A 1,153,433-nucleotide genomic window follows, 5' to 3' on the forward strand; every position below is an offset into this window, starting at 1 on the left:
GTACAGTTGATCTTAAGTGCTAAATTCGTGTGTTAGATAACTTCATTCAGGCATAAGTTATATAGTGGTGTTTGTTGGCCATGAATTAATGTTAATGAATCAACAATATATCTTAATTAAGATGTCTTTAAATAAAAACATTATTTATTGCATTATCAGTTGACAAAAATGTTGTGACCAGAGGCTCACAGGAAAATAACCCTGTATTTCATCTAGGAGCAATGCTTCAGTGTTCACTAATTTATTGTTCAAAGTGATTTTATAGAAGATAGCTACCATGAATGTGGAAATCAACTTTATTTTAGAAATTATAGGATCCAGTGGCTGGCTGTATGTGAAGGGAAAGAAGTCAAGAATAAACATTACTCATTCTGCTTGAGTATCTGAGAAGAAGGTAATGTTATTACCTGAAATAGGTAAGACAGGAGATGGTACAAATTTTAAGAATTGGCATTGAATTAAATTCTAAATAGGTTGAATTTGAACATGTCCAATCTAAGGGACATACAGATAGAGAAATTTAGAAAGCTTTTGGGCATAAAGGCATGGGACTCAAGGGTGAGGTCAGAGTCGGTGATATAGACTAGGAAGTCAGTAGCATGGAGAGAAGGGTTGCAGTCAAGGGAAAGAATGGGGTCAGAGACGGAAAGATATATAGTAAGAAGAGAAGTGGGGCTGAGGAAGACCAATTCTCCCTACAATTGTAAGCAGAAAGAAGTCAGAAAGGGAGCCCATAAATAAGCAATTAATAATTAATCTATTAATATTTAATAATTAATTTGGGAAAAGATAGGAGAAAGGGAAAAAGAGAAGCCAAGGAAAGAGTTTCACACAAAGGAGGAGGCTAAGAGGATCAATCCTCTGGAAGAGTTGAGTGAATGAAAGACTAGGAAGAGACGACTGGATCTGATAACTGGGAGACCTTTGGTGACATTATTGGGAGGGACTCAAGGAAAATGGCAGAAGAGAAACCAGACTGCAATGGGAAGAGCAGGTAAGGAGACTGACCCATAAGCGAGGAAGCAGAGTTTGCTCTTTCAAAAAGTTCAGCAGTAAAAGAAATAAGAAAAGTAGGCTCTCAGCTTGAGGATGAGGCAACTTCTTGGAACAAAAGAGAAGAGGAGTTCATGAGGTTGACCTTCTGTGATCATCTGGAAATTTTAAGCAAAACAAACGTGTTCCTTTACCAATGATATCTTAAAAACTGGATTTAAATTACTATTTCAATTCTACATTTTTTTAATTGCTACTATTCGCATGAAGTTCAAATTGCCATTTACCATTCATTCATTCAACAAGTTTTACTGAGATCTACCTTATGTCCAACATTATTCAAGACACTGGGGATATAGCAGTAAACAAAATAGATAAAAGTCCCTAACCCTGTGAAGATTATATTCTAGCATACCATTTCTGCCAGGAAGAGAAATGGTGATATCCATGTTTAGTGTAAGCCAATGGATGATGTGAAGTCAGAAAATTAACAGAGTTAAATAAAACATAAAGTGAATGTCTCCTAAAATCATGTTAGGAATAGAATTTCCAAAAACTCACAATAAAGAATGACAGGAATGACCTTACTATAACAAATAAAAATAGCAACTGAAGAACACTTCTGGGTGGTGAATAAAATGGCAGGAAACCTTGGAACTCTACTTGCTCATTTGAAAACTATAAAGTATAACTTTTCAACTGGCACACAAGCCTTTTGAAGTATCAACTAAGTATTATATTCCTTTGGCAAACTCCCACTAACCCTGGGATACGGATGAATCCATCTAATTAAAATGCCCCTCAAGGATAGCTAAATAAGAAGACTCATGATGGTTCTTGTTTGAGAATCAGAGACATTCAGCCATCCTATAGTGGTGTGGCCCTGGGGTTGAATTCTAGTGTGAACACAAAAATGCATCTTCAACCTTTAAACTGATTGTCCCTTAAATGACACCTGATAATAGACTCAACAAGACTAATGGAAATGTTAATGGGTTTTGTAACACAGTTGAGTATCTAAAAACACATTATTAATCGTATAATGCTGTTTGGCAGTTACAGCAATGTGTAATGATGGCTCATTGATTTGTAGAAACTTATATGCACATCTTATAGACCTATATAAATAATTTGATATGCAAAGAATTGTTTTGTTTGGATGCATGTACTTTTAATCCTGGGAATCTCTGAAGATCAAAGTGTTACAAAAACATTTTATTAGTTAGTTCATAATCTACTCACTTTGAATTTGTGATAGATCAGAGAAAGCCTAAAAGAAAGGAGAAAGAGTGTATTAATCAAATTGCTAAAATACATGGTACTACAAAGTTTACGTTTAACAGACAAGAAAAAATAAATTATATTGGGTACCTTATTGTTATCAATCTTTAAACAATTAATGTATTATGAATCCTTATCCATTCACTTTTTAGGAATTTAGTAAATTCTTAAATGATGTCTAACAAACACTTTAGTTACCAATTGCGTAGTATATTCTTGGAAGATGTAAAACTAAATTTTTTATAGAACTCAACTTTAATACTTATATCACTGTCTCTCAATTAATCTGAATTAGTAAGATTTAATGTCATTCCTATTTAGCTGCTAGTTGATAGGGCCCAATTTTTTTACATATCCTGGATACTATTAGATAAATAATTAACTTTTACCAGTCAATATCAGTAATTTTACCCTTTTGAGATTTCAAACTATTTTGATTTTCCTTCTCCATAAAAACAGGCTGTCCAAATTACTTACATCAGTAAAACAGTTGTCAAAATATTTCAAAAGCCTTAATCTAGATTTTTCATTCTGCAAAGACAACTGTTAATTTATTCATACCAGGACATTGGAATCTTCACACTACCAGTTGCCTTTTGAAGTGTTTGCCAGGAAAACAAAAGTGGAACCAGAGCAAAAATCCAGTTTTACTTATGAATAAATGATGTGAAATAAGAATTTAAATATAAGGTAAAAGAATAAAGAGAGTTTTTCGGGTTTTTTTTCATCTGAGCATCAACCTAACCAAAAGCAGAGACATCTGGATATATATAATAGAGGCAATTGAGAAGCCATTTCAAAAATCATGTAATTTGATATGGCTACATGTTCCCAACAGAATAGCTAAAATGAAAGACAGACAGATGACAAAAGCAGTGAGGCTAGTGAGAATGCAGAGCACTCAGAACTCACATGCATTGCTGGTGGTGTGTACACTGGTACAACCACTTTGGAAAACTGCTTGACAGTATCAGCTAAAGCTGAATATGTGGGTACCCTATTGCTTAGCAATTCTACCCCCAGATATAAACTCAACAGAAATGTATCCATACATTCACCAAAAAAAAAAAAAAAATGCACTACAATACTGATAGAAACACACTTCATAATTTCCCAAAACAGGATAATCCTCAAATACTCATTAACAGTGGAATGGATAAATAAATTATACGACATTCACACTGTGAAATAATACATGACAATGAACAATCTACAACTACAGGCAACAACATGGATGACTCTTACAAACAAAACAGGTTAGTGAAAGAATCCAGATACAAAAGAGTATATACTATCTTCTTCCATTTGTATCAGTATTTCACCCCGGTACATTCTACGGGTTTTGACAAACGTATGATAACAAGTATCAACCATTACAATATCATAGAAAATAGTTTCACTACCCTAAAAATCTTCTGTGCTCCACCCATTCATCCCTCCCTCTCCTCAGCCCTTGGCAATGACTAATCTTTTCGCTGTCTCTACAGTTTTGCCTTTTAGAGAATGCCACATAGTTGGATTCATATAGTATGTAGTCTTTTCAGATTGGCTTTTTTCACTTTGTATTTTCACTATGCCTTTAAGTTTCCTCCATGTCTTTTCATGGTTTAATAACTCATTCTTTTTCAATTCTGTATAATATCCCATTGTCTGTATGTACACAATTTATCCATTCACCTACGGAAGGCCATTTTGATTTCTTCCAAGTTTTGGCAGTTATGAATAAAGCTACTATAAACATCCATGTGCAGGTTTTTGTGTGGATATAAGTTTTCAGCTCCTTCCAGTAAATACCAAGGAGCATGATTGCTGGATCATATGGTAAAAGTATGTTTAGTTTTGTAAGAAATAGTCAAATGGTCTTTCCTAGTGTCTGTACCATTTTGCTTACCACCAGCAACGAACGACAGTTTTTGTTGCTCCACATCCTTGCCAGCACTTGGTGTCAGAGTTCTGGATTTTGACCATTCTAATAGGTGTGTAATGAATCTCATTTTTGTTTTAATTTGCATGTCCCTAATGACATATGGTGTGAAGCATCTTTTCATATGCTATTTGCCATCTGTATATCTTCTTTGGTGAAGTGTCTTTTAAGATCTTTGGACCATTTTTTAATCAATTTGTTCATTTTCTTATTGTTGAGTTTTTAGAGTTATTTGAATATTTTGGATAACAGTTTTTTATCAAATACATCTTTGCAAATATTTTCTCCCAGTCTGTGGCTTATCTTCTCATGCTCTTGAGTCTGTATACTTTTCAGTCTTTACATCATATCATTTATTTTGTATTTAGCAGTTTACTTTTGTTATTGTGGTGTATATATATACATAATACAACATTTAATATTTTAACCATTTTTAAGTGTACAATTGGGTGACATTAAGTACATTCACACTGTTATGCAACCATCACCACTACTCATGCCCAGAACTTTTTCATCATCCCAAACTGAAACTCTACGCTCATTACACAATAACTCCCCATTGCCCCTTCAATCCAGCTGCTGACAACTACTACTCTACTTTCTGTCTCTATGAATTTGACTATTTCAGGCATCTCACATAAGTGGAATCATACCATATTTGTCCTTTTGTGTGTGAATTATGTCACTTAGCATGATATTTTCAAGGTTCTTCCATGTTGTAGCATGTGTCAGAATTTCATTCCTTTTTAAGGCTGAATAATATTTCATTGTATGTCATCATTTTTAAATGTCATGTAAGTGGTCATTACATCAAAGTCATCGGGCCAAATATCCTTGGCCAACTAGCTGATAACTTGTACAAGACCAGGAACAAGTTAACCAGAATCATGCGTAATTAGTGTACATGAACACCTCCGTAATATTATTTAAGGAAACGTAAGTATGTTCCCTGTGCCCTCAAATGTCTGCCTCCCTCATCTCTGACATGTTATTTAAAATTCTACACAGCCTATTTCTAAACTCAAATATTCCTGAAAAAGAGTAATTTATTAAGATGAGAACATCTTAGAATGGTTTACATGTACTGCTTTCTTTTGTGACAAGAGAGACCTTGAGAGGAAGGGAAAGGAAACATTTCTTCTGTTTCTAGTACATTATGACATTGTGACATTTAATGCTCATATCAGCTCCATAAAGTAGGACTGATATCCTCCTCTTGAATATGAAGAAACAGAGACTCAGACAGGTTCAGCAACTAGGACCAGATGAACAACTTGTATGTGGGACACTGGATTTCATTTTCAGGTTCAATGCTTTTCTACTACAGTATGCTGCCTACCAGGAAGAGATGCAATTCATGGAAGAAGAAGGAAAACAAAGAGAATATCAAAGAACAACTGTATCAACTTCCTAATTTGGTTCGAAGCTAGCCTAGGCTGTCAATTCAACTGATCCATTTTTCTAGAACTTGTTCTTAGTCATGAAATGACTGATGTGAAATACACCAAACTAATTTAAAGATTTAGTCCACACTGAACTTTCCCAATCAAGAACAGATTTACTGGGGAAAAAAGTGCCTGATTGGTTCATTTAGGGAAGTCCTCTGCCTCTTACCACTATGCCCACAGTGGCTCTTGTGAATTGCTTTTTTTCTATAGATGAAATTTTTTTAAATGCCAGACTTACATTTGGTAAGTCATTTCAGTGTTTGAAATCCTTGCTTTTAGGAATTTCTTCCTTAGATATTAACAAAATTATTCTTGCTGGTCTTTAAGAAAATTTTTCAGAGTAGATGGAGACAAACTGACCACAATCCTTCAAATACCAGGAGATTCTCGATAAGATTTCTACCCCCAGGTAAAATAATTATAATATCTTTCAACCTATCTCCTAAATTAATCAGAATTTTCTTAGACTTTAATAAGAAATGTCAAGACTGAGAAAGCAACAATTCATCTGAGGCTGTTCAATATCAGTTATGATCCATAATTGCCAAGTGCGTCTGCTAACGTCAAGGAAAAACATGAATGAGAATTTATTAGTTTAGTGCACATTAAACTAAACCTAAACTGATATACTAAGTCATGGGAAGACATAGCTACATCACCCAGATTTTAAAACGTATCTTACTATAGTGTTTTAATTTTATAGACTAAATTATACATAGACAGAGATAGAGATAAGAGAGAAATAGGAGGAGGTAGAGATAAAAATAGATATAGAAGCAGAGATGGAGATCATGAAATTAGATATATTCAGACTATTTCTGGGGAAAATATGAAGCACAGCTGTTAAAATTATCATAAATAACTATTATAAGAAGTATCATATGCCACTTAATTTACCGCATTTTGGAGGTTACCTCATTTCTTAAATGGCTTTATTAATATATGTAACTTAAATACCATAAAGTTCTCTTGTTTAAAGTATACAATTCACTGGATTTTAGTATATTTACAGAATTGTAAAAGCATCACCATTATCTTCTTTTAGAACATATTCATCACTCCATAAAGAAACTTCATACCCATTAGCACTCACTCCCATTCCCTTCCCCAGCCCTTATCTCATCCACAGGCAATTTCTAATATACTTCCTGTCTCTGTAGATTAACTTATTTGGAGCATTTCACATAAACAGAATCACACAATATGTAATCTTTTGTGACTGGCTTCTTTTTCTTAGCATGCTGTTTTTGAAGTTCATCAATGCTGTAGCATGTAGCAGTACTTCAATCCTTTTTATTATAGAACAATGTTCCATTGCATATTATACCACATTTTGTTTTCCCATTCATCAATTGGTGGTTATTGGGTTGTTTCCACTTTTTCGGCTATTATGAATAACACTGCTATGAACATTTGTATACACGTTTCTGCATGAATATATGTTTCCATTTCCCTTGGGTAGATATCTAGGACGGGAATTGATCAGTCATGGGGTTATTCTATGCTTAACCTTTTGAGGAACTGTTAAACTGTTTTCCAGAGTAGGTGTAACTTTTATAATCCCACCAGCAATGTGCGAGAGTTCTAATTTCTCACATCTTCACTAACAATTGTTATTGTCTCTCTTTTTTTATTATATCCATTCAGTGGGTGTAAAGTGGTATCTCACAGTGGTTTGATTTGCATTTCCCTAATGACTAACACTACTGAGCATCTTTTCATATGTTTATTCGACATTCCTATATCTTTTTTGGAGAACTGCCTGTTCAAATCCTTTGCCCAATTTTTAATTAGTTGTTTGTCTTACTAAATTGTAAGAGTTCTTTATATATTCCAGATTTAAGTACCTTATCAGATATATGATTTGTAAATATATTTTCTCCCATTTTGTGGCTTGTTTTTTCACTTTATTGATGATATCCTTTGAAGCAGAAAAGTCTTTAATTTTCATGAAGTACAACTTATCAATCTTTTCTTTCATTACTTATGCTCTTGATGTCATTCCTAAGAAATCATCACCTAACCTAAGGTAACAGAGATCTATTCCTGTTTTCTTCTGAGGTTTTTAGTTTTAAGTTTTACGTTGTCTATCATCTACTTTGAGTTCATTTTTGTGTATGATACTAGGTAGCAGTCCAAATCCGTTCTTATGCATATGGATATCCAGTTGTTCCAACACCAATTGTTGAAAAGACTATTCTTTCTTCTATCAAATTGAACTGGCCCTTTTGTCAAAAATCAATTGACAAAAAATTCTGGGGTTTATTTCTTGCTTCTTAATTCTATTCCATTGATTTACGTTTCTCCTTGTGCCAGTACCACATTGTCTTGATTATTGTAGCTTCAGTAGTAGGTTTTGAAACTGGGAAGTGTGAGTCTTCCAACTTTGTTCTTCTTTGCTTTGGCTTTTCTGCCCTCCTTGCATTTCCATGTAAATCAGCTTTTAGGATCAGCTAGTCAATTTCTCCAAAAATGTCAGCTGGGATTTTGATAGGCATTGCACTGATTCTGTAGGTTAACTCTCTAATAGCTTTCATTAGGTACAAACTATCATGACTAATTATGTAATAATCTATCTAATTATTTAGGCCATCTAATTATTGCAAATTTGATAAAAAGCTAAAAATATGGCTGTACTTTATAAGCACTTAGGTGGCAGCAAGAACAAACACATTAGGTAGAAAGCAATCAATTGTGAAACATTGAGGGATAGAAGGAAATAACCTGAGATTTCTTAAAATGTGTTTATCTATGGGCACAAGACTCAGGGCCTACAAAAATACTAAAGATATAAAAAAAATCCATTGGCTCAAAAATATGAAAAGAAAACTGAAAAATTTAAATTCCTAGATGCTCAATTTAATGTCCACAAAACGTAATTTTACGTCAACTAGTCAATTGCAGCTTAACTCTTGAAGTGGTTATATATCAATACAAGCACACTTACCTCATAAGAATATAAAAGTTTATACTTGACAAACCAAAATTATAAAACTAATTTCAAAAAATGCTATAGCAAAGATTTTGCTTGATTAAAAAATTGATCATGTTTATGATAATTCTAATTTTAATACATCAAAAATTGCTTGAGGTAAGACCTGAAAACAATCAGAAAACCTGTCATCATTAAAGGTCTTTAAAAAAGCCCTGGGATCAACTATTCCAATTCTACAGAATGAAATAAAGTCTTTATGTGTTTGTTTGAAATGTAAACAAATCACACGATGCATTTGTTGTGGTCTGTTACTCTACAATATAGAAGTCAAGCAATATTAGATCATACAATAGTCTAAGAAAAATCACTTCTCCCTTTAACCTAGTTTCAAAAGCATTTCCCTTGGCTTTGAAGATGAATAAGCATGCTTGTTAAAATACTGGATCAGGCCATCCAATCTTAGTAATGGATTCTATTAATTATCATCTGGTCCCTGTTAAAATAATTTTTCAACTCTACGTAGAAAAATAATGCTTTATTGTATAAGCCTTCTCATTTCTCTTTTATTTACTAAATGATTGTATATCGGTTGCTCAGGCGATCTCTAGCTATGTTTAGCCTTTGATTATCCCTTTTAACGGGAACAGAAACTTTAAAGATATTCCCACTGCTAAACGACGATTATGAATTGAGAAACTTGAAAGTGACTTCCTTGTAATCCCCTGAGTTATTCCATAAATGTTTAAATACTGGAATGACCATTTTCTTCAAAGACATTTCTACAAAATAATCATCATTATGCATTATATTTCTCAAGTACCACCATGTTTGTTATGTAAGCAAGATTTATAGAAGGTAAATTTTTGCCCAGTAACAACTAAATGAAAAGCTTAACCATAAATCTTAGTTCATTGAGACAGAAAATATTGGCAAAGAGACTGTGATTACTTCCTTTTCAACCCCGCTGGCATTTCCTAGCTCCAAATGCACCAGAAGTTTGGAGCTGACTGGAAAGAATCAGTAATTTCATGTTCTTTGTCTGATAAATGGTTCAGTAGTCCTCCCCTTAGTACTTGAACTATATGTTAAGTAGAAGTGCCAAGTGAATAATAAAAATTTTAACATAAAAATACATTTGCAAATGTAGCATGTCCCTATTGTTATTTTGTGATGTATATAGTTGGTTTTGGAAATGTTCAATTTACCAGTATCTAAAAGGTTGTCCCTAAAGAAACTGGTAAGTTTTTATCCTCTTGTAGTTTAATAATTTTTCAAAACTGAGTTTCCTACATAGGCAGTCAATACCACTCCTATGAATATCTGAATCTTATGTAAGTTTACCAGATTATTTACAAGTAAAACAAAAATTAGAATACCTGAAGGCTTCATTCACTATTACAATTACTTTCTTATGAAAGAAAAATAAATAAACAGTTATCAAAGAGCATCTTCCTTTTGGTACATTGTAGAACTAATCATGTTCTAGAAAAATACTTAGCCAGGAGGAATACTACTTCATTAAAATTAAGAAAAAAGATAATCTTTAGCTTTAATATGCATGCTGATTTCTATGGGATTCTTTCAACGTGTTACCCTCCCACCACTGTTGTCTGCTTTTGTGGGTCTTTCCCAACTCCAAGAGGAAACAGTTTATCAATGAAAACATCTAAGTTTTAGAGAAGTCATCTGTGCTGATTAAGTTCACACTGTAAACACTGACAGAACCTTGATTCGAGTTCAACTGGATTTAACTCAAAAATTAAATGGATCTTTTTTCATTATACTACGCTTTTCTCTACAGTCAGTAGCCATTATTACTATTAAAACTACCATGATTACTGTGGTAGTGCCTCTTCATCCCTTGAACTATACATCTAAACCCTCACATCAAAGTAGTATGCATGTTTTAGGGCATTTTGAGGGAGAACTGGGGATCCCAGGGATCAGAGCCTAACTTGCCAGTGACTTCAAATTTGATATTAAAAAAGCTATGAAGGAAGAAGCCTGTTCTGCAGAATATAAGCCTCTGAGAACAATAATGTCGGACTAAAAGGGACAAGGAAAGGCAGAGAGTGGCCCAGATATTCGTAAATGCACAGCTCTCTCTGTTAGGGCTACATCTGTGTCTCATGTTCTTCTAAAGAATTCATCTATACCAAAGCATTCCTGAGCAGTGCAGATTTTACTGAAGATTTTGTAGGGAAGATGGAGGAAGAGATTTAAATTGCACATCTCTCCAAAACCTTTAAAGGCTTCCATTAGATATTTCTTTTCTTTTCCAAATTTCTACGAGAATTTCTCTCCCTCTTCTCTTTTACCTCATGCTGCCCAATCTCATTGACTCTTTTCTCTCTCCTCTCCAATTTTCTCAGGATCTACAAATACTTTTCCCCTTTAGAATGCTGAAAATGTCAGCTCTGTCTTAGGGACTATGCCCAAATTGCACCTGAAATCCCATGACGCTCAGGAAAATACAGCCCTTCTAATTTATATCACCAACTCTCCATAAGAGGCAATGAGACATTGTAGTATTTTTAAAAATAAGCTTGGCTGTCCAGAATCACTATCCAGGAAAATTATATGGATTGATGCTATTCTCTATATATTCTATACCTGTCTCCATGTTAATTCTGGCTGTCCTTACCTCAGTCTGACTCTCACCTTCACTTACTTCAAATCTTGAATCTTGGGTTTGACTTTGACCAAAAATCAGAATACACCCTGCTTCCAAAGATGTTTATCAATAACAATGAGCACAGACCCATTTATTTAGCATTTCCCATGCACTCGGCGGAGTGGTGAACACTTTACAAATAAGCACATTTAAACCTCCCAAAAAGTCTACGAAGTAGATATTACTTTTCACATCTGCCCTGTGGCGTCTCCCTTGTCCTGAAAAAAGACTTTCATCTTGGTGCTCACGGTTTGGTGGGAAAGAAACAGGGTGCTCCCTAAGCAACCAGGAATGTATTGCTGAACAGCAAGGGATAGGTAGGTAACAATTATTCAGTGCTGACATTGATCTCACATCTAAATGGTTTAATGAGATAAAGAAAGTATGCCATAGTTAAATTTAATTCACTGAGGTTATGTAGTGCTTAATAACTTCTCAAATGGTGTCACCTGCCTAATATTTTCTAATCTTCACAGCAACCCTGAGAAGTAAATATTGTCATGACCCCATTTTCATAGACCAGAAAAGACTCATAGATGTTGGGAAACCTACACAAAAACCTATTAGCAAATGGCAGATGCGAGAATTGTCTTTATCATCTCCCTCCAGACATTATGTACTTTGAACAATACCATGACTATATATGAAGATAGATAGATAGATGCATATAGTAGTATGTGTGTATATGTGTGTGTGATTGTATGTCTCAAAGAAATGACAACTGCCTTACAAGGCTAAATTATTTAATACAGAGACTAATAACAGCTCACAGTTGCCCCTCCAAAGAAGTAAAAAGTGCAAGTACAGTGAATTGATTCAGAAGCTTATAAAATAAAAAATCTACTTGAATTTCATCATTTAAAGCTCATATTTTTCTCTGTAAACTAGAGATAGTTATTGTGGTATTTTGAGTTACTTCAAAAAGTAGAATTTTATTTTGATTTGTATATGGGTGAGTATTGGGGATGGGGACACCACAATCTTTGCAGAGCTGAGGGCTTCTCAAATTCTGAACCCAGAGCGGATAATGCAGAAGACTCCTTCAAGGTATGTGATAATGAAAGAAAAAAATAGAGTAGTATCTAGAAGAGAAAAATGTAAGTAAAGAACAACCAGAATGGGTGGGAAAACTGAAATCAAGATAATATATGTATATGATGTATATTATCAAGTGAATACGAACTACAAAGTACAGATTATATTTCAAATACAAAAGGACTTATGAGAAGTGAGATGATGACAATCATAACAATAGTTAACATTTCTTTAACACATGTAATACAAAACATACAATTTGCCAAGAACTTTATACGTGTCATCCTGTTTAATCCTTACATCAACTCTATGATGTATTATTATTATCTGCATTTTGTAGATAAGAAACTAAAACCTGGAGCAGTTATATGAGAGCCCACATTCACCAAGTTTGTGAGTGGTTTTAGTCATGAGTTTCCAAAGTGTGGCCAGCAGCAGCAGCAGCATTCTCTCAGGCATAGGGGGAAGGTCGAGGGTGAGTCAGAGAAAACATGGAGCTGCCAATACAGATGCATTCAAAAAACAAAAAAATTAGGGCAATTTCAAACTAAAAAGTTGAAAAAATTAGAGTAATTCATGGTAGCTCATACATCAAAAATTGAGGAATTTCTGTAGCAATAGAGGCTTCATAAAAAGAATAAAACCGACTCTGTGAAGCAGATAAAATGTATAATTTAACAAATGTGTTTAAGCTGGGTTTTCCTGGGGAGCAGCTATGTGATAGAGGAAGAGAAGAGGAGAGGAAGGGAGGGGAAATAATAGCTGAAAAGAAACCAAAGATACTCGTCCTAAGAGTAATGCAAGGAATTGTCACTGAGAGCAATAAAAAGAAAAGAGGAAAAAGTTTAGATGTCATAAAAATCTAAAACATTTGGACAAGTATTTTAGTTAATTGCTTGAGGTAAGGTTTGGGAAATGATTCTCTAGCTAATCTCTTCTTAGAAAGTACAAAAGAACATGAAGTCATCTAATCACAATCGTTACAAGAGAGATTTATATAAAATTCCTTGTTTCTCAGATCCTCACCTTAACTCTTGCAGTTCCTATCACCATTTTTGGTACCAGAGTACTGAAGCCAAGAAATGTGCAATCATGAATAAATGGTAAACATGCTGTGGTGGGTTTGTTTCCCCTCACTCAGAGTTTTCTGTAGGGTATATATGGTGGAGTTACATCTTGCGTAGTCAGTTGTATTCAGTTCACCAGCTGATTATAGACATCCCTCCCAGGAAATCTTCCATCCCTTGTACGCTCAACCCTATTACCTAACTCTGAGCCACGATGAAAGACACATCAGATCAATGACAGTATAGAGGTGTGAAATGCAAAATACCCAGGAGATGAGATTATTTTAATTCTTCGCTCAGTCACAATATGTTTTACATAATACAGTGTGGCAAGCTACATACATGATCAGAAACATATCTTTACCAACTGTGGGGTTTCATACTTTAGCTATCACCTCTCCAGCTATAGAGAGTAATACCTCATTTAGGCAGAATGCTGAGAGAAACAGAAGACAGTCCTGCCTCTGATCAGCTAGTACAGATTTATTCCCAAAGCTCATACTTACAACTTCCATATTTTATTCAGTGAAAAGTTTATTGGACTCTCACTCAGAGCCTTTTAACTTTTATTTTGCATACAATTCTAAGAAATTTGGTGTAGCATGGCATTAATCTAAATCCAAATCACAGGCCCTCCCATATATTAGCTCCCATGGATTCGTTGGCAAGGGACTTAATCTTTCAAAGCCTCCATTTCCTCACCAGTAAAATGGGTATGTTTCATAGGATAGGTATGACGATGTAATCAGCACGTTCATGTAAAGTATAAACACAAAGCAAGTGCCCTAGAGTTTAAATATAGACATTTTTTCCTAGAACCTGGTATATTGTGAACCAAATACCTTATCTGAGCCTCAATCAGAGAGACAGCAATCCTTTCCAATGCTAAAGAAAAATGGGCTATTCTGGAATTATTGAGAGATTGATTATACATTGATCTCCACAGTGTAAGCTTCCTAGGGGACTTTTAAGGGTAAATTTAATTTATCTGACTGTCTTTTGCTGCTGGTACTAATATCTCCCCATGAATTCAAAATGCATAGCAATCTGAAGCTATCTATCATAAGGGTAAACAGCCCCTCCTAATGTCATTGCACTGCATTATAGCGAAATGCAACAATCAATGTTCTCACTGAAGAACTAAGACATCAAGAAAGGGTCAAATGTATGTCCCCCAATGTTCTGACAAAGAAGATAAAGCAAACAGGAATGTTTAGAAAGATTACCATTTAAAAAGCTAGAATTTTTAAACAATATTTTTCAGGAAACCTACAGGCATGTACACTCAGCCAGTCAAGAAAACTCACTCATTCAAAACAGAGCTGATCACCATGCCACTGGATCAACATAGGACCACTGTCTTCCCATTCACATATAAAGATGGTTTAATGCTTTCTCTTCAGGACAGGCATGCATGGCTTAACGATGAGGATGCATTCTGAGAAATGCGTCGTTAAGCGATTTTGTTGTTAGCAAACATCATAGAGTGTACTTAGACAAACCTAGATGGTATAGCCTACTACACACCTAGGCTATATGGGACAGCCTATTGCTCCTAGGCTCAAACCTGTACAATGTTACTAGACTGAATATTGTAGGCAATTGTAACACAATGGTATTTGTGTATCTAAACGTATCTAAACATAGAAAAGGTACAGTAAAAATACAGCATAAAAGGTAAAAAAAATGGTATACCTGTAGAGGGTAGTTACCATGAACGGTGATTGCAGGACTGGAAGTTGCTCCGCGGGAGTCAGTGAGTGAGTGGTGAGTGGTGCGTGAAGGAAGGCCTAGGACTGTACACTATTGTAGGCTTTACAAACACGGGACACTCAGGCTACCTTACATTTATAAAACAATATTTTTCTTTCTTCAATTATAAATTAGCCTTGGCTTACTGTAGCAGTTTTACTCCATAAAATTTTTAATTTTTAAGAACTTTTTGACTCTTTTTGTAATAACAGCTTAAAACATATTGTACAGTTGTACAAAAATAATTTCTTTCTTTAGATCTTTATTCTATAAGCTTTTTTCTATTTTTCAATTTTTTAATTTTTACTATTTAGATGTTTTTATTAAAAACTAAGACACAAACACACACAGTAGCCTAGGTCTACACTGGGTCAGGATTATCGATGTTACCATCTTCCACCTCCACATCTTGTCCTACTGTAAGGTCTTCAGGTGCAACAGCACGCATGAAGCTGCCATCTCCTATAATAACAATGCCTTCTTCTGGAATACTTCCTGAACGCCGTGCCTGAGGCTCTTCTTGAGGAGATGTCACTCTTTTCAGAAATGTGTTCATGGTGGTTTGCTTGATTCACGTCTCTTTTTTTCATCATAGATTTGCTTGTAAGCAGATAATGCACCATGAACATTCCCCTCTATTAATGAAAACCTTTGGTGTTGGAGTCTATGTTTTCAAACTTTTTAAGGAGTTTGTTGAGATCTGCAAAATGTTCTGTTAAACCCTTCACTGTGAATTTTCTTGGAGGTTCTTCTTTTTCTTCTCCTGCAGTTTCCTTTTCTCTTGCCTCTTCTTCAGCTATGCATTCCTGTTCCAGTTCCAACAACTCCTCATTGGTCAATTCCTCAAGAACCACCGCTCACTTTCATATTCTGTAATGAATAATGATTCTTGAATCATTTAAACCATCCAGAGCTGGAAGTAAATTCAACATCATAGTTGGATCTAGCCTTTTCTTTCAAGATTGCAAACATTTTTGCTTTGGTCATGATGGTCATGGTGATGAGAGGGATTCAGTTTTGTGTCTGGTCTTCAATCCAGGTCATTAGAAGTTTCTCTATGTCTGACAAAGACCCTTCTCAAACTTTTGTTAGTCTCATTGCCTTCAACGAAGCAGATCCTTTAACAGTTTCCATCACCTTGTTCTTGTTCTTCAAGATTGTAGCTATGGTGGGATGGGACATGGCAAGGAATAACCATCACTGATTTCCCACCTTTGTAGTCCTCAATTGTGTTTAATTTCATTTCTAGGTCAATCACTTGATGTGGCCTCTTAACTGGCAACATTAGCAATGGATTTTGTATGCTTAGGGGCCATGATGAATAGAACACAAGATTAAATCAAGTACAAGAAAAAAAGATGCAATCAAAAGACACGGTAAACATGAGATGAATGAGGCTGCTGCCAGTATAACATGGCATACTGTCTTACAGTAAACCTTTTCCTTATAAGTAGAAAGTACACTATAAAATAACAATAAAAAGTATAGTATAGTAAATGCATAAACCAGTAACAGTCATTTATTATCATTATCAAGTATTATGTACTGGACATAATTGTATGTGCTATACTTTTATACAACTGACAGAGCAGTAGGGTTGTTTACACCAGCATCACCACAAACACGTGAGTAATGCATTGCACTACAACTTTACTATGGCTACGATGTCACTAGGCAATGGAAATGTTTTAGCTCCATTATAATCTTATAGGACCACTGTCCTATATGTGGCCCATCATTGATAGAAACATCGTTATGTGGCACATGACTATACTTGGATCCAAAACAACAAGGTAAGTTTTTCAGGTGGAAAGAGTGAGTTACCTACACATTTGCTCTTTCGTGACCTTTGCTTTCTGTACTAAGTTGTTTATCTTTTCTTACCGACTTGTAGGAGCTCTTTACAAAGTTCCCTAAGGATATTGCTTCTGACTTGTAAATAAATTTCCACAGTTTACCCTTTGTTCTATGGTTAATTTTTGCCAAACAGAAGTCTTAAATTTTAGCATAATCAAATGAGACATATTTTTCTTTTATGATCCCTGAGTTGCTATCATGCGAAGAAAGGCTTTTTCCAATCCAAGATTATTAAAATATCCTCTTTGCTTTCTCCTACCCACTCTGTGGCTTTAGTTTCACATTGAAGTCATTAAGCCAATCATAGTTTATATCTGTACATTATGCAAGGTGAATAAATTTCCAATAAAACATCTTTTTTGAAAATATAATTCTTAGCCTCTCAATCTATGTAGATAAAAGCTTGAATTTTTACACTATGCCTAGGAAAAATAAACGTAATAGATTTTTCATGTTATTCTAAAGGATCAACATTCATATCTGTTAAAATAAGCAAACTTAAGTAAAAGAAGTAAACAAAATAAGTAAAATTTTGTTCTTGTAATAAGAAAAAAAAGGGAACTAACACAGAACGCCTAAAATGTGCCAAGTACTGTCCTGAGTACACTATAAATGCCATTTCATTTCATCCTCACAAAGCTGAGATTTAGAGAGGATAATAACTTACCCTCACAGTCACATAGCTGATAAAGTGGAGCAATGTTTCAAAACCAGTTTGTTCTGACTTCAAAACACATATTCTTTCTGCACAGAGACACAGAAGTCTTACCACTTGTCTAAGGGATGCATGATTATAATATTTAGTGTTAACGTTATTTTTTTTCCAAATGCTAAGTAGCTCATTTAATGCTTTGAATAATAGTTATTATCATTATATTGTATCTAAGTATAAAAACTGAGGGAAAATGGTAATATAAATGGACCTCTATTCCTGGGTTGGATGAGAGCTAGAAAATATATAATCCTCTTTTTTCTAATTCTGTTTTCTGAATTTCTAGACTGGAACGTAGTAAAGAGATGACATGATTATCCACAAAAGTTCTAGGCAATTGCGGAATTTTGGATTTCTGTGTATAGCTCCCAACCTCCATACACTCATCAAGGATTAAGGACCTAGATATGAACTGCTTTGTCAAATAAAATCAGAGAATAAAGTCAGTGCTATTCATTGCTTTCATATATGGCCCAGCAGAAATATTTGTGCTAATGTTACGCACACTAATTTTCCTATTATTACCATATCAATACAAAATGCTTATAGTACTTTTACACATCATCACATACACTATCACAATTGATTTCTACAATCACCATGTAAGAGGAAAGCAGGGCAGGCATCATTTCCCCTGTTTCTACAAGGTGACAGAAGTTGCATGGCTCACCTAGATGCCAAGGCAGGAAAATAAATGAATGAATGAGCAAGTGCTACAGCTCAGCTCCTGGCTTTCCTAATTCAGTTTTTCCTGCTATGCTGTACTCCTGTTAAAAGAAAAGCCAAGCAAAGAAAAACCCAGCTTTAATTTTTAAATGCAATGAAAATCTAATAAAACAGAGTTTTAAAATGATTTCATTTATTAACATCTGCTCTTAGACCTACCCTGTTATAAAAAGATATTGTAATGTCTGTTCCTAGAGCTATCTGGGAACTTAATAGGTCAGGTACCTGTCCTTGAGTATTGAAAAAATAGCAGGTAGACCAGAAAGTCTGCTGGATTCCAGTCTAAGCCAATATTCATAAAGGATTTAGAACCACTCTCATATCTTCTTGTAAAAAGTCCAATTCCTCAAACATTGATACACCTACTATGTGCAGCGCATTCTGAGGAGTACAGTAGTCTCTTCTTATCTGCAGGGGATAAATTCAAGACCCCCAGTGGATGCCTAAAACAGCAGACAGCACAAATTCTATACATACTATGTTTTCTCCTATACATACATCCCTCTGATAAAATTTGATTCATAAATTAGGCACAGTAAGAGATTAACAGCAATAACTAATAATAAAATAATTATAACAATATACTGTAATAAAAGTTATTGCAGATCTTAGCAACCTCAGCACATGATTTTTTTCTTTCCTTATTAGATTAAGAACTTTCATCTTTTCACTTGAAGGAAGCACTTTATGGCTTCTCTTTGGTATATCAGAGTTGCCAGCATCACTAATCTTGCATGTCGAGACCACTATTAACTCAAATAAGGGTTACTTGAACACAAGCACTGTGATACCATGACAGTGATCTGATAACTGAGATGGCTACTCAGTGACTAACGGGCAGGTAGAGTACACAGTGTGGATGTGCTGGACAAAAGGATGATTCACTTCCCCGGCGGGATGAAACAGGATGGTGCAAGATTTCATCACGCCACTCAGAACACCGAGAAATTTAAAACTTGTAAATTACCTACTTATGGAATTTTCTATTTAACATTTTCAGACCTCGGTCAACGATGGGTAACTGAACCTACAGAAAACGAAACAGCAGATAAGGGGGCACTGCTGTACTGAGGAAACACGGCGGTAAGTGAGATTTCAATATAAACTAATACTTACAGTAGCTGTCTCTGACAGTGTGGAGTTAAGGGAGTTCTTTTGGCACATCTCTATTTCTAAATTTTTATGGAATTAGCATGTATTTGTTCTAGAATAAGAAATAAATAGTAGAAAATGCATGGGAAAAGGACACAATATAGTGTTGTCTAATTTCCTATTAGAATAGACCTCCATGTTCAATCTCTTTGCTGTTAAATCCTGCCATACTGAAAGAGAGGGGAAGCCCACATTGATTGAGTGATTACTATGATCAGGCATTTGCTTAGCTGGTTAGAAACTAATCTTACTTACTTCTCACCACAACTTCACGATGAACATATAACTATCTTTATTTTATAGATTTGGAAACTGAGTCTTACTGAGGTTATATGACTTGCCTTTTGCCACCCAACAAGGTCTCAGACTCTAAGTACAGTATTCTTTTCACATTGTCATGATACTTTTCTTTTTAATCCTGCAGACAGTAGACTTTCCCCTTGCTGAAAATAGCAGTCTGATTTATGACTAAAATAGAAAATCGTGTGAAGTCCCTGATAGCTCCATACTCACTTTTGTTTGTAGCTTCCTAATATATCAAATATCAATTCCTACCGGATTATCTGCAGTCCCAACAAGCTACTGCATTAAATTCATTACATCCAATCAAGTGGTTTGCTTGTAAACCAAGTTATTCCATTGGATAGAATAGAAAAAAAATTGTCAACCACTTGTTTTAAACTAGTGTAGTTCCAACAATTGCCCTGAGTGTTCCATAACTGATATTGACTACATACCTAATATCACCTTGAAATTTTAATTTGTACATTCCAGATCAGAAGCGAAACATGCAGGAAATAGAAACGATTCAAGCTGAACCCAGAGAATTTCATTCAATAAAAGAAACATTCTAGAATTATCAATTGTCCAAGAAAAAAGTTTTTTAAAAGTCAGAATTTAGTCAGGAAGGTTTGGATTGAATTAATATTGATCATTCAGATGACAAATATTCCAATATCTGCAGAAAGATTAATATTTACAGAAAATATTGGTAAAATGATTAGATATTTATTACAGCTAAAATAATTTCTAGCCATCAGAAAGTGGCTCTTCTCAGAAAGGTTTAGTAACTGGCATTGTGGAAAGGAGGGACTTCTGGAGTGTCAGTGAAGTTCTGTTTCTTGATCTCAGGACTGGTTACACAATGACAGTCAGTCTGTGTATTTTCTGTTTGTATATTACAATTCAATATATGTTTCCAAGAAATGACTTCGAACAGTGAGGACTAAAAACAACCTGAATGGTTTTTAAATGGCAGTTTTTGCATCTTTGCACTACAGATTTAAAAGAAAAACAAAAAACAAAAGTCATGAGAAGAGCTTAGGTTATAGAGGTTATCTATTCTTTGCAAAAGAAAAAGACAGGAGAAAATTTCTCAAAATCATTTCACTTTCCTCTCAGTCCTTGTATTCCATAAATAGTTGACCCGGAATAAGAAAGAGCAACCTAAAGTCCTCATATACCACAGACCCCCAGTAAACTCCCCTTTCTGCTACATATATGTGCACATATGCATAAATAACACATACACACACACATACTTTCCAAACCATGTAAACCACCTCTGAAAATAAGTCTTTGTTCAATAAAGGATTACTATTGAACAGGACTCATATACTTAACATTTCTAAGGGTTAACAATGGGATAATTTTCATTAGCATAATAGCCAACGAGCCAAAAATGGGTTGTAAGGTTACTGCTGATCCATGAAATTCTTATTTTTAAAGTTGACTACTTTAATGCCCAATTCTATTTAAAGCCTATTAGAAAATAATTTAAAAATGGCACACGTAACTTCAACAGAAGCTAGTAGTTCCCAAAGCTTACAATTCATATGGATCATCTGGAACATTTGTTGAAAACATAGACTTTTAAACTTTATGTCAGAGACCCTGATTCAGTAACTCTGTAGGGACAGCCTCAGGAATCTATGCTCTTCACAAGCCTTCCAGATAATTCTGAAGCAGATAATCAGCACAACACACCTTGAGAAACACTGCCACTGTTAGAACTTCAGATATTAACAAGTTACAGCCAGGCTTGGCATAAGATTCAGAGATCACAATCCAAGAAGTGTGCATGGACCTGAATAACCAGATGGTTTTCATTCTGGAAATCCAACAATCAATGCTTTAACACCATGCTGGAGTAAAGCAAAGGAAAAAGGCATACCAGGACAGGTGACTTTGTTATGTTCTCTTAGTAAGTGAGTTTTTACAAGCTGTACCCTGGCTGAAGTTTTATACATTTATAAACTTTGTTCCAGCGCTCTGGCAAACCTTTGTCCTGTGAGACACAATGGTTTATATGAGGAGACAGGGTACAATTCAGTAAATTTTTATGACTCCTTGACCCATGGCTGGCTAAGACCTAACAAACACTTTGGCTAACGAGCAGGCAAACCCTCCATTCTGAGACCAGCCGCATCCATGGAAGTCGTGACTCAATGTGTCACAACAAGTGTACAAACATTACACCTGGACTTTCATGGGCTGTCAATCACAGGGTGGCTTACTAAATTTTCTGAAACTCAGAACCTCATCATGCCAGAAGAAGCAGCTACCTTGTTTATTCTCTTTCTTAGGCAATGTTTCTCTGCATTATCATTTTGATCATTACTGTGCTTGGGTTGACAGGAGCCAAAGAAAATTCAAGTACAACCCAGAAACAACAGAAATGTGTCATTCTGGAACGAACATGTGATCTGTCCAACCTAGGCACCTGCTTCTCATGATGAGTAATGCCAGATGTTTCAGGGAAAGATACAAGCCTCTATTACACATCTGCTTTATGCAATTGTGCAATGATACATCACAAGGGAGTTTTCTTTTTCTGACCCTGGGTTAGCCATCAGTCACAGCCTAACATTTCAAGACGTCAGTTCTTGAACTCATTATCCCTGCATCCTTTACTGCACTCTCTCTTTAAAAAAGGAAGAAACAAAAAGAACAAACAGAAAGAAATAAAGAATATTTGTGACAAATCGAGATATATGTTCTGAAGGAAACCAGCATGGTTATGATATAGAAAAACTGAAGGAACCTACTTAGAGTGGTCAGGTGAATTTGCTTCAAGAAGTGACATTTAAACTGAGACAAAGGTTAAGAAAGCTAAGATCATACAAAAAGCAGGAGAGGAGTATTCTGAATAGAGGAAATAATGAGGCAAGTCCTATAGATAGAACCAAGCTTGGTGTGTTTGAGGAACTGAAAGGAAGTCGATGTGCCTGGGAGTAGGTAAGAATCAGATCTTGGAGGACGCTGTAGGTTATCGTAAGGAGTCTGGGCTTTATTATAAGTGAGATGGGAAGCCATTAAAGGACTTAAAGTGGAGAAACAGTATGAACATATATACATTTCTAAAGATTGCACTGGATGCAAAAGGGATAATGTAATGAAGGTGACAAAGAGAGCTTGGGGAGGTCTGTTAGAACAGTAATCTGCCAACTTAAAGTGCACACAAATATCTTGGGACTTTGTTAAAATGCAGATTCTGATTCTCCAAGTCCAGGGTGAGCCATAAGATTCTGCATTTCTAACAAGCTCTTAGGTGATGCAGATGCCACTTGTCCATGCACCATACTCTGAATAGCAAAGTATGTGAATACTTTTATAGGAGTCCAGACTTTTGTCTCTTTCAAGATGGTGGCTTGAGCTAGGGTGGAAAATGCAGTAATGGAGGAAATTTGACAGATTTGAAATATATTTGGGAGTTGGAACTAGCAAATTCTCTATAGCATGCCTCTTAACATTACAGCAGTATGTGTATTAAGAAGACTTCTGAAATCAACATTTCTGAAAGTTGAAGGAAATCCTGAAGTTCTTGTCTCAACACTGGATATGGATGGAGATAACAGCTGAGGAATTAAAGGCCGAGGTAGAAACTTTCAATGAGTAGGCCAGAACTGTGGGATGGGAAGGGGGTTGAAGGTGGTGGTGGATGGGATAAAGATGCTGCCTAGGGCTCAGCCTGTTTGTCTGACAGCAGGGAGTTATTACCAGCAGTGAGTCTGTGGGAACAGAAGACCACAGACGTACAGGAAAGAACCTTGAATCTCAAAGTCAGAAGCTTCAAGTCTTAGTTCTGCCACACTTAGTTCTGCTCTGCATCTCTGAGAAAAAAATCGCTAGTCTCTCATATCTGTTTCCTCATTTAATAAAATGAGATTCAACAAGATCATGCATATGAAAACATTTAGCACAGTGCCTATCATAAGAAGGTGTTAACAAATATCAATCAAATTATACTTATCTATTTTAATAGAAGAGGATTCTGCTGCTTCTGAAGATGTAAAAAAGAAATTTTCTCTGTAGCTATAGAAGGGAGTGATTTCACATCCTGGTGTGTGTCCCCATGCAATTCACATTATTTTCGCTTCTGGTACAGATGTTTTCTGACAACAACGTTGGGAAGCCTTGTCTTGTTTAGAGGCGATAACAAAGTATTACCTTTAAATTCAACAATGGTTCACACTTCCGCAAATGCCACAAAAGTAATGTCCAATTAAATATAACATTAGATTAACAGAGAACTTAGAGAGTTTATCCAGTCCCTTCGCCATGCCCAAAGGGATACCTTAAAGACAGCGACTCCTACGTTATCAAAACTCTTAGGAAAAGAAGAGTTTGGCAAAACCAAGGTAGGCTCTTTCAGGTCTCATTACGGTGACCATCAAGATATGTTTCTTGATGATTTGATAGCAGTCTTCTGCCATTTTTCTGTTATATTACTTGTACTAAGAAAGAGGCTTGCTGGCTTTATCTTTCCTGGTTTGATTTAAAGTCATTCCTCTTTTCCACACTTATAGAGGGAATGGAAAACAGCTGGTCCCCGTACTCTATAACTCAGGTCTGGTGTGACATTAGGCTGACTTCAATTAAGCCTCTTTTGTAATTAACAACAAATATTTGAATACAAGCAAAGTTCCAGAAGTCCCCCAGAGCTATTTGATCTCTAAGTGGGTAAAACACAACTCCTGTAAATGTACTTTACATCATTAATTCATAGTGATTATAGTCTTCCTCATGATACAAAGGCAAACTCAGCCTTTCAAAATTACAAATTCAAAATGAGCTTCTTTATGATCTTAAAAGTCATGGGCTTTATAGCTTTCTTAGGATAGGAAAGAATTTATAGGGTACATCTCACACAGCCCTATGAGCTCATTTACTTGCTGAACCCTGTGCCTGAAATGAACAACTAGAGATCTTCTCCCAAAACCCACTGTACCTATCCCAGACGAGGCAAATGTAATCTCAGTCTCTTTCTGTGTCCCTCAGTCTCTGTCTCTCAGTTTCTCTCTCGGTCTCTGTCTCTCTGTCTCTCTCTCTCTCCCCTAGAACAATTCTCAAATCCCAAAAGAAGATACCTAAAGTTTCCCCTGGCAATCTACTCTGGTAGAGAAGATACAAGAATTTGGGTCCTTATCACTGTACACACTCTCTTAGGCAATAGTTAGGACCATGTCCAAAATGTCACATGCAACTCTAACCCTCTATAAGAACTTGTCACAAAATATTTCTGAGTATGTCAATTCCTCAACTGCACAGTCCCTCAAACTCAAGAGAAAAGGTCCCGGCATTTCCCACTCTGGCCCAGTGATTCCTTCCTCCTCCACTTACAGCCAGGACGTGCCATCAAGGAACTGAATATTCCAACCACACAAATTATTCAAATCTTACAAACCAGTCCTTCCCTCCACTTGGTCTAATGATAAATAATGCCTAGTATTTGGGTTTCAGAGATGAAAAGTCTTTCAAAGGACTTAACAGGTAGCCACGCCTCTCTCACGTGTACTTGTGCAAAGGCCTTGTTCAAGCCCTCCCTGCTTTCAGTTCAATCCACTTAAATCCATCCTACACACTGACCCCAGAGGGAGACATCTAAGGTGTAAATTTGATCATGGCACTTGGGCAAAGGGAGAGCTGAAATTTAACACATCAAATCCTATTGATATTCTTGTCTGACACCCTCACTAATCAGTAAAACCTTTAAGGCAGGGAACAAATCATATTCATCTCATTAATTCTACAAGCTAACACCAGGCATGGCATTTAATAGATACTCTATAACTGTTTGGTGAATGAGTAAATATTAGTTTTTCAGAATCACAGATTCCCAAAAATCGAGATCCAGGAAGGAAGTTGGAAAAACACAGTAAATGACAAAGATGCCCAACTCTAGACTTTCTATCGCATCTTGTTCCAAAGACCAGTTAGAGTAATACCTGAAATACAGTCATGTGGCTCTTAATGATGCAGATATGTTCTGAGAAATGTGTTATTGGGTCATTTCATTGTTGTGTGAACATCACAGCGTCTACTTGAATCCAGATGATACAGCCTACTACACACCTAGGCTATATCGTACTAATCTGTGGGACCACTGACATAGACATAGTCCACTGCTGACCAAAACATCATTATATAGCACATGACTGTAAATACTTTATATCACAACCTCGTGCTGCATCCAGAGCTCCTGAGATCATCATCACATCCTAAGTGATATGCAGGGAAAGCATATTTCACACCAACACATTATTACTGAAACAAAGCAAAGCTGTGCTCTGGGTTTTAAGTAGAATAGAGCAAAATGAAGCTTTCTAAACATAGTTTCACTAAGTGGATTTCAGTATGTATCTTCGAGGGATGATAACTCAATACCTGCATCTGCCTTCCTGTGCCCACCACACACACACACACACACACACACACACACACACACACACACAGTTTTTGATACTGCAAATCATACTCAGATATATGGGGGTAAATCTTACTCACCCTTAACTGCCATTCCTCCTCGGCTCCCCCTAACTGCATTATAATCATAGTCATTACTGCCATAATGATAGTAATAATGTTTTGTGCTTCTACAGCACTTCTCAGATGATCTCAAAGCATGACTGCATCGTGACTGTAAAAATTAAGAACGTTCACCTCCTCTGGAGATGGTGTTTATAATAAGGGCGGGAGCTCACAGACTTGCCTGACACCCACAAGTCAAAATTATGAGGAGGCTTGCACAGATTCGTTTCTCTTATTTAGCTAGGAAAGGGTGATTTTATGAACACTAGTCAAGACAAGTCTCCAAAGGGGCCCATCAAAGAAGAAAGATCTTTTTCTTACCCAACACTTACTGACCTTATCAAATACATTTTATACTGACAAGAGGGAAGGAAAATTTTAATGCTTCCATGGTTGAAATCTGCAAAGTGCCTTTCAGGTCAAGACAACAAATTGACCAGCTCCCCCAACTAGTCTTGGTCTCCAGCCTCAAGCCAAACTTTCTGTATGACTCAAACTTCTCTTCCCCATTTTTTGTGATGCTTTCACAGCTCACCAATAATCCCTACAAATACTATATGGTTATTACTATAATTATATTCCCATGATCCCTGAGAATCACTGAGGAAATTCTAGAAAACAGAAGGAACCCAATTCACCCTTCAGGGGGACAGACCTATCTGAGAGAAGGATCTTAATTCATAAAAGGCTGAAGTATTTCTGCCCCAGTCTAAGTTAGAAATTTCCCTTACCCATTCTTCCAGAATATATTTAATAATCTACCCAGTATCTATGAAGCGCCAGGATAAGACAAAGCACTGGGAACAATAATGTGTAGAAACGCATTCTCTGCCCTTTGGGATCTCATATTCTTTGTAGGCTAGAGATCAGGAGAGGGGATAATTGGTCTTGCTGCCATGCTGTGACTACCCCAAGACAGTTAGTCTCGACATGGCAGCAGAAAGATGAATTTAAAATACAAAGTAGATCATACTGCTCACCTGCTCAAAACCTTTTGATAGCTTCTCATCATACTTAGAATGATAGCTAAATTCTAATCATGGTCTACACAGGTATCTCTGGCTTTCTTGCTGCCTGTCTCTCCAATCTCATTCTCTTCCCTGTGATCCTTCCACTTAATGTAAACTGACTTCCTTTCTGCTTCTCTAAGAACTCGAGCTTGATCTCATCTCAAGGCTTCTGTACGTGCTACTCCATTTTCTTACAACACCCTCCCCCACACCATCCTTCACTTCATTCAGCTCTCTCCTTCAATGTCAACTCCTCAGAGAAGGCTTCCTAGACCATGGCCTCTAAAATGGCAACCTTAATCTGTGATGGTTCATCTCTATCTTTTTAGCCTGCGTTATATTTCTCCCTAAAGAGAAAGTATATTTAGCATACTTATCTCTATCTGACAATACAATATATGTTTCTCTGGTTGATTGATCACTATTGGACTTCGCCACCAGAATGTAACATGGGCAGGGGTTTTGTTGTGTTCATCACTGTAATCCAAGCACCTAGAATACTACTTGGCACATAGGGTGCAGTCAATAAGTATTTGTTGATAAATAAATAAATATTGGCGAGGTTTTCTACACCCACACTTCACTTCATAATACCATAGGATCATCTATTTGCTCTCAGTACCCTGGGGATTATTTAAAGTCTTAAAGACAGGAAAAGGGAAGGGGATGGGTTAAGGCCAGACACATTGATGTTGGCTGCAAGTAATATCCATGTGCCCACAGCCATCCTCACTGCCCATAATCCTAGGTCTCTCTCTTCTTTACACATTAGGCATTATAATTATGATTTTATGACTGGAGACTGGCTGTCCAGTCAACAGGACGCACCCTTCGTTCACATGTGCTGGCACATGGACATAGATAGGGCTGCTAACTCTGTCTCTTTGCTCCTATTTCTCTTGAGAAGGCTTAAACTTGATGCGTTCACATAGCCCAAGAAAGTTTCCCCACAGGAGCAATAACAGGAACTGGATTGTTTTCATAGACCTTCATGTCTATCTTGTTAGCCTCCGGGGGTCAAATTTTTGTGTCTTGCTTCCTTACAGGGGATTTCAAACTATCAAAACAAGTGTGTGAAACCAGAGAGCTACTCGACTAAATTCACCAATAGTTTGGATACCTATCTAAAAACACACACAATTCTTTTCTGTGCAAAATGTTGATGGACAAAATGTGAGAGCACAAAAGCTCAAGCCTACCAAAAGGAACATATAAATCACGACATATGCCAAATTGGTGCTTTTGACATTCTGCAAGTTTCAAATAAGTCTTGGAACTTAGTGTAAATGTCTCATCGATAATTGGCCCTAATTCTGTAGGAAGCTGCCTCCTCAACAAAGATCACCACCTCCTTCCCATCTCAATGCCTAATAAGGATATTGGTTCCCATTGCCAGCAGGCAGCACAAGGGCCCACTCTATGGCATGTAAGAAAACAGGCTGATGGCACAGTCCTTATACCTCTTTTCTGCTTTAACTTTCATTTAATTGTTGGCTCGATCTCATTGGCTGACTATAGTACTAATTCAGAAAATGTGGCTACCAATCACACAGAACAAGCCTTGGTCTCTCAGAAGTATTTCATGCCATCCTTTGTCTTTCTAGAAAATAAGGTAAAACAGTGCATGTTTTACCAAAATGTTTAGTAAAAATCTTGATGTTGGTTTTCTTTTAAAACTGTATTGGGCTGAGCTAAAGAGAATATGAAAAACTACTTTTCCTTTCTGAACCTAAAAATGACTACAGAGCTATATAGTCACACACCCATCTGTTCATCCATCCATCTGTCCCCTCAGATATTCACTAAACATCTACTCAAGGGCAGACCCTAAGGGAACTGGAATTATAAGTATTAATAAAACATGATCCTTGCCCTGAAGCAATTATCTACCTTAAACCAAACTTTTTGTCTTCAACAATAGCAGTAGCTTTTAGGTCCAAATATATTTAGTCTATGTAACTTTACCCCTTTCGTGACTCTCTACCAAACCTTTAATTAAATTCACACTATATATCTGTGATGTTGGGTTCTCCTGTCCCCTTGATTGATTATTCATAGGCTGTAATTTACAAAGTACTTTCACATATAGCATTTCACTTAATCTTCAAAACAATCTGTGAGGTAGATGTCATAAACTTAATTTTATAGAAGCAGCAGAATATCAGGGATGCTATGTCACTTGCCCAAGGTCACATATGGTCTTCAGGGCATAAATGGACATTTATGACTTCACATCACTACAGCTTCCGGTTATCAACTCTAGCATCCCCCTCTAGTCTTCTTTCATCACACTCAGCTAGCAAATATTTATTGAGCATCAACTATGTGCAATATATTTCACTAGGCAGGAATATTCACCCTTGCCAATTTGGTCAATTTCTTTAGTTCTGAAATTGACCAAGGGAAGTTATTCATCTCTGTGTTCCCTGAATCTAGAACTAGCCTCCTCTACAATTTCCAGCCATATACTATAAAATATCATGTGAAGTCTGATCTCCAGTATATGCCCATCTCAGTCCCACGGAAAGGGTCAAAGCTTTTCTCTATAACTTATATCAATTTTTAAATTCTCTTATTTTGCATAGTAATTTTTAGCCACAGTCTCTTTCACCCATCTCCTACCTAGAGAAAAGAGTAAGTGGATTAGAGGAGAAAGGGATAAGTAAAGTTAGATTTTGTTGGCAGTATTTAAGAAGCACAGGTGGATGAGCAGCTAGATGCAGGGGCCCATGGCAAGTGCAGATGGGAGGCCATGAATACAGATGACACCACCAAAGCCCAGGTCACACAGCTCTTCAATATCCCAAGGACAAAGTTCTGTATTTTCTACTGCTTTTTAGCCAAAGACACTGCCCCCATTACCTTCATCTCCCATTTGCTGTTTGTTGAGATACTCCAAACCCCAGTTCAGAAAGATGGCCCTTAAGATAGAAAAGATGTGAAATTAAAAGCAGATGCTACAACATACTGGGGTCATGTCTGGGTCTGGAAATAGAAACAGGGACAGCAGGTTTTTATATTTTCTTGAGCAAGGACCAGGACATTCTTTAAAATGAAGCAGTCAAAAAATATAAATATTTCCATTAATCAAAGAATACCAGACCAAGGTTTGTCAAATCAGTGACTGTGAGAACTTCTCCAAGTGGAAGTATTTACAAGAGGACTAAAGCAATCATTGTTAGCAAGAACTTCAGTGAGACGTATGTACCCTTCTCCCTCATTTTTCCAGACAGATATATTATGGCATGGAAAAGTAAAGAAAATGATTAAAGGGCACAGGAGCTGAGAGGAAAAGCATAGGAAACGAAAAAAAAAAAGAGGAGAGAGGGTGGATGGTGTAAAAAATAAGTTTTGAAATCAGATGGGCAGCAATTTAAATTCTGGCTTCTACTATATGTTTTTGCCCAAACTGTCTCATCTCTATAGCGGACTTGATATTTACTTTGTAGCATAAATGTGAAGATTAAATGAGATATTGAATGAAAAAAGCCAGCATGGTGTCTGACAGAGCAGACTCTCAATAAAAAGAGGTAATCATGATTGTTGTTATTTATTTTAGAGTAAAAGATTGAAGAAGGAGAGAAAAAAATGCCAGGGGAGATGTTCTCAATGAATAACATGTCATTCTCAAACCAGACTTTTTAAAAATCTCTATTTGAAAAAAATCTACTTGGATATTTCAGAATCTTTTAAATTGACTATTAATTGAACTACTCTGATAATTTTATAATGTATGGATAGAAAGACGAAGCTGCCCAAAATAAACCGAAAAATTATTTTGAGTATACTATGATTCTCAGTCCTGAATATGTATCAGAATCACTTGTGGGGCTTTAAAAAAATCAAATCCCCAAGCCTCAACTCCACAAATTTGTTTTCAGTAGGTTTGAGGTAGGGCTCAGACACCTGTATTTTTTTTAAAGTTCCACAGGTATCCTAACAAGGTTAGAATTCCAAACAAGGTTGAGAATTGCTGCTATTAAATACTGCATAAGGTTGGGCACTCTGGCAGTGTAAGGCTCTGCGCCAATACTATCCCAAATCAATGTAAAACATCAGTAGGGAAATAAATACTCATTCAATAGAGCAACTTTCTATGTCGGATGAAAATTTGCAGTTCCAAGGCCTTTTATCTTCTTCATCTATTTACCCAAACTTCCTCTCTGGTTATTCCCATCTATAAGACCAAGATGTGCCCTACAAGAAAGACTACATAAACACAATAAGCCCTTCCTCTAGGATGTGCTCCAGGTTCTAACCAATCCTTCATGGGTCTATATAATGACATTTATAGTTTAACGACTTCTACTTCAAATGTGTGGAGAAGCAAACCCCTGAGAATGGGGCAGTGACTGTAGCACATCCTGTTCTCAAGAGTGATGGGGGTAACATTACGTAATTTCACATTTTGCTTCAATTTGCTTGGCTGCCTCCATCTGCGCAAGCATTGATTAGTGTATGGAGAATGAGTTACTTCACTTCATAATGTGTCACCAGGGAATTAAGACAATCAAATGAGAATTTTTGTGAATCAAGGCTAAATGGTTAATAATGTACCAAGTCTCAATAGAAGACACTTCACTATCCAATGATGCTTCTGGAGCACACTCTTCATTCAAGATTAAAGCTTTGATTGTTTAAAAAACCATCACCTTCACCATTCCAAAAGGAAAATCATTATAAAAACACAAAGCTTTTGTTCTTACACCATAAAGTTAACCATTTTCTAAGGCTTGGTTTGCAAAACCCACAACAGTTTATAGTACATTTGTTTTTAAATATGCTAACAGAAAAATTATTCCAAATAAATTTTAAAATGAAATGCCAGAAACTTGGGGAAAATGTACTCAGTGGGCCAAGAAAACAAAAAGAGTGGATGGTGATGAGTGTCTCCCCTCTCTTTCATCGGGTTTCACTTAGCTAAGGTCAGTCATGCAATTGCAGATAAACAAACATAGGAACATCCATTTAAACATGGTACATTCCTAACAGGATTTCTCAGCCTAAGGGAGAGGGGCCATCTCAGTGCCTCCCAACCCCATGGAAGCAGCAGCTGCTCCTCATCGCTTGGGGAGCAAGTTGTGAAGAACACTAGTGCCTTACAATTAAAGTGAAGAAATTCCATTCAGATGTAATCATAAAGGGAAATGACAGAGACACAAAAGAAATGAAGAAATTTTAAAAAAATAAACCCCACTAAACCCATGAAGACCCAATGTGACCCCAGATTATAGGAAAAACATATGGGCCTTAAAAGAATTATCCTTTTGATCTTTTCAGACACCATCTCTTCTCAGACAAGGGAAACAATAGAAAGAATAAACAAATGGGATTTCATCAGACTAAAGAGCTTCTTCAAGGCAAGGGAAAACAAGATTGTGACAAAAAAACAACCCACTAATTGGGAAAAAATATTTGCAAGTCATATGTCTGACAAAGGGTTAATCTCCATAATATATAAAGAACTCACACAACTCAACAACAAAAAAATCAAACAACCCAATCAAAAAATGGGCAGGAGACATGAACAGACATTTCTCCAAAGAAGATATACAGATGGCCAATAGGCACAGGAAAAGATGTTCATCATCACTGATCATCAGGGAAATGCAAATCAAAACTACACTAAGATATCACCTTACACCCATTAGAATGGCAAAAATAACCAAAACAAAAAGTAACAAATGTTGGAGAGGTTGTGGAGCAAAAGGAACCCTCGTACACTGCTGGTGGAAATGCAAACTGGTGCAGCCACTATGGAAAACAGTATGGAGAGTTCTCAAAAAATTAAAAATAGAAATACCATGTGACCCAGCCATCCCACTACTGGGTATCTACCCAAAGAATTTGAAATCAGCTATGCAAAGTAACATATGCACCCCTATGTTCATTGCAGCACTTTCACAGTAGCCAAGATATGGAAGCAACCCAAGTGCCCATCGACTGAAGACTGGATAAAGAAGACGTGTTGTATATATATATATATACAATTGAATAGTTAGCCAGAAAAAAAGACAAATTCATCCCATTTGCAATAACCTGGAAGGACCTAGAGGGAATTATGCTAAGCAAAATAAGCCAGACTGAGAAAGACAAACACCATGTGATTTCACTCTATGTGGAACATAAACAAGTACTGGGACAAAGAAAACAGTTCAGTGGTTACCAGGGAAAGGCGGATCGGGGGGCACTGGGGGTGAAGGGGAGCACTTGTGTGGTAGACCTACCATGTGACCCAGCCATCCCACTACTGGGTATCTATCCAAAAAACTTGAAGTCAGCAATTCCAAAAGTCCCATGCACCCCTGTGTTCACTGAAGTATTATTTACAGTAGCCAAGACATGGAAGCAACCTAAGTGCCCATCAACTGATGATTGGATAAAGAAGATATGGTATATATATACAATGGAATACTACTCATCCATAAAAAAGAATAAAATCATTCCATTCACAACAACATGGATGGACCTTGAGGGTATTATGATAAGTGAAATAAGCTGGATAGAGAAAGACAATCTCTGTCTGACTCCACTCATATGTGGGAGTTAAACATGTAGACAAAGACAACAGATTAGTGGCTACCAGGGGAAAGGGGGTGTGGGGGTTGGGCACAAAGGGTGACATGGTGCACCTACAACACGACTGACAAACAATAATGTACAACTGAAATTTCACAAGGTTGTAAACTATCATAAACTCAATAAAAATTTTTAAAAAAAGAATTATCGTTTTGATAGAAAAGCCATATCAGTTAAGACAAACCCTGAGAAAAGATGGCCATGTTGGTAAGAAATGAACAGATGGTCATTTTAAGGGCTTATTGATGTAGATAAACTAGTGAAAAAGAAAGTAGGTGGCTCATCAATCCTCTAATATTTACCTTCTTTCAGACTCTGGGACCTTTTATAGGATCTTTCAAGACTGAGGTTATCAGATAGTCATAGTCTTATCATATAAGGTAAAATCAATCTGAGCTACCCTGAATGAATGTTTCCTGTTTCTTATAAACATTAAGATATAATTGAATCTTCTATTTGATCCTTTCTTTTTATTCTATGGCTTGCTCACTCTCTTTCTCTCCACCCCCCTCTTTTACTGTCTCTTTTCTTTCTTTATCTCTCAATATCTCTGTCTCTGTCTCTCTCTCTCTCTTTTCTTTGAATAAACAGAAATACCCCATGTGTTTTTCACCATATTGTCAAGACATGTAAATAGAAACACACCTCCTGAAAGAGATTAAGCTTTCATTAAATAGTCCTTCATAGATTTTTGAAACTAAAAGAAAATGACAGAAAATAGTCCAGTCCCCACAGGCATTGTGACTCAGGCAGGGGTTCCATCCAAAATATTTGCATGGGCTGTGAGTTGAATTTGAGTTGAATTGGTACAGTGTGGATATATGGCAAAAGAGTAGCATGAAGTAGGAAAAAAGGAGAAAAAAGTGATATATCAAAGATATTTGCACAATTTGCTTGCCAAGTTACCAAAGTATTGGCCTTCTGTGGGCAGCAGAGACATCTGGGACCCTTTGACTTAAATTTTTATACTCCCAGATCTAAGTCACTGCCCCTAAATTGACTTTTATCACTCGGGCAGGGGGCAGAGAAACTAGTTCTTTTGTTTGAATACTTGGGAACCTAAAAACAATACTTTCAATGTATATATGTTAATGAAAGACTATTAAGACTTTTTTACCATATTTCATCAGCTAAGTCTTGAGAACAGCATGTTCATAAGCCTCACTATTCAGAACTAGAATGAAATAAAGGAAAGCACATGAATTAAAGAGCTACAGAGACCCCATGTTAGACCCTCCTCCACCACAGGCCATGTGACTTTGGAAATGACAATAGTTAACATTTACTGAGAATTTAATATTTGCCAGGCACTGTTCTGAGCACCTGACTGGTATTAAGTCATGCAGTCTACATAATAGCTCTATGAATTAGATATCATTATTATTATTAATGTTGAAACAGAAATATAAAGTGACCAAATGGCTAATTAGTAAAGAAGACAATATTTGAACCCATGGTGCTAGCTCTTCAGCAATGCTCTTAACCTCTATGCCACAACATTCCTCAATATTCAATTTCTCTGTCTGAGCCTCAGTTTTCTAATCTGTGAGAATGTGATGAAGATTGAATAATACACTAAATGGCCTTGACTTTTAAATAGTGTTACCTTTAAGGGGACTTCTAATTCCAGTCATGATGAGATAATGCAGACTCGATTTATCTTCTTACCTAAAACAAGAAGAAAACTGGGGTTCCGGGGGGATGAAAACAGATAGTGAAAGATCTGACAACTGGCAGCACAGACCAGTGATCCCTGAGATAATTGAAACAAATAAACTGAGCCCTGTAATTGCCACATCTCACTTCTCAAAGTGTTTCCAGGCTGCAGTGCAGAAAAAGGGAACCCAAATAGGACGAGAGCTCTTTCTGAATTAAGGAGACAGAATTTGAAGTTTGAGTCTGAATTAAGGAGACAGACTTTGGAATTTGAGGAGGCTAAAGCAGTAGAATTAGTGGGGCAGAGTAGAGGAAGGAATTGCACAGAGAGAGACACCCCCAGAGATCTGAAGAGGGAAAGTCCTTGAGTTTACGGCTGAGTACTGATGTGCATGTAAATAAGAGGAAACTATCTAAGGCCAGGGAAAGGAGAAGCTGAACAGTTTCTGAGGCTCACACAGAGCTGAGAATAGTTCTGTTTCAACCAGACTAAGTGGAAAGACCTCCTAATACGTGGGGAATTAGGTAGAGTCCTCAGTATGGTGTTGCCTTAGGAGTGGGGCTAAATTAGTCTGACGCTAAAGGCTGACTTTGTGTCTGCCCTAATAAAACTTAAAAGCAAGTTTCAAAAGGATCAGCTTGATTCCAAATAATTTAACTGCAACCCAGGAACAAAAAGTGCTGTTTAGCATTTAAGGGGTAAAACAAAATTCAGCACCCAAGTACATAAAATTCACAATTAAGCCATTTCATCAAAAATTACCAGGCATGCAAATTATGAGGAAACTATGAACCTTTTTTAGGAGAAAAATCAATCAATAGAAATAGATCCAGAAATGAAAAGATGACAGAATTAGTAGACAAGACTATTAAAATAGCTACTATAAATATGCTCAATATGTTCAAGAAGATAAAGGGAAAAAAGTGAGTATGATGAGGAGCGAAATGAAATATACAAAAAAAGAACCAAATCAAACAATCTCTAACATGAAAAATGCACTGGATGGGATTGACATCAGATTAGATAATGCAGAAGAAAAAGAAAGATCAGTGAACTTGAAGACATAGCAATAGAAAATATCCAAAATAAAACAGAGAGAAAAAAGACTAAAATACGAACAGAGCATAGGTGACTGTGGGACAATATCAAGTGACATAACTTGCAAGAAAGGAGAGGAGGAATATTTGAGAAAAGAATGGCAAAAATTTTCCAAATTTAGTGAAAACTACAAACCCCAGATCCCAGAGCTTAATACAACCCAAGCAAAATAAACATAAAGAAAATCAGCCCAAATTTACATCACATTCAAATGGCTGAAAAACAATAATAAAGATAAAATTTTAAAAACATTAAGTGAAGAAGACATTACATATAGAAAACGGATGGTAATAATGACAGCAGACTTCCTTCGAGAAACTATGCAAGCAAGAAGACAATGAAGTGACGTTTTAAAAGTATTGAAACAAAAACACTTGCAGCTAAGAATTCTACACAAAGTAAAAATATATATTTATAAAGTGAAGGTGAACTATGGCTTTTTCAGATAAATGTAAACCTTCAGTAGAAGTCCTTCAGGCAGAAGGAAAATGATACCTGACGAAAATGTAAATCTACACAAAAACATGAAGAATACCACAAACGGCAATACGTGAGTAAATATAAAAAACGTTTTTTTCTTTTTAAAAATATCTTTGAAAGATAATTCACTATTTAAAATAAACTTCATAATTATGTAGTATGGACTTTGTAGTATCTGTAGAAGTGCAATGTATGATGATAACAAAGGACAGGGAGACGGAAGTATACTAGCAGAGGTTCTTAAATATATGCATAGTGGTATGACATTATCTGAAGACAGACTATGATAAGTTAAAGATAAATAATACTGCAAGCCATAGAAGCAACCACTTAAAACAAAAAGTATAGCTAATAAGTCAATAGTGGAGATAAAATGGAATCATAAAACATGTTTAATTAATCCAAAAGAAAATAGGAAAAAAAGGAACAAAGAATAGATAGAAATATAGAAATTGTTTTCTGTTTCCTATAGAAAACAAATAGAAAGATGGTAGATTTAAATCCAATAATATCAATAATTATATTATTTATAAATGGTCGTAGGACTACCTTTGAGAAAGAAAAAAAACCCATTTAGCCAAAAATCAGTGTTTCCATAAGAAAGGATATACAAGTGACATAATTGGAAAATAAAGGTGAAGTGTTAACATTGATTTCTCTTTGATTCAAAGATAACCATGAGGCATTATATTTATAGACCTTCTCCCCTGAAGTAAGAACATACAAATAGAAACCTATCTGTGCAATGAAGGTCGAGAGAAGACATACAAACTCTTAACAGTAATTAACCCAGGGAGAACGGCGGGAAGGGAAGGTGAACTAGAGTGAAGGGGGGAGGGCGCTTGTTAAATGCAGATTTCCAAGCCTCACCATGAGCGATGGGTTCAGTAGATCTGGGATTGTGCCTAGAAGTCTGCATCCTTAGCAGGCACCTACAAGTAAATAGGATTAAGTAGTCCCTGAATTACGTTTTGAGGGAAATTATCAGAGTAGTTTAGAGAATGGAAACACAAGTCTATAGGGTCAGACTGCTTGGGTTTGAATCTCAACTCCACCAATCACTAGCTTGGCACAAGTCACTTAATTTCAGTTTAATGTCCTGTAAAGGGGAGTATTGATAGTAATCGAGTCACTTCATTTAAAGCACTTAACGTAAGGTCTAGCATATGGTCCTCCTGTAATGTTAATCAATATTGTTAGATAACGTTTCTGAATCATTTGGATTTTTATACGGACAGTATTAGCACATTATTTGGTGCCACACCAAGCTGTATTAGAGGTTGAGTCAATGCAGAACCTGTCTTTATCTAATACTTTGGTATTGTGTTCATCATGATTTTTTTTGCATTAATTTTGATTTTTAAAATATTATATGAAAATATTATTTCTGTAGGGGTTTGTTGGCGCCCAAGTCTAGTGCCTCACCCTAGTCTCAGCCCTTTCTCACTTACGTAAATAAGAGAGGTAGAGAAGAAGTTTATTCCTACGATTACATAGCCCACTGACCAAATATTACAGAGATACAGATATAGCCGCACCCTCTGAAAAAATGTGAGATATTAGTATCCTGAGAGTGAGGTGCTTTTTCATTATTCAAGGCATTTCCTATTCTTTCTTTCAAACACTCAGCTTTCCTAAAAGTATTTCCACAAAGAATTTGGTTTACTAAAACTTTATTTGCACAACTCCTTATAAAAATCTTTCATCTGCAAAATGACCTCAAACAAGAATAGTAATAGAGTAACACTCGGTAGTGACCAGTTTATGTCAGGTATGTTCTAAGCACTCCATATATGTCAAATGATTTAACTCTCTCAACAGTCCTATGAGATAGGTACCATTTTTATAGATGAGAAAACTGAGGTCCTTCAAGGTTACACGACTTTCCCAACATCACACAACTGGAAACTGGCAGAGTCAGGATTTAAAACTAGGCTTTTTGATCTGGGACCTTACTCTTAACCACCACACTACATGGCCTTTCGCCTCCAAACTTAGGAGGCAGAGATCCAGGAAACCACAGGGTGTCAGTAGGTGGCAAACACATCTGCAACCCTTCAACTTTTTCTGTTGTTATGTTCCCAGAGCTAAATCGGTGCCTGTATCTTGACTAGCATCACAGGCGAGTAACCACATCAACAGCTGGTTCCATGGCCTAGATAATCAGGAATATAAAAGACCACTCTCAGTGATTTATAGTTAAATTGGCTGTTCATTGGCCGAAAGAGACATGCAACACATACACACACACACACCCCGCCTTGGAGTGCACATGGAAATTATTCCACTTGTCAAGAGAGATTTGTGAAGAAAGCAAGAACACTCGGATCTCTGCTGCGTGTGCCCCCTTTTTCTCATTATGCTATCTTTGCAGTCATGAAGGCCTCTGACAGCACGTCAATTTGGAAAATGGTATCTCTGTTGAAAGCTTGATGAGTACATCTTATTTCTAATGCTAACTAATTCCTGCTTGCAAATAATCCTCTGGAGTGATGTTTACACAAGATACAGAGAAATGGCAGGATAAAAATAGTTACTATGAAATTCTCCACAGGCTATAAACAGTTTTAACTTTTGGCAAAAGGACTTTATTATTTACATACTCAGACAAATATGGGTCACACTCTCCTCAGATTATTAATGTTCCTCTGCAAATAACTGACATACAGAGTGTGTAAATATACCAACTGAACCCCTTCCTGTGTCTTAATTAAATTATAGCAATATTGCTCAGATTCTTGTGTATTTTGGTTTATCTTAGGATCACTATTAATATGTATCAATAACATTGCACTCAAAGGTCTTTCCTTGCCGCCTTTTTTAAGAAACAAATACAGTGGGAGTGATGTATTTCCAATGATAGACAATGTCTACCTCCGAAATCTCCAGATTCTAATCTCCCCCATCCAAATGTCCTTGAACTTCAAATAACATCAACTCAAATGCCATAACCCCAGTAGAGAACAAGGTGGCAGATTCTGTAACTGAAGCAAGGAGTACACTGGTTTACGTTAAAACAGTTATTTCTCTGTCAAATTCTCACAGCAAAAACAGAATCTCAGTTCAGCTTTTTTAGGCCAAATGAAGCATCATGTTTATAAATAAAGCCTTCAGTCCTTCTCCTCTCTAAGCAGTAAATTCTTTGCAACCTCTGGCATTTGCAGTATGAACATTTGTCTGATTTAGTTGCAGGATAAAGGCACTCTGTTATGGAAAAAGAACCATTTCTGCACTCACCCATATCCCAAAACATTCCCAAAACGTAGGTGTCCTATGGAGCCTGTGGTAGGTGGAATAATGACTCCCAAAATATGTCCAGGTCCTCATCTCTGGAGCCTGTGAATCTATTACCTTACATATCAAAAGGGACTTTGCTCATGTGAAGGTTAAGGAGCTTCAGTTGGAGAAAGTACTATAGGTTATGCAGGTGGGCCCAATCTAATCACATGGGTATTTAAAATAGGAGTACCTTTCCCAACTGAGTTTAGAATCAGAAAGGGAGATGGGAATACAGAAGAATCACCAGAGAGACACAATGTTGCTGGCTGAAGATGCAGGGAGGGGCCGCAAGCTAAGGAACATGGATACTCTCTAGAAGCTGGAAGAGGGCAAGAAAATAGATTGTCCTCTGGAGCTTCCAGAAAGAAATACAGTCCTGCCAACATCTTGATTTTAGTCCAAAGATCCCTGTGTCACATTTCCAACCTATAGAACTGTGAGATAAATTTGCATATTTTAAGCCACTATGTTTGTGGCAATTTGTTATAGCAGCAATAGGAAATAAATACAGAATATTTTCCAGTTAATAGGCAACTCAACTTCACAAGGAATATCATCTCAACCTTTACAACAGGTATTTTTAGCATTTATTCCAACCGAAGGAAATGAACTGTGATGGTTAATTTTATACATCAGATTGACTGGCCATGGGGTACCCAGATTACACATTATTTAGGGGTGTGTCTGTGAGGGGGTTTTTGGGTGAGATTAGCATTTGAATCAGTAGACTCTTTGGAGTAGATTGCCTTCCCCAACGTGGGTGAGCATCATCCAAGGCATTGAGGGCCTGAATAGAACAAAGGTCAGAGGAAGGAGGAATGTGCCCTTTTGCTTCATGCCTGCCTGCTTAAGTTGGGATGTCTCATCTCATCTTCTCCAGCCCTCAGACTGGGATAGCATCATTAACTTCCTTAGTTCTCAGGCCTTTGAACTCAGAAGGAATTACACCATGGGCTTTCCTGGGTCTCCAGCTTGCAGATGGCACATGGTGGGATTTCTCAGCCTCAATAATCATTTGAGCCAAGCCAATTCCTCATCATAAATATATCTTATTAGTTCTGTTTCTCTGGAGAACCCTGACTAGTATATGCACTTTCTTCTCTACACAGAACCGTGTATGCTATTAGGTCATTAAGAGTTCATTAATCGTCTATTTTCCAGGAAATAAACTAAATGAATATTCTTGGGTACTGAAACCAAACCACTGAACTTCAGACCTCAAGCTTCAACAATTTCCCACGTCTCCAAGCTACAAGATCTCCAGAATTTCTTAACAATTAGCAAGTTCTGATTTCCCTGAAATCTTGGGTTTGCCATCAGGTTATGAGGAAAGGAGGTATGGAGGGGGAGCAGAGGTAAGTGACCAAAGCCTGGCTCCCAGGTGACTTACTTAGAGTACTGGAGCTTCACACACACCTGGCAGATCAATGTATTATTTATTCATTCCTTAAGTAAATAATAATTGTGCATCTATAATGTCCCAGGTACTGTGCTAGATGCTGGCGATACAATCGTGAACATGCCCGGCAGTGCTTCCATCCAAGAAGCTGGAATTGACTGATGCTTACAGAATGATGGGAGCTTAAAGAACAATGAGAACCTCTCTCCAGCTCCTGAGCACCTGGTCGGGATGTTTGCTCTAAAAGGGTGAAAATAAGTGACTTAGTAACTCTTGAGACTCCCTTCACTCTTCAGGCGACTTCCAGCTTTGCAGCTGAACCCATCCCTGATCAGCAAGAGCAGGACCCCAAGTCCTACAACTTTATTCTGTTCTCTGCTCTACAAAATGCCTTCCTTGTGCACAAGCTGAGCAAACCCTTTAACCTGGTTGTTCCCAAATTTTAATGTGCACAAGAATCACCTGAAGTGCTTGTTTAACATATAAGTTCCTGGGTTCTCACCAAGATAGTCTGATTCAATGAGTGTGACGTGAGATCCAGGAGTCAGAAGCTTTTAACAAATACTCCAGATGAAATCTGTTGAAATTACTGCAGACGTACACTGACATAAAACACTGATTTAACCGCTACGTTTTTTATGTCCATAAGGCTAAGAATGTTATTACCTTTAAAAGCAATGTTTTAAATTTATTCTGAATTTTTGAAATTTTTATTCATGTTAAGGAAAAAAATCACAGAAACAATAAATCACCCAGCCTTCTATTATATAGAGATAACCACTGTTAACATTTGTTACATTTTCTCCAATCTTCTTCCTAAGTGAATGAATAAATATTTGAAGTCACACTGCATATAAAGCTCTGGGTCTTGCCAATTTCAAGTAAATATTATATACAATTACCCATATAATTAAATCATTCAAAGATGGAATAGCTTTTCATTAGTCTTCTTTTAGGTCACTTTATAAAATTTATGCATTTTCTTTTTTTTAATTAAGAGATACGAATTTTCTTTCTGTAGATTATATGCATTTCATGATAATTCTATTTGATATTTTCAAATTTTGTGACTCAAAAAAGAAATTTTTTCTATATATTTTTACATATAAGTATATAGGAAATCCACGACTTCTTACGTATTTAAGTTTTAAAAGGATACCTTATTTCATTCTCTTATTAGTTCTGACAACTTTTAAATTGATTCTCTTTCATTTTCTATACCCGTCTCTTTAGTTTTCTATATGACCTGCAAGTAATGCTAATTGTGTCTCCTTTCTCATATTTATAACTCATTGACTTTTCTTATCTTTGTATCTATTACAACTTTCAAACCAAACTAAATGATTAATAATAACTGATGTAATTACTTTATTCCTGACTTTCATGACTTTATTCCAGTCTTCGCCATCATATATCACATTTTCCATTGATTTCATACTGATAATTTTAGCGGTTTAATGCATTTTCTCCTATCATAGGTTACTAAGACTTTTATTTTTAAGATCAAGATGAGATGTAGCATTTTACCAAATATTTTTTTTGTGTCTACTAAGAAAAGAATATATTGTTTTTCTTATCAGGCTGGTCTAGTTAATAAAGCAAATTGGGAAGATGTTCGTCTTGTTCTAAGCTCTGTCCAGAGCATCGATTGATCTTTTCTTTGAAGATTTAAAAGAACTTGCCTTTAAAATACTTTTAGCCTTGCATTTTTGAGAATTTATTTTTATTATTATGCATGAAAAAAATAGGTTGAATGAGTATTAAATCCTTAAATCATATTTTTCCCTCAAAATCTAAAGATTTTCTCCTAGCATTTAATATCATGAAAAAGAAGTAATTCATAAATAACTTTCTTCTGCCTGAATGTTTGTGGGAACTTTACTCTTTTCTCAAAAATTAAAATACATTGTAAGTTAAGTCTAGGTGCCATTTCTTTTTGTTTTGCCTGAATATGATTTGATAAGTGTTTACAAAGTGAAGACTGAAATATTCATCTGAAGAAAATTTTCTCCTCTATGTATTTTATTATTAGTTATCTGTCCTTTCTTCCTGATGTTCCTAGGTTGAATAGCCTGGGAATATTCTTCATATTTATTATATTATCTGTTATAATGACTATTTCAATTTTCCCATGAGTTTTGTGATAATTTCTCAAATGTAGCTGAAGATAGTTATAATAGTGAGTTTCATCCATGTGTTTTCACGTTTGTTTTCCATGTTTGTTATGATACCTGTAAGTTAACTGGGGATGTGATCTTGCTTCCTTAACTGAAGTGACTGTCTCTATGAGGTACCAACTTCAGATGGGCCCCTGTTTCATTCTTTACGCTGTTGCAGTCAAACACAAGCTTTGATCACCATAGCAATAGCTCAAGGTACACTTCCCAGAAACTTTACTGGGCCTGAAATTTGTCTGTCACTTCCTATGCTTCCTGACTACCCCATAGTCCAACTGTTCCAAGACCATGCCACGCTGAAGCAAGGGTCAACCAGCCTGTGAGTCCTCACAAGCAAGGAAAAGCCTGCTTGGTAAATTTCCTTCACTACTTGATAGCTCAATCAGTCTCTCCTTTGTCATATGCTAAAAATTTTTTTAAATTAACTTCTTTAATAAAATTCTTTATGGCATTTAGACCTAGTGTTCAGTTGTGATAAGGGGTTTCCCTTCTTATTATGGTCCTTTGTCAATTGGGAATGTGGAATTAAGGATAAAGTGAGCAGACTCAGACCATGTCATCATATGAGACAAACACCATTGTTCTCTTGAAAACCTCAACACAAAAATAAAAATGAGTGGAGAATAAAAACAAAGCATTCAGGGGCCCACTCGGTGGCATAGTGGTTAAGTTCGCACACTCGATTTTGGCAGCCTAGGGTTCACAGGTTCAGATCCTGGGTGTGGACCTAGCACTACTCATCAAGCCACACTGTGGTGGCATCCCACATAAAACAGAGGAAGATTGGCACAGATGTTAGCTCAGCAACAATCTTTCTCACAAAAACAAACAAAAAAGCCAAAGCGTTCAAATGCTGGTGAACAATAGCAAATGGTCTAACATAAGTCCAAGAAGCAGAAGTTAGGACAGAGCATCAAAAATCTTTAGAGATAATGGCTAATAATTTTCTAAAATTAATGAAAGACAACAAACCACAGATCCAATAAACTCAGAGAATCCCACACTGGATAAGTATGAAAAGACACACATAGACAGATCATGGACAAATAATGAAAAGCAAAGATAAAGAGAAAATCTAGAAGATAGCCAGAGACAAAAGGAATATAAATACAGAAAAACAAAGATAAGAATTACAGCAAATATTTCAGCAGAAATTATGCAAGCCCAAAGACATTAGACTTATATATTTAAAGGACAAAACAAACAAAAACAATAAAAAAACCAATAACAAACAAACAAAAAATGCTACTGGCCCAGAATTGTATACTCACCAAAAATATCTTTCAACAATGAAGGGAAAGTAAAGTCTTTTCAAACAAACCAAAGCTAAAATAATTGTCAGCAGATGTATACTCAAAAAGTTTTAAAGGAAATATTTCCATCAAAAGAAGTATGATATCCAGTTGGAAATGAGGATCTTACACAGTAAAATTAAGAGCAGCAGAAAGTTTTTTGTAAAGGATGCTATATATGAAGGATATAGTGTTCTTATTTTAATTGATTTAATAATAATTAACTGTCTAAAGAAAAAAATAATGTCTTGCAGGATTTATAACATATAGATTTAAAATGTATAAAAACAATATCACAAACTATGGGAGAGAAGAAATGAAAGTATATTATTGAAAATTTCCTACACTACATATGAAATAGTGTAATATAATATCAATGCAGACTATTATAAGTGAAAGATATATACATTTAAACCCTAGAGCAATCTTTAAAAAGATTTAAAAGAGATATAACTAATAAGACCATACTAGAGATAAAACTGAATCAGAAGAAGGCAAAAAAAAGAGGAAAAGGGAACTAAGAACAGATGGGGCAAGTAGAAGAGAAATACCAACATGGTAGATTCAAATTCAAGCATGTCAGTAATTGTATTAAATATATAAACAATGTAAACACTGCAATTAAAAGGCAAAGACTGCTAGATTGGATTGTTTAAAAACAAGACACAACTTTGTTCTATCTATAAGAATCCACTTTACCTATAAAGACATAGGTAAATAGTAAAAGGTTAGGGAAAAAATATGCCATGCAGGCACTAATGTAAAGAAAGCTAAGAGTGGCTGTAATATCAGACAAAGAAGACTTCAGCACAAGGAATATTACCAGGCATATATAGGGACATTTCAAAGTCAAACAATAGTTGTAGATGTGATTGCATCTGAAAGCATTGCTTCAAAATGCATAAAACGAAACTAAAAGAACTAAAACAAAAATGCAAATCCACAATTTTTGTTGGCTATTTCCAGCCTCTTCTCTTAGTAATTGATAGAACATGTAAACAAAATCAGTGAGGATGTAGAAGACCTGAACGACATCAACCAACTTTATCAAATTTATATCTATAAGATCCTCCGTCCAACAACATAAGATTGTAGTTTATTTTCTAGTCACATGGAACATTCGCTGTGATAGACTATACTCTGGGCCTTAAAATAAATCTCAACAAATTTTTTTTTTATTGCAGTAACATTGGTTTATAACATTATGTAAATTTTGGGTGCATATCGTTGTATTTCAATTTCTGTGTAGATTATATCATGTTCACCACCCACAGACTATTTACAATCCATCACTATACACATGTACGTAGTCACCCCTTTTGCCCTCCTTCCTCAACAAATTTAAAAAATTGAGATTGTACAAAATATAGTGTCCGACCATAATAAAGTTAAACCATATCAACAACAGAAAGGTATCTGGAAAATAGCCAAATGTTTAGAAATTATACAAAATTGGTTGCTACAAGTCTCAAATTTATCCTTTCATCCTCAAACCTTAATCTATTTTTGGGTTTCTACTTCAGAAGACAGGCCCTCTTCCCATTCTCTAAAACATTAACTACTCTTTTCTTTTCATAACCCCTGACCTCCTCTCCCAAGCACTGCCTAATCCATTGAAAAATCATGTGATTCTGTCTCTGAACAGTCTGTATTTCACAATCCCTGTATAGCGCCAATTCAGACCCTTCTTAACTGCCCTGTGGGTATTCTATCAGCTTTCCAAACAATCCTCCTCTCATTCACTCCTTCAATCCAGTCTTACAGCAAGTGTTATCTTCCTAAAATAGGGTTGCCAATGAAGTGTGCATAGTGATCTTTTAGTCCTTTCAGATGACTATCAAAAAAGTATTCTGTGGCCAAAAATATTTAGAAAACATAGCAAATTCTACCCATCTCTTTAAGCTTTACAATGCCTATTGGCATATTAAGAATTATTTGAGTGATTGCAGTAGAAAACCTGTTTACATTTGCTTAACCTATCATATCCCAAATTTATTTATGAAAATTAAGTTGTTGGTGTTGTTTTTTCATATAATACCTACCAATACTCTAAGAATAAGTGTTTAAAGAATATTCTTTAGCACATACTTTCCTAAATCACAACATAACTTCATTTTCCCCTCCTTTAAAAGTTTGATGGTTCAGAATCGGTTATGAAATGACACCCAAGCTGTCTGGCCTGAATGTATGACCTTTCATTGTCTGGCTTCAACCTTCCTTTTGTGCCTTGTCTTCCTTAAGCTCCCCATCCCCAATCCGCGAAACCCTTCATGACTTAGCCACTCTGGACTGGTGCCCATGACTCAAAAATACCTTGTACTTTCCTGCTGCTCATCTTGCTCTTTCCCCCATGTTCACTGTTTAATTCCACTTATCCTTCCATATCCAGCCCAGAAACAGCATCATCTATGCTATTCATTTATTCAGGAAACATTAATTAAATATCTATTAAATACTAGGCACTGTGGTCTATCCCAAGAAGGCTCCAGTTGGAAACAATCTCTCTTTCTACAATAATCCAATAGGAAGCTTTGCCTGTTACATTTTTGCTTATATTTTACACATATTACAGCACTTATCAAAAGCTGACCCTCAAATACGCTATCACCTTCCTACCTACAGTTGACGTGCTGCTTCCACTCCTGGACCACTCTAGGCCAGATAGCAGTATGGCCACTTCCTTACCTCTTGGAGGTCTAGACTCAAGTGGGAAGTTCTCAATGAGGCCTTCTCTGACCTCTCTTTAAAATTGTAGCTCCCCTTCTCCCTTTTCATCTTATTTTTCTCCATAATATTTACCATAGTTTTTATTGTGATAACACTGATTAATAGCGTTATATAAATTTCAGGTGTACATCATAATATATTTTGAATTTTGTGTAGATTCTATCATGGACACCAGCCTAAGACTAATTATAACCCATCACCACACACATGTGCCTAACCACCTCTTTCACCTTCCTGCCTCCCAGCTTCGCTCTCTGATAACCACCAATCCAATCTCTGTTGATATGTGTTTATTTGTCTACCACATGTTATAATGTACATTTTGCATATTGTGTGTTGTAAACTCTATAATGACAGGGATTTTCATCTCTCATGTTCACTGCTATATGCTTAGTGCCCAGAACAAGGCCTACCATTTGGTAGGTGTGATAGCTAATTTTATGTGTGAACTTGGCTAGGCCACAGTAACCAGATATTTGGTCAAACACCAGTCTAGATGTCACTGTGAAGGTATTTTTAGATGAGATTAACATTTAAATCAGTACTCTTTGAGAAGAGTCTATGACCCCTCATAATGTGGGTGGGCCTCATTCAATCAGTTGAAGGCCTTAAGAGGAAAAAAAACAACTGAAGTCCCTGCAAGGAAGAGGGAACTCTGCCTCCAGACTGCATCTGAGCTGCAGCATCAACTCTTCTCTGGGTCTTGAGCCTGCTGTCCCCTCTGCCAATTTCAGACTTGCCAAATCCCACAATTTCTTAAAATAAATCTCTCTATAGATAGATAGATAGATATGTCTTTCTACATGTGGATATAGATATAGATCTATCTATCTATCTATCTATCTATATATGTATATATATATAGAGAGAGAGAGAGAGATACTACTGGTTTTCTTTTACTAGAAAACCCTGACTAATACAATAAGCACTCAGTAAATACTTGAATGAATAAATGATTTATCTTTAGTTATTTATTGGTCCAATTCCGTTATTATACTCTAAGCTCTCTGAAGAGGCTATAACTTGCTTATCTATTTGTTCAGTGCCTAATACCATTCTTCATTCATTCACTCAACATAAATTTGTTGATTACCTACCCAGTACCGTACCAAGCATTGGGTCCATTCCCTATACATGCCTGTACTCTCATACCTCTCTGGCTTTACTTTCCCCTTTTCCTCTTTCTCTTATTTAATTCCACCTATCCTTCAAAGTCCAGTTCAAATATAACATCTTCTATGAATAAAAAGCCATTCATCTATTCAGCAAACATTAATTAAACATCTACTATGTACCAAGTGCTGGGTTATGTTTGTTGAATAAACATATGAGCTCCTAAAAAGAAAGAGTTACAAAAAGAGAAAGCTGGCATGATTAAGACAAACATATCCATTAAAGTTGAACTTATTAGAGAGTCTATACGCTAATAGCACCACAAACACCAAAAATACATAGATCAATTGATTAGAATCACTTTCGTCATCTCTGAAATGCAGTCACCCCAGACGTGGAGTATTCAGTACAGAAAAGTAGCACATTCATATGAAATCAAAAGGTCAAGTAAATGCAGGCAGTGGGAAGTGAACAAGTTCAAATATGAGTACAGCAGGTTGGGGGTAATAAAAAAGGAAAATGGCAAAGGGTTTTCAAAAGAACATCATTTTCGCACCTCATCCATATTTTCATCATTCATCAAAGGTGATTAGTCCAGGCTAAGTGTCAGCACCAGCAAGCTAAAGCCTTATGTATGAGGTGAAAAGTAGTCTTCTTGGCTTCTGCCTTGCAGTGAAATGATTTATGAGGATAACAGAGATTGACAGATTGAAAAGGTCACTTGTCCAGTCAGCCCACCACCCCTCATCTTGCTTCCATGTCATAATAAACTTTCCTCGCAGACCCTGTCTGAGAGCACATCCATACGCTCCGGCTGTTCCAGGAGCTAAAAGGTCATTTTGGACCTGAGCGCCTCTCAGTCATGTGTGGGTGCTCTTGGTCTCCCCTCATTTGCATATTTTTGTATTTAAAGCCACAGGCAGGTAAGTTTCCATCTCTTGTTCAGCCTGTCAAGCCTAAGTCTGAATCATAAATTATATTTTTTCATTTTACAGTCAGAAAAATCTCCTCTTCAGTGATAATAAAATCAGTGGACCAGATTCTGCCCTTCGTTACTAATGTACAAATCTTGCTGAAGTCAGCAGAACTTAAGGGCATGCAACTTTGGGCAGAACGTATTCCAACTTTTTTTTCCTTGCTGGATTTTTATTACCTGACATCTTTCTGATTCCTCTGAATTGCACAATAAGGGAAGGGTGGCCCAGTTTGGGTAAAATAAAAAATGACCCAAACCACTGACCTAAATCCTGCCTTTGAAATTTAAAATTACATTTAGAAGGAAGAAAAATAGTTTTTTGAGTGTGGGTGGTTTTCTTTTTCAAAACCCATTTTCAAATGTTGACCTCCTGAATGTTATCATACCAGTTTGGATTGGAAAACAGAAGGGTAGGTAAACATTTTTTTTTTAAACTTGGTGGGAGGAGGTCATCCTTTCTGAATTCATTATCTACAAAGAAGCAGGAAATACCAAGAACTTTCTTTTTTTTCCAAAAGATTTCCTGGTCATATTGCCAGATTTGACTCCAAAAGTAAATTGTCCAATTTTGTGAAATATTGAGCCTTTTTGTCTTCTCTTTCTTCAAAGGTGAACTCAGATGGTGAAGAAGCAGAGATAGAAAAGCTTTGTTTGGGATGGGGGATGGAAGATGCAGGTGAGAAAGGCTCCTTCTATGCACAAATAAAGGGGCCATATGCATATTTGCTGCATAGATGAGAGCCCACATGGTTTGATGTAATGAATGACTCAGAGGCTATCCCACCATAAAGCTCTCAGCTCTTCCCTTGTACCCGAGGTGCCTCCAGAAGTCAGTCTTTTCAGATAGGATGCCACCTCCAGAAGCACTCTGTGAAATTACATGGGACGTTGGACTCTAGCACATGGTAACCACATACCCAATTAGCTATCAATTTCTATCTGACATTAGAGCCCTGACCAATTAGAACATGACACAGGCACATTTTGGTAAGAGAGAAGAAGGATAGATTTGATAATGGAGGAAGGAAAGCTCAGGAGCAAAGCTGTACATTACATTAACACTTACCCCACTGCGTTCTCAATCTTTGTGCACATGGCCAGTCCCTGACCTAAACTGATCTCCTTCAAATTAGGGTCTTCGCCTAATTTATTTTTGTTTCACCACACCTAGCACAGGGAAGGCAGTGCATCTTGCTTTGATTTGACAGTCCTGGGCTTGAGATAGATTCCTGCCAATTACAAGTTATGTGACTTTGGGTAAAATGTGACACCTTATTAAGCCTAATCTGTAAAATGGGCATAATAATTCCTTCATCCAAATATTCTTCTGAGGATTAAGCAAAATATACTCTTAAGTGCTTTTCACAATGCTTGGCACAGAGTTTGCACTTAATACAAACTATAACTATTGATATTATACATCCAAAAAGTTTGTTGAATAAATGAATGAATCAATCAACTAATTAAGAATTAACAAGGGAGCACAGCAGAAGTATGAGTGCTTGGTCATACGAAGCCGCTTAAAGGGTCAGGGTGGGGAATGCGTAAAGAAGGCAAGAAGCAATTAACCTCAATCTTTCTTTGTTCTCAGCATATTTTCAAAAACTCATCACATTTAGTGGGACACATGACTAGAATTAAAGTCACAAAACAGCACTAAAGTAGCAATAATTTAGAATAACAATGTTTCACAATGTCAACACCATCCACTCGTCATCTTTCAACCCCGAGTAGCTATTAAAGTTAAACTACAAATTGAAGCTCTCTTAAATTTTTATAGAGCAAAGTCACCACACGTTCCAGTAAGCATGTACTCTTTCTTTCGTGTTGACAAGATGTTAATCGGGCCTCTGACCTCAATCTGATCACGTTATAGCTCATGCTACATCATAAAAAGTGATATTTATCAAGAGCTTAGTATGTACTCAGCGCGTTTCCAAGTACTTCACATGCATCAATTAATTTAATCGTCACAACTCCATGATGTAAGTACTACCTTTGGGGAAATTACCATTATCATCTTCATTTTACAGATGAGGAGACTGAGGCAAATGGAATCAAACAACTTGTCTTGCGACAGAGGTTGCAAGAGCTGCAGTGGATATGTGAACCTAAACAGGTGAACTCCAGAGTTCTTAAGCACTAGGTTATATGCCCCACAAGACACACTCACTCCAGCTGCCTATTATGGTGCCATCGTAACAGCATTTGTATATTACATTGTAGCTAAATACATTTTCACATTGGTGGAAATATAGCCGTACATGTGCAGAGGCTCTGCACAAACAGTATGAGATCTACTGGCAGAGGCATAGTGTCCTATGGGCAAATTTGGCTTAAATCACAAAGACACCAAGGGTCAACATTCCAAGCTGAAGAAGCAGGGCAAAACAAAAAAAGAAAAGAAATTCTCAAGCATGAAATTCCCAAAGGAAACATGGCCTGTCATGAGATCTCAGCAATAATCCCTGTGTCTACAGGGATGCTTTTCAGGGCCTCTTCAACCCACTTTCCATATGTTCTGCCAGCGGGGCAGACCTACAGAGAGCAGCTGGGCAATTGTGGGGCATAGCCAGAGCTCGCTAATGCCTCCTACCTAAACCTCTGGCAATTCCTCTCCCATGATAATCTTTGCTTAAAAATGAACTTGAGGGCCAGCTTTGTGGTGCAGTGGTTAGGTTCAGCACTCTCTGCTTTGGTGGCCCAGGTTCACAGGTGAGATCCCAGGTGCAGACCTACACCATTCATCAGCCATGCTGAGGCAGCAACCTGCCTACAAAGTAGAGGAAGATTGGCACAAATGTTAGCTAAGGGTGAATCTTCCTCCAGCAAAAAAAAAAGAGGAAGATTGGCAACAGATGTTAGCTCACCAAAAAATGTAAAATAAAATAAAAAAACTTGAGCGTGACAGTTACTGAAAGAAAGGGCAGCAATTATTAAAGACAGTAACCAACATGGGGAATACAGAATCTTCTTTCCACTTTATGTTCTGGACCCAGACTATGTGCCTGCGTACCTGTAGGTCTTGTCAGTGCTGTCCTACACCAAGTTACCGCTGTCAGGAATTTTGCTCACACATATTTTTATATCTGTGCATGAGCTGGTTAATATAGCTCTCTACTTTGATTCATTGCCCTTGGATTGATTATTTCTAGATGTTAAGATTCCGCAGCAGCATCAATTTTCCATTTTCTGTATAATAGCGGGATTCAGTAACTCCTGTCTAACTGAAATTTTGAAAACCATTGCAATTGTACACTGTATTGCATCCAAATAAAATGTTAGTTCTGTCCTAGAATAGGTGGATTGGATTACATGTTTATTAAAATTTGGAAAACAGGCCAAGGACTTTGGGGAACTCAACTTTGTTACCTCGGGGATCCTTACCATTGCAATCTACCTCTCTCCTCAGCTGGAACAGTCATGACCAGAACGGAGAACTGGTAAGCTCCTTTGAAAGCCTCAGTTGAAAAGTTCTTGAATAGTCCTTAGAATACTTTTAATTTTGCATATCACCTTTTATCTCTAGAGCCGTCCCTGCTGGTTCATTCATCCTCTCCTCTTCTCTAACTTAGAAGAGACTATGGCCCTTGAGCATCCCCACTTGCCAGGTGGAGAAAATCGGGATCTGATTGGTTCTTCTCTACTCACATAGTCAGCATTCCAGAAAATCATGCCCCACAGATAGAACTCAGATAACGATCAGAGAGTGCCAATTCAAAAACAATTCTCACCCTCAGATCCCGTTACTGTTACCAAATACACTGGAAACAGGATTTCCCGTAAAATAAATACTATAGATCTCTCTATGTCTGTCATTAAGCTTCACTACTCCTCAGGCTGCACCCAAGGAGTGGTGACTGGTCAAGAGGAATGTCCGTCTGCAGACCGCTCCCTCCATTACAGCTATAGGCCCTCAACAGGAACCCGCTAAATAATGGGCACCAGGTAAATAAAGCCAGAGGAGGATAACATTAGTTTAAGTTACATCATCTCTTACCTGGACAATTGTGATAGCTTCTCTGCCACCACTCTGCCCACCCCAATTCTTTCTCTTCGTAAAGACCAGGATTATTTTTATAAACACTGTATCAGATTGTACCCCTCCCCTACGTGAGACTTTCAATGGATTCCCAAGGCACAAAGAAAAGAATGCCAATTCTTACGAGGCTCTTTATCAGCTGGCCCCTGCCTACCTCTGCACCTCCTCTTCAGCCTTTTTCCTTTCTCTCATGTGTTCCAACAATGCTCATCTCCTTGGACTCCATGAACCATGTCAATCCTTTCCCAACTCAGAGCACATCTCTCTCCTCCCCCTCCCTCCCCCCAGATGACTGCCCTCCCTCTGACTCTTCCCATGACGGCATCTTATTTTTCAGGTTTGAACTTTATCACCCATCCTGAGACAGGCCCTTTATTAACTCAGGCAGATCTCACTCAGTCATTCCTCTCACAACACCTTCTTTACTTTTTCATTCATTGAACAAATGCATTTTGTGTACTTCATATGTGCCAAGATCTGTTTTAAGCATTGTGTATACAACAATGAACAAAACAGACAAAAAATGTGTGCCTTCATGAAGCTAACATTTTAGTTGGAGAAGCAGACAATGAGCAAAATAAATAAGTAAATGAGAATCAAAACCATTGAGAAACTTAGTTTTATTTTAGGTAAAGGAGCTAAGGAAAGCTTTACTGAGAGGGAGGGTAACGTAAGAAAAGACAGTCAGGAAGGGAGAGGCAAGCCATGTGACTAGCCAAGGAGAGTGTTCCAGGCAGAAGGAGCATCAGGTACAAAGGCCCTGAGGCAGGAGAATGCCTGAGATGTTTGAGGAAGGCCAGGAGCTGCACTGGCTGAAGTGGACTGAGATGGGAGACAGTTGTAAGAGAGGAGGTTGGACAAGCAATGGTAGGCTCGGATAGAGTAGGACCTTGGACATCATAGTAGATTCTTTGGCCTTTACTCCGAAGTGGGAAGCCCTTGGAAGTTTTGTTTTTTGGGTTATTTTTTAATAAGATTAGCCCTGAGCTAACATCTGTTGCCAATCTTCCTCTTTTTTTGCTTGAGGAAGATTGTCACTAAGCTAACATCTGTGCCAATCTTCCTCTATTGTATGTGGGATGCCACCACAGCATGGCTCGATGAGTGATGCTAGCTCTGTGCCCAGGATCTGAACCTATGAACCTCGGGCTGCCAAAGTGGAGTGCGCGAACTTAACCACTATGCCACCAGGCCATCCCCTACCCTTGGAAGTTTATGAGTGGCAGGTGATATGATCTTCCTTGCATTTGTAAAAGGATCACTCCAGTTGCTTCTTCCCTCAAGGGTAATAATTTGAAGGAGAGAGCTATAGAATGAATATTTGTGTCCCCTGAAAATTCATATGTCAAAGCCCTAACCCTCAATGTGTCTGTACTTGGAGATGGGCACTGTGAGGAGGTGATGAAAGTTAAATGAGGTAAGAATGAGTCCAAATCTGACAGGGCTGGTGCCCTTAGAAGAGAAAGAGGCACAAGCGCACCCTGTCTTTGCACACAGGCACCAAGGACAGGCCATGCAGACACACAGGGAAAATGAGGCCAGAACCCAACCATGCGGGTACCCTCTTCTCAGACCTCCAGCCTCCAGAACTGTGAGCAAATAGACTTCTGTTAGGCCACCAGTTTATGGTATTTTGTTATTGCAACTGGAGCTGCAATATATTTTTATTATTTATTTTTGCCAAAGACGGGGTGCAAGAGTGGAAGACCTTGTTTCCTTCATAGCCCTCAAGAGAATTTGTCATTTTAAGTATCTGCCAGTGTGTATTGGTTTCAAATCTTCTCCCCTCGACTGTAAGCTCCAAGAGGCTGGGGTCTGGGTCTCTCTCATTCACCCCCTACCTCCACTTCCCGGGACTGCACGTGGCAGGTCGTAGATGTATAAAAAGTATTTGCTGAATGAGTAATTTGATGAATTTAGTATTTCCCCTAAGAAGGGCCCATACATTTAAGACACTTGCTTTCGAATTTAAAAATTTTGTTCTTGTTTGTTTCTTTAGAGCCTTCTATGAACTGATACTATGGTATCATTGATCAACTTTCCTCTTTTGCATTCTTTCATTCCACAAACATTTATTGGTTGCCTCCTATAAATTTGGCACTCTGCCAGGGCTGGGATGCAAAGATGAAGCCTAATTCCTTATTTCAAATTAACAGATTTTCATGTTTGTATTGTTTAATATCATACTATTTAATGAGAGTTCAATATGCCAAAAAAAAAAATAGGATATATTTCTCCCTAAGCCCAGTATCTTTAATTTCTGAAATGGTTTTCATTGGACTGCTTAGCAATCATCTATTAGAACTCAGATGGCACCTATTCCAAATGTAAGTTTTGTATGTAATGGGCTAGAGTTTTAAACTTTGGCTCACTTTAATAGACTCTTGTATTAGTTTCCGAGGGCTGCCCTAACAAGCTGGGTGGTTTCAATAACAGAAATTTATTGTCCCACATTTCTGAAGCTCAAAGTCCGAGATCAAGGTGTCAGTGAAGCTGGTTCCCTCTGAGGTCTGTGAGAAAGAATCTGTTCCATTCCTCTCCCCAGCTTCTGGTGGTTTGCTGGCAACCTTCTTCATTCCGTGGCTTGTAGAATCATCACCCCAATGGCTGCCTTCACCTTGAGGTGGCATTCTCCCCGTATGTGTCTGTGTCTTAATTTCCTTTTTATACAGGCACCAGTCCTGTTGGATTAGGGACCTATCCTACTTCTGGATGACCTCATTTTAACTAATTATATCTACAATGACACTATTTCCAAATAAGGTCCTATTCTGAGGTACTGTGGGGTTAGGACATCAACATACAAATTTGAGGGGGACAGAATTCAACTCACGACAACCCTTAAAGTAGGATTATACAAAAAGTTCTTCTCAAAGACTCCTCTACCTTTTAGCCCTTAATAACTACTTACCTTTGATAAGTGTTGGCATTGGAAGTTGCAAAAAAAGAAGTGGAATTCTGCATTCTACAACTTTTATAAGAAAAGCACTATGGTGTGGCCAAGAAAACACTTGAGCAGGAGTCACAAAGCCCTGACCTAGACTCACAGGCCTGATAACACCTGACTCAGCTAATCTTAGTAAGGATATCAGTGAGTTTCCTCATATATAACAGGCAAGGTCAACTTTCATGATTACTAATGTCTCAGACTGTCTGAGGAAGAAGGAAAAAAGTGTTATTATTTGTGATAGGTAGAATTCTAAAATGACCCCCATGACCTGCACCTCCGGGGGTCCGTCCTGTGATTGTTACCTTGCATGGCAAAAGGGACTCTGCAGTTGTAGCTAAGATTACTAATCAGTTGACTTTATCATAGGGAGGTTATCCAAGTGGGCCTAACCTAATCACATGGCCCCTCCACAGGCAGAATTTTCTCCAACTAGGAACTGAAGAGAAAGTCAGAGAGACAAAAAGTGTGAGAGGGATTCTTGTAAGAGAGGTTCTCCATGGCAAAGATGGAGGGAACCACCGGGGCAAGGACCTGAGTGTGGCCTCTAAGAGCTGAGAGAGACATCTGGCCAACAGCCAGCAAGAAAGCAGGCTCCTCAGTCCTGCAACTGCAAGACACTAAATTCTACCAACAACCTGAATGAGCTTGGAAGTGGCTTCTCCTCCAGAACCTCCAGATAAGGCCCCAGTCTTTTGAGACCCTCAGCCGAGAACCCAATCCAGCCCACCTGGACATGGACGTACAGAACTGTGAAATCTAAACATGTGTTGTTTTAAGCTACTAAGTTTGCAGTGATATGTACGAAACTCATTGCATTAGTGTATTAGAATGTATTAATCTATAAATCTATTCATGTATTAGAAAACTAATACATTATTACATTGTGGTGAGCAAAGAACTATAGAGAAACTAGGAAGATAGAGAGGTGAGAATGGAGTGGAGAAAGAACCAGGTGTAAACTGAGTCAGACAGACAACTAGCAAAGGAAAGAAGTGAAGAAAGACATAAGGGCAGAAAGAGATAAGACGTATAAAGTTTTCCTTAAATATTTCTACTTGGTCAGAGCTAAACATGCTTATATTTGTTTCTTTGATTGTCCCCCGTTTGCATGGAGCGGTGACAGTCGATCACACTGAAACACACACCAATTTGTGTGTGATTTGGAAAAGAGTAGAGGGAAAACAGAGAAGGAAAGAAAAGAATAGAAGATGAAGGAAGGGGAGAGGAGAGATAGAAGGGAGGAAGGGAAAGGAGGGGAGAAGAGAAGGAAACTGAATAGAAAAACTGTTTTTTAGAGGAATGTAAAATTCTGTATTCCAAATTAGACAAACGTATGTCAGAGCTGAGCATGGTGGTATCAAGCTCCTCTTGAAGTTCTCCAGCGGCAATAGAGACATTGCCATTTCCATTCTGCTTTTTCAGCTTTTTTGAGCTCCACTGGCTGCCTGGCTGCTTAAACAACCTTCAGTGCCATCAAAGGAAGCAAAAAGCTCCACAGCCATGACATTAAAAAAAATGTCTTTACCTCATGTAGGTACTTCTGAATCCAACAATTATGAAAACACAAAATCACATCTGTTTGAAAGAGACAGCTAAGCCAATAGCAATGTTAGACATTTCCAATAAAATTCAGTAATTGAAAATAAGTTTTATTAGGAAAACATCATTTCTGGACTTTTCCTCAGTAAGGCAGAGAAATTACTCTGACATGGTCAAATCCCAAGGAGATTTTTTTTTTCCTGTGTCCCTAATGGTTCTGTGGCTCCTTTATGGTATGTGGGGACATTTCATCCCATGTTCAATGCCCAGTGACACAGACCAACATCAGCACATTGAAACAAAAACACAAAGACCAACTTGGTGTCAAATTTACAGTAAAAAGCATTAGTGAGAGAGTCAGAGTGGCTAGGCAATTAAACAACAAGCACAAAAAAAATAAAAAATGAGTAAACTCTGCGCACAGACTTCTAAGGCTAGTTTGATGTAGGAATTCTTTTTTTAATTGAGCTATTAAACACTAAAAAACAAGAGTTGAATACACAGGACAAAGTTCAGCTATACAAGCTGGCGTCCAAATAACGAATAAGAAGAAAGCAGATATTCATCTAGCAACTTCTCTTCTGGGTTCTAAGGAAATACCAACTCTATTTTCTTTGTCTAGGACTACCAATATTATTTGCAAAGCATTCTCAACAAGTGGTTAAATAAGATCTTTTTTCCAGCAAGAGCTGAAAGACCTCTCATGGAAGTATGCTTTCAGTAGCTCCTCTTGCTGTGCTCTGGAAAGTCTACATGGTTACTGCCATTATTTCCTCCATAGATGACTGTTATATAATTGTCTATTCTCTGTCTTGTGGCCTTGGGAGGACTACTGATGTGATGGTTGATGACCAGCCAAACCCCAAGACTGTCAAGTGACCCAAAGAGTTGTTTATGCCAATCTCAGGGAGGAAAAGTACCACGTAATTACAAAATAACATATTTAGACCAGGGGTCAGCAAACTTTCTCTGTAAAAAGCCATAGAGTAAATATTTTAGGATTTGTGGGCCATATGGTCTTTGTCATAACTATTCAACTCTGGCTGTAGTGTGAAAGCAGCCATAGATGATGCATAAATGAATGAGTGTGGCTATGTTCCAATAAAATGTTATTTATGGACGAAAATTTAAATTCTTATAATTTTCTTGTGTCATGGAATATTATTTTTATTTATATCTCCTTCAAACACTTAAAAATGTAAAAACCGTTCTTAGCTCGCATCCATACCAAAACAGGTGGTGAGCTGCAATTGCCAGGAGGGCCATAATTGCCAACTTCATATTTATACTATTTTATATGTTTCCAAAATGTATCACAGGATTATACTTTCAGATTGAATACCTAATAAAACCATAAGCCGAGTTGGTTAAATTTATGTACAATGGGTGTCAGATGCATATTACTGAATATTGCAAAATATTAAAAGTTCACCTTTTCTAATATACTATAATTGTATTTACTTGGTGCTTTGAGAGCTTATAATCTATGGAGAAAATACAATACAGAAAATCTGAAAACCTCAAATAATTTGACTGCGTATCAATTGCAATTTTTTGACACTGAAATCCTGTGTAATGTCATAAAACCCTGAGATTTGTTTTCCAGCAGATAGAAGTCATCTCAGAATTATTTGGTGTTATTTATTTGGCTGAGAAATCCTCTCAGAATTATATGATGATATATCACATGCAATAACACAATTACTGATGAACTATAGTCAACATGTGCCCTGCTCTTAGTCCTCTGATTCAGTGACAGAATTAAATGGATAAATCCAAAGAATCAAGTTAAGGTTGACTCTCCTTGCAGGCCCTGAGGATAGCTCCGGTGGGAGTTTTAATGTAACTATTACTATTATCCACATGGTGTGATTCATAGTTCAAGCAAACACTAGCTATTGTTGGTGCAGCACTATTTGTGTGTGTGTAAGTTTTCAATGAAGGCAAAACAAAGTGATTGCTAAAGAGCTGCCTAACCCAGGTCAACCCTATCAATTAATTAATCAAGTATTTGCCAATTCTGTGATTTATCTAAGGCTTCACAAAACTCCCTTTATGTCTACCTTCCCTTAACATACCAATGTAAGTTGTCTCTTACTTACTGTTCTGTAGATCTGGCATTACTTTTCCCAAATTGTCGTTTTTCCCTTACAACATAATTGAATTTAAGTTCTAGGGACCTAGGTAGTCTCGAGTACTAAGAGAACATGACTCAAGTATTTCAAAAAGAGGATAAATCCAAGCTTTTCGAGTCTTTCATTCTCAATAGGAAAATGTACCTTCTTGGCTACATCTTTTGTCTTTAGTTTCTCTGATTTATTCTCTATTTCAATTCTTCTTCACGGATATTCATTGCCTTCCTCTTTCTTTTCTTCTGTTGTTTGATACTCCCAAATTTTTCTTATATCCTTTTCTATTTCCCAATCTTTCTTCCTTCCTTCCTATAAACACGGATTGGTTATTAGGTCCTGTGCTTGACACCAGAAATACAAAGATGAACAAGACACAGATGTATGAGATAGATGGTGACACAAGATGCACTAACAATGAGACGTGACATGGAGCTCAGAGTCTGATCCTCTCTCTAAGCCTGAGACCCTATACGTCTCATTTTCCGGAGACCCAGGGCTTCTCCCCAGTCTCTTCAGTCTTAACATTCTCCCTCTTTCTTAGCACTTCCTAACTTCAAATACAATCATGCCTCCCCAAATTGAAAAATAGTCTTCACTTTCATGTTTTAATAAAATATTTCTTTTTTTTTTTTTTTTTCCTTTTTCTCCCCAAAGCCCCCTGGTACATAGTTGTGTATTCTTCGTTGTGGGTTCTTCTAGTTGTGGCATGTGGGACGCTGCCTCAGCGTGGTCTGACGAGCAGTGCCATGTCCGCGCCCAGGATTCGAACTGACGAAACACTGGGTCGCCTGCAGCGGAGCGCGCGAACTTAACCACTTGGCCACGGGGCCAGCCCCTAAAATATTTCAAACATATATAAAAAAAGAGTAAAATAGCAAGTCATCCACCACCTAAATGAATACATTAGTGTTTTATTTTGTTCAATTCAGACTTTAAAAAGAAAGAAAGAAAACATTCCAAGTTTAACAGAAGTTTTCTTTGTAGCTTTCCTTGGTCCAGTTTCTACCTAACATCTCTGCCAAGCCTTGCCCCCCACCAAGTAACCACCATCCTGAATCCTTCCCCTTCAGTTTTTTTCTACTTTTGCTGCATATGTATGGGTCTATATAGTTTTACTAGACATATATGTAGTTTTCAAAATAGATAGTGTTCTTTTGGGTGTTTTTTAAAGTATGTTATGATATCACTATATCACTATATGTTCCATTCTGAAATTTGTTCATTAAATATATTTTATATATTATTTATATACTTGAGACATATGCATATTGATGTATATGGTTTCAATTAATTCATTTTACCCAATGAGTACTATTCATCACATACGTAGGACACAAATTATTTCTCTTTCCCTTACTGATGGATATTTACATTGCTTCCAATTGTTTACCACCAAACATGGTGTCAAATGGACATTTTAGTATATGTCTCTTTCCGGACATGGGAAAAGTTTCGCTAAGGTACTTAGCCAGATGTGAAATATCTGGACCTTGGGCCATGTAGATTTTCAGCTTCACTAGATACTGTAGATAGTGCCAATTGCCTCTCCAAACTAGTTGTTTCAATGTGCTCTCTCACTATTATGTGTGAGGCTTCCCACAGCCTTGCGGCCATTGATGGTGTCAGATTTTTACATTTTATACTGTATAATAGGTTTAAATGTATCTTATCATTGCTTTCCAATCTGGTTTCCACCCTCATTTAGCTGTAAAACGGTTCTTTCCATGGACATCTAATAATCACCTTCTTTCCAAATCACAAAGACTTCACTTGTACTCATCATTCTGCTTGACCTCAATTACATCTGGCATACTGGTAACCACCAAGTCCAAACTCTCTTCTCCCTTTGCTTAAATTTATCAGTATTCTGGGGAAGAAGAGGCAGAGAACAAGAGGTCCTCTTAAAAATTCAGATGTGAATCTGGTAGATAATTCAGGGAAGGTACTCTTCAAAGAAATATATTTAATAATAGAACTGCAAACTCAGAAAATTTTTAAAAATACAGGTAGCTTTCATAATATGAAATACATAAAATTAATATCAAAACAAATATTCCTAGGTTTGAGGAGTGTGCAAGAAACAGCATCAGAGCACATTCATAATGAGTACTACAATTAATTTAGTATATAAAAATTATTTCTTTTTTATGTTCAATGTAGTTTATGTGTGTGACGCATTTTATATTGACAAGTTTATTGCTCATTAAAATACAGTAAATGTTTTATGTTATAAAAATAAACATAATATCTGAATCTACTATAACGTCAAAAAGGAGGTATGGAACTCATGAAAGCTGTTTATGATGCATCTTCCATTTCCTTTCCCATGAGCTATAGTTTATTTTGACTATGAAAGTTGGAACACAGATGAAAAAATAAGACCATTTGGACTGGCCCCGGGAAACTTTAAATGGATCTAAATGGGTAGCTACTATGGAAAAGTATATAAACTATTGCTTATTGGAGCTCATGCATATCTGAAGTAGCCGGCTTCACTATTCATTGTCCACCATTGACATTACTAATGACATTAAGCAAATATTCATTTAAGAAATTTACTCGACAGATATTTTCTAAGCATTAGCTCATTGACTCTTTTAGATGAGGGAATTGAACAATGAATAAGAAAGTCTCTTCCCTCACACAACTTAGATTCTAGAGCTCTGTGAAACCGATGCTAGGCTCTGGCCAGCATCTCTTCTTTCTATAAATTTTTGGAGGGATGGAAAATGGAGTTTTTTTGTTTTAGGGAAAGAGTTGGGTAGCTGTTAATGTCGGCAAAAATACAATTCTTAAATGTGAGAAGGCTGATAGCAAGCAAAGGGTCACAAGCATTGTAAAAAGATGACATCCAGATTTCTCAGTATAGTTCAAGTCTAAAAATACAGAGTAGTGTCACCAAATGACCTTCTTGAATGACATTTGAGTAAAAAAGTTAAAATAAAAATGATACAAATCCTTAAAAAAAAAAGACTATTGTCTGACCCACACATGAAGTTGGCAATTACTAAAACCTATAACCAAGAATCCTCAAACGCTGTGAAAATTATATGTGAAATGGCCCCTCTAATTACAAAAATTAAAAAGCCTTACTTCTTTCGTGACTCTCATTAAACCTTGTATTCTGAATGTTTCCAAAACTTTTATTAAAGAAACACTATGGTATTTCTTTGTGTAATTTCTGTAGTCAGTCTTCAAACAGAGAACCCAGCAGAGGATACCATAACTCAAGTTTGGCAAAAAAAAAATCAATGATCACCTTTCATTTTCTTTGGTTGACTTATGATGGATCTACCAATAGGAGAGTATATTCAACTACTAGTTTATTTTGAATGTTTAGCTAAATATTATATAGAATAAAAATGCTCTTTTTTCAAACGTTGGCAACCACCAAAAAGATGAATTATCTTCATGGTTCTGTCAAAATTTTTCTAAGAAAAGGAGCAGAATTAGGGAGGAGAAGGATGGTAATACATGCTTTTGCTATTCTAGAAATATTGGGTTGATAATCTAGCTTCCTAGCAAAAGTTTTGGAGAAAAAGAAAGATCATCAGTTTAGATGCCCTGTGCCATTTCTCCCCAAGCAATGATTTTCCAAATGCTGCTAAATTCTCTTAGAGAAGAACTCACCGCACTATCAAGATAATCAACTATGAGAATAACAGTATATGAAACACCAGATTTTTTCCTTTGCTTTGTGACAATATGTATGCGGATCAAAAAATTCTTGCATCCCATGTTGAGGTTCTTTGATTCTCAAAAGGAAATATGCTTGGCTAAATTTGTGAACTGAAAGACCAAGTGGCCTATTTTTGGAACACTAGAGAAAAGACCAACCGTGTCAAACTTGAAAAAATTATAACTGTCAGTGGATCTTGGCTGTTTGGCAGATCTACTTTAAGCATTGAATATACTGAATCTGAAATTTCAAGAGAAAATTTCCAACCTCATTTCTCACTATACTAAATTTCAAGCATTTATAGCCAAAACTCAGATATGAATACATCATATGAACTCTTAAAAAATGTAATTATTGTCTCCACTTGGTGACCATTTCAAGGACAATGGCTTAAAAATAATTTTAAAGAGGAAAAAATTGAGTCTCAACTACTTCTACTGCAAGAAAAATGTGGATGTTATTTTCTTGATGCCATGGTAAAAATCTCTTTGGAAAGCCATAAGAAATATTTTGTAGGGTTGTACTGTACACAACTGTCTCTGAATAGAGTTTTTTTTAATTTTGCTTAATTCAGTTTCCAAAATTAATTTTTATACAATCTCAGGTGGAGTAAAATATCACCCCAGAAGAAGCAACACACATTTTCTTCACTTGTGGCAAACAAGAAAAATAACCGTACAATAAGTTTGATATTTAAGCACTATTATGTCTTTCATTTTGCACATAGCCTCCTATGGAAAGGTTTATAGCACCCAAGCATTTTCAATTCTGATAATCAAACTTCTAAAAATGATTGCTTATAGGATTTAAGAAGCCTTTTTTTTTCCTAAAACTACCACTGAAATGTTTTTATCTACCATTTTAAAATTGTAGAAATTTTACGCATCAAAGCTATTATCTTTCTAAAATATTCCATTTCTTTTGTAGGTCCTGGTCTTGTTACACTTCCTCACTGGAAGACTGTTCCCAAGATTTGGTCATTTTCTTTCTTTTTTTTTTTGGTGACACATTAAAAAAACTTATCATTTCTCAGAATTTCAACTATGATCTCTGTGCAGAGGTCTTCCAAATTTGTGTTCTTGATATTTAACCAAATCTCCATTATTATATATTGATTTCTTTCAAGTCACTCACCTCATACGTACAGGACACTTCCTGTCTACAGGTCTTGCCACAGGCACCAGGAATACCACAGAACACAAAGCAGTCAATGTGGGTGCCTTTGGAACTGCCTGTCAATGAATGAACTCCTTAGATATCTGCTCAACACATTGCATTCAACATTCATTTCTTAAAACTCATCATTTTCCATTCTAATAGCTCTCTTTCTTGATTAATATTTTTTGTCAATGCTACAATCACTCTCCTATTCACTCAGATGTATAACTGTGGAATTAACTTGAATATTGGGTGGAGGGAGAACTGAGGACTTTCTAGTTTCCACTTCAAATCTATCCAATTTTTTCTTTCATGTCTTTCTTTTCCTATCACTCTCTAATTGACCATCCAGCATTCGGGGTCTTTCCCTTCTAATCCATTCTGTATATGGTCAGCACATTACTTTTAGAATATCATCTGCACAATGCAACATCCCTATTCAAAATCGTTTTTGGTTCACCACTGCCTATAGAATAAAATCTAAAGCTGGCGTTCTAGCTTTCTAGACAATCCACAAAGTGTAAGATACTTTCCAATTCTATCTCCAAGATTCCCCAATATATATTTTCTGCTACAGCCAAACCGCTCTCCTCACTGCTCACAAACATACTTTAGCATTTTCACCTCCACGTTCAACACCTCCTAGAATGCATCCCTTCTGTTTTCTTCTCTAGCTGGCCAGGTTTCACTCAATTTAAAGTAGACCTAACCAAATTCAATTTCCTTCAGGTTGAGGCCTTCGTTTTTTTTTACTTTTTCTCTTATAGCTCCTAATATTGTAATCTGTTTGTTTCGAGGTTTATATTATAGAATGACTTGGCCTTTTACAGATTTGGATGCGCCAGAGTCTAATCATATCCTCTTAAAGCTGTGCACAAGTGAAGTTTCTTGTGGTGGTTTAGCTTTTTTATGACAAGCACAGTTGTCTCCCCTTATAGCAATGCTTTAATGGGATCTCCTGCATGACAGTACTCCTTCTGTTTGTATTAGCTCTCAAATCAAAAAATAACTCAGTGCCTCCACACACAATATCTCTGATGATCCAATCAGTAGGGCTCTCATGTCAGTTGTAGAAAATTAGACATTATTTCCCATCTTTTACGTGCCTGCAGAACAAACGGAAAGAATTGCATTTTGATTTTATGTTCTCTTTGTGAACTAAACTGAGGCATTTGATTCTATTAACTGAATTAGCATGTGGAAAACCTTGTGAAAGATTGGCTATCCAGACAAGTTTATAAACATCATTTGCTCTCTGCACAAAAGAGTAATGGTGAGAGTTATAGATTAAGGAGAAAATATCAGATGCATTTACTGTGACTAACAGCACTAACACGGCCCTGTTCTTGCTCCATTACTGTTTATTATCTGCTTTTCAACAGTGCTCTGCATTTTCTCCAAAGATTCTGATTTAGAGACGAGCAGAGTGTTCCTCAAGCGAGAACACGCTCAATGTGCAGTATGTCGATAGCAAAGTGCTGATGGACATTATTCAAGAATTTCGATATGTCAGGAACTGTACCCCTGTGGCTCATAATGGGAATCAAGCGCGGCCATTAGATTGATTTGCCGAGGCCACACTTTACTTTAGTCCAGCTGACAGCACCAAGAAAGGACTGAGGGCCTCACCCGGTGCCTCCCAATTAATGTGTTTACAATTCTTGTCGTTCTGCTAAGCAGCTTGTGCCTGAAAGTCACAGATAATTCTGTAGTCAGAGTAATCCCATCTACCCCACACCATCTTTCCAAGGAAAATAGGTGTCCAGTTGGCCAGTAATGTTTCTGATTGGACTCCAAAGGAATTGTGAAAAGATCATGGTGTTAAGATCAGCATAATCCAAAAGAAGAGACATCTAGGCTGGACCAGAACAAAGACAAGTACCTTGGACATCAGTTTTCAACAGTTTTGCATTAAGGAAGCACAGGAAGCTTTATTGGAAGTTCTTTTTTTTCCCAACAATTTTATTGAGGTATAACTTACATAGCATAAATTCACCCATGGCAAGCATAATATTCAATGGTTTTTAGAAAATGTATAGAGTTGTGTGCCCACCACCACAATACAGTTTTAGAACATTTTCATCACCTCCGAAAGTCCCTTTGTGCCCCTCATTTGAAGTTAATCCTTATTCCCACCCCAGCTCCCAGCAACCACTGATCTGCTTAGTGTCTCTGTACATTTCTCTTTTCTTGATGTTTTATATACATTAAATTATATAACACACAGTCTTATGCATAGGGATTCTTTCACTAAGCTAAATGTTTTTGAGGTTCAATTACGTTGAAGCATGTATCATTAGTATGTTTCTTTTTATTGCTAGGTAGTATTCCATTATGTCTATCCATCCACCAATTGATGGTCATTTGGATTACTTCCAGTTTTGGGCTATGATGAATCATATTACTACAAATATTCATATACATGTCTTATCTTTGTGTAGATATAAATTTTCACTGAAAATCAAAGTAATCTTCCCCCCTCAAAATTAGTTCTTTTTCCTAAGTGTTATAATTCTAAACCCTACTGGAATGGTCAAAATCCACAGAAAACAGCAACACCAGCAAGATTTTAAAAGAATGGAAAGCCTGGCCTGATTCATTTCACTCTGTTGAATAGTTTACCTGATTCTTCCTCAACTTTATTCTGTGTCCAGGTAAGTGTATACAGAGAAATGACACAAGGTCGACTCAAAATATGAGAAAAGGTAGCCTGTATCAAGGGTTATGAACTTTTTTCTTCCAGGATACAATAGTCTAAAGAACACAATGAAAACTTCTCTGGCATTAACTCATTCAATGCCATAGACTTCTTGAGATAAACAGACCAACAAATCTAGTAAGATTTGATTCTCAGTTTAAATCATGTTTATTTTAAGTACTCAGCTATGTAATATTTACCTCAAAATAGAAAAATTGCTACCAACTTATAGATATGCAGAGTATTTTTCTGGCAGGTAGACTATCCCTCATACAGACTGAATGTTGTGTTCCCCCAAAATTCATATGTTGACGTCATAGCCCCCAATGTAATGGTATTAGGAGGTGGGGCTTTGGGAATTAATTAAGATCAGATGAGATTATGAGGATGGGATCCTCAAGATGCCCTTATAAAAGGAGATCAGAGAGCTTATTCTTGTTTTCTTTCTGCCGTGTGAAGATACAGCAAGAGGCAGTCATCCACAAGTTTGGAAGAGGGTTCTCACCAGAACCCAGCCATGTTGGCATCCTGATCTCAGACTTTCAGCCTTTAGAACTGTGAGAGACAAATGTCTGTTGTTTAAGCCCCCCAGTCTGTGATATTTTGTTATTGCAGCCTGAGCAGACTGAGACAATCCCTTTCAATGACCTCACTCCACCATAAGAGAACCTCTGACTTTCTCAAAATAAAATAACTGTGGAAATTAAGATGAATATTGTTTTGTTGGTTGTTTCTAACGTAACTTCTTATCTTAAAGTCTTGTGAATTAAAGAAGATCCAACAAGGTATTTCACTTGTCTCTGGTATCTTGTTGATAATTTTTCAGAGGCCCTTCTCCCATAACAAATATGTTATTGCATAGATTTTTCACTTTAAAGAGTGATTTTAATTTGCCTTAGTGCCAACATTTTTAATGAGGGCACACATCTCCAAAATAATAATGTAAATCACTAGGAAAGTGTAATTTCTTTACAAAATGTGTTCAGAATGGTCCTTGAGAAGCATAACTCTTGGTAAACTGAAGTGCGCCCACAATGCACATAATCTTTCTAATGTATGTAGCTTTAACTGAGGTATCTGATAAATGTCCCGTGTTTAGTTGGCAGAAGATGCATGAAGAAGGAATATACCATCACCATATGCCTCTTGGAATACTGTGCTTCATGAACCCAAACTATCCCAAGCACTGATAACACAGTAACCACAGAAATGACTTTGTGTCTGACAAAATGGAGAAGGTGGTCAAAAATTCTGTACAACTGAAAAAGCTTATAGAATATTATCAACAGGATACGTCTCCGGAACAATCAATAAACAACCTGAGACTGTTGGAATACCTCTTGTAAAGGCATATAGCCAGACAAAAAGGATACGGAACAACTTCAGCCATGAGCAGCATATTTACCTTTCAAAACCAAATCACTGTAATTACAAAACAATAATGTCTGCACTCAAAGACTATTTCTCTGAGGAATAGGAGTTTAAAAAGGAGTTAAATCTTGCTTCCATTACCATCTTCTTGGTTGTCAAAAATAATGGCTTTTTTTTTTTTTTACCATTCTGCTGGTACAGGAGCAAGAAATGCTTCGGCCATATTGAATGTGAGTTGGCCACAGAATATCAGCTTTAGGATTCTATAGTTGGAAATACTAGTATGCAGCTCAGAAGAAAAATCTGGCTGGAGATTCAAAGTTGTAGTTCATCAACATAAAGATGCCAATTAAAGTCATGGCAATGCATAAGCCAGTGAAAAGAGAATTTGCACACTGAGTAGAGAGCCAGGAGAAAACCCTCCTAAATGTCCACATATAAACAATGTGCAGAAGAGAAGTCTGCAAAGGCTGATAGGGTGACTCAGAAGCCAAAGGAAATGAGTGTACAGAATGCATAGATGAAGAGGAGTGCACCACCAATGCCAAATGCTACAGAAAAGTCATGGGTGAAAAATCCTGAAAAGCATCCATCTGATTTAGTAGTCAAGACGCTATTAGTAATCTCAACCAGACCACAGCGGACTGAGAAGTGGAGAGAACAAAGAGATATGACCAGTGGGGATTATTCTTTCAAGATGTTTGGCTCGGAGAAGAAGTTAAAAGATGTGTCACTAGTGGGAGGGAGAGAGGATATGAAGTTAAAGATACTTATTTAGGTAACTCAATAGACTAAAAGAGGTTTGGGTATAATAGGAAAGAAGTAGAGAGGGAAAGATGGAAGACACACAAAAGGGGAAGGATTCTGATGAATTTTAGGTTCTCAGCTAGTAATAAGGCTAAAAATGAGAGGTCCAGTTCAACACCTTCCTTTTGAGACACAAGCATCCTAGAGTTCATGGAGCTTAGTTTATTTGACTAGTTATTCTACCAATATCTCGCAGAAACAAAGCTCCATCCTGGGTCTACCATTTCACAGCCCAGGGCTTTTCCCACTGTACTGCTGTGCAGGCTATTTAATTCTAAGGATGTGCCAGGATGTGCTTTGTGTGGTGAGATAGTGGATTCAGCAATGTCAGTAAGATCTGAGGAGGACGCACTCTAGAAAGCCAAAATTCCTGGTTCCTGTTACAACCAGGAGAGCTAACAGCTTGTCTCTACTGAAACAGGTTTGTTCTAATTTTCAAGATGCTCTTAACCCAATTCATTGTGTCTGTTTATGCTTGCCCCTCAATTTGCCTTCCTTGGACCCATGGCTCTACTTTGACATGTGCCTTTGTCCTACATCCGGGGCAGGGTTGCTGGATAAAATGCAGGATGCCCAGTTAAATTGGAATTTCCAATAAACAACGTTCTTATTTAGTATAGATATGTCCCATTCAACACTTGGAACATATTTATGCTGAAAGGTTATTCATGTTTATCTGACATTCAAACTTAACTGGGCATCCTATTTTTTTTTTTCTTTTTGCTAAATCTAGCAACCCTATACCAGGGGCCAGTTAACCTGGTTGACTTTCTTCTTCCCATCACTCCTACGCTGCATTGTGCCACAGTCAGCTCATAATTCTGTTCCCCCATCACCACTACTTGAAGCCCAGATTGAGAAATATTTTTACTCTCTGCTGGTATAGGAGTCCCAAATATCTGATAAATCCTAAATCATATATATTTGTCTTGGCAATACAGTCTAGGATGTTTTTTCTAGATTTGCTTCCTTAATCATGTGTGGTTCAAATAAGTATCAGAATTTCTTAGTATTCTGTGAGCAAACACTAATTAATGGCAGATAAAGTCAATAGAAATGGGAGGGAAGATAGGAAACTGCCTCATCTGTTTATTTTTTCTCAGATACTCCACAAAGCAGATAAGAGCAATGATCACATGTAATCCCCACAGTTGGTTGATACATAAAAGGCAGTTTAGGCAAGAAAATCCTAGTCGTATTCTCCTCATCTCATCTAAGATGACTTCCTGGAAGTCAGCAACTCCTGGTGTTCACAGTTGTTGACCCAACATGATGGCTTAAACAACAAACGCAATGAAATAAGGGCTCAGCTAATTGACGCAGGCCTGCCCTGCCCTGATCTGTCAACCCAAGTATACACTAGGTGCATATGGGAAAGAGTGGGAGAAGTGCATGGTGTTTAGTCTTTAAAAAAAAACAAACAAAAACACATTTTGCCCCAAGCATTTTTCCCCTTCATTTAAAAGTTACATTGTGTATTTCAAAGATAAATCTAAGCCATGTGTCTTGCTTCTTTCCTTTAACAGCAAACTGTTCTCAAAGAGCTCACTGTCAAATCAAGGACACCCAGAATGTCATTTTTATTCCAAATGAGAAAACTACATTTTTCTTAAAAACATAACAATGTTCAATCTCAAAAATACACACATATGGTCCTAATTCACTCTCATGAAATACAATAATAATCTATTTTCAGCTGATCGATTTTTGTTCTTTCCAAAGATACTTGTCATCTGATCAATGCCATCAGCAGCTTGACATTTATTAGGAGCCTCTGATGCACTAGGCACTAGGCTACGTACTTTATAAATGTTAATTCTAACCTCAGTCACCCTGGTAGGGACACATTATTAACCCATTTAATAGATAAAGATATTAAAGTCTCAAGAGGTTACATAACGTGAAGCAAATAAAACACTGACACACGTTCTGCCTAATGCGAAAGTCCATGGTCTTCCCATTTTCCCAGATGGTAGCATGTTTGTTTCCTCATTGGTAAGAAAAGGTAAATCATTCTTGTTTTCTACAAGTTGATAGTCTTAAAAGAGATAGACAAAAAGCCTATTGACACAGAGTTGACTCACTCATATTTAATTCAATGGAGAACAATGCACTAAGATGGTAAATGCATGGAGCTAAAAAAATCCATCTTTTACAAGAAATTAGATGGTAAAATTCACAAAAATAAAATACTCAGATACTCTTTGTTTATTTGACAGACAATAAATTCTATCTCCAGTGCTCATGGCTTTTTTTGGAGGGTTGGGAGTTATATAGAGATTATAATATTTGGTATTATGATGGTATAAGAAAAGAGAAAGAGCATTTTCAAAGTGTATGCATTACAGACAGCTAACAAGGGAGAGTGAATGAAAACACAGTTTCTGGATTCCAACACTCTTGGATTCCAAACCAAGTTCTGCTCCCTACTTGCCACGAGTAGTCAATTATGGCCCTTTGCTTAACTACTCTGTACTTCAGTGTCCTTATTTATAAAATGGACATCACAATACTTATATTATAGGAATGTTATAACAATTAAATGAGATTATATTTGGAAAAAGTTGGCCTAGTGCCTGGGACATAATAAGCATCCTGTAAATGGTGGTTGTGGTTGCAGCTAAATAATCAAGCAGAAACCTTTGGTTGTCATAGCAGAGTCATGGAGGCCAATGAGGTGACATTTTCAAATAATTATAGCCCATGAATTGGAAAAGGAGAAACATAGCTAAGTGCTTGACAGCATTGGGAAGAAGGAGGGGAAAGGTGACAGTCAGCACTGGCACGCACAAGGACGGGAAAGAGCTTGGCAACAAGCTTGCTATGTGTAACAAAGACAGGCCACTTACATTTTTGACCATAAGTGATCTTCTGTCTGAATGTTTCATACAGGAAAAAATAAAACATTAAAGAAATTATTTTCTTTGGATTAGGAGAAATAAAAAATTAGGACACTCAGAATTTCTATGGCTTAGCCATAGAAATAAGCATTAGCCCATGTGCCACTTGCCTAAAAGTAACTATATTATTACTAATGAGAATCGTACATTGGAACTTTCAAAAAGTGGAAAGGACAATTAATTGTCATTATTTTGTGTTTGTTTAGTAATAGTGGAAACCTGCCTTGAGAAAAAAAAAACAAAAAAAACCCTGAATATATCTGCTTTGTTATTTTTGTGTTTTCTTAGAATAAGGGCCTGTGACCAAATATGGCCTCTTTTATTTTTAAATAAAGTTTTATTAGAATACAGCCTCATTCACTTTTTTACATACTGCTTATGGCTGCTTTTGTGCCACAATGGCAGAGCTGAGTAGTTGCAAAAGACTGTATGAACTGCAAAGCCTAAAATATTTACTGTATGACTCTTTACAGCAAAAATGTGCCAACCCATTTCTTAGAGCTATGAGGTAAGTGTTTTGTCTTATGGCAGCCAGTTTGGGTTGCCATAACAATACCACAGACTGGGTGGCTTAAACAACAGAGATTTATTTTCTCACAGTTCTGGAGGCTGGAGGTCAGGGTCCCAGCATGGGTGTTTCTGGTGAGAGGCTTCTTCCTGGCTTATGGAGGCCACCATTTCATCATGTGCTCACATGATTGGAAGTGGGAGAGTAGGAAGAGGAAGAGAGTAAACATAAGCTCTCTGGGGACTCTCCTTTTGAGGACTCTAAACCTATTCTATTAGGGCCCTGCATTATTACTTCATTTAACCATAATTACCTCCTTAGAAGCCCTACCTCCAAAGACAGTCACTTTAGGGGTTAGAGCTTCAACATATGAATTTTGGGGAGACACATTCAGTCTACAGCACATTTCAAACCTACAAAATATGATTCAGTCTGAAATACTCATGGTCTTTCATTCTCAATGCACCTTCCTACACACCTCTCTAAACATATCTAGAAAATAGGTTGAAAACAAAGTACAGTGGAAACCTTCCCTGCTGACTATGAATCAAAAGACTATCCAGAAACCTTTCCACAATGTTACCCTTAGAAAAACATTTGAGCTTGGAGAGAAATAGAGATGAAATGACTTCTGGAGGGCAGAACAAATTCGTCCACTGAGAAACTGAAAGGCATCTATTAATCCATTCCTCAAATGGTAGTTTCCATCATGTGGATGACCCTTTTTATCTTACTGAGGAAAACATCAGTGAAAGTACTTGGGGATAATCTGTGACCAAGTGGGGTTAAAAGATTCAAACTAGCATTGATGGGTCAAAGTCAAGTTGTAGGCCTCATCATTCTTGCACTATTTGCAAAGGGGATATAACTCTATTTCTCCAACCACCACAGAGTATTTTAAGAGACACTACCTCATTCATCTTCTGAGTGCCCTTTGAAGTAAGTGTCCCATATTTTACTTCTATTTTATAAGTGGAAAAAGTAGGGCAGAGAGCAGTTATCTGCCTCTCTCCAGAGTGAATCAATCACCAGAAGAACTAAAGATAGAACAATTTTAAGTCCGTTGTTCTCTACACATTCAACCACAAATTCACATATTAAAGACCTCTCCGTAAATAAAAAGTGTCCTGTGCTCATTGGATAAGGTATTACTTATACTGTGGTCATGGTGTGTATTTCCTGCCATGCCAATATGGTGGATGACTCTCTCACTTTGGCACTTTTAAGGATTCCCTTCTCAATTATAAGCAGAGAAACATGAACAACAGTAGGAAAGAAATGTTAAATCAAAATAGGTTATGGCCAAAGAAGAAAAAGGAATACTGGATTGAGATCCTGGCACCATACTGCTTAATGACATAGAAATAGGCTCCAGCACCATCTAGTGGGAGACCAAAGTAACTCCTAGATTATTAAGAGGGTAGTTTGTTATCCTGGGGGTTCCTTTCATCAAGAGTTTGGATTATTTCCATTAAAGCTACCCTCAGTTTACTCCTAAATAAGCAAGTATATCTTTTATTGAAGTCATTGTAGAAGGACACCGAGGGTTGAGCTTGGGTTACCTGTTGCAGTTTCTTTCCCAATGACATAAAGTAAAAAGGGCAAGGACTGGGAGTGGAAGACACACGAGTTTAGATCTACTCCACCACCAGCTCCTTGGTTTTACACAAATTACTCAGTCTCTCCAAGTGCCCATTTATTCATCAATATAATAGTTAATGGCCATCTAAAGGGTGGTTGTGATAATTTAAGCAGATCTTTAGTTTATTTATATTTCTTTATACAGTGACTCTCAACAAATATTAGCTTTCTCTTTCCCCCAAAAGATTCCTGTGATATTTCCATACAATAGTGTATTAGCTTGCTAGGGCTACTGTAAGGAAGTACCACAGACTGGCTTAAACAATAGAGATTTATTTTCTTTCAATTCTGGAGGCTGGGAGGTCTGAGATAAAGGTGATAGAGGAGGTCTGAGATAAACCAATCAGCAGGATTGGTTCCTTCTGAAGACATAAGGGAAAGATCTATTCGAGGCCTCTCTTGTTAGCTTGTAGATGGTTGTCTTTTCCCTGTGTCTCTTCACATCATCTTCCCTCTCTATGTGACTGTTTTCCTCTTCTTATAAGGACACCAGTATATTGAGATGAGGGCCCACCCTAATGGCTTCATTTTCATTGAATTACCTCTTTAAAGATCCTATCTCCAAATATGTTATGTGCTGAGGCACTAGGAGAGAGGATTTCAACATGTGAATTCGTGCAGGGAGCACTATTTAGCCCATAGCAAGCCCAACAACAGACAGCCATGCAGTGAGTAAATAGTAGGAGCAAGATAGGTCTCAGCCCCAGCCTCGTGTGACACAGCAATGCTGCCTCCAGGGAGAGAAGGGTAGGAAAACACAGTTTTATAGATCAAATGAAATCCCATTTACTTTTGTTTAAGGCAAACTGTGAGGTCTTTCTCCTCCAGGATCAAATGTCTCTGAGATAAAAGCGACTCTACAAATACAACAATGTATTGTTAATTACAGCAGGCCCCTCAGGTACCCTGGGCTAATAAGAAGATGGAATCTAAACATTTGTTCTATCCCCTAAACGGACTGAATCAACTATTCCTGACTTATTATGTTACCCACCAGTGCTAAACCAACTTGGCGAAACTTCAATTTCACCATTTAGCTGACTCAGGAAGGGTTTTCTATAACTTCTAGCTAATCTACAGTACAATTCAAAATCTTCAGCTGCTAAAAAACTGCACTCTCCAGTTTTTATTCTAAAAAAAAAAGATGTGTCTGCCCGCATTTTCAAAATGTATTTTGTGAGGTGCACATATGTTAATATAAGCATAGCGGAGATTGCCCACCTCGTTGCTCTCCTATTAAGCAGATTCCCCTATACAATCTCCCGTACAGCCAGCCTCTGCACTTCAGGTTTAGATAGAGGGAAGAGAATTGCACTGCTTTCCCTGCCTGCTGTACCGTGACTCTAACACTATTCTCCTCTTCCAATCTCTCCATCAAAGCTATTTGCATGTCTGGGAGCCCGTCTTTCTCTGCCCAGGACAAGATAAAAAGTCATAATAATAAAACACAAACAGGGGCTTCAGAATCCCAAACAATTGCACTCTCTAGTTATCATTATCGTTATTACCTCTGCTTATATTTTATGTGGCTATCTGAGTTTACTTCATAAAAAGAGAGAAAATTCAGTGCAAAGATAGCAATATCAAGCAGTACTCGGTTTTGAGAATCCCAGGGAAGGTGATTCTGAAAGGTCAGCTGTGAATTTCTGCAGAATTGTATATCATATTCAATTTCAAAGGCCACGTGTTATATATTTACCTAGGGTCTTACCATCAATTTAAAATGCCTGTGTGGAGTTGCCATGCATATTCATGTGCAGTGTTTCACATGGGTAACCCAGGAGGTGCCGTGTTTTATGTTCAACTTCAACACATCATTCAATCCTCAGTTCTCACCTAGTCCACTCCCTTAGTTCTTTTCTCCTCTTTCTTCCCCTTGACAGCGGATCCCTTCCTTTCCCTCCAGCTGACATATTCCCACTACACAAACATTATTGCTTTTACGCCCAGCACCTAGATCTTGGCTTCTAATACTGCTCTGCAATAAAGAAACTGGGGCTATTCTAGGTCTGAGATAAGGAGTGTACAAGGTGAGTCTGGAGCATCTTGTAGAGCCAGAAAGTAAGGAAGTGCTCAATGAAAAAAAGTTTTAATTTTTAAAAAGGATAGAGCATGTCAAAGGAACCAACTTCAAAGAACTCCCATGGCCAAAGCTGGGACAATTTGAGCAATGAAATAAATAATGTAGAATTGGATTAGAATACAAATATAAAATAAATATGCCTGAGTCTATATCGATGTAAGTAAATACACGGAAGAGAAGAGACAAATCTTTCATACGGAAAATTACAAATCATGTACGTAAATACTCCCCCCTTGTTATGGACTGAAGGTTTGTGTCCCCCCAAGACTCATATGTTGAAAATCTTAGCCCCCAGTGTGAGGGTATTAGGAGGTGGGGCCTTTGGGAAGTGATTCAGTGGAGCCCCCATGACTGGGATAAAAAGGTTTCCTTATAAAAAGATTCCAGAGAGCTCTCTCTGCTCTCTGCCCTGTGAAGATACAAGAAAATAGCTGTCTATGAACCAGGAAGCGAGCTCTCATTAGATACCTAATCTGCCAGAGCCTGGATCTTGGGCTTCCCAGCCTCCGAACCATGAGAAATAAATTTCTGTTGTTTTTAAGCTACCTGGTCTGTTATAGCAACCTGAACAGACAAAAATACCTTCCAGAAGGTAGAGCTTACTCTCCTCACACCCTGCTCTGAATGTGAGCTGGATTTACGACTCCCTTCCAAAGAATAGTGAAAGAGAAAAACAGTAAACTTAGAGTGGAGAAACCTGACAAACACTAATTTAAGCAAGTGATCAAGGTCAATATCCCCAGTGATGAGTCATGATGATACCATGTACTCCTTCATATGATGTAATGAGAAGGGCATATTACCTCTGTGATATTTGTCCCCCAAACCCATAATCCAAATCTAATCATAAGAAAAAGATCAGACAAACCTACACTGAGAAACATTTTATAAAATACCCGAACAATTCTCTTCAAAACTGTCAAGGTCGTGAAAAACAAGGAAAGAATGTGACAGTCACAGACCAGAGAGACTAAAGAGATGCGATGACTAAATGCAACGTGGTATCTTGGATTTGATCCTGGTACAGAAATTGGGCATTAGTGGAAAAACTGGTAGAACCTGAATAAAGCCCCGAATTTATTGAACAGTAATGTATCAATGTTAATTTCTTAGTTTTTGGTCTTCCACGGTTGTGTAAGATGATGACAGTAGGGAAAACTAAGCGAAGGACATACAAGATTTCTCTGTATTATCTTTGCAACATTTATGTAAATCTAAAATTCCACTAAAAGTATTATTTTAAAAAATTAAAAAGCAAAAATAATTCTTGCTTTTTAAGATTTTATCTATGACTTTAGGTTACCACTATAGACTCTTGCTTTAGGAAAGGGTAGTGAAAAGGTAGACTAAGGAAGAAAATCATTAAAATGAAGATAGCAATGACTTCGGGAGATGGACGCATGCTCACCTCTATATATTTGAGACATAGCTCACATATCATAAAGTTGACACTTTTAAACTGTATAATTCATTGGTTTTTAGTATATTCACAGGTTGCACAACAACCACCACTATCCAATTCTAGAACTTCTTTATCACCCCAAAGAGAAACCCCATATCCATTATCAGTCACTCCATTTCCCTCTCTCAATAGCCCCTGGCAACCACTGATTTACTTAGTGTATGCATGGATTTGCCTATTCTGGACATTTCATATAAGTGAAATCGTACAACATTTGACCTTTTGTGTCCTTCTTCTTTCACTTAGCATAATGTTTTCGAGATTCATCCATCTTATAACAAAAATCAGTACTTCGTTCCTTTTTATGGCTTAATAATATTTCATTATACAGATATGTCACATTTTGTTTATCCATTCATCAATTGATTGGCATAGCGGTTGTTTCCAGTTTTTGGTTACTACGAATGGTCCTGTTATGACTATTCTTATATAAGTTTTTTGTGAACATATGCTTTCCTTTCTCTAGGGTATATACCTAGGAGTGGAATTGCTGTATCATATAATAACTCTATGTTTAACTTTATGAGGAACTGGTTTTCAAAGTGGCTACACTATTTATATTTTCATCAACAATGCATGAGAGTTCCAATTTTTCCACATCCTCGCCAATACTTGATATTATCTGCCTTTTTATTATAACTATCCTAGTGAGTGTGAAGTGGTATCTCATTATGGTTTTGATTTGCATGTCCTTGATGGCTAACGAAGTTGAGTATCTTTTCAGGTGCTTATTGGCCACTTCTATATCTTCTTTGGAGAAACATGTTTTCATATCCCTTGCTCATTTTTAATTGAGTTATTCACCTTTTTATTGTTGAGTTGTAAGAGTTCTTTATATATTCTGAGCATTAAACCCCCTTCAGATATGTGATTTGCAAATATTTTCTCCCATTCCGTGGGTCATTTTTTCACTTTCTGGATAGTATACTTTGATGCAAAATTTTTAATTTTGAGGAAGTCCCTTTCACTTATTTATTCTTTGATTGCACTTTTGGTGTCATAGCTAAGAAATTATCGCCTACTCCAAGGTCATGAAGATTTACACCCATTTTCTTCTAAGACTTTTACAGTTTGAGCTCTTACATTTAGGTCTCTGATCCATTTTGAGTTAATTTTTGAATACGATGCGAGGTAAGGGTCCTCTACAATATTTTCTTATTTTTCTTCGTGTGGTATCATGAACAGTCATTGGTCTTAGAATCAAAACCCCAAGGCTGAAATGTTAGTTCCACCAGTTACTAGTATTAAAGTGTTTCCTTTTGCTGGGATTCCATTTTTCTCCCCAGTAATGCGAGGGAATTGAATATACCCTCTGGAACCTGTTTCAATTCTACTTGGCATTTTACAACCACTAAAATTTCAAGGTACATTTAAGGAATTAATTCTTATTTTCTCGAGTTAAATACTGAAATATTTATGGATGAAAATATGTGATAGATTTGCTTAAAAAAATAAATAAACAGAAGAGGATGAGTAGTGATACTCATGAGTAGTAGAGTTAGGCAAAAGAGGATTGACCGTGACCCACTAATTGCAGAGTACATTTGCTAATATTTTAGGTTGCCAAGTAAAAACATTTTTAAAAAAATCATTATCATTATAATTTCATAAAAGAATCATCTACACCAAATAATGAGAGCGATACCATCTTTATATAAAGTAAATTTCTTTAATTGGGGAAAAAACTAGCTTCACGAAAACTCCTTGCCTTGTCTTTATAGTCTTCACTTGGCCATAGACCAGTACTAATCTCTGGTCTGGGAAGCACTGAATCAGATTACAATTCTAAGGAATTAGAACCACATAACCTCAGGTATATGATTCAGTCTACTTTTTAATAAACACAAAAAATAACAAGGTAAGAAGAACTAGATGTTCTCCAGTACAACCCTGTTGATGTCAAGCTTTCAATAAACCAGAGAATGTTGGGCTATAGAGCACTAAGTAAAGCTCCAGCTTTACTCACAACCAAGTAAATTCTCCAGGAAGCACTCAAGACTACAGACTAAATCAAGATAGCTGTAAGACAGGGGAGAGTAAGAAGGAAAGGTGTCATACCCTTTTTTGAGGTTTTGTTAGTTTCTTTATTATTTAAATTATGCATGGGCTCAGATGCATTTTGGTAAGTTTTAATTTCATGTCTTTAATTGAAAACCTTTAAAAATTCTATTAATACACAAAAGATAAAATCCAGAAGTAGAGATCATTCATTTATAAGATCCAGTGTACTGAAACTGTTTGTGTTAGAAACCTCCATGCTGTGATAGTGCTGATTTCATAAATGTTTTGAGGAAAACAAATAGAATTATAATTTTCAAATAAAAAAATAAACAAATTGTATTTTTCTCTTCTATTCTTTTGCCTCCTAATGATCTCTAGACAAAAAGTAAGTTAGTGTCTCCCTTACCTTAATAAATTTTAGACCCTTTTTCCAAGCTTGGTAATGATAAGATTTCATAAATTCTGCAAAAGCGAGGTTGAACATTTTCTGCTATATATATCACTTGTACTCAAGAATGAAATAGGCATTAAATCAGTACAACTTTGACCTTATCCTACATTTCTTTTTATCATTAGCACTTAGTATCAGTTATATATTTTCTGGGTAATTCTCTGAACTTTCAGATTATCCCGTCCAACACCTTTTCAGATATCAGGTTTCATAATCTTTATGAAGGAATTTTGAATTTGCAGAGTACTTATTTTTGAATGAATGATTCCTTAGTGTTCCTGAAAAATGGGTCATTCATAAGGCATGGATTTTATAGCTTAGAATTCTAAATTATTGAAAATTTCAATGCGCTGCCTTCCTTAACTTCTTCCATTTGTCTATCCCCATGAACTCCTTCCACCAATTCTCTTTTACTAGAATTTGGATCAGTTTCAATTAATCATTCAGCAAATATTTATTGGGTACCTACCAAGTGCTAGGCATTGCCTGTGTTATATGGGTACAGTAGTGAACAACAACAAAACAAAAAATGGAAAAGTCACCTGCACACATGGAGCTGAGAGTCAGGGAACAAGACAGACAAGAAACAAAGAAATAAGATAACTGTAAGCATATGCTATGAAGTATGTGAGAAGTGTTATGTGCTAATCAGGAAATAAGAGGAGCTGATACGATGGAGAGTAACTGGAAGAGATGTAGGACTTTAGAAGAGGTGGTTAAAGAAAACCTTTCTGAAGAAAAGGCATTTGACCAACACTTGAATGTCAAGAAAGAGAAAGTCAATTGAAGATCTGGGGAAGGCAGAGGGGCCTGCCAGTGCAAAGGCCTTAAGGCTGGAAGGAGCTTAGTGAAGGAGAACAAAATTTGTCACTCCAAAATGTGTTTCTTTAACACGAGGATTATTTTAGGCTGATTAATTTTAAGAAACAAAGAACTCAGGAAGTTTTTCTTTTACCTCCCCATTAACTGTCTAAACGAATTAAGATAGAAGGCCTGTTGCAGGAAGGAGCTATCACCATAGAGAACTATAGTATAAGATGAACTAGGTGTGGTAGACAGGGAGGAACCTAGCAAGGCCCATTTGATCAAAGTCCTCTCCAAGTCCCATTGTCTTTGCAAGGCATAGCAAACATTCGTCTACCAAATATTTGCTTTCCCATCTGCATGTGAATTGCCTTCCTCCCCTTTGAAGTCCAAAACTACTACCCCCAACATCCTCTTTTGTCTTTAGCTGAATATGATATTTAAAGGGAGGGGGGAGGACTTTGGCCATTTTAGTGAGTTACTTAGTTATCCTGAGTCTCTCCCATGTATACCCCTTATTAAACCTTGTTTGATTTTCTCCTGTTAATCTTTCTCATGTCAACTTAGTTCTTAGAGCAGCCAGAAGAACCTAGAAGGGTAGAGGAAAGTTTCTTCCTCCCCTACATCAGAATGTTCAAGGAATAGGGAAAAGTCAACAGGGCTCAGAAAGTGGAAGGGGGTGAGGTTAGAGAGTTGCCAGGGCCAGGTCATGCAGGGCCTCATCCAACATGGCAGAGAGTTTGCAGTGGGAAGCCATGGGAGGATTTTAAGTCCAGAGAAGAAAACCAATCTACCTTTAGGGAACCATGAGGGATTTTATTTTAGTAACTCATATAACTCAGAACTAATGTAGCCTTCTAGTTAGCCCTATGGTGGCCTTATGTCCTATATTTGGTTCATGAGCTTTTCTCTTATACCATGATACAGGTTCACATCATGTACCCTGACAACTAGTTTGTCTCTATGTGACCTGATATTCCAAAAAGGTTATGGGGGGGGTGGGGGGGGGATAAGATGAAAGTTTAGAGAATTGCCTAGAAAATACATAACTGATACTAAATGTTAAGTGTATAAAGAAATTTAGGATAATTTCAAAGTTATATGAGTTTAATATGCATTCTATTCTTGAGTGCCAGGAAATATATATAGCAGAAAATGTTCAACCTCACTTTTGCAGAATTTATGAATCTTACTATTACCTTGCTTGAAAAACAGGGTCTAAAATTTATTGAGTCAGTGGAGACATTAACTTGCTATTTGTCTGGAGATCATTAGGAGGCCAAAGAAAAGAAAGATGGGACTCTTAGATCCTCCAGGTGATACTTTGAATATGGGGTCCTTCCTTAATTTTTATAGCCCATTCAAGGCTGGAGTCATGCTGACTAAATTCCCATCATTCAGCTGGTGCCCCATACCTGTTGCCAAGATCCTGCCTTGCTGGACCACTTGACACTGGCTGGCAGCTGAATTGTCAAGTTCTACAAATAACATGCTCCCCTTCTTGACTAGACATCTTCCCCACTTATTTAGAAGAGTTCTAGAATACCAACCCCATACCTCTCCATCTATCCACCTGAGTGGGCATGTCAGAGGTTGGGACTTTAGAGTCGAGCACATTTTTCTGGTGCCTAACGTTTCTGCTCTGGCTGTCAGCCTGTCTCCTGAGCTTAAAACTTCCTTCTCAAATACAACCCACACCCACAGCCACAGGCAGAAACCCAGTTGGGATTACCAATCCAAACTCAAGAAGCCCCTGATCCTTTTCCAAAGTTTATAACATTCTGCCCTGTAAATTTAGCTTTATCTAAGTAAATCATTATTAGAACTTTCCACTATTGTGACACAGGAGACCATATTTTAATTATTTCATTGGATTAAATTTGAAGATCTGAACATTCAAAAGCTAGTATTTTATTCAATAAGTTTTGTAGTATTCAAAAGAGCAGTTATTCCTAAATTCAGGCTGTGTGAACAAATATCAGAGCAAGAATTCAATAGCAGTGGCTTCATCAATCGAAGACAGGGTTCTTTGAGGTCAGGGTTGAGGTATTTTGGCCGCAAGTGGCATGCACATGGGTCCACAGATCATAACCTTCCTGACCACGCTAGTCTCACTCTGGATAGAATATTAAAAGAGTGGGGGATGGGCACCGGCATCTAATCATGGCTCTAGAATCAGCTAATCAGCCTCCTCTCATCACCACTGTGTCTTTTTAGTAAAAAGGAACATTTTACTCATTTTCTGAAAGATGGTAAGGTGGAAAATTTCTCCAGAATCCAAATGTTTGTCAGAAAATAAAAGCATTTGTCTTTTGGTTACCCTCCCACATCCACTCTCCCCTCCCTCTTCATAGTTTTGTTGAAGCAGCAACAAGAAGTGTCCCCTTAACTCATGCTGAGGTAACAAATGTAGCATTGCCACAGAGAGAGCAGAAGGAAAGCAGAAGGCTAACTGGACAAATGTTCAAAGTGTGACCACTTCATAATCACATTTTGTGAAATGGTTCCCAAGTGCCATCTGAGACCAGCGGAGTCAATCAGAATTTCGGAGGATGGGTTCACAATGGCAATATTTTTGGGAAATGGGCTTCAGAAAGTTAATCTTGCTGGCTCTAGTGATACTAAAGTCTGAGAAACATTAATAGTAGACACTTTAGCAAAGGCAGAAGGGAGCCCCAGAGGTGGAGCTGGTGATATTAGAAGGTAACTGACCTTGGCAGAGAGAAAGGATTCAGGAAGAATTTGACGTTTGTACTAAGAGGAAATAATAATAGCATATGTCACTTTCTTCAGTTATAAAGAGGAATCTTTCCTCACACATGCTTCAGAGCCTGAAGGAGTAACGCATAAATTGCTAGAGACATCACTCTGGATGTAAAGCAAGGCTCCTTAAGGTCAAAGTAGCTAGGGGAGGCATGGGCTCAGGGAAGACACGATGGGACACAATGAAAGAAGCAAGGAAAAGAGGGATAATCTGATAGAAAACAAGATGCATTTCCTTTGTGGCCATATAGCAAATGAGTAGATATATACTGGGTTTATGTGACACCAATACAAAAAGCCACACAGAAAGAATTCTGCAATAAGAACAGCAGCATAAGAAGGATGCTCTGCTCTAGGTGAGGCAGAAACCAGGTAGAATGACTTTGCTGATTAAAATACTGATTAAAATTAAGGATCTTCTCTTTGGTTTGAAAGCAGACACTATAGCAAAGAAGTGCGTGTTTCTACAACGATATAGCAATGATATTGCCTATAATACAGAGAAGGTGAATGTATATGGGGAGTTTAATTTTTCAGTGTGTATTAATAATTAATCTGCTCATTAGGTTTATTAGATAGAATTAGTCCCTAATTAGAGCAGAGCAACTGCAAGGAAAATTATTAAAATTACTGATGGAACTTTCCTTCTTGACTTTGAAAGATAATGTTTGGCAGCTCCACATATTTATATGTCTACAATGGGAAAAGAATGGAGAGCTTTTGGTCCTGAAGAACTGGAAAGTGTGACTACTTTGACACATTCAAGTAAAGATTAGATTGAGTATTGAAGTAGGGTTTAATACAGACACTGTGGAGGGAGACCATATTAAAAATAGATACGTTTCTCTAGTGGGGGATGTTGAAAAGGGGGGATGCTATCCCAGTGTGGCATCAGGAGTATATGGAACATTTCTGTACCTTCCTCTCAATTTTGCTGTGAACCTAAGACTGCTCTAAAAAAATAAAGCCTTTATAAAAAAATAAGTATGTTTCTGTCTATTGACATAACAATTCCTTTATGCAGCACATGAGGCCACCATATTGCTGGTCACTACTGCTGCCACATTTGATAAGAAGACCACAGCAGTATGTGAGTGTAGGAATACATTTATGTAAATTAACTTTTAAAACTCTATTTGACATGGCTTTGGTCTTGAAGTCTTACAGATTTAATAAATAAATGAAGCTATCTTTCAAAAAAGTCATACTTGAAATTTTATACTAGAATATTGAGGAAGAGTAAAGTTTATCAAACATAAAATTAAGTGATATTAAAGATGATTGCATCTAATATTTTATCTTACTTTTTCTCACCCATCCCAAATCTCACCAAGTACTTTTAAAGCCTTATGAACTGTGGCCCGGCTCTTTTCAGATTCTGAGACATCTTTGCTGATTTATGCCCTGGAATATTACAGATAAAAAAACTCAAAATAATTCTTTGAAAAATGCCTGGCTCCACTGATTTTGTGGAGGACCCTTGCTTGGCTGAATTTAATTTAAATGTACTTCTTTGTTATTGCTTCAAGAGGACAACAGTCATTTCTAACAAGCACAAATTATTCAGAGCATGACCCTAGACGCTGTATTTCAAATAGCAAAAGGAAGCAAGCTATCCTCTAACCTACTTCACAACGCAGGAAGAGAAGCTGTGTGAAAAGAGAGCTGAAAAAGGACAATCTGACCCGGAGAGATTCCCCCGCACCACTGCCCGCCTCCCTACTTTCGTGGGTCTCTGGATGGGCCAGTTGCACAAATACAAGAAGATCAGGCCAGCATCCTGGAAGGGGGAGGGGGCCTGGTATCACCCTCCTTGGATAGCTGTTTGCCAAGTTCTAGTTAACCCAGTTACAGTAAAGCCATTGTGGCCTCTTTAGTAGAGCAAGCCTCAAATCTACATGGCATTCACGATTTTTTGATGGCCATGGCCACAGCCAGTAACTGCAATTTAGTGGCTTACACATTATCATGAAAGGGGGCGGGCAAAGGCTCAAGAGCAGAGGATTTTACAGCAATTGGAAATAGGACACATTTTGTGCTGTCGCCAACTCCTTTGCATTTCTGAGGATGAAATGCCCCCTAGATCAAAGTGACAAAGTGGTTAGGATATTCACGGGACAGAAGACAAAAGGAGTTCATTCACTGCCAAACAACAGCCTTCTGTTAAGTATTTAGAAGTTTAATAACAGTACTTACATGAGAAGCAGAATGCAGGAGGGTAACTTGAAAGTGTGCACAGTTTAAGAAAAACTGCCTGGGCAGGCAATTGGTGATGAGGCTTATCCTCATTCACTCATTTATTCATCACACACGTATTGAGCACCTACTACATGGGACACTGAGCTATGCATTACAGAAAGCATACATATGCATAACAAAAGCCACTACCTTTAAGGAGTTTGCAGGCTTATATAATAATATCATACAGTATTATATATATGCACTAATCAAGGTGCCAGACCACCTTTGCAGCACTTGCAAAGGAGATGGACAAAAACTGGTCTTGCAATTTTAGCCCAACACCCTCCTTAAGAGGATAAAAGAATTGTGGTTAAAGAGGCAAGGAGAGAGACTATTTCTTTGGAGGGATTTGTTAGAATTTTGTGCATTTGTATTTCCGTCTCCAAGTACCCCAACCTGCCAGTGGAGAAGCTGAGGGGTCCTCCCTCCTTACCTCAGGCCACATGAAAGGCATTTCAAGAGAGCCACTTGGGATGCTTGGCCTGTATCCCTTTAGAGTTCTGGAGGTACAGGGTCTGATGTAAGAACCCATACTGGAAACAATCTCCAGGCAAGATGCTGGCTGAAGCTGCCTGTAGCGTGTGATTTGAGGGCTATATTGAGAGCACACTGTGCTTTCAATGATGGCAGAGACAAGGATGCGTAAGTGTTTCCCAAGTACCACGTGTGGTCCACAGCACACAGGAAACAGCTGTCCTAGAGCTGTTTAAAAGGTCCTTTTACCCAAGAGGGCTGCCTAGAGAGACATGGGTTTAAAAGGAATGGAGGAGGATTAAGGGAGTGGAAAATAAAGATGCCTTCTGCCTGCATCTGATGGAGATCAGCACACTTCATTTAGTAGTCATAGTACAGTAAGGTAACAAGTCTAAATCTCATGAAGATACTTGAAGATAAATTGCTATGGAGAAAAATTTTTTTAAAGTCACCTAAGACTTGTTATACACTACTAATGTGTCACTGAATAAAGGCTGGATCTAAAAAGGTTATATCAATAGACCCATATAGTAAAATAAAAAGTGAAATTTTAAGTTATTATCCAGATATTTAGCTTGCAAGACTCCAACTTTTTGGAAACTCATAGAGTTTGGAAGTTTGGGAAACTAATTTTTATCTGTGTCTAACATGCTAAGACACGACATGAATAAAAAATGCAGACTCAGATTCAGTGCAAATGTATTTGGTCATTTAGCACAAAAAAAACTCTCAGAGTGCTGTCCTTTAAGAGTGAATCATATGCGGACTTAGAGAGGTTTTTCATCCTCTTTCCTAGAGGAGCTGAGATGATGTAGAGTTAGGAGAGACAAAGCCAGCTTGTCTTGTCTTAGCTCTACTCCTCAGAGTGGGGAGGTGAGGACATTCCGAGAGCAGAGGACACACCCTGCCTCCAGACCCCAGCTTCCTCCTTCTTTGTCCCATTAGAAAATACCTACCTCACCCCTTTGCTTCTCAACTCCCTTGACTGCTTAACCAAACAGGCCATGGCCCTAACGGTCCTGCGAAGGCTGAGGCTGTGGTTTGCTGCAGTCCACAGACAGCTAAAGTTCAACGCAGAGGCCATGTCGTCTACACTCCTCTCTTCTGAGATCCAGAGACGGTAAGTGGCCCACCCACTGCAGCATACCGGTTTGTGGCAGTGGCAGAAGGAGAATTCCAATCTTCTTCTCTAATAGGGCTCTTTCGACTACACTACCTTAAAGGGAAAGTGTGGCAGAAGGGGTGTGGAGTCACTTGTAGACACATATACACACAAAATAGGCAAACAGTGCCCTTCCTCATCCCACATAGTAGTTGGGGACTGAGGTTTCAAGTAATTTTGTTTGGTATTAGGCAGCAATCAAAAAAAAAAGGTAATTTTGAAACTTCAAAGAAATTTACAGAACCATTTCATATGCTATGAAGTTGTACTGTGCGTCATGAACCAAAAAAGCAATTAAATGAACTGGGAATGTCACGAAACTTCCATTAATGCTTATGTCATCTTTGTAGAAAAATGACTAGATCAAGTAAATTTTGAAAAAACGTTTTTATAATCTCCAATCAATTGCAATTCTTAGAGTCCAAACATATAACTCTTATATAGTTGTTGCCCAGTCCAGACAGAAGTTTCAGGCAAAGGGCCATGCGGTTGTCTGTAGAAGCTGCAGCAGAGTTAATTTTGTTCTCTGCAGGGTTCCCATTCGTGTGATGGTACATGTGTCCATGTCTTTCCAGGAACCATTCCTAGATAAGAGTCAAGACCAACCAAGTCCCCACTCTGCAATGTCCCAGACTCACACTAGTGCCAGTAGGCCTTCACAGTGGGTCCTTGCTCTGAAAGCAAAAGGCTGAACAGAACCAGATGCTAAGAGAATCCCCTACACTTGGGGGCGCATTCCTTTATTTGATCATGGAAATAAACCAAGTAATAAATAAAACCAAGTAGCTCAAACAAAACACCTGGGTCTCCTCCTGGTGACTATTCTTTCAATGGCAAAAAAGCAATGTTTTCCACAACGTGAATAATAAAAAAATATGTACTAATGAGATTTATGCAATATTGGAAAGAAAGATTATGAATAGGTAATTACACTTTTGGGGGATTTACAGATTTCAACCAGCTAAGCCCCAGGGTGTGATTATCTCATTAGTCCTGTGCATTCAGAATAAAAACAGAATAGGTTGGGTGTGACCAGTGAACACCACTTTTTGCCAAAGACTTTTAAAGAACAAACTGGATTCGGAAGGGTATGTACCAAGCGTTACCTAAGTGGATTTCATTCTTATGAAAGAAGAGCAGCACCTGGCAGAGCAAGCTTTCCATGTTGGGAGCCATTCACACATCTGCCATGTTGCCAGGCTCCCAAACAAACCACGTTGCCTCATCCCCATGCTGGGCCTCTTCTTCTCAGAGTACTTCATGTTCTCTCTATACTGAAACTACTGACTTACCCCTCCCGCAGGCCTCCTCTGTGGCTTGTTCCTCTAGCTGACCGTGGAACTGGATTTGTTCTCATCCACTCCTACTATTGGGAGCCACATGAGCAATGTGGGCCCTAGCCCCTGGAAGATTAAACCTACTATCTTGGCTTCAATTTGATCCCACTCTAAGAAGAGTTCTCATGAAGAGAGAGAGCTAGGAAGGGCACAGTTCCGCTTGAGATAAACACTCATTGAGCAAAAAGAGTGAAAAAAAGAAGTAAAAACTGGTCAGAAGAACTGCTGCATCATTAATGACTAACGTCAAGCGAGCTTGTCCTACGCGCCAGGCCCTATTCTAAGAACTTTACTTGTATCAACTCATTCAATTCTTTTAACAATTTCGTGAGACAAATGCTCCTAAAATCTCCATTTATAGAGCAGGCAATAGAAGTACAGAGGAATAAAGTCAATTGTTCAAGATTAGAATATTGGAGCCAGACAGTCCTGCTCAATAATCATAATACAATTAACTGAACACTCAGTTGGTTCCATCGGTGTTAGTTAGGTGTCAGGCATGGTGCTGTATGAGATATCTCATTGAATCCCTACGACAACCTCATGAAGTAAGTACTAACATGGAGTCCATTTATACATTGTCCTTATTTCACATCCAAAGTTCAGAAATGTTAAGCAATGGAGCCAGGATCCAGATCCTGGGTGCGGACATGGCACCACTTGGCACGCCATGCTGTGGTAGGCGTCCCACATATAAAGTAGGGGAAGATGGGCATGATGTTAGCTCAGGGCCAGTCTTCCTCAGCAAAAAGAGGAAGATTGGCAGTAGATGTTAGCTCAGGGCTAATCTTCCTCAAAAAAAAAAAATAAAAGAATAAAGAAAGATTTGTTTTTTCTCCTCACCATTGCCTCTAAAAAGTTATATCCAGTTAGTCACTAGAAAGAGCAGGTAAGATGTCTTATAAGAAGACGTGAAGGGCCCTATTATTGGAGGTGGTCAAAGAGGAGCCAGATATTTACTTGAATGGGGCAGCCTTCTAAAGTCATTTCTGTATTTCCATACATCTAGGGATATATGCTTATATTCATTTTTTTTCGTGTCTTCCTATCAGGTTTCAATTTACTCACCTTGAGGTAGCCAACTACCTTTTCTTTTTCATTTTTATTTTCTCACACTGAGTCTTGTCTTCAATAATTCTTGCTGCTGCAGCTGAGAAGTTTGGAATTATGGGAGGCCTGGAAAAATGCCTGAATTGTCTTCTTACACAACAAACATTTCCTTGCTCAGTGTTTTCTGCCCAGAGCGAGGATCACATTGTTCAGACTTGTAATGGACGGGGTGCTCCTAAGACAGCAGCACCACCACACCCAGGCTCAGGGATGTTTTCTTTCTCTTCAGATCTGGACCGATAGGGTGATGTTAGATTCTGGTATACTTGGAACTTTGGGATCAGTCCCAGATTAAGAAGAAAAGTGTTCCACATTGATGAAAAGTCATTAGGTTCCTCCAAGAAGGAAGACACCTTAACAAGTATAATAATATTACTTAATATTTATTAACTACTTACTATGTGCCACTCGCTAAGCACTTTACATTTATTATCTCATTTAATCCTCATACACAAAAGAAAATAGAAATATGTACTAAGATCCATCACCAGCTTACAAGTAAGGAAACTGAGGCTCTGGAAAATTAAATAACTAGCCCAGGGTCACACAGTTGTGAGAAGCGGCAATAGTATTTTAAAACAAGCACTGAACTCCAGGAAGCCTGCCTTCTTGACCGCTATCCAACATGGCCTCCCACCATCCCGATAAAATGGATAACACAGCATCATAAAGTTGTGCCAACACAAGAAGAACATGTATGGATGCTGCTTACTAAAGCTTTTATGAGGGCCTTCTGTGTGGAGGTAAGTTCTTGCCTGAGCCGAATTCCTGCCACATTGACTGCTAGTTCAAAATGGCCTTGACTCAACTAGACACTTACTGGGTACGTTCTTACTGTCCTTCCAAATGCCATAAAATCCATCTACTGTGGATTAAATTCACAGCATACGGTTTGAAACCCATCTTCCATAGGAACTTCCTCTCTCTTTATATTCTTATTTATTTATGTCTAGTCATCCTCAGAATTATAGTTTGAAGAACTGGAGGTAGGCTCTTACATATACCACAAGGGCCTTACTTTAGAATGCACTAAATTTTTTGTTATTGTTGGTGGTGGGGGGGGGGGGATGTTCAATTTTACTTTATGCCATTGAGGCTTATCATTTGAAGGTATTTAGCTCCAGAAACATGGCAAAATAGTTTTTCTTTTAAATTTAGGCCACTTGCTTTTGATAAAATAGTTTTAGGGTATATTTTGTGGCACCGACAACCTAAAACCATGGAAGGAAAATTTAAAATATTGTATATAAAAGGACAAGAACCAATTAGATGGAAGTTTAAACTAAATATATAAAACATTGAGACTATGGGGACAGATCCAGCTAACAAAGATATAGGGAATCCAGACTCTAGATTGGCTTGAAACAGCAATATTATGGAAGTTTTAGGATAAAACTTCTTAGAAATGAGTTATCACACTACCCTCAATTCCAGGTGAGAAAAAATAAGGCCGATTGTGTTGGCATGACTTGTTCGGGATCTCATAAGTACTCAGGACTAGAAGCAGGGCCACATTTTGTAATCCCTTCTCAGGCTTGTTACTTATTCTCACCACCCGCGTTTTTTGTTTCCTATATCATCACTTCCTTCACCAAATGATATTTGCCATTAAAGAGCACTTTGGCCCATGTGGCAAGATTCACATTCAAGTTTCATCCCTGCCACTAACTCATTGTGGGACAATCCCTTTGTCCTGGTGCTGGCCCCTTGCTGTGACTTTGCTCTGTAACCTTGCTCAGTTCGGTGTCCCCCTCTCTCTCTCTCGCTCATTGATCCCAAAACAAGGGCAATGACTGCACTGCTGGCGGATGTATCCTAGGGCACAGGCCACATCAACAGGGACAACTGACTCCCTCTGAATTTTACAATTTGGGAAACCCTTGTATCTCAGCCAGTTACTTTTTTAAACACCTGGAAGCTACAAGCAAGTGATGTAACATGTTCTCTTGATAACAAGTCAGAGACAAGATTAAATATTGGTCTTTCTCATGGACACTCAGCCAGAAGTCAAACATTACTTTCCCCCTTTACTATGGTGAAGTAAAATATTTGTCTCAGATGATTTCAGAATATTTCATCACCCCAGTTTTTTCTTTTCATAGGAACTCTTCTTTCAGAATAGATCAATGGTGTTCATCAACTAACGTCAGGGTTCTGAGTAGCCAATACCAAATACCCTAGAAGTTTCTCTTGCCTTCTTCACACACTAGAGAAGAAGAGAGAACTGCTTCTCAAGTGCCGGTGAGAAGGAAAGGAGTTGTTGTACCTTCTGCTGACATCAGAAGTCTTGCTGTCTCAGGCCGTGTCCCTAACTGCCACTGGAGATGGTACTGAGAGGGGTGCCAGCTGGCAACCCACCTGCTGGCTGGCTCTCTGAAACTGGTCCAACTAGTTAAATCAAAGTTAATTGCCAAGCCAAGATTATCCTGACCCTGCATTGGAAAAAGGTTGAAACCCCACCACTGAAAGGAGGTGGCAGGGAACATGGGGAGGTGCTGGGTACAAAAATGCTTGCAGAGCAGATGCGTCTTTTGTTCAATAGCTATATCTTACGAGATCATGCTATGGTTGAATTGTGTTCTCCCAAAACTCCTGTGTTGAAATCCTACTCCCCACTGTCTCAGAAAGTGAGCTTATTTGGAAACAGGGTTGTTGCAGATGTAATTTGTTCAGATGAGGTCATATTGGAGTAGAGTGTCCTTATAGGAAGATGCAGATACACAGGGAGAACACCATATGAACATGAAGGCAGAGACCAAGGTGATGCTTCTACAAGCCAAGATTGCCAAGAACCACCGGCAGCTAAGAGAGAGGCACGGAAGAGATTTCTCCCTCACAGCCCTCTGAAGGAACCAGCCCTGTGGACACCTTGATCTCAGACTTCCAGGCTTCAAAACTGTGAGACGATAAATCTATGTTGTTTAGGTCATCCAGTTGGTGGTACTTTGTTATAGCAACCCCAGCAAAACTAATACAAACTATATTTCCAAAGTTTTGAGAAACTTATAAAGCTCTAACAATCTATATATTCCAGTAACAAGTTGCTAGAATAAAAGAAGATTTGTTGAGAGTATTATATTAAGTGAAATAAGGCAGACAGAGAAAGACAAATACCGTACGATTTCACTCATATGTGGAAGATAAACAAACACATAGATAAGGAGAACAGATTAGTGGTTACCAGAGGAGAAGGGGGTGGGTGGAGAGCAAAAGGGATAAAGGGGCACATGTGCATGGTGATGGATAAAAACTAGGCTACTGGTGGTAAACACAATGCAGTCTACGCAGAAACTGAAATATAATAATGTACACCTGAAATTTACACAATATTGTAAGCCAATATGACTCCAATAAAAAAAAATTCATCATAGTAATATTTCTACTTAGAGAGTGATACGTTGTCTATTTCCACCCAATAAATACCATCACTTGAAGGTCTCAAAATAAACTGAAGCAACAAATGAAAAAAGAAACATTAATAAAACTTAGGTCTTTCTGCACTATCCTTTTCAAAGCAGAGTATGATTACCAAAGTGTAATGAAGATCAGCTAAGGACTTCCCATGACTCAACTGGTACCCTGGAGATGTATATTCGTTCCTTCCCCACACATATTATTGTATAGTTGCTGTGTACCAGGCACTCTGATAGGCATTAGAGATCAAATAGTGAGCAAAACAAGTAGCCATTGTCTGCCCAGTGGCTTGTGTTCAGTGAGGAAGACAGATATTGATCAAACAATCACTCAGATATACACAACTACTAACTGTGACAAGTGCAGCTACTTTCCCTACAGAACCATGGGCAGGCAGAGCTGGGCTTACTTTATGTTCTACAGGAAGGCTGTAATACTATGAGTATTATCCCATCAAAAGAAAACACTGAATATTACATTCAGGGAACAAAACCACCTGCCAAAAATAATCATCTTAATAAAGCATAGGCCCAAATAGAGGGAGAGGATAGGTGCCGAAATTGGTAAAGAAGAGAAGCAAAGAGACAAATAGGACATGGAGAGTTAAAAAAAAAAATAGGAAACCCAGGACAAGATGCTGACATCGAGTCTCCCCACCAAGTTAAGGATTCAAGAAGAGAATGAAGATATATGCCCAGTGCTGTGAGCGTGGCAGTGGTGAACGTCATGTGGTTGGGCACAAGATTTCGTGTGGTTGAAAGGATCCTACCCAAAATAAAAGCCTACCTTTGTTTGCAGCGCTGTCCTTTTAAACTGGAACATCACCGTTCAGCATGCTCTTCACTCAGTGCAATGGTGAGCACTTAAGCCTACTGCCAAAGGATGTAGCTGGTCACCAAAGAAGCTGCCGAATGCCACTGAAGGTGGGGAAGAAAACCCAATGAATTAGTCTTGCACATTGCAAACGTGGCTGCCTCTCTCAATTACTTTTCAAGTCCCATTATAATTGTAGCTCTGATCATATGCAAGGTTTTCCTACAGGTGGAGATAGAGCCAAGATCCTCAAAGTGCCACCATGTACCCCCCAGGCCACTATGGAAAGGTCTGCAGCTGTTGTGTCACTTGCCCTTGGTGGAATTTAACATGATAAACTGCTTCCTTGGCATTTACATTACTGTTCACACAGGCTATACTTACACCTCTTGCCGATTGGTGACGGCCAACTTGGATGATCTACTTTAAAATCTCCCAAACAGCCTAAACATAACTGATTTGAAAATACCTTGAATTCAGCAAATGCATCACTGTATGAAAACATGAACCCTTCAGTTTTCCAAAACAAATATTCAGGGAACACCTCTATTGATAACTAGAGGCTGGGTGGATGAGCAAATGATACCATTGGAGTGAAGAACTCCATCACGGAACAGAAGTGAGCTTGCATCCCAGCACAGAATTCTACTATGACCCTTGATTCGTCCTTGTCTGTTTGAGCTTGCATAAATTAGAAGCTTGGCTGTCACAGTTGGAAATGTCAAACCATCCCTAGGTAATTAGTTGCATCACTAAATGCCCAGGTGAATAATATGAGAGGAAAACTATCTTGGATGCTAGTATGTTAGATTGTAAGGCTTAAGGATGTTTAGCACGTTTAGCACCATATTTTAAAATGAGTAGAAAAAAGTGGTCTCAAAAAAGGAAAAAGAGAACAGAAATATATTATCTGCAAACAAAAGAGAAGCAGAATGTTCTGGGAAGTGGGGTCAGTGGCTGGTTAGAGCAATGGTTCTCAAAGTGTGGTCCTGGATCAGCAACATCAGCCACAGCTGGGAACTATTCAGAAACACAAATTCTCAAGTCCCACCTCAGACATACCAAATCAGAAACTCTGTGGAAGAAGTTTGGCAATCCATAGTTTAACAAGCCTTCCAGGTATTCTGATGCATCCTCACTTTGAGAACCACTGAGTAAGGGCATGAAGACCAAAGTACAAGGAAGAGAAAAGAAAGACAGAGCAAACCATCTTCTCCTAAGCAGGATTAGTAGGGCAGAACTTCAATGTCTCCAGGGAAAGAGATCCCAATCCTGGAGTCTGTAAATTATTAGAAGCTCTAACAATCTAAACAATGATGATAAAGAGATGAAAAAATATCATTGAAATAGACCGATTGCTAAATGGTTCCTCAACTGAATGGGGGACAGACCTGATCTTTGTCTTTGTGACATTTGCAGAATTTCTACAAATTCACTACAAACAGTGTTTTCATCCCCAAATTCTTAAGTGACTGAAATCAGCCTTAAGCCCAGGCAGCTGAAGTTTTTGTGGTCTGGCAAGTATTTGGTATGACTCCCTTCACCTGAATTTGACCATTTTCCTTCTGAATCGTTCGCTGAGTGAGAAGAATTTGAAAAGGAATTAATAAAACACATTTTTTTGAAGTTGGGAAAAATACAATCTCCCTTGATCACAGAAGGGCCAGGCTGGTACAAGCAAATGACATACAGATAAGAAACACAGAATACTTCTACATTGCGTAGCTTCCAGATTATTGTATAGACCTGGGGAAATCCCAAGCAGAGGTCACTGGTCAAAGGGAACGTCGAAGGGATTGAAAATCTAGGAAAGGAGAAACATGCTATAACGAAATTGTAGAGTTAATGTAGTTTGTCCAACCTAAAGCTAAATGCAAGAGATATTTTTCCACCCTGCTCACCTCCTGAAATGTTACAAGCAATTCCTAACTCTAGGATATTAACAATAGTTTTATGTGAATGGAAGTTTATTTTTCTTTTAAACTCTTTCACTTAGCATACACCAAAAAGACACACGTATGCTTATAAAAGTGACATCCCTTTGCTAGTTCAGTTCCTCCAGGGTAGGAAAGATGTTTTGGCAAAAAGTCCTAACTAGCACTCAAAGTTGGGTATACCAGCCATGCTTGAAAAACATTTTGTTTATTCAATGTTCCCCTATAATGGAAGATGGTATGATTTTAAAGAGATTGGGAATACTCTAATGAAATTTCTCTTTTGATATAGCCTAACTTTTTTCAAATATTATTGTGAACCTCATATCTTTGCCACAAATAGACATTTCAAAAATCCTTTGAAAAGGACATCCAAAGGTGTAAGCTTCAGAGTCATCAAGACAATTTAATTCCAGCTTATAGAAATTATTTCAGAGAAAAACTAGCATTTGCTCAGCCAGTCCTGACTCTATGAGTCTGGATCCTAAATTCAATTTTCTCTCCTAAATCCACAGGGTTTTTTGGTGCAGCAAGGGCAGCAGTGTATCATCATATCTCTGCCAAAACTTTTGAGGGCACTAGGAAGAAAATTACAAATTCAATATTTTCCACCTGTAGCTGTAACTCTCCGTTAGTACATACTGGTCTCAGGCTGATAATACTTATATAATGCTTTAGACATGGTTGAATTTTGTAACTTTCCCAACCATCTTTTCCTCACCCCCAAAAGTACATCGTTTGTCTTTCGTTTTAAGACAATGCGATTTTAGTCTTAGATACATATCGATTCTACGGATCGTCAATCCAAGCTCTAGCCTAGCTCATTGGTCAGTAGACTTCAAAGCTAAGATGGAAAGGGAACTAGTTTACATACTACAGACCTCATGACTCCTACTGATGGGAAGAGCCCCTCTAAGAAGCACCAGCCTGTTGCTCAAAGGAATTAAAGTTTGGCTGAGGCTAACTTTCCTTTGGGACTTAAAAAGCTGACTAATTACTTGAGCTGAAGCATAGCCAGCTTTACTGTGATCTATTTCTTAGACTCCCTAGGCAAGAAGCTTTGCATGAGGCTAAGGAAACCAAACACCTGAGAACTCATGTATCCAATGAATCAAGACTATGTCACACACACACAGTCTAGGAACTCAAATTCCTATAGTGGGGTGTTTCTCAACCTCAGAGGCACGGTGCTTTCTTGTTCTCCCTTCTTTCCATGATCAACTAAATGGGTTTGACAGTAATTGGAGCCATGTGGACTGTTGTGCTTCAGGTTTTGTCAATTGTTTAAAACTTACTTTCCATTCTTCACCTCCCTCTCAATTTGCACTTACACCATGTACGAGGTATATGTCAAACCTTATTACAATGGAAACCTTTGAAAGACAGACATTTCCAAACCTCTCAACCATGCTTACATCTTTGTTTCAGGTAATACACAATTCAATAGGTTTTCTTTATAACAAAATTATCTGGACAGTCTTGGGAGTTAGTCCGAAAGAAATTGATAACTGTAAGTAAACACAAATAATTTGAGAAGAAACCAAATTTTGTCATTGACACAGCACGCATTTTCTTAATGTCTTATTTACTGATTTACTTGAAGATTCAATATGCAGGAATGTTTTCACATACACCTCATTTTGCCCTCCATACAATCTCCTGATTCCGTCTCAGATTTCTATGTTATTCAGTCTCAGTGGTGTAAAACGAGGCAATAGGCCTACGTAGTCACTGAATCCCTCTCTAAGCCCTGAAAGTCTCTGTTCTCTAAGAGGCTCAAAGATTCACATTATTCAGGAAATTTCATGGACTTTCCCTATCAAGTCCATTTAATTCAATTTAAGTCAATTCACTCATTTCACAAATGTGTATTAAATAACTACTATGTTCTAGGCATTCTGGTAGACACTGCTGTTAAGTTCATAAACTAGAATTTTATACATTTCATATTTGCCATACATTTATCTTTAAGAGGGCTGCATACACTCTTAGTAGCACATCATCCATCTTGCTTGCGTGTGTCGGTGTAGATATGCCCGTCTTGGTCTAGCACTCGTGAAACTATAGACATCTTCAAGTACAGGAGAATATTTTTATCAATTTTGGCCCCATTAGACTGAGAGGTTAAGAAACAATCTACACATTTAGTATAAAAACAAAACAATAACAGGAGCCGGCCCTGTGGAATAGCGGCTAAGTTTGGCATGCTCCACTTTGGCGGCCCAGGGTTTGTGGGTTCGGATCCTGGGCGTGGACCTCCACCACTTGTCAGCCATGTTGAGATGGTGACCCACATATAAAGTGGAGGAAGACTGGCAAAGATGTTAGCTCAGGGACAAAATTCCTCAAGTAAAAAAAAGAAAAAAGAGGAAGATTAGCAACAGATGTCAGCTAAGGGCTAATCTCACTCAGGAAAAAAAAGGAAATAAAACAAAAACAATAATAAATAGTCTATTAAAACAAATTAAGGAAAATACTACAGATATTTTTCTTAAATTTTCCAGATAAGGTAGAAATCGATAATCCAAATCCCGATTGTGAAGACAATTGGAATGAAATTCAAATGAGATTTGAGGAATACATTTGCCGGCAAGTTATTTCTCGCTAATACTTAACCATTAGCAATAATTACTTAAATCTGTACAGAAATCCAATATAAGATTAGATCAATCAGAGAGAGAGATTCAGATTTCATTCTGATAACATTTTATTAAATTCTAGTAGGCCTCAACGTCTATTAGTTAGCTTTAGAATTCTAATCCAAGTGCTGTGAAACCCTATCAAGTGAGCCTATGAGTTAACTTATCAGCATTCCTAAAGATGACAGAATATTGTCTTTTCCTTGTTATCCATCCTACATCTTAGTAAACACAGAGCTGTTCTCAGGGTTAGGATTTGTTTTTCTTTTAAGATTTTATTTTTTTCCTTTTTCTCCGCAAAGCCCCCCAGTACATAGTTGTATTATATTCTTCATTGTGGGTCCTTCTAGTTGTGGCATGTGGGACGCTGCCTCAGCGTGGTTTGATGAGCAGTGCCATGTCCGTGCCCAGGATTCGAACCAACGAAACACTGGGCCACCTGCAGCAGAGCGCGCGAACTTAACCACTCGGCCACGGGGCCAGCCCCAGGGATAGGATTTTTTAGCTACACCAGATTTAAGAAACACTAGAGAAATCACTATGTCTCTGAATATCTCTCCACTGATAGAAAATCCTCTGAATTTCTCCATTAAACGGGCCTTCTTTTGGGTTCAGACACTGTGTCATCAAGAGTGGCCTGATTACAATAAGACACCCATTCATTGAGTGCCTCATCTGTTCTAGATTTTGACTCTAAGTGCTTTACATACTTATTCCCCAAAACATCCCTGTAAAATAAGTATTGTCTCTTTCTTCCCAGACAAACGAAGACAAGTTATAGTGGTCCCCTAGCTAATAAATGGTGAAGTTAGCATTTAACCCCTATCCTCTCCCACTATGTCACCTTGGGGCACTGTAGTAAGCCATCATCACTTTTTGTGGTCCACCATGAAGAATTTCACTAGATTACTCTTCAAGATGGCTGAAAATGGTGAGGAAAAAATATTTTTAATAGCAGGGGGAAAAAAATGATACATCCGGGGAATGGGGCATTTCTCAGGGTAAAAATAACAGAGCGAGTCTCTTTAGTGAAGAGTGGTAGAAAAAGATTCAGATAAGGCTGCACAATTTGGAGGAAATTAATACGTTAATAATTATTATAACTAGCATTCACTGAGGACTTACTATGCACATTCACTGCCCTAAGTGCCACACATATCTTACCTGATTTAAATCCCCAAGATCACAGAAATGTCTCAAATTTGGAGAAATCTCAGGGAGACGTGGTAACAGAGAAAATAAGAACATGCCAAATGAACTTTGCCTACTTCAAGGACATTCCTTTGCACGGACAGCTCCCTTCAAAAGCTACCTTGTGACTATCTGGACACATTATACTTTTCTAATCTAGGACCTTCAACCTTTAAAAAACTGCTTATATAACGAGCAGGGGCAGATCCAGTTTTGTTAGGTCCAAAGGTTGTATAATTTGAGGGTCCCTCAAATTATGAACACAGAATTGGTGGTGAAAGAGCACAGTGGTTATAAATGCTTGTTGTTAGATTATCTTATATTTTCAAATTTTACAAAAACATGATCACATGAATGCACTGCAAAAGCTCTTGCCAGAGAATTGGAGGGGGCTCGTCCAAGCTAGGGGTCTTAAAGCTTGAGTGTCACTTGATTCATGACATACCTGCCTCTGTCAATGAGTGAAGTGAATGCATTTAGCAGGATGATGAAAAAGAAGTCATCAATGAAATTGCAAATTGAGGCTATCTTTCAGATTAACCACCAACGGCCCAATTATTTAACTAAAGGAACTTTATAACGGTAGATCTCAAGAACTGAGATAAATGTTGCAACTGATCATCCAACTGGAGACTGAGGCACATGTAATCAGGTTCAAAAGTGAGGCTAAAGGTACTTGCCTGGCAGAATGAGAGTGGCATATTGTTACACTCCTTAAACCCCTTCTGGGAAGCAGCCACAACCTCTCCCTCCTGAATGTGTCAAAACATATCAGAACATTAGACAAACAACTCAGACATTTACCACATTTCCATTCTTGTATATTGACCCAAGGAATAGGGAGGGGCAAGGCTCGGTGAGGCAGCGAGCGTCCTGTTACACATAATCCGCCCAACAGTACAGAATTCATTTCTTGAATTGCTATCACACCCTGGGCCACTTTTGTTTCTCAGTAGTAGATAGACTCATTTTTCCTTCCACCTTGTAAAATCCACTTAGAAGGGATTTAACGCAGTCGGAGAGCATTAAAAATTCCTTAGTGGGGCCACCCATGAATAATGTTACCCTAGAAGAGAGAAAGAAAAATGAAGTATAGAGACAGGAATCAAAGGGATCAGGTGAACAGGATCCTGATGGCTTTCATAAAGAATGATCTAATAACATAAATTGGCACGGTTTTCCTTTCAAAAGCAATCTTGAAATGAAAGAAAAATATCTTATGCAGGGTGAAACATACATGTTTAAATGATGGACACAGACTGACTTCCTTCTTTGCACCCTTAGAGCGTTCGGAAGGCCGGAGAGATTGAACCCTACCCTGCTGTTTGTTTGATTTGGTCTGAGTTGAAGCCAAGAGATGTGGTGATGGAAGTTTGGAAAAACAATTAAAAAGAAATGTATGCAGTGGTTTTTCTGGGATCCTAATTAGCTGACCCATTTCTAGGTAACATTAGGGAAGTTGTGGGCAGTGATTATTATCTCTTTAAAGTCCTAATTAAAATGTCAAACTGTAAGGTAGAATGTCTTCAAAGCTGCATGTAATTTGATTGTGTTGGCTTATTGGAAAAATGGCCTTGGAAATACAAATAAACCAGCCACTAAAAAGATCCCAGAAGTCCAGGCTTTATTCCAGAAGTATAATCTGTTGAACCAATAGCATTTCATAACTAACCACTCACCAAATGGTAGACATCCAAATGTCAAAGCCAGTTTCATAACATGGTAACATAACATGCTGCACAAGAATGCCTCACCATCGCATACTTAGGTTTGAAAAGGGTGTTTGGGGTTAGTTTCCCTACACACGCTTATCACCCAGCTTTAAGTGTTCTCATTTGATGAGCTTCAGAAATGGCAGGCATCCTACCCACTCTAAATTAGTCTGCTAGAATTCTGGAGCTTTAAAAGAGTTCCTGAATGCTATGGTACACTTCTGTTGTTCACCAGTACCAAGATCTCAGGCAGAATGGAATTGCTATCGCATCTGTGCATGGGCATTTGCAAAGCTGTCCTTCACTTAAGAAGGTGATGCAGTTACGACACTTTGCAATGCAAGGAACAAAAAAAGCCAGTGAAAGAATGACTTAAACAATAAAGACATCTGTTGTATCGTAAGTACAGCAGTTGATTAATACAGCATCTCAATGACCTCAGCAATGGCTCCCTTTCTTTCCATTTTTTCATACTGCTGCTCTCAGCGTGCCAGCTGCTCCCTTCATTATCCGACTTTGGCTGCATGATTTCTAGGCATCACCTCCTCATATATCAACATTCCCAAAGGGAGAGAAACAGAAATTTTGCCTTTCATGCGTCTCTTTTTATCCTTTCCTAGACTCCCCTCAGCAGACTTGCCATCACATTCCATTGCCCATAATTGCACCACATGCCCACACCTAAACCAAACAATGTCCATGGGAATTTCTATGACTTATTTAGCCTAATCAAGACTCATCTCCCACCCCCACAGCTAAGTGGAGATCCAGACTTCCCTGCTGTACATGTCGTACTGATACTGTAAAACAAATCATAATTCTATTTGCAAGTAAAAAATAAAAGAATAGTTGCTGGGTAGGCAACCAACAGTGGCCACTCCAGTAGATGACATGTCTACTGTACCACTGTCAGTAGGGTAGGCTCTGTCCTTTTCATTGCTTTTCCAATGGTGAGCAAATTTGCACTGACACATTCACACACATTCTCTCTTCTATCTCTACTCACGACAACATTTATATAAAATACCTGCCAAGACCTTTGGCTGTGAATAAGACAAAAAACTATTTCCGACTTGGAACACATACATTCATTCACTTGTTTATTCACAAATATAGATTGTCTACCAGATGGTAGCCTCTGTCTTAGAGATAACACAAGAAAATCCAGACATGGTCTCTAATATCATAGAGCTTATAGTCTAGTGGGAAGAATACATAAAGGTAAATAGGTGACATAACATCATAGTTCTTTGATGTGGAAAATACAGTACAGTAAAGTACTTTAGTAGCATAGTATCATAAGTGCTTTGATAGCAAAAGTTTGGGGCACCATATAGATAGACATAGAAGATGTACCTCACCCAGTCTCCTAGAGGAAGAAATTCCTCAGGCAAGAAATGAAGAATGATATGAGGATGGGTTGTAGGTAGAAAGAGTTAAAAGGAGACTAAATGAACCCCACGGTCTTAGCCCACCTCTAGTTAATTTTGACTACTTCAGCTAACTTCTCAAGGATACCTATACCACTAAAACAGGGATTCTTCATTTGGGGTACATGTGTGTAATTCAGAAGATTAGTGAACTTGGAGAAAAATTAATAAACATTTTCGTTAGTCTCTAACTGAAACTTAGTATTTTCTTCAATAATAAATATGGGCAAAAAAACCACAGCAGTGCTATCGTTACCCATGACTTTGTCAACAATAGAAATCCTAGATAGTTCACGTTACATTGCAGTTGATGCCAATATCTCAAAAAGTGTTCAAAGTTATGGCAATTATAAGAACTACTACTAGATCTTGTTTTTTCAAAGCATTTATTTTAAACAACATTTTTTAAAAACATTTTGATTAAGGGATTTCAATATAATTGGTTTCCTTTTTCCTTCTATGTATTTTATTTCACGCATCTAAAAGCAATAGTCTGAGAAGGGGTTCCTAGATTTCACCAGACTAACAGGTGCATCTCTTCCCAGGTCAGATTCAGTACTCGTACATAAGAGACTTAGAAAACTAGGAATTTAACTTTTCTTGTAATTGTTCATTCTTCCCAATTAAATTTTCTTTTAGCAATGTTTTCCCTGTGGCTACAAAAAATAAAATATTCTTTTAGGCTACAATAGAAGCTCTCTGAATCTCCGAGTTTGCCATTTTCTTTCTGTAAGAGTTCCAGTGCAATCAAAAAATCCATCCCACACCAAAGTCCTTGCAGTCATCATTACTGCCATAATGGTCAAGTTCAGAGGCTTCTTACGCATTTGCTTTAGTAGGCACTTCATCATAATTAATCATAGGTGATAATGCGATTAAACTAGACGTTACTGCACACCATGGATTACTAGTACCTAATTTCAGCATGTGGTCAAGTCCAAGAACTTGACTAAACCAATCCCCAAATCCTCCCTTGGAGTGTCTGTTTCCTGGGACCACCTGTGGACCCAATTCTGTATCAGTCTGGGTCCAAGCAGAAGAGAGAAACCATAGCAATTATTTGAACACAGAATTTAACATAAAAATTTTTAGTTCAGTATAAACTTGTTAACTAAAAAGGTAAGAACAGAACACTGTGACAGGGTTCAGTAAACTTTTTGTGAGAAGGGCCAGATAGCAAATATTTTCAGCTTTGTAGTCATATGGTCTTCATCACAAGTTACTCAACTCTTCTCTTATCGAACAAAAGCAGCCATAGATAATACATACACAAATTTGCCCACCACTACATTAAGGTTTCATGGAGGTAACGTGGCAGGAGACACTCACACTCCTTGGCCTGAGAGAACAAAGGGAAGAGGTTGGAAATTTTTAAACTTCAAAGTCTAGAGGAAAGACCTAGTTGAGCCGAAACTCAGACTTCTCAGAAGGGGGTGCTACCTCGTGCTGATGTCTCTGAGGTGGTGCCAAACCCAACTCTGCGAGTGTTGGAAAAGCTGCAAAATGAATTCAGCTGTTTTTATGGAAAGATAATGCCAAGGCTAAGGTGAAAAAGTATTGCACAGCAATAGGAAACAGGCAGGAAACAGGAAGGAGAAAATTCCTTCTCCTTCTTCCAGCCTTGTCATCTCCCACTAGTTCGCTCCATCGGCATAGCCTGGCAAGGAGCCTGGTCGCCAGGCTGAAATATGGTTTGCAATGTCTTAGTTTCAGCATCACAAAGTGGATTTTAAAAGAGTGGGCTTGGAGCTAAGAAACAATGGCTTTATAACTGGCACAGAAGTTTGTTCATAATCTTCACTAGACTCCTAAAGGATATGCAGTACATTAAAACAAGTTAAGAATCAACTGGCTCAACTTTTTCATGAACACTGATTACTGAATAAGCCCATTAAGTAGCCTATATGAACTGTTTACTTCAGTAAACGTTCATTTTTATCATACCCTAAATGAGTATTGAGAAGCATTGTCCCCCTTGTTACCAGTTTGAAAGAAGATAAAGAACTATAACTAATCAGTAAAGGCAATGACTGCAGTCAGGTCACTTTTGAAAAAGAAAGAGCCACCAAAGCTGAGGCAGGTTCTCTTGCTATTATTATTACTGCTTCTGGGCATATGCAGATGGCTCCATAATCTCTTCAAAATCTCCTGGGAAATTAAAAAGAATACTAAATCAATTTAGCATTTTTAATAAAATAGTAATGTTTTTTAATGGACTCCTTCATTGCTATGGGTGGCAGAAATGGACTGGAGACAGAAGAGATGATAATTAGTAAGCTATTTTATTTTTGGAAACTAGTCCCTGGTCAAAAGGACCACACATTCTTTGCCCTTGGATAATCTCCACTATTAATAAGAACAGGGATTCTGAGGAATAAAAGAAAATAAAGCACACTCCAGGTTGACATGCCATAATTGGAGGGCTCATCAAATATTCCAGGTTCCGTTTCCCCTGGGATGTTTGTACCAAACAACACAGTGGACCATATAATATTTGGAATTTTTCTTTTCTATTCCTCCCATTCGAAGTCTTTGAAGAAAGAAGAAACAAAACTCCTTGCAAAATTATATTACCTTCTTTGGAAACTATCTCTGACTAGTGCCAGTCAATTCTTGATTACTTCCCTATATTTTGCATCCTTGTGACAATTTATCTTATTCAATACTATTTCCTCAGTCAACGAGCACATGCTGTTTGTCAACTGCTCAGTGCCCAGCACTGCCTGAGGTACAATAGGATGCTCAGAAGGGTTTCCATTGTCAAAATGTTTATTCTATGGTTAGGAAAGCCGAATGGAAATATACGAAACTATTGAATTCAACAGAATGTTAAATGAGGTAATTTCTTTCCCAGCATCCTAGTTAATAGACTTATACCTTGGAAAAGAGAAAAGAAATTAAAGAAACATTCGTAAGCTGAAGTATGTAGCCTAAGGTGTCAAAGTTAAAAATAGGATTTAGACTGAGCCTTGAAGGATGAGTAAGATCTAAACTGAGGCAAGTGGGACCAAGGAAGTAGCTGAGCACAGAAGCAAAAATAAAAATTGTGACTTAGGTGAGGCAAGGGGTAAAGATGTGAGAAAAGAACTGTATGAAGTAAGATTGATAACGGTTTATGGACGCACTTGAAAAATCATTAGTAAAGTATGAACTTGAAGCAGGAACTTCAAGTAGGCAGGATCAGATGTGCTGAAAGTGGAGTTTTGAAAAGATTGATCAGCAGTATAAAGAATAGTTAAGCAAGAGGAGGGCAGGCCTTGTAAAGGATGCCAAACAGGGGTCTAACGTAGTGGCCCAGGCATAGATAGGTAATAATCCTACTGGAGTAATAGCCATGAGAACAAAGAGGAAGGCTCTCCAAATTCAGAAATTGAAGTCACAGTGGAATCTATACCCCGGTAGTGGATTACTTTGATGGATCCCCTTCTAGTCCACCAACATTTAGCACATCCCTTCCCAGCCTTATCTGGGGATTGCTCCAGGATCCAAAGAGAGGGTATGCCCCTGGAGGAGGATGATCAACTCTACAGTGTCATGCTGATTCACAGCCTTCAGTTCTTTTTTTCATTGTGTTCCCCTACACAGTGTTTATACCGACCTATCATCTCCTAAAATCTTCCTTTCTTTCCCCTAAACTGAGGGAATATGCTTCCTGCTTTATGATTTGATGGGGAACAAGGGGGCATTGGAGATCATATCTGACCAGTTCCTGCGTTCTTCTCAAGCTCCCATCTCATCCAGAACACATGGCTCTTTGCACAACAGCATACATTCTTGTTTTACCCAACTTCTCTAGCTGATACCCCCATAGCTCATCTAAAGCATTTCCAAGTGGTATACAGGCACTCAGCGTTTTGGTTTGGTCTTGGTCTTAAGCAGTTCAGATATGTAAAGCTGCATAATACATTTTTATACATATCATTATAAGCTTCTTTTATTATATTTTTATGTCACAACTTGGAATCTAAAACCTCCAAGCACAAGAACCTTGTGCTGTCTGGGTCCAGAATAATATTGCCATTTTGCATCTCAATAAATATCAGTAAATGAGCTAATCCCTTGCATGTTTATGTTCCTTGCTAAGGAGCTGGTGATGCAGATGTAGATGTCTTGATAAGAAACTCTAGAATTTTTAAACTTTAAAAGGCATGGACTTTGCTAACAGTGAGTAAAATTTCATAAAAGCACCTTTCCTTTTAATATATGCTAAGAGATGAATTATATATAGGCATGAAACCCCAGGCTTTCAAATGTCACATTTCGAAAAGGCTCTGACAATGTTCCTGGGAAGACAACTTTAAAATAAAACAGAGCCCAGTATGAGGATATTTCTCTCTCTTTTCTCAAACAAAATGTGATTTGCTCTTTAGCACAGTGATCCCAAAACAGTAATTTATAATACAGTAAACTCTAGTGGCATGAAAGCTCAGACTATTCACAGTTAATAACCGTTATCTTTTCCTGTTTGATTCACCAGGCACAGATTTTCAAGAATTTATTTTGGCCTCTTTCACATTCTTTCGGATGGCTCCTCCCCTCTGATTCTTTACCTCAGCTTGTTCCTCAGAGTCTCTTACCTCCACAGACTATCTACTAAACACACCAATTTCTCAGTCAGTTCGTGTGTATCTAGCTGCAAGATTCATTGTTACTACCTGTGGTGATTGTTTAGACAAGCTAAAGATATCCATTCGATCCAGCTATAAACTTAAAAGAAACTAAACTTTTTACCAACTACAGTCACTCACCAAACCCTGCATTATTTAAATAATGTATTTTTAAGGGCTAAGTTCCTGATACTCCCTTCTCTGCCTGGAATAGAAAGGAAAAAAGAAAACAAGACTTGAAATATATTTGATAATTAGACACCATAGATGTAATAATTGTAAAACAAAGTTGGATAAAGAGAATATACAAAATAATTAACGTTATGAAAAGGTGCATGTGTGTAGCATTTTATATAATAAAAGCATATAAAAGGAAAACAACTGAAACATCTTCGAAATAATGGAGAAGTTTCAGAATAAATAAGTTGTTGCAAAGAGATATACAATCATTTAAATATTGTCCCTAGGGGCTGGCCCCGTGGCCGAGTGGTTAAGTTCGCGCGCTCTGCTGCAGGCGGCCCAGTGTTTCCTCGGTTCGAATCCTGGGCGCGGACATGGCACTGCTCGTCAGACCACGCTGAGGCAGCATCCCACATGCCACAACTAGAGGAACCCACAACGAAGAATACACAACTATGTACCGGGGGGCTTTGGGGAGAAAAAGGAAAAAATAAAATCTTTAAAAAAAAATAAATAAATAAAATAAATATTGTCCCTAAGCACCTTCAGGTGAATGGTCCTGTTGTAGGTTCTGTGGAGGATACCCAGAGCTAAAAGCCAGGCTCTGCTCTAAAAGAAGCTGACAATTCAATTGAAGAGAAAACACAAGTAGAATAAAGTTAAATTGAATTAGAAAAATCTATCATAGGTGCATGCCTTTTGACCCAGATGTGCTACTTCTCAGATTTTAGCCTAAAAAAAATCATAGATATAACCACATGGGTTTATAGGATAATTTTAAAATAACTAACCTTAGAGAAGTGACAAGAGAAATAGTTTTCAAAGGTGGCCACATAAAATAGAATGGCATGCAGCCATTACAGTGATGTACAAAAGACGAATGACATGTAGAAATGTTTGTGGTACATTGGGTGGAAACTCTGGCTAAAAATTAGCAAACTTGGTATGACCACCTCCTTGTGTTAAAAAAAACATATGCAAAAGATCATTTGTATAAAACCCACAACTAACATAATATTAATGGTGAAAATCAGAAACTAGACATGGATGTCCACTCTTGCCACTTCTATGCAACATTGTAGTGGAGGTCCTAGGAGGGAAATTAGGCAAGGAAATTAAATAAAAGCTTCCTGATTGGAAAGGAAGAAGTAAAATTATCTCTATTTGCCAGTGTCTTAATCTTGTATAGAAAATCCCTCTAGGAATCCTTGAAAAAACTTAGAGCTAATCAATGAGTTCAGCAAGGTTGGAAGGCATATCAAAATATGTATATTAATAATATTTCTATGCAGTAGCAATGACCAAATCAAAAGTGAAATCAAGAATATAATTCCATTTAAAATGACATCAAAAAGAATAAAATACTTAGGAATAAACTTTAAAAAGTAGGTGTAAAATTTATACTCTGAAAGCTAAAAAAGATCATTGAAAGAAATTAAGGACCTAAATCAATGGAAAGACATCTGTGTTCATGGATCAGAATATTTAATATTGTTAGAAAGGCAATATCCCCCAAATTGATTTACAAATTCATTGCAATTCCTATCAAAATTCTAGCTGACTTCTTTGCAGAACTGGACTAGCTGATCCTAAAGTTCATATGGAAACATAAAGGACACAGAATAGTTAAGGCAATCTGGAGAAAGAAAACAAAATCGGAGAACTCACATTTCCCAATTTCAAAACCTACTATAAAGCTACAGTAATCAGGACACTGTGGTACTAATACAAGTGTAGACATATAGAAAAATGGAATAGAATTAAGAATCCTGAAATAAACCCTTATATTTATGGTCAATTAATTTTCAACAAGTGCCAAGGGTTGGACCCTTACCTCACACCATATACAAAAATTAACTCAAAATGGATCAAAGATCTAAATGTAAAAGCTAAACTATAAAACTCTTAGAAGAAAATATAGGTGTGAATCTCTATGAACTTAGGCAATGGTTTCATAGATATGACACCAAAAGCACAAATAACAACAGCAAAAAAAATAGATAAATTGGACATTTGCCATCTTCTTTTTTTTGGTTTCTGTTTGTTCTCTCTGATTTTTGTTTCTGTTTTCTTTTTCTTGTCATATTGTGGGGGTTTTTGAAATAGTTTTTAGAATTCCACTTTAATTTATCTACGGCATTTTTTAGTTTCTCTTTCTAGTTTTTTTAGTAGTTGCTCTAGATATTACATTATATCTACATAACTTATCATAGTCTATTTGGTATTGTCATTCTACCAGTTTAAGTGACATATAGAAAACTAAACTGGCTTTACGTCCCTTTACCCTCCCCCACTTATAATTATAATTAATATTTCCTCTCCATATATTTAGAGCCATATCAGACAGTATTATAATTTTCTTTCAACCGTCAAGTATAATGTCTGTTTAGAGAACTTCCTTTATTCATTCATTTAGGGTAGATCTGCTGGCAATAAATTCTCTTAGTTTCCTTTCATTTCAAAATGTCTTGATTGCCCTCTTCATTCTTGAAGTATGTTTTCTCCAGATATGCAAGTTAGGGTTGACAATCCAGACTCCTAGGCCCTGGGTGTTGCATGGGAAACAGCAACAGCACTCACGGACTTTAAAGGATCCTGGACTTTGTAGTAGTAACTAAAATGAAACCCACATCCCTGAAAAGCATACTTGGCCAAAGATTTCCTGAATGACACTTGCAAATGGAGAGAGAGTCCCAGCAATAACCCAGAGTGAATTTACCACTACCTCTGTGGTATTGAAGCTTGGGGTCAAATTTAATTTGACTTAAAGGAAATTTGACTTACATGCTTTAAACCTCTTCCACACAGGGGAACAGGAACTCAATCTCGGAACAGTTATATTTCCCCTTCCTTTTTTATTTTTTCTAATTTGTTCATTCAATTTCTAGATGACTGTAGCCTGCTATGATAACTGTATGCTCTTGGTTTAAAAAAAAAAAAAAAACCCACCTATCTGAAATAAGTCAGCTCTTCTTACAGAGCTAGCGTTCCACACTGTGAAACTACTTTAGCCTGGGCCCCAGTGTTCTAAGGGAATTTATCAAAAGGAACATGAGTTTCGAGTGTGATGCTTCTCTCACCTTGCGCTGGAATGTCATCTGCGACTTTAAAGGTAAAAATCCCTTCTTTTATGCTCTCTATTCCCTCTGTGGTCTGGGAAACGCAGACATTGCCTAGACAATGTGAATCCACTTTTGTAGTTTTACAGACACAGTGGACATTATCGGTTCTACCTGAGATTTTTGGTGTACCATGTAGTTTTCTAAGGCTGTATTTTCTACCACTTTTTGCTGGGTCCTCCTGAGACTTCCATGCTCCTCCTCTGCTTAAAATCCTTTTAAAGCTATTTTTACTCTTATTTTTTCCAATTATTTTCTCAATTACTAATTTTGAAAAATTGGGGGCACCCAATAGTCAAGAGTACATTTACAACTACAGTATCTATAAGATATTTATCTTGAGGCTAAGTCTGTCTCTGTTTCCCTGATGTCAAACCTGTATAGCTGCTCCTACTACATACAGGAATCTCCCCAGGACGTAGCAAATGTATCTCAAACTCAATGTATACAAAGCTGAACTCCAACTTTCTCATTAGAAACAGCCTCTCCTCCTGTGACCCCCATCTCAGGAAATGGCATCACTGCTTATCTAGTCAGGTACCCAAGCTATCTTCTCACCTCCTAAATCAAACTGTTACCAAGACCTAAACCTAAATATACAAAACTCTTCCTTTCTCCATCCCCACTGCTATTCCCTTACTTCAGCTGCCAATCATTTCTCATCTAAACAAACTACTACTGTTACTCCTGCTTCTCCTCTCCCTCCTTGTGCTACTACTGCCACTAATAAAACAATAATAATAATGGCTGGCGTTTATTGAGCAATCTCTATGAGCCAGACACTGTTCTAAGTGCTTAATGTGATTTGGTTAGTTTGTTCCTGCTCACACAATTTTAAAGAGTAAGTTCTACTTTTATTCCCATTGAACAGAGAAGGAAACTGAGGGCACTAAGAAATTATATATTTTACCCAAAGTACTACAGCTAGGAAGAGGAAGATCAGGGATTCAAACCCAGGAAAGACAGCTCCAGAGTCAGGACAGTTAACCGCTATCCATCGCCTCCAACCTCACCTTTATTCCCTCCCTCCTGCAAATCCCTCCTTCAAGCCACTGCCACACTGATGATTTTAAAATGGAAATCTGATCACGTCACTCACCCAGATAAAATTCCTGGAGCCTGAGGATAGTATTAAATGACTTCCTGTCTCACTGAAAAACATTTATCCTCTACTCCATCCAGGCTCATCTCCCAGAGCACACGTCCTCCAAACTTGCTCCAATCACATTCACCATTTATATGGAGATCCTTTGCACAGATTCTTCTGACTTCATTTCTCCCCCATTTTCTTCTGCTGGCTGAAATCTATTTTTACTCCAAGAAGTAAGCGGGTAGATGGCAACCTCTCAGCAATCCCCAGGACAGGTAGTTTCCAATAGCCAAGGGCCATTTTCCAAAATAGATGTCAAGTGTAAGACATTAGCTTAGCATTGGCAGCAGCTGAGGAAAGCATATACCAGCCAGGGAGTGGAGATGGCAACAATAGTATCTCTTACAGCCTCTTTCACATTTATTGCTCTGCCTCTTAACTACTTGTTGTCTTCATGGCTACATAGGGGATTTCCTGAGGACACGAATTATAGGTTTTACTCTGTATCTCATTTGCAAGCACAATGTCTGGTAAACTGTTGAATGAATGAATAAATGACAGACAGACAATGCAGTCCCCCAAGGAAATCCCACCATAAGTAGGGAGATATGCAGCCAAACAAATACTTACCCAAAAAAAGTGAGTAGTGCAATAGAAATACAAAGGAGTGACATGCTCAGTCTTGAGTTCCAAGAGAACAGAGTCCATGAGAGAAGGGTTTACTATTTGCCTTATTCCCTACTCTATCCCCTGTGCCTAACAGAGGGCCTAGCCTTTACTTGGCACTCAATAAATACTTGTGACTACATAAAAGAATTTTCATGGACTGAATTCCTGAAATCAAGAGTTGATTAAAATTAGTTACAATTAATTTCTTGTAACTTGTACACATCAGAAATTCAGCAACTTCTAAAACAGTTCTCAGAGTGAGGTCCCAGCATAAGCATCACCTGGAGGCTTATTAGAAATGTAAATTCTAGAGCCCCACCCTAGACCTACAGAGTTAGAAACTCTGGGGGTGGTGCCCATCAATATGTTTATTAGCAAGTTCTCCAGGTGGTTTTGATGTACGCTAAGGGTTGAGCAACTGTTCTAAAGCAATGGTTCTCCAACTTGGCTGCACATTAGAATCACCTGGGTGTGAGTGTGTGTTAGTTATGGACTGAATGTTTGAGGCCGCCGCATAATTCATATGTTGAAGCCGTAACCCCCAATGGGATGATATTTGCAGGTGGGGTCCTTGGGAGATAATTTGGTTTAGATGAATTCGTAAGGGTAGAGCCCATCCTTGTGATGGGATTAGTGTCTTTGTAAGAAGAGGAAGAAAGATCTCTCCATCATATGAGGACACAGAGAGACGGCAGCTATCTGCAAACCAAGAAGAGAGTTCTCACCAGAACGCGACGCTGCTGGAACCCTTACCTTTGACTTCCAGCCTCCAGAACTGTGAAAAATAAATGTCTGTTGTTTAAGTGACTCAGTCTACGGTATTTTGCTATAGTGGCCTGAGCAGACTAAGCAGACCAGTGTGTATAGCAGACTGAGCAGATCAGTGTGTATACGTTTATACACGGACGCATACATATATACACATATTTTGACCCTTAGTCTATCCTCAGAGAGCCTGATTTTATTTGCACTGCACCAACACTGGTTTTTCTTGGTGCTCAGAAAGCTTGGGGCTGTCTTGGAACTTCTCGGTTTTTGCAGTCTAAGGAGCAGGTCCGTGTTCTGAAGCTCACAGATTTTTACTGCCCCTCTCATCCTTCACTTCCTTATTTTTGGAGGCAGTGTGTGCTGGGATAAAAAGAATGTGGACTTTTAAGTGAGAGACATGGATCTTGTTTATATCCCAGCTCCACCACTTAATAGCTTTGTGAGCTTGAGCAAGTCACTTAGTCTTTTTTAGCTTCAGTTTCTCATCCCCCCAAAATATCCACTCTCTGAATAGTGTCAAGATTAAATTAGATTATGATAATGAATATAAAATTCTAGCATAGCACATAAAGCTAGATAAATGCCCGTTATCTTTTCAAATAAATAATCCGCCCTCTCAAAGACCATATTATAGGTTTAAAGACTTCCCCAAACTTCCTAATTATAACAATGCAATAAAACAAGGTGTATTTTTGTCATTTCTGACATGCACATATTGAAGTAATAGAATACAGCAGAGGTTTTTTAAGCTAATATGCTATCTTCAATGACACAACACGTAGAATATTTGCATATCCACCAATAAATAGTATTAACCTTGACACTCCAATTATTAAAATATCAAGTGAAAACAAAACCTAAAATAATATTTTTAATAAGGGGTTTTAATAAAGAATCTCAGACATGTTCCAAAAACACAAAACATCTTGCTTTAAGATAGTCTTACTCTCTTGGTGAGTGAACACAAGAAGTTATGTTTTATGGTTGTATTCCCCTGAGCTAAGGGAAATTTTGAGAGTTTTGTTCTCTTCCATGTTGTCTTCTCATTTTGCCTTCTCAGACACTGACCAGAGGCATTAGGCTACATGCCTGTTGGGGGGTGGGGAGAGGAATTACTGTCAGTTTAGTGAAAGACATTTAGCTTCCTTTTGCAAATTTTTTAAAATCAACTATTTGAGGTATAATTTAAATACAATAACATTCACCAATCTGAAGTGAGTAATTTGATGAGACTGGATAAATGTACACAGTTGTATAAATACCGCACAGTCATGATACAGACTATTTCCATCACACAAAAAAGTTCTTTCTCCTTTTGCCGTTAATCCTCACCCCCTCTACCTCAGACCTTAAGAGCTATGGGTCTGCTATCACTGCTATCACTGTAGTTTTGACTTTTCTAGAATTTCATGTAAATGGAATCATACAGTCTTCTGTATTTGGCTTCTTTTATTTAGCATAATGCTTTTGTGGGTTTTTGATTTGTTTCCAGTTCTTGGCTATTATGGACAAAGTTTCTATGAATATTTCTGTACAATTTACTGTGTGGGCATGAATATGTTTTCATCTCTTTGGATACTTACAAGTGGGGTTGCTGAGGTCATGTGGTGGGTGTATGTTTAACTTCATAAGAAACTGCAAAACTGTTTGCCAATGTGGCTGTAACGTTTTGCCTTCCCACAAGTGATGTGTGAGAGTTTTAGTTATTCCACATCCTCACCAACACTTGGTATTGTCAGTATTTTTTATTTTAGCCATTATATTGTACCTATATAGCATCTATTTGTGGTTTTATTTTACATTCTTCTGATAACTAATGATCTTTTCATGAGACATGAGATTTCATATTAAAAATATAATTCTTTAACATTTTAATTTTATTATATTAACTAAATTAATATAATATTAATATGATATTTAATCTTTTTCAGAAAATGATACAGCTTACATTGTATTATAGTTTAAAGTCTTACACATATTTAACAAATTATTCCTAAGTATTTCATAATTTTATCACTATTATAAATGATACGTTGCATATCAATTTCCAGTTGTTTATTGCTCATATATTCAAATACAATTAATCTTTGTGCATTGACCTGGCATCCTGCAACTTTGCTAAATTCATATTAGTCAGCACTTTTGTAGAAATTTCCTTAAGATTTTCAAGATAAACAAATTTGTGGCCTGAAAATAATGACTTCTTCCTTCCCAGGAGTCACATTTCAACCTCAAGTGAAAACTAACCTCATATAATAACTGTACATTCACCAACTTCTCACCATTACAGCTCTTGAAAAGTTAAACCACATTTTGGACAGCTCCCTTTTTTTCAGAGTAACATCTTTTTCACCCAAAAATGCACAATAAAAACACAATAAAAGGTGATATTTTGACATTATATACTAATTTTCTTGACACAACAGTTTCTAGTCACAGAACCTCATGTGGAAGCAAATATAAATTGTGTGCCCATATGGGTGACCCCCAAATGTTTTGCTTTTATATATGCACACAGAGTGAGAGGGATGGAAAAGTAATGTATTCTAACACTCTTTTGTCTATATTGGATGTGTGCTATTTTCACTTGTTTTTAAGAATTTAGTCTTTACTTTGCCTTAACGGTGATTTCCTATGCTATAACTCTTCTAAGTGTAGTTTGATTGCAAGATAAGAACGAGCCCCAAAGTATTGCAAATTGTTGTAGGATTCTAGTTTGCTTCCTATCTGTTCTTATTCCTGTGAGCATCCCCCTAGCAATGCTTTTCACCTTTGTAACAGTGTTGGCTTTCAGTATCAGCAGCTGAAGCCAGTTTTTAATTTTTCCAGTACTGGTAGAACCATCATCACCCAATTCTCCCCCGCCCCCAAAGATCTCAGCACCAGCAAAGCAAAGCCACTTGGTCAGAGGTCTGACTTTCAGCTTCTAAGATTTAAAATTTCCAATCTCTCCCCCTTGCTCATACACCCCTAAAAGTGGGGGCTGGGCTGCTCCCTGCAGTTGCTACCTCTGCGACACCTTAGCGTTCTCTCGCTTTTTTGTTTTTTTGCTTTTTCCGTTACATAGATAATAACTTTAAACATAGTTAATAATTCATTAAGTTGATTCATTTCTGTTCAAAAAACTGCTGTCCTTTGCTTTCGGCAGACCCTGACAAAGACATAGGCACTAGGAATAGTCCCGTAAAGCAGATCAGCAAACATACTGCCTTAGGGGTAATTTGGTCATTTCACGGGCTTGCATAAGTGTTGAGCTACTTGTTAACGGGAAATGGATTGTTACAGATCCATGACATGCACTGGCATATGATAAATCAAAACATCACTTGTGATTGATTGTGATGAAGTGCTAACTAAAGCAGGTCTTTAGGAAACCAAATGGCTACTGCCCTTCAGCACTGTGGCAGCAAAGGTAACAAGGATGTGGTGTGGGATGGATTCTCTGAGTGAACTGGAACACTGACAGAGAGAGTGGGGAATACTGTGAGTGGATTCTAAGGGTGTTAGACCAAGGAGGACCGAACAGAATTCTGCAAAGGGCCAAATGGATTGATGTTGATGTATTTATGAGTGTTTCTGGATTTAATGTGTTAATTGGAAGTGGTTCTACTAGTTTATAGTGGGTCCAAATAGTTTATTTTGATTGAGTGACACTTGACTCTTTGATAGCCTGCATTTAGTGAGATTAAGATGCCCGAACATTCCTAGCAAAATGTAGAAGAGCGGATCCAAAAGGCTTGGAATGTTACAGCAGATTTTTCACCTGTGACCTGTATTCCCACACCACTACCACCCTCAACCCACACTACATTCACTGAGGGGGCTCAAAGGACACTCCCTTTACGCTGGTGAGGGGAGAATCAGAATCTTGGGAAAGCGGTCTGGTTGCCGTCCTTTATAAGCAGGTATTGACAGTGGGAGATGGTGCCATTGAGATAGATATGCTCCTGATTTTCAGTGGGATCCTGAGGTGCAGAGGCCAAGTGTCAGTGTTTAACTGACCAAGATAATGTGGATGCATTTACCATAACAGGCAGAAGAAATAAACTGGTAATCAGTATGTTTTGACCTTCAGATATCTTTGGCAGTGGCAAATTGATTACACTGTCTCTAGGAATGAAATACATAGACAGCTTACTAAAATGTTATTTGAGCTATAAAATAGCAGTTTCAAGTCTGATAGAATCCAGACATCAGTTGACACGATGCAGTGGCATAGTCTCTTGCCCAGTTTCTATACATAAGCCTAGAACCCATTGATTGAAGGGAGAGGCTAGGTTCATTTGAGGGCAGAGCCTCCTACACTGACACACATATATATCATAAATCTGCCTTCAAGACTTTTTCAAAGGGAATTGTAGGCATTTATTCATATGACTGTGCTATGGGAAAAAGAAATAGCCAGATCTTTTGGGAATTATGAGGCACTGGCTTTCAACTGGCTCTGACTTCTAGGAACCTAAATGTCACTTGGTCTGCCAGTCATATTGGAAGTTTATGGTGGTCATGTAGCAAATGGAGTTAACAGTAGTGTGCTGGAGAAAGATATAAGATAATTTTGGAGTCATTATAATATAGATGAATATTTAGAGCCATGATACTGGATGACATCACCAAAAAGTGGTGTACACAGAGAAGTCCAAGGATTAAGCCATGGGATATTTCAAATTTTAGACAATGATGATATGAGAAGGAACTAGCAAAAGAGATTGAGAGGCAGTAGCCAGAAATAGAGTAGGGATACCAAGGGAATGTGGTGTGCTGGAAGCCAAAGGAGGAAAAGAGAATGAGCAACTGTGTCAAATGCTACACATCAGGCAAATAAGAAAAGGACCAAGAGATGGCAACTGGATTTTAGCAATGTGGTGACCAGGAGAAAAGCAGTTTTAGAGCAATGGTTGGTGCCTGATTAGAGTGGGTTCAAGAAAAAAAATGAGAGGATACATTGGAAACAGCAAGTGCAGACAACTTTTTAAAGAAATTTTGCTGTAGGAAAAGAGAGAAATAGCACAGCAACTGGAAGTAATGAGATCAAGAGAATATCATTTGTGTTGCTGTAAGATGAAGAAATAATAGCATGTTTTATGTTGATGGAAATGTTCCAATAACAAGGGGAGAATATGATAATTTGCAGAAAGAAAGGAGAATTATCAGACCAATGTCTCTGAGCGGAAGAAAGTTATGACATTTCATGCACAAATGAAGAGATTAGACTTAGCTTTGAGCACAGACAGTTTATAATCAATAATAGGAGAGAAAGTAAAAAATATTAGTATAGATTTAGGACATATATAAAAGAGAAATAATCTGCAAACAAAAACTTTGTTTCTTATAAAATTATAAAATTCTTAAAATTCAATTTTACAAATTCTTATATCCTTGCAAGACTTTAGCATATGTTAAAAGTTCTTATGAACTTATAAAATTGAAAAAATGCTGGCAAGGTTTAGCAAGAAAAAAAATGAATGCTTTCGTAGGCAATATTAGGAATAAAATAGAAGATATAACTAAAAATGCTGCAGATTTTTCAAAGACAACAAAAGAATACCATGACCAACTTTGTGGCAACAAATTTGAAAACAAATTCTAGGAAAATGTAACAGTGAAAGTGACTAATGAAGAAACAGAAAATTAATAATCCAGTAGCTGTTTAAGAATTGAACCTGTGGTTTAAAATCTTCCCTCAAAGTAAACTCCTACTGAAGGATGAAGTATTGAAATGGCTCTCTTTAAGATCAGGAATAAGAGTAAGAAGAAAATAAGCTATCACTGTTTATATTCATCACTGTACTGGAGAACCTAGCCAAAGCAGTAACACAAGAGAAAGAAAAAAGTTATGAGAATCAGAGGGTAAGTATAAATACTCTTAATATTCTCAGAAGCCATCACACCCTTCATAGATAACCTAAAAGAATCAACAGAATCTTAAAGAATTAATAACAGCTTACTGGATTAAAAAATCAGTATATAAAAATTACACTTTTGAAAACTTTCAACAGAAAGATTATTTTTAAAACAGTATCATTTCAACAGTAATACAATTATAAATACCTAAAAATGCACAAATGAAAATTAATTGCCTTTTTATAAACTTTCAGCAGAAAAATTGTCTTTAGAAAACAGTATTTCAATGGTAAAATTATAAATACTTAGAAATGTAGAATACCTATATGAAAAAATTGTAAAACTCTTGAAAGACATTAAAGAAGACCTAAATAAATGGAGACATATAGCATATTCATGGTTCATGAGACTCAATATCATAAAATGTCTTTTCTTCCAAAATTAATGTATGGTTTTGTGCACTTCCTCAAAATCTTAACATGTGCATGTGGTGGGGGGTAGGGTAGAAGGTGTGCAACCATATGTGTTTAAGCAAATAAGTGAAACCTGATAGCTAGTTCTAACATCAATATAGAAGCTCAAGGTTACAAGAACACCCAAAATTCTCTTAAAAAACAAGAATGAGAATTGACAATAGATTGTAAGGAAAAAATGAAAGTTGCAGTTTAAAAAAAGAATCTTCTAAAGTATCCTGTGAAATTTTTAAAAACAGCTTTATTGAGGCATAAGTGAAGCACAGGAAACTGCACATATTTAAAGTATGCAATTTGATGAGTTTTGACGATGTATATACTTGTGAAACCATCACCCTCCAGAAGTTTCTTTTGCCCCTTTGTAATGCTTCCCTCCCCGACCCCGCTCCATTTCCAGACAACCACTGATCTACTTTATATCACTAGAGATTAATTTTCATTTTCCTTGAATTTTATCTAAATGCAATCATACAGAAGGTCCTCTTTTTATCTGGCTTCTTTCACTGGGCATAATTATTTTAAAACTCATCCACATCATGGCATGGATCAATAGTTCCTTCCTTTGTTGCCGAGTTGTATTCCCAAGTTAGAATTAAAATGGCAACTTCCTTAAAAGATGGGAAAGCAGACACCAGGTGGATGATCTCACATCCTAGAAACCTTCATACCAATGGACCTTCACAAATTTTCTTATGTTGGTCCTCATTTTGCTGCCTCACATTAGGAAGCTGTGGTTTTAATGAATTAAATTCTTCTCAAAGACCTTTTGCTGAACGCCATCTTTCCTACTCACATGCTTTGACTGTTTAGCTGAATACAGTATATTGTTACAAAATTGTAGCTCTGAATATGGATTCCCTACAGGCTATTTAGGCTTTACTTTATTCTGTTTCTAAAAACTGTAGCCTGTGCACCAGCTAGCTAATGTGAGCTTTTGATCACAAGAAAGGGTTTATGGATAGCTCAGCTCTGTTGCGAGAAAAGCAACTCAAAGGGCAAGTTGACTGATTATCAGGAGAGACAGGACAAGTAGCAAAACTTTGAGTAGATGCATCATGTACTCTAGGGCAGTCGCAAATTAACATTTACTTGAGTATCTCCTATATCCTGGGCATTATTATCAGAGTTTTATATGTATTGTCTCATTTAATCCTTAAATCCCAATGAGATTGATGCTATTAATTATTCTTATTTTATGCAGAGAAAACTGAGGCATGGAGACAGTATGGTCACAGAGGAAACAGAAGGACACAGCAGAGCCTGGACTCAAAGGGCAGATACACCCTGGTGTGAATTCTAGCCTTGACATTTTAGTAGTGCCCAGTTTCCTTGCTGGTTAAATAGACTTCTATAAAATAAATACCACACAATAACAGTACCAGCTCACAAGGTTGTTGTGTGGCTTAGAGGATACAATGCATGCAAAGTACTTAGCAGAGTGCCAGGCACAAAGCAAGTAATAATTAATAGCTATCATAATTACTATTATTAACATTATTATTGCTATGACCAGGCAGTAATATCGTCAACCATTATTACCCTGAGTCAACTACGCGAAAGTAAAATGTTTCCAAATCTTCTAATCAAAAATAAACTGTCACGTCTAAATATCCGACATTTAAGAAGCACAGAAGATTAATAGTAATTAAAATACGTTCTGATTTTCCACCAAAAGTGTTGATTTCTACTCTGTCACTAAGCGTGTTTTCTTACAACACTTTAACACAGCTAATTTTCTTTAAAACACCTTCAGAGAGAAAGGCACCTAATATTTTAATTCTGTGACAAATGTATTCTCCACATGGGTATTATCTGAGAATTAGCAATTTGACTCCTTGATCAGTAATCCCTGCTTTACTTTGTTTAGTTCAGCCAACTCCCATTTCTTTTACTTTTCTCAGCACATAGTGTGATAAATGTTCCCACTGCAATGTGCTTCACAGGGGAACTGTGAGGTTGCCAAGGCACACACACAAAAAGTCTCACCAGGAGGAGATGAGGAGGAGGGTAATATAGCAAGGCTGCCATGGCATTCTGGAATTCTTTATGGCTAGGGAAAGCTTGAGGGCTTGCTCTTGAATATAGTTAACCTCATGGCAACTTTTAGTGTAAGTTCTTCCTTTCCTATATCTGATCACAGCCAAGGATTATAAACTCTTAACTTAGATAAGATGGGGACCACGAGCTTGCCACATGCCCTTGCATGCCACATGACAAAATTAGCCTTGCCAGTTGCATCTCTTCCTATCCCCATTCCAGCTCAGGATTAGTGCAATGACCTTTTCTAATTGAATGGCACAAATTCCTGTCTGGAGTCTTATTCTGAATTGTAGTTACCAATCATATGACTGTAAGAAAATACTCTGAGCTGTTAGCACCAGGCAGCTGGAAGAGGAAACTAAGGTAGGAATTCTCGTTCTACAAAGCCGTCCTTGGCTCTTTCATTATAATAGAACAAAACTGAAACACTGTCTAGCCTTGTGGGAAAATAAAGATGAGAATTTGGCAATTGTCACTCATCACTGTCAAGTCCTTCTCAGATACCTACATGAAAGATGATTTTACTAATTTTAGCGTCTTATTGGAAACAAGAAAGAGTTGGAAGGGACCTTAGTCTAGACCCACCACCTCTTTGATTTAGGTTTATTGCTCAAGTCATTTGCATTTAGGATCCATCACATCCCTTGCCTGTCTCTCCCTCCAAAATACCCCCTCCTCACCACATAAACACTGAGCCCTCAATACCATCCAGCAATAACTGCAGTGTCTCTTGTTGACTCACTCTTCTATTCATCATGAGTATGCCCAAATCTCTATGCCCCTTACATCTCCAGCCTCCTCCACCTACCCAATCCTTTTCAGTCAGTGATCTCATCCTTCTACTCATAGAGAAAACTGAAGCTACCATAAATAGTAAACCTAAAAAGTACAGGCATCAACACATGTTGCTCCTTCCACAATGAGGAATGGATGATCCCCTTATTTAAGAGGGATCTGTACTATGTACACCTGTACTATGCATCCTTTAATAGTCCTGACTTCTTAAGAACCTAATTCTATGGATTTCCCCACCTCATTAATTCATCTTCAACCATTTTCTCTCTGTGGTCTCTTTGCCATCAACATTTAAACATTTTCAAGTTTCTCTTCTCTTAAAAAGAAAGATCTCTCCCTCAACTGTATTTCCCCCACCAGCTACCTCTCTATATGTTTTTATTCACAATCACCACTTCTATTTTAGTCCCTTTCTCTGTTTTATTAGCTCCTCAGAAACTCGTTCTCCACCCTACCACATATACCATGAAACAGTTCTTGCCAAAGCCACCAAAGACCTTGATGTCATCAAATTTAATTGGTCTAGCTCTGTTTACCTGACTTCTCTATAGTATTTGATACACTCAAATTTGTTTTTCTATTTATTTGTTTCCTCCTACCATAGACATCTACCTCTTCTCATCTTTCCCAACTCATCCTGCTCTACTTCTCCAGTAAGTGATGGAGTTTTCCAAAACTTAGTTCTAGGCTCTCTTCTCATGTAAAACTATAAACTCTCCCTAGGTGATTCCAATTGCTCTGCACATTTTCATTTACCATTGCTATGCTAATTAAGCAAAATTAACTTTTCTTTTAGCCTTCTGTGAGGTCCATATCTATACATTTAACTACATATTCATCCTTGTTCACACATTTGAAAGGTAGCTTAAATCCAACTTATCCAAAACCAATCTCAATCAGTTCTCCCAATATTAGTTCTTCTGAATCTTCCCCATCTAATAGTCCTACAATATATATTTAGTTGCAGGCACAAGAAACTGAGGAATTATTCTTGACACTTTCTTCTCCTTTAACTGTCACATACAATCAATCATCAGGTTCTCTCTAACTGAGAGAATCCCTATTTCCTTCTGGTCATGTTGCCTAAAAGGAACTTCTGACCCTAGGAGAGAATTGTATTGAAATCACACTTCCAGTTCTCTTTCCATCCCTCCTCTCCCCACCCTCCTCTTTCCTCCTCAGAGGAGAAGAAACGAATCACCTTACTGGTTAGCTTAGGAGAATGAGCCAGGCCATTTTGTGTATTTCCTTCTTTTGGCCGTTCATGCTGTAACAGCATGAATTCTAAAACACGTAGAAATAAGCAACCAAAAAAGTGCAAGACTTGTACATTGTGAACTACAAGACATTGATAAAAGAAATTAAAGAAGATCTAAATAAACAGAAGGATATCTCATGTTCATGGATTGGAAGATTTAATATTATTAAGATTTACCCAAAAACGATCTACAGATTCCCTGCAAACCCTATCAATATCCCAGGCGGCTTCTTTGCAGAAATTGACACGCTGGTACTAAAATTCATATGAAAATGCAAAAGAGACAGAATAGTCAAAACGATCTTGAGAAAAAAGAACAGAGTTGGAAGACTCATGCTTCCCACTTTCAAAACTTACTAAAAAGCTATGGTAATCAAGACAGAGTGGTACTGGTACAAAGATAGACAAATAAATCAATGGAATTTATTAATTCTAATTAAGAATCCAGAAATATAACCTTACATTTATGGTCAATTGAATTTCAACAAAGGTGTTAAAACAATTCAGTAGAGGAAAGAACAGTAGTTTTGATAAATGATTCTGGGACAATTGGATATTTGGGTGCTAAAGAATAAAGTTGAACACCTACCTCACATAATATGTAAAAATTACCTCAAAGTGGATCAGAAACCTAAATGTAGTAGATAACCTAAAAATAGGTTTATAAAACTCTTAAAAGAAACAAAGGAATAAAACTCTATGACCTTGAGTTAGCAATAACTTATGAGATATTACTCCAAAAGCACAAGCAGTAAAAGAAAAACTGGATAAGTTGGACTTCATCACAATCAAACTTCCAGACTTCAAAGGACACCATCAAGGAAGTGAAAAAGACAATCCACGGAATGAAAGAAAATATTTGAAAATCATATATATTATAAGGGACTTTTATCTTGAATATATAAAGACAATCTCTTACAACTCAATAAAAAGGTTAAAAAATGGGCTAAGGATCTGAATAGTTCTCCAAATAATGTATACAAATAGCCAATAAGCACATGAAAAGATGCTGAACATCGTTAGTCATCAGGGAAATACAATTCGAAATCACAATGAGATACTACTTCACATCCATTAGGATAAATATAGTGTTGAAAAAAAAGACAGATGACAAGTATTGGTGAAGATGTGGAGAAATTGGAGTCCTCATACATCGCTGGTAGAAATGTAAAATAGTGCATCGACTTTGGAAAATTATCTGGGAGCTCCTGAAATGTTAAACATAGAGTTGCCAAATGATCCAGAAATCCCACTCCAGTTATGTCTAAGAGAAGTGAAAATTTATGTCCACACAAAAACTTGTATGTGAACATTCATAGCAATATTATTCATAATAGCCTCAAAGTGGAAACAACCCAAATGCTCATCAACTGAGAAATGGATAAACAAAATGTGGTGTGTCTGTATAGTGAAATACTATTTAGCAATAAAAAGGAATGGAGTACTAATACATGCTACAACATGGATGACCCTCAAAGACTTTAGATTACGTGAAAGAAGCCAGTCAGAAAAGACCACATATTGTATGACTTCATTTATATTAAATGTCCAGAACAGGCAAATGTATAGGGACACAATTACAGCATGTGTAATTATACTAAACTACTGCATTTTTCACTTTAAACAGGTAAATTTTATGATGTGTGTATTACTTTCCTTTCCATCTTCAAAATTAGGAAAGTCATATCTCTCTGACCCTTATTACGTTGTCAAATCTTTCTTTCTAACCCAGCTAGAAAAGATTTTCCACTTTCAAGAACCCATGTCATGAGATTAAGCTCATCTGGATAAACCAGGATACTATCCCCGTCTCAAGGTCCCAACCTTTAACCATATCTGCAAAGTTCCTTTCGTCATGAAAGGTAACATAGTCCCAAGTTCCAAGGTTAACTTATGGGCATCTTTGGGAGCCCATTATTTTGCCTATAATGTAAATTATATCTCAATGAATATGTTTTTTCAAAAAGAGTGGGTGCATTCTGCTCTTCTGCCTCCAGGAGGATGTAGACCAGGCTCAGAGCCCAGGTCTGGCTTGCAGAGGCAGTTGGAAGCCCCCGTCTCGCCATCCATGTGACAGGACCTGCACAGAAAGAAGACAGCAATCCTAGGAAAGCACATCTATAGGCTAAACCACTCCTTCAGTGGGTCCACATTCTAGACTTGGACAGAAGGCATTAGGAAATAATTGGCCACACACCTAAGCTTCCCTCGAATGATGCAATCGTCTCATGAGTCAACTTTCTTCAATTTATTCCAAACTCAGAGGATGGAGAAAGAGGATAAATTACTGGCCCAGAAGCTCCAGCACTGATTTTGTCTTCTAGATAACACTCATAAACATCAATTTTACTCTATCTTTACTGTCAACACTTTACTTTAAGCCTCCATCATGGCTCAATACGATTATTAAAATGACTGCTTTGTATATTTTCTCTTTTCTTCTTCTAATCCACTTTCCTAGATGCAGCCAAGGTGACTTTATTGAAATGCAGATGTTATCACGTGACTCTGCTGATTAAGCCTCCACTTGGCTTTCCATTACTGTTGGGATAAAAATTTTAAACATCCCACATCCTCTGGTTCCAATCACAGTGTCAGTCTCCACTTGAATCATTCTCCCCCTGCATTATGGCATCTCAGAACCCTCATGCGCTGCCTTTTTTCTAGGTGCTCCCCTTTCCCCTCAATCTTCACCTAGATGATGGTAGCATGGCTCACAATTTCAGATTAAACTTCCCTTCCCAGAGCTCCAGTCAAACTTGGAAACTTTAACATGATGCACTTTGCTTTAGCACCCTGCGCTTTTCCTTTGAGGCACTTATCACAACTTTTATTTAATATTAATGTCAATAAATATTATCCATCACTTCCAATCCCAACTGGTACATTATTAACACATCATTACCAGTGCGTGAGAGAAAGTTCCCACTGTCCCAGGCAGCCCTATTCCCACCAGATCGTCTCTATGATAACTGAAAGAGAAATCCACCCTGGGAAAAATGGCACAACCCAAATGTATTCTAACATAATTTTGTATCACTTGTCTGGTGGTAGAATTAATGTGCATAATAAGACTATGCACCCATCCATAAAAACAGATCATAAATAAGCTCATAAAAAAATCACCATATCATAGGAGTTAATATTTCAATGACATATCCTATTTGTTTCTTCTGCTATTTTCCTAGTACTTCCATGATAAACAAATCCATTTTTTTTAAAATGATAGGAATCACAGGGTTAAAAGGGACTTCAAAATATCACTAATTTTTTAACAGTGGTTTATATAGAAGTACATAAACTATATGGTAGGGTATAAACAGGGTAGACATGAAGAAAATCTTTAGAGTCCTGACTATGCCATCTATTAGTTGTGTGACTTCAGCTAAATTATTTAACCTGTCTTAGCCTCCATTTCTTCATCTGTTAAAAAACAAGAGATAGTAACACCTAACTCAAATGGCTGTGAAAAGTAAAAGTAAATTAGGACATTTGTGAAGTGGCTAGCACAGACTGTTAACGTTAAACACAGTCATTCTTAGACTTGTAGATTTCAAAAAAATTTTATATCTATAAAATATCTCTGAACATTATATATAAATATAAACATACTTGCATAAATATAATATGCAAAATTTAAAAATAATGTATATTCAAATATACATATATTTGATTTAGGTAACATCCACAGGATATGCTATTGCTTATTTTGTCAAATATCATTATGAAAAAACATCTATAGAACACCATTATTTTATCAAAAGAAAGACACCTTAACAACAAAAAAGTAGATCTTTACATTTAAATTGAATACATTTAGTTTTACGTTATGCATTTCTCTATGGGAGGATGAAAACTTGATCTCAGACTATTACTGGTTTGTGGGTTGCATCTGGAGACTCACAGTTATAGTAGATATTTCATTAATACAACTTAAACCTAAACCTGTTCTAGGCTCTGATCTCAGACAATAGAGTGTCTGAACCATTCAGTTGAGCCCAGCCCAATTGCCTGAGCTCCTTGAGTTCTCAAGAAGAGACTCACTCTCCTGTGACTCATGACATCTCCAAATCTAAATACGCCACATAAGATTAACCTTTAATGTATTTTCAAGTAAACTCATGCCCATTGTTTTTGATGGCAGAAAAGTATGGTTCCTAGTAGGAGTTTTTAATTTAATTAATATTTAGCTACTTTTCTATTATTTGGGAAAATTCCAATTAGCATATTCCAGCCTAGTTGTCTTTAAAGTAAGTTTGAAGAAATTTTAAAATATAGGATTAAACTCCAGCTAATGAAGCTGCAGAGTTACCTACAGAAGGGCTAAATTTCAGGAAATTTGAAAAAGACCACCTAGTGCTGTTGTGGAATATAGTTTGGGCAACTTTTTGGAAAGAAGCGGCAACAACATAGCAAAAATCTTAAATATTTACACCCTCCAACTTGCATAATGATCCACAATAAAACTCTTCAGGAACAAAGATATTCATCTTAATTTTAATGACTAAAGCTTGGAAAAATCCTAAAAATCCCAAAATAAAGAAAACCAACACACTAAACATACACTCACATGATAGAATATTATGGAAATACTAAAATGTTCACAAAGAGTTTTTACTTACATTGTATCATAGACATATTCTCATTTATTATGTTCTAGGCCAGGAGTCAGAAAACTCTGAGAGTCTGTGGGCCAAACATATTCCAGCACCTGTCTCTGGATGGCCCATGAGCTAGGAAATAATTTTTACGTTTTATAATGATTGAAAAAAATCAAAAGAAAAATAATATTTTGTGATATAGGAAAAATATATAAAATTCAAATTCCAGTGTGATAAATAAAGTTTTATTGGAGCACAACCAAGCTCATATGGTTATGTATTGTCTATGGTTTATTTGGCACTACAACTGCAGAGTTGAAGAGTTATAAAAGAAATTATGTGGCTCACAGAACCTAAAATATTTATTACACGGCCCTTTACAGTGAAAATTTTGCCAAGCTCTGTTCTAGGAAACAGTGCTATTTCAGTTTGGTCCACTTCCAAAGCTCCTTCCTTCATGCCATGCTGTCCCCCACGTGCATATGGAGTGGGAGTGAAAGGCAACACATCAAAATGTTAGCAGTGGAAAGTTATCTTTGAGAGAATAGCGTCTGGTCCGTGACGGACACTCAGTATTGTTTAAGTGAGTGACTGTCTGCATGAACACTAACGCATACAGAGAGATTCATATGGAATTGGTGTTCTTGAAAAGTCCTATGTCTGTCTGTCCCTTGCCATTATCTACAGAGAAGTAGCCACTCAATGAAGAAGCCAACAATTGCTTGAAGGGGACTTTGGGCTCCTCATTGCGAGAGGATGCCAGGGTTAAGAACTTCTAGAGTCATGGATTTATGGGGAAAGAATCTTCTCTCATCGAAGTATGGTTTCTGAGAGGGCTCTCCTGACCTATGGAGTTTGACAAGCCAGTATGGCTGTTGGAATTAACCATGCTTGGAGCAGGGGTCATGCAATAGAAATGTCTGGTATATTAACTTGTCTCTATACCTGTGCCACTAGCTACATGTGGCTACCTAAATTTCCATCAAACTATTTAAAATTAAATAAGATTAATATTTTAGTTCCTCAGTCACACTAGCTACATTTCAAGTGATCAATAACCACATATGCCTAGTGGCTTCTGTTTTAGACAGCTGAGAATAGATAATTTCCATCATCATAGAAAGTTTATTGAATAGCGCTGCTTTAGACAATAGGATAACTCTTTTATGCAATTTATTGTATGGGGTGGGATTGAGCATTTTTGCCCTAAACCGTCTGTGTGATTTGTTAAGCTAAGCTTCTGGTTCCAGTATTTTCCATGACAACACATCTCAAAATTTAGAAATCATTAGGAGAGGAGATTTGCCTTCCAAAATTCTGTTTTCTAAGTTTTTAGAATCTATATGTACCTATCTTACCTTATGCTGGAGATCCAAAAATTAGATGTGGCTCCCCACCTCACGTAGGAAAGGCAAGGCTGATTTTCACAGCATACAATTCTTATTATGCAATTATGATATATCAAGGTCTGTGAATGCACGTTGCTAATCGTTTCCTTCCCTTCTCTTCTTCTCTGTGATGTGTTTAAAGCTTGTGGGCTATAAATCAAGTAATTGTTGACTGTATCCTGGCTTGCAAATTTACTTATAACACTGTTCTCTACTCCCGAGGCCTTTTAACATCTCCTTCTCCTGGATCGATGACAGGAATTTAATCTGCTCACAGATGGAGAGACCAAGGGAAAGAGAATTACAAGGTCACTGTGTGACATTGACCTTTCTAAGAACTGACTCCACTCAACCAACAATAACTGACCCAGTGCTAAGAGTGATGATTTGACCTTGAAGAACATTCTTCAGCCAAAACTTCTTTACAGGCATTTTTTATTTCTGGAACTGTTTTCTGCATCTCTGGAAAAGAACAGCTCTTTTTTCTTTCTTTTTTTCTTCTTTTAGTAATTGTAAAAGTAGTGAATGCTCATTTTTAAAAATTTAGTGAGCATAAAGGAGAAAAAAATTCAGAAACTAATTGCTCATTAATTCATTTTTCTTTCATTCAAGAATATTTAGTAAATGCTTACTACGTGCCACACACCATTTTACTTGAAGACAACTTTTACTTAACTCTTGATGCCTACTTTTTTCCCTTCATATAAATCTGGGAGATAGCACAGTATATTGGAAAGAGCATGATCGTCAGCATCAGACCAACCTGTGTCCATATCTTGGCTCTGACACGCACTGTGTGAAGTTGAGTTAAGTCATTTAAACTCTCTGAGTTCCATTTCCTTATACATAAAATCAGTATGTTAGTAGCAGCTCTGCAGGTTTTCTAAGCATTTGGACAATCTCTGCTCTGTTGGGCAGCATCTAGGCTGTTTGGGACACAAGCCCATGAGTCCCAAGCAGGACTTTGCACCAACCTGGAGCAACACAAATGAGCAGGGATTCTTTTTTTTTTTAGTCATAAAAAGAAGCCTGGAGCAGGCAATCAGGGAATATGCGCCACTGGGATAGTGGCCAAGTTTTTCCAAGATTCAGGGAGGAAAGACAGATTTTTTTTTTTGTGGGCCGAGCTTGCAAATCCCCAAGTGTGTCACCAACTACAAAGCGCTCCATGTGAACACACCATTCAGAGCGATGATTGTTAGGTTCTCAAGCAAAGTGGTAGACTCAACACAGAAGAGGATGTATGCAGGGCAAGTAGGGCTGTGTAATCTTAAATTATAGTGAGTTAAATAGGAGCCTTTGAGAAATGATTAGGTTTATCCATAGTATTTGCAGGTCTCTCTTGCCAGCTCACATACTGCGGCCACAATGGGAGTGAAGGAATCATGGAACCTTCCATACAGCCTTGCCAATTCTCTTTTTTAGTAGGAAGCTGATTATTCAGTTTGGAAATTAACCCAGATTCCTTGTTTCTCTTTCTGCCTACTTTCCTCCACTGTTTTCTGATCAGTTCACTTATTAGAAGCTCTGCCAGAGGGTAGAAAGGAACATGCTCAGGAAGCATTGAGTCAATGTTTCATTGTTTTCTGGTAACACAGATAAAAGTTATTTGGAAGACTATACTCTAAGACTGTCCTTTACTCCTGATTATGCAAATGGCAGATCAGTCAAAGCCCTGGTAGAATTATCTTGTTTTCTACACCAATACTCCGTTCTTTAGAACTGGACATTCAAGGGCTACCATCTCCTTTTTCCCTCATTACTATGGACAAATTAAAATCTGGGTGCACCAAAACTCTCCCAGACGTTTTATGTTTATTTTTAGCTCCACACATTAATCCAAAACTAGTTTAGAGAAAAACAAAGTGAATTTCATCTTTGAACTGATGAGAACAACCTACAACATATTGAATAACTTAGAGAGTTTCCACTGTATAATAAGTCAACGATTGATATAGTTTAGTTTCCTGCCTTATAATCTGATTTTATGAAAAATATAGTTATTCGGAAAATTTTTAAGAACATTATCTTCTAACCACCATGCCACCATGTAATATTTATTGCTACTGCAGAGATGTTTTTTCCCCCTTAGCCCCAGCGTGAGATCATTTTATGCCCTAAAGCACATCACAGTATGCCCTGGAGCACATCTTGGGAATCAGAAGTGAATCTTTAAATCACCTAATTTCACATCTCAGCAGCCATGCTTTGGTCAATAAGTGTGCAGAGTACACACTGAGGCAGAGGTTAAAAACACAAAGACAAAACCCAAACTGAGTGGAATAAATAACTTGCCTTCAGGTGGAAAGAGTTTGTATTTTTGTTGACTTAGTCCTTCGTAATACCCCTTTCAAAAAAGACTAGCACCTCAACATCCACAGAACAATACCCTCCTCCCACCAAAGTATTTTTAAAATAATTAGGCTCTGTCTTTATTACATGTGAGATGTCAAATAGAAGTGATATGCCTCTGGAGTCTGCTTCCAGGTGATATATCACTTCTGATCTTTATTTGTTCAATTTGAAGATTATTGCTTTTCATATTGCCTGTGAGCCTTTGGAAGCTAAAAATGAGATCCAGCTCTCAAGATCTAGGCAAGCTATTGATTTAGAATCCTTTAAAAAGAGTCAAGTATGCAAATCCAACTCTGGCCACAAATATACTTTTATTTTATTCTTAAAATTATAGAAGAATGTATATGGACTTTGGAGAATGGCAAAAATTGCTGTGTGACCTTCATCAATTTAATTAGGATCAGCTTTTTGTTCTGCAGAATGGATTTAGAAATCCCTGCTTCACAGGATGGTGGTAAAGTCTAACGCAGTTCTCACTCTAAACTTCCCAGAGTGTTACCTTTCATACAGGAGACATTCAGATATTCACTCACTTTATAAGCAAATTTGAAAAGTTAGTTGAATATCTTCTTGTTATGTTACAGGCAGGACAACACTATTTGGAAACAGAAATGCCTTTGGGGGAATATCAGTTTTTCTGAAGAGTCCAAAGAAGGAGGGTTGATTTGTTTGGTTTTGATTTAGTTTTATTTGAGGTCCTGCTGTATATCACACATTAGGCTAGGCAGTGGGTATTTATTTCTCTCTGGACTACAGAAGTAGGGGCTGATTCCCCATTATCCATTCCAACCTCAAATCACTGGCCCATGTAAATTCTGATATTTTCTATACCTTCCATGAGTGATGGGTTCAGGAGTAACCAGTTCTGATCAAAAAGGGTGCAGGGCAAATTTAGAAGAAAGGACACCTGCTAAGAGACTGCCCCATGATGTAATAATTTCTCTCCTACCTCCAGACTTGGTCATTTTAGGGCATGATCCTCAGGGCTACAGCAGCTATTTTGTGACTAGCATGAGGATGAAACAAAATCCAGGATAGCAGAGGGTAGACGATATCATTGAGTTGCTGAGACAACAAACCCTCAAGTCCACCCTGCTACTGGACTTCCTATATATGAAATAAATCATGACCCTCTGTAAATCAGTCTGGGTCACTTGGATTCAGCAAATCAGAACACCACTCCAACTAAAAAGAGCAGCCTCCAACTGGTCCCATTCCTTCGACTCTTTCTCCCTCACAGTCTGTTCTAAACACAGCAGCCAAAGTGATCTTTCAAACTCATATCTTCTCATTCCCCAGCTCAAAACCATCTGATGGCCTCCTAAAACCCTTAGAATAAAATCCAAAATCAGTACCAAGGCTTACAGCCTTCCATAAGCAATTCAATAGTGACCTCCAGTAAGATGGATGGCATCATCCAATGTGATCTGACCCTTTTCCACTTCTCCAAAGTCATCCTCTCCACCTTACCTTCTCTGGCTCTGATATAGCCACAATGGCCTTCTCCCTGTTCCTTCAGTAGTTTTTTTCCCACCTCAAGGCCTTCATGCTTGTTGTTGCCTTTGCCTGGAATGCTTTCTTCCAGTTCTTACATCATTGTGTTCTCAGCTGAAAGTCATTTTCTCAGAGAGGCCTTAATGATCTTATTTAAAAAAAATAGCTTGCATACTTACCTAAACCCAACTCTCCACTTCATTATGCTAAATTATTTTTTTCATAGCATATGTCACTATCTGAACTTGTATTATTCATTTATTTATTTACTTGGTTTTTCTGTCTTCCACACTAATATGAAAACTCCATAAGAGCAGACTGCCTATCTGCCTTGTTCACTCTTGCATTTCCAAGGCCTTGCATAGTGCCTAGCATATAGTAGGGATTCAAAAATTATCTGTTGAATGAATGAAAGGCTAAACCATTGCAGCGATAGGAGTAACTCAGCCTGAGATAAATAGATAAAGCAGAAAGAGGACTCAAAGGAGGCAGGAAAAAATATTCAAAAGAAGTCTTGGTAGAGGCATTAAAATTGAAAAAGTACAAATAGGAATATGTAATACAAAAGAAATGCTATAAATACAAATGGCTAGACATTTAACTCTAGGAGAAGAAAAATAAATAGATGTCGCTTAAGTTCAACAACAAATCTGAATCTGAAGAGGAAGATATGGTGCCTGGTCCCAAGGGGAAGTAATCCCCACTGGCCCAGAAGTCAAAAGGACCTGAGATCTAAACTAGAAGACCACACAGATGTAAATTTAATTGTAGCTGGTCAAAAACAAAAAGTTTGGGATTACATATCCCCTCCCTTCTTTGTGGAAAAAAAAAATATGAGAGATTGGAAAGAAATATGAGCTCTGTCTCTAGGAAACTACAGAAAATTTAGAGAAATATGAAAACATAGGAGGGGCATAACCTTTAAAAAGTGTCTCTTTACATAGTATTAGCATGACATGTTCCTTGGAACAAACATAGAAAAAGTTTGTGAATTAGGAAAATGAAGAGGATATACAAGGAAGGAGATATGGAGCCATGTGAAATGTAAACAGCTCTCTTTTCTGCTCACACGACAATATAGCTGAAATTGTCTTCCAAAGCTTAGAAATTAGACAGTTATCCAACAGTGAAAAAAAGCATCACCTATAACAGGAAGTAATTAAAATGTGCTTGAAGGGGGCAGTAAGACATGAGAACTTTGTAACAAAAATTAAAAATACATACAAAGAAGGTGCGACGAAGAGGTAAACTCAAAAGCTTTAAAACACTGAGAGATCCCCGTCCACGTAGCAGGTGGAAAGAGAGAAGAAAAGAGTAATATTCTCATGGACTTCAAGCAATATGGAAAAACTAAAGCTGGTTGAAGGAAATTTACAATGGTCTTTCTGAACACTTGGACCCCAACCAGAACTCGTGACCTATGATTCTATCATTACATAAAAATTTACCGTTAAGTCAAGGGCACCTGTGTGATTATAAACAGATCAAGGAAAAAAATGTATTAAGACCAGTAGTCTTCAAAAACAAACAAACAAAAACTTTAGAAAACTGATGTTTACCTCGTAGACACAAGAAAAGAGGAAAATAATAAAGCCATCTGTGCTGATCAAAGACTCCTTAACTCAATCACTTGGAGTAGAATCCTGCTTATCCACAGGACTGGAGACTGAACTGCGAGAGGAGGATAAGAAGGTACTACCCAAGGCTGTGCAGTCTTGAAAACTCCAATCTCTTTCTACCATGTAAGACATTTGGGGTTATTGTCACTAAAATAATAGTAAAAGCTAATTTTCTTTTCTTTTCTTTTCTTTTTTTGTGTAAGGAAGACTAGTCCTGAGCTGACATCTGTGCCAATCTTCCTCCACGTTAAATGTGGGTTGCTGTCATAGCATGGCTAATGACCGTATAGCTGTGCCCAGGGTCCAAACTTGCGAACCTGGGCACCAAAGCAGAGCATGCCAAACTTAACCACTATGCCACAGGGCCTGCCCCAAGATAACATTTTTGAGTGCTTCCTGGCTAGCAGACACTGTTCCAAGCATTTTATACATGGTATCTCATCTCTCATAACAACACTATAAAGTAGGTTCTCTTCTTTCCCCATTTTATGAGAGGGAAAAGTACTCATCTCTGACTTCACAGAGTCTATTGGGCCACCATTGGAAATAGTAGACTCCAAGATACCTATTGAATGGATATATTAGGGAATGAGTGGAAAGGATTTAGAAGTAAAGAAAGAAAGGAGAGACCGCAATAGAGAGAGAGAGAAGGAAGGGAGGGAGAAGAAGAGAGAGGTGATTCTGGAACAATTGGTAATAACAAAGGTCAAAAAAACAGTAAGACAGCCCAAAAGACCACAAACAGAAGAGGAAGATGAAAGTCTGAGGATCTCAAGAGGACCCTTCAGAAAAACAACAAAATGACAACAGGAGTAATTGAATAAAATGCACCACATGTCTCAGTGGCTGTAATAATGTCTAACATCCTAGACAGGATGTAAAAACACACAAGTCTAACCATTTGGGGATATGCTGCTTATACCTTGGGCATAGTATAGACAAGTAAGAGAAGCAATTCAGCCTACCAGAGAAGATGGGAATTCTTTCTTTCAAGGTAAATAAAATACAATAAAAGAAAGAGAAAAAGGAAGGAAGGGAGGAAGGAAGGAAGACTTAACATCCTTATTATATTTACATTGACTACTAGGACCTGGATATTCCATAGTATACAATTCTGCTCTGAAGGAAGTGCCAAAAATAAAAGTAAAGCTAAATATACTGAGGCATGCTTTTCTCGACTATAGAAATTTGTATGAAAATTAACAAGAAATATAGCCTATTTCATGCATGCTTGCTGTGGAGGAAAGGATCACTATTCTTATTAGGACTTTGGTCTAATGAAGCAACTCTTAATTGCAAGAGCTGGGAAGACTGAAATGCAGAGATGTCCCCCAGTGTACAGAAAGACAGCCAACAGGATGACATAAGCTTCCAAAGTCTGCTAAAAGGTACAGAGGAGTAGCCAGGGAGAGGCTGGACAATCACACCTCTGAGCACTTGCTAATGCATTGCAAAGATAGTTTCAAGACCATGATGAAAGAAAATGTTTAGAATAGCACAAAGACTATGAGATACACCCAGAAGGTTGTCAGAGAATGGCAGTGATGCCTACCTCTTCACGCATAGGCTTGATCTACCTAAAATTAGAACTAGACTGAGTGACACGGGGTGGTGAAAAAAAGACCATCCCTCATGCAAGATGTCTATTGTCTAGTACCATTTCTATTACCGTCTAGTTGTGTGACCTTGGGCAACTCACACAACCTGTCTGGGATTCAGTTTCCTCATCTGTGTGAGACAGGAATTATATTGGTTGATCAGAGAGATTGCTTCCATGTCAGAAAGCAATTCTATAGGGGCCTCCAGTAGGAACTGGAACAGTAATCATTGTAGTAATCACTACAGTAATCATTGCAAATAGGGCAAGTCCCAGTGAAAAAAGTCAACTGCTATATAGATGGACAACTTCAACATAAAGATCTCTGTGTCATATGGTAGTCCTTTGCAAAAGTGACTAGTGATGAATTTCAGAAATATCTAAACTATTGTGAGATGAATATCATGGTCATTATTTTGAGTATCTATGAATTTTAAGTTTTTAGCAATTTTGAGAATTATCCTCTGACCCATGGAATAGTGTTCTCTCAACCTTAGGTTATGACAATGATATAGAAGCTTGGGATAAAATTTCTTCTTACAGCAATAACATGATCTCCCCTAGTTTTAACTCTTCCACCCAACTACTGTGTTGATCTTGAATTGTATGCAGAGGCATGAAATGGAGCCCATCAGCTCCGACCAACTACATGGTTGAAGAGCAGCACTGTTTAGAATGCTCTCCTGGACAGGCATTGTTTTTGTCTGCCCAGGAGCCCTTTGTTGGAGAACCATTTATCCCTCATAACCTGAGATCCTAGAGTGGCTACAATGGCAGGACCCTGCTTCCTTGGCTTCAGATAATCAGATATTTTATCTCCTGGGAATTTGAATCTTCATGAGAAACACACAGCCACATAAGACAGTTGAAAGGAATCATCCAATAAAGGCGCCCTAGAAAGAATATACACAAATTCCTTATTTGGTTTTCCAGTTCTTCCTTGACTCTATGAGCTATTCTTCACTTAAGCTAACCAGGGTTAGTTTCAGTTGCTTGCAGCCAAAGAATCCTGATGCCAAGATGTGACAGTGTTAGTCTTCCTAATCAAGTTTCTTGAAGGGAAACATCAGGATAATGTTGGAATTCCTAATCATTTGGGAAAGTAAAGAAAAGAGTAGAGGGGCTGGCCCGGTGGTGCAGCAGTTAAGTGCGCTCATTCCACTTCAGTGGCGTGGGGTTCGCCGGTTCAGATCCCAGGTGTGGACATGGCACCGCTTGGCAAGCCATGCTGTGGTAGGTATCCCACATATAAAGTAGAGGAAGATGGGCATGGATGTTAGCTCAGGGCCAGTCTTCCTCAGCAAAAAGAGGAGGATGGTAGCAGATGTTAGTTCGGGGCTAATCTTCCTCAAAAAAAGAAAAAGAAAAAGAAAAAAGTGGATTGGAACTGGAAGAACAGAAATCATCTGGATTAACTTATTTTACTAATGAGAAAACTTAATGACAAAGAGAAGAGACAGATCTGAGGTCATACAATTAGTAATTGATGGACCCAAATTCAAAACACCTGATGCTTAAGTCAAGCACTTTGCTCCAAACACCAACAATTTTAATGGATGATCCACAAACAAATGAGTAATTATCTATTAATTAAACACAGACTCTATTTCTAATGAAAAAACAAAGTTACATAAAAGTGACCATTTTGTTTTTAAATGTTTTAATAGGAAATACATTCACACAGTTCAAAAAATATATAGAAATATATGCAGTGAAAGGTCTTTCTCCAACACCTGCCTCATTACCCTTCTCCATCCTCAGGTAATGACGTCTTTTCACTTCTTGCATATGCTTTCTTGTGTATGCAAATACAAATATATTTTTCCCTCCTTTCTTACATAAAAAGGAGCATAATCGACATAATTTTATGTACTTTGCTTTTTTTATCTTATAGATCCTCCACATCATTACATAAAGAATTGCCTTATTTTTACAGGTGCATAAAATTTCACTTTGTGGATATACTATAATTTATTTAACTCCTCCACAACTGATAGACATTTAGGTTGTTTCCTATCTTTTGCTGTTCAAACAAGACCCTTTTAAATAACACCAGTTTGTAGCAAAGCAATATTTTGTGGGGATAAGTTTCCAGAAATGTGCTTGCTGGGTCAAAGGGGATATATGCATTTGGAAATGTGATAGATATTAACAAATTGCCCTTCATAGGGGTTCACGTAGTTTTATACAATACACCCATGATCATAATACCTGTTTCCCCACAGTTTCTCTAACTGTGTTACCAAAGAATCACCGCCCAGTTCAGCCATCTTAGGGAAAGTAACTCAGAACAGTTCATTTTGTTTAACAAAAACAAAATTATTGAAAAAAAATTTTATAGCAGTTTCACCTATAGGTTTTCCACCTTGAATGTGCAACAAAGAGAATGTAAACAGAGAGCTAAAATCTACAGTTTTAAATAGTTACACAGTGTAAGCTATTCTCTGAAATCCTTTTTGTTACATGAGAATTCTTTCCTTTCATCAGCCGTCATTGTAATTCTTTAAACCAGAGAATTTCCAAGGATTCAGGCTCCAGTTGATTTTGATCACAATTCCACCTACCTGGTAACCAGGCTTCTGGTGAACTGGAACATCACACCTAAAAGTGGCACAGGATTCCAGTAAACAGCTGTTCCAAAACCAGGGTACTTTAGTCTTCTTTGTAGACACACCTCCAGGGCAAAGTGAGGGCCTAGGATTCTGGGCAAAACTGATTTGATTCACTTTATAAGCTGGGTTATTTCTTTTCCCATTAGGCGACGATTCAGACTCTCTCTTAGACCCTTTCTCTGCCTCCACCACATCTTTCTATCACTCAAATGTGTTAGTCTCTAATAGTCAACTCTTCTCCCTACATTCTCTCTCTCTTTCTGAGAATCCACCCATCCTCAAAGCTTCAACTACCAGCTCCAGGCAGATAAAAGTCAATATTACAGATTTTACCTCTCTCTCTGTTGGCAGATTGCATAGTAATCAAGAGTGCCAGCTCTGAGTTGTTGGCTTGAGGGAAACTCCTGTAGCTACACTACCACCTCTTAACCATACCACGACCAAGTGAGAAGAGACCTAATCTTGATGACTGGAGGATGCCTTTAGAAAGAGGAGGCTGGCATTCTTTTTCCCTATTTGGATGGCTGCCTCTTGGAAGGCAGCTCACTTGTTGGTCTATCTCATGCTTTCTTGAATAAAAGACTTGATTAAAGTGGCTAGATTGGAGGAGCTCCTGGAATGCTACTTCATGGTGTGGCAAGGAGGTGTGAGTTTCCCCTGGGGTATCTAGTTAGAGCTATTCTTGGAGACATATACCTGGGCTAGAGTTTTTCTTGCTGGTACCCCAGCCAAGGATCAAGAGGCTGTAAGATATAACGTTGGGGATGGGAGCTGGGGTGGGCAAGGTAGAGCCAGAGCAGAATTCCTAACTGAATTATAATACTGTAAAGAGAGCCCTACCTCGCAGGCCATCCAAATAATTTATACATGTGACTTACTATAGACTCAGCATTTGCACACCTATTACACAGAGAGCATAGCAGGCTAGTTTGTGTTGGCCAGAGAAGCAAAGATAATCTAAAGAAAGAGAACTACAACCTGGGCAATTGAGTCAAGAGACATCTGCCATTCCTCCATTGTTTCCCCCAAGCATCCCTCAACACTAGAGGTCATAGACCTTGAAAAGAGAATGAGAGAACCAGATTGTGACCCCAACTCCCAGCCCCAATACACTCACGCATGCCACACAATGCCAACATTCAACCTGGACTTGACCACCCAGTCAGCTTTGACCCCTTGTGCCTTATTGCCTCTTTATCCTGTTGGTCACCACGTCCTATTCATGCCTCCACTCAATGAATTCTTAGCCTCCTTTCCAAAGTAAATCCAGAATACTCCCTGTCTTTGCCCACTTACCTACCTATGTTAGTCAGCTATTGCTGCAAACCTAGGGACTTACAACAATAAGGGTATATTTTTCTTGCTCACTGGTTTGAGGGTCCCCAGGGACAGATCTGCTTCAGTCTGTAGTTGGTTGGGCTCCAGGCTTTAGGTCAGGAACAAATTTACATCACATATCTCTCATCATCCTTGGACCAGCAGCTGTTTGGGGCATGTTCTTCTTAAGGCAAAAGGCATGAACACAAGAAGGCAAGCAGAAAAACATGATCTCTCTTGAGCTATTAGCTCAAAACTGGAACACTATGACTTCTACCCACATCCCATTGGCCAAAGCAAACCACAGGACCAATCCCAACATCAATGAGGCTAGAAAATATACTCCATTCACTCTAGGGGGAGGTATTGCAAAATCATATGGCAAAGGGTATAAATGTGTAATTCTAACAAAGAGAGGGCATGGATAATTGTGACCACTGAATGAATCAATAAACAAAAGTCCATCCTTTGGTCACAATTATTCACATCCCTCTCACACTCAAATTACACTTAACGTCTCCCCAAGACACTACAATGGGATGGAGACATGTGGAGCAGACCTGAACCCAACTCAGCCTGGAGCCAACACCAACTTAGGTGACCTGCAGCCTAAAACAGAGATACTCCGCTAAGCCAGCCTAAATCAGCAGAACTAAAGGGTATTTGCTGATAGAAGACCTGAGTTTTAGGGTGGTTTATTAGGCAGTATTTATGTGGCACTAGCTGATTAATATAAAGCATTCTCTCATTTTTTTTCTATATCCTTGACATGACTTCAACACTTTCTCAAACTTCTTGAATCCTTCTTAGGTCTCAGATTGACCCAAATCTTCTTTCAACACCTGTTATCTTCGTCTTATCTCCATTAGTATCTATAGAGGCTATGCTACTTACTTTATACTTTAAATATAGTCACTCCGGGTATTTTTGAAAACTTGTTATTCATTCATCTTTCAACAAAGACTTTTGAACACCTACTATGTGAACAATGACAGGAGCTAGGAATACAATGATGAAAACAGAAGCCATCTTCAAGGACTTTATAGTCTAATAGGAACAAAATAGTAACAATTAAGAAGGGACATGAATGCTTTAATTTCTAAAATATCAGTCTTAGATGCTCAATGAAAGTTTAAGCCAAGGCAAAGAGTTAAAGGCAAGGATTATTTTATTCTTTCTTGATCCCCTTATAGCACCAAGCCACAGAGCCTTTCTAGAATAAGTGTCCAGTAAACAGTCAATTGTTTTGTTGTTAAATGGCCCCTACATGACAACTGCCTTTGTGATATGTCTAGCGGCTGAGTCTTTCATCCACTGTTCTCAATCACTGACAGAAAATGTGTCGAACATTGTGCAAGGCCCAGGTGGTCTTGGCTGCCAAGGGGAGCATAGTCTGGATGAGATAGGTATGTATACACAAGATCATGATAGTAGTTAAGATACACGAGAGTACTATTGGAGCAAAGAAGGGTGACCAACTTCATCTGGGGAAGTAACTTTATAATGTTATAATTATAGTTAGATCTTTAAGTGTACAAGTTTTTTGGGAAGAAAAAACTGGGAAAGGCTACTCTAGGTCACAAGAACATCATGTACAAAAGTACAGAGTCATGAAAAAGCAGCTGGGTTTGGAGATTAGCAATGCATAAGGTATGGATAGAATTTAGGTTGGGTAGGAGCTGAGGGATGAGAGATGAGGCCACAGCTGAACTGAGAAGAGCTCTGCATGCCAAAGTGACGAACTGAGATATTATTCTATGGAGATCAAAGAACAAATGGAACATTTTAAGAATGGAAGAATAGTGATTGGATTCTTTTCTTTATTTGGGGGTGACCACCTCCTGTAGTATGCAGGTTGGAATACATAAGGATAACTTGATTATAGAAAGATCAGTTAGGGGGGCCGGCTCCGTGGCCGAGTGGTTAAGTTCGCGTGCTCCACTGCGGCGGCCCAGGTAAAAAAAAAAAAAGCAAGATTGGCAACAGTTGTTAGCCCAGGTGCCAATCTTTAAAAAGAAAAAAGAAAGAGCAGTTAGGAAACAGTTCCAGGCCCTAAATGATAAAGGCCCATCTAGGCTGGAGGTGGATTGGAGAGATGTTTCTCCCATGGAATTGACAGGATATGCCGAGTCAGTAGATGGGCAATATAGGGGAGAAGGAGGTAAACCAAGGCTGCATCGTGTCTAAGCTGGGAGCCCAATGGGAGTAGTGACTTCATAAAGTAGGAGGAAAGGCAGGTTAAGTAGAAAGAGCACTACTCTAGCACAATGGTAGCACTACCCAATTACATCTTGTTCGTTATACTCATTGCTCTACAATCTGGGTAAGGTACTTCACCTTTCTGAACCACAGCTGCATCATCCCTAAAATGGAAAAATAATATCTACTTCGTGACATTGTCCTGAGGTTAAATAGGAGTAAAACATAAAAACATCTAGCTTACTCCCTTGATAAATAATTCTTGATTGAAGGAAACTGACAGAAATAGAATGAATAGCAGAGACAAGGGTTTAAAAGTAGGCTTGGTTATGTGACCTTGAGCACGTTACCTAACCTCCTTGACACTCAGTTTCCTTATAAGTGAAATGGAAAATTTGTCCTACCTCATTGTTTGGTTGGGAAGATTAAATCTGAAACCCTGTGCAGAGACTGATGTAGTCACTGGCACATAATTGATGCTGAATAAATGTGCATTGAATGAAAGTATCAATTAATTCAACTAAGCTCAGTACTTCTCATTTAAGGAAGTAGAAAACTACCTCAGTTCAGTAAATATTACCTACACACTCATAAATATACACACAAAAGAGGATGTTAAGTCTGTCTTACATTAGAATTTAAAATGCTAAGCTCCTATTATTTGGAAAGTTAACTTACTTAGAAAAGTTCCTTCTTCAATAATGTCCAAAATAACGGCATGCCTCTCTATTCTGGTTGTGTTGAATAACAACTAGAAACTAGCTTCATGTCTTCTCATTAAAGACAAAGCCAGGTACACAACTAATTCTTTGTGCAGACTGTAGACGACCTGCATAAATATTACCCCAAAGAAGTAGTACTAGACTGAGAAAACTTGAGAACCACTGTTTTTAAATAACCCAACTACTACCAGCATTAATTCATTTTTTAATTGTTTGAATACCTTTGATGAATCGTTGTGGGTATTACTTCTGCTTGAATAAATGCATTTACTTTGTATATGGTTGCTGTGACAGATAGTGCTGGATGTTTCGTAGAATTCCTTCTTCTCAACTTTCTTTTAATAGATGAGCCCACTCCTCCACCCTCTAACCTTCCTTCTCCACCCCATTTTTTTAGAAACATGGCCTCCCAGCTACAGACTACATTTCCCAGCATCCCTTGAGGCTGAGTTCATGTGTAAAGTTCCAGGCAATGGGAGAGGAGGGAAATTGATATCTTTCATTTCTGGGTCATCTCCTTAAAGACACTGGCCCTGGCCTCTCTCCTATCCCTTCTTTTATGGGCTGTGGCACAGACGTGGTAGATAGAGACCCAGCTTTGGTAATGCTGACAAGCACGACATCAGGGAATAGTAATTCAGCAGAAAGGAAGTAACCTGTGTCCTTTAATGACCTTGAGGAGTCAATCTACTTCATCACCTGGACCTCGGGACTGAAATGTGAGAAATACATTTCTATCTAAGTAAGCCACTATCTTTTTTTTTTTTCCTTTGGTTATAGCATTTCAACCTCTACCCCATGGAATACAGGGTTTTACCTTGCTTTGCAAGAATTAAAAAAATGGTTTCAATTGTGAAAATTGCCTTTAGGACAATATGTATAAATACAAAAGTCTGATGTGCCAGGCTGAACTTTCTGAATACTTGTTATCACACCAAGGTTATTACCAAGGGCTTTTCCATTGCTCCTTATTTGGTAACGGTATTTTGAGTTTGAATGGAGAATGGTTAATTGTCAACTTGGTGGTTTTGATTATGTTTATGCTGTTGTTTGTAAGTAGCAGTTTTCCATTTCTTTTATTAACCTTGCCAGTGCGCGCTGGTTGAATAAACTAAAGACATTTCCATTTGCCTTCTCTCTGTTACTAGACATAACCATAAATTACATAAAGAAATGAGAGCCTAAAAAAAAATGATTCAACAAATTTTAACCTTGAAATAATAGTGTCAATTTTGTATACCATAATCACCAATTTCCATTAAAAATTTTTTTTTGACAAGAGGGCAGTATTGGAAACAGAATTTCAATATTGTTTTGACAGTATTTTGACAATGCGACAAAATAGGATTCAAGATTCTAGATTTGCATACCTTCAGTAATAGAGTATCTTGCATCAGTATTTTTATTACTAGTGTGATAAATAGCCATGAGATGGTTTAGTTGTCAAAAACAAAGTCAATAAAAAAGATAGGTAACACAGAATTAGAGCACCAGGAGATGGTGGAACACAGCATAATATAGACAGAACATTTCAAAGTTATTACTCACGGCCACTTATACAACTTAACTCAATCACGTATAGGACTATCGTGGATCGACGGACTTGCAAAATAACTGTACTGCTGATATTTCAGTCACTATCAATAATTCTCAACTTCACAGAAGCTAAATCAGTTTCTTCCTCTCGCCTTCCCAGTAACCAGTGACAGCTGTTGTAGTGGAAAGAACGCCTGGCTAAGAATCAGGAAACTTCATCGCTAGCCCTGGCTTTCCCACTTACTAAGTGTGAATTTGGACAGGACATTTAACCTTTGCTGAGGATGATTATGAAGTTCAGAGTAAGATCATCTATAAAATGTATTTTGGAAAATAAATAGCTTTATACAAATATACAGTAGTATGCATATATATGTGTGTGTGTGTTATGTAAGAAAAACTGTCATTAACAATATAAAGGCACCTATAAATGTATTTGTTCATATACACATATGAGCACATATATACAGGTATATATATTCATGTATATAAAGATTATATATTTGCATACACACACACACACACTAGCTAAATTAAAACTTTGCTATTTAGGATTTATGTCCTGGCTGCTTCTAAAACGAGTCAAGGCAGTTGAAAATTAACACAATGCAAAGGTGCAACGAGAAGCTTTAAAGCAAAACAAAGTCCATGTAGATGACATTTAAGAAGTATTTTTTAGTGGAGCACTTCTGCTCTTCATTGACGGCTGAAAACCAAGCAGATAAAGGGACATTCATAGTAATAATAACAGGTTACTAATAATTTATTGTACACCAGTGAACTCTCCCCCTCCAAAGAAAAGTTAGACTCTTGACAATAACCTATATTTGGCCATACGGTTTCACCCACATCCCATTCTTCTGTCTCCCCCTCCCTGGGTGATGAAGTTAATAGGCCAGCTTTGCCAGAGTTTTCAGGAAATAACATCTGGGAGGTGTCAGGTTCACATAGTGGAATACGAGGCACACATTAGTCTTGCACCCTAGAGTCAGTGGTACTGTTACTGTAACAAACTCTTGAGCTTTTTTCTTAGTGATCATCTTTAATCATGAGATTAAGGAACAAGACGACTATCATGAGAACAACCCATCTTTCCTTTACCTAGTCTCACACCATCTGATGGTTATTGAGGTCCCAATAATCTTCCTTACTAAAATAATTTCAAGTGAGCTACATTCTTTTTTATATACGTGTAAATAAATTAGGAATTAATTGCATTGTTGGGTGGAGGGTAATACAGAGACCTGTGATTCATCAGCTTGAACAATACCATTCAATTTTGAAACCATCCATCAATTCCCTTTGATCTTTATTTTAACACTACCAAAAGTAAAGCATTGCATGTTATGGCCTCAGTCCTCAACTTGAACCAAAAATATGTTAGACTGTATTTTTATTGGACAGATTAGTATTGATGGTCATCTATCTCAAACTGAATCACACACAGTAATCACTGGGTTAACATTGGGACTAGCAAAGAATGGTATTTGAGATTCTCTCCCACCCCCTAGTCTTCTTAAAAATGGTAACAAATAAAATGAGTTACAAATATCTGCACAGGTGGCCTGGAAACAGAGTAAGAGTGATGATTGAATACCATTTCTGTACTTCGTTCTACTGCTGTGGTCGGACTCATCACTTAACCAGAGCTTCACACCAGGAGCGTGTCCAGACATTAAAAAAATGCTCACAACTGAGATGTAGGCCTTTCAAAAGGTGGAATTTCTTCTCCAGAGTCATATTTGTACTTTCTGATACTCACAAGAAAACAGTTCCTATAGAAGAATTCTGCAGCAATGCTTTCAAAGTTTGCCACCTTATAACCGTAATGTGCCTTTCTTCCAAAGGAGACCTCCAGAGCAGAGTCTCACTTAGTTATCACAGTGTACTGGTCAAATAGGCTACAGAGCACGCTGGCCCCATTTTACAAATGGACGCCTGAGTGTCATCTCAGCCTCTCCCCACACAGAGAGAACGAGAGTGACAGCCATGTATTCCACTCATTTCTTGAATGTGCATTTGTGAGCTCACATGTCAATGCCAGACTCCTTAAGCAGGTGCAGAGTAAACAAGTAAAATACATTAGGAACGCTGGTCCTTGTGATTAGAATTTAACCAGTCTCGCAGAGCTACTGCAAAGGGACAAAATGTATGGAGGTAAACATAGTCTAGTTGACCCCAGACTCACCTGACCCCTCTTGTCCTCTTGGAGTTGTAAATACCTGCCCAGATTGGCAGAAGTCGGCTAGAACAGAGACAGTGGAGAGAGAGAGAAGCCCCAAACCCTTAGCCTTTATATACCCCCTCTCTCTCTATTCAAACATCCTCTTCACTCTGATTGGCTTCTGGTTCTCTCACTGTCCCTTGCCTTTGAAGTGTTCTCCACTCAGCAGCACTCAGGGTTAATGTCCCCAACTTCCCCAAAGCATCTACGCACATCCTGGGCACGTAAGTGTATTTCCAGTGACCCAAAGTGACAGTCAGTGGACGGTAGCTTCTTATAACTCCTTTTCCTGAAGACTTGTGTGTCTCCCTTGGACGGCTTGTCTTGGCTCTTCTAAAAGGCCAAGGGAGGTTATCTATTCTTTTCACCCACAGGATATAAACCATAATGTGATTCTGTTTTAAAAAGATGGTCTGCAAGACTGGCAGATCACCGCCAGAAAGAAAACTCAGGTTCCATATTTGAAGCCCTACCTCATCTTCCAAATCAAGAACCTCTAAAAACTTATGAGCCCATTATTGCCTTTCTTTTTGTTATCTTCCCACCCAGATTCACAATATTTTCCTTTCTTAATCTGATTTTTCCCTTTTTTCTTCTTTATAAACTTTATACAGTTCATGCTGACACAGCTGAAGCTATGGATTGTTTTTCTGAAAAAAAAAGGAAAACAAATTCTTTATTCCAGGCTTCCCACACCATATTATAGAATGAACACATGTGATTTCTAAGGAGTCATAACTGAACTAATTTTGTCATTTCATCGTCATTTCTTGACTGCACAAATGAATGTTCAGGTCAAATTCTGTCATAATAGGATAAGGGAGTTTCCAAGCTCTTTTCTTGGGGTAAAATTTTATTATACCCATTATTGAGTAAAAGCAAAAGAGAAGTTTAGGAATCATTCAGCTATGCATAGACTTTGCTGTTATAATGGTATTTGCTGAAATGGCAGATGTCCAATATACCATTTTTGAATTTCACCATGACCATTTCTGAAAGCCAGAATGTGATAGCATTCTTACCTACATGTAATTGAATTTTACAGTTTTGGTCTACACAGAGACTACAAAAACCTCTTTTTTAAAATCATGTTTAATTGAATTGAACTGATTTCTGCCAAAGGGATAAATATCTGCTTTCCCTGAAATCTTTATTTTAGTGAAATTCAATTAGTAACGAGATTTAACTTTTTTGACAATGAATTTATAACATACTAAGTTTAATCTCTTGAAATCTTGAAACAGACTAACACATCCCTCTGTCCCAATTTCTCTGGATGCAGATGTACTGAATGTCCTCTCAGAATCCTCAAATGTTGAGTTATTTTTGATTCAGAACATTTCCACTGGTTGCCCTTGAGTAGACATGCCATATTATCACGTTACCTTTGGAATCTCTTTAGACTGTGACCCACATTCTCAGCAAGGCAACTAGATATGAACACCTTCTTCTCCGCTGACTTTTTCTTTTTAAATGACATCTCCCTTGAGTAACTGGTCACCTTGCAAGGTCTCAATCCATTGAGTTGAGTACATGTGATACACATTCAATCTATTAACTATAGGGATTATTTTCTCAATTTAGAAGTACCAAGAACATTATTAATATCTCCCTACATATTTGAGTTGTGAAGTTCACAATGTTGTCCTAGAGAATTGCATTCCTCAATAGTTCTTGTCTGTATGTGTGTTTGTGTAGTCATATACCTACAGTTAAAAACATAAGTTCTAGGTCAAGTCCCACCTATCTAACTCACAATTCGGGCTTTGATAAAATAAATATTCATTTAAAATTAGCTCTTAATATTAATTATTGTTCTCTGTGGATACAGAACAGGATATTCTGTCTTTGACAATAATCTTTTCCACATGGTCTGTCTGAAAAGAATCTTGTGAAGTAACTGTCTCCTTGTCTTCACCTCCCGTCTCCAGGTGCCCATACCAATCTTCAGAAGTGTGTTTAGCTAACAAAGACTTCAAATGTTCTGTCTACCCAAGATATCTTCATTTTAATCAAGAATGAATCTTAATGAATTTCTAAATGTTTCTAAAGGTTTCCAAATACCCTTGATGAGGGTAGGGGAGATTGGGGTGGAAACATTGCCAGTATTTTGAAAAGAAGGGAGCAGAAGAGAAGTGGCAACATGCATACCTTGCAGTTTTAATGAGCAAAATTGCACCAACTAGTACTTCCATACATTATTTCTAATCTTTACCCTGAAAAGTGGGTATTATTATTAACTCCAGGTTTTTAAATAAAAAAGCTGAAGCTCCCACTTGTTATGTGACTTGCCCAGGGTCAGACAGCAGTGAAATGAGAGGCAAGATTCAAACCAGATCAATGGAGGCCCACACCCACCCACCTGAGCCTGCACATTTTCCTGGACTCTGTCAAAAGTCTTTGGAGAAGGATAAGTAAGAGTTCAAAATCTCCAAGGATCAGTTCCAAGCAATTTGGAATTTGTACAGGAAAAGATGTTTGAATCAGAAGATATATATATATATATGGAGAACCTAAATATGCCCCTCCCTCCATCCTTTTAAAACCCAAGGAAGGTAGAAGAGTAAAACAGAAAGTGCATAGGCTTAGAAGTCAGACAGCACTGGGTCAGATTCTGCTTCTGCCATTTACAATACCAGCTCTTACCCTGGGTAAAATTATTTAGCTTTTTGGAGCCAAGTTCTCCTACATAAAAAATGAATATGGGCTAGCCTCATGGCCTGGTGGTTAAGTTCAGCACGTTCTGCTTCGGTGGCCCAAGTTCAGTTCCCGGGTGCAGACCTGCATCACTTGTCTGTCAGTGGCCATGCCGTGGCAGTGGCTCACGTACAAAAAGAGGAAGATTGGCAACAGATGTTGGCTCAATGCAAATCTTCCTCAGCAAAAAGAGGAAGATTGGCAATAGATGTTAGCCCAGGGTGAATTTTCCTCAGGAAAAAAAAAGAATATAACAATATCCATCCTATGAGCCTACTGTAAGATTAAATGAAATAACTTATACAAAAGTCTCAAGATAAGTGTCCCACTCCTAGTATGACCTCAACAAATGGTTCTTCCTAAGGGCCATTTCTTCATCCTTCCTTGAATGGCTGGAATGGTCCTTCCTTTCATCTATTGTTATAGTTTATTTACAACCTTTAAATAGCTGCAAAGGAAGACGATTTTCAAGTCAACAGCAACATATTCTTAAATGAGCACTGGATAGCAGCTGTACCATCATGGCTATGAGCATGAATCCTAAATCCTAACTGCTGGTTCAAATCCTGGCTCTACTCTTTATAGGTGATGCTATCTTAGCACATTTGCTTAATGTTTCTGTGCCTCAGTTTCCTTATCTGTAAAATAGAGATAATGATGGCATTTCCCTTGTGAGATTTTGTAAGATTCAAATTCATTAAGACAAATGAAGTGCTTAGTACAAAGACTGGCACTTAGTACGTGCTCCATAAATGCTAGCTATTATTATTAACCAAGCAAATAATAGAACTAGAACAATAATTCTCAGTCAAGGATGATTTGGCCCTCCAGGGGACATTTGACAATGTCTGGAGACATTTTTGATTGTTACAACTCAGGGAAGGGATGACATCTAGATGGTAGAGGCTAAGGATGCTCTAAACATTCTAAAATACACAAGGCAGCCCTCACAACAAAGAATCATCCAATCAAATGTCCACAGTACCAAGGAGGAGAAATACCGAGCTGAGAAAAATCATCCCTGGTCAACAGAGATCCTAAGATATGTTCCCCCTGGAGCACAAATAGTCATTAACTAGATATTGCTGGAAAACCAAACATCCCTGTAGAAACTACACCCCATTCAATGGCAATGTTGGAAAAAGTCAAAATAGTTATTAGAACACGTCACAACTAGAAGGACCCACAACTAAAATATACAACTATGCACTGGGGGATTTGGGGAGAAAAAGCAGAAAAAAAATAGTTATTAGATATATGAGATTATACCACTTGAGTATGTCTTAGAGTGATGTTAAAATACTCTTTTAAAAGACCAATAATTATCATTAGAATCACCATTCTAAAATTCATTGAATAAGAATCCTGAGAAAGGATGCATAATGGCTTTAGAAACCGCAGGTCCCATAAAAATTAACACTTGCAAATTTATCTGGATTCCTTCCCTCATAGGACCCAGCAAGAGGAAGCGATCTGCTTATAATGGATACTGGGTAGGAAAGAAAGTGGGCATGAGTTTTCTTACTCCTTTCTATGTTCATCCTCCCCAACCTTGCTTAGATACTTTCTGGGATTGGGATTACTGAAAGAAAGCTAAGTATGAAGGACTCAAAGTCTCTCTTTCCTCGCAGTCTCAATGTCTCAGATGAATTTAGCAGGATCTCTTGCTGGGAGGATTCGTTTTCAGTCCTCTCGGTGAGCTTCTCTATATCTTGTCTAGCTTGAGTTGAAGAGGGTATGTTGGCAACTTGAACCAGAACCGACTAAGCACAGGGGATGGCCTTTCCTTACCAAAAAATAGCTTTCAAAGTCTGAGGAGGAAAATAGGAATCTCTCCATAAGGAACTCACCCTTGGTCCTGACCTTCAATATTTGGGACTTGATGGTGGGAACTCAGGGAACTGGAAATTTACAGTGAGGTCCCCCTTCCTTCCTCAGTCCTTGGTAGGGAGGTACTTCTCAAACTCAGAATACTGTTCCAATGAACAGAGAATGCATGAAGAGGTATGACTCCTTTCTCATGCTTGCAGGTAAGATCCACCAGAAGGTCATATGTGTTTAGGATGGACTCAACATTGTCTGCCATACGTCAGAGGGAGATTCTTTGTACCATTCTGATTGGAGTGGGCTAAATAATGGTGCCCAAAATATCAGGGCCTAATCCCTGGCCCCTGTAACTGTTACCTTAAAGGTAAAAAGGGTCTTTGCACATATGACTAAGTTAGGGATCTTGAGATGGGGAGATTATCTTGGATTATTTGAGTGGGCCTTAAATGTAAACATGAGTATGCTTATATGAGGGAGGCAGAGGAAGATCTGACACATAGAGACAAGGAAAAGGCCATGTGACCAGGGAGGCAGAGACTGAAGGGATGTAGCCACAGGCCAAGCAATGCTAGAATCCACCAGAACTTGGAAGGGTCAAGGAATGGATTTCTAATGCCTTGATTTCTGTCCAGTGGAAATAATTTTGGACTTCTAGCCTCCACAACTGGGGGAGAATACATTTCTATTGTTTTAAGCCATCAGTTTGTGGTATGTTTCAGTAGTCACAGGAGTCTAATACACTGGTCACAACTGTGGATTCTCTTCTCACAGGCCTCCATTAGCCTAACCTAAGAGGGAAAAAGGAAGGGAGGAAGAGGAAGAAGAATGAAGAAATAGAAGGCACGCAAGAGATAAAAGAAAACTGAAGAGGAAGAGAAGAAGAAGAATTGAAAAGGTAGAGGAGAAATAATTCCCTGAATGGTATAGGTCACATGTGAATCCTATTGGGGAGAAGTACATATATAGCCCCTAAATTCCACTTCTATTTACATGATGAACATTAAGGCTATGCCTAGGCCTGGGTCATAAAAGGAATTTGTCTTTAAAACATCTTCACGATTCATCCGATGGTCATAATGTAACTTACTTAAGTTTTCCTCATTAAGGTTACCAATGACCTCCTTTCGGTCAAAAGACAGAAACCCCTTAGTCATCAAGCTCTTTAACCTGTCTTACCAACACTAAACATCCTTCGAGATCCTGCTCATAACCCACTTCCTCCCCAAAATCTCCCTTGATCTTTGTTGCTTCCGTTTTCTGAATTCCTATGACACTCACAGGAAGCATGTCTGTTATTTCTGCCCTTCCAAAAAGAGGCCAGGGATGCTGCTAAACATCCTAAAATGCACAAGACAACCGCCTGCAACAAATAATTATGATATTTTTATACCCCCTCCAGCAATTTGCACAGGGCTGGTCTGTAATAGAGTCCTTGTGGTGACTGCCCACTATTTTGAGTCCAATAATACGGATGGTCTCATTTCCTTCATCTTCTACCTATTTATCATATTGTACAATGATGACTGATTTTGAGAATTATGTCCCTGAGGCATGTTAGGTCTAAATGATAAAAAATAGATTGACAAAATTCATTGTCTAGCTAGTTAAAAAAAATCTACTCACACATTCTAGAAAGATTTCCAACTGAAAGAGTTGAGGCCAGAAAGCATTTCTCATTCATCCTAGTTTAACCCCAAAGTGCAATTAACTACAACCCCTCAAGTCCCAAATATTTGAAGCATCTGAAGATTTACTTTATTACCAGAAGAGTTAAAGGTTTGTCCTAAAATATACCTGAAGGTACTTGCCTTCTGGTATTTATTTCACAGTATGTGGCAAGTCTTAGTATAAAAATAAGCTTATTTTTTAATTGATTATATGTTTCTGGTTTAAAATTTCCCAGAGGAAAGTCTCCATTCTTGGGCCTCTTTATGTTTTTCATAGTGGTTTTTTTCTCTTTTTTTTTAGTGAGGAAGATTGGCCCTGAGCTAACATTTGTTGCCAATCTTCCTCTTTTGTTTTTCTCCCAAAGCCCCAGTACATAGATGTATATCCTAGTTGTAAGTCATTCTTGTTCTTCTATGTGGGATGCCACCATAGCATGGCCGGATGAGCAGTGCGTAGGTCTGCACCCAGGATCCCAACTGGTGAACCCCGGGCCACTGAAGCAGAGCATGCAAACTTAACCACTCAGCCACGGGGCCGCCCCCTTCATATTGCTTATTTGCATCCAGTGTAACTGAAACTGAAGTTCAGTTCAGCAAAGTGTCCCACAGTAAGTGATCAGGTAACTGCCCACATGCCAACCATTATGTACACACCTGGCTAAAGAATCTAGTCAAGGACATGCAACTGTCTGCAAGCATCCCTCATGATGTCACGTTTAAATGTTTATTATTTTTTAAGCATAAAAAGACCAAGGCACATTGTGCCATTCCCATAATGTAAAAGCAGTGAATATAAACCACATCATACAATTATGAATCACAAACACACAGAGAATGGAAATAAATTAAACAAGTGAACTAATTAACTCACTTCCCAAACAGAAAACCAAGCCATAAAATATTGTACACCTTAGTGAAATAACAGCTGTTCTTATTAAAAACCATATATTCCATTAATACGATATTTTGTAATTTATTGCCTTTCCCACCTTGGAAAAATTATGTTACAGCTATATGGCCTATATTAACATTTTTTTGGCCTTTTATAAGTAACAGCTTTTGAAACTGGACATTTAGCTATCCATTGTCAGTTGCTTGAGAAAAGCTCTCTCTTTTTTTTCTGGCTCTTTTAGAGCACTCCAAAAGAATGATTTCAGAGAAATCATAAAAAGATTAATTCATAATGATGAAATGATGAAATTCAAAAATATAAATGCACCCCCCACCCCCCGCCCCAGTGTGTTATCTATGTATCTAGAGCATGATGCAGTCACTTCATCCACATGAACCACAGATTTCTACTGTGATGACCTTAATTAGGCCAGAATAATGACAGGATCAAAAGGCCCACACACCCTGGAAAGCTTAGAGCCTTTTTAAGTAGGGAAAAAAGTTCTGGACTAGGCTGATATTACCAAATTCCTTTCTTCCGCTTTCTAAAGAGAATCCTATAGGTTGTAGCCTGTTTTCCTGTTTGTTAACGATAAAATGCTTAATATTCTACTAGCTCTTTCCGAAGCTCTTCAGCGTCACTGTCATCCTGAGAGAACTCGGTCCCTGAAGGGGAAAATAGTTTTCTTCACCCAGGGCCTCTTTCCTTGTATTAACATCCCGTGAGAATATTAGCTCTGGAGGAAAGAATTTGGTGGCGAAATTCCATATTTACTCATGAAATCCACCCCCAACTTCCAGTCACATGTTTTAGTAGGACAGTCAGAAGAAAAATTCCCCATTCCCACTGCCCTGTCTTCCTGCTCCCCCTTAGCTTCTTCTGACACCCATTCTAGGGTTTTTTTCTTCCTGAACCAAAAGCCACTTTTACTAGCAGAGGCTCTTTAAGGCAGAAAAATACTTAAGTTAAAAAAATTACTTGGCACTGGCTGGAATATAGAGACAGGAAATGGAGTCTGTTCAGTCCTCTGGGCTCTAACCCCACCTGACTCCTCTTTTTTCCCCTCCCTTGGGTTGTAGGAAGGGTATATAAGAGTATATAAGGCTCAATAAGATGCAGGCAGTATTGTGGGGTTGACAGGTTGCCTCTCTTTCCTTTCCTAGAAATGTTGCTTCAAAGACCCAGAGAAAGAAAAGAAATTCCTTAGTGCCATTGATTTCTTAAAATGATTTTTAAATGGCTGTTTGCACATGTGGCCGAGTAACAAAGCACAGGAACTCTGATGCCACTTTTTGCATTCAACTGTGGGCTCCATATGCCATCTTGGGTAAGTTACTCAATTTCTCTGTGCGTCAATTTCCTCATTTGAGATATATTCTTGAATGAAAATGATAATAATACCAACCTCATAGGGTTGTGAGGATTAAACGAGTTAAAATATGCAAAGTACTTCAGAATAGTGCTGGCACATAGTACACAGTATGTATTAGGTATAAATATCTACACCTCTTTCCCAGACACATAGGAAGATCTGAAGACATGGTTATAGCAATATAGTGTGTATATGTGTGTGTGCATGTATTCATATATATAAATAAATCAACTAGCACTAAATACTTGATGAATTAAATATGCTAATTCTAAAATCCAATTAGCTTTTTCCTGATTGTTACATAGTTTGAGTGATCCCTTGCTATGCAGTAAATGGAGACAAGAATCTCAGAGGTCAAAGGAGATTTTTACAGCTGAAGTGGATCAGGCCTAGATAATAAAGAGAAGCAAGGGGGATGGCTCCGTGGCCGAGTGGTTAAGTTCGGGCGCTCCGCTGCAGCGGCCCAGGGTTCAGATCCTGGGCGCGGACATGGCACCACTCCTCAGGCTACGTTGAGGCGGTGTCCCACATCCCACAACTAGAAGGACCGGCAACTAAGATATACAGCTGTGTACTGGGGGCTTTTGGGGAGATAAAGCAGAAAAAAAAAAAAAAGCAAGAAACTTTTATGGCGGATCACCGTGTACAATGTTCTAAGCTTGGCACTTTTCATGTGCCATTACATATAAGTCTCCTAACAATTCTTTTCAAGTAGACACAATTAGTTCCATTGTGCAGATGAGATAAATGAGCTCATGTTAAGTAACTACCCGATATTACACAGCTAGTAAGTTAGTGGTGGAGGAAGGATTCTAATCCTACATCATTTTTAAGCAAAACATAACATGGAAAAAGGAGGAAGGCAGATTACGCAAGTAAAATTTTACAAAAGGTTAATTATTGAATAGATCGTTGACAGACAAGATTTGTAATTCAAAGATGGTTTGGCATCTCTTAGAATTAGCTTTGAGGTAGAAATTCAGACTATACACTGTCCACTCTTAATCCGGTGAAGAATGCCATTGTACATTTCAACAGTAGACTCACAGACTATCAGAGACAGAAGTGACCCAGAAGACCATTTAGTCCAACTCCTCAGTTAACAGCTAAGCAGCACAGGAGGTGAAATACGAGGCTCAATGTGCTATAGGCAATTAGTGGCGGAAGCAGCCAGGATTCCTCTGGAGCCAACACTCCTCCCCTTTCAGCATGCAGGATGGCCAAGTGGGACACCACAGTTTTAAATCCATCCATTTAGGTGAATGTAAATTCCAGTTAATTTTAAATACCCCAATTCCTACTTAAGCATCTAAACCTAAAAAGAATATTAGGGTGATTCTTAAAATTCTTTGGGAAGATGTAATGAATAAAAGAATATTCTTTAGTGGAAAGCAGGGAGAGTTGTAGATCTAGGAGTTGCTACTTTTAAAACCTGACTAAAATTCTGGTATTGTTGTATCCTGTCAAACAGGAACAAAAATTAAATATTGTCTTGGTGGGAGATCAGCTTTTTAAAGGGAAAGTGCTGGTCTTCTTCATGCAGAGTGGAATTGAAAGGATCTTTAGGGGCTGGCCCTGTGGTTGAGTGGTTAAGTTCATGTGCTGCACTTCGGCAGCCCAGGGTTTTACTGGTTTGGATCCTGGGCACAGACCTAGCACCACTTATCGAGCCACACTGAGGCAGCATCCCACATAGCACAACTACAAGGACCTACAAGTAGAATATACAACTATGTAGTGGGGGGCTTTGAGGGGAAGAGGGGGAGGGGAAGGAGGAGGAAGAGAAGGAGAAAAGATGGCAAAAGATGTTAGCTCAGGTGTCAATCTTTTAAAAAAAAAAGGGTCTTTTTTTTTTTTTCCTTAGATTGCATTCATTCACCAAATATTTGCTGAGTACCATACAGCTATAATAACAGGAATCCTACTTTCCTTGCACATTTCACAGTGTTCATTACAGTGCTGGGCTTTAGGTAGTCATTGATGGATTGGTGGTGCCTTCTCCTATGTTCAGTATATTAAATGACTGCAGGACAAAGCCACTGAGGTTATGTCAACTGCTAATGATGACTTCCTATGGAGGTGGAAGGAAATGGCTCGTGACTATTCCCATGCTTTTCTTGTCCAGAACCATGCAGCATAGTATGCACTTCCTTAGTTATAATATCATCAGTAATGTGAAGTCCAAAGGCTTAAAATTTCTTTCATTGTGCATGCATCAGAAGTTTATAATCAATAGCACTATCTCTTATCAGGCTGACAAGCATCAGGCTGTGTGATGCTACCCATACTAAAAAAATTGCACCATCTAGCTCTATCATAGTATATAGCTAGATCATAGGGCCTAGGAAGCTTTGTTAATATGAGTTATAAGACATATGAAAAGCACATTATTCATGACTTCAGCAACTCTAGATTATTGCAAACATAACAAAAGAGCTGAAAATGCCAGACCTTGGGAAGCTCAAACTTTTTGACCTAAAACTTCAAAATATGCCAAACATCATTTTGGTAGAAAGAGTTGTAGATTGCAATACCAATATGGAGAGAGAGGAGATACTAAAGGTAAAGACAAAGAAGGACGGAAGTACACAACTCTAAGAGATTTTTTACAGTAGACACTTAGCTCAAGTCAGCACATAAACTACTAACTGACAAGAAATTGGCATTTGAACTAAGCAAGGGTCTTAAGCCAAATGTCCTGAAATAAAGGAATGCTGGTGGGATGAATAGGCAATGAAGCCACAATCAGCCACAAAATAGCTGGCTATTAGCAGGCCTGTGAGGCCCAGCAAAAATCTCCCCACCATATTGCATAGGGCGTGGAGCAAAACTTCCTGAAAATGATATTGAAAAGTCAACAATCATGAAGCAACTGATGTTAACTCATCCATGGGTCCCTCCACTTTCCCTAAAATACCACATTGCAAAGTCAACTTTGGATTTAAGGGATCAATATTACAATCTCAAGGATTTTGCTCCACGTTAACCATCCAGTGAAAAAGTCTTGGTGAACTGTGGGGTGATGACAGGAATCTACAAAAATCCACAAATATGATGACCAACACATAATCAGGCCTCAATTGTACACAAACACAATGGAGACAGTATATGCAATGATAATTTACTGATATCCATTATGAGAAAATCAGTACATTTCATGCTCAGTACATTAGTTGCTAATATTTGTGACATAGAGCTGTTAACTGAGCTGTTAACTGACAGGTATGGTTTTCATGCCATACATGGCACTGAAGGCATGGTTTAAATCCTTAGGCTGAAATTCCAAGAACAATACTGTGATTTGAATTTTCATGAATGCAATCAGACAACTCATCTGTTAAGGGCTGAAAGACTGCAAATTTGGCTATTGAGATCAGTTAATAAACACCTTGCTCACTGTAGTAGCGAGGCATGGTTGAGAGTGTAGGTGTGGTTAGCTCAGCCAGCGAATGTATTTTCAACATTTAAAATAGGCCAGCTACTGTGACAGGCAAAACACAGTGCCTTTCTTCAAAGCGCTTACTACCTAGCGAAGCATCTTGCAATTTTAAAATACAGTAATTATATTTAGAGCATGTATACATAATGCATCAGATAAAGATGTTTGCTAGGTACCATTGGTTGCATTCAGCAATTTACTATGTAGCTTTCAAAGATTCTTATTGTGGATACAATATTGATTGGAAGAGGTAAGAAGATGTTCAACTTATCATGACATCAAAACAGTAACAAAAAACCTAAATCTTGGTTCCTATTACATACATTTTTCTATGTTAGGCCTTTGGCTAATAATTAACTCAATGCATTGCCAATATTAAAGTGGTGATGATTTACTTTGCTCTGACTTCTCAAGTCCTACCTGGATTCCAAATATTATCAAATGGCTCTTCACACAAGTTATGGGTAACTCGGGAATTGGCTCCCATGATACTACCAGCAAAAGGTAAGTAATTATTCTGTTGGTAAAAGACAGTGTTGCTTTTGTACAATTGAGCAAACATTTGTACAAAGTCGTGATGTTGAGATGAGTACCAAAATAAACATGGATCTCATTTTGGTGCTTGCCACTTTGATGAACATTCGTTATCACATTAGGAAAGTTGGTAGGTTTCAAATGTGTTGTCTGCACATGTAGAAGGACAAAAGAAGATTCCTTACACATCCATGCTTTCAACATATAACACCTGGGTTACAGGCCCCAGAAGATTTTAACTTATCCTCCTTTAGATGCCTACTTTGTTGCCAGTTCACTTGTAATCACTCTCTGAGCAGAGCAATAAACACTAAATATTTAAGGGTAATGAAAATTTAGCCTTAACATCAACTTGCATGAATACTGCATGAGAAAGTTTTTCTTTAGCTGCTCTGTGGTACCAGTGTCTGCGACTGTACATTCCACTGAGAAATATAGAGTCCCAAAGGGTAAAATTAAGGATAGAGAACATATGACCTCAGTCACGGGCGTCAGGATAAGAAATGCATAACACATGATCACAACTCAAAAGATGTGATCTCAAGGTTACTGCAGACAGAGGATGGCAGCTGTTCAGTTGGACATCTGGATCTCAGTGGCTCCAGAACTGGATTGTTCTCACATGAGATCTGTCTATGAGCAGCTCAGCCCATCTTCAGTAATGGTTCTGAGAATTTGAGTGTAATCTTCATGTAGTGCCCAAGTAATGATACATTTTCACATACACACAACATCTTTGTTTCTGGAAAGTAAAGGTTGCCCAAAAGCAAAATATTAAAACAAGAAGGATCATTTTTGGGTTGCATACAACCCAAACTGTCCAAACTGATCCTTCACCTTCAGTGTTTACACGCAAAAGAAAGCAAAGATAATGTAAAGGTCTTGGGTGTCTTCCCGTATTATCTGATATTATCTAAATACATATAACAACTTTTTACCTGTTTTAAAAGTTCAGTTTCATTCCCTTTTCTGAGAAGAGCAATAAACAGCAAAATGTTGATGGGCATATGCAAGTCTAGTTTAGTATGGAAGTCTAGATGTACCAATTTCAAATGGTGTATTATATAACTATTGTAATTGGTACCTAGGAATTATGAAGTATATGCATATTTGAACATATATATCCAGCTAATCAACTTTTTCAGTGCACCAAATGAAGAAATTATGTTTAAATTCTTAAAAAATACAAGGTTAAGATTGGTAATATTTACTGAAGACTTTTTTAGCGAATTAAACAAGACATAATAGGTTCACATTAATTGATGAATGAATAAATAAATGGATAGACAATTGAATTAATGGAAATAATGCTTTCTTTGGTGAAGGGCCACAAGTGCTGAGTAACTTATGAATGTAAGTTTGTTGTTGACATAGTCCCTGTTCAACACTGGGAAATTTTTCCAAAGCAGATAGCAGCTTTTAATAAAATGCATTTGTATATTCATGTAGGCTGGTTTTTCTTAATTATCCATATAACCCTTTGGTACAAATTCCAAACCACAAAATAATTGAAGATATTTTAAACACAGTTTCAGGGGTTATGCTGTGTGCTCAATTGACTTGATATTGTTATTTATGCAAGACCTACATTTCAGTACTTTTATTGCAGCGATTGACTGGGCAGGGAGGTGTCCTTAGCAAAGACTCTGAATGGGGCCTGTCGCATTGTGTTGCTTAGTGAATAACCACTCTTCTAGAAAAAACACACTTTCTTTAATGTGTGACATAGTGTAATATTTAAACCAAGTGTTCAGAAATTGAGAGATGTTCTTGAAAAGATTTAGTTGAGATACTTTAGAATTGGAGAATTTTGTATAGATTTTGATTTAGTCCAGTCCTAAGCAAATAAGGGGAAGGGGAAACAACTTAATTACAAACCAATATTTCAAATTATCAATTATTTATAATGGAGGGTACAAAATGTAAGATAAAAGGCCAAGAGAAATTATATACGGGCACTAATGGTCAGCCTTTCAAGGACAAAGAAGTGGAAAGATACAATAAATCCCTGATCTCCTTTGTAGACAGTGAGGAAAAGCTGGATGAGACTTAAATGTTCAGGGGTCATCAAATCAAAATCTTTCTTAAGATGACAACGTCAGAGTCTGGAAATGTTACTCTGAAACATAGTGGACGACTGCGAGCCACTGTTATAGACAGGAAAAAATGAAATTGCACGTGAAATGGTAACAGAACCAATGCCCCAAATCAGGTTACTCCCAAGTACCTGAGACAGAGAAAAAACAGGATTAGAACTCAGCCCTAAGGAAGTTCATATGCTTTTGATAATCAAATACCATTTCTACTCTTCAAAGCAGAGAGAAGAGCCGTATCTGTAGGTCCTGATTTAATAGGATGCCTTGATGATAATCGTGATGACTGAGTGAGGGTTCTGGTTAACAGAAGTCTGCTAGGCAGAGCTGGTGGGGAAGTGACCTCTAGTAGTGAAATCAAGCATCTTTGGAAGCTGTTTCAGGTCCTTCACCTGGGTAACCCTTGGGAATGGGAGTCATAGCTTGGACACCTGGGAAAGTACATGATATTGGAAACCAAATTTTAGAAGGGTACCGTTGTATATCACCTGGAAAAGAAACGATGTTCTTGTTTTTGTTTTGGGATAGAGACTAAAACTCAGAGAAGGCTATAATCAAATGAACTTTTAAGGCATGGCTCTTGAATCGGAGCATTCATCAGAATCATCTGGAGGACTTGTTACAACACAGATTGCTGGCCCCACCCCCAGTTTCTGAATCACTAGGTCTGGGGATGGCCAGAGAATTTGTAGTTAACCAGCTCCCAGGTATTGCTGCAGCTGCTGTTGGTTTGGGGACCACACTTTGAGAACCAGTGCTTTAAGGAATATCAAACAAAAGGATATGTATCTTCCTCCCAGAAAACTGTCATTTGTTCTCAATGGAATCTAATCAGTAGGTTTACATGCAGTTAAAATTTAAAAATGAGCAATGACCACCACCGTTAATCTGGAACAGTCAAACTAACCGCACAAAAGACTTCTCCAATGGAAAAAATGGGAAACTCTTTCCACGGTACACATTGGCTTTATTGACTGTGGTCTTAGTCAAAGCACAGAATGAACCTTGGCCAGCAGCATGAGGTCTCTCGAGCTTGCAGCTGTTGGGAGCAGGCTGCTCTGCCAGTGACTCTGGGCAGGAAGTGCCTTGTTAGAACTGATGTATCTATTTTATTCAGCTCAGGGAAAAAAAAAAAGACAAAAATCCTTAGGTTTCTCCAAACTTCTTTTAACAGCCCAACCTCCCCAAAGCCACCATGTTAGATGGCTTTGCTGCCATGGCTGCTTGACTCCTGGTAACTGACAGCTTGAGGGTCAGTATGATGCGAAGTTTTAAAAATGCTAAGCCATAAATCAAGCCTGTTATCTTCACTCACGGTGGGCTTAATGATAGCATAAATAAAATGAAAATCCAAAATGACAGACAAGCACAGGGCCCTCAGACTGAAAAATATCTGAAAGGAGTCTACTTTGCATCGAGATCCAAACTGTCAGCAAGCACTCATTAAGAATGAGTGCAACATTCATCAGAAATACGACTTGACGGTGCACAAGTTCGACAGGACTTGTCACAATGCTGCTTCCCAGGGCCCTGCATCAGATAGAGGATGGAGTGCTACTGCAGTTGTTTCTTTCAAGCAAACAGTCTAAAGTGTGTGTTGTTGAAGGCAACCCAGCTTCCTCTGTGTTCATATCATCTTACAGAACTCCTGCCATCCTTCACTCCCTTATCCAGCTAAGCGCTCAGCAACAATGGACAAACAAAATCTAAACTAGCATTACCACTACCCTAGGGATAACACTGAATAAGAGTTATGCAGTATGATCTGATAATCGCTGGCTTCAAGAACTGAAAAGAAAAAAAAGCTTGTAAAGGAGATGTATTAGAAATTTAGATTTTAATGCAAAGTGACACATTTTGGGAATTGCTCTTTTGGCTTTAAGGCAAAGAAGGTGATATAGATTCTCTTGAAATATGAAGTACATATAAAGATGGCACTAAAAAATAGCCGTGCACCTTCACACAAGGATGAAGAGTAACCATGTTGTTTTACCAACAGAAGACTTTCACACCTGGTTAGAGGCCGGCCCGCATCATGAGAAAAGTAACGTGTTTCATGTATTAATCCTACTAACTCTACAGTCGCCATCATCCTGATGTCTTGGCGTACATGCACAGGTCAAGTGAGCACGACTCCAGTCCACAGCCTGGCCCAAATAAAAGACACAAAATTGCTTCCAAAGATCCTTGAGGAAATGATTATGGATGCCAGAGAAAGAAATGCAAGAGAGACACTTCCAATTGAAATATAGTATTTCAACAACAAAGAGAGATGCACTATCTTGAAGTACATGTTTTTACATTTTGGCCAAGTGTTTTGGGCTTTTAAAAGCCATTTGAACTCCTCATGGCTTCAGTGACTCAAAAATACACCTGACTGTAAATTGAAAAATTTCTAAGAAAAAAACAAAAGGAAACTGTAATTTTATGGAAAACTTGATACTGTAAAAGTTAGACTTGTCCTTTTCTTTTAAAAAAAAGTATGATTTTAAGAAAATATTAAATCAGAATTTAAAGGAGACTGTCAATTAGTGACTAACTAATGAGCATATAATATACTCCTTTCCCTCAGAATAAGATATTTTCTTACTTTTAAATTATAACATCTGAACTGTTGGTAGTTTAATATCCACTAATTTTGTTTAAAAAAATATTGCTTCGAGCCAGTATTCTGATCTGTTATTTCCAGTAAAGTATACAGCTAAGATGACACAGAGGTCGAATATTTAAGGATAAATTTTAACTTTCATTTTCATTTAAATAATGCCAGTCAAAATGCTTTAGTGAAGAATGAAAAATTAAAGTGTGCCAAGTCATGGGGATCTATGGAGAGATGACAGAAGACAGTCTGGGCATGAAAGTCCAGCATCTGACAGTTTGAGAAACCAGTGCATTTATTCTAGGGAATAGCAATTGTGAACTCCAATTTCTTAAAACATAGCAAGTTATTGTTATAATTATTATTCTATTGTGATAAATGTTGTATGGCTCTATTTTGACTATAGTAACATTTTTTTTTTCACCTTCCTGCCTATATGCTCAAAGCCACAAGGTTCTACATGTTGAAAGGTAGAGGTCATCAGATTATACATTGTTTCAACTATCCTCTTGAAAGGGAACTAACATGCTGCTATGTTTAGAAATCTACTATATTCCCTCAGAGGGCAAGGCAGCAAGTGCACATCCAGAGTTGTCACATGGCTTTGTACCACATCAGAGTCAAGCTGTGTTATGGAAGAAAAGATAATACCCAGCCACAGAAGTATTCCTAGGGTTTCAACCATGTGAGTAGTCAAACTGGCTGGTCCTGAAAGAAATGCAGGTGCTACAAACCCCAGTCTGCCCCTTTATTGAGGGCTGTTGAGTTACTAGACTTCAGAGATCAACAGTAGGCGTGCACCTGGTAGAACACTAAGAGTGACTTGGGTGGGGTAAAGATTTAGGTAGGTTGTGGGTATAGGCATGGATAGAGCAGAAGAGGCTAAAATGGGGGCAGATGAGGTTAGAACTTGAAAGTTGGGCTGGTTTCACCAGAGCAGAGCAGCTTGGTTTACTTTGTTACTAATCAAAAGCAAGGGAGACTTCCCTGCAATTTGTCTGGGGGCTTGGAATCTAAGGTTCTACTTCTAGATGTAAGCATTTCTTCTAGCCTTAAATTAGATGTGTCGTGTTTTGTACGGAAATGAAACGAAATGGAATCTTTGATGGTTTAAATTTCTTTTCTCAAATAGGGATAAGCTGATATGTTTTCATTGCTAAACATTTGAGAACTTAAAAGTTGAAAGATGTAACTATTTTTATATCATACTTTGGTGCACGAAATGCCTTTATATACAAACTTTCTCAAATTCTCTTTCCAGCTTAAGGTTCATGGTTTAGTTTTGATCCAAGAAAACCAGATACTTTCGTGAGGACAGCTTCCTCATTTGAAGGCCATGAAAATCACAAATTTTCTGTTTCGTTTTGTTTTAAACTGAGAGAAAATACTGGGACAGTTGGTTTGAGGAGGGGGTGTAAGAATCTTGGAAAAGGAGTAACTTCCTTAATGATCATTCATATTCTTGACTACCATATGATGTGTAGTTGGGTTCATAATACAAATCCTGAGTAAAACAAATTGAGATATTTACCCCTTCTAAAAAGGGGTTTGCTAAGTAAATATACTATCTAATTATATATACGAACTTGGTCTCACTTAAAATAATATTTGTTAACTATAAGATTCAATACAGATTAGAGAAAATGTAACAATTACTGTGACTCTAAATACACTTTACATACCACTGACTTGAGCCTCAAAATGGAAAATGCATTTAACATAGTTGAAATGAGAACAAAAAGAAAAATAGGCTTGTTTTCTTAGCTAAGTAGCTAGGCACTTTCTCTCCATGTAACCTTTAAATCCAAATGCCCTATGTACACTATTTTGTTAAGCTATAGATTTTATCTCCTTATTAGTAAAAATGTGTAAACTATCACAATAAGAAAATAAGTTGGGTTCTGGGAAACTGGATGCATAAGATGTTATATAACCAACTAGTTTCCAACCTTCAAATCAGACACAAGCGAAGGAAATAATAATGACCTGAGCCAATGGGAAAAACATCAAGCCAGATTTCTCCCAGCTGTGTTTCTCGCCTCTGTGGCCTTCAGTAACTTCAATGGAAGTTTAGTGTGTTTAGGGAGAAAGATGGCCAGAAGAATCAAAATTATTAAACCAAAAAGGTCAATATTCAAATTAAGTCTTGGACCAGGCCCACCGCAAGAATAAGGTTTATCCCTTCCAATGTCCTAGTGCTATAAGCAATATGGCTGACCGGCCACAACTCAAATGGGGCTGATATCACATGCTATCCTGCCAAAAGGGTGAGTAAAGGAAAAACAGTTGCTGGCTTTAATATGAACAAATCAAACTATTAGTGTTCCTTAGCATTCCTCCTGATTTCCAACTCAAGCTTATGGTGACTGCAAGAGATAGGAAAAATCCTCAGAGGACACAAGTCCTTGGATTTAATTCCATATACACAGAGGGCCAAGGAATTTTGACAAAATTGTTGCTCACAAAAAGTTGACTTTGCCTTTGAAGTTCTTGTGTGTTCCATATTTAAAGTCCGACACCTTCATTCATCCAACAGTAGCATAGGGCTTTCAATAATATGATATAATGGTCTTGTTTTTTTTCAGATTTAAAAAAGGTCTTTCATAAGATTCTTCTCCATTCTGTTATAAAACCATCAGCTAATATGTTTTCAAGGGTTTGCCAAGTAAATAATCTGAGTTACCTTAAACTTTCATGTCTTACTGGCCTGATGTAATTTTCTAATGACCACAGATGTGCTAAAAATGGTTTAGATTAGTTCCTATTAAATAGAATGGACTGTATGAAGTTCCTACTAACACACTAAAGGAAAGGCTGTTAAACTAACCTTTATCTGTAGGATTTAAGTCATTTAGATCCAAAGAAATAAAATATTATGGTGTTGGTCAAAACATCAATGCAAATACTGACATAATTTCTCAATACCCCAAACATTACTATAGAGTGATATAGGTCATGTGGAACACCAGGATTGTGAGCCGCTCCTTCATACAGGGCTACTCTCACTAAAACCTCATAGAGCTCATTAGCACATTAACAGCTTGAAGTCCTGAGGTTAGACAAAACCAAACCAAACCTGTTTAATGTTGTCTAATCCACAATTTCTACTAGCCTGAACACGTCACTTCTTTTTCATGTAATTCCTAATGCCGAACACACTTTTGGACATGCACACCTGTTTTTTCCTGTCTCTTTTTTCCTGCCTAGCACACTGACTGGCCTATAGTAGGAACTCATAAAAGGTAATTGGAATGAACAAATGATAAAACACATGGCTGTACTCTCAGAGGTTATGTCGACTGCTATTATGTAATTTTTTGATATAAAACATCTCCTTCTTCTGTAGTAACAGTTGCATTCAAATTCAGAGAAATAGAGTGCCATTTCTTCTGCTGCACTTTCAAAATATGGTAAGTTAGGAAAACATATCTTGAGTGGTAATAGAAGCATCTTTATGAAATATGAGAAATCCAACAAGCAAATATACTTTAACAAAGACAAAATGTAATGCACATTATGAAGGTATTGTTTTATTGTCCTTGTCCCTGTGCAGGATATTTCCATCATGGCCAGTGGGATTCAGTTTCTGGATGTTTACTATAATCTAGCATTTAATAGAAATCTTTCTCCACTGGTAGATCAGCATGTAGAGGATAAGTTCTTAAAGACACTGATGCTGAGAAAGGCTAAAATGCTCAAAGTAGATCGATAGTATCAACTTATACAAGAACTCTTGCAGAGTAAATCTCACGGACACAGGAGTTTGGTAGTATGATTTTGATCAGAGTGAAGCAAAGATGATGCAGGATATGACTGAAGTAACCACAGTGGGACATTTGGCCACAAAAAGACAAATAAATAAATTGTGCTATGAATTCTTTACCATGCTCTACAATTCAGATAGCATTTGTAAATCCTTTATTGATGTAAAAAATGGATGATTGGAAATAATTTTAAGATACTACAGGTAGTAATAAACTGCTGAGATGATGGATGTAACAATCCTGAGCATTTATAAAGTGGACTGTCTAATATTATATGTGCATATCTCCATGACATGTTACAACACATGATAATTTAGGGAGAAAGCATTTTAAAAAAATCAGTGGTACATAAACACTCTCTGACTCTAAAGTGCTGGTAACTTCTGCCTCAGGGGGAACTCATTTTCCTCCTTTCTAGAAAGCCAGTAATTTTTGAAAGACCTCAATTATAAATCCAAATTTTGGTTGGAAAAATGTGACTGACCACCCCTGAAAAAGGAAAATGCAAAGTGAAAAATATCACTCTTTCTCTGCTGGTGTTAAGTTGTCAGTAAGTTAGCTGCATGTCCTTCATGAGCTGATATTACTTTGATTGTTTTAACTTATATCATTTACAAAGACCAACTGTATTGTTATTTTAGTCCATATTTGGCAACGCTGAAGAGCAGAAGCTTCGGATATGGCTGATAGATAATCTGGGCCAAATTGCAGCAAGGATAGGCTATTATTTGTAAAACATTCACGTAAAGCAATTAATTACATTTTGCTTTTTTTGCTTTCGTATTCCTCCGTTTTGGATTGTGGACTTGTTCCATCCGTCAGTAAACTTGTGGCATCTTCCTTGATCGAAGGGGAATCTGGAGCAACAGTTCTTTTGGTAAATGCTGCCAAGGTAAGAGAAAAGAGAAAAATAAACCTAGATGAATATAATCCCTGGGTTGACAAAATTGTAAGTAATCACTGTGTTTGATCCAGTTTTCTGTAAACTTTACATGGACCATCATGTAGGAATAAACATAATCAGTGTCGTATATTTTCAGCAACACATCTATAATTTAATTTTTATTTTTTGGGGGGGATTTGAAGAGTATGTGAGAGTGGAAGAGGTGTGCTTGGTCATATATAATGGTAGAAAGCACACACAGAATTCTGGAAGGAGAAATCTTAAGGGTCTTCTCTTTACAGAATCTTTTGTTATGCAAAAGGAAACTGGGGCCAGATCTGGAACCTAGGTTTACTGTTCTACTACTTCTAACCTCTCTGCTGAGCTCCAGACATCTATATCCAGCTATCTATGTGAAATCTTTCCACCCGATTTCTAATGTCTGATACCTGCCCATCCCTTACTCTTCTCCATCTTAGAAAATGACATATTCATCCACCCAGTTTCTCAAACCTTGGTTCTTTCCTTCCTTTGTCCAACCTGCTCCACCCATCCAATTTAAGAGTAAGTTCTCATGATTCTACTTCCCAAATTCACCTAAGGCATTCTGCTTCACACTATCTCCTCTACCATCACCCCAGTCCAAGCCACCATTGTCTTTTTTTGTTTTCCTCTTGCCCCCCCCCGCTTCTCCACACCACAACCAGAATTATCTTTCTAGAAGGTAAATCGGATGATGTTACTCTCCTGCATAACCCCCTCACCCCCATCCCACCAATGGCTTCCCAGTGAACTTGGAATAAAGTCCAAACATCTGACTGTGGCTGAAAAGGCTCCATTGGGACCTCATCTCCTATGCTCGCTCTCTCTCTCACTCATTCTCTCACTCATTCACTCTTACTCACCCTCTCACTCATTCATTCTCACCCTCTCACTAATTTACTCTCACCCTCTCACTCACTCTCACTCTCTCACTCATTCACTCTCACTCTCTCACTCATTCACTCTCACTCTCTCACTCATTCACACTCACTCTCACTCATTCACTCTCCCTCTCTCACTTTCACTCACTCTCTCTCATTCACTATCACTCACTTTCTCACTCACTGTCTTACTCATTCACTCACTCACTCTCACTCATTCACTCTTACTTACTTTCTCATTCATTCTCACCATCTCACTCTCTCTCACTCATCCACTCTCACTCATTCATTCACTCTCACTCATTCTCTTACTCATTAATACTCTCACTTATTCACTCTCACTCACTCTCATTCATTATCACTCACTCTTATTCATTCTCTCACTCACTCGCTCTCTTACTCATTCACGCTCACTCAGTCTCTTACTCATTTATTCTCACTCACTCAGTCTCTTACTCATTTATTCTCACTCACTCACTCACTGTTCCATCTCTCTAAAAGACCATACCACTTTCTTCTCTGGGGCCTTTGCACTTACTGCTCCTTGTATCAGGACATCTCTTCCTACCCAATTTTAACTCAGCTGGTTCTTCTTGCATTCAGGTTTCAGCTCATTTGTAACCTCCTCAGAAAGGCATCTACAGTAGCAGTCCTGTTCCAGGTACCTTTTATCATTTCACCTTTATAGCACCAATCACCATTTTAAATTATTTGTTTACTTGCTTACCACTTGTTTTCCATGACATGACGTGACCTATTCTATCTTGCTCATTACTGTTTCCTCCAGAGCCAAACAGACAGTCTTGTGCATAGCCTCTTAGCAAATACTGCTTGAACAAGTGAACATACTTGGGGGATTTTAAGACAGAGTCAATTGGGGATTTTCTAGCTGCTTTCTAGAAAGTGTCTAGAGAGTACCTTGTCAAATTGCAACAATCAGAACTCAATTATTTAAAATTATCTGGCACCTAATTGGTCAGTGAAAAGAGAGTCAAAAAAGAAATCACGGGGGCCAGCCCCGTGGCTGAGTGGTTAAGTTGGCGCGCTCCACTTCAGCGGCCCAGGGTTTTGCCGGTTCGGATCCTGGGCACTGACATGGCACCACACATCGGGCCACGTTGAGGCGGCATCCCACATGCCACAACTAGAAGGACCCACAACTAAAAGTATACAACTATCTACTGAGGGGATTTGGGGAGAAAAACCAAAAAAAAAAAAGATTGGCAAGTTGTTAGCTCAGGTGCCAATCTTTAAAAAAAAAAAAAAAGAAATCACTATCACATAAAATGAACCTATACAATGGAGAGACAGAAAGGTTGTGGGTTCATGGAATAAATAAATCCTTTCACGGACAAGAAACTTTTTTTTTTTTACCTATCAGTACCTCAATGTTTTTGTTTTTGTTTTGCAGGGAAGGATTCGCCCTGAGCTAATAATCTTTTGCCAGTCTTTCTCCTTTTTTTCTCCTCAAAGCCCCAGTACATGGTTGTATAACCTAGTTATAATCCCTTCTAGTTCTTCTATGTGGGGCACCACCACATCAAGGCAAGAGACAGACTTGTGGTGGTGTTCTGCGACCAGGAAATGAACCCAGGCCACTGAAGCAGTGAGAGCGCTGAACCACAGGGCTGGCTCCCCAATGTTTTTATTGCCATAAATCTTTGGCATTTTATTCTACAATTTTGAGGACAGACTACATATGAAGCATCTATTCACAGTTAGCCAGGTGAACCCTAAGTATAACACAGAAGTGAAAAGAGTGTGCTATTCTTGCCGTTGGTAAATTATTTTTCATCCGAGGGACTTAAACTCCTTCTAAAGGCACCTCAAAACACAAATTGAGAATACTAACTTTTCTTTTAATAGCAATGTAAACTGAGGTGAGGAAGTGAAATAAAGTTCTTTTTAGTAACGTTCATTGATTTGCTTTTCTGAAAATATCAAGTTAAATTTACATGTAAAATTCACTTCCAGCTCCCATAATAATCCTTAGATAACACCTTTGCGCCCATGAAAAATCACAGTCCTTTCTTTTTGGGATTACGTATTCATTTATTTTAATAAACACTATTTACAACAGTTTTAGAATTACAGAAAATTTGCAATCTGCATTTATTTTTAAAATTTAGTTTAGAGATACCAACTCCACAAACATTAAGCATTTTAATCTCAAAGGACTCGAGATTTCGAGAAGTCATCAGATTACTACAGACCTCACTCAGTTCCAGTCTGGTCCCGGCCCCAGGAGTGAAGGCCCTGTCCTGGAGTTGTGTTCCTTTAGCCTAAAAGGAGCTATACATGGAGACTAGTGGTCAGTCAGTACTTATAAAAAGTAAAAATGACAGTTTCAAAAGCTGGCATTATGAGTTTCTCTTACTAAGCCCCCACTGTCTACAAGCTGAAGGTAATGGAATCCAAGACTTCTAAAAGAGTGTCCTGAACCACGGCCATAACTTCTAGCCAGCCAGGATAAATTTGGTAGTAATCATGGCTCTAAATAATGGATTTCTGTGTTTCTATTTCCAATGGTAATATAAACTTACAATTTATACATTTCTTCCCTTCTTCCTGGCAGAAGGAATTTACCTTTTCTTGAATTGACCTGAACTATACAAAGCTGACACAAATTACTACTTAAAACAAACTTTCATTAATGCTGGATCATTTCAGAGACCACAAATTATGCAGTATTTTCCCATTTCCTTTGTTTTTTCCATGGTCAGTGATTCTAACGCTTTAGTTTGGTCACAGTTTGACAGGGCACCTAAGTCAGCAGAATGAATGCCTTCGCATCTACAGCACAGACAAAAGGGCCTCATCCAGTACAAACCCCAACTTGAGTAAGGAGGAGCCAGTTCTGTGGGCTCATAAACTCAGGTCTGCCTCAGCACCTACGCTTATTTACTCCTTATGTCTTCATACAGGTCTAAGCTGTTTTCAACTCCAACCTCCAGCTTTCATGTTCCATTCAAAAGTTAACAAGAAAATCTAACACTTGCTAGTCAGACTTACAAGCTGGGGTTTTCTTAGGAGCATTTTATTTTTATAAGATTACTTTTTAGTCAGTGTACATACACGTATCAACTAGCATCAAAGGGCTCCAAAGAAAGACAGCAGTCTCTTGCCCCATCCCTCCCAATCCCACAGTCCTACTCCCCAGAGTCAGCCACAATCGACTCTTTCAGCTTTATTTTCTGTATTTACTTCAATTTTTGTAAAAAAAAAAAAAAGCTTATATTGCTATTTTCTGATTTATCATTTTTAGACTTATCCACACCCATCCACTTACCCTCGCTCCATCCTCCCAAAATAGCTTCATCTGAACTCCTAGTTATGTCAATAGTAAGTATTTATATTATTATGACTATGTAAATATGGCTTACACAACCTAATAGGTATACTACGACAATGTTTCTTTTCTTGCTCATTTTTTCCCCTGGAGTTATTAATTGACTAATGTTTTTATTTCTGTTTTTTATTTGCTGTTTCTCTATGACCATCCTTAATTGTTTCCAATAGCTCAATTAGATCTGCCATCTATTAGTAGTTTTTTTCTAAGTGTTCAACTGAATCAAATAATCTATGAGTTTGTTTATTTCTTAAAGATTTTCCTGATGAAATCTTTCCCCTCCTCCTTCAATGTGAGAGACCTCAGGAACATGCATGCCCACGTTAGAAGGGCCCACCCAGCAAGTAGCTAGAAAAGTGAATGAAACAAGACCCATGGTAGGGGTGGGGATATCATCATGAAACTCACTGGGGTGAAAGAGAAGATCCCAAAGGTTCTCAGGGCTGGGGTGGGGGGTAGTGGTGGTGGAGAAGGTCACTTCAAAGGAGTGAGCGTCAAAACAAAATGACGTAAGTTTTTTCAACAGCAGTACTGGATTTTGGAAGACAATGGTACAATGGCTTCAGAAGGAAAATCATTTTCAACTAGAATTTTATAGCCAGCCAAAATCTCAGTCAAGTGTGAGCGGAAGAAATCCTTTTTCAGAAATACAAAGACTGAAAACATTTACGTCCCTTTCTTTAATGTGTTTCCACAAAAGAAAGGACTGAAACAAGCAGAGAAAGGCATGGGATCTGAGAAATACGGGCATCAACACAGGAAGAGGATGAAGAAAAACATCAGGATGACAGCTGTGCAGCAGGTCCTTGTTGGGTGGGCCCTTGTAAGCTGCCCACTTCCGGCCTTTGTTCTGTTTTCCTTATTCTCTCATCCCAAGACTCTCACTAATCAGGTATTGTCCCTCTTGAAATGATTTTCTGAACATCCTATATTTTCTCTCCTATTGTTCCATTCTTTTTCTTCTCCTTTCTTTGTGATTTTCTCAACTTCTTCTACCTTTCTAGTTGATCATATTTTACATTTCTGAGGCTTCTTATCCTGTGTTCCTTTTTCATAGCATCTTGCTCTTATTTTTAATGGATGTAATAATATTTTCTCTTAGATCTCCGAGGGCATTAATGAATATTTTAAAGACACCTTCTGTTCCTTGTATTATCAATTTACCATAGGTTCTATTTTTCTCTTTGTTGGTCTTGACATCTCTCCTTTTTAATTTTGGAGGTATAAAGGGAGATTAAAGAAAAATTATAGGGCAATTTCTATAACTAAGCTGAAATTGTGCTACGAAAATGGGAAGTATTCAGAGTGATCCTAATCCAATTCTAAAATACCACATTATGAAAAATGCACAGAAAATTCAAGGTTCATCAAAAAAGCAAATAAGAACAAATATGATTTTTAGAAAAAAGTTTAATTCGATCACTTAAAATGATTAACAATAAGGTAGCTATGCTTAAATCTTTTAAAGTATCCTTGAAAATATGGAGGTGGGTGTGGGAGGAAAGTCCTAAAACAAAGTTGTCAAAAAGAAGAGTAGTAAAACACAAGGCTATGAATTAACAAATAATTTATCAATAAATTAAATAAACAGGTTTACTTTTTAAGCTAAAGTTTTGAGTCAGATCTTACAATCTAGACTATAATAAGTATTTTCTTATCCAAATTATGTTCTCAGTGATATTTTTTTACTATGCTTATTTCCTCTTGAGCCAGTGTATTTATAAAGAAACCTATGGCTGCCTGTGAGGAACATCTTAGAGAAATGACCACTGCTGATCATGAAATGCTACTGAGTGGAAAACTGAATACACTTTCTTTCACTGCCTATCATAATAATAAATAAAATTCCAAACATCTTGATGTTTTCCCCTTAAAGTCTTCTAACCACTTTCTTCGAGGTGTCTTTCTAGGGAGCCTTACCAAAGTCACGATGGCAAAATAAAATACCAGTAGAACAATGACCTCTGTGCTCATATCATGGTGCTGTTTATCTCCAGGCTCTTGAATATCTTACTGGGTGGGATACTATGATGTTTAATGGTGCTCTATCCTTACCCTCCCCCTCCATGTTTACATACATCAAACAGACCTGAGGAAATTTTTCCATTACTTAATACGAAAGATAAGAAAATTTAGCCTATGTATATATCAGACTCTAAGGTACCAAAACCAACTTGAGATACGATCCATATTGAAGGGCAGCTGCCAGATTAGAATAGCAGAGGGTTTATGCAGATATAAAATCACTTGGTAAAATGCTTAGGACAGGAAAGAGAAAATGCTTAGCTTTTGGAATAAAATAATCACGGTATAATGAAAACCAAACTATTTATCAGAAACTGATAAATATTTATTTAATGAATCCATGAATATAAATCAGCAAAAAAGAGAGTTATCACTTTTGGATTTGACCTACTTCCTTGTGGCTTATTTTGGTGTTTTATTTTATAGCAACCTAGCTTTTTTAAATGACAGAGTTGTCAAATTTAATGGACAAACTCTATGCCCGTGGTAAACTGAAGAGCTAAATGATTATCTAAATAAGACTCCATTAAATAATATTTGAGTCCCAATGGTTTGGATGAAAGTGGACTTAAAAAAAACAACTCATATCATCATTCATCTAATACTAAATAGGCTTTTAGTATTTGCCAAGTACTATGAGGATGCTAAGGACACAGTGGTGAACAAAACAGACATCATTCCTATCATCATGGAATTCACTCTTTGGTGAAGAAAAGAATCAGTAAACAAAAAATCACTCAAATAACAAATAACTTCAGAATTATTCTGAGAAATGTTTTAAAGTGAAGTTGTAAGGCATTGTGGGCACTCATAACAGAAACCATACTTAAAACTGTAAATTCTGGAGGCTTCTTTAAGGACATTACAGGCAAACTGAAACTGAAGAATAAGTATAGCAGAGAAGGAGAGGGAGTAGATGGTGGGAGATGGTAGCCTGGGTCAACAGACTCACACTTGATGTTGATGACATCTCATCAATACTTACAGTATACTCACAGAATGAAATCTAGCCGGTAATAGTATTAGTATCCTTATCTTTGCACAAGATTGGGTATTGCTGAATAGTTCTATGTAATGAGTTTCCACTTTTTGATGATTTGAATTTTATTATAATACCATCTAACTTCCATTACCCCCTCATCCACAGTTACTAATGGTCACCACACACAAAATTTGCTTCATTAAGATTATTACCTTGGGTGACTGATTTTAAGTTTTTCTGAGAAGTATAAGGTCAAAAAGAAGGGATTCCATATTTTTTTTAGTAAATTGGTGACACAATAAATGTACTTTTGGGGCATTATTTGTACGACTCATAATGAAAATTTTTTCAAACTCACAACATGAATATAACTTTCATGTCCTGGCCTTACAGTTTAATCTTTCTATGAGTTGCATTTTCTTAAATCCAATTTAAAAACTGGTTCAGGACTTCATTACTTACAGTTCAAGTGTGAAAATCGTGGACTGGACAGGAAGTGGCTGCGATCCTGCCAAGAGGATGAGTGACCTAACCCATGAGCATGGGAACTTTCCGCAAAGGTTCTGTCATCCTAAAATGGAAAGCACAGAATTTCAGTTCCATGATTATGAAATGTAAGGATTGGGATTTATTAGAATGTACTGAAAATTGAAGTGAACCTCAATATACAAGCTATGTTATACCACAATTTAATATAAGACTTGAACAAAATAAAATATGTACTCTTAAAGAAAATATGAAAAAAAAAAAGAGAGAGAAGGACATCACCCATAGCTACAACGGCATGACATATTTCTTTCCAGTCTTTTTTTCCTGTGGATAGAATCTGTAAACGTTATTATAAAACTTTGTGTTCTTCATCTGCTTACATTAATACTATAAATATTTTTGAAGTCATTATATTATCCTACCCTTTAGCTTATGTGTTACTCATATACTATCTGGTGGATATCCTATGCTTTACTCAGTTATTAATTTAGTGGGCATTTAGGGCGTTTCCAATGTTTTACTCCTATAAATAACACTGTGAGAAATATCCTTAAATATATGACCTATTCCATATTTAGCACTATTCCTTATGACAAATTCTTAGTTGGAAATACTGGGTCAATAAAAATAATTTGACGTTTTAAAATACATTTAGCTAGACTGCTTTCCATAATGATTACACTAATCCTCTTACTCATTCAATAAATATTTAATACATAAACAAAAATGAATACAGAAATGTTCCCTCTCCTCATACAATGTATGAATGTGTCCTTTTCCCCAAATCTTAGCTGGAAATGGGAATTATAACTTCAAATAATTTTACTAACTAAATAGACTAAAAAATATACGCTTTAATAATTTTTCTTTGATAAACAGTAAAATTGCAATTTTTCTCTTGAATGTTTTCTAGTTATTTATTATACTTCGTTTTTTCTTTCTTTCACTCATTCATTCAACAGTTATTTATTGGGCACCTACTATGTGCTGGTCAAAGAGCAAACAAAACATTGGGGTATACAGTCATGAAAGCTTCAGGCTTGCAGGAGAGAAAGGCATTAAACAAACTACACAAAACACAATCTAATTTAAAACTATGATAAGAGCTATAAGAAGAATAGGCAATAAATAGGAAGACCTACATTTAGATTTGAGGTCCAGGGAAGGCCCCTCTGGGAGGTGATGTTTAAGGCAATATTTGAATGCTGAGTATGAATCAATGAGTCAGCCCGGCGAAAACTTAAGGGTGGAGGATGGGAAGGTGGGAGAGAAGGGGCAGCAGGAGAGGGTGGTCAGGGAATGATGTTCCAGACTGGAGTGGAGGTGCTGAGGTGAGAAAGAGTTGGTGTGTTTGAAGAACTGAAGGAAGACCCCATGGCTTAGGCACACCCAGTATGGGGGGAGTGGTTACAGTGAAATCCAGAAGTGGGATTTAGATTTGAGATTTTGTTTTTCTTAAGTACAATCAGAAAGCAGTCAAGGCTTTTAAGGAGAGGAATGACATGCTTTGATTTATATTTTTCAAAGATTGCTCTGGCCTCTGTGAGGAAAATAGATTCGAGCGGCTCAAATGCTGAAGTGAGAAAATCAATTAAAAGACTGTAATTGAGAATAACTGGGGGGGTCAAGGGAGAGGAAGGGATCAAGAATGGTGCCAAAGATTCTAGACAAACAACTTCAGGTTAGGTGGCCCCCACATACAGTAAAGCCTTATGTAACACGACTATCTGATGAATTAGTTGTCCTTCTCTGTACTAAGTACCAAGTTTATATTTTATTTCTTTGTCACATAAGTATGTATGTAAATGCAAAAGAAAGGCCAAAAAGAACACATTTATATATTTTTGTAAAAGGCCCACTATTCTGAGCTAAAAGCATGGACATAACCCTCAGACGGTTCATGATCATTAGTCCTCATGTACCAAAAGATGAAGTCCCTGAGGTTTTTAACCAAATGATTTATAGTTTTCACTAATTACAGGGATTTCATAAGAAACTAGAAGTCATTCACTATAGGATCTCTGGAAAGGAAAGGACATTGTGTCCCAAGTGTATTCCAACAGCTATTTTAGAATGAGCTGATACAGGGCAACCAGAGGCAGGGGAATGGACTTGGCTATTATAGTTCAGATGTGCAATACTAAAGGCCTGGGGAGAGTTGGAAGATGCACAAATGGAGAATTATGTTCACAACCAATGTTAGAACATTTGATCATGGTTTCTATATGAAGCATGAAAGAGAAAAGCATAATAAATGGTTTCCGACTAAAAGATGCTTTGATGCTTATGGGCCAATAAGCGGAAGAAAAAAATAATTTTTTGCCCATGACACCTAGACTGAGAAAGACAATGAGAGGACCTATGTAGGTAGGTCTGGGAGTCTTGCTGCATGAAACAGATGGTGCAATGACAGCCTCAATGTGTGCCGACCAAAGGAAGGATGAAGTACACAAAGATATACAAATCCTCTTCTTTCCAAAAGCATGTTTTTAAATTTGTAAAACAAAATCAACTGGCATCAAAGCATAGATTATATCTTTTCTATTTACAGAAAGAGAACAATTTATATTTTTAATTATAAAACCAACTTGTCGGCATGTAACAGTTAAAATGTGGTATAATTTGGAAAATACAGAAAATATTAAGAAGAAAAAAATTAATCCAACAAAATAAAAAAAAAACCTATTAGCCTAATTTAAGGATCTACGTTTTCTAGTTCTTATAGATAAATATCTGTTTATACTGAGATCACCCTTTGTTGATAATTTCATTTCCTACTTTTTTCATGTAACATTATATATATGATAATTTTCTCTATCATCATTATCATCATTATAGTTATACCATAGTTTATTTTTCTGATCTCCTATTGTTGGAAATTTAAGGTTGATTTCAGTTTTTTTCTATTATAAATAATTTGATAAACATCTTGGTGCATAAAGCTTTGTCCCTATTTTTAATTTATCAACTTAACGTAGATTCTGAGAAGTAGAATTACTGGGTGACACATTTTAAGGCTCTTTATTTATAACCATTTCATCTAAGTTGTCAAATTTATTGGCAGAGTTGTTCATATTTCCTAATTACCATTTAATGTCTATAGGAGTTCTAGTCATATCCTTCTTTCAGTCTGAATATTGGCAATTTTTATCTTCTCTCTTATTTTCCTAATCAATCTGGGTAGAGGTTTTTAAATTTTATTGATCTTTTCAGAAAACCCAGTTTTGGTTTCCTTTTTTTCCCTATTTTTCTGCTTTCTATTTCACTGATCTCTGCTCTTCATCCTTCCTTTTACTTAATTTAGGTTTAATTTGCTCTTTGTTTTCCAGGTACAAACTTGGATTATCGATCTGAGATTTTTCTTTTTTTGTCACATACACATGTAATGTCATAAATTTCCTTCCAAGCATTACCTTAGCTGCCTCCCACAAATTTTGATAAATTGTGGTTTTATTCTCATATAGTTAAAATACTTTCGAATTATCCTTTATATTTCTACCTTGACTCACCCATAGGTACTTAGAAGTATGCTGTTTAATTTCTAAATATTTTGGAATTTTCTAGATATCTTTCTGTTATTGATTTCTAGTTTCATTCTACTATGGTTGCATAATTTCAATCATCTTAAATTTATTGAGACTTGTTTTATTACCCAGAATGTAGTCTATTTTGGAGAATGTTCAATGTGCACTTGAAAATATGTGCAATCAGGTGTTGTGGGGTGGAGTGGTTGTGGTCTCTAAGTGTCAGTTAGGTCTAGCTGGCTGACAGAGTTGTTCAAGGCTTCTATATCTTACTGATTTTCTGCCTACTGTTTTATCAATTACTGACAGAGGAATGTTGAAATCTCCAACTATAATTATGGATTTGTCTGTTTTTTTTCTTACAGTTGTATTAGTTTTTGCTTCATATATTTTGACACTCTATTAATAGGTACATAAAATTTAGGATTCTTATCCCTTCCTTTTAAAATTGATGACTTGTTCAATCAGTCACATTTCTTCTTTTCATATAGAGAAAATGAGGAGGTTTAATTCTAATATATCTTTAAGTTCCAACATTTTGTGTCTTCAAAAGATTGTCAGGACCTCCAACATTATTACCTTGAAGTTTAATAAAATGAACCCTAAAAGAACACTCTAAAAGAAAAATATTTCACAATCCCTTTGAACAATCAACATACCAGAACACGAAAAAAGTACCTTTAGGTCCTCCATTATATAGTGATATAAATATAAAATTTATAAGTAAATTTATAAATATAATTTTATAAATATATAAATTAAAATTTGTGGAATTTCTATATAAGCAAATTTTACAAGGTGACCATAAGATGAATGTTTCTTTCTAATTCCTATTTTTTAACCGAATGCTTAAATATTAAAAGGAAAGTATTGGTTAAGAAGGAAGATTCTTTGCAATTTTAGTAATCCTAGCTTTTGCTTTTTACCAATTCTTATATCCTTAGCACAAGGACCTATTTTTATTGCTGTCTTCAGTCTCAACAAGCCAGTTAGCCAGAATTCCTTGCAAAAATTCCGCTGGGTGAAGGGACTTGCATTTTCTAATATTTTCCCTGGGTTTCTTCCACTTCTTTTTCATAACCCACATTGTAACTGGTTTCTTAAAAGCTGTTCCAACCTGACTAAATCTCTTTGCTAAACTGATCTCTAATGATTAATATTTAATGACGCCCACCAAGTATTTTTCTCTCAGGAATATTCTAAGTTCAAAGTTTATAAGACAAATGATACATTTAATTTTTTTTTAAATTTTAATTTATCCAACCCTTCCCCTGGAGAGAAGGAAAAAATACTTATGTGTTTCTGAATCTGTAGCAGAAATGTTTTCCTGAATTTGTCTCTTGCTTAACAATGCACCATCCCTCCATCTCTTCCCTACTCTTAATTCCCAATTCTCCATCAGTGCTGGAAAAAGCTTAACCTCTTCCTCAGTGAACTTAATTCCTATTTGAAAGTTCAATCTGAACAGTTTACTTAATGTCTGCCCTCCATATCTCAATCTGCATGGCTGCTGTAGCTTTTAGCCTCCATGAGGGTGAGGCTTTGATTGTCTCTATCTTTCCAACTACCTATCCCAATATTCTACAATCTAGCACAGTGCCATTTGCATTAGGAACTCAATAGAGGTAATATGTAATCATTTCTTGACCAAAAGGCAGAAATGAAAGTTTGCTGTGGTGGAACTTGGGAAATAGGACACTGTCACTCTTGAATTTCTCAGTTTCTTCATATAAAAAAATGAAGACACTGGATCAGATCATCTCTAAGTTCTCTTGGCACTAATATTTTGCGATTCTAATCTATCTGATTGGAACCACTAAACAACCAGTATTTCTAACTATGCAAACTATCTTTACCACGGGAGGTCCAAATTTACACGACACTATAAACCCAAAGCCAAACTCATCTACAGATGAACAAACTCAGAAAAATACTGTGCTAGTCAGGCCATTTGATAAATTTATTTTTATCCAACTGATATTTTATTGTATAAAATTTAATATTCCTAGAAACTCACCAATGAAAAGGATTGTACTCATTTTTTTTTAACCTATTTCAGACTTGGCTCTACATGACTTTAATCCATTTTCAGAAACCAAATATATTCACAGTAAATAAAAATTTGCCATACAAAAGGACACTCAAAAGGATGTGCCACGACTTAAGAAACAAAGCAGAGATGCAAAGATATTTTAAGGGTGGTGCCTCATTGGAATCTATGCTTATTCTCTGAAAGTGACTATTTTAAAGGTAACAATAATTGTTTGGATGAATATGCTATGACATGTTTATTAAAAACTATTAGGACATTCAATTGGCATTCCTTATGTACCTAGTACTTAGTATCTAGAATTTTGAATTTGAGATTATGAAAAATGTTATCTTTATAGGTGAATTTCTTCACAATCTTTCCTAATGCTCTTGTTGTGTAAATTATTGGGAAGGGTGAAAGCACGTGGCTTGTTAAGGGAACTGGGTTTGGTAGGGTGGGGCTTAAGCAGGTTAAAAAACTAATGTGCTTATCTAAGTACCCATGTTGATTTGTAAACAAGCACTTTTGATCCACTGCTATTTTCAGATTTTATATAACAAGAAAAATGCCAACTCATTTGGCAACCTTTTGTTTAACTTCTAAAGAGAAAGATGAAATCAACTAGTTAAATATTATGGCTGGCAAGTTAGTCTTGATCACTTCAAAAGAATAAAAATCTCTTCAGATTTCAGCATGATTTGATTGCCTACAAGCTTTCAGATGTATCATCTAGGCATTACTGGAAAAATAGCAATTAAATTTTTGTTAGAATTCCAGAAAGGTTGAAAACTAGGAAAAAAAAGTTTAATCACCAATTTAACATATATTGTACATTCACGGTGTATTCTGGAGTCAAAGATGAGGCAGACAATGTTTGCCCTCAAAAGTCACACAATCCAGTAGAACAGTAAGTCCCAAATTTCAGTATTCACCTATAGTTATACCATTTTCTTTTACGTTAACTTAAAGATTAGTCTTGCACCCTAAATCTCTATATAGAAGAGGTTTAAAGGATGGCAAACTGGTTGGGGTTGGGAAAAGTATGGAGCTATATTTGCATAGCAGTTTACATATGATTTCTTATCAAAGCATGGAGAGAGATGGTTATAAATGCGATAACTGGGGTATTATGCGGTTAAAGCTCCCTCAAATTCCCCCATGGTTGCCACTACTGTTCCCAAGCAATACTTGTAAAAATACCTGAATAATACATTAGTGATAGTTTTTAATAGTCATTAAATAAAAATCACCTACAATCTTGAATTACACCAGGAGTTACGCATAGCATGTTTTAGAAACTACTATCGTAGAAAATTTAAGAGATGTACAGAAATAGCTGACCTAAGAGAGAAAGTGCTAGCAGCCATTAATTGCTATGAGCAAAGGAGAAACAAACCATGGCAAGATTCAAGGAGGGAGAAACAGCTTCTAGGAGCAAAGCACGTACTTATATCATACACATGCTTACATTGAACAAATATGACAAAGGGCTTTGGCAAACTCTGCCTTTGTAAGCTGTGCTGAAAGCCGTTATCAACACTTCCTCAGCTACCTCATCTTATCCTGTAAAACATCTGCTTCTTTAAAAAGAATTTGCATGCTAACTCTTCAACTAGAAGTTGAAAATCATGATTTTCCTCTCAGGAGCAGGAAGGATGGGAACAAAACATGCCTTCTGTGATTTTATTAAAAAATCTACTGCTAATTAAGACCATATATTTAGTATGGGCAGAGAGCAAAAGGGGCAGGTAGCAAATGGGGATTTCTTGGACAAAACCATGCTCCTCTGTGAATTCAGATCAGCAATGCTGTGTTATTGGCTAACTTTTGAACATTCTGTTCTATGTGAAACAGCTGGGACAGCAAGGAAGCCTGTATGTCCTACAGAAACCCAATTAGGCCTGAAGAAAGAGAGGCCGTGAAATGCTTCTGTTGTCTACACAGCGATGGAGGAAATGTCGTGTCAGATTCAGCTTTGAATTGAATTCTAAATATAAACTTTTGGATCAGGCTTTGTCCAGTTAACTTGGTCAGCTTAGTACAATGTTATATTATGCTCTCAGCAATTGGGACGTTGGTCCTGCTGAAAAATCTCGATAGGTTTCTAGAAATCTGATCATTTTTGTCCTGGTGATGGCCATGGGAGTAAACAGCAGGTGATGACTTTAGCTTGGATTGAAAGAGAACCTGACTTGTACACTTCCTGCTAATGCTGCCCTCCAGCAGCAGTGTGGTCATGCTGGATGTCTCACTGCCTTCCTACATCAGCAACAACATGAGAGAAGCCAGTTGCCAACATGGCTCTGCTATTCCAACAGTTATTTGTCTGTCAACAGTAATACAGTCAGGGCTCCACAACTGTAATGCTAATAGTGATCCTCTTCCAAGCAGATGCAGATAAAACACTTCCCTGTACCTTGTCATCACAGACATCTCTTCAAAAGACTTTGGAGCCTCAGAAATCCCAGTGCAGTTTATGGAGGGCTCTGGTACAGCCTTTAACCCTTTCTACTTTGCCCTACAGTTGTTTGTGCGAAGGCTTTGAATTCTTAAGGCTGGTAATGATTTTTCTTACTATGCCATTCTCTCTAGCCCCTAGAAGAGTGCTTGTATACAGCGGAAACTCAATAAAGGTTTGTTGAATGTTATATTTAAAAACAACAACAAACATGAATGTCCCATAATCAGAATGGAAGTTCCAAAAAGGCAGGGCTCTTCTATTTTGTTCACTGATGTGAGTCCCACGTGTCTAGTAAGTTCCTGGTGCACAGCTGATAACCAATGAATATTTGCTGAATGAATAGATAACTATTATGACTTTCCAAAGAGCTTGGGCAGTATTTATTTGATTGGTAAATAAAGAAGAGGCAATATTTTCCATATGTGCAAAGGAAGAAAGACTAGATTGGTAATTTCTCCTTTCTCTACACCAGGCATTGGCAAACATCTAAAGAGGGCCAAACAATAAGTATATGAAGCTTTCTGAGCCACACAATTTATGTTGCTGCTACTCAACTCTGCTGCTGAGTGTGAAAGCAGCCATAGACAACATGTGAGTAAATGAGTGTAGCTGTATTCTAATAAAACTTTATTTACAAAAGCAGTTGGCCGGCAACATTTGGCCCATGGGTGGTAGTTTGCCAGCTCCTGCTCTGAAACAACTGTGCAAGAATTATCTATTAGTATTAAGACAAATAGATAATTATTCCCTCCTTGAAGACCATGACTTTTGTATCTTTATACCTCCCACATCCCTCCCTCTAAAAGGTAGTACAGTGCTTTGCAATATGGTAGCTGTTTGTTGAATTAAGCTGAATCTTATAGTAATTGATTTTCTGGAACCACAGTTTTCAGGAGAACCAATGAATTCAAGTCCCTGCAGTGTGTCTTTTCTTTGAACTCTATCCTAGCAAAATCTGTGGGAAGTTAATAGCACTGAAATAATGTCTTATTTCATTTCAATATGGGACACCTTCCCTCTTGATAGAAAGAGTCCCAATGCCTCTTATTGGAAACATTTTCTTCAGGGTGTCAATGATTAACCAGAGGTGGCTCTTCTGATTATCCATGAAGCCAAGAAATGATTAACAACTTTCTCACTGCCCATCTGAGCTCACACTTTTGAAACTGCTTCACCTCTCAGTCTTTTTAAATAAATTGTTTTCATAAAAAGCATATAAGCAAATGATCATTGGTATCTACAACAGGCAAAAATGTGCTCCCACATTTTCCTCTCCAATGACTACAAAAAATGTGATATTCTCATGAGTTTTGCGTTAGATTACTGCATTATTTCAGGCCAGACATCTGTTACACGTGGTGATAGTTTAGAAATTCATCACTGAAATGGATCAACGTTTTAAAATGTTTAAGTAGTATTAATGTGGAACAATCTTATCATAAAATGTGCTTTGTGACTCTTTCCTATACTTGCACTCCTATCTGCAAAATCTTCAAACTTATTTCGCATTTTGCTAAGTGTTGGCCTCACTTACAAGCCAGGCCTTATTTCCTCTTCAGTTGCAAATGTAATTTGAAGGAGAACTCCAATGAGATTACTTGCTGCACATGTTACACATTCACAGCTTTGCCATATGCTGTCACATAAATTGCACTGATTTATAGCAATTTGGGTGCCAGTAGATAGCAATGATTCACCTGATACTAAATCTCACTGTATTGGGAAATAACGTTTTAAATGTTTCGTTTGTATCTAGACCTCTGTTGAACTAAGAGGCATGTATTGTGTTTATGTCTTTTTAGAGACAACTGACTTTTACATATTAAAAATACAGTCCTATGTTTGGTGACTTCCAGAAAAATTAAGGCATATGAGGTCCAAATTTACACTGTAATAGCCTAGTGGTCAAGGACATAGATTACTGAAGCCAGGCAGATTTAGGTTTTAATCCTGATTCAACCACTTACTTGCTCTATAACCTTGCTTTCTTCAACGGTAAAAGAGGAAAAATAATGGCGCCAACCTGACAGGGTTGCTGTGAGGATTAAATGAGATAATGCATATAACGCATGCATCTACAAAAAATGCAATCTCATGTGGTTTGTCCTAATATATGCTCAATAATGAACAGTTATTATTTTCAGCTACTGTTGCCTAAGCCTCAAACTTCTGTTTAAGGCTGGTGGCACTCCTTTAAGTGGTAGAGAAATGCTTGAGGATATGGGACCTGATGGGAATGTTCAAAGACAATTTAGTGAACTTCAAATTTTCCATACGAGACAACAAGGTCACTACTGGAGGCAATAAAGTCCATCTATAAAAAGCAAAGGTGCAAAAGCACCAAGTCCCAGGACACTCTCTTCACAGTAGGGTAGCAATAATGTGGCATAATTGTGTTAGGTTTTTGTTTGGGATGGGGGAAAGAGAGTGCTGATTTTAAACATGGTAGGGAGGAAAATGAACACTTTTTATATCCACTGAGCATTCTATCCAATTACATTCAGAGGAGGGAACAAGCTTCTTAGAAATTATATTTGGCTGTAACAAGTGAGTATATACACGGCAATGAATATTCATACATACTGAAGTTTGTAAGAATATAAAAATGTCAGAAGAGCCTTTAGCTTGTTTTCCCATAAATTGACATGGAGTGTACATTTGAATATAGAAGGATTCTCTCTAGGTCAGTGTTCTCAATGGGGAGCAATTTTACCCTCTAGGGGACATTTGGCAGTGTCTGGAGACATTTTTTGATGCCACAAGTCAGGATGGGGGATGTTACTGGCATCCGGTGAGCAGACTCTAGGGATGCTGCTAAACATCCTACAATGCACAGGACAGTCTCTACAGCAAAGAATTATCTTTGTTAATAATGCCAAGGTTGAGAAACTCTGCTCTAGGATAATAACTGTGCAAGGTCAAATGGGTTTAAAACCACCTATACCCCAGGTGGATCTTGGGGAGAGTCTGGAGAATGGTAAGCTTTTTGTTGATATGAGCAAATTTTCCCAGTCTCCTGTGTTGGTTCCATACTAATGAACCATAAGTTGAAGGAGTAGTTCACATCCTCAGGAAAAGAATGAGTGTAAATGCCAAGACAATAGTTTACAAAATACTACATGTTACTTGACCTATTGGGGACTTCAGCATAGAGGAGGGCAACCATCCACACTAAGCCTTTGACCAATCAAGAGACTAAGGGTTTCCTGGCTCAGGATTCTTAAGCAACATCAATACCCATAGACAAACAACATATTCATGGCATAAACTTAAAGATTAGTTCCCAAGTAAAAAGTTGTAGGCACAATCTTTGGCTTTTTATTTTCTACTGCCACAAAATTGGAAATCCATTTCATATATCAAGGAATATCTTTTTTTTTTTTTTTACAAGTACCCTTACGCAAACCCTACAGGGGCTGCTTAGAAGGTTGTAGCCATAAACATGGATAATGAATGCTCAAGGACTGAAAATGTATACAAAGGACATTACTTTGAAGCTTTTGATTCTGTACTTGGTGTCATCTCGGCGCTGCTGAAGAGATTCCCTGTGACCTCTGTATTTAGAATATCTCCCATCAATTCTCTCAGATAAACTGCAGGAATCCTGGAAAAACAACAAAGTTTCTAAATTAGTAGATGAAAGAAAAATCAGTACTCAAAATTAGAATAAGAAAGTATTGATATGTAGATAATAATTAAGGGCATTCAGAGAGATATATAGGGGAATCATAGGTCCCCAAGGATAAAGAAGAAAATGTTTGCTTTGGATGCTACCATAAAAACAGGGTCCCAGATTGGTTATTTGCATTCTTTTTACAATTAGTCCCTATGCCAATCTGAAATGATTGACATCCTTTAGTTGAAGGGAAAAAAGTTCAAGTAACAGTGAGTTGTCCAAAGATGGTCATTAATGGCACCACGCCACTTTTGGATGTTGTGTACTGTCCCTTGCAGTAATACTTGGTATCAAAATATTCTCTTTAAAAAAAGAAAATGTTACCTTTAAAATTAGCGCCTCTTTTTCTTCACTAATTCTTAAAAAACATTCTACCTTTTAACTATTACATCACGTAGATTTTTAAACTTAAGGATATCTCATCTGCCCTCAAAAGCATAAAAAGATTCAGGTAATAAAGAAATTAAGAAAGCAAAAACTTCCAGGGCCTATCTCCCTCCCCTCACTCCCCCCCTCCCCTTCTATCCCTTTTCTTCCCCTTTCCTTCCTTTCTTTCCATTGTTCCTTCATTTTGAGGGGAGAGGATGGAACACAGTACACAGTCACTATAGCCAGTGATTTAGACATTTGTATTATGAATTAGGGAGAAATAAGAATAAAATGAGGGCAACTGATTTTCATATGTAAGAAAAATCATCTGTGGGATTTAGTTCCCCAAATAGTCCCAAGGAACTTATTGAATGTTCAAGCTGGAAGGGATATTAGAATTCCAAAATTCTCATTTTTATTAAAAAAAAACTACAGCTCAGGGAAGTTCAGAATGATTTGCCCAAGGCTAGGCAATTCGTGGCGGACTGAGCTTGGAACCCAGCACTATTTCCTTTCCACCAGACCAAATGTGTAATGTTTAAATGTGGGATTGTAGAGCTGAACTACTTCTTTAAAAATGAGGTTAAAAAAAAATGAGAGAGAGACTATGACACATTTAAAGAAGACTAAAGTCAAGACTAAATAAGATGAGGTTTGTATTCACACTTAATGTCACAGACTATAGTATTATCAAGAAATATACAGGTGAAATATATTTTCACGTATATGCTAATGATGCCAGTGTCAGGAGGGACTATAGAGATAATATCATTCAAGTCCCTCATTTTATGGATGAGGAAAGATCCTGAGATCTTCAGTGTTTTCATCTGTGCATGAGCTCAAACTAGAACTTAGTTCTCTGGACTCCTGTTCACAGCATATTGATCTGTAGAATGTTAGGGGTTTGAAAAATATAATCTACATCTAATAATCTATAGGCTCTATGTATGTGTATTTAAGGCGATTTCTAGTTGTTTTCATTAAATTGATTAAATGGGCTCTTTTTACTTGTATAGATGGCCCTAGAGTACATAAAGAATGGGTTTCAAGCTAGAGGCAGTAGGGAAAACAGACAGGCTTTGTTGTTAATACATAGAATTAGAGCCCAGTTCCAACCAATTTGTACACTCCAAGCATCAGTTTGCTCAGCTGTTAAGATGGTGGAAAATAATACCCATCTATAGGGTGTCTCTGAGGATTTGAAAAAATGTAATGTAAAGTACTTAGCTACCACCTGCTACATAGTTGTGCATAATACCTGCTAATGAACTCCTTTCCATTTCAAAGGTAAAGGTCTCAATTTTAATGACTGATATTGGAAAGTACAATTCTGAATTTTGAAAAATGGTCTAAAAATTTCACTATTTGGCATCGTCATATGTGATGTGTGTAAATGTAAGCGAGACTTGTAGATAATCACTAGCCCATATAATGAAAAATAATAATAAAATAATCTTTTGGTAATAGTAGAGAACAGAACTTTTAAACTGTACTTATGAATATTCTGTTCAGTGCAGACCACTGGGGAAAAAGTGAGCTGACACTGGAGGTTAAACTTTGTTTTTATGCTGTTCTAAGACAGGCATCTGTTTCTCAGTGACAAATGCCACCTGTTTCCAGTACTGTCTCTTGTCTGCCCTTCCCTCATGTAGATAACTTTTGTTAGCTACAGAGAAAAAGGTGGAAAGGATGTGGGTGTAACATAGTGCCTGCTTTCCACACTGGGCAATATAAGAGTGAGTAGAAATCTCATCTTCTTGGACAGTGGTTTCAAAATTCTTTGACAGAGTTTTAGACTGCAAATATATAATCAAATCATGAGAAAGAATCAAAACTTTAGTAAAATATACTAGAAACTCTTGGTTTTATTCTATTTGTGATAGTTCAGATTTCCGAATGTAGCAGCTCAACCCAAGATCCCACTCAAAAATGTTTAGTTACTGAACTACCAGAAACGCTTAATGAAAGGTGACTTTAAGGCAGTGCAGATCTTGAGAGTCTCATCATATCAGTGCCTCCAAAGAATCACGATGGCATGTCAGGCTCTATTTCCTACTTACTATATCTCGAATAACATGCTAGATTTAAAGAGAACTTAAACATAAGTCATATTTTAAAGCCAATGTGAAATAAGAGGTTAAGTGGACAAAGAGAACTCTCACCATTGCTAGCTTCAGCCATATAGGGCCAAGAAATTATAAATCACTCAAATTTTCATTAAATATGCATCCATAAGGGGAAATGAAAAGATGTTCTCCAGCCTGGACCTTGTCTGGTAGGACTGGGTGGCAGGGTTATTTGCTTTGCATCTGTCCTCTATGAGGAAATCTACAATATTACAGTAGATAAATCCAACATGTAATTAATTGGCTTGATAAATGAAATGCTTTGTGGTTAGAGTTCTATCAACAAATGGCATGGGATATAAAATCTAAAACTCTATGTGGATTTGAATTCATGTAGCATAGTATCAGGGTAACCTGTGCACCATCATATCTCTAAACCAAACAGTGCTTTGGAAATCTGTAATTAAAAAAAGAAGATAATCCATAAATTAAAATTGCTTATCAAAAAAGGTATCTATTGTCAATGTAATGTGCTACGTCTTTTTAATTCTTAAGTTTTTCTAAATTATAGTTAAAGCTTTAGGTGGCCAAATGAGCTTCTACTAGTGGGGTAAAAGTTTTTATTTTCCTATATTGTGCTAATATGTAAGTTCCATTATTTTCAATCCTGTCTTTACAAATGTCAATAAACTCTGATATGATGGTGCATTAAAAGTCCCCACTGTTTTTCGGTATTTCCTCCCTCCCTACAATTTTCTTTGCACATCAGGAAGATGTCAAGTGTTCTCACTCAGATAAAAACACTGAAAGAGACAAGCCAACTCTTTCTCACTCTGAAGTCTTTGAAATCTTCTAGTAGGCTCAGTTTCTCAGGCACAGACTCCAGATGGTCCAAGGCCACTCGGGTACTCTGGAAAAGAAAACATAAGGAAACCAAACATTATAAAAAATTGATCAATACTCTCAGAATCCAACTACTAAAAATCAGTTGCACCATTGGTGTAAGCAGTTCAAGCTGAAGATTTGGAGAGTCAAATAAGAACAGATATAACAGTATTTCTAAGGTAAACATACCTTTTTAAATCAGAAGAATTATTTCCTTTCACACAGTATATGAGATGCATTTGCCAGACTGACTCAGACATGAAAACTTCCTGAATAATTGCTTTCATCTGATATGCTATGAAACTTTCTATAGAGTATTTCATATTAATATTAATTTACAAACCTGCTTCAGTGAACATCAGAAATAAACCACAAGGTAATACTGAGAGATGAATTTGCAGTTACGTATCTATGCAGCATTTAGAGATCCTCACACAGTGCCATTATAAAGAAGAAAAGAGTTCTCAACAATTATTTTAGCTAAAAAGGAAAAGAGCAGTTCTCAAAAGACTTGGGAAAAATATCTAAAATTAAATATTTGTGACAGGGATACAAGATCCTGGTTATAAATCAATAACTTATATAGTCTCTGATTAGCTAGTCCCTGATTTACACCCACCAATATAAACATTAAGAGAGAACGATCTGAAAATTATTTCAAAGCCAATGTGAACCAAGAGATTAAATGGTAGAATAGCCTTGAGACCAGAGACTGTATCATATGTAACTCTGTATTCTTAGTCCTGCCACAGGGCCAGCACACATAAGGCAGGCAATAGATGTTAGCTTTTAAATTTAAAATGAATTTTAATTATTAAATGAAGTAAACAACAACCCCTATGGCTGGTGCATGAGAAGAAAGTGAAGTGTCTTGAGAGAACCTGGACATAGGTTTTCACAGAGCTGTCGAGAAGTTAGTGGCCCCCCAATATTCCATGTGCTACCCTACATCTCCCATGTGAACGGTTCTTAACAATATGAGTGCAAGTGACATGCGTCACCTCTGGGCTCAGACAGTTAAGAGGCTTTATGCTCCCTCTTCCATCCCAGCTCCTGCCATGAGGACCTTGGAGGCCACACGCTCCAGATGGCATAGCTACAAGACAGAGGAGAGATGTTGACCATATCGGACTTCATGTGAGTGAGACATCAACCTCTACTGTGTTAAGCCATGAGATTTCAGAATTTGTTAGTGACCAATGCATAGCACAGCATTAATTACTGCAAATAATAACTGAGAATTACATAATTGAATGGCAGGCTTCTCAGGTGGCCAACTGGGTTTTTTTTTTGACGGGGGGAAGCTCCAAATTATAAGTGTCATGAGGCTTTTTTTCTAACGCGGAGTTCAGTTCTTCTGGAACTAGACAGGGTTAGGAACTGGTGTTCTCATCATTTGGTGTACCCACTTTCACTTAATCTTCCTATTTTAAATCACCTATCTCATCCTAATGCTGTTCTCTGCCTTCATCTCCAGTCGAGCTTCTCCAGGGCATACACTTACATCTCCGTGGGGTTTGTGTTGGGGCCGGGATGAAGAGAGGGAGTTGAGGGTGTAACTCCTCCTTGCAGACACTTTCAATGTGTTCATTTCCACCCCCTCCTTCTGCGGTAATTGGTACCTCCAATTCAAAAGCCTTTCTGAAAATCTACAGTGAATGATGCTGCTTTCCATCGCCATCCTCTGACAGGCGCTTGGGTTTCACCTTCTGTGTTCCGAGTCATTTTACCATTTTTCTTTTATTCTTTGACTTGGAGTCATAGATGTCTTCCAATTGTCAACATGCAAATCAGTGTTTGTTTCTTCATATTCTTATTTTTCTAACGTGACTTTTGAGAGTAGAGCATAAACACTCTTACTTCGCCATTTTGAAACTAGAAGACATACGTGCTATTTCTTCACATTCACAAAATCTTCCTTTTCTAGTTCCATTTAAAGAACTTAGTATTTTGTTCCTTCTGTTTAATATTTTATGATTGTCTTTTCTGCCATGCATTTCAAATGGCTTCATTTAATTTTTTCATTTGTAGGAAAGATTCATTAAAATGACGTTTCTTAATACATGCCATAACATGTATGTTTGTGAGAACAAGTAATTTTAGCCACCATATATGCTATATTTATTTAAATAGCAAAATTATAGATTTCTTCAAGAATCATATTGGCCCTTGGACAATAAAATACAAATCAATGCCATGGTGATTTTAAAGCAAAACTTTATGCATTGAATAAAATCTTCTTTATGAACAATGGTTCCAAATAGACTTGTAGTTATAAAACTTTCACTTTTTTCTTTTTTGGTGAGGAAGATTGACCCTGAGCTAACATCTGTTGCCAATCTTCCTCTTTTTGCTTGAGGAAGATTGTCTCTGAGCTAACATCTGTGCCAATCTTCCTCTATTTTGTATGTGGGATGCCACCACAGCATGGCCTGATGAGCGATGTGCAGGTCCGCTCCCATGATCCAAACCTGTGAACCCCAGGATGCTGAAGCTGAGCGCATGAACCCAACCACTCTGCCATCAAGCCAGCACCTAAACCTTTTTCCTTTTATCCCATAATTTTTCTCATTCAAACGTGACACTCTGAACGTGGGCTAAGTGTTAAATTCATTTTGTTTTTAAAATAAACAAGTGATCTCTTTCCCTACAGTAACATCCAGCATATTATGCAAATATTTCAGCTTAAAATTTTCAATCAACTAAGTGACTCCATGAAAAAGTTTTTTCTTGCATGTTTCACATACTGGTTTATTTTGACTATTTGATTATGTTTTGGGGTGCATATTCAAATGGCTATGTCTTTTTGAGTGAACCTTAAAAAATTCCTTGGCTCCTTCTTTCTCAAGTGCAGTCATTTCTCTACTCCATCCCCCAAATCCCCATATCTCCATTAACATCTTTCTACTTTCTCATCATCTAGTTGATTGTGGCTTATTATATATTCTACTTATGTGTTGTTTCTAAATATCTTCCTCAATATCAGAAATACTTTTTGGTACCATGACTGTCTCTTCATCCTGATAGTCCAGTCAATCAGTTAACATCAAATGTACATCTAGATATCATCTAGACACATCTAGATCCACAAGACATAGATGGCACAATTCCTGTTCTTCAGGAACTTTTAACTTACTTTAGGAGAAACATGCATATGCGAAAGATGTAAGAATTATACAAAGAAAAAAGTGAATTGCATTTATTTTAAGGAAATTACACATACTGCTGCTGAGATTTCTAGGGCATCTGCAACAATAAGATGTGAAGTCATGAAGACAATGAGTCAGGCCTGCAGGCATCTCAGGTCTCATAATTTCATGCTTAAGTGCTATTTTGGGGAGTACATTTATTTTCTGACTGTCCTTCACTCTCTCAGTATGCTTAAAACCAGCACGTTGGCATACAGACTTCAGAGTATGCATATTCACGTTCAAACTCTTTGTTTTGTTTTTTCAAATGTCAGATTGGCTGGGGTTCGGTGATAAGAGTCTTGTCACATTACATGTCATTTCAAGCTCACTTTTCACCAAAAGCTAACAGTGCTAGAGAGACAAGAATGATTAGCAGATGAATAGTCTACCTAAGGAACTTGTTGGGTTTTAGAGATGCCATGAGGACCTATAGCATGTTAGTTCCTAGGGCAAAATACTGCATGCCGAGTTAGGGAAGCTTTTTTATTTTTAAGTTGGTTAATTATTTCTGCCTTATATAGTCTAATGTTTAAAAGGGCAAAGACAAGTCCCCATTGTTAGAATTAAGGGAACAATTTCTCAAGTTCATTCAATAATGGCACCAGCAAATGACAGGTGCTTAACCTCTCTTTAATTTTCTTAAAGCAGTTTTCTAGAACTAAATCAGACATTCCCAAAGGGGTTTAAAGACTGTTTCTCCTTTGAAAGTGTTACAAGACAGTAAATTTCACATCAAATTTGAAAACAAAGAAAAATTCACAATTAAGACTCCATTTCACAAAGGACCAATACACTGTGTATAATACTTGGCTTATCTCAGAGGTTTAAGACTTCCATTAGCCTAGGAGCAGTGGCAAAGAAATGATCAGTTACTCCTAATCCTGTTTAGAAGCACAATGAAAGACTGAGCACAAAAATATAATTCAATTTTGAATATACTTCTTAATCCTCACATCACTGTATGATGTAGATACTACTGGTATTCCCATTATACAGATGAGGCAACTGAGGACCAAAGTGTAAAACCTCACAGTCACGTGTTGGCAAAACTGGGATGTGAATCCAACAAGTCAATATTTTTATGGTCAAATCAGCAGTTAAAAAGGATAGCAACTAGAAGCTGTAACACTGAGTGCTTTATGTGAATTCCCAATCCCTCTCTAGCTACCAACTCTTAACAGCTAGAATTTTGGAGATATGTCCTTGATGGGCTTATTTCTGGAAGAGAAGTTTTAAGATGAACCCAGGAAGGACTTCATCTTGCCAGTGCTGAAGAGTCTGTGCTCAAGACCATGCATCCAAGCATATACACATACAAAAGGGGTCGGGATATTCTTTCTGTTGATTAGAAGAAGTTAAGGATGAGATTGAATTCTGTGGTACTCACTATCAACCCCTTTTCTTTTTCTGTAACACTTAGCATTAGCATAGCACACTATCTGGCCACAAGAGGTGCTTCAATAAATCTCGGCTGAATAAAGACCGAGTTATCGTGCTCTAATGAACCCACTAACTCTTGGCCTCTTTATTAAAAACTCAGAAGCAAAAGTTTGCTGTTTCATGTATTTTTCTCTAGACTAATGGCAAGATCGAGTGGTAGAAACAACAGTGAAACTCAGAAATCCTACAGGTGTGTTTAGATATCTGCTGAAAAGGGCAAAGAATAATCTGGCAATTTTACTATTCCAAAATCTTCAACACATACCAAACTGCCATAGAGCTGGGCAGTTTGTACTGGTTCACAGTTATTTTTCCTTAGTTGTCCCTTTGTTTCAGACTACAGGGAAACTGAGTAATACAATATGACAACATAAGTGACAGCAATTAGAAATTAGAAAAGAGCTTCACTGCAATTCTTAGATTCCTGTCTCCTGTAAAGACAGCTTCAGAAACAGATTTAACCATAGGTGTATTTTAGTAAATACACTTCTCTTTGTAAAAATGCATGTGTTTATTTTCTTATTAACATCTCACCACTACCATTTTCTTCTACTGCTATTGAATTCATGTTTTGAAGTTTAGACGATAAATAAATTAAAGGAGATGCTGTCTATATTTTTATTTTAAAAATAAGTGTGTGCATTTTTGGCAGTACACGGATGTTAAATAAACAAGGTTCTGAAGCAGTTTATTTGGGTTCAAAAATGCAATTCTATTTCATTTGGAAAGAGATCCACTGCAAAACTTTCTTGACAAATGGTTGAAAGATGGTAAAAGGACCTGAGTAAATAAGTTTCAAGGCAAGGAAAGGTGAGATCATAAAAAGGATAGACTGTCTGCCTTTTCATTTGTGGTGACACAATCCAGCACAGCTGTATCGGCTTCATAGGGCCCTCTTTTCATCCAAACTGTATAAGACACCCACTGGAAACAAACTGAACAGTAGCAGAGAATGGACTGGCAAAGTCATTTTGTTGATGCGTATCCTTCAAAGAGCCCCAGTGCTCAAAGTTGTGTGGATTTCTTGGAATATCAAGAGCCCTCTACTTCTAGATTGTGTACTTTAAGAGAGGTCTCAAAATCAGACACTCACTTAGCAGTGTTTACGCGTGTCTTGGGGTAAGAGGGTACACGGGCTTGTTAAATAACACCAGTTAACATAGCAATATGACATCAGTGACAACATTTGAGCTGAATTCCAGAAAAATTTTCGTCAACAACAAATTCTATTTGTCTTCATATAACATCATTCTAGTCAAAAGTGGTAGATCTCCTTTAAAAATCACAAATTTATAAAATTTGAGAATAGGTAGCATATCTTCATTGGAAAACTTGGACAAGGAAGGCTTTCTAAGTATGTTCCAACTCTCATTCAAGTGAAGAAGTATATGAAACCTACAGAATCTGCCATTCCAGATTATTGCTTTCTTATTTTTAGATATAAGCAAATTAGAAATTATAGCCAACCTATGATCTTATTATTAGCTTAATTTGAGGATTTATTTTCAATAAGACCAAGAATGAGTTGAAGGAGAAAGGAAGACAGAGGGAATAAAGAAACATATCTCTTCCCCTTGAGATGCCCTCTTTAAATATTTTTCTTGCCACTCCCTGATATCATGGAAAAACAGCACAAGAAGACCAATAAGGACTAGTTTAGTGTTCTCTGTATGCTTAACAAGAATTAGATCCTTACAACTGGTCTACAAGGAGGAGGGTCTGGAGATTCACAATCTAGTTTCTGTGAAATCATTTTATTTCCTAAAATTGAAAATAAAATGTACTCATAAAGGAAAGAATTTAAGAACATTTGCCAAAAAAAATGTGATTGTATGTTAATAATGAGCAAACAGTATAAGCAAGGGCTTCCTGGAAGAGACCAAGTTTAGTAATTTCTGCTAAGGTGGCAAGTAAAGAAACTATGCTTCTGGATTTACCAGTCCCAGACACGTGTTTCTAACTGGCCCATGAAGAAGAGTGGTGAGGTGGAAGGTATGCTGAATCGGAAGTCAGCATACCTAATTCATGCATATGCGCAGCCCCAGTAATTACTTACTTATCTTGTGCGATTTGGGGAATATCACTTTTCCCTGCCCTTCTGAGCCTCAGTCTTTCATTTGTACAATATGGATAAAGAATGATGATCTTTATTATCACACACCCCCAGGGCAGCTGTAATTATCAAGTAAGAGAGTGAATGTGAAAGTACACAGCAAATTGTCAAGTACTTTCCAAATAGCAAGTATTAAAAAAACCCTGATTCTGGGAGGTACTGTCAACTCTGGGGACTTTCAAATGCAGAAGAGGAGGCTAGTGGCAATCTAAAATTACAGCTAATAAAAATTAGTCAACAGAAGACAAAGCAGAAACAAGGCAAACAATTATAACTATACCCAATATTTAGAAATACATTTACTGTTCTACAAACATCATCCAAAATATAAAAGTAGTAGAAGCGTAATGGCACCTAAATTACTTTTGTACATACTGTGCCCTTGGTGGAAAATATTTCCTCCAGTCTCTTTATCTGGTTAAAACTTTTCCCCTCAACATTATGAGCATTTTCAAGCATATAGGACATGTGAAAGAAATTTACAGAGATCACCCATATGCCCACCACCTAAATTCTATTATTAGCATTTTCTTATATTTGCTTTGTCACATCTTAATCCATCTATCCATCCTTATGTCTATTCATTAATCCAACTTACTTTCTGGAAGCATTATAAAGTAAGTTGCATACCTGTAGTACACTTTCCCCTAAAAAGTTTAGAATGTATATCAACTCCACCTCAATATTTATTTTTTAAATGTAAAATTTACATCTAATGAAATGCACAAATGTTGAGTGAACTGGTTAATTTCTACTACCTTTCATCACTTCCTCAGGGAAGGCTCCCCTCTCTTCAGTGATTCCCTCAAACAAACTCTCTGTTGCATCATTAGCTTTCCTTTGTAACACTTACCAGAATACTAGGGTTACATTACTTTGTGTGATTATTTGATTAATGTTCATGTTGACATTGGAAAATAAGCATTATGAGGGGAGGGAATGTCTGTCTTCCTTAACCACTGTATCCCCAACATTCCACCCAGTGCCTCCATAGTAGAGATACTCAGTTACTGCTTCTTGAATGAACGAATGAGTCTTTCTCAATGAAGGAAATACTGTCATTCATTTATTCAATCTGCAAACATTTACTGAATGACTACTCTATATCAGACACTGTTCTAGAGTGAGCTGACCGGGAGCAGGACAAGATGAGGCCAAAGATGAGATGGCTTAGGCAAGATCTTAGAGAGCCTGTTAGGGCACAGTAAAGTTCTTGTATTTCATTCTGAATGAGATAGAAGGTCTTTTGAGGGTGATGAGCAGAGGGGTGACATGCTCTCATTTACACCCAAAGTTGTCTGCAGACTGCTAGCCCCTCATTCCCAAGCAAGAGAAGAACTCATGGAGTTTGGGAGTACTGGGAGAAGGTGAGACAGGCATCTCACTCCCAGGCTGGGGACTTGCTGAGCAGCAGAAACTCCGAGACCCACGTCAAAGGTTCCATGTGAGTGGGGCTCTATGAGAAATTCCCTGGGAGAATGTACTGAATGCTCAGAAGGACAAGGATGCCACACCAAAAGCTCTTGATTTACCCAGAATACTCTGACATCCCAAGAACACATATTCTCACTGTAATGTTCTAAAAATGTCTTAAATGTCCACAAAATGCTTCTCCAATAGTTTATTTAGATTAGATTAGAGAATATTTTTATTTGTGGTAGCCTTCTGTTGAGGACAGGCAGCAGGATATAGTGGGAAAGATCACAGATTAGAAATCAGGAGACAAAAGGTTATATCTCAGCTTTGCCACAACCAGTTAGATGAAACTGAGAAAATCAATTAATCCGTGGACTCTCAGTTTCCAAATCAGGAAAATGGACAAGTAGGATCTAAAAATCTCTAAGAGCCATTTTGGCCCTAGTTATAGTCTACAGTAGCTTTGACTTCTTCCCCTAGGAGGTTGGGATCTGATTTTCATATTAAAGAATATGAAAGAAAAGAAAAAGGTTTTAGAAAGAGAAAGTAAAACAAGGAGAAAACCTTATATCAGATTCTAGGGGTTCTTATTTACCCATGGATACCAGTGGGATGGGAAAACCTTCACTCTTCTATGGCAGAAAGCAAAGGTAATGACTGCATAAGAAAGACAGAAAGAAAGACATTTTTGTCTTCTTGGATGTTCACTCCATCAAATGACCAACTCCAAATATTTGTGATTTTGTATTTTTAAAATGGATACTTCTAAAAGCAGACAAAAAACTTGCTTTTCATTTTTTTTCCACTTTATAACTGGTCAAACAAAAAAAAAATTTCTTTTTTACAGTTCTCCTCTCATCTAAATACTGCTAATTAGCTTCTGGTTCTATCCCCACAAGCGTTATTTGGTACTTTAGCTTCCCTCCTCAAAGCTTCTGTGCCATCATGACTTTGCACATGAAGGGCCATCTGTCTGCCATGTTCTCTACACACTGCTTAAGTTAGCTCTCTGATTCTCCTGCAAGACTTGGTCACACCTCCTCTAACGTGGTCATTAAAAGCACAAGCTTTTGAGCCAGTCAGCCTGAGTAGAAATCCTGGTTTAGTTACCTACTGGTTATGTGTCCCTAGGGGAGTTCCTGGATCCCTCTGCACTGGGACTCAGTTTCCTTATCTCTATATAGGAATAATAATAATACCGAGTGTAGAATTATTGTAAGGATCAAATACATTAACACACGCAAAGTACTTAGAGCAGGGTGGGGCACTAGGAAGCACTCCAAAAAACACTAGCTTTTGTTACAATGATAACGTGAGCTATCGTTCTGTGAATGTCTCCCTTTAAGTCTGGGTTAGGTGCCCATCCTCCACGCTTCCTTCCTATGCACGCATGTCTCCTATCACGTGTCTGATCATTTCCTAACTGCATGTTTACTTGTCCCTTTCAGAAGACAGCGAACTCCTTAAAGGCAAGACTGTAATTTTCCCTATATTTCCAGTGCTCAGTACTTGGTATCACACACAACAGCTTTTAGTTTTATGAGAAAAATCTTCTCAACACAAAGATCAATAAAGACAAATGTAGAACTTAGAAATGTTGTGGAAAGAAAAATACAGCAGAAATTATTTTTTAAAGGTGATTTCAAAAATGAACTGTTTTTGAGGGACAGAGAATATTTCTAAACAGACTCAAAATCAAAGAAATACAAAAAACAAAACTGGAAGAAAGATGAGGGATAGTAAAGTTGAGTGATATGCTCTAGATAGAGTTAAAGAGACGAAGAGAATAAAAACATTTGTGGGCCTAAGAAGATGAAGCAGGAAACGTGATGTGAAGGACAAGCTGCTTCCTGTGGACAAGCTGACAGGGGCTTAGCCATGCTGGTTATGACAGGGACACACGCACAGGGTAGATACCGAGAAATGCTAATGATTTCCCTGAATACGGCAAAGCCCTCGCCCCAACGCATCAAGACACGCTAAAGTAAGCAATCACACTTGCCTCCTCCATATTTAACATGGAACAGAGGGTCCTGATATGGAATACCGATAAGGAACGATAATTGTTCTGGCTGAGGTAGGGTCCAGTCTAATTTACTTCAAAGGACCTTGGTGAGGTGAACATAATTAATCTTCTCTGTTCTCAAAATAAAGGGTTATTTTCTTTTTAAGAGATGTCCTGTGTTCTCAAAGAGAATGACAAAACAAATTAATCATTTTCCATTACTCCACACACAGCACTTGGATGTTGAAAGAACATGTGAACAGTTAATCCCCCTATATGGATGAGTTTCTGGTGACAGGCAGATGAGATCTAAATAGAAATCAGGCAAGGTATTTTATTTTTATCATCATGGCTTTGAGACTTAATTCAAAAATATCTGAGATGGACTCTGCCTATACTTTTAAAGTATCCTTTCATAATTAATCCTTTTTTGAACACTTAGAAACACTCTTTTGGATCTTGTACAAACCATTCCTCAGGCTGACTGCTGCCAAAGCAGACAGAAGCAAAGACTGTCTAGAATTTTTTTTTTTTTTTGCCAAGGAAGATTAGCCCTGAGCTAACATCTGTGCCAATCTTCCTTCACTTTATATGTGGGTTGTCACCACAGCATGGCTGACGAGTGCTATAGGTCCGCGCCCGAGATCCAAACCCGTGAACCCCGGCTGCTGAAGCGAAATGAGCCAAACTTAACCACCTTGCCACAGGGCTGGCCCCCTAGAATATTTTTAAACCATAGAAAATTCAACTGAACTATCTCTTAAGGAATCCCAACTGCCAGGTTATACTTAGGTCTAAGTTATAGCAATACATTTTGGCAGATAGCTCACCTAAACAACTAATGTCAGAGATGAACTCTAAGTATGTTTGAGATGCTCTGTGAAGAAATGTCCTGAATGGCTGAACAGAAGGGCAAGAGGGAAGAGATGGATTATATGTGAGCAAAAGTATATATTTTTAAATAAAGTCACTCAGAATTTTCAGCCATTGGCTGAGAAAGGTGGACCATGAAAGCCAGTGGGCATAATACAGCCGATGATACTATTTGGTGAGCAAATTTATGTGACATTTATGTGACACAACCAATTGTTTTCCTGAAACTTCAATTGCCAGAAAGTTTTTTTTTTTTTCCCTTTTTCCAAATGAAAGCCATGGATTCCTTCAACTGGACAACAATGAAGCTTTGTGGCCTGGCGGTTAGTATGAAAAGGAGTTGGTCTTGCCAAAACAATTTGAAATTTTGGACTTTGCCTCCTTCCCCCACTGCACTTTAACATACGCAACTAAAATGGACAAGTTCTGCAGGCTTTACTAGACACACTAAAAAAAAAAAGTAGCCCAAACCACATGACTTTGGATATTTAAAGTATGTTATAAAAACATGCAATACTCTGTAAATTAGGCAGGATTTCACAGCACTTATTATACAGAAACTGGATTGGACATCCAGTCTTTCCTTATCCAACAAGCATTTACTAAGCACTTACTACGTGAAAATTAAACTATAATATCACTACATCAGACTTCATTCTGCTAAAGCTGACCAGATTTAGTTCAAGTGTATTCTTTCAGTTTCTGTGTGAAAATAAGTTATTAGGCCAATAGAGAGAAATATGTATATTATATTGTAATCTTTAATTAACTGCCTTTTTCCCCATTAAATTGGGAAATTTTAAGTATAGGGACTATGCCTTATTGACTATTCTTTGAATCTATGGTGTTAACACATAATAGCTACTCAATCAATATTTATGGAATTTGGTGCTACAATTGCTTCTTAGTCATCCAGTAGCTATATATGTGCAATGATATTTTAGAAATTTGCTAATATGAAAGGTCATATAATCTACATTTGATTTGGGGATGATCCCATATGCTGCCAAGTGAATATGGGTGTGTCAGGAGTTCTGGGATACACTCTAAATGAAAAATGAAGTTGCAACAATAAGATCAAATTATGTGAGAAAGGTATTCCACTTTTTTTTTTTGAGGACTCTTCCTCCCTACATTTTCTCAGGATATTCTAGTACAGGACACCCATAAGAAGTACCACTTAGAAAGACCAAATCTGAAGTATTTTATACTGCTTTCCCTTTCCTTTGCTCCCCAACACCCAACTTTAGTTGGAGGCCAAAGGTGAGAGCTTTGCTCTATATTATTTCTAAGAAGGTGCAGACATAGGTACATATCACAAAGTCATGCAGAGTACTACTTTAAATATACCTACTCTCTCTCTCAGAAGGAATCCAGTGCTTTAAAGGAAGTTTCTAGAGATGCAAATGGGATGCCTACTGACAGTGAAAACTGGGCCTATCAAATTTACTGTAATGTCACTTAAAGTCAGTTGCAATTTGCATGCACACTGTGGGAACCACAGAAGATTCATTTGTAAAACAAACAAACAACAAAAGAAACAAAAAGATGGTCATACAGAATGGCAGTTTGCTCCAGATACTGGAACACAACACACTTTCGCTTAATCTTTAATATAGCAGGAAAATTAGTCACACTATTTACTATTCAGGTCCATTGGGCAGATTTTTAAAAACCATTTTAGTTATTTGATAAATAATTTAGAGAAGAATAAAGAAATAGTAAAAATAACTTTATTAGACATTTTAGTGAGAATTTAAACATGTTACATATTCTCCTGGTTTTGAAGATAAGAATGCTACAAATTGCTGTATAGTGCCAAATTTCCCCACTCTGTGAGCCTTCCTAAACCCCTTTTGCAGGGTCTGATATGCAATCTGATAGTTCATGAGATACTTGTGTTATCCTTGCAAGAGGAACTACACTTCACACTCAGTCGTCTGCATGGAGTAGTCGGTTGGCACATGTTGAATGGAGAAATGAATGAAAGGCACTGATCGTGATGCTATAGCTAGTATTAACCCTAAAGTAGAAAGGAGAAACAAGAAAAGAGAGATGAAGGAGGCAGGTAGTTTACAGAATCTTAGTCAATATACTGACAGCAACTTGACTAAATAGCCAATTTGCCCAATTTACTGATTTATAAAACAACTTATTTGTTTTTTAACTGTTCATATAGTTTCCAAAGATATTGTTTTAGTAAATTAGCCAATTTGTTAAAATCAGAGAATGAGTCATTTGATCAATTAATGACTAGGCAAATTTGCCCTCCAAGTTAGGTCTGATAACTTTAAATTTTAGGAAGATGCTAAAATTAAGCACCCTAGATTCTAGGAAAATAACATTTGAGAAAGAATCTTACAACTGCTTTTTTGGTAGCTTAGAAAGAAGAAATACTGGGGACAGAATGATGGTATCAGTAGAAAAGGCATGAAATTAATTCAGTGGAAATGAATGGGACTAAATCCAATAGCTAAGAATGCAGTCACACTAGGCTCTAGGGAATGGACTGTAAAGTACCTTCTTAAAGTAGACACTGAAGATGGCCCAAATCAGTGATTCTCAACCATGACTGCACATTAGAATCATCTGGAAGAGCTTTAAAAAATAGTGGGTCCTGGGGCCGGCCTTGTAGCCCAGTGGTCAAGTTTGCATGCTCTGCTTCAGTGGTCCAGGGTTTCCCCGGTTTGGATCCTGGGTGTGGATCTAGCACTGCTCATCAAGCCATGCTGAAGCGGCATCCCAAACAGCAGAACCAGAAGGACCTACAGCTAGAATATACAACTGTATACTGGGGGCTTTGGGAAGAAGAAGAAGAAAAAAAAAGAGGAAGATTGGCAACAGACGTTAGCTCGGGGCCAATCTTTAAAAAAAAAAAAAAAAAATAGTGGGTCCTTCTCCAGGTCAACTGAATCTGGAGGCTGGGAGTGTGTTGAATTAAAATTATTAGCATTATTAAACAAGAACTGTAAATCTAAATTTCTCAGAGCCTAAATTTGAAACAATTGAACAGAATTTTGGGGGTTAACTTTACATAATATAGAATAAGACAAATAAGCAGTGTAACAGAACTAGGACCAAAATTCAAATGTCCAGATTAATGAGCCAAAACTTTCCAGTCCATATACTCCTCTTGTGACTGGTGAAACACACACAAAGGAGGAATGTTTTTAAAAATTAGAAAAGAATTTTCCCACTCCCTATCTCATTTGATCTTCTCAGCAAACCTGTGAGACAAGCAGGACAAGTATGAGGCCCATTTGATAGATAACAGAAATTAGGCTCAGAGAAGTTAAGGGAGTTGCCAGTACAAAAGAGCCAGGACTCACGACCAGCTCTTCTAACTCCCAGTCCACCAAATCCTAATCATTCTCTAAGAAATCTGGGGATCACCTGGCTTTTGCCTCACCCTCTCACTCAACTCCTACATGTCTAGGAACAAACACACTCTTCTTCAAGAAAAAAACTGATGTCTAATGAGGAGCTTTGAGGTATTATAGAGCAAAACAAGTTCTGAGTTAGAAATGATAGGAATAAAGATGACAATAGGAAGTTCTCTAAAAAGATATAAAGGGAGTGCAAGTGTTTTAAGTCAGTGAATCTATATTTAATGCGTTTTATACTCTCTGGTTAATGTCTGGTGACAATGAAACAAACAAATCAAGGATGTGTTCCATTGACCTTTGCTGTGGATATAGGTAGAGAGTGAGATGTTAGTATAGAAAAACATTGAAGAGGCACCATAAAATCATTTATGGAACACCAGCTATGCAAAATAATTAAGAACTGAGCCTAAAGAGAATAATGAGGGAAGGGCTATTTTGATGGTTTGGCCTTTACTGTTTGATATTCAAGTATAATGTAATTGGGGGCAATGATAGGTTGAAATCTTTCACTGATGTTAAATAATTAACATAAGACCACTTTGGATATTTATATTAATAGTGCTAATAGTGACAATTTATACGCTCTCCAGCCTTTCATCTGAGATCAAAGTTTATTACACGTCCTAAACAAACTTATAAACACTTGTGCAAGTGGAATTAGAGCTGCTATGCAGATGCATAAAATAAAAGATCAACTGAGGTGTTTAATATCACTGAGCAAGCTCAAGACAGAACTAGCAATGCAACCTAGGGGGCACGTCAGCTCTTTTCTTCAACATTCAAAAGGTAGAAAACTAGATCAAAGTTTTTTTATGAAACTCCACTTACCAATAAGTTGAGGGCATATTCTGACAACTCTAAATATGGTCTAAGAATGTCAGTGTCCTATTTATGAGTCTACTTCTTGCCCTGCTCAAGGTAAATAAGAGCTCTGGCTGTTAACTTTCTTCCTCTTCACTTTGCATCATTCACTAGATACTTGTAAAGCGTTCCTTAGTCATGTCTTCATTACTCTCACCAGTCACAAGTTGAGTATGTGGAATGGAAAGAACATTCTGTCACTAATCAGGACACTTGACTTCTAGCCCTAGTTTTGCCACACTTGGCAACTCCTAAACTCCTCTGGTCTCCAGACTTCTCAGCTACAGAGTGAGGGTTTTGACAAGGATCTCTAAGACTCCTTCCTATTGTAACACTATCTAAAATGTGAGAGCCATGGCGGCAGGGATCTCATTTGCTACACACCCTAGGACACTACTGAGACATGGTCGGGATTCAACAAGTATCTGTTATATAATATTATATAATTAAATCAGGGTAAATTGTTTGACAGCAACTACCAGCAAGGTGGACATTTTGTGAAGATCAGATTTTTAATTCCCCCATAAAGAGCCTATGATAAAGAGGACCTTTTAAAAATCACCTAGTTCAGCCCTATCATTAAAAAAATAAGAAAATTGAAATGTAGAGAGGTTAAACAACTTGCCCTGGGTCATGTGCCTGGCTATCGTGGAAACATGACCAGAATCTAGCTTTTCAGATTCCTAATAAAATACAATTTTACCAATTTTACCATATCACTATCATTTTAAACTAGGCATATAGTAATTTTCACTTGAAACTTGTATGTAATTGGTTAAAATTAGATGCACAAAATGAAAATACTCCAAATCAGATTTTATTTAAAAGCTACTTCAAAAATGTGTGTAACATACACTACTCACTCCAACTAGACATTAAGAGTGTCTAGCATTTTGTTTTATAGTTAAGTTAGGATCTTTGAAAAAAGACGTAATACACCATTACTCTGAAATTTTACACAGACGTGCTCTCTTAAAGAGAAGGGAAAGCATTTCTTACATGTATTACATTTTTCAGAAAGATACTTCCCTTGTGTTTTCTAATATACACTCATATTATCTTCACAATATAAAGCAAGAGCTTTTTATCCAGGGAGGGTACCATGCTATTGATAGTGTTTAGAACAGGACCATAAAACACATTATCCAGCAAGGCAGTTAGACTGTATGACTACCTATCAGCATCAAATATGAAGCTGTCAGTCTGACCTCCAAACACTGAGCAACTCAATAATACTAAATTCATCTGCTGGTGAAGCTGCACTCACTACAAAATTTCTCAATGATACTTTCCCTATGTCACTGTGTTTATGAAAAATTTGAGGCCTGTAAGAAATCATTTTTGCAGGCTGAAGGAAGTTTTACATTTTTAAGTTGGTCATCACCTTCAGCCACAAGGTTGCAACTTTGAATAAACAGCCTACTTATTTTACTAGCATTTTCTTCATTTGACCATAAGCACGGTCGTGTTTAGAAATTTAACCCTTTGAAGATGACCCCATTATTGGAAAACATACATATTTTAATAGTGAGTAACACAGAATACAGTCTCTGTATTTTGGGACAAGGTGGCGAAAGGAGAATGTCTAGATTGTTTCAACCAAGATCCCTCATGAGAGATTCATGAGGATATTTCCGTTTGCCCTCGATGCGAATATACAGAAGGTAGACTAACATTAGAGCAGTGGGAAACTTGGCAGAACGGGCTAGGACAGGGTTTGTGCAAACCCTTTTTCCGGTTTCAGTTTGAATGGGTTCCCAGGAAGTGTCAAGTTCGAACAAATCCAAAATTTTACAATGTAGCTCAGCCAAAACTGCTGAGATTCACCTGATTCTGGGTCAAAACCGTACAGAGCACACTGCGTTTTATTTGGTGTAAAGCCAATTTGACTGAACCTTTCAGGCAACTTCAATGAGAGGCTCATAGCCTTGGCAAAACCAAAAATGAACCTAGCTTGATCTTTGGTTTTGAAACAGCAAGTTCTGGCCTTCTAAGGCGATAAAGGCAAGTTTTACTTCGCTTCAGGATTCTTACAAATACTTAGAAGAGGCATTGCAAATAATTAACAGTTATTTGGCCAGATTTTACATACTCAAGTCAGTTATTTCCTGAGCTTAACCGGGTCACCTCAGTAAGTACATTAACTCTATTGCGTCCACATACTCCTAACGGCCCTAGAGCAGAATCTGGTGTCCTGACATAGAATAGTGGTCCTTCTTCAACAAGTTCTGTATCTGTAGAGTGGACTGGACCTGTAGTAGAGCGAAGGACAATTAGTGCCAGATCCAGGGTGGGAGGGAAAGAAGATTACAAACAAAAACTCCAACAGCCATTGTCTAATCTGACAGCAGACATGCGAAGTGAGAGCATACAGTGTTAGTTAGTAATTTCCAGAGACACGCTGGCATACTCTGAGACTCTTGGACACCGAGATCTTGAAGATCAGCCCGTGTGCACAGTTCAAATCTGTGACCACTAATATTTGCTGAATGCATCCTCTAGAGATGTGTTAAAGGCTCTAACAGTTTTTTAAAAATAAAAATATTTCTGACGGTTTTCTAATGTTTTGTAATTTTTCCCAACATAGGCAAATTTATGTATGTTTTTCTCTACATAGCTACAGGTTAGGATTGATCCTATAAATTATGTTATCTCTGTTAAGTATACATTGAAAACAAGGGAGCTTAGAGTGCTCTAAGGAAATTGAATTGAGGAGCTGATTAAACACTGACAAATGGCAACTGCATAATTACACATTTGCTCTAAGTCAACGGTTTTCAAAATTTTGAGTAGATACTCCCTAAATAATTTTTAAACTATGTATCTCCCATATCTCCCCTTACCATACACATCCATTTTTAATTTGTCTAAATGTTTTCATCATGAGTTTAGGTAGTTGCAAAGGATGAAATTTCTGGAATATTGTAAATATTGACATTTTAAAATAAGACTCATATTGCTTATATAAACCTATCCAGTGAACTTTATAAATACTTCAGTAATTTGTTACCATCATTTATCTACTTGCAAAATAACTAAATAAGCTCCTCTTAAAAGGTAGAAATTTTATATTGTTCCTTTTCCCTTTGAATTTATTTCCAATCTATTTTCCCTCACAGACTTTTATCCTAACATAAAATATATTTATGCTTGCAAGCTTTTTATTGGTTATCTTATACTTCATCCTTCTCTGTAACAAAAATTCATACATACAGAGAAAAAAACTGACTTTTAAAACTCCCTGTGACCATAATGCTTTGTGTTACACTTTTATAGATTGAATTATCATTACAATTAGTAATAGATATATTAAAACTTTTGAGAAAAATTATTAAATGTGAAATGTCAAAACCCTCAAAGCTTCCAAAAGCATCTCTCTCAATGGGGTGGATACAGCTTTCTCTTCTCCTGCACTCAATTAGCTCATGTATCCATTAGTAAATGCTAACTTTTGTTTGAATAAAACAGGTTTCCATTTCATTTCTATTCCAACTTTTTGTTTCTATAGATTTAATCACTGAGAAATCTTGTTCACATAAAAAAGGATATGAAAATGAAAGTAGTTTTGTTAGAACAATGTCATTCAATTTCTTGAATGCCCTCCTAGTTTTATTGCAAAGATTACATAGGGATCTGCCATCAAAAATTAATTTTAATGATCTATCAGCTCGACTAGGTCCTCTTTCAATTTTGCTGAAAGAATTAGAAATGACTTGGCCAAAGGATTGTAACATAGTTATTCAAGTCATTCACTTTCTCTTTCTGGAAGGTATACCAGAAAGGCTTTATTTACCAAGACTTGTCAAATGACTACAACTGTTCTTCTTTCACTTACAAGCATTTCACTGAACTCAATATATGTAAAACAATTGAGAAAAATAAAATTGTTGTTAATTTTAACACCATTCTATTAGTATAAAATTTTTAATACGTTTATTTTATCTTAGCATTAAACATATTTTCATCAAGACCTTAAAGCTGCAGATTGGCAAAGCCAGTCCTCATTGTCAAACCAATCAGCCAAATCAGGCTTACTTTCTGGCAGAAAATTGTCTGACTTCCTTTTTCAATTCTGTGAAGTGTGTTAATGTGCCCCTGTGACAACCATCTCACTTTTGAATCATAATTCTAGGACAGATAAGTAGATAAGGCACGGAGCCATGCCAGTGTTTGTCACCTGGATGAAATAAGACTGCTGCTTTCAATTACATATTTCTTTCCAACACTTCTTAGTTTTGTTTTCTGGAGCTATACATTCTCTGATCACAGTAGGATGGTGGAAAAGATGAGGTCATTAAGTGAAATTGTCTTTAATCCCCCTTAACACCAGTCAACAACATTATGTCAATTTCAGAACACCTCATTCCCAACACCCCATATATCTAACACAACTTTTTGTTCTTATCAAAAATACGTGTACAACTAAGAAGGACAAAGAAGCCTTATCTTAGTGACTTGATTAAAGGAGGACAGGAAGGTATCAAAATCTTAAATTGAAGCTTGTTTGGCACCCTGAAGTGCCTGGGGGAACCTGCCATCATAGGAAGACCCTGAATGGGTGAGATGTAGGTTTTTCTGTAGATTGGGAGGAGGGCGACCATTTTGGGAGAAAGTGCATGTAGAAGCTGAGGATATAAAAATAGATTCTCTTACAAGTATTTGCGTCCGAATACCCCTTGGAAGATCTTTGCATACTCCCAGGGTACGCTACTGCAGTTTGAAGACTACTCCCCAACTCGTCAGCTATCGTTAAACATTGCTGTCAGGGGCAGCATCAATCATGTTGTTGTAAAACTTAAAAAAAGTGCTGCTAACATGTTTCAATTCCCTTTGTTTTTTAGTGAAATGTGTCATAGATACAGAAAAGTACATAAAACATATACATACAGTTTAAAGAAAAGGACAATTCCTCATGGTTTTAATTAGGATTTCCCTGGTTACTAATGAAGCTGAATATATTCTCACATGTTTCTCCTTCAATTGAAATGCTTGCTCATGTCTTTTACTCTTTTTCTTTCCTTTTTTGGAAATCCGGGTTTTTTTTTTCTAATTGCTTTGTTGGCCATAAGATTTGGATACAAATTGATTTGGATACAAATTGCTAGTCATTTATATCTTCGGCTACAAATATACTCTATGTGGTTTTTCCTTTCACTCTTTTTATGTTGCCTTTTGATTCACAGAAGTTCTTAATTTTAATGTGGTCACAACAGTCATTTCTTTTATGATCTATGTTTTCAGCGCCTTTTTCCCTCCCCAGAAATCCTCCAAAGTCCCAAGGTCATGAAAATATTAAACCATATTTGTTTTAAAGTTTTATGATTTTGCCATTCACATTTAGGCTTTCATCCATTTTTTGCATCTGAGATAGGGTTCAATTTCATCTTGTTTATACCATCTGTTGAAAAGTCCATCCTTACTCCCCCGATAGGTGGTGCCAGTTGTATCAGATAGCAAGTTTCCACATATACATATTTCTGTTTTTGGGTTCTCTACTTGATTACGTTGACCTATTTCTATATTCCTGTGCAAGGACTCCACTATCTTAATTTCCACAGCCTTAATAAGGTCTGATATATGCTAGGAAAACTTCCCCCACCTTGTTCTTCAGAAGTGTCTTGGCCATTCCGGGGTGTCTTCTCTATAAACGACTTGTGTTTTTGTTGCTGTTACTGTTAAGATTTTTTCCTATGTACTTTGTATTTGTTGTTACTTTTGTATTGATATACTTTGAATTACATTTTTTCACTGCTTGTTGCTGGTGTTAGAAATAAAATGGAGTTTCATTTACTGGGGTTTTTTTTGGGCACCTGAGCTAACATCTGTTGCCAGTCTTTCTTTTTTTCTTCTTCTTCTTCTCCCCAAAGCTCCCCAGTACATAGCTGTATATTCTGGTTGTTGCTCCTTCTGATTGTGCTATGTGGGACGCCGCCTCAGCAGGGCTTGATGAGCAGTGCTAGGTCCATGCCCAGGATCCAAACCTGTGAAATCCTGGGCCACCGAAGTGGAGCATGCAATCTTAACCACTCAGCCACGGGACTAGCCCCAACATTTACTGTTTTTTATCAAACAAACTTGTGAAACTCTTTATTTTTCATAATTTAACTATGAATTCCTAGAGCTTTTTATATCAACAATAACATTATTTATAAATAATGATAGTTATACTGTTCTGGCTAGGACCACCTGCACAGTGTCTAACAGAAGTTGTGGAATGGGACATCCTTTGCTTGTTCCTGGTCTTAAAGGAGGACTTTCAAAATACTAAGGTGATATTTGCCATAGGTTTTTATCACATGACCTTTATCAGATTAAGGAAATTCCCTTCTGTTCTTAGTTCAATAAAAAGATTTATAATGATGATAATGATATCATGGGAGTAAATGCTTCTTATTCATTGATCGAGAGGACTGTATTAAATTTATTTCTCCTTAATCTGTCACTATGGTGAATTTCTTTGATTAATTTTCTAATATTAAACCAATTCTGAATTCCTAGAATAAATTCAATTTGTTCATGATGAACTATCCTTTTTCTACCTTCCTGGATATATTTTGCTAATGTTTTGTGTATAGTATTTTTGTATCCATGTTAGTATATGAGAAGTCCCTTAATTTCCCTTATTAATAATTTCCATGTTTGGTTTCATCTTAAAGATTATGCTAACACATGATAAGTTGAACATGTTCCCTCTTTTTCTAGTTTCTGGAAAAGTTTTTGTAAAACTCAAATGATTTGCTCCTAGAACATTTGGTAGAAAGTATCTATAAAATTATTTGGGCTTTGTGGCCCTTCCTGCAGAAAATTTTAATTGAGCAAAAATTGTTGATGAAATATTTTATTATTTTTTAAAAATTTAGTTATGATACTATTCATGTTATTTCTTCTTAGTTCTGGAAAACTTTATTTTTCTATTGATTTAGTTATTTCTCCTAATTTTCAAATGTATAATTGCAAAATTATTCACAATACCCTTGTATGTGGTTAAATTCTCAACAGTTATAATTATATCCTCTTTTTCATTCATAATATTGTTCATTTGCACCTTCTCTCCTTTTTTCTTCATCAATCATGTTGAACACTGGTCTTTCTATTCTTCTTTTTAAACAATCAACTTTACTTTGTTGGCCCTGTCTATTGCATGCTTGTTTTCTATTCATTAATTTATAGTCTTTTCTCTATTTTTTCCTTTATTTTGCTTTTTTCTTAGGTTTACTGTGCCATCCTTTTAATTTCTTTTGTTGGGTGACTAGCTCATTAATTTTTATTCCTCTTTTCTAATATAAGCATTTAAGCCTTTAAGTTTCCCCATAAATACTCCTTTTGCTGTATCACACACATTTTAATATATAATATTTTCACTATCATTCAGTTCTGTATATTTTATAATTTCTATTATAATTTACTTTCTGACCCATGAGTTGTTTAGAAGTTTACTTTGAAATTTCCAAAAGTCTATATCTTACCTGGCTCTCTTTTTGAATCTCAGAGCTAGTTATAATCATATCACTAAATTCTGGCCCATGGAAAGGAAGAGAAATGGTATGTGCAACTTCTGGTTTCCACTCAAGGGAAGTTACATGCCCTCCTTTTCGTTCTTTTACCTAGTTAGAATGCAAATATAAGGGCTGGAAGTGGAACAGGCATCTTGGGCCAGGAGGGGGAAGCAATATATTGAGGATGGTGAAACAAAAAGACAAAAGCAGCTTGAGTTTCTGACACCATACCTGCCATGGACACCATCTATTTGAACTGTCACACAAGAGAGAAATTAATTTCTATCGTACTTAACTCACTATTATTTTTTGGTTTCTCTGCTAACTGAAGTCATGCCTAACTTTAACTAATACAAAAGCGTAAGTATCCAAATTATCATGGTATTAATGGAAATGAAAATAAAGACAGATTTGAAAAGTGCTATGAACTGAACTAAACTTGTGTCTCCAAGATGAACTGCCCTATATTCCCCTTCACTTCCTAAAATGACTCTTCCTTTACCATCTATGTCCCCTCTTCTCCCTTGACTTCCCACTCACAAGTTCACTAGTTCTCTTCTCTAAATCTGGCATCCACTTTAACCCTGCCTTTTTGGCACTAGAATACCCCAACCCTTAATTTTCCAAGCATATTCCTAAAGTTGGATTACTTCCAATGTGCACTTTTCCTATTCTTACTTGCAGTCTCTCACCACTCCACTCTATCCTAAACACTATTCCTAGAGTTGTATTCCTATTCACCACATTACCATGACACAACCCCTGACTAAAAACCATGAATGGCTCCCTATTGGCTAAACAGCTGTGCTACCACTTTTTACCCACCAACCTTCAATGCACATGATGGCGAATGCCAAGAGATCATAGCACTCTTTCCAAAACAGCAGTCAGCATCCTTCCCAACAGAATGTTTCAGTAGCTAGTACCAACCAGGAGGAACTGGAACTCAGGAAGAAACCCATTTGTCTCCCTGATATAAAAGATCAAGTCTAAATTCCTTGGTTTGTATTTCAAAACTCCAAAATGTCTCCTATTACTCTCTCAAAGGGTTATCTCCAATGAAACTACAAGAAAAAAATGTGAAAGACTTTGAAATAAAACAAAAACTCACGGGATGTCTTCAATGAAACACGTTTTTGCCTAGTACATCCTTCTGGGTTTTCTGATTCTGTAGGATCTCCATATCTGTCATTGTCTTTGAGCTATCTATAATTCCTCCATGAGATATAGATAACTGATAGCAATGCAAACGATTCTTGTTCATAGACATGCAAATAAATTTCATCTGGGGAGGTTCAATTGATTTTCTCCCTCCATTTTGGAAGAAGCCAGTTTTGCATCTATTTTAAATTTATTTCAGCACTCTTTAGTGCCTACATATGTGTGTTTCTTTGACTGTTCTTTTAAGTCAGAGATAACATCTTGTTCATTTTCCCATTAGTAAGTTAAATCAACTCATTTGTCATGAGATCATTTTATATTTGTATGTTAGGCATGATTCGATGATTTGTTTTTTTTTTTTAAATATCTTTTTAACAAACTCTTCATGACTACCTTCAAAGCTTGATTACATCCCCAATATAGAGTGCCTTTTCTGGATCTTTCTACCTGACAATACTGACTCTTCACATTTCAGAGATAAATCTAATTTCCTCCATCATGTCTTCAAACTGGAAAATCCATGACTTTTCATGATGAACTTAGACTGCAATGATGTCAATTTATTATACAATTATTTTTTCTTCATAACTCCTACAAAATGCATTATCTGTGTCATTTATGTGCTGTAGATAGTGTATTTTTATCTTGCACGATTAATTTATTTATTTAAGTAACTTCTCTCCTCAATTAAAGTGCAAGTTCCTGAGAGAACTGATCACAATCTATTTTCCTTTTCTTCTCTTCAGAGTCAACGCAGTGCCTTACACAGTGCCCAGGAAATATCCATTGCTGAGTCCCATTCATGGCCCATGAATCGGAGCTTTCAACAAAGATTTTTTTTTCAGGTCATCACTTAGCTTTATTTGGAGAATCCATCTGTTATATTTTGGCTGAAGGTGGTTCCTTCCTAGGAAAATTCACACTAAACTTTAATGAAGATCATTAGAGCTTCTGTGAAACACCAAATAAAAGGTAGTGCCGATCAGAAAGGCTAGGAAAAAAAGAATAAATTCATGTGCTTCTGGAGGATTTTTTCCCTCATCTATTGGACTGGTACTGTGTATACCCATATTCCTAAGATCAGCCTTATGTGAGGGTCATGTACGTTCAGTTCAAAATTCATTCTTTCATTCTACAAATGTTTATTGATTGTCTACTATATATCAGGAATTTTGGACAGGCCCTGGGTGTGCATTTGCAAGTAAAATGTAATTTTTAATCCAAGAAACTTACTTGCTAGTAAAGAGGGAGAGGGGAAGTTGAGGAAGAGGGGGAGAAATAACCACCTGATCGTGATTTAAGCATACAGATAATCGATGACAAGCCAATTCAAGTTTCTTAATAGGATGAAAAGAACATCTTATTTTCAGGTATTATAACTACTGAACCTTTAAAATCAACCTATTGTAAATAGTCTGAATTGAAGGATGAAGTTTCAAACCTCTGCAGATTTGCATTACCATCATATACACCCTACATTCAATGCCTTATGCGATCTTAATACCAACCCAACCAACCAAGTGTTAGTAGACCACCAACACTTTTCTGTGGTTTAAGTGCTGAGTTCTGGGAGAATAATAAATGAGCTTGAGATTACTTTCAGCATATTTGGTTTTATGAACTATAAAATATTTTACCAGTTGTATAGTCTACCAAGTATATTAAATCTGCTCCTTATAATGCCATATGAAGTCAAAGGACTTCATAATATTTGAGTATTAACATTATTACTGAGCATTTTCCTTTTTATGGTTTTACTTAATGATAATTATTTCAAATTAAAACCATCTTGAGAAAACTGCCATTGTAAAAAACCTAGTCCATTTAATCAATTTTATTTTTCTCATGATGACTTTTAATTTTTACCTTTATTCCTAAAGGAACCCTTAGAATAAGGCATTTAAGATTCTACTCTATAGTACTTTGTTAGTAAAGCGATTATATGAATAAAAAAGACTAATAAAAGTTATAGGCTTTTTGTTGTTGATATAATTTTCAGCTTCTCATGAGATATTGGTATAATTAAAATGATTAAATAAAAAATAATAACCAATCACATAATGATAATGATAACCTAACATTTGTTTGGTCCTAAATATTTTCACATATATTTTCTCTCTCAATTTTCGCAACAATCTGATAAGTTTAACTATAATCATTTTTACAGACGAAGGAATCAAAAAACAAGTGATTTGCTAAATGTTGTATAAATGGCATTTTGTATGCTGAACCCAAGTCTTCAAACTCAAAATTTCTGGTTTTGTTCATACTTTTAAAAAGAGCATTTAACTCACAAGCCAAATCCCGCTGGCAAGACACTTCCTAAGGGTGAGTAAAATATATATGGAGGAACACTAAACATTTTATTCACTTACAACGTCATTATACCGAAACTGAGAAGGTCAGTGTACTTTCCAAACGGCCCAGTTAAATCTAAGGAATTGATTATTTACCCATGAGGGTCTGGACACTGTCAATCAAAATCACTTGCTTACATAGGCCTAAAATATGCTCCATTAGCATCTTTCCATTCCTCATACTCACAAAATAAATATTTTATTTTTTATTACCCTTATCGTTTAAAAGTTTCATTTTTTTCTGCTCATTAAAAGAATAAAAAGAGAAAATAAAAATCACTACTAGTCCCATGCCACTCCTAATAGTTTGTGTGTTTTCATAAAGTCTTTTTAACACAAAATGTGCATATTCAATATTTGCATCATACTCTCCTTCTATCTTTATATACCACTTTTCCCTCCCATATTACAGAAGGCAATATTTACTTTTTGAAAATATGACTTTTTATGGCTGAATAATGTTTCATCATAAGGTGGTACCGTAATTTATTTCACCATTCTTCCAATTCATACAGTTTTTATTATAAAAACGTTTATTTATAAAAGTAAAATAACCTTGCTTTATATGACTTGAAAAACAGAGAAAGGAGTGAGATCACAGCCCTAATTCTGGTCTAACAAGTCACTATTATGAATTTTGCTCACTTCTTTTTATTATTTTTTCATAGGCCTATCATTATATGTTATCATTAAAGTACACATGATTTTACATCCTGAATTTGTTTCCATTTAACATTTTATTATAAGCCTTTTCCATAACCATTGTGGCACGTTGGCTGGAAATTCCACACTTTATCTAACCATTATTTTATTGCCAAACAATAAGCTGTCTCTCTTTTTTCTATTTAAAAATAAACCATTTTCCAATAAATATTGCAAGCATATAGTCTTTACATTCATGCACTTAAAAAAATTCTTTCCTAATACTAGATTCCTGCAAGTAAGATTATTAAGAAAAAGGCCGACCAGCTTTTAGTATTATTTGGATTTTGGTGGAAAACAGCGCCAAAAAAAAAAGTTAAGTGACCGAACTTCAAAGTATACACAGCATCCTGATCTGTTTCTTATCAGCCAGTTCTTTTACTGATTGAGAAATACAGAAACAAACATACGGGATATCGATTACATTTAAACTAATTACGTTTTCCATAAATTAGTATACTCTGGCATCATCAATTTTGGGAGGGCAGTGACCACTTAAATATGCACATTTTCATTTTTTCTAAAATTTTTTTCCCTTTTAAAAGTCTGTATCTACATACCTTTCAGGTACAGTTTAGCTTATTTTGCCCTTTGCATCTTAGATGTAGTTTTAGAAATGTTTTCCGGAATTTCTTCCTTGGGGGTGCTCTGAAATCCACATCAGACACAGCAGTAATTCTGATAGAAGGAGAAAGAAAATGCCCCAACTTACCGTTTCTAATGCATTTACACGGTCCTGCAAATAAAGCATAATATATAATTATAAAAACAAAGCTATTAAAAATCATTTCAAGTTTACTTAATTTTCAGATTTTCTATTTATCTTCTATTAGTAATAATTTATCTTAAAAATGTAAAAAATTAAAACTCCTACTCAGGATGATCTCTCCAATAGAAAAATAGACATAGAAGAATCACTATACCTTTTCTCATCTCAGCTAGCGTTAGGACTATACAGCTTAATTTAACAGTAAATACCATAATTTTAGATATAGTAACCAAAAGGAATAGTAAATAATGGAGTATAAATATTAGATATATTTGAATATATGAAACACAACTAGGCAATAATAGTGATGTAAAAAAGGAATTTAGCACATATACCAGCTCTCAATTATATATACAGTACAAAATGTAATCTCACAGGAAGGTAAAATTCAGACATAAGAACATTTCATCAATTAAAGTTAATAAGTAGGTTGTTAACTGAAACAAGGCAGGAAAAATAAATGGGAAAGATACATCACATGCAGCCAATCCTGAACCCAGATGGGACTCCATTACCTGTAGTATCTTAGAAGGTTTTAGAGAAATATTGTCTTTAAAAAGAATCATTGACAACATTGCTTGAAAAGCTAAATGATTAAGAAAATGGTTGCCTTTTGAATCCAATAGTTGTATTCTCAACGCTTTTCAGGGCTGAGAGCTACGTACAGAAAGTTTTTACCAAATACAAAAGGCTGAATTGGAGAGCAGAGTCTGAAGATTTAAGAAAGTGGAAAGCCATTCTTTTCAGGAGGGTCAAGGCCATTTTTCTTTCTTTTCTCTCATTTTAAGCAGCTGTAGGGAAGGTGTGAAATTTGGATTTCTTTTTTCTTTAATCAAATTAATCATCTCTTCTAAGAGGGAAAGGGGAGGGGGGGGGAGGCACAGAAAACCACTCAACTCAGGTCTCTTGTGGCCCTGCAGGGAATCCTGACACTTAGGAGCAGAAAGAACTTGGCCCTCACCTCCATTCTCCCCGCCTCCCCTAGCACATAGAGGCCTAGCCTTTGACGACTTCTGCAACGCAAGCTCCACCCTCACCCTGGGAAACTGGGTTGAATATTTCTACCCTTTAAACATTTGGCTATGTGGGTGTGAGTTAAATGAATTTATTATGCAACAGCAGCCCAAAGCAGACTGTTTTTTAGCAATATAATCTGTTTAACTGCATTTTTTTGTTATCCTTGAGAGAACCTTACCCTTGCCCCCATAATTTTCATAAAATAACTGCTATTTTGTTGGTGACTTGTGTACTGTCACATTTCAGCACTTCATAATAAATGCATATAATGCCTCAAGGGGGCTTCGATCTCTTGTTACCAGGCATCTTATTCACAGGGCATCAGGGACAAAACCATTCAGCAATGCTTTATCATTCTTTGTAGACTGAATGAAACCTTATTAGATGCCTTACAGAGACAGAAACAGTCTTTGGGCCATATCACAATTCTGTAAACCATCTTGGAAGGCTCAAAATATTTACAGTTACTATTTGGGCCTTAAGTTTTCTCCATACCGCGTATTTATGGGCTCATATTATTTAGGATTAGCATATTTTAAAAGCACACAAACAGCTGCTTTGAAATCAGTGATTGCAAGTGATGTCAAAAGAGTAGAATTGAATTAAATTCTGTCTGTCTTAATTCACATCTCAGTGTTTGGCAAAGATAAACTGATATGACTTATGTATTAGTGTCTTCTTTTTACTTAAATATTTGTTACAGGATTTTAAAAGAAATATATACTGTCATGGACTGCATGTTTGTATCCTCACAAAACTCGTGTGTTGAAACCCTAATCCTCAATGTGATGGCATCTGGAGACGTGGCCTTTGGGGGTAATTAGGTCATGAAGATACAGCCCTTATGATGGGATTAGTGCCCTTATAAGAAGAGAGACAAGAATGGTTGCTTCTCTTTCTGCTGTCTGCCATGTAACGACATAATGAGAAAATGGTCATCTACAGGCCAGGAAGAGGGCCCTCACCAAGAACCAAATCTGCCAGCACCTTTGTTCTTGGACTTTCCAGCCTCCAGAACTGTGAGAAATAAAGGTTTATTTAAGCCACCCAATCTATGGTAACTTTTTACGACAGTCTGAGCTGACTAAAACAGGTGCCTGGTTTATAAGATTATGAACACAAATGGTCAAAAAAACTCCATTTTGGTAAAATATAAAGATCAATTAATAATCTATTTCAATGCAATTTAATTATGTCTGTTTGTCTATAACCTACTTCATTCCAAAACGGTATTGAGACAGCTTTCAGAGAAAAATACATATGATTAGAAAACGAGAAAATTAAAGAAATAGAAAATTCAGTTCATTAACCTAAATTTAAATTAGTCAATTTGCCAATCAACGACAGCTAATAGGATACCAGCCATTGCTGCCGATTAGTGAGTTCTGTGTAAATTGTAGAGTTTTTGGTCTTAATTGCAGGCTATAAATAAAAAGAAACTACTCCTAGTCTTTATGAACTTATTAACTTGCTTTTAAAATTTAAGAAAAGTATTTTGAAAGTTTAAATGGTTGTCGTTGATTTCTTCTTTGGTAGGCAAGATTAGTTATTGTAATTCTGTATAGAAAAGCATTAGACTACAGCAAATTCTTATTCTCAAAAAAAATTTGCATACTTCCTTTCATGGTATTTTTATTACAAAAGAGGTAACCTTAAGCCAATATTGTGGCACTAATACAGCATGAAAAAAATGCCAGCATATGTCCTAGAATGAACATATAATTACACCAAAATATATTCTCTTTAACCTCAAGCTAATATTGATTTGCTACTTGGTCACAATGGGGTGTACACTGGAATTTATGAATAAGCCAAGGCGAATTCGTTAGCATCATTGGAGACGGGCAAATATTTGTAGGCTAAGTTAGGAGATGAATGCTAAATGGACTGTTGGTATCTGAATCCCTCATCATTAACAGTTTATTTGATTTAGCTCAGCCAATCACCAATCAATTAGCCACACTGATTCATCTATCCCATTTAAGAGATGAATTAGAGGATTGAAGGGCTAAATAATCAGAGTTCTCCTGTTTCTGTTAAGTGTAGTCAGATAGGCCTAGTGACTATTTTATCACAATGATACAGCATTTTCCAACAATGCTTTAAATATACCTATTAGCAAAACAAAAAGCACAATATGGACATACAAATAGAACAAGAGTCTCTATGCCTTCCAAGTCTAAGAAGCTTTAAGAGTATACAATGATTCTGGAAACTTCTCTGGGACTGAAGGGCAAATGATAGACATGTAATTTTCAAAAAGAAAAATCCACAATGAGGTCTCCCTCTCATCACTGTTCTAAAAGCACAAAACCTCTCTTCTGGAAGAAAAATCCACTCAGCTCCACCCAGAGAGACCACTGCAGAGCACTTTTCCTGTCAATGTTAACTCTGTTTAGTCAATAGTCACAATTTACCTGCTACTTTCCATGTGAAGTATATAAAATACAGTCCAAATATGTACCATTTTTCCTCTATGCATTTCCACATGGCAATCCACTACATTTAACAAATTGCTGATCATTTTTTAATAATTAAAAGAACTAGAAATAATTTCAAATGTGTTCTTTTCCAAGCTTCAAGATATTAAAATGAAAGAAAAGGAAAAGGCCTTTACTAACCTTCTCAAAAAGAGACCAGCATTTCCTAGAGTGATATAAATAATTTAAAACAAAATAGATAAAAATTACAAACAACCTCAATGTTGCAACACCAAAAAAAACTTTAAAATATAGCATAAGTTGGCTCTGAATATACCAAATGAATCAATGATCCATACATAAAATGGCATGTGATCTATTAAAAGTCAGACAAAGCTACTCTACTTAAGAAAAACCTTAGCACGAGGGGCATTAGAGCAGCTTGCAGGGGGGTTTCCCAATCACCCAGTGTCAGATTTAGCCATCATTAGATCCCTGTAGTCAATCTCTGTTAACTCATTTAGCTAGTTGCTTCTGTGCCTTTTTCAAATAATCTGCCTCAGGGTCCAAATAACAAAACAGAAATGTTGAAAAGAAAACCACAGCAAGCCATCCAGATTTTGTGTAAAAATTTGTCAATAAAAGCCGCTCAACATTTGACTTATCAAGAAAAGCCAGTTTAAAGCGATGTATCCTTTTCAACCCGAGAAGGAGTACCGGTTACGTTCCTTCTATCTGCTTTTCACTGGGGTGTGGCAAAATCCCTGATACATTCAGAAGCAGAAACTATCACAAGGTTTAAGAACAGAGTTGAAGTGTGTGCTCCACATTTCCGATTTGTTCTCTCATCTACTACCACTATCATAATGGAGACCTGAGGCAGCCAGCTGTTCTGTAGCTTTCTCCTGCTGTATTCTCAGGTTGGTGTTTGGTTTGTGGTTTTGTTTGTTATGATGCCATTACTGACCATTGTGCTCCAGTTAAGTTCACTGGTCAGGAAGGGCTGAGGATGCACTTACAGTGAAGTGAGATGCGTACAGGGTTTTGTTGGGGTGGGGAATATCAGTGGGGTGGAGGAGAAAGATGAAGAGCCAAAAAAAGAAATGGGCCTCTGTTGGTTTGTTTCAACATATTTCACGTTGGAAAATGCAGCCTGAGAGGCTAGGCAAGGGTTTTGCTTAAAGTCCCTATAAACATTTCCGGTCAACAGTGTGAAACTAATACCAAAAAAAATATCTCAGAAACCCTTTATATTTCAGATCACAAAGCAAAGCAATGAGGTTTCGTTTTATTTCCTTTAAGATTCTTCTTTAATGTACAACATAATGTGGTTCTTACGTGTGTGCCTACAGGATAAGACTACAAACCAAATGAAGGACAAAAGACAGAATTATCTTTCCCTGGGAATTGCTCAATTCCACAGTGAAACTGCTGGTAACAGGTAACAAGAGTTCAGTGAATGACATCGGGATTGGGGAACAACTAAAAATTATTTGCAGGTAATATAAAGGCTATGATGGCGGTTAGGGCCAACGCAGATGACAACCAATGTAATTTCAAAGATTGACTGTCCGCCCAAAGACACGCAGGAACAGGAGCTGAGTAGCAGGGGGAGAAAGTCAACAATCCAGAAACCAACACACCATATTTTTTTTTCAAGGATTTACATTTTAAGAAACAAAGTACATGTCTCCAGTTGTGAGGTTAGTCATATATCAGCTGAATATGCTCTGAACTCTTATGCAAATCATAGTGCAGTGGTGATTATGGCATAATTTATGAGTAGCTTTGTGTCATGCAGAACTTGTGGAAAACAATAGGGTATGCTTTTTTTTCAGAGTGTGTATCTGACTGCCACCAAACACAGCTGATCTAATGAGACTCCCTGAGGCTGGCATCTCCTCTGTTTCCCTCAAGGGCACACATCTCCTGGGCTTCCAGGTGAAGAATGCTCACAAGAACACGCACATAACCATAGAATCCTTTGACCCAAGCTCCTTCCTCCCGAATATCTGAATCACAGCACTTGATGGTTGACTATCATGCATGTCACACAGCTGAGTCATTAAATGGTACAGGCAAACAGTCCACTTTGGGAATTAAACTGCTTACCTTTGAGCAATTCCAATAATCCCCATCCTAATTTACATGCAGAGTCATTTACTCAATTCTTTTCAGGAATTAAAGCACAAAGAACATTATATTAGAGATTCTCTCTCTCTCACCCTCATTCCCACATTCCTTCTGGGGGTTTCTGCCTACAGTTTCCTCTCACCTTTACATAGTAAAGAGAGAGCCTGCTGATAAAGATAAGTCATAAGCAGATGATTTTAAAATAATATATTTGGCTGACATGAGTTAGGTTTTTCTTGCTTCCTAATTCAGTTTGACTAAGATTAAAACTATTATTGATTTCCACTTCCTAATATATAAGCACAGGTAGGAAGAGAAATGTGGTTAAAGGATTTAAAACCAACCTTAGATTATCTGTTCTCTGATAATCAATGGCACGCTATTCTTAGTATCTAAGAAAACCCAGGGAAAAACCCAACAACTTGGTTTTTAGTTGCACTTCTGGGAAGCATACCTGAGGGTTGATTATTCTCTATATCCTAAAACAAAGCAGATGTATTTTGACTATTCAGTTTCAAATATCCTATATATTCCTACCTATGAAATACTTAACTGCTTTTTCTTCAAATTGAGCTTCATTCTGATTTTTCCTTGCAGTCTGACTAACATCTTCCCAAGATGGAATTTTAAACAGTAGCCTTGGCTGTTTAAGAGAGATGTGAATAAAGAAAAAGTTGGAGGCTCTATTGTCTTAAAATAATCGAAAGCACTATAAATAGTAACAGTTATAAAAACAACATTAATAGGACTAAAATAGCTTCAAGTTTTTAATTTCTGCAGTTATAGAAAATGATATCATATTATACTTTTAAAATGTTCCCCCAAATAATTCCACGCCCAACTTAGTCCAGATTTTAGGGAAACCTTTACTTGAAATTTAAAACATTTACTCTTCAGGATTATAAATACAGAGTAGTGATTTAGTTCAAAGTAGATTCAATTGTCTTGCTTTCAAAATCAGTCCTGGAAGTAACTGATCCTAAATTCCAAAGTCCATGAAATGAAGGAATAAATAAGATGGGAGCTTGTTAAGAGACACATCTGGGTGGTCTGAGCTGGAAATGAAAGTTACTTTTACACTCACAACCTTACCTGTGGATAAGGAAGTACTGATATTAAAAGTTCAGGAAAGTCTGATTACTCAAAATTATACTCTCCCTCCATTTGCAAAATTATTTAAAATTCTATCAACAAAAATTTATTCTTTGAGGAAGAACTCAAAAATTGATTCTTTGACTCCCCTACTCCAGTTCCTCTTTTAAAGGGCAAACATTCTTAAGACGGATAACCATTAGACTAGTTCATTCCAAGGCAGGGGGCAGCAAAGTAGGACGGTGGGTCAAAAGCGGCCCCCTGCCTGTTTTTATAGGTCCACGATTTAAGAATGGTTTTTACAATTTTATTTGGCTGAAAAAAATCAAAGTAAGAAAATTTCATGACAAGTGAAAATTACATGAAATTCAACTTTCAGTTTCCCTAAATAAAGCTTTATTGGAACATAGCCTACTCATTTCTTTACATATTGTTTATGGCTGCTTTCTTCTATCCTGGCAGAGTTGAGTTGTTGTGAGAGAGCATACGGCCTGTAAAATTGAAAATATTTAGAATCTGGCCCTTTACAGGAAGTTTGGCAACCCTTTGTTCTAAGATGTTGGTATCCTACAAGAATTACTTCCTGCCTCACAGAGGTCACCCTGTAGCAGACCCTGTAAGATTCTAGAAGGTAAGGATAAGGTAAAACCCACTGACCAGGGAGAAGAAAAGATAACAGGAACTAGAAAGTTTTTACTCAACTTATAAACTTTAAAACAAAATTTAAAAGTTGCAGTATATGCATAAATACATATATCACAATATAAGCCATTCCTTAGGCCATATAAGTTTCTTCCTTTTGTCCTTTCTGCCTTTTATCCACCATTTTTCCTTTCCTTTCAATGTCTTTCCTTCTTTCCTACCTTTCTTTCTACCTCTCCCTCTCCCACTCATTTATTCATTTAATTAACTCATCCATTCATCCGTTCATTCACACTGACTGAGGCAGACACTATGTTGGACATTGGGTACATAGTTATCAACAAGGAAGATAAGTTCTCTTTGCCTTTACAGAGCTTACATTCTAAAGAAGATGACAAAGACATCAATAAAGAAGATACCCAGGAACTGTGATGGGGGGTGAGGGCAGAGGTTTACTTTAGACAGGTTGGTCAAGTTAAGTTCCCACAAAGGGGTGACGTTTGAGCTGACAGTGAAAGGATGAAAATGAGCCATTATACAAAGAGCTAAGAGAAAAGCACTACGGAGAGAGGGAATAGAAAATGCAAAGGTCCTAGGACAAGGAAAGGTTGCTTAATTTCAGAAACAAAAGGGACACTGGTGTTTGTGTTGTGGCTGTTAATGAAAACATTCCTTTAAATTACCAGTATCATAAAAATCAACACTATTTATTAAAAGCTTATTATTTGCCAAAAATTGCATTGGGTGCTTTTCACATATGGTCTCATTTAACGCTCACAAAAACTCTCTATAGGTGAATATTATTAACTTCATTCATTTAAAGTCGGAGAAACAGACTCAAAGACATTAACTGTACTGAACTCCACACTGTGATTAAATGTTGAGGCTTAGACTAGCAGCCAGGTCCGCTCAACTCGAAGGGGTCTACACTTACTCTCAAAAACAAATTAAAGGTCATATTAAAAGAATATATATATATCTATTTAACAGTTCTATAAAACAGAGCTAATGGAAATACCATATGCTGACAGTGCAGTTTTATGAGCAAATAGACAATAAACACTTTTTTATTACCATCAGGGATATTTTTTGTATGTGTGGTAGAGGTTAGGGGATACACTGGAAAACTGTTCTGGAGCCTTTTTCACAAAATTACACACGCCAGAACAGCATTCCAGAACTTTATTTTTAACAGATGTCAGGTGACAGTGTAACAAAACGCATACTCTATCACAATAAAATTTAATGCTCAAATAAAAACCATTATTTGTACACATTTTTATATTTATTTACTATATAATAAAAGGGATTATAGTTTTGCCATATGCCTTTCTTAAGTAAGTTGCATGTCCCTCTGACATCTTGGCCCGACATTAGGTCAGCTGAAGCCCACACAGTCAATGACACAGGGGAAATATCAGAAGAAAGGATAAAGGAAAACACAGATCTAAGCTTAAGTAGCTGTGCTGTGTGCAGTTAAATGGCACCTCTACTGTGCTGGTCTCCCAATTCTTTTAGATCTGCACTGCAAGAGCTTAGATGCATCACTGAGCTCATAAATGGCCTCCTCCTCCCACCCCTGCTTCATTTGTGACAAATTTATTAGTTCTTTCCTAGCAGTGAAATGAGAACTAGGGATTTCAATTACAAGAACATAGTAAACGCATGGAGTCTCTCCTAGGTAATATTTTTCTATTTCACGTTATGAGCAAATATAGAAATATTGTTAACAGACATTAAATGTTATTTATTAGCATGCTAATCAGGCTTCCCACTTTTAAAAGTAAACAGTAAACTTCTAACAAATTAAATTTAGAATAGTGAGTGTAATGCAGATACTTTGGAAAAGGCATGCACTTCAGAATCAAATTTTTAAAACCAAAATAATCACTGGTTATGATAAGAAGAGAAAGATATAAGAAGAGATGTTTATTAGTCATTCTTTCAGCTCATTTTAGTTTTATCACTTTTTGCACAATTTAAAATTTATGCAAAGTTTTCAATGTTGCCTTTAATTTTTGCCAGAATATTTTGAACCTGGTTTAACACTGAAATTGAAGAAGCCCGGGGAGGGCTTTCATAACAACTTTCTTCAGTCTGTTTATTTAAAACATGATGAATAAGCAAAATGAAAAGGTGCAGAATGGAAAAAGAAAAATGATCCCTTTTCCTTCCTAGAAGTGTTCGAGATTACTGGATTGTTCGTAGTCTCACACCAGGAATTGAAATGTTCCTCACATGCCAGCAGCCAAATATATACATGACACTGTCCCAGTTGCCATGTATAAGTTAGATTAGAGCCTAAGGGTTTATAAGTAGTTTAAAGTTGCCTGACTTATTTAATGCACTTTCTAAAACTTATTTAGTTTCTGTCATCTTTTTTTGAGGAGGTAGGGGGTCAGTAGTATTTGGCCACACTAAATGCTTAATATGTTTCCTAATGAGTCATTCTTACAGAAAAATTATGGAAGAGACTAAAAGAAAGATGGCCAGGAACCTAAACAAACAAACAAAGTGTAGAAATTCTGATCTCCATAAGCTGGTAGGGTGGTATAGAAGCCAGGCAGATTCTAACAGCCCTGTCACTTATGGGCTGAGCCAGCAATGAGCCTTAGCTTCTTCATCTGTAAAATGAGAATAACAGTATTTACCTTATAGAATTGTTGTAAGGAATAAATGATATATATTCAGAAGTTTTAGCATAGTATATGACACAAAAGAATTCCTCGTTAGCTATTAATATCATTCATTAACCAGTCAGAGGGGGATCTTTTCCTTTTCTTTGATGAAGGCCCCATCACCCTTTGGGGCCGATTTAGCACAATGTTGACAGGAATTTACAAGTGCTAAATAAGTATCTGTAATAGGTTGAAACATAGTATTAGTGAGTTTTCAAGATGCCAGACAGAAGAAATCCTCTATAGTGTTTCTGGAAAATTAGCCAGAGATGGGAATGGGAGATAGCCCTAGAAGTGAGAATTATGAGTTTATTCCAATGATGTCCTATTAATGCTTAGAATCTCAGAGATTTGTTTTATGAGTCAATAGAAACTGTTTTAACCAGAAGTGTATTATTGATGAACATTTGCTTCCCAATCTGTTACATAATAGTCATTATGAGAAATACTGCTCTTTATAACTGTCCATGTTATCAGGAGATGGAAGACAAAATGGAGAACATGTGTTATGGTATGAATGTTTGTGTCCCCCCCAAAATTCATAGGTTGAAATCCTAACCTCCAGTGTGATGCTATTAGGAGGTGAGGCTTTTGGGAGGTGATTAGGTCACACGAGGGTTCCACCCTCATGATTGGGATTAGTGCCCTCATAAAAGAGACTCCAGAATGCTCTCTCTGCTCTCTGCCATGCAAAGACACAGCGAGAAGACAGCTGTCTGTGAACCAGGAAGTGGGCCCTCACCAGATCCTGAATCTGCTGACACAAATACTGAATACAGATACTGAATCTGCCTTAATCTTGGACTTCCCAGTATCTCGAACTGTGAGAAATACCCGTTTCTAGTTTAAGCTACCCAGTCTAAGGTATTTTTGTTGTAGCAGCCTGAATGGATTTAAGACACACGATTATCTGTCTGAAGCTTAAGGCCTATGTAGGGATGTGACGTGAGAAGAACTAGCAGATACATATTATGGAGAACAGTCTCCAAATGATCACTTAAACTGCAACTCAAATGAAATTGCCCCAAATTGTAACACTACAATTGACTCGGGAGACACGGCAGAAAATTGCAGACAAGCTCAACACTGTGAAACATCATAAAGTGCGTAGTTTTCATTTTTCACAAGAAAACGTAAGCTGCTTTTTACATCTTTACATCAGCCCCAGTGCCCGTGGAGCCCAGAGCTCAGACTCTGATAAACATACCAAGGGATGTTTTACGGAAGTGTTGCTTTTCATGGAGTCAAGCGCAACGGGGACAATGTATGGAGACAGACAAAAGAACTTCCCTCGTTGTGGGAGCAATTTAGAAAATCTCTAACACAAACTTGGTTCATTTTCACTACCAAGTTTTTTAGTAAATTTTCTGTCACAGTAAAATTTGGGTTTTTGAGCTCAAAGATCACACTTTATCTTTGCATTTTTTCCTAATGTTTCCAAATGGCGTCTCTTTTTTTCAGAGGCTTTTTAGGAGCTTGACTCAAGGAGACTGCTGAATCCTGAAGACTGGTGCTTTGCATCCCTCTGGATAAAAAGAACCAGGCACGTTTTTATAGTTTTTATTCTCAAAAGAAAATGATCTAGTCAATCAACTTCCACACATTCAGACACAAGAATACTTCACTCTCAGGGCATTCTATTTTCCAGTTTAATTCTGTCATAAATTTGGAATTAAAATTAAGTTGCAAATTTCAGGTAAAATAGGGTGATAAAATTTAATGATCACTAAAATTTCAAGTGGAATCTATTTTACTGAGCTTGGTTCCCTGCTCTCCTGAGGCCTCTTGACGTAGTAAATTGAAGTGTGCAAATCTAATTGGCTGAGACCCTGCTTGACCCTAATACAGACCGCTAATGTTTTATCTCTGTTGAGACCTCATACGGAATTTAAGGCTTAGCAAGCCTTTTCACCTTTTGAGAAAATAGAGATTTTAATGAGCCATTAAGTCACCTAGCCCTGAAAGTGGCAGTGTCGCCCCATCCTCCATCCCCCATAATCACCCATGTTTTGTTTTGTTTACATCATTGCTCAGAATAGTTTTTTTTTTAATCATATATCAGAAAAGGAAATCGAGATACATGGTGATTTGCCTTTGTTCTGGGGAATGCATCTTGGAAAGAATAAGTAGGTATGCATTACATTTTGGTTTCTAAAATTACACGGGTTCCATTATAACTCTCATGAGTCAACCGAGAGATAAGCAGGATACTGAATTTACCTTCTAGTTTAATAAAGCCTTAAACAGTCAATCCCAATTTATCAATTTATTCAAATTGGGACTTCTAAAAATGTACTTTAGCATCTCCCAAGCAAATTAAAATTTCTGGGGAAAATTAGGAATTGCTTTAACCAATCCTTCAAATCTTCTGGAGATTCAGTGACAGACCACAGCATCCCACTTCACCCTCACTTTCCCTTCTAACGTAACTCAAGGACTTTTAGCTGCCCCATCCCTGCATTTCTACCCATGATCTCTAAAATCCCCAAACCACTCTGTGGTTTGCAAGTACAGGTTATGGGCATTCTACAGTCAGGCAGAAATGACTGACAGCAAAACCACGGAAATTATCTAGTTGGTCTGTCACTAGCCCAGTTTATCACATGGTTGTTTACCAGGATGGATTGGCCATCTACCGGGACTACTGAGATGTCAATGAGCTCTACTGCCAGCCCCTGCCAAGGCAATTTATTTGCCCATGTCAAATTTTTGCCTTTGGTGGTTTTTCCTGCCCAGTTTATTTCCAACAATGTGCCTGCCAATTCTACACTGGAATTCTTTTCCATAATACCCCTATATTAATATTTATTAGACCTGTTGCAAAAGAACTAAGAAATTCAACTTCTATTTTTTTCTTCAAAACGCAGTGCTGCCATAGGCTACTCCATAAGTAGCTGAAATGAAGTAATGGCTGAGGGAAAGATTATCTTCTCCTTCCTGCTCATCTCAAATGCCCTTGCCTAAGCACTATATAGGTGACAAAAACAAATCAAACACCTGCCCTCACTCCCAAAACATTTCTAAAAAGTAAATCAAATCCTTCAAATGGAAGGTCCAAGACTATTTTTAAAATATCTGGGAGAGAAATTAAATATAATTATAGGTCATCTGAAAACAGTATGTTAATAATGCTGCTTAATATTCTTTCAAGGGCATAGCTTCTGGAATGTCTTAGGAAAAATATATTACTTTTTTAAAAGAACATAAACCCAATTTGTACAAATTAAATGAAGGATTCAGCTCACTTCTAAAGAAAATACTGATACTAAAGAAAGTGCCCAGAAGTACTCGTGACATTTAGAGACCCAACAACTAAAATGTTTCCTTTTTCCTCTTAAAATAATGAGATTGATACTCATATCTAGCCCATAAAATCAATTTCATTATTGCCACATTGTGACTTTTTTCATCTTTTCATTATGTGTAGTAGCTATCCAAAGATGTAACACTTCCTTTAGCATAAGCTGACCAAAATCTGAACTTAAAATCACTGTTGCCCATGGAAGGAGAAGGGGAGTAGGTGAGAGAGAGGGAGAGGATGAAAGAGGGAGGGAGGGAGGGAGGGTTCCAGGAGGGCAGGGACCTTTACTGCTTTGTCCCCAGTATGCAGCACCATGTCTGGTATACAGTAGGTGAAAACAGTCAGTGTGTGGAATTAATATTTATGGAAGACCTGCCAGGCACCAAGGTTTCTACATTTCTTATCCTAGTTAATTCTCCCAACAGTCCTATGAAGTATCATTATTGTCCCCGATTTATAAATATGGATATTGCCTCAAAATGACGTAAAGATGGCCCAGTAAAAGAGGAAAATGAATAAGAAAAATCATGTTCATAATCATCTAGTTTTATCTCATTTAAAATAAAATGAAAAGTGAGATGACTAAGTTAGCATAAGAGGAGGGGCATATACATTTTCCAGATACTGTTTAGTGACTGTCATAGGGAGCACTTAGAAGCTTTTCATAACTAAGCACGATACTCTGTTGGTGCGATTTGCAATCTGGGGTTCACAAAGCAACATGGGGAAATGCAAGAAATTGATGAAAGGCAAACTAGTAAAGTAGGTTGGTAATTAAAAAAATGAAAACAAAAACCAACAACAGCACCTACTACTTACCAGCCATCACAAGGAAGGTGTCAGTCACCGAATACTTTTCAATTACATTGAGGAAACATGGATTACCTTTTGTATCTATTTAAAATGTTTCAGCTGATCTTGAGTGGATTAAAGAAGGGATTTGCTTGCTTCACTGTACCTCAAACCAATATGCAAATACGACTCTGATACCATACCACACATTGATAGTCAAAGACAATACTTTGCTTTTAAGAAGAGTAGCACACAATGTAACTGCAAATGAATGTCACACAGAAAAATGAGCTAGACGATGTTAAGCTCCAGTGAAGAATTTTGGTAATTACCAGCTGCATTGTAAAAATCACTGTCAAATATGTCTGTCTCCGTTGTTTATGATTCCTCTGAAGATTGAAAACATTCTCCTCTATGCTCCCCTCCCCAGTCGCCATTTTATCCTTTTCCTTTCCCACTGATTTCTACCACTCATGCCAAATTACTCACTTATTGACCTTTGGTTTCAATACTACATTCAAAGAGGGAGGGAGAACAGAGCAGGATGGAAAAAAGGAGGGAGAAAGCGTATGTGTTGTTTTTTAATGGGTAGGTCTTAGAACCAGGAATAGGTACTATATAAACAAGAGACCAGTAAGGTGGCATTCATTTGTTTATTTAGTCAACAGAAATGTACAGAGTACCTATATGGTGAGGTGCTAGGCTAAGTAGAGGATATTTGGGAAAGTGAAAGACATGAGAGTTGCTTTATAGGTATGATAGGAAATTACAATTCATCATGAATTTTTATTTTAAAACCTAAACCCTTAGTTTAGTGGGTTTGAGGATTTAACAAATACTTATTCAGTTTTACTGATTACTTTCCCTTAGAAATAGTCTTTGCTAAACTTCATGACGCTATGCTCTCCTGAATTTATTTTTCTTTATGCCTTAGACTCCTTGGCAGGATTTTCATCCTTAGCTTGTTACTTAAGTGTTGATGTTCCCTAGGGTTCTGGCTTAAGTTTTCATCTCTTTATGCTACATACTTCCTCTGGGAGTTCTCATTGCTCCTATGAGTTTTAGTAGCATCTAGATAATACGGAGACCAGATCTGATGATACCAAATTCTGCATGTTCAGTTCAAACTCCTTCTGAGCTCCAGACTCATATTTGAACACCCTCTTGACATTACCACCTGGATATTTCAAGGTACCCTACCTCAAAATATCATAAATTGAACTAATCAAGTTCCCTTCACTCTCAATGATAAACATAACCATGCATGAAGTTGCCCAATCAAGAAACCTAAGAGTCATTCTTAACTCCTTACTTCTTACTTCCTAACAACCAATCTCAAAGTTCCATGGATTCTTATACCCTAAAATATATTAAGAGACCATCCATTCCTCTTCATGCTCTCTGCTACCACCCAATTTAGGTCACCATCATCTCTTGCCAACATTCTCACAAACACGTGCTTAACTGGTCTCCCTGGTTTTAATCTTGCCTGTCTCCAATTATTTTAGACCTTATAGCCACTTATCTATTAAAAATGCAAATTTGATCATATCATTCCCTTGTTTCAAACCCTTTACTGGTTCCCCACATACTAAAGGTAAAGTCCCAACTCCTTTACGAGGTCCTTTAGACCTCTACAAACTCCTGTCTTGCCTCTCCTCTCCCAGATGCTACATTCCACCGTAATGAAATTCTTTTAGTTCTTTAAACATGACATTGAAGTTTTCTTTTACCTTAGGCCTTCCCATACCCTTCACACCGCTAAAACTTTTCTTATCTTCACTCTAAACTAGCCGATGCTAACTCTTGGTTATCATTTAAATATTGGCTTCCTTTGGGAAGCCTACTTGAATTGCCACTCCACCCCAGCTCACCCTACCCACTTCAACCTCTGAGGCTTGCACCCAAACTACCCTTATCTCCATCAAACAAAGAAAGGTGTTATATGTTCCCACAGTGACTTACACATCCCCTCTAATATCATTTTTTAATATTATAAACACCTATTTAACATTCTTTTCCACTAATTCTGGTGTACAGAGCAAGAAACTATCCAGTATAAGCAGCTTGCCTTTGTATCACTATCATGTAGTACAGTGCCTTGCACAGAATTGGTGCTCAATAAATATTTGTTCACTGAGTAAATGGAGGACCTTTTACTTAGAGGAAATTGGAAAAGGTTTGGAGATAAATAAACACCCACTACCCTTAAGGAGGATAACATTAAATGCAGAATGTCTGTTATACATAATTATATGATGATAATGAGTAAATAAAATTGACTACAATTTGGATACATGGGGATTTGCTAACATTGTAAATTGGAATTAAATATTTAGCTCTCCCTTCTGGGATAATCTAATCCACACTAAACACTTCTGGAAGACAGTTTTATGATTTTATATTACAGATGAGAGCATAGGCACAGCAAAGTTAATTGAGTTACTCAAGGTTACCCAGTGAAATAGAAGCAAAGCCAGGACTTAAAACTCATGTGCTATCATTTTGGTTTTTTGAAACAATTTTGTCTTTTTGTCCCCAAAATTCTATTGTGTGATGGCAGGACTTCAACCTATAAACTTTAATAGTCTTCTCAACACTATCACCTGTGATATTTATATTTAAATATAGAAACTAGGAATTTAGGCATTTTTTGACAGATTTTCCTCTCGTCTTTAAAATGAAACGCTTTCTGTGATGTGTCTCTGCACCCTTGTGCACTATGAGAGGTGTCAGTTCCTTCTTTGTTCTTAATAGAGCGTTAGTACTAGGCACTAATTACCACTACAAAGTGCCAACATTGAACTCTCCTGCTCTTGGACATCATATTAAATACTCTACATTTATAAACGTCCATAGTTAGTTGGCTGGTGCATTCTATTGCATTCAGTGAGCATTTTGGTAGAAAATGCTGCCAGTACTTAATAAATATTTGAGAAGCAACATAAGCTATTAAATTTAACAGGATTACTGGTTCCAATATTCATATTGCGAGAGAGATAAACTCAAAAAGGTTTGTGCTGCCATTTCAAAAGGCCAGATATGTACTATGTACCCAATAAATATGTTTATACATGGTACTCTGGGGCCAATGGCAAACACACTGCATAACCAAAATGCCTCAAAAGCCTTTATTACCTTCTCAGTATACCCATCTAGTGTACATAGAAGCTTTGCTTTTTATAATAACAAGCATTACTGATATTAGTTTCTCAGAGATAGACAGGGCTAGTATACACATTAGAGTTTTTCTAGCCCCAGACTGGACCAACCAGGGCTCTTTCTTTTTATACCTGAATATAGCTTAAGATGCTAAAAGAATTTAATCTGTACAAAATTGTGGCTAACACATGCCACTTTTGTTAGGTATATAGAACTATATTCTCCTTGATGATTTTCAGATCAATTACACAATTTTCTCTTAACAGATACATCATCAAATAGAAGAATCCTCAATTAAAGAATATTTCCCTTGCTCTTTGGGCTTTGTTTAACCCATCCTTCATTCGCCAGACGCAAACATCTTTACCCCTAAAGCCCTCAAGCCAGCTCATTATACCACTCTCCACTCTCACCGTGCAGCTCTAGGCCCAGGAAGAACTCTAAATGTCCAAAGTATTTACTGTTCTTAATCCCCAGTGTGACGTTGAGTGAATTGGTTCTGTCACGTGAGTATAACTGATTATGTTTCCCCTAATATAGACAGACACTTAAGTTACCCACTTGTAAGTTAGCCCAATGTAAAAGGAAGAGAGAACTTCCGTCAGATGCCAAGTTAACATCAATTGCTCATACCACAGAAACGTCAGTTAAAATTCTACTGCAATCTTTCAATCACAATTTTCCAGTCCAAGAAAGGTGTATAAATCCATAGTGAATTGAGAGGCATCTAAGGTAAGTCTTATGCCCCATATATGTGTAAATATTCTTGTTTGGCCATTGGTAGATGACATTCATGGAGTCAAAATATTGTTGACCTTCACTTGAAAATGTAGATTCCATGAATTCATCCTCATTCATCAGCCCTGTTTTTGGGGAAGTGACTTTGCAACGAGGTTGCTTTCATTTCCTAATGCTGTAGTCCATGTCAAGCTATACCAAGGAATAAAGTTCCTTTCAAGAGAGAGTAGCAGAGAGGCTGAGTCGGCTTCCTGCTTTAGGAGACTACAAATGCTCTCAAACACTTCTAAAGGGAAGCAAAGTCCAACTTGGGCTTTAAAGTTCTAATGTATGTTTTCACTCCGTTTGCCATAGTGGTCTGAATGTGACAATAACAAGGATTAATAGAGTAAAACAGTTTTCATCCCAAGGATACCTGCCCTATTGGAGAATTTACTTTACCTGCAGAGATTCCATTTCTTCATCTTTTCTGTGGGTCTCCTCCAGCAGATCTACAATAAGAAAGTAAAATACCCATCAAAATACAATGTAAAAATGGCTTGCCTCTTATTATCAAACTCAATTCAGTCAGTAGCTTGTATAAACTGTTGCCTGGAAAGAGAATTTGATGTTTAAGTGTGAGAAGCAACGTGAAATAAATGCCAGAGAATGAGACCAACTCAATTACAAATCCAAAACTATACCAATATTTTAGGAATTTGGTCCAGTGCTTATATAATTCAAAAGTAATACAAAATTTTCTTTAAAAAAAAAGAAACTTTTTTTCTTTTGAAAGAAAAATTAGAAGCAAACCACTTCCTCTTAAAATAAGCTCCCAAGCCAAGTTCCACCTCCAGAGTCAATTTTTATAACCAAATTAAAACAATTTGGAATAATGGGTGTCATTAACGGAAGCAGAACACCACCTTAACAGTAAAGTCATATTAATTATCATTTCACACTGAGAGGGTGGGAAGCATTGAAGCTACATCTGACTGGGAGTTTGGCACTATCTCAGAGAAATTGGTGGCTGGAAGGGAAGGTAGTCAACTGAAGAGAGTTCTGTCTAAATGCATGCGTACAGCCATGGTGTCTCAAGGCCCTACATTAATTTATGAACTTGCTATAAAGGAAAATATATTTGGCAAGCAGACTTTTCTGCCTGCAGCTAAACCACGCTGTGCTATGATCTTATTAGAGCTCACAAACCTAAAGAGGGCTGGGCTGAGTCAGAACTTGGATGAAAACTGGCAAGAAACACCTACAGCAGCGCACATTAATATTAGCATTTGCCTTACTCTATGATTGATATAGTTTACCAAGAGGCTGTGCCACATAAAAGGAAAATATAACTTACAGAAATTCAATATATATCCAAGAAAGGCAAATGCAAATGTTTTTAGCAAGCGCTGCACTGTATTACTACAGCAGGAAGCAGTAATATAGTGGGCAGCCAAGTCACGCTGGTGTATGTCGTAACCAGGCAGGCAATACACTGAAAGTTTAGGAGACCCTTAGATGATATAATTGATAGTGATGGCCCTTTGAGACTGCACGGCTAAGAGAGATACAGAGGAGTGGCAAGCAATCCTCTCAAGACACAATGCACTGGGATTAAGAATAAGAGGTAGTTTTTGCTCTGTATCCCATAGAGGAACTGACTTTGGCTCCCAGACCTCCCATATCAGAGTTATAACCTCTAACTTTAGAGCAGAATGCCAATGTATTAGGGGATATTTTTTAAAAGAGTTTTTGGTTGATATATTAGGTTTGAAGCTAACGATGGTTCAGAAACTAACTTGGGGTGTGGTAGATTAAGTGCGCTCAATCATTCCTCTCCCTCCATCCTCACTCATTTACATTGTGATGTGGTAGCTACTTTCATCAAGAGGCTACACACATCTACTTCCCACATCTTGCATCTAGGCTGGCCTCCTCACTTGATTTGGTAAACAAAATACAGCAGAAGCAATTTTGCCCCAATCTGTACTGAGGATTCAAGAGGCCTTGCACATTTTCACTTTTCCATTTGGAATTCTATCACTATAAACAAGCCCAGGCCAGCCTGCTAGATGACAAGAGACACATGGTCCAGGGCCCTTCCCACCCCTGACACACTGCAGGTTGCCCCAACTGGTAGCCAGCAAATGCCAAGAAGCAGAGCTGCCCAGCTGACCTGAAGATGACTACAGATGACTCAGATGGGAGCCTAATTGACACCAGAAAACCTGCCCAGCTAAACCTAGTGCCAAGTCCCACTCACAGAATTATGACCTAAATAAACGGAATTTGGGGATGGTTTGGTACCTAGCACTTACCAGCTGATAGCGACCAGCTGCTAACTGAACACCAACCACTTGGAATTTATTAGAAGGATGTAGGAGTAATTAACAGATACATGGGAAAAGAGGATCGAGATTCTGGAGAGAATAACAACTGGTCTGGGTGGGTAGGGATGCAGGTAGCATGAACTAGCGGGCATTTTATCCTGGTGCCTCTAATCTTTGTGTCCCTCCACTCAAGAAGAAATTCCATACAGAGAAGAGCTAATGAACCTAGCTTAGATGTCTTCCCTACTTCTTGGCTAGAGGAAAAGTATGGAGCGCTTTTATTGATAATCCCAAAAGGAGTGGATGAAGAAGAAAAAGGATAGCTTCCAAATGCAAAATCAGGGTACTGTTAACAGAAGGAGGAGGGATGGATACCAGACAGGCCAAAACAGCAGATGCCTACTCCAACTGGTTGCAATAAATTGTGTCTTCTGCACAGCTCTCTTCAATATTTCTGAGATATAAGATCACTGCTGTGCCCGTGTGTGGACGTGGCCATTTTGCCCCACTCCTTATGGATATTAGGAAGTTCTCAGAGCTGAGCGCCTTGTAATGAATTGCATTGTTTACTGGTACGGTGCAGTTGGAGTGATGGATAGCGGGGTCCACCAACCACTAAAGAAAACTGATCTTGTTCCTTCACAGTCAACTTGGTATGGCAAACACCAAACACTTTAGCTAAAACTTACTGGATAAATAATAGGTATTGGATCTCTTATATAGCCCAACTCAACTCACACATTTGATAAAATACTGATGTAAAGAAGGTCAGTCTAGCCTCAGCCCCTCATAGTAGAATTACTGCAATTTAAAAACTATGTTTTCAGTTTTCTCCAAATACATAAAAGTCATCCTGCTCTTTCAGAAAAGTCAATACAACTGGCAATCCTTGATTTTGGATGGCTGAACAAAAACAACTACAAAGGAATTCCTACAATTGGCATTTAAAATATAGAACTCCCCATCTCTTCAGCCCCACTGAGCCTCATCCCAGCTTCTATCAAGAGTATAAGTGGACATGTGTTTTTGTGTTTTCCTCTATGCCACATCCCTTCCCTTTGAGAACTTCTTGTTGCTCTTCTCCACGTGATTCCTGTGAAACTTTCAGTCAAGGTGCCTAACTAACTTCTCCTGCCACAAAAGTAGGTCACAACTCAGGCTGGATGGTCAGAGCACCTTACCACCCTGAGCATATAAGCTAAGCAACACCAGCATGAATCCTTTTCCAGGGACTAATATGGGTACCAGGAGAGAATCTCTCTCCTTCTGAAGCTGCATCTTATATTAGCCTGGTTTTTCCAAGGCTGTATTTTCTACTTTGTCAAAGAAACCTGTGCAAGAATGAAGCTGGCAAAGAAGAAAGCAGAGCCAAGAAACAGAGAGTTGGCTGAGGACAAGATCCACCCTTGCCTGAAGCCCACATAACTCTTGGACTTCTAACACTTTCTTCCCTTTTTTTCCTTCCTTGCTTTTACTTAAATTAGCTTTATTTGGATCATTGTCATTTTTAAAAGCTTCTGGAGATGTGGTTGTATTGAACTCTCCTGTCTCTATTTGGGAACTTGGAGAATTTAGAGTTGTCAAGAACTTTCTATATCAGTGAAACGTTTCATTCTACAATAAACAGATGAAGACATGAGGCTCAAAGAAGGCAAATGGTTTGTCTGAGATTACCTAGTTAGTGCTTGAGCCACAGCTAGACCTTGGCTCTCCTACCCTCCTGCCCTATCATCTATCATGTTCTCATTTGTACCACTCAGTACTTAACTGTATCCTTCCTCAGACTGCTTATTTTTTAAAATGCACACATTTGTATTCCTCTCACTTCCTTTAGGAGTTCTCTGATGTAACACCCAGGGCTTGAATGTCTTTATATCCATATGTTACCTAACTACTGCTTCTCTACCTTTGCTACTTAACTTAGATCCCCAAATTGCCTTCTCTGCCTACATCCTGCTCTACGCAACTGCTCACTTGTTAGGTGCATTGTTCAAGTACATGCATTTGGAATGATGAACAGGGTTATTAACCTGTGCTGATGAAATATGGCTACTGGGCAGCACTGAGAAGTGACTACTCTACTGCAAACAGACACAGATGAAAGAATGTAGGTGAGACCTCAGGACAGTGGAAGTGATGTAATGCTAAGACACCTGAGTGTGATTAGTGCACCTCGTTATAATGAATAATCTTATTGTTTTGTTCTTACCAGCTTTAGAACAAATGATCAGCATGGAAAAAGCTGAAGGGCAGCTCTGCTTGCTTGCTCACCACCGGCATGTTCGTGTTTTGCTTTATTATTCTCTGGTTTGCTGTTCAATACAAACAGCAATTCCACTGCCATGCAAATTGCTGTGGCTAAATGTGCTTCCATCAACATTAGTTAATGAAAAATGTTTTTGGTGAAAAGGGCAGCAGTCCTGTGTATTTTCCTTGGACTGGCTCCAACTCTTTAAATGAACTGATACTAACTCATTATGACATACAGTCATTAGAGGGGAAAAAAATCCCATTTAAAAAAGCAGGACAACACGGATGAGAATTGGAGAATCCCGTTGTTTTGCTTTTTTCCACTTTGCATTTCTCTGGCACACTCAGGGTAATATATCATGACCGTGTTTTTGGCTAAGACAGTCTTCTACCACTTCCTTCACGGTCTTTGCAACTAGTGGTCTGGCTGTTTAATGTTTAAGGATGTTTCACACTTTTTTATGTTGATTCTGGTTCCTGGTAGCCAAGAAAGCAGATAGGTTGTTTGTTTATTTGCTTTTAAAAGGAGAATCATACCCAGGTGTGCATGAGCAACACATCCATCTAGCAACTTGACCCTTCCCGGAAAGGTTGGAGATCAAGTCTAGAAATGAGTAGTTCTTTCTTTTTACTATAAAATATCTCATTCATGTTATAATTCAGCCTAGCTGGTAATGGAGAGAAAGTTACAGAAACAAGGGCTTCAGATATAGCAACATTTATAATAACAGCACTGGCCAGAACAGCACTGGCAGCAGAATATTGTGAATCAATGACTGCAGTTTAGAGAAAAGCATTTTGTTTCTGGCTCTTGTACCTCACTTAGTAATTCAGCCCTCCTGTTCAGTGTTAACTCTATGCATCCTGACATTTACCTGAAACAATAAACAACAAATTCTCAAAAGAAGTCAATATCTTTTAAAAAGTAAATTTGTGCTATTCCTCTTTGTGGGTGGCTGTCATGGTATAATGAAATAAATCAAATAAAACAGCATGCTATAACCCTTAAGGGGTCATAAATGAGGGACCTAGCTTCCCACAGTTGTACACTAGATACGCGAGGCACTAGCTACATGCTGAAGACAATGGCCAATTTCTCTTTTTCTTTTTTGGCTCCTACGTTATTAAAATCATTGACATTTTTAGGGACAGAAGGGGCCAGTGAAATAATCTAATCCCAGGGTTTTCACTTGTTTTTTAAAGTAGAATTCTGTCTTATGAATGAAGTCATACACACTTTCAAGTGCATATTATAAATAAATAATTTAAAAAGCTGAAAGGAAGCTGCTTTGGTGAAAGCACAAGTAGAGAGCCTGGGGCCAGCCTGCTGGACTTCCCTCCCATCATGGGGCAGACCCCTGGGGTGCCACGGATGAGCTATAAAGCTCCAAATTATGCTGACTGAAAACCACGGGTCTAATCCAACCACCTCACATTTTACAGATGAGGACTGAGTTCCGAGAGATCAAAAGCTTCTGTCAATGTCACACAGCTAGTGAACAGAAGTGTATTAACCTGAGCCGAAGGCTTCTGAACTGGACCAGGGTCTGGTACTTTTTTTCACAAAACAGTGGCCACCCTCCTTTGTCTTTCAAAATTTGTATTGAAACAACATAGTATTCCAAGTTCTACTATAAATGCCTATACATTTTCCACTGCCTCCCCAACGTAAAGGAAACTTTACCAAAGCACTTATGTAACATAAGTGAGAAGATCCACAGTCAAGGGCTGTCAAGAATAAAATTCCTCTACTCTGGGAGATGACATCAAAAGATGTGGCTTTGATGAGAAGCAAATACCTAGACACTTGACAAGGCGGTTGTCTTTGGCAATGTGTGTTCAACATACAATATACAGAATATCTCACAAAATAAAACAAAAAAAATCTGCATAAATGAATAGGTGACAGTTAAATAGTTCCTCAGCTTAATATAACACTTGTCAGTAAAGACTTTTCCTATTACACTAGTAAATAGGATAAATGAATAACAGTATCACTCTAAAATAGCCAAAATACCTAAAAAACAATCAAATGTTTTGGCTTTAAATCAGTGTACGTAAAACACTTAAAATAGTGTCTAGTACCCAGCAAGAATTATATATGTGTTACTCTTACTATTATTTTAAAAAAATTACCCTTCAGAATGCCTACTAAAATCAGGAAGATGTGTGGAAAAATAATCAGCTGCATTTTAAACAAGCAAAAAATTCCCTCAAGTATACTGCTTTTAGACTCCATCTATGATTGGTAGCTACATTATTTAGAAATCTGCCATATCTACTGCCACCCACTGGTACATATCTGGATATACCGCAATGAGTTAAGAGTTTTCTCATCAGGCCTGACCACAGAAAACACACAGGTTAAAATGAAGAACAACATTCAAAAAGTATGGCTATCCTCTGTGGTTTGTCTCAGACACTGAAACAACATACTGGTCTACAGATGGAGCCCAAATGGTCCAATAAATGAAAGGTTTATAACCCACTGTCTGTCTTGGGTATGTGGTAAAACATCCAAACACAGGTACTCATGTTTTATTTGATGTCAGTTCATTTCTGGTGAAACTTTCCATCTTGACAACTTTAGAGATTTAAAACCTCTTCTCCACCAAACTGCTACTCTACAGAAAACAACAATAATCTACCCCGTTCCACCTCATTCTCTGCTCGGGCATGGAGAAACACCAAGATATAGAACGGAAGTTCTGACTCAGTCAACGACTAAGATTTCTGTCATTTCCATTAGCAACAAGAGCAGAAAAAGTAAGAACATATTTTAGGAAACAAGTCACTGTCCTAAATTGGTCTAAGAGCTGTCTTGGTCAAAAGGATTATATGTGAAAATTAGCAAAATGAGCAAGAGAAGGTTATGATCTATTGTAAACACTACTTCAAGAATAAATTTCATATACTGAAATACAGGCGTAAAATCATATTTCTTCCCCTATATAGATTATCTCTAACTTGTGTTCACCTAACGGAAAGCTGGCTTTTGTTTAAATTCCTAAGGTTGGAAGGCAGTTTATTTTGGACTCTGTACTGGCTCTAGACTCATAAGGTGCAAGTGGTTATATATTTGGGGGATATAGAAATCCTGCGTATTTGACTTGTTATCTGATGATCTCCTGTTTATAGAAGCTACAAAGTCCGTGCGGGTTTCTTGATGCATCTACTACCAAACCAAACCTAGGCTTACTAGGCCTTCCAGACTCCTGGGTCTATCATAGATCTACTCTAAATGTATCATAGACAGAGTTCTGAAAACCAAACATGAAGAACAAATCTTGAAAGGAGTGAGAAAGAAACAATATCTTAGCTAAAGGGGGAAAACAGAATGCTAGTGACTTTCTCATTAGAAACCATGGATACCTGTCAGAATGGCTATTATCAAAAAGACAAAAAATAACAAGGATAGGCAAGGATGTGGAGGAAAGGGGACCCTTGTACACTGTTGGTGGGAATGTAAACTGGTGTAGCCACTAGGTAAAACAGAGGTTCCTCAAAAAAACTTAAAAAATAGAACTACCATACAATCCAGCAATTCCACTTCTGGGTATTTATCTGAAGAAAATAAAACATTAATTTGAAGTTATATATGCACCCCCTATGTTCACTGTAGCATTATTTACAAAAGCCAAGATATGGAAGCAAACGAAGTGTCTATCAATAGATGAATGGATAAAGAACATGTGGTATATATACAATGGAGTAATAGCCATAAAAAAGAATGAAATCTTGCCAATTCTGACAACATGAATGAACCTAAAGGGTATTATGCTAAGTGAAATAAAACAGATTTGTGATACTGTATGATTTCATTTATATGTGGAATCTAAAAAACAAAACAAATGAAGAAACAAAACAAAATAGAAAAAGACTCATAGATACAGGAAACAAACCAGTGGTTACCAGAGCAGGGAGGGTTTGGGGGGTGGGTAAAATCGGTGAAGGGGATTAAGAGGTACAAACTTCCAGTTACAAAATAGATAAGCCATGGGGCTGTAATTTACAGCATAGGCAATATAGTCAATAACACTGTAATAACTTTGTATAGTAACAGATGGTAACTAGATTTATCATGGTTATCATTTTGTAATGTATATAAATGTCAAATCACTATGATATATACCTGAAACTAAGAGTATACTGTATGTCAATTATAGTTTAAAAAAAAGAAAAAAGAAACCACGGAGGCCATAACATATTTTTTAAATGCTGAAAGAAAAGAACTGACAACTCAGAATTCTGTACACAATGAAAATATCCTTCAGGAATGAAGGTGAAGTCAAGACATTCTCAGGAAGAAAAATTAAGATAATTTGTTGTCAGCAGAACTACACTAAAAAAAAAATGATGAAAGAAAGTTCTCTAAAAAGAGAAGAAACGATGAAAGAATCTGAGACAATCAGAAAGAAAGAAGGAAACAAATAAAAAATAGGACAAACCCAATAGATTTCCCTTCTCCTATTGAGTTTTTAAAATTACGTTTGATGGTTGGAACAAAAATTTAACATTATCTGATGTGGTTCTAAATGTATATAGAGGAAATATTGAAGACAATTACATTATAACAGGAAGGGCAAAAGAATATGAAAGAAGAAAGTTTTCTACACTTTGAACTGGTAAAATGACAGTAGACTGTGATAGTTATACGTACATATAATGTAATGCTTAGAGCAACCACTAAAAAAGCTCTACAAAAAGATGCACTCCAAAACACAAGTGATAAATCAAAATGGCATTCTAAAAAAATGCTCAAATAACCCATAGAAGGGCAGAAAAAAAAGCAGAGAAGTAAAAAATACAGAAAAGAAATAAAATGGCAGACTTAAGTCCCAACATATCAATAATAGTGTTATATGAAAATGGACTAAATACACCAATTAAAAGATAGAAATTGGCAGACTGGATCAACGACAGAGAGATCCACAGGTCAGGACCCATGCATCTGACAATATGCTGTCTATAAGAAACTCACTTCAAATATAATGATATAAGCAGGACGAAAGTAAAAAATGGAAAAGGATATATCATGCAAACATTAATGAAAAAAAGCAGGAATATAAGATAAAGTAGATTTCAGAGCAAAGAGAAAATTACCAGAAACAGAAAGTGACATTATATAATGATAAAAAGGGCTAATCTACCAAGAAGATATAGCAATCCTATATATATACACATATTAAACAACAAAGCTGTAAAATATGTGAAGAAAAAACTGATACAACTGAAAGAAAAAATAGAAAAATTCAAAATTAAGAGTTGGAGACTTCAACATTCCTCTCTCAACAACTGATAGCACAACTAGACAAAAAATTGTCAAGGGTATATAGAAGCATATATCAATATATATAAGCATAAATATAACAGGAAAATCTCTAAACACTTGGAAACTAAACACTTCTAAATAATCCATGGGTCAAGGAGAACGTCTCAAGGGAGATTTAAAAATTTCATAAACTGAACAAAATTGAAAACACAACATATCAAAACTTGTAGGACACAGCCAAAGCAATGCTGAGAGGGAAATCTACAAAACTATATGCATGCAATAGAAAAGAGAAAAGCTCTCAAGTGAATATTCTATGCTGCCACCTCAAGATTCTAAAACAAGAACAAAATAAATCCCAAGCAGCAAAAGGAAGAAAATTATAAAGAACAGAAATCAATGAAATTGAGAATAGGAAAATAGAGAAAAATCAATGAAACAAAGAGCTGGTTTCTTACATATTTCAATAAAATTGACAAACCTTTAGCAAGGTTGACCTAAGAGAGAGACAGAGACAGAGAGAGACACACACACAAATTACCAACATTAGGAATGAAACAGGGGCTATCACTACAGATCTTGCAGATATCAAAAGGATATTAAGAGAAGACTATGAGAACTCTTCTGATATAAATTTGACAAATTAGATGAAATGGAACACTTCTTCAAAAAGCACAAAGTACCATAAGTTAACCAGTATGAAATATACAATTTGAATAGCCTTGTAACTATTAAGGAAATTAGAATTGTAATTTTAAAACTCCCAGAAAAGAAATCTCCAGGCCAGAAGGGTTCACTAGAGAATTTTACCAACTGTTTAAAGAAGAATTAGCCCCAATTTTACAGACTCTCTTCCAGAAAACAGAAGAAAAGGGAATAATTCCCAATTCATTTTGTCAAGCTAGTATCACCCTGTAGCCAAAAATATAAAGACAGTTTAAAAAAAATAAAAAGAAAACTGCAGCTCCCTCCCAAATATAGATGCAAAAATCCCTAACAAAATATTAGTAAATATAATTTAATAATATATAAAGAGAATTATATATCATGACCAAGTTTGGTTTATTGCAGGGATGTAAGGTTGGTTCTATATTAAAAATCAACCAATGTAATCCAGCATTTTAATATGCTAAAAAAAAATCACATAATCATATCAATTGACGCATAAAAACTACTTGATGAAATTCATCACCCAGTCAGGATAAAAAATTTTTAAAAACTCAGAAAAAAAAGAAATAGAAGGGAACTTCCTAACTTGATAAAGAGCATCTACAAAAACCTACAAGTAACATTATACGTAATGGTGAAAGATGGAATGTGTTCCCCTTAAGATCAGAAGTAAGGCAAGAATGCTTTCTTTCATAATTCTTATTCATCATGGTATTGGAAGATCTATCCAATGCAATAAAGCAGGAAAAGGAAATAAAATGTATATAGATTGAAAACAAAGAAATAAGCATCCCTATTTGTAGATGACATGATTGTCTTCATGAAAATCACAGAGAATCTACTCTGCTCTCCCTACCCCCCCCCGCCAAAAAAAAAAAAAAAAACCAAGCTCCTGGAATCAATAAGCCAACTCAGCAAGCTCACAGGATACAAGACAAACATATAGAAGTTGATTATATTTTAGTATACTAGGAATGAACATGTGGAGACCCAAATTAAAAATTACAATACCAGTTGAAAAAATCCCCCAAAATGAAATACTTAAGTGTAAATTTAACAAAACATGTAAAGGACTTATGTGCTGAAAACTAAAAAACAATTGTGAGACATATCCTGTTCATGGATTGGAAGATCACATCATAAAGATATCAATTCTCTCCAAATTCATATAAAAGTTCAATACAATTTCTATAAAAATCCCAGCAATATTTTTTGCAGCTAAAGAAATGATAATTCTAAAATTTGTACGGAAAGGAAAAGAAACTAGAGTAGCTAAAACCGTTTTTAAAAAGAAGAGTAAAATGGAAGAAATCAGTCTATTCAATTTCTAGACTTATTATATAGCTATATTAATCAAGACTGTGTGGTCTTGGTGGTGGTACACACACATACATCAATGGAACAGAGAGAGAACCCAATTACCGAAATGGAGAACAGATTAAAGGTTGCCAAGGGTTAACGATGGGGGAAGGGGGGCGGTAGAAGGTAAGTGGGTATGGCTATAAAAGGCAACATGAGGGATCTTTGCATTGATGGAAATACTCTGTATCTCTACTGCATCAATGTCAATATCCTGGTTGTAATATTGTACAATAGTTTTGTAAGATACTTCTATTGGGGCAAAATGGGTAAGAGGATCCTAATGTATTATGGGATCTATCGTTATTATTTCTCACAACTTCATGTGGATAGAAAATTATCTTCAAAATAAAAAGTTTAAAGAAACCAGACAGGCTTTAGACAAAATGGCAGATAATGGATATTAAAAGTTAACTGATTAATTACTTTTTTTTTTTTTTAGCAAGATTAGCCCTGAGCTAACATCCACCACCAATCCTCCTCTTTTTGCTGAGGAGAACAGGCCCTAAGCTAAGATCTGTACCCATCTTCCTTTATTTTATATGTGGGACACCTGCCACAGCATGGTTTGATGAGTAGCACATAGGCCCACACCCGGGATCTGAACCGGCAAACCCCAGGACCCCAAAGCAGAGCATGCGAACTTAACTGCTGCACCACCGGGCTGGCCCCTGATTAGTTACTTTTTGAGATCAGTACCTAAAACATCTACCCTTTCCTGTCCATCCTCACTGCAACTGCCCTAGTCCAGACAGCCATATTCTCTTTTCTAGACAACCACAATTACCCATATTTCTAAAGTAAAGTATATGGTTTGACACTCTACTACTGCTAAAATAAGGAAAAAAGAAAACGTTGGACATGCTAAGGAATATAGAGCATGAGTGCTGGTATCAGAGTCACTGGGATATATCATCTTATCCATCTACTCCTCTTTTCTCCACTCTAAAATGGAGACAAAAATGTCAACATTATAGGATTACTAAAATGATTACATAAGACAATGTACATAACTTTTTCAATTAATAGTAATTATCATCACATTATTCATCACACTTATAAAAAGATATCATGATAATAATTGCTATTATTAATTATGAACATAAATTGTGTTGATGATTAGAGAGCCCTGCTTTTGCAAGAGAAATAATTGGGTAAAACTCCACATTGATAGGACAAAGACTCTCAATATTCTCTCAGATATTGTATTTGGTTCTGAAGACTGAGACTCTACAGTATTATTGCCCCCACTTCCCCATACCTTATAAACTAGAAATTAAGTCCTTTCTTGTGGATTTGAATTCATGGGGATCAATACAGTGGAAATGTTGTGAAACATACAATGCAGTTTTTATTAAATCCAAAATGAATGCTGTGGGGGGAAAAGTTGTCAGTAAAACTTTCAGAAAAACAACGATATCTTCAAGTTCTATACATTCTATTTCAAAAATATGTCCTGAAATTCTCACCTTAATTACTACAATAGCGTCCTGCCTGTGTTCCCTACGCTAAGTCTCTTATCATTCACTCTTTCCCCTACAGCTGCCCTCAGTTATGAATCTAAAAGAAACATGCTTAAATCACTCTTCACTCAAAAGACGTACCGTGGATTTGAATTGCTTATAGTTTTGGATTCCATCTGTGCTGCCACAAGTGACTGATTGGTCATGGCTTTCTGGAGTATTCTAGGGATATGCCTGAGCTCAGTGGAAAGAAGTTCTTAAGTTCAGTTTTGATGTTGTCCATGGATATAGAGGCATGGGAGAACAGTGAAATGTAGATGTCTAGTATTTTCCATGCTGAGATAGATAAAGTCCAAACTCTTTAGTATATCGTTTATAAAGGATCTGTCTACAAATTTACTTCTAAGACCATTATCTTCTGTCATCACTGCAACATCTCCTTGCATTATCTGTAACATCCTTCCTAGACGTTACTAACTAGAAAATATCTAACTACTCTTCAAATCCCAGCTTAAAACAAATATATTCTGTTGAGTTTCACAAACCATCCCATGCCCAAGCCACCACTCATATTCCTGGGGATATTGCTTCTGCTTCTGTGTTCCCAGAGTACTCTGTTTCTACTTTTTAAGTTTATTCTATTACAGTTAATCGTTACACATTTGGATCTGTTACTAGATTCAAAAGCTTTGATAAGTATCATATTCAGGAGCTTTAGCTCAGAATATTGTATATATTAAAGAAACATTTACTGAGTAAAGGAATTTTGAAGAAACCAATAAAAGCCAAACTCCTTACAAATGTTCATAGTGTAAATGGAGTCTTCTCCATTTGCTCTGGCCTTACATCCATACCATGATATCTGGAAAGCTGGAAAGGTAAATCCTGGGCTGATACAGAAACATCACAGACTTGATATACATCCCTCAAGGTAAGAACATTAGATGACAAACCAAATGAATCAAAATAGGTAAATGCTACCCAGCATTTCAAAACATTTTTCTGAAGTTATAATCACAATTTACTTCATTACAATTTATATTATTCTTCTATATTTTATCCCTTCTAATCTTCCTGAAATGTTTTTGATTTCCTATTCCAAAAGCAGTTATCCTCTGGCAAAAGTCAGAAGAATCTAGTCTGATCTGAAATCAGAATAACTTGACAAATAGAACAATCAAGGCAAAACCCATGACTACACAGGTTGATCAGCAATTTTCAAGTTCACAGCCAACTTTCTATGAAGCCCATTCAAAAAAGGTATGGTTTACTCAGTAGATGGAAAAAAGCGGAATGAGGGTCAGGAGACCTGCGTTCTAGTTCTTTCTCTGCTATTAGTTAGTTAACTAGATTTGTAAGCATGACCATTTAATCTTTCTTGGCCACAATGATCATATCAAGAAAATAACAGGAGTGGACTAGATTACTACAAAGTCCCCTCTAGCACTGAATTGAAGCACTGTACTTTAGTAGGTTGCTGCATGGTCTCTACATGTGAGTTTCTGTCGCTTAGTTGCGTGGCTCAATCTGCATGAGCAACAATTATCCACAATTAACATGGATGACAATCACCACCTTAAAACTTTTTAGAAACCCAAACAGATTCTTCACTTAGTTGAAGTAATTATTCTTATTGTTAGGACTGTTTATAGATAATAAGGACATGTGAGAAATTAATTCTCATTCACCTCTAATATCCATCTGTTTTCTTTTACACCCAGAGTAAATACACTTTAGATAATTACAAATCTTCCTGTTTTGTTCTTCAAATCTTCACAATTACAATAATTCTTCTATATCTTCTTATTCAGAGTTCTTTTAAATTCTAATAAACAAATTAAATCAACTGTTCCAGCTAGAAGTAGAAAAACAGCACAAAATGGGTTTTTACACAAATGGATTATATAACACAAATATTTTCATTTGTCAGATCACTTTCTTTTCTTGTCAGTGTCAAGGCAAAAAAAAGACCAAGAATGTCCTCAAAGGGCAGGTTTCCCCCAAACTAGATATCAGACAGACCTTCTAAAGAGTAGTTAAGAGCCAGCCCTGTTGGCCTAGTGGTTAAAGTTTGGCGTGCTCTGCCTTGGCGGCCCAGGTTCAGTTCTTGAGCTTGGAACCACACCACTCATCTGTCAGTTGCCATGCTGCGGCAGCAGCTCACATAGAAGAATTAGAAGGACCTACAACTAGAATATACAACAATGTACAGGGGCTTTGGGGAGCAAAATAAGAAAAAAAAAGAGGAAAATTGACAACAGGTGTTAGCTTAGGGTGAATCTTTCCCAGCGAAAAAATAAAAGAATAATAAAATAAATAAATAGCGAGCAGTCAAGCTTACCCAAACTCAATTCATAAATAGGTGGAATTGGGATTTTAGTGGTTTCAGTCCTATACTATTAATGAGAATTTAAAATGTGTGTCTCATCTAAATAGAAGTTATTCAAAAAGTATCCAACTAACTGATAATGGAAAAATAAAAGTAAACCAAAATAGTCTCAAATGTAAGATTACAGCATGAAAAGAAAAATTTTAAAGGAGTGTTTTCTTTGGTGTTATGTTCAGATGGCAAATGGTTTTCACGGATAGTCTCACAGGTCATTGCTTCCTTTAATTAGTAACTTTTGCTAAACATAAAAAAGCCTCAAGTAATTTTTAATACTGATTACAACTGCCTAGTACATTAACAAATTGTCATATTAACACTGGTCATCTTGTACTGCCTATGTTTAAAGGTGATTCATTTCATTTTCACAGATTTTAGTTAATTCTTCCTTTCCCACTAGGTTGATCATTGAACAGTGACAGAGACATTTTGCCATTTTTGTTTCTGGATCTGCAGCATTTTGACTGAAAAAGAGGTCCAGAAAATGTAAAAACCGTGGATCCAAATTAGACAGTGGTAGTGACTTGTAGATATATTCAAAAAGCCAGGCTCTGTGAACTCCACAGGCACACTGATTGAATCAATTTCATGTTGCCACAATACTTCTGGAAGTCTCTTTAAAATTCCTCTTTCCATCAGCAGCTTCTCTTATTTGCATTAGCTGGGAACAGTACATATAATCATAACTGACAGTGTAGAGGGAGTTTAGGCTTATGAAACAGGGAAAGGAAAGGAAAATGCCCATTGTTTAGATTCTCTAAAGTAGAAACTGTTATCTTTGTTTGGGAAACAGAATGTACTGTACTTGGAGTCTAATCCCTAAGGTTTAGGCAGGTCTGCAAGTTTATAACAGACCTCCCGGGTTCTACTCTCAAACAATGGCCTGTTTTCCCAGCACTTTCATACATAAATACATGTAGAGAGCAGAAGAGCCTGGCTCTTGAACATCATGTTATTACGTATATATGATCTCTGTTCAAAGGTCACCTTCTCTGAGAGGACTTTCCTGATCTAAAAAGATCTCAAACAGTACACATGCTCTTCTCTGCCATCATTACTCTCTAAACCTGCTTTGACATAGATACATATGTATTACATATAAAATACATACATATTTACATATTTATCAACAATGTCAAAAGCTATATCTAAAGACAAACACACACAGCTTATTTACAAAATAAGTAAGCATTCTAAAGAAAATAAGTATATACTAAGAAAAGATTGAAGCTGCATAATAAATATGAGCAGTTACAGGGTAACCAAAGCAACAGAAAATGAGAGAAAGAGGAGGAGGAAGGAGATAGAGTAGAAATAAAAGCTAAAGACACATGGGAAAGACTGCTCTTCCAAGAGCGTTTCCTCCTCCTATTTTTTTTTTTTTTAAAGATTTTATTTTTTCCTTTTTCTCCCCAAAGCCCCCCCGGTACATAGTTGTGTATTCTTCATTGTGGGTTCTTCTAGTTGTGGCATGTGGGACGCTGCCTCAGCGTGGTCTGATGAGCAGTGCCATGTCCGCGCCCAGGATTCGAACTAACGAAACACTGGGCCGCCTGCAGCGGAGCGCGCGAACTTAACCACTCGGCCACGGGGCCAGCCCCACCTCCTTCTATTTTTAAGTTCTATCCCTCACATATGCGACCATACTTTCAACACCTTCCCTGGTTCCCTCTCTCTGCTCTTATCTATTACAACTCTCCTCCTTGCAGTCTCCGCTCCAGTTCTGCTTGCTTCCCTTCCCCACTCTTGTAGCACTACGCCATTAACATCAGATCAGGGTCTTTGCCAAGACTGACTCTTCGCCCTATACAAACTTTCCATTCAATCCACTTCATTTAGGTCTCTGCTCAAATGTCACCATATCAGAAAGGACTTCCCTGATCTAAAAAGATTGAAAATAGTACACACATCCATTCCTTCCAACTTACCCTGCTTTGATTTTCTTCATAGAGCTTTTTGACACATGGAGCATTACCTGTATATTTATTTAGCTGTTTATTGTCTTTTCCACTCCAGCAGAATGTAGGCACTGTGAAAACACTGATTTTGGGGGGCTGGCCCCGTGGCCGAGTGGTTAAGTTCGCGCGCTCCGCTGCAGGCGGCCCAGTGTTTCGTTGGTTCGAATCCTGGGCGCGGACATGGCGCTGCTCATCCGACCACGCTGAGGCAGCGTCCCACATGCCACAACTAGAAGAACCCACAACGAAGAATACACAACTATGTACCGGGGGGCTTTGGGGAGAAAAAGGAAAAAATAAAATCTTTAAAAAAAAAAAAAAAAAAAACACTGATTTTGTTGTTCAGGTCACTAAGTGTCTCAGGCATCCAGAGTGCTGCCAGGCACATAGTGGGTGCTTAGTAAATACTTGTTGAATAAATGAACCTAATAATGTAAAGTTGAACTTTATACAACACAAATTACAACTCATTTCACATCTTCATTTTCCTCCAATACCAACCTAACCTTGCTTAATCACTTCCCAAAGCTTTTAGAATATAATCTACATTCCCTTTACGGGTTGGACTGTTTAATTTTCCAGTCTTGTCTTTCACCATCCCTTTCCGTACTAAATTCTATTCATATGAAACTATTTGCAGTTCTTAAATGGAGCAGGCTCCCTTATACCTCTAAATCCAAGTCTGTTTCTTCTGCCTGGAGTACCCTATCTACTCGTTTATCCTGGCCAACTCTTACTTCTCCTTCAGGATCCAGCAAAACTTTCCCATTTGGGGTTAGATACCCTTAGTAACTGCTGCCCTGTGCTTTGCTGTAACACACTACTTTCACAGTATTTAAAAAAAAAAAAATAATTGTCTCCTTATTGATCTGGTCCTCCTCTCACATTATGGGATCTTTGGGGACTGCAAAGGATCTCTTTGCACTTGTTCAACACAGTACCTAGAACCCAATAAGCACTTAATGAATACTGATTAAATGGATGTATACTGTAAATTTACATGAAAAACTAACGTATTCTGGTTTTTGAGATTCGAGAGATTTCTGAACTATGACTTAAGAATATTAGAGACATACTATAATACTGCAAAGACTAAGATCACAAATTTCTACATTAGAGTCTTCATTTGCAATAAACTACATAATCAAATATTTGTTATACGTAATTTCAAATATAAGGCTGAGATATTTTAAACTTGGTAAAGCATTTGGATAAGTAAATATTATGTAATTGGGAAGGGCTAGGCATGACTCATTTTTTTTTTTCAAAAAGTAACCTTGGTTAATATTTCATGATTTGCCTATAAACTGAAACTACTTGCCTGTACTTTGACTTCGAAACTTTTAAAACTAAGACATTAAAGCATATACTTTGAACTTTACAGCAGAAATAAGACGAATTTTGTTTAAGATGCAGATGTAGAGATTCTATTATGATAGTCTCCCTCAACCACGCTCCCCTCCCCCATCAGCTGGGTGAGCATTTGGGTGTCCATTTTCCCACATGGGGATGGATTTGCACTTTGCTTCATCAGGTCTCCCTTAGGCCAAGAACACATTTTAGACATAATTATGGGAGCAGTCTGTGGCAGTGGAAAACCAAAGTTAACTGAGCCACATGGAAATAAAACCCATGTCATTGGTGTCATTACCAGTACACTCTAACCGACAGAGTTAACCTCAATGTAAATAGCAGGCAAAAATAGCACAACACTCCATCTTTTGGAGAAATCAGTCCCGTTGGAAAGAATGCAATAAGAAGGAAACACCTGGACTCATATTTTTTGGACCAAAAGAGGACACAAGTATTGATATTTTAAAATTATACACGTATGTGAGTAAAAAAAGTAAAACAGTTGAAAAAAAGTTTACAGTTAAAAGTAAGTAATCTTCAAGGATCAACATACAAAAAGGAAGAGCACTGAAGAAGGAATAAGTGAAGGTAAGATAAAAACTTTTATCTCCCTTATAAATGAGCTAACAGATAAGACTGCGAAATAATAAGAGCAACAATGCATTTATGTTTGTTTATACATATATCCTACGTGTGTGTGTGTATACACATATATGCTTATGTACACTTACATGTAAGTGAAATAAATAACAATAAAGATATAACAGATGGGAGGGAGGAAATTATTTTATTTGAAGGTACTCATACTACTTGTGAAGTGCTACAATGTTACTCGAGAGTGGACTTGTATTAGTTGTAAATGTATATCGCAAACTCTAGGGCAAACACTAAAAAAAAGTTTAAAAAGAAGTATAACTGATATGCTAAGAAAGAGAGAAATGGAATCATATAAAACACTAAACGAAAGCCACAAAAATCAGAAAAAGAGAAGACAAAAAAAGGAAGAAAGAACAAGAGCAACAAATAGAAAACAGTAACAAATTAATCCAATTATATAAATAATTACTTTAAATGTCAATGATATAAATGCCTGCAGAGATGGTCAGAGTGGATCAACAAACACTATAACTCAACTATATGTTATTTACAAGAAATCTACTTTAAATATAAAGATGCATATATATTACAAGTAAATGGGTGGAGTAATGAACTGTGTTAGCACTCATCAAAAGAAACCAGGAATAGCTGTATTAATTCCAGCAAAGCAGACTTCAAAGCAAGGAAAGTTATTAAAGATAAAGAAGGATATTACATAATGATGAAGGGGTCAATTCTTCAAGAAGACATAACAATCTTTAATATGTATGAACCTAACAACAGAACATCAAACTACATGGGGCAAAAACTGATAGAACTACAAGGATAAATAGATACATCTACTATCATAGTTGGAGACTTCAACAACCCTCTGTCAAAAATGGACAAATCTAGCCAGTAGAAAATCAGTAAGCACATAGCTGAACTCAACACCATCAATCAACTGGACCTAATTGACAACTATAGACTACTTCAACCAATGATAGCAGAATATAATCTTTTCAAGCTCCAAAAGAACATTTACCTAGACAGATCACATTATGAGCCACAAAACATACTTTAACAAATTTGAAAGGATAGAACATCCCAACATACAATGTCTGCTCTCAGACCACAGTGGAATTAAACTAGAAATTAATAACACAGAGATAATTTGAAAATACTCAAATATGTAGACATAAAACACCATATTTCTACAGAAACACATGGGTTAAAGAAAAAAATCAAGATAAATTAAGAAATACTTTGAACAAAATGAAAATAAAAATACAACTTATTAAAATTTGTAGGATGTTGTGAAAGCATTGCTTAAAGGGAAATTTATAGCATTGAATGCATATATTAGGAAAGAGCAAAACTCAATAATCTAAGTTTCCACCATAGGACTCTATAAAAAGCAAAGCAAATTAAATCCAAAGTAAACAGAAGAAAAGAGATAATAAGAATTAGAGCAGAAATCCATGAAATTGAAAACAGAAAATCAATAGAGAAAAATCAACAAAACCAAAAGCTGGTTCTTAATGATGATCAATAAAATCGATAAGCCTCTAGCCAGGCTAACTAAGAAAAAAAGAGAGAGGATACAAATTACTAATATTAGAAATGAAAGTGGGGACATCACTATAGATCCCACAGAAATTAAAATAATAATAAAAGAATACTATGAATAACACTACACCCACAAACTTGATAATTTAAATGAAAAAGACCAACTCCTTGAAATACACAATCTGCTAAAACTCACACAAGAAGAAATAGACAATATGAATAGGTCTATATCTATTAAAGAAATTGAATAAATAATTAATAACCTTCTAAAACAGAAAGCACCAGGCCCAGATGGGTTCACTGGTGAGTTCTACCAAACATTTAAGGAAGAAATTATACCAATTCTCTAGAATCTCTTTCAGAGGACAGAAGCAGAGGGAGCACTTTCTTACTCATTCTATGAGACCAGAATTACCCTAATACTAAAACCAGACAAAGACATTACAAGAAGACTACAAACCACTATCTCTCACGAATATAGATGCAAAAATTCTCAACAAAATGTTCACAAATCTAATCCAACAATGTGTAAAAAGAATTTAAACCACAACCAAGTGGGATTTGTACCAAGTATGCAAAGCTGGCTCAACATTTGTAAATCAATTAATGTAAGCTATCATATCAATATATTAAAAAAGAAAAATCACATAATCACATCAATAGATGCAGAAAAAGGACTTGATAAAATCTAATGCCCATTCATGATAAAACCTTTCACTAAATTAGGAATAGATGGAAACTTTCTCAACTTGATAAAAAATATCTATAAAAAATCTACAGCTGGGGCCAGCCCAGTGGTGTAGTGGTTAAGTTCGCATACTCTGCTTCAGCAGTCAGGGGTTCACAGGTTCGATTTTTGGGCAGGGACCTAGCACCATTTTGTCAAGGCATGCTGTAGCAGCATCCCTCATAAAATAGAGGAAGATTACCATGGATGTTCGCTCAGCAAGAATCTTCCTCCAGCAAAAAGAGGAATATTGGCAAAGATGTTAGCTCAGGGCCAATCTTCCTCACACACACACACACACACACAAATCTACAGCTAATGTCATACTTGGTGTGAAACTTGAAGCTTTCCCACTAAAGATGTACCCTCTCATCATTCCTTTTCAATATTTACTGGAAGTCTTTGCTAATGCAATAAGGCAAGAAAAGGAAATAAAAGGTATACAGACTGGGAAGGAAGTAATAATAAAACTGTGTTTATTCACAGATTACATGATCACTTATGTAGAAAATCTGAAGAAAGAATCAACAAAAAAGACTCTTGGAACTAATAAGTGACTATAGCAAGATTGTAGGACACAAGCTTAATATAGAAAAGTAAATTCCTTTCCTATATACCAGCTATGAACAAATGGAATTTGACAGTAAAAACACAATACTACTTACATTAGCACCCCCAAAAGGAAATACTTAGGAATAAATCTAAGAAAATATGTACAAGATCTATTTGAAGAAAACTACAAACCTCTGAAGAATAAAATCAAAGAAGAAATAAATAAATGGAGGGATATTCCATGTTCATGCATAGGAAGACTCAATATTGTCAGGATGTCAGTTCCTCCCAACTTGATCTATAGATTCAATGCAATCCCAGCCAAAATCCCAGCAAGTTATTTTATGGATATTGACAAATTGATTTTAAAGTTTATATGAAGAGGCAAAAGACCCAGAATAGCTAACATAATACTGAAGGGAGAAGAACAAAGTAGGAGGACTGATGCTACCTGACTTCAAGACTTACTATAAAGTGTGATGTGGTGCAAGAATAGATCAATGGAACAGAATATTGAGCCCAGAAACAGGCCCACATAAATATAGTCAACTGATCTTTGATAAAGAAGCAAAAGCAATACAATGAAGCAAAGATAGACTCTTCAACAAATGGGGCTGAAACAACTGAACATCCACATGCAAAAATATAAATCTAGACACAGACTTTATACCCTTCAGAAAAATTAACTCAAAATGAATCACAAACCTATATGTAAAACAGAAAACTATAAAACTTCTATACAATAACGTAGGAGAAAACTTAGATGATCTTGGGTATAGTGATGCCTTTTTAGATAGAACACCCAAGACACAATCTATGAAAAAAATAATTGATAAGATGGACTTCATTAAAATTAAAAACTTCTGCTCTGTGACAGACAACATCAAGAGAGTTAGAAGATAAGCCACAGACTGGGAGAAAATATTTGCAAAAGACACACTTGATAAAGCACTGTTATCCAATATATACAGAGAACTCTTAACACTCAATAAAAAGAAAACAACATGACTGAAAATTGGTCAAAGACCTTAACAGATACCTCACCAAAGAAGATATACAGATGGCAAATAAGCAGGAGAAAAGATGCTCCACTTAAGATGTTGCCATGGAAATGCAAATTAAAACAACAATGATATACCACTACATACCTACTGGAATGACCCAAATCTGGAACACTGGCAAGGATGTGGAGCAATAGGAATGCTCATACATTGTTAGTGGGAATGAAAAATGGTACAGCAACTTTTGATAACAATTTGGCAGTTTCTTACAAAGCTAAATACACTATTACCATATGATCCAGCAATTGCACTCCTTGGTATTTACCCAAAGGAGGTGAAAATTTATGCCCACACAAAAACCTGCACAGGCATGTTTACAGCAGCTTTATTCATAACTGCCAAAACTTGGAAGCAATCAAGATGTCCTTCAGTAGGTGAATGATAAACTATGGTACATCCAGACAAAGGATTATTATTCAGCATTAAAAACAAATGAGCTATCAAGCCATGGAAAAACATGGAAGAAACTTAAATGCATATTACAGAGTGAAAAAAGCCAATCTGAAAAGACTACATACTATACAATTCCAAATTTATGACATTCTGAAAAAGGCAAAACTATGGAGACAGTAAAAAGATCAGGGGGTCGGGAGTGGAGAGGGATGAAAAGGCAGAGAACACAGGATTTTTTAGGGCAGTGAAAATATGCTCTGTATGATATTATAATGATGGCTATGTCATTATAGATTATCCAAACTCACGGAGTGTACAATACCAAGAGTGAACCCTAACAAAAACTACGGATTTTGGGTGATTATGATGTGTCAATACAGGTTCATCAAATGCAACAGTGTACCACTGTGGTTGATAATGGGGGGAGGCTATGCATGTGTGGGGGCAGGGAATATATGGGAAATCTCTGTACCTTCTAATCATTTTTGCTGTGAATCTAAAACTGCTCTAAAATTTTTTTTCAAAAATAAGCTACATTCCCAAATACTTAAATACTAACTCCTATCTCTTAGGTAAGCTCAAGTCAACTTCTACCACTACTTTCTAAATTTTATTTCCAGCTCAGTGTATCTATATGTGAATATGCAATGTGTGTGTCCATGTGCACAGTCCTCTCCCTTTTTTTCTAACAAACGGTAGCAAGTTATATACTGCTTTTTTTAAATGTGTAAATCTTTGTACCATTTGGAATTAATTTTGTTGAAAGGAGTGTAGTATGGGTTATACTTTATCTTTCCTTTTTTTGTCAAGATAAATGGCTAGTTGACTTAAAGCCATTTATAGAATTACCAGTCTTTTCCCAACTTACTTGAAATGAGACCTTATTGGGAACTAAACTCTGTATTTGAGCATATGTCCAGGAATGCTACTGTTCTTATAATCTTTTTGTGTAGTCATTTGCTACTACCACTGATTTAACATTGCTTTATGTCTGATAAGTCAGAAGAGGTATAAGAATCTAACAACGTATTATGCAGTAGGTAACAGAGATTGGTAAAGGTGGTATTATGTTATGGATACTAGAAAATATAATTCATGGGGTATTCTCATCAATCCTGAATCTCAAGGATTTACATACAAAATAGCGATAAAACCTTTGGTTTAACAATCAAATAAAAAGTATGAACACAATATTGGTGTACGTATGGGGAAACACATATTTTCATTCATTTCTAGTGGGAGTGTAAATCCGTATGACCCCATTGAAGGAATTTATGCAAATGCCACCAAAACAATCCATTCACATACCCTTTCACTTACCAATTCTACTTCTAGGAATTTACTCCATAGCCATATTTTAGTTGTGCAAATGACATATGTATGTTGTTATTCATTGCAGTGTTACAGCAAAAGGTGAGAATATCTTAAATTCATTTCGGTAGGGATACTTGTTAAATAAATTATGGTACAGACACACAATGGAATTTCTACACCGTTGATAAAAGAATGAGGAAGTTCATTGTACATTAATATGGAAAGATCTCCAAAAAAGTGTAAGTAAAACACATGATGTTGAACAGTGTGTAGTGTGCCATGATCTGAGTAAAAATTAATAGAAAAAGAATATATATTTTTATTTGCTTATATATGCATAAATTATTCCTGGCAGGATAGATAAGAAAATAACAGTATGCAAATGTATGGCAAACGAATAGAACTGAGAGTAAGATTTTTCAATAAATTCTCTAATGTATCATTTTAGTTTTAAACCTTGGAATCAATGATAAACAAAGTATATATTGAGAAATTATTTTCCCAAAACCATAAGATAAGGAGTTTTCACTTTTATTATTATTCAATTCAGCTTTATTAGACATCAAGAGATTAATAGAAAAATATTAAGAACCTTACACTGCCATGAATTATTGGGTGAAGAAAAAGTGAACTAGATACTTGTGTCAAGTAACCAAAAAAAGTGATTAATTTTTATCTAAAGTAAATTTTAGTTTGGAATGAGAAAGAATTAATTATACATTATAAATTATGGCCAAGTAAATCTTCAGTGAAATCTAGTGAAAAGTACCTCAATGAGATATAAGGATAACTCAATTTAACACTAATGTCATAGCATCTTAGATTATGGTTCTTTTAAAGTAAAAACATCTTCATAAAATTACAGCTTAAATTCAAGTAGTCCTCAAAGTTAAATGATAAAAGAAGATTAAATATTTTAAATATAAGTGAAATCAGTAAATATTGCTCTTAAAAACTTAGATATAAAAGTACCTGATAGCATAATAATGGCTATGATCTTGCTATTTTGTCATAGAAGCCACAAAAGTATAATCTGTCTTTTAATATTCTGAAACAATGGTAAGCAGTTTTTTGTCTAATATTCTTGATAGATTTCAGAGTTCTTTTATTGTCTCTGATGAAATTAGGTTGAAATCACCTTGGAAATCTCAAAATGACCTCATGAAGGGAGTAAAAGGATAAAAGAAGAAACTACAGAGAGTTATATACATATATACAATGAACGAATGAAAAGGAAAAATTTTAAATTCTAAGATTATGAACAGCATGAACAAACAGAATGACCATATTAATTTGATCAATGTACTTCTCTTGTTATGTATAGTGCCCTTGGTGATTATTACATTAGATCTTACTGGATCAGAACATTATGATTCTTAGTCACTTTAAAAAGTGCCGTGAATTTTCATTTGAGAATTAACCAGAATTTCACTTTCAAAAATATCAAAGGAAAATCATATTCTTTGAGAGTCCATGAATTACTTAATAATACCACAGCTGGGAAACTGAAAGCAAACTGGTCTATCAAACACTAGAAATGACAACTGATCTGAAGAGGAAAAATGGACTTAGTAAAATTTATATCACTTAATAATATTAGTGAAAATTAAACTAACACATCCAGAGTTACTGTTGACAATATTAAATTCAACTGAAGCCAGGAAAGCTCCAATGGATCCAATTACATTTTGAAAGTCATTTCTAAAATCCCTACAGACCAGAGAAACCAGAAACTTGGTTCCTAAAAGCTTAGAAACAGAAGTATCTGCTGGGTAATGACGGTTGTGCTCTCACAGCTAAAGGGTAGCACAGATTATATACAGAATGGCAGTCTGCCTCAAAACTATCCTGAAACAAGAGAAAGCATCTTTAAAAAATAGTTTCTGGGGCCAGCCTGGTGGCATAGGAGTTAGGTTTGCACACTCCGCTTCGGCAGCCCGGGGTTCGCTGGTTTGGATCCCGGGCACGGATCTATGCACTGCTCATCAAGCCATGCTGTGGCAGGCATCCCATATATAAAATAGAGGAAGATGGGCACAGATGGTTAGCTCAGTGCCAATGTTGCTCACACACACACAAAAAATTTCCAAAATCATCATCCAAATGACCCTTTGAAAGACATAGTCTATGTTCCCCCTCTACATACAAGTATACAGAAAACATATTTCTAAATACAAATTCTAACTGGCTTCATTATATTTTGATTAAAAGTCATTATGAATTAAGACAGCAAGCTACCCAGGGATAAGTACACTGGACAGAAGACAGCAAAAAGCCTTTGAGGAAACAGTTCTTTATGATGGGAAAGTTGAGATATGTGCAAATCCAAATATGCCTCTTTATCATCACAATAAGGAAATACAAAGGAAATGATTTAATTATTTACATAAAAAGCTAATCTCATTTAATTAAAAGATGATTACAGAAAATATTTTCTATGCAATTTTCCATAATAAAATCATCTGTTTCATATTTGACAAAACAAGGTTTTTAAATTATAGGGGGAAAGACAAATGGATAAAAGGAAAAAGAGACATAAGAATTAATGAGCAAGATATACAAAATATAAATAAAATGGGAAGAAAAATATTGAGATGGTTAAAAAAGAAAGGATAAAAAAGAGCACAACGATTTCAAAATGACTTAGAAATAGTACAGTTTATTTTGCTTTATAAAAGTATAATTATCATTACATAACCTCCATATTGCTGAAGCCCATGGACACTTTTCTATCCCTATCTTATTTGGGATCTTCGCAGCATGTGACACTGCTGACTACACTCCTCTCCTGGAGACTCACCCGTTCCTTGGCTTATGCGACACTGCTCTCCAGAGGTCCCTCTTATCCTTTTGCCACTCCTCAGTATCTTTTGAGAATTCCCTTTCCCCTGGCTAAACCTGAATATTACTAATTAATGGGTTCTGTCCTTAAACTCTTCAGGTTAACATCTAGGATCTCTGCAGATCTGGTTCCAGAATATAACGAGCCTAATTTCAGCTCTCATGACCCACCTCCAACCACACAGAGCCCTGTCCGTTCCAGGCAGGCTGCTTCATGAGATCTTCTTTCATAATGCTGTTCCTTGTCTTCGGAATGCCTTTCTTTGCCTGGATAACCCCTACTCAACCTTTAAAACTCTGGTATAGTGTCATGTCCTCTAAGAATTTTCTTATAAATCCCTAGTCTAAGGTGACTTTTCTCTGTGCTTCCACGGAAATCTGCTCATATAATAGCATTCACCACTGCTTAAAAATCACTAATTCACCCATCTCTTTTCCCACTAAAGTATAAACTCCTTGAGGTCAGACCACATCTTTTTTCTTTTAACTTTTTTACTAAGAAGTATAAAATGCACACATAAAAAGTTACTAAAGGTACAGTTTAATGAATTATCACCAAGTGTACACCTGTGTAGCTATTCCCAGAAAGGTATCTTATTCGAATCTGCATCCTCAATGATTAGTGTATAATAAACACTTAATAAATATATGATAAATACTAATAAATGACAGTAATTAGGTTTGAAGTATATTAATCGCTGCAAGAAATCACCCCTGTGCTATGATCCAAACATCAGATTTTAGATACAAAGATCAAATATTATTTATAATGGGGAAACTCTATAGTCATGTAAACTGCATGGAACTGAAATTTGCATCTCAACAAATATTATGTTAAATGATAACCTTGCCAGGAAACCAAAAATATAGAGAGCTTGGCATCAAAGCTCAGGGAAAGATCAAGGTCCATCAAATATTACTTTTGTCAGCTCATGATCTTCTGGGTTAGCCAGTTACAGGGGATAGCCATAGAAGATCTCTAAGACGAAAACCCAGAGAGAGGCAATCAGCCAGCAGCTACGGAACTTGGCTTCTTAGCAGTGATGACGTCAAAAGGATTGATGAAAATGAAACAGCTACCCATCTGCCCCATGGTGGGTGGATGTGGGAGACTGTAAGCATGGTGGCCAGGAGAAATGCTATAGGGGCATGGAGAGGACAACTCCAAGAGTCATTGAGTCAATTGCTTAGAAGTGATAGCAGCAGACAGGCCCACTGGAGTACTGGAGATAGTACTGAGAGATAGGTTGTCTGAATTTACATAGGAACAGTCTGCAGCCTGGGAGGCTAAAGAGCGGAAGCTTAAATACAGAAAGGCTATAAAAACAACAGCAGCAGCTGCTAAGCAATGGGACTAACTACAGATGTATCTCACTTAGAAAGGGCTAGAGGTGTCCCGTGGCCTGTTCAATTTCACTCTTGCTGATGGGCGCAACCTCCCTACCAGACTCAAATAATTATTTAACAAAACTTCAAAATTTGCGTTACATTTTTACTTCCCTGATACTTCATTCAGCGAGAGCCATAATATAAAGGAAAGATGCTTAATAGGCATCATCATAACGACAATGACAATAATAATAGCTAAAATTTATGAGTGCTTACTGTGCTCTAGACACTGTGTTCAAGGTGTTCATGCATTTTCTCATTAATCTTCATCCAATTACCCAGAGACTATTATTTTCCCCATTTTACAGAGGAAGAAACAGGCTGAGAGAGAAATTCACCTTCATGACTCATAATCAGCAAGGCAGGATGTCTAATCCAGGATGGACTCAGAACCTGCACTTTTCTCTGTTATGCTAAATTACCCAAATTCAAATGATTTCTTTCTGTCAGACAAGTATTTTAAAAATTAAGTCTTTGCATTTCTAGTCAGGATGATGTACGCTGACAGGATTCTTAACAAGCAAATAGGAGGAGGGTCCTGGAGGATGCCCAAATTTACTTGAGTTCTCCTAACACCCGTTATGAGTGTTTCAAATTCACATTGCTGTACACCACAAAGTACTATATAGTCTCATTGAGGAAAGAGTGGCAAAGTTAGATTGAATCAAGACCTAACTGTCTACAGTTTTAAAAACTAAATTATTATGACTACTGGTGCTCAATTAGAATATCAAAACTACAAAGATATTTAGAGATGGTATAGTTTAAACACAAAAAAGAGAAAACTGAAACCCAGGGAGAATAGGTAACATAATGAATGATCCTACTGTCTACTCAGTTACATAACGAAGACTGCAGACTTCTTAGAACACAGTCCAATGACTGATTCTGATAATCACAGGGCTCCAGTGGAAATTATTTAGTCCTGTAAACAAAAGCCTTCCAATAGTTGGGCTGGCAATTTTGCAATCAATCAACTATATCATAAACACAGAAGAACAAATTTCAAATTACCTAAGCAAGCCTAGTTACCCATGCAGAGGATGCCGTGGCAGCAAAGAGACCTGGATTCAAATTCAACTCTGATTCAAAAGAGCAAAATACTTAACCTATGTGAGCATCATCTCTTAAACATAAAAGGGTAGGGTGACTGGTACTAACTACTCATTGGATTGTTGTAAGCATCAAATAGGAAATAGGTGAAAGCATCTAGCATGACACAGAAAACGTGTCTGTTCAAAATGCTGTTTTCCTTCCTAAAAGGAAGTGTGGTGTATTGGTTTAGGCATCAGCTGTGTAGTTGGGTTACGTGGTTCAAATCTCACTTCACTTAATAGCCATGTGATTTAAGCAAGATACTTATCCTCTCTGTTCTTCAGCTTTCTCATCTATAAAATGGGAATGGACTGTTTCTAAGGATTTAATGAAATAATGCATGTAAAGCACTCAGATCTACATCCCAAGACATAGAAAGCATTCTTGAGAGGAATTATCTTGATTCCATTCTGTAATATGCAAGAACTTTAAGTATTCAGATACTCCCATTTATTTTTCTTCTGTAAAAGATACTGTCAACACCTTTGCTTCAATTTTTATTCCCATATCATTTTTTTGGTGAAGACTTAAAGAGCCTATGGTCATCAAGTAATTATATAAAGAAAATTGAGGGCCACACATCCATTTTCAATATCCAAATTTAAAACAAACCACAATGCATATTCACCATTCAAGATAATACCAATGTATAAAATGAACAATTTAGCTAGGCCTTCTGGCAATAAGTTAGCTCTAACTATGCTAGAAGTCTTCTTACTGCACACATCTTGAAATTTTGAATAAAACAAATACATAGTTAAGTTCACAGGAAAAAAGGGGAAGTCCCTGCTTGCATAAAGAGTTAAATGAAAACCTGAGAGGTACAAATAAGTTGTTGCTGCAGCAGACCCTGTGTGGGGATAGGATTGTGGGGGAGGTCTAGCAAATCTGAAGACAGGCTGTAACAGCTAGACTTTTGGATTTTAATACCCTTAGGTGACAGGAAATAAAATCTTGGACTCATCCTGAAGGAGGCAGAAAGCTGGGACTGAGATTCTTGCATGAAGCTGGGATCCTCTCTAAGGCCATACCTTCCAAACTTGAGCATCCAAAGAATCACCTGGAGGGCTTATTAAAACCCAGATTCTTCAATCCATCCCAAGTCATTCTAACTCAGCAGATCTGGGAATTTTCATCTCTAACAACCTCCGAGGTAATGCTGGGCTGCTGGTCCACAGACCAAATTTTGAATAACACTGCTCTAAGGGCTGCATCATTAGTGAAAACGATCATAAAAATGATCTTCCTTGACCCAGGGAAGTAAGACAGCTTATCCCTGAGGGCTCCTATGCTGTAAACTGGTTTGGAGCAAAATGTACACTGCCTACATGGTATATGAATGCTACAGCTAAGAAAGTAACACTTAAAAACTGGTCCTGGGTAAGGGATTCCTCTCAGGCATATGGAAGAAGTAAACATAAGACGGCTCTGTAGGGAAACTTTCACAAGCCAGATTATGTAAAATTCCCATTTAGATAACTCACAACCAATAATTACAAAACACACAAGGAAATGTTTATCAGGAGCAAGAGTCTATAAAAAACAGGAGGATTGGCATCCCTACAACTTAAGATGCTAGAACAATTGAAAGAACTTATAAAATAAGTTTTCAATTATCTAAAGACATACACAAGCAGGAAAAGAGAACAGAAAAAAAAGAACTTCTAGAAATGAAAAATAATACTCACGGCTACTAAAAGTTCAACAGATAGATTAGACATTGGCGAAGAAAGAAGCGGCAACTTGGAAGAACTGTCTAAAGAATGCAGCACAGGGGATAAAAAGATACTAAATAGCAGTGAAGGTTTATGAAGGATACGATGAGAACTTCCAACATGTGACTAGTGGAAATTTTATGAGTAGGCTAAAAATAGAATAGAGAGAAGCAGTTTTAAAAGACATAATGGTCAAGAATCTTCCAGAACTGGAATTCTAGGTTTAAAGATCATAGAGAGAACCAAATAGAATAAACAAATAAGTCTATACCAAAAACATAAAATAGTAAAACTGGAGAATACATTGGCAAAAAAGACCTCAGAGGAATGAAAAAGATAAGACAATTCATTTGTAAAGAAATCACCACTTGGCTGACAGAAGACAGATAATGGCAGCAAAACAGAGACTGGAAAGTACTATCTTTCAAGTGGTGTGAGAACATAACTATCAGCCTAGAATTCTCTACTCGGGTAAACAACCATTTAATAATTAAGGCAAAATAAAAGACATTTCCAAGGCAGAGAATTTACCACTCATTGAAAGAACTACTTAATGATGCTTTTTAGTAGGAAGGAAGGAAACTGAGCCCAAAAGAAAAGACTGGGCCACAGAGACAATGATGAGCAATGCAAATAGTAAGTATGTGGGGAAATCTAAATAAGCATCATTATTAACAATAATTTAAGAAGGTTTTAAAAAACACGGAACTAAAACTAGATAATTCTAACATGCAAAATGGGGTGAGTAAAGAGAGTGGAGGGATTCTAAGGTCCTTCTAACGTTTGAGGATAGAGATGCTGAGTCACTGCACACTTTAAGTCAAGTAGACATGTTCTAGTTTCAAAGGTACCTACTGCAATAAGACAAATAGGATGCAATACTCCCAAACATGTAGAGAGAAAGAATGTAAAGAAAACTGAAACAAGTTATGGATACATACACAAATAGTAAAAGTATAAATATACACAAAAGAATGATACATACTGAGTTCAGGATCGTGGTCACAACTAAAGACTGAGAGAAGAAAAAGGGCTATGCTTAGAATCCTAACAATATACAACAATGTTTTCATGTAAATATGGCAAAATGTTACCATCAGGTAAATCTAGGCTGTTGGTACATTAACTTCCATCATTATGATTTCTGTATACTCTATGTTTGAAATATGATGAATTTTTCTTACGTTAAGAAAGCAAGGAACTTTGGTTAAGCTAACAATAAGAAAGGCTTAGTTAGCTGGAAAGTAAACAACTTACAACACATTTATTTTCCAAGAGAAGTCAGAGTATGCTAAACTAATCAGGTGGCAGGCCCAATGAAAACCAGGTTAAAAAAATGTTTAACATATATTTTATTTCCTCTTGAATCCCTACCTATTTGGTTTGTCTAAATTCTCTGATTGTGGAAGAACTTATAATGAAAAATATACATACAAAAAAGTTGTGTTCTTATTCTAATGATGGTTGCATCAGTGGTCAGAAGTGGAGATGAATGAGTAAGAGATGATATTAGATGAGATTTAAAGCAAATTCTACAGATCAAGCTAAATCTTATAAAACTATTTGAAGGGCAAGAGTAATATACTAACCAGCATAAAACGTACACATAGAAATTTAGAAAAACTAAAAATGGGTTGCATTCTAGATTAGTCTTTGAAATGCATTTGTTTTCTTATTTCTCAAATCTCAAGCCCCAAATCTATTGTGATATATTTTTTTGCTTTGGTTTCAAAGGATCTCTAACTTCAGCATTTTTCACTGATAATTCAATCCCTCTGCTATTTGTAAGGGGTTTCTTTTTCCACTCAACATCATATGAAAATCATGCTTTTTTTTTAATGACTCATACCTTACAGTATGTTGTTTATTAATTCCAAAACAATTCCTGTTAGTGACTGTTATGATATGCCCTGGAGAATAAAGGCTAAAATTAGACTTTTTGGCTTTCACTTCATTCATGGGCAGGTATGTGCAAGCTTTGACCTTTCCCCTCCTCCAGCTGCTTATTTCTTATAAGGCAGCAGAATAAGGGCAGAAGTCAGAAACATGGAATTGCCTGCCTAGCTTTCAAAATTAAAGCTGACAGGTACAATGGGGTAAAAGAAAAACGTGTGCACACAGATGTGGTGACAGACTTTGGGGAGCTGTTTATGGCATTATTTATGCAGTTAAAAATAGGTACATGTATCGGAGTGTTTTTTTCTTGGGGGGTGGTCTTTTGGTTCTTTGTTTTTGCCTTTACAAAAAGATGGCATCTTCAAAAGACGTATTTTTCATTGAAATGGATCTCCAAGCTGTCCAATGCCAATCTCATTTATTAAGGTTTAAAGCATTGTCTGTCTCAGGTTTCATCAGCTCTGGTCAGAAACAGACAATGTTATAATTTATATTCATATTTCATATAACAAAAACAAAATGTGTTTGTCAATGTCATGAAGCAAAAGACCAGGAAGCTAGAACGTCACACGATTCTTCGCACACAGGAGGCACTCAATAAATATTTGGTGAGTTCAATGACAAACTACAGTAGTCAACAAATTTTTTTCTATAAATGACCAGATAACATATATTTTAGGTTTGCAGGCCATGCAGTTTCTTTCTCAAATACTCAACTCTGTCATTGTAGTGGGAAAGCAGCCTCAGATAATATATAAACAAATGAGTGTGGCTGTATTCCAGTAAATGTTTATTTATGGATACTGAAATTTGAATTTCACATAATTTTCATATGCCACAAAATACTATTCTTTTAATTTTTTTCTGACCTTTGTAAGTAAAGACTACTCTTACTCATGGGCCACACAAAAACAAAGAGTCAGAACTGGCCCGTGGATTGTAATTTGTAGACCTCTGAAATAGAGTTTAATGATTTCATAAGCCATATGATCTTATTTGTCAAAATTACATGTGGAATATAAAGGATTAAATTATGGAGCATAAGAAGAAGTGTGGAAGCAATTGAAACCATGAGTAAAGTGGTTAAACTCATTAATTCATTTAAACTGTATCCACAATTACACACGCATTTTTCTTTTTGAGTAGCTTCATAAGAGATTAGTGACCTTTGACCCATGTACCTGCAGGCTGAAAGCAACACACATCTTGACAATATAGATACATTGATTTGAGTTGAACTTTATAACACTCCAAAGAAGGATACATCTAAGGCAGAAATTCTTAATCCGGACCTATACATCTACACTTAGAATCAATGGCTAGCCTTCACGGATTCCTTGAACTCCTGATTTTTAAAGCTGTAAATATTTGTTTATATGTGCATTTTTCTGTACAGTCAGTAGAGCTTTCACCAGATTTCCAGAGGTCGCGAGTTCAAAAACCAGTGATCTAGCTGATTGGAAATGATTATCCAATAGGGCCAATCACCACTTTGAATCTTCAGTATGCAAATGCAATACCATTTTTTTAAAAAAGAAAGTATCTAAAAGCTTGATATTCTAATTAGCATGAAATGGAACACATTTAAAAAGATCATTTCCTTCTAGAAGTGATTTTTAAGGTATCAGATTAGCTCCCTCATTAATGCCAAAATCAAGTGTGTCTGTATCACTCTTAAAAGCAACAAAACACTAAAAACGAACTGTGGTACGCTGAATAATAACCCTCAAACATCTCCAGGTTCTAGAACCTGTAAATATGTTACCTTATATGGTAAAAAGGACTTTGTAGATTTTTAAGGATCTTGAGATGAAGATATTAGCCAGGACTATTCAGCTGGACCCTAAATGTAATCACAATTACATTTCTTCATTTTAAGAAGGAGGCAAAGGGAGATTTGACCACAGGAGAGGAAAAGGGAATATGATGACAGAAGCAGAGATGAGAGTGATGCGCTTAGAAGACGGAGGAAGGGACCACAAGCCAAGGAATGCAGACAACCACTAGAAGCCGAAAAAGGCAGATTCTTCCCTCAGAGCTTCCAGGAGGAACCAGACTTGTGGACACCTTAACTTTAAGCCAGTGAAACTGATTTCAGACTTCTGACTTCTAGAACTGTAAGAGAATAAATCAGTGTTCTTTTAAGCCACCAAGTTGTGGTAATTTTTTATAGCAGCAATAAGAAACCAATATAGAAACTATTTATTCCTGCTTCCACCAGTTAGTACTAACTGGTCCTGCACCTTTTCACCTTAATTTTTATTGAGTTTGATCTCTGGTTTCTAGGAAATCAAGATATGGACAATTTGATTTCACATGTTATATTTATGTGTTCCACAACTAGAGAAATACACAAACAAACCAAAACAGCAGGTAGTAAGTGTCTAAATCCAGCCAACTTTTCTCTCCCTAACGTGAATTCTATAGACGCATTTGTTGAATAACTATTGAGAACTTTCATATAAGTTATGTCTTCAATTTTATACTGAAAATATTCATCTAAAAAAGAAAGTAATTTTAGAAATTATCAACATACCATGTGCTTTCCCTAAATAACGGTCTCAACTTTCATAGGGCAGTTGTGAAACAAAAGCAAGATCCTCTCTCCAAAGACATCCCATTTTACCTTTCCTCCACCACACTTATGCACATGAGTTTGAGGGACGGGGGAATGATATGAGTAGTCAAAATAGATGCCCTCAAACCTATGCATCCAAAAAATTATACATTTTATTTACAGGTAAAATCCTCAAGGCTCTTCTCAAAGCCTAATGACTTTAATATCCCATTTAATATCCCATGACCAGGTAGTTTTTAGGCCAAAGCATATTTAAAGAAGTCAATCACACTTGGCCACATGGAGATTCTGTGGAACTAGTAACAGAACATACCCTGATTGCTGGAAGAAGTAACATCTCAGCATAAGGAAGGAAAGAGATGTAGGAAATGTTACAGCCTGATGCAAGAGTAAGCAGTGCTATGTTCTCAGCTGATGTTGAGGACAGTCAGTTTGTTAAAAGTGCAATCAGCAGGTTGAGAAAAACTGCCCCAAGTCCTTAAATAGATGCTCAGCATATTTTGCTTAAGAATGTAAGAGAAACCAAGGAACTGTAAGGAACTTTTCAAAAGACGCTTAGATGCAATTAAAACAAATATTCATGCTTAAGGAAGTAAGCATCAGTCATCTGAAACATTTACCTCTGTACAGCACCTCATTACTAATGGTGCTGGCAGGACATTGTAGATGTTCAATTAACATTGATGGGTAAATTTATTTTTATTTTTATTTATTTTTTTTGAGGAAGATTAGCCCTGAGCTAACTACTGCCAGTCCTCCTCTTTTTTGCTGAGGAAGCCCGGCCCTGAGCTAACATCCATGCCCATCTTCCTCTACTTTCTATGTGGGATGCCTACCACAGCATGGCGTGTCAAGTGGTGCCACATCCGCACCTGGGATACCAACCGGCGAACCTCAGGCCACTAGAAGTGGAACGTGCGAACTTAACCACTGCACCACCGGGCCGGCCTCGATGGGTAAATTTATGAATGAATAGTACATTAAATCAATATCATTTGTTGTAGATATACTGATAAATAAATAAATTAAATATTCATTTAGATTGTATTTAAGAGAAATATTTAGAAATTATCTAGTTCAAGAGCAGTTTTGCAAAAAAGAAAATTAGACATATGAAAATACTTAGAAAAATAATTTGAAGTCCACCTTAAAAAAGTTTTAATGAAGTCAAAAACAGTGTCTGCTCATTCAGATTTTTGGTGTTAGACATAAAAGAACTAGGGCAATAACCCTAGCAGGCCATAAAAGGAAAAGTCCCATATGAGAGATTGCATTTGACTTCCCTTAAAAGTTTCTCAAGTAACCTAACACACTTACTTCGTCAGGCTATGTGTGTATGTTTAAACCATGTTCAAAATCTCCTAAGCCCAGCTCTACTGAAGACAGTTTAGTTCTCAGGAGTAAGCATACTAGTAAAAAAGCTTAGTTTGCAAGGGCAGAAAATTCAGAGAACTTTATACTGTTATAGACCCATATGGTGGTTTGACAGATCAAACTAACCTCTAAAGGGAACTTTCCATTTGAATAGTAAGTAGATAATTATGGACATGTGCTTGAGGCTTTATTTAGAAACATAGACTAATGCATCTGTTATCCTAAATGTGAATGTTGGCAACAAAGATTTTCCTTTCCCACATTTGGGAACGCTACAGATAACTGCTTATCGGTATCCTCTTGTATTTTCAAAATAATGTACATTTTCTTTAGCTTGATTGCTTGTCTTTAGACATAGCATCAAGCATCAAATTAGGAAAAGCACTCTGCAAAAATGGTTATATGCTGAAGCTAAAGAGAAGAGAATGTCTTTCAATATATTTAAACCAATTTCAAAATATGAACAGATACAGCTTTATTTAATTGGCTCAATTCCCAGCATAAAATATAGCTACAATGGATGTCTATTATTTTTGCTTGTCCAGCATCTATTTTCCCCTTTTCCCTAAAGAGAGTGCCCAGATTTTGCTTTGACAACTACCCTTCCCCACAGCCATCCTTTAAAGTTCTAGTAGGGCCAACCGCACTGCCTGGTTTTAGCTTTGGACAAGTGACTGAAATCTGGTTACTTAAAGTACCATAACTGGGAATAGTTTAAGGGTAGCATACATGACCAGGTAAATCAATGTCAAGGAGCATCAGCCCCAGGACTTTTACTGGAGCTACTGGGAAGTAAGCCTTTGCTTGCTAAGGTGGTAGGATGTGAGCCTACAGCTACTGGGGCCATGTTGTAACAGCTTAGAGAGCGCCTGGCTGAGAATGTCAACATAAAGGGAAACTTTAAACATAAATAGGCTGATAGGTTAATGGAGTAAGATTTCTGGATGCCACAAATAAATTTTCTTGTGCCATAGTTAGACTACATTATATTTTTAGTTTTTAAGTCAAAAAATAACCCCAGCTCCCCTTTCTTTTTTTTTTTTTTTTTTGCTTAGGCCAGTTTTTTACCAGGCTTAACATCACTTCAAACCAAGGAGTCCTGACTAATACAATAGATCCTACAATTCACTACTTTCTTTCCAAATGACTTTGACATTTTATTATCTAGCAACAATTGAAAGAATTGGGCTTTGACTTCTGAGTGAGGCCTGAGTACTAGTCCTGGGTTCAACAATGAGAGTTGTGTGGTCTTGGACAAACTATGTTCTCTGAGGCTGGTTTCTCTGTCTGTAAAATACACAGAAGAATATGTATCTTGCAGGGTTGTGGTGCAGATTAAATGCACAGGGTGCTAAATGTCCAGCATTTGGTAAATTGCACTTCCTTTCCCTTTTTGGAGAAATAGAAGGGCTTTTATATATTTATATTTTTTACATTTTGTGGGTAGAATAACAAAAAGTTTCCTCTGAGACAGGGTTCTCAAATTCAAACAACAAAGGTAATCCTTAACACACCAATAAGAAACTTTTTTTTTAAGGTAGGGACATCTTGTTTGGGGGAACTAAGAAACAAAATTCTAGAGATAGGTCGTTAATAAAAGATCTAGTAAAATTTTTTCACACAAGGAAAAGCCTTACTAAGGTACATCAACATGAGGTCCAGTCTATGCAGGCCTAGAGTTTGTGCAGATCCTATATGGTTTTTATTTTTTGTTGAATTTAATTGGTTTGAGGTATTTGGCTTTTGTTTTTCTTTTCTTTTCCATCAGTGTCTTGCTCAATCTAAGTATCTGTAACTTTGAGGCACATATTCCTGAGATACTTACTTCTGAGGACAACGGGAGAATTAAGTACCTTGGTAACAAATCATTATGACTTGGTGTTAGGTACACAAATCTAGTTAAGAGTGAATTTAATGTGTTTTAATCACGTGGTTTGCTATTCATTGACCCAATCAAGACACTTTATAGTGAATTCAACAAACTTGTAAATTTCTAGAGCCATGTCAACTAGCATAAAAATTCAGGATATTTTAATTTTTCTTTTACCTTTGAAATTCAATCCAGATAATATTCTCATATAACTATTACCTATTCTCAAAAGAAAAAACAATCTGTACTATTAGGTATAAAAGAGACCCTTCTACTTTGTTCAATATTGCTTTAGCAGTGGTCACTACAGACATACCTATTATCTCAGTGGTTTAAAAGCTCAAAAATCAACTATCACTTTTAAATATTATGTACTTTTACAAACTATGTTGGACACTTTTCTTACATGGCATTAACTTATCAATGAAAATTAGATTCCATAAACTCAAAGCAATTTATTGTAAATTATCTAACCCATGATTTTGGAGAAGTCATAGAATTCTGTAAACAACTGGAATTGAATACTTGTTATCGAGATTAACTAGTATGGTAATGTGACATAATATTTACTATTAAAACTTTCTATAAGATTTGGAGTTTACAATTAGACGTAAGATAAATTCATTAGGACAATACTTTATGGGTCACCAATTTAATGGTTAGCATTATGAAAGATTCTTTAGGATATGAAAAAAAAACTCTAACACCGCCCCCCCCAAAAATCTGCCTGTAAGAACTGAGTCATATGGCAAAAACCACAAGTTATTATAGAAGCTGACTTGTTATGATAATACACACATTTCTTCTGAATTATACAGATAACAAAAAAACTCCAGCTCCCTAAGCCAATAAACAAATATTTGCATTAAATTCACAGTATTTGTTCTCATGGCCGAATCTGTGCAAGTTTTTATGTGTAAATATTGATCAATATAATGAAAACATGTTAATCAACCTAGATGCAAAAGACAACTCTGCAGTAATCTGGAATCACTAAAAGTCACTGCCAGGGCACAGTCTTATATAAGGAGAAAGGACGTAATATTAAGATTACAAGAGACATAATCTTACAGTGTCAGACAATTTTCCATAACATGTTTTATTTGGGCTTCCATTTTTTACTTACGGACAAATGCAAAAGAAAATCTGCAATGCCAACTTTCTGGAGGGTGATTTTTATCTTTGTACCAAGATACTTAAAAACACTCATACTTTTTTGATCCAGTAATTCTACTTAAAAGAATAATCAGAAATGTACAGAATTACAGATGTGCAAGATTATCATTCCCATGTTACTTATAATAGCCTACTTTTCTAAAGAACCTAATGTCCAGCAAAAGATTAGTTATCACCTCCTTTAAGAATGTGATGAAGCTTAAAGATTCTTCACCCCAGAAATGCACATATTTGCTCTACTGCTATAAGACACACACACACTGAACATGATATAAAAATTGCATTGTCACCTAACTTTGAGAACTATTAAAGGAGTCAATAACAATTCATAATGTATAGGAATAACTTTTAGGATGATGGAAAGAAGAGAATGCAAGGTTTTCAGAAAAGTGAAAAATGCAGTACACTTACTACTAAAGTTAAAATGATTGGTTTAAAGAACTCAGAAAGACAGCAGATAAAATGCAAAAATTAAAGGCTACAAAGATGCTTATATATTATTAACAACGCTTACTCTCTATTCTTCATATTCAAAGATAACACTACTGATATACGATTCAGTAGCTGCTAGAATCAATGAGTGAAGCTCTAGAAAGCTGATCTTTGATTTGAGTTGTAACTGTGACTGACAAAGCCTGAAGCCATTCGTATTTCTCTTGTGTCACAGAAGTACAGAGTACAGTGTTCACTTATTCAGGCGGTTCAATCCCATAAACACTCTCATCAATTCAACTCCATAAAAATACCTATTATGTGCCAGATACAGAAAGATGAATAAAACACCGAGTCTGTATTCCAGAGAGTTCACCATTTTAAGGAGAATTCATAAAAATTTATTTCCAACAGCTAGAAGGTAACTGCATGAGGACAGGGATTTTTGCCTATTTTGCTCAGTAATATATCCCAAGCAAACTAGAACAATTTCTTAATTACTAAAAGAGAGAGGCAAAATTTGAACCCAAGTTTTCCTGACTCCAAAATCCATATTCTTAGCCAATGTTATTTGATTCTCCCTCAATTTTCTGATTAAAAATTGGCTTCTTCTAAAATGCGTAAGTTATATATCTGAAACAAAATAGCAAGCACATTACATAACAACGAAAACTGAAAAGTGAGAAAAATAATAATAGATACTATGACCACTATTATTCAGAATTGCTCTCTATAGTTTTCTCTATATGGACATATCTCTAAAAAATATAGTATTTCATTTTCCTTTTAACACTACACAAATGTAATTATACCGTATGCAATTTTTGTGACTTGTTATTCTCACTCAACTTTATACTTTTGAGACTACCATGCTGGTGAGTTGATATATACAACACATAAATTTTAGCTTTTTTTAGTATCCTGTTGTGTGAACATACAGTTATGTGCCACACAAAGACATTTCGGTCAGCAATTGACCACATATACAACAGTGATCCCATAAGATTAGCACCATATAGCCTAAGTGTGTAGTGGGCTATACCATCTAGGTTTGTGTAAGTACACTCTCTGATGTTTGCACAACAATGCATTTCTCAGAACGTCTCTCCGACACTAAGTGATGCATGACTGTACCACAGTTATTTGCATTCTTCTATGGGTGGGCATGTCAGTTTTCTGTCAATGTTTTGCAATTACAAATGGTAAATATTTATGTGCATAATCTCCTGGTTCAGGTGTACAAGAGTTCCTCTTGGATGTATGCCTAGGGGTGGAAGTGCTGAGTCATGTGGCAAGCATACAGTCAACTTTATAAAACAGTGCTGAACTATTTTCCACTGTTCTTATGAGTTTATAGATATGCCCTAAGAATGAATGAAAAGTTCTACTGCTCTAGTCTCATCACTTTTTTTATTGTACATTTAAAAACAAAAAATGTGTGCTAATCTAAAAAGAAAACAAAATGGATTCCTTTATGACTTTCCTCAGAAAGAGAATACACATTGGCACGAGAGGTCTGCTATGTTAACAGTAATAGTTTTCACTGTAAAAGTTTCATAATAAAGTCTTATGTCAATATTAAGATACAAATCTACTCATATCACTCTCCAGTTTAAAGCATAAAAGGCGTCACAGGAGACCTATGGTCACACCAATACTCCTTGAGGGGCTCACAAGCTCTCTTGGCTCTTTACTAGTCCCTGCTTGCTTCTCCAGCCTCTTCTGTCACCACTTTCTCTCTTCCCCTCTCCCGAATTTTAGTGCCAAACTGAACTTCTTCCAGTTCCTCCAATGAAACTACCAAGCTTGTCAGTCAAGCCTCTGCCTCTTGCACACCTACTTGCACACCTAGAACAAGCAGGACTTCCCACCATGTGCTCCCATCTACCAGCTGGACTGTAGGTTTTGGGAAGTTGGGGATCAGTTCTACCTCATTCACCACTGTATCTTCTTTGCCCAGCTCACTGTCTGGTTCAAATTAAGTCCTCAATCAATATTTAAATGGATGATGATATGTTCCCAGTTAAAATAAATCTGCTCCTTGGAGTCTTCCCTGGGCATGCGAGTCTGGGATAGGAAGTGCCTGCACCAAATGTATCTTCTTTAATATTTGAAATACCATTTCTCATGGCTGGGGAGCTGCCGATGAAAGGGGCAGGAGATGAGGCTAGAAATGTGGGTCACTATGGTTCCTGCATGCTGCGTTACTGAATCCAGATTTTGTCCTACAGGACACGTCCTATAGGAAACCAAGATTTAAGCTTAGGCAAGTTATGATTAACTTAGTGTTTCAGATAAACAACTTAGGATGCTTTATGAAGAAAAACTGTTAAGAAACAAGGCTTCTGGCTGGAAAGCCATGATGCCAGCTTTTCCTTTACATTGACTACGTTCTCATAGATGAGTGAATCCTTAATGTTTTCCTCTGGGGAACACTTTTTGGATTTTGATGCCAGAGATTCCTGAAGGGCATTTCTGGGTGGGAATTTTTAAAGCAATGAAAGTGTTCTCGAAAGCCATTTATGACTATTTTAAAAGATTTGAAAGTGGCACTAACATCAATATAGAAGTTCTATGGAGACACAAATAAAAAAGAAAAGAAAAGTAGTACTTTGTGCAACTTTTCAATATTTTATATTTTCTCAATTGGTGGGTCAAGTTTGGTAGGTATTTTTTCCCAGATTGTATAGATAAGAAAATAGAACTAAGTTGTCATTCTCCCTTATCCTGGCTATCATGTCTTTCTAACTTCTAGTTCAGAGAAGTCAACCTCATAATCTTCGTTACGTTTTATTTCTTTCTCTTTTATTCCTACCTTTCCATCTTCTCCTCCAAAGTCTCTCACACATCTTTTTTCCCATTTCCACAGCTACCATTTGGTCCATCTCCTGAAGCTTGCATTGTAACAAAAGGCTTCATTCAGTTTCTTTATCTACATTGTCTTTCTACTCTAGTCTATCCCCAACACAGCCAACATGACAATCTCCCTTACACAATTTTCATAACATTTTTCCTCTTAGATAAGAACCACCAGTGGCTTCCCACAGCTTGGTTTATCAGTCTGCACTCGCCTTAATATTCATGGTGTGCCATTCATATATGACCCTGCTCCCAACTCACCAGCTATTTAAATTCATAAAGGATTTTCTAAATATCTCCTCTCTACCTAGAAGCTGATTCTCTCTGGGCCAATCCCTTTATTTGGCTTGCTCATTTCAGCTACCTATAATGCCTACCCATCAACACCTTACAGAAATGTTCCTGGCCTTACTTCATACAACTCTGATCACTTAGTCTGACAATGAAAATTCATTACAATGTTCTCCTTGAAGCCCATACTCAATTATAGACGAGACACTTGCTAACTGAATCTCCCTTTGATTTGGACCTAGAATAGATATGACACATTGAATCCAATGCATGGCACATTATAGGAAGATTGACATCATCACCGCCTCTGCGTGTTAGTTCTTCCCTCCCCAGAATTTCAACTCCGCTAGAGAAAAAAAAAATTAGGCCCTTCCATTATCATCCAAAGCATCCAAATATGACTCTGTTATTGTACTTACTAAACTGTTAGTCCTTGAGACTAAAACTTAAGAGTTTGAAGGCAAGAACAGTGTCTAATCATTGCATTCAGAGGATACAATGACAATGACTAATATTAGCAGGTTTTCAACAAATTTATCAACCTATCTATTTATTGAGTGCCCATTATATGTCAAGCATTGTATTAGGTAACGCAAATTTGTCAGTGAACAAGAAATTTAATTCTAGGAGCTCTTGAATAAATAAAAGCACATCTTATGTTCCTATTGCTTATTACTATTTCTTTGTCCTCTGAAATATTCTCTGGCTGTGACTATGTCTTCCACCTTTATGATGTTACTCCACAGAATGGGAGCTGTAGAACCTATGGTAGTCAGTGATGACTTGCTATATGGGTGCATGAGACATTAGAAAATTAATGATTTACTAATACTCAAATAATTAAGAATGCTACCTTTCAGCCTAACACCCATCCCCACCCCTGCTCTCCAACATCATGGTTCTCCAGGAACATAGGTTATGTTTTATAGCATAAAGACACAGTCTCTCCCTCCTATTTCTCACATGCAGTTATCAACTTGTGCCAATCCTTACTCCAAAATGTCTTACTTTCATGCTATTTTTCCTTCTCCTATTGCTGCCTCCAGGCTTTGTAGAAACCTAACATGTCATTATTTCCCCCAAATCTGTTCCTCTTCGAGTATTCTCTCTGCCAGTGAATAACACCATACATAGTCTTTTAGTTCTGTATGCCAAAATGTACCCCTTATTTCTAATCTATCATAGGGTCCCTCTGATTTAAACTCTCTCTTGTATCCAGCTGCATCTCATCATTTCCATTACCACTACTCCAAGTTAATATTCTATTTTCTCTGGGACTAGAATAGCCTCTGAAGTGGCTTCCCCACTGCCATTTTGCCCCTAGCTCTTTTCCACATTTAGTCAGAATTATCTTCTTAAGATACAAATCTCACCATATATCCCCAGCCCGCTTAAAATCCAGCAATGGAATGTCAGTGCAGTTAGAATAAAATTAAAACACTTAACACGGTCTATCCTACCTGTGGGAGGCAGAATAACAGCCCCCCAAAGATGCCCACATCCTAATCTCAGGGACCTATAAATATGTTAGGTTACACAAGGTGGAATTAAGGTTACGGATGGAGTTAAGTTTGTTAATCAGCTGACCTTAAAACAAGGAGAGTATCCTGGATTACCCAGCTGGACCCAAGGTAATCAGAAGGGTCCTTAAAAGTAGAAGAGGAAAGCAGAAGAGTGGGAAAAGGAGATGTGGGACAGAAGCAAGGTTGTCAAAGTGATGTCATGGGAGGAGAACTCAATCCACTCTTGGAGCCATGAGCCAAGGAATGTGGGCAGCCTCCAGAAACTGGAAAAGGAAAGAGATTCTCTCCTAGAGACTCCAGAAAGGAATGGAGCCTTGTCAACACCTTGATTTTAGCTCATTTTGGACTTCTGACCTGTAGAACTGAAATTTATAAAATCTGTATTGTTTAAGCAACTAAGTTTGTGGTGATTTGGGACAGCAGCAATAGGAGACTAATCCGCCACCTGACACTACTCTTCTACACCCTCTCCTTCTTAGAGGTGCCATGCCCTCTGCTGCCACAGGGCCTGAGAGTATTTTTTACACCTATGTGTGTAATCTTTGGAGTAATAATACCACATCCCTAACTAGATGGTAAACTCCATGTAGGTAGAGACAGAGTCTTCTTTTTGTCCATCATTCTGTCGTAAGCTCCCAACCCAGAGCCTGACAGAGAGTAGGCTAAATAACTATTTGTTAAATGAACGCAGCCAAGCATACATGTGCCACCAAACACTTGACTATAGGTTTCTAGTGGACTTCTGTTCCAGTGTTCCTCTCTTCTAACATATCCTGTACACCAATCCTAGATATAGTCTTCTAAACTACCAAATGCACAATTCCTCAATTGAGGAGTTCACCAGGTCTCAGTAACTGTTCATGGGTCAAGGTCACTTACAGAGATGTACATTAGTGAAGCACATTGCAATTCCCCTTTTCACCACTTCTTTGCTGAGTTAAGTGGCTTTAGACAATTTAATTAACCCCTCTGGGCTTCAGCTTCTTCACTCTTACATAGCAATAATCTCACAGAGGTTAGGAATCTGGACAAGGGATACATGACTCTATAATTTCCAATCCTTATATTAGAGGCTCTCTGTTTATGTCCCTACTTTACTCTCACTTTCACCTCACTTATAAATTCTATAAGGTCAAGGGCTTTGCTTTTGTGCCTACCACTATGTCCTACACAGTGTCCATCCCCAACATTCAGTAAATATTTTCTAAATGCATGAAGACAATCAATAAATATTTGCTAAACACATGAAAGAAATATTTCTAATAGGAACTCTTTTATTTCTTTTTCGGTGAGGAAGATTTGCCCTAATATCCATTGCCAATCTTCCTCTTTTTTTTTTAACTTGAGGAATACTAGCCCTGAGCTAACATCTGAGTCAATCTTTCTCTATTTTTTGTATGTGGGATGCCTCCACAGCATGGCCCATGAGTGGAATAGGTCCATGCCCAGGATCCAAACCTGCGAACCTGGGCTGCCAAAGTGGAGCACACGGGACTTTAACCACTCAGCCATGGGGCTGGCCCCAGAACTCTCGTATTTTTATCTGATCAGTCTCTGTTTTCTTTAACATGTTTATCTTCTCTATAGTGGGCTGAATGGTGGCCCCCCAAAAGATATCAAGACTTAATCCCGGAACCTGTGAATGTTACCTTATATGGTAATATTTTTTGCAGATGTGATTAAGTTAAGGGTTTTAAGATGAGGGGATTATACTGGAATACCCATATGTGATTGAGTTAAGGATCTGGAAATGAAGAAATTAGCTTGGATTATTCAGGTGGGCCCTAAATGTCATCACAAACATCCTTATTAAAGAAAGGCAGAAGGAGATGAGACTCACACAGAAGAGGAGACAATGTAACAACAGAGGCAGAGAGTGGAGGGAGGTGGCCACAATCAGGACATGCCAGCAGCCGTCAGAAGCTGCAGGAGACAAACAATGGATTCTTCCTTACAGCCTCCAGACGGAATGAGGCCCTTGATTTGGGCTCAGTAAAACTGATTTCAGATTTCCAGTCTCCAAAACCACGAACGAATAAATTTCTGTTATTCTAAGGCAACAGCTTTGGGTAATTTATTACAGCAGTCATAGAATGACTATACTCTCTTTTGAATTTCTGATCATATCCTTTTCCTTTCTTTCTTCTCTCCATGTGTCCAAAAACGTTCAGTAAATAAACAACAACAAGGAGCCAAATCCTATAGCTCCTTCAAGTGTTACTTTTCCATAAAGTGTTCCCTGAATACATACTTCAGGCAATATAAATCTCTCCCATCTGTGTATAGAGATGATAAATTGTATAGACTTTCGCAATCTGAGACTTGTATACCCACTGGTATATTTTTCTAATTATCCCACTGAAGCAATTCAGTGTTTTCATTTTTCCTCCTGTCCCTCAGACACAAGGCCCATTTTATGGGTACAAAGGGCCTGAACTGTTCTCTTCCCAGATGTCCACAGGGCTTCACGCCTCTCTTCCCTCAGATGTTTGCATCACTGTCGCCTTTTCAGAGAGCCCTTACCCAACAATCTAATCTAAAAATAACACCCCGCCGCCATTCTTCTAATTCCTTACTCTACTTTTTCTTTATAACTTTTCATACCACCTGATATTTTTTTTATGATATCTCTTCCCCTTTCACAGTGATACAGTGAGCCCCAAGAGGGTGGAGACAGTGACTAGCACATAGTAGGAACTCAATAAATATTAATTGAATGAATGACTGAATGTAAGAAAATGTCAAATATTAATCTTTTTATTAGATTTCTGAGACTAAGTAGTCTGAACATAGGTGATTGAAACAGTAGTTCCTAATATTTAAATACTATCTCTGAATTCAACCAAAGCCCAAAATTATTCTATTTCTTTTAAAGTCAATGATCCACTGCAAAACCACTGAGAGGTTAAAAAAAAATAGTCATTCTTTTTGCTTCTTTTCATTCCCTTATACAGAAGCTCTGAAAGTTGAGATGAGAAGAAAAAATTATGGGATGTAGCCTCCAACTCTCTAATGCATGGATGGTCTGTTGTATTCCATGTACAAGGTCCAGCAATGACAAACTGACCATTTGTCAGTGGAGTGAACTATGTTAGAAAATAGTGTTGAACCAAAGAACCAAATCTATATTAAAATTGTACTCCTCTATTTCTGCAAATGAGATTTAACTCATTTTACCTTCAAATAACTGAAATGTTTCTGATTATGAAGTTAACTGTACAAACATAATTCAAACAATCCTTATTCTGGCAGATCCATACAAGATATGGTTCAGAAGCTGAGTTCAGACAAGACAATTTTATGCGAAGGCTAACAAACATATGGGATAAGTTACCAAAAGAGAATCACTGAAGCAAAAAACACCAATATGTTCCACTGAGAGCAAGAAGGGTATTTACATACAATTCAAATGAAGAATGTGGGAGAAGAGGAAAATGTAAGTTTAAGAGAACTGGAATTCTCTCCAGCAATTTGTGCCTGAAGTAAACTCATTGTCTTCATTATAATTGAAAGACAATAAGGTATTCTATGCTCTTCTTAAATAAGTTTATTATTGACATTTGTTAGATCCCTTATAATGAAAATCGGTGGACCACCCAAATCTTTTTATTCTAATACAATTTGTCTAAACACATTACTGGAAATAATATTCTTAGTTTGTATGTCTTAGAAACAGCTGATTACCATCTTTCAATAATCACTAGTGTGTGTACCTTGTGGGGTAAAAAAGAAGAGATAAGGAGATAATGCAAAGTCCCTCAGTCCTTTGAGTAGAATTCTAATCTTATATGGAGCCATAGCTGTTTGGGTGGAGGGCTGTGCTCTTAGGCTGGAATAGGCAAGAAGAGTTAACAGTAATTATCACATGCTGTCATGACCCAAGAACAAACAACAAAGTTTAACTCAGTCTCTCTGACTACAAAAGCAAATAATACATTAGCAAATTGCTTCTTATAGAAAGTGACTTTTCCATGGACTGAGACCAACAAAAGCACTCGCTGCATGAAATTTATAGTAACCTCAATAACAAAGCATTGTTTCTAACCAACGTTTTTTGGAGTATTAAAACATCTTTGTTATTTTACTTTGAAAGAGTATTTACTGTAACAGATTTTTATTTCAAATGCAATAGATCTCTCTGGTTAGTCAGTTCAACTGGCCAGATAACAGTGCAAATAAGTCTAAGTCTAATTTAGGTGTAGAGGAGGTACTCTCACCTTTCTTTTCTAGATTATAAAGTATGTCATTAGTGATAGGTGAGATCAAACTAGAGGTGGAGGATAAGGGTTTTTTTTAATCTACCATCATTATTGCTAAAAACCAAATTTCATAACCTATTAATAATGGGTGAAGACTACCACATTCATATACGGAGGACAGTACATTCATGTTATTTTTACCATCTCATCCATTAATTCCTCAAGCTACTATAAAGGGGCTCTTACCTCTTCTTAAAACCACTACAAATCCTCTGCCAATGTTGAATCCAATGGACATTTTAAGTGACTTACCTAACTGAACTTATCTTTTGCATTGGATACTAGGACCATTTCCTTAAAATTTTCTCTTATTTATTTTCCCACAACATTCTCTCCTTTTCTCTGAATCCTCACTTCTCTGCATGTTTCCCTGGTTCTGCTTCTCTTACCATCCCCTTAATTACTAATGTTCCCCAGGGTTCAATCTAAAGTTCTCTTCTTTTCTCATTCTAGGCTCAGCCTCTGGACAATCACAAATATGAACGTGGCTTTGACAAGTACCTACATAAAAACAACTCCCAAATTGCCCCTCCCAAAAGACCTATCCCTTTCCTGAGCTTAAGTTCCAAATTCCAACAGTCTATTGGAAGACTTGACCTGGATATTTTAAGGGTATCTCAAATACAACATTTAAGTCTCTACTTGTTGTTCCCCACCCATCCTAAAAATCTAAGAGCATGAGTTTTGTAATTAGAGAAAATATCCAGCTCTGTCACTGCCTAGTTATACTTATTTACATTAACTTACTCACATTCTTTGAGAAATAATCCCTTGTTACTTTGAAGGGCTGTTATTATAAGAATTAAGTTACATTACACAATGGCCCTCCATAATCACAAGTTTCCAAGTTTAGTTGTATTTCCGTGTAGTCTCTATCTCAGTTGAAGGTATGTTATCCACCTAGACAGACAGGGTAGAAACCTGAGAGTCATCTGGACATCTCCCCCTCTCTCTGCATCCATAACCAATTAGTAATAGACTCTGAACCATCCTCCATCTGCACAGCTCCAGCATTTGCCCCCTTCTCCATAACTACTATCATTTCAGATTAAATCCTCAACCGTCCCCAATTAATTTAGATTAAATCCTCAATTTCCCCAGTACCCTAAGCTTCAGTCACAAACTATTGATACTGTCGTCATTATTTCTCTAGCTTTGGACTGTGAGCCTGTCTTTCCACCTTTTTCCTAGAGTCTGATACAATACCTGGTGTACAGTCTGCAGAGAATAAATAATTGTTGAATTAAAATTCTCTACAGTTTAAAACTAAATTTTAAAGCATTTATGGCTGCTGAAGAGTGCTTTCTGGGTCTAATGTGAATGACTGTTAAAAGGTCAAAAAAGGCTATTTTCTCCCTACTCAACAGTATTTATCTCAACAGTGAAAGAGAGCTCTACCATAAACAATTAACATAGCCATGTCATAACAATTTAGCAATATGATTCAATTTAATTTAGTACTACGTGTGTGGGATGGAGGAAATACAAAGAAACAGGCAGCTGGCCCTACCTTGAACTTAAGTTACAGGCTGCTGGGATTCATAAGTGCCAAGATTTTATATTTGAATAGTAGGTAGAGAGGGCCTGCCAGGAACCAGTTTGCTTGACAGATGAAAGAGTAAGTCTCCTGGAAAGACCTTATCCTAAGAAAAGGGAAGCGTCAAGCTTTGTCCAGTAATAGAGCTTTAGCATTAATGAGAACAAGTAATTCCTAATACAGCATTGGATGTGTAACCAGGATTTTTTGCTTTAGAGCCCACTCTAACTATATAAACTCAAAAGAATGTTTTTAGTTTCCACAGGTTTCCCACATATCAGCAGGGGTGCCATTGGGGAGTACAGGGCCCAGTGGGAGACTCGAGCCATGTCCATCTGTAATGGCGGTCAGCAAGCCCCACAGCAATTAGCAAGGACTGTTGGGAGGCCTCACCAGTGTGGCACACACCCCAGCTTAGGCAATAGAGCTTAATAATGATGGTGGTATATGGAATACACAGTGCCATGCAGCCAAAGGGGCATTGGTATCCAACAGAGGCAGTACAGCCTGGCAGGAACAGCAATATGCAGCAGAAGAAAACACATTCCCAGCAAAGAGGGCAGAGTATTTGGCTCATATCAAGTGTAGTGAGAGGAACAGTGACACCATTCCCCACCTGAAAAAAATCACATCCACCTGCAACCTCAGAATGTGACCTTATTTAGAAATCAGGTTAATTGAGGATCTCAGAAGAACTATCCTTGATTTAGAGTGGGTCCTAAACCCAATGATTGGTATCTTTACAAGACAAAGGAGAAGGAGATCTGGATGCAGAGACACAGATACACAGGGAAGAAGGCCATGAGATGACGGAGGCAGAAACTGGAGCGGCAAGCCCAGGAATGCCAAAGACTGCCAGTCACCACCAGAAGCTGGAAGAGGCACGGAAGGATTCTTCTCCAGAGCCTACAGAGGGAGCATGGTCCAGCCAACACCTTGACTTCTGACTTCTGGCCTCCAGAACTGTGATAGAATAGATTTCTGTTGTTTTAAGCCACCCGGGGTGTGAAACTCTGTTATGGCAGCCCTGGGAAATGAACAGAGCGTGTGTTACTAATTAGACAGGGGTACAGGCTCACTAGAGACAAACGCTTAGGACTCCTCAAAATACTTGTAGCAACAGGAGAGAAGACTTTACTGAGGGGGTAGGACCTGCAAAAGCAAGTAAGGACAAGTGCTAGTAAAACAGGGGTGTTATACAGTCAAGAGAAATACAATCTACTTTGTTTTGTCGGCATTTTTCTACCACCACTTGCTCCTGTTGTTTCAAAAAGATATTGTCGACTTTCTCAGAAATCTCACTAATATAAAATAATGAGAAATCAAAGCTCAAATATCAAAGAAGTGATTAGTAATGACCATTATTAATATTAGCCTCTTTTGTTAATATTCAATTCAATTAAACACTGTAATACAGTATTAATGTAAAATGCTTCTTTTAAGATAATAAATTTAACCACTCTTTATTTGTAAGAAATTAAGCTCATTGGAAAGTGAAAGGATGTAAGTCATGACAACTGGCCTTTAGTTAATGTCTCATGTGAATTAATTAGTTAGATAATAAAGATACAAAAAGAGGCACAGTAACATATATAGCTCACATTGTTATTTTAATGAAATAGAACACTCAATAATATGTTCTTAAATTACCAACTTGCATTTTCTAGGAAAAGAGTCCATTTTCATAGAACAAAACTAATCCCAACTCAGTTAAAATGGGAGAGCAACAGCACAGTTTTGAGGAAGGACTACAAAGAATGATAAATGGGAGGTATCACAATTCTACCTATGTCATTATCAAAACACTCTGCATCCCAAATTCCTCATCAACAAGTTAAAAAGTTAACTGGGTTATTTTTCATTTTAACAAACTGTGCCTCCATGGACTATATATAGACATGACACTATTTTACCCACTTCTCAACAAAAATGAAGCAGTTGAGATATACCAGGGTATATTTCTAAGTACTTTTACATTTTAAAATAATTTTCATCTGAAAATATAATCTCAATTCTTCTACTCAATAAATGTTAATATTTACATTTTACAGAAATGTATTAAAGTATTGCACCTTGTTTAAAAACGTCTGCTTTCATTAAAGAGTTAATATTCTACCAAGAGAAATGAGAGAAGAAATTAGCAGCATGCAGTAAGGCTAAAAGAGTGGTAAAAATGAAGGTAATTACAGTATGGAATGGGGAGATATTACTATTTAATGGGTTGGTTAAGGCAATATTATACAGGATGTAGCAATCTTAAATTGGGCATTTAAGATGGAAAGAAATTAAAATAAGCAAAGAAAACAGTGACAACATCAAATGCTGCCAAGGATGTGGAGCAACAGGAATTCTCATTCATTGCTGACGAGTATGCTAAATTCTAGAGATGCTTTGGAAGACAATTTGGCGGTTTCTTACAAAACTAAACATACTGTTACCACCTTATTCAGTGATTGTGCAATTTGATATTTACCCAAATGACTGGAAACTTACGCCAACACAAAAATCTGTGCAGGGATGTTCATGGCAGCTTTATCCATAATTGCCAAAACTTGGAAGCAACCAAGATGTCCATCTGTAGTTGAATGGACAAATAAATGGTAGTACAGCCAGACAACAGAATATTATTCAGCGCTAAAAAGAAATGAACTACTGCGCCATGAAAAGACATGGAAGAACCTTAAATGCATATTACAAAGTGAAAGAAGTCAATCTGAAAAGACTACGTACTGTATAATTCCAACTATATGGCATTCTGGAAAAGGCAAAACTATGAAAACTGTAAGAAGATCAGGGGTTCAGGGAGAGAGAAGAATGAATAGGTAGACCACAGAGGATTTTTAGGGCAGTGAAAATAGTCTGTATGACACTACAGTGGTGGATACACATCATTATACATGTTTCAAAACCCACAGAATGTACAATACCAAGAGTGAACCCTAATGTAAACTATGGAGTTTGGGTGATTATGATGTGTCAACGTAGGTTCATCAATTGTAACAAATGTACCATTCTGGTGGGGGAGGTTGATAATGGGGGAGGCTATGCATGTACAGTGGCAGGGGGTATATGGGAACTCTTTGTACTTTCCACTCACTTGCTGTGAACCTAAAACTGCTCCAAAAAATAAAGTCTATTATGAAGAAAAAGAGCAAAAATTGTTGGAAGGACTTGGGGGACAATATATTACAAGCAAAGACAAAAATATAAATAAAGCCTTGGAGTTAGAAAAGCACAGTGGATACGAAGGGTTCAAGTGATGTTCAGATTGGTCAAAACACACACTGTTCTACTGAATCAGTAACAGAATTGATCTTTAATGAATACATCTTTAATGTATATACACACAGGAAAATGTATCATTATATATGATATATCATATAGATTATATCATACATATATGACATTGATACATATATCAATGCCATCATTGAAAATGGATGTATAATATTCCATTAAATACATTAATAAATGTAATCAACAAATGTTACTGAGTACCTACTATGCCCAGACACTATTTAGATATACCAGAATTTATTCAACATTCTCTACTTTGGCAAATTATGTTGATTTCATTTGTTTATTATCGTTAACACTGAGATGAACACATGTATATAATTCTTTCACACATATTTTTCTTTTTTAATTTTTCTAAGAGCAATTTCTTAGAAGTAGAATGCTGGGCCAAGGAGGACTTTCATTTATAAAGCTTTTAATATATAAATAGGAAAATTGCATTCTAAAAAGATTGTAGGGAATGTTTAAGAATGCTATAACACTACCTCTTACCAACACAACATATTATCAGGTTTTAAGAAAAATCTGTCAAATTTTCTGTGCAATTTGCTTATCTCCTTCTCTCTTTTCACTCCTTTTGCTGTTTTGTTTTCTCAGTATGGCTTATCCCATTTCCAACCTCCCTCATTTGAGGGCCTTGCATTCTGTTGAGTACATCAAATGGTATAAGAATTATTTTTTTCCTGGAACTTGAAGTACATCGTTTTCAAAGTTGTGCTTTTCCTTCAGGTAATATTTTCCTTCCTTTGACCTACAGTATTTTAAAAACAGACTCTATATCGATTTCTTCTACTTTACTGATCCTTAAATAAGGCAATAGCTATCAAGACTCACTCATGCCCCTTTGAGACCTCCTGTTGCAGCTGTCCTCAACTGGAGGCAATTTTGCCCCCAGGGGACATTTGGCAATGTCTGAAGACATTTGTGATTGCTGAGACTGGGGAGAGTAGGTATGCTACTGGCATCTAGGGAGTAAAGGTCAGGGATATGGCTAAACAGCCTATAACGCACAGCACAGCCCCCCAAAACAAAATAACAGTGGTGCTGAGGTTGAGAAACCTTTCGTAAAAGACCAGGTGGTGATAGTCACTGTTTTGAGTCTAATTCACACTACCTTGCAGGTATTCATTAACATAATGCAGTTCTGCTGAGGTGGATATTGCTCCTAATATCACTGCTTGGTTCTCAGACCCTCTAAATTAGCAGAGGATGTGGAAGATCATATTTCCACATTTCCCAAATTTAACTCCAGTATCTTTCTAGGTTTTACTGTGGAGAATACAGGTCAAAATATGCATGTTGTCACAACCAGTCCATCCCTTACGTCTTGATGAATTATCTTCTGGAAGTTATTGCTTCTAAATGGACACAGAAATATGGCTACCTCAAAAATCAGTGAGCGGGAGAGTCGGCAGGTTTAATGGTTGCCACAGAATCTGGGTCTCTGAGTTGGGGAGACGCTGGGGAGTAGGAAAAAGTGTCTTCCTACCTGTTTTCAGAGGGTCTCTGATTAATGAAGTGAAGCCTGATTCCGTTTTCCACAATTCAGCTTCACCTGCCTTATTTCTAATTCTAAACTTCAGCATTAGGTTACCTGCTAGTCCTGGGTTTTAGTATTACTGCCATTTTTCATCTTGGTAAGTTGCTTGATAGATATTTTGGTGGCGTGTTGAAAGAGTCTTCATTAGAGGCTGCAACTAATATGTGATTATGAACCAAAGTCTAAACAATGATTTTCAGTTGTCAACAATAACAGATGCACTAAACGAATATTACTAATCCTCCTTTGCTGTTCCTCAGTTACTCTATTAAACTAACTTCTATTTCAACATTTCCCTAAAAGAGAGAAGATGGGTGTATAAAAATAATAGTATGCTACAGAAAATGCCAATTAATAAAGAAAGTCTGTAGACCAGTATCCACATATTTGTAAACTTAAAAAAAAAAGTAAATGACATCTGAGTGGTAGAAGTTCATCTGTTTACTCATTCTTTCATTCAGCAATATATTTATTATATCTTAGTTTAAATATGAAATTGTATTAAACACTAATGGATCAATGAAAATGGACAACATACTACTTGTCTCTGGGACCTTATGATCTCTGCAAGGAGAAAGGTAAGATCTAATTTCAGCAAACAGGGAAGTATGATAAAGTAAAAAGAAGCTGGTTCACAGTAAAGTACAGATACTATCAAGTGGGTTTCCATCATGGCTTAGAACTTCTATGAAAGAGTTTGAAAGTGTGTTTGGAACAATGGAACCTAGGCAAACCTAGCTGATGTATGACAGTGTAAAATACGGACATGAAGCACATTTGCAGGAATAAGTAAGAAGTAGGAAAGCTTAATCATAAGCTTAACATGAACTCATGGAAGAGGAGGCCTGGCAAGCAGGTAAGATGCTGTGGTTGCTTCCTGAAGATGTACAGGTGTGAGGAGATGGAAATGGGTGGATGGGGTGGGGGGGCTCCAGAGGTAAACATGAAGGACTGTGGTTAAACCGCACGCCCCAATTTCCCCTCCTCCCCACCCTTCTCCCCGTGAACTAACAGGTACACAAAGAAGTGGCACATGCTACATTTGTCTCCCGAGGCCACCTATAATCTTATTTGTTCTACTTGATACTAATCTCTCCAGTAGAGGTAAAAAGTAAAATTAAAAATAAAAAAAGGCTTAAAGAGTATATCTCATTTCTGGATTATGACAAAGCATGTCATATCTAGAGAGCATAAACAAATTACATAACTAAAAAATGAAACTCAAAAGAAATAAAGATTCTAATGCAGTGGAGAAAATGTGAGCCTGGAGAAGAGAATGAAGGGTAGATGAGTGAGACAAAGAGATGAAGGGGAGGAAGCAGGACCCCGGATTCTGCAACCTTGGAGAGAAGGATTCAAAGCTTCCGAAAGTATGGTCACCAGGCCACTTACATGGAGTAACTTGGGGGAAGTGTGAAACAGTGAATTCTAGGCCCCACCTTGCAATTTAAAATCAGAACCTTTTGGGGATGGGGCTCAAAAATCTGTGTTTTATAAAAGCCCCAAACATTTATGCATATTAACTTTTGGAAACCACTGGAATGGAGGGTGAATCCAGTCCTTCTGATTTAAAAGCAATCTTCCATATCACATCTGAAGTTTTCCGAATGGTGAGATGTGACCCATTGGTGGATCATTATATCAATTTATTGTGTTCGGTAAGTTCCTTCACTTTGTATTGACACAGAATGCATAGCACAGTATTAAAAAAAAAAACACATCTTGGCATAAAGAAAGTATTATTTTGAGAAACTTTTGTTACAGTCATACATATGTGTGCAATGCATGTGTGTCCATTGCTATTCACATGTACCAGGTAGTGACATCAAACGCATTTTCTGATGGAGAGCCATGATCAAAAAAATGGGAAAGATACTGCTTTAGACAGAGAACAATAAGGAACATTCGAATGTAGTAGCCGGTTTGAGGAATTCTATTCTTGACCTCAGGAAGAAGAAATGGGCATTAGTGATTGGTGATTCTCTGCTGTACACTATATAGGCCTGACATGACAAATTAGAAAGTGTGCTATTTTCCTGTAGCAAATATCAGATATGTGACCTGACAAGGCTTCTCAAATCCACTGGCTGATATTTATTATTTCTGATTCACTTGGCCATGAATAACATAGTCAGGAAAAAAAATGGAATATATGTATAGTGACTCTGAAGCCCAAGATAGGAAGCTGAAGGGCTAGGGAGATACAGGTTTCACTACTTCTTTTAGCTGAACGTCAGGACATTTAAATAGAAAGGGGGATACGGGAAGGGAAGAACTAGCGACGTAGATGATACAGGACACAAAATGGAGTTCGTTTTCTGACCAAGCCTACGAAGCCCAAAAGGGATCTGGCATAGAAATTTATCTCATCATTACTAAAAAGAAAAATTCGGTGAGGTTTTTAACAGAATGCCAAAGAGGATTTTTGATCTGAAATGTGGATAAGTGGAAAAAAGTTTAAAATCCGATACTATGGGAATCACTATTCAAGGTGAGCTAAAGATTTCACAGGAGAAAGTAACCCAGAGAAAGGTGAAGGACTGTGCAGACAGCTGTGGACATCTACACATCATTATGAGACTGCGGGTGACAGCCATTGTCAACTTTAGAGTTGAACAGATGGAGATAAATATGTCATAAGTGTTATCAATGAGATTCACTTGCTCAACAGATACCAAAAAAGAGAGGGAGCTAAATGAGTAAGTCGGAAATGGGCTTCAGCCCCAAGGAAGTTCAACTTAAGGAAATGAGACACCTAACACATCAAGTTATGTTAATAGAATATGATTGCTATCAAAAAAGATGCAGATAAACTGCAGTGGGAGTTTAGAGGGAGGAAAAAGGACTTGGCAGGGAAATTAGGGAAAGCTTTCTGCAAGAGGTGGCTTATTTTATTTTATTTTTTTTCAAAGATTGGCACCTGGGCTAATATCTGCTGCTAATCTTCTTTTTTTTCTTCTTCTTCTTCTGCCCAAAGCCCCCCAGTACATAGCTGAATATCCTAGTTGCAGGTCCTTCTGGTTGTGCTATGTGGGATGCTGCCTGAACGGGGCCTAATGAGCGGTGCCATGTCCACGCCCACAATCCAAACAGGCAAAACCATGGGGCGCCGAAGCGGAGCCTGTGAACTTAACCACTCAGCCAACCTGGGCTGGCCCTGGGGTGGCTTATCTTGAAATAAGTCTTATAAGAGGAGTTACACTCAAAAATTATTTCCAGAATGGGATAACGGAATGGAATAAATTATTTTAGAAACCCAATCCAATGAAGTGATCAGGGACTAGCAATATCTTCCAATACACTTATATACTTATTTATATATTTCATATATGCGTATTTGTCTATCATAAATGTGTGTACAAATATATGAATAAAAATTAGGAAGAATAGTGAACAGCTTTTTTGTGAATAAAGGAAAGAGAAATAAATTGATATTTCTGGAACGATACTACATCCGCCTTATTAAAGAGATAACATGGAAGATGCCTTCTCAAAAGTTATTGTAAGGCCAGACCAGAGAGCAAGATCTACTATGAAGGAAGAACACAAAGGTTAACACAAAGTCTCCCCTAGGCAGCAACTATCTTATTTATCTTTGCATTTTCTGTATACCCTTCTCCCTAGCTTGAATAATGCACAGTAAACATTCGACTATTTGCTGCGCAAATGACTGAAAGAATGAAAAAATAAATGAATTTCTAAAAAGAGAGCACTTGATATATTCTAGACTGGTTGGATTTGAGCGTACAGGACATGATCAGGAAACAGCATGAATATTTCACTTTGGCTGAAGTACCGGGAGCACATAGAAGAACTTAATGTTCATGGGATCAGTGAGAAATTAACATTGGAAAGTTAGCTTGGCTCTTGGATGACTGAATCCAGGCTTTCCCACTTAGACTTTGTCCATTCAGTAATGGCAAGCCACTGAGGATTCCTGAGAAAGAAGTGGCATGATCTAAAAGAACTCTAAGAAAATTAATGTGGTAATAGGTTGGATTTGGAGAGACTGGGGTAGAGTGAAGGATTTGAAAATCATCATGGTGGCTAAAATCATGGAATTAGATCAAGTCCCTTGGGAGAAGTCCAATGACAGAGCTTTAGAGATTTCCTCTGACCAGAAAACTTCCTGAAAGTGTAGACAACATGATGTCTCCACTCTCTTAACACCTATTTAACAATTTGGCTTGAAATGGTCTCTCAAATATCAACAGTGACCTAATTGCCAAACGCAATGTCCTTACTTTTTTCCTCAATCTTCATTTTTAACTTTCATGAGGCATTTTTATACAACTACTTGCTCTTAAAACACTTTCTTTGGACTTTTTGGGTTTTTTTTTTGAGGAAGATTAGCCCTGAGCTAACTGCTGCCAATCCTCTTCTTTTTGCTGAGGAAGACTGGCCCTGAGCTAACATCCATGCCCATCTTCCTCTACTTTCTATGTGGGATGCCTACCACAGCATGGCTTGCCAAGTGGTGCCCTGTCCGCACCCGGGATCCGAACCAGCGAACCCCGGGCCGCAGAAGAAGAATGTGCGCACTTAACTGCTGCACCACTGGGCCGGCCCCACTTTGGATTTTTTTACTCTCTTGGTTCACTCACCTCTCAGATCAATCTTCTCCTGTGTCTTTTGGCTCTTCTTTCTACTTCTGCCCACCCTACTTGCTGGTATTTTTCAAGGTCTTATTCTTGACCCTTTTCTTTTCTCTTTGTAAGTCATCTTTTGTTGTTTTTTTCCCCTTTCTTTCATCTCTTCTCCCTGTGTGAACTACATCTCTATATACATGACCTAAATCTCCATGGGCTTTAAGGTACCTGATACAGCTTGCAACTGCTCCTCCAAACTTTAGTTTCACAGTTTTAGCTAATGTTCTAATTGTTCTGAGAATGTGATTTGTGCAAATATTCATCTACCTGACACCAAAATCATTGTTTTCCTCTAAACGTCACCACAATTCTCACTGCCACGCAGTCTAAATAAATGTCCCTTTGATCTCTCACCCTCTTCTGTGAGTTGGCAATTCCTGTTGAGTCTTTGTTCACATTCACTCATATCTAATTCCTCAACCTATTTGTATTGTTTCTATCCCTGTTTAAACTTTTATTACTTTATGTTTCATATCTAGACCCTGATTGCCAAATCCAAATATGGCAATAGGGGGGTACACAAGATTATATTTTGGAACTCAGGAATAAAATATTACAATTTCCATATCTCTACATCTCTGTCTCTATCCCTGTCTCTCCCCCAGCCCCCTCCTCTTCAGATTGCCGCCAGGGTGATATTCCAAAATATAAATCCCTAGTACATCCTTCAATTAGAACTTTTACAATAATATGCAAAATCCTTAACTAACATTGAAACATATGACTGATTGCTCATAATGTGGCTACTGTTTCCACTTCTAGCCTAGTCACTCACCACATGCCTTTCACTATAATCATATGTCTCCTTTGTAATTTTCCTATTCTCTCCTTCCTGGCCACTCTTCTTTGTCTGCCTGGCATCCTATGCTCCTAAGGGGCTCCAGGAATAAGTACATGACCCAAGCCTGGCTATTCAGAGAACAACTTCCTCCCGGCCACAGAGACTGGCTCCCAGGAAGACAGCTGATTGAAGCTGAGTTGTGGAGTAGCCTCCAAGGGACTTTCATGATAACTTTCAGGAAAGGGGTACCTTACCACTGGGGTTGTTTGGCTGATAGATAGACAGATGGGGGGTGGTGGTGGTGATCTTTGCCACCACTTGGGAGAAATCTGCCTGAGAAATATGAAACAAAATGGAAAAGAGACAAAAGCAGATTCCTGACAACACACCCATGCTGGGCTTTTGGGTTACATGAGCCAATGGAAATCCTTTTTCTTTTGTTTAAGCCAGTCTGAGTCTTCCTTTTACTGCAACTGAAAGTATCCTACTGATAAGGCCTTTTGCTGACCTCTGCTCTGTTTACTCATCCTTTTTCTGTGCTGCATATTGCTGTTTCTCCTCTCCAAATATCATGTATCTGGTCATAGAGTTAGATAAAAACTGGAGCCTTTCAAAACCCTAAGGAGAAATTTTACATCTTTAGCAAAATCCAAAGTTAATTTTCTACACTAAAGCTCTCCGTTGAGATTTAATGAATAACGGGGAAAAAAAGGTCAATATAAATGTGAAGGATTCTCAGGTATTTCTTGATTAATCCAAGTTTATAAAAGAAAACTCTTTCAGGATAATAGCTCCCCAGCCTTCAACGTTCTTCCTATAGAATGAGTTACAGGTTGCACTTGGGCAACTCGTTGAAAGCAAAGGCACGCCATCAGCGTGGACTATTAGAGCACCAGGCGAAAACAAACAGGATGCAAAAAGACGAGATTCCTTTTTCTTTCTCCAGGTAAAAAGTTCTAACCCTTCCTAATCATGGACTTATTCAGAAACTAAATGTAACAAGTTCCAAGTTGCCTCTGGAGAATATTAAATTTAGCTCTATTCTACCTAAATCTAATGGGAAATTTGTGAATAAGCATTCTTAAAACAAAATCAAAAGAAAACCAAATCCAAATTTAACTTTTGGTGTCCAAGAAAGAGACCAGAATTAATATTTATACTGTGTTACTAAATTCCCCTCCTCTGGTCATCACCTAATATCCAGTGCCCATTTCTTTTTACTGGCCCTGGGTCCACCAGAGCTCACTCATACAGACCTTTGCTGTTCCCAGATGTCCTAGCCTAACCCTAATGTGGTGGAAATAAAACAGTATCAGATATACCAAGAGAACACCTAGTCAGGTTTGACTACTTGGAAATCCATTCATTTTCTAAGAATAAATTGAGCTTTTTTTTTTAAATGGTGGCCTCTCATTTTTCTCAAAAAGCAGAAATCTATTTTGGCCTCATATTTGGGCACCATTAAATAAAGACTAAGATTCTTTCAGGGAAATGACATAAAGAAGTATCTGCATTTAATGTGTGATGTATACACATAATTCCCATTAATACTAGAGATCAAACACGTAAAAAGCTTTATGGAAGGAAGGGAGGGGAAAAGGGAAGTTTGAAACTCTCTTTAGTAAGGCAGTCAAGGGTCAGTTTTGAGCAAGAAAAAGAAATCTTCTGTAACCAAAAAGAGTAACAGGTGACACAGGTACTGATGTTGAGCACGACAATAAAATGTACCTTTAAAAATCCCTTTTGAAAACAAGGACTCTCGAGTAAACCAAGTTTAAGTTGAAAGTCCCTCTGAACATCCTGTCTCCTGCTATTGTGTATACTTTAAGTTTTTAAAAGCTATCACCAAAGCAGAGTGGTTTAGATTGATAATTTAGATCTTCCAAGAACACGGAGAAAAAAATTAAAAGTTAATTGGTTTTTAATTCACCTAGTACAAGTTTAAAAAAGGTAATTTGTCATTTTTGATCTGACATTGCTTATGGGCATGCCAACTATAGAAGAATTATGGCAAGGGATATAGAAAATGATAGAGAGAGGAAATTGGTTTTGAGTCCTCTTAGGTTTTGCATCAACATTCTCTTGTTGTCGTTTGCGAGCGTTATTGCCCTATTCACATTTATGCTGGTCAGCAAATTCCCCTTGGCTGCACTCAAAAGGAGCTGTTCATCCACAGTCCCCAGTGAAGAAAGACTACCTCAAAGCCAATTCCTGGCCCCAGCGACATGATCTGATTTCTAGAAGAGTTGCCAGCTTCCTCCTTTTAAGAGACTCACGGTGTGTCACTTGGACCCAGACAGCTTAAATATTTATTTTTAAATTAACTATTACTACATCCCAACGACAATGTTGCAAAAGTAGGATAACCACTGTTGAGTCCTGACTGCTCAAAGCAAGTAGTAATGCAATTTTTTAAACAACTCCATAGATTTGGAATGTCGATAACACCTTAAAATAAGAATGATGCAGATTCCTCCCTAAAAGCTTATAACAGGTACAACAGACACGATACCCTTGTGAGCAGAAGAGGTATGGTTGATCAAGAATTTGAAACAAGCACAAGCAAATGACAGGACCTGGCTCATGCAGTATATCAAGAGCTATTTTGATATGGGAACACCATGGGCAAAATCACATTAGCTGTAAAGATTTCCCACCACCCTAGATGAGAATTCAACTCCCAAAGTAATGGGTAAAGTTACATAATGAGACTGCTGACAGAGAACAAGGAGCAGCCAGATGGCAGAATAAAACTTTTGTTTCTATGTTAACTGACCTACATGAACATAAACTATAAACATGGCCTGCAAATACCTGGGCAAATGAATTTAGAGACATTTTTAGAAAGACAGTGGAAAAAATATTGTGACAAGTGTTCAAATGATTTCAAATGACAAAGTTACTGAAGAACTTTGTTCCCTTCAAGGAAATGGCCGACCTTTTCACTGAAAACATGCTTTCCCAATTAAAGCAAAAGTCATAAAGTACAAATAGGTCATAGTTAAATTTTGTTGGAAAACATATTCTAGAGAGAAAAGTGGCAAGATTTGGTAATAATTTTGTCCCACAGCAGGAAAGGAGTCAAGAAAAACTTGGATTCCAAAATGCCTTTCTCTGCATCAAAATAAATTATCTTAACGTGCATTACAATTTATTAACAGTACCTGCTTAAGGGTCTGTCTTCTCCATTGGACTGTATGCTTCCTGAGGGCATGGAGTTTGACACATAAGCGCACCATCCGTATTTGTTAAATCAATGAGGATACGCATGCCTTGGTATGCAAGCAGGAACTCACAGCAGCAGTGCCATCAGGTATGGCTTTCTTCATGTAACAAGCCTTAGCCATGTCTACAATCCTCCAGTTTACCCAGTTGAGAGCTCTACCACTCTAAAATTTTGAAATTATTATACTAAGCATAGTGAAATGCACTTGCTGATCTAAACAATTATGGTATTACTATTGAAACACGACAGTGACGTTTGTATTTTAACTAATAGAACAGGCCAGTATCAATCTGTTATACTGGAAACTCCTGAATCCAGTATGTATTTCATTAGCAGCATTTGTTTTTTAAAAATTCCAGTAAAACTATTCTAAATAATGGTGACATCCATTTTCCAAGTCAGATGTGCAAATATATGACATGTCAACAGTACTTATGATTCCTCAGCTATTATGATGGGCTCTGACTACCCATGTACCTTATCAGGGGGCTTGAGAGGCCCTTTACTGAAATACAAACCTAAACTTTCCCAGAATCCAGGCTCTTTTAACTGCAATGTTCCAGAGTTAGAAAGAAGATGCTACAGGCTGTGTTAACCAGAGATCACAGATCTGAGGTATGTGGCAAATGCTTATAAATGGATGGGTAGGTCTTTTACACACACTAAAGATACTGTGAATTATCAAGATCATAAGGTCTTCAATCTCCCAGTAGTTTATTTTCCCCTCTTCCCTTATTTACCCATAAATCCCTCAAAGATAGAACTGAATCTGGCTTTAAGATATGAAGAGGTTTAAATAACAGGATGAGGCTCACAGCTCTTCACATACTTTATCTGTATTTTCTTTTTGTAAAATTAAAAGTCTTCAGTTTGTACATGTTAACTGAATTAACATGTCAACTTATCATATGTTAAAATATTCTTTGCTTATTGTATCATATCAATTAGTTCTGAGATACAAATGTAGTAAGTGACTCTCAAATAATAACTGTTAATCTTGAGTGAGTTAAGCGCCATTTTCCACATTAGACATACTTGCCAATTATGCAGAACACAAAATTAGCTCTTCGATCAGATCTTATGACTGCAGTGATAAATCTGGAGGAGTCCATAACGAACATAAATTTAGCCTCCATCAGATTTAGGCAAAGATAGACACGTGCTAAACAGCAATTTAAAAGCATTAACAGATCATTGTCATGTTGACTAGAGTGCGTCAATAACAACATTTACTAAATGGTTGTTGTTTTTAGGTACTATGCTAAGTATGCTTAATCTATACAACAATTTTTGAGGTATACAGTATTATTTTTATACATGTTTTATGCATGAGAGGAAACTAAGGGTCAGAAACGTTATATAACATACCCAAAGTCACATGGGAAGCAGTAACGCTAAGTCCGCTTTTTTAACCATTTGGCTGTTCTCTGTCTCTAGCACATTTTCCTTATACATACACTTTGAAACATATAGAGATATTTTATCTAAATTATCCATTTTACCTGAAAAAAAGTTCTACCCAACATCTTTAGCTGAGCTATTTCTTTGCTTGGAAAAAAGAAAATCCATATTCTCATCCACTGACTTACTCACGTTTCTCTACAGAAAACATGTGTACCAGGAATCCCATAAATTCTCCCCACTCCCTCCCCACACTGATAAGAGTAGCAAGGCTTTCTAAGCCACTCACCCTCCCAGTGGTCTCTGGAATCCTTTTGTGTTTGGGTCTTGATTTGAGGAGATTCATTTCTTTGGGTAGCCCATTACAAAAAGTGAGCCCAAGGCTCCCTCTTGGGATAGTGTCATAGTGCCAGGTGGCACTTGGCTGATATAATATGGTTGGTATCATCATCAATCATTTTGTATCTTGCCATGGGCTGTCTAATAAACCTGTGGGACCCTTGTGCAAAAAAACAGTACTATTGAAAATGGAGCAGAAGAGGAAGAAAGATTGATGCTACTGTTTTGTTTGGTGGGGGAACACTTTTATTTAATATGTACTTATGTACTTTATTTTATAACACTTACTAGTACCATTTCAGGACTACAGGAAAATGAGTATCATCATTATTTAGTTTCTTCAAGAAACTGAAGAAAAAAATGAACATAGGTGAAAATTAACTAGCCTGGAGTCAAGCTGATGAGAAATTTAGTATCGGGTAGTAAAGAAACTGTATACCAAATTATGAATTTTGCACATTAGATCTTAGAGAGAAGGAATTCATTTGAAATATGAAGTTACAGAGAAAGATTCACATATTCAAAACATTTTTATATGAAAATGGCCAGGAGTTCAATAAAAACCAGGACAGTGCCAACCACCAAGTAAGGTTCAATGAAGGCTTAATTGTTGAATGAAAATTCGTTTGCCTGAACTCAAGCTTGGTCCAATGAAATAGAAATAAGGGTTAAGAAATAGAACTAGTAAGTTGATATTATAAAAAGAGTGTTAAAGAAAAAGTGCTCCCCCACCAGACAAAGCAATAGCATCAGTCTTTCCTCCTCTTCTGCTCCATTTCAACAGTGCAATGGCATTATTTCCACCGGTTTAAAACTAAAGAGTCTACTGGTTTGTTGTGCTAATATTTGTCATTGCCAGGACCACCCCTAGATCTTAGAGCCACCATCAACATACTTCAAAGATATGAGAGGCCCTGGACAATCACAGAGGAAGGAAGAAGTTGTTCTGCCTAATGGTCTGAGGTCATGAATCCTTTTTAATTAGAGAAATGTTTCCGCTTGTGACAGGGGCTAAACTGAAGTGTACCTCTTAAGAATAACAACAACAAAAATAGCGCAAACTGTTTTCAAGGGTAATATTCATACAACTGAGAGCACAAACTGCAAGAACTTCGATATACTTGTTACCTAGATACATATAAATAAACTGTAAATACAGGCCAACATTGTCCCTTAAAAAGATTTTATGAAATTATAATTCCTATTTTTTCATTAAAGGTTTTTGCTGGGCTGTTTGACTTCAAATAAATATATATATTAAGCGAGACAAGTAGGTTTTTCCAGAATGCTTTATGATTTATAATTCAAATTTTTCACTAATGTTGCCTCTCAACTCCACCTAATGAGATTTAAAAAACGATCAGAATAACTAACAAAATACGAATTCAAAGTAGTGTTGGGGAGGGTGGATGAAATTGCTTAATGGACTAAAGAACATCAATTGCTTAATTATACAGAATACATTGGGCTGAAACAATATCACTCAGTTTCTATCAAATCTCCCATCAGCAGAGACAGAAGCTTTCTGGCTGCTTAGACAAATGCTTTTTCCAGATTTGGTAGAACTACAAGATTTTTAGATATGAACAACTTGATCTGAGCTGAATGCATGAGAAACAGCAGTGACAACATTTCAAATGACCTCAGTATCAGAGGAGAATATTTCTTGAAACATTTAATGACTAATTAATGAAAATGGGTATGTACATCATTGGAGAGCACTAAAATATGCAGGAAAGTTAGTCTAAATAGTTTACGCCTACCTAGTCTACCTAAAGACCCTTTTGGAGTCTACCTAAAGAACACATAATATCACAGTCTCTAAAGGTGGTTCTTTTACTATCTTTTTAATTAATGACTGATTATAAAATTTTTTCAAAAATCAACTATCTTCAAAGAATTATTATTCATTGTGACCTTAATCTTTGCAAGAATCAAGACAAACTATCAAGGTCAATCTCTACCTTGTTCACTCAACAATATAAAGCCATGTGTCCAGCCTTTAATTTAAGAGCACACAGTTAAATGGAGGATTTGCAACACTGCAAAGAAGGAAAAATGGAAAAAATTAAAAAGTAGCCTATGTAATTATATTCTGTAGTTGACTATGTACTTGTTATTTTCCCATATATAATAATTAGATGACAGATGATGGGATAATTAAAAAACAAAAAAACAACACTGGGAGAGAAAAATAAAACATTAGACATGTCCCTTGAGCTAATCTCAGATAGGACTTAGGGACCACACCAATATTTATACCATGACTGTCCAACAGAAATTTATGTGATGATAGAAATGTTCTAGAACAATTCAATATGGAAGCCACTAGCTACATGTGGCTATTGTGCACTGGAAACGTGGCCAGTGCAATTAAGGAAACTAAAATTTTAATTTCATTTAATGTAATTCTATAGAGCCACATGTGGCTAGCTGCTCTGTATTGGAGAGTACAGTTCTATACTTTACTTCTCTCTTTACTTTCCTTGACAGTGACACTCCTGAGTGTCTGAAATACAAAATACGAGAATTCTATCATTAGGTTAGGTTTTCTTGTATAAATAAGCAATCCCAGTATCACAAGTGATAAGGATTATTTTTTATCATGCTCCATGCTATCTTCACTCTATGCTCCAGGCTGAGAGGGCAGCCTCTCTCTAGGACACTGCCAACTTCATGACAGAAAGGAAGCAAAGAGAACCTGCTTACTGTAATCTGGCTAGAAAAGTTTCTATTTAAAAGTAATTCATGTCACTTCCACCCACACTTTAGTGGTCAAAACTAGCATGGCCTCTCTTGATTTCAACAGGATGGAGACTAATGTCACATGGCCAAGCTGAGGTCAATGGGACCAAGCAGTATAGTCCACCTCCAAGGAGCACGAGCAAAAATTTTCAAAAATATTACAACCTACTAGAAGTCAGTGAATAGACAGAGGTCCTAGGACATTTCGCTTCACATTGTTCACCAGACAGTCAGAATATAAAATGCCCCTAGATCCTGTAAACAGCTCTTTCCCAGCCACCTTCCAATAATAATAACAACAAAAGTCACAATAAAAACAGAAGCAACAGAAGAAGCAGCGATAACACCATGGCTTACTGATTCCTTCCTCTATGCCAGGCACTCTGTGTTTACATATGTGACTTCATGAATTCTTCCACCAGCTCCAAGAGGTTGGTATCCTTTCCCTCAACCTCCTTTAAAAGAGGATCTGAGGCTCAGGCCCGATCTAGGAAACTGCAGTGCTCAATTACTTCTCGGATGTCTCAGATAGGACTGATTTCAAGTCTGATTCTTATTCCACATACAGCACTGAATTCAAGGTTGCTTTTTATTAACTGCAATTGTCAGTGTTTAGAGGTAGGTCCAGTGCAAAATTTACCAGGTAGCTCCCTACCCTGCACTCCTCATCTACCTCTCTACATTTCCAAGATTCTAAGCAGCCCCTGGTATAACCATCACCCATACCTGTCCCTGGCAGGATGATACTAAATCAATCTTCTCATTACTTTTCTTGGAAAATGTACACTTCTAGGGCCTATTTGCCACTTTTCATTAGCTGTTCAGCCTGGAATATAAGCTGACTTCAAATATGAACTGTGATATAGGTAGCACCTAACAACTGGAAATTGGAGATGCCCTCCAGTCTAGAAGTCCTGGAAAGATGGTGAGAAGGTGGCCTCCAGGCCTCCTGGCAGCAGGCGTCGGAAGGGATAGAAAGGTGTTCAGGTCAAAATCGACCATTTGTAGGACTCGAAAATAACTGAACTCATCGATTCCGAGGAAATAACAGTATGAGGGAGTTCACCAAGCTGGGCAACTCAACAACGAGCAAGTTGGGAAAGAGCTGTCAGGGGGATGCAGCCAGCAAACTGATGCTCTGGCTAAATGAGGAGTTAGAAAGCAGAGAGAGGAAATGAGGGTGATGAAAACCAAACTGCATTCATTACTGACCACACTGGACAATGCGCTAAATAATTGCTGACAACAGCTCTAGAACGTAGGCGTTATTTATCTTCATTTTACAGATGTGGAAACTGAGGCCATGAGAGGATAAATTCACTGCCCTACCCACCAAGTGGAAGAGATGGGATTCAAACCTAGGTCCGTCTGACTTTAGGGACAGGTTCTTAACCTCTAAGATCAGTCCAATTCTAACAAGAAAAAACCCTGCCAACTGGGGTGTGGGCATGCCTAAAATCAGAACCATAGAGCTTATCACCTGATTTGATGCTAAGAAACTGTTCCCTATAGCAAATTTCCTTTCCAAGGTATTGGAACTGACTCTAGAAAGATGAATATGTGGTTCTGCATTCTTAACTTTCCCTCTATGAGCATGGGTGATGGAGATCTGACTGCAGTGTGATCACAGGGACTTAGCCAAGCCTTAGAGTAGGTTCATTCTAACAACTGGAAACCAACGAGCAAACACCTCTGCCAGCAATAAAGGTTTAAAAACAGAGAGCACTGTAAGAATCTATAATCTTAAAATGGATTTACTCTAAAAGCACACAAAAAAGTCAACTCCAAGTGTCACAATGGACATACCTACACTGTGCAGGTAGGTCTGGGGCAGGTCTGTTTTACTTAGCTGGAGGTCAGTTGTATATTTGGTACAGCACTGAAACTTGACCACATTTTAAAACAAATAAGCAAGTATTTCCTGATAGCATCAACAGCCAAAACTAACAATATGAGACCCCCCCTAGGCTACAGCAAAGGAAGATCCAATTAATTGGCGATGGCCAGGAGACACCAAAGTTAATTAATTTTGGAGAAAAGGCATAAAGCAGAGACTGAAAGAGGAAAAGACAGGACTCCAGATGTAATTGACTCTCTTGGCTTCAGTTCTCACTTCTTCATTGTCGGGTACTATGTCTTATGATAGGGGTAAAATCAAACCCAGACTACCACTTACAGAGCAAGTGCCAAAAGCAAAAATTTCAAACTCCATAAAAAGAAAAGGGAGGGAACTCACAGGTTAATCAAGAAAATATGATAGGATAAACGCAATTCCCATCTTCCAAATGACCAGAATCACTGTCTAAATGATTACTCTTTGATCCCTAATCTCTCCTCAGAGAAAAACTAGCAGATACAGGTGCTTTACATTATATAGATATAGAAAAATCAAATTAAAAAAAAGTGGGAGAAATGAATCAAGATGGCTGACTGAGAGAATGTACATTTCTCCACTCCAAGCCCCAAATTATGAAATGATGGTTATGAAATGAAATAAATAAAAAAGAAAGATACATCTACACCAGCACTAGAAAGGAGAAAGTAGGCCATAGACTGACCAGAACATGAAAAATAATTGCAACATTTAAAATAGATGGAATTGGAATAACAGAGAAAGATGAGAGGAGTAAATGTTATCCAAAAGAGGGACAGGAGAAAACCACCTCTGAGCCATAAGCAATTCCAGGGCTTTTCCAACAGCAGAGTAAAACAATTATTAAAAAATCAGGAAAGGACAACCACTAGGGTAGTTAATTTTACAGCTCCATTAAGCTGATTCAATCAAGCTTGCTTATAATGAGCAGCAGAGGAGAGTGATGTGTGTCCCCAGGATAAGCTCCTAAGTAATCCTTTTAAATAAAACAATAGTATGACAAGAAGAAAGACAGGCACAGATTAAACTTCCAAATTCTGCTGACACTGGAGGAAGAAACAAAGAAAGGGAAGTACAGACTCCAGCCTATGGGCCAAGGACAAAGCATTGACTTGCCCTGTCTGAACTGGAGTTCTGATGCCAAAGTCTCAGAGATTTGATTCTTGGGCAAGATAAATAAGGCAGGTCTTGGTAATTTACACCTCCCAGGAAGTAGGAAAGATTTAATTCCCAGGAAATCAGCAACAATAGTCACAGGCTTCTGATATCCCCCCAGTCAGAACCACTGTTCTCTGAGAAGTCAACAGAGTCACAAATACACATTAAACATAAGAATAAGAAACCAGAAACCCATTTCCAGGACCCAAAACAAGGCAACCACCTTCATGAACATGAAGCCTCACAGATCTCCAACGAGCATGGCTGAAGCCAGACATTTGCTTGGCTCCAGATCATGAAGCAGGTGGTGGACAGGGAGTTTAGCTCCTACAGGATAAGGGGACTCAAAGAATTCATTCAAGATAGGGAAATGGGCCCAAGATATCTGCTTGAAGACAGAAATTTATGATAGGGCTACAGACATTAGAAAGGAGGCTGATGAAAAATGCTGCCTAACGCTGCCTGAGGCTCTTAGGATTCCTGAAGTGAAAGGACACAGACACACCTTACAAATGGAAACAACAAAGCGGCTGAGGGGCTCAACAACTGGATGTGGATCCAGCCAGTATCTTCCTAGAGCAAGAATACAGAATCAATTATCAGACATGATTTGGGAATATGGGATAGAGGCAACTCCAAAACTGTTGGACAGGAAGTGAGGAATCTAGAGGAAGGGAGCGAGAAAACAAAACAATAACCAATGAATCAAAATGAGTTTTCAATCCCAAATTCCAAAACACTTGAAAAAAATCTAATGTTATAAAGCTGGCCGACAAAATCAACATTCAGAGTATGAATTTCCTTCATAATAAAAGAATTTTACAGGACATTATGACAAAGATTAAAAGTAACAACATTTATCATGCTCAAAGAAATAATGATACTGATGATGAAGCTGATGATGGTGTCATTACTGATAATGACAGCTAACAATAATGGAAAAATTACTATGTGTTAGGCATTGTTTTAAACACCTTACAAGGAGTACTTCACATATTTTATGCACAATCCTCAAAACAATCTATAAGGTAGATATTTACATTATCTTCATTCCATTGATGAGAAAATTGAGGCATGGTCAAGTTAAGTAACTTGCCTAAAGAACACATCTGTTATGTGAAGAGCTGGAACTCAAACCAGGCAGGTTTAAGCCTCCAGAGCCTGTTAATTTAACTGTACCACGCCATCTTTCTGAAGGAAGGAAGAAAATGCACTGAAATCCTTTTAAAAAGAACAAAAAATTGTGAAACACAACGAGGTAGAAATGAAACAAGAAATTTGGGATATAAAGAACTATCAAAGTGAAATATTAAGAAATGAATGCATAGTCATTCAAATAAAAATTAAATATATGTGATAAACTCTGGACTAGACAAAGCAAATTAGAGAATTAAAAAATGAAAAGTACCAGGGCATTCACTCAGAATGCAGCACAGAGATAGAGATTGTTAAAAATAACGTGAAAGAGCAGTTACGTCACATGAAGGATGGACTGAGAGGTTCCAATAATTGGTTATTAGGAGTTCCAGAGGCATAAAATGAAGGAAATGTTAGAGATACAATGTGGGAAGAAATAATGGCTGAGAATCTTAAGAACTGAAGAAAGATGTGAGTTCTCAGATCGCAATCTTGAATCAAATGTAAGGTGGGATCAATAAAGGAAAACCCCCCACCTCAGCTTACCAAACTCAAATCATGAGACATTACAAAAAACATGACAAGCTAGTAATGAGACAGATAAAGTACAGAAAAGAAAAAAAGACAACTACACTATCAGCAACAATAACTCACAAAAGATAACCATTAAAAGAATGAAAAAAATTAGAATTTAGTATTCAACAGAGTCTGTATCATTGATTCATATTATATACTGTCCCTTCTCATAAGAGAATTACGCTTCTCCACTCCATTGACACAAGGCCATATGATTTGTTTTGGTCAATGAAATGGGAATCGAAATGACATGTGCCCCTTTCGTGCAGAAGCTTTAAGAAACATAGTTTCGATCTGCCTTGGTCTTTCCTCCTTGCTCCAGCCTGATTTCCAAAATGAGTATACACCAGCAGCTGACCTACAGTCAACATGTAACATGAGCAGAAAATATACTTTTGCTGTTATAAGTTACAACAAAAGGGCAACATAGAGACATTTCCAGACACATACACTCTCACTAAAGAAAAAAGAAAACTATTAAAGGACCTAGTTCAGCAGTAAAAAAAAAAAAAGAAAACAAAGGGAAAGCAAGGGACAGAAGAAATAGATACAGCTTAAAATTGAAAAAAAATTGGAATTGAGTACTAAATCCTAACACACATAAACGTTTTGCTTGTGCTTCTTTTACAAAAATATTCAAACAAAATCTATACCTTTGAAAGCATCAAAGAGGGAAAAGGGGAAATATAGAAAATGTTAGTTCAATTCAGGTCAAAAAAGAAAGAAAAAAAAGTAAAGGATAATGAACAAAAATAACACCAAAAGATGACAGAAACAAGTCCAAATATATTATTAGATACAATACATATAAATGGAATAAACTTAGTTATTAAAGACACACTAAAAACAAACAAAAAACACAAAAAACCGCCTGTTGCTTACAAAAATCCCACTTAAGGCCAACAGGGAGGAGTGAAATTAAATTGATAAGAGAAAATATAGTGGACAAACAATGAATCACAAAAAAGCCACTGTGGCATTTTTAAGATCAAACAAAATTGCACTGAACTTCAGTATGGATAAAGAGAGAGATAACATCTAAAAAAGTACAAGCCACAAAGAAAATATAACAATAATAACCCCGTATGTACCTAGCAACAAAGAGTCAAAATATTGAAACCAAAACTGTCAGAATTACAGGAAAAAACACAGCTATCCACAATCTTATTAGGAATTTTAACATACCTGTATCATAAACAGATTGAGCAAAGAAAAAAATAGAAAAGATTCTAACAAAATAAGCTAAATCTATTAGATATACACAAACTCCTTAACACTAGATACAGAAATAATATATGCATGTATATATGTACATTTTTTGAAATATTTACAGAAGTATGACAGACACTAATATATAAAGTAAGTTTCAATAAATTGCAAGGGACAAATATAAAAAAGGCCATTTATATGATAATGCTAAAAATAAACTTAAAATTGGCATTGAAAAGGTAGCAAAACAAAAACAAATGCCAAAATTTGTTTGAAAGATTAAAAACATAGCTGTACTCCTATATAACTCAGTGGAAATTATAAAATATTTATAAATGAACAGCAATGAAAGCACTACATATCAAAATGCAGGAAATGCAGCTAAAGTAAACACAAGTAAGTATGTTACTTTAATGCATCGATTTATAATATTGAAAATAAATTAGTTTAAATATTCCCCAAGGAAACTAGAAAAAGAGACTAAATATTAAAGAGTAAAAGGAAAGAAACAGACACAAGGACAGAAATTAATGATACAGATAACAAAGAAAGATCAGAGGGACGAGAAGGCCAACATTTTCTCTTGGGCAGGGAAAAATACTAATAAAATAAATAAGCTGATCAGAAAATGGATAAAGGTAAAACAGAAAAAAATAAAAGAGAAAAAAGTGAGACTTGTAGTTAGAAATGCAATTGAGTTTCTTAAACTATTAAGAAAATACTATAACCAACTTTATGATAATTGACTTCAAACAGAAAGCCTCAATAAATGCATAATCATTGAAGGAAATAAGTAAGAAATTGAAGGTTTCTTCCCCACTCCCCAAACAAAATACATCAGGACCAAATAAATACGTTGGTACACTTTACCAAATAGTCATGAAACACGTAATCCCTAATTTATGGAAAGTATTTCAGAGAATAAAAGAATGAAAAATACTTAACTTATTTTAGGAGGTCAGAAAAATACCAATACTAAAAGTAGCTAAGATATATTATAGACCAATTTTACTTATGAATCATAAATAAAATATTAGCAAATAAATTCAGCAGCAGCATTTGAAAAGATAATTTATCAACCTAAGAATGCCAGGATGATGCAATGATCTAAAACCTTCTGTAATACATTAGCAAATTCATAAAACATACATGTATGTATGTTTGTCTATATATACATAAATATCAAATAAAAAGCAAACTATAACAAATATCCTCAGTGGTGAGATTTTAGAAATATTAGACTTTTTAGTCCAGAACAAAAGCACCCACATCCCACAGTATACTGCATAACTGAGGCAATGTAATAAGAGAATGACCTACTGGCAGAAAAAAAGAACAGAAAAGAACACCTAAGAAGTAGATTCATGAATGTAGACATTTCAAACGAGTAGGGCAAAAGATGAGCTAGTCAATAAATGGTAACCCATTACACATATTTTGCTCATACATATATAAATACTAAAATATACAAAGGGCTGAGAAATATCCAAGTCATGTGGTTACCTCCAGAGAGAAAGAGAAATAACAGAATTAAGAAGAGGTAATAACAGGCTTCAAATGACTTCTTTAAAAATACTAGCATAGGGGCCGGCCCGGTGGTGCTGCAGTTAAGTGCGCACGTTTTGCTTCGGCTGCCCGGGGTTCACCAGTTCAGAGCCCAGGTGCAGACATGGCACCACTTGGTTAGCCATGCTGCGGTAGGCATTCCACATATAAAGTAGAGGAAGATGGGCACGGATATTAGCTCAGGGCCAGTCTTCCTCAGAAAAAAGAGGAGGATTGGCAGCAGATGTTAGCTCAGGGCTAATCTTCCTCAAAAAAAAAATTACTAGTATAGTTAATTAATAAAACTCAGAGTTGTTTTGTTTCTAAAGATCACCAAAATGGAACATTATTTGGCAAATTTTACTTCACAACACACATATATAAAACCGAGGAGCAATAAACATCACAACGTGAGAAGCAAAAATTTTAAACTTTTATTAGAAAATATAGAAGACTGTCACTGTGAACCCAGAGCAAAATAAATTACACATACACACACACACACAAACAACCTCTGTTAAATAACTGAAACCATAAGCAAAATTAAAAGACAAGCCATGGAATGAGATAAGAGACTTAGAAGGCATATAACCAAAATAAAATAAATACTGTGTGTGTGTTCCAACATGTGAAATAAATATAGAAGATCTGATTTTAAAAATGGGTAGAAGATCTGATCACTCAATTCACGCAGATTCACAGACGAGAAAAGAAAAACGGCCAATACTCATGAAAATGTGGTTTCCCTAGTAATCAGTATGACACCAGGTAAAGCAATAACCAGATACCATTAGCCAGCCATCTGATTTCCCGAAAGTAAAGTCTGCAGATGCCAAGTGTTCTATAAAACATAAACAAAAAGAATGATGGAAATATATACCAAACAACCACTTTGGACAGCAATTTGACAATAAGTTGGATTGTCTATAGCTTCATTTTGATTCAAAACTTTCATTCCTAAGAATCAATCTTGGAGAAATTATCTCACATATGCACGGGGGACATATGCAAGGAAGCTCAGTACAGAAATTGCTTTAAAAGCAAAAATCTGGAAGCAACTTGAATGTTCATCAACAAAAATTGGAAAAATGAATTCTGGTATAATTGCAGCCAAAATGAATGAATTAAACTACAGTACATGGTCAAAAGAGTAAAAATTAAAAATTAGGTTATTACATAAAAAAAGTCATCTGTATACATAAAACTTAAATTCTAAAATCAATAGTATATATATTTTACTGATACATAATATGCAGTAATAAAAGTATATAATATGTTTAAGAATGATAAACACCAAGTTCAAGATAACAGTTACCTCCAGGTCTCTCTTTTAGAAAGAATAATAGAGTTGGGATCGGTTATAGAGGCATCAACTCACTTCTTTAAAAATAACGGTAGAGTAAATCAGTAAAACTCAAAGCTGTTTTGTTTTGTTTTGCTTTCAAGATGAACAAAATGGAAAATTATTTGTCAAATCTGATTAAGGAAAAAAAATTAGGCAAATTTAACAACTCTGAAACAGTGGAGACCTAAATATTTGCCTAAGTCCCATACTTTCTGTTATCGGGGGAACTGTGTTTCTCCCAAATTCATATGGTGAAGTTAACCCCCCAGTACCTCAAAATAGAGCTACATTTGGAGACAGGTCCTTAAAGAGGCAATTAAGGTAAAAAGAGTTCACTAGGGTTGACCTTAATCCACTATGACAGGTATTCTTAAAAGAAGAGAGTAGGACACACACAGAGGGAACAGCACGTGAAGGGAAAGGGAGAATATGGCCTCCACAAGCCAAGGAGAGAGGTCTTGGAATGTAACCAACCCTGCTGACACCTTAATCTTTGACTTCTACCCTCCAAAGTGTGATAAATTAAATTTCTGTTGTTTAAGCCACCCAGCCTGTGGTACTTTGTTATGGCAGCCAGAGCAAACCAACACACATGGGCAAAAGAAGTCCCCTCATTAATGAAGACAGTGTGGTTAGCTTTTCCGTCATGAGTCCTAATCCACTCTCATTTTATTTGGGCAGGCCTTGTTTTTAAATGTCTTGAAAGAGCAAGACATTTAATTTACTGCAAACACATTTTAAATTATTTACAAAATTTATAGTACTTGAGAAAAGTACTACAGAAACTTTCTTAGAGGCTCACATACTATTTACACATGAAGAAAATACAAGAAGCACATATAAGTTCATTTCAAACCTCTTCTTCTCTAAAGAATTGCAACCCTGGTTGACTAACATCTTTGGTGGGAAAACATTTGTTGATAATTTAAAGGCTGGTGCTTATTTAGGATTTATTTTGTGAAGACTGAGGATGATCAATTGAATTCAACTTAATTATTGATTGTGTTCCAATTTTATTACAATACAAATCTAGAAATGAAAGCTTTACTAGCTCCAACACAAAAACATCCAAATCCAGAAAAAAAAAAATTGGCAGCTCATTGTATGTTAAAAATAATGAAAACAAATTATCACAAGAAATTATTAATATTTCTAAATCACAAACAGTTTAGCGAGAAAAAAGCAATGTATCTTCAAAATGGCAGCTGGGAGTTTAAGACTAGATGAACATATACTTTCTAGACATCTGTTAAAAGTCTGAGGGACTCAGGAAAATTTAAACGGCAAAAATTTGGAAATAATCAATTGAAAATGAATGTATATCTAGTTAATGTGGTCAATGTTATTACATTTATATAAGTCTCACTCGCTTGAACAAAATTGGAAACTGTATTCTACTATTCTGTGCTACAGTACTTTTATTTTATTGTATTGTTAGAGGCCTTATTTTCTGAGAAAAAATAATCATCTTGATGCTGCTCTTAAACACAGGAATATAACTGGTCTACTCTCTCCCAAGGTTCTTCCGCTTTGATTGCTCCCTAGCAATTTGATTGCTCAGATTCCTACCAATAAAAAGTACTTTAAAATAGACTTAGAAAATTTGAAAGAACATGGCTATAGCACATGATTATCGAATTTTACTGTGAGGTTAATAAAAATGTATAGGACTAAATGCTTCAATGTGCTCAACCTAGAAATGTGAGACAGAACTAAAATCCTAGATATTCAGTGGTACTATAACAGATCAATATATACATTTTTTTTGGTGAGGAAGATTGGCCCTGAGCTAACATCCATGCCAGTCTTCCTCTATTTTATGTGGGATGCCATCACAGCATGGCTTGATGAGCAGTCTGTAGGTGTGCACCTGGGATCCAAACCTGTGAACCCTGGGCTGCTGGAAGTAGAGTGCGCAAATTTAACCACTACGCCACCAGGCTGGCCCCAGATCAATATTTCTAAAACCCAAAGCAGTCCCATTCCACTTATCAGTCACTAGTGCATACACTCACCTCCAACTTCCAGTTCATTTTCATAAAGATCCATCGCCATTTAAAAAAAAAATATACACCTTAAAATTATTATTAAAAAAGATTATCAGTAAGAATGATTCTATACTTGACTTTTTATATAAATTTGATTCAATGATAATTATCTTGAGCCATAAGAGAACCACCACATTCAGCTGATTTTATCTTTTTAACTTTAACTTTTACTAAATCAGAGAATCCTTACTTAAACCAATGGGTCATCAGAGGAAGGACTACAAGCATTTGGCGGTTCTTTAGGATGTTGTAGATAATCAGATCAAACAGAGATCCAGAAAGAGAATGAGTCTGTCACAGACAACCACTTCCAGCATTTTATCTGATGGTAAGTTATCAAATGCAATGCATTGAAAAATCAGAATGCTAAATATTTCCTCTAGGTAGATGAAAGCAAACAGATTTACAAAGGGTAGTCTATTAAACTGATTAAGTCTTTTTGAATTAAAAATAAGGAATGAGAACTATAAACCACTGCTTTATAGTTAAATGGCCTTGAATTTTAGGTGAGGTACTGGTGGTATCAGACAAAACCTTAACAAATTCCAAGTCTTCTGACAGACTTCCCCATCAGTTAATTACATATGGCTCATCATTAATAAAAATATCACAAAGCAGACTTCCGGGGAGGAAGAGTATCAAAGCTAAACCTAAGATCAATTCAGTGATTCTCAAACCTTGTGTCATGTCAAACCAGCACACAACACAATGACTGCCTCTACAATGAAATCAGGACCCACAGACCTTTTCTATACCTTATAAATAACTAAAAGATAAAACCTCCTTTCTGTGCCAAAGACAAGCTATGGGGAATGAACATAACTAAGCAGGCAACTGATAACAAACCAAAAAGAGTTGGGATATGTGAACAGTTCAAACTGAAATTCACCACCCTTTTTGCAAGCTGGGCAAATTGGATGCTGTACTTTAATGAGCCATGAAGAAGGCCTGATTGATTAGAGGGGATGTTGCTTTAATGGTTTACTGTTCACAAATCACTGATCTCCTTATTGTATTGTCTATATATAGTAATCTGTTTTCTCCTTCTTGCTTTTTGGGGAAAGAGCAGAGGGGACAGGTTGGGGAGAATTTTACATCTTCAAAATTATCCTCACACATCAAAACTGACAGGCCCTTGAAGTTTAAAGGCACCTTTCACAATTCCAATTTAGCAAAAGCAAAAAGAGAGATTTACACCAAAGAGATGACAAACATAAACTGACCTTGAAGCCCAGTGGCCCGCCTGTTATAAATTACAGATTTCTAGACCTACTTTTCTGGCAATATCAATAGGATATATAAGCTAGTTACTGGCTGTAAAATAAACACATCTATACAATTTATGACAAATAAAGAAATTCAAACTAGGAAGAAATGTTGTTTAAAATAACCTTCACAAGAAGCACAGAAGTGTTCTCTTGTTCTTCTCTGCAATTAACATTATCATTCAACAAAGTGAGATACTTACTAAGCAACAAAAGAGAGAGCACTGAAAATGAACAGAAAAATGTTTTTAAAACAACTATCACAGAATTGCTAATACTATACTCAGTATATTAAAATATTCCTTGAAATTAGTTTCTATAAAAAGGATCTACAAAGACAACCAAAAATGAAATAAACAAATCCAATATAGCTAAGTTTTTTAAGGTAAAATATTCAGCTACAGAGTATAGGAGGTGGGGGATATGGGAAGCCAAAACAATTTTCAACCAAGTTCCAATGTTTTTAACACTTTTCTTGGTCCTTTTGTTTTTCCCTGCAAATTACAGACACATATTTGTGCCCATTAAAGGCACATCTGTAGTGTGGTTTATTTTCACATTTCTTCTAAAATTTCTTTCACCTCTAAATCGATTAGTTTCATTTATGTTTCTTTTCTTTTCTCTTTTTTTTCCTGCTGAGGAAGACTGGCCCTGAGCTAACCTCTGTGCCAATATTCCTCTGTTTTGTATGTGGGTCGCTGCCACAGCATGTCTGCTGATGAGTGGTGTAGGTCCACAACCAGGAATCAAGCCCAGGCCACCGAAGTGGAGCAGGCCAGACTTAACCCCTAGGTTACAGGGCAGGCACCCAAAAATGTTTATTTTCTAATTCAAAAGTACTATGGCATCTGGGGAAAATATTACATCACATGAAAACTAAGAAAAATCAAAGTATAATAGTTTTATGCATAATCATTCTGTTGAACTTTGTGAAATTAAATGAAAACTATCAATGGCAATTTAATTATTGTCTGTCTTTATCCTCTCAAAATAATTTGTTCTCGTGCTCAAAGTTCTAAACTTTTGTCTCTAAGATACTGGAGGTTACAAAAAAGTAAAATGGTTAGAAATCTTAGAGAAGAGAGGTAAACATTTCTGTATTGTATGACCCATATAATAGCACTTCTCATATTCAAGGTGTTTTTACTCCTGAAATCTATTTTAGGACCATGATTAAGAATAACAGGGAAATGTATAGTCTTAGGAACAATTTAAAATTACCATTCTAGGCAAAGATTTACGTAATTATAAACCATTTTAAAATAACTCCATTCTGAAATCATAAAGGAACCCTTTGTGGTATTTGTTTGCACGATTAAAGGAAGCCAGAATATTCATTAAAAGAAACATATTATCATTTCTTGCCTCACTAAAACTATTGTTTCATTAATGAGCTGATAAGCATTTTTATAATGCATTAAAGCAAAGGAATATCACACTCAGAAATGTAAAATTGCTTACAAGCTATAATCCTGGCCTACCTTTGGTTTTCCTGAAGGAGATACGTATGCCTTTCTTTTTCCTTTCTTTTTTTTTTTTTAAGCATCAGAACTCTAGAAAGATAAGCTTCCATAAACTCCTGGAAATTAATTAATACATCCAAGAACATGCTACCTTCACAGCAAAAACAATAAATACAGGATTGTGAATCACTGGTCCTTTATAGAAAATAAAAAGTGCTTCTGATTGCCCAATTGTGAAGCAACTCAGCAGAGAAAATAAAGTATGCAATTATATAAATAGAATTATGAAAAAGAGTTCCATTTACCTTTCTCTTCCTAGACAAAAGAATTTTTTAGAAAGTTTCTTGAATATTCATTCTATTTTTTTTCCACTTTGAAAACTGTACACATTTTTGGAATAGAGAACTGATAAAGAGCTAAAAGATTTTAATCAGAATACCTGAGTTCCAACCCTAGCTTTGACACATATCAATTGTGTGATCTCTGAACCTAAAAAGATAACAATATCTTAATCAAGGGACAATTGAAAAGAATACTAAAAGCATAGAAGAATTAACATAGTTAAAATGTCCATACTTCCTAAAGCAATTTATAGATTCAATGCAATCCCTGCCAAAGTTCCAACAACATTTTTCACAGAAATAGAACAAAGAATTCTAAAATTTATATGGAACAACAAAAGACCCCAAATAGCCAAAGGAATCCTGAGGAAAAAGAACAAAGCTGGAGGTATCACACGCTCTGATTTCAAAATATACTACAAAGCTATAGTAACAAAAACAGCATGGTATTGGCATAAAAACAGACAAACAGATCAATGCAACAGAATCAAGAGCCAAGAAACAAACCCACACATCTATGGACAGTGGATTTTCGACAAGGGAGCCAAGAGCATACAATCGAGGAAGGAGAGTCTCTTCAATAACTGGTGTTGGGAAAACTGGACAGCCACATGCAAAAGAATGCAAGTAGACCATTATCTTACACCATACACAAAAATCAACCCCAAATGGATTAAAGACTTGAGTGTAAGACCTGAAACCAGGAAACTTCTAGAAGAAAACATAGGCCATATGTTCTTTGACATTGGTCTTAGCAGCATTTTTTCAAGTACCATGTCTGACTGGGCAAAGGGAAAGACATTTTATAACAGTAAAAGAAAACGTTTAAGAGCTTAATTTTCTTCTTATAAAAAATTTCTTTATTGAGTTTTAGAAAAACTCTACAGTTTTAAACGAAGAAGCAATGTCTCAAAAATGTGTCTGTGTGTGTGTGTATGTGCGTGTGTATGTATATGTATATGTGCAAATGAGATAGAAAAAAAGGGCTACATTTCATACTAACTTCCTTTATTTTGTTTCCACCATATATACTGCCACTGAGTTACCTTTATTACAGAGAAGGCACTAAGGCAAAAGTCACAAGTGGCTTAACCATCATAGAACTTATTTCATATTTTCCCCTATAAAGTGACCCGAACATCTTGCTCCATTGCACGGAAGTAATATACAGATACAACTCTCCATTAACCCATAAGGATACTACCCTATAGAGCTGTTCTAAGGCTCAAAGGAAATCCTATACTACCTTAACGCAACCATTAATTATAGTCATTTTGCTTTAATCTCACAATCACTCCTACTCCTTTTTATATTCTCCTGCTCCTTTATTTGATCTTTTTTAATTTCATTCATTCATTCTTTCTCAGTTAAGGAAAATTTCAACCATACACAAAAGTAGAGAGTATGATGTAATGCCTTGCTATGCAAAGTGCGCTGATGAACATTTGAATTCTTTCTTGATTTTTTTTGCTCTTCTAAACTGTGATTCTATGAATATTTGTGAATAAACCACCTGTTAGACATATGCAAGAGGTTCTTTTGGGTAAATACTTAGGAGTAATATTACCGGGACATACAGTATGTGAGTGTTCAACTTTACAAGATAATGCAATTTTTTTCAAGAGAGGTTTTACCAACTTACACTACCACAACAATTTATAAGGTTCTGATGATCCATATCCTTTCCAACACCTAATGGTGTTAGATTTAAGTTTATGCTCAATGAGTGGAACATTGGATTTTACTGAATTAATAACCTGCAATTATCTCATTATTCTTCACGTTTATTGGACCTATATGTCTTTCTTCTATTAAATGTTTATTCATGTCTTTCGCCCATTTTTGATTGAGTTGCTGTCTTTTTCTCGTTAATTTGTAGGAGTTCATTTATTCTTGATATTAATCCTTGGTAGGTTAAATTTTAGAACTAACATCTATCTCTTTATCTGTAGCTTGTTTCTTTGTTTTTTCTTTTCCTTTTTTTCAAACTATCTTTTTATGAACAGAAGTATTTACTTTAAGATAGTCAAACTGTCAATGAATAAGGGATCTTTTAAAATTTTTTTCCATATGGTTAACAATTTTTCCCTACCACTTTTACCGAATAGTCTATTCATTTCCCCCTAATATGCCACGTAAAAATTTGTCGTATTTCGAAGTTTCATATATATATTCCTCTATTGCTGGGATTGCTACTGAATTGTTTATCCCTGAACCAATGCCACAAAAGTCTCGATAACTACCTTCACAATAAGCTTTGACATGAATTAGCATATGACCCCATCCTTGTTTGCTTCAGAATTTCTCTAGGCTATATTTGTTCATTTACATATCCCTAAACATTTTAGAATCAGCTTGACCAGTTATATAAAAGTACTTTGATATTTTTATTAGAATTAATATCACTGAACCTATAGGTTAATATGCAAATGATTGAACATCTATAGGAGATAAAGTTTCCTATTCAAAAACATGAGATCTTTCATCATTTATTTCTTTTAAAGTATTTCAGTAAAGTTTTATAAGGTATATGCATATATCGTACACATCTTTTCATAGATATATTCCAAAGTACATTATCGTTGTGTTGTTTTTGCACATGGAATCTTAAAAACTATGTTTTCTAATTGTTCATTGCTAGTAAAGAGAAATGCAATTGATTTTACATCAGTTGTATAAATTATAAAATTGAATTTTATATCCAGACACTTCTAATTTTTATGATCATATCTAATAATTTGTCTGTGGATTCTTTTTATTTTAACAATCAGATTATCTACAAATCATAGTAGTTTTACCTTCTCCTTTCCCATCCCTACACAACAAATTTCTTTTTCTTATTTTATTGCACTGGCTAGCAGCTCATACTAGTAGAAGGTTGAATGAAAGTGGTGAAAATAAGTATCATTCCTTGTGCCTGCTTTTTAAAATAGTATCTTCCTATATAAAATGATGTTTTTAAAAGAGATTTTTGGTAGATACATTAGATCAGGTTTAAAAATTCCCTTAATTTACTAAGAAATTTTTGTAATATGAATTTATGTAGAAATTAATCAAATATTTTTTTCCACAGCTATTTATATGATCGTGTGCTTTTTCTCATTTAATCCTTCAATGTGGTAAATGACATTTATAGATTTTTTTACTATTAAACTACCTTTGCAGTTCTGGGACAAAGCCAATTTGTGCATTGTATATCTTTTTCATACAATATTAGATATTTGCATTTATACTTGTGAGTGAAATTAGTCTAAAATGCTCTTATCAAAATGATAGTGGCTTCATATTTGAGAACATTGGGAGCCAAACTGGAAAAGACTACATCTAAAATATGGCTTTTATACATGAAGCACCTACCATTAAATTACCTATGAGTTTACTTCACCTTTCTTCAATTTGGAGTGTGTGTTCATGTGTGCGTGTATTTGTCTGCTTCTTTTATGTTGATAATCTGTTCCTTACCTATAGAAGTATCAGCCTTAAAAAGAGTTGGAAAGCAATTCTCCCACCCAGGTGGTTTTAATCCAAAGAAGGTAAATTTACCTGAAAACATGCAACAAAGAGTGAAAGAAAGTAATGTTATTTAGGTCAAAGAAATTAAGATAACAATTTAAGGAATTTGCTTTAGTTATATAAGAACTAGAACTCTTTATATATTTAAAGGAAAAAGTATTCTTCCTCAAGTAACGACCTAGAGTTGATGAAACGTATAACTTGCCCAAGTGTGGTTGAGCCCAGTGAAAAGATAAAGTGAAAGATTTAGAGATATATATATCAAAAGAAAAACAGAGCAATATTATTTATCTCACAGTATATTAAAACCAAAACACCTTCATTGTAATTGGGGTATTAGATTGGCATTGAAAGAACAAATAATTTAGGAGCTTTAGCAAGAAAAATATTTGGATGCTCAAAAATATATTTAAGAGATATCTTTCATGTTTAGAATTATATAGTAGAGTACCTAATATAGAAAGCTAGGATGAACTAATCTATATTTTTCAGATTTACTTGGCTTAAGAAAAGGCTGTTTGTCACTTGCTGTCCACCCTCTATTTTCAACATAGACAGTTACTCTTTAAGAGATACATATGCTCAAAGGAAAATTACACAGCAGCTGAAGTCATGAAGAACTGCCCATCAGCTAAGCAAGGATTCCTGCAGGTGACCTGACAGCCCAATTAAAATTAAAATAAAATGGAACAGCATGTATACAGTAGATCCAGACTTTCCATCACTTTTTTCTTGGATACAATCATTGGGGATAATCTACAATCCTGCTGTGAAGGGAAATAAACTCAAACGCTACTTTCACATAAAAGATCGTCTATCAAAAATATCAAAAACTCTTTTATACTGCTTAATCCAAAATGTTCTAACTCCATTCCCTTAAAAAAAAAAGAGAGAGACTCTAAATGTGTATAAGGTTAATCAGTTAGAAGCTAAAAGGTAAGAGTGAACTCTCGCCAGAAATGAGACTCTACTTATGCTTGAAAATAAACATCTGACCACTGAATGCCTGATATTACGTGAGGATACATCTTATTCTTTAAAAAACATAAATACATGATAGGTTTTCTCCAGGTGACAGATATAATATATATAGTCTAGGAATTAATAGGAATTTTTTTTATCCCTGTACGTAAAGCTTTAAATTATTTATTTACCTCCTTTCTCTCTTTCTAATAGTTGCTTTACCTTATTCTGGCTTGACTTTTAACAGACTAAGTCTCTGATTATCTATGTCTAGTTCTCCCTCTGCGATTTTATAAAATACAGACTTGCCAGTGTTTCAATTTAAACTTATCATTAAATATTAACCCTCTACCAAAATGCGTGCTTCTTTAAACCCTACACTGGTACAGTTTAGTATTAAATATTATATTAATCTTACTTAAAACAACAAAAAAGTATTTCTAGGGCTGGCCCAGTGGTGCAGCGGTTAAGTGTGCACATTCCACTTTGGCGGCCCGGGGGTCGCCGGTTCGGATCCCAGGTGCAGACATGGCACCACTTGGCAAGCCATGTTGTGGTAGGTGTCCCATGTATAAAGAGGAAGATGGGCACTGATGTTAGTTCAGGGCCAGTCTTCCTCAACAAAAAGGAGGATTGGCAGCAGATGTTAGCTCAGGGCTAATCTTTCTCAAAAAAAATATATATATATCTCTAGATAATCAGTAATTCCTTGATAGGGTCTTTGTAATTTCTTCCAATCCTTATGCATACTGATTTCATTTATCTGGGCCAGAATCCACACTGACCTTAATTCTCTGCTCTCTGCTACTTTGTCCTCATTGTAAAAGTGTGAACTTGCCAACAAGTATAAAGAATGCATCAATTCAATTATTCCCTAGCCTGTTCTATATCCACGTAATAAAAATAAATGAAACCAACATTCTTTACCCTGACTTAATAAATAGCATCAGCTTTAGCAAGAAACTCTTTGCAACAGTTCTCAAACCTAGATAATTAATGTCTTTGTACTAAACAAACTTTCATGATGTTTCCCAGAATGTTAGATCACATTAAGGCATCACATAGGAAACTCACAGGACCCCCCCATTCACCTTCCTGTTAGTCAATGACAGCAAACAGAAGGGTATTAAAATACTGGAAGCATTCTCCAAAGGTGGCTTAGAAATAATAATAGAATTACCATTCTCTCTATTTCTATAGGAAAATAAGTGAGAGAAGTCCTTGTCTGCTTTACAAAGCTTTGGAATAAATAAATCACATAACTTTATTAAATTCTTTAGAACTCTCTGAAACATGTTACTGTATTATAATCTTATCTATACAGTTCCTTACCATCAAGTCTGAATTATATCAAAGCCTTTTGAGGGCAGACATTAGATGGGAGCAAGAAAAAAGATCAAGAGTTAAAAACAAAAGAATCATAAGGTAGAATTTTTCTCAGCAAATAGAACTATCCCAAAACAGTTATCAAGAAACTGTTAAGATACCTCATAATAGCCTAAGAACTGGAAATACAAGGATGGGTAAGAAATGCTTCTTACCCTCAAGGTGTTCACAGCATAAGTAGGAGGAGATCAAGCTACATCAAGCTACAACTTGGAAGCATCACCGAAATGAAATGGACAAGTGAATTTAGAGGAACAATAAGTATTAGGAGAGGACAGAGCTGGAGTTGAAGAGGGCAAGAACAGTGGCAGGAATTCTAGGTTACTCGAACTGCTACACATTTAAGCATTATTCCCAAACTCTAGTTGGCTACACAGGAGATGAAACTGTATTTAAATAACAAAATTGCTCAAAAATATGCTGAATATATGTTAGACTCTTCTAACACACACATTAAAAAGGCATTAGGCTTTGAGAAACTTAACAGTTTATGTGCATATATTTACGTACCTATACACATATACATATACATAATTTATGAATAAACAGTCTTATTATATTAGAGGCCAAGGAAGTTCTCTTCTAAAATGAATAAAATATGAAAATATTTTAAAGGGAAAGCATTCTTTACTTATGCATCCATGAATTAAAATTTATATAATCATAGAGTTAAAAGATTATAGATTAATTTTAGTGACTTCCTAAACTATATCCCTTTAAAAAAATCATATAAACAATTTGAGGAAAATGACAAGAAGAGGGAGAAACATAACAGAGTAGGTCTGTGATACCGAATACAAGGCACGGCAATCTTGAAAATATCAACCATCCACTCTGCTCTAATCCCCTCGACTTATACCGGCATTAGCAAAGTGGCCTTTTCAGTAAGTTCTTGCAAGTTTTTGATGTAGAAGGCTTAATGTACTCAGTTAGGTTCATTGTTTTATAGTGCTTTATGTATATATTTGATAGAAAATACAGTTTGGCAGACACATATTCTCAGTTAAGTTACTCAGGAAGAGTTCGACGCTAAGTAGCTTCAAGCTTCTGGAAATTAAATTTCTCACACAGGTTGGCCCAAGTGTAGATAAAATCATCGTAAAGACACTTTGTCCAGGATATTTAAAGACAAGTGTAACAAAAAGCCCTACATCATGACATACACCTGCATGACAGGAATATATATTTCTTTTCATGTGTGTGCAATTCTAAAATAGTGTATTAACAGCAAACCCAACTATCAATATCATATTTAATGCCTTACTAAATAACAACTAGTTTGTGACTTTCCCATATCTTTTTACTATACTTTTTATCACGAATCCGCTTTGGAACTCAAAATAATTTTCTTACGTAATATCTTGAAATACTGTATTATTATTAATTGAAACATGCTAAATAAGATGAATTAGTGGGTCAGAAAGTTTTTCTTGCATATTTTTATTCATTAAAAATAATAGCCAATGTTAGGAATATAAATTTAGTTTAAATATTTGCCACAAAACTATAAAACATAAACATGCTCTTAATAATAGGTGTGACAAAATGACAATATTGTAAGGTCTTTCCTGTTGCTCCATCACAACACAAAACTATTTTAACAGTATAGTATTAAATAATCCCATAAGCTTTTGTATGTTCAATTAGAACGTGTATTGTGACCTATAAGTACATGTAGTAGTATCTCATTTTGAAACCATTATTTACACAGAAATTTTGTATTAAAATCCACAGACCAACAAAAATAGATACAAACTCTTCTTAAATTCCTGGCCTTCCCAATACATTAAGAATGTTTGTATTTTTCTTCTTTGCATCAGGCAACATTTAATTTCAAACTTACTACAAACTAACAAAGACAAATGATATTCATCAGAGGACTCAGTTCTCTATTTAGTGAGTAGAAGTAGCAGTCATGTGGGTACCTGGGGAGAAGAGAATGTCATGGCTAATCCCAAATTACAGTTCAACCACAATCGTCTCCTCGCTATTTAAGGTCAGACTCTCAGGGGAGGATTAACCAGGGCAGAGAGTAACAGAGACCTAGGACACGCTCACCTTACCCATAAGCCTCAGCAACTAATCAACAGTTGTTTGGGGCTGACTGCCTGCCAAAGAAAGAAAAGGAGAGCAAACTGTTTATTTTCTCACAAACAATCTGGATCTTCCTAGATTTATAAATTTCCAATATTTAAAAAAAATACATTATCCAAAGAGAGAAGAAGAGAAAGTAAATTACTCGCTAAATCTTCATAAATAAAGGGCCAATGGACTAATTGCACACCTCTATGAACCAAATGAAACTGCAGTTTTGTAGGTAAAAACAGTTCAACCTAAGTTCCAAGATTAAAGTTGGGATATAATAATTAAAACTAAATGAGGTTTCTAACATCTTGCATTTATTGCTGAAATATAATAATTTAAAATATTCTATGCCCAGAAATATTTAATAAAATTTTGCAACAGCTGAATCAGGGAGAGTCATCAAAAATTACAGAAATTTTGACAGGATGAAAGGCAAATAAAGTAAATAGGACTATGGCCTCTTGGACATAGATAGGGTGGAAGCAAAAAGCCCCCAAAAGACAAATGATTATAACTGATCACCCACTTAGAAGGGTTTTTGGACAGAAGGTGGAAAATGGATTGGGGGATTTAATAGTTTGTCAAAACGGAGAAATTCTGTTATTTCAGGAAGGGTCAAGATGTAGGATCCACTCAGAAGGGGCATCAATGGGGCCAGCCCCAGCTGCCTAGTGGTTAAGTTCAGCATGCTCTGCCATAGCAGCGCAGGTTAGGTTCCTGGGCACGGACCTATACTGCTCTGGTAACAGCCATGCTGTGCTGGCAACCCACATACCAAAAAATAGAGGAAGACTGGCATGGATGTTAGCTCAGGGCAAATCTTCAGCAAAAGAAAAAAAAAAGAGAGACAGAGAATTAGAAATACCAAAATGTTATGAAATGGAAAGGAATTATACAATATCTATAAGAGTCGGTGGAGTGATCCAAGTGGTAGATGGAGAAATTTGGTCGGGTAAGAATTTTGAAAGAGTTAAAGATCATGGTGCTGAATCATATCTAGAAATCAACTTCCATGAGTCATCTCTATACTGGCAAATATCAGAAAAACTCTGCCTAAAAAGAAAAATTGACCTACTGAGTTCAATTATTCAAAGCAGTAGCTATCATGATGATACCAAAGAAAGGATGTGTACTCTGAATCTTAAAAGTATAATAGAATACAATTTATATGAAAACTGGTATTAAGATAACAGATTTAGGAGAAGTCCCCAAGATACGGTGAATAGTTCACCGTATTTTGGGGAGTGGAAGAAAATTCACAGGTAAATTAAAAGCACAAAGCATGGAATGTCCTTCTCCTCTATATCTCGTCATTAAGTGGTGTTAATTATTCTAGACTATACTAAGCAGACTGTGATCTCAGGTAACGATAAATTATATTCAATAAATATTTAACTTTAACTTTACTTTTGGGGGCCTTAGATTTCTAATTATAAAAAGATAGGGTTGGACCATATCATTTCTAAGGATCCTTCCAGATTTAAAACAACAGGATCCTGAGTGGGCCTCCACTGTCTTCCCCACATCAACTTATACCCTGGTTTTCCATCAGATATGGAAAGCTTGCTCATGTGGTGCTGTGGAATCCCTGAGCCCTTTTCACAAGGAGGCTTCCCATCTTTCTCCAATTAGGGAACATCAAATACCACTGGTTTAAATCAGTGCTTCTCATATTTTAATGTGCATTTGAATCATTTGGAAATCTTGTTGATACTAATTCAGGAGATCTAGGATGGGGCATGAGATCCTGCATTTCTAATAATCTTTCAAGTAATGCAAATGCTGCTGGTCCACGGACCATACTTTGAGTAGCAAAGGTGTAAGGCACTCTGGAGGTATCAGTGGCTTCGAAAAAAGCAACAGCAGCCTACACTAGATTTCCTAAAGTTACATAGCAATAGTTCAATGAAATATTCATAATCTAGATGAAATTAGGGCCTATTTACCAGTTTTAATTTGTTTTCAAGTCCCCTGTAACGAAGATACAGTTTCCTCTCCATTGCTAATATTTCACTTTAGGACCATAATTTAATGGTGTCAGAAAGAAAACCACATCTATATGTCGTTTGTCCAGTAGTTCTCAGAAAATATAGGTTATAAATAGCTATGTTCTATTTCAGAAGCAGTAGTATTGACATTTGGGGTTTATTCACAAAAATTTGACTTTATCCTTTAATGAGACATAAAGTACTCTTTCAAATCTCAATTGAAATCCAATACTTTCTATACGGAATTTATTTTGATCATTAAAAATAAACTGGTATCATTATTTCTGTTTGGAAAAAAATCAAAGTTATCAAATATTTAAAAGATGCTTCACAAAACAAAAATGAGAGGCCATACTTCTTTAGTTTAAAAATAAGAGAACAAGGAAGTCTTCAATACTGTTATGAAATCTAAAAATCAAAAATATTACAAACATGCAGTTTCATACTTACTAATATGTTTAGCTATATCTGTAAGTCAGTTTGAAATTTAGACCATGATTTCCCACTTAAAACTGGCGTTGTCCCTAGGTCAGATAACAATGCATACTCAAATTATTTGGTTGAAATATTGTATTTGCAACGCCAAAATAGATACATGTCTGAAAAACTTAATAATAATTTTTTTAAAATACTGCAATTAAGTAAGAAATCACTTTCAATTTACCTTAGATGCTAGTGTTTCAAAAGGGACATCTGAGGATGAAGAGGGATATAGTGGAGATTTCCGTGTTTTCTCCTACACATAGCCTCTTCCTGACACGTGACTTCAGTTCAAAACTTTACTTTTTCTGGGCTGGCCCGGTGGTGCAGCAGTTAAGTGCACACCTTCCGCTTCGGCAGCCCAGGGTTCGCCAGTTCAGATCCCGGGTGCAGACATGGCACTGCTTGGCAGGCCACGCTGTGGTAGGCGTCCCACATATAAAATAGAGGAAGATGGGCATGGACATTAGCTCAGGGCCAGTCTTCCTCAGCAAAAAGAGAGGAGGATTAGCAGCTGTTAGCTCAGGGCTAATCTTCCTTAAAAAAAAATTTTTTTACTTTTTTCCTTAAGACAGGCAATTTCACTTGCATACTTTCTGTACATTAACATAACTAAGGATTGTTTGTTGCTTAAACTATTAAGCTAATCATATTATTAATAATCACATTATTAATCATATTATTAAATAATATTAACAGTTTATGAATGGGGAGGTTAAAAAAAAAGGCAAGGGAGTAGAGATGTTTCTGAGGGCAAAACTTGGAATAGAAAGAGAAGAAGAAAATTTGTTGCAGGGGTTGCATTCGTGCCTATGAGAAAGAGGTTGCCTAGAGTGGAAAAATATGGAATGCAAGACAAAAGAAAAGAAATGGAAAGTGTACAAATACATGACCTCATAAAGGAGAAGATAGAGTTTGGAAAACATTGGGTCAGAAATTTCTTTATTGGTCCAGAGAGAGGTTGGGAAAAGGCCAGGTAATGTTTCAGAGAGTAGGAGACACATATGTTGAGCTTTGAGAAATAATTAGTTCATCAACAGTTGAAGACAGAACTTGAAATGGAGAACAAGCATTTCCAGAGTCAAATGTGTTTGTTTGAGAAGGCAGGATGTGTTCAAATAACGTAAAGTAATTGGTGTTGCTAGAGGGCAAAGAGTCTGGGAGAGTAACAGTATTAACAGACTTTCAAATGCTCCATAAAAAACTTTAAGGTCCATATAATGTATCCCTTATGCAACAAAACACTAGAAAAAAGTTTAAGTAGAGGTAAATATCTTTAGATTTCTTTATGGATCAAACGCTCTGGTACTATACAGAACAGATTGGATGATGGAAAGACTTAGAGACAGGGAATCTGTCATGCATACAATGTGGAAAGTTTGAGCCACAGTTCAATAGTAACAAAAACAAAAAACAGTGGTGGAAGGGGTGAGGAATGTGGGTTTTCAAGCTATGAAGAAGGTAAATGAGGACCACTTAGTGATAGCTTAGTTATTGGGATGGGACAGGTGTTGGGAGAAGACTTGAAAGATGTGGTGGTTTCTAGATTGGTTGATTGGGTAAATAGGGAATAAAGGAAAACAAGTAGTATATGAAAGAACATAGTGGGTTAATATTCAGACACAATGCATTTGAGCTCCTTGTACTTCATCCAAGCAAACATATTTGAGAGATAGTAAGATACCCAAATCTGAATCCTGAGGAAGAGGGTGCAGCTAGAGGTCATAAACATTCCAACATTTAAACCATGAGAATGGATTAAATCTCCCAGGAAGCACATGAGGTATGAAAAGATAAGATGGTCTAGAATCAATACTCAGGAAACACCAAAATTTAAGGAATGGATAGAATAAAAAGAGCTGATAGAGGAGCTTGGGAAATGTTTAGAAATGCACCTAGTAAGCAGAGAGGAGTAGTGTCAAGCGAGTTCACTAAGAAAACAGCAGCCATCAATGCCAAGGGCTACAGAGAGATGAAATAACAAGTTGACTGAAAAGCGATCTTTGGATTTTACAGTTAGGATATCGCCACCGACCTGAGTGAGAGTGGTTTCATAAAAGAATATGATGAGGAATCAGCTTTCAGTAGGGTGAAGAAAGAATGGGTGAGTTGAAAAAGACAAAGAGCAAGATGGTTCTTCAGAGACCTTTGAAGAAGAATGAAATAAAGTTGTATCTAGATGGCGTATAAAATTCAGAGAGGGTTGTTTGTTTGGACGGGACAGACTTGAACACATTAGAATACTGAAGGGAAGAAAGCATTACAGAACGTGGGTATGAAGATACAGAAGAAAGTGAGGACTACTGACGGAGGAAATAATGATTCAGGGCAAAGAAGAAAGGTTGGTATTCAAGTGGAACCCTGTCAGCAGACTGCGTACATCATCTGGATTAAATCTAAGACATTACCCCTTGGTATTAGCAGTTTCCCTGAATTTAGGTCATACCAAATTACCAAATGCCAGCAACTGAAATTTAAGAAATGAAAAAGTTTTCTAAACATTGAAAATAAGGAACTCTATAAATCAATTTGACCTTTCAGCAATTCAAGCTTTCCTTCTCTTACTTTAGCTTTACTATAAAACAAATCTTATTGATGAACTAGAAGTATAATGGTTGTTCTCCTTACACAATAAAAAGAATTTAGAGGTACTAAAGAGTAGGTAATGGATTTTCTATTTTTATGCCATAATTATATCTCCCAAAATGTAGCTAACAGTCATTCAATTGAATGTCTTCAAACATATCTTTTGAAATATCTGACATCAGGAACTTTTAATGAAATACTTTCTGCATTGTCTATTTTTCCCTCTCTAAACCTACTACTAGTAAAATCACATTTGAAAAACCTTATTTAATTGATTTTATTCTTAAAATAAGAAAGCATAGACATTTTCTTTTTTGTCTGTGCTTGCATTTTGTTTTTAATAACTCAGACTAACTTAGAAAACGCTGAATAGAAAATGGGCTAACATTTTAAAATAGAAATATAGAGGGAGTCACACTGTAACATCTGTGCTATCTCCTTACCTCAAAATGTGAAGACATGTTAAACCAGATTTTGAATGTGCTTTGTTTTATTTTATTAAACATGAGTTTAGGAAAGATTAGAAGAAGATTCATTGAACAAAGAGTTGTTAAGACAAAAGTTGAAAACCAGACAGACTTCAGCACTTTGGGAGATATTATGGCATTGAACTTGAACGTTTGTGTATGCACACACATATTTACAGACATGTATAAAATAGTTGTTCATAAGAAATCTGGGCCCAGAAATTTTTCTTTAGGAATTTTCTTTTTGTTCTTCATTCTAGTCTGACTATAAAAAAAAAAAAGTGACTTTCTGTTACATTGAATTTTCCATGAAACTTCCATTAAACTTCTGAAAATGTTTTTTAAAGCATTTATTTTTTTCTATTTTTCAAAATTCTTTATTTTAGTTATCTCACTTTTCTGTTGAGGAACATTCTTCTTTTAAATGAAATTTTTATCTCAATCATTCTGTACTATTCCTTAGTAGGAATTAAATAGACCCATATTTAAGAAACACTGACCTAAATACGCAAACATTATCAGGAAGAGTACATAAGCAAATAATACTATGAACTATATTGTACATTAACAAATAGGTAAGATGCCCACCATATGCCAAGCAGTATGGAAAGTCTATTAAATTATTTAAATCAGTATTGATCACAATAACCCTGTGAGGAAGGTACTATGTCCATTTTAGAGACATTTAGGAAACAGAAACTCAAAGAAGTTAACTTATCCTGTCAGTTTATAGCAGAGACAAATGTCAACCCCTGACTATTGAACTCTAAAGTCTATGAAAAATGACAATGCATGGATACTAATTAATCACTACATTATCCAGCACTTTTCAAAAATTAAGACAGTCATTTGACTGCAGCCTTGTTTTCCTAATGTGTATCTGTTTTCTTGGAAAACACAAGAGATTTATAATAAAGGTGACTTCTAAGTCACCTTCTAGAAGTGCTAGATCTAAATTGTACCCAAACCCCATCATGAAAAATCATATATATTAAAATATCAATGACGTTTAAAAGAAGCATTTTATAATTCTTCATCTCATCTTTGGTAAAAATAAAATTTTATCAAAAGAATAAACTGAAATCAGAATGCCATATCATTCCCTTTCTGGATCACTGGGGTGGCAGAAAACCTGAAAACCCTGAAAACGATGCCTAAATTACTTTTAAAGAAAAGTTATAATTGTCAGGGAAAAAACTCTAAAGCTTGGATGTGGAATCTTGGGAAGAGAATGAGAGGGAGGGAGGTAATGCTACAGCTCTGTTTGTGAACTTGAAATCAGACAGACCTGATAACCCAAAAATAAAAGATTATTTTTGCCTGTCAGACACAACAGTACACATTCAGTACACTGCCTTAGGGATAGACCCACCTCTGTGCCACAGTCCCATCCATGAGTAGCTGAGAATCTCACCATTTCTTGGTATACCATGCTAATAGGACGTGCAGAGGATGAAGTAGCAGGTTCCCAAGTGCCACCCTGAAATCCTCCCATCCCTATCCAAATAAGCAGCAGCATCTCCTATCACCATCCATGGACAGCATCCATGGTCATTACAGCCCTTTCCCCAGATGACATCTTCCTTACTATTGTTTAAAGTCTGAGGAAGGGAGTTATTTTCCTTTGTTCATTTGTTTTTGACTCTCCTATGGGTCAGTCACTGCAGACTGGTAGGATATATTCATTCCTATTCCTTAAAGTATTTAAACACTTTTCTCTAAATTATGTCCTACAATTATTGACATTGTAACTTCACTTAGTATATATTGCCATGTAACCTAGGATTATGTTAATCAGAAAATTATTAGAACCATACCAAGCAGCTCAGTCACACATGGTAAATCGCTGATACATACATATTGACAGATTCAATCTGATCAAATATTTATTCCTACCTCCTTGGCTAAGATGTCTGGAAACCTACAAATTCCCAGATTACTGCTTAAGTGAGGAAAAATTCTGCAATTCATTTGGAGGGTAAGTCTTCTTTATCAAGACGGGACTCTGTAATTTTCTTCCAATAAATACTAAGATCTGACTCTAATTAAAGGCCTAGGAGAATGGGCGTAGGTCCAAGAAGGTTGTTAATTTATGTCTGCAAGGAAGTAGTTGTATCTTTAAGCAAAGAGCTAACAATCCAAACAAAAATAGAGGGGTAGGTCTTCTAAGAACAAGGAAGGCTTAAGTGGGAAGGGGTAGAAGTGGGCTTCAGTGCCCAAATCCTCCCACAGATTCTTCTAATTCTTGGGTGTCCATGGATTTATCAATCAACATCCTAACCCTAGCAAAAGGGACAGTGCAAAGTTGTGAATTTGAGCAATGATATGTTTCAGCATACACAGGATCAAACTCTGAGTTTGATTTTTGAGACCATCACTAAAGTTATGCTATAGAAAGGGTGTGCCACTCTGACTCTGTGAGGAATCCCACACCTCCGTATTTGCTCATTCAGGATTCAGGATTTGGGGAGCAAGCAGGTGATTAGCTGAGCTGAAGTTTATTAGCTTATCTGCCAGGAAGACTCACGATTTCTGCAAATATCATAGTATAGAGTGACAAAGGGAGATGGGCATCACGATGGGTAATTATTCAAAAAAGGAGACAGCTGTAAATGGGAACAGGCAGATAGAGGAAATTGGATAAACAGAAAAATGATACATATCTACCACAAAGGTAAACCACATGGCACAGACTCTGGGACATTATATGTTAACTCCATCTTCCCTTCATTGATTTACCAAAGCTATTTCAAAGGACTTGCATACTTGCATTAACAACAACAAAAAATGCCATGCTATTTCAGAGACTATATATATTATAGTTACAGATTTTTAAATTATTAATTTTTTCCTTTTATCTTTCTGAGTACGTAGGCTTTGTCCTAGTCATTCCAAAGCATCTATCTGACTGAGTGGCAGTTACAATTAGTAACTAAGGGTTTTGTTTTGAATTAGTAATTTAGGATTTTGTGACATAAAGAATTCAAAGAGAATGAACAATGCAATATTTATTTCTTTCATGCAAAAAAGGATTTATGGAGCAAGACAGGCTTGTAAACCAGAATATCAATTTGAGAGAAAATACTGTTTCTTTGTCTCCATTTTAGCAAACCCAAGGACAAGCTTGTTTAGCTGACCAGAGAGCTTTAATGTAAGGAATATGCAAACAGGAATTGGATATGACACACGGGACAGTCTGCTCCTTTTGTGTCTCACAGGAGGGCAGGGAAGACAGAGGAAGCAGAACAAGACTGTCTCATATGTGAACTGATTTACCCTTCTCTGTGCTTTGCCTAGAGAGGAGGCAGCTCATTAGAACAAGGTAAAACTGAGCACAGGGCTGGGCTCTAGCTTCTCGGTCGCTGACCAGGACTCTGAAAAGTAACTGCCTCTCAGGCTGCCCCAGCCAGCAAAGCCACATCACCTGGGCAGGAGAGCACTGTCAGGTAGGAGGAAGACCCAGGGTTTAATCTGCGGATTAGTCTTTGGTTCCTGTGTAGTCTAAAATGGAAGCAGAAGCAGCTGAGGGTCTGGCCGGGGTGCTTCCCTGAGAGTCTGCCATAATGCAGAGAGGCTGCCAAGCAGACGGTTCTGTGGAATCAAACTGGACACACTTCCAGGTGTCAGAGGAACTGAGTGCAGCAGTTGGAGCGGAGAGAAGGTCAAGTCAGTCAGCGCTACAGGGAACACTGCCCAAGACTGAAGGCAGTAGATGACAAGTTCCACCAACCAAAGAACCTAGCCATAAGCAAACAGCAGCAAGGAAGCAACAACAAAATGAATGAAGAACTTCACTCAGTGACACATGAGCCAGGGGAGTCAAGTCTTCTCTTCTGCCTGGAAGATGTACAAGCTGATCTCTCCCGAGGTGTCGGGGAGGTTAGCTGAAAGACTAAGTTTTCTTGGCCGAAGACAGACCGAAAGGGACTGTTTTAAATTTTAAACTAGATCTAACATTTAGTTCACTCTTTCCCACTCATTTTCTTTCCTGCTCCACTATCAGTCTTCCCCCCTCACACATGGAGATTCCACTGTTTCAGCTGTTCAGGCTAAAAACTTTGTCATTATCCTTGACCCCTCTCTTTTTCTCAAACTCCACACTATGCTCCCCTTTGCTCACTCTGCTCCAGCCACACTGGCTTCCTGGCGGTTCTTCAAGTATGTTAGGGACACTGCTGCCTCTGGGCCTTTGCACTGGTGCTTCTCTCTGCCTGGGATACTCTTATCCCAGATGTGCACATGAACTGTTCTCTTTCATTCTTTGTTCCAATGGCACTTTCTCAATGAAGCCTACTCTGCTGATCTTATTTAAAACTACATCTTGCCTTCACTGGCATTCCTCCGCCCTCTATCTAAGCCTTCTCTGCTTCTTCCCATGGCGATGATTACATTTTAAAATACTCTTTAATTTACTCGTTTGTTTTTGTTTATTGTCTGTCTCCTGCCAATAGAATGTAGCAACACAGCTGCAGGGATTTTGTGTATTTCATTCACTGCTGTATCTGTAGTTCCAAGAACAGAGCCTGACATCATAGTAGGCACTTGACAAATATTTGTTGACTGAATGATTAACCAAAGGTTCAAGATTCAAGAGGAAAATCAGATTAGTTACACGCTGAATGAAGGAAATCACATTTTCCCTATACATCCATTTGTTCTCAACATTACAGGTGCTCAAAGATAATTGATTGATTCCTTGTGTATACACTCCTGATCATATTCTTATTGTCACCCTTGTCCATTCCCCAGTGCAGCCCCAGGACTAAGCAATGTCTAATGAGAGTAAAACCAAAACTACAAGCCATGTGTAAAATTAGCAGTTAACATTTATTGACTACTTCTTAGCTACTGTTTCAGTCAATTTACATAAATCAGTGCATTTGATACAACTACCCTACCAGGTAAACAATAGTGCTAATCCCACTTAACAAATTAGGCAACTAAGGGATAAAGAGGTTAGGAAGATTTCCCAAGGTCACAATGTAGTAGAACCAGGATTTGAACCTAGGTAGTGAGACTTCAGAGCCCACGCTCTTAACCACCCTTCAGCGTGTGTATTTCCATAGGTTGTTTGGATACCTTGCAGCAACTACCTACTTATTTTGTGCACTTCGCTATATAAGAGCTACTTCTTTAAAATCAAGCAAAAAAAAATTCAGAGAGATACACTAACACAAATACCTAAAGCAAAACACTAAACAAACTATCCATACATAGCAGGGGTTTATAATCATAGACATGTTACCACCTAAAAATGTATGCTATAAAAAGATTATTTTTCATTTGTTTTAAATTATTCTTATGGTAACCTAAAGAGAACAGAACTAAAGGGAAAGTTATTAAAATAACGAGTGAAAATATACAGATTGGCAGATGATGCAGGAAAAAGGCCAGAGATAAAAGGTAGGTAAACTCAACCACTGCTGTGTTAAAATAGTAGAACTTTGGAAAAATCACTTAAACCTTCTGGGTCCATTCCTTCATTTGTAATAGAGACAGTTATAAACAAATAATATACAGGGAACTTCCTAGTTCTCAAAACTACGATTGTCTCTAAGTTCAAAGTAAGTTGCGTACGTAGTTCTCCAGCATCTACTGTGGGACTACCCTCTCTTTGGTATCCCAGTCTGTTAACACACCTTCAGCTACTCAAGACTTTCCATAGACTCTGTGTTTGTCATGGAACATTTAAAGACTCTTTTGCTGAACAGTATCAGTTTTTAAGAACTCATTCAAGTCCTCCTCTAATTTAAAATTTTCTAAAACTCAAAAGCTAAAAAATGAGAAATTTGAAAAAATGCTGACCATTTTAACAGATTTGATATCTGATTTTCTTATATCAGAAATTTCCAATTCAAAAATATTAAAAGCAACGTAATCTATTTTTTCAGCTTTTTACTGTGAGATAATTACAAACTCACATGTCGTTGTAAGAAATAATAGAGAGAGACGGCTTATACCCTTTGCTCAGTCTCCTCCAATGGTATGATTTTGCATAACTGCCATTCGGTATCACAACCAGGAAGTTAACATGGACACAATCCACAGACTTTATCCACATTTTATCAGTTTTTACCTGCACTCATGTGCGTCTACCTTTAATTCAATACAATTTTATCATTTCATCATACGCGCAGATTTGTGTGAACACCAACATGGTCAAGACACAGAAAGTTTCTGCACAAGAATGATTCATCCTACCCTTTTATAGCCAGATACCATCCTCCCTCCCTATTTTCTTTTAAAATAAAAGAAAACCAAAGAAAATTGTCTAGATAATAGCATCTTAATTTAGATTCAACTCACAAAATGATTATTGATAAAACTTTAAACTACCAGAATTAAGAAACTATTTAGATTACCAAGACAGATGCTTATGTAACGGGAAAAGCACACTAAAAATAACACCTTTATTTGCTCCTTACCACACAATTAAATTTAGAATGATAGTTAGTATCACTGGGAAATAATTTCAATATGTAGTCTTAGATCATTAGAAGATTTTACTAAGATTAAATTGGCATTTAAGCAGCCAATATTCATTTAGAGAATGAAGGAAACCACTGAGCAAACATTCCAGCCGAAAAAGTTAACATTTTAGCCAAAAGAATGTTCAAACTAAATTTTCTAAGGGGGAAAAAAGAAGTAATATATTTTAAATAAAATTTAGGATTTAGTTATTTGAAAATAATTATGGGTATAAAACAAATGAGATGTCACATAGACGTATATGTGTTTTCATATTTTATACATGGATACTTTATGTGTGTAAGGATTACACACACATTAGAACTCTAGGGCTCTAATGCAAGTACACGTATTTCCCCACGACATCTGTACTTCAATAAATGCAAAGAACTTGTTACGGAGATTTTCAGGACTATTCCTTGTAAAGCTAAAAAATGACAGAAGTATTTTAGGCCTACATCTTTCAAAGTTTTATGTAAAAAAAAAAAAAGCCTACATTTCATACATTTTTATGCTTGCAAAATGGAAAGGGATGTTGACTATAATTTTCTGTAAAATTAAGACAGCAATGATATTGAATTATGTCAAAATTTCACCTAGGTTGATACCGCCTTTCTTTTTAAACTTTTTTACTGTGGAAATTTTCAAACCTATTAAAAAACAGAGAGACAGATCAGTATAATGAACTGATATGCACATTTCAACGTTTCCCAGTTTCAACGTTTATTAATACACGACCAACCTTTTTCACATACACCCAAAGCCACTTTTATCACCCCACACCAATTATTCTGACGCAAATATCAGACCATATTGTGTCATCTGTAAATATTTAGTTTGAACCCTCTTTTGGCTAAAATAAAATGATTCTTATCTTTTAAATATAACTGCAATACCTTTATCACACCTAAAAAACTAATAATTCTTTAATAGCATATCATCAAATGCTATTACGCAGTCAGTGTTCTTATTTCCCTGACTTTTTTTATGTTTGTTGATTTGAATTGGGATCATGCAATGTAATTTCATGCACTGCATTGACTGATAGGCCTCTTCAACTTTTTTTAATGCATAGATTCTTCCTCCAGCTCTTTTTATTCTCCTTGTAATTTTTTTGTTGAAGAAAACAGATCTTTTGTCCTGTAAAGTTTTCCATAGTCTGAATTCTGCTTATTGAAATGATTCCTATGTTTTTACTATAAATTGATAACTGAATCTAGAGCCTTGATCAGATTCAGGTCCAATTGTGTGTGTGTGAGAGAGAGAGAGAGCAAGACTACTCCATAAAGAATAAAGAGTGTGGTGGTTTTAAAAACACCTGAAAATCTTCAACATTGATAGGTGGTAGGCGGGCAGGAAGGCTGCGGAAGAGGGACAAGTTCCCCTCCTTGAATATGGACAGGATTGTTACTGGATGGAACAACAGAATGCAGGGAAGTGATACTGTGTGACTTCCAAGGCCAGGTTAGAAAAGGCAAGGCTCCTGCAGTATTCCCTGGGACCCTTGTGCTTGGAGCCCAGGGGGTTCCATGCTGTGCGGAAATGGAGCCATTTGGAGAACCATGTAGAGATTCTCTTGTAGGCAATCCTAGTCTTCCAATCATCCCAGCCCAGATACCAGATATTAAAGAGACATTCCTCTTCATTATTGCATATTACTACATATTTTGGATGTGCATTCTTTCTTCAACTAGTCCCCTACTGATGGACTCTGGATTATTTTCAGTCTTTTGCTGTTAAAAATAGTGCTGCAACAAATAGCCTTATGCATTGGGTTTTTTGTATTGTTGCCACTGTATCTTTGACATAAATTCCTAGATGTCGGATTGAAGAGTCAAAAGTTAACGCTTATGAAAATTAACTAGATTCAAAGTCACCTTCAAAGGAGCTGCACCATTTTGCATTCCCACAAGCAATGTATGAAGGGTCTGTTTCCTCACAGTTCCTAGCCTCACAAAAAATGTCACACATTTGGACTTTTTTTTTTTAAAGATTTTATTTTTTCCTTTTTATCCCCAAAGCCCCCCAGTACATAGTTGTATACACTCTTCATTGTGGGTCCTTCATAGTTGTGGCATGTGGGACGCGGCCTCAGCGTGGTTTGATGAGCAGTATCATGTCCTCGCCCAGGATTCGAACCAACGAAACACTGGGCCGCCTGCAGCGGAGCGCGAGAACTTAACCACTCGGCCACGGGGCCAGCCCACACACATTTGGACTTTTTAATAAGTTGTTTATATATTAGAGGTATCACCTCTTGTCTAAGAAGACTTGCAAATATTTTTCCCAGTCTGTAATTTGTCTTTTCATTTTGCTTATAATGGGGTTTTCTCAACTGCTTAAAAAAATTTCTATGCAATCAAATTTATCAATCGTTATCCCTTATTGCTTCTGAATTTTAGCTAGTAGTTAGCTAACTTTTGCCTACTGCCAGATTATAGAGCATTTGTCTATGTTTTTTCCACTATTTGTATAATTTCATTTTTTACACTGAAATCTGTGATCTAGTTAAAATGTATTCTGGTGGATGGCGTCAAGAATGGGTCTAATTTTATCTTTTTCCATATAGATAACCAGTTATCCCAGCATACTTATTGAAAAATCTATCCACCGCCACTGATTTAAAATTCCAGCCTTATGGCAGACTAAATTTCTTTAAGCATTTGGGTGTATTTCTGGATTTTTTATTTTGTTCCACTGGTCTCTCTCTTTTCAAGTTTTGGTTTTGCTTTTTTAATTACAGAAGTTTAGAACTAGCCTTTCCCTTGCCCTTCTTTTTCAGGACTTTGCTGGATATTCTTGCTTTTTCATTCTTCCTAATGAATTTTATAATCAGCTTTCCAAGCTCCAGTTTTAAAAATGAAAATAAAAAAATTAGACTGTATGTATATGGGATTACATTAAATTTATAATTTAATTTAGGAATAAATGATATCTTTATGATATTTGAGTCTTCCTATCCAAGAAAATGGTATGCCTTTCACTTCTTCCAGTATACTTCTATATCTTTCAGATGTGTTTTACACTTTTCTTTATATGGGTTTTGACATTTCTTGTTAAGCTTAGTTATACCGAGGAATTTCTTTTTTGATAAATGAATGGGGTCTTCACTTCCATTTTATCAACTAGATTTTCTTCCAAATAGTTTCGTTTCTTATTATCAACAGTTTTGATAGTTTGCAAATGAAATGACAAATGAAGCCATAGATCAGATAATATCTGATCTGATCTATGTAGGGTCCACTATCTAACTGTTTGTAGACAGCTACATTAGAAGTAAAACATAATCTGGGGCTGGAAGAAACTTGTAATGGGATCAATATTTGCCTCCACAATCAATTCACAAATACCACAGATAGACCGTCACCTTTCTATCTCATATTACAGAGCAATATGGGAAATCTAAAAAGTAGGAGAATAACTAAGAACAAGAGAATGGCTGAGACAGGAATTCTCTTGTGAAAAAACAATAGCCAACACAACAATTAGTTCTGAGCTAATAATTATTTTTGAACCCTGGACCTTTGTAGGGGCAGAAATAGATATTCCATACCTATAGCTATTTGCGAAAGACAGCTATTTGTTAAGGATAGTTATAGACAATCTCAGAACAATGAAATCATGTCATAAATTGGTGCAAACATAATCTCCATTACTAAAGGGTTTTAAACACAGTCTGAACAGTTTTTCTGTTGTTCTCATCTGCCTTACTTGACAATTTGTTACTAGGCAACAGATCTTATTGACTGTTTTCTCATGGGAGATCTCACAATTACAGGATGAAGTCCATATATCATATTGAGGATAGAAGAAAAGTTAAGAAATTCTGATTACTCAGAAAAGAAATAAGATATATCTATTCCTATCTAATTCAGAGTCAACTGGATTCATACATATCTCCACATCACCTACCAAAATCATCATCATCATAAAAATTAAAAAAAGTTGTAAAAAGATAACAATAACTTGTCTATATCATAAAACCTAATTTCTCAGACTTTTCTGCAAGTTCTTTAGGAATATTATAAATATTAAAGAAACGAATATTTTTATTTACATACTTTCATTAAGTACTGTACAACTGAGTATAAAATAAAGCAAGTCACTTATCATTTAAAGTTCTCCTAAAAAAGACCACCTAATTAACCACTTGTTAGTTGATCAACAACATCAACCTGCCCAAATGGCCAATAACTAGTCAGGAAGTTTACGGCATGCACATCCCATTGACTTTAATTGGATATGTTCTTGAATAGAATAAAAAAAAAAAATCAAAAGTGATTTAGAACAACCAAAACTGACAATGTGCAAACTCCAACAAAACATTTACACAGAACAAATTCAAGACAATAATATGATTTTGGAAATAAACCATCTGATACCCTAATTATCCAAGAGTTTTCTTTAAAGTGATACAAAAAAGTATAGGCTAAAATTATTAACTTGCACACTCTGGAGCATTACAGTAAAGCTAGATAATTCATTAAATATAATAAACATGCATCCCCTTCAGAAAACAAAGCATGCCAGCTAAAAGCAAAACAGCTCTTTTGGCTTACATGAGAAGCTATCTAATTTTGTTTGTTTGTTTTTCTGATCTCAAGAAATAGTTTTCATTGCTTCTGCAGATTGAGTTAAATGTGGGACTGAGGTAATACAAAACCAGTGAATCCACTAGGACAGTTCTCCTGTAACTACTCTAAATCAGTCTTTTATTACTTTTTCTTGTTCTTTCTAATGAAGAAAAGACACCAGTCCCTTTAAAGCGTAGTCTGAAGATTGACATATGAGACTATGCCATATATCTTTTGCCAGATAACGCCCTGACCTATTTGAAAAGAATACAAAAGTATCTGTGTGTATGTGTGTATTTTTACCACACTAATATGATACACAGCATCAAATAACATAAAAACAGTCACTTTCTCTTCAAACAAACAAAAGCAAGAGGCTAGCATAAGAGAATATATATGAAATTGTGGTAGTAGCGTATTTGTTTTTTAAAATGGAGTGAAAATAATTCCACAGGCCTAATGGTATTTACATTAAATTAACTACTTGCATGCCAATTCACTTTTGATTATTTTATTCTACTACAAACATAAGTACATAAAATTAATTTGTTTCTTCTAGTCTAATTCCAATCACTATACACGGCCATCCTAGGGAATTAGTGCGTAACAGCATAATTCAATAATCCCTTTTAGAAAGAAACTTTTAATTTGAAACCTTTTTAAAAAATCTGAACCTAAAAGGGTAGAAAAGTTTGAAACTATGAACACTAGCATTAAGATCTGCCTCCCACACAATAAGAGGTTTGAGACAAATAATTGCAAAGAAACTAGTGCACACATTCTCTAAAGAGCTCAACTGACTTGTCTCAATTCTATACTGGAGCTTCTTGATCATCTTAACTGATGCACTCCCAAATGACCCTATCAGACCCCAGTAGGTTGTCCTTAACATTTTCAAGGATGTAAAAGGAAACTCTACAGGGTGCGGCCTTCCCTTCCCATCCCAGAGCCTGCCTAGCACGGTAAGGGACCTCAGGCATGTGAGTGTGGAAACCCCTGCACACATCAGCGCCTGTTGCTCCCTCAGACAGCTACTCTTTAGCCCCTCTTGGGCCTAGAGTATTCACAGTGTCCTCGGGAAGACAGATCCAGGGAAGAGGACAGAACTTTTCCTCCAAGCAGGCTCGAGATCACAATGATCACCAGGATTTCCACACTTGTTCAACTAGAAGCCTTCTCAAAGTTTGCCAATCAACCTAATCTCAGTCAGGAACACATTAGCAACTCCATTGTTAATATTCTGAAAGGACAAACAGCCAAGTCAGCAGCCAGAGTGCACTTTCCCTGAGCCTTGCATTCCCCATGAGATCCAGCTCAGACTGGACCAGCAGTGTACTTCCAAATACCATATACCTATGAACTCTAATCCATAAAATACAAGGTTGAACTAACTCCATCTTTTGCCAGATAATGCCTTGACCTATCTGGGAAAAATACAAAAGTTAAATTTAATCATATCATAGGGCAATCAAGGTAGACATAGGCATACCATCAAACTGAACAATACTGTAGTTCTTTGTTACTACTAATAATAAAACAGTTACCAAGAAAAGTGCTTTATGTGGGAGGCATTATAGGTAAAAACCAGTTTTCCCATTCCTCCTAGCATTATCCTACAAACAAATAAAAGAAATGAGTACACTCGTTCGCTAGAAAACATCTGGTAGTTGATATAAAACATTCTTCATAGGGCCGGCCCCGTGGCTGAGTGGTTAAGTTTGTGCACTCCGCTTTGGTGGCCCACGATTTCACCAGTTCGAATCCTGGGCGCGGACATGGCACCACTGATCAGGCCATGCTGAGGTGGCATCCCACATGCCACAACTAGAGGGATCCACAACTAAAAATACACAACTATGCACGGGGGAGCTTGGGGAGAAAAAGAAAAAAAATAAAAAAATAAAAACACTCTTCATAATATCGTACCAAACCACATTTCCAGGTTCACTTTATTCCATTCTTCCTCTCTTGTTTCTCATCTGCTGAAATTTACTCCTGCTCCTTATCAAAGGAAACCATTTTGTATTCTTGCCTTCCTGAGTTTCTTCCCATTTCCTGGGCAAACACGGCCTTTTCAGAATTCTATGACATTGCATAGGCTGTTTCCTTTGTCTACTTCTTCACCTGGTAAACTCCTATTTAACCCTCAGAACCCAACTGAAATATCTCTCTGTTCCCTGACTCATCCAGGCAGAGCTGATGTCTTTGTTATGCGTGTATACAGTACTTTATTAATAACTACAACAATATATACAAAGGCGCATTGAAGTGAGTATCTAGACTACTCGGCTATAACATCCTCTAGGGGAAGGGTATGGTCTTATTCTTTAAATCTCCCCAGTCTTGCACACAGTAGATTCATTTTTGTGTATGTATTTAAAGCATAAAATATTTTTAAGCACAATAACTTCTGTTTAGTGTCACTTACAACTATTGGATAAATACTAAAATAATGATAGTGGGTTTACTTCTAATTTTATGTAGATTGCATTCATCATCCTACAACTAGCCTATTTGCACAAAGAATCAAGAGTCAGCTGCATGGAAAATCTTGGTTACTAGAAATGATGTAAAAGCAACTGGAGCCTAGCCATTCAATACTGCAGTTTCCTATTTTTATTTTTCAGCACCTAGTGTTTATCTCTCTCGCTCTGTTGAGTAGTGTAAAGTTAGAGAATTCAGTTCTGTGGATATTATTTATGCACGTGGGATCCAATTTTAATACTCTGAAAAAATAAAGCTACTTGTAAGAATATATTAAACACCATATTCTTTTTCAATACAGCAGAGGCCAGCAAAATATCAAAACGTAAATCTCAGACATCTAATTGTACAATATACTTCTCCCTAAACAAACCTGTGTTTTCTTTAGATATGCATATACAATTGGAATTTTAAAACTTCCACATGAGTGTCCATGGGTTGCATCTCTCATTGGGAATATAAACACCAGCATTCTGAGCTGGGAAAGACAACAGAAAAGTAACAGAAGGAAGGCTATTGCTGAAAGGCCATTACGTAAATGGAACATTAAGGCGTGTTTCTGTGCATATATGTAAGTACACACGAGCACATATGTGTGTGTTTGTCCAACTAAAGGATAGAAGGCATAACTAATACAGCAGCATTTCTCAATGCTAGCTTAGAATCAAATAATATCAGACAAGAACATATCTAGAAAATTACCCAAGCTCTCTTATATTTTCTCCATGCTGATTGTAGCTACATCATTTCAAAGTCCCCATGAAACCAAGAGCCAAGAATTGCTCCCTCCACGCTTCACACTCTCTACGCACACTCCAGACCTAATAAAACCACTTCCTAGAAGCAGCAGATAAATAGCTTAAAAAACATAGAACATTTTAACAAGAGCAATATTATCCAATCACTCAAATATCATATTTTCAAAAGACCAGTTCCCAGCCTAAACCAACTGAAGGCCAAAATGACACTTGGAAGGGACCAGTTACATAGGATTATTTTATTTCTCAAAAGTAAGTATAGTAACATCTGAAAAATATTCTTACATTGTAAGGCACAAAAACAATCTTCCCATAAGCACTTTATCCTCTCAAAACTGATTTTGACCATAATTTGAAAAATATACCAAATCTTAACCTCTCACAAGTCAGAAGGTCAATAAACAAATTTTTTTTTGACCTCATACTATTTGTCAGGCATTGTTCTACCAGGTAGGAGCAAAGCATGCAGAATTAAAATTTAAAATACAATAATTTTAAACACTGAAAAAAGCAACGAAGAAAATATATGAAAGTGGGACAGCAAGTTGGAATTATGGAAGACGGATTTTCTTTTGGAGATGACACTGAAGTCAAGAATGATGAGAGGAAGGAAAAGTCTAGGAGAAGAGCATTCCAAAAAAAGGGAACAAATGCAAATGGCCCACGGCATGAATGAGCCTGGCAGAGGAGAGATTAGCAAAAAACAAAAGAGAGGGGCAGGGGCCAGCCCACTGGCATGGTGGTTAAATTCACAGGCTCCACTTCAGTGGCCTGGGGTTCGCAGCTTCGGATCCTGGGCGCAGACATAGCACCACTCATCAAGCCACACTGTGGCAACATCCCACATAAAATAGAGGAAGATTGGCACAGATGTTAGCTCAGCAACAATCTTCCTCAAGCAAAAAGAGGAAGATTGGCAACGAATGTTAGCTCAGGGCCAATCTTTCTCACACACACACACAAAAAAACAATCAAACAAAAACAAGGAGCAAAGGAGTGAGAGAATGTCATTAGAGAATGTTAAGCCAAGGGGTGCCTTGATCTACTTTATGTAATAGCCATTTACTTGCTGGATGACCTTAGGCAAGCTACTTAACCTTTCTCTACCTGTTTCTTCATCTATACAATGGCAACAGTAGTAGCACCTACCTATAGATTAAATGAGTTAACATTTTAGTACTTAGAACAATGCTTGCCACAGCAAATTGTGAAATGAGTTAACCACTCTTTCCTAAGCGTTAATGTTACCTATATCATCATCAATTAAAAAATAATCACTCTGGCTGGTGGATGGAACAAATAACTGCATGAGAGCAAGAGTAGAGATACGTAAACCAGCTAGGAAGTCACTGCAGTAATGTTTAGGCAAAAGCTGATTTTGAACCAAGATTAGAGAATGTGACAGATTTGGAATAGAGTTTAGAAGTAGAGCCGGTAGGACTGTCTGATGTATTGAACATGCAGAGTGAAAGAAAGAATAGAAATTAAATGACTTCTAGTTATTGAAGCTTAATTGAGACATAATTCGTATGTCATATAATTCACCCATTTAAAGTATACAATTCAATGGCTTTAAGTATATGCACAAACTTGTACAACTACCACTACAATCAATTTTATTTATTTATTTATTTTGAGGAAGATCAGCCCTGAGCTATCTGCTGCCAATCCTCCTCTTTTTGCTGAGGAAGACTGGCCCTGAGCTAACATCCATGCCCTCCTCCCTCTACTTTATATGTGGGATGCCTACCACAGCATGGCATGCCAAGCGGTGCCATGTCTGCACCTTGGATCCAAACCACTGAACCCCAGGCCCCCAAGAAGCGGAATGTGCACACTTAACCACTGCACCACCGGGCCGGCCCCACAATCAATTTTAGAACATTTTCATCACCCTAAAGAGAAACCCTGTACACCTCAGCTGTCACCTCCTAATCCACCCATCCACCCAGCCCTAGGCAACCACTAATCTACTTTCTATCGTTATAGATTTGCCCATTGGGGAGATATGATATAAATAGAATCACACAGTAAGTGGTCTTTTGCGACTGACTTCTTTCACTTAGCATAATGTTTTCAAGATTCCTCCATGTTGTAAAATTTATTAGCACTGCACTTCTTCTTATTGCCAAATACTATTCCATTGTATAGCTATGCCACATTTTATGTATACAATCACAAAGTGATGGACATTTGAGTTGTTTCATTTTTTAGCTATTATGAACATTTGGCTGCTATGAGTATTCATGTACAAGTTTTTGTGTGGACAGGTGTTTTCATTTCTTTTCAGTGTATACCTAGGAGCAGAATTGCTGGGTATTATGACAACTCTATGTTTAACTTTTTAAGCAAATGCCAGACTATTTTCCAAAGTGGCTGCACCATTTTACATTCTCACTAGCAAGGTATGAGGGTTCCAAAATCTCCATAGCCTCTCCAACAATTATTATCTGTCTTTTTGATTATAGCTGTCCTAGTGGGTGTGAAATGGTATCATATTGTGGTTTCGATTTGCATTTCCCTGCTAGCTAATGATGTTGAGCATCTTTTCATGTGCTCATTAGCCATTTTATATCTTCTTTGGAGAACTATCTATTCAGACCTTTGCCCATTTTTTAATTGAGTTATTTGTCATTTCATTATTGAGTTGTAGGAGCAAAGCAAAATACCTTAAGCAAAGCAAAGGTTAATTGACAGAGAAATAATGGTCAAACCCAGTATGTCATGATAGTTCACAAAATTTGTAAGGTCTTAAGGGCAAGGACTCCGCCATCACTCACTTTGAATGATACTGCTCCTTCCAGAATGACCAGCAGAATTAGAAGTCAAATATTTTAAAGAACAAATGAAAATACTGGAAATAGAATTCTTGAAGCAAGAAGGAAGCGCCATTATCTTCAGTTCAGACAGAATGTTGTAACATGTAGAACTCGTTTCCTACAGATATTAACAACTGAATTCGCTTCATGAGTCAATTCAAATCAGCTGGCAGGGGCTCTCTAGAACAATGTTGTAGGAGGGATGTTGAAGTTGTGGCTGTCTCAGAGGAAACTAAGTTTAGTAATGTCTGCCATGAGCATTGGAAGATGAAAATGGTGCTAAGTGTGGTAGGGCACCAGCCCTAAGAAGGTTTATATATGTTGAAAATGTAAAAGCATTTCAGGAAGATTTTTTAAAGGCATAAATGTTAATTTTAAAAGAAACAAGATATTTAGAGTATACTCCTAATATTTGAAAATAACTAAATGAAACATAAGGACTGTCCTTCCACCAAAACATCTGCTTGGTGCCTTTGTCAGAATCAGAACATTGAGTCAAAAAGATCATTGATCCAATTTAGTATGCCATTTCATATGCATCTTCTCAGAGGCTCTAAACACGTACCCCTCATTTTCATGAAACTTAAAGCCAAAAGGGTGAGCCTGCCATTTTCCCATGTAGTGGAACACGTGAACCAGACTAGAATGATATCAACAAGTCTTACACAATTCAGTAGCAATGACTTTACTGGTATAAATGAAAGTCTGGACACATTATCAGTGCCAATTCATTAATTCTAGTATAGGGATGACTTCACCTTATTAGGTATTTATATCACTCTCATCTTTTCAACAAAAGTAAAGTTTGATAGCATTTACTTCTAAATTCTAATAAAAGTACTGACTCAAAAAAAAAAATTAAGAACTAGTTTCAATGGACCCAAAATTTATATGGCACAAAAAGACAATAATTTTAGCAATCAAACGATATAGTCGACAAGTATGTAACCATTTTGTATTATACATATATCACACATAGATATTTTAGCTCTCTAGGTTTTCAGATATTGAAGGAACAACAGTAAGAATTCTGGACAGAAAATACATATTAGCAGAAAAAAAAGAACCACTATTTCCAAACTAAATAAAATTAGTTTAACGTGATCTTATAGTGATGCTGAGAAGTATTTTTTAACTTAACACAAGAAAACAAAATGGATCCTGACAATCCCTGCTATGTGTAGTTAGGGATGTGACTGGGAGCATTAATCTGTCAAGGTTCTGCTTGTAAGGGACAGAGAGCTGAGTTTACCTAGTTTAAGCCAAAGAGAAGGAATGAAATGCAGCATCTGAGCAAGAAGAGCACAGGCATAAACGAGAGCAAGTGCTTGGCCCCAGCGAGCCTATCACTTGCCCCACATCTTTTTTCTGAATGTTGGCTTATGTCTCTGCTATCACAGTTTTCCCCTCTTGACAGGGAATCTGATCTCTGACAGAGAAGATTTATAACCTTTCAATACCATGTCCAAAGCACAAAAAGAGGTTCTCTCTCCTATTTTGAATTTGAAATTTTCAATCAAGGAAAGACTCAGAATGGCCTATGCTGGATCATATCTCTTGGAACAATCCCTGTGGTGACGGAGAGTGAGCCACCAGGGCAGGTCAGACCTGGTTACACAGCCAGGGGTCAGAAACAGGGTCCACTGGAACAAAGAGGGAGATATGGGGCTAGGAAGTCAACCCAATTAGTATGTATTACAATTAGGCAACATCAACAGATGAAACAGAGAAGTGAGAAGAAGGAAGTTAGGAAAAACACTTTAGGATGCAATTATGGCAAGCCAGGTACAAAAGGGCAAATATTTATTTCCAACAAATATTAACTATGCACTCACCATAGCAAGGGCAACAGATATGGTCATTGGCCTCATGGAATTTACAGTCCCGTGGGAAGGACAGACAATACATAAAAAAGTACACGAGCGTATTTCCAAATAAAATTACAGCTTTACAGGCTATGAAGTAGATCAACCGGCTGTAATGATAGAAATATGGGAAGGGACCTACTCAGACTGGGTGATGGAGCAAGGTCTCTCTGAGGATGTAACATTTAAACCAAAACCCAAAGCAGGAGGAGGCCAAAGCCATGAGCACAGGGGAGTTGGGGGAAGGGGAGGGTGGGGAGCAGGAAGTATGAAGTGGAACAAGTGTGAACTTTGTGAGGCAGAAGTGGGCTTGGCCATGTAAGAAGAACAAAAAGAGTACCAGCATAAAGTGTGTTTAGAACTTAATGCTCAAGTTGGAGGGGAAATGGATGAAGCTGAGAGTAGGCAGGAGCCAAAACAGGAGGGATGTTGCAAATCGTGATAAAGAACTTGGGGTTTTTTTCCTAAGTGACTGGGTTATTGAAATGTTTGATACTGGCCCTGATCTCAGTTCCCCTACATTGAACCCAGCACATATAGTATTAAAACCAAGAGCACTCATCTCCTTCCCCTGCTTCTTTAGTTACACTCATATGTAAATATCTGTTTCTTTAACCTTTGACTTCCTGAGCTTTAGAAGCAAATAGAAGTTATAAATTGTTAAAGCCCAGGTAGCCTCAAGCTGGGCTTACACTAAAGTTTTGTCTAATCACAGGTTCTTGAAGTTTATTACAGGGAAACTGAAGTCCAGAGAATATCAAGAAACTAAAGCTTCCTGGGCCTCAACTCCTTGGCTTCCAGGCACCAGAATCCACCATCCACCAGGGAGACAGATGGTCAAGGATACACACATGTGGAATCCCTTATCTCCCCCTTCCTACAAGGAGCCTCATAAGGCCAAAAGCAGGCTGGTGGGAAAGCACCTGCCTAGCAAGGCCACAGGCTCCTCCCTCCCTACAAGCAGCTGCATTCCTTGCAACCTTTAAAAGCCCTTTGTCTCCCATCTTTTGGGGAGACAAGACAAATTTGAGGGCTCAGTCTTATCTCCTGGCTAATGTCACCCAAAATAAAAACCCTTTCTTTGCCCTAAGCCTGGCATTCCAATCTTTACTTGGCCCCTCTTGTGTGATAGGTAAAGAACCTATGATTGTAGCTGGTAACAGGTTGAGATAGGGTATTAAGATGGTATAATTTATGCTACAAAATAATTACTCCAGGCTGCTGAGTGGTGAATGACAGGGATGGGTCACAGTTTAGTGTGAACAAGGAGACAGAGTCGTTTCCTATGCTCCCAGTCAAGCCACATTTTACAAAGGAATCTCTTCTACATTATCTATGAATCCAAAGTCTTGTCACTTAACCTCCATGAATTTCAATTTCTTCATTAGTAAATCAGCAATAAAAATACCTTTCTCAAATGAAAGATTACCTGAGAAATTATGTAACGTGTCTAACACCGTGCTTGGCATGTGGTAGGTACTCAAAAAACATTAGGTCCCTTTTCATTTACTTCCCCTGTAGCTAATATAAACCCTTCCAAATTCATTAAAAGGTGTTAAATTTTGAAAAATAAAAAGCTAGAGCCAAACAACTTGGTCTAGGCAGTCGAAACAGTGCCTAAGACTCTGTAGTTTGAATGGAAAATAACTTTGACCTGAGCAAAATATTTACTAAGCTCAACACTCTAAACCAAAGAAAATATAACCTGTGTACTCCTAAAAAATGAACTCTACTTAACAACCACCCAAATTCCTTACTGCAATCTATACAACACACAGAAAAATCTAGATAAAGAAGGTAAAAAAAAACTCCTTGAAATGTCCTTTTTTCTGATTTGCTAAAGTTATTTTTATCTACTACCCAGCTGCATAAATAATTGTTTTTCTCTACCATCTGTGTTTTAACAGATGTACAGAAAATTGGAGTTCAAAGAATCTAACCTATGCAAATCATTTCAATAATCTTTAATTTCTCTTCTTATATTTTGGTACTATGGCTATTGTCTTTATTGTAAGATACCTTAAATCATTTTTAGATATAAAAAAAATATTTTTTTGTAAGTAGAGTTAGTATTAGAGTATATGAGCTTCTGTTTACATTCATCATCTTAGACCTACTAAAGAGTTCTCAACAATCCTGAGAATCCTACTACAGACGAATCTCTCATCAAAGGAATGATGAGAGGAAGCAACGGTCAATGCAGAAGGTCTTCTAGGGTTGTGCTGTCCAGGACATTAGCCAGGAACCACATGTGGCTATTGAGCATGTAAAATTTGACTGGCTGGAACTGAGATGTACTGTTTGGGTAAAACGCATGCCAGATTTCGGAAGTTCAATATGAAAAAAGAATGTAAAATATCACAGTAATTTTTCATACTGATTTTGTGTTGAGATGATATTTAGGATATAATGGGTTACATAAAATATATTATTAAAATTAACTTCACATTTTCTCTTTATCTTTCTTAATGAGGTTATAAGATAACTTTAAATTACATACACAGCACACAATTGTGTCTCATTTCTTTTGGATAAAACCACACTATAATGTACACTTTTAATTAAACCAACTCTGTATAAATCTGCTATACAACAAGTCAGGATATGAAAAGATGAACAAATAAATAAGTGTATAAATAAAGTTCACCATATATCTCTGGTTAAATGATGTCACAATATTGCTTAATAATTGTTTGAGGGAAATGCTAAGTTTAAATAATTACATGAACGTTAAAGTTCGTATTACATTTCATGTGATGAATGAACATGTATTAAACTAAATGCTTATGGGTCACACACTGTAATAGGTCATAGAAGATAAATATATTTAAGACAAATTCTAAGCTTTCACATGGTTCATAGTTTTATGGAAGGATATAAACAAGAAAACAAGTAAGCGTAATACAATGTTTTTGGTGCTGTGAAAAGGCATCTAACAGTTCTCTAAACGAAATGTGGGGAAGCATTTTGACTATGTCAGAGAATGGATAGTGCTACTGGTATTTAGTGTGTGAAGACCACGATAACCAAAGCAGTACTTCAATGTGTCAGAAGCATCCTGCACCAGAAAGAACTGTCCAGTTCAAAATACTCACAGGGCCCCTACTGAGAAACATCCAACATCATGTCACACTCTGGGCAGACTCAGCACTGCAGAACACAACACAGACACAGGAATTATATTCTGATGCTGGTTCCTCAACACTGGGGGAATTCCAGAGCCAAATACTCAGAGACTCCATTCTAAGAGTGCAATCAACATAAGATCACACAAAACCATCTCTGCTCTTTGATGTATAAATATTGATAGACATATACATAAACACATCACACTTAAATATATGGTGGTATCAATAATACCATTTTGCCATTCTCAGTGAAGCATTTAATAGCTATACAAGAGTTTCCATATATAAGCAAATAACTTCTTTTTAAAATTTTTCCCATTTACAAATACCTCTGTTACCAGTTTTGCCATTCTTATCTGATTCCCAATTGACAACTAAGCAAAGAAAGAGAGAGGAAAAAAAACTCTTCTATCATTTGTCAACAGACAGGTCACTCCTTCTTCCTTTTAACCATTAGAAAGGATGCTGCCAATCTAGAACGGCATGGTGAGCAAAAGATAGTCACTACTCAATACAAAATGCCAGGATCTTTGAAGAAAAAAATGAGTCAAACCACTATAAACAGAAATTAAGGCATTCACTATTTGATAACAATAACTTAAAAGCATATACAAAATATACAAAAATGTCGTACCTCAGTGTCAAACCTGGTCACCTCTCCCACCCAAATCAAAGAAAGTTCCTCTGAAGAACTTACAGGCTTGAGGCGACAGAAATGTTTTAATCCATGCTTAAATCTACAGTTGCAAGCTATTTGCCTCAAAAATAAGGGTGTAGTACCCTTTTCAAAATGCCTTACTACATAACTTAATTACTTCTATAAGAAGCAAAAAACTTTGAACCATAAATTATGGAGGGAAATTTAGCATAATGGAGGAATAGTGTCCAAAAACTGATACCCTTTTTGCATTAAAATACTCAGGGCTAATTGTGATTTTAGCACTTGTTCTTATCCTTGCTTTGTTCATTGGCCAAACTTAAACACTTCTCATCTCCTTCAATGAAAAGTGGCGCTATTATGTTCCTGGAAGCATGAGCAGGGTTCCTCTAAGCCTAATTTTAAGGTCTTAATTGGCTGAGGCAATGGGAGACCATACAAAGCCCACTTCACAGAGAAGGGCAAGATTGCCAGGTCACTTGAGAACAGATGAAGAGCTAACTGGGAGCTATTGCTGAAATCTTACAGTGTTCTGGGAAGTTTTACCAAACAGTAACTTACGCAGAATGGAACACAATCATCCATCATAACACAGAACCCAGAGGAGTTAAAGTTAGCTTGTAGAAACAGAACAATTAAAACAGAAACATTTATCTTCACTTAATAACTGAATTGCATAACAAGCTAGGCAAGCTTTATGGAGACTGGGTATTCTAATTGGTTCTGAAGTGTGTTGTTGATATCAAATACTTTGTTATATCTTCCTATAACCTCTAAGTGTCCGGAACCATGTGCTTACAATTCAAGAGGGTTGTCACTAACACTTCTGTGCACTCACTGCTACTGGACCTGCAGTCTGCTGTTCCCTTTCATGCACTGACCCACCCAATATTTGCTGTGTGTTACGTGATAAAAGAAGCTTAAGACATTGAATAAAATTATCTCGGTCCCCAAGCAGTTCATTATTATATAATTAATAATTCATCAACATATACACATTATAAAAACATACAATTTTGAACAATTTTAAATAAATTAATTCCTTTACCATCAACTCTAACCACTGATACCAGTTATTACAAAGATATCTGTTGTTGCAAAGAACAGGAAAACCAAGATGCCTGTTGTCATTAAGTTCTACCTCCACCTGCCTCTATTACACATCAAAGGTGCTTTGTTTCTTTGTTTGTTTCATTTCTCTACCAACCACTGGAATTCACTTCTTAAGTTCAGGTATACTCTATCTCATTCTTATTTTCCCAAGGCCTTTTACTGCTGAAAATGTACTCCTCCTTTTTTTCTTTTATCTATTCCAGAACACGAGTTCCCTCTTTCAAATTATCCACAACAGTAGTGACCCACAATTGTTGAAAACTGCATGTACCAGCAGGAAAATTTCTATAATTCTGAGAATTATAACATGCAGAATTTGGCACTGGAGGAAGTTCATGTTGATCAGAGGATACTGTAATTCACAATCAAAATTCAAGTCTAAGAGAAAAACCTCCTTTTGGAGAAAATATGCAACATTAAAAAAAACTGGAAATCTTAAATGGTATTAATTCCAAATAACTTACATGGAATAATCAGACACTGGTATTTTCAGCTACATTTGGATATCTTTAGAAATTACAAATGAGATCTAAAAAAAATTATTGTCACCCCAAAAAAGCTCTTCCCCAATAAATGCTCTAACCATTCACTTATTCTGTTCCTTCCCTTGGAATAAGAAAAGGGGAGAAGTAGTAAGAGGTACTATGCATAAAAATAAATAAGAACTCCTGTAAGATCCTTTTCGTGGGCAATTAGCATGTATCTCCCCTTTTCCTTTTCAATTTCCAAATCTCCCAGAGCATAGGTGCTTTCTTCCATCCCTTGCAGCTTAGAAACCAACAGACAGAGGCCGGCTCCGGTTAACTTTGGCATGTTCCACTTCAGTGGCCCAGGTTCAGTTCCTGGGCATGGACCTACACCACTTGTCAGCAGCCATGCTGTGGTGGTGATCTACATACAAAATAGAGGAAGGTTTGTACAGATGTTAGCTCAGGGCAAATGCTCCTCAAGTGAAAAAAAAAAAGAGGAAGATTAGCAACAGATGTTAGCTCAGCGCAGATCTTCCTCAGCAAAAAAACGAAAGAAAGAAATCAACAGACATCTCCTATCTCCTATTCCATGATAGCTGTGGTGTGTCTGATTTAGCCAAAGCAATAAGTGCTAATAATATCTGACTAGTAGGGAAACTTTCTAGTAAGAAAAATCACAAAGAAAAACTTCTCTTTATGAGTGTTACCATAATCTACAATTTATATTTCCTTGGGGGCATTCCTAGCATTTCATAGTCATACAAGAGAGAAGGAATGATCCCTTCAGTGGCTGTTTCTTTGGAAACACCAAACCTACATGAAGAAAAGAACTCTAGAACCAACCAGAGCCACTCCATCAACAACTTTTCCCTTTTGTAAAACACACTCACAACTATATAATCCTTTTCATAGCTTTATATGTAAACTTTTGCGTAAAAATTATCTGAATTAGAATTTTAAATTCTCTAAAAGTTAAGAATATGTCTCTTTTACATATGGCACCCAATGGAACAACACACTTCAAAGATGCTAATAATCAGTCAGTGAAAACAAATCACTTTTGGCTTTCCTATGGCTTATCTGAGCAAGACAAGTACTTTCATTAGGACAAACTGAACTGAATGAGAAAAAAGTAAACCATACAGCCAAATGTGCATTATACAGCTATGAATCTCATTTAATACTTCTGTTCAGGTAATAATAAATGGATATTCAGGGAGAAGGGGTAAAAAAACAGAAAAAAAAAGAAAGTCAGCATAGTTTAATGACTGCATGCCAATTTTTTACAAGATGGACTTTGGGAATAAGAAGTTGGAAGGTGAATAAAATATTTGAGAACTAGAAATTTAAAAGGAGGGAGACATTTCAAGGTATTCCTGGAGGAAAACTGAACTGAAGAGAGATTGCATAAAAACTGCAAATGAAAAATAAACTACAAATTTAGATGGAACTAGCGCTGTGGAAAAGTAATGAGATGCTTAGTCACCTGGACATGGGTATGGAGGCGTGGAGATTGAAAGACCAATACAATACCATCACGAAGGAGTTCAGATTGTTTTACATGGAGACTTGCATCCGGGGCCAAACAATATTTCTGTCTTGTCCAACACCAACCTCACAGCAAAACTTACACAAAAATAAAGTTACAATTCTACCTAGAAGCGAGGGATTGTAAAGGAGTTAAGTTGTAGGGTACATTAGCTTAAGATGGAATAAAGATCCATTTACAGTGAAGTAAATTAAAAAAAAAAATCAATCGATAAAAAAGCTTTGCATGTAGAAGCCCCCAAAGGAAGGACAGATATCCATCCCAGCTCATTCCAGATGTCAGAGGCAGCTACACAGAGGCAGAGAGAGCAAATCTGAAAGCAATCCTTTAACAGAAAGAAGATTTTAAAGCTTTGCTCCACAGATTCCAAAAGGAAGAGGAAAACCGGTACAAGTACACATTTCCATGGGAACTGCGTAAAAAGCATTAGTATTGAAATCAAACTCAAAGGGCAGAAAGATATTCCAAATTCTTATTAACTCGTCTTCCTAATGTATTTAGATAGAAACTTATTCATTCTCTCTTAAAGGCTGATTAGATTATTTCTCTGCTTGGATTAGGAGAAGAGTAAAAATAAATGATAATTTTTAGATTGAAGTAGAAAATTAGTATAAACATACATGCAGACAGCAATACTGTAGAACACTGTAACTATGGTAGGCCAGAGTTGTATTTACTTTGATTTCCAACTGGTATGTAACCACCTATTAACGAGTTATATTTTTCCTCTGTTAACAGTTTATTTTCTGTTAAAAGGACAACTTTTACATGAAGAATGTCTGCTTGGAAATGAGGTATTTCATTGAAACTGTATTTGCCACTCCTCTCCCCACTTAATGAACACCATCATGATACAAATATGTAGTGAAATATGAGAATTGGTGCATTTAGAGAGTATCTCTGAAGACATATTACACACAGCAGCCATATTCTCTTCCCTGTACTGTCCTGAAAAACATTTATACAAATATTCAAGAGAACCCATCAGAAGCCTCACTGATATGACCAGATTGTGTTACTTAGATATATACCTCTGTGGAGTGTTCACATTAAATAGCTGTAGCCACAAAGTGCCTGGAAAGCAAGATCAGTCCCTCATTTAAACGAGAGTTTACAATTTTGGTTAAAGAAAAAATTAAAAAATTAATGTCTATATTTGTTCATAATCATTAGCATTTATGTAACTAAATCATACAAACAGATGTTTGCCCTTCTGAAGATCTTTGAAGAAAGGACTCTTTCCAACTGCCATGGACATTTTCATTTCTAGTAATCTCATAGCTTTAAAGTATTCTTACATCTTAGCTAAATCCTTCCAGCTTCAGTCTACCTCTTTCTCAAGATGAAAGATTTCTTTGTTAAGGTACACTGAGTCATTCTATAGTCAGAACAGAAGCAGGTAGAGAGAGAGGTTAATTTGAGGGCAACTCTGCAACATTACTAGACTCAGCGGAGCTTCTAGTGGGAGATACGACTGTGTTAAGAGGAAAAAGAAGGAAAAAAGGGAGCATCATAAATTGGATATACACCTGGCCTCACCCCAGTGAACTCTGAAAGCTTTGAAGAAAGCCAAATTTCTCATGACCATAAAGGTATAAGTTAGTCAGACAGAACAGTTCTTGGAAATAGTTGTTCTATGGGATCTAAATAGATGGATGTGAAAACTGGTTGTCCTGGAAACTATAGTGTCTACTAATCACTCTGTATTTTAAAAATACAACAGAGAAGTGTGGTCGTGTGATTGATTAGGAAGTAGATATCATTTTCACGGTAGAGGCACATGTAAGAAAAGGTTTGATCTTAGTTTCCTATTTACGGGAGAGAGAGTTTGCATACCATACATTAGAAGTACCTTCATTAATTGGGCGTGAGGCTTGATGTTCCTGTGAGCTACTAAAGAAATTATGAGCAATCACATACTAAAATGATGTGAAAGAAAAATCTTAGAAATATTACTGTCATCACAAGTAAAGAGTTTATATATAAATAGCAAAACTGACCTTTTTTACTAAATAAGCATTTCTAGTGGTTTAGTTCTTACGGTAGCCAAAAAGACTGAGTTTCTGACAGACTAATTTTCTCTCTAACATTCTTAACAAAAATTTGATCTCTTTACAACTTCAGGGACTAGATCCTAACAATGTGAGGATGGAGAGATTGTTTTCAATTTGCGAGGCCTAGTGAAGTTGATTGAGTACTGCTGGTTCATTCTGATACGTGATACAGTAGTAGGAACGCAAGCCTGAGTTTCACAAAGCCCTCTCCCATCTGTAATTCACTTTAGAATCTTATGAGAAACAACCTACCCCCCTTGCCTCCCAGACTCAGCTGCCTGACTGTAAATAGAGATTAATAATCTCACATGGTTAAGGATTAAATGAGATGATACACATAAAAACCTGAATATTAGCAAGCCCTCAAGAAATGTTAGCTTCTTTCCTTCCCCTAAGGCCATCTCAAAGACAGTGAGGGTGAATGGTTGAACACAAAGATCTAACATCACCTGTAGGGGACTCTGGTGAGGAATCTTTCCAAAGTGTGACACGATTAAGAAATTAATTTTAAATACTAGAATGCAAGGTCAAGAGTCTCAATAGGAAATAGAGCAAATCTGTAGCCTCTCATGGTTGATGTGATGAACTATTCATCTAATCCAGGAAGGAGAATGTGTGTACCAGTCTTTCCAAACACTTTTAGGAAGTACTTGAAGGACTTTGCTCTGAAAAGATAAATAGGAGAAGGATTGTCTCATTGCCAAGTACCCTAGTTTCAAAAGATAAAGTGAAAACAGCTTACCTGATAAAGCACATCATTAGAATAGTCTGGTGGGTAATTCCAAGTTAATACTTTATATTTGTTCCTGTGTCTTAAAGAAGCAGAAATAAGAATAAATCAATATTGATGTTTGTTTTCTTTTTAATTGGTAGAACAGACCTAAGTGTCTCATATATATATATGGTAAGGGGCTTCGGATGATGATGCCCTAGTAAATGAGATAAAGAGGCAGGAGGCTAAATCTGTGCTATCTATTTATCCATCCATCCAACCATCCATCCACCCATCCACTGGATCACCCACCCAAACATCCAATAAGTACGTTTACTTCCTGTTTAAATATAAAACATGGTACCAGATGCAATGGGAAAACAAGCGTCTCTGAAACTAGAAATTAAAACTTAATATAAAAAGATATACATGCAGATACCCAGAGAAAAAACCACATGTCATGTAATTATATCCTAAGTTTTAATAGTAATGGGGTGGTGAAAGGAAAAACATCTGCTAGCACGGGTGATAACAAGGGTAGAGTTTTCATAGGAAGAGAGGGGAAAATGGTGGGGCTCCTGTAAGAGTATGAACTTTGTCCAGAAGTGAGAAAGGCACTGAAGATTTCTGAGCTGAGGAGTCATGGGCTCAAAGCTGTGTTTAATGAAGATTCATCTGGCAGAACTGATTAGAACAGCAGTTGTGTGTGTGGGCACATGTGTGTGTTTTCTCCAATGAAACGCTATTGGGTGGGGGTCAATTGTGGGGTGTGTTGCAAGTAATTTATTATAAAAAATACAATACCGAAGTTTGAGAATGATTCAATTTTTTGAATTAATCTGAGCATATTCAAGGTTATTTCTGAAAGATGTCACTTTTACCAAATGCTTTATTAAACAGCAGAGAAATGGATGGAGGATAGCTGGGGCCCAGGGAATCGTGTGAACTTGAATACATCCACTGGAGTGTGCCTACTTGGGAAAGTCACCTGTCTTGGGGGCTCTGGTAGAATTATAGGTGAAGACCAGTCAAGAAGAAGGCAGAGACTAGAGGCTAGGAAGATCTTGCAAATAAGAAGCTTCTGCAACCCTTGAAGATATGAAGTAATAAAGAGCTGAAGAAGACAGAGGTAGTCTTAACAGAGAGAGAGGAGCAGACATGCAAGAAATGACCAGGGAAAACTGTAAAATCACTAGTTGCAGGGGACAAGAAAGTGAGAGAAAGTAATCTTTCTTTCAAATCATAAGAGTAAAGATAGGTTTTAAATGTTCTCAGGAAAGCTTTCAAATTAATAAAATTTTCCGTGGAGTTCCAAATTAAAATTTCATGGCTATAAGGCAATATAAGCTTTATATACAATATGTTGCCATTTCACTATTTAAAAATATTTCCATTTTAAATTTCATGACATGCATATGTTGATTCTCAGCAACCACATCTGGTAGCTAAAGCATTCTAGATCCCAAGTTAATCAACAATAAAGAACATTCAAACTTCAAAGATTTAGTCAAGAATTCAACCATAAATTGAAGTGTAATATCTACCAAACGTGCACCAGTCATCTGAAAATTAAGTCCACTGCAGGAATAGAGAGAATGTTATTAAATCAATTAGTGTATATCATTGGGTCAGCCACAATCTCTGTGTTTGCACTTTAGTTTCCTTATCTCAATATGCTCCAGACAAGCTCTCTCCCACTTCAGCCCTCCACACTGTGCCTTCTGCTGGACCAACTCTGCCACCATCCCTTGCATGGCATGCCCACTCACACTTGGGTTCCCCATACCTATCACTTTCTAAGGAAATCCTGTTATCCACATCTCCCTCACCCCCTACCCCCATATGATCTTATAGTGTGGCCTATACTCTTACATTCAAGGCCAACTTCTCCACTAAGCACAGTAGGCATAGTGTCTATAGCCAATGAAAATGTTTTCATTGTAATTTATTAGAAAACCAGAAGAAAAAATGAACAATGAATATATAATAAATCCAGCCTGGATTATATTCATTTTCATACCAACATAGTCAAAAATTTAATTTTTTTATGGAGGAAGGGGCCCATGAAGGCATAAGTACCTAGGGATGACGAAAGTCATAATGTGTCCCTAGTTACTTTGTAGCATTTCTACTAAAAAATGAAACCCTGATTGTTTTTGTTTTTTGAAAGCTGAATGATAGTACCTATTTGGGGATTATTGAAACAATAAATTGCTTAAAGCACTTGAATAGCATCTGACACACAGCAATAAATGTTAGCTCTTATTAGTATTTAAACAATAACTGGAGACACTATTTGTTACATTGCTTGTAGAAAGATCAATACATACCTCATACATTCCTCTTGAATTTAGTTTCCAGAATAAGTTTGCTTCTCACTAGGAGTTTCCATGCCCTCTTTAACTAAATGATAAGAACCATGTGACCCAAGAGGTATCCCTCTTAGAAGTCAGATAATTCAGAGCTAAACTAAGTGATAAATCATAATAACTCCTTCCAGGTGCCAGGGACACTCTCTCTGTTCCCTAATTTTTTTTCTGTGATTTTATTTTTTAATTTCCTTTAATGTATGTTTCAACACTACGCTATAACTCAAAGTGGAAGAAGAATAAAATTTAAAGGTAGGACTATTAATGCAAAATGGCCTTACAACAGCCAGAGGTAACAAGGACTATCTGCATTTCAGGTTCATTAATGACACATGTAACTTCTTTGACTTTTCTTGCTATATTTAAATGAAGAGTACCAAATATGAATTCGTAGGTGTAAGGAAATTATATTCATTTTGAAAATCCCACATTTTAAGAGCTGTTTCAGTGCATTTCGAAGTTAATTTTAGTAGATTGAAAGTAATATATGTATATTCCTAATTTTCTGACAAATGTCCAAAGATGGGCCCATGTACTCATAGAGGTTCAAGCAGGCTGAAGAATGACCTGATATACAGAGAATCAAGTAGCAAAGAAACTATTACAAATCTCTAATTCCATGATTTTATTGGTGTATTAGTTTTCTATGGATGCTGTACCTATCTACAGTACTAGTCTCCCCTTATCCATGGTTTTGCTCTCTGTGGTTTCAGATACCCAAGGTCAACTGAGGTCCCAAAATATTAAACAAAAAATTCCAGAAGTAAACAATTTACAAGTTTTAAATTGCTTGCCATTCTGAGTAGCATGATGAAATCTCTAGCCATCCTGCTCTGTCCTGCCTGGGACGTGAATCATCCCTTCCTCGAGTACATCCATGCTGTATATGCTACCGGCTCGTTAGTCACTTAGTAACCCTCTAGGTTATCAGATCGAATGTAGTGGTATTGCAGTGCTTATGTTCAAGTAACCCTTATTTTATTTAGTAATGGCCCCAAAGCATCATTACTCTCTTACTGTGCCTAATTTATAAGTTAAACTTTATCATAGGTATGTACGTATGGAAAAAAGTATATATAGGGTTCGGTCCTATCCACGGTTTTAGGTATCCACTGGAGGTCTTGGAATGTAGCCCCCATGGATAAGGGGGGACACCTGCACCACAAACTTAGTACCTTAAAACAATGCAAATTGCTTATGTTACAATTCTATAGGTTAGAAGTCCAAAACAGGTCTCACTGGGCTAAAATCCTTGTGTCAGCAAGGCTGCATTCCTTTCTGAAACCTATGGGGAAGAATCAATTTCCTTGCCTTTTCCAACTTCTTAGAGGCTACCCACATTCCCTGGCTTGTGGCCTCTTCCTCCATCTTCAAGGCCATCAATGGTAAGTTGGAATCACTGCAAATCAGTGTGAATCATATTGAATCACTCTGACTTCCTTTTCTGCTTCCTCTTTCACTTTTAAGAACCTTGTGATTATAAGAAGCCCAAACAGACAATCCAGGATAACCTCCCCATCTCAAAGCCCTTAATTGAATCACAACTACAAAATCTCTTGCCATGTAATGTAACATATTAAGAGGTTCTGAGGATTAGGGCGTGGACATCTTTGGGGTAGGTGGGCTGGCATTATTCTGCCTACCACAATTGATCACTATTATATACACAACAAAATAGAAGATATAACTCTTAAAAGAACTCGAACATAGCAAATATATGCTTTGAATTTAATGAAAGCTACTTACTGACCCAAAAACTCACATCAATTCTATTTGAGCAGATGCAACTTTATCTTATTTTTCTCCCTGAGTGTGTTTCTGATCTAAATTCAAGTAGACCAGCTTTGCTACACTGTGCAACAGCAGAAAACCATACAACCTATAAGAGGATAAAATAAGAAAATCTAAGAATTGATTCACATAATATACTTAACATTTCTGGATATTCCAGAACATACTCCAGAATACACATACATACACAAACCCACACAAATGCACACACATATCCTTTAATTCAGAAGAGGAAAAGTGTAAACTTTAAATATCTGAACTCTCCATTCAATCAATACTTAACTGTTGTCAACTAAGTATATTACTGGAGATATTGAAAACGTTTGCCTCTAAAATTAAGTTTAGCCCATATAAGTAGTACAAACATTAGGCCCATTACACAGAAGGGTGGCAGGCAAAGATACTTATAGCTAATTGAAGAATAATTAAGCATAACTCTCCATTGCCGATTTATTCACTAGCAATCTGAATGTTGATCACATATTCAAAGGAAGTTGACACCTGCACTGGTCTGTGTATCAGGAGCTCCATTCATGTTATTAATTTATTTAATGCTGGTCCTAGGAATACTTAATCAATGATGTTTAATTTCAATTCCTGTTGACCTGGGTTGGGTTTCAAATCATAGCATAAAATACACAAGAAACAAAATTATTGTAGTGAAATATATATAAGCAAAAATACAGATTAAAACAAAATTTTGATTTGACTCAAACAGTGGACATAATTAAAAAAAACAAACTACTGTGGTTTTGAAAACAATTATGAAGAAATTCTGAAAATAAGAGGCAAGATGTCATCTGATATTAAACAAAATAATAGTTTGTGATTTTAAACACACAGATTAATGGCCTTAATCTATCAATTAAAATAATCTTTCATTACTCTAATGATCAACACCACTGAACTTCTGAACAAACTAGAGATAAAATAAAGCGCTAAACATATGTTAAAATATTAACCAGAATCCAAATAAAGAAATCATATTACACTTAGACATAATCCTCTAAATCAATAATTACACTCCAATATGCAATGGAAAAAATTGGTTCTAGACAGCCATCTAGTATTTCTGTAAATACCACGACTGCTAAAAATATTCTTTTAATGAGACAAACCAAAAGACTACTTAAAATGATGTGGGGAATAAGTAGTAGATGAATGGACGAGTGGTGGGAAAACTAAATCAATTAATCAATCAATAATGTACACACAAACATAAATGATGCAACCCCATGTACAGACTACTAGTTAGGAAAGATTCCTATGGTTCACAAGTCCCTCCTTCCTTTCCGTTCCACAAATGAATTCTAAGAAAACATCCTCTGTTTGGCCATCCACCAGCTGCAGAAGTGGTACAGTGATTCAGAAGAAGAGCAAGAAAAAAACAGAGAAATCAGTTGAAAGGAGATTCTCAGAACACTAGGAACAGTGAAACCAAAGGAAAAACCCTTTAAAAGTTGAGATCACCATTGGTCAAGACAAATCAAGTAGAATGTAACCTTTGGAAAGGCAGTGTTTTTTAGAGTCAATCTCTTGAACAGCACAGCAATTTTAGAACATTGAAAAAAAAACTGCATCATATTTCTATTATATAGTAAAAATACTCATCCCCAGAGTCATCTATAAGGCCAGAGTAATGAATGTACAGTATACCAGATTCATCCCTAAGCTTGCTCAATCCCTTGGATATCACATGACAAGTGTTATCCTTTGGAAGCAGCTTGTAAGATATACGGTCATGAGAAATGTTCTACAATCTGGCGTAAAACTCACAAAGCTTCTACTAAAATAGGTCTCTCAAAGTCTTATCTCTCATTCCTTCCACCTTTTTCTCCAAACAGGTACACATACAAGGCAAAGTTCAATTAAACCCAACTACAGATGTAGAGGAGCTAACAGTCAAATTAAGGAAATGACTATACTAAATATTGTGCTGTGAAACTGCCAAAAATAGTAGTGTATTCAAAGTGTGGAAAAGGTAATGGAAGAAGATATCTAACTCTTTTGTCTTTGTTCTTTCGAGATTCATTTCTCCAACTTTACTTTCAACTTCATCCACTCTCATATCTTCTGGGATCCTGCTATACCAATTAACCTTTCTTTCACCTGTTCAACCTCTCCCATTCCTGGATCCTTCTACTCAACATTTATAATCAGGCTTAAGTTTATGTACTCTAAAAGTTACATTCATTCTATTATTAAAGACTGAAACTATGTTAGACATACACATAGTATTAATATTCTTTGTTTACTTTTTTGACATTCAGATACTAAAAAATTTTTTCACGTTATACCAGAGAGCTAACTCAACTCACAGCACAATATGGGGCTAGAATTACTAACAGTGTTATAGCAGTCCTAAATGAATCAGAGAGCTCTTAGAGAATATTGTCATGAAGTGAATAAAAATATAAATGGTTTAAATACTTTTACTGTAAAATATAATACGTAACTAAAATATTAGGAAAGACAAATATTGTTACCTAATCCCAGAGTGTCAGAAACACAATGTAAACCACTCTAATTGAATTACTTAATCAACTTCTGCCAAATATTTGCTGATCTGTCTTTTAGTTATGCTGAGTTCACTGTGATTTTTTTCACTAAATATTATGGCTCCTCTACTAACTGTGCCCCTTTATTGTTCTTTCATTTATTCACTGATTCACTCACTTATTCAACAAATATTTGACTTATCTACTGTTGAGCCAGATTCTTTCTAGGCACTGAGGATATAGCACTGAACAAAACAAAAACATCACTACCTTCATAGAAACTCCATTCTAGTGGATACGTTCAACTGAACACATTTCTCAACTGTGCGTCTTCCCAAAACTCATCAAGGCAAGAAACAAGATATTTCTGGGCTAGGACAGTCCTCTGAATGCTTGCTCCACCCACAGTCATTGCTAAGATGAGACTTAAAATTGGTGAACTGACAAAAACAAATGTAGGGCAATGATTTCTCAGTCAATGACTACTAAACTTCTAAGAGGTCCATGACATTAACTCTTTAATAGATTTCCTCCCATTTTGGAACCTTCCAGCCCAAACCCACAGGCCCAGAATAGCACAGGAAGCATAAGATAACTCAGATCTACAAATCTGGCAACACTTACTGATAAAAACTCCTTGTACGTGGGCATCAGTTAACCTGGCACATGTCAGTTAACATCACATTAAATCAAACTAAAACATGTATGCAGAGAATGGCATTAATTTCAGCAACTGGGAAGTTTCTCTGTCATGTTTTACCTGTAGATAGGTTAACCTTGTTCTACTTAACGGTTAAGGTTCCAATATGATGAAGGAATCAAACATAAACTTCTACAACAATTGACTTCGATACTTCAGAAATATCTAAACTTAATCATCAGTTTTGCTGCCTTTCACCTCTTCTATATATACCATTGTAAACCAATGCTGAAGTATGCAAGAAGAGATCATTAGGCAGATGAATCCTGCAAAGAATCTCTTCCTCCTCGCCATCTTATGGAAATCTCACTGCATTCTTCAAGATCTAAATCAAATGACAAGTCCTACTAAAAACCTTCCCACATGGGCCTCAACAGAAATAATCAATACTGCCCTTTTCACCAGGAACATGTTGCTTATATTTCTAGCAAAGTATTTATTTCATCCTACCTCCAAATAAACATGTTTATGAGTCTCTAACCATAACAGTCTCTGCTTGGTCTTCATTATTTATAGAGAGTCTTCATTATTTCTGAATCATGAGACAGCTAATATAACATCTTACACATGTAAGGCAAAACATTATCATAGCATTTCTCTGTTACAAAAGTTTGGGTCTTCCCAAAACATTTTTCGTTTGTTTATAATTTTAAGAAATAGGTAAAAAGTGGGGAACCCCCATTCTCTCCCACCAAATCAGCCCCTACTCCTGACTTTCCTATTTTTCCCAATGGCAAAGCCACTGAGATCATAGAGTCTCCTGCAAGTCTTCCTTCTCTCTCACTTACACTGCCCAATCTTTCACTAAGTGTTCCACAATTTCTTTTGCATTTGTTGCCACTACTAACGTCCTTCTTCAGTTCCTCATTTGCTTTCACTGGGATTATTACAATAGGCTCCCAACTGGATACATTCAATCAATGCCTAAGATACACAATCAATACTAAGATAAGCTCAAATAACATACTTTCAAAATATATAAAGCTAAAAAAAAATGACACACCCAGAAAAAACCTCACACAATAGTTAAATACTTTAACAATCCTCTATCAGTTATTGATAGAAGTAGATTAATTCAGAAGGGATATAGAAATCACCAGGGTCATAGAACACTGTGTAACAATTTGGCATAAGTGACATTTATAGAACATTTCACAATGAATGTAGAACATAAATTATTTTCAAGTGCACCTGGAAAATTCACCAAGATAGACTATATTTGGGGCCATAAAACAAATCTCAGTAAATCTCAAAGGATCGAAATCATGGACAGTATGTTCTAGGAACACAAGGGTATTAAGTTGGAAATCAATAATAAAATATCTAGGGGCCGGCCCCATGGCTGAGTGGTTAAGTTCACGTGCTCCACCTCGGCAGCCCAGGGTTTCACCGGTTCGGATCCTGGGCACAGACATGGCACTGCTCATCAAGCCATGCTGAGGCAGCGTCCCACATGCCACAACTAGAAGGACCCACAACTATAAATACACAAGTATGTACTGGGGGGCTTCGGGGAGAAAAAGAAAAAAAACATATCTTTAAAATAAATAAATAAATAAATAAAATATCTAGAAAACTCTCTATATAATTGGAAATTAAGTAATACACTTCTAAAAACCTCATGGATCAAAGAATAAATCATAAGAGAAATACTTTTTACTTCAAACCAAATGATAATAAAGACACAACATAGCAAGATTTGTGGAACGCACTTAAAGTATTGCTAAGGTAGAAATTTATAACTTTAAATGCTTGTATTTGGAAAGAAAGGTATTAAAAAAAGGCTGCCATCTTAAGAAGCCAGAAAAAGAGTAAAGGATACACAAAGTAATTATAGCAGAAGGAAGGAAATAAAAAGAAGAGTAAAGATGATTAAAACATTAAAAAGATAAACAACAGAAAAAATTGTAGTTTCTTTGAAAATATTAATAAAATTGATAGACTCCTCAGCAAGACGTTTAAAGAACCAAAGAGAGAAAACAAATTACCAATATCAGGAATATAATAGGAGACATCAGCAAAGATCTGACAGAAATAAAAATGATTAAAAAAGGAGACATGAAAAAAGTTATGCCAACAAATTTGACAACATAGATGAAATGGACAAATATCTTGAAAGGCATACAATAATAAAACTGACTCAAGAAGAAACAGAAATTACGAATAGTCACATACCTATTAAAGAATTTAGAGTTTGAAATTAAAAATCTTCCCAAAATGAAAACAACAGGCCCAGGAGCATTCATGAACAAATTCTATTATACATTTAAAAAGAAACAATATAAACTTTATGCAAATGCTTCCAAAAAATAAAAGAAAAAACACAACTCAACTTATTTTAAGAGATCATTGTTATACTAACATTCAAATTAGATAAAGACATTAAAACAAAAGAACCTGCGGACCAATATTCCCCATGAACCCAGACGTGAAAATTCTTAACAAACTATTAATAAATCTAATCTAGCCATATATAAAAGGGAAAATACATTTTGACAAAGTAGAGTTTATCCCAGGAATGCAAACTTAGTTAAATACACACTGGAGGTCCCAACTAGTTGATAAAGATAAGAAAAAAGGAGAAGCAAAACTGTCCTTATTTGCAGATGATGTGATCATGTACAAGGAAAACCCTAACTGCTAAGGAATCAAAAACAACAACAAAAAGCTACTAGAATTAATAAATAAGGTTCAAAAAATACAAGGTTAATATACAACAAAATCAACTGTATGTCTATATACCAGAAAAAAATGTTGGAAATTCAAATTTCAAAATGTCCCTTAATATAACATCATAAGTCAGAAAAAATTAGGAATAAATTTCAAAATGATCTTCAAGACCTGCTTGCTCAAAATTACAAAACTTCCATGAGAAAAGTTAAAGATGACCTAAATAAGTGGATAGATATACCATGTTCATGGATTGGAAGACTCAATATTAAGACATCCATTCTCCACAAATTAACCTATACATTCAACACAATCCTATCAAAACACCTTGATTCTAAGGTGATTGGCAAGCTGACTCTAAGATGTATAAAATAATTCAAATTCTCTATAGATACAAAATAAGCAATAAATTTTCATTAAATTCAAAAAGTAGAAATAAAAGCAATCACCTTGAGAGACTACAAACTTTACAGGTTTACCGTGTGAAGCTTTTATAAAAAAGTTGGGCATGTGAATATAATTATCTAAGTGCACAAATATGTGGTTCTTTTGGACTTCTCCCCACTGACAGTTTTACACATTTATGACACACTATTGCATGAATCTTCATACAAAGAAATGATATACAGGGTTACAATATTGATAATGTTTACTAAAAGGAAAACTGGGTTGTAATCTAGTGTCAGTGAATGGTCCACAACACGTATAGAGACCATATGGCATTTCAGCTATAAATTACATAATTAGATACTATTAGATTGTCATTTAAAAAATACAAGGGCATCCTATGACTTTTACTACTGGCACAGTTTACATCTTTCAATTGCAGTAGACCAGCAAGGCTCAAATGGTGGTTTTGGAACCATCCAAGACCCCTTAATTATAAAACTAAGACATTATTTGCCTTTTTCTCACTCAGTTTCTCATAAATGTAAAGTGTAGTTTTTCTAGAGATTACATGACATGTAACATAATAAAAGATTAAATGCAGAAGCAAAAATGAAAATGCAGCTGTTTTCTTTTAAGACAGCAATTAAAGAGATTTCCAAAAGTGCAAAACAATTTTGTCTTGGAAAAGAGCTAAATTTCATTAATTTTTATATTAACACGTAATGGGTTTATAATTATCATTTTTAAGGAATAAATATTTTTAAATTATTAGTTTAAATTTTTAATACGGTAAGTATTGTTACACACAACACACAATAATAAAATTTTTGAGAACTCAAAGAGCTTTTAAGACTGTAAAGTGATCCTGATACAAAAAAATTGAAAATCACTACAGTATAGTAATAAGTAATTTTTAAGTGGTACATGTGGAGCGAATATTCCTGATTACTAAAATGAAAACCAAAAATTTATTTTAAAAGGGATTATTACCATATGTTAATGTTACCGGGACACTGTATTAAGTCTCTTTCTGGTTCTTAAATTAATAAAGTCCACCAATAAAGAAAAGACCTAAGGCCAACACTACATGAAATCGCATACATAATGCTGTTTTTCTTCTTCCCATCATGATGCATCCTTAGTAGAATCAAGGAACAGAATAGTTTTCCAAGTCTCTTGTCTAACTTTTAAAGTTAAGTATTGCCTACACATTAACCCCTGCCCCCTGCTCGCCCTGCCCTTACTCTATGGTTTTCACCATTGTGCTTATAACCTCCTAATATACTATGTAATTTACCTACTTATAACATTTAGAGTCTGCCACTCCACTCAATATAATGTAAGCTAAACAAGAGCAAGATTTGTTTCTGCTTTATCCACTGATGTATCCTCAGCACCTGTAACAGTGCCTAAGAAAAAATAGGTGCAAAATAAATATTTGTTGAATGAATTAATGGATATTTTACTAAGTGAAATATAAATTTTGTCATTTTACCAGAGAAGAACAAACATATCTTGCAAATTAAAATTTGCAAACTGCCAACAGATACAAAAGTATATAGGAGGGATATAGCAGCTGAAAGAAAAACTCTCAGGGCAGAACAGTTTTCTCTTCTGGCCCCAGAAATGAAGAAAGATAAAAAGAGACGAGGAAAGGAGACAGATTTGGAAATAGTCTGAACTGGGGCAAGAGAAATAACTTTTTTTCCCCAATCCTAGGATTCCATGAACATAAACAAAGAAAACTAAGAGTAAGAGCAGCTAACACACCTCTCTTCTCCCGATGTATTTCTTCCAGAAGCTGCTCCTGTCTTTCTATCTGTTCAAAGAGACACTGGAGCTCAGATTCCTTGTTTTCGGTCATATTCCTGAGTTGTTGTCTGCACAGCATCAGCTGGTGCCGCAGACTTTTCTCTCTGTTTTCTCGCTCTTTCAGTTCCTCACAAAGCCACTGAAGTTTAGTCTAAAAGAAATGACATTGATATCTAATTAAAAATAAATCTAGAAAACAGTCACATTTCAAAACATAAGGAAAAAAAGTCATGATAATTTAAACAAATATAAACAATAACTGAGAAATTTAAGCAAAATTTAAAAATACCAACAATGTTTTAATTTGCATAATGGTTTATATTGATGAGGATTTTTAGGCTGCTTAATTTTAAAACGGTTTATGATGAGGATCTTTAGGCTGGTTACTTTTAAAACTGCAGATGAGAAGCAGGCTCCAAGGACTGGAATTTTGCTTGCCCTTTTGAGAGACATTTGCGTTTGTGAAGGAAGGGGGGATGACCTTGTAGGGACCTGAAATTGGCCACCCCAGGATATGTCTCTGGCATCGGGATTGTTTGGGGCTGATTGCTTTCGATAAACTGGGACAGAGAAGGAGGCTCTGGGGAATGGAACTTGCCCTTGTTGGGACACACTTACATTTGTAAGGTAAATCTCTGTCTGTAAAAGGTGCCTCCCTCTCTGTACCAGGAAGAAGAAGAGAGATGACCTTATCCCTAGAAACTCTTAATGGGGAAGGCAAGAACTTAAGTTGGTTGCTGTCTGGCAATCTCATGTAACTGATTTAGGGTGGTGGCTTCTAACCTTTCTAACCTTTACTTAATCCGATTTGATTCTTGTCTAAAAGTCATGGGATCACCCAATGACCAGACCCCACCTGCACTGATACCATTTTAACTTTTTTTCATGTTCTTTCCTTTGTCTTGTAAAGAAATGACTCACATACCCATGCCTTATAAAATTAGCCCTAACCCTCAACTCGGGGCAGCAGCAGGAGCTCTGACTGCCCGTGGGTCCTGTCCCCACGCACCAGCTCTGCCTGCCCATGGGTCCTGTCCCCATGCCAGCGGGGGCAGCAGAAGCGGCTCTGCCTGCCCATGGGCCCTGTCCCCATGCTAGTGGGGGCAGCAGAAGAGGCGGCAGCAGAAGCTCTAATTGCCCATGGGTCCTGTCCCCATGCTATTCTATTCTCTAAATAAAAGAGCACTATTGCCAGATCTTAAGAGTCTAAGAAATCTTTCTTTCGACTCCTCGGCTCACCGACCCCGCATCAATATCAGTTAAAAGTTGGAATTATATATATATTTTATATATATATATATATATATATATATATATATATCTCAGAATTTAAGCCATGATTTTCTTAGATTTTTATAAAATATTTGCTATACTCTATTATCTTTGGAAAGGCAATACTATGGAAAAGCTTGGCCTACTCAACTTCCAATCGTAACACCATTAGCCCCTTAATTTGATATATAAGGCAATCTAGTACAAGCATTTGAAAAAAAATCAAACGCACCCTAGAATAAGAACTAGAGAATTATTATAAAAGGGAGTTTTATTTCAGAGACTAAAAATAGATAAAATTCCTAGTTTTGATTCCTAAAAATGCATATACCCAGGGATCCAGCTAGTCAGATAGAGAGAGAGATTCTCTATAGTACGAGAGAGATCAAGTCAGCATTTGCCCACACTTAAGAGTAGGAAATTTAATGGAAGGAACTCTCTTTTCTCACAAACTCTAACCTGGCCATTTTTAATATTTAGATACTTAAAGCAGGGATGAGAAAAGAAATTTTTCTTCCACCTTCAATATAACAGGATTTCAGTCAAGTCTCAGGACCTTCCAAGTAAGGCTACCTTCCAAACTCCAGTTGATTTTAAAAAACCTAAACAGTCTTTACCTCAATAAAAAGCAAAATAAGGGAAGCAGTGGACTAGAAAGGAAAATTAGTCTAAGCTAAGGCACAATTTCCCTGAATAGCACTTGTGTGTAAGCAAGAAAGTTCTAGGCCTCCGGAAGTCTAGGAGGTTCTCAGGACATGTCACAGTCTATTAAAAGTAGCTTTAACAGAACAATTTACCCTATGATGAAGTGGGACTGGGATTTGGCCCCTAGACTGGGGGATCCCCATATACATCAGCTTTCAAACACACCTAGAACTGAAAAAGAGGCACGGTTCTTTTGGTCAGAAGGTCTGTCGAGCAGACGGTACCTCTGTGACATAGAATAAACATTATCATTAGTCAAATTATAAAAAAATTATCCAATAATATTGTAAGATGACCAATGTATAACACGTGAATTGTCAGGTGAAGGGAAACTATGCTTGCAAAGCAAAACGTGGATCACATTTGTTAATATAAACTCTTATCAAAAACCAAGGGGGGACTTCATAGAAGTTCCACTTCCAGAATGATGGCATGAGGAGTTCTGTGGAACTCCTGCTCAATGAAATACCCATAACTGCTGAAAATTACTAAAAACAAAAATTAAAGTCTCTAGAAATTGTCCTAAGGCCGTCCAGCAAATGAAGAAACATTCACTCAAGAAACTGTTAAATCTCATAAACAACAGCAAAAGTCTGTAGCACCTGAGCCATCATTGACTCTCACCCTCCCAACCCTGTGTGCCAAAAGCCCCACTCTTCATTCCAGAAGGGTACTGCCAAGAAGACAGAGCTCTCTCTTCCCCCAGTTCACAAAGTATAGTCATACGCCATTTAACAACAGGAGGATACATTCTGAGAAATGCGTCACTAGGTGATTTTGTCATTTGTGTGAACATCATAGAGTATACTTACACAAACCTAGATAACACACCTAAGCCACATGGCACTAATCTTATTGGACTATCGTCGTATACACGCAGTCCATCCTCGGCCAAAACGTTGTTATGAGGCACATGACTCTATACAGTATTGTGGCAAAATAAGAAAGATATGTGGCCTTTGTGCTAATGAAGTGACTTAGGGTGGAGCCCTCAGTTAGCCTCAGGATGGGGCAGGTAATTAGAGAGTTGGAATTTTCAGCCCCACTCATTGACCTTTAGGAAGGGGGGAAGGGGAGACTGGAGATTAAGCTCTATAAAAACTCTTGAACAATGGGATTTGATGAGCTTCCAGGTTACCGAACAGATCCACTGTCAGGAAGGTGACACACCCCAAATTCCATGGGGAAGGAAGCTCTTGTGCTCCGGACCCTTCAGAACTTTGCTGTATATACCTCTTCTGTTCATTTGCATCCTTTATAACAAACTGGTAGTGGTAAATAAAGTATTTCCCTGAGATCTGTGAGCTGGTATAGCAAATTATTAAACCTGAGGAGGGGGCCACAGGAACCCCCAATTTGAGCCAGATCAGATAGAAGTGAACATAACCTGGACACTCACTACTTGTGATCCGCATCTGAAGGAGAGCATGGGGGGCAGTCTTATAGGACTGAGCCCTTAACCTGTGGGATCTGTATTAACTCTGGATAGCTGGCGTCAGTTGAATTAAACTGTGGGACACTTAGTTGGTGTCTGCAGAGAACTGGAGAATTATTTGGTGTGAAAAAGTCACACATTTGGAGTCAGAATTGTTATGAGTAGAAACAGATCATGATAGCATGTATCTCAATGGCAGAGCAGACCACTAGCATTCTTTTCTTCACAGGTCTGATTTGCGTTAGCTAAATTCCTGCAAGTGTAGAGGAGACACTGAGAATCCCCTCCTCCACCCACCACTGATAGGGTAGCCTCTGTACCTCAGACACAGCAGGCAGACAATACTGGGGTCCTAACTGTCATTTACCCAGATTGAGTACAAGGCTGTGATTATGAATATAACTTATTTATAAAGATTTTTTTAAATCCTCAACAAAATACTAGCAAATGAAATCCAGCAACATATAAAAAGCTTTTTACAGCATGACTATCCCAGGAATGCAAGGTTGGTTATAATAAATAATAAATTAACATAATATATCATATGAATAAGAATTATGGACAAAAGCCAATTGATCATATCAAAAGGTGCAGGGAAAGCATATGATGAAATCCAACGTCTATTCATGATAAAAGCAATCAACATACTTGGAATAGAAGGGAAATTTCTCAACTTGATAAAAGATATCTATGAAAAAACTACAACTATTATCATACTTAATGGTGAAAGACTGAATGCTGTCTCCCTAAGATCAGAAACAGGAAAAGGATGTCCACTCTCACCACTTCTATCTAACATCATATTAAGAAGTCATGGCAGGGCAATCATGCAGGAAAATGAAATAAAATATATCCACATTGAAAAGAAAGAACATATTTGCATCCATTTGCAGATAACATGCCCATGTATAAGAAAATCCTAACGATTCCACTAAAAACCTATTAGAACTAAGAAAAGAGTTCAGCCAGGATGCAATCTACACAGAATTCGAAATATATTACAATGCACATCTGAAAGTCATATAATGTTATAATCCAATGTCACTGCAATACAGAAATAAAATTAAAATTAAAAAAATAAAATATGAAAAAAAAGTTCAGCAAGGTTACAGTATATAAGATAAATATACATAAGTCAACTGTATTTCTATACACTTGAATGATCAATCCAAAAATAAAGTAAAAAAGGCAATCATATTTACAACAGCATCAAAAGAACAAACTACTTAATAATATACTTTTTAAAAGAAGTCTAAAACTTATACTCAAAAGACTACAAAACACTGTCCAAAAAATTAAATAATGTCCAAATAAATGGCAAGATATCCCATGTACAGAGATCAGAAGACTTAATATTGTTAAGCTAGAAATACTCCCCAAACTAATCTACAGAGTCAACACAATTCCTATCAAACTGGCTTCTTTGGGAGAAATTGAGAAGCTGATCCTAAATTTCATATGGACATTTGAAATGTCCCAGCATAGCCAAACAGAGGTGTTGAGAAAGAAAAGCAAAGTTGGAAGACTCACACCTACCCATTTCAGAGCTTAACACAATGCTACAGTAATCAAGACAGTGTAGTACTGGCATATGCACACACATACAGATCAATGGAATAGAATTGAGAGTCCAGAAATAAACCCATATATACATATACGTGTGTGTGTGTATGTATATATATATATATATATATATATATATATATATATAGTACATCGATTTTCAACAAGGATATCAAAATAATTTGATGAGGAAAGAACAGTCTTTCCAACCAACAGTGCTGGGACAACTGAATACCACATGCAAAAGAATGAAGTTGGACCCATACCTTATACCATATACATAAATTGACTTGAAATGGATCAAAGACCTAAACGTATGAGCTAAAAATGTAAGACTCCTAGAAGAAAACATAGGCATAAGTCTTTGTGACTTTGGTTTGGCAATGATTTCTTAGATATGACATCAAAAGCACAGACAACCAAAGAAAAAGGCTGACAAATGGGACGTCATCACAATTAAGAACACAGTCCTTCAAAGGTTACAATCAACAAAGTGAAAAAACAATCCTCTGAACAGAAGGAAATATTTGTAGATCGTGTATCTGAGAAAGGACTTGTATCTAGGATACATAAAGAACTCAGTAATAAAAAGACCAATTGAGAACTGAGCAAAAAATCTAAATAGACATTTCTCCAAAGAAGATATACAAATGACCAAAAGCCACATGAAAAGATGCTCAACATCATCAGCCATCAGGTAAATGTAAATCAAAATCATGATGAGATTCCACTTGCTCCCAGTAGGATAGCTGTATCAAAAAGACAGATGAGAACAACCATTGGTGTATACATGGAGAAATTGGAATTCTCATGTACTAATGGCAGGAATGTACAATAGTGCAGCCACTTTACAATACAATCAGGCCAGTCTTCAAAAGGTTAAACATAGTTACCAAAACTATGGCAACCCAAATGAACCCAAATGAACATCAACTGATAAGTGGATAAGTAAAATGTAGTGTTATCCACACAATGGACTGTTATTTAGCCAGAAGTGAAGTAATGACACATGGTACAACATAGGTGACTCTGCTAAATGAAAGAAGTCCATCATAAAATAAAGGACCACATATTGTATGATTGCATTTGTATGAAATGTCCAGAGTAGGCAAATCTATAGCAGATTACTTGTTGACTAGGGCTGTGGCGGGGGGTGGGATGGACAGATTAGAAGGTAATCTCTAAAGGGTCCAGATTTTCTTTTGGGGGTAAAGAAAATGTTTTAAAAATCATTGTGGTGGTGGTTGCACATCTCTGTGAATGTACTAAAAACTACTGATTGATACACTTGAAATAGGTAAATTGTATAGTATAGTATTCCAACTAAGCTTTCATTTAACAAACAAACAAACAAAAGGAGGGCCGGCCTGGTGGCGCAGTGGTTAAAGTTCGCATCTTCCGCTTCGGCTGCCCGGGGTTCGCCGGTTCAGATCCCGGGCACGGACATGGCACCGCTTAGCAAGCTATGCTGTGGTAGGCATCCCACATATAAAAAGAAAAAACGTGGAGGACGATGGGCATGGATGTTAGCTCAAGGCCATACTTCCTCAGCAAAAAGAGGAGGACTGGCAGCAGATGTTAGCTCAGGGCTAATCTTCCTCAAAAAAAAAAAAAAGGAAAAGAGGAAGTAAGAGGGTGTAAAAGCAAAGCTAAAATTAAACTTCCCTGAAGAGACGGTACCTGGCTTTAGTACCTGCCTCACAATTCATAGGCCTTTGTCGTGTCTGAATGTCACTGGATAAATACGGAAATCCCCAACTTAAATTTGCCTATGGACTTCCAACTACGATTGCAGAAATTTAATTAAGGCTGCTTTACTTTCCAATATCCACTTTGAAATACTCATTCAAATACCAAAACAGATAAAAATCTTCCATTGGACAGGAAACCAGGAAACATGATCAACTCTTTACTAGATAAATGGAGCACTTTCTACTAAAGCATTGAGGCCAGCCTGGGTGGTCTAGTGATTAAGATTTCGCCCTCTCACTGCTGAGGCCTGGGTTCATTTCCTGGTCAGGGAACCATGGCCTCCATCTGTTGGTTGTCATACTGTGGTGGCTGCATGTTGCTGTGATGCTGAAAAGCTATACCACTGGTATTTCAAATACCAGCAGGTTCATCCATGCTGGACAGGTTTCAGTGCAGCTTTCAGACTAAAGACAGACTAGGAAGAAGGACCTGGCCACCCACTTATGAGAAATTGGCCATGGAAATGCTATGAACAGTAGCAGAGCTGATATGGTGCCAGAAGGTGAGAAGACGGCCCAAAAGACTGGGCAGGGTTCCGCTCTGCTGTACACAGGGTCACCAGTTGTGAGAATCAACTCGACGGCACTAACAACAAAGCACTGAGGAAGAATACACGGTCAGGGTAAGGGTGAGTGATATACCACCACGCCCATCTAACCACACATGGGAGACAAGGAAGTGAATTGGACTGTTCTTTAGTAAGCATACTCTATACATAGAGTGGAGCACATATTGAAGGCTAGAAGTCAAGCGACTGTTACAATATTCTAAACGAGTGAAAATGGTAAGAGATTGAGACTTAAATGTTAGGGGTTAGGGATAAGGGAGAATAATAATTCAGTACTGATGGCCAAGTTTCTAGCTTAAGAAACTATGAAACAGGAAATCTAGAAGCAGCAAAGAATTAGGGGTTAAGAAGTTAACATCAGATTGGAATATGTTGAAGTTGTTAGGACTAAGAAACACAGAAGTACATAGATGACTAGTTGGATATATAGATCTAAAGCTCAAGAAATATGGATGAGAGATACAGACTGAAGAATCAACAGTTTGGAGGAAGTTAAAAGCATAGGAATACATAAAATAGCACATGGAGAGTGTCTACAGAAAAGACAGAAGTGGGATTAGAAGAGATAAACACAAGAGAAATCTAAAATAAAGCTGGGAAGAAGTAGTTGGAAAGGGAGGAGGAAAATCCAAGAGTTTGGGGTGATAGAACCCCAAAGGAAGAAAATACAAGATGGATATGCTCAATGTCAGAGACTGTCAAGAGGAAGGAACAGACATATTTAGCAATTAAAAAACTACATATCTTCGTCAAAAAATAACTGCAGTCCAGCCCATCAAATCAAAATAGGACTGAAAATATGAACATCACGCTGTTTACGGTGATTATGCCTACCGAGGAGAGAGGCGTAAAACGGGAGATGAGGGTAGATATTCAAAACTTATTCTCCGTACTTCTATATTCTTAGAATCTTTAAAATGAAAATGTATTCAACGCATTATGCAATAAAAATTATTTTAGACAATTTAATCAGTAATTTTAGGTATAGGTCAGTTGGAAAATGATCTAAAACACTACTAAGCGATTAATTTATTAATTGCTATTAACTATGCAAAATAAGAGAAAGCCTATGCTAGCGCTGCCACATCTATATCAAAACTACCAACTGAATCTATAGACCATGCATTTTGTTCCCCTCATCAAACTCTGCCAGTTCTTCAAGAAAAATAAATAAACTGAAAAGCCCTAGTGAGTACCATATTATAATTAGTATGATAAGGGAAAAGGGAAAGGTTAGATATATAGTTTCTGGAAAAGACATTTTCAACCAAATCTTTTTGCTATTTATTTGGCACCTCAAACACATACACATCTTTATCCTTGCATATTAAATAACTTAATACACTAAATCCTCAAGATTTTTTTCAAGAATTTTTTAATATTCTTCAATTAAAAGCTTCTTGGGAATAATGTGTATTCATGTTCATGCACAAACACACACACACTACAACTAGTACAGTGTTCTGCACATAGTGAGGACTTGACTCATGCAACTAAATGAAAAGTTGGATGCTATTAAGTTCTTGTAAAGAGATAGCACCTTGCGTTCAAGTAAGAACACAGGAAAAGAAAATGATATCTTGAAAACAAAAAATCCAAAGTGTTTTTTTTGTATTACGGTATTTAAAAAGCTTAATGAACATTCAAAAGTAACACTTTTAGGACCCAAACACTATCAATTCGGATCATAAAAATATCACCTCAAAGAAGAGTTGGAAGGATGTACATACGCCAGCCCTGACAACTCTGTCATTTAGGCACCATGCTAAACAACAGCTCTCAGGCAGCATTTTGGAAAGCTACAGGCTCTGATTCTGTTCAACCAACTTTGTACTCATAAATTACTTCACCAAGGATCCAGATATCAACTCCTGTGTTTCACAATTTGAGGAAGTTAGGCAAAAAGTAAATCTATAACCCTCATATCCACCTTTCAAAACTCAAGTACTTGGAGACTAGAATACATTTTCAAAATTATTTAATCACTGTCAACAGAAATGTTAAAGATTAGCTCCCCCAGGAATAGTCTAAGTGTTATTTAATATCATCAAAAATGTTTAGATATTAGAATATTAAATTGATTTACTAGTATGGTGGAGATAATTATCACCTGTTGACAGAGAATAAAATGAAATAACTTTGATATACAAAAGAAATACATACACACAAGATGAAATTTAAAAGAGATAAACCTGAAGGAATGCACTTAAAAAGATAGCAATCAAATATGGATTGATAAAAGGTATGGGGTTCACAGTTGACCTCAAAAGGCCTTGGGAGAAAAGAGTAAAAGGAGACAGATTATTCAACAGAAATACCAAATGTTCTAGTATCAAGTCACTGTTAGATGATGTTACAGAACTTAATTTGGTTGGTTTACATCAGAGATGGCAAATGTAAATGCTAAAGGTGCCAGGTAGGAAACATCAACAAAAGTGGATAAAAAATATGTTTTCTTTTGTTTTTCTTGAAATATGCCACTCAATCAGGCTACTATTTTATTGTTTTACCATTTTGTACTGCACATGGACATAAGAGATATATCTATTTCTCCTAAATCTACTTTGAGAAAACTAACATGCAAGCATAATGATAAAATGCAACTAATACTTTCTACCATGTTGGGAATCAATAGAGAATAGTGTGGATAATGCCAAACTACGGTTAAGCTAACTATATTAAGAAAGCTTAATGAACTTTCAAAAGTAACACATTTAGGACCTGAACACTATCACGTAGAATTATACAAACACAACGACAAAGAAGCAGCTCTGGAAGGACACCCCTTCTAATGTGGTCATGTCCATGATTCTTCTCAGCTCCAACAGTTTTCTACCACATGAGAATGAAACCCTAGAGTTATCAGATCTTCTGACATCTCAAAAGGAAAACAAATTCCATGCTGTAATCATCCAAAGGCTTGATTTTTTTAAATATTCGCTACCAATTCAATTTTTTAAAACCCCTATGTTCCAAACAAAACGAGTCCCTGTGGCTCATCAGTTTCAATCACCCAGTGTAATCTGTTCTTGCCCAGTAATTTAACAGCTAACTTGGAAAATAACTTCCCATTTCCCTTTTCTCAATGCTATTCCATTTACTCCCTCCCAATCCTTGGGCTGCGTTCACTACCACTGTTAGGAGGTGATAACAGAGAAATAACAAATCTGTTTTGTCATTAACAATAACCCTACTGGTTGTGGTAAAAACAAAACAATAACCAAAAAAAGTCTCTGAAACAAAGCATTAATCAGGTTTGATACGTGTTGCAGACTGAATGGTGTCCCTCTCAGATCCATGTCCTGAAGCCCTAACCCTCAGTGTGCCTGTATTTGGAGACAGGGCCTTTAGGGAGGTACTTAATGTTAGAAGATGTCATGAGTGTGGGGCCCTGATCCTGTTGGGTTGGTGTCCTTAGAAGAAGAGAAAGTGAAACTCTCCTTCTGACTCCCAACCCCCAACTCTCCCAACCATACCCTTACCCCCTACTTTACTCCCCCAACTCCCACTCCCCACATGGAAGGCAGTCATCTACAAGCCAGGAAGAAGTCTCACCAGAAACCAACCCTGGCACTTTGATCTCAGACTTCTAGGCTTCAGAAATGTGAGAAAATAAACATCTGTTGTTCAAGCCACCTAGTCTGTGGTGTTTTGTTATGGCAGCCTGAGCAGACTATTACAATATCACCTACGGCTTCAGTTTCTTCCTATGAAGCCTTCATTCCATTGCTATACAAAATTAAAAATAACATAGTTAGACGCTTGTTAAGATTTGAATATGTATGCAGAACATATTAATCCTACAAAACAAAATATCAACTTATGGAAATTTAATCAACCAATAATCAATTAGGAGAATCAGCGTTTGTTAGAGAAACACCCAGAATCTTTCATTACGTTTATCTTGAAGGAACAGCTTGGAACACAGTATAGGAATTACTTTACCAATTTCAAATAATAATTAGCTGACAGGGCTATTAATCACCGTACAAACACCATTCTATCAGCCACTCACGAGAGTATCTTACAGATTACATAATAGGCTCATTTATTTAAGTACATCAACTAGTATTGCTAAACAAACCAAAATAAAGAAAGAATTTCTAAATAAGGCAGTTTTTTACCTTCATAGTTGATGGCTTGCAATTAGGCGGGAATATTCATAAGTATCTAGTCAAACAATCAAAATGATCTTTTTAATCAGTAAGAGTCCTCTAGTGAGATTTCATGTAAAATATACTAAAGTCACTAAGGAATAACTCATAGCTAAAAACCAAGGAAAACAGAAAATTCAAATACAAAGATTATAGCTGATAAAGTTAGCATTAATATTAGGACCCACAATTTTGTTGCTTTTAACTACTTGCTTCCTTTGCCAAAACTCTAAAAACAATTTTGAAAAGAAATGTTTATGCAGGAACCAAAAATAAAGAAAGAGGATGGCAAATTTTTAGAATATGCTAGGCCACCAAAACAAGAATTAAACCAGAACTGCAAAAGTCAAATCTAAATCAACTTCAAAATATATATCTTTCAGTAATACTCTCTCCACTTTTCTACTTAGTCATATAATCAAGAAGAAAGAAAGAATATCTCCATAATAAGAGTCCATATTTAAAAATATAAAATGCTTTTCTCTAATTAAATTGAATGTGTTTCACATACACAATCTAAAGAATATGTCAAACAAATGAATCAAGATACCTGAGTATTGGTATCACATTTTGATGTCTCCATCAGGAGGAGAGAATACTAAATGACTATTCACATCCTTCAACAAGAATTAAATACTCTCTGTCTAATACTTCGCACACAATGACTGCTTTAAAAAACCATATCATTAAAAAGACAATATTCAGGGGGCTGGCCCCGTGGCCGAGTGGTTAAGTTCGTGCGCTCCGCTGCAGGCGGCCCAGTGTTTCGTTGGTTCGAATCCTGGGCACGGACACGGCACTGCTCATCAGACCACGCTGAGGCAGCGTCCCACATGTCACAACTAGAAGGACCCACAACGAAGAATATACAACTATGTACCGGGAGGCTTTGGGAAGAAAAAGGAAAAAAACAAAATCTTAAAAAAAAAAAAAAAAGACAATATTCATAAATGTAAAGTTTATATTCAAGTGTAGATTACACAACCAATGGAAAGAAACAAGGGCACAGAGTTCGGAGACCCAGATTCTAAACCCTTATCAGTAACTAACTAGCTTTATGTCCTTAGGTAAAACTCAAAATGCTCAGGGCCTCTTTCTCATCTACAAAATGAGGAAATCAAACCACATGATCTCTAAAGCTCTCTCAACTATAATATTCCAAAAACAGTAGGGAAAAGCAAATGCTTGTCAACATCTAGAACACATTATACTATAAAAAGTGTGACTCAGGGCCAGCCCCATGGCCTAGTAGTTAAGATAGGTGCACTCTGCTTTGGCAGCCAGGGTTCAGTTCCCAGGCACAGACATACACCACTCATCAGCAGCTATGCTGTGGCAGGGACCCACATACAAAATATAAGGAGATTGGCACAGGTGATAGCTCAGGGAAAATCATCCTCAAGCAAAAAGAGGAAGATTGGAAACAGATGTTAGCTCAGGTCAAATCTTCCTCAGCAAAAAGAAGTGTGACTCTTTGGGATGATTCCAAACAGGATAATATAGGAAAATATCCCAATGATTTGGAAGTATATTTTTTATCTGTATCATCTTAAAGTTTACAATTCTATTCAAAAAAAGTAATAGTTGAGAATTAATATATTTACCAAAATTTAATCTGCTTGTTATTTATTCTTTGGTGATATTTAAGCTGAGGAAGTAACCTGAGTAGGAAAATGCAGCAAGCCTAATATAATTACTCCTTAAGAAAAATATTTTTTGAGCATTTAGCCAAGCATTGTGGTAAATGCTAAAGATGCAATGAGGAACAGGATAGACACAGGTCTTCCCTCAAAAAAGCTTACAGACTAAAGAAAGAGGAGGAGTTTTAAATGGGAATTTCAACAGAGTGGGATAAAGGCCAAGAACGAAAAGAGCTCTAGAGCCAAAGCAGCATATAAAGTCACCTTTGTGCCATCTCACAGGAATAATGAGTACTGGACTCCCAGAAGTAAATGTGTTCTTCTGTAAAACAATGGAGCGCTCAGGATGCTGCCTTGTGCTAAAGAGCAGCTGACATCAGCTGTTCTCTTGTTATATAAAATGATACTTAAGATCTGGGATCAACAGCGATGCTCGCTAGTATGGTCATTCCATCCTGACGGTGCCTGTCTGCTCTAGATTTGATAAATTGTCCCTGTTTTCTCACTGTGAATATCTCTGCCACTTCTCATTTCTTTCCATGATTTGAACCTAAACTCTGATCTGTGCCTTTGTCTCTGCTTCTCTTTGCGCCTTCTTGTCCAAAGGACACTTTCTTGATATCAGTCCCTGTGGTGGAAACTCTTTCAATACTTCTGCTAGCTCGCCCAGCCAGGACCCTGCATGCCTGTCTATTCAGATACCAACCTTTGACGTAGGGTCTTCTAGTTTGGGTTGAAAATCCTGGGCATCTCTTTCTTTCTCCATCACTCTCTGACATAACAATAAATATTACTTGTATATTGTCACCAAAATATCACTCCAGTCTGTGCTTTCCTCTGAATCTCTATAATTTCCTTAATTCAGACTCTTATCCTACCTCATCCAGAGACCTGGGTCTCACCCAGACAACTCTTGACTGGTCTTCCTGCCTTTGGTCTTCCCACCTCTAATCCACCTTTCACATCACTATCTGCGTGATGCTTCTAAAATACGAAAATGAAGGTGCCGGTCCAGTGGCGTAGCAGTTGGGTTCACGCACTCCATTTCAGTGACCCAAAGTTCACAGGCTGGGATCCCGGGCGTGGACCTAGCACCATTCGTGCAGCCCCACTATGGCGGCATCCCACATAAAACAGAGGAAGATTGGCATAGATGTTAGCTCAGGGCCAATCTTCCTCACAAGAAAATAAAAAATAAATAAAATAAAATATGAAAACCAACATGCCACTCTCCTGTTCAAAACTCCTTCATGGTTTCCCACTAAACACACAACTGAACCTAAGCTTTTAAAAGGGCACACGATGCTCTTCTTGATGGAACTAATCTCTAGCTCCTTCTAGAGCCTCATGCCTGCCATTCTCTGTCTCACACTTTCATATTGCAGTATTGCCAAATCACTTGGTTTCTTTGTATTTATCATGCTGCCTTTCTTTTGTGCCATTCCTACAAGTGTTTGCTCTGCATGCATGCTCTTTCCTCACCTGGCTAGCTTCAAGGTTCATCTGAGACACCAGCCTCCACACCAGCTTCTGTATAATTCTATCACAGCTCTTCCATTTAATATTGAAATTATCTACGTAAGAGTCAGCTTTTCTAGAGAAAATATGTTCGTCAAGAGGAAGGATTATGTCTTAACTCATTTTTATGCCCACAGCATGAAACAGAGCATCTGGGACATAGTACTTTCTCAGTAAATTCTCTGTTAAACTGAATAAAATTTGATCTCTACGTGCCTTGTCAACATTTATGACAAAAACAAATCCCTAATCCCTGGGAACTTTTTGTCTGGTATTCCTTAACAACCATCTCAACCCTCCCAATAACGTATTATTCTTACTATTCATTGGTGATTTTATCCGTGAGCCTGGCCCAACTTAGTTGGACTTCATGTTTATATTATGCCACTACCAGCAACAAAGCAACAGTGACACAATGCCCACTCAATCCTCTAGTTCTTCTAGGATTAACACTAACAGAAGAAATTCATTTGGCAGATTTATGAAAACAATTACCAAACGCCCTTAGAGGTCCTTCTAATACAGCAAGATGTCAGCACGGACTAGCTGAATAGCAATTCTACATTCCATAGAGTTTTTGTCCTCTGACTTGAGATCTTATCTTCAATACTTATAGAGCTGTCCAGTCATAGTTCAGGAGAATTACAGGATTGTAGCCCATCAATAACCTAAGCCATCTTTCTGGTAAATAGATTCAATTCCTCCTAAGTCAGCTGGTCAGTGTGGTATTGCTTATCACAATCCTTTTATACTGTAGAGGAACAGTTGTCTCATGCAGTATTAAAACTCGTCTGATCAGAAGTTCACTCCCATTAAATGATAAGGGAAAACTGCTCACTAGCTCCCAAATTAAAGAACTATGATTAAGAGTCATCTCTAGCTCTCATAATTTAACTGAACAACAGCAGTGAACGCTTTCTGTTCAGAAATGATAAAGATTTCAACTTGAAAGAACATTCCAAGCACATTGCTCTTGTTGGAACTGTGGAGTTGGGACAAAGAAAAATGAGAAATGCTTTATTAATGCACAGCAAAAGTTTCTAGCCAAAAAGTTCTGAGACAGTAAAATACGTACATTCTAAATTTCCTATGCAGGTTGCATAAATACAACTTTGCATCTGATTCTATCAAAAATGATTAGGAATACACAGGATCACTGTACTTAAAGTAAGACAGAAAATTTTACATGGTTGGGCAAATTGCAATGTTCAATCATAATATTGTTAGTTTCTTATTAAGAATGCTTTTTTTTAGAGGCTGCTGTAAGGCATATCTGCCTTAGATAGGGTGAACCTTGTCTTTCTCCCACCTCCTACCTGTACCTCAGTCACCAATCTCAGGGCATTATCTGTGTTTACTCAAATATTCTAATCCTCTTGCCATTATTATACCTATAATTAGCCAAGTGGAGAAGTTCTACATATTTTTTGTATGGCCAAATTTAAATATTACATTTTTGTAGAAGCCTTCTACGTGCTGGCAGCATCATACCCTCCCAGCACAAACATCATAGTTAGCTCTTCCCTCTTCTGGTTTCCTTTGTCAATGTTTACACATTTCCATAATGACATAACACGCCTTCGGAGTTTTTCAAACTTGTTTACATCTCCATCTTCCCTGTTACCTTCCATGGCTTGCTAACACTTACAGACAGTTTGTAAACGAGGACACAAGACACTCAGAGAAGTGATGGGATTTGCTTGAGCCAAACAGAGTATTTAGAAGGCTTTGAGCTCACCCTCAGGAACCGAAATATAATTAGTATTTATGGGTAAATGAAGATTGCTGTCTGTCTTCAAGGAAAGTCTGTCTACAAGCAAAAGAAGAATTTGTCTCTTTGACAATCTAGTTTTAATATTTCAACAGTTTTACCTTCCTTTATTCTCTCATTCTATGTCTATATATTTAGGCCAATTTTTAAATGTTAAGTTAAAAGAACACGGAGGTATCTTAAATGCACTACAATGATATCTTCCCCAGAAATAACATATTATAGCTTCATAAGCTCGGTTACTTGGCAAAAGGTATGGCTAGCCCAAATAGAACACTTTGAAGGTCATAAATATTAGGCTAACTTTAGGATACAAAGATTAATTACCTTGCTTTCTGCTAACCAGCGATGTGGGTCACAATTAATATCAGAACCAGATGAAAAAACCTACAAAAAAGAAGAAATAGTCTATTAGATGTAGATTTTTCTATGAAAGGAACTTACATAAATGAAATTATTCACCACAACATCCAAAAGTTTGGTATCTAAATTTAAGAGTTTGAAAAGAAGAAAGTTTAGGGGCCAGCCCAGTGGCGTAGTGGTTGGGTTTGTGTGCTCTGCTTCGGCAGCCCAGGATATGCAGGTTCAGATCCCGGGTACAGACCTAGCACTGCTTGACAAGCCACGCTGTGGCGGCATCCCACATAAAATAGAGGAAGATTGGCACAGACGTTAGCTCAGTGACAATCTTTCTGAAGCAAAAAGAGGAAGATTGGCGACACATGTTAGCTCAGGGCCAATCTTCCACACACACAAAAAATTTAAAACTAAAAAAATAAAAAGAAGAAAGTTTATACCAATACTCAACCAATTTCAAACCACCACTTGTTTAAGTTTATTTATATGAGCATGTATGTATGGTTGTATGTATGTACTGACAGTACAGATTTAGCTCATACATAGAGACATGAATCAACTTTCAAGTGCTATCATTGCTAGAATGTCTGGAGGCTAACTCCACAGAGTTCTGTAGGCAAGCAGCCTTAATTAAACCAGTACTCCATTTGTGTTCGTTTCTTTTCCTCAGTCTTGTTCCATGTAATGTATTTCACTAAGGGTTAGATGTAATTACACAGAAACTTAATTCTTTGTCTCATTTATCCTTTAGTTTTATACTATGAGGGCCATTTTGTTTCATTAATGGTTGTGTAGAACTGACAGAAACTAATCAACATGACTTCATGCAAACATCACTTTATTTTTCATGATGGTAACAAAATCCTGCAACAAATAGGTTGTGTATATCAGCTGCCCCGATTTCCTTCACACCAACTCATTTATAAAATCCCCTGGCATCTGGTTCTGCCTTATTACTGATAAAACTGTACTCAAAGGGCGTCAGTGACTTTATAATTGTAAACACAAAAGTCTTTCTCAATTCCTACTTTCTTTGAATCTTGTGCTACCTATGATATTTTTGCAGGACTTCTTTCTAGAAATTTTCTGCTTAAAAACATCCTATCCCTCTACAAGAGATGTCTATTCCTATTCTCAAATACTTCCAAACTTCCTAAGGTGTGTGCACATCATTCCTCTAAGGAATAGCATTAGCTAATTCATTTAGACATACGATGAATGCATAATGAGTGCCAACCGCATGCCATATACAAGCGTGCTTTCTTACATCCAACCTTTCTCTCATCCGCTTTTCTCACTCAACTCTCATGCCCTCTCTGCTTTTTCAGTGAAACTTTCCTTAATCACTCTAGTTCGTAGCATTTTCTTCCTCTTCTGTGTTGAATATTTGTAAATGTCCATTTGTCATTAATTAACGCTGTTTCTATTATTCTTTTTCATTCACCTCTGTCATAGTCTCAATCAAATCTTCAGTGACCTAAGATATAGTGTTAGAGATTAAAGTCTAAAATAACCTGAGATGAGTATAATTAATGTTCATATTTTGGGATTTGCTTTACAAATTTATATACAGTTTAGTGTTTAAGAGAACAGCCTTGTCTGCTTACAAGTGGTATGACAATTTCTCTAAGCTGCCCATCCATAAAGTGGCCATAGTATAAATTAAATAAGGCCAAGGTATAAATTAAATAAAATGAGTGTTAGCACAGTCTGGCACAAAAACACTATTATTACTATTAACTGCATATCATGATGTTATCATCAATAAATAGGCTTCAAAATCTACTATGACAAGAGCACTATAACAGGCATTTGTCATAAAAAGATAAAAGGAAGAGAAAATAGATATACTTGTGTATACACACACACACACACACACACACATATAGGTATATCTATACATAATGTATGAATATATTACAAAAAAGGCACTACCATCATGATAGCTAACATTAGTTGAGTACCTACTTAGTGTAAGATATTTCACACTATAACATGCAGCTTCTATATCTTATTTTACTTTATTTTCATAATAAGCCAAGTTATAAATAGGACACAAGACTGGTCTATGAAACGATGTGTCTTTAATTCAGACACTTTCCTAATTATTTCCTAATGGTGGTAGTTTATTAAGTGTCTGTCTTTAAGTTTTTAAACACTACATGCATTTACTAAGATGGATTAAGTAATAAATATGGTAGCTGGAAAAAGAAAAATATAATTAGCAATAATACAATATGCCCAGAGACTTTTCTCAGGTTCATTTGTTACATATCTATTATTCAATCCATTCCATAGCACAGTCAATCTCTATATAAAACGGCTGAAAATTTCATCAGCAATATTTCAAGAATCAACAAATAACAAAGAATAATTGGAATTATTCCATTTTTGAAAACATTTTACAAGGACCACCACTCTCCCATAGATCTCTGAACTATAAAGAATCAATTTTATTTTAACAAACACCTTGGGTGATTACTGCAAAGTGAGAACAAATGTTATGTTCTTGGGTATTCATTTTTTTCAAGTTTATAGGAAGAAAACAACAGAAGTTATTAATGGAAAGAGACCCACAACGAAAAAAATGTATACTTAAAAAGAAAAAAAAGCTTAATAGAATTTCCTTTCTTTTAGATTTACTTTCCACCCAGCACTGGATTGAATTAGTCTTTCTCTAGGGGGAGAGGTGTAAAGATTCATTACCAGAATCACTCCATTCTGAAAGCCTAGTAAAGAAGACGGTGCTTTTCAGAATATGGCAGAAGGATAATTTGCACCTCATAAAGGAATAAAATATTTAAGCAATCTGCTATCTGCACACTACGTGTTAGCCTATGATTGCCCATAACAAAGTTTATAGATCTTATAGCATGATCCAAATGTTTCCATTTTTACATCTCTACTTGATTGAAAACAAACCATCCTGAGACAAATACTTAAATATAGAATAAATATTACACTGTTAATATGTCTTCTTTTAGATGAAATGTTGATTTCAAGGCTACACATCCTTTTAATATACATAAACAAGACAAGTCAAATTCTATAAAACTTTTTTTTTTTAATTTTTATTTTTTCAAAGATTGGCACCTGAGCTAAAATCTGTTGCCAATCTTCTTTTTTTTTTTTCTTCCTTCTTCTCCTCAAAGCCCCCCAGTACACAGTTGTATATTCCAGCTGTGAGTGCCTCTGGTTGTGCTATGTGGGACGCTGCCTCAGCATGGCCTGATGAGCGGTGCCACGTCCATGCCCAGGATCCGAACCGGTGAAGCACTGGGCTGCCAAAGGGGAGCGTGTGAACTTAACCATTAGGCCACAGGGCCGGCCAGTCTTAAATTTTAAAACGCAGCATTAGACAGAAAAACAAATAAAACAGCATTATAACAGGCCCCACAACAGGTCTGAAAAAGTTAGTTTGTCCCCTAAAGCCAGTTATTTCTCATATTTGGCTCATAGCCCTCTCAAACTGACATCGAGCTTTTTAAAAAATGTATATAAAAATACACATTGTAAAAATTCCATCAACTCTACCAAATTCTATCAGTGGAAATATTTCTGTTAAAGTTGAATCCTAAAACACCTTCAACTGTAAGAGTACAATTATAGTTTTATTTTCTTTAAGATACAACTTAAGAAAGAGAAGAAGAGGGCGGAAAAAAAAGGATGGGAAGGAAGAGTGGGAAAAAGAGGGGAAAGTAGTATGACTAGGGAAAATCATTTTATAGGAGAAAAAAGACAAATGACAAAACAAAAAGAAGAAACTCCTGATGAAAAGTACAAAGAAAGAAAGAAAAGAAAAGCACTTACGCACAACACTGTAATTTGAGTGCTGTCATATCATCAAATGAAATAAACACAGGGGTGAATGATGGCTCAACCATAATGTGCTATGGTTACACCATATGAAAGCAATGCAATGCTCTCTGTATGTAACCTAGCAGTACTGGAACCTAGAGGTAATAAAGGTGTTTACCTTCAAGGAATTAAGAACATCATGATTACTTCTGTTTTTATTTATCATTTTGCTAGAACTATAAATCGAGTAGCAATATTCCATTTTAAAGACAGAAAAACTAAATTAAATATAATTTGTTTCTATAAGGAAGGCCAATAGCATAGTGGTCACTTGTCTAAGCTCCAGAGTTAGACTCCCAAGGTCTGAAGTCCTAGTTCTGGAATTTAACTAGATATATGGCCAGGGGTAAGTTCTTAAGCCCTCTAAGCCTTACTTTTTCTTGTCCAAAATGAATTTAATCAGACTACCTAAAGGAAAGGGTGGTTTTAGGGGGTAAGGGAGAGAGTGCATACACCACACTTACCACAGTACCTGTAATGTATGTACTATAATATAATAGTGCTCAATAGATATTAGCCAGTAATATTCTTACAACAGCAAAAATGGCTGTGATAATGAAAAATTCAAAATCCAGGGCTCTTGACTCCAAGGATATTTTTTAGTCAGAACTGCTGCCTCTCTTGTAACACATTCTCTTTATAGAGTGAGACAGGCAATTCAATGGACTAACAGCACGCCTTCTCTCACCATGACTGTGCAATAGATAAGAGTACCTCATTCTAAAAAATGCAAGACATTATTTTGTTTCATAAAATCTTCCGGAATACAAATGTGACTACCATGTAACCACGTATTAAAATCTTACTATAATTATATATTAGGAGACTAACTGAAAGGCACAATGGGAACTCATACTTACTTTCAATTTCTCCATCGAGTCCCTGGAGAAGGTTTTACAAGCAGCGTCAATTTCCTTTCCTATCACACCAAGAATGGATTCCTGTTCAGTCTCCAGACAAAGAAGTTGATCCTTGAGCTGCAATCTAGCCTCTTCCATCCTCCTTAAGTGCTCTTCTTCGTTGCTTATCTGTTTTTCCTAAAGCATTGATAAGAAATAAAAACAGAATTATTAAGTGGAAGCAAGAAACACCTGCAATATCTGTACAACCAACTCAAAGAAGTGTAGTAGAAAACAGACCTGCCTCTGCGATCCCTTCACTTTATTAAACAAAACATTCTGCCTACTCATTAACTGAGGTCAAGTTATAGAGATTTCTCAAGTTAAGGCATGGCGGGAACTGGTGAGTGGATACATGGCAAAGAAAGTTATAGTAATTCTATAACCAAAAGAGAAAAAGGAGTTGAAAAAAACCTCTTTCACCATTTTAATAACATAATGCCATTCATGGATCAGAGAGTAAAAGCTGATGCCACAAACTGACTTTGAGCTTTCAACAAGTATTAGTAAAACACTAGAAAATGTAAATGTCAAATAAGATAGTGTTAGTTTATTTCAGAAAAAAATGTGTTACTACCTTTATCTCATCAAAACATAGTTTTTAAAGTCTAAGCTTTCAAATGGAGTCATACTACAGAAATGCTCTGAGTCATGAAAATTTGATAAACGCAAGATGGAGGTACTGTTCAAGTAAGCAAATATATTTAATGAAAATGGGTTTATAAGGAACCCTTTAAGAGATTATTTAACAGATTAGAAGGACTTGGGGGCCCCCTTTAGACAAAGAATTCTTTTTCTTTTCTTTGTTTTTTTATTTTTTTTGGTGAGCAAGATTGGTCCTAAGCTAACATCTGTTGCCAACCTCCCTTTTTTTGCTTGAGGAAGATTGTCCCTGAGCTAACATCCATGCAAATCTTCCTCTACTTTATATGTGAGATGCTGACACAGCATGGCTTGATGAGCAGCATGCAGGTCTGTACCCAGGATCTGAACCCATGAACCCCAGGCTGCTAAAGCAGAGCACACAAACTTAACCACCATGCCTCAAGGTCAGCCCCAAGGCAAAACAATTCTTAATCACTATGATTAACCGATTTCATTACCAGAGAAATTCAAGTGGTATTGCACAAGGCATGGAGCAAAATAACAGACTCACTAGAATTGTAAGTATAAAGAGTGGACCAAAAAAGTCACGATGGCTGGCCAGTCTTGCCTTCCAGTCATCACATAGTAGCCCAATCATCTTTACCCACCCAGTAAATACAACACAAACAGGAAGATTATGTGGTCAACAAACCCAGCTTGAATTTAAAATAACAAAGAGGTCTGCTCAATGAAAATTAATCATGAAGGTAGAATAGTATGTTAGCAGAATAATCACATGTATTTCCTTTTAACTTACTTTAAAAAATGAATGAAACACCCTCTGCCCCAAAGAACAAAGTCCTTTCACAACCTGTCTTCTGCCCGTCTCTCCAGCCTCATCTCCCTCCTTTCCATTCTCTCATACTTTAACTACTTGCAGTTTCTCAAATATGCCGACATGTGTCTCCTCTGACCACATCTGATGTATAGAACTCTGCCTAAAGTTGCCCTATTTCTAAATGGAGCTGGTAGCGAAGAGACAGGATTTATCTTGATGAGCACATCATTCTGGTCTGGATCTCAGCTTTGTAAATACAGGAACTGGATTTTTCTTTTCTTTTTGGTACTCTGAGCGGAGCCATCCTTCAGCAGTAGAGTAACATTAAGCTCACATTAAGACTACTGTACAAACTAGAATGCCACTCAATTAACTATATTAGGTCACAATGAAAATCATAACTGCCATATGGATCAGAATGCTCGTGTCAGCATAACCTGTGCATTTTCTCCCTCTGGATCAATCTAGATGGGAAGGCAAATTATAATCAGAACGCTGCTTAATGAACAGGAAATTGGAGCAAAGGGAGTTTGTTCTATAAAACAATATTTAAATGGCATCACGCCAATGGCAGCCTGGTGTGTCCATCTTCACATCAGGGATTTACAAACCACAATAACAAGAGCGCTCCATTCTCTTGGATAGTGTCTAGATGGAGACTAGCGAAATACATCTCCCTAACTTTCTCCTTTGTCCACATTCAGTTTCTGCCCAAAATCTCCCTTCTGGTTAATTCAACATCTCTTTAGATATATTGATATCTTCACTAAGTCTTGTTCTCATCTAGGAGCCTTTCTGAAAAATTAACACTTGGCTCTGAACAATATTCGATGATTTTATAGTTTACTTACTAGAAAGCAATCTTACACTCAAGTCCCTAGGTGAGGACACTTCCCCTGGACTGTTGTTATGTACCTGCACCTATACATCTTATCCTTCAAAGTTTATCCTTCAAACCCATTCTCCTTTCTTTCCTGATCTCCCAACACTGAATGTTCCCACAGCATATTATTTATATCAGAGTTTAAAAAATGCATCAAGCTGTAATATAATTATTTGTTTTGGCACCTGTCTCCCTCAATAAACTGTGAATTTCAGAAGACCACAAAACATGTTTATAATCATCTTTAAACTCCCCAACTTTGCTCAATAAGTGATTTAAACATTTTTTGAAGGCTCAAATTCAACACCGCAAAGATCATTTCATCAATTACCGTGAAGATCACTACACTCAGAGGCTACCGAGGCATGCTAGGAGGTTCCCTCTATACACACACAGGCCTCCAGATGCCGCAGTGTTCTCGCTGGGGTGATGTCAGTATTTGTTGGCCCTATGAATGCAGGAGCCTTATCTATCTTGTTCAGGGGTTACTGACGTATTTAGGGACACTGTTCCTAGTCTAAATCCAGGCAATTCACGATGATGCTCTATTTGATTTTTCTCTTCTTATTTTCCTCACAGCCATTTTTCTTTAATTTACCATCACTTCTCTTTGCTCTCTGTTGACTCTTATTAATAAGAAGACAAAACTATTTCCACATTTTGATACTCTTAAGAATGTTGATACTGTCAGAAAGGCTCTATAAGTTCAGTATCTTTAGCAAAGACTGAAAATTTCATGACCCACTTCACTATCCTCTGTGAGACAGTTAGCATGCCATATCCAATCTCCCTTTGAAGTAAAACTCACAGAACTGTGAACTCACAGGGACCTTCAAGATCAGTGGATTCAACTAGCTGTTCTTTCAGGAATCTCTTCTTTGACATTTCTGACAGATGGTCATCCAACCGCTATAAGACCAGCTCAAGTTTCAAGGAAGCGAGTACTCGACAAAACTGTAAAATCTCTCCATTAGTTTAAGTTCTATACTTAAGAACTGAAGTAAATAAATGAATCCTCCCCCATTAATAAGTCTTCTAATGTTCCAGATAAAGATCCACGTTCTTTTATTTAACTAAGTTTCAGACACTGCATCATACCGCTTCTCCATCCTCTGCCTGTGCTCCAAGACCCTAAATGTAAGAGATAAGTAAACTCTTCCATTCTGTACTTAAGTAACTGTAATTTGATTTATTCACCCATTCAACAAACTTTTATGGAAGACGTACTATGGCCAGACATTCTTTTGGGTACAAGGGATAGAGTGAAGAAGACAGATAAGGCTCCTGCCCTTATAGGGCCAACAAAAATCTCCACGAAATTTCATCACTTTTGTTTAGTCCCGTTCTTCAGGCTTGCGAGTATCTATTTGAATACTACTTGTGGCACCCAATGAATTAGCTCTTTCTCCCAGTTTCACATTTCAGGAACAGCTCTACCAATGGACAAGCACAGCTAATTCTGCGGGAGGAGTGAGAAACCGGCTGACATTAACCCAATTATCCTGTCTGATTTGGGGTATACAGATTAATAAGGGCAGATGATAAGATTTAAGCACTATTATGTCTAGTCCCTGGTCTTCAAGCAAATTCGGAGGGAACAGTAATTCTACAACAAGATTAACAAAAAGCTACCACATTTCTAGAGACCCAGAGACGAGACAAGGTATTTTAGAGATCGTTTAGGAATATGAAAGACACAGTCCAGCTTCAATGTTTCAGAGTGAATGGACACAGATCCCTGGGTCTTGGGACTATAAGGAGCTTCTTTGCAGGGGTGAGGTGGGATAGATATAGATGAAGCTAACTATAGCAGTCTATGTGATCCAAGAAGAGAGATATCCTAGACCATGGCTGAGTTTGAGAAAGAAGCTTAGAGAACAAACCCAACCTTTAATTTTACAAATGAGGAAATCAAAGTTCAGACAGACTAAGTAAGTTGACTAAAGTCAAAGAGCCTACACCCTATAACCTAAGTCCCCTGACTCCCTGACTAGTGCTCTCTATTGAAATGCTGGAAAGGTCGAATTGTTAAAATTGCAGTTTAGAAAACCAATGTGAAAAACTCAGAAAGTTGTCAGCAGGTTATGTGGGGATTAATGTAGTCTTAAAGTGGGAAGAATAACTCAAAAAGTTATTTCTGAATGAGCCTTATCATTACAAATGAAAATATATGATATATTGGCAAATTCAGAAAAGATCACAAAAAAAGGAAAAAAATCCATCAAAGACACACAATAACCTAAACTTTTAGGGCTTATCCAGCTACACTGGACATGTACCCTGTGTGCACATCAAGTAGACTAATAACACACTAAGCAAGGTATGATTCCACTGTTAAGACAGCAAAGGTTTTATGAAGCTTCCATTTCAGAACAGGAAAGGCTTATATTGTTGACATATGGGTCTAAGGAAATTAAAAAATAATACTGCTAATAATTTCACCATACACACATGCACGCACACACACACGCTATTTACTGGCTTGATCAATGGACCTGTAATTCAAAGGATACGAAATGCTCCTCTGATTATATAGTTGTGTTTCAGCACACTCTTTACAACTCAGAACATTCACTCTCCCAAAGGCTGTAAAAATTATAAGGAGGGGCCGGCCCCGTGGCCAAGTGGTTGAGTTTGCGGGCTCCGCTTTCACGGCCCAGGGTTTCACTGGTTCGGATCCTGGGTGCGGACATGGCACCGCTCGTCAGGCCATGCTGAAGTGGCGTTCCACATTCCACAACTAGAAGGACCCACAACTAAAATATACAACTAAGTACTGGGGAGATTTGGGGGAGAAAAAGCAAAGAAAAAAAAAAAGATTGGCAACAGTTGTTAGCTCAGGTGCCAATCTTTAAAAAAATAAATAAATAAAAATTTTAAAAAATTATAAGGAGATATAATCTTAATAGAAATAGAACAACTTCAATAAAACTAGAGCATGTCCAAAATGTTATCTCCTTGGTAAAAACTTATGAGATTCCTTCAATGTCTTAAGAGTTCCAGAAAAGCCACTTTACTTCCAATGTGGTCTTTCCATGAAATGAAAACAGTTCTTCACACACCCTAACAGGAACATTATAGTAAATAAAGCACAAACACACACAACTAAACAAATCATTAATTGAAAAGTTATAGTTCTTGCCTTATTGAAAACTAACTTGAATAAGCACATGTGACAACATTTCAGCCCCAAGGCCATCTTTAATACTTCAGCGGGGGTTGGGGAAAGATAGGATAAGAGGTAGAGAGAGATCAAATAATATTAAAGGCTGAAATTAAAATTAACACAATGTAATTCAAAGTTATTGGAAGCATGGCTTGTTGAAACTACAGACCTGCACACATCACCTAAAATGTTTTGAGAAGGAATATTTCTGTAACTCAACATAACTGTTATGCCTAGGCCTTAAATCCAGGACACCAGCATTACAAGGCAAATTATGAAACCATCCTGAACAAAAATTGGATCTGCCTGGAAGCCATTTATCTGACTCCCTAAAGAAGGCTCACATTACTTACACCAACAGAGTTGACCCAGCTGCAAGGAAGTTAAGATACAATATGAAATGCCAACCAAGGCAGAAAATGCAGCACGACTACGAGAAGGATCTGCTACGGATGTTCCAGGAAATCTGAAAAGAGTTTGATCTAAAAAATTACCCCACTGCAGTTCAAACTGTCTTTTAAAACAGCCAATAAATAAATACATAAGACATTAAGTGCTGGTTACACCATAACTCCTTTTTTCAAATTTATTTCTTAAAAATAGAAGACCTTATATGATGGTGAACTTCTTAAACTCAAAGTATGGCTATATATTAAACACTTAGACTGATAACAGAAAATAAACAAAAAACAAAGTAAAGCAACAACAATTCTCAAATCAATAGATCAGAGCAGTTTGCAAAAGTCTCCATGGATTCAACCTATGTATATCCTTTGCCATCTGTGAACCCAACACTATTCAGGAATAAAGAGGACAATGGAAGATCATTAACTAAATTTTTTTTAAATTTTTTATTTTTTCCTTTTTCTCCCCAAAGTCCCCTGGTACATAGTTGTATATTCTTGGTTGTGGGTCCTTCTAGTTGTGGCATGTGGGATGCTGCCTCAGCATGGTTTGATGAGCAGTGCCATGTCCGCATCCAGGATTCGAACCAATGGAAACACTGGGCCACCTGCAGCGGAGCGCGCGAACTTAACCACTCGGCCACGGGGCCAGCCCCTCAACTAAATTTTTTACTTGTTATACAAGTCCAATAACATGCACCTCCTTCCTCACCCACATAGATATTATAACAAAAACAGAGAACCTGACCTCTTAGGAGCACTAGGTGCCCCTTCACTATGCTCCCACAGCTCTTTACACAAGCTTCTGCTCTAGCACTTACTATTATGAGTGTCTTTTACATCTGTCTCCTCCCCAGTCTGTGAGTTCCTCTAGGGCAAAGATCTTAGTCTTCTTCATTTAAATATCCCAGAATGAGTAGAGTATCTCATACAGCAGTCAACTGATAAATCTTTCTGGAACATAAATTCCCTTTTATGTTCCATTCATTCCACAGGATTTTTCTGAGTGTATTCTCTGTGTGCCAAGCATAGCAGACCCCAACTATACAATGAAAAAAAAACCCCACAATCTCTGAACTCAACTTCTCGTGTTTCAGTAAGTTTGTTTTTGCAATAAATTAATTAGCAAACTCATTGAGGGCAATCATCTTGTCAGTAACAGGCTATTGTAACCATCAAGGAAAGTTGATAACACAAAAGTAAGTATTGCCAGTGGTAAGAAGTAATCAGATGCAGAATAAATTTTGAGGACAGAACCAACAAGATCTGCTGATGAATTAAGTATGGGTCCGTGTGTGAGAGAATGTGATGGTTCTTTATTTGTATTTAGTAAGCAAACGAACACTGCAATTCTTACTAGAAGATTGGTTTCCTAAAATAAAAATGTGAGCATTTTGTGAGTTAGATATACCCTTCTTTCTCCTCTGTAAGAAGATGCTTTATACTAGTTCCTTCAAAGGAGGGGAAGAAGCTACAATTAATTAGCATGTTAAGAGCAAGAACTGAGAGTTTTAGTAAAACAGTAGAATAGAAAAAATGGCAAAATTAGAACACTGGATACATGATTTGATGCACGTTAAAACTTGGGTGTGGAAGACTTTCCAATCCATAGCCTGGTCTTAGGCAGGCTGAGGAAAGTTATCCACAAGGCGGAAACCAAAAAATGTAAATTCATATTTAAACTTCTAAGCTCATTTAAGGAAATTATTCTTGCCTCAGGCTTTTTAGTATCTTTTTCTAGGAGAATACTGAGCAATACAAAGACCATTGGCAGCATAATCAAAAAGGTGTTAGGATATGTATTGGACACATTTCTAGAAATTAATATTCAAAGCTGGAAACAAAAATACCTCTAAAGGGTATTTTATGCATTCATTAAGTTTTAGGACCATTTTGTAATTATTACATATTTCTCTTAAGTCAAATGCCTGGAAACAGAAATAACATTAGTTATTTAAAATCAGCCACTTTGGTGCATTTCTACTTCTGAAACAAAATATGGACAAGGGAACAAACAAATAGAGTTTCAGATTATGCATTTGGAACGAACATCGTTTAATTTTCAAAAAGAAAATTTATCATTCATCTCCAGAGAAACGTTTATAAGCTTATATTGTCTTTTAAAACCATCAGGATTTCTTCTTCTCCTCTTTTTTTCTTAAAGGATGCTTAAGCACGCATTTATTCTTATGAAAGAATATGAAAAAAAGGTTTAAAAATAAATCTCTAAATAATATAACTCATGTATGCAATAAGCACCTCCTAGTTGTTGTTTTTTCCTAAAATTTACACAATATTGCTTGCTCAACATAAAACGACAAAATAGATTGAGTCAATAAACATTTTAAATGGTGATGAAAGAACAACTCAATGAAAACAAACCTGGATATTCATTTTTTGTTTCTTTTTCGGGTCTACCAAAGCAACTAGGACTGCTTAACTGCAAGTTACAGCACTGAAACAGACATAATATAGAACACTTCATGTGGGCTATTCCCTGTGGCTTTCCACACTACAACCAATTGTAGGCACTATGATTTAGCCTAATTCCTACACTAAGGGTATCACTCACAATTTCAAAAGTAAATGAAATCAGACTCATAGGACAGGATTTTAAAGGAAAGGGTCTACTTTCCTCTCAAGCCCCTGGAGTTAACAAACACTCAGTGAGTTAAGGACTAAATGGCAGGGCTCTCAATCAAGTTCAAATCAGGGGCCGTAAAGATGCAAACTTTGACTTCTCTCCTTAAATTCATTTAAGATCAACCTCTGATTGTAAACGCTTGGTAGAGAAGTCACTGCCAACGAAACAGGGTTTGAAACTGGCTTCTCCACACCTGTATTCCATTTTGAAAAGCAGAGACCAAATGTACTTCTCTACGCCTTTATTTCTTGCCCTGCCCTCTGCCACAGTTCTGTGTATAACTGCCCTCCCCTGCATTGTATAATCACTTCACCTTTGCATGCTAAACTTGAGTCTTAACATCTGGCATAGTGTTTGCTTTATACATGGTGAGCCGTCTGATGTTCAGCCAATTCTACGTAAAAATCAAGGACTACTCTGAACTTTATAAGTGATTCAATTAAAAGCTCTTTATAAATGACAAATGCAAAATTTATAATTTGACCATTAATTTGACCATTTTATTATTTTCATCATTGTTGTTCTCTAGCTTGACAGAAATCTGACAGGAAATTATTCGTAACATCCTAGTTAGTGTTTACTTAGAGTATCTGGTTTAAATTTGCCTCCAAATTAATTTGTAGTAGCTACAGCTTTATTTTTCTCACATAATTTAAAATAGGTGAAGCACCAAAGAAAGAGCATAGTCTGCCTAAAAATGGCCTAAAGTGTAAACAAAGTCAATGTGAGAAGTCAATAGTTCATTTGCTTCTCTTTCTTTCTTGTTCTTCTAGAAAAAACAATTGAATTCAAAGAATTCTGTCTGCTACTATCACAGAGTTCTTACTAAAAATAGGGAACTGTGATTTCACAAAGCAGTGAACACTTTATAGACATCTGACAATCATATATATTTTTCCACATCGTGGAAAATAGCAATTCTAAACAGATGGTCAAATTAGAACCAAAACACAAAATTAAACAACGCTGATTCATTTTTTCCTGTCATAGATATCTTTTATGGGGAAATATCAGGTTTTAATTAGATTTTTTAACAAAATTAGTGATGACGCCTATTCCGAAATTTGTGTCAGACTAAAAAAATAAGAGTATATGGTAATCTGTTGAATATAATAACCCTAAATTTAAATTCGACACTAAAAGTTCAATGAAAAGACACAAATGTGAGTCATTTTACTGGCAGTAAATAAATGGGAAAAATACAAGGAATTTGTGCTCATATCCTGTTTCCACCACAAGCTATGCAATGCTAGGCAAGCCACTACACAATACTATCAACCTCAGTTTCCACCATCTGTAAAAATGGGCATCATGATTACACTTGCAAATGAAAATTACAATTACCATTTTTTAAACATTCACATTTTGTATAAGAAAATCATTTCCTAAGCGTTTTTATCCAACACAGCCACAGCTTTAAATATGTTACAAAGTGTCACTTCACAAACGATTTAAATAAAGCACTTCATGGGAAGAAACAAAAATCCATTTCTATGAATCCTGATCTTTTCAACATTTAATTTCCTAAGAACTGCTATAGCCTTAGATGTCTCACAATTTGTGGTCTTAAGACGTCTCCTAATTGTTTCATCACAGTTATTCTCATCTCCTGAAAGAACTAATAATAGAAAATAAGGTCCTTTGAAGGAGAATTAAATATAATTATGGAAATAAGCAAGTATTATATGAGATAGCTAAGCATCCCAGATAACCTACATAATCTATATACTAGCCAGCAATGGTTCTTATAGATTCTGACACAATGGAAAAAACAGGATTGGTAAGCCTGAGTTCTAGTCCATTTCTAGCAATGGGCTGCTGGGAGCTCTTAGGCAAGTCAGTTAACTCTTTGGCCCAGAATTACCTCGTCTATAAAAGATGGTGTTCAGAGCTGATGTTGTTTAAGGTCCTTTACACTTCAGAATTACACTGACGCCAAATATTTTAGGAAATGCCACCTCTGACATAGCAGTCCAGGGCTACCTCCTAAACTCTGAGACAATGCTTGCTAAAAACAAAAGCTGGCACGTAGATTTTTGTGTGGCAGAAAAACAGAAATTACTGAAGAATCTTCCAACACTGCCATGGCTGGCTATAACTACAAGGTGTGTGTACCCATATGACACCATCTCCTTTAACAGAGGAAGTTCCATGCACAATTGAGATTATGGGTGGATTAAAGGAGAAAAGTAAAATGAGAGGAGTAGATATCTCTGGCTTCCTCCAGAGGAAATTTTGGGGTATCTAGCAGTAAGAAGCCTATTCTCATAATTCTGCTTAGAACTAAAACAGTAGCAAATACAAATGAAAGCTCCAAATGTAGAAAGCACTAGATCATACAGGATATAAATTACTTGATCTATAAATTTCAAATAGAAAAAAAAGAAGACACAGATAATGTAATCAACAATTAAAGAATGCTACATTCACCAGATGAAATAATGGGTGGCAAATAAACTTCATTTTTTTTTTAAGATTGGCACCTGAGCTAACATCTGTTGCCATTCTCCTCCCTTTTGCTACAGAATTACTTGGAAAGCTCTACAGAGATGTCCAGTATCATTAATAAACTCATCTCTACTTTAATAAAAAACTTTAAAAAAATTAGATCAGATACAGGTCTGTATAGGTAAGACATTTAAAACCTTCACTATCTAAACTTTGATGCTGACTTGCTGAGCAAAATTTATTTAATTATACATTAACTCTTTGGGGATTTACAGATTCCAGTGAAACCAATAAAAATATTTTTCTGATAGAATAAACAGTATCATGATTTTCCAGGTAAATGCCAGAAGAATAAAAAGATTAATATTAAATAAGACCGTTTTAGAACAAAGGAAGAAATCAAGTATTTTCCTCTAAAATTTTAAGGAAAAGGAATAATAAATTTTAATGATACTATAGATGAAAGAAAATTCTATCTATAACATTTCACGAGAGCATTTCCCTGGTAAGAAGCTCATAATAAAGTCTGAAATGCATACGTAAAAATTCTTTGGGTTGCATAATACTTGTTCTCTTTGTCATGTAAAATTGAAAAATAACATTTGATGTTAAAGCAAAGTCAGATGTTGGAAAAAATGTATTTTATTACCACATATCATCATTGAATACATGAGGAAAATATGCTCAAGTTAGTTATTTTGTACATATATACTAACAGCAATCTTCTACCCCTGATTAAGACTGCTGGTGCTAATGCTTTATTTGTACTTTCATGCAGTTTTAACATGTCTTAGTTTACCAAGTGGTAACAGGAGAAGACATAAAAACCTAAATCAAAGTACACAGTCAAAATAGTAGCAAGACGTTTAAAAAAAAAAAGAGGGGGAGTGTGCATTAACGGCATAAGTAGTAGCTTCATGTATTTATGTTGGGGATGGACATGCAAGAATACTACTTTGGTAAGTAAGCAAGAAAGGCTGCTCTTTTGATTATAGCAAGGTCACATCAGAAACCCCTTCGATCCATAAAGCCCCATTTATCAAGTTCATTGCAGTGCTTAAATAGTAATCTTTGGGCTACAAGCCATAGGGCTTTTTTCCACTGAAAACGTATTTTTGTCTTGTTTTCTTGTTTTTATTTCCCCCAGTCTGGCCAACACACACACACATTTTGTGTGTGCTTGTATATATATAAAAATAGAGAGAGAGAGAGAGAATGTATATATATCCATAAGCTATCCATATTTCTTTATCTACATATATATACATATATATGCATGTATGTACGTGTATGTATATAGACACATACCTCTTTACCCACAATTGACTTATACATTGCCTATGTGTGTCAGGCTCTGTGTCTGGTCTTAGGGATGGAAAAACAACCAAGATTTCGTTCCTGTCCTCAAATAGCCAACACACATATAAAACTGCCTACCTCTTTGGTTTGCTTAATACACATGCCCTCAGTATCACTTGCTGCTAGAACTGCCAGCTCTTTCACATGGGTCCCGCCTGTGAGGACCATCTGTCCAAGTGATTCAACACTTGGAACAGTGAGATTCAACACTTAGAACAGTCTGGTTCTAAATTTCCAATCATCGTGGTTCTTCAGTAATTCTTACTCCCAGTTCCCTGGCCCTTAACTAAGTAACACATTATTAGAAGGACCATCAGCAGTCGATCAATACTTGCTGATTGCTTGACTGCTTGGTTGAAACATTTATCAGCCTATATTTGGAAACATAACAGTAAAAAAAATGGCAGCTACTAATTAATAGATTATTAGATATCAGAATACTCTCTACCAAGCATTTTATATATTGTTTCACATTTAATTCTATAGTAGAAGTAATATTATACCTATTTTAAGGATGATAAAATTGAGGCTTTGACTTTTAAGCAACTTGCCTAAAGCTCCAGAGCTAGAAAATGATTTACACTCTAAGTCTTCCCATAGCCACTAATGCTATACCATCTCTCAAAGAGAAAGGGCCTATCTGCGGACGGCCTGACACAAGGAAATTTTGACTCATAGTATACTAAGGAACGGATCATCCCAAACAGCTAAGTCATCAAAAGTACATAACAATCACATACACAAAAAATAAATATTCAAGAAAAACAAGCATATAAGCTGTATATATTTAAGTAGTGGTGGGTCTCTGTTTCTTTAAGATTATTCACCATTTTAGACTCCAGAGACATCCTTTCTCTGCCTTAACACCCATTGTTAGGACTCGACTATACAGTTTTAACAACTGAAAGGGATTTTGTTTTTAATGATCCCACCGTAAGCTTTCAATTGCAGACCTGTGCCTTGTCTGTATCCTATCCTCAGCATCCACCACAATGCCTGCTACACACTAGATGCTTAATATGTAGCAATGGAAGACAACCATTAACTCCTGAAACTCTGTTCTAAGGCGAATATGCCACTTGTATGATGTGTGATAACACATATATATCTGGAACATCACAAATAGAATCAGTGAGGAAACATTTATTTTAAGCAGAACAAGGTAAACTTTACATTTTCAATCTATCAAATTTTTCACCTCTATTTCTTAAATGCAAATAAGTAAATATAAAACATGTTAACACAATCTTCTGGCTAAAATTTTAATTGTGGAAACGTTGGAAAATTTAGCATTATCTCCACAGCAACTACCCCCTGGCAACCGATACATTAAATATGTGTGAACATTAGATATAATCAAAACAAAGCATGACATAAGAACTAAATTGCACTGGTTGTCAAGGTTGTGGACCTAAATTTAGCAACGCAAGCACATTTAATCATCAACCCCAAACTAACTTATATTTGATTTCCTCGATTTTAACAATTACTAGAAATATAAAAAATATATACAAAACATAGTAAATTTTGCAAACAATGAAAAGAGGAAAAGACGAGCACACCATTATGAGAGTTTCTTCCAAGATGTTTATGAAGAGTTTTACGACACCCCGTCCAGAGATAGTGCCTTCATCATAGATTTTAGTAACCCTTATCAAGCATAGGATTCATTTGGCCCAGTCTGAAACTGCCTTATCCTACTATCCGTACTTCAATGGTCTTTTCTATATTTGACTTCTATTACACTCAGTTGCAAATCCTTTTAGGAAGTTGGTGGAATAAACAGAAAGCAAATTTAAATATTCTATCTTCTATTTTTAGTTGACTTTTTGCCACAAAAGTAGTGACTCTCTAGAAGTCCCTAGTAGTCTCCCCAATGCCTGATATATAGCAGAGACTCAAAGCAAATTTACACGTCTACTGACAGGAAAGCAGTGAGCTTGCTGGGGATGTTTCAAGGTTACCAAGCGTCTTAAGCTTCAGTCTCTCCACTGCAAAAATGAGCATAATAGTAGGAATTTCACAAAATTCCTATCAGCACTAAAAGTACTTAGCAAATAGTGAGCATTTAACTATTACATATTTTATTTTGGGCCTCAGTTTCCTCATAGGTTAAATCAATAAAATCTAACCCAAAGAAACGTGAGAATTAAATCAGTACACATATGTAAATCAGTTGGCATAAATGCCTTACATACAATAGGTCCACAATAAACCATAATTTTTTTCTTTGCTACCTTGCCTCTAAACTCCTATTTTAAGATCCAGAAAAAATTTAAAATCAAATGTATTAGAAGGTCACTGGTTTGTTAAAAGAATAAATATCACAGCATTCTAATAAACGTCTAGAATTTTTTTCTGGCACCAATACAACTTTCCTATGAAAGATTACAATTAGCATTTATTAATACATAAAATATGTTCTAGAAGAAATAGTAGCAGAAATTCAATAAGTCTTTTAAATTAGAATTCATTCATATTTTTACCTTTTCTTCTAGTTGGTCCTTCAAACACTGATATTTTAGCTTCAGTTTTTTGTTCTCATTTTCATTCTGGGTTAATTCCTCTGTCAGCCTGTCACACTGTGATTTCAACTTCTCTACCTGACAACGATGGACGTTAGCCATATTCTTATCTTCTAAGCTTTCTGCCTGAGAAAAAGGGAAGGAGAAAAGAGAAAGTCCACTAGCCACAGCCAAATTGTACACCAAACAAATTACACTTACATCAGTGGGCAAATACTTCAAGATCCTGCTATCTCCAAGCATTCCTACAGAAACATACACAAGGGAAATGCTCTTTGCATTTATTCAATCACTCCTTAGTGCTCACTGAGCACTGACTAAGTGAAAGGTACCGTACTAGGGGCTGGAGATAGCAGATGTGACCAGCAAAAGAGACAGATACAACACTCAATTTCTACAACGATTGAGAAGTGCTTAATAAACGTGTTTAAGCGGGGATTCATGGACACTAACTCTGCTGAGAGGGGAAGGAGTTACCAGAGAAGTGTCCCAAAAGTGGAAATTCTATGAGATAGTAATGACTGATCAGTTTCCGCATCTATAAGGGGCTTAACAACATTCCTATTCAACTTACCTCCCGGTTTTTGTGAAAGAATTGTGTACTTTTAGTACAAAGTAATTATGGAAACCACCTTTCTGGGCTAAAAAGATTATGAATGGTAGCAGCCAAGAAACTACAAATAACTTAATAGGAAAAAGAGTTAACTATTTATTATTTCAGTACCAATAGTGTAATAAAGTAACTGATTTTTGATCTTTAGAATATAACCAGAATCAGCTTTAAAAAAATTAGGAATAATCTATTCTGCATGAGATTCAATAAAGATTTACCAGGTATGTGAATTTCAAGACTCTTAAAATAACAATGTAAACACTTACTATATGTCAGGTACTGCTTCTAAGATCTTTTTGTATAGTTTTTCCTCATATCGTCCTCACAACCACCTGACCAGGGAGGTACTATTATTTCCTGCTTTATTGAAATCGAAGCACATAGACACTAATAACTTGCCCAAGGGGACCTAGAAAGTACAGAGCCAGGAACTGAACCCAGGAATTCTCTCTAATGTCCATGCTTTTAACTACCCTGCCACACTGCCTTTCAAAAGGTACATACACTATAGGATTTTAAAAACCAGCTGGGTACAACTTGCAATGCTAACTGGTCAGACCTACCAGTTACTAACAGCCTGTAAGCAACAACACATAATTTGTTTAAAATAAATGTTTTAATGCCTAAAATATATCTGTTTCTTTTCCTTTTTATATGTGTTTAATTGAGTATGTAGAAACACAATCATTGGAAGCAATTTCCTGAAAGGAAGAAGTTCAGTGAGTTTTAGACAAAAATCTATATTTTATTCACCCCACAAAATTCACCTAAGATTTGACGTCACTTTAAATTAACAAAGGAATTGATTTTTTTATGAGGAATCCTCTATTCTCAACTCAAAAACAAATTTACAAAATAAACTCTCTCATCAGGAAAATTGTTCAATTATGATTTTAACTTTCAGTAGAATGCTTTGGCTTTTCTTTATGTCTTATAAAAAGCATAGGTAGGGGGCCGGCCCGGTGGCACAGCAGTTAAGTGCACATGTTCCGCTTTGACAACGCGGGGTTCCCTGGTTCAGATCCCGGGTGCAGACACAGCACCATGGGGCAAGCCAAGCTGTGGCAGGTGTCCTACATATAAAGTAGAGGAAGATGGGCATGGATGTTAGCTCAGGGCCAGTCTTCCTCAGCAAAAAGAGGAGGACTGGCAGCAGATGTTAGCTCAGGGCTAATCCTCCTCAAAAAAAAAAAAAAAAAAAAGGCATAGGTAGACAGGGCCAGCCCCGTGGCGTAGTGATTAAGTTCACACGCTCAGCTTTGGAGGTCTGGGTTGCTGGTTCAGATCCCAGGTGTGGACCTACACACTGTTTATCAAGCCATGTTATGGCAGGCGTCCCACATATAAAGTAGATGAAGATGGGCACAGACATTAGCTCAGGGCCAATCTTCCTCAGCAAAAAGAGGATTGGAAGCAAATGTTAGCTCAGCACTAATCTTTCTCAAAAAAATAAAATAAAAAAGTGTAGGTAGAGAAGGTTTCCTCTTAAGGCAAGTGATGTGCTGGAGCCAGCTTATAGAGACTCTCAAGAACCAGCTGTGCTCATCTCTTCCCAACTCTGTCCCTCTCTAGTGACATCTTGCTTGACAGTCTGAAATCAGCCAAATGGAAGTATATACACCCCTGAACTTGGCAAATGCTACAAACCAGGTTTCCCCCACTAACCCTGAGACCCTATTTAAAACATTCACCAGCACACCAATGCCTAACTTTGACTAAGAACTTACTTCTTGTTGTGGTTTTATTATTACATTTACATTTTATTTGGGGGTTTATAAAGTGATGTCACATCACAAAAACCCTGTGATAGACAAAGACATTACTATTCCCAATTTTATTGACGAGGTGCAAAAAGGTTAATTGACTTGACCAAGATCATATGGCCAGCAAGTGGCAAAAGTATAGAACTCCAATCCTTGGTCTCTTGATTCTAATAAAAGGCTCTACAAAATGATTTTTGTTGAAATTGTAATGAGATGATAATCCAATAACCTTCATATATTAATAGCAGCTAGAGTATTTCATTAAAATATTTTACATTTAAGTTTAAAAATAGGCATGAGAAGGGTAGTTCTAGATGGGAGAAAAAATATTTGTGCAGAGAAAAATTATGTGTAACATACCAGCACTTACTAAACTCAGGAAAAGTAATAAATGAAGGTGAAGCTGAAAGACGAAGAAATATAACATTTATAGAGCTGCTTGTCCAAAGCACTCTTGTACATAATTCAGTATACTAAATCTTCTGTGATGACCAATGTTATCAATTCCTTTTAATTATTGTAAATAAGTAAAAAGTATAGGATTATATTAATGAAATAGCAAGAGGTGGAGGTTCCTTATGGGTAATTTATTCAGTTTAAAAGGAAAGTGCCGGGCCTCTCAAGACCTCTGCTTCCTCTTTTTAAGCTCTTGTGCTGCTTTTGTGCCACATTAAAGAGTGGCTGCCAGACCCTCCTGGATCTCAGTCTTCCAAATTACAAAAAAACGTCTAAAGTTTTCAGAAGACCTACAGAATACTTCTACATTATATATTCTTTACATGCAGGTTGATTTCTTAAAGCCTTATTGTCATCTCTCTATATGTGAATACGAAAGACTTCCTAAAGGAAGGACGAGGAAATCAGTTTTCCCACATTACAGAGAGAAGTCCAAACCAGACAGATCACAGAGCAAGTCAGGAGCAAATCCTCTGATTTCCAGCTTTTTTAAACATTTGAACCCAACATCCACTGAATATCTTTTGTATGTCTAGAACATTATGCTAGACACCTGTAAGATGATACAAAAATGGCTAAGACCTGATGCCTGACCCAGTGGAGACATAAGAACATACAACAAACCATGATATAAGGCAGCCTAAACGTGCTGTACTAGAGGTACTACCAAAGAACTGTGGAAACAGAGGATTGATTTATCCCAACCTCAGTTGAGATACAGTCCAAATTCGGTGAATCAATAAAAGAAGTGAAAAATTAATCGGGCCTTGAAGGATTAGGCAGCTTTTCTCCTCCTGCAGATTGGGAGAAAGGACAATCCAAACGAGGAACAAGCAGTGAAAAGTATGTGTGGGAGACGGTTGCCTATTCGTATGAGGAATGCTGGGGAGCATACAAGGCTCCAAATGTGGACAATTCAGGTGGGACCATATCAAGGAGGGCTGGACTAGAGTTGACACTTTGTTCCAGAGACAGTAAATAATCAAGGAAAGTTTTTGAGCAGGAAGTGATACACTCAGAACTGTGTTTTGGGAAAGGAAATCAGGTGGTATCTGAAGGTTGAAAGGGAGTAGTTGGGGGTAGAAAGACGAACTAAGGAGGAAGTAGGAAAGCTACTTAGAGCCATGTCTGGGAAGTCCAAATTAGCAGCTCATATCCTATTTTCTACTATGACACATGATATATTGTTCATATGCCAATGCATTCAGGAGCAAATGTAATTTCTGTCAAGCAGGCTGTCCCTCATGACTTCATCTCCCACTCAAGAAAGCATATCACAGGGTGAGAATTATGTTCTTATAGAGATGATCTCGAATCTGAGCCAATTGATTAAATTATTACTAACTCCTGCTGACATGTATGATTATCATACAACCTAAATAATGGCCATGAGAGCAGAAATAGGTCAGCAATAGTGAGAAAAAAAGGAGGGTGTAGTTTCAATAATGCTCTCAAGAAAATGCAAGCTCCTTGAAAGCAGCATTTCTCAAGCCATGACCTAACAAATCATTACATACTTGTCCTCATGCAAAAACCCTGCTTTCCTTTGAGATTCACATATTCCTCAAGGAAGGAAACCCTGCCTTCTTTGCTGGCAACCGCTGACTCACCAGTCATCCTCTTCAGTGAGGTTTTTGGCGCATGTTCAACTAATGCCTTCACAATAGCATCAGAAATACCCAAACATCTATCCAGCAAACATCCAAGTTATCTGACCTGTCCACTTCAACCACCTTCACTCACATTCCACAAGAACAATCCACTGCCTTACCGCAGCTGGCGCCTTAACTCTGAAAATTTAAACTCTAACGTAAGAATTCCAGGACAAATAAGCAACCTACGATCACAGATTCTTGTCCCTCCACTCTCATTCCTTTGCCCACGATACTTCCTCAATGTTAGCCACGTGGCAATACATTGCACACTCCCAGACTAGCCTCATGCAGTTTGCTACACCAGTCTTCAAAGCAGTTTACACCTTCACCACTCATAAATTACTTACTGTACTGCTGCTCCACTCTACTTCAGAGGGAAGAGAGACTATCAGTCAAGATTCACATCAACAACCCCAGGCCATCCCTATAAACTTACCCAATCCTACTAGTTTCTTTCAAAACCTTCAGAGGAAGATATGGCCTGTCTCCTGTTGAATGCTATCTACTGTTTTTGACACCCTCCTCCCTCACATCTCCTCACGGACCTTCTCCGCCAATCTCTGACAAATGGAGGAAGGCTTTTTTAGTTCTGGTTTTAGCCTGTCTGCCATATTTGACACTCTTGACTATACTATACCTTTCTTGAAATGTCCTGCCTGGGTTTCCAAGTTTCCTTTCTCTTCTGGTTCTCCTCCTGTCTCACCTATGGTCCTTTAATCTTATTTGCTAAAACCTCTTTCTCAATTCTTCCATTAAACACTGGTGTTCCAGAGTTTCGTACTCTTCTTTTGCCCTGCACGATCTCATCCAAATCCCATGATTTCAACTATCACCAATGGGTTATTGGCTCCCAAATATTCAACTTTAATCTCAACTTCCTCCTCAACTGCTAGCCCATTATATAGTAAAGTATTCTACTAGACTTTCATGGTTAGGCTTAAGGTCCTTTCTCCCTAAAATTATTCTCTCCAAATCTGCTATTCTGTCTGTACTGTCTACCTTGACAAATAGCCTCACTATCCACCTAGTCACCTAAGTCTATATCTAGTCATCCTTGATTCTAAAACTTTTCCAGTACAGCAATGAACATTGGCACTTGACTACCTGGGTTCAAACCCTGTCTTACTACTGTCTAACTGTAAGACCTTGGGCAAGTTACTTAACTTCCCATGTCTCAAGTTCTCCTCATCAGAGAGAAAATACCATATAATCTGCAGAGATGACATGAGTATTAAATGATTAACACATGTAAAGTTCTTATAGTAATGACTGGCACAAACTAAGCACTGAAAAAATGTCTACTAGCATTATTATTCTTGTCACAGCCAATCAATCAACATACTATATATATATTTTATTTTATTTAAAATCAGCTCTTCTTCTCCACATACCTGATTCCACTTTTATTTATGTCCTCGTCAACTCTGAAGGACTATTAAAATATATTTCATCAATATTAAGACAAACGTTTTTTCACATTTTACCATCTCTGTCTCGGGATGCTGTCTTACAGTTGATAGCATGTCATGTTTGCATAGGCAGTATTTTTTTTTTCTTAGAAGCACACAACAATGATGCATCTTACAACTAATAGTGTCTTAGGTTCAATGAAATACAGTAAAGATTTCTTACCTATTCTTCCAGCCTCCATTGTGCACTGCCTACCCCAATTAATGGCCCCAAATCCACTACTGCCAGGCTATATAGGACTAGGGAAGAAGTCATAAAATAGCTGAAAGCATTCTACAAATGTCAGCTATTTTAATACAACTTCATTCTTTATCGTAAGCATTTTTATGGTAGTTGCATTTCAAGGAATTTTGGAAAAAAATTATTATATTAACCTTTGAAGATTTATCCACTTATTCACCTATTTAACAGATATTTAAAATGTTCCAAGAACTGTTCTAGGCACTGGGAATACAGCTGTAAACAAAACAGACTCAAATTCCAGTCCTCATGGAGTTTTCATTCTAGTAAAGGGAGATTAAGAAACAAATAATATGGACTCTATATCATATGATGATAAGCGCTAAGGAGAAAAAATAAAGCAGGAAGGAAGGATAGATTTATCACACTCTTGACAATCAGTTTATGAAATGATTCCCTGGCATGGTAATAATGCTAATACCATAAGACCTTAGGAACATTTCTCCAAATGCAAGATCTCAATTATGCATTTACCCAGGCAACTTTGATTTGGAAAAGGAGTATATCTCAAAAGCCTACACAGCCCAAAAGTTGATCCACATTAGGTACCATACAAATAAGGACTGTGGTTATAGCTTCTATGGCCTTGCCAAGTCTTTGCCTTTTATATTTTAGGAGGTCATAAATGTTGAATGAGGGCACGTTTCAGGTCTACGACTTACTGCCACCTCTGCCTTTCCTAAACTCCCAAAATAGCTAAATGTTCTTTTTAAAGGGCTTCAATGCTCTGAAATAGGTGCTCCCAGGTGGCCGCTATAACTCATTTCAACCTGGCCGAACAGGCATGAATAAGCCTTTTTATCGCTAGTTTTATCTTCCCTTCAGTGCATGGGAATACAGAATGATCTCTAAAAGTTTACGCTTTATTAACTTCATGAGCCACCAGAAAAATGCCTTCAGTATCATCAGGATAATTCAGCTCAGGTACCTTCAGTGTCCTAATATGATCCTCAGCCTCGCTCTTTTCTTTCTTGAAGTGCTTCATCAGCTCCTGGATATTTTGTTCGTGTTTCGTTTTCACACTCTGCAATGACGATGTGAGATCTTCCAGCTCCCTCTGGTGAACATCTCGTTCTAGCTTTAACTGTGTAATGATTGTAGTTGTTTCTTCATCTCGGGATTTTGCCTGTGTCTGGAGGTCAGAAAGGTTCTTAAGTACCTCTTTCCTGGCTCTCTGTTCCTCGGCCAACTTATTAGCGAGATCTGCCCTGATGGCACTCAAGTCCTTGATGGCCTCTTGCATCTCAAGAAGTTGAGCTTTGTCCTTGGCCTGGCTCTTCTTTAGCTCTGCAATTTCTTCCTCCAGGTGAGTTTTCTCAACTTTCATCTGGCTTTGAATCTTATTCTGCTTTTTCAGTTCACTTTCTAGCCTACTGATGGTGTCCACAGAATCCTTGACTTCTAGTTCAAGGTCAGCTTGATGCGCCTTAACATCACTTAGCTTCTGCTCCTTACAGTGAAGCTCCTCCTCTTGGAGGGCACGCTTGGTTAAGACTTCATCTAATTCTTTCCGAAGATTCTCCATTTGTTGTAACGCTGCATAAAGCTGGTTTTTCAACTCATCCTTTTCTTTTAGAATCTATAGGGTTAAAAATATAAAGCAAAGGAAAAAATAATGTAAAATTTACCATGGACACTGCCAGAAAACAAAATCCACAGAGACAAAAAGTTCATCAAATACTTGATTTTTTTCCATTTTTTAATAAAAGATCATTTTTAGCTAAGAGAAAGGAAGAAAAATACAATCACCCTGAAGTAGCACCACACTGAAATATACATTTCAGATTTTCATCACCAAAACACATCAATCCTTGATCCTAAATAATTATTTACATGTAAGATAAAATTGAGCATAAGAATAGGGAAAGAAAAAGACTCCTATTATAATTTACCAGAGGTTGAAATAATGTAGTGTTACTTAAAATGATGATTTGCATTTCAATGGCACACTTTCAAAAAGGAGAAACCTCAAAACAGATACGGAAGCAACACAGGGAAGCATGCAGATACCATCTAAGAAAGGTTATGGTACAATCAGTCATTATTAATAAAATAATGTCAGTAGTGACAAGATACATACCAGTATGTAACTGGGAGTCTCAAAGCCCCACAAAGATAGAAATGAGATTAATTTAAGATGAGGACAGGTTGGGAAGGGACTCAAGAGAAAAGTCAAGGGACCAGACATCCATCACCCTCTGCCAGCCTCTTCAGGGGATTAGAGTCTACACCGAGGGACAGAGGCCAAGAATCAACCCTCTCATCCTCTCCACTCACCAATACAAATGCAAAAGTCAGCAGCCAAGGAAACCAAGAATGTTTTCCCTCCCAACACTGGTACCCAAAACAATCTCCCTACCTATTTACTGATGCCTGCCATGGCTTAAATCCGGAGGAAAAAAAAATTAAGACTCCCATTTCAGAATGACAAATGAGTTAAAATACAAATACTTGTCAGGCATTCTATACTTTACATTTTATAATTCATTACGAAACAATTCATGATAAAATGTAATGAAAATTACTCCAAAAGAATATTTTTCTCAAATCCCTCTCAGTTTTAACAGGGAGAAACAGCATGAAGCTAACATGGAAATAATCAAAGGTGGTGATTAAGCAGTTGAGCTCGGACCAGAGAGAAGTGATTTGATTCTCAGTCTAGTCATAAGTAGTTCTTTGGCCTTAAGGACATTATCTTTATAAAGATAATAAGAATGATAGGGTTGTGAAGACTACTGAGAAAGGAGAAACAAAAAGTGGGGGTGGGATTTAAGTTCAAGGACAAACCAGGATCTCAGGGAGGTATTTATGAAAGATAGTGACCAAAACTGTGAAAAGAAGGGATAACACATAAAGCAATCTTCCTGGATTGAAGACTCTGGAACACAGATGAAAGAGTTCACTTTGGAAAGACTGTAAGGCAGGAAAAATGGCTAGAAATAGAGATAAGCCTGATGGTAGATAAATTATTTTTCTACTGCAGTGTAACAAATTCTAACAAACTCGGTGGCTTAAAACAATACCCATTTATTTCCATAGGTCTTAAGTCCAGACAAGGTATTTCGCTCAGGGTCTCCTAAGGCTAAAAGCAAAGTGTCGGCTGGCCTGGGCTCTTATCTGGAGGCTTTGAGAATCCACTTCCAAATTCATTCATGTTGTTGGCAAAATTTAGTTCTGTGCACTTAGGACTTTGGTCCCTATTTCCTTGCTGGCTTTAGGCCAGGGGGTGTTGTGAACTTCTAAAGGCCACCCAGACTCCTTGGCTCATGGACTCCTCCATTTCTGAAGCCAGTAATACCCTGCTGAATCCTTCTCATGTTTCAAATCCCTCTGACTTCCCCTTCTCCCAACAGCCAGAAAAATTTCTCTGCTTTTATGGGCTCCAGTGATTAGATCAGGCACATCCAGATAATCTCCTTATCTTAAGTCAACTGTGCCATATAACATAACATAATCATGGGAGTGCTATCTCATCCATCATACTCACAGGTTCCAGGAACTAAGGGGAGACATCTTTGGGAGGTCACTCTACTTAGCACACCAGAGAAGACAAAAACGGATAGGATCAAGTCTTGGCTATCAGGATAATGTGGGAGGGGCCTGAGAATGAGGAGAGGTGGCCTAAATATAGCGATTAATGCTTGGAAAGGACAACACAGCCCCCTGGCCATGAGTTAAGAGACTTCCAGGAAGTCCTGAAGAAAAAAATCCTATTTTCAAGATGAAGCTCTAGCAGGTAAAACATCTTTGATTGCAAAGTGCTATAATGTCTTCCTGAAGTTGGTTTAAACAGCAAGGATGTTTCTTTTTCTCACATAACAGGGAGACTGGAGACAGAGATGTTCAAGAAGAGTCCTTCAAAGCTCAGGCTCCACTACTTTACAATTCTCCAGGTTTTCCCTCCACGTCAGTGTTCTAAGTATCACATCAATTCATGACAAAGGTGACAGCCTTAGGGTGGACAATCACAGACTATGTTGCTCAAGTTTGGAATTTCTCTGGCAACACAGATGCTAAAAACTAAGTAAGTTCTGTCTGTTTGCTTTTGATTAACTGCTTTGGCTAGTAGCCACAGCCCAAGATTTTGTCTAGACATTGTCTGTGAGTCTGAAAATGTCAGTATCTTACCACCACCTAAATATCCTGACATTCCCAGGGGCCCTCAGTTGAATAGCCTTTATCTTGAGGGAATTCAAAACAATGGATTTGGGTCCCCTTTGTCTTGCCAGGAATGCTTAAGTAGAAGTACTAGAAGGGGCCTGAGAAATCAGGCTTGTTTACCTCAATTTTATTTCTGCTAAGTTTCCTACCTCCCTATCTTGCTTGGATTAGCTTCAGCATGGACAGATAATTTGGCTTTTCCAATGCTAAAATACTCCAGCTTATCAGACTCAGTAAATTTGGATTACAGATTGCAGATTTTCAGTCTTCCCACCCCAAAAACTCTTGCTCTGCATTTAGATAGATGGGCCTCAATCCATAGTTGTCTCTCTTGTAGGACCCTTCTGAAGACTGTGATAAGTACACAACATACTCCAACATCTTAAAGCTTTCCTACTGGTCACTTAATACCATATTCTGTGGCACAAGCATCAACACTCCAAGGTACGGTTTCTGATGGTTTAACAAACTACTTCCAATAGCACGGCAAGGTTTGCCAAGGTTCCCTTTGAAAAAGTATGATCCTCCCTGTCCCCACCCCACTTCTCCACTTAGTCAATCCTACATTTTGGGTCCTTTTACTTACAGCTCCTTACTTTTAAAATTGATGTTTTATACCAGCTTGAATTTCTTCTGCTGACAAGTTGGCTTAAATCAAAAGGTAACATTATCATTCAAGACACAGTATGTCAAAGCTCTAGGTCCACCTGTCTGCATCTCTCTCAGCACTACCCTCCTCTGTGTGAGGCTTCAATCTCAGGACCAAAGCAAGACAGATTCCGCCATTCCATGTACCACGGCCAAATACAACAATACCTAGAGAAGGAGAAAATCTCTCTCCTTGTGTATCCTTGTTAGGAGAAAGGAAATGTTTACCAGAAACTCCCCAACAGATTTCATAGCTCATTTTTCATTGATCAGAACAGGGTTGTGTGTCTAGGAATTGGCCTACGTTAATTTTTGAATGGAACAGAGGAGGAGGGAAGGCAACCAAGACTATGATAGAAGCCAGCTGATATTTCTATGTAAGGTTTGCTGGTACTACTCAGGAGCAGGAAGGGAAAAAGTGGTGAGTTGGGTTTATTCCAGACTGAAGATCAGTAAAATGTGTGAGGTGGAAGGAAGAAATTGAAGATACTGGTGAGTATGTTATCAGACGAGCTTTTCATGAAGTCCAGTTTGAGAGGAAAAAACTGATTCCAGCAAATGACTGGTCAACCAGAGGAATGTGGAAAGATCAAAATCAGATGGTAATGATTAAAAAAAGGAAAAGAGAATGAAAGAACTGTGTAAGATCAGACTAAAATTTTGGAACTAAAGAATTTGAACACAGAGAAATTAGAGACGATGACAAATTTTAGCCACAGAAATTACTTGATGAGGATTTGAAGGTCACTGTGAAATAGGAAATTAGTAAAATACAAGGATACAGAGCTCAATGGGTTGCTGACTTGAACTTTGAGTTCACCAAAGATGACGGCAAGAATTACATGTAACAAAACAGGCTGAGAAGTCAGCTGTGAAAATCCTTGAGAAATATGGAGGCTAATGGAAAAATAAGAAACAGTCAGGAACAATGGGAAGAGAATGTTCTAACCAAGTAAATCCAGCTTCCCAAGAAGAAGAGCTATAAGGGAAGATTATGAAAGAAGGATTGAAAATGGCTGCATGAAGCCCAAAGAATGACCTATCTAAAACCACGGCAGTTACAGGAACAGGAACCAACTCCCCAAAGGCCTGACCATAAAGTATATCTAGTTGTTTTGAATTAACTAAAATGTAGACAAGAAAATTTTAAAATGAAGAAAAAAGGTTATTTTTCTGCATGTGGGGGAACATGCAGATAAATTGCTGCCTTCTATTAATATACCAGTACAATCCACATCAGTATAATCTACACTTTTAAAAAAGTATGCACTTTAGCACTGATCCTTCTTACTTTTCAACCATTAAAAAATTCAGATTTTAAGACAGTGTGTATTACATACAGCTTTTTTTCCCTTAGCATGAAGGGCAATATACAGAAAGAAAAGATGGCAATTTAAGATTCTTAAAGTCAAATTCTATCAAGCAAAAAGCTCAATACATGGGCAAGGCAATTATTCTGCCAATTCAGCAAGAAAACATAAACAAAACAACCTAAGAAGCATTCCCATTTATCGATGGTGAAAAACAATATGAATTTGGAAACATTCAGAAAAGCATACACTGTGATCAGAACCCAAGTTCAAAGTTTTCCCTTTATCTTTTTCAAAGCACATATAAAAACTAATGACTTCAGGCCGGCCCCAGTGCCCTAGTGATTCAGTTCGCCATGACCAGCTTCAGAAGCCAGGGCTTAGTTCCCTACACCACTCATTAGTTGGCCATGCTGTGGCAGCAGCTCACATATAAAAAGAGGAAGATGGGCAACATACATTAGCTCAGGGCGAATCTTCCTCAGCAGGAAAAAAAACACTAATGACTTCAAACAGCACTTTAAAAGAAAAATAAAGACAAAAATATCACAATTTATGATTAGATTATTTGTGACCACAGAATTTTAGGTCTTCCTATTAATATATGTTCATCTACATATCCCAAAAGAACATCATGTAAACATCCCTGCCACTGTCTTTTAAGGAAAGTATACAATCTCATCGTTCTAGTTTTTTCTGCAATGATATACTATTTGTTTCATATGCCGTATCCTTCAGTAATGAAGTACCTTTGTAATATGATATATACCTGATAATCTTATCAAGATTCCAAAAATGTAAAAAGCAGGGAAAATATATATCAGAGCAATTTTTAAGACAATAAATGCCTTTAGCCCTCTAACGTATTTTCAAGTGACAGATCTTAAAGAAGAAAATTAATTGTGCTAGAAAAAGAAAATGGAAGTAGGCACAGAATTATTTTGAAAATGCAAAGGTATCTTTTGAGAAGATAAAAATGGCTCAAGAAGGCTACTTATTAAACGATTAATTTATTCTTTAAACCATGTGTTTTCTTTGTAAATCAATATCACTTTTAATATATACTTCAAATATACCCTTGGAGTCACTTATTGAAAATAATTACTCCTAAAAAACAAAAAGGAGTAGGATCTATTACTGACGCTTTAAAGTGGCTTTGTGATTTTATTGAGAATTAAATACTCCTTAGAGGTGTTATTCAGTAAGACATAAAAAAATACGCATTTTTCCCAAAAGTATTTACAACGCATTTCCACATCACAGATGTACTGGACACTTGAATTTGCAGTGAAATATCTGTTACCCTTTCTTCCTTGATTAACCATTGCTCTAACTGTGACATGCTGCATTAATTTTTAAGGCTTTTAAAGTGGAAATCACAATGCCTGCTGTGATAATTGTGATACCACCCTAACTGTGGCAATCACTTTAAAACTACTTCTTTGCTTATCATTAGCAATGCTAAGTGATAAAAATAATTATCATAGGAGTATTCTTGGAAATGATTGTTTAATAATTTTTAATATTCTGAAAAGCTCAATCTAGAAATTCTCAACACCATGGATTAGGATACTGTCTGATGACATGGATCCTTCTAAATTTCCTCTAATTAAGTAAAATCCCCAGTTGGTTCTCAATCAATCAATCCCCCCAACCACTCTTCTCTCCAGCTACCTCCCTTATAGTCAGGCTCACTGAACCACTTGCCAGAAGAAGAGGCTGACAACAGAATAATCAAGGTGGAGCAATTTCCTGGGATCCAATCAGTTCAGATTCAAGTCTGAAAGCTTTCGAACTGCTTTACCTCAGGGCAACCAGTCACCCGTTATGTGTCAGATGGGTTAAATTGAAAAGCACTCCACAGTGAGCGCAAAGTGATCACTTCCTCCATCTTCTATTATGTCCGAGAAATTCATATGTAAAAGGCAAAGCATCTTTTCCACGATGGCTCATCTGAAATAAGCATCTGTCACTTTTAAGTGCTGACAATTGATTTTATAAATATAATTGCCCTACATTTGTTTCCTTTTGTTCGAACTTATCCAAATGATTATTCTGGAATATTCAGTTCTTGACAAGTGACAAATGACAAAGCAGAAATGATAAACCAAGACTAAACATGGATAAAAATCAATCATGACTTTCCTGCTTATTATCTTATAAACATCTGGGCTTAATTCAACCCAAAGATATAGTTGAGAATCAACACAGGAGCATAAAATCCATTTAAAGTAACTGATTATACAAGAGAAAAGACGATGTGAAATGCATACATAGATCAGTGAAATGCTTTTCGTTGTTATCAAAAGGGCACAAAAGCAGAGTCTTATAGAGGCCTGTGATCTGACAATACTGCTCGTCAGTGAGATTATCAATGTCACTCATTTAACTAAACCCATTATAACTGCTGCCAGAAAATGGTCCAGTAGTAACTACTACATTTTTAAATGCTTCTTTCTAACCAACACTTAAGTTAAAATATACAAATAAATGAGATTTTAAAATACATGCATTGGGGGAAGTCATGTAATGGTACAGAAGAGTGTGTGATTTTCTTCCATTTGAATATTAAAGAATAATTTCAATTTAGGGAACTAAAAGCTAACTGGGGGAGGGGAGCAGATCTATTTTAAGGGCCAATTCTGAAAAGCTACAGAAGGTTAAACTATTAAAAAAGGCTTTAAAAAGATTTTTTTTAAAAAGTAAATTACTTTTTATCTTGAAATAGCCAAGATATAAACACTTTTCTATCAAGGGCATCTTAATAGATCATATGCACTCAAGTGTTTGTCCAAAGGACAGATGAATGAATGGTTGGTCATTCCTTAGGAACTTGGCTTTTATACCTGATTATTCTTGTCTGTCAGTTGACCAAGAGTTTCCGATTGTTTCTCCATTGCTCGCTCTAACTTCTTATGCTTAAGCTTCCACTGCCTAATGGACTCCTGAGCTTTCAGCTTCAGCTCTTCTCTCCTCTTCTCTGCTTCCTGTCTCAGGGCCTCTGACTGCTGGAACTCAATGAGGTACTGCTCGGCCTGTTTGGTTGCATCCTCAGCGTGGTGAGTCAGCTCTGAGATCTGGAGGTCAGCATGCTTATGCTTGGCCTCACACGTCTCAAAGTGATTCTGGATCTCCTTAAGCTGATCCAACATCTGTAGTTGCTGTTTCTCCTTGTTCTCCAATTCACGTGTTAAATTCTAGGAATAAAGCATGTGAAATATTAGGAACGTATTCTTGTCAAAATTGGATGCATAACATATCATCAAACAAGAATCTCTAATGTCACTGAAATGAGAATCATCTGTATTAAATTTCATTAGCAATCAATCTAGAAAATATAAGTCCTATTCCATGTATTTAACAATCACATTAGTTGGGAATAATTTTTTATAGAAATATTTGCTCTTTCTTAGACTACTTCATTATCTAAAAAGGGAAAATATGCATTTTCCAACTGACTGTCACTAAAATAGAACACCCTGTTGATGAGAAAAACAATGTGCATTACTTTAGTAAGAACCTAGTATTTCATCCAACTGAAGAAATATTAATGTTTTAAAATTTGTCAGGGGGCCGGTCCCATGGCGTAGTGATTAAGTTCGGCGTGCTCCACTTCTGCGGCCCCAGTTCACGGGTTCGGATCCCAGGCGCCAACTTACACCACTCATCAGCCATGCTATAGCAGTGACCCATATATAAAGTGGAGGAAAAATGGCACAGATGTTAGCTCAGAGCTACTCTTCCTCAAGCCAACAACAAAAACAAGAGCAAGACTGGCAACAGATGTTAGCTCAGGGCTAATCTTCCTCAGCAAAAAAATTAAAATAAAATAAAATTTGTCAGATTATCACAGCCATCATAAGTAATATTTCAGTTTCTGTGAGCACATAAAATATTGATATAATAAAACAAAAATCCATAACCAAAAAGTGAGCACCGATGATAGAAACATCAATATAAATAACACTCTATCTGAAAATTCACTTAAAAAGCTCAATAAAGTGTTTATAGATAGGTTATTTCCAGCTAAATCAACATAATGTTATAAGTTGATGAATTTATCTCAAGCTTACATGAATCACTGTAGGATAGATTCTTAAATAAACTTAAATTTACTTGGAACACTTATCTAATCAAGAAAAGAACCTGAACTCTTAAAATCTAGCTTCCCTAAAACAGAGTTGGTCAATAATACATTTGAAACTTACACTAAATCATCATGACTCATACATATTTTTAATTCGAGAAGAATGTGTAAAGATCTATTTTAACTTCAAAAATGAGAGGACATTGCTTTTATATAACATTTTATACAAATAAAAGTATGATATAACCATTAACATTAAGCCACTCTTGTAAAGCTTTGGAAGGGAGTGACAAATTCAGAAATAACTGCTTACGGTGTGCCCCGTAAGATGCCCCTCCTGAGCCTTAGTGTCTAAATATCTGAGGTAACAAAGGTAACATGAAAAGGCCATGTGTTGAAATAACATTAGGTTCAGGAGGCTAAGATGATGCTATGAGCTGGACAAAGAATAAATGTCGTCTACATTGTACCAACGCACCTACAACTGGAGACTGGAAACATTTACCAACTTCTTCTGCTCTAACAGCAGAATGTTCAGTTCCAGATTCCATGATCCCTGAACTGTGGCTCTCAAATAAAGTTAAATATAATTTCTTTCATGATTAAAGTCATGGTTTGACACTATGGCAAAAAAATAAAAATAATACCTCGAAAACAAGCATCACTTTCTGAGCAACAGGTTTGCGTTTGTTCAGTTTGCTAAACTCAATGCAGCCTGGAAGGGATGAGTCACTCCTTTATCCACCCAAACAAAACAGTAAATTGAGAACTGTGCACTTGTTTGTGTGGAAAATTCTAAAATGAGATCAGAAAAGCCTAGTGATGGTGGTTTACCCTTTTGCCCTTATCTAAAAGCTTTACCACTTGGCCAGAAATCGACTTTATTAACAAGCAGTATTCAAGTGATTTCTACATCAACAGAGAGGTATCATTTTTTTTTTCCCAACATACACTTGGGAGAGTGGTTGCACTTTGTATGTGCTAGGCACACAGTTTACAGAAAGGTTAATAAGACCTGGCTTCAACACCAAGAAGCTAATAATCTAACTGGGGAGATATTCACACTAACAGCTAAATTGCAACAGTGAAGGGGTCTGTATTCTACAGTGTGTCTGGGGAGGGTCTCTCTTAGGAGGTAATGTACAAGCTGAGATCTAAATGAAAAAGAGTCGACAATAATAATAATAATAAAAATTACAATGATACTGAAGTTTACTGAGCACTTGAGTTGTGCAAAGGATTGTGCAAATGCTTTATACGAATTATCTCATTCAATCCACCACAAAACTAAAGTAAGGCACGATTACTATCTCGACTTTAATGATAGGAAACCAAGGCTTGGAACTTGCCCAAAACCGCATAACTAATAAGTGAGGGCATAGGATTCAGACCCAGATAGTCTGACTCCAGAGCCCATGTTTTCAACTCTGCTAAGCTTCCAGATTCTCAGTTGACCCCAACTCCATGCCTCTTCAGTCACCCACTCCCATAGTCCTATCTTAGTAGGTTTTTTGGAACTACCACTTTTGAAGCAAAAGGAATGTCCCAACCCTCCTCCCCTGTCTCTCTCCGCCCTCTCCTCCCACTCTTCACCCCTAGGTCTCTGGTTTTATCTACCAATCTGCCCAGTCCCCTCACTCTCTTTCTTCTGATACATCTGCTCTTCATTGTCAAGAAGATGACCCCTCCTTTGATATTCCTTTTGCTAGCTTTAAATCCAGGCTCTTTAACGTAACTTCCTTAATTTTCACTTTAGCCACACTCTTGTTCACATCTCAAACTCCTTTTTAAAACTCTTCATCGTCTGAACTTGAACAGCAAAACCACCAGCTCTGGGGGAACTAAAAAATTTCCTATTTCCTACATCAGGTATTGAGCCCTCTAAGGAAAATCACACAAGTATATCAATTAATGTGATGGCACACTGACAGCCAGCTACTCAGTGCCCAGAAATTCTGCTGCATGCCTCTACCCAGTCAACACACTGGCCATTCCAAAACGTCCTGTCTCTGAACCTATCATCTTTTCACTCACTCCTAGTATGTAACATGGCTCCTCTTTGAGAAATAAAATTGAAGCTATTAGGCAGGACACCCCCAAAATTCCCTAAATGTATCATCCTTAAACTTACCAATAGCCAGTTTCTCCTCTTCCCCAGCCTCTGAGGAAAAGGGATCCTTCTTTCTTAGACAAATTAGCCTATCTTTACTATTTCCTTCGACATCTATCAAGGGTTTCACTATCTCAATCATGCCCTCTCTTCCATGTCTTGGACCTCTCTTCCCCTACTGGATCATTCTTCTCTACTTCTCCCATCTTAAAAAAATCACATTAATGATGGAAAAAAAAAATGAAACAACAAAATCTCTATTAATCAACCTGATCTTCTAACCAGCACCATGTACTCTTCTTCCTGTTAAGCCAAGCTCCTGGAAAAAGCAGTCTACACTTGATACCCCACAATCTTATTTCCAATTCACTTCTCAATTCGCTGGATCTAGTTTCCTTCCCTATCATACAATTAAAACAGCTCTCATCAAGATCCCAAAAGATCACCTATAGCCAAACACAATAGACTCTTTAAAAATCTTTCCTAGTTTCCTTGTAGCATGTGAAACTGTCAATTACGTCTTCTCTTTCCTACATCTCTTTTCTTCCCTGACTCATAACACGGCCAAGTGCTGCATAACATTTTAGTCAACAGCAGACTGACTCATATACAAGGGTGGCCCCATAAGATTAGTACTATATAGCCTAGGTGTGTAGTAGGCTATACCATCTAGGTTTGTGTAAGTACCCCCTATGATGTTCGCACAAAGACAAGATCACCCAGCAACACATTTCTCAGAACGTAACCCTGTCATTAAGCGACACAACTATATCATTTTTCACTAGTTCTCCTTTTTCTTCTGGTTCTTTCATAATCTCCTTTCCTGGGGCTCTTCTACCATTTAGCTTAGAGATAACTGTGCAAGGTTCTGGTAAAAAGCATGATCCTATCTACAAAATATTTTTGGTAGGTAAGTAAGTATGTAAGTAGACAGAGATATAAGCGATTCCTAATTGAGAAGCCAGACTGATCTTCTAAACTCCAGATCTTTAAACATCTAATTGCATAATGACTTTCTAGCCTTGGTAATCCCACAGGCATCTGAGTTTTAGCACGTCAAAGAGAATCTATCTGATGCTCAACTCCTAACAAAAAGATAGTCCCACTAAAATGGCAGTAAAGGCTCTCTCTGCTAAGGCAGGTTAGAAATGGAGGTGAAATTATGTATTTAATTAGTGAGAAAGCCTGAAACAACACTGTAGGAAAAGAGAAAATGAACAAGAGATAAGTGTTTAAAAGCTGACAAAAAGAAATAAGGTTACAGTTAGATAGTCTCAAATTTATCATGGACCCAAGAGTATACAAAACTCTTCAGATTTCTCCAGCAGCTCTTTTGAACCCAGAAGCAAAACAAGTTCAGCATTATTTATTCTTCCGTAATTACAGAGCAACAACAATAGGCATAGCATTAATATATACAAACCTAGAGCTGAAGAACGTAAATTCCTTTGTTCTCACACTTAAAAATTGCAGGCTTTCATAATACACAATAATTCACTTACAAGAATATTTGAAAACATCATGGCATTGATTGGGTATGTAAGTGTAAATGAATAGAAAAGGGTGTGGTTCTTACAATAAATAATTGTGGTTCTCACTACTGATGGGAAAGTAGGCTTGAATTTGAACTGGATGAACATTGCCTCTAACTGCCCTTAGTGTGGAAACTATTGTTATTGCTTTGTTCCTGCCAGTCTGTTTGCATTATGCTTCACATAAAACTTGTCATAGAATTCCTTCCTATATTCATTCCTCAGAAGATCCTATTCAGCCATTGTTTTGACATTTCCTTTAATCCCCCTTCTTCAAATAACCAATCAGAATAATCTAACTGTAATAAACGTTTCTTCCCCATCAATCAAAAGATTATGCTACAGAACTCTCACAACAATTCCTCCTATACACATACACACTCATACATACACACACACACACATGTACAGAGAGCACACAAATATACAAACACATCATTAATCCATGGATAAATGCTTTCAGGGTAGGCACATATAGTAAATATTAGTCTCTTCCTATATATTACATGACATGCTAAATGAAAAGTAATTTCCTTATTTATTCCATTATGACAATTTTCAATTCTATTATTACTATCATACATTCCTGGAGGCATCTTCTACCCTGAAAAACTTTTTATATTTAAATTGTGCGAAATTATCTCAGCCACTAAAGCAGGGTGGTTAAATTTCATATCACTTAATTAAGCCCATTATTTATTTCTCACTATACAAGCACTGTCAAAGATAGGAACAATCTAAAAATGCAGAAACATCCTTTTACCAAGAATTCCTTCCAGTTGTAGAGGAGGAAAAACTTTTAAGTTCCTAAAAAGAACCCTTTAGGTGCGGCTGGGCCTAAGAATTAAACCAACATAAGACAGATTAACAAGAGAAACGCATACAAATTTTATTTAATGTTTTTATGTACACACAGGAGCCTCTGTAGGAAACATACAGACCCAAAGAAGTGGTTAGGACCAAGAGCTTACATGTCTTTTTAACAAAGAATTTATGGAAAAATGACAAGACAAGGGAAAAGAGATTTAATAAGCTTGTAGGGGTGGTAAATTGTGGGAAAGTCCCTAAGAAATATATGGAGGAAACTACTGGAAAATAAGGTTTATATTAGCTTTGTTTGTACAGATCCATTGTGGCATCAACTCCCAGTCTCCAATGATAAGAATGCTCTTCTCTTCCTGGTACAAGGAGGGCACCTTCCTCGTGGGAAATACTATGACTTGCCTTTACATAGAAACAGCAGTCAGAGAGTCCTTTCTGCATCTACTGTTTCTCAAGTGCTTTCAGCTCAAAATAATCAATATACAAAGTGGCATATTTTGAGGTGGCATGTTCTGTCTGATCCCCTTCACAGTACAATTACCAAAAGGTTTATAAAAGCTCCAACTTTATCTAAAACTTTGTATATTTGAATTCCATTCTTTTCTTTTCTCTTTCCTTCTTCAGGGGGGAAAATTGTTAATGGGTAGTTGCCTTGAGGGTCTCAGGTTTGATGACAGCTAGAAGGAGTCACAGGACTCAGCATATTGTCGGACTTATGCTAAGATTTATTAGTGAAAAGAAACCAGGCAAAATCAGCAAGGGGAAAGGAGATGGGGTGAAGTGCAGGGGAAGCCGGGCGCAAGCTTCCAAGAGTCCTCTCCCAGTGGCGTCACACAGGACATGCTCGATTCTTCCCATGGGGAATTCTGACAAGACTTGTCAAGTGTCATCTACCACGGAAGCTCATTAGAGACTCAGTGCCCAAAATTTTAATCAGGGGCTAGTCACTCAGGCACTGTCTGCCTAGCATGTACCAAAATTCCAGACTAGTAGAGGGAAAGCAGATGTTCAGCACAAACCACATTGTTCGTACAAGAGGTGTAGGCACAGTGAGCTACCCTTACCATTTATGGAAAGTTTTCTACCAGGGTAGAGAACTGATTATCATTCAATTTCCCAGATGTCAGACAAGGGCTACCTTGCAAGCAGGTCCTCCTAAGAGAAGCTGTCTCAGGCCTACTATGTGAACTCTTTTCCTCCCAGTAGTAAAATGGCCAAAGAACAGACAGAAAAAAAAGAAGAGAAAAAGGCCCTAAATGAGTTCTTAATTAAAAAACAATTAACTATAAATAATACCTATAAAACAACGCATTAGAAGATTGTAGAAAAGAATACTCTCCCTTTAAAATTGATTGACCTTGCCATTGGCTCCCTTTTTAATTGCTCCAGTGGTTGTATTCAAATTCTGAAAAAACTACAGACAGCCTATTTATATGAATAGGCATTAAAATGAAAATAGACAATGAAACAGATTTCTATTTAAAAAATGGTGGGGACTGGATCCACCATAAATTCTAGCTTTCACTGATCACACATCTAGGGTAGAGAACTGATTATCATTCAATTGAAAATATATAAAATATATAAATAATATATATAAATATATATATTTATATATATAATATATATATTATAATATATATAAAATATATAAAATAAATAAAATATATAAAATATATAAAATATATTGAATATATATATATTGAATATATAAAATATATTTGAATTTCCACTGATTCCAAAATCACATAATTTTATATATGTTGATTACAAAAGGATATTTATCAACTTGAAATTACAAAAGTGGAAAAATTGGACAAAGTAGGAGAATAATGGAGCAAAGTTACAGAATAAAGAAATCAGTTCTGTCTAGCATACAAAATCTTTCCACCTACCTCTTCCTATTTCTCACATTCATGAAGAAGAACTGCTAAGCCTACATTTAAAACATCTTCCATGAAGGGTTAAGGGATAAAAAGTAGACTAGCGTGTAGGTGGCAACAATAATTATTTGTTCACAGATATAACTAAAACACAATATAATACAATTTCTCCTCTACTCTTACTTGACAGTCAATGCACACAAAAGATTGAGCATCTTACTGAACATTTAAAAATGAAAACCTGGCCCCAAATAAGCCAGGGTACTCTCAATAACATAGATTTTAAATAAACATGTTCATCTACAGTATTATGTGCTTAATGTGGAAGCTTTAAGGGTAATGAGAAAATAGCTAGACTTTAATGATTCAAAGGTAATATCCCTAGGGAGACAGTGGACTATCATAGAAACAATAGTCATAGACTTGAGTTCAAAACCCAGCTCTGCCACTCTGTGACCTTAGAAGCACTGCTTACTATCGGTGAAGCAATGCAACTAATTTATTAGATGGACTTGACAACACTTCCATCTAAGAATGACGACCTACATGAGATCATTTAGAGAAAATACTCACAAGAGTGACTGGCACATTTTAGGAACTCAACAATGCTAAGTTTTTATTACTAACTGGAAACAACGCTAGAATTATAGAGGTCATCCAATGCCTACATTTTAGGGATGAGGAAATTGAGGCACAGGAAGATAAAGTGATAAATCCAAGATAAGGGAGGTAGTTTTCAACAGAGAAAGGATCAGTCACAGGTTCTTAATATTGATTCCACTTTACTATATTACTGACTTGGATACTAGCTAAATAGTGTCTTTAATAATTATACAAGTTTCCATGTACCTTCCTGATACAGGAGGAAATCCTGAATAAGAACTATACAATCTCTGATGCATAGATATTTCTAGAACACTTTTTAAACAGAGAGAGAAAAATCACAGGATAAGGTTGGCTTGGGTTAAAACAAAACCATGCATAGAATATTTATCCCCTTCTATGTTTTAGACACTGGCTAGGCACTGAGGAAAGTACTGTATGAGAAATACTGATTGGGGCAAATACGACTGAGCAGAAGGAAAGCAACATCAATGTTGGCTAGTAAAAACAGGATTTAAGTTAGTGAATTCAAGAGAAACTACTCTGATCAGCAAGACCTCATAAAGAAAGAGACATAAAACATAGAGATAATGGGCAAACTAAAGTGTCAAAAAGAGAAAAAAGCAGATCACTGATGGAAAGAAGATGAGCCTTCTTGACCAACGATACCAGGAGCAAGAGCCACAGAGTGGGCCACCAGTGGCTGCTCATAAAGAGTAATAGTTCAGGAGGCCTAAAAAGAGCTGGGAAATTAAGGTCAGAAATCAGATTGAAGGGATGCTGAAATCCAATTTAAGCTTCAAAGACTTTTCAGCAAGGAAATAACATGATCTGATACATACTTGAGAAAGATGAATCACCAAAAAACATTTTACTAACACTCGGATATTAAAATATTATGACAACATTGAAAATAATTGAAGATCATCCTTTTAAAGCAGGAATGGACTTTTAGAACCAATTCTTCTCTCATCCAAATTCAATTTCAGTAATCAAACTCAACGGAGATGGCTTAAAATAGATAAGAACCAATTGTGGCATTTAAGAGACTAGAAAAGAAAAAAAAAATTCTTGTCACTCTTTCTGAAGAAGATACAGGTATGTTTCCATTCAGTCCAATACACATTTACTGCACTTAGCAACAACAAAACTGCTGAGACACGAAGATGAATAAGATGGCATGGTTCTACATTCTACTGCTCTGAGAACCACATAGCCTAGTTGAGGAAACAGACACAAGTTATTTTTAATAAACGTGATATGTATGAGCAATTCTTTCTTCTCTATTTCCAATTTTGCCTCTCTTCCCAATTTATGCTCCTAATCTATGCTGACATTTCATTCCTCAGTGTCTCAATCTGATTATATAATGTTTTCTAACAATGATTCTGTGTCCAAAAGAAAAGAGCCCTGAGCTAACACCAACTGGTGGTGGCTAAGCGAACAAAAAGAAGATAATTCAACAGTTGCTACTGAAAGTAATAAAAAGAGAGAAAGAGAGGGAGGGGTAGGGAAGAGAGAGACAGATACAGAGAGAGAAAATGAACGCCCATGCAGCCAATCCCAAAACACAAACAATGACCAACACCACTTCCGCAAGAGTGTGCCTAGCAGTCCCGCCTTCCGTTGCCTTTGTTGCCTTCTTTCACGATCAAAGTACGCTTAACATTGGTATTGGTGGGGGAAAGAGGGTTGAAAGGAGAATGAGGAAGAGGGAAAAAATTAACAAGAGGATCTGATCAAAAAGATACCTCTCTCAGACATTCACAAATAAAGCCTTTTGTAAAAAATCAAAATAATCTGATGGCGCAATGTTTGAAAAGAATGATCCCAAATTAGGGCAAGTCAAACTAAAGTACGATCATTTGTAAAGCCTCGATTTACTAATGAGAAATTAGTAAAGAGAAAAAGCCACTTGTTCAATTTCTTCAATTTTCCCAAAGACTTTGATAATATCTGAGAAAGCCCCTTCTAAATTCCAGGACAAAAAAATAGTTACTATAAATTTTTATTTTAATATTTATAATAGCTAGCCTGTCAGTTTTAAACACATCAAAGGTATGGTTCAATAACTGTAGACGTACATACACTTTTTAGTATACCAGAGTAAACATGTACACTGTAAAATTATGTGGATGTTTGTAGTATACTAATTTTACCAAAACTAAAGAATAATTTTAAATTTTAATTATTACATACATTAAGAATTTTTATATCTTGTCATTGATGACAAGTTCATTTTAAGCAGAAGTGTTTTGGTTAAAAATCCTTGGTTGGGGCTGGCCTGGTGGCACCGCGGTTAAGTTTGCACCTTCCGCTTCAGCAGCCGCTTCGGATCCCATGTGCAGACCTACCCGTTGCTTGTCAAGCCATGCTGTGGCAGGCGTCCCACAAACAAAGTAGAGGAAGATGGGCACAGATGTTAGTTCAGAGCCAGTCTTCCTCAGCAAAAAGAGGAGGATTGGCAGCAGATGTTAGCTCAGGGCTAATCGTCCTCAAAAAAAAAAATCCTTGGTTGAAAACACAATTCTTGATTATAATATTTCTCATATAAAAACACAGAAGCCACAATAGAATAATCTGTTTTACAATACAGTTTCTAGAAATCCAGTACCATGAAAAGTAGCAACTGTCTGAACGTATCAAAATGATATGCTAAAACGAAAATGATGTCTAAAGCATGGGTATATAAAGCTTGGTTCTTTACAAGGACAAAAACAGTGACAGTAAAGCTAATAAATAGCAAATGAACCTCAGGTAGATCATTTAAAACAAGATTCAATTAATCATCTTTAATAGTGACTCTGTGAACAAAGATTAGACTAATTCCAGCCCAAAACATGACTTCCTTAAAGCAAGGACAAGATGAAAATACTGACTGAAGAGAATAGGGACACTATATCCAAAATGAGATGCAAATACCCCAGTGAGGAAGATGACTGACTCAAGTACAGGAAAAAATATTAACATTTTCTTTCTAGTTTTTGCATTTACTGAAATCAAACTCTCTTCCAGCATGTTAGAACATTTTAGTTTCCAGGTGACCAGTTAATTGCTTTTATAGATGATTTAGTTTTAACTAAACTGAAATGGACAGAAAGCTTTTACAAAAAAGAAAAAAATCCCTGCAAAGAAATTACAGAGAGAATATAACACTACTAAGGCGTGGATATGTATTTGTAAATGTGATATTAGGATTAATGTAAATTCAGCAAGCTTTCACTGAGTGCCAACCTGGGACACAAGGCTAGGCTAGAGGGTTATGAAAAATACAAGGCAAGGTCATGTTTCTCAACTAAAAGAAAGCTTGATTACTGGCACTGTCATGTATGACCCAATAACAGTCAGCCCCATCCCCATCTCCTGTTCAATGCAGGCTGCAAAACTGCATGCTCAACACTCCCTTGAGTTAGTGTTGGGGGCAAATTAGACATAATGTAGAGAGATTTAGAATGCGGAAGTGAGGTGCAGACCATATACTTGCTAAGCTGGCGTTGTGGGGCTGGCCAGCAAGGTCACAGAGATATAATTTATTTGATTTCGTAGTGAATCTCTCCCTTTCTTGGAAGCCTAGGCAGAGCCACGTCTGCTGATATTATAACAACAATTGCATAAAAACCCAAAGCAGGTCTATTTCTCACAGTAAACACTTAACTGATGTTATCAAGTTTTGCCTTTACTGAGTAAACAAAAGAACTAACAGATTTAATAAGATTTCACCTAAAATTCTTAGGTTCTCAATTAAGCTACACCCCGCTGACCTCTACTGGGAAATGAGCCTGATGTATTCTTGCATGTCTTGATGAACTCATTCATTTTGGTATAATTTAGGTGTTTTATGAACTGATACCAAGAGAACAACTAATCAATTTTCCACAGTCAAGAAAACTAAGGCAAGTCTCTTTGAATAAAGAACTCAAATCAATCAAAACAAGTGTGGTTGTCCCAAAACACACCTACATGCAGCTAAATCAGGCCATCACTCGTTGGGGTCATACCATTTAAAACTGTTTTCTAAAGCCATGATTGGTTGAAATTAGAATATATACTTAAAATCTGTGAGTCAATTTTTTTAACTCAAGTAAAACAAATATTAATAATCTTTAAAATGTGATTCAAACCCTTAATGAGTTAGGGATCAGCCACATAAAACATCAGGGGCCCTTGCAGTAATAGTGTCACAAATATTCTTCTTTTAAAAATATAGCCTTCTGTCTTTTCTATCATACTAATTTTGACCAATATACTCTTATCATTTTCCTTTTGCCAAACGAAGCAGTGACACACAAAGGACATTAATCCCAAATAATAGTTTCCTCAGTCTTTCTCTGTGATTAAAAATAATTATTTCTCCACAAATCCTATGAGAACATATCTCCTTCATACAACTACAGTTTCCTTGTACTTTTTAATGAAACATGATACTAAGCTTAAGCAAAGTACAGAAAATAATGTTCAATTAATTAAATACATTCATCTCTTTGTGAAGAAATAAAATATTAACTTCTGTTTCATTAGCCGTGATGTTCACTACACAGAATATTTTAAATACACATTTCTTCAGAGTGTTTAACTTAAAACACAAGGGGGCATAAAATTAACATCTAGGCGCGAGCAACACACTAGGGAAATTCTGACCCTGGCACACGTATCTCAAAGTACATTTGTGTTTTCTTAATTTTTCTCACACTCTATTAGACGGATAATTTTAACTCTGCAACTCTGATGTTTAACTAAAGTAGGCACTTTGGGAGAAGAAAATTTGAATATAACTAGGATGAAATTGTCCTGCTTTAAGGAGACTGGTATTTGGGACTGCTTTTGACTGAGGCAAAACAACCTGTGGCCATACATTTGCTATGAAACGCAATAGGCTAAAGCAGGTCTCAATAAAAGATGCACACCTGTGTCTTACCAGTACTGATGTTACATAGTTCAACTAAAGAAATATTATTTTATTTCTAATTACATGACATATAGTTAGGAGGAGAAACTAAATGTAACCTAACACAATATTATTGCTTTAAATCATTATAGAACATTATGGTTTATCTGAAACAGATCAGACATATTATGTCACATGATACAATAACCTTGTGTGCTTGGGAGAAATCAATTTTTCTATTTTAGACAGGAGGAGAAAAGAGAAGCTAAGGAAGGGTACATGAGATGAGAGGCCTATTTTCTTTTTTTGAAGTATATATTGTTTCAAACAAAAATAATGATCCCTTGAGGGGCTGGCCCCGTGGACGAGTGGTTAAGTTCGCGTGCTCCGCTGCAGGCAGCCCAGTGTTTCGTTGGTTCGAATCCTGGGCGCAGACATGGCACTGCTCATCGGACCACACTGGGGCAGCGTCCCACATGCCACAACTAGAAGGACCCACAACGAAATATACAACTATGTACCGGGGGGCTTTGGGGAGAAAAAGGAGAAAAATAAAATCTTTAAAAAAAAAAAAAATAATGATCCCTTGAGATGCTACCACACATCCATTAGGATGGCGACTATTAAAAAAAGAAAAGAAAGTAGCAAGTGTTAGCAAGGATGTGGAGAAATGAGAACACTTGTACACCACTCGTGGTAATATAAAATGGTACAGCCTCTGTGGAAAACAGTATGGTGGTTCCACAAAAGATTAAACATAGAATTAACATATGATCCAGCAATTCTACTGCTGGGTATTTATCCAAAAGAACTGGAAGGAAGGTCTTGAAGAGATAATTGTATACCCAAGTTCATAGCAGCATTATTCACAATAGCTAAAACATGGAAGCTACCCAAGTGTCCATAAACTGATGGTGGGTAAACAAAATGTGGTATATATACATGCAATGGAATATTATTCAGCCTTAAAAAAAAAGGAAGGAAATTCTGGAATATGCCAAAACATGGATGAACGTTGAGAACATTATGCTAAGTGAAATAAGCCAGTGACAAAAAGACAAACACTGTATGATTTCACTTAAATGAGATACCCATAGAGTAGTCAAAATCATGGTTACAGAGGGTATAATGGTAAAAATTGTCAGGGGCTAGGGGAAGGGGAGAATGGCAAGCCATTGTTCAATAGGTATAGAGTTTCAGTTTTACAAAACGAAAAGAGTCATGGGGATGGATGACAGTGATGGCTGCACAACAATGTGAATATATTAAATAACGCTGAAATGTACACTTAAAAATGGTTAAGATGGGGGGCCGGCCCAGTGGCATAACAGTTAAGTTCACACGCTCTGCTTTGGCAGCCCGGGGATTGCAGGTTCGGATCCCGGGTGCAGACATATACACCACTCATCAAGCCATGCTGTGGCAGCATCCCACATAAAATAGAGGAAGACTGGCACAGATGTTAGCTGGCGACAATCTTCCTCAAGCAAAAAGAGGAAGGTTGACAACAGATGTTAGCTCAGGGCTAATCTTCCTCACAAAAATAAAAAGGTTGAGATGGTAAGTTTTCTGTTTATTTTACCACATTTAAAAAAAAGAAAAATATGGGGACCAGTCCCATGGCCGAGTGGTTAAGTTTGCATGCTCCACTTCGGTGGCCCAGGGTTTCTTTGCCAGTTCGGATTCTAGGCACTCACAAGTAGAATATACAACTATATACTGGGGGACTTTGGGGAGAAGAAGAAGGAAAAGAAAAGAACATTGGTAACAGCTGTTAATCAAGTGCCAATCTTTTAAAAAAATAGGAAGAAAAATATTAATAATCCCTATTTTTGACTCCAGTAGACATAAAACAGATGACTTTGAGGAATGTTTCTTTAATCAGCTCCCCACTAAAGTCCAAGAATACCCCCCTCCCACATAGCCACACCATATTCAGACAATAAAAGTAAAATTAGTGTGCTTTCTAATACCAATGAGAATCCAAGACATGGCTCCTAACCCAATTTCACACCATCCAATCATGTTGCCATCTGTTAAGTTCCACCTATGCTCAAACTAAAACTAGGTAAAATTAAAAATTCAGTCACACTGACCTCACTTCAAGCACTCAACAGGTACATATGGCTAGCCTCTACTGGACAGCACAGATATCAGACACCTCCATCACTGCTCAACGTGCTACTTACTGCACAACGCTGACCTAGAGCAGCCACTAATTCCTATCAATGGAACGAATCAAGACTCTATAATTTTGCTTCTCCTTTGTACTATAGGTAAGAGCCCCTTTCTTGCACCTAATGTTAATTATATATATTATCTCTCTTATTTAATTTTAAAAATAAATTGCAGGGGCCGGCCCAGTGGCGCAGGGATTAAGTTCACATGTTCCGCTTCAGCAGCCCAGGGTTCACAGATTCGGATCCCAGGTACAGACCTATGCACCGCTTGCCAAGCCACACTGTGGCAGGTGTCCCACACATAAAGTAGAGGAAGATGGGCACGGATGTTAGCTCAGGGCCCGTCTTCCTCAGCAAAAAAGAGGAGGATTGGTGGCAGATGTTAGCTTAGGGCTAATCTTCCTCAAAAAATAAATAAATAAATAAATTTTACTTAAGAATGTAGAAAAACATTTTTTGGTTTTCAATAAAAAGAAATAGTTACGGCAATATGTTTGGGGGAACAATATGTTTCATGACCGAACATGATTCATTGCTTTTTTGTTTTTAATTTAGCTTTAAATGTCTGATCAAAGTTCACTTTATTTTGATATTTGGTTTTAATTAGTGTCCTAGCCAAAATACAGACATCATTTGTTAATGTTAACAATGTATCTGTAGATTCTGTTGGATTTTCTAAACACCAATTGAGAATAAAGAGTATTATTAATTCCTTTCCAAACAGACATCTTTCTTTTTCTGTTCAGGTCACTGGTTGTCCTAGGGTTCAGCCCTCTGGGTGGCCCCACTGAAAGTGCGGGGTGCACACCAGGGCTCTCCCTCTTCAGTGCACCTACGCTCTGCTGTAAGCCCTGCTCAGTTCATGATTCAGAAGACAGTTCAGGGGAACCGGTGCCAAATGTCAGAGCATCACTGCTCTGCTCAACAGAATACTTGACCCCTCCTCTCCTCCTGCCTAGATTACTCTGATAACTTCAAACAGATTTTTAAAAATATATGTCTTTTCTAGTTTTTCTCAGTAGGAGGTTTGCTCTACAACAACCTAGACCACCATTAAGACAGACAGAAACTGTTCTTTAATCAAGATGGCCAAAAGATTGCCTAATTGGTTAATCTTCTCCAAAGAAGAGCAAACTATAGGCTAACATCTTAACATTATATAAAGTCGTGCTGCCAATATTTGTTTTCTTTACAATCTGTGTATTAGAAATTACTTAGTACTCAGATAATACTTTATTTTACAACATGAATTTGGATAAAGAAATCATAAGATTAAAAAAAAAAGAAGGGGGCTGGCCCAGTGGCACAGCAGTTAAGCTCGCATGTTCCGCTTCTCGGCGGCCCAGGGTTCACTGGTTCAGATCCCGGGTGCGGGCACGGCACCGTTTGGCAAAAGCCATGCTGTGGTAGGAGTCCCACATATAAAGTAGAGGAAGATGGGCACGGATGTTAGCTCAGGGCCAGTCTTCCTCAGCAAAAAGAGGAGGATTGGCAGCAGTTAGCTCAGGGCTGATCTTCCTCAAAAAAAAAAAAAAAGTACAACAGGAAATGACATACAGAGTAATTAAGATCTCTAAGACCACAGGTCTCTAAGAAGGGTTTAAAAGTATTGAAGTGAGCATTATTGCATAGCAAAGTGGCCAGCTTTATACAAGAAAACCAAGAATCAAAAGAGTTTATCCTAAAAGCATGGTAAAAGGAACAATTTTCCTTCTGCTTCTACTATACTAACCATCAAAAAAATAGTTATTATTGATTATCATTTCTGTTTTCCACTATCTTCTCTCTTTTTAAAAGCAAATTCTGGCATTACAGTCCCAAGTTTCTGCTAATGAATAATCACGTTAGTTGTCACTCAATTACCACTTTCAGTGTTTAATCTAAATTATGGATAGCACCTTGTTTTTTTTTCTTTCTTTGAAGTTCTTCAATGAATTTAAAAGTCAAATTTTTTTTTCATGAAGAGTAAGTTGATGGAAGATGGAGGCTGAGATTAAATCAGGGAGAATCATTGATCAAGGATGCTTGGAATTCTTATGAATACAAATAGCCTATCAAGGTTAATGAGGTTCAACTCAAGTTTAGAAGGAGAGAAAAATGCACTTAGTATTTTCTATGCATATACAGATTCAAGGTCTTAGGTACAATTTGAAAGGTAAATTATGCAAACTCAAATGTAGCTTCCATTTGGGTTTTTTATAAGCTATTTTCGCTGGTTTTCGCCAGTGTAAAACAACTGCTTAAAATATATACTCTGGATCAACAAAAACAAATGCAATTAGTGAAACAGAGCAAAAGATTCCTTGAATACTGACAACTATTCAAGGAATTAATGTGTTTTTAAGGAATGACTGGACAACAAATGTTAGCTTTAAAAAATAATCATAAAAATGTTCTACAATATATTATTTCAGTCAACAAATATTAATTGATTGCCTAATATGGGTAAGACATTGTCGGGGGACACAAAGGGATACAGAGACAAGACCTGGTTCTTAATCTATACTCATTTATGATCTGAAAAGGATACAAGTCTTTAATTTATAAGTGGCTCCCAGAATGCCACAAGCTTGAATTGCAACATCAATGCATACTGGTAAATGGCCCAGAGCAAAATCTGTGCACAGCAACATATCAGAAGAAAATATAAACAGAAAGTTGAGCATCAGAGTAGAAGCAGAAGAGAAGACTGTTAGAAAGACAAAAGAAGCCAGTTCAATACACTGGTGAAGTAAAGAGAATCTCTGGTTACAAGGACTCTGTTAAAGAGAGGTGGAGAGTGAGAGAGCCTTATCATAGCCATGAACAAACAGTCCTTTAGACATCATTATTCTCATATTCTGTGTTGACCAAGCAATTTTTGGGTTACTAATTCAGCTCTCCAAACACTGGGTATATAAAATTAGGAGACTGGTGCCCTGCATAAGAGAATATTGTTTAAATATCTCTATAGGACTCCCACAGGGTAAACCAATGAACTGGCACTCTTTCATATACCACTCTCTTATGAGTTTCATTGTTAATATGAGCCAGTCTCCTGAATCACATTAACTCTAGGACACAGAAAACCTAAGTTTCCAGATGTGAGGACAAGACCTTGAAACATGAGGCCTTCACCAAGGTAAGGACATCAAGGTTGGATTTATCTTGGTGATGGGCAGCTTTCTTCTGCAGCCCCTTTTCTCCTTTATTTCAATCCACTTTGAAATTTTAAAGAAATATACCCAGATTACTTTAAGACTGTGAAAAAGGTGCCCCAAGAACATTAGTGATGTGGGCAAAAGGACAGTTCTGAAGGAAAGATTATTACTTGCAATTGATATAATCCAAGAAGGCTTCAGGGAGGAAATGGTTTAGAATTTCCACAAAAAGAGGACATTACAGAAACAATGAACAACTGGAACTAAGACAAAAAAGAAGGAAATATGGAAATGAGTAGGGAAGTTTAAGAAAAAATGAGTTATTTGACAAGACCATGCGTGAGGTTCTATAGGAGAGGTGTTAGAAAGCCAAAGCTAAAGAGAAAGATATTAATGATTGAACACACCAGAAGAAATGTTACTATACAAATGTTCTTAGCCCTAACCTTATATAATAACCTCATTTTGTGTATATTTTCTTATTTATATTTGGTCTCCAAAAAGCAACTAAAGATTAATCTCCATTTTTATAGAATGTACATACGGCAACATCCCATACTACCTAATATTTTATAAAAAAATAAAGCAGAGGCTAAATGCTTTTCAATAAATTTCAATAAAATTCCCAACTGTTAGAGATTATAACTGATTGATCCATGACCTATACCTCTCACAAAGTCTAGACCAAGTGTCATTTTGAGAATAGCTTGGGAATAAAGATATTCAAAGGTACTCCACAAAGTATGAAAAATAAACAAGCCACAATCAGAAGTGTCACTAAATCTAAAACAACTGACGTAAATGTAATTAATTATTTTATTGTTAAAACTAAGAAAATTACAGAAAAAACTGGTTAATGGTAATTTCTTCCAGGATGAATGATGTCTTTTTGTGATATCTTTTTCAACGGCAACTGGAAAAAAATCTTTCATCCTCCAAAAGGAATTTGAATTAGACTTGAGACAAACTCAAAGAACTTTTGGCATCAATTTCAGAATGCCACCTGCATAGGGACAGGAAAACCTGTCAGCTTTTCGTTCGTGGCTATATCACCAGCACCTAGAACTGTCTAATATAATGACAGACAGTCATTAAGTATTTGATATGTGAGTAAATGTTCAACCTCTCTCTCCAATTGTCTTTCACATCTAAACCTATACAACCAATCCAAATTGACCCAAGAGAATTCCAACTCACTCGCTAACCCACATGAAAATGTAAAAGAAATATTAACTTAGGACAAAGGAAAAACCAGGCTCTTTGAATGACAGCATTATTCGGTTTTTATAAGTAATTTTTTAAATGCCTATGCATTTGAAATTTTTTTTTCAAATTATTCCACAAGTGGTAAATGAAAAGAAACAATGAGAAGGGAGGAAGGGAGGAAGGGAGTGAGATGGGGGGACAGACCAACACGTGGTTATAAACAGCTTAGCAAAGGGGTTTTTCCACCTTTGATATTTATTAGCATAGTTCTTTTAAACACTTACCTTTGGCAAAATGATCATATTTTAGCACTTTTGTCAGCAGGATCAAAGGCTAAAATAATTCCCATGAAGCAAACTTTAAAAGTCCTGTAATTACAATACTCTGAGAATATTTCTGATAAGTATTTATTAAACATGTAGAGGGCTTTGTAAAGAGTATGTCAATATTTCATTATCTTTACAATCTGAATCTTGAACCAAATCTAAAATACATTTTCTGTTGACACACTGACAAGATGAAAGAGAAACTCAGGCTGCGGTAACATTAAATATTTCCTTTGGATTACACAAAGTTAGATGCTTAACACCAATTTTCTACCTTTCATTACAATTTAAGAAATTCTTCAAATGTGGCAACTTATTACAATTAGAACATAACTTCACTAATAAAAACAGATACAGAGGAGGACTGATACATATCTATTTCCAAATGTCTCATCCATGTTTGATCTAATTTGCATAATTATAATTGGAATTAAGCCATTTCCCTTTTATGAAGTTCTTTCCTTTGATTTTTAATATTTTCTGATAATTACCCCATCTGTGCTGGATAAAAGGCAGGCAGGAAACGGTAAGCTGCCTAGTTACACACTTCACTCATGGTTACCACATCATCACGATTACTATACAACTTGAAATTAATGGAGGCAGCACAACTCCACCTCATGTCAAGCAGCTAGAGATTTGAAAATGTTTATGATTCTGAAGCAGAAGTATCAGTAATACCTTTCTGCTATACCTTCTGCCAGTTTCACTCCCAAAATAAATGATAATTCCCTGTTCGTTCAGAGAAGAAAGGTCTCTTCTGCCTGCAGAAAGGATTCAATTGCTACCAGAACAAAAATATTTTCAGGTTTCACAGATTCCTGGCTTTGAGGTCCAAATGAAAGAGAAACGAATTCATAGAAATTTATATATTTAATTAGTCAACTATATAATTTATATTATCTATATACCGAAACCAGAGTTCACAAAATATCACAATCTTTATTTTAAAATTTCGTTAAGCAATTCTATGAAACAAAACAAAAGTCCTTTGAATATGGCTTAAAAATAGCAAAGTCACCTCTACTTGTGCTACCAAATGTGCTTTCTCCTTGTCTTTTCGCTCCATGCACCGCTTCACCTCCTCCACCTCGGAGGCCATTGCACTGAAGTTCAGCTGCACTCTCAGATCTGACATCTGCTTCTCCAGATCCTCTTTTTCCCGTTCAATCCCTTGAAAGAGAAAATGTAAAGCTTTTGGTTGTTCCTTATTCACAAGAGAAGGTACTTTCAAAAGGTACAAAGCCTTGATGTTTTAATATTCCAGCTAACATAATCCACTTATTAACACTGTCACTGAACAGTCTTTTCACAATTTGCTAGTCTATTGTTTCACGTCTCACACAGTTTTCTAAAATATATACACAACTGTGTTATCACGTGATTACATTTTGATACTAAAACTTAAAATGTTATCTGATTTCTAATACAACTTATTTTAGGAAAATCCTACATATTTTAGCTTTCCTTAGATCCCTGTGCTACCTCCAACTTTAAAACAAAAATACTGAAAGAATTTTCAACTAAGCTACTCCAACTAAAGTTACTGAAGTTCACTGAGCTGCTTTTATTGCAACATAAACAAATGATGCTATTAAATTTCTGACTGTATATGACCACTAACCTACTAATTCTGGTGACTACTACCTGAACTTATATCACTGAACAATATAATTTAACTTAGTATTTAATTCAACATGAAATACTTGGTCTATGATGCACAGGGCACTGTGATACCATCTTCTTCAAAAATAAATAACACAAAAACCCTTCCTCAATGAGCTTGCACTCCAAGAATAGAAAGAAGACGTATAAATAAAGTACTTCCTTGAATCAAAATGTCAAAAATTGGAACTTATACCATCAAGTTAAAACTACCGCTTTTTCCAGGAGTTTCCTTTCCAGAAAATAAAAGGAGGAAGGAAGGAAACACTACAAAATCAAATTTACAGATCATCCATAAAACACACCCCAACTTTAGAAATATCAAAGTGTTCAAAATTGTACATCTTAGGTGGAAGATACACAGGCATTTTAATAGCACGATAAGAGCACTGACACACTCCACACAGGTATCTCTGTATAAAGGTTATTATAGGCTATTAAGGAGAGTGATTAACTCTTTTTTGGTGAGAAAGTACTAAGTTAGTTTCACCAAATTTTGTGAAGCAAAAGAGACAAAGGAGACAGAGTTGGGGTGATATTTCAGGGAAAGGAAACAGCGTAAAGCACAGGGGTACAACTGGACTTAACATTCAATGGTTCACAGAGCGAACACATGTGAGCGAGGGAAGTGGGACAGTCATCAGACAGAGCAGGCACTGCTAGGGAGCTTAGAGATGATCCTATAGACCAGGAGTTAGCAAACATTCTCTGGAAAGGGTCAGATAGTAAATATTTTAGCCAGATGATCCCTGTCACAACTGCTCAATTCTGCCATTGTATTGCAAAAGTAACCTAGACAGTGCATAAATGAATGGGAGTAGCTGGTTTCCAATAAAGTTTACTTACAAAAGTCTGTATGTGACCCATGGGCCATACTTTGCCCATCCCTGCTAAGTCTCCAACCTAAAAAATGCATAGTTGCTTATGTCTAAATGTATTTATTCATTTTATAAATATATGTATTCATTAATTTTTATAAATATATTTTTTATTTTATAAATATATATTCATATGCATATAACACATATATCTCCATAGTTCATATATATCTATATATAGATATGCTTCATAATATATATAACATTAGTATATATGTATAAAATAACATTAGTATTAATATATATTATATAAAATATGGGGATATTAACACATATGAATCTGTGCATAAATACATATACATATATGTATATTTTATGAAACGTACTATATTTGGTGTGGAGAAATAATATTTTGGTATGTTTCATAATATAGTTACATATAAAATATTAGTATAGATATTCATGTAAATATATAGATATAACACATATATACATATATAATGAAACATTTCACAAAATTAAAATACTTAAAACATAAGGTATAAAATATAAATATGTTACAAAAACTCTCCTCCTACACCCAGAGGATTGTCTCATATGCTCCGTTTGGAAGAATGCTTGCTACAAACAGAGATGGATCAGTATAGAATAGCAGTTAAGAGCTCAAGTTTGGGGAGAAAAATATTTGGGTCTGCTAAGTCCCATAAATGTGACCTTAGGCAAGTTACTTAATCTCTTTGCTCTTCAGTCTTTTTTTTTTTTTAAATCACTAAAACAGAAAGTACAGAAAGAACAGTACCCTTCTCATAAACACTTGTAGGAAATAAAGGAGACAATGTAAAATGAGTAGCATAATGCCTTGTATGTAGTAAGAACTCAATAAATTATAAGAGGTTTTAATCAAGAGTGTAACATGAATGGTTTGTGTCTTAGAAAGGACCCTTTAGTAGCAGTATAGAAGACAGATTACAGAGGAAACAGAAAAAGACATGTTTAGAGGGTAATACAGATGAAAAGAAGCATGCCTAAACTGGGATAGTGGGAATAAAAAAGAGGATGGGGCAAATTCAAAGAATATCAGGATGTATAAATAGAGAGGATATTGGGACGAATTAGATGGAGAGAAGAAGAAATAATTCTGGATGTTCTTTGTATTTTAGGCTTGGATATCTGGTTAAAGGATGATGCCATCAATTGAGATAGGAAATAAAAGCAGGTTTTGAGGAAAGAATGAATTCCACTGTAAATCTGTTGACTGAGCATTCTGTGGAACAGCATATGGAGATGTCCACTAGCAACTCCATCTGGAGGGCTGAAGGTTAGGAGAGTGAGTAGAGCTGGATTTAGAGGTCATCATTTACAGGTGATAGCTAAAGCATCAGATTAAATAACAACCCCTAGGGAGAAGTGCTAAGTGAGAAAAGCCCTAAATAGGATTCTAGACAACAGCAGCATTTAAAAGACAAACTGGAAATAAAAAGAAGATTCAAATGCAAACAATGAAAACAACGGAGGCAGAAGAACCAGGAAAAAGCAGGAGCACTGAAGTCAGCGCAAGAGTTTCAAGAAGAAAGAGGAAAGAAACAGGGGTCAAGTAAGACAAGTAATGGCAAAACGCCTTTGAATTTGACTGAGGAGACCACTAATAAACTAAGCAAAGTCAAATTTAGAAGCAAAAGTAGAAATCATGTTGCAGTGGTGGAGGAACAAGCAGCAACCACAGTGTGACAATCAGTGTGATTTCTTATGGAGAATTTTTGTTAATAATACTAGTATTCCACAAAGATGAAAACTCTAGAATTGTTAAAAGAAGATGAAGTCCATTATTACCACATTGGTAAGAGAATTTTTGGATTTTTTTAAACCTGGTAAGTAGTTAAAAAAGTGAGATTCTTATAGTCCTCAAAGACACACCAAAAATAACTAAATTAGGGGCTGGCCCCATGGCCAAGTGGTTAAGTTTGCACAGTCCACTTCAGCAGCCTGGGGTTCACTGGTTCAGATCCTGGGGGTGGGCCTACACACCATTCATCAAGCCATGCTGTGGTGGCACCCCACATAGGAAAAAAACTAAAATGACCTACAACTAGGATATACAACTATGTACTAGAGCTTTAGGGAGGAAATAAAAAAGAAGAAAATTGACAACAGATGTTAGCTCAGGGCCAATCTTTCTCACCAAAAAGAAAAGCATACTTAAAAAAAAAAACCAGATTCTATGAGGCAACAAACATAAAATAAATATACCAGAGTCTTTTTCGAAACAAAATGAGAGTTCCTATGTGCATCTTTATGAAAATTTGATGAGTAATCTAATACCTTATGATTTTGTTCTTAAAAATAAATTTTAAAATACTTGATGTCAAAATATATTTAAATTATAACATCACATGAAATTTAAGTGAACTTAATAGCATGCAAATATATTGGAATAGGTATGTCAGAATTTGCCATCCAGCGAAGATTTTCTGGCAATGTGGAAACTCTAAAAGGCAACATATTGAGTTATGTCTGGGACTCTGGGGAAATATTTACCTTCCCTGAATTTCATAGTACATCAAATGCTTATAAGAATTTCTCCAATAATTTAGGCATTTGAATAGGAAGCTTCATTACTGAAATAATTTACAAGCTGAACAATCTGGACTAGTCTATCAGAAACCATTATAAAATCTCAATATCACCATCCCTGTTAAACTTGAATTTTCAAAAAGAAATAAATCCAGAGTATTATTCCACAACCTAAATCAACACCTCCGCTGAAACAGTACTCTAACATTTCTCAAGCACAAAGTGTTCCTGATCCACATAAGAAAAAGCCAGTCATATGGTTCATGACCACTTCTGAGATATGATCATTTTTTGCCACCATTCTCCAGATAACAAAAAAGACAGGATCTTAATTTTATCTGTTTGTATATATGGAAAATTGGGATAAGAGAAAGTGAAAACCAGGGGTATTTCTAATTTAAGTACAAGGACAAGTACATAAATACGTACACACACATTTATAAACAGGAAGCTGGGAAAAATTCCACTACTGGCTTTGCTGGCTCTTCCTAAGAGAAAGCCCCATGAGATAAGCAGGTCTGACAATTGAAATGGGTTTAAAAAATCAATCAGGGAAGACATTAAACTTCAATGCTAATGTCAGCAACAAACAAGTGAAATTCGAAATTAAAAACATAATATCATCTACATTAGCATCCAAGAAAGTGAAATTCTTAGGTATAAATCTAGCAAAATCTAAATTTAAAAAACTACAAAACACTGATGAAAGAAATCAAAGATGAACAAAATAAATGGAAAGATATTCCATGTTCATGGATAGGAAGACTCGATATTGTCAAAATGTCAGTTCTTCCCAACATAATCTATAGATGCAATCCAATCAAAATCCCAGCAAGTTATTTTGTGGATATCGATAAATTGATTCCAAAGTTATAAGGAGAGGTAAAGAATCCAGAATAGTCAATGTACTACTGAAGGAGAAGAACAAAGTTGGAGGACTGAATACTATTCAACTTCAAGACTTACTATAAAGCTACAGTAATCAAAACAGTGTGGTGTTGGCAAAAAAAAATAAATAGATCAATGGAACAGAATAGAGAGCCCAGAAACAGACCCATAAAAAATAGTCAACTGATCTTTGACAAAGGAGCAAAGGCATTACACCAGAGAAAAGATAGTGTTTTAACAAATGGTGCTGGAACAACTGGATAACCACATGCAAAAAGAAAATGAACCTAGACACAGACCTTACACCCTTCACAAAAATTAAGCCAAAATGGATCACAGACCTAAACGTAAATGCAAAATTATAAAACTCTTAGAAGACAGGAGAAAATCTGACCTCGAGTTTGTCAATGACTTTTTCTTCTGAGGAAGATTAGCCCTGAGCTAACATCTGCCGCCAATCCTCCTCTTTTTATTGAGGAAGACTGACCCTGAGGTAACATCTGTGCCCATCTTCCTCTACTTTATATGTGGGACGCCTACTACAGCATGGCTTGATAAGTGGTGCGTAGGTCCACACTCGGGATCCAAACCAGTGAACCCCGGACCACTGCAGTGGAATGTGTAAGCTTAACGGCTGCAAAACCGGGCCGGCCCCCTGTCAATAACTTACTAGATACAACACGAAAGTCATAATCCATAAAAGAAAAAACTGATAAGCTGGACACTATTAAAATTTAAAATGTCAGGTCCACGAAAGACACTGTCAAGAAAATAAAAAGACAATCCACAGACTGTGAGAATTTATTTGCAAAGATATATCTGATTAAAAAAACTATTATCCAAAAACTACAAAAGAAAAAAATTGTATCTGCAGTCTCCTAAAAAGTCTTTTCTCAAAATTGTCCCATTCACAACAACATGGATGGACCTTGAAGGTATTAACATGCTTAATATGTTAACATAATTGTTAAGCGAAATAAGCCAGACAGAGAAAGACAAACACTGTATGATTTCACTCATACGTGGAAGATAAACAAACACACAAAGAGAACAGTTCAGTGGTTACCAGGGGTGGGGGGTGGGGTGTGGGGTGGGGGGGGGTGGGCGGTATGCACAACGGGTGAACGGGTATATTATATGGTGACTGACAAATAATAATGTACAACTGAAATTTCACAATGCTATAAATTACTATGACCTCAATAAAATTAAAAAATTTTTAAAATTAAAAAAAAAAACCTGTGGTACATTTGGACAATGGAATATAATTCAGTGCTTTAAAAAAAAGCTACCAAGCCCTGAAAAGACATGGGGGAACCTTAAAAGTACATTACTCAGTGAAAGAAGCCAATCTGAAATGGCTACATACTGTATGATTCCAACTATATGAGATTCTAGAAAAGGCAAAACTATAGGGACAGTTAAAAAGATATATAGTTGCCAAGATTTAGAGGAAAGAGAGGAACAAATAGGCAGAGCACAGGGCATTTTTAGCACAGTGAAACTACTCTATGACACTCTAGTGGTAGATACATGTCATTATGTATTTGTCCAATCCCACAGGATGCACAACACCAAGAGTGAATCCTAATGGAACATATGGATTTTGGGCGATAATGATGTGTCAATGTAGGTTCATCGGTCAGAACAAACGTACCACTCTGGTGGGGGATGTCAATAATAGGGGAGACTATTTTTGGTGGCAACAGAGGATATATGCTAAATCACTGTACCTTCTGCTCAATATTGCTGTAAATATAAAACTAAAAAATAAAGTCTGTTTAAAAAAATTAGATGCTAAATGATGATTACCTTGTTGGAAAACCTTATGTCAGGTCAAGAAATAGATAGGATGACAAGAGCACAACATAAGGAATGAAATTCTGAAAACAGGAAGTATTTAAGAAAGAGCAAAGGATGTGGAGAGAAGGGAACCCTTGTTCACTGCTGGTGGGAGTGCAAACTGGTGCAGCCACTATGGAAAGCACTATGGAGTATCCTCAGAAAATTAGGGATAGATCTACCATAGGATCCAGCTATCCCACTGCTGGGTATTTATCCAAAGAACTTAAAAACACAAAGGCATAAAGATACTTGCACCCCTATGTTCACTGCAGTATTATACACAATAGCCAAGACATGGAAGCAACCTAGGTGCCCATCAAGGGACGAATGGATAAAGAAGATGTGGTATTTATACACGATGGACTACTACTCAGCCATAAGAAATGATGAAATCCGGCCATTTGTGACAACATGGATGGACCTTGAGGGTATTATGCTGAGTGAAATTAGTCAGAGGGAGAAAGTCAAACACGATATGATCTCACTTATAAGTAGAAGAGAAAAACAATGACAAACAAACACATAGCATTGGAGATTGGATTGGTGGTTACCACAGTGGAAGTGGGGAGGGGGGAGGGAAAAGGGGTGATTAAGCTCACATGTGAGGGGATGCACTATAATTAGTTTTCGGGCCGTGAACATGATTTAATCTACACAGAATTCGAAATACATTATGATGTACATCCGAAAATAAATAAATAAAATAATTTTTAAAAAATAAAATAAAATTTTTTAAAAAAGAAATAAATTAAAAAAAAAAAAAGAAAGAGCAAAATACCCACACATTTACGAATCAGAATCATACCTCTCCTAAACCTCCAGTCATCTCCTTGTTCATCCTGATGGTTTGACTGTTGCTTGGAAATCTGAGATACTTGATGTTGTAAACCCTTTCGATCGCCTTCTGCTTTCATAAGTTGTGTACGGAGTTCTTCTACCTAAATACATATAGTCAAAAATGAAACTTTTATCAGTTTTAAAAGCAGGAAAGGAACAATTGAACTGACAAATTGTTACAAAATATTTTTCTAGGGAAAAAATGTTTACTTCTAATGGGCTATTGCAAACACAAGTTGAAGCCAAATTAGTCTTGTTACGCCAAGCACAGTGGAATACTCTCTTGCTCCATTTCTTCATTCCTTCCACACAGAATAAACGTCTTTTCCCTTCTCTGTGTCTATTGTGACAAAGAATTTGACCATATAAAAAAAAAAAAATCCCTTATTTTGACTTCAGTCCACTCTATTACCCCAAACCACCTCCAATTATGTACTATATGTTTTTATACTTTTCACATTTTCTTTCATGTGAACATGTTTATTGGATGGTAAACTCAAGTGAAATGATCATGATTTAGCTTTTTTTTTTTTCTTTAAAGATTGGCACCTGAGCTAACAACTGTTGCCAATATTCTTTTTTTTTTTCCTGCTTTTTCTCTCCAAATCCCCCCCAGTACATAGTTGTATATTTTAGTTGTGGATCCTTCTAGTTGTGGCATGTGGGACGCTGCCTCAACGTGGCCTGATGAGCAGTGCCATGACCACGCCCGGGATCCGAACCAGCAAAACCCCAGGCTGCCAAAGTGGAGCTTGAGAACTTAACCATTCGGCCTCGGGGCCAGCCCTGATTTAGCATGTTTTAATACCAAAGTACTAGGCAAGACAAATAAGCAATAAACGCTGCTGAATAAACTATAAACACCTTGAGGTCAGGGACTATTTTATTCATCGTTGTATTTCTAGAGACTAGGAAATTGCCTAGCACATAGCAGGTATGTCCCCAATGACCATTAAACAAGTTAGCAGTTGCAAAAAGACTCAGCTAAAGTCACAATGACAATCTGAACACAGAAGTCTCTTACTTCAAAAGATGAGATTAGAAATTACAAGTCAGAGTTCCAAAAAAACCAGAATGGAACTGAATACAAATATATAACTTCCGAAAAAGAAAGTCTGAACTCTGTCAACATTAATTCCATTGGACCACTGGCTGCAGAACAAAACCAATGAACCTTTTTAAAGGTTTTGTAAAACAGGTGGTATGGTGTATTTTCAGCACTGATTGTCAAAATGTAATACTCCTTCTGAACATTTATGATGCCTGACATCTTCGCCAACCTAGCACATTATGTAGTGAGTTATGTAAGCCACACCTCAAAACAGAGGAAGGTGCAATTGCAGTTTACATTAAACTCAAGCAGAGAGGCAGTTAGAAACTCACATACCCTTAGCCAATGTATGTAAGATGGCTATTTCAAGTTATTGAACTTTAAATATCAGAAGCACCAAACTCCCATTATGAGCTAATGGGCTGCAAAATGTTATGCTTTAAAATTAAGCCTTCTCTTTGGTTAAAGGGGGCAGGTGGCATCTTGAAAATGTGAATATAAGACAATAATGCATTCAGAGTAACTTCAACATGCAAAGATCTGTTTTATGTATTTTACTTCCTCTTTCACTCTCCAATGACTCCTTGAATAAAATTCAGCTCCTGGGAAAATATTATCTTACACATCCAGTCTCACTTTTCCACTGGTTATGCTGAGAGAGATAAGTCCTAAGCTGGAGCAGCAATCAGCAAATGTACTCTCAACAGTGGGAATTTGGTTGGTGTTTTGTCCTAGCTTCCTCTGATCTTCCTGAAAGGATCTCACCTTCTGCTTGCGTGTGCTAACATGCATTCCTTAGGAAACAATTGTTCCAGACCTAGGTCTTTCTCCTTTCACAAAGACATCTGATAGAGAAGGAGACTTAAGTCTGCTTTCATTTAAAAGTAGATTATCATAGCTTGCATCCACTTACCTGATGCAAAAGCGTTTCTCTGCTGCCTTCTGACTGATTCAATAACCTTCGAGACAGCTCCAGTTCCTGTTCAAGCTAGAGTTCCAACAAAGGATAAAGAGAAATGTCCAATGGGGCAGAAGATAATTAAACGATTATGGGCAAAGTGTAAGAGGAAAAAAGTAGGAACATTTTCAGAAGATATTTACAGCTAACATGAAAGAGTAAATATCTTGCTATAAATACATCTTAATACTTCATTAATGTTAATTGCATAACATCAAGTAAACCAGATCAGAGCTCAGGAGGTCTGGGTTCTCAAGTCAGTTCCATCTCAACAGCGACCTTGTTTAAATCTGTTTAAATCTCTTATCCTTAGGCCACCATTCCATCATCTCTAAAATAAGGATTTTATATTAGATTTATATTAGATAATCTCTGAGATTCCTTTCAGTTCTTAATCATTTTAACCTGAATTCTAAAGCAATTTTTTCTTTAAATTAGTACATGTAGTGTCATACGAACCAAATTACAATAAAAACTTCAGGGATTCAATGATTCAAAGTATATTTCATTCAATTGATAATTTCATATATTCTTAATATCTTACATTCCTGATATTTTCAATATTCATAACACTCCTAAAATTTTAAAATATCTAAGTACAGAATAAGACATTCAACTTGAAAAATACAATAGGGCAGGAAACAGGTTTGTTAAAAATCCACAACTTACATATGCTAAATAAGTTTGCATTTTCTAACAGTAAGGTTGTTTTGCAAAACCACAAATCTATATTAAGATGTCGTTAACTGCTTAGATTTGTAATAGTTATCCTAAATTATCATTTCATTTGAACAACTATCTATATATTAGCCCTCTAAAAAATGTACAGGTGGTAGGTATGGCCATGAAGAGTAGCATCAGGGAGCATTATGGTCATGGAACAGTCCTGTATCTTGATCGTGGTGATGGCAACATGAATCTACACGAGATAAAATTGCACAGCACTATACACACACACGCACACACACTCAACACACAAATGAGTGCACATAAAGCTGATGAGACCTGCATAAACTCTATGGATTATAACAATGTCAATTTCCTGGTTTTGATATTAGATGGCAATTACGTAAAACGTTACCCTTGAGGCAAATGGTGTGAAGGGCACATGGGACTCTCTATAATTTTGTTTTGTAACACTTTATGAATCCATAATTATTTCAAAATAATTTTTTAATCTTGTTACACAATTTTTAAAAAACTATACATGTGGCTCATAAACTAAATGTTACATTTTTTAAAAAATTAAGTATATATGGAATCACAGAATCCACACAAAATAGTATCAGACCTATTCTCTTGTTTCTATGGAGAAATAAAGATGGAAGAAATCATACACCAGTCAAAATGGTTTCGAAACTTATCAAAGCCCATATTAGTCATGATGCCTGGGTAATATCAGCAGTATCAGCTCCCAACGGGCAAACTTGATGACCTGACATACCTCGCTTACCATAAAGGCAGCATGTACGCATCATTTAACTTTACATAGGTCAGTGAAATAAAATAAAGGAGGTAATGGTAAATAGAAAAAACAAGACAGAGTAAAGAACATTACATCAGGGGCAAAAATCTTGACTTTAGCATTCATTACCTTGGGCTCATCCGTAAATCTACTCATTTGCAAACTGAAGAGAGTTTTTCGGCCTCTGAATTGCCTTCTAGCTCTAAAGTGCTAGGCTCTGTAGGTTCACAGATGTGAATATATGTCAAAGGTCCTTAATATTTAATGGGAATAGAGGATTTTTCAGAACTAGGCTGCTAACTATACCTATTCTATATAATGAAAACGAATATATCCAAAATACCCAGCCTTTAAGCAACAGGTCTTTCCTAAACCCTGCAGCAAAGCCAGGCTCTTTAAACGTTCTCCAGCGAGGAAGGGTGAAGTTTAATTTGCATCCTGGAAAGGAGAGGGGCCAGATGACAAGGTAGCAAAAGACCTGGAGAGTAGTTCCCCCTCAGCCATGGAGCATACATCCCAAGACCCCCAGAGGATGCCTGAAACCATGGATAGTACCAAACCCTAGATATAGTAAGTTTTTTCCTATACATACATACCTATGATAGTTTAATTTATAAATTAGGCACAGTAAAAGATTAACAACAATAATCAACAATAAAATAGAACAATTATAACAATATACTGTAATAAAAGTTACCGTAGATCTTAGCAGCCTCCAGAAACAATTTTTTTTCCTTCCTTATTCAGTCGAGAACTTTCACCTTTTCACTTAAAGGATGCACTTTACGGCTTCTCTTTGGTATATCTGAATCGCCAGCATCACTATTCTTGTGCTTTGGGGGCATTACTAAGTAAAATAAGGCTGACTCGGACACAAGCACTGCGATGCTGCGACAGTCGGTCTGATAACCAAGAGAGCCACTGCGTGACTCACGGGCAAGGAGCAAGTACAGCGTGGATACGCTGGACAAAGGGATGATTCACATCCCAGGCAGAGCAAGACGGCGAGAGATTTCATCATGCTACTCAGAACAGCATGGCAATCTATGACTTAGGAACTGTTTATTTCTGGAATTTTCCATTTAATATTTTCAGACTGCAGTTGACTGCAGGTAACTGAAACGGTAAAAAGTGAAACCACAGATAAGGGGGGACTACTGTATATGTTTCCAAGAGCAAGTAGCAGAGAGTGGCAGAGCCCTTGAACCACGTCTGACTCCACATCAAAACATACAGGCTTCATTATGTTCTAACAAATGATCTCAGGGACGCTCTTCAAGGCACTCAATGAACATCACTGGCCCCAAACAGCATCATTCTTTGAAAGATAACTTGCAAAATCTTACTTGACTCTTCTCAGTTTCAGTTTGTCTTAGCTTATTTTTCATTACTCCCTCATCCTCATCTGCTTTAGCTTCTTGTTTCTTCAATGCCTAGAATGAAAAAGGTGGGAAAATATGCATTATTCCAAAATACATATAAAACTGAAAGACACTACTAGGATATATTGAGAAAAGGCTAAGGAAGATGATTATGAGTTGTACAAAATATGTAAAGCATTCTTTTCTATATTTTCCCTCTTTAATAAAATGGAAAAAAAGAACTTGAAGAAAATACAAATTTCAAAAGTTAACCATAAAAGTGTTTGTTTTGGTTTGTCTCCACGTTAAAACTTAAGGAAAAAATTTATATTTGGAGCAATCTTTCATAACATCTAAAAAGCATTCCACTTTTTAAAAATTTTTTTGACAATTTTAGCATTTAGACTTAGCAAGGTGTATGTATAGAGGCCATCCAAACTGAGAAAAGCCAAATTGCCAGAAATCCTTTCCAACAAGATCTGTGGTGCTCAATAGAAAAATGATTTTTAGGCAAACAGCAAAACATGTTAAAAACTATTTTGATACAAGTATAATCAATCATATTCAATTTCATTAACTTACATATCCAATAAATATCTCCTAAGTGCATTTACTAGGTGCCAGGCACTATGCTAGGGGCTACTAATACACACACATATATATAAAATAAACATGGCCCCCTATCCATGAGGTTACAGCTCCGTCTGCCATGATTCCTACTCTCACTAATAAAAAGCAATTGAGTAAAAAGGCAGCGAGATATCATCAAAATGAAAAATAATTTTGACTTGAGTACAATAATGTTATAAAACTTTTATACTGTTTACTATGTACAGACATTCTTCTTCTTCTTATATTAAATAAATACATTACCTATATTGGAAATACACATTTAATTGTTATGATAATTCCATGAGTTATTTAAAAGCTCATTTTATTAAGGGGGAAATTGAGGTTCAAGGAGTTGAAAAACTTGTCCAAGGTCATTCACCTAGTCCATGACAGAGACAGAAGGTAGACAGGCTGCCTCTTGGCCATTGAGTGGCACTGCCTCTCCGTGTTGAAATAATAATATCAACCTTATAGGGTGGGTATGAAGACTAAATAATTTGATCTTTGTAAAGTACTAAAATGTACAGTAAAAGAGAACTATTATGATTACTGAACTGTTAACATTGATAAAGTATTAAGAATCATAATGCTTTTCAGGTAGTTATCAAATGATTTTGATGTTTGACATTCTTTATTGTAGGGTAAGTGGAATTTGCAATAATATTTAACTCTATATACATAATCCATTATTCCAGTTTGGTTAGTGGGATGTGTTTAAAAATTTTTCCTAAACAAAATTATCCTAGAAACTTGAAAATTACTGCTGGCATCTTTATTCTTTCCAAGCTTCCTTGGTCTATCCCCAATGAGTGAGTGTGTGTGTGTGTGTGTGTATGTATGTAAGAAAGAGAGAGAAAAATATAAAGGGAAAAGATAACAAGAAATTGTTGCTACATTTTTAATCAATTCATTTTATAAAATTTTAAACTATCTTCATCCCAACCTAGCCCCACTTTCTTCTTATGAAATTGGTTGTCTTTTCAATATTTTTTCATTGAACTAAAAACTAGCCTGAGCTCTCCACAGAGGGGAGATTATGAGGAAGACTTCTTCAGGCAGTTGATAAATTCCAGCAAACTACAGTCATGTGCCACATAATGATGTTTCATTCAACAGCAGACTGCATATACAATGGTGGTCCCATAAAATTACTACCATACAGCCTAGGTGTGTAGTAGGCTATACCATCTAGGTCTGTGTAAGTACCATAGGGGAGGAAGAAATTTTCCTCTACCTTCCCAGGTTCTTCTGGCTGGTCTAAGAATTAAATTGACATGAGACATTAACAAGAGAAAAACAAACAAAAGTTTAATAACATGTATACACAAGAGAAACCCAGGAAAATCAAGTAACTCAGCAAAATAGCCAAAAGCCCTCACCTTAAATACCATCCTCAGCTAAAGACAAAAGAAGATATGAGGAGTGGGGAGAGTTAGGGACCTCAAACGGAAGGAAGGCAATTCACAGGTAGGTGAAAAGGAGCAAACATTTGGAAAACAAGCGTTTGGCCACTCAGAAAAAGAAGAAGACAGAAAGAAGCCCAACAAACAGGCTTTTCTAGGTCCCTCCCTGTTTACCACCTAGTTCATGTTATGCTATAGCGATAGCTCACTTCCTGAGACAGGCTTTTGTAATCCGAATTCTTTTAGGCAGATAAGGGGGAGACAACAAGAAAAACTCTGAGTATTCTGTTTCTTAAAAACAATCCACCTAAAATAATCCACATATTAAAGAGATATATTTTGGGGTGACAAATTTTGTTCCCATTAAGTACACTCAATGAAGTTCACACAACGACAAAATCTCCTAACAATGCATTTCTCAGAACGAATCCCTGGCATTAAGCAACACATGACTGTAGAAGTTAGTTTAATAAAGGAAGTGAAGAATAGCAAAGGAGAATTAGTAATATTAGTTTAGTGCATCCATTACTGTCAATAACTGAAAATCACAGTTTAGGCTTTGATTCATAATCATGTATTAGTCGCAGCCTCTAATGAAGACTCTTCCAAAATCCCAACAAAATACCTATCAAGAAACTTATCAAGACAAAAAATAGCAATAATGCTAAAACCTATCGACTGACAAGTAACCTGTCAAATCTAGAATTAAAATCCAAAATATAAGGCAGGTGAAACTGAATGGAGGAAAACTGAATCAGGCTTCACTTCATGAATCAGACTCCCGGAAAAGAGGTAGAAAGACACCTTCGCTTACCCCCTGGTAATAGTCAGACTCTACTTCTGGATTCATCCTGAGTAGAAGTCACTCCAAATGAGTGTGCAATAAAGGATCATCCAAGCAAGGTGAGGTCACTTGAGGCCATAAACAACTTCAAATAAGAAGGGCTTGTCCCAAGCATAAGAGCCATTCCCTTCCAAAGCTGAGTTCAAAATCTAACTGGAAGACTCTGCAACCTTCAAGCAGTAGTTGCTAAGATCCTTCCAACGTGATTTTGTGCATCTCTTCATGTTCCAGATTGTTTCCACCTCTGTCCTCCAGTTACTGAGGTAAGAGAAACAGGAGGAGTCACCTGCTAAGCTTTTAAAACTTGATTTAACTTCATGCTGCAACTCTAAGAGATTAACTTAAGAATTTAAATCCCCAAAATTCTCCAGTGAAGAAATGTTTCCATTTTACTAACTGGAATTAATCCATTTCTTCTTTTTTTCTTTTTTTTTAACATCTGTTGCCAATCTTCCTCTCTCTCTCTCTTTTTCCCTCCTCAAAGTCCCAGTATACGATTGTATATCCTTGTTGTATGTCATTCTAGTTCTTCTACGTGAGCCACCACCACAGCGTGGCAACTAACAGATGGGTGGTGTGGTTCCATGCTCAGGAACTGAACCCGGGCCGCCGAAGCAGGAGCATCCCAAACTTTAACCACTGATTATCAGGGCTGGCTCTGGAATTAATCCATTTCTGTTCCTTTCTCATGAGTTCCAAAACTTACATTTAAAAAGTCCTATGACATTTTACATCAAAAAAACAAGAAAGTGGGCCAGCCCTGATGGCCTAGTGGTTAAAGTTCAGCACACTCCACTTCAGCAGCTGGGGTTGAGTTCCTGGGCACAGAACCATACTGTCTATGAGTTGCCATGCTGTGGCAGTGGCTCACCTAGAAGAACTAGAACGACTTACAAGAAGCATATACAATCATGTACTGGAGCTTTGGGGAGGGGAAAAAAACTTAAAAAGACAAACAAGAAAGATATATTAACATTTCCCAAGTGTTTACATAACTTATCTTGATTGAACACATTAAAAATATATTTAATTCATTTATATGCTTATTTTTACTTACTTAGATAGACATTCAAAATAATCCTTGTTTATCCAGAGGCTTATATTTCCAAAGAGTAATACAAAAGCTTTGGTGCCACTATGGTGGAAGCTTCAGAAGGCCAGGGACCTCATCTGTCACGATCACATTTTATTTCCAAGACAATACTTGGCACATTTTAGGTGGTAAACATATGTTACTGAATAGATGAATAAATATCCCTTTATAATCTCTGAATAACATCTTCACTTTGCAATTGGCCACCTCTCTTCATCACATACATGTAAGTTTTCCAGATTTATCCCATCTCTTTTAATCACCATATTTTCTCAAACACCAAGTTGTCTGTCTTTCTGGAAAAACAATTATGGTGTAGTGATATGGGAAAATAAATATTTATTTTTGGGTTTAAGTCAAAGAGTTAATACCTTTTCCCGTTTTCACAAGTCATCATTTTAGCCTCTTCTTTGGAAAAATATCTCCTGAATGGGTTTAAGTCTTCTAATTTTGAAATAATTTAGGCTTACAGAACAGTTGTAAAGAGAGCTCAGAGTTCCCACATACCCTGTACCGAGCTTTCCCTAAAATTAACATCTTACATAAGCAATGTAGGTTTATCAAAACTAAGACTTTAACATTACTACAAAATCATTAAGTGAAAACTTTATTCAAGTATCAAATGTCCTTTTTTTGTTCCAAGATACAATCCAGGATACTGTGGAGCAAGTTGTCTCTTTAGTCTCCTCTGATCTATGAAAGTTTCTCAATTTTTCCTCGTTTTTTAATGATCTCAACATTCTTGAAGAGATACTTCAAGTATCTTCAGATCAGCTATTTTGTAGAATGTCCCTCAGTTTGGGTTTTTCTGACGTTGTCTCATGATTAAACAGGGCTCATAATTTGGGGGGAGAATATCACAGAAGTAAGTGCCCTTCTCATTGTATCACATTGTAGGGTACACAATATCAACATGACTCATGACTAGTGATGCTAACCTTGATCGCTTAATTAAGGTAAGGTATGTCTGCCAAATTTTCCTACCATAAAGTTAGCATTCTTTCCTTTACATACTCCTTTGTTAGAAGAGAGTCACTAAGTCCAGGCCATACTCAAAGGGAGAAGAATTAAGCTCCACCTCCCAGAGACAGAATATCAAAGAATGTGTGGAAATATATTAAAAACTCTAAAGTAATTAACAAATATTTTGGGAGACACTTTGAGGCTATGCAAGTATCCTTGAAGTTTCACCCACCAATTTTAGCTCAATGCCAGACCAACTATAACACTATCAGTTTTTTTGGGGGGGGGGGGTGCCTGTAAAATTTTCCCCCATCAAACCTTACAGCCTAATGCAACCTAGATTCCTAGTAAGTTAACCCACAGGCCAATGTCCACCAGTAAGTAGAATGCTGAACCTCTCTACATTCACCCCACGATAACCTGCTTACACCAAAAACAGTAACGAGTCATCTAGAATTTACACAAGACTATAAAAGTGGATGGAGTATGTACACTCATCAAACCTCCACCAAATCTTGGCTGCTCTCTTAATTCTCTTGAGCTCCTCCACAACTGGGAATTCTCCTTCTTCCCTGTTCCCCTACATCTTGTCCAGCCTCACTGTTTGGTTTCTTTGCAGCCTCTGGATCTTACCCAAAGGCTTCTAAATTTCCCTCTCCAAGCTATACAGAGAAATTTGCCTCTATTCCAGTTCTCAATTTTGAACACCTGTACTCATAACCACACCCAACACCCCCCACTTCCCCTACCCCATAACAAAAGGAGCTATTAGTTAGCAGGATCCATTCCCCTGAAAAGGCAGTGTGGGAAAAAATTATTTTCATTCTCACACTAATAGATATTTAATCTTCACTTCTTATAATTAGCATAAATATTAACAATATTTTGGTGTTAAAGGAATAAAAATCAATTAGCTGAACTTTAATTAATCTAATTGTCTTATCTAGTACATAGAATTATACCCTATAAAAACATAATTCTTCTAAAAGTCAACTATTTTTTAAAAATTCAAATTTCCATATATGAGCTAGTTAAATAAAAGAACCTCTAATTCTCCTGGATATTTAGGAATTTGCAATAAAATTTCCTTTCCTCTTTACTTTCCACCTTCAACATCTGACTAGTTATTTATAATATCAGTTTTCCAAAATAATAGACTTTTCTTTTGTAGCTCTACTTTGTGCCTAAAACATTATTAATTACCTCCCTCCCCTTTCATTTCTCCTTTTTACTCTAGAGATATATAAGTCTTAGAAAATTTAGTCATTAAGAACTTCAACTCTATTGTTTTCAGTAGAGGAGCAGCAGTGAGGTATTGAAGAGCAGCCCAAAGCGAATTACTACATTTCCACCATGCCATCTAGAAATGTCATTAAGTTGGAACACTGTTTCTACTTCCTATACACCATGAGTCAGTAAACAAGTACACACACATGCAACAGTCTAGCCCAGAATACTGAACCCATTTTCTACATTATCCAGCTTAAAATGACAAAGAAAGAAAATCTAACTCTTAAGACCTAGTAAATATATATTAACGTACTTTAAACTTCGGAAAATACATATAACACTCAACGAGAAACATTTTAAAAGTTAACTGAATCAAAACTATAAGCCATTTCTTTAAACATTAATAATAAACTTTAACTCATTTATTACCTTTTTAAGTGTGTAAGGCTGCACTGGATTTCTTTTCCATTTGACTTAGATCAAGCAACTAAGAATTATATTAAAACTGACCCAGTAAAAGCAGTTATAAAAAGAGAAAAAAAATCACAAGCCAATGAATTTTTATTACTATGTTATTTTGCCCTTTAAAGCTTGTTTTTTTCTTAAAAGCAGTTTAGCTATAAAGCTATCATGTGCCCTGCTCCAGGATTCAGATGGTCTCTTCCATGTTTAAGATCACAGCAACAACACCGAGAATTAATAGAGGGTCCCTGGGGCACATTTCAATCTTTAATAACAACAATTATTCTTCTTTTTTCTTAAGTGTGCCTATTTCCATTAAAAAGACTAACATATTGAGTACTGTACTGCTGCAGCGCTTTAGAGGTGGATAATTCTGAATTTTCAGCTACATATAAATTTTTTTTTTTAAATGCAGCCTCTCCCTTTACAAAGTAGAGGAAAGGAGACAAGAAAATGTTTGTAGACATCTCATCTGACCATAAAAACTCCCACAACTCTGACAATAGACATATTTATGAAGAGGCTCTAAAAAATAACACACTCAAAAATGTAGAGCAAATAGGGAATTAAAGGCCCTCTGTCTATTTTAAATGGACCAGCACACTAGGGTAAGAATGATGGAGCTGGAATGAAATAAAGGTCACATGTTAACTCCCACACAGGCCACTGAAATTTCAAAAAAAACTTATGAACGTAAGCTATCCTGTCTCATCTCCCTCACTCAGCAGTGCTAGAATTGCATGCCTTCGGCCACAAGGGCAAGAACATGTAGATGACTCTCTGGTAAACCAACAAGACTATAGAAAACAAGTCTGTGCTCCTATTAAACAATAGGTCAGTAACGTACTTCAAGGTACAAACTTTCAAGTCAAATTGTTTGTTACAGTAACAATAAAGAATGAAGAAGTCATGTCACTGAGAATTAGAAAAACAGTTGCTCTTACTATAAATATATTTTTTAAGACTTTTTTTTTTAGCAGTTTTATGTTCACAGCAAAATTGAGAGGAAGGTACAGAGAGTTCCCATATACACCCTGCCCCCATACATGCTTAACTTGCCCATGATCAACATCCTTCAACAGAGGAGTACATTTGTTACAAGTGATGAACCTACAGTGACACACCAAAATCACCCAAAATCCACAGTCTACATCAGGGTTGACTCTTGGGGTACATTCTATGGGTTTTCACAAATAACATAATAACATGTATCCATCATTATGGCATGATACAGAGTATTTTCACTGCCCTAAAAATCCTCTATGCTCCACCTATTCATCTTCCCCTCCCTACCCAACTCCTGGAAACCACTGATCTTTTCACTGTCTCCACAGTTTTTCTTTTCCAGAATGTCATATAGTTGGAATCATACAGTATGTACTCTTTTCAAATTGGTTTCTTTCACTTAGTAATATGTCCTTACATTCTCTCTCTGTCTTTTCAAGCCTTCATTGCTCATTTGACTATATTTTTATGATTAAATTCTTCATGTAGGTACAAAATAAAAGTCAGCAAACAAATATTTTAAGCTTCACAATATAATGATATTCTGATCCAAATTAGAGCAGATAAGCCATAAACTAAAGCTAGAAGTTGCCTATATTTATGGATATTAAAATTGTTAAATAGCTTTAAAGATATTTGTTATATTTCAAATCAAGAAAAAACACTAGCAAGTATTTAATATGTATAAAACACTATAATGAGAACCCTTATTTCATTGGAATCTTTTTAAAAGAGGGAAATCTGGTGTCTGTTTCCAAAATTCTCCTTTGGAAACCTAAATGACAGCTCTAAAACCATCAAACGTGAATGGAATAATACATATTTTAAAAAGGAATATATATGCATAACACAGCAGGATTTTAGTGCTCAGAACTAGTACTACTTATTAAATTAACATAGATTTTACTTCTGTCAAGTTCTGTGAATTTCTAAATTTTGTTTTTTCCTAAATCAACTTAGAGATTCCTCCCACATGGGAACTAGCTAAAGTCATGGAAAATTTTAGCCTTTAAGTTCATCCAGTTGGGGATTTCTGTGCCAACAAAAACAAAACAAAGCAAAAAAAAAATTAAGTTTCTTTTCAAGGCAGAAAACAATGCATTCATATTCTAAATCCCTGAACCAATATCTAATTCAAAACTAGCTAGATGGATTTTACTTAAATTATTCAAAGAAATTTCTCTTTCAGCCATAACCAAGAAACAAAAATTCTATATTAAATCTATGATTAAAAAAAATTTAATAAGTAAAAGTAGAACTGTGTGATAGGAGTCCAAAGAGAATCCAATAGTGATCATCACTATTATGACACCATACAGATTTTCAGGATATCAAGGTAAGGGAGAAATTCTAAAAATTGCCGCCACTTGAACTCTGTGCATTTTCCAGATGGAAGTGGTAACCATGTACTGAGTGGAGTCACAAGGTACAACCATTCCTTTTGTTCACAGGGTAGAGTAATAGCAAGTATCATGTAGTTAAGTAAGATTTACCAGTAATTAAGTACATTGGTATTATTTCTGATGGTAATTGTAATCCTTAATAATGTTCTCTAAAGATATCTGAGGTTTTAAAACATAAAACTCAAAGCTTCTCTTTGAGAATGGCCTAGATGTCTCTTCTCTTCTTTTTGTCTTCTTCTAATAAGGTGTTTATTATTTCAGGAATCCAAAGTGCTCTTATAAGAATTCTTGTGGTAGGACAGACGGGCACTTACTACTGACCTATTTTCCCCAATGAATAAGCAAACTTACTGGATCCACTATGTCCATGTTTACGGAGTCAGTGACTGGTTACAGCACCCTATGCCAATGAGGCCAACCAGGTCATGGGTTCAATCACTGTGAGAGCCAACTTCCTTTGCTCTGTACCATGGCCATAGTCTTTACCCTAAACCTTAGCCAAAGGCCACAAGAAGAATAACTAGGCCAGAGACCATGGATGAATTAGCAAAAATCCACTACTACCATGACTATAAAAATAACCCAAAAGTAAAACCCCTATTGACTAGTGTCAGGATTTCATTCTTCAAATGTTATTGAATTTGCCAATCTGCAGAACAAAACCTTAATCACTGCCTACAAAGTTGGTACACTTAAAACACCTACAAGTCTTTTCACTTCTTTAATTCAAAAGCAACAATGGTAATGAGTATTATTCCCTAAAATGCCATTGCTTTTACTGGAATGAATTTTATTTTTATGCAATCTTTTACTTAATAAAAATCTTGCAAGTAAAGTTAAATGTGAGCCCAACAAGCGCACTTTCCAGGATTTCCTTCAAAATCAAAAAGCAAATGCTCTTAGTGGAGGGTCTGTTTTTATCCAAGTAGTTTCCTCTCAAAAAAGAGACTCATAGTTTTATTAGAAAACCAAGAGCAATATGATACTTCATTTGACTTTCTAAATGCATGACCACTGAGTTAGAATTGTTGACAAACAGAAGATCATAGGTAATTATGGAAATTTAATTTAGAATTTCTGAAGTTTTCAATGTATTTGAGCAGAATGCCCTGTAAATATACAACATCTTTCATTGTTCAGAGTTAAAGGATGTTATTTTATGCCTTTGGATTTTGGGGGATTTTTGCTGTTGTTGTTATTATTGTTGGGGGTTATTTTTACTATTTTCTAATCAAAATAAAGCAGTAGCAAGTCTATCTGTACAAAGTAGTCTTTGTTTGTACAACATTACTATGCACTCAGTAGTTGCCCGATAAATATTAATTGATAATGATGGAAAAGGGCTTTATAAACAGATGGTCTAGGATAAATTCACTGAAAATGTAGATAGAAACATTCCACTCTTCAAGAAAAGCATAAAGTAGAAATTAAAGAAGTCCTGCACTCAGAAAATCTCAGTCTATTGTCAGGCAGCTGCTCAGTCAACAAGAACACCGACATTTTTCATCATCATCATAGCATTAACAGCATTAAATGTCTATTTGCATATGGTGCTACACAAAGGGACTCACAAGATTCATAGTAGCCTTATTTTTTATAATTTACAATAACAATATGGGCAAGAACAAATAAGTATATATAGCAAAACAAACGTGATTAAACACTTTGAGCTCTAGTCATATGTGGTATAAACATAAAATATGTGTCAGACTTAAATGTAACTCTTAGCAGCAATAAGAGTATATATTTATAATGTAAACTTCAACTATTTCCAAACAGAATTTGAAACGCTTTATAAGAATACCTATATATATGCTTAAAGAATAGCTGAAATAACCATATGATCCAGTTATTCCACTTCTGGGTATTTGTCCAAAGAAAATGAAAACATTGATTTGAAAAGATATATGCACCCCTACATTCACTGCAACAGTATTTACAACAGCCAAGATATGGAAACAACCTAAGTGTCCATCGATGGATGAATGGATAAAAAAGATGTATACATATATATATAAATACATAATGGAATACTACTCAGTCATAAAGAAGAATGAAATCTTGCCACTTGCGACAACAAGGATGACCTTGAGGGTATTATGCTAAGTGAAATAAGTCAGCCAGAGAAAGACAAATACTGTATGATTTCACTCATATGTGGACTCTAAAAAAATGAAACAAAAGAACAAACAAAACAAAATAAAAACATACTCATAGATACAGAGAACAGATTGGTGGTTACCAGAGGGGAAGAGAGTTGGAGGATGAGCCAAATGGGTGAACAAGTCAACTGTATCGTGATGGATGGTAACTAGACTTTCTGTGGCGATCACTTTGTAGTGATGTCGAGTTATAATGCTGTATACCTGAAACTTACATAATGTTATATACCAAATTTACCTCAATAGAAAATAAATAAATGGATGGAATCTAACGTTATATACCACCTGTGGGTCAAAAAGTTTTTATATGTATAACATGAAATTTCAAGACAAACATGAGTTTGACAGTATTAAATTCACTCTTCACTGAGGGGGAGAAAAGGAACACATGAAATAAAGATAGGAGTCAGAGGCCACAATGGCTATAATAGAATAATTAATGACTCTTCAAGAACCTAGAGAGCAAATAATCAGAAAAGAAAAAAAAAGAGGGACACAAAAATCGCATGAGGACTAACTTCAAAGAAGGTAGGAATAAGGAACCTACAAACAAATTGATCAACCCAGGAAGACATCCCGAAAACCACACATTATTCAAAAACACTTGAATAATAGGAACATGTAAGTTTATACACATGGGAGAATTTAGGAGAAAGACATTTGAAACGAGGAGGTGAAAAGGGGTAGAAAGTACATGACAAGCATATAATAATTAGTAGCCTCAGGCAATATTTTCTTAATAAAGTAAAAGGCTTAAGAAGACATGACATAAGTGTTAATTATATAGAAATGAAATTATAAGAATTTCAAAACTTACATTTACACATCATCTCATGAAACTGCACCCTTCAAAGGAATCCAAAGGCCTTAACTAGCACACTAACAGTTGACATGTTACTTCTTCTAAGATGTAAAATACATTTCTAAACTTTCAGCTTTTGTTTTAGCAACATTAAATTAGTAGGTCCCTGAAATATACTACCAACGTGGAATATTCTTTAATCCAGCCAGCTATTACTCCTGATATTTCTCAATACAAGAAAGATAATATGGCTTGTGGAGACTGTCTAGAATATCCATGAACCATAGAGGAAGGCTGCTCTGTCAATGGAAAGTTAAGTATCAAGTGAGTATATGGTTGAAAGAGACGAACTCCAAGATCTCTTCCAACTTCTCTAAGAAGTTTCGGGAAAAAAATATTTTCCACTAAAAGAATATTAAGAGTGTCTTAGTGTCACTTGAAGTGATCAAAGCCTAATAAAATAGACTCTAGGTTAAATAAAGGGTGGGGGAATGGGAGGCAAGGAAGAAAATCAAGAAAAAGACCAAGCAAGAAGACGAAAGAACACGGTATGTCTAGGACCTGCACATTTCAAGCTGTGCCAAATAGTGTTCAACCAGCTTTGAAAATAAATCCCATAATAGCCAATCATTCTTTTCCATCTATTTCCTTTTTATCAGCAGGTTGACATTAATGGTTCTTTCAGACCCTTACAGAAAACAGTGTTTATTTTATCCTTGAAAAAATAATAATAATAAGTAATCCACAGGTAACAAACATAACAGAGAGAAGAAAATAATTAGCATGGCAGAAAATGATAACAAAGAACAATGTTATAAATCAGAACTACAGTGAGTCAGAATTTAAATAAGTATTTCAGCCATAGGTCGCTAAAGTGCTTATCATGTTGCAAGGAGGTAGAATCAAATTCAGAAAAGAATTGCCTAAAATGATTTAAAAACACAAAGTCTCAGAAAAAATGCTACCTCTTCCACTCAAATTTTCTCAAAGGGCCAAGGAAACAAACAATTTTTCCTCTGGGCTATGCTGGAGCCTATGCAAAGCTGCAATAAACAGCCTTACTGAATTACAGTGATTGTTAACATTTCTATTTCCTCAAGTAAACTGGGAACCCCTTAAGGGTAAGACAGTATTTTAAGTATCTTTAAATCCCTAGTCCCCAGCACAGTACCTGGCACTTAGAAAGCACATGACATTATTGGCTGAATGAATATTTTACTATATATAGTTCTGACTACACAGTATGCAACATTCACTCATTCATTCCTTCAAGAAACACTTAGTGGGTCTCTGTTCTACACCAAGCACTGATCTATTTGCTGGAGACACAGCAATGTGCAAAACAGACTAAGAGCCTGCCTTCATAAAACCTGCTCAGGGGGACAGACAGATGAGAGGGGAGGAAAAGCGCAACAAAGGAAAACTACAGCTTGTAAGGGGCTCAGGAGTGAGGAAGGGGGATTTTATCTAGGGTAGTTAATAAGCCTTTATGAAGTAGGGCTCTGAATGACAGGAGGGCTCAAGCAATGCAACTGTTTTCAGTGTTGAAAATTCCTGGCTCTGAGAATGGAAATGCAAACGTCCGGAAGCAGGAGGGTGCCTGGTATGTCCATGGAAAGCAAGAAGGCCAGTGTTGTTGGCCTATGGTGGGCAAGAGGAAGAAGCATTGAAAATGAGGGTAGGGGCATGCAGAGACCAGATCAGAGGGCCTTGTAGGCTAAGGACTTTAGATTTCACTCTGAATGTGATAAAGAAACCATTGAAGGGTTTTAAAGAAAGATGTGGCATTATCTGATTCTGTGGGGAAAAGACCATAAGGAGGTAAGAGTGGAAGCCAGGAGGCCACTGCACCAACACAGGCAGGAGACACTGGTGATAAGATGACGGACGAGAGCAGTAGTGGTAGAGGGGATGAGTCGTTATCAATTCAGAAAATATTTTTTAAATAGAGCTGACAGAATTTAATGATGGACTGCTCGTGAAGAATGGGAGAAACGGAGAAGGCAAGGACATAAAGGAAACATACAATTTTTTAAATATAAAATTAAAATTATTTTATCAAGATGAGTATCCATCTTCTTAAGAAAAAATGAATCATACAAGTTATTAGGATGAACCACACAAAAAGCTAAGATTTACCACCTTGTGTACAAGTTCACGGGTCAGGAGGGGAAAGAACAGCAACAGAGTTCCAGAGATCAAGTCGGCCCAGGCTTTGTGGCTCTGACTCACAGCATCACTCTACGTTGATTCCCATTCAAGACAGACCAGCTAGCAATGCTTCCCGATCTCAGTCTCAGATAATAAACATGAAACTGTGTAAGTTTTTCTCACTGTCACATAAGACCCACCAAATGACTACATAAAGTTGTTGCTGTAAACACTGTTCTAACTTAACCATAATATGACAAAGATATGTTAGAAAAATCTAAGTAGTTTCTCACTCCTAGAACAATAAATAATACCACAGTTTCAGTATTTTTTAAAGAAAAGGAGCCAGGGGGCAGCTTGGTGGCACAGTGGTTAAGTTCATGCACTCCACTTCTGCAGCCCAGGGTTCGCAGGTTTGGATCCCAGATGCAGACCTACACACTGCTCATCAAGCCATGCTGTGGCAGTGTCCCACATACAAAATAGAGGAAGATCAGCACAAATGTTAGCTCAGGGCCAATCTTCCTCACCAAAAAAAAAAAAGGATCCAGAGTGCTGAAAGGAAATGTAAATTAACTAGAAATACAATGAATCAGAACAGAGCTATAAAAAATGCTTTTCTATCAGGTAAAGAAAAACACACAAGATTAGCTAAAGGAAGAGCAAACAGCATTAGAACACCAGTACAAAATGACCATAACTGGAGTGGGTGGACAACAGGTGCAAAAGCAGTGATTATTAAGAAAAAAATTATAATTAGGAGAAAGGTTTGAATCTATAAGATAAAAATTTAGAGAAAGTATCTTTGGGACACTTCTGTATAGCTCAAAAATATGACTCTAGTGAAACAAATTCTCATAACAAATTATAGTCTCTGTTTTACTATATGTAAAAAGATTTTTCTACAGAAGGAAGGAAAAACTGTAACCCTGAATAAGAAGCATGAAAGAAATTCTAACAAAAAGGCATAGAAATGACAGTTTTAGTGTTAAATATAACAGATGTCTTAATATGTAATTCTCAATGTGTCATATTTTATTTTTCAACAGTGGAAAGAAACACTGTTTCTAATTTAAATTTTCAAATAGCAATAGTTAAGTAATTAGATTTTTTCAGTTGCAATGTTTGTGCCAAGTACACTTTCAGGGGGCCCTAAGTGTTGAGGTACATATATTATAATCATTTTTCAACAAAGTTTAGCAACTTTTAATAAACGATGCCTGCTGACTCACAATTGATGATTCAATACTGACGCCTAGTGGTCAACAACAGGTACTAATTCCCTAATAAGTATTTTTCCAAACATTTTTACGAACTAAATGTGAAACATTTAATGTAAATTATGTAAAAAAACCTAAATTAAAAAAACTTTCCCTCACAATGCTGTGAAAACTACAAAAGAAAAATTGTATCTGCAGTCTGCTGAAAAGTCTTTTCTCAAAATTGTCCCATTCACAACACAGATGGACCTTGAGGGAATTATGTTAAGCAAAATAAGCCAGACAGAGAGAGATGCACATCATATGATTTCACTCATATGTGGAAGATAAATTAACATATGGACAAAGAGAACAGATGAGTGGTTACCAGAGGGAAGGGGGGTTCAGAGGTGGGCATAAGGGGTGAAGGGGCACATTTATATGGTGACTGACAAATAATAATGTACAACTGAAATCTCACAATGTCATAAACTATTATGACCTCAATAAAATAAAAAGATATGTATTTTAGTGGCTATGTAAAAGTCCACCATAAATATACTATAATTTGTTTAACTAAAAAAAAATGTCTTTTCTCCATTATTTGCAATGTCCCCAAGCAAAATCAACCAGCATTTGCTGTTTACCCATAACAGCAACAATTCCATGCAGAGTCAGTTTATTCATATAGTTGAATTATCATTCTTTCAGAAACCCGTACTTAATATTTCAAAGAGGTTTTACCTTTAGAATTCATGTATCTGGGCAGTTCTATCCTAAATTTTTTTTTCTAACTTTGTCTATTGAACTAATATCAGAAATCCAGCTTTCTTAATTTTTCAGTATGATTTGAAAAAACAGTAATCTACTATATCAAAATGTTCTTTTTATAAAGTTGGAATATTTAAAATCTAATAGTGATTGAATTCTTGAAGAATGTTTGCAGGATTTGGGTTAAATCATTTAAAGTACTACGTATTAAACTCCAAAGAAGTTAAAATTTGTTAACCTTTACATTCTTTGCAAGAATATCAGCAGCAGAATAATACAACAATGCATACAAACCTTTGAGAGAAAAAGACTTTTTTACCAAGAATGATATATGCAGCTAAACTGTCATTCACATGTGAAAGCAGCATGCATTCCTTCAACAACTATTCACAGAATGTCTGCTGTGTGATAAGCACTGTACTACATGCCCCAGAAAGATGTGATGGACAAAGTTCCTCCCGATGGAGTTTACATTCCGGTGGGGAAGAGATAATAATATAACAATAACATGACTAACAAATAACGTAAGTAAACAAATACACAATTATAGGCGGTGTCAACTGCTATGAAAAAAATAAAGTAATATGATATGATAGGGAGCAATGGGGTAGAAAACGGCTACTTTGGAAAGGGGGAGGTAGAGAAGTTCTCTGTGAAGAGGTAGCAATTAAACTTGAAGGATAAGGAGGGATAAATTATACAGGGAGATAGAAGAAATATGTTCCAATGAGATACTGAGAGGACATCACTGTGGCTGAAGCACAGATTTCTTAGAATAATTTGTAGTTAAATATGTGATGTTTAAAATTTAGAATAATCGTCTAAAGAATGGAAATACAATCCATAGCTTCAAACTCAGTAGTAAGTATAAAAATAAATATACAACACATTTCAATCCATTATAAAACAAAGAAGGGGGAGAAAAAAACAAAGAAAGAGCGGTTTAAAAAAACACAAATAAAGTGATAAAAACATTTTCAAAGGTATCAATAATCGTAAGCGTAAACTAATAACCCAGGCGTTAAAAGACAAAATTTATCGTATAAGACTTTTTTAAACCAGCCATAAGGTGTTTATAAGAAACATACAAAATAAAACTACAGGGGAAGGATTAAAATAAAGAGGAAAAATCATACACCATGAAAACAATAACTCAAAGAATGCTAATATCAAGAGGAACATCACATAATAATTTTAAAAACAACTGACCATGAGGTAATTAGGTTATATCTATGAAAGCACAGTCACAAAATAGCAAAACTGACAAAAATCACAGGGAGAAACTGACAATCCTTATAATGGGAAGCTTTAGACTGACATATTTAATAAGAATTCAGAAGAATAGAACAAAATTGACAAACATGACCTACTAAATTTATATGAGTGTGTATGTATGTGTGTGTGTCACACACAAACACACAAAACTCTGCATCTAAAAAACAGAAAATGTCTAATTTTTTACTCATAAAATACTTTAAAAAATTGATGGATGATGGCACTAGGTCAAAATGAAAGTTTCAACAAATTCCAAAGGAATTAAGTTTAAAATAAATAATTTGAAAAGTTTAAAAGTAAGTATACACACATCTTTGCAAGTTCCAAAAAGTACTAAGTAAGTCTTGAGTTATATAGAGGAAATCCTAATAGAAATTGTAAAAGATTTAGAAATAGGCTACCATAAAAGAATGGCATATCAAAACATATGGTAATTTGGTGATAAATTTACAGTACTAATTTTTAAAAAAAGACAAGTTAATTAATTAACTTGAAAGTCTAAAATAGAGTATCCTAAAAATAAGAAATCAGAAAAAACAGATTTAAAAGCAGTATTTGATAAAGTAACAAACAAAGCTAGTCAAAACCAATAAAATAAATAAACCAATAAAACTAATAAAATAATCATATGTCTAGCAAGACTAATAACAAGGGGAAAGGAATAACTAAACAATATTAAAAAGAAAAGGATATAGTTTCAAAAAAGGATTGAAAAAATGATCAAGCAGGGCTATGATTGCTTCTTTAACTTAGTTTCAAAACACAAACAAAATGGATAACTTATAAGATCATCAATAATTACCAAACTGATTTAAAAAATAAAAAGTCTATAGAAACCAAAAACAACTGAAGAAATTGAAAATCTCAGTGGCCAAAAAGATAACCAGTAGAAATGATTTCATGGGCGAGTTTTAACAAACATTCAAGAAATAGACAATCCCTCTCCTAAACAATTGAGCCAGGGAATAGACAAAGAAGGAATTTACCTAACTCATTTTATGGGATTAATGTAACCTTGCTTCCAAAACCAAAAAGAGCAGTACAAAAAAAATTATAAATTGATCCCAATCATAAACATAAATATAAAAATCCTGAAGAAAACACTAGCAAATTAATTCAGCAATGTATAAAAAAGAATACATAACCAAACAATTCTCAGGAATGCAAGGAGAGCTCAAGATCCATTGAGAGAGTCAATCACATTTAAATATTAAAACAGAAAGGCAGCAGCAAGGATATTTGATAAATTTCATAATCTATTCATGATTTTTACAAAAACTCTCTTGGCCATCTAGGAATAGAAGGTGATGTTCTTAATCTGATAAAGGATAGCACTCAAAACCAAAAGCAAACACCATGTAGAAAGATTAACATTTCAGAAGCATCCCTATTTAAATATAGGAATGAAGCAAGGATTCTTGACATTTTTGCTTCTATTCAATATTGCACTTGAGTTTCTAGCCAGTGTGATAAAACAACAAAAAGAATTATAAAGAAAGAGACTGAATTGCCTTTAATTTCAAATAATACGATTAGATAATATGTCAGTAGAGCTACAAACAAATTATAAGAACTAATAAGATCATTAAGCAAAACTGTGGGATCTAAGAGCCACATATAAAACCAGTTGAACTCCTATATACTACAAAAACCAATCAGAGATGCAATAAAAGAAAATATCCCATGCACAACAGAAAGAAAAACCTTAAGGTACCCAGGAGTAAGTCTAACAAAAGATGTACAAGACGTTTATACAGACAATTATAATATTGAAGAACATTAGAAAATACTTCTCCTCAAATTAACCTACATATTTAGAACAATTACAATCAAAATGCCAGCAGGATTTGTCATAGAACATGACAAGAGATTTTCATTATCATTTACCAAAATATAATAAAAGCTACAATAATTGAGATAAAATGACAGCAGTTCAGGGATAGACAAACAGATCAACAGTAAAGCATATAGAACCCAGAAAGATATTACAGGAAACTAGATCCATAACAGAAATGGCATTTAAGTTATAGCGGAAAGAACAAATTATTCAAAAATGATGCTGAGGCAACTCATTAGTCACATAAAAAATAACTTAGATTCCTTCCTCACATTATTAAAAAAACTTCCTGGGGGAAAACACAAATAATCCAATATTTTAAAATGAAGTAGTTATAACCAGGTGATCTGCAGAGGCACATCCAAACTGCCAACAAATATGTGAAAAGATGCTCAAGTTCACTAAGAGGGAAATGCAAATAAACATAAAAATGAGTTAACACTTTATACCCATCAGTCTAGCAAAAATTAAAAAGAATTATACCACTATTACTGTTAGGAATGTGGGAAAAAGGGCCACTCTCAACCATTTTGCTGACAGAAATGTGAAGAGTTAGAACCTTTTGGGAAAATAATCTGGTAACCTCTTTTATAATAAAAGATATATCCATAGTAATAAAAGATTAAGTTGAAACCCCATCAGCTGGTTGGAGGAATTTCCAAAACATATTGGTGAAAGGAAAAAGCTTGATGCAGAAATGTATATATAATGTGATCCCACTTTATTAAAATAAAAACATATCCAAAAAACCTCACCTACTTATGCAGAGGTGTGTATATATCTGTCCAGGATAATTAAGAGCACAAAGAAAAATATAAAGGGATATATTCCAGACTGTGTACACTGGTTCCTTGCTTTTAGGGAGTGAGGGTAGTGGCTGATGATAAAGAACAGAGGGGGAGAGATGGAGAAAAAATGAGCCAAGCAAATAAATAAATAAAGCTGCATTAAAAAAGAGGATGTTTGGGGGGCTGGCCCCGTGGCCGAGTGGTTAAGTTCGCGCGCTCCGCTGCAGGCGGCCCAGTGTTTCGTTAGTTCGAATCCTGGGCGCGGACATGGCACTGCTCGTCAGACCACGCTGAGGCAGCGTCCCACATGCCACAACTAGAAGAACCCACAACGAAGAATACACAACTATGTACTGGGGGGCTTTGGGGAGAAAAAGGAAAAAATAAAATCTTTAAAAAAAAAAAAAAAAAAAAAGAGGATGTTTGCATGAGCATTTATGATATGATCACATTTAGTTATACTTTATTTAAATTATACATGAATAAACAATTTTTATACTAAATATTTTATTAAAATGTTAAAAGAACTATGTGAGAAATAAAACTAGTTAAACATTGAATCAAAATGATGTATTAATACAGTCCTACTTAATGCATTCAGCAAACATTTATTAAGTACATAGTATGTTAAATGTTATAAATAAAAAATGCTCAAAACGTACAATTAAAAGAGACAATATATCAAAAAATGGTCATTAACAGTAATAATCTGAGACAAAAAACATATATTACCTGAAACTGGACAGTGAGGAGAAAAAAGCCATCTTTGCAAAAGAAGGGGAAAAATAACCAATGGGATTAGCATGTATTAAAAGAATAAAAAGCATGGCTCAAAATAAGGCCAAGATTTCTGCTACACATACAGCTTCACCCCATGAAGAATGAACACCAGAGCAGGAGCTTTCAAATTTTCCACTGCTACACCCATTTTCCTACAGACTAGTACCTGTGTGGTTGTCCAGTTGTGATGCTCAGTGCTTTCGGCCCCTTCCTAGTCTGAAGGCCTGTGTGTCACCCTGCCTGTGTTACTCTCTGCCTGCTACAATTCACCCAGTCACCAAGTCTGACGAACACCTGAATTCTAGAACTCATATTCCAAAGTTGTGAGAAAACAAGGTGCATTCTTAGAGCTTTCCTTGTGCTTTCCATAAAGCTTGTGCTTTATTTTTAAACTTTCATTTACTTGTAAACTCTATTGGTCTTTCTCAAAGACCAGGGAAGCTGTTGAGATGGTCAATGTGATGGTAATTTAATAGTCATTTATATAAAAGGCATCTAATATCAATGGTGAAAGGGAAGCTCATACTATAAAATAAGTATGGGAAAATGTGGGGGATACCTACCAAAGAGAGCATTGACTACGGAAACAAGAAGAAGAGGGTAAAGTGAATGGCCAAGCAAAATTTTGCAATTCAGCCCTGGAAAGGTAAGTGAAGAGGAATCCAAAATCTAAGCTTACAAAGGCCTCCATATCTCCAAACCAAGTAGCGGAGTCTCAAAAGGAAGTGTGGGAGAATGGTTAATGAGGCCATGTCAGAACATTTGCTTGACTTGGTTCTCCTCTGAATTAGCACAAAAGTCTCAAGGGAGACGCCAAAGCTAGGAAGAGGACATTAGGAAAATATTCGTGGCTTCTTTGAAAGCTTCTCCCATAATGAGTCCAAACTAAATAAACACTACATTATATCACATTAATAAACAGTACCTAAGGCTTTTCTTAGGTGAAGTATCCATATCACTCAGCATCTCTGGAGCCACAATGACATTTCTGGGATGAAATGAATAGCTATTTGTTCATTAGGTTTTTCATAATTAGTACGGATGCCAAAAGATGAAGAAAATTATTGGAAAAAAAATCTTCCCAGTTGGGGCCAGCCCAGTGGCATAGTGGTTAAGTTCCTGCACTCCACTTTGGCGGCCCAGCATTTACCTGTTTGGAACCCAGGTGCAGACCTATCCACTGCTTATCAAGCCATGCTGTGGCAGGCATCCCACATACAAAACATAGAGGAAGATGGATACGGATGTTAGCTCATGGCCAATCTTTCTCAGTAAAAAGAGGAGGACTGGCGGTGGATGTTAGCTCAGGGCTAATCTTCCTCAAAAAAAAAAATATATATTGATTAATTTTTTCTGTATATGGCTTTATTTTATTGATAAGTCTCACATAATCTGGTTTTCCATGGGAGCACAGACTGAAAACCACTTAGCTGAGTTCCCTCCTTACACTTAATTCCTCATTTAATCTTCACCATCTTCTATTAAGAGTTCACGCCATGCCTGCCCCATAGACTTCTCCATGAAGCACCTTTAAACCTTAAGGCACCTAACTCACCTTAGGTCATATGCAAGCATGGAATATTCTTTGTGAGGAACCAGCATTTTAATGTTATGAAATGCTCTGAAAAGTATATACAAACATACCCCAGGAATTTATCTCATGTTTTTCATTTTAAGTAATTCAATTTACAAGAAACAGCTAATGAGATCAATTACAGGTAAAGTCAGCATCATGGCAGAGTGAACTTAGCCGGGACTCTCTCCCCTCCAACATACAACAAAAAGGAGTGACCATATTCGAACAGAAAATACCCTAAAAGCACAGGAATCCTTGGAGAGTCACAGCAGCCACATGATGGAGTGCGGAGAGGCTGAAGTCCCCCTCAGAGGAGCTGGAACAGGGTAAGAGAGAACTTTGGACTCCCCTAAAGACTGGGATCACTGCTGTGGGAGGCTCCGTGAGGGAAGCAGCAGTGGAGGGGTCTCCCATCTGTGGGGTTACCCATCACCCAAGACCCCCTAGCACCCTGGCAGCCTAGAGGGAAGCCCTTTAACAGGGCAAAAGCTTTCACACAGGGTGACCTCATCAAGCCAAGAACCTAGGAGACCAGATAGTGAGAGCTGATCAGGAAACCAGGGACTGCACACAGGGGAAAGTGCCCCTCCTCCAATCCACGCAGCACCGCACCATCTTGGCTGAAGGCAGAGGGCTTAGAATACACAGCTCTCAACCCCACACCCAGGGGCGATAGGTTGTAACTGCAAACAAATAATATCACAATGGGAAAACCCCATTATTATAGCATCAGGCAGTTCATCAAATCTCCAGAACAGAGAGAAAACAATAAATACCCAGAATTCAGTCCTGAGGATTCAGAAATAACTAAACTAAGTGACAATGAATTCAAAATAGCTATTGTCAAAAATTTCACTGAGGTAAAAGAGAATATAGAGAAACAATTCAACGAGTTCAGGAGCTACTTCACAAAAGAGATTGAAACTATAAAGAAGATTCAATCAGAAATAGAGATGAAAGACACAATGGAAGAGATAAAACAAAATACGGATTCACTGAATGCTTGTGTGAACACCACAGAGGAGTGAATCAGCATAATAGAGGAGAGACATGTTGAATTGCTCCAGACAGAGAAGAGAGAACTGAGACTAAAAAGAAATGAAGAAAGTCTCTGAGAAATATCTGACTCAACGAGGAATGCAACATAAGAATTATAGGTATCCAAGAAGGTGAAGAGAAGGAGAATGGAGCAGAATGCGTGCTCAAAGAAATAATAGCAGGGAACTTTCCAAATCTAGGGAATGAGAGGGAAATATGTGTCGAGGAAAATTTCAGACTCCTAGATTTGTCAATGTAAAAAGAGCTACTGCAAGGCATACAGTAGTAAAACTGTCAAAAATGAATGACAAAGAAAGAATACTCAGGGCAGCAAGGCAGAAGAAAATAACCTACAAAGGAACTCCTATCAGACTTTCAACAGATTTATCTGCAGAAACCTTACAAGCTAGGAGAGAATGGAATGACATACTCAAAACTTTAAAAGATAAAAATCTTCTGCCAAGAATACTCTATCTGGCAAACATATCCTTCAGCTCTGAGGGAGAAATTAAATCTTTCCAAGACTTTGTAGCCATGAGACCTCCCCTACAAGAAATTCTCAAGAAGGCCCTCATACCTGAAAAAAGAAAAAAAGGGAGAAAGGGGTCACAAAACACAGAGTAAGGAGACAAACAGGTAGACACACTCAGAATAGGATAGCAAATATTAAACTATAGCATTAGGCTAAAGGGAAGGAAAATACCAAAAACAAAGACAATCTTGTCACTTTAACCACAAACTCACAACACAAGTTGGAATAAGATATGAGAATAACAACTTAGGAGGGGAGGAGGAAAGGGACTGGATCAGTTGAGACTAAGGAAATAAGAGGCCATCAGAAAATGGACTATGTTATGTACAAGATTCTGAATACAAACTTCAGGGTAGCCACTAAACTAAAAAGCAGAACAGAGACACAAAAAATAAATAAGGAAAAAACAAAGAAACACAGCACAAAAAACTGCATAATTCAATGGGTAGACCAAAACACACAGGATGAGGAACAAAGGAAATGCAGGAACTGGAAAACAAGTGATATAATGACAGCATTAAGCCTTCATACATCAATAATCACCCTCAATGTACCCAGATTGAACTCTCCAATAAAAAGACACAGAGTGGCAAGATGGATTAAAGAACAAGATCCAACAATTTGTTGCCTCCAGGAAACATATCTCAGCTCCAATGACAAATACAGGCTCAGAGTGAAGGGTGGAAGATGATACTCCAATCTAATAGCAAACAAAAGAAAGTAGGTGTCGCAATACTTATATCAGAAAAAGCAGACTTCAAGATAAGGCAAGTAAAGAGAGACAAAGAGAGGCAGTATATAATGATTAAAGGGACACTCCTCCAAGAAGAAATAACGTTTATAAATATCTATGCACCCAACACAGCAGCATCAAAGTTCATAAAGCAACTATTAACAAACCTAAAAGAAGATATTAAAAATAACACAATAATGGTAGGGGACCTCAACACCCCACTCACATCATTGGACAGGTCACCCAGACAGAAAATCAACAAGGCAACAGTGGAATTAAACGAAAAGCTAAAACAGTTGGACTTAATAGACATATATAGAACACTCCATCCAAAAACAGCAGAATACACATTCTTCTCAAGTGCACAGAGAACATTCTCAAGGATAGACCATATGTTGGGAAACAAGGCAAGCCTCTATAAATTTTAAAAAATTGAAATAATAACAAGCATCCTCTCTGATCATAATGCTATAAAGTTAGAAATTAATTACAAGAAAAAATCTGAGAAAGGGACAAAGATGTGGAGACTAAACACTATGCTATTGAACAAGCAATGGATCAGTGAAGAAATTAAAGAAGAAATCAAAAAATATCTGGAGACAAATGAAAATGATAATATGCCATACCAACTCATATGGGATGCAGCAAAAGCTGTATTAAGGGGTAAATTTATCGCAATACAGGCACACCTTAACAAACAAGAAAAATCCCAAATAAGCAATCTCAAATTACACCTAACTGAATTAGAAAAAGAAGAACAAAGCCCAAAATCAGCAGAAGGAGAGAAATAACAAAAACCAGAGCAGAAATAAATGCTATTGAAACAAAAAAGGCAGTAGAAAGGATCAATGAAACAAAGAGCTGGTTCTTTGAGAAGATAGATAAAATTGACAAACCCCTAGCCAGACTGACAAAGAAAACAAGAGAGAAAGCTCAAATAAACAAAATCAGAAATGAAAGATGAGAAATAACAACAGACTCCACAGAAATACAACAGAGTATAAGAGAATACTACGAAAAACTATATGCAAACAAAATGGATAACCTAGAGGAAATGGATAAATTCTTAGACTCTTACAACCTTCCAAAGCTGAGCCAAGAAGAAACAGACAATCTGAACAGACCAATCACAAGGAAAGAGATTGAAACAGCAATCAAAAGCATCCCAAAGAATAAAACCCCAGGACTAGATGGCTTTACTGGTGAATTCTACCAAACTTTCAGAGAGGATTTAATACCTATCCTTTTCAAGCTATTCCAAAAAATTAGGGAGGATGGAATACTTTCTAATACATTCTAAGAGGCCACCATCACTCTGATACCAAAGCCTGACAAGGACAGGACAAAAAAGGAGAACTACAAGCCAATATCACTGATGAGCATAGATGCAAAAATTCTCAACAAAATTTTGCAACCCGAATTCAGCAATACATTGAAGGGATCATCCATCACGATCAAGTGGGATTCATACCAGTGAGACAGGGATGGTTCAACATCTGCAAATCAATCAATAAGATACACCACATCAACAAATTGAGGAATAAAAAAACACATGATCATCTCAATAGATGCAGAGAAAGCATTTGACAAGATCCAACAGCCATTTATGGTAAAAACTCTTAAAAAAATGGGGATAGAAGGAAATTACGTCAACATAATTAAGGCCATATATGACAAACCGACAGCCAACATAATACTCAATGGGTAAAAACTGAACACCATCCCCCTGAGAATAGGAATGAGACAAGGATGCCCACTATCACCACTCTTATTCAACATAGTACTGGAGGTTTTGACCAGAGCAATTTGGCAAGAGAAAGGAATAAAAGGAATCCAAATAGGGAGTGAAGAAGTGAAATTCTCACTGTTTACAGATGACATGATCTCATATATACAGAAAACCCCAAAGAAGCCATTGGAAAACTAATAGAAATAATTAACAACTACAGTAAAGTTGCAGGGTAAAGAGTCAACCTACAAAAATCAGTTGCTTTTCTATACTCTAATAACAAACTTACAGAAAGAGAACTCAAAAATATAATTCCATTTGCAATCGCAACTAAAAATATAAAGTACCTAGGAATAAATTTAACCAAGGAGGTGAAGGACTTATACAAAGAAAACTATAAGATATTACTGAGAGAAATTGATAATGACTTACAGAGATGGAAAGAGATTCCTTGCTCATGGATTGGAAGAATAAACATAATTAAAATGTCCATAATACCAAAGCAATCTACAGATTCAATGCAATCCCTATCAGAATCCCAATGACATTCTTCACGGAAATAGAGCAAAGAATACTAAAATTCGTATGGGGCAATCAAAGACCCCGAATTGCTACAGCAATCCTAAGAAAAATAACAAAGCTGGAGGTATCACAATCCCCAACTTCAAAATGTACTACAAAGCCATAGTGACCAAAACGGCATGGTACTGGTACAAAAACAGGCACAGAGATCAATGGAACAGAACGGAGAGCCCAGAAATAGAGCCACATATCTACAGTCAGCTAATCTTCAGCAACGGAGCCAACAACATAACAATGAAAAAAAGATAGTCTCTTCCATAAATGGTATTGGGAAAACTGGACAGCCACATGCAAAAGAATGAAGGCAGACCACTATCTCACAGCATACACAAAAAATAAACTCAAAATGGATCAAAGACTTGAAGATACAACCTGAAAGTATAAAGCTGGAAGATAATATTGGCAGTACACTCTTTGACATCAAACTAAAAAGGATCTTTTCAAATACCATGTCCTCTCAGACAAGGGAAACAAAAGAAAAAATAAACAAGTGGGAGTTCATCAGACTAAAGAGCTTCTGCAACGCAAAAGAAACTAGAATCAGAACAAAGAGACAACCCACCAACTGGGAGAAAATATTTGTAAATCATATATCTGACAAGGGGTTAATCTCCATAATATAAAAGGAACTCACACAAATGAACAATTAAAAAGCAAACAACCCAATCAAAAAGTGGGGAGAGGAGATGAACAGACATTTTTCGAAAGAAGATACACAGATGGCTAATAAACACATGAAAAGATGTTCAACATCACTAATCATCAGGGAAATGCAAATCAAAACTGCACTGAGATACCACTTTATGCCTGTTAAAATGGCTATAATCACTAAGACTAAAAATAACAAATGTTGGAGAGGGTGTGGAGAGAAGGGAACCCTCACACACTGCTGGTAGGAATGCAAACTGGTGCAACCACTATGGAAAACAGTATGGAGAGTCCTCAAAAAACTAAAAATAGACCTGCCATATAACCCAGCTATCCCACTACTGGGTATCTACCCAAATAATTTGAAACGAAAAATCCAGAGTAACATATGCACCCTTATGTTCATTGCAGCACTATTCACAATAGCCAAGACATGGAAGCAACCCAAATTCCCATCGACCAATGATTGGATAAAGATGCTGTGGTATATATATACAATGGAATACTACTCAGCCAGAAAAAAAGACAAATTCATCCCATTTGCAATAACATGGAAGGACCTAGAGGGAATTATGCTAAGCGAAATAAGGCAGACTGAGAAAGACAAACACCACATGATTTCACTCACATGTGGAATATAAACAAGTACTGGGACAAAGAAAACAGTTCAGTGGTTACCAGGGGAAGAGGGCCCGGGGAGGGGCACTGGGGGTGAAGGGGAGCACTTATGTGGTGACAGTCAAGAAATAATGTACAACTGAAGTCTCACATTGATGTAAACCATTATGAACTCACTAAAAAAACAAAGAAAGAAACAGCTAGTGAAAAACAAGTCAGGAATTCCCAAGATGTCACAGCTAGGAGTTATAAGAGTTAGAAATTTTATGCTGGATTTTATGTGAATTTTGGACCTGCAAAAAAGAGTTTTGACTTGGGCTTACAGTCTAAATACCTCTTTCACGATCCTAGCACCCACCAGTCCTACCCCACTCCACTAAATTTAACTAATCAGTTAGCATACTATCAAGTGTCTGATCAAAAGAAGTTTGTATATGGTAAATGTACCCTAATATTAAACAAACACTTTATTGTTTGCACAACGATTCAAAGAGAAAAGACTGATGGTTATAGGCTTAACCAGATTTAAATTTGATTAATAAAAATTTCAGAGTAATTTAGAACCATTTAAAATTTAAAAGATACACGAAAAAAATATTATTGCATGACTAATATAAAACATCTCTAAAGAAGAGACCTCTACTAAAATACCAAAACAGTGTTGTTTAAAATATGATATATGAGGTCTGAAGGCCAGTGAAGGTCTTTCCCAAGCTAAGAAAATCTGACATTTATGTGACATCATTAGCATATCTAGCTGAGGCTCAAAAAAGGAAGTGGACTCCAGAGCATACACTGCCTTTGTGCTTAGACCAGGAGGAAAAAAAAGAAGCAACAGAAAACAGTGAGTAATTCCTTAAAAACTGTAAACAAGAAAAGGAGAATAGCTTTCCCTCAACCAATTTCCAAGAACTAATACTGTTTTTCTTTAAACGGGAAGAGATAAAGCTCCAAGGACCTATGGACCTCATTAGATCACTAAAATGAAGCAGGTTTTAACCAAAAGCACAGATTGCCTCCCTGTAATACGAGATTATACCTAGAAATCTCTGACATTCTGGAATTTTTAATGAATACTCCTAGTCTCTTAACAACTTCTAAATGTCATAATTTTCACTAACATTGAATTATACATTTTAGGAAGGCAGAAGAGCATAGTGGCTAAAAGTCTAGGCCCACTTACTCATCTATAGATTCAATTTCTCACCATAGCCAGAAACAAAATATATCTATTACTATTAGACAGTACAGGTATTTCCATATTTTTTAATATGAAAAAGAAAGCAAAGTGTTTTCTCGCCTTAAACGTGCCCTTTCCAGAACACTCTAAGCCACTTAACTTGGGAGTAAGAATCAGCCTAAATTAATCCTTTCCAGTTTCCAGTGCACTGTTTAATCCAAAACCACCTTTTAAAAGCATATAGGTCACCACTTACAATAAAGCGACAGAATACAAAATTAAACATTTCTTATCAATAGTGATCCTCTATTGTATTGTCAGAGATGGAATTCCAAATCACAGCTCAAGCTTTTAGTCAAATTGACAATTACAATGCAAATATTCAGGATCTGGTTTCTCAAGAACAGGGGTGGGAAGCAATCTCCCTCTCCCTCTTTCTTTGTAATTTTGTGCATTCTGCAAAGAGAGAAGAAAATAAGAACAGAAAATTTCTCTAATTTTCTCTTGCAAAAAAGAACAATTGTCTCTTCAGTACTATTCTTATGCTCACCAGACGCAATTTGCTTTGAGAACAAATGTCTAAAAATCAAGGTTTAAAAAAACGCTACCCACATGCTGTATCTAATTATTCAACAAAGTATCCTCTTCAAAGGAATTACCAACTAACAAGGGTAGGCCTCCTTTTGTGAAATGAAGGAAAATAGAATTTTAAAAAACAAAAGCAGATTTTTCTATCAGTTTTCATTATAACTTCAGGGTTGCAACTTTTGTTCCTAATTTTCAATTGGCAGTGTCTCCTAATACTTGAAAAAAATGTTTTAATCTGTCTGTTATAAAGGTTAATGATCTTCAAGCACACATAAGTGCATTTGTAGAATATCACTTTTAGAGAAAACCATTTTGTATAAGAAAAAAATACCTTTTGGTTTTAATCTTTTGTTTTTCTTGTTATCGCTGATGTTTTATACTTTATATACAGATCTAAGAAATATTTAAAGAGAATTTCAGAAATTAATTTTCTATAATGATAGTAATAAAACATAACCAATGTAATAAAATGAGAATTCACAAATCTACAACAATATAAATGAATAAATAAACGAATAGAGAAAAAGACAAATCCCTTCCTTTCAGTAGGAATCCATGTAATAAATGTAGAAAGGATGATGGACTTTTTAAAAAATCACTATTTAACATCATTTATAGTAATAATTGTTTCATGAAAGAATCATTAATAGGTGCTAAAATATGTGGGTGAAAGCATGATGAGAAGTAGGCTATTTTCAAGCTTTTTCCCCATAAAATAAATAATTAAAAAGGCATAATAGTGGGGTTGGCAGGTGGAATAGTGGTTAAGTTTGCACGCTCCACTTTGGCAACCCGGGGTTTGTGGGTTTGGATCTTGGGTGCGGATCTACACACCCCTCATCAAGCCATGCTGTGGCAGCATCCCACACACAAAATAGAGGAAGATTGGCACAGATGTTCGCTCAGCGACAATCTTCCTCAGGACCAATCTTCCTCAAAAAGAAGGCATAATAGTAACTTTACAGTGGAGAAACCTGGCAGGCAACACTTTAACCAAATGTTCAGTTTTACGAGTAATGGGATAAATCAATATTACATGCCTCCTGATATGATATCCTGGGAAGAACACAACATCAGTTCTCTGGGTTTGCTGCCAAAAGTCCATAACCTGAATCTAGTCACAAGGAAACATCAACACATCCAAAATGAAAGACATTCTACAAAATAACTGGCCAGTACTCTACACAGTTGTCAAAGTCATGAATGACAAAGAAAGACTGAGAAACTGTTACAGATTAAAGGAGTCTAAAGCAATATGATGGTCAAATGCCATATGTGATCCCATATTATATCCTGTACCAGAAAAGACGTTAATGGCAAAATTTGAATAAAACCCACAAGCTAAATCATAGTATTGATCCAACGTTAATTTCCTGTGATTGTACAAGAGAACGTACACACCATTTTACTGAGATGTAAAAGTATTCACATCACGTCAGCAACTAGCTGAAAAAATTTTATCTATACGTATATACGGATATGTATATATTTATGGAGATATATATAAAATGATAAAGTAAGTCTGGTAAAATGTGAATATTAGGGGAATCTAGGTAAAGATTATACAGAAATCCTTTGTTCTAATTTTTGGCCTTCCTCGTAAGTCTGAAATTTCAAAATAAAAAGGTACCTAAAGGGTAGGTGACCTCCATTTGAATTGATTTGACAATAGTCCAGTCCAGAGGTTGGCGAACTTTTTCTATAAAGGACTAGACAGTCTACACTTGGGTTTGTGGACCATTTGCTCTCCTTCACAACTGTTCAACTCTGCCATTGTGTCACAAAAGCACCCACAGACAAACTGTAATGAATGGAAGTGGCTGTGTTCCAATAAAACTTTATTTACAAAAATAGGCAATGGGCCATATTTGTCCCATTGGCCATGGTTTGCTGAACCCTGGTCTAGTTCACACCAAGGAAAATTAATCAGAATAATTATACTTGCAGTTACCATTTTTTGAGCATGTGCCAGACACTATGTTAAGTGCTCTACTGACATTAACTCATTTATCCCTGCACCAATCTGATCAGATAAAACTATTATTTCCATTTTCCACAGAGGAAATGGGCCTAGAGAAGTTAAGGAACTTGCCCAAGGTCACACAGCCAGGAAGCAGTAGACTCTGGGTTTGAACCAGGTAGGGTTGCCTTCACACACTGAACTATAACCAATATGCTATACTGCTCATGTGGACTGAATTATACTGTCACATGCAACAACTAAGCAACTAAACCATTTTAACAACGGCTAAATAACTACCCAAACTCAAGATTTACATTCTGAGAAGGTATTTTTCACAAACCTCCTGTAGCTGCAAAGAAATAAGTCCCAGTTGATCCTGACGTCTTTCCACCAGCTCTCTTTCCGTGCGCATCTCTCTTTCTATTTCCTGAAGCCGTCGCTCCACCCGATCTGAAACCTGTTCAACATGAACAAACAAACGGAAATAGTGATGTTACCGAGCTGTTAGGCAAAAAACGCTAAATTGAAGAGATGTTTTATGCCAAATATACTATTTTGCATATTTTGTATACTTTGTAGAGCCCTTTTTAATGACGCTATTATAAAAAAGATCACAAAAAACTGACTGAAAATTACAAAAGAAAACAACCATTAGTCTCTAAATAACCCAAACCTGGATCCCAATAAAGGACCTAAATTTTTCAAAGCATAATATAATAATTCAAAAGATCAGACTTAGAAGTAATAAACTAGAAAAGAGTGCCCTCTGGTGAGTTAGAAGGAAAATACCAATTTTGCCAACAACACATTTATTACTCTATTAATGGTAAACTGCTCTATGTATTTAGTTCTTTTTCATTTTTGTTATCTATAAGCAAGACCTGCCTAGGAAGGTTTTGATGTTTATGTGCAGCAAATAATTAAAAGGGCTTTTCATTTGCTTGTCAATCTTTCCTACTGTGATCTGCTAAAAATAAGCCAGTTTAGATCAAAAACTAAAGTCAAACTGAAAAATGTTTAATTGGGACGCTCTAAAATAAACATGAAAGAATTTTTCCCTCTGATGCAAGATCTTCCTTGATAAAAGTTGTGCAAATTCAAACACACTTCATGCATATCATTATACAGTCCCCTAAATAAAACACTATTTGACTATTTGTGTATATTTGGTACAGGAGAATACAGTGGATGGAAGATATTTGTATTCATGTAAGAGAAGCAGTAAATACAGCCCTGTTATAAGAAATCTTTGCTACCAATTCTGTAGAGCCAGGAAAGGTCCTGGTCACAAGGGATCTTACTGGGGCAATGGAAAAAACTGGATTATGATGATGGTTGCACAACTCAGTACATTTACTAAAATTCATTGAATTGTATACTTAAAGCAGATTAATTTTATGGTAAGTTATACCTCAAACCAAGTTGTTTTTTAAAAAGACATTGTTAAACATAAGTTTAATTAGTCAACAAAAGCTGGGCAAAAATATTCTATCAAAATCAGCAGTTAGTATTTACTAAGACTCATAAATCTTGGGCTGCCAATGCTTAAAAACAATTAAGATACTTGCTGTGATACTCATAGTGCTTTACTAAAAACTTAAAATACCCATAAGCACCAAGTTTCTAACATGTCCCAGTAATCAACCCTAAAATCTCAACAAACAATTTAATACTGCATCAGAAATAAATACATTACTTGCTATAATATAAAACAATATTGGATAAATACTAAAAAATAAGAAGTTAATTTGTTCAATTTTTACAAAATGGAAATAACTTTATTGTTCACTCTGAATATAAAAAGTAATAGCAACACATATCAAAAAATAATAAAAAATCACTCAAAATTTATTAGGATGTCTACTATCAACAAAAAACAGGAAATAACAAGTGTTGGAGAGAATGTGGAGAAATTGGAACCCTGGTGCATTGTTGGTGGGAATGTAAAATTGTGCAGCTATTATGGAAAACAGTACAGAGGTTCCTTAAAAAATTAAAAATATCTTGCACCATACACAAAAATTAACTCAAAATGGATTAAAGACTTGCATGTAAGACCTGAAACCATAAAACAACTAGAAGAAAATATAGGTAGTACATTATTTGACATTGGTCTTAGCAGCATCTTTTCAAGTACCATGTCTACTCGGGCAAGGAAAACAAAAGAAAAAGTTAACAAATGGGACTACATCAGACTAAAAGCCTTCTGCAAAGCAAAGGAAACCACGAACAAAACGAAAAGACAACCCATCAACTGGGAGAAAATATTTGCAAATCATTAATCCAACAAGGGGTTGATCTCCAAAATATATAAAGAACTCATACAACTCAACAACAAAAAAACAAGCAACCTGATGAAAAAATAGGCAGATGGCATGAACAGACATTTTTCCAAAGAAGATATACAGATGGCCAACAGACACATGAAACAATGTTCAACATCACTAATTATTAGCGAAATGCAAATCAAAACTACAACGAGATATGACTTTACACAAGTCAGAACAGCCATAATTACCAAGATAAAAAGCAACAAATGTTGGAGAGGATGTGGAGAAAAGAGAACCCTCATACACTGCTGGTGGGAATGCAGACTGGTGCAGTCACTATGGAAAACACTATGGAGATTTCTCAAAAAACTGAAAATAGAAACACCATGTTATCTAGCTATCCCACTACTGGGTATTTATCCAAAGAACTTGAAATCAATGATCCAAAGAGATTTATGCACTCCTATGTTCATTGCAGCACTATTCACAATAGCCAAGACACGGAAGTAACCCAAGTGCCCTTCTATGGACGAATGGACAAAGAACATGTGGTATACAGCCAGAGACACTCACAACTAGAATCTACAACTTGTACTGGGGGGCTTTGGGGAGAAGAAGAAGAAGAAAACAAAAAGATTGGCAACAGTTGTTAGCTCAGGAGACAATCTTTAAAAAAAAAGAAACACCTGGGTAAAGAGAGAAAAAAAAGATGTGGTATACATAGACAATGGAATACTACTCAGCCATAAAAAAGACAAAATTGTCCCATTTGCAACAACATGAATGGACCTTGAGGGTATGATGTTAAGCAAACTAAGCCAGACAAAGACAAATACTGCATGATTTCACTCATATGTGGAAGATAACAAATACATGGATAAAGAGAACAGATTAGTGGTTACCAGAGGGGAAGGAAGTTGGGGGCTGGGTGAAAGGGGTAAAGGGGCACATGTGTACAGTGACGGACAACAATTAGACTACTGGTGGTGAGCACAATGAAGTCTATTCAGAAACTGATAAACAATAATGTACACCCAAACTTACACACTGTTATAAACCATTATGATCTCAACAAAATTACTGGAAAAAAATTTTAAATAGAGTTACCATATGATCTAGCAATTCCACCTCTAGGTATATACCCAAAAGAACTGACAACAGGGTCTCAAAGAGACGTTTGTATACCCACATTCACAGCAGCATTATTCACAACAGCCAAAAGATGGAAGCCATACAAGATGCAAGTGAAAAGAGTTCTGAATTTGGTTGCACAACAATGTGAATGTACATAACGCTACTGAACTGAACACTTAAAAATGGTTAAGAGGTAAATTTTGTTATATATATTTTACCATGATTAAAAATAAGGAAACAAATAATACAGAATGATAAAAAGTAAAAAAAATAATAATAATAATCTAATACCATCTGTCAAGAGTAAAACACTGTTGGGGCTGGCCCCGTGGCCAAGTGGTTACGTTCGCGCGCTCCGCTGCAGGCGGTCCAGTGTTTCGTTAGTTCGAATCCTGGGCGCGGACATGGCACTGCTCATCAGACCACGCTGAGGCAGCATCCCACATGCCACAACTAGAAGAACCCACAACGAAGAATACACAACTATGTACCGGGGGGCTTTGGGGAGAAAAAGGAAAAAATAAAATCTTTAAAAAAAAAAAAAAAAAAAAAAAAAAAAAGAGTAAAACACTGTTAAGTATTTTGTTGTACATTTCCAGAAATTTTTCTATGCATATGTACATAACTAGTCAAATATATGTCCATTTCACTTATTTTTTTTTAAGATTTTTTTTTTTCCTTTTTCTCCCCAAAGCCCCCCGGTACATAGCTGTATATTCTTTGTTGTGGGTCCTTCCAGTTGTGGCATGTGGGACGCTGCCTCAGTGTGGTTTGATGAGCAGTGCCATGTTCATGCCCAGGATTCGTACCAACGAAACACTGGGCCGCCTGCAGCGGAGCGCGCAAACTTAACCACTCGGCCACGGGACCAGCCCCTATTTCACTTATTTTTTAAACAAAAATTGAGTACTACTGGCATAGTGTTTTATAAATTTTTGTAGTTCACATATCACGGACAACTTTCTATGACAACAAATAAATCTACATCCTCATTCATAACAAAGGCATAGTTCTTCATAATTGATTAAAATAATTCCCTATTGACAATGGGATAACAATTATTTATTTTTACTAGTATATGCTGTTACAAACACTCCTGTATAAGATGACTTTTGTAAACTCAAGACACAATCTTTATGTAGAATTATTGAATCAAAATATATGAATCACTTATAAAAAGCAAAACATGGACTTGGAAGAATTTTGGACTTTTCATCCAAATCTTTTATTCTAAAAAGAAAACTGAGGAGATGAAGTAAGTTATTAATCAGGGATCACACTATTAATTAATGAGGAAAATGAGCCCAATAAAAGTCTCCATTTCCAGCAGTATCTCGTAATCCCCAGGTCCATTTTCATGCATTCATTCAAAAAGCAGGCACAAACACTAATGTGTTCCCATTATCGCCCCAGGTACAGGTTAGGGAAATGGCAATACACGTGCTATTTCCTCAGACCCTGCCTTCAAATAGCTTCTACCTATTGAAAACTGACACTGAATAAGTAGTTAGAATTTCCCTAATTAAATTCAATGAGTTGAATGACTTCTAAGTTTCAGGGAAGAAGGCTGTGCTTAATAGCACCCTATGAAAATTAAAGCAGTTCAAGCAACCAAATACTGAAATCAAAATCCAAAATTATTTAGACCTTATCTACTTTGCCACCATGGCTAGTACAAGTGATGATATAGAGTTCCTATGTTTGGAGGACTCTTTCTCAGTTTTGAAGTAATGTTTGGGTTGGGTAGCTTCTGACATGGTTTCAATGGTCCCTGCTTCCTGGTATTAACCCACTGGTGTAATTTCCTCTCTTTGACTGTGGGCTGGCCCTAGCGACTTGCTTCTAATGAACAGAATACAACAAAAGTGATGAGATGTCACTTCCATGATTAGGTCACAAAAAATTTTGACTTTCATCTTGCTAGCATGTTCTCTCTTGCTGGCCCTCTCTCTTGACTTCTCGCTTGCTTGCTTTGATGAAGCAAGCCGCCATGTTGTGAGATGCCCTATGGAGAGGCCACATGTCAAGGAAACAAAAGAGAGCTCTGACCAATAGGTCATGATGAACTGATGCTTCAATCCAATAAACTACAAGGAACTGAATGAGCTAGGAAGCAGAACCATTCTCAACAAGCCTTGAGATGACTGCAGCCTGTGAGAGACCAAGAGCCAAAGGACCAAGCTAAGCCACACCTCCATTTCTAACCCACAGAAACTGTCAGATAGTAAATGTTTTAACCTAGTAAGTTTAGTGAGATTTGTTATGCAGCCATAGTCAACTAACGTAGTTTTTTAAACCTGTTTTCAAATAAATCCTCACCCAGGAAATAAGAGTCTGATGAAGGAAAAAAATATTATCCACTCCATTCGCAAAATTTCTATCTATTCCATAGAATTTTGTTCATTTCAAAATATTACAGTTTTCCCTGTATTAGGCTTCTCTATAATCCAGTGATAGATGACCACCTCTGCTCCTTGCTGCGCCACACACTGGCCTCGTGATTAGGCTTCTAAATGAAGCACACACTATTTGAGCTGTTCAAGTAATTTAATCTCTCAAAAAATCAATCTCATCATCCATAAAATGGAGATAATAACTTGCCCTGCTTGCCATAGAGAGTAGTGTAGATCAAAAAGTACAGAAGTAGGGGGACAAAAAATACAGAGGATGTCGCAGAAACTAACAGTTGCTTTCTAATATCCATTCCCCACCCCCATTTCTTCCATGGTAAAGGAATTTTTAACTAGACCAGTGGCTGTCAAATATAAACAATATATTTTCTCACCTCCTCAGTTGCCAGCTGGTCACGTGACTTAAATTTTGGCAAAATGGGATACAGGCGTAAGTGTCAAGTGACAACTTCAAGAAACTATTCCATAAGAGATAGCACATAGGCACCTTTGGGTCTCATACTCATCCCTTCCTCCATCTTGCTGCACAGTACACAGATGCTGACATCTTAGACCATGATCTTGAGGCAATGACAGCAGAAAAGCAAAGAGAGCATGAAAGAGTGAGCCAGAATCCCTTACACACTGTAGACCAGCATGCAGAGCACCACATGGAACGCTGAACTCCTCACTTAAGACTTTTCCACAAAAGAGAATTAACTTTTGCCTTTTTTAAGCCACTGTTATTTGGGGTTTTTGGTTATTTATGGCTGAAACTCACCTTTACCGAGAGAGAGAAGCACTGAGTGAATTGCAAAATGCTAAGCAAGAACAACTACTGCTTATTCAACCATCAGAACATGGGAAAATCATAATATCCTTGCTCTGCTTTAGTCAAGTCTGAAGAAAACTATAAGTAATAAAACAAATAGACATTATAGCTAAGTCTGTATTCAGAAAAATAAAACATATACACAAACTAACATGAATAAACACAGAAAGTATTTAGAGGTCCAAGAGTGGTAAAATTACAATCATCCTATAAGACCACCAAAGGATCTTTATGGACCAACCATCCAGACAGATCAATGTGCTCCAAATACTCTCCTTTTTCTACTGCTAACCCTGAGTCACGCAATTCCAACTAAGTCAGCAACTACCAAGGACCTAAAACATACATTTGGGTAATTCTAGTCTGTTCTTTGTATATTCCTTATCATCTATTTCTATGTCACATTTCTGTATCAGTTAGGGTACAGTATAGGCTCTTTCGAAAAGATCAAATATACAGCAGCTTAAATAAAATAAAAGTTTATTTCTGTCAGTCCAGAAGAAAGCAGGACAAGCTGGCAGGCCACTCTGTTCCCTAAGGTCATTCAGAGATTCAGGTTCCTCCCATCTGTTGCTCCACTGTCCCTTAGGTTGTTATCCTCACTTGCATAGTTTAAGCTGGGTCAGTGCTACATCTTCATTTCAAAAAAATGAGGGAGAGAGAGAGAAAGTCCCAGACAAGTAGATTTGTTTTCAAGGAGACAACTCAGAAGTTGCATGTGTCACTTTTACTCATGCTTTGTCACATGGGCATACCTTAGCTGCACAGGAAAACTGAGAAATGGCATCTCTATCTGAGTAACCATGTGCCTGGATAAAACTGATGGGGGTGGGGAGGGGAGTAACGAGGGGAGGAGTGTGGGGATCTGATACTATAGGGGAGAAGGAACTCAATATTAGGGGCCAGGTAGAATTAACATCACTTCAACACAAATTGTAATCTTAAGGTAAGCCACCTTTCATTCTTTTCGGAAAAGGGTAAGATAAATGCTAATTGTCAGTTAAAAGTATTAAAAGACAACATTCAAAATACTAGTCATAAAATTGAGCAATATGTAACAAATTACAAATGCACATAGACTTTACTCCTGTAAATCCACTTCTGGAAATTTATTCTACCAACTTACTTTCCCATGTGAAAAATGGAACATGTACAAGATCATTAATTGCAGTACCGTGTATGAAAGCGAAAAACTGAAACAACCTAAGTGTCCATCAATATGAGACTGGTTAAATAAATTATGGGACAATCATTCAAAGGAATGCTTTAAATAATAAAAGAAAGGAATTAGCTCATTAGATGCTAATATGGAACAACCTCAAATCTCAAAAATATATTGTGAAAAAAGGTAATATACAGAATAGTGTATTTAGTATGTTAACTGCTATAAATTATATAATAAAAAAGGGAGAGCAGGTGAGAGAGACCTCTCTCAAGGTGGTGACATTTCACTGGAGACCTGAATGACAAGAGGGAGCCAACCACAAAAAAATTTAGAGAAAGAAAAGAGAAGCGAGTGCAAAGCCTGCAATGTAGGAATGACTTTGGCAAATTCAAGATTCATAGAGAAAGTCAGATGATATAGGCACTATAGGCTATAGTAAGAAATTCAGAACAGAAAAAGCTCAGGTAGAGTTTTAAGAAGCAGGAAAATAATTCACTGCAATGACAATTTTTGAAAATCACTTGACTACTGTCAGGAGCACAGGTAGAGGCAAGTTGAGGAGGAGAGAGACCACTGCAGTGAACTCAATATAGTCATACATTGCTTAACGATGGGGATATGTTCTGAGAAATGTGTCATTAGGTGATTTCATCATTGTGCAAACATCGTAGAGTGTACTTACACAAACCTGGATGGTATAGCCTACTACACACCTTATGGGATCACTATCATACACAACGTCATTGTTGACCAAAATGTTGTTATGTGACACATGACTGTATAAGCAATGGTGGCTTGGACAGAAGTATTAAGACAGAAGTAGATGGAATTGAGCAAGATTTCAGAAATAAAAAGGACAAAATTTTATAACAGATTGGAAGTAGTGTGGTATAAGAAAAAGACCTAGGGTGAATCCTAGGTCACCACCAGATGGATTGTGATGCCACTTCCTGAGACAGGGAAGAGCAAAGGAAAAGCAAGTAAAAATAGCTCCAAATAGAAGGGCAAAGACTCTGTACCTAATGACACAGCATATATTTATAACTTTCGAATGATAATTCCCAATAATAAGAATTATGTTAAAGCCTGCATTTATTATTGCCTCCTCGCTTTTATTATCTATTTCTGAGATCTAAGGGAAAAATATCAACAATGTCACCTAACACTAAAAACTTCATTATCAGAGACTATATTAATCAATTAAACTTAATGACTAAGATTTCAAAAAGTCCTGAATCTCTATATCTAGTTATAAAAATAGCAAAATAACAAGAATGAAAGTCAGAATAGCTTTTAAAGGTACTTAATGAAAGCATTTAATGAAAGGAGGGGAAACAAAAGCAAAAGCATTCTCTTTATGGCATTATATTCTGGCTTTTCAGTATGTTGATTCTTCAGGTCTTTAACAATATTTGCTGGTTTAAAATTCATTTCAGTAAATATTTGTTATATATCCTGCTGTTGTAATCTATGCAATAACCATGTTATCCTAAATGCAGTGTTGAAAGAATTCATAGAGTTCAATTAATGACCGACTCTTCCAGAAACAGTTGGATCCATGTTTACATTTTTAATTTAAAGTGACCCTCCTATAGAAAACTAAGACAAAATTGACTTTGTACTCCATAAACAATCAAACGTAATATGCACTCATATCACACTCAACTGGGTAAAATCTACACAACTAATGAACTGAAATTTCCCACGGTATGAGGCCCATACAATATTGATTGTTTATTATGATATTAAGCGTTAACAGAAAATATTTGCCATCACATCATGCTATAAATAATAACTATTCCCTTCCAATGAGCAATTTGAAAAAAACAAACAAAAATCTATGATTCACAAAGGATTAAAAAATCAGATTTGAGCTTGTATGATATGAACCAATACTTTTTGCCTCTCAAAGAAAAATTATTCTATAAGCTTTTAAGATATATTTTGGTTACTGAGGAAATGCATGATAACCAACTGTAGCCTCAGAATAATGAGCAATAAATGTGATTAACAGTGGTTAACAATAGAAAATGAAATTGGTAGGAGACAGGGGCAGTTGTTCATTTTGCTTTATATATTTGCACAATACTTAAATTTTCCACAGTAAACGTACATCACTTTGGTAATTTTATTTTAAACTTAAATCTGGAGTGGGGAGAAACAGCTGCAGCCTCTGAGAAGTTTAATGCTCAAATAATAAAACTGCATCTTCTCTGACAGCATGCTATCATGAATTCACAAATACAACACAATATGTCAAACAGTTATAAAATGTAAATGTTGACTTCAGTTGGAATAAGTGAGCCACAAAATCTATATTAAGCCTTGTACAAATTGGAAGCAAACATCACGTGGCCTTCAGAAGACCTTCTAAAATTCAACAATATTAAAGTTTCTGTATTAAACAATTGTTTCTTAGTCAGGACTACATACACCCACAAGAGGTTTGAGATGTCCTCTGTACATACAGTTATGAGACAACCTTACTCCGAAAGGAAATTACAGAAAGCACAAAACAAGCTGTAACATCATAACTTGATGTGAGGGACTGGCAGATGAATAATTCAACCGAGTGTACAATTATGTGTGTACAATTGTCCAGGTTTAGACAATGTAAAGGATGTATCCTAATGAACTGGGCACACTGGACAGTTTGGTAAACTAGCAAATTGCATACACCCAATTACATCAATGAGCTGAGCACTACTAAGGTGCAACATTCAGTTGTGCGACCGTAGCTTCGTCCATGGAGTAATGCTTGATGCATGGTAATGATGATACAAAAGAACTCAGGCTTTCTTTGAATTCAGCTGTTAAGTTTTAGCTCAGTGGTATACTTTAGACCCACATTAATACTCTGTAGACTACGTAGTCAGTACTTGCTAGTTTTATTTGCCGTATGAAAGAAAGAAAATGAAATGGTAACTCTGTTCATTATGAGTTCTCTTATAACATGGTGAACAGTGAAACTTAAGAAAGGTAATGTGCACTGTGCAAATTAGTATTTTCAAACCCTAAACTCAAGCCATCCCAACTATTTAACAATGTGAAAAAACAACAGGACAGTACAGCTGAATATGCCCAGGGCTTACTCAGATCTACAAAGATCTCAGCAGAATATTGAGGATATTCAAGTTTGGATCAAAGCCGTTGTTACAAGCATGCTCACAAGTTGTATACCTACGTAACAAGTAAAAGCAGCCTCAGACAACAGCTGAAAATCAGTAAAATCTTGTGCATTAGAAATAGCAAAGATAGTAAGGGAATCTGAAATATACACAAAGATTGAGGGGTTTTCACTTCCAAAAATGACAGACTAGATAATTCAGAACAACCTTTCCACTGAAAATAATTTAAAAGTTAGAAATAATGTTTTAAATAAAAATGTTTTAAGGTATTAGAAAATTAAAAAGATGTAAAGACATATGAGGTCAAGATGCAAGAAAGGAAAGAAATCCAGAGAGGTCAGTCCATCTTTTAGGGCGACTTTCTCTGTGAAATACCAGCCCGTTTCAGAAAAGGCAGCTGAGACACTGAGAAGCTGAATAGAGGTTTTAACAGATGTGTGGGGTTAAAGAGGAAAAACTGGAGTAGAGAGCCTTTCCAAGGAGAGGAGTCCCTGGTTAAAATTCCTCTCCCCTCCCCCCCCCACCCCAGCCTTTGGACTAGAATCCTAAAGGGTTATACACTAGCAGTAAGGTGAAGTTGAAATAGTTGAAACCTGGCACTGAAGTTAAACAAGGAAATATCTCAACAACAAATAAGGTACTCCATGGTTGCTAGAGCCTCTAATCTATAATAAAAAGCAAATATGTTCTCTCATACATAACAATTATTGAATTATCTATACAAGTTTTCTTTGCAGAGAATGAAATATATTTTCTGTCATCAAACAAGAATAACTAGATAATCAAAACTAAGCAGTAGGCAAAAACAATGTGATCAAAATCCGAGAAAAATAAGAGATAACAGAAATAGAAACAGACCTGTAGAAGATCTAGATAATGTAGCTATGAGACAGATACACAGGTTGAGGATTTTGGCAAAGAACTACTAAGTTAAAAACAATTAAATAAAAAATCTAGAAGTGAAACACGTAATAACTGAAGAAAATCAGTAGATGGGTTTAATAGATTTGATTTAGTGGAAGAAAGAATAAGTAAACTAAATAAAATATCAGAAAAAAAAATTCAGAATAAAGAATGGAGAAACAAAGAACAAAAAATTACAAAAAGGAGGGGGTCAGCCCTGTGGCATAGTGGTTAAGTTCAACGCACTCAACTTCTGTAGCTCAGGTTCACGGATTCAGATCCTGGGTGCAGACTTACACCACTCGTCAGCCATACTGGGGTAGCAACCCACATATAAAGCAGAGGAAGACTGGCACAGATGTTAGCTCAGGGCTAATCTTCCTCAGCAAAAAAAAAGAAGAAAATTACAAAAATGAACACAAGAGACAAAGGTGATAGAGTGAAAGATTTAACATTACATGAAACTTGAAGTCAAAAATGAAGAGGCAGAGAATGATGCAAAAGTAATCTTTGAAGAAATAATGGCACTATAAACATCAAACAACAAATTAAAAGAACAAAACAATTAAGCTCAACATAGTAAAACTATAGAAAACCAAAGACTAAGAGGAAAAACTCAAAAGCAATTAGAGAAATATATATATTACCATCAAAAAAAGCATCAATAAGACTAACAGCTGACTTCTCAATAAAAATAATGCAACCCAGAAAATGATGAAATGCTATCTTCAAAGTACAGAACGGGAAAAAAATGGCCTAACTAGAATGTTATATTCAGTAAAAATCTCTTTCAATGAAGAAACTGAAATGAAGCCATTTTCAGACAAACACAGAGAAAATCTGTCATCAAAGGACCCACTCTAACTGAAATTCTAAAAGGGATTCTTTCAAGTATATGCAGACTTACTCAAGGAAATTTTAAAATACGTTCTTAAGGCAAATGTGGAACCTCAGAGATGCAGAAGGGAATGAAGATCACAGAAAGGGCTGAATAACAAAGAAGAGTAAACATAAGGGTTAATCTAAACGAACAATTACCGTATAAAATAATAATAATAGAAACGTCTTGTGTGGCTCAATTAAACATAGAATTAAAATAAAGGATAATAAAATAAAAGTGGGAGAGTGCTTAACAGAGTCAGGGTATTCTCAGATCTTTGCATTTTCTAGGAAGAGACTGAAGAGCTAATTTATATTAGATTTGATAAATCAAGGATGCATGCTTTAATCCCTACATTAACCATGAAAAGAATAGCAAAATAAGGTATAATTACCAAGCTAAAAAATATGGAAAATAGAAAAATGAAAACTAATAAATCCAAATGACACAAGAAAAATTTTCAAAAGGAAACATAATATAGAGGAAACCAATAGAAAGCAAATGTAAGATGGTAGATTTATACAATCTAAATCAATATTTACACTAAATGTAACAAGGTAAATCCTCCAAATAAAAGACAAAAATTTATATTTTTTTAAAATGTTAAATGATACTCTATAAACTGGCATAAAAATATCAAATTCAAGGAATAAATCTTATAAAAGATGTATAAGATATAAGACCTCTGGATAAAAAACCATCAACATTATTGGAAGGATCGGCTGTGTTCATGAACTGGAAAACTCAATATCGTAAAGAGTTCAATTCTCTCCAAGTTGACCTATAGAAACAATGTTATCCAACCAAGATCCCAGCAGGTTTTCAAATAATTTCACGTGTTGATTCTAAAATTTATATGGAAATGCAAAAAGTGAAGAATACACAAGACAAGCTTGCAGAACAAAGTGAAAGGACTTACTCTACCATATGACAACTTAGCATAAAGCAATGGTAATCAAGACAGTATAATATGAGCACTGGGATAGATAAATAAACCAGAGCATCAAACAGAGAGTCCTGAAACAGATGCCTGCACAGATGAACATTTGATTTACGACCAAGAGAGGACTGAAAAGTGGTGCAGAAGGGGTGGTCATTTCAATAAATGAAACTGAATCAATGGGATATCCATATAAAATGTATGATCCCCTACTTCACACCATAAACAAACACTGATTGCAAGCAGATATTAGATCTTAGTGTGAAAGCAAAACCTATAAGCTTCTAGAAGATTACATAAGAGAACATTTTCATGATCTTAAGATAGGGAACAATTTCTTAAATAGGTCAAAAAAGCACCAATCACAAAAGAAAATATGGAAATCTGAATTGGACTAAATTTTAACAGAAGATCCCATTAGGAGAGTTTTAAAAAAGAAAAGAAACAGCTGTAGTATGGGAGACAATATCTGTAATACATAATACTGACAAAGTGCCCATATACAAAATATATAAAGACCCCCCCACAAATCAATAACAAAAAGACAAGCAACCCAATAAAAACATGGGCAAAAGCAGCAAACTGGGGAGGTTGGCCTGGTGGCATAGTGATTAAGGTCAATCACTCCGCTTGAGCGGCCCAGGGTTCACCAGTTCAGATCCTGGGCGCAGACCTATGCACCACTTATCAAGCCATGCTGTGGTGGGCATCTCACATATAAAATAGAGGAAGATGGGCACAGATGTTAGCTCAGGGCCAATCTTCCTCAGCAAAAAGAGCAGGATTGGCAGTGGATATTAGCTCAGGGCTAATCGTCCTCAAATTAAAAAATTAAATTAAATTAAAAAGAAGTATACTGGCATTTCAGAAAAGAAAACAGCCAACAGCCAACAAACATACGAAAAGATGCTCATCTTAATCATGACAACACAAACTAAAACTATGGTGAGATACCATAAAGACCTAATATAATGGCTACTATTGAAAGACTGATAATACTAACAGTTGGAAAGGATGAAAAGCAACACGATTTCTCATACCCTGCTAGTGGGAGTGTAAATTACTGCAACCACTTTGGAAACCTGTTTATCAGTATCTACCAAATTTGAAGGCATCTAGCAATTGCACTCCACGTTATATACCAACAGAAATGCATGCACATGTGCACTGAAATGATAAATAAAATTAATCACAGCAGCGTTATTCATAATAGCTCAAAATTTAAAAGAACTCAAATATCCATCAAAAAAATGTTAAAATATATTGCAGTATATCGATGCAATGGAATAGTAAAGAGCAATAAAAATGAACAAACTGCAAATACATAACACAACACCCAGAAATATCACAATTACAACAACACAAAAAAAAATGCCCTATCTGATTCCATTCATATAAAAAGTTCAAAACAGGCAAAATTAATCTATAGATTTAGAAGTCAAAATAGTGGATATCTTTAAAAAGGAAGGGAAAATTAGTGACTGGAAGGGGAATTAGGAGACTTCTTGGGCACCGGTAATGTTCTATTTCTAGATCCCGGTGGTGGTTACATGAGTGTGTTCACCTTGTAATAATTCATCCAGCTGTATACTAATATATGTACTTTTCTGTATGTATGTTATACTTCCAAATTTTTTAAATTAAAAATAAGAAAAAAAAAGAAGACATAGTTTTAGCAGCTTCCCTTGTCACTTGAGACAGAGCAAGATCATTTAGATGAGAAGATGAGAAGAGTCAGAGGATCATTTAGTAAGTTATACGGGACCTTGGCACTACATTCTTAAAAGTGTGCGTTCAACTCCTGTTTAGATAGTATGTAAATCAGACAACAGCACAGATTTCTTGCTGTGCGAACTACTGCAATTAACTAAGAAAGGCACCAATCTGTTATTCTCAGAAAAGAGGTTTTTTTTGAAGTATACAATATTTTAGACATTTTAGACTGGTACAGTTTAAACTGAAGGTGCACTTGGTATGCCTGGAAAATTCTAGTACTTTATTTATAAAAAAGAAGTACCCCATATCCCGATTATACATGAGATGCTACATCATGATGCACTATCTGCAAAGATTTCGTCTACTTCAACAGAAGACAGGCACTTTATCTTCACCTCTCTGGGGCGCTTCACAAAGAAATCAGCACCAAAAACACACGAGGGAGGTGCTTTCATGTGCCCAGGTGCTGATTCATATTTTTGAAATGGGTAAATTTCACCACAAGAAGAGCAGTAACTAAGTTGATCTCTTTGAAAATAGAGTATACCCATTTCTTAGTGTATGCGGCCAATAAATTCAAACTCCAAAATAAACTTAACATATCTATGTAAGGAATTGTAAACAACAACTGGAGAAAAGTTATCTGCTTTTATTAGGAAAACTTCAGTTTGAATAAGACATGTTAAGAAAAAAATTCTGCTACCATTCCTTGTCTAGAAAAAGCAAAAGGTATTGTGGGAAATGAATGAATACAATACACATTGCTCCTGAGATTGAAAACTTTGCAACAGTTTTGTGACAACTTCTACTGATACTTTTCTCCTAAAAAAAAAATCTGATGATGCAAAGAAATGAACACTATATGTACTTCATTTTTTACCATAATTCCACCAAGGATAGTGATTTGATAAAAAGAAATCACTGAAAAATGAAAGTCAACAATCTGAGTTTGAGATAATGAAACTCAAGAATTAGGGATATTTTCAATTGGCAACCAAGTCAAATGAAAACAGCAAGGAGGTCTTTATAGCAATTGTGATTACACTTAAGTGAGATGACCTGAAAATACTTAATGGCAAATGCTACCGAGTCACTACCAAAAAATTCTATATTTCTCAAATCTCATTTAACAAAAGCCATAGAATCACTGAGTCAATAAAATTTAAATTATCTTTCAAATATTCATAATAAAACTAAAAATTAAAACAACTAAAAATTCTATCTCTAATATACTACCACGGCAAATATTTCAAACTTAAATGCCTAAAATTCATGAAGCTTCTATTTTTAGACAAAATGGCATATACCACCCAAAAAGTTAAAAATCTCCTGAACTTCACTGTGATTACGACCAGCCCAGCCACTCTCTCTACCATCTGCATATGAAATAAAACTTTTTATAAACAAAGAGTTCTCACCACTTCTTGTTTTTGGGCTTCATTTAGTTTTTCAGTCAATTCTTCCAAAGCCCTTTTTGTTTCAGCATCCGACCTAGGCAAACAAAGAAAAATATTTTAAGTTGGCTATCTAAGAAATTTCACATAATTAGTGAGATCTAAAACACAATAATATGTTATTACATAATACTCTACTGCAGTGGTTCTTAAACGTTAGCAAACCTACGAACCACCTGGAGGAGTTGTTAAAGACAGACTGCTGAATCAGTAGATCTGCGATGGAGCCCAAGACTGCATTTCTACAAATTCCTAGGTGATGCTGATGCGCTGATCTGGGGGTTACACTTTGAGAACCAATGCTATAGTGGAACATCACCTTCAGTAAACAAAGAGGCTGCAATATCCCCCGTTTTAAATTAAGAAGAAAAGATGAGAGGGAGGACAAAACTCTCCAGCAATTCATAATCAAAGTACATCAGAGTACGCTGTACAAATTCCATCCTCACTAACTTATTTCCCACTACCCTTTTTCCCATCATATTAATAACATACATGATAAATAATCAAACAGCACAGAAAAACTTATAGACAAAAGCAAAGCCCTTCCTCTATCACACTTCCTTTCCTCTGGTTCCACTCCCCAACCAGCAACCATGCTCAACCATTTCCATTCTTAATTCTTTTGCTGGTTATCTCCATCATTTTCAACTCTATACATTCTCAACTGACTCTCTGTTTTGAATATTTAGCACACTGATACTTCTGTCCAATTTTGCATAAACTTATTACTATTTTTACTTCTTCTATTGGTTACCTGCATAACTTACATAATACATTTATACCTTTTATAAATTATTCTGTCATAGAAAATTGATGCTTTTTGCTTACCTTCTATCATGCTCACATTTTAGTCAGCTTCATATTTGGATCATTAACTTTCTTGTGTTTTTTTTTCCTAGAGTTTCTCATTATCTTTTGGCCTTATATGGGCCTTAATTATGACATCATTGATATTCTTCTCCCACTTCTTATAGAATCATCTGTTAAGAACCTACTCCATTCTTGTTGACTACATTCTTTTCAAAGGATGCTTACTTCCTCGTCTAATTTAGAGTGAATACTTCCTGGGCCTGCTATATGGCTATGATTTTGGTTATTAGTTTCACTGAATTTCTGGGTCAGTTTTACTATTTCTTATAACCTATATCACTTCCTCTTTCTTGGTTATCATCTTATTTTACTTATATGTATTTAGGTAATTATCTCAGAAAGAAGTTCCTTAAAGGTATATTTTCTAAGTCTCTAAATCTCTGAAAGAGTCTTTACTTGTACTTCTTTATTGGCCTCTGTGGTTCCATGTGCTACTGGAGTTCCCATATCTCACTAGCTGTTCTTCTCAGGCCAGCTCCTCTTTGTGTATAAGACTTCTAAATATTGGAACTCCTTGGCTTTCAGCCCTGTCTTTCATGTTCTCCCTACGGTTTCTCTCTAGATAGCATCAATTTCCATGGTTCCAAATATCATTTCTATAAGCTGACCACTCTTAAATTTATAACTCTAAGAAATATAATTTGAGCTCTAGAGTAAATATCTAGCTGCATATTTTACCTTTGGATGTTTCACAGACATCTCAAATCTAACATACCCAAGGCCACACTCTTAATTTCTATAGCTCAACTCCCTACCAGTCTTCATAGTGGTGGAAGTGGAATTACCATCTACATAGTTACTCAAACTTAAAAATCTGGGAGTCATCCTTGATTTATTCTCTCTTAGCCCCCATAACCAATCTATTACCAAATCCTATCTCTTCAATCTCCAAGAAGAAAATCTTGAAACACATTCCTGTCTTCCTCTCCCTTGCCCTAATCCTGGTCAAGCCATCATCTCTCACGTGCTAATGCAAGTCTTCTAACTCACTCTCCTCAAATCAGTTTTCCACATAGCATCCAAAGCAGGTGAGTTCTAAATTTAATTTTATTTAATCCTTTCTAAAAGCTTGCTTTCCAGTCTACTTTTATTATTCAATGTATCTTTTGCAATAAATGTTAAGAAAAATAAAAAATCAGTAATTAATGAGAATACCAACCTTTCTGAATCACTAGAATGTTAAACCTAGCAACTTCCTACCCAGTATTTTTAGAAACATGAATTAAGAATTTGTGGTACAAGCAAAGCAGAATTGGATACTAAAACTTTCCTCATTCACAAAGTTAAGCCACCAAGTTTCACAAGAAATTTGACTCCTATTTGGGGTTAAATAAAGTTTCTCTGCCTCACACATGCCTCTATGTCACACAAACTATTACCAGATGGTATGGCCCATGGATCAGAAGATTCCCAGTCCATCACCACACATCCAAATGACCATTTCAGCTAATCAAGAAAATCATCCTTGCAACTTCCCCTGTATCTTCTTACAGGACAACTATTTCCTGAAACTATGTTCTTAGTGCTTAATTTGTACCCTTCCTCCAAATATGCAAAAACTACATAATAAAGCCACTTCAAGAAAACACTATATTAGAATGCTGATGCCAGTCTGCTGATTTTATGATGTCCAAAATATCTAAGTACTAAATTAATTAACCCTTATCAGTTAATAATATAGCTCAATGGGGTAGCTCAAAATTCAGAAATTTAAATGCTTTATTCATATCAGCTATATGTGAAAATGATCTTGAACCACAGCGTACTATAAGCAGTAAAGAGCAGACACCCTGGGGCCTTACTGCCTAGATCTGAATTCTGACTCCTCCACAGCCCCGTTTGATCTCCAGCAAGCTGAGTTACTTCATCTCTCTGTGCCCCTGTCTCCACATCCTAAAAATGACTACCTCATTAGGGTGCTACAATAATTAAACCTAAGTCTAACTGGCATAAGTGTTCAATAATATTAACTAGTAGTAGTAATAACAGTAATAGGGAGGTCTTTAATTCTTATTATTAAATTTTCTGCCTTCCTCATAAAAAAGCAGATAAGTTATGCAGACTACAGTTGATATTCATAGATATAACATTTATAACTCGCACTCTTTTTGCTATAGCAAAACAAAACCGGTATCTGGAATGATTTCATTAGCTGAAGTGGGAATTAGCAAGTAAACTTGGTAAATGAATTTCAATTCAGCTTTGTTGTTCCCTAATCATTGCTATATATAGATCGTGACTCTGGAGAAGAAATAAAAATCTGTTTCTTGTAAAAATATGGCCTCCAAATGAAAGTCAACTGTCACTGCTGCTGATGAAAATGAAACAGTGAAGAAATTTTAAATAAAGTGATACTTCTTGGGGACTACCCAGAATTGAAAAAACTGCAAAGACTTGGCAGAAATAAAGCACTGGCTTTCAAAGATTTCAACCGAAAGCTAAATATCAGATTCTATAATGGTTCGTGTCCACTGACGAATTTCACATTACGCCTTTTTTTTTTTTTTTTGAGGAAGATTAGCCCTGAGCTAACATCTGCCACCAATCCTCCTCTTTTTGCTAAGGAAGATTGGCCCTGAGCTAACATCGTGCTCATCTTCCTCTATTTTATGTGGGATGCCTACCACAGTATAGCTTGACAAGTGGTGCTAGGTCCCCATCTGGGATCCGAACTGGCGAACCCTGGGGCCGTCAGAGCAGAATGTGTGAACTTAACCCTGTGCCACCTGGCTGGCCCCCATGCCTTTTTTTTTTAAAGCTCCATTGTCAGTCAGTTGGTCTCTGTCTCTCCCTCTCCGATATATTTGCAAATCTACCTTTTAGCTAAGGTCTCCCAATGTATCTCCCCATAATGTCAAGATTCCATTATAATAAGTTAAAACGTTTTTAAAAATATGAAATTAATTCTAACATTGAGTCATGATACATTCTAAATTCAAAGGGTTTTGAACTGTTCTATGAATAAATTTTAAAACACAGGTAGGAAAACACAGCACTATTTTTTAAATTCATGTAAACATGTCAATTACAGAACCTATTTTATTATTCTAATAATTCCTGCTTCCAACAAAAACCATATTCTGCTTTTACCGGCTTCTTCTGGCCAGCTCGCGGTTGAAATCATCTCCAAGGCGAACTTGTTCACTGCTGAGGTCCCGGAGGGACTGATGAAAAGCATGAAGCTAGAAAAGGCAAAACATAGTTCTCGATTTAGGATTCTGTTGAATTCTTCCACGAAGATTCACTGAAGGTCAGAATAAAAACTTGTTCTTTGCAACAATGCTCAAAGTTTATAATGTTACTAAGACAGAATAAAATAAATGTCTATTCCGAAAGAAATAAAATATTTTTTCCAAAGAAAGGCAATTTCTAAAAGCTATATATAACATTAACCATCACACCCTCTATAGCACAGTAATTCCATTCCTTACAGATATCCTAGAAAAGGGGTCAGCAAACTTTTTCGGGGAAGGGTACAACAGCAAATATTTCAGGCTTTCAGGTTATATGGCCTCTGTAACAAATACGCAACCCTAGCATTATAGCACAAAAGTAGTTATAAACAAAAGAGCATGGCTGTGTTACAATAGGACTTTATTCAACTAGACTGCACACCAGAGCATGCAACCCAAGCTGCAGAGAAACTCTTGCCCACATGCACCAGGAACCATGGACGAGAATGTTTGGAGCAGCACTGTTCATAATGAGAACACTGAAAACAAACCAAAACTCCATTAAGAATAGAATGGAGATAAATAAATTGCAATGTATTCCACCAGTGGATGCTGTACAGCAGCGAAAATGAAATGATCAAACCTCCCTACACGTGAGCAAGGCTGGATGTCAAAAACATAAGATCAAATGAAAAAGAAACTTACAGAAGAAGACAGTATTATTCCATTTATCCAAAGTTTAAAAGCAGGCAACACTAAACAAGATGTAAGTAATAAAAATGATTTCTTTTTAAAAAAAGCTAGAAAATCACGAATGTAAGTCAGGATAGTTGATAGCCCTTAGGGAAAGAAGGAGCATAAAAGAGTCTTTGAGGGTGTAATAAGCTCTGTTGCTTGGCCTGGACAGTGGCTACATGGATTTTCATTTATATTATTGTACTTTTAATTGTAAATTTGTATGCTATTTATGTATGTGTATACTAAAATTTATAATAAAAATGTTGTTATATAGACTTTTGCAGAAACAACAAATTGATTCATTTCAACAAATGCACACTGAGAAAATAATCAGTGCCAACACTGTACTACGAAACAAGTGGATCTCAATTTAACATGGGAGACAGACAGGGAAACAAAACCATATAAGGTTGCACTGAGGCATTAAGAAAGTGCACACGGGGCTGGCCTGGTGGCATAGCAGTTAAGTTTGCATGCTCCACTTCGGCAGCCTAGGGTTTGCCGGTTCAGATCCCGGGTGTGGACCTATACACTGCTTATCAAGCCACGCTGTGGCAGGCATCCCACATACAAAGTAGAAGATGGGCATGGATGTTAGCTCAGGGCCAACCTTCCTCAGGAAAAAGAGGAGGATTGGTGGCAGATGTTAGCTCAGGGTTAACCTTCCTCAAAAGAACAAAGAAAAAAGAAGTACACAGTCATGTGAAGCTAAAGGCCATCTTAAGAAAATGGGCTTAAAATAAGAAAGAAGAATTAAAAAGAAAGAAATGGAGGTAATATAGTGGATGAACAACAGACCATTCACTTAGGTTTTGCCATCATGACTTTTTCCAGTGTTGCAAAGCAAAATCCTAGGCCTCACCTTGACACTTCCTTTTCACTCATTCTCACCCTCCCAAATGGTCATCTGATCTTCAAGATCTGTCATTTTATCCACTAAATAGCTTTTAAATCTACCCCCTTTCTCTCCAACTCCATTTATCCTAATCCAAGTGACTATCATCTCACACCCAGAACACAGCAATATCTGAACTGGTTTGCCAACATTGACTCCATTTTCTACACTAGAGCCAGCGTGATCTTTTCAAAATAATTATCACCCCCTTACAGGGCTGTGCGTGGTCTCAGCACTTCAGACTTCTTTAGCCACATGGCCTTCTTTAAATTACTCATAGGCGCCATCTTCCTTCCTGCCAAGGTATTTGTTCCACCTTGAATGTCTCTTACTCCACTTTCGGATCTCAACTCAATCAGCCTTTCTTCAGGAAGCCTTCCCTGACTTAGGCAGGCCCCTATACTACACACACTCCCATAGCCCTATGCTTTTTTCTGTTAAGGTGCACATCTTAGCTCTTAATTATGAGTGTATTTATATACTTATTTGATTAATATCTAACTCCCTCTCTAGCTTATGCTCCACAAAAAGGCAAGGTTTTTGCTTATCACTGTTTCCAAACACAAGCACTGTCCCAGGACACAGGTGCCAAATAAATAGAATGAGAGAGTAAATGAGTAACGATAGGCTACCGTACTCTGTTCTAGGTTTAATCATACAATCCATGTTAGCAAGTTGCACCTACCAAAAAATAACACAGTCAAGGAAAAATTTCTACAAGTTGTCTTCTTATGCACTTAGTTCTGTTATCTCTTTATCTTATGCCCTAACAAGTGAAAGCTACAATGAGTATCCTAACAAACTTTGAGCCCTCAGTCCTAAAACTACCAAAACAAAGATGTCAAGGTCAGCAACATCCCCTAGACCTTATCAACTTAGCTATCCAAGGCAATGAAAAAGATGTTTTTTCAGCTCTTGTGGAGAAGTTTAAAGAAGCAGAAAAAATATGTCCATCACACTAATACTTCCAAAATCTTTAGTGAATACATAGAAAAAGTATGGAATTTCTTGCTTAATAGAAAGTGGCTCCATCAATGATTCAAGAATCAGAAAAACATGAACGGAAAAATCAATACATTAACCACACGAGGACTAACTTGTCCACACTAAACTTAGCAAAATAAAATGTAGCTGACTTAGCAGAGCTTACAGAAGAGTGAGCTAACCGAAAAAGAAAACAAAACCTAGACAACTAAACTCACTTTTAAATGTTCTACAAAATAGAATCCTCCATAACCAAATTCAAAATAAACGTATAATGACAATTAGTACATTGAAAATAAAATAGTTTACTTGGTTTAAAAAAAAAAATCAGTAAAAAGTTACCAATGATCAAACTCTTGGTAAAAATATAGCCATTAAATTCAAGTGTTAGTCATTTATATAAAAATGTAAGGAATATAGATTACAGAATGGAACAAAGTACCTGGCCCACATCATCAGTCTCCTGAACAAATCGGACACCAGTTCTGGATCTAATTCGTTTAATGCCCTGTTGATCCCCATAGTCCTTGAGAGGTGAGGTAGGTGGAAAACGGTGGCTCTCTTTACAAGTGAAAGAAAACAGAGAGGAGAAAAGTACTGTGTGAGAATTTAAAATTTTACGCAGTAAACACATAGCAGACATGGATATATACATGCACCCTTAACCCAGAATATTTCCCAAGTATTTTGCTATGGCCATAAAATCCCACAAAATTGACACTAATTTTGCTCTTAAAGCAGATAAAATAAACAACAGAAATAACCTGGAAATAGAACACGTCAAAAGTCCTAATTTGCTATACTTTTCAAAGAAGCAATATTTTTCTCTTAGATAAAAATAAATTGCTAAATAAAAGTAACTTTTACGACTCCCTAAAATATAACTGAACAATAATAAAACAGAATTTTTCAAATAACAAATTAACCTAAAATCTGAAAAGTATTTAAAAATCAATAAAAACTAACTACCATAAAGAAGAATAGTCAATCATGTCCAATTTTTAGTCATTATTCTGACGATCAATATCAATATTAACAACATGAGCTACTAATGATTATTCTATTTAATCACCTCTCTTCACTGCAGACTTTTCTATTCTAAATCTTTTCCATTCAAACATGAACCTCAGTGCTGAAGGAAAGTATAAGTAAGATTAATTACAGGCAAACTAAGTGTTATCACCTATAACCTAGCATTGAAATCTAGCTGCACACCAAAGATAAAATTCACCTGTTCTTAACAAGTGTCATAGGCTATTTCATAAGCAGACATTTGAAAAACTATGAAACTAAAACAAGACTTCCAATCCAGAAAGTATACCACACAGTAAATTCTATTTGTGTTTGTTTTGATGCAAGGCAAACAATTAAATGCAAGTTTTGTCAGGTAAAGGTCTATGTGGTCTGTGGAGTTGGAAAAGAACAGAAGTAACAGACTCAGAATCACAAAGTTTGTTGAACATATTTGAAAATATTCACTATGAAATCCTTGACTGCATCTTCTAACACCTTATTTGTATGTCTTTATGTATGGGTTGTATTTGTCCAACGATTAAATGTATTTAATACGTACTTCCGGAATATTTTTAAAATAAAAAGGGTTTTCAGAACCTCTGAAAAGTTTACCTGTCACAGTGCCACCATCGAGGTCACTTGCACTCAGACTTGTAACAGAAATACTTCTCCCTCCTGAGTTTCTCAATAAACGTTGACTCCGCAGTTGGCCTATTGATTGCTCCAAGCTTTCTTTTAACTAAAGAATATAATGAAGGGAGATTTATTCTCTTTAAACAGTTTCCAAATACAAATAGACCAGAGACTTGAAAAGCTATTTCTGAAATATTTGGGTTCCCAAAGAGAATTTATACCCAAGAAAATTTTGAACTAAGTTATGTTAGGAAATATAAAAATAGTAAACATAAATATTTTAAGAACAAATTTTAACATCTGGTTTTAAATAGCACTGTCACTACCTATTCCATCTTTCCATTACCATATTGTGGAGGAGACGTCCACTATCTAAGGGCTTACAAAACCAGATTGAAATGTTTTATTGCTGTGCCACCCACGCTTAGAACCATAACGCCAACACATTAGAAAAAGAGAGAAGAAAGCCTTCCTCCCTTCTAAACATTCCAGCAGAAACCCCAGATCTGTAACAAACAGGAAACTGAACAGCTTTCACAGGAACTGTTATTACTGAAACAATGTGCACTGCCCAATTCTGTATCAGAACATCTCTTTCATTCATTCAAAGACTTCAAGACTTCAAATCTCAGAAAACTATGTGGTCAGATGTCAGACTGTTAGTACTAGGGATTACAGCTGTCCAAATGCCCTCTTCAGATTATTAGGGAGTCAGCCAGCAGGGGATATAAGAAGACATGTTTTTAGACCTAAAGAGCTACATGAAATAAAAACACGATAAATACTGAGAATAGCATTCAGAGCTGTACACAGCTACAGACCTCAAAAGAGGAGTCAACTAAAACCCAAGGGAACGAAGAGAGACGCCGAGGAAAATCCAAACCCCCTGAATTGCTGGGAAACTCCAGATCTAGATATCTCATCCAAGGATGAATAAAAAATAATGTTAATAAAAATAAGGCATGGCTCCGTAGACCAAGTCATCTATAACTCTTTAAAGAGAATGCCAAAACAGAACAATTGATTGAGAAGATAGGGTTTCCTAAATTCAGCCAGAATTAAAAGGTAAAACAAGGTCCAGCCCAGTGGCACAGCGGTTAAGTGCTCACGTTCCACTTTGGCAGCCTGGGGTCCGCCAGTTCAGATCCTGGGTGCAGACATGGCATCGCTCATCAAGCCATGCTGTGGTAGGCGTCCCACATATAAAGTAGAGGAAGATGGGCACAGATGTTAGTTCAGGGCCAGTCTTCCTCAGCAAAAAGAGGAGGATTGGCAGATGTTAGCTCAGGGCTGATCTTCCTCAAAAAAAAATAAATGAAATAAAAGATAAAACATCATTTAATGGAGAGAACAAGTTGATTTCTTTAAGGGGCTGTGCAGAAAGCAAGCAGCCTTGGCTGAAGGGAGAGCACAGATGCCATAGAGTAAGAGTCACAAATGAGCAAATCCTTTTTCATTTTGGTTGTCTGGATTTACTTCTTCTGGAAAACAAGGGTTAAAACAGTCTGGATTAAAAGAAGTAGAGTTAGAATTTCAGGAATCTACCTCTACTGTTGTTCTCATTTCTAAAAAAAAAGCTAGTATTTCTACACCCTCTGTTCCCTGCTTCCTAAATTGGGACACATATGATACCATCGTGCCTGAGTGCTCACCAGCGGGAGGACCCAGCCTGTTAATCCAGGGAAACATACAGATGAGACAGGAGAACTAAGGTCTATCTTGAGAGTAATTTATACATAAGTAAAATAAAACTGTATCTAACATATAAGTAGACTAGAGGTCTTACACATGAACACAAAATAGTATATCAGTAATCTGTGAAAAAGGTTCAGAATAAAATTAAATAATGTTAAAGGTAAAAAGCTCAAATCCAGGGGCTGGCCTAGTGGCATGGTGGTTAAGTTCATGTGTTCCATCTTCAGCGGCCCAGGGTTTGCAGGTTTGGATCCCGGGTACAAATCTACATGCCACTCATCAAGCCATGCTGTGGTGGCATCCCACATACAAAATAGAGGAAGAATTGGTACAGATGTTAGCTAGGGCCAATCTTCCTCACCAAAAAAAAAAAAAAAAATTGAAGTTCAGGTAAACAAAAATTTTTTAAAAGCTCAAATCCGAACTGTAACATGAGAAAAAGACTAGAAATATAAAATGACTTTAGACCACACAAGGTACTGACAGAACCAGTCCTATTAAGTTCTCCTGTGTTTATCTTTATTATTCACATGTTTCAAGCTAAGCCTGATGTCAGTATCCTTTTAGAAGGAAAATCAGCTGTCATTTCTTATTATTGCTTCTTTTTGAAGGTAATCTTCCCTTTTCAGCTCTGGCTATTTTCAAGATTTTTTTCTTTGATTTTGATTGTCAACAGTTTTACTATGATATGACTATGTGCAGTTTTATTTGTAGTTATCCCATTTGACCCACAGAGATCATGGAATCTGTAGCTTGGGTATCTTTCATTGTTGTAAATTCTCAGGCATCCTCTCTTCAAACATTGTTTCTGCCCCATTCTCTCTTCTCTCTCCATCTGGAAATCCAGAGGCATGCTGTGGCAGGCATCCCACATATAAAGTAGAGGAAGATGGGGTCAGATGTTAGCTCAGGGCCAGCCTTACTCAGCAAAAAGAGGAAGACTGGCAGCAGATGTTAGCTCATGCCATACGTCATCAATGCTCTTTTCTGTGTTGTTCATCCTTTCATTCCTCCATTCTTCTTTTTGCAGATCTTATGCTGGCCTATCTTTCAATTCATTAATTTTCTCTTCAACTGTACACGAGCTGCTTTTTAATCCATCCACTGATGGCTGTATAAAATTTATTTATTTGTTCACTTCTTTTCATTATATTTTTCAGTTTCTATAATTTTCATTTAGTTCTTTTTCAGTTTCCAATTCTTTGTCAAAATTCTCCATCTTGTCTCATAATTTCTTGAACAGGTTAATCATGGTTATTTTATAATCCCACATGTTTCTATCGTCTGTTTTTTCCCTTGGTTTTCAGTCACTTCTTGTATTTTCTTATGACTGAGTAGTTTTTTAATCATGTGATAGACACTATATATGGAAAATTGTAGAGATTATTTAAAGCTCTGGATGATGACCTCTCCCTTCAGAAGGGACCCGGGTTTGCTTCTACCAGGAAGTTAGGCTAGAGTCACTAGGAAACCCAACCCAACTTCATCCCGTTAGGAACTGAGATGATTCAAAGCTGGGCTTCTGTCCCCATCAGGGCTGCTCTATTTTCAGTTTATCACTTCTCTTGTTTTCAATTCACCATTTTTCATAGGCCATCACCCTTTGGGGTCTCAACTGAAAGCTGGAGGGCTCGTGAACTCCAGTTTTAGTCTCTAGCTTCCTGAGTCTGTTGATGGCTCTGATGCTAGCCTCTCTGCTTCTGAGCCACCTCTTCTGAAATCAGCCACTGCCATGAGGGAGGAAGAGTCCCAAAAGCAGGACTCATCTTTCCGGACTTCCATTTTTGCCAGATTTTGACTACAAATTCCCCACTGCTTTGGTAGTTCTCTGATGGGCTCATAATATTATATTTTACTTTTTTTTCCTCCTTTCGAGTTGTTGTGAGTAGGAGAGTTAATCCAAAATAATCTTATCTACCAATGCCAGAAGCAGAACTTGCCAATCTCCTTTTTATGTGGGATTATTTGCAAACAAATCCTGAGCTTTAACTAAAAGCTGATAAATAAAATGAATTTACACTTACACACACACACACACACACACACTATCCCTGCCAACAACAACAACAAATAACACCATGAAACATATGGAAAAATATTACAGAACAAGAGAAATGATACATTACCCCCAAAATCTGGGAGGAATAACAGATGTTGGAAAATTACTCATTTCAGAAATAAGATAAAAATTTTGACAAACTATTTGGCAACCTCATTTTAAAACTCTAAAAAGATAACATCATAAGCCATTGAACAGATAAACAGGCTGATATGTAAAGGCCAAAATGTGAAATGTAAAAGGTAAATGAGTAAGATAAAGTTTTTTTTTAACTACTCCTAGAAATATTGTGGCAAAAACAAGTCCTCCATCTAAGAAACAAAACTAAAAATGTAATAGCATTAAAATCTACACTTAAAGTAGCAGCAGTACAACAAACACTGCACAAAATCTCTAATCATGGTGTATGAATCCAATTTGATCACTCCTAAAGTACAAAAACAAAGAGATAAAAAGATTCAAAATTGTAAAAGTTGTTTTAAACTCTTTAAAATTACAACTCCTAGCTAGGTGCAAAAGCGAATCAAACTTGAAATTAAATAAAAACAAAGCAACACTAATAAAACTCAATTTAACACTAATTTACTATGATGGAGGGTGCCATTTTGCTAAAACTAAATCAATGCTCCACATGAGACTGTGGTACTGTACTGACTCCCGTGGTGCAGACTCGAAGAGTTTAGCATGACTACCTCACCACGTACCAAGTGATGACTTCATTTCCCCCACTTTCCCCTATCTGAAATACCGCAAAATGAGCATCATAGAACATGCTATGACATGTTTTCACCTCAACTCAATATAAATGTATCATTCACATAGTAGGTCTATTCTTTTACCACTGGTTCATTTGATATTAGACTAAAACACTTGAAGCATTACTACTAGGTACCAGTATGAATATACATAAAACTTGGGCACTGAAATTGAATGGCAATACTTGTTTATAAGGGTGCTTATCCAAATTGTCAAGACATGCTTTAAACTTAGACGCCCAGTTGAGAAGTCTCCTTCAAGCCAAAGATGAAATAACTTGAGTATCAATAGAAATATTAACTACAATAGATTAAAACACTTCATATATGCATAAATTTGTGAGTGAATGATACTCAAGGAGGAAAAAAGACATTGGTCACCACTAGAGAATGCTGGGGAACCAACTCATTACTTTGGAAAGTAGCAAATAAATGAAATTTTTAAAAACTGCATAAGCTTTTAGATTAACATTAAAATAAAAATATCAAATTTTAAAATTTGCATAGAGATCTCTGAAAGCCCTGTGATGTCTCTATTTGAAAAACTCTGCTTAGAGACAAAATATAAATCAAGATAATGAATTGGAAAAAAAAAAAAAAAACAAACATGTAATTTGAAAGGAGTGACTACACTGCAAACCAAATCTACAAAAGGAGATCATCCAAGCAGCAATGGGTACACCAAATAAGAGATGTGATCGTTAAAAAATCACGATTCAGAAGGACCAGAGGGAAGCCTGGCAGTGCTTTCCTCAGCTTCTGCTTCTGCTCCTGTCTACATATTTCACGTCCTATCAGATAAGAACTTTAGCATACATTGTATTCAGAGGATGGAATAAGACAATGAATATAGGATAACTAGAACAATGCCTAGGGGAGATTAGTTTGTTCAGTAAATGGTAATTTTTATTATGATCACTGTAGGCAATGAATATAAAAGCGAAAGATAAATGGAATGAAGAAATAGCATGTTTTAATCTGGAAAAGCTCTTTAGAAGAATGTGTCATTCTCTAAAAATAACTTCACTAAATTCCTCCAGCTGTCTATCTAGGGACCCTTGAATAGCAGCAAGGTCACTACTCCCACTATCAGCTATTTCTTTGTCACTCCACTATAACTCCTCCATAATATGATTCAAATTTCACTTTCAACAGGATCACTTTTCATTTCTTTGTTGTACTTTCATTTTTGTTGGCCAATTCCTTTTTTATTATTACTTACTTTTGTAAAATACAAGCAGGTCTATCACTAGGAGACAAGGAAGCAACACAGCTGTACATTTCACCTTCTGTGACCAATCAGCAACAGACTTCAGAAGCAGTGATCTGTTATTCACATCGTAACATGCGGACTGAAGAGCTGGCAGCAAGGTTTGTACTTTTTCTAGTACTCGTGGTTAATACACTGTGTTAACTGAAATTTGAATTGTGTTGTTTGCAGACTGGTGTTATTTGACCAAATCAGAGTAATAAAATTCATGCAAGTCAAAACCATGCAACAAGGACTGCCTGTATTTACTTTTCAAACAGTTCAAATCACTGCTTCGTGAATTCAGTAGAGGTTTTATAGCCGTATTCAGTGGAAGAGTATGCTAACTCCATCTCACCTGGGACCAGAACTCTGATTTGTTTGTTTTTTTAAGTGAAAAATATTGACTTTGCAAAATTCATAATCGTAAGCTTCTTGACCAGTCCCTAGAAAGGTAAGGTTTCCAAGCAATAGTAAACAGCTGGGAAACTAGGCACTAACTCCACAAACAGTATCAAGAATGCCTAAGAAATAAATCATTCAATAAAATTTGGCTTGAATAAGACAAGGTGAGAAATGGCAAAGAACCACATGCATACACTTCCTTGGTCAATATACAGCATCAGTAACTGCTTCACTAATAACCAGTGTGTCTCATATATTCACATTCACAACAAAACGAATCCCATCCTGACTAAGCTCATCGAGAGAAGAAAAATCACATTAAAAATAGTCACTAGGAAAGTCTTAAAAGATATCCACCATTATTCCACAGAGACCATAACAGAAATAAACTAGGAACAGTGATTACTTACACATAAATATAGTAGCTACCAAATATGCATCAACTAATTAGCTTCCATACGAATGAAAAACACAACGTAAAAAGAAAAAAGAGCCAGCAACAACTTAGTAAAAATTCTAAATGTTGCAATTTAAACTAGGCTTGAATTTTGGAAACCATTTAAAGAATCTATTTAGTTTCTTCACATACTTTCTTACTCCAAATTCTTCCTTATTTTCATACCAAGAAAACATAACCCCTAACATAACACAGGTTATACAAAAATGCATGCAAATTTGGTCATGTATAGATAACTGCATTCACTTAGCTGCATAGTTGAGCGGAAATTGTAAACATCAGTAGTTAGCAAATATTCACAATGTATATAGCACTGGTGACCATGGGGACAGTTTGTGTTGTAAGTTTAAATACACCTACAACGTTGACAGGAAAACACTGAAATACTTTGATTTATAGATGTTAAGGAGTCAGCTTGGCAAAATCCAGGGCAAAAGTAGAAGGCTGAATAAAGGTCATTTTAAAAATTTTGTCCAGGATAATAATTTCATCCACAGGTACTCTGTTAAGTGCTTTACGCTTGGCTTTCCTTCACTGCCTACTTCTCTACAGAATGTCAAGGTTTATGTGGCAACAGATTGCAAAATAGATGGGTTGTAGAGTTAATTTTATCAGCTCTATTTTGGTTCCTTACAGTCTATTTATCTTCTATTAAAACAAGAAGGAAGAGGAGGAGGAGGAGGAGAGTTTTGTAAAATTAAACAAGAGTGCAAATTTATGGCTTGCGTTCTTTTCTGGTCCCACCATCTGTTGCTGAAATATATTCTTTAAATGGTTGCTGCTATTTTATTTTTTATTTACCAGAAGATCACTAGCTCCAGCTGCTCTGCCTAACCTCTCTCCACATTCTGATTTATGGAAATATAAGCCCATAATAAGATTCCTGAAATTCAGAAATTTTCTTTCAAATGATGCATCATTTTTATTTATGTAACTCTTATTTTTAAATGCAATTCCATATATTCAAAGCTCATATATCACACATATTCTAACCAAAATTTTTAAAGAATTTCTAAAATATCTCTACATAGTATTTTGAATGTCAATAAATAAGCACTCATGGAAACTGGAAGGCACTCTTAATAGCACATTACTATATTTTGGGTGGACAGACAACACACTCATGAAAATACGAAGGGGAAAGCACAGTATTATTTCCGCTGTCTAACTTAGCATATACTTTGAAGTCAAAATAATCAGATACACATATCGTTGAAGATGTTGCAACACATTATGCTGTTTACAGTTACAACGATATGTACCTAAAACTGAAGTTAGGCCCAATGAATTCAAGAAAAGGAAAGCAACATGTACTGAGTGCCTGTAAAGTAGCAAGTACTATAATAAGAACATGGAAAACAGCTGATGGTAGGGATTACTGGATGAATGAAAGAAGTAACGAAAACATAAATGTTTATCAAGTGTCTAAACAGTGTGACCACTTCAATAAATGTTAGTTCTAATAAGGGATATATAATTATATTCTTTTTTCAGATGATGAAATTCAAGTTCAGAAAGGTTTAATAACTTGCCCAAAGTCACTGAGATGAATTCTAGTGGAAACGTCAGGATCCAATTTCAAGTCTGACTCCAAAGTCGACATTATTCCACTAGCCTCAAAGCCAAAATCTGGAAAAATTCTTCTGTTGTCCAGTAGTTTCAGGAGAGACTTGGTAATAAAATTTTAAACATAAGACTCTAAGAACCTAATTCTTAAGATCTGAAATAGGGGGCCAGTCCAGTGGTACAGCAGTTAAGTTCGCATGTTCTGCTTCTCGGCAGCCCAGGGTTCACTGGTTCGGACACTGGGTGCGGACATGGAACCGCTTGGCAAAAAGCCATGCTGTGGTAGGTGTCCCATGTATAAAGTAAGGAAGATGGGCATGGATGTTAGCTCAGGGCCAGTCTTCCTCAGCAAAAAGAGGAGGATTGGCAGTAGTTAGCTCAGGGCTAATATTCCTCAAAAAAAAGATCTGAAATATATTTACAAAGAGAAGGTCCTAACAGAATTTAACTGTTTGATTATAATTTCTTACCCATTGACTCCAACTACTTCACATTAAAGTTATTAAAAGACTGGGACAGCTCTCACCTTCAGGACAATTCGTAAAACTCAAACAGAAAGAAAGGGGCAGATACCTTCAACTTTGGGATATTACAAGTGGCTTGTGCCTGGCTGTAAAGATTTACCATCATGCTTCTGAGATGTCACTAAATATATCTGACAACTGAAACCCATTGAATAGAAGAAAAAACCTGGACTTCATTGTTTAACATTCAAATTCTTCCAAAGTTTATGTGCCAGTTGGTAACATCCTATTACTCCCAAAGGGGAAATTTTAATCAGAATACTTAATTGGAAGAAAAATTACCTATTAATGCAAGCCTCTAAGCTCTAATTTGATATTACTATATTTTAACCAATCTTTACCTTAAAAATGAAATTAATGAATCTATTGATTTGAATCAAGAGAACTGTATTTTTCTTTTATACCCAATATTAACTACTTTAACCTCATCAGCTGCAGTCCAAATTTCCACTCCAGAAGGTATTAACTTTTTATGTTGATTATTCTTTCTTGAGGGCATTCCATTTTTATAGCATTAACACAAAAACAGACCTGTTCACTCATGAATAGGAACACACAGTTCTAGAAATATTCTAAACGCTAAGCTAATCAATTGCACTATTTAACACAGGAGTATAATATGTTCCAAATTTTCACAGTAAGCTCTCAAATAAAACCTTCCCCACATGTACTCTTTGGTCCAAATATTCTCAGAACTTCCAAGAAATTTACAGCATGAGAAATAATGTGGGATGACACTTCCTCAAGGTCATGAGTTCACTGAGCCCAAAGATCCTAAGTCATACTATCCAACTAAATATGGCTCACTGGATGGAATGGCTGCCAGAAAGCCTAGTGAAAAATCAATGGTTGTTACTTAGAAACAGGGGGAAAATTGATGCTGGTGTAGACAACTTGCAGAATCCACCACACTGCCTAAGTGGCAGCTGGAACTGCCAACTTTGACAATCCGCCAATGCCAATCCTAGCTCAGCACCAGATCTCTTCCTAATTCGGTTTCTGTGTTTATTCCATCTAACTCTCACTCTGGACCTTGTACCAGCTGTAATATTAATGACTTATCTGACAGAAGCCTTCTGTTTTTCAATCAGTTAAGATAATCTCCAAAATCCAGTTTATCAATGTAAATTATATAACCCTTCAAACTTTGAATCCAAAAATCTCAATTTTCAGAAATATAAACTCACAGCATCACGAAAATGTGAGCAACCATGACTCAATGAGGTAAGTGAATCCTGATGCTAGGTTTGGGGATAACATCCTATCCTTGGCTCTGTCACTGACTAGCTGTGAGACCATGGGCAAGTCAGCAACCATTCTGTGCCTCAGTTTTTTTATCTTGCAAATGAGGATAATAATAGTATCTACCTAATAGGGTTGTTGAGAGAATTAAATGAGTTAATCTAAAAAAGTGCCTGGGATACACTAAGCTTATGGAGAAATTCCTAAAGAGACTACGAAAAGGTTGGTGCTCCTTCTCTATGACACACCACGGACCCCATCACTGATGCTGAAACACTGCTCAACTCTTCATAGAGTAGCTTTCTCACATAATAAGCAAAGAATTAAGTTTAGGATTTGGAGGTTATCAAGATTCAAGGGAACAACAGTGAAATGAAATTATGTATATTTCAAGGAAAAGTTGTCAAAAAAGTGACCCAACATGACTCTTGACCCTTAGGCCCTCCAAAACAACAGGAATAATTCTCACAGTTCTCTTGTTGGGGGAGATCATCTCAGGAGGAAAACACTGCACCCATTACTCATATATGCCCTCACCCATCGGCAAACTATGTTCACAAAGTTAAACACCAATAAAATAAATATTTAAATGCATATATGCCACTTATATCAATTTCCTGAGGTTTAGCACTAGAACCATTTATACAATCTAAGTTAATAATAAAAGTTCTTGTCTTCCTTAGAGCAAAACACTTGATCTCATTTTCTAGGAAATCGCTTATATTTTAAAAGAGAAATGCTAATTCAATGCTAATTTCAATGAGGCAATGGCTATTTAGCATGGAAGAATTTTTTAACAGTTGAAGATTGGTTGAAATGGATTAACCTGTTACAGGATGTTAAAAAAAAAAAAAAAAAAGCAGGTTCCACAGTAACAGTACTTCTATAAGTTGCAGGATGGTCTCAAAAACAAAACAAAACAAAATCACCTCCAGGATCCCTCCCTAAACAGAACATACGTTAATTAAAGGGGAGGGGAAGGATAATTCTACCACGTACTTAAAGAACTTAAAGAATATGAATAGAAAGATTCAGATAAGTCACATGACAGCTGGCATATCACATATACTCATTTTTAGGTATGATGTTTTCTACAACAGTAAATATTTTAATGCTCAGAAAGCAGTTTTCATCAAGAAGCCATCAGAATCACTTGTTGTGAGAAATACTCTTTCTGAGCTGCATATCTTCCCACAGAGTACGGCGAGTGCTCCCCCAGGTAACTTACAGTTGGCAGGGTGAAAATCATTGCTCTATCAAGTGAGGATAACATAAGGCAGAGGGTGACATACTCCTCAGGTATGCTGGAGGGACGGGTCATTGAGAACCAACTGTTTTGACTGAACAACAATTTGGGAAAACTAAGGAGGAGACTCTAGACCAGACCAAGAAAGAGGCTGAATCAAAAGGAAAGACTCTTGCTCTCCTGTGTCTTATTTTTTAAATGAGTGTCTTTGCATTCTATATATTTACAACTCAGATGGAAACAAAAGACTTGAGTTTATGTATTTGCCATGAATAAAACCACTCCCCCAGAGTTCAGCATTATTCAACTCTAGGCCTACCACAGAAGCTTAGTGCCACAGTAGAACATGTTTTGTGTTTTAAATGCTTACCTGTTCAGAAATTCTTTAATACATAATTGCATTTCTCAACTGCTCAATTCAAAGGAAATATGCTACCATAAATAAGCATCTAATAGTCAACATGACAAAGTAACTTTGTTCTCTGCTACTACTTAATAATGGTTTTAATTTTTCACTAATAAATTAAAAAGCAAAGAATTAACTCCCATTATTAATAAGGTGGTTAAGTCTAAAACATTTCATGAGCTGCCAAAATATACAAAATCTACGGCTCTGTCAAATACATCATAAATCATAAAAAATTTGTAGATGCAAGAAAGTCCAAGTTTATTTTCTAAATGAAAGTAGTAGAAAACCTTATGAAGAAGATATGTTTCCTTGTGCTTAAGCAATTAGCTTCCAATTACCAGCAAATAATAATTTCTTTTGCTTTGTAAAGAGAAAATAGCAAATCATCAATTACAACTTGGAAGTTATGTAAGAATTTAGTACAGCACAGATATATATAAAACAATCACAGTACAAATGTAATATTAGTCTTCTCATTAAAGTGTGTACTCGTAATTGGAAACATAAAGGAAAAAATTTAATTGGTTTTCCAAGAGTTTACAGAAGATGAGTTACCAAATTCCAAAAGAAGGAAATAGAGATAAAATTAGCAAAATATTAATAAAAAATATTCATTTCATTCCAGAATTCTGGGGTATCTTTCCTTCTTACATCCCCATGTGAAGTAAGTATAAATTGGCACATCCCTGAAATGGCAATTTTGAAATATCTAGCAAATTTGTAAGTGTACATGTCCTTTAACCCAGCCATTCTACTTCCAGGAATCACACGTGATTACACAAAAATATGTGTACAATAATGGTCATTGCTGCATTGTTTACAACAACCACCAAAAACTGTACACATCTATACTATGGAATATTATACAACTGTTCAAAAGAATGAGGTAGAGCTACTGAGTTATATGGAAATGATATATATTATTAAATGAAAAAAGTTACATAACATTATATTTTGTACGATTCCAGTTTTTAAAGCAATCACCCATATGCTTATACATGCATAGAAAATGTTTGGAAAGACAGACAAGAAACTGTGAAAATTGCTACCCCTTTGGAGTGAGACTGATAAGGGCTATGAGATAGGAGTTTTATTATTTATTTGAATGATGAGCATGTACTCCTTTAAAATAAACCATCCTTAAAATTCTTAATTCCCCATTAGGGCTATCTATAGCCCAAATTTAGTAAGTCTCAGTTTAATTCATGTCCTGAATTCTTCCCCCTCTCACGTAAAGCTTTCAAATTCAAAAGAATCTAATCTATATAGGTTAGTTGGCCATCCATCTGACAAGCTAACCTAAATTTAAACTACAAAATAGTAAAGCAGTCTAAAAGCTGAAGCTGTTCACCATGGTAATCTCCTTTAGCTCACATCCGTACCCCTCAACAACTGCATGTCCAAAACGTGGGTAAGAGAAAACGCAAATATATGTAAACATTCTTACGTGTTCTATAGCACCCGCCTGTCCGTTACTATATTCCCGATACTGTCCAAGCATCTGGTCTACTTGTCGCAGGTTCCGACTGGTATCCTTAAGAAAGAAAAGGTACTTTATTAATTGTTCCAGTTTTTCCCAATCAATCTTATTTAGGCCAAATGGCTAAGTCAACTGTTTGGAAAAGGTACAATTTACATCACAGTTAAGTTGGATATCAACACTGTTCATAAATATCAAATAAATCTTATTAACAACACTGAGAGAGAAATTCAAAATCCATCTGCAATTCACTTGTATATAATCTGAAGCACATAAGTTAAATCCTTATCCAAGGTTCCATAGGAAGTCAGCAACAAAATCATAAATCGAAAAGACTCCTCATTATCAATTTGTATGCCTCAACTAATTCACACCCTCTTTATAGAAAAGGAGTCCTAAAAGAACAAGTCCAGTAGACTGCGTACAAGAGAAGCAAATCATTAGGATCAGCGTTATTTCAATTATCACTTCACCTCAAAACTTGATGAAGAGAAAAGAAAAAAAGACATGATTTAACCTTTAGGTATAAACAACAAATTTAGTTATAATCACAGTAAAAATGGTTTCCACTTAAATAGGCCAGGTTTCGCCTGAGACATTAATGGCGGCATTTCTTTCAAAACTATATACTTACTAATGTGTCTCATTGGTGGGAAAGTACAAGCATTTGTATTCCAAAAATCCATGGTTATGTTAGTTTAAATAAGTTTACAAAGAAAAAGCTTTGAGTTTTAAATCAAATTACAGCCTCTCCACCAAAAATGAGCCTCTTCTTATCTAAGCACACTAACCCAAAGCAATTAAAAGCCCGAATCCATATTTAATCAAGCAAGGCAAAAGTAAGGGATTAATGGGTAGGGAAAAATTCTATTTCTGAGTTTTCTTGTTCCCAGTGTGACTGTGCTACCCTTCTCCCACCTCTTTCCCCAAGCCCTTTCCATGGAGAGGATGTAAACTGCCTCCACTCAAACTTCCAAACTCTGTCAAAGGTTAGCCTCTGGATCAAAATAGCATCTCAAGATTATTCAGCCATGAATAATCTACCTACCCAAAATATGAGCCCTTTCTCTAAAGGCACATGTCCACAGGAAACTAAACTATGGTAATTTTTACTGGTTTCACTCCCACAAAATTTTATTTGGAAATACTGCCTTTTCCCAAAACACTTCCATAACCTGTCATATATTTCAAACATCTTTACTGACTGTGTTAGGCAGAATAACGGCCTCAAAAATGTCCAAGTCCAATCCCCAGAACCTGTGTGTATGTTACCGCACATGGTTAAAGAGATTTTGCAGACATGATTAAATTAAGGACCTTGAGATAGAGAGATCATTCTGGATTATTGGGTGGACCCAGTGTAATCACAAGCATCACTTAAAAGTGGAAGAGGGAAGCAGAAAAGCATCAGTGATGTGATGTGAGCAGGACTCAACCCACCCTTGCTGGCTTTGAAGATGAAGGAAGGGGGCACAGCAGCCTGGTGAAGCTGGAAAAGGCAAAGGAACAGATATTCCTCTAGGGCCTCCAGAAAGGAATGTAGCCCTACAGATACCCTGATTTTAGTCTAATGAGATCAGTGTCAGATTCTGACCTACAGAACTATAAGAAAATCAGTTTCTGTTATTTTAAGACATTAGGTTTGTGGTAATTTGTTACAGCAGCAAAAAAGCTAATACATTGACCAAAACTATGTCTCAGCTTAAACTATCTAAAATCTATTAAATGCAACCATTGTTAAACTAACCTGTAAAGTACTTGTTATAGTGTTGACCTTCTTGGTGACGTCTACTGTAGGATTTCGCATTTCCCTGTGTGTTGACCTGGCAGCCCATCGACTCAATCGGTCACGAGAGCGGAAGTGGTCTGAATCACTGGAGGATTCTGCCATTGATGTACACAAATCCTTAAAAATAAATCCAGGTCAAGGTCAATCAAATGGCAAAGAGCATGAAAATAAGAGATTAACTACTTACTTTTTGATATTTTTAAGTATTTATTGCATTAGTCCTTTGGCATATCATAATTTCTAATTTCACAAAGATTGAAAGCACGTCACTTCCCCACGTAATTCTCCTCCCTCTGTTTTTTTCTGATTTAAAAGAGTAATTCCTCAGATATAATTTTAGTCATGTTTACAACTCCAAATAAGAACAATTGTTAAGTTTTGTACAATGCTTCTAAATTTTAAAAGCACTTTCACATACTAAATGGGACAGATTGGTATCGCTACAATGAAAAAAAAAAAGATATTCTCTAAGGCTAGGTCCTGCAAGTCTCATTATCAGTCTGAGGTCCATTCTACTAAGCTGTAAGAACACATGTATCTTTAAACAAAAATACAATGCACACAGAACAACCTAAAATAAAGGAATCCCACTCAGTGTACAGTGAACACTCATGCACCTTAATTTAAAATACAGTAGAATTTTTAAAACGCTGTAACAGAAGTACAATTCCACAATAACGAATATGTGAGAAGATGGCATCTTCAACATCTCCACAGAATAGAAAGTCAAACATCCTGAGCACAATTTCATCAGTAGAAAATTCTCTAAATATGCTTTCCTCCCATCCTTACCGCAATTTTCTGTTTAATGCAAAACAAAGTTTTTCCATGCAAGACAATCTCAAAAGTTTCAGAAAACCTTTTACAGAAGTTGAAGAAACAAAATATATTTAGAACAAAGAAGCAACAGAGAAAACTCAACTGATCAACAGTGAAAGTTTATTGAGTACTCCAATAACTTCATTCTTAGTTGAGCATTACTTAATCTTTATTTTAACATTAATTGTTACAATCTTCCTAAAATCCATATGACCATTTTCTTTTCTGGTTTATTAAATACAATGTGATGAAACCTTTCTTTGATGATCTAGACCATTCTGGACTTTCTGGATCTTTATTCTGAATGCATCTGGGAAGTCCATGACCAGAGATCTAAAGTAAAGATAATGAGAATTTGCTAAATATGGATAGATCCTAGAACATTTAGTGAAAGCAGTCATGTTTTTAAAATGTTAGATAAAACTAAATAAAAAGATAAGCAAGGATCCTTGCTGTGAGTTAGGTTTTTCGAAGTGAACTATAGTCTGCCCTTGTAGAATCAGAAAAAGAATCAGTGGAACATCCAACTTCTCCATACTAGCTGAAACAGGGCTGGAGGACACCCTCTCCTCTGACCATACCTCTCAACTTCCTTCCACACCTGTCTCCTCTGGTTATTGCCTCCCTTCTCCCGTCTATAAGTACGAAGGTATAGTGCCCACCATGTAGCTCCTTCCCACATCAGGAAACAAGAAGAAGTGAAGCCTAAAGCAACTGTTTGGCTTTCCCTAGATCACAATTGCTCCAGTCCAAAAAAATAGTGTTAAGAAGAAAGAAATCTTAAATGTAAAGTTCACCTTTTAAACTTAGGAAACCACTTCCGTGCAAGTATGTCTCATAAATCTAAGCCACGTGACCTAAAAATCTTATCACCCTAAGTAAAAGTACTTTCCAGCATTTTCCATTCGTGAAAGCAGGAAGAACCAACATTTTCTAAGAGGCTGCTATTATGCCAGGTACCATATGGATGCTCATAGACAATCCAACTTAATTCTCATAACAAGTTATTAAAATCAGCATCAATCCCTAATTTACAGAGGATGCTGGAGCTAAGAGATGTTAAGTAACATGTCCAACTCCATACAAGTGATTACAAGTAGTAGACCCAGGATGCAGACCCAGGAGTCAGCCAGGCTTCTCTACCTTCAATACGCTCTTCATTCCACTGTACTCTGCTGTCCCTTAACCACTAAGAGTGAACGATCTTAACACTTAGCAAAATTTGCTAAAGGCAGCACAGGCCATGGCTCACATGTGTGTATAGACTCCTCAACGCCCTCTCATTTCATTTAAGCATAAAGTATCAAGGAAAGGGGGAAATCAAGTAGTAACATGAAATCGTTATTAGGCACCAGGAAAAAACTAAGTGGCATATCTATGCTACATTTCATAAAGAGCCCTGAAAACAAATCAAACCATTAGCCTTAGAGTAAAGGCATTTTTATCTCCATATTCCTTCTATCTCTTGTATAATGGAAAATAATGATGATGCCTGGATCTGTCAAAATTCTATAGCTAAAAAGCATAATAATTTTCACTTTAACAAGTCATAATTCTAGAAACTACACTGAAGTTAAGAAATCATCAGGTAGAATAAAAAGGTGTCACTGAGGGGCCAGCCTGGTGACACAGCAGTTAGGTTCGCATGTTCCACTTCAGTGGCCCAGGGTTAGCTGGTTCGGATCCCGGGTGCGGACCTATGCACCACTTGTCAAGTCATGCTGTGGAAGGCGTCTCACATATAAGGTAGAGGAAGATGGGCACGGATGTTAGCTCAGGGCCAGTCTTCCTCAGCAAAAAGAGCAGGATCGGTGGCAGATGTGAGCTCAGGGCTAATCTTCCTCAAAAAAAAAAAGGTGACTGAAAAAGCCAAGTGTTTCACATATGCACAGTGATGGATAAAAATTAGACTATTGGTGGTGCTCACAATGCAGTCTTTACAGAAACTGAAATATAATAATATACACCTGAAATTTACACAATGTTATAGGCCAATATGACCTCAACAAAACAAAAATTATTTTTAAAAAAAGAAAAATCCAAATGTTTATTATAATGGTTGTTGGTGAGAACAAGAAGCAAAATAACCATCTTTGGGACAACCTGATTTTTCTAAGAGTACCAAAATTTTAATAATAATCAGTTATCTACATATAATTTCAATGGATATAAATGGTACATTAGACTTGTAACGAGCAGATAGTTTGAGTTTCAACTTGACTACAAATAGTGATAACTGAAAACGTTATGGTTATTTTCAATAATTTGGAAAAATGTTTAAAATATAAAATAGCAGAGAGACTAATATAATAAGCATGCATGTATCTACCACCTAGGACTAATAAACATTATTATTCTTATTCTTTCCTATTTCTATTATCTTATTTTCACTATTATTTTATAAGAATATATTCTATTATTCTTATTCCCCATTCTGACATATGTGCTTCTAATACTTTCTATAAAATATTTAGAACACTATAAATAAAGTCTTAGTACCCTCCGCTCAGCACTATTCCTGCCACACCTCCCCAGGGATAATTGCTAGGACGATTTTGTATTTAACTCTCCAGGCCATATTTTATACTTTTACCACAGGTATATGTACCTCATAGTCTTTCTTAGTGGAACATACATTATAATCAGTTGAAAAATATCAACAAGTAAAGATATGGGGTATCTGAAACTAACTTTAAAACAGATCATCTTAGCAGCAGTAAATAAAATTAAGAACATCAACTAAATTACATCTAATTGTCATATAAGACAAAAGAACTCACTTAGCCCTACTGAGGATTACATACTTTTAATAAGATAAATACCACACTTTCCAGCATGAATTTCACTAGCACAAACAGACACACAAAGCCTTCAGCTATTAATTTCAATTACTTAAAAGATGTTCAAATTCCTGCATCTGATGGAACTCCTGTAGAGATATCAAGATTTAAGGTGAGATATATCTGAGAATTTTGCATTTTTTATAGCATATGAAACATTCACCAACCATCTAACGACTTTAATTACATGTGTCTTAAATGTCGAACTAAGGGAAATTTACAAATCCGATTATAATAAAAAGTAAAAATTAGATTATTTTAATTGTTGATAAAAACTTAGCACTTTCTTTAACTGTTACTGACAATTCAAAACCTAACTGAGACAGTGCCTAATCCCAAGTGTCACAATGCAGAAGGCAGCTATGGTGGCAGAGGTCCAACCTTACCAAAAAAATGCCAGTCTATCATCAGTCAACACCACCACTTCCCAGACACAAAGTTAATGGAGGGAAAGAGAAACAAATGAGAAAGGAGTGGCCACTGGAGGGGGAAGGAGGCTCATGCCACATAATCAGAACCTACAGTATAAAGTACGTGAGGCCATAAAATAGTTCCTGAGAACTATAACCAACTAAAGAAGAAAAGCACAAAGCAGTAAGTGTCAATTACACATTCTTCATTCACCATTAAGAATTTATTATTTAATACCACAATTAAAAGTTTTTAAAAAGCACTGTGGGGGCTGGCCCTGTGGCACAGTGGTTAAGTTTTCACGTTCCGCTTCAGCAGCCCAGGGTACACTGGTTCAGATCCCGGGTGCCGACCTACGCAGTGCTTGTTAACCCATGCTGTGGCAGGCATCCCATATACAAAGCAGAGGAAGATGGGCTCAGATGTTAGCTCAGGGCCAGTCTTCCTCAGCAAAAAGAGGAAGATTGGCAGTAGATGTTAGCTCAGGGCTAATCTTCCTCAAAAAAAAAAAAAGCATTGCATATCCTAGTATCAGTGACATTAATGACAACTGACGAGGCCTCCGAAAATCTTCTCCCCAGTGAAATTGTACCCAAAGTATTAGATTCATTCATACTGATAAAAATACACTGAGAGTGGTCATATAAGAAAACAAGTATGCATGGCCATGAAAAATGTTCTACCTAACAACCAAAGAAATATAAATTAAACAATGAGATGCTTTTCTCGCTTATTATGTTGTAGGTAGGGTCATGTCACTAGTTGTCACCAAGTGATGAGCTAAAGAAATGGGATCACAATGCCAATCTCTGTTTCATACTGAAGAGTACCGTCTGGCCAAAGGAACCATTTATCATGAGTTTATGAGCTAAAAGAATAATTATTTTTTAATTATAAATGATTCTCTCTTTGCAATTTTGCTGAAGGACAATTATTAGATTCAAAACCTGACTCTCTTAAAGAAACACTCTAAATACTGGAATGAACTTAAAAGTTAAAGGATCACGTAAAAATATATCAGTGTGTACTGACATAGCTTATGCAACCCAAACCTGCTTTGGAAAACAAGTTAAAAATGGTTCATGGATGATATTTAATCACATTACAACTTGAAGCCCAAAGAATTATTAACCCTGGTAGAAAAACACCTATGTATCCTCAAGAAAAATCATGATTGCTAAAGATTTAAAAGAAAAAATTTCTGTTAGTTTAGAAATCCATCCTCATTATCATAAGAAATTTCAGCATAACATTTGTTGATAAATGACAGAGTTGTTAAACTTGAAGAAGACTAAAGAACTCTTAAAGAACAATTTAAAGAATTCTGGTTAAAGGGGAGAAAAGCCACTTCCTTCAACTGCAGAAAAAGCAGTAAATACTCTCTGCGGCTTACTACCACCTACTGGTACTACAAAATTTCTCACTGAGGAGAAAGCAATAATATTTATGCCATCTGCTTTTCAGATGCTGAGCTTTTTCCAAGACTCTCTTAGAGAGGACGAAGATGGGTGACCTTGGGTGAAAGCCTCCAGCATCTCAGACAAAGCTCTGGGTCTGAAACCAGATGGTACAATTCTTAGAATAATTTATCTAGCTGTTCCCAACACATCAGTATTTAAAGGCATAAATATTGTTGCTTCTGCCTTAATGAACCTTATAAAGAAGACATACAGCCATCGGAGCAAGTAATGAACTCTCCTCCCACTGAGGATCTATCCATCAAAAACAAATGCCCTTATGCAACCCTGAACACTAAGATCAGAGAGAGTAAAACTGCATTCAAGCCTGTAGGAAGAGGACGGGTGGCGAGTCTTTACAAACTCAAGACTACCTCTTTCGTTATTTGACCTAAAGAGCCATCAGATTGTCTTCATTATAATGATGCACATTTGTATGTATGAGAGCTGTAATTTATTGATTCTCAAGTCTCTTCTCCTCAGAGCCAGTTTAAAACAATTAGGCTTTGCAAGCTGTTCCATAAAAGATAAGCGCCCAGCATCAGGGGTGATATTTCACAAAGGCTGACGAGCGCATGTTAAGTAGGTGATTGCTTCTGTGCCTCAGCCATCCCTGTCCAAGGCAACTGTCCTCAACAAACATGTTCAAGGTAATGATGTTGATATTTAAGAGGATCGGGGAGGTGGGGACCGTATTATAAGCTTAATCACTAACCACGTTCAAATTTTAGAATGCATTTCTCACTGCTTCAATAGCTGTAGGACTTGAGAGCTTTGCCTCATCCTTCAAGCGAAAAAGTTAACAAGCCAGCAGAGGTTACCATGTACAAACAATTATCAGTTGTGCCTGTCTTCTTTACATCAGTGCTCCTGTGTAACTTAATCTCCTCATACCCTTTTGGGAAATTCATATAAGATCAAAATCAACTGTCCAGTCCACCAGCCAGTTCTCTGTTAAGTCAGTACATAATGTAAGACAACGGAAACAGATCAAAGAGATACTTACAACAGATTCATGCCTTCATCATTTACCGAATTGTCACTACATTAGAAATGAAGGATGAAAGTAAATAAAGAAGTCACAGTCCTTGACGGGAGAGAAAGATTTCTAAAAGGGCTCTCTATGGTGAGCTAAGTAACGCGACAAAATACCAGGGAAATTGGGTCAGGATCCTTGCATTCATCTGGAAGGATGAGTAGACGTTTGACAGATGGATGAGACAAGGAAACAGGATCCAGTTAGAAACCATCTGTCTCAGAGGAACTAGAGAAGGTACAAATAAGCAGAGTTCATGCATCCTTCCACCAGGGCATAAATTTAAAACTGTCTCCAGATATTGCTAAATGTTTCCTGGGCCAGGGGCCAGAAGGTGGTGGGTAGATAAAAGCATCCCCAGTTGAGACTTTCTAACTTAGAGAATTAACATTTAAAACATATATATACACAGGGGCCGGCCGGGTGGCACAGCTGTTAAGTTCGCACCTTCTGCTTTGGCAGCTGGGGGTTCACCGGTTCAGATCCTGGGTGCGGACCTATCCACCTCTTGTCAAGCCATGCTGTGGCAGGAGTCCCACACATAAAGGAAAAGAAGATGGGCATGGATGTTAGCTCAGGGCCAGGCTCCCTCAGCAAAAAGAGGAAGATTGTCAGCAGATGTTAGCTCACGGCTAATCTTCCTCAAAAAAAATTTAAAAAAAAGAGGAGGATTGGCAGCAAATGTTAGCTCAGGGCTAATCTTCCTCAAAAATTAAATATATGTATATATATATTTGAATTATATATACACATAAACACTAGAGTATGTACATATTTAAAAATATATCTACATACACACTAGAGTATACATACAGATAGATACACATATATATATATACATACACACTAGATTTGATTTACGATTCTATGTTCTACTTATTCCTGTTGTTGCCATCCATCCCCTACTCATACACAACACACACACACACGCGCACACACACCCCTCCATTCCCGAAGCCAGGCAGGCTCAGCCCCAGGCTGCATCCCTTTGCTCCAGCACCTCCGAGTACAAGGGCAGAGTCCCATGGACCAGTACTCATCAAGCAGGGAGCAGGGGCATTTCTGGAAAAGGCCATGCAGCATACAAAACAACTGCTTACTCAAACAAGGACAGAAAAACTAGTAGCTGCTCAGATAATTACACTGCGTCAGTTGTAAAAAATCAGCGCAGTTTTAAAAGAAAATAAAGTTACTTAATAATGCCCTCCCTGTCTCACAAGCAGAATGACAGATATTTTAGACACACACACCCACACATACTTCTAAAATAAATAAGGCAGTTTACAAAATTAAATAAAAAGTAAAACATGTCACGATAAAAAACAATAAAAAAAATTCAAGGAAAAAAAGAAAACTTACAGAGAAATGGATGCTAACAAAACCCCTGAGATGGACCGATTACTTGTAATTAAGCCCTGGAAATGCACTCTTGCATTTGCTGACAGATAATAAATAAATAAATACTACAATATTTCCAAAATAGCAGATAAGAATGAAAGCTCTTGAGGTGCCTCTACTAAATGTCCAAACCACCCCAGACTGGGCAAGAGATCAGCATGGACAAAGAAAGAGCTAGAACCCTTGAGTTTCTGACACCCTTTTGTTCAAATCAGAGTATGAAAACTGGAGGAGTATAGATCAAATCCAGCCAACTGACATGTATTTTAAAATAATATTCACCCTGTTATTCTCAAAGTTTAATTTGAAAACAAAGAGACTTCACATAAAAATTCTAATTTCCAGTTTCTGCTGAAAAATTCAAAGATCTGGCAACAGCGGGGATGGATTTTCCCATGGCAACATGGACATGGACAATGGCTGTCCTGGAATCGGGCATGCGCCTTCCTGTCTTTCCCAGTTCTCACGGGGCCTGCTTCACACAGTGTTACCTGATGGACTCCCCTTAGCAGTTGAGCTTGCAGCCCTATTTTGGATAAAGACCCAAGACAGAGGAAGTTTACCAGCCTCGCTGCCCAGTTAAAAATGAGCAACTCAGGGGGCCGGCTCCGTGGCCAAGTGGTTAAGTTCGCGCGCTCCACTGCAGCGGCCCAGGGTTTGGATCCCAGGCGCGGACATGGCACCGCTCGTTAGGCCACGTTGAGGCGGCGTCACACATGCCACAACTAGAAGGACCTGCAACTAAGATATCCAACTGTGTACAGGGAGGAGTTGGGGAGATAAAGCAGAAAAAAGAAAAAAAAAAGAAAAAAGAAAAAAGATTGGCAAAAGTTGTTAGCCCAGGTGCCAATCTTTGGGAAAAAAAAAAAAGAAAAAAAAATTAAAAAAAAAAACAATGAGCAACTCAGTTGGGAAGAATTAACCAAGGCTAAACGCTCAAGAGATGCTTTCCTCTACAGACGAGAAGGGAAAGTGGGTAACATAGCTTTGATGTTAGCCATGTCGATGGACTATAAAACCAGAATGAGATACTACTATTGAGCAAAAGGACTTGATTTTAAGCAAACTCTGTGAATGCTTTCCCACTTAGAACATTTTCCTACTGTGCATATCAGAAACCACATTCAGAACAAAACTGTAGTACATTGCATACTTTGGCACCAATTCATCCCTTCTTATATACACTGCCCTCCTACTGTAAGTGGAGGTACCTCCTCAGGCCCCTGCCTCTGGGCTCAGCTATATGACCTGCTTTGGCCAAACATGGCACAAGTAGGGGCTTGAAATGGTATTACACACTGGAACTTGCTCTCCTGCAACTCTTCCATCACCTCGAGGACATGCCCAGGCTATCCTGTTGGAAAGTGTGGGACACCTGGTTGCCCCAAAGGCTTCCAGCTTAGATCTGCAGACAGCCAGCGGAGACCCAGAAAAATGAGCGAGTCTGGCCATGCACAAACAATAAATGTTTATTGCTGTATGCCTCCAAAAGTTTATTTATTATGCTGCAAAGGCTAACTGATATATATAGTTTACTAATAAACTGATTCAGTTTAGAAGATGGTTCACTTCCTCAAGTTTCTCCTAAGCCTACTCTCCTTGAGAAAACAGATTGGTTTCAGACCATCTTCTAATGGTGGAAGAAAAAAAGGACAGATTCAAATTAGTATGCACAAAATAGGCATAATTAGTTGATATAACAAGTGAGAGGCTAGCAATTTTTGGTAAAAAAAACTTCTAAGCAATCATAAGTAGCAGTTGGGGTACTCAATCCCTATAATATTAAATTTTTCATAAGAAACAAGCTATTTCTTAAGTATACTATAAAGCATACTTGTTTTATTCCTCCTACTTTTTAAAGTAGAAACAGGAACTCCTCTTAACTTTCCCAGTGAATGACACAACACTAAAAATTTTAAGGGAACTATTTCTTATTGCTATTTATACCTTAAATCTGCATATTGCTTTATAGCTTACAAAGCATTTTCATTAACGTTTTCTCTTTTGATCTCTATTTCAATCCCATAAAGTTGGTATAATGACAACTCTTTACTTTTGTTGCTAAAGGAAATGAAGCTTTGAGTAAAATACTTGCCCATGATTGCTTTGCTAAAAAGTTACAATAACAGAACCAGAACCCATCTCTTGTGTCTCTAAGCCAGTGCTTTTTCTACTGCATTCTTAGATGCAAAGAATTGCATAAATTCCAAAGACACTGCCCAATCACTGAAATGGTTTTTTGTCCTTCCTTATCATATTTCTTATGATCCACCCTCCCTCCTCCAAGAAACGTACGTAAGGCCAGAATATTCCATCTGTACGTATTTACTTAGAACTAAAGGTTTATATAGTGAATATAAGATAAAGTATTAAATACGTAACTCTGCTATAAATCTAACTTTCTACAGCTCTTTCAAGATGTCTTAAATAATTCTTTCTCTTTTAAGAATATTTACAACCACTTTTATGCAGAAAATCATTTCTATTTTTTCAGAAACCATATCCTAAAATCTTAAAAAAAAAGGCATTCTCTTTTTGGTATACACGTATTTTCTATTTTTCTTTTTCCTTCACTCTTTCTCAGTTTCCACCTTTCTTTCTTTCCTCACTCTTCTTTAGATCTTTCCTTTAACTCTTCTATAATAAAGAACTGGAATTCATTTTTATTGTACTTATTGACATGTTTATTCAAGAGTTTTGTATTTCTCAGTCTTAATTTTAAAAGCGGATAAATAGAATGATTTGTATTTCCAAAATACAATACAAACTTCTAAATTAAAAAAAGATAGAGTTCTTAACTGTACCAAGAACTGTTTCCTGGAAATGTTTTTAAATATATACACAAAAATTTTAAAAGATATAGGATTAGAAAGGAATCCAATTATAATGAAATAGAGTTCAAGACCATTTAAAACCAATCATATTTAAAAACTGAATTATTGAGAGTACATAGATGTGGACGCCAGTTAGGAACCTCAATTTCAAAAACGTTCAAAAAACAAAAGTTGAAATAATAATGCTAAATGGCTAATGCTTTAACATCACAGATTGTTGCATGACAATAACCCTACAAGGTAAGTACTATTTTCATCATGATATATACATAAGAGGCTTAAAGAAGTAAAGTAAGGTACTCAAGGTTACCAAGGGGCAGAGTTGAGCACCATTCATAATTCAGGATGTTTCTTAACTAATTCCTAGCCACGACAATGGTTTCTTTAACCCTGTGTCTTTCCCTGCCCATGCCAACCTTCACTGACACCCACTGCCCACAGGACTGAGTCTAGGTTCTTGAATCAGGAATTTAAGACTCTCAGCAAGCCACCTTTCTCTTCAACAACAGAACCACAGAAAACATACGGCCTACATTCAGCTGTTACATCAGCTATTTTCCTACCACTTTCATCCCTCGCCAATATCATTAGTTCTGTCTGGAATGCCTTCTGCTGTTTACTATTGCGACCTATTTCAATTCCACTCATCTTTCCAGGCATAGCTCAAACAATACAATCTCAAGCGAAGCCTTCCATCTCCAGCCAGAAGTGATCTTCCCTCCTTCTGCATTCTTATAGCTTTCTAATTACAGCAAGACATTTATTAAACATGTCCAGGAAATGTAATTATCTGCACCTCAAAGGTTTTTTTTTATTTCCAAATCCTCAAATATGTCATCCTCATCTATCGAACCTATGCTGGATTCACCACCTGGAACATTATTTTCACTCCTTTTCCCTTAGCTAACTCCTACTTTTCCTTCAAGTCTCAGTTCAGAGGAAACTTCTAGAAAGCCTTCCTGAACTGTCCCCACCCCAACTCTGAGCCATCTGCCCACAGTGGACACCACCTCGTCACAGCTCTTGTACGTCCCCTTACTAGACTCTAAATCTCATGGGAGACTCCGTTTATTTTGCTCATGGTTGTATTTCACCTAGCATGGTGCGTGGCATGTAGACGGAACATTTTTGAATGAATTTACAATTAACTTCTCCCTATTATCCTGTCTGATTAATCCAGAGACAAATTTCAAAGGACAGGACTTTGCAATTAGCAAGTACTAATCAAACAATTGTTGGATGAAATAATTCTTGTGGTAAATGCCTTAGAAACAATATGGATTGAACTGCAAAATAGTATAAATATGAATGCTTGATATGTCTTTTCTAGAGTAAACAAAGACAAACACGTGAAATTTGTTTAAATACATGCATTAAAACTTATAACTGAATCAAACCTAGACGATTTGCTTGAATTATTGCAAACCATTTTAATTAATCACTGTCATTGCAGCTACCTGCATTCCTCAATTATTATCTATCTGTACTATAAAGCTCTAAACTCCAAATTTTCTAGGCTCTTTATCATCTGGGTCCATTCTCAATACTGTTTCAACGTACCAATTGCTGTTCATAAGCAAACTCATTCTTGCCATTTTGAAGCCTTCACTCTTCCACCATCAAGCTTTTTCCTTCTTTCTACAACTTATAAAACTCTCTCTTCTTCCTTTAAAATAATAAGCATAGTTCACTTCTTCCACAATGTCTCTCTTCATTCAGAAGAGCCTAGTTCAGGCTTAGCTTTAATTCACTTATCCATTCATCCATGAGTTCATTCATTCCTAAGCACTCATTCATGAGCACCTGTTTCATGGCAAACCCTGTGCATACACTAGATTCTAAATGCTCATCAACTAAATGGATTCATATGACCACAAATACTCCCATCTCCCAGACACTCCAAGCACCAGCAATGTACAGATCTAGGTTAAGGATTAAACGAATTTCAGGGAGGTGTGAATACCTGATAAAGGCCTCATACACCTCTTAGGATCATTCATAATTACTAATAACAAGACACCAGAAACAAGGTTAGAAAACTAAAGGACAAACTCAGGAAATATTTGTATCATATGGAAACCAAAGGATTCATCATCTTTTTTTTAAAAAAAAGTAGTAAAAAGTACAAAGGATATATAAAAAGGCAATTCATAGAATACAAATGACCCTAATAAATGTATAACATACTTTATTTAACTAAATTGCAAATTAAATTAATAAAATGATATTCCTGTTTATCTGTTTTATATAGCTGGAAAAAAGCTCTCACCAATAGGGTTGACAAAGGCACACCTTGCTGTAAGAATATTAACTAGAATAGCTCTTCTGGAGAACAATCTGGTAAGACAAGTAAAGATAAGTAAGTTGCATAAGTTTTGACCCAAAGATTCATATCATCCTAGGAGAACAAAAGGAGATGCATATATAAAATGTATGTATGCATCTTATGTGTAGATGCAGATGTATAAGAGTTTCATTGCAGAACTATTTACAGTAGTAAAAAAATAAGAAAACAAACCCATGATAAAGAATACATTAAATGTATCTAGTCACTTGGGATACTATGTAGTAGTTCAAAGAGACAAAGTAGAATTTAATGTGCTTATAATAGTACATTATTACAAGACAAGAAAAGCACACTATAGAATAGTATGAATATATTGAAACATTTCATATTAGAATCAACCCAGTGACATTATTACATAGGTAATAGTGAATCTACTCTAGATTATTTTTATATTATTCCCAAATGTGTCAAGACTGCAGTTGAGAATTTCGGGCCTAAATTATCCTGAGGCCCCTCCAGCCCTAAAAGCCCTTAATTCTAAGAATTTTGTACAGCATAGATCTTGGACACAGGGTTATTACAAGGTCCCAATAGGTCTTCCCTATATGTTTAAGTGCCCTTTATCAAAATGCAACATGAAAATGCTAAAAAGTCTCCAGAATTTTAAATCTATGTTGGAAAACTTGGGTTTTTAACACTACATTCTTGATTATCAATGACAATTCATGTTGAATATGTACATTTTACAAAAATCACAAATTATAACTATTTCTTATCACAATAATGTAAAGACCATTATACATACCTTGAAAAACCTAAGAAAGATAATAGAACCCTTTGAACATTTAAAGAGACAAGTAACAGTAAACTTTGCTGTATATGGTACACAATCTAAAAATGCTAACTGTCAATCAAATCCTATTAGACAGTGATCATAAAGAGCAATGTGGCTTCTGTGAAGTGGGCAGGCTGGAATTCGGAGTCAGAGGACCTGAGGATGAAGACAGCTCTTTTAGCTCCAGAATCCCAAGCAAATCAAATAAACTTTTTGAGCCTTACCTGTTTCATTTGTAAAATGAAGATAAGCATAATAAAAGTATTATAAATATAACATGTAAAAAGTGCCTAATACAGTGCCTAGAACAAAACAGGCTCTCAAATACCTGCCTAACAGAAACAGTTGCATCATTGTTGCTTTTGTTAAGGTTTCTAGATTGGTCGCCTGAATTTTTGTAACACTGCATGCACAACCATTCTATTTTATTTTTATACATGTCAGACAGGGGTTTCTTGCTCCTCGAAAGTCGATTTGTTGACATATTCTTTTCTACTTTAAAGATGCAAAAATTTATCTCAGAAACTTGGGGAGAATGCATACTTACAAAGCACACCCCCAAAACTCCGTGCTGCTCTCCTCTGAGCTCAGTGCTCTTCTTAGGCACATATGTCTGCCTCCTATCATTTCTTCATGAGGTTCCGGGCAAAAGGCCTAGGCAAGCAGATGATCGTTGGTCACCCCTACACTTTCCCCAAACCACCTACAGATAAATGAAACAAGGGGGTAAAACATAGCTACAATCTTAAGTTTTTAAAAATAATAAAATATGACAATACACTCTGACTATATACTGTTTATGGCATATCAGAGAACAGAGAAAATGCTCCTTGGGTCATGCAAAAGCCCCACTGAACTCACGGGAATTCTCCACACTCCAATGTCCAGCCAGCACATACTGGTGACTTCCACCCATGCCTGGTCACCCCTTGGGCTGGCTAGATCACATCGCAGTGGGAACTGTAGCCCAAGTCCAGCCAAAAGTATTGTCCCAGAGCATGTCTGTCAGTGGGTAAACTAACTAAGGCAGGTAATGAAATTAACATGTTACTTCGGAATTTAATGGACCAATTATATTTCTAAGCCAGTTAACAAACTATAGGCTAGCACTCCTAAGAGAAATATTTTAAAAGCTGCCCAGTTTTTCCCACATTTAGTATTGCAATTAAGTATGTAAAATGTCTTTGGTTGTAGGAAACAGCTGTGGGCAGAAATAGTTTCAATTCTTTGAGACTGCTCTCAAGGCAGTCTGTAAGAATCCACACAAAATTACCCACAGAACTGGTAGCTGCCCACATAAAAGTAGATCTGGGACTACACTGATAAACCACTTCAAGTAAAAAGGTATTCTGGAAAAGTTCATCAAAATAAACTGTCGAGAGAGTTTGAAGCAAACCAGGTCGTGCAATGACAGAGAGGACATGCTGAGAAGCCATAGGTATGAGGCATACTTCACTATTCTAACAAAACAGCAATCTTCACCCCATGACATGAGTCAGAGACACAACCAAATTTCTCTTTGCCAATGTGAACCTGCCAGTTAATCTTCTACCTGTGCTGTCCAACACAGTCGTCACTAGCCCTAAGTGGCTCCTGAGCTCTTGAAATCTGGCCAATTCAAATTTGACCCAACAAAGTGAGTGTAAAATATACACCAGATTTTGAAGACCCAGTACAATTAAGAAAAAAAAAAGATGTAAAATATCTCAATAAGTTTCATATCGACTACATGAGAAAATGTTGGACATATTGTGCTAAATAACTTACTAAAATTAATTTCACCAGTTTCTTTTTACGTGTTTAAAGAGTACTAGAAAATTGAAACTTTCATGTCTGGCTCACATTATATTTCTATTAGCACAGTTCTGCATAACTCATAAAAATAAATTACAAATACTGAGCATTTCCACTGTGCCAGACTCTGCGCTGGATACTTTACATAATACTTGGGACAACCCTGCAAAGCGATTTTACTGGACTTCTGCAGAAGTGATAAGTTCCATTAACCCATTAAAGCATGCTGCTGAAATTCAACGTCAGGTGTTCCTCCGAAATAACTCAAATAAGTGACTGTTAGCAGCTAACGTTGGGGCAACTCCCATGTTGGCAAAGGAGAGAAAGGTCACTGATACAGCGCTCCCAAGGATAGCAAACTTTTTTGTTAACTATAGAACAGGTACAAAACGTCAAGTTATATCCCAGGCCAGGCAGGGAAGCGCCAGAATGACGCCAATCTCCTTGACAGCTCAAGACTCGCAGCTGCTAGCGGCAGGACAGGCTGCTCCCCCAAAAAAGGACAACGTAGTTCAAATTCCCTGGATAATTTGGCTAGGACCCGTCTGTGGACACCCATGCCGAGGGAGGGGGGCGTCGGGATGCAAGGCGCGCCGTCTCCCCCGACCTTGGCACACACTCCACCCATCCACAGCCGTACCGTAGATCTCCGCGCAGCTTTGCTGTCCCCACCCCTGGGACGAGAGGAAGTGGGACCTAAAACGTCTACGATAAGATAGGGAAGTAGTAAAGAAAGGGCGAGGGGGCGGTTGGGGGCAGGTACCTGAGATAGAAGAGGACTCCAGGTCCTTAATGCCGGATCATCGCCGAGGCCCCACCCGGCTCCCGCGGCCACCAGTGACCCAGAAGGTGGAACTGACCAGACGCTGCGGCGCAACCGACTCTGCCGTCCCCAGACTCGCAGCTATGGCAACTTGAACTAGCCGCCCAGCCGCAGCAAGTGTACGGGACCCCGCTGCTGCCGCTTGGCCCTCTGGGAGTTGTAGTCCGTCTCATGCTCAAAGACAAGGAGTTAATAATGGAGAGAGGCCTTAAGAGAAACCACAAGTCCCAGCATACCATATGACTGGTCTTTGGGTGATTTTCCCGGAAGCAGCTAGATTAGCGGGCACCCCAGTCCTTGGGCCGCGCCCTCTTGCCCTGTTCTTTTTTTTTTTTTTAAAGGGCAAGTAGCTTCTGTAAGAAGCAAACACCAGATAGTGAATTACAGAGGTGCCCTGGCTCTGACTGTAATTTAATCAGAGAAGTCTAAAATATTTGCTTTTAAAAAAATAAGAAAAATTCAAACTAGTTGCAGTGGTAACATAGACTACGTTTCTTTTACTCCTTGGGGAATAGGGAAGCATAATTTCTAGCAGTGAAGCGTAAAAATCCCCTTAACACCAGAGCCTAATGTCTTTTTCAAAGGCTCGCAAATTCTTAGAACTGGAAAGGAACAGAGAAGATTATCTATTGAAACCCTCTAGGCCTGGAAAGAGTAAGTGCCTTGCCTAAGATCACATAGCTCATTAATGGCCAACCAAACTGGAATGAGGCTGTCACTTCATGATGGCTGCTACTGTCAGTCTAGAGTGTCATCTCCTCAGTCATTCTAGAACATGAAAGAGACATAGTCCACTCAGAGAAGTCGGTTTCAGTCATGAAAAAGTAATAAAAACCTCAACAAAGAACTGAACTTAGGAAAAGCTAAGAAAAAGTGAAAAATCAAATTAGTCACTTGGAACTTTGTTCCCTTCTGTTCTGCCAAATAGAGCTTTGATCTTTTCCTCCTCAAATTTTATTTTATCTGTGAAAACTTTCCTGGCTAGATCAAATTAAACGACAGAGGTTTCCTGTGCTAATAATTCTGTACTGTGATTATCCATTTCCCAGTTGGTCTTTTCCATTAGACTCTAAGCCCTTCGAACACAGGGAGCTAACATTTTAAAGTCATTCTCTCTCTCTTCTCAGCTTGTCCTCACTTCACATTCTCCCTTCATATCTCTCTCTCTCTCCCTCTCACGTGCACACATAAAATCATACATAATGTATTTGAATCATTCAAATATTTTCTCTGGCCCACACTGAAAGGTAAATGTTATTTCATATGTAGTTTGAACATAAAATAATTCTTCTAAAGACCTACCTATGTATTTGCATCTATCTATCTTCAAGCTGCTTACTCAAAATTGTCTTCAATACACTCCACCTGACACAGAGATTAATATAATTCAGACCAGCCATAAAATTGCCCCAAAAGCATGTAGAAGCATAATAATAATTCAGTTTATTTGTTGACATTTTAATTTTTCATAACAATTGTGTTCATTCATTCAATTCAGTGAACATATGCCAAATATTTCTAGGACCAGATGATTAGATACTGAAGATGCAGTAAAAATGAGGAGATAAACAACATAATTTCTGCCCTCATGTTGCTCAGAGTCAAGTGAGGGAAATAGATGTAAACAAATTATTACAAATCGGGATGATAGGATACTGCATTGCCTTCTATGGATGGACAGAAAGGAGAAACTTTCTGAGGAAGTGATATCTGATCAACAGCAGGAAGAATGACTACCAAAAAAACTAATGTAATCTTCGGTTACATTAATAAAAATTGAGTGTGCACAACCTCTCTTCACCGGTCCGACCATATTTAGAGAATTTGATTAAATTCTGGTCCCCCATTTTTAAAGTGATATTAACAAAATAAAGCAAAATCAGAGGATAACTGGGACTGATGGGTAGAGAATCGGATTTGAGTTCATTATGACCAAGAACTTTTTTTTAATTTTTTTTTTTTTTTAAAGATTGGCACCTGAGCTAACAACTGTGGCCAATCTTTTTTTTTTTTTTCTGCTTTATCTCCCCAAATCCCCCCTGGTACATAGTTGTATATCTTAGTTGCAGGTCCTTCTAGTTGTGGCATATGGGTCACCGCCGCAACGTGGCCTGACGAGCGGTGCCATGTCCGTGCCCAGGATCCGAACCCTGGGCCGCTGCAGCGGAGCGTGGGAACTTAACCACTCAGCCACAGGGCCGGCCTGTATGACCAAGAACTTTTAAAATACATTATTAAATTTATAGCAGCTTCTTGTCAAATGGTGTGTTCTCCATCCACAGATGTGACATCCAGAAAAAATATAGTGAAGTCGCGTCATAGAATCTTTCTCCTTCTTAATAATATAGACAAAATAAGAAAGCCAATAAAAAATATTTTACACAAAATGTGCCTTGTAACTCCCAAATGACATTTATTGTTTTTAATCACTATGGCAGACACACATTATCCAACCTCAAAACCACGCTCAAGCTGAATTACCTGAATTTAGAGTTGGAAAAATCCACAAGAAGTATCACCCGCAGTATTCATCTTTTGCAAACGATGTAGAGGCACAGAGAGGTTACGTGATGTTTTGGTTGCTAGGACTGCCATAATAAAATACCACCAAATGCCTGGCTTAAACTGACATTTATTTCTCATAGTCCTGGAGGCTGCAAGTCCAAGATCAAAGTATCAGTAGGTGTGGGTTTTCCTAAGGCTTCTTCCCTTGCCTTACAGATGGTTGTCTTCTCTCTGTGTCCTCACATGCCCTTTTCCTTGTGCAGGCAGGTCTCTGATGTCTCTCTCCCTTTTTAGAAGGACACCAGTCATACCAGATTAGGGCCCTACACTTATAACCTCATTAAACCTTAATTAGCTCCTTAAAGGCCCTATCTTCAAACATAGTAACATCAAGAGTTAAACCTTCCACATATGGGATGAGTGAGGGAAGGGAACACAATTCAGTCCATAACACGTGATTTCCCCAAAATTATACCTATTCAGGTTAGTGTCATCAATGATCCTCCCGCCACACAGTACCTTGATAAGGGTAGATGTGCAGATATTTTTGACATGCCTCACCCATATTGCCCTGTTACTGGGAATGATCCTACCCACGGCTTTGGGCCGCTGAAGCCTTGTTTATATTATACAAAGCTCCTACCTCTCTAAGCATGGCTGACTGGACAAGGGGTAGACTCTTGAAACAATTTGCACCAGTCATGCTCTTTATCCTTCAAGGATTTAAAATCGGGATTCAATCATCCAATTGGTCACCTGAATAGTCTTGAGATACAGGTGCAAGCTGAGGCTAGTACAGTAAGGTAACCATCTTTATCTACATTCAAGGAGAATCTGAAAAACCTAATCTTCAGAGAAAGAGAGAGACAAATGAGTAATGCAGTAAGGGTAAGCTGTGCCGCCCCAGAGGAAATAAGCCTAAGAGAATAGAACCCTGGTTCCTGACAACTTCCAAGTCCTTGGCTCTAATCCCTTGTTATTCCCACTTTTATGTCCTGTACTTGTGTACCAGGCAGCTGGAGGTGGTGAAATGCACAGACTCTGGAGCCAGACCACTAGGATTCTAATTTTAGCCATAATACCCATCAGCTAAGTGACCTCAAGCAAGTACTTAATCACTCGTGCCTTCATTTCTTCCTTCACCAAATGTGGATGATAAGAATAGTACATAATGTATAGAGTTGCTCTGAGGACAAAATAAATTAATGTGTGAAGCATTTAGCCCAGTACCTAGCCCAAAGTGAGCACTCAGCATATGTTAGCTTATACATACTACGATATCCTAAAATGTTACTTCCATGAACATTGAGACCTTGTTTATTGTTTTGTTCTAGGTTCTTAGAACAAAGAGTATACCATGTTGCCTTGTGATGACTTCCTTTTTGAAACTTAAGATATATCCTATTGATTGAAATCCAGAGCCTTGACTAAGATTACATCAATGAAACCTAACTGCCCAGCCAGTGAGATCTGAGGTACTAACATCACATCTAGTTTTTTTGAGCAGTTTCATCAAAAACACTCTTGAGCCATACCAAACATTAAACATGTAGATAGGCTAACCAATAAAGAGGTTCTGGAATCAAGCTGGTCTGAAATCATTGGAATGATCATCATAATCTGACTCATCTAGGATTGATAACTGTAGAGAAGAGAAGACAGCTATTATAGAAGAAGCTGTTGGGAGGCAGACACAGGCGGGGCTATTTCAAGTAGAAGGAGCAGAAGTTGTATTTCACCAATACTTGCAAACTCATTCTATTGTGAATCAACAGCAGCAAACTGATTATTTCCATAGCCTGAACCTAGCTGGCCTGCCCATTGGCATTAAAGGGAGGATGTCCCTTCAAAAGCAGCCTACATTTTGGCCAGGGTTTGTCCAGCACGAGTAATGACCATTTATACCATTAGACTTTGTGTGGTTCCAGCTAGCCCCCACAGACAGTCAAGCTCCCTTGTAATGTCGCGGGACAATTATAAGCCATAGGTCATATAAGAAAGATGGAGCACCAAAGTGGATGCTATAGGCAAGGTAAAAGAGACATCCCAAACATCCTGATTTGTTAGAACTGAACAGAACTACTTAAAATTCTCTCTGAGCCAAGACAGTGGTAAAAGCCACTCTCTTTACACCAGCACGAAACAATCATAAGTGATTGTTGATTCTTTCTGCATCAAGTTTTCAAGCTAACTGCAAGTCTAAGAGTCAAAATAAAAGACAAGTTTTTGGAAGCCTGGTATTGTGCACTACTCAAAGAATCATCTTCAGCTATTTATTGTGGAGAAGCACTATAGATTCCATAATTTTCTTTTCAGCCACACACTTACTAATTATGGGTATTTGTCACTGTCAAGAGCATCACAAATATAAAACACAGCAATTTGTATGCATTTAAGGTGAAAATGAATAACTATTAATGTACAAAACCAAAATTATAAAACATTTTTATTACAAATAAGTAATATATCCTATGCTCCGCTTTAATAGGTACCTTTTGAAAAAGATGAAACTCATAGAAGAATTCATTGCTAAATATCACTTTCTGATATTTGGACGATGCTAATGGTTCTTCTACAAGAAGGAAAATGTTCTAGAGCCGTTCTCATTCATCTGTCATATTTAAAATGATTTTTTGTGTGTTTAATGGATCTGAGTGCAAACACTTTTCTCTTTGCTTAAATAGATTCATCTCCTCACCTCATGTGTTTATTTGCCCAAGTTTAAAAGTTATGCTAAGGACAGAAAATTGCCTGTATTGATTATGATAGCAATTTGTTGAGCAGACTGTTAGAACATGGTTATCCTGAAGGCTTGTTCCAATTTACTGAATTGAAACTGGTAGGCATAGGAGATTTTGCCTACATTATGATCACCACCAAGTCAATGTCATGATGTCTAAATCTTGATTAAAATGTTACAGATTTCAGCATACCATTTCTGTTCCCAGCAAAGATAGAGTAGCAGAGACTAGATTTACACTAAAACAAGAATGAACCAGAAAAGCAGACAAAATATATGAAACAATGCTTTTCAAGACAGTAGACATCAAACAGAGAAGGCCAACGATCCATGAGAGACAGGAGACAAATAAGATAAACCTTATGATTGCCACAACTTACTACTTTGAGAGAGTTTCCAGGCCATGGTGCAAGGAGGAGGAAGCCAGGCAGAGCCCAGTGGATGCTCCGAATTGAGAAGACGGAGCTGAGGGTCTAAGAAGACCAATGCAACTGGAGTTTGCAGGACAAACTACTAGAGAGAAGAGAGCTACGTAGAGAAAAAATTCCAGAGAACTACAAAGGGTCTCCATGGAGTATTCAGCAGAGAACAAATCATCACATGCACATGAAGAAACTGAAGCTAGATAAAGAAGCACCAACAGGATTGGAGGGAAAAGTGCCTAACACTCAAACAGGATCGGGAATAATGACTATTCCCATCAGCCAGAATGAAACACCTCATAATTCAGGGAGCATTAGGCAGAATACTCAGAAGAGTCTTGCCTCAGGACTGGGGAATAATTAGCGCTAGATTAAATGCTACTCTGGTCCCACCCAACAAATCTTGAAAGCAAGATCCAGAAATATCAAACTGTTTCCAAGTAATTTAACCACATCTGATAGCAATCTCAAAAATATTTATATGAAAGCAAATAATCCAGCACTAAAAGAGATAAAATTTACATCTGCCATCCAAACAAAGATTATTAGGCATGCAAAGAAGAAGAAAAATGCAACCCATTTTTAAGGAGAAAAATCAAACAATCTAAACTGACCCAGAACTGACAAAGATGTTAGAATTACCAAACAAGGACACTATTGTGGGTTGAATTGTGTCCCCCAAAAAGATATCTTGAAGTTCTAACCCCTGGTACATGTGAATGTGACTGTATTTAGAAATAGGATATTTGCAGATATTCAAGTTAAATTGAAGTTATAATGGATTAGGATGGGCCCTGATCCAATGACAGGAGCTTGAGAGAAAGCGCGCCCCTACCAACATCTTGATTTTGGAATTTTAGCCTCCAGAACTATAAGTAAATTAATTTCTATTGTTCTAAGCCATCAAGATTTTTTTCCTTACTTTTTCTCCCCAAATCCCCCCAGTACATAGTTGCATATTCTAGTTGTAGGTCCTTCTGGTTGTGCTATGTGAAATGCCGCCTCAACATGGCCTGAGGAGTTGTGCCACGTCCACACCCAGGATCCAAACCTGAGAAACCCTGGGCCACAAAGCCAAGCACACGAACTTAACCACTTGGCCATAGGGCCAGCCCCAAGGCATCAAGTTTGTAGTACTTTGTTATAGTAGCCCTAGTAACAGATATCAAACCAATACAGACATCAAAACAGTTATTGTGTTTTAGATGTTAAAAAAATGTTATGTAGAGACAGGGAAAATATTTAAAAGGCCCAAAGTGAACTTCTAGATATGAAAACTTCACCTGAGATGAAACATACAGATGGGATTAGTGGCAGAGTAACTATTTTAGAAAACAAAGAATACTGAATTTGAAGACATAGCAAAAGAAACTACCCAAAATGAAAAGCAGAGAGAAAAAGAAAATTTTTTAATGAAAAAAAGCTAAATTGGACAACTTTAATCAGCCAAATGTAAGTGTAATAATTGGAATCCCCAAAAGAGTAGAGAGAAATAAGGGGACAAAAAAATATATGGAGAAATAATGGCTCAAAATTTGCCAAATTTGATGAAAATCATAAGTACATAAATCTAAGAACCTCAAAATACCACATAAGGAATATGAAGGAAAGTACATCAGGGCACATGATAATCAAATTACTCTCAACCAGTGATAACTAAAGTCTTAAAAGCTGCCAGAGGGAGAAAAAAAGCATGTTACAAAAGGACAAAGAAAATTATGACAAAATATTTGTTCTTGGAAACAATGAAAGCAATGAGACAATGGAGCAACACATTTAAAGTGCTAAAAGGAAAAAATACTGTCAATCTATAATTCCATACCTAGCAATAATACTCTTTAAAAATGAAGGCAAAATTAACACTTTTTCAGACACACAAAAGCTGAAATAATTGATAACCAGCAGATCTGTTAATGAAAATCTTTCAAGCAAAGCAACACCAGTGGAAAATATGATCTACACTAAGGAATGGAGACCAGAAAAAGGTAACTTATGATTATCTTTATTTGGGTCTTTTTTTATGATTTAAATTTCTTTAAAAGATGATTGGCATTCTTTACAAAGATAATAACAATATATAGTAGGGTTTATAACTTGTGTATAGGTAAAACATATGGAAACAGAAGCATAAAGGCCTGGAGAGGAGAAACAGAAGCAGAGTTCTTAAACCATAGATAAAGTAGTGTAGTGTCAGCTGAAGGTAGACTATGCCAACTTAAAGATGTATACTGTAAACCCTAAAGCAACCACTATAATAACCAGAAAGTTATAGCTAAGAGTCAACGAAGAAGAGAAAATAGAATCACAAACATTCCTGAATTAACCCAAAAGAAAGTTTAAGAAAAGAGAGAGAAATGATCAAAGAACAGGTGGAACAAATAGAAAAGTAGTAGCAAGATTATGAACTTAAACCTAATATCAATAATGGCATCAAGTGTAAATGATCTATACAACCCAAATAAAAGGCAGAGATTGTCAGATTGAAATACCATGACATACCAAGGTAATACTAATTGAAAGAAAGTTGGATTGGCTCTATCAATAAGAGCAAAAGTAGATTAAAGAGCAAAGGATATCACAAGACATAAAAAAAGTCCATTTAATAATGATAAAAGCATCAATTAACCAAGAAAATAGAAGAGTTTTAAACATTTATGCATCTAATGACAGATTTTCAAAATACATGAAGCAAAAATTGACAGAAATGCAATGGGAAAAAAGAAAAATCCCCAACTGTAGTAAAAAATTTTAGTACCCATATCTTAATAATTGATGCAATAAGTAGACAGGAAAATGAACAAAAACACAGAAGCCTTGAACAACATTCATCAACAACTTGACCTATTGTCATTTGTAGAACACACTCCTCTACAACAGCAGAATACACATTTTTGTCAAATGTGCAGTGAACATTTATCAAAATAGACCATATTCTGAGTCATAACGCGTCTCATTAAATTTAAAAGTTTTCTAGTCATAAAACTGTGTTCTCTCTCTACAATGAAATAAATGTAGAAATCAATAACAGAGTGATATCTGGAAAATCCCTAAATATTGGAAACTAAACACACTTCTAAATAATTCATGAATCAAAGAAGAAATCTAAAAAGAAAAATAGAAAGTGTTTTAAGCTGAATACAAATAAAATTACAAGCTATTAAAGCCTATGAGATGTCTCTAAAGTAGTACTTATAGGGAAAATCTTTAGCCCTGCAGTATATATCTATGATATTATCAAAGTAAAAAGGTCTCAAATCAATGAGCTCAGCCTTCACCTTAAGAAATTAAGAAAAGAAGGGCAAATCAAACCCAATAGATGCAAAAGAAAGGAAATAACAAGGATTAGAATATATATCAATGAAATAGAATATAAAAAACAGAGAATCTATGAAACAAAAAATTGCTTCTCTGAGAATATTAATAAAATTGGTAAACCTCTAGACATACTAATCAGGAAAGAAAGAGAGAAGACACAAATTACCAATAGCAGGTATGAGAGAGTTGACATTAGAACAGATTATACAGATATGAAGAGGATGGTAAGAGAATATTATGAACGACTTTATGCCAATAACTTCAAAAATTTAGATGAGATGGACAAATTCATTGTACATCACAAACTGCCAGAGCTGCCTCAAGATGACTTAGATACACTGAACAGCCCTACATTTATTTTTAGAAATTGAAATTGTAGTTAAAAACCTTCCAACAAGTGAAACTCAAAGTCCGGATAGCTTCATTGGTGGATTCCACCAAATAATTAAGAAAGAAACAATATAGATTCTACACAAACTCTTGTAGAAATTTGCAGAGGAGGGAATACTTCCTACTTCATTCTATGGTGGCAGAATTATCCAGATACAAAAACATTACAAAAAGGAAATAACATCATTATCCCTTGTGAACATCTATGCAAAAATTCTAAACAAAATTTTAACAAATCTAATCTGAGAATATATAAAAAACAATATATCATGAGCAAGTGGGGTTTATCTCTGGAAGGCAAGATGGGTTTAACATTCAAAAATCAATCACTATGATTCACCACATTAACAAACTAACAAAGAAAAATGCTGGCATCTTGATAGATGCAGGAAAAACATTTGACAAAATCTAGTATGTATTCCTAATTAAAAACTCGAAGCAACTGAGAAATAGAAGGAAATTTCCTCAACCTATGGAAACTGTATAGATAACATCATACTTAATGATGAAAGAATGGTTCCTCAGTTGATTATGAGCAAGATGAAGATGCCTGCCTTTACTCTTTCTACTCAAAATTGCACTAGAAGTTCTAGCCTAGGTAATCAGATAAGAAAAAGAAATGGAAAGCACCCAGATTGGAGACAAAAAAGTAAAACTGTCTATTCTCAGACAAAACAATTCATCAATGTAGATAATTTGATGGAATCTACAAAACAACTGCTGGAACTAATAAGTGAGTTTAGTAAGATTGCAGCCAAGCTATCAGATAACTGCAGCCCTAGCTGTCATTTTGTTTGCAACCTCACAATATACCTTGAGCTAGAAGCATCCAGTTAAGCCACTCCCAAGTTATCCCACAGAAACTCTGAGATAATAATTGTCTTTTAAGCCATCAGATTTTGGGGTTATTGATTATGCTGCAACAAATAAATAATGTAAGCATTACAAACCTGTTCCTTCATTTACTAACTCTGAGCTAGGCACTATGCTTGGTATTAGGGATACAGTGGCAAAAAAAAAACATCAGCAGAGTTCCTGCTTTCATGGAGGTTATATTTTGATGGGGATGGGAGAGCAACAAGAGACAGGCAATAAATGAGTAAACTAATTAATAATAATAATAGGTGATAAGTGTTTTGGTGACAGTGAAACAAGTTAATATGATGGGGGAATCATTACTCTAGACAGAATTTTCAGGAGAGGTGAAATTTAAACCGAGACTTGAATGGTGTGAAAATCTAAAGACGGATGGTTCCAGGCACAGATTTCAACAACGGCAAAGTCCAGAGGTGATCATAAATTGGTCTTGTTGCAGGTCCAGCACAGTAATGGTAAGGGCCGAATCTTGAAAGACAGAGATGAGCAAATATTGGTTTCCAGGTCAAATCTTGCCCAAGGCCTGTTTTGGTATAGCCTACAAGCTAGAATGGCTTTTACATTTGTAGGAAGCCTACAAGCCTTCTAAAAAAGAAAGAGCAGATATGACGAAGATCATTTGTAGCCTGCAAATTCTAAAATATTTACTATGTTGTTTTTTACAGAATAAGTTTATCAGCCCCTATCGGTCAGGCTAAAGAATTTACATACATTTTTCTTTTTGAAATTTCTTCTTATTTTTTAGTTGCAGAATAGTATTCCGTTGTGTGGATGTACCACACTTTGTTTATCCATTACCTAGTCAAAAGACATTTGGGTGGTTTCCAGGTTTTGATGCTTATGAATAAAGCTGCTATAGACATTGAAATATACATATTTTAAGTGTGAGGTTCAATCAGCTTTAACAAACGTATACATCCACTTAACCACCAGCCTAATTAAGATATAGAACATTTCCACAATGCCTGTGAGTTCTCTCCTGTCTTTTTCTAGTCAATCTCTAACCATTATTCTGATTTCCATCATCAGAGCTTTTTCCTCATTCCCAGAAGATCATGTAAATGGAATAATACAGTATCTGAGGGGTTGATATTCCTTTTACCCTAAGAAGAATTAGTAAGCAATTGAAGACTATTAAGAGGAAAATTGGTACTGAGTTGTATCTAAAATTTTCTTTTTGGCTACTGTCTGAAGAACAATGAGTAGATGATAGTGTGCCACTTAAGTATTCTTTTTCTTCCCATCTTCTGGGGGGGCATATGGCTCAATAAAATTCCGGGGCAGACCAGAATTTACAGGCTGGCTTCAAATCCGTGTCGCAAAGCTGGATTCAAGAGTTCCATTCAGGGCACCAGTACTGCTTGTGCCGTTCCCGGTTCTGCACAGCAGATGGCCCCAGAGCCCAGTCCCTGACCTCCGAGTCCGCCCGTTGCAGTGGGAGCCGGACGCCGCCAGGCGACTCCCTACGGCGATGTCTGCGCGAGTGCGGCCGCTAGCGCCGAGCGGTCCCGGTTTGCGCCGAACTTGGGCAGCAGCGAGGATCCGCCAGCGTTGTCGTGCCCCGGCTGCAGCCGCACCTTGGGCTGGCCAGAGATGTGTGCCCGCCTCCGACGCTCGGCAGAGGCGTCTTAGGCCAGGAAGAGCTGAAGTTCTGCTAGATCCCCGTCCAGTCGGGGACGGTCCATTCCACGGGGACTTGCTCCGGATAGAGTGCGTGTCGGTGGATCCCGACAGGCAGCGCTTTTAGGCGGCTACCCAGGGGAAAAAGTGGCCCCACTGGCTTTAGAGACAAGGAAAGGAAAGGGTGTCTGAACTAGGCTTTGGAGAGAGCGAATGGGAGGAACGCGTGGGGCAGGTTGGAAAGCAGAGGGGACAGCCCGGACTGGTGTTAGGTGTCTGGGAACAGACGGAGCGGGCTGGGTGGCTCAGGGCAAGAAAAGCGAAGCAAGTAGACTTGTTTGGGTGGAGGGTTGCCTAGGGAAACGGAACACTTAAGAGCCTCTTCTTTCCCCTCTCCAGCCTCCTCTCTGGTGCTGAAGTCACAACCCCATCAAGTCCTCCCTCTTCTCACCCCTCCCTCTCTCCTAAAGCCTGGAGGAAGCCGAGGCGCAGAGGGCTGAGAACGAGACCAGAGTGGAGGATGGAGAAATAGCCTTGGGGAGCCGTGGAAAATGAGGCCGACACCCCTGCTGCAGTTGGTGCTGCTTCTCGCCTTGCCCAGGAGCCTGGGGGGAAAAGGGTGTCCGTCTCCCCCCTGCGAGTGCCACCAGGAAGACGACTTCAGAGTCACCTGCAAGGATATCCACCACATCCCCAGCCTACCGCCCAGTACGCAGACTCTGTGAGTACCTGGGAGAGGAGTGGGTAAGACCCAGAGGCCAAGGGCAGCTGGAAAGGTGGACAGAAGTGCACAAAAAGAGCTTAAGAATAGGCCAAAGGGGTGAGTGTGTGTGTGTGTGTGTGTGTAATGAGTAAAGACTCAGTTGCCCAAACTTGGGACTGCTGACACTCTAGTTATTCATAACACACGAAAAGGTAACAAAACTTTGGTACAAGATGAAAGTGAGAATTGTTCTTGCTAAAGAGCGCTTTGCCTTCTCCTAGCCCTGGCTGAATCTTAGTTTTACTTCAGATATTACTAAGACTAATGGCAACTCAAGAGTTGACCTTTCTGATCGTATCTTGGGTAATGAAAAATTGCAAAAAAAAAAAAATTATTTCTCCTTTTAGTCTCTCTAGATGGGAAATTATCTTTGCTGGTCTGCTGATTCAACAAATAGTTGACAAAAATTTGATTGGGGCTCTTTTTAAAATATACCCTGTATGAAGGTAACTTTGTAGGAAGCACCTGCGTTACTTTCTCAAATGTGAACTGCACACCGACATAGTGCCTCCAGAAATCTCCTTTGGGATAGGCGTGGTAGAGGTATGAAGAGATGAAATTTTGTAAAATACACTTTTTATCTGCATGTTAAATGTTGCCAAATTAGGAACTTGAGGTTAAATAAGTTTTACGTATGTCTGTTCCCTAGCAGACGTTTAAATCAATGAAAAGATCATTGAAGACAAGACTAAGGGGAAAAAGCTTTCTTGAGTGGTTAAAAATAGAACAGAAATAAAGAATAGTAAAACAATCTTGGCTCGGTAAACCCAGTTAAGGTAAGAAAGTGCAGGTTATTAAGGAGAATGTAGATAAATGAAAAGCAGTGGTGAAGCTGTACTTCAAGAGTCTCTCAAGAATTTAGCTTATAGGGCCGTTTAACAGTAGATGATGAATGTTTCATTCAGCATAGGTGTGTGTTTCTGCTCTGAGATACCTCAGTTTCTTATCTCACCAGGATGAATTAGTACATCCAAATACTGCTCCATTTTCCATGCTGCCACCAAAGAATAAAATATGCTCTTGTCCTCTTAGTTAAACCCCTGCATTGACTCCTTGTGGCCTCCGGGGTAAAACCCTTTTTACAACCTACAAGATCCTTTAAGACCTAGCCCAGTCTTTCTGTAGAACCTCATGGTTCCTAATCTGATTTCCACTCCTACTGAACAGAATTTCTGGCACTTTCCCCAAAGTTCTTTGCTCTCACCACTGCCTTTGCCTTCCCTCCCACATTCTATCCTCTCTGCCTAAAGCAGCTTTCCGCCTTTCTTCATCTGGCTAACGCTACTCCAAGATCCAGATTAGGAGTCAATTCCTTCAAGAAGCTTCTCTTGACCCATGACCCCTAGGCTGGTGAGCTACCTCCCCCCCACCAACATTCTGTGCATGAACCCTATCCTAGTCCTTACATACTGCATAATTTTCTGTAATTTGTTATTTCCTTACATGCCCACCCAAGTAGGACATGAACTTCTCTAACACAGGGACCCTGTCATTCAACCCTGAATTCCTCACACACAACTCAGGGCCTGGAACTACTTCAGTGCTCAAAAAAAAGGCTTGTTAGGTGGATGAGTGAACAAAAAAATATCCTAGTCTCAGATTGTCCACTGTGTGTTGGGGAGAAAGAAGGCCAGAGATATTACTTCTTCAGAGACTTCTTAAAAGGTGGTAGAATTTCAAGATTGATTGATGAGAAATGTGGCTCTGACAATAGAAGAGAACTTGGAGTTATCCTGTTTATAATTCCACCAAATGTTGAGGAGAAAGGGTAATGTTGGAGAAAGAGCAATGGAGTAGGAGTCAGGAAACCTGCATTCTCTTCATCTCTTTCTCATTGACTAGGAGATAATTTATTTGGGAGAGAGGACCCAAGTTTCCTTCTGGTTGAAAGAGAGGGTTCAATTAGGTGCTTTCTGATGTCTATGATGCTAATGAGAATAGTCTGAGGGAATCTGCTGGATCACAAACAGTAAGAACGGGATATGGACAGTGGCAAGGAGAATCTGACCTTGAAAACAATGGGGGCAGGGGGCAGTAGAACTCTTTTGTGGAAGGTAAACTTACGAGAGAAGTCAACTAAGTAAAGCTAACGATTATATTGTGCTTATTCCTGTTCTCAGCACTTTACATGAACCCAACCCATTGAATCCTATTTGTGAGGAAACTGAGGCACAACAAAAACAAAGCAATTTGCTCAAGGTCACACAGCTTATAAGTGGTGGTGCCAGGATTTGAAATACCACAGAGCTGTTCTCAGATGAAAGTGGGTCTCACCCTCTCAGCCTTTTCCCAGTATGGTCCTGAGGCTTTGGAGAAAGAAGGTTAAAAACTAGTGGTGTCCAACAAGCCACAGATAACCTTGCAAGAATTTAGAAAATAGGAGGCTAAGGGGAAAAGGAAAGAAGGGCAAAAAGAAGGAGGAGAGGAAGAAAAAGAGGATGGGAGGGAAGGAGGAAAAGAAAGACTATATCTAGGTTATAGAAGGCATTCCCTGCTGAAACAAGCCAGACCTTTGTCATTAAAACTTGTTCTGGGTGGTAACCTCCTTGCTGAATCTAGATGCTGTGTAACCACTGCCTAGCCGTTTTACAAATTCTTATGGTGCTGAGAGCAATTCTTCCTAAGCATTATCTTCTATCCATATGTTGTGGTGCTGAAAGGTAAACAGATGGCCTCTTTCTTCACTATCATATAACTTCACATAACCTGGTAGATGGGTGGGAGAGTTATACTGTTTGTGGCTCTCACTGAAGCAGTGGTTCTGAATCTTTTTCTCCACTTTCCCCGTTTTCAAAGGCGTCTGATACACTCTCATTATAATAGTGGTTGTAACTAGGTGGGAAATAAAAGAGAGCTGGTAGCCCTATTCCCCAGTGGAACATTCTAGAATCTTTGATATACATGTAGTTTGAAAAAAATTGCTCCCCCCAATTGAGAATTACTGATCTAAGAGAAATTAAATGAAGCAAGCAGCATAAAATTAAAACTTTAAATTTTGGCATATAATTATAAATCATATTACCTCAAAAGCAAAGATAGCGAGATTGACCTATCACTGTCACTCAGAAAGTTGCCATTTGCCACCTCCCTGCATGAGAGGACCATCCCTTCTCTGAATTAGGAGGTGGGTGGGGTTTGACAGCTGTGCTAGATTCATGTGGATTCTTCCTCAAAAAAGTGCTGCCTTACCTTGCCTTGTCCTTTTCACCTACCTGCTGTTAATTTCATGATGGTGACAGTCGCCACCTCCACTCCCTCCACCCTATGCCGAATGGCGTTTAGGGCTTCAGTGGAGTAAAGGTTTGTCCTTCACACACTTGTGTGTCTTCAGAAATGTTTCTGAAGGAGTTGTTGTGGCTGTTATAGTTTTCGAGTTCTGGATTTTGCTTCAGTGTTAGTCATTTGCATTCTGCATCTGTGGCTCTAATTGAACTATCCCAGTGTTTTCCAAACTGAAGGCAATCACTCAGCATCTTCAGGATTTTTGCCATATCTGTGTTCCACCTGTGCTATTATTCACTCAGTGTCTTTAAGTTGACTCTCTTCTTTAACTGAAAGAAATTTATATAGAAAGCTTATATCGCAGCTATAAATGGAAAATTAGCACGACTTGCTATAAAGAGAAGGTACCCAGAAAAACTAAATACAGTGAAAACACAAATGTAATTATATTCTGCTCAAGAGTATTGTCTCTGACTGCTCTGAGCCTGAGGCCACCTTCTGTTTGTTAAGAAGGAAGAATAATAAGTGTTCAAGAAATATTAAAGAGATAGCAGTCCAACACGGTGTCCTTGGTGGCATCAGAAGGATTGAAAGACAATGGAAAAGGGAATCACTTTCTCACTGTGTGATTCAGTATTATGTAATGCCATGTGGGCATTCTACCTTGAATAATCTCATATATCTCCAAGTCATACTTGTTTTTCACACTTAGGGAAATGTGCAATAAATCCAGATTTCACAATTGTTTTAGTCACAATCAGTGGTCATAACCTGAATAACATTTGGTTCCCACCCTAAAGAGAAGCCTTCTGCTTTAGCCCTCACATGTTGCCCAAACACAGCCCAATCTTTGTGTCTTATAAAGGTGGCTTTGCTTCATGCTTCCAGGCTCCATGATTTATTTTCCTTTATTCTGTGTGTGTGCGTGTATGTGTGTGTATGTGTATCAGTTAAGATTTTTGATGGTAAGTAACAGAAAGCCCACTCTGTCTAGCTTAGGGAGGAAAGAAATATTCTGAAAGGATAACATGTAATCTACAGAATCTTTGTAGAACCTGGCTTTGAAAATAAGCCAGGGCCCAGAGCAGGCAGGGAGTTGGAGCCACAGCCAACCATCTGGTTGGAACAACTCCATGGACAACACTGTAACGACAGCCACTGGACATCCGTGGTGCTGGGCACCCAGTTCTGTAGCTGTTGGACTGTCTGTGTGCTGCCATCAATAATTTCTCAGCTGTCTCTGCCTCTTTAAATCACTAGCCAGAAAGTGATATACTATGTGGGAGCCTCTGTCCGACATGGGTTACCTGCTGTGTCCCAGCTGCTGGTGGAGGGGGTCAGGGGGAGGAGATTCCCCCTCTCCCACTTACGGTGTCTGTAGTGAGAGATGCAGAACTGGGTCCTTCTGATATGACACACAATGGGGAATTTTCCCCCAAAGAGGGACTGTATGCCCTCAACATTGCTCATCACTTCCTTCCTTCTGCAAATGTTTTATTAAACTCTGGCCATATTCCAGACACTGGGCTAAGCTCTGGATTTGGTGGAGAACAACACTAACATGTCTCTGTCCTCAGGGATCTTACAGTGTAGCGTGGAGGCTGAATATTAATCAAATGACCACTTAGACTTATAACTGTGTAAGTGTGCTGAGAGTGTACTTGGTGGGCATGGGGGGGACTGACTGAAACAGGGAAGGCTTGAACCACATCCTGAACCGGTAGGAGTGGGGCATAAAGAGGTGCAGGGGTGGGGGTGGAGTGGGGAAGCTGTGGTCTGGGGGATGGAACTGCTCATTTGAAGAGCTTTGAAGTATTCTAATCTGAAAAGCGAAGGGGTTTGTTTTACTTGGGACAAAGATATTGATGGGCAACAAAATACATTACTACCTTCTTTGTAACACAGTACATGTGAAGGTGAATTCTGATGTCTGTGGGGGCAGCTTTTGTGCACAAAAAAAGACTTATTGGGGGTAATTGGTTTTAAAAACAAATATTTTATTCATTAAAATCATAAATTGGGGCTAGCCCAGTGGCATAGTGGTTAAGTTTATGCACTCCACTTTGGTGGCCTGGGGTTCACAGGTTTGGATCCCAGGCACTGACCTACACACTGCTCATCAAGTCATGCTGTGGCGGCATCCCACATACAAGATAGAAGATGACTGGCAGATGTTAGCTCAGGGCCAATCTTCCTCACCAAAAAAAAAAAAAGAAAGAAAAAGTCATAAATAGAAAATCTAGTTCTTTCCTCCCCCATATATTTATTATTTTACTTGTAAATCTAAGTAATTGTAACAATCACTTTAAGGAATATTTTATAACAATAATTTTTTTTTTCTTGTGAGGAAGATTGGCCTGGAGCTAACATCTGTGCCAATCGTCCTCTACTTTGTATATGGGATGCCACCACAGCATGACTTCACAAGTGATGCGTAGGTCCACACCCGGATCTGAACCCTGGGCCGCTGAAGCAGAGCTCATGAACTTAGCCACTGCACCACTGGACCAGCCGCAAGTTTAATAATATTTTAATAAGTAATTTAATAAAATAATAAATAGTCTGAAGACAAATTTAATGTATTTTCTTTTAAAGCACTTAAATGTTTGACAGAACTTACCAAATACTTAGAAAATTCCAGAAAATCTATTAAGTTAAACTTTATAAGTACCTGGAATCCTAAATTTTTAAACATCTCCATGCTCTTTACAGGGGCAGGAGAGTAAAGTGGCTAGGACCACACTCTCTGGAGTGAGGTCATCTGGGTTGAATGCCCTGCCCTATCATTTCCTAGGAATACTTTGGGGAATGAAGAGAAGGAAAAAATATTTTTGCTTCTACCCTTCTAAGTTCTTGGCTGGAGCTCCTGTAGCAAAAGAGAGATTAACAAGACAAAAGCAAACAAATTTATTTAATATGAGTTTTACATGACCCTGGAGCCTTCATAAAGAATGAAGACCCAAAGAAACAATTAACCTGAGCGTTTTTATGCTAGGTTTGAAGAAAGTGGAAAGTCCTGGAACAATGTGATAGGACAAAAAAGCATATGAGCCAAGTGTAGTATCTGGGGTTCTGTTTGTTCAGACTCCTCTTGTCGTCCCTTTGTCTTCAGAGATAAGGGTGCTCCTGCCTTCAGATACAGGGAGGGCACCTTTCACATGAGGTCTTCTGACCTGCATCAGGGGAAGGTCAGGGTCCTCCCTGCACACGGCATTTCTCAAATTCCTTCAGCTCAGAATATTCACTATGCCAAGGTGCCATATTTGGGGGTAGCTTATCCTCCACCCTGTCAAGAACATTGCCTAATTGCTCCATAACTCAGTTTCTTCGCCTATAAAATAAGGATAATATTAGTACCTGCCTCATTGGATTCCTGGGAGGTGTGAATGAGTTAATGCTCTTAAAGGATAATTTTTGAAGAACAGTAAAATCATGACTCTCCTACAGCTATCAGTTGAACACATTAAAGATTTTATTTAACTCTAAGTGTATTCGTTTCCTAAAACTGCCATAAAGAGTACCACAAATGGGGTGCCTTAGAATGACAGAAATTCATTCTCTCACAGTTTTGGAAGCTAAAATTCCAACATCAAGGTGTTGACAAGGCCGTGCTCCCTCTGCAGGCCCCAGGGAATAATCCTTCCTTGCCGCTTCCTTGCTTCTGGTCGCTGCTGGCAATCGTCATGTTTCCTGGCTTGTAGCTGCATCTCTCCAGTCTCTGTCTCTTTATCCACATGGCCTTCTTCTCTGTGTGTCTACGTCTCTGTGTGTTCTCTCCTCTTCTTGAAAGGACAGCAGTCATTGGGTTTAGGACCCACCCTAGTCCAGCATGACCTCTGCTTAACTAATTACATCTACAAAGACCCTATTTCCAAATAAGGTCACATTCTGAGGTCCAAGTGGAGGTGAATTTTGTTGGGGACACTACTCAATTCACTATAATAAGGAAACTGGTAAAGTGTTGCAATCAATTTAAAGGAGGATCCACAGAACAGATACATTTATAGATCAGGAATATTGAAGTGACCATACTAATGGACATATAAAAATACTCAAAATACCAAATATATATTCTTAAACTCAACACAAACATATTAACACTATGGGTCTGATTTAGATTCTCATTTCTATTCTTACTTCTAAATTTCCCCAAGCTAAAAGACGTTTATTCACTAAGCAAGCTGGTCTTCCCCCTATACTGAATTCAGGTTCTCTATGGAGCCATCCACTGGCTTCCTGGGTTCGTCATAGTTAAGGTTGCCCTATCTAAGTGGAACCTCCTCTTACACCTGTTGTCCAGGTGTAATTAATAGCACTCCTTTGATTTTCAAAGGTGTCCCAATTTGGAGGATAAATTACTAATAGATCTTACTGATAGACCATAAAGTCCAGAGGCCCATGGGACAAGCTGGGACATTCTGAGCCCTGTTTATTGTCACCGTCACTGGGAGTCAATAACTTAAAAAGGGATTGGACTCTCAGTACTGCCTCTTAGGGGAGGAAGAACTATCCCTCCATCCTAGAGGGTCTTCTGGCTGCTCTAAGAGTGAAATTGACGTGAGACAGAATAACAGGAGAAAATCAAACACATTTAATAACATGTGTATAAGGGAGAAGCCCAGGCAAACTGAGTAACTTGCCAAAATGGATGAAGCCACCACCTTAGATACCATCTTCAGCTAAACACAAAGGACGATGTTGGGGGTAGTGGTTTGAGACTTCAAAGGGGAGGAAGACAATTCACATGGAAATGGAAAAGTAAATGTTTGGTAAGCAAATGTTTGCTGGGCCGTCAATAGGCAACGAGACCCCAGAGAGAACTTTGATAAAAATAGGCCTTGCCAGGTGCCTTCCTGTCTACCACACCTAGAGTTGTATATGGTGACAGCTCCTTCCTAGGACAGGCCTTCTATCTTAAATTCTTTTAGGCAGTTACCGGGGAAGGTCAAAGTTTCTTTCTGAGTCTTTTTTTCTTAAATATTATCAAGCCAAAGAGACACATTTTGGGGTGGCAAATTCCGATCCCCCACAGCCTCAAAATCCACAGCTCCCTCATAAATGGTGGCAAACTTCCTTTGCTGCTTCAGCTGAATTTTGTGTTTCTTTGGCTATCTTAAGATCCTTCGTGTCTTCCCTTCTGGCTTATTGCGGGAGTCTCATAACCAGTCTCCTGTTTCCACCCTTGCCCTCCACAGTCTGTTCTTCACACAGCAGCCAGAGAGATCCTCCGAAATATAGGTCCTTTCTCTACTCGGAACCTTCCAACAGGCTTCCAAGTTGCCTCAAGATAAAAACCAAATTCTTGACAGTGGCCCAAAAGGCCCTACCTGACTCAGACCTTGTTTATTTTTCCAATTCTATTGCTTATTCCTCTCATTCATAATTCAGCTTTCACTGCCTTAGCCTCCTTGCTGTTCCTCACACTGTCAGGCTTCACTCATTAGGTTCTTCCTTGCGTGTCGAACATTATTGGCCCAGATATCTCCATGGTTAATCCTCTCACCTTCTTCAAGTTTTTCTCAAATGTCACCTTCTCAATAAGGCTTTCCTAATCACTCTGTTTAAAATGTAACATCCTTGCTTTAAAAAAAACAGAATTAATCCTTAGCACTTATCACCTTCTAATATACTATATAATTTGCTTGCTTTTTTGTTTCTTATTAATGTCTCTCCCCACAAGAACGTAATCTCGACAAGGTCAAGGATTTTGTTTTGTTTTGTCGTTGCTGTTGTTTGTCTGTTTTGTATTTCAGTTATGTATCCCTGGTGCCCATAAAGAGTCTGGCATATAATCCATAGTCAATAAATATTTGTTTAATAAGTGAACACATGAATGAATGTCTCCAGAGGCACTTTAATGTCATTCTGTTGGGTTCTTCATACCATTTTATAATTCTTTTTCAAAGTCCTTAAGGGTCTTTTTTGGTGAGGAAGATTTGCCCTGAGCTAACATCCATTGACAATCATCCTCTTTTTTTTTTTTTTTTTGAGGAAGATTAGCCCTAAGCTAACATCTGTGCCAATCTTCCTCTACTTTGTATGAGAGTTGCCACCACAGCATGGCTGATGAGTGGAGTAGGTCTGTGTCCAGGATCCAAACCCATGAACCCAGGCTGCCAAATCAGAGCATGTGGAACTTTAACCATTCAGCCGCAGGGCTGGCTCCCCAGAGTCCTTGAGTTTTATTGCCCTGTTACGGTAGATGAAATTCCACCTTTGTTTCATGTTTCTCCTGGCTATCTGGGACACTAGTTTTTCAGACACTGAAATGACATAGATGGAGTTTCGCATCTCCCACCACCTGTCTGAGCCTACGTTCACATTACTAAAACATGTTAAAGACGCTCCTTTGGACAGCCACCTCCAAGAAATGAAGCTCACCACTGCTTCCTAAGCTTTCCGAATGGAGGACTCCTCAGCAAGAGGAAAGTGGAAGAGGTTCCCCCTGGATATCTGGGACACCAGAAGCAATCCAGAGCAAGCAGGACATTTCTTTGAAGTCTTTGGTTTTATTTATTTATTTTTTTAATTTAACTTCCAAAAAATTACTGACAATTTTGAATTCTTTTCCATCATGTAACTGATTTTCCTATGGCTTCATGTATACCTTCTCAGAGTTATTTCCTTGTACTTTCAGGATAACACAACTCTGTATTTGAAGGTCTCAGTAACTGGACCCAAGGAAGTGACTTGGTGCATAGAATGGCGGGTACTGAAGGAGGCCAGTGAAGAAGTATTTTATGAGGCAGTGCTGTGTGTGCCTCAGAGCCCAGCCCCAGCAATCGGGCCAGCTCTGCAGAGGACAAGCCCATTCAGGCCCATTCTCAGACACCTGCATTCAGAATATCTAGTTATTTCACCTGTGTGAACAAACCCTGGCTATCCTGGGTCTATTTTCTTATATTGGCTCTGATAAAGTAGTAGACACAGAAAACGAATTCACAATCCTTAAAATGTGTAGCTAAAAGAGTGAATTTTATCTGGATTTGTCGATTAATTGAAATGTGTTTTTTTTCCCTCCAGCTAAGAAATTGTTAACTTGAATTGATCTATTTGATTATTTTAAGGTTTCCTTGTTGTTCAAAGTACATTCATTATCCTTTGGATTAAGATTTATTGACCAGAGATTCACAGGCTTCCTAGGGGCTCGTGGCTGTCCTCCTGGGAATCTGTGATGAAGTGAATGTTTGTATGCAAATGAAGTACATCAGTGCACTACTCATCTGTATAGAGAGAGTCTGTAACTTTCCTCAGGTTTCAAGGGTGTCCTTGACCCCCTCAAAAAGTTAAATTCTATTTTGGAATAATTTGGCATTTTTGTGTGACACGTGTGCATTTGGTATTACTGTGACTCAGTCCTTTTACTTTATTACAAAGAATACCGGAACATATATTTAAAAAATAAGTAAAACTTCCTGACCTTTGAGTGTGATAATTTTTTACCTGAATGCATTGCTACAGCCTTACATTTAGTCTGTCCCTTGAACAGGCTTTTCTAGAAGTTCACTAAGTGTGGCTTTTCTCCAAGTCAATAGTTTTCTGAAACAGATTTTACAAGTGTCTAATGCCTCACATCTGACATGAAGTCCTTCACACCCACCCTGTTTTCGTTTTCACTAAAGCTGGTCAGTGTGGTTACTTACTCTTCTGCCTTTCATTACTGTAATTAAAAAAATAGTTGAAGTATGGTCAAAATGGTCCCATTTGTTCAAAGGTACAAGTTAGATTTTAAAAGATTCCATTTAGATGTCATACTCTACTTACTTTGCTTCATTTCTATAGGAATCCTTAAGAAAATTTAGGGTGTTCTAGAAATTTGCAAAATAAATTCTTTTCTTAAAATTGCAAAGCAGCCATCTGTGATTTTTAAGGCATCTTATAAATGTCCTCTTACATGTAGTGACATGTAAATATGCCCTTGATTTTTCTGGTACAGCCTGATTTAAAATATTTTCCCCTCAGAATATTCCAGAAACTCAAATATTTCATCATTATCTTAACTAAACTTCCCACACCCCTTTTGCACCTGGAAAGAGCTCCCTCTGTCCCAATTTTTCTTTCAAAAACATGATCTCTGTGTTTATATGACACATGAAGCTTTTGGCTTACATTTTGTAGGCATTAGCTTAAGTTGAACCCACACTCGGGTGTTACCGTAATTACTCACCTCTAGAGAGGGGACTGAAATTGTCTCTTCCTATTGCCAGGTACTGTCACTTTATGTTTTGTTATTTCAATCTTTTGTGAGCTGGGAGACTAGAAGGCTAACTTTGGGGAAAGGATCTGAACATGAGAATAAATAGGATCTAAAGGGAGGGCATAAAGGAGGAGCTCTCCTTTGGTGGGCTTTGTGACTGTTCAACACCATTTTCACTTATTTCTGAGTTCATGGCCATGGTCCAAAGATGTGAGATAACCAGAAATCTTACCTCTGGATAGGTGACATTTTATTGTAGTTTTTCTTCTTTCCTTCCCTTCTTCCTTCTTTTTGCAATAAATATTTATTGATCACCTATTACATGCTAATACTATTCTAGGCACTGGAAATAGATGATAAATGACCTCCTTGATCTTACATTCCAACAGGGGCAAATAGCCAAAAATAAATAAATAAGTAAAACGCATAGAATGTCAGCTAGTGATCGGTATAACAGAGAAAAATCAAGGAAGGGAGATGGAGAAGGAATGCCAGTTTTTGTTTTGTTTTGTTTTTGGTGAGGAAGACTGGCCCTGAGCTAACTTCTGTTACCAATCTTCCTCTTTCTGCCTGAGAAAAATTGTCCCTGAGCTAACATCTGTGCCAATCTTCCTCTACTTTTTGTATGTGGGATGCCACCGCCACAGCACGGCTTGATGAGCGTTTTGTAGGTCCTCACTGGGCATCTCAACCCTCAAACCCTGGGCCCCCAAAGCAGAGCAGGCGAACTTAACCACTACGCCACCGGCTGGCCCCAGGAAGTTGAATTTTAAATGGTCAGAGAAGGCCTCCCTAAGGTGACATTTGAATAAAGACCTGAAGGAGCTAAAAAAAAAAAACGAAGTCAGGCTGATATCTGGGGGCAAAAAATTCTGAATAAACGCAAGGACCCAGAGTCAGGGGTGAAATGGGTGGAACATGCATCCTATGTTTAAGAAGTAATAAGAATAGAAATGTGGCTGGAGCAGAGAGGGTTGGAGGAAATGAGATCAGAGCAGTTATAGGGGGACAGATCATGTTATACTTTGTTGATCATTATAAGACATTCATATATATATATACCTATTTTCTGAATGAGATAAGAAGCTATTAAGGATTTTGAACCAAAAAAGAAAAAATGCGTGAACTGTTTTTCATTTTATGAGGTCACCCTGGCTACTGTGTTTGTTAGATGAGGGATGATGATGGCTTGAACCAGCTTAATATCAGGGAAGATGGTGAGAAACGGCTAAACCCTGGATTTATGTTGAAGGCAAAACCAACAGGATTTCCTAACAGATTGTGTGGGGTCTGAGTGAAAGAGAGGAGTTGATGATGTCTTAGCCTGGATTCTCCAGGAAACAGAGCCTGTGTGAGAATTCTTATTGGGGAGTGAGATTCCAGGGAGAAGAAGGATGGGATGGGGAGGTGAAGGAGGGAGGGAGGGAGAGTTTACTACTGCTGGAGGCCAATGGTTGCTGATCCCATGGGCCTGCCTAAGAATTCAGATGATATGCATCTCAGCATCCTTGCTCTGGGAAGAAGGAAAGGGAAACTTTTATCCAACCATTCATATCCCCTGTAGGTCAGGCTGTTAACTCCACCAACCTTCCTGGCTTCCCGGGCATGGGTGATGAGAGAGTTCCCAGATGGTAACAGAAGAGCCCCAGCGTGGAAGGTGAGAGGAGCGTGGTGCAGAGCTGAGGTGCAGCATGTCAGGTTGCACCTGGGTGAAGCTAGTTGGCACTCACACAGAACTGGTGGCTGCAGCATGGCTAGAAGAAGAGACAGGCTGAGAGGATCTCAAGAGATGTATAAGAGGTATCCAGTGTAGTTCACCCTTTGTGCTACTCAGATTTGCCCAAGCTTTCCATTACATCCAGCTCCCATACTAAAATATGGGACCTTCAATTGTGTAAGATACCCTTACTTCTTTCCTGAGAGAGATGGGGATACAAGTCCGATCTGCCACAGAGCTCCATTTACGATGCAATATTTACAAAGATGTAATGCAAGAGGGTTTGTCAAGTAAGAGTGTCTCCCCTGTTGCAGCTGATCCCAAGGTTGTAATTGATAGTTCATCAGCTCTCTTCAACTCCAATTCTAGATTTCTCTCACTCTTGGCTTATGTTTTGACTGGCTGGGGTGATTGTCTTGTGGGAGGATCCAGACTTTCAACTCTAAGGCTCTACACCCTTAGTTGCCTTGTCCTTATCAGCTGTGGTTGCCCTGTTTTCCCATTCACCATTATCATTGGCCACAGAAGAACCAAAACATGTCTCAGTGAAATCCCTAGGTTCTAGACTTACACTGCACTGCTGTTAATGTGTAGCAGCTACCCTCACTTCTCAAGGTGCTATTATTCCTATCAGTACAGAAACTCCTTTATTTGCCTATTCACTGGTAGGAGGAGCCCAAATGACCACCTGGTCAGTATAGCGTCAGGCCCCCTGTGTTTGATTTAGTGGAAGTAATCTTTCCATCCAGGAACTACGACATCTAATCTGGCAGGAATAGAGACAGGGAAGTTCAAATTCTGAAAGTAGGTCACTGTGATGATAGTGAGAAGCGCCAATGCAAGGGCCAATCCTACCAACACCCCTAGGTCCTCATACCGATATATTCCAGCTGTGTAGAACACAGTGGCACATACTGGCTATTAGTTCAGTATGTATACTTCATTAGGTCAGGTGCCCAAACCTGCAGGACTTTGTCCCCAAGTTGGTATCTTAGCTGAGCCTTTAATGGGTCATTCTACCATTCTGTTAGGAAGTTGCTTCTGCATGATGGGGTACATGGTAAGACTAGCGGATATGGGGATCATGTGCTCTTTGTTGTACCTTCTCTGCCATAAAATGTGTCTCTTGGTTGAGTGTTGTGTTGTTGCAGGGTGGTGCAACAAGTTGGTTGTTGCAGTATTGTGTAGGATTTCACACTGGTCTCTCAGGCATTCTATAAGCCCTTGAATAGTGGCTCTGCTGGAGGCATTGGGGTCAGGAAAGGCAAACCCAAATCTAAAGTAACAATTCTTTTAAAAATGCACTACTCAGCCATAAAAAAAGACAAAATTGTGCCATTTGCAACAATACGGATGGACCTTGAGGGTATTATGCTAAGTGAAAGAAGTCAGACAAAGACAAATACCATATGATTTCACTCAAATGTGGAAAATAAACAAACAAACAAACACATAGATAAGGAGAACAGATTGGTGGTTACCAAAGTGGAAGGGGGTAGGGGGTGGGTGAAAGGGGTAAAGGGCCACATACATATGGTGATGGATAAAAGCTAGACTACTGGTGGTGAGCACGATGCAGTCTATACAGATACTGAAATATGATAATGTACACCTGATGTGTACACAATGTTATAAGCCAATATGACTTCAATAAAATAATTTTTTTTTAAATGAATCACTACTTTCTACAGGGTGGAAAGTGTCCAATGTGATCAAATTGTCACCAAATGACTGGCTGTTTTCTTGGAGGAAATTTGCCTCATCAAGGGTGCAGCATTGGTTTCTACTGCTGGTAGGTCGGGCATTCAGAGAGGTGGTATCTTGATTAGATTTGTTGCAAATGAACTCATGATGTTGGGCCCAAGCTTGGCTTCCATCCCCGTCACCATGGCCATTTCATTCATGTCCATTGCACCAGCACTGGTTGACATCTGTACAATTAGTCATCCTGTCCACCTGGTTGTTTAAAGTCACCCCAGTGGTGGATACTCTCTGATGGGCATTAACCTGAGACATAAAGATCCATACAATTTATGCTCACTGCCATAGGTCCATTCATATACCTCTTTTCCAGCCTTTCCTGTTGTCTTATCTTCCAGTTTTTATTTCTTCCTGCCCAGTGACCAACCAGATAAGTTCCTTATCACTTCTCAGTATTCCCCATATATCCTTACCTCATCTTTTCTCCCTTCGCACAAAATGAATGATTGCTTGTAATGCTCACAGATCTACCCACTGGGAGGGAGGATTTCCCTTCACCACTGTCCTCCAGGGCCACCCTTGAGGGGGGCTATACTGCAGCACTAGTTCATTTTTTGTCTAGTGTTAACTTATTGCACCAATCTGTAGAGCAGGCACCAACCTATGGCTTCCATCAATTGATCCTATGGAGGCCTCCATGAAGCCATAGATCTGAGGTGAGGGGACAAGAGAGACAAGTGAAGTGGAGGTCTAGGCCACCTGTTCATGTAATTTACCTTCCCCTTCTAGACTTGCTTGATACAAAATGTAAAATTTCCATCATAAAATCAAGTGCTACTGTGCTCAACTTATTTTGTGACTCAGGGGGACTGACAATGCCCAGTTCACAATGGGCAGCTGCAGTCCTAGGGTCACTTGGTGTCCCATGAAGAGGGCTAGTCTCTGTTAGGGCAGAGTAGCATGGCAGGAACTCTTGTTCAAAGGAAGAGTAGCTCTGTCCTTCATAAGGTAAAGCCTTGCTAGAAAACCTTAGGGACTGAGCTTCAATTATTTATTGGGACTTTCGAGAAAATCCACAGACTATCTTTATTCACCATGGCTATCTCTAGTATCATCAGATCTGCTGGGTCATGTGGCCTGTGTGGCAGCGTAGCTGGTATTTCAGCCCAAATCTGCTATAGACTCTTCTCTTGTTCTAGGTCCTACCTGAAACTGGCAGCATATCTGAGTCATCTAATAAATGGGCAGATGTTTTGGAGCATATTCCAAAGTGTGATATATCTTGCTTCCAAAGACCAAAGAGACCCAGAAAGTGCTGTACTTCTTTGTAGGAGGTAGGAATGGCAAGATGCAACAGCTTATTCTTTACCTTAGATTCTATGTTCTAGAATGCCCTACACTAAACACTTCACCAATGGGAGAGAACCCTGAAACTTTGGGAGATTTATCATCTACCTCTTGGCACTCAGGTTCCTTAGTAGGATATCCAGAGTTCTTTCTACTTTTTGCCCATCAAGTTCAAGTAGCATGTCATCATGTAGTATACTAGTATGATGGTGTATGTGATGCCAAGACTCTTGTTGTCCCTACAGACTCTAATATGAAATAAAGCTGGCAAGTTTTGCCTTGGATCAAAACAATGAATGTGTACCGCTATTCCTTCTATGTAAAGGTGTACTACTTTTGATCTTCTCTATTGATAGGGATCAAGAAGAGAACACATTCACCACATCAAGAATCACATATAAAGTTCTAGAAGCTGTGTTGATGTGTTCCAATAAAGATATCATATCTGGCACAGCAGCAATGATGGGACCCACTTAGTAGCTAAGTTTACTGTAGTCTGTTGTCATCCACTACACTTCATCTCTTTGGAGTTTTTTTTGGTAGTTGGCTTTGTTTTTGTTTTTTTTTGAGGAGGCAGACAGGTGAACAGAATGAGGATATAAGGGGATCACCATCTTACATTTTTCAAGTCTTTGAAGTTGCCACTATTATCTGCAATTCATCCTCGGATGCAATAATATCAGCATCAGTTCAAACCTTGAATCCAATCATCCTCAGAAAGCCTGGGATTTCCCTTTACCAGTTGACAGTTACTCTGGCAAATGGCCACAGGTTCCTTTTAAGAATGATCAGGGGAACATTTTCCATATATTTTTGTGGTGGCCTCATAGAAACTCCTCAGGGGAGTCCAGCCTCCCTTTCAATCAAAGAACTCCCAGTTTCAGAGATACTAAAGTATTTTTTCAAAAATGTTTATCTAAAATTGATGAAATATAGTAACTCGATGTAGTTCAAACACAGTACTAGAGTGAGAAACGTCCTATAACATTGAATTTTAGGTTTAAATTCATGCCTTGATGCCAGAAAAATTAAGGAGAAACTCTAATTACAAAAACATCTCGTTCTTCAGTGTTTGGATTTCTGAAAATTGCCATGATTTTGTCTATTACGAATTATTAATCCAAGTTACTTTTATTACATTATAACAGTTTGGACTACAGTATACATTAAATGGGTTTTGTGTGCTGCCCTAAAAAACCCGCCGCTGTTATGTTGTTTTTTTCTGTTTAATTATGTACTGTGTGTCAACTCTATGTCCACCCTATGCTATATATTTTCACATATAATGTCTCACTTAGGACTCACAACTGAGGTAGGTGTTTGATTCTACTTTAGATGAGGAATCTGAGTCCCAGAAATGTCATCTCTCTTATCTTTTATGTCACAGCCAGTAAGTGTAAGAGTGTTCAAATTTGGGTCTCCTAATTCTAAATACAAAGCTTTCTCTACTATTCTGTAGCTATCTTCCTAAATCTGGACTCTTTTCCCCTCCTCTGCCCTCCCCTCCCTTCCCCTCCTCTCCCTCCCTCCCTCTCTCTCTTAATTGATGTGAAATTCACACAATGTACCATTCAATGGTATTTAGTACATTCATAATGTTGTACAACCGTCACCTCTATCTAGTTCCAAACTATTTTCATCGCCTCTAAAGGAGATCCTGTACGAATTAAGCAATCATTTCCCATTCCCCCTCTCCCCATAGCTCCTGGCAACCACTAATCTGCTTTCTGTCTCTATGGACTGACTTATGCTGGACATTTTCTATAAATGGACTCACACAACATATGACCTTTGTGCTTGGCTTCTTTTGCTTAGCATAATGTTTTCACGTTTCATCCACGTTGTAGGGATAGACAGAGTGTGGGTGATCAGACAAGCGGCCCAATGGGAAAACAGAGGTAAACAGGTCAAGCTTTGTGTACTTTCAGGACTTTTCAAGCCGGTTCATTTCTAACACAGCAGTGGAGTGAGCCCCCCTCCGTGTCTAAACACCTTACAGCCTAGATATAATAATCTGAACACCAAAAATGGCCGGACTTATTCTCAGAGGCTTAGAGCTATGAAAGTACTTTCCCATATTAAAAGGTTTTAAGAATAGTCATCTTGGGAAGAAGAGTGTTTCTAGCCAGTTGGCTGAGGAATACCACGCACTCATCCCTCCGGATCCCATGGCAATCTTAGTTAACATTTCTCTGAAGAGGTGATTTAATAGAATGCATGAGCCATTATCCATAACTTTTTTACCCTTTTAAGAGCCAAAACTCATACAAAGGGCTTTCTCTGTTACAGGGAAGCTGCAGAACAACTCAAACAGTATTCCATTTGTAATAGTGTTTCTTATAATCATATTGGCTTCTCTATCTTATTTTATATCTCCATTAAAAAACTTAACCCATATGCTGGGAAAGAAAATTTCCGAAGAATAAAAAAGGAAAGTTAAGTGAGAAAAGTAGATTATTCTTCCCCTTATGTTTATGGGAGCTTACTTGTCAGCTATTTCTTCCCAACCCACTCTGGACTTGGAGGCAGAAGATATGTGGTCAAATTCTAGCTCTCCACTAATTCGCTGTGTAAGAGACTCTATTTGCTCAACCCGCAGAATGAATAAACTAGTAAGATCTGCTCCAGCCACATCGTGGAGTGGTTATGAGGATCACGTGAGGTAATGCTAGTAGTGGGTATGTGAAATACCTGGTAAACCAGAATAAAGCCTTGATCACAGGTTAACTATTATCACTAATGCAGTTATGGGTCTCAGAGCCTGGGAGAGCTGGCCTGATTTAACCCTCGGTGTGGGTACTATATCATTTTGGAGAGGGCACGCTTCCATGCAGGGACCATTCGGCAGCTGTTTGGCTTAAGGGTTGTACAGCTTTACTAAGAAGAGCAAACACTTGTCCACTGTGCAAAAGAAACATTTTAAAGATTTTCAAGATTTCTTATCTTCTTCCAGAGGTATTCATCCCTGGGAAGTTACTGTTAGTAGGGTAAAGTGACTGAATTTCTAACTGGGGGGGGTCCCTGTCCCAATAGGGTCCATAAATCTGTAAGACAGATTGTCTGTTCTGTGTCAGAGTTTGGCTGAAAAGCCTGTTAGTATTTCCAAACTCTCCAGATGCCCCTATTTAATGCTTGGCTGGCCTTCTTATGTAGCATAACCAAGTTGCCATTTCACAACCATCCTCAATCCTTGGAATCTAAAACAACAAAGCCAGAAGCTCTGAAATGTGCTCTACGAAGCATGAAGGAATCTATTAAGTTTCTGTCTGATTCAGTTCTGTGTGATAATAGAAGTTCTAATGTACTTATGAAGAATTCCTTTTAGTTATAAGAAACTTGGCACTTTACAGAAAGTATATATCTCATGATCAAAAAATAGGGTGGCTTGGAGGGGCTATGCTTTCTTTTTATATTGTATCAGTATCTTCATTTTCAATAGCAGCAAATTACGGTAGGGAAATATCTTGAATAAAAGCTATGTCAGCTGAAAGTCATGGTGAAGAGTAGAAGATGGAAATTTCCCACATAGTAAGGAAATTATTGTATGACTGTGTAAAAGGACTATTATGTATAAGGGTGGTAATAGAAATGGAGAACGTAAGTAAGTCAGGCGACCTTCAGTAAGTCATCAACCTTTTAGTAAGGCGCTTCGTCTTTCTGTGCCTCACCTTTTGTATCATTGGATGGCTCTGTTCTACTTGAGAGAACTGTTGGGAAGCCAAGGACGTAATTGTTCAAGTGTACAAGGCATTGCTCATTATTCAGGGACAATATTTCTTGTTCAGCAGAGTAAGAATAAGGGGGGTTATGCTTTATCAAATATTTTGAGGAACATAGATTTATCACAGAAGGATCTTGAGAGAATTAGACTGTAAACACAAAGAAACAATAAATAAACACTTAATTTAAAAGCATATACACCCATCCTTTCCTCCTCCACTCTTCTAACAATGCGAGAGGAGTCCCTCCATTTGCATCCATGCTTCCCTGTCTCCTCACCCTACTTTGACTTTTTTCCTCTCTCTCCTTCTCTCCCAGATCCTTCCATCACTATCTAAACACAGTCAAGTCTCTTTCTACTAAAAAGAAAATCCCTCTATAGTCCTCGTATCTTGGTGCACCTACCACTCCTACTTCTCCACCTGTCTCTTTCCTTTCACAGCTAAACATTCATAAAGAGTTTTCTCAAATTGCTTTCTTGATGTTTTTATTTCCCATTCACTCTAGCTTAGTACAATCTGGCTTCTGCTCCCATTACTCAATTGAAAAAGCTCTTGCCAAAGTCGCTAACAACATTTGTTACAAAATCTGGTGGACATTTTTAGATACTTTCCTGAATTGAACCTCTGGAAGCTTTTGTCAGTGACAACTGCTGCAGCTCACTCCTTGCACTGTACAGATCTACTTTTCCATACAAATTTGGAAAACAGATCGTCCAAGATTCCAGTGGGTCTGCCTTCCTGAGGGGAAATTTGGAAAAGAGAGGTCAGGAAGATGAACTCCAGCTCCTGTTGCTGCAGTTGGTCTCAGGACCACAATTGGTACTTATTGTCTCCTCTCCTCTCCTGTCCATTCTAAATTCCCCTTACACTCAGCTTTCACCCCTACTGGTCTTGATGACGTATGTGGTGGTGTGATCCAAGCTCCCATTCCTGAGGGGTCTGAGCCCTCAAGAATGATAGTCACACTCTCCTAACCTGGTGTTGCTGTACTTGTCCATTTTATTAATAATTGAGCAAGTACTACGACAAGCCCAGATGGATCACCTGAATTCCATACATATTCCTCCCTTCCCTCATTATGGAACAGCAGCCCTGCCTCTTCCTGCTGATCAGGGTCAGTTACTCCTACCAAGATATTAACTCTGCCTTTAGTTTGCTGGTCCCTGGACATCCAGAGTGAAAAATGCCCAGGTGGTGAGCAAAACTTGTAGTTCTCTGCCAAGCCTAGAATTGTAGAGATGGGAAGCACAGAGTCCTTCTGTAGGTCACTGTATCTATTGGCAAGTGGGGGACCAACTGCCCTTTGGTTCCCAGACCCACATGTTCTTCCTACTGGGACACAACATACAAATAGAGGTTTGTGATTCAATGTGTAACCTGCATGATGGTACCCTATCATGGCAGAGAATTGCCTACAAGTTGGCACTTCAGCTGTGCCTTTGTCAGGCTAATCTATGGCTTTGTAAAACCAGTTGCTTCTGGGGACTGACCCAGTGGTGTAGTGGTTGGGTTTGTGCACTCTGTTTCTGCGGTTGGGGGTTCATGGTTCAGATCCTGGGCATGGACCTACACACCGCTCATCAAGCCATGTTGTGGTGGTGTCCCACACACAGAATAGAGGAAGATTTGGCATGGATGTTAGCTCAGGGACAATCTTCCTCAAGCAAAAATAGGAAGATCAGCAACAGATGTTAGCTCAGGGCCAGTCTTCCTCACCAAAAAAAAAAAAAAAACCCAAAAAACCCAAAAAACAAGAAACAAACCAACCAATTGCTTCTAGAGGCAGAGAAGGTGTACAATTATCAAGAGTAAGTGGTGTCTACTATGAATGACAATAAACAACTGGCCCTTCTAGGAAGAAAGGGCTCAATGTGGTCAACTTGCCACCAAGTGGCCTTGTGGTCCCCTCAAGTAGGAGTGCCACATTGATCTCTTTTGCTAACTGATTGGGATTTCAATGGTGGTAGTAGCCAAATCAGCCTTGATAAGTGGGAGTCCATGTTACTGACACATAGTCTCCACTCAGTTAATGTGCCAATTATGCTAGTTCTGGGGTGGCCAATGACAAAGGCTGGCTATTGTCAATAGATTAAGCCATTTTGTCTTGGTTTTCAATTCTTCTGTTATAGTGCGTGCTTTCTGGTGATCATTAACATATGATGTAAAGCTCTTCACATTTCACCCGTACTCCGATATATTCATCCTCATGCTTCTAGTCCAGACCTTTTTGTTTACAATCTTCTAGTCTTTTTCTTCCCAGGACCCTGACCAGCTGGTCAATGTATTTCTCACAAGTCGATCTAATATTCTTATCTCAGGCTACTTTTCTATGAAATCTGCCCATTGGAAAGATTTTTCCCTTGCTGCTATCTTTCAGGGCCACTTCCACATGCAGCTGATGTCCATTTTGGATGAACATACTGAACCAAAATTTACAAACCAAAGCAAATGATCCATTAACCAAGCTCTGGCTTTTTCTTTGTCTTTCAGCTGCTCATATCAGACACTTCATACAGCCATAGGTGTGAGCTAAGGATGGGACAGTGCTGCAATTTTAGTAGGTGACTTGGGGGTCTGACTTGTCTTCTCATAGTTTGCTCATGCTTTGTAGTCCTGCTCAGGTTTTATTCTTTATGTACCACTTTCCATCTGATCAATTGCTGCTGAGTCTGCAATTATGACTTAGTGGGATCTGGAGAACTCACTTATGATGGGCAGTTTTAGGATGCATGGTCACTTCGTTTCCATGGTCGAATGTTCAGTCTCATTTGACTGAGGGCCCAGTAGCATAGTAAGAGCTGTTCTTTTTTTGCACTGAAGATGGTGTGGCCTTGCTCCAGAACTCCAGGGGACTGCATTGTGATTCTCCTATGAGGGCTTACCTTAAACTTCACCCCACACTACCTTTTCCCCCTATTATCACCTCCAACACGACAGAGTCTACAAGATCATATGGCCCAAGTGTTTATACCACAACCTGGTGTTCAGAGTCTGGCTCGGTCCCTACTCCAAGCTGGCAGACTTTCATGTCAACTGATATATGGGCAGAGCAATCCTTGTACAGTGTTCCATTGAATGAATAAACCAGAGTTTATTGGTCTGTTCTCCTACTGAGGGATAAATAAAAGCATAACTCTTACCTGTAAATCCTGAGTTTGGTCTTCAGCTTTTCTAATTTCCTATTTGATTCGAAAGGGCCTTCCCATTTAGTTTTCAATTGTTTGTTAATTCCTCTCAGCTTTTCATTATCTGTCTGTAGTAGCTTCAGTGCAACTTAATCCAAGCCAGTTAATTCCTTGGATACATTGGTTTCCTTCACTTCTCTCACTCCCGCCCCAGCTCATCCCCGCCATCCCCAGGAACTTTCCTAGAGCGTGAATCATTGCACAGGCCAGGGCAGTTCCCTCTACAGAACATTCTTCCAAGCCATCAGTGGTGAAAGTTTTAGTAATTAAGCTGCTACCTTGTTCCCGGGATTACATGTGCCCCACATACCACCCAGTGTGGGGTCTTCATTACCAACTAACAGAACGTGGTCTGTTCCCAAAGCTATTACCTCCTGCTTTCTCAGACCTTTTCTGGTACCAACTATGTCAGTTCAGTTATTCTGGGACAGATGCTGAAGCAGAGTTAAGAGTGCAAGTGGTTTGTTGTGTAACATCTTTGAAAGATAACAGGAGAGGAAGCAGGATTCGGCAGAAAGTTCCCCAAACTATGGCATACATCTGACAAAATCTTGGCCAACCCATGGGGAGCTATGAGGAAAGATTGCCTGTTAGAGGAGCCCCACATTGGGCATAAAGGCCAGACTCTAGTGCCCCTGCCATGCTCAGTCATTAGCTGTGGGTTCCCAGGAAGAACCTTGGTTCAAACACTGTGACAGATCCTGAACATGCTGCAGTTGGAGACTGGCAGCTAACTGCCTCTTGACAGCAAAACAAAGCTGTTTCTCAGAGGGTGATTGGAGTGACACATCTCCATGGCTGCCACATCCATTTTTCTTTTTCATCTTTTCTGTTTACACATCTTTGGCATTCTCTACAAGCTTTTCCTTCTGTACGTATCACTTAAATGATGTTGTTTCTTAGGTTATCATGCCACACTTAGGTTTCTTAGGTTATCATGCCACACTTCCATCAACTATCTTGTCCACTCCCATTCATCCATTTAATGAGATTGTAATGAATTTCAGTCTCAGATCTTTAGGCTAGGTCTGTTTTCTGAGCACTAGATCTATTTCATCCAACTGCCTATTTAGATATCCCATAGACTCCTAACGTTTAGCATTTCCAAAAGTGACCTCATTATCTTCTTAGCCAAAACTATCTTTCTGTATACACAGTGAATGGATCACCATTTTCCAGATCCTCAAAACAGACAGTGTAGCGTTATCCTTGATGCTGTCTTCCTACTTATTCCTAACGTCAAATCCATAATCATTACCAGTCTAGGATCTGTTTCCATTCCGTTTGTATTCCTACCATCCAAATTCATACTGCCATCATTATTTTTCACCTGAACCACTATAAATGGAGTTTCTTCTGTCCTTGTTAAACACACCAGTCAGAGTGATAAGTCTAAAATGTACTACTAGTGGGGTCTCAGTTCCCTGTTTAAAATACATTATTGGCCTCCGTTGCTCTCAGGAGAATTTTCAAACTCTTCCCATGGCTTGTGAAATCTGCATGATCTGACCTTGCTTCTCTTTTCAGGCAGATCTCTTACCAGTTTCCCTCCACTTTAGTCATTTCTATTATTTCAGCCACTTTGTGTTATTTTTATATGCTAGAATGTGTCATGCACTCTGTAGCTCTTATGCATTTGCACAGGCTATTCCTTCTTACTGGGACATTCTTTATCTCCACTGCTTTTTATCTGGTTAACTCTTACTCATCCTTCACTTTTTAAAATTGGAATGTAATTACATGTATAAAAGTACACAAAATACCAATGCAGATAGCTATATATTACCATCAAGATTAACCAGAAGTTAGCATTTTCCCTTGCTTCAGCTCTCTCTTTTATATTTTAAATAAATAAAATTGTTCTATAAACAGCTAAAGCCCTACCACTATCCTATCTTTTCCTTCTTTCTCCACCCATAGGTCAAGATATAATTCTTTTTTATGATATTTATTTTTACTGCAGTAACATTGGATTATAACATTATATAACTTTAAGGTGTACATCATAATATATTTTGAATTCTGTGTAGATTACGTCATGTTCACCACCCAAAGACTAATTACAAATCATCGCCACACATATGTGCCTAATCACCCCTTTCATCCTCCCTGCTCCCCCCTTCCCCTCTGGTAACCACCAATCCATTTTCTGTTGCTATGTGTTTGTTTGTCATTGTTTTTATCTTCTACTCATGAGTTAAATCATATGGTATTTGACTTTCTCCCTCTGACTTATTTCACTCAGTGTAATACCCTCAAGGTCCATCCATGTCGTTGCAAATGGCCAGATTTAATCATTTCTTACGGCTGAGTAGTATTTCATTGTGTACATACACCACATCTTCTTTATCCATTCGTCCCTTGATGGGCACCTAGGTTGCTTCCAAGTGTTGGCTGTTGTGAGTAAGGCTGTGATGAACATAGGGGTGCATGTATCTTTATGCATTCATGTTTTCATGTTCTTTAGATAGATACCCAGCAGTGGAATACCTGGATCATGTGGTAGATCTATTCTTAACTTTCTGAGGATACTCCATACTGCTTTCTATAGTGACTGCACCAGTTTGCACTCCCACCAGCAGTGTACAAGGGTTCCCTTCTCTCCACATCCTCTCCAACAGTTATTGTTTCCTGTTTTGTTAATTATAGCCATTCTGACAGGAGTGAGGTGATATCCCACTGTAGCTTTGATTTGTGTTTCCCTGATACTTGATGATGTTGAATATCTTTTCATGTGCCTGTTGGCCATCCATATACCTTCTTTGGAGAAATCTCTGTTCATATCCTTTGTCCATTTTTTAATTGGGTTGTTGGTTTTTTTGTTGTTGAGACATATGTGTTCTTGTATATTTTGGATATTAACACCTTATCTCATATATGGTTTGCAAATTTCTTCTTCTAATTGTTAGGTTGCCTTTTCATTTTGTTAATGGTTTCCTTTGCTGTGCAGAAGCTTTTTAGTTTGATGTAGTCCTGTTTGTTTCTTTTTTCTATGGTTTCCCCTGCCCAGTTAGACATGGTGCCTGAATATATGCTGCTAAGACTGATGTCAAAGAGTGTACTGCCTATGTCTTCTTCTAGATGTTTCATGGTTTCAGGTCTTACATTCAAGTCTTTAATCCATTTTGAGTTGATTTTTGTTCACAGTGTAAGGGAATGGGCTACTTTCATTCTTTTGCATGTGGCTGTCCAGTTTTCCCAACACCATTTATTGAAGAGACTCTCCTTGCTCCATTGTATGCTGTGGGCTCCCTTGTTGAAAATTAGCTGTCCATAGCTGTGTGAGTTTTTCTGGGCTCTCAATTCTATTCCATTGATCTGTGTGTCTGTTTTTGTGCCAGTACCATGCTGTTTTGGTTACTATGGCTTTGTACTATATTTTGAAATCAGGGAGTGTGATACCTCCAGCTTTGTTCTTTTTCCTCAGGATTTCTGTGGCTGTACAGGGTCTTTTGTTGTTTCATATAAATTTTAGGTTTCTTTGCTCTATTTCTGTGAAAAATATTGTTGGAACTTTGATAGAGATTGCATTGAATCTGTAGATTACTTTAAGAAGTATGGACATTTTAAGTATGTTAATTCTTCCAATCCAAGAGCACAGAATATCTTTCCACTTCTTTGTGTCTTCTTCAGTTTCTTTCAACGATGTTTTATAGTTTTCAGTGTACAGATCTTTCACCTCTTTGGTTAAGTTTATTCGTAGATATTTTATTCCTTTTGTTGCAATTGTAAATGGGATTGTATTCTTAATTTCTCTTTCTGCTATTTCTTCATTAGTGTATAGAAACGCAACTGATTTTTGTATGTTGATTTTGTATCCTGCAACTTGACTGTATTCATTTATTATTTCTAAAAGTTTTTTGGTGGATTCTTTAGGGTTTTCTAAATATAAAATCATGTCGTCTGCAAAGAGTGACAGTTTCACTTCTTCTTTTTCCATTTGGATCCCTTTTATTTCTTTTTCTTGCCTGTTTTCTCTGGCTAGGACTTCCGATACTATGTTAAATAAAAGTGGTGAAAGTGGGCATCCTTGTCTGGTTCCTGTTCTTAGAGGGATAGCTTTCAGTTTTTCTCCATTGAGAATGATATTAGCTGTGGGTTTGTCATATATGGCCTGTATTATGTTGACGTATTTTCCTTCTATACCCATTTTGTTTAGAGTTTTTATCATAAATGGATGCTGTATCTTGTCAAATGCTTTCTCTGCATCTGTTGAGATGATCATGTGATTTTTGTTCCTTCTCTTGTTAATATGGTGTATCACATTGATTGATTTGCAGATGTTGAAGCATCCCTGCATCCTTGGAATAAAACCTGCTTAATGGTGATACATGATCTTTTTAATGTATTCGATTTGCTAGTATTTTGTTGAGGATTTTTGCATTGATGTTCACCAGTGATATTGGCCTGTAATTTTCTTTTTTTGTGTTGTCCTTGTCTGGTTTTGGTATCAGGGTAATGTTGGCTTCATAGAATGAGTTAGGAAGCCTCCCCTCCTCTTCAATTTTTTGGAGCAGTTTGAGACGGATAGGTATTAAGTTTTCTTTGAATGTTTGGTAGAATTCACCAGGGAAGCCATCTGGTCCTGGACTTATTTTTTGGGAGGTTTTTGGTTACTGTTTCAATCTCCTTACTGGTGATTTGTGTATTCAAATTCTATACTACTTCTTGGTCCAGTTTTGGAAGGTTGTATGATTCTAGAATTTATTCGCTTCTTCTAGATTATCCAGTTTGTTGGTGTGTAGCTTTTCATAGTATTCTCTTATAGTCTTTTGTATTTCTGAGGTGTCCATTGTAATTTCTCCTCTTTCATTTCTAGTTTTATTTATTTGAGGCTTCTCTCTTTTTCTCTTGGTGAGTCTAGCTAAAGGTTTGTCAATTTTGTTTATCTTTTCAAAGACCCAACTCTTGGTTTCATTGATTTTTTTCTATTTTATTTTTTTTTAGTCTCTATTTCTTTATTTCTGCTCTGATTTTTATTATTTCCTTCCTTCTGCTTATTTTGGGCTTTGTTTGTTCTTCTTTTTCCAATTCCTTTAAGTGCGCTATTAGATTGTTTATGTGGGATTTTTCTTCTTTGTTGAGGTAGGCCTGAATTGCTATAAACTTCCCTCTTAGAACCTCTTTTGCTGTGTCCCATAGATTTTGGCATGTTATATTTTCATTTTCATTTGTCTCCAGATATTTTTTTATTTCTCCTTTGATTTCTTCATTGACCCAATTGTTGTTCAGTAGCATTTTATTGGATCTCCACATTTTTGTGGCTTTTCTGATTTTCTTCTGTAGTTGATTTCTAGTTTCACACCTTTGTGGTCAGAAAAGATGCGTGGTATTATTTTGATCTTCTTAAATTTATTAAGACTTGTTTTGTGGCCTAGTATATGATCAATCCTGGAGAATGTTCCATGTGCATTTGAAAAGAATGTGTATTCTACAGTTTTTGGATGGAATGTTCTATATGTATCTAAATCCGTCTGGTCAAATGTGTCGTTTGAGGCCAGTGTTTCCTTATTGATCTTCTGTTTGGATGATCTGTCCATCGGTGTAAGTGGAGTGTTAAAGTCCCATACTATTATTGTGTTACTGTCTATTTCTCCTTTTATGTCTGTTAATAATTGCTTTATATATTTAGCTGCTCCCATGTTGGGTGCATAGATATTTACAAGGGTTATATCTTCCTGTTGGATTGTTCCCTTTATCATTATGTAATGCCCGTCTTTGTCTCTTGTTACAGTTTTTGTTTTAAAGTCTATTTTTGTCTGATATAAATATTGCTACCCCTGCTTTCTTTTCTTTGCCATTTGCATGGAGTATCTTTTTCCCTCCTTTCACTTTGAGTTTGTGAGTGTCTTTAGGTCTGAAGTGTGTCTCTTGTATGCAGCATATATATCGGTTTTGTTTTTTGATCCAGTCAGCCACCTTATTCCGTTTGATTGGAGTATTTAGTCCATTGATATTTAAAGTAGCTATTGATAAATATGTATTTATTGCCACTTTGTTACTTTTTTCTGGGTGTTTTAGTAGTTCTTCTCTGTTCCTCTCTTCTTCTCTTGCTATCTTCCCTTGTGGTTTGATGGCTTTATTTAGTAATATGCTTGATTTCTTTCCTCTTACTTATTTGTTTACTTATTGTAGGTTTCTGGTTTGTAATTACCATGAGGTTCCTATATAATATTCTACATATATAGAAATCTATATTGAGTTGATAGTCTCTTTAGCTTGACCTCTTTCTAAAAGCTCTACTCTCTTACTCCCCTCCTCCCACATTTTATGTTTTTGGAATCATATCTAATCTCCTGTTTTGTGTGTGTATCCATTACTTTCTTATCATTGAATAGGTAATTTTAGGGCTTTTGTCTTTTCACCTTCATAGTATCTTCATAGGTGGTTGATCTGCTACCTTTACTATATTTTTACCTTTACCAGTGATTTTATTGCCTTTTGGGGGGGAGGTTTTTTGGATAATTTTCTTATCCCTATTTGTGGTCTCCTCTTTCCCCCTTAAATAACTCCCGTCAGCATTTCTTGTAGAACTGGTTTCTTGGTGATAAACTCCTTTAATTTTTGCTTGTCTGGGAAGCTTGTTATCTCTCCTTCCATTCTGAATGATAACCTTGCTGGATAGAGTATTCTTGGCTGTAGATTTTTTCCTTTCAACACTTTAAATATGTCATGCCACTCTCTTCTAGCCTGTAGGGTTTCAGCTGAGAAGTCTGCCAATAGACTTATGGGTTTTCCTTTGTATGTCACTTGTTGCCTTTCTCTTGCTGCTTTTAGGATTTTCTTTTTATCTTTAATTTTGGACATTTTAATTATAATGTGTCTTGATGTGGGCCTCCTTGGGTTTATCTTGTTTGGTGCTGTCTGTGCTTCCTGTATTTGGATGTCTGTTTCTTTCCTTAGGTTAGGAAAGTTTTCAGCTATTATTTTTTCAAATAGATTCTCTGCCCCTTTATCTCTCTCTTCTTCTTCTGGGACACCTATAATCCAAATGTTAGTGCACTTGATATTGTCCCAGAGTTCCCTTAGACTGTTCTCATTCTGTCTAATTCTTTTCTCTTTCATCTGTTCAGCTTGAGTGATTTCCTCTAGTCTTTCTTCCAGCTCACTGATCCATTCTTCTGTATCATCTACTATGCTATTGAGTCCTTCTAGTGAATTTGTCATTTCCAGTATTGTATTCTTCATTTCTGATTGGTTCTTTTTTATATTTTCCAATTCTTTGTTGACATTCTCACTGTGTTCATCCAGTCTTCTCCCAATGTCAGTGAGCAGCCTTATGAGTTTTTGTCTGAGCTCTTTGTCACATAGATTGCTTATTTCTGTTTCACTTAGTTCTTTTTCTGGGGTTTTGTCCTCTTCCCTTGCTTGGAATGTATTCCTTTGTCTCCGCATTATGCCTCTTTCTCTGTGCTTATATCTATGTATTAGGTGAGTTGGCTATGTCTCCTGATCTTGGAGAAGTGGCCGTATGTAAGATGCCTTTTGAGGCCCAGCAGTGTGCTTCCCTCTCATCACCAGTCCAAATGATCCAGGAGTGACCCCTTTGTGGGCTATTTGTGTCCTTCTGCTGTGGCAGGGTTGCTCTTACTGCAGGTACCCAGGGAGTCTAGTTCTTCCTCCCAGGCTCGCTGTTTGTAAATCAGGTTTGGGGAGCCCCAGCACTGTTGGCTACAAGGTGTAATAGCACACTCCTGTCACAGTTATCCTGTTACTTGAGCAGGTACCCAGTGTAGCTGGTTGCTAGGCTGAGGGGCTTACAGTTGCTGTAGGCCTCAGGCCTGTAAGGCTGTTGTCAGCACTCTTAGGCTTGCAGCTGAGTGTAGCTGCCCCTTGGCATGGTAGCACCCAATTGTTTCAGGCTTTGGAAGGTGGGGCTGATCCTCTTTGTGGCTGTTTGTGAAGCACAGGTCTTCTGCCACTGATAAAGCCCCACTCCTCACAGATCCACACACACCGTCAGCAGAGCTCTGGTCCATGCACACTTCCCAACCCCCTGGAGTATACCCAGTCGCCCCACTGCAGAGACCCCCACCTCTTCACGAACGCTCCCCTGAGTTCACCCAGTCCTCACACAGGCCCTGCCCCACAGAGGTGGACACACTCGCCTGACCATAGAGGATCAAGGCACCCAGTCTATGTAGGCCGACAAGTAGCCTGAGAGCTTGCTGTTGGGTGGGGTCAGTCCTGAGGGTGGGCTGCCTGCCCTGGCTGAACTGGATTAAATCTGTACTCTAGTTGGTGTGGCAGACCCCTCAGCTAACAGGCCAGGGGAAGAACTTCAATGGCGTCTGCCAGGGTCTGTGTCAGCAAGCCTGTACCAGGTCACAACAATGGCTGCCACCAATGTCTCAGTCTCTTGAGAGGTGCCACCTCTCACTGAGATGCACCCAGAGCCTACTAGGTGAGACTCTTTTCACCAAAGGACCATGGAACTTTCTTTTTGATGATTTTAGGTTGCTCTCTGAGATGGGTGAATTTGTACATGGGCCCTTTAAGAGCCAGGGTTTTTTGGCTTTCATCCAATAGCTTTTCTGGGGGTATTCCCCGTAGTAGTTAATAGCCAGCAAAGCCAGATAGTAGGACACTCGTCCCAGGTGTGCTGAGGCTGAAGGATGCTTATAGTGCTAACATGCCCCTGCTAAGGTCTCCACTTCTCCAGGGAAGGCTGTGTACCTTACGGTGGCTCCCACCCGGCTGGCTGTGAAGCTCTGCACCTTGCAAAGGGGGCTTTCTTTCTCTCAAGAAGGAATTTCTGTCTCTTCCACCTCAGTCAGTACTGTCCCTTGTTGTGGGTTTTTTCTAAATCCAGTTTTCAGTTTTTCCTCCAGGGTAACTTTTCCAAGAATAGTTGTAACCTGGTTGTATTCCTGGGAGGAGGTGAGATCAGAGTATGCCTACCTGCTGTCTTGACAAGATTTCAAGATATAATTCTATTGTCTTTTGCCCTCTATTGTTCCTGTTAAGAAATCTAATTGTCTTTCTTTTGATGATAATTCTTTTGTCTTTGACTTCTATTTTCTCTTCTCATCTCTTTATCTTTGATGGACAACAGTTTTGCTATAATGTGTATAGGTATTAATTAATTTTTATTTATCCTGCTTTGAACTTGTCCTATTTTAAGTTCTTAATCATTATCTCTTTAATATTATGTCTCCTCATTTTCTCTATTCTTTTCTTCTGTAAGTCCTATTTGATGCATGTTGCATCATCCATCTTTCATTCTTGCTTCTTAACTTCTATTTTAATGTTTTCCAATATGATATCTCTCTGTGCTACACTTTGTCTAAATTCTGTAGCTTTTTTTTTCTGGTTCTCTATTCTGGAGCTGACTACTCTTCTGTTTAATCTGTCCAGTATGATTATATATATTTTCCATTTCTATTTTAGGTGTCCATTCTTTTTCATATAGTTATATTCTTTTCTTGGTTGTATCTTTTGTGTCTTGAGTTATTTTAAACTTACTTTATAGTCACTATGAATTTGTTGTATTTTCTGAAATTCTTGAGGTCTCAATTTGCTAATTATTGGGCCTACTAGCCCTTTCCTTATAAATTGTTTCATTCTTGTTTTACAATTTTAGATTATAAACTCATCTTCAGCAAAGCTATATCCTTGAGAATCTTGTGCAGCCTGGCCTGAGAGCATATCTCATCATGAGTTCTACATTTGTTTCTATCAGCAACGTCAGGGATTTCACCTCTCCAGACCATATTTTATGTTGCTGTTTCAACATGGGAGGTGCCTCAACCAGGGAGTAATTTAAATGCCAACCCAAACACCTAAGTCCGTGGGTAGGAGCATGATTCCAGAGTCTCAAGAATATATGTTTTTAATACAGAACATATACAAGGGATATACAAACTTTAGTCAGTGAGCAGATCTTTTCTGACTTGCATTTTCACTAAGCATGTGGCCTTTTGCCATTCTTGATTTTATAGCAGTATTTTAATTCCAACTCTGCCCTTCACATGTGCCAAGGTCTGTTCTTCTGACCCAGTGTCAGCATTGAAAGCCAAGCTTCAGGTTGCTGAGTCTGCAACTCCTTCCCCACTATCACCTCCCTAAACCGGGGCATTCACAGGGCTTGCCACTCTGTCTGCAGTTCTCTCTGGATACCTGGGGAATTCTCTTCTTTCTAGGGAGATTATTTGAAAGAATTATTATGTTTATCCAGCATTTACAGGTGGTCATAGTGGGGAGGCTTTTGGATTATGTCAACTTCTAGGAAGTCTCCATCTTTCAGGTTCTAGATTCTTCATTCTACAGATATTTATTGTCTCAGGGGCTGTATTGGGTGTTGAAGACAGTGTGTTAAGAAAAACAGATACATTTCCTATGCTATCAACTTTACAATATAAATTGACATAAGTTTTTCCAGAAGATTTCTCTGACTTTTCTCCAATCTAGATTATGCAGACCTAATCCAGCATTATATATTTCCTCATTCTTTTTTTCTTTTAAAGATTATATTTTTTCCTTTTTCTCCCCAAAGTCCCCCGGTACATAGTTGTATATTCTTAGTTGTGGGTCCTTCTAGTTGTGGCATGTGGGATGCCGCCTCAGCGTGGCTTGATGAACAGTGCCATGTCCACGCCCAGGATTCGAACTGGCGAAACACTGGGCCGCCTGCAGCGGAGCGCGGGAACTTAACCACTCGGCCATGGGGCCGGCCCCTATATTTCCTCATTCTATCACACTATTTTAATTGCTTGTTTACTCTTCTGTATAATCTTCTAGACTATACTACAAACTCTGAGATAGGAAAGAATGTCCTCTCCATTAATGATTCCACAGCACCTTGCACAAAGCCCAGCACATTGTAGGAACTAGAATGCAATTGTTGAACACAATTATTTTTGAAAGTAGTTGAAAACTTTCAGTGTCTTTATGAAAATTCCATTATCAGCTTTTTGTTTTCCCCATCATTCTTGTTTTATCAACCTTTCCTTTTTCTCAAGTTTTTTCCTCTCTGCATCTAAGTTTACTCAAGCTGCCTCTATCCTTAAAAACAAAGCAAAGCAAAACAGTAATACCACTCTGCGTCCTGGTACCCTCTCTGGATAGCATTCTCTCTCTTCTTCTCTCAAGTATTACTCAATTCATCATTCCTGCATCTGCAAGTTCTCTTTAAAAATCAGGCAAAGCAGTCCTGGTGCTTCCCATATTCCACTTCCAAAGTAATACTGGTCCCCTATAAGGCAGCTTGCTGTAGACCCTGGCGCCTGGTGCCGCATTTGTGCCTTCTGGCTGATTCCTTTATGTCCTGGTGACTCCCTGAAGCCTTTACTTGCTCATTTCTATGTGGGTACTTCAATCTTCTTAGATTAATTATGTTTTACCTCTGCTTCAAGTCTTATGCTGTGTCCTACACTTTAAAGAATTAAAAAATAAAACTTACATCCCGCAGTTTTCAATTGGCAGTGCAATTCACCTGAGATTCCTGCACCAGGTCACTCAGCTCTGGAAGTTCTCTATTGTCTCCTTCTGGTGGCTGGCAGACTAGTCCTTTGATTAGGTTACTTTCCCAATGCTAACCTTTTTGCTTGATGTAGTTACCCCTCAGGTTCTAGTATTTTCCTTTCACTCTCATTCTTCACTGCTGTTGTTTCTTCATGCTCTGTTCATTCCTCATCCCTTTTCAGACTGACTTCTGCCCCCATCCTTCTATCAAAAGTTGCTATCCCGGGGTCAGCTCTGTGGTGGTTTACGTGCTCCGCTTCAGCGGCCCAGGGTTTCGCCGGTTCAGATCCTGGGTGCAGACATGGCATCGCTCATCAAGCCGTGCTGAGGTGGCGTCCCACACAGCACAACCAGAAGGACCTACAACTAAAATATACAGCTATGTACTGTGGGGCTTTGGGGAGAAGAAGAAGAAAGATTGTCAATAGATGTTAGCTCAGGTTCCAATCTTCAAAAAAAAAAAAAGAAAAACTTGCTATCCCATGGATATAAGCGCCTCTTTTCAGTCTTGTTTTCTGGATGATTTCTGGTATTTGAAAATATTGCCCTTCCTTTTCCTATATACGCGTAACATTTATTCTACGAATTAGAACTTCCATTACAAGTTATCGACCTTAGGAGTTTTCAAATTTAACTGCAGATTAAGATTGCCAGGACAGCTTATTAAAAATAGTGGCTCCTGGGCCCCATTCCTGAAAATTCTTAGCTAGTAGGTCTGAGGTAGAGGTTGCAAAGCTGCATTTTAATTTATTTGTTCAGTTAGGTAAAACATGCACATGGTAAAAATTTAAACAGTACTAATGGGTAAATGCTAAAATGTAAGTCAGTCTCCACCCTTCCTCTTAGGTTCCCAAAATTCCCTCCCCTAAAGCAACCACTATTAACAGTTTCTTGAGGATCCATCCAGAACAAAGGCCATATTTTTAATATGTTTCAACTGATTTTGATGCAACTGGTCCACCAAGCTTGAGGAGCCTTTGATCTTGTTCAACTCCTCATCTTTCTTGAAATTCTTTCTTCCCTGGACATTCTTTATGCTAATTGTCCAATGTCTCTGAGAGTCTTAACTCTGTCTTCTTGGCTCATACCTCTTACTTCTTCTGGCACCTAAATGAAGGCATTCCTTAAGATATTCCCTTTGGTCTTTTTTTCTGTCTATATTTTCTTCCTTACAATCCCTCCAGACCCATGAGTTGGTTAGAGAATATTTTCATGTCTCAATCTCTTGCTCCAACATTCCAACCTAGTCACAGACCAATATTTCTATTTGTTAGATATTTCTGCCTGGTTGTCTGGAAGGACCTCAGATTCAACATTCAAAACAAACTCATTTTCCTATCAACAAAACTGCTTATCCTTCTCTCTTTCCCGCCATCCTTACAGTCTCCCATCATCCTTGACTGCTCTTCTGCTTCTTCAATGTTACTGTGCCTTTCCAATGTCCCACACCTTCATTCTCTGCACTCCAGTTTTACTTATGTTACAGAATTTTGCACACTAGATTCACCTGTGTTTCCCATTCTCCTGCCCACTGCTCATCAGCCTCTCGAGGGCAGGAACTGTGTCTTCTTTATTTCTGTGTTCTCAGCACTTTGCTTACCCTCTGGCACATAGTAAGTGTCCTGTAGATATGTTGGGTCCATGAATACAGGATAAAGCTCAAACTTAATGTGGCAGTTGAGGTCTTCCATTTCTACTTTACCAGTCTCTATAATTTAGGTACCCGTTTAACCCCTTGCTTCAACCAAACTGAGCTAGTCACTACTCTCCTGCATGTACATTATACTTTGTCTTTTGTATTCCTTTGTACATGCTTTTCCTCTTGCTTAAAATGCCCATCAGCTCCATAGCTGCCTATCAAAACTCTACAGATCCTTCAAGGTTCACCTCAAATCCTGCATCCTTCCCAAAAGCTTCCCAAATCTCTAAAGCCCTGGGTTCCCACAGCATTTGGATTCAGAGACTGCACCTGCCTCATAGAACTGTTTACAGTCTTCCTTCTCTTAGACAAAATTTGTAAAATCACAGGACTTTAGATGCAGAAGGGACTTTTGAGGTTATCTAAGATGACCCTGTATTTTACAGCTAAGAAAACGGAGGCCCAGAAAGAATAAATGTCTTGCTCAAGATCAAATGTCAGCCAATGACCTGTAGAGCCAGGCCTAGAACACAACTCTCCTGAACCCCCTTTTCAGAGCTGTGCTGCCTATGCAATTGTTTTATCTCGCATCTAAGGTCAGGGATTGAATTTTATTCAATTTTGCTTCCCTTATAATATCTAATCTAGTGCCTTGCATATAGCAAGTTCACAAAATTATCCTGGATTGAAATGAACCTTTAATGTGCTGGATAGGTATTTTTAACTATTAGCCATCTTATCCCGGGTTCCCTGGAAAACAGAGTCTGAGGCAGAGGTTACTTGCTGATGTGGGTGTGAGGAAAAAGTGAAGTAGGCAGGAAGGGCTGTGAAGCCACACGCTGCCTGCTCCTTCCCAATGAGCCATGAGAAATCCCACAGGTAGTGTGGCAAGTGCCTCCACACAGCCATGCGGGTTATCTGTAGACAGGCTCTATGGAAAAACCATGCTTTAAGGCTGATCATAAGGGGGAACTTGCCCACTCCTTCCCACCTCCTGTTTCCCGTTGATCAAAGTTACCCCCCATGCTTTCTGTTGCGGTGCGTCATCAGGCCCTTTTGACGGCTCCTTGGAAAGCCAGATTCCATGTTCTTTTGGAAGGCTTCTCATCTGAGTCCAGAATAGAAGATGATGCATGTAAGATGTATCCAATAAAACATCCCTGAACCTAAGCCTTTGTGTGTGTGTGAGAGGAAGATTGGCCCTGAGCTAACACCTGTGCCAGTCTTCCTGTATTTTGTATGTGGGTCACCATCTCAGCATGGCTGACAATTGGTGTAGGTCTGTGCCTGGGATCCAAACCCACAAACCTGGGCTGCCAAAGTGGAGTGTGCCAAACTTAACCACTAACACCATGGGCAGCACCTCCCCCCCGCTTTTTGGTGAGGAAGATTGGCCCTGAGCTAACATCTGTGGTCAATTTTCCTCTTTTTGCTTGAGGACAATTGTCACTGAGCTAACATCTGTGCCAATCTTCCTCTATTTTTTATGTGGGACGCCGCCACAGCATGGCTTGATGAGTGGTGTGTAGGCCCACACCCGGGATCCAAATCTGCAAACCCAGGCCACCAAAGCAGAGCACCTGAACTTCACCGCCACACCACAGGCTCAGCCCCTGCATTAGTTTTTGAAGTGCATTGATACCAGAAACACAAAACTGGTGGCAGTTTTCTTTAAGAGAGAACCCTTAAACAGGAATAATTTTTAAATGTTTTATACAAGTAAACAATGACATTCATGAATAAGAAGATTAAAATACAGATTGAACGAGTCCTAATTTTTCTCTCTCTTAATCAAGAATAATTTGCAAATCCATACATAGCTTTTAAAAATCAGTATTTTTCTCATATGATGTTATAATTCTAAATTTAAAAACCTGTCAACTCCTCTTCCTATTAAATTACTCAATACAGGCCTGTCATTCTCTATCCTCATATGTGACACCTACCTTTCAGGAAAGTTGCTCCCCAGAACATGTGACAAAAAGCACTTTAGTTGGGAGAAGAATTCCTTTTTTTCAAACAAGTGGTTTTACCTACTTACAAAAAAGGCTTGAGAGCTTGGACACGCTTCAAGAACCTCTGAATATTTTTCTTCAGCAGAAATTCCAGCCCAGACGTTCAATAACTCAGGTTTGTTTTCAAAGAGGAAATAAAGAAACAAATTTCATAAAGACAGGCCAAAATTTGAAAGTAATTAATGATGACAGGTCCAAGGATTTTGCTTCATTTTGTTATTAACCCTGCTGCTCTTTCCAGATTTTATTATCAGATATTGGAGAAGAGGAGGGGAAAAAAGTCTGGGAATTGAAGATGAAATTCAACGTAAAGGGCATGCTTAAAAGCCGTGTTCGGAGTGGAGGGCGAGTCATTAGAGGATAAGCAGAAGGTAGCAGGTAACAACAGATGACAACTAGAAGCCGAAGGAAGGTCTATTCAGAGACTTGAAACTCTGAAAGTGTTGCAGACGATGTCAGCTGACATATTTGTGGAGAAGTTGCTTTAAATGAATTCACACCAACAACCCCAAGGGATTACATCCCTGGATGTTAAAGCCATCCAGTCATAAATTTCTGAGGCTACTCTGTGGAATTTCTCGGAAATCTCGGAAAATAAGTGTTGGACAGAAAAATAGCATCGTTTTGTCCTGGTTTTCTATTCTAAAAAAGGGGAAAAGATACTTCTTACGTGCTAGGTCACTTAACTGCTCTGAGCCTCTGGTTCTTCTGAAATTGAGAATTATTTACTAGCCCTGTTATCCATCAGAATTCTTTTGAGAATTAAATAAAATGAGATATTCAAGCTAATCATAAATTCTAAATCAATATAAAAATGTTAGCGATTATTTAAATCTCTTTCTTCTTTGCTTGTTCATTGCACCTTATACATACATCGGTTACAGATCTTAACATGTTGCATGATGGAGAAGTTTATGTTCAGTTTCCTGACTGGGATGTGGGGTACTCAAGAAGAGAAACTGACTTATTTTTTCCTATGACTCCACAGCTCAAAACATTGATTAGAATTTAATGAGTGCTTAATCAATATTTGCTGAATGAGGCAAGATTAAAACATCTCAGCAGGCTGTGCTTTAAAATCAAAATGTGTAGGATGATATTTAACTGAGATAAATATAATTATCATTCAGCTCTAAATAATAAATCACACAGTTACAGGATGGTAAACTTCAAGCCCATAGTTCATGGTAAAAACCTCTGGGAGCTGTAGTGAACTATAAAAAGAGCCAAGAGACCGGTGAGACTTCTAAAACTATTAATATTAATTTAAATAATAGTACATGGCATCGGAATTAAGGATAATGCACTTGCATTCAGTACAAGTCGTATCACATTTTAAAAGAGAATTGACAAACTAGAGTAAATTCTGGTGACTGACATCCAAGAGGGCAGACAGTACCCCATGCCATATTTTAAATAGTTGAAAGAGCCCAGATTGGTCCCTGGGGAAGAGAAAAATAAAAGATAGACTTGAGCTATCTTCAGATATTTAAAAGCTATATGAAGTTGCCTCTATAGGCAAAACTTAGACAAATAAAAAGTGTACTTCCAAGTTGGATTGTCACATTCCAGATTTAGATTCAATATAGGAAGGAATGTTCTAAAGATAGAGGCTGTTTGACCAGGGAGTGGACTCCTCTGGGTGATGGAGAGACTGTGTCGTGGGAGGCATCCAGGCACAGGCTGCATGCCTGTGGCTTAGATGTTTCTTGTGAGACCTATCCGTGCCTAGCATAGTGCTGAGCACACAGTCCATATTCCCTCAATATTTTTCACAGATTGATGCCAAGGGGAATCATACTAAGATTATGCTTATTCTACCCAGGAAAGTTTAGAATTGAGTAGATTACTAAAGTAGTAATCTCCAGATTGAATTCATAGTGTACTTCTATCACTAACATGTTTGATCATGTACTCCTAATATACACATTTATTTACACATTCCATACTATACTACTATATTAATCAACACATCTTATATATGTTTATAAAACACACAAATAATGGAAAAGCGAAAGATGTAAGGGAAAGAAAAAGAAGTGTTAGTATGTTTTCTCTCTCACACCAATGGATCATCATGCCCACTCCACTTTGCAGAGCACCGTCAGATGATTAAGGAGCTTACCATATTTCTGTCTCAAATACCTGGATATTTCAGTCACTTCTTGGTCTGAATTATCTACACATCAATCTTAAATTTTTCCATTTCCCTTTTCCTGTATAGACAAAACTATTTAAGATTTTTTTTAAAGAAGGTTAAGTGATTTTCTGGAATTTCTGTATACGTTTTTTGTAAGCCTTTAAAAAAATAATAATTTTAAAAGTCAGTCTCCTGTTGACCCTGCATGATTTTGATCCAGTTTTTCTATCTTGTGTCTCAAAAACACGTGTGCTCCCTTATAAATATAATAAATTTTACAAAATTGCAACTGCATGGTGTTCTGTTGAAATGAGGAATTTAAATGGATGCACCAGCAGGAGCAGAATCAATCATTCTTACTCCCATCTGTCAAACTTTCAATTAAATCTCGGAGTCCCAACATAAACCCAACAGCCTTGTCTGAATATTTAGATGCTCTTTGCTTCACCAATATCTTCCCCCTTTTCTGGGAGATTTGAACTACTTTTGGATGAATATGATGCTTCCTAGTCCCATGATTCTTCTTTATTTTTGGAAACTTTCTTCTAAGGCATAGTGAGTGACTATGATTTGTTTATTGCCAGACTTTCTGAATGACATCGCTCTGTCATAGCAAGCTTTCAGCCAACCAGCAGAGGGAGCACCAAGAGACAAACAGTTTTCATCCCAGAAGCTTCCATCCAGTTACCTGAGGGGGCCAGAAAACTCCCACAAATTCGGATCCGGTCCTCCCCAGGAAGAAGCGTTGTTCTAGAAATCGGAAAATCCTGGGCTTTAAGCAGTGGTACCACTGGAAGTCCAATCTCTTTCCTAAGGTTTCTTGAGATTCCTGTAGCAAAGAGGAGGGAAAGTCTCTTTTGTACTAGTTCCTTGTTGTGGCTCCTGTTTTCCCAAATCATTAAGAAACAGACCCTGTGGACTGAGGTGGGTGGGGGTAGTGGGATGGAGACAAAAAGAAAAAAGTTTCTTCTCGTCCACCTTCCACTTTCAGCTTTTTCCCAAAGCAAATACAAGAGTATACACTAGCTTACTGAGTCTCTTACTGCTCTGCTCTCTGGGTACCCTGAGGCCAAGTCAGTAAGCTACTGAATCTCAGTTTCTTCAACTGTAAAGAAGACACATTTTTTATTATTATTATTATTATTATTTTAGTTATTCTGCTACTACTATTACCATCCAATTAGTAACTTCTGTTTTCTGCACTTAATCTTATTTAAGCCTTACGTCGGCCCTATGAGGCAGGTTTTATTGTTCCCATTTTCCAGATGAGGAAACTGAGGCTTAGCGAAGTTCTAGAACTCGGTCAGCGTTACACAGCCAGAAAGGAGTGGTGGGCCCTGGGACTTGAATGAATACTCTCTGACTCCAAATCCCCATGCTAGGGCCGGCCCAGTTAAGTTCGCACGTTCTGCTTTGGCGGCCCGGGGTTCACCGGTTCCGATTCCAGGTGCGGACATGGCACTGCTTGACGGGCCATGCTGTGGTAGGCGTCCTACATATAAAGTAGAGGAAGGTGGGCACAGATGTTAGCTCAGGGCCAGTCTTCCTCAGCAAAAAGAGGAGGATTGGCAGCGGTTAGCTCAGGGCTAATCTTCCTCAAACAAACAAACAAACAAACAAAAACAAAGCCCCATGCTCTGCACCTCTGTTGGGAATAAGAAAAGTAATGCCATTTCACAGTTATACCTTACAAAGCACTTTAATCTTTATTGTCCCCACCTCAGAATAATTCCACAAAGTAAACAGGGCAAATATTAACAGTGGCCCCTCCCTACCCCTCTTTAACTCTGTAGCCCCCATTAAAAATTTTTTTTACAGAAACTAGAGCTCAGAAAATGTGAAGGATTTTTCTAAGGTCACATAGATGATAAATGGAGCTGGAATTAAGTGGGCTTTAGTCCTGTGATTGCTGCGCTATGTTGCTTTCTCACCTAGAGATGGAGAGACCCAGCTTTGCCTCTAAACAGCACTTTAACCCTAAAACGGTCATTTAAACCCTGCAATTTTTGCACATGCAAAACAGATGGGAATAACAATAATATAATAATACCTATGTTAACTGTCTCACAGTGTTATTACAAAGATCAAATGATATCATGTATGTAGGTGTTTATGCAACAAGTAGACAATATACAAACCAAGATCATTTTATTGTTAGGATTATCCTGGGTTAGAAACTAGGTTATCTGGCATCTGGCAAAATTACAAGACAGGGGCCGTCAGCATTTAATATTACTCATCTCGCCATTTCCCAATTCCCAGGTAGGACATGCTTTCCTGCTGCCTTTGTCCCGTCGCTCAGGAAGAAATGTTACCTCAAAGAGCATTAGAAGGTGTTTAAGAGGCAGGAGATCTTCCATATTTACTTAACTGTATGATGAGGCTGCTTGCCTTGACTCTCCCATGAGGAGATACATACCTACTTGGGAAGCCATCCATAGCTTGTTCTCTGCTATAGAGAACTTGACAGCAATTTTGTACTTTAGAGGGAAAGCTTGAAAGCCAGAGGAGTTGTTCTCACACTACTACGAACGTCCCAGGGCCCATTTGACACAGTTGATAACAAGGACTAATGAAGTTGTCTAAAAGGAAGAAATAGAATCTTTGCACTGATCCATGACAAGGGGACAGGAGAGGACTGCTTTCCTTCTGCAATTTGCAAAACAAAAGGTGCGCTGTTTCTATTCTTTTAAGAAACTTCAAAAAAAGTAAGTGTGTGTGTGTCTTTGTGTGTGTGTGTTTAGTGATGTGGAAGATATGAGGAGCATTGGAGGGAGCAGATAATCATTTCCTTTCTGCATTTATTCATTCGGCTAAATATTTTTGAGTGCTAACACTGTGCTAGGTACTGGAAATAGAATGCTGAACCAGACAGATAAGTTGTCCATACTCTCATAAAATTTGCATTCTAGACTGATGGCCAACATTGATCAAATAATGACAAGTTTGGTGGGTGTTATAGAGTAGAAAAACAGACTTCCATTATGACTTTGTGAGTGCACTGCAATGTCTTGAAGTTATTACTTATAAAAATCAAGCAGAAGCTACTCCAACCTCCTAGAGAACTCCAAATGATTTCCAACAATGAAAAACTTGAATTTCTTAAATAATAACTATTCTAAACAGAAACTAGAAAGGCTTATCTTGGCTCTCAGTCACTCTAAAGCCAATATAAAGGAAATGAGAGATATACAACATTATCTTGACCTCACTGACCACCAGACAGCCCAAGAAACAGTGCAGGCAATATGGTAGAAGGAGGGATCAAAGAATGTTTTATAAGGATAATGAATTCTGCTGACTTTTCCCCTTCTGCGCTATAATAATTTTGGCTTCTTTTGTAATCATACCCTGTTGGAAAGCCACATGGCTTGGACTGATTTTTGCCTACTACAGATTTTGGTTTCCAAAAGAACATCTCTATGACTAAGGAAATGGGCAGTCCCAGGTTGGCTGGCTCCATCAAGAACACTTAAAACTTGATTGCACAATTGTATGACCAACTAGGGTCTTAGCATCAACTTGAATTTCTCATTGGCATCCAATTTTGAGGATATCGTATTGCCTGGAGAAGAAAGAGGGAGTAGTTATTATAATTTTCGTGGACTTATAGAATTTTAGTGTTGGAAGAGGAACTTGGAGACCATCTGCTTTAACCTTCTACCCAATGTAAGAATCTCCTGTACTTGATTCATGATATTCATCCTTTGAATAGATATGGGAAAGGGAACTTACTCTCATTTTTGAAGAATTCTGTTTCTATAGTGGAGAGAATATACCGCCGTTGGTTTTAGACGTGTCCATTCAACCCCATATAGACCAAATCAGAAAGAATCTCACTTCCATTTAATGACTTTCTTCCTCCCTACTACTAGTTAGTCTCTTCTAGGCTAAACACTCCAGTTTTCTCCTCTATTCTATGTACAACATGATCCTCAAAACTGCTACCATTTTGGATGGTAGAGATTGAAGAGATGGGAGAGGAGCAAAATGTTTGTGTCTCTTACCTAACATATTTGCTGTTTCTCTCAGTTTTGTAACATCAGCAGGTTCGATCAGCATACCACCTGTGCCCCTATTCACATTGATAATTAAATTTCACAGAACTACTTTAATTGTAAAGATAAAAGCAGATTTTCTCCATTAATATTTCTAGATGGGATGGCTACCAATGTATTCTCTTTGGTTCTAGAAAATGCCCAATAAAATAATATTGACTCTAAAATTAAGCTCTGGGTTTGAAGATGCTGTCATGCTGTTGAGTCACAAGAATATGTTATTTTTTTATCTCCATTATGCTACTAATTTTAGTAACTTTGGCAAAAGGAATATAAAAACAGGCAGTCCCCAACTTATAGGGTAGTGTTCCAGAAGTCAGTTGTTTGGAATGTATTTTACACGCTTATTAAATTTTCTGGCTAGCCTACCAGAGACTTTTTAACCTCTAAGATGCCTGGCATTGGGATACCATAGCAGAAATCAGCTACAAACCAGAAAGCAGTCTCAGGTTTTTTGTTTAACATGTACTTTAAGCATCACCAGAAATATTCTAGCATCCAACGCTGTGTTTAACAATGTCTTTCTGGATTATTCTGTCCAAGTGACCACTGGGAACACCGGAAACATTTTCATGTTTCCCCTCTCCTACCCAACTGAGTTAGATAAGGACTCCAAGCCCGAGTCAGCGGAACAAAGAGACCTGAGGCTCCTTGTGATCTGGGCCTAGTGGGGACTGAGAAGGTGAGGTACAGTGAGAGATGCTACAGACTGTCTGGAAACAAGCACACTGTTCAAGTATACTCAGTCTTCACTGGTTCCACTCAGACTCCTGTTCTTTTCTTCCATGTCATCCTGACTCACAGTCTCTTCGTATTCATTCTCTCTCTCCCTTCCTGGGGGTCACAATGAAGCCTTTCAGTTTTGCTTCACTTGTCCCTTAAGCACTCTCCAAGGTTTTAACAGTTTTCTAAGGGTATTTTTCCCCCAGTGGCTAGCAAAATGAATGAATGAATGAATGAAGGAATGAATCTTGCAAGTCACAAAAGGGAAACTGGAATTCTAAAGAATCTCTCTGGTAGCATCTTTTGTCCCTCGATCTCTTTCCTCATTCTCTGTCTCACTTACACCTGGAAGAGAGGGGCAGAACCACCTGCATATGCTATTGGTGGGTCAAGTAAAATACAGGAAAAGCAAGGACAGGCCATTCTAGACCTTAAAGGAAAGAAGGTGATGTCTATCTGGTGTTTGACTTTTGATAAGAAAGCAGCTTCCTGCGGGAGTTGGGAGTGAGGAGCTGGTACCTGACTTTCCTTTGGTCCCTCTTCTGTTTTCACAAAGGAATAGGTGTTCCTAACCCTTTCCAAGGCCATACCCCCACCATCACCTTCTCCCCTTCCTTTCCTTCTGAGCCATGTTTGGCTATTTGCAAGAGAGCAGTTCTTTACCCACAAGTTCAAAATCCAAACTGCTCTGAACATCGACAATTTTTTGGTAGCTCACAGCAACAGAACGTGGTGTAAACTGATGTGACGTTATTTATAGTCTTTATTTACTCGGACATTTACTACAAAAATATCAATTACCCTTGTGACTGTGTTTAAGGTACAACCCCAGATCCTACTTGGGTATAATAAAACGTGTATATTACCTTTCTAGAATCTGAAAATTTCCGAGTTCCAAGATACATCTGGCTCCAGAAATTTCTGGGTAAGGGACCTTTATGCAGTATTTTCATGCACATTCCTCTTTCGAGCAAAGTATGGAAGTTAAGAGCACAGATTCTGGTGCCCCAGGCTAGAGTCAAATCCTGTCTCTGATACCAGTTATGTGTGACCTTCCTCTATTTACTTAACCACTCTGCTTCAGTTTCCTCATTTGCAAAATGGGGACAATAGTGACTACCTCAGTGTTGTTGTGAAGATTAATGTAAGTGAATCTGTGTAAAGTGCTGAGAATAATTCTTGGCACATAGTAAGCATTTTAAGTTTACTATTTCCATCATCCTTTGTCCTCACCTCTACTGACAAATATTATCTAATTTCCCCACTGTAAAAACCCTACCCTTGACCTTGTCTCCTTGTAGTCAACCTTCTTTCAGTTTCCTTCCATTCACTGCCTTGAAGAGATCCTACTTTCTTAGTTCCCATTTGCTCTTCAACATCCTAAAATCTTGTTCATTATCCCATTACTCAACTCTATGATGACTGCTCCCCTGAAGGTCCCTAATGACTCTTAGCTGCCAATTTAAAAGGTTGCAGTTTAGTTTTTATTCTGCCTGATATTTCTGTAACAAATAGACTCTCCTCCTAACTCGTCTCCGTCTCTGTTCTATCTCTCTAGAGATTTGCTTATTAAAGGGTAACCTTTCCCCAGGTTCCATCCTCTGTCCTTGTTGCATGCTACCGAGGCTCCTTAGAAAACCTCATCCAGTATTTGTCTTTCTGTGACTGGCTTATTTCACTCAGCATAGTGTCCTCAATGGTCTGTGTGATCCCACTTATGTGAGGTATCTGAAATAGTCAAATTCATAGAATCAAAGAGTGGAATGGTGATTGCCAGGGGCTAAGGGGCGGGGGAAAATGGGGAGTTACTAATCAATGGGCATAAATTTTAAGTTAAGCTCTAGAGATCTGCTCTAAAAAACCGTACCTCTAGTCAACACTAATGTATTGTACACTTAATGTACGAAGCACTTAAAAATTTAAGAGGGTAGATCTCTAGCATTCTTGCCACAATAAGATTTTAAAAAATAAAAATGAAATAAACCCTAATACTTAAAAAACAAAAAAACCTGCATTTGTGTAGTGGACAACTAGATGTGGTAAGTTTTTCTTAAATTTTTCTGTAAGGAAAAGCAGTTTTTGAAAAAGAAAATATATTTAAAAATGAAAAGGAAACAGCATACTGTAGTTTATGTGAAAGACATTTATTTTCTTTTGAACAATATTAAAAGAAACAAATTATCGTGCAGTTCAATAACATAATGAGCACATAATAGAGTTAACCTTTTAAAAGTCACTTCTGGTGCAATGACAGCAAAGTAACATTGACAACTAGACAATTATTTATCTTGCCACCTGATAAAATTGCCTGTTTATTTCACAATGCTCTTCAGTGAATTGTTGCATCTTAGAAAAATTTCAAAATCTCTTTATAAAATGTACTTATGTTGATGGATTTATTTTAGTTCTATTTACTGTTAACCGTATAATCAATGAGTCACATTTAAAAGACATTTTAAAATGTTATCCTTCATTCATGTGCTAAACTAATCATTCCTTTACAGAGTCAGATGAAAATATTTTAGTACCCAAATGTAAATGAAGTGGAACTTTGTGATGTAAGTCTCCTTATAGGAATAAAATTTGGATAAACCAAAAAGAAAAAGAAAAATGAAAATCTCATCCAATTTAATAGTCAGCTATCTCCTGGAGAACAGTGACTGCCCATACTTTCTCATTAGCCCTGAACTCTTCCTCTGCTGTGTTTCTTTTGGCCTCCTAGGCTTCACCACTTGGATGACCTGCAGGAATCTCAAACTCAACTCATCTCAACCAAACACGTTATCTTCTCACCGACATCCTGCCCGTAATCCCCACTCCCAACTCCAAAAGAATCCTACATTAGTACTTGCTCATTCTTAATCTCAGTTTTAACGACATTGGATTTTACCTACTAGCTCGAGCTGGAAATTCCGAATCACCAGCTTTCTTTACCTTCCACGTTCAGTTAGTCTCGAAATCCCACTAGTTCTTTTTCAGTATCATCACCAGCATCCACCCACTGCCTTAGTTAGGGCTTCCGTAACTGTCATGTAGACCAGTGGCTTGACACTTTTGACCATGAACCATGGCAAAACATATGTTTTACATTGTGCCCCAGGATACAGACATATCTCTGTATATGTGTGTTCTATTTTATTTATTTTATTTCAGTTCCCTAAACTGATGGTCATGATACTCTAAATTGATTTCAGAATCTACCAATGGGTTACAACCTGCAGTTTGAAAAACACTAATCTGGAATAATTTGTGCAAGGCACATAACCCCTAAGTGGCAGATCCTATTGAAAATATCCTTAGAGATGAAAATGTGCTACTCGTCTCTGCTAGTGTATTAAGGGAAAAAAGTCTAAGATTCTAGTTTATACTTGTCCACCCAATGGCCCAGTGTTTCCTGCCTACTAACGATGTGGTCTCTAAACCCTCTTTTGTGCACACTCCCAGTCAGCGCTCTAAAATGTTTGTGTATGTATGCATGTTTTAGATACATATACTATCATATTAATATACCATGTAAATTATGAAGCAAAGACACAAAAACAGAAGTTCAGAGTATAAATTTTTTAAAATATAAGTAAAAGTTCTAGCTTTTTCTGTACCCCAAAGTATTGCTTTGGACGCTTGGAGACCAGCTGTAATGTATCATACTTAATAGAAAACATGTTTTCAGGGCCAGCGCAGTGGCATAGTGGTTAAGTTTGTGCACTCCATTTGGCAGCCCGGGGTTCGCCAGTTCAGATCCTGGGTGCAGACCTACACACCGCTCATTAAACCATGCTGTGGCGGCATCCCACATACAAAATAGAGAAAGATTGGCACAGATGTAAGATCAGGGCCAATCTTCCTAACCAAAAGAAAAAGAAAAAAAGAAGAAACATGTTTTCATTCATATACAGAAATAATATTGATCCACAATCAATATTTGTCCACAGAGTTGCTTTTCAAGTTATGGTGTTGGTCGGCATGTTGCATCCTCCAGGGCATGATGAAAAACAAACATTCATAGCTTTGAGATGGCCTACCCTGATTAGGAAAATAGATTATTAACACAGATTATAATCTGACTGAGGTGCCCTTGGAACTGCTGGGCTGCAGAAGTTTTTGAGGATGGGGTCAGTTAGGGTTCATAGGAGGGGGACTGGATCAACGGCAGACAAGAATTCTAAGTAATTTGACCTCTGCCTAAAATAGCTATCGGACATTTAATAACAAGTCCTCTGATTAAATTGCTTTTGCATGTATTAAGTCCACTAATGCCATAATAAGCCTGTGAAATAAACAGGGCAGACTCTACCACTTTCATTTTACAAGTGAGCAAAGGCTTGAAGAGGGTCAACGACCTGCCCACACAGTATGAGGTCTAACGGGGGCTTCACCTGGGCACTTTTGATTCTTGTGCTGCCTTGCTTAACCTCTTTGGGCTACACTTCTTAAACACAAAGCATCTATTTTTATAATAGTTTTAGATTTAACAGAGAAACTTTGAAGTTAGTTCAGGTAGTTCCTATATAGCCCACAGCCAGTTTCCTCTATGTTTTACTTTGCTCAGGCTGCCAGAACAAAGTACCACAGTCTGGTGGGCTTAAACAACAGAAATTTACTTTCTCACAGTCCTAGAGGCTAGAAGTCCAAGATCAAAGTGCAGGCAGGGTTGGTTTCTTCTGTGGCCTCTCTCCTTGGCTTGTAGGTGGCTTCCTTCTCTTTGCTTTATCTTCTCATGATGTGGTTGTCTGTGTTCTAATCTCTTCTTTTTTTTTTTTTTTTTGAGGAAGATTAGCCCAGAGCTAACTGCTGCTAATCCTCCTCTTTTTGCTGAGGAAGACTGGCCCTGAGCTAACATCCATGCCCATCTTCCTCTACTTTATATGTGGGATGCCTACCACAGCATGGCTTGCCAAGCAGTGCCATGTCCACACCTGGGATCCAAACAGGGAACCCCAGTGCCACTAGGCCAGCCCTCTAATCTCTTCTTATAAGGACACCAGATGATTGGATTAGGGCCCACCCTTTTTGACAGGAAGATTGGCCCTGAGCTGACATCTATTGTCAATCTTTCTCTTTCTCTTTTTTGCCTCCCCAAAGCCCCAGTACATAGCTGTATATCCTAGTTGTAAGTCCTTCTAGTTCTTCTCTGTGGGATGCCACCACAGCATGGCTTGATGAGCAGCATGTAGGTCTGTGCCCAGGATCCAAACCAGAGAATCCTGGGTCACTGAAACAGAGTGAGCAAACCTAATTGCTATGCCGCCTGGCCGGCCCCCAGGGCCCACCCTAATGACCTCATTTTAACTGATTCACCTCTTTAAAGGCCTTGTCTTCTAATACACTCACATTCTGAGGCACTGGGGACTAGAACTTCAACATAGGAATTTTGGAGAGACACAACTCAGTCCACAATACCCTATTATTAAGATCTTATATTAGTATGGTGCATTTGTCACAATCATTAAACTAATATTGATACATTATTATTACCTGAAGTCCATTCTTTATTCATATTACCTTAATTTTTGCCTAATGACCTGTTTCTGTTCCAGGATGCCATCTAGGACACCACGTTACATTTTGTCACTATTACAGACTGCATTGTGTCTCCCCCCACCCAAATTCTTATATTGAAGCCCTAACCCCCAATGTGATGGTATTTGGAGGTGGAGTGTTTGCATGGTAATTGGGCTTAGATAAGGTCATAAAGGTGGGTCCCCCATGATGGGATTAGTGCCCTTATAAGAAGAAGAAGAGACAGAGCTCTCTCTCCACCACGTGAGGACAAAGCAAGATGGCTGCCATCTGCAAGCCAGAAAGAGAGTCCTCACCGGGAACTAAATCTGCCAGCACCCTCATCTTGGAATGAAAATGGAATGGAAAGCCTCTAGAACTGTGAGAAATAAACATCTGTTTAAGCCACCTACTCTATGATATTTTGTTATGGCTGTCATGCAGACGAAGATAGTCATCGTGTCTCCCTAGGCTCCTCTTGACTCTGACGTTCTCAAAGTTTCCTTGTTTTTGATGACCCTGACAGTTTTGAAGAGTGCTGGTCAGGTACTTTGTAGAATGTCCCTCAGTTGGGATATGTTTGATGTTTTTCTCTCGATTAGACCAGGGTTATGGGTATTTGAGGGGAAGACCACAGAGGCAAAATGCCATTCACATCAAATCATATCAAGGGGGCATGCTATCACCATGATTTATTGTTACTGACGTTAACCTCGATCACCTGGCTGAGGCGAGGTTTGTCAGGCTTCTCTACTGTAAAGTTTCTCTCTCCCTCTTCAGTACTGTGATCTTTGGAGGGAAGTCACCATGTGCAGCCCGCTCTTAAGGAGTGGGGAGTTATATTACTTTACATTTTTCATCTGTAAACTGGTAGGACTGGATTAGTCAATTTCTAAACCATCTCTAGTTTTTCCCTCATGATTAATAAGAATTATTGCTCTGATTAAAAATTAAGTCTGTATTCACAGAGCAGAGTGAGACTGCAGGATCACTTAGGTTCAACCTATAATTTTAACCTCCTTAGCTCCCCCAAGAGACTACAAGAAAACCTCATGAATGTAGGGTGATGTAATGGTCTGCCTCCTTGCAAGTTGGCCGAATACTATTGATCAGATTTGGACAGAGCACTTAACCCTTGTGTTCAGACTCATTTCTGAAAGCTTGTGTGGGTCTGTTCTTCACGCCAATGACAGAGAATTGGACGCAACTCCCTGTTTTCAGTAATCATTACTCAATAATTACATAGACTGCTGATTAGCTGCATCTGACAAACACAAGAAAATCTTAATACCATTTTCTATAACTAAAGGGTGAAGTCTACTAGAAATTTTACCTTAAATACAAACTCTATGTAGTTTCTGTTTTTTATTCCAGTGAATGACAGATGCATTTAAATTCTACCAACATGGTATGTAAAATAAGAAAAATAAATGAATGTTGAATGGGAATTAAGTTTTTAATCTTTATCAGGGATGAGTTATTCTTAAAACATGAAGAATTGCTAGTTGTTTCGTATCAACTTCCTATTTCATGCATGAGCTTTAAAGGTATCTGCATGAGAAGATTCTTGAAAGCTCCAATTATTCTAGGAATATTGGACATTTTTCTCTTTAAATATCAGAATACTAATTAGTTGTTCTTTAAGAGGGTTTCCTTTTTTAATGATTATAAAAGCACATCTGTCCGTGATATAGAACAATGTACCGATGCAATATGGAATTGTATTCTACCCATAAACAGTCCTCAGAGGACACTTAATTTGGTTGTTTACAAACTAGTTAAAACCAAGTTTAAGCTCCATTAAACATAATTACATGGGCAAAACAGCCACATTTTTTAAGAAGAGCTCTACATTGTTAATTGTAGTTATATTGTAATTGCTACTCAATTATAATTCAGTAATTATAATTAATAGCTTCCACATTCGTAGGTTTTTAAAACAATGTCAATATAATCATACTTCTATCTCCTTTTAATTTATGAGATAGGAAACAAATGATCTTGACTTGGATATAGGAAGATTTTTTCAATGACGTTTTTGGAGTTTTCAAGTTGGTGAAATGTTTTTCAATACCATCATTTGGTTTGTAGGCCACATTTATTCATATCCTGGCTACACTCTACATATTAATAGTGGGTTCTTTATTATGGGATATTTAAAATGCATAAAGATACATGGTGTACTATAACAGACACCTACCTCCAAGAAAATTATTAACAACTGTATTTAAAAAGCTAAAATGTTACAGTTGAGTTCCTCTTTGTTCCATTTCTATTCCCTTCCTTCCTTGCTTCTCTAGAAGTTATCACTTTGTTGCGGTTGAGGGATATCTTCTTTGTTTTGTAGTTTTATCATATATGCCACATCCATAAATACCATAGGATTGTTTCGTATTTTAACATTTTATTTAAATGGTATCATATTTTGTGTATCATTCTATGTTTAACCTTCTTCACTCCATATATGAGTTCAAAAGAAATTAACATTGATACATGTAATCTAGCTTATTTTAATGGCTATATAGTATTTCTTCATGTAACTAAATCAGAACTTATTTATCCATTTCCCTATTGATGGGCTTTAAGTTGTTTCCAAAAGTTGACTCTTTTGAGGAATGCTGCAGTGAAGGTCCTTATACGTTCTTGTTTGTGTCACCTTGCGCCAGTTTCTTTGGGGTTTATACATAGAAAAGAGGGTTTGTTGTTTTGTGAGATATGGTTAACTTCAGTTTTACCAGACATTGCCAAATTACTTTTTGGAATGATTGTAGCAGAATTCGCTCCTAAGAGTAGTGCGTGAAAATTCCTATTTGCAAATATACTCATCACATCCTCAGACATTAAATATTTATCAATCTGATGAATATTCTTTTTGCTCTCATTTTCCTGATGACTACTGAGGTTGAACATTTTTCATGTTTATGCACCAGTTTAACTTCTTCTGTAAATTATTTGTTTATTGCCTTGTGCTTTTATTGCTTCAAGGAGTGCTTTATAAATCCTGAGAATTAATGCTTTGGTGTATAATTGGTAAATATCTTTCCCAGTCCATCACTTGCCTTTTGATTTAATTTTAAAAATATGTATTGATTAGGAAGTTATAGTCTAGTCATTTAACTTTGTTTATGTAATCTTTTATTATAGAGATAATTTAAATTCTGGTGTAGCCAAATGTATCTCTAATTTCCTTTCAATCAAATCTAATAATTATTTTCATTCAAGTCTTGCATGTCTTCTATTTATTTTTAACTATCTTATAGGTTTGTTTTTATTTTCCTATGAGATTTTTCTAAGTACATTTTCTAAATGATTTTTGCTGGTGTATAAGAATGCTATTGATGATTGTATACCAATCTCATTTGCACCAACTTTGCTGAACTCTCTTGATTTTTCCTATAGAAACACATATAAATATGATAATTTTGTTTCTTTCTTTCTCATATTAATTCTTAAATTTTTCTTGTCTTGGTGCATTGATTAGGAATTTCAGTACAGTGTGGAATAGTAGCACCTTGTCTTCTTGACCTTAAAGACAATGCTCCTAGTTTCCCAATTAAATATGAAATTTGCTCCATTTTTCAGTAGATACCCAATTTAGGTGTCTAAGTCAGGATTTAGGGTTGGAGGTAGCAGAAGCTCACCTAGACTAACTTAAACTGAAGTTAGACAAATCTATTTCCTCAGAATGTTGCCAAGGATGCCATTACAGGCACTGCTGCCTCTTGGCACTAAGTACTGGCTCTATCATGTTCTCACTCCACGGCTACCAGAAGAACTTCTCAGCTGTCCTTAAGTCTTGTCACTCTCTCAAGATGCAAAGGCCCAGATGTGAGCATCCAGTTAGCTAAAGCTATAGGAAATAAGCATGATTGGGTTGGATTTTTCCTTTCTTGTACTACCTAGGTCCAGTTTTAGTGTCAAGATTATACAAGCTTTGTAAAATGAGTTGGGACACCTTCCTTTCTTCTTTCCTTCCTCCCTTCCTCCTTCCCTCCTTCTCTTCCCTTGCCTTCCCAGCCCCTCCCTTCCCTGCTCTTTTTCCCTCCCTTCTTACCTCCCTTCCTTCATTTCTTCCTTTCCTTCTTTCTTTTTTTCTGGAATGGCTTATACAAGAAGGAGAGTATCAATTTCTTGAGGGTTTAGTAAATCCATTCAGGCTGGTGCCTTTTGGGGGATGGGGATAGATGGATAGATAGATACAATTTAATTATTGTTTGTCTGTTCAGGTTTTCCTATTTCTATTTTTCAAGTGAAGTAAATGAATTTCGTTTAGTTTTTAAAATTTATAAGGATAAAGCTATTCAGAGTATTCTTTTAAGTTATTTTTATAAATTTGTACAGTATTTGTAGTTTGAAGTCTCTTTCATTCCTTTTTTTTTTTCTTTTGAGGAAGATTAGCTCTGAGCTAACATCTGCTGCCAATCCTCCTCTTTTCTGCTGAGGAAGACTGGCCCTGAGCTAACATCTGTGCCCATCTTCCTCTACTTTATAAGTGGGATGCCTGCCACAGCATGGCTTGACCAGTGGTGCATAGGTCCGCACTCAGGATCCAAACCAGCAAACCCCAGGCTGCCGAAGTGGAACATGCAAACTTAACCCGCTGCACCACCGGGCCGGCCCTCTTTCATTCCTAATGCAATTATATACTGTGCTTTCTCCTGTCTTTTTCCTAGTCAACCTTACTAGATGTATGTCTATTTTATTAGCTTTTTTCAAAGAACAAGATTTTACATTAGTTTATCAAGTTTTAAAAATTATGGTGCAATATTTATGGCCTAAAAGGAGCAGTAATTAGACTTTTTAGTCAAATATAGTAACTTCTAGGAAAAACTTTATGTTTTTGTTTCGATGACACTGAAAAGTCCCCAGGAAAATGTGAATTAAGTTTTTTTGTTCCTATGTGGTTGCCGAGAGGAGAATCTTAATAGATGTACATGATTTTACAGACATTTAAGTGTTTTTTTCTGATGAAGGTATGTTTATGTAGGATTTATTAGATAAGTGCCATTGTGATAAACATTGTTGTGACAAAGATAAACATACACACCTTGTCCTCTGGACGTTTTCAAGCCAGTGAAAATTTATAGCCACTCTTTATTGTCCTCTTATATTCTATTATGTCAAGAGTTTTATTAACCAAGTTCTCATGACACTGAGCACTTGTTTCCTGGAGGAATGAGTGACTGGCCTGGACCTCACAGCCAGGGAGCTTGTATTCCATCCTCCTAAGCTTACTATTCATACCAGACCACACATATGGCCCAAGGAGTGATATTTACTCTGTCCTTTCAGAGTCCGAGAAAACATTGTTTAGTGGTCTGGCATCATCTATATTTACTTGGCTTGATTCGGGATAGAGTATAATCCTAGTTCTTGATGAAAGGATTTTCATGCATTAACCTTACGGGTCATATTTGTGGGATTATTTCCACTCATAGAGTGATTTCTGGAAAAAATGTGTACTAATCCTTAATTTAGGATTAAAACAGATATACCCATGAGAGACGGGTTTAGAAAATTCATCTTAATTTGAGAAATGCAATAAATAAACATTTCTGAAATATCTTGTTGGTCCAGTTATTTCAGACCAGAAGCCAGTAAGAGATCTGTTCTATATCAAGGTTCTGCAGCCCTTTTGTTAGAAGGAGTTGTTTTTCATTGGCTTGCAGCCTTCAAAAGGAGTAAAAACAATGTCAGGGATGGTCCTCCTCAGATCCTAGAGGGTCTGCCTCTAGAAGTATTTTCCCAGGAGGAAACCAGATGAGCTGAGCTTAGGGGTCAGACCAGAGAGAGTAGCTGGCTATCAGCCGCCCATCCATGACTTCAGAGGTCTCCTAGCTGATTCACATGATGCCAAATAACAAATATCTTTCTGTTGGGTGTCAGAGTCCAGAAGAGTGGGGAGTTTTTGCCTAAGGGATAAAAAGGAGAATAAATAAGATCATATCTATGAAAAGCCAGCCAGAGTTCCTGAAGAATAGCCTTCAATAGCTTCCTTCTCCACTTCCTCCTTCTTCTGTTCATCTCATCCTTAGCACCAGCCCTCCCCCCGGACTTGTCTGTATAAGCCCTAAAGGTCTGATTGAACAATGACACTATACAATTAATGCTGCTAGACTCTTTAACATACTCTGATTGCCATAGTTTTGTTGGATGGGAACAAGATTGGCAACCACACAGAGACTAACGGTCTTTGAATTCCTGCACTAAATAGGAGGCATGAAATGACTTGGAGACCTGTTCATAGTTCCTGCAGCTATTAGTCACGGTGTGTTAGTGGAACACAATCTCAAAAAGTTATTTCCTAATTGCTTTCCGAAGACCCGGTTCTTCACATGGATAGTTTTGGCCAACTATAATGACAGAGAAACTAACGTGTCAGGAAGAACAGAATTTATACTTTAAGTTTAACTTTGTTTTGGATCAAATGTTCCTTAAAAATAAACCTTCACCTGATCCTAATTTCATTTCAGTTCCATAGACTGGTGATTTGAGTGCTGGGGATAGAGTTCTTAGACTCTGTTTATGTGGTATGAATACAGAAATGGTCTGGTTCTGAGTATTAGGATCATGATCAGTGTTTTGATATAAACTCGAAACCTCTCTGAGTCACGTGTTATTTTTTGAAGCATAGAAATTGGACTTTGCAAACAACCTAAATCCCTTTGTTTGAGAAACTTTAAATAAGCATTGAGTTTTCTTGCCATAAACTTCTGCACTGCCTCTAGAAAGCTTCTTTAAAAAATAGCTCTGAAAACCTGAGTCTGGCAAAGGAGTTGGATAGTTGAAGGGGAAAATAGTAGAAAATTCTGTTTTGTGGTAAAGGGGATCAAAAGAAGGGGGAAAGTAATTATTGTCAATTTAAAATTTCATATTAAATTTCTACTGTACAGTTTTCAAGACTGGCGAACATTTCAGTTTGTTTTATCCAAACCTAGTTGCCGTGTTATATGTGTGTTAGAAATCCAGCATGTGAATGTCACCTTCTTAAATTTTAATAGCACAAGAGATGGGAACAGCAAGGGAATAAGGAAATAAGCATAAGTTTTGACGGTTAGTGGAATGTCAAGGGCGCTTGGAGGTTACAGAGGTAACTAAGAAGGGAATTGAATTTGGGCAATGCCTCACTTTTACCCACACTACAAATTTCAACCAGTTCTAATGTTCTGCTAACATTCTGTGACTTCATAGGATGGTAAGTTTGGATGGTGGAAGAAAGGGATGCAGCATCAGGGTAATGGCAGAGGGACCCCAGTAGAGCTCTGAGTGACCCAGGGGCAGCTTGAGGGTATCAGTATGAAATAATAAGGGGAGGGAGTGCATGAAAGGAAACCTGCCCCACTTCACAATTTAAGCTAAAGTCGGCCCAGCCTGGCACTCCAAAGTGTCATTTCTCAGTGTCATTTCTCAGAGTGTGGCCCCAGCACAGCTTTCATCCAAATTACCTGTGGGTCTGTTAGAAATCCGAGTTGCCGGATGGTACTCCAAATCAGTGGAATCAGAACACTGGGAATGGGACCTGAGAATATGTATTTCAAACAAGTAGCCTAGGTCATTCTTAGGCACGTTCATGTTTGACCTCTGCACCAAAGAAGCCAAAGGAAGAGGAAGTCAAGAGGAAGCAAGAAAGCATGAGTTGGAGAGGAGCCTACAAATACCACATGTTAAACTGGCCTCTACACAGTCCTGCACAGCCCTTAGGTCAGGATCCCGTCTGCAATTGCCTTCAGAGTCATTGGGAAAATTCCGAGCGTAGAATTTTTGAAGTCTCTGGTATAGAGGGAAAAGAAGGGAGGCATTGCGAAATGCTGAATAGGTAGATAACATGCCACTTATTGGGATAGAATGGCCGGGGCCAGTTTCGTCTCTCCATTTTCCTTCTGGAAACCTATAGTCTAGCCACACTGAGCTGACTGCATTTCCATGGGTGGGCCATGCTTTCCTTGGCCTCCGTGCCCGTGCCCTGTTAATCCCTCTGTCTAGAATGTCTTTCTCCCGAGGGCAGATTTCTATTTGTCATTGACGTCTTAGTTCAAGGGTCACTTCCGCTGGGAAGCCTGTGTACCCCACATTTCATATTGTACAATTCTCTATAGTAGTAGTTAACACACTCTGTTGAATTACTTACTTGTCTTTCCCATTAGCCTGTGTATTTTTCAGGGTCATTTATTTATCTCTTCAACATAGAGCTTATTTCATGAAAGCTGCTCATTAAAGCCTCTTTACTTAATAAATGACTTAATGTCTTGATGACCCAACACATTCCCCAACAGGCCTGAATATTTTCACTTCACTTTGTCTAAGATTCCATTTGGAGTAACTGAGAATTTTAGTTTAATAAGTGAAATCAGTCAGTTATCCAGTAGTGTGAATTAACTTTACCTTTGGTTTTTCAAAGATGGGAGAGGAACCACACACTGAGAATGAGAAAGAGTTGACATGGGTAATTTTGACACAGAATTTTTAGGGCTAAATTAGGTCCCAGTGCAGCCACGTAGTGAATGAGTGAGGGCTGTGTAAGGACACGGCTTATTTCAAGACTTTTGCCTAGAAACGACCTTGCACTCAGAATGGAGGGAGAAAGCTCTCCTCCCGCTGTGGTGGCCGTGGCCTTTGTAGGTCCTAAACACAGAACTCAAGCTGGTCCTGTTCCACCGAATGAAGAGGTGAAATGGGCTTTGGGGGCCTGGCCTGAGAATTTGACCACCATGTGGAAAAAGACATTCAAAATCCCAGAAAACAGATTTACAAACTAACTTTTGGAATCTAACCAACTCAGAAATTGAACAAGGCCTTGATTACAGTTCTCTTGCAAATCAACTTAGCAATGAAAGCAGATTATATTTGTGAAGACAGAGGCCAGGACTCTAGAGACCCAACAAGAGACATTTTATGAGAAGGAAACTAGATGCCGTCTGAGGGGCAGGAGACATTAAAAGAAAACAGTACATTCCTGATACAAACAAACAGTACCAAAATGACCAAATTTTCTGAACCCAAAAGCAGACACATGATCTTATGTCATATATGAGTTGGCCCACGCCAAAGAGTCAGGGGTATGATCAATATATAAAGAGGGTGACTCAAGCTGTGTCAAAATTCAAGCAAAACTGAATAGGCAAGAAGGTGTGGCAAGTTTCGTGCAAGCCAATCTCAATTCTAGAACTCAGTACAAATATTTATTGGGGTGTGTGTGTGTGTGTGTGTGTGTGTTATGCTTAGGTACAAAAGAGGAATTAATAAATATTATTGAATGAATGAATGAATCAGTATCTACTATAGTCAGGTGCTGTACTGGTGCTGAGGAATAGTCTTGTCTAAGACATTCTTAGTATATGTCCTCATGGACGTTACAGTCTAGTGGGATGATAAACAATTAAAAGTGTTGTGTGGAGAAAAGGAAGTACCAGTTTCTATTGGAGCACATAGCAAGTGGGTTTAATTTAAGTCAGAGGGTCAGATAAAATATCTCTATGGAAGAGGGGGAGAGAGAGAAGGCAGGAGACAGTGCTGCAGTGTAGGGCTGCACAGGTAGTGCACTGCACAACCCTAGGTGATGCCATTCATGTATGAGTTGGCCTTGGAGGAAAGACTAAGATGGAACGATATATGCAATGGCCTGGAATATAGGAGAATTGTGGCAAATGCAACCAAGGAACTGTTGTCTATAAAGGCAAGGGAAAAATCAAGTGGGATGAGTCTGGAACAAGTAGACAGTGCCCCGTTTAAGGAAGGTTAAGGATTTGAGACTTCAAAGGAAAGGGAAACCATTTACAATTTTGAGATTTGTGTTTTGAAAAGAAAACCAGCACCCCTGTTTGAAGGGTGAAGAATGTTTTGGAGGGTGGCCACAGTGAATGCTGGGCAGAGGGACACAGAAGCCCGGACCAAAGTGATGGGAGAGACAGTCTAGCATATGAAGAATATTAAACAAGATGGGTCAGTTGATTGGGTTTGGGATTAGGTAAAAGAGAAGAGTCAAGTATGTGTAGCTGGTATAAATATTCTTTTTAAAAAAATCCTAAATATGAAAAAAATCCTTTCTTATCTTTAAAATAATTTAAATTGAACTCTGCACCTCTCTCCTGCTCCTCTGTGGCTCCCTTTGCACACCTTTACAACCTGAGAAGGTATGAAGGGACCCAGTGTCAACCTAGAGCAAAACACTCTGGGAGGCCCCTCTAACCTCCAGCCCATACCACTAAGATACCTGTTGTCCAGGCCACAGAAAATGGACCGCGGAGGTCCTTTACTGAAGCTGGAAGTCCCAGTGCTTAGGCTGGAGCCTCCTAGATATCCCAAGCAGCCGTTCCTTCTCAGGTCTTGGCCCATCCCCAAGGCACTAGCGGATGGTGAGGTGAAGGTTCCACTCTGGGGACCAAAACCTTTCAACCTTTCTCTTGCAGGAGGAATTCCTCCTCTCCCTCCTTGCCCACCAAGGCACCTGCTCTATGCCTTTCCTCTTTGGGACACCAGATTTCTTTAAGTAGTTTCTTAGGGTTTCATAACTGGGGTCCATGAACTTGCACGGGAAAAAAATTACATCTTTGTTTTCACAGGTGTGTAACTGTAATTCAGCACTTCCTTCAATTGCAAATGGAAACAGCAAACCACAGTTGTGTTAGAAGTATTTGCAACTTTGTACCAATAGGAATCACAGATATTTTTATATCCTGTATTGTTATTGCAGGTATCTGGAAATATGGCTTACCACACAGCATCTTAGATATTGTTTTTAACATGTTGATAAAGAAACCCACATACTAAAAATCATAAATTTGTTTTAATAATTTGGTAGTGGTATTTCAGTATATTTGGTTTCCTTTATAATCCAATGCATTTTATTTTAGGCATTCAAAAGCATTATCAGTCTGCCAGAGATGTCTTCCAAGTTTCTGGCTTGAACAACTCATGGGGATATTTCCTGAGATGAGGAAAACTGGAGAAACTGCAGGTTTGGGGCTGGGGTGGGTGGACAAAGATGATGTCATGACTTTAGAACATACTGGGGTATAGTTAAGCTCAGTTTACCTGTGAATTCAATGAGTTATACACTTATATACACAAGTATATATAAGTTATACACTTATAACACAGAAAATTTACCTATAATCCAAAACTTTAAACCAAAGCTGGAGTTCTGCTTAAAATATGCAGCACTGGGGTCTGGCCTACTGGCCTAGTGGTTAACTTCACATGCTCTGTTTTGGTGGCCCAGTTTCACAGGTTTGGATCCTGGGTGCGGACCTACACCATTCATCAAGCCATGCTGTGGCAGTGACCCACATGAAAAGCAGAGGAATGGGCACAGACGTTAGGTCAGTGCCACTCTTCCTCAAACAAAAAGAGGAAGATTGGCAACAGGTGTTAGCTCAGGGCCTATCTTCCTCACATAAGAAAAAAAAGCCTCACTAGCAGTGAAAGTCAATATTCAGGGCATTCTTTACTTTAAAAGTCATTTACAAAGTAAAGTAAATCTGTTCTTTGAAATGGAATTGATTCAGAGCTGTTTTCTTCCTGTCAACTTTATGCTAACTAAAAGGACTCAAAAGTATGGACATTACTTAAATTAAGTAGTCATTCTGTTTCAGAGGAAAGCTGTATAACAATTCAGCTGACTACACTGAACTGATCATTTTAACTATGGAATTATTTTGAAAATCTGCTTAGGGTCAAAACAACTTCCTTTATTTTACAGACATACATACATATACACAACTTTCCAATCATTTTATTAGGCTGAACTATATGGAATTGCCATTTTTTTGGTCAAAAATAGTTGGATCTCAGTTATTTAATATGATTTGACCTCAAATTCTGGATCAGCACCTTGAGATCTCTGATAAAATAAAAGGAAATCTCTGGTACTCATGTCATGGAACAACTCAAGATCAATTCAGACTAGATAGATGGATAGATAGAGATATTTTTCTTTCATTTCACTGTAAGATAATTGTTGAATCTGAGGGAAGTACATATTTACTTCTATTTTTAATAATTTCAAATTTCTTAGAAACATAGGCCTGGAGACACCCTCAGGTGCCCACTCAGTGAGTTTAGGTAGCTGCTCACTGTCAATAAATGTTTTAGTTTATTGATAGTGGTGATGGGCATGGACTTTGAGGTCAAAGAGATCTTGGTTTATCTATTTATTTGACAAATTCTTTTTGAGATCTCATCATAAGCCAGACACTGATAGAAGCCTAACAAAATAGTGAACAAAACTCCTCCTTACTGTCTTACATGGGATTGTTCTTGTGAAACTCAGTTTTTTCAGTTGTAGGGGTAGGAGAAGGATAAAAACATGCCTCATGGAGTTGTCATAAATATTAAATGAAATTAATGCATGCAAAGTATTTAGAAAAGTGCCTAGCATATACTAAAATTTCAGTGTATGGTAATTGTTAATATTACTATGGACCAACCCCTCATTTTAAAGCTGAAAAAAATTGTATTACCCACACATTCTCGTTCTCCTCACTGCCCCACCCTCTCTTACCTCTGCATAGGTTTTATTCTCAGATAGACTTGCCAATATGGTAGCAAAGATGGACACTAGTAGCTATAAGCTTATATTGTCCTCATTGCTAATGATCCCAATGCGAAGACTTTGACTTTTCCCAGAGAGTGGTGGGTGGGGAGTGGAGTGAAGGGGTCAGCCCACTTGAGCCACATTGAATGGATTTATGAGAAAGGGTTTCTATTACTAGAAAGTAAAGATGAAGGAAAGGCAGGCTAGGCAGACAAGAACCATAGCTTCCACAGTTTACTTTAGGGAGGCAAAGGGGAAAAATGAGATGTGTATGTGTGATGGTGGTGGTGGTAGTGTGTGTGTGTGTGTTTGTGAACTGTGACTATGACTTAGATGAAGTCTGAAATAATGACTAGAAACCACAAAAATGGTCAGTTCCTAGAGGAAAATAGAGGTGAAGAGTGAGCACTTACAAAAAAAGTCATCATATTTGCATCCAAATTCCTCCATTTTATACGACTTTGCACAATTCCTTGTTAAATGTGAAGTCAACTACAACACTATGGATTAGAGCAATCAGATTAGGACTCCTTTGGTTGCAATGATCAGAAATCAATCTCAGATTACCATTTCATGAAGATGAAAATGGGAGTTGAAGGTAGGCATGGACCTACATGGAGATCACAAGGCCAAACCAGATTTCTGTACCAGGTAAATGAAGGTGATGAACCTGCTTGTACTTGCAAAGACAAAATCAGACAGGTACACTCATGAGATTCAGATCCTGTAATATAAAAGAACAGAACTTCTTGGGGCCAGTCTCATAGCCGAGTGGTTAACTTTGCACACTCCACGTCGGTGGCCCAGGGTTTCGCCGGTTTGGATCCTGGGCGCAGACATGGATCGGCAGACCGCTCATCAGGCCATGCTGAGGCGGCATCCCACATATCACAACCAGAGGCACGCACAACTAGAATATACAACTATGTCCTGGTGGGCCTTGGGGAGGAGAAGAAGAAGAAAAAAAGAAGATTGGCAACAGATGTTAGCTCAGGTGCCAATCTTTAAAAAAAAAAGAACAGAACAGACATTTTTTTTCTTCTTCTCTCCAAAGCCCCCCAGTATTCTAGTAATATCCACAATCTCTTCATTGCCAAAAGTTCTACAAACAGTAACTGCAATCTATCACAGTTTTCATGATCCTATTTGCTAATAATTCCCAAACAAAAAAATATAAAATATTAAACATGAAATTATGTAGGTACTCATCTGAATATTGACAGATGCTCAATTTGATTGCTATTTTTTTCTTTAGCAAGAATGTGCAAGCAGAGTCAAGTAAATAGCAGTGGAAGTGAGGACAAGAAGCCTAAGAAGAGATACCTAAATAAGTTATCAGAATGGCAAGGGTCAAGAAAGATACTGGAAGCTGGAGTCTGAATCCATGAATCAAAGAGCGGGGAATGGTGGGTGTCAAAGTTTAAGTAATTTGGTTGCTAACAACAGAAAGCAACCTTGGGTGCCTTAAGAAAAAATGTACTAAAAGAGTGTGAGGTTACTCGTATCATTTAACTAATAATTCCTTCTAGAATGGATCTCTTTGCTGATGAATCTCTGACCAACCTTCAAGGCCCAGTTTATGAGTTTTTTCCCCTGTTAAGTATACTATCAGCGTATTAATCTATTAATTAATTAGCTATTGCACTGAGAGCTCATCTCATCATCTTATGGGTTAGTTGTTCTACCTGCCTGTCTTCCTCACTAGGATAAGAGCAAAAAGATTCCATGTTTTTTCCATCTTTGTTTTCCCCAAGCTATTGATTGTAGAAGGGGAAGGGAGAAAGGAAAGAAGAGGAGTAAGGAACAGAAGAGAGGTCAGTAAGGGGGAGAAGGAGGAGAGACAAGTGAAACAAATCATGTTATCCTGCCTCTAAGGAAATTATGGTGCATGAGGAATCTGGTAGACTGGTTGTTAGGTCATTAAAACCTCAATTCTATCTTATACTCAATAAACATTGTTGAATGACATTAATTGTTCTACCATTCTGGGAAGAAATGTGTAATTTTATACTATTTTGGGTCAATTCTTTCTTTTACTATATAATAATTTTCTAGATAACAATATCAGTAAATATTTGGCTGGATTTTCAATTATGATCTACTATTATTCTTTTCTAAGTTTACAACCTCACTTCTCAATGACAGATACTACTCCATAGATGGTACACTTCATTCATTGATCTAAAAGTGGGCCCCTGAATTGCAGTTGTTAGTATGAGTGTGATGGTTAATTTTATGTATCAACTTGACTTGCTACTGGGTGCCCAGATATTTGGTCAAACATTATTCTGGGCGTGTCTGTGAGGGTGTTTCTCAATGAGATTAACATTTGAATAGGTAGACTGAGTAAAGCAGATTGCTCTCCCCAGTGTGGATGGGCCTCATTCAATCAGTTGAGGGCCTGAATAGAGCAAAAAGGCTCATCCTCTTGCGAGTCAGAGCAAACTCCTGCTGCCTGACTGCTGAGCTGGCATATTGGTCTTTTCCTGTCTTCAGACTCAAACCAAAACACCAGCTCCTCTTGGATCTCTAGTCAGCTGGCTTTTGGACTGAAACTTGTAGCAGGCCCTTTCCTGGTTCTCAGGCGTTGGACTGGTCCTGGAACTGTACCATCGACAATCCCAGGTCTCTGGCTTGCCAACTGCAGATCTTGGGACTTCTCAGCCTCTGCAATCGCATAGGTCAGTTCCTTAGGATAAATCTCTAGAGAGAGAGAGATTCGTTTACTTAATACTTATATGTCTTTCACATAAAATAAAATATAATGGAAAGGATGTTGAGCTGAGAGTTGAGATGCTTGAGTTCTAAGATTGGATTTTTATTACAAATTATATGCAAGACCTTGAACAAATCACTGAACCTTTCTAGGCTCAAGTTCCCTAACTTTATTTATTTATTTTAAAGATTTTATTTTTTTTTTCCTTTTTCTCCCCAAAGCCCCCCAGTACATAGTTGTATATTCTTCGTTGTGGGTCCTTCTAGTTGCGGCATGTGGGACGCTGCCTCAGCGTGGTTTGATGAGCAGTGCCATGTCCGCGCCCAGGATTCAAACCAACGAAACACTGGGCCGCCTGCAGCAGAGTGCGCGAACTTAACCACTTGGCCACAGGGCCAGCCCCTCAAGTTCCCTAACTTTAAAAGTGAAAGAATGGAGTGTTTAGTTCCAGGATAGTAAAGACATCTAGATCTTATACTGATCTCTGGAAACCAACCAAAATCAACAAGGAAAACTAGCAACAGATACTCCTATTTGTAATTATTAGAAAATCCTCATTAATTTGAACCATAATATAAATGAAGAACAGCTGTCAAGTACAGTGAAAATTGGACCAGAGAGAAGGAATAAACGGAAAGCAGGGGGCTACCAGGGATCATAGGCTAAGAGGGTAGAGTTCTCTGAAGTAGGTGGCACATACCAAGGGGCAAGATGCAGAGAACAAGACAGGTGGGCTGAGGGGCTCCTGACACCCCATGAGATGCCCTGCTGTAGCAGGGGATGTGATGATTAATGAGGGCATTTGCAGACAAGCTAACTCTTCAAGAAGTTATCTTTCTGTTTGGCAGACCAAATGAGAAACTGTGAATGATAAGCAGCCTACACATATCAGTCATTATCCTCTACAGAATGTGAACTCCATGAAGGCAGGGATTCTTTTTTTCTGTTTTATTTATCGTTGTATTCCCTCAACCTAGAGCTGTACCTGACACAGAGTAGGTGCATAATAAATATTTGTAGGATGGCTGGCTGGCTGACCTCACTAACGTACTTGTATATGCACACACACAGACAACTTCATATTATTTGGGACCTTGATGTGAACTGAAAAATCTTCCTAGAACACCTCTCTGACCCTTCACCTATTCTCGTACATTGTCTGCTACACCCAGAGAAAACCCCTTCATTATCAAAACAGAATTACCATAGGACTTATGCAAAAAAAAGAACTATTCAAATAATGAAGAAGAGGAACTGAACAAATAAAACCTACAAAAAAACACTCACCAAAATATTTTTATTGCTGTAGAGGAGATAAAAATTGTGGCCAAAGAGTTGTCTGTGAGTTCATAAAACTTAATAAATCAAATAGCACTGCTGAATCAGGACTTTAAGGCTGAGATACAGAGTCTGAAGGAGAAAAGAATAAAACAACGTAATATTTTTAAAAAATTCTTTTATTACAGTCACATTGGTTTATAAGGTCATGCAAATAAAACATAAATCTTTTAAAAAATTAGTTGGCAGATCTTGGGATAGAAATAAAAGAGAAAAATTAATTTATCACAGAAATAAACCTTGATGGCAACAGAAATGCTGTCAATGCTGAAATTACAGTCAAGTCATTGAAGATATCTTGAGAAAACTGAGCAAAATGAAATAGAAAAGAATAAAGCCTACAGTGGAGAAAAAAATGGCAGATAAAGAACACAGAAGGAAATCCAACAGGTGCAACACGTTTTAAAAGACAAGAACAGAGCCAGCCCTGATGGTCTAGCGGTTAAAGTTTGGTGCTCTCATCACTTCGACGGCCCAGGTTCCTGTTCCAGTAGCAGAACCACACCACCTGTCTGTCAGTTGCCATGCTGTGGTGGGGCCTCACATAGAAGAACTAGAAGGACTTACAACTAGGATATACAACCACGCACTGGGGCTTTTGGGAGAGAAAAAGAGAGGAAGAGTGGCAACAGATGTTAACTCAGGATGAATCTTTCCCTACAAAATAAAAAAACAAACAAAAAATAAATAAAAGACAAGAACAGATCAAATGGAGCACAAAAATGTTCAAATACATGTCAAAAAAACTCCTGAAATAAAAGGAGACTTGAATCTATAGAATTAAAGGACACACGATATAACAGCAGACATAAATATTTACTAATACCTAGGTACAATCTAGTAAAGTTAATGGACTTCAAAGGAAAAGAAATAGCCCAAGAGTATCCAGGGAGGAGAGACATAAAGATCTCATCTTAAAAGCAAAAGGATTAAGGTAACTTCAAACTTTTCCACATTCGGTGCTAGGAAGAATAGAGTCATGTCTGAAAAGTTCTCACGGAAATAAAGTGTGATTGCTAAATAGACCCTTTACTAACTGTTCATATATGCAATAACTTTTTTCAAATGTGCAAAATCTTAGGGAAATACAGACTATGTGAGTTTTTAAAAAAATGATTAGCAAACTTAAGTCAACCAAGATATAAATGCATTGCCTGTAACAAAAGAACCAGCTGTGAGCATTATCATTTTGTATGTAGAACTAAGGTTAAAATAATTTGAGGGAATTGTGGTTACAGAACAGATTATAAATGTAATAAATTGTCACTTTGTATAAATAATATAACTAACAAAAAATCAGAATCTAGAGAGAAAAGAAGATGGGTGGTAGTTTAAGTATACTGATTTCCTCATGTTCAAAGTATATTATTTAGGGCTGATCTAAGATTTAGTATATTACTAAGCAAAATAAACGTAGGAGGAGAGAAAAGCAAGGAGGTGAAAGAAACTGAAAATATTGTAAAAATACTATTCAGAGTGGGGAACTAATAGATATTGGTTAAAGAAAGATAGAACTTACTGTATTATATAAAGTTATATTTTAGAAGGTGACAAGAAAATTACTAGAAGAATTAAAAGTGGACCATAAATCTTCCATATTATGAAAAAGAAATATGCACATATGCAAAACAAACTTAAGAAATCGCAGACCAATGGTAAAATATTAAAAACAAAGTGTAAAGGATTCCTGCTTCCACGAATATTCATAATAAGATGGCACAAAACACGTGCATAACTAAACCACTCCTGCTGAGAACAAGTAACAAAGCGTGATAAAAAAATTTCTTTTTAATCTTATACCATCAAGGTATATGAATTATGAAACAAAGAGGAGGAAAAAGAAACCATAGAGGTTAGTCCTAGGAGTGGCTGATGATTCTGGAAGAGGTAGATAAAGGAGAAGTTGAGCAGAGGTTTTGGCAGTCCCACAGAGCTAAATGGTTAACAACAAAAATAAAAAAGCTAACTTAACTTCTGTTAAGAAGGGGTCTCTGGTAAACCCTCACACATTGAGTTGGGATCCCAAAAGGCTCCACCTAAGAGTAGGGAGTAACTGGAAAAAACTTGGGACTGAAATACAGTTTCCAATCATGTCAGTCCCTATAATTGGATTAAGGTGATCTAAGATTGCTGGTGCCCCTAACCACCTGCCAAAGGCAAATGTATATCCTCCCTGGAGGAAGATAATTCTAGGCCTCAAATTATTTCCACATTTTTTTTCGTATACATTGTCCTGCACACAATAAAAAATAACCAGACAAATGACACAAGAAGAAATAGAAAATCTGAATTATCTGATAAACTCAAAGAAATTAAAAACCATAACAAAGGCATAACTTGATTTCTCCAGGGTTATCCCACTCAACTTTTTCTACTTAAAACTAAAATATTTTCATATTTTTGAGAAAGCATTCCTAGTTTGGTGATAGAAATGTTTGGGGAATTAAAAAAATTATGAGTACCTATTTTCTCTTCATCTTATTTTACTCAGTGTTATCAAACTCTTCTATGATTTACTTTTGAGGATTATGTATATTAACTTCTCAATTATGTTTCAAACCCTAGAAGGGCAGACCATGAGGCATAAGAGTGAAGGAAAAAATGGAAGGCAGGAGGGCGAGAAGGAAAGAAAGAGGAAAAAAAGGATTGTTCTGATTTGGATTATTGCAGTTCTGCATGCACATCCTCCAGTCTATTTATAGCCTTCTGCCATATAATAGTCATGAATAGTTATGGATACTATTCAGTATAAAATACATTCAGAGAAGCAATGTGACAAAGTGGTTAAGATTTGAGAGGGTGCGTGTGTGTGTGTCTGTGTGTATAGTCTTATGGTCCTTGGACAAATTACTTAACCTCTCTAATTTTCAGTTTCCTAATCTATAAGATAAAGATGATCATGGTACACCTCACATATCATTGTAAGAATTAAATGAGAAAATACATCTTAACAGTATTAGCATAGAGCCTAGGACATAGAAAAATTCTATGAATAGTAGCTATTATTTATGCTTATTATGGAGAAAAAATAAATAAAAATATATGTGAGTTGATTTGGGGTTTTAAAATGTATTGATGGGGAAAAACCCAAGTCAACCAAAGTATCTTTATGCTTATTTCATGGATATAAAAAAATTTTCTGTACTAAGTGGTAGAAATGAGTATGGTCATGTGGGGAAACTATCCTACGTTGGGCTACCTGGTGGCCTATGATGTGATCAAAACATTTGACATTTTCCTAAAGAAAAGAGGGTGAATAATAACTTGGCCTTGCTTTAAAAAAAATATACCAGGAACTCTGCGTCCTTGCCAGTTGTCTGTTCCATAGTTTGTTGAGACTACCCAACATTGTCTGGAATTTCCAAGCCTCAGCACTATAAAAATAATTCTCTAGAAGTGCCTCCAAATAATTTTATGTTGTGTAGTTACCTAACACTGCACTTTGGGCTACAGTATAACATGGATGTGCTGGTAATTATGTTGAGTTCAGAGAGTCCTGCATAAAGCCTGTTTTGTCATAAACAGCAGCCCCTTGATGTTTAAGGAATGGCATTGGTAGGTTCTGGAAACTGAGTACCTACAATTATGGGAGCATATTTATCACACAAAGAGGGCAGTTGAGAATGGCTGATACAAACTCTGAAAAAACAAGGCCGTTGATGTTCCACTGTGAACCCTCAAGAGCCCTTGAGGAAAAAAAGTCACTTTCACAGGGAACTTTCAATTGCCTGCTCTGTGAGGTCTAAAAATAATAGACCGAGTTCATTTTTTTTCCCCTTGTCTCTTGGCTAAAAGACCACAGAAAACTGTTGCTTTACTTAATGTCAAGAAAAAAATTGTATTGCATTTCGTTAAATTCATTTTTCGCCTCAAAGACTGAGTCCAGGTTAACATATCAAAGTAATTTTCTCTAAAAAAATTTCTTTAAAATTTTTCTTTTCTTTTTTCTAAAAATTGCACATTTTCTTTAAAAATCTGAAATTCTTACTCTGAATTTTATTGAAAGTAAATTCAGTGAGCAGATTATATTTGTAGAAGTAAACAGCAAATAGTAGATAGACAGGGAACCGGGAAGCTCTGACTCATTGCCTTGATGAGTAAAACAAGTAAGAAATCGCTAGGTTTTCCTCCCATAGATTTGAGTCTCCAGATGCGCCCTGCGTAAGCCCTGGATCTTACAAACCTGTCCTCAATCTTGCAACTGGGGACAGGGGAAATGGAAAGCTGACCTGTCAGTGACCCATAGAGCATTCTACTTGGAAGAGCGTGGGGTCCCTCCACCCTGCCACTACGCTCTTGGCGTCCAGTCACCATCCAGTTTGCGTCCCTACATAGAGTCGTACCTTTGAAGGAACTACACATACAGTAGGCAAAGTGGGCGTGGCCCTGGCTATCTTCATTAACATCGTAATGAATATGTTTATCAAAAAACCTTATTTTTAATTGAATAATCATTTGAGTCATGGTAAAAATATCAGGTGTGTTTAGGAAAAACATTCAGCTTCGATTTGGGGAAATAAATATATTTTAAGGGCAATTCTTTCTATATTGTTCCTTATTTACTTATACTTTACGGCTGTAGAACACCAACAGTGTCTTGTTTCAGATTTTTAAAATACATATTGTTTCTTAAATCTACAGTTGCTTCATTCTCTTTCAATTCTGTTTTAGTATCTCACATATTTAGAAGAACTTCCTAAAAATCTTTCGTGGTTCAGAGACATAGAATGTTAAGGGTGAGCCTTTAACATGCCAGTGCGGTTCAAGAGAAAGCTAATGCAGTCCACATACGTAATTTAAAAATTTCTAGTTGCCGCATTAAACAAAGTAAAAAGAAACAGGTGAAATTCTTTTTAATAGTATATTAAATTAAATTAGTATATCCAAAAAATTATAATTTTAATATGTAATCAAAATAAAGTATTATTAACGAGATGTTTTACTTGTCTTTCCTCATTAAGCCTTCACAATTCAGTGTGTATTTTATACTCATAGTACACGTCAGTTCAGACTAGCTGCATTGCAAGGGCTCAGTGGTCACATGTGGCCATGACTATTGTGGTGGACACTGCAGATCTACTCTATAAAGGGAGTTTATGGCTACTGGGTCGAAAGAACCAGTACTTTCTCTTTCCACTATCCTCAACCCCCAATTGCCATGCTTTTGAACTTTTAATGAAAAAATGACTCTTCTAGAACTATAGAGCATGCTCATAGTTAGAAGTAATGTTGATCCAACCCTGCACCACCTAGCCACACTTTTTAAGTGGTTAATAACTTTCCTTTCATTACAAATGAAATACATGTTTTTTGTAGACGAATTAGAAAGTACAAATTACAAAAAGAAAATTTTAAATATTTCTAGGCACACTCCCTGAGAACTTCTACTAACATTTTACTGTATATCTATTTAGAAGTTTTCTTGTGCAATTTATGTGAAAGTTTTAGAATACGTGTACTCTTTAGTAACTGATTCTTTTTTACCTAGTGTTACATGTTAAAGATTTTCTCAGGTTCTTTTCATGCATCTTCTAGATAAATTTTAGTGGCAGAATAATATTTCATTTAATGATGCACCATAATTTGTTTAACCAATTCCTTGTCTTTGGACGCTGCAATTTACCTATCCATCTCTCTATATTTTTTGCTATCATTAATGAGCCTATTCCTTAGGTTTGTTTTGCTCACGTTTCGAGTGAGGGAGAGGGAACAATTTTACAGGTAATCCAAAGAATGGGGAGAAAGTTGCAAATTGCAACCAACTAAGTAATAATTTTTTGGTTTCTGTGAACACTTTGAAATGTTCATTTAGCATGCATAAAGGATCCACAGGAAACTATCAGAAAAACCATACACGTGTCTAAAGATTGAATGTGTTTTCAATGCTTTTCAGGTTAATGAAAGAAAACAGTCCAATTACATTTTCCATTTTTCCAAGTGGATATGCTGAAAGAAAATAAAACAGATAAACAATCTCTTTTATGTTATAATTTGTTTTTTTAAGCCATTACCACTGCTATATCAATGAAAACATAAATCTAAACTCATTTCATTTCTAAATAGTTAGGGAAGCTAAAAATCTAAAGGATAATTTCATGAACGCAAAACATCTGCCTCAAGTGTCTTGTGGCCAGGGAGTTGTAAAGAGGAAAGGCAGTTTGTTTAATCCCCTCTCCATCTCGCCCTCAAATTATTGAAAATTGCGGAGGCTGACTTTTTTCACAGTTTTGCTCCCTAAGAGCGGGTATAAATAGCAACTGCAGCAATGAAACCACTGCTCTTCCAGGACCCTGCCTGGAATAAAGTGTCTTCAAAGAGGGAAGATCTTACACTCACGCCAAGCAAGGTCCATGTTTGGATACCAAAATTAGAATGTCCTGGCTTATATTCTCAAGACAAGTAATTATTTCCATAGTGATTTGGTTTAGAGAGACGACCCAGCCGTGGGTCCACCCAGCACGGAACCACTCTTAGTTCCATAACTGTTTAAACTCAGGTAGAGTCTAGGTCAGCGGTCCAGATTGCCCCACCGCTCAGATGAGTTCCATCAAGGGGTCCCCTGGGTGTCTTTTCCTTTCAATAGATCTCACTGAGAACCATCTTAGTCCTTTAAAGAGGTTCTAGTAACGTCTCAGCTCAGGAGGGAAGGGGTAAAATCTTTCTTTCTCAGGAGACCTTAATCCTGGTACAAACTTTCTCATGTCTTCTTCAATGATTGGCCATTCAGGCAAAAAGGTAATGGAATAGAAAGCTTCATCAATCCATAAAAGAGCTTTTCTTACCTTTTTCCCAGGGCAGCTTCAGCTCTGGCTTCGGAGGGCCTGGGTTCAAATCTCGCCAATTCATTTGCTCTATGACCTTGAGAAAGTCAATTAACCTTACTGAACCTCAGTTTCCCTACTTGTAAAATGGGAATTAATACTATTTATATCATTGGAGTGTTGTGAGGCTTACATAAAATCATCAATGTAAAACATTTAGCCTAGCAGCAGGCACCTAGTAAGCTGCCAACATTTTGTTCCTATATTACTTTTCTATGCATAACTAAGAGTGGGAATAGCAGACGCTCTCGTGCTCCAACTACATCAGTTTAGATTGCTTTTGTTGTTTCTATGTTTTATTGTTTCCCCTTTCCCAACTTCTATGAGCTTCAGCTTCTAGAAATCATGGCTTCTCTTTGGAGGAATTCCTGGAGCTGATTTGAGGAGTTTCCAATGGACTGATCTGGGACTATGAAAGCCCCCTGGCTTTCCTTGAGTTAGGACAAACTCTAAGGCATGATTTACACTCCAGAGCTCCTCTGTGGGACCCTGCTGAGGCCGGGACTTGGCCTGAAGTCACACCCTCACTTGCCTTCTCATTTTTTCCTGTCCTGCTTCCCTCTGTCCCTCTACACTTTCTCCTGGGAACGCTTCCTTCACAAATCACTTGAACACAAATCGTTGCCTCAGCCTCTGCTTCTGGGCAGCCTGGGGTAAGAAAGGGAAATGTAGTGATTCTTCTTAAAGCGAGGAAAATCTAATCCAAGGTGTGTTGATATCCTGACATGTTAATAGCACTTTCTCTTGCACACACACAAATTCAAGTTTGCTCAATTGGATGCTGGATATGGTAATAATATTAATAAAGGTTGCCCACAAGGTTGAAGTAACAATGAAACCCTGTAAATCATTTCATAGGGGAAAAAAATGAGGTTTTGGTGATTTTAAGGCTATTTATTTTGTCCTCCAGCTGAAATGATTTCAGAAAACGGCTATTAGAAAACCTTACCCACAGATGGTCTAATGGTATGGCGAACTGAGTGTTTGTAGTCTTATAAAAAGTCATTGATTTTACAACTGTTGTGAGAAAACATCTTAATGTTATTTTTTAAATAAAATTGTTTGGGCCGGGACAATATTTATTAGCTTGTGCCTCCCATCTTCCCCTCAAGGAAGACTCTTTATGAGTCATTTTTCTTGTACAATTTGAGGTACAAAATCAGGAAAACGGGTAGGGTAAGGTAGCATCTAAAAAGGAGGCAGAAATAACCAGTAAGGCGAGGTCAGTTTATATAACCCAACACTTTTAAGAAAAAATGAAGTAGAAAGAGAAAAGGAGGAAGAAACTTGACAAAGAATTTTGGAGGTTTAGCAGGAATGGCTTTGCAAGAATGGAGAAGCAAAGGAACGGACTTTTTAAGACGTGTTGTGAGAATTATGAATGGTTCCCCTTTAGTGTTCTTTAAGTCCCACAAGTAAAGATGGGAATTCATTATATTAATGATACTCCTTTGAAAATGACATTCCAGTGAGCCTGGGTCACATGGGGCCTTGAGTCATTTTTGAACTAATTTCAACCTCTGCCTTACACCATTCCCCAAATCAGAACCAAGTTCAGTTTAAAAACAAAAACCTCTGTTCTCTCTCAGCCACTCTTTATCCTTATAATAGGGCAAATATTTTGAGATAAGAAGTTAAATCCTTGTTAATTATAAAAATTATTAATACTATTATAATCACAATCACAAAAATTTCAATTTAATTTCAATTAGATTATTTTACATGATTCTCATTATAATCCTGTGAATTAATGAGAAAAGATATTATTCTCCACACATGAAAAATAATTGAGGCTCAGAGAGTTTATAATATACCTAAAGTCACAGAGATAGCTATTAGCAGAATTGGGACCGGGCAGCCCAGTCAAAAGGCAGCTGAAACCTCTTCCTTCTTGTTCTGATGGAACACAGATGGTAAAATAAACCCTGACAATGCTTCATGAAAAAGAATTCTTCCTAGATTGCCTCTTTATAAGTTATCAAACCCTATTGTTACCCAAGTTTTCAGCTAACTTTGCAACCAGGATAGAAATAATAGAGGAAAAGAGAACAGTGGAGCTGAAGCTTAACTTCTTTTATTCTGTAGGTGCTTATTATATCAATTCTATTAATTTTATCTCGGCTCTTTAAGCAATCTTCTAAATCTGTCTTGGTTCCCTTCAAAAGTCTGCCCACAAGAAAAAATGAACATGCCAACATGAATATTATGGTCTATGTGATAGTTATATTTCTCATCATCAAATAATAAATTGGCAAACTGATTTGTATATTTTTGTTTCTTCAACAAAAACACTTATCTAGTGTTCACTAGGTGTTGAACATTGTTCTAAGTGCTTCTAATAATAATTTATTAAATCTTCGTAGCAACCCTATGAGGTAGGGAGTATTATTATCCACATTGTACACTTTGCAGAACAGCAGTAGAGTAGAGTAGCGAATCTTCTGTCTTTTTTGCCTGTGATTGAAACTCTGATCTCCTACTTAACACCTGTGTGGCTCTTAGCGCGTTATTTAACCTTTCTCTATCTCAGATCGTCATCTGTAAAATGGGGGTAATAATGCTGTCTAACTCACAGGGCTGTTATGAAGATATAATAATAAGCGTCATGCACTTTTATAGTGCTTGGCACAATGAGTGCTATGTAGGTGTTTATTATTATTTTCAATTTAGATCTTTGTTGTATTAGTCTGGGTTCTCCAGAGAAACAGAATCAAGAGTTTATTTATCTACATATCTGTCTCTATCTGTATATAGAGAGAGAGAGGAAGACAGAGACATAAAGAAAGAGAGATTGACTTTATTATAAGGAATTGGCTCACGCAATAATGGAGGCTGAGAAGTCTAAGATCTGCATTCAGAAAGGTGGAGACACAAGGAGAGCTGATGGTATAGTTCCAGTCTGAGTCCAAAGGGCTGAGAATCAAGATTGCTGCTGGTATAAGTTCCAGTTTGAGTCTGAGTCCAAAGGTAGGAGAAAACCAATGTCCCAACTTGAAGATAGTCAGGCAGAGAGGAAGCATTCTTTCTTATGCAGTCTTTTATTCTATTCAGGCCTTCAGTGGATTGGATAAGGCACATCTGCGTTGGGGAGGGCAATCTGCTTTACTCTGTCTACCTATTCAAATGTGAATCCCATCCAGAAACACCCCCACAGACACACCCAGAATAACATTTAAGCAATCATCTGGGCACTCCATAGTCTAGTCAGGTTGACACATAAAATTAATGTTCACACGTGTATACAAATAAACATTTTTACTCAACCGTGCATTTCTCCAAATACTTTAGTAATTAAAAATACCAATTAAGAAAGTTATACATACACACCTACCAGTATGGGTAAAATTGAAAAGACTGATAATACCAGCTGTTGGTGAGGATGTGGCATTAACTACAGTCCCATCCATCACTGATAAGGGTGAGCATGGTGCAATCAATTTGGAAACTGGAAATTTCTATTATAGTTAAGTATATACTTACCTATGATCCATAAATCCCATTCCTAGGTATTAACCCAAGAACAATGATCGCATATGCCCATAAAAAGATTTGTATGTGGATACTTATAGAACATTTATTCATAATAGCCCCAAACTGGAAAAATATCAACTAGAGAATGAATAAACAAATTATATGTATTCATAATTGGCAATAAAAAACAATTACTGATACATCTAACAACATGAACAGATCTCAAAAACATTATGTTGAACGAAAGAAGTCAGACAGAAAAGCGTGACTAATGTATAGTTATATTTATGTGAAGTTAATAAATAAGCAGTCTGTGTCCTAGAAATCAGAATAGTGATTATCTTCTGAGAAGAGTGAGATTACTGATTGGAATGGGGCACAAGAGAACATTCTAGGGTGATGGAGATATTCTCAATTTTGTTCAGGTCCTGGTCACATGGATATATGTGTACCTGTATGTACAGTATAAGTATACTTAAGTATATGGTATTTAAGATTTGTGCATCTTACTGAATGTAAATTATACTTCAAACTTGTGGAAAAAAGTTTCAGTATAAAAGTTATCACAAATAATGAAATAAAACCAAATTAAATATTTTAAAATCTGGAGACCTAAACCAAGCGTTGCACATAGAAAACTCTCCCAGACGGCCTAAGCTGGACAATTTTCATAAGCCAAATCTGTCAAGCCATTGCCTGGGTTTCTGAGGCTCAAGTCACAAAAATTAAAGCCCAGACAGAATATTCTGTCCCAAAATGATGACTCACAGGTGCCCTTGGAATCTGGGCAGTGTGTTACACTATTTCAGCTGCAGTTTCACACCTTGCATCACGGACACCACCTGCTATTTTTGTATTATTTGTAAATAATTCAGCAGCAACACTGACTAAAATCCATTCTACCACCAAAACCAGAAAACACAACATAGTACAGATTTAAGATACTTTCACATTTAAAAGTACAGTCTATATGTAAAAAGTCCACATGTTTGACTGCACGATCCTTCTGGGTCTATGTCCCTGACTTTAATTCCCTTGCTTGCTGTGCTCTCTCACAACTCTTGACAAACTATGTAAAAAAATTGCACAATAATAAAACAAATTCACCAGTGGGAATTTCTTCTCAACAAAGGAAAAACACTGGGGCAAATGATAAGTGTCACATTAAAATTATATTAATATTGTCCAGTTTATAATCCACACTATGTAAGTATCTGAATTATTTGCACCAATTCCCTCTTTTTCTACTACCGGCACTTTCTATGGTTGTCTTGACTAGTTCACTGTCATACACTTGGCACATCTCAATGAAATGAAATATCAGTTGTTTGACTGACACAGGTATTTAATACAAAGGGCTCTTGAAATACAGATGTGGATATTAAGCGAATAAGCCTCATGCAGAATCACAAAATTGCTCAGCCTGATTGCCAAGAGACCAAAAATGCGACACGTAAATGGGAACTTTGGTCTTTCTGGATCACACAAGCTTAGCCATGGCAAAAAAGGTTTTTCAATTCAATAAAATTCAGACATGCTCATACTTTACATTCTTTATTAAGTAGGGGCTGTTGTAAGAAATATGCATTAATTAAAACCCACACCCACATATGCACACATACACATAAACTATGTATTTACTATTCCAGAAACCTTGTAAGAAACAAAATGTTGGAATGTTGATTGGATTTACATGTTGATAACATTTCAGTGAAATGAGACTACTATCATGCAAGATTACTGTAAGAGATTTAATTACACCAACTGTTCTTCTTGGAAATAGAGACCCATCTGCTCTCTTTGCCAGCATTAACCAGATTTCCCTCCACCATCGCTACCACAAAAACAAGAAAAGACAGTACTTAAAACTGGATCCGATTCTGCAAAACCCTCAAGTCAATCAATAGTGTTTCACATGCATTTCTATTTCTGCATTATATTTTCTAAATGAAGACATCTAAGAAATATAAATCTTGCCCTCAGCAGGGCCCAAAGGGAACATTTGACTCTAAGTCATATCCTCACTGATCATTCTTGGTTAAATAAGTCGTAGAAAATAAATTAAATTGCATCACCCAGCTTAAATATTTATTCTCTCTTGGACTTTCCATACCCAAAACCCGGCTTGTTTAACTATTAAATGTACATACTCCACTTAGGATATGAAACTATAGCTGTGAGCCCTTTCTCCCATGAGTTATAGTGATGCCTTAGTCATTAGTAGTAAATGTTGGTACTATTTATATGAGATCAGTTTTCCAAGATTCTTCATTCTATTTCCGAGAGAATAATCATTGCCTTCTTATTTTGAACCATCAAAGCCAAATAAAAAACAGAGTCTCTTCAGTACTTTGTGTATTTTCATATGAAACGAATACTATTTTGATGCTAATTCTTTGGACAATAGTGTAAAAGCTGGAAGCTTTTCTAATGCGTTTGTCAAAAGAATATATACTTAGGTACATATTTTTCCTTTTCCACAAATATTCAAAAGGTATTCTGAAAGTAAAATAAACTATTTTGGCCAAATAATCACAATCATTTGCTTTTTTTTCTCTCTCCTCTACTTTTAAAGCAGTAATTACAACGTCACAAGATTCTTTGAAAAAAAGTTCTGCTTTTGGAAATGTAGACAATGGAAAGAACATCCAGCTGCTTGCCCCTAGATAGGGGGACAAAAAGAGAAACAGGTTGATGATAAACACACATCAATTAGCTGAGGCTACAAAATTACTGGATAACAAAACCGCCAGGAAACTTTATAAGGATTAAGGCTCACGCATCTGGGGTTGGCGAAGGGTAGGCAAGGCATTCATATATTACAATAATTTATTCTCCACGACTCTCATCTTATAGCAAAACGATTGGGGGAAATGGAACAAAAGCTCTGTAAATAAATATGGTATCTTCTTTATTTAATTAGCTAGATGCCATGTCCTAGGGAATGAATTTTGTTCCTTACTTGAAGAGAAATAGATGCCTTGGAAGAAACTTCTTCTTACATATTTTTATGTTAATTAGGCAAAGTTTAAGCTAATATGTGGTGAATTTTAGGGAGGCAACTTGCACCAGAAGTGAAAAAGAAACTTCAACTTATTAATGGGTTTATTTTTTCAGATTATGTACACATAATGGAGAAAGGGAGTCAGAGAGTCCTTGCGGCACCTGCCATTTCTCAAATTCTTCCAGTTTAAAATATTCAACATACCAAGGTGCTGTATTTTGGTAGCATGTCTAGAACCCTGTCAATCCCCTGTCTGAAACTTTCCCCAAGAAGTTCGATAGTCTAGAAGCTTGGTTGGTAGATTGTCCCATAGCCCATTGAACGAGTCTCTTAGTCCTAGGATTGGGTCAGTTCTAAGCAGTTGTGTCTCCTTTCAGGAGCTGATGATATGTGTGGGGATAGGGCACCCATGTAAGTGTAGGGGAGCAAGAACCACTTCTCTACCCTCTAGGTCCATCTGGCTGGTTAAGAATTAAATTAACATGGAGACAGAATAACAGGAGAAAATAAAACAAAGTTTAATAACATATATACATGGGAGAAACCAGGGAAATCTCAGCCACTCGCCAAAATAGCTGAAGCCACCACCTAAAAAACCATCCTCAGCTAAAGACAAAGGAGGATGTTGGAGGTAGTGGTTTGGGACTTCAAAGAGGAGGAAGGGAATTTACATGGAGATGGAAAAGCAAATGTTTGATAAATAATTGTTGACCATGCCTTGTAAAAACAATGAGAGATGGAGAGGACTTTGATTAAAAAGCCTTTGTTAGGTCCCTCCCTGTCTATCACACCTAGTTTATGTTATACTATAGTTATCTTATGGTGCTAGCTCCTTCCTGGAACACGCCTTGTATCTTAAATTCTTTTAGGCACTTGGGGAAGGTCAAAGTTTCTTTCAGAGTCTTTTGTCCTTAAAAATAATCAAGCCAAAGGGGCTGGCCCCGTGGCCGAGTGGTTAAGTTCACATGCTCCACTGCAGGCGGCCCAGTGTTTTGTTGGTTCAAATCCTGGGTGCGGACATGGCACTGCTCATCAAACCACGCTGAGGCAGCGTCCCACATGCCACAACTAGAAGGACCCACAATAAAGAATATACAACTATGTACCAGGGGACTTTGGGGAGAAAAAGGAAAATAAAATAAAATCTTAAAAAAACAAAATCAAGCCAAAGAAATATATTTTGGGGTGGCCAATTCTGCTCCCCCACATAAGTTAGGCCTCTATATGGTGTTAGCAATCAGGCATTTAATGAGGGACATTTCTATGGAAATAAAGAAAAACAAAGGTTAATGGTTAGAACAAACTATAAACTTGGTTTTTGAGTCTAGGGGGTCGTTAGTCAAGGTTTCTAGATATTAGGCTCAAAGCATCTTTAGATGGTAGAGTAAGGACAGGCATTAACAATCTAATGAATTTCCCAGTTTGCAGTTTGAATATCTCTGGTGATGGCATTGGGTGTTCCAGTGAACTTTCTGAATGGCTACACAGCAGTAGGCACAAAGAGTAGCCATACATGATCTGTCATGGTGATTTCCTAAAAGTTTACATCGGCATCCCCCTTCAGCCTACAGGGCTTTGAGAAATGGGCAGTTTTAGTTTTTAGTGATGCCAAGTCAGGAAGTGGGAGAAAAATTGGAAACACTAATTACTAACAAAATGCATAGTAAGGATCCAGTTTACAAAGAAATGAAAATAGCTCAAAGATAGTGAACATTCACAAAGGTGGGTTATAGTTTTTCACTGAAACAAAATTTTTCTCTACAATCACCTCCATTTCTACCAAAGCTAACCCAATGTTTTTGCAAAAAATAAGTCTATTCTCATTAAACTTGGCCTAATTATTTATAAAAATGCAGCAAGAAGAGTGATTGATCATATGGGCTCTTTTTAAGTTTGTTTTGCAAGGGCCATCTGGGAAATCTCAAAGTTAGCTCAAAATTAAAATGATTTTATTTAGAATTTGATGTGGGGAAGTTTGTCAAAAATGTCAGAAGGTTTGAACACTTGATTAAATAAGATCTTGGTCATCTATTTAACCAAAGTGACAATAAAAGATTTTAAAGGCAAATACAGAAGTTTACATAGTTGTAAACAAAACCTTTAGATCTTTTAATATTAAGAAGATTAGGTTTGTTAAGTCATCAAAAGGCCTGAGAAAGACAACATAAAGCACAAGAAATTATTTTGATAAACACAAAATCTTTGTTTCCTAGGTGAATTACATAAAAGATAACCAACAACCTGCACACTCTGGCAGGTGGAAAACCAAGTGAAGCTTTCAGGACACAAAACAAAACAAACAGGAAAGCAATAGCTGTCCCTGGGAGGAAAAGGACCAATAACCAACAGGTTCTCAAAACCAAAGTCACAAGAGTCAGCATCCGAAGAACTAATTCTTACAAAAGTTTTTTCCTGCTAATCTGAATTTAGAAAGGAAGGGGCAAAGAGAAATTTTTACCTTCCTTTCTTGACTGACCACCAAAGCAGAGATCCAGGAAACTGACATGGTAAGAATTTTTACCTTCTGCTGACTTTTTGTCAGTTGTCCCAGACCTCAATTGCAGTCTCCAAGGCTAGTGGAGTATCCCAGCCTTTTACTATCTCATCTTGTCACCAGAAACTGTAGGGGAGGAAAAGATATATTTTTCTTTCTACTATTCTAGTTTCTCAGCTGAGACCCTGTAACAAAAGACAAATTTACAAGAGAAAAACATATGCATTTATTTAGTGTAAGTTTTACAGGACATGGAAGCCTTCATAAGGAAATGAAGACCTGAAGATATGATAAACCTGAGTGTGTTTATGCCAATTTGATGGAGAGTGGAAAGTTATGGAAAAATGTGATAGGACAAAGGGGTATGAGGTTTAAAGGTAGTAAACAGGGAGAACTTAACAAGATCTGTTTGTTTAGATTCCTCTTGGTGTCTTGAGAGACAAAGATGCTCCTCTCCTCTAGCTATAGGAGGGTACCTCCCACATGAGGGTCTTATGACCTACTTCAGGGGAGAAGGAGAGTCAGAGAGTCCATCCTCCACTTGCCATTTCTCAAATTCCTCCAGCTTAAAATATTCAATATGCCAAGGTGCCGTATTTTGGGAGACTGTGTCCTGAACCTCATCACCTGCAACTCACTCACTAGTAGGAGAAGATCTTTGTTCTAACTTAAAGTGTGTATGTGTCTATGTGTGTGAAAGAGAGAGAATTCAAGAAACATGTATTCTCTATTTCAGAAATTCATACATGGGAAAGGATATAAACATTATTTGAACCTTTAACCCAAAGAATAATAAATTGCATTTAGATGCTATTTCTATTCCAAGTCAAATTTTTAGAAATGATTGCAACCTTACTCTAATTTTCCTTTTAATTAAATATATTATTTACTTTTGAACACAGAGTAAACCCCCAACTTTTTAGCCAATTAAAGTTATAAATTAGGTCCACATTACCTACAAGCAGTGTGTGCAATCTTATGATAAATAGGCCCTTGGATCCATGCCTTACGATGTGCTCTATAAGTAAGACTATCTTTGAGCTTAAGAAACTTGATCTCCTTGAGTGATTCCCAACAGGTGTGTATCATATCCTTTGTTTTCCTTTGGCATGGCCCAATTTTACTTGGAGATTTTAGTCAAATGACTTGTTATTCTCGTATTTTTTTAACTTGAGAATCTTGGCTCTGGACCAACAGGCTTTTAATCAATCCAATTAAGGGAATGTAAGTGGGAGACCCGTGAGGGAGGGTAGGCAATTTCTGGGACCTGAATTCCTGAAATAATATTATTAAGACAACATTGGGTTTCATGCTGAAACACCAAGTGTTGGAAGAGGCTGACAGTCTCCTCTTTTGTCATTCACATCACCTGCCCCCCACCCCCAAGTTAATAGGTCCTTCTAAAAGCTAACTTAGCCCTGCTGATGCTTTGATTAGGCAAATTACAGATACATTTCTTGATAGACAAACACAATATACCAGGTAAAAGGAACTGCTTGAATAGGCCTTTAGTAACGTGGTGGTGAGGTGTTGGACGAGGGGAAGCATTCTATGATCCTATGATTAGGTCTCAGGCTTTTAGCGAGCCTGTGCCTCTGGACTGTGAACTTCACAAGGTTTTCTCAGATTTTTCTCTCCCCTTGGGTAGGACAGGATGGCTAGAGTGGGCAGGAGTTGGGTGTTTCCCTCCTCCAGGTCAGTTAGGCTTTGGTTAAGTAGTTTCCCCTGAGGGCAAGCCTTGTTAAGAACAGAGTGCTCTGGTGTTATTTCCAAATGGTTCCATTTCCCCTCCCTTTGCTTAGATATTTATTGTTAGAACCTGGTCAAGCTCCTAGAGGTAAATCTCACAAAATTCTGGAGGAACCCCTTCTGACTGGGTCCCTTGGAGTTTCAACTCTGAGTTGTCCACACTGTGCCTCCAGCAATTCTTCAATCGAAGTTCAGGTTTTTCTACCCTGGCATTGCTTCCCTGGTGGTTTCCCTGAGTGGTTTCGCTCATGAGTCTCTGCTTTGGAAAGCCAGGACTCTCTGTAGTCACTGTCTCTCCAATCTTGGGGGCATTGGTTTGCCCTATGTCTTCCCCTCTCTTATGGATCCAAGATGAGTTGTTGATTTTTCAGGCTGTTCAGTTTTTACTTGTTGTTAGACTGGACGGGTGACTTCCAGGTTCCTGACATATGGAACAGGAAACAGGAAGCTCTAAATATATTTCAATCACTGCAAAAATTAGTAGTTCAAAGAATGCCTACATCAAGAATATAGCATGTTGAGAAATAACCCTGAAGCCTAGAGGGAAAATATGCAATTTTGTATTTGTATTTGTGTATTAAGATATTAGTCTAACATCTTAAATAAGGTAGTAAGTGGATGATGGGTGATTACCAATATTTAAATAGCAAAAACAGACCCGTGGAGAAGATAAGCATGGTGAGGCACTGTCTTTTTGCAAGGTGAGTTAGAACAGTAGGTACATCTTTTTCCATACAGGATTCTATTCAAGCAGTTGCTATGGCAAAGAAAGGAAGTCAAAAAATGGAGCACCTCGGTGGGGAGACAGACTATTTTAAATCTATAAGATATATCAAATGCATTTAATTCCTCTTGATATATATTCTGATGGCATTCTAAGACATTTCTATTGACAAGTGCATGATATGAATTCAGTGGTCCTAATAAACTGATGACTATATTAAGTTGCCCTTCAGTTAAAAATGGAATATGATGTTAGACAAGGTATTCTATTTACTGCTAATTCAAAGATGGTTTGAAGATTTATTTTCTGCATTTGAGTCTCATTCTCAATTCCTGTTTTGTTGGGGAAAAAATTGTATGTTTATTTTCTCATCAAGTATTATTTTTGTTGATTACGTATGATGAAATATGTATTGTAAGGACCAGCATGCTTCTAATAATTTGTCTTTATAATTAAGGTTATTTATTAGAAAAGTCCAACTGTTAAAACTCTAATTTTGTTACTGTTATTTTCTTAGGAAGTTTACAGAGACTCATCTGAAAACCATTCCCAGTCGTGCGTTTTCAAATCTGCCGAATATTTCCAGGATGTAAGTCATTTCTTTTAATATAAAGAGAATTTTGCAATTGTGACATGTTATTTCCTAAATGTGTTCTATCAAGAAAATTCTTGTGTATTGTACTTGCATAAGGCTATGACATCTACATTTCTAATATATGTGAAAATTTTATGTACAAGATGTTTTTTTGATTTTGCTCTATCTCCACTTCCTAATTCCTAAATAATTTTTAAACCTAAAGCAAATTTAAATTCATTTGGCCTTGAGAATTTAATAATTCTTAATGTATTTTAATATATCTTGGGATGTGGCAAAATCTTAGCTGAGAATCTCTTCCATAAACCAATTTACATATCTGTCTGTAATCTATCCATCCTAGTTACCAATTCTTGAGTCACTTTTCACGACTGGTACAAATGTTTACATTTTGTCATAAATGTAGCCAATGATTTGATTTCTCTCACTTAAAAAGAAAAGAATTAAAAATAATTCTAAACCTTAGAAAACTGAATTTCTATACACTCAGAGTGAGGAGAAAAAGGACTTCCATGCTGAGTTGACGAACAGCGTATCTGTATACGAAATGAACCAGGTCTTTATCTCATTTAATTGATTCTGACAAGCGACGAAGGTAATTCAGGCACACCAAATGACATTACAACCAGGAGCAACCTGTAGTTTCATGCTAAATTTATTCATTTCGTGATGATTTATTGAGTGTCTATTGTGTCTTTTGAGGGACCTTTGACATTTTTGGTTGTGACAACTAGAGAGGGGGGTGCTTCTCACAGCTAACAGGTAGAGGCAAAGGATCTGCTAACATCCTACAAAGCATAGGATACCCACCACAACAAAGAATTATCCTAATGTCAGTAGTGCTGAGGCCGAGAAACCATTCTAACTGAACATCTCTGTAGTTTTTAATGTTCCTCACCAGCCCTTCCTTCTTCAAGTTCTTTCCTCTTTTGGTTTCCTTGATATTGTTCTCTCACCCCTCTTTGTATCCTCTTACCCTGGCTGTTCTTCCTCTGTCTCCTTTCCTGGTTTCTTATTTCATTTCATTTCACTCAATTCCTTAAATACGATTCTTCCTTTGTTTATTTTGTCCCAATTCCTCTGTACACTCTCTCCTTGAGTGAACACCTCCAACTCCTTTGGCTTCACTATTACCTAATACCACTAATTCCTAAATGATTATCTCTAGCCCTGACTTGTTTTTACAATTCAGACCTGCGTTACAAACTTCGTTCCAAATATCATCACCTTGATGTCCCACAGGCACCATAGACTCAGCATATTCAAAATAAAGTCATCACCTTCCTCCTAAACTGCTCCTTCTCTACTCTATATCCTTTTAAGAGTACCGCCATTTAGTGAACTGTAAGCTAAAAACTTCAAATTTCCCTTTAGCTCTTCCTTTTTCTCTCATTCCCTTATAAAATTGCCCACTTGGTGTCTCCACTTGGATATGCTTACACATTCATTCAACAAATATTTATTGAGCCATATTTTGTGCCTGTCACTTCATTAGATGCTTTGCTTTCAACAGTTGACAAAACTCATGGAGCCTCCAGTTTCCTTCCTAAGCGAGTGATAAGTCATAATCAGGTAGATGTAAGCAGGACCAGGGAAAGGCGTCAGTAGAGAGGGAGGTGCTAAAAAAAGTGAAGAAAGAACAATTTCAAGAGCCTGAGATCCTGAGGAAGCAGGAGGAGAGGGGATCCAAATAGAGGGATTGACTCTCTACAGAAGATGATCACCATTTACGATGTAAAAGAAAGTGATATAAGAGATGGGGCAGGTGCGAGTAAATTAATAGGCTTATTGGAGGGGAATTCAAGGAATTCTCATCTAAAGGTTTCAATCTGTTCTACAAATTATTAAAAGATTATCTACTAATATTGAGGGTGGAGCTGGCAGAGTTGGAAGCTTGAGAAGGTTTGAAATAAAAGTGATGGGCAATAAACGGAGGGTTGACAGAGATAAACAGGACATCCAGGCAGACTTGAAGGCCCTGTTGGAGCTTCCTTCGGGGAGACTGTTCTAGACTAGATTCTCCAGTCTGGGTTAAGCATTTCCTGACCCACATCAGAGCACTTTTCACCCTATATGTTAATGTCATTTACCCTTCTGTGTCTCCCACTACTGGGAACTCCTAGAAGCTAGGGAACAGGTCTGTTTTGTCAATGCCCATTTACTCACATAGAGTAGATGTTCCATAGATGTTTGTTGAATGAAAGCACACACATGTACAGGAATAATAGTTAAAGGGCTAGTATATCTAGGGGGCAAGGGAGAGATCACCAGGTTAACCCTAGGTAAGTTTGCCTGGGACAGTACAAATTCCCATCTATTATTCTGGCATAATGATTAGCACCCTGTTTTAACTCGCAAAAATATCCTAGTTTGGATGATACTTGGTATGGGCACCCTATTGATTACATAAGACTTATGTGCTAAGAAGATACTTGAAGAGGTAGGATCTGATTTTTCCTGGTTATAAAAATGAGATAAGAAGCAGGGAATCATTCTTTTCATCCCACTGAATAAATGGCTCCTATGTGCTGTTTTTACAGCCGATCTATGAGAGCCCTCTAAGGAGGTATCATTTGATTGAAGAAACTAGAACTTTGGTTATTATCACATAGGCTGAATGACAGTCACAATAAAACCTTGAGAATGCCTCACACTTCTAAACTAAGAAATTCGGAAGAAAATTTGGCACAATGGACATGATGCGAAGTTAGGAACACAAGTTTGCAGCCTTCAAAATTAATCTTACCCTCAGATCACTCAGCTTCATCCATTATAAACCTCCGCATTCCCTACACTGTAAACTAATTCTTTTCAACATCTTCCATTGTTTACTCCATGTTAGAGATATGATATTTGGATCAAAATAATTTATGTAATGTTATCCACAAATGGCAATGGCTTGGGAGACCTGAAAAATCAAAAGATAACTGTTTAGAGAATAGATAATTCAAAACAGAAAGTACAGGGCCATTAGAATACTCATAATAACCATAATAAAATCTCAAATGGAATAGTCAGTGCTCCTCTTACAAATGCTGTTTACTGAAAATATTTTACTGGCAGATTCAGTTCAAACTATAGACCAGTGGTTCTCAACCTTGCCTGCACATTAGAATCATCTTGGAAGCTTTGTAAAAATAAAAGTGTTTGCTCCATCCCTCATAAACTCTGTTTAATTATCCTAGCCCTCGTCTTAGACATCTGCGTCTTTTAAAACCTTCCTGGTAGTTCAAGTGTTTGGCCAGGGTTGAGAATCTCTGCTATGGTACAGGTGGATGCCATCTGCTAATCATTAATTTTCCCAAATGTCATGGAAATGCCTCTCAATAAAAAGCAGTCATTGAGTTTGGCTGCAGTAGTCATTCTCATTACAAGATGGAATTTGAGGATACTATTTGAAACATCATTCCTTATGTATTCTTGACAAGTTGTATTTAGAAGTTTCTCTTTAGTACTTAAAATTTTTTTTTTTTTTGAGAATGATTTGCCCTGAACTAACATCTGCCACCAATCCTCTTCTTTTTGCCGAGGAAGACTGGCCCTGACCTAACACCCATGCCCATCTTCCTCTACTTTATATGTGAGATGCCTGCCACAGCATGGCTTGACAAGCAGTGCGTAAGTCCACACCAGGAATCTGAACCAGCAAACCCCGGGCCACTGAAGCGGAACACGTGAACTCAACCGGGGCACCACCAGGCTGGCCCCTTAAAACTTCTATTTGAGTTATCTTTTGCTTACAAAGTTCAAGATGAATCATGACTTTTCAGCTTCATCAAAATCAAGAAGAGAAGTCTTGAGAGGATATTTAGTCACTACCGTATGGAATGTTCTACTAAAGACTTGTGGATTTCTCTTTATCTTCTTTGAAACTATATTTCTAATCCCATGCCATTAGGTACTACATTAAAAATGCCTCTTTTCCATTCTTTTGTTCTTTTCTAATGTCTTTCATTTTCTGCTATTTTGAGTAACTCACGTATTCATTCATTCATTCATTCACTTAACACATTTACTGATGTACCACATGTCATACACTATGAAAGGCACTCAAGATTCACTGGCCACCAAAAACAGACACTGTTCTCCATTTCAGAGAACTCATAGTAACATGAGACAGCATAATTCAAATACCATCCAAACAGTTGGATATTTGCATGGTGACAATTAGTGAAAGGAGAAGTTCATAGTGCTTTGAGGATATACTATGGGAAATTTGACCTAATCAGGAAATTGGGGAAACATTGTGAAGTAAGCTGAATAAACCCGAAGGATGAATAGAACTTAAAGTATTGGGAAACTTTTAGGTAACATGGGATCCTTAAAAAAGTAGTAACTAATTTTAATATAATTGGGGAGAAACAATGAGAGTTGTGCATGTTGCATGATCTGGGAGGCCCCTCACAAAGAAGTTACATGAAAATTAAGAGTAAATTTGGATGTCACAACCCTACTAACTTTCTACTTTGTCTTATATTTTTGTGACGTTCAGCTATTTATCAATAGACACAAGTCTGCAGCGGCTGGAATCACATTCCTTCTACAATTTGAGTAAAATGACTCACATGTAAGTACAACAAACGGTACAGCATAGACTCCACCCACAACCACTCTTGATTGATAATTTGGAGGCTCCAGGTGGCAATAACAGCTGGTTTCTAGATCATGAGTCAAAATTTCTGTTTATGATTAAATTCTTGTTCTCACTCTCAGTTTATGTTAATCCATCCCAATTGTCACTTCCATGATTGGAAGTCAAAGACCAGATTAGAAGTCCTCTCTGAATTGTCATTTCATTTGGTTACTAGTGTGACAGCAGATTTTATTGGTGTGGATGTTGGTGAGTCAGTAAATATTTACTGACTACCTACTTGATTCCAGGGTCTGTGCAAGATTCTACAAAACTAACATTTTTTCCTTAATTAGGAAAGAGAAACGTAGTTTTGTGAGATTAGATCAGGAGTGGGGTTAGGAACTCTGGCTTTGGAGTAGGTGAGAGTTGGTTTTGACTTCCGGCGTCTCTGCCTACTCACTATCTAATCCTGGACAAGTCAGGCAATCTTTCCTAGCCTTAGTTTCCTCATTTGTAAAATAAGAGTAATAAGAGTTCCAGTTTCATTTGGTTATATAAATATTGAATGATACAATGCATGGAAGCATTTAGCACAGTGCCTAGACATAAAAACCAATCAATACACATCAAAATAATTACTCTGGTGCTTTTCTCTAGTACATTACAACCTATACAAAATTTTACATAATCACACTACATTCTTTTAAGCAGCCACATATTATGAAATATTAATTCTATTTCTTAATGAAGAACCAAAAATACCTATCATCTACAAATACTTAGTATGTTCTAAACATTATGCTAAATAGTTTATATACTTTATTTAACCCTCATTTAACACTCAAAAAACAACCATGTGAGGTAGAGATTATTATTTCTACATTAATATAAGAAAAACATAAATGCAGCGAGGCTGAAAATGTTTTCCTAGGTCACACAGTACTAAGGAACAGGACCAGAATTTTTATGCCATAAACAACTGACTCAAAAATTCTTTCCCTATGCACTACATTATGCTGCTTCAAGAATACTGAGACCCAGAAAATTGTTTCCAGCTATGGTAGGCTAGCTTACATTATCAGATCAACCATCAGTCTGAGAACAACAGAGGAGCCTGATTAAAAAAAAAAAAGCTATTTGAAGGTATTTGAGTGTTATGATGGCAGCAAGAACTTGAGGGGAAAGAAGAAATCCCAAAACAACATTTGATCATTTTCCCCTTGAGGTGTTTGCTGACTTGTATGCAATAGCTGAAAGGCTGATGGACTGGCTAGAGGTTTAGGCAGTCTCATAGGGCTAGAGAAATAAAAATTGGAGTTCAGGGTTTACAAAGCAGGGTGGCTCCTAGTAACACCTCAGAATTTTATCTGGGATTCCCTAAAGAGCTTCATCTTAGAAGTATGGGATAATGGGAAACAGATGAGCCCTCACAAATACTAAATCCAGCTTTGAATCAATAAAAAATAACCAAGCATACCCCAAACTTTTTTAAAAAAACGAAACAAGAATTTATGGAAAAATTTCAAGAGAAGAAAACAGACAACAGAGAAAGATCCGCAGGAGATTCACATATTGGAATTATCAGACATAGACTTTAAAATAACTATAATTAAAACATTCAAAAATTTAAATGGCAAGATACAGATTTCAGAATAGAACTGGAAACTATTTTTAAAAAGGATTAAATGGAAACTCTAGAACTTAAAACTTCAATAACTAAAATAAAATCTAAATGTATGAGTTTAACAACAGATTAAACACAGCTCAAACGAGAATTAGAAACCTAGAAGATAGGTCAGAAGAATATATCCAGCCTGAAGCATGGAGAGAAAAAGAAAATAAGAAATATATGGCACAGTAAATAGTCTAACACGCCTATAATTGGACCCCAAGAAAAAGAAGAAAGATTGGGAGAAGCAATATTTGAAGAGAATTTTCCAAAACTCATAAGAGACATCAAGTCATAAATGTAAAAAGTACTGCAAAGCCCAAAAGGATAAATACAAAGAAAACCATATCAAGGCACACCATATTAAAAGTGCTAAAAATTCAAGACAAAAAGAAAATCATAAAAAGCAGCCAGAGGAAAAAAATACATAATACTTTCAATGAAGTAAAAAGAAGACTGATAGCTGACTTCTCAACAGAAATGATAGAAGCCATAAAGCAATAGAAAGATATCTACAAAGAGCAAAACAATGAAAATAACAACAGCAAATATCTGCCAGCTCAACAAAAAGATTCTTCAAAATTGAAGGCAAAAGAAAGACATATCAAGCAAACAAAAAATGAGAGAATCTATCACCATTAGGCTCATATTAAAGAAACTGCTAAACAGAATTTTTAAAGCAAAAGGAAAATGATCCTGTAGGAGGAAATGACAAGAAACAGGAAAGGTAAATATTAATGAACCTTGCTGCACAAAACAAAAAATGTCTTCTGGGTTTAAAATACAGGCAATCCCTGCTCCGCATGAGCACAGAATCGTAAAACAGTGCATGCTGAAACTGTGCAAAGCAATCTGAATAATCAATAAAAAAATGACGATTGTTTTGTGACTTTTAAAAATTTTTGTCAAAACATTAAAATTGCTCTTACTGTTGGTGATGAGTGTATAGGAGTGTAAAAAATAGTAAAACTAATATTTATTTAGCATACTATAATTTAAACATTATAAATATTTAGAAATAAAATGTTTTATTTCTTTGTAAAAACTTATGAAGAGCAGTTGGAGTAGTACTTGCCTTTTTCTCTTTGTTGTATAAGTTACAAGAAAACATCTTTTTAATGACTTGGCAAATTGTCATACTTCTTTCTAGGTCTGGATCAGCTTCTAATATTGAATCCTTTGTTCTTTCAATATCATAAAACATTTCTAAGAGTTCCTTTACCCTGAATATTTTTACCAGCATCATTTCTTTGGGGACAGCTTCTTGCTTTGTCAATAATTTACCTTCACTAAGTTCCTGTGACTGAACATCTAGTGTCTCTCAAATGGCGGCAGTATCAACATTCCCATGGTCAGTTATTTCTTTTATGACTTTGTTCACATTTTATTCAAATTTCACTTCTAGTATTATCACATTTTGTTTCTTTGCTGCATTTCCATCTTTGTCGGTCAAGTCCCTCTTTCAATTATCCACTTTTATAAAATGTCACGAGTTTATCGCTGGGAAATATGGAAGCAATCCAACTGCATGCTTTATTGTTTCTGCATGAACTGAATAACATGCTCAGTGACCAATCACCAATGACTTTGAAAGAAGTGGTGTCATTGGTCACCTATCATGACGTGTGTCTGTTATTTACATAGTGATGCATGGACTGAAAGCAAAGTTTGTATTTCATGCAATTACAGTTAATATATTGTGGTAACTGAAACCTGAACCATGTTGTCAGGGACAGTTATTATTTAAATTTAACTAAATAATGGTAACTGAACTTTGTGCATATTGGAACCATGCAAAGCAAGGAGTGCCTGTATCCATAGAATTAAAATACACAGTAGCAAATAAGCAAAGGATGGAAGGGTTATAAATGATGTTGAAGTGTTCTAAGGTCCTTGAATTCTCTGGGAAATGGTAAAAATACTAACCTATATTAGACTTTTATAAATCATGAATAAATTTTTTAATCCATAGAGTAATAACTGAAATAATTATGAAAGAATGGATAACTAACAAGCTAATAGTAGTGAGGAATGGAATAACAAATATTAATTAAAAAGGGCAAGAAATAAAGAATTTCTGGAACAAATAGTAGATTTAACCCCAAATGATCAGTATTTAGATTAACTTCATTAAATATAAGAGGACTAAACACTCCCACTAAAATATAAAGATTTCCAGATTGGTTAATAAAAAAAATCCCAGTGTTTGTTGCATACAGATTGTTGTTATTGTCATTCCTCTTAATAATAGCTACCAATTACTGAATGCCCTTTATGGGCACCCACTCTGCTAATAGTGCTTCACATATACTATCCTACTTAATCTCTCTAAGCCTCAGGTTCCAGTATGTAAAATGAAGATGATACATACTACACCAGGCTTTTGCCCAAGTTTACTCAACTAAGAAATTTCAGAGTCAGAATTTGAAACCAAGAGTATCTCCCTCCAAAACCAATGCAAAGCCATAATATCTCCTTAATTAGAAGCAGAAATAATGAAAGAAAATACTGCCCTCCGAAGGATGTTTTTACTTTTATGTGGATTTTTTTTTAATCACAAGTAAAAATTCTACAACTGTGTAGGTAAAATGTGTGATTTCTGGCAGATAGCATGATAAGGCTTACTTTGATTGACTCATTAATTAGAGATTTCAAAAGCACCAGTCTTAGCCTCATCATTAAAAATCATGAAAGTAGCTGTATGCATCTTCCAGCAATTTGGAAAATCACTTTTATAATTTTCTATTTCTAGTGGAAAATCTACGGATAAACAAATTTTCCTCAATCTGCTTCAAAAATCTGAACATTTATACACTCTCCTCAAATTAACATCTATTATTTTTTAATTCCTTAATAAATTAAAAGATTCATTAAATCATGAATATCACCTTTCAGTTATAGATTTTTTTTCCCCAGTCGCATAATGGAATGTTAGTAGTAAGATACTTCATTGATAATTATGAAAGTAGAATAATTATGACTTCTTTCCCTGAAAAGCCTTAATAATGTAAGAAGTAACTTATAGACTATTACTGAAAAGTGAATGCAAGTCTAAAAATCAGGACTTTAGAAGCTAAGGATCTAATATATACCAAGAACTCTGATGAATTTCATACTTTTTGACCCAGTAATTCAACTTCTGTAAATTTTCCCTGAGAAAATAAACAGAGGAGTCAGAAAAGTTAACATAAAAAGCCATTTGTCTCAGAGTTAATTTATAATAGCAAAAATTTGGAAACCACTCAAATGCTTAGCTAGGAGAATGGTTTAATATGAAATACTGTACAACCGTTAGAAATCTGTTGTCATCAACTTTAATCCCAGAGGAAATGCTTTTGACATAATGCTATTTTAGAAAAACAAGATGTACCCATAGAGAGAGGAAAAAAAATGATTTTCTTTGGATCAGGGGATGTGGTAGATTTTGTATTTTTTGATATGAATGTGTTTAAAAGTTGTTACAATGTGTGCGTTACCTTTATAGTCAGATGAAATAAACTTTTACCTGGGGCTGATTAAGTTTGCGTGCTCCGCTTCAGCGGCCTGGGGTTCGCAGGTTCGGATCCTGGGTGCAGACCTGCGCAGTGTTCGTCAAGCCGTGCTGTGGCAGCATTCCACACGGAAGAACTAGAATGAGCGACAACTAGGATATACAACTATGTACTGGGCTTTGGGGAGAAAAAAAATAATAATAAATTACCTAATTCTTAGTCCCAGTTTTCACTTTGGTAGTGTCAGTATTTGAAGTATTTAAGGTAACAAAATTATGGCTTTGCCAGTATATACACATCTTATTTTTAAAGTAGTTGAATAATTAGTAACTACTTCCCTATGCCTCGGGGCACACTCAATAAAGTTGCACATAATAGATGTCCAATAATTATTCATTTCATTTTAATTAATTTCTCCCCACTCTACTCACTAGAGCAAGTAGACCTAGTCCAAGTCAGCGAGGCTTGCCTCCCAATTTTTTGAACTACATTGGCACTTAAAAGCAGACTGGAAAAAAATTGAAAATCAAATTAAAGTAAGAGTTGAAAAGAAGTTGGGGACTGGCTGAGAGCTAAGCTTTTGGCTAATATTCTTGTTCCGTTTCTTGTTTTAAACAACATAGTCTTACACATTATTGCATTTGTATTTCTTAAAAGTCCAACTCTGCTGGCTGGGCCGGCTTCTCTTCTCTTCAGAGATCTCATTCTAACTCAGTCTCCTTGCCCTGTGCTAGTCTGAAGCTTTCTCATCTCCCTTGCAGGTGAAATGCCAACTCCGCTTCATTGTTGCCCTCAATTTGTTTCCCAGCTCGGTGTGCTTTTCACTCCTAGACTAGGGGTGCTTCGGGTGTGGGCAGATATCTCTAAGGCTGAGGATCACAGTGAAACGCCATGATCTAATGCCTGTTGAATAACTGAGGTGGGAAGGGGGGCTACAGGACAATGGAGGGAAATCAGTAGTTTGAAAGTTCCTTAATAGAAGGGTCTAAGCCTTCCTTTCCTTTCCTCTTGCCCCTCTTTCCCCAAGCTGAGAACTCCCTCTCTTGCCTTGCCGATTTCCCATATTCTTTGGCCTTTAGGCTGGGATACTACCACCTGTCACAATGCCAGGTATTTTGAACGAGCCAATTTCTCTGTCCTTGGCTCTTATTAAGAATTAGCCAATGTTTCTCAGAAGAAGAAAACACCCTAGAATCTAGACATATGATTAAATGAACCTAATGTATGCTGAATGATTAATTTGCCGGTTTGTGCAAACGTTGGACACGAGCATCAATGTTATCCTTTTCATGTAAATGTCCACTTTATTTGAAATCCAGTAAAGGGAAACTAAGCAATAATGCGTATTTAAATTTCTTTTGAGTTCTGACAGATGACCTTTCGAAATTGTTAAAAAAAAAAAAAAAGAAAGAAAGAAAAGCTGTATTTGGAGTTAAAAGCCCTAGATTAAGGCCCCAATTTCTTCAAACTGTGTAACAGGAGATCAGGCACTTAACCTTTCTCAAGGTGTCTCCATTGTTTTGTCTGCAGGTTGATATCAACCTGCTTTACTGATGATGATCAGGATGATCAACCTGATGAGGTTGATATCACCTGCTTTACTGAAGTCAATTCTCTCATCCCCTCACTGGTAGAAGCATTCTGTGTAATGAGAAGTATGCTCAGTCCCTTTTTACCTTAATCTTACAATTATACCTTAATCTTACCAACTCTTACCTTTTCTAGTCAATAAGCTTCAAGTTGCTCAGACATTGCCTGACACAGAATCAGCCCATTCTGTAGAAGAGCAGCCTTGAATCTGGAAGATTTAAGCAGCCTATCTGCACTGCATATTTTTAAAAAATTTTTGAAACACAATATATATTGCTTTGCTTTGTGGGTTTTTTTAAATTTGGGGGCTTTTTTTGCATGCCTTTTATTACATTTTTTTCTTCTTTTGAACAGGATAAAACAAAAAGTGAAAATCACACATTCCTAGTCCCCAAACCTATCTACCAGAGATGACCACTATTAACAGCGCGCTCCGTATTTTAAGAATTTTATCTATGTTTATCATATTAGTGCAAGTAGGCTAATTACCATAACAAATAGACAAAAATAAAAATGTGTAAGAGCCCTAAGGTAACTGAAGTTTCTTCCTGTTCACGGGACAGTACCGGGTGGATGCGCAGGTGGGTGGGGCAGCCCTTCTCTATCTATCACCCAGGGATCCAGGCTCAGATCCAGAGGTGCTGCCGTCTTCAGCTCTTGTTCACACTCACCCTGGAGGCCATCTCTATTCCAACTCACTGTGCTTCAGTTACGTACAGATTTTCTTTCTCTTGGTGTCCCCAGCTTCCTGGCAGGATAGCTAGCTTGCCTCCTGCACACTTGGGCCATAATTGCTTAACTCAACATTGTGTGGTTCAAATTCACCCTCACAGGCATACTCAGAACTCGTTCAAATTTGGACTCTTCTTTGACCCTTCTACTCTTATCAGAGGTTCTTCGGTACTGACCTCTACTCCTCCTTGCCTCCTATCTGTAAAAATGATACCCCCTGAAGTCACTTCTAACATCCGTCTCCATTTAGCTAAACTACTGACGGTCCATGCCCCTTCTCCTTCTTTGCTTCAGCAGAGATTTTATTTGTCTAGCTTTATTGAGATATAATTGACATTGTGTGAGTTTAAAGTGTACAATGTGTTGGTATGATACACATATATTGCAAAATAATTACCACCATAGCATTAGCTAACTCCTCCATCCCATCACATAATTACCATATCTTTTTTGTGGTGAGAACATTTGAGATCTACTCTCTCAGCAACCTTCAAGTATATAATACAGTATTATTAGCTATAATCACCATACGGTACGTTAGATCCCAAGAACTTGTTAATCTTATAACTGGAAGTTTGTACCCTTTGACCAATATCTCCCCATTCCCCTCTACCCCCCGCCCCTGATAACTACCACTCTGCTCTCTCTTTCTCTAAGTTCAGCATTTTTAGATTCCACATGTAAGTGATATTATACAGTATTTCTCTTTCTCTCAGCAGAGAGTCTTTAAAAGTCACTGGTGAGCAAGTGTTTAGCTGACTGTCTTCTTACCTCAGACAGTGGCTTCTTTTCCCTGGTGTTTTCTTGTGGCATCTCTTACCCATCTTTCCATTTTTTCACTCTTTCATTTTCTCCAAGAAATCTCTCTCCTCTTTTGTGTCTCCCTCTCTCTTCTTGCTGCCTCTCCCACCTCTTTCTTCTCTTACAGCCGCCATGTTGGTTGCCAGCCTCATTTATCAGCTGTAACCAACAGCAGTGTTTAATTCCCCTTCGTTCTCTACCTCTAAAGCTGATTCAGTTGGGCTACACTCCCTTTCACTGTGACATTCTCTTGGGCCACTCACTAAAGTCTACTTGTTCAACAATAGTGTCTCATGGAGCAATTTTCCAGACTGCAAACCACACTCAGTTTCCAAATTCTTCTAACTGGTTTACGTTTGATTGATAGCAGTTCAAACCCTTCTCCCCAAATGGAAAGCTCTGGCAAGGAGTTTATTGCTCACCTTACAGGGAGCGAGCACCTGACTCAGCAGTGTGATAGTCTCTTAAAGGGGAAGGCAGGATAGCTATGAGATGATAGAGTAGGGTAGCCAACCGGGCTAGTTTTCCCAGGACACAGGGAGTTCCAGGGATATAGGGCTTTTAGTTTCAAACTAGGACAAAATCTAAAAATCTTGTTTAAAGTGGGTCTTTCCACACAGGGTCTTGGTTAGGTAAGGATCGTGATATGATAGTCTAGAATTAGTGGACACAGCAAAGCAAAGATTTTGAGGTGAGGGATTCTGAGAGTCTTGGGATATAAACTGTTGATGCTTTCTGTTGAAGCATTGATGGGTCTTTCAAGAAGTTCCTGTAATGAACAATAAACTTATTTGCCTGGGCAAAAGTTACGCTAACGAAGACAATGGACCAATAGGTTATATTAATACAGACAGTAAACTGAGTTGGGGGAGGGGGTAGATGATTTCTGTTCTCAGAGTTAATTCCATCCTCTCTTTTCCAAGGGCTGTTTCATAGTCAATGTTCTTAGTCCAATACCAAACCTAGCATTTTGTTTTGTTTTAATTTTGTACAAACATTGCAGCATCTCCAACCCCCAGTCTTTGACATCTCTTCTTTCATTCCACTCAGGAGGATAACAATTATAAAACTATCATTTATAGAGCCTTCATTGCATGCTAGGCCACATGTCAAACCACTTATAGGCATTATTTAATCCTCACAAGAGTCCTATGAAACAGGTGCTGTCATGGTCCCTATTTTACAGATGAGGAAACTATGGCTCAAAGAGATCAAGGAACCTACCCAAGGTCATGTATCCAGAAGTGGCAGAGCCAAGATTTGATCTCAGTTCTGTCTGACTGTTCAGCGATAAAAAGGAGCAAACTACTCATATATGCTACAACATGGACAAACCTCACATTGTGCTAAATCAAAGAAGCCAGACTCTTTTAACCAATCTACAAATGTTGAATACATTTAATTTTACCAGTGATAGCCCATTTCTAACAGTCACTGATTTCACCAATGCTACTGTGCATTTTGCTTAGCATCTATATAAACCTAAGTGTGTAAGTAACAGACATACATGAGATCACACCACATGTGCTGAAGAGTCTTAAATTACTGACATAGAAAAATAAACCCAAATGAGCTGTTAAGACTCACTACATCCACTCCCTCTGAAATAGCAATTGACACAGGAACCTTTATTGACTTGCTGTCATCCATCATGTGATCCGTGCAACCTCCCACTCCAGGGCCAGGACACTTGCTATGGTTAATAATAAAGATATCTGTCTTCCACAAACCACTGGAGGGATTTTCTTTTCTATTTAGATATAAAAGGGGGGAAAAAAGCTCTGAGACTACAATTAAGGAAAGGTGGCCCATAAATTCAAATGGACCGAGACTAAGTCAAGGATGAGAGAGGGCTGAACAGCCACTGAGTCCCTGCGAGGAGCCAGGAGTAGCTCGCTGTTGATGGGACGGACTCCTGGCAGGAACAGTCCCTGGGGCACCAAATGTGCGTTCTTCTTGTGAACACTTGTTCAACCTGATTTATGTTGTTTGACCTTTGAGAAGACAGAAATGGGTTATGGTGAATATGTTTCCTGTAACTTTTACAGAGAGATTCGGAATACCAGAAGCTTAACTTACATAGAGCCTGGGGCCCTAAAAGAGCTTCCCCTTCTGAAGTTCCTGTAAGTATGAACTCCTCTCTCATCCTACCTTTTTTCTTTTCTTTTCTTTTCTTTTTTAAAGAGAATTATAATGCTGTTGTCTTCCAAGGATCTCCCTGGGATGTTGTGGGCCAGGGTCATTTTAGTGGTATAAGGCCTGGGGCAAATCATATCCTGTGACTTACTCCTACCCTTTCGCATCAGGCAAGGCATCAGGTGAAATGATCCACATTTTAAAAACTTCTTCAAAAGTCAGCACATAGTGCTGGGACCAGAGACCTACTCCAAGAGATATGAGGGAGAAAATGCCATCGTGTATTAAAAATTTAAATTTAAAAATTTAAAAAGTCTTTAAATTGAGTATAACAGAACAAAACAAAAAACTCTGAGAACATATTGGTCAGTTTTATTGGGAAATGGGTATCACAATATTAGAGTGACTGTTACACAGCAAAAAAAAAAAAAAAAAAAAAAAAAGCCACAAATGGTAAAATCCAATCTCTTAGAAGTTGGGGGGACAAAAACGGAAGGGACAGTACTTACTGCTTTGGTTTGGTGACACCTTATGAGCTAACCATAACCTCCATGAGAGCAGGGACCACAACGTTTTTGTTCTCTATTGCATCTTTACTGCCTAGCACAGATTAGGTGTTCAATAAAAATACGTTCAGTGGATGTATACATATGGCCTCAGGTTCTCTCAGCATCAGCTGGAAGAACCCTTCCTTTCTCCTCTTCTTTCCTGCTCACACACATTGCAAAAGATTAGAACACAAAAACAGTATGAGGAAAAAATAAAAATCAACCTTAATCCTAATACCCAGAAATAATCACTATTAACATATTAGTTCATTTCCATTTAGGGATTTTAAATAAAAGTGTACATCCCTATATATATTTTATGAAATAGGTCTTTAAGGATGAATAGAAATTATCTAGGAAAAGGAGGGAGAGAGGTAGACGAGAACTACAGGTGGATGGAATAACATAATAAAGACAGAAAGGTATGGAACCACAGGGCTTATTGGGGAAGTAAAAATAGTTCAGTATTGAGGAGGTGAGAATGGGAGATGATGGGAGAACAAAAGAGGATATTGATGGGATATATGGATGAAGGCATATTTGGAGAGCAATAAAAACTTATGGGACAAGGCAATCACTCCTGTATGGACTCTGAGCTTCAGTCAATAATTCTGACATGATGATCTTCTACTATGTGCAAGGCTCTGTGGAGAGCACACAGGATTATTAAACATTGTCCTTGCCTTCAAGAAGCTTACAATTTAGTTGGAGAGATGTTGTATATGAAATTAAAAGTTTCCTCCTATAGGAGAATAATGATAAGTGACAAATGAGAGGTACACACAGTATTTGAGGGTACAGATAATTAGAGGAGACATCAAAAAGGAGATGGGACTTGGTTTGGGGTTTTGAAGAATAGAGAGGTGCTGGTCCAAGTCCCTAATCTGGCATTTGCAACACTTTCTTATATGGCCCCAATTTAGCTCCTGGGCCTTCCCCCGACCCCCGTTCTTCTGCAAGAACCCCTATTGCAATTGAATTAGTTTGTTTACTGATTTTCAAACATACCTTATGGAATCTCATCTCGCTCCTTTATCTGAAATATCCTATTTGCTCTTTTTGAGACCTCCAGCTCCTGCTGCTTCTTCAAATGCTATGCCTTCCCCTCTAGCAGGAGTCAAGTCTGAATTTGCCTTAAAAGGGTGTCAATGGAACTAGGGTTTTCTCTACTGGAAAACTTTCTTTAAAGCTTTATTGGTTTGTCTAGGTCTCACCCCATGCCATGCCAAACATCTCAAAAAAAATCTCTGCTTCCACTACCTACATTCTAGTAGCTGCAACAAATGGTGGACCAACTAAATCTGAGAGGCATCAGGAGCCTGAGAGTTTTTGTATTCATGCTGTTTGATGCACATCTCTTAATTTTGACGTTTTGCCCCGATGACACAAACATTGGAAAATGAAGATGTTGTCTTTGACTGATTTCCTTCCCTGTCTGGACATATTTTTTAACTGCTGCCGTGGTACTCCCAGGTGACTGCCATGGGGAAACCATTCTTGGAAAATACGAACACAGTATAATACAGAGTTTGAAAGAAGAAGCCTGACTTGGAGTTGGGTAATTATATTGTCTTCCTGCCCCCTCCTCCCCTTATTCTACACCCCACCTCACACACGTAACGTGCTCCAATTAAAACAAGGAAATACACGCACGCACACACACACACACACACACACACACGGAAGAAACCTGAATTCCTATTTCTAGGAATCTCACTTGGTTCAAACAATCCCCAGATTCTTCTAAACAGAAGAGATGTTTTGACACTGCTGGACTGGCTTGGATTCTTGCACCTGGACAGAACGTAATCTCATCCAAGGGTTAGAGCTTGCCCACGAGCACTGAGATATTTAGTGAAGGAGCCAGGATTTGACTCCTGTCTGACTTCAGAATCTATTTTACTTCCTATGTGTTGATTCTTACCTAATTTCTGTTCTTTTTTTCTGCTTTTTCATTACTTTAGTGGCATTTTCAACACTGGACTTAGAGTGTTCCCTGACCTGACCAAAGTTTACTCCACTGATGTATTCTTTATACTGTAAGTATGCATACATGCAATGTTCGGCAATATTTTATTTGTCACTGACAAGAACTAGAGTGCAGCCATGGGGATTGGTTGGAGCCAAGTGAAGTGATTGTTTCAAGAAGGAAGCAGTGATCAGCTGTGGCAAATACACTGATGGATGAAGTAAGGCAAGGACTGGGAAAAAGCCATTGGGTTTAGTAATGTGGGGCAATGGTGATTCTGACAAGGAGAGTTCCAGTAGAGCACTGTGGGTGGAGAAGTCTCGTTGGAATGGGCTTAAGAGAGAATCAGAGAGAGAGAATTAGAGAGGGTAAAAGTAACAAACTCTTTTGAGAAGCTCTACTATTAAAAGGGAGCAAAAACTGTCTCAGCAGTTAGAGGATATTACATCAGGAGAAAAGATTTGTTGTGTTCTTTTTTTAAATGCGAGAAATTATGGTATATTTGTTTGCTGATAGGAATGATTGAAGGAAAATTTGATGATGATGATGATGATGATAATTTTTCACATGGTTTTTAATAGCTTTTCAAACACTTTCTCAGACATTATCACATTTGCTGTTATCAACTACCTGATCAGGCATAAAAGGAAGTTATAATTTTTCCATTTTACAAATGAGGAAATTGAGGAATAGAAAACCTACGTGATTTTATCTGAGCAGGGTCCCAGGGAGCAGTCACTACTGGTGCTCAAACTACTTTCTGTGACTTCTGATTGTGGTCATGGGCTCTTTTTCAAAACCCATGATACAGTCAACTGTCTTACCTAGTTGTAGGTAAGTTGTAGGTAATTGCCTTGCCTAGTTGTACAGAAGTGAAAGGATGTGCAGAGAGAGAGTTGCAAGTTGAATTTGCACTACAGAGTAAGAGAAAATGTGGAGTGATAGAATCCAAACTCTTGGGGTTTTGCTAGGAAAAAAACTGATCATGCTTATTTGCTGCAGACCAGCTCAGTTCAAACTACAGGCAGTCTTGCAGGAACTAGACTGGCTTATAATTGTTCTCCATGAGCATCTGCCTGGCAGAGTTTTGCAAATGGAGGATATTTTAGTAATACTCATGAAATGAAATCCATTGATCCCATTCTCCTGTTCCCTCTTAGAGGTTCCATACACTTAGAAAAGTTGGGGCCAGCCCGGTGGTGTAGCGCTTAAGTTCGCACGTTCTGCTTCTCGGCGGCCTGGGGTTCGCCAGTTTGGATCCCAAGTGCAGAAATGGCACCACTTGGCAAGCCATGCTGTGGCAGGTGTCCCACATATAAATTAGAAGAAGATGGGCACAGATGTGAGCTCAGGGCCAGTCTTCCTCAGCAAAAAGAGGATTGGCAGCAGATGTTAGCTCAGGGCTAATCTTCCTCAAAAAAAAAAGAAAGAAAGAAAACTCTATTTGCTGTGGACAAATTGTTTGTCACAGATTCAGAAGTCTCTGAGACAGCTGCTCCCCTTGCAGAGGAGGATTAAGTCAGGGACGTCAGCCCACACCCAAACTCACTTGCTTATGGCACATTTGGGGCTCTGAGTGCATGTCCACCTAGGACAGCTGTCACCACCTCACCGGATCTCTGAGCCACCATCAGCTATGAAGGGTCAATGAAACTTAAAAAGAGATAAGATTAAACTGAACTATATCAGGTTATTTATTTAAGTGCATATGTGTAGCAAGAGCCCAGCTCCAGAAGGAAAGTATTTTTTTCACCAAATGCTTTCGTCCCTCTCTTGCAGTGAAATTACAGACAACCCTTACATGACTTCAATCCCTGCAAACGCTTTTCAGGGACTGTGCAATGAAACATTGACAGTGTGAGTATTACCAGTTCCACTACTGCCAACAACTGAATTTTTATTTGGGCCATTGTCATATTTTCACAGGTCACCCAAGAACCATACCACCTTATAGTATGTGCTCTGTAGTCTACCAAGGGTCGCACATAGTTAAATAAGAGTATTGCCTTATGGTATGGTACTCTGTAGAAGATGAAATGGTTTAGGTGACAAGACAAGAGTATTCCCTTATAGAAATGGTCAGCACACTTTATCTGTAAAGGGCCATTTAGGTTTTATAGACCACCTGGCCTGTGTGGCAACTGCTCAACTCTGCCATTTTAGGGCATTGAATATATAATACATCAGCTCATGAGCATGGCTATGTTCCAATAAAACTTTATTTACAAAAACAGGCAGTGGGCCAGATTTGGCCTACAGGCCTTTTGATATACTATTCTGTATTCTAGTATCTCCCTTGTGCAGAGGAAGAACCTGGGGTTAAAACTAATTTAAGTGACTTTCCGAAGGTCACTGAGTTAGACAATGGTGCTGCTGAGGGCTTTTCACACTCTCTGCACTCACACGTTCACTCCGTCATCACAAACCATTATCCAGCTCCTATAAAGGGATAATGAATAGAAAACATAGTGCTGCTCTACAGCATCATTTTTCCAGAGTTGGAATGGGTTCTGCTCTTTATGTTCAAAAGGAGATGCTTTATCAGGGAAATTCACAAAATGTTCTAATGGAGAAGATCTAATAGAGGTATAAAAGATAAGCTAATTCTCCAAACTGGTAGAGAATTCCCCTCTCTCGTGGAATTAGCCACAAAGTAGAGTTGGGGCTACATCCAAAGGATCCCTTCCTCTAGTTTCAGCATCACTAGCCAAGTTCAGGCCTCGTGGGTTCTTTGCTTGGATTGTCACCCAGCATCTGTTCTCTGGTCATACTACAGTCCAGGGGTTCTTTATCATATACAAACCTGAGTGAATTATTCCCCAGCAAAAGTGATCCAAGCTTCCACATAATTCTTCTCTGGGGCTATTTCCATGCCATTCTAAGTCTATCAGTCTAGGCCGTCTGAAGCTATCTCAACCTCTGGGACTCTAACTACAGCAAAGCATTTCAGTTCATTTTTCTCCTAGAACCCTGGGGAGAGCTCTCTTGAAAAGACAAAGACTCCTTCTCAGCTATCATTTCATTTGACAATACAACAAAGACCTGGGTCTTAGCCTGCTCAGTCCCAAACCTCAAGGCCATTTACCTCCTCTGTAAGGGTTTCCATTGTGCCATTTATCACTCATTGTACATAAACTCCATTCTCAGTTTCTTTACAGAATATTACCTTCACCTTTTGGCGTATTTTTCTAAGGACCCCATATCCCAAGCAGACCTCTAGGTGAGAGGTGCTCTTTGTTCCATACCTAGCATGGGACCCAGGAGGCATCTGATAAACATCTGAGTGAAGGAACCTCATCTTTCCAGAAATCTGGAGGTGGGAGTGGCATGGGTTATCCATTGTCTTTTCAGATGTTTATTTCAACATTCCTGAAAAAGTCCTTGCTTCTTTGAAGCTCATGCTCAAAAAGCTAGAAACATGAAAGGATATGTGTCCAACAGCAGAATTTGTATCCATATTCCTGGTAGGATAGTTTGAATTAAAGTTTGCAACCCTTTTTCTTTCTTTCTTCACTGTTTTTTTCTTCCTTTACTGTTTTCCCTTTTTAAGGCCTATTTGTCCAATAAGAGTTTTATTTAATCTCTGAAATGTAATTCCAACAAAGAAAATTTTTATTGTCTAAGACTCTCAACAGAGTTTGGGAAAATAGAAATACCAAATGTATAATTCTCACATCTTCATAAAAGAACTCTAGTTCAGGAAAAATTAACTTTTCCAGCAGAGTTTCCCAGCCTCTGGGCCTAGCATCACTGTGCATTGCAATCCTCCCCCAGGACACCTTAGTAGCTGGAATTAAACTCATTGTGTAATTATTTAAAACAAAGCAAAACCAAAACCAAACAAACATTACCTCTCAGTTCTCTGCAACTACATAGGATAAATTCAATTTTCAGTGTACTCCTTTTAACACAGTTGTCTCATAAGTGTCCCTCACTGTGTTAAACATTTATCATATTTTTACAGATAAGGAAACTGAGGATAATAGAAGTTGAGAAATTCTCGGGATCATCTAAAGTCTCTTGTGTGCTTCTTAATGCGTTACCAGAGTTCACAGGTGGTGAACTAGGTGGCTTTCAGAGTTCCTCTACAATTGCCACTAGCCGTGCCTGATTGTGGTCTTGGCTGCCTTCTCTTATCTCTTCCCAGTAGCCCCCAATAACTCCCATACATTTCCATAAGTTCCCATGGCTGGGGCTTCTTCTCCTGCCAAAATGCCATATGCTTTTGGTGGGTGGGAAAAATCTCTTTTGAGGTCAGAAATCCTGATTCCCAACAGCTCTGCATCAAGGTGGCTTTGAGACGTCACTGCCACATCTCAGTCTCAGTAACTTGACTAGGAAATAAAGGAGATACTTCATTCTGGAATCATTGTATGAATGAGTTAGTTGCAGAAACAGCAACAAGTTAAAACATTAAAATTTCCACAAAAGGCCTGGTCTATCTACTTTCTTAGATTTGTCATGGAAGTTCAATTTAATTCAACCCAGAAGCATTAAGGATTTAATCTATGATAAGCCTTGAGGATAAAAATATGGATAAAATACAATGTGAAATAACATTTTAAGTAGAAAAATAAAAAACCTATGCATTCATGTGAATAATGTCTTTTAAAGTGTTCATCTTAAGGAGCTACAGTTATTCCTCCATTGTTGACTTTGGGTTAACTATTACCTGAAATCCCTGTTTTTTGAGTACATGTGGAACGTTTTTTAAAAGTCCTTAATGGTGGTAAATCTTTGTTCCTCAGAGTGAATCTGCTTCTGAGAAACAGCTTAAAGTTACTAGGAGCTAAGTCTGGGGAGTGGGGATTCAAACTGGGAAATACTATCCTATGTCCCAAACAAGACATATTGTAAAGTTTTCTTGTGGAGCTTGTATGTGGGACCTGAGAACATTTGTTCCCATTTCTGACACTGAAGAAATGAAGTCCAACCTTCAGAAGAAGGCCAGCACCACCTCTTATAGGTCACTGATTTCTCCTCTCTCTGTTGATTGTAGGAAACTATACAACAATGGCTTTACTTCAATCCAAGGACATGCTTTCAATGGGACAAAGCTGGATGCTGTGTAAGTCAAGGGTAGTTATGGAAACCGCAATCCTCTCCCACACTCCCACTGCCAAGAAAGACCATCCACTGAGTCAGAATTCTTCTAGAGATAGGTTCTACCAGAGCATTCCTCAACCCCAGAGTTAGTATGACCAAGACTTGAGGATGATGTTAAGGAACTTGGCAAGAGCCAACTTAGTGGACATTTCATTAACTCCAATTCTAAATCCCAAAGTTTTTTTCCTCAATAAAATGGAGAACCACGGTGTTACCTTCAGTTAGCTTGTAGGAGCATGTGTATGTAAATATTCTTCCAGTAGGTATATGAAGTAAAAATGTGTCTTTAATTAACTTCAAAGCTGTTCAGAAAGTAAGGTTTTTCTTTTAGCTTTTTTCTGACACATTTTCAGGAAAGCTGTCAGTTGATATTTGATTCACTCAGAAATAGCTGAGAAGCCATACCCAACTTTTGCCTTCCCCCTAAATAAATAATGCCAGGAGGAAGAGGTTGGCAAAAAGATAGCCATTGACACGGGTTTCTATCTTTGTTGTGCTTTTCAATTACGCATTTGTGGTCCCAGTATCTACACCAGGGCATAAGTGTGTCTAAGAGCCATCCTGGTGTACCTTTTAACCTAATATCTAATAACTGAAAAATAGCTTTAGTCAAGTCTACTTCTCACACCATGGTGGACCAGTTAATTTGTAGGGCCCTCCTACTACAAACAACTAGATCATACATTTAAAAAAATACATTTTATGCCATAGCTCCAAGAGAGGGAAATAAAACAAACTAACAAACAAGGAGCTGAAAACAAAGTGGTGGGTGCTTACAGAGGGTGGAGTTCCCACAGGGGCAGCTGCGAACATCAGTGGTGCCAGGAGACCAGGCTTTAGCATAGTGAGAAGGCAGGGGAAGTGATGGAGACCTGAGACTCCTGGATTAATCCAGGGAACCTGGACGAGAGCTGGAGTGGTACTATGCTTGTAGTACCTCCTGACTCCTGGCAGAAATACATGCAAACGTCGACGGAGGAAAGAATCCCAGTGCAGGCTCCCAGATTTTTTAAAGATTAAAATCAAAAATGACACACAGGAGAAGAAAAAACCACCATGGGTAAGAGTCAGCTGAAGCAACAAACCACAGATTTGTATTTGATTTGCTTTATAACACTTTATTGAGTATTTTTTAAATAACAATTATTATTTTTCAATTCTAGAACTTCTATTTGCTTTTAAAAAAATTTGCTTGCTCATTTTTGACAGTCTAGTTGCTTACTCATGTTTTTGTGATTCCATCTTTTTTTTCCCCTTTAAACATTTAATACATAGTCATTTTATATTCCAGAAATGATTATTGGAAAATCTGAAGGTCCATGGTTCTAGATCTGTTGTGTCGTACGGTGCTTCACAAAATTTGTTTTTTTGAGATTTACAATGCAGAATCTGATTAAGTAGATCTGGGGTGAGCCCCAGATTCCGCATTTCTAACAAGCTCCCAGGAGATGCTGATGCTGCTTGTCCATTGACCACCCTTTAGCAGGGTGAGGTAAATAACCTGCACAACCATGTGCAGGGGCCCTGGATGTGAAAAAACACACATGTAGATTAAATGATGCTCTGGTTCAGGGATTAGGTAGTAGGTTCTGATGTTATTCTATTTTTAAAGAATAATTGCAAATAAGTTTTCAAGTCATTATACCTAAGCATGGCTTTCTCAGTTCCTTTTGAAATGAGGTCTCACTCTTTTCCAGGCTTTGGGTTCCCAGTAGTCTTTATCAAATGAAAAGTTGGAGTACCTTTTTCTAGATTGTCTAGTTGTGGGCTCATTCAGGCTGATAGTAGTCATTTTCTAAAATATATAATTATACAGGAAGTCTAAAAAAGATTCAATAACGTAACACGAATACTTCTACATCAAATTTATTTACAGTATTGGAAAGACCCTACTTCCATATTAACGTTATCACAGAAATCTCACACCATCCTTCATTTATTTTTCAATATATTTATTGAACACCTACAATGAGCCAGGTACCATGCTATTCACTGGTGATACAAAGATGAATGGGAGCAATGTGCTGCCTGCCCACACTGAACACACATTCCAGTGGGGTCAACTTGAGGGCAGCAATATTAATGGTCAATGTACATTAGGGAGAAATGTACCTAATCCAAATATGTATTTCAGATTGAAAATATCTGAAAACATTAAATAGCCAATAACATTGGCCTCCCTGCTTGGAGAAATAAGCTTGATTTTCCCTAGATTTATCGTGTCTTTTAAATGATTAGCATTCGGTTTTAATATTACATAAATCTAACCAAATATTTTCCTCTTTGATTCAACTATTCCTAGCAAGCCATGACCCTTAGGGACATGATCTTCCCAATTCAAATTTTCAATGAATGAAGTAGGGAATTGGGACCTCTTAAAATAACTAAGACAGTTTGTAGATATTCAGGTATAAAGATTTCAGAAGACTGTCACACTGTTCTAGACACTGAGGGTGTGAAGATGTTAACATTAAGACAACAGAGAACTACATTAGCAAGGACAGCGGAAGGGACAATAAAGCAACTTTCAACCAGAGCTGATTCAGAGCTTCTAAATTCGGTGTGTCCTGCTGATTCTTGCCTGAATCAAAACTACAAAGGACCAGAAACCAACATTAGATATAGGATAATTCACTTCTAAAACTTTTATTTTTGCACAAGCAAAAGATTTTAAAGCCAAAGATTAGGATTTATGCTTTAAATTATTTGCTTCTTTATCCTGCCATATTTAGGCATTGGAAGATATCACCCTCCATCACTCTCAGTTATCATTTTTTGACAGAGACTTTGAGTATAAAATTCAGACTTTAAGGTCTCCAGATCATGGTTCTCAATATTGGCTGCAAGTTGGAATCACTTGAAGAGATTTGGAGGCACTGATGCCTAGGTGTTACCACCAGACCTTCTGGTTTAATTGGTCTGAGTGTACCAGAGCATGGGGATTTAAAAATTTCCCCCTGTGAATCCAATGTAAAGGAAAAGTCAAGAACTGCTGCTGTTATCAATCTTCTTGTCCAATAGTCACATTTTACCTATGAGCAGAATGAAGCCCAAAGTGAACACGTGGCTTTGTTTTTTTTTAACATGGCTTTTAAAATTTGATAGAGCTATCAAGTGGCCAAGCCAAAGCTGGGCCTGGATCCCCTGGTTCAAGACTCTTTTCCCTGTGCCCTGCTGGGATTCATTGTTGCTGACTTACCAGCCACCACCAAGGCTTGGACACCCAACTCCTCTGCCCACTATTGCCTCTTTCCTAGCCCAGGAGAATGTTTGCACTCTTAGCTCAGTCTAGTAAAGGCGCAAAATACAGAAGCTAAAATATCTTGCAGCTGGGAAGAGTGGACTCATGTGAGAGAAAGGAGGCCACTCAATACTCAAGGCACAACCAGTAGAAGTTTCAGGGAACAATCAGACCAAGCAACGGTCTCATTGTCAGCGAGAACCTGACTTTACTGATGCAGCAAGGTCACCAACTCAGTGAGCTTCCAAATGAGCTCTGATCGGGGGACACGTTGATGGAAAGCATGGGATGGTAAAATGTGATTAAATTCAAAGAACTGGAGGTGAAGTTAGGCCGTGTTTGCTATCTTGCTTCAAACATCTCACAGCTGCTCATAATTGGCCTTTTGGTCATGTTTAGAGAGCTCCACAAAGACTTCAAGAGATTTCCAAAGTGAATCTCTGTAATCAGGAGACTACTGTGCTAAGTGGATCTCAGTGTAACTCTAGTAGCCGATTATTTTAGGGCTTTGGTCATAAAATCAGCCACAGATTATCAAAGGAGTTTAGAGACATTTTCTATTGAAAAGATGGAAAAACTAACAAGGGAATAATAATTTCTATCCTGGCTTCTCCCCAGCTTCTGTGGTAAGAGAAGAGATGGGCGAGAAAGCATTTCCCAAATTATGTTCCTTGAACTCTCTTTCCATGGCAAGTTAATGGGTGTTACTCTTTAAAAGCTATTCGTGACCTTAGAAAGTTAAACAAAAGTATACAGGTGGACTTCTCTGGTCTTTTAATAGAACAATCTGAATTACTAGTATCCAAGAGGGGGATATAGTGTGCAGAGTTTCCCAGGGAGCTCTTGGTTCCAGGAGCCTCTCTCTGAGATGGTGTTCCACAGAACACTTTTTGGGGAATGCTAATCAAAAGAATCTTTTAATACACCACCTTGTTGGGAGGCAGTTAAATTTAACAAGGTTTGTTCTAGAGGTGGCCTGTGGAGAATCAAAAAGTTAATAAGAGTTTCAGATCACCTAGTGGTCTTCTGAAATTAAACCTATGAAAAGATTATGTAAGGAGACTCTCTCTACCTTCCCACCAACTTTCTTCTCAGACCATACCATGGGCTCTGTGAAAGGCTCAGCTCATGGCAGAGTTATTCTGTTGCAGACAATGGATTTTACTTCACTGGTTCCCTGAATTATAGTCTGTTCTAGTCACTGTAACTATCCTTGAAATACAGGAAAGAAATCAGTGCACCATTTTCACTATACTTTCTTGATATTTTTATGTAAAATATTAAAGTTATTTGGAAGAGTTTAACAAATGTGGGAAATATTTCTTAATTGAGAATCATTTGCTTCTTGATTTTTAATAGTCTAGATCAGAAATCAGCAAACTTTTTCTGGAAAGGACCAGATAGCAAATATTTTGGGCTTTGTGGGCCATAGGATCTCAGTTGCAGTTATTCAACTCTGCCATTGTAGTGAGAAAGCAGCCACAGACAATGCATAACAAATGAGTATGGCTGTGTTCCAGTAAAACTTTATTTACAAAAAACAAGTGGCAAGCAGGATTTGACCAACGGTGATAGTATGTGGATCTCTGGTCTAGACGAAGGTATTACATGAGGATGACCATTGTGTGATGAAATATGTATTGTATTTCTCCTAATTCCTGGTAAAGGGCAAGCATGGTATCTGATAACCAGTTAATATCCAAAATATAAAAAGAACTCATACAACTCAGTACCAAAAAGCAAACAATCCGATTAAAAAATGGGAAGAGGATGTGAGTAAACATTTTTCCAAAGAAGACATACAAATGGCCAACAGGTACATGAAAAGATGCTCAACATCACTAATCATCAGGAAAATGCAAATCGAAACCACAATGAGATGTCACCTCACTGGGATAGCTATTATCAAAAAGATAAGAAAGAACAAGTGTTGGCAAGGATGTGGACAAAAGGGAACACTTGTGCATTGTTAGTGGGAATGTAAATTGGTGCAGCCACCATGAAGAACAGTATGGAGATTCCTCAAAAAATTAAAAATAGAACTACCATATGATCCAGCAATTCTACTTCTAGGTATTTATCCAAAGAAAATGAAAACATTAATTTGAAAAGATATATACACTCATACAATGAAATGATATATATTCATTGCAGCATTATTTACAATAGCCAAGATATGGAAGCAACCTAAGTGTTAATCGATGGTAAATGGGTAAAGAAAAATGTGGTGTGTGTGTGTGTGTATATATATATATATGTATACACGCACACACACACAATGGAATACTATTCAGCCATTAAAAAGAATGAAGTCTTGCCTTTTGCAACAACAGGGATGGACCTTGAGGGCATTATGCTAAGTGAAATAAGTCAGAGAGAGAAAGACAAATACATATGATCTCACATGTAGAATTTTAAAAATGAAACAAAACAAAAAACCAAGTTCATAGATACAGAGAACAGATTGGCAGTTGCCAGAGGTGGGGGAAGGAGGGTGGGTGAAATGGGTGAAGGAAGTCAAAAAGTAAAAACTTCCGGTTATAAAATAGATACATCAGGGGGGATGTGATGTACAGCATGGTGACTATCGTTAATACTACTGTATCGCTTGTTTGAAAGTGGCTAAGAGAATAAATCTGACAAGTCCTCATCACACACACTCACAAATTTTGTAACTATGTATGGTGTTTGATGTTAACTAGACCTACTGTGGTGATCATTTCACAATATATACAAATATCAGATCATTATGTTGTACGCATGAAACTAATATAATATTACGTCACTTATACCTCAGTTTAAAAAATCATTAATAAAAAAACAGCATGGGATAAAGATAAGAAGTATCTGGATAAAAATATTTTACAGTTTGAAAGTTCAGATCCAATCATAATAGAAAACAAAGATCTTTTTTCCCCATCAGTATTTTGAATCCAAACTTGAACCTCTGCTTCTGTTATAAAACAATGTTCCGTCTGTTCATCATTCTATCCTAATAGTTGATGGAAAATTATTTTTTCTTAGATTTAAGCACTTCAGTAAAAGATAGATAAATCTAAGGTAAAAGCAAGATGATGGTCATGATAAGGAGCGGTGGGACTAGAGGAAGATAAAGGTTGAGCTGTAGATAGAGAAAACAAAGGTCAAGTTTCCATGGTAATAATAAAATAGTATTCACACTTTGAGATTTTAACATAGGACTGTTGCCTCTGGTCTCAATGCTAATTGTGATTTTAAACTAATGTAACACGTCAGTATCTTATAATGATCCTAATAGTGCTCAAAGATTGCGTATAGCATGTTAGCAATTTGGTCAATTCCCCAGAAGTATGTTCAAATATCTTTAGGTTATAATTTAGATAATGTGTCATCTAAAAGAGCAATTATTCCTCATCATCCACCTCGTGCCAATTTACTAAAGTTAGCAGATTTGACCTCATTTAGACCTACTTCTTTAGTGTATGATTGCAGTCAAGTTGGACAAGTTCCACATTGAGAACAAGCACTGATGCCTCAGCAGCAGTTGGGTAATTAGTTAAAAGTTCATGAAAATTATGGCAGATGTGTGAAGCACATGGTCCTGTGATTTCACATGGAACCAAGCACACTGTCATCACTCAGATGTGAAATTAATAATAATACAAGCATCCCTTGCTCAACAGAAGTTGAACTGCTCTCAGTTGCAAGTAAAGTCACAGATTCATTCTCTGGAACCTCTGTTCCATCCTCTCTTTCCACACAATCTGGTGTGGGGATATATTGCTTATTTAGAATGTCTAATTCTCTGTATTGTATTTGCTACTGTCAAGCTCTAGTAACTAGCTACTATCTGACAGTAAATATTTGGGCAGGGAGAAAAAATACGATTTTAATGTGCTGAGAACGTACCGAAACACTAATCACTAGGAACAGAGAAATCAACACAATTCATCTGCTAATTAGCATCACACATTAGCCGATTAGAAGCAAAACACCGCAGCTTGGAGCACTGGGAAGATGACGATAGAGAAGATTATAGGAGTAAGCAGGCTATTATTTCTCACGGAGTAAGTATTTGAACAGCTTGTAGGATATGCTCCAAGGCTGGCTTTTACTGCTGCCTCTGGAAAACTTGAGCATTTTCTCACCTGTGACTGTTTACAGACAGGTGTCCTGATTTCTGCTACCAAAAGGATTTCCATGGAGCAATGAGGGTTGGGCAAGGCTTCCTCTTAATCTTTCAAATAGCCAAAGCTATGAGAGGGAAACACGGTTCCCCACAGAAGTGTTCCCATGAGAGTCTCACAACATAAATAGGTGACAGCCCAAGTTTCCCCTACAGGGATGATGCAAAACCAGCTCCATCTTGGAGCTGAAATGTACCTTAAAACTCCCCCAGAGAGCAAAGCTCAGCAGCACCCACAACTTTCTTTGCCACAGTGACATCCTCCTCCCTCTGACATAGGTCACTTCCTCATCTAAACATAATATAGAAGGTGCCTCCAGCTATGAGTTACCTAGCAACTGAACTTTCATTTATTCATCCAGCATGTTTTTACTGAACGGCTGCTATGTGCCAAAAATGAGTCCAATGGGGAAGGATGTGAGCCATAATATTCTATCTAGCATAATGAGTTCATCAATTGGATCTTCTTCCCCAACTCTTTCCTGACCATCTTCATTTTTCTGACCACATTGTTCTTCCTTAACTGTGAGGTACACGGCACTAAAATGAGGGCAGGACTTCTTAATTCCCCTCCCCGCTCTGAAAGAGCTGACAGATCTTTTCTAGGACGAACTTCATTTCTTCCACTAAGTTCTCAAAGGAGCATAAGTCCTCCAGTGAAAAGGTGTTGAACATAAACATGTAGCAGTGGCTGTATTATTTTTTAAGGTGATACCAGTTCTTTTCTCATACGTCCTTCCCAGGATTTGTACTTTAGAAATCCTGACTTTCAGAAGTCTTTCTTTTCACCTCTAACTCTAAGACTTTCTACTCTCTTTTAAGTTCACAGCATCCTTTCAAGAGATATTTTAAATGATCACACACCCCCTATAAAATAAGAATTGTCTGGAGTAAGTTACCCATATAGCCTACCAAGATTTGTGACTGATTTACCCAAGCTAGTTTAGAGAATGTGGATTCCAGAGGAACCAGGATAAGTCACAGTCAAGGAATCAGTTTAACTAGACTGACATTCCCAGTAAACATTTGATAAATGGGGCTGATGGAAGCACTTTCTTCCTGGATATTAAGGCTTCTGTGGATGTGTTTCTCCATCCCATCCCACTACCTTCAGAGGGAAGGTAGGATCCTTAATCTGAACGCAAGGATAAAATCTTCCTGCATTATGACAAACTTTGACAATAAGGCAGTCCTCCAAACTGCTAAAGGCAGAGTGATGGTTTCATTTTTAAGCACCTAATTATCTCTAAGTGATAAAGTACCCAAACAACCTTGTTGGTTTTAGAGAGCACGGCCTCCCCCAAGACTCAGTTCATCTCCGTTCAAGTTGGCTGCGCCCTCTCTCCATCCTCCTTCTCCCCTCCTGGACTCTGGCTGGCTTTCCCAGTTTCAAATCTTCTGCAGCTTTTCTGGTAAACTGCAATGCTTATCAACCAGCCTCCTTATCCTTGGGGGCGTATTGAATATCAGATGAAAACACTGTAGAATTGGACAAGCAATTATTTAGTTTTATAATAATTTCTAATGATTAGAGCAAGCCGATTTTCACTTGCAGCAGTCAGAGATGAGGAAAAACTGAGATGAGCTCACCAGTCCTTACTTGATTTTCAGCAGACTGGGAACAGAATGTGATCTGCAAGTTGCATGGTCCAAAGAATACAAAAAGAAACGCAAGCCAATGCAGCATTTACGCTAAGCTTAGTTGTCTTTTTACAAAATCATGCTGGTCAAGATCTCTCCAGTTGTTGTTTCTTCAAAGTGGCTCTTGCCTGTTCTAGCTACCACTGACCAAAGGAATTCCCAGGACACAGTGGGTTCAAGGAGAGTCATACAATGATCAAATGAAGTCTGTGGTTGAGAGCCTTACATGATAGCCATTCATCCAGACGGCACAGATTGGCTGCAATAGCACCTTAGTTGGGTCTTTGCATATATATGAGATTAACTGACCCCCTCCATTTCAGATTTAACAGTGCCCTGGAAGCTTGGTGTCCAGCCACTGCCTGAGGAGGCCATGTCTGAGCCAACCCCTCATGGCATTTTTTAACAAGTTGCCTTGTCACTGCCATCAAGAAAGTCAACTGGCCACCACACCATATGCTGAGTCTTCTATTCTTTCATTCTCCTATTTTTTCCTTAAAGCAATCACGTGTCACCTTAAAAGTTTAGCATCACCCACCTCGCTATTTTTGAGGAGAGGTGCATTGATTCTTTTATTCATTCATAGGTAGTTCTCAACCTCAATTTAAGAAAAAAAGGGAAAAAATTACAAAATTTATACCAATTTATGAGACCTCATTGTGTGGAGTTGTAGTACTTATTTGTCATTTGGTTAATCCCTCATCCTGTCCAGGAGGGGGAGACTTCATTGGTGGTTGGTAAAACTTCTTCCTCCAACTGCTCCGAGGAAGACCCATCTCTGGCTCCAAGGCCGCCCTCTCTTATTCTAGGTAAGTTCTATTCTCTACAAAAGACTGGAGAGGAGCAGAGCTGCTGGACCAGGAGAGGCCGAGGGCAGGATCCATGTGGAAGCACTGTTCCTGCCTTTGCCTTCTGAACAGCAACAGAGGATGCTTCCCCTCAGGTTAGCCCAAATGAAGCCACCCTCCCTCTCCCTGTCTCAGATTCAGAGAAAGAGAGGAACAGCCAATTAACCAAGGAGACGTTTCTTGTGGACTCTAGAGAAAGAATCTTGACTGCAAGTCCTCACGTCACACTATTATTATCAACCATTATCCTTCAGAATTTGCCATTATGAGGAGCAAATGCCATGAATAGAATGATGGAAACATCCATATCTAAGTAGACCTCTCAAACTCTCTGCTGTATTCACTTTTTATCAACAGATGACCATTTACGAACTCTTAAATTGACTAGGCTATGTGGTGAGTTAATCTAAACATGTGCAAACTGAGATCATTTATAACAAGGATATATATGTGCTTTGTTTCTTTTTAGGTAATTTTTGTTCTCTAAAAAAGCTAGGGGGAAAAAAGCCAGTTTCAAAATCCTTGGAAGCTTTTATCCACTTGGAGATAATTTTATGTTTCAGAATCACTTTGTGACTTAAATTGCTTCAAAAATATTTTACCCTCAAATGCCCAATGTGTTTTCAAAATGGAAAGATCAACATGCCCATCAAACCCCTTCATGAAGGGTATACTCTAATCTTATCTGCGTAACCTGTCCCCCTAAAATAGGATTATCAGAGAAAATACAAGCCGCCCAATTAAATTTGAATTTCAGATAAACAACCAATAACTTTTTAGTATAAGAATGTTTCAAAAATTGTATGCAGAATACTTACACTAAAAAATTATTCATTGTTTACCTGGGCATCCTGTATTTTATTTGCTAAATCTGGCAACCCTGCCTCGAAGAGAAGTTGTGAATCTCTGACAGTCCCTATCACCACTCACCAACTTCATTCCATTCCTAATTTAAGCCTAGTCTTCAAAAATAAATGGGACTATTGACTATTGCCCAATATTGAGAAACAAAGTTGGTATTGAAGAGGATTGAAAAATACAGTTGCCTTGCCAGGTAGATAGGGAATTAGGCAACTTTTATAAAATCTAGGTATGCAAACTAGATCATAAACAGGCTCACTTTCAAAGACTTCTGCTGTAATTAATGTATATAAACCTTGCACAATTGAAACCTAGAATGTTTTGAGTGCTTCAGCCATAAGAAGGTAAGGTGTTTTCCAAATTCTTAAAAAGCAGTTAATAGCTAGGGAGACCATGCTCACATTTTATTTTGGTATTCGTATTAATTTCCTTAATCTCACCTAATCTTCTTTCTCTCTCTCTCTAGTTACCTGAACAAGAATAAATACCTGACAGTTATTGACAAAGATGCATTTGGAGGAGTATACAGTGGACCAACTTTGCTGTGAGTAAGACATACAAAAGAATATTTCAGTCCTTTTTAAATTTAATTTATTTTTTTTGGAAGGGGGGCACTAAGAGGAGCAGCTGACGCTCATGGGTAAGGAATGTTGTTGTCTGGATAAAGGCTTCTGCTAGTACTTTTCTGCCAAGTTGTATAGGCTACTGCTTAGAAAACAGTCCTTGTTCGTTGAGACTCAGAAGGCCCCATGCTCCACTGCACCATCCTGATGCTTGAGCAGGCAGTCATCTTGGTGTGGACGTTCTTGGAAGCCCTCTTTTGGAAAAAAGACAGAAATTTTTGAGCAGCTGCTGTTGGCAAAATTCTGAGACACAAGGTCTACAAATAAGTGGAAAGAACCCTAGTCTTTGCAGAGAAAATGGTATATGAATATGTATTGCCTTGCACAAAGAAGGAAGACTGTAAATGGTAATTCGATTCATACCTGGAAGAACTTATCATCATTGGGGAAGATGGGATGTAAACATTTTCAAAAACAGCATGGAAAAAAGTACCTATTTGTGCATTTCCTCTGATTTACACCTCCACGTGCAGTCAGTGATCAAGTTCTGTCAGTGCTGTCTCCCTCAAGGCTTGTTATCAGCACTGTCTTCTCCATCCCCTTGGTTTGGCCTAGTTTAGAATCTCATCTTTGAGCATCTGTTCAAGTCCTTGCCAAAGTGGAACACAACACCCCAGGAGAAGCGCAAGACAATTAGGAAAGGCAAAAAGAAATTAGAGGTCTATTTATACTTATGTTTTTAAAAAGTAGAATAAATTAAGTTTTACTAATATTTTATATACAGATGACCACTGTCCCTCAGGTATCAGGCAATGGATGCATCCCAAGGGAACGGTGGGTGATCCAGTCTCAAGGACTTAAGATCCTCACTCCTTCACTTTTAACAATTTTACTTCACTTTTAGACTGAATGCACTCGATGAGGTGGGTTTATGGCCTTATTTTCTTAACACATAGGCTCCGTATAAGAGGACATAGTTAAGCTGAAAATCTACTGTACCATAACAGGGTTCATTGTTAACTAGAAAAAATATTTAAAGGTATTATGCATTTTTCTTTTTACAAAAAGACAAATTTTTTTAAAGTATTGACCTTTTATATGATTTTTTTTTAACCTGGAAGATATTTTTTAAAGATATCTTTAACTGTTCCTTCAAGATAAAGGTGATATATCACTAACAAATAAGGAAAGTTGTTGCTTTTCTAAAGAAATCTGTGCTGTGGAAAGAGTCTTTAGAAACAGGTATCTGGAAACATTTCCATGTTATGTGATTTTCCTGGTGAAAATGTTGGATGGATGTCACTTATAAAAATCCTGTCTTGTTAAAATGAGAAATTGAATTTTAACCTGTTTTAAAATCTTTCAAATTAAGAGTGGCAAAGGGTTTAAAATCATTATGTACAAAATATGAAAATGAAGCACCTTCAGATCAGATTGCAAAAACAACTGATTGACATCCGAGAATAGGAATTTCAATACAAACATGCATTTAATTACTGAATTGGATTGAAAGATGATAATCTTAATTTAATAAGTAGAGCCAAGCCTGCCCTATTCCACTTGGAACCATCTATCTTTGTGAGGTAACTTTTTCAATTGACAGCCGTTGAAACCAAAACCAAAATAAACTGAACCAGAAGCAGACATCTGGACAGCTATATCAGAAAGGGTTAAATAACAATTTTCAAAATTAGTGAAGTATATTTAATAACACTGTTTTCACTTTAGTGAAGTATTTTTTAGATATTATTTATTTATTTTCATCTTATCCTTTTAAAATATATGCTTAGTGTGTTTTATAATGTATATAATGTAGTATTGCAGTAATATGTGTATAGAGCTCATAAATATACATATGTTAGAAATGTATACTCAAACACTTTTTACTTATAAATACATAAAATTGAAAGAATTTGAAGATCAGTGGTGTAGACCAGAACCACTCAAAGTGCGGGTCCTTTACAAGGTGAAGAGCTAGTCTCAGATTGTACATCAAAGCACAGTTTCCTTTGTGGAGAAAGTCTCCCCATGAGAGCAAAGTTGGCCAAACTAAACAGAGTGCTTAGTGAAGTAGCTGGCTTACATTTCAGCAGAAGCTTCTTACCTTATCAAGAACTGGTAAGAAACAGTTAGCCAATGGGCACTACGCTTTGAGTAGCACAAGTCTAGATGGCAAGTCTCCAAATCTCCCCTTGCCTTCCATCTTGGTCCCTTTAACCACAACATCCACAAAGCTCTGTGTGTTCAAATGCAAATAGAATCTTAAAACCCAATGCTGGTCTCCCATTCCCCTCAGGATAAAGACCTTAGTGTGGTACACAAGGCCCTGCTATAATTTTCAACTTTTCTCTAACACCACTATACACCCCTAACCAGTGATCCATCCATATTCAACATTTTAGCTCCCCTCTTGCTCCAACCTACTTATATAGCTGTGCTAAACTCTTGCTTTTCCTACTGCTTGGAAACCCTACCACAACCTTATCTGTCTGATGAGCACTACTACCATTTTGACATTCAAGTAAAGATCTCCTCTCTGAAGTCATTCTTGGCCTTCCTTCTCCTTAGGGAAAGATGACAATTTCTTCCTCTATTCCCCACCACCTCTATGTATGCATCTCATGGCACCAGTAACATGTTTCTGCCTTTATCTCTAGGCACTCCTAGAGAGCAGGGGCTATGTCTGTTTCATTTCTACAGTTCTAGTTCATATTACAATGGCTGAAACACAGTACTAGTTTAACAAATGTTTGCGAAATTAATACAGTATACAATAAATATTTGAATCACACTTCGGTAAATGCTATAGTATTTAAATAGCAGTCACATTTTAAAGATAATATAGCATGTTGTCCTTAAGGGAGAGTGTCCATTTCTACTTCTTTGGAAGTGGTAAATTAAACTACCTATTTTTTTGTGCTGCTTAAAAGTTGTTTTGATAGTCTTGGTAAGATTTTTTTACAAGACTCTCTAACCAAGTTAAGACAGGTGTGCAACTGCTTGAAAATGCCCTTCCTGCTTGCTAGAGGCATGCTCGATTATGAAAAGTGGACTAAATTCGGAGCTAGACCTGGAGGAGTTGATTCCTGGCTCCATCTCTAATTGTGAGACCCAAGCCTCAGTTTTCTTATTTGTCAAAACACAGTAACTAGAAGTAGTGAAGCTAAAATAAGAAAATAAATCTAAAGCACTGACTATCTGCTTAGTAATGTTAAATATTATGATTACCTCCACTTCTTCCTGTCTCTTGACACTTCATTATTCTTGTCTTTCTTAACCGCTCTGATCACTCTTCCTGATTTCTCTCTAGAACTCCCTGCCCCAGTATTTCAATGGGGCTCAGTCCTGGGCGTTGGCTCTATCTCCTCTATATCTTCTCCTTTGGTTAAATCATTTGCTCTCAAATATTACGAGAATACAAATGATTTCTAAACTTCAGCTTTCAGACCTTCATTCTTATTTAGCCATCAAGCCTGCCTGAAAGTCCCTCACTCCTCCTTCATTCCTGCCAGTTCCCATCAGTTTCATTAAACTCTTCCCACCAACCTTTGAAAACGTACAGCAAACATTGACTAAGCACTTGCTAAACTCTAGACTCTTCATGAGGAGCTTTCAACAGGAGAAGGTCACTCATTGGAAGGCTGGTCAGGGAAAGCCTCATTGAGAAGGCGACAACTGGGAAAAGACCTGAAAGTCACAAAGGAGCAAGTTATGTGGCTATTTGAAGAAAGAACATTCTAGACAAGTGCAAAGAGCTTAATGTGAGGGAAAACCTGGTATGTTTGAGGGATAGTAAGGAGGCCGCTGTAGCTCAAGCAGAGTGAACTAAATTAAAAAAAAAAAAAGCAGGAGTTGTAGTCAAAAGATAATGGGATGGGGAGAGCAACTTGTGGATGGCCTTAGAGGTCATTGTGAAATCTTTGATTTGCTCTTAGATAGAGGGGAGCCACTGGAGCTTTTTGAATATAGAAGTGCCATGATGTGACTTATGTTTTAACAGGGTCACACTGGCTGTTGTGTTGAGAATAGACTGTAGGGGACCAAGCAGGAAGATTACTTAGAAATATATCAAAATAATGTAGGCAGGAGATGATAGCAGCTTGTACCAAGGTAATAGCAGTGGAGATGATAAGAAATAGTCATATTCTGACTGTATTTTTAAGGTAAAGCCAACATAATGTGCTGATAAATGTGTATAGGGAATGAGGAAAAGAGAAGAATCAAGGACAACAGCCAGGGTTTGGTCCTGAGCAGCTAGACAAATGAGATCATCATTTCCTGAAACAGAGAAGACTGTAGGAGGAGTTTGTATGAGGGGGAAGAACAGTTTGAGGGACCTGTACACATCCAAGCAGGCAGTGATATGTATGGATGTGAAAGTTACGATAGAGATTCCCAGACCCAAGGATCCCCAGACCTTTGGGGGAAGCTGTAGACATGAAAAACAGAGAGGAGAACTTTAAAGGAATAGAGACAACACAAGAAACAGAAGAAAACTTTAGTAAAACGTTATAACAAATATCCTCAGAGAGATAATGTTTTACATCCATAAAATAATTCCTTATATAAGAATATTAAGAAAACAAGAAAGAGCTCTTGACTCCTAGAATAAAACATAGGGAAAAAGCTCCTTGACATTCATCTTGGCAATGATTTTTTGGGTAGGACACCAAAACCACAAGCAACAAAAGCAAAGATAAACAAGTGGGACTACATCAAACTACAAAGCTTCTGCACAGCAAAGGAAACCATCAAGAAAATGAAAAGGCAACTTATAGAAGGGGAGAAAATATTTGCAAATCATATATCTGATAAAGGGTTAATATCCAAAATATACAAGGAACTCATACAACTCAACAGCAAAATACTCCCCAAATAATCAAATTAAAAAATGAGCAAAGGACCTGAATAGACATTTTACTAAAGAAGACAAATGGCACACAGGTACTTGAAAAGGTGCTCAACATCACTAATCATCAGGAAAATGCAAATCAAAACCACACACCTGTTAAAATGGCTAGCATCAAAAAGACAAGAGAAAACAAGTGTTGACAAGGATGTGGAGAAAAGGGAAACCTTGTGTACTGTTGGTCGGAATGTAAATTAGCACAGCCATTATAGAAAATGATATGGAAGTTCCTTAAAAAATTAAAATTAAAACTACCCTATGATCCAGCAATTCCACTTCTGGGTATTTATCCAAAGGAAAGAAACCATTTATCTTGAAGACGTATCCACACTCCCATGTTCATTGCAGCATTATTCACAATAACTAAGGCATGGAAACAACCTGAGTGTTCATTTGATGAATGTATGGACAAAGAAAAACATGGATAAAGAAAAAAGATAAAGAAAATATTATTCAGCCATGAGAAATCCTGCCATTTGCGACAACATGGCTGAATCTTAAGGACAGTATGCTAAGTGAAATAAGTTAGGCAACAAAAGACAAATGCTGTATGGTCTCACTTATATGAGGAACCTAAAAAGCCAAACTCATAGAAACGGAGTAGATTGGTGGTTTCCAGGGTCTGGGGGTTCGGGGAAATGGAGAAATGTTAGTCAAAGAGTACAAAAATTCCAGTTATAAGATGAATAAGTTCTGTGGATCTAATGTACAGCATGGTGACTATAGTTGATAATATTGTACTGTATACCTGAAAGTTGCTAGGAGAGTAGATCTTAAATGTTCTCACCACCAAAAAAAAAGAAGCAGCAGTAACTATGTGAGGTGATGGATGTGTTAACTAACCTTATTGTGTTAATCATTTCACAATATATACATATAGCAAATCATCACATTGTACACCTTAAACTTACACAACGTTATATATCAATTATATCTCAATCAAGCTGCAGAGAAAAGAAAGAACTCTTGGAAATTAAAAATATGATAGCTTAAACAAAAAAAATTAGGAAATTTTCAAAAATATAGTGGAAAACATTTCCCAGAAAAGAAAACACACAAAAAAAGATGGAATAGAGGAGAGAAAAGATAAGAAAATTAGAAGTTCAAACTAGGTGGTCCAACATCCAAGTAACAAAGTTTTAGGAGGAGCAAATAAAACAAAAAAGAAAATTGTGGGAGAAGATTGCCTATAAATGAAGGAAATGAGTTTTTAGAATAAAAATTCCCACAAAGAACTCACATAAATGAAAAGAAGCTCATGGAAGTACATCATAAGATATGGAAACTGTGATAAAGAGAATATTCTAGAACCTTCTAAAGAGAAAAATCATGTTACTCATGAAGGCTGGAGTCCTGTGAATGCCATCAGTCGTCTTAGCAGTAACACTGAGAGACAGAAGATGATAAGGTACATCCTTCTAGTTTTGAGGGAAAGTGATTTCCAATCTATCTAGGATGAAGGTAAAATAAAGACATTCCCAGTCATGCAAAATCTCAAAAACGTGATTTCCCATTCACCTTTTCTTGGAGATAGACCAAGAAAGAGAAAAATGAGGAATTCAGAAACAAAGATCTACACTGGAAAGAAGCAAATGGAATTCCCAGGATGACGAAAAAGGGAAGTCCTGGGAATCTCGAGACAAAGACATCTACATCAGAGCTGAAGGAGGGCTTCAAGAGAAAGTTCTAGAAATAAAAAGGGACTGATAGATTATCTGACATGATTGACTGTATGAAAAACTGGCTTGAGAGGTGTTCTACAGAACTGTAAAGCATGTGGCAAGACTTAGCAAGAGGTCCATTCAAACCAAGATACGTAAATAAAAAAAGAGAGACAGACATTTCATGAAGAAGCAAAAAAAGTTCCGTAAGAAAGGAAATCACAATGTGAAGAATTGTGATAACCAAAGTACTAAATATGGGTTTAACTAAATATGTCCTAAAACTATTTCAGGAGAGTCGAGGAGGTGTCAGGAGGATGTATGTTTGGGGTAATGAAGACAACTAAATCCTTATCTTCTATGATAGGGAGTCAGTCCTGAGGGTGTCAATTGAAAACCAATAAATCAAGAAATATTTACAGTTATGGAAAGGATATCAAAAGTTGAAAGTGGTTGCAAATGAACTATAAAAAAGCAAACAACCCAATCGAAAAGTAGGCAAAGGAGATGAACAGACATTTTTCCAAAGAAGATATACAGATGGTCAATAAACACATGAAAAGATGTTCAACATCACTAACCATCAGGGAAACGCAAATCAAAACTACACTAAGATACCACCTTACGCCTGTTAAAATGGTTGTAATCACTAAGACTAAAAATAACAAATGTTGGAGAGGGTGTGGAGAGAAGGGAACCCTCACACACTGCTGGTAGGAATGCAAACTGGTGCAGCCATTATGGAAAACAGTATGGAGATTCCTCAGAAAACTAAAAATAGAACTACCATATGACCCAGCTATCCCACTACTGGGTATCTACCCAAACAATTTGAAATCAACAATCCAAAGTAACATACGCACCCCTATGTTCATTGCAGCACTATTCACACTAGCCAAGACATGGAAACAATCCAAGTGCCCATCGACTGATGATTGCATAAAGAAGATGTGGTATACATATATAATGGAATACTACTCAGCCAGAAAAAAAGACAAATTCATCCCATTTGCAATAACATGGAAGGACCTAGAGGGAATTATGCTAAGCGAAATAAGGCAGAGTGAGAAAGACAAACACCAGACGATTTCACTCACATGTGGAATATAAACAAGTACTGGGACAAAGAAAACAGTTCAGTGGTTACCAGGGGAAGAGGGGTGAGGGGTGGGTACAGGGGGTGAAGGGGAGCACTTACGTGGTGACAGATAAGAAATAATGTACAACTGAAATCTCACATTGATGTAAACTATTATGAACTCAATAAAAAAAACGTTGAAAGTGGTTGCTTCTCGGGCATCAGAAAGAGACTGCAAGGAGAGGCTGCACACGAGTCTGCTGTTTGTATTATCAAGCTTCCAGTGTAATTTGCTTTTTAAAAACTGCTTAAATTTGCTTTTTGAAAAATTTCCTTTTTAAAAAAAAGCTTTTTAAAAAAATTTTTAAAAATATTTTTTAATTTTAAAAATATCAAATTTTTTTTAAAAAGCCACAAAGCATAGGAAGAGAAGACAATGGAGATAGCAGCATTTGAGGCCAGTAGGAGGAAAGTAAGAAACGAACAAAGAAAAGTCCAGTTTCATTCGTCAAATTCCAAGCACAGTTGTCTTAAAATGCATATTAACTAATCGTGCATGCCCTTGTCATCACTCTAATGCGTGTCTTGAGCTTTTGTCAAAATCTTCATTACTTTATTTCCCACATACCTTCTACCCATAATTAGATTTTAAGATCCTGGAGGAAATGGACTATGTCTTAGACTTTTTGTAAATCTCCCACTTCAAAAGAGAAGACAGCAAGTACTCAATAAATATTTGATAAGTTGTAACTGAATATCAAATAGCCATGGTTTGGTTGTGTTTTGGTATAAAAGTGAATCTTGGAAAATCTTAAACTCTATCTAAAGAGAAGAGAATTGGGTGGTATATATATTTCTGCCTCATAAAGGTATTTGTGAAAGAATAGAGTCATCTCTAACAGTCGACGAAAACTGTCAAACTTGCCCACTTAGTTTACCATCTTTTGTCAAGGTCATTTCTCGGAAAAGAATCTAATTCAGAACAGGCGAAACATCTAAAGTGCGATCTATTCTCTGATCTCTGCTATTTTCTTTAAAAGCCTTTTTAATTTAGTCTGGGAGTTTAATAAGAGTTTTTACTTATTCATTTTTAATCAAGATATGCAATCTCATTTTCCATTTTTATACTTTCCATTTTTGATTATCTTGTTTTCTTTTAACGTTATTTTGAAAGAGAACCTCTCAGTGTCTGTAATCCCGAAGGAAAGAACACACTGAAATGCAATGCCTTCCATAATAACCAGAGTTCTGTAAGGTCTAAATTATGTAACTCACTCTAATGAGCATTTAACTTACTGTTGAAAATGATTGTATTATAAGAGTCCCACTTACTATTATAAGTATCACCTAAGAAGAGGAAATCTCTGTGATAACATCCTTGAGTTTGCGTTACATGTATCTACAAAAACAAACTTCAAAAATAAACTTTTGTTGCTATTAGCTGATCAAATTAACCATTTGAAAATCCAAGGGTCATGGCACTGCCATTTTGGTTTACAGAAATAGAAGCCTTTCTGTTTTTCTTTTTGACTCTCAGTCATCTTCATAAAATCATACTATCAGATGGCAAAAAAATTGTGACAGCGTTCTTTTTGGCACGCCTAAACTCCACAGGTGTGTTGAATCACAAATGCATGATTTTCTAGGTTGATCCTGGGCAAAATTATTTTTTATTGAGGTATAATTTACATACAATAACATGCTCAGTTTTCAAGCAGTTTGATGAATCTAGCAAAACTATGTTACCCTACCTCAGCCAAGGCTTAGAACATTTTCATCACCCAGAAAGTTCTCTCATGCTGCACTCTCCCATAGACAACTACATATTTTTATTTTTAAGTGTAAAAATCTAGGAGTAAAATTGTCAGCTTGCGGAATAGATGTATATTTAGCTTTATAGGAAATACCGCCAAACTGTTTTCCAAAACGGTTGTCCCATTTTTTATTCACACCAGTGAGGTATGAGAGTCTCATACTGGCCAACCCATTGTATTGTCAATCTTCTTGACTCTAGCCTTTATAGTGGGTGTAAAGTGGTAACTCGTGGTTTTACGTTGTGTTTCCCTGATGATTAATGATGTTGAGTATGTTTTCACGCACTTACTAGCCATTTGTATATTTTCTTTTGTCAAGTGTCAGTTCAAATAGCTTACTCATTTTTTAAATTGGGTTGTTTGTTTTTTTATTATTGAGTCGTGGTCCTGAGAAAAATTTTGGCCTAAATGAAATCAATTTCAGTCCTAACTACCAGCCCTTCACCATCCCCAGTTTCTCTTCTCTGTCCTTTTTCTCTTCCCTTTCTGAGAAGAAATGGCTTCTCTGAAACAAATTTGTGCAAGGTATTCTTTTATTCATTTATTCTACAGGGATTTTACTGAGCACCTACTGAACACCATGAAAAATATAAGGATAAGACATAGCCTCTACTTTTAAAGAGATTATAATCAAATTCAGGAGAAATGTGAATAAGTAACTGTATTATAAGTTTAATGTAAAAATAACCATAAGAGTGCTTTAGAGAATCAAGATACCCTTTCTTAGGGTGACCAGCAAAGGTCTCATTAAAGGAGGTGGTATTTGACATGGGCTTCAGATGAGGGGTAGAATTGCAACAGACAGAGACAGAGTTATGAGAGAAAGAACAAAGGCAAGTCTACAGGAAAACATAGGATGTATTCAAAGAACAAAACAACAACAACAATATACTCGGGGCAAAAGGACAGCATCTGAAAAGTGTGTTGTGTTGAAATCGTATTGTGAGGAACATGACCTGACTTTCCAGGTAAGGGTGACCGTGAAAATATTAGTAATAGTTGCACAACCCATTACAGTTTGTGGCCCTCTTCAGCTCACCCCCATGCCTTCTTTCCTTTGCCTCTGCCCATGCTCAGCCCTGGCTGTATTAGTTCTGGATACCTCTGTCCCAGCCACTGCACTGGGAGTGCTCATCTCTACCTCCTGGCTATTTGGCAGGCACTGGACGTCCCTCAGAGGGAAGGGAGATAGACCCCAAAGTCCTAATCAGCCTGGAGTTCTTTTCTTCCTTTCTGTGCTTGCTGAGCAGAGCCTTCAGAGCAGCTCTCTTAGAGAGGAAGGGAACCTCCTAAGGGTAGAAAACCAGAGGAGGTTTGTCTGCTAGGCTGTTCTGCTCATGGACTGTGAAATGAGTTGTAAAGACAAACAGACCTCCTGTAGTGTCCAGCTTGGACACCAAGTCAGATCCAGGCCAAGGGAGCCGAGTTGTTGGGGAAGCAACTGGAGCAGGTCATCCCTCCTAAGTCACACATCCTCAGCTCCAGAGGGACAGCAAAGGAGAGGGCCTGCAACCATTTCGTGGGGAGCTGCAAGGAAGGGACAGAAGAATTGAGAGAAAGAGAGAACAATTATCTTTCCAGAATTGTGTGCATGCTGGCTTCTTGCTGAGAACAAGAGGATGGTCTAATTCAGCCCTAGGAATCTTCGGACTAGAGGAGTTGTATCAACAACTCAGGATACTTAGTTCCCCAAAAAATCCTACTTTATTTATCAGTAGCACCTCTTACTACCATAGCTACTGATATGAGAAAAAAGGATTGACACTTTAAGCCATGGCAATCTATAATGATAGAGTTACTTTTCATAACTATTGAAAAATTTGCAGAGCATTCTCCAACTAGGAGGCTAAATCTTGGTAGGAGAAAGATGATGGCATTTTTGCAAAGATCCTCAAAGTCATACAAACCTTTGTATTTCTTCAATTGACTAAAAGTGCAACTACTGTTGTCCTTAAAAGTTTTTTACTTGAAATAAAGAAGAAGTTCTCCAAAGCACTGACAGCCACTGTCTTAGAGCAATGGCCTCAAATGATCATGCGTTTTTACATCAGGAGATTCAGTGTGAACAAATGTTTTCACATCTGTGCCAAGCCAAAAAGTAAACTAGAATGACTTTTCAGCTCTAAGAAAGAACAATTCACAAATCCATTAACTGCTTCTTGTGACCTGCTTTTGCTGGAGTTTATTGTTTAAGTAAGGGCTTTGTACCTTGATCAAAAATGATAGAACATAAAAGAGTATTTGCTGAGTCTGAATCCTAGGAAAACAATGCTTGCAAAATTTTCTAAACCATATAAATTCTCAACAGTTTTATTAACCAATCATTGCTCTTTAGCAAGGAGCCCTCAACAGTGATGAATCTTCAGAACAAAAAGCAAGTGGAAGCACAATTTTTTCCTTGCAACTTTAAGTATAAGTAAATCTACCTTCTAGCGAGTTAGACTCTGTGCTAAACATTTTTACGTAAATTATTTTATTTCATCCTATAAACCCTACAGGATTCTGACCTCTCCAACGGCACTCTTCTCATAATTTTTGGTGATTTCATCCATCTCAAGTCTCAGTTATTTGTGGGATGAAAGGAAAGAAATGAGGTTGCGTAGGGCCAAATAGACGAGGCAAAAATCTTGCGGACTCTGTTCTGTAGCAAGTTTTACTCATGATTTTGCAATCAACTAAAACATGCTGGCAACAGGCTAACTGATAGGAGGGGTAAGTCAACCTGGGATTAAAGTTTTCAATAAATAACCCATAAATATAAACAAAAGAAGCAGCTTACGGTATGCACAATTAGGCACTCAATTCTTCCCAAGTCAATATGGGTGCATACTAAGTTCTTTGACTGTTCCGAGATTTTTACTCTTGGAACAGGTAGAAGGAATGAACAGTTAAAGGTTTTCATTCTGACACACTATCTCTACCAAGTCTCTGAAATCCATTTGGTTAATTATGTTCTGCTTCTGAGTCTAAAAGAAATAAACTCTTGAAGAGAAAGTGGACTTTTCATTTCTCACAGTTAGCATTGAGGCCAATCCTTTTGCCACTATGGCGGTGGTCATATTGTATGTGTGTTGGGAGTGGAGGAGGAGAAGGGAGAGGACTCAACATAGAGGAGAAGCATATCTTTGTGTTTCAGTATCTGACTATTGGCAATAAATCACTCTCATTTCCTCTCATCACTGTGCATAGAAGCTCTGACCTTACTGAGTTACAGTATACAAGTAGCTTTTCATTACAGGATCCACTATGTTGAGACAGTATACTCTGTGAGATTTCATAGTCATGGAAGCTATAGGCTTAAAAGAAATTTAATTATTCAAACTCGAGAGGGAGAAAAAGAGGATAGCGGTGATATCTGAGTTATAAAGCAATTTTGTTGGTACGCAAAGACTTCGAGAAAAGATTGGTAATTATTATCATCTGAATCTTGAGACGAGCATCCTATTAATAATAGCAGCCATTTTTGAGCATCAGCTATGTGCTAGGTTCTTTACAGATAAGTATCACCTTGAGTCTTTTTAACTATTCAACAGTGGGTGTTATTGTCCCTATTTAACAAATGAGAAAACTGAGGTGCAGAGGTAGCAGGTAAGTTTCTAAGGTCACCCGGCTCTAAGTGGTGGTGTTAAGATGCAAAACCAGCACTAACTCAGAAACACCATTTCTTCCTTGCACACTGGGTCAACCCCTTTCACGTATGATTATTCTTGCACCTATTGTAATTCTCTGACTTTGCTTGATCATTTTCTTAAATTTCTACTTAAAACCGTTGAGTTCTTTATCATCTTACTCAGAAGAAAGCCAAAGTGCTCAGAAATAGCCTTCAAAGACCTATGGTGTTTGCCCCCCACTCACAACCCAATAGCTCTGATCCCATCTCCTACTTCCTTCCTTCTCACCACTCCACCCTAGCCACACTGAACAGGTCCCCGCAGGTGTGTTCCCTCCTTAGGGGTTGTTCACTGTTTCTCTACCTAGAAGGCTCATCCCCCAGATATCCCTGGGCCTTGCTCCTTCACCTCCTTCAAGGTTTTCCTTAAATGTAAGCTTCTCATTGAGGTCTTCCCTGAACACCTATTTAAATTTGCCTGCTGCTTTATTATTTTATTTATTTATTTTACTTTCTCTGCTGTATTTTTCTTCATGATGCTTATCACCATTTGACATTCTAGACATTTACTTACTTAGTTACTCTCTGTCCCCCTCCATTAGTATATAAATGCAATGGGAGTAGGGGTTTTGTCTACTTTTTCCCACTATTGTAACCCAAGTGGGAGTATACTTATACAATGCCTCGCATGTAGCAGAAACTCATTAAATATTTGATGAATGATGAATAATTTCAAGCCAAAGCAATAGGTGGGGCAAGAAGAGTTTTACTTTTCTGTTCCTCAGTTGTTTGTCTTGGCATTAAAGTTACCGTAAGAACACCTCTTTCCTTATGGGTTCTCTGAAAATGAGCAAACACAGTAGCAAAGTGGTACATATGAACAACTTGCAAATTCACGTTGCAATTCAATCCTCCTGTGAGAAGATTAAAGACACTTACTTGTGGGCAATGACAGCTTTGAGGGATCTTAAAGTAGAGTACTGAATTTTAAAACATGCTAACTATTGACTCACATCCTGGGAGCATAAAGAGTTTATATAAAATAGAGCCGAGATGGATGTCCCCCTTCCTGTTCCTGTTGCATTTGGATCATTATCCTTCCCTCCTCCTTAAAACTCCTCCCCAACTTTGACTCTCATGCTGTCGGACATTACCGGCCAAATATCTTTTTGTTGTTATCCATGAACTCCAAAGTCATTTTGTCTCATTTCTTGAAGATTTCAGCTACTGATTCACTGTTACTGACTTCCCTAACACTATTCCTCTCATAATTTTTGGTGATTTCAACATCCAAAGGTTCATCTTTCCCATACCTTCCCTCTGACCTCCACTCCTCCAGTAAACTTGCCCTCCACTCTACCTCCAGACTTCACTTCCATGGTCATACCCTAGACTTGTCATTACCAACGACTACAAACCCTCCATAAGCTGTCTCAAACATCGTGCTGTCTTTCCATCTCTTTCCTTCTGATACATTAATTCCTTTGGTCCCTTTAGGATCTACAATCCATTACTAACGTTTCACTATCTTGCATCTCTCTTGTGTCCTCTCTTCTTTATGCAGTTTAAATTCCATCATCTATCATTATAAATACTGACTTGTACACAGAGCCAACTACCTTGCCCCTCTCACTTATCATTCTTGCCTGGAAAAACCCTACCTTCATTAAATCCAACTATCCCCCTATTATGGGCCTGGACTTTTGCAGGTAACCTGGCAAGTGATTTCATTTTAATCATTCACCCCAAGTGGGCCCTAAGTGCTGTACAGCAATAACACCCCATTTTCCCGCTTTCCCACTGTCCTGGATAAACATGTCATTTCTCCTCTTTCATTCTCATGCCCAGCTGACTTCCATTTCACTGAGAATAAAATCAATCAGAAGAGAATTCACTCTCCCATTGATGCGGGGTTGGCGAGCCGAAGAGTCAAAAGAAAGATTTCTTGGACTCTCAAAGTCTAGCAGTAGTGCTCTTTTATTTAGAGAATAGTGTGGAATAGCATGGGGACAGGACCCATGGGCAATCAGAGCTGCTGCTTCCACTGCTGCTGCTGCTGACATAGGGACAGGACTCATGGGCAGTCAGAGCTGCTGCATGGGGACTGGACCCACGGGCAGGAGGAGCTGCTGCTGCTGCAAACATGCGTTGAGAGTAGGGCTAAATTTAAGGCATGGGTATGTGAGTTATCTCTTTACAAGACAAAGGAAAGAATATCTAAAAAGAGTTGTTAAAATGGTATCACTGCCAGTAGGGTCTGGTTATTGGGTGGTCCTATAACTTTTAGATAAGAATCAAATTGGATTAAGTAAATCGCAAAAGCCACCACTTAAATATTATCTTCAGCTAAAGACAAAGGAGGATGTTGGGGGTGGGGGGTCAGTTACATGAGGTTGCCAGACAGTAAACAACTTAAGTCCTTGCCTTCCCCATTAAGAGTTTCCAGAGATAAGGCCATCCCGCCTTCCTCCTGGTGCAGAGAGGGAGACACCCCCCAACAGATGGAGACTTCCTTCACAAATGCAAATGTCTCTCATCAAAGGGCAAGCAAATTCCACTCCTCAGAGCCTCCTTCTCATCTGCAGTTTGTAAAAGTAACCAGCCCAAAATAATCCTCATCACCATCACTGCATCTACCCATCTTCCTGCATTTATGTCCACGTCCTCTGTCTCCTCTCCCGTATCCCAAGTCACTTTTTGAGGCTGGCCCCTTCACCCAGGTCCTGGATCCCATGCCCTCTCAGCAATTCAAGAGCATCACTTTTGCAATCCTCTCCCTTCTGTCCTATAATAGAATCTATGTTTTCCTCTTTACTGGCTTATCCCTAACAGCATTTGAACATGCTAGAGTTTCTCTCATCTTAAAATAATATTTCTTGAGCTTATAGATTAAAAGACCGCTAAGAGACATATCAGACACATGCAATATCTACGTCTATTTGGATCCTGACTCCAATGAGACAACTACTTTGCCTCTCTTGGAACACTAATTGAATATTTGATGCCTTTAAAGAGTTAATATTATTTTTAGGGTTTTTTAATTTTAAAAAGATTCTTTGTCTTTTAGGGCTATATATCGAAATATTTATAATTTAAAAATTTCCCTTCAACTCCATATCTACTTCTGGTCTATTTATTTGTGCCCTTTTGCAGCAAGACATCACAGAAGAGTTGGCTACAGTTCTAATTCTTCTCTCCCATTCTCTGTTAAGCTCACTCCAATCAAGTTTTCACCTCCCACCACGTCACTGAAACTGCTTTTTTTGAGGTTACCGGTGACTTCCACAGTTGCTAAATCAAATGGCCAATTCTTTGTTCTTATCTCAGAAGCATTTAACTCAGTTGATGACTTGCTGCTTTTGGAATACCTTCTTCTTTTGGCTTCTAATATACCACTCTCTTGTTTTTTCTCCACACCTCTGATTGCTCCTTCCCAGTCTCCTTTTCTAGTTCTTCCTGTTCTTCCTGATTTCTTAATGTTGGAGTGCCCGAAGGTTCCACCTTTGGCCTTCTCTATCTTCATTCACTTCCTTGGTGATCTCATCTACTCATATGGCTTTGCATAGTGCCTATGATACTCAAATAGAAATCTCCAATCCAGACAACTCTCCCAAATTCTAGACATATAACACACAGCCTACTTGACACTGCCACTTGGATGTCTAACAGGCATCTCAAACCTGACCTGTCCAAAACTGAACCCCTGTTTATTCCCTCCAAATCTGCTTCACCTGCAGGCTTCCCCATCTCGGGAAATGGCAACTCCCTTCTTCTAGTTGCAGACCAGAAATCATAGAGTCATTCTTGATTTCTCTCTTTCTCTCATACCCCATATCCAATCCATCGGAAAATCCCATTGGCTCTGCCTTTTAAATCTGTACAAACTCCAACCATTCTCAGCATCTCCACTGCTACCACTCTGGTCCAAGGCACCATCCTCTCTGTTGTTGGTCTCCTTCTTTCCACTCTTTGCTCCCTTTGGTTTACTTTCAAAGCAGTGGCCAGATTGATCCTTTTAAAATAAGTGGGATTATACCATTCCCCTGAAGGCTTTTGATCTCACTCTGATAAAAAGACAAAGTCATTTTGATGGCTTGCAAGGTACACGTGATCTGGCTCCCCATTACCTCTCTAACTTCTTCTCTCACATTTCCTAACCCCTCCCACCCCCACACTGTCCAGTCACACTGGCCTCCTTGCTTGTTCTAACATATCAGGTACATTCTCACCTCAGGGCCTTTGCACTGACTGGTCTCTCTGCCTGGAATGCTCTTCCCCAGATATTGACATGGCTGTCTCCCTCATTTCTTCCAGACCTTTGCTCACCTATCTCCTTACTGAGGCCTTCCCTGACACCCTCCCCCATCTCAAATTGTGACCACACTTCTGGGCTCTTCCTTTCCTCTTCTCTGTATTCCTTTTCTCCATGATACTATTTGCCATCATCTAACATACTGTGTGTTTTACTTATGTTTTTTAATTGTCCCTCTCTCCCCACTAGAACGTAGGCATGAGAAGAGCAGGAATTTCTGTTTGTTTAGTTTACTGCTATAGCCCTAGCATCTAGAACTGTACCTCACACATGGAAAGCAATCAATAAATACTTGATGAATAAATGCATATCATGTTTTTAAATTCTTTTAAACAATTAGACAAGCTCATTTCTTGAACCTATTGAACTTTTAAGCCCTTATTTTTAATTCAGTACTAACAAGTTAATTAAACTGCCTTTTAAGCAGTAAATAAATCTTCTGTCTGCTTTAGATGCATTTTATCTGCCAATTTACAGACACGACTACACGTTTTTAATGGATCAGCTTCTACATATTGACCTTTAGAAAAACCCACATTCATTACAAGCAAACATAAAAGAGACTTGCAATTTCTGCTGAAACCTTGGCAAGCCAATTAGTGCTTATTTTATTTGCAAGTGAATTCATCAAAATTTAATCTTAAAAAATAATCAATGACAAAATATCTCACAAAAATGGAACTTGTTCCAATGTTTTGGATGTTAGAGTACATAATTGCTTCTGAGGAGCAATTCGTTCTTCCTATGACATCAAATATCAGTTGGCTCTTATTTTTTTTCCTGGCATCGTTAAAATTTGGTGATATTCTTACCCTGTATATAACCCGGCAGGATTCACTCTTTCTAAATTCAGGTCCTGTTACTTTCATTAGACACTTAACTTGAGACGGTTCCCATGACCTAGGCAATTAGACTTCAAACTGTCTGCCAGGCTCAGCTCAGCTGCATTCTGTTTTGTGAGTAAATACTTGCTAGAGACAAATTCTCATGAAGCACAGTGCCCATCGCTTGATGAGCTCTTTGTGGAAAATGCCAGAGTTACTAAAAGAGAGGGAGGCCCTCCAGCTTGTAGATTTCCATCCATATGGCTGCACTTACAAATGAATTTGGGTCCCTTAACTGCTGATAGCTACTGTCCATATTCTTCTCACTGTGAAACAGAATTTTAAAATTTTACTATATTTTGCAGGCTTCATTTTAGAAAAGAAAGTACATTATTAGGAAATTCTGCATTCAAAGTGGACAAATTAAAGTTTAGGTGAATGAGAAAAGATACAGCTTCAAATAACTTTAAATGTTCCCTGCCTTGTTGAGTTTGGGAATTTCTTCAGACTGAAGATCTTTCTCCATCATCTCCAGAGTTGGGAGACTGTCTAGTGTGGCTCAGCACTCAACAGGTATTTCTTCTAAGCTCTTGCATAGTTTACACACTAAATGAATTAATGACTAAATGATAAAGATGAGGCATTGAACCTAAGCTTTTATTTCCTCTCCCTCTTGAGATCCCCCTAAAAAAAGGTGGGAAAAGAATTTTTAATATACATAAATCCACAAGGACAAAGAAGGCAGGTGAGGGCACATGAATGGTCTGGAGAGCTACAGAATTCTGAAAGAAAGAAGGCCTAGGAAATGGCAAGCTAAACTCAGAGTCCTCACAGGGAACATACAGAGGCAGCACCTTGCCCTTTAGAACCTCCGAGGGGCATGGATTTAGAGGTGATGTGTGTGACATGTGGCAAGAGTGAGACATGCATCTAAAAGCAGAAGGATTAATAGAAGGGCTATATCTGGAAATGTCAACCCTCTGCCCCATTCAGGCAAAATGCCAGCAGCCAAGCACCGCCCCTCTAACCCAGAGATTTGAAGTCTCCTCTCTGAAGAAGTTGAAAAACTTTTAAATGAAAAAGACCTCCACATTCTACCATTTTAGAGTCCAACAACATAAACATAATGGCCAGCTCCCTACACAGTTGCCCTAAAGCAAAGTCTACTAGTGGACAAGCTCCCAGTCAGATTTTCAGTGCCTTGCTCTTCAGCGTGAATGTGCAACCAAGAATCACCAGCCAAAGAATGGGTGTAGCATGAAAGATCAAACCAAAATAAACAAATGGGGCAGAATGAGCCTGGAGGAACCCAAGACATTGCAGAGAACAGAAGAGAACTTTTAACAAAGCGACAGTTAGTGACCTGAGATAAATCTGAAAAGACATTTCATCCCCGTAATGATAACAATAATGGCAAAAATGATAATAATAGCTAATGTGTATTGAAAATGTACTGTCAGCTACTGTTCCACAAACAACCGATGAGGAAACTGAGGCACAAAAAGGTTAAATGACTGATAGTAAGTATGGAGGCTGGGATTCAAATCCAAATAGTCTGAATTTAAAAGCCTTGCTCCTAAGCACCCTGTGTGCTTCCTCAAATATGCTATAGAAAGGGAAGAGAAAACAAAAAAGTGGCCTTTAAAATGTATTTATGTGTTTGACAAATATGTATTCAGAGCCTTCTGTCTTCTAAGCACTAGTCTAGGTGCCAAAAATACAGCAATGAACAGAACAGGCAGCATTCCAGCTCTCATCAAGCTAAAACTTAAAAATTCAAAGTCAGGCACAGAAAGGCAAATACTGCATGATCTCACTTATATGTGGAATCTAAAAAAGTTGAACTCACAATAACAGAGAGAATCGTGGTGGCCAGGGGCTGGAGGATGGGGGAAATAGGGAATGTTGGTCAAAGGGTTCAAAATTTCGGTTATGCAAAATGAATAAGTTCTGAGGGTCTAACGTGTGGCATGATGACTATAGTTAATAATACTATATTGTATACCTGAAATTTGCTAAGAGAGAAGGTCTTAAATGTTCTTACCACACCCAAAAAAGTGATCACTATGTGAAGTGATGGATAGGTTAATTAGCTAGATTGTGGTAATCATTTTACAATGTATATACATATCAAAAATCATATTATATACTGTAAATATATATAATTTTTATTCATCAATTATACCTCAGCAAAGCTGGAAACAAAAATTTTTCTAAATTAAAAACTAATTTTTTAAAAATTCAGTAGAAGAGATGGAAGATACAGTCAAAGAATTCTTCCAGAAGATTCAATAAAAAATAATAGGAGAAAATTACAGGAAAAAATGTCTAACAGATCCAGAAGATTCCTTTTGCACTTACTAGGAATTCCAGAGAATAAACAAAGAAAATGAGATGAGTATCTTATCCTGGAAACAATACCAAAAATTGTCCTGGAACCAAGTAGTGCAGGTCTCCAGATTGAAAGGGCTCCTCCACCCCAGTGGCCAGGAGAATAAATGGAAAAGATCCACATCAAAGCACATTTTTGTAAAATCTCACATCAGAGACAAAGCGAGGGCCATATAATCATCACACAATATATCTGTGTATCAAATCATCACATTGTACACATTAAATTTACATATGTTATATGTCAATTATATCTCAATAAAGCTGGAAGAAAAAAAGAAGAGGTGCCAGCCCCATGACCGAGTGGTTAAGTTGGCGCGCACCGCTTCCCACGGCCCGGGGTTTCACGGGTTCGGATCCTGGGCGTGGACATGGCACCGCTCGTCAGGCCACGTTGAGGCAGCATCCCATGTACCACAACCAGAAGGACCCAAACTGAAAATTCACAACTATGTGCTGGAGGGATTTGGGGAGAAAAGGGCAGAAAAAAAAAGAGGATTGGCAACAGTTGTTAGCTCAGGTGCCAATCTTTAGGAAAAAAAAAAGAAGAAAGAAAAAAAGAAGAAAGAGAAGGCTATAAAAGCTGCCAGAGAGTAAAAACAAGTCAATGACCAAAGAACAAGAACCTAAATTGCATCATTCTTACCAAAAGCAACATTAGGTGCTGGAATGCAATACAGCAAGCCTTTAGAATTCTGAAGAAAAGTGATTTTAAACCTAAAATTTTATAGCCAGGTAAAGTATCGATTGAATGTAAAGGGTAGAAAAAAAGTGATTTTCAGATATGCAACGACTCAGAAAATATCTACCTCATATAGCCTTTCTAAGAAATTACTTGAAAATGTGCTCCAGTTAAATGAGGGAGAAAATCAAAAAGAAGACGACACAGGATGAGGAAGACAGGCCCACTGGGGAGAGGGTGGGGATACTCTTCTAAGAAGCTTGGACTTCATCCTGTAGACATTGGAGGAACCATGGGTTTCAAGCTGGAAAGCAATATGATGAGATCCATGTTTTAGCAAGAATATTCTGTCCTAAGGCTCAAGGTGGAATTAGTAGATTTCTGGGAGACGAATCAGGAAGTTTTTGCAAAGTCAGGTGAAATGTAACTGAGACCTAAACTAAGGTGGTAGCAATGAGACCCATGAGACTGTAGACGTATGAACAGCCAAGCTGACATCTGATCAGGGGGTTTAGCCCAATTGCATTTTACTGTAGATGTTCATGTCATAAATGTAGGGCAAGGGCAAGAGAGACTCCAAGGGGACACGAGCCCTGGAAGATGGTGGACGGAAGATAGGAAATAAAGAAATACCAGAAGGCTTGGAGGAAAGAATCATTCCATTTGGGATATTTTGAGTGGAGAGGCTGTGCTACATCCATTGGGAAGTACGAAGGAGCTCCTACCTTCCTTTCTGATAACATCCAGACTGTCTGATTAAAACTGCAGATCCCAGGCCAGCCCCGGTGGCCTAATGGTTAAGTTCAGCACACTCCCTTTCAGCAGCCCGGGTTCACTTCTGGGGCATGGACCTACACCATTTGTCTGTCAGTGGCCATCCTGTGGCATCGGCTCACATACAAAAAGAGGAAGATTGGCAAGAGATGTTAGCTCAGGGTGAATCTTCTTCAGTAGGAAAAAAAAAACCCTGCAGATCTCTGCAAGGGAGGTTAAATTAAAAAAAAAAAAAAAAAAAGGAAAAAAGCAGCTGTTCCCCTTGTTTGACTCTCTAAGTGTTGAGGCAGCATGAGTGGAGCAGCCTGCATCAGGAGAAGGCAGCACCTCAGGAGCACTTTAGGAGCAGCAGGTTTAATGGATGTCGAGTGGCCATTGCCAGCAGGGAATGAAATGGCTCCAGATAGATTCTAATTTGGACTTTAAGTAGCTTTAGGCCCCAGAGATGAGGTTGAAGAAGTAGGTAAGAGCCAGATCTGTAGGACTGTGAAGAGCACGGTAGGAAAAATAGATGTGATTCATGGTACATTGGGAAGTCACTGCAAGGTTTTGAGCAGGAGAGTGACATTACTCAATCCATGTGTTACGACTATTCTGGCTGCTGTGTGGAGAATGGATGAAAGGGAGTAAGGGTGGACAAGAAAGCTATTGCAGCAAGAGAGGATGTTAGCTTGAACTAGAGAGCTTACATTGGAGATGCAAATGTATGGTTTCAAGATTCTTTTGAAGTTCAAATCCACAGGTCTTTTGCTAGACTAAATGGAGGAGGAGCAGGTTGGGGTGGGGAATCAAAAGCTGAGTTTGGGATGGACCTGTTAAGTCAGAGATGCCTATGAGGCATCAGGTGGAGATGTCAAATGAGCAGTTGGATATACAAGTCAAGATCTGGGCTGGAGCTGTGTTTGCCGGGTTCCTTGCTTCTGACTTGAACTCAGATAAACTCCAAATTGAGGCAAGAAGGCATTTAATATCCACTGAACACCTACTATATGCCAAGTACCCCTTATGTTACAGATGTTTCCGTTGTAAGATTTATACACATTTTCCAACACCTGCCTTCTCGATGCCTGCCGAAGCATCCTCTCAATCAGCCCCACTGGACCCAACTAGAGGCCACCTGGGATACGCTTGTTGCAGACATGCAGACAAATCATGGAATCACTTCCTCCCTCCAAAATTCCTAATGAGTCCCTGGAGGGTTGCTGCACCTGAATCCATGTTCAAAGACTCCAGAGACCTGCAGATAAGGGGTAGAGAAAAGCTCCTAGGACCTTGAACCTAAGAAATCTAGACCTAAATTACGTTTACAGCTCCACCCTTAGTTTGTTGAGTCTTTTTGGACACAACAGGCCTTGTTTATTTATCTTAACTTTAGTATCCACCTGCTTCATAAAAATGCTCTGAGAATTGAGATGAGATTCTGAATTAGCTAGAGAACATGTTAAATAATAGAGATTCCTGGTCCCTGCCATCAGAGATTATAATTCACTTGGTCTGGGGTGTTGCTCAGAAGGCTATATTGCAGATGATTCTGATGCAGGTCCAGGTGATGCCTGGACCAGAAACACTGATTTGCAGAGTGGTGAGCTGCCAATTTTCACCAAATATCTGCCTGAGATCACTATAGCAGTTTTAAAATAAGCCACCAAATTCTCCTTCCTTCAAGAGGTGGGCTCTATGTCTCCTGCCCTTGAATGTACCTGTTCTCTTGGAATGCTCTAGATACTTCCTCCTAGGATGTTCCCTCTCAGAATCTGGCCATCATGATATAAGAATCCCAAGCCACAAGGAGAGGCCACATGAAAGTCCCAGTTGAGCTCAGCCTTGAGCCATCTTAGTGTTGGCACCAGACATGCAAGTAAAGGAGACTGTAGATAAAGTCACCCCAGGCTTCAAGTCTTCCCAGCTGAGCCCCAGACGTCATAGAGCAGAGACAAACCATCCATGCCACTCCCTGTTCAAATTCCTGACCCACAAAAGCTGTGCTTATAATAAAAAGATTGTTGTTTGATGCCACTTAGTTTGGGAGTGTTTTGTCGCTTAGTAACTAGAATGGTTACTAAAGTATTTTCTCAGGAAATATCTATTAAAATGCAAACATGTTACTTGGAAGGATAAACTCTTTCAGATGAACACAATCAGTGTATCCAACAGACAGAAAAGCAGAGAAAATGAGCCAAGAGATGCTCTCTTGTTTCACTGACATGAAAGCGTCACTGGCTAAAGAGACAAATAAGTTGCTTCCAGAAAACTGTAGGCAGAAAGATGGCCAGACCTTGAAGACAGCAAGATGGCTAACAGAAAATAGGCACTTCAAAAGGACAGATGAGGCACGAGAACAAAGTCCAGCTTCATTTCCTTCACAATTGTGCTTAAGACTGGTTCTAAAATCCCTCAGCTCTCTCACTAACTGCAAAGTTGTTCATTTATGCCAGTTTCCCAAATGTACTTGCTTACTGTTAAAAAGCACCTGGGGATCATATAGCCACAAGCATCAAGCGTAACTCTTACCATCAGGCTAGTCTGGGAAATGCTGAATTATGGACTTGTAAAATTAAATACAAAACAAATAGCAAATGTGGCACCATTCCCCAAGAATCACAGCTCTGCAGTGAACGGGGTTAAGACGCCAGTTTTCTGTTTATAAAAATGAGTAGCAAGGTCTAGCGGCCTTGAACTTTGAGAATATAAATTCCAGCTGAGTTCAGTTACAATGATGTGGAGGAAGGAGTTGTAAATGCTGGAATTCACTTGCTAAGCAGTCACTACTAATTATATTAAATATTAAAAATGTGATTGTAAAAATGTAAAAAATAAAATGTAAAATAGGAGAGATGTCAGGTTAAATATTCATGGACTTATTCAAGCCTCTATTCAATGCAAGTAAAAATGATGGAGCAAGATATGCAACCTGAACTATCTGGGGCTGAGAAAAGAACAGGACATGTCACACTAAAAGGCCGTGAATTAATTCTACTTTAGTAACTAACACTTATATCTACCTTGTCTCCAGCCTCACCATCTCCCCCATTGTTTTCAGAAGTGACTTGAATCTCATTTCAGATAGTTAATGTAAATACTGGACTTTTCTTTCCAGGAATACATTTACAGCCTTCTAAAGAAACTGTGGTGAGGGGGTTCTGAGTCATCAATTCACCGGGTAACTGGTTATGACTTTTAAGTTCTGCATCATTAGGAGATTTTCACGATACTGATGTTGATCCATATCAATGAGCAGTTTTTCAATGCCAAAACCCTAACCCCCACAGAGACTGAGAACAGTTTAGGCCCCTTTGAGCCTGTCAAATTTATTTCTCTTTCCTCTTGAGACCCTTTAATAGTTATACAGTGTAGTTTTCCAAAGTAAAATTGACATCCGTCTCTGATTCCAAGAGTTTGCATGTACTCCAATGGGTAAAATAAAATGTCTGCCAAACTATTATTTGTATTGATGGATACTAGAGTTCCAAGAAATAAAAATGAGCTTAGAAGCCTAATGTTCCCCCTTAGACCAGTGGCTGTATATAAAAAAAACTCAGAGTGCATATTCAGTAGCAGAAAGGTGCATGTCACCTCCCCATTAATCTCAGACCTTTCGACTTTCCGGCCAAGAACTGGAAGGCTCTGGCTGCTCACCATCTCTCTGTATTACTCTGCTTTCTGCCTCCCAGGGATGTCTCTTATACCACTCTTACTGCCTTGCCATCCAAAGGCCTGGAGCACCTGAAGGAATTGATAGCAAGAAACACTTGGACTCTAAAGAAACTTCCACTTTCCTTGAGTTTCCTTCACCTCACACGGGCTGACCTTTCTTACCCGAGCCACTGCTGTGCTTTTAAGAATCAGAAGAAAATCAGAGGGTAAGTGGCAGGTGTCTAGAATATGTGACAAAAGGCCTTGGTGGAAGCTGGATTAACTTCTGGGTTTGGGGAAGAAGCCTTGTGGTTTGAAAACCAGAGGGAGAAGAATTTGGAAGCATCCATTAGGAAACATGAAATCCATGGGACACAATGACTTTGCAGACTCAAAGTGGTTGCAGATGAAAATAAAGCCAATGTGTGCTAGATTGCGGTAGAGGAGGGGAGGATAACAGGCAATCACGAAGGAGGGATAGAAATGAGCAGAACATGTAGAATCTTGAAGAGATTACATGACATGATTTCTAGCCTCCAGATGCAACACATATTAGATGCTACAACTAGAGGACAAACTTAGAAACAACACAAGCAGTTGAATTACCGGGTCAGTTCAGGCTTTGCAAATGTCACAGCTCACTGGTTACATGGGTGTGGGCTTTGGGTCAGCTGGGTTTGTGCCCCAGCTGTGCCACTTCCTAGCTGTGTTATCCCAGCCTACTTACTTAACCTCTCTGAGCCTTAGCGAATGGAGATCATGATGCTATCATTTATAGAGTTTGAGAAGATTAAGTGAGAAACTGAATAGAAAACACCTATCACAATGACCTAGTATATAAGTTCTCAATAAATATTAACTACGATATATATTATTTTATTATCAAGCTGCTTGCAAGGCTGCGAAGGAAGGATGGCCTTCTTTTCCTATCCATGCTTTCTCTGAATCATGTCTTTACCAATACTTTTACTCTGCATTATTTCCCCCCTCTATGTCTCGTGCAATTCCCTATTCTCCTACCACCTTCGTTTATCTCTTATTCACTCCCTCTCAGCTTCTATATAATATATACTGGTTGACTTTCTGCACTCATACTTGCAGTTGGAAATAAATTGGGATCTAGTTGTTGGGGAAGAAGCAAACAGGAAAGTTGAACAGCTGTGCAAAGAAGGCCAATACGGGCATAACGCCTGCAGAAAACTAGGAGCTGGGTATGGGGGAGGTGATAGCAGGCTCTATACTGATGACACATGGCCCTGAATAGGAAGGGACCAGGGATGGGTGGGAGGCTAAAGTTGGCCTCAAGGGCAGGGTCCAGATTTCTTGTGAACCTCCAAAGAGGCTGGAATAGGCAGTCCATTGGACATTTTAAGCAGAGCCCAATAGATGAGTCAACATCTGCTCAGCAGCCAAAGCAAGTTAAAGAATTTCTTTTGATGTCAGTCTGGTATGCTAGCAAAAAACTAAATCTTACTTCATTGAGCATGCCTGCATGATAGTGTCCATTTATTCAATAAATATTTACTGATACCTGCTATGTGCCTGGCACCATTCTCTCCACAGCAATGAATAGGACAGGCAAGAGCACCCTTGCATTTTGTTTACATTCTAGCAGAGGAAGTCAGAAAACAAACAAGCAAACAAATAAGATATCAGATAGTGCTATGAAGGAAATAAACACCAGGGAGGGACAATTTATTCAAGGAGATGAGGGAAGGCTTTTCTGAGGAAGGGAAATTTGAGAGACAGCCATGAGTTTTTCAAGCAAAGGGAACATGGAGTTCTAAAACTCTGAATAGGAACAATAATAAGAACAATAACCAACACATCCATGGCACTAACAATGTTCCAGGTGCTGTTTAAAGAGCATTTTAAAAGATAAACTCATCTAATCCTTTAACAACCCTATACGAAACAGATACTCTCACTATCCCACTTACAAATGGATAAACCAATGTTGCATAGACCTTCCCAAGGTGAAACAGCTAGTAAATAGTAAAACCAGGCCCTAACCTAGGCAAACTGGTCCAGCATCTGTGCTTTTTTTAATCAATGCTGTTCTTGAATTGGTTGCAGATGAGAAATAAGGGCAAATGTCACTGGATCACAGTAGGGGAGCCAAGGGTAATAGGAAATTATGTAGGAGAGACAGACCTGACCAGATTATGTAGAATCTTGTAGAATCACAAAGATCATACTAAATATTTTGCTGAGCATTGTAGGGACCATTAGTGAGGTTTTAGCAAGCAGTGACTTATATCTATTGCTTTGCAGAATCCTCGAGTCCTTAATGTGTAATGAGAGCAGTATTCGGAACCTGCGTCAGAAAAAATCTGTGAATGCTTTAAATGGCCCCTTCTACCAAGAATATGAAGAGGGTCTGGGTGACAGCAGTGCTGGGTACAAGGAAAATTCCAAGTTCCAGGACATCCACAGCAACTCTCATTATTATGTCTTCTTTGAAGAACAAGAAGATGAGATCATTGGTTTTGGCCAAGAGCTCAAAAACCCCCAGGAAGAGACCCTACAGGCCTTTGACAGCAGTTACGACTATACCGTGTGTGGGGGCAATGAAGACATGGTGTGTACCCCCAAGTCAGATGAGTTCAATCCCTGTGAAGACATAATGGGTTACAAATTCCTGAGAATTGTGGTGTGGTTTGTTAGTCTGCTGGCTCTTCTGGGCAATGTCTTTGTCCTGGTCATCCTCCTGACCAGCCACTACAAACTGACTGTCCCACGCTTTCTCATGTGCAACCTGGCCTTTGCAGATTTCTGCATGGGGATGTACCTGCTCCTCATTGCCTCTGTAGACCTCTACACTCACTCTGAATACTACAACCATGCCATCGACTGGCAGACGGGCCCTGGGTGCAACACAGCTGGTTTCTTCACTGTCTTTGCCAGTGAGTTGTCAGTGTATACACTGACAGTCATCACCCTGGAGCGCTGGTACGCCATCACCTTCGCCATGCGCCTGGACCGGAAGATCCGCCTCAGGCATGCATATATCATCATGGTTGGGGGCTGGGTTTGCTGCTTCCTCCTTGCCCTGCTGCCTTTGGTGGGAATAAGCAGCTATGCCAAGGTCAGCATCTGCCTGCCCATGGACACCGAGACTCCTCTTGCCCTGGCATATATTATTCTTGTTCTGTTGCTCAACATAGTTGCCTTTATCATCGTCTGCTCCTGTTATGTGAAGATCTACATCACAGTCCGAAATCCCCAGTACAACCCGGGGGACAAAGACACCAAAATTGCCAAAAGGATGGCTGTGTTGATCTTCACTGACTTCATGTGCATGGCCCCAATCTCATTCTATGCTTTGTCAGCACTTATGAACAAGCCTCTCATTACTGTCACCAACTCCAAAATCTTGCTGGTTCTCTTCTATCCACTTAACTCCTGTGCCAATCCATTCCTCTATGCCATTTTCACCAAAGCCTTCCAGAGAGATGTGTTTATCCTGCTCAGCAAGTTCGGCATCTGTAAACGCCAGGCTCAGGCATATCGGGGCCAGAGAGTTTCTCAAAAGAACAGCACTGGTCTTCAGGTCCAAAAGGTTACCCAGGACATGAGGCAAAATCTCCCCAACATTCAAGATGCCTATGAACTGCTTGAAAACTCCCATCTAACCCCAAATAAGCGGAGCCAAATCTCAAAAGAGTATAAGCAAACAGTTTTGTAAGCTGACAGTGGTACAGGGACTTATAAAAAGTTGGTTTCCTGAACATGCATTCCAACCCCATGACGTACAACACACAGCTGACCTAACCCTTGCGCAGGTGATGTTTCACAGGGCAAGAGTTCATCTCTGGAGACGGACTAGCATTAACCTAATCATCACCTCCAAGAAGAAAGAGAGACTACCAGCATGTTGACATCAAAACAATCTATACTTTCTGGAAGATTTGCTTTATGCTAAGTTCAGAGATGACATTGTGTAAAGTGCTCAACAAATATCAACTGAGCCATGTCAACATTGAGCTCCTCATTTTTATAAAGCATTTCGTGGTAAATGCTATTAACTTGGTTGGTGACCACAAGATAAAATTGGCCTCATGTTGGCTCAGCCCAGCTTCATGTTCCCTGATACAACCAAAGAGAGTCTGAGTTCCTTGAAACTGAAAAGTCAAACGGGACGTCAGGCAAGGTGCAGCTATTAGGAGACATGAAGTGGGGGAAACACTTAGCTTTGAGTTGTTTTTTCAGACTCTGAAATTTAATCATCTCTTCACAAGGATCTACCTGATGTGACCCAACTGTTATGTGTTGCCTGGAAAAACTGGCAAGATTTCAGCTTATGTGGCTGAAAAAACTAAGAATTGCTCTTCTTGGCTAGTCTGATAGCAAAAAAAGATGTGAACTCTAGAAAGTATTTCTAAGTAGCAACAAGATGGAATTATGAGCACACTAGATCACCTGTTGATTAATAAAGCAGGCTGGATACTAGTTAACTGTTGGACCTTGGGCAAATCGCTGGACCCCTGAAGTCTGTAGAAAGGAGGGAGCTTAATGGCCTCTTCAAGTTTTAAAACTCTATGTATATCCCTTTCCCTCAAAACATATGTTGTCATAACAAAGAGAAAGAAAAGCACTAAAGAAGCAGAATCTCTTTTTCCTGTCTTGTAGAGATGCCATCTCCTTCTCTTTGGAGCCTAGACATATGACCTAGGAAATTTTTTCTTTGTTTAATTTTCTTTTGTCGGTGAGTAAGATTGGCTCTGAGCTAACATCTGTTGCCAATCTTCATAGTTTTTTTTTTTTTCTCCCCAAAGCCCCAGTACATAGTTGTATATCCTTGTTGCAAGTCATTCTAGTTCCTCCATGTGGGATGCCACCACAGCATGGCCCAATGAGCAGTGTGCAAGTCCGCGTCCAGAATCTGAACCAGCGAACCCCGGGCCACCAAAGCAGAGCACACAAACTCAACCCCTTGGCCACTGGGCTGGCCCCTTTGTTTCATTTTTGGTTATGATGTCTGAACCCAAAATTCTATTGAGTGACCATATTGGGCTGGACATGAATCACTCATCTAATTGCTAGATCTACACAGCTATAATTATCAGGCTAAAAACAGATTGGCATTCATATAATAGAATAAAAGAGAGTTTTGCAAATTTTGATTATTTAGAGTTACTACTTCACTGTGAAGATTCACTTGAAAACATTTAACTTGTCTTCGGGGATTGGTTTCTTTATCTTGCCATTTCCAACCCACAATACAACACTAAAGCCGTCAAGAGAGGTTTCTTCTCTCTGAAACTGTCAGCTCTTTTCAACCTTATTGATCACTGGACATGAAATCTCTATTGCCCAACTGTGCTCCCTTACTTAAAACAGTCAGGCTCTTTATCTATAGATGTACTCTCCAGGTTATCTGTCAAGACATCTCCTTAACTTCATCCCAGACAGAGATGGCATTTGCTTCTCAGTGCTCATGAACCACAGCAGGAATTAAAAGCTTTTGTCATTTTAAGTCTGCGAAGTGGGGTTTGTGGGCCCAATAGGCCCCGAGAGATGATCCCCCGACTCCCTAGGAATATCTCCATAGCCGTACCCATTCCTGATTATCATTGAGACTTAGATGTTTTAATAGAAATATTAGGCACACCTAATATCATGACTTATCCACCAGTTCACTTGTAAGTAATGAAATTAAACAAATGTGTTACTGTTTAGCATGTGTTTCTTGCCTGTGACATTTTGAAATATCACATCCTAATAAATAATGTGTTTTATCTTGAATAGTTGAAATAATGCTTTGGAAAAAGTCCTAGAAAAGTGACTTCAACAGAATTGTTGCTAAAATTTGCATTTTCAACATGAACTAAATTTTCTTCCTGTGAAATGATTGTGCTGAGTCCTAGAGGATTGCTTTTTGTAATTTGTGAGCTGCTTTTAGGGTTATCATTCTATGTGTTAAAACTAAAGACAGGAAAAAAACAATTGTCACATTTGCTAATAACTTTATATTAATAAATTATTAACTATCAATAATTTAAGTATAGCATGGTATCTTGATTATAAATGGTCTTTATGAAAAACTTATAGTGAATTGAATTATGGTTCATTGACAAGCATTGATGGATAAGAGAAAAAAAATGATTGCCATTGACACTAGGAATTTAAATAGTGCTCTAATGAAGATAGTAAATCAGATGTAAGCAGAGTTCACTTTATCTGGCAGCTTTTGACTATCTGAAGATAGACCCAAATCAGTGAGGACAAACAGCCTCAGGCCAGTCACAACAGATGTCACAAAATTCATGCCCTAAAGCTTATACATGTTTCTCAAAGGAGTGTCTCTCAAAACACCCTCAAAGTTTGATTCTCGCTTTCTCGACAATCTACTGCATACCAGAAGCAGGGAGGGAAGGAAGTCTGCCCACAGTTAATAGACTAAGAAAAAGAAGTTTGTTTTCTAAGGTTATAAAATCAACCAATTGAAAAACTTAAAATTAATACTGCTAAGGGGGGATGAGTGAAAAAGACTTACATGTGGAAAAGTGTTTATAAAATGTCATAGCACCAAAAGTAAAGGGAGATCTAAATGTCTGAGAGAAAATCACAAGAGTAAGAGAGAAAAGTCAGGTATCCGAAAGGATTAACAATCAGATTGACCTTTAACTTCATGTTAACAACATCGTATACTAGAAGACCATGGAGCAACACTTTTGATGTCTTGGAAAAAATATTTTAAATCTAGGATCCTATACCCAGCCCAATTATCATCCAAGTGTAAGGGCAAAATAATGACATGTTTATACAAGCAAGTACTTGGCAAGTTTACTTATATCAGACAAATTATCCAAAGCTTGGAAATCAGCAAAAAAACAACTGGGTGTTTTTTCAGTGCAGTTGCTGGATTTGTCTATTCCTATTGTCTAGGCTATTTTGCAACTCTGTAAGGACAGAGGTTAACTTTTCCAGAGGATTTCTATCTGATACAGATTCAAAGAACTTCTGCATGGTTTGTGACCCTATTGGACATTATCCAGTTTTGTATCTAACCCAGCAGTCATACCCTAACACTTGTAAATTGCTTATATATAACTAGCTTCTTAAGTGCTTTTTTGGACCAGTTTTAACATTTTTCTGGGTTCTTTATTAAATTACAAGTCAAATAAAGTCTTTGGAAAATGTTTATTTTATATTTGCAGGAGAGTCACTTTTTTAAATATTGCCCATATCCCCCTTTTGATAAATTACTTGAAGTTGTACTTCAGATATAATGTAATCTCCTTCTCAGTGGATCTTAACACACTACTAGTTTTACAGTTAATAAATTTGTATGCCATAATATGGTAAATATTTTCAAATCAAATTATATGACTCACTTATACTTACAAATAGAATATAAATATTATAAATCTTGACAAGTCAAAGTAATGGCATTGCTGACAAAAGTCAGGAGTGGGAGGGGGAGAGAGGAGGTGCACGACATGATGCTAATTTCCTATCTTACACAGCAGGGAGGGAAGGAAGTCTGCCCACAGTTAATAGACTAAGAAAAAGAAGTTTGTTTTCTAAGGTTATAAAATCAACCAATTGAAAAACTTAAAATTAATACTGGCAAAAAGTTTTTAAAGCTGGGAGTTAGGAGATTATGTTCAGTCAACTAATTTCCTAATTTCCATTGTGTGCAGCCAAAAGATATATTGTCTATATATCTATAGTTCAGAAAACAAGTACATAAGTGTATAACAGAATTACAATAATAACCATCAGAAGAGTCATGATCAGACAATGGCTAAAAGTGTTTTTTTCTGGAGATTGGGACTAGGGATTGAGTGGTGTTATGGACTGAATTGTGCCCCCCACATTCAGATGTTGAAGCTCTAACTCATCAATGTGACTGGATTTGAAGAAAGGGCCTTTATGGAATTGATTAAGGTTAAATGAAGTCATAAGGATGGGACCCTCATCCCATAGGACTGGTATCCTTGTGAGAAGAGGAAGAGACACCAGAGATCTTTCTCATTCTCAGGCACACACAGAGGAAAGGGCATGTGAGGACACAGTGAGAAGGTGGCCATCTGCAAGCCAGGAAGAGAGGCCACATCAGAAACTGAATCTACCAGCACTTCACTCTCAGACTTCTAGCCTCCAGAACTGTGAGAAAATACATCTCTGTTGTTTAAGCCACCCAGTGTATGGTATTTTGTTACAGCAGCCCAAGCAGACTAATATAGATGGAAATTTTTCAATTGGTACTCTTTTGTACTGCTCTTTTTTTTAATCATGAGCATGCTTTTGTAAGATATTCAAATGGAAATTATTACAATAATATTATACTTAAGATAATTAACAACTAAAAATGTGTCATTTAAAGAAAGGCACAGAATGGCTAATAGGGCACAGATGGTTAAGTTATTACGTCTTTAGAGTTATAAGAGGGGAGGTAGATGTCACACTGAAGGTGAATGAACAAAATCTAACCACATGAAATTTAGATTTTTTTTAATAGAGGCCTGATTTTTTAATTTTTTTGGCTGATAAAGATTAGCCCAGAGCTAACATCTGTTACCAATCTTCCTCTTTTTTTTCTTCCCCAAAGCCCCAGCACATAGTTGTATATTCTAGTTGTAAGTCCTTCTAGTTCTTCTATGTGAGCCACTGCCACAGAATGGCTACTGACAGATGAGTGGTTCTGTGCCTGGGAAGAGAACCCAGGCCGCCAAAGCAGAGCATGCCGAACTTTAACCACTAGGCCATCAGCGCTGGCTTGAAATTTAGATTTTTAGGATGTGATAAATCTAAGCCAGTGAGAAAGTGCCTACTTTGTAGAAATATCTACAGAGCTAAATACGAAGAAAATTAAACCCCTTTATAATTTATTCTATTGGACAGCCTAATCATATTAAATCAGAATTTTTGTTTCCCATAAATACATTGCTATAAGTTGTATAGGGAAAATTAAACAACTAGCTGTTATCTGTCATGTGAATTTAGTAAGAAAAAAGTAAAACTTTGAACAAAGTAAGGAAACCAAGATTGTGTAAACAACTTCAATTCTGTCCCTCATTTAGTATAATTTTGGAATCTGTTTTGGGAATTTGGGAATATTTGGGAATATTCCGTTTCATTTATTGAAGTATTTTAGATGGAGAGGGATTAGAAAGGTTGGACAATTGCTATTTGACCGCATACAACAAACAGTTTAACTGTATCTCAGGCCTGTCCCTCCCAGTCCTAAAAAACCATAGCGTGGCTCCTTGTAGCCATTTTTGGGGCAATTAGAGTCACAAAGCACTATAGAAATAGCTCAGGCGTATGGAAACCATGTAATGATGTACTAATAATTTCCTATAATGGGATTTAAACAAAGGATTCTGGTCATCGAGAAATTTACAATTGAAAACAGCACTATAGATCTGCCATCAAACAGGAAGTATTTTGACAAAAGCCTATTTATAACTTATTCCTATGACTCAGTTTTTTTCACCACAGGCACTGCAATTTAAGGACTAACCCCAAAGGGAGTTGCAAAAAAGTCCAAAAGAGCCTCAATTCTCTAGGAGGATTTTCAAGTTTCTCAGCAAGGGCCATATTAAATAGATGAGGTAAAAGTTTGAGAAAAACAAGGCTAGTATCATCCCTGTTTCTTTTCAGCAAATCCCAGGTTTAAATTTTATTACATTCCACCTCAGTTCCCCAGACATCATGTGGAAAAGGCTTCTGGAATGATGTGGACAAATTTAGATATTGACAAACTAGATACTGGCAAAAGATTTGTGGATCTGTGGGAATATGGGACTCCCAGGATTTATTATTAATAACAAATTAGAACCATTTCACTCTATTTGCTCTCAGATATTTCTCTGATTTCTCAAAGGGTTCCTTAAGCACTCTGACAGAAGAGGAACTCGGGGAAGTATTAATAGCTTCAACAAATGTTGGAGAAATGAGATACCCTGACCGATCGATGCCATGGTCCAGATGAAAGAGGAGATGCCTGACATCACACCTGTTTTCACCATCCGTAGGCCAACTCTGGAGAAAGGGAAAAAGTGAGCACAGGCCTCTGGCATGCATAGGTCTTCCCAGACATCCAAGCTGCTACTGGGTTTCATTTTAATTAGTGCAGTTGAGCCACTAGTGGGAGCAATACTTGGAGGAAATTAAAGCATTTTCTTCTGCGTCTTTAACTGTTTGACCATCCAGCCTATATGGTATTTATGAGTTCTCTCCAAACCCACTCACCCTGCAGCTACACCCTGTCTTCCCTGTAGCAGACTTCAACTTACACCAAACCCTCCATCCTGTCCTAGTCCCAATACTCCCTCTCCAATTTATCCATTCTAATCTATCCCTATCCAAGTCCTACGAGTACCACTTCTATGTTCCTCATGCCACCATTAAAAAGGAGAGAGCGGTCAGTGGCGGTTGATGCTGCATCTAGAGTATATTCAGACACTTTTCAAGAATCATCATCATAGGCTGGCAATGGAGACAGTCAGAAGGTGCAGAGGATTTTAGTAGAAACGGTTGAATGGTTCAGGATTAAAGATGGTAATTACACATAGTGAGAAAGAAACCTCTTTCTTGGCGGCTGGTGCTTCCTACATCTGTCTCAGCTGAAAAGGAAACGCAGAGCCTAACAATTTTGTACTTATACGGCTGCCTCTTAGAGCAATTGCTTAGTAATGCCCACCACTTCTACAGAAAGATTCTTTAACTTTTTGATAAGTTAATAACAACCACAACAAAATCAATGGTTGGAAGAAACGTCCAGAAGAATCTAATCCACCTATTTGCTTTAAAGTACTACTGAATGAACCTTCTCAAACACGCCCGAGGCAACCTCAGTTTTATACGGAGTACTCTTATGTACTAAGAGATGTCCTCATTTAAATGACAATTAATTGAAAGACACAACTCATACTTATACAACCCATGTTGTAATAAACATAACAGAACATAAGCTCCACAAGGACAGACATTTTCATTGGTTTCTATTCATTGATATATCCTAAGAGACTAGAACAATCCCTGACCCATCATAGGTGCTCAATAAACACTTGTTGGATTTGAATTGAATTTCTAATATATTGTTGTTCATGTCTATGATATTTTTAATTGATACTGAGCTCTTAAAATGCATCCTTCAAATATAACAGCATATCTCTGGCATAGCATAACTATTTGGCCATTTTCTGCTTTATGATATAGTTAGGCATTCTCTGTGGTTAAAAATTGAGATGGCCTCATATAATTTCTTAAAAACCATGAGCAAAGATTCCACTACAAACCTTTTCCTCTGCAAGAAGCCATTTATTGAGGCATCAATGTTACAGTAAGGAAGCACTTATGATTGCAAACCCCAAACCCTTGAAGTTCACTGAAATTCAATCTAAACTTCCCTTTTAAAAACCCAGAGAACTGGCCATCCACATCTAAGAGGAAGTGTTTGACTGGAACCTTTTTCTGGCTCAACTCATTATGCGTTTATTGAGTACTTATTACATGCAAGCATGTAAGTCAGAGATTTCTTTTTTAACTATGTCACAGTTTGTAAGAGACTTACAATCTAGAGAGGAAGACAGATGTGCTCACAGCAGTATAAAAACTATTATAAAGAGTTTCTGAATGTTAGTATAGAACAATGCTGCCACATAGAAATATAATGCAAACCATTATGTTAATTATAAATTTTCTAGTAGCCACATTTTAAAAAGATAAAAAGAAAGAGGTAAAATTAATTTTAATAATACACTTTAACCCACTACATACAAAATATTATCATTTTGACAGGTAATCAGTATAAAAGTTATTGAGATATTTTACATTGTTTTTTCTTCTTACAAAGTCTTCAAAAATCAGTGTGCACTTATGGCACATTGCAATTTGGAGCTAAGTTTTCTTCAGAAATACTTGCTCCATATTCAAAGCTCATAAAATTTATAGGTGAAAAAATAGATTTGCATACCCAAGTTGTTCTAAACAGACTTAAAAGTTTCCTATAACTGAATTGAGTATTGGCTTTTTAACTTATTTAATTAAAATTAAAAATTCCATTTTTCAGTTGCACTAGCCACATTTCAAGTTTGCAATAGCCACTCGTGGCTAACGGCTACCATATTGGACAGCACAGGTTTAGAGCATGGATTGTCAAACTTTTTTCCGTAAAGGACCAGAGAATAAATAGTTTAGGCTTTTCAAGCCATACATACTCCTGACCTAGAGGATTCTACTTGGAGCAGAGAAGTCTTCAAGAAGGTCACTTTTAAGCTAGGATTTAAAAGATGAATAGGATTTTTAATGTATAAATATAGGAGGGTGGTGAGAAGGGCATTCCAGACTGAGGCATAAGCATGAGTGAAGTCACAGAAGTGTGAACCACCATGGCACCATTAAGAAAAGGAACCAGTGGGGCCGGCCTGGTGGCGCAGCAGTTAAGTGCACACGTTCTGCTTCTGCGGCCTGGAGTTAGCCAGTTCGGATCCCGGGTGCAGACATGGCACCACATGGCAAGTCATGCTGTGGTAGGTGTCCCACATATAGTAGAGGAAAATGGGCACAGATGTTAGTTCAGGGCCAATCTTCCTCAGAAAAAAGAGGAGGATTGGCAGATGTTAGCTCAGGGCTACTCTTCCTTGAAAAAGAAAAGAACCAGCATGCCCACTGCATAGGTTAGAGGACTGGAAGAAGGGAAGGAACGTCTCTCCAACCTTTTCTGCCCTGCAAAGGCTGACCCCTATGGACTGCACCACCCACACTCTGTTGACCTCTGGATTCCAGTTGGTTTGGCAATAGGGGCGCTGGCTTGAGATCAGTGAGTGGGAGGACAGACAGTTGGAGTATTTATCTCCAGATCCCTGCCAGTCTCTTGGCTGTTCTAGCAGTGGTAGCTCCATGGTAACAGCTCCCATTTGGGATATTTCTTTTCTTTGGCTCCAATTTCCCTTCAGGGTCTAGAAATGATGCAGGGTCGGTGAGCTGAGGAGTCAAAAGAAAGATTTCTTGGACTCTCAAGGTCTGGCAGTAGTGTTCTTTTATTCAGAGAATAGTGTGGAATAGCATGGGGACAGGACCCAGGGGCAGTAAAGAGCTGCTGCCAGCATGGGTTGAGAGTGGGGCTAAATTTAAGGCATAGGTATGTGAATTATCTCTTTACAAGACAAAGGAAAGAATATGTAAAAAAAAGTTGTTAAAATGGTATCAGTGCAGGTGGAGTCTGGTTATTGGGTGGTCCTATAACTTTTAGATAAGAATCAAACTGGATTAAGTAAATGGCTGAAGCCACCACCTTAAATATTATTTTTAGCTAAAGACAAAGGAGGATGTTGGGGGTGGAGGGGGAGTCGATCATGGGAGATTAACACACAAGTATAGTAAACAAGATGCAGATTTAAGTCCTTGCCTTTGGCATTGATTAAGAGTTTCTAGAGATAAGGTCATCTCCCCTCCTTCCTGGTACAGAGAGGGAGACACCTTTACAGATGGAGAATTCCTTTAAAATGTAAATGTCTCTTAACAAAGGGTAAGTAAATTCTACTCCTCAGAGCCTCCTTCCCGTCTGCAGTTTTTAAAAGTATCCAGTCTAAAATAATCCTCATCAGTATCACCCACCCCTGCCTTCCCTGTCCATTCAGCTTCAGGTGTGGTAATAGCTTTGCTATGTTTCATCATCCCTTATTGGTTCCCTCAACCTACCCACCACTCTGTAAAGAGTCTGTCCATTAAATTCTCCTCAGTTAAACCCTTTGAGTTGGCCCTCTGTTTCCTGACAGCATCTTCAGTGACTCAGGTAGACTGCAGCCAGATCATGGAGGGCCTTGCATGCCAGACTGTAAAATTTGACCTCTATTCAGTAGACAATGGAGAATATCAAAGCTCACAGCATAGAGTTTTGTGGGTTGTGCACTGCATAACAATATGTGGAGTCTCTGCCTCTTAAAAAAGGGGGCGATCTGGGGCTGGCCCCGTGGCCGAGTGGTTAAGTTCACGCGCTCTGATGCAGGCAGCCCAGTGTTTCGTTGGTTCGAGTCCTGGGCGCGGACATGGCACTGCTCGTCGGGCCACGCTGAGGCAGCGTCCCACATGCCACAACTAGAAGAACCCACAACGAAGAATATACAACTATGTATCGGGGGGCTTTGGGGAGAAAAAGGAAATAATAAAATCTTTAAAAAAAAAAAAAAAAGGGGGTGATCTGATTAAGGAGAATACAAAGGAGGAGGCTGCCCTAGGAGATGTTGTAAGGAGAGAATCAACATGACGGTGTCATCAGTAGCTCAGATTATCATCGGCACACACCGCTAGCACTGGGAAGAGGAAGAGTGATTTGTCAGTTTTAAATAGAGATGGTCACAGCTACTTACGTCTGAGTTAAACAGCTCATATTCTCTCCAATGTTCCAGAGTTCATCCTTTGCAACAACCTGAGCCCATTCACTGCAGGAACCTCCAGAATTTGTGGCTTAGAAACCAGTTGTAGCTCAAGGTTCTTTAGCAGACATTGTCCCATTTCCTCATTTTCTGATGTTAATCTGTGGTGGTTCCGGGAGCCAGATAACCAAGTATAAGGAAGATTAGACATTTCCTTCAAGATATCAAACCAAGGTCTTCTGACAAGTGATACCTTATAGCAGTGCTCCCCAAACTTGGTCACATGATGGCACACTGAGAATAACTGTATTGCATGCACACTAGGTAAATGGATGAGGCTGCTCTCAGCCACAGATGACCAGTATAGAAGCTCTGGCTGCACCAGATGTCGGCCAGCTTCCCAAAGGGTTAAGCAGTTCAATATCAAGGCACACTTGCAACACACTCGAGACACATGAGTTGTGAAGTCTTGCCTTAGACCTCCAGCTCCATCTGCACAAGAGTCTCTTCCTCATGGAGCTGTCTCAGAATTATCATTGACCTCAGGCAGCGTGTGGTCCCCTTTCACATTTGATCCAATTGTAGACATATGACTCCTTTGATTCTCTGAAGCACAGCCAGAGCCACAGCTAGCCCATATTGGACCTCTATACAAATTAGAAAAAGGTGCCCTTGTTCTTGATGGACATTGCCCAGCATCAGGATGTGACAGCAGCCAGTTGAGATCAGGAATATTTAAATAAGGTTTTATTAAAAACTCATGAGATTATAGAAATAAAGAGGGAATAACATCACTCAATAATCAGCCTGACATGCTTAACTCAGTTTAGGGCCCACGAGAAGGCTGCCTCCTTACCTTGCTGGGTACCTTTCTAACTCTCTTGTGAGTCACTCTATCCACAAGACCCTTTAAGCTGGAAAATTGACTGTTCAGTCTTATTGGCTGGTTCTTCCCTAGGAAGCTTAACCTTCTATGAAATACCGTGATATATTTCCAACCTCCAATATTGTACTGAGCTTTAGGATTTATCTTGATGATAGTGAAGATCTCATGGAAGTTTGGCCAGTTCTATGATCTTCTCTCTTGAAGCTCCTACTCCGACTTCTGCATCCGGGCCACCCAGAAACTAGGTAAAGCCCATTAATCCAACAGTAGAATCTACTAACCATAATATATAATATCAACTCCCTGATCAAAATCAATCCCCCTGCCTTCCTTTGTTGGCAATAGAGGAGACTAGCAGAGGAAGAATAGAAGTTAAAGCTTTAAAATTCAGGTAGCCTGTCTTTGTGGAAAGTTTCACTCCTTGGCCAACTTGAATCTGGGCTTGATTTTATTAGGGAATTAACAGAGAATTTTAGTTTTTACTTTGTGTAAAGTAAGCATAAGAGGGTCTCCCATGAGTCAAATACACAGACTTTCACACTGGGATCAAAGGACCCTTTGACTAGTTACATGCAAATACGGTGTACATCTAAGTTCTCACCTGTGTCCTAGGTAAATCCAGTTTCTGGACCGCTGAGCTCTTCAATAGTAACCCAAAATGGATCTGGCAGACTCAACATCAGAGCCAAACATGGCAAGGATGAACTTCTTTCCAAACATGGGAAAAGTTAACATGATCTAAAACCAAAGCTCCTCTGTTCCTTGTCCTGACAGATATGACCTTTTGTAAGGGATTAAAAAAGAGAAACTTAATGAAATATACCTGCGTCACTGGTGTGCTTACTATAGATACTTACTCAGCAACTCTATCAGGTCAGTGGATGAGGTCAAGGACTTGCCAAACTGAAGGGTCATTGTCAACCAATGGAACAAAAAGAGAAGGAGAAGAAGGGAGAGAAAGAAGGTTAAGTAGTTTTGAGGTGAGACATGAGGCACAGTTTCCTACCTAGAGCTGCTTGAAAATATGTCTTTCTCCTCTCTCCTCTTGCCAGAGAATTAGGGGCCTCTCAATGCACTCACAGCTGACTAATGTCACACAGCACATCCTCACCTGGAGAGCACCCTCCCTCTGAAGGCTGCACAGGTGGAGCACAAGGAAGGCACCCCTCTTTCTTACTGAACCTGAAGTGAGTTCGCTCACCCGTTGCGCAGCAAGCCAATTCCTGACACCGGGGGTGGTGGAAGAAAGTAGGAATTTTATTTTTGCAGAGCGCTGAGCAAGAAGAGAGGGCAGCTAACGCTGAAATCACAAACTCCCCGAAAAGCTAAAAGGAAGGGTTTTTATTTGGGGTTTTAGGTAGGGGAGGGGGAGCATATGGCCTTGCTGGTCAGAGCTTTCCCACCAGCCTGTCTTTGGCCTTAAGACACAGCGAGGAGGGAGCTTGTGACCTTGCTGGTCAGCAGCTTTCCCACCAGCCCATATCTCTTTGCAGGAGGAGATAGTCCAGGTGCTTGTCCTTGATGGTGTTTGTCTCCATGGAGGATAGTGGATTCTGGAGCCAGGAAGCCAGAGAATCAGCAGGGAATGAGTGTTTTGGTTTTAACCCCATATATGCTGGGTTTAATGTGGGGAAACTGATATCAGGGTCGATGTCATCTTCAGCAGTCCCCAAGTGTGACTGACACATCTCCTGTGCTCCTCATCCTTGGATGTCATCCTCTCAGCCAGCATATGATAACAACTAATTGCTCTGCTGCTGATTCACAGACGAGGGAATACAAAATCACTGCTGGACAATGTGTGGGGCTGAAACTTGGTTCTGCTTCTTTACCTTTTTTCCTTAGTGTGTAATACAGGTCATGAGTTAGGCACATCCATGTTAACATGGCCCCAGTGGTATCAGAGAACACCAAATTAAAGGGCTTTCCTGCATTCTGTGAGACCCTTCAGCACCTTCTTTCTTCAGTAAAACTCTCCAAGACTGCTTGTCCCATTTATAATGATAGTTGAATTGGGAAATGGTAGATTGCACCACTCTACCTTGCCTCCCCCCATTGCAAACTACTCAGGTCGTTCGAAAAACATGCTTCCTTTCAGAAAAGGTGGGGCACTGGAATCCAGTCAATCTGATGCTGAGTTGCCTTGTGACCAGTCAAGGGGCAGGAATTGTTCTAAGGAAAAAAATCACACTAGATAAGAATGCTTCTTGCAGCCTAATAACTTACATTTTGGATCTTGAGTATTAGACTTCCACAGGATTGTCTCTCCCTAAATTTCCTATGAGAATCAGACTGTATTTCTTGGGTATTCTTTGGGTGAAGCCAAATCCAGTGATTTAGCCTCCTTTGACATACCTCTCTTTTCCCCTTATCTGTATATTGAACTCCTTTGTCCAACTGTTGCCAATCCAAAGAAACACTATTCCGGCAAGTGCTATCACCATCGATGAGAGTAGGTAGACTTAAAGAGTTGCTCTATTTCTGCTTTGCTGGATAGTTTTCCTCTTTTATGAAAGTTCACAAAGTTGGAGTTCAAAGTTCATAAGTGGAAGAGCTTAGTGCTGCCCAGCATCAAAGTGCACTCCCAAGGCCGCACAGAAGAGCATAACGCGTTTGTCAATCATTAAGCCTCTATTGAAGACTGTTATGTATTTAAATACAGAACTGAAGATGATACATTGTTATAGGTAAATTAAATTTATAAGACAAAATGATCTCAAACTTCTTCAATTAAAATAATGCAGGGGCCAGCCCTGGGGTTGAGTGGTTAAGTTCACATGCTCCACTTCAGTGGCCCAGGGTTTCGCTGGTTCAGCTCCTGGGCGTGGACCTGGCACTGCTCATCAAGCCATGCTGAGGTAGCGTCCCACATAGCACAACCAGAAGGACCTACAACTAGAATATACAACTATGTACTGGGGGGCTTTAGGGAGAAGAGGATGAGAAAAAGAAAGATTAGCAACAGATGTTAGCTCAGGTGCTGATCTTTAAAAAAAAATGAACTAACGCAACATTTACACGGTGCTCTAGTGGTTAAGATTTGGTGCTCTCACTGCGGCAGCCTAGGTTCACTTCCCAGTCAGGGAACCACACCACCTGGCTGCCTATTGTCCTACTGTGGTGGCTGTATGTTGCTATGATGCTGAAAGCTATGCCACCAGTATTTCAAATACCAGCAGGGTCATTCATGCTGGACAGGTTTCAGTGGAGCTTCCAGACTGAGACAGACTAGGAGGAGGGACCTGGCCACCCACTTCTGAAAACATTGGCCATGAAAACCCTATGAATAGCAGCAGGGCATTGTTTGATACAGCACTGGAAGGTGAGAGGATGGTGCAAAAATAATGGACAGGGTTCTGGTCTGCTGTTCACAGGATGGATAGGAGTCAGAACTGACTTAAGGGCATCACCACCAACAAAAAACATTTACACTCATCACATAAATAAGAAGCAAGCTGCGTATTTAAAAAATAATGAGTTGCTCAAACACGTAAAGGAAATCATGTTTAGGCAATAGGGCTCATGCTGATGGCTATCAGGAAATAATAGAAGGTAATTAACTTGGAAAATTGTCAGTGACAAATTATAAATGTGATCACTACATATTTAATCATCCCTGTTATCTTTTTCATACTTGCAAAACAAAGGCATAATTAGCTATCTTATGGCAAACACCGGGTTATCTACTCACTAAACCCATTTTCCCTACATCCTGGGCACATACCTACATGCACATCTCCCAACCTCCCTTTCAGTGATTGGGAGCTGGTCAATGGAATACAGACAGGGGCAAGACAGAGTTATCACATCCAGGTCCAAAGAACCTCCCCCACAATCCTGTTGTGCTTTCTATCTTCCTTCTCTGCCAGATAGATGTAAAGGATCCTGGGGAGAGGAAGAGAGTGACTGAAATCCCAGGGAAAGGTAAATCCGCTAGATGGAAGGAGCCTATGTCCCTGAATTGCTACATGGAGCAGAGCCATCCCTACCATCCTGTACTGTGCTGTGACATGCAGAAGAAACAAACCTTTACCGAGTTAAGCCACTAAAATCTTATAATTAAAGGAACAATACATAAGTTTACCTTCCCTGACTAATTTACATTCTTATGCTGTTTTCTTATCCCTTTACTTCAGAAACTGAGCAACTACAGAAAATACCTATTTATTTTTTCCATAGTTAGAACATATTTGGAACTCTGTCAGTTACTTGAATTCCTTCCCTGTCAAAACAATTTGACAGCACAGATAAATAATATAGAACTGTGCAATCATCTTTTATACACTCCTTTAGATAATCATGCTAACTCATGATGCTAAAGGTAGAATAAAAACGCAGAGAATCCAAATGTAAATAGTTGGGAGAAAATTTTAAAATAGTGTTAGATTCCTTCTTTGATGATAATCCCATAATGGCCCTTTCACGGCAAAGTAAACTTTTTCCCATGTTACACACATTACTGTCAATAAACCACCCCCCAAATTACACAAGAAATCACTGTTGTTGCCCAATGTATAGAAAAGGAATTTTCAAAAAACTTTTTTTCTTAGAAGGAATAATTTTGACATTTTTTGACACGTGTATTAACACTATATCATCAAAAAAACCATATGAACTAACTGGACTAAATCAAAGAACATTGTGTCTAGAGTGAACACAAGTCAAAATGCTTAAGAGGGAGGAACATAGTCCTCACCCATAGATCTCCACCAGTTCCAGGTAAAATATCAAAAATGGAATAACCAAAATGTGCATTTTCTAAGTAGAATCAACATAGGCTAGGAGAGTAATAATAGCGGCATCAACAAAAAATATTTTTGACACCACTATTTTATCTTTAATTTTTTGTTATGTATTTATACATAATAAAGGTTTATTGACCCGCCCCATGCCTCTGAGGAGAGACAGCTAAACTGAGATAAAAGCTAAAAATTGCCATCATTTGTATAAAAGACCTCCATTGTCTACAGTTCACAGAGTAATTCAATTTCGTTACAGTTACATTTGTTTCGCTTTCTTTTAATACTTCCCATGCTAATCTTTTTCTCACAGTTAATATTTAGATTTATCCATGCTTACCAATTTCTTTGTTCTCCATTTATTCTTTCATCCCCCTTCTAATTTCCATAATCTTTTTTCCTGAAATCCATTATTTAGTAGTTCTTTTAGCTTGGGACTTATAAATAGTAAACACTTTCCATTTCTACCTAAAATTATTTCATCATCACTCAAATAATAGTTTTAGCTGAACATAGGTTTCTAGGTCAAATTATTCCCTCTTAGCAATTGGAGTATACAACTAGGTCATTGCTCTTGATTTTAATGAGGAATCTGCTCTTAGCGGGTATGCAGTTGGTCTCTGAGGTCAGCCCGAGTCCAAGCTTGGCTCTACCATTCACTTGCTGTGTGACTTTGGGTAAGGCACACAATCTTTCTGTGACTCAGTTTCCCTATATGGAAAATGGTGGGGGGATCTAAAGCATACTAAATTGGGATATTTAAGGATTCATACATGACCAGTGTCTGGAACATAAAAAGTGTTTGGTATCATTCTTATTTATCTTGCTCAAGACTAGATGTCTTCTTGAATCTATGAATTGTTGTCTTACATTGTTTCTAGAAAAATCTTAGTCAATATCTCTTCAAAAATTGCCTTTCCTTCCTTCTTTTCTATGGAAACTCCTAATAAATTTGTGCTAGGCCTTCTCATTACTATCTATATGTATAACAAATTCTCCTGTTTTTAATATCTTTACTCTGTGTGCCCTGTTTTAGGGAATTTCCTTAGAATTACTTTCTCAGTTCACTATTTCTCTTTCAGTTACAAGTAATCTGCTGCTTAACTCATCCATTACTTTTTTGGTTACTTTTAAAGATGTAGATTTTCAGGTCTACAAATTTTCACATATGCCTGCTCTTTTTTCATAGTGTTCAGTTATTTCCTCATGTGTATAGAACTTCATCTATCTAATAAATCATTTTAAACATACTGATAGGCTTTTTGAGATTATTAGTATCTTACATTTTAGAGTGTTAATCTTCCTGTTCATAATGTCTTCTACTTCTCTCTCATGGTGAAACATTTCCTCATATAATTTGTAATTTTGGCCCGTCAGCAATCTTTAGCCAGGTCTGGCTTTTTCTATGAGAGTTCCATGCACCCTAAGGGGTGGCAGCATTGTGTAGAGAAATTTTGCACTGCTTCTGCTCTGCACTCCATATATATCTGGGATCAGTTTACATGTTACATTTTTAGCTTCGAGATTCTTGAGTCAACGCTTAATGTAAATTTAGATTCTACACCTATGCTTGGAACTTTGGGTTTTCATGAGAGGCTTTTTGTCCCATCAGAGCCCTCGGCAGATACAGGCTTCCTTGACAGGCGACACAGAGTACAGACTAAAAGCACCGACTCTAAAGACTTCCTGGTTTCAATCTTCGTTGAATTTGTAACAGCACTGAACCTCTGATATATTGTTTAAAAAAAAAAAATTATTCAGGACTCAGTTTCCTTGTCTAGAGTCCTTCAGTGAAGGGGGATTAGAAAACTCCACATACCAGCACAGAAAAATGGCAATTAGAATGTAAGCTCCATGAGAACAGGGACTTGCTGTTATGCTCCCTGCCTTATCCTTAACGCCTATGACAGTGCCTGTCATATTGTGGACACTCACAAACTGGATACACTGAATGAGTGAATGAATGAGTAAATGAAAGAAACAGTGTCTACTTTTGCTTGAGGACATTTCCCTGCTCGATGTGGTCCTGTTGAGTTGTCAGTAATGTTGTGACCCCTGCCACCTCTGGGTAGAGGTGAACATGTGACCCAGCTTGGGCAAATTGGGACCTGCATTCTTTTAGATATGGTGATTAGTCCAAGGATTGGACACAGGGTCTAAGGCAGGCCAATCGGTGTACTTCTCCAAAATTTTCAAAATGGGAAGTTAAGAGGGGTATCCCTCTCCTCTTGACTCATGAGCTTTAAGGATTTATATGTAGGACTATGGGTGACCACCATCTTCCTTTAACATAAAGAAAGTCTGTCAAGGGTAGACCAGAGTGAGATTAAAATTTATGGTGAAACTGAATGAATAAATGGAGCCAGAAATAATGCTTTGATCACACCAGCTGAGCCTCTACTTCTAGTCTTGCTTGAAGCCTGGTATCCCAATTTTGTGAGTCACAAAATTTTTATTTTCCCTTAAGCCAGTTTGAGTTGGGTTTCTGCAGCATGCAACTGAAAGAGTCCTGACTGTGAGTAGGTGCTTACACAGGTAGCTCCCAAGCCCTCTGCACCTCTTTTCCAAATGAAACAATAAAGTACAGTAACAGCCATGGCATTTGGCTTCCATCCTCGATGTTGTATAAAACCTGAGCTGGAGAGAGGACAGCTACACATCTACTCCCCCACTTCAGAGAAGCTGCCTGTTGTTTGAGAGGTCCCATCTGTTTTCCTTTCCTCTCACTATTCAGTAAGCAGCAAAAAGCAAGGCTTATGGTCAGTGGAAGGTGACTTCCTCTTCTTGCCCAGACCCAGGCTGAAGAGCATCCTTTGCCCCAGATCTGGCCATCAATAGCATTGGCAATGGCTGTGATCCTCTCTCCATTTTCCCCCAACCCTGGTCCTCTTTCCTAATGGCTAGAGCCCAGGTGAGAGGCAAACCAAATCTTATGCCTAAGTGCAGAGCTGTGGCTGACTTACTTATTCTACTTCTCTTTGAAGGACAAAAGCAATGACATCAGTCAGGTTGATTGCACCTGGGTGGTTACAAAATAATCTTTCCTGCCAAGGAAAGAGCATGAGCAATTCACACCGGGTGCTTTAAAGCTAATCAGAAAACCCAAGACAAAAGGCAGCAAACATCAGACAATAGAGACGAAGACTTGATCTCACTATGTTTAGCACTTGACTGGGCCGCTTGGCTTCTCAATCTAATTCTCCCTTTTCTTGAATATATTTATAACCCAGCAGGGATCTTTTCCTTTCCTTGAAACCTCCTAGCTTGAGAGTGGTGTCCCCCTTCACAGAGCTCTCACCTCTCCCCATCTGTTCCCTTAAGTGAAGTGCTACAATCAAGAGTTGATCAGAAACAAAGTCCTCCTCGCATTCTGACTTAAGAACTTTCTTTCAGTTGCTGAGATCTAGGGCAAGAAAACACTGAAATGAAGGAGCTTATAAGGTCTACCAAATTCTCTGAAGCACACACTGAAAAGAGAAGATAAAGAACCTAATTTGCCCTGGCACATGACTAGCGAGAAGAGGCCTATTCTGTTTCTTGGATATGCTCTACACAGAGCCTAATATATGTACAATATTTATATTGATAATACTAATGGCTAGCTGTAGTGGGTTGAATGGTGGCCCCCCTAAAATATATGTCCATGTCCCGGAACCTGTAAATGTGACCTTATTTGGAAAAAGGGCTTTGCAGATGTAATTAAGGATCTCAAGATGAGATTTCCTGGTTACCCAAGTGGGCTCTAAATTCAGTGACAAGTGTCTTTATAAGAATGAGGCACAAAGAGATTAGGCACACAGAGCCATGTGAAAACAAGGCAGAGATTGGAGTTATGCAGCTGTAAGTCAAGAAACACCTGGGCCACCAGAAACTGAAACAGGCAAGAAAGGATTCTCCCCCTAGAGCCTTCAGAGGGAACACAGCTCTGCTGACATCTTGACTTCACACTTCTGACCTCTAGGGCCAACCCCATGGCCTAGTGGTTAAGTTTGGCATGCTCTGCCTCAGCGGTCCAGGTTTGGTTCCCAGGTATAGACCTACACCATTTGTTGGTGGCCATGCTATGGCGGCATCCCACATACAAAATAGAGGAAGACTGGCACAGATGTTAGCTCAGGGCAAATCTTCCTCAAGCAAAAAGAGGAAGATTGGCAACAGATGTTAGCTTAGGCTGAACCTTCCCCAGAAAAAATAATAATAATAATAACTTCTGACCTCCAGAACTGTAAGAATAAATTTCTGTTATTTTAAGTCACCCAATTGGTGGTAAATTGTTATGGCAGCCCTAAGAAACTCACACTAGCCTATATCATGCTCACTCTGTGCATGTACCTGTGCTAGGTACTTTGCATTCATTTTCTCCTTTATTCACAGCAAAACATCCTTACAAGGGAGGTATTGTCATCCCCCTTAAACAGACAAAGGGTTTAAATGCCTTGCTTGAAAGCTGGAGCCTGAATTCAACTTCAGGTCTATCCAACTCTGAAGCCCATGCTCTTTCCACTGTGCCACTACTTCTGTATTTAATAAAGTGTTTTCCAATCATTAAAGAATAGGGTCTGATCCTGATGCCTACTTTCTAGCATATTTGATATGCAGAGCATCTTATTTTTAACACTGCCTCCTCCCATATATGACACAATTATTTTCAGTAATAGTCATGAAACAGAATGAATGTATTTCGTGTTTGTACTAAAATTTGCATTTACCAAACAAAATGATTGCACTTCACAGTTTGCCCTGTTTCACTGCTTTATATTTAATCACAAATAAAAATTCCCAGTGGTCACATCAAAGGACATAATTAAATAACTAAATTCTGTTTCTTTCCTTAAAATTGCTGTGCTCCAAGTGTTTCTTTCGAATCTGTTGTTGAAACATAGAAAAACATACTACCACAAGAGATGGGCATGCGAGTTGAGCCCTAAATGAGTGGGGACAATTCTGAACCCATGGGAATTTACTCTTGTAACAAACCAGTATGGCTGTGCCCCACACTTTGACATCTGACTATATAACAGGTAGTTGTCCAAATTAACTTCCACACTGAATACAATGTTTATTAAAAGATACGTATGCTTTTTTTATTGTGGTAAAATTTATCTTGTCGTTTTCAAGCATACGGTTCAGTAGTGTTAATTCACATTGTTACACCATCAATCTCCAGAACTTTTTCATCTTGCAAAAATGAAACTCTCCACCCATTAAATGACTCCCCGTTTCTCCCTCTCTCCAGCCTCTGGCAAATACTTTCTGTTTCCATGAATTGGACTACTTTAGATACCCCTAATCAGTGGAATTATACAGTATTCATATTTTTGTGATTGTCTTATTTCACTTATGTGAAATATAGAAAATGTAAAAATGTTTTAAAAAAAGATACATAATACAAATGAAGCTAAAAAATATATTATTATTAAAACTCAACACTAACTGTGGTGTTTAGGACAATTAGAACTTATTCCAAAAATTATTTCTTGTAAAGGGTGTTTTATCATTGACATTGTTTAGGATTGCTGGTACTTGGTAATAATAAAAAACGCACCAAATTTAATCAGCTTTATTACCATGTTTAAATTCTCTGCTAGCAGCTGACCCACTTCTTGCCTGCTGCCAGGACAGACCACTCCTCGCCCTGGGTGCACCACTGCTGCACGCTATATCCAGGAAGGCCCCATGCGATGGCTTTAGCTGGAGGAAGTCCAGGCAATAAGGGATGCTCACATACTTAAATTAAAAAATGAAGCTAGGGCTTTTCAATGACCACAGGGCATCAGCCTCTCGGTTTCTATATTCCTGCTGCACTCTGCTATAAAACCCTCAAAAGCTAGGGCCACTTTGCAAGAGGGAGATTTTTGGGGAATAAACTTCCATTACATTCAGACTTGCAGAAGTGGTGTGAGCTGAGTGTAGACAACCTTTCCTCAGGTAAACAAAAATATTGATTTTTTTTTTCTGAAAACACTCTCTTTTCCTTTATCTCATTCAACCTGACACTATTAGTTGAGGGGAAAATCATAACTGACCACTCTGCAGATTCCCAAGTCAGCACAGAACAACTCTCCAGAGTGTCTTCACCCTCATGGCCCTGAGTGGTGTATTTATTTGTCTCCCTGTCTTTTCAGAGTGGTAAATATAGCAAAATGTCAAGGAGTGTTCCCAGAATGTCTCTTCTGAACAGAAACAGGAAACAAGGGTGCTGCAAGGGCCTCAGCCTCTTGTCAACAGGTTTAGCTAAGGTGAGAACCATTTGTTCCTGCAAACAGAGGAGATGGTGAGACCTATCTTGTCCTAACTACAATCTTGACCTCACTCTGCCAACTGGCCCAAGATTCCCTATTGTTTTGCTATGTGATCTTAGGCAAATTACTTAACCTCCATAAAGCTCAACTAACCATCTGTAAAATGAAGATAAAAAGAACCACCCTCAGGGGAGAAGATCCAAGATGGCGCCGTGAGTAGTCTTCTTTGTCTCACCCGCTTCGAGTCTACAATTATTTGGACACTCATCACTTAACAAAGGATATCCAGATAGCATCTCAGGACGTCTGAGAGACCCACGCGACTATACATCGGAAGGCAGACGGACTTCCCTCCAGGAGGAGGTGGAGATAGGTGAAAACTCTCCGACCCCGACCAAACAGCCTAGTACCTGCAAGCAGTTTTCTTCCAATGGACGCCCCCAGAAGATCAACACACACCTAGGGCAGGAGCGAGCACACACCAGAGGAGCGACGGTGGAAACAGGTTGACCAGAACCCTACCTAAACCCCCCACAATTACTCCTAAACGCAGAGGGAAACTCTAGAGTTACACACTTGAGCCCGCGGGGAGAGTCTCACCCCGCTATTGGCGGGGAGATCCCGCCTGGTGTCCAAGGCGCACGGAGGGTCCCAGAGAGAATCACAGAGGGCGTGGTGGCCCCCCGGCTGCCACTGCCTGCACGGCCAGGCAAGGGATTGCTGGAGATCTCGGAGAGGACTGGGGCTGGGTGAAGCTCCAGAGGCTGGCTCCGCGCCCTGGAGGGGAAGCTCCAGAGTTCCGCCCCAGCAGCAGACAAAACTCTCTGTCTGCCATTAGCAGAGGTGCCACGCCCAGCATTCACAACTCCGGGAAAGTCCCGGAGAGAATCCCAGAGGGTGAAGCGACCCCCAGCTGCCGTTGCCCGCCCGGTGGGGCAAGGGATTGCTGGAGATGTCAGAGAGGACTGGGGCTGGGTGGGGTGGAGCTCCAGAGGCCGGCTCTGTGGCCCGGGGTGGAAGCTTCAGAGTTCCGCCCTGGCAGCAGACAAAACTCTCTGTCTGACATTAGCGGAGGGGCCACACCCAGCATCCACAACACCGGGAGGGTCCCAGAGAGGAGAATATCAGGCAGGGCAGCAGCTGACCAGCTACCACTGAAATCAGGATCTCCGGCTATTCCCCAGTCAGGGCAAAGGGCTCCCCGAGTTCCTGGGGAACAGGACTGTGGCTGGGTGGAGTTCCAGCGACCCGGCTCCGTAGCCTAGGGGGAAACCCTACAGGCTCATAGCAGCCTCAGCAAAAGCCTCTGCACAGCACTAGTAGAGAGCACCCATCTGGCAGCCACAAGGCTGGAAGACCCCGGGACAAAAGTAGCATAGCTAGGTGAGCTAACCACAGACTGTAGAAGATGCCAATAGCTCTGCTGCGACCCATAGTGGACAAGTGAGATTTTGTGGGTGCCGACACTGACGGAGTGGCAAATATAAGTGATCCTACCCCTGGCCGCTGGAAAAGCCCATAACACCGTTGCAGACCCCAAGGAGGGAGCACGTCTAGGTGGGCTGCAACAGTAGGCACCAGCAGCCTGAAGCCCCCCCCGTGACGGCCCCCACAGCAGAAGAGGGAATCCAAAGGACCACTGTGACTACAAGGAGGGGCCCAGACCCAGTTAGCAACTGTGGATAGAGTTCCTGGTTGGTGCAGTATAAACAGCTGCTCCCTCACCACACCAGCAGAAACAAGTGGAAGGAGCAACTAATCTCTATCTCTATGTGGAGGCACAAATATACAACATCAAGCAATATGAAAAAATACATTAAATCTCCAGATCAGAAGGAAAACAACAAATACACAGACAACAATCCCAAAGAAAATGAAATATATAACCTAAATGATGATGACTTCAAAACAGCCATCATTAAAATACTCAATGAGTTAAGAGAGAATTCAGATAGACAAATCAACGGGTTCAGGAGCTATGTCACAAAAGAGTTTGATACGATAAAGAAGAACCAAACAGAAACGCTGGAAATGAAGAACACAATAGAGGAGATTAAGAAAAATCTAGATGCACTGAACAGTAGGGCTGATAATATGGAGGAAAGAATTAGCAATTTGGAAGATGGGAATATAGAAATGCTGCAGGCAGAGGACGAGAGAGAAGTAAGACTAAAATGAAATGAAGAAACTCTCCGAGAATTATCAGACACAATTAGGAGATGCAATGTAAGGATTATAGGTATACCAGAGGGAGAAGAGAAGGAGAAAGGGGCTGAAAGCCTATTCAAAGAAATAATGGCTGAGAACTTCCCAAATCTGGTGAGAGAGATGGATCTTCAGGTGACAGAAGCCAATAGATCTCCAAACTTTATCAATGCAAGAAGACCAACCCCACAGCATATAGTAGTGAAGCTAGCAAAAGTCAACGACAAGGAGAAAATACTAAGGACAGCCAGGCAAAAGAAACTAACCTACAAAGGAACCCCCATCAGGCTATCAGCAGATTTCTCAGCAGAAACTTTACAGGCTAGAAGAGAGTGGAATGATATATTCAAAAATCTGAAGGACAAAATCCTACAGCAGAGAATTCTCTACCCAGCGAAAATATCCTTCAAATACGATGGAGAAATAAAAACTTTCCCAGATAAACAAAAATTAAGGGAGTTCATTGCCACAAAACCTCCTCTTCAGGAAATCCTCAGGAAAACCCTCATTCCTGAAAAATCAAAAAAAGGAAAGGGGCTACAAAACCAAGAGCAGAGGAGATAAGTAGAAGGACAACAACAGAGAGTAGCAGCTCTACATCAGAACAGATTAAACCATGGGACGAGAAACAAAGGAAATTGAAGCAAACCGGAAAACAAGACATAAAATGGTAGTGGTAGGCCCCCACATCTCAATAATCACTCTAAATGTAAATGGATTGAACTCCCCAATCAAAAGACACAGAGTGGCAGGATGGATCAAAGAACAAGACCCAACAATATGCTGCCTCCAGGAAACACAACTCAGCCCCAAAGACAAACACAGACTCAGAGTGAAGGGATGGAGAACAATACTCCAAGCTAATAATGAACAAAAGAAAGCAGGTGTCGCTATACTAATATCAGACAAGGTAGACTTCGAAGCAAAACAGATAAAGAAAGACAAAGAGGGACAATATATAATGATAAAAGGGACTCTCCACCAAGAAGACATAACACTTATAAATATATACACACCCAACACAGGAGCACCAAAATTTGTAAAGCAACTCTTAACAGAACTAAAAGAAGACATCAACAACAATACAATAATAGTAGGGGACCTCAACACACCATTAACACCAATGGACAGAACATCCAGACAGAAAATCAACAAGGAAATAATAGAATTAAATGAAAAATTAGACCAGATGGACTTAATAGATATATATAGAACACTTCATCCAAAAACAGCAGGTTACACATTCTTCTCAAGTGCAGATGGAACATTCTCAAAGATTGACCATATTTTGGGAAACAAAGCAAACATCAATAAATACAAGAGAGTTGAAATAATATCAAGCATCTTTTCTGATCATAATGCTATGAAACTAGAAATCAACTACAAGAAAAAAGCAGAGAAAGGTGCAAAAATGTGGAGACTAAACAACACGCTTCTGAACAAACAATGGATCATTGAAGAAATTAAAGAAGAAATCAAATATTATCTGGAGACAAATGAAAATGAGAACAGGACATACCAAATCATTTGGGATGCAGCAAAAGCAGTCCTAAGAGGGAAATTCATTGCAATACAGGCTCACCTCACTAAACAAGAAAAAGCTCACATAAGCAACCTCAAACGACACCTAACAGAACTAGAAAAAGAAGAACAAACAAAGCCCAGAGTCAGTAGAAGGAGGGAAATAATAAAAATAAGACCAGATAAATGATATTGAAACAAAAAAGACAGTAGAAAGGATCAATGAAACAAAGAGTTGGTTCTTCGAAAAAATTAACAAAATCGACAAACCTTTAGCCAGACTCACCAAGAAAAGAAGAGAGAAATCTCAAATAAATAAAATTAGGAATGAGAGAGGAGAAATCACAACAGATACCAATGAAATACAAGGGATCATAAGAGAATACTATGAAAAACTATATGCCAACAAATTGAACAACCTCGAAGAAATGGACAACTTCCTAGACTCCTACAACCTCCCCAAACTGAATCAGGAAGAAATGGAGAATCTGAATAGGCCAATCACAAGTAAGGAAATAGAAACGGTAATCAAAAACCTCCCCAAAAATAAGAGTCCAGGACCAGACGGCTTCTCTGGAGAATTCTACCAAACATTCAAAGAAGACTTAATACCTATTCTTCTCAAACTATTCCAGAAAATTGAGGAAGATGGAGTACTCCTTAACACATTCTATGAAGCCAGCATCACTCTGATCCCCAAACCTGATAAGGGCAACACAAAGAAGGAGAACTACAGGCCGATATCACTGATGAACATAGATGCAAAAATCTGCAACAAAATTCTGGCAAACCGAATACAGCAATACATCGAAAAGATTATACACCATGATCAAGTGGGATTTATACCAGGGACACAGGGATGGTTCAACATCCGCAAGTCAATCAAGGTGATACACTACATCAACAAAATGAAAAACAAAAACCACATGATCATCTCAATAGATGCAGAGAAAGCACTCAACAAGATCCAACACCCATTTATGATAAAAACCCTCAATAAAATGTGCATAGAATGAAAGTACTCAACATAATAAAGGCCATATATGACAAACCCACAGCCAACATCATACTCAATGGACAAAAACTGAAAGCCATCCCTCTGAGGACAGGAACAAGACAAGGGTGCCCACTTTCACCACTCCTATTCAACATAGTACTGGAGGTGTTGGCCAGAGCAATTCGGCAGGAAAAAGAAATAAAGGGAATCCAAATAGGTAATGAAGAAGTAAAACTCTCGCTGTTTGTAGACGACATGATCTTATATATAGAAAACCCCAAAGAATCCACAGAAAAACTATTAGAAATAATCAACAACTACAGCAAAGTAGCAGGGTATAAAATCAACATACATAAATCAGTAGCATTTCTATACACTAACAATGAACTAACAGAAAAAGAACTCAAGAACTCAATCCCATTCACAATCGCAACGAAAAGAATAAAATACCTTGGGATAAACAACCAAGGAAGTGAAGGATCTATACAATGAAAACTACAAGACTTTCTTGAAAGAAATTGACGACGACATAAAGAGATGGAAAGACATTCCATGCACATGGATTGGAAGAATAAACATAGTTAAAATGTCCATACTACCTAAAGCAATCTACAGATTCAATGCTATCCCAATCAGAATCCCAAGAACATTCTTCACAGAAATTGAACAAAGAATCCTAAAATTCATATGGGGCAACAAAAGACTGTGAATTGCTAAAGCAATCCTGAGCAAGAAAAACAAAGCCGTCGGAATCACAATCCCCGATTTCAAAACATACTACAAAGCTACAGTGATCAAAACAGCATGGTACTGGTACAAAAACAGGTCCACAGATCAATGGAACAGAATTGAAAGCCCAGAGATAAAACCACACATCTATGGACAGCTAATCTTCGACAAAGCTGGGAAAACTGGACAGCCACATGCAAAAGATTGAAAATTGACCATTCTTTTTCACCACACACCAAAATAAACTCAAAATGGATCAAAGACCTAAAGATTAGGCCTGAAACAATAAGTCTTCTAGAAGAGAATATAGGCAGTACACTCTTTGACATCAGTTTCAAAAGAATCTTTTCGGACACTCTAACTCCTCCATTGAGGGAAACAATAGAAAGAATAAACAAATGGGACTTCATCAGACTAAAGAGCTTCTTCAAGGCAAGGGAAAACAGTATTGAAACAAAAAAACGGCTCACTAATTGGGAAAAAAATATTTACAAGCCACTTATCTGACAAAGGGTTAATCTCCATAATATACAAAGAACTCACACACCTTAACAACAAAAAAACAAACAACCCGATCAAAAAATGGGCAGAGGACATGAACAGACATTCCTCAAAAAAAGATATAAATATGGCCAATAGACACATGAAAAGATGTTCATCATCGCTAATCATCAGGGAAATGCAAATCAAAACTACACTAAGATATCACCTTACACCCGTTAGACTGGCAAAAACATCCAAAACCAAGAGCGACAAATGTTGGAGAGGTTGTGGAGAAAAAGGAACCCTCATACACTGTTGGTGGGAATGCAAACTGGTATAGCCACTATGGAAAACAGTATGGAGATTTCTCAAAAAGTTAAAAATAGAAATACCCTATGACCCAGCCATCCCATTACTGGGTATCTATCCTAAGAACCTGAAATCAGAAATCCCAAGAGTCCCTAGCACCCCTATGTTCATCGCAGCATTATTTACAATAGCCAAGACGTGGAACCAACCTACATGCCCAGAAACTGATGATTGGATAAAGAAGATATGGTATATATACACAATGGAATACTACTCAGCCATAAAAAAAGACAAAATTGGCCCATTCGCAGCAACGTGGATGGACCTCAAGGGTATTATGTTAAGCGAAATAAGCCAGTCAGAGAAAGACGAACCCTATATGACTCCACTCATAGGTGGAAGTTAACATATTGACAAGGAGATCTGATCCGTGGTTACCAGGGAAAAGGGGGGGTGGGGGGAGGGCACAAAGGGGGAAGAGGTGTACCCACAACATGACTAACAATAATGTACAACTGAAATCTCACAAGGTTGTAATCTATCATAACATTAATTAAAAAAAAAAAAAAAAAAAAGAACCACCCTCAGGACTACTGTGAGAAATAAAAGAGCAGGAAGCATATGGAACTCAAGAAATATTCACTCCTAGTTTCTTTCCCTTCATCAAAACTTCTATGTCCAAACTTTTCTTTCTGCCCCGCTAACAGCTGTGTCTACAAAATCTTTCAGTGACTTTCTCCTTTCATCTTTAATGCCTTCCTTATTTGAAAATAAGAACTCCCCACTCTAGCTCCTTTTATTGTGGGAGGCAGAATTCTATGGGAAGGCTCCAGAATATATATGGAACTTGTCAAAAAGAGAGTTTTGAGAACATGAAAATAACATTAAATACACATCACACACACTCTCGTTGTATTGTAGAACATATAAACTAAGTGACAACTTATGATAGGGCACGGGGTCCTGGTATATCTTCATATCAAGAAAAGAGAGGAAGTTTCGGAGTGAGGGGCCTAATCAGGCTGACTTGTGCTAGAACACATTCAGGGAGATGCTGGTGACCATGGAACTTGTGCGTTCCTTCATCTCCTACAAAAGAGCCTCCAGTGGCCTCATCCAGGTAAGTTCCAGCTTGGCCTCCAGAGAGCAGCTATGCTAGGGGTGAGACATCTCGACCTGACTCTGCCAATGCTCCCAACCAGTCACTCCACCAAGACTGCAGATATGGTCTGATGGTTGATTTTGGGTCTAGCTGTCATGGTACACATAGTGGGTACTCAACAAATGAATGACACAATAATAAATAAAGGGCTAAAATGCAACTAAAGCTCTTTCATGCTCAAGGATAATTAGTCAACCAACCACAATTGTAACTGAGATTGATAAACAATAAAGGATCATCATCATCATCATCATCATAATGTAAATACATTGCTATTTTGTGTATCCAGTGAAGACTATAAGTCATTAAATGACTAATATGCAGGAGTTAAATATGAAGGTAGGAGACTCCCTGCAAAGGAAGGAAGGTGGGACAGGCCTCATGGTTTCCACAGTTTTGCTGAATGAACCCTTGGTTACCTTTAGCTTACCAACAGATAAATGGGGAGATGTCTGAATCTGTATAGATGTGTAACTAAGCATGAACCGTGCTGTTGAGCCATGCAACAGACACCGCTTTGCATGATTAATAAAGCTTTTCATGCCAACTCAGTGCTCAAAGTGGCTCATTCCCAGATGAACGAAGCTATCCTATCAGGGTTCTTGGTTGCAAACAATAGAAGCAGACTCTAGCTAACTTAAGCAGAAAACTAATTGATTGGAAAGGTAGAACAGTTTGCAGAATCAATGGGAAGCCTGGACCACCAAATTCCAGCAAAAATCAAGTAAGGGGAGGCAAAACTATAGACTTACCCCAAAGTCTGTTTAGGAGGCTGCCACTGGAACCCTTGCCCCAGACAGTTGCTGTCACACCATTGGACTTGAACATATATATGACCTAAGACTGATTCTGCAACTTGTTTTGTGCCCTCAAGATTCAAAGTCCTCTGATTTTAAAACTTACTACAAAGCTACAGTAATTAAAACAGTGTGGCACTGGCATAAAGATAAACGTACAGACCAATGGAAAAGAGAGTCCAGAAATAAACCCTTAGATATATGGTCAAATGATTTCTGACAAAGGTGCCAAGACTATTCAATGGAGAAAGGATAGTTTTTTCAACAATGGTGTTTTCTCAGCATTTCTCAGCATGTGATATCCACATGGAAAAGAATGAAATTGGACCCTTCCCTAACACCATATATAAAAATCAACTCTAAATGAATCAAATACCTAAATACCTAAAACTATAAAACTCTTAGAACATAGGGCAAAAGCTTCATGACATTTTTGATTTGGCAATCATTTCTTGGATATGACACCAAAGGCACAGGCAAGAAAATAAAAATAGACAAATTAGACTACATGAAAATTAGAAAATTTTGTGCATCAACAGAGCAAAAAGGCAACATGTAAAATGGGAGAATATATTTGCAAATCCTATATCTGATAAGGGATTAATATCCAGAATATAGAGAGAACTCCTAAAACCGAACAACAAAAAAACAACCTGAAATGGGCAAAGGACTTAAATAGACATTCCTCCAAAGAAGATGCACAAATGGCCAACAAGCACATGAAAAGATGCTCAACATCACTAACCATTAGAGAAATGAAATCTAAACTACAATAAGATACTACCCCACACCCATTAGGATGCCTACTATCAAAAAACCCCCAGAAAATAACAAGCGTTGGTGAGGATGTGGAAAAATTGGAACCCTTGTGTACTGTTGGTAGGAATGCAAAATGGTACAGCTGCTGTGGAAATAGTACCGTGGGTCCTCAAAAAATTAAACATAGAACTATCATATGATGCGGCAATTCCACTTCTGGGTACGTGCCCAAACAATTGGAAGCAGGGTATCATAGACATATTTGTACACCCGTTTTCATAGCAGCATTATTCACAATAGCTAAGCAAAATGTGGTATATATGTACAATGGAATATTATTCAACCTTAAAAAAGGAAATTCTGATACATGCTACAACAGGGATTAACCTGAGGATATTATACTAAGTGACATAAGCCCGTCACAAAAAGATAAATACTGTATGATTCTATTTCACAAGGTACTTAGTCAAAATCAAAGAGACAGAAAGTAGAATGGTGGTTGTCAGGGGCTGGGGGAAAGGAGGAACGGGGAGTACAGAGTTTCAGTTTTACAAGATGAAAAGGGTTCTGGAGATGGATGGTGGTGAGGGTAGCACATAATAAATGTATTTAATGCCATGAACTGTACACTTAAAAATGGTTTTAAGATGCTAAATTTTGTTTGTGTATTTTACCACAATAAAAAAATTGGGGAAAAAAAGCCTTTAAGCCCTGAGTGCAAGCATCAGAATGGCCACCTGGAGATTTTGGCCCCTGTTTCTGGATGCACTCCACTTCTGTAAAAAGAAGCGTAGCCCTGTCCTCCATCCTGTTCGGTATGAAGCAAAATAGGAAGGGTATTCTGGGAAGCCTAAACAAATACCCCCTCATTTATCCTGTTGAAGTTAAACACCCATAGTAAGCCTTTAATCTCATCATCTCTTGAAACTAACCTGGGTGGAATTCTTGGTTTTCCTGGCCCTACTTATCCTGCCCCGCATTGCCACCCTAACCTATGGCATCTTAGTGTGGAAGTTCTGTCAGCTCTGCAGAAAAGTCAGTGGGCTTTTTTCAGAATGAAGGAGACTGATCCCAGGCTTTCTTCAAATGAACCAGCAGATCAGTTTTATTTACTCATTTATTCATTCCACAAATATGTACTTCTATATGCCTGGCACAGAGTTCAGTCCTGGGAATATAGTTGTGTATTTGAAAGACAGTCACAGCCCTAATGGAATTTATACTCAAGTGACTCAATTTTACCCCTAAGGAATCCTATGGAATATTCTTAAGGCTTTTAATAATTGCCTAAATTTTAATCAATTTGATGGCTTCCAAATGACTATTTCTAAAAAAATTAAAAATGACTCAGATGACCCCTCAAGTTTCTCTCATCCTATTGCATGTGTAAAGTCTTCAGATTTTGAAGTTTTTCTCATTTTGGAGCTCTCATAAACAGATGATTAAGGAATGGAAATCATTTCTTTAAACCAAGATCCCTGAGATTTAAAACAACAAAGGAGCCAGGTGTGTCTTGTTTCTCTAATTACAGTTAGGAGTATTTCACACAAGGGGGTATGGGACTGAGCAGACAGAACCTCTGGAGGTCCCCAGGTATCCCCTCCTGCCTCAATAGCCCACCTTGTTGCAAACTACAATTGCCTTGTATTCTGAAAGGGTAACAAGGCTTTCAGCAGCTTCTCACTGATAAGCCTTGGAGAAAACAGAAAGGTCTAGGAGGGCAACTACTTGACTTCAAATTAAAGGGGATATCTCATAACTCTTTTTGTATCTGTTCTTAAAACCAACAGGAGAGGCTGACAGGCTGTCACAGGGGACCACAGACTCAGTGCCAAAGAACACATGCAGTTAGCATAAATATGTAAAGTAGGCTGGGTGTAAGAAGAGGAGAAGTGTTATCCTTGTGTTGCAACTAGGCATATGCCGTTAAAACAAATTCAACAGTTTGGAAAGATTTTCAGCAAGTTTTCCTTATAATGAGATTTAGCAGTAAATAAACAAACACAAAAAGAATGAATGCTTAAGAGCCACTGAACACATTAAGGTCAAGGATTTTGAAAGTTAATCCACTTTTCTTCCCCCAAGAGTTTATTTTTGGTAAAAGGCAGAAAACTGAGTTTTTCTACAAGGGAAATCTGCTTCTAAATGATAATTTGAAAATCTTGATATATATTATATATTTAAAAAGACACAGAAATAACAGAGAAGTGGGAATAACAGATTAGGTACTGTAATTTCATAAAGCCTTGCCTAAATCAAGAAGCAGCACACACACACCTAATTTATGCAAACTAAAAGTGTATATAAACAGCACAATATTGTGATACTGGATCATGATACATTACGTGTACAAAGAACTACTACCACTATTAAGAAACCTTTGGGACACTCAGTTTTATGCCCAACAAAAAAAACAAAAACAAATTCAACAAAACATGGCCAGGGAACATCACAGCACATAGGCTGCCTGCCTCAAGAAATGAAAAGGGAGCCTACCTAGGTATCAGGAGAGCTTCTGGCTATACCCTTTGTTCGTTGCACAACACTGGCCATTTGGATCACTTCTTTGGGCTTTAAAGTCCTCAACTGTGGAATATGAAGATCAAACCAGAAGAGTCCTAAGGTTCTTTTTGCCAACATAAAATATTTTCAGAGTCTAATATGTGCCCTACACTTTACACACACACGTGTCGATGAAAATAATCCATAATCAATCTATAAATCAAAATTGGAGTGAGTTTATTATGAGCCAGATCTGAGGACTAGCCTGGGACCTTCCTTCTCCAAGGAAGAAAGGGCACCAAAGAAGTAGGGTGCAGAGTGGTTATATACCATCTTGGAACAAAGAGCATACATCACATGACAGTCCCTTTTACAATAGTCACAAGATTACTTTGCTGGCACAGATCAGCGAACACAGCACGTCAGTGGTCGCAAGGTGAGCACAACAAGTCAGTAATTAATCCTTAGTTTAGAGAAAGATGCTTATCCTAAAGGAAATGCCAATATGGGAGGGGTTATATCCCTATCTTTAGGGGCATAATTCTTATCTTTTGGATATAGTAAATATTTAAAGCAGATGTACAATGCATGTTCAATAGGCCATGTCAGGCCCTTTTGGAAAAACAAGGTCAGGTCAAATTAGTTTTAAACCAAATGGCTTCCTCATATATTCTAATATATCCTATTGCTTTTCATTTATTTATCACAAGGATGCAAGATAACCATTACTATGTCTATTGCATGAGGGATCTGAGGCTCAGAGAGAGTAGGTACACCTGGCAGATAACCCCAGATCAGTCTGGTTCCAAAGCTTGTGCTATTTCACCCTACAGTATTTTCTACTGTGTGTCTAGGGGTTGTGCTTAAAGGCCCCTGCAGCTCTAGGGAAGCAAAAGAGTAAAGACAGTCCCACAACCTTGGCCTAAACCAAGCCACCAAATCAGCAGGGGAAAATGCAGAAAATTGTATACAACTAAAAAAAGGCAGAGATGAGGGATGGCATAAAGGAAAAGAATGGTAAACAGAAAATATGAAATCAATACCTACAGTAACTGTGAACGGAATAAACTACCTACTGAAAGCAGCTTAGTTACATCACTAAGAACCCTGTGTTCCTTTCCATCTTCTGTTCTGCCTCCCTTTGTCATCTTTATTTTAGGTTCGGTTCTCCTCAAGGTCATAGGATAGCTGCTAATGCAATTGGAGCTACATGCTTCCTCACTCAAATCTAACAAGATTGAGATATGTTGTCTGAGCACTTCAAGCAAGAGTCCTGAAATTCACCAAATAAGACTTCTTAGGTCACATTCCTACCCCTGAATCAATGACCATGGCCAGGGAAGAATGGCTTAAGCCAACCAGGGCCCAATCCTTATTAAAATATTGTCCTCTTCGACAGCCTCTCCCCTTTCTTCCTACTTCACTGGTCTTGCTTCCTCATTTTCCCTGACCTCCAGGGCAAGCTTCAAGGGCGTGTGACAAGTGCAGTCACACAGAGTCCATCTTAGTTTAATGCTCTGTTGTCACCATCTTGAAATTGTTAGTAAGTTTTGAAGAAGGGGCCCCATATTTTCATTTTGCACTAGGTCCTGCAAATCATGTAGCCAGTCCTGTTAACTACTCCTTTTCCCAATCTGTCTTGGGATTGCCTTTAGGATTGGCCCTGGACCCTTTTCCTTTCTCGATTCTCTCTTCATGTTCTTGCTTGGGTGGATCATTTTTATGGCTTTAAATGTTCTCCATATGATAATAAATCCCAAAGACATTATTCAGCTCAGATATCCCTGCTAAGCTCCATTTGCTTATATCTATCTTGCCACCTTGATATCTCAACTTGGATGTCTAATGGGCACGACAAAATTAATATATCATAAAATATGAATATTATTTCCTTCCCAAAATATCTATCCTCCCTCATGATCACTACACTCAGGTCTCTTGGATAAACTTTTGTACCTTGTCCTCCTTTCCTCACTCAAAAGCATTTGTGCTTCTTGTTCCCTCTGTCCACCAAGTTTGTACCAATTTACACTCCTCTAAGCAATCTATCATAAGGCCCATTTACCCACACCCTGATCATGACAGAGTATTGTTTTTTCCTAGCCATTTGATAGCTGGAAAAATGGTTTCTGATTATTGTCTTATTATTAGTAACACAATTTAATAATTCAGACTGACATCCCATCCTACTTATTTTAAAGTATAGAATTTAATGGTATCTTTTTTTGATAAATGGAACTTATTCTCATTAACAATATAAAGCATTTTCCTTGCTAACCTGCATGGTTTTATTCAGTTATCTATATAACAATGTTATACACTAGTAAGCAAAGCAAGCAACATTTTTTTAAATAACATCTTTAATTAAAGTTTTTGCAAAGGTAAAATATTAAACTTAAAATAGGTCTTAGTACATCAAAATACTAAGTTCTCTAATTGTATTCCAAGATGGTCTTTAAAACATAATATCCCATATATCACAGAAGAGCAACCTTGATCTGCAATTGTACAGAATGAATTTTACAAACATAATAAATATATTTACGCCCTTACACATAACAGTATGTACAACAGCAGTTGACAATAGTAGCTCAGAACAGCAAAAAAGATTAGTCTCTCCCCCAGAATTGTAGCCCTGACACATACTGGACTGATTTAAGGAACCTTGACTGAAATAGTAGTTACTAACTCAATGTAGTTCTTCCCTTAAAAGAGAAGAAAAAAAAGTCTCCCTTGTTCCACAAAATAAACAAAAATATTAAATTCGATGTGTTCTTCCTTAAACCATAAAAATGACAGAAGATAGACTAAGGCAGGCTTAAAAAGGGAATATAAACTTCAGAATAATTTCCATAGCATAATAGATTAAAATGCAAAACTATTTAACATAAACTCATGAGGAAATATATAAAGCAACTATTTTTTAACCAATGAATTCAAAATCTGAAATAGCTGATTCAGACAGGTGAGAGACAGACATGAAATAAAATGAAAATGTACAAAGATGAATTAATAAAATATTACATTGCACAAAAGCTCAAAAAAGTTCAAGATGAAATAATCTGAAAATATAGGAATTTTCTTAACTGGAAGAAAATGCTAAGTCATAAAGGGAACTCCCAAGAGGAAATTACATCTGTTTCCTGTACAAGGCGTATTTACCTTCTGAAAAGAATGGTGATATTATTGCTATAAGATAATCAAAAATTACTCTTAGAGACAACCCTTTTCATTCCTCCATAAAAGCCAGAAAAAATAAGAAAACCAAATCCTTGATTTTCACTATAGCAAAAGAAAATCTTTACACAAAAGCTGTTTTTATGTTCTTGCTGTCTAAAACCAGAATCTATTAGAATATGCTCTTCAAGGACATATTTAATCACTATACATGCTGCTCAACTCTTGATGGATTCCTAGAAGAGTAACATTAAGGTGGCTTTGATTTTAAGAGAGGCAACAATATAAATGTGCTATTATGATGGCATTTGATTAACAAAAAGAAATGTGAACATTTAAAAAAATATAAAAGCCCAATATAAAGATCCCCTTCATATAACAGACATTTTACTCTAGAAACTAATTGCACATTAAAGAGTTGTTTTAGCCAAATGTGGCTCTCCACAGAAATTAAATGTGCTCTCAGGCATTCAAATGGTCTGATTATCCAAATGACCACCAAAAAAAGAGTACATATACTGAAAGGCACACATTTCCACACTTTAGTCATTTTGTGTAAATTTTCCTTAGCACTGTTGATACATGTTAATCTTTTTTTAAAATAAAAGGTGCCATCACCATCTGTGCAAATCTAAACAACTCCTCTCCGGAAACCTTTACTTATTTTCACAATACCAAGTCTGAACTCTCTTCCCTCTTTGAATAAACAAGCTATTTTCATTTTAAAATTCTGAAAGTGGGAATCCTTGCCTTTTCAAAGGAATGACATTTTTATAGAACCTAATGAAATGATTTGCTAAATACAATGTTAAAAACATGATTAAGAATTCAAGTACAATAAAAGATAAGCAAGTGGCATTCTTATAGCAAGCCACTATAACAAAACTAAGACATGCTATTTGATTAAAAAGGAACAGAATGCAGTAATACATATAAGAGCACAATTTGGTATGCAGTGTTGTTTGGACCAGCTTTCAGAATTTTCACAGGTAAAAGAAAAGCATCTGCCAAGTATGCCATAATTAATATGCAATTCACAGGTGCAAATACAAATGGTTATTTCCTGCTTCAAAATAACCCTAGTTGAGTCACTCTGAAAGCAACGGTTGTTCATGTTCAAAAATGTTATAAAAACAGGCTAGTATACAACTCTACCATGAATACAAATGTTTGTCTACATAGAGGGCCCAAAACACGAGCTGAATATCATATAGTAATCCACAGTCAGTAGCACAGGAACTACTAGAAAGCCAAAGGGTTTCAATCAACACTGCAGCACTGCTAAACTTTTATAGGTAGTTCAGGTCATTGACTTCTTCATTGGGTAAATATAAACCTACTGCAACTACACTGAAGGACAACTGAACGACAGGACTTCCGTGATTTCACCCCCTCCCTTCTCTTCTCCCAGTCTCATTAACAAAAACGAAAAAACCTTTGTGTGCTTAAAGAGTAGTAGGGTAAACAAATAAACCTCCCCTCCAAAAAACTAAATTAATATAGTGAAAATAAAAACCGTATTACCAGTTATGGCATCTAAATAAAACCTAACTACTAGCATGCTAGAAACCAGCATTTATGCCAAAGTTCAGAACATAAGTTAAAGGGACCAAGTTGGTATGCAGGGTGGCAAGCAGGCAACAAAAAAAAAATGATTAGCCTTTTTGAGAAGTTTAAGGATTTGTGTTAAAAAACAACATATAAGAGCTCACAGTTTTTCTTTGCAATGTACTTTAAAGTGTTTCTATGTTAGTTCTGGAAACACACACAAAGGCAAATAAAAGGAAGACAAAAATGGAAGACAAAAAAAATTCAATATACAAGTAACTTAAACACATGTGAATTTTGTCAAGATAAACCATGAAAAGAAGTAGTTGTAAGAACACAAAGATAAAGAGAAGTGCTCCTACAGATTTCCCAGGCAACTAGTTCACACTGAACGCAGCACTGCCATATTGTTCTTTAGAGCCCCTTACAGAATACAGAGCTATGCATTCTTAATATACATATTAAATTTCTATTATTTTTAATATACAAATCAAATTTCTATGCTTTCTTCTCGATGTGCAAACTGGAGCCCACATCTATATTATCAATGGCCTGGAAGGGCCACCAAATGAAAGAGAGGTAAATATGTATTTAGTGGCCCACCCCCCTCTAACAACAAAGTTTTCCCCTCAAATTACAAAGTTGCATTTAAAAAAATGTGTTCAATTAGAATAATAGTTTTTAAATTATTTACTAGTAAACACAAGAAATTTTTATAATTACTAAATTGTTTAATAAAAATCCAGGTCCTCACCACCTCTCCAATGCTCTAATCAATGCACAGAATGTTAACTGAATTTTTGTTTAGCTTAAAAACTAAACACATATATAAGCATACACTTCAGCCCAAGAGGAAAAAAATCTGTATCTACCTATATGTGTATTATTTCTGCTAGATGGTACCTTTGTGAAATAAAATCATATTCCTGAGGAGCCACTTTGAGGTTTCTTTTTAAGGTGTCAGACTAAAAGAAACAAATACGTTTTTCTGTAAAGAAACTGAAGTTGTCATTTTAATTCTGCTCAACTCAGATGAGACCCAAGTCTTTAAACTACATTTAATGAGTATGAAACCTAATTAAAATATATATTGATTCCTGGGTCAAATTTTGTCTCCAAACTGTGATCACTGATTACTTCCTTTAACTCTTTAATAGATGTTTCATAAAGCAGGGAAGGAAGAGGTATATATTACTGAGAGAAAATAGTAAGTAAAAATATTTAAGACCTACTATGAGAGTTTCTAAATTGTTTCCTTGAACAAGTGAATTAAAATTCAACACCATAATTCTTACCCTTTTGTAAAAAGCTCACACGCCATTTTTACCAAATATAACCACATACAATAAACAGTTTCAGTTCAATCTATCAAAAGGGAAGTTTCCTCAGTTCATTCCAACAAGTATCTTCTGACTGAACCCAAGTTGGAGGAAGGAATATAGACATAGCTTTACATGCTAATTATTGGTGGCAGGTACCTGTATTTAAAATCGACAATTATGGTTTTCCTACACAAAACCCCAACCCCCCCACCCCCAACAACCCCAGGTGCTACAGTTCCATGGCTTGCCAGTTAGAAGTAGTGTCTATGTTGTCAAGGTCTCTTTGTTCCGGTAGCTTTGCTTCTACTGCACTTTTCTGACATGCAGAAGTTAAGTTTTGGTTGGTGTATGACCCAAGTTTCAAACTGTCCACTTTAAAATTTTTTTAAGTTTGTTTTGTTTTATTTATAAAAGAAAAGAACCAACTCTTCACCATTCTGCATCTCCAATGGCTTTGGAAAATATATAATCTCTTCCGTTAAGATTCATAATGCCATCCTTGAGATGAAATTTCCATTTGTTTTTACTTCTGTGTATCTAAATAAACAAACAAAAAAAGAATGTAAGAGACACAATCCAAAGACAGGAAACCAACAACAAAAAATCCATTCACACACTAAAAAAACTTTGTCTTGTACATTACTACATTTGCAAACTTGTTTTTTTTTAATTGAGATGTAATTGACAAATAACATTATATTAGTTTCAGGTGTAACATGATGATTTGATATTTGTATATATTGCAAAATGATTGCCACAATAAGTCTAGTTATCATCCACATTTACAAATTTTTTTGTCTTGTGATGCCAACTTTTAAGATCTACTCTTTTAGCAACTTTCAAATATACAAAACAGTATCATTAACTACAGTCACCATGTTGTAAGTTATATTTCCATGACTGACTGACTTCACAACTGAAAGTTTGTAACGTTCAACCACTTTAACTCATTTCATCCACTCCCTACCCCTTGCCTCTGGCAATCACCAATTTGTTCTCTATATCAATGAGTTCAATTTTTTTGTTTGTTTTAGATTCCACATATAAGCAAAATCATATATTTGTTTTTCTCTAAGATTTCATTTAGCATAATGCCCTCAAGGTCCATCCATGTTGTCACAAATGGCAAGATTTCCTTCTTTTTTATGGTTGAATAATATTCCATTGTACATACACATACATACATACATATACACACACACACACACACACACACACTGTATTTTCTTTATCCAGTCATCCAACGATTTGACACTTAGATTGCTTCCATGTCTTGGCTATTATAAATAATGCTGTAACGAACATGGGAGTACATATATCTTTACAAGTTAAGTGTTTTTGTTTCCTTTGGATAAATACCCAGGAGTGGAATTGCTGGATCATATGGTAGTTCTATTTTTAATTTTTTGAGGAACCTCCATACTGGTTTCCATAGTGGCTGCACCAATTTACATTCCCACCAACAGTGCACAAGGTTTCCCTTTTCTCCATATCCTCGCCAACATTTATTATTTCTTGTCTTCTTGATGATAGTCACTCTAACAGGTTGAGAGGTGCTATCTCATTGTGGTTTTGATTTGCATTTCCCTGATGATTAGTGACATTAACTATCTTTTCATATACCTGTTGGCCATTTGTACGTCTTCTTTGGAAAAATGTCTATTCAGATCTTTTGCCCATTATTTAATTGGATTGTTTGTTTTTTTGCTATTGAGTTACACAAGTTCTGTATATATTTTAGATACTAACCCCTTATCAGATATACGATTTGCAGATATTTTCTCCCTTTCAGATGGTTGCCTTTTCATTTTGTTGATGGTTTCCTTTGCTGTGCAGAAGCTTTTTAGTATGATGTAGTCCCACTTGTTTGTTTTTGCTTTTGTTGCCTTTGCTTCTGGTGTCAAATCCTAAAAATCACCGCCAAGACGGATGTCAAGAAGCTTACTGTGTAAGTTTTCTTCTAGTAGTTTTATGGTTTTCAGTCTTACATTCAAGTCTTTCATCCATTTTCAGTTGATTGTTGTGTTATGGTTTAAAATAGTGGTCCAATTTATATTCTTTTATATCTTTTACAGTTTTCCAAACACCATTTATTGATGAGAACTGTCCTTTCCTCATAGTGTATTCTTTGCTCTTTTGTTGTAAATTAACTGACCACATATGCATGGGTTTATTTCTGGGCTCTCTTTTTCTGTTCCACTGATCTACAGGTCTGTTGTTATGCCAATAACATACTGTTTTGATTACCATAGCTTTGTAATATAGTTTGAAATCAGGGAGCATGATACCTCTAAGCTTTGTTCTTCTGTCTCAAGACTGCTTTGAGTATTCAGGGTCTTTGGCGATTTCATACAAATTTTAGGATTATTTTTTCTATTTCTGTAATAAGATGCCACTGGAATTTTGATAAGGATTTCATTGAATCTATTTAGATTGTTCTGGGTAGTATGGATATTTCAACAATATTAATTCTTCCAATCCATGAGCATGCAATATCTTTCCATTTATTTGTGTCTTCCTCAATTTCTTTCATTAACGTCTTACAGTTTTCAGAGTACAGGTCTTTTACCTCCCTTGTTAAATTTATTCTGAAGTATTTTATTCTTTTTGATGCAACTGTAAATGGGACTGTCTTCTTAATTTCTCCGATAGTCTGTTATGAATGTATAGAAATACAACAGATTTTTACATATTGATTTCGTTCCCTGCAACTTTACTGAATTCGTTTATTAGTTCTAACAGTTTTTTAGTGGAGTCCTTAGGGTTTTCTATACATATAATATCATATCCTCTGCAAACAGTAACAGTTTTACTTCTTCCTTTCCAATTTGAATACCTTTTCTTTTTCTTGCCTAACTGCTCTGGCTACAATTTCTAATACTATGTTGAATAAAACTAGCAAGAATGGGCATCCTTGTCTTGTTCTTCATCTTAGAGGAAAAGCTTTCAGCTTCTCACAATTGAGTATGATGCTACCTGTGGACTTGTCATACATGTCCTTTATTATGTTGAGGTATTTTCCCTCTACAGCCTCTTCGTTGAGAGTTTTGGTGATAAAGAGATGTTGAATTGTGTCTCATGCTTTTTCAGCATCTATTGAAATGACTGTGTATGATTTTTACCCTTCATTCTGTTAATGTGGTGTCTCACCCACTGATTAATTTGCAGATGGTGAATCATCCTTGCATCCCTGGAATAAATTCCACTTGGTCATGGTATATAATCCTTTTAAAATACTGTTGAATTGGGTTTGCTAATATTTTGTTGAGGATTTTTGGATGTATGTTCATCAGGAATATTGGCCTCTAATTTTCCTTTCTTGTGGTATCCTTGTCTGGTTTTGGTATCAGGGTAATGCTGGCCTTGTAAAATGTGTTTGGAAGTGCTCCCTCCTCTTCTATTTTTTGGAAGAGTCTGAGAAGGACTGGTGTTAATTCTTCTTTAAATGTTTGTTAGAATTCACCAGTGAAGCAATCTGGCCCTAGACGTCTGTTTGTTGGGAGGTTTTTGATTACTGATTCAATCTCCTTACTAGTATTCAATGTGTTCAGATTTTTTATTTCTCCATGATTTAGTCTTGGAAGGTTTCATGTTTCTAGGAATTTATCTATTTCTTATAGGTTGTCCAATTTGTTGGTGTATAACTGTTGATGGCAGTCCCTTATTATCCCTCATATTTCTGTGGTATCAAAGGTCACATCCTTCTCTTTCACTTCTGATTTTATTTATTTGAGTCCTCTCTCTTTATTCTTAGTAAGTCTAGCTAAAGGTCTGTCAATTTTGTTTATGTTTTCAAAGAACCAGCTCTTAGTTTCACTGATCTTTACTATTGTCTTTTTAGTCTCTATTTCATTTGTTTCCGCTCTGATCTTTGTTATTTCCTTCCTCTACCAACTTTGGGCTTCATTTGTTCTTCTTTTTCTAGCTCCTTGTGGTGTAAAATTAGGTTACTTATTTGAGATTTTTCTTATTTCTTGATGCAAGCATTTATCTCTGCAAGCTTCCCTCTTACAAATGCTTTTGCTGCATTACCACAAGCTTTGGTATGTTCTATTTCCATTTTCATTTGTCTCAAGGTATTTTTTTATTTCACTTTTGACTTCTTTGACCCACTGTTTGTTCAGTAGCATATTGTTTAATCTTGAAATATTTGTGAATTTTCCAGTTTTCTTCTTGTAATTGATTTCTAGTTTCATACCATTGTGGTTGGACAAATTGGTTTCTTTGTGAAGTTTCATTTGATGAAAAAAAAATAAGAAAGAAACACATTCACTCACTAGATGGGTTTAAAAAAAAATCTATCTATAATTAGTATTATTTTAGCTCTTAGTATTTGTTTTTATTAACGCAGTTGTTAATATTTTCTGGAAAATATTTTATCTCTATATCTAAACACAAGGTTTGCCATATACACTTTCTTTTTTCACAAGACATTTTATACTGGCAAATACTTAAAACAAGAATACCCCTTGTTCTCCCTGATGCTTCTAGACCACTGTTTTGCCTTTTCTCTATTAACTCCTTTTATGTTCACACCATTTAACCTCAGGCTTTTCTTCATTCCTCATATCTGCTGACCATCAGGACACTATCTTTTCATTGGTATCATGTTTACAACCATTCTCCTCTTCTTCCTCACATATGGTAACAACTTCCACATTGCTGACCCTTCTAATACTGTGGCCTCACAGTACCAGTATTCATACTAATACTACTATTTCTAACCTCTAATTACTTTATCTCTAATTTTACTCTAGTTGTCTCCAGGACACCTGGCAACTGTTTTCTCAAAGGCCACCAATAATCTTCTACTTACTACATCAATAACCTCGTCATCTGACTTATTACAGTAATCTTCTGATTTCCAGGACTTCACTCTCTCCTCCCTTCCAATCATCTTATAAATATCACTGCCAGAAACACAACTCTAACCAATCACCTCTGCTTGACTATTTCTATTTCTACATGACCTGGTAATAACTCACCTTTCCAAGCTTATTTCCTACCTCCACATTCCTCAAAGACTATATTTCACTCAAAAGAAGTTATCCCCCTTGCTCCCATTTTTACAAATTCAATTCCTATTTCAGGATCCATCTCAAAAATACTGTGCCCTCCACAAAGCCTTCCCTAATCTCATCAGCTACAACTACTCTTTCCTACTGATTAATTCCCAATGGCATTCCGAAAGATATTTCCAGTATTATTTCTAAGTATATACAATTATGGAATGATTTTTTTCTACCAAAATAAAACTCCTTATGGTTTTCTCAAGACCTAACATGGAACCTTATACATGGCAGCATTTAACAAATACACCTGAAAGATGGCTGATCATCCAGTCACTTACAGCAGATTTCAAAAACTACATAACATCCACAGTTAAGCCAAAGGAGGAAGGGTAGAGTTCAAATTGGGCCAAGCCCTGACCATTCTCATCTTTGCCTTCATTTATAATTTTTAGTTATTTGCAATTCTGTGGATTTAGGTTAAAAAGGAGTTGTAAAACTTAACTGAAATGACTTTTCTTCCCTTTCCTAGTAAGTCCCACTCATTATTCAATGTTCAGTTTAAGCTCAATGTCTTCTTCAAAGAAGGACCAATGGTTCTCCCTCTTCTGATTGAAAAGGACCTCAAAATCAAGTAGTTTTAGGCTTTCATTTTCAAAAGAGGAAATTATAGCCTGGAGAGGTTCAACTACCTGACCAAGAGCATACTGCTATTAAGTGACAAAGATGATTCTTGAGTTCCAGCCCAATACTCTTTTTTACTAAATCAAGCTGTTTTATACAGTAATGTAGAAATGTTCACTATGTACAGATATTTTTTGAGATCCCATTCCTAAAATTCCATAGTCTAACCTCCCCTTGCAAACCTTCTCTATGGCATATTTTTGGCAAATCATTGTTCAGTGTCTGCTTGGGTATGATTAGAAGTCGGGGGCAAAGAATTGCACATTAAGGTATTCCTTTCTGGGACAGTTCTTTTAAAAGTCTTTCATACTTTATCCCTTACTGAAATCTGCTTCCTCCAAATTTCCACTTATTGATCCTAGCTCTGCCTCTTGTGACTTAATTAAAAAAACAAATCAAACAACCTTTCATATATTTGCAAACCATTCTCATGCTCTTCTCTAGATCACTGACTTAAGCTATATACACATTTAACACTTACCAAATTTTTCTTACTTATTAAAACAAAATAGAGCACAATAAAGTTAAAACAGTAGTCAGGGCAGAGAGTACAGCATTAAGTGCTCTTATATCTCTGGTCTGAATACAGATCTTCCTCAACTTTCAAAGGGATTGCATCCCAATAAACATATTGGAAGTTGAAAATATCATGTCAAAAATGCATTTAATACAACAAACCTACTGAACATCATAGCTTAGCCTAGCCTACCTTAAACATGCTCAGAACACTTACATTAACCTACAGTAGGGCAAAATCATCTAACTCAAAGCCTATTTTTATAATAAAGTGTTAAATATCTCATGTAATTTATTGAATACTGTACTGAAATGAAAAATAGAAGAGTAGTAAGGGTACAGAATGGTTATAAGTGTACTGGCTGTTAACCCTCATTATCTGGCTGACTGGGAGCTGCGGATCACTGCCACTGCCCAGCACTATGAGAGAGTATCATACTGCACATTACTAGCCCAGGAAAAGATCAAAACTGAAAATTCAAAGTATAGTTTCTACTAAATACATATCGCTTTTGCATCACCATAAAGTCAAAAAATCATTAAGTCAAATCATCACAAGTCAGAGACCATCTGTACACTATGTAGATATTAAACCTAACGTCTTAAGATGGATTATTTGAATGTCTAACAGATAACCAAACTAAACATGTCCAAAACTGATCACTCTCCCCTCCCAAACTCACTCCATCTGCAGCCTTCCTCATCTGAGTTGATGGCATCTCCATTCTTCATGCATTCTTGATTCCTTTTTCTTTTCTACCATACATCCAAGAAGAGTCAAGAAACACTACTGACTCTTCCTTGAAAAAATATCTAAGATCCAGCTGCTTCTCACCACTTCCAATACTATCATAGCCTGAGTTACCATCATCTCTCATGTGGATTACTACAATATCCCTGTTTCAACCTTTGGTTCCTCCACACACTCTGCTCTCAACAAAGAAGGCAAAGTAATCCTTTTAAAATTAAAATGCAAATGATATGACATTTGTCTATTTGAAGCCTTCCAATAGCTTCCAGTTCACTCAGAGTAAGAGCCCATGTCCTCACAACGTCCCACACTACTATACTCCCCAACCCCGCCCCCGGCCAGGTCCACTCACAGTGGCCTCCTTGTCACTCCTTACACATAACAGGCAGGCTCTGCCACCAGATAATGACAGGGCTAACTCTCTTCAAGTCTGTTCAAATTTCATCTCGAAAGGAGTAAGATGATTGTCCTATTTAAAACTGTAACCCGTCCCCCTTCCCACTCTGTATTTTTCCACACCAATTATCAGCTTCTAACATATCATGTTAATTTATTATTATGTTTTAGCATCTGTCCCCCTCCACTACAGTAAGCATCCCAATGGCAGAGATTGTTCTGTTTCATTCACTAGTGCCCTGGGACATCATAGACACTCAGTATTTGTTGAATGAAAAGACCTCTGTCTCCTCTTTTCTTTGACTCTCTACAGATAAAGTATTATCCTAAAAATGGGTATACAAATTTATTTACAGCATGAACCAAGTGACTGCAACCTGAAAGACCACGGGATTATATAACCAAGAAAGTGGTGACTAGCTAGTTAAAAGGAATTCCACAAAGAAATTGATTGCATTCTAATGCAAGACAATTTGCAAAAAGCAAATGTAGAAGTTTCATGGATCAAATAATAGTCCCAGTACTCAGCACTGAAGTCACTGCATAATGAATGGTAAATATTCTTATTTGAATAAAATCACAAAATGCAACTTGAAAAACAATCCATTACTGCCCCTAAGCCCTTCATGTAGGAGTATTCTGAATGCCAGGAGAAAGGCCTCTTAAATTTCTTAAAGACAAACATATTACATAAAATTACCTATAAAGAAGACTGAAGCCTCAAACACCTATGCATCCTTATCTACCAATACTTAAAGGAGAATTCTGCCTCATAGTAAGTTTAACTAAGATTCTAATTTGATCGGCAACAGAAATTTCATTATTCTATGATGGCTTCTAAATTGTTAAAATTTTAAAGTTTAGGCTTCAAAAATAAACTCCTAAAATTCAAGTTAACTCAAACTATATCCAACCCCATTTTAATCAGTCGTAGACTGAACAACACCATTCTTTACTGTTGGCTAAAACATCAAGCCCCCAACTCTCTGTCTCCAGAACTCACTTGATTCTAAAAATTAGATCACTCCAAAATTTACAACTGTTTATCATTCAACACACTATTTAAAGTTACTTTTAATTTCTTAGTTTAAGACACTAAAATAATATCTCTGGGAGCAAAACAAACCAACTTTAACATTTAAAATATTACGTGTACAATTTATACCAAAGAAGAATAGAACCATTCTCTTATAATATGAAAATACTTGGAAGTATATTCTTCAGTTAAGCTAAGGTCCTCTCTTGCCTGATAAATCTGTCTTTTTATCATGAAACTGTGTTCTAGAAAATTTGGTTGCAAAGGTTCCCTTGAGATTTCCTGACAATAAAGCTTTACTGGTATCTCCTGTATTATTCTTACTCTACAGGAATATAACAACAAATTACATTTATTATAATGTGTCTGATGTAGAGTATTAAGAACACTCAGATACACGTCATAAGGCACAAAAGTGGATGCTCTGATAACTCTAAATCAATGACCTCACTGACTTTATTCTCTAACTTGACAGGTATATAACCAGCTTGACTTTACCTTTTCATCAGGAAACAATAAGATCCATTGTGTCAACATTTTCTCTATAGGTCTGTTTGCAATAAGCATGGCTTACTTATTATTTATAACATTCATTTCTATAAGAGCAACACAAATTTAGGATTTTCATCATGTAACAAAAATTTATGCAAAGCACAAACTTTGCATGATCATGACTACAGCTCCAATGCCTGGCACGTTTAGGCACTTAAGAAATTTTTGTTTAGTGAATGAGTCGTGCTTACAAACAAAACCCCACTGCTTCTGTTAGAGTTTTTAGCATTTGGTAAAAATCTGCTGAAATTAAATTATAAATGCAATATAATTTGTGAATTTATTATAAATTTCATGCTTATAATCAGAAAACAAATCTTATTCCAAATTAAATGTTTTGATAAGTAACAAAATCTAAACAATGCCAGTAACTATAACAAAAATACGTGGAAAGCTAGAACCCTTTTTTAAGAATTAAGAAAACAAGGAGTTGGGGCTGGCCCCATGGCCGAGTGGTTAAGTTCACGCGCTCCGCTGCAGGCAGCCCAGTGTTTCGTTGGTTCGAATCCTGGGCGCGGACATGGCATTGCTCATCAAACCACGCTGAGGCAGCGTCCCACATGCCACAACTAGAAAGACCCACAATGAAGAATATACAACTATGTACCGGGGGTCTTTGGGGAGGAAAAAAAGGAAAAAATAAAATCTTTAATTAAAAAAAAAGAAAACAAGGAGTGATTAGCTAATTCTCAGAGAACCTAGTTTAAAAGTTCCTAATGCTACCAAAATTTAGCAAAGCGAAATAATTTTTTAAATGATTTTTTGTAAAAATGTCTCTGTTAGTTATCAGTCCTGTTTATTGCTCTAGTTCTCTCCTTAGTAAAAAAAAAAAAAAAAGTTACAGAGATTCAATTACAGCGTTTTAGTTTTGAGGCAGTTGAGGCTAAGGTCAATACAGGGTTATCCCATTGAGTTTCTATTGATGTTCAAGGACAATCCCAAAGTGGCTCTACTTACTTAGTTAACAAGTTGGGAGGCATAGTCTAAACTGAAAAAAGCATAACTCTGCTCAGGATTTCATTCATAACTTATTTTTCAAATGTAAAGCTACACAAATTAACTTCTCATTCTATTAAAATAATCTACTAAACTATAACAATGTTTCCATTCACACTGTTTATACTGAGTATAAGAGGCATCAATTGGCTGTCCAAATGCTGGAACAAGTCAGAAAGGATGGTTTAGGGAAGAAATACAACAGAAAAAATTGTCAGTAATCTGATGCTGAAATCCTTACCTTATCATACTGGCATACAACAACATTTTCTGTATCAAAGAGTTCCTGTCCTTCTTCATCACTAACATCATCTTCACTATTGAGAGGCTCCTACAAATAAAAAAGGAGATTTTATTTATACTTCACATATTATTGCCTGTGTTAAGATTTAGCTAGTGTTACTGAAATTCCAGAAAGAAAATAAATACAACAGTGAAAATAGTTAAGCCACATAACTTGTAAGTCTGAAAAGATATTTAGCTTTATTTCTCTCATTCTTTCAGAATAGCACAAGAAGACAATTCTATCCAATAACTGCTTAAGATGCCTAGAAGTAGACCTAGGAAAATATGAAGGTTTAAAGAGATAATGGCACTATGTACCACCACCAGCAGCAGTGTAAAGGGAAAAATAATGGTGAAACTGGAGGAGGAAAAATGGCTATAAAAGAGGCAAGCAGTCTGGCTTATCTTTACATTAAGGAAAGGACTCTGAATACCAATTAGCATGTCTACCGAGGTGATGGTGACTGTGGAGGCTTAGAACATAATTAACTAAGTCATTCATAGTAAGAGGATGGGGGGGGTGCAAATTTCAATACTAAAGTCTCAGTCCTAAAGAGAATTAAAGGCCAAGATCTAACTAGAGCATAAAATGGTCAACTATGTTAAACTTGACCTCAGTTGTGGCAATAAATCAGATTCCTAATTAATGAAGAAAGAGAAGATAGGACAAAATAAAAGTGGAATGGAAAATAATCAGGATGATATTAGGCCTATATCTACTCACACACAAGTATGTATATATATTCTTTAAGTTAAAATAGATATCACCAATGTAAATGTAAAAAAACCCAAAAAACAAAACTTAACTGAGGTAAAATTCACATAAAATTCACCATTTTCAAGTGTACAATTCAGTCACACTTAGTACATTTATAATGTGTGCAACCATCAACCACTAATTAATTCCAGAACAATTTCGTACCTTTACCATTAAGCAGTCACTCCCCATTCCTGCCTCTCTCCAGCCTCTGGCAACCACTAATCTGCTGTCTCTATAGATTTACCTATTCCAGATATCTCATATAAATGGAATCATACAATATACACATAGAATATGTGGTCTGGCTTCTTTAACCTAGCATAATATCTGAGCTTCATCCATGTTGTAGTATATACCAATACTTAGTTCCTTTTCGTGGCAAAATAATAGTCCATCATATGGATATATCATATTTCATTTGTCCCTCCATCACTTGATGGACATCTGGGTTTTGTGTAGAGGGCTGTTATGAACATTCATGTACCAGCTTTTGTTTGAACACCTATTTTCAATTCTCTTACACATATACATGGGGGTGGGACTGCAGGGTCATATAGTAATTCTATGGTCAACTTTTTGAGGAACCATCAAACCATTTTGCACAGCAGCTACACCATTCTACATTCCCACCAGCAATGAACAAAGTTACAATTTCTCTGTATCTTCACTGACATGTTATTTTCTCTTTATTTCTTCTTTGATCATAGCCATCCTAGTAGATGTGAAGTAGTCTATCTTTGTGGTTTTGATTTGCATTTCTCCAATGAATAATGATGTTGAGCATCTTTTCACGTGCTTGTTGGCTATCTGCATATCTTCTTTGGAGAAACGTCTATTTAAGTCCTTTGCCCATTTTTGAATAGAGTTGTTTGTTTTTTGTCACTGAGTTTTGAGAGTTCTCTATATAGTCTGAATATTAATCCTTTATTAGATATATTATCTGTAAATATTTTCTCCTTATTTTGCAGGTTGTCTTTTTACTTGATATTTTCCTTTGATGCACCAAAGTTTTAATCTATTAAATCCACTTTATTTTTTCTTTGATTGCTTGTGCTTTTGGTGTTATATCTAGAAACAACTGCCAAATCCAATGTTGTGGAGCTTTTGCCCTGTGTTTTCTTCTAAGAGTTTTATGTCTTACATTTAGGTCTTTGATGCATTTTGAATTGATTTTTGTATATGGTGTGAGGTATATTCACAGAAGAATTAAGTATAATCTAAAAAAAAAACAGCCCAAGGTAGAGAGAACACTCCCCCAAATCCATTTTATAAGGTTACCATAACCTGAAAACCTGGTAAGAAGAGTGTGAGAACAGAAAATCACAGATGGTATCACTCATGAATATACATCCAAAAGCCCTGAGCAAAGTGAATTCAGCAATTCATAAAAAGGGTAATACATAATGATCAAGTTGTGCTATTGCAGGAATACAAAATTGGTTTACAAACAGAAAACCAATTAATACAACTCATCATAAATAAGAGATTAAGGATTTAAAGAAATCACATAATCATCTAATAGTTGCAGAAAAAGTATTTAATAAAATTCAATACTTGTTTATAGTTTAAAAAACAAAACAAAGCTTAGTTAATCTGAAGAGAACTTTCCTTAACCTGATAAAGGGTATCCATAAAAAGCCCACAGTAAACATTATACTTAATAGCGAAACACAGAAAAAGGATTCCTTTTAAGATTAAAGACAAAGATGAGAGTGTCTGCTATCACTATTTCTAGTCCATGTTGTTCTGGAGGGCTTAGCCAACAAGGCAAGAAAAATTTTTTTCATATTTTACTTGTCTACAGAGAAAATATGAAAGAATCAAAGAGGCTAAACCTCATCAGTAATCAAGGAAATGCAAATTAAAATCAAAATGAAATACCATTTTCTACCTACCGAGCTGGCAAAAATTAAGAAAGCTGACAATATCAAGTATTGGTGAAGACATGGAGACATCTGCACAATTATACACTGAATGGAATGTAACTAGTAAAACAATTTGGCATTTTTTGTAAAGTTGAAGCTGTGCATACCTTGGGATCCAGCAATTCAATGTTTAGGTATTGAAATTAGAGAAACTCTTGCATATGTGTCTGCAGAAGACACACACAAGAATATTTTATAACTGTCTGTAACAGTAAACAAGCAGAAACACCCCTGATGCCCATCACATTAGAAATATGGATAAACAAATTATGGTATGTTCAATGGTGAAAAAAATTATAGGGATATGGCAACAACTTAGATGAGTGTCAGAAATACCATCTTCAGGAAAAAAAACTTGAAGAATACATTATTATTCCATTTATGTTATAAATGGGCATGCAAAACTAAATAATATGCTTTAGGAATATAAATGCAAGTGGTAAAACATAAAGGCAAGTTAATGATAAACACAAAATTCATGAGCATAGTTACTCTGATGGCAGAAGAGGATGGGATCGGGGACAGGCACCCAGGGGACTTTAATGAAGTAATGGGATTTTTTTTCTTTTAACTTACGTTGACACTGTGGTGTTTATATCTTAAAATAATTTTTATTCATTTATATCTATTCAATATTTAATAAAAATAATATTTAAAAAAATATTACTTAGGTAATTTAAAAGAACTTTGTACCAAGATAAACAAAAAGTTACATGTCAGGGTACAGAAGGCAATTAAGAATGAAAATTGTAGTAAGACAAATATTATCTTGAATTCAAGTAACTAAGCTGGAAAACGAAGATATACTTATATACTTCTATAAATATATAACTAAAGATGAATAAGAAAGGACAGTTTGTTAAACTGAAGATAGACACTAAGAGTAAATAAGGTTATCTAGGGAACTGGTATGGAATATGGACCAAAAGGAGGTTTTGAATGAATCACATTTACCTTTTTTCTTAAGTTTCCTCTCCTCCCAAATGTTACTGTACCTTTTTAATTACTGATGCAAAAGATTAAACACATCTATCTGTTCTCCCAATGTCTTATGTTTAAGCCACATCATGAATGCATAGGCCAAAGAAATAGTATTACTTTCACTCTCTCCATTACCTTTATAAATACAACTTAATTTGGTATAAATTCATTTTTTATTACTAGCTATATGAAACATTTTATGAAGATAAATACAACCAGAACAATCTAAAAGTCTTAAGTTACAACAATGTCTAAATTTATACTTAAAATCCTATGTTGTATAGCACCCTAACAACCTCTGAAAAAATGCAACATAATTCATCAGTTTGGTACCAAGGAAAAGAAATGATTGAGTAGCTTCTCATTTCAAGTCTTTTACCAGAAACTTACTTCTTCTACCTGCCCATCTTCAGCTCCATCTTTCTCTTTGTCTTCCTCCTCATCATCATCATAGTCTTCTTCTTCATCTTCATCTTCTTCAGATGATGTATCCCCAGTTCCATCAACTTGTAACACCAATGGAGCTTGCTGTTGAGCAGGCTGGGCCTGTGGCTGCTGTTGGCCAGTTGCAGTTATCTGTGCTTGCGCTGGTGTAGGAGCCGCCACCGTTGTGGGTATAACTTGAGTCTTATTTCCTGTAAATAAGATTTGCTGAGGCTGGATGATGACACCTGTCTGTGGTGAAATTCCTCCCGGAAGTGGGGCCAGTACCTAAGACAAAAGAAAAGCACTTATTAGGAACTAGTTAGAGGATCAAGTAGCTCAGTTGCATTACTTTGGTACACAGAAATAGGTCCAAATGCTGAAGAATCACCAAAAATGGCCATATCTCAAACAGAGTTAAAATTACCAAAGCACAAAAGGAATGATTAATGAGTATACTGATCCACTAAATTTCCACTTTACCACTCAAATTTCTAAAGGAAAAAAGACTTTATGAAGATAACTGCTTCACTTATTGAGCACTTTCTATGTACATGCCAGATTCCAGACCAAGAGTTACATGTTACGGGTCGGCCCTGTGGCACAGCGGTTAAGTGCACATGTTCCACTTCGGTGGCCAGGGGTTCGCCAGTTCGGATCCCAGGTGCAGACATGGCACTGCTTGGCAAAAGCCATGCCGTGGTAGGCGTCCCACATAGAAAGTAGAGGAAGATGGGCATTGATGTTAGCTCAGAGCCAGTCTTCCTCAGCAAAAAGAGGAGGATTGGCAGTAGTTAGCTCAGGGCTAATCTTCCTCAAAAAAAAAAAAAAAAAGAGTTATATGTTAGTAGTTTATTTCTTGAAACATGGAAAAGTTTAGTAACTTGCACTGCTTTGAACTTAGGCTTTCTGGTTCTGCTCTTATTCTTATGCTATACTGCCTGCTTATGAAAGCCACTGTATTGAAAATCTGAACTTCTGGGTTCTAGTTTTGTTCAAGATGACAGATACAGATGTAGCAGAGGCAAGTCATTTAACCTCTCTTGGCTTTAGTCACTTCACTGTTAGACTATGATCAATGGTTCTCAATCTTGGCTGCAAGTTATAACCACCTGGTGGCTTAAACATACCTAGGCCCCTCTCCTAATATTCTGACTTAATTGGTGTGAGATGAAATCTATTCTCGTTATTTAAAGCTCCCAGATGATTCTAATCATGCAACCACAGCTGAGAACCACCAGATCAGATGATTTCTAAAGTTCCAGTTTCTGCATTCTAGGATTCTAAAGTAAACCACAAGTTGAAAAGGACATATTAACAAATATTAATTATATCTGCTATAGTGAACATATTTATAATTATAGTTATTAACAAATAAAAAGCAGAGAATGCTTTGTGATAAATAAGCACTGAATGGCAATTACTGCCATTAGGTTCAAGAAATGCGAAAATAATAAGATGGTATTTCCTTTAAGAGGTTTACAGATTAACAGGGCAATAGACAAAGCAATAACAACTCAAAAAGACAGAAAATGTAAAGAAGTATGATATCATATGAGAACACAGGAGAGAGCAATAAATTCAGCTTGGGGGACAAGGCATGGTCAGGGAAGTCTTCCTAGGAGGTAATACTTGAGTTTCTGTTGTACTTTGGTAGATTAGCCAAGCCTTTTCTGTTTGGTTTGTTTGGGGGGAGTGCTGAAAGTTGCTAGAAGGAAGGCCAAAGGCAGCATTCTAAATAGAAAAATAACATCAAGCAAAACCTAGAAGTAACAGCAGGACAAAATCCAGAAAGCTGTAAGTAGGCTAGATTAAGGCTCCTCCTCCAATCTTACCACTACATTTGTACTATTAAATTGACATTACGTGTTTATATGTCTTTCTCTTTTTAAAGTACCTAAGTTCCTCAAGAAAATAACCATTTCTCTTTCATTTTTGTCCTCACAGTACAACAGGTTAACACTTGGTACTCAAGTAGGTGCAAATATTTGTTAACTTTGATCTAAACAACAGCTGAGGCAGATAACAACTGGAAGCATGGCATGAAATAAACCTGGAGAGATGAAAAAAAACAAGATCCCAAAATAGACCTTATAAACCATGCTGAGGAGTTTAGACTTTTTCCAATAGACAATGGGAAGTCATTAAAAGATTTTAATGACTTTTCGGGGCTGGTCCCGTGGCCGAGTGGTTAAGTTTGCGCGCTCCGCTGCAGGCGGCCCAGTGTTTCGTTGGTTCGAGTCCTGGGCGCGGACATGGCACTGCTCATCAAACCACGCTGAGGCGGCATCCCACATGCCACAACTAAAAGGACCCACAACGAAGAATATACAACTATGTACTGGGGGGCTTTGGGGAAGAAAAGGGAAAAAATAAAATCTAAAAAAAAAGATTATAAGATTTTTAGAACAATGACTATAGAGTGGCAGTCAGGAGGACACAAGACTGGAGGCAGGGAAATAGATGAAGAGGATAGAACAGTTTTTAAGCAAAAAATCATGAGCATGAACTAAGGAAGTGACGAGAGTCTGAGAAAAGAAAACATATGAAACGTATGTTTCAAACATATGAAAGGACTGCAAATATGTTAAAAGTGCAGTCTGAAAAAAAAAGAACTATTAAGAACTGGGAGGACTTCATGGTACCTTGGATACTGAAGGCAAGGGAAAGGGAGAATTCCACACACCCTCTTCTAGAAAATACATAAGCATCATGAAACTAGACTCACACCTGCCTTGTTCACTCCTGAATTTCCAGTCCCTTGCAAAGACCCTGATATGTAGTCACACAGTAAATGCTTGTTGAACGAATGCTAAATAACTAGCTTAGGAGACTGGATGGAGAGTGGTACAACCAGCGACCCACAGAAAAACACATTCAGGGGGATGATGAAGGATGAGTAGGGATAACAACAACTTAGTCTTAAACATATTGAATGTAAATTAAGCTGCGAGGGATACACGAGGCATTCAGAATGACAGGGTGTGTTGTACTGGAGAAGAGTCTAAGAATTTATATAGATAAAGCCATGGGAAAAGGGAAGGGAACCACTCAGAGAATTGATATAGAAGAATAAAAAAGAACCCCATGGTGATCACAACTCACGATTCTTTTACCTGCTGGATAACAGGAGCTTGTACTCCACCAGGCTGCATTTGTGGTATAACCTGTTGTTGCAGAACCACTGACTGCTGAGGCTGAAAGATATACTGGGCACCATTGGCTGCTCTGACCACTTGAAGAAGCTGGCCTAAAGCAAAATGTATGTAATCCAAGTTACCATTTTAGCAGCAACCATGTGAAAATAAATGAATTCACAGTGAACATCAACCACCAAAGGCCCTAGAAATTATCAAATAAGAAGTCTAACAATTTTATTAAGGGCCGTCATCCATACATAGTAAAGTATAATCCTTACCTTCTCTGACTTCCTTCCACGTTCAAATACATTGCCTAAAATGTTTTATTTTCCATATTTATCATCTTTATAAAGCTGTTTTCTAATCACGTTTTAACAAGAGATTATGAAAGTTGATTAAATTATCATTGTTAACATGTTAGGAGTCATAAGAGAACAACAAGTAAAATCAAGTGTTTCAGGGACTGTTCGTTTTTAAAGCTTTAAAGAAATGAAAGTATAGTAGTTCACTAACATCTTGACCGAAAGCTAACATCTTGAACCAAAGCACCACAGTACTTAGCTTCAAAAGTGCTTAAAAACAACAAAAGTTTGCTGAACCAATCATCACTGCCACATAACACTAACTGTACGACTGGCTTATACACACAGAACTGAATTCCTCTAACATGTTGTTTTAAATGAATCTTGAATTAATTAAAAAGCAAATAATTATAGGGGCAAGCCTAGTTGCACAGTGGTTATGTTTGTGTGCTCCGCTTCGGCGGCCCAGGGTTCACAGGTTCAGATCCCAGGCGTGGACCTATGCACTGCTCATCAGGCCATGCTGTGGCAGCATCCCACGTACAAAAATAGAGGAAGACTACTGCAGATGTCAGCTCAGTGACAATCTTCCTCAAGCAAAAAAGAGGAAGACTGGCAACAGATGTTAGCTCAGGGCCAGTCTTCCTCACTAAAAAAGGAATAAAAGTACACAATTATATCTTATTAAAATATGTAGCAAGATAAGCCCCAAGTTTGTTCTTCACAAATTTAGAAATTAACAAAACAAGTAATTGTATAATTAAGATAACAGAGAAAATACTTAAAATCCATGTAAATAAATTCTTCAAAAATTAATATGCTGGGGCCGGCCCAGTGGCACAGTGGTTGTGTGCACATTCCACGTCAGCGGCCCGGGGTTCGCCAGTTCGGATCCCGGGTGCCGACATGGCATTGCTTGGCACACCATTCTGTGGTAGGTGTCCCACATATAAAGCAGAGGAAGATGGGCATGGATGTTAGCTCAGGGCCAGTCTTCCTCAGCGAAAGGAGGAGGATTGGTGGCAGTTAGCTCAGGGATAATCTTCCTCAAAAAAAACAAAAACAAAACAAACAAAAAAATTAATACGCCAAAAATCACGAGCAAATTTTGTCAGTCTACACAGAGATACTATGTAAAATAGAAAGCAATAAATTTGCTCTTAAGATACTATAGAACTTACTTTAATATCACAAATTAATTCAAATTAGTCCAGTTTAACTTATTTGGCAGGTTAAATGTATTTAGCAAAAAACTAAGTAAATAAGCATTTCTATATAATCATACTTCATTCAATAATAGGATTCTCATTCACAGATCAAAAGCTCAAGTGCAATTCTCCTCTACGCATCCTCAACGACTACATTTTAATGTGCTATAGTCCTCAATCTTATTTTTAATAACCTAAGCCAAATGATAAAAGAAATATTAACATTTTCTATTTTTCAATGAAGACAAAACAAAGGCTATATGGTACAATTTTCTAAGTTATATAAATAGTGGTTCTATTATTCCTGATTACCGGAATTTGTTAATATCTGTTGAACAGGAGTCACACCTGCAGGGAGTGCCAAGGTAGCAGCAGTAGCAGCAGCACTCTGAAAAACAAAGAAAAAAATCAAAACCACATACGTGCATAACAGAACTTCAGTTTATCTCTGGCATATCTTAACAGTATTTGAAGTTTATCATTTAGTATATAGTAAAATGAAAAGCTCTAACAGTAAGACTAACTCTCATTTTATAAAATGGTACAATTAAGATCATCTAGCCTACATGTCCTACCTAATTATTTCAAGCAATTAGACAGAATAATATAACTGGGTTTTTTCATCTGGGAGAATGTGCTCTAAGGAAATCTCAGCTACATTAACAATGCTGTACAATATATGAAATATCCATTCCATTATTTCCTTTTCTACTCTGTTTCCTTACTCCCAATTCCTTGTTGTCAATTAATATACTTGAGGCAAAAGTTTAAGTATCTTCATTTAGAAATCTTAATATTTTAAATTTATACTAGAATCAAAAGGTCTCTACAGAAAACCTTTTATCAGAAGACTATACTTGGAGTACTGCTGGCAATTCTAAGATGCCATAAGGTGACAATATTGGCATTATATCTAGGTGAAACATATACTAATCATAGTTTTATTAATACAAAAAAATTTCAACAAACTTTAATTTCTACATTTTAAAATGGAGTTAGTATCTGAAATTTAAGTTACAAAAATATACATGAGATTAGCCTCTGAATTTCTTTAAGTCCAGAATAAATTCTTGATTTACTGTTTCTGAAGACTTCTTTCCTCAAAAAAAATTATACCATATTCTTACTGTTTTTTTATCCTGTGCTTGAAGTATTTCCATGTACCTAACTGTAACTATACATAGGTAGTTTTTCCCCTCCTCCCTCTTCGATGTTTTTTAAGGTACCAAGCCTTCATATACTCAATCTAACCTATACATTTTTAGAAGCACCTCTATTTGAATAAGCATCAAGAGATAAATATAACTAAGTTTTGCAGATCCTAATGCCAGAGAAATCAATGAAACTTGGAAAATTATACTCAAGTGGGTTAAGGAAATACAAGTACTATCCAGTCTAGGCTCTAGGTACAGCTTTCCAAGAAAAGATGTTTTGTTGTTGCCACTTGACAGGCCTAAGTAATTTCTGTATCTTAAGCCTGAAATTCCCACTATGTCCTCAGAATCCAGCTATAGCCCCCTAGGTTCTCTTTATTTTAAATTGGTGATAGGGTACTTAAGTACTCAATATAAAATAAATCTTGTCTGTATAGGCAAATGAAAGGTACTCTCAGTTTAGGGAACATATTGGCAACTACTTACTGTATTATTTAGGAATATTAAGTGCCTATAATTCATATTTTATAAAGATTAATAGATCTCCCTCCTGGCAAACTAACATAGCAGTTTATATAAATATAGCATACAAGACATAAAAACCACCTGCACAGCTCTGCATATTCAAGTTGCTATCAATAAATACGTGTTGAGTGATGTACCACACACAACCCATCTTTTATTACTGACTACTGAAAATTTCTTCTTGTATTCTATGAAATATCCTTAATATGAATAATGCATTACAGCAATCATAAAGAAAACCTGCAACACTGGTTTGATATAAGGTCCCGTTTTATAAGTGCCCTGAAATAGCCTCCCACCTAACATATTATCAGTATCCCACCTTCTTACAGAATTACATAATTTTTCAACATGTTCATTTCCAAAGCATACATAGCTACTAAAAAGATCAAAACTGTTTTTAATGGTTGTCTTTGAATCAGCAATAAGAAGGCAAGCAAACAAAAACCCAAAAAACTTTTATTTGTAAAGAGTCGACATTGAGGGTATGTTTCAGAACATGTATAAATACATGGAGCAAACGCTGAGTGAAAACATCAAGTAAAATGCTAAAATACAAGTAAATACTAGTACATTTTACTGATTGAAGTTTCTGACCTATGATCTGTTTAAATATACATGCTCCTTACAATCAAGAAGATGTAACAAATAAGTAAAAGATGGGCCATTCATTTTGCGCCAGTCTCTTCAAACACATTTTTAACTCAAAATTCTCTCCCAAAACACTTCGAAACTAGATGGCCCTACTCCAAGTTATTCTACCAAACTTTCTGTTTTAAAATGACACAAGTTATTCCCTAGGAAACAGTCTCAAAAGTACCAACTGCAATATGGATTCTACAGTGAGACTTTATATTTTTAAGGGTGGAACCTAAAAAGAAATTTGGGGCATTAGACTTGAAATGGAATTTTTTTGAATAACAACAGTCCTTGTGAGGGGCCGGCCCAGTGATGTAGCAGTTAAGTACCTACTCTCTGCTTAGGTGGCCTGGGGCTTCCCAGTTTGGATCCCGGGTGCAGACCTACGCACAGCTTATCAAGCCATGCTGTGGCAGGTGTCCCACATATAAAATAGAGGGAGATGGACACAGATGTTAGCTCAGGGCCAATCTTCCTCAAAAAAACAAAAATACAAAAATCTGCCTGAGAAATGATAAGCATGGAATTTTGTGATTTTCACACAAAAGAAGCAATTCCAGTAACTTCAACTCTAAGTACAAACAGAGATCCTTGATACTTTGTGAATTTAAAAATTGCAAATTCTACTATCATGTAGAAATTTGCAATTTTATCAAGTTACAAATTTGTAACGCTGGTATATATAAAGAAGACATTTGTCTAGTAGGTCAGCCCTGCTTCCTATCTGGCTTATAAATCACAAATGAGCTTTGAGGTTCATTACTCATCACTCACCAAACAGAAGTGATTTTTTAAAATACTGCTTTTCATTAAGAAAAAGTCTAAATCTGAAAAGGAAATCATTGTTAGCACTAGGCTAAGCGATCTTTTTAAAAATAATGATTCTTTCCTTTAAATCAAAGATTTGGCTGAATTTAAGAATGAATTGTCAGAGCTGAGACACAACTAACAGTCTACATATTTTAAACAGAACAAAGAAAAGCCATTCTAATCAGACTTCAGTGTTTTATAAAAGAGAAAACCTTTAAGGAAATAGGTAAAGATCTTCTAAGGACCTGAAGGAGTTCTTTCAATTTTACAGTTATACTATACTATTTTGATGGGAAACATCATATGCCCTAAGTGAAATTTGAAAATTTAAGGACTTAGGAAGTTCGGTGGACTTAGAAATATCAAGTCTAATATATAATAAATTCAACTGGTTAAAATGCATTTTAAAGTAGCATTTTACTATTGTAATAAAATTTACTAGGCTATGCTATGGTTACATCAGAGCAAAAGTTTTTAAATGTTTGATCCTCAAAATAGTTATCTTCAACTATCCAAACAGCTCATTTTTTTATTGTTAAAAAGTTCTAGGGGTCAGCCCGGTGGCACAGCGGTTAAGTTCACATGTTCCGCTTCTCGGCAGCCCGGGGTTCACCGGTTCGGATCCCAGGTGCCGACATGGCACCACTTGGCAAAAGCCATGCTGTGGTAGGCGTCCCATATATAAAAGTAGAGGAAGATGGGCATGGATGTTAGCTCAGGGCCAGTCTTCCTTAGCAAAAAGAGGAGGATTGGCAGTAGTCAGCGCAGGATTAATCTTCCTCAAAATAAATAAATAAATAAAGTTCTAATTCTTAGCATTCCTGACTGCTTGTAATTAACAAATCTTCCGAAACAGAACTATATTTGGCCTAACATATTTGGTAGGTCCTCTAAACCTGTTTTCCAAAAATACCAAGTGGTGAAATAGCTCGCACAAAGCATCATTCTTTTGGTATTTTCAAAATAAAACTGCATAATTTTATATAAGTATCAAGCTAAACTTTAGACCTGCTGCTAAATCCAATATTTAGGAAACCAAATAAAACAGGCACTTGCTCAAGTCTTGAATAACCTTCAAGTTGTTACCATACAACATATCTGGGCACAATCATAATTTCGGTTAGAATAAGTAGAGCCAAAGTGCCACGTTCTGAGCCTCACCATGTTTGATGCATTCATGTGTTGTATCAGCTTCGAATCAGGAACAATAACTTGAGGTGCTGCAGCTATAAAAAAACACAAGCACACATACAAACAAGGAACCATAAGGCTATTTCACAATCATAAGGAAGTTATACAATGTGGAAAACTTTTTTCATACTTTCCACATTTTCTGCATTCAACCATTTGATGTCTCAGAAAGTTATAAATTTCTATGGTAAATAACAGTTATAATATACCCACCTTATACAGGAAAACATCAATTAAAAAAAGAGATTTGAGTAACAATAACTAAGCAGACAAGGGAACTTAGGAACATAAAGTAGTGAGATGCATAACACCTAAAAACATATACATTTCTGCACATTCTTACACTGGCAATTTTCAAATGTAATTTAGTCTTGTCTTGCTAACTCAGCATTAATTGTTTTACTGATATAACGCTACTGCTGGAATGAGTTATTAGCCCATTAAAAGTGAGCTAAACAAGTTATAACTAGTTTTTTTTTAAGCTACGTATCCCTTTTCTCTCAATTGACAACTGCCAGAATCTTAAGTTACTTCCATCAACTTTTAAAAAGATACAAATCAGAAATAATGGTAATGCTACTTAAGTGTAAAAGGAACTAAATGTTTGATCCCGCAAATTTCAGAGAATAAACAGATAATTCCATTATCCTAATATTCTCTGAGTGAAGAAAATCAAATTTTAATTTACGATGACCTAAAACCCTAGTGCCAGGCCTGAAGGCAATAGGAGGAACAGTCATCAAAATAGACCAAAAGGATAAAATTATTTGATGCAAGGTATAGAATAAAACCAAATATTAAAAGTCTTATTTGATACAAACAGTAAAATAACCCGAATAGACATTTCTACTGTGCACCACTATCAATTTTAAGTCTTACATATACTTTCAGATGAGGCAAATGGGTCAACAGTTACCTTCAAATAACTTTTCATTTCCCTTCATTCTCCTCTCCAATAACAAGACTTACAAAACTCAAATGCCTAGGAATTCTGTATAACTGAATAGATGTTTGTCATGACAGAATAAACTACAAGTAATGGATCAAGCATCTTAGCCTTTTCAGGACCCAGATCTTCCTCAGCTGTGAAATGTTCTAAGAGCTACTTCATACAGCCTTTGTAAGACCTCAATCAAACAAAATTAAAAAATGACTTGCATAGGTACAAAGCACTATGGTCACAGTATATAAACACTTATTTTTCTTACCTTTAAGTAATATAAATTAACATATGTTATATATCTACTCTTCACTTAAATCTAATTCAGTCAATTTAATAAATTACCAGGGAACTGAAACTTCAGATTGCCAAAGCATAATTATAAAAATCCTCTAGCGTTTAAGATATATTTATAAAAACTAAATTCAAATATGTCTTTGAAGGAACAAATCAGTTTCATAAAGAAATGAGATAATTTTACTATATGAAATACTGAAAACCTTAGTAAATAGACCTTTATAGACCTGACTTATTTTAGGAAATCCACCATTATGCAGCCTTCTCAAAAGAAATTAATACACTTATTTTAATACACATATTAATAAATTAATACAATTATATTAATAAACTTATCTGACTATCAGCTCAGGCTTTCAATTAGTGACTTGTTTATCACTAATATACAAATAGGATCCACATTTTATACAAATTTATATATAAACACACACACACCTACTCCCCTCAGCCAATAGAAAAGAGAAACCCAGAGTATTTCTCCTCTTTGAAAATGACAAATTTCATTTCCAAGTTGTAAGTAGGAAAACATATCCAGTCTCACCTTGTTGTGATGCAGGAATAAGGACCTGCTGGGTCTGTGCTTGCTGAGGCACTGTCTGCTGTGGTTGAGCTTGCTGATGGTGGTGGTGGTGGTGATGCTGCTGCTGCTGGGGTTGATGCTGCTGTTGAACTTGCAATAAAAGCTGCTGCTCTTCTGAATGAAATCCATCTACTGCCCTAGATTGCATTAGTTTATTCTCCCATAACTAAGGCAAAGAACATTAAGGACTTCTAAGTGACAGGACAGATAACTCTATATGACAGGACATATAGACAAAACATATTTTGCTTACCAGTCTGTTTATAAAATTCTTCCATTTTCAAAACTGATACAACCACAAAAATCAACCAATCTCTAATTCTTACCCAAGTGTATGCAATAATGAAAACTAATTTTAAATTATCAAACTTCATTTTTGCTACCTTAGAGTAATGAAGAATTTCCTTCTTTTTCTATTTTCAACAAACTTTCTACAGTAATTCCTTAGTTACCAGGCAGAGTTTCATACAAGAAATTTTTTGGTAATCAAAGATTATCCTATTTAATATCAAATCCATTATTAACTATTTTTATGGAAATCTTTCCCTAATACAATATTTTCTAACTCTTAAACAACATAAAAAACATAAATTCATCTTTTCCTGATTTGAACACTGAGAACATTATAAAGGCAATCCTCAAGGTGGAAAAGCTCAATTCTCCATCTGTCTATCCCATCCAAGGAGAAAGAAACCGCAAGGCTAATGCTTTTACAGGTATTCTCAACCCTCCATACTTCTTGAAATTCCCCTCCCTCTTACATTATGACAAGGATTGACAACCCTTCTCTGCTTAGCCACTTCTATTTTCTCGTCTCACCCTAAGACAGCTTCTGTGATTGGGGGGGTGGGGGGGGGGGGAGAAGTAGGCAAAAGGAAGAAGGAAAGGAAATATTTACAACTCTTCCATCCTCCTTCCTAACACATTTTCTCTCTACTGTTTAATCTAGAGAGCTTGAACCTTATAGGAAATTGCCCAAGAAAGTAACAAACCGTTCCTTAAAAAAACAAGTGAAATTTAATTCAGTCATTTTGTACACAAGGACCTACATTTACTTTGTTTTTTCCTCTAGGATATACTCTTGGGATGCTGCCTAACTCACCTGAGGTTTCTATCAGATCCTTCAAGAAGCTGCTCACAGGGATTTTTATAATCTCCTGACACTTCCAACTGTTCTAGAAATTCTAGATTTGTACTGTATCTACATCATACTAATAACAATTCCAGCACATCTCTAATGGCTTACTGAAAAAGTAAACTAAAGGTCAATTTCCCACAGCAGCCATTCCTCTAGCAGACTCAGTATTTAGACCTGTCTGAAGACTATTCTTACAGAGACAGTAACAATAGCCATCTCATGGGTTGTTCTGAAGACTAAATAAGATATCCATGTAAAACATTTACCAGAGTCTAACATAAAGTCAGTGATCAATAAACGTTATTATTATGGTGGTGGTATTAATTGCGTAAGAGAGCCTTACACCAGAAGTCGGGAAGCCAGTTACTCCTGGTTTGGCCACTAATCAGCTTTGTGGACAAATCATTTATCTTTCTTGGGCATTCTCCTCATCTAAAGAGGGAAAAAGGTGACTTACATTACTTCTAAACTCAATTCCAGCTAATAAATCTAAGTCTCTGCAAATCCCAGACTAAAAACAGCTAGGGTTCTTCCTAAGGTAACAAAGGACTACTTTTTGAGACCCCAAGTGATGTCTGGTTTATCTCTGTAAAGTGGGCACCTAGCATAGCACACAGTACAAAATAAGCACTTACGTGTTGAATAAAACACATTCGGACTAACGTATTATATAGAAAGGCTCCCAAAACAGTCTGCTATCACCCAAACTTTCTATACTTCTCTGCTCCAAAACAAAGCAAAACCCAGCTTCTTGTGAGCCAAAAATCAAGAAAAAAAGTACAATTAATTAATGCTTTAAGATACAGTCTTTCAAACTATAATTTCCTAAATTTAACGCTTTAGTTTTACTACCTCCAATTGGTCTACCCACTGCAATCTGAGCCATCACTTCAACAAAGCTTCCCTGGTAATGGCAAATATTAATGAGTATATATTATGTGCTGCTAAGTGCTGGGTACCACTACTCACCTAGCCTCCCAAGTCAATGACCTACGAGTCAGAATCCACCCCAACACTCCATCATTATTGTCAATTTCCCTTCAGAAGCATTGTACCAATCTATTCCTACTATTATGGCCCTGGTTCAAGTCTTTTCCTCCTGCTAGTACTACTACAAAGTATAATGACTGAGCTCACTGAGCTCCCTGCATCAAGTCATATACTCCACAGATAATTACTGAGTATGTCCTATATGCTAGACATTGTTAGAGACATTGAGAACAGACAGTGAACAAATCTGACAAAATTCCTTGTCCTCACAGAGCCTACATTCTAGTGGAAACTTGTCTTTCCAACCTATTCTCTATAAATCAGTGGTCCTCAAAACGCAGTCCCAGGGCCAATATCAGCACTATCCGGGAACTTGTTAGACATACTAATTCTCAGGCCCCACCTCAGATCTACTGAATCAGCAACTCTGGGGGTGGAGCCAGGAATCTATTTGAATAATGTGTCCAGGTTATTCTGAAGCACGCTAAAGCCAGAATTGTTGCTTTAAAGTCTAAACCAATGCTTTTCAAACTGCAGACTACAACCCATTAGTGGGTTGTTAAAAGGCAATTTGGATTTCTTTGTAAATGCAATCGAATTAAAAAGAAAATGTCAGACTGTATCCATATCAAGTCAGACTCTCTGGAGCAGAACTCCAAAAATCTGCATTTTAACTAGTACCCCAAGGAATCTTTCTCACTCTAAAGACCGAGCTCCTTAACACAGTATATGTTACCTCTCCAACTTTAACTATAACTTGCAATCCATTTTCTAAAGGTGACAAACTACTTGCAGATCTCTGAATAGAGCAAAGATATCTCATATCTGAACCTCAGTAAACTACTCCTTATGACTAGCAGTCTTCCCTTAGGATTCCCAAAACAATGCAAATGTCAAAGTCACACAGCCTCAGATAAATCACTCACTGCCTCTATATCTTAAGAGATATTTCTATCATTATACTTTTCACACTAAGTCTACTCTACTGAAGTATGAACTCCTTCAGGGCAGACATAATGTCTTATTCAGCAGCTAACAAAATGACTAAGAACTTACCAGACAGTTAATATTGATTTCAAAGAAGAGAAGGAAAAACTGTTGTTTTCTAGCATAGTGTCTCTCTATAAGAATGCTACGAACATTCTAGGCAGGATAATTCTTTACATCACAGGGTGGCACCACAGAAGTGTATAAGATGCAACATTCCTAGCTCTAGCTTACTAACTGTTAAAGGTGCCCACTAGTCATTATGACAGGTAAACACAGCCCACACGTTTCCAACTGCTTTTGGGGGTGAGAGGAGAGGATGGAAAGGGGGTATTGGAGCAGTGGTCCATTGAGAATCCATATTTACTAAGTACCAAAGACTATTCTAGGTAATATAAAAAGTACAAAAATAGTACACATATTTAGCATTAAGCTTATAATATCAAATAACGTAAAGTTCGAATTAGTTGAGTGTTTTCTGTTTTTCTCCAATTTCATTTTTTGCATACTTTTATTTATCAAAATATTTTATTTTTTAAATATCAACTGTTTAAAATGGACAATGTAATACTGTTTTGGCAACAGTCATCATATTACTACTACTGAAGACAACCAAGGATACTGAATTGCTATTTACTTAGAAAATAGGAAGAACTCTTTTCCGTCCACATTTTTATAGTACTCTTTATTTCCCCGACACAGTAGCTATTATTTCTGGCAGTTCTACTTCAGCAATCTTTGCCAGGTTTCTGAAATTAAACATGGAGAAAATTCATTTTCTTTTCCCCAAATGATTCAGATGTGCATCCGAACATCACGTTTACTAGACTAATAATGAAGTCGTACTGTGCACTTCATAAGTACTTTAAATGTACAGGCTCATTTTTCACAAAAATCCTATAAGACAGACATTATCATCTCCTTTTTACAGAAAAAGAACCCGAGGAACAAGAAGTTAGGTAACTTATCCAACATCACTAACTAATAGCAGGCAAGACCAGGACACGATCCAGGCAGTCTGACTCCAATGCTCCCAGTCAGGGCTAGAACCTGAGAGTGAAGAGTGAATGTCCTTTAAATTTTGCACCCTAGGCACCTTGCCTGCCTCACCCTAATCCTAGCTCTGGTCCAAATTTCTAATCTCTAAACTGTACTGCTGCTATCAGAGTAGTTCTAGTCAAAATTCTGGTATCTTCTTTTTTACAGGTAAGTATTATATACATATCATCTGGAGACAAAAGGCTTAGGTTCAAAATCTCTACCACCTGCTAAATGAACTTGTCAAAGCATATTCCTCCTGAGTCTGTTTTTTGATCTATAAAATGTGATCAGATCTACTGCTTCCTGGCAGTATACTGGGCTAGAAAATCTAAATGATTCTCCTACTTTCACAGAACATCTAGCTCCTGGATAAAACATGAGACGACTGCATTTCTGGGCTCCTTAGAAACGATATTGGGGAACAGAACTTCCCCAAAGGGCAAATGAAGTAGAATAATAGATTACCGTTCAACTTATGGTCCAAGTATTTATATGTAACTAGAGTATACTTAGAACGGTGGTTCTCAATGAGGGGGACGGGGTGGTTTTGCCCCCAGGGACACTTGACAACGTCTGTAGACATTTTTGGTTGTCAGAACCGAGGGGTGCTACTGGCATCTAGTGGGCAGAAGCCAGTTATGCTGCTAACATCCTAAAATGAATAGGACAGCCCTCTAAAACAAATAATTAACAGGTCTAAAGTGTCAGTAGCACTAAGTTTGAGAAAGCTGATCAAGAGGCAGATAAAGTGAGTTTCAGATTTGTCTCCAAAGGAGAAAATTCTCCTCACTTTGTTTTATTGAGAAGAGAGGCCATGTTTTATATCTCCCATAGTACTTGCTGTTTGGATATCAGTAGGTCTGACAGCAGAGAAATCAGGATGATTTTATCATTCACTTTGAAGAGGATTTCTACACTGGCATGCCCTAGTCACCCACCAATCCAAAAGACAATTTACATTCAAATATAGATTTAATGAAAAGCAAGACTATGTTTTATGTGTCTTTCTCAACCTCCTATAGTTCACACACTAAAATAGGCCAATAGTGTTTCAAGAGATAAGCTCAAGAATTGGGCTGAATTTTTTTTAATCATCTCCCTTCCTGCATTGTCTGGTTAAACTTCAAATTACATGCGCTCTCATTAGTCATCTTAATTCATAATCTAATTTACTACTGTATTCTTCACAGTCATATGGAAGCTTTTGATAAAAGTTTGAGAAGTGGCCAAAAAAGAGAAAGGAAGGGGCAAGAGCTAATGACAAAGTCCTTTATAAACCATAAAATATGAAGTTAATGTTAGTTTTTATTAGCAAGAATGTCTAAACCTGCGGTATCCAATACAGTAGTCACTAACCACACATGGTGATTTAAATTGAAATTAATTGTATTTTAAATAAAAAGTCAGTTCTGCAGTTCCACTAACCACATTTCAAATGCTTAACAGCCACATGTGGCTAGTGGCTACCATACTGGAGAACACAGATACAGAACATTTTCATCACCACAGAAAGCTCTAGTGGATAGTGCTGGCTTGCTGTCAAACTTAAAACCAGGGCACATTCTGAAAATTCTAATGAGATTCTGAAGAAATTTAGTGCAGAGAATTAAAATAACGTAAACTCATTTCAGTCTAACAGTTTTATTTTTAAATCCAGTTACAACCCAAAATAGAAGAGTATGCTCCATTTAAAAAACAATGAAAATATTAAACTACTTTGTTCAGTTAGACTCTGGAGCCACATTTGTTATTAACCACTTTATTTAAATATTTACTTAATGCCAATCACATATGCCAGGCATCGTGGTAGAGGCTGGAGATTCAAAGCTGAATAAGTCTCAATTTCTGTCATTAAAAACTGTTCAGGGAGCAAAATGGCGGAGTGAGCTGACCCGGGACTCTCTCCCCTCCAAAGTACAACAAAGGACTGAAAAAAAAACAAACAAAAACAAAACCTGAATTTCAGCTAATGAAGCTAATGCCAGGACTCAAAGACCTACAGTATCAAAAGACAGAAGACGGAGCCCCTACTTACTGCCCGCCTTGGAGGAGCTGGAACGGAGTAAGAGAGAACATCGCTCCATCCCTTAGAAACCGGGATCGCGCGTGGGTCCGGGAAGGAGCGGGGGAGGGGCCGCGCGACCAAGGGATCATCTAGGACTCCTGCCGCCGGTACAGTGGAAACCCACTGAGGGGGCAAAGCTTCCGTGCGTGGGGACCCCATAAACGCAGGGCCCTGGGAGACCAGAGAACAGAACTGATCGAATCCAGATCAGCGCGGAAGAGAAACCACCCCTTGCCCCAGCAAAACGCACTGGGTGGCGACATCTTGCCCGAAGGCAGAGAGCTCAGAACACCTGGCTCTCGACCCCCATCTAGTGGCGACAGGCAGTAACTGCAACCGAATTCTACCACCATGCGAAAAAACCGCTCCTCTACCATGCAGCAATTTATAAAAGCTCCAGACCAGAAGGAAAACAATAAAAACATAGAATTAAGTCCTGAGGACTTGGAATTAGGTAAACTAAATGAAAATGAGTTCAGAGTAGCTATAATCAAAAAACTCAATGAGGTAGAGAGAAAGATAGAGAAACAAGCCGAGTTCTGGAGTTACTTCACAAAAGAGATTGAAATTAAAAAGAAGAATCAAACAGAATAACTAGAGATGAAAAACACAATGGACCAGATAAAACAGAATACGGATTCCCTGAATGCCCGGGTAAACTCCATAGAAGAACAAATTAGCATAATCCAAGATAGACAGGCGGAATGGCTCCAGACAGAGGAAGAAAGAGAACTAAGGATTAAAAGGAATGAGGAAAGTATTAGAGAGATAGCAGATTCAATGAGGAGAAAGAATTTAAGGATCACAGGAATTCCTGAGAACGTAGAAAAGGAAAATGGAGCAGAAAGTGTACTTAATGAAATTATAGAAGAGAACTTCCCAAATCTAGGGATTGAGGGAGAAATGTGTGTAGAGGAAGCTTTCAGATCTCCTAGATTTGTCAATGTAAAAAGACCTACTGCAAGGCATATAGTAGTAAAAATGGCAAAAAGGAATGACAAAGAAAGAATACTCGGGGCTGCACGACAAAAAAGAATTACCTACAAAGGAGCCCCTATCAGGCTTTCAGCGGATTTCTCTGCAGAAACCTTACAAGCTAGGAGAGAATGGAGTGACATATTCAAAGCTTTAAAAGATAAAAATCTTCAGCCAAGAATACTCTATCCAGCAAGAGTATCCTTCAGATATGAGGGAGATATTAAATCTTTTCCAGACAAACAAAAGTTAAAGGAATTTGTAACCAAAAGTCCTCCACTACAAGAAATCCTCAAGAAGGCTCTCATACCTGTAAAAAGAAAAAAGGGAGAAAGGGGTCACAAACCACAGAGTAGGGAGACAGATAAATAGAACCAGAATAGGATAGCAAATATTCAACTATAGCATTAGGATAAAGGTAAGGACCAAAGCAAAGACGATCTTATCACTCTAACTACAAACGCATAACACAAGTTGGAACAAGAAATGAAAATAACAATTTAGGAGGGGAAGAGCAAAGGGACTAAATTAGTCTAGGCCAAGTAAGTAAGAGACCACCAGAGAATAGACTATATTATACATGAGATTCTAAATACAAACTTCAGGGTAGACATTAAACTAAACAACAGAACAGAGACACAAAACATAAATACGCAAAAATCTAAGAAACCTAGCATAAGAAATTGAAGTATCAAATACGTAGGATAAAGCACACAGGAAGAGAAAAGCAGGAAAGCCAGATAATGAGCAACAGATTGACAGCTTTAAGTCCACATGCATCAATAATCACTCTCAACGTAAATGGATTGAACTCTCCAATAAAAAGACACAGAGTGGCAAAATGGATTAAAGAACAAGATCCAACAATTTGCTGCCTCCAGGAAACACACCTCAGCCACAAGGACAAACACAGGCTCAGAGTGAAGGGGTGGAGGACAATACTTCAAGCTAATAGCAAGGGAAAAAAAAGCAGGTGTTGCAATTCTTATATCAAAGTGGATTTCAACATAAGACAAGTAAAGAGAGACACACAGGGACAATATATAATGATCAAAGGGACACTTCATCAAGAAGAAATAACGCTTATAAATATCTATGCACCCAACATAGGAGCACCAAGGTTCATAAAGCAACTATTAACAGACCTAAAGGAACATGTTAAAAACAACACAACAATAGTAGGGGACCTCAACACCCCATTCACATCAATGGACAGATCATCCAGACAGAAAATCAACAAAGAAATAGTGGAGCTAAACAAAAAACTAAAACAATTGGACTTAATAGACATATATGATCACTTCACCCTAAAAGAGCTGAATACACATTCTTCTCAAGTGCACATGGAACATTCTCAAAGATAGACCATATGTTGGGAAACAAGGAAAGCCTCTACAAATTTTAAAAAATTGAAATAATAACAACCATCTTCTCTGATCATAATGCTATAGGGCTAGAAATTAATTACAAAAAAAAAAGCTGAGAAAGGCACAAAGATGTGGAGACTAAACAATACACTACTGAACAAGCAATGGATCATTGAAGAAATTAAAGAAGAAATCAAAAAATACCTGGAAACTAATGAAACTGATAACATGCCATACCAACTCATATGGGATACAGCAAAAGCTGTATTAAGAGGAAAATTCATCACAATATAGGCACATCTTAACAAACAAGAAAAATCCCAAATAAGCAATCTTAAACTACACCTAACTGAACTAGAGAAAGAACAACAAATAAAGCCCAAAGTCAGCAGGAGAGAAATAATAAAAATCAGAGCAGAAATAAATACTACTGAAACGAAAAAGGCGGTAGAAAGGATCAGTGAAACAAAGAGCTGGTTGTTTGAGAAGATAAATAAAACTGACAAACCCCTAGCCAGACTTACAAGGAAAAAAAGGGAGAGAGCTCAAATAAACAAAATCAGAAATGAAAGAGGAGAAATAACACCAGACTCCACAGAAATACAACAGATTATAAGAGAATACTACGAAAAACTCTATGCTAACAGAATGGATAACCTAGAGGAAATGGATAAATTCTTGGACTCCTACAATCTCCCAAAGCTCACCCAAGAAGCAGCAGACAATTTGAACAGACCAATCACAAGGAAAGAGATTGAAACAGCAATCAAAACCATCCCAAACAATAAAACCCCAGGACCAGATGGCTTCCCTGGGAAATTCTACCAAACTTTCAGAGAGGATTTAATACCTATCCTTTTCAAGCTATTCCAAAAAATTAGGGAGGATGGAACACTTCCTAACACATTCTATGAGGCCAACATCACGCTGATACCAAAGCCAGACAAGGACGCCACAAAAAAAGAGAACTACAGGCCAATATCACTGATGAACATAGACGCAAAAATTCTAAACAAAATTTTGGCCACCAGAATTCAGCAATTCATCAAAAGGATCATACATCATGATCAAGTGGGATTCATACCAGGGACACAGGGATGGTTCAACATCCGCAAATCAATCAACGTGATACACCGCATCAACAAACTGAGGAATAAAAACCACGTGATCATCTCAATAGATGCACAGAAAGCATTTGACAAGATCCAACAGCCATTTATGATAAAAACTCTGAACAAAATGGGCATAGAAGGGAACTACCTCAAGATAATAAAGGCCATATATGACAAGCCCACAGCCAAGATCATACTCAATGGGCAAAAACTGAGTGCCATCCCCCTGAAAACAGGAATGAGACAAGGATGCCCTCTATCACCACTCTTATTTAACATAGTACTGGAGGTCCTGGCCAGAGCAATCAGGCAAGATAAAGGAATAAAGGGAATCCAAATAGGGAGGGAAGAAGTGAAACTCTCGCTGTTTGCAAACGACATGATTTTATATATAGAAAAGCCCAAAGAATCCATTGGAAAACTCTTAGAAGTAATCAACAACTACAGCAAAATTGCAGGGTATAAAATCAATTTGCATAAATCAGTAGCATTTCTATATTCTAACAACGAGCTAACAGAAAAAGAACTCAAGAACACAATACCATTCACAATCGCAACAAAAAGAATAAAATACCTTGGGGTAAATTTAACTAAGGAAGTGAAGGACCTATATAATGAAAATTACAAGGCCTTTCTGAGAGAATTGGATGATGACATAAGGAGATGGAAAGACATTCCATGTACATGGATTGGAAGAATAAACATAGTTAAAATGTCTGTTCTACCTAAAGCAATCTACAGATTCAACGCTATCCCAATCAGAATCCCAATGACATTCTTTACAGAATTAGAACAAAGAATCCTAAAATTTATATGGGGCAACAAAAGACCCCGAATTTCTAAAGCAATCCTAAGAAAAAAGAACAAAACGGGAGGCATCACAATCCCTGACTTCAAAACTTACTACAAAGCTACAGTAATCAAACAGCATGGTACTGGTACAAAAACAGGTGCACAGATCAATGGAACAGAATGGAAAGCCCAGAAATAAAACCACACATCTATGGAAAGCTTATCTTCGACAAAGGAGCTGAGGGCATACAATGGAGAAAACAAAGTCTTTTCAACAAATGGTGCTGGGAAAACTGGAAAGCCACATGTAAAAGAATGAAAATTGACCATTCTTTTTCACCATTCACCAAAATAAACTCAAAATGGATCAAAGACCTAAAGGTGAGACCTGAAACCATAAGGCTTCTAGAAGAAAACGTAGGCAGTACACTCTTTGACATCAGTATTAAAAGGACCTTTTCGGACACCATGTCTTCTCAGAGAAGGGAAACAATAGAAAGAATAAACAAATGGGACTTCATCAGACTAAAGAGCTTCTTCAAGGCAAATGAAAACAGGATTGAAACAAAAAAACAACCCACTAACTGGGAAAAAATATTTACAAGTCATATATCTGACAAATGCTTAATATCCATAATATATAAAGAACTCTCACAACTCGACAACAAAAAATCAAACAACCTGATCCAAAAATGGGATGGAGACGTGAACAGACATTTCTCCAAAGACGACATACGGATGGTCAATAGGCACATGAAAAAATGCTCATCATCGCTGATCATCAGGGAAATGCAAATCAAAACTACACTAAGATATCACCTTACACCCATTAGAATGACAAAAATATCTAAATCTAATAGTAACAAATGTTGGAGAGGTTGTGGAGAGAATGGAACGCTCATACACTGCTGGTGGGAATGCAAACTAGTGCAGCCACTATGGAAAACAGTATGGAGATTCCTCAAAAAATTAAAAATAGAACTACCATATGATCCAGCCATTCCACTACTGGGTATCTATCCAAAGAGCTTGAAGTCAGCAATTCCAACAGTCCTATGCACCCCAATGTTCATTGCAGCATTATTTACAGTAGCCAAGACATGGAAGCAACCTAAGTGCCCATCAACAGATGAATGGATAAAGAAGTTGTGGTATATATATACAATGGAATAGTACTCAGCTGCAAAACAGAACAAAATTATCCCATTTGCAACAACATGGATGGACCTTGAGGGAATTATGTTAAGTGAAATAAGCCAGTTAGAGAAGGATAATCTGTGTATGACTCCACTCAAATGAGGAATTTAAAAATGTGGACAAAGAGAACAGATTAGTGGCTACCAGGGGAAAGGTGGGGCGGGGGGTGGGCACAAAGGGTGAAATGGTTCACCTACAACACGAATGACAAACATTAATGTACAACTGAAATCACACAAGATTGTAACCTATCATTAACTTAATAAAAAAAAAATTTTTTTTAATTTAAAAAAAATAAAATACATTAATATGAAAAAAACTGTTCAACAAAAAATTAGTGTATAACCTCTAAAACATACATGTAATTTATATGTTCTATTACATACATTATACTAATACATATATTCAAAAAGTCAAATGTACTAAAAACGCAGGTGGAGATATCTGGTCTCAAAGACAGCTCACCTGTCTTTAGAGAGAACACCTTGATTCTACTGGGACCAGTAGGAAAAATCAATGTCCCAGACTTTGTGAAAAACAAGAGTAGATGATAAACAACCTGGATTGACTACTAGTTTGACCTAAGGTAAATTAAAATCTGGAACAGATTTTCTATACCTAAAAATGTGGTATGTTCCACATAAGGTCACAGAACTATAAGGACAACCATTACATTATAAAAGTGTAACATACATTGTAAAATATTCACTCCATTTAACACTAAGGAATCAAAATAAGTTTATTCTCTTTTTACTTATCTCCCAGAGATACTTTATGGTATTTGAACAGATTATATTGCTGTTCATCCAACTCATTTCTCAGAGCTGGCATTCTTCCACTTGTATTTTTAGATATCTACTCTTTACTTTTAGTAATCATTATATTTCTCTCAAGGTAAATAAGTATTTCCTCATTTCACTTAAACCTATGTATTTTTCCTTCCTCATACAGGCAAATTCTTACTGAAAACTCTACAGAAGTGGCCCACAGATGCCTAAACACTAAGATATATTTTATCACCACAATAAAGGTGAGATTTGCTTTATTTAAAATAATAAGTTGCTAAGTTGCAGTCTCCCACCTCTGTTGAATGGATAAATAAGATCACAACAAATGTTGCCTAGCATTTGTTAACTATGATTACTTATTGGTACTTAGCTCTAAAGGAGCTAAAAACCCAATTTCTAAGGCAGCAGTTCTAAAACTTTTTGGTCTCAGGACTCTTTCTCACTTTCAAAAATTACTGAGGGCTGGGGCTGGCCTGGGTGAGTAGTGGTTAAGTTTGTGCACTCTACTTCAGTGGCCCAGTGTTCGTTGGTTGGGATCCTGGGCACAGACCTACACGCTGCTCATCAAGCCATGCTGTGGTGGCATCCCACAAAGAAGAACTAGAAGGACTTACAACTAGGATATACAACCAGGTACTGGGGCTTTGGGGAGGAAGGAAAAAAAAAGAGGAAGATTGGCAACAGATGTTAGCTCAAGGCCAATCTTCCTAAAAAAAACATTAGTAAGGACCTCAAAGACCTTTTTTAAAATTATAACTAAGACTTTTTAAAAATGTTTACTAATTCATTAAAAAATAACAACATATCCATTACACGTTAACATAAATATTCTTAATGAAAATAACCATATTTTCCAAATAAAATATAGTGAGAAATGGCTTAAAAGAAAATAGCTGAATTCTCACATCTGCTTTTGCATTCACTTGGTTGTTATGGTTGAAGTATATGAAGAGCTGGGAGCTGAGTAGTTAGGAAGGGAAAAAGCATTTCAAGTAACGGTTTCTTAAGTTAGCTGCAATGTAGAATATGAAACCACACACCAATGAACTTTTCATATTCTTAGATTAAAATCCATTAACTTATCTTTCATTTTGAAGGAATTTTGCCATATCATGCACTGGTCATTTGGAACATATGAGTTCAGTGAATTATGCAGATATTCCAAATGCTAATATACTTCATATAATATCAAACAATTGCATGTCTTAATATCAACCCTGATTGCATCTTGACCCTTACATCAACATCTTTTCAATATTAAGGGCATCAAAATACGAAGCATGCATACAGCACTTCTGCTGCATATGACAGTTATCTCAAGGAAAAGCACTTCTGCATTTAAGTTGCAAGTTTAACTGGTCAGTTTTTTCACGAAACACAACTTTTACTGGAAATATGACACAAACTATGATTATTCAGACTTGGGCATTTGGCCAACCTCATGGACCTCCTGAAAGAGGCTGTAGGGAAACCCCAGGAGTCCAGGGACCATACTTTTAGAACCACTGTTCTGAACGATAAGGCAAAAATACTCCATGATTTTATGAGTCATTACAACACAAATGTTAAATAAAAATATCTAAATATTTCTGCTTAAATCCACAGAAATCCAAGAGACAGAAAACCAGCTCTCAACGTAAAATATGTTTATAAACTCAACCTCTGGCTCACATAAAGAACTGGATTCAAGAACATGAAATTCTTTCAAGCACTTATTCAATCTCCACAACGTAAACACATTTTAGAATACAGATACATTAAGACCATAAAAAAGAAAAAAGAAAAAAAAGTACAGATATGTCAAGTAACTGACCATAAATGTAAAATGTTAACTGTCCATTGACAATAGCTAATGCTATTGCCAGGCACTGTGCTAACTACTTTCCATGGTTATTACACTTAATCCTCAAAACAAACCTATAAGGTAAGTACTAATTCCCATCTCACATATAAGGACACTGAAATATTAAGTAGTTTGTCTAAGGTCAAAGGAAGAGTGGATGGTAGACTTGGGCTTTAAAACCAGCACCCTTCACTTAACTATATTGCTTCCTGCAGAACTGTCAAATGTTCAAACTACGGAAAAATTACGGATTAGTCTCTGGCTGAAGAAAATGTTAAAAAAAAAAAAAAGTATGACTATTAAAAAAAAGGCAAACTCACAGTTTTTAGTTCCATCAGAACTTGTTCATCGACTCCATCATCCAAAAAGATGTCTCTCACATCATTAATAACATCTTCAATCACAGATCTGTATAATTTAGGCTTTAAAGGAAAAATAAGACTGTTGAAGATGATCGTTTTTCACCTATTAAAAAACATGTTTTCACAAATTCCTAACATATTAAATGTAACAGTCATTTTCCCAACTATAGAAAACTTATTTTAGAAGATATAACTTTAAAAATATGGCCATCCTAATAAACATTTGCCTTAGTTAAAAGGGATTACTGGATGACTGCGTATTTTAATAGAAGTTTTAAGACTATTTAATGCAATTCATATGCAGAGGGTCCTTACACACACAAGGTCCATACAATTTCCAGTTATAATTTCCTTGTTGTAATGTGATCCAGTAACAGCTTTATGGGTTGCTATGTCTAGTTCCTATTACTCCTTGCTTGGTTTGACCCCTGTTCTATCTCATAACCTCATCACTAAGTCTTAGACTTTAGAGAATCTTACGTCCTGCAGTCATTTGTCTGGTAGGAATCTGCAACCTAATGAGTACTCAAATCTAAAAATTATCTAATTTCTGTTTTCATTACCCAGGCTGTACATTTAATCTATACCACAAAGCTGTTCATATACCCATAATAACAGGTCTCAGAGTCCCAAAGGAACGAGGCGCACTGATCTCTTTCCCAGGATTTCTTTCCTTCTACTACTACTGCCCAGATGATGCTATGGAACAGAATCATGAACACCCTCAACGTTTCTTTTTTAAATTATTATTATTACTATTATTATTGGTATTGCTTCTAGAAGGTTGCCAGAAGAATAAAATGAGAATACATATGAAAACACCTTCAAAAGTATAAAGTATTTTTTAAAAACCTTTCAAAAGGTGGGAGACAGAACAATTTGCCCAACCCATATCCTATTTTTAATACATTAGACAAAACACAGTTTGCATGTTAGAATGATTAGAGCTGCCTCATTATAAATCCTATCCATTATCACAGAGTTAAGCTTAATAGCCTTTTCCTTTTAATGCTTTGTCATTATTTGTGTTTTAGCTTGCTTAAGGTAAAAGTTACAGGTTACCCAATAAAACTAAGGATTTGCTCTCACTGGCAAACTTCAAACGAAATAAATGTTTCAATAGCATCTCTATCACCAAAACTGTTATCACAAGGGAACCCACTAAGAAGATGTGTCCTTGCCTAGTCAAAAATATAAATAATGACCTCCTCCATAAAACTTACCTCAACCATTAAAAACTATTTGTTCTTTTTTCTATTACAACCAGAAAAATAACTCATTTATCTGGGTTCTCGCCTTTGCTGTTCCACTCACTAACTTGTCTTATTTTGCCAAATCTGCTTCTGTGAACTTTAAATTATTCATGCGTAAAATGTGCATCTCTACACTGTCTCCTTATTTTAACATTCTGATTCTATATATAAGGAAAGTATATCTGCCTAAGGGCAATTTAACTACTGAATTACAAAAATACATTTATAAAGTGTTGTTTTTAAAACCAATGTTTCCTCAAGGGATTACAAAGAGGCACTGTAATTTTTAATTGGTGGTATAAAACTTAAATTGATGATATAAATTATTTTTGCAGCAAACTAGGTGTCTTCATCACCCCTAAAAATCTTCTGCTTGGAGATCTAGACATTTGCAGGTACAAATGTGCTTTCTTCTGGCACTCCCTAATTAATGAATCAACCTTGCTTTAAGATTCTGTTTTTGTGCCATAATTAACCCAAAACTTAATGACTTAATGGATTCATAAGCACTAGAGTTGAAAGAAGGGAAATGTTTATTCTTCATGAACTATACACATAAAGAATAATTTAACAGAACTGTTCATCAGTTGAAAAGTGCTCAAAATCCTGATGTTTTTAAAAGTAAGTGGGTACACAGGCACTATTTGAAATACGCAATTTCCAAATTATTATTTAAACTGCTAAACTTTCCTTGCGCCAAAGTTTTCGCCTTTTACGAAATAGAAAGTAATTTAAGAGGTTTGTCCTGCTTTTCAAAAAACACACATTCAAACTCAAAAACTGGTAAATTAAGAGGCCATTAGTGGCATTATCTAATGATTCATTAGAAGGTTCCCTTCAAAATGTTAGTCCCCGAAGCGATACTGGAAAACATACTGGATTAATTTCTATATTGGATATCATACTAATATCCAACGCAATAAAAACCTCGTCTACCTAGAATTCCAATTTTTTAAAACCCAGTTTGCACTATAAGCCTCCTCACTCTCATCACTCACATTTCCCCTATCCAGAAATGTACTGTGGACAGAGGTCCTACGTTGAAGCCCGAGGCACTCATCTATTTCTTTGAAAAGCTTCGTGTCTCCGATATTTATTATGCGAAAACATAATGAAATATTAAGAGCTATATTTCTAACACATCTCCTAAACACTTGATGAACACAGTACTACCAAAGTCAAGTCCTCTGCAGCTAACAGTTAACGTAGAAACCATTTTTTTCATTCCCGACAACGCACTCATCTTCTAATACAAGAACGACTGGACATCTGAGCTAAAATTCTCTTTAAAAACAAAAAGAACAGGAAAATTAAAAAAGACAGCAGTTCTCTTTTCCCCTAGCAAAGACGGCAAGTCCCAGCTGCGGCACCAAAACAAAAACTTGGGGCTCTGAAGGCAGCCCCCTTGGGCGCGAACATGACAGTGTAAGGAAAGGACCCAGAAATAAATTGAGCTCTGCACGCGCCTGCCTCTCGCCTCGGGAGCACGCACCTCCCAGCCCCGCTCTCAGCAGCTCTCACTATTTAAAGCCGGATCTGGTGTTTAAATGGAGAGGCGGTGACGTAGGCCTGAAAAGCACCTTCCCATCCTGGCAGAGTCTATATTAGAGAGCGGCAATGGCTCTATATAAACAGGGCAGCCAAAGGGAGGAGGACCACAAGGCTCAGGGACTGAAAAGCTGGGTACGCGGCCGCAGCCATGATGGATCGACCCGAGTCGCCAACGGTACGGAGTCGGGCGGCCGCGGGCTGGTCTGCGGCATGCGGGACCGGGCAAAAACGTGTTTTAGGGTCAAAATAAAAAATACGAGAGTGGGGTGGACTAGTGAGCACATTGCGTTGGTGACTGAAAAGGTTATTTATGTGACTGCTTTTTGCAAACCTACGTGATCGCAAGTAACCAAAAAGGGACGAACGGGGACAAGTAGGCAAATTTCAAGGCGAAAGCGGGGGCACTTTGACCACTGTAGGCTTTTTTTTGTTTGTTTTGGTGCTTTTGCTAGTCGCAGGTACGATGGGGGTTTTGCTTCCCCTTCGCCATTTTACCGATTCGGAAGGAACCGAGATAAGTGCTTTTCAACCTTCGTCCTTTTTAAAAAAAAACATAAAATGGCCCCAGTGAAGGCTCCCTAAGCACAACCGCCAGAAACACCCCCAAGGACCCCCTGAAGTAGCCATTAACCTTCCAAGTGGGTCACGGGGGGTCTTGGGGATTCACCCAATTCCCCCGACGCGGTTTTTGTCGGGAGGCGGCTCGGGGAGCCCTTCTCGAGCCGGCGCGGCCGGGCCCACCTCGGGGGGCGGCGGCGGCTCCCCTCCCGCCCTCCCGCCCGGCGGCCGGGGTCTGGGGCCGGGCCGCGCGCTCGCCCCGGCCCAACCGCCTCCGCGGCCCCAGGCCCCGCCGGCGCCCCCGCCCCCCCGCCGCCCCGCCGCCGCCGCCGCCGCCGCCGCGAGCCCTCGGCGCCCCCCCGCGCCCGCCGCCCGGCGCCCCGGCCCGCTCCGCCCGAGGCGGGAAGCGGCGGCGGCGGGGCGGCCGCGCGGGCGGCTGAGGAGAGTCGAGGCCGGGATCGCCGCCGTCCCCGCCCCCGCCCGGTCCGGCCGTTGCTGCCGCCCGGACGAAGCCCCCGCCGGCCAGCGCACCACGTCCTTACCACGGTGTTTGTATTTGCCGAGTTCGCCATTTCCACACACAACACAAACAAGAGGGGGGCAACCCCGAGAAAACAAGATCAAAACAAAACCAAAAAAAAAGCAAAAGCAAAAACCGAAACACCCGGGCGGTGACCCAAGCCACCGCAAGATGGGGAAAAATTTTTCAACAAAATCGGATCCTGAAGGAGTGCAGGGGAGCGGTGAGAGGAGGAGGAGGGGAGGAGGAGGAGGAGGGGGGCAATCCTCCCGGAGCTAAAAACCTCGAGAATCGCCCTTAAAAAAAAAAAGCCAGGACCCTTCAGGGGTCCGGGGGGCGTTGCCCGCTCCCCACCCCGCGCCCAGGAGGGAAACCACCACCGGTCGCCGCTCCCCGCGCCGCCGCTGCCGCCACCGGCTGCAGCTCCAGCCGTCCGGTCCGCCCGCTTCTCCCCTTTATATAGTGAGCCAACGAGCTGCGCGAGCCGCCGCCGCCGCCGCTGCCGCCGAGAGACAGGGCGGAGGGGGAGGGAGGGGCGGAAAGGGCGGGGTAAGAGGTGGGCGGGGCTGAGCGCGAGACACCGCGAGAACCGCGTGCGCAGGCGCGCCGGGGCGGTGGCGGCCGCGAGGCGCGTCGTCACGCGCCGTGGAGGGTGCTGGGCAGGCGGAGCCCGGGGACTAGAGTAGTGAAATCGGACCGCCGCCTCCCCAAGTCTCGCGTGATCACGTGGTTGGCGCCCAGGCGGAAGTTTGCGGCAACTCGTTTGGGATGAGGCGCTTGCAGACCCTTCCCGGAAAGGCGTGAGTTTTGTTGACACTCGAGTTCAAAGCTTGCTGGGACCGCCTCTTGTCAGGCGTTGTTGCGCCGTCCCGCGCTGGAGGAGCTAGGAAATGGGGAAGGGGCGGTGGGGGCTGCCTCGCTAGGAATGGCCGCGGAGGAGGATCAGTCACGTGGCCCAGCAGCCGGCCCCTGGCGCTCTTGGACTCAGGGTAGGGTTTTAAATGCGGAGTCATCCCAGAGCTCCACGGCTTTCGCGCCTTCCGGCGAGGGTGGGCGTTTCGCTTGCAAAGTTGTGTACGTGTTCCTAAAGGGGGTGAATGCTGATTTGCGCCCTCTGTTAACACGTTCCAGAATTAATAACCCCTAAAACCAGCTGAGTTATTTGTCTCCACCAGTGCGGCTGCAAAGTCTCTGTGTTGAAGTTCCGCAAAGGTTCGGCCCTTAGCAGCCCACATACATGAAATGACTCCTCATGGTAGTGGAAATGCCAAAAAAAGCAAAAGGAAACACCGACCGCAGGGTTATGAGAGCATAACTTTCCCTGGTTTTTTAGCATATTGCCAAAATTCTGTCTCCTCAAAGCCAGGATGCAGTGACTAACGTCTGAAATACTTGCCCTTGGCCAACCAGCTCACATGGCCTCTCGCTGCGCGCAGAAAATGTCCGTGTCTTGGAGTGCAGCTCTGTAGGCATTTGACCTGCTCTGCCCGAGCAAATCTGCCTTTATCTTAACATTTCACGCAAAATAGAGAATGCTTTGTTTAGAAGGCAGAACTCACAGTACCTAACTTTCTTGTCTTTAGGAATTTCGAGGGATGTGGAATATAGTCTGAACAAGTGAGATCGTTTAGCCTCAAAAGGAAGCAAAACAAAATGTGAAAAGTTCTATGCTGCTGAAACCAGATTTGAAGAATATCAAAGGCATCCTACCAGAGAGAGGAAAAGATGGAACCTGCCAGGACCTAAAGGAAGAGATTAATGAAAGCGGAGGCCTTTAATACTCGGAAAATGGGAAGTTGTGGATAGATTGTGGATGGGTATAGAAAATATCTGTTAACCTTGAGATTTGTTTTTAACATCATCTGATCGTCCATTCCCCTCTTAACACTCAGTTGCTTCTCAGTTCCCTGCACCAATGCCTTTTTGGGGTGCTTAAGGAAAAAAAATTCACAGGAAATCATATTGTTCTTGATATGTAAAATTATGATTCCATCAACATTTAATAATTTAATTATTATTAATTCATTTAATATTCAGTGACTATGAGCCCTAAAAGTTATACTGAACAGTACCTTTCCTGGTAAATTTCACTGCTTGTTGTCTTAAGAGGACTTATTGTTACCTCCTTCTCTACATACTACAAACTGTTTGCCTTCACCTTCCGCCCCATTTTCTTCCCTACCTCTTGGTATTCTTAACTAAAGGATCAAGTATTCTGCCATCCGTTAAGCTTAAGATCACTGCGTATAGGACATGGGGAAGAATCCATGAGATTTGCTTTCCACACAGTTATTCCTAAGGGGATTGATGACACACATGCTCTGACTGGGTCTGACCTATGAATTAATAAGATAGAGTTATTGCATTAAAAAGGCAGCAAACCCAGTCCTGCCCGCCTTAAGACCTTAGGACTCCTTGGAGGCTCCTCTGAATCCGACTTTCTCTTTACACGCTAAATTGCAACAAGGCCTAAACAGTTGATTAACATTTACCGAGATTTCTTGCCGCCTTCCCCCAATATGCCTGGCATCTAACTAACCATCATGGATTCCATTTAAATTTATTGTTTTCCAACCCCCATTTAGCTGTAATACCCCTTCAGTCATAATATATCTGAGCCAATCAGTTTCATTTCAGAAAGAGACATTTACTCACCTTGCACCAAAATGTTAAGTCTGAATAATTTGGAGACTACAGATCTTTAATTCACAAAACTGAAAATTTGTGAACAGAAAGCTTCTCCCATGTAAGACTGAATTTAGCATCATATTTAAATTGTTTTTATCTAAATTTTTTCTTCTTTGTGCCCTAGAACTTAAATAACTTTCTAATTTTAGCATCTCTTTATACCATATATGAAACATTTATACTGGATTTTCAGTTTGTAAACTCATACTTTGTAACAACTGTATACTTAGACAGATAGATACATAATAGTGCTCTCTTTGTGATGAATCTTTTTTTTTTTTTTACTTCAAAATGTTTTATGTTGGAAGATGAGTTACTTCTTTCTTTTAATATTAATATTCTGCCTAAACGCTGGATAACTACCAAACAAAAGAAGAAAAGGAAAAATTCAATGGATAAATTTTAATATACCGTAAACAAGATAACACCAAACATTATATTTCCAAACGTTTAAATGTTTTATTGTCAAAATAACTATTTAAGCAACAGTGCCAAGAAGAGAGAAAATCTAAAATGACTGCTCTGGAAATTGGCATAAACTAAACTTTCATATGACTGCCCTTCAGCCTCCATGTTCTTAAATAGTAAACAAATAAATGAATAAATCAAGCTAATTATCTGGCATATTTAGGCCTCATGCGGCCCTTTAATGTTCAGTAGTAATGAATACTTTTCGAGGATAAAAAAGCAAAGAGGAAAGATCTTATATCTCAAACTTACTAGTACTAATGAAAGTTTCTGTTGTAAAGTATAGTGCATAATTAACAGCATTCATTCAAGATAATGAAAGTTCCGATGTATTTCAGTTCTAACAAAAAAATTATACTACATTCAGATTTCACTTAATTTTTAAGCCTTTACAAAAAAACTGTTGATTTCCACGTGCAGTAATTTTTGGTGCAGTGTGTAAGAAGAAATTGCTGACCATACAAATTACTTCTATAAATGTGAGGAAGAGATTTTTAAAAATCTTTGTTTAACATTCTCTTCCTCCCTCCTAACTTATAGTTTGAAATTGCTACTGCATGTCTTAAAACAGCAACTAACTTGCAAATATTTTCTGTATACCAAAATATAAGCCAGTTTATTAGCAAAAACAAATTGACAAAGTGTATACCGAGTACAGAGTCTTTGTGGAGTCAGGATCAACTCTGCCATTACTTTACTATGAGACCTTCTGCCGTAACTAAACCTCTCTGTGTTGATAAGATGCAATAAAAACCACTGCATATGATTGTTGGGAAGATCAAAGGTACTAGAAAGTGCTTTAATAAGTATTTGGTGGATGTTTTTATTATTTAGGGTAAGCATATAACAGCTACATCAACATCAAAACAGGGGAAAGGTCTTTTTAACTCACTTTGTAGAACACTGCCATTAGATTTTAATAATGATGCTAATGGTTGATGATTAGTTTATCCACAAGAAGTTTGGCTGAATTTTGATACCTCAAGTGGTAAGTTTACCACTTTTTGTATGTAAATATAGTAATAATATGCTATCATAAGATACAGACACCTTAAGCTGAATGCTGATTTATTGGTTGGAATTCATCAAGTTGCTTAGTTACACATGTGCTCAATTATATCTGGCAAAATTACATATGAATTTGCCATTGACCCGGCAATACCAGTTCTGGGAATTTATCCCATGGACATACAGTCATGTGTTGCGTAACAATGAGGATACATTCTGAGAAATGAGTAGTTGGGCAATTATGTCATTGTGTGAACATCATAGGGTGTGCTTACACAAACCCAGATGGAGTAGCCTACTACACACCTAGGCTATATGGTACTAATCTTATGGGACCTCTATCCTATGTGTGGCCTGTCCTTGACCAAAACGTCCTTATGCGGCGCGTGACTATAGTGGCAAAAATATGAAAACATGTATTTCCATGACTATTCATTATGGTTAGTGAATAGGGTTACAAGTAGTAACACTCAAAGAATGGAAGTACCGCCACATGTGCCTATAAGGAAATTGGTTAAATAAATTCCGGCACTTGCACACATGGCGTACAATGCAGCTGTAACAAGGAATGAGGAATATCTATATACCACTGTGGAATGATCTTCAGAATATAGTGTTAAGTGAAAAAAGCAAAGTAGTGAAATGTGTTCTTTGTATGCTATCATTTAAGAAAAGGGAACTAGAAAAATGTGTAAACACTTGCTTACAATGAAAAAAAAGAAAAATAAATGAATTTTTTTTAAAAGAGGGTTACCTTTAAGGACAAGGAGAAAATAGGGTGAAGAGGACAGGAATAGAAGCTAGACTTATTTAAATATAGGCTTTTTAGGTTTATAGCTTAGAGTTTTAAATTCAAAGCTAAAAGTAATTTAAATAAATAAAATAAATGAATAAAATTTAAACAAAAAGTTTATTTTTGTTAAGTTAAAAACCAAATTAACTTTTGAAAAGAGATCTCAAAACTGAAAATAAAGTGAAGCAAATCAACCTATCCATATATTCCATAACACACAGAGAGGAACTTTTTCAAGTGACTATAAAACAGTAATTTGAGTATGTATTTGTAGTGGGATATTCTTTAGAGAATAGGACAGAACTTTCAAAAGAATTTAATGTTCTTAGTATTTGTAGTGGTAGTGGTAATTTTTTAATGCATTTTGGGTTTTTAATGTGAAATGTGAGATAAAGAAAATGAATAGTTATATGATCTAGTCATGTGCTGCGTGATAACATTTTGGTCAACAATGAACGTTATGTACAACAGTGGTCCTGCAAGATGATAATGGGCCTGAAAAATTCCTATTGGCTAGTGACATCATAGCCATCGTAATGTTATACTGCAGCACATTACTTATTACATGTTTGTGGTGATGCTGGTGTAAGCAAAGCTACTGCTCTGACAGTTATATAAAAGCATAGCACGTACAATTTTGTACAGTACATCATACTTGATAATAAATGACTATGTTACTGGTTTGTGTATTTATTATACTTTTTACTGTTGTTTTAGAGTGTACTCTTTCTACTTATAAAAAAAGTTTACTGTAAAATAGTATGCTGTGTTATGCTGGGAGCAGCCTCATACATCTTGTGTTTACCACGTCTTTTGATTGCATTATTTTCTCTTGTGCTTGATTTAAGCTTGTGTCGTTTTTTTTTGTCATGGCCCCTAAGCATACAAAATGCAGTGCTAAAGTTGCCAATAAGAGGCCATGTTGAACAATTGATCTGGAAACGGAATTAAGAGTGATTAAGCACTACAAAAGTGGAAAATCAGTGATGGTTGTTCCTCACCAGTCAGGCATATCCCATTCCACCATAACTTAGATCTTGAAGAATAAGAACAAAGTGATGGAAGCTGTTAAAGGATCTGCTTCATTGAAGGCAAGAAGACTAACAAAAATTTAAGAAGGGCCTATATCAGACATGAAGAAACTCTAATGACCTGGATTGAAGACCAGACACAAAACTGAATCCCTCTGAGCACCATGACAATCACAGCTAAAGCAAAAAGTTTGTTTGCAATGTTGAAAGAAAAGCTAGACCCAATTATGACGTTGAATTTACAACTAGCTCTTGATGGTTTAAATGATTCAAGAATCATTATTCATTACAGAATGTGAAAGTGAGTGGCGAGTCTGCGAGTGCTGATGTGAAAGTAGCTGAAGAATTTTTGGAAACTCTAGATAAGCTGATTGTGGAGGAAAATTACTTGCCAGAGCAAATATTCAATATGGATAAAATCTCACTATTCTGGAAACAGATGCGTGAAAGGACTTTCATCCAAAAGGAGGCTAAGTCAATTCCAGGTTTCCAAAGCTTGTAAGGACAGGATAACAGTCTTGCTTGGGGACAATGTTGCAGGCTACAAATTGAAACTCTTCATGGTCTGGCACAGTAAGAACCCCAGGGCCTTCAAGCATATTGATAAGCACACACTGTCAGTGGACTACAGGAGCAAGAAGAAGTCATGGGTGACCCATCATCTCTTCCAAGATGCCTTCTTGAATTGCTGTGCCAGCAAAATGGAGAAGAATTATTTGGAGAATAACATACATTTCAAGGTTTTGCTTTTCGTTTCTAATGCTCCTGGACAGCCTCCTTTTATTGGTGTTCTTCATCCCACTATCAGAGTGTTATTTCTCCCTCTTTGATCCAAAAGAGGATCTCAAAAGGAAGCAAAACAAACACCACCTCTTTGATCCAACTAGTAGATCAAGGAGTTATAGCAGCTGGTAAGACATACTACCTGAGGATGACCTTTGCGAAGGCTATTGCTGCAACTGAAGAAGACATTGATGCAATTCTGGAAGGATTACAACATCTATGACTGCATCAAGAACTTTGCTAAGGGGGCTGGCCCCGTGGCCGAGTGGTTAAGTTCGCGCTCCGCTGTAGGCGGCCCAGTGTTTCATTGGTTCGAATCCTGGGAGCGGACATGGCACTGCTCATCAGACCACGCTGAGGCAGCGTCCCACATGCCACAACTAGAAGGACCCACAACAAAGAATATACAACTATGTACCGGGGGGCTTTGGGGAGAAAAAGGGAAAAAATAAAATCTTTAAAAAAAAAAAAAAGAACTTTGCTAAGGCTTGGGGTGATGTCACCAAGGAGTGTATGAATGACGTCCAGAAGAAGACACTTAGGAGGTTCATTCATGACTTCAAAGGATTTGACAAGGATGAGAAGACTGCAAAAATCAACAGGCTGTGGTTGAGATAGCAAACAACTTCAACCTGGGTGTGAATGAGGATGATGATGAGGAGCTCCTAGAGGTGGTTCCTGAGGAATTGGCTAACGAGGAGTTGTTGGAACTGGAACAGGAATGCATAGTTGAAGAAAAGGCAAGAGAAAGGGAAACTACAAGAGAAGAAAAAGAAGAAATCCCCCCCCAAGAAAATTCACAGTGAAGAGTTTAGCAGAAGCTTTTGCAAACCTCAAGAAGCTCCTTAAAAAGTTTGAAAACATGGACCCCCAAACCAAAGGATTTTCATTAATGCAGAAGGGTGTTCATGGTGCATTATCTGCTTACAAGGAAATCTGTGATGAAAAAAGAAAGAAACCAAGCAAACCACCATGGACATGTTTCTGAAAAGAGTGGGACCTCCTCCAGAGTAGCCTCAGCAGGTCTTTTAGGAGATATTCCAGAAGAAGGCATTGTGACCATAGGAGATGACAGCTCCATGTGTGTTATTGCCCCTGAAGACTTTCCAGTGGGACAAGATATAAAGGTGGAAGACAGTGATATTTATGATCCTGACCCTTTGTAGGCGTAGACTAATGTGTGTGTTTGTGTCTTAGTTTTTAACAAAAAAGTTTGGAAAGCAAAAAAAAAAATTTTAAATAGGAAAAAGCTTATAGAATAAGGATATAAAGAAAGAAAGTATGTTTGTACAGCTGTACAGGGCATTTGTGCCTTAAGCTATGTGTTATTACAAAAGAGTCAATAAATTGTTAAAAAATTTAAAAATTTATAAAATAAAGTTGTAGTAAGCTAAGATTTATTTTTTATTGAAGACTGAGAAGTTTTTCTTATAAATGTAATGTAGCCTAAGTGTACTGTATTTATAAAGTCTACAGGAGTGTACAGTAGTATCCTAGGCCTTCACATTCAGTCACTTCTCGCTCACTGACTCACCTGGAGCAACTTCCAGTCCTGCAAGCTCCCTTCATGGTAAGTGCCCTAGACAGCTGTAGCATTTTTTAATCTTATACTGTATTTTTACTGTCCTTTTCTGTGTTTAGATATGTTTAGATACACAAATACCATTGTGTTATAATTGCCTACATTCAGTACAGTGACGTGCTATACAGGTTTGTAGCCTAGGAGCAACACGCTATACCACATAGCCTGGGTGTGTAGTATACTATACCATCCAGGTTTGTGTAAGTACATTTTATGATGTTCACACAGTGATGAAATCTCCTAATGATGGATTTCTCAGAATGCAGCCCCGTTGTTAAGTGATGCATGACTGCATATCATCTCAGTCATTCTTAAGAAGCATGATTACCAACATAGAAGAAAGGAAATAAAGATGTCTTATAGAAGAGGATAAGTAAAAGTTCTGTAATCCTGAATTTCAATTAGAAGTGTCTTGATGCATTTTGTTTTAAATTTTTCCCCCTGGCTCCAAAAAGTCCTAGAAACAATAAGCAACCCAGTAGCAATAAGTACACCTAGTACCTAAATTATAGTAGTTCAAGGCCAATGCTCCTTGGAGAAATGCCTTATTCTGATTCCAGCTCAAGAGCAGGAAACATCTTTTTTCTTTTTTTTTAAGGTATGCTTTTTTTTTTTGGTGAGGAAAATTGGCCCTGAGCTAACATCTGTTGCCAATCTTCCTCTTTTTTCTTTTATTCTCCCCAAAGCCCCAGTACATAATTGTATATCATAGCTGTAAGTCATTCTAGTTCTTCTATGTGGGGTGCCACCACAGCATGGCTTGATGAGTGATGTGTAGGTCCACGCCCAGGATCATAACTGGCAAACCCTGAGCTGCCGAAGCAGAGCATGTGAACTTAACCACTAGGCCATAGGGCCAACCCTTTCTTTTCTCTTAAAATGACAAAAACTCAAATTCAGTATGTTTTAGCTTATAAAATATACATCGCTGTGAAAAAGCCTAAACTGAGTGACCAACCCAGTATCCATGAGCATCTCTAGTTCCCAGATTGTAATCTTAAAATACCATTTTCCACTTAAAGAACTCAGGGCTCTTTGGGGATATTGCTGACTCTAGGATTGGGCCAAGAAAAATGCTAGTTTAAAACAAGTGAAATTGCCGATTATTGCCCAACCTAATACAAAATGAGTCTAGAATATCTTTTCATACAGATAGCAAGGAAAGTATATTAGTTCTTTAGGGCTATTGTAAAAAAGTACTAAAAACCTGGGTGACTTAAACCAACAGAAACTTTTGTCTCACAATTCTGAAAGCTAGAAGTCTAAAATCAAGGTGTCAGCAGGGCCATGCTCTGTCTCACACTCTGAGTAGAATCCTTCCTTGCGTCTTCCCAGCGTCTAGTGCTGGCCAGCAATCCTTTGCTTGCAGTTGCATCACTCCAATCTCTGCCTCCATCTTTACATGACGTTTTCGCTATGTCTTTACATTATTTTCCTTTTGTGCATGTCTGCCTCTATGTCCAAATTTCCCCTTTTTATAAGGATACCAGTCGTATTGAATTAAGACTTACTCTAATGACCTCATTTTAACTTGATTGCTTCTGTAAAGACCCTATTTCCAAATAAGGTCACTTTCTGAGGTATAGAAGTTAGGATTTCAACATATCTTTTTTGGAGGACACAATTCAACCCAAAACAGAAAATATCAAAAACCATAGTGTCATGTCAAGAGAATTTAGGGACCAACATGAAGAGGTTCCCACTGGCCAAAGATGAGACACTTTGAATATCAATAAGATAATACTTGCAGCAAGTTGAAATACATCAAATATTAAATCCATTAATTTTAAATGCTGCTAAAAAGCAAAAGATGAAAATTCTAATTGGTCACCATTGGAAGATGCTGGGAAAACAACTCATCATTTTGAAGATTGGCAAATAAAGATAAATTAACATTTATCCAGCCTTTCCCACATGAACTGTACCATCAAGTACCAAATAGTGGATGTAGTGGGTTGAATGGTGGCCCCAAAAAAGATATGCCCATGTCCTAAACCCCAGAAACTGTGAATGTTAACTTATTTGGAAAAAGGGTCTTTGTGGATGTAATTCAATTAAGAATTTTGTGGTGAGATGATCCTGGATTACCCTGGTAGGCCCTAAATGCAATGACAAGTGAAGGGACACACAGAAGTGAACAGACACAAGAGGAAGAGGAAATGTAACCACAGTGGTAGAAATTGGAGCAATGCAGCAACAAGGAAGGCCAGCAGCCACCGGAAGTTGGAAGAGGCAAAGAACAGATTCTCTCCCAAGCCTCTGGAGAGAGTGTGGCCCTGCTGACACCTTGATTTTGGACTCCTGGCCTCCAGAATTGTGAAAGAATAAGATTCTGTTGTTTTTAACCCACCAAGTTTGTGGTTGTTGGATACAGTAGATGAGGAGAAGTATTGCAGTTAATAAGTGAATAAGGAATGATAGACTATCCATGTTGCAACCTCTAACGAATTAAGAGATGGAGGCATTAGCACTGAGGTCTCCCAACTTCACAAAAAGGCAAACAACCAGATATTGTGTACTTCCCAATGAAGAACATGCTGCCACCTATAAAATAATCTTACCCCCATCCCCACCCTCCAAAAATATAAACCCAGAGTGTGATCAAACTTCTGGATCCACCTAACAAGCTACAAAAAATACAGAGGATGCAGAGACATCTTAAGCTACATATCAGTAATACAATCAGCAAAATCCAAACCCTGGGAAGCTGTAGGACAAATGATCCAATTTCTTCAACAAATAAATACAGGGAGAGAGAGAGGAACCTACAGACTAAAAGGCACTTACGGGATGTATGAGTCACAATGTGTGGAACTCATTTGGGTCCTAATTCAAATAAGCTGTAAGAGATGACAATTATTAATAAAGGGAAGATAATTGGAAATTTGGACTCACTGAATACTTGATGGAATTAAAAGAGTTATTGAATTAAATGAAGTTTTCCACTGAAAAAATTAAAAATAGGCCCAATGAAGACTTATTTTATAATCAGTAATGGTTCTTTATCCTCACAGCTTGTCTTCCAGTCGAAAGATAGTTGGTATTCCCAAGATGGTCTGGTATACTGTTATAAGTGTAATTAATATTAAACACTATGTTTAATTACCTGGGTCTCCTCTTTCTCTGATTCTTGGATCTCAGCTACATATCTTATCTTGATTCACAAATTGAACAGCTATGATTTGGGACAGTTAAAAATGGTGAAAATTAAGGTGCTTGCTCAGATGACATTATAAAAATATTCTTCTAGTGGCCAAATTACCTTTGATTTACCTACGAACTTTATCTTCTTACTCATGTACCTTCAACTTGATAGAGGCTTCTGATATGACAGATAATTCTCCAGGACAACTTTCTAATAAAATACATCATAACAGGTGAATTAAATCTGTAGTTAATCTGCAAACTATATCTTAGAGAATTATTACTGACACTGGAACTAGATGGGCCAATTTGAGTGCTTCTCCAGAACCTACCTTCCTCTGGTAGTAGAGATTATAAAAGGGGAGGTCACAGAAAGATTATTATAGATTTCCAACCAGAATGAACTAAGAAGTCTGCTTAAATACCAAGGGCTGGTCTTTCTTTTAACGTGGGTTTCTGTGAGAAACCAAGGGATGCAGTTCAGATACCTTCTTGAGAAGAAGGCACTTGTTCTTCAAAGGATGGTTCTTCAAAGTAATGAGATAGCCAGTAGGCAAAAAGAATGGATGTTTAAACAGGAAAAATGGAGATTAAAAAAAAGATAAGGAATTTGCTGTTTTGTGTTCTCTGCCAAGTTGAGAAGCAATAATAATAATACTGGATTTACTTTAAAAGCTTTAGTCATACTTTTCAGTACCTCCTTTAAAGCTTGTAACAGTCCAATGAGATAAGTAATATTATCCCTTTATTATGTATAGGAAACTGACACTCAGGTTACGCAGTGACTTGGCCAAGGTCGTATTGCTGTTTACTTGTGAAATTTTAGAGGTACAAGTTCAAGGCTCTTACCACTTGTCTTAGAAAGAAGCAGCTATCAATCCTGGAGAATGTGAAGTTTTTTTTCTTTTCTTTTTTTTTTTTTTTGAGGAAGATTGGCCCTGAGCTAATATTCGCCATCAATCCTCCTCTTTTTGCTGAGGAAGACTGGCCCTGAGCTAACGTCTGTGTCCATCTTCCTCTATTTTATATGTGGGACACCTGCCACACCATGGCTTGACAAGTGGTGCATAGGACCGTGCCTGGGATCCAAACTGGCAAATCCCGGTCACCGAAGCAGAGAATGCAAACTTAACCACTACGCCACCAGGCCAGCTGGAGAATGTGAAGGTTTTTAATCAAATTATGTTGCTCCTTAAGTTTGTCAAATATATGTTAATTATATAATGTATTAAATTTCATTTGGGAGAAGAAGAGAAACTCTATAGTGTATACAAAATTGAGACTTGAAACTGAGGCTTTGCCCTGATTAAGTATAGTTGCCTTCATTAAAGCATCATCAAAAAGCGTTTATTAAATTATTTAAATAACTGATGTCTCTGCTTCTGCATCAGTTGAGAATTGTCCATTTCTCATTCCAAATAGCACTTACTCAATTATTGAATTTGGTGAGAACAGTCGTTTTCTAGCAACATTCTCTGTAATCAAAACATTTCTGTCTAGCTTTATAATTATATTTTAAATGCTTTCGTAAAACAAGAAAATGAAGGGTGGCCATTTTTAGTGGTAGAACATTGGAAAGGGGAATTCTTTCTATTTTACCTAATGGGCCAGTAGTATCACTCCCATTATGTAGATGGAAAAATAAGTTAACTTGGGCCTGTGCCAATGTCATCACACAATAAATTGGAAGAAGCAGTGTATATTCACAGGCATAGTAGTATAGCAAGTACCCAAGAGTGAGAGCTTTGGAGTCAATAGACCAACATGCTTTTCCTTGCTCTGATCATGGGCAAGTTACCTCATCTGTAAAATGGCAGTTAGTAATATTAACCTGCTCTGGAGAGTTGTGTGAGAATTAAGAGATAATCCATGTCAAGCCCCTCAGCACAGTGATTGGCACAAAGTAGGTCCTCAGTAAACAACAACAATAATAATATTGATGGTGCAGAAAATTAAATGGGTTCTATTTTGTCTTTGTCTAGATCGTGTTGTGCAGTGGAGCGGAGCAACATTAGGAAACAGAACACACTTCTGAACTGAGTTCACTAATTAAGCAAACCCATGTCTATCTTTTGGATGTGTAAGTTTCTTCCATCTGTAAAATTTGAATCTAAAAAGAAAGCAATTCCAAGTTGGAGTTAAAACACAAACTACACTCTAGATTAGTAAATTTTTTACCAGTCTCTTTGAGGTTAAATCATTTGAATAACTGATTTCTCTGTTGCTACGTCAGATGAAAATCATCGGTTTCCTGAAATGACTCAGATTGTTTAAAACTAGACGCTTTATATAAATTTCCTGTCAAGAGATATAATTGCTCATTTGTCACATGTAGAGTGCATTACCATTCCTCAATAAATCTTAAATTAAAATGATAGATGTTCAGCCTTCAGATATATCATAGTGTGTGTGATAAACATCAATACTATTATCTGGCCACAAGATGGCAAATTACACCTGAGCCCAGAGAGAACACAGGACTAGGAAACCACAGTCCTTACAGTGGTGTTTCCTTTCTTCTTCATATATTTTGTAGCATCCTTAGTGATATTTATCACTAACAATGGTTTTATTTTCAAAGCTTCTTAATTTTTATTTGCTTCTTAATTCTAATTTTAGCAACCAACAACACAATCAAGTCCAAACTCCTTTCTAACTCTCCTTTTTCCTAAACTTCCTTCTCTTTTTCCTTCTCTCTTCTCACTGTTTCTCTTTCTTTTTTGCTTTTATTTTTCCTTTTCAATACAATAGTTACAGAATACCAAACATAACCTTTTTGCAATAACCTTAATGTATTTTCATCCTTCCAATATTGGCTTAAAAAAATCAAATCAGAATTTCTGTCCTTTTAAAAATGTGCTTGGATCATGATTATCAAATAAAGACCATTTTCAAAATTTCGGTATGTTCTTAGTCTCCTTATTTAGCCCTCTTACCTTTATCCTTAACCAATCATGACATTTCCAAACTGTTTTATTGGGGTAAAAAACGAAAAAACAAGAACAGTTAAATTACCAAAAGCCATCAAATAAAAATAATATAAAATAAAAGATGAAACACCTGTATTTCTGTCTCTCCACTCACATCTCTCAATCACACCTGTGTTTTTCCTATCCTTGCAAGACATTTCTAGATAGACGTATGTAGGTAAATACAAGTACCTTTTGTTTTTTATAAAAATGGAATCATGCCTTAAATTTTATAAACAACTTGCTTGTTTCAAAGACTCAGTATATCACAGACCTCTTTCTAGACTAGTAAATTTCAGGCTGTCTCAGGTGTTTTTAATGGCTACATGGAATTTCATAGTATGGCTATACAGTAATTTATTTAATTATTCCCCTGTAGATGCAGTTAGGCTGTTTCCTTTTTTGCTATTTTAAACATTGCTGCAACAATATCCTTGTGCATGCCCCTTTATATACTTTTGTTATGTTTGTAGAATAGATTCTTAGAAATGGCGTTAATGGGTCTTAGGATTTGTACATGTTAAATACTAATTGATAGTCACAAGTTACCCACTCAATAGGTTGTCCCCCGATCTCTCTGACTTCATAAGGTCCCACCTAGCTGTCCTATAAAGTTGAGACCAACCTCCTTTCCCATTCCTCCAGAAACAGGAGTTCTTGGTCTTTTAAAATTTGTTTCTGTGTCTTTTTTCACACTACACACTTATAATGTCCTTCTCCACTCACCTTTATCTTTTCTTCCATTCTGGAGAAATCCAGCTCTTGAAAGCTTTAATTCCTTCCATCATTTCACCCTACATTATATCTCTTTATTTTTTAATTACTTGGAAAGTAATAAGATTTGACGTAATTACTTGTGTATTTTGTTTAAACATATATTTTAAAGGGAAAATTAAGATAAACATTTTCACAATGTTCTTTTTTCTTTTACTTATTTTTCCTCCATACAAAGAGAAAGACTAAAGCTATCCCTAATTACCAAGGCCTGTATAAATTGTATAAAATTTATTACATTTTGTATAAATTTGGAACATATTCCCCTTTTTAAAATGTATTATAATATTTTTGCATGTCTGATTCCCACTAGACTTTTCCTCCATTCACTTAAAAAATATTTATGGCACATCAGGCCCTATTCTAGGCCATATGGGTACAGCACAGAACAAAACAGACAAAATTCCCTTCACTTATGAAGCTCATGAGGCTGTTGAGACAGACAATAGACAAGATAAATAAGTAACATATTATATAATATGTTAGGCAATTGTAGAAATCCAGGTGAGAATAGTGGAGATAGAAAGATTCATCAGATATTTTGAAAAGAGATCCCAAAAGGCTTGCTTTGGATTGCACATGGGATTTGAGAAAAATGAGCAATCAAAGATGCCTCATAGGTTTCTGTTAAGTAAATGGGAGGATATTGGCGCCCTTTACTAAGGTTGGGGAAAAGTGAAGGAAAGACACATTTGGGTGGGAAAAGTCCTGTTTGGGTTAGGTTTAGAGGTCTGTTGAACACTCAAGTGGAGACACAAAATAAACAGTTGAATACAAGTTTAGATCTCAGCAAGCCGACCTGGAGCTAAAGATTTGGGAATCATTTAGCATATACAGGTATTTATTTACAGCCATGGGAATATGTGAGATCATGTGAGCAGTGTAAGGGGAGAAAGTAGAAGCATTCTGATATTTAGAGAATGGACCAAGGAGAAAGACCAAAAAACAAGACTGGGAAGGAGCAGGAGAATAGGAGTAAGAATAGGGGATGAGTACAGACACCAAGGGAAGAGTATGTTTCAGGAAGAAGAGGGTAGTTAGTGCTGTCAAAGGCTACTGAAAAGCATGTAAGATAAAGATAGAAAAGATCTTGGATTTGTCAAGTTGGAGGACATTGACAAAAGCCATTATAGTGTAGTCATGGAGATGGGAGATAAATTGGAGTGAGCTGAGAAGAAAATGAGTAAGAAAATGGTGAGAGCGAATACAGACAACTTTTTGAGAAGCTTCGTTGTGAAAGTGCAGAAATGGGATTGTATTTGGTGAGGGAAATAGTGTCAAATGATTTTTTCCCGATTATTTTAACATAACATACATAACATAAAATTTACCATCTTAACCTGGGTTTGTTTTGTTTTGTTTTGTTTTGTTTTGGTGAGGTCTATCCTGGAAAAGGTCCCATGTGTACTTGAGAAGAATATTTATTCTGTTGTTGGTAGAGTGTTCTGTATATGTTTTTAGATTTAGTTAGTTTACTGTGTTGTTCAAGTCCTATATTTCTTTACTCATCTTCTGTCTGGTGGTTCTATCCATTGAGAGTGAGGTATTGAAGTCTCCAACTATCATTGTGAAATGTCTATTTCTCCCTTAAATTCAGTCAGTTTTGCTTCAAATATTTTGATGGTTTATTGTTAGATGTGTAAATGTTTATAATCATTATATCTTCTTTCTGTTTTGAACCTTTTATGAATATATAATATCCTTCTTTGTCTCTTATAACCTTTTATGATAAAGCCTATTTTGTCAGATATTAGTATAGCCACTCCACTTTCTATTGGTTACTATTTGCATGGAATTTCTTTTTCCATCCTTTTGCTTTTAACCTATTTATGTTTTAGGATCTAAAGTGAGTCTCCTATAGACAGCGTATAGTTGGATCGTGTTTTTTATCCATTCTGCCAATCTCTGTCTTTTATTGGAGAGTTTAATCTATTTACTTTTAAAGTAATTGCTAATATGGGGGAATTTCTGTCATTTTACTATTTATTTTCTGTATACCTTATAGCATTTTTTGTCCCTCATTTCTTGCATTACTGTTTTCTTTTGTGTTTAGTTGATTTTTTTATAGTGAAATGTTTAAATTCCTTTCTCATTTCCTTTTATGTATATTCTATAGCTATTTTCTTTGTGGTTTAAATTTTACATACTGAAGTTATAACACTCTGATATGAATGTATACTAGCTTAACTTCAGTAACATACAAAACTCTGCTCCTTTACAGCTCTGGCCCCACTGATTTGAGTTGTTAATGTCACAGAATTATATCTTTATGCACTGGTGTCTGAAAACATAAACTAATAATTCTTTGTAATACATTAGTCATTTAAATTATGTAGAAAACCAACTGTGAAGTTACAAACCAAAGTTACAATAATACTATATTTTAGACTAATGATTGTTCCTTTAAAAATGTATTAATCTCTTAAATCATGTCACAAACCATTGTTACAGTAATACTAGCTTTTACAATTGCCCATGTATTTACCTTTACTGAGATCTTTATTTTTTTATGCAGCTTCAATTACTGTCTTGTGTCCTTTCATTTCAACCTGCAGGACTTCCTTTAGCATTTCTTGCAGGGCAAGTCCAATGGTAACAAACTCCCTCAGCCTTTGTTTAACTGGGACTATCTTAATTTCTCACTCAGGCTTGAAAGAGCTTTCCAGGATATAGGATTCTTGACAGTTTTTGTTTTTCTTTTAGCACTTTGAATATATCATCCCACTTCTTTTTGGTCTTCAAAGTTTCTGATGAGAAATCTGATAATCTTATTGGGGATCCCTTGTATGTGATGAGTTGCTTCTCTCTTGCTGCTTTCAAGATTCTCTCTTTGTCTTTTGACAGTTTGATAACAGTCATGCACTGCGTAACGACATTTTGGTTAACTATGGAATGCGTATCTAACAGTGGTCACATAAGATTATAATGGAGCTGAAAAATTCCTATTTCTGAAAAGAGTGACACTTCCTCAAGAGGAGCCTCAGGCAGGTCTTTCAGGAGGTATTCCAGAAGGCATTTTGATCATAGGCGATGACAGCTCCATGTGTGTCACTGCCTCTGAAGACCTTCCAGCGCGACAAGATATGAAGGTGGAAGACAGTGATCTTGATGATCCTGACCCTTTGTAGGCCTAGACTAATGTGTGTGTTTGCGTCTTAGTTTTTAACAAAAAAGTTTAGAAAGTAAAAAAAAAAATTAAATAGGAAAAAGCTTAAAGAATAAGGATATAAAGAAAGAAAATATTTTTGTTCAGTTGTACAATGCATTTGTGTTTTAAGCTACATGTTATGACAAAAGAGTCAAAAAGTTGTTAAAAAATTTAAAAGTTAAAAGAGTTGTAGTAAGCTAAGATTTATTTTTTATTGAAGAGTGACAGTTTTTGTAATAAATTTAGTGTAGCCTAAGTGTAACGTGTTTATAAAGACTACAGGAGTGTACAGTAGTGTCCTAGGCCTTCACACTCACTCACCACTCGCTTACTGACTCACCCGGAGCAACTTCCATACCTGCAAGCTTCATTCATGGTAAGTGCCCAAAACAGGTGTACCATTTTTTATCTTTTATACTGTCTTTTTACTGTATCTTTTCTATGTTTAGATGTTTAGATACACAAATACTTATCATTGTGTTACAATTGCCTACAGTATTCAGTACACTCACATGCTATACTGGTTTGTAGCATAGGAGTAATAGGCTATACCATGTAGCCTAAGTGTGCAGTAGGCTATACCATCTGGGTCTGCGTAAGTGCACTCTATGATGTTTGCACAACAATGAAATCACCTGACACGTTTCTCAGAACACAGCCCTGTCATTATCAATGCATGACTGTGTAATGTGTCTCAGTATGGTTCTGTTTGAAATCATCTAACTTGGAGTTCATTGAGCTTCTTGGATGTTTATATTAATGTCTTTCATCAAATATTTGAAGTTTTCAGCTATTATTTTTTTCAAATTTTCTCTCTGCCCCTTTCTCTCTCTCTTTTCCTTCTGGGATTCCCACAATGCTTAAGTGGGTCTGCTTGATCGTGTCCCACAGGTCCTTTAAGCTCTTCAATCTTATTTCTCTCTGTTCCTTACCTTTGATCATCTTCTTCAATCTTTCAAAATCACTTTTCTTCAATATTTTTTCTCTCTGCCTCATCCTTGATAATTTCCATTAGCCTGTCTTCAAGTTCACTGATTTTCTTCTGCCTGCTCAAATCTGACTGTGAATCCCTCTAGTGAATTTCTCAGTTATTGTACTTTTCAACTTCATAATTTCTTTTTGGTTTCTTTTAAAGTTTTCTATCTCTTTATTGATATTTCCATTTTCTTCATACATCCTTTTCTTTACTTTCTTCACATCATCCTTTAGTTCTTTGAGCTTTTTTTTTTTAAGATTTTATTTTTTTTCCTTTTTCTCCCCAAAGCCCCCCAGTACATAGTTGTATATTCTTTGTTGTGGGTCCTTCTAGTTGTGGCATGTGGGACGCTGCCTCAGCGTGGTTTGATGAGCAGTGCCATGTCCGCACCCAGGATTCGAACCAACGAAACACTGGGCCGCCTACAGCGGAGCGCACGAACTTAACCACTGGGCCACGGGGCCAACCCCTCCTTGAGCTTCTTTAAGCAGTTGTTTTAAAGTCTTTGTCTAGTAAATCCACCAATCAAGTCTTTTTCTGGGACGGTTTCTCTTGGTTAACTTATTTTCCTTTGAATGGGCCATATTTTCCTGTTCTTTTGTATGCTTTGTGATTTTTTTTTTGTTGAATCCTAGACTTTTAAAAATCTAAAAGTGTGGTAACTCTGGAAATCAGTTTCTCTTTCTTCTCCAGGGTTTTCTGTTTTCTGTTTTTATTTTTGTGTCTTATTGTTGTAGGCCGTCTCTGTGCCAAGGATTAGTCTGAGGCATAAACTTAAGGTTTTCTCAGGTCTTTTCTGAGCCTTTCCTTAGGCATGTGTAGTGACTTTCTATTTCTCCCCTATATGCAATTGCTTTCAAATGTCCTAGTCTTTAATGTCTGGCTCCCAAAAGAGGAAAAAAAGAAAAGTGAAAGGAGGAACAAAAAAGATGCCAATCCCTTGAATCCCCTGGAAGTCACTTTGGCAGGACCAGGAGAGGCTTACAACAAAGGAGGGAGGTACATAACAATAGCTTCCTGCTTCTTTGTACCTCTGTGAATCAGCAGCAATCAGGGTCAGAGCATAGATCCTTGATATTTGAAGGAGAGGGTCCTTTGTGCCTATCCTGGCTCCTGCAAGCTGCATGTGAACTGCTTCCGGAAAATGTGCAGGGCTGTCTGCCACGGGGCTGAGAGGTGGGGGATGGGTAGATGCCACTGGGCTAAGAGCTCACATTGACTGAAACTAACTGCAATTTACTGTCCAAGCCTTTGCCTGGAAGTTGCAAGCCTTCAATAGACTCCAGATTTCCAAAATAGTTACATCAGACAGATTCTGCCAATGCAGTTGATGAAAGGTGGGGAGACAGATTCCTGGTGCTTCCTACTCCATCAGCTTCCCAGAATCCTCTCCTCAAATGATTTTTTGAAGATGGGACTTAGAAACTACTTCCAAGCTGCTAGGAATATCCAACAGAAAAGGATTCAAGAGAAATTGTATATTACTGCAGGCATAAGTCCTTGAGAAAGGCCAGAGAGGATAGGCTCCAGAGCACAGGGAGAGGTGTTCACCTTTGCTAGGAACAGGGAGCTTCCATACACTGTAAAAGGAGAGGGATGAGAGCAAAGAAAGTTAGAATTGATGGTGGAAATATGTAACTAAGTTGATAGATTTGGTAGTGAGAAGAAAAGGAAGTCCCTGTGATTGTTTTAAATTTTTCCATAAAATGCAAGGGTAAGGAGTGAGAAGAGATTATTAAAGGCTTGAGAAAAGAGGAGAAGATAAGAAATAGTCATTTCGTGGGCAGAAGATCAAATGTGTTAAAGAAGTGGATACGGTTGTTATATAAAATCAATTGCTCTCTTGAGATTTAGGGTGAGAATCATTATGGCTGTGTGCTTTTCTCTGGTCTCAGTCAGCTACTTGTGGGAAGGCACAGAATAGATAGGTAGCCGGCTTAACTAATGTGACAAAGATCACTAACTGTCCTCAAATATCCATATTCCCTTTTCTTTTTAGTAATAGGATGTCCTGATTTTTAGCTGGTCTTGCCCAGTTTTGAGCCTCCTTTGCAGCTAAGTGCCACACTGTGATTAAGTTTGATCTTGTGATTGTAAGATGTGATATGTGCAACTCCTAGAGCATCTTCCCAAAGAGGAAAACACTTGCCTTGGATCAGTGAGTGACTATGGTGATGGACCATTAAACCTAAGGGGATAAATGGGGAGTGTGTCTGCAGGGGTGATGGATAATGAAAAAATGATAGACTCATTGAATTTGAAATTATAATGAAATTTTTAAAATTGAAATAAACTATTTGATAAAGAGAACATTTGAATGATAGAGATGATGGTCAGAGAGTGGGGTGCTTGTAATTGTGTTGTTGGGCGAGTGTATGACCACAGGAGTTGGCAGCTGAAGTGAGATAAGGAAAAAAATCATCAGGGGTGAGGAGTACAAGAAGCTAAGACCCCTCAGCACTGGTTTGGTCAGACATCAAGAATGGCAACAGGAGTGGGGATAAAGAAGAAGATAGACAGCCACGTGCTAAAATCTTCAGTGAATGAGGGGAGACTTGGAGGTCAACAGGACAGCAATATCTGGGGTTAGAGTGTCTGATAGCATGAACTTCAAAGGATCTAGGTTTTGAAGAGGAAGGAGAACAAGTTAGGAAGCTGCAATAGGAAGCACAGAGGATACTGCTCTTATCTCTCATCTTCAAGCCCAGAGATACATGGTATAAGAGAAAAAGCTGCATCGTTTCGAGAGGAAGCAGTGCCCTGAGGAGATAAGTGGGTTTCAGTCAGGACATGGAAGTGCAAGGAATGTTCAGAAAGAATATCATAGTATTGATGACAAGTCATGTGTCTCAGAGGGCACAGGAAGGCTTCAGGGAGTTAGGGCGGAGAGGGAGAGGCGGTTATATTCATGGATGAATTGGGGTGGTATGGTGAAAAGGATTTGGACTTCTAGTGGTGCCTGAGGAAAGTGGAAACGTGAGATATTTTGGTCTAGTGATCCTGAGAGCCAATTAGAGGAAGGTCAGGAATTGGTTTAAGATGGGAAGAGTGAGTAACCCAGCACTCTTACAGCCAACTCTGGTTTGGCAGCTAAAGGGATGAGCAAGTTTGGTCTTGTGGGGGCCTGGAATTGGCTACCCCAAGATATGTCTCTTTGACCTTATCTCTAGAAACTCTTCATCAGTGGGGAAGGCAAGGACTTAAATCTGCATTTGTTTATTGTGCTTGTCTGGTAACCTCCTGTAACTGACTACCCCCACCCCCAACATCCTCCTTTGTCTTCAGCTGGATATGATATTTCAGCTGTGGTGGTTTCAGCCATTTTGGCGAGTTGCTCAGCTTGCCTGAGCAACTCCCATGTATACATTGACAAATAGAAATGGCAAGCAATAGGATATATTGGAGTACGTGAGGAAGCCATTTGGTGCAAACTTAATTCAGCCTGACTTTGCTATTTTTTCCAAAAGGGCCTGACTGTGGCCATTGAGCACACATTGTATATCTGCTTTAAAACATTTACTATGACAAGAACAAAGGCCCTTGAGATAAAGGTGCAACTTCCCTCCCCCTCCCAACATTGGCATTTCCTTAAGGATTAAGCATCTTTCCTTAGGCTAGAAACTGATTTGCTGCGCTCACCTGTGACCACCCAGCTTGAGACAATAGACTTGCCTCCTGCTACGCCCTCCGAGATAGCAGACCCAGTACCTGCTGTGTCCATCAAGTGCTGTGCCAACAGGGCAATCTTGTGACTGTTGTGGGAGGGACATTTCAATCATGTGAAACAGCCTGTTTGGGGGCATATAACCACTCCGTGCACCCCACTTCTTCGGTGCCCTTTCTTCCTTCAGGAAGAAAGGCCCCGGGCCATGGTCCTCATAAAGCTTTGTTTAATTTTCTCTTGCTATTCTGTCTCATGTGAATTTAATTCAGTCTTCGGCCAGACGAACCCAGAGAAGGTAGAGGAAATGTCTTCCTCCCCTACAGTCTCTTAGACAGTTTGCAGTGATGAGACAGCATCAGTCTCACCAGAAGTTCCAGAAACTCTGTTAACTCACATTATTTAAAATCTGTGAACCTCAGTTTATTTGTCAGTGAAATAAATGAAATGGGAATAACAGTGGTACCTACTTGATAATTATGAAGATTAAATATTTAATGCATTGAATTAATGGCTCCAATTCTTCACCCTTCCCTATGTGCATACACTTTATCTGTGACTTTGCAGTCCAATAAATAGGTGGAGTCTATTTTCCTACCCCTTATATGTGGGCCTGGCCATGTGACTTGATTTGGCCAGTAGAATTTGGTAGAAGTGATGGTGGGCCATTTCCAACCTTAGGCCCCAAGAAGCCTTATGTTTTCCTGCTCTTTTCTTGTACTGCTGCCTCTCCATGAAAATGACATATCCAGGCAAGCCTCCTGGGTCCAAGAAGAGGATAAGAGACACATAGAGCAGATCTGTTCTAGCTAAGATGCCCCAGCCAAACCCAGTGGAGGGCAGAGCTCCTAGCCAACACGTAGACATATGAGCGAGCCCAGTCTAGGTCAGCCTATCCTCAATAGACTCACAGATGTGTGAGCTATAATAATAAAAAAAATACTATTTTAAGCCACTGAAGTTTGGGGTGGTTTGTTACACAGAAATAGCTGACTGATATAAAATATAAGATCAAACACAGTACATGGCACCTAGTAATGACTCAATGTTAGTGTTCCAGTTACTATGGCTATATAACAAATTACCTCAAAACTTATTAGCCTGAAACAATCATTTATTATGCTCATGGAGTATGAGGATTAAGAATTTGGACACAGTACGGTGAGGATGGCTTGTCCCTTCTCTGTGACATCTGGTGCCTCAACTGGAAGACTCCAAGTCTGAGGGCTGGAATCATCTGAATCTTCATGCGCTCATGTGTCTTGATTGATTATGGCTGTCAACAGAGATATCCTGGGACTGTTAACTGGAACACCTACATGTGGTCTCTCCAAGTGGCCTAGGCTCCCTCACAACATGGTAGCCAGGGTCCAAGGGTGAGTGATCTAGGAGAGAAGCAGGCAGAGCTGTATCATTTTTTGACCTAGCTTTGGAAGTTATATAGCATCACTTCTCCTGTGCTCTATTGGTTAAGTAGTCATGAGCCCCAGACTCAACAGGTGCAGAAATAGACTCTACCATTTGATGGGGGTTGGAAGTTTCTGGAACATGTGGGACTGCTATTGCTATTCATTGCATTCATTTTTGGAAAATACAGTCTGTCATAGTTAGCCATTTTTATTATTTCTACTATCCTCATCAAATAGATATATTGATTGCAGTGTCTAATTTAGGGGCTGGCCTGATGGTGTAGTGGTTAAGTTCATCTGCTTCGGCAGCCCGAGGTTCACCTGTTTGGATCCTGGGCGCAGCCCTGCACATCGCTCATTAAGCCATGCTGTGGTGGCATCCCAAAGAGAAGAACTAGAAGCACTTATAACTAGGATATACAACTATGTACTGGGGTTTTGGGGAGAAAAAAAAAGAGGAAGATTGGCAACAGATGTTAGCTCAAGGCCAATCTTCCTCACCAAAAAATCAATCAATCAATCAATCAGTCCATCATTTACATTTAATTCTACCTACTTTACTTACATGATATTGATCCCCCCTGCTTGGTTTGAGTGAACTTGCACTGCTTAACACGCCCTACTTTGTCTTTTGAAGTGGTGCCCTTTCCTTCAAGAGCTGGCTCAAAACACATCCCATCTCCAAATCTTCCCCCTGATTGTAGTAGCTCGTTTGTTTTCCTCCTTGGCTTTCTAAAATCCATCATTTCAGCACCACTTACTTAGCACTTGTATATACCTTGCATTATACACTATCTTATGTATAATTCTTTTGGAGGGCAAGAGTGACAATATTTTAAAGTTTTAATGTACTTAATAGCTAAAACCAATTATTTTACTAATCTTAAGACTTCTCTAAATGTTTATGGTTTTTCTTGATGATGATAATATCAGGCAGTGGACAAGAATATTCTGTAGACTCATGACAAACAGAACTTTTTGAGTGAGCGCGTGTGAAATATTTCTTGTTGCAACTACATTGCCACATAGCATGTGTAAATGTGGCACAGCCTTTCAAAGCCATTCTTTGGAACATTTCTGCTTGTCCTTGTTTAAAGTATACCTATCACCTTTTCTTAAAGTTTCAAGATTAAGGATGTGTGCGTTCTCTGTAGGTCTTTCAACCATCCCCTTTTCATTGGTTTTGTTTTCGCATTTATTGCTCCTCTTTTTTTCCCTTCAAATCTCTTATTCCTCTTTGTTGTTTCCTGCCAGGCTCACTTCTTTTCCTACTTTTACTGATACTGAGATTAAAATGAAATATTGAAACATTCAGTTACTACTCCTATATTTCCTTATATATGGATTTATGTTCTTGTAAATTCCAGGCTTCAGCTATTTGCATGTCTCTCTTTAGAGAACAGATCTCCATAAATTCATAATTCAGGTACCAACTATAGGACTGAGGATGCCACATACTACTGTGTAGTTTTTACACTGCATAAAGGGACTCTTCCGAGAAGATGGAGGCGAAATCCAGGGCTTGATCTACCTGCAATATTTTCTAGTTTTGACGTGGGGCTTTATCAGCCCAGAAAGCATGGTGCCCTATCGTAATTCAAATGAAGGTATCCCATGTGCTGCCCTTGCCTCTGATGGTGCATTTGCTATGAAAACCATCTTCTGAACTAGGTATTTCTGGATGGCTGGACCATGTCTCACTTACCTCTGTATCCTTTGATCCTAATAGAACACTGAGTGGGCGCTTCAGAACATTTCTTCAATGACTACTATATTTATTAGCAATTATTCCTGAAGTAGAGTATTTTGAAGATTTGTTAGTCATTGCTGTCACCTGGAAGTGAGTTGACTCACTCACAACATTCCTGTAGGTGGCAGAGTAGCATAGATAAGAGCTTGGACTCTGGAGTCAGACATGTTCCACCACTTATCAGCTTTATGAATCTTGAGCAAGCTAAATGACCTCTTTGTGCCTTGGTTTTCTCACCTGTAAAATGAGGACGGTAATAATATCTTCTTTATAGAGTTGTTGTGAGGATTAAATGAAGTAATGCATATACATATAAAAGCACATAGCAGAATGCTAGGCATTGATGTTACTGTGGGTTAATGTAGAAGGAAGCACATTGAGCTAGCAAAGGAATTTATAAATTAAATGTTAAGCACATGAAATTTATTTGATAAGTGGTTTTATAGTGTGAAATATGTATTACGTGTCTTATTTTTAATTAGTAGAGATAAAATGTGTTAAGAAGAGAGACTGGGTAGAAAGAGGGTCAACAAATTACTGGAGGAGGATGATGATGCTTACTGTTCAAAGGGGCCAACTTTCGGAGGTACTGTCTCCACATCTCTCAGGGCACATTAAAAATACTTCTAATCAGGGGCTGGCCTGGTGGCACAGTGGTTAAGTTCACGTGTTCTGCTTCTTGGTGGCCCGGGGTGTGCCGGTTCGGATCCCGGGTGCGGACATGGCACCACTTAGAAAAGCCATGCTGTGGTAGGCGGCCCACGTATGGAGTAGAGCAGGATGGGCATGGATGTTAGCTCAGGGCCAGTCTTCCTCAGTGAAAAGAGGAGGATTGGCAGTAGTTAGCTCAGGGCTAATCTTCCTCAAAAAAAGAAAAAAAAACTTCTAATCAGAAATATTTTCAAATACTTGAAAATATTACTGCCAAGGTCTAGAGGATTTTGGATACCTCAGTTACTGCTAGATCTACTTCTCTCTGCTTGGAGGTGGAATTCCAAAGACAGCACAGGGTTGGGAAGCTGAATTAGCTTTGCCATTACTGAAGCACCAAACGGTTTATAAAGAGAAAGTCTTAGAGCACAAAGAACTTAGTTCTGGGTTTTAGAAATCAGGAGCACATTGGCTGCAAAGTCCCTGTCCCCACTTGATCATGCTGCCTTGCCACAGAGAATGTTCCCCCAACAGAAGTGTTGCCGACCTGCAAGTAGGAATCCCACCATTGGAATTTTTGTTAAAAGAGCTCAGACCACGAGTAGAAACCAGGTCTATTCATCCATTTAGAAGTGAGTGCTCACCTTTGTGGGGTGTCACAGTGTTTTGCTCTTATTTTTTCTTTGGTTATGCAGTTTATTTCTTTTATATGTCTTTCTCAACAAATCACAGACTTTCTTTTTTCTTTTTGGGAGGAAGATTGTCGCTGAGCTGACATCTGTGCCAATCTTCCTCTATTTTATGTGGGATGCTGCCACACTGTGGCTGGACGAGTGATGCTAGGTCCATGCCTGGGATCTGAACCCACGAACCCTGGGCCGCTGAAGCAGAAAACGCAAACTTAACCAGTACGTCACTGGGCTGGCCCCTAGACTTTCTTGTAAGCTTTTCCCAACTGAGTCTTACTAAACTGATGTCTTGGGTACTCTTTAAATTCATAATTTTAAAATCTTGGGAGAGAATACATTGATATGCAGCTTGTTATTTGGTATTTTGATAGCAAAAGCAATAGCAAGGTTTTTTTTTAAAACATTGGGTTTCTGATAGGCTACCTGCAGGCTTGAAGGATAAACATAGCCAGGTTCAGTATTCCTAAATTGTTGATTCTTTCTCCCTTGCCCCACCATTCAGTCTGGTCACCAAATGCTTATATCCTCCTCTTTGCACTGAGCCTTTCTTCTTCATTGCAATTGTCATTCCCTTATTAGAGGTGTATTAAGAGAGTAAAGAGGGATAAATTTTGTACTGCCTGGCAAATCAGGAGAATTAAACATTCTTGCAGCATTCCTGACAGCAATAACCTCTGAGTTGCAAAGAGAAAAAAAAGCAATAGTAGAGAGAACTTTCCAGACTGCAGAGACTCAGAGGTAGAAGAGGGATGGACTTCAAGGGATCGCAAGAAAGTTTTACTAGAATATAGAGTGAATTTCAGTTGCATTCAATTGCACATTGATTTATGCTTGCTGATTCATATTGCTTTTTGTGTACTTTTGCCAGATACTGAGAAAGCCAATTCTCTTAGTCAACTATTGCTTTTTAATGAGGAGGATAAACCTAATAAATGTAAAATATTAAAAGGCAGCACACAAGTGTTAAGGCAGCAGATGAGATGTGCAATAGGGGTTTAGTTCAAAAGGAACTCAATGTGGGAAGAAATAACTGGAGACTTTCAGTCTCTGAGATACGTCCCTTCCTCTGCCACCGCTATCAGGTTAGTCTAGGCTCTCAGGACTTTATGTCTGTTAGTGAAAAGAGAGGGGAAGAGAAGGGAGGAGAGCAAGAGGGAGAGGAGGAGCCCAGTGAAGAGAAAAAATGTCATGACCCTGGGGTTTGCTCTTAACAGGTGGAGAATAGATTTTATCCTGTTCCCTTCTGTTGACCTAGACTGTATTGTGGGGAGGAAAGTACAAGTGTTTTGACTTTAACTCCTCTTGAAAATATTATCTGTAACTTTTGAGACCTCTAAAGGAAAATTGTGAGTTTACGTAAGTTCGTTTTGGAGGTCTAAGATAGACCTCCTTTGGTTTGGAAAGATACTTTAATGGGTCCGCGACAGGATGTGATAGCGTGGACCTAAAAATTGCTTTGCATAATAAAGTGAAGTAGAGTGGAGACTCATTATATTTCCATTCAAGTTATTTGGTCTGCCATTTCACTAAGTGGGTCTGTGAGGCAGATAAGGGATGCTGTCAAGCCCAAAACAGTCAGTTCATGTTGGTGAAACTCAGGGAATGATTGGGTGACTCATTTTAATGACTTCCCCACATTCACCATGAACTGAAACACATTGTTGTAGTGGCTAGGATTTTGGGTGGTGATGACTCTGTAAGTGTCCTCAATGAAGAAATTGAAAAATTAATTGAGTCATGGAGCAACTTTCATTAAAGAAGACTTAGTTTACTTTATTTTATGGGCAATTTAAGTGATTTTCAAGAGTATTGATTTTAGAACTTAATCTTCACTTAAGATGTGATTTTAAGAAGAGTTTTTCCCTTGGCAGTCAGAGAGACAGTAGTTTGGGGACTTGAAGAGTTGGCTCCATTTATTCAGGCTAGAGCTAAGGGAGAAAGATGTTTAATAAGGATTCCTTCTGTGTGGTATGGGCAATGAACTTTAGGAGCAGGGATGTCTGATATTCAGTTTTAAGTTCTTTCCCCTTTTGTGTTATACTCACAGTTGATTGCTAACCTTTGGTAAACATCAGTTTCACCACCAGGTTTGAATTATTAATGCCTTGCAGAATGGAGAGAGGGGGCTGCCTTCATTAAATAAGATAATGCATCTGAAATACTCAGTACAAGTGGTTTCATCAGATGTTAGCTCATATTATGATGTCTGGGGAATACAGAAGGCTGCCCATCATGGGGGAATAAAGAGGACATAGTTGGAGGTGATCAAGGGGGAGCTGGGAAGAGTTTGGAATAAGAGCTGACAAATGACACTGAGGACACTTAAATTCTCATCTTTTTTTCCTCTCATTCTCAACTCTCCCTTCCCTAAACCCTGAGAAACATTAGGGAGCATGCTTGGCTTCAGTTACTTAAGTAGTTATTCCACTCGGATATTAAAGGAAAGGGGAATCTTAGAAGGGTAAAACCTTGTGACAATGTGGGACCTAGACAATAGGTCTCAAAACTTGTTCAAGAGGACTCTGAGCAGATAGGAATGAAAGAATAATGGGAAGGAGTAGATGTTCTTCACAATCTCCAACTTAAGAAAATTCCATGCTCTTATTTGGCTCTTAACCCTTTTGTGTACAGGTATCAGTTAATTTTGTACTGACTAGGCTATAAAATTCTTTGTGTTCTGTTGAGGACAAAGTTCTCTTGATGGCAGAGGGCCACTGCACTGGTCTGAGTTCTCCTCTTGTAGATAAATATTTTGCAATAAGATGAATTTTGCAATAAGATGTCCATGGTCTATTTGAACTAAACAAAACATAAAGGTGTTTTTTTCTTGCCTTGTTTACCCCAAAAAACCTTTAAATTATTTTCCTTGCCTTTAATTTTTCTCCTAGTCCAAAATACCCAGCACACTGTAGAGAGATTAGTCTTTCTAGAATAATGCTTTATTGGCAAGATTCTGAAATGGCTTCATAGCATTTACTAGATGGACTAGGTTGGCCAGATACAAGCTCTACCACAGCTTGGCCTCTCAGTCTTATCTCTTGATGTGCGTGAACCCTTCGCCCAGGTCAGGCTTTCTCCTTTTAACCCAAAGTACTACTTTTACACCTGCTTCTTCCCAACTCTATAACTCTCTTCCTCTTGCCACTGAGTTAAATTTTACCCCCACCTCCAGGTCTCACTTAAAAGCCATCTTTCCGGTGAAAACTTCGTAAGTATTCTGGTCCATATTGACTTCTTTCCCGTCTGACTTTATGTTGACATTAGTCGTTTGGATTCATCAATCGATTGAACATTTATTTGTTGAGCACTGACAATATGCCAGGAACACAATGCAAATGTTTTCGATTATGTGCTCTTTTATATTTCTCACTATGTATGTGTATGTACTTAGCACCAAGAAAACTTTAAGGATTGTATCATTTTTGTTTTCTCACAGAATTGGACACAAAATAGGAATGCAATAAATACATCTTGAATTGACTATATACATGATAAACTTAACTAGGATAATTAAAACAGGTTACTTGTTAACTTGTCACCATATGATCACTAACCATATTAATTGGGTGATGGGCCTTCTTAATAATAAACATTTTCAATATGCCTGACACCTCATTAAATCTTGCATAGTGACAGATTTTGTTTACAAATTTTTATTAATAGCTCATTTTCATAGCTCAAAAAAGGGGATTACAGATGATAATCAGCAGAATAGTTAAAAACAAAACCTCGCCTCTACAGAGTTAGCCAGTGTGTAGACTTTATTACATAGGCACATATTATTATCTTTTTTAAAGTAAACTAGTTTTACATAACATTAACCACAATAGTACAAGAAGTTACATCAAATGAGGATGGATGATGAATGAAGGAAAATACAGGCCTTGGATCAACTGAATCATTCACTGGATCTTGGGTCCCTCCATGCTGACACATTGAAATTCACTACGGACATTACAAAAATGGAGGGTGAAGAGGAGTGTTCTTTTATCACTCTTTGCCTAAAAAACTGATTCTGTTTAATTTCTTGAATACGGTAAAGTTTTCTCCAGGTTCTGTTGGCAGGCAGACACAAAGGTTAAATGAATGCTGGCTTAGGGGCTTAGAGTCGGAGGAGTTCATATTCTTCCCTTCTGTCACCCCCATACTTCAAAACCTTTACACCCTTTGGTCCAATAGGTTGCTTCAGGATCTCACTGCACATCTGCTTTCCCAGAACTGCTCTCATTGGATACCAGGTGGGTCGCTGATCCTGAAGCATATGGAGGCAAGACAATGGCTCTTAAGGCTTCAGTCACAGTGTGGCTAGATGGCGTCCACAACTAGCATTGAGGATTTGATCTGAGGCAGAGCATAGGACTGAACAGGAAGAGGATGCTGGAATTCCTTGCTCTGTCCAGTTGGAATCGAGCAAGTACATTTGACCAACTTCAAGTGCAAGAAACTATAATCATACTAACACATACCACAAAAGAGATGCTATTTTGTAGCTTGTACATGTTAAAAAAAATTTTTTAACTACATTTTCATGTTACTAAGAGACAGGATAAGAAGGACTGACCCTTTCTCTCATCTCATTTTGCCATAACTGAATTATAGCCTCAGAATATTTACTGAATATTTTTTCCTCTCTCAATTTCTACAGTCTTTTGTATAAAAGCACACATCTATAAATCACTGATCATCCTAATGTGACCCCTCAGTACCTTGGCGGGTTAGACCTACTTCCGCTTGAAGTAGTACCCAAATGCTAACATCCACTTCGGAGATGTGCCTGTTCCTCTCCACACTCACATCACTGTTGTGCTGGTGATGCCAGCGGGACTTCCAGAGCAGTGTTCCAACTGGTCTTCACCACTCTTCTGATCCTCCATCTTTATCTACGTTTTGAAGGCAACTACACAATAGAGGATTGCAGGGTTTTCTGTGTGTCTGTTGTCTGGGCAGATGAGAGACATGAAAAGGAAAAAGATGGGCCAGCTGATTTTTCCAGTATTCAAATTTTAAATTTCTTGGTTCTTAAAACTATATGAGAGTCCTATTGACAGGAAGTATCACTGACAGTGGCACCAAAGGATATTTTGTAAAATATCCCATAAAACTGGAGTTGGAAAGGATCTGAGAAACAATTAGTTCAGCTTCCTCACTTCTTTAGCTGAGGTCACTGAAGCCCAATTGAGAAAAGAGCAAGTCACTCAACATGGTGATTGTCTCCATGACCCTGTCCTTTAAAGATTCATAGAAACCCCAACTTTCCCTTGATAAAGGGCACTCCCACCAATGACTTTACATCAGCAGTCCTCAGTGTCCTTGTGTTTGGCCTTAGCTCCCTTTAGGGAAGCTGGCAGCTAACACAGCACCTTGACCAGAGTGGACGCTTGATAAATATTTGTTGAATTGAATTAATTCTGTTGTTTATCCCTGCTATGCAATCTTTTCTTTTTCCTAAAGCTCCTCACTTGTAAGGGATGGCCTCTAGTTCAAGTATTTTGAGGTTTGCCGGCCAGTGCTGTATTTGTCATCTCGCTATACTTTATCTTTTCATATTGAAATTCTATCTTTGGAGTCCGTTCTTTTCCAGCTTTTCATTACACACAATTATTATTTGCCTCTCCCCAGGCACTACCAAACACATTACTATATATTGTTTCTGCCTTTTACAGGCCTGGAATTGCAAGTCCAAAGATTTTTTTTTTTTCCAATTCTTAAAACAAAAACAGAGGCTAGGACCCTCAGTCAGATTTGCTAAGGCACACTAGAAGAAATGCAAAAATTCTGTATTCCTGCTTTAGTTGATACATAGGAAAACACTACTGATACACACACGTATTTTCTACATTTATGACTGCCTTATACATCTTGTTTTCTTTTAATTCCTTAAAAACATAAATATGAGTCACAATACCCAGAGCAAGTTTCATTTACAAAAAGCATAATTAAGAAATGGTGATTTGTAGGGAATTGGCACTTGGACATTGGTAATGCTTAGAAAACGTCTCTAGAACTTGGTGAGAATGCCATAACTAATTTTATATAAAGAGCTGTCGTGGTGTGGGGGAGGCTTGGTAGTGAACTGTCAGAGAGACGCATTTATTGGATGATATTTGTTGTGGATTTAATTTTTTTGTTAGTTCTGTTTGAATTTCCTGTTAAACTGCATTCTTAACATGACCTAAATTCTTGATATGCTAGAATTAACTTACCATCATCATTCACAGAAGAGTTAAAGTTACCATTCCCAACTGGGAGAATTTCTAAAAGTAGGCTAGATAGCAGGGCTTCCTACTCAAATCAATTTAATATTCGCAAGGCTTTTAAGAAAATATTTCAGATAATTCTCTGCTTTCCCACCACTAAACTTATTATGGACTTAAAGGAGCTCTGAAACCGTGATTTCACTTCACGAGTTTCAGCCTTACTATCTCAGACCTCCATCTTACTATGGTGACAAAATAAATACACAGTAACCTTGGTCAGTGGTTAATGTTCAGGAAAACAAAGACCCAGCACAGCAGGATGGCCGTGTGCTCTAGCAATGCTTTCTTCTCCTGCTGGCCATTCAAATGGGCAAGGCTCAGGCTCACAGGTCTGTCTGACTTGTGGGAACAAAACTGGATGAATCATCTTGACTATGACAGCATCTGTGCTCCTGAATCTTTGGGCACAAAAATGTTCTTCAATACGTATAAAGTACATTGTAGTTTAAATTCACCTGCACATTAAGCGTGTAAGGGCTGACAGCTATCATTAGTTGACAGTGGAGGCGGGAATAAAAGGAAAGAAAAATTATTTCAGTCTTCCAGAAAATAAAAGCATACTTGCTTGCTTTTATGTAAGTATTCGATGATAAGTAAGGGTTAAATAGTCTTAGAGTCTCAGGTTCAGTATTCCTTCAGCAGCCATTTATTGAATACCTAATAATTTCCCTTTATTTCATTAATATATGTTTGTCCTATCAACAAGGATAAGGTGACTGAAACCTATTCTATTCCAAGCTTTGTGCCAGGTACTGGAAACAAAGAATAACATAGATTCCTTGCCTTTATGGATCACTTTTCTTGAGAATGTGAATTTCTAGGAAAATCAACTCCTACCCGCACCTACTGGATTTGAACAGAAATTATTCTCATTTCAAACAAGAAATATTTCACATAAAAAATGTTCTCAAGGGTTTTGAGCCCTGCCAATAATGCAGGAAGGTAGAGAAGAGAAAAAGAGCCAAATAGAAAAAAAAAAAAACTGTCCAGACAACATTTAATATAAGTGAAATGCAAAATTTTGATAAGGGATAACTAGTACTATGTTTACAAGAGTGGCAAGGGGGGGCTGGTTAATGGTCCCCCACAAAGTACCTGATATCTCTTGTTTGACATACGATAATGAGTACATTTCTTATCCTCTTTTACTAGAAAGTCACAAAGCAAGCCGCTAGACTCAAAAGAAAGCACAGCTCTTGATATCATGTGACATCTAATTTATGTTCTAATAGTAATACTATGTATTGGTAAAATGAATTCACTTACATATTTTCACATTATTGATAACACAGACAAGGGTTATTCGTGACCGCACACATACAAAATCCAGGTCCAAGGTGACAAACTTAGAATCTGCACATTAAAAAGGTAATTTGCCCAAATGTGTTTTCTATGTAGGCTATTAGCAAAACACTAAGTCTAAAAATACACAGTATTATAATTCCCCAAACTCCGAGATGCTACCCATAATCAGTTTTCCAAAAACAGTAGAAAGAAAACAAATTTGATGAAATAGAGGTGGTAGGTTTTTTAGAATTAATAATAATTTGGGCACACCCAGTGGTGCAGTGGTTAAGTTCGCACATTCTGCTTTGGCGGCCCAGGGTTTGCCAGTTTGGATCCCAGGTGTGGACCTACGCACCACTTGTCAAGCCATGCTGTGGCAGGTATCCCACATATAAAGTAGAGGAAGATGGGCATGGATGTTAGCTCAGGGCCAGTCTTCCTCAGCAAAAAGAGGAGGATTGGTGGCAGATGTTAGCTCAGGGTTAATCTTCCTCAAAAAAACAAAAGAAAAGCATTAATAATAATTTGCTTGCTGAACATAGATAGCATGGAAGGGATTTTCCAAGCCCTTGGTTTATAACAGCAACAACAAAATGTCCAGCTGAAAGCATGAAGGCAATGAACATTAATGAAGGGGCAGGGGAAGCCCAACAAGCAACACACATGTGGTGCTAGCAGGTGGGGCAGAGATCTTGAGAGAGTGCGCAGGTGCTAACCTTGGGTAAGGAAAGTGCCAGAATAACTTTCCCCTTGCCAACTCTTCAACCCATTTGATGTTTCCATGAGGAATCTCATGTGCCTTCAGTGCAACAGAGGAAGAGCTATGCCTTCCTCACTTGACAAAGTCCTCTGGGGGAGCCCACTGAATTTCAAAGAGCATGAGAAACCACTTAGCAAAGAAAAAAACAACTAAAGTTAGAAAGTCCTATTACTATTGAGACTAAACCTACATGTAGAAGGGAATCTTAGTAGTCATCCAGTCCAAATTCAATGTCAGAGTCCCTTTCATAGCATCTGGGATGGATGGTTATTTGAACCTTTGGGCATTTACAGTAAAAGAAAATTTTACTACTTGAGTCTATTCCTCTTTAGAACAACTCTTACCAGAAAATTCTTTCTTATATTGAAGCAAACACGTGTCATCTATAAGGTTCCTCTTTGTTCCTATTTTTGCCCTTTGAAGCTACATAGAATAAGTCTAATTCTTCTCCCTTTTTATAGCTCAACAGAAATTCCAAGGAAGCTATTGTATCATTCCCTCCTTTTTTACACTCCCTTTCCAGCTATACCTTCTGTTCTTCAGGGGAACTATTCTCCTGTTCCTTATATAATGAGATCCTTCACGATCCTGGCCACCTGCCTCTGGATACAATTTATTAATGTCTCTCTTAAAACATGGTACCCAAAGTTGAGGCTAATCCTCCATCCAGATGTGGACTGACCAATGCAGCATGCAGGGCTCCCTGGACTTCTATTAGCACAGGTTGAATGCATTAGCCTTGTGAATAGCCACAATAGACTCCTGATTCAAAATCGAACTCGTATTTCCCTAACAAAACATTTCCACATGAACTGCTGTGAAACCAGGACTTTCCAACCCCCTTCCCATCAACACACACACCTAAACACATACATCCACAAACACACACACAGGTATCTCACTCTGTACATAGAGGGTTGCATTTAAGAAATTGGGAATATAGAGTTTCCCATTAATGCCTATGCAATTTCATCCTTTTAGTTTCAGTCTTATGTTCAGGTATTTCAAAAAATTGTAATGATTTCTATATCCTAGAGTCAGTATATGGTTAGAATTCAATGATTATTCATTGAATAAACTAATCCTGAATCTGCCAGTCAACAGACTGGATATACTGTCTGTTTGTGTGTAATTTATAAATCTGATAAGCTTGCTTTCTGTCCCCTTAGTCTGTTCTTCATGGGAGAAATAGAAAGGCAAATAGAAGCTGCCTTTAAATTGCTGAGCAGGTATCCCCTTTGGAACAGCCAATGTAGCTCCTTGTATCGTAAAAAAAAGAAAAAAAGCAAAAAACACCAAAGTACAAATAAGAAGCAGAGGTACAGAATGTGAGCAGGAACGATGAAGGGAAAGAAGGTTGAGTGTCCCAGACCCCTGGTATCAGGAGTCAGTGTTCCCAATATTAGAAAAATATGGCTTTCTCCCATCCCTACCCCAGAATCATCTGTCTTTTAGATCTATTATAAAACTATGATTACCAAACTCTGAATTTTGGGGAAAAGCTCATACAAGTTTAGTTTTGGAACAGCTTTTAAAATGATCTTTTCAGCTTATATTTCTTGTAAAGTTTAAGTTAGAGAGACATGCAACTGTCTATTGACTAGGAGGTATAAAAAGAGCTTCCAAATGCCCCTGGCAAATGCCTGAGGTATAATATATATATATATATAATCAGTTTGTTTCATGAATCAGAAATGGCCAATATTTTTCAGTGTGAATTTGGGAATTCACTAAGACTGAAGCTGTCTCCTGAATTGAATATAATCTCACAGTTAAGGTCCCTTTTCCCAGAATGAAGAAAAATAAGCTCAACTTTGCTTTCCCTTCAACAGTCACCCTTTGCATACAGTGGGGCTAATGCAGAATCCAAAGTATCCTACTGTGCCTTTTTTCCCTTGTCTATTGTGGTTCAGGGTGGCGAACCCTGAGGCTGAAACCTTAGAGAGACGGAAAAAGTGTTTCAATCAAAACAATCTAGAACCGGAAGAAGTTGAAAACTTCTGTTGCATAGTGTTAATGTTTAAAGAATGGAGACACCTACAAAAGGCCTAGTGGACCCAAAGAGGAACTCTGTACCTTCTCTAGAAGGAGTGGCAGAGATGGATTCTTACTTAATTAACTTCTCAAGACTGTGTTTTCCAGAAAATCATGTAAGTGACAGATAACATCAGCAGGAAATTGTGCCAACACTCATGTGGGAGGTTCTTTTCCTGACTCTGACGGTCACAACAAACCACAGGCAAGTGCTGTCAGATAAGCAGAGTGCAGAGAAGGCTTAATTATCCAATGAGCTCCAAAAGTCAGGTGAACCAGGTGCTTCGGGCATGATCGGAGTGCCTCCAAAGCAACCACCTCAGGGTTTCCTGTTAAAATACAGGGAACTACAAACAGGAAGGCCTAACACACTGCTCCCAACACGGAGTAGCCATGGTAGGCACTGACGTGAGCTTCCGCTGTTCAGAAAGACATCCTCTCACGATTCTGGGGTCAGGGCCCCCTGCAGTAGGGCTTCGTCACTGGACCCCACACTCGTTGGGATTTTCCATTTCATCTCCTTCAAAGTCTGGCTTCAAACTCTTTTTTTGCTCAATTTCCACCTGCCAAGAATAGAAGTTGGAGAGAAATATCAGACAGAAGAGAAAAAACATTCCAACAAATAAATAAACCTCTAGGTTCTTTGAGATTCCCTGTAATTTTTGCTAATATTTTAGGCACACTGGAGCTACTGGCCCTGTGTATATTATTAATGTCTCTTTGCACATGCTTCTTGCTTGGTCTGGAATTCCCTTCCCCTCACAGTCTACCTGGAAAATTCCCATTCTTTGCCTTGCACAGTTGCTCACAGGTCAGCACATCTGTGAAGCTATTCTTGACTCATTAGGTAGAGTTACGTGCTCCCCTGTGCATTGTGCATAGTCCCACTGTACCTTGTACACATGCCCAGAACCACTATACCACAGGCTCCACAGGACAGGGGCAGGCCCTTGTTCACTCCTGTATGCCAGTAATGCAGGCATACAGCAGGCAATCACAGAATTTATCAAATGAATGAATTCCTTTGCAATTGGCTGTTTATACTCTCCATTACTTTATCTCTTTAAAGGTCTCCAAATTGACAAGTATTATACTGCTTACCATTCTACCCATATCTTCTACAAAATACTGCAGCTGTAATTATAAATGGATTAATAAATTAATCTTGCCTTGAAAGTGACACACTTCAACTGAAGCCTTTGATAAGATAGGCCGAGAATCCTTCGAGTTAGGGAGTTTAATAATTAAAGATCCTCTTAACACCACTTTGGATATTTATGATGAGGGATACAATTCAAGACAGAACAACTGACTAGGGTCATGTTTGAGGAAAGTGCTATTTCTTTTCTGGCCACAAGATGGAGTATTTGTTCTTTTTGGTAGTTAAATGTTTTAGATCCCACAACTAAGGAAACATTTAAGGAACAATTAATAACCATGTAAATCTAAGGATATTATTATGAATAGAAAATTATTAAACCACTTTGCAAAATCCTTCTTCAATAACCCCATTTTCCATCTTTGGCATTTAATCTCCTCCTATTGAATTTCTAACTCCTTAGGATATAATCACATAAAGTCAGAATTCTTCCTCCTTCCGCAGCCCTGGACCCATTACCATTACAGAAGCTTGTCTGGCTTTTGACTTGTGTCCTATTACAACCCAGCGACCAGGTCATCTGTGTCCTAACTTTACTCAGATCCACTTCGACTCCCGTAGCTGAAATACCTTTGTGTTAGCACTTTCCTGACACTCCCCTCCACCTCCAAGTTCACTACTCTGTAACATAAATTATACTGTGAATGAGTAACAGTAATCCCTTTACCCCAGGACTCTCTTGTCGTCGTTTATGACCAAAAGACATTATATTCTTTTCTCTGCCTCTTTATTTTTTCCCCAACCTTTCTCTCGCCCTCTAGAGAGATTATTCATTTAAATCAGAGGAGACTCACGCACAGCTCTGCAGGCTGAACCTCCCCCTAAGGTGGTAAGAGAACACCTTGCACCCGTGGCCAGTGCTGCCACAAGGAATGAGCGGGGGAGGGGAGAAGGGTGAGCAAATGGACCGGGTAGCATTAGACAGATGCCGCCGGAGGCTACCTTGTAGCTGTAGTGTGCGGAATAATTAACCCACTTCCTGACATCGGTCTTGTCTTCCACGGAGATGGATCGTACAGCAGCTTTGGAGGCAGAAGTTGTGGGCATGCTGAACTCGACATTCACGTGATTGGCAAATCTGGAAGGCACTTCCCGGTCAGAGCCAAGTTCAAGGTGGCAGAAGAAACAGTGTGGATGACCAGAAGCTATAAAAGAAAGACAAAGAATCTAGAGATCAGGTTCTTTGGGGAAGAAGTGGAAGAAGAGCCACCTCAATAACAAGGGAGGCCCGGCAGTCTTGCAGAAGTCCAGCGCTGCGCAAAGGATTAGCCTCAGCAGAAATCACTGCGTGTGCCCCAGACCCTTTGATATAAGACTCTCTGGTTACAGTAGCCTGGTATCCTAGCAATAAAACCCAGGGTCTGAGAAATCGAGGTCACCCTGCCCACTTAGGTCAGAGTGATATGTGAACACAGCACAAATACTAAGAAACAGGGACTGTACACTGGCCGAGAGGAATGAAAGGGATCAGATCTGAGTACCTAATAAAACATCAGTTACAGCCACCTGCAGCAAAATCATCGATTTCCTTTGAAAGATGAACTAAATTTTCTTAATAGCATTTCATATTTAAAAAAAAAATGCTTTGGGCAGTTTTTGTGGGTGAATGGCATATAGAAATGACAAAGCCCTTATAAACAGCACATGTGTCTTTGGGAAGCATATGGTACACTGGAGAGAACAGCCTAACAGGACCCCTGGGTTTGACTTCCAGCTCTCCTGCTAAGTGGCAGAGACCCCATACCCAGGTTCTTTGTTCTCTCCAGGCCTCAATTCCTCATCTTCGAAGTGGAGAGTGGGGGAGCGGGTGGTGGGAAAGGGTAGCGTACCAATGCCGGGCACCGTCCCTTCCTGCTCTTTAATTCCATAAGTCTACGTTAGTCTTACTGTACTTGGATGGCAAACTTAAGGTCTAATTTTCATTTGAGGATTGTTATTAGATATTTGAGGGAAAAGAATTAGTTCTGTGATTATAACCATTGAAACAGTGTCATCGTCATCAGTCAGAGGGAGCAGGAAACGGCTGTGGAGCACTCTGTGCCAGGTACTGTGTTAAAGCTTTACACAGATTCTCCCACCGCATCTTCATAACAATGCCGTGAGGTCATAATTATCCCATTCTACAGATGAGGAAACCAAGGCATCAGGAGGTAAAGTGAATGCCCAAGGTCATAGCTAGAAACTGGCAGAGCTAAGAACTGAACACAGCAGTCTGACTCCAAAGTGTTGCTAACCACTTTGTCTGAGTCACAACCTCATGATCCCCAAACCTCAAGACCAGGTTCGCAGGGTGACAGGAGTGCAGAGGAAAGCTGTGTAAGAGCAGTGTAAGCTGAAGAACCTCCATGTAGCAACTTGCTATGGATAAACGATGTGACACGGCTTTCACTTCATTATGTAACTGCAACAGCCCTTAGTTATCTGAGTTCTCCCAAATAAACAGTTCCAATTTTCTTTCTTGGTCTGGGCAGGACTTTTTAATCTCAGAGAGTGAGGACATACACACCCGCTCTCCAAGGAAAACATTACAGAGTGAAGTATTTGTTTTGTTCTCTTGCACAATGGTTATTTTTAAAGAGTAATACTTTGGGAAATTAATTGAAAAATTTGCACTGGATTTTAGGAAAGGAATTTAAAGAAGATACATGTAATAGTAAAAAGCACATTATTTGAAAAAGAATCCATTCAATTTTTTAAAATTGTGTACCACAGAGGTAATTATAGAGCTATCATTTATTGAGGATTTATTACAGGCCAGAGACTGTGCTAAACACTTAAAAGCATTATCTAATTTCATTCTTAATGAGCTAGGTATTAATAATGCTATTTTACAGATGAGGAAAAAAGATGCCCTGAGAGGTTTAAGTAAATAGCCTGAGGCCACACACACCCATTAAATTGTTAACACTGGGAATAAAACTTTGCTCTAATGACTCCCAATTATGTCCTAAACTCCTCTCAATATATTGTTACAGGTTTAGAGCACTACAAAGTATATAGAAGAGTTTCTTAATTTAATTTAATAGCAACTTGAGCAACGGTTTTATCTAATTACAATTATTTATATTGTTGGAATATTGAGAAATCATTACTTTCCGCAAAACCGATTTCCTCCTCTCACCCCACAAAGCATATTCACAGCAAACTCGATGAAAGCAACATTCCTTCCTGATTCCTAGCATCAGCTAATGGATGTGTAGGGCTGGTGGACGGATAGGGAGGTGCAATTCTGAAAGCTAGTATAGTTTAATGCATGGTCATGAACTAATGAGCCCACGCATTATGTCATCTTTCTTGATGAAGTTGAGAAAATTTAACATGAAAATTCAGATTTCTCTTTTCCATTAAAGGGAGGTCATCCTGGGATTGTTTTCTCTCTACCTGGTCTAAAGAGAACTGGAATTCCAGGAAAGTTACCTATGCAGGACAGAATGTTTTGTTTGTTGGCAGATGATCTGGGAAAGCAGCAGGAATTGTTCTGGTGCCTTCCAGGATTAAGAAAAACTCTTGGGATTAGAGCAGTAGGGGTCCTGAGAGAGCGCAGATAGAGGGGGCTGCACATACACAGGGCTGAGCTGGGCCTTGCTGGTGGGAGCCATATTGGAATCCAATGGCAGCTTGTTAGCCGTTTGGTGGTTGGGATTGGGATGAGCCTGCTGTGGCTGCAGGCTTGGGATGCTGGCAAAGCCAGGGTGCTGACCTGAGGGCCCATGCTGCCTGCAGTCTGACTGCCCTGCCTGCTGGGGGCCAGGGATGCAGGGCCACTGCAGGTGGGAACAGATATGCCAAGATTCAGGCTTCCTTCACCGTAAATGGAGGTGTGAGAATTATGAAAAATAACCTATAAAAGGCACCTACCTTCCCAAGGCTGTCTGAAGACCAACAGAGAAGAGCTCAGAAAAGGGACGATTACTAACAGATCATCGTCAGTTGTGTGGTTTCAATGGATGGAGCACTGGATGGGGAGGGCAGGAGCTGAGCACAGTGAACACCAGCAATGGTAAGAACTTGCAGTCTGACAAGAATTCAGGGCCTGTATACCTCAAGTTTCCAGGAAAGGGTGCTATCAATTTCCTGAACTGATACAGAAATATACCACCAGTCAGAAGTGGTATAAGAAGCACTTCTTAGAGGTTTCACTTCTAAAAATATATAACCATGCAGCAAAAGCAGCAATTGAGGGGGGACGTTTAAGTGAGAAGCATTCCCAAATAGCCTTACGCCGTCTTGTATTTCAAACATCTTTCACAAATAAGGTCCCAGTGGTCTGGAAATACATATGTAATATATAAGCTGCATTTCCTTGGCCTTGAGCCTACTGAACACTACCCTGCCGCGAAGCATTAAAGGAAGTGTTTGCTGAAGGCCTATTTTTTCCCTGTCCTGCATCCATTCCCTCTTCTTGTGGCAACAATCTTTTTTTTCCCTTTGGTAAATAATGTTCCCCAGCACTGCATGGCATCTTGGTGGTCATGTCAGTCAAAATGCGCTCTCCTCCCCTTGACTCTTGAGCCAAGTGGCACAAGGACAGAAAATGGCTTGTGATGATTGGCCCCAGTGGCTGCAGCAGAGACATCCACAGCCCCTGCTATCACGAGCTCTCCTTTCCGAAGCCTGCTTGTTCAATCTTTCCCTCCATTCTGAGCTACCTGTATCCTTCCAACAACTTCCTCTTTCTTTTCTTTTTTTGCTTACAGTAGCCAGTCAGTCTTTGCTGCTTATAACCCAAAACCCCTCATACAGTACTTCTAAATATTTGACAGAAAGAACTTTGAAACAAATGAGATATGTGTGTACACACTGAGAAAACCGCAAATCTCTGTTCTCACAGTGGAAATTATTTCATGCTGTGTCTATTTGGTGTCATCCACTAAGGGGCAGCTGTGGGATTGTGAAAAGACCCCTGGAGGTAGCTTTGTGACTTCAGATGAGTCATGTCACTCCCAGTCCTTAATTTTCTCATCTGTAGAATGAAGAGGTTTGACTGTTATCCCCAAGGTCCCTTCCAGCTTGAAAATCCAATAATTCCATAATGAAGTTATCTGAATCCATGCTTACAACACTGACGAGCTAAAAAATTCCAGTAAACATAAGCCTGAGGCCTTGTCTTCTCTGATGTCAAGTCTCTAGCAGGTTAAACAGTAATTTTCTCCCTATCGCCTTGGGTCTCTTTCCAAGGGCTTCTGTGCCAAACGAGAATTCAGGGTTTCTCTCTTCCTCCGTCAGTTCAGATGGGCCCCATGGCCGAGGTAGAAATCACAGCTCCAACACCAGGAGAATACAGTGCTGATTTCAGGGGAAATGAATAAGCAAGCACAGAGAGGAAGACTTTGTTTTAAAAATTCTGTCAGTTTAGAAATAGGGGGTGGCAAATCCAGCCTCAAACACAGAGGTCCAATTGTCTCTTCAGTTTGCATGGCTACACCCAGTGTCTGATACAGAACGCCCTGGTGCGTGTCCACTGCCTGGAATGCCTAGGGAGTTGACCAGATCGCATTGCCTCTTGCCATCACATCATGCTACACTCAGGGTATGACAACACAGCCACTCCACACTCAGAACAGGAAATCAAGGCTCTGAATACATTAGGATTTAATAGTAAGAATGGAAAGAAGAATAGCTGCAGAAGAGAAAGACATTCCAGTCAAGAGTTTTTCCAAACCTTATTCTTTTTGCTCGGCTAGGATATTCACTTTTGTTAACAGATGGGCCAAGTTTATTATAAACGAGAAGTGGTTTAAAGCATCACAGGATCATGCGCTCATTGCCTGCCACTGGGGTCACCCAGACTTATTCTAAGAAATAAGGCTATTAGAACTGGTTTGATTACTCCCTAGTTTTGTCATTTCATACTAAATCTCACTGGATCCATAAGGAAAATCATTGCCTTCTGGGCTCACTCAAGTGCAAAACACCCCTGAGAGTTGTGAGCAGGCCGGTTAGAGCCAGTAAGCTTGCTTTCTTTGTTTAAATCGAACATTCCTTCCTCTACTTTTTGTCTGATAGAATTTCAAGGCTTTTAGACCTTCATACCCTGACTAGATATTCAGTCTGATTGGAAGCCACTTCTCCTCCTCCCTGTCTCCAGATCCCAGCTCGAGCTTGAGCTGTTATGACTGACAGGCCTTGCAGAGGGTAGCTGAAATCATAAATCTAACTCCTAGCCTGTACCGGTCCCGTGACTGGCCATAAACTGGTCCTCCTACCTATACTCAGGGCACAGTTGGAAAGCTCTCCCTTCAGGACACAGAAGCCTTCTAGGAACTGGAAATGCATAACTTCCAGCAGCACTGATAATACTTTAATGAGTCAGAAAAGAATACAAATTCATAAGCTGCCCTGGAAATCTGCTTAGCAGCTCAGCCGAGAAGAATGCATAGTTCTATGGAAGAATTGTGATACTAAGAGCGTAAAAAGATGGAGTGAACTGCGTCGTTCATGTTTGTTACTTACCTTGCTCAAATGTTTTTGCTTTTCTGGTCCCACTCCCCCTCCATCACCATTCCACACATACAACCAAACCCAGCAGTTCACAGGGGAATAGAATGTGGCGCTTTGACCCCAGCTCTCTCACAACCATGTGGTGGTTTTCACAGATGAGAAACCTCTACCTACCTGAGTTTTTGTCAGGCAGTCGGTTTATCCTCCACACAATGGAGTTGAAGGCATGCTCATACTTGGCAGTTCCCAGAGTTACTCTCATGACAGGCTCAGAGCCAGATACACTAGTTGAGCCAAAACTTGCCCCCCGGTTCACTTTGGCTTTCAAGGACTTTTCCCCTAGGACACTTTCCCTGCGGAAGTTTTTCACCCACTCACTGGGCACAGGATAACGAACCATCACATTCTCACAGGGAACCTGAGTGAGAGGGTCACGGTTAGAGGAGAAGCCGGTTGACATCCTAAGCCAGCTCTGCACCTCCACCTCTGCCCCATTGATGCTTGCTGCCGTCCTGAGTGTGAAAGGCAAGGTCTTCTCAGCAAACACTGTCCTGAACCGCATTAGCTCGAATCGGCATGCGTCCAAAGGGTTGAACAGAATAATCCGTGAGCTGTTGAATACATCCTCATCCACACACCTATGAAAATGGCACTCATGGAGCTTGATCCACTTTGCGGTGGTGGTAGGCATGATGTCTTGCCGGGAAACTATTTCATTCCCTTTGACAAGGACATCATTGAGGCCCAAGCGGCACTCAGCAAGCCCAGAGAGGAAACTCAGAATGTGGATCCGTGTCAAGACATGGTGCTGGAGAATCTGATTGTCTCCTTTGCTCACAATGGCAGAGAATTCATCTCTGACATCCACTGTAATCTCCTCTTCAAGGTAGTTCAAGCCAACTGTGCTCAAGTCCATTGACAACACTGGCAGATCCATGAGATGGTCCTGAACTGCACGGATGAAACTCAGGAAGTCATCGTAATTGGTGGTGCCCAGCTTAATCACTTGTTCCCTCTCTGCTATGTGGGCCACAGCAGGTTTAGGCTGGTATTTCTTCTTCTCCTTGTACGTGACACGGTCTATCCGCAAGCTGTGGATCCTGCCATTCTCATCATAGTTTTGGAGCCGGGGTTCTGAAATCTCATGGCAGATCTCCAGCTTGAACTCGCGGAATGGTTTTTCTAGGCCTTGCTCATAATACAGCTGCAGGTAACCACTGTCTGTCAGTTTGATGTATATGGGTCCCCAGTGCCTGGAGGACATGATGTTTTTCTTCTCAGGGATCCTCAGCATCATTGGCCATCCATCTCTGGGCTGGGACAGTGCTGAACCAGGCAGGTGGTCATCTAGCTCAATCCAGGCTATTGGGTCATCATCAGGTAGTGTTGCATTGCCTAAGCGATCAGGATCATCAATTTGGAGTTTTTTGAGTTTTTCAACGGCATCAGAGTGTGACTGGTTTTTGCTTGAATCATCAAAACTGATGGCATCCTGGTAGACAACAACGAGGGAATCTCTTTGGCTTTTGCCTGTGGTACCGGAAATGGAACTGTTTTGGGAGCGCCTCTCCTGCTCTTCAAAGAAAGCGCTGAAAGGGTTGATAGGTGAGGGCTGCACATCCTGTAGAGTCTCATTGAGAAAAGGATTAGTTGCCCTCCAAGGTGGAGCCTCGCTTCTGGAAGGCGGGTGGTTTAAGGAGGAAATGTCCAGCTTCTGAACTTTGGAGAGGTTCATCAGAGTGCTCTTGGGACGTTCCCTCTTCTTAAATGACCCAGTTGAATTATAAGGTGCATCTGGGGTCACAGATGCAATGGGTGGTGTACTCGGCTTCAGAGGAGAGGCGATTGGTGGCAAAGGGCAGCTGACTTCATTGTCATCAAATGTGACCCAGCTGGGGAAACGAGCAGAGGTCACTGGAGTGGCAGGGTGTCCGTTCATGGCTGGACTGCTGGCCTCCCAGTTGATGGCCTCCATCTCTACCTCTTCATCTTCCTGGAGTGAGGAAGAATTGTCTAAAAGGAAAAGGAGAACACATGAGGGGCTGCTGTGCAGGGTCTCTAGAGGTATGGGAGACTGAAGTATGGGAATGAGGGATGACTAAAATTTTATCTGGAATCCAGTAAATTCCAAAGCACCTCATTACCTATCTTAAGTGCTTAGTCTGGGCATAGTTCTCATAATTTTGTAATAAGCACATCAGAGGGGCCATACTTTAAATGCAGTAAGAATACAAATGGGTCTGTCAATACAGAAGCACTGGTAGGACCAAAGTCCTTTACAATTTAACTCTTATACATTCTCCCTTTATTTTATAGAAGTTTCTGGAATAGATATTTTCTTTACTTAGCTCTAAAGTATGTATTATTAATTTTTAAACATTGAAAACTACCTCCTACATAAAATGATAGAAAGCTGATCTCATTAAACAAAACAAGTTATCTGCTCTAAGTGATGATATGATTGCAAATAATGTAATTGGAGAGCCTTTTATGCAAATGTGATCAATAAATATTAAAGACAAAATGTTAACATCTTTAATATGAAATAAGTTCATACAAGTGAATAAGAAAAACATGAAAACTCCAATAGAAATACAGGCAAAGGACATATTCAGACAACTCAGGAAACAGAAACTAAAAATGTCTAATAAGCATGTGAAATCTCACTAATCTAAGCTCACTAGTAATAAAAATGCAAATTAAAGAAGAAAAATTCAGTGAAGATCTTAAAAGTTTTTCATATTTAATGAGGGTAAGGATGCCATCATATGAACAGTTAATAGACCCTTAATGGGTCTGTAAGTTGCTACAAATTCTCTGAAAGTGATTTGGCAATTTGTAGTAAGGGTCTTACCAATGTTCATAAACAATAACTTGGTAACTTTACCCTAAGGAAATAAATCCAAATTGTGAATCAAGTTTTGGGTGAATGTTAAGAAATTGAGCCACACAATGGAATAATACTCAGCCAGTCAAACGTTTACAAGTATGTAGTAACATGAGAAAATGCTCACGATATAATCTTTTCTTTGTTCTCTAAAATACTTTTCCATCTTGGGGTTTATTTATTTTATAGTAAAAAAAAAAAAAGAGGTTATTACTAATAAAACTCCACCCCAGCAGGACCTTCAAGGAAAGAGACAGAGGACTTGAGTTTCAATGTGGCAAAGATCCAAATCTTTTCAGTAGCATAAAGACCCTGGGTGTCTGCTGGGGTTGTAGGAAGGAAGGGGAAAATTAAACCTTTAGCAACGAGGAGTGGATTCTGATGAAGGTACAGCACAGAAAACAAATCAGTATCTGGCATATAGTAAATACTCATTAAAGGTTTGTTGACTGAATGAGTGAGAAAAGAAACTTTGCTTTGGACCAGCTTCTATTCTCTCTGTCCCTGGAGGATTGTGTTTGGCCATCTCTGCCACCATTCCACCCACTGTTTCTAATGACAGTAATTTGGAATCAAAGAGAAACAGATACTCAAATAGTTGAGTTTTCTGACCATCTTTTTTAAAGATTGGCACCTGAGCTAACAACTGTTGCCAATCTTCTTCTTCTGCTTTTTTTTTTCTGCTTTTTTCTCCCCAAATCCCCCCAGTACATAGTTGTATATTTTAGTTGTGGGCCTTCTAGTTGTGGCACATGGGACGCCACCACAGCGTGGCCTGATGAGTGGTGCCATGTCCACGCCAGGATCCGAACCAGCGAAACCCTGGGCCGCCGCAGAGGAGCAGGCGAACTTAACCACTCGGCCACAGGGCCGGCCCCTCTGACCATCTTGCTAAACCTTCGTGAATATCCTATCCAACTACACCAAATCAGCAACGTCACACACAATTGCAAATGTAATTACAAGTGGATGGGATGGCTGGCTTGTCATCCATCTTTCCAAATATAGGTATTCAAACAAATAGTGATTCCCTCTCCTGAAAATGTCAGTTTGAAAATGCAGGCTAAGTACATGAGCATGTGTACATATCCACACTCACCCCAGAAATAGAATGAGCAAAAAGTATTTTCTCTATATACAGCACCACAAAAGGATTTCAAAGCACTTTAAAATTAAAGACAACACCCTTCTTCAAATTAATCATTAACCTATTTTTGTAGATGCATAAGCGATTTATTTTCTGGAAAATGAAGGGAAAAGGGTCAGGAGAAAACCCTAGATTTTGGGATTTATATTTTATTTATTACTACTAGTATCATTATAATAAAGGCTAAAGGGAACAATGTGGCTCTGAGTAAAATATAATCACTTCCTTGGAACGGTAACAGATCCTCCCTAGAAAACTGGGAAACGGCTGTATCCAAAATGCATCAATTCGAATGAAGTCCCTCTATGGAGCTTGTGTAATGTAGTGTTTCCACCCAAAGAGTCTGGTTCTGACCCACCCCTGTATAAGGAATATCCTTTTTGCCTCAGAGCTCATTACCACTCCCTGGTTTAAAACATGCCCAACCCCTTTTCCTTCGGAGGGTGGCTTTCTGCCAAAGCTGTTTATTCCTGCCGCCAAAGGATTCCCTTCTGTTGGGAATCTTGTCCCCAAAATAGCATTTCTCATTTTCCTCTCCAAAGCCAAAAAGTAAATGAAAAAAAGGCCTTTGTTTCCACTGAACATCGTTTTCTTACAATAAATTCCTTTTTAACCAAGTTATTTAAAATCACACCAAGTCCTAGACAGTTTTGAAGCATTAGACTTACAACACAATTTAAATGAAGTGTCTTTAAATTTGGAGGGAAATTAAATTAATTTCTACAGGTTCTGTAATCTCTTTGATAGCCATTAAAAAGTACCAGAAGACTTTTTTTACAAAATTCTCTCTCCTTCAGCAGAAAAGAGATTTTCAAAACAGGCTGTAATCATGGGGTCTCCCTTGATTACAACCTGTTTTTAAAAAATCCATCCTTTGGGACATTAGTGGGGTATAGGTCAAACTTCTTGTTTCTCTAGAAAATCATTTATAAAGAAAAAAATCTTAATAAGGATACTTTTACAGATGAAAAGCAAAAGCGGTCCACAGTTCACATGAAAATAAAGCATTTCCTGAGGTGAGCTCATGGACTGCCAAATACTACTTTTAAAACTTATCACTTATTAACATTGACTTTCCTATTTGTGAGCTCTTAATTGTACTTCATTTATCATTGACTGAAAGACATCTTCAATTGTTTTTACAAAGGTTAGGTCATGTATTTCCTGATCCTCTTTTTATTAAAGGATGTCCTTTGGTTCTTTCACATGTGAAAAACAACTTATCTGTACGTAAAATTTCTGGGGGAAAATATTTGCATCATATATGACAAAAACTTGATGTCCTTAACATGTAAAGACAGTGTATCCTTAATAAGAATGGATATACTCACACACACACACAAAATAAGATGCAAACAGATGATTCACTAATGAAGAAACATAAACGTCTAATAACTATTTGGAAAAAAGAGTTTAAGCTTTTAAAACAATAAATACAATTCTCCCTGTGTCAGAGAGACAAACATTTAGAAATAATAATAATAATTATTGGTGATATGGGGAAATTTACACTCTGATGGAAATGTTAAAAAACATCTTTCTGGAGAGAAATTTGAAAATTTACACTCAAAAACATGATCCAAGAATTTTACTTACAGGAGTTTATTCTAAGGAAAGAACAACACAGGCATGCAATGATGTATACAGTGGTATGTTTATCAGAGCAATGTTTGTATCACAGAAAAATTGGAAACAATCTAAATGCCCAATAATGGAAGATTGGTTATAGCAATTGTTATACCTTTAAAATGGAATCCCATGCACCATCAAGACCATGCTATTGATGCATGCTTATCCACATGGAAGCTGATCGTGATATACACTGTTGAGTAAATAATAACAGGAGCCTACAATCTGGAGTCACATTGCCTGGGCTTCAATTCTGTATCTGCAACTTATTAGCTATGTGACTTTGGGCAACTTGTTTAATTTCTCTACATCTCAGTTTTCCTATCTATGAAATCAGGAAAATATTAAATCCTACCTGACAGGGTTGTTGGGAAAATCTAATATAGATGTTAGTAGAATTGCACCTGGCAAATAATAAATGTCAGTAGATGTTAGCTGCTATTATTACTACTAGAATGATACATTTTCGTGATATAAAGTACATATGTATTAAGCTTTGGAATATGTTTCATAATGTTTTAATGTGAAAACATATGTCTCATGTGGGATAAGAGGGGATTTTAAAACTTTTAAATCTGTATTCTTTCTTTAAAAAATGCTATACTGCTTACAAAATAAAGAAATAATAAAAGGTCAACATATCTTTATTACTTCTACTCATTAACCTTTGAGAAAGAAAACAAACAGCTTAGCTGGAGTCCATGTCAATAAAGCAGCAATTAAACCTTTCCTAGGACACTCAGGACTCATGCGGCTGGTGCTGGAAACAATGAGGGGAAAAAGAAATGGCCGGCAAATTTCTCCAGTAAAAAATAGACAAAAACTAAGAATCTTCAGAACAAAATTAACCATCATCCACAATTCCATTTTATTGACTTATTAAACTAAAACCAAACCTAAAAATCCAGCAGTATTTTAATTCTTCTCTCTTCCACTTGCTCCTTCCACCTCCCGATTGCTCTTACTATGAGTTGGGCTGCTGCCAAACAGAAGACATGGATAAAGATTAGGTTCCCATCCTACACCACAGGGAGAATTTCCAGTACCTAAGAGCTTCCTCGTATCTTTACTGATGCAAACTCAAGAGAAATGGTAGATTTCTGTTAACGTTAGGCCACAATCTATTTTATGTTCCCAAAAAAGTAAATTAAATGATGACAATGGTAATCAAAGCCACCAAACTGAAAAAAAAGTAAGAACTATGGGGAAAAAATTAACAGTTTGTTACGGGATATTTTGAATACACAGATACTCTGCCATCTCCTTCTCTCATTTGTTAACCTAATTTGTTAATGTAATGACAAATGCAAAAAACTTACTGAGAGCTGTTCACTGGAATTTATGAGCAGTGGCAAGAACAAACATTCTTAGATTACTGCAGTTTCTCAACATGAGATAGCAGTCACTGTTATATAAGAGTATATACTTAAAACTATAACCAGCCTCAGAGGCACAGTAGGCACTTAAATACTTGTGGAGTAATCTGTAAAGTTAAAAAAGGAACACAGAATTTGGGGGCTTGAAGAGATTTTAGAAATAATAAAACTTGACCCCTTCATTTTGCTGAGAAAACTGAGGCTCAGAGAGTTTAAGTAAACTGCCCAAAGTGAGATTAAAAGTCACATCCTACTTTTAATATTCATTAACTCTGGGGGGTTTTGTTTGTGAGGAAGATTGGCCCTGAGCTAACATCTGTGCCAACCTTCCTCTATTGTATGTGGGCTGCTGCCACAGTGTGGCTTGACAAGCAGTGCTAGGTTCGCACCCGGGATCCAAACTCATGAATCCCAGGCCACTGAAGCAGAGCGCACAAACTTAAGCACTATGCAAGTGGGCTGGCCCCAACTCTGGTATTCTTTTAATGCTTGTTCATTAAGCTAAAATCTGGTTAATTTTTCCCATTACCCTTGAGTTAGCAAGGGTTATCCTGACACAGAACATATTAGCAGCATCGTTCAGTGGCAGAAAAGAAGTGATTTAAACAAGAATTCACATCCATTTATACAGTGAAGCCTTTGGGCATAAGGTCAGGCCATGTCATCCCCTGAGAAAGGAGTTCTGATCCTTATCAGGGGAGTTTCTCATTTGGATAAAATAAGCTGGGACCTGCTTAGTCATAACAATACACTGTGATAAAGAGGAGAGCCAGAGGGTCTGAGTCTATCCATCTGTTCTCAGCACTGTCCTGGAGAGAGGATGCTTTGATGCTGGCACAGCTACCTGGTGAGAGATATCCCCAAAGTAAAGAAGCCAATTCATCAAACTACCACTTACCACCATTTGACAGAATCCCTATCAACACCATTCAACATTACATTCTGGTTTTTATTTGCTAAGAGGATCTATGAAGCAGTACTGAGCATCTTCAAATGACTAGTCCAGCCTGCCCTGCCAGCTCCCTCCCTGCTTATCAAGATGGGCTGACCCAACACATCTCTTTTCTTTGCTCAGAAAAGCAAGCATCAGACTTTAAGTTTGAGGAGTGGCCCAGAAACATCCCCAATATCTGTGTGTTCCTAATCAAGCTATTCTCTCTGCTTCTAAACTTTTGCCTCCGTTTTACTATTGCTCACTTCCCCAATACTCAATCTTTGGATCCCTGCTTTTGGCTTTTTCCTCTAATCACTAAACTTCCACTCAACTGGCTTACTGGATCCCTGGCTCAATTTGCCTTTCTGATATCACCTCCTCATGTTCTCTGAGATGAGGACTCTATTCTCCAACTCCCACCTGGGAGAGACCCCACTATAACCCTTATCCTTCCTCCCAGCCAGGTTTCACCTTTGCTCTTGTCTGATGGGGCCAACTCCAGTTCCCCAGCAGAGTTCAAAGGCAGGGGTGGATTCCAATATCTACAGTAAATTGAAAAATCAGCATTCCATTTTATAAATTAATCTCTTCGCATTTTATATATCAGGGTATATCAAAGACTTAACTAGTAATGTGGCCTGCTGAGAACCTAACCTGTGTTTTATTTATTTTTTATTGCCATAGAAAAAAAAAACCCTGTATTTCCCTCCCATCCTCAACTATTTCTGAGCCCACCAAAGAGGAGTGAATAAAGAGGAGTTTCTAGGGTCTGAGCCCTTGTGGGTGGGCTGTGAAGCTCTCTGCTTAATGGAGCATAAAACTCTTTTATGGTGTGACAAGAAGTGGAAAGGGCTCTTTTGGGTCAGGAGCTTAAAAGAGCAGGAGCAGCATCTAGAAGTTACTGCAGGGAGAATGTATGGTAGGGGCAAGGGGAAAAAAGAGGTCTCCATCCTGACTCTGATTTGAGCATAGTTTTTATGCTCAGGAAGTGCCAGGGCTGGCAACCAGGAAAAGGACTTCCCAGAGGGGCACTGGGCAAGTTCCAGGAAACAGTGGCAGGCCTACAGTGCCCATATCCTTACTGTGACCAGGATAGGTGACTCATCAGGACTCTCTGTCTCACTGCCATAGTGGAAGTCTCACTTGTGTGTGCCTCCACATCCTTACTCACTATTCACCTGGTCACCACGTGAGGATACACCCCAGCAACAACCTAGGATACTTGAAAGCTCCAACGACCCCCTGGATCACTAAGGGGTGGGGGAACAGTCAAGGTCCTGCACTTTACTGAAGGACTAGGGTGAATCAGTCCACCCTAAAGCAGGGTTAGAAGGCACTGAAACTTGCCATTACATTTGGTCAGAGATCTCAATTTCTAAGAGCTTTATCACTCTTGAGTGAGCAGGTAAAATCAGGTTTCTAGGCTTTAGAAGATGATCCCCAAACCCTGGAACTTCCAAGGAAGGTAAAGACACACTCTACTACCTTTACCATCTCTTAACCGCAATAGTTAGAAACTGAGAAATGGACCAGATTTATGAAGGATTAGGGACCACCCAAGGATATGGGCTTGATTATCTTCCTGGTTATGTTGGTGAGTAACGGACAACGAAGCTATGACTCAGAGAGGATGTCAAAGTGGCCAAAGGAAATTAACATAGAGGTTTCATTCTCACCAATGGCTCTGTCATCTCCCCCTCTGCTCCCTTCAATACATGGATCTACTTTAACTGGTACTGATGTCCTACCAATCAGTATATGTCCTCGCAGAGCTGGGACTTATCATCCTCTTTGTACATAATACTTCTAAATCTGATTTCTATTGCAAGGGCCCTGGACCTGCACCTTGGGCAGGTGGTCCATGACCACTTATTCTAGGAGTGGAGCTTGGGAGTCTCAGCAGTCTCACCTGCTTGGAAGTGTCTTACCCTGATGGGCTTATATACTTAAGCACACAGCAATGCCTTCTTTCCTTTCACAGTCATGAAACAGTTATATACTACAGCCATTCTACTGCAGACCTGATTCAAAGTCTGATCGTTTTGAACGTTAGTGACAGGAACTGCTACTTCTCCAAAGGTGAGTGTGTAAATGTAGTCAGGGTCTTGTGGTAAGGGCAAATAAACAGAGCTGGGGGCTCTTGCACATTATTACACAAGCTTGTATATCTGTGTATGGTGAGCAGGCATTCTGACTAAGTCTGTATGTAACCTGAACTTCTATTTGTTAACTAGGCTATGATATGCCTTCCAGGAGAAATTAAAATACTCTGTTGGGGGCAGGGAGCACCATCAGTGGGTGAAGATCACCCATAGAAAGGTTAGGGGCAGCTCCTGCAAGAGGGAAGGATCCCTCAAATAATTCCCTTTCACCTCTGTTACCCAAAGCTCATTGCTCTGTATGTGGACTTTCCAGCAATGACAACAAGAAAGTAACCAAACAGCTCATAGAGGCCGGAAGCCACTTCTTTTCACTTAAACTTGGAGTTGGTAATTTGATTTCATTTCAGTGCTTGTCCAGCTCCCTTTTAGTGACCAAGATCAAAGGAGACATTCTTACAGAGTGACGATAGATGCAACTTATAAACTGTAAACATATCAAGTTAAAATAATCTCTTAGAAAAATAGGAAAACAACTAATTTCCAGCATGACAATAGATTTATTCTAGTAGGTGGAGCTCTATTTGTATCCCTGAACGTCTCAAGTTTTTCAGAAGATGTCATGAGGTAGGTAATCCGCAGGCAAACACAGAGGGAAAAGCTATTTCCAGATGATTCACACACTCAGTACTTTCCCTCACTTGCTACGGCATCCACACCATCCAACGTATATATACCAGTGTCTCCTGGGTGGACTCAAGGCCCATAAAGGAAAGGCTGGCTTAAAAGTGGCTTCTACTAATGCTGGATAGAGTTCCTGCCCATGTTGGTCTCTACTGTCTGTTCTGTGCCACCACAGGCAAGTCGAGGGTAAAGCTTGGGCTCTGGAGTCAGATGGTCCTGGCCCTTCCACTAGAAAACTGTGAGAGCTTGAGCACGTTACTTAACCCTCTCTAAACTTCAGTAGTTCTCAACTCTTAAGGGCAGTAATAAGAGTACCCACTTCATGGAGTTGTTGTGAGGGTAAATTAGATCATTGATAGATAGTGAATTTTGCCCAGAGCTCAATAAATGTAGAGTTATCATAATAAGGAAAAAAATATGTATATATTATTATTATTTCAGAACTCTTAAGGAAGCAGAAGAAGAGAGAGAGGAGAAAGTAATGCCTTGAAATTACATTATTATCAATCTGATGGAGGAAGAAGGAAAGGAGGGAGAAGAATGGAAGGAAGGAGACGGGGGATGGAGAAAGAAAGAAGAATATGTCTGTCTCAGGTTATACTCCATAAGTTCAAATCTTTCCATAATTATTGCAGAAATAAATCCTTGAAGGCTCAAGGACTACAAGGGATATGAGAGTCTGCATTCAGAAAGCCATTGTGACTGTAACAAAGCAGCACTTGAATCTACCATATTAGGGGAGTACTAAGTCATGAGTACAGTTTGGTCAAGACAGAACATCCAACTGTCTATTATCCCTCTGGTACTAAGAACTGCTTTCGTGATTGTCAGGCAGGTATAAGACGTCTTAGGATTCCAGACAAGCAGTCCCCAAAGCGGGTGGCAGGGGGTGGGGTGAGGTGTGTCCAAGGAGGTGTGCAGGATGATCCACGGGGGTATGGAAAGAAAATGTAAGTACTTCCATTTTTGTTCACTTTTGCACTCATCCTTTAAACATTTCTAGTTTTTGTTTATTATATGTTATAAAACATTAAAATACCTAGTATGTTTGAAATTTATTAATAATTTTATAATATATTTACAAGTAAATATACATATGTTAGAGGTTCATGATCAAACATTTGGAGAAACAGGATCAACCCTTTGGAGAAAACAGCACCAGGTTTAGTGCACTAGAAATGTTTCAAATACTTAGCATGGGTTCACACACACACACACACACAAAGATATCACTTCTTCCCTGTCGTTTCTAAGAGTGGGCTACTGTAACCAGAAAAATGGCCTTGGTTGTCTGTCCAAAGAGAAAGGTATTTTGGGAAATAAAGGGGATTTATTGTCCCCTTAAACTCTCCTATAATCTGGGCAATAAGTCAATCTTAAATGCCCCAGCACCCTGGTGGCAATGCTAACAACCTATCTCAGGCTTTCCTTGCTGCCTGGAATCTATCTAAACATGACTTCATTACCACCCCTCCTTGCTTTGTACAAAGTTTTAAAACTAGCCTTCTAATTCTGTAGAAATTATGAAACTGACCTAAACAAATAACTGTTGGGAGTTGCTGCCAGGGCCAAGGATTACGCAACCTCACTATCAGAGCACCAGTCTTTTCATGCTCCTTTCTTGGCTACACTCTTGGAGTCCAATGAATACATAGCAACGACAGGAAGAGGGGATGTCTGAGATCTTGACCCATGCCTGTGTCATCACTAGCTTTACAGCAAGAGTCTTTTGAGTTAAATCTCCTGTTGTTCAAGTATCAGGTTGAGATTGTTACTTTTGCTTTCAATAAAGTCCTAGAGGAAGAGTCAACCCACATAGTTCAGAGGGGAAGGACAAAGTCAACACAGTGAACAATACAGAGGGAAGGAATGTTGTACTGCCTGCACTGCATCCCTCCCCTCACCTACTTTGGGTAACAACTTCACAACTGAACATTTCCCCTCTCATCCAAGTCTTGTGAATTCCCAATCAAGGTACCCCACCCATGATGCATATGACCCAAGCAAAGTCAGATTTTCTTTGAAAATCTTGAATGGACTGACTCAAGTGCAGGAAAATGTAGGAGCTGAGCTACTCAGATGGAGGCACAGTGAAGAGCCTGTGCATTAGTTCTTACTGACTTGAGCCTTAAAGCTGCCAAGGTTCCTGACCACCTGTGGGACATAGCAAAAATGGCCACAGATTTTTCCTTTCTCTATCCATGCTCTTGGGCAGTCCCCTCCCACAATGACTCAGCTAGAGCCTCTGATTTGCTTTAGTCAAGATCAGATACATCGCCAAACAGAAACTTGAAAAGTGCTCGTGCACTGGGGCTTGTCTTCTTTTGCTGTTCTTGGAACCCTGAGACCATGATGTAAGTGACCCTGCAGCAGGATGAGTGACCACGTGGAGGAGAAGCAAGGCACCCTAGCAACTGACTGCAGACCCGTGAATGAGCCCCTAAGGAGATCAGCTCAGCATAGCAAAGACTGGGAACTGCTCAAACTTGCCCAGATGGCTGATTTGCAGAATCCTGAGCTAAACAAATGGTTGTTTCGCAGGCCCACTAAATCTCAGGGTAGTTTATAACTCAGTGAAAGGTGATACACCAACTTCCCAAAGCCTGAGTTTTCAGCTTTTGTTCTGATTCTATAAACAACTATATCCTTAGAATAAATTCCTTTTGCTTAAAGTTAATAAAGTTGGCTTGTGTTGCTTGCAATCCAAGCTCCTCGGCAGCCAGGCAGGAGACAGATGAAAAGATCTTCATAGGAACCATGGAAAGATATAAATTCCAAGAACCTTCCAAGCTTGTCTGGCTGTTCAGGAAAAGATATTTCAGTTTTATTGCTCCTCTCACCTCTCCCCTGCTCTTTTCACAAGGAAATAGAACAGTACTCTTATTGCTTAAATAACACAGGGCACATATTTCAAAACTCCGTAAGTTTGGAGGGAAGGAATTTTAACACTCTTATGTGAAGAACTGCCATTTTTGGCCCGGGCCACCCTAGGCATAAACAGGCAGGAAGCAGACAGGCCCTGAGTGCACTGACAAGTGGTCCAGAGCATGGACTGAGGCTCCAGGCTGCTTCACATCCTGGCTCCTCCATCTACTGGCTCTACGACCTTGGATAAGTTGCTTAAATGCACCAGACTTCAGTTTCCTCAACTGTAAAATGGAGATAATAGTACTTACCTCTTAAATTGTGGTGATGACTGAGTTAGTGTATGTAAAATTTACATAGCAAACATTATAGAAGTATTTGATATTATCATGATCGTGATTATTCCTTAGAGCCCAGACACCCTGGGGAAAATCTTGGAAAGAGATATTTGCTATTGTGGGGGCTTTGACAAAGCTATGAAACAGAAGGTTTTATTTCTAGTCCTGGCTCTGCCACAAACTCACTGTGGTCTTGAGCAAGTCTTTGTGCCACTTCTCCACTGTAACATGGGATAATCACAATCCTTGTTCTATTTTGCAAGCAAATATGAGATCACACATGTGAACGTGCTTCAAAACATTCAAGAGTGCTCAATCGCTGTTTGCTAAGGCCTACAGTTACTATTCAGATAGTAAGGTAATTTTTGGTTCCAATTGAGTCCTACAATTCTTCATGCTTTTTGAATGGGTCCTAGGTTGGCACTTAATTGCATTTTAGATATAGAAGACCATAAACATGCAGAAAGCAGTCTTGGAATAAAGACTTAGTTACAGATATATTGAACCAAAACTTATGTGGTGAGAGGCTTGGTTACAGATCAGATCAAGGAGTTCATGGCCTTTTCAAATGTTTCCCAGAGACCCTAAGTGCTTGCCAGAAAGGAAATGAAATCAGGTAACCAGAGAATAGGGGAAAGTGGAAGGGCAAGAACACTCTCATACTTCCATACATCCTGAACTGACAGATACTGCATAATTGACTCTTTCCCCAACTGTCCCGAGGACCAGGGCTGAGTGTTCTTTGCCTCAGCTGGGACAACTCAGGACACAGGCCCACTGAATTTAATGCTCTCACATGTGAATCATTTTAAAGCGATCAATTTTATAAATGTTCCAGTCACCATGTCCTAAAATAAATAACAGTTTGTTTCTATAATATAAAAAAGATTAAACTTTTGGATAATTTTAAGGAAGTTGTATTTTAGAAAATTTGGATGGTGTAGAAACACATACAATTAAAAGCACTTGAATCTTGCTGCCACCTGAGATGATCAATGTCACCATCATAGTGTGTTTTCTTCCAGCTCTCTCACTCTGCACATACACATTCATGAACACACACTTATCTGCAAAGTAAGGATTATTCTGCATATACATAACAGTTTCAGAGCCTACTTTTTTTTGCTTAATATGCTTAGATGAGAATTTTCATGGGACAACATTCAAAACAGGCAGTGTGGAAGATAGTAAGTGTCAGTAATTGTTGGCAGTTCAGTTGTTCAGTTGTTGGCAGCTCTGACCAAGCTGTTGGTATGAGCATTACGTATGCCCAAAGAGATTGGAGGGCAGAGCATGAAAATATATTAATTCTAGTAGACATATGCAATGTCTGGCCACCTCAAGTGGGAACATGCAGGATGTAAGAAAAGTAATAAGAAAGTGTGATACTGGATAAAGGATGATCCAGGCTGATGATTTGTTTCAGGAAGCAAATTTGACTCCTTTTGTCATTTAAAGTCAGGGACTTCAGTAGCCAGGGATGAGGTAATGGGATCAGGACTTCTATTTTCAAATCTAAAGCTTCTTGCCTGGCTGTGAGACACTGTGGAATGTTGACAAACATGCTGCCTTCCCTCTTTATAAATAGTAACCTTTGTGTCCTCCACTGAGGGCATTTCCTTGGGGTCAAATTGAATCTCCTCTGCAGCTAGACATACAGCAGATTGGTACGTGTGGTTACTTGTTGCCTCTTCTTTGCATATATGAGAGAAGTCAAGCAATGGATATAAAGGTGGAATCATCTGCCCATCTCTAAGCAAAAACTTCAGCTACATTACAGGGCAGCTGGACAGCATAAAACACAGAGCTTTGCCTGCTTAAAGACTTTTCGAGACCATGCACTGTACAGCAGAAAAATTTCTATCCCATCATCAAGAGGAGACTGTGGCCAATACACTAGTCTGCATGAATTTGACAAAGGTCGTTAGCAAAGAAAGAATAAATAGTCCCAAGAATATTTAGAGAGGAAGAATGTAACTACTCTATCTAAATTCTTAAGATTTCTGGTTAAGATTAAGAGGGGCAAAGGGTGTATAAAAGGAGATAAGCACAGGCTGTCTTCAGAATCAGGGCAAAATTAAGCCAGGAAAAGAGGTCTTCATGGTGTTAGTTTTTCTTCAAAGTATTTAATTTGGGATTCGATTCTCTAACCCCACAGAGCCCTTGGTGACTTTTGGAATGTGTCTAGAGTACTCTGGTGACTTCGGGAGTAGACTTCAGGATTTAGGGCAGAGGTGGCTGGAAGGAGAGAGGAATACCAACCCAACCCTGCCTCCCCCCTCCAAGACAACAGCAGTGGCAAGGCTGACGCTCACCAATCACGTATCGAATGCCAGGTACTCTGCCTAGAGTTGTACTGAAACTATCTTGTTTGATCCTAGAGACACCCATATGAGGTAGGTCCTACCGTTATCCCTATTTTGTCGATGGGGACACTGAGGCATAGAGGTCAGGTGACTTGGCCAAAGTCACAGACTAGTAAGTGGTGGAGCTAGGATCTGAACCCATGAGGTGCGAATTCACAACCCTCAGCTTGAGCACTCTGGTATACTGCAGCGTGGAGACTGCAGCTCCATGTCCTTAGAAGTCTCTAATCTTGAGCAAGTTCCTCTGAATCTTAGTTTCCTTACTTTTAAAAAGGATAATAATCATCTGGTCTATCCACTACAATATGGTTGTGAGGACCAAATGAGACATGTGATGCCATCTGTAAAATATGGCATGCTACACAATTCAAATTATTTTCATTATTACTGATGAAAGAACAGAAAGAGGGCATTTATTTCTTCATTTTGAGGGTTGTCTTTTTTTCTGCTTAGTATACAGGGTTTAATTTTAATAATCAACGTAAGGCAATGAAAATGACTTACATTCACTGGTAGGCACATCAAGTATTGAGAAAAAGCAGAAAATATTCCCTGCATCGGAACTTGTGATTAGAAAGAAAAACAAAAGTGGTTATTCTGACAAGACAGTGACTTGGAATGGCTCCTTGGAAGGCTCTGTCGCTCCAGTGATAAAGTCTGCTCTAGCTGCTGGCAGGCAAGTGACACTTCCCTTTCTGGAAGTAGAAATGAACTCTCAAGGATTTGAGGCTTTCCAGATAATGACTTCCTGTTCCAAGAAAACAAAGTACAGCAGCGAGAAATAACAGCCTATCTCCTAGTTCCCATTCCACATCCTAGAGCTCCATTCTCAGTCCAGTCTGAAAAAGGCTTTTCCAGCCCGAGGCCTCTAAAGCCTCCACTGTTTCAGACTGACAGAAATGCCAGAATTGAAAAGCCAAGGTTAGAAAGAGTTACCTCTGAGCAAAGGCACCCTGGATTCAGACTCGATCTGTTGGGAGTCACCGAAATCTCAAGAAGGCCTGAAGTCCCTGATCTATTTCTCTATTCCAGCACACACACGCAGGATCTCTGTGTTTATCTTCTTGCTCTGGCCAGTAAGTTCCTAGAGAAGAGAAGCAACTTAAAAGCCTTTTGAACTGAACTGTGCTGAGAACTTCATCTAGGAACCCAAAGTTGGGACAGAGGAAAAAATGAGCATTATCGGAAATTAACTGATAGAAGGATCAACAAAGAGTTTAGGTATCCACCATTAAATGGTCTGTGAATGTATTGCTCTCAGAGATTTAGGAAACAACCAAATCCAATCAAAGGTGACTTGGATATAATTTCAGAAGGATTTGATGGAAATGTGCCTAAAATCTACTAATCTGTAATCTAACTAATTACGTAGGAGTTTAAAAACTTTTTTTTTAACACAGGTAATCCATGTTCACTGAAGAAAAGTTAGAAAATACAGACAAGTGAGAGAAATAATAAAAAGCACCCAAAGCCCCAACCTTTATCACCAAAATAAGAGACATCTGTGCTGTTATGAAGGTTGATGAAGGAGAAACTGAAAATAACAACAGGCAAAAGTGTTCAAAAGTTAACTGTAGGACTCAGATGGGGGTCATGTGCACTAAAGTGTGCATGGTACTAGGATCTGGTGTTCACTTTAAAATATATGACCGGGCTTCTGTCCTCTTAGGCAACTCCTCTGTACCTCCCAGGAAGATTATGGAAGTTGTCCATTCGTGCAGAGAACAATGTGCTGTACAAGAATATATTGTAAGACCATCTCAATAAAGAAAGAAAAGGTATCCGGTAAAATTTAACACCCGTTAGTGATAAAAACTCTCAGCATACTAGGAGTAGAAGAGAACTTCCTCAATCTGATAAAGGGTATGTATAAAAAAAACTCAGATAACATAAGGGTGAAATATCAAATACTTCCCCCAACCTCACTACCTCTATTCAATACCAGAATCCTTAGACACTGCAACAAGGCAAAGAAAGGGAATAAAAAGCAAAAGAAAGAGGTAAAACTCTCTTTATTCACAGGTGACATGATTGTGCATTCAGCAAATCCAAAAATATCAACAAAATTATGGAACTAATGAGTGATAGCAGCAAGGACTCAGAATATAAAATCATTATTTAAAAACCAATTACATATCTACACACTAGTAACAAATAAGTGGAAGGTGAAATTTTAAAAAATATGATTTACAATAGCATATAAATATCAAACACACAGAAGTAAATTTAATAAAAGATGTGAAGACCTCTACACTAAACACTACAAAACACTGCTAGAAAAATTAAAGAAGTCCTCAATAATCGAAAGATTTTTTTGTTCATGGATTTGAAAATTCAAAATGTTAAGGAGAAAATTTTTCTGAAATTGATTTATGGAGTCAACACAATTCCAGTCAAAATCTCCAGACGTTTTTTTTTCCAGTAGAAACTGATAAACTGTCAATTTCTATCAAAGCTTGTCAATAGCTAAATCAATCTTGAAGAAGAAAAATGGTGGAAGGCTTACATTACTAAATTTTAAGATTTACTAGAAAGATTCAGTACACTCATGTGCTGCTTAACGACGGGGATACATTCTGAGAAATGCATCGTTAGGCGATTTTGACATTGTGCAAACATCATAGAATGTACTTATACAAATCTAAGATGGTAGAGCCTACTACACAACTAGGCTATATGGTACTAATCTTATGGGGCCACCGTAGTATACACGGTCCGTCATGACTGAAACGTCGTTACGTGGCACATGACTGTAATTAAGACAGTATAATATGAAAGACAAATAGAAGAAAGGATAGTCTAGAAGTAGACCCACACATACAGTCACCTGAGTTTTGACAAAGGTGCCATGGAATTCAATGGGGAAGGAAAGTTCTTTTCAATAAAATGTGCTGGAGCAACTGGACAACCCTATGGAAAGAAACAGACCTTAACCTCTTCTCTCTCTCTCGATATATAAAAATTAAAACCTGAGAGGGGGCATAGCTCTATATGAAAGCCAAAACGGTAAAATTTCTAGGAGAAAACATAGAAAAATATTCTTCATGACCTTGGGGTAGGCAATAATTTCTTAGGACACAAAAAGCACTACCAGGAAAGAAAAATATACTGTAAGTTGCACTTCATCAATTAATTCATCAAGACATTGTTTAAAATATTATAAGGCAAGATACTGATAATAGACTTATATCCAGAATACATATAGAATTCTCACAAATCAATAATAAAAAGATAAATAACCCAATAAAAAAACAAAAGACCCCGAATTGCTAAAGCAATCCTGAGAAAGAAGAACAAAGCTAGAGGCATCACAATCCCTGACTTCAAAACATACTACAAAGCTACAGTAATCAAAACAGCATGGTACTGGTACAAAAACAGATGCACAGATCAATGGAACAGAATAGAAAGCCCAGAAATAAAACCACACATCTATGGACAGCTAATCTTTGACAAAGGAGCTGAGGGCCTACAATGGAGGAAAGAAAGTCTCTTCAACAAATGGTGCTGGGAAAACTGGACAGCCACATGTAAAAGAATAAAAATCAACCATTCTTTTTCACCATTTACTAAAATATACTCAAAATGGATCAAAGACCTAAAGATTAGGCCTGAAACAATAAGTCTTCTAGAAGAGAATATCGGTAGTACACTCTTTGACATCAGCTTCAAAAGAATCTTTTCAGACACCATAACCCTGCACATGAGGGAAACAATAGAAAGAATAAACAAATGGGACTTCATCAGACTAAAGAGCTTCTTCAAGGCAAGGGAAAACAGGATTGAAACAAAAAAACAGCCCACTAATTGGGAAAAAATATTTACAAGTTATTTATCCCCCAAAGGGTTAATCTCCATAATATACAAAGAACTCACACAACTCAACAATAAAAAATCAAACAATCCAATTACAAAATGGGCAGGGGACATGAACAGACATTTCTCCAAAGAAGATATACGGATGGCCAATAGGCACATGAAAAGATGCTCATCATCACTAATCATCAGGGAAATGCAAATCAAAACTACACTAAGATATCACCTTACACCTGTGAGAATGGCAAAAATATCCAAAACCAAGAGTGACAAATGTTGGAGAGGCTGTGGAGAAAAAGGAACCCTCATACACTGTTGGTGGGAATGCAAACTGGTGCAGCCACTATGGAAAACAGTATGGAGATTCCTCAAAAAGTTAAGAATAGAAATACCTTATGACCCAGCCATCCCACTACTGGGTATCTATCCTAAGAACCTGAAATCAGCAATTCCAAAAGTCCCATGCACCCCTATGTTCATCGCAGCATTATTCACAATAGCCAAGTCATGGAACCAACCTAAGCGCCCAGCAACTGATGATTGGATAAAGAAGATATGGTAAATGTATACAATGGAATACTACTCAGCCATAAAAAGGACAAAGTCGTCCCATTCACAACAACATGGATAGACCGTGAGGGTATTATGTTGAGTGAAATAAGCCAGACAGAGAAAGACGAACTCTGTATGACTCCACCCATAGGTGGTGGTTAACATATGGACAAAGAGAACTGATCGGTGGTTACCAGGGGAAAGGGAGGTGGGGGGAGGGCACTAGCGGTGAAGTGGTGTGTACCTACAACATGACTAATAATGATGTACAACTGTAATTTCACAAGGTTGTTAACTATCATAACCTTAATTAAAAAAAAAATAGGCCCTTCATAAAAGAAGCTATATAAATGGCCATGAAGCACACGAAAATGTGCTCAACATCATTAGACACCAGGGAAGTGCAATTAAGCTACGTTGAGATACTACACACCCACTAGGATGCTAAAATTAGAAAGCATGATTAATACCAAGTGTTACAGCATGGAGAACAGCTAGAACTCTCATATATTGTTGGCAAGAGTATAAAATGGTAAAATCTCTTTGAAAAATGGCTTGGCAGCCTCTAATAAATTTAAACATTCACCTACCTTATGACGCAGCAATTATACTCCTATGTTTGTGCGTAAGAGAAATGAAAAATACGTCCACAAATGGACTTGGTCAAGAATGTTCATAACAGCTTTATTCATAATAGTAAAAAACTGGAAATACTCCAAACATCCATCAGTAGAAGAATGGATAAGAAAATTGTATCATATTCATATAACAGAATACTACTATAGCATAGGCATAAGTGAAATATTTAGACATGCAGCAACATGATGAATCTTAAAACCATTACCTGAATCTCAAAAGTTACTATCACACCATCGTTCACCCTGGTTTCCTTCATTCATTTAATCTCATACCAACCCTATAAAGTAGATACTATTATCCCTCAGTTTTAATAATGAAAAGATTCACAGAGGAAAAATAATATCCAAGTTATATTTATTCATTCATTAATTCATTATTTACTGAGCATATACTATTTGCCGACAGGCAATGTACGACGTGCTGAGGATATAATGTTAGCAAAACTAGGCCCAAGATTTAAACCCAGTCCTGCCACTACACAACACTGCCAAGTACTATGACAGGTCTAATGTAAAGAAGTGAGCAAGGGGGCCGGCCTGGCGGCCAGTGGTTAGTTTGCATGCTGCACTTCAGCAGCCCAGGGTTCACAGGCCCGGATCCCAGGTGCAGACCTACAAACCATTCATCAAGCCATGCTGTGGCAGTGTCCCACATACAAAAAACAGAGGAACATGGGCATAGATGTTAGCTCAGTGACAATCTTCCTCACCAGAAAAAAAAACACAAAAAAATGAGTAAAACACCGTCACTGCCTTTAAGAAGTTCAGAGTCTAGCAAAAGAAAGGTAGATGAACAACCAACTACAGTGCAGTAAAAGTAATTACAATACAATACCAAGTACTCTTACTGGCATATACAGAGTGCTGAGTGAACCCAAAAACGGAAATGACTGATATAATTCTGCCTGAGTTGATGGAAGCCAAACTGGCAAAGGGTAATATAACAGCAGTTGGTAATATAACAGCAGACAGAGCGTCTTCAGGCACTGAGGAAGAGTGGAAAGCGTTCAAGATTAGGAACTAAATACACCTGGCTGAGATGCCAGCTCAGTATTCACATTTGTGAAATGTAATTCTCCAACAACTTGAAGAGTTGTGAGAACTGGAAGTAATATCTGTAAAGATCTAAGCACATGCAGAAGAAACTCAAGTTATAGTAGCTTTTAGTTTTTGAATGAAAACTGGTATTAGTCATATTGCCAGCATATATCTCCTATTGTAAATTTGTCAATATCCAGAAAGGGTCACCCCTCAAAACCAGAATATGATTAATTTTCTGAGGCTGGGAAGCTTAAAACTACATCCTAAATCCACGGTGATTTGCTGGCTTTTGACCTGCCTCCTCACTTGAGATACACCATGAGACTGTGGATTAAGTGGAGTTGGCTATCTCAGTTTGAGCAGTCAGTACAAGGTTAGGGGCCAGAACCCCAAAACATTCAGACTAGTAGGAGTAAGAGCCCCTCTGTACTGTGCCTCTTGGTACAGGATCACTCCGAACGTGCACCTTATGAGCTGCCTCCTCTGTGTCCAGCTGACAGCAATGCTCACTTTAATCAGATACCCCTATCAGTCTACAAATTTCTAGAACAGAGGCTAGCAATAAGTATTAATCTGAGAGAGACAGTTCAGTAAGGTACCACCAAGATGGCAGGACTTTCTCAATATGCAGAGGCTCTTCCTGTGGAGCCTGCATCTGAGATTTTAATATAGATAAGGAAATAGGCTCAGGACTCCTTCTGGTGGCACAGGTTAGTGCTGCTGAATATTGAGGCATTTACAAAACAAGAGCTCAGAAGTTGTTTGCAAGGCTGACTGGCTCTTTATTGACATTTCCAGTCAAACTAGAATAATTACAAGAGGAGTCACCAGGGGGCCAACTTCTCCTGACCACATGGGTTTGTATGTGCACAGTTGACTGAAGAACTGATGCAGGAGGGTGTTTACATTATTTAATCATCAGGGCAAACAGTGCAAGCAGCTCTACAAGGAGCATGGCACATGGAGAGGGAGCAGGCTTGCACTGTGCCACAGATAGGCTGTGGGTGACGTTGGGCAAGTTATTTAAGCTCCGTAAGCCTCAGGTCCCTCACCTATAAAATGGGATAATGATGCCTTGCAGGAGGTTGTGAGAGCTACAGACAATACATAGGCAAGTGCCTGGCATAGTGCCTTGCATGTAACAGACACCTAATAAATGGTCATTCCCATTATTATAATTAATGTAAAGTACAGTCATCTATAGTTTGGGGAGAGCCAAGGAGAAGATATATGGCATGAGTTGATTGCTTTTATTGGATAGAGGCCATGTTAAACAGCTTTTAGCCTGCTTACATGGAGTGGAGTTCAGTGAAGGGTGTGTGTGTGCGACAGAGAGAGAGAGAATTAGAATAAGAATCCATGCTAGCTGAGTGGAGGAGATCAGAAGAAAGAAAGAGGGGAAGGAACGAAAAAGAGTAGCTTTCAGAAGAAACAAGTATAGCTTGTCACTAGACTAAGTTATCTGAAGGCAAGGCCTATGTTTTACTTTATTTCACTCTTTACCCTGTTTTTAGTCATTACCACATGCTCCATCAGTTTAACATAACGCTCGGCATCCGGCAGGCACTCAGTAAACACGTACTGCATGCACACTTGGAGCAGGCACTGAACTCTCACTTGCAGGTGTGGCTGTGACTAAACAGGAAAAGGAAACCAGCAGTAGTGGTGTGGGACAATTGTCAAGCAGTGGCTCTGATAAGCAGAAGTGCCCTTTGTCCTAGCGGTTGAGTCATTGCACCATCACACTGACACACTGTGACAGGTTTCATTCACAACACCAATAATGACACGAGGTCATTCCTCCAACAAAGCGATAAACCCCACATAGAGGCTCCAAATCTTTACCTGAGAATGATGGAGCCCAGTTTGTCACCCTCTACCCTAGTGAGCAGATCAAGTGTACAAAATATTTTGCTGTCCCACCTTGGACTAGGTGTTCTACATACACTGCTTTCATTAAGCCTCATGATGACCCTTTGGGAGGTATTACTCATAGTTTATAGGTGAAGAAAATAAAATTCAAAGAGGTGAAGTAATTTGCCTGAGGTCAATTATCAACCAGGTTTCAAAACCAATGCCCTTTTCATCTACTTGAAGTATAACACACATACAGAAAGGTACACATATCATAAGGGTATAGCTATAAATTTTCACAAACTGAGCACATCCGTGTAACCAGCATGCAGATCAAGAAACAAGACCCCTTGTACTCCTATCTCATTAATTCCCCCTCCACAAGTAGCAACTATTCTGACTTCTCACAACTTTACGAGTTTCACCCAGAACACCCTAAACTACCGTACTCTCTCCTTCTACTGAATTCTTAGGTTTTTCATATCCGTATTACCCATTTGGAATTTCTAAAGACTCTAGAAAGACAAGATCTTTGTCTTTCTAATTATGATTACAAGCTTCTTGAGGCCAGGGTTTTGTACTTCTTTACATTCCCTTAGCACATCTAGTATGGAGTAATGACTCCACAATATATGTACCTAACAGTTATCTTCTGCTTTCTGTGTATCTGACATTGTTTTAAGCATTTTACCTGGATTATCTTTATTAATCCTTCCAACAGTGCAATGAGGTAGGTACCGCTATTATCTCCCTCTTACAGATGACAAAACTGAGGCACAAAGAAGTTAAGTAACTTGCCCAGGGTCAGACAGTTAGGGAAGGATGGAGTCAGAATTCTAATTCAGCATTGTTACTCCAGGGCATGCATGGATTGGAGGCCTTTCATTATTCTATTCTCTTTTCATCAACTTTTTATTAAAGTATAAAACACATGTATAAAAAAAGCTATAAATCACATGTTTAAAGTTCAATGAGTTTTCACAAAGTGAAGACACCTAGGTTAACTCACACCCAGATCAAGAGACAGAACATGGCTAGCACCCCAGAAGACCCCCTTCGTGCCTGTCCTAGTCACTAACAGCTCCCTGCTCCCCCCAGGGTATCTGCCATCCTGCCTCCTAACACCATACATTAGTTTACTTGTTTCTGAACTTTATATAAATGAAATCATACAGTATGTCCTCTTATATTCATGAGATTCATTCATTTTGTTGCATGTGGTATGTTAACTTCATTTCTGTATTGTATTCAGTTGTGTGAATGTAACGTGATTTATCCACTCTAGTGTTGATGGACAGTTGATAGATTCCAGATTTGGGTAACAACAGCTAGTGCTTCTGTGAACATTCTTATACGTGCCTTTTGGTACACACATGCATGCATTTTTCTTGGGTACATACCCAGGAGTGGAATTGTTCTGTCCTTGGGTATGCAAAGCGATTGTACCAATTAACACTTCCATCTACAGTGTTTGAGAGTTCTGGTTGCTCTATATCCTTGTCAACACTTCATATTACTTGTCATTTTCATCTTAGCTATGATGGCAGATGTGGAGTGGTGTCTATCGTGGCTTTAATTGGGCTTTCACTGATGACTAATGAAGTTGTACACCTTTTCATATGTTTATTGGTTATTTAGCTATTCTCTTTTGTGAAGTATCTTTTCAAGCCTTTTGCCCATTGGATGGTCCGGTGTTTTGCAGAAATGGATTTGTAGAAGTTCTTTATATATTCTGGATGTGAATTCTTTGTCAGATGCATTTACTGCAAATATCTCCTCTTACGATGTGGCTTTAACTCTCTTAATAGTAGCTATTGATTAACAGAGAGCGTTAATTTTGATGTAATCTAATTTATCAGTTTTTTTCTTTAACAGTTAGTACTTTTTGGGTCTTGTTTAAGATGCATTTTTTAGGGACTGCCTCATTAGAGATTGACTGGTGGGACAGTTAGTCAAGGTTCCTTGCCTTCCTGTAGCCACATGAGCTAATAAGCTGAGCAAAGGCTTTTTCCCTGGAATTTGACTCTTAAGGAAAATGAAACTGAAATGAAAGACGGTTGTCATTCATTCGTCACGATGGTAGCACTGGAAGAAACCATTTGGAAGTCCTTGCCAGAGATCCAAATGCTGTTCTAGTTCCTGTCCTTTCTGAATCTGGCTTTTCAGCTTGATTTCGCAGCTTTCTATTCAATTCTGTGAGCCACCTCCACCCCCATATCCTTCCAATAAACTCTCTTTTTAAATTTCTAATTAACTAGAGTCTATTTCTGTTGCTTGCACCAAAGAATCCTACTGATTCCTTCATTCACTCTCTCTACATTGACATTATCTTTCTACTTTTATACATGGCACTAAACATAAAAGTACAGCTTGATCAGTCACACTGTGCAAACAAGAAATTTCATCTTCTTGAAACTGAGTCCTCATCCTTTCATGATTGCAGTATGATTTTTTAAAACTATGAGCTTTCTGACATCCTAGAGCTGGCTCTGGCTTGACATTCACCACGTTAGGAGAAACAATGGCATTTTCAACTCTTTGGCTCTTAGGGAAATGAAGAAGGGGAAATCTAGCTAAAACTGGACATTCTCCAATAAACCAGACAGTAAAAAGGTACAAAAAGGCATTAACCCCTTAACCAATTGTTAAGCAAAGACAGCTCTGCAGCTGTGCTTAAGAATGATAATTACTATCTTTTTTAGCTAGAGGCTATAATAATGAGCACTGATAATTTAAATGGAAGAACAAACAATACTTTGCGTGGAATATTATTTAAATAAGGAGTACTTCTAAAAATCAAATTTATCCTGAATAGCCAGGATTGGGGGAGGGGTGACAATTTACAGAAACACTGTTATAACTAGAAGAGTGTTTGGGAAATCATCTCAACAATCGCCCTCTCAGACCCTTCACATTTCACAAAATATGAGCACAGGCCAACATTAACAAGAGAGATTTTAAAAAAACAAACAGAAATTATACCTCCAAATAAGTCTAAGCTGGCAAGCCATACACACAGAGCATTGATGCAATTATAACATCAGGCATTTCTGGATTACATCTTTTGGAAGTGTTTTCAGAACTTGTGACATTTTCTTCAGCATGACCTAAGTGGCGGCAAATTTTTATTCCTTAAGGTCTACTGGGTTTGATTTCTCAAAACAGTCAAAACTCACTTGGAGTCAGGTGGTAAATAAATTTCTATAAGTTGTCTTCCTTTTTTTTAAAAAAAAAGGACAATACAACATGGCAGTTAAGAGCATGGACTTTAGAGTCAGAGAAATCTGGATTCTAAATGACATTTGCTGGTGTGTGATCTTGAACACAAGACAGCCTACTTGAGTTTCAATTTCCTCATACGTAAGAGTGGGCTAATATTCTATCGGACAGGTGTGGTTGATAAATGAGATAATGTATCCGAAGCTATTATAGCTTTAGCTTTTATTATTATGACTAAAGAAGGAGAATGGCTTTGTCTGTTGAATGTAAATCAGTTCTGAAAGGACTTCCCAAACAGAAGTTCACAATTTTTAGGCAGCGCCATTAATGAGTGTCAAGGCTTGCCCTGTCTCTGGATTTATGCAATCCAGCTCAGACTCAGAAAGTATTTCAAAAGGACTCTAAGCAGACAACACACAATCACAGAATCCAAGGACTGTAGATGGGGCATTTATTCACAGGTGTGGCTCTTGGTGTTGGACAAAGCCTAGTCACTCATGCTCTACTTCTGAATCCATCTCCAACAACTCGTGGGAGGTGTACGGGGCCATGAAGACAGGGCAGCTTTTGGTGAAGGGAAAAATGAAAGAACTGATGAGAAATTCTCGAGGGAAACCAGGTTCACCCAGAGGACATGATTTACTCATAGACAAATACACTGAGGGCCTGTGGGAGGATCAGGGACAGAAAGGTTGCTTTAAGGGCTATGTTTTCAAAATTCAGAAGGGCTGGTTTCTGGGGTAGTGCTAGGCAGGGAACACAGGCTGGCTGCTCAATAGAAGAGCTTTATTTGGTTCAGCAACTGGATTAACCACCTTTTCTTAGTTTTTGCCGAAAACCTTGCTCTGTCCTGCTTCTGTGGGAACAGAAATATGTCGTCAAATACCAAAAAAATCTGGTTACCTTGACCTCTGACCCTGAACCTCAGCATCCTTATCAATAAAATGAAGCAAATCACACCTACCTTACAGGACCATGCAAATTAAATGAGATCTCATGAAAAGCATTCATTACATTGTCGGCTACATAGCAGTTGCTTGATAAAGAACAGTTATTATTATTGGCTTTAAACAAAGAAGGAGATGCCAAATATTGGATCTGAACTATTAAGAAGATAGTCTATAGACTCAGAGAAAAATTTAGTCTAGTCTGGATAATAACACAATTTGCTGAATCTTGGTTTGAACAATTGCTATTATATCTTGAATGTACATTTTCTCCAAGTACTTTATACCTTCTTGTTTATCTACATATACCCTATAATTTTACTTAGTTAAAAGAATAAAAAATCACTTAATCAATTACCCTTGAGAAAATCTATTCATAAATATCCAGGTCTTGTGTTCTCCAGATATGACCTTTCCTTGGAGTTGCAGAGCTAGAGGATGAGGTTCCATGATGAAATAGTCTTTCAATTAATCTCCTGGACCATGTATGGAGCTCAGGAATCTGAATCTGTTTTGATCATGGCTGTGTATCTAAGGGCACAGAGTTTGTGGAGGAGTTATCCTTCAGAGGGAAAAAACAGGAACTGTTCATTCTGTCATCATCACCTCTTTCGCATAATAGACAAATGTGTATTTCCTATGCAGAGTCAAGGATAATGCGCCAAAGACAGGAAGAGACTGGGTCAAAGGTGTTGTTATCTTGTTTGGGAATCCTCCACACAGATGACTTCCCTGACATTTCAAAACAATGGTTCTCAAATCGTTGTATGCCCATGGTCACTTTGGAAGAGCAATAAACCAAGAGATCACATATGGAAGAGCCTGAATTAGGGCTGGAAGACCTGTCCTTCTGCCATTCAGAGAATCCATTTGATACCTTTAGGCCTCAGTTTCTACATCTGTAAAATGAGGGGTTGAATTAGATGATTCCGAATTCGTCCAGTCTTTAAAACCCTATTCACATCTATTCTTCTACTTTTTTATTGTAAAAGACGACAATGTAAGCTACTGCACTTTCACCAGAATGAACTAAGAATATGATATTGCTTTGATGAAACACAAAGAAATGATAAAACATGAATTCAGGTTAAAGATAAAAATATATATATTGTCATCCTGTAGTCATTACCAGAGAGCTGCATGCTCATCACGTAGATGTGCCTGCTTATCACATGCTCTTTCACCATCTATGGTAATAATAGAACAATTATCTGTGAACCCTCAAACTGGGTCATTTAATTCCAACTTTATGAACTGTCAAGACTAACAAGAGCTGCAGACAGATAGGGCACCTCCTCCCCACTCACTGTGGTCAACATGTGAGCAGTGGGCAGCACCAGCAGTAGGCAGTGAAGTTTAAGTTGTACTGGACTGAGAAGTTGAATTGGTCTCCAAATAGCTGAGTATCCAGATATTGTTCATGAGCTAATCATGCCTAACATTTATTGAGTACTTACTATATGCCAGGCCTTTAAGCCATGTGCTTTATATACATTATGTCATTTAATGTTTGATTATCACCCCTATTTTGGGGGTCAGGAAACTAGGGTTACAGAAGCTCAGGATCCTGGCCATGCTCTTCAGCCAAATTGTACTGACAGCTCTTTCACGACAGAGATGGACAGGAAATCTCCTATTTCCTTTCCCCTGTGCCTTCCTTCCAGGTCTGTGATTCACATCTCTTCCTCTCAAGTCTGAAAGTCCCAGGAGATTGGATGGCTCAGAAAGTTTGATACTTGACCTGCTCTTTGACTTTTTTTTTAATTGAGGTGACTTTGGTTTATAACATTACATAAATTTCAGGTGTACATCATTGTAGTTCAATTTCTGTGTAGACTACATCATGTTCATCACCCAAAGACTAATTACCATCCATCACTGTACACATGTGCCCTATTACCCCTTTCACCCTGTCTCCCTCCCTCCTTCCCCTCTGGTAACCCACCAGTCTAGTCTCTGTAGCTATGTGTTTGTTTGTTGTGGTTGTTTTTACCTTCCACTTATGAGAGAAATCATATAGTATATGACTTTCTGCACCTGACTTACTTCACTTAGTATAATATCCTCAAGGCCCATCCATGTTGTCGCAAATGGCAAGATTACGTCTTTTTTACAGTTGAGTAGTATTCCATTGTATATACATGCCACATCTTCTTTATCCATTTGTCCTCTGATGGGCACTTAGGTTGTTTCCAAGTCTTGGCTACTGTGAACAAAGCAGCAATGAACATAGGGGTGCATGTATCTTTATGCATTTGTGTTTTCACATTAAGGATGTGGAGAAAAGGGAACTCTCACATACTGCTGGTGGGAATGTAAACTAGTGCAGCCGCTATGGAAAAAAGTATGGAGATTCCTCAAAAGATTAAGAATAGAACTACCATACGATCCAGCTATTCCACTTCTGGGTATTTATCCAGAGATTTTTGACTCTTTAAAAGTGTCTTCTTCTAAGCGCCAAATGGTTCAACAACTACCTCTGTCTTCCATGATCAGATCAACTGGTACCACTGATATCTCTAGAGCGCTTGTGCTGTATTAGGCATCAGCTCACGTGGTTGGTGTGAGCGAGGATTTGAGCTGAACAGCAAGTGCATGTAAAGGACTTGGAGAACAGAGGAATGTGAGCCTGGAACTTAAATGATCACTTCCTGAAAAGCAGAATGAAATTTGTATTCCTTTTTGCATTGCAACAAGTTTTGTATCTGGTCATCAACAGGTAACGAAATAGGATGGTATACTGGAAAGAGCAATGGAATAGAAATGAGTATAAGAATATGGCAATAGGTCACCACCACCCCCACTCTTGCCCAACAATCTCTGCTCTGCTCTCCCCTCCCTACTCAGAAACAGACCCTGATACTGAGAAGCACCAAATGTCAAGGGGTGTTTCTAACAGGAGGGGCAAAGGAGAAAAGAAAAGGTGGAAATATTTCTTTATTGGATTAAAAACAATAACAATTTTTAAATTCATACTCTGTGCCAGGCCCTGCAAAAAACTTTTCTTAGAAGATTTTATTTGCTTCTCACAAAAACCCTACGAGAGAGCTATAATTAACTCTATATAACATAAAGATGAAGAAAATGAGGCAGAAGAGGTTAAATAACATGCCCAGATTGTGCAGTTAGGAAATAGAAGAGCTGAGATTTAAGAGAGGCTTTGCCACTAAAAACAAAGGGATTTGCTTTGTAAAGAATTTTGTTACAGTGTTATTTATTCCTGACAGGTCTAGAAAGAGGCCAAGCCCTAGGAAACCAAGAGACGGCTGACAGCTGGCCTTCTCTGGACCTAACTAGCCAGGGGACATCAAGTAGGAAAGCACCATATTCCCACATATTATCTTTGTTGTGTATATTTTTGTAAATGAAGGAGTAGCCAATTAATATTGCCCAGTGAGGCATAAGAGCTTTATGGTTTGGCTACGTGTCAACCCAACAGTTATTTCCTAGTCTTTGGCCAACATGGCATACCACACTGTCTCAGCCTAAGTAAGCAAACAAGCAGAATGGACATATGTGTGTGTGTGAGTGTGTGTGTCTAGCATTTGTGCAGCGTAGGCACAACACCTATAGGCACACCTTGCATTCTTGGCTAAAATTCTTTCCTCCCCATAAAGAAGAGAGATTATGTGATTGTGTTAGCCATTCTTCTCTTCCTGAAATGGCTTTGCGAGGGATACCGTCTGGCTGGGGTTTAAGCTCCTAGCTGGACCAAGCACAAAGGCAGGGTACTGACACCCTCTGTGCCTGTGGGTATTGGTGAGAAAGGGAAGCAGGGACAACTATGCAGGGAAAGGCCGTCCTTTGCCATTAAAGCTGAACCTCTCTAGGGAGAAGAGTCAGAAGAGAAACTTTATATATCTCACCTACCCATACTCTGTATCTATAACTGTTCTCAAGATAAATTCAGAGCTTTGGCTTTCTGAAGCTAGAGATTTCATGCTTTCTACTGAAACTTAATTTAATTAGTAAAACTCCCCTAAGTCACTTCTCCTACAAACTGCAAACTCAGTGAGCCCAAAAGGAGTCCTATCTTCTAATTCAATCAACTTCCCCCCACGCCTCTGTACCTGGCTCATGAACATCCATCACACCTCCAACCTAAGGAATTCTTGCTCTTTCCTCCTGGCGGCATCTAGACTAGGCTTGCTGTTTAAAATCAAATTGCCCCTCACTGTTTAAATGTGTACTGGCTGTCTCTGGTTTCATGATGCATTTGCCTGTATTCATCGTAACTGTCCTGGTTTACAGGAACCTGCCAATCCTTTTGAAAACAGTAACTTTCTGGTGTTTAAAGCAAAGAGATTTCTGGAGTCCAGTCTACTTTTTGTGTGTTTATAATCACCTTTAGTAGCAAATTCTTTGTGCCATTACTCAACACTTCAGGTAAGAATTCTATTTAAGAAACATGTCTTTGCTTGTAAAGCCTGGCAGTCAAAAAAGGACACTTACAGGCAAATTAATTAAAAAGACATAGGCCCATGTTTTCACTGTCTTTCTTGTTGTCTCTGTCTCCCCCCACTCCTTCTCATCTCTTTCTCCCTCCCTCTCTCTTTCTCTTTTCTTCCTTCTTTTTTTGTCCACCACTTCCATTCTATATACTATCTCCCACAATCTCCTTCCAGGACCTTGCTTCATTTCATGGATTCTGCCTCAAAAGACTAAACAGTCCAATCAAGGAAAGTTTAAACCTATCTAATGATCAGATCAATGACAAAAACCCAAAACAAAACAACAAAACAAAAAATTGTTTTGCTTCAATTGCTTGCAACATATGTTGGGTGTAGGGTGGGATGGTAGAGAAGAGAAATAGGCAAAGTCAATCTGAAGATTCTCGGGGCAGAGACTGTGATATAATTATCTTTGCACTCTCCATAAAGCCGAACGCAGCACCGTCAGTCATTCAACAGATGTTTACTGAGTGGCTCCTACATGTAGAATCAGTGGTAAACAAAACAGATTGGGTACTTTCTCACAGAGTCCTCAGTGTCATGACGAGAGAGAAAACTGATCCAAAAAAGCCCCCAAGAAATAGATAAGTACAAACTGTGATAAGTGTAATGAAGAAAAAGAACACACTTATTAGCCAACATATGCCCAGGAGTCCTGATCCAGCCTGGGGGTCAGGGTAGGCTTCCCTGAGGCGGCAACATGGCAGCAGAGATCTGAAGAATGAGTAGGAGTTAACAGAGTTGCACATCATAAGAAGTTCAACAAAGCAAAGGCTTTTCTACTTTTAAAACAACTGGAGTACCACTTTTTGTGTGTGTGGGAGAGATGTGAAAGAAATCCTAGAAATGTCATCCAAATCTTTCATTTTACATATAAAGGAATTAAAATCCCGTATGAGCTGCCCAAGGCCACTCCAGTAGGACTAGACCCCCAGGCTCCTGGCTCCTAGCCCAGAGCCCTTTGGACCACACGGCAACAGAACGGCAGTTTCAGTGGCCACAACAGACTTAAAGGCAGTGATGATGGGCCTCTGAGACATAAAGACCAGGGGCTTATCCCATATTCAAATAGAATGCTGTGGGTCGGGGATAAAAGGTTTTTAAAATTGAGCTTTTAATAAAAGAATTCAGTGCTGCTTCTGAAGAATGGCTCGATATGTTCAAGTACTTTTGACCAAAATGTATTTGTAAACCAGGAACAAAGAGTGAGCCAAGCTGATTTCCCCGCCTGCATACAAAGTGAAAACAAGATGTCAAAGTGACAACAGTACTTTAGCAATGTGATAAATCAACCCAAAGTTATATTTAAGGTCTACTGATTCCATCCAGGAGCCCAGCAAGAACTCCAAGACCCCTGAGCTCTGATCATCACCAAACCTGAGATGACACAAGAAGCAGCCTTGAGTACCAGGCTGGGCATTTTTTAAAAGCCTGTGAAGCCTTCTGGGAAGTTAATACCGCCTAAGCAACTTTCCCCAGCATTTTTCCCATTTTCTTTCCTCTCTTTACGACACTGCTACACCAAGTAAAAACTAACACCTCCTTTTCTCATTCTCAGTTAGCTTGTCCTTCCTTCTCAGTAAACAACGCAACTACAGCGGTGATTAGAAGAACCAGGAAATGCAGAGGGAAAAACCTACATTCTGGTCCATTCTGGCATACGGGCAATAATCCAAGGGCTTAATTATCACTATTTATTAAGCAATGATAGTAAGAGAAGGTTTTCCAAATGTTGCCAGGGGGTGTCTCTCAGAAGAGAGGCCTCATTAAGAAGGGAGAAAAAGATGCTATTGACTACAGATTAAACTTCAATTCCTTCCCCACCCCATACCTCTTCAGGGGACAAAAGATTGGAAATGTCCCTCCAATCAAAACAAGATCTTTCTCTGCCTTTTCATGATTCTTAGCCCTTGCTTTGTGTTGGCCTCTTTGTCTTTGCAAAGAAGCTGCTTCATTGAAACATCATAGAAAAAAACAGTTGTCCCCCCAGACAATGAAGTCGCTTGCACACAGGCATTTCCAACGTAGGCAGGCAGGCAGGCAGGCAGGCGACAATGCCGGCAGAATTCTCAACCTGTTGCTATAGTAGCAGAAAGAATGTGATTCAAGCAGCTCTGCTCTGATCCATATCCAAATCCCTCTAGCTTCCAAAGAGAACATTAACCCTTCACTGCCCTTTCTTAGGGGCAGAAACACCTGGGAAGAAGCCTACATTTTTCTTAGGAGCTGGACGTCATAGTCTTAGCATTCAATCACTCATTCATTCATCCAATAGCTATTTATTTAGATTCCATTATGCTGGCTCCTAGGTTTTCAGTGGTAAACAATGCAGACATGGCCCTTGGCATTGAGCAAGAGGAGGGGCAGGATATTAAGTCAATGCTCAAATAACAATGTACTATGCAGCATCAGTGTTACATGGGAGACACATGTGGTTTTCAGCAAAGCCATCACCAGAATGGAGACCACCTATCCAAGATAACCAGCTCATACATGAATTGTGGCAGACTCTATATATTCGGCACCACTGTAATTATATGTTCACATGTGTTAATTTGACAAAAATACCACTAGAAATGCCTGCTCCAATCATATCATGCCTCCTACAAAGCATTAGTTTAAATGAGTTGTTTAATCAAATCACTTTTCCACATAAAATACAAACAGCTTATTAGAGAACGATTGCAGGCAATTGCTGAACAGTCACCAAGCAACAGAAATGGCAGGTGAGGGCTCAGAAAATATGCAAAAGAAGCACAGTTACGAGGACCCTGGGAAGATTGCTAAACAATCTCTACTCCAATGTATTTCTCTGGTCAAGATGGTAACGAAGGAAATACAATTTAGAAATGACCTACAATCCAGCTTACTTTCCCTAACATTGTGGTGTGGAAATCTCATATTACTGAACACCTTCCTGCTAGACTTCCTTGTTTCCCATGGAGCATAAATACCAGGAGGGTGGGGTTTCTCAGGAGGATAAACTCAGTAGGTAATGATATCCTCATAGGCTTTTTGTGAAACAAGGCAGCATCGATCAGCTTGCCAAGCAAAAGCTAAAAAACTAAGAGGACAGGTTGCCAATCTCATTTGGCCAGTAGATGTGGTCTCAGGGAAGTTACATAATCCTTTGTACCTCAGTTTCCTCAGAGGTAAATTTGATACACCATGCAGATTCAAAAGCACAGAATGATCTATAGCAATGCCTATAAATCAGTGGCCTGGAATCAAGTACTCCATTATTTTTCTATGTAACACTCTAAAACACGGTTTCTGTCCCAGAGAATATTTGAGAACCTCAATCCTATTTTATCTTTTTTTTTTTTTTTTGAGGAAGATTAGCCCTGAGCTAACTACTGCCAATCCTCTTTTTGCTGAGGAGGACTGGCCCTGAGCGAACATCCATGCCCATCTTCCTTTACTTTATATGTGGGATGCCTACCACAGCATGGTTTTTGCCAAGCGGTGCCATGGCCACACCTGGGATCTGAACCGGCGAACTCCGGGCCGCCGAGAAGCGGAACGTGTGCACTTAACCGCTGCGCCACTGGGCCAACCCCTCAATCCTATTTTAGAACACTGGTTTCCTATCTCAACCAGAGGCACAGGCTACAAGCCTTTCACCAAACAAATCAAGGGAAGATGGGCCATCAGGGAGGAATGTCCACTCAAATCTCCTTTAACCTCTGCAGTGTTGGGCCAGGGTTTGCGTAAAGGTCTCAAATGTTCAGAATAGATGGAAACTGGTTTCTTTTTGCCTAAGAAAGAAGTGATATTAGTAAAGGGATGTTATATGATCTAAAGTAATGACTCCACTCCAATTAATGCCCATCCTGGAAGTGGACAGTGGACAACCAAGCCCAGTGACCCAGACCCTTCACATTTTGCAGGATGGTGTGAGAATAGAAATGGAGGCATTCTGTTGGGATTCCAGTGATGTCTCTGTACCTATCAAGTTTGAGGTACTTGCAAGAATTCTTTTCCCTTTAAAATTCCATTGTATAGATCATAGCAAAGAGTCCGATGCTTACTTCCACATTACAAAGAATAGGTTACTTCCAGAAGATGGACACCTTCTGCCCCTTGGTTACTCTGGGCTCCAGCTATGGTGTCACCAGCTTTTCTAAGCAGGACAAAGTGCAATTTCGTGCCATGCCCTTCCCCCACTACAGAAGCTTACAATAATGGCCCTATTTCTTCACCCCTCTCAGAATCCATGCCCTTTGCCACATGACTTTGCAGTTTCTCCCTGCAAATATCTACTTCCCTGCCCTTTGACAGTGGACTTGGCCTTGTGACTTGCTTTGACCAACAAGATGTTAACAGGTTAATGGCATAAGCAGAAGCTTGAAATGAGCTTGCTTGTCTCTCTGCCATGGCCATGAGAAGAACATGCTCAAGCTAACAGCAGGTCCTACGAGGAGAGTGAGGGACATATGGAGTAAAGCCATCCCCAACTGAGCCCAGCCAAGAACAGCTGATTCTCCCCACCCCAACCTGCAGACATAGGGGTTACTAAAAGCATATTGTTGTATGCCACTGAGATTTTGTGGTTGTTTGTAACACAGCATTATTGTAGCAACAACTAACTGATATACCCACCATAGTAAAAATTCACCTGTAGTTTAAGCGTTAAAACACTGTGTTTTGTTTTCTTCATACAAAACAAGTAATGGATCACTGAGGTTTTTTCCCTATTAGACTATAAAGTCTTCAAAGCAGGGTCCTAACAAAGCCTCAATGCCCAAGATTTACTCATAGAGTCCATACCATGTTCTAAATCCCAGGGAATACAATGGTAAACAATACACAATTCCAGCCATCAATCTGCACCTGTGAATTTTTTCCCACCTAGGATCAAGTCAGTAATGTACTTTTGCCCAAAGGTGATTATAAAGTTTACTTACACAGCCGGAAGTACCAAGTCAGTAATGAACTCTGAACCACCTGAGTGTTATTTGCCTAAGCACAGATGATCTGGAATCACTGCATCTTTCAGTAACGGAATGGACTGAAAAGACCATTGGATTATTGGTTTTAAATCCCAGCCAATCACCAGAGCTTTCTAAATTACAGATTCCTAGACCCCATCTATAGACATTTAGTTGACTACTTTGGCACAAGGCCCAGGCATCTAACACAGATGCAACACGTTAAAAAGGTCTCAAAGTAATGCTGATCATCACAAGAACTGGGGAACCCCCTCCCATCTCACAGAACCCCTCATCCAATGACTGAATCTCTTACATTGAGTTGCACTAAGCATTTGTGATGACATTAATAGACCCAAAAGTGAACACAGAGGGATCATCTCCAGGTGACCACACGTATCCGTTAGTTACTGTTAACATAACAAACCTTTCCAAAACTCAGCAGCTTAAGACAACAAGCACTGATTACTGCTCATGAATCTGTGGATCTGGATCTGTCTGTCTGATCTCTCCTGGGCCCACTCATGTGTCTGAGGTCAGCTGGCTGGTCTAGGATTGCCTCACTCACATGCCTGGTGTAAGATCGTTGTCAGCTGGGATGATAAAGGTTTCAGAGCCACAGCAAGTGAGGCCGGGAGTGTCCATATGATGACTGGGCTGGATTCCAAGGGAGCAAGCAGAAGTGTGTAAGGCCTCTTAAGATCTAGGCTGGGGACCGGTACACAAGCACACCTTTACTTCTGTGCATTCTACTGGACAAAGCAAGTTACCAGGCCAAGCCCAGATTCAGGGGCTGGGGAAACAGACCCTAACTCTTGATAAGAGGAGCTACAAAGTGATATCACAAGAGACTAAATGCAAAGAGGAGAATAATTGGGGCCATTTCTGCAATCAATCTATTACATAATCTAATAGAAAAATATCGCCTCCGGCCACACGTGATTTCTAAGTGTGGGCCAAAGCTTCGACCCTAATCTCAAAAGTTCTAACATCTTCAGGTTGACGTCTCTCCTGATATTCCTCATTTCTACTCCTGGCTACACACACACACACACACACACACACACACACACACACACACATCTGACTTAATCCTCAAGATCTTGGTCTCAAACTAAAGCAAAATAAATCTATTTGCTCTCAACACTATTTTATATTACCCTTCGAGGTTTTTTTTTTTTAAAGATTGGCACCTGAGCTAACAACTGTTGCCAATCTTTTTTGTTTTTCCTGTTTCTTTCTCCCCAAATCCCCCCAGTACATAGTTGTGTATTTTAGTTGTGGGTCCTTCTAGTTGTGGCATGTGGGATGCTGCCTCAACATGGCCTAATGAGTGGTGCCATGTCCACGCCCAGGATCCGAACCCTGGGCCACTGAAGCGGAGCGCGCAAACTTAACCACTCGGCCACGGGGCCGGCCCCCTTGAGGTTTTTTAAAAATGATGTGGATGACACGTCATCCTTATGAGTACTTGTTCCAAGCAAGTCTCTCTGTGATGTCTCTTCCTGGCTTAGGACGTGTCTACAGATGAAATGTAACCAAACGATCATTAGGGCTACACTCTCCAATTGACCCCACAGCATTAACGTGAGGAGCGCCAACGGGTAAGAAATATTACAGGAAAGAGATAACACACAAGACCAGAAAACAGCCCTGAGGAGCAGGAAACTGGAGCTCACTGAAGATTACAGGCTGAGGCTAATTATATTTTAGCCACCAGCTGCTGGCTATGCCCTCCTCACTCCACCTCCCTACTCCACACACCCTTGCCCCGACTGTGACCACTTAGGAAAAGGACTAAAACTACAGTGGCTGAATCCAAAACTATTTCCCCTGACCCAGGCCCTAAGATGGAAGCAGCCTGGTTGGGATGTACACCAGTTATTACAGCATCATTACAACTAAGGTGCTGTTTTCTGTTTTTTAGAAAAATGACCATGACCTTCTGGTCAGCTCCACTCAAATTCTCTTAACATCCACTTGGGACAGCAGAAGGTGGTAGAACAGAACCCCAGAAACCAGAAAATAGGATAGCAGAGAAGTGGCCAGGGCTGGGGAGTGCCTGAAGGCTCTCTGGAGGGGATACAGAGAGGAGGAGAAAGCACACACAGCTGAAATGCAAGGTTTAAGTGCTTTTTTTTTTTTGAGGAAGATTAGCCCTGAGCTAACATCTGCTGCCAATCCTCCTCTTTCTTTTTTGCTAAGGAAGGCTGGCCCTGAGCTAACATCCGTGCCCATCTTCTTCTACTTTATAAGTGGGGCACCTGCCACAGCATGGCTTGCCAAGTGGTGCCATGTCCACACCCGGGATCCGAACCAGCGAACCCCAGGCCGCCGAAGCAGAACGTGTGAACTTTACCGCTGCACCACTGGGCTGGCCCCTAAGTGCCTATTTTATGTGGTTAGTTTCAGTCTGCTTTGCAGGATCACTACTTAACAGACTAAACAACAGGAGTGGATGAAAAACACAATGAAATAAAAAGAAACGCAAAAGTCACCATAAAGACACCTCAAAAAAGCCAAATTAAAGAAGATATTGCATTCAATTTAGCTTATGAAGAAACCCTAGGAAGTTCCAAAAACATGCAGAACAGGCCACACCCACACTCTTCTAAACTGTATTCTATTCCTGGGCACTGGATCTGGGAGAGAAAGTTTTGGTAGGTATGGTGATGTTTTTATACCGTAATGCATAGTTATCCAAAGTGCAAATGCTTCTGAGGGCCAGAATGGCTATCAATGCTCTTCACTCCGCAGGTGGCTTGGATGGCATCCATTTGTTTTTCAATCACAACTGAAGAGAGTCACAAATTTAAACGTCTCAACTCCAGCCAAAATCATCGTAATGGTTCCCACCTCCGTCTCTTGCTCACTTGGCAACAAAGTAAGTGGCATCCTTGGATCATCTTCTAATAAGCTGGCTGACTGGGCTGGAGTCAATCTACGCTTTTGATTAATTAGCCAAGGGGAAACCAAAGCTATAAGAAGGCAAACTACTGGCATTATCACCACAGGAACATTGATAATGACAATGAAGGAGAATTACTGATTTCTTTTCAGCAGAAGACATACTGTACTCTCCTGACGCTTAGAGGTTTGCATTCTAAGAAGAGGATTGTCACCCTACCTGTGCCCCTCCCGCTTCAACACGCACGGGCACACACAGCGACTTCACATCCTTCTTGGTACACTATTTTTTAGGGCTATTGTTTACTGCTGCTCTAAAAACCTATGTTATATTAAGTATAGGTTGCTCCTTCCAGAGCATCCTTAAGTTGCCTGCACCACGGTGCCAAGAAAGAACACGTGCTGCATTTACAGAGACATCTGGGCACAGGCTAAACTTTCACATGTATCATGGGAGCGACTCTGGTTTGGGCAATTTCTATTGCACTTGCCTATGCCATTCTCCTACAAAACACCTAAGCTCGGCATCAACACACACTAATATAATCACAATGTAATTTCTCATGGCTGTTAAAAAAAGAGGGCCGTCTCAATCTACTGTAGGAGTGTAGTATCAAATTAACATTACGCATAGCCTGATCTTTCCTACAGCATTTTTCTTGAAATCTCCCAGGTATTAAAGTTTGGGCTAGGCCAGGAACCAGAGGCAGCAGCTTTATTCCTTCACATGCCAGTGCAATCAACGGCTTGTGTTGAGAATAAATATTTGAAACTCAGAAGGCTATTAACAATGCAGCGCCTAGATTACTCTGAATTACTCTCTCACCCACAGCAATTGAGGGAGAAGTTCTTGGCACCAGCCCCACGCAGAAAACCTGCTTCCCAGCCTCCTCCATCTGCCTTCCGACCCTCGGCTCAAAGAATTCTCCACACACTATACAAAGATCTCAGTTTTCTCCCTGAAGTCCCACATGAATCCCACATTGAACTGACTTTTTTTGTCCCAGAGCACCACAGATTTAATTCAATACCTCCAAGTTCATATATATTTAATTAGACCAACTTATCCATTAACTCTTTTACTCAGACCCCTCTGCTGGCATCTTTCATTCAACATTGAAATCTTTTAAATAGGGTTTTCTGTTTGCTTGTTTTGAGACAAACTGTCATCTTAGTCTATTTTAAAGCTATGATAACAATTACTTGACTTTTCAGTTAGTCAGAGGTGCCATGTATTAAAGGCCCACAATCCTTAGCACTTTTCCTTCTTCAAAACCTATTTGGTAAGCAAGGTAGGGTTTTTTCCTATAGGGCCGAAAGGGTAAGTTGCACTAACTAGAGGTAATTAGTATGTTAAGTTTTGTTTGAAGGCTAGGGTATCAGGTTACAAGTTCTAATAAACCCTGCTGGGAAAAGACATTTCTTTGTCTTGGGACCACCGAGAACTAACCAATCAACCAAACAAAACACCTTCAACTCTAGCAGAAACTCTCCCATCTAAACACAATGGAAAAGAAAAGCCAACACCATTGCAAACAAAATGAATGGAGTCCCGCAGCTGGCAGCCCTTACCATTGGGGGAGGAGGCCCCCTCCAGACCCTTGCCAGGGCTCTGGCTCTTCCTGGGGTGAGGCGAGGGTGGCGAGGGGTCCGGGATGTGGGTGCGGGTGGAGGTATGCTCCGTGCATGCTTGAACAGGACTCACCGCCGTCTGCCTGCCTGTCTGCCACTCCGTCCTCTCGTCTGGGTGGGAAGGGCCAAGATGAAAAAAAATGTGCAGGTTACTCACTGGCCTTCGCAGGCAGGCACACCCAGGAGGAGGGAGAGGCAGGGCGCAGACAGGGAGATTCTTCAGAGGCTGGGTGCCAGATCTTGCTTCTGATTCCTTTTGTTAATACTTCCTGAACTTTAAACTCAGTCTGCACAGGCATGGGTACTTTAGGGAGGCAAATAACACTTGGATAATTAGATTCCAAGAGCTTAATGCAAAGGTTACTTTGAAAAGGCAATGCTTTTTTAGCACACATACTTTAAGATTTAACCTTGAAATTTGTTTCCACTGTTTGAGCATTAACACTGGCACAGGAAATGAGAGTGAGGGGCAACCTTGGTGCAGGGCCCTGGAATGGCCTGGAGCAAGCAAACCTGGAGGTGATTTACACAATGAATTTCTCTATCTTTTAGACTCTAAGTTTTAGAGAAACAGGATCGTTTGCCTTGTATAAGAGGCACATTCTTGAAATAGGTATCTGGAAATATCAAGATTTTAGAAATGGATCCACATTGAAAATGCAAGAACTTGTTACTGGATAGCCTGGCCTTTGATAAATCCTGAAATGAAGGCTTTCATAAATGGAGGGAATCCTTTTTGTCTGTTTTGGTAAGTGTGGGTAAGGCACAGCAGTATAGGCACAGCAGTATTACAGTAGAAGGAGACAGAGCGATGGAGCCGAGAGTGAGGAGAAGGAAACCAACACTTCTTAGTACAACTATGGACCAGGCGCTTAGCTCATTCAATCCTGAAAATGCCCTTATGAGGGAGGTATCAGTCTTCCTCTTTCACATGTGAGTACACTGAGACCCAGATGTTAGGTAACCTGGTTAAGGCTCAGACAGCCAGTGAATGGAAAACCCAGGATTTGGACCCAAGTTTGCCTGAATATAAGACCCCACGAAACCACCAGGCATGTCTCCCACCATTCTTGAAGAAATACTCACTTTTCTTCCACTTTTAGTTGACCTAAGGCTAAGTCACCTTTTGAAGAATTTTTATACCATTCCCAAAACTGCTATGCCTTGAAAGAAAATTCTGCAGGATATTAACAGGTGTAATAAAACTTTCTTTACTGTAGCTTCTCACAGCCTTTAATATGCTAATACATATGTGGATCTGAGGCCCAGGACTTAAAGAATGCCAGGTTTCCTTCCCCAAAGCTTTTTGCTTGGAAGGAGGGGATCCTCTGGGTTTGGGAAACACCGTTACAGAGATGGGTTATTGTTGTATTTTTCTACCCCGCCAGTACAGTCTGAATGTTTGTGTCCTCCCCAAATCCACATGTGGGAATCCTAATGCCCAATGTGATCGTGTTAGGCAGTGGGGCCTTTGGGAGGTGATTACCATGAAGGTGGAGCCCTTATGAATAGGATTAGCGCTCTTATAAAGGAGACCCCACAGAGCTGCCTAGCCCCCTCCACCATGTGAGGATACAAGGGAAGTCTGCAGCCCAAAAGAGGACCCTTACCTGACCATGCTGACCCTGATCTCAGACGTCCAGCCTCCAGACCCATGAGAAGTTTCTGTTTCTAAGTTACCTAGTCTGTGGTATTTTATTACAGCAGACTGAATGGACTAAGACACTACATCTCCTCTAGCTCTTTTATTTTTCTAAATTTTTTGAACTTATAAAAATAATTTATAACCAAAAAGTTCAAACAGTATATAAGGATATAAAATAAAAAGTAAAAATCTACCTATTCTCTCTAACAACCAGTCCCACTCCCCAAAAGTAATAACTGTTAGGAATTTCTTATCTGCTTCAGAAATGTTTATGCATTAAAGCATATCTGAATATCCTTTTAAAAATAACACAACCAGGACTAAAGTACAACCATGATGTGTTATTTGGTACTTTCTTTTTAAACTTAATAATGTATCTGAGATTTTCCATATCAGCATATAGGATTACTACAGACAAATCAGAGACAAGAATAGTAAAAGACAGATCTATAATATGGGATTACTGCTTTATAAAAAGGTCCCCCACATGGGTCACAGTATGCTTTGTGACTCAATGTCAGAACACCTGGTTTCCCTTCCCAGCTCTGTGTAACCTCCAAACTTGACAGTCATGTATAGGATGGGGAGGACCCTAAGACCTAAATCACACCACAGGTTGTTGTGAGGATCAGTTAACAAAGATGATGACGACAATGACACCTCAGCCACCACTTATTGAGCACTTACTCTGTGCCAGGCACTTTTCTTAATGCTTTGTATGTATTAATTTGACGAAGGCTTACTCTCAACAACCCTATGAAGCAGGTATTATTATTAGCCCCATTATACAGATCAAGAGAGCCATCTCAGAGTGCACACCCAGCACACAAGTGCATAATAAAAGCCTGAAGTTGTATCAATGAGGTCAACTGATGTCGGCAACCCTGATCTTTGCTACTATGTATTCCTCAAGGTGGCATTGTAAAGTAGGTCCCATTTTCCCTTAGGAATAATGTTGTAATTGGGGGTTCTGTTCCCTCTCACCTTGGCTTTCTATAAATTCCAAAGATCTTGTAAAATAGAGATACCACAAATCCCACAATCATTTTAAATAGCAAAATGATGTTTCCTGACTCAGATATTTTGAGAAATTGGCTCCTACAACCCCTCTTTTTTACTGACAAATGAAATAATATCCAGAAAACCTGTGGGTCTTCTCTAAGGGCACATATCTTGTCATCCTGTCTCAGGAAACAATTTCTAAAGGTGCATACATTTGAACCCCATACGATGCACAAGGGACTCCAACATATTCCACATGCACATACAGAACATATCATATCACAGACCTGACATAATATTAATATACAAGTTAGAACAAGCATCAAACATTTAATTAGAAATAGCTTCCCCTGCCCCCCTTAGAATTTAAAAGGTCATTTGAGGAATGATTTGACTGACATTTCTCTTAGAAAAACTGTCCAGGGATAACGTAAATCAATATCTTCTTATTCTCTCAACATATTTTCCTGTAAAGACCAAGAGGCCTTCAAAATCAATCCACTGGGTTCTTTCCCCCTTACACAGTTGCAGGAGCTTCTCCATTGTTTGAGACATCACTCAGGGCCTCAGCCTGGTTTGGGGTGCCCATGCTTTGACATGATCCTCCAGCCAATTGCTCTTTATCTTTTTTCTTTGCTCCCCATCCACCTTCCCAAGCAAGGAAAGCTTTGAAGGTGAACGAAGTCACAGAGGGGCAGACTGAGAGAAGGAAGGAAGGAGACAGACTCACATTCCTTTAGTGTGGGTATAGTTAAGTGGATACTACACATTTTACTCTAAGCGTTAAAAAAAATGAAAAGAACAGAGAACCTAACTCATTCCCTCCTCCAGCTTTGATGCCCACCCAACACTAGACTATAACTTTCGGCACAGTGCCTAGAAGGTGGTAGGAGCTTACTCACTTTGGGGGCTATTTGTCCCCCAAGCTACTCACTAATTTAGCATAATCTTCATGTCCAATGTGTTGTTTCTTATTCTCAATTACATTCAACCGTGTCCATCTATTCAGAAAGAGGTCTACATCTGACATAGACAGTGCAGCCCTGCTCTGACAGGCACACACTAAGAAGATACAAATGCTTGCTTTGGCTGCTCAGCAGTCAGGAGTGGGGAAGGAACAGTGGCACTTGGGTCCCCACTCTGCTACTTCGGCTCCAGCCAAGTCACAGGTTGGAGTTCTAGCTTCCTGGTCTCTCCAGTGAGGATAATATCATCTACGTCACAAGGTTGGAATTGAAGACTAACTGAAACGAGTAGGTAAAACATTTTGTAATCAGCGGAGTCCGCCCAAATACCAGGTAGTGACCATCTCTGCTTCTGGCTCTCTAAATGTGTCGGCAGTGCGGCGTGGTAACTGCTTCAACAGAGGAACCGAGTTGTTTCCGTTGTTCATGATCCTCCAGTGCACGGTCTACTCAGCTGCTGTTCCCAAAGTAGGTCCATCAGAATACTAACTAGCAGGTGAGCACAACGCTAGTGGAAAATGGATCAGATTAGTCTCATGTGGACACAGAACTTTTCTTCCATTCCTCTTGCTTTATCAGACTTCTGAACTACTTCCTTTCAGCATAATTATGAAACTATTTTTAAACCTTTTGTTATGGAAAATTTCAAACATATAAAAGTGGAGAGAAAGCTGTAACAAACCTCCACACATACATCACCAGCTTCAACAACTATCAAACCTTGTTTCACCTATATCCCTATCCACTCTGGATTCCCAGTATCATATCATTTTATCCATAAACACTTCTGCACGTCTCTCTAGAAGATTCTGCTTGTGAACATAACTAAGATGTTATTACACCCAAAAAATGACCTATAACTACTTAAATATTATCCAATATCCAGTCAGTATCAAAATTTCTCCAAATGTCTTAAAGGGGTTTTTTGGGGCACTTTATTCAAATCAATCCTGCAATTGATTGATAAACGTTGCCTTTTTTAATCTAAAAGTTCTTTCCTATCTTTATTTCTTCCTTGTAATTTCCTTGTTAAATTAATTGACCTGGTTAATTGACCTGGTTCTTCTGTTATACAGATTGTCCCACAAGCCACATTTTCATGACGGTGTGATTTAATATGTTCCTCTGCCCCTTGTATTTCCTATGAATTTGTAGTTAGAGGCTTGGGCAAATTCAGATTTGATTTTTGGACAGAACAGTTAGTTGATGGGTGGCCTTGTGTACTTCTATCAGGAGGCAACTCATATTTGATGACCTCTGCTTTTGTGTGCTTAGCAGCCGTTAAGAATCAGTGCCTAGGAATTAGCTCATATGGACTGGAAAATGATCTCCTACTACATCTTCATCTATTAACTGGGATACCATTATTACTAAAAGCTGATATTTACCTGAAATGAAAGCACGTTTCCACTTCTGTTTTTCGCCATGAGGTGTCATGTTAGATGATATATCAATTCCTTTCTATCTACATATTTCATTAAAACCTATTATACTAAAAAGATGATGCAGTTTAACACAAAAAAAAACCCTACTCAATTAGATTTCTGGGGAAAACAACTGGGAAACACTATTCGGAAACCTCCAATCAAAGGGGAGAGGAGGACTGGTCCACAGCACATCGTTCAGATTCAAACTTCATTTTGTCTTTTGTGAGCTCTGTGACTTCGATCAAAATTTTAACATTCTTACCCCCAGTTTTCTCACCTATAAAATGGGAATAATAATACCTCCCTTAGGGCTTTGTGAGGATTCATGATAAAGTATGCAAAGAGCCTGTTCTGGTGTCCAAAAAATAGCAGGTGCTCAATAGATTGTAGTTACTACCGGTTTCACCATTGTCTCCCCGATACTGAGCACACTGCTTGGCAAACAGTAGTCACTCAATAAATGTTAGGTGAATAAATAAAGGAGTGATTGGCTTTACTTTGTCCCAAGCTGATGATGGCTTTAACATTCGAAGATGCTGGGAATACAGAAGTGAACAAAACAAAGTCTCTGCTCAAGAATTTACATTTAATTGTATGTAGGAATGGAAATATTTTTCTCCAACAGAAAGATAAACTAGTACTGTTATTACATTTGACTTGGCCTGAGGTGCACTGAGGGCTCACCTAGTATAATGGTGTCCCCCAAAAAGTGAGGCTGAAATCTTAACTCCCAGAAGCTGTGAATGTGACCTTATTTGGAAAAAGAGTCTTTGCAAATGTAATCTAATTAAGATGAGGTCACACTGGATTCCGGTGGGCTCTAAATCCAATCACTAGAGTATTAGAAGAAGGAAGAGGGAGACGCAGAGATACACAGGGAAGACCACAGGAAGACGGACTCAGATAGGAGTTGTGCTTCCATAAACCAAGAAATGCCAAAAATTGCTCGTCACCACCAGCAGCCAGAAGAGGCAAGGAAAAAATCTTCCCTACAGCCTTTTGAGGGAGCGTGGCCCTACTGACACACTGACTTAGGATTTCTAGCCTCCAGAACTGTGAGAGAATAAATTTCCCTTGTTTTAGGCCACCCGGTTTGTGGTAACTTGTTCCGGCAGCCCTAGAAAATGAATATATCCAGTGAACCCAGACCAAAGATATGCATCAATCAGCCTACTTGTGGCTTAAACTGTTTAATGAGAAAGAGAGAGGAAAGAGGAGGGAGGGGTCCTAGACAGAAGAACCTGAATCAGTTTTAATTCATAGGTCTTGCATCAACTGGGCCCATGATCCACTCTTCAAAGGCTATGCAAGTACCAGCAGGTAAGCCTGCATTACCTGAAAAGCAGGTAGGCAGAAGCCACGGAACTTGTTGGCACTGATACCTTGGGAATGAGAATGCTCTTTATGGAATCTGGCTTGGGGGGGCGGGGAGGTGCGGGGGGAGGAGAAACATTAACATCCTCTTCTACAGGGTAAAGGAGAAACATTAACACCGTAACACCGTCCAGGCATGGTGCGGGAAGCATACTATCCTAGGCACCCACCTCTCCATCCTTACTGTCTCAGGAAGTCTCGATGGTCTAATGGAGATGCTCCTAAGCACTCCCCTACTTGTCTAACCCTGCTGAGCCTCAGCATACCACCCACCTCGCACTGCAAGAACTCAATGCAATAATGTGGTAAAGAATCAGGCATGCAAGAGGTGCTGGTCTGGCACTCATTATAAAGCCAGTGTCTGCAAATCTGTGATAGTAACTAGTGGTGGTGGCCATTCATAAACATTCCCTGAGCCCCCTTCGCAGGCTAAGCACTGGGTTGGACAACGGAGAGACTAAGAACGAGCTACAGTCTTTGATAAATTGTGTTATGGATGTGGAATTAGGGATGGCATCTTCTTTTTTTTCTTAATGTGTCTTTTAATGTTATAATACTGTTTTATAATGAAATGCTTAAAATTAAAACTCTGATCTAATTTTTTAAAAAGATGTGAGAAAAGCTGCTATGTGCATATATATATACACATTTTTTCTTTGACGACATACTTCAGCTTAATCTTTCAGCAAGGCACAGCACTACGTACCTGGAGAGACAGTGTCTGCCCTCCAATTTACCCTCACCCACACTGCATCTAACACTGGCTCAGTAGCCATGATTCAGCACTTAATTGGTGCTAATTGTTTCAGGTGTGCTAGTTTTATTTTCCCACATTAGCTCCCCCAGGGCAGAAATTACTTCCTTTCACACCATCTGTTAGCATCTACTGAAAAGCCCACCATGCCCCAGGATTAGCTGGCGTTACAGACGGGACTATGCAATAGATTTCTCTCTACCTTTCTGGAAAACGAGCCATAACAAGCTGCCTAGTGATTATGTTAGGGCAGAAAAGACTATGACTAAGAGTTCTGCTCAAATGTAGGGTCTGCTTAATCATTTTGTATTGGTTCATCCTGAAATGGCACCACCAAGACTGCAGGGCAAAACATGCAAGTGGGACTGAGATCCACCCATGAGCCACCAGCACCTGGGAAACAGATGCGTTTGTGCACGTGTGTGTGCAGGTGCACTGGCATGTGTACAACACCTGAAGGCTAAAGCAAATTAAAGCCTTTCTTACAAAGAGATTAAAAAACCAGGCTTTCTCAGTGACTTCTAGAATTTTATTGTTCCTTCATGACTGCTACAGATGCTTTGGATACTTGCTGGAAGCAACAAGGAGAATTCGGCCCCATACACCTTTGGAAACATTGATAGCAGCACGATGTGCCAGACACTGTGCTAAGTTCTTCATAACTGCTCTTTTATTTATTCCACTCAGAGGCTCTACCATGTAGTGCTAACTCTGTTTCAGTGGTTGGGAAACTGCCTAGAAAGGGCAGAGCCAGGAGTGGATCTCATGTCATGGTGACTCCAGCATAGACTTCTGCCTGACCACAGTTCAACACTATTGGGAGTGTGCGGGGGGGGAGTGATGGAACTAGTCTCAAGCAAAACTGTGAGTCCCTAGCCATTTTTCCCCCATACGTGCAGGCATCGCTCACCAATATAAGCCATGACCATTGACTGGAGACCCTCAAATGATTCCACAAAGCTGGCCTCTACACGTCTCCAGCCTTGAACAGAGGAGAAAAAGAGAACCCCACTGACGCCGTTGAACTGGGTTAAGAGCTGCATTCTCCCTCCTCTCCATGCAGAGCAGCTAACTGACATCAGAGTCATAGAAACCAAACCAAGGCTCCCAGGAGCTGACAGAGCCTGGCCTAACTGCTGCCAGCCACTGTGGGAAGGGAAAAGGGGGTCCCCACCCTCCTTCATTCCTCAGCAGCTTAATGAAGACTGGCCTGTCATCTTCCTAGGGAACAAACTCCTTAGCTGTCTGAGAAAGACTGATTTTTATTCTCAAACAACATAGCAGATTCTCCTTTGAAACCAAAAGTCAGCAATAAAATGGATCATAAAAATGTATATGGGGTTATAACCCCCTTAGAGAAGGCAACTGGATTCCTCCCAGTCCCTGGGCCGGGAGAACTCCAAACTCTTGAGGAAGCTCCTCAGTGTCACCACTGGGTAGGGGGACGGCTGGTGGGAGTCATGGCTCTCACTGTGCCACTGCTGCCACAGATGGCCCTGGGTGGGCCAAGTCCTCTGTGGTCTCCAAGTTACGGGAGTATTTGTCTGATACCCTCTATTAGCAAACGAGGAATCCAGCTTTCTTTGCAGATTTGGGATGATTCTGAAAAAAGTCACATTCACACTCTAAAACGTCTAAGATTCTAGCACGCAAATGACACATAAAAGTAAGTACTTTATGTACATCATGAGCAAACACTATTTTTTAATCCAGCAAAGAAAATCAAACCATTTCCTTGTTAGACTTATTTTATTTATACTCTGTAAAATCTCTTTCAGGGACAGAAATTCCGGCGAAGAAGTCATCATTATTCAGATATTAAAAATAGTTTGCTGTTGAACACTCCAAATGAGCTTGAGTATATGACACCTACCTCAGTGCCTTGAACTTCTTTTGTCACTGTCATAGAACTAAGCTGACAAGTAGACTGTTTCTGGGACTGAGGATGTCTAGCTCTTTTCAAATAGGGAAGAAGTTGTTGTATGGAAAAAAAGATTAGATTTGTTCTTCATGGATCCAAGACATGGTGATAATAACAATAATAATAAGTATAATAATAATTATTTTATTGGAGGAGCTGATATTAACCACATCTATTATATCAAGCATTTTTCTAAAAGCATTAAATACATTTTTTCATTTACCTTCACAGCAACCTTATGAAACTATTATGACTGTTCTAATTTTGTAGATGAAGAAACTGAATCTCAGAAAAGTTGTGTCTTGTACAAAGTCAGACTGCTAATAAGTAGGGAAGTCAGTGTTCAAATCAGGCAGATAGTTGCCAAAGGACTAGTGGGTATGGTAAAGTGATACCTAGTGCATTGCAACACTGCATGTTGATGGAACTGGCTGCGCATCTTTCAAAATAAGAGGTGTTGATGCTCTAGTGAGACATTGGCAACCTACCCACTCTGGCCCCTGGTGATGCTCAGTTCTTAAATTCCATTGTATTGAGCTACTTAGTATCAACGTGATTTTCTTTTCTAGGTTTGAACAGATTCTATAGTTACATTTTTCATCTTTGTCATGAAGTTAGCATGTCATTCAAAAAGTACAGGATCAGTTTGTCATCACAGGTGATGTTCACATTTCTGTCTAAAGGAAAGATTTAGCTGTGTACGCTCGTTCCAAAACTGTTTCCCTTTCTTTTTCTGGGAAGCAGATGGTAAAATACATCTTTGTCAGAGTTTCTGTTCTAAAGCTAACAAGCTTGTCAAGTGAGAAAGACGCTACAGAGAGCCCGTAGCTCATACTCCACTTGAGCCCCAATTAGAACGGATGTCAAGGTTCAAGCATGGCAATGAGGGCAGAGATGATCCTAACACTTTGAGGCCAGGTACGATTCCATTAAACCAGCCTTCTGTGCCACCTCCAGGGCATTAATAATGGGCCAAATCCACTATCCTCTCCCTCTCTGCTGCAAGTGCATCTATAAAGGAGAAGTGAAATATTTGATTTGTTGAAAGACTGCTGATTTTGTCTCCCTTGACTACTTTTTTCCTTCTCTTCATTTACTTAAATATTAGGACATAATTCAAGTCCCACCACACACTATGGAGCTTTCAAAACAAAATAATTGGGTAGTGTACTAAGTTCATCATCCAGCCTTGAAATAATTAAAATGGGAATCTTGACCAAATTTCTAGAACCTCTAAAACAGTGACAACAACCACCTTTTATTATTCTGAGGGCCAACAACTGGAATTCTAGGCCTCAAACAAGCTCTTCATCTCTTCCTCTTTTTCTACTTCCAGTTCTCTGCCAACTACCTCCATGCCCTTTCTGGGCACATGAAAGTAAAGAGTTCTGGAAGTGTCTTCTTTTAGGGATCTAAAGCACTTCAGCTGTTGTTACTTACACAACTGAGGCTGGTGCAAGGAACCAGTGGCAAGCCGAAGGCAGAAGTAGAGCAGAAGGAAGCCTGAGAAAGAGCAAGGCAGGTGGAGCAGAGATGCCCTACAGCAGCCTGGTGTGCCATTCCGAACAAAGACTTGCTGCCAATTTTAATTACAAGAGTTGGCACTAAAAATGGCGACGCATACTCTGTATGAAGACTGACCAGAGACACTCTCCAAGATACTATCCAAGAACTGACTCTGTGTGGTTATGGGAAGGAAAAGAAAAAGAGAGAAAGATCTAGAAGAAAGAAAAGAAAAAGAGGTGTCAGCACAAGCCCTAATCATGACCCTCTCAAAACTGACCAACTATGTCCCTCCTCACTCCAAAGACTTCCTGTGGTTTCCATCAACGAGATGTGCAGGGATGGTCTGCAGAGATGGATGAGACAGGAGAGGAAGATGCTGTGTAAAGAATATCCACTGCTTGACCTCTCTCAAGAGCTGTTTTTTCTTGTGGTTCTGTGGACATAGCTGGACTGTCTAATCACACATGAAAAATCCTGCATCTATAAGAGAGACAAAGGAGAGACTGAAGGGAGGGACAAAGATCTAAATTGGAGGAAGGCCAGGCTTTCAGATCACGGCTGTGGGTTCCACAAGCTTCATAAATAATATTCTTTGATTAACTATGGAGTCAGTCCTGCCAAAATATACACTAGGACTTGAAACCTAATTGAGGAAAGTCAATGAAAAATGTCAACATGAGGGGAAGCAAGATCAAAGAAATATATGTTAAGAGTAAGAATTAATGGAATATCTTTAGGGGAAAGAGAATGTGGGGGTGGGGGAGAGAGATACACATACCATGCAAGGGAGGGTACTGAAGGAGCAAGGTTCTTGAAGACGCAATAGGATTAATTCATGACTTTTTTGCTTTTGTAGAGCTCAGCAGCAGAGAGGTTATGAGTATCTGCTAGGGGTTACTCGGGATTGAGAACCAAAGGAGTATGGTGGCAGGTCAAAGACTTAAAGAAGCCTGAGGCTGTTGGTAGAGTATTGAAGAAAGAACTGCCTTTGGAGTCCAGGCTGGTTTGGAAGGCAAGTGAAGCCAGAAGATTCCTGAGAGAAATTCCAGGTGGAAATGAGATCCAAAGTTTAGCATGCCATAGAACAGCCTAGAGGGCAATTTCCAATAATACCTGACATCTATACAATGTTCATGGTTTATCAGTTAACTTGACATTGCATACTTCACTTTACTCCTCAATAAACCGTGTGAAGTAGTTAGGTAGAGTGGGTATCATAACTGTCACATTCCAGATGAAGAAAGTGAGGAGGAGTTGTGGAACTTTCCCAAGGTTTCTAGTCCTAGTCCCAAGGTTCCAACTGAAATATTAGTGTGAGAATGTGAAAATTGCTGGGATCTTTAGATGAGACAACACATGTAAAAGTATCTGATGGTGACTGACAAATAGTAGATGTTCCATAACCTTTGGTTGAAACTGAAGTTGAGTCATGTGGATCTTGGGAAATTTCCTCCTCACTATTGACTTTTGCCTTTCAGCCAAATGTTTACTGTATACTGTTAAACACTGCAACATGTTTGAGGTGATCTAATAATGAATCAGACATTGACATTGCTTTTATCCTCAAGGCACATCTGATAGAGACTATGGTGCAATTTGGTGGTGAACATTCACTTGTTCAGCAAATAATTACTGAGTATCTACTATGTGCTAGGCACGTAGTGATACACCAGTGACGACAGAAAGTCACTGTGCCCATGGAATTCATGTGGGCAATCAACAGACAATCAATTAGACAAATATTATCAAGTTGGGTTAAATGCAATAGAGAAATATAAAGCAGGGTGTGGAGACAGAGAGTAATTTGGGCACAGGCAACCCCATGTTATACAGGGTGATCTGGGAAGGCCTCTGTGAGGAGGTGACAAATGGGCAGAGACCTGAATGGAGTGAAGGAATAAGATGTGTGCAAGTCTTAAAGAACAGTCTTCCAGACAGAGGGAATAGCAAGAGAAAGAGCCCTGAGGCAAAGATTGGCAAGTGGGCCAGTTTTGTATGAATATGATAAAGCAGAAAGTGCTAAGTGACACAGAGGAGCTGCTGTGAAAGAAAAGTTACTCCCACTTGGAGGTGTTAGTGTATTTGGGGAGAGCGTGATGAGGAATCAAGGAAGGCATCCAGGAGGTGCTGGTGTCTGAACTGGGCCTTGACTTCTGGAAGGACACCATTTGGACCATGGCAAAGGAACACTGTAAACCAAGGTCCAATGGGAGGAAAGCAAAGGGTGTGTGTGGGGAACAAAGAGTTTGGGATGGGGAGCACATTTGATAGTGGGAAGCAGTTCAAAATCAGGCAGGAAAAGCAAGTTAAGACCAGAATGTGGAGGGAGGAAGAAAGGGCAGAAAGAAAGGAAGCACATAATTTTTGAACATGTACTATTCACTAGGCATGGGGATAGGTACTTTGCATTATTTCACTTAGTTATCATTTATTTCAATAAATAATTCTTTCAATAAATGAAATAAATATTGAGTTACTACCACTTAGTAAATAGTTCCCAATACACATTGTCAACCTCATGTTATTGATGACAAACCGAGGCTAGGAAAAGTTAAACCCGAGAGTGAGTCATGGACGTCAGGGTAAAGAGGTCAGCGTTTCGGCAGGGGAAATCATGGAAGGGTTGTGAGCACAGGAGGGACACAGGCAGTGCTATGCCACCAGGGATGAACCGGGCACACAGTGTGGACCACAGCTCCAGGGGTGGGACAAGCAAACGATAGTGCACATCTCAGACTGTCAGCTTCCAGGATTAACTGTCTAGTTTCTTTCGTATTCCCAAGGCCATGGGGCACAATGCCAGGTCCATCTCAGGTAGCCAGTACCTGACTGACAGCCTACCCAATCTGAAGTTCAGAAACAAGGAAAGGACAGCCCTGCTCAATGCAGTCCTCCTTTTTCTGTGACTAGGGTTATACAGGAGACACTCAGCTGTTCTTTCTGACCTTCCCAAACAAGGCTGGGCATTTTTAGCCTTTTCAAACAGTATGGCAAAGTATCAAGAAGGAATGACTTACTACATGTGTTTGTTTGTTTGTTTAAATAAAACAAAACAAATTGTCACATAACAATACAATGGGACACTACTCATCAACAGAAAGGAATGATACATGCAACGTGGATGAATCCCAAAGCAACTATGCTGACCGAAAGAAGCCAAATTAGAGACCCTACCCCATATTCCCATTCATACAAAATTCTTGAAAATGCAAACGAATCTGTGTAGGCAGAGAAGTATGTGCCTAGGATGGGAGGTGGAGGGGACAGTGAGAATGGGAGGATTACAAATGGGCACCAGGAACCATTGGGAGTGGTGGATATGTTCATCATCTTGATTATCGTGATGACTTCATAGGTGTCTACATGTGTCAGAATTCATCAAACTGTACACTTTAAATATGTGCAGTTTATTGTGTCTATTATACTTCAGTAAAGCTGGGGGAAAACAGAAACAGGGCCCCTATGATCGGGTGAGATAAGCACTATAAATCTCTGTAACTTTCGTGCCACAGATTTCTCGTGTTCATGAACATTTGTGTTTCCTGCTCTCTGGGCACACAGCTAGAACACATTTTCCAGCCTCTCTGGCAGTAAGGTGTGGCCAGGCCCTGAGTTCTGGACAACAGAACGTGTACCTCCACGTCGCACCCACCACCTGAAAGGAGGAGACTCTGAGGACGCAGAGTAGCTGGGGTCCCTGAACTCTGGAGGACCACGCCCTGTCACCAACCTGCTCTGACAGTGGTGTGAATGAGAAATTAACATGAACTGTGTTGAGCCACTGAAATCTTGGAGTTGTTAGAGCAGTTAGCCTCCTAGACAACGACATTATATAAATTATTTAAATATTATTTATATAGCAATATATAATATAAAGTTTATTAAATATATAAAGTATATCATTAATATGTATTATATAACACATATTAATATATTAATTGGTATATTAATATGCCTAACACCAATATTAACATTGGTAGCAGAACAGAAGGCAAATCACTGAAACTTAGTAAGTCTTAGTTTCCTTCTCTGTGAACAGGGAAAACATCTTTCTGCTTATCTCACAAGCTGAAATAAAGCATGTATAAAATTATGCATTTGAAAGCTTTTTGAAAACAAGTGGGTTTTCCACCTAAAACATAATTTCAAAACTGCTCTTACAAATGTCTGTATCTGATTTCCTTAGTTGAAGTTCACGTTTTTACTTCCAGTGAGGACCACGTGACTTTTCCTTGTTCCAAGTCAGAAGGAACGTATTCTTAGTTTCAGCAACTGCCTCATATTTGACGTGATCTGAAAACCATTCCTTGGGACAGTTCTTTTGGCCTAAATGGGAGATGGTTCGGTGGATATATTCACATGTAAATTCATAGATAATGGATACATTTTTAAAGTGAAAGTACTATCAGCTATTCTTCATGTTAGGGGGTTCATTTATGTTTTCTCATTTTCTAAGTTTTTTTCCAAGGTCTGGCCCTGAATTCTATTTCTGGAGAGTCACAAGGGAAGTGAAGCCAGACAGATGTATTGATAACCCATCACTTCTGGAAAGGGAGCCTCAAAGTGTGTTAATTTGGTAGCAATTCAGGAGCAGCAATGAGAGCAACTGGGTGTGTATGGCACACATACACGCCCACTCACAGAACTCCAGTGCACTCCCGGGATTTCTTTCAGACCCTTCTGGGTAGCGCTACTGTGCATACAATAACAAAGGGTCTGCCAATGTCACATTTAAAGTGCCTGAAGTCAGACACCTTCAATGAATGTCACCTCTTCATTTCGGAATTAGTCACCTTAATCTAAATTATGCCACAGTAACAGATAACCTGAGAATCTCGGTGGCTTACAATTACAAAGATTTATTTCCCCCATTACATCCATCGATAGTTCGCTGCAGCTCTGTTCCACGTCTTCATTCCAGGTCCCAGACCAGAAGAGCAGCTCCTTTCTAGAATATCAGACTCATCCAGAGCATTCAAGGGCACTGCCCTAAGAGGTTAGGCGCAAGCTCACATAGCATGTCTAAGTATTTAAGAATGTATAGCCCAAGGCAAAAACTGTTAAATAAAGTATGTCCTATCCTCCTTGACCAATATATGTTCCTAACAACCCAGAAAGCCAAGATGGACTCGCAACTTTTTGGACTCCTTGGAGTTCCACCCCGCTCCATCCTGCACTTTGAAGGCTACCCCTGTCCACATGTCCAAGCTCTATTCCCAGCCCCTGCAGGCCTAGGGGTACACACACAGCAGCACAGGCTGCACTTTGGTGCACAGCTCCAGGAAGAGGCCGGGAAGTGGGCCTGCAGCTGTCCAGGCAAAGGATTCTGGAGTCCTGAGTATATAGACCGAGGTCTCAGAAGTGAGGCAGGGGGAAAAGTGAAGCCAGAAGAGCACCAGAATAGAGTCCAAGCCAGGGTCTGAGGATGGCCTGTAGGGCAGTATGGGTGACTCTGACAAAAGGAAAAAGGAGTGGTGGTGGGAGCACATGGAAATCTATGCCAGAAGTGTCACTTCTCCCTGCATTTCACTGGCCAAAAGGCAAGTCACATGGCCAAACCTGATGTCAATGGGGCAAGAACATCATCCTGTTGTAAGGGGGGGGCCTACATCATAGGGAGGAACAGAGAATGTTTTGACCAGTAATATAATCTTCTTTCCTTAGACACTAGGACTGAGGGTTTAGGAGGGAGGAGAAAAATCTAGGAGTTGAAAATAAAGACTAACAGCTCCCAACTGGTTGCTTTCTAAAGGCAGTGAAATGACATGGTGCCTTGCAAATAGCAGACACTCAGTGAAGAGGGGGAACTCGATTGAAATACGCCAAAGTGGAAAATGCCCCCACATTCCCAGCATCCTCTGCGGGGAAAGGACAATTACTTGGCAAAGGGAAAGCAGTAAGTCTCCTGGGATACACTCTGGCTCAAACTAATAATGTGTTGCTTGAGGCAACCAATTTGTACAAACAAACCAATCCTGAGGAGGAGGGGGGAGGCAACTCATGAAAGTGCTCCCTCCCCCTACCCAGCCCTCCCTCCCACCTCTTCTCAGGAAAGCTTTTCTCCCTAATTCCAATTCTGCAGAAAAATGCCATAGACACACGTGGTTTCATGTTGAGTGATCCCACCTGCCAGTCAATGAGTATGAAAAGAAGAAAAGAAACTGCCTTTCTGTAAAGGCGGTTTACAAAAACTAGCCAAGGACATAAAATAGAACTTCTTTTGGGTTCGATTTAGCTGTTTTTCCACAACTTCAAAAAATTTTCTTTCCACAGAGTAAGTCCTAGCTCTAAAATAAAAGGAATTCTGAAAACTACATTATATTGCTATTGTCATAATAGCTATTCCTTATTATATTCCAGGAACTTTGTGTACCTGGTCTCATTTACCCCTCAAACCTACAATCTCAGTATTACAATTATTATTTCCATTCTACAGTTGAGGAAACTAAAGGTCACTGAGGTTAAATAATTTGCAAAATATCACAGAGCAGGGGAGCAGCAGAGCTGTTGTTTGGTCGGTCAAACTCAGAGGACTATGGTTTTCCATTACACTATATCTGCTTCCTGCAAAGAATAAGCACTAGCATTATGCCAGTAACAAGTTAAAGATAAGTACATGACAGCAATATTGGAAATACTAGCCCCCTCCCAAAGCAAACAGGCCAGCAGTCACCCCCCAAACAAACAGACCAGCCCCACACCAACACAGCTATCATAAAAGAAACTTTAAAATAGCTCCAGTAATGTATTTAATTTTCAAAATGGAAATATTTCATTCTCATTTTTTCTGATTTTTAGGGTGATCTATGATTATTATAAATAATTCAGATCCTATAGACATAAACACAGTAAGGAGTGAAAGTCCTCCACCCTGAGATAACCAATAGTAACAGTTTGGGATATAAGCTATTAAATTTTTTTCTATATATTTAGAAATATACATATATACTAACATAGCAAAACTATATATAGGCCAATACGGCAAAATGATTATACGTTCTATTCCAGAACCTACCTTTCTCAATTAACAATATAATTGGGACACTTTCCATGGCAGTATAGTATTCCATTTTATTTGACATTTGGGTTTTGTTTGCTTTTGCTAATGTAAACAATGCTGCATTGCACACACAGGCACATGTCTTAGTTATTTCCTTGGGATAAACTAATTTTTAAAGAGTGTGACATTTAAACTGACACCCATGGATAGAATGTCCTCCTCAAAGGTCTTTCCACATCCTTGTATGCAAATTCCCAACTCTCCACTCCCAACACAAGATCCTTTCAATCATTTAAACTTTACCAAGCTGATGGACATTATTGTTTAATCTGCACACCTGATTATGGGGGTTAATCATCTTTTCACGTCACTCTTTGCATTTCCTCTTTAGTGAACTAACTTATTTACTTTTGAATTAGCATGTCAACCAATGAGTCCAGCAGGATAACCAGCCCCTTGATGAACCAGCCAGTCGTTCCATAGATCAGCAGGTGAAAAGGCTGAGTGAGCGTTCATTAAGCACAAACAACTCCTTTCTCCTTACCATAGCTGTGGGAAGTAGGCTGTGTCAGATCCAAAATCCAGACTCTATAGCAAGTGGCACTACTAGTGACGGCTCCAGAAAGACTATATAGGGCAGGTTTATAATGTCAATCTGCCTATCTTGAGCAGGTAAGGGAGAAGACGTCTACATTGTGTTTGCATACTGTTATAGGCTGAATTGTGTATCCCCAAAATTCATATGTTGAAATCCTAACCCCCAGGATCTCAGTCTGTGACTGTATTTGGAGATAGGGTCTTTAAAGAGGTAGTTAAGTTAAAACAAGGTCATTAGGGTGGGCCCTAATCCAGTATGACCATCCTTATAAGAAGAGATCAGGACACAGACACCCACAGAGGCAAGATCATGTGAAGAAACAGGAGAGAGGCTTCAGAAGAAACCAACTCTGCTGATAACCTTGATCTTGAACTTCCAGCCTCCAGAATTGTGAGGAAATAAATTTCTGTCCTTTAAGCCAGCCAGTCCGTGATACTTTGTTACGGCAGCCCTAACAAAGTAATGCACACAGCACTCCACATACGACTAAGGAAAAGTCAGTTGTTCATTTCACAGCAAAAGAGCCGAGGAGCACCCTTGGTATTCACACTGGAAAAGGTCTGACATCTTGTCAACGTTTATAACCCTGTGTATAGCACTTCTCTGTGTTTCCACATGAACCACAACATGGTAACATGAATTTGTTCTTGAGGCTCACGGCAGAGGTGAATTGTACCAAAGACAGCTGCCCTGTTACAATAGCATGATCTGTTTCTTCAGTCTACCCAAGATTAAGTTGTGAATTCATTCTCTCTCTTGAAGCAAACATGAAAAGTTAATTCCCATTTTTTAAGAAAGCCTATATTAATGTAACATTAACAAAGAAGGTTTTTAAGCTCTGCGTAACTTGAGAGTGGAAGGAAGAGATACCCCTGAGGTGAAGTCAGGTGGGTGAGAACACATCTCTAAGAAGACGGCCTGCAGCTCACTGCCAAAGAGCCCCAGAGAGAATTACAGAGCCCAGACCCGGCTCCACCCAGACTTCAGGCCAGGAAAAGAGATGTATGATCTAAAATACATTCGCTTGAAAGTTAAGAGACTTTCTATACCCACATCTCATTAAGGTGTCAAACTTATTATTAAGGAAAAAAAAGTTTTCTTGGATCTGAGGGCTTCCATTTCCATTGGCTCCACTGCTTTTAACTTTTTCATGAGTGAATTGAACCCTCAAGAAAGAGGGTCCATTATTTAATTCAGCGAAAAAAAAAAAAGAAAGAGAGCAGATGAAACATTCAGAGAGGAATGAAATGAAAAATAAGCAGTTGTTCCTGGCCAATCTCTTAGGTTTTGAAATGACTCACAGAATGGGTGGTCTGGTTCTGCTGCTAATACTTTCTAGGCCTTGGCTTTCTCACCCATAAAATAGGAGAAATTCTACTAAATAATCTTTAAATATCTTACCTTAAAGGTCTGTGATAGTTCAAGAATCCAGACCAATCACTATGATCCTAAACCAAATAAGAAGACATCTATTTCCAGAAGCTTCAGGGCTAATGACGATAAACACTTGAGAGGGCGCTACATGCCAGCTACTGTGGTTTGAGCACTTTATGCCCGCTGATATTTTGTTGAGGTTGAGTTAACATGTTATTATCTAAAAAAAGCATAGCTCATAATTCTCTTTGAAGCCTGACTTTGCTGGGTGTTGAATGGTTTGTGCAAGAGCTTTAGTGAGCAATTTCTAATCTTATTTAAATCAGTAGTGTTTCATTATTCACTTGGAAAGCTACTTCAAGTGGAAGACACTATCCTCCACAGGGGAATTTGATGACTATTCTAAAAGCCCCCTATATTTAAAATAGTAAAATAATTCACAATTACAACCAGAGGAACTCATTTCTATTTTTCTCAATTCTTTTTCTAGACTTGAGGACTTGAGACCAAGGTAATTTGAGGCAAGCTTTTATTTTTTTCTGAGGTGAGCGGCAAGGGCATAATGCTGATGCAAAGTCACAAAAAGGAGAGATGTAACTAAAAACATTCACTGGACACGTCCTTAGTTCCAGGCATTTTGCTGGAGACCAGACTGTGGGGAGAATCCAAATACGAAAACATCATTGTTGTCCTGGAGGACTTGACTTTAGTAGAGAGATGATTTCCATGCAAACAACCCTCCTACCAAAGGAAGAGTAGGTGGCCCAGGGACCATGACCTAGAGTTCAACTCCAGAGACAACCTGCTCAAGGCAGCTTACTCTGAATGCCCAGTCTTTCTGACCACACTTCGTACAAAGTAAGCACTTTGTGTGAGAAAACATCACGTGAATTTCATCTTAATAGTAGAACTTTGTCATGTGGGAAAAAAAGGGAGTTATTCAGGGTAAAAAGCAACAGTAGAGGCAGATGAGATGGAACATTTTGAAGCATAATGGACGGAATAGAGTGATTGGGATTCTGTCCATTCTAAACACGAAATGTCTTTTGAATCTGTTCAGTTTCCTCTAACCTAGTCCAGGCCACCATCGAGGTTACTGGATGACTGCCTCACCCTCTACCTGGTGTGAGCCTCTCTCGCCCCATCCCCTCCACATTCCACATCTGATCATGTCATTCCTTCCCCGGCTTAAAACCTTTAATGGTTCTCTGCTAATTTCATAAGAGAGTTTGCCCCCAAGGTCCTGTATGTTCTGCCCCTTCCTAGAGTCCAGGGTCTTGCACTCTCCAATATGGAGTCACTAGCTACATGTGGCTATTTACATTGAAAATAATTAAACTTAAAAATTAAATTCTTCAGTCACACTAGTCACATTTCAAGTGCTCATTAGCTACGTGTGGCTAATGGCACTACCATCTTGAACAGCACAGATACAGCAAGTACCTCCATCATCAGAGAAAGTACCGTTGTACGGCCCTGGCTGGACAAATCTCTTATCATTCCTAGGATGAACAATATCTTTTAGTCAAATTGAGGTGCTTTCAGTTATTTGAACTTCCACTGTTTTCTGTGACTTTTGGGATTTTGAAAATGTTCCCTCAACCTCAGCTAGCAGTTCCTGGTTCTGAAGTCAACTTTCTGGGGATCCTTCCCTAGACCACAGGTCTAGGAGCAGCCCCCCTCGGCTGCGTCCCTGGAACGCTCTCGGCCTGCCCTATCAGAGCACCTCTCTCACTCCATCTAACTGCCCTGACTTCCTCTCAAATATTCGTACAGCCCCTACTAGATGCAAACTGTTGAAGGCTGAGACCATGTCTATCTTGCTCACCATGAGACAGTCAGTCCTAGCCTAGTGGCTGGTACATAGTAAGTCCTCATTTGTCGAATGAATGAATCAACTGGGGTTAAATCGGAGCAGTCTGTGCTTCATTGTGCAAGCACCAGGGAGTCACCATAGCAGAGGTTCTTAACCATTTTTGTGCCATAGACTCTTTATCAGTGTAGTGAGGCCTAGGGTCTCCCCAGGCCAATATATTAAATGCATGAACAAGTACATAGGACTTAGAAACTATCTATATTGAAATACTTATCAAATACTAAAAACCAACTTCACAATTTTTTGATATAGTAATCTGTACTTTTTTTATCAACCATTAATACGGCCAATAACTACCATGATTTCCAAGTGGCAATGACATAAACGATATCCTGAGATATCTGTCACAACTACAGTGTACTATGGAAACACCTGGGATTTCTGCTGATGATTAAGCAGGAGGTACTGCTAATACTACTGTGGTTTGTTGCCTCCATCCATAATTGAGGGAAATGCTCATTTCACTAACCTCCCTAGAGGTTAGCAATAATAAAGACATCAATCAGCCAAGTTCATGGACCCTCTGGATTCTAAGTGGTGCCAAACATCTAATTTTAATCACCTGTTTGGAACTGGAAAAACTTAGTATCTTAAATTCTGCCCTATGGCCTTGGGTGCGGAGAAGCGGTCCTTCCAGAGAGCTCAGCCACAGGAGGGGCAGAGCTGGAGAGCATTGACAAGCCTGGACAGCAATCCTAATTTTGTCACTCAACTAATGTGTGACTCTGGGCACTGCGTTGCCATCTGTAAAAGGGGGATCAGAACACTAAAAAGAATACAATAGAAGGTAATCAATAAGAGGCATACTAGTTGTCACTTCCTCTTCAGGACTAGGGCATTAGCAGTTCTAAAAAGGAATGTAAAATCTCTGGTTGGAGGCCACAGGTTTTATTAAGTGGTTCCACAATATCTAGTTTAAATTATCCATTTGGAACAGAACATCTTAAACTCTGCTGCTCTTTCTCAGATTTTGCTCCACGCAAATGGCTCAATAACCACAAGAACCTACTTAATGTCACAGAAAAGCTTTTTCCAACTCACCTTCTTTGCACTCTCTGTGGTAAATAAATAGGGAAGGAAAATATGGCTGCTTTGGTCAAAGAATGTATAGGGTGAGATCCTGAGCTACCCAAACTTAGAGAGCACCTCAGCGCTGCACTCACACATATCCACATATAACAATTTTTTTAAGAACAGGAAAACAAAATGAATGGAGACTGCCGGATAATTGCTACCATTTGAAAACACAGAAAAAGAGTCTTATTTCCACACTATCTGCACCTATTTGTACCTTTTTAAATTCTTCCCCATCATGAAGTTATCTTTCAGTTAGCAAATACCCCTAGCCCAGGTAAATGGGAGAATAGGATTGGGAAGGAGGGTTCTCCAGCCCTACATCAGAATAGTTAAATTATTCCACAAAGGTCCACTGTGTAATTTCAATGTGCCAGGCAGCGTGCTGGGAATATAAAATGAAGATGATGTCGTTCCTGCTTCCAAGAAGGGCTCAGTCTAGTGGGGACTCCTAACGAGGCACTACCATCCAGTGAGATAAGCTCATAAGGGAGGTTTGTACATAGCTCCCACGGAATGCAGACAAGGCAGCACTGGGTCTGCGGAAAGCCCTCGAAGACAGCTTCCCACAACTCACCGCGTTCACAAACACCAGCTCCTCAAGATACCAAACACCAGGTGGGTGAGCTGAGGAGACTTAGGTTGAATCCCAACATAGCCTTTTTTCTTGTGTGGCTTTGGCCAAATCCTTTCACCTCTTTAGCCATTGTTTCTGCATCCATAAAATGGGATAGTAATATCTACATTTAAGATTGTGAAGATTAAATGAGACGTGCATGTGTGCGTGTGTATGTGTGTCACACATTCCCGGCACACAACAGATGTTCTATACATAGAAATTATTTTTTAAGTTATACATAAAAATTCTTTGAATGGCAAAAAAAATCTTTTTGCTGATTATCATTTCTTCATAGGCAGATTATATAACTTACACATTCGCAACGAATGGTACGATACCAGTTTTACTCAATAAATAGTTGAGAAACTCTCAACTGAGAAACAAATAGCTGAGAAACCTTTGAACTTCTCTGGAGAAACTTTCAAAGAAAGAAATCATTCGAGTTTCGGGGTTGTTTTACTAACTAAAATTCAAAGCGTCCAACCAATGGAAACAAGAATATCAAGGAGCCTGGGCATCCTAAGAACAGAAATGAGGCCAAATTTATATTTGTCAACGAAAGAGGAAAAAAATGTAATTTGTTTAAAAATCTATGTCCTACTCTTCCTCAACTGTGGAGACTGCTGAGGAGGCTGAGGAGCCTGTTGTTGAGGGAGAGTATGAATATCACTGAAATTTGTAGCTAGGGGAAAGAATTTTTTTTGAAAGTAAACTTATTTTTGTCTTCCAACCAAAATATATTCAAGGCCAAAGAAAATCATAAAATACAAATGTGCCTTAAGAATAATAAACATCCCCTATAGGGGCCGGCCCAGTGGCTCAGCGGTTAAGTGCACACATTCCACTTCGGCAGCCCAGGGTTTGCCAGTTAGGATCCCAGGTGCAGACGCGGCACCACTTGGCACGCCATGCTGTGTAGGTGTCTCACATAGAAAGTAGAGGAAGATGGGCACGGATGTTAGCTCAGGGCCAGTCTTCCTCAGCAAAAAAGAGGAGGATTGGTGGCAGATGTTAGCTCAGGGCTAATCTTCCTCAAGAAAAAAAAACGAAAACAAAAATCCCCTGTAACCCCATCACGCACAGTGATAATTCCTGTTTACTGGGAGTTTGGGTCCCTGATTTTGGTCTAGTGCTCTATCAGCTGCAGCAGGATTATGAGAAAACAGGCAACAGAGAAACATGTTACATCTAGTAAAGAGATATACATGATGTTCTCATACCATTCTTAACCAAGAATGACAAGAGAAACTTTCTGAGATCTCACGTCCATAGCTTTGTACCCAACATAAACACTTGTTTCTGAGAAAAAAATGAGTCCAAAGTCACTGGGGCTATCCTTCTACTCTGGCAGAATTTCACTGATCAGTTAAATGCCAATGAATCAAGAACACCTGGTCTACATTTGTTTTAAAGCCCATGTGGGTTTAAATACAAAGAAAGTTTGGCAAAATGTAGTCTTGGGTTTGCTGAATCTGGGGGGTGGGAAGGAAGGCCAAGAGGCACAGCAAAGCATGAGATAAAGTAAGGCTAACTTTGCAAATTCAGGAAAGTTCATCAAAATATTTCTTTCTGGTTTCTCTGGTTTCCCAACACTTTAGCAATGGCATGTACTTCCAAGTCAAATTTGCCAATTTACGTGTGTTTGCATTTCCGTACCTTGGGATCTGACCAGGTGACCAGGTAGGCAGTATGAGTCAATGGAAGACTAAATTTATTTATATATTAAAATATAATAGATAAAATATAAAGATTAAGATATAAAAATATAAAGATATAAAATATAAAGATATAAAGATAAAATACAATAGATAAAATATAAAGATAAATTATACATATATGTAGATACATATATATAATTTCAGGATTTCCAAAGTCTTTAAGAAGCTAATACATGTTATGAATCTCCAACAGCGGGGGAGTGGCAAGACCTAACACATTGGCCCCCAGCATCCTGGTTTTTCCTGGGCTGCTGCATAGGACACACATGGGAGAAATGCTGGACTTTTAAACCCAAATGGGGTACAGATGTCTGGCCACCTGCAATCTCACTCCTTTCATTCAAGGATCCATTCAACAGTCAATTATTAAACACCTGCTATGTGCTTCGCCCAGTCTTGACATTCCTCAGTTTGCACATGTGCCTGAGCATTCTAATCCCACACTTAAATCTACACTTTTCCTGTGCTTAAAAGAAAACCAAAATGGAAGCGACCACTTAACGGTAGCTTGTGCTACTGCAAACATTTCTGTGTTTTTTCTCTTCCCGGTTGCAAGGACTTCAAAGGCAGAAGGTTTCTTTTTATTCCCCCAAACCTCTTACTGTTTTTCAACCCATATAAAACTAGCGGCCTTACAGAGCTGCTCTGACTGGTGAAGGTGACAGGGTGTGCCCATCTCTAGGGAAAGGGGCCCTGGGGGGTCAGGAGTGAGAGAGGAAGCGAGTCTTATTGGGATCTTGCTTATTCCCAGTTCTGCCACGTATACTGGAGAGCTGAACGCTGAGCACACACAACGCTGCTCTCCAGCTCTGCACCACACCCTGTGATTTAACCAAGGTGAGGGGATGGGTTGCCTTCCTCCTCCTAATCATCCCCTCGGTGAGAAAATGAGAAGAAAGTGTAGGCTGATCATAGCGTCTTTCCCTCCACAATTATGCTGGGAATCGAGATGGCCCTGTGGGGCTGCCCAATCCCTGCAGAACTCCTGCCCTGATGACAGGGAGGGGGCTGCTGCTTGCTGCGGCCTAGCACAGAGAAGGGGGCAAAGGCAAACAGCCTGGGCCTGGGCCACCAGAATCCTGTCCACACAGGAGATGAATCACAGCCCTCCTGTCCCAGCCGCATCCTCACACGGCGCTGCCAGGGGGAGCCGGGCCAGCTGGGCTGGGCTGAGGGAGCCCCTGACGGAGGCCACAATTCTGCACACCCTCTTCACTCCTACTTCCCTCCACAGTGCTAAAAGGCATGGGGGGGGCAGATAAATGACAAAAGTCTCCCCAATTCACTTCCTCCCAAGGATCCTCAAGCCCTTGGCACTGAAACCAATCACACGAGACTTGCCCCAGCGCCTCTGCATTTACCTGTGGCTTGCTGCTGAGAACTGCAAAGCCCTTCTCGGATCCCATCCCATCACGTATATAGTTTACAGACCTCTTTGGGGCAATAAAGGAGCAGGCAGTAATGATCCTTATTTCCCATATCAAAGGGAAATGAGGCACGGAGCTATTCAATTAGGAATTTTGTTTTTATTCCTACAGCACTTTGTACGAAGCACCTTCACACATACCCTGTCACCCTGCCTGGGCAGGGCCGCTCAGCCCCATTTCACAGAGGAGAAGGGGAAGCTCTGGGGAGATCACATGCCCAGAGGAGGCAGAGACAGATGAGAATCTGCCCTGAAGCCTCACAGGGATTCAGTTTACACTGACTGAGCCGTCGTCCAGCCTCGATGGAGGGCTCTCCCAGAGGCTGGCCACTGCCTCAGGCCAGGTGCCGGGCAGAGGACAGAGAGTCACCTGGCTGGGGGCTTTTCCAGTGTGTAGAGATTTCTTAGAAGCTCTCAATAGCTCAACTGAAAGCATTTACAAATGCCCCACTGCTGGGGTAGACAGATAAATGCCAGCAGCTCAGAAACATTTGGTCATTCTCCTAAACCTTGTTTTTCCTTATCCACCTTCTATCCTGGGATCCAGGATGAGTTAAAGGGTTTTCAAAGCCAGAACTTCACCCTGACTGCACAGGTCAGGATGATCAAGAAGAGCCTCATGCGGTTCCCACAGCTGGGGCCATATCCAGACCCTGTCCACACAGCCTCGGGACCTGCTCTCTGAGCCACTCACCCCACTGTCTCTCATTTTCCCAGGGCCCTGGAGGCACACTGCTCGCCACCTCTTGGCCTAGAAGAGCGGGTGGAGGTGAGATGCGAAGGAAGACTGTTCCATCGGAAGCAGATGGAGGTGTTCCCTCGCACCTGGGCCACCCTGGGCCCTTGCCGAATTACTAAAGAAATAAGAGATTTCTTTTCAAAATGCAGTGTCCAGAAACCTGTTTACATAATACAATACTATGGGCCCATAGCCATTCTCTGTAAGCTCTCACATCTGTTAAGGAAACATGAGCTATATCCTCAAGCTCTGATTGCTACACATTTAAAATCCCTTTGATCCTATTTAAGTTAAAAAATAACCCCCCAAAAATAGCCCCCAAGGAAATATTTGTATATATATTTACATGCATCCTCTGTACCTATCTGTACAGAAAGTCTGGAAGGTAACACAGTAACCAATCACCACGATGACGCAGGGGTACCAGCAGGTTTAGGAACCACTGGAAAAGGCTTTGGAACTCAGATTGAAACCCAGGTTCACCCATTTCTTAGTGGTGTTCTCTCAGACAAGGTTCTTAACCTTCCACAGGGGGAAATGGGGTGAATGGCACCTGCCTGGGAGGACTGTTGTGAAGGCCAGAGATAATACCCATCAGATGCTGGCCTACGGTACACATGCGGTAAGAGCTGGCTATGATGGTTACTACTTCGGCAAAAGAGGACAGCTGCCAAAAGGCCATACCTCTAGCCTCCCTGTAGCCATAGAAACTGCCTCCTGCTGAAGGAGAGAACTAAGAGCATCACTCATAATTCTCTAGTCCTGGTTTTGCATTTGAGTCTCTGAAATGACCCCAGCCCAGAGGCCATTTAGTTCCTCGTGGGGACTAAAGTATTCTCCATTTGCTTCACCACCACCCCTCACCCCAAATCCATTTTCCACCTGCTCTGTAGCCTGGTGGCTGACCTCTGTGGGCGGCCCTCCCCCCCCACAGGGCTCTGTGCCCTTTGCCTTCCGGTTGGGATCTGCCGATGGGCAGCACCAGCACAAGATCCTGGTATTTATTCCCCCTCTCTCCCCACTTTGCCAAATCTCTGGCAGTGGCTCTGTCCTTTCTGCAGCCACAGCACCTGTGGGGCAGCCCCACCTCCATGATTCTAGCTCTTGCTGCCTCTGTCAGCAGTCCTTTCATTAAACTGTCTTCAGATCAACGCTTTGGAGGGTACCATCTGCTTCCTGCCAGGACCCTGACCAAAACAACAGGGGAGGAAGCTTTCCCAATGAGAACTGCAACACTGTTAGAAAAGGGAGATACTAAAAATAATCACAAGCTTTGGAGACAGATTAATAATGTCTAGTTCAGGCTAGGACTCTGATTTTCATCATTTGAATCTCAAGGAATTAAAGCAATTTTCACCTAAGTGGAGAGGCCACTGAAAAAGCAGCCTGAGCCTAGAGATCTTGGCTTTTCCTATAGCAAGGAAGAATAAGCAATAAGAAGCTCTCTAAAGCAATAAGAATCCTGCGGCAGGAGAGGGAAGAAATTGCATCCTCGATGATCACTTATTCCATCAGGCATGGTATAAATTGTTCTCCATAAATTGTCTCACTTGGACATGGTATCAATTTGGTGAGGTAAGTAATATCATTATCCTCATTTTGCAGATGAAGAAACTGAGTCATAAAGATATTAAGGATCTTGCCCAGGGTCACGCAGCTGGTAAATGGCAGAACGAGGATTTGAACCTGAACAGTCTGACTCCACAGTCTGTGTGCTCTCAACCAATACATTATCTGCGTCCTCCAAGGGAAGGCCTGGCAAGGAGGTTGAGAGCAAGCAGAGGTGAGGGGGAGGCAAGCACAGCCTCTCTTCCTAACCGCCTCAGCTTCTGATGGTGTCTTCCCATCCATGAAATGCTCCTTACGGAGGAGATGAGGTCATGAGGGCATATTTCAGCCAGTTACTGGGATCATCAGCCACAGGGATCAACTAGAATTGAGACAGCATCTGTGAAAACAAAATGCTATAAAGAATTGTGACTTGTGATGAGAGAGACTGTGATAAACTAGGATTCTTTGCAATATTATCAAATACCAAACCAAATCCTGTCTGAACCCTTTAGTCTGCAAGAGGGATCTCTCTTTCTACTTGTGGAATCCCCCAGTAGCACACAGCATGAGGGCAAACGTTACCCAAATTTGAAAAATGATCCATAGACAAATCCTAACATTTTTGAGAAGGAAAAACAAATATTATTAAACACACTGGGTAATTTCATCCAGAGAGAAACTACCAGTAACTCCATCACTTTCAAAGGAAAACAATCTCTTAGACGAAATAACCAAAACACCAAGAACACACAACATCTTTCCAATGCCATCCTAAACCTAGCCCATGATGCAGTGCTTGGTGACAGGCCCATATTCTAATGGCAAAGCCAGCTGGCATTTCATCCAACACCTACGGGAAATTTAATAAATGAGACCACAGGATGTTACAGACCAAGGTATAGCTCAATTCAGGCACAGGAGAAAAAGCATTAACTGCAAAATAATTTGTAGTCTGGACACAGTGGCTGAGTCCTGATTCTCACTGACACATAACATTTGCTTTTTCTCTGCTTAAATCTACCTCCCTGTTGCTGAAGAGGGAAGACTGAGTGGGTGGTAGGATGAAAGATTCAACCTTGTACATATTACATAGTTCAGTTATCCAAGGAGAAATAAATTGACAGAGAACAGTACCTGCACGGAACAGTAAGAAAATAACACATTAAGATATACTGTCAAATGGTTTCCCCATACTAATAATCTGCCAACCAATCAGCCAATCTGTGCACGTGCTTTTGCCCAGTGCAATTTTGAACCACTCTGGATTCTAGCTTTTTGACAAGATGACTACACCTGAATTTGTTCTTTAAACAAAGCAGGCTACAGAGATATTAAGAGTGGTAACAGGTCATCAAAAGTGATTTGCAAAGCCTTCTGGCTTGGCGCTCCATCTTACCAGTCGAGTCAGCCCCAGAAGCCCTGCCACTCATCTGCTCCTCAGCATGGATGAGCTGCAGGTCCGTGTATGAGGGGCCAAAACTGGGACTACTGGTGTCTTCAGAATGTGTGGTCCAGCTGCTCTCGGAGGTCAGAGGGCATCTCCCCAAGGAGTTGAAGGAAGGGCACATCCAGCAGGGCATAGTCAAAGGTAGGGCTGGGGATAGACCAAAAAACAAAAGCATGCAATATAAATAGTTGTACTTTGTTTATCTTTAGTGTTTGTCTTACTTTGATGTTGTTCAGATCCTATGAAATCTCAACAGCCATACAAGTCAAAGAAGTATAGGAAGTACCACTCATGACACAGACAGGGAAAACTAATTGACCAAGAGCCCACGGTGAGTCAGTATGGAAACCAGTACTACAAGTAAGATCTCATGACCCGCAAATCAAACAAAATCTCACTAAAGACTAAAAGTGATTTTAGGCTCTACTTTTATTTCTAAACTTAGATTTCAGTTTCATCCTTACCCTTATATTTCCTCCCTTTTTTAGAAGGCAAACCATCTCAAGAGAATTCACCAATTTACACTGCAAAATTAAAGCCAGATTGGGTTAAGGGATAAGGGAAGACATGTGAATACGTATGTATCCGCAGATGAATGCAATATGCCTCTCCTTGCTTTGAGTCTGACTCCAGCTGGAGATTCTGAAGATCTTCACATACGCAAATTGAGATTTACTAGGGCTGCTGATCTGCGATACAATGAAAGATATCTTTAAGTGGGGAATGCACAGGGCATGGCTTTCTCTCCTTAACCCTGAGCACCAAATTCAGCCTTTCAAAACCACTGGAAAGTTTCTTTTTTAAAAATCAAGTTATGTTCCTAATTTGTCTTTAGTTAATTGCCTACCACATGGTTTCTCCATGGTGTTGCATAAGAACCTCATTGCAAATTTGCTGACAGGTACTAAAAACAAGTGCTGAAAAGAGTATGGACAGGGAGGAAGAAATAAAAAAGGGAGAAACTAGCAATTATTGAGTACCCATGAAATGTGAGACACTTTTACAAATGTTATCTCATTTCATCCAACAATCCTGAGAGGTGGGCAGTGGTCTTATTTGACACAGGGGGAAACAGACTCAGAGAGTCAAGCAGCTTGTCCAAGAAGATGGAGAGGCAGTTCTCCAGGATGGAGAATCAAAATTATAGCGCGGGGTTAAGAAATAGGAAGGGAAAATTGAGATTTAAGAGGGAAAAAAGAATAAACAGCGGGGCTGGCCCCACGGCCAAGTGGTTGGGTTTGCGCACTCTGCTTCAGTGGCCCAGGGTTTTGCCAGTTTGGAACTTGGGCGTGGACATGGCAGAGCTCATCAAGCCACACTGGGGTGGCATCCCACATAGCAAAACCAGTGGCACTCACAACGAGAATCTACAATTACCTACTGGGGGGCTTTGGGGAGAAGAAGAAGAAGAAAACAAAAAGAAGACTGGCAACAGATGTTAGCTCAGGTGCCAATCTTTAAAAAAAAACACACTCAAGAATAAATATCAATATTTGTGACATGGTATAAATATGAAACTATAGAGAATTTTCATTACATATTCCCTTAGGCATTTATAAGACATCTAGGTCTTTTCTCCATCTGGAGTCCTCATGGCTCACATCCCCTTTTATTTAAAAATGTCACCCTTTCAGTAAGGTATTCCTGAGCTGTTCCCTCCAAAGATGCAAACTGCCTTCTCTGTTTTATTTCTCCTTTGCATTATCACTGTCTACTGTATCACATATCCAGTGTCTTCTCCGCTAGAATTCAAGCTCCTTGTGGGGCAGGGACTTTTGTCCATTTGGTGCATTTCTGTACCCCATTCCTAGAATAGTGTCTGATGCAAGTAAGCACTTAATAAATATTTGTCGGTCACGTCAACAGAAGCACCACAAATGATTCCACAACAGTCTACATTAAACATAGACTGTTAAACTAAACCTTTGCCTACAAAACTCCCACACAAACAAAAAGGAAATCGAAACTCTAAAAAAGAAGAAAAAACCAAAAAGCAAAGCTGTACTGGCAAAAGCTTATTATAGGACTGCCATTTCCTACAGTACACTGGATTAGACACTTTGAACTACTGTGGAAATAAAATTAAAATATTAGATAAAATGTAAGAATATTATTTAAAATATATTACAGGAAGAGCAAGAAAGTAAAGACTTATCAGAGGACAAGTGAAATGGTAAGCAGAGCTCACAACCCGATTTTCACATCCTGAGTATTTTGAACAAACCAGGGAGACTCTTGAGTTTTTTAAATCTCGTGTGAAGAAGGCAAAGCGGAAAGAAACCTAGGGCCAACCCAAGATGAGAAATCTAACAGAAGATCTGATGCATTAAGCTAGAATCCCCAAAGGGCTCAGTTAAGGGGCAAATTAGGAATAACCCGGACCCCCAAGCTAAAGATAGGAAAGAAAATGGTCTGCCTTAAGCCTGGGTGCCAGGTAGAGGAAAAAAAAAATCTCCTGAGAATTTATAAACACAAGCTGTCCCACAGAGGGGTTTGCAGCCAAAACTACTTGTGTGGTCTAAAAACTTCCAGTATGAGAACTTAGCTGAAGTATTTCCAGGTTGGTAGTGGCCTCCAGCACCTGAGAAAAGCAAATGCTAATCCTTTCTGGAGAAAGACACCTTAAAACCAGCTTTCCCGGACAGAACGTTCCTCAGTTGATGCGCACATGGTAAAAAAAGAAAAAAAAAATCATGAAATACGTAAGAAATCAAGCTATCATGAACAAGAGCCAGAGAGCCAGCAAGGTGTGTATGGTGGGGGGTAGGGGGGGGAGGCAGGGAAGATGGGGAGCAGGAAGCAAACAGAATCAGACCTGCAAAAAATTCAGACACTAGAATTATTAAGCAGAAAATATAAGTTTGTTTAACGAAATAAGAAGAAAAGAAATCAAAAATATGAGAAAGCAGCATGTAGAACTGAAAAGGAACTAAGTGAACATCTGGAGAAGAAAAAATACTGTAAATACAAAATTGATTGGATAGCATAGAGAGACAAGGAGATGAAATATGAGAGATTAAAATGCATGGAGGACAGAATGAGAAGGTCTCATAGGTATCTAATCTGAGTTCCTAATGAGAAGAGAGAGAGAATGGGAGACAATATGTAAAAAAATGTTGGCTGAGAATTTCCCAGAATGTATGAAAGATTTTATTTGTCAGATTAGAAATCCAGAGGTATCTCAAGGACAGTAACCAAAAATAACTCCACCAGCAGACATCAAAACTACATAAAGACAAAGACAAAGAGAAGATCTTAAAAGCCACCAAAGAGAAAATAAGATCACTTCCAAAGGGATGATGATTAGACTGCTACCACCTTCTCAACAGCAAGAGAAACCAATGCACACTTCAATGTGCTGACAGAAAATAACTACCAAATAGGACTGTTTACTCAGTGAAGAGATCTTCAAAGAACAACGGTAAAATAAAGACAATTTAGACAAACAAAAACTACAACTGATCTAAAAGAAGGAAAGAAAAGTGAGAAAAGAAACATAAGACGATAGAAATAAAACTATATCGAGGGCTGGCCCCGTGGCATAGTGGTTGAGTTCAGCACACTCCACTTTGGCGGCCCAGGTTCACAGGTTTGGACCCCAGGTGTGGACCTATGCTGCTCATCAAGCCATGCTGTGGCAGCAACCCACATGCAAAACAGAGAAAAGACTGGCACATTTAGCTCAGGGCCAATCTCCCTCACCAAAAAAAAAAAAAAAAAAACCCAAAAAAACCTGTATCAGTACTTAATAATAAATATAAATGGACTAAATTTCCAGTTAAGAGAAAAAGACTGTCAGGCTGAATAAAAAAATGAAACCAAATATGCCACTTACAAAAGACACATATAAAATATAAGGATTCATTGACCATGAAACTAAAGGGATGGGAAAGCCATACAAGATAAAATATGGAAAGAAACCTGATATATTATAGACTGTAGATAGACTTAAAGTAAAAAGCATTATTAGAGAGAGTATTACAACAAAATGATAAAAATTTTCATTCATCAGAAATATATAATAATAATTATAAATTTGTATAAATTTAATAACATAGCTTAAAATTATTAATGCAAAAATTTACACAACTACAGAAAGTAAGAAACGTCTATCACCATACTGGGAGATTTTAAAATATACCTCTGTCACTAATGTATAGATCAAGCAGGCAAAAAAATCAGCAAGGAAACAGAAGATAGATCAACAACAAAGTGAACAAGCTGATTTAATGGTTATACACAGAACACTGCACTCAACAGGTGAAGAATGCATATTCTTCACAGCCACACCTAAAACTTTTATGACAAATGACCACACGCTAAGACATGAAGCAAGTTTTAACAAATTTCAAAAAATGGGTATCACATGGACCATGAATACTGATCACAATACAATTAAATATCTAGTTATCTAAACCAGTTATCTACATAACCAGTATCCATTTATCTAAACTAGATACAAGACAATCTGAAAAATTTAGAAATTAAAAAACATACTTCTAAACGATTTATTGGGCAAAGAAGAAATCTTGACGACTATTAGAAAATATTCAGAACCAAACAATAACAAAAATACAGTATATGAAAACTTCAGGAATGCAGATAAGCAGTACTATCAGGGAAAGTTGTATTGCTTCTATTAGAAAAGAAAAACTTAAATTTAATACAATAAGCTTCTAACTTGTCAAGTTACAAAAGGAGCAACAAAATAAACCAAAGAATGTTAGAGAGGAGGAAATAATCACAAAAAAATTATTGAAAATTTTAAAATACACATAGGTAAACGATTCTTTGAGAAGACTAATAGAATTGAAAAACTGTCAAGAAAAATCGAGAAAAAAATACACCACAAATAAAGAACAGTAACAATGAAAAAGGGTACATAATTACAAATGCTATATATATTAAGGAGGCAATGAGGGGAAATAATGAATGTCTTTCTACCAACACATTTGAAAATATAGATAAAATTGCAGAGGTCCTAGAAAAATATAGCTTTTCAAAACTGATACAAAAAGCAAGTTAAAAACCTGACTCAGGGGCCAGCCCTATGGCCGAGTGGTTAAATTCACGCACGCTGCTTCAGCAGCCTGGGGGTCTGCCAGTTCAGGACCTGGGCGCGAACATGGCACCGTTCATCAGGCCATGCTGAGGCGGCGTCCCACATGCCACAACTAGAAGCACCCACAACTAAAAAAAATATACAACTATGTACTGGGGCGATTTGGGGAGAAAAAGCAAAAAAAAACGAAGAGGAAGATTGGCAATAGTTGTTAGCTCAGGTGCCAATCTTAACTAAAAAAAAAAAAAAAACCTGACTCATCCAATAACCATGAAATAAAATGAATCAGTCCTTAAAACCTTCCCCCAAGGAAAACGTCAGCCCAGGTAGTTTTACTGAAAAGCTCTACTAAACTTTAAAGGAAAAAAATATTTCAATCTTCCACTGACTGCTCCAGACTATAGAAAAAGAAAGACCACTCACCAACCCACTCACTCTATGACATTAGCTTTTCCTGACCTCAAACCCTGACAAAGTGCATCTCATTTATACTTAGATTCTCAAAAATGAGACTGACGGACCAATCTCAGTCACAGACATGGATATAAGAATCTCAAACAAATCATTATCGAAGAGAATCTAGTGATTTTTGAAAAGGATAAATCATGACTAAACTGAGTTTCTCTAACGAATGCAAGGTTGGTTAACACAGCGTGTCTCAACTTTTTTTCATTATTCCTCCTCTAAGGAGCGTTTTTCACCTTTTTTTCACCAATCACCCCCTTTCTTGAACCCCCCCAAACACTGGCAGAATATCACACTAGGAAACTGACATTAATACAATCCACCAATCTTATTCCTATTTCTCCAGTTTTACAGCTCTGTGTGTGTGTGTGAGACTTGAGTGCCACATAATGTTATTGGTGTGTAGGTTTGTGTATCCTCCACCACAGTCGAGACACAGAGCAGTTCCCTCACCACAAGGATCCCTCACGTTGCCCTTTTTTATCCACTCCCACCTCTTCCCTCAAGCCCTGTTCCTAACCCCTGGCAACCACTAATTTGTTTTTCATTTCTGTAAGTTTGTCATTTCAAGAATACTACATAAATGGAATCATGCAGTATGTAACCTTTTAGGATTGACTTTTATTACTCAGAAGAATGCCTCTGAGACTCAGTGAAGTTGCTAAATGCATTAATACTTCATTCCTTTTTATTGCTGAGCAGTCTTGCACAGTAGTTTAACCATCTACTGGCTGAAGGACATCTGGGCTGTTTCCGGTTCTTAGCTATGAACATTCGTGTACAGGTTTTTGTAGCAACATAAATTTCCATTTCTCTGGGATAAATGCCCAAGAGTGCAATTGCTGGGTCATACGGTAATTACATGTTTCGTTTTATAAGAAGCTGCCAGACTGTTTTCCCAAGTCATTGCCCCATTTTACATTCCCACCAGCACTCATGAGTGTCTCTTCATCCTCTTACAGGGTCTTTTGCAAAACAAAAGTTTTTAAAAGTTTTTAACCAGCAAGAAATATTTAGAAAATAAAACAAGAGAAGGTAGTATTTATAATAGCAACAAAAAATATGAATCATATATAGTAGTAAATCTAAGAAAAGACGTGCAAGGCCTCGGAAGAGCTGCTTCTAAAGTTTATTAATACACTGTAGAGAAGACCTACATAAATGGAGAGATTCCAGTATCAGGGACCGAAAGATTTAACGTTATAAAGATGTCAATTCTTCCCAAACTGGTTTACAGATTGATTGCATTCTCAATCAAAATCCTAGCATGGTTTCTTCCTCATATTAATAAGCAGAATCACACTATTTAGATATGAATGAAATTGAATTTTTAATAATATAAATATATTTGTAAGTATACATTAAAGTAAATAAAATAATAGAAATAATACTGGGAAAATCCTGTATGGAAAAAAATGAAATTAGACTCCTACTTCACACCATGTAGAAAAATCAGTTCTAACTAGACTGAATGTCAAAGGATAAAAGGCTACACAAGAAATATTTTAGAAGACATGCAGCTAAATATCTCAGGACTTCAAGGCAAGGCAAGATTTTCTTTACCAAGACACAGAATGCACCAATGGACCATGAATACTGATCACAACACAATTAAATATCTAGTTATCTAAACCAGTTATCATTGGTAACAGATTGCTCAATCATTAGGGAACCTCAGCTTGGGGAAAGCAGGGACTGTGGCATAAAAGAAAAATAAACAAATTTCATATTATTAAAATTAAGAACTTCTTTCCACCAAAAGGCCCCATAAAGAGAGTGAAAGCCCACCCACAGGGTAGGAGCTAATATCTGCCACATGTCATATCCACAGGGAACTCCTAGAAATCAGCAAGAAAAAGGGAGTGATACCAACAAGAATATAGTTGAACAGGCATTTTATGAAAGAAAAAAATCCCCCCAATGGCAAAAATTGCTCAGTCTCATTAGCAATCTAGGAAATGCAAATTAAAACCACATGAGATACGACTCTTCTCTTCTCCCTTTCTCTCTGCCTGCCCACACTAAGATAGAAAAATGCGACAATTCCAAGTGCAGATGAGGAAGTGGAGCCACAGCATCTTTTACATATGGCTGATAGGAGAGTAAATTGAAGCCACTTTAGAAAATGGCTTGGTGTTATCTGACAAAATAGAAGATAAACACATCTTACAGCACAGTAATTCCCCTCTCTCTTTCTTACAAAAGAGAACCACTTACACATATTCACCAGCATTTACGTTTAGAATGGCTCATAAAAAAAGCAAAAAGACAGGCCAGCCCAGTAGTGCAGCAGTTAAGTGCACACGTTCTGCTTCGGCGGCCCGGGGTTCGCCGGTTCGGATCCCGGGTGCAGACACGGCACCGCTTGGAAAGCCATGCTGTGGCAGGCGTCCCACGTATAAAGTAGAGGAAGATGGGCACAGATGTTAGCTCAGGGCCAGTCTTCCTCAGCAAAAAGAGGAGGATTGGCAGCAGATGTTAGCTGAGGGCTAATCTTCCTCAAAATAAAAAGAAGCAAAAAGAATGCTCATAGAAGCACGTTCTTAATTGGCAAAAGGTAGAAACAACTCAAATATCCACCAATAATAGAATGGATAAATGAATTGTGGCACATTACTATAATGGAATACATAGCAATAAAAACTAAAGGAACTACAGCTACAGGTAATGACATGAAAAATTCCCACAAATAATGTGTTAAAGAAGCAAGCCACAAAATAACACACACACTATTATCGTATCTATGTAAAGTTCAAAAACAGGTGAAATTAAACTATACCAGTCTCGATACACGTGTAGGTAGTAAAGCTATTAAGAAAAGAATGCTGTTATTGTCACAGAACTCAGGAGGGTGATGATATAGGAGGGCGGGGAGGAGATGTCTGGATGCAGGAAGATGTAATCAGTGGGCACTTCTGGGGGATGACAATATTCTATTTATTAAACTAGGTGATGGGTTGTACTGTTGTTCTTTATAATTTAATATACTTTTTTTTTTTTTTTTTGCTGAGGAAGATTAGCCCTGAGCTAACACCTGTGCCAATCTTCCTCCACTTTATATGTGGGTTGCCGCCACAGCATGGCTAATGACTGGTGTAGGTCCACGCCTGGGATCCGAACCTGCAAACCTAGGCCACTAAGGGGGAACATGCAGAACTTAACCACTATGCCATCAGGTCAGCCCCCTATAATTTAATATACATTTTAAATGTTCCTTTGTATTTATTCAACAGTTAATAAAGTTTATGAAAACTACATATCAAAAGACTCCAATTTTTCAGAAAGAAAGCCATTTTAATTATTTGCATTTTCACATTAGCTCTCCATATTTATTAGCTATAACTCCAATGTTTCCTTTGAAAGAGAAACTAAGAATAACACAGCTGGGAGAGGCAATGTCCCTACATCTCACAAACTGTTCTCATTTGGGCTAATGCACTTTATTTATTTATCCACTTAGAAATCTTGGAGGAATCATTTTATTTAGGTTCTGCATTGCATGTCCTCAGGCCACGAGATTAGTTTGGGTGAGAAGTATGGAGCCTGGAGCTGCCTCTTCCCCCAGGGCCAGACCTTTGACAGCTGGGCCGGAGAGCAGCAGGTTGCTGTCATCACGATGCCTCACAGCCACACCCATCCAGCAAGGAATGAAGTGAGAGAGAGAAATCCGCCTGTCCTCCTTTCCCAGGAGGTTATGGCAAGGACCCTGGATCCAGACCACCTGGTTCACATCCTGGCCCTAATCCTGGAGCCTGGCGCAAGTCACCTAATCCACCTGTTCTGGGTTTTCACCTGTAAAATGGAGCTAAAAAGTGTGCCCGAGTCACAAAGGGACTAGGTTAACACTGACAAAAGACTTGGAAAAGTGCCAGGCACAAAGAAAGTCCTTCAAAAGGGCAAGTGGCAGTTACTGTTTCCAGACATACACTTATATCCAATCTACTTGAAATCTCCACTGAGATCTCTAACTTCACATATTAGAACTAAGTTCCTGTTATCCCCTCCACACCAGGTCCTTCAGCCTTTCAGGTGCTCAGAATGAAACCTTTCGGTCATCCTTGATTCTTCTCACATTGGGTCCATCACGTCTTCTGTTAGTCCTACCTTCCAAATATGTCTGGAATCCAATCACTTCCCACCGTCTCCAAGCTACCTCCCGGGTCCAAGCCACCATCCTCTCCTGCCTGGTTTCCCTGCTTCTACATCTTTCTGTTCTCAACACAGCAGCCACACAGTTTTAAGAGAATTACCTGTTCACATTTAAGTTGGATCATACCAGGCCTCTGCTCAAAACCAGCCAATGGTTTCCTATCTCACCCATAGTAAAAGTCAAAGGCCTCACCATCCCCAAAGACCTACGTGCTCTGAGTCCCCATGATCTCTCTGCCTTGTCTCTTGCTCTTCTCCCCAATTCACTCCACTCGTCACACACCGTGAACACGGCTGCCCCCCAGAGGTTCATTACTTGTTCCTTCCACCTGGAAGGCTCCTCCCCCAATTTCTGCAAGCTCACACCCTCACTTCCCTCAAGTCTTCACGCAGAAGTTACTGCTCAGCGGGACCAGCCCAGTGGCCGAGTGGTTAAGTTCGCGTGCTTCATGTCAGCGGCCCAGGGTTTCGCCGGTTCGGATCCTGGGTGCAGACATGGCACTGCTCATCAACCCATGCTGAGGCAATGTCCCACATGCTACAACTGGAAGGACCCACAACCAAAAGATATACAACTATATACCAGGAGGCTTTGAGGAGAAAAAGGAAAAATAAAATCTTTAAAAAAAATAAAATAAATTTTTAAAAAAGTTACTGCTCAGAGAATCCCTCCCTGACCTTGTGTAAAATTTCAATCCTCTCTCACTCTACTCCCCGTTTTTGCCTCATTTTTCTCTCCTTCCCACTTACCAAATTATCTAACACACTTACACTGTATCTACTTCTTTATCGTCTTTCTGGTACGGCTCCTCCAGCTCCATGGGGCAGGAATAGTCCCCTGAATCCCCAGGGTCTTGAACAGTGATTGACACACAGTGGGGGCTCAAAGCACCATTGGCTGAATAATAATAAACTTACAAATTGTCAGCTAAAACAATTAATACAGCAAATACACTACTTGTCTTTCTGTTTATTCTCTGGGATCCAGAGTAGATTGGGATTTTAAATACTTATATATGTTTTGATGTCATGTCCTTTATTTATACTTTAATGTCTACCCACTACAGCTGTGTGGTTTTTTCCAATGCAGTAGACGTGTCCATCGTGAACACAAAAGGAATCTAGTTCCATTCTTCATTTTTGGCTCCACTGCTCTTTCATAGTTGGCAATACAAAGTAGCTGTCCCCAGGAGTGGTTCAGAGGAGCTCTTGCTCACCCAGCAGCCTTCATTGGTAACAGATTGCTCAACCGTTAGGGAACCTCAGCTTGGGGAAAGCAGGGACTGTGGCCAACTTTCTCATAATTGCACTCCCAGCACCAAAATATTTTTTGCATGAATGAACTAGTTAATTAATGCATGCTTGGGCAGTTTATTGTGTTGTGTGTCCCACACTGAGGGTAAGATAGGCCACAAGGTCCCCCCGGGTGAGCTAGCATACTCTCTGGAAGAAGAGAATATTGGAGTTTTAAAAAATATATATTTTAAGGTCCCTTTTAGATAACTGGAGAAAGTCATCTTCAAGAGCTCCCCTCCCCAGCCTCGCATGGCATGATGGTAGCTTCAAGTACAATAAAAATATAATGGACAGTTTTAAGTGTGCTTTTTAAGGCAGCCCCCAGTTAAAAATATAGATGTGTATTTATGTATGTATATGTATTATGTGTGCATATATAAAAACGTATATGTTATGCATATATGTCATGTGTGTATACATAAGCATATATGTTATGTCTGTGTGTATGCGTGTTTGTATCTGTGTGTATCTATGTAGTATATGTATGCATGTGTCTGTGTATATACATTGTGTGTATAACAATGGGAAGTCAAAAACTGATAATAGTCAGCTGATAAGAAAAGGGCATGATGGGGAAGAGGTTGACCTAGTTTCTTCGCCTATTTTGTTAAAAAAAAATGCACTTCACTGAAGAAGCCATCTTTCAAGTTCTACCTAACAGCTCATTAGCCTCATAAATGGGAGTCAGTCATTCTGCAATAGGTCTCACACACATCTTTCACCTTTTCATTCATTAACACAACAAATACTAAGTGGACACCTACCAAGTTCCACGCACCATATTCTGGGATAGAGAGTAAACGAGACAGACAACATCCCTTTCCTCTAGTGGGGAAGAGAAACAAGAAACAAACTAATAAATACATAACCTAACTTCAGGTAGAGACATGGGCTGTAAAGATATTTAAAGCAGAAAAAAGCTATTGGAGAGGTAATGCTTGTGCAGTGCTCTGGGTGAAAAAGTAGGGGGAGAGCTCTAGGAGGCAAGGGAACAGCAAGAGCAGAAAACAATTTGTCGGGAACAGCAAGAGAGGCAGCGATCTGAGCAGAGTGGAGCCCAGTGGAGAGGAGTAGAGAGGCATCAGGCCCTAAGGAAGAAGAGCTCTGTTGAATTTCACGCCTGAGTACATCACCGTCTGAGACACATTCCAGAAAGGTCATTAATTACATTTAAAAGCAGAGAACAACTCAAGGTATTAAAAGAAAATAAGACCGCCTCTGTTGAGGAGGGAAATACATATGCATGCCCAATGCAGTAGACCTTGTCCACAAATTGGCCCAATGGTTGGGATCTTACTCCACCCCCACCCACTACTCACTCCCAGTAGCCAGGATGAAAAACATAACAGAAATTAACGACTGGGCTATTCTTCTTTGGGATTAAGTCTCTCAGCTGTCATCCCCGCCTCCCTCTGAAATGGCTGACATCATCTCTGGTCCTCCCCTAAACAAGTGGCTCTTTCTCTGGTCCCAGATAATTAGCTTCCCAGACACAATGGGAAGGCCTTAGCCCAAGCTGTTAGGGAAGACATTTGAAGCACAAGTGAATACCAGTGTTTTCCTTGGGCTGTGGGACAAATGTTCCGGAAACGAAAGTTTTTTTATGTTTGTAATTATGCATATCCTGCAGTATCTGCATAATGGGTCCAATTCAGCCTTGGGCTTGCTGCAAAATTGCCATGTCCATTGAGGAAGGTCAGTGCATAATATGACAAGTGAACAGGAAGCTTCATGCCAATAATAGTGCCTTAATTTTTTTTTTAATCTGGAGATGAACTTTGCTCTTTCAGGCAACTTGTCTGCATGCATTTGCAAACATGTTCTAAGTGCACGTGCGCGCACACACACACATAAAATGCACATACACAATATCAGCCTTTACTCTGACAGAATCTTTATAAAGATTTTAGGTGATAGGTAAGCTGACTGCTACATTCTTCCTGGTGCCTGGTGGAATTTTAAAGCCAAAGAAGGCAAAAATCCTAAATTAGGAAAACTCTGCAACTAGGGAAATGCAGGAACACTATTGCTAAAGGCGAATAAAACACCACGTGGGTTTAGGTTCATCTTCAAAAACATTTCTTTAAGAGAATGTAAAGATTCAATTTTGATTTGAACAGAAGCTTTTTTTTTTTTTTTAACACTTTATTTCTGCCCGTGGTTTAGTAGAATATCTATGCATTTCATTCAGGGTTCGGCCAACAAGTTTCAGTTAAATTTCTTGACCTTTTTTCCACCACATAACCCAGATCGATTATATGGAATCTTCAGGCCGGAGATGTGAATAGTATTTTGTGGCTAATTTAAGTCTTAAGTTTAAGTATTTGACAGTTAATATTCTAATAAAAATCTTTCTGGAGAGAATATTTATCAAGGTGTCCTGAGCCAAAAAAGGTCTTTAAGTCAAAGAGAGATGAATTCCACATTTGACCTCCACCAAATTTCAGGGGTTTTCATGGAGGAAACAATTTTTATGAAAGATTCAAGGGGCATGATTTAAATGCCCTCTCACTCCTAGTATCCTCAGGTCCAAAGAACTGATGCCAGTTCTCTTTCCTATACATGTGGTTATAAAAGGGCTTTGTTACTCAATTGACTTTATTCATATTTTTCTGAGGGAGATCACGCATTTCCTTTTTCCCAGACCAACCACGATGGCACTTAGGCACTTCAAATCCTGCTCTAGTTGAAATCCCAAAGAAAGTTGTTCCCTTGATGGATTTAAGCATTTCTGGAGTTGCTTTCCCCACCAGCAGCTGCTCCTGGCTACCCAATCAACCTTGGTATGCTTCAGTGAACAATAAAATAGGTAGCCAGGTCACCAGAGTGGGGACTAACAACTCCCTGGCTTCTCTAAGCTCCCCAGTGCAGCTTCTGGCATTTACATGCCACAAAAATAAGAGATTTACCACTAATGACAGTCTCTTTGTCCCTTACTCCACCGTGCCTTCAGCCTCCTTGCATTTTAACTAAGGCAAACAGTACAATCCCCTTCCAGGCTGAAATCCAATGCTCTGTTGGCTTTATTCTTAGGTGGCACAGCTTAAAAGATAAATTCTTTTGTTTTTCGCTCTTCCTCTGCCAGAAAAACTGTGAAGAGTAGAGGAATGGGAACGGGGGAGGGAAGAGCTGTACCCCAGATAATATTTCTCTACCTAGCTGCTCCCTATGTACGTGTGCGCATGTGTGTGAACGTGCCTGTGAGTGTGTGTGTGTGCATGCTATCCTTTCTTTCCTAACTTCTCTCTGCAAGCCAGGATGTTAAGATGTCTAACAGCTGGCTAAGTAAGGCTCCACGTTTTGCTTCCAGAAATCCAGACTAGAAACAGCGCTGATCAGTCCCAATCACCCTTCTTTGTTGTTCTCTCATCTATTTCTTTTAGGCCAAGATCATGATCTTCTCATAAAAGCATATTCGTAGAGAGGCTGCATGAGACAGGTCTAAGACACACAGTTTGCTCTTTCTCCTGACACAAAGACATCTGATCAGAAAGTGTTGGGCATTTATGAGAAGCAAACAGGACATGGGGTATAAAATGGGAAGAAACTGAGAAAGAAATTCTAACTACATTATGGGAAAGAGTCAGTTTGCTCTGGTGATACTGATGTGACTGGGAAGATGGCTGAGGCCAAAAATCAGTTTCCATGGAAGCTTCTTTCTGGCTGACCTTCACGACCTGTATACATGGTGGCGTAAATGTAAAAAAGGTTATAAAGGGCTATCAACTTTGGAGGTAAAGCATAGTGGCTGGCAGGGAACATCTCCCTAATAAATGGCCTGCACTATTCCAGATGTTCCCCTAACCCAGAAGGACTCATTCTCAACCTTATACAAATGGATCCATCTTAAGATTTTGGAAACTTCGTATATTAGTTAACCGTGGCTGTTGTAACAAATTACCACAAACTTAGTGGCTTAAAACAATAGAAATTTATTCTTCGCAGTTCTGGAAGCCAGGAGTCTGAAATCAAAATGACTGGGCTGAAATCGCTACGTCAGCAGGGCAGCGCTCCCTCCAGGGGCTCTAGGGGCGAATCTGTTCCTTGCATCATCCAGCTTCTTGGTGGCTACTGGCATTCCTTGGCTATAGGCTCATCACTCCAATCTTCAAGGCCAGTATCTTCAAATCCTTTTCAGTTCCATCTTCACATTGTCTTCTCTGTGTGAGCAAAATCTCTCTCTGCCTCCCTTTTATAAGGACACATGTGATTGGATTTGGGGCCCACCCAGATAATCCAGGATTATCTCCTATCTCAAAATCCTTAACTTAATCACGTCTGCAAAGACCCTTTCTCCAAATAAGATATTTACAGGCTCCAGGGACTAGGACCTGATGCCTTTGGGGGCCATTATTCGGCCTACCACACTAGGAAAACCTAGTATTACCAAAAGAATAGAGCAGGCAGCAGTGATTACAGGTGAAGCCTCACCCTGTCTCCATCACTGTGTGTATACTTGCGGCACACATCTTCTTATGTTGCTGTAATGCTGCAGTCACGTATATGATATTATTGACACAGCAGGTGTAGCTAAACCTTTTGGATTCAAATTAAAATCTGAGCTGCCCAACAGCTTCCAGAATGGAAAAACTGTCTGATTTGCGGGATGTCTGCATTTTCTGTGTTGAGAGGGCTGAGGTCTAGTTTCTCCTGCTCATCACTTGGGCTTAAGTCTAACAACCACTATTCCTTATTGCTAAACACACTTCATGCAAGGACGCCCATGAAGGAGTTGGCCTACGTGGGCGAGGTAGTTCGGGTAACAGGAATGTACCCTGCAGCCCTTTACTCAGTGGGTTCATTGACGGGTCAGATTGGGTACTGGCAAGAGAGGAAGGCCAGGGCCCTTGGATTTATTACCATTTTCTTTCCCCCGTGATGCTCTGCACAGTCCTCCATGGTTCTTGGGTCCCTGGGTTAGAAACACTGCCTGAGGTGGGGCTGGCCCTATACATGATTTACTCCTGCTTCTTGCCTGCACATTGGACCTCACGTCCACTGGGAACCAGCCCACAGGCTCCTCCTGAGGCAGAGAGCTCCATCTCCACAAGGCTGAGTTAAACTTCCATAAGCAAAAACGGATGGAATTATTAATGTTTGAGGAGTTTTCAAGCCAAAATTATGCTTTCATGCATTTGAAAGTTGTCATTTCTTGATTTGTTCTCTAGGAACATTAATCAATCCCATATCCTTAGTACAATGCAGGGCTGGAACTAGGGTGAGGCAAGTGAGGACTCAGCTTGGGTGCAAAATTTAAGGGGGTGCCAAAAAGCTCAGTAATTAAATATTTTAGGGGCCAGCCCCGTGGCCAAGCAGTTAAGTTTGTGCACTCCACTTTGGCGGCCCAGGGTTTTGCTGGTTCAGATCCTGAACACAGACATAGCACCATTCATCAGGCCATGCTGAGGCAGCGTCCCACATGCCACAACTAGAAGGACCCACAACTAAAAATATACAACTATGTACTGGGGGGCTTTGGGGAGAAAAAGGAAAAGATAAAATCTTAAAAAAACATAATAAAATAACATTTTAAATGCAACATTTAGAAAATACAAAACAGCAAACTATGGCCCATAGGCTAGCCACCTATTTTTATAAATAAAGTCTTACTGGAACCAGGACCAGGATAAGGCCAGGGAAGTGTGGCAGTCACGCAAGTGTTGGTGGATCTTGTCTTTAAAATACTGATGTTTCGTTCAAGAACTTTTTGCATTGTTTTGACTTTTTAAAATAATTCTTCAATAATTTTGATTTTTAAATTGATTTTTCGTAATTAAAAAAAATTTTAAACCCAATTTTTTTCAAGATTACCATTTTTCTTTAAGACAACCACTCCACTTTGGTATGGAGCCGAAGTGCTTTATACTTATTTCCCAATTCATCTCAGAGAATAATTAAAAAGACGTAGTTAAGAATGAAGATTTAATAAAATTAATAATCTTTACTACTTCATCAAGGCTATTAATTGACTTTTTTTTACTAGGAGTACACGGTGGCCAGAAGTTTTCCTTGTCATTACTTTTGTACCATCAGTGCAAATGCCAATACAGTAAAAAAGGCAAAAAAATCTTAGAATTATTATGAAAATAATTTTGACCCCACGGATCCCTTGAGAAGGTCCTAGAAAACCCCAAAGATCTACAGACCACACTCTGAGAACTGCTGCCTTAAATGACAAGGTTTTAACCACTTAAGGTTAAAACTACTAAAGGCCAAAACCATTATCAGTAACAAGCTAAGATCCTCAGTCAGATGGGGGCCATATAATGACGACTACCCCAAAGTCAGTTTTGCAAATATAAGTAGTGAAGAGTTAAAGCAAATTGACCCATCCGTCATATAAATAGTTCTGAGCAATCAGGAATTCTTTGAGGCTCAAGGTATGAAAAAGATGTAAAAAGAATCTGCATGCCATGCATATAATCAATAATCTGAAGGCACGGCCTTTAGGCAACTAAGCGGAGAAATACCACTCTACCCACACCCTCCTCCCGTGCCTCCTAGGAATGAGGGAGTGGAGGAAACCACAGCAGGAGCAGGAAAAGCAAGGCAAATGTACCACAGAGCTTCCCTACGCTGTTCCAAGGTCCTGGGGCCCCTGCCTGGTGTTAAAGCTTTCTATTGATTAAAAACGTTTGAAAAACAAAGGAATTGCTTTTAAAAATGAAAACTAGCTGGGTCCGACCTGGTGGCACAGCGGTTAAGTGCGCACCGCTTATCAAGCCATGCTGTGATAAGCGTCCTACATATAAAGTAGGGGAAGATGGACACAGATGTTAGCTCAGGGCCAGTCTTCCTCAGAAAAAAAGAGGAAGATTGGCAGATGCTAGCTCAGGGCTAATCTTCCTTGGGAAAAAAAAGAAAAAGAAAACTAGCAAAACATTTAACCCACCAACAGAAAAACATATCAACCTTGCTTTTTGCTAGTAGGTGTCTGTGGTAGAAAAAATAACGCCCCTGCAAAGATGTCCATGTTCTAATCCCCAGAACCTGTGAATATGTCACCTTCTGTGGCAAAAGAGACTTTGCAGATGTGATTAAGTCAAGGACCTTGAGACAGGGAAACTATTCTGGATTATCCTTGTGGGCCCAATGTAATCACAAGGTTCCTTAAAAATGGAAGAGGGAGGGCTGGCCCATGGCCTAGTGATTAAGTTTGGTGCACTCTGCATCAGCGGCCTGGGTTTGGTTCCCAGCTGTGGACCTACACCACTTGTCAGTGGCCATGCTGTTGCGCTGACCCACATACAAAATAGAGGAAGACTGGCACAGATGTCAGCCCAGGGCTAATCTTCCTCAGCAAAAAATCAAAACAAAACAAAAATGGAAGACGGGGGCAGAAGAAGTCAGTCAGAGGAAGATGTGATTATAGAAGAAAGGCACAGATAGATGCAACATTGCTGGCTTTGGAGGCAGAGGAAGGGGCCACATGCCAAGGAATGTGGGTGGCCTCTAGGAGCTGGAAAGGGCAAGGAAACAGATTCTCCTCTAGAGAGTCCTGAAAGGAATGCAGCCCTGGCAACACCTTGATTTTAGCCCAGTGACAGCCATGTCGGACTTCTGAACTACAGAATTATAAGATAACAAAGTTGTGTTCTTTAAGCCACTAAGTCTGTGGTAATTTGTCACAGCAACAAAAACTAATTAGAAAACTAATACAGTCCCAAAGCTTATCCAGTCACCCTAAGTATGCTTCAGTGCACAATAACATAAGTAGCCAGGTCACCAGGGTGGGGACTAACAACTCCTCTGGCTTCCCTAAGATCCCCAGGGCAGCTTTTGACCATTCAGCTGCTACAAGTAAGAGACTCACCATTAATGACAGTCCCACCCCTGCAGATGTGGATTCAAGAGGTCTGGGACACAGGAATATCCATGTTTAACCAGTGACTCTATTAGAGATGCTTGGTGGGCTACACTTTGAGAGAGATTCTTTTCCACTTGTAAGGAGCTTGCAATTTAGGTGCTGAGTAAATATAATTCCAATCCGTAATAGAGAGATTAATATGCATACTTTTAAAGACAGGTAAACAGCCAGGGACAAGAGCTAGAAATGGTCCAGAACACATAAATCCTTCCATATGCTTATGTTAACAAAAACTAGTTGTAGAATTAATCCAGATGAGCTCTCCGCCTGCTTTCTCCTGCACAGCTAATGCTCCAAGCAGGGCTCTGGAGCAGGTCAGATGAATGCTGGCAGCCCTGCAGACCTCCCATGGAAAAGCACCCCTGGTGAGCAGAGACTTAGCCGAACCCTTCTCAACCTCCCACCTGTCCCACCTGTTTCTTTATGAGGTGGTGACGTGCTGGCCCAGGGTGTGTCATCTTCAAATTGAACCCAGTTGCTGATGGCGGAGGCCAGGTCTGGCGCGGGCTGCTCAGGACTCCCAGGAGGGGAGGCTGCTTCAGAGATGAGGCCCATCTTCTCAGAGGAGTCCTGAGAGCCTCCATCCACCACGTGGTTCTCCCCAGAGGAGCTCTCGGACTGATCTGAGGAAGACAGTCCTGGAAGGTGCTCTTCAGTGGCCCCTGAAACAGATACCAGACACCACCATTACATCACGCAAGGAAGGCCACTCTTCTCAACTGTCTCATGGAGGCAAAAATGAAAGATGGGCAAGGCGGGAAACGTGACTCACCAAGACAGTAGGTGAGGGCAAAGAAACAGCCATCACCATCTGTCTCTACACTAAACGGGTGTTTTCCTAAAAATATGTAGACACTATAACCTCAGCATGTCCACAGTCAGTATCCAGGCAGGCTGAGACTGGGAGTCTTATTCACTATTCTTATCCCAGCATCTACGCCAGTGCTCGGGGCTCACAAACTAAAATGCCTTCAGAAGCCAAGAAACAAATATAACTGAGTTGAATGGGACAAGGAAAAGGCAATAGGGACTGGTAGAGACTGGGGCTGAACAGGAGAGTTTCTGTCTAGACTAAAGACATTCAAATTCAAACTTCAAACTCTGTGCAGTCCAAACTACCCACATCTGCAGGCTGCCGTGCAAACCCTGCACTAACGACCAGCTGAACGTGGCACACTCTTTCGCTAGCTTTGCATCATTTTATTGGTCCTGGAACATTTAACAGCCTTCAAGAAACTTTTTTATAAAAAAGAACTATATCCTGATGGTGGCGGCAGTTACACAGATCTATACATGTGTTAAAATTCATCAACCGCACACCAGAAATTGTCAATTTTACTGTTTGAAAACTTTAAAAAAATCAAAGTACTAATATGAAACTCCTTTCTCCCATCACTAGCCAAACTAACTGGTCTACCTGCAGGTGATAAAGCCTGTGGACTAGCACTGTGCAAAAAGAAATGAAAGGGGGGGCCGGCCCGATGGCTCAGTGGTTAAGTGCGCACGTTCCACTTCGGTGGCCCAGGGTTCACTGGTTCGGATCCCGGGTGCGGACATGGCACTGCTTGACAAACCATGCTGTGGCAGGTGTCCCACATATAAAGTAGAGGAAGATGGGCACGGATGTTAGCTCAGGGCCAGTCTACCTCAGCAAAAAGAGGAGGACTGGCAGCAGATGTTAGCTCAGGGCTAATCTTCCTCAAAAAAATAATTAAATAAAAGAACTAAAAGGGAAGTCACATATGTAATTTTTCTAATAGTCACATTAAAAAAATAAAAAGAGGTGAAACTACTTTTAACAATACATATTTCAACTCAGTATGTTGAAAACTTACAATTCCAACATGTAATTAATATAAAAATTGTTAATGAAATATTTAACTTTTACTAGGTCTTTGAAATTCAGTGTGGTATTTTGCACTTAAAGCTCATCTCAATTCTGACTAGCCACATTTCAAGGACTCAATAGCCACATGGCTGCCATATTGGACAGCACACCTGTCAACTCACACTTTCCAGGTGCTGTAAATGAAGCTGGGCTGACTTCCGCTGGCAGAGGCAGATGCAGTAGAACAGAACCAGCTGACATGGTTCAGCAACTGTCTCCCATGTCCTACCTCGACCTTCATCCCTGAGCACCAGTTCCTTAGAAGTCAATTTGGCCATCTTCATCATGATCACGGATGACAATTACTGAGCTCCTTCCATGTGCCAGTCACTGTTGTAAGCACTTTACATCTGTTATTCATTTAATCCTCACAACCACTGTTAGGTAGGTTCTGCGATTACCCCTATCGCACAGATAAACTACTGCACGGAGAAGTTAAATAAATCATCTACCCAAGGGCACATCACTCATCTGTGCTGGAGCCAGGATCTGAGCCCGTGAAATCCAGCTCTAGAGCCTGCTTACTCTGCACAACTACGCTTTAAAAGTGGAGAAAATCGAAACTGCTGTCGGAGTAACAACTACAAAGGCTGAGTGTAAAGTACTTGGTAAGTACCAAGTCTATGCTCCTTGGAAGAAAGCAGCCAATACTTTTGGCGTTTCCAGGTCCTTGTTTGGGACCCTAAGGTTCCTAAGATGCTTCGTCCAGGTTTCTAAGCAGAAGAATCTGCACTTCAGGAAAGTGAGAAACTGGCTCTCTTTTACATATTAAGAACCCACCCAAAGAATGATCAAGCAGAAGCCATAACAAGCAGGCGTGGTTCTCTGCCAATCTCTTCACTTAGGAAATGAAAGCACTCCTTACCCTCAGAAGAGACAGGAAAGAGTGGCTCCTCATTGAAGGAGACCCACTCTGACTGGTGGGTAGCGATCACATGGTCCAAGGTCGTCATGCTAAGAAGGCGCTGGTCATCTTCACACTTGCTGGCCTCAGGCAGACCCCAGAGTAATACCTGGGGTGGGGTGAGCGTACAGTAGTACGGTAGACTTGGGCCTGGGGTCTGTTATGGGGGTCTTGCAGAGGGCAGCTCTCAGAATGTTGACAGATCAGCCCTTCCCGCCTTTGGTTAATCAGCCAAGCAGAAATCTGTTTAAAAAAATAGTAAAAATTAAAAAGGATAACCATTGTATTATACCCAATCCACACAGGTCTAGGGCTCTCAACACCGCCCACGAGGAGGTCTGAGTGGTTTCCAACTGGCCTTACTTCTTTCTGTCCTTGTCTTGCCCTCACTTCTCGTATGGAAATATCCGCCTTGAGCATCAAGGTTTCTGCATATGCCTTGTGTGTGTAAATAATCACACAAATTTTAGCAATTAGATTCCCAAATTACCTCAAGTATTTTGGAAATACTTTTATCTATAATATAATGCCGTCAATGTAAAGCAAATATTAAAACTTTGCAAAGTACTTTCACTTTCTTTTCCCAGATGGTGAAAGAAAAGCATGTTCTTTGCTATTAAATCAGTGCAGTTTCTTGCCTTAGGCAGGTAGCTCTTTGCAAGCCTGATTTAAATCTTTGGCAGAAACCCAACTATCTCCAGATGGTATCTCCAAGCATGGTTTACCAATCAGGAAAAGTAGAAATGGAGTCATCTTGTTCATTTGGAGTAAGGGGGTTGGGAATATTTGCTTTAGTGAAAAATGTGAGTTAAAGAAAGATATTTTCAATGTAGGCCAATTTGAATTAGTAAATAAAAGTCTAGCCTTTACTCCCATTGCAATTATGTTCCAGGTATACAGAAGGATACTTCATAGACTTATAATCTTATTTGTACTATTTATAACTTGAATCTAGCTGTTGATCGTATACTGAATTAATAAAATCTGAATTAATGCAAAATTAATGTGTTTCCACAAAAGAGCTACTATCCACCTCACACAATACCAGTTCTTATTCACTGAATACTCACAATATTCACTTTAGTCTAGAACAATTTAATTCATAGCCTGCTAACTGGTGCACAAGAAAAGGAAAATGTTGAGGAAATTTTGCTACAGGTTATTATCTGCAGTAAATAATCTTTGCTGGGGAAAATCAGAATAGAAACATTTAATTGCTTTTGCTTTTTTCGTAATTAAAACAATCAGTTTTGCTGTACAATACTTCCTAAAAACAACAGTTTGTATATAATTTATAATTTTCAGAAACATATTTTCATATCATACTTCATTTGATTCAATAGCCATTTTAGTTGGATAAGACAGATTTTATATAATTCTTTTACAGATGAAGAAATCTGGGCTGAGAGAAGTTAAGTGACTTATCCAACACTTTTTTATTTCCAGGCCCTTGTTTGGTGCCCTAAGGTTCCTAAGATGTTTCCTCCAGGCTTCTAAGTGGAAGAATTGACACATCCCAGGACAGTGACAAATGGACTCTTTTTCTTCCAAAATAAGATCCCACCCAAAGAATGATCAAGTAGAGGCCACAGTAAGCATGTGTGTTAGATGCACCAAGCTAGGAAGTGATAGATATAACCCTTGAACCTAGGTCTTCCGATGCCAACACACTCTAAACTTTGGGTCACAGCCACAAAAAGTACTAGAGAATATATACAGACTATCACCCAACTATGTACTACACAAACATCAATTACAATGGAACCATAATGAAATCATCTGTGAAACTCCCCATGTGGAAATCTCCAGGGCATCCAAGCTGTACAGAGAATGCAACGCCTAGAAATCTCTCTTCCAAGTCTCTCTCCTAAGATTCTCACCAACAATGGGACCAGACGTGTGCAAACAGCCTGCAGAGTGCAATGCCCAGAAATCAGATCGCACCAGAGAACCACATAGAGCCCACAGACCCAAAGAGCTGATGCCCGCAGGCTTCTCCCATAAAGCCTTTCTCAAGCCTCATCAAGTGTTAGTGTCGCTCATTGTGGTAATGGCTGCAGGCCAAGAGAAGACAGTAAAATTGAAGAGTTGGATTCTCCTCTTTCAACAACAGCAGCATATAAACCAGGTCCAACAACAATAGCAAAAAAGCCAGAATACAAGTCCATGTGCTGACACACGCAGTGTCACAGCTCAATGGGGAAAACATCCTGCTGATCCCGTGATGATGAATCCAGCAAAATTCATGGATGAGTGTGGGTGAGGGAAGAGACAGGGGAGGAAGGGAAGGAAAAGGGCAAATGGGGAAAATACCTAGAAATTTTAGAGCTCAAAGGTTTTAAGGACCACTAGTCCAGCTCTCAAGTTTTACAGATGAGAAAACTGAGGCCCAAGGAAATCAGGCATAGCAACAGAGATGGAAAGCACGGGCCCCAGAGTTGGACTGTCCACATTAGAGTCTTGTATAGTCTTTAAGCCTAAGTTAACCCCTGCACAGCAAGAATAACAAAACTCACTGCCTACTTTTAAGGATTAAGTGATATAATATACCCCAAGTGCTTAGTACTGGGAGGAATAAATTGTCACAATGACGATGATAATAGCAGGTGACCTTACAGAGGGCTTATTAGGTGCCGGAGCCCCTTCCAAACTCTTTATAAATGTCACAATAGCCATCACGGCTGTTGTTAAATGACTTGCCCGAAGTCACACAGCTTGTTAGTGGAAATCTTGGGACTAGCATGCAAATTTTATGAAACCACCCCATTTCTGTTATTTATACCTTCTGATTTTAGTGAATTCCCTTTTTCAGTCATTTGTTGAGCAGTTCTCCCAGATGTTAAGTGGAGTCAAGCACTCAGCCTCGTCTTTACAGAGACAGGTACATTCTGGCTGAGGAGCGAAGACTGTTACTCAGAAAGTATAAAAGAAGAGCCCCAAAGATTTATCTACCCTTCCTTAGCTTGTCCATCCGGATCCAGACATGGGCCGGTTACAGATAATGAGTAATCCCAAGAAAGTTTGGCAGAACAAATTTATTATAGGAAACCCCTATCATAACCCTGTGAAATGGATTCCAGATATTTGCCATGAAACAGCCACGTCCAAAAAGCCACGAGACTCTAGACCTTGAGGAGTGCTGTGCTAGCAGCTGGAAACCACAGAGGAACCCAATAATTGTGGGGCTAAGTTCACCGTGGAACTGGCTTCTCTGTAAAAACCTCACCCCACTTTTAGAACATGAATCATAAAGTGAGACTTAGAATCGCCACAAATGAGTAGTGACTCAGTATCAGCAGCATGACTGACCAAGAGACACTAAAAATTTCATTGAAGTCTCTGAGTTGCCACTTCAGAGAGAAGCTTCTTTCTCAGCGTCCCTTACACACTAAAATTTGAGGGTAGAGAATGCAGTTGGCTGATGAGATGGGAGCCACAGAAAGAGAGTTGTCTTGTGTTGATCCTCTAATATGCATTCATGAGCCCTATGTGTCTGGAAATGTACCAGGCACCCTTGGAGATAGTGACCTGCAGCTTGCAATCCAGCCAGGGAGATGAAGATACACAGAATAGCAAACAAGAAATGTGGGAATAACTGCCTGCTAGAGGACACACTGGAAATCTTTAGCCATGGAGAGATCTGCAAGCACTGGAACCATTAGGGGCCAGGCAAGTTTGTTGGATCTGAAGGACATTCTTGGGTCTGGACTGCCAGAATGGAAGAGTAAGGACATCCTTGGGATAGAGGATCAGCTAAGTGAAGATTAAGAAGCAGACCTTTGTGGGGCTTGTTTCTGGGCCAGTGAAGAGGTCAGTTTGATGAGAGCTAAGGTGTCTACTGAGGAAATGTGGGGAGAATGGATTGATGGCCTTAACAGCTGAGGAGAAGAATTCAGTAGGAAATGGGAAGCTGTTAAAGGTCTAAGAGTAGAGAGTGACTCAAGAAGTGTGCCTAAGGGAGATTAATATTCCTCAGACTGTACTGAGCAAGAGCCTGGTGATCGAAGCTATTGGCCACAATAGGACCTGAGTGTGTCCCACAAAGTGAGGAGCCAGCATCACCAGGAATATGTACTGGGTTCACTGTGCTGGACCCATTCTAAGGCCTGAGGGTACAAGGAAGAATAAGACAGCATCACTGGCCATAAGTAATTTACAATAGATTTGTAGGGAGGTAGGACAGCAACATAAAACAATAACATAATAGGCTCTCTAATCTATTGTGACAGGTTATCCCAGAAAACAATAACAGCAGAGAGTAAGGGCCTTAAAAGACTGCTGGGGGCAGTTAAGTGGTCATGAGTTACACCTTAAATTGAAAGGGAGGCTCTGAGCAAAAGAGTGGAGAGGCAAAGGCATTTTAGGGAGAGGGAGTAGGAATGGCATGTCTACTTGACAATGAGTTGTATCCTGTTTATCTGAAGAGGGTGGGAATGGTATTGAATGCGCTGGAAAAGGAGGGGTTAGAACAGTGACAGCTCTAAATTTCAGAATGAGTTTGAACTCTTAAAACTACCCTTTCCATTCCCACTGCCAGTGTCTTTGTTCAGCCCCTTATTGTCTCTCATTCAGACAATTAATAGTCTCCCAGCTGTTTCCCTGCCTTTAGCATCTTCCCTCCCAACCTATTAACCAATCTACTGTGCCAAAGCAGTCTTCCTAAAACCCAAAAATGCCCATGCCACAGCTCTGCTCAAAAGCTCCTCGATGTCTCCTCACAGCCAGAAAATCCTTTCCTCCTACGTTAGCCAGTGTCAGTTTCTGTTGCTTGCAACCAAGAACTCTGATATATGGTGTCCTCCTTTGACTCCCACTAATCCTACTTGTCCCTTATTCCTCACATCTTCTGTTTGCTGACAGTATCTTATCTATACTCATTTCTCACATTATAATGAACACATTTACTAATGTGTCTATCATGCCAGTTAGCCTGTGAGCTCCCTGAGGAAACGGACTGGATCTTTTCCTTGTGGATGTCTCCAACTCTCAGAATAGGGTCTGGCATTTCGTAAATGTTTGTTGAGTAGACGGTTGAATGAATGAACAAATTAGCTTGTTTACCACACAGAAGGTAGCCTCTTCAGGTCTTTTGAGCTAGTAAATGTTTTAGGAAGGTTAAACACTATATATAACATAGCTTAAGAGACAATCTGGATATAGGGCAACATGTTCACTCCCCTTTCTTTTTGATCTAAACCTGTGCTATCCAATTCCAATACAGCAGCCACTAGACACAGGTAACTAGTGAAATGTGGCTAGGCCAAACTGAGTTGTTCAAGTGTAAAATACACATTAGATTTCGAAGAGTACAAAAATTTGTAAAATATCTATTTAGTAATCTTTATATTGATTATATGTTGAAACAATAATCTTTTGGGAATATTGGGTTAAATAAAATATATTGTTAAAATTAATTTCACCTGTTTCTTTTAACTATTGTTAAAGGAGCAATTAGAAAACTTAATACATTTGTGGCTTATATTATATTTCTATTGGACAGCATTGCTCTAAAACAGTCTATTCTTTATTTCATCCCTGTTTTTGAAGGATATTTTTCACTAGACACAAAATATGACATCAACTTTTTTTTCCTTCTATATTTTGTCTTTTGGTCTCTTTTGTTTTTGATGAGGAGTTGGTTGTAATTCATATTTTGCTGTAATATCTTTTTTCTCTAACTGCTTTCAAGATTTTATATTCTGTTTTCAGCAATTAACTATGGCGTGTCTAAATGTGGTTTTCTTATAAGTCATTCTACTTGAAGTTTGTGAAGTATCTTAATCTGCATGTCAATTTTTTTCATTAAATTTGGAAAAATTCAGTCACTATTTCTTCAAGTATGTTTTTCAGCCCTTCTCTATCTCTTTTCCTATTGACCTGTATTCAAGCTCATTGACTATTTGTTCTGTCATCTTTATTCTCCTGTTAAGCTCATCCTGTGAATTTTTCATCTCAATTATTCAACTTTTCCATTCTAAAATTTTCATTAGATTCTTTTACAGTTTTTATTTCTCAGCTGAGATGACCTATATATTCACTCGTTATGACAATATTTTCCTTTAGTTCTTTGAACATCTTTATAATAGCTGCTTTAAAGGCTTTATCTGCCAAATCCAATATCTGGGCCATTTGGGAATTAGTTTCTGTTGATTTTTTTTTTTCCACTGTGGGTAATATTTCCCTATTTCTTTGCATCCCTAATAATTGTTGGCAATACACTGAAGACACTCTGGATTTGATCTTCCTCTGCAGAGTTGATTTTTGCCAGAAGTCAAACTGCCTGCTCACTTTGGTCTTCCACTTTGTCGGATGGATTTGTGAAAAGCCAAAGATGTTTCTCAAGCCCCTCTCACTACTCCAGGACTCAACTTCCAAACTCAGTCTCCCTTGCAGATCTTAACAGCACTTGGTTCCAGGCTTTGTTAGGGTGGGTTTAAAGTAGGCCATACTTTAGAGCAGGGCTTGGCAAACTACAGCCATGACCCAGGTCTGGCCCTCTGCCTTTTTTTCTAAGTAAGGATATACTGCAACAAACCATGCCCATTCATTTACATATTGTCCATGACTGCTTTTGCTCCACAATACAGAGTTGAGGAGCTGTGACAGATACTGTATGGCTCACAAGGCCCAAAATAATTACAACCTAGCCTTTTATTAAAAAAAATACCCACCCTGCTTGAAAGCACAGACCTTATCCCTAAGACACAGACTTTCTGTGTCTTTTCTGGATGCTTGGGATGTTAATAAGGCATTAAGAAGGTCTTTCTACAGCAGCTGGGCTAGACCGCCAGTGTCCCTCCGTATTGCTTGACCTCTAATAGCTCTGTCCCATTCACAACCCTGGAGCTGCCACTTTTGGTAAATCTCATATGGTCTCAGTCTGTACCCATGCACACCAGCTCAGCCAAGGACTCCCTGGGTACACCCAGACACATTGCTGTTCTCCCTTTCTCCATGCAACTCTCTCCTCTCTACCGTCCGCCTTGCAGATTCCAGCTGCTTCAATTGCCCCAGACTCTGATCTGTTTCCTTAGCTCAGCAGGACTGCTGTGCTTGGCACAAACTCCAGCTTACTATGCTGCAGTCAGGAAACTCTCCCCTGGAAGAGAGATCATCGGGCTCACCTTAGGAGTTTTCCTTCATTTAGGATTGAATATTGTGCTTTCCGGGGACCAATACTTGAATACAATTGCCTGATACATTTTGTCCAGCTCTGTGGCTGTTTACTACAGAAGGACTAGTATGTTACCAGTTAAAACCAGAATTGGAAGTCTTCCCCTGAAACATGCCTTTCTGACTTGTGTTCATTTTTGAAAAAAGAAGGGCCGGCCTGGTGGCATAGTGGTTGAGTTTGCACTCCACTTTGGTGGCCTGGAGTTCATGGGTTCAGATCCCGGGGGCAGACCTACACACCACTTGTCAAGCCATGCTGTGGTGGTGTCCCACATACAAAATAGAGGAAGACTGGCAGAGATGTTAGCTCAGGGACAGGAGGCAAAAAGAGGAGGACAGGTAACAGATGTTAGCCCAACTGGCCAATCTTCCTCACCAAAAAGAAAAAGAGACCAGTTCAGATCATCCAAATTAGGGTGATTTATACTGATGTCCTGGATATATTAATTAGAAGTTTTACAGAACTTTTACAAATCATGTGAGAAGGAAAGGAAGCCATACAGCCATGTGGATTAATTCCATCCCTTCAGAGCTGGAACAACGTTTTATTTTGTTAGGTTGCCTATGCTATACAGTGCCATAACATAATTCTTGCTTGGTTAGTGATCCAGCAGAGGTTATTTGAATCTGAGAATTCAGCCATCTCCATCTTCCACCTCTTTGTCATACATATTCAACTAGACAGCTACTTTCAAAATCTCTGCATCCACTTGTTGGGGTTTAAGGCTACTGGCAAATGCTATCCAGGCATCTGTTTGGGGTCTTTGCAGAAACATCTTAAACTAGATCCCAGTGCCAATTCCAAACCCCAAAGTAAGGCCTCAGCTTTTTCCTGATCAAGGACAAGCATCTAAACGTCATAAGGAAAACTAGGAAGAAAGGAAGAATGGGAAAATTAAGACTATATGGATTCTATGTATTTCTTTAGAGCTTTCTTCTAAAAGAAGAATCAAAAGAATTACCGAGCATGTACTATGCACTCAGATCTATGCACGGTACAATGATACAAAATAACGTCAAACCTGGTTTTATACTCTGAACCTCTGTCACAGTGGGCTACGAAAATCACAAAAGCTTAACCAGGGAGTTCAAGTAACCATGCTACTTGCTTCCTAAATTATCAGAATAAACAGAAGCCTGGAAGGCCTGATTACCCTACAACAAAATCCTAAATCAGATTAAGGTCTTGCAACATTATTGCTCTTCCTTCTTCCAAATTCTTTTCCTTTGCAACAGAACCTGAGTTCACTGGAGAACAGACACACATACACACGCACACATTTTAATTAACAGGCACCGTGGTATTCCTGGAAGGGAAAAGTAGAGCGGCCCTGGTTGTTTGCTCTTCCCATCTTTTCACTCTTTTTTCTTTCATTTTTTTCATTTAAATATTTCATTCTTTAAAAATAAAAAGAGGCCCATCATTCTTCTTCCATTTGAAGTTGGTGAATAGAATGAACACCCCAGGGGCCGGCCCCGTGGCCGAGCGGTTAAGTTCGCGCGCTCCACTGCAGGCAGCCCAGTGTTTCATTGTTCAAATCCTGGGCGCAGACATGGCACCGCTCATCGAGCCACGGTGAGGTGGCATTCCACATGCCACAGCTAGAAGGACCCACAACTAAGAATATACAACTATGTACCGGGGGACTTTGGGGAGAAAAAGGAAAAAAATAAAATCTTTAAGGAAAAAAAAAAAAGAGTGAACACACCAGCCTCAAGTCAACAAATATGAGAAAGAACTCCAAAAGAAACATATGTCATATTTCAACTATAGTCAGTATCCATGATTCTCCATAACTAATGTTCCCCATTTCTATCAATCACACACACCATAATATCCTGTCTCTGGATGTCTGTTTTTGCCCCCTCTAAAGTCACATTACATGTGTGTGTGTGTGTGTATAAATGCACTCATATATATAAATACATACGCATGTAAATATACACATATATATGTACATGCACACATATATGTATATCCCAACGTTATAATTACAAATCTTCCATTGTGTGATATTGTTCAAAATAAATAACCCTGATAGCTGTGCTACCCAAGAACTCTGTCACTCCACATTTAGAGTCAAGGATCTAAGTCACGCTTGGCTTAAAAAACAGGTTGCCTCTGATCTTTGGTGCATTCCTGAGGCAGTGACCCTGAATGACACCCCCAGGTACCTGAACAGTGTGTCAATTTGGTGAATGACTTTGGTAGGAGGTCACGTTTTAAAGTTGCAGAACACTTTCTATTAGCTCAGACTCTTAGAAGGCGGTGGCTCACTCCATCTTGGTAAACTCATCCTGGCTTACTTCAGTTTCTATCTGGATAGGGATACTAATATTTTTGCCTATACAAAAGCAGAAACTTGGTGTGGATGATTTCTTTTCGTCTATATTTTAGAGCCATGAGTCTATCACTTTGGATGTCCCATCATGAGATTGTCAGTTTCCTAGGAGACTAGAGGACTCTTGTGGGTCCCAACAGTGGCCATATTTCCTGGGCATAACCCTAAGACTTTCCAAAAACTTTAACAAAATATTATTATTATATGTCATTCATGCTAAGATGCCATAGATTATAAAATGAATCTAATTTCAGAGATTATAAAATATTTAAAAATATGTATATATACACTTCTTAGAATCAATGAAATATATATATATTTTTTTTTTTTTGAGGAAGATTAGCCCTCAGCTAACTACTGCCAGTCCTCCTCTTTTTGCTGAGGAAGACTGGCCCTGAGCTAACATCTGTGCCCATCTTCCTCTACTTCATATGTGGGATGCCCACCACAGCATGGTGTGCCAAGCGGTGCCATGTCCATACCCGGGATCCGAACCAGCGAACCCCGTGCCGCTGAGAAGCGGAATGTGTGAACTTAACCGCTGCGCCACCAGGCCGGCCCCTATATTCTTATTTTTATACCAAATACTTATCAAAAATTACAATTATTGTATATTTCCAGGATGCAAAGAAGTTAATGGATTATTCCAATTCATTTTTATAATAACCCTGAGATAAGCAGATATTTCTCTCACTTGATAGATAAGGGAACTGGCTCAGAGGGGTTGCTTGATTAGTCTAAGGTCACACAGCTAACCATGACAGAGTTAGGACAGGCTCACAAGTCTCCTGACTTTAAATTCTATACTGTTTCCACTATACCATATTCTGACTTCCAGAAAACAGGTGGCAAGAGGAGAGTGGCAATACTCTCACCCACCGGGGCAGTGTGGAGGTAGAATTATGAAGCTCCATCCGAGTTCTAGGACCCTGTGACTCCAAATGGACAGAAAAGAGGAGGCAAGCCAAGGTAGGGAGTGCTGCCAGGCTCTGCCCTCCAATACAAACGCATGCAGAAGGCAGAGGTCCAGGACCAGCAGGCTACTCTTATCTGGCCATTTGGAAACAGGAAAAGAGTTTGAAATGGGGCTTTTCTCCATGAGATTCCTTGAATCCCAGGCTTGGAAAAAAAAAAAAAAATGAAAATGCTGCTAAAGAACTCAGTAAACACAGGAGCAAATATCCTTGGTGATAACTCTGTCAGCAGGAGAGGGGCAGGTACCAGGCATGTCATAACAAGGGCAGGAATTTCCTGAAACCACAGGAAATTTTACAATTCTGAATAATTACTAAATGAGATAACGTGGGTGAGCGTGCTCTGTAGACTGCAGAGCATTATTCAAAACGTAAGTCTGCACAGTGTTGCTAATCAAGCAGCAGAAGAGTGGAAAGGAGCCAGGGCCTTGAGAACAGGTCAGGCGCTCTGGAGACCCTCCCGAGGTCACCAATCCCTCTCCATGGCTGGTCGGGGAGGCAGAGGCACAGGGCCGGGAAGCAGCTGGAGTGGCTCGCACTTGATTAACAATGATGCCCGCAGACCTATCTCCTACCTCCCAACCCTGGCCCCAAGCACTAAGGAGGTGAGGGCCTCACCTTGTGATCCCATAGATGAGGCACATCATCTCCTCCGTCCCTCCCACCAAACTTCTGAAGTAGGTCCTGTTAGTAACATCACCATTTCAGCGATGATAAAAGCTGAGGCCAGAGAGGTTAAGTAACTTGATCACGGTCAGAGAGCTAGTACAGTCATGCATCACTTAACGACAGGGATATGTTCTGAGAAATATATTATGCAGTTCCATCATTGTGCAAACATCAGAGAGTGCACTTACACAAACCTAGATGGTATAGCCTACTACACACCTAAGCTATATGGCACTAATCTTACGAGACCACCGTCATATATGCAGTCCATCATTGACCAAAACGTCACCATGCAGCATATGACTGGAAATGGTAGTGGTGGGTTTCCAACCAAAATCATTCTGACTTTGGAAACTGTTCTCAGACAACTCATTGACTCATTCATTCAACCCACCAACACGAATTAAGAGCCGACAGTGAGCCAAGCCCTGACTCTGTGCTAGATGTTAGGGATGGAGAAATAAATATTACAGAATCCAGAAAGGCCAATTAGGCAATGGTCTCACACTCGTGAAAGACTTCAAATATTACTAAAAATGAAAGCTTACATTTAGTCACAGGAATCGCTGAAAGGATTGAAAGACGTGCCACCTACAACCTTAAATTCACGTCCCATTACCAAATCACTCTGTATAGAGTTCAATAAATGTAATTTATAAATCCTATAGTTATCTTGTGTGTAGAATATTATATTGTGGGCTTATAAGTATATGGGTACACATTAAAGGTTTTAATTTAGTTAAATACAAATATACAAAAAAGGTCATAATATTTTTCTAACCCTGTCTTGGAACTTCTTCAATCTTTAATATACTGGGCACCTCAGAAAAAGGAAGGGACATAGGTCTCTTTCCACCACCTCCAAGAGGCCCTGAACTTGAACGATAGCACAGGTTACTACGGAGGAGGATCAAAGGTCACAGGGATGGGGTGGGGTGGGGGAACCCAGGAAGGCTTCCCAGAAGAGGCTGTATGGAACCTGCGTCCTAGGAAGATGAATAGCACATTCATTCAGAGCACAAGCTTTGCAGTCAGGCAGGCCAAGCCCCTACTGTCAACTGTAATCATGGGACTATGTCAAACTCTGTCAACCTGAATTTAACCTAACAGTTTCAGAAATTCCTGTGAGGATGAAAAAAGATGCTGCATGTAAGACTTTTAGCACAGTGAACAACAAGTGCGCCATCAATGTTATCTATTACCACTATTATGTCTCCTAATAAAGGATGAGTAGGAGTTAGCCTGGTAAGGAAACAAGGCAAGAACTTGCTGATTTCATTCCTGTGGTCATGGCATTCAGGAAGTGAAAGTGGAAGGAAGGGGGAGATCTTAGAAATTTGGGAAAAAAGGAAGTAGTGGTGTGAGCTTCTGCCTGACACAGGAAATGGCTCAGCCAGCTAGATGCACAGCATTAGTTGGCCTGGAAATGCCTAATGAGAGAAGGTACTGGAGGCAAGGACACCACATTGGACAACTTTGGGACTCCGTTTGCAAGATCATCTATGTGAGCAGTGTCCATGGAGTGTGTATTGCACAACCCGTACTGCTGAAGGCAGCAACCTGTCGGGACCGGTGTTCCAAGGGTCCCTTAACAGCAGACACTGCTCCTTATAGGCACCAGCCAAAGTGTCCCACTGCTGCTGTGTCCAAATCAGCTGGGCTGTTTCAGTAAATAGGTGGCAACAGTGTGATCAGAGCTGTTATCCACCTCTTTGGGCCACACGGAAACCATATCTGAAGGAGACAAGTTGTGACAAGAGAGTCAGGGATAATCCCAGTATATGAGAACAACCGCAGGAACACGGAGCCTTCATTTCAGAGGCTCCTGCCAATGCTGACTATACCAAGAATAACAAAGATCAGAGGAAAAGAGAGCTCTGGGCCATGGATCTCAAGCTTGGTGGATGGCTCTACGATGAAGTTAGCTCAATGCAGATTTGTCTAGAAAAACACAGAGCTTTATTCCCCAGGTAGATGACAAACATAAAAACTATTTCCCCATCCTTCCTTCTTTTATAGAAATGAAACTTTCCTCCTGGGCTGAACTGCCAACTCCCCTTAACTCTTTCCCTGCCGCTCCAGTCTTCAGCATCCCTCCCTCCCAGAAGCCCTGGCCAACACGCCATCCCCTGCACCCTGACACTCCCACAGCAGTGTGTTGCACAACTCTGGCAGGCGCCATTCATGTCAGATGCAATGGGAACAGTGGCCCCTTAACTGAATGCTGCCCCTGGAGCTGTACAGTGCAGCCCCGAAACAGCACACGCCCTCCCACCCCACGGTCCATGGTCCACACTTAAGAAAAAGTCAGGAAATGTTAATGTTCAGGAAAAAACCCTGACTGGGAAAGAAGATGAAAGTAAATTCCTATCACCATAGGAATCCCTGGGGTTATTCCTCATTCACTAAAAGAAATAACAGATAGGAAATAGCAATTAAGCTGGGATGATTAGCAGAATGGTAGCTGAATTGAGGGCAGAAAAGGTCCCAGTAAATATCCTAAGGAAATTAGGAGTGTGGAATTAATTGGGAGTAGGGGATGGGAAGTGAGCTTTAATTTTGGATATGTTAGGATTCAACGATTGTGAAAAAGAGGGTGGATACAGAAAACGTAGATTTGGGGCCTAGAGAAAAATTAGGGGGAAAAAGTTAGATTTTAGAGTCATGCAAAAAAAGATGATATAGAAAGGCAAGGGAATGAATAGGTTATCAAAAGAGGAAATAAAAAGATAGACAAAGGAAGATGGCCGACTCTTGGAGCATGCCTACATGAGTGGGAGGGGGAAAGCGAGAAGGAAGAAAGGGGGCCCCAAAGTGACAGAGCCAGACAGAGAAATAGAGAAAAACCAGAGGTCTCCAGGGTCATGAAGGCAAGAGGGAATCTTCAAAAAGGTAGGTTTCTCTAGTGTCACATGCTGTAGAGAGACATTTCGGGGGCCTAGAGAGTCACTGCTGACCCTGAAGAAAGTTAACTGGGCTGTTAGCTCCCTGACAGTGGTCCACGCCCTTTCTCACAGAATCCCAAAGCTCAGAAGGAAAGGAACAAGCATTTGTGGATAGAGTAAAACAAGTGGACTGGAAGCCGACTGCAGGGAGTTAATAATAAACTGACTGCGGTTTAAAGTTTAATGACTCTTAACACAGCTTTGTAAAAAAAAAAAGGCAAAAAATTACCAGCATGCACATTATTCATCCCAACTACAAGTGTCTATGGAGAAAGCATTTTTCCGTTTACCTGGCAAAAACTGAAACTCACCTGCAGTGAGGGGCAAGAGGCTATTTCTGAAATCTTCCCTGCCACAAATTCTCTGAATGACCATCGCAAAATTTCAAAACCCTTCCATGTTTGTTTCCACAAATTTATTAATTTGAGATTGATACAAATTTATTTTCAGGGGCCGGCCCAGTGGCACAGCGGTTAAGTGCGCACGTTCTGCTTCGGCACCCCAGGGTTTGCCAGTTCGAATCCTGGGTGCGGACATGGCACCGCTTGGCACGCCATGCTGTGGTAGGTGTCCCACGTATAACGTAGAGGAAGATAGGCATGGATGTTAGCTCAGGGCCAACACTCTCTCAGCAAAAAGAGGAAGATTGGCAGCAGTTAGCTCAGGGCTAATCTTCCTCAAAAAAAAAAAAATTTTATTTTCAAAGACCTTAAAAATACCTGGAAGATGGGAAACAAACTTAACTAGTCTCAAACACTATGTGTTTCTCACACATTCTCCAACAAAATACCTGGCAGGTAAACACTACATCCATGGTAACTTTTCAGCATGGCTTCCCACCTGTTTTAGCAAGACTGAAACTGGTCCTGAGATTTACCAGGAAAACACCTCCTGAAAACCCAATAAAACCTCTAAGGACTACAAAATCTCACCTTAAATTTGTTTTCTATACAGAGGTTAACACTCTGTCATTCTCAGATTGTACTTTAAAAAGAGAATAATAATAACTATAGCAAATATCTTTCTTTTTTTTTTTTTTTGGAGGAAGATTAGCCCTAAGCTAACATCTGCTGCCAATCCTCCTCTTTTTGCTGAGGAAGACTGGCCCTGAGCTAACATCAGTGCCCATCTCCCTCTACTTTATACGTGGGATGCCTACCACAGAATGGTTTGCCAAGTGGTACCATGTCCACACCCGGGATCCAAACTGGTGAACCCTGGGCCACCAAAGCAGAACGTGTGAACTTAACTGCTGTGCCACCAGGCTGGCCCCCTGCAAATATCTTTTGATTGCTTCCTCTGTAAGGAACAGTGCTGAGGACCTTCCATGCATTATCTCATCTACAGCTCCATGAAATAAGCTACTGTTGTTAATGCCTATTTTCCAGATGAGGAAACTGAGGCTTGGGTCAGCTAACTTTCTCAAGGTCACACAAGCAGTATGTGGTGGAGCTAGGATTTAAACCCAGAATATACCACAGATCCTCACAAGGATCAATTTTCACGGCTATATAATATTCCATTGCATTACTGACATTTAAAGATATATGTTTGATTTTTTTAATTAGAAAAGATTTTTAAAAATAGGAATCATGGAACAGATGGCCACCCTGCACAGGGACCAGATCACAGGTTCCAAACGATGGGTCTTTTTCTACTAATGGACCCATCTGATCAGTTCCCCTACACGAGGGTGGCCAATGCTGCACAGACAAGGAAGGACAGGGGATGCACGACCCAAGACTCAGACTCCCAGCTAAGCCCTGCCATCCACACGCGAGAGACTACCTGACCTGTGATGTTCCTCCCCCTTCCACCTTCACTGGCCCCTGCTTCTCTAGAGAAATGGTCATAGGTTTGAATGCGTCTTAGGCTGGGTTCCTTAGATAACAGAGCCTGAGGCCAAGCTTTTACGCCAGTGCTTTATAGCAATCCTAGGGAAGCTAGAGTGAGGGAAGAAAAGAAATGAGACAGCCAAAGCAAATATAAGATGGAGTGGGACTGGCCACGGCTTCACAAGAAACCTAGCTTCTTGCTCAGTTATATGGGATATCCCCAGAGAGGCCTGTTAGGAACTGCAGCTTCTCAAAAGCTTCCATTGGAGGAAGTGATGGTAGGGGAGGGGATGTATCTGTCAGCTCCTGTCTGTTTCTTCTTCCCCAGTGGTCAAAGTTCACTCCATGGTGACCCAACTTCCCCATACTTTTGGGGTATCGTCTAGCCCCTTTTGGCTGGGGAAGCCAGATGGCGCTTCTCCGAGGAACTCCAGCATGGCCTTGGATGGCAGAATGGTAGATCCCAGCAGAGCTGGTGTCTCCAGCAGCCCAGAGACACGTGGGGTTAAGAAGATACAAGGTGGTGCCTAAGAGGTAGCCAATACAGGAAGGTTAAACAGATAGGAATCAATGCTTGTATGCACTCCCACATATGCAGAAAATAAAAGATATGGTCTAAGAGGTCTTTTTGGACTCTGGGCTGTTTCTGCTCATTGAGCTTCTACAGGTTGTTAGAATTCTGCCACAAGACATCACCTCTTCATTTATTCATTTCCTCATTCATTCAATAGCATTTATTCAGCATCTCCTATTGCTAGGCACATTCTAATGAAACTTCAGGGATACAATCACAGCACAGAGTGATCAGGGCTACCCCCGGAGAACCCCACAGTGCCATGCACACAGAGGAGTGGCACTTGCCTAATTTTTGGGTCAGTGAAGAATAACTGAAGGAGGGTAAGACCTGGGCAGGGGCTCAAAAGATGAACACAAATTAGCTGGGGACAGAGAAAAAGGACATTCCATGCTGGCAGTATGACATCTATAAGAACAGAACAGGACAATACAATCTGGTCAATTAGAGGGTGCTATTTTACTTAGCCATGTTTAAATGGTTGTGTTACCACACAAAATCACTGTTTGTTACCAATTAGTGTGTATAACAGACATCTCCAACTCTTATATTCATCCCCAGACTTCCCCGCTATATAACCCCATTCCTGAACATCTTCCATCACTGACCCCAACCCTGGAGCAGGTATCAGAGATGGGGTGGGATCTGGAGATAAGAGTAAGGTAAAGTGTGAGTAGAAGACAGGGCTAAGAAATGAGGTTTGAGTTTAGGGATGGCCTGAGATTCAGGGTTCATGTTAGGAATGGGGCAAGAGGCAGGGTTGAAGTAATGTAGAGCTGGAGTGAGGAAGTCTGTTTTGTATATGATTTAGAACCTTGAAGTGCAATAATTTTTTTGTAAGGCTCCCATTCAAAACAACTGTAATAAATGTAGTACGTTCACACAAAGTCTAGGAGATGAATGAAAGCATGTTGTGTTTTCTGAACTGTAGTAATTCAGTTTGACTAAAGCAACGAGTCAGAGGGAGAGTAGTAAGACAGGAGGATGGAAAGATTAGGAGTCAGGTCAGACATGGCCTTGTAGGCCATACCAAGAAGGTTGGGTTTTTCCATAAAGGCAATGGAGATCAATTAAACAATGTTAAGTGAGGAAATAACATGATTCAATTGTGTTTTAGAAACATCATTCTGGAAGCAATGAGGAAAGTGGACTGGAGCGTGGGAAGTGATAGGCATTGCAAGATGAAGGATAAAGAGAAGAGAGATTTTTTATGAGCCATTTAAGATGTATGATCATTAAAACGTGGGGATAAAGTCAGTTGGAGGCTCATTTAGGTTGGTAGATGGACAAAAAAGATTCTTGGAAAACTGGATAGATTTTTGCGCCGTTCACCAAGACAAGGACTTCAGGGGGAAGAATGGTGTTGGTAGGATATGGCTGGTAAGGATATGAAGAGTTCAATTAGACCCAGTGAGTCTGATGGGCCTATGGGAGATGTCTATAGGGCCTGTTAAATAGACAGCTCAAGAGCTCAGAAGAAGAGAGAGGAGTGTTGATAATCTAGATTGACATGTCATTGGTAGCCACAGGTTTGGATTAGGTCACCCAAAGAGAATGTATAACATGAGAAAAAACAAGAACCAAGGGTGGGAAGGTCAACACTTATGTGCTGGGCACAGGGTAGCCACTTGGGAGTTCACTATAAATGCCTTCTTTGGGCAACCATCCTGGAGGCCTGGACCAAACTCAACCTTCCATTGCAGGGAAAATCAACCTCCTTTACCTAGAATCCAGAGAAAAATCAGGTAAAAGAGATACTAGTGTTCACTCAACTGGTGAATCTTCAGGTAATACAGAGTTAAGGGAGCTCTGCATAGGCTCAAGGGCAAGAGCGAGAACAGGAAGCACTGGACAGAACTGTGGGGGTTGTGCATTTCTGGATGTTCAGCTTTCCAACACTTGAAAAAGTGACGCCTTCTTTACTTTTCTGCCGCATGGGCTTCTGTGGGTGCACCTAAGATGTTTGACACCCTTATACTCATACCTCCACTACATACACGTCATCCATCAGGAAGAGTTCTCTAGTTAGGGCCAAGGCCCAGATACACAACCCGAACTTGAACGCCTCCCCCTAGGAGTTCTTAACCTTTTTTAAAAAAGGTATGGATCTCTGGATCTCTTTGAGATAATAATTTAAGCCAGAGACCCCTGTCCCTGGGAAAACATGCACACATGCAACATTATTTATCATTTCAGGTGCTTCATAGACACCTTTCCCAAAGTCCTTCCACGAATCTCCTTGGGATCTCCGGACTCCCTATTACAAGCTCCACCCTAGAACAACTTATCTAGCTCGGGTCACTTTCAGATCTTTCAAAACAAAACAAAATCATCCCAGAGGAGCACAGCAGAAGGAAGCCAGGCAATGTGGCTTCTCCTGACCCTGAACTGATAATTCCTTATTTCCGTTTTCAGTAATGCGGAGGATATCTCCTTCCCTTTTCTAAGAATCCCTTCCCTCCCTCTTCCCCCAACAAAGCAGACATACGGGCATAAAACCAAAACAACCCAGCCAAACACTACAGCTCAGGCTGCCGCGGTGGGCCTCCCGGGCCGGGCCGCAGCTGCAGTGGGGCCCCAGGCCGATTAGGACAGTATCCTTGGGAAGCAGGCCTCGCCCAAACAAAAAACATCCCAAGTTCGTGGCTGCTGACTGAAGGCAGGGGCATGTGGGTGTCCCCAACTGCCAGGGACAGCACGAGGACCGGGGATACACTGGGTGGGCTTGGCACAGTGTGACAGTTGAATAAATATCTGTTGACTGAGGGCTGGCTCTGCTTTGGTAGAGCGGAGTTTTGGATTTTGATGGGTGACACGCACTGTTGACGCCCTGTACTTTCTCATAGACTGTAAATTTAGAGAGCAGATATATTAGGAAGTGTTACCATTTGTAAGACGAAATAATCCTCAAGATATAAAAGGTGCGCAACTCAGCACCTTTAAATGGTGACAACTCACCCATCTCCACACTTCTAGTGTATTTCCTCCTTTTAAATTTATTTTTCTAGTTTATATATTTTTTCTATTTTACACATATATATATTTCCTATATACATTTTTTCAAATTTTTATATATATATTATAAAAGAAATACACTCTTACTAAAGAAAATATGGAAAACATAGAAAAGTATAACCACTGGTGTACTTCTGAAATGATCTGATTTCTAAAAATTCCCTTAGCATGCCCCTTTTCAGCTTCCCAGGGACACTTCCATTGTTTAAGGGTGAGGTGTTCCTTTTGTTGGAGGAGATGCTGTCACCACAGACAAATGGGACAGGATCCTCTGACCTTGTCACTCCCTGGGCTCTCACCTCGCGGCTAAGAATTATTTATTCTATTGTTTTTCTAAGTTGATGGAAATTTCCCACAGTCTATGCCTATTCTCTTTACTTCCTCAACCTGAAAGACCAGAAATAAAAATTTAATCACTGGAAGCTCTCTCCGATTAATTTTTCTGCTTTGGTATTTCTAATGTTTTCTTTCAGTCCCCACACCACCCACCTCCATCTGGAGGCTTCTCAAAAATTCTAGTAGGGCTTTAGGAAGCAACCGTACCGTTACATAGACTTGGTCGCGCCACCACTAATAGGAGTATTTCTTTTGGAAGAGGTCTCACTGACAGTAACTCTTACAAAACAGAGAAGCCACAAATTCAAGGCATATAAACCACAAATGCAAACACAGCAGACGTACTCATTAGAGAATTGAGAGGCAAGGCTTCAGAACTTGATTCTCCATATTTTTAGACTCTTATTTCGCTTTGAGAGTGAGACTTTTACAAAACAGATTCAGAATCACGTTATTTGCTGAGAGAAATCAAGTGTCCTAGATGCATTTTCCAACCGAGAGTAAAACTTGGATTTAAAACAGTCGGGAGGATCAGTTTGCTAGAAAAGAGTGAGAATTTCTTAGCTGGCTCGCAGTGTAAAGAGCACATGCGAGGTTAGTGTATAAAATATTGAAAGACTGTCATTGCCAGGGATATCCATTTTTTCTGCGTGTCAGTTTTCAGGTCTCTGAATGCTTGTGCATCTGTGATTCCTGTACCAACTGCCACATACACAGGCCAGACTTGATCTTTGGCCACAGTATTTCAATTACAGAGGAAGCATAAGTGGCTGACGTGCGCAGAATTTATTGCAGTATCTCCTTGACCTCTCTTTTTTATTTTTAATAAAAAGAAGGGAAATAGTAGTGGTATAGGTTAAATTCAAGTGTGGTTTTCAGTTCAGGGAAAATTCAAAGGGCTTTAAAAACGTGTGAGCTGTCACCGCTCCTCACTTCTCACACTTTGGCACAAACAGTGATAATTTTACTGTGATAAAACGATTAACAGTTTCACAGCATTAATGCAGCCGTATGTGCTGAGCCCTCAAACCTCTGAGAGGGGCATTTTACTACGAGTGCCCATCTCAAGATAAGGAAACCGAATCTCTGAGAGTAAGTGGCTTGCCCAACGGCTCAAAGCTAGGAAGGGGTCATGTGGTATCTGACCCTCATCTGTGGACTCTGAAATCCAAGCATTACAGAACCCAAATGATGAACTATCAAATAAAAGGCCAGCATCAAACAGGTCCACATTTTATTTTACACTGGCAAAGTGAAGAAAAGAACAAACTAGAAAACCAGGGCCAGCTTGACTTTTCCACTCGAGCTGGGATGACCCCTAGTTCAGCCCTAGGACTCCTCCTATTCTTGGGTTACTTTCATTCCCTCAACGCTTTAGATCCCATCTATAGCCAGAGACCACCACATAGATGTTTCCTGCCCTGACTTCTCACCTGACTCCACTGATACCCACTGAGTACCTCCACTCCAACGGCCAGCAGGCCTCTCAAACTTCACACATCCAAAATTGAACAAGTGCTCTCCTTCCCCCAAAAGCACTCCACTGGAAGACTTCCCCACCCAAGATGTCGGCAGCTCTATCTTTCCAGTAGGCCTTGTCCAAAATATCAAATCATCCTGGACTTCCCTCTTCCTCTTACACTGTTTTTCTCATGTTCATTTCACAAAAGGCAGTTTACAAACATATTTCTCATATGATTCTTTAAAATGGCCAACTCTTGGGGCCGGCTCCGTGGCCGAGTGGTTAAGTTCATGCGCTCCGCTGCGGCGGCCCAGGGTTCGGATCCTGGGCGCGGACATGGCACCATTGGTCAGGCCACGTTGAGGCGGCGTCCCACATCCCACAACTAGAAGGACCTGCAACTAAGATATACAACTATATCTGGCGGGGCGGGGGCGGGAAATAAAGCAGGAAAAAAAAAAATTGGCAACAGTTGTTAGCCCAGGTGCCAATCCTTAAAATGGCCAACTCTTCTAGTATATTTAATAAGATTTCATTTGCATGTAACTCATCATGAGTACCCCTACTAAGGCAGTTAGGTGAGCTTCATCTCTCATAGCACTGTCTACCTACATACGACGATGTTCACCCACCACTCTATCTTTATGTAACCCCTCCTCTCTCCCAGACATTGATCTCAAAGTGCTTTACAACTCACTCAATTAAATAACTCATATGCAATCCTCATAAGAACTCTATGAAGTAGGTACCATTATTATCCCATTTATTTAGATAAGGCAACTGAGACACAGGGATGATGCGCAAGACCACACAATTCAAACCCAGACAGTCTGGCTCCAGAGTCCCTGCTCTTAACCACTTCACCATGCTCCATCCATGAGACATACTTTTCTCCCCTCTAAGTGCATAAATGAACCTGTACTCTTATCCGGGTTTCTTATGGCCGGGACCCACCTCTGCCAAGTGCCCGGCACATTCTCCACCCTCTTCACAGGAAAGAGGCAACCCAGTGACAGGGGATCAAAGCCCCTGGTCCCATGAGCACTGTGCTGTGACCACCCAAGTCTAATATGTGACAGCAAATGACTCTGACTCCCCAAGGCCTGCTCAGGGCTCCGGAACTGAAAACCAACCAACAGCAGAGGATGTGAGCTCTAGGGCCTGGAGTGTGATGGATGGCGCAGCTGGAGATGCTGCTGCAGGGGGTACCACCCACCAGTGCCAGTTAGGCTGATGGGGAGTGATTGAGAGACATGCTGAATTTACTCAGATAGATCCCCACCCTCCAATCGATCCACTTTTTAGATGTCACTTTCCAACAAAAATATTAAGAAGGAAGAAGTAAGGGAAAGAAGAAAAGGAAGTGTGTTTCAAGAGCTCAGCTGATAGTGGGAACTGACAGGGCAAAAACAAGGACAGCAGGATCTCTGTGGGTGTGGCCAGATAGCCCCTGTTAACTCTTTAGAGCGCTTTTCCCTTTGTTTCCAGATACAGTAGTGACTAAGGGCACAGCTTCTAGAGTTAAGAGACTAAAAGAGGGGTTCAAAGCCCAGGTCTACACAACCTTTAACACATGACTTAGCCCCAGCCTCTGTTTCTCTCATCTGTAAAACGAGGGACCACTATTCCCTAACCTCACAGAGTTGAGGTGGAAATTGAGAGAATGTGGCATCGACTGCTAACAGAGGACCTGGAACAGAGTAAAACTCAATGAATGATAGCTATTGATAGTGACTTTTATCATTTCAACCATAAAAGTTTTTCACACCCTCCAACTGTTCAGTCTGAAGTGGAGGGAAATGTAAGAACAAGGAGTGATGTTGAAAAAAATTAATTTTATTAATATTAATATTTTATTAGTTTTCCCACAAAGGTGGGGAAATATACAAGTAAAACTGTATTTTTGACAGCTCTGGGTTCGCACAATAGACAACATTTAAACAATGTACAACTGAATAAGCTTGTTGTCAATAGATCACCCCAGACTTATCCACTTAACCACGGCATTATAATTTTTCTCTTTTAAAAACTTAAGTCATGGGGGTCAGCCCCGTGGCTGAGTGGTTGAGTTCGCCCACTCTGCTTCGGCGGCCCAGGGTTTCACCAGTTCGAATCCTGGGCGCGGACATGGCACCGCTCATCAAGCCATGCTGAGGTGGCGTCCCACATGCCACAACTAGGACCCACAACTAAAAATACACAACTCTGTACTGGGGGACTTTGGGAGAAAAAGGAAAAGTCAAATCTTTAAAAAAAAACTTAAGTCAGGAAAGACAGACAAATATATTCTGTTTTTAAGCAAACAGAAATAAAATCTGTTTTCATTTAGAAGCATCTCACTTTTTCTTTTAAAGCAATTAGCTAACTTCAAAAGGGAGCCAATGCAGTGATTCTATCAAGCTGGTGAGGGTCTGGCGTCTCACTTCAAAGTTCAGGCCGATTGAAAGACACTGATGGTCTTGCTATCCTTGGCATTTGGTTGGCATCTGGCATGAAAAGTGCTGAGACGGCCATTTCATTCAGATAGTGTGTTTGCACAGACCCACAGCACTAAAATGGTCTCTCTTTCAATGAGAGCCAGGGTTAAGCCTGAAAGAGAAGGCTGTAATTATCTCACTCCCAAATTAAAATTAATGAGGACCTTTTGGGGTTACAGTTGAGCGCCGCCATGGGCCCTCAACTAATAGTAGAGGGAGAAAATCCTAACTAGATGACAGTGGCCCTAAGTTCTTAGTACCACCATCCCTATGGAGATTTGTGAAGCAACTTAAGCTGGAGACCACCAAATGTTAGGGGCAGTGGGATCAGGGAACACAGAAGTACCGGGGAACTCCTGGATGACTTTAAACAAGTCATTTGACCTTCCCGGGTCATTTTGCAAGTGGAGAGTGACCGATTGTCTGCCAGTTTGACAGAGTTTATGATAGGATTAGATTTTATTTATAAAGAGATTTGATATCCTCAGCTCCAAAGTTCTTTCCTATTAATAAAATGAACATGTTAAGAAGGTCAAATCAGAGCCCAGTGTTACTCATCTGCTAATGAGTCACCGAATGACTTCATTTGTCGGGAGGTGATGCAAGCCATCAGAATATTCAGATTAGATGGTCAGACGGCAGTTAAGAAAGGAAGACTTTACTACGAATTCATCCAGCTCTGACTTCCCTTCTCCTCTCCTACTTGATCCCTTCACTCCAAATACGGAAGACTAGTCACGGACCTGGAACAGCCTATGCTGACCAGGAGACCTCAGTTCACTTAGCGCCATTCCATAAAACCCGATGCTCCCATCTCAATCCTGCTTCCACCTCCTGTCCAGTGCAACTGCGCCTCCATGACCCTCCCCAGCCCAGCACAACCTCAGAAGGATGCCCCATCTCTGAATTCACAGCACTCGATGCCCCCTTTGATTATTTGCCTACTGTTGCCCTCATTGTTGTTTAACCATTATTAATTTTGCATAAATATTATGCCATTTCTCTCTCAGATTAGAGGCTGTGTCAGAAGACTGTTACACTTCTCTGAATTTCTTATAGTATCTTCCTCAGAGCCTTGCACCCAGAAGATGTTCAGTGCCATTCGCATGAAGCCACCTTCCAAAGATTTTACTGGGCCATCAGCAATCTGCAAAGTAGCTTTACACTCATTTTAACTAAATACCACAAAGAACATGGACCATCTCTTGCCTGCTAGTGAGGCCACCTCAGGACACAAGTCTAGTTTAGTATGGGGCCAGGTGGGGTGACAGAGGTGTACACAATGAACAAAAAATTCAAGGGACTTTGAGTTTTCAATCCTGTCCTTCTATCATTTGTCTGTTGAATTTTGGCCAACTGCTTCTTAGTTATTGCATTTCACAAAGACAGCAATAACACTAGAAACCTACCTCCTGAAATTGCTAGAGATGTAAATATATACATATATATGATTTGTATGACAGCATTTACTCAGTATAAACATATAGGGAGGATATTATTTTTCTAGTGATTTGATATGTACATTTCTTAAATATCAAATTGCTGGATAAATGTGATCCAATGGGAAATAGTAACACTTTCTAATGAGTATGCTCAGCGTTTCAAATCCATCCTGGTCAGTTTAAGTGTCCCTTCCCTCACTGGCTCTCACTCATATCTAGGGTTTTGTTTGCTGCATCTTTTGAAACTTTAGACCAAGTTTCCTGGAGACCTGAAATTGAGGGAACCGTGGTAGCTCATTGCAGAGTTGACGAAGGGAACGTGGCACTAAGGCCAAGGCTGTGGGAGGAGGGGAAGCAGCTGGCTTTCCAAAATCACCTGGAGAAGGAAACAGACAGATCTGACCAACGGAGCTGGCCTCAGGCCTCCTAGAAGCGGTTATGGTTCTGAGCTTTCTCACCCACCTCTCAAGGTAGGCAGAATCCAAGGGAATTCTCCTATTTCAGAAAACTCACCTTTAAGGTTCATTTGGTCAAATCTCAGGTAGAAAAAGGATCTTCATTTTATAGCTTGGGCCACCACAACACTTCTTATTCTATACAAATTTAATGCATATAGAATTTCTAGTATATTCTTCCACACTCCAATAGACTGTTTTACACTCATCTCACCTTGAAAGAAATATTGCAACCCACTAGCCAGCACTCAAAATGTTGACCTTGAAAATATGTCACACATTCGCATGGTGTCTGTTGGACAGGCATATAATTATGCCAGATAATCAGGCATTTGATTATCTGGACCCTGGTAGAGCTGAAACTTTTGCCATATCCAGGATTGAGAAAAATACAGTGAAAAGAAAACACACCCTCACTATGTTTGATTTCTTGTGTCGTGTTGTACACGCCAACATATTTTCTCCTTACCGTCCATTCTTGGAATGCTCTCTCATGACAGGAGGGGTGAGTCACAGCTAAGGGAATTGTTGCGACTTGCTCCACCCAAGAGTATAAGCCACACCACGGGAGATCTTGGGTTCTCAGGGGTTATTTATCTTGGGGAGGGGCTTGATCACAATTTGCATGATTACATGGTACAGATGTTTATTCATGAAGGTGACCTCAAGTGAGGCGAGAAATTTCTTGGTCTGACTATTTTAAAATTCAGCCAAATGTCCACCCAGTGGGCAAACCCAGCTGCAGAAGAAATTAAAACTGGGACGACAAGAAGTGTGACAGATCAGGATTGGACCACGCTGACAGGCTTGAGGAGAGGTCTGGAGCCAGGCAAAAGGGTGTGTGCTCAACGAGAGGATGGGGAGTCAGGGCAGAATTACAATAGGAGGGGATAAGCAGCACTTGTATGCTTACTTGTGTGAATCCGGGATTTTTTTCATTTTCTCACTATGAGAATTGCATCTGCAGTTTGATATAAACCTGGAGACTCAGTCACTCTTACAGACCCCACTGCTCATGACCAGAGCCAGCTGTCAGCACAAGTGCCACATGGAGAATGCTGGGACCTTCCAGACGTTTCCCTCCTTCCATTAGGCCCATCTATTCACATCTTCCCCTCAACCATGTCTTAATTTCTCCCTTCGGTTCAGTGGTTTTCCAAGTGTAGTCTTTGGGCTGGCAGGATCAGCATCACCTGAGCACTTGTCAGAAATGCTATTCCCAGGCCCACCTGAGACCTACTGATTCAGAAATTCTGGGGGTGGGGCCCAGAAATCTGTGTTTCCTCAAGCCCTCCAGGTAATTCTGATGCACACTAAAGTTCAAGAACCGCTGCTTTCAGTATTAAAAAATAATGACTTTAAGATGAGAGAGCCTGTGCATTTTAGGAGAGGACTTGTAAAAAAGATAAGTCACTCAAGCACCTAGTGAGTCATTTTCTAGTAGTGGAATCTCCAGTCTTGTGGCAGACAGTGAGAGAGAGATTTGCGGCTGCTGTGTTAGCTCAGGCCCTCATCATCTCTTATCTTTAGTTTCATCTACTTCAATCTCCTCACAATGCCACTAGAGATGCGTACCCGACCTGAAAACCTGACCGTGTCAAACCTCAGCTTAAAACCCTTCAGAGGCTGCTCCCTGCCCTTAGGATAAAGTCCAACCTCCCTGGCACACGACCGGGGCTTTCATCACCTGCCTGCAGGCCACCTCCCTGGCCTTGTTTCCTTCCACACTTTCCCTCCTACACGGCCATACCTCACTGTCTGCAGGAGGGTCATGCTTCTCCACACCACCGACATCAAGATTAGCCAGGTGACTTACCTCGGTCAATGGCATGAGAGTGGAAGAGACGTCTGCTACTTCTAAGCAGACACTGAGTGCCACAGTTTTGTTCTGTCATGTACTCTTTTTTCCCTTTACCATAAACGAGATCAGTATTATCCCAGAAAGAGACTGTTTCTCAAGTCTTAGTGGGTCTCAGAATGAAGACAGACGAGGAGCGGAACCAAAAGCAACCGCGGTGTACGTGAGAAATAAACCTGGGTGGTTGCAGGACACTGAGATTTGGGGGTTATTTGTTATTTTGCCTACGATGAATATTACAGCACTTCTGATTTCCCATATCCTCTCTGTCTGGAATGTCTTCTCCCCTCTGCTCTACCCTTCCTTCCAACCCCACCTAAACCCTGTCTGCACAGGAGAGACTTGCTCATTATTCTACACTCAGATCAAGTGATATCCCCACAACCAAATCTTTTTTCTTTCCCAGGTCTGACTAATCACTCTCACCTTTTGGACCTCCTCTCCGTGCTACAGATCTGTAACTATGTCCCTGGAACTGTGCTAGGGGCTTTCCATTCATGAGCACCATCCTTAGAACGACTCCTCTAAAACAATTTATTTTTTTGAGTCCTCATTTTACAGAGTGAGAGACTTTGGCTCAGAAAAGCAAAGCAACCTGTCCACATTTCCCAGCCATCAGCCACAGAGACAGAGCTCTCACCAGGCGCGCGGTCTGACTCTGAACTCAGCGATCTTCCCCCTGCCCCACACGCCTTTCTCTCTCCTCCAGCAGCAAGCTTGCAGGTCCTCCCACTCTGGGGGAGAGAGTGAGCTTCCTTATCAACAACTGAAAAGGCTGTCGAATTAATCTGACACCTGAAAGATTTGCATCTGGAAGTGGGCTTCTGACCCCCTGAGAAGATAATCACTTTCTCTAAGTGGATGCATTCCATTCGAAGGCTCCTGGCAAATGCACTTGGAGACCCTAGAAGAACTGGGGCATTTTCCCCGTGCGTTTTCCCCAACTCCCAAGCTATGGGGGTGGTGTGGTGTGATAAGACAGGCAGATTCCCACTGACATAGCCCTAGAGAACCTCCGGGAAGGTCCTTTTGGGGTTGTCACAGGGTAGGAGGCGAGCAGAAAAGGGTTCAGAACTCCCAGCAGGTCTGCTACATAATGATATTTTAGATTTTAACAAGAAAAATGAACGGAGCCAAATGTTTATTTGACTCTTCAGATTAAACAAGAAAAGTGACACAGTGGCAAAGAACTGAACCAGACCACCCAGGTCAGACACAGGGAAAACCACCAAAAGCGGGAACTGCAATTTTAGGTTTTATGAGCTGCTGGCATTTTGTTGTGTGCTTGGGTTTTCTGTTTTTCTTTTTTCTCTCTCTTTTAAAACTTTACTTGTTTAAGGGAGGAGTAGACAGTATAAGAATCTTCAAATATTTCCCCCAAATCAGCCACACTAGTGAAAGACAAGTATTCATAAAGTATATGATATTCTTGTCACACAACATTCATACCAATTTTTTCAAGGGTTACAAAGCTTTTCTCAGTTACGAGTTGGAATCCATCTCTCTCTCACTATTTCATGGAAGTAGTTTTTTACCTTTCAAAGGATATATTACCTTTAAATGATACCATCAGTAACATTAATAATAGTATTTTTTCCCCTTCAAGTGTAGAAAGCTGTTCAGAGCTCCAAATAGTCGTTGGGCTAGTTCGCACACGTCTGATTTACTTCTTTCAAAGACCTTCCACTCCGTATAATAAATAACAAGAGCCAGCATTTATTGCGTACTTAGCACTGTGTTCGTGTTTTTCAGGCACTGGCTCATTTAATCCTCAAAACAACGCTATCAGGCAGGTAAAATCCTTCTGCCCACTTTCCTAATTAGGAGAGTGAGGCGCAGAGAGCATGAAGGACTTGCCTAAGGGACAGAGACAGGCAGAGGCCAGGAGCTGCATAAGAACACAGTTAATGATTCACTTACAGCACTCAGGCAGCTCCTTTCAGTAGGCGCTGCACCACACACACACACACACACACACACACACGCTCACGCTCACACTCATCTTCAACTCTCTCCATCCCAGCAAGAAGCGAGTGTCTGGCAAATTGCTTGGCAACGCGCAGAGGAAACTCCATCCAAAGCCCGGGTCGGCCGGTCCAGGCCGCCTCTGAGCGCTGTCCAGCGGGCAGCGCGCCTGAGAGGCCAGGCTGGGGTCCTGTCTCCGGAAGCCCCGAAGGTGGGGCAGAACGCCAAAGCCGAGATTTCAGGTGTGGGGGGGAAAGGCACCGTCCCCAGGGACACCTGTTGTCCCCTCCCCACTGAGGCCAATGAAGACGTCCCGGGGACCCAGATCTCGGGGAAGACACCCGCGGGCAAACAGCGTCTGTGCATGGGCGCGGGGGTCGCAGGTGTCTTCCCCCACCCCAGCCCCGCCCACCCGAGGCGGACTCACCTCCCCCTCCCACTCCTGGACGCCCGCAGCGGGTGGAAATGTCGCGCCTCCCCTGGGCTCCCGCCGAGGCAGGCGAGAGCTGCTCGGGGCAGCCCCCGCGGCGCTAGGACCCCGCGGCCGGCCAGCCCCCCGCCCGCTCCACCTGCGGGGCCCCTCCGGCGGGGCACGCTCGCCCTCCCGAAGAGGGACCGGGCGCGGTTACCTGCGACGCCGCCTGCAGGGGCCCGAGTGTCGGCCAGAAGGTGGCCGCGGCACAGCCGGCTGGGCTGGCCCGGGGATCCCCCGGCCGCACAGCTCTCGCCTGCTCCCTCCGGGCCGCAGCGCCGCCGCCGGCTCCCGACTCCGGGCTCGCTCTGCGCCCGCCGGCTCCGGGAGCCGCTGCCGCCGCTCCTGATTGGCCGCCGCGCGCGCCCGAGCCGCGCCCTGATTGGGCAGCCGGGAGCCCGGGCGGGGGCACGGGCCGGGCGCCGCCTGGACCTGCTCCCCGCGCCCCCGTCGCCGCAGCCTCGCGTCCCTGCTGCACCCCGGGGCCCGGATCCAGACGCTGAAACTCGGGTCCTGCCCCTCCGCGCCGGGGGGGGGGGGGGGGGGGGGGGGGGGGGAGGGGGGGGCCGGCCTGCTGTCCGCGCACGGGGCGGAGCGGAAAGCGTCTCTGAGAGTAACACGGGGTGGCGGGGAGTGGGGATCGCTTTGGAGGCTCTCCCACACCCCGCGCCAAGGCTAGCCGGTGGGGGGAATCGTTGCTTCTCCGGCCTCACGCCTACATGGAGCTATGACTTCGTGTTCATTTTGATACTTTTGCTATAAATAAAGGGTTTAGGACGTAGGGCAGTGGCTTGTAAACAGTGGGCGCAAAATTGTGTTTGTGGATTCACATTGGACTTTACACACAATCTCTATGTGGTCCAACCGGACCTCGCAAAAGAGAAGTGACTTGTCCAAGAGCCTAATCACCTTAACAAATTATTAAGAACGAGAAAGATGGTAAGATCTTCATTTACAAAGAACTTAATGCCTAGCTAGGGAGATGAGGTTGAATAATAATAATAATAATAACCGGAACATTTCCGTGGTGCATGTTGTTTTCTGAACACTTTTCCAAGTGCTTTACATATATTAATTCAGAAATACAGAAACAGCTGTCATAAGGGTGTCCATATGTCCTTTGAAACGTGTGGACAAGTGACATCAGTTCTGCGTATGGAGAGATTTTCATCCGGAAGACACACTCAGTCAGTCCATACAGCGGTAAAGAGGCACAAGTTAGAATGGAGAAGGATTGTCAGGAATTAAAATTGTTCCCATCCTCCATTTCTTCCCCCATAGTCTTTAATCCTCGCGACATTTTCTTCCACCTGCACTGAACCTTTCTAAAGAATAGAAACAACAGCTATAAATCAAGATGCCACTAGAACTTTGTCCTACCACTCATAAAAAGACTCCCCTCAGATAGACAATGAGTCGAAATAAATAGCACAGTTTGTTTTAGGACCTTTGACTTAGGTTGCTATAATGTCTTGAAAGCTAGTATGTAACCATTTTCCTACAGGTATGTTGCCCCTGGTTCTATTCTCCTATGTTGCCAGAACCCTTGAGTAAGAAATTTACTGTGGTAGAGAAGTAAAGATCCTGGTGACAACCCACTTCACTCACTCTGAACAGCCTGATTTTTGCCCTGGAGTGAGCCTAAAGTCATTTAGTTTGAAGAGCCCAAGACCCTAGGAGGAAATTAACTCAGTTTTCTCCAGTTTATATCAATAGACAAACAATCAATTTATTTTATATTGAAAAGATGCACCGGGCATGCGTGAAGCGTCACCCGGTAGGCACACCAGAGCACAACAGACTGTGTGAGGAAGTTCTTTCACCAGCATCCCTCGCCAAGCATCAGAAGCACATGGAGATATCAGCTCACCGTTCTAGTTGCTCACTTGCCATAGCTGTAGCTTTTGCTAAAGCAGAAGTTCCATTTGAATTGGAACTATCACTCCAAAGAAGAAAAGCTATTTCAGCCAGAGAACTAGGCTGACCCAAGAAGATTCTTAAATTGGTCAACCCCGGTTGCATCACACTGAACTCAGCCCTCTTGAAGGATGAGAAGTGAAAGAAGAATCTAGATCCCACCACATCCATTCTGGAATCTTCTTGTGGACAGGAACTGTTTATGTTTCCATCTGTCCCCTGTCTCATCCAGCAAAATGCTTTGCTTAGTTCTGCCTCCTGCATCCTATTTCTTCTCTGGTGACTCCTACTTAGCACTTAAGATTCTACTGAAATATCCTTTCCTCCGCGAGGCCTTCACTAACTCTCCCAGGCAAAGGTAATGATTCCCCTGCCCGTGTTATATCCTCACAGCCTTCTAGTGATCAGTTTACATGGTCGCCCATCCAACTAATTATCCCCAATGCCTGGCCTATAAGTGGAAGGCAGTGGGTACTCAAACATGAATCAATTGACTAAAATCTCTGAAAGGCTAATAGGGTGGCATTAAGGAGACTGGGGCCACAACCCTATCCTGGTCAACAGGACATCTTCCACTTTCAGGCTGGTTGGACATTTCATGTGGTCAAAGTAATCACTCATCCAATCCAACAGTGAATCGGTAGTTTCTGGATGTCAGGCACTGCCAGGTAAAGAGAAGAATAATTCTCTCTTAAATGTACACAAGATGCAATGGTGCAGCTGACTTAGAAAACAGTTTGAAATTTCTTCAAAGAGATAGACATAGAGTTATCATATGATGCAGTAATTCCACTCCTGGGTACACACTCAAGAGAATTAAAAACGTATGCCACACAAAAAGTTGTACACGAATGTTCATAGCAGCATTATTCGTAATAGCTGAGAAGTGCAAACAACCCAAGTGTCCATCAACTGATGGATGGATAAACAAAATGTGGTATGTCCATATGATGGAGTATTACTCAGCCATGAAGAGGAATGAATACTGGTACACGCTACAATATGGATGAACCTTGGAAATGTTACACTAAGTGAAATAAGTCAGACGCAAAGGCTACATATTGAATGACTCCATTTAGGTGAAACATCCAGAATAGGCAAATCTATAGAGATGGAAAGCAAATTAGTGGTTGCCAAGGGGTCGGGGGAAGGAGAAATGGGGAGTAACTGCTTAACGGATATGGAGATTCCTTTTGGTGATGAAAATGTTCTGGAATTAAATAGTGGTTAGGGTTGCACACCTTTGTGAACATCTTATAAACCACTGAATTGTTAGGGGGAAAAAAAGTCTACAGCATGCATTCTGAGAGTGTGGAAACTATCAATGAAGGAAGTGGCTAAAAGTGTAAAAGTGTGGAGGAACAGAAAGTCCTGTAAAAAGCAATTAAAAGTTGGCTTAGCTCCCCTTCATGCTCCCGCCTTCAACAACCTGGAGAGGATTTACTCCTTAGCTCTGCATTCTCCAATTGAACGTTCTATGATGGTGGGAATATTCTCTATCTGAGCTATTCAATATGGAAGCCGCTAGGCACGTATGGCTATTGGATACCTGAAATGTGGTTAGTGCAACTGAAGAACTGAATTTTAAATGGTATTTAAATTTAAAAAGCTACATGTGGCTAGTGGCTACTATACTGGCAGGGCAGCTTTTGATGGTTTAGAGGACTAGAGCCATCTTAACTGGCCGTTTGGAGCAATGCTGGAGGGCATGGGAGCAGGAGAGTCTATATCTTTATGTCACACAGCCCAGCTCAACCCTGTTTCCACTAGAAATCATTCAATAAGATTTAACTGCTTCCATCCTTCTCCCTTCTATGAACTCTTAATGAACTTCCGTCAATAATGCAGTCTTTATGGCTAGGTACTTCCATCCCACAGGTATTTATGGACCAAGCACTATGGACTTCTGGGAAGAAAAAGGATCAAAGTCAATGTCAACCAAATTCCAACACGTTGATCTCGACAGGGCTGAGAGGAAGAAGGACAAGAGAAATCCCTTGCAAGGACCTGGCTCCTTCCATCCTTCCCGCCAACATCCCCTGCTCACACATACACATACTCTTCCAGGTGGGAAATCTTGCTATTAAGATGCTGAAGTGATGGCGAAGAATCTTTATTTAGATTTCCTGTTTCCAACTCAAGCCTTGTAACGTCCTTAACTCCCTGAATACACCTTTCAGTTCGTGTTGATCTTTCCCTTCTATGAACTTTCTTTGAACTTGAAATCAATAGAATGTAATGACTTTCTAAGTGTTCTTCTGTAACGTGGTGTCCCCACAGCAAGATTCATTTGTTGCACAAATGTTTATTGAACACGTTCTTATTTTTGTGCCAGAACAGTCCTAGGGGCTGTGGATGAAAAGAATGAAAGACAGGGTCACTGGACAGCTGCACGACTGGTGAGGAGGCACACAAAGGAACCCGTCTATAGTGTTTGACTTAGTTGTGTAGGAAGTTTCACTGAAAGCACAGGGCAAGGAGCAGCTGTCTGTACACAGAGGAATCAGGGAAGGCTTCTCAGAGGAGGTGACATTTGACTTGAAGGAACTCGAAGGACAAGTAAGAGTTTTTAGAACATTTTTTAAAATTTAGTTCATTTATATTGTCCACCTTCCAAAATTGGACTTAAGGTAGCATGTCAGGAGGAGTTGTGGGGACCAATGTTTGAAAGATTGCATTAACATCAAGGTCCAGCTCAATATCTGTGACAACATTTGGCATTGCTGATGAGGGTACTAACTGGACAGTCACTCTTGCTGCCCTCAAGGCTTATTCCTGAGAGCAAAACAGAATAAAAAGATAAGGCTCTCTGATCTCAAGGAGTTTCAAATCTCTCACTGTACTATTTAAATACCCTTCTTACAGGTCTCTTGTGTTTTATCTTACTTTTTTCTATTCCAATGCATCCCAAATTTCAGTCATTTGTGTCCCACCGTCACCATTCTTACCATATCCGTGTATCACCTGCACTATTATGTACTTAATTGTTTCTTTAACTTGGCTCTCATTTTGCTCAGCTTTATTGAAAAGGAATTTTTATATGATTATCATCAATGAAAAGCCAGTATCACTTGCCACAAACAGAAGGTTAGCCACAAAAATAATACAATGAAAATGAAACCATCTTATCTAATTCTTAGCTGGATACTGTTGGCTCCTGAAAGTTCTGAGTTTGAGGTTCTGCTCTTTCTTTGATACAAGGGAAGATTATCAAGCCTTAGAGGGGTATTAAAGACACACAGGCAACAAACTGATCATTTCTTCTTGGCTAAATCAAACAGACTGGAGGAGAATTGAAAAAAGGATAACTCTCTCACTCCGTGAGCCAAAGAAATTTAATGCCCTTTTGCATATCACTTAAAACCAGCTTCTGCATCAAGTTAAAATCAGCTCATCCTGGGTACCACATACTGGTAAACACTGCTCTGATCCATCCCTCTCATAGCTATCAGTGTGAACGAACATGGAGAAGTTATCATTTCTCTCCTAGTCAAAATCTTTCAACGGTTCTTCATCACCTAAGGATTCTTCGTTACCTTCCCACGCGATACAAGATCCTCCTGGACCTCCATCCTCAACTTTTGCCATCCTTCTCTTTAACTTTATATTCCAGCAATGCTGAACTATTTGTACTTCTGGAATGTACCATGTACCCTCATGTCTCTGTGCCTTTGAACATGCCGTTCCCTCTACCTGGCATGCTGTTCCTCAACTACCCCACTCCCAATTTATTCATTTCCCTTCTCTGCTCATTTATATTTATCTGCCTAGTGCCACACACACATACACACACACACACACACGCACTCACACACCCCCCCCAACTACAACAGCATTCCTTCTGGAAACACCTGCCTGTTTCTTCCGGGGGATCTTCCTTCATTGCCTCAGCCATGTCTTTCTGGTGGGGACTGACAAATTCTTACACGACTCCACACTCCTGATCGCAGCCGATCCGCCTGCATGTGGGGGACGGAACAGAGTTCAGAGCTTCTCAAAGTTCCTGAGAAGGTCCCGCCAGGAGCAGAAAGTTGGAGTCACGCTTTCTGTATTTTAAGATGCAGAGAAAAGCAGCAAAGCAGAGGGACTCCCCCCAGTTGGTGCTGCAGACAAGCACTTTCCTTGCTCCTTTTCTTCCAGGTCATTTTCCTTGTATTTTGCGAGAGAGATTCCAGTGTCCTTACAATTGTCTCTTTTTCCTAAACTAGTTTGACTTGAGTTTCTGTCACTTGCAACCGAGTGTCCTAATACATTCCTAACAGAAATGCCACTCCTTTGTGAAGCCTTCCCTGAGTCTCCCAAGTGGACAAAGACATCCCTTCCTTTATGCCTTCCTGCATTTGTAACACCAGACCCCCTTTTGAGCCATTATCTTTGTGACCTTGACATTTTCGTGTGAAGAACAGCGTGTTTTGTCTTTGGCTGCTTTGATTATTTCATTTATCACCCCAATGGGAAGGGAACATTAGGACATAACAACGTATTCACATTATACTCTAAGAGAAGTCAATATTTAGCAATCAAAACCTTTGAGTTTCAGCTGCTCCACTATGAAGAATTTTTTTTAAACTAAGCTTAATCCTAAGAAGAACTTTAATAATCTATCAACTACAAGAACCCTCCTCTGCTCTCCAATCAAGATGGAACCAGAAATGGAGAGGTTCGTGGCCCTGACCCCACAAACAGCAACCACCAAGATGGAGGCAGCAGCTGGAGATGCAGGCAGGAAAGACTGAGGTGCACATGGAGCGAGGGGCCAGAGAAAAAAGGAGTCCCATCTGTCACTGAACCTTTGTGAATTAAAAGGCAACCCCATTAAGAAATGTTTTCCAGCATCCATGAACTTGCAGCTCTGATCATACTTGGCTAAATAAGATTGAATTCTTTTAAGTAATTGATTGAAACTATGTGTCCTTTCGGGTGTTACTAAGCATTACAGGGTCACATCTATTTGTGTATTTATCTCATTCATAGACTGGAAGCTCCTTTACAAAAGAGATTCTTTCAATCTTTGCATGCTGAGCATCCGCATCTAGCCCACTCTTGAGTTGGACTTTGATGCTCACAGCCTAAATTTAAGTTAGGAATGCTTTCCAGCTGCAAGTATCAGAATAACCAGCTATAGTGGCTCAAGCAGTAAGACATTTAGTGATCTGACGTGAAAAGTCTAGATGTTGGCAGTCCCGAGGTATGATGGTGCATGGTGGGAAAAGGACCTGGACTCTTTCTTTCTGCTATTCCAGGCTTGGGTTTTTGGCTTTATCTTAGGCTTGTTGCCTTGTGAATGCAAGATGGTTGCCGTAGCTCCAGCTATCTCATCTTCAGAAAAGTATGTTCAAGGAAAGAAGAAAGTGGACTAGGCTGGGAAAGAGGCTTTCCTTTATATCAGGGAGGAAAATCTTTCTCAAGCACCCCCTCCTCCCCATCTGGTAAACTTCCCCTTAGATCTCAGTGACTAGAACAGAGCCACATGGCCATTCCTAGCTGCAAGAGAGCCAGGGAAAACTAGTCCAGTATAAGACTCTTCCACACTTAACAGTGAAAAGTAGGAGTATTACTAGCAGTACTGTCGTTAGACCAGGCAAACGGGGCACTGGCCCAGGCCCCAGGCCTCAGAGGCCTGTTTTTGAATGCCTTCCTCATAATTTTCCTCTTTTATGCTTTAGACTGGCTGGGGCTGACAGTGCCATCTAGGTGGGGTATCCTCAGCCTGGGTCAGGACCCAAATGTACCTCTCCCCACCCATTCCCATTTCTCCCCTTCAAGGCACTCTTGGATCCGCTGTGCTGCACATGGAATTGATCAGAGGCCCCCGGAGCTCTTGTATTCATACCTATGGGACCTTTTGAGTACCCTGTGGCTGGGTCCTCCATCCGGGAGGGTGAGCTGGAGAGTAGATTGCCTCACTGGCCTGTGCACTATCTCTTTTGCAGGATCACAGAAGATTGGGCTGCCAGAATGGTGCTGGCACGTTGATTTTGGATGACTCTCACTCACACTGCACACGGGATGAATTCAGGGCTCTGGGCTACTGATAGTTCACTGCCGAATTTTGGCTTGAGCTGCATGTTGGGCTCATGCATTGGTCTTGAGCAGCCATATTCCAACTGCAGTGCTGCCTCTGGTCTAGCTGAGGGCAGCTGGGGTGGGGGCAGGAGTTCTCTCTGTGCTGGCACCCAGGGCACTTATCCCATCTCTCCACAGGGTGGTCACACCTGCTTCCTCCCAGGGCTTTCCAGATCATTGCTCCACAGTGCCAATAGGCCCTTCTGGTTGATGTCCTCTCTTGCCTCTGACCAATGGGTGACCTCATGCTCTCCCTGGTCAGTCTTCAGCTGTGTAGATGAGGGATGGACATTCCTTGTGTGAACGAGACTGCCCTTCTCGTCCCTCCTGTCCTCCTCACTGGTGGCAGTGTGTGGCAGGCAGGGGTGCGGTCAACAGTGAAAGAGATCGTATTCTAGGCATGCAGTGATCAGAGCCTAGAGCGTCTAAGAGAAGACCTGGGTGGAAGATGTATGATCTACCTGACCAGGTTGCTATGAGATTCAAATGAGATTATCCACCTGAGAATCCTTTGTAATCTATACAGTTGTACACAGATATTAGTTATTTTTATTAGCCCCATTTGACAGATTAGAAAACTAAAAAAGAGAAAAGTTAAATGACCCCCCCCCCCAAGATAAAGAGGCACCAGGGGAGTATTGTTGGGAGGGAGAACTCTGAATTCAGATGGCCTGGGGTTGACACCCGGCTCTGCCAACTCCTAGCTGTGTGATCCTGGGTGGGTTTCTGAGCCCTGCTTCCATATTTATAAAGTGGGGATAATAATACACCTGCATCAGAGGTTTCGGTGAGCATTAAATAAGGAGATGCCTATAAAGAATTCTCCACTGTGCCTGGCACATAATAGGCACTATTGTTATTATTTTACTACATAGATATTCGCAGCAGAGCTAGAGGTCTCCTGGGTCTCAGCCCTGCTCTGCACTAGAAATGAGTTATAAGAAAATATTTTCAGAGTGAGATTGTCAGAGGCTGCAGTGTTAGAGTATCTGGCATTTGAGAGACAATCTAGCAGGTGGATAAGAGCACAGACTTGGCAGCCAGGAGGCCTGGGTTTGAATGCTGGCCCAGCCACTTAATAGCTGTGAGACCCTTACAAGTTACTCAGCCTCTCTGTGCCTCAGTTTCTTCATTTCTAAAATGGGTTCTTGTGAGGAGTGAATGAGTTAATGTACATCAAGCAATTAGGACAGTATCTGGCACACAATGTTAGGAATTATTGGCTATATCAATATTATTATTTTGAATTCATTTAAAATTAAAATTTGTTCTTAAAAATCCCACTTGGCTTTTATTTCAATGGGCCTCATTTTAGAGATTAGAGAGGACAAAAAGGGCACAGAGATACACTATGTCTTTGTGCCCTTACCTGAGATGTTCCCTTTGCCCGAAATCCCTCCTTTTTGACCCAGAGAACCACCACATGTTCTCCACCCCTGCAGAGGCCAGAGTTTGTTCTCTCAGGCTTCCATCCCTCAAACAGGACTCCTCTCTCCTTTTTACTCATTTGCGTACTTCCTGACGTCCTCAAGGAACGCTTTTTCAATGGCAAGGTGAAAGAAAGTAAGGGGGATGAGTGTATACTCTTGCAGTTTGCAGACAAATACAGAACTATCATTCATGTGGTACTAATGTCTTCCCTCTCAGGGGATGAAGCGATTGCTGGAGGGCTTAGGGAGATGGTGCCTCTCAACGCCAGGAGGAAAAAGCACAAATTATAACAAACAACCCAATCTTTAACTAGAAAGACCTCCAGCCCCCACGGCTGCATCCTCCTGGGTTGGGGAAGAGGTAGAACGGTAGAGGGAACCAGAGTGGGCTGTGGACCCAGCACAGCCTCTGCCTGAATCCCAATTCTGTCATTCCATGGCTATTTGGCCTTCGAACCAAACATCTCTGCATCTATTTTCTCACCTATCAAAATAGGGCAATCTCAGCCTCAAGAGGTAAGTTTGGTGATGAAAAGAGATAATAGGGCAATGCCTGGCGCTGTGAAAATGCTTAGTTAATGTTTGTTAAGTGAATGAAGACGGCTTCATTGTTGGCTGAAGCTGTGCCATCCTTGAAAGCACAGCATCGCTCAGTGTCGTCCAACCCTTGTCATGATCAGTGTACCATTCCCCGAATCGTCACGGAGGCCTGCTCTCAGCTTCTCAGACTCTCAATGCGAGGTTAATCTGCAGTTCAGAAATCCAGGCAGGAGGGGATTTGGCAAGCCCCTTCCCCAAACCCCTCTCCTCTCCAGCTGGCACCGAAAACACTGCACATTTGCAGCTTCCATGGCAATTACGAGAACCTACTCCCTTTTATTGTTTTTCTTTTCCTAACGATGGAGCAATCACATGATTTCAACAGGAAAAACAACTCTGGAACGGGAGACTGTCTGGATCGAGCCACAGACTTTCTGGTCTCAGTGTCTGAGCCCCTGGAGAGAAAAGACGTTGGATGCTGGCAGGATGGGGGATGAGCTGAACAAGAAGGACGGCCAGCACATGCTCATACCAGGCTGGCCAACTGAGCAGGTTGCATTTCAGGATTAAAAACAGTACGTTCCTAGCAAACTAGGAGCTCATGTTTACTGAGTGCTAAAGACCAGCCACTTTACAGGCGTTGTCAAGCTTGATCATCACATCAATCAAAGAGCAGCGTTTATCTTCAGTACATTAATGAGGAAAAAGGCTCAGAGAGGTTAAGGGGCTCCTCAGGAGCATACAGGAGTCAGGGGCTTTGCTATATTCCACCCCTTTCTCAGGCCCCCAGAGCCTGCGTGTTTGTCTCCTAACCCCTGCCTACAGAAACGCTTCCAAACCCTAAAGTGCTCACAAATCTCCTGGGATCTCGTGGAAATGCAGATTCTGATTCACTAGGTCTGGGGTGGGGCCTGAGACTCTGCATTTCTATCAGACTTCCAGGGCATGCTTCTGGTCCCGGGACATTAGTTCAAGGGTTAGCTCAGTGGTCTGGACCGTGGCTGCACACTGGAGTCATCTGAGAGCTTTCAACATGCTGACACCTCGGCCCCATCCCAGGGATCCGGATTTTGTACATCTGGGGTGCGGGCCGCGCAGAGAAAGCTCCCGGGTGAGTGAATGTGCCGCCAGGGCTGAGATTGCCGCTCTGGAGGGAGGCGACGTCTGCAAGTCTCCTGAGGACGCCAGGTGACCCTGCGCCGCCCTTTCCCAACGGCAGGGGCGGCTGTGGCCCGGCTTTGAGGTCGCTCTGGAAGGGGCCTCTCTCAGCAAACTCCCAGCCTAGGAAGAGGCCAGGGCCGCCACCTGTTTCCTTGAAATAGTTCGCAGCTGTGCCGGGTGACCTCACCGCTCTGGCTCTGCCACGGGCCACGCTGCCATCTGGAAAGCCGTCTTCCCAGTCACTTACTCCTGTCGGCCTCGGGCTCCCCTGCGCGTCGGGGCAGCGAGGGGAGAAGAGCCCGAGCGCAGGGGGAGCGGCAGGGCCAGGCGAGCTGGGCTGTGCTCCTGGGAGGGGCCGGGCTCCACCCCGGGGACCGCACGATGGGCCACCTCCACGGCTGCGTGGCCCGGGCTGTGAGCGCAGCTGACAGCCGCCCTTCCCTGCTCCCCCTCCCGACACTTGGGAACTGATGAAATCACACGCGGTCCTCTTCCTCCTCCCTTTAATGATGGATAAACAAACAAACATTGAAGGATGTAAGAAGAGATGGAAAGTCCTCTCTCTTCACCTTACACCTCCCAGAGGCAACCACAGGGTGCAGTCAGGTTCATATCTGTCCAAACCTCTTCCTATGCATGAGTATATATATTTATACACACATACATGCGTGTGTAATACTGTTTGATAAACAAAAATCATTATGTAACATTCCAAATACTATCTTGGCTATCTTTTCCATGTAGTTACACAACTTATGAATTATTTTAGTGTGTCTCAAAGTTGTCTGGAAATAAGATTCTCTTGGGGGCACTTTTTAAATGTAGAGATTGACAGGTCTCCCCCCAGAACTGCTGAATCAGAATTTCTCAGAGAGATGCCTAAGAGTTTTTTCAGATTTTTTTTTTTTTTTTTGCTGAGCTAACATCTGTTGCCAATCTTCCTGGGGTTTTTTTTTTTGGCTTAAGATTGTCACTGAGCTAACATCTGTGCCAATCTTCCTCTATTTTATGTGAGATGTCGCCACAGCGTGGCTTGATGAGTGGTGCTAGGTCCTCAGCCCGTATCTGAACCCATGAACCCCTGCTGCTGAAGCAGAGTGCAAACTTAACTACTACACTGCCAGGCTTGCCTCTGGATTTGCATTTTTAATAAGTTTCTCAGGTGGTTCTTTTTTTAAATTAAAAAAAATTTGTTGGGGCCAGCCCAGTGGCGTACTGGTAAAGTTCTGGTGCTCCACTTCAGCAGCCTGGGGTGCACAGGTTCAGATCCCCAGCATGGACCTACACACCGCTCATCAAGGCATGCTGTGGTGGCATCCCACATACAAAACAGAGGAAGATTGGCAATGGATGTTAGCTCAGGGCCAATCTTCTTCACACACACACACACAAAACCTGAGGTATAACTGACATATTACATTGTCTTAGTTCTAGGCGTACTGCATCCCAGGTGGTTCTTACGGAAATGTCTTGACTTTTTAATGGTTGCACACATCCCATATAAGGGGGTACCATCATATATGAGCCAGTTCCCAATTGTTGAACATTTAGGTTATTTCCAGCTTCTTTCTTCATGCTATAAACAATACTGCAAACATACATTGTACAGGGCCCCATTTGTGTGCTTCCTGAGTTCCTAAGGATGGAAGACCTAAGTCCCAGGCTCACCTGGAGCTTCTTTTCCCTCTAAGACGTTCATGTTTGCATCATGGAACCTCACAGCAAGGGAGGAACTGAAAACCTGCACAGTCAAGACCAAAACTGTCCAGCGGAAATATGTGAGTCCATATATCATTTTAAATTTCAGTAGCTACATTCATTTAAATAATATATTTTATTTAACCTGATATATCAAAAGTATTATCTCCATATATAATCAAATGAAAGGTACTAATGAAATATTTTACATCTATTTTTCATGTTAAAATTTGAAAATTGGTGTGAATTTTACAGTTCGCAGCACACTTCCCCTCGGACTCACCACATTTCAAGCGTTCAATGGTCACACGGAGCAAATGGTATTGTAGGGGACAGCGCAGATCTAGACCTTTCATTTTACTTGGGAGATATTTACAGGGGACGAGGAACAAACAATTGTGGAGCAGCTACAATCTGCTTGTCCAAAAGGGGCGCTTTATCCATTATTTTTAACTGCTCACAGAGAAGCTTGACGGAGAGAGGGGTGAGATTTTTGCAGAGGATTATGCTGAATGATACTTTAGGTTAAAGGCATTTTCTCTTTAGAACAATTCTATAAAGAAGGCAAGGCGTGAGTGATGGTAATGCCTATTATTTCACCTTGACATTCATCATTGGTGAACATCGCACAGCCAGCAAACAGAGGCAGAACTGGAATCACGTTTTCAGGTTCGCGGGCCTATGCTTGCTTTTATCCCACAGATATCTCCAAGACAGTTATTCTAAGTCTATCTTTACATTAGTGATGGACGGGGAGCTGTGAACAAATTAACTGAATTGTTAGAAGTCACATCGTCCATCTAAGTGGAGCGCCATTCTGTAGACCCGTGGTTAAAAAACACAAAACGTGTGCACTGGCGCCCCCTGGTGGAAGTTGCAGTTATTGCAAACCTCTGGCGAGTGGCATATGTGGGCTTTCCTAGTTCGTTAACCGAATATAGAAAAGTATGACTCTCACATGGAGGTCCTTGAAATTAAGAAAAAAAATTGACTCCTTGTACTGGGAAAAATTTGGACTCACTGCAGTAGATTCCTCGGTCTCAGGCTGTTCAGAGGGACAGTCACAAACTGTGACGGATTGCTAGTTCTGCTTCAGATATGTCTTTTTGTGTGTGTGTGTCTAATTGTACTTGATTATATTTCAGTTTCTCAGTTTACTAGCGGGCGTGTTCGTGTGTCTGTACTCCAGCTATGTTGTCAGCTCCTCATGGGGAAAGACTTGAACCCCTAGTTTAAGGCTCTGGACATTCTGGGCACTTGAATGAGTATCCTTGATTGCCTGAAAAAAAAAATGGGTTAAGAGCACAAAATAAATATGCTGTTTCTAGTGGAATGTATTGATTTTGCCTGCTCGGAATCCTTTTCTCTCCCCCTACCCCCAGCCTTAGTGAGGCTGTCAATCAAGTGCTCTGCCTCCCCCACCTAAGGGGTCGGCCTAGACATCTGGGTCTTGATAGAGTGATGTGGAGTGTGGCTTCATCTCCAACAGCTGGGCTAACAATTTTAATGAGCTAGATCCTTGGAGTTTAGAGTTGTCTGCTTCTTCTGAGACCTGCCCCATAGCCTAATTCATTATTTCCAGAATAAATCTAAAATATAGCATATTTCATTTTTTTAAAAATGTTTTATTTTTTTCCTTTTTCTCCCCAAAGCCCCCTGGTACATGGTTGTATATTCTTAGTTGTGGGTCCTTCTAGTTGTGGCATATGGGATGCCACCTCAGCATGGCCTGATGAGCGGTGCCGTGTTCGTGCCCAGGATTCGAACCAGCGAAACCCTGGGCCGCTGCAGCAGAGCGCGTGAACTTAACCACTGGGCCACGGGGCTGGCCCCCAGCATATTTCATTTTAATTTAATTCCCCTTTAATTTAAAAATTTGAACAAGTTTTCTTAAGCATCAGAGGAGTGGAAGACTTCCTAAGTGTACAGGTAGCTCTTTTTCTCCCCAGGGCAAAATGACAACCAACAACTGACTTGATGAAATTTGTCTTTTAAAGATGTTATCCTACAGTTTGGCGATGTCTAAGGGTTTGGGGCACGAGCAAGAGCTGTGAGGTGAGGACATGGAGGGGCCTTTTGTGAAGAAAGTGGGATGGCTTCAAAGTGGTGCCTGTTCAAGCTGGAGGACTAGTAGCCCAGCTGTCTGGTGCTGGAGCCCCAGATCACACCCCTGTTGGGTGTTAACCATGACTGCGGCAGGCTGACTTGGGGGACCGGGTCCTCCATCACGCAAGAGAGACCCGCAGAGGTCAGCTGCCCCTCTAACCCTGCAGCCCCTACACACTCCCTATGACCCCTCCCTCACTACCAGTCCCATGCTCCTCACCCCACTAACCTCAAGACCTCAACAAGAGGGGCCACATCTTGCCCTTCACCCTCAGATCATCCTGAGATTGTGTCCCTACTCTTGGCTGGGCTACACTGACCAGAGGGAGACCTGGGTCCTTCCCCCAAAGCCAAGGTGGCAGTACTGAGTTATTCTGGAGATCATATTTGCAAGCATTAAAAATTGAATTTTGACGAATTCAAGAGGAAATAACAACAATACCAACACAATGATGTCGCCACTGTTGACTGACAGCTGTGAATGTGCTACATATTCACAGTGCTTCCACACCCTATGGAAAGAATGTCAGTGGTCCTCTGTGGTTTCTTGGTTTTTGTCCATGATTCTATACAAGTTAATCATCACCAAAACGCCCTGGCCATGACATTGGATCAAGCCAGGGTTCCATCAAGAGAGGAACCAGCACTGAGTCCATGAAATCGTACTTACCACTCACTTAACACCTGCTGACAGCAACCTGATGACTAATTCAGACAAGAGCTTAAGTGAGGCTTCCTCCAACTGAGTCACAACCTTAATGACAGAAAGGGGAAGGATCCAGCAAATTGAATGCCGAAAGACTTAGGATTCTCCATGCCAAGAAAATGAGTCACTGAAGGCAGGAATGTTTGGGGTAAATTCTGGCCACAGAATGTTCACCAAATCAGGCTGGGGCACTTTGCCCAAGGACAGAAGTTACTGTGGCAGGTGTGAAAAGTCGTTACATAAACCACAATGTGAAGAATCCACATTTGGCTAAGTGGGAGTTACCTGTGTATTTGAACAGCGAGATGAAAACGGGGAGTCTGGGAAGTTCCATTTTCCAGCTCCACAGAGTTTTGTTCCATTTATAGGGGTGCTATGGAAAACCCCTCGGTCATAAAACCTTACTCTACTCTTGCAGAAACAGAAAATGCAGGCAAAAGCCACTTGCTGTTCTATTGGGTCCTTACATCCAGTTAATAAGAGAATCCTTCGATGGGTGATATAAAAGTGGGGCACTATAATTTTGCTAGCACTGTTTTAAGAAGATGCACCAAAAAGTGTAAACGCTAACTTTACATTCAGACTTTTTACTTTTAATGTAATGTTTAATAGGTAGCACAATCACATGGTGTAGACAGTCAAAGTTTTGTCTCCCATCTCCATCCTGTTGTCACCTAGTTGTCTTCCCTCTAAGTCACCAGTGTCACTAGTGCCACATATATCTTTTCTGTGATAATTTGGGCACATACAAATACATATTTCCATTCTTCCTGTTTTTGCGAGAATGGCACATCTGTTCCTTGCATTTTTTACTTAATATATTTTGGAAATCTTGCCATATGAGTAGATAGGAGACTCCTCATTTTGTGTGTGTGTGGCTACATAGTGTCATATGCCTCGGGTGTGGCATAGTTTATTTCACCAGTCCTTACTGAGGGACATTTAAGTGATTTCCAGTCTGCTATTATCAACAGTGTTGCAATCCCTTACACCAGGCATTCTCAGCAGGGACCATATCACCCCCAAAGGGGTAAAAATAAGTTCTTGGCAGGGGCAAAGAAATCTTTTTATTTATAAACAAACCATAATATCCATACACTACATAAACAGATATTCAGAATATCTGTGGTATTAAAATGTCATGGGGCAGAGAGGGTTGATTAGGGAAAAAAATAGCTAAGATAGTTCCTTAGGATGTCAACAATGAAAAAAAGATTGACATACCCTAACGCTGCCTTAGTCCAATCCCCAATGTCAAAAGGATACAGGATTGCAATGAGTGGCTTAGACCCAGATGGCACATCCTCTGGAACTGTCCGTGTTGATGTTGGAGCAAAGTTGGGACGCTGGTAGCAGAAGGAAGAGGGTGACTGTCAGGGATCTCTCAGGGTTTGTCGTCTTGGGACCACTGGTGTCCAGGACAGGGGGGCATCTTAGCAGGACCATGGGGACCCTGCGAGCGAGGTTCCCTTAGGCTCTGCTCGATGTTGGCACAGGACCTAGGATGGATGAGTGAACTTGGCTTTCCAATGACAATCTTGCCTCTGTCTTGACTTATTCAGAAACATTTGAACTATTGACGCAGTTTTCTCTTGATTTTAGAGTTTCTAGATTTTTTAAAGTCCTCACAAATGTTGTCCCTCAGTAAAAGACTATTCCTTCTTCCCCACCCATTTACTCATTTGGCACCAATAATATTTTAAAATAACTCTTCACTTCCCTTGTATGTAATTACAATTGACAGTCTGAGGAAAAGAGGCATGAAGGTATGATGAATCTGCTAAGAGAGTAGAATTGAAATGTTCTCACCAAAAAAAAAAAGAAAGATAAATCTGTGAGGTGATAGATGTGTTAGTTAGTTAGACAGGGGAATCCTTTCACAGAGTGTACATATATTAAATCATTCTGATGTACACTTTAAATATCTTAGAATTTTATATGTCAATTATACCTCAATAAAGCTGAAATTAAAAATAAACTCAAATTAAAAAAAATATTGTGAGTCCTTCTCTAGTTCAGGGGTGATTAACATACAGCAGCGTTTTATCCCCTGAAGACATACGGGCTCACACATAGCTCCTTGTCCCTTTCGGAACCCCTTTCTTCGGCTCACACAGAGATGAGGAAGCCGTTGCCCTCGCCACACCCAGCCGCTTCCCCTTGCAGTCCATCAGATTTGTTTTCCTCCTCCCAAACGATTGCCAACTCTAGCCCAGCCTTCCTGGGGCTGGCCCAGCTTCCTGCGTCTGACTTGAGAAGACAGTTTCTTCCTACAGCTCAACAGGAGCAGAGCCAGGTTGGAGGGTTGGCCAGCTGGGCGGATCCCTCAAGACACAAAGAACAAGAAAAAGCAACTGAAATACTAAAACCACTCTTGAAATACAGTTGTCCCTTTGTATCCACAGGAGATTGGTCCAGGACCCCCAGGGATACCAAAATCCAGGATGCTCAAGTCCCTTACACAAAATGGTGTAGTATTTCCGTATAACCCATGCACATCCTCTACTTTCTTTGTCATCTCTAGATTACTTATAATACCTAATACAATGTAAATGCTATGTGAATAGTGTTAGACTGTACTGTTTAGATAATAATGACAAGAAAAAAAGTCTGTACATGTTCAGTACAGATGCAACCATCGTGGGCCTTTCCATCAGCAGTTGGTTGAATCAGAAGATGCGGAACCTCAAATAAGGAGGGCTGACTGTTCAACCAGATGAAGAAAACTGCATTTACGAGAATTCCTCTCATGGAGAGTCGCCACATGACTGGAAGGGCTGCTTCAGGTGTGTCTGGGGGAAGCCCAGGATCTGCGCCCACTCCAAGGGCCTGCCCAGGAGCCCGGGCTGGCTGCCAGCTCTCCTCCAAGAAGTGGGTCCTGTTAACACAGAACAGTTGGTTCTGCGTGAGGTATGCATGTTCAGGGGGAGAGCCGAACTGCTTAGGATAATGGAGAGAGGCTGTGCTGCCCCCCCAACACCCTCTCCATCCTCCACCCTGTTCTCTTCATGAATTTGAACAAATATTTAAAGAACATTAGCTTGAAACATCTCAATCAGTAGCCTCCGCAGGGCACCTCGGTGTCTTGGTCCACTCCTAATTAGTTATATTTTCTAAGATACCCTTTCTTTGTTTGCTGGAAACATGCATTTAAAAAGAAAAAAGTTGTCTAATTACCACTCAAGTCCCAGAAGCCACAAAGATTGATAAATTCCGCTACATAACAAAAAAAGTATGCACGACCCAAACCAGCGTGAGCAGAATCAGAAAGCAAACATCGAACTGTAAAATGCAATTCATTTTACTGCAAGAGGTTCATTTCCTTATTCCATAAAAGCTCACGGAAATCAATAAGGATCAACAAACTAACAGGAAAAGTGAGAAAATGACATGATTGATGGGTCACAGAAAAAGAATTGCATGTGACTTCTAGTACCTGGAAGATGATCGACCTCGCTCATTAAAGAAATGCAAACTCAGACCACACTGAGCGGCTATGGGGATCCTGTTGGGAAAATGGGGTCGTCTTATACAGCAGACTTCCACCTGGCCCACATCTGAGTTACCTGCAGTGAGAGACACTTCCCGTGCACACCATCAGCTTCCGGCATCAAGTGCCTGCCTCTCTCTGCCTCCCAGCTTCTCAGGGGCGTGGAAGGAGCGAGACTGGGAGGTGGGAGACAAGGAGGTCTGGGGGAGCGGCCTATGGACGGACCTATGGGGGTGGATCCTTGTTTCTCCTGTCATCGCACTTAGCAGCCGGGTAGACAGGATGACTTCTCGGGTTGCTGTCCTCCACTACCTCAGTGTTTTAAAAAACAGAACAAAACACTGCATGAGAGGAACAAAGAGGCAGCAGTGAAGATGCCAAAGAGAGGCCCAGAGGATACATAAATGAATTGGGAGGATGGGAAAATGACCGTGGGTTGGAAGGTCAGGGAGCATTTTCAGCACGCCCCTTTAAGGGCCAGATATGTAGATGTGGCGGGGGGGGGGGGGGGGGCGCTCTCAGTTTGAGAAGCTGAGCTGTATTTGCTGAGGATCCAACCTTGTCTCAGGGTCTTCACAGAAAAGAACTCACTGCGAGTTAGCAGTCAAAGCATAAAGATGTGTTCCAAGGATAATCGGCTAGAGTTGGACAAGGGGACAAATTTAAGTAGAGCCCGGGGTCTGGACGTCAGTCAATGTCCCAGTTTTCTGCAAGAGTCTAAGGGGCCACAATTAAACTGAAGGAGCGGCTTCATGAACATCCCTGTCCGGTGAGAGCACGTGGTGATGCTGCTGTGGAGCCACTGAAGGGACTGGGGCTGAGGATCACGTTCTCCGTGGGGCGTACCTTAGAGCATGCTGGGGCAGGGGCCCACATCACACAAAAGAAACACCCACTGGAGAAGACAGGGGACACGACTCTAGGTAGCAGGAGATTCTAAGACTATGTCTGAACCTGTTTGGAGACTCGAAGAAGTAACTGGAAGGAATTTGAGATGGGTCGAGGGTTCTCACAGGGAGAGTGGAGCTGGAGCCAAAGAAATAGCCTTTTTGTTACTGTCAGTGTGATCATATTTTTACCTCTAGTGTGACAATGTCTGTGAAAACACAGGATTGGCTAGATGGGAGAGAGGTAGAGAAGGAAGGGCCAGGTTGTTAGAATCATGAGCAGCAATTTTGGGGAGGGCATTCGCCTGTAATGGTGAGCCATGGAGAGTTCTTGAGCAGAGGAAATGCAGGTTTGTTGCAAATTGTTTAAGGAAGATTAGTCTAGCATACAGGGGAGATGTAAGAGGAGGGAGACGGCATGAAGGCTGCCACAGATATGACTGGAAGATCTTACCCAGTGTGAGAACTGCAGAAATGAAGAGGATGAAGAATCTGCGACAGAGAGCAGAGGAAGCGCCTGTTTTCAGAAGGGGTTACTCCCTCTGCCTCCAGTCCCTGCCCCTCCTTTTCCTGGCAGACCCCATCTTGTCCTCTACACTCCAGCTCCTGTTTCAGGAAGTCTGCCCCAAATACCAACGCCTTTCACCAGCCAGGAGGGGTGCAGTCCGCCTGTGTCCTGCCCATCCTTCCATCACCCCTTACCCGCTGGGTTGGAAGCATGGCCTGGGCTGTGATCCTCTTCGGGGCAGTGAGCTCGATTTCTCATTTGTAAATTGTGTGCCCAACACACACGGTTTCTGTATTTATGGGGCGAGAAGAGGGAGTCGTTGAAAATGCCTTTCTCTGGGGCAGAACAATTCATAGGTTCCAGCTGTTTTTTACTTTTCTCTCGTTTTGTTTTCGTTATGTCTTAATTTTTCCTCATATCATCCTAAACATTAAAAGCATGGATGCGTCTGCAGCACAGGTGTAGGGCTGTGATTCTCAGCTTTTAAAAAATGATCATTCCCCTGAGGAGACTTTTAGATTTTTTTCCTTAATTGTCCTTTTCCTCCCTGCCCCCATGAATAAAATTTTAATACCACCCGGATACTGTGTATCTGTTTATGTTCTGTGGTCCTTTGGAGGACGACAAACCATTGTAACACCGAAGACTTTTTCACACACTCCCTTCCCCTCCAAGAACCAATATTCTCCCCCCTGGAAACCCCTTTGAGAAGGCACGGTGTTGGGTGGCTGTATGTTTTCTAGGATTGTTTAAACAAATTACCACAAACTAGGTGGCTACAGTGTGGAGGGCCAGAAGTCCAAAATCAAGGTGTCGGCAGGCTGTGCCCCCCTCAGAGGCTCCAGGGGAGAACCCCTCCCTGCCTCTCCCTGCTTCTAGCGGCTCCGGGTGTTGGCGACCTTGTGATCATTCCAATCTCTGCCTGCATCTTCACATGGACTCTCCTCTCTTCATGGACTTCTCTTCCATCTGTGTCAAATCTCTCTGTGCCTTTCTCTCATAAGAACACGTGTCACTGAATTTAGGGCCTACCCTCATGACCAGAATATCTCATCGGGAGATTCTTAACTTTTTCCAAATAAGGCCACATTTACAGGTGCCAGGCTTAAGACATAAAAATGTCTTTGGGAACCACCACTGAAGCCGCTACAATGACTAAAATATTTTGGCTGGCAGGGGACAGCTTTGTGTTACATTTCACAGCTCACACCGCTGGTCCACAACTCACACTGCTGGTCCATTAAAGTTCTCTGATGCTTCTAGCAGTTACAACGATTTTACGTTGGGAAGCCGGGGAGCAGACGCCCCGCGCATTCCGCTTAACCCCAGCAAAGGCTTTTCAATCGTTTTTCCTCCCAGCAGCTTCGCTCAGATGTAGCCCTTTGCCGCCCTCTAGTGGAACTTGTGGCAACTACAAAGTCCTAATTTTCAGAAGAAACTTCACAGATTTAAAATGATTAGCTGTGTGAGATATGATAGAAATTAAACAACATGACAGCGTCAATGTCCCAGATGAAGAAGGATCCGCGTGGAAAGGCCGTTTCCCCGAGGACTATCCACGCGGGACCCTGTGCGGCGGCACCTCCAGGGGGCATCGCGGTCAGCTGACCTCGCCTCCAGCCGAGTTCGCCTCCTGGGCACAAGGTCTTGGACAAAATAAACCTCCAGGCATTACTGAGTGGAATTGCTACTTAGCGGTCGTCTTGGTTTCTTTTCAATGGTGGTTTATGTGCTAACGTTTCCTGCTTTTCAATCTGCAAAGGGCTTTGTCACTTCAGTGGGCCGCCTTCAATGTAGAGTCCTCCACCTCTATTTCTGGAGCATCGCCACCCTCTGTTGGGAGTTGTCACTCCTGGGCCCTCCATAGGCCATGAAAGCAACTGCTAGATGCACTCACTTTCCCCTCCCTCCTGTAAGAGCTGTTTTCCAGCAGGGCTTCCTCCTCCCTGGGTGGGAAGGGGAAAAACAGGGCGGGGAGACCAGGGAAACGTTCCATGGAGTGTGGAGTGGGTAAATCACACAATAAAAAACCCTTTAAGAACATCTGCATTTAGGCCAGTTTTCTCAAGAGCTGACTCTGGATCTTAACTGTCTTTTAGAATATTATTTCTAAGTCTATCCACTCATTCAACCATTAATCGAATTGATTTGTGTTGGGCATCGTACCAAGCTCTGGGTGCACATGGGTGAAAAAGACAGGAATGGTGTCTGTCCTTCTGGGATTTACCAACCTGGAGACTAAGATTAAACAAATATTGTGAATAATCAGTGATAAGAAATGCTACAAAGAAAAATACAGTGTAATGCATAACGGGTGGTCCTTGATTGAATGTGGGGGTAGGCAGGTCTGAGCAGAGGCTGGAGGAGGAGCGTGGGTCTGGCCAAAGGGCAAAGGGAGGTGTCGGGGACTGGTCTTGGCCACGCCAAGATATGTCTCTTTGGCATGAGGATTATTGGGCTGGTTGCTTTTGATAATCTGGGACAGGGAAGGAGGAGTGGAACTTGCTTGCCTTTTGTTAAGAGACATTTACATTGTAAAGGAAATCTCCACCTGTAAAGATACCTCCCTCTCAGTACCAGGAAGAAGAAAGGGGACGACCTTATCTCTAGAAACTCTTAATCAATGCCAAGGACTTAAATCTGCATAATAATCTTATTCCTGCTTCTGGTAACCTCCTGTAACTGACTCCCCCCACCCCCAAGATCCTCCTTTGTCTTTAGCTGGATATGATATTTAAGTGGGGGCTTCAGCCATTTTGGCGAGTTGCTCAGCTTGCCTGAGCCTCTCCCATGTATACATGTTATAAAGCTTTGTTTAATTTTCTCCTGCTATTCTGTCTCATGTGAATTTAATTCGTTGTCTGGCCAGAAGGACCCAGAGTGGGTAGAGGAAATGTCTTCCTCCCCTACAGAGGGAAGGAAGGCGGTGTTAAGAATCGAACACGGCTGGGGATGGTTACCACGGCACACGCACATTCTCCTCCATTAGCTCTATTAATCTTTTTCTCTAGGTCAGCTAATTCAGGAAAATGGATGTGGGCGGTCTAGTGCTAAATTTGTAGACAAATTGGGTTGGTAGCATTTGGAGTTAAACTACAAGCTCTTAAATATTGAAATCAGAGAAGGCAGCTTTGGCTGTGTGAAGCTCCTGGAGATAATTTTTAAACGCAGTCCTTGAGAATGGGCTGATAGCTGATTCATCGTGTCACCCCTGTAATCCCACAATTAATAGCAGGAATTGTATATAGAGACGTTAACTAGAAGCAAGTCAGACACTGATGATTTCCATAATTAATGGATGATTTATTAATAGGGGGATGATTTATTAACTTAAAAGCTTGCTGATGCCACAAAAGAAAATGAGTCTGTGGTTGTGGCTCCTATCTCCAAGATGGTCACCATCAGTTCCTTCCCTCCCTGCGTGCCCATGCCAATCTCCTCTGCTCTGCACCCCTTGAATCTGGGCTGGCCCTAGTGATGTATTGACCAGTAGGATGCAGCGGGATGACATTTGGGACTTCCAAGGCCAGGTCCTAGGAAGCATTGCAGCTCTACTGGGCTCTTAGAATGCTCATTCTGAGGCAATTTGGAAGACTCTGAGACCCCCACATGTGAAGAGAGTGATGCTGGCCAGCGCCCAGCTGTTTTGGCCAGCCCAGCTCAGGCTCCAGGTGTGAGTGAAGGAGCCTTCTTGGATATACTGGCCCTGCCAGATGTCAAACAGAAACAGGCTTAGGCCCCAGTCACATGGCTCCTCAAACCATTCAAGCCTCTTCAGCAGAGGCTCCAGGCATGGTGGAGCAGAGATGAGGCAACGCTGCTGTGCTCTAGATGTTTCTTTTGTGCCTTTAATTTGTAAAGCAACAGTAGAGGCCTGCAAACCCTACTCTAGCAGCACAAGCTGAAAACAGAACAGTGTGTTAGCATGCACCAGAACAGGGGTGACTTGTAAACTGGAGAATGTCGCACATTTTATTGTTACTCTTTCCTGTTCCCCACAAAACTTTGTCACACCTCCATTATAAACCTTACCATGTTGCATTAAGGAGACAGCATAGCATACTACTTAAGAATTTGGGTTTTGGGGCTGGCTGCGTGGCTGAGTGGTTAAGTTCTCGTGCTCCACTTTGTCAGCCCACAGTTTCCCTGGTTCAGATCCTGGCCATGGACCTAGCACTGCTCATTAAGCCATGCTGAGGCGGTGTCCCACATAGCACAACCAGAAGGACCTGTAACTAGAATCTACAACTACACACTGGGGGGCTGCTTTGGGGAGAAAGAAAAAAAAAAAGAGATTGGCAACAGATGTTAGCTGAGGTGCCAATCTTTTAAAAAAAATTGGGTTTTATAGTCAAGACAGTCTTTCATTTAAATTCCAGTTTTGTAACTTATGCTGAGTGAATTTGAAAAATTGCTAAGCCACTCTAAGCCTCAGTTTCCTCCTCTGTTAAATGGGAATGACGTGACTAGTACCCATTTCATGGAATATTTAAGATTAAATTCAACAATGCGTGTAAAGCAGTTACTGCCTGTCACATATTCACATACTGTGGTCAATCAAATGGTGACGGTGAGCCCCAGAGGACAAGAGCCTGATCTTTCTCATCTTTCAATTCGTTGTACATTTCAGTGCCTGGAGCATAGTAGGTGATTAATACAGGCTGTTGAAAGAATGACAAGGTGAAACCCTATGTTATAAACTTTCTAATAGAAAGGGCAACTTTGCCTGAAAATTATGTGAAGCCAAGCATTTTAGGACAGTGGAATGCGTCATTTCCACCATGAAGTCCTGTAAGAGTCAGAGGTTAGCAGAAAAAAATGTCAATTCAATTGCTTTTGGCATTTAAGACCTCCGAGGGCTGGCAGGACCTTAACAACCATCCAATGAAACCAGACTCATGACGCATGTGTAAAGTGAGTGGCTTGCCCAAGGCCATCCACCCGAGGACTAGAGTCCAGTCCAGAACTCTCGTCCCCCTTACTATGACATTCCTTCCTCCTTCCTTTGCATTTCAGGGTCCATTGAGGCGTCAGGACTGATCACTCATCTCTTTTATGAAGGGATTTGGCAACTCAGGAGGGTCAGTGGGAGAACATCATGGGAATGCAAGACCCAGTTATAGGTCATGGAGGTTGTGTGTGGACCCTTCCGTGATGCACCTGTTTCACTTGTCATCACTACTCTTGATTGGAATAGCAGAAGAGTGGAATAGCACTGGAACAGCGACTCGCAATTAAGAAGTCCCTTTCGTTATTGGTAACAGGTCTAATGGGATGCAATTTAGTTTTTCTGTAGTTAAGGCTGGGGTTTCATCCCAGTCCACAGACCTTTTTTCTATCTCACTGCTCTAAGGCATAAATGTCCTGTCCCTAACTTACTTTGCTGTGTCCAGTGAGACCTAATAGATTGTTCTTTGGTTTAGCGAACTTCAGTACACAAACTATCAATTGAATTAGTTATGCAGTTTTAATTACTAAGTCTTAAATGAGTGATGAAATATAGACACCGATTAAACGTAAGTCTTCTTCAATTACTTCTTTTCTTGCCTTTGAAATAATACAGGCTGCTGTTCACAGCTCCGGTGTGGACAGCTCCCCTCGAGCATTTATTTCATTCAGAGTCAAAATGGGGACCATAGGAAAATAGTGTGCGGTTTTCACGTCTCTGTTCTGGTAGTAAATTTCCATGCCTCGTGTAAGATGTTACCAGCCAAAGAACATTGTCCAAATAGTATGCAAAAAAAAAAAAAATAAATAACACACATATGTAGGCTGGAAAAATTCAAGTCAATTCTTTACTAGAACATAAGGGAAATAAGACCAGCTGGATGATTCCCTCCACTTCCTCCCCCTCCACCCTTGCACAATCAGGATTAGTTTTTGTCTCAAAAGATTTCATCTAGAACAAAAAAACTCAGTTAATCAAATTTTCCTAAGAAAAAAAATTATAGGCAAGGCCTGGGTGAAGCGTGGGGAAACCCAGATGCAAACTCTGAAACCCACAGCTGCGCTTTCACATCTTGAAATAAATCTGTTTCTAAGAATGGAGGTTTCTGTTGTTCACATGTAAATCTTAAATCACGCACAACTCAATGACGTCTTTATTTTCAAAGTTAGAGTCCTTGTTTCGGTACTTGACTCTCATATCTAATACTCACAAGACTTATGAGAAATTCTTTTCAATTCTGACAGGCTAATTAACAGTTTTCTAATGGGAGGCAGAGAGAAGGCAAAAGGACACTGGATTGGGCAACAACAGAAAATATTTATATGAATGTTCTGAAGTCAAGTAACCGACCATGTTCTACTCAACTTACTTTAGAAAAAATTATGTGGGGTTTTTAGAAGTGGCATTTGTCAGGGAAGTGAGAGAATTCTCCCCCACTTTTCCTTAAGGTTCTTATGGCTGGTTAAATAATCAAAGAGGCAGGTTAGCAAGAGAAAATCAAACAAAATTTAATAGCGTGTATACATGGGAGAAACCCAGAAGAAACTGAGTAACTCGGCCATCTGGCTGAGTCCGCCTGTTTAAGTACCCTCAGCTACAGACAAGGAGGACATTAGGGTAGTGATTTGGGACTTCAAAGGGAAGGAAAACAATTTACATAGAGATGGAATGCAAATGTTTGTTAAACAGGTTTTGGTAGGCCCCAAAATGGGTTTGTTGGTGTCCTTTTATCACACCTATTTTCCATCACACTATAGCTGTCACATGATATGAGCTGCTTCTATGTTCAAGTCTTTTACACAGTTTGTAGGGGGAAGGTCGGATGCTCTTCCTGAGTCTTTTGAGCCTTTATTATCTTCAGCTCGAAACAGTCTGTATACCAGAGTGGCCCATCTTGGGGCGGCCTGCCCTGAACCCCATCAGATTTAATACACAATTCAGTATTAATCTTAGGTCATGTTTAAAAGAAATTAATCCAGATAAAAAATATCTGGGCACTAGGAAAATCAAGCGTTTTGCTCAAAGTCTACTACTAACCATAAATGACAAAGTTGGCAGAATTTTCAGGATCCAATCATAAGGTTGTTCAATCTGATAGTTTGAACATCAGAAAGGGTGGCAGAGATGAAATTGGAAGAAATATACAAGACCCGTAACACAGCAGCACCTCCTCTTGAACTGGTCAATTCTACAGCTCATTTTATTTTTACTTGACTAGTCAAGTATTTGGAAGATATCCAAAAAGTAAAAGAATCTTCCTTCTCCTGGTTTTTTTTTTTTTCACTTTCTACTATAGAAATTACTTGTAATTTTTCCACTTGTACATATTCATATACATGCTGTAACATAGTATAAGCAAATTTCAAAGCTGGTATAACCAATGAAAATTAGTGTCATCAAGGAAGTTAAAGGAGAGAGGCTGTTTTTCCTCAAGTTGCATCCAGTGAAGACTCATTTTAATGACTTGTCAGAAAGGCGCTAAGTGGTGAATCCCGCACTCCAACTCCAGGTTGAATGGTCGAACTGCTGATGTTACGGCTCTGACATCTGACTGCCCCACAATTTTTATTTTAGCCAAGGTCAGTCAAGGTCATCTGGGGTGGGTGATTGTGCTCCCACGAGTAAAATTTGAGGTCCAATTTCTCACTTGCCACAGTCTGCATCGTTCAGACTTTTAATCCAAGGATCTGATGCTTCTAAGCTGGAACATTTTAGCTCAATTTCCTTTTTGAGTTGGCTGCGGGGAAGTTTGGGCCAGATCGGTAGCCCATTTCTGACATGCATTTTGTGTACGAAGTTCACTCTCAGTTTAATACTGTTTTCTTTTTCATTTCCCCTTTACTTAGATCATCTGAATTATCCCACGTAAATTTGATCGTTGTATACTATGCAGCTCTGTAAGCCCCCTTAAAAACTTTCTGGGACAAGGCAACTGCATAAATCAAAACGTTAGATACATTTTACTACAATCAGGATTAAAGTGAGGCATATTTACTATGTATCACAGGCTGATTCAGGTCAAATATCTCAGATTAAAAAAATGGTAACAATTCTTAGCAAATTCATATTCTCCATAGGGCAAAATTCAACTTAAGAGAAATCTGAATTTCAGGAGTTAAAAGTGAATGAAAGATGGATTCACGGTGCCCCAAATGAATGTTTCCAGAAGCTTCTGAAAGTCTTAAAAGGTTCATTAAAAATTCAATCATTCAGGTTTAAAAAAAAGTCTGACTGGAAAGCTGCTTGGTCGTGGGACTAATATTATAGTATACAGGAGGACCAGAGGTGGAATCTTTATTTCACAAGTTTCAAGATACAGTACAAAATGAATCTGTACATCTCTCTATTAACAGAATTTGTTTACACAATTATATTACACTTCACCAGCCTTTATACTGCATTTAATTACATACAAAATAAATTTACAAAAGTCTACCGTGGTGTTCCTTCCAATGCCAGTTTATGGGCTTTTTAAACTTCTCCTAAATATTGATAGTGGTTACACCTTGATCATATCAACATTATGATTTTTTTTTTTTAAATCAAAGACAATAGTGTCAGCTTGCTTGTCATTCCTAATAGGAAAAACAGTGCATGTGAGATGACTCCCTGCACATAACCAAGACATTCTTGTCATGCACACAAAATCGGATTTTTACTTGTGCAAATAGTCACTTTAAAAAATAAAACATTTTTACTTGGGGTATTTCCACTTTTCTTGAAATACCAACCGGAAGGAAAAATTTAGCTTCTTGTCAATGCCTAATACACATTCAGAAATCAGGTAGTGCCTCAGACAATATGATATTCAGAAATTTTACATTTTCATTTGAGAGCAATGACTCGTGAAAAATATTTTCATGAATTCAGAAGTTCCTTTTGCTTTATTTCTTGCACACTTCTAGTCATAATATTGTGTAACAGATTAAATTCACTTTCAAAACAAATACTAGCTGTCGTTGGGACAAATGTAGCCCACGTTGCTCTTCTTGGCAGGTAAAGGGGCTGTTTACTGAAGCATTTGTTTTGAAATGTGCATGTGAAACGTCAGTCCAAACCTCTGTAAAGGAAGGTTTTTGCAGATGTAGCTAGACAATAATACACATGCTACACACGTGAAGAGTTGTGGTCTTCATTTATAGGCTTGCATGCATACCTCCAAGACGCTGCTTTGAAGAACAAACATGAGGAGCACAGAAAGGAGGGGAAAACAAAGCAGAAAAAACAAAAAGAAAACCTAGACAAAATAGTTTCCTGGAGGCAACAGCAGCTCCTTATTTATAAAGCATCAGAATCAGATCATCGCCAGATTATGGGCAGAAGTTTCTAAAACTTCCCAATGGTACACAGAAAAAACCAGCTAAGCAGTAAAACTCACAAATTAACTTATATGCACAAGGGTAACAAATCCTCAAGAGTATTACTGTTAACGATTCACAAGTTATTCTCACAGAAGTGCTAACTAATGAATTTTGGAAAAAAAGGTGGTTTTTGATGTACTTTTTCTGTGCCATTGAATATTAACCAAAAATAAGATAAGCTTTACTCAGAAAATAGAAAAAGAAACTGCAAATACAAAAAGAAAAAAAACCCCAAGACCAATGCTACCTTTGTAACATAAAAGAGAAGCCAAACAGATATTCTCAAGACCCTGAAACAGGTAACCAATAAACCAAACGCACAAGAGAACAGCAGCTGAGAGAGTACTGCTGTCGTCAGCTTTGAGGCAGGAAGACAGACTATAAAAGGGATCAGGAGAGACGGGCCACCATGGAGAAATGAAGCCGCACTCTATCTGCGAACTCTAAATTCTAACATTAAAACTCCTGAATCCTGGAGTTAGTTTAATGTCACTGACATTAACTAGCTTTAGTTATTGTCATTTTATTCAAATGGATGCCATTTGATTAGGTAAGTATTGAGCATTATTTTAAGAGAAACACCAAACCCAGTTCCTATTTGCTATCATGTCCCATGAACAGAAAAAGGGAGCCAAGCATTGTGAGTGAGCATGAGGATTGAAGTCATGAAGCCATAGGAACTAAGTTATTTGAAATATACCATTCAAATTTCTAGTAGCAAATGACCCAGGATAAAACAGGAGGTGGAAAAAAGCCAAGAAAAAGCTATTTGGAATATTAATAATAAAAAGGACATGGCGAGTGGTAAACCAACAGGAAGTCTGCAACTGCATGAACAACAAGACTGCGCTTTCCCATCTAGCTTTAGGTGGGGAAAGATTTCAGGAAATGTGTTTTCCAAGTACTAATGGAGGGAAGTAAAGATAGAGATAAAAATGTTGCTAAAGGAGAAATTAGGTGGACAGGGGAGGGAAAAAAAGGAAGTTTAGTCATCTTAAAGGGTTTTTAAACTTTTAAATAAAGTACAACAGTTCCTTCGAAATGAAGCGTGGCTGCTGCCGTGGATCAGACTTATTCTGAAGGGCAGGGAGACGAGGCAGTGGTGGGGACGCCAGTATATCGTACCAACTGCACTCACGTCTCTCAGTGTACGAGATCAAATCAGTCTGAATATTGACAAGAGCTACCCCAAGCGACATTACACTTTGGAGGGTAGAATTTCCTACCTTTCAGATATGCTTTTATCCACATGGTTCTCTCCGTGACCACCCCTGCAAATTTGGCAGCAATTATCTAGGAGTAAAGTTTCCTGACCAGGCTTCTCATAATACTCTAAACCAAAAAAGCATACAATTTCACATTTAAAGCCTTCATGTTCATTATAGACTAATTAAATCTAGTTCTAAATACAATCCCAACTTCAAAAACCAAAGTCTTACAACTCTACAGGTAATAAACTCTTCAAGTCTTCTGGCAGATGAGGGGTTATGGGAAAAGAGTATAGAGGTTGATATAAACAGACTGAGGTCAGTAAGCATATAAGCCTGCTCAGATACTAACATAGTCTCCGACTGGATACAGGCTGGTGAATACCACCATCTGACAATAAAAAGAAACACCTTTCGGTTTACGTTTCAACTTTTCCATTTGTATGATTTATGAAGTTCTCATTTGTCTTTGTTGTTGTTTTCGTTTTCCATACAATTTAACCTGACAATTCTGAAGTGTAACAGCCTTGATTTTCTGAACGTTACCAGGGGCGGCTGGTGAATGTGAGAGCTTAGCAACCGCTGAGTTTAATGCATCTTAGATTCTCTGAGTTTCAGTATTATAGTGGTAGTCACTGTATGCCACATCTTGGCAATAATATTTCATATTTAAAGAATTCAGGAGGGTGATTCTGTTCTTTTGCAATAAGAAATGCAAAGTAAAATAAATCCTGGGAACAAATGCTTCAACTTTGGGGAAAGTGTGTCTCTGATTTACTACCCCACCCAGAGTTCTTTAATATTGTTTTCTGATTTCTCCCACCTACTCTATCCTGACTTCCAGATTAAGGCTCTGTATACTCAAAACAAACAAGCAAATTATACTGAGTAGGTGGGGCAAATTCACATGCTGGCTCAAGGAGTCAGTTCACAATTTTTTATATATATTCCGTTTCAAAGAAGTGAAGTTCACATCAAACTCTAACAAGGCCTTTCAGTCTCTGAAGGAGAGAAGCATGGTACAAAGTATGACAAATACCAGTAATAAGAAACCTCCCAACCTGCCCTTTTAAAATAACAAATATGCGGAATATGTCGACTTGCATGTGGCTCGGTAGAAGTTTCTGTTATTGTAGTTTTGAAACACTTTGAAGACTATTTTTTCTTTACTTAAAAGGTAAGTTCTATTTTCAGACTTTCAAATATGTTAAGGTTAAACTTGCAACAGACTGGGTTTTCCTTTTTACATTGATCAGTTTTTAGTGTCGATGCATGAGACCTTAAAGATGGTTGATAGAAGAAATTATGCACATTGAGAGAATGACCAAAAGGACCCAAGAAAGAGAGCTGGATACAGCAGACATTACTTTGAGTGTCTCACACATGTTTCCAGGGGGAGAGGGGAAAAAAAAAAAGGGGAAGCCACTGAGAGTTGTTATTCCATACGGCACTGAAACAAACATTCAACTTAGTTTAGGTAAGAGTTACTTATCCCTGAAAATAAAGGCATCGGATTCTAAGCAGCTTTAGGAATTCAATGCTTCCTTGTGCCTCTTCCAGGAGGTGGCCACTGATCCAAAGTCCTAAATCAAACGCAAATGTTCTCAGCAAACAGTTTCCTTGGTTGTCACTGATCAAGGCTGGACACAGTGGCTGTTACTGTGGTGGCTGTTGCTCTGGGGGGCCCTCCTGCTGTGGTGGCACTGGTCGTGGCCCTGGAGGCCTGGGTACAGGCAGATCTTGGTGCTGCCTCTGCCTGTAAGCTATAACTGTTCCCAACAGCAACGCGATGATGGTCATGAGGTAAAGGTCCCACTCAGGTCCCAAAAGCTGGTCCATATCAAGTTGGGTGAAGACATCTCGAATCTTAATGAGAATAATATAAAAATCATTATGATCACTAAAATGTCAGAGAAGGAACTAGGAAAGTTACATCAAAACTAGAGATACAGAACTTATTAAAATAACTGGTTTTAGAAACATTTTACACTGTGTTTTTAAGAAGAGGTTTTAAAAGCTTTCAATTGGAACTCAAAATAATGTGTCTCAGGAACTAGTTATGATTTCGTAACACTATATAAAGTGTCTAACAGGGTTTCTTTCCATCAGTAAGCAAATGCACTAATTTCTAACCATTTTTCACAGAAAAATACTTGAAAGGAACACTGGGGATGATGGAGGACCAAGAGGAAAAGCCCCCAGCATCTTGGCACGCTCGTCACCTATCTGCTGTGCTGGCACACCACTGTTCTAATGACAGCCGGGGGTATTTTACTACTTCTCCCCTGTAGTTGGAGATGGCAAGAATTCAAATGTTCGACAGCTGAATGAATAATGCTTTTTAGTTAGGATTTAACTAAATATTTAACACCTGAATTTGAACTTAAACGTTATGTTCTTGGTCTATGATATTTCAATTGCTTTAGTGTCACTTAAATTATTCCTGCTATTTTCTGACTGCTACTTACCCATAAAGAAAGTAAATATGGGGTATAATCCTTTATGTTTAAATAAAATTACATGTAAAAGGTCCCCATAATGTTTTCATAGGTACAGGTGCTAAATTTTTCTGGGAAAAAATTACATGAAACTAATAACTGTGTTTCCTGGGGAGGGACCTGTGATGGGAGAGTTTGTGTTTTTCTGTTCTGTGTGACTTTCTTACCATCAATAGTTATTACTCTTTTTTGTAATTGGAATATCCAGGTGGTAAGAGTATGGGGCATTTTACTGTCTTCTTTATACTTATGAATTAAAAAAAAACAAAGATATAACCTACTTAGTATAGTATATTGCATGACTGAATCCTAGACCGTAATCAACAGTTTATTAGTGATAAAAACTGTGAGAAACAAGGATCTGAAATAGTCCTGAGAGAGAGAAAGCAGGCTGCTACACTGTTAGCTTTTTAATTAAAGGAACAAAGATCGTTTCAATTAGCAGAGAGGGTACAGCACACCACGACTTACGCTATCAAGCAATTATAAATCTGACATTACAAATGTACAAGCAACTGGGAGGACAGAGTCCAGCATCTCCACTCCTCTGGAGCCCTGTACTTGGAGGACCTCAGTAGCGCGGCTAGGGTTGCAAAAGCAAGAAGTCGAATTTCTCTTTATAGATGCAGGAGCAGCATGGACTACATTTCTATCTGTGTCATGTAGGAGGGAAAGCCTGTTCTGGATTCTAATGCTGAAATGGCATATCGACCTTTTCTGAAAGAGGTTAACAAGAGGTTGAAACATCATTCTTTTCTGGTCTGGAATAAATTATAATAGCCCTTGTGTTTGCACACATTTCAGGACTTTCAGAGTTAAATGCTGCACCCGTTAATCCATTACAAGGAACTACAGGTACTGAAAACAAAATGTACAACTGGAGAAACCAAGGCCACCTACACACAAGTACTGGTAACTAAAGCTGGCAGTTTTGAAAGGAATGGGTAACTCATCTCCTAGCTAGGTTCTACTATTAGCTTATTTAAATAATGCAAGGTATTTTTAGAGGACAAAATTCCGGTGGTGTTTCAACGTTTCACTATCAGAAGAATCTGAAGTACAAGAGCCTGGGCAAGTTCCCAGGTTCTACTTCTTCTTCCTTTTTTAAAAATTCTCTTTTTAAGTGACTGGTCTGAGTCACTGCTAGGCAGTCATCTGACTTACTGTTTACTGAATTTAGTTAACCACTGTTTCAAATTGCCTTGGGTTAGCCTCAGTTTTCCTTAATGCAGAAAATATCTGCATCTTGGGGCTGGCCCCGTGGCCGAGTGGTTAAGTTCGCGCGCTCCGCTGCAGGCGGCCCAGTGTTTCATTAGTTCGAATCCTGGGCGCAGACATGGCACTGCTCATCAGACCATGCTGAGGCAGCGTCCCACATGCCACAACTAGAAGAACCCACAACGAAGAATACACAACCATGTACCGGGGGGCTTTGGGGAGAAAAAGGAAAAAATAAAATCTTTAAAAAAAAAAAAAAAAAAGAAAATATCTGCATCTAGGAAGAAGGCTTTAGCATTGGGAGCCGCCCTGTCAAATGCTACCTGAAAACTTGGACTGCTTTGGGCTGCATTCATCCCTCACCTGATGAGGTCTGCTGGTACTTCACCTGAGGGGACGGAAGGAAGAGACCAGACACTTGCAGGACACTCCTCCCCTCCCCTCTCTTTTAAATACAAACCTCGTGACTGAGAAGGTTACATCATTTGTATTTTAATTAAGAGAGGCATGGACCACTTACATTTGTTTCCCGTATGTACTGCAAGAAATACACAACGCCTAATTTGCAGAGTGCTAGGAAGACTGGGACTTGTGCATCTGGGCTGGCTTCCGCTGCCATGTCATAAAAACGTTTTGCAAGGTGAATATCCTATAAAATAGGTAATAAACCAAAATCAATTTCTTGTTAAAATAAATAAAAATAATTATTTAGTTTATATATTAGGAAAACTTATTTTACCTTTCAAGTTTTCATTTTAAAATTTCCCTTACCTAAAGAAAAAAACCCAAGCTTTAACTGGGTAATATTTCTTTAATTATCTAACTGCTTAATTTTGAAAAATTGAATTGAAAAAATTTAAGACTTAGCTCATGTTCCTCCCATCTGACATCCCATTTGCTGTGCAGATGTGCTGGATTCAGCAATATATCTATGTATAACACTTTTTTCTTTTAAAGATTGGCACCTGTGCTAACATCTATTGCCAATCTCTTTTTTTCCTTCTTCTCCCTAAAGCCCCCTGGTACATAGTTGTATATTCTAGTTGTGAGTGCCTCTGTTTGTGCTCTGTGGGACACCTCAGCATGGCCTGATTAACAGTGTCATGCCTGCGACCAAGATCAGAACCAGCGAAACCTGGGGCCGCCGAAGCAGAGGCACAAGAACTTAACCACTTGGCCACAGGGACGGTCCCTGTATAACACTGTTAATCTGAAGATTTCCAGGGAGGATCTATAAACCTCAAGTTTATTTTTTCCTAAATTTTTTCCTTAAAACTTCAGTCAGTGTAAGCAATTCCTGGTTTCAGTTTGGAGCAGTGATCTTCAAACTGGGGAAGACATACTCAAGATTTTCCAAAGGGTACCTGCACAAAGTAAGGGACTCATATCGTGTGTTCCCATGTCTTAGACATATTTCTGTAAAGGGCAAAACAAGTCATTATTAATTTTGGCTCAGACTAGAGCGTTCTGCATTCAGATATATGAAAATGGGATGGTGGGAGCTGTGAAATTTTCATTTAACAATCTCACTTCTTCCATGCCCAGACTATTGTCAAAGAACACCAAACTCCTGGGAGACATGGGAAAGAAAGGCTAACGTTAAAAATGACTTTTTCCACATGTTTAAATATAAGCAGTTATTTTCAGTTATTCCCTATACTTGTCCCTTGGGTGTGTTATTGCAAAGAAGAGCACCTTCAAACAACAGTAGCAGTATGATTAGTGTCTTTGAGTTTTAAAGAAACATTACAAATTTTTTTTGGAGTGCTGTATTTTTCAAGATCATAGATTAAACTTTATGTGACAACAGACTCTGTGTGGATGATTCAATAGGGTAATTAAATCTTGTCTATCAATCATATCCTGAATTATATATTCCAATTATAAGCAAGCTTCATCTTATTTAATACTTAATGGTTTTCTAGTTATTTCAGATGCTGGACTGATTAGTTTTTAGTAGTATGAATGTCTCTTTCATTTAAAAAATAGTAAAAAAATAGGAAAAGGTGATCATGTCATAAAAACTAATGGAATTATTCTGATTTTTATATATAATTTTTCTTAAAAGTTGAACCTCAGGGTTCCTTCCCCCTACTCTTATCAAAGGAATACTATGCCTTTTCTCATAGTCTTTATTTACAAGAATTTATATAAGCTATAGATTGTTACATTATAAATCAAATTATGAGATGAGAAAAACACTGATTTTCTTGTTTTATAACCTATTATAAAAACTTGAATTTTGATTTTTTCAGTAAATTATTACTAAGTGTATCCCATAAAAACCATAACATATGTGTGATCTTTATATTGGTCAAACACATATTAATTTTATTTGAATTAATAAATGAAGTCAGACTTTCTGATAGAAATGAAGTCTGACCCGGCTGGCTGGTCTGATGGGGAGAGGCTTGAATAACTATGCTACATGGCGGGGATCTTCCATAGACTGCACTCAGCCTGCAGCTCCCGAGTCTTGACAAAACTGTATTCAAGTATCTAATAGTAACATAAAGGAAAACCATCAAAATTTACATATTGGAATAAAAATTAATATTTAAATGTGATAAAATAAAAAGCACTTTGACAAAAGATAGTGCATTAGCAAAATGAAATGAACAACTTTCCTTGAAGCACCTTAGGTCAACCAAGTGTCTCTAAGTGACAGAGTAAGGGGTGTAATAAGCTATTTGATAAGCTTTGGTAACACCTTTTAGGTATTCCTCCCAGAAACTGAGAAAGTGAATGACCTCAGGGATCAGGGAACACATCTTTCTGCATATCTCTAGTTTCTAATTCTTTGTTTTCAATAAAATTGAAGGGCGATGTAACCAAGTTGTCAGGTGACAAATCATTAAAAACAATTTGAATGATAGATTACTCTAATTTTTGGCATATGTTATGGGGTAAATGTTTGTGTCCCTCCAAAATTCAGACATTGTAACCCTACCCCCTAAGATGACGGTATTAGGAAGTGAGGTCTTTGAGAGGTTATTAGGATTGGATGAGGTCATGAGGGAAGAGCTCTCATGAATGGAATTAGCGTCCTAAGAATCTCGAAAGAGCTTGCTGCTTCTCTCTTGCTCCTTTCTCATGTGAGGACAAAAGTGAGAAGACCACTGTTTACGACCCAGGAAGTGGGCCCTCACCAGACACATAATGACCTCAGGGATCAGGGAACACATCTTTCTGCATATCTCTAGTTTCCAATTCTTTGTTTTCAATAAAATTGAAGGGCGATGTAACCAAGTTGTCAGGTGACAAATCATTAAAAACAATTTGAATGATAGATTACTCTAATTTTTGGAGACATAAATGTCTGTTGTTGAAGCCCCCCAGTCTATGGTATTTGTTACAGCAGCCTGAACTGACCAACAGAGCAAGTAACTCTAAAGCAGTTCCAAGAATTAAGAGACCTTGATATAATAAAATTCTTCCCATTCCCATACTTACTTATGTGAACAAACTTCAAATCATACATTTATAAAAATGAAAAATAGAATTAATACTAAATCTATAATACTTAAACTAATTTTTAAAATTTAATTCATCTCATTAAAGATACATTGTTAATAATTAAAACAAAAAGCAAAATTTTATCAAAATTTATAATATTATGTTGATTTGATCAACAGTATATCAATAATTGGCCAACTATGACGAATAATTTCTCAAGAATTTCTCTTAACACCTAGAGCCTATAATCACAGGAAATAAAATTCAAAATTTGAATTTATATACTTGTTTGCTTCAGATAAGTACAAGAGAGTGATCGGTAAAAGATCTAAGCATTAAAAACATTACATTACTATACAATCCTATAAGAACGTGGACTGAAACTGTAAATTCAGGGAGAAAAGGAAAAGATACAATTTTCATTTAATGAATTTGCTGTGTTTTTAACAATTTAATAATGGAGTATCAAATTATTTTGGTATTTAGTGTAGTCATTTTATTTAAAAAGTTAGTGTTTAAAATACCTATAACTTAGACCCTTTGAAACTTATGATGAAAAACTTTAAATGTCAAATTGAAAATGTGCAAGAGGAAACATAGTTTTTAAAAATTCTTTTAAGGGTACACAGGGAAAAGCTTAAGACTATGGGTCTAAGGAACGTTAGACTTCATTAGGAAGGTATAAGAATCAGAAATCAGTTTATCAGTAGTAAACATCTTAATTCATTTCAAAATAATTTAGAAACAATAGAATTTGGGTGAAGATGGACAGTTTCTCAAACAAGGAGTTATCGAGAGAGGAGCACTGCAGTTCCACTTCCATGAGTCTCTGGCTTAACAGCCTAAATGACAGTGTGGATATCAATGTGTGTGTGCTCGAGGATGAGAGAGATGCAAGGGCAGCCTTCTGAAGCATTACACAACTGTGTCATAACTTCGAACCTAAAATCTGAGCATATTCCAAAGAAAGCCTGTTTTCTATAAAAATGCTGACATTCTCCCCGAATCACAATTATAGTATTCAAACATTCTTCTTGAAGCCATGCTCACCTGTTTAATGCCTAGTCCTTTCTCATGCATGTACCCCAGATTAAACATAGCTTGTGCACTGTGTTGCTGCTCAGATGCCAGACGATAATGAATAAATGCAGTCTCGTAATCAACGTCAGTGCCAAATCCATAGAAATGGTAGTCTCCAAGTTTAATTCTAGCCACAGTATAGCCTTAAACAAAAGTTAAATGAAAACTGCCAATAAATAAAGTGTTTTTAACACAGACCGAACGATTATTTCTCCTCCTGTTAACATGCTTACATAAAAGACTTTTAATTTGTAGTACACAAACTTTATAACAAATCCTTCAGCTAAGCTATAAATTCAGTAAAAATTTAAACCAGAAGTGTCGCTCTTCTGAAGAAGACTTTGTAATAGTCAAGGAGAAATAAAACAAGGTGGGTGGCACTCTCAGTGTCACTAATAATAGGCTTCAAATGGTCGCGCTCTATTCCATCATGTCATTTACATTAAAACAGTTCAAGTGGACCACTGTTTGGGCTCGGAGAAGGGATAGGCAGACAATGTTGAGTAGTTTGCGCGAAAAGAAATATTCAAACGAAATTAGAATCTTCTGGGTTTTAGACTAATATTCTACTATACATTCTATTCAATTCTCATTTCACACAACATACTGGCCTCAAACTAAAAACCAGAGAGTAAACCATAGCATATCAATGTCCAGTACAAAGACCTTGCAATTCAGTTTAGAAATTCTGGGACTAGAACTTTCATTTTAAGAATAAATACCAATCATGATGTAAACAAGTTAAGCAATAGTATCTGTGCTTAGTTTTAAGGTGATAAACGACATGATTAATCTTTATGGGAGATAAAAAAGCACAACAAAACCAAATGTAAAAAACATAAAGAAAGGTGCATAGGTGAAACTCTTATCCTAGAATTAACCCACCACTCACCTTGAGAGGCAGCCCTGTTCCAGTGCAGCAAAGCTCTGGGGTAAGTTTCATTCTCCCCGACGATGGTTGCTTCTCCTACAGGGAAAGATGGAATAGAAATCAGCCATGTGAGGAAAGGCACTAGACCTTTAGGCTTTGTTTGCAAACTAGGGTGGATATGCGGAGCATAATTTAAACAAGAATTGGGATATAACAAATATTAAATGAAAAAAGTATTGAAATCATATAAGTATTAGAATAAAATGCTGAGTTCCAAGGAATCAGTGCCTTCAGGACAACATTACTCCCTGAAACACGTTGTGTCCACAGAACTAATAATGAGACCAGCCACTGAGCCACTTCTAGGGACCTACAGACTGCTGGAAAGGCAATGTTTTTGTATCTGCTGTGTTTTGAAAAATGTATTTATTTAAAGCAGTTAATTTTATGATGAATGTCAAATCTATTCCTACTGTCAATTCTAATTATGAAACTTTGAAGGCTTAGAGATCAGAGGTAAAATAACTTCAGCACGTGTTAAGCTCTATTTACAGCAATAAAAAAGTTTCTTTGTGGCTTTTCTTCTTAAACAGGTTAACCTGAGGCGAACCCTTGTACTCTAAACCCAAGGCAGAACTCAAATGAACCTTACTCTGATCGAGAATGAAGGCTGCATTGCTTTGTGCCACTTCGTAGCCTTGTTCGGCCAGCAGGAGGTACTGGATCACGGCCGCGTTGTAGTCGCCATCTTTATAGCTGTTATATGCAGTCATAAGCCTCTCGGACCAGCGGCCTCGTTCACATACATTCTTAAACAACTGTGAGAACAGGAAAGGAAAAAATGTCAATTAAAAAATAAGATATGCCAGAAAATCATTTTTGCACTTTGGCTATCAGTGATTGCTAAGCTTGTTCTTTGAATCTCTGGCAGTTTTATCACATATATATAAAAGTCTGGGATATTTATCTGAAGCTTTCTCTTAGTCTTTAGAACAGCTTTACAAAAGTAACAGCAAACAACTATATACCATTTACTCTGGCCAGGCACTGTTCTAGTGATTTATGTATAGTCTGTATATTAACTTGCTTAATCCTCCCAGGAGGTTCATGAGGGACCACTCTATGAGGTCAGTCCTGTTAATAGCCGCTGTTTACAAGTGAGGAAACCAAAGTGTAGAGAGGTTTAGGAACTTCTAAACATTTATCAATGTCACTCTGAGGTGCCAGTTATGAGTTTGCTCAAGAAGAAAAATTCCAGTTGGGAGATATTAGATTCCCCTTTGCAACATCTGTTTAACACACACTTTTTTGACAATGACTATGTCTCAGATACTATCTTAGGTGTTGGCGAGACTGCAGATAACAATCTCTGACGTTGTAAACACTGATTCTAGTAGGGAGAGACAAATGAAATAAATAAATGTGATAGTAACACATAGACTCTCCGAGTCTCCCCTCAGTATATCTATGCTCGCAGGCTGAGTCTGCTTCTACTCTAAGGAAATCATGCAAAGAAAACCAGAAATAAAACGGGAGACTTTCCTACTGGGCAAATTAATTTCCTGTGTACAAGAAAAGCCCTCACCTCCACTGCGGTGTGACACGATCTCATCACTCCTGTGCCGCTGGCATGCATCTGTGCCAGGTTATAGAAAGCCAGGATGTGGCCTCCCTGAGAGGCTAAATTAAAGTACTTCAAGGCCTGCTTATAATCCCTCTTGACTCCAATGCCATCTGTGAGGAAAATCACACGACAGGTGAGGCGTAGTCTCAAACAAGATTCAGCTGAAGCATCAGCAAAGCTTTGCATAAGAAGCCTTACGTTAAGCCTTTCATAAACTAAGCGAAATTCAGAATTCTTACTCAGGAAAGATGTCAATCTTATTAACACAGATTTATCTATTAATACAGACTAATATAATTTACAATGAGAAAACAAGATGCACAAGTCATTAAGTTGGGAGAACATTAATCAGCCCGAATTCAAAAGCTCTCATTTCCATATCACAGTGGCAGCTAGTAGAAAATAGGTAATTTAGATCTTGGTGTATCCATCATTAATTCCATTAGATTAATTACTTACTATAATACATAGAGCCAAGCTGTAGTTGCCCATCCACCCAGCCTTGTTCAGCAGCTTTCTGGAAATACTTCAGTGCCAGATCATAATTCTGTAGAAAAAGAGGTTACATGATCACATGATGAGAAAGCTCAAAAAGAAGTTAGACTCATTCATTAAAAAAAATTAAAGTGCACATAAAATATTCTTGAAGAGCCACTGAAAGAATTACCTTCTAATTTTTTAAAATATAAAGATGGTAATATACTTTAATTCATAGGGGGATATTTACAACTGTGAAGAAAAGCAAATAGAGTTTTTGTGAAACAATTGGTATGTCTGCTCTCAGAAAGCATCAACGACACTAGTGAAACACAAGGCCAGGATTAACACAGTCATATCTTTTCTATTAACCAGCAAATCCTTTTTAAATCTCACTTTTTCTAATATTAAGTAATGAAAATTATCCTCTCCTTATCCATTCCTTCCCTGTGTAGCTTATCAAACACCCTATGATTATTAGATTTCAAATATCATACATATCCATAGAGAAAAATTAAAACAAAGATCATGACTGAATTTTAGTTTCCTAAAATGACTAGGAGGAATCAAAATGAGACCACATTACTGTCTTTTGTGCTAGAAAATACCTGTAGATTAGAATCCTAAACCTAGCTCTTAGTTTCAGGCCCAAACTAAAAGAACATATTGTTTGGAGAGATCATTTGAGGGGAAAAGAGGATAGCAATGAAAATCCAAGGGTATCCAACTGAGGAAGCAGCACAGAAAGAAGAATGAGAGGCAATGGCCCGGAAAACCAAGAAAGCTTACAGTCACAGAACTCCAGGGAAGAAAGAGTTCAAGTGACAAAGAACCAAAAAATGTCAACTAGAGTTGACACTTCGGAGGTTAGTGGTGACGTGCATAGAGCAGTTACATGAGGTAAAAGCCTGACTGCTAAGATCTAAAGAGTGACTGGAAGCAGCTAATATAGTTCATTCTCTGCAGAAACATGGCTTTGCAGTGAAGGGCTGGACAGAAGAGACGTGGTAGCTAGAAGGGCAAAGGGTAGTCCCTCCTAAATGGGAGGGACTTAAGCATTTCCGCAGGCTTGAGTGAAGAAGCAGTAGGGAGATGTTTAGGTCTTGGAGAGATGGAAGAGTAGACAGGGTGGAGGAGCATAGATGGAAGAATGAGAAACAGCTTCACACCTTTATGAGAAAGTGCCAGAGACAGAGCCATTCTAAGAAGGCACTTGGAATGGTGGGTATGGGTCAATGGGTGGTAGGGAACCAAACTCAGAGACAACAGGACAAGGTTCAGCTTTGGTTAGAATGAAATAACCTCACCTGGGCTAACTGGAAGCTAGTGAAGGAATACTCCCCTACCTCACCAGCTGACTGCGTGTTAAAGTCAGAATGTCAGATTGGAAACTTACAACTTGAACCCCTCTCCCATAGAGGTAAGCCATGCCAAGCCCACTCTGTCCAACTGGGTTGCCCTGCAAACCAGAGACAAAAGGGTGAAAGGATTCATTAAAAAATAAATAGGCAAGAATTAATGACTGCAAAAGAAATAATTTACAAGCATACGCAAAACATGTCTTAGCACTTTTCAATGCAAATCAGAATTTTCACCTTCCCATCAGGCTACATATGATACTGATTTTTAGAGACTGGGGGCTTTCAATAATTTGATCAAAAAGAGTAAATAGTAAATTCATTTAGAATTAAATTTTGGTGACTTACCTTACGACCATCTGTTTCATAAATTTATGAAACAAAACATGACTAATGTATTTCATCTCTAAAATAAAAGTCGGTAACTTTTTCTGGATAGGTTTTCATTGGTAACCTCCCTTGCCAATAAAGAAGGAAGATGCCATGGGGTAGAGTCAACCACTAATAAAACCAATATTGGGACTAATTGACAAAGATATGCTTAAGATTACTCAAGTGTCATGGAGCAAAGATGATTATTCTTTTGAGACCTAAAAGAGAAAAATCTGGAATTCACCTAAACTCAGAGGGACACAAGGCATCTTTTAAAAAAGTGCCACAGCCCTCCTTTGGGAAATACTCAAATGATATTTGGAAGCACAGTAACGTGTAGTTCGCGAAGAGATAAGTGTAAACACTGGAGGTGTATGGGGTCTTAAGTATTCATACGTAGTTTTCTTTGGGCCAAAGAAAGCCTAAATTATGTATTATGATTATCAAAACTACCAAGTTATGTAAGTTTTAAACCTCAAGTTGCAATACAAATAGGACAAATTATATAACTCTCAATTCCATTACTAAAATCACTATTTCCCTGATCAGGAAACTTCTCAATGAAATTGAGACAGAGACTTAATATTCAATAATCTCCTAAAAAAAAAATTAAACTGCTTTTTATTGGGAATGTTTTTCTAGTCAATTCATTCACATGAATCATTTAAATAAATGCTTTCAATAATTTATGGTATTAGTTGGTTATGATTAATCCTTCAATATAATAAACTTATTTATTAAAATAATAGCAATATGGTACACATTTCAATACACTGAGTCATGAGGTCTTACCATGTCAGCAGCTTTCTTAAAGTAGTGAAGAGCAGTCTCATTACTTTGAGGTACAATATCACTGCCCTCTGAGTACATCTGGAAAACAGATCTCAATTTTATTAAGAGCTAGAACTCTCTCCCCCATTACATTTTTCTCCTGTCTTGTCTTATTTTGGTTTTTCTTAGGTCTCATGAAATTGTTCAACAAAGTTTAAAATTCCCCACAGGGTATTTTAGAATTAAAAGCAAAACCTTAAAAGTAAATACTTTTATATCATTATATATTCTATGTCATATCAAACATAGGACTTATCTATAAACATGAATATATAAAACCACTTCACAGGTCAATCTCAGGAGAAGATTTTCATCTCTAACTCCAAGATGAATCTTTTTTTCACTCTATTCCAAGGCCGGGTGATAAATTACTGCAATCAGTGATTAAATGAGGAAAAGGAGAGCTGTTAGCAATGTCCACTCTCCCTTCTCCTTCACCACTACTTTCCCCAGGATAAGATAAAGGGTAGGTCTTAAGTTCAGGAAAAGAAACAACTAAAAGGCTATTTAAAAATGTTTAAGACACTGAATGATTAGAGTATCAGGTATGGCCCATGAAAAAGGGCCATGAGAAAGAAAAGAATGACCAATACTGTTTTTATCCATGTACACATTAAGAAAACAACAAAGAAAATCATTTTTTTTGTGATAGGGCTAATTAGTAATTCAGAGCAAGACTCTGAAATGAAAAGTTCTTATGTAGTTAACAGAAATAGATGGGAAACACCAATTTCTATGCTGTAATAGTTGGAATGGGTACATGTAGGGTTCTCAGGCCCCAATTAACTAGTTGCGATCATGTGGCAAATACTAATTAGATTTTTCTGTTTGTAAAAACTTCTAAGATATATTTTATCTGAGCCTCCTAACCTTAGAATTTGGTTACAGATGAAAATATCCATTGGTTTACACTGTATTCATTTTCAAAATAATGAAAAACGAAGTTTGAGATTGTGCCGTGACACATGGAATCTATTTAGGAAGTCTCTAGGCATAAATGTTTCCCTGCTTAAGAAAAGAAGAGCACTGAGAGATGGGAGATGGCTGTCACACTTAAGATAATTAAAAGGTCTGCAGACAAATTCCAACAAACTCTACCTGCCTCTATTCAGCATGGAAGGAAACAGGCAATTATGACAGACTTAGCAAAAAACTGCACAGCATAAAGGATAAATTCCTGGGGCTGGCCCTGTGGCCGAATGGTTAAGTTCGCACGCTCTGTTTCGGCAGCCTGGGGTTTGAGCGTTTGGATTCTGGGTGCAGACCTACTCCACTTGTCAGCCGTGCTGTGGATGCATTCCACATACAAAGTAGAGGAAGACTGGTACAGATGTTAGCTCAGAGCTAGTTTTCCTCACACACACATTTACACAAAGAACAAACTCCTCATTATTGTATATGATACATAAAAAGTAAGAGCTCAGACAGTAACAGCTAATTTTTTTTTTTAGTGAGGAAGATTGGCCCGAAGCTAACATCTGTTGCCAACCTTCCTCTTTTTGCTTGAGGAAGATTGTTGCTAACATCTGTACCAATCTTCCTTTATTTTGTATGTGGGATGCCACCATAGCATGGCTTGGTAAGTGATGTGTAGGTCTGCACCTGGGATCCAAACCTGTGAACCCCAGGTCGCCAAAGTGGAGTGTGCAAACTTAACCACTATACCACCAGGCTGGCCCAGTGATAGCTAATTTTAACAGAGAATTAACATAGCTATGAGTAAATGCTATGTTACATGTAAGTTACCTAAGAAAATACCTCAGAATAGCATTTACCTTAAGATACAGTGTTCTTACATTGGAAATTTTATTTCCAGTTTATTTTTGGTACACTGTAGATCCGGAATACAATATGTGCTTACTATGAAAACACCTCTTGCTATACATAACACATTCACAGGAGGTACAGTACCTTTCCCAAGAAGGCCATGGCATGTGAATTGCCAGCATTAGCTGCTAAATTGAAGTAGTCAAATGCTCTCTGTGAGACAAGAATTTATTAAAATAGTTAGTTTTTAATAGAATCTACTCTTGGCTTTTAACCAAAATAATTAGTTCAGGAACATTTAAAAAATCTTGTTAAACTGCAGTATCTCAGTTTAAGTAAATGGCAATACCATGTTGCTCAAGGTACCCATCCCTCTTCACTCTCATATCCAATGCATCACTAAGTCTTGTCACATTTACCACCAAATACACCTTGAATTCATCTACTAACCTCCATTCTCACAATGCGACTCTAAGCTACACTCTCTCTCACCTGAACTTTTGGAATACTCCTCTCCCTGATCTCCTTGCTTTCACTCTTGGCATCATCCAAAGTGACTGCTCGTAAATTTCAACATGCTGGTCCTTACAGCCCCTTGGCATGTTGCAAGGAATATACTGTCGTGATCACACACTGCCAATCTCAGTATTGCTTCATCTTGCTCTCTGTGTATACCAGCCATGTTCCTTCCTGCCTCAGGACCTATACACATACTGTCTTTTTTGGCCTGAAATGATCTTACCTCTAGACTCAACTTCTTCTTCTCAGAGAAGTCTTCCCTGACAACTGCCACCTCCCACTCATTAACCTGTTATTGGATCCTTTAATCCTCCTTCTTAACAATAATCACAATTTATCACATATTTCTTGGTATGATCATTTTAAAAATATCTAATGCTTCTATTATACCTGAAGCTCTGTAAGGGCAAGGACCAAAGCTATTTTGTCTAGCACTGTATCCTGGATGCCTAGCAGTGAATGGCACATAGTTGGTACTTAAACATTTGTTGAATTAATGCAATTACATACTCGGAACTCCTTTTCTTCCTTCCGTGAAGCTGGTCAAATCATTTATCATTGTGTAGTTGCTTCACAGGTAGGCAGCATACACCACCACCAAGAATATCCCAAAACTTGTGTAAAAGGTAGGCAGCAAACTCTTACCCAGAATTCTATTCTCTCACCTGACATTTTTATCAACCAGTTCATCTGATGCTTCACTGGCCTAATGACCTACATTTTAATGACCTATAGACAATGAAAGCTGTCAAAATGCCATCTAAATAAAAAAAAAAAAGCACAGATATTTGATATAGTTTTGGTGATAAGTATATTTTGTTACAATCTAAGTCTTAATGTTGATGGGGTATAGTATATGAAATAACCTGAATAAGAACACTTAATTGGCATGTAGCAAAACAGAGTTTTATTAGTCTGACAAACATTTACTGAGCACTTACTATGTGCTAGGCACTGTCAGGTGCTGGGAATTAAAGTGGCAAACAAGGCAGGCCCAGTCCATGCTCTTTTGGACCTTATGTTCTGGCAGACAAAACAACTTAATTATACAATTAGCTAATTTATAACAGACAAGGGCCACAAGGAATACAGATTTTCAGAAATCATAACTGTGGTACACAACCTATTCCAGGAGCGGGATCAGGAGTCAGGGGAGACTAGTTAGAAGAGATATTAAGAGTTGAGTTCTGGAGGAGGAGTAGGGATTAGCTACATGAAGAAAGTAGGTGGGGTAATATTCACTCTGGACTGAGGGACTAGCATCCAGAAGTCCTGAGACAGGGAGGTTTTTAATATTTTCAAAGACCTGAGAAAAGGTCAGTGTGCCTGTGACTCAAAGCAAGGGGCTGGTGAAGTAAAGATACAAGGCCTTGGAGGTGATGTTAAAGGTTCTGGTCTCTAAGCTACTGGAAGTTGTAGACCACTCAAGAATTTTAAGCAAGGGAACCACACAATCAGATGTGTGGTTTACAAAGATAGCCTATTGCTTAGGAAAAGCAAGCAGTAGATTATTCACCCAAGTGACAGGTGTACTGATGGAAAGAAGGGAAGAGATGAGTGATATGTAGGACATAAAGCAGCCAAAAGTCGGTGACTGTATACTCCTAATTTCTCACAAACTCAACACTGAATTTTCCTCAGTTGTATGAAAAATTTTCCAATAGGAGTTTTAAGACTCACCTCTATCACTTATCTCTAGAAAACCAAGACACTGTTTATGTATTTTTGGGAATATTGAGAACTAGGTGTTAGAACTAATAAAACCTTTCGCACCACTATGTGGTATAATCACATTTTTATTCTTCAGCTTCCTCAGGGGTTAGTTACATCTTGAAATGTCATTTGTGACGGTTGTCTTAACACAAATTTGATGCTATCATTGACTTCACAAGAAATACATCTGGAGAATCATTTTTTGTTACAACATGAAGTGCAAAGCCCAAGGAACAGAAAGTTACCTGATGATTTTGCTCTACTCCACGCCCTCCATGCAGATGCAGTTGTCCGAGACCAACCTGAAAATTAACCAAAATGAGGCAAAAGTAAATGGTAGCATCTGGCACGTAAATAAATTCAACCAACAAAAAGCCACTTGGTCATAAAAAGGTTTCTGTTCATAATTCAAGAAATTAAAGATTTAGTCTTAACTCCTGAAGATATTACACTACTCTAACGAACCTACATTTTTTAAAAACTAAAAATGTCTGCTTTTAATTATAAGGTATCCTTCTGAAATGGAGGTGAAATAAAGGTATTTTCAGACAAACTAAAACTGAATTTGTCACCAACGAATCTACTTTAAAGGAAATACTAAACAGTGTTCTTTAGGAAGAAGGAAAACCATCCTGGGAAGCTTGGAGATGCAGTAAGAAATAAAAAACAATGAAAAACTAAATTTATGAGTAAATGTAAATTATATGGACTGAATAAAAGAGTAATATCTTGCAGGGTTAAAAATATATAAACTAAAACACATACAAGTACTATAAGGTCTGCATTGTCCAGGAAATAGTGAAAGTGCTTGTTCATATCAGACTTTGATAAAAAGAGTAGTAAAAGAATATCTAACTATCATGCTAGTAGAGGAGAAGAGATGCAATAGCAAAAAACACTCAAACCAAAAGAGGGTAAAGAAAGGAGAGAAAAGGGAATGTGGAAAAGCAAAATAAAAGAAAGCAAGTTAAGACAGAAAATTTAAATCCAAATATATCATTAATTACTTCAATTAAATGACTGTGAGAATGGATTAAAAAAAAACTACTCATATGATGCTTACAAGAAACATAGATACCTTAAACCTAAGAAGGTTGAAAGTACAAGAGAGAAAAGATATTTCGTGTAAGAACTAACCAAAAGAAAGCAGTGTAGCTATGCTAGCATGAGGCAAAGTACAATTTGAAGCAAAAAATATTTCTAGAAATAAAAGAGGACATTTCATGATATCAAAGTTAGTTCAATAGAAAGATAACACTATTAAGTCTGTATGTAGTCAATGTGCCCTAAAGTATATATATAAATCAAAATTGACAGAATAGGAGACAAATCCACAATCAGAGTGAGAAATTTAAACAACATTGTCTCAGCACTGGACAGAAGCAGCAGACAAATTCAGCAAGGATTCAAAAGACTTGAATAACAGGATTAAGAAATATGACCCAATTGACACATACAGAACACTGTAACCAACAACTACAGAATTTATATTCTCTTTAGCACACAGAATATATGCCCAAACGGACCAAGTGATGGGGCATAAAGCAAGAAATCTCAAACAACTGAAATCATACAGAGCATATTTGGACCACAGTGGATTAAACCAGACATCAACACCACAAAAGTAGAAAAATCTCCACGTATATGGAAACTAAGAAAGTCACTTCTAAACTACACATGGGTCAAAAGAAATTGCATTATAAATTAGAGCTAAATATAATGAAAGTATGACAGTGGGAGAAAGTATTCTACCAGATATGAAGGGTTATAAAGCTATGAAAAATAAGACAGTATTGGCACAAAGACGTGTATGAGAATATGCATGGAGCGTTATTTGCAACAGCCCAAATCTGGTGAGAGTAAAATGGATAAATTGTGGGTTTTTCATACAATCAATCTCATATAGCAATGCAAATGAATGAATTACAGCTATATGAAAACACATGGATTAATTTCAGAAACCTAATGCTGAGCAAAAGAAGTTGATACAAAAAAAATGTCCCATGATTTTTTTTTTACGTAAGATTCAAAAACAGGCCAAACCACTCTACAGTGTTAGAATTTCTGTCAGCTCAGTGGGTTACCTATGGGGAGGAGGGGGTAGTTAGTGATAAAGAGTTCTGAAGAGGGGCTTCTGGGGTTCTAATTATGCCACACAAGAGGCTCACTTGGTGATAATTCATTGAGCTGTACACTTTAGATTTGTCTACTTTTCTGTATTCATGTTATAGTTTAATATGTAAAAAAAAAGAAAATTATATACTACACACCATACATGGATTTTTCTTTTAAGTCAAGTTTTTCAGTTAACACATTGAAATCAGCTTTCCACTTAAAGTAGTATTCTACATAATTTTTAATGGCTGCATAGAATTTCATTATATTGGAGTGGCATATTTGAGCTAAATAACTCCCTATCATTGGCATTTAGATTGTTTTGAATTTTAATTGGTCTGTAATGTGAAGAAAAATGTTTAATCGGGTAAGATACTTTATTATAATTTCCATGAGCTAAGATCTGGATTTTTCACTGTAGTTTTTTTTAACTTAAGACTCCCTTTTGTTAGTCTTAAAATTAATTGTTCTTAAAAAGTAGCTATTGCTCATCTCTATAGATTGCTAAATCAGAAAGAACAGTAAATTTAATAGAAAAAAAGACAAATGAAGTTCTTTTTAATACCATCAAAATAACCCAGGAAACAATCAACTACATGATACTTTGATGAGTATCACACAATTTACATTAAACAAGCCTCCTTCTGCCTGTGACCTTATGGTCATGAAAATTATGGTCTAAGGTGAGCAAAGGACACAGGACCAGTAAATAGTTCTGCAGAGCATCCGAAATTCCAAATGTTCCCAAGACATTTTGTTTAGGGAAAGCGACAGTTTTCATCCTTGGTGACCCCAGTGAGAGCTTTCATCATCACTGTAATACTGCTGCGTTCAAGCATCGGTTTTCAACTGTGGTGCAGAGAAGAGCTGCCTGGTCAGCTTTTAGGAACTATTCTATTAATGCCTGGGTCACATCCCAGATGAATCCAAATGGAACATCTTGAGAGTGTGGGACTAAAACGTAGCTAATAATAATGTAGCTAATAACTGCTCAGAGCAATGGAAACGTTACTTACAGATCTAAGTGCTTGCCCCTAGCATTTACACACTAATATACAATGCAGTAAGATATTCCAGGAGATGTTTAAACACATACCTGTGCTTGTACATCACCTTTTTCCGCTAGGAACTGGTAATACTGAATCAAATCTTCTTCTAGCATTCCACTGTTCATTCCGGGATTTTCCACCTCATCAGGCAGCCGTATCCTCTGTACCACTGAGCCTCCTGTCAGTGAGATATCACTAGCAACTGAAATGGGACAAAGTAATAATGTGGATGAAAGTCAGAAGGATTGTCCCACAAAGAGAAGTACAATTCCAGCTGCCAAACGTTGACAGACACTATGTTAAAGGAAACTGTTTCTATAGTAGTCTATGGAGTACAAAATAGCAATCTAAACTAAATTCAGTTTTCTTCCACAAAATAGTTGAGAAGTGGAATCCAAAGCAAAATTTTTTTAAAAAGTACTTAATCAACTAGTGTAAAGACATTTCCACTTGAGAGTCATTCACAATATTTCAAGTATCACAATAAAAACAGATGCATTTAAAATTAAGTCTAGAATTTTTTTTCTTTTTTTTTGGTAAGGTGAAAGGCAAAACAATAGATACCATGATTGGCAACAAGACGATAATGAGTCAGCGCAGACTCACAACTCTGGAGGACTCCAATGCCAGCCCAGTATCGGTAACCCTGTAAAACAGCTTCAAGTGAGAAGACAGCAGTTTCACAGGCCTCAGCGGCACTCCTTTTGGAACAAATAAAGTTAACCATACTCGGAATATAATTTTTCTGTCCTTTGATCCAGGTACACCGTCACTTCATTTATCCTGAGTTTTAGGTTCTGAGGTAATTTATTCAGCAAGTTCAACAACCAGACTATAGCTAAGAAGTAGGAAATACAGACTATAAAGCTCCTAGAGAAATCAAAATAGATGCCAAGAACTTTACGTATGAAGTGTGCTAATTTTACGTATAAAAGAAAACTACTTAGCCTCTTTAGAACACATTTTAATTTTATTTTAGATACAATTTTAACAAAAATGGGTTAATCTTCCAAACTAGCAAAAAAGCAACAAATTAGCAAAATTCGGATGATATGAGACAACTAGAAGCAGGCACAATAACACCAGCAATAAATGACTTCAGAATCAGGGGAAGATAGCTAATTATAAAGAGCAGAAAATAGAAAGTAGCGATCTCTGGAGTCATTTACAACAGACTCAAATAACTTTGCAAACTCTAACAATCCTTAGGGGAATACTGTATAAAAATGAATAGCATTTAATGTTCTTATTCCGTCGCCACGCTATTTAAGAAGACTGGTAAATAACAAAAAAAAGATTGTCAAAAAAATTTAACATACTTTTGCCATACAAAAATCTAAGTTTCATATTTCTTGAAAATTCATCTAAAAGAAATTTTTTAAATACTATTTGAAGAATAAATGTTACTGTAGATTAAAAAACAAGTGGGAAAAAACCCTTCAGAATTAGTGAGGAATGTCTCCGAAAGTTAGCACAATCCCTTGTTTTTACTTGCTTAAACTCCTTTAATGGTTTCCCTCTGTAACAGGACAAAGTCCAAACTCCTTGGCATGATGTACAGTACTACAGTCCTTTGGAATATAGTAACACGAGTTAGAGGTCACGTGACTTATCCAAAGTCAGTTTATAAAGCAGAAGGCAGATTAAACACCTCAGCAGAAAAGAATTTGGTGGAAAGATTCTATATTTACCACTAAGTCATTTAAGTGATCAATGCCATCAGATAACACATAAGAGAGACTCTTTAATGAACTTCATAGGACAGTTCTTTGTATAGTAAATCTTTCATCAATTTAAATGCAAAATCAGTGTAATCCAATCTGAAAAATGATTCTGACAATTCCAACTTACAGAAAATTTAAAAAGAGCCATTTATCAGATTTCTATTTTAAGGGAAATCAGCCAAACTAATAATCAAAGAAAAACTGTGGACTCTACTAATCTTCATCCACATGTAGATTCAAGAATTAACAAGAATTTGAAGGAAGTTCAACTGACTATTTGGTCTTAATGAATATAAGTAAATCTCAATCAGGAAAGCTAGACAAGTTGTGGCCACTTGTAAACCATAAATTCTGTTACCCAATATCATTAGCCTTCCAAATCATTCTTACTTACCAAAACCATGTGGGCTATGAGGTTGCCCCCAAGAGCTCCAAAAGTATAATATACAAGGGCCTGTGAAAGAAGAAAAGATGTGTAACTAAACATGGGCTCATATTTACTCAATTCAAATTGTAGTATACAATTAAGTTTTAATAGTATTACCTTTGCCTGACTTGAATTAACACCAAGTCCAGAGGCATAGAGAAAGCCAAGAGCCTGAAATAGAACAAGAAAACTGAGAATTCCTCCTTTGGTGGAAGTTTATCCAAGACTGACATAGTTTTATGAACTATGAAAAGATGCATGCATCTTTAATGCTAAAACATTTGAATTGCACAAGTATGCACAACTGTGGAACTAAAGGACCTCAGAAATGCATTCAAGGTTTTACAAAATATACAATGAAATATAACTTTAAACAAGTCAAAAAGTTTGGCTTCAAGATCAAAGACAATTTAATAAAATATTAACTAGAAAAACAAAGCTCCACACTCTTAAACTTGGCTTTACTTTGATGAATAGCTACTATGAGAACAAAACAACTCCTATATTACATCAACACATTATCTGTTTATGCAAGGGGGATACACAATGAAAATGGACAAGAGATTACCAAGATGGACTATCCCAGGAATAAAAAGAGCCTGCAAGGGGTAAAGGGAGAAAGGTTGCTTTATAATGCTAAAGCACACACAATTTAAAAAAACAAACAAAAACCCAACCAAACAATGCAAATGCCCTTTGCCTTCTGAGGATCATCCTTGATGACATGAAAGTATAAGCTAAAGTTATAAAGGCAGAAGGGACAGGTATCAGTGCTCATTAAAATCCATGAGCTCTTTGATATTTCCCAGCCTCCCTTGTAGTTTAGGTAGGGCCACGTGCCTGGGATGTGGCTGGAAGGGATGTAAGCCATTTTTAAACCTGGCCCTTAAAAACTTCCAGAGAATTCTCCAGCCCTGCCTTCTCCCTTCCTGATGGCTTGGAAGCCTTGTGCTCCAGATGGTATAGCTACATGACAGAAGCAGTCCTTGACCCTGAGTCACCATTTGGAAGAGAGTGGTACAGGCAGGAGAGCTGCATAGAACCTGGCACAAACAAGAAATAACTCTTTGTAGTGTTAAGCCACTGTGATTTTGGTGCTTTGTTTCATTAGCTAGAATTAATTACCGTGGGGAGAGTGCTTTGTCACATATAAAGCACTGTGGCATTGTAGGGTTCTATTACTGGAGGGAAAAGATGCCTTAAAAGTAAAACTATTCTTCAGAGCAGAATGTGTCTGAAGATAAAGACTAAGTGTGCGAATTTCATATAAAGTGATTTATGCAAAGAAAGGAAAAAAGCTTTGAAAACAAAGGGGAACAATTAAGATATAACCTGCTTATAAACTGAAACCAAGACTATGTAAGACTTGCAGACTGGTAAGGTAATCAGTCCTGTGGAAAACAATGGTCACAATTTCTGTTATTGTTTAAAGAGACTGAAAACAGACTTCCTCTAACTATGACTAGAAATTTTGTTAGATCTTTAAGCAAATCCAATGCCTTCAATAAACCTGAATTATCCTTTTTTTTGAGGAAGATTAGCCCTGAGCTAACATCTGCCACCAATCCTCCTCTTTTTGCTGAGGAAGACCAGCCCTGAGCTTACACCGGTGCTCATTTTCCTCTACTTTATATGTGGGACACCTGCCATGGCATGGCTTGATAAGTGGTGTGTAGGTCCGCACCTGGGATCCGAACCGGCGAACCCTGGGCTGTGGAAACAGAACATGTGAACTTAACTGCTGTGCCACTGGGCCGGCCCCTAAACCTGAATTACTGAAGCCATTTTAAATGAACGCAGTGGTCCCCTAAATCCAGGTGTCAATCTTACTAACAGGAAATCAAGAAGGTATTATGTATCAACTACTGTGATGCAATATGGAACACAGAACATCCCCTATAATGCGGTCTAGCTGACTATCCCCTAGAATGCAGTCTAGCCAAAAATATTTTGAGTTCATCAGCCTTTAGCTGTGACATCTAGTTTATCAGAAATATAGATGATGAAGAAACAAACTAAAGGACACCATGAAGAAGCAAATAGACAAATTGAAGTAGGACATTCTGCAGAAAAACTGGCCTTATCTCTAACAGGAAAAAAAGAAAGGCAGGGGCTATGCTAGAAATAACAACCAAATATAAGGTGTAGTGCTGGACTGGATACCGCTTTGGACAAAACAGGTATAAAGAAAATGTTTTGGTTTAACACCATATGAATATGGTATGGGCATTAAATGACGTAAAAATTTACTGGAATGGAAAGGGAAAAGTTGTTTTCTGAAAAGAGCAAGTTATGGAACAGCAGACAGTGACATTTTATTTTAATAAAGAATTCACACATACATATACACACAGAAAGGTCTAGAAGGGTATGCCTGCACTAACATGGTACCAATGCTCATGCCTGGTTGATACATATGTGATGTTTACTTTCTTAGTTTTTTATTTTGTATTTCTAGCTTCCTATAATGGACATGTACTACTTCTGTAATAAAATTTTTTTAAAAAAACACCAAGATTAACAAGAGTTGGACCATCTGAACTTTGGAAAAAAAGGAATCATGAATAATCTCAGATAAAAAATCAATTACCTTTGTGTTTCATTCTCTACAGATATAATTTTGAAAACTACAAATATAATTGTGGCAAAACGCAAAAATGTCTAAAGTGAACATAAATGTTCTTAGACTAAAGAAAAAGACTAAGAAGATTGGTAAAATGATCTGCCACAAAATTAACATTTAAAAATATTTTACCTTCCACTCTGACTTGTCAAAAGAAGTCAGGGCATAAAGAGTAAACTGCTCTTAAAATAAACAAGTGCAGTGAGTTGAGAGATTCTCCACCGAAAGTACACTTACAGTTTGTCCCTTGGGAGAGCCTTCCTCAGTCAATTTCTCAAACATCTCTTTGGCTGCCTGGATATTCTGTGTCAGGTAATCACCAAACAAAAGAGCATAGGACACTCTCTCCAGGGCCTTGGTATGGTTCATGCCTGCTGCCTTTTGAAGATACCGATATGCTCTTTAAAGGTAAGCAATTAAAAAACAAATTAGCAGTATTTTGGAACTGCCATTAAATTTTTTTTCAAGATCTACTAAAATGCAGCATAAATAATATCTTTATTCTACAGAATCCCTCTGACATCTTATTTCTACTAAATTGTATTACTTATGTATATAGAAAACATGCTGTCTACTTTGTTTTTATGGAAGGTACTAGTTCTCTCTGTTATTCTAGTATCTTAGAAGGGTCTAATTACACTAACAGTAATTCTAAAAACTCCTATTAAAAAAGTTAACTGGATTTGCAATGAGAGAATTGTAATACCATGGTGTCCAGTAAATAATCTAGTGATATGATAACCATTGCAGATAAATCTCTGTACAGACTATAACAAAAGTCAGCTGAAACTAAAGGGACATAAAATGTCAGAAGACAGTCACTTGTTTTATGTTCTTTCCAAGTGCAAATTCCTAAATTCTAGTCTGTGTCTGCAAGAAAATTACAAAGCAAAACGAAAAACAAAACACCTGACAGCAATTCCTTTTGTTTGTTTTATGTAATTTTAAATTCTGAATAGCATATGTATTCTTTGTTCTCAGAAACTACTGCAACTTCAGCCAATTATTTCTGTTTTGCTCACTGTTCATTCTTGTGATCAGTATTTATAACCTTTTTATCCCAACAAGCTAAATCTGATAAAAGCAATACCACTAATGTCCATATATCATATTAAGTTTTCTTGTAATGCAACTTAAGAAATCCTCTGTCTTTGGCACAATACTTAAAAAAAAAAAGTACTTAGCTATTTGTCTCAGTAATGGCCCATCCTAGGGGAGGAATGGACTTGGCAGTGCTACCTACTCTCTTTTTTGGCTTTTCTTATTGCTTCCATTGAGGATTTTCATCCCAGTCTGGTACATCATCTCAGCTTCCTGCATTTGACGTCTTTTAGCAGCCTCTTCTTCAGCTAAAAGCAAAAAGTAGATACATTTAAATGGAGTTTAATTCTACACCAATTATTTATCAAACATCAGTACTGACTCTTTCTCTTGGGTAGTCATACAAACATGGTTAATGATCATTCACTATTTCCAAATCTGACTATAAAGAAACATGGTCTAAGTGTGGCCTTTACCTGACAAAAGATTTTTAAAAAAATAAATAAAACTCATTGAAATCACTTTCTTTTAGAGAAGGCAGTATCAACCTGGTTTCGGAGGGTACTTTTCTGCTAGAAATTCTAAAACTTTTTACATAATTCAACTAAAATTTCAGTAGAAGCTTATGATTATATGCCAAGATCAGCTAAAATCATAAGAACGAAAGAACATTAAATAATAATAGAAAAATACTGTGTAGTCAAAGGACACTTTAGCCTCACCTGAAATACTGACATCTTTACAAGGGAAGTATCTGACTAATTACATAATAAAAAGTTAGTAAAAAACTGACTTTTATTAAATACAGATTCCAATCTAATAGTTCAAGTTCTCTATTTTTTTTCCTATTCACTGATGCAACACTGAAAATCACAGAATTGTTACAGATTTCTCAAAATTATTTTGCAACTGTAATATCCATTTTAACAGAAATCTACAACTCATTAAGAGACATTTGAATATTTTATTAGGACCAACATTTATACAAACAGAAGTGAGTTGTTCTTGCAATATAGAAAAATCTGATGTATTAAACTGGAGTACCTAATCATACTAGCCTACATCCAAAGATGGACTAAACTTGATATTATCTTCTAGGAACGGTTAAATATTCTATCAGTCATTATTTTGAAAATGTTATTTGTTACGAAAGGATGTACATTCAAGATTTTCTGTTGTTCTTTTATAGTTAGAAAGTTTTTCCTGAAAACACAACTTGCCTTTAGAGCTCAGCCCCTTTATACTCGACATCAACATTTAGGATGGTTAAATATACTATATTTATCAAATATTATCTTAGCACAGCACATTTTATTCAAAGTATTTTAAAAAGGTATTATTTTTCTTCTAACTACTATTAACCTTTGCCATAATGTTCTGTTTCCTTTATTGCCAAAAAATGTTTTACATTAATTAATTTAGCAGCCTGCCTGAGGATTTACAGAACAACTTGTGCACACCAACAGAAAACCATCTCTAAATAAGACATGAGTGCGATAGGCTGCCAACTGACAGCCTGGAAACAAGTAAATACAGTGCATAATTCCTGCTCTTAAGTCCATTCTTTAAGGTTATAACCAGGTTATCAGTACTGACCATTTCTGACCAAGGTGAAAAAAGGATAGCTAGAAAAAGGCCTTAACAATGTTGATGGAGAAGGCCGGCCCCATGGCCGAGTGGTTAAAGTTCCACATGCTCTGCTTCGACGGCCCAGAGTCCGCGGGTTCAGATCCTGGGTGTGGACCTGCTCCACTCATCAGCCATGCTATGGAGGCATCCCGCATACAAAGTAGAGGAAGATTGGCATAGAGGTTAGCTCAGGGCTAATCTTTCTCAAGCTAAAAAAGAGGAGGATTGGCAACGGATGTTAGCTCAGGGGGAATCTTCCTCACAAGAAAAAAAAATATTGACTGAGACATAAAGCAATATAGACACACCTGAGAAATACTTACTTTCACAAAAGCCCCACTTTTCATCTGCTTTATAGTCATAGGTTGTAGCACACCACAATCTGCCATCTTCCCTCCCATCTGATGTACATTCATCATATTCTTTATCCAGGAAAAGAAAAGGGAAGTGGCAGGGCTCCCCATGTGCTGTGCCTTCAATGGCAGTCAAAGCTGGAAAGGTAAGAAAAAAAAATCTAAACATGAACAGCACCTCTCATATTCAATGGAGTGAACACCGTCAATTCCAACTATTAGAATTTGAAGACAGATATGATTTGTAATGGGGAACATAAAAGGGACAGCACTGATTCTGTTTATGGACAGCCTGAGGGTGAGTCAACTTAGTGAGCATGGCTAGCTGACTACCCAGTTTGATACCTAGCTTAGAATTTCTGAAAGTCTTGAGATATAATACCCTTAGAATGTTATAAGTCTACTATAAAACTCTTGCCCAACTAGGGCAGCAAAAGATAAGGCAAATGCAAACGAATCCAGTGTTCAGCACAACTCTCCTTTTTCCTATCTGAATGGTGTAAGTCAGTTTCCTTAATACTATAAAGTTATATACAGAAAAGGATCCACTAGGCAAAGTTAATCACTCATGTACTCTTCTCTGATCCCACACCATTTTATTAGAGTACTTATCATATGCACTCAAGTTCTTTCTTTACCATACTCTAGCTCCTACTATATATTTTTTTAAAGATTTTATTTTTTTTCTTTTTCTCCCCAAAGCCCCCCAGTACATAGTTGTATATTCTTTGTTGTGGGTCCTTCTAGTTGTGGCATGTGGGACGCTGCCTCAGCATGGTTTGATGAGCAGTGCCATGTCTGCGCCCAGGATTCGAACCAATGAAACACTGGGCCGCCTGCAGCGGAGCGCGCAAACTTAACCACTCAGCCACGGGGCCAGCCCCTAGCTCCTACTATATTTTGAGCTTGCTAAGGGTAGAGACCATATCTCTGACTTGTTCTGTAAGTTTTTTTCCGAGTATCTCTCAGGTACTAGGAATTAGGCTAGGGGCAGGAAATGAGGTGGGGCATGGGTGTCTGCTATACAGAACTTACTGCCTAGCAAGGAAGAGAGACATTAAACAAAAGTGTGATGGATGTTATGGAAAGGAAAGCCTTCCCTGTCAGGAAATGAAGTTTACACTGAACCTCACGGATGTGCAGGAGCAGGGGGTGGATGAAATGCTGCAGAGTAGGGTGGGGAGAAATACTGTAGACAGAGGGACAGTGTGTATTAAGATCAAATGAAAGAGAGAATGGCACAGTAGAGAAAATAAAGAAGTAAGTATGTCAGAACAAATAGTGAGAGTGCCGAAGTGGACAAGAGAAGAGGCTAAAGAGCTAAAGAAGCCAGACTAGGGAGGTCCTGACAATCTTATTAAGGAGTTTGGACTTTATCCTGAAAACAATGGAAACTCACTTAAGAGTTTTAAGTAGGAGTGACATGCTCATACTTACATTTTATTAAGGGAGTGGACAATGGAATGAAGGGAAGCAAGGCTGGATGCAAGATGACCAGTTTAAATGTTGTAACAGTAGTCTAACTGAGAGGTAATGGTAGCCCGAAGAGGACAATGCAATGAAAGAAGTAGATGTACGCAAGTGATGCTACGGAAGTAGATACGGTACTACTTACTGACTGCCTAGATGTGCAGATGAGAGGATGGAGGAGTCAAGGAAGGCTCCCAGGCATTAGGCTTCAGGAAATGAGTAGATGGTTGTCCTGACTAAGGGAACACTAAAGGAGGAGTAGGTTACTGAGTAGGGATGAAATGGATCAGAAGAGAGACAAGTTAAGCTTTGATCTTGCTACATTCAAGGTGTCTATAAAAAAAACAAAACAAGTTGCGGCTGGCCCAGTGGCTGAGTGGTTAATGTTCCACACACTCTGCTTTGGCGGCCCGGGTTCATGGGTTCAAATCCCGGGTACGGACCTACTCCACTCATCAGCTATGCTGTTGAGGTCTCCCACATATAAATTAGAATAAGACTGGCACAGATGTTAACTCAGAGCTAATCTTCCTAAAGCAAAAAAAAGTGGAAGGTTGGCAATGGATGTTAGCTTAGAGTGAATCTTCCTCACCCTAAACAAAACAAAACAGGTGAAGATGTCTTAGACATCTTTTCAGTTGCAGCCAAAACGTCCTCCAGTTTATAGATACATTTGAAGCCAAGAGTATGCATCACAATGCTGAGTGAGAAGTATACAAGAAGACCAGAGGGCCAGGGCTGAGTCTAGAACCATACACGGTAAGTATGATACATGTCAACTTGCACTCATTGCTTTTTACATGGAGAACTGAATTAGGCAGCAGAGCTTAGTGATTAAGAATATAGGTTCTGGAATGAGAACACCTGATTCAACCCCTGTCACTTATCAGCTGCACACTTTCAGCAAATTATTTAATCTTTATCCTAATCCATAAAATTATTTGGAGATAACTTCCTTATCCACAAATAGGGATAACAGTCCTTGCTGCATAGAGTTACTTACAAAGACGAACTGAAATAATATGTGTAAGGGACTCACCATGGTCCCTGCCACTTAAGGTAATGCGAGTTTAAGAGATGGCAACTGCTATTGTTATTACTGGGACTCCTGCTCCGAAAGGCTGGAAAATACATGTACCTTCTTCCTAGCGTAAAGAAGAATATATCCTAAGATACTAATTTGAAAACTATTTTAAGTAAGTTATGAAAGACAAAATGAATTTCAAACGGTTTACCACCAGGTAAATGTAATTTATCATCCTGGTAATCACTGACCAGAGGCATATAACTTCTTTACCTTTGATCCGCCCACGTTTTTAAGAAATGATTTTTAAAGCAATGTATAAGCAAAGCATCCTTTAGCAACAACCTCAGAGGGGTCATTTATTTTTTTAATCTTTATTTTATTTCCTTTTTAAATGGACCATATCTGGCTACATGCTATTAACTTATTTCAATATTTTTATCATGTGTAGTTAAATCTGAATAAAGAAGAACTGTCATTCCCCAGGGCATAATATACATTATAGAAAACTACTGTCATTCACAATTATGAAAGGGAAAATCTGGAATCTAGAGCCCACTTCATTTTCTACAGTTATTGTAAAAAGCAAATGTTCAGAGGGGTCATTTTGACTATAAAATTTGAAAAAGACACTCCTATGCACTGCTACTAGATTCAAATTTGCTTTTTTGTCTGTAAAACTGCCATTTGTGAACCTGCATTTCAAACTCAATACCATACAATGGTTTAAAAGAATATTTGATTTTCTGTATGATAATAGAAATTTTTGTTTTAAAAACAAATAGCTTGCCACAAGAATTTTAGTTTGCCAAAACTTATACTTTCTAAGTGGTTCAAATACACAAAAGAATTCTCTTTCATCTGATGGAACTATACAGCAATAAACAAACTAGCAGGAACTCAAAGGTTTTTGGCAACTAAAGGTTTTGATCTATTGCTGATTCAGCACTAACTTAAGCAGGAAGAACTCCCAGGGTGTATCTGCTTCATCAATTTAGTTAATCTGAATCTTGATCAAATAATCTTTATTAGTAAGTTACTAGAAAGAAAATTTCTCTCTCTCAGCTATCTTCTCCAAGCAAAATCACAATAGAGAAACTGCTTTTACCTTTTAAACTTGTTTTAAAGTCTTCCAAAAGTTACTGTCTGGGACTTGCTAGTTTCAAGTCAATTATCTCAAGTAGACAGTATTCCTCACAATAGCATTAATTTCAGTTAATTTTCTTTCCATGGAGAAATTCTGCAATAATTTCAAAGCTATCATTTTAAAACTGCCATAAAAATAGTACCAGTTTAAAAAACAATGGTGATCAGTGCTCGGGCATAATGAAGCAGACTGATTATGCAATTTAAGTTAATGACAGCAAGTAATCAAATCCGACATTTAAAATGAAAGGGGAAAAATGTGTCATGAAGTCAATTCTGCACCTTCATATAAAAATTCACATTTTCTAGATAAGGCACCTTTTTGACTCTACAATAATGATACAGTAATCACAATGTGTTTAGACCCTAAGAGCATGGTATATGAGAACATATAATAGTGAACAAACTGCTTTATGTTTAAACTAGTAGAAATTTGTTCTTGCAAAGTCAACTGAAATCATTCAAGAAAGCTAGGGAAAAAACCCCAAAACAAAGAAACAACCCAAACCTGAAATCATTTGGTGCTGGTCAGACTATGGGTAAATGGGAACTTTCATACTGTTGGCAGAAGTATAAATTAGTACAACCTCTTAAAGAAGGACATATGGTAATATCTATTAGAATTTAAAAGGTCCATACCTTTAGAGTCTATTTCTCACTTCTAGGATGTCTACTTACAGAAATACTCCCACAAGGATACAGAGACATATGTGCAAGAAAGCATTTGTGCATTATTATAATTTTAAAAACATAAAACCAAAAACTCAAAGGTCTATCAATAGGAGGTGGGTGAAATCAACTACACTGCAGTCTTTATAATGGAAACCTGGGCATCAACATGGATGGAATTAAAGGTCACTAGTGTAGGGTAGATAGGGCAGAGGATCAAACGCTGAGTCCCGGGGCAAGGTGATGTTTCAAGATCAGGCAGATTCTGAGAAACCAGCAGCCAAGTGAAGAAGGATCTTCAGAGAAAGGAAAAATATGTGAGGGGTCAGTAAGATGAGGACCAAGAACTGACCAGGTATTCCGCAGTTAGAAAGTGACTGGAGAAGAGTGGATTTAGTGGTCTGGAGGGCACCAGAGTCTTGCTGGAGTCAGATTAGAGAATGGGAAGAGAGGAAGTAAAATTAGCAAATACAGACAACTCTTCTGAAGAATGCTGCTATAAGAGAAGTGGGGTGGTTGCCAAAAGGAGATTTGGGACCAGGAAGTTCTGTTTTTTAAAATATAAGATATTACAGCATGTTTGAATGCTGATATGAAGAATCTGAGAGAGAGAGCAATGTAAATATGGCTAGAATATTGCTATATGTACTGAATTGAAGGCCCTGGGAATACAAACACTCACATCTTTTCCTCATTTTTAATTGTAAAATCAAAACAAAACAAAATCCAAAAAAGTCAACTTTTTGATCCATACAGAGAAAGGCAAGGGATTTAGCTTCACAAACTTCTCATTCTAAGAGCTTTTACAATACCATTAAAGACTGATACTGTATCTACAAGTTTAGATAAGAATACTATTTAATCCTGCTTCTTGTTTGAAGCAATCTTGTACTTCCAAACACACAGCAATAAGTAGCATTTTAGTCAAATACACTTGTAGTCAAAAATAGTGGAAATGCAATTATTTAATGTTAAAAAGCTATCAACCTCAAGACAATTGTCATATAATGTTCATCAATTTTAGTAAATATTGAGATTAAAACTCAATTAACCAATCAGTCATCATCAAAAATCCGCAAGTACAGTCATGCGCCACATAACAACGTTTTGGTCAATGACAGACTACACATATGACGGTGGTCCCATAAGATTAGTACCATACAGCTTAGGTGTGTAGTAGGCTATACTATCTAGGTGTGTGTGAGTACACTCTAAGATGCTCTCACAAGGATGAAATCGCCTAATGACACATTTCTCAGAATGTGTCCCCATTGTCAGGTGACACATAACTCTACGAAGAACAAAACACAAGTACAGATGATTTAAAGTAAACCATACTTGAGATAAAGCAAATGGTACAGGGCAAATAAAGAGCTATTTATTGTTGTCTGAGAAACACAGTATAGTAATCTCTTAGGGAAAAATACCAATGTTATTCAACTTGCTACAAGCAGATTGCTTTTACCCAGGGTTGAAAAATGCTAACTAAAGTTGGGAAATAACATATGTTAAGGAAGGAAGGAAGGAAGGAAGGAAGGAAGGAAGGAAGGAAAGACAGATAGGCAGAGTATCCTAAGGAAGGCATTTCTTTAAGGATAAAAACGTATTTTTCAGAAGAAAAACGAAATGTAGTCATATGGAGAATGAACAAAACATTCAAATTAGAGTTCATACAGCTCAGTTCTGTGAGAAACAACTAATCATTTTAAAGTAGAAAAAGAAGAGGCACTGGCCCATGTGCCCAGAAGAAAGTGACAAGCTTCATGACACTTAGGTGACAGGCACTGTCAGGCACCACACAGAGTGAAACTTCCTCAGGAAAACTGCTATTTGAGAACAGTGGGTTTCTCTAAATAATGGCTTTAAAGATAATTTTTAGAGTTTCAAAAGCCCTGCTTTTCCATAAGGATGGTCTCCTAAAGGAGTTTCCTACACAGATAATTTCTTGTATAACTGAACAAAAGAAAAGAAAAGAAACAACAGTAACAAAAAAAATCTTTTCATTAAAAGTTAGGACCTCTCGTAGGTGATGGCCTACACTTCCTTAACCATCTAACTTCTGTTTAACCTGGTTACTAAATTAAGTTCTGTTTATTCCTTGCCACTCCCATGCAAGTGACAATCAAGAAGAAATGTCATCCTCTTACTTAACCAACTTGCTTACTGCAGAACCCAATTTTAAGCATGATTTAGTTAAGTTTAAACTCAGTTCGTTTTGTGTCATTTGAAATAGAGCAAGATGCTGGTTATTTTTCTTCTTTTTATTATTTTTTTAATTTTTTTTTATTTTATTTTATTATTTTTTTTAAAGATTTTACTTTTTTCCTTTTTCTCCCCAAAGCCCCCCAGTACACAGCTGTATATTCTTCGTTGTGGGTCCTTCTAGTTGTGGCATGTGGGATGCCACCCCAGCATGGCTCGATGAGCAGTGCCATGTCCACGTCTAGGACTTGAACCAATGAAACACTGGGCCGCGTGCAGCAGAGCACGCGAACCCAACCGCTCAGCCACAGGCCAGCCCCTCTTCTTTTTATTTTTTAAGACTATAATGTGTTTACTGCAGAAAAGACAATCCAAGCAACAGGAAAGAACACAAAATTAAAGAAAAATCACAGTCATCTTTAGCTACCATTACAAATTCTCTTTTTTCTCCAAACGTAATGACTGTTAGTAGAAAAGAAGTTCATTTTTCTTTTCACTTGCAAACATACGAGAAAAAGGCAGCTTTTGTTGACATAAGGGACGTGTGATGACTGTATGTATCATCTTGGTTGGGCCACAGTGCCCAGATATTTGGTCAAATATTATTCCGGACGTTTCTGTGCAGGTGTTTCTTTGGATGAGATTAACATTTAAATCAATGGACTCTGAGTAGAGCAGATTACCCTCCATAATGTGGGTGGGCCGCATTCAATCAGTTGAAGGCGTAACAGAACAAAGACTGACCTCCCCTGAGCAAGAAGAATTCTGTCAGCAGACAGCCTTTGGTTCTATTTCTGTGGAGAACCCTGACCAATGCAGAATCATACTAAGAGAATTATTTCCAATGTGACATTTTCACCTAACCCTGACATTCTTCCAGGTGGCAGAGTACAGACTGGCTCACCATTGATTCTTCACCCCTTCTTCACCTTCTGTAGAGCTAGGGATGGTCAAGAGATAGTTTTAGCAGTTCTACGAGTGATTTCTGGGAGAGGTTTCTGTTCTTCTGATGCAGACATCACTTCTTCCTGAGGACCCAAGACATGGAGATACAGCTACCACCAGACGTAACCACAAGGAACAAATATGAGGCTGAAGCCAATTTGCTAAGGAGACTGGACAGGAGAGAAAGAAGGAGCCAGCGTCCCTGATGGCACAAATCCTAACCGCCTATCTGTGGAGTGCTGCTTAGATGAGCCAAATAAACATCTGCTTCTGCCACTCTTTGATGGATTTTCTGTTATTTGCTACAAAACATGCTCCTTTTAAAATAATTGAGTATTCTATATTGGGGAATACCACAGAGTAATCATTCCCCTCTTGATGGCCATTTACGCATTCATTTTCAACAAATGTTTATTGAGATGATGTGCAGAAAACAGCTAACATAGCAAGTATGACTGTTATCTTCTCAAGGGTGGGCCCTTGCTGCATATGGGAACTTAGATTTTGGGAGGGTCCCCACCTCCCTAACTGACAGAAGTGACTCACAGTGCCTTAAGTGTTTGTACAATGTGGTTTATGCTCCACATCTGTTTTCCTTCTGGGAGTCTGCAGTTTTGGCACACGGTGGGCAGAGAGTGATTATGTGACTTGTCTCTATTAAAAACTCCAGGCCCTGGGTCTCTAATGAGCTTCCCTGGAAGACAACATTTCACACGTGTTGTCACACGTGCTGGGGGAGTGAAGCGCATCCTGTAGGACTCCCTTGGGAGAGGACCGTTGGAAACCTGCACTTTGTTTGTTTCCTTTGGACTTTACCTCATGCTGATTTTGCTTTGCACCCTTTCGCTATAATAAATCATGGCTGTGAGTGGAGCTGAGTCCTCCCAGCAAACCATCGAACCTGAGGATGGTCTTGGGGACCCTCAGTATCAGTTGGTATCAGAAGTGGGATTTGATAGAACGCCCCTGACTCACTGAAATAATGGTGAAAGCACTGTTTGGGAAAGGAAGGACAAGGCACAGGGTACGACTCTTTGGTGCCCAGGGGGTTACGAGGTCATCTATGGCGTGCAGCAGCAGATGAGCTGCTATCTATTGTGAAGGTAAAAGTCACCTGCAGAATTTGAAAATCACAGATCCAACTCTAGGAGAGTGAGATTGCTGGATCTGCAGCTGCTTTTGGCCATGCAGGCTAAAGTAATATCTTTGGGTTTTGTTCTTTCCTCCAGATGTTCTCTTCCTAAAATTCCCAAGGAGAAAGGGCCAAAAATGTTAAAAGTTTGCATTGCTCTCTCCTCTGAGTGGGGCTGGGGGAGGGAGTTAAATCAGGTCCCAGGGCTGGAGCAAAATTTTATATAAACCAGAAAAATAAGGCAGGGAAGTAACACTCCAGCAACTTTTTTCAGCCTAGCTGCTGCTACAGTAGCCTCCCCCTCTTCCCTTCCTCCCCTGCCTTCCAGCCAGGCTCTTCCTTGGCAGCTGTAATGTTAACACTGCAAATGCTGAACTTACTGCTAGGAGTTTAAGTAAATTTGCAACGAGAAAACAAAGGAAATGTTCTTAGTGGCTTTGTATTTCGTTTCCATCACAGCTGGATGTATGGTAAAAATTGACATAAAAAGTTAAATGCTTCTAATTCCATACATGCCAGAGGAATCATCCTGATCACAGGAAGGTGCAAAAAAGAAATGTGTTAGTGGGACACGACTTCCATGCTTTTTGCTGCCAGTGGGCGGGTTGGAATTTAAACTCTGAGTACTGGAAACAGAACAAGTCTCTGTAACTGGTGGGTTTTGCTATGGAAGATTTGGAGTTTTGCTTACTGGAGCCTCCGGAAAAAGGAAGATAGTAAGAAAGAGAGGTAATCTACAGATGCAGATATACTTTTGGAGTTCTAAAACACAGGTTGTAGTTGGCTAATGAGTGCTTGTGGAAGCAAAGGTGTGACCTTAGAGACTGATGTGCGTATCAGTGAGTGGGTCAGTTTGGACTCAAAGACTGACATGACGAAAAGGGCTGAGGAAAGCCTTCCCTGCCACTTGGACTTTCTGGTCCTGCAGCATCCTGACTTTGCTGTTAAAGAAAAGCCTCTGGCTTTTTAAAAATCCTGAATTCACAGATCCTAATTGCTTGGATTTGTTTTAAGCTAAAACCTGATACTGTCTGGTATAGGCTCCCAGCTCAGTGTGGGCTGTGCTGAACTGGGAGCAGGCAAAGGCTCGATAAACAGAACTCAGACTATGACCTCTGCACATCAGGCCACCTCTCTGTGAGGCCCTACACTGTGAGGAAATCATGAATGTTTGGCTGGACTGTCTGGGACACACAAAAAAGCCCACAGGAAAGGGCTTGTTCTCTGGTAGGACGACTGAAATCCAGCTGCTGACTGGCTGTATATTTCTGATACAGAGACTCACTGTATTCTTAACTTGCAACTATTGTTCAAAGCTGCAATTTGCGAGAGGGTACATCACAGGGACTGTGACCCTCTATTCACTCCTGACAGGTCAAGCTGATTTGCAACCCCTCTGGAGCATGTTTTTCTGGGGTTGACTCCTCGTGCCCTGCTCTCCTGATGAGCTGCAATTTGCAACAATGGACTGATCACCTGACTCTCCCCTCACACTCTCCTGCTGCACACCCTAGTGCCATCTGAGTGTTCGATGCAGCTGTCCTGAGAAAGAAGGTGATCGTTTCCATGCTGCTCACTGGATAAGCAATCAGGGTGAAAGGAGTGGGCAGTTATGTAAACCCACTTTGAAATTTTTTGAAAAGTCAGGATTTTCTTCTGACCAATTCCTGAACATGATGCCTTTCTGGTTTACTTGTATAGAAGTGTTTTTCTGTGAAGATCTTTTTCTCCTCTTGCACACAACCCCACTGGGTGAAAGCTCTGGATGAGAGGAGACGATTGAAAAATATAAAATTACGATCGCTGAATGGAAACACTGGTTTTGTAACAACTAAGGAAAATAAACCAAACCCCTTCCCCTTGGAGAGGCATGAGGGAGGTGAGATGGCATTATGATCTTTGTTTTTTGAAAGTATTTAGGAAGCTTCTCTTCATTCCTAAAGGAAAACTCTTCACGCGCCTCTCTAAGTTGCTGAGAGGGCTCTGAATTCAGACTGTTGAGCCTGTGATCACACCTGACAGGGCTGACTAGGAGGCAACAGGAAGTGGCCCAGCCTCAGCACTTTCCTCCAGATGTTGTCCACACTTACAAGGTGGATAAACTGGTCTCGTGAACATGAAAACTGTTTGGAACTGACTGGCAGTCCCTCTGAAACCAGGGAGTGAACTAAATTATTTGGACTGGACTAGGAACCCTAGGACAACATGCCCATGGCAGGAGGCCACATCATACTGCCTAATATATGTCCTGCTTGGGGTGCCCCAACAATTGTAAATACTGTTTCCAGGGTTACCAGGTGTGCCCTTTGGGATCGTACTCCTGTATGTGTACCCTGACTACCAGGACACTGCCTCAGCCCTGGAAGGCTTTCAAGTCAGCTTCAGCTTACTGGCGAGAGTTGTGCTGGACCTGAATTGATACTTAAGGCCAGGTAAAAAGGTTAATAGAGAAACTTATGGAGGAAGCCACCCGGCTTTCTAAGATAGACCTTTATGATGAAAGCGATTTGTTAACTGGCCAAGTCTGGGACCTGTGAAGGGCATAAATGAAATCAATACTGAAGCTTCTTGGTCTTACTCTGCTGCCTGGGTCTTACTGACAATAACTTTGCTGTAAAGACAAGTTGGCCAATGACCAAGGGCGTAGACTATGCAGAGAAGACCTAGCATAAGTTTTCTCATAGGTTAACAGAGCAGACCTAAACTTCTGTCTTTGAAAAGGCTTGCTTACAAGGTTGGCCCTTGGCTAGTGGCTGGCAACTTAAGATTTTGGAAGGGTTCCCACTACCCTAACTGTTAGGAGTGACTCATCACAACTGTACAAATGATATGGTTTATGCTGAACACCTGCTTTCTTTCTGAGAGTCTGCAATCTTGGTATGTGCCAGGCACAGAGTGCCTTGTGATGAGCCCCCTATAAAAACTCCAGGGACTTTTCTTGGTAGACAACATTTCGTACGTGTTGTCAAAACTTGTTGCTGTGGAAATTAAACGTGTATTGTGTGACTCCCCTGGGAGAGAACCCTTGGAAGCTTGCATCTCGTTTCCCCCAGACTTCACCCCATGGGCCTTTCCCTTTGCTGATTTTGCTTTGTATTCTTTTGCTGTAATAAATCATAGCTGTAAATACAACTATATGCTGAGTCCTGTGAGTCTTCCTAGAGAATCATCAAGCCTGGGGGTGTGGTCTCAGGGATTCCTGATATAGTTGGAAACGAGAGTGAAATCTTCAATAAACAGCAAGAAGGCAAGTGTGGCCGGAGTGACGGGAGTGAAGGGGAGTGGCAGATGATGAAGTGAGAGAGATAGGAGGGGCCTATCACAGAAGGCCTTGTTTGGACTGTATTCTGAGCATGACAGGAAGCCACTGGAGGCCTCTGAACAGGAAGGAGGATCAGTCTGGCTGCTGTTAGAGAACCGACATGAGGGGAAAGGATGAAAGCAGGGAACCAGATGGGAAGTTCTTACATATGTGAGACTCTTCAAGCGCCCTTGGGTGTTTCTGGAACTGCTTCGGAAAGGAGAAACTTAAGTTCATCTTTAAGGGTGAGTAGAAAGGTGATAGATCAATTGGGCAAGGGGGTGAGGAAGGTATTCCAGACAGTAGGGAGAACTTGTACAAAGGCCCAGAGGCATAAACTGCATGGTGTATTTGAAAAACAGTGATGAGTTCAATGTCACCGAAAAAGGGTGCTTGGGGAAGAGCCACAGGAGATGAAGTCACAGAAGCTGGGAGGCATGTCACACACAGAAGGCTTTGTGAATCATGCTAAGGAGTGTGCACTTTATCTCACAGAGAAATGGGGAGATAATGAAGGGCTGTAAACAGGGGAGTCATAGGATCAAATCTGGGTTTTAGGAAGATCAATATGGCAGAGACATGGATGAGAGCTGACAAAGGATGCAAGCCTAGAAGTAATTGTCACATAACCCAGTTCCAATGTAGTTGGGACTCCACACACACAAAGCTACGCATACACAATTTATGTTACACATAACTACACAAGCCTTTTCATGTATTAATGCTAAATTAAAAACAAGTCTAAATGAAAAGAAACAAAGCAATTAATGAAAAACTAGAACAAACCAAAGCAAGTGAATCTAAATGTTTACAAAATTGTTGGTATAACCACACAGAATTACTCAAAGGATTTAAAAACAGTGTATTACAAATCCCTAGTAAAATATATACTAAGAACAAAAAGAACCATAAAGAAAACTCAAACTGCATTCAGTTGTCTTGTTGTTAGTAGTAATGTTGCTATTGTTATTTTGAAACTATATATACATAGGTAATAGGATAAAGCAATCTAACAATATTCTTAGGTACCAGATTTTCATCATCAGGGAAAGACGACAATACAAAAGGAAGAAGCAAAACCCTTGATGGGCAGAAAGGGATAGGAGCAGACCTGCAATCCATTCTCTCCTTTTACTGCCCAAGAAACACGGAGACAAGGAGGCAACAGGATTAAAGCATATTAGAAACATGCTAACAAGAGACCTTCTGGCAAACACACTAAAGGTATTTACCACCAAGAACGTCCTTACTTTTTTTTTTATTTTAAGATTTTATTTTTTTCCTTTTTCTCCCCAAAGTCCCCCAGTACATAGTTGTATATTCTTCGTTGTGGGTCCTTCTAGTTGTGGCATGTGGGATGCTGCCTCAGCGTGGTTTGATGAGCAGTCCGCGCCCAGGATTCAAACCAACGAAACACTGGGCTGCGTGCAGCGGAGCGCGCAAACTTAACCACTCGGCCACAGGGCCAGCCCCAAGAGTGTCCTTACTTACGGATGCTTTAGCAGGATGGACTTGCTCTGTCTAGACTGCTCACTATACATAAACTTGGGATATATGTATTTACGAGGCATGACTTCCTAGAAAATACCATGAAAGCTATACAGTTATCAGAGAATAAACTGGAGATGTTTCATAACGAAAATAGCTCCCTTTTGTGGAAGTCACACTCCATATGCATCACTTAGAGGCCTTGTCTTAAAATCTGGGCCTAAGCGCATCCTACTTGCGGCAAGAGAGGACCTGGGAGCAGCTCTGGCAGTCATGGAATTCTCCATACTTAGCCTGTGTCTTGTGATAATTACATCTTTGAAAATATTAGTCAAGTTTGATACTCTGATTCTTGTGAGTCCAATTTGTCAATCTGACCCTTTGTGTTATCTCACCTGTAATATTTAATTTGAACTGGAACAATCAGTATGAGTAGTACATTTCCTAACCCTATCCGCCAAAAAGGCCTATTAGTAATGACAGCTCAGTTGCAATGAATAGCCCTTATCACTAGATTGCAGTATTTAAATACAATTTCCCACTAAAAGGAATCTGGGTTCCTTGGAGAAATGGCTGACATTCATTTCTGGGTCAGGAAACATATAAGATAAATTTGGGACATCTTGTCCTGTCTAAAAAGAACTAAGTTTAAAAGTCACCTACAATTAGTTGAAAGGACAAAGGAATGAACTTAAATGGACGCTCAATGGCCAAAAATGGGATAACATGAGCAATAAAAAAGAATGATGGCAATAGAGTAAAGCATAAATATATAAAACCCATGGATGTGTAATGATGCTGAAAAGCAAAACAAACAGAAACAAACAAACAAAAACATACTCACTGGTCTCCTTTGGAAGAGGAGGTGCCCTTTGCTAGGGCACCAAATCATTATTTGAATATATTTCAAGGGAAAGAATCAAGCATTTACCCTCCTTTCCCTTATGGACTATATTTCAGGGTAACCAAATAGCTGATGAGGGAAAGTTCTTTATAAAAGAATCCCAGGTAACAAATCCAGGAGGAATGACAAATTAGAAAGTCATAATTTTGCAACTCCTAATGAAATACTAGATGTAGATAACAAACAAAATGGGCCTAAACCTCTAGGTAAAAGGTCAGTGAAGAACTTTTGAATGGCTGAATCAGGCTGACAGCACCCAACCTCATTCATCAATCCATCACTAGAAGTGGGACAATCAGATACTCTATGCCTCCCAATGTAATACAATAGGAAGGATACACCACCATCTATGAAATACTCTCAAGAAAGAAACAGAACTAAATCTACCCAAGCCTCTAGAGCTAACTTCCAGTTTATAGACTAGACAGCAGACAGTGGAACAAGTTCAATGACATTACATGGATATGACCGGCTAGATCGAGAATGTGGGAAATTGTATAGCACAAAGGACATTATCTCTTTAGCCAACAAAATGACACTTAAAAACAAAGGAGGGAGAATTGTTACAGATAAGAGAAACCTAAGATCTTAACATGGATACTAATCAAATAAATCAATTCTAAAAGGACACTGAAACAACTGGGAAACTGAACAGCCTGGGTATTGGGTGCCAAAGGAATAATAGCTAATTTTGTGGGTGTTATAATACTACTGTGGTTTTGTTGAAAAAAAATTTTTACTTTTAGAGATACGTAGGTAGAACAACATGTGGAATTTGCTTTAAAATCTCTAGGAAAGAAAAAAAGAGTAAATGTGAGGTGGTAAAGATAAAACAAGAACAAGAGTGTTGAGAGCTGTTGAAGCTGGGTGGTGGTGGGTACGGGGGCGTCATTATGCTCTCTACTTTTGTGGACGTTTGGAAATCTCCCTAATTAAAAATTAAAAGGAATGAAATAAATTGTAATATTTGGCAAAAATTTAAAAATGGAAATACACAATTGGCTGAGGTACAGGAAAAGGAGTAGTTTCAAAGGAAGTAAACAGAGTTACATTTCTGAAGAACAATTTAGCAATATGCGTCAAATTCTTTGAAAATTATACATTCAGTCCAGCAAATTTACTTTTAAGAACTAATTCTCAGGAAATTTTCATAGAAGTGCACAAAGATACATTTAAAACAATCTCCTAGCAAGACAAACATTGTAAACAACCTATTTTGCAGTTATGATATATTTACATGTAAAATTTTTTATAGCCATCAACCATCGAATTGTAAAAGAATACTAAATGATATGGGAAAATGTTCAAGATAACTGTTAAGTGCAAAATGAAGGCTGTAAAATAGTATACACATTTTGACCCAATTTAGTCTTCTTAAAACCATACATCTAGAAAAAAGCCTGAAAGAGCACTCTTTATGATGTTAATAGCTGTTATTTCCAGTTGATGGGATAAAGGTACTCATAATTTTTTAAAATAGTTTTTCTATTCATGAGTATGGAATATTTGTAATTAAAAGAAATTATATTTTTAAAACATAAAATCTGGATCAATTCCTGAGAGTGGCTAATAACAGAATAAGAAGTGGGCATGGCAGTGTTCTTTGAAATAACAGACTAAATGACAGAAGGGTGGTGGGGCAGGGAAGAGTGGACACATTAGTGGTGGTTAAATTTAGACACACTGCTTCAGCGGCCCGGGATTCATTGGTTTGGATCCTGGGCGTTGGACCTATGCACCACTCATTAAGCTATGCTGTGGCAGTGTCCCACATACAAAATAGAGGAAGACTGGCACAGATGTTAGCTCAGGGACAGTCTTCCTCATCAAAAAATAAAAAATAAAAAAATAATTAATTTTTAAAAGAATAGGAATTTAGAATATTGTGAGAAAGATCAAGTTTTAAATTTAAAAATAGAGGGTGTCAAGAAGGTGAAAGTTAGAAGAGGATTAAAGTTGACATAAGCTTCAACTGGAGAGGGATACACACCTAAATCAAATTACCTAGGATGACTGAAAAGGTTATTGTAGTAAAAATCCTAACACAAATCGGAAAATAAGGAAACCAGCATGTTAGACAATCCTTCACATCTGAGTTTCTACTTTGTGTACCACTCTGACAGATTATTACATACTGGAGTCCAAAGAGAAATGTTAGGATATTAATATGATACAAATGCAATTTTGACTATTGAATTCAGCTTATGTAACTTGGGTCAAATCTGCTAAGTGAATAACTTTGACATATTAAAATCTAGAAAAGCCTGTAAAACTATACTTAATACATTATATGTGGTTAATAATCAGTAAAATCAGACTTTTGCATCTTTCCACACTAGCTTTAGAATTTCAGTTGTCTCCTTCTTTCATCAGGTAAAAGCAAAGAAATGTCTAGACTACCTGTTTTCTGTACTTTTGTTGGTTCTTCATAGTCCTTGTTTTCTGGATTTGGAGATTCTAGAAAGCTGATTTCTTCTGTGACACTTTCCCCTTCTTGGCTCCTGAGGCTGTCTTCCTCTTCCTGAATAGGTGATTCTAATTCTGATTCTTCTGAATCAAGAAATATCTGACCAGCGACTACTCTGCCTGCTGTGCTGTGGTCCTTTACCGACTCATCTGATGGCAAAGAAGTCTGAAAATATAAAGTATTTTTAGTTTTCAATAGTACCAGGACTCTCTCCAACCTAATTTCACCATTACTTTTACTAATTCAGATGGATCTCCTTCAACTCCTTGAATGTCCACACTTGCTCATTTCTATAGACTTTAGGAGGTTTGTCACATGCCTTCATCACCTGTCTACCTCTGATTCTTTCTTCGAATTTCAACTTAGATGTTACTTCCCCAGGGAAGCCCTTCTTAAGTTCCTAAGTCTGGGTTAGGTCTTCCCCAACATGCTCCCAACATACCTTATACTTCTCCTTATGACAGCCCTGTATTATAACTTCCTGTTTCTTATCTATATTCCTTCTAGAGGTCAGGGATTATAACTGATTGGTCGCCTCGGATACGTAAATCAGTCATTCATTCAATCAACCTATTTAAATGCATTAACTCAATAGACTTTTTAAAATTGTTATAAGTGGAAACAAATGGCAGAGGTTGTCTTCAAAGTTTTAAAAAACTAAAAACAAATAGGAAGAAAATCAATCTCTCATAAGGCAATTAAAAATATTATTGCCTTAAGCCTCTTAAATATACACACAAACAGCACATTCAAGTTGAAATTAAACCTAATAACCAACATTCTTAATGGAAATATTTATTATTCTCTCCCCTGTAGGTCAGTGAGTGATCTTTTTTCCCCCAGAAGAACTAGAACTAATGTTGATACCAGCTATCTTCTTCTTTTAATCCAACTCTGTTGCTCAAAAGATGCAGATTTCATATCCTGTCTCAGATAAATAATTCAGGCTTTTAAATTGGGCATCAAATACTGGTCAATGCAAATTTTAGTACACACCTTGGAATCTAAGGATTCATCCTGGCTGCCTTCTTCATCTGTAAAGAAATTTTAAGACAACTTAGTTATATTTTTTGTTGGGAAAGCACAAGTATTATTAAAAGAAAGTATGTGATAAGTACAACCAGTAATAATCAGACACTGGATAAATAAATCTAGAATTATCTAAAAATTGGTTGTATTCAGCAACTGTTCAGAAGATTAAGTGAAAAGAAAAAAAAAGGGGGGTTAGGAGGGTAGTTTTCCCTCCAGGAAAAATATTAGCTTCCTCTGTGACACAGGAAGACCAACCACCACTACCAAAAACAGACATTTCTTCAGATACCATCCAATTCTTCTGTATATATTTAGTCTACTACTGAGAATGAGTTACTAAATTTATAAAAATAAATCTCTGATTTTGTGGTTCAGGACTCCAACTATTCTTTTCCTCTGCTCAGACTCTGGAGTCACACTAGCTTATTTCAGTGCTGATTAGCCTTTTACTGTTCACTAGGCTACTAAAGATGGACACTCAGAACTATTATTTGACAGCAGAGTTGCCAGACTAAGATATTTAGGATTTGTGTTCTCCTTTACTGAAGAGATAACGAGATACAGGTAAAAAGTAGCATCATACTACCATGTATTCACTTACATAAGATCTATTTATTAAGAAATCAATAGCTTATATCAAATAAACAACTAATCCAGCTACTGGTTACACCTTTCTTGCAAATTTATATCAGCTGCTATTGGCTTTGCCCAATTACAATAACTTTCCTTCTATTATTCTTTCTGCGTTTTCCTCCTATTACTTCTGTTGTGGTTGTTTGTATTCTTTTTCCTGCTCTTATGTAAACACATTCAACAACCCAATGTCCATATGCAAATGTTTGATCTTTGTATTCCGGGCCAGTTAAAAAAAAACAACAAAAAACAACTGTCAGATGATCTCTAAATTTTCTTCTTACTCTTAAAATTACCTGATTTTATCCAGAAGTGAGCTTCAGTATTGCCTGCTTCCTAAGTTATATGAGAAATTAACTAGTAGACACAATGCTATAAAACCATGTGATTCTTACTACAAAATTTGGTGTTATGGTTGCCATTTATCTTTATTTCACAAGGTTATATCCTAAATATTATTTGTAACTTGTAAATCTCTAAGTTATAACCAAAACATGTTTTGTAGTTTATATTATCAAAGAACTGAGCTAACTCTAAGAAGTATAATCAGCTCATGTACAAAATACACAACTCTATTTCACAATATTTGTTTCTTTTGAATATTTGAGAAAACCAGTCTACTAGAGGTTTTGCCATATATGAAAGTGCTGTCAATTCAAATAAAACTTAAATTACAGCTTTCAAATAAAACTTTCACATTCACTACTTTTAGATTACCTTCCAAATATGTTTTATTTCTGGTGGGTGGAGAGGAAAAGGGTATAGGATGTATTAGTCCTGCTGTGCCCATAACATTTAGGATGCCAATTAATTAACAATTATCCTTCATGCTAACTTCTTCACAAGTATTCCCCAAAGCCCAAGTTCTAACATATGGCTCAAATTCTATTCTCAGCAAATCCTTAGATAAAGGAAAAATATTCACCTCTATTATAAAGTTGTGTGTGCAGATGTATTTAATTAATCACAAACATTAACTATTTAATATATCAAGAGCAGATATTAGACGTATATGGTATACCCCAACATACTGAAACTTCAGATTAGCTGGAACTCTTAAATTACTAATCACTAAATTTAGTACTTTGTCCAACAGGTCACACATGTAGCTAATAGGTGAATAATATAGGTGCCTATAAATAAATTTTAAGAACTACATTTGAGACACTACAAGTTGTTAGGCATTAAAGTAGCAAAATGTGTTTTTGAACTCCAAGAGACATGGGAACTTGTGACAATCAGGGTTATTTCACATGTATTGCATCATGCTTCTCTCTCTCTCTCTCTTCTCAAACTAGGAATATACACTAAGGTTACAGGTAAATAAGAGTATTCTCCCTCATTTACTAAACTGGGAAAGCCTCCTCCAGATGACAGTCTTAAAGCATAAGCTATTTTCTCTTTCAAACTAATATATCCTTTCAAACTGATATATCCATTCACATAACACTGTTAAAGAAGTTGCTTACAACCTAGAAACTTCTGATATGTAGTAGTCAGGTAAGGATTAAAGACACTGAAGTTATGCATAAATAAAAACAAAACAGTAATGCTTTTGTCAGAAAGACATCAAGCAACAAGAAAAGTGCAAAAGGATTCAAGGGAGAGTTACGGATTTCTCATGCTACAGTATCACATCCAAAATACGACGGTTTACATTACTTCAGTAATCGTATGCCTCCCTTTGAAAAAGACCAATTTTCATTTTTATTATATCAGCTAACAAAACTGCAAAGTACCAGGGACATTCTTCCAGGGAGATGTGATCATTACAAATTCATTTTCCAACTTGTCATGTAAATTAAACAGACATACACTTGCAAACACAGAAAGTCTTAAGAGTTTGGCAAAAAGAGACCAGACACCCTGTCTTCTGCTTTGCCATTGAATCTGTGCCGATCCTAGGATACTCCTGATTCTTAACTACTCCAAATCTGAGGCCTGAAGAGCTAGGGTCAAAACCTGGCTTCGTGACATTCATTTTACATACATGGTTCAACATGGCAAGCTTGCTCAGCCTCCTTTTTCTCAATGTGTCAAAAGAGAATAATACCATCTGTGCCGTTGCCTCAAGAATGTTTTAAGGAACAAAAGAAGAGTGTATAATACATCCTCCGCAATTTGAAACCTACTCTTTGAATATATAGTATTAACATAACTCGTACGTGAAATACCCGGAAGTCGACCTAATTTAAAAGACTGTAACATTGTTTGGCATAAAGAAAGAAAAAGTAAACCATTTGCCTCTTCCTGTGGAAAACAAGAAAATGTATTTCTAAGTGGGCAAAGTTATACACTTTTCACTACTACCCTGAGAAAATGGAAAAATATCTTTTTAACCTCTTTTAAATTAACTTATTCACAGAGAAAAGAAAACACTTCTAATAAAAGTATCATTTTCTTTAACATGCCTCTAAAACAAGATATTAGATAATAGTTACTAATAGCGATACAATCAAGACTCCCTTTGTTGGCTGATCACACTGTACCTGGTAATTAATGCCACTTGCTCTGGGTAACCACTAGCATTCAAACTTTAAGTTAAAACAAACTATGACCAAAAACTTGATTTTTAAATAGGAGCAAATCTTTAAATCTAAACTAAAAATGAGGTTGATATCTAGTATATGTAGACAAAAAGTCAACTGAAAATCCATGTACTCAATTTATAAAACTTTATCTCACATAAATGTTTTATGATATTTGCACTATACGTGAGCACAGTATTGCCTTTATTACCTGCCAGCATGCACATCTATATTGTTTTAGTTCTGGTTAAGTAAGATTTTTGCCTCTACCAGGGAAATGTTTTGGCACAGTTTAACTACAACGGAAATCAGAGCAGACATTTCTTGAACCTAGTCCTCTGCTTACATCAACAGTACTCAAAGACTTAAGACTTCAGTAATAATAGTCTTCTATTCTAACGTCCTGAGAATCCCAATTGTGGATTAAACGACTTCTTCAAGTATCATCTCCACCGACAGGAAGCTCTAAGTATATGAAATCTAGTCAAAGGAATACATAGGAAAATGTATGCTTTAATTTTCTTTAAATTCTGCAAGCTGAATTCAGAGAGATATACACCATGTTCCTTACCCAACAGTTCTCACACTTCAGTGTGAAGAATCACTGGTGAAGCTTGTTAAAATACAGATACCCCACCAGTTTCAGACCTAAAACAGCATTTTTAACAAACTCCTAAAAGGAATTATGATGCTGCTGGTCCATGGACCATCAGGTACTCTATCCATTACACTCCACAGTTTCATTTGATACCTCCTTTGATCAAGTAACTGCTAGCAGTGCTTCAAGAGTTACGTACAGTTTTAAAGATACGGTCATGAACACAAACCATCACTAAAAGGTGGGGGCAGATCTCAAAGCATGATGCTGGCAGTAAAGTAACTAGCATATGCTTTTTGCTTTTGAAATGGTATCTCAAACCACGTTATGGATAGAATTTTGGGTTTAGACCTCTTATTTTAGAAGCAGAATGACGTTATGGCATTGACTTACAACTAGGACAGATAATTTGGGGATTCAAATAACCATCTGGGAAATTTTCTGTCGGAAAAAAAAAAAGGAATTGACATTTATACCCTGCCTTGTTCCAAAAAAATTTAAAGCCACAGAACAGCTGTCTTGTTAACTGAACTGATTAAAATTCAAAAGCTTTACTGTACCAATTGTTTCTTTACCAACATAAACACACTAAGCGCTTCTTTATCAACACTCTCAAAATAGAAGTTTTCAGATGCAGGCAGATTAAACTACTAAAAAAGAAAAATAATTTTCAGAACCAGAGTATAAATCAGCTAATTGGAAAATCAATTCGAAAGCACATGAATTTCTACATCTATATAAAAAGTTAAAGCTAGCTGCTATCCATTTTCAGTTTACAGGGAACAAGATTTTCTCAAAAATCATAAAAATACTGTCAACAAACATGGAGCAACTGAGAAACACTGTGACAGAGGTAAACCTCACTTTCTCAGGAATATTTCCTAAAAAAGGGTAGGGAGTGGACACAATTACATCAAAAGTGTTCATTTTTAAATAGACAAAGAGACCAGGGACTCTGTCAAGTGGTAAGCAAACCGACAAACCACTGTCAACATCCTGGTTTTGATGGACGTGGCTCTGCCCAGTGACAGCCTTAGGAGTGTCAATTATTTAATTTACAATCCCAAATGCGGAGTTTCAGACCCAGTGGAGCACATAATCTACACGAGAGTCCAGGAAGCTCCAGCAGGGCTCATGTGTCACTGTGGGTCTAAGTCAGCTGTCGAGGTTCTTTCCCATGGAGCCAATTCCTCACTCGTGAGGAGCCGTGTAAAGTTTGTTAAGTGAGGAGAGGTGTGGGCAGAGTGACCGTTCCTTCTTTTCCTCCCCTCTCTAGCTCCCTTAACACTCTCTCTGGTCCACGCCAAGAGAGCCCAAGGAACGACAGCGAGTGACAGACTACTGCGAGGTGTGACCAGAGAGAGTGGAGTCTCCAGTTGGAGCCCCCACGGCCCCGGCCGGGGATGGAGGCCGGGGGGCGGTGGCTCCGGGCCTCCAGTCCGAGGGGGCGGATACTGACCTGAGGACGCCGAGGCAGAGCCCAGCAGCACCGCACACAGCAGCAGCAGCAGCCCGACCCGAACCCGCATCCTGCTCTCGGGGCCGCTGCCACCCCCTAGAGCTGTCGCTTTCGCCTCTACCACCACCGACTCTGCCGCCGCCGCCGCCACCGCCTCGCCGCTGTTCTTCCTGCTCTGGTCTCCTTCCTCCGCCCCTTCCCAGGCCTCCCTGCCCTAGCGTGCAGCCAATCCACGCCCGCCGCCGCGAACTCCGAGCCCAATCACCGCGGTCTTCCCGCCTCCCTTATTGCCCCGCCCCCGAGGTCGTGTATTGGCCAATCATTACGCGAGGCTCCCACACTGGCTTTCCCGGTTGGACCACGGCCTCACCGACATGGCCCCAGCTAATTGGTAGCTCCTGGGTTCAACCATCCCGGAATCAGGGCGTGAGTCCTGGGCTGGGAGAAAAGTCACCCAGGACTACAGTTCCCACAATGCACTTCATGGGCCCCTCTCCGTGTTAGTTCTTGGGAAACGCAGTCCAACGTGGGGTAAGATTTAAAAGTGCAGGTGGCTGCTAAGTTAAAAGAATTTCGCTAACACCTGGGCTAGACGCTTACTCAAGGCCAGGAACCCACGGGTTGTTTTTTTTTTAGCCAACAAAAATATCAAGGAACAAATGTTATAAGGTTAAGAGTTTGTAATGTGTTAAGCTCTTCCTCTTTGTTTTATTTAGAAAATTTGAATTGGACATATTGGTAGCAACACTGAGGAAAAATACAACAGCTAGACTGAATTTGAGGGTTTTTTTAAACTTAGATAAAATAGTACCATATATACAGAAGGCAGGATGGAACTCACTACCTGTCCTTCTCTCCCCAACAAGAAGAAATAAACCCCACCTAGTGCGGATCATTTCAATAATAGTATTCATTGTTATGAGGGTCACCAGATAACAATCATCTAGAAAACGTGCCAACAAGCTTTGCAAAACCCTTTTAAAGGCTCATCCTCATCTTTCTCTTTTTGTAAGTTACATTGTTCCCTTCTTCATGGATTAGTTTCAGGAGGCTAAGATGATGTATATGGAGATAAAGGTGACAGTGATTGCATTGCAGAAACAGAAATAGCCTTGTGTATTAAGTGTCAACTCCAGGCATGCTCCCACTGAGTAGCAGGGCCGTGGCTCGGTGTTCCCGACCCTTCATCAAATTGTGTCATTCTGCTTTCCCTAGCACCCATCCACAGTCAGCTCTTAGGCCTGGAACTAGACAGCCTGAGTTCAGGGTTTCGGGAAAGTCCACACTGGCCACATATCTTAATACCTCTGGGTATATGTCTTCCATCTTCTTTGATAGCGAGTCCTCTTTTCCAGGAAAAGGATAAAAACTAACTACTGTTTCGTATTCACATCGGAGGGGATGAAGGAAAAATATTGTTCCACGAAAATGAGTTCTCTTTTCTGCTACTCCCTCCTTGACTCTCATTTCTCTTTCTGTCACTAGCAATATTTCCTCAGAGTTCGTCTGATTTTAAATCATAGAGTAAAATCTGGTATATTTTCCTCCCTTTTTCATCTTATTGATCCTCGAGTCCTAACAATTTGAACTATGTGATTACTCTTTTATGTGACCATTTTTCTCTTTGTCACTGAAAACTTGCCTACTGGTCCTTATCTTCTCTTACCTGCCTGGTGCACCTGAGTTCTAGCCATATTCACCAACATCATTCTCTCTTCACTCTAACCTAAACCATCTACCATGGCCAGATTAATTTTCCTTAATATTTGAATATTTCCTTTCATATTCCTACTCAAAAATTTTCAGTGGCTGCCTTTGTCATAGAATCAAAAAATACCAGAACTTCTACTGACAAAATAGGAACTTGTGCTGATATTTCTACTTTCTTGGGGAAGAAACTTTTGCCTTCCACGGAAGCAGTGATTATCTGATTGATAAGATGGGTGAAAGTTCGCTGCTTACTTAAAACCCAACGTCTTTTTTCATCTTTTTCTTTACTGATTGCGTCTTATATTTAAGGCCCTGTGCTTGGTGCCGCATGGACAAATTTCCCACCTTTCTTTTACTGCTTTCCAGATTTTAACATTAACCCACTCTTGCCTTCTCGTGGACTCCCTACCCTCTCCTCACTGCCTTTGTTTCTTCTTAGCCACAAACCTGGCATCCTTTCCAACTTCACTTGCATTTCATCTTGGCTGAGCCTTCTCTGACCAGGCCAGTTCTCATTAATCTTCATTTCTCTAAGTGTCTACAGAACATTCACAAACTTGCCTTTTAAATGGGTTGGAAGCTTTCTGAGGCCAGAGACAATTATATAATTCTGTCTATGGTTATATAGCCTTGGACTTGCCACCTACTAGCACTCAGTAATTATTTGTTGACTAATAGATACACCTTACCTATAAAGTCTTTTAATAATAAAAATTTCAAAGTATTTGCTATCTCCTATAAGTTTAATCTTAAAACATCTTATAGGGAAATATTAAGGAGCATGTGCACCCCTGTTTTATAGGAAATTTACTTCACTCCTGTGCACATTGTCTGTAAAATGGGGATATCAATAATACCCTCTTCATCAGGTCTGTTGTGAGGTCCAAAAGAGGTATGAGGAAAAAAGTGCTTTCTTCATTATAGAATGTTCTACAAATATTGTTTCTTACTCATTGCTTGGTTGAAGCAAAGGAGCAAAGCAAACTAAAAAATGAGGTTTTATTAAGACTAATACAATTAGTTTTATTCCCTTAATTTGGAAAGGGTTTAGAGCTGCTAGCACTAGTGTCATTAGCCAGCAATGAGTAATTGACGTGTTCTGAGAATGATCAGAGGACCTTGACTTCCTGGGGAAATTCCAAGTCTCCAAAGCAGGTCTAGAATATGGTGTGGGAATGCCAGGTTTGTTTCATCAGCCTGCTACATTGCATGATGATTAATTGGTGAAAAGGTTGTGAATTCTCCATGGACTTATCCAGTCTGAGCATACGCTTCTCGAGGTTTCCTGCCAACATTCCCAGTTAAAGTTGTGTACTCACTCCACTTGTTCAAAATGTTAACGTTATTTCTTAATTCATAGACGTCTTCATATTTGCTCAGCTGTCTGCACTCAGTTCAACTTGTCCGTATCAGTGTTCTGGGTCATTATCATAGATTTCCAAGTTGCGGAAAACCTGTTTGCTCTGCATTACAACACAGCCTAGGATGTAGAGGTAGATAATAAGTGCCTTTTTACGCAGATGACAGTGATGTGACCTTATTCCATTGAATGCTTCAAGCAGTCAGCCAAGGTTGAGAACCTCCTGAAAGTGGTGAAGACATAACTCTAGCTTGCTCTTCACTTAGGGATGGTGAGCCAACTCCAAGAACCCTTTCCTGAGAGTGGAGTGACTGTCAGTAATTCTAGTTGAGTAGATCCTATTCCATGCTATTCTTAGGGATCTATTTGAGTTGGCAGTGTGCACAGGCTGCTGGCACTTGTGACAACATATCTGCCAGGGCAGGATTAGGGAGTGGCAAGAAGCAGGATATTTCCCCTCAGGGCTTGGAGAAGAATGTACTTCTTTGATATAGACGAGGTGAATTAAAGTCATTATTTTTGTGTTTCTTTTTCATGGATGTGTGAAAATATAAATACTTGCACCACAATGATGAGAGAGAATGTGGCACCTCATATACATTCTGAGCTCCTTGCGTAAATGGGCAATGCTTTATACCTTATTGTTTATCACCTGTAATACCAGGGTTGTGTATGGCAGGTACATAATTAATATCAAAATACGTAAACTTTGAATGTTCATGTAACTTTCTATGATTATAATTACATGTCATAAAGGTCAGAGTGTGGATCCCATATTGTGGAGCTGTGTATTTGATATACCTAAGCTTTGAAGCTGATAAAATGAATGGGATGGTGTGTGTGTGTGTGTGTGTGTGTGTCTATTTACCAGGTTTCATCCTGAAGTGACATTTACTTTGGAAGTGTGCATTCTTTCTGAGTAGTGTTGATTCACAGCAGATAAGGGAAAAGCCAGAATATCTTTATACTCTTAATAAATGGACAGGCATCTTTTGGTTCATTTTGGAATTGCTGACTTCAAGTTCTTTGGATAGATACCCAGTAGCGGGATAGCTGGGTCGTATGGTAGTTCTATTTTTAATTTTTTGAGGAATCTCCATACTGTTTTCCATAGTGGCTGCACCAGTTTACATTCCCACCAGCAGTGTATGAGGGTTCCTTTTTCTCCACAACCTCTCCAACATTTGTTACTATTAGTTTTAGATATTTTTGTCATTCTAATGGGTGTAAGTTGATATCTTAGTGTAGTTTTGATTTGCATTTCCCTGATGATCAGCAATGATGAACATCTTTTCATGTGCCTATTGGCCATCAGTATATCTTCTTTGGAGAAATGTCTGTTCATGTCTTCTGCCCATGTTTTGATCGGGTTGTTTGATTTTTTTGTTGTTGAGTCATGTGTTTTTTATATATTATGGATATTAAGCCTTTCTTGGATGTATGACTTGCAAATATTTTTTCCCAGTTAGTGGGTTGTTTTTTTGTTTCAATCCTGTTTTCATTTGCCTTGAAGAAGCTCTTTAGTCTGATGAAGTCCCATTTGTTTATTTTTTCTATTGTTTCCCTTCTCTGGGAAGACATGGTGTCCGAAAAGATCCTTTTAATACTGATGTCAAAGAGTGTACTGCCTACGTTTTCTTCTAGAAGCCGTATGGTTTCAGGTTTCATCTTTAGGTCTTTGATCCATTTTGAGTTTATTTTGGTGAATGGTGAGAAAGAATGGTCAATTTTCATTCTTTTACATGTGGCTTTCCAGTTTTCCCAGCACCATTTGTTGAAAAGAATTTCTTTTCTCCATTGTAGGCCCTCAGCTCCTTTGTCGAAGATTAGCTGTCCATAGATGTGTGGTTTTATTTCTGGGCTTTCAGTTCTGTTCCATTGATCTGTGCACCTGTTTTTGTACCAGCACCATGCTGTTTTGATTACTGTAGCTTTGTAGTATGTTTTGAAGTCAGGGATTGTGATGCCTCCCGTTTTGTTCTTTTTTCTCAGGATTGCTTTAGCAATTCGGGGTCCTTTGTTGCCCCATATGGATTTTAGAATTCTTTGTTCTATTTCTGTAAAGAATGTCATTGGGATTCTGATTGGGATAGTGTTGAATCTGTATATTGCTTTAGGTAGAATGGACATCTTAACTATGTTTATTCTTCCAATCCATGTACATGGGATGTCTTTCCATCTCTTTATGTCGTCATCCATTTCTTTCAGAAAAACCTTGTAATTTTCATTGTATAGGTGTTTCACTTCCTTAGTTAAATTCACCCTGAGGTATTTTATTCTTTTTGTAGTGATTGTGAATGGTATTGTGTTCTTGAGTTCTTTTTCTGTTAGTTCGTTATTAGAGTATAGAAATGCTACTGATTTATGCAAATTGTTTTTATACCCTGCAACTTTGCTGTAGTTGTTGATTACTTCTAAAAGTTTTCCAATGGATTCTTTGGGGTTTTCTACGTATAAGATCATGTCATCTGCAAACAACAAGAGTTTCACTTCTTCCCTCCCTATTTGGATTCCTTTTGTTCCTTTTTCTTGCCTAATTGCTCTGGCCAGGACCTCCAGTACTATGTTAAATAAGAGTGGTGATAGAGGGCATCCTTGTCTCGTTCCTGTTTTCAGGGGGATGGCGTTCAGTTTTTGCCCATTGAGTATGATGTTGGCTGTGGGTTTGTCATATATGGCCTTTATTATGTTAAGGTAGTTCCCTTCTATACCCATTTTGTTCAGAGTTTTTATCATAAATGGCTGTTGGATCTTGTCAAATGCTTTCTGTGCATCTATTGAGATGATCGTGTGGTTTTTATTCCTCAGTTTGTTGATGCGGTGTATCACGTTGATTGATTTGCGGATGTTGAACCATCTCTGTGTCCCTGGTATGAATCCCACTTGATCATGATGTATGATCCTTTTGATGAATCGCTGAATTTGTGTTGCCAAAATTTTGTTGAGAATTTTTGCATGTATGTTCATCAGTGATATTGGCCTGTAGTTCTCTTTTTTCATGGTGTCCTCGTCAGGCTTTGGTATCAGCGTGATGTTGGCCTCATAGAGTGTGTTAGGAAGTGTTCCATCCTCCTTAATTTTTTGGAACAGCTTGAAAAGGATGGGTATTAAATCCTCTCTGAAAGTTTGGTAGAATTCCCCAGGAAAGCCATCTGGTCCTGGGGTTTTATTCTTTGGGATGGTTTTGATTGCTGTTTCAATCTCTTTCCTTGTGATTGGTGTGCTCAAATTGTCTGCTTCTTCTTGAGTGAGCTTTGGGAGATTGTAGGAGTCCAAGAATTTATCCATTTCCTCTAAGTTATCCATTTTGTTTGCATAGAGTTTTTCATAGTATTCTCTTATAATCTGTTGTATTTCTGTGGAGTCTGTTGTTATTTCTCCTCTTTCATTTCTGATTTTGTTTATTTGAGCTTTCTCCCTTTTTTCCTTTGTAAGTCTGGCTAGGGGTTTGTCAATTTTATTTATCTTCTCAAAGAACCAGCTCTTTGTTTCATTGATCCTTTCTACTGCCTTTTTTGTTTCAATAGCATTTATTTCTGCTCTGATTTTTATTATTTCTCTCCTTCTGCTGACTTTGGACTTTGTTCGTCTTTCTCTAATTCAGTTAGGTGTAGTTTAAGATTGCTTATTTGGGATTTTTCTTGTTTGTTAAGATGTTTCTGTATTGCAATGAATTTACCTCTTAATACAGCTTTTGCTGTATCCCATATGAGTTGATATGGCATGTTATCATTTTCATTTGTCTCCAGGTATTTTTTGATTTCTTCTTTAATTTCTTCAATGATCCATTGCTTGTTCAATAGCGTATTGTTTAGTCTCCACATCCTTGTGCCTTTCTCAGCTTTTTTCTTGTAATTAATTTCTAGCTTTATAGCATTATGATCAGAGAAGATGCTTGTTATTATTTCAATTTTTTAAAATTTGTAGAGGCTTGCCTTGTTTCCCAAGATATGGTCTATCCTTGAGAATGTTCCATGTGTACTTGAGAAGAATGTGTATTCTGCTGTTTTTGGATGAAGTGTTCTATATATGTCTATTAAGTCCAATTGTTTTAGCTTTTCATTTAGCTCCACTGTTTCCTTGTTGATTTTCTGTCTGGATGATCTGTCCATTGATGAGAGTGGGGTGTTGAGGTCCCCTACTATTATTGTGTTATTTTTAATATCTTCTTTTAGGTTTGTTAATAGTTGCTTTATGAGCTTTGGTGCTCCTGTGTTGGGTGCATAGATATTTATAAGCATTATTTCTTCTTGATGAAGTGTCCCTTTGATCATTATATAATGTCCCTCCGTGTCTGTCTTCGCCTGCCTTATTTTGAAATCTGTTTTGTCTGATATAAGAATTGCGACACCTGCTTTCTTTTGTTTGCTATTAGCTTGGAGTATTTGTCTTCCACCCCTTCACTCTGAGCCGGTGTTTGTCCTTGGGGCTGAGGTGTGTTTCCTGGAGGCAACAAATTGTTGGATCTTGTTCTTTAATCCATTTTGCCACTGTGTGTCTTTTTATTGGAGAGTTCAATCCGTTTACATTGAGGGTGATTATTGATGCATGAGGGCTTAATGCTGTCATTCTGTCACTTGTTATCTGGTTTTCCTGTGTATCCTTTGTTTCTCATCCTGTGAGTTTTAGCCTACTCATTGACTTCTGCAATTTCTTATGCTGGGTTTCTTAGATTTTTCCTTATTTATGTTTTGTGCCTCTGTTCTGTTTCTTAGTTTAGTGGCTACCCTAAAGTTTGTATTCAGAATCTCGTGTATAATATAGTCCACTTTCTGGTGGTCTCTTACTTACTTGGCCTAGACTGATTTAGTCCTTTCCTCTCCCCCTCCTAGATTATTATTTTCATCTCTTATTCCAACTCGTGTTGTGAGTTTGTGGTTAGAGTGATAAGATTGTCTTTGCTTTGGTGGTTTCCTTCCCTTTATCCTAATGCTATAGTTGAATATTTGCTATCCTATTCTGATTCTATCTAATTGTCTCCTACTCTGTGATTTGTGACCCCTTTCTCCCTTTTCTTCTTTTTTCAGGTATGAGAGCCTTCTTGAGGATTTCTTGGAGTGGAGGACTTTTGGTTACAAAGTCCCTTAGCTTTTGTTTGTCTGGAAAAGATTTAATTTCTCCTGTGTATCTGAAGGATATTTTTGCTGGATAGAGTATTCTTGGCTGAAGACTTTTATCCTTTAAAGTTTTGAATATGTCATTCCATTCTCTCCTGGCTTGTAAGATTTCTGTGGAGAAATCTGCTGAAAGTCTGATAAGAGTTCCTTTGTAGGTTATTTTCTTCTGCCTTGCTGCCCTGAGTATTCTTTCTTTGTCATTCATTTTTGCCATTTTTACTACTATATGCCTTACAGTAGGTCTTTTTACATTGACAAATCTAGGAGATCTGAAAACTTCCTCCACACACATTTCTCCCTCCATCCCTAGATTTGGGAAATTTCCTTCAATTATTTCTTTGAGCACTCCTTCCATTCCATTTGCCTTTTCCATGCCCTCAGGGATTCTGTTAATTCTTAAATTGGACTTCCTCATTGAATCTGCTATTTCTCTGAGATTTTCCTCATTCTTTTTAATTCTTAGTTCTCTTTCTTCCTCTGTCTGGAGCCATTCAGCCTGTCTGTCTTCAGTTATGCTAATTTGCTCCTCTATGGTATCTACACGTGCATTCAGGGAACCTGTATTCTGTTTTATCTGATCCATTGTATTTTTCGTTTCTAGTATTTCTTTTTTTTTTTTTTTTTAAGGATTGGCATCTGGGCTAACAACTGTTGCCAATCTTTTTTTTTTTCCTCTGCTTTATCTCCCCAAAGCCCTCCTGTTCACAGTTGTGTATCTTAGTTGCAGGTCCTTCTAGTTGTCAGATCTAGTATTTCTGATTGATTCTTCTTTATAGTTTCAATCTGTTTTGTGAAGTAACTCCAGAACTCGTTGACTTGTTTCTCTGTATTTCCCTTTACCTCATTGAATTTTTTGATGATAGCTACTCTGAACTCATTTTCACTTAATTTACCTATTTCCAAGTCCTCAGGACTTAATTCTATGTTTTTATTGTTTTCCTTCTGGTCTGGAGCTTTTATAAATTGCTGGATGGTAGAGGAGCGGTTTTTGCACATGATGCTATGATTTGGTTGCAGTTACAGCCTGTTGCCACTAGACGGGAATCGAGAGCCCCGCGTTCTGAGCCCTCTGCCTTAAGTCGCAATGGTCGCGTGCAGCGTGGGTTGGGGGAGGAGGGACACTTTTTCTCCTGTGCTGACCTGGATTCCGATCAGCTCTCGCTGTCTGGTTTTCCGGGGCCCTGGCTTGATGGGGTCCCCACATGCAAAAGCTTTCCCCCATTAGAGGATTTCCACTTCACAGGTGGTGGGAGTCCTGGACGATCTGGCAGGTGCGTGTCCCCTCCCCCACTCCTTCCTTCACCTGCGGCAGTGATCCCAGTCTCTAGGGGAGGGAGTGAAGTTCTCTCTTACCCTGTTCCAGCTCCTCCAAGGGCAGCTCCAGCCTCTCTGCCCTCCGTGTTTGGCTGCTGTGGGTCTCTGATGATCTCTGAATTATTAGAATTACTGGTTGAAGTTCAGTTGTTCGTTTTTTGGTTGTAGTTTGGAGGGGAAAGAGTCCTGGGTGGGCTCACTCCACCATGTCACTGACCTCACCCTCACTTTTTGTTTTTTTACAAAAGATAGCCACATTGTGATTAACTGGTTTGCAAAATAAGTGTACTTTCAATAAAACTTGGTCCAATTATTTACATAAGTGCAGCAAAAATAGCAATTGATCATATAGGCTCTTTTAATTCTGCTTTCCTGGAATGTTTTATGAAAAATCTCAGATTGAACTTTAAAGGCCTCTCAAGGCCAGAAAAGCCAAGCCAAGGACTTGCCATCAGATTTTTCCAGCAATACCTACAGATTTTGGTGGATTCCTCTCTTCTCGAGATTCTCCAAAATATTTTGAGGTTCTAGGCACCTGCCAGATAAGTGACCTTCCCTATTTACTGGGTGAGATTGCTGGAATCTCTGTAAACACAGTACCAGGCCAATATTTCCAAGTGGCTTTATTCCAGAAAGTCAACCTGATTCCTCAAAGGCGGTATTGTCATATCTGAGTCTGTATGTTTCTCTCCAATATGACAGTCCAGTCAAAGCCTTGGTAATATAACCAACATTTCCAAATGTGTCCTGTTATGAGGAGGACAGATTCTTATTGAACTTATGCAAATAACTATATTGCCACGAAATAATCATACTTACTCACTCACTAAGTTTCCAAATTCTGGAGGGATCAGGTAGGGAGAAAACAATAAATGTTTCAATTCTGCTCACAAAAGTATAATTTCACCAAATTGCTATGTCACAGTTAGCATAAGAGGAAAGAGAAAACTATTTCCTTAAATCTGAGAAACAAAACAAAGCATCAAAAAAATCAACATTTCAAACAAAAGTCATAAAAATTATAATCATTCTCATCAGTTCATTCAATCCTGTGTAATTGATTCTTGACCTTGATCTTCTGTCAGCAGTTTCATGAAGTCATCAATTTCTCTATTAGAGTTCTGTAATTTCTTACCCAGTTGAGTTTTATGATGTGAAAGCTTATCAGAAATCTGTATTCTAGAATCCTGTGTCAGAATCCTTTCCACGAGTTCCTCTGAAGATGAAACATTTGCAAAAGCAAAAAGCATCAGAGTAACATGGCAACTATCTGCAAATGACAAAAGATTCAAGAGGGCAATTGACAAAGAAGCTTGGTTACTTCTATGATGTCAAGATAGTAACTAGGATTATGGCTGATAACCAGGACAGATCAGAATTTTAGAAATGTTATATGCTTTTAAAAGATTTATATTAATAACATTTATCCACATACTACCACCTAAGAGAGTTTATCATCACTTATTTGACAATGCTTCCCATGTAATTTAACATACAAAATAAGCCTAGTAAGTTTAGTGTCTTCCTCCTTACAGGAAGAGAGAGCAAATTTCTTTGAGAAGTCTCAGGGGCTCTCTGAAAATCCTCAGAGTAATTTTCTTCCTTCTACCAAATCAAAAGAAAGCCTTCATTCAGGATTTCAACATTTTTTGAGAGAGAAGCTTGTCAAAAATAGCAAAATGGTTTAAAACACTTGTTCAAATAAGAAACAACACTTACTGAGAATCATGCTCAGTTATCTATTCAAAGTGACAACAGAAACAGTCAAAAATTCTTAATAGAGAGACCTCAGTCCTTCTGAACATAGGGAATTATTTTAACCAAACATAGATTTTCTGTCTTTTAGGTAGAGTTACTCAAATAAAAGCCTTTTATAACCTCTGTATCAAGAGCAGACCAAAAGTTCAAGAAAATTATCCTTTTGAGAGAGAAAACCAAATTTTAATTTTTGCACCAGCTTATTTTTGACATTAAAACTCATTTACTTAGCTGGATTTACTTTAGTCGTAGCCAACTTGACCAAGCATAAAACTGCTTTCAGAATTTCTCCTTCACAACCTTCTACAACTTTCTCTTTACATTCAGAATTTGTCCCATGTTTGCTTTCTTCCCTTCTAGTACTTTAAGACAAATTTATCTTTCCTAACCCAACAAAAACACTTCCGTTCTTTATACCTTCTTTACTGAAAGCATGCATTTTAATTTTCTTGGATACAGAGCTGTTTTCCTTGTTAATTTCCAGTAGCTTTAATTATACATATTAATTAGAATTTTTAATCCTTAACAGACCCTAGTGAAAACTAAAAAGGTAAGCAATTATGAACTGTCTTTTATGTCAGCATTCTAAATACTTTTCATAATTTTTTGGTGTTCCATCCTATCCAAAACTGACCCAGATACTCAACAGATTTTTATCAGATAACTTGACTTGGCAAAACTCCAAAGTTTGTTACCAATAAGAATTTGGAAGCTGTTTTTTGATGTATACAGACCATAAAATGTAATTATTGTACCCCAAAACCCTTACCCATTTTAATCTACCTAAATCATTTGTTTCAAACAATTATGTTCAGATTACCCACGAAAACTTCATGAGACATTAGACAAAATTAGCTATCATTTAGAGCTATTATTTTGCTGATGAATTTGTAACAGACAACACGAGCTTATTTGACTAGTAAACCCAGGCTGCCTGTCTGCATTGTAGCCAAATGCAAACAACTCTAAGGACGTGCCTATTTCAATCAAACCAACAATCTTAAACAAGCTTTCAGTTACTAAAGATTAATTTACATCACACTAATTTGAAAGACATTGTGTTAATTTCTATTACATTTAGAATTCATGTAAGTGGTTACTTTAAGCTAATTAAACAGAGCTCTTAATTTTGGCCATACCATCCAGAGGTAAAACATCGCACATGTATAAGATACATATAGACACACACAGAGTCTCCACAGCTATTGTTTTAAAAATTACTGCCAAGAATTAGGTACAGTAATACAAAGCTCACCAGTTATGAATCCAAATTTTGTTTTGAGGCTTTTTACTAATATTTGTGGAGAAGACATTCAAGATGTTAGACTTTTTGGCATGGGTACACTTGTGGCTGTTTTTTGCTTTTTCCCTTTTTTTCCTTCAGTCTTAGGAATTAGTGATGAGCTAGATAGTCCCCAAAGAGTTTGCAAGCTCTTTGAGATAAGGGAAATGCGTGGAACCTGAACTGCCTCTAGAGCTGCATTTCCAGTCTTACAAGCATTTTTTAAGGACAGATGCTCTTGATTGCTCAGAAATTGGGTTGTAACTCAAATGACATTATAGGTTGATCTACCTGTCCAACTACATCATAAAAGCACAAAGAAGCCCCTCAAGTTTTCTCCAAGATCAAGTTTCTGTGGCATAACCCATCCAATTGAAAGTGTTTCCAATTAGTTAAAATGCACCCAAGGGGTGAGTTTCTGGGGACGCTTGGTGTGTTCTGCATGGCAGTAAAGCCAGTGTCTGACTGACAGCAGCTGGAGAAAGAGAGCAGAGCCCGACTGCAGGTATCAATATAGTTATAAAATGCAGTCAAGTCCTGCTCAGCCCAGGCACTTAGTCCCTGAGCCAGCACAAGGCAAGCCAGGGAAGCAGGAGACAAAGGCCTGGAGCTGGCCAGGGGCTGGGGCTCCCAGTGCCAGGGTTGAGAGTTAGGTCCCTGGCAAAATGTTTCCAAATTTTCGATTTTACAGAAGGTCCAGGTTCTGCTCAGGTCCAGCCTGAACTTAACCTCGACTTGGTGACAACAAAGGAGATGGCAAATGAAACAGACAAAGAAAGGAAAAGAGGGGATCAGGCCTCGCCGTCATGGCTTCTTCCCAAGTGTTATCAAGAATAGGGTCACACAACAGTTCCCATGCTAGAGTACACAACACCGGCAGGACAGTTTACAGAATACATCATAGGTCTCCTATTCTCAAAACCAACTCAGTAGGTACCTAAAATACTCAATGAGTCAACCAGCAAGAGAGGGCACCACACTGTTGCCAGGGTGATCAGGCCTGGAAACCAGAGGGGGGACTCCCAGGGGTGGAGTCTTTAGCTCTTTAAAGATTTCTTTGTTTCTTTGTTGCAAAGCTAAAATGGAGCCCAAAATGGCCACTGTAACTTTGAGATGAAACAAAAGGGTCCACTACCTTGAAAATCCCCCCTGAACCTAGGGCAGCATCCTACACATTGTTCCAACTCTGGGGTTCCTATAGCAAGAGGTGATAGGGGTGTCCCCCTGGATTGCATCCCTTGTATATCTTCCCTCTTATGCCTTGCAGAAATAGGTGCCTGGTGAATGGTCCCAGAGATAAAAGAATAGAGAAAAACAGTGAAGAATTTTCCGCTGGTCTGGGGGACATTCTACCCAATTGCATCCTGGAGCCATTCTCCCAAGAAGAGGTTCCCATATGAAACCAAAGATTAGAGTTTGGTACTTTCCTTGAACCAGAGTCCCATTGGGACTTTCCCACAGTTCAGAGTGTGGTCAGGAGCCATGGGGAGGGATCCCAATTCAGCCTCAGGAAAAGAAACCTGCCATGGGAGTCTTGGAGATTGGCGACTGTCCTAAGGACTTAAGTGGTCCACCCATGCCCATGTAAAATTTATATATGAGACATAGGATTAGGAAGGAATGGGTTAATTCATTCTTCATCACCCTCAGGCTTTAGGTACTGATTCTCTTCAGGCTAATGCCGAGATTTGCCCCATAGAGTAACCATGGGCAGTAAACTTGGATTCATACAACTGTCTGAGAAGGTTCACAATGGAGAAGTGAATTTAGATCCATCCTTGAAAAAGAGGAAGGCACAAGGAAGAAAAGTGCACTTAGTAGAACTTAAGCTCACAAGCTGGTGAAGCAAGATCCCCATACGGGCCACCGGAAGAAATGATGTGGGCTCAGCACACCAAGGAGTCAGAAGAAAGATTTCTTGGACTCTCAAGTTCTGGCAGGAATGCTCTTTATTCAGAGAATAGCATGAGGACTGGACCCATGGGCAGTGAAGAGCTTCACTGGTTTGAGGGTGGAGCCAAATTTATAAGGCCTGGGTATGTGGTTTATTTCTTTATAAGACAAAGGAAAGATCAGGTAAAAAAGTTGTTAAAATGGTATCAGTGCAGGTGGGGTCTGGTTATCGTGTGGTCGTATAACTTTAGATACAAATTGGGTCAGGACGTCCTATACTTCCTGGAGGATGATGTAGATTGGCATGGAGGCCAGGACACCTTGGGCTTCTTTCCCTGGGGCAGCCTTGATTCTCATCACTAGTTACTCATTATGACCAAGAGAGAAATTGGTATTTTGTGGGTAGCACAGGGAACTTGTTTTTCTCTGTGCTTACGTAAAATTATGAAAATGCCTGCCTTCATCTCATTTTATCTTGGTCTCAGAGTCCCTGGTCTGTGGTTGGGATTCGTGAGATTATATCCACTAGGAGAATAACATGGCCTGGTTGTGAGAGCCAGGCAACCTTCCCAGCGTCAGGGGCTGCTCTTTGCTCTGCTTTCTCAGCACCAACTCTGAAGTGCACCCGGTTCTTGATGCTGAGGATTCAGCAATCAATAAAACAGACAAAAATGATGGAGTTTACAGTCTAGTGAGGGGGAGAAAGATAATAAAATAAATAAGTAAATTGTAATACATTCGAAAGTGATAAGTGCTATGGAGAAGAAATATAAAACAAGGAAGGGAAATAAGGATACTGAGGGGGAGGGTGGGGACAACTTAAATTTAAAGTAGGGAGGTCAGAGAAGGCTTCCCTGTAAAGCTCACATTTGAGCAAACACTTCAAGGGATGAGGGAGTGAGCCATGAAGATGCGGGAGTGAAGAGCCTTCCAGGAATAAGGAGCAGCCCAAGAAAGTCTCCAAGGCAAGAGCATATCTGCTATGTTCTAAGAACAGCAAGGAGCCCTGTAGCTGCAGAAGTGGATGAGGGAGGGGATAGCAGGAGAATGGGACCAGGGGAACTCAGAGAAGAGATTGGGGTCAGGTGGTTTATGGATTTTAGGTCAACATTAAGGGGCATCAGAATGCTACTTTTTATGTCTCCAAGACTGGCTATCTTGAAGTATGGCTTGGATAATGGCCTGGAGTTTCCCCTCTCCTGCAGGGGAATGACCAAATTAATTACACAAACCTCTTTATTAGTCGTTTGGATATAATACTGAAGTAACCAATTAAAACAATTGTACTCAAAAGTTTGAGTCAGAGGAAGTTCATACGCTGGTTAGAAGTTGAGATGGGTGATTGCAAAATAGCCATTATCAAGAGAAGGATCTTCAAAATATTCAAATAATGCTGTAAAAGTCACTGGGAAGTAAGTTTAGAAAACATTTATGATGCAAAATAGGGTTTTTGATCACTTCCTATTCTAGAATAGGCTCCCAGCTGTGTTGACTTCGTATAAATCCAACTCAAAGGGATGCACTGACAAAAGAGAAGTATATGTGTGTTATATATATTAAAATATACATTAATAAATATATATTTCATATATGCATGAAAAACATGTATATACAGACACACATGTGTGTAATTAAACAACTGAGAACAAGTTGCAGACATGCTGCCTCCTTGTCCTTAAATATGTTCATGTGTATTTCCTGAAAACAAGGAATTCTCTAACATAACCTCAGGACAGTTTCAAAGTTGGAAACTTAGCACTGAATCAATACTATCATCTAACCTATAGATTTTATTCAGATTGGGCTGACTTGCCACACTAATGTCCCCTTTCTACAATAGAAAATCCAACATCATAAGGTGCATCCAGTTTGTCTAGTCTTATTAGAGTCTTTGAACCTGGAACAGTTCCTGAGGGTGTGTGGGTGTGTTTGTGTGTTTTCCTGAACCTTATGATATTGACCTTTTTTAGGTATATAAACAAGTTATTTCATAGACTGTGCCTTAATTTCAGTTTGTGTCATGATTAGTTTCAGATTATGCACGTTTGGTAAGAACACTACAGAATGATGCTGAATTCTCAGTGCATCATGTCAGGAGCCAGATGCTGTTGGTTGGTCCAAATCAGGGCAGTGATCCTTTTGATCAATTGGTTAAGGAGACGTTTCTACTGTATTAACCTTTTGTAATTAATATGTATTTTGTAGAGGATACTTTGAGACTATGTAACTATCTCATTATTCCTCAAACATCCACCCACTAGTTTTACCATGTATATTCATGATATTTGCCTGAGTCAATAATTACTGTGACGGTTGCCAAATGGTGATTTTTTTTTTTGAGGAAGATTAGCCCTGAGTTAACTACTGCCAATCCTCCTCTTTTTGCTGAGGAAGACTGACCCTGAGCTAACATCCATGCCCATCTTCCTCTACTTTATATGTGGGATGCCTACCACAGCATGGCTTGCCAAGTGGTGCCATGTCCACACCTGGAATCCGAACCAGTGAACCCCGGGCCACCAAGAAGTGGGATGTACACACTTAACTGCTGTGCCACCGGGCCGGCCCCCAAATGGTGATTTTCTAATTCTATCATTCCTTCCACATTTATTATTAGCTTTCTAGTGTAGACAGAGCTTTCTCTTCTTTTTCATTATTTAATTTACATTGGTGTAGACTCATGTATTCTTTATTCAAGAGGTTATAATCCTTACTATCATTATTATTTTTGTGTTCAGATTATCTTAGGTTTGGCTGGTGGGTGCCCCTTCAAACTGACTCCTATATCTTTTTGACATATCCCCATCATTCTTTGAGCACATCCTTACATTTTTGCACTATTTACATTTTTTTCTACTTTACTTGACCCAGCCATGGAATCAGCCATTTCTCCAAGGAGGCCTGCTTTCTTTCAGTGGACAATGGTATTTACATTCCAGGAGTACTCATTGCTACTGGAGTGTTAATGCTTCTAAAGTCTCTTAGCAGATAGAGCAGGGGATATGTGTGTGTGTGTGTGTGTATAGGTATAGAGGTGTGTGTGTGTGTATGCATGCATCCCCTGATACACATATACACAGATACACACATTTCTACCCATTTCTATATCTATTTATCTCTTTCTATATATTAAAAGTCCTGAGGAAATGAATGAATGAACCACAGAGAAAATAGGAGAAACTATTTATAGTACATATATTTTAAAGATAACTTGTGTCCAAAATATATGAACTCAATAATAAACATATAATGAATATATTATTAAAAACCACATATACTATAAACAGAGATATAAAATAAACATGAATTAAATAATATGAATAAAATAAATATGATGTAACATAAAAGTATATAAACAACATAATAAAAATACCAAAAAACCCCAATAAAAAATGGGAAAGATTTGAACAGAGCTTCTCAAAGAAAATATGCAAGTAGAACGTAAGCACATAAAAAAGTGTTCAACATTGTTAGTCATCAAGGCAATGTAAATAAGGATCACAATGAAATATCACTTAGTCCCACTAAAATGGCTAAAATTTAAATGCCTGACGATGTCAAATGTTGATTAGGCTGTGGAACAATTGGAACTCTCATATACAACTGAGAGAGCTGTAAAAGGGTGCAACTGAGTAAATTGTTTGAGTAAAATTGTTTGACAGTAGTTCTTATACATTTAAACGTATACCTACTCTGTAACTCAGTGTTTTTCATTCTAAAGTACTCACACAAGAGAGATGAAATCATATGTCCACAATATGTCTTGTGCAAAAATGTTCATAGTGGCTATATTCACAACAGGGAAGATCTTGGAACAACTTAAAATGTCCACTTTCTGGGGAGTGGATAAACAAATTGTGGTATATTTGTACAATGGAATACTACTCAGCACTAAAAAAGAAAGAATGATTAATATGTGCACATCATGGATGATTCTCAGAAACATTATGCTGAGTGAAAGAAACCAGACACAAAAGAGCCTATCTGTTATGATTTCATTCATATGGAGCTCAAGAATGAGTGAAACCAATCTATAGTGACAGAGTTCAGAACAGCTGTTGCTTGGGGTGAGGGTGGCAGCAGGAAATTGACTGGAAAGGGGCAGGAGGGAACTTTTGGGTAATGGAGATCGTCTATAGTCTGATTAGCGTGTGGGTCCCATGAGTATATACATTTGTCAAAACTCATAGAACTGTGCCCTTAAGATCCAGGCATTTTACTGTATGTAAGTGGTAACTTGTGGCAGGCAGAATAACGTCCCTCCCTCCACAGGTGTTATGTCCTAATGCCCAAACCTGTGAATATGTTACCTTACAAGGCATAGAACTTTCAAGGTGTGCTTAAGTTAAGGGTCTTGAGATGGGGGCAATTCTCTCAGATTATCCAGATGGGTCCTAAATGTAATCACAAGCATCCTTACAAGAGGGAGGCAGGAGGGTCAAAGTCAGAAAGTGAAGATGTGATGATGGTTCAGAGGTTGGAGTGATGTCATTGCTGAAAGGGGGCCAGGAGCCAAAGAATGCAGACAGCCTCTAGAAGCTGGAAAACGCAAGACTGGATCATCCCCAGAACATCCAGAAGGAACGCAGCCTTGCCAACTTCTTGATTTTAGCCCTGTAAGGTCTGTTTTTGGACTTCTAACATCTAGAACTTTAAGATAATAAGTTTGTGTTGTTTTAAGTCATAGGATTGTGGTAATTTGTTATAGCAGCAATAGGAAACTAATGTATACTGCATTAAAAAATGTATTAGAAAATGCACTTCTTAAATGAGCAGTCCCACGTGCTACCATAAAAAAAAAAGGCCATGTTGAAAAATGGATCTGGGTCCTACTCTGGATTGTACCATCTACCAGCTCAGCCATGGAACCTTTGGCAAGTTACGTAACATCCCTAAGGCTCAGTTTCATTTTTCCTTTTCTTTTTTTGAGGAAGATTAGCCCTGAGCTAACATCCACTGCCAATCCTCCTCTTTTTGCTGAGGAAGATTGGCCCTGAGCTAACATCCATGCCCATCTTCCTCTACTTTTTATATGTGGGACGCCTGCCACAGCATGGCTTGCCAAGCAGCGCATAGGTCCACACCCGCGATCCGAACCAGTGAACCCAGAGCCGCCAAAGCGGAACATGGGAACTTAACTGCTGTACCACTGGGCCAGCCCCCCTAAGGCTCAGTTTCTTAATCTACAAAAGCAGGATCCTTAAACTTGGCTTACCTCTCAGACCTGTCGTGAAAATAAAAAGCAACAAAATAAGAAATCACTCTGACAACAGAAGATGAAAAAGTGAAGCCTTATTATTATGTTGGACTTTTATCCAGCATAAATGTATAAACGACCAAGGGTGGTCAGGCAGTTTGAATTCTACCTCTTGAGTGAGAGACAACTAGAGTAGAAGGGCATAGGTCATGTGGGGAACTTCTTATCAGGCTGCCCTTTTCATTTTTTTAAAAATAATTTTTTATTTTGAAATAGTTTAAGACTCATAAGAAGTTGCAAGTTCCTGATCATTTTCAGAGAGTGGTAGCCTATTCCTCTCTACTTATCCTACTCCTGCTGGCATTCTGGAAGGTTCCTAGTTTCACTAAGTTCCTAATTGAAATAACTAAGATTTACTGTGCTCTCACAATGTGCCTAGCGCTGTGGTAGCACTTCACATATGAATTGTCATTTAAGCCTCATATTAATAACAGGAAGGAGGTGCTTTAGTTATTCTCATTTTGTGAACGAAGAAATCAAGACTTAGAGACGTTTCGCAACTTCCCTAGTTGTACGGTTCGGAGTGTGGGCGCCAGTATTTCAGCCAGACACCTGACTTCAGAGACAAGCACAGAAGTGGAAGTGGAAGTCCTCCCTTGTCTCACAGAGTAACTTAGAGACATTTATACATTTTGAACACAAATAGACATGCAAGGAGAGCACATATATACATACGAGGGAGTGATTTTTGTGCTGAATCAAGGAATAAAGGCAAAACAGGATTTATGAGAAAGAAAGAGAGGGGAGAAAAAAGCTGGAGATCATCTGGAAACAGTGAGCATTTTTAGCAGTTTTTTAGCACTGATTTGCTGGCAACTAAGAAAGACGTCAACCCAGGTATTATGTTCTTGAGTTGTGTTACTAAAGGTATCAAAAAAAGTTTTCAGTTTTTTTTTTAAATATAACTTTTCCATTCTTTTTTTTTTTTTTTTTTAAAGATTTTATTTTTTCCTTTTTCTCCCCAAAGCCCCCCGGTACATAGTTATATCTTCCTCGCTGTGGGTCCTTCTAGTTGTGGCATGTGGGACGCCACCTCAGCATGGTCAGATGAGCAGTGCCATGTCCGCGCCCAGGATTCGAACCAAGGAAACACTGGGCCGCCTGCAGCGGAGCGCGCGAACTTAACCACTCGGCCACGGGGCCAGCCCCCAAGTTTTCAGTTTTTTATGGAGTCTCCAGAAAACCTTGGGAGTTTAGCTTGGGAGCATGTGGGACAGGCGCCTCTAGTGATGAGGGCCAGCTTCCTTCATCAATTCCTCCATGTTAATTAGCCAGGTCGCCACCGTTTCCCTTATCAGAATTTCTCACTTGTCAGGCTTAAGAACTGACTTCATTATTTAGTAACAATTAAATTCATCTCCAATCCTAGCAATTCTCATCCCCTAATGTTTCTTGAAAGTTCTACTTCTTTTCTATTTCCATGGTCACCGTCCTAGTCATAGCTCTCATTACTTCATGCCATGTAAACTTGCTAATGGAATCAACTTGTTTTCCTCAAACTCTGTTGCTCAAGAAGTTATAGAGTTTTCTATAAACTTGGACAAAGAATTCAAATTCCTCTGCATAAATACCAAGCATCGGGGCTGGCCTGTGGCCGAGTGGTTAAGTTCGGGTGCTCCGCTGCAGGCGGCCCAGTGTGTCGTTGGTTTGGATCCTGGGCGCGGACATGGCACTGCTCATCAAACCACGCTGAGGCAGCGTCCCACATGCCACGACTAGAAGGACCCACAACAAAGAATATACAACTATGTACTGGGGGGCTTTGGGGAGAAAAATGAAAAAAATAAAATCTTTAAAAAAAAAATACCAAGCATCTTTTTTTCTCTCCTCCCCTATATCTCCAATCATATTTTTCCTTTGCCGCTAATACATATGTATAAGGCAGCTCGGGCTGCGGTAACAAAATACCATAGACTGAGAGGCTTAAAGAACAGAAATTTAATTCTTAAACAATTCTGAAGGCTGGAAGTGCGAGATCAGGGTGCCTGCGTGGTTGGGTTCTGGTGAGAGCTTTCTTGCAGACAGCTGGGGTTTTGCTGTATCATCATGGCAGGGAGAGAGAGTGGACATGCTTTCTGGTCCTGTGGTCTCTTCCTATAAGGGTTCTAATCCCACCCTTGGCCCCCACCCTCATGACCTCATCTAGACCTAATCATCTGCCCAAAGCGTCATCTCCAAATACCATCACACTGGGGGTTAGGGCTTCAAAATATGAATCGGGGGGAGGTGGACAGAATTCAGTCCATAGCCTATATATTGCTTCAGATGCAGCTCTACTGCTTGCACTATCTTGTGCTTTCTTATATCTTTCCTCTAGCTGAACTGCTTGCCCCTATTTTCTGATAATCTTGCTTTTCAAAAACCAAGTCTAAATTTTAAGATCTGTACATCCAGCTTAATCCTTCTTTTGTTTGAACTTTTCGATTTTCATAAAATGTTCCTTTGTGCTATTTTAGTTTGTAGGTATTTGATCTTAAGCATTTTGCTACATCTTTTATTCCAAAATTACAATTGGGTTGTAGGGAGGCAACTGCCATGTCTTGCAGATTAAATACTGTTACAAAGAGAATCTCTTTATTATGAAAGGATTTTGACAACCTCAATAATGGGCTACTTATCTTTAGCACTACAGGACTCCATTGTAAGCAAGGAGGGAAAAAGCACAGTAACTGAGTGTTTATTGTAGCATGATTTAAAATCATGAAATTTTCAAGCCTTTATCTTTCATATTACGTTTTAAAACCCTCATGCCTTAAGAAGTGATTTAAGATCATATAGCCAGTTAATGGTGGTGATATAGACCCAGATTTCTTGGCTTCCGGTCAGAAGTTTATTTATTAAAATGGATTTTTTCATTGGAAAGCTAGTAGGTTGTATTAATTTTCTATTGCTGCTTAACAAATTACAACAAATTTAGCAGCTTAAGACACATTTATCATCTCATCGTTTCCACGGGTCAGGAATCCTGGCATGGCTTAGCTGAGTCCTCTGCTCAGGGTCTCACAAGGCTGAGACCTGGGGTCCTCTTCCAAGCTTACGCGGAGTTTGGCAGAATTCATTTCCTTGAAGCTGTAATACTCATGGCAGCAAACTCATTGCTTCTTCAAGGCCAGCAGGAGAGAGAATCTGTTTGTTCAAATCTCTGGACTGTAAACCTTCTTTGAAAGGGCTCATCTGATTAGGCCAGGTCCTCCCACGATAATCTTTTTATTAACTCAGTCAACTGATTAGGGACCTTATATCTGTAAAAATCCCTTCACCTTTGCCACATATTGTAACCTAATCATAGGAATGACATCGGTCATATTCGAAGGCCCCACCTACACTCTAGGCCAGGAGATTTTACAGGATGTGTACATTTTGTTAACTTTCTTTTTTTTACGTTTTTTTTTTTTTTTAAATTTTTCCTTTTTCTCCCCAAAGCCCCCTGGTACATAGTTGTGTATTTTTAGTTGTGGGTCCTTCTAGTTGTGGCATGTGGGGTGCTGCCTCAGCATGGCTTGATGAGCAGTGCCATGTCCATGCCCAGGATACGAACCAGTGAAACCCTGGGCCACCAAAGCTGGGTGCACGAACTTAACCACTCAGCCATGGGGCCGGCCCCCTACATTCTGTTAACTTCTAAAAATTAGGAAAAGTAGAAACAGGGGGAAAAAGTCACTCCTTGTTTGAGTTCCCGAACAAAACAATATATAGGTGTATTTCTTTCTAGCCATTTGTTCTTGTTGCTGTTCCCTGAGTCCCTTGGGTTTATTTATGTATTTATTTTTACACTTTGAAAATAGAATCATACAGTATATACCACTAAGTTTGATGCTTTATTCATTTGGCATTATTTTGTAAGGACTTTTACATGTTGTCAGATAGTCCCCCCATAGACATAAATATTTTTTCCTTTACTAAAAATGTCTCTTCAGTGAGGGAAAAAGTGGAAAATACAGACAAACAAAAAAGTAAAACAAATTAACTCAGATTGCAATATTTAGAATTAAACCATAATAACATTTTGTGTTATATGTTTCCAGATTTTTGTCTTGGTATGACTGTATGAGTCTACTCATATGTATATATCAAGGTGGACAAAATTTTTTTTACCTTATCTTTTGGCATCCAAATTTCCTTTTTGGGGAGAAGGCACATTGTTTAGGAAAAATAAGTTGCTACTTTCTTGGGGATAAAATGGGATCTTGAGTTTCAAGATGTTGGATGATGTGAAGATTTCAGAGAAGGGGGGAAGTGACTCTGCAAAGTAGAGGCAAAGAGTCTGGAGCTCCGGGGAGATGCGGGAGGTGGGCGTGAAGGGCAAAGGGAGGGAGAGATGAGAGGCCAACGAGATGATGGTACTCTGGGCACTGTGCGATGTGACTGCCCACGTCCCTTTCCCCAGCTCAGTTTTCACTACATCTGCTAAGATTTTGAATACTTGGTGTGAAGGATTTGCTGTAATGCAAGGTTTCTCAACCTTGGAACTACTGCCATTTTGGAGGTGGGTAATTCTTTGTTGCAGGGTCCTTGGGCATTGAAGAGTGTTTAGGAGCAGCCCTGATCTCTACCCACTAGATGCCAATGGCAGCCCCACCCTCCAGTTGTGGCAATTGAAAGTGTCTCCAGACATTGCCAATATCCTCTGGGCAGCAAAATCAGCCTCAGTTGAGGACCATTGTTGTAGTGGAAACGGTAGAAGGGGCTGAGTTTTTTGCGGGGTGATCATGTTCGCTTTATAATGTGCCAACTCGTCTAGGCTGAACTGTATTCCCCAGAACTCCTTTACCTGTATGTTTCTAGTTAGGCTTGCTCACAAAGTTTTTGTGGGAGATTTGGAGGGTGGAAGGGGAGCGGCAACTCCCACACGTTGGGCACGTAGCCCACACACATTCGTGGTGCTCTGCAGATTCACCCCATTGGTGTGAAGCTCTACACTCTCTGAATCCTCCTTTGGCATCTCCACCTCTGGGTATGTAAAGCTCCGTGGAGAAGGGCTCTGTCTTCTGTAGGAAGCCAATGGCATTGTATTGGTGTGCTGGGGCTGCCATAACAAAAGGCCACGCACTGGGAGGCTGAAAACAGAAATTTATTTTCTCATAGTTCTGAAGGTTAAAAGTTTGAGATCAAGGTGTTGGCAGGGTTGGTTTCTTCTAAGGCCGCTTTCCTTGGCCTGTAGGTGGCATCTTCTCCCTGTGTGTTCACATCATCTTCCCTCTGTGTGTGTGTGTGTTCCAATTTCCTTTTCTTATAAGGGTACCAGCCATATTGGATTAGGGCCCACTCTAATGATTTAATTTTAACGGATGTTCTGGCTCAAGCAGACAGGCAGGAAGGGAGTGAATCCTCCTTCTTCTGCTTTTTGCCCTATTCAGGCCCTCAGAGGATTGGATGACCTCCCCCCCCCCCCCCCCACACACACACTGGGGAGGGCCATCTACTTTACTGAGTCTACCCCTTAGAAACAGCCTCATAGACACATGCGGAAATAATGTTTGATCTGGGCACCCCATGGCCCAATCAAATTGATACATAAAATTAATCATCGCGTGGGATTAGAACTTCAACCTATGAATTTGGGGAGAACGCAATTCAGCCCATGACAATCACCAAGGTCAGAGTCCACAGGAACTGACATGGGTTTCGTCTGTCCTCATGGGCTTCAGCTCATTCTTGAGGGCTCCAGCTTGTCCTTTTCTCCCTGCCTTACATCATCTTCTCTTCCTGTTTGTCTTCCTTGTGGGCATCAAGTTCTCATATCAGATGGAAAGACAGAGACTATTTAATCACTCCCACAACTGCATCAAGTCAAATCTCTGTAATAAACACATATAATATACATAAATACCCATATTTGAAATCTGCTTCTCTGGTTGAACCCTGACTGATACAGCGGGACAGAGGCAGAACACCAGGGAGCCAGAGGCTGAGGGGCTGGAAGGACAGAAGGACTTAAATGCCCCTCTTCCCTCCCCTGCCATGTCCCACCCCCAGGAAGGAGTTTGGGAGGGAGCTTCACGTTTCATCAGGGTATAAAATTAGAGGAGTCAAAAAAATTTCAACTGAAGCTCATGGATAGGGTTTACCACCTGTGATTTTGTTTACACAAATAAATGCATAAACAATTTTCATGGCTCTCTGGTTTGCCATTGAATGGCTGTTCTGTATTTGGCTATTATCTTGAGCTTGGATATTTAAATTGTTTTCATCTCCTCCCACATTATAAATAATGCTTTGATGATTTTTTTTTTGGTTTGGTTACTTATTTTGAATTAAGAATTACATCTTTATAAGAGTGAAATTACAGCGTATGTCCATTTGTGCCTCTGAGAAGCAGACATGTGGAATTAGACATGCAAGAGGATTTCTGGGGAGAATCCTGAGCAGGATCAAGGGCATAAGGAACAGGAGTGGGTTGGGAGAGCCCTCAGACCATGATGTAGGTCTGCCACCTATGAAGGGAGGGAAGGAAGGAGGGATTGGGTAAGACTGCAGAGGGGTCCTGAGAAAGTCTCAGCTGATTGGGTCCCCAGAGCAAAGGCTGATGGGTCCCTCATTGGGCAGAAGTGGCCTGACTCAAGTCCGCTGCATGCTCAGCCATTCACTGGGACCAGGCTGGGAGAAGTATAGTCTCCATGTGAATTCATGATGGACCAAGGGTGCCTTTTGCAGCAGGACCTGTGGGAAGGGGTTCAGCATAGCACACCTCCATGACCACTGCATTGGACCACAGGATATTTACTGTTTTAGCACCGATCACCAACTTATTTTCCACAAGAGTTATAGATTTTGTCACACTGAACAATACAGGTCCTGCCACTTGGACTCAGTCACACAGAAGCCCACGGCACACCTGAAGTGAGTGCACTCTGCAGATGGTGGGCATCTCTCATGAATATCGCCTTCCCACAGCTGTGTATGAGCCTCTGTCTCGATTCCTTCCAAAAGTCTTCATTTCCGTGGCTACCCACCCTGCCTCCTGACATTCCATGACAGCCCTCACCCCAGGCCGTGATCTGGCAAAGCAGGAATCAACCCTGCCATTTCTACATATAACCAGGAATGTCTGACTTCAGCATCTTGAGTATAAAATAAGGGCACAGTTTCTGAAATGTTTAAAGTACAGCAACTCTAAGCTCTTGCCTGCCCTCATTATGATAGAGCCATTTTCTTTTTCTAGCATTCTTTTTGTCGAAATCAATGTGACGGTATAGTCCTTTAAAGTACTAATTGATGTGCTGTTTCTCAGCTGCCAGGAAGAGCTGTCATCCTCTCTCTCAGTAGCTAAAGGAAAGAGCACCCATGGCCGTGGGAACAATTTACAGTGTGAAACAAAGATGCCAGCTTCTTTTTTTTTTTTTTAAGATTGGCACCTGAGCTAACAACTGTTGCCAATCTTTTTTCTTTTTCTTCTTCTCCCCAAAGCCTCCCAGTACATAGTTGTATATTCTAGCTGTAGGTCCTTCTGGTTGTGGCGCGTGGGATGCTGCCTGAGCATGGCCTGATGAGCGGTGCTGTGTCTGTGGCCAGGATCCGAACTGGCAAAACTCCGGGCTACTGAAGTGGAGCACACGAACTTAACCACTCAGCCATGGGGCAGATACCAGCTTCTTGATTTCTATCACTCTAATGTGGAGCAGGGTGGATTTTGATATGGCACAAAGAGAAAAGGATTTATTTTCCTACTCCAGGAATAGGAAGGAAGAGGCAGAGGTAAAAGGAACCCCAATCTGCAGCAGCAGAGCTGATGAACAGCAATGAGAGGAGGCAGAGCACTCTGCACGACCCCACCCTCGTCTCCCCACTCACAGACCTGTTGTAGTAGTGTGTACGTGTGTGTGTTCTTGTGTTTGTGTGTGCTGGTGGAAGTCATGATGAATCTCCTGGACAGAAGGAACATTCCTTCCTTGAATGAGGAGCTTTGAAATAAAGAAATTTTGTGCCTTGCTTTCTGCCTGGGCCTTTTGAGACATTGTCTTAGTAAGTTTTGGCTGCTATAACAAAACGCTGTAAACTGAGTGACTTATCAACAACAAAAATTTATTTCCCACCTTTCTGGAGGCTGCTAGTCTGAGATCAGGGTGCCAGCACAGTTGGGTTCTGGTGAGGACCCTCTTCCAGGTTTCAGGATGCCGACTTCTCGTGGTATCCACGCACGGCGGAGAGCGGAGAGAGAGAAAGGACACTCTCTGGGGACTCTTATGGGAGCGCTAATCCCAGTCATGAGGGCTCCATCCTCATGATCTCATCTGAACCCAGTCGCCTCCCAAAGGCCCCACCTCCTAATATCATCAGGTTGGGTGGTAGGGTTTCAACTTATGAATTTTGGGCGGACACAAACATTCAGTCCACAACGGATGTTAACCCCATAGATGCTCCTCATATCACCAGGTACAGAGAAGCTGTGAAAATGGGGACATGACGTGTCTAGTCAGGAGGGTCCAGAGTGTGGTTTGGGGTGTGCAGGGGATCTGAATATTCTTAGATACCTGAGGAGAGAGAACGTGAAGCGTGAGAACTAGTAGGCTGGTTGCTGGGCAGGGAGAGTGGACAGCCATAAACGTCCATGGCTGAAGTCTCACAGAATCTTCTATGTCACAGGGCCAAACTGTGAGCCAGGTCGGGGGTGGGGGGTGGTCAGGGGTGTTGCTGGGCTGAGAGAACAGTGGGGAAGATCAGGGACCAGGAATGCTCCTCTTGATCAATGCCACTTTGTGATTTAAACTTTCCCTGAATATAAATGTCCCCCTTGGATGGGGGTGGGTGGTGAATAGACCTTGGCTTGGTTCCGTTTTAAAGTGAGGTGAGAAGAACAAAACCAAAACAACAGAAAAGATTTGCTTTATTAGACTGAAGGAAACTTAACCTCTAATAGACTAAGTTGTCTGCCATGAGTGAGGTGGCTGGCACAGAGTTTAGAAATTAGAGTCATATGGCACTTTATTCAGCGCTGACTCTACAAACACACACCTGGCACAACCTCAACCACTCTTACAATCCTCTCCATGACCTGGAAATCAGACGTGTGGTTCTCCTGTTGCCTGCTCCCTTCAGGGGAGCAGGAACTCAGACGCCTCCTCCGGGTCAGCGTCCCAAACTACTGCCCCTCCGGCGGCTCTGCTTGCTGCTCTCGGTGGCCTCATGCGCCCTCTTGTGGCCATTACTTGACACGGCCCCACTCAGGGGTGGGAGGAGCTCCTTCCCTCAGCGTCTGATCCAGTCAATGACGGCTCAGAGGGAAAATGGTCTGAGGCTCCCGGGGGTAAGCGTTTTGGTGATATACACATGGCTATTTCCTACAAGTAGCGTCAGGATGGGTGAGGCAGGAAGGTTCCAGAATCAATGCCCTGTCCTCAACTATGACAGCCTGTGCCGTGGCATGATTCTGTGTCACAAATCCAGCCTCCTCCCTTTGGTGAGTGTCTTCTTAGGTTCCCGTTTTCTGTTAAGAGGCCTCATTTGAGGCCATTTTGTCCTTCAGACATGTTCTATTACATCTTTTAAAAAATAAACTTTTGGGGCCGGCCCCGTGGCCGAGTGGTTGAGTTCACCCACTCCGCTAGGGCCACCCAGGGTTTCGCCGGTTCGGAACCTGGGTGCGGACATGGCACCACTCATTAGGCCATGCTGAGGTGGCGTCCCACATGCCACAGCTAGAAGAACCCACAACTAAAAATGTGCAACTATGTACCGGGGTGCTTTGGGGAGAAAAAGGAAAAATAAAATCTTAAAAAAAATAAATAATTTTTGATTTGAGAATAGTTTTAGATTTATAGAAAAGTTGCAATGTTCCCATGTACTCTACACCCAGTTTCCCATATTGTTAACATCTTTCATTTGAAAGGTGCATTTGTCACGATGGATGAACCAGTATCAATACATTGTTATTAACTAAAGTCCATACTTTATTCAGCTTTCCCTAGTTTTTACCTAATGTTCTTTTTCTGTTCCAGGAGCCCGTCCGGGATCCCATATTGCATTTAATCATATCTCATTAGGTTCCCCTTGGCTATGACAAGTTTCTCAGATCCTCCTTGTTTTTGATGAGATTGACAATTTTGAGGGATACTGGCAGGGCATTTTGTAGAATGTCCCTCAACTGGGATTTGTCTCTGTTTTTCTCGTGATTAGGCTGGGGTTATGGGGTTTGTGAGAAAGATCACAGAAGTGAAAGGCCCTTCTCATCACATCATATCAAGGGTATATACGATCAATACGTCTTATCACTGGTGATGTTGACCTTGATCACTGCCTGAGGTAATGTCTGTCAGGTTTCTCCTCTGTAAAGTTTCTCTTTTTTTCCCCTTTCCATACTGTTCTCTGAGGAAGGAAATCATTATACTCAGCCCTTCTGTCACTTTTGAATCTCAGTGAGAAAGAGCCCGCATCTCCAGCAGTTTTGTGTTTTTCAGTCATTCCATCAGCAATTTGTTATTTGTGGTTCAAGGCACATTAAAAAATAATGTTTGGACCCATTTTCATGTATAAATAGTCTCCGAAGGATATTGCCATGCAAGGGAAAGATCATACATTTGAATTAAGCTAGATACCAAAGTAGTGAGGAAGGATGCTGGCGATGCTGGTGATGCTGGCGCCAGTGCCTTGCTGTGTTCCTCCACCGACAGACACCAAGCATTTCAGGGCTCTGGGCGTGAGTACAAATAAAGGTCTATGTACCATGTTTCTAACAAACTGAGAGTTATAAATTAAGCAAGCAAACTGTTGAATTATGTTCTATCCTCCTGCCAAAACAAATACACCTTCACAAAAAATGTGCAAAACTACAGTCTTATATGATGGAAAGTCGGTGAATATCAAAGACAGCTGAATTTAATTATTATTGCACTTGCCTGGGTGTTCTGTTGATGGTCACGTTTGGGTGAGTCATAAAGTAAAGACATATGTAACTTAAAAATTATGTATTTATTCCAAAATTTTTATTTTTCATGCTTTAATGTCAGCAATATCTCTTAACTAATCAAGATTTTTCAATAAATTTCTGTTCTATTGACAGTAGTGCCAAATTACGTAATCTTTCTTGAGTCATTGAGGTTCTTAGATGGTTTTTTAATTCCAGTTTGGGAAAACCATGCTGCTGAGGCTATGGCAGTTTGAATTGCCAGTGAATTTCTTAAAGCATTGCTTAAATTCAGAACAAACCACAAATATATAACATGTCCAAATATTGTAATAGGGTTGCATGTGATGAATTATTGTTATTACAGAAAGTATTACGTATTTTAATTCATCATAAAATCGCTATTTTTGTATCATAATTTAAATTGTTTCCTAGAGCAATATGTAGATCCAATCATGAGTCTTCTTTCAAATTTTTCGGTGCTGAGGAATTATAAAGAGAACTTCAAAATAGCAATTGGATACTCGAGTTGTTAAAAATCTCTCTTCAATTAACAATATGCGGTGGTCTATGATGTGCCAGAAGATAGCTTTTCTAAAATTTGTCTCAGAAATATTTATACATGAATCTTCTCCTTTCATAGGCATGAAAGTTTTCTTATATCCTTTTTCTAAATTCTTTATATTTTATTAGAATATCACTGTTGCATATTTTACATCAATTTCTTTCAATTTAGAAAAACATTCTCTAAAATAAAAATAATAGTTTAGTGCTTTTGAAGTGGAATATCAAACTAGATCTGTTCTGTTTCTTTTTAAAAATTAAAAGTAAGCAATGGACCATACCACATAAATATGGATAGCACAAATGCAAAATTAATTCATTTTTGATGATTCTTCATTATTTGGGAATATTACTTTGTCAAACTCACCTGGTGCATCTCAGATTTTGTCTGTAAGTGGACTCTAATTGCTTTAATAGCACGTAGTCTGCATTCTCATTGTGTGTCAAATTTCACATTGCATCATGATGGTCCATCTTTGCGAAGATCCGGAAAATATTGCATTTCATCTCTGAATTGTTGCAAAGAATAGCATTGCCATTGTCACAGATGAGGCCATTTCTCCCAGCAATAAATTCCAACCATCTTCCATACATAGCACAAAGGAATGCTTCTGATTTTTGGTAAACGTTCTGGCTGAATCATCTTCTTGCTTGCCAAGCATGTTAGTGAGATTAAGCAAGCCATTAAGCTTTTCTCATCAATCTCTTAAGTCAAGCCCTAAAATTGAAAGTTATTTTCTCAGTTTTTCACTAAAGTCTAAACCTGTTTTCACAACTGATATGAAAGCAGTAAAATACATAAATTTTGACTTGTTTTCCTTTTCTGGAAGTTGAACAGCATCTATATTTGTCAATATGAATTTTGACCCTGGTGCAACCTGGTTAAACTGAGTAATAATAACTTTTTAAACTTTATGTATGTTTTCTTCCGTCACCTTATTACTCTTGAAATCAGTGGCCCCATTTTGAATTTTCTATTCTTGAGAGTGATCATTTCCTTCATTATGTTTATCTGTATAATATTTTTGTTTATTTTATCACCAAAATTTGAAACCATTTATATGAAACCTAGACATTTTCCATTGTTTTCTGTAAATACTGTGCTTTTAGTGTCACGAAAAGCATCATTATGCTTGGCAAATTTTGGATACATAATGTCATCCTTTTAAGAACATCACAGTAAGGGGGCTGGCCCTGTGGCCGAGTGGTTAAGTCCGTGCGCTCCGCTGCAGGCAGCCCAGTGTTTCATTGGTTCGAATCCTGGGCACGGACGTGGCACTGCTCATCAAACCACGCTGAGGCAGCATCCCACATGCTACAACTAGAAGGACCCACAACGAAGAATATACAACTATGTACTGGGGGGCTTTGGGGAGAAAAAGGAAAAAATAAAATCTTTAAAAAAAAAAAAGAACATCACAGTAAGGTTCTCAACTGGCATTTGCTTATCTTTATTGAATATTATTGATTCCTCTTTATTCATCCCTTTTTTCAGTGCTAGTAATTGCATTTGTGCTTTTTCTGTGTGCACATTATGTTTTGTGATATGTAATTGTATGTTCATTTGGTAGGAATTTCATCTGACCTGTCCAGATTGTGAACTGATGAGAATAATTTGCTAATTTTAATTTTTTTAAATAGCAAGTAAGTCTTCATTAAATAGAAAATATGTAATAAACTGGTCAGGAATTTTATGTTAGTTGTGCTTGACAGAAATTTGCTCATTGTCTTTGTTTCCAGTTTAAAAATATTTAAGCAATAAGCCTCTTCTAAGAACTTCTAGTTATTGTCTTTTTGAGTTCCACTTTCATTTATTTTATTTCTATCGTGATCTCAGTGATCTAAAGCATTGGATAATAGAACTCAAAGTGTATAGAATGTAGACATATTTTCATCTAAAATATAAATGGAAATAATTTTAAAACTAAAAAAATTAAAACAAAATTTTATACATATTTTCAAAAATTATTTTTTAAAATATTCAAAATTATGTTAAAATTAAAGGTAAAGTATAAATTATAATTAATTAATTTAAACTGTTTTTTTGGTGAGGAAGATTCCCTGTGAGCTAGTATCTGTTGCCAATCTTCCTCTGTTTTTTCCTTGAGGAAGATCAGCCCTGAACTAACATCTGTGCTATGGATTGCTGCCACAGCATGGCTTGATGAATGGTGTAGGTCTGAGCCCAAGATCTGAACCTGCGAACCTGGGCTGCCGAGGCAGAGCAGGCCAGACTTAACCACTATGCCAGAGGGCCGGCCCCTAAACTTATAAATAAAAATGAAAATTGAAACATTTTTATTTTTCTTAAAATTTAATTAAATCACATTAATATTTTATAAAAATAAAATTATTTGTAATTCCAGCATTCAATATTCACATAGTTGCCAATGTAAAGAATCAGTATGAAGCTTCATACTTATTATGTAGAAGCTTATTACTACAGATTTAAGAGTAATATGAATTCTTAAAAATTGCAAAATGTTCCTTCAAGGCCATGTGCAGCTTTTTGAACATCTTGAAATTTGTGAGAATCTTCACAGCTGTGAATTGGAATATGAAGTAAATTAAGAAAAATGGATGCTTGGCACTACTGGGAAATGATAGTTTATTTAGAAACAATCTGTCCTAGTCCATTCAGGCTGCTATAACAAAATACCAAAGATTGAGTGGCTTATAAACAGCAGAAATTTATTGCTTACAGTTCTGGAGGCTGGAAGTCCAAGGTCAGGGTGTCAGCATGGTTGGGTTCAGGTAAGGGCCCTCTTCCGGTCGCGTGCCGACTTCTCCACGTATCCTCTCATGGTGGAGAGGACAAGTGACCTTTCTTGTGCCTCTTTTATGAGGGCATTAATCTCATTGTGGGGGCTCTCCCCTCATCATCTAATCACCTGCCAAAGGCTCCACTTCCTAATACCATCATCTTGGGGGTTAGGGTTTCACAATATGAATTTTGGGGGGATGCAAACATTCAGACCATAGCAGAATCTATTACATTTATGCTCTCTGAGAAGGATAAATTAATTCGTTGCCTCTTTCCAAAGCAGTGTCTACCTCTGACATTGGCAGCAGAGCAATCCAAAGCCTTTCAGTTTGTCTGGACATAATTGCCTTCTGTTCTAAGGGCTTAGGGCACGAGAAATGCGGTATCACTTCCCCAGTCTGGATGTTGTTAGTTATGAGTGATGTTTAGGTTGCAGGTTGCACTGAGCCACAGTATATTCTTGGTACTTGCACATGACTGTGTGTGTGTGTGTGTGTGTACTGTAAAATATAGGGTCCAGGGTTGCTCCCCTTTTGCTCAAATCAGGGCAGTAATGACATCTGACATCAGAGCAGCGTGGGTAGAAAAATTCAGAGTTAAGAATTCATTTTGTTTTTTTTCCCCCCTAAATTTAAAGTATTGTTAGTTAACTACAAGCACGGGCTTAAATTCTTATAAGGTAAGAGCCCCAAAACAAAGAAACAAAACAAGACAAAAGAACCCAAAAAGCCCCCACCAGAAAACTCTAACCTCCAAACCACTATGTGAATTTTTGTCAAGTGAGGGATGATCATATTTTTTTCCTAGACCACCTAATGACTTTTATAGCTCAAAGTGCACCTCATCCAAATAATGTTCATTCAAGATTGAAAAAGAGGGGCTGGCTCCGTGGCCGAGTGGTTAAGTTCTTGCACTCCGCTGCCGCGGCCCAGGGTTCGCATCCTGGGCGCGGACATGGCACTGCTCGTCAGGCCACGTTGAGGCGGCGTCCCACATCCCACAACTAGAAGGACCTGCAACTAAGAGATACAACTATGTACAGGGGGGTTGGGAAGGTAAAGCAGAAAAAAAAAAAAAAAGAAGATTGGCAACAGTTGTTAGCTCAGGTGCCAATCTTTAAAAAAAACCAAACAAAAATTGAAAAAGAGCTTGTGCATAATGTCAACAGGTTGGAGTCTCCCTGTGTGAGATAATAGAAAATATATATATTGATCTCTGGCCCCAGTTTCTTACAACAGGACTCCTGAAACACTGGTAATTTCCTAAGTGAAAAGAGCACTAGGAGTATCTTTTGTTCTAATATTTGGTCTTTGGCCTCTGTTCCTGACACCGGGCTCCTGACACTCTTGTAATTTCCTAGGTGATAGGAGTGTCTTTTGTTCTAATGAGGTGACTCTGGGTGGGCTCCTGGATGAGGGCTGCTCACCAGAAAAACAAAGCTATGGTTAGAAGCTTGGATTTTCAGCTCCAGCGCCCATTCTCCAGAGAGGGGAGAGAGCTGGAAATGGAGTTGATGATTGATCATGCCTATGTGATTAAACCTCCATAAAAATCCCCATAGAACAGGGTTTGGGGAGCTTCTGGGCTGCTGAACACGTGGAGGTGCTGGGAGAGTGGTACACCCCTTCTCACATACCTTTCTCTATACATCTCTTCCATCTGGATGTTCATCTGTATCCTTTATCATATCCTTTTGTAACAACTGGTAAACAGTAGGTAAACAGTTTTCCTGAGTTCTGTGAGCTGCTCCAGCAGATTAATTGAACCTGAGGAGAGAGTCGTGGGAACATCTGATTTATAGTTGATGTTGGAAGCACAGCTGTCAAGCTGGACTTGTGATTGGCATCTAAAGGGGGGAGGGTCTTGTGGGACTGACCCCTGAACCTGTGGGATCTAATGCTATCTCCAGGTAGATAGTGTCAGAACTGAGTTAAATTGTAGGACAGCCAGCTGATGTCGGAGAATTGCTTAGTGTGGGGAAAAACCCCACACATTTGGTGTTAGAAGTGTTGTGAGTGTGTTAGTGTGGGAGTCAAGGAGAGACACAGGAGGACGACTGAGGTTTTTCTTATACACTCTGTTATACTCCATGGCACTTATCTGAATTTGTAGTTAATTTTAAATTTATGTATTATCTGTTTAGCATTTGTTTTCCTTGTTGGAGTTTGAGGAAGACAATAAATCCCACCTTCTTCTTTCTCTGGGTTCAGAATCAATTAAGAATTAAGACACAGGAGTTAGAGATAAAAGCATCAACATTATTACTGATAACACTACTCTGGCAAGGGTGCTTGCTGCTGATGTTTATGACTCACTCAAAGAGAGATGCCTTCGTTTTTGCAAGTTCAACTATGTCCTCGATGGATATATGCAGTATTCACAATCCCCCATTCCCCACTTCTTTCAAGAGATAGTGTAAACATTCCCAGAGATTCAAAAAATTAATTGCAATGCCTTTTAATGAAAAAATGCCATTTGGCATGCTGGGGGTAGAATTGCAAGAGAAAGGACACGGGGATGCTGCACAGACAACAGGAGAGGGTCGGAGAGATGATGCACAGAGTGTATGCATGCATGGACACAGTAAATAGGGGCTCTTCTTGGCGTGCATACTCGTGTTTTCGAAACCTGGCGGGGTTCCCTGGGTAAAATCTGAAACTGGCCCCCCATTCATGGATGGCAAGGAGAGACTGAAGAGAGAGGCAGAGCACTGCAGATTGGTAGGTGGCAGGTTTAATAAGGAAGGAACTTACCTACGAGGCTTGTCTTGGGTGGCTGCAAGAAGAGTAGATCTCTGCGCGTGCCCACCAGAACTTTTAAAGTTTTTATAGGGGTGTTAATGAGGTTCAGTCACCTATCCAGTCCAGACGGTCTCAACAATGCCTTACTCACTCAAGGCTGCATCCTTGAAAACAGCTTCCGCTGTGGGAACTGTGGGCCAAATGTACAGGGGAGGGGTGAGGAGCCTCCAGTTGCCCAGGTCCAGCTCGAAGGTCAGCCCGTAGTCATGTCCTCCCAATGACCTCCTCCAACAGCTGGGCCCTTCTTTCCCTGCATGTTGGGCTGGGGGTGATGGAGATGGATCTTTATGGGGGGAACCACCAAGATGCCAGTGTTCCTGAGCCTGCAGGCATTCTAGAATCTCTGGCTTCCAAGAGAGACCCTAATTTTCACTCCTTTTGAAAAGATGGCTTGAGAGAGTTAGTTAATGAGGTTGTGTGAGGTTGCCAGGAGCCTTGAACTGGGCGAGAGATAAAAAGGACTGAATGGAAATAAATGAGGGTAGCTCAGAATGGATGTTCAGATGGAGTGTAAACATTATATTTGCATCGAAAGCAAGTAAGCAAAGCCAGATTGATGCTTCGAGTGCAACTGTGGACTGGCAGGATCAGCCCTGCCTGGGACCAGGAGGCAAGCAGGCAGAGGTGAGCCCGCCAGCTGTTTGTGGAAGGTAGATTAGAGGGAGGAGGTGTAGGAAGCTGTGTGGGGCTTGTCGGGCATACAGATAAGAGGCAGATAAAAAACACCAAAACCCAAACATGTCTTTGCCTCTAATGAAATTGGAGAAGCTCGTGATCCTGCAGTGTACCTGAAGAGTTGCTGCTAGTGGAACAAACTAACAGCTTGTGCTCAAGTGGGAGCTTAGTAAAAGGCCATTCCTAGAAGGAATGTAAACAAAAACTTGACAGTTAGGCCTGAAGGCCAGGCTGCCTGCAGAAGAGCACTTCATGTGTTTGAAGCTTGGAAACATTGCTTTGAATTCAAGGTTAGATGGAGTTTTGAGTGAATGCACGGTAGGGTTTCCTTTAAAAGAGGACATTTCTACACACAAACCAAAATGACCCAAATAAGGCAGGAGCTATGAGGCTCAGGCAGTGGCTAAGCAAGCCATTCTGTCCACACTGGGCCTCCCTGCCATTGCTTATGTATTTATTTAGTTTTACTTTAGATTCCATTTTTACTAGGACTATAGTAGGAGATCTGAAAAATTCAACCATAGGGATGGAGTGACCCTTAAAATGTAGGTAGTAGCCAAGCAAATTTTATGTGTCTTCTGCAATTTTTCAGGCAAGGAGGTAGGAAGGTGGATGTGTTTGCAAATCTGCATCTTGGGAAGCATTTGATTTTGAAGACTAAGGGGCGACCTTAGTTTGCTTAGTTGTATACTTTCACTTTTTTTTTTTTTTTTTTGATGAGGAAGACTGGCCCTGAGCTAAGATCTGGGCCCATCTTCCTCTATTTTGTGTGTGGGATGCTGCCACAGCATGGCTTGATGAGCAGCGTGTAAGTCTGTGCGCAGGGTGGGAACCTGTGAACCCCGGGCTACTGAAGAGAAGTGTGTGAACTTAACCACTAGGCTACTGCGCTGGCCCCACTTTCAGTTTTTTTAAGGGACATTTTAGGGCTAGATTGGTCCTTTGATATCATCTAATCCCACCCTCTCCTTTCAGAAAAGCTCACAGACCCATAGAGGACCAGAGCTTGCCAGCAGTCACCCAGGATCCTGGTAACCTGACGGTGTGCTCTTGGTGAGACTGGAATATGGGAAATCCATGCTGTGGGGCATATGTAACGTGTTGGGCAGCAGGGTGTCCTGAGGGTGCCCACCAATCCCTAACTCGCTTGTCCCCATGCATAGGTCTCGTGAGAATCTCCCACTCCCCTGACACCCACAGGGATGACTCCGCAGAGCTCCTAGGATGATCGATGAGTCCTGCACAAATGCACTTCCACCAGCAACCCTTGGCCTCTGGCCTTCTGCAGTGGCCAGCTAACTAGGAGAACACAGAGGCTTCTGTGCTATTTTATTTCCTTAGCCATTTCTCAGGAAGAGAGATTGATACGCAGGCCTGTGACACCGGGGAAAAGGCGGGGCTTCAGTTTTGGAGTCTCAGACGTCAGATTTGAGAAGGGGAAGGCCAATGCCTCCTGCAGTTGATCAGCTGAGTCTGCAAGGCTGACCTCCTTGCCGGTCCCCTTCTTATGACCACCTTTCAGGAAGGAACATCCTCTTTAGGGTTTAACTCACTGCCAAAGTCACCCCCCCTTCCCTGTCTGCCATACTTTGGAGGCCTTTCAGCCTCTAGAAAGCTGCTTACCTACTGAGACCCCCCTAATATGTGAGAAAGACACACCCAGGGATTTCATTTTAATTTTTATTCTTATTTTTTCTTAAAGATTGGCACCTGAACTAACATCTGTTGCCAATCTTCTTTTTTCTTTTATTTTTTCTTCTTCTTCTCCCCAAAGTCCCCCAGTATATAGTTGTATATTCTACCTGTAGGTCCTCCTGGTTCTGCTATGTGGGATGCCGCCTGAGAATGGCCTGATGAGTGGTGCCATGTCTGTGCCCAGGATCTGAACCGGCGAAACCCTGGGCCGCAGAAGCGGAAGCAGAGCGTGTGAACCCAACTACTCGGCCTCTGGCCTGCTCCACATCCGGGGATTTTAAAGGGCTGACTGCTGAAGGGAGAGTATAAAGCAAGGATGTCAGCTTTCCTTCCATTTCAAACCCAGCCCCAAAGCTATTTAAGCCAGTGCACATAGCGTTACTCAACAGCTCTTTGATGATTGAATGAATAAATTTGCGGTAACAAAAGGAAGATTGAGATTTCAGAACACTGTGGGGTATGTTGAACATTGATTCTCTGATCTCAGAGAAAAGAAAACAGAAAGGCAATTTTCCTCTAATTTCAATCAGAATATTTTGCAGATGAAAGGGATCTTAGTGATCATTCGGTTTCCTTGTTACTTTACAAATAGGAATTTAATGACTTGCATTTCTTCCTGTCTGAACCTTGGTTCAATAATGTATACTCAAATATTTTCGTTTCATTATTTCATTTTGGAATTGAATAGAATACCTTGGAAAGATACCTAAACTGCTCTTTCCTCATATTTCCCATTCCTTGCTCATGTTTCCTGAATGTTTGCCTGTGGAGTGGCTCATTAAGCTGTGAAACAGGTAGTAGATTTGGGGCCTTTGTGCTTGAATCCCGAGGCTTGCCATTGGCTCAGGACTTCTCAAGTGGGCCCCTTGACAGTTAGGAAAACTGCCTGAAGTTTAGATTTTCAAATACTGACTATTTTGCCAGGGCTGTTTTGATAAATGCAAATTAAAAAACAACGCACAGCTGCCCCCCATTTCTTTTCTAAAAGCTATTACATGCTGCTAACTATTAAGTAATTTAGATAATCTAGGATGTTAATAATCAAGGCCTGTGCTCCAAAACAACACACAGCAAATAGATGCAGGATTGTGGTCCAGCTCCAGCTCTTAGAAAAGTGAAGTGAGAGGCACCAAACTGGCCATGAGGCTTTGGGTACATCGCTCAAACTGTTGCAGCCTCACACAGCTTGAACTGTGTTCAGCACATAGTAGCGTCTTAATAAATACTTGTTGAAGGATGAATGCATGTATCTATAAAAAGACAGTGCTTAAATGCTTTTAAATAATGAGATAAAAAATAAAACAAGCCAACTTTGCTGGAGGATAATCAAATATGTGTGATATGTGTGCACGGCAGGCACGCAACACAGGAGAGATACTGACACATGTATATATCACTGTTGCAAAGCTACAGCTGCTGCCGCTGTCATTCGTCCGCTCAACAAGTCTTTAGTGAGCATCCACTATGTGTAAGACATTGGAGATACAACTATGAACTTATTATTATTATTCATAATAATTTGTATTATATAGTGGGAAGAGTATGGGCTTTGAAACCTGACACTCCTGGATTCGAATGCCAGCTCTTTCAGTTGCTATCTCTAGAGAGAACTTGGGCATGCTAATGTCTATGCAAATAATCCATAACCAATCTATAAATGAAAATTGGGGTGAGTTTATTATGAGCCAAATGTGAGGACTAGCTTAGCCCTGGGCCTTCTTTCCCCCAAGGAAGGAAGGGCACCAAAGAATTGGGGAGTACAGACAGTTATATACCCTCAAAGAGCATGTTCACAAATGATTGAAATGTCCCCTTTACAATAGTCATGAGACTGCTCTGTCGGCACAGTGATTGATGGACACAGCTGGTAGTAGGTCTGCTGTCTTGGTACACAGAGCGGGGTGGCAGGTCTGTTGTCTCGAGCTGGGTGGTCACAGGTGAGCACAACAATCAGTTCCTAGCCTAGGGAGAGATGCCTATCCTTAAGGAAATGCCAAGGCAGGGGAAGTTGCATCTTTATCTTAAGGCCATTTGTTCTTGTCTTTGGGACATAGCAAATGCTTAAAGCAGATGTACAGTGCATGCTTAATGCCCACATCAGCCCCTTTTGGAAAAATAAAATCAGGCCAAATTAGGTTTACACCAAATGGCTTTCTCATATACTCCAGTATATCCTATTGCTTGCCATTTTTTTGTCACTAACTTCTCTGAGTCTTGGTTTTCTCATCAGTCATGTGGGGATAGTAGTAGTGCCCTTGAAAGTAGGGTTGTTATGAAGATTACATGAAATAAATAATATCTGTAAAGTTTACAAAGCCAGAGTGTGGTCAGTACACATTTATTATTATTGATAGTAGTGGAAGTTTTTCCGCTCAAATGTTTCAGATGCTCTGGCGTTTTACCACGAGAGGGCGGTATAACCACACCATTGGGAAGCTGCCTTTCTCCCCACACAGATGGCACTCAGCATTGAACACAGCGTTACCCTCGTTCTGAGTCTAACACAACATTTAAAGGCCTAAACAACTTCGTATAATATTTTAAAAGTGGCAGGGTCTAACCTCCAGGCTTCTGTTCAAGCGGGTATTGATAGGAATGATCAATTATGTATTTTACACTCCAGATGTTGAGAATTATTTTTGCAGTCAGGACTCAGCTGGATCTGAATTTTTGAGTCTTAAAAATTAGACCAGGTTATCCAAAAGCATCAGGCGGTTTTTGGGTATATCTAGAATTTTGTGAAGAATTAGCCAAGCTGTTAAACTGAGCCCTCCTGGCAGCCATTTGAAGTTCGTATAAATTCTTTAATCTGGATAGGACATTATACTAGGCAGAAGATACAAAGACTCAGTCTGTCATTCAACTGGTATTTATTGAAGACCTACTATGTGTAGGGTACTGTTCTAGGTGCTAAGTATTCAGCGGGAGGTTAAAAAAAGACAAATTAAGACATCACCACTGTCATTAAGCAATATACATATTTATCAAATTCCTAAATGAAAGTAACAAACAAGAAGCAACATAATGTGCTGAAACAATAGGCCAGAGTTGCCAGCTCTTGTGCCAGAGCCTGCAACTACTGTAGATCCCTTTGTTGGAGGTGCCCAGTGCTGATGGGCTGGGCTTTGCCCATATGATGTCCCAGCAGGGAACATTTGTGTCAGTATTCCAAACCTTCATGCCATAGGTGTGTTACTAAGAACTGTAAGGAGTATACAGGGGAAATTTGCCATTACTATGCATCTCAGCCTGGAAATCAGGGAGCCAAACTCTAGCTTGCTTTATCCTCCTATGAGTCATTCTATTTTTATTTTGTTCCTGCATTCTGTTAGGATGGCAGAAACTTCATCTTAGTCAATTCATGTCTCTCATTCCAGGGTGGGTGGTGCAGCAGGGGGCTGAGGGTAATGTGAAGGCACTGGTGTGTGCATGGGGGCTGTCCTTTACGCCCTCCATGTCATCTGGCCTGTAGGCATCTGTTGAGAAGCCCATTATTCATCTGGTCCTTGGTTATCAGTTCTTTCAGGTTGCCAAGGAGACACCTATCCTCTCTTCCATAAGTTTCAGATTCATTAGCTCACTCTACTACCTCCTGTGCCTTTAGGGGCAAAGGAATTGCTTCGTCTCACTCTCTGAGACCACTGTGGCCCTGTCTAGCTGTCCCAGAAACAGCAGGTAGCCCATTTTGTTTCTGAATCTTGCTGCATCTTCCTAGGGCTCTTCCCTGAGAATGGGGAGCCTCTTTTCTGCTCTCGGATGCATCATCTCACATTTACCTGGGAATTTTAATATCTCCCTGGGGTTGGCTCAGAGTACCCTTTCCTCAGCAGCCCCAGCTTCTATGATTTCATTGCTTTCCCTAAAGCTTTCTGTCTCAAGCTTGGGAAATTCTTTTAAATCTAGGAGTGGGAAGGATCATAGCTCTTTTATTCATGGTTTCTCTCTAAAAACCTATACCCCTAATTCTCTTTGTTGTACCTAGACATTCCTAGTTTTTTGGAAAAACCAAATCCAGAATGAATCTCAAAGGCTGTTTGATTTTCCCCTTGCTGTGTCTCTCTGCCTCCCTGCTCCCTCCAAGAAAGTACAGGTGAACCCAACTACTTGGGGGTGGGCATGAGAAGAAGGGTAAAAAGGTGAAAGGAAATACAGGGAAAAAATATTGGTTAATATTTCAAATATATTATCCTGCCATACCAATAATAAAGTACCAACATTTGTGAATGATTTATCTTTTTTTTATAAATTGGCGTGGTTTCAAGGTTATCTCTGTAATAACTTCCATCCTATTGTTCATTTGGATCTCAGCTCAATCATTTCTTCCTCAGGGAAGGGGCTCTTGACCTACTCTCATCTATGCTCTCATAGCACTATTTTTCTCCCTCTCATAATACTTAATCTCATTTTTAAAAATTGTGGCATAATACACATAACATAAAATTTTCCATCTTCACCATTTTTTAAGTGTCCAGTTCAGTGGCATTAAGTACATTCATATCATTGGGCTACTGTCCCTGCCATCCATCCATAGAATTCTTTTCATCTTACAAAACTGAATTGTTTTAACTTTGTTATTTGTGTGATTCTTTGGTCAATGTCTGTCTGCTCCGTTAGGCTTGAAGCTCCATGAGGGTTCAGACTGTGCCCCGTTCTTCTCATTGTGCCGTTCAGTGTCTGACACAGTATGTACCACAGAGTAGTTGCTCAGCTGGTATTTACTGAACCAGTGGGTGGCCCTCCCTTGCTTTCATTATACTCGTTCTTGCGTAAGAGAGAAAGGAAAGAGGTATGGTCAGTGTGCCAGAGATTTCGCACAACCCTGGGTACATGTGGGAGTATGTTGTACAATTTACCATCATCTAGAAAAATTTGAGGACTGTGCGGTTAACATGGCAGACTCAAACTGCATCCTTTCTCCAAAACCCAATGAAATAAGGAAAAAATCATAAAAGACAATCCCCCCACATAAACAGTAAGCAAAGGAGGAAAGAGACACACTATAGTACAATAAACTTAAAAAGCTGCTGGCTATGGAAAGACTCAGAAGATGCTGGAACAGAGTAGAGTCCTAACTTTGCCTGGACCCTCCAGAAGCCATACTGGTAAGACCATAAAATTCTGAGTATTCTCACTAATAGCCCCAAATTTGAAGAGAAGCAAACTGACCATATTTTTCTTCGTCTGACTGAGGAATAGTGGGATTGGACACTGAAGGAGAAAAGTTAGTGGGGGTAGCTCCATGGTTAGGCATGGCAGTGGAGAAACCTACTGAAGTCCGAGGTCACCAGAAATGGTAATGATACACCCATTGCCATTTGCATTAGGTAGGGTGACCCTTTGCACAGTACATATATCGAAATAGTGGAAGAGAGAGCAGGATCCAGTTTTCCAACCAAATCTGCCCTGCCCATCGTCTCGGGTGAGTTCTCCCATCTGTGTCTTGGACAGGAAACAAAACTGGTCTTAGATACAGTGGGAAGAGAGCCAAGAAGTCAGCCTGCTACGTCAGACCAGATAGAAAGTCTACTCAAGGCTGTCGAGCAAGAGCCAAATATAAATAGTGTGGCAGTAATGCAAATCTACTACAGCAAAAGAAAGAATAAACAAACCACAAACCAAAGAAAGCAATCAAGAAGGATATTACACAGACTGTGTTTTAGAAGAAAACATAACTCAAGGAACAGAAGAAAATTCTTTGCAATCGCTTTATGTTATAGAACAATTTGACTTTATAAAAAAACAAATATAATAAATGAAGAACTCAAAGATAATAAAGCAACAGAGTAAAATCAGAGTTATGAAAGTGCTATGGAATTAAATTCAAGACCTAAATGATGTCACAGAACTAATAATTGGTAATAGCAAAGAAAATTTAAACATTGCTCAAATTTGAATTATTAACATAGAAGAAAGGCTTGAGACAATCTTAGTAAGTGTAATTAAAAAGACAAAAGTTAAAGCGATTAAATTGAAGCTAATAGATGTAAAATGCAAAAAAAAAATCAACATAAAATATTGGGTGTCTCTGAAGAAGTCTTTGAGGAGATAATGAAGAGACCAATGTCTGAATGGAAAACAAAACTGAATGTGCAAATCCAGAGGGCATACTGTGTTCTAGGAAAATAGAAGCACGAAGCTCAACATTAAGACGTATTTTAGTTAAGAAGCTGAACTTCAATAATAAAGAAATGACTCTTTAGGAATCTAGAATCTAGAAAGCAAAAGCATGTCTTCTACAAAGAAAAAAAAATCCATGCTGGTCTCAGATTTCCCCACAACAATATTTAATGACAGAAAACAATGGAACCAAAGCTCTGAAATCCTTGTGGGGAAGCATTTGACCTTGGACTCTCACTTGTCTAAGATGACATTCAGGTGTAAAGGGATTTTGAAACATGAAAGAACTTAAAGAATGCAGCACCTAAGAACTTCTTGGAAAAGAAACTACACGCAAGTAAAAGCCAGCCATTAAACATATTGAAACCGGCTCAACACAAGGTTGACATAAGGGAAGCCATATTGTAGAAAAGAGACCATGTTGTAACTTTGAATGACCTCTGACTAACTAACCCAGCTGGATTTGCACCTTCCAGGAGATCCACCTGTTCCCTACATTTTATCACCCCTGCTGGTGGATATACCTCCCAGCTGCGATAAGATGATAACTTTGTTCTTTTGAGTTCCTAAGGAATGTGATGACCGCCCAAACAGAGAGTCTATGCTGATAGCCATCATCAGTGAAAACGGAAAGATCTGGTGTGGTGACTCCAAGTCTGTAACACCAGAGGGTCAACATTCCTAACCCCCACCCCTGTAACCCACTGGCCTATATAACTGCTTCGAGATTCCGTGCCTCCCTTAGGCTGGTTCTTTTGGACGTTAGTCAGCCATATTCCCTCTTGCTAGGAAGCAGTAATAAAAGGCCCTTTCTCTGCCACCATCTTGCCTCTCGACGATTGGCTTTTGTCTCGAGTGAGCAGATCATGCCCTTTGTGCAGTAACAATATGAATCAAAATACAGAATACCGGAATGTAGAAACCCTGGTAAAGTTTGGAGTGAACACTGATTTCATGTAAATCTAGAATTAATATTAAACAACTATAGGAATTATGGGTAACGAACAAAACATGAATGTTATAAACATAGACAATGTAAAAATAATAATATAACTAACAAACACAAGAAAGAGAGGGAGAGAATAGGAAGAAATGTGAAAATATGGAAGTCTTCCCGTTTCATAGCAAATAGCAGGGAGTGAAGAGAAACTCTGTGCCAAAATAAGTAGTTTTAAAAAAAGACTGCAATCCTCTTTTAATAAACTCATTTTTTAACCTCAGGGATATCTTTTAAAAAATATTTTTTTAAAAAAAGTGAAGAAACATTTGTTTGATGTTCAACAGTTCCTCCTTTTTCACTGTAATTGCATTTACTTTTGTAAAATCAAAGTAAATTTGAAATTAATACTTTTTAATGGAAAAGTGTGTAGTTAATTTTAATAATTCTCCCCCTCACTCTTTCTCTATTTATCTATCTTTCCTTCTTTCTGTTTTTAAGCATAGAAAGACACGTGTGGTCCTTTTAACTTAATATGAACAGTTATTCCTGGCTGTGGGATGTGAATTTTTTCTACTTTTGGCTTTGTGTGATTTTCTACATTCTTTACATTTTTACAATAGGCATGTACCATTTTTATGAAAATAAATGATTTTTAAATTTAAAAAACAAAGAAAAGAGTGGAAATCAATATGACATATTAGCAGTGGTTAGCTCTAGGTGGGTGGAAATTGGATGATTATTAGATATTTTTTGTTTGTCCATTTCTGTATTTTTTTTAACTTTCAAAACATTTGTAGAGAGGAAAATGAAAGGAAGGATAAGTTGAGAATATCTGCTTTATATCGACTGAATAGCAATCATGCTGGTCTCATTTATGGGCTGCCTAAGAAATTCAAGGACAGGTTGATAGAAGGACTGGCTGGCCAGAATGGGTTGTAGGCTCTGTCATAATAAGCCACAGGATGACAGGCTGGTGTGGCAAACAGCCACTCTTGGGTGGTCCAGGAGAAAAGTGACAGTGTCTGGGTATTAGGAGTCTCTTTTGAGGTACTGGGAGAATCATAGGAATTTCAAGAGAACAGTCAGACCTATTCATCATTGCATATACTTAAATATGCCATGACTCAATTCTCCCCTTGAAGCATAATAACACCTAGTAAAGTCTGAGAACACTCATAGGTGTTAATTTTTTCATTGACTTTGTAATGGAATTTTATTCTACTTATTAAGCTTTCGACACAGAGGGAAATATGTCAATGAAAACTAGTGAAAGAATAAATGTTTTATTCCTAACTGCTATCTTTATTTCCAACTTGACCAATTACCATCCCACACAGGGAGTCCATTGGGGGACCTGCAAAAGGACACATGAATTAAACTTCAGAGGGAGAGCTGAGATGGTCTAGCCCTGAAGCTGTAAGAGAACATGTGTGTGAGGCCCATGTGTTATTTTGTGTACTGAGAGTTGGAGGGACCACAGAGATGAGCTGGTTCAGCGTCCTCACTTTCTAGGTAAAGACACTGAGACCCAGAGGGATGAAGGCTTGCTTAGGCTCATATTGTTAGTTAGTAGCAATGCTGTGACAATAGCACTCAGCATCCTGACTTAGAATAAGTATCTCTACTTTGGGCTAACAGGGGAGTTTGAATGAAAGGACTGGTTTATGAAGAAGTGCAGGAGTTCAGAAACTAGGTTGGGGAAAAAGAGTTGACCCTGAAAATCCCGTGTTATAGTCCATGGGCCATTCCCGAGGATGCTATAACTCCAGGAGCATGTGTGTCCTTGTGGTGAAATGATTACTTCCTTGTTGCCAGGAAGCACTGCCATCTTTTCTCCTCTCCTTCGCTGACCAGCACATTGTTGAATTCTGGAAGCATCACTGGTCAATAACTGTTCTCTGTGATGAGACCATGGAGGAGACTTGAAAGTGAACATTCCCGGGCCCAGGAGAAGACTGTGTGGAGGAACAAATCCAGAGTGGCACCAGGAGTGCTCCTGGACACGGAAGTGAGGGGCGAAGGGCAACACACCGATCGGTAGCCAGGGAATTGGAGGCAGCGCAGTCAGGAACAAGATGCGTCCCTGTGCATAATCGTGGAGGTCTAACCTTTGGGTTTATTTCAAGACCCCAAGAATGAGAGGATCAGCGGTGAAGTTGTGCAGGGAATAAACGGGTCCACAGAGACAGGAACGGGTGGGAGTTGCAGTGACTGCCTCTTTCCCCTTCTTAGACATAGATCTTGAGCCTGAAGTCAGGGGATTTGGCCGACCGTGAGGCCCTCATGTGCCGATTGCAAGTCTGTATCTTGGAAGTTTCTGCGTCTTTCAAGATGAGCCCCTGGCAGATGATCTGACAGGACTGGGCTGAGAGTTGTGCTTTGCCACATTTTATCTTCAGCCCCCACCTGCCCCCTTCTCTCCTCACTCTGTTCCTTTCTCCAGGGTCTTCACATTTGCAAAATTGAGAAAGCATACATTTAGAAATTCCAGGAGAACGGAACAAAGATACTTTATGAAAAGGAGACATGATCTCATAGAAGAGGGATGTTTACTTAGCCCAGCCCTCCAGAAGTTCATTCTCAGGGCACGATTTTAAAGCCGATGAGACAAACACCTGTGAGTGAGCTGGATCTTTAAAGTAAATTAGGAGTAAAGAATGGTCAGCGCCTCAAGGCCCTAAAATCTAAAGGAGTTAGCACAGATTTAAAGATAAACTCTCAGAGTTACTTTTCCCTCCTCTCTGACTTTAATTTCCTATTTTTGCTCTTTCTCCCGAACTTCTTTTATGGTTGGAGAGAGGGAGGAGAATGTTCTCGACGATTCAGGAAAATTGGGTTAAAATGAGTAGCTATACAAAGCAGGTGTTAGTAATGTCTCTCAGAGAGAGAAAGTTCCAGCGGAAGAAGGAGGGTATGGAGTTGGGGTTTGGACCTTGTGTACCTCCAGGCCCATTTTCCCCACAATCTCCCTTTCTCTTACTGCCTTCCCCTTTTGTCCTGCTACTGAGGCTGTCACATGGCCTTTGGCCTTCTCTGGCTTTTATATGCTGAGCTAAAGATTCCATAAACAAGGTCACTTGCCACCCCCCTGTCCCCAGCTCTTGAAGAAGGGAACTGTTGTTAGGTCTGGCACATGTGGGTGCTCAGGTATTCATTAAAGTAATAAGTAAATAAGTTCTAGATTTAACACAAATGGAGAAACTGAGGCACAGAGACGAGCTCACTCACTGTCCTAGGTTGCATCTTAGCAAGTAGCAGAACTTAAAAGTCTGGTTGAGGTCAGGCAAAATGCATATGAAAACAATGAGCTTGTGGATGCAGGATATCCTCATCATCACCTGATGAGTACAGAGTGTTCACTGTCAGAGTCACAGGAGGAGGGCAGTGTGGGCTGGAGCCATTGTAAGACTTCCTGGAGAAGGTGGGGTTTGAGTTGAATGAGAAACAGTGAGAAAAGGGGAAGGGGAAGAGCAGGATGTCCCTGGCTAGAGGCAAGCTGTGAGCCAAGGCTGAGGGGCAGTAAGATTTGTGGGTTATTTAGGGAACACTTACGAGACCAGTTTGGCTGCAGAAGTGTGAGTAGAGGCGCTGTGGCAGATGAGGTTGGAGAAGTCAGCAGATGCCAGGCTGGGAAGCAATGGCCATTTTGTCATTTGCATCATCCTGGTTCTTGATTCCCAGGGATGAAGTGGACACTGTGGTGCATGCACTGCCCAGACGCCCTCTTCAGGACCAAGCGTGTGTTCCCTCAGCTGTCAGGAGTGTTGCCTGCTGAGAGCTCATGGCTGAGTCCCTCCTCAGGAAGGGAGTTGCCTTATTCAACGTTATACCCCCTATTCAATGACCATCTGATGTGGGGGTACAAAGACCCAGTCCTCTTGCTCCAAGGTGGACCAACTCTTAAGAGTCATCTCAGCTTCAGAGCTCCTGTGGGATGGGCCAAGATCTCTAACCCAGTTCAACGTCTCCCTCTGCCCAGTTCTACTCTTTACTCCCTTGTCAGTGTGGTTCAAGAGAGCACTCCCGAGGACACTTTGTGCATGGAAATCTACTGTCTCAGTATCTGTTTCCTAGGCAAGCTGACCTAAGCCAGTCGAGACAGAAGTGGTTCTAGGAAGCAGAGTCCAAGAAAGCTGCTTGCAATTAAAACCCCATTGCTGATGGCAGGAGCAATGGTAGCCCTTGGCATGCTGTAATGGTGCAATCTTTGGAACTTTTACCAGTGGTGAACTGGGATGGGATACCAGTGAAAGCGAACACGCTGGTGTTCAATAGCTCAGATACGGGAAGGTTTGGGGGAAGTGGTAATTATAAGAAATACTAATTGAATAGCTCTTGCTGGGGCCTGTTGATGCACTAGTGAAAGACCGAAGATGATCAATGACCAATTTAAGGCCATTGACTAGTGGAAGCTAGTGGTCCTCCTTGATAGATATAAATATTCTTTTCTCTTGCTGCCAGAGGGTGGAAGCCTCAGTATTTAATTACAAGAACTGCTGATCTCCAGAGAAGGTTGAATTCACAACCCAGCAGGTGCACTTCACCAGGTCAAAACCCTGACTGGGAGGAAAGAGGACTCTGAGACTTGGGATGGGGACAGCTGAGTTGATGCACTCAGGATTTTTTAATCCCCAGAAAGCTTTGAACCATCCAGGCCTGTGGAAGTGTCCTACTCTGCCCTGCAGTAATCTGAGGCTTGAGGTGTTGAAACCTGACTAGGAAGGTTATAGTAAGACTATTAATGAGGGGAAGGACGTGGGAGATGATGGGAAGAAGTGTGGTTTGTGTTCCAGTGGTCGCTAATGCTCCAGTGGTTACTGGTGCAGGAGGCAGTTCAGCACATTGATGAATAAGGTATTGTACTAGAAATAAAGCCAGCCCTGATGGTCTGGTGGTTAAGATTCGGTGCTCTCACTGCAGCCCGGGTTCATTTCTCGGTCACGGAGCCACACCACTTGTCTCTTGGTTGTCATACTGTGGCAGCTGCAAGTTGCTGTGATGCTGAAAGCTATACCACCAGTATTTCATATACCAGCAGGGTCACCCATGGTGGACAGGTTTTAGTGGAGCTTCCAGACTAGATAGACTAGGAAGAAGGACTTCACCACCCATTTCCAAAAAATTGGCCATGAAAACCCTATGAATAGCAGCGAAGCATTGTCTGATACAGCACTGAAAGATGAGAGGATGGTACAAAAAGACTGAGCAGGGTTCCACTCTGCTCTATACAGGGTCCCTAGGAGTCAGAATCGACTCAATGGCACTAACAGCAAAATAGAAATAAATATAGTTTGTCTATGGGCAGATTAGGTATAGTAAATCTTACATGTCCTCAAGATAGAATGTATTTTTCTCTTTTCCAATTTCCATTTTTAGTTTTATGTCATGAAATAATAATAACAATTCTCACAACAGTGATTAAACTAATAAATAACATTGTGCACTAGTGCATAAGCATGAAGAACGTACATTATAAATAATAATAGTTTATTTATGATCCTGTCTCTACTCACCCTTTCTATGTTCCCAGCAAAGTGCTTGGGGATCTCAAAAAGCTACCAAACAAATGCACCCACACAGGCATATATACATAGGAGATATAGTTATATATATTTTATTACAGTAAGAAATCTTCCAAATGACAGTTCATGAAGAAAATGGTAATCCTAGAATAAAAATCATTAGAGATGGTGGACATTTATTAAATTTATATACTACTGAAACTTGGTTTTATGAATCTCAAACTTAATTTGGACATTTGTAGAATACAAATAGATAAAAATCTTAGTAAAATGTTATTGACTTTCAGGTAGAAAAATACATTCACTTGGCTTTTTTTCTGGCAAAGATACGCATATCCTGTCAATTTCAGTGGTTTACAGATGTCTGGATTTTTGGACCAAAACATTAAAAAAAAGACTTTGAGGACCCACATAGGACTGCGATATCTTTTAACAAATAAGTTTATTTGGAAAAAGCCTCATTGCTTTTACTACCATTATTTCATAAAAAGAATGAAGATTTAACTGTAAAAAGATAGGAAGGATGTAATTTCACAATAAAAGCCTTTAAATTTATTCAATGAATAAAAACATTAGCTTCGTGAAAATCTCTTGATTGGTTCATTTATCTCATTTCGCTGGCGATCAGTGAAAATTTTTGTCAAGACAGGCAGTGTTTCTGTATATGGACCAAATTTAGCAACCAGTAATGGAATGCATTTCTATGAATTAGGTTTAGGAAACTTTTAATTATTTCCACTGGTGAGATGCAGAAAGCGTATCACAGGATGATTTGAAGTTACTTGCTCTGGGACAGCTGTTCTCATACTTTAGCATCAGCACCCCCTGAAGAGCATCTTAAGACACATAGTGCTGCCCCAGCCCCAGAGTTTCTGAGTCAATGGGTGGAGGGCAAGAATCTGTAAGTTGTCAGGTGATCTTCATGCTGCTGGTCTAGAGATCACACTTCGAGAACCACTGTTCTAGATTATTGCAAAAGGCAATTGCTGAAACGTATTTTCTGTTTTTAAGGGATGTTATACTAATGTTGCAGTCGTTCTTCTTATTACTCAAAGAGTAGATTCAGACTGCAAGCTCTATTTAATGGAACAGAAAATGCAAATATCATGCCCAAGTATTCCCATGGCCTGGAATGTGTTTATCCCCTTGTCTTTTGGGTAAATGCTGACACATCTTTCTAGAGTCTGTTTAAATATCGTCTCCTCTTTCTGTAACCTCCCCAAGGTAGAATCTATCTTCCTTCCCCTCCCCTTCCCTTTTTTTTTTTTTTAAAGATTTTATTTTTTCCTTTTTCTCCCCAAAGCCCCCCAGTACATAGTTGTATATTCTTCGTTGTGGGTCCTTCTAGTTGTGGCATGTGGGACGCCGCCTCAGCGTGGCCCGACGAGCACTGCCATGTCCACGCCCAGGATTCAAACCAACGAAACACTGGGCCGCTTGCAGCGGAGTGCGCGAACTTAACCACTCGGCCACGGGGCCAGCCCCCCTCCCCTTCCCTTTTATTTCTCTCTCTCCCTCTTCCTCCCTTTCTCCCTTCCACCCTCCTTCCTTTCCCTCCTTTCTTCCTTTTATGTATTTCCCCCTTAGATTCTGATCTTGTGGAGAGCAGGTGCTGTAGCTCACTTATCTTTGAATCCTAGAATCATGCCTGCTGTTGATTTTGCCCATCTGTTTGGCGTATCATGGTGACAACCACATTAGTGAGTTGACTCATCATCTAGTGGCTTTGCTCTCTATAGATGGTCTGGATTATTCAGGTTAAACATTTTGTCTCTTCCCCCTCATCCCCTGCCCCCTATAATCTATAGCACAGTATTATTTTGCTTAAATGATACAGATAGCTGTTTAGGCTGCCCACTTTAAGTGTCTGCTGTACTAGCCAAAAAGTCAAATATTGGAGCAAACATATGGAAGTGCACAGTCCCCATATTTGTCAATTGCTGGGCTAAGTGGCGTTTCTAGACTAGAACACTATTCCCTGGCAAAAGTTTGTGTACTATTCCTTCGAGCTTTGGAGGACATTGAAGTGTGATGCTTTAGATATTCAAATACCAAAACTCTTCAAGATATTTTTGAATATCAAAAATACTCAGAGTAATACATATGCTTTGGGTATCTTTCCAAATTCCATAGGTAGGAATTGAAAGCTGGAGCCATCTGGAGCACCTGAGTTTTCCGGTGGCTCAGTGCCCCTTCTCTCCATTTCTCATATGCTATATTTCTTTTGAAATCAGGGGACAATATAATGAGATGGCAAAACTATTGATAAGTACAGATAACATGCTAAATGCAGATGATTTTTCATCTTTGATTTTATGGATTTTTTTTTGCCATTCTGGCAAAATTTTAAAGACCAAAGACTCTTGATTGTGTGATCCAGGTACACAGGAAAAAGCTGAACGACTGTGGAAAAGGTAGCTTCACAACCTGCATAGCATTTTTTCACCGTTTCCGGGTCCATGGAGACAGAGATGAGGGAGCCAAACATATTTGCGCTGTAGACCTGGGCCAAGGAGTAGAAAGACATGCAGATAATAGAATAAGATAGAATAGATAAAGGGAGTTGGCATCCAGAATTTGTAAGTCATTTCCTCTAGCCAATGCAAAATATAACATTTCTTTATATACATACATTAAGTGAAATAAAAAGAGAGAACATTTTAAAAATTAATTTTCGTCAAAAGATACCATTTTCCATAATACTCTGTGAACAAGAGTTAACTCAATACTTCTTAGACATATTTAGATTACTTGAACGCTTTCATTTAAGAAATGTAGTCTTTCCCTCAAACAGAACTTCGCAGTTAATGAACATTTGTTTGAAGTGCTTTGTTACATTTCATTCAAAGGTGTCTATGAAATGCCACATGCTATTAGAAGCGGCAATCCTTGCTTTGTTTGTAGACAATTCAATTATGTAAAATACCCAGAAAGAAGTTGTGAATAGAATATCATTAAACAACCAAGTAGCTCTCCTCTTGTATGTATGTTTTAAAGAGGGATCAGCTTGTGAACTCGCTGTAATTGACTGCAGAATTGAGCTGCTCATGGAGCAAGCTTTTATTGTGATTGTAAGGGGTGAGAAGTAATACACAGCAAGCTTCCTTGTAAGAATGTCAGGAGGTTCAGGGGAAGGTTGGGGAGGAGCAAATTTATCTCTGGCCTTATTTGATGTGGTGGAAACGTCTATGTTTAAAAGAAGAGCGACTCTGTCAAATAATTTCCTATTACCTCTTCTGTTATTCTGGCCCTGAGTAAATTCACACCTCCTTGAATTTCATAGCATTTTCAGTCTTCTATTTTCTTACCAATTAGTGATGTACTGATTCATATCCAACACAGGGGGAAGAGAGGTGGAATTTCCATCCACTAATTGGTCCATGTTTACTAGTGGTCAGGACAACCGTGTATTAAAAAGTCTCACACATAGGTACTGCCTCTCTCCAGCCACCTCAGTGACAGGCAGCCCTCAACAGGTCCAGCCAGCCCTACTCTCTTCCTCCTCTTCGGGGGGTGTCAGCCTGTGCCTATGGCGTACAATGTTTCCAGCCACAGGGTGGTGCTATCCCAAGATTTGGATTTGGGTTTAGGAAGATGGCAAAGGCCTGTCTAGCCTTTGGGTAGAACATATGCACCCATCAGGTTATCAACCAACCCTTTGCGAGAGTTAGAGCATAATTCCAGGTAATTAAGAATAGCACAGTTCTTCACTTCTTATTTTTCATTGTTCCTTGTGTGAGGGACCTCACAGTGTGGAAGGGAGGCTGGCTAAGGCAGCATTTGGGCATTCCTAGGTGTCTGTGACAATAGCATCTTAAACCTCACCAAAACTCTGACAATAATTTTTTAGCTTTTTATTGTATATATGTCTTTTATTCATTTAACAAGCTTTTATTGAGGACCTAGTCAGTTTCTCTGTACTAGATTTAATCAGACTGTAAATTTCTGGAAGGGCAAGGGGCTATATTTTAAACTTTTTTGTAGCTCTCTTCTTTCCTTCCTTATTTTAGAATCTAGCAAAGTGCTCTATACTTTGTAGGCACTCAATAATTATTTCTAATTAAATGAAACACTGGATAAAGTCCCAGCTTCCTGAGAAGGTTTCAGACCAGAAGAAACATATTAGGTAGAAGAGGGGAAAACCTAGCAATGATTAAGTACCATATGCCAATGACTTTACTGGATCCACTATTCAACAGGGATAGAGAGCCCAGGGTCTGGTTCTAGGGGTTTGGAAAGAGACTGCCAGGGCCTTTATGGAGATAATTCATGAGGGAGAGCATTCTAGGCCACACTAAGTATTCGTTCCTGGAATGACAGTCCGCACGAATGCCCAATTTGAGAACCAGACACAAGATAAAAGATAGAGAACTGGGAACTCCAGGGACTATAGGAAGGCTGCAATGGGAAGGCCCAAGGAAGAGTTGCATGTGGAGCTCGTCAAGAAGAAATAAAGAGAAGAAAGAAAGGGTGAGTGGTTTGAAACAAGTCTCATGTTTTCTAATGCTCCTTGTGAATCGATGAAAGGAACTGCTGGACATATAAGAATTATTATTCTTGTCATGGTCTGGGTCACTGGAGGCCCAGGATACATCTAAGGCTGCTAGTGTACAAAAGACTGAAGAAATGACAGGAAAGTATATTAAAAATGTAGGTGTTTTGAAAAATTATGTTTATACGCACACACACACACACACACACACAGATTTTATTTGAAGACAATGTAAACAGTCTAAATATGAGACTCTTTTAAATGTGGACCAAATGTCCCTCATGCCCACTTTTTGATAGCCCCCATCCTCATACTATAAATATGGAAACTGAGGCTTAGAAAGTATAGGGGAGGAAGACATTTCCTCTACCCACTCTGGGTCCTTCTGGCCAGACCATGAATTAAATTCACATGAGACAGAATAACAGGAGAAAATTAAACAAAGCTTTATAACAGGTATACATGGGAGAGACCCAGAAAAACTGAGTAACTCACCAAAATGGTGGAAGCTCTCACCTTAAATACCATCTTCAGCTAAAGACGAAGGAGGATGGTGGTGGTGGGGGAAGTCAGTTATGGGAGATTACCAGAAAAGCACAGTAAACAAGAGTAAGGTTGTTATGCGGATTTAAGTCCTTGCCTTCTGCATTGATAAGAGTTTCTAGAGATAAGGTCATCCCCCCTTCTTCCTGATACAGAGAAGGAGACACTTTTACAGAAGGAGATTTCCCTTACAAATGTAAATGCCGCTTTACAAAGGGTTAAGTTCTACTTTTTGGAGTCTCTCTCATGTCTGCAGTTTTAAAAAGTAACCAGCCCCAAATAATCCTCATGCTAAAGAGACACATCTTGGGCTGGCCAATTCCAGTCCCCCACAAAAGAATGAGTGATTTGAAGAAGGTCACACTGGTAAGTGGTGGAGACAGGATTTAAACCTGGATCTGTTGGACTCTGAAGCCTTCTTCTTTTTTTTTTAACTATACCGTACTGTCAAGGCAGGCATAGGATCAGACAGCAAGGGCTGTGTTGCAGGTCAGGGCATCCAGAGCACCCTATAGCGGTACCAGCTGTTTGATCCTTGTTTACAGAGCCCAGGGAATGGTGGCTATCCCCCACCAACACGGCCCCCCTGTTGGTTGTGCCTTTTTTTTGCAGATTAGATGAGAAATGCGTTTAATAGTCTTGCGGAGTTTGAGTCTGTTGAGTGAAACAATCTGCCACCACCCCAAAGCAGAACGAAACGTTTCAAACGGCCACATCAATGTCCTTAATGACTTGATAATTAAGACAACACTACATAAGCACAGTTTAAATGTAACAAATTACTTGGAAAGGAAAAAAATACGCAAACTCTTTCAAATGGTACGCAATTTGTTTAATGAGAGCAGCATTTTCTTTTTTGTGTTTCAAAGCCATTAACAATGGAATCCTAAATGAATTGATGGAAAACAATAGCAATTAAAGACATCTTCTCTGATAATAGCCCAGGAAGAAAAACTCAACGTGAGTTGTAAAGTCAAAGGACGCTTGGCATGGGTCCTATAAAGAGGGACCATGAAAATGTTTGGGCCCCCTGAACGACAGCTGAGACAAGCACTTGGGATCAGGGAGTTTACTGGGGAGGTGATCCCAGGAAGCGTGATAAGGTAAAATAGGAAAGGGAGAAAGGTCAGTAAAGTCTGTGTTGATGACAGCTATTGTTGCAGGAAGTGGGCTCCATGCTGCTGGGGACCCCCTGAAAGAATGTGTAGAACACACTTCAAAATTGTCCTGCTGAGGGACTGCTGAAGACAGGGCACTCATTCACCATCCTTATTGGCTGAGGGTTGCTCCTGGGAGCATTAAATCCTAGGCACTTCTAAGCTGCCCTGAGCAAGCTGCTAGGGCGCTAGAGAAGGCCTTCAGGCAGAGAAGCAGAGAGACATCTGCTTGAGGAGGGAATTGGAAAACCATTGGCATGCATGTCACTGTCCTTAGAAGCTGCTGGTGAACTCAGAAATGGTCCAAGGGGACATGGGGCTGGGCATCTACAGCATCTGTGACAGACTAATGTAAGATATTGTCTTTCTAAACCAGCACAGTACAATAGAAATATGTCAGCCACAAATAGGAACCGCATATGTAATTTTAAATTTTCTAGTACCAGATTAAAAAATTAAAAACAGATGAAATTAATTTTAATATGTTTAATTCCTTATGTCCAAAATATTATCGCTTCAACATGTATTCAATATAAAAAATTATTAAGGAGATAGCTTACATTCTTTTTTATTTCTAAGTCTTTGAAATCTGGAATGCATTTTATACTTACAGCACATCTCAGTTTGGATGAGCCACATTTCAAGTGCTCAGTAGCCACATGTGGCTCGTGGCTACCTTACTGGGCCATAGAGATCTAGATAAATATAAGAAAGATACTCATTTGGGAATGGCATAAAGCAAAAATCTGATTTTCTTCAGAATAAGACATAAATCATGATCTTCCTAAATATTTTAGGGTTTTGCTTTCTTATTTTGTGAACATCATTAAATGCTATCCATTTGTAATTTATGGGCTTTATTGGGGAACTTTCTCTGTCCTTTTGATTTCAGATTTCTTTCTAGATTTTGTGGCAAGACTGTCATGACGAATTTTTCTTGAGAACATTGATGGGGGAAGGCCTCCAGGTGCTCCCATCATCGTTGCTTATGGGGTATGCCATGGGCTTACCATGGAGGACTGGGAGGTCGAGGCACTATTTGGCTTAGCCTCTGAAAGGCTGGGACTACCAAATGAGGTTCTACTTGTAGTTACTGCGTTTGTTTTGTAAAAAAAAGCTCATTTGTTAGATATGCAAAATATACCCATTTAAACTATATGCTGCATTTCCTGCAGCTTCCCTGTCGTCCATATTTCTTCCTTTAAAAAAAGTACCTAGAGACCCTAAAAAATGGCCTAGGTCTCTCTTTATAAAAGGTGAAAGAAGTGGCAGATACTCTTAATTAACTAACATTTCATTTCTAACTTTTTTCTCTCTCTTTTCTGTCTCTATGAGAGAGGCTGTTAAAACAACAAGAACAAACAAACAAAATATTGATTTTCTAGTCGTCCTTGGGGTCAAAATTGGCCCTGTGATAATGTTGCTGATGAGATAAAAGCCAAAATCTACTGGTGTCTCTTCTTCCCTTTCTTCCTCACTCCTTTCTGGAACTCAAACATGATGGCTGGCAATGTGGCAGCCATCTGGCAATCAGGAGGCAATTGGTATGAAGAGGAAAGCCAACACGCTGAGGATGGTAGAGAAAAACACAGAAGATTTGGTATCTGATGGCAATTTTGGGCTTCTTTTTCAGCCCTGGAAGTACTTTAAGACTTCCTGTTACGTGAGAAAAATACCTTCTGCGTTTAAGCCACTATTAATTAGATTTTCTTATACTTACAGAAAAATGAATTTCTATCTGATACAGAGGCCCTCCCAGAACTACCCCTGAAAAAAACTCAGTATGCACTTGCTTTCTTGCTGCTGACTTCAAGTGGCTAATTAAGCAGTCATCCAGAAACACAATTAAAACAAACACACTAAAAGCTGCAAGTCTGAAGTTATCAATTCTCTGGATACCTTCTTAGATCTGTGATATCTTTGAAAAGGTACTGATCAAAGTATCTACCTTTGGGTTCCAACCCTGAAGCCCCTTATTTAAAATGACTACAATTTCTTATTTGAATCATCACTCTAGTGATTTAAAAAGAAAAAAATCACTTAAGATGACTCATCTTTGGGCCTCCAGATCTTTTGATATATGGAAAGCAATCAGCAAATGTTTATCGTATTGATAAACTGATAATTGTGCAAGTAAAAATATATAACTTCTTATGTAAGATTTGTTCATCTTTATATCTTTTTGGGAAAGCCTTCTCAGACTTTTAAGAGGCTCCTCCAGTCCATGGACAACATTGGCCGAAGCTGTCACTACCCAAAAGATGTCTGGGAGTTTTCTGAGACCTTCCCATGGGGGGAAGGGCAAAAGGAATGGGCAACCCAAATTAGAGAGTTATTTTTCTCAGAAGACTTCCCCCTCCGTAACTGCCCAGCACTTATAATAACTGTAAATAAGGAGTTGTTAGTGTCCATATGATCTTTATTTTCTTAGACAAATAACCTCAAATGAGTACCTTTTAGACCCACGTGGAAATTTTCTCCCCTCTCCATATGGGTGAACCTCAGTGTACCTACTGGAGGAGGAGCAAAGCCTCCGAGTTCAGATTTGGCATCCGGAACAGGAGGATCAAAATCTAGGCTTAACACTTTCTGACAAACCCACCCTCCATATCTGGTTGTTAAAATAAAGCTCTTTTGTTGGCTACCCAAATTCTCTGTCGTCTTTCTAAGGACAAAACCCTGCAGGCTCTGCCTTCTAATTTTACCTATCCGGTCATCACTTGATGGCTAAGCTTTTGCAACTTGACTGTGGTTTAGAACAGATATGCTGGCTGGCTGACCTTGGATAAGTTACTTAACTTCTCTGAGTATCAGTTTCCTGACCTTTAAAATGGCAATTGTAATAGGACTGATCTCATTGGGTTGTTGTGATGGGTCAGTGAGATAATACATGTATAATGCTCAGCACAGTGCCTTGCACAGATGAAGGCTCCAATAAATGTTAATTGTTGTTCATAAAGTTAATATTATTAAACTGGCAATTATGGATAATTAATAATTACTAATAAAATAATATTTACAACTGTCTGATAAGATTAAGGTAGGTAGTGCTGACTTGTTCTCAGGAGGACATGGCCTCCATGTTCTTTTTTTAAACAAATAGTTGTAATGACTTATAGAGTCCCTTTGGTTCTCTTGTTGGATCTCCTAGATGGCCTGTTTAGAAACCATGTCCAAGAACTAGAGCATTAACTTGAAGAAAGAGGTTAAGAGCTTTCTCTCCAATCATTCCAAAAGTAACGGTAAGTGTATCATTCAAATTCAACTCTCCTTTCCCTAATGCATGCACCCGGATCAGAACAAAAGCTGACATCAGTGTTAGAATGTTTTTCTTTTCAGGAATTCTTCGATTGTGCCTTTTTAGCTCTGGTGAAATAGAATTAGGAATTGGGATTCATAATATCCAAAGAAATCTCATTCGTCTCAAATTCTGACCCTGCCGGGGCCTGTACAGCAGATGATGCCTTGACAGTCATGGCAGAACATAGTTGTGCAACATTTTTGGAGTTGAGAAAGCTTAGCAGTTAATTCAATCTGGGCCTGGGAGGAGGAGGGGGGGGGGGTTCTTTGTTTTGTTCCAACTAGTTTACCCTGCGTCTGGAGCTGGTTAAAGTTTCTAAGAGGCTGTTAGTTCCAATTAATTTGGTATACACTCTTGTATGTGTGCTTGATGAATTAAGAGGCAGCAATGAATTTATCTGTGCACCAGCCATAAAATTTCCATTACTTTTCTTAATGAATTTTACATTTGATTCTGAAAGCTTTTTAAAAGTTGCTCATTTGTTTTTCACAGGGCCTTCGCTTCCTCCTTCTACATAATTTGTGTCAAAATAAGAACCTCACTTAGAGAGAGATTGGACGTTTCTAGAAGGTATTTTGCTTTCAGGGCCAGGGAGACTTTGCCCCTCCCAGTGTCTGGAAACTTCAAAGGCTGGGTATCATCACACACGTCCAGACTAGGATAAAATAGGATGTCTCAGCTGGACAGGATAGGTATCGGTTTGCCAGAAGATTCAGTTATCAATTGCAGAGGGAAAAGGCAACAATCTATGGAGCAAGGCGTGGGGGAAGAAAAGAGATATTCTGCTGCAATAATGTCTAGTCTGAGTTCTCATCCTGAGCTCTGTGCTTCGTCTTAGCAGAGAAGTCTGGCAAAGCGAGAAGCACCGAGTGCTGTGAGTCTGAATCTTGGCTATAACCTGGCCTTAAGATTCTCAAAACCTAGAGGGGAGTGACCGCAGCTAATAAATCCGCATTTCAAAGCTCCAAGCAATTTTCTGTCTTGCATGAAATAAAGACTGGAGTATACTTTTGAAGCAGCTTGTTTCTTTGCTCTGGAAAGAACCCAAATAGACAATTTTATTGGGTAAATCTAATGCACACCATCATCGGAAAATGTGTTTGAGAGGCTGTGACTCTACGCAACTAAACTGTGAATGTTTATGTTGTCAGCTTCTTGCATCTCTGAAGACTCTATTTCTTTTAGGGAAATGCTTCTTTTCTGTGTATTGATTTAGAACGGGCTTTAGCTAAAGTGTTACTTGCCCTTGTGAAGGTATGAGGACTGCAGAAGGGCAGGAAGGACAGCAAGAGTGATCTTTGCCTTGCACTGGAGCAAGGCAGTAAGAAAGGCGCAGGACCGAGATGGGGGAAGTTCACCCTGGACTGCACCTCTAATACAGCTCAGACTTAGATACGGAGCAGTCTTCCTCTTGGTGACTGGGGGAAAGTCCCATCCTATTGGGTAGCGATGAGTTTCTTTTGGGCAGAGGAAACATTTCCAACATTTCTGTTGTCATTTGTTGTGGGAAATGGCATGAAATGAACACTTGATGGTGGGCCTTAGACTGGGGCCCCTCCGGATTTGTTCTTCGTGTCTGTTCATGGACTAGCCTGGACATGCTGGGAACACTCTAAAGGGTAGAGGAAGATGGTCTGCTCAAGGAGAGAGGCGCCCCCTATGGGGCAATCCTAAGAATGGCCCAGGCTTGGAGTCTCAGACAGCGAAACATAAGAGTTACAAATCGTTCTCTGTTTTTTTCTATCTCTGAGGCTAGAATAAAATCATGTTAAATATTACAGCCTGGTCGCCAACATGTTGTGGAAAATTAAGGTAAAACTTGTAGTCACCTCAGTTCAGAAATGTAAGAGAAAAGAATAGCTATTCCTGCAAGTAGGAGGAGCCCATACACTATTTCCCTGCGGCTCTTTGGGGAGTGGAGCCTTTGAGTGGACGATCTCAAGAGTGGGAGGGGTCTGGTGGGGCCTGACAGTGGGTGGGGCCTGAGAGTAGGCGAGGTCTGAGGGAGGGGCATAAACTGCGTTTATAAATGCTAAGTGGAAGTGAAGGAAGTTTTGGAAAATATAAGGTTTGACTTGACCCTTGAGAAGTAGAGAGACATGGTAAAAAATAGTAATGAAGGACCAGAGCAGGACCAAAAGGGAGACCAGGAAGGAGGTTTTTGTCCTGTGTTGTAGACAATGAAAGAAAGGAATAGGTTTGAGAGAGTCACAGACTGGGGATCAGCCTCTCTCTGGAAACTGCTCTACTTTCTGGCGCCTGAAAGAGGGAGTTATCAGCTCTGCTTCATTTTCTCCATCACAAAATGGGGCCATTGACAACATTGCAGGTACCCAGTGCTTCCCAGGGACGTGGGATGTTCTACGTGCTTCCAATGGACTAGGAAGAAGGAACTATTACAAATGAGGAAACGGAGGCGTCTAGAGATAGAATCAATTCCCGAGGCTCTCACCATCACACTATTCCACCGTCCTGTCACACTAACGCTCCTCTTTCCCCTTTACTTGGTATTTTCTGTGGAAAAATAAAATAGTAATTGTGAAATTTATTTAATCTCTTTCGGAGGACAAGTGTAAAATGTTTTTTTTCTCTTTTATCTGCTGAGCCTCCCCCAAAGTTACAAATGTATACAAAATCGGAGCACCCATTGCACAGAAATTCTGCGGCACTCCGCCCTCCTGCATTTCGCTGCTTCTTGACTAGGAAGCAATGATATTCCAGCCAGGTTTGCTCCTATTTCCCAGCGTAGGGAAGGTATGAGTCAGCCACCTGGGAGCAAGGGGTACACGATATATGACATTCCATTTACAAAGCTCATTCACTAATGTTCTCTCAATTTACCCTGATAGCTCGTGAGGCAGGCAGAATTTTCCAGATAAGGTGACTGCCCCAGAGAGACTGTGATTGTCTAAGTTCTGGCCACATTGGTACAGAAGAGCAGATCTCTGATTCCTTCTCTCCAGTCCTCTAGCCTGACCTGAGGAGGGGCTTTTGCTGCTGGTGGAAAGTGGTGAGAACTTCTCTGCTGTCCCCTTCCCACTTGATTTGTGGCATTCACGATATTTCTGTGTGGCTCCCTGGGGAGTGATTGTGAAGGTGGAGGGGCTATTTCATGCTGCTCAGGTATGGAAGGACCCTCTGGATCCCTGTTGAGATAACAGAGTATGAAGGAAAAGAGTCCAAAGTTGGTCATGAAAGCTGTGCTTACTTGGAGCTACTGATGAGGGATGCCGACATTCTCTCTGCCCAACCTAGTGGAACTTTCCTTATCTTTAGTTTCTGCCCCAGTTTGTGAAATCTTTTGATTTAGGTCTCTGCACAAGGCCGTATTCCCAGCGGGATCAGCTCATTAGTCCCACTTGCTGATCTTCACAGCAAAGCGCCTACTCACCAGGAGCTGCAGGTGGAAGGACCATGTGGAGCCCAGAGCTCTGAAGGGCCAGGTTAGTCTTTATATGCTGGATTGTTCCTTGACCTCATCCATCCTTCTGGCAGCAGGGCTGTGTGGGGAGGAATGCAGACTTTGGAGTCCCGCCATTTGGAAGTGTGGGGAGCTGGGAAATCGCTCTACCTCTGAGGTCTCCTTAGAACTATCAAACAAGCTCTTTTGACAAACCGGATGTTCGCATTAAAGCGGAGGTTGGAGGAAGGGGCAATGGTGCTTTATGAATAATACTTGTTACACAGCCATCGCTGAGACCTCTCTGCCCATGATGAAAGCCTCAGGCGTTCACTCTCCCTCTTCCTCGTAATTGCTCTGTATCCAAGGTTTAATAGACCTGCAGTTCCTGTGGAGAGTGGGCTCATATTGGAGAGCTGGATCTCTCGACCCCGGCCGTCTGAGAGGTGAGTCCAAAGGTTAATGTTTCACTGAGTGACTGACAAAGGCCTTTCAAACGATGGCTATATTCTAGTTCCTGGGGGAGCTGTGGAGACCCTGTCTCCTGGTGGGGCTTTTATTCTGGTGTCTGAGATCACAAGAAAGGCTATGGTTTGTGTGAGTGAGTCCAGCGTGAGCTTCTTTAGAGTCCTGCGTGGGAAAGCATTGGGTATCCCAAGGGTTGGGGTCTTTCCTACTGCACTCATCTAGGTGGGCAATTATTTATTTGGGTGCCTGGCTCTCTCTCTACCTCTCTAGACATAAGGTCAGCTCCTGGAGGACAGGGCTTGCATTGTAGACATCTTTATATCTTCAGAGTCTGGTAAATAGTCTACCTTCAGTATATATTTGTTGAGTAAAACTTTTGATTTAACGAATTTTAAGTGGTAGATGAGCCTGTATTTTTATTTTTGAAAACTAGATATTCATTGTAAAAGTAAAGCAAGTCCATAGTAAAAATTAAAAGAGTACAAAAGGGTAAAAATAAAAATAAAATTCCCACCATGCAGAGAAAAATCACTATCAGAAGTTTCCTGTGTCTCTTTCCAGAAATGTCCAGTGAGTCTGCATCTCAAGTGTGGTTTTATTTGCACAAATGAGATCATACTACACCCACATTTCTGCAACTAGCCTTTTCGTAGTTGATTAGCTATCTTGAACATCTTTTTATAGTAGTGCATACAGATCTACCCAATCTTTATAATGGCTGAAATCTACTGTATAGACTTTCCATAATTTATTTAACCAATTCCCTATTGATGGGTGTGCAAGATGTTGCCAGAATCTTGATTATTATAAATAATTATTACAAATAATGTAGCAAATATCTATTCATGTTTATATTTGTATAACTGTGGGGTAAATTCCTAGAGGTGTAAGTTCATTAGATATTGCCAGTTGCCCTTCAAAAATTGCACCAATTTACACTCTCACCGGTAGTGTATGGGAGTGCCCATCTCTTCACATCCTTGGTAACACTGAGGATTAACAAATGCTTTCATCTTTGTCAAGATAATAGGAGAAACTAACTCATTTTTTTTCAAATTTTTATTTCTTTAATTATGAGTGAGTTTCAACCTTTTTTCCTTTAGAGGCTATTTTATTTCCTGTGAATTGCTTGTTCAGGTCCTTTACTGATTTTCTTATTGAATTATTTCTCTCTCTCTCTTCCCTTTTGTTAAAAATAAATTTGTAAGGGTGGCCAGCCTGGTGGCATAGTGGTTAAGTTCGTGCACTCTGCTTTGGTGGCCCGAGGTTCACTGGTTCACTTCCTGGGCATGGACCTAAACACTGCTCATCAAGCCATGCTGTGGCAGGGTCCCACATAAAAAGAATAGAGGAAGATTGGAACAGGTGTTAGCTCAGTGACAATCTTCCTCAAGCAAAAAGAGGAAGATTGGCAACAGATGTTAGCTCAGGGCCAATCTTCCTTACCCCCTCAAAAAATAAATAAATAAAAATAAATTTGTAAGGTATTTCAATTTATTCATGACATTACTTCTTTGTCACCTTTCTTAAAAAATTGTCAAAGTTTGTCACTTATCTTTTTACTTTATGACATTTTTGTCATAAAAAATTTTAACGTTATGTAGTTAAATTTATTAATCTTTTCCTTTATACTTCTGAACTTTATGTCATATCTAGAAAAAATTTTGCCATTCAAGATTATAAACAAAATTCACTTAATTTTTTAACAAATGTATATTATTCACTATATTTAAATATTTGTTCCATCTGGAATTTATTTTGGTACAAAGAGTCCTCTAGAGATCAGATTTATTTTATCCGAAATGATAGCCAGTTGTCCCAATTTTATCTTTCCCTCACTGATTTGAATTGACACTTTATTATATAAGAACAAATAAATATTTATTTTTCTTGTAAAAATACGTGGCAGTATTTAAAGGAGACCAACATGTCCTTTTCCAAATCTATACTGCACATATATTTTTCCAATTTCCCTAGGTGAGATCTTTGGAAATTGTTCTCAAATATAAAATCAAAGTTTTTTTTTTTAAAGCCAACCTTTTCTACAAGATAAGAAATGGCAAAAGGGTGCATTGTGAACAGGTTGAGTAGTAAAGAAAGACTGGGTGAGTTTTGCATTTTAAAAAGCATCCCTAGAAAGATGGCTGTTGCAGAGCCTCAGATTTCGGGCCAGAGCTGCAGGCCTGCTGGGTTTCTCTTCACTCTAATCTGGTCGCACCCTCCGTCAGTCAAACACACCAGCCAGTTACTTGCACACAACTCCTGGGTCAACATCTGCCTGCCTCCCTGGGTACTGCATGAGTCACTGTTTGGCTCAGTGGAGACGGCTGCCTCTACCCACATCCTTTCATTCTAAGTGAAAAGGCTTTTGATCCATGCATATTGCTGTTTACCATCATTTGTCTGCCTCCAAGCAGAGGATTTGGCTTCCTGAGAAGTAATTAAATTAACCCCAAATCCAAACTCTAAGAAACAAACGAATATTCTGTCTCAATCTCAGAGAAGGGACCCCCTACTCAGGAGATGTGTTTTTTAGAGGTGTTTCCTTTCGTAACTCTGCTAAAATTTGGATCCCAGATTTCCCCTTGGAAGTGTTAACTAAATACATGAATCTGGGCAGGTTTCCCCTTTGCTCAAAAGATTCTAGGTCCGCAGACAATAATTTGATTATTTACATCCCACAGACCCATCACGGAGAACTTGAATTTAATGTGTCCTGCAGGGGGTCTCAACATGGCTCTTTCATTTACAGTTAGGAGAATAAAAATTAAAAAGAAAAATCTACCTTTGTACCATACCACACACAGACTCATAAGGAAAACCAAAAAGTTTACTTGTAAACCTTAGCTCTGGTTGTTAAAGCTTTCTAATTTTCTTGTGTCTTTCAAGCCAAAAATGAAGAAATTCCCTACAGATTTCTCTAGCACTTTTCATCTGATGCTGTCAAAGCACTTTACGCTTGCTATCTAATTAAGACTCTGAACACCTCAGCGAGAGAGGGAAGCATCAACACCATAAACCTGACAAATAGAAGCTAGATTCCCTGAAAACCTAACTAAATAAAATAGCTCTGGGTACATGATGAGAATGCGCTGAATTCAAAGTGTTAAGAAGTTTGCGTTTTGTCCAGTTGTAGACTCCTTAGTGGCTCCTAGAGATTATTCCCCCAAGACTTTGAAGGGGAACAGAATTTATCACCTCAAAATATGCCACTTTGACATGAGGATTATGTTGAGCTAAAGGCAATAAAAACCTATCAGATTCAGGAAAAGCTCTTTACCTCCCCCTCAACTGCCTAAATTTACTTTGGAAAGGGGGCCTATACCAAAAAGAGAGCTATTAGCAGAGATACGTTTTTACCTAAGAAACTTCCCTGCATAAGAGGGCAACCTTTGTTTTCCAAACATCTCCTTTGCCTTCCTACAAAGGGCCTTCCTTCCCCTTGTATCCTCAGACCTCTGCCCTTTTCCTTAGCTCAGGATGTTATATCAGCATCAATTATGTAGCTGCCTTTTGAGTCTTCATATCTTTATGGGGCTCCCGTACATATGTAATTAAATTTATTTTTCTCCTATTAATCTGATTTATGTCATTTTAATTGTTTGACCAGCCAAAGAGCCTAGAAGGGTAGAAGGAAGGCTTTTCCTCCCCAACAACTTCTATGCTGTAGGAATACTTGAAGCGAGTGGTAGAGTTTCAGAGAGTCTCTCAGGCATTAAGTCATCAGAAAAGGAATTGGGAGGCAAAGAAATATGGAGGAAGGGAACTTAGGGAGCATGCTGTTTGTGTAATGTAGCTCCCAGATAGCTGGGAGCCAGAACGTGGAGAGCTGCTGTTAGGAATGGTTCTGACAGGCTGGGTAATGTTCAGGAGGGGTATGTATGGGAGACTCCAGAATCTGTAATGGTGTCAGGATTCTTAGTTGCAAGTAGCAGAAACCAACTCTGGCTAATGTAAGCAAAAAGGATGTTTATTGGAAGGATATCACCATCTCTCAGATTCAAGAGGAGCCTTAAGGAGAGGGCTTGGAAAACAAGGAGGAACATTGTGAGCTCCAGAAGGCAGGAAATGAGCTTCTTGTCCAGCAGGGAGTACAATCTAGTCTGCTTCCTGATGCTACTTTTGCCATAAATAATGACTTCTATTGTTCCGACATCTTTGTGGCACTTGCTCAAGAATCTATGCTTTGGAAGTCTAGGAGTCAGCCTAGCCCAGTCATTTGTCCACCTTAGGTTGTACAGGGGTAGGAAGGAGGGGAGATCTGGCTTGTTCAGCTTCCATAGTTGGGGGGTAGCATCTTTGACACAATGGGGGCCTTATGTATACTTCCTTCAAGTATATTAGGAAGTGGAGGGCCTGCAATGTGGATAGCCAGAAAAACAAAAAATGTCCACACAGTCACCCCTCTCCACTTGGCTGTTCTTGCCTGGGACTGAAACCCGGATACTTAAAGTGTCTGGTGTGTAAGGTGTGTGTATGTGTGTGAGCACACATAGAGACTGCTCTGGTGGAGGGGTGATCGGCTTACTTCTATCCTGGCAATAGCAGGCGATACGTCATGGAACAGGGCTGTGCCTGTGAGATGCTGCATTCCCCATGCCCTCCACCCTTCTCCACTGGCTATTCCTAAATGTCCACCTTGGCAGGTCACTCTAGCTGGGCAAGGTGCAAGTAGATGCCACCTCTGGCCCTTCTGTTTTCTTTAGGTCAGTTAGGACAATAGTGGCTTTAGGCAGGGAACAGAACTGGACAAATATGGCTTTATTATTTGCACTGATATAAACATGGATTAATCTGAAAATTTGACTCCAATTTGCAAACAGCCTACTGTCCTGTCATTCCCAAGCCTGTCACCTCTACCTCTACATTCCTATGGCCCATATATTCCCTATCAGGCAACTGAGGAGGTTGCTTTATAGTATTGCCTTGTGGATGTTAGCCTTATTCATTTTTTCTTTCCAGCATTTGAAGAGTTCCTGAAACATAATCTTCTTTGAAAAACTGACTTTCAAAGTGACACATTTGTATGAAATCCAGGCCAGTCAGTCATCCAGATGTTTTGATGCTATTCTTCTGAATATATGGCAACACTGGATAATCAGCTATGGGTTTCAGCACTCATTCATTCTGTACATTTGGTGCTGTGCACCGTTACTAGTCTGAAAATGGAATTTTAAAATTCCATCTTCGTCCTCCGTCACTCAATTCTTTGGATCCTAAATTTGTATTCCTATTATTGCTTATGCCGGTCCAGGTTTTTCTGTTTGGTTAATTTTTAAGTCTATTGGTGTCAGTGTAGCAATGCTAAGATGGTAAGATCCCACAAAAGTGGGACCCGGTCCCTTTGTTCAATGTCCCCCATGTGGTGTAGATGACTTCTGATAAGAATGGTGTTAAAGATGGTGATGATGATTTGCAAATAGGCAGAGAAAGTCTGTAGCTCTAGTCAGATCAGAATTAAATGGCTTTTATTGCCTCACAGGGAATGCAGACCATTTCTGTCTCTTGTCAAAAACCAGTCTTCTGATATCTGTCACCCCATTCCTAAATACTATGTTTCACATCAGCTAAATCTGTAGGTATTGGGAATACAATTTCCTGCTCCGTGCTGGGCTCTGTCTGAAGGCTACTATTTGCGTCTGTTGACTGAGTTTTCGTAATAGGTTAAAGGATTTCTGTATGTGAGGCTTGTTGAGCACTTTGGCTATGTGGGGAAAGTGAGTGCAAATTTTCAGCCATTAACCTAGATACTTCTTGTGCCACTGAAATATTTTGTTTTATTGAGGGTGCCAGCTGGGGTCAGCCACAGCACCAGGAGAGGCAGCAGGGGGCATCCAGAGACATGAGAAATATCTGTCATGTTAAATGCTCCATACCACGGCCACCTGTGCATCTTTAACCTCCTGATACAGCAGGGCTGATGGCATAGGATGTGTGAAGGTGCTGAATATTCAAAGAATCTCACCCCGTAACCCTGACCAAGAGGTCCAGGTGGATACCGAGGTGGAAAGGCTATGTGAAGTTTGCATCCGTGTGTAAAATGCCAAGTATGAGCTCCTTTCTTCAGATTTACATTGCACTGATTTTAAAGAACTTCACTTGGCAGGTACAATATTCACTACAAAATCTGTTCCCGTGTTTAGGAGATTCAAACATGATTTAAGACTCTCAAGGCCCCCTTTCCACCTCAGGTGCTCAGGCCTAGCCTGTGACCTTGGGAGAATCCTTCAGATTGCCACAAGCCCCCTCTGCTTTCCATCTCGTTAAGTGGAAAGAATAATGCTCTACACTTACCTAATGATGCTGCGGTGAGGCTGAACCAGGCATTGTTTGCAAAGCACTAGAGAGAGGCAGATTCCTTTAGCTCAGATCTGCGCTGCACTCTTAAAAGATTTTTTTCTCTCTACTTTGCTGCTGTCCAGTTTAGGAAGGGGAAGAACGTTGCCACAGAGAGGAAGGGACCAGGCATTTTACAAGCAAGGCGTCATCATGGCCTGCTGGATCTGGGAGGTAGGGATGGAGTCTGAGGGCCATACTGCCTTGGAGGGGCGCTTCTGGCCTAGGCCTACTTCTTTGAAACCGCAGCCTTTGTTGCTTCAGACGCTGCTTCCTTCTCCTTGTCTCCAACCCATGTTCAGGCCTCAGAATCATCTTGGTTCTTCATCAGTCTTCACTCATGTCAGGTGAAAAACAAAAATGGAGCAACAATTGTTTGTTTGTTTAGGCACAATTGATTTCTTTCCCAAAAGGACTGCTAAGAGAGGAATTACAATATCCAAAGGAGCCTAGAAATGAGCCAGACCAGATTTCAGACTCTGACTCAAGGGTGGTCCACAGGAGTGAGTGGGAAATTTGTTTCCAGGCAAGTTCAGTGATGGCAGTTAATCCATCTAAGATGCCGAGAACAGTGCGCGGCACACTTCAGGCTCAGCGAAGGTTGTTGCTGTTATTTACTGGTTCCTTTCCTTCCCTCTGTTCCAGGCTACCAGAACATCCCTTTTCTGAGGTTGGGGATTTCTCTTCCTTATTTCCTCTTTGCTGGGAACCAGGCACCCTGTCCCTTAGCCAGAAGGACAATAGAGTTTTAAATGTCCTAGAGGTAGCTATGTTGCATAATGCGATGAGATTTAATAAATATTCTTTAAGGGCAGGCTAGGGAATAAAAAGGATGAGTGTAAGATCTAATTTCCTCAAGGAGCTTTCCAACTGATGGGAGGAGTTAGACAAGTACAGTACATTATACTATAAAATAATTCGTGATTTTAGAAAAGAAAGCAGAGTTTTTCTGCTTGGCCACGTGGAGAGCAGTCAGGCCGTGGGCTCCCCAGATTTAGCATCCAGATCCAAGCCTATCTGAATCCAAGACTCTGCTGTGGCCCCTCCATCCCACTGCAGGGGAGAGTTCACTGCCCCTCTGCTGTAGGGAGATTTTCTAAACATGTCCTAAGAGGAATGCTAATCTCCTACGCATTAAAGAAATCCAAAAAATGAGCATCAGGGAAATGATCTGCGTGCTGACCCCAACTCTCACTTACAAAGGACCAAGGGAAGTGTTACCTTAGTAGAAAATCCCTGAGGTGTTACCGAAACAGGGCAAGCAATGTTTTCACCACCTCCAGGGCCATGAGAAAGGAAGATATGATGGATGGGTAAGGGTTTAACCGGCTCTCAAGGGTGCCTGCTGCCAGGGAAAATGGAAGTCTGTCCTTGGTTTATTCTGAAAGGGGACGGCTCAGAAATGAAAGACTTCATGCTAAAGCCTTATTAGGGTGGGGGCTGCTGGTTTGTGTCTCAGTCCTGCTGTTAAGGCCCCAGGTGGCAAAGCCCTGATGATTCATGGTGGTGTCAAATACTACCTGTTGTGATGTGAGCAGTTTATAGAGAGTGGGGGCTCTGAATTTCTATTTCTAATTATACTTTCTGTATTAGCTGTGTTTTTTATTTTTGCATTTTGATGCTTTGACATCTGCGGACTTGCTGACCCTAGGGGAATTGCCCCTCCAGGGCTAGCCAACTCTAGACAAAGTAAACAAGTCTCCCTCAAGTATGCCTTTTAAACGAAAACCAACCAATACAGAGCCCACACCCTCATGGACCTCCTCTATCAGGTTCTCACACTCACCTCTGCCCTAATCACCTGAGGCCCCGGTACCAGACAACTAGGGCCAGCCCCAGTGCTCCACAGCCCACTGACATTATTCAAACTAGCCAGTCCTAAACCTGTTTACTGTGGCTTGCCTGTTCCTTCCTGCGGAAACCACAATAAAGGCTCTTGCCCAGGTCCCCCGCCATCTCCACCTCCCACCTCCTGACCAACTTCGGTGCTTTCCTGTGTGGCTCCCTCATGGAGTGGTGTGGTCCCATCTCTTGGGATTTTGTGTAATAAAATATCCTTTCAATGGCACTTATCTCCTGATCTGTTGGCTTTGCCAACAGTTAATAATAAAACCTACATTTTGAAACACTTCTCCTCTTCTAAAGTAGAATCCGGATAGATTAAGGTCTGGAAAGATGTAAAGGTCTAAGTGTCAATGTGGATGTGGCCAAATAGTATTGAGTTGAACTAGATGAAAAAAGCTATTTATAGAAAAATCTGGTAAGTGGGGACCCGACATTGTAGGGCATTCATTTAACATATGAGAGAGTGAATATAGAAATGGACAAGGGTCAGACCATATATGACAATAAAACTCCGACCCATTTCCGCAGCAATTGGCCCAGAACAGTCAAGACCTAGTCAGTGACTGCCAGCTTCCCTATTTTTTTCCTCTGCCTCCAACTCAGCACCAACCAGAGAAAGCAAATATGCTCCCCAAACCGATCATACAGGATGCCTCCCGTGTAGTTAGCAGACCTCTAGCTTCCTTATGCCAACAACCTCCAATGAGGGCACACCCAAGTCTTCTCTTTCTTTTACTATAAAACTTTCCTACTCCCCATCTGTCTTTGAGTCTGTGCCAAATGCAAGTGATGGAGGCTGACTGCCTTGTCCTGGGAAGCTCTGAATAAATAACGTCTGTTCTCATTTGGTTAGTCTTTGTTTATTTGCACACTTGCTTTTAATAATCAACTACTATGTCTAAAACTGAACACAATATGTTACCCACTGTATTACTCAAGGTTCTCCAGAGACACAGGACCAATAACCAATATATGATTTATTATAGGGATTTGGCTCATGTGACTCTGGAAACTAATAAGTCCTAAGATCTGCAGTTGGCAAGCTGGAGAACTGGGAGAGCGGATGGTGTAGTTCCAGGCAGTCTTGAGACCCAGGAAGAAATGATGCCTCTGTTTGAGTCTGAAGGCAAAAAAAAAAAAAAGAAAATCCCCAATGTTCCAGTATGACTTCACTCAGGCAGGGGGAGTTCTTTCTTACCAAAGGGAGGGTGAACATTTTTGTTCTATTCAGGCCTTCAACTGATAGGATGAGGCCCACCCACATTGGGGAGAGTAAGCTGCTTTATTCAGTTTACCAATTTCAATGTTAATCTCACTAAAAAATCCCTCACAGAAACACCCACAATAATGTTTGATCAAATATCTGGGCACTTAACGGCTCAGTCAAGTTGACACATAAAATTAACCATTATAGGGGCTGGCCCTGTGGCCGAGTGGTTAAGTTCGCGCACTCCGCTGCAGGCGGCCCAGTGTTTCGTTGGTTCAAATCCTGGGCGCGGACATGGCACTGCTCATCAGACCATGCTGAGGCGGCGTCCCACATGCCACAACTAGAAGGACCCACAACGAAGAATATACAACTATGTACCGGGGGGCTTTGGGGAGAAAAAGGAAAAAATAAAATCTTAAAAAAAAAAAAAAATTAACCATTATGTCCTCCAAAATGATTTCCTTTTCCAGTTTCTAATGTGGGGCTGATTCTACCCCATCTCCTCCTCCTTCCCACCATCTTGTAGGCGTATTTCAATAAGCTTACATATTTTCTCTATTCCATAACCCTCATTAATTTTTTCTGATGCTTGCTCTCTAAGACTTACTCTTTCCTCTCCATTCCAACAGCCATCCCCAAGACTTGATTACCACCACTGAGCTAGTAGCTATCTTCAGGTTTTTCTAACACTTTATCTGTTTTATTGTCAGATAACACTTCCTCAAATACCACTTTCATCACATTTGTTCCTCCCTCAAGAGGAGGTAGCTTCCTAACATAGTGATTTTTCAACCCTGACTATAAATTAGAATCAGTGAGGGTCCTAAAAACAAAACAAACAAGCAAAACAAAAACACCTATGCCTAAGCCCCAGGCCAGACCAGATGGTCTCTAGGGGTGGGGTGAAGGTAGCTGAATGTTTGAAGAGCATCTCCTGGTGATACTACGTGTAACTAGTGTTGAGAACCACTGTCAGAACAAGCCAAGCTTCCCTCAGTCTGAGAGTCAAGGCTATCAACCAACTGATCCCACAAATGGGGAACTACTTTCAGTATTTCCCAGAGTTCCTTGAGAAGAATAACATAGGGGTACTTGTTAAATCCCATCTTCTATTGCCTCTGTATCAGAATCACTGAGGGAGGGCTCTGGGAAGTTGCATGTTATTCAAGTGCTCCAGGTGATTCTTAAGTCAGAGATGGTGGGAACCGGCTGCAGAGTATCTCGCAGCATCTCAAGTTTTGTTGATGTGAAGCTTCTGATCCAACAGTTGGGGAGGGGTTGCTGAGAGTCTGCAGATCTAACAAAGTCCCAGGTGCTGTTGGTGCTGCCAGGCCGTGGGCCACACTTGAGCAGCCATGGCTGCCTGTTGAAATCATCTGGGGAGCTGTACAAACTACTGATGCTGAGGCCTCACCCTTAGAGATGTGGATTTAATTAAGCTGGGTGCAGCTTGGGCATCAGGATTTTGAAAAGCTCCCCAGGTGAAAGCAGTGGGCTACCAAGGCTGAGAACCAATCTTGTACAAATTCATCTCTGTGCCTATCTCTACTCTCATGTGCATCTGGATCACTCTTTTCTTTTCATCTTCATTAAACCCATTTTCATTAAATCCTACAATTTCTATCAAGCTCTGCTCAAAAGATGCCTTCCTTTTCCAAGATGCCTTCCTTCCTTAACTCAGCTTACCATAATCTTCCCCTGACTTGATTTATTTTAGCACAAATGTGTACAATTGACACTATATTATCACTCTATTACTATAGATACCTTTCAAGTTATGAAGGTATCCAAGTTTAGTACCCTGAAACTTTACTGTGGGGCTTTGCAGACAGTGACTAGATCTTCCTAGATACCACTTCTGTTTCAGTGTCTTAAACACTCAGAAAAATTATCCAAAACTTGGAAATAAGCAAAAGATATCATTGCATGTTTAAACTCGGGTCTGGGCTTGACTTTATATTGACTGGTCTGTTTTACACCTCTATAGGGGTATAGGTTAACCTGTCAATTTTTGTCCAGTATAAATGCAAATAAGATGCATTTATTGGAAGAGATAACTCCAAAGGTTACCCAGAGACATTAGTCAATTTCGTATGTAACCCAGCAATCTTATCCTGACATTCATTTATTAAATTGGCTATATATATCTCAGTTGTTCCCTCATCAATTAATAAGTTGAATAAAATCTTTGACATATATGATTTTGAGTTAGAGTCATGATTTTACCTTTTGAAAGTTGTGTTTTAAAATGCTGAAATGCTTAAATAGAAGTTTAATCAATGCATGGTGAATCTAATTGGATTGAAGAAGCAAGCGATAAAGTTTCATATCTGAAGAGCCAATACATCTCGCAAGTGGAAAACAGAATAATCAATGTATCAAATAAGACGTGAAAAACCCTAAGTAGTAATAATTTCAAATAGGGATGAGCCATACTGATTTGGATGCTCTTAGGCAGGGATTACGAGGCCAATCATTCACCAAACAGTTTTCAGCTGTTTGTCCCTTCCCTGTACATTTAATCAATGAAAACAGAGGCTGAGACTGATAGGGCAGTAGTGGGAGGAGTCACAGCCATGAAATAAAACAATCAGTCAAGTCTTGGCTGTGCCGTTAGCAGCTCTTTCCTGTATATTGGGGTTAATAACCCCCCATGAAAAGTGTCTGGTGCATAATGGGTGCTTAATAAACATTAGTACTCTTCCTCATGAGCATCTCAGAGGACAAGAGAGGTGGACAACTCCAGCGTAGATTGGAAACCTGAATTATGGAGAAGGAGTTAAAATGACTTAATACTGTTTAGATAGGGCCATAAAAACACCATCTGCTGGCTGTAGCCAGTTAGCTGTTACAAAGCTGACATACACTAATGCTGTACTGATAGGAGAGGAATGGCCAAGGGTTTGCTGTTTCTATCATTATTTGATGAGCTGCCATCTCGGGACCAGTCTTCAGTTTACCCATCACATAACCCGGTTGTTCAACATTTAAAGATTTATTTTGATCCTTAAATATTTATATTCTCCTTCAACCTTTTATTGCTATAGTTACTGCTGAAGAAAAAACAAGACTCAGGAGCTTACCAGGTGGTATATCAGCAGTTCTGGATTTTGCCATTAGGTTGGGGTATGTTTTATGTGGAATTAGACTCAGATGAGTGGATTAATATTAAACTCTCATTTTGCACGATGAGATGAAGTGCCTGGAAGGAAAGGGTAAGGTCTATTCCTTTTTATACCCAGCAATCAGTGAAGAAAAGACCACTTGCCCTGCAATACACATTGCCGCGCCAGGAGAGAACAGCAGCAGAGCCTAGACCTTCGGGGGGTTTCCTTCCAGTAAAGCCTGCAGCTGAAGGTTGTCCCAGTGGTAGAAGGGAACTCAATAATTGCTCCTGTCGCCGCTCACAACACCTGTGTTTGGATCCTCAGTACCCATTAGGCATAATGATGGGCTGACTCCACATCTTTGGGACATTTGGCCTCATTTGGATGATTAAAGAGAATGAAATATATTTCCCAGACACCTGCCGACTTGCAATAACAATAGCCTGTATTTACATAATATCTTTCTCTAAGATCTCAAAGCCCCTTGTCTTTGAAAATCAATTTTCGATAGGGAGGGAGAGAGAAGCTTATTTCCATTTTGCAGACTCTTAGAGCCATGGCAGGATCTAAATGTTTGATCATATTGGTAACCATTCTGTATCCTAAACTTTGCACATGTTGAAATCACCTGGAGATCTTTAACAATTATGGAAGACTGACTCCCATGCCCAGGCATTCCCAGTGAATTGTTCTGGCGGATAAGGTGGGCATCAAGATTTTTAGAAGCTCCTAAGGTGATTGGAATGTGCAGAAAAGCTTGGTGACCTCATAAGTAGAGACATTTCGTCTGGAATGTTTCTGTGAAGTATTAACAGTAGGAAGCATTGCACATGGCAGAGAGGTAAGAATTATTTTCCCCACTCGGTTCCCCATCCTTATTGCTATTTTTACCCTTGACCCATCCTACTAATAAAGAGGAGAGACATTTAAAATACATCCAATGCCAGAATTCTTGGGGTGACCCTCACCCCATCTTCAACCAATATTAGGTTAGCTCAGATCACTATATTCCTGCAGGAATTATATTTTGGTGGGGTATTCAGAGAGAAGGTAATTAAATCAACATATAACTGTAGTTTTAAAAGAAAAACAACAATGACAAATTCATCCCTTAGGAACCCTATAGATATAGCTTTGAATTTGCAGAAAATACTTAGGAAATAGTGAACTGGGATTTTAAGGAGCGAAAATACTGAGGCCTTTTCATGACAGTGGGAAAAGGATTCTACAAATCATGAATGAGTATGGCAGAGGCCTGTGGTTTTATTATTGAAAACTGGGAGGCGTTTATCGTTAAACTTCTCATTCTCTGACTTTCACAAAGATGCTCAGGCAGTAGTGAGGGTTGGAAAAGACAAGGGGTGGCCAGTGTGTCCTGGTCCCTGCATCACTGCCAGTGACTCAGTGATGACTTCTGGTGTGGGACCAACTTCACCTGAAGACGTATGGATCTGCTGCTGACATTTACAGGGCTGTTTTGTGGCAGCAGCTGTTGCCTGGGAGGGAGTAAGACTAGCTTCTCAGATGTTGGGCTGCCTCTCCATCTGTCTGGTAGAAAAGAAGAGGAAGCTGGAGTGAAAAAAAAGGCAGAACAACTATGAAAAAAGGGGCCTGCAGAGAGACCATGGGAAAGAGGGCAGACAATTGGAGACCAGGCCATGAGACTTTAATAACTTAACAGTAAGAGTTCATTCTCTTAGTGTTTTTGGCACGGAAAAGAAAAGTAATGTCCTCCACTGCCACTAATGGAGGGGAAATGAAGTGATGAGAAAATGCGTTGGGCAAGCTGGGATTCCTTCCCGTTAACTGGTTCCATAGGCCCCTGGAAGGTCCTAGATTCTCATGTCTATATGACTGTGTCTCTTGTGAGCAGTTACTTCCTTTCTATACTCCTTTTGGTGTCTCTAAGTCTTAGGATATTTTCAGTTTATTTCTGGAGGCACAAGGACGTCTTTGAACATTGAGGATATTTGAGCAATTCTCAGCAGAGTTTGGGTGAATTATTGGGAGAGTGTGTTAGTCTCCTAGGGCTGCCAACAAATTACCACAAACTGGGTGACTTAAATCACGGAAATTTATTCTCTCGCAGTTCTGGAAGCCAGAAGTCTGAAATCAAGGTGTCAGCAGGGCCATGCTCTGTCTGAAGGTTCTAGGCAAGAATCTTTCCTTGCCTCTTCCTAGTTAGTCATGGTGGCTCCTGGAAATAGCGCCGTTCATTGGTTTGTAGATGCGTCACTCCAGTCTTTGTCTCCATCATCACATCACCTTCCCTGTATGTTTCCCTATGTCTTCTCTTCTTCTAATGAGGACACGAGTCATTGGATTTAGGGTCCACCCTAAATTCAGGATGATTTTATCTTGAGATCTTGACTAATTCCATCTGGAAAGATTCTATTTCCAAATAAGGTCACATTCAGAGGTTCCAGGTGAACATGAATTTTTGGAGGACATTATTCAACCCACTACAAAAGAATGAGAGAAACATAAGAGAAAGAGAGAAGGTTGATGGGTGGATTGAAAGCAGGGCCTAGACGAGTGATTCATTTTTTTTTTTTTTTATGGTGAAGAAGATTGGCCCTGAGCTAACATCTGTTGCCAATCTTCCTCTTTTTGCTTGAGGAAGACTGTCACTGAGCTAACATCAGTTCCAAGCTTCCTCTATTTTTTATGTGGGATGCCACCACGGCATGGTTTAATGAGTGGTATGTAGGTCTGTGCCTGGGATCTGAACCCGCAAACTCTGGGCCTCCAAAGTTGAGTGAGCGAACCTAACCGCTATGCACCAGGCTGGCACCTAGACCAGTGATTCCTAACATTGGTTTTCATTAGAAGCACTGCGGGAGAGGGGGAGTCCTTCAGTGATCCCTATCTTAGCCTCACCCCAGATATTCTGAGTGAATCGATCTGGAGTGGGGCCTGATCAACAAAAAAACTCTCCATTAGCAACTGGGCACATAAGATATATGGGTGAAGAGGGCTGCTTTAAGGTCACAGGGAGAAATGGGGACCCCATGGGACAGGGAGCTTGCACGCAGCATCCTAAAGCATTCACATCCAATTTGGCAACATCTCCCAAACAAAACTCATTTGCAGGCCTTGAAAGACGGGCTTCCAATTTGAGATACCAAGACTAAACGCTTAGGAATCCTTCTGTAGGATCTGGATCTATGGGAATGGTAACCTAGCCCAAAAGTGCATCTGGTGATAATGACACAGAATATTTGGGATAAATCCTGACCTGGAAAACCCAGAATATGGATCCTCTTACCTAGGAGGATCCTATCAATGAATGTTTCTGCCCAGGAACGAGGTCCTGTTCCAAACCTCCTTTGCCCTGTTGTACATGCCCTGGATTGTGGAGTGATTCTGCTGTATCACAGGGCTCTATTCTGGGGCCACTTGACAATGTTTTAGGACACTTTTCTGATGCGCAAGTGTCTACTCTGAAAGAGCTAACTCACTCTCCAGTATTCCTTTTTAATGGTGAGATCTGGATCTGTATTCAGCCTGTCACTCAGTAGTTATATGACCTTGATTACTTAGTCAAGGTTACTTATCTTTGTTTCACAGATGAGTTTATTAATAGTGACCTTACTGAATTATTGTTAGGATTAGACTGTTATGAGGTCTAATAATTGTTAGTTCTCTTCCTCTGCCTCTTCTTCATCTCAGATGATGACTTTCTACTAAATAAACACTGTCAGTTATTAACAATATGTGCTACTGTTGTTTATCTTTTGAATAGCAATTGAATGATAATAGTACTAAGAATAGCTGACATTTTCTGAGTGCTTTCTATGTGCTGAAAACTTTAAAGAATTTGGCACATAATTTTGTTCATTTCACAATTACATTTCCTCATTTGTAAAGAGGGATAAGTAATATATATATTACATAATATGTAAGTGACTTATATTTATATATGTAAATTATACATAGGCATATATAAATTATACAAATAATTTATCCTTCCTTACAAATGAAGAAATTGCAGCTCAGAGACAGGGAGAAATTAAACTAAGGGCACACAGCAATTTTGACTCCAGAAACTGCACTATTAGCCACTATACAGTTGTCCCAACTCATTTAAGAACTATGTAAAGACAGGAGCCTGAGTAAGGTGGGGCCAATGACCTATCCGTGGTTGTCTTTCAGAAAGTTCTTGTAAACACTGAGGGACAACCTTGCCTTCTAAAGGCCCAAATCAAGATTACTATGAGTCCTCAAGGGTGCTCAGTGGGTTTTGTTTGTATGCATACATGCAGTGCCAATATTTTCATTTTATAGGATGAATTATCAATAGTGATAGTCAATTATAAAACCCAAACAGGTAACATTCCATTATTGTTTTATGAGAAACAGCAATATTTGCTTCATTATTTCTAATGTATTTTTAGGCTATGGAAATAATTAGGCCAACAACTTTATAGATCCATAAAGTTGGCGAACTATTATGAAGAAGATAAGAGAAGAGAAAGGGGGCATCGCCTTTTGGTAGATAAAGTAAATCACTTTTTTGTCTTGGCATTAAGTTTCATAACCTAGGTATTGATCATTAAAATGGTATTTTATGTTTTTATAGTCTTATATGATAAAAATGTCTAGACTGTCCCTGGCACATGGTAGGTACTCAGCAAAGAGGTCTGTATGTCTAAATTGATTAAAAGAAAATTATGAATAATGTTTTACACGCTTCTCAAGATAAATGCATTTTTCCAATCAACCAGGATGTCGGAGGGAGGACCCAAAATAGAATACAAGTAGTAGTAAATAAACCCAATTGTATTACCAATGAAATCCATAACCACACTGAAAGGGGTGAGGAAAAAAAGAACTAACCTAGGTAACTTTGGAAAACAGTACTGTGGATGCTGTAAAGCTAAAGATGAAGAGAACCGTACAGAGTACTGTAATTCAGTTAGTAAATCTTTTTTGTCACAGGACTATGGTTTAGGAATTCTGTAATTAAACCTCTTATGTTTTTACTAAGGTTGAACGAACAAGTGAGTGTATTGTAATGAGAGCTAGGTTTCGCACCGTTGGAGAAAGAGATTATAAGTAAGGAAAGGGAGAAGGCTAGAACCAACCTTGTGGTGTTGGATTGGAATTGGAAGTATCAGTATGAACTCATGTTTTTTAAATATGTATACAGATAAATTGATAAAGAAGTAGATATAAATAGATGTGTATGCATGTGTTAGTATACAACACTTATTTCCCAATTATGTCTCTTTAGAAGGCCAAGGAACGATGACACTCCAGTGGCAATGAGCATATCTAGTGCCTGGATCTTGGTTCCTGAATCTCATTTTTGATAAAAAGAATCAGGGCTCCTTAAAGGAGAAAGGACTAATTCTATGGCTGAAGCAAGGAATTACAAGATGAGCCTGGAGCATCTTACAGCATCAGAAAGTAAAAAAGTTCTAAAAAAGTAATTAAAAAGTTGAAGTGCTATCAAAAGGCGACAGAAGCACATCTACTAGAACTTCCAATGGCTAAAGTGTGTAATTTGAGCAACCTCATAAGTAACAATGTTATTAAAAATAAATATCCAGGTGTCTATCCTAATACAAATAATCTAATAAGTAAATAAATGGAGAGAAGAGATAGCTCTTCTTTAGAGAAGAATTCTAATTATTATGTGTACAAGGAATGAGGGAAATACCAAATCCCCACTAGGCAATACCACAGCAATAACGGTTGCAAGGAAGATCCATGGATGCATGCTAAAATCCGTGAGCAAACCTTTGAGGAGAAATAGTACGTTAGCATAGTCTCAAAGTATCTCTCCCAAGATATTTATCAATTACAAAGGGAGAAATAGTAACTTTACAATAAAGAAACCTAGTAGACATCACCTTAACCATGTGATCAAAGTTAACATCACGAGTTATAAGATAGGTTCATATTATGTTCCTCCTGATAAGATGTCCTGGGCCAGCCCGGTAGCACAGCGGTTAAGTGTGCACATTCCGCTTCTCGGCGGCCCGGGGATCGCTGGTTTGGATCCCGGGTGCGGACGTGGCACCGTGTGGCAAGCCATGCTGTGGTAGGCGTCCCACGTATAAAAGTAGAGGAAGATGGGTACGGATGTTAGCTCAGGGCCAGTCTTCCTCAGAAAAAGAGGAGGATTGGCAGATGTTAGCTCAGGGCTAATCTTCCTCCAAAAAAGAAAAGAAAAGAAAAGAAAAGAAAAGAGAAGAAAAGAAAAAAGAAAAGAAAAGAAAAGATGTCCTGAGGAGGAAACAGCATCGCCTTTTGGGTATTCTGTAACATGCCGAAAATGTATAACCTCAAGCTAATCATGAAAACGTAATAGAGAAACCCAAATTGAGAGACATTCTACCAAATAACTAACTAGTCCTCATCAAAAGTGTCAATATCACAAAAAAACAAGAGTAGACTGAGGAACTGACTTTGATTGAAAGCTAATGAGCCACAAACAACTAAATGCAATGTGGGGTGTGGGAACAGGAAAAGGACATTGGGAGAAAAACTTGTGAAATTTGATTAAACTCTATGGTTCAGTTGTTAGTATGGAACGAGTGATAATTCCCTGGTTTGATAATTGTACTGTGGTTATGTCAGTTGTTAAAATTAGGAAAAGCTGAATGAAAGAAATACGGGAACTCTGTCCTATTTTTGCAAATTTTTTGAAAGTCTAAAATTATTTTAAAATAAAAAGTTGAAAAATATTAACAAGAGATATTTGGATAGTAAGTTTATGGGCCACTTTTGTTTTCTATGCTTTCCTCTTAAAAACAGTAAAACTAATTTTTGATTAAAATAAAATAACTTTGAAAAAAGAAACAAAAAATACCCTTAAGAATCGAAGATTTTGAGAATTCAGGATAAAGGTGAAAGATTAGACATTTAATACACACTGTTTAACAGGCATTGGACTCCTTTTGTTCTTTGTTTTTAAGGTGTTTGTGGAGATCAAATGACATAATATATGTAAAAATGCTTTGAAAAGCATAAAACATGCTATGACTATTATCATCCTTTCGTCTACAGTCCTCATTTTCTTCTTGTAATGCTATTATTTATTAGTGTTAATTTCATTCCTGTTATTAATTTTCAGGGTGTTGTAGAGAAAAATTATAGGAACTTTGGTGTAAGACAGATCTGCCTGTCACCTAGTAGCTGCTCAATAAATATTTGTTGAATAAATTGAATGAATGAATATGAATGAGTCTTGACTCTCTTACTTACTTGGTTTGCCATCTTTGAAAGTTATTTAACTCATTGAAGAATTGTTTTCATATATATAAAACAGGGTAATATTACCTGCTCTGAGGGGTTCCTCTGAGGACGAGGGAAAGGAATGTATGAAGGGGCTGTACGATGTCTGACAGTTAGTTCTTACTCTTTCATGGCAAAGCATTGTCACTGTCATCATCATCCTCATTGTTTCCATTCTCTGTTCTCTTGAATTGCTTCCTTTCCTTCTAACTAAAACTGCCCTGTTTCTCCACCTTCCCTTCGTCAAAAATCTTGTCTGCACTCTAGGGCCCCTCTCAAGTCATCTTTCTTCACTTAGCTCTTCAACATTTCACTCCTACCTTTCTTGTGGTTTATTATGACATATGCAAATGTGTGCGCGTGTTCGTGTGTGTGTAAGACTTAGTCTTTTACACTGTAAGTTCCTCGAGGTGCCATTTTGGTTTCCTATCTGTTAGTTCAGTGCCTGTCAGATAGGAAAAGCTAAACCATAAACTCTATGATGGAAAGGAGACCACATTTGTATTGATTCGCATTATTTCTCCTGAGCCTGCTCTTGTGTCTGGCCTATAATAGACATTCAATAAATATGGGATTGGATGGATATGATATAGGCAGCTGGCAAAAGTTTTTTGCATGTTGAATAATTTTGGTCACTTTTCTATTTTTTCTTTCAACCTCTCTGTAATTCCTGATTATTTAAATTCCTTCTTGAATACTGGACCAAATCCCTGCCCTTACTGTCAGAAGAACTGCATTCAAGTACCTTTGTGGTTGACTCCTTCTTCCCTGTCAAGTTCAAGTCCCACCACACCATGAACCTCAGTGTGCATCTCAGGTCCCTATTCTTTGGATTATTTCCAAATTCCCACATAAACTCTGCACTCTTATTTCCATGAGCTTTTGCCCATGCTATTTCTTGTGTCTGCAACATCATCCCTCTGATTCTCAACCATTGCCTTCCAGTCACCTTCGTGGGCAGCTTAAACGACAACTCAATGAATCTCTGAGCCCGTCTTGTTCTTTCCTATTCTCCTGCAGCAAATTGCTAGTAGCTTTATCTAGCTTCTATTTCACTCTTACTTAATAATACAAGTTAGTTATTTACTTGTTTATAGGCTTTCTAGACTGGAGGGTCTCAAACTTTGATGTGCAAAAGAATTACCCAGACAGCTTGTTAAAAAAAGGAGATTTTTGGAATGCAGTCCCCCGTGCTCATCGCCATCACAGTGTTGGTCCAAGTTAAAAGGGAAAGATTCTCCAGACCCATCTTAAATGTGTGCAATGGAGATCTCTGACCAGAGGATCTTCATTTGTTACAAGTATCTCTGAATTGCACTTGGATCAATACTGGGACAGCGATGAGCATGTCTCATCTTACAGAATCTCTAGAACCTCACAGAGGCTGGCACTCCCAGGCCTGCAATCATTGAAAGGGACACATATGAATGTCCTTAAGTCAAGCAACAGAATTATGCCTCAGGCCTTTGCCAAATGAAAAGAGATTTCTAACCACTTGATGAGAGGAGGGAAGTTACTTCGCAGGGAAAGTGGAGACAGGCCCCAAGCCCAAGGGAACTGCAGACTCATTTCGTCAGCAGAAAGCTGCAATTCTGCTCCTGTCCTCATCTACTTGAAGAATAAGAGGACCAGTCCAGGTCAGGCGGGTAACGGGAAGGCTAATATAGGCAGCAGTAATGGATGATTTACTAGATCAAAGACCTTTAAGCCAGGCAGTAGAGATGACCCTTGCTTATTGATTATCATCCAATAGCTTTAAATTATCGTCAGTGCCCCAGGAGACAGACAGAGTAGGGCTGGTAAGGGAAGGGGCTTAACGAAATTCGATAAGTCATCCCCGGATAAGTTAAAGGCATGAAGCTCAGCATGCACATACCTTTCAAGTGCACTTACAAGAGGGAAAGAAGAAATGAAATAGGCTTCTAATTATTTAAATTGGACCTACACTCTCTGCTGAGCAGTGCATTAGCAAGCATTCTTCCTTCATGCAAGCTGTCAGTTAGGCCAGGAGAAGAAGATTAAACATGTCGGCAATAGGTGTGGAAATAATTGGGGGCAATAATTGGGAGAAATCCGGGCACCTTGATTGTGACTGCTGTCTAGTTCTCTCTTTCAAAATCTGAATTCACTTTAATGTGTTGATGGCCTCATCCAAACCGGATAGAATTTATTAACAATAAAAATAATTACAAAGATGGCTTGCATTTAGATAATCAGATAACAAGCCACAGTTTCGATTCTAAAGTGCCTTTACAAAGTAGATGCGCTATTCCTGTTCCGATACGAAAGTCCCTCATTAGTTTTTAATTTAATTTTTATGATTACATTCAGGCTTAGGTCCAGGGTCTGGTTTTCCAAACTAGTAGTGTGGATTTCCCCCAGAGCTGGAGTGGCAAAGACTATGCTTATAGTTTGAGAATATTTAGTATATTTTCTAATAGAAAGTATACAATAAAAATTAGTTTAATCTGAATATTTCCCTAAAAAAGTTCTGAAGAAGGTGGCATTTCCCTTTGTGGCTCCCAACTTAGTTTTTGTTTAAAAACTCTGCATATCGTTCTTTTAACCTCATTTTCAAGGCTCAGAATCCTCTCCTTCTGAAGTTTCTCCCAGGAAGGGAATTGACACTAATTTTTAAAAATTTTAAATTGTATTTAATGTGGATAGAAGCATCTATCTTATATTACAGAAATTCCAAGCATTAGGATTTAGAAAGAGGCATTATTTTGGAGACTAGAAGATCTTTCTAGCTAAATGTATGTGCAGGGTGGATTATCCCAACTCACTGTGGGGATGGTACCCTCGCCTCTGTGGAGCAGACGTGAGGGGATGTGTCAGCCGATGCTAATGTCAATGCTATCTTATGTTAGCCTAGTATTTTCCTGTTACAAGTTGAGTTTGCATTGACGATCTCATTAGGGCTCTCCATCAGTCCTAGGAGGAAGTCAGGGCAAATGTTTTCAGCCTTGTTTGGCTGAGGAGAAAATGAGGCTCAGAGAGATTGTGATTGATCAAAAGTCAAATTCTAGAGCCAGGACTATGATCTTTCTAATCTGCATCAATCTTAGCCTCTTCTTCCTCTGCTCCCTCCCCCCAGCCCTCCCCCGCCCCCGACGTGAAACATCTACTACTGCACCCTCGTTGTGTGGGCACCAGAGATTTCCATGAGCTTCCCTGGAACCTTGCCCATAAAGCAAGTTTCCTCATCTAAAAGGGAGTACAATAAGGTAAAAAAGGAGAGAGGTAAAATCAATTAAGGGCACGAAAGTGTTAGAGAGCCTGCGATATAAATATTTATAGAGAGTTGTGTGAGAAGACAAGGAATATTGGTCAACGGGATACAGAACTGAGGGAAAGGGCGCTGTGATGCATTAGGAAAAGCTTCATGAAATCTCATGAAGGGTCTAGCAAAATCTGAAGTAAGAGTAGGCACTAGACAGACCTGAAATTAGCCTTTTGCAAAGTGTATTTCCAAGAGAAACTCTGTGCTGAAAGGGTTCCGCTGCCAAACAATTTTGTGAAATATAGCATGTACTGTATTGGAAATGTGCAATTCTTAAGATATTGAGGACTTGGAAACCCTTCCAAAAGAAACCTGTTTAACTTTGTATCTTCCAGCCAAAGTGTGGGATTATAGAGCTTTAAAACATTTTTTTTAGAGAAAAATTAAAATTTTTGGTCGTGTAACATATAACTTTGGGAACCACTAACTTTGATCCACCGGCAGGCAGCTGAGATTTGGCTGTGTGACGTGCAGAACTGAAGAGCAGTGGAGACCAGCCTTCCTGGATGGGCAATAAACCCTAAACCAGATAAATCAGAACACTGAAAATGTTGCTTCTTTATAAAAAACATTGAGCCATTTGAGGAGGGCTCTCAAGGTCCCAGAGCGAAATGGGAGAGCAGGAGGAAGAAAGCCAGAGGGGCATCTTGATTTTCAGTTTTTCCATCGGGCAGCGTGGTTACCTCAGAGGCGCTCCTGAGACAGAATCCCCGTCCCTGAAATGGTGATGGAGAGGTTGCTGGAGGAAATGGGGTGGAGGCTGGATCTAGGGCAGAGCCTGCTTGCCTTGGGGGATGAACACCTCCTCTTCCTTGGATAATGCTCTCAGCTCCTCTTCTTTGTAAGGTGACTCAATTAGCTAACAATCCGGCGATTGTGCCTTCCTGTCTTCTAGGAGAGCACAGGGTATATTCCTTTATTTCAGCTTTTGTCTGTCTCCTCCTCTTCCCCTTGTTAACTCAATCAAAATCTGCTCTAAGAAACTTTCGTCCCCCACCATATCTAAAGCAGACCGCAATCTCTCAGTGTGCTGTGATTCTGTGTTATTTTCTTCCAAGATCCTCCCATATCATAGGTTAGTTCCACCAGGGAGGAACCTTCCCCGTCCTCTGAGCCTAGAATGGTGCTTGGCACATAGTAGGGCCTCAATATTTATTGAATAAAAATTTGAATGTTGGCTTTTTAAAGAAATGGACACTTAGGTGTCTTACTCTCATTTGGTAAATGAGCAGATAAAGGAGAAGGGGCAGACTAGAAGAGCTACCTTTGTGCTCAACCATCGTGTTACATGCTTTTCCTAAAGTACTTCATTTAGGGCTCACCATATCCCCATCAGTGGGTATTATTCTATCATCACTGTCATTTTGCAGATGAAGAAACAGAAGGTCAGAGAGGTCTCACTTGCCTTAGGTCACCTGAGCACTAAGCACAGAGCTCGGATGCTGCAGGTATATCTGAGGCTGTCTGTCCCATCAGCTTAGGGTCACAGAGAGGGTGTTGAGCTCAGTGTCAGGAGATGGGAATCCGTTACAGAGCTTATCATGAATTAGCATTAGATTCTTGTTATTTAACATTTGACTCCAGAGGAAAACATGAATTTCTACTAATTTCTTCATTCTATTTACATGGCTTATATTAAGATTCCCCCTAAATTTAGCAATATTAGATCACATGGAGGGATTTTTCTGAAGGTTGATGATGACACAAACAACTTCATTAATACTCTTCCTATTCTGGACTGGATCAGTTTGGGTAAAATATATAAATATTAAATTTGAGATGTATCCATGCCATTTTAGATACTTGTCATTCACTAGATGGCACTGTTGTATTAACTTTATCTATTTTCTGATTGGCTTAAAAGCTTTAAGAAGTATATTTCCTATGATACTAGAACTGTTGGACTATTCAGAATTTCCAGGTATAGGTACAAGGGCAGGGTGGAGACAAGCAAATATTATGTATAGGTTTCATTAGTAGGGATCCAAAATCTTAGTTTAGATTTTAGGAGTATTACAAAATTGTAGTTTTTGTGGCAATACACCTATTGCTGGGTACACTGATGGACTGAAAAATAATGTCTTGCTAGATATTATGAGACCAAAATAATGGTCTCACTGAGTTATGGGAACTCTGTAGTGGCACCAATGGGGACAATTTCTGACAGATGTTAGAGGCAGAGGCAGAGAAGTATAAACAAGCCTGGGTAAACAGTAGATGTTCTAAAAAGCCTGGATAGTGGAATCGTCTTTTTTAAGTTAATTGAATTTATCTCCTCCCTCAAAAGTCAGATTCCCTTGCAACTTTCTTATTTCTGCCAGTGGTACCATCATGTCCTCTCGAAAATATAGTTCTTGCCTACTTCCTTTCTCTTGTTCCTTTTCAATGCCCCGAATGGTTCATTCTCTAACACCTCTGTCTGGCCATTGTTAGCTTTCCATTCCCACTATCAAAATTATAGTTGAGGTCCTCATCATTTACCCCCATTTTGTAACCATCTCTCACTTGAGTTTTGAGTCTTCTTCCTCTACTGTACTTGTAGTCTTTGATTGGAATGATCTTCGTATTATGAGCCCCATGCTCACAGGTCAGCAATGACTCCCATGTAAACAAGACTTCTTGGCTTGGCTTCTAGGACCTCCCCTAGTCTGATCACAATTTACTTTTCAGACACATCTCCAATTCTCCAAATTAAATAAAAAATGAATGGAAAGCATATAACCCACTGTCTTGCACATAGTTGGTGCTAAGTAATAGGTAGCTGCTCCTATATCCATTATTGTTGGGCCTTTTTTTCTACTAGGTATGGGAAACCTTGTTTGTAGAGTCTCCATTAGATACTAGTCTTTGAACCAGGCATGCTGCATCTATTATTGTGTCTGATCATCATAACCTGTCCACTCTTGGAACCTGGGAAGGGGACCCCAGGTCCTGCTTTCTCTTGGCTGCACCCTTCTTGGCTCTCTCTTTGGTTCAGGGGTCCTTGGGCTAAGTGTGCCTGCTCATCCTGAGTCTGCTCCCACTGTGGGTAACCAAGACCCTGGAATTCCTTGCTCAAATATCCCTGAGTCTACTTTCAGGGCCTTCATGGGTGTCTTTGCCAGGTCTCTCCTCTTGGGGTGAGACTGTGCTGCCTGCTGGCTCAAGGGGTGACTGAGCTACAGCTGTTTGCAAGGGAAGGGACACGCCTATGTGGACAGGGCTTCAACTGGGGTGGCCCTTCACAGGTGTGTGAGGTCCTCGGCAGTGCAAGATGCAGCTGAGGGCGGGAGGAGAAGCAAGCCTGTGCTGTCACGTTCTGTTGCAGAACCCTGAAAAGTCGGCAAATTCTAAATCCAAGCCTGGCCTTCCAGGTTGTCATGAAGATATATATACCATGTTCAGGTAAGAGGATAACACTCTTCATAGTTTATTGGCTTCATTTCTAACTTTTAAATATTCAGACATGTGGGAGGTTGGCCTCCTTTTGTGCTCTTGCCCTGAGTCCTGCAAATGTTCAGGGTGGGCTTGCCTGTAAGAACCCCATGGCTTGAAGGTTATCATCCCCACTGTATAGAGAAAACTGATGCTCAGAGAGATTAAACACAATGTTTTATGATTCTAATACACACGGTTTCTTACATTTTAGATTTCTGAAATCGGGAAGCATCCTACAAACCATGACCTCTGCATTGTGTTTCATCAACATTGCTGCTTCTTTGTTAGTTGTACAGTAAACAATGGTATGTCTTAAACTGATGGTATCCTAGATTCATTTGACAAAATTTGTGGTTTGACGGGTTCACACAGGTAAGAGGTGGAGCTGGGATTCACACTCCTGTCAAGCTGACTCCAATGCCCACATCCCTACCCAGCTTCCCCAAGCACATCTTCCTGACGACACTCATTTCTCTTTCCACTCTCCTGCCTGTGTCCCCTCAGCATTTCGATATAGTCTGAAATATCTGTGGGGAGTAAAATCTGGCTTGGTTGAGAACCACTGCTTTAATCCCCATGGAGATTTCCCATATGGAGTCTGTGCTTCCCTGGGATGGGGAGAATAACCTTCATTGACTTGACCACGGGGATTGGGAGCACAGGGTCTTCCTATGTCGGAGTTTCCAATGAGAGGATTAGACTGCCAAGGTGATTGCATTGCATTTCTAATGAGTCAGTGATATAGTTGGAACAACACTAAAGAGCACCTGCTAATAAGGTGTATAGGAGACAGGTCCTATTGGTTTTAATCACATATTTTCTGACTCTTCAGCTCATTGTGAGCTCCCAGGAAACAGGGGTCCCTGTGTTTTCTAGATGTTTGGATACCATATGTAGTGATAAGAGCAGAGAATTCTCTAGTCAAGGCTGGATTTGAGTTCCTTACCATCTCTGCTCCTTACCAGCACAGAGATGCGGGAGTTGCCTTAACCTCCTTGAGCTTTTGTTTCCTCATCTGTGAAATGGGTCTGATAGTACCTACCTCAGAGATATGTAGTGAGATGTAAATGTGTTTGGCAAATGGTTGGTTCTCACACACATTAGATTCTTTCAGTTGAGGCCCTTAGGACAATAAAAGCTAAATGAATGAATAAATTCATAGCTCAAGCTCTATATGAGTTTATGTGTTAGACTTATTTGTACCTGTGCCCTACCTGGGTATTCAATCAGCCATTCATTCAACAAATGTTTAGCAACCATCTACTACGTATGAGACATTGTGCTGGGCTATGGGAACAGAACAGTGAATAAGAGAGTCAAGATCCCTGCACTCATTACAAATTGAGACAGAAGCTAGAAAGGAAACAAAAGAGGAGTTGAGACAGAGGAGAAGACAGAGGTGAGGTCAGGGTCTCAAGGCTGGCTGAGAAAGTTGTGTTTGAATTGAGTTGTGAAGAATGAGAACAAAGCATCCATGTAGCACGAGGCGTGTATCAGTCTGGATTCTCCAGAGAAACAGAATATATACATACGCATACATAAAGAGATTCATTAGCAGGAACTGGCTCACATGATTACAGAGGCTGAGAAGTCCCAAGATCAGCAGTCAGCAACCTGGAGACCCAGGAGAATCAATGCTGTAAGTTCCAATCTGCATCTGAAGGCAGGAGAAGACCATGTCCCAGCTCGAGGCAGTCAGTCAGAGAGAGAGAATTCTTGATTATTCCAACTTTTTGTTCTATTCAGGTCTTCAGTGGCTTGGATGAGGCCCACCCAAGTACAGGGAGGGCAATCTGCTTTACTCTGTCTACTGGTTCAACTGTTAATCTCATCCAGAAACACCCTTCTGGATACACCCAGAAACAATGTTTAACCAAATAGCTGGGCACCCCATGGCCAGGTCAAGTTGACTCATAAAATGAACCATCGTAAGGGGGAAATATTTTATCCCCTGAGACTGGGACTTAGCTTTTCTAATATGAAAGTTCCTAGAAGCCTGCTGTTCCTTCTGTGGTGAGAAGTTGGGTGGTTTATGGACGGCAGCCTTCTTCAGGAAAGTATCTATCCTCTGACTCCCTTTCCTCCTCCACCCACCCCGGAGGAGAGGTACAGACAGTATAGTTACCTTATGTGATAAATACATCCTATCTGCTGGCCTCTGGGAACTGTGTTACAGATCTTCAAGATGGTCTATTTCACTGGGGCCAGCCGTTTCCCACTTTTAACTTAAAAGTCTATTTAATTTATGTGTTTGGGGTCTCCAAGCAAGGGTTTCTCAACCTTGGCACTATGACATTTTGGGTTGGATAATTCTGTGTTTTAGGGGGCTGTCCTGGGCCTTGAAGATGTTTAGCAGCACCCCTGGACTCAACCCACTAGATGCCTGTGGCAGCCCCTTCTTCCTTCAAATTGTGATGATCAAAAACGTCTCTGGTCACTAACAAATATCTGTGGGGAGTAAAATCTGACCCAGTTGAGGACCACTGCTTTAATCCCCATGGAGATTTGCCATATGGAGTCTGTGCTTCCCGGGGACAGGGAAAGTAACCTTCATTGACCTGACCACAGGGATTGGGAGCACAGGGTCTTCCTATCTGGGAGTTTCCAGTAAGAGGATTGGACTGCCAAGGTGATTGGATTGCATTTCTAATGAGTCAAGCTGCCAACATCTGTTTGTGGTAATTGAGGACAGCTGTGATGCTGGCTTGGCTGAAACCTCCACAACCTTCCCCGGCCCCTCCAGGTATTTGAGCTGGCCCCAGCCATCCTGTCACATCAACCTCTCTCAAGAAGATGCCGGCAAGGTCAGAGTGTTTGCGGAGAGTGCTATCAATCTAGACGGAGTCTTAGGTTTGACACTGCTGTGTTGATTGGGATGCAGGAGCAGTGTTCCTTCCTGTGAACTGCCTCTGAGGCACAGAAAAAAACGTGTATACTATGAAAAAGCAAATCACAACCAATAATAATAATAATAACAACAGCAACTCACATATATATTCATCCTGCATGCACTATGTCCTGTTATGTGAAAGAGCTTTACCTGTCTTATTTCACTTATTCCTTATAACAACTTTCTGATGTAGGTACTATATTATTCACCTGTTACAGCTGAGACACAGAGAGCAAGAGGTGGAATTAGGATTATGCCTAAACAGCTGATTCCAGAGTTTATACTGTGCCTATACAATGTGGACTGAATTTTCCAAATTCTATTTTAATTCTGTTAAATTACATACACACGTATTTATTCGTAACTAACATAACATAAAAGTCTGGAAGCAGACATACCAAAAAATTAGCAGTCCCTTTCTGGGTGGTTTCCTTAGTGGTGGTTTTTTTTTTTTCTTTGGTCTTCTTTAAACTTTTTGTATTTTCCAAGATTTCTATATTAAGTATTTATTATTTTCTATTGGAAGTTATATAGAAGTCTTAAAATATATATTTTGGAGAGGTGGTGAGAAGAGGAGCAGTGAGCTAGGAGGGTATTTTAGAAGCTGAGTCCTCCCTGATGGAGTGTCTTCTGGGGAGAGAGGTGGCAAGCCGACCATCCTGGGCGCTGATTCTTTCACGGCTCTCTAGCTAAATTCCCGTTGAATCACATTCCAACATATTCCAATGCATTGCAGACTTTTTGGTGGGACTCTAGAATTTCTCTGAAACAACTGACTGTTTTTAAAGTCTCACTTGCTACTATGGGGACATTTCTCTGCGGGCAGCCTGCAGCAGGCTGTGTTTAGCTGCACACTCCTCCTCATGGCACTCCTCCCCAAGGGAGGCTACACTGACGGCTGCTTTGCAGCCTGTGGTCCTGTGAGGACAGTGCAGACCTCCCTTAGGCATGGCTCTTTAGGGAGTGTGGTGATTTCCTAGCAGCAAGGTCACGCCTGCAGCTGTACTAGCCCCACCTTCCATCTCCAGGGGTGGGGTGGAGACACTCTTGTGGGCATCAGCACAGCTTGCCTGGGAGTTTGTACCAGTGTGTGGTCCAGAGGACACACCCGCCCAGCTAACACTTTGCAGATCATTCTCCAGGAGAGAAGCTACGTTAGGGGTGAGAGTAGCATTCTAGTTTGTTTCAAAGCCTCATACTATTTTTCTTTTCTCTAGAAACCTCACCACTTATGGGTCCAATTAGAGGCAATTACAGAGTTGGCTTTGCATAGAATGGAAATTGCAGAGCAGACACATCGTGCCCAGCCTCATCCTCCTGGGGGTGGCAGAGGCTTCTGGTAACTACTAGTTTGGCTTGGACATCGGATGCCAACGCAGGGATGAAAGAGTCTACCTCCTGCCCCCATGACCATCCCATCTTCAAAGGGTTGGGAAGGAAGAAAGGTCTGGGTTAGCATTTTTCTCGTGAAAGGCAGGGATGACCGGAGAAGCAGGAAGCTGCTGGGAGACAATAATATTTTTTTCACATTATCCTTGTTTACATGAAACCCAGCAGAGCCCCCAGTGGCTCCAGATGTCTGCCTTGACACTGTGCCTTTATTTTATTTTATTTTTTTGGGAAGATTAACCCTTAGCTAACACTGCTGCCAAACCTTCTCTTTTTACTGAGGAAGACTGGCCCTGAGCTAACATCCACGCCCATCTTTCTCTACTTTGTACATGGGATGCCTACCACAGCATGGCTTGCCAAGCGGTGCCATGTCCGCACCTGGGATCCAAACCAGCGAACCCCAGGCCACTGGAGTGGAACGTGGGAACTTAACCACTGCACCACTGGGCCAGCCCTGACACTGTGCCTTTAAACTCAGTCAACCCTCCGTGTCCATCGCTGATGCTGGCTAATTAAAACCTTGAGGCCCCAAGCAGTATTCTTGGTAATTTCCTTGGATTTCCCGAGTTAGTTCCTGCCCTCGAGGAGCCTTTGATCTTCCCTAAAATTGCCACACATGGCTCTCACACACACACACACACACACACACACACACACGTTCAAGGTTCCATCTTCCATCTCTGGTCTTCTGTGCAGCCTTGGACCTGGGCAGATTTACCATCCCTGAGACGCTGATGCTGGTAACGTAATTGCTCTATTGGGACATAAGCATGAAACAGTTGTATTTTTTCTATAAACCTTCAACTGTGCTATGACAAAAGTCTCTTTCTCAAGTCCTGATGACGGAGTCTGTTATTTCATGGCCATTTTCAGATGTTAAAATTCGAGTTCAGTTTAAATTGTAGTCTTTAATATGATTTGAATCTTATCCCCAACACCCTCCCCTCCCTGCCTCAGTCGTGGTCCAGGTTTGACCCATTGCCTGGGGTACAAGGTTCTTCTGTCTTCTTCCACTTCTCTCACTTCAGCACTTCAAAGGGATTGAGTGTGGGTGGGAATGGCCTTCAGTAAGATGCCTTCTCTTCCTTCTCTGTTTTTGGGGATTAACTTACGTGGGTTGGAGGGCTTTGAGAGTCTGGGAAAGATGGACAGGCAGGTTTATCTCATGGTAACAAGTTGCATGTCACGATGATCACCTGGAGGTGATCCTGGTTATCTTATGGCTCCATGTGTTTCTGCCTCCTTCTGGTGACCTCTTTACTGCTAGTAGTTTAGCGATCAGTTTCTCCCAGCCTTCTCCATCACTGAGATTCCCCCCAGAGAGGGCAGCCACATGCCTCTAGCACCCTGAGATTGGTCTGCACCCCACTCTCTTTTCTAGGGGGGCAGCTCCTCTCTCAGTGGCCACCAGGAGGGCTCCTGTCTTTCCTCAGTCCTCTTTCACATGAAAGAGCTGTTGAGGTCTTCTTTGCTGCAGGAAAGTAGGATGAGGAGCTCCCATCCTTTTCTTCCTAGGCACCCTGTGCCACAGTCCCTTCTCACCCTGATAAAGTGGGCCTCTCTGGCAAACTTTGAACCTTTAGATGGGCACTAGTCTCCATCTTCAAGAATATCACCTTTCATTAAGAGTGAAGTTCTCCTGATAACTCTGTGTCAGCTGCAGAAGCTCTGACAGCTCCAACCAGGGACCGTGGTTATGATTCAGTTGCAGTCATAAGCATCTAAATAATATGTCATAGTAGTAATGAGAAGGAAGATATTTTAGCTCACACGTGTCTCTAGTGCCATGAGACATTTGATTAGTTCTTTTCACTTACTCATCAATTCTTTCAGCACATACTACTTACTCAGTGGTTACTACATGCCAAACAAAGAGCTGGGATAGGGAAAAATTACACAAGGCCCTTGCCCTAAAGATTATTGTCTAATGGCGAATGATGAGTAAGCTGTTTGCCCTGCAGAGAAGAGATGGGGTTTGGGAGGGAGGCCAGTTCAGGCTGGAAGAATAGACACATGGGAGTGTGTTTGGAATCTCAAGTAGTTCTTGCACGTGGTCTTCCCAGAGGGTCAGATAAATGGTCAGGGGTGAGATCATAGGCTTGTTTGATGGATTAAAATTCAATCTTTATTTTGTAAGTATTGAAGAGTCACCAAATTCCTTTAAGAGGAGAGTAATAAGATAAATTTTGCATTTTAGAAAGGTTGCTCTGGTGACAATGTGGAGAAAATACTGGAGAGTCAGAGACTAAGAATGAGCCTAGTGGCAAGAGGATTATTTAGGACACTATGGCAATGGTCCAGGTGGAAAATGAAATGGCCTTGAGGTAAGGAAGTGTCAGTGGGGATGAAGAGCATGGAAGACATTGAGAAATAGAGTCAAGAGGATTTGGGCACTAACTGGACATAGGGGATGAATAAAGAGTTGAGGTTCACCTTTAGATTTATGGTTTTGGAGCTGGTTGTCTGCTAAGGAAGGAAGCCCAGGTTCTGTGGTCTAGTCCATGTGGGCTGATTCCACCTTGCAGTTGCTTAATTAATGTAACAGTCCTAACCTCTCTGTCTTACAGAAACAAATAAACATATTCAATCTGACAGATGAAGAATATGTATGGTCAGCTACGATCAATGCAGTGTTCCTGGCCAGCTCTCTATTTCATCACAATGTGGCTGCTCACAGGTGTGGTTTGTCTATCCTTCCAGAATGCCACTGGAGGAGGGAGAAGAGGTCAGGTGTCCATGTAGTTCTCCAGTTGAGCCATGCCAAATACATTTTGTAAGCACCTTTTTAGCATTTGCTGAGTTTGGGGCCTATAAATTAAAATGGCTGCTAGACTAGGAAGGAGTTTTCATTACTTTCCCTGGAGAGAGCCATCAGGGAAGTGCCCATCAAGTTAGTTAACAGTTGGACTGCAGAATAGTGGACAGTCTGGGGTTGAGAGGTGCAATGGAACATTGGCAGTGGAAGCAACAGGGAAATATAACAACACTTAAAAGGTGTGAGCAAAACCCATGAAGGAAGCCTCAGATTAACTGGACTGTGTGTTGTGGGGGATGCTATAAGCCATGATTTTATGTAATGGACCTCTTCCCTTGTTTCTCTCATCAAGCTTTTCTGTATCCTAGGAGCTTTCCTCTAAGCATGGCAAAGAATAGAAAATCATCCAATGTCATGGATAAAACATCCCAGTAGACATTGGATGATTAGTAGCCATCTGTGGAATCTTCAGTGGACTATTGTAATTGCTGGTAATTCCTTTTTAGGGAAAATGAGGCTATTGTTACACTTGTGATAGACTTTGAAAATAAATTTCCATACCCCCTTCCTCTAATTTTGTTCCATTAGTGGGTAAAATTTCGATACACTTGGATTATGACCTTCACGGAAGGTCCATGAAGTCTTAAAAGTGGTCCATGATGTGAATGACAAGAATGGCGTAAATATGGGTCTGCATCCTAGGGTCCAAGGGAGAGTCCTGCTGTTGTATGTTCTGTATGCTGAGAGTCAGGAATGAGTTTCTCAACTGAGAAAATGTGGGGCATCTGATATTATGTATTAATTTGTTCACTTATTTATTACACACTACACTAGAAAATACCTGAGGATAGGGGACTTGTCAATTTTGTTTTCCACTGTATGCCAGTGCATACAGTGCACATTGTGGGGTCCATAGAGGCTCTCCATAGATATTTGTGAAATGGGTGAATGATGAACAAATGAACTCCAGAAGTATCTGAAATCTAAAGAAGTGAATAGAGGAATCTAGAGAGTTTTCGTATTCAGAAGAGTCAGAAATGGGGCTGGAACTGGGGTAGGGATGAAGAATCTCAGACCAGGGAGACGAGGTCAGGTCTAGCAGGTCAAAAGCACGTGAGGAGGGATGGGGGATCACAGAAAAGAGGCTTGTTTACATGTTGGGGGGAGTAAGAGAGGGAGAGTGGGGGTGTTGGTGCATGGCTGGCCTTGAAAGGGAAGAACAGATGATGCGAAGGCCGTCATTTTGTCTTTGGTCTTAAACATGACCTTGTCATGGAAACAATTTGTCTCATTCACTGTAAATTTCCTGGAGAATTTAAAACACCCCTGGAGCTACCCATGATCTATATTTATTTCAGAAGAACGAACCATGCCTTACTTCGCACAGTTTTGGTAAAGCTCTTAGCTCCTATGAAACACAACTGAAAGGGGAACCACTATTTATGAGCACCGACTCTGTGCTAGAACTCACGTTAGGTTTTTCCAGGGCGCCTCTATGGCTTGGCATTTTCATCACCATAACAGCCCTAGTTACCATTTATTAAGCACTTTCAATCTTTCTGATACTGTCCAAATTGCTTTACCTATATTTTTCATGTTAATTCTCACAGTAGTCCTGCAGATTAGAAATTACCAGCTGTATTTTACTGATGAGGACTTCTGAGGTTTAAGAAATTAACTTGCCCAAGATCATATAGGAAACAGGTGATGAAAGTGGAATTTGAACTCTTATTTGCCTTATTTCTGAGTCCATGTTAACAGGAGCACATATCAGTCCATGGGAGGGACGGATGGGGGAGCAGAGCCCGGCTGCCCAGGTCCACCTATAACCACGAGTCTCCAGCAACTGTCACCGTGTTGACCTCAGCAGGGAACCAAATCCAGCCTCCCACACGGGTCCTCAATGCTTCTGCACACTCTTTCCTAAAGATCTTCTTTTATCTTATTTTTTACTTTCATGCCCCTAACCTGTTGGTTTTTTCCCACTCAAAGAGAAAGTGGTTTAGAAGATTTCTTAAAAAATGTTTACTTAATTAAATCCAAGGGTTGGCTTATTTGGTGGTATTCAGCTTCTTTGGCAGACTTGTTTCTATGGCACAAAAACAACTTAACATCATCTTGACAACTTCATAAGTCTAGTGCCAATTTTTACGACGGAAAAGGAAACTTCTAGGTTCCAGATTAAATATGGTACTTTGAGAAAGAAGAGAAAATGGCCTCGTGGCTATGTGTTGAAGTTGTTGTTGGGGAGCAAAGGGTACCTTAATGATTTAGTTAGGGTGCGATGAGATAGAGAAGTCAACAGGGGGCTGCTAAGGCAGGGCTGTGCTGGGTAAATTCAGGGTTGGCTCCTTGCCCGGTCCACAGACACCCCTGGTGTCTTGTGTCACATCCCCATCAGACCACCTTTGATTTCAACTGTCTTTGCTCAGGATGACTCTATGTGAGCTCAGCTTCTCTCATGCTAAGAGTGTTCTGCTTGAAGCATAAACCGTGTGTTTCCACTTTCTGTCCTAGTACCTAGGAGCCCACTCGGCATACACAGGTACAGCTGGGAAGTGTGTGTGTGTGTGTATGTCTGTGTGTATTTAACACTCATGGGAACAACCTCCAACCAGTGGGGGCCAAGAGCCAATAGATCAATGCTCCAGCCTCTTGTCCTTCAGGCGGGGAATTTTAGGACTTTTTCTAGATAGTTCTCAGAAGGTCCCAGTGTACTTAAGAGCCGTGACCTCAATAACGTACCCTTATGTTGGCTTCTACTCCGTCTTTTTCTCACTTTTCCCATTTTCTTATTTGTGTTTCCCGGGATTACTTACACCAAGTTCTTGCCTCAGGCTTTGCTTTTTGGAGAACCTAAACTGAGATATCTACATAGACTCAAAGCAGAATTTTCAGCACAATCTCTTAGCAACTCACTATAATCAAACTCACATGAGACTAATGTATAAATCACAATGATAAATGTTAATTTATGAAGATTCCTATACTACCAAGTGGACCAGAATACTCATATCTCTGGACAGATCACACTCTTTGCTCCGGGACAGAGTTGGTGGTAGACTGACATTCCTGCTCTTTGACTCCTTTTTCTAACATCCATGCCAATAACTTGCACTCTGTTAGGGCATTCCTTTCTTGAACGTATTTAGGCTGTAGCTTTCTCTTACAAATAGGGCAGGTTCAATTTGATTTTCAAAATCTGCTTATGAATCTCATTGGTTCATTTTGAGTTTACAGTTCTCAGGGATTCACTTTTCTCAATTTCCTTGTACTGATGACAGCTTACCTTCCTCAATCACCTTTTGGTGAAGCGAGAATATGGAAAATACAGGAAAAGGAGAAAAGTGTCGGGGAAAGCACCTGAGGGCCTTTCTGTTTAAAGCTCAGTACACAAACTGATATTCATAATGACAGCTTGACAGCATCCGAAACCATCTCAGTATGCTCTGTAAGAGCTTCGACAGATTTTTATCTCCAAACAATTAAAATAAATACATTTTCAAATCAAAGAATTAAGCTATGGTTATCCGAAACTCATTTGTAACTAAAAGCACAGTTCCTGATAATTTTGGATAACCATGTATAACTCGTATTTCTTGACTATTCATTTTGCAGAAGAAACTCATTGCTGGCATATTCTAAATAATTTGCTATGCACGACTTCCTTCCATTCTTACTGCCACAGCCCTATTTTGACCTTTTCCTCCATCTAGATTACATCAAGAGCCTCCAAGCAGTCTTCTCGATTACAAGGATCCCTCTAACCCATCCTTTACAACAAATCTAGGGGGATCTTCCTTTTACACATATCTGATTATGTCACAATCCTGCTTGAAACCCTCCAATGGCTCTGGGTAGACATTACTGATGCTTGCTGATATTTCCACTTCTCCTCTCCTTCCACGCATATGGGAGAAATATGTTTCCCATCCTCCTCAAATCCAGCCATGGCCATATGATTTGCTTTGCCCAGAGAAATAGGAGCACTGGTCACTTCCAGGTGAAAGCTCCTGCTATGGACTGAATCGTGGCCCCCTTCCCCCAGTTCATATGTTGAAGCCTTAAGCATCAGTGTGGCACTGTCTGGAGACAGGATCTTTAAGAGGTAATTATAGTTAAAAGAGGTCATAAGGGTAGGGTCCTGATCTGATAGGACTGTCGCCTTATAAGAAGAAGAAGAGATCTCTCTGTCTCTGTCTCTCTCTGCCGTGTGAGGACACAGTGAGAAGGCAAGCGTCTGCACATCAGGAAAAGAGCATTCACTAGAACCTGACCTGTTGGTACCCTGATCTGAGACTGCTAGCCTTCAGGGCTGTGAGAAAACAAATTTCTGTTGTTTCAGTCACCCAGTCTATGGTATTCTGTTATGGCAACCCAAGCTGATTAATCTAGCTCCCTTTTGATTTGATAAACTCTGAAGCCTTGTCTTGACATAACGGCATCATAATGTGATGGAACTTTTACAGTGGGAGTTCCTGAGTGTGTTCAACAGAACAATGACCCCACAAAGATGTCCACACCATATTCCCCAGAAGCTGTGCATATGTTACCCTATGTGGCAGAAGCGATTTTGCAGATGTGATTAAAGTTATGGACCTTGATATGTGGAGATTATCTGGGTAATCCCAATCTAATGGTGAGTTCTTAAAGGTTTCTGACTGTGGCCAGACAGAGGTGTGATGATGGAAGAATGGTGAGATAGATGCTTTGAAGTTGGAGGAAGGGGGCCACAAGCCAAGGGATTCAGGCAGCCTCTAGAAGCTGGACAAGGCTAGGAAATAGGTCCTCCCCTAGAGACTCCAGAAAGGAATGCAGCTTGTTTACATGTTGATTTTAGCCCTGTGAGACCTGTGTCAGACTTTTGAACTACAGAACTATAGGATAAGCTCATGTTGTCTCAAACCACCAAGTCTGTGGTAATTTGCTACAGCAGCGATAGAAAACTAATACATCTGGTATGGTAGATTGTATCACTTGGTCACAGATTCTTCCTTTCTTGCATCCGTATCTTTACTGGATGACATTGTAGATTCTTCTGTCAAGAGGTGGAGGTTATTTCTCCATGCCTTCAATCTGGGTTGACGATTCTTCTTTCTAAACGGGAGTGATTACTGAGGTTATCTGGTCTGTATTCCACCATTGTGTGTTAAGTGTGTGTCTGTGGTGATGGCAGTGATGGGAAGATGGAGTGGTGGTTGGTTCAATTTAACTTTTTTAGTTCCCAGGTATCTGGTCCAGGAGGAGTTATGTGTCAGTACCTGATGTAAAGACCACTGTTGTCCCTCTTTTCCTGTGAGTGAAGAGACTACTAAAGGCTAGCAGTGTCCTGGACTTTGAGCTCAATGCTATGATTGGCCGGGACTTTCAGTTTTCCCCCTGGGGTTGGATTTGGTTTTTTCAAAGTGTGGAAGAAGAGTGAACCAAATATAGACGGTGGTAGTAACGTTGTGTGCTCATCCATACCTGAATCTCCTCTCCCTCTGGGCATATGAGGGGATTAAATTTCTCCATCTCTATGGCAAATATGTGCGGCCATGAGGCTTGTTCTGACCAACAGATTGGAATCTGCAGTGATGTGGGTTGTGTATGAGCTAAAGCATTTAATTGCTGGGATGATACACTTCAGCATTCTTCTCCTACTATGGTGATTATGAAGGCATGCGTTGAGATGGATGTGCCCAGATTGCTGAGCTGCCATGTGGAGGACAGATTCCCTGAAGAATCCCCATAGCTCATACTGGACTTTGTATGAGTGAGAAACTTTTTTGTATTAAACTACTGATATCTTGCTGCTTTTGTTACTCCAGCAGAACACTAACCCTGACTATTATGTAATATAATTGGATGGTCTGGAGTTGAGTGTTGACTCTTACTATGTGACCATGAGCAAATTACTTAATTTGTCTAGGTTTAAATTGGTGTAATACCTATTTCTTGGGATTGTTAGCATTAAATGAAGAAATGCATATGAAGTGTTTAGCATAATGTCTAGTAC

At 38.5% G+C, this 1,153,433-nt stretch overlaps 5 protein-coding genes, 7 long non-coding RNA genes and 1 other non-coding gene across 54 annotated transcripts in view; 7 read left to right on the forward strand and 6 right to left on the reverse strand.

Moving 5' to 3' along the window:
- Nucleotides 1-19,077: 19,077 nt before the first annotated feature.
- Nucleotides 19,078-44,502, forward strand: LOC139079253 (uncharacterized). Its single transcript, XR_011532710.1, has 4 exons — nt 19,078-19,487; nt 37,156-37,260; nt 41,631-41,824; nt 41,954-44,502. It is a non-coding gene; the product is annotated as an uncharacterized lncRNA (long non-coding RNA).
- A 101,327-nt stretch (nt 44,503-145,829) lies between these two features.
- LOC103561905 (uncharacterized) lies at nt 145,830-223,492 on the forward strand. Of its 23 annotated transcripts, none has more exons than XR_547583.2 (10): nt 145,845-146,088; nt 154,402-154,525; nt 157,353-157,516; nt 161,415-161,504; nt 170,813-170,882; nt 172,400-172,457; nt 175,062-175,138; nt 175,672-176,037; nt 194,705-194,791; nt 218,343-219,565. It is a non-coding gene; the product is annotated as an uncharacterized lncRNA (long non-coding RNA). The 23 variants fall into 23 exon arrangements; XR_011532700.1 differs by having other exon boundaries at nt 175,846-176,037; XR_011532697.1 differs by lacking the exon at nt 161,415-161,504 and adding an exon at nt 184,225-184,415.
- Nucleotides 169,737-551,405, reverse strand: CEP128 (centrosomal protein 128). 12 transcript variants are annotated; one of them, XR_011532693.1, is made up of 26 exons: nt 551,066-551,405; nt 549,056-549,211; nt 534,550-534,708; nt 532,770-532,856; nt 519,695-519,821; nt 518,511-518,629; nt 515,369-515,460; nt 511,370-511,442; nt 494,934-495,050; nt 462,612-462,698; nt 459,756-459,830; nt 457,760-457,892; nt 450,189-450,340; nt 429,240-429,590; nt 421,203-421,853; nt 414,039-414,203; nt 399,187-399,363; nt 394,439-394,498; nt 377,692-377,884; nt 239,841-239,890; nt 227,548-227,637; nt 221,216-221,391; nt 193,602-193,679; nt 190,149-190,262; nt 178,615-178,723; nt 169,737-170,874 (listed from the first exon to the last, which is right to left on the reverse strand). XR_011532693.1 is itself a non-coding variant. In XM_008536797.2 (26 exons), the coding sequence occupies exons 3-26, from the start codon at nt 534,691-534,693 to the stop codon at nt 170,747-170,749; spliced, it is 3,396 nt and encodes a 1,131-aa protein (XP_008535019.1). In that variant the 5' UTR covers nt 534,694-534,708; nt 549,056-549,211; nt 551,066-551,405; the 3' UTR covers nt 169,737-170,746. The 12 variants fall into 12 exon arrangements, 9 of the variants coding, with proteins under 9 accessions (XP_008535019.1, XP_008535042.1, XP_008535034.1 ...); XM_008536797.2 differs by having other exon boundaries at nt 221,368-221,391; XR_011532692.1 differs by lacking the exons at nt 549,056-549,211; nt 551,066-551,405 and adding an exon at nt 541,602-541,670 and having other exon boundaries at nt 221,216-221,333.
- An 11,494-nt stretch (nt 551,406-562,899) lies between these two features.
- On the forward strand, nt 562,900-715,447 carry TSHR (thyroid stimulating hormone receptor). Of its 2 annotated transcripts, XM_008536736.2 has the most exons (11): nt 562,900-563,083; nt 563,393-563,714; nt 649,751-649,822; nt 654,321-654,395; nt 664,733-664,807; nt 667,333-667,407; nt 669,117-669,194; nt 672,337-672,405; nt 683,666-683,743; nt 709,489-709,677; nt 711,725-715,447. In XM_008536736.2, the coding sequence occupies exons 2-11, from the start codon at nt 563,545-563,547 to the stop codon at nt 713,136-713,138; spliced, it is 2,295 nt and encodes a 764-aa protein (XP_008534958.1). In that variant the 5' UTR covers nt 562,900-563,083; nt 563,393-563,544; the 3' UTR covers nt 713,139-715,447. The 2 variants fall into 2 exon arrangements, with proteins under 2 accessions (XP_008534958.1, XP_008534965.1); XM_008536743.2 differs by lacking the exons at nt 562,900-563,083; nt 654,321-654,395 and having other exon boundaries at nt 563,418-563,714.
- A 34,207-nt stretch (nt 715,448-749,654) lies between these two features.
- Nucleotides 749,655-797,454, reverse strand: GTF2A1 (general transcription factor IIA subunit 1). 6 transcript variants are annotated; one of them, XM_070593028.1, is made up of 9 exons: nt 796,823-797,454; nt 792,877-792,978; nt 778,223-778,427; nt 776,415-776,479; nt 772,438-772,513; nt 770,592-770,725; nt 767,443-767,763; nt 763,343-763,432; nt 749,655-753,698 (listed from the first exon to the last, which is right to left on the reverse strand). In XM_070593028.1, the coding sequence occupies exons 1-9, from the start codon at nt 796,850-796,852 to the stop codon at nt 753,591-753,593; spliced, it is 1,131 nt and encodes a 376-aa protein (XP_070449129.1). In that variant the 5' UTR covers nt 796,853-797,454; the 3' UTR covers nt 749,655-753,590. The 6 variants fall into 6 exon arrangements, with proteins under 6 accessions (XP_070449129.1, XP_070449130.1, XP_070449126.1 ...); XM_070593029.1 differs by having other exon boundaries at nt 772,474-772,513; nt 796,823-797,316; XM_070593025.1 differs by lacking the exons at nt 792,877-792,978; nt 796,823-797,454 and adding an exon at nt 784,453-784,762.
- On the reverse strand, nt 777,043-777,186 carry LOC139079485 (small nucleolar RNA SNORA79). Its single transcript, XR_011533179.1, has one exon. It is a non-coding gene; the product is annotated as a small nucleolar RNA SNORA79 (small nucleolar RNA).
- Nucleotides 795,758-801,693, forward strand: LOC139079254 (uncharacterized). 2 transcript variants are annotated; one of them, XR_011532712.1, is made up of 2 exons: nt 795,758-795,897; nt 798,384-801,693. It is a non-coding gene; the product is annotated as an uncharacterized lncRNA (long non-coding RNA). The 2 variants fall into 2 exon arrangements; XR_011532711.1 differs by lacking the exon at nt 795,758-795,897 and adding an exon at nt 797,369-797,598.
- A 4,411-nt stretch (nt 801,694-806,104) lies between these two features.
- LOC139079255 (uncharacterized) lies at nt 806,105-811,198 on the forward strand. The gene is made up of 2 exons (XR_011532713.1): nt 806,105-809,464; nt 810,280-811,198. It is a non-coding gene; the product is annotated as an uncharacterized lncRNA (long non-coding RNA).
- A 16,763-nt stretch (nt 811,199-827,961) lies between these two features.
- STON2 (stonin 2) lies at nt 827,962-966,551 on the reverse strand. Of its 2 annotated transcripts, XM_070594307.1 has the most exons (8): nt 966,374-966,526; nt 936,184-936,465; nt 933,844-934,092; nt 914,541-914,738; nt 884,516-884,686; nt 842,437-844,275; nt 836,764-836,966; nt 828,068-835,225 (listed from the first exon to the last, which is right to left on the reverse strand). In XM_070594307.1, the coding sequence occupies exons 2-8, from the start codon at nt 936,269-936,271 to the stop codon at nt 835,142-835,144; spliced, it is 2,832 nt and encodes a 943-aa protein (XP_070450408.1). In that variant the 5' UTR covers nt 936,272-936,465; nt 966,374-966,526; the 3' UTR covers nt 828,068-835,141. The 2 variants fall into 2 exon arrangements, with proteins under 2 accessions (XP_070450406.1, XP_070450408.1); XM_070594305.1 differs by lacking the exon at nt 884,516-884,686 and having other exon boundaries at nt 827,962-835,225; nt 966,374-966,551.
- On the reverse strand, nt 868,348-877,147 carry LOC139079425 (uncharacterized). Its single transcript, XR_011533068.1, has 3 exons — nt 876,937-877,147; nt 872,701-873,394; nt 868,348-871,553 (listed from the first exon to the last, which is right to left on the reverse strand). It is a non-coding gene; the product is annotated as an uncharacterized lncRNA (long non-coding RNA).
- A 28,399-nt stretch (nt 966,552-994,950) lies between the features above and the next one.
- On the reverse strand, nt 994,951-1,049,257 carry SEL1L (SEL1L adaptor subunit of SYVN1 ubiquitin ligase). Its single transcript, XM_008516121.2, has 21 exons — nt 1,048,986-1,049,257; nt 1,043,732-1,043,769; nt 1,042,669-1,042,900; nt 1,025,958-1,026,125; nt 1,024,208-1,024,313; nt 1,023,202-1,023,364; nt 1,020,459-1,020,512; nt 1,020,309-1,020,368; nt 1,018,755-1,018,836; nt 1,018,238-1,018,392; nt 1,015,272-1,015,328; nt 1,012,939-1,013,007; nt 1,010,989-1,011,066; nt 1,009,863-1,009,925; nt 1,008,449-1,008,536; nt 1,007,951-1,008,099; nt 1,007,018-1,007,183; nt 1,006,387-1,006,461; nt 1,005,465-1,005,637; nt 1,001,479-1,001,607; nt 994,951-999,108 (listed from the first exon to the last, which is right to left on the reverse strand). The coding sequence occupies exons 1-21, from the start codon at nt 1,049,053-1,049,055 to the stop codon at nt 998,899-998,901; spliced, it is 2,385 nt and encodes a 794-aa protein (XP_008514343.1). The 5' UTR covers nt 1,049,056-1,049,257; the 3' UTR covers nt 994,951-998,898.
- On the forward strand, nt 1,022,233-1,033,719 carry LOC139079256 (uncharacterized). The gene is made up of 2 exons (XR_011532714.1): nt 1,022,233-1,022,521; nt 1,033,379-1,033,719. It is a non-coding gene; the product is annotated as an uncharacterized lncRNA (long non-coding RNA).
- A 102,671-nt stretch (nt 1,049,258-1,151,928) lies between the features above and the next one.
- Nucleotides 1,151,929-1,153,433, forward strand: part of LOC139079257 (uncharacterized) — a 12,561-nt gene continuing 11,056 nt past the window's right edge. The window contains exon 1 of the long non-coding RNA XR_011532715.1: nt 1,151,929-1,152,074. This is a non-coding gene — a long non-coding RNA (uncharacterized lncRNA). The remainder of the gene's footprint in view (nt 1,152,075-1,153,433) is intronic.

This window comes from Equus przewalskii, chromosome 25 (assembly GCF_037783145.1).
Source record: "Equus przewalskii isolate Varuska chromosome 25, EquPr2, whole genome shotgun sequence".
In the NCBI taxonomy this organism is placed as follows: Eukaryota; Metazoa; Chordata; class Mammalia; order Perissodactyla; family Equidae; genus Equus; species Equus przewalskii.

Bases quoted from the DNA above. Each gene is read 5' to 3' on its own strand.
- TSHR (XM_008536736.2), top strand. From the start codon at position 563,545: ATGAGGCCGACACCCCTGCTGCAGTTGGTGCTGCTTCTCGCCTTGCCC. The intron at 664,808-667,332 runs GTAAGTATGAAC...TCATTACTTTAG, and splicing joins CTTCCCCTTCTGAAGTTCCT to TGGCATTTTCAACACTGGAC. The intron at 709,678-711,724 runs GTAAGTGGCAGG...ATTGCTTTGCAG, and splicing joins AATCAGAAGAAAATCAGAGG to AATCCTCGAGTCCTTAATGT.
- CEP128 (XM_008536797.2), bottom strand. From the start codon at position 534,693: ATGGCAGAATCCTCCAGTGATTCAGACCACTTCCGCTCTCGTGACCGA. The intron at 462,699-494,933 runs GTTTGTGAAAAA...TTTTCATTCTAG, and splicing joins TTTCTTTGCAGCTACAGGAG to GCATTGAAGAAACAAGAAGC. The intron at 190,263-193,601 runs GTGAGAAAGAGT...TTGTTTTTCCAG, and splicing joins AAGATTTCAAAGACTTCAGA to GATTCCTGCAGTTTATCTGA.
- STON2 (XM_070594307.1), bottom strand. From the start codon at position 936,271: ATGACGACCTTGGACCATGTGATCGCTACCCACCAGTCAGAGTGGGTC. The intron at 884,687-914,540 runs GTAAGATGGAGC...CTTCCCACCCAG, and splicing joins TTCTGGGGCTGACTCGACTG to ACGAGAGGACGGAGTGGCAG. The intron at 836,967-842,436 runs GTAGGTAGAGGT...TTTCTTTTATAG, and splicing joins ACTGCCTGACAAAAACTCAG to CTTCTGGTCATCCACACTGT.
- GTF2A1 (XM_070593025.1), bottom strand. From the start codon at position 784,641: ATGGGGTCCCCACGCACGGAAGCTTTGCCCCCTCAGTGGGTTTCCACT. The intron at 778,428-784,452 runs GTAAGTAGGGGC...TCTTTGCCTTAG, and splicing joins CAGCTCCTCCAAGGCGGGCA to TTATGGGAGAATAAACTAAT. The intron at 770,726-772,437 runs GTAATCAGGAAT...ATTTTGCTTTAG, and splicing joins ACAGATATTAACAAATTCCG to GCCAGCTTCTTCAAGTGGTC.
- SEL1L (XM_008516121.2), bottom strand. From the start codon at position 1,049,055: ATGCGGGTTCGGGTCGGGCTGCTGCTGCTGCTGTGTGCGGTGCTGCTG. The intron at 1,026,126-1,042,668 runs GTAGTCTAGACA...TTACCTTTCCAG, and splicing joins AACAAAAGTACAGAAAACAG to CTTTGACTGCCATTGAAGGC. The intron at 1,013,008-1,015,271 runs GTAACTTTCTGT...CTTGTCTCACAG, and splicing joins GAGTAGAGCAAAATCATCAG to AGAGCATTTGACTACTTCAA.